Below are 945,787 nucleotides of genomic sequence, written 5' to 3' on the forward strand. Positions count from 1 at the left end.
TCAAAAAATCATGAGACTGTCTTTGAAAATAATGATGTAAGGGCGAGGAGACCTAAAGCAGGGGTGGCAAACCTGAGCCTGAGAAGGAGCCAGAATTTACCAATGTACATTGTCAAAGAGCCACAGTAATATGTCAGCAACACCCCCCACCACCACTCCCAGTACCTCCCACCCACCAGCAGCCTCACCGATCAGCGCCTCCCAATCAGCTGTTTTGTGACATGCAGGAGGCTCTGGGAGGGAGGGGGGAGGTGTGAGGGCATGGCAGGCTCAGGGGAAGGGGTGGAGTTGGGGCAGGGCCTGTGGTAGAGCCAGGGGTTGAGCAGTGAGCACCCCCCGGCACATTGGAAAGTTGGCGCCTGTAGCTTCAGCCCCGGTGTCAGTGCTATACAAGGAGCCGCATATTAACTTCTGAAGAGCCGCATGTGGCTCCAAAGCCACAGGTTGGCCACGCCGGACCTAGAGGGATGGAACTCTCAGCACTCTCTGTAGGGGAGAAAGGGAACAACCAGCTCTGGCCAGTCTCATTTACATGAATTCCACCTACAGAATTTTGATGCTTTGGCTGGAATTTATTTATATATTCATGTGATAAAGAGATAATAGATTATTATCATTAGTATACTTATGAAAGAGCATAGGAATTGTGCAGGATAGGCCTGGGAGTGAGGGGTCAGCCTAAGAGTATGGTACTGGACTTTGGTTTGATAACAAAATACAAGCTCTATACATGAGATTAGTTTGAGATTTTGATCAGAAGTGCTAAGTGGAGGTATAGGGATTCTAATTTAGGGCCATGGTTTGGGTGTATTTCCTATCTTGAGGTTGTGGCCTGTGTGGAGTTAGTTGACTAGACTAGCAGTGCTGCAGGCTTTGCAATGAGGATTAACTAGAGCAGTGGTGGCAGTAACAGAGCTGAGCTGACTTTGCAGTGAGAGCCAACTGGACTAGCAGCAATGTAGAGCTGCCTGCACAGCAACCCAATAGATGGTGGCAGTCTTAAATTGACTTTGTAGTGCCTCAGAGAGGTGCAGCCTCCTGCTTCAATGGGTTCACTATGCTAAAATGCTGAGGGGGCCTTGATTACCCACAGCAGCACCCTCTGCTCTGGTACCACAACCCTCCTTTTGGCCTGGTATGTAGCAGAGGCCAGAGGGGAGAGTGGGGGGACCTGGAGAGTGACCCTGCCCCATACTCTCACCACCACGGCAGCTCATTTCCTGCAGGGCTGGGCCCAGCTCCCTGCTCTGGGCATTGCAACCTGACACGTGGGGTCACGGCCCCTCAAACGTTTGGCCCAGTCACCCTCTGTCATGACAGAGGAGTGGCCAGGCCAAACCTGTGAGGCGCTGCAACCCCTTGCACCACATTACAACACCTAAAGCAGAGAGCAAGGCACAGCCCTGCAGCACAGGACCCACTGCTGTAGGGTGAGTGCAGGGCAGGCTCACTCTCCAACTGCCCCCTGTGGCCTCCCCTCCATACCAGGCCAGGAGAAACATATGTTTGCCTGTTCTTACACCATTGGTTTAATAATTTCTGTGGGTGCAACTGAGCCATGAACCCACATTAACACCACCCCTGCAGCACCTTGGCCCTTTAAGCCAGCAGAAACTGCAGTTTTGTGACAGTAGCTCCATCTGACAGAGCAGTTCTCTCTGGATTGGAGACCTACCTTTCGATTACAACTGAGACCAACTGGAGAATTACTGAAACTAACTGGTGAACTAAGAGTGACACTGGTGGCTGCCATCACATGGATAATTAATATTAGTAACCCTGGGACTGACCAACTTCCTGATGCACTGATTTGAGCTCCTAATTTTCTTGCATGTAAACAGATGTACTGAGTTTTCATGTTTCCCTTTTTGCCAAGCAAAAAGATATTGTAGATCCATATTCCCATGGCATCCCAAGTGCTTGTGAAGGGGAAGAACCACCTGGAAAGGTAAGCAGGGAAGTTTCACTTTAATTTCCCAGAGCCAACAGTAGGGCTCTGAGTGGGGACTTAAGCCACATTTTCTTTTACTTTAGAAAAGGACTCTGGACAGAGTGAACTCAGCTCATGTTGCTGCCACTGGCACCTAGCAAAAGGGATAATATGAGAATTCTTTTTTCTGTGGTAAACTTGGAGTTTTTATATGTCTTCTGGCTCTTGAGCCTGTAGGTTTCTCATGGTTGCAGAATTAACTTGAAAACATGGGCTAGAAACACTTTTTATGAAAGCTGAAGAACTAGCATAATTACACAACTCTTCAGGCCTCAGCACCTAGAAATAGAAGAGACATACAAACACCATAAGACTTACAATATAATTACAAGAGTTGGCAACACTATAATTGGGTAATACACACTGTCACAAATTCCTGAAGAGGATCAGGGGGTTTCTGCACCTAGTTTAACAGAGAGCAAGAAAAATTGGGTCTTAGATAACCTTTTCTTAAGAAAACATTTCTTTTGGCTAATGTCCTGAAAACTGTCACAGTGATTACTGTAGAAAGCAGATGGTGAAGGGTTAAGCCAAGTGAAGCATGTGCAGTTGGGTTCAGTCACTGATCAGGCCTATCCGCTCTCTATCAAAAGAGAAGGAAGGGAGGAGCAGAAGGGCATTTTGGTTGGGTGGAAGGTAGGGGAAGGCTGTTCTTTTGCTTGAATCCCATGGGTAAGGGACAGAACTTTTATTTTAAAGCTTTGGCTGAATCCTAGTAGAAATAAAAGGGCAATCGGCATTTATCTAAACCAGGGCATCCCAGAGGATTCAGGGGGCCTGGGGCAAAGCAATTTCGGGGGCCCCTTCCATAAAAAAAAGTTGCAATACTATAGAATACCATATTCTTGTGGGTGCCCCTGTGGAGCCCGGAGCCTGGGGCAAATTGCCCCACTTGCCTGCCCCTCTGGGCGGCCCTGTTCTAAACTGTTGTTTTACCATAGGAAGGACAGTTCAGTTGGGAATTTTTGGTTGTGTCCCAAAAAGGCTAGATGTAGGCCATTTGCACCTTAAGGGAAGGAGAGTCCTTCCAGTGACAAGCCTATTAACATATTATTTCAGAGGCTAAATGGAATCTAAGGCTTTGTCTATACTAGCATGTTTGTTGGCAAAACTTTTGTTGGTCAGGGGTCTGAAAAGTTTCACCAACAAAAGCACAGGTGTGGACTGCGCTATGTCAGCAGGAGACACTTTCCCACCGACATAGTTACTGCCACTCATTGGGGGTGGTTTAATTATGCCAGCGGGAGAGCTCTCTCCTGCTGGCATAGAACAGCTATGCAGGACACCTTCTAGTGGCGCACTGCAATGGTACAGCTGTGCCTCTGTAAGGCCCATAGTGTAGATATAGCCTAAGAGAGGATTGTCACAGTTCAAGGCAATTGCACCTGTATTCTTCCTAGGTGTCCAGCAAGGACACCTACTCTTAGGCTGGGTCTACACTACCCACCTGAATCGGCGGGTAGAAATCGACCTCTCGGGGATCGATTTATCGCATCCAATCGGGACGCGACAATCAATCCCCAAATCGACGTTCTTACTCCACCAGTGGAGGTGGGAGTAAGCGCCGTCGACGGGAAGTCGCAGAGGTCGATTTTGCCGCCGTCCCTACAGCGGGGTAAGTCGGCTGCGATACGTCGAATTTGCGTATCTTAAATCGACCCCCCCCTGTAGTGTAGATGTAGCTTCCTGTTCCTCAGCCATCACCTCTCTTGGGTGGAGATGTCTCTCTCTCTCTCTCCTGACTGGAGTATTTTGAGGCTGCCCAGCTCCCTGCCTATACTGAGTTCCTCAGAAAATCCAGACTTCCTAAGCAGGCCTGCTTTACTTTTTTTTCTCAGAGACAGTAAATGATGTAATTGCCACAGTTCAGTCACCATACCACTCTTTCTAAATAAGCACATTCATTCTTAAGGTAAAAGCATTATAGGGAAAACATTAAAACTATGAAAAACCTACACGTATTCTAATAAGTTTGCCAGAGATCACCCCAACTCCACTGAGGGCTCTGGCTGGTGAACAGCCCTTCAAACCTCACCCAGGGGGTGTTCTGTGGTTCCCCAGTCCATAACAGCTTTGGTTCATAACCAGCACACTCATAAATATACGAGTTCCTCTTTTATGCACCTTGGGCCTTTTGGTCCTGAGAACAGGTAATTTGAATAGCCAGGTCCCCAGGCTAGGGCGAAGTTTAAAAAGATTAGGTCCAAAGGTGGATATTTGCATTCCCCTCCTTTCACATAATTTCTTGGAAACCTTCTCAACTAACAGTTTGTTTTTGTCTTAGCCGCTTGGTTTAAAAGAGTCTTTTAAAGCTCATAACATTTCCCCCGGCTTACATTAGTTAAGTATCCTAGACAAGTTACATACAACCTCAATAACACAGAGATATTTGCATTTTTAATGCAATGAGCTCCTAAAATACTTAATTCAATAAGGTTTGTCCAGGATATTACAGAAAATTGCCATATCTGTCACAGTGATCTCTAGAAAATTATAGATACATCTCTTATTCATTTTGTGAAATTGTGCCCACAAACAATGTTTTATTTCTATGGAAAGCAAAGGAGTACAAGTTATAAAACTGCAAATACAAAGTCCTTCTTTCCTATTGTTAAGGGGGAATGAAGGTAGACAACCATTCCTATTAAAATACATTATTCGCAGCTCGCTAATACTATCAGTTGATAAGCCTTATTCTCCCATAAGGCCATGCCTACATGGGAAAGCTGATGCGCATAGCCATAGTTGAATGGAAATAGCCTCTATCAGGCATAAGAACTTGAGCAGGTTTAAAGTTGCAGAATTTCCTCTCCAGTCTTCCATTGGGAGTGGATTCTAGCCCTTACAGAAGAAGCTGAGGATGTCCATTGCCCTCCTTCTACTCTGCTGCCTGCATCACTGATTTTTCCAGGTGGATTCCTCCAAAAGGGATTGTGAACCTCAGGCTGTATTAGTTTGTGCTATTTTCTTCCATGGATGTGTGGGAGCGTATAGAGGAACACAGGACCCTCCACTTGCACAGGCTTACAGCCTCCTCTCAGTCTTTTGTACCTAGTGATTTAAAAAAAAAAAATGAGAAAATCTAATAGTTACTTTGAAAATGTCATTGTTACTTGCTGTTGTGCTCTCATTCCTAGGGCCTCACCCTTTTATATGTGTGTACATGTAAAATGTATCCACTGAGGAATAAACAAATCATGGTGGGGGTGGAGTCATTCATAAGATCACTGTGCTCAGTTCTTTCCTGAAGGTGTGTATTCATTTTCTCCTAAACCTTCACAGCTATAGGACTACTAATTGCTCTATGGCCTAACAGACATTCTTCATGACTTTAACATTTAAAAGAGAACTGGGTTGGTGCCCTTTGTGTAATTAGTTTCTGAACAGAAAGGAGACATTTCAGAAAGAGGGAAGGGGAGGAAAGGAGGTTGGAGATTAAATGTGGCATGAGGGACAGTGGAGGGGGGATTATATTGTTTCCTCTATCTCTCCCTTTCTTTGATGACCGGTTATTTCCCTAAGCTGTAAGATATATATGAGTCTTGACGACATAATACATCCAATTATTCATTAGTAGTAGTCTACTGCATTCCTCTACAATTGTACGAAGGGGATTCATTGTCTGTATTAAATCACGAGGGACTTTATTTTTATAGAGATAATCTTTCCCACCTTGTGCAGCTTGTCTGTATCCTGTTAAGGAACAGTGCTACTGTGGGGAAAAGAAAGGAGGGATGATGGGTCTTCTGCCTCCCCACCTCCCAGTAGTCTTTAGGAATTCATTTGAATCATCATCCATAGCAACAGAGGGGGGGCTACCTGACTTTGATCCATGAAGCCTCAGTAGTGAGCTCTTCCAGTTATATGCTCAGTTAGCTAGTGTCAAAGCAAAAGAAACATTAATATTTAAAGAACAGTAACAGCACAGAAAAAAAAAAAACAATTAAGATATCAGCCACACCAATGGGATTTGAGGGCATCTCACAAGAGGTGCTCACTCTGGCCTCCATCCTGCAAAGTGTTATGCCCATGCTTAATGCTATACACAGTGACTGGTCCTATTGACTTCACAGGGAATACTCCCAGTGCATAAAGGTAAGCATGTGTGTGAATTTGCAGGCTCAAGGCCAATATTGCAAGATCAGGGTCTTGAACCTAAATCTGTATCTAGCTATTTAAAGTGGGTAGTTTTACTACCTAAGTTTGAGAAATTCATGCTATTTGGTGTGATGTCATTTTAGAATGATCCATTATCTTAAAGCAAATTTGTATTTTTTTCTAGTTTCACACATTGCATTTGTCACATGCACTTATTGAATATTATCTTTTTAATCCAAACCTTATACCTAAGGACTAGATCCTACAAAGGGATCCATGTGAGTAGACTCCTGAGCCTAGTTGAGCCCTCATGTAACTCCAGTTACAGGATAGGGGCCTAAATGTGTATTTAGTTCTAATTTTTTGTGTGTTTTTATTTTTACTTAATTGTATTTAATATATTTATAGGCACTTACTAAATTGACTCTTTGTAATGTCTCTTTTTAGAAGGCTGTACACATTAGTTAATGCTATTAAAATATACTCCCAGTAAAACCACAGCAGCTTAATTGATGAGTATTGTGTGTTAATTTGTAACCGAATTTGTACATAAAATAGTACTTGGCACTTATCCAATGATCTCAAAGCATTTTACAGAAATAGGTAAATCTCATTCTCCCTCTTTTTATATATGAAGAGACTGAGACACAGAGTAATGAAGAGACCTTCCCAAGACAAGTGAGTGGCAGAGCCAAGAATAGAATCTAGAGCACCCTGTTCCATACCCATTCCAAGGGGCCCCATCTAACTGTCGCTGTACAAATATATATGTCAGCAAACAAGTGCCAATTAATTGTATCTTGGTTTGAATGATTGAAAATTGGGTCTGGTAAAAAAAAATTGACTTTTTCCACAGAAAATTGACTTTTTGCCTAAGTGAAATGTGTTGTGACATGTGTCTTTTTGTGGAAACTTTCACATTTTTTAACTGAAAATAAAGGCCTGAAATCCAAAATATTTCTATTCAAACATCTATCTATCGATCTATATGTGTATACACACACACACTCTTATAGGAGTGGTAGTTAGGTTGACTCATGTCCCCAAACTCATGACCCATTCTCCTCTATGGATTGAGCTTCCCAGCTGGACTTCATCTCCCATGAAGCACTGTGGCCCTCGGACTTCTGCAATGTACTATCTGCCCTCACCAAAAAGGGGAAACCATGGTGCAGAATGGGAGGTGTAGTCCAGCCAGGGTGACAGAGAATGAAAGCATGAGGCACAGCAGAAGAATTTCCAAATTAAAATTTTCAGGTTTCAGCTTAAATATTACAGGCTTTATTTTTATTTTTTAGTGCTTTTTTCCAAAACATCAAAAATCTTCCATGGGAAAACCCTTTTTCTAACCAACTTTATTTGTTTTATTTTTAAAACAACTATGCTGTTTTTTTTAAACTTATTGAACTACATGTTTCTGCTATTTCTTATTGCTCATTAGGTGACAAAAAGAATAATGAGGAATACTTCAGAAACAACTCTGACATTGCCCAAATACCAGTAAGCATGAGGAAAGAGGGAAATGTGGAGAATTCAAGAACAACTGAAAACACACAGGGAAAACAAAAAAGTGAGATCCTCTGTACTGCAAAGCCGCTGGATTAAATACTTGACAAAGGTACGGGGGGGGGGGAACCGTGAAAAAATCCCTTGCCTTTTGTTTTAAAAAAAAGTGTGCATTCATTTTTATCAGTGATGGATGATTTGATGTGTTATGAAGTCAAAGAAACGTCAACAGAGCATGAAACGAGGCATCAGTGCCGGGGTGAAAAAAATTGACCCAGCACTCTGCTTTTCAAAGAATGGTAAATGATAAAATGGAGGCAAAGGTTGCTTTTCTCAGCCTCCTGACAGACTACACTTTGTCTTGAGTTTCCTCTAAAAACACCTGCATTATTATATCCATTAAGAAAATACTCAAAGGGTCCTGTGGTAACAAATGATATGAGATAGGGGACCCTGAGCCAGGTGTACAGAGGAATATTTCTAGAGTTGATATTACAACTTTGCTGAAGACTTACGGGAATTGCCTCAGGGTGTCATCATGTCAGCAAAGCAACTAGTATAGGGACATAAATGAAGGCAGCCCCATTCAACTTTATATAGAAAAGATTCAGACCCTCATCGCTGTATATATTGTGTAAAGGAAATTGCTGGTATTCTTAGATAGTCTGTGACATTCCTTCTTTGTGCCTCTCCAGAAGAAGTGGGAAAGGAAGGAATTTGTTCTCTGAAGAGAGGAATTCCTTTTCATTATGATTTAATTAAAATAATGTACATAGTCTTGTAAACTGGCAACACAATTCATAAACCTAGATTAAGTAACACTCCCAATCCCAGGTCCTGATCCTAAACCCCTTGAAGCCAAATAAACTGCTACAATCTAAGGGATTGATTCTGTAAGGAGCTGAGTACCCTCAACTCCCACTGAAATCAATGTGAGGTAAAAGTATTCAGCACCGCATAGAATCAGGCTGTCTGTCTATTCCGTCTTACACTCTACAAGACAGGAGCCATCAATTCAAGCACAGGAGATTGGGATAGATATTGGTAAGGCTAAAAATTCAGGCAGGATTCCTGGAAGAATTGTGTATTAGAGAATTTTTTTCTCTTTTGTATTTTTATTTTAACTGTATCACATCAATAAAAAATATTGATTCATCTTGACAAACAAGAATAGGGAAAGAGAGAGAATGAAAGGGCATTAGACCCAAAGCTTGTCAATAAAGAGGTGTCAAAAGTATTCCAGGAAAACACTGTCAATGTTGAAAACAATAGAAAGTAATCTATTGTTGTGCAAGCTTATCATGTCTCTAAATAACTCAAGGACAATGCAACCATCAAAAAGAATCTCTTCTTAAGACACAACACCACAGGAGTCTCATAAGAATATATTTTGCATCATGATTAAGAAATCTCTATAGTGGAGAAAATAGCCTGTCAATAATATACTCTGAAATTAGACAAGCAATAAAGTGTACTTAATACAATCAGACCAAAGAGCTATATCCTCCCACCCTTACTTAAATTTAATAGCACCTTACTCAGCAAGTAACTCCATCGAAGTGAGTGGGATGATCTGCAGAGAAAGGTGCTACTCAGTTTAAGTAAACGTGGCAGAATCTGGCCCAAAATGTTTGACTACTCTTTTAGAGCTACATTCTGATACCTGAGCTCATGTTAGTAGCAGTAATAGTCCATCACTGACTCTGATAATATTGTCGCAATTCTCATATTGGCTACACATATAACTTTGAAGTCCTAGCCCTAATACACAGTCGGCCGCACCTAGGGCATGAGAAATCCACATCCATGATGTTTGACGATGCAGTTCTGTGAGGCCTTTCACGTGCACCCTGGAGACGATTTCAACGATCCCACTCGAACCTGTTGCATGCTAATCTTGTCAGAGACTGCCAGTGAGCCCTGTTCTCGAGCCGTTTGAGATTGATGCCAACCCACTGGAGACTGCTCTTCAAGTTATCTGTGAAACACTTATATGGACAATGCTTCTTTCTTTTGCCCTGCCTCAGCTCCCCATATAGGATCTGTTTCGGGAAGTGGTGGTCTTCCGTTCTGATGACATGTCCAGTTCACCTAAACTGTGCTCTCAGTAGCATTTCCTTGATGCTGGTTGTGTTTGCTCTCTCAAGGACCTTAATATTGGTCACTCTGCCCTGCCAGCAAACACTCATTATTGAATGGAGGGAACAGAAGTGAAATTGCTCAAGCTGTTTAATATGCTGTCTGTAAAAAGTCCATGTCTCAGAAACATACAGGGGAGATGTTGGGACCACTGCACTGTAGATCTTCAGTTTGGTGGAGAGAAAAATGTTGTGTTGGATAAGGACTTTTGTTTGGAGTCAGCCAACGGCCTGGCTGGCTTTACTAATTCTGGAGGCAATTTCCTTATCAAGAGAACCATTACTAGATATGGTACTGTCCAAATATTTTAACTGATCCACATTTTTCAGCTGTGTGCCTTGGATGGAGATGGCTGGCGCTGGGGCATTGGAATGAGGTGCTGATTGGAACAAGATCTCTGTCTTCCCAAGGCTGGTGATAAGGCTAAAGAGCTGGGATGCTTCAGAAAATCTATCAAGGATGACCTGAAGGTTATTATGTCTATGGACCATCAGTGCACAGTCATCTTCAAAAGTGCCTCAACGAGAAATCTCTCCGGCATCTTGGTCTTAGCATTACGTCTTCGAGATCAAAGAGAGCCATTGAGTCGTAGCAAGTCCCCTGTTCCAAGTCCCTTGTGGCATGGCTGAGGACACAGGCAAAGAAAAGTTGAACAACACTGAAGCAAGTATGCAGCCTTGCTTCACTCCATTCAAAATTTTAGTGTTGAATAGAACCTTACCCCACTACAAATGCAACTGAAATCGACTGGGCTACTTGTGGAGTACCATGCTGCCAGTCAGAGTAAGGGTATCAGAATGTGCTCTTTAATAAACTAAATAGCATTATGGGCTAGATTATGGGACCTTACTCCATGAGTAGTCCCACTGACTCCAATGAGACTACTCATGGAGTATGGTGCTATTCAACATGACAGTGTGAATCTGGCCCTTTATAAATAAATTCCATGCTAGAGCCAACTTACATTGTCCTCCTATTTTACTTCCCATTATTATTCAAATTTTCACCAAAATAGTTAATGTTACCCCCGCTATAGGAAGCATAGAATCGAACATAGCCTCAGCATGTGAAACGTTAAGGTCATCATTACCACCATTAACATCTGCTTTTAAAAAATACTCCTTAAGAAATTTCCACCCACATATCTAATAACAGTTATCTTTGCAGGGGTTAGCTCCTTTCTAGGCAAGCCTGTTCAACACCCTGGAAGACCATGAGAATATTAATAGAAATAATGGTCTGTTCATTAAGAGTCAGATTCTGCTACTCTTCATAATGCTGATTAGCACTTTAGACACTGTTCCACAAAGATACTTCAGTGTCTAAACCCAAGACTTAGGCAACTAAATCCTACTTTTGGCTCCACTGTACTCCACAAAACTTCCACTGAATCTGGTATACACTAAACTCACTTGATAACTAAGTTTTTAGGGTAAAAGTTCCATAGGCGCATAAGTTCTTGCCTCTAGGTATGTGCACTGCTACCTTCTGCTAGGTGTCCAGAGGCCTATCTCCCACCTAACCTGCAATCACTAGTTGTTTTATAATCCAGGTTCGGATTAAGCAGAGAGGAGAGGTTGGCAGCAAAAGAAATGCCTGGCCCCACTCCAGTAATGCACTGAAGCATGTGCTTAACTTTAAGCTCCTGAGTACTCCCCATTGACTGCAATAGAACTGCTTTATGTGCTTAAACTTAAGCACATGTTTAGTGTATTGGAATTTCGTAGTGACTGTATAGCCTCCTTATTCCTGATGTTGTGCTGAGTCAAAACAATGTGCTTAATTGCTTTGCTGGATTGTAAAATGTATGATCAAGTGACAAACCAAGTACAAGACTGTTTTGGTTTAACCTGACAGGACATTTCTGAAGTGTAAGAATAATTTGTTTTTAATAATATCTGACAGAGACACTTTGGAAGAGAGCTAGTGCCCTTGTGAGACCTGGAATGCATAGATGTTAATGACTCTGATATTTTATAGAACAAAAGAAACCAAACTGTTTTCCATGAGATGGAATCTGTTTGAGCTCAGATGTGTCAAAAACAAAAATGACCATCCAAAAGAAATAGTAAGATGATAGTTATTTCACTGCCCTGAGAACTTACTACAGGAAGGAACGTTCTGCAGCATTAAAATATGAGAGGATATATTTTATTGGTCTATGTGCGCATTGTGAGGCACACAGCTATATTTAGAGGTAGATGAGTTTCACTAATGGGTGAAATGGTTATATGCAGTCTCTATATTGGTCTGTGATCTTTCTGAATGAAAAGCCATAAATAAATCTCATTAACATTAGCTGCCTATGATATTGGGCAGATATAGTGAGGACACAACATTTTTGAGCCACATGAAGAACTTCAGACATGTTCTACTGCACTGTTTCCAGTATACAGAAACAGAAGCTGCCTGGGGAATTTTGTATAATGATATTAAAAATGTTACACCCAAGACAAACTTATAAAAGCAAGGAAATTATTAGATAAATTTGTGGCAACATCTTCACATTACTCTATATGTAGGTGTAAAAGCTTTTATTATGGTTTAAATGTGAATGGAGAGAGCTGTCTGACAGCTGCTCTCAGTAAGCAGTATACCTTTATTTTTTGCTCACGCTCTCTCTCTCTCTCTCTCTCTCTCTCTTAAGATACTGAAAATTCACTGAGTTTCCTCCTTAGCTAATCCACAACATAAATAGTGTTGCCCATTTTTAGCCTGAGTGGTTACCCAATATTCTGGACCTTGATGGGTTGTTTCCGCTGGGAGGAGAAATTGAAGATAGTCCGATATTTCTTGGGTGTGATCCTGTTTCTTTACAAGGAATGTCCAAAGTACTGTTTCCTTGGACACAGCAGGGATAAAACAACAGGAGACCGTTTCCTTCTTCAGAAATCCAAGCCTGCTTCCAGCCACTACTCTGCCCAAGAGAAGCACACTCTTTCAGCGTCCTCCCAGGGACACGCTTCCAGTAATTCCTTGTTTTTTTTTCTGTGCTTTTTGCAGAAATAATTCTTGGCTTTTTTGCCTCTGACACTCTCAGTTGCTGAGTTTGCCATCATCCCCCAGGGAAACTGCTCTGCCCATATGATTCAGCTTCTGCATGTGGCCTAGTCCCTTGGCTGGTGTCCTCTATCATTTCAGCCATTTTACTCCATAAGGAGCTTAATTGCTTCTTACATTTTCCTGAATGAAAGGTGGCTAACATGCCCATCAGCCTGCCCCAAGGTCTCTGATTGCCTACAGATCAAAGAGGTGCATGTTGGTTGCTACCATCACCCTCCACCATGACAATAACCTGATAAATTATTCTGGGAGTTGCAGTTTTCAGAATCCTGGCACAGGAATGCCTGTTAGTGAGTTGAATACAGAATGGCACTGAGTGAGAAATCCCACTCCAGGTCTTGGTGAATGAACATTTCCAGAAATGCCTATTCAGCATAATACTATGACTTAGACTCATAGACCCATAGACTTTAAGGTCAGAAGGGACCATTATGATCATCTGGTCTGACCTCCTGCATGCTGCAGGCCACAAAACCGTCCCTACCCCTTCCCTGGACTCTGCCGTTGAAGTCCCCAATCCTGTGTTTTAGTGACTTCAATCGGCAGAGACCCTCCTGCTAGTGATCCCTGCCCCATGCTGCGGAGGAAGGCGAAAAACCTCCAGAGGCTCAGCCAATCTACCCTGGAGGAAAATTCCTTCCCGACCCCAAATATGGCGATCAGTAAGACCCCGAGCATGTAGGCAAGAGTCTCTAGCCTGACCCCTGTTAGCCATTAGACTATTTACCTACCATTGCTTGGTATTCCTTGGCTACTATGTTTTACCACTAAACCATTCCCTCCATAAACTTATCTAACTTAATCTTAAAATCAGACAGGTCGGTCGCCCCCACCGTTTCCCTCGGAAGGCCGTTCCAATATTTCACCCCTCTGACGGTCAGAAACCTTCGTCTAATTTCAAGCCTGAACTTCCCCACGGCCAGTTTATATCCATTCGTTCTCGTGTCCACATTAGTACTAAGCTGGAACAATTCCTCTCCCTCCCTTGTATTTATCCCTCTGATATATTTAAAGATAGCAATCATATCCCCCCTCAGCCTTCGTTTTGTCAGACTAAACAACCCAAGCTCCTCTAGTCTCCTTTCATACGACAGGTTTTCCATTCCTCTGATCATCCTAGTCGCCCTTCTCTGCACCCATTCCAGTTTGAGTTCATCTTTTTTAAACATGGGAGACCAGAACTGCACACAGTACTCCAAATGAGGTCTCACCAGCACCTCATACAACGGAAGCAGGACCTCCTTATCCCTACTAGATATACCTTGCCTAATGCATCCCAAGACTGCATTGGCTTTTTTCACCGCCACGTCACATTGTCAACTCATAGTCATCCTGCGGTCTACAAGGACCCCTAGGTCCTTCTCCTCTTCCGTTACTTCTAACCAATGCATCCCCAACTTGTAACTAAAATTATTATTAGTCATCCCCAAATGCATCACCTTACACTTTTCACTAATAAATTTCATCCTATTTCTGATACTCCAATTCACAAGCTCATTCAAGTCTCCCTGCAGAATATCCCTATCCTCCTCCGAATTTGCAACGCCTCCCACCTTCGTATCATCCGCAAACTTTATCAGCCCACTCCTGCAATCGGTTCCGAGGTCAGTTATAAATAGATTAAATAAAATGGGTCCCAAAACCGAACCTTGAGGCACTCCACTAGTAACCTCCCTCCAACCTGACAGTTCAACCTTTAATACGACCCGCTGCATTCTCCCCATTAACCAATTCCTTATCCACCTCTGGATTTTCATATCGATCCCCATGTTTTCCAGTTTAACCAATAATTCCTCATGGGGTACAGTATCAAACGCTTTACTGAAATCCAGGTATATTAGGTCCACCGCATTTCCCTTATCTAATAAGTCCGTTACTTTCTCAAAGAAGGAGATCAGATTCGTTTGGCACGATCTGCCCTTCGTAAAACCATGTTGTAATTTATCGCAATTGCCATTAACCTCAAGGTCCTCAACTAGTTTCTCTTTCAGAATTTTCTCCAGCACCTTGCACACTACAGATGTTAAACTAACAGGCCTGTAGTTACCCGGATCACTTTTTTTCCCTTTCTTGAAAATAGGAACCACATTAGCTATTCTCCAGTCTAACGGGACCACCCCCGAGTTTACAGATTCATTAAATATTATCGCTAATGGGCCTGCTATTTCCTGTGCAATTCCTTCAATATTCTCGGATGAAGATCGTCCGGTCCTCCCGACTTAGCCCCATTAAGGTGTTCAAGTTTTGTTTCTACCTCGGATACGGTAATCCCCCATCCTGTATGCCCCTCTGTCACGGTGCTAGTATCCCTAATACCTTCATTGGCCTCATTAAACACCAATGCAAAATATTCATTGAGATATTGCGCCATGCCTAGATTATCTTTAATCTCCTCTCCGGCTATAGTCTTCAGCGGTCCCACTTCTTCTTTCTTACCTTTCTTCCTATTTATATGGCTGTAAAACCTCTTACTATTGCTTTTAATTCCCCTCGCTAGGTCCAACTCTACACGGCCTTTGGCCTTTCTCACTCTATCTCTACATTCTCTGACTTCACTAAGGTAAGTTTCCTTACTGATCCCTCTCCTCTTCCACTCTTTGTACGCTTTCTGCTTTTTCCTAATCGCCCCTTTGAGTCGGTCACTCATCCAGCTCGGTCTAAATCTCTTGCTTAGTAATCTTTTTCCCTTTTTTGGGATACAGGCCTCTGACAGCTCATGCATCTTTAACTTAAAGTAATCCCAGGCTTCTTCTGCCTTTAGATCCATTAATATGTTTGCCCAATCCACTTCCCTTACCAGTCCCCTTAATTTGTTAAAATTGGCCTTTTTAAAATTATAAACCCTAGTCTTTGACTTAATTCTGTTACTCCTTCCATTTAGTTTAAACCGAATTAGCTCATGATCACTGGAGCCCAAGTTGTCCCCTACTACCACTTCCTCAACGAGGTCCTCACTACTTACCAGAATCAAATCTAAAATGGCCTCCCCCCTTGTCGGTTCAGCTACCACTTGATGAAGGAATTGATCAGCAAGCACATCTAGGAACATCTGAGCCCTATTATTGCTACTAGCGTTTGTTCCCCAATCTATATCGGGAAGTTAAAGTCCCCCATAATTACAGTTTCTATTAGTATTTACTTCTCTAAACACATTAAATAGTTCCTTATCCATATCCTGGGTCGATCCCGGCGGTCTATAGCACACCCCAAGCACTATCCCCGGAGAGGCTCTAGTAGTCCTTTTACCCAGTGTGAGTATTGCCCAAACGGACTCTGTGTTATCTATTCCATCAACTATTATTTCTTTACAGCTTATTTCACTATTGACATACAATGCCACCCCCCCACCTTTACCTTTGTCCCGGTCTTTCCTAAACAGTGCATACTCCTCCATACCTGTGTTCCAGTCGTGACTGCCATTCCACCACGTTTCAGTTATTCCTACGATATCTGGTTTCAATTCTCGGACCAAGAGCTCCAATTCCTCCATTTTATTACCTAGGCTTCTCGCATTGGTGTATAAACACCCTAATGTATGTTGTTTAGCCTGTCTCCCATTAGTAGCACTATATGTTGCGGGCCTCTTTGTGTCCGTCCCCCCTGTCCTTCCTATGTCCAATCTCATCTCCCCGGCTATGTCTCCTCTTATTACACTCACCTTTTCAATACTGGAATCTGGCGTGGAGATTAACTGTGCATCTCCCAACCGTCTCCCCAAACTTCCTAGTTTAAAGCTCTTTTGATAAGATGAGCCAGCCTCCCTCCCAGAAGTCTATTTCCTTCCCTACTCAGGTGAAGCCCATCCCGCGAGAACAGATGTCTGTCCCCGAAAGCCTCCCAGTGGCCATACATCCCAAAGCCCTCCTTATAGCACCACTCCCTTAGCCAACTATTTATTCTCACAATCCTATCAGCCCTTTGCTGCCCTTCCCTCGGAACAGGCAGAATCCCACTAAAGATAATCTGAGCCTCTATCTCCTTGAGCATCTTCCCCAGCCTGGCATAATCTCCCTTGATTCTCTCTAACGAGAACCTAGCCGTGTCATTCGTTCCTACATGAAGGATTATCAAGGGGTTTTTACCTGCTCCTTTTAGGATCCTTTTCAACCGCAGGTCCACATCGCGTATCTTTGCGCCCGGTAGACAGCACACCCTTCTGTTCTCCGGGTCTGCCCTGGTCACAGGCCTGTCCAATCTCCTCAGTAAAGAGTCTCCAATTACATACACCTGCCGTTGCCTGGCAACAGTGCGATCTAGTAATCTAGTCTCTGATCCCTCTAGTCCTGACCTGTGTCTGTTCCTATCTTCCCTTATGCTCCCCCTTATGCCTTCCTGAATCCTCCAGGGGCCAGAATTGGTGTTGTCTCCATCAACTCCTCCCCTCTCTCTCTCGGACTAGCTGCTCTTCTCTTCTTCCTCACCCTCCCACCTTCAGTCACCACCTGCTGCCCCTCCACCTCGTTATCCAAACACCCAAACCTGTTCCTGAGTTCTATTCCCCCCTCACTGGCCCTCCTTTTCCTTGGCCTGCTTCTCACAGTCACATGCTTCCACCTCCCTTGTTCTCCCCCTTCCATTCCCCTGTCACCGTCCTCTACCTCTGCCTCCACCTGCACCGCAGAGCATTCCCCTTCAGCCCCCCCTTGCCTGTCCTCCATCAGCTGCTCAAACCCCCGTCTGAACTCCACCAGGGTATCTACCTGCATCTCCAGTCCCTTAATCTTTTCCTCCAGTAACACTATAAGGCGACACTTCATACAAACATACCTTTGTTCCAGCTCCCCTGCTAGGACTATATACATACCACAGCTTCCACATGAAGCCATCTGCATTCCGTTTGCTGCTGCTTGGCTCATGGCTGCTGCGGTCTCTGCTCTCTGCATCTGAGGGCACAGAGCACACAGCACACCGCGCCCTCCCACCTCCCCCTTTACCTCCCCCTGCAAACTCCCACTCAAACTCCCCTGTTAGCCGCCCTGTTTGCTGCCTCCGGTGCCGCTGGAATAGACTCAGCACCACACTGATGATCCTACTGTTGAGAGTATGAATAGGTTTTGGACTAGCCTACCTGATCTGATGTCTGGCAGAGGTTGAAAACTCTTGAGATAATGAAAGAGCTGACCATCACCACCATGTTGGACAACAACTTTACCAACTCCTCTAGGAAGCCTTTGGTTTCAGAGGGATTATACAGTAGAAAGGTGCCCAGGTTTGTTCTGTTTCTTCACTGTCTGATTAAGTGAACACACAAAGGATCTGAATGAGCCCATGATACAAGCCTCCATCGCCCGGTTGCTAAATTTCCAACAGCACCGTTGTGCTTTTTTCCCCCCTGCTGCTCCTCATGCTTAGAAAGTGCTTCCCATAAACATCGGCAAAGCTACCTCATTGATCTCCTTCAAATCCCTTCTCAAAACTCTCCTTTGCCACGATGCCTGCAAAACACTTGACAACAGGTAGGCAGTGGTCTCGGCAATCTGTCACGCTGACTTCGTTTACTCCCCCATCAGTCTGTGTTCATCTCTTGTCTTTTAATTAGATTGTAAACTTCTTGGGGCAGGGATTGTCTTTTTGTTTTATGTACAGCACTTAGCACAATGGGGTCCTTGTCCATGACCCCATATAATATAAGGAACAGATCATATTAATGAGTGAAATGAGCTCTTTCCGTATTTCAGCCCCTGAAGGAATAAAATGACTACTCTGCCCCCAGGTCTGTCTGTGCTGGATCTGGACCTGTGGTGAATAGAGCATTGTGGGGGGAGATGCCATGAGCTAAACATAATACACTTATCAGAAAATTAGCACACACACATCTATGAAACAACTGCTGCATTGGACACCTCACACCAAAACATGGGGGACGACAGTCTCTTATTGCTTAAAAGGTAAGCGGCACTCTTATTTTTCTTTCCAACACTTGATGTATATGAAATATAATACAAAGAAAAAGCAAAATAATTCTAAGAAATAAAATCCAGGAAGAAGAGAGAGGAGAATCACATTTTTGCTATTGCACCTGGTGGTTCAATAGCCCTCTCATCCCTTTTGTTTTATTTTCAATCATTGAAGCTGGATGTGAAACTTTTGAAGTTCAGAGATTCAGGAAAGAATGCCCAACAGCAAAGAAAAAAATTTCCTGCAAAAATAAATTGATGATGAATCAACACCAAAAATAATCTGCATCTAACTAACACCTTCCCTGCAGGCATCTCTGAAAATGAGAAATATTCAGAGATAGAAAACAACAAACTACAGAAGAGAAATAGGAGGAAACCTAAATTCCAGAGCTAACCACCCCCCCGGTTTGGGGAAAATTCATATCTAAATGCAGCTCTCAATTTAGCATCTCAGGCCAGTTTCTAAGAGTGGTTGAACAGCAAAAAGAAACACTGGTTTAATAGTTGTTGTTTAATCAGTTTAATTGTTGTTTGTTAAAAAGAAATGAAAGCTTGCAAGATGTAGGCTGCAGCCAGATAGTTCAAGCTAGCCAGAAAGGCTAGCAGTAGTTTAATTTGACATCAAATCCAAAAACTAAACTTTGTAATAAAATAAACTACAACTGGATAACCTGCTGCTACAACCATAATTTGATTTGGATTTTTAGGAGGGCAATGCCTTCTCTATAATATTATGTGATAGCCTTTGAGTTACAAACTTAACTGCTGCAGCCAGGACCACAGAGTTTAATTTGCTAATCAATCCTTGAATTGTTTGTTGTTGTTTTTTTCTCAAATACATTGGTATATAATCTGTATGCACACAGACTTGGTTGATTTTAAATATATATTTATTTGAAAAATGTCTAGGACACATCAACACACTCTGCTAAGATTAAGCCAAAGTGCCAGCCCAGAACTGAAGACCATGGGCCAGGCAAGCATAAAGTATATGGCACTTGAGAAACTTGGACATAAACACACTTTCCTGAATTCATGGAAAGCAAAACATGGGTTTCACATCAGAAAGATCAAATGTCTTATGTAATTTGCCAGAAAAAAAAGAGCAGCTCTTTTATGGTCAGGTGTAAGACCTTTAGAAATGATTCTCTACATGTACTTGACAGATCTGGAGTTCAGGTGATTCATAGAAGCAGAAAATGTGTTCCATTGTCCACAGAAAGCTTTTATTACCTAATTTTTTTCTCTGTAATGCAAGATTAGAAGGTCCAAACATTTACCACCTTAACACCACTTGTGCAGCTGATAATCATGATTTCCTTTTAAGAGGTTTTTGAAATTTCCAAAAGTGAAATCAGGTTTAGTGACTGTGGGGCTGGTGCCCAAGGTGTAGGGAGAGCAAGGGTTCCAACTTAGCTGTGTCAACTGGAGGCAGTGAGTTGATCACTTTGCAACCAAAGTGAAAGTATTTGTGGCCCTCCGATGCAAGGGATGAAGGTCCTGTGTAGACCCTAGAGAGAGGGCTTCCTTTGAGAAGGAGGACTCTGTGGAGCCCCTGCACCTAGGATAAAGGCTTAATATTTGTGGTGGTGGTGTTTGTACTTCCATTTACCCCATAAAGAGAAGAGAATTTGGCCAAAAGGCTGAATTACCCAGAAACAAGGGGAAACCGAGGCAATATGCCACCTTGATATCAGAGAGGTAGAGGTAGTATCACAGAAACATAGTATTCTCTTTGACATACTAGACTTGAAAAGTGGGAGACAGCTGGTGGTACCACACAGGGAATACTGATATATTTAAGAGCTATGGGGATCAAGTGAGGAGAACTCAAATGAAAACTGGTTGGCCTGAATTTAGTTGGTACAGCACTAAATATGGGCTCTTTGTGTACGGCAAACTTTAGACAAAATACATCTTACGTTGTAGTTCAGCTCCATATCAGCCACTGAGCTTACTAGTCTGGATCATTACAAGTCTGAATTTGCTTTGGAAGATCTTGTAAGACTTTACTATTTAACCCCTGAAAGGAGATGACAACCTCAAACTCGGCTTATTCCTTTGAGTTTACTGTTTTGGAGGTGTCTGTCACCTATGCTGAGTTGTTAGTCAGGCCAGAGCAATGATCCATAATTGTCACTCATCTGCCATTCACTTGGAACAACTGGCAAAAACTGAGCTGGGGCTGATGTAATTTGAGTGTAGGGCATTCTTAGGAAGATCTAGACAAACAAGTGTGTGGGTGGGCAAAGAAATGTCCTCAGACAACCCCAGCAGCATCAGAACCAAATCTGAAGTCCTAGCTACCCATGGACAAGTGATCAGATTTCCCCTCCACCCCCATGGCTTTGTGGGAGAAAGGTGCATCTTATACTAGTTATGTCCTTCCTTTGTTCTAAAGAAGTTCTTTCCCATAAATATAATCACCTCCCTGAGTCCACCTAATTTTCTTGTACTCAGTCATGAAATACTGGAAATGTTTCCCAGCAGAAAAAATAGTCCAGTCACCACTGTATTTTAAGAAGAGGGAGACTGGATATAAAATAAGGACCTGGCTAATGTTCTTCTTGTGTGTGTGTGTGTGTGTGTGTGTGTGTGTGTGTGTGTGTTTCCTTTTTTCCCTTGCAAGTTTTCAGGAATTCCTTAATTCAGTGGACAATATTTTTATTGACACAAATTACATCAGGCTCATCTTTCTCCATTTGCAAAAACAACAAGGAATCCTTGTGGCACCTTTAGAGACCAACACATTTATTTGACCATAAGCTTTCGTGGGCTAGAACCCACTTCATCAAATGCATGGAGTGGAAAATACAGGAGCAGGTATAAGTACATGAAAGGATAGGAGTTGCCTTACCAAGTGTAAGGTCAGTCTAATGAGACAATTCAATTAACAGCAGGATACCAAGGGAGGAAAAATAACTTTTGAAGTGGTAATGATAGTGGCCCATTTCAGACAGTTGACAAGAAGGTGTGAGTAACGGTAGGGGGAAATTAGTATTGGGGAAATTAGGTTTAGGTTTTGTAATGTCCCAACCACTCCCAGTCTTTATTCAGTCCTAATCTGATGGTTTGCAAATTAATTCCAGTTCTCCATTTTAACAGACATTGACCCAGGTCCTCCAATCTGGCTGAGCTGTGTTCAGAATCCAGGGTGGGAGGAAGGTGGCTTTGAGCCATCTTTTGATTCTGAAGCTGGGTAAAGAGTTGGACCATCTTTGGCCCAAAATGTTCTGAAAATCCTCTAGGGACTGTTCAAACTTTCCAAATAAAACCCAAAGCCCCCTTTGGGCTGAAAAGCAGTGTGTGAAATTGCAAAGCAAAATATTTCTAGTTAAAGGGAAGCGGAAATAAAATAGGCTCTTACAGCTTTCACTGAGGAGTCAGGATATAGTGATTCCATTAAGCCATTACTGCAGATCTGTATGTTTCATGTATCAAGGCCATGCTCCAGAGTGCTCTGTAAGCCTATCCAAAGATATTCTAAGAAAAGTCATGTATTCCCTGATTCTTAATTGGTGAGCGTGAACAGTGCTCTTCCAGAAAAGATTTTAAAACAAAACATTTTATCTCCTCAAGGCATCTCACTGCACCTAAGAGCCATTGACAGTCTGGTTTTGTTCTTTTTTTGGAAATACAATTTAACATCATCTTCAGGCAACGTACTTGAAAAGATTTCCTCTCCTAATAAAAAGCACCTGTGCCGCCTTTCCCTCACTTAACTGGCTTTATCCAGCTGAGCCTGCCCCTAATGTGCAGTAATCCAACAGCTACAATTGGTCTTCGCTTGAGTTTATTTCCATTTTAATTTGTTTCTGGTTAGCTCAAATCTTGAGCAGCCCACACATAAAGAGCATTTGCTTTAATTCTGCCGGTGCTCAGAGGGCACAATCCTATCAGGAGCAGAGCATTTTCACGTTAAGTCAGCTGAGGCCCTCAGAGGAGCACCCCCAAGAATTGTAACATGTTGGAGACCATGTCTTCTGCGTGTTCAGTACAGCACTGAGCACTCTGTCGGCATGCAGTGAATAACAATCATTTTAATCTTGCTTCAGGAACACGATTGATGTTATTTTTAGCTCACTCGTTGAGAAGCAAAGTGCGTATCTGTAAAACTAAATTAAGCCCGAACTTTCAGACATTTGGCCTCTGAATTGTAGCCCCAGAACCAATGTGCATCTAGCTGCATGTGCAAACGCACATTTACATATTCAAAATGGCACTCAAGTTGAGGGTGAAAAGAGTACACGTGCATTTTTTGCAGGTACAGGTTAGCTTCCAGTCTCTAAAAACTTCCCCCCTTATGATTGCTGTTGGCTTTTTAATTGAGAATGTGAATCATTTACTGTAACTACAATAATTTGTATTTCACCTAAGCTGGGCATTATAAAATAGCAAGAAAAAGGAAGTCTGTCCAGTTAGGAAATGTGTTCATTGGAACACGCACACCTCTTCTCAACCTTCCAAAATGGATTATATTGTCTTATTTTCACATCATTCTATCTATTTGGAATATACCCACAGGAGCAGGGTTTGCTTAAAAGCTGCTGTTTAGCAGTGTTTCCACTGAGAAGCTGTTGCAGACATGAAACATGCAAATACCATTTTCAGAAACTCAGGCAGCCTTTCGTCACAGCAAGACTGCAACAGGGACCATATTATGCACTTGTCCCTCAAAGGGAGAGTCTAGTGCCTTTTAGTGTACAGATAAGCTGAGGGATGTCTTATATCCCATAACACACCAAATCCATTCATTTCTTTTATCATTTTGTTTACTTTCTTCTCTGTGTTTTTTTTCCCCTCACTTCAGCTCAACAATTTATCCTTAGCCAGCTTTATAGTCTCACTTATATCAGTAGTCACTAATACAGTATCTCTCCCAGCATGGCAACAAGTTTTCTGCTTTCCAAAGTTGTTTTCTTGTTCCTTTTCTGCTCTTACAGATTCACCTTTTGTTTATTCTTGCAGCTTGTGTTCTCTCTTTCCTTTTACTTTCCAAAGTTGTTTTCATTATTTTATCTTTTATTTCTACCCCATTTCCCCCTCTTCTTAACTTGTCATGTTTGGACTTCTTCCAGAAAGTTTCAGTTCTCCCTTCCTCTAAATCTCTGTCCAGACACTAAAATGCTGGCTTGCTTCCCATCCTCGTATTCAAGCTCTATTTTCTACAGCTCTGATTTGACTGATTTCAACATCTTGTATTTCTATACTTCATCTTATGGTCTGTCTCTCCATTCTTCTGTCTTTAGGAATACTTCATCTAACTCCTCTATTCTCTGCTCCTCGTCTTTCATTTGTTACTGTACACCTCTCATTCTTTCCTTACCCTTGCATGCGCTTCTCATTTATGTTTGCAATCTGTGTTTTTCCCCTTAGTTTTCCCTGGAAAATATTGATCTGATGGAATCAAAATGTTCTTTGGGAAAGTGTCAGTGTCATCAAAACTTTCAATGGGAGGCACTCAGTTGGGTGACTGCCTGGTGGGGGGGCTGGCTCACTGGCACAGGTAAGTTGGCTGCTTTTAAATTTTGTTTCTCTGTTATTTATTTTTGTATATTATACCATTTACATAGGGAAATTACCAACCACCAGTTAGAATATCAATTATCAATGAGTATACCAAGTACCAATCACCCACTGTATATTGCAATTTAGAAACAGTTATTAAACCCTAATTAAAAAAATAGAACAAAGTAAAAATATTATAATTTATCATATAAAAGTTGAAACATTTTGACTATTATATTATGACTTGATGTAATAGGTAATTATATCAAGTCACAATATAACATCTAAACAAATCAATGTAATTTTAATTTTTTTCAAAACAAAATTACAGTCTTTCATTCCACGGGGAAAAAAAATTCTTCCAATTCAGAATGAAAAAAGTTTGAAATTTCTTGTGAAATAGGAAATCTGAGTTCTGACCAGCTCTGTTCAAAACTAAGTTGGGTGGACTGGGGGTTTCCAGGTTGTAAATGTAGAACTTAGAATACTGCTGTTACAGGCTGGTGGCGCTGGAGGCAAAGAGACAGGAATAACCCTCAGAGAAAGCAGATGGACAGTGCTTCTTGTGCACAGAACTTGCTGGAGTGACAGATATGGGATTTCTGAGCAAGGAAACTGCTTGCTGTTTCTACTGTGTTCAGGGAAACAGAACTTTCTGTTCATTCTGTAAATGAGATTACACCAAAGAATGATGGGCGATCACTCATTACCAAGTATAATCATCTTCCATGGGAGTTATGGGTCTTCAGGTGGCTAATAAGGCCAATCCTTGAACTAAAAGCTCTATTACAATGAGGGCAGATGTTTTCAGGCTCAGCAGGAGGCTGTTGACCATGGCTGGGAGCCAGTCTTTCCTTCCTCCTGCGCCTCTTGTCCTCTTCAGCCTATTGACAAGCAAGTTCAAAATGCAAGGGACCATCACGTAGGGACACTCCATTAAGTGTCAATGTCAATATTACACTTTTTTAGGTTGTCCTTTGGCAAGTCCTTATAATGCTTCCGTTGTCCACCCACGTTACAGTGCCCTTCTTTCAGCTGAGGGAACAGGACCCATTTTTGGGAGGCGATGGTCTGGCATCCAGACCATGTGACTAGTCCAGCGGAATTGCTGATGGATGATTGTTGCCTCGATACTGGTGGTCTTTGGCTCTTCCAGAACACTAATATTGGTGCATCTGTTTTCCCATTTGATCTTCAGAATCTTACGATGGCAGCATTGATGGTGCCTCTCAAGGACTTTCAAGTGGTGTCTATAGGTTGTCCAAGTTTCGGACCCATACAACAGTGTTGGGAAAATAACAGCTTGATAAACAAGAAGCTTGGTGTCTGTTCGAATGTTGTGATCTTCAAAAACCCTGTGCCATAAATGAGAAAAAAGCTACACTGGCACAGCTCAGGCGATGTTGAATTTCTGCATCAATATCTGCCTTGGATGAAAGATGACTTCCAAGGTAGAGGAAATGATCGACATTCTACAGTGCCACTCCATTGATTTTGATAGATGGGGCATGTAATACCTTATTTGGAGAGGGCTGATAAAGTGAAACCAAGACATGCGTAAGCATCGGCAAACATATTCAAAATAGTTTGAAGATCTTTCTCAGAGTGGGCAAAGATTGCGTTGTTATCAGCATAATGAAGTTCCACAATAGGTGTTGTGGAGATCTTACTCTTGGCTTGTAAATGATTTCAATGCCAGCTGTAAACTTCCCAGCAATTAGGTAAAGAATGACGGCAATAAAAACCACAAACATGGTTGGAGCAATGATACAGCCCTGTTTGACTCCTGTTTGTACTTTGAAAGGTTCACTCTGGGAGCCAGTGCTGCTCCGAACAGTCGCTTTCATGTTATCATGAAGCAATTTTAGGACATCGCTGTATTTATCAGGACATCCAATTTTAGAAAGTACAGTCTTGAAAAGGGTGACAATCAAGACATCCCTCATTTCACTGGGTATCTCCCCCTTTATCCAGATTTTAAGGATAAGCAGGTAAAGCTGCCCAATTAGCTCTGGTCCACCGTCTTTAAAGATTTCAGTGGGGATCCCATCTAGACCTGCTGCCTTGTTGTTCTTCATCTCCTTGGTGGCATTGTGTACCTCATACAAATTGGGAGGGTCTCCGAGTTCATCCAAAATGGTAGTTGAACGATTTGCTCAAGAACTTCATCTGCAACCATAGAATTACAGTTAAGGAGATCTTCAAAATGTTCTTTCCAGAGAGAATTGATGGCTTTGTTGTCCTTCAGAAGTGTGATTCTGTCCTTAGAGCAAAGAGCATTCATACCCTGGCAAATTGGTCCATAAGCAGCCTTGGTGGCACTAAAGAAACCACATGTATTGTGAATATCCACGAGATGTTGGGGTTCTTGTGCTTTCTCAATCCACCATTTGTTCTTGAGTTCTCCGGTTTTATGTTGGACTTCTGCCCTCACCTTGGCATGGGCTTCTCTCTTTATATTTGTCGTTCTGCCAAGCACGAAATGCCATTCTCTTCTCATTAATGAGTTGCTCAATTTCAACATCATTCTTGTCAAACCAGTCCTGATTTTTTCTGGTTTGATAGCCTATGCTTTCCTCATGGGCATTGATGATTACTGCTTTCAACTGGCTCCAGTGTTCCTCAATTTCTTCCGGAAATTCTGATGGGAGCTTTTCTTCTAAGACTGCTTGGAAATGTCCACGCTTAATAGGGTCATTCAAATCTTGAACCTTCAACTTGCGCCTGACCTGCTTCTTTTGCAGCCTCCATTTGGGAGCAACCTTAATTTTCATTATGGATTGAATAAGGTGATGATCAGTCCACCAGTCATCAGCACTTGTCATTGCTCTTGTGATAAGTACGTCACTACGGTCTCGGGCGCGAACAATTATTTAGTTGAGGAGATGCCAGTGCTTGAACCGTGGGTGTCTCCAAGATGTTTTGAACTTTTCCTTTTGTCGGAAAAGAGTGTTCATAATAATAAATTCATGTTCAGCAATTAGGGTTCATCTATAGATTTTCCCTTCCATAAGTAGGTGTATCCTCCTTTTTCCTCCCTCACTTGTCCTTCATCAGCTCTTCTAGTTTTTGACAAAGCAGCAATATTGATGTTAAACCAACTCAGTTCACGAGCAATAATGGCTGTAGGTCACTCTGGTTGGTCACTGTTTGAGTTGTCCATCAGGGTACGTATGTTCCAAGTTCCAAAGTTGAAAAGTTTCTTGGATTTTCGACTGCTGAGGTGGTGATCCTGCTGGATGCGGCTATCCAGCCAGGAAAAAGAGAGGAAAGACTATTTTTAGGGTACCTTTTCTAACCTCCTCCCCATGTGGGGTGAGCAGAGTGGATCCTAAAAAGAACTGCTCAGTCGTGGGTGCAGCTGCTGAGATGCTCGACCCACCTCAATCCTCGAGCAAGACGACTGTATCACACACCCACTGCCTGTGTGTCGGTCTGTGAATAAGAACTTCCGGATTTCACTGTCCTGTTCCCATCAACACTCGCCGATGCCCCTGGACTTTTGACTTGTGCAAATGTTATTTTCCCAAAAACTGGAAGATGCCTGTGCAGGACTTCTTTTAAAGTGGGGAGACTAGTGCACAACAGTCACCCCACTGTCCTTGACAGATAGAGGACTTGAAACCAATGGCATGGACACATGACAATTGGAGATCCTCTATCTGCTGTAGCCTTAATCCACCTTCACAGCTGTTGTAGCATTACACAACAGTTTCACCTCCATTGTGCAGTTATCCTCCATCTGCTCTGCCATTAGGGACTTCTTGGATCACATTTTGTCTGGAACCTAGCCCTTGACCATTCTGCCGTGGTTAGCCCCAAGGGAGTACATGACTCCAGGCAGCATCATTCTGGGATCATTGAGACACACAAGCCTTGCCACCAAAGAAGATACCTGATTTATATCACTGACTTCTCTTAATAGACACAACACTGTAAGGCCCCAAATATGGGCTGACTACTCAGGCCAAAGGGGTAGCAGTATGACTTTAGAGTGCAAATTTAAAGGGAGATGCAAAGCCAGTTTGAAAGATGTATGGCTCTGTGTATGCTACACTTCAGCACTTTGCCTTTTTTAGACAGCAAAAAGTGAACTGCATCACTCTAGCCACTTAAGAATTCTAAGCTATATAGTGTCCCTATAAATAAATAACTACAAGACTATGTGTTGAGGTGAGGCTTCAGTTCCTGATGAAGTTGCAAAGAAAGACAGATGATCTATTCTAATTTGCTATAAAATGAACCCTTTTTTTAAACCCAGACAGGTGAACATTCATTTATTGCATCAAGTGCCATGTGATTTAGAGTAAAAGTTGTATGAAAACAATGTAATGTGGTTAACATCTTTTTCTGTATTCGTAACAAATCAGTACATCTTCATAAAAACACTCTCATGTAAGGAAAACAAACACAAATGTGTTAATATTGCAGCAAATCCACTCACATTTTACTATATATTGGAGGGGGGAGGGTTACTGTAACTTTCCTTGCACAATTCTCTATCCCAAATTTTGTTCTCAAATGATGAAAGGTAAGTACATTGCTATACACTTAACTAGAACAGCGCCAGATTCTGTAAAATGCGAATGCCCTCACCTCCCACTGACTTCAATGGAAATTTTGAAGATGTGAAGCACTTTCCAGGGGGATCTTTGTGCTAGAAATGTTGGAATCTGAGTTTCCATTCTGCAGAAAATTCTCACACTTTGAAACCTTTTCATAACAAATTCATTTTAGGTCAATCAAAATTGTGACATTTTGTTCTGATTTTGACTTTTTAAAAATGTTGTTATGCATATGATGAAATTTGGAAACAAAAAGGTTTCAAAAAGAAAAATAGAAACATTATGACAAGGTCGAAATGCGATTTTTTTTTTTTATCTTAGCAAAATGCTTCATTTCAATTTTTTAAAACCAAAATTTCACCAGATCAACATATGCCCAAGGAAAGTTTCAATTTTGACAAAATGGCATTTTCCAGCATAAAAATGTTCCATTGGAAAACTTTTGACTAGCTCTGCCTGGTACCTTTAAGGCTCTGGTTCATGATCTCTTTATACACATGGGGCTCAGTGTTCCTATTGACTTCCTTGGGAGCTAGGAGTGCTCAGTCCCTTGCAGGATCAGGTCTATAATCAATCTGGCCCCATTAAATCAGGTTTTTGCTACTTTGGTTGATTGCAATGTTGCTAATTGCATCATTTAATTATTTGCCCATCCAACATAATTCCAAATGTTGCTCTTTTCATTGTCATCACTCTAGACAAGTGAGTTGTCTGTCCACCATCTTTTTAAATACCATTCTTAATGTGTATCTAATAGGAAAATCAAGTATGATGTACTCTTTTTAAAGAGCCTATGAAATGAAAATATTCACTGGAAAGTCAAGAACTTGCAAAACTTTATGGTTAGAGGGGAATTTTGTCTGAGTAACGACTAAGGCAAAACTGATCAAGGACTTCAGAATTTGGTCTTTTAATATTAGCTATAATTTGGAATTCCCAAGGTAGGTAGAAGCAGATAATCTTTACACCGAACTGTGGGTTGTCAAAAAAGATACTTATGCTCGCTTTCATTTAAATCAGGGAAATTATTCCCTCCTTTCAAATCCCCATATATTCTATGCATTTACAATATTGTGCTACGCTGTAATACTGAAAGCAATTAGAAATAACTGAAGATGTTGTTGCTTCATTCTAAAAAGAATGGGTTGCCACCTACACATCTAATTAAAAATCTGAAAAGCCAATTTCAAAAGTACTGTGCTGTATTTCATCAGCTACCTTAACTGAACTGTTATGCAAATGCACTCTAGTCAGAAAAAATGCAATGATTTCACCTGCAAGCAATGAAAATCCATCTTAGTTTATTCTCTCCTTAGTACAGTATGTTGAAGAGCTGGTGTTTCCACCATCTGGTCTATCTCATGCCAAAGTTAATTAGATATGAATAAAGCTTCTTTACCTTTTCTATTTACAGGTGTCCAAGGAAGGCATTTATGACCACTGGGAGTTCTATTTGATGATAACCCATAAAAATACATTGCAGCCATTGTCACAACTAGTAACAGTTTTCAGTATTTGAGTATAATATAAGTTACTGTTGACTTCCAGATGATGCATACAGATGATTGCTGCATGTTATTGTCTGGTGTTAAAAAGAGTGACATCCCTTTAAGTCTTCAGTCTTAGTACATTGGCTGAGTATCTCCAGATACAAGTAATCATTTACAAAGTTGATGAATGCCATGCTTATTTGTTCTCAGCTCTTCATATCTTTCCAGAATCCACTTCTAGATTTCAGTCTGTCAGATGACTAATATATTAATCAGTTAAGCCTATGGCCATAAGACGCTTTCGTATTACAAATGTAAGTTCACAAATTTGGAAATGTCCACACAACCACTTTTTTCCCATGCTACTATTTGGTTAGGGGCAGAATTGGAAAAAAATACTGTTCATGTCTACACAGCAAATGTTTAGCCATTAGTTAATAACTAGCTAATTTTGACCATGCACAGTCCCTGCTAGTGGCTAATCTGGTGCAAACTTTAGTAGTTGTAAGTAGTTAGGCACATGGCTATTTTTAGAATTGGTTGAAAATTTTCCGACAGACTAGTAAACCATCAGGAAATGCTGATGTGCTGAAATTGAAAAGTTTTGTGGGAACGTGCCAACTTTGTCAAAATTCCCAACAAAAAAGCATCAAAAGATTTCATTTCAATAAGGCTGCAGTGATTTGTTTCAAGATTATATTATAAAAGACATAAGTGAGGGCTTCAGCATTATTGAAACAAAACACTTAAGTAAGGTCATTCCAGTAGTTCCAAAATGAATTTTTTTCAGAATTTTCATATCACAGGATATTTTGCCTTTTCAGTCTAATTTGGGGCAAAAGTGGAATTTTGAAATGTTGGAAATTTTTGCAGAATGGAAATGCTGAGTTTTGACCAGCTCTAGTTACATTGTTGTACAGATGGTCGCCTCTAATGGGGATCACTGTAGCTGTCAAACCAGGTTCTCCTACGACCCATAACTCTCGGCAGTTAGCTATCCCAAGGTGTACTTTCCCACATGTTCAGGGTGTTACTCTGTAAACCTGACCTGTGGCAACTCTGTACCATGCATCAGGACTTATCTGAATATGTCACTCATAAGCCATGACTAGGCTGAAAATGCTCCGCATTTGTTTTACCAGTCATAGCACTCACTCCTCTTTGGGACAATACCCCACACATCCCTGCCTTTTGAGTATGCAGGATCCCCAGAAATCACAGTTGGCACAGAAAAACCATTAACATCTCTGTTGTGGCACAGGAAATGGTTGCTGAGGCACTTGGAGGTAGCTGCCCAGAATGCTGGATGGGGATGTGAAAGTATGGTTCTGACGACAAATGTCACCATGTGGACACAAGCTAAGTTTTTGTAACTTCTAACCTAAGTTGATTGTGCTTCTAATAGGTTACATAATCACAGTTATGGCTGTAGTATGAATGGGGCCTAACAATTGCTGCTTTTAGCACAAAACAGCTTCTGGCCTTTGTTAAAGACGTATTGATTGTTGTGATTATTATCTAGCATTTTATGTTTGAATGGAAAACATAACTTGCAGTACCGAAGAGCAACAATTCTTGACCCTTTGTACTGGGTTATTTGAGCAAGTTGCCATCATCTATGACACATAGCTTCCTCATTGATGTTCTTTTTCTTGTAATGCTGTTTAAGATTCTGGCATATTCCCTGATATTTCATTGGATTAAATATGTGACCTTAAGCAATGAAGAGAAAAAGGTGACACATTTCTCAAGGAAACTTTAAAATGGGCTGCGCACTTATCCAGAATCAGTAAAATTTCTTTTTCCTTAATTATGACACTTGTCATCAATCTTATGCAGCTAGTCAAGTGAAAATCTAAATTCTCATTCATGTATAGTATGATAGTCACAGCCTAGCAGCAGCAAATTTTTAAATTCAGCTAACTGAAGCCTACGGCATCTTAATTTCACTGATAGAAGCTTCCTTTTTGCTATTCCTATCATGTTGGCTAGCACAACAGGAAAAAAAAAATCTATCCTCTGGATTTGTTTCCTCTTCTGCTACTGCATCAGTTTTGAAAAGGAAAGAGTTAAAGAATAGCCTGATATCACTGCAGTTGTCTTCAGGGACAACAGATTAGCACAAACATCCAGGGTTGACAATTTTGGTTGGAGATATTTCTGGAGGTTTCAATCACATGACATAATCTTTAATTAATCTTTAATTCCTGGAGACTCCACAACAATTTGGCAGTCATGCCTCAGTCCGTAGTTAGATGCTTAAAGGGAGATGGCCTGACTTTCATGGTGCTGAGCACCTGTAGTTCTCGTTTGCATGAATGGGAGCTGGGGTTGCTCAGTATCTTTGAAAATTCAGACTATTTCTCTAAACAGAAGTTGGTTTTCTGTCTTTTTTTCACCTTCCTTCCCTTTTGTGGCCAAGCAATCTTACCACTGCCATGCGAACAGCACTTACTGTGCTCTGTGGCTTGTTAGTGTTCTACCATAATTATCGAAGAGCCTCAATGATCTTGACTTTCCAGTCTTGTAAAATAATAGCTTTCTCTCTCCTGTCAATTATTCGCCCACTCATCTGAAATTCCAGAGAACAAAGCATGTGGCATAACATACTGCTATGAAAAAAACTGATCATATTTCTGCCTTGCAGGCAGGGCTTCCAAAACAACATATATTTCAACAACAATGCAGATCATTTCAATAGCTGTAACTGTAGGTAAAATGTCTTCAATAATACAACTAATCTCGTACTTTATTGTACTTTAACTGTCATACCTGTATTTGAATGACAATAGCCCTGCTGAGAAGCAATTGGTACAAGTCAGCTTACTGTGCTACTATTTTTAATGTCAGGTACATTACAAAAGAGTTTTTATTCTCGTCAATGAATATTTTCACTCCCTTCTAAAACATGGTCTGAGTTTTTCATAATAAAGCATAATAACCTCCATAGATTTGAGTAAGAGCCATATGAGGAGCCTGATTCTCTTTTCGGGTTGGTGTAAAATCTGGGATCACTCCACAGAAGTCAATAAACTTACATGGGCGTTAGTGAGAAAAGAATCAGATCCTATGATTTTTACTATGGATTTGTTGTGTGTGAACTAGGAGTTATCTGAACTGAGCTACTATTGTACATAACCCACAATAAAGAATAGGGTATCATTGTCAACAAAACCCACCTGTGTGAGATAAATGTAATATTGTCAGTAAAACAGCGAGAGTGAAACTGGCTGCACTGGCAGATAACTCCTATTTTCTGAAAATATTAGTTACAATTAATCAAAATGTAAGCTGAAGTAGTACATGGTATATGTTGCAGTGAGAAGAAGATGGAATAGAAATTGTCTGCAGATTCTTCCTTTCACTAATGTTTATGTTTCTATGAGTTAGTGGAGGTGGCAGTGAGGAAAATGAAGACTTTGAGAGTTAATATTATAAAGTGATAGTTTTATTACAGTGTCTAATTTAGTGCAAACTAAACAGGTGATATTTTTACTGACTTTGCGTGTTGGATTGTGGTTTTGTTTTGTTTTTTAAATCTGACACTTAATTTTGACGGATTTGAAGGAGAGGACAGATGAAGAATAACCACTTTTTTGGGGACTCAATTCTTCATGGTGCTGACAGCCTCCTGTGTGATGTTCGCACTCTCCGTTCTCATTAACTTCACCTCTCAGCACCTTCAGTGCTAAGTTCAGTACTCATTGACTTTATTGATCAGCACCTGGCAGGATCAGCACCAAATTCAGGCTGTCTGTACTTCTCCTTCATCCCAATTTTCCCATTCTTCTCTTGTCCTTGAGATCCCATGTCCTGGCCACTAGTCTCCTGGGTGAGAAGGAAAAGCTCTTTAGTTGGCTAGAGATGTATCTCTTCAGTGACACAAGGTGCTTCTTCCTTCCTCAGAGGAACAGAGACAAGAATTTAAACTGAGCTCTGCTGCATCCCACTGCCTCTTGTAAAATGTTGGGGGACATCAGGAAGAAGGAAAGGTACCTGATGTCAGAGCCAGGATGTGTTACACACGTTTTGTCAAAGTGTCACTGAAAGACAAGAGAAGCTGAGAGGATGGGCACTTGGAAAATATAAGCTATAGCTTATTCCTTGTATCTGTGTGAATGGTGCTTCTCTGAGTTTGCTCTCGCAGAGTTTAGCAACAAATATGTAATGCGCACCGTTTCTCTTGTTACCTGTTTTTTGTTTCCTCTCTCTCTCTCTCTCCCCTTAATAAATGTGAGATAATTTTACTTAGATTGTTTTTTTTTTTTCTCTTTAGGAGCATTCTGCAATGACTTTACTGCCAAACAGTCTCTTCTCTTTGGGACCCCATTAGGGAGGTAATGATACTTATCCTGGAATTGCTTAGCCAAACCAACACCTAAACAGAAGGCATCCTGATACAGCCTATCAGAGCTAGTTGAAACTCTTTTGAAGTTTCCATGAACTTTCCTTGTGAAAGAATGAGAGAAACTTTTGTGATAAATTTGTGCCATCTTTTACTAAAGTTGGTCACTTTTTGAAAATGTTGATGAAGTTAAGTTTGGAAAACATTTCCTACCTTTTTCTTACTAGCCCTATTGTCAGCAGTTCTATTGGTTGTGATAAGCAGGGCATAGACAAGCCAGCCAACCACAAGGAATGGTGGGAATAGGAGACCAAAAGTTACATTAGTGCCCTGGATAAAAGAACTGTCCATTAAATAACAGGGAATATTTTAAAAGGTTAATTGTTTTTGTTTATATGTTTGTGACAGACTGTACCCCTGTATTCACTCCTTGCACACTATTGTAGTAATATGCCTTTGTTGAGGTATCATCTGAAAACTCCTAATTTGCTGGTCATTATTGTCCTGGTAAAATATGGGTAGTGACATTATTCGTAGAGTTATAAGATTCCACTGTATGGTGTTACTAAAACATGTCCCAAGTCTGGGTACTGGCCAAACCAGTTTCTCAGAGACAAAGGGCAAGCTGACGTCTCAGCTGGGTGTCAACAAGGTCAATGGACCATTACTTGCTAAATGGCCATTCTTTGGCAGGAAAGGGGTCATGAGTGAAAACTCTACATCTTAGCAAAGAAACAGCATAGGGTTCCTGTCCACAAAGACTGCTGGTCACTGTGATCCCAGCTGGAAATGCTTCTCAAAGGGGAGTGGAAGAATAAAAAAGGAAGGGGAAACACCCCAAGGGACCACTCCTCCTCACTCTCTTCCTGTCCATTGATTCACTGCACCAGAAGAACAAAGAAAGCAGCTATCACACAAAGGAAAGGAGCCTGGCCTAGAAGTTTGGTCCATAAAACTGTTAAGAGCGTGTGGTAAGAAAACTTTTGCTTTGAATTTAGCATAGTTTAAGTTAGGTATTAGTTGTGTGTCATCTTTATTTTTCTTGTAACCACTTCTGACTTTTATGCCCCATTACTTGTATTCACTTAAAATTTTTCTCTTTGTAGTTAATAAAATTGTTTTATTGTTTTATCTAAACCAGTGTGTTTGAACTGAAGTGTTTGGGACTTTCCATTTGGGGTAACAGGATTTGTGCATATAATTTTTATTAATAAAATGACCAACTTTATATGCACTCGTATTGTCCAGGAGAGGGCTGGACAGCCCAAAACATACTTTTCTGGGGGGGATCTGGGACTGGAAGTGTGTTGGGGTCACCCTGCAGTATAACTCAGGTTGCAGTCACTTACAGACATAGGTGGGAGTGACTTACATGCTGGCGGCTGTTTGTGAGCAGTCTAAGGTATGTCTACACTATGAAATTAGGTTGATTTTATAGAAGTCAATATTTAGAAATCAATTTTATACAGTCGACTGCGTATGTCCACACTAAGTGCATTAAGTTGGCGGAGCGTGTCCTCACTATCGTGGCTAGCATCGACTTACAGAGCGGTGCACTGTGGGTAGCTATCCCACAGTTCCCAGAGTCTCCGCCCCCCATTGGAATGTTGAAATGCCTATAATTATCCTTGGGGACCCAGCCTACCCCTTAATGCCATGGGTCATGAAGCCATACACAGGCACCCTGGACAGTAGTAAGGAGATGTTCAACTATAGGCAAGTGCAAAATGGTGGTAGAATGTGCATTTGGACGTTTAAAAGCGCACTGGCGCAGTTTACTGACTTGGTTAGACCTCAGCAAAACCAATATTCCAATTATCAGAGGGGTAGGCATGTTAGTCTGAATATGTAAAAAGCAACAAAGAGTCCTGTGGCACCTTATAGACTAACAGATGTATTGGAGCATAAGCTTTCATGGGTGAATACCCAATTCGCCAGACACATCTGGTGATGAGAATATTCCAATTGTTATTGCCGCTTGCTGTGTGCTCCACAATATCTGTGAGAGTAAAGGGGAGATGTTTATGGTGGGGTGGGAGGTTGAGGCAAATCGCCTGGCCGCTGATTACACGCAGCCAGACACCAGAGCGATTAGAAAAGCGCAGCAGGGCGCGCTGCACATCAGAGACGCTTTGAAAACCAGTTTCATGACTGGCCAGGCTATGGTGTGACAGTTCTGTTTGTTTCTCCTTGATGAAAACCCACCCCCTTGGTTCACTCTACTTCCCTGTAAGCCAACTGCCCTCCCCCCTTTGATCACCTCTTGCAGAGGCAATAATTATTGTTTCAAAATCATGCATTCTTTATTAATTCATTACACAAATAGGGGGATAACTGCCAAGGTAGCCCGGGAGGGGTGGGTGAGGAGGGAAGCACCGGGTGGGGTGGTGGATGAGGGTAGGAGGGAAGGACAAGGCCACACTTCACTTTAAAACTTATTGAATGCCAGCCTTCTGTTGCTTGGGCAGTCCTCTGGGGTGGAGTGGTTGGGTGCCCAGAGGCCCACCCCCACCCTGCGTTCTTGGGCGTCTGGGGGAGGAGGCTATCAAACTTGGGGAGGAGGGCAGGCGGTTATACAGGGGCTGCAGCGGCAGTCTGTGCTCCTGTTGCATTTCCTGCAGCTCCACCAGACACCAGATTATATCAGTTTGATTCCCCAGTAGCCTCAGCATTGCATTCTGTCTCCTCTCATCGCGCTGCCGCCACCTCTCCTCTTGCTCCCACCACCTCCCTCACGTTCATTTTCTGCTATTGTTTGCCTCCACACATTCTGCTGAGCTCTTTCAATATGGGAGGACTGCATGAGCTCAGAGAACATTCCATCGCAAGTGCTTTTTTTTCCACCTTCTTATCTGCTCTAGCCTCTGGGATGGAGATGATAGGGGGATCATTGAAACATTTGCAGCTGTGGGAGGGAAAAAAGGGAGAGTAGTATTTAAAAAGACACATTGTAGAGAACAAGGGGTAGACTCTTTCATGGTGAACCAAGCTGTTAACATTACATAGCACATGTGCTTTCGGTAAAAGATCACATTTTGCCTCTTATATTGAGGGCCTGCCAGTTTGGTGTGAGAGATCACACATGCAGGGCAGGGCAACAGAATTCGGCTTGCAGGGAGCCATGGTAAGCCACAGTCTTTTGGCTTCTTCAACCTTCAGAACATGTGGGAATGGTTTCAAACAGCAGCGCCCTCCTTTCCCATACCAAGCACCCGTTGGGTTAGCCATATAAAAGGGGAGGCTATACTGGCCACAAATGCATCCCAAGTCTTCAGGGCAAATTAATCATTAAACACGCTTGCTTCATGGTCCGGAGCCCAGGTTGGGAGGGTATTGGCTCCAGCGTGATAAACAGTTCCTGGCTGTCAGGGAGAATGGTTTCTCCACTTGCGTGCTGTGCGCTATCCTTCTCCATCTCTCCAAAATCCTCGTCCCTGTTGTGTGAGACTCCCCCCTTGTAGGTGTCCACGGACAAGGGTGGGGTAGTGGTGCTCCCCCCCCCCAGAATTGCATGCTGGTCATCGTAGAAGCAGCATGTCTGGGGCTATGACCCGGAGCGGCCGTTTGCCTCTTTCACTTTTCGGTAGGCTTGCCTGAGCTCCTTAATTTTCACATGGCACTGCTGCAGGTCCCTGTTGTAGCCTCTGTCCATCATGCCCTTAGAGTTGTTTTCAAATATTTTGGCATTTCATCTTTTGGAACAGAGCTCTGTTAGCACAGATTCATCTCCCCAAACAGCGATCAGATCCAGTACCTCCCGTTCGGTCCATGCTGGAGCTCTTTTGCAATTCTGGGACTGCATGGTCACCTATGAGCTCTGCATGGTCACCCGTGCTTATCAGCTCGCCACGCTGGCCAAACAGGAAATGAAATTCAAAAGTTTCCAGGGGTTTTTCCTGTCTACCTGGCCCTTGCATCTTAATTGAGAGTGCTGTCCAGAGCAGTCACAATGGAGCACTCTGGTGTTGGCCTCTGGGAGCTATCCCATCGAATTGCATCCACACTACCCCAAATTTGACCCGGTGATGTTGATTTCAGCGCTAATCCCCTCGTCGGGGAGGAGTACAGAAATCAATTTTAAGAGCCCTTTAAGTCAACAAAAATGGCTTCGTCGTGTGGACGGATCCAGGGTTAAATCAATCTAATTGACCTAAACTAGTAGTGGCGACCAGGGCTAAGAGTGGAGGCAACAACAGCAAAGCAGTGTAAAGGGCACCCCAGGCTAAAGGGCTGGGGTGATACAGCTACTCACTAGTCTATATTGTACCCTGAGTATATCACAATGTTAACAAGTGTAAAGATGTGTAATTTTGTATTGTTTTTTAAACTAACTAAAGTGATGGTAACATTTCAAAAACAAGCTGTTTTCTTTACATATTGATAAAGTATGAAGGCTCCAGCCTTCATACAGGTGATAACAGAATGGGCAAATAAATATGTAGGGTAATCTCTGAAAGTAGTGGTAAAATTGCTGAACTAGAGGATTAATTGCATCTTTATCTTTTTTACTTTTATTTCTGCACTATACACTATACTACTATCATGTGACTGTTTACTTATATAGATGATATAAATATTTTTGTCTTTCCATGCACAGCAGTAAAAAAAGAAACATTGAGAATTCATACACTTGTTTCTTTTGTATTTCCTACAGCTCAAAGGGTTGAGAAACTTTAGATGGCAGTGCCAAAATATATGCAGAAAGATGATATAGAGTGCCATTATGGTAAAAAAATATATAGGGAAGAGATCGTTGGAGGCAATAAAGAGTGCTTTTTAAAAATACTCTTGTTCATACTGTTTGCAGTTACCATGACAAAGGAACATTTTGCAAACAATAATAAGAGCAAAGCAACCTGCTCATTTCTTCAAATTATACATTTCCAGTACTCCATATTTTAAACTAAACATCCCCTCTTAAAAAGGCGGGGGGGCATCTACTCTTGGCTTCCAGATCAGGCTGATCATTGGTACAAATGCAGAAAAAGTAAGAGCCACAACAAGTTCTGACAGCAGTTGTGTTAGTGCTGGTCTGAGATCAATGACTTAGCAAGTGATAGTATTGCGTGGCCTGTTGGCCAGGAATAGGCAGCAATCAGAATTGCTAAATGATGAAACAATGAAAAAAGTAAAACGAATTAGTCAACACGGGAGAAAAGAGCCTTTAATTACCAGACTGTGATGTCCTTATACCTTGCACCACGAGTAGTCCCATTAATGTCCACTATAGTATTTGTGGGGTGTAGTATGAGTAAAGGAATTTCAATCCGACCCTAAGTAAGCATAGGTAGAAAGATAAATATGTTGAGTGGACTTTCAGAAATGTGTGTGTGTGAATTTCTCCTACAATACCGAAAATATTCTTGATAAATCTTCATAATTATTGAAAGGCATGAAAAGCTAATGTACTCAATGATTTTTTTGCCTCTGTCTTCACGAACAAGGTCAGCTCCCAGACTGCTGCACTGGGCAGTACAGCATGGGGAGAAGGTGACCAACCCTCTGTGGAGAAAGAAGTGGTTCGGGACTATTTAGAAAAACTGGACGTGCACAAGTCCATGGGGCCGGATGCGCTGCATCCGAGGGTGCTAAAGGAGTTGGCGGGTGAGATTGCAGAGCCATTAGCCATTATTTTTGAAAACTCATGGCGATCGGGGGAGGTCCCAGATGACTGGAAAAAGGCTAATGTAGTGCCCATCTTTAAAAAAGGGAAGAAGGAGGATCCGGGGAACTATAGGCCAGTCAGCCTCATCTCAGTCCCTGGAAAAATCATGGCTCCATGTCTAGTTGGCAGCCGGTTTCAAGTGCCCCAAGGGTCGGTCCTGGGGCCGGTTTTGTTTAATATCTTTATTAATGATCTGGAGGATGGTGTGGACTGCACTCTCAGCAAGTTTGCAGATGACACTAAACTAGGAGGCGTGGTAGATACACTAGAGGGTAGGGATCGGATACAGAGGGACCTAGACAAATTAGAAGATTGGGCCGAAAAAAACCTGATGAGGTTCAACAAGGACAAGTGCAGAGTCCTGCACTTAGGACGGAAGAATCCCATGCACTGCTACAGACTAAGGACCGAATGGCTAGGTAGCAGTTCTGCAGAAAAGGACCTAGGGGTCACAGTGGATGAGAAGCTGGATATGAGTCAACAGTGTGCTCTTGTTGCCAAGAAGGCTAACGGCATTTTGGGCTGTATAAGTAGGGGCATTGCCAGCAGATCGAGGGACGTGATCGTTCCCCTTTATTCGACATTGGTGAGGCCTCATCTGGAATACTGTGTCCAGTTTTGGGCCCCACACTACAAGAAGGATGTGGAAAAATTGGAAAGAGTCCAACTGAGGCCAACAAAAATGATTAGGGGTCTGGAGCACATGACTTATGAGGAGAGGCTGAGGGAACTGGGATTGTTTAGTCTCCAGAAGAGAAGAATGAGGGGGGATTTGATAGCAGCCTTCAACTACCTGAAGGGGGGTTCCAAAGAGGATGGAGCTCGGCTGTTCTCAGTGGTGGCAGACGACAGAACAAGGAGCAATGGTCTCAAGTTGCAGTGGGGGAGGTCCAGGTTGGATATCAGGAAAAACTATTTCACTAGGAGGGTGGTGAAACACTGGAATGCGTTACCTAGGGAGGTGGTGGAGTCTCCTTCCTTGGAGGTTTTTAAGGCCCGGCTTGACAAAGCCCTGGCTGGGATGATTTAGCTGGGAATTGGTCCTGCTTTGAGCAGGGGGTTGGACTAGATGACCTCTTGAGGTCCTTTCCAACTCTGATATTCTATGATTCTATGAGCCATGTTCTGTTTTCAGGATTAATCTAGAGTAATTCTATTGAATTTGGTGTAATTAAGTAATTAGGCCCATAATTGCAGTCACCGGTAAATACCAAGAAGTAGAACTGATCCCATTCCCATTGAAACCAATGGAAGTTTAGCTATTGACTTGAAAGGGAATAAAAGTAGGTCCTTTGTGTGAGTTGCCTTTTGTGGCCTTAAAATCTGTGTGGGCACCGTGAGTCCCAGTGACATTATTCATCAAGGATGCCCAGCTAATGACCTGGAACAGATTGTTTTTATAAAAATATATTGGTTTTTGAAGTTGTCATTGAAATATTGATAAAATAGAGCTATCGGCCAAAACAGTTATAGAACTGTGCTTTTAGTATACATAGATTCCATATAGGCCCATACAAGGAATATGGCAGGTATTGCACCAAATTTCCTGCAACACATCATTACAAAAACAAAAAAACAAAATAAAAAAAACCAAACCCTTGTTGTGGGGTTTACAAACATCACACTAAGGCTGAGGCAGATAAAGGCTGGAGCAGTACTGAGCGAGGAAAGCTCCACCCTCAGACACTGCCAAGCATGCTTGTGAAGAAAGGAGCAGTATAAAAACAGCTCCAGCAGCCCAGGCAGGGGATGGAGAGACCATCTAGAGGGTACAGAGTAGTGGGTGGGCCTAGGTCTCCACCCCACACACCTCCCTCCCACAGTCGTCACTGGGGATGTGGCAGAACTCTGGACTGCCGTTGCCACTGAGGGAAGTGGCTGGACAGATATTGCAGAGCTCCCAGAAGTGGGCAACCCAGAGCATAACATAGCCGGAGGGCTGTGTCACTGAAGAGGACGCCACGGTCCTGGGAGTGACGTGGTCCCAGAGCAGAAGTGATGGCGGAAAGGCACCACCAGAAGAGGGTGCACTAGTGAGAAGAGCTAATCCCCATGACAGCAAGCAGGCGGCAATGGAGTGGTGAGTCACATCCTGTCACACCTTGGAAAAGGGGACACATGTTATGGCTGAGTGATTTAAAAGTTACTATCTCATTCAACCTGTGATGGACCCAAGTTACAAAATCTACATCAAGTTTTTAAACTCTCACTCTGAGGTCATGTGTTTCTATGTGGTGTTTTTGATTTAATACCATCTCTAGATTAAACAGTATCCACCTGAGGAAAATACTAGCAATAAAAAGGGACAAATGAGGATCAATACAATTAATAGATTACTTTCCTCAGAGCTATTTCAATGCCATGTATTTGAAGCAGATTAATAGACAGGCCTAGATTGTTTCAGTGAAGCAATTTGGATGGAGGATGATTCACCTTGAAAGTGAACAGAAAGACAAAGGGCCAGACACAGCGTTTGTGGTGGCAGATTCTGCTAAACAAAGCAACCCAAAAAGTTGGAACTACAGCAGTAGAGGGTGCCTGGCAAAGGAAAGTGCAAGCTACCCCAAATACATTGACATCAGTTCATATTCTACACCAGGGATCAGCAACCTTTGGCACACAGCCCATCAGGGTAAGCCCCTCGCAGGCCGGGCCAGTTTGTTTACCTGCCGCGTCCACAGGTTTGGCCAATTGCAGCTCCCACTGGCCGCGGTTTGCCATCCCAGGCCAATGGGGGCTGTGGGAAGCGGCACAGGCTGAGGGATATGCTAGCCACAGCTTCCCGCAGTCCCCATTGACCTGAAATGGCAAACCGCAGCCAGTGGGAACCGCGATCGGCCAAACCTGTGGACACGGCAGGTAAACAAACCGGCCCACCAGGGGCTTACCCTGACGGGCCGTGTGCCAAAGGTTGCCGATCCCTGCTCTACACTATGTAAACGTAGTTCTTGCTATTGGGGCATGTCTACACTGCAATTAAAAAAAAAAAACATGGCTGGCTGCAGTTCTCTGACTCAGGCTCATGGGCTGCGGGGCTGTAAAATTGCTGTGTAGACATTCGTGTTCAGGCTTGGGCTGGAGCCTGAGCTCTGGGACCCAATGAAGGTCTACACAGCAATTTTTAGACCTGCAAGCCTGAGTCAGATGACCTAGGCCAGCCACGGACGTGCCCTGGGTCTTTTATTCCAGTGTAAGCACACCCTTACAGGCCATGATTCAGCAAAGTTCTTACGCGTGTGCTTAAAGTTAACTTCAGTGATGCTATCGCCAATTAACACTAGCTGAGGATCTGGTTCAAATGGCTTCTCAAACCAGGTAAAATAGAGTCTGGCTCTCAACGTGAGCCCTATGGAACAAATCCCTCCCTCCAGTGAGCAGGAGAACCAGTAGGAGCTCTCTCTCTCTCTCTCTCTCTCTGCAGGAGAGATGGAGTAGGGAAGAAGATTCTCAGAACTGGTATAGGGGGGATGTATCTTCTGAGTGCTACAGGGCTCAGCTCCACAGCACCTCCCAGTGCCTTACAGAGAGCAGTGGGAATCAAGGGTGATCCATAGAAAGCCAGGGTCTGTGGATTAGTATTATTTATTTGTATTGAAACACAGAACCCCATTCATGGACCAGAGCCCTGTAACAAACAAACAGTTCCTGCCCCAATGTGCTTAAAGTCCTTCCACTGCCCTTACTCCCTAAGGTGGGAGGGTAAGTGCATGCCACTCCGAGGCTACTCTCGATTAGAGTAATAATGTATCCCCTGCCGCTCTGCTACATGTGGGGAGTGTTATGTTTTTCAGCATGTGCACAGAGAAGTTTGTTTAAAAACACAAATACTCTTGCTGGAAGGTTACAATATAACACTACCTTGTTTTTAGAATTCAGTAGAACCCTGGGGCAGGGAGGAACAGCCTGCTTCCTAAAACAGAGAAGCACAACTCACCCCACCTTGCTTTAGTCTAGCAGTCTGCAAACGGAATGTGCTTAAACATGGTGCTATAGGGGTAGCCAACGGTCCCCAAAGGACACCAATAGCTAGCAACATTGTACTCTGCTACCGTAAGGACCATACAGACCCTGAAATATGGGGTGAGGCCATAGTAATTGTCATTCCAAAGCTTGGAAAGCCCCCTGATGAAGTGGGACACTATAGGCCAATTTCTCTGCTAGCATGAGAGCAGGAGCAATGATACATGACATGGTATTCTTCCCCTGTGTGCTTTTGTGGAGATCTGCATTGTGCAAGGCAAAGCACATACACCTACTAGGAAACTGTTATTTGAGGCAGGAACTAACAGTCTAAATAGACAAGACAGGCAAAGATAAGAGAAAGGAAGTAATATTACTCCCCTGTGCCTCAGTCTCTGATCTGTAAAATAAAAGTGGCTTGGTAAGGTCCAGGGCCGGCTTCAGGTTTTTTGCTGCCCCAAGCACACAAAAAAAAGCCGGAGTGCCGCCCCATGAAAAGTGACGCCCCCAAAGAGCTGGAATGCTGCCCCTTGAAAAGGGCCGCCCCAAGCACATGCTTGGAATGCTGGTGCCTAGAGCCGTCCCTGGTAAGGTCACACAGGAAGCTTATGGTAGATCCAGGGATTCAACCCAGATCATCTAAGTCCAATGCTTTAACCACAAGAACACCCTTCTTCTCTTCTTAAAGTGCTGCACAACTCCAATACTCAGTACATAAATACAACCTTTGAGAAACCTGGTGTGTGATAGTTTCTTCCCGGCATGAATTACATAGTGAACCAAGCTTTAATGTCTTTATTTAGCACCTCTTAATGTTTGCTACTGTGTCAATTGCAAATAAGCATGAAGCAGAAACTAACTACTGTTGGCTACAGAACTATCTGAACTGAAACCAAGCAACCCAAAGGTCTACTGACCTGTGTCGCAGCATTTTGTCTGCATAGGCTGAGCTGAACAGATTTACACTGAGTGTTGGCATAGGAAATATGTCAGGCAAAAGGAATGGAGAATTTAGCATTTAATTAGTTGTCTGGATCAATTTATTTGCTTGCATGAATGAGCTTCATTTAAATGGAAGAGTTCAGGTCACATTAAAAGCACTAAGGAGAAGAGTTAGGTAAATATCAAAGTTGTTTTATTTTAGAGATGGTACCTATTTTATTTTCATAGTCTGAATTTTGAATAGTAAAATGATGGATAGGGAATCATTTAAAAACAAATCTTGTTTAGGTCTTTAGCTTGTGTAATAGCATCTGATTTAATAGAGCATCTTATGACATTCCAGCAGAAAACTCATTAAGGAAATTCAAGATCTGGGCAACTGAATGGCTTTGCATTCTGTCAGAAGGCGAGATGATGCACTGAATTGTCTTGGAAGCAGGTGTATTTCTTCCATTGATTCTCTCAAAAACATTCTGGGCATTTTTATATTTGTCTGATCATGGAAATGAAAAATCTATCGTTAGTTTCAGGAAGCATGTTTTGTGTACTATTGTTGCTGGGTAGTTTGTGAGGCTTACTTGGAAGGCAACCTCCTCTTACTGTTGCTGTGAGACAAAGGAGGACTCTGGTCAGGAAGTTCATGCTCAGCTCTTTCATTTCAAGCTGTACGGACCCCTCCATATATGTGAAAATGCAAGAAGTACAGAAAGGGGGGAAAAGAGCTCAAGGCTTTATTGCAAAGCGTATCTAAACATATCGAACAGCCATACACGTATTGTGATATTCTATTGTGTATAATACTACTACTAAAATGTATGTATAACATTTACCAATCAGTGTTTTAGACACCTCTTAAAAATATAACTAAACCTAGAGATGGGTGGCAGAAGCTATGCTTTCGTTTTGATTTTTTTGCAATATGTTATTGGTTAGATTCATAGATTCTAGGACTGGAAGGGACCTCAAGAGGTCATCGAGTCCAATCCCCTGCCCGCATGGCAGGACCAAATACTGTCTAGACCATCCCTGATAGACATTTATCTAACCTACTCTTAAATATCTCCAGAGATGGAGATTCCACAACCTCCCTAAGCAATTTATTCCAGTGTTTAACCACCCTGACAGTTAGGAACTTTTTCCTAATGTCCAACCTAGACCTCCCTTGCTGCAGTTTAAACCCATTGTTTCTGGTTCTATCCTTAGAGGCTAAGGTGAACAAGTTCTCTCCCTCCTCCTTATGGCACCCTTTTAGATACCTGAAAACTGCTATCATGTCTCCTCTCAGTCTTCTCTTTTTCAAACTAAACAAACCCAGTTCTTTCAGCCTTCCTTCATAGGTCATGTTCTCAAGACCTTTAATCATTCTTGTTGCTCTTCTTTGGACCCTTTCCAATTTCTCCACATCTTTTTTAAAATGCGGCGCCCAGTACTGGACACAATACTCCAGCTGAGGCCTAACCAGAGCAGAGTAGAGCGGAAGAATGACTTCTCGTGTCTTGCTCACAACACACCTGTTAATACATCCCAGAATCATGTTTGCTTTTTTTGCAACAGCATCACACTGTTGACTCATATTTAGCTTGTGGTCCACTATAACCCCTAGATCCCTTTCTGCCATACTCCTTCCTAGACAGTCTCTTCCCATTCTGTATGTGTGAAATTGATTTTTCCTTCCTAAGTGGAGCACTTTGCATTTGTCTTTGTTAAACTTCATCCTGTTTAACTCAGACCATTTCTCCAATTTGTCCAGATCATTTTGAATTATGACCCTGTCCTCCAAAGTAGTTGCAACCCCTCCCAGTTTGGTATCATCCGCAAATTTAATAAGCGTACTTTCTATGCCAATATCTAAGTCGTTGATGAAGATATTGAACAGAGCCGGTCCCAAAACAGACCCCTGCGGTACCCCACTCGTTACGCCTTTCCAGCAGGATTGGGAACCATTAATAACAACTCTGAGTACGGTTATCCAGCCAGTTATGCACCCACCTTATAGTAGCCCCATCTAAATTGTATTTGCCTAGTTTATCGATAAGAATATCATGCGAGACCGTATCAAATGCCTTACTAAAGTCTAGGTATACCACATCCACCGCTTCACCCTTATCCACAAGGCTCGTTATCCTATCAAAGAAAGCTATCAGATTGGTTTGACATGATTTGTTCTTCACAAATCCATGCTGGCTGTTCCCCATCATCTTACCACCTTCCAAGTGTTTGCAGATGATTTCCTTAATTACTTGCTCCATTAGTTTTCATTTTGCAAAACCAAGGTGGTTCGATTCTGGGACCCATTCTGTATGTATGGCCGAGTAGAGGGAGATTAGGATAAAAAGCTCTCTAGCTCATGAAATCTAACAAACTATTAAACATGGCCAACAAAAAAACCCCAGAAAATAGGGCCCCTTTTTAAATGAATCTCTCTGCTGAGCTGAGAAGCTAAAAGATTCCAACAAGATGCTGCTACAGCTGTAAAAATGAAATTATAGAACATTTGTCACTAAAATAGAAGTACAATATTAGCACTATTAACTGTAAAGTGATGATGTATTTACCCGGTTTAGGAAGAAGGGGAAAACATTGATTCAAAATTTACACATGGAAAACACAGTGCAGGCTGTATCTTTGCAAAGGCAGAGCACTCTCTGAATAGTTTTGCAATACATTCCATACTGTGGTACTTTATATTGTGAATACTACTTCAACCAACACAGGCAGAGGTCTTTCAAGAACTGTTGCCTTGCAACCACAGTAGCGATGCAGTTACTCTTGGGAGGGCGTTGCTGTATAAAACTCACCCAGTGAATGATTTCTTAGCTGTGTTGACAGGCTCCAAGATCTGTAGGCCTCCCCATGATTGATCTTTGAAATGTGCTGGTTTGTGAGAAGAGGCGCTTACAGAGGGAATTAGTAGGTATCTTTGAGTACCTTGTGATCATACTGGAGGAAAAATACATCTTGGATATCTTTGAAGGCCAAGATTTCCCAGGGGCTAGTAGAATGGGGGAAATAATGGATTATTTGGTTCACTAGCAATTCTGAGGGGGAAATGAAAGAAATTCATTTCAGGTCAATCCAAAAATGATTTTTTTTTCTTTAATTGTCTGAGTCAAAAAGTCAGAAAACATTTCAAGTTGAGTTGAATGAAATGTTTCATTTGGCCCAACTAAAAATATTTGCTTTTGTTAATGGCCTGAAGTCAAAGGAGGACTAGATTCACGGAGGAGGAGGAGGAAATTTGGTAACAATGACTAGTCATTAGGCCAGGGAAAGAGTGAGATTGATTCCATAGTTTGGTGGATAGAGCTGCCCCGTTGTAGGTGAGTGACTCAAGTTCAGGTCCCTGCTCCAGTGGCTAGGGCACTCTCCTTCAGTGTAGGAAACCCAAGTTCCTATCCCCTCTACCTCTGGCTGATGTGGAGAAATTGAATCTGGGTCTCCCATATCCCAGGTAAGTGTCTTCACCATTGAGCTAAAAGATAGAGGGAGACTGCTGCTCCCACCTCTTCCCTCAGCTGGCTTGTGACTCCAAACTGAAAAATATCAAAATGGTTCACTAATGTCAAAACAAACCATTTCATTTCAACATTACAGCAACATTAGTTTGTGTCAACATTACCAGCCAATTTCAGTTTGTTTGGTCAAAACTGTTCGGCAAACTCAACACAAACTCCTGAATAGTTTCGGGTTGATCAAAACTACACTTTTCAGTGAATAAACTATTCGCTTAAAAAAAAAAAGTGTCCAGCTCTAGTAACTAGTGAAAATGGACCAACTTAAATTTTGGATACTCCACTAGAGACAGATTAGAGGGGCCTGATTTTCAGCAAATGGTACTCAGTGGGCACCTAAAAATTGAGGCACCCCAAATTACTAATCATTTTTTAAAACCTTGGCCTGAGTCTATAAACAAAGGAGGAGAAAAACTAAGTATGTGCCCTTGAATGCATAAGAGATGGAACTTCTACAGTCCTTCCTATCCTTTGTTCTCCTTCCCTACTTTTCCCTTCTCCAAAAAACTTCTTGTCAGCATTATTCTTTACACTTCATTATTTTCTGCTGCTTAGTGTGTAAGCTAAGATTCAGTATCATATCATTGTAATATCCACTCTGTCTGTAGATCTGGTCCTGTCTTCTTACATAATCACAATTTACAACTTGACTTCATTTTGCCTTGAAATGACTTGCAGTTTTCCCTGGGTAAGGACTTCAGGATAACCTGAGAAGTGTTTTTGCAATAGTTTGTAAGATGGCAAAGAAATGGTTGAGTTGTCTCTAGCAGAATCCAACTCCTGTTTAGCATCCCTCCCTTGCAGAAATTCCAATGGCAACAGCACTGGTGGTAACTTTGTAATACTTAACTTGTTTTAGGTAGCAAATACAGGCCTTTGAAAAGTCAGCAATCATATTCCCCTAAATCATAGAATATCAGGGTTGGAAGGGACCTCAGGAGGTCATCTAGTCCAACCCCCCGCTCAAAGCAGAACCAATCCCCAGACAGATTTTTGCCCCAGATCCCTAAATAGCCCCCTCAAGGATTGAACTCAAACCCTGGGTTTAGCACGCCAATGCTCAAACCACTAAGCTATCCCTCCCTCCAAATATATTTAGGAAAGCTTTTGTTTGGTTTATTGCCTACCAAAGACTTTTCAGGCTAGAGTGACCAATAATAGAATTTGACTTTACTGCTTGGTAAGCAGATCACTTTAATTATTACACTCCAGAAACATGAAAAAAGATAGCTATTTTTCTAAAAAAATTACTAAAATCTCTTTAAATTTGTACAGGAAGCTTTAAATAGGTTCATTTAGTAAAACTAGACACATGGTTGTTTAAATGTCATTTCTTAAGGCACCCTAATAGCCATTTTCCTGGTCTTAACTTAAACTGCCCTGAAATTTTTATAGTAATAAAATTGTCAGCATAAAAATAATCCTGAAGGAATTGTGTATTTCTGCTGCTCGTATACTAGCATTAATAGACGGGTATAAAATGTTACTAAAACCTATTTTAAAAAAAAATCACTAGTTACCCAGGGTCACGGTTTTAAAAAACTGTGAGGGAATATAATGAGCATCTTAATGATGAAATAGGCAATAAGTCTATACAGGAGGCATGTAAGAGTGTATGGAATGTTACAGGTGAAAAATTTACATCTAATTTAGGTAAGTGAACTTCTGCCTTAATTTTCATGTCTGTTTGCTCTGCCATAACAGAGGAACTTCAGATGTGAAAACTGTGATTGTGTTAGTTTGGAGTTTCAGTACATTAGTTTGTGTGCTTATTCAGATATATCCTACCTCTTTGGTCTTTGAAATTGGACTGAAATCTCAGAAGAATCAGTCTGTTTCTTTCAATTTCCATTATTGTTAGATTTTTGGACTCTGTCAGAAATAGCACAAGAACTAACCTTTTCAAAGGTTTTCAAGTATTTTTGCCTCCAGCCAAATTCAGAAAGTGCCAAAGCATGTGCTGCTTCTTTTTTTGCTAAAAATAAACTGAATTCTTCAAACCACAAAATCTATATTTGGTAAAAGTTTGAGACAAAGTTAAGTTTTTTTTTATATTTGAATTGGTGCCCCATGTTAAATGACCAAGTGGCAGTTTATGGCCGACGTACAGTATGCAGTTTGAGTGAAAAATGAACCAAGTTGAGCACAGTTTCAGGCAATGTTTTTCTAGACTTTTATACAACTGAAAGCTTTATTGCCTATTCCAGGTGTTTCTATACAATAACAACAAAAACTTTAAAAATTAAGAAAAAATAATTGCCTTAGGCAAGATTTTCAAAAGTGAATGGAGTCTTTGGGTGCCCACTTAGAGATACCTACGGGACCTGATTTTCAGATGACGGGTGCTGTGCTCCTTGTTTTCTGAAAATTGGGCCCCTTTAAACATGTATCAAGTTGCACCAAAAACCTGAGGCAAAATCACTAGTCACTTTTGAAAATCTTGGTCTCTGTGACAGGGTCAAGACTCACCACCGCTGGCACCTCCCGCTGGTTGCTCCAAGAATTAGGTCTGTCCACTGCAGAGCACCCTCAGCGTGTGGTGTCTTGTCCGCTGTCCATTTTGCTCTGGGACCCATGTTGCTCTCTGCTTGGCAACATCCTCTTCAGGGTAGTGCCCACTACTCCAGACTCACTCCCTTCTGGGGGGTGGGGGGGTTAACAGCAGTCTTTGGGACTCACACTTGCCTCAGTGGCCAACCACAACCCAAAGTCTAGACCCTTAGCCAGGGGCAACTTGCAGTCTGTATTGGCCACCGTGTTCTGTGGCCAGGTGCAGTATAAGTGGGGAAGGGGGGGGGACCCAGGCCCACCCACCACTCTGGGTCCCGACCCAGGGGCCCTCTAGAGGTAGCCTCCTTCGTTCCCCTCCTGTCCGCTTTCCTTCCCTGGGCCACTTCCCCTTTGGCCCTGTGCTCCTCCTCAGCACTTTGTAGCAGGGCCTGCAGCCTGGCAGGTAACGGGGCTGGAGCTCTCTCTTGCTCCCCCGAGCCTGCCCAGCACTGCTCTGTTAGAGGTGCTAGCTCCTTCCTCAGCTAGTCCTTCTCCCTTGCCAGCCTTTATATAGGGCCTCGCCCGGCCCTGATTGGCTGCCTCTGCCCTGCCTGATTGGCTCCCTACAGGCCTTTATCAATTGGCTGCAGGCCTGCGCAGCCTCAAAGGCCAGTTCCAGCCCTTTTCTCAGGGATGGGGCAGTTGCCCCACCACAGTCTCCATTTACCCATCTGTAAAGTGCGAACACCCAGATTTGGAAAGCATTTTGAGAACCTTGGACCAAAAGTAATACAAAAATGCTAAAGTTTAGTTGTGTCATTATTTAAAAAATATGCTTGGGAAAACACTCAAAGAAAAACTCTGCCTATTTGTTGTTTACATATCTTTCAAATAAGGAAAATTTAAATATAAATTTAGCCTACCACACTTGAGAACATCATGTAAACTGGTGACTCTCTATAGAGGATCCATAAAACAGTGACTGGGTTATTCTCAGCCACACAGGTAGCCATTTCACCTGTAACAGATGTATAGTAATATTGATAATGTTCTTCAGTTAATAAGTCATGCAATTATAATTCAGTGTGAAGTATTAATATAGATCTGCTCCATAAAGCCATATATGAAAAAAACCTCAGACTGGATATTGCATATAAAAAAAAAAAGTGGAGTGCAGCATTTGATTTCTTGTAGCATCCCTCTGATAAGAAAGGCAAGTCAACTCTGGCTTCTATTGAGGCATGCCACAGCTTAAAAGCTGGTTGTTTTCTATTCATAAATCCCATATGCGGTATTCAAGTTGGCAAAATATCAGGAAGGTTTCTCCCCGACACTATGACCCTCTGTTTGCTGCTATATAGAGGCCATGAAAGCCCCACACTTAGATCAGGAGAAATTCCCCTAGTGCAACCACTGCATAGAGTCAACATAGGCAGCCAACACAAGCACCCTTGCAACCCCCAGCACAGGGGTTAGATGGGAGGTTTCAAGAGGGGACACCTGATAGTTCATACTGCTATGGAGATTCTGGGCTGCTCCAGGATGCAGAGTAGCCCATAGGCAGCCATGAAGCTATGCTAGGTGTCTCACTGGCCCTCAGAGCAGCTCACAATCCTGGGGGCATCAGGGTAGCTTAAAATAACCTCCACTCCCTCTTCCCTTGGGCTGTGCCTTTCAGAAAGAGATGAGCACCTACTATTGACTTCTTCATAGCAGCCACTAGACTCATTCCGTGAATTGAAATTTCCATTCCTGTGTGTTATACAGACCCAGATTCTACCACCTTTACTGATACTGAGTAGTATCTTACACTGCCAATAGTACAATTGATTTAAATTGCTAAATCTTAAACTATCCTGAGAAGCAGCAATAACACTAGCTTCTGCTCTGCTGCTCACTGAGCATCAATCTTGACCTGGAGAGACCATCTCGAGAGGAGCTCAGTTGTCCATTCATTCCTTAGTCAACGCCCAAAATAAGTACAATAGTTTAACACTTAGCGAATCCACTGTAAATAATAACCTGGGTCAGAAAGGTGCATTCTGCATTTTCCAAATAGTGGTCCTAGTGTGTGGACATGTCCCAGTCTAATACTGCCAAAGTCACAAGAGGACCCACCAAACATAATGGGCCCAATTTACCATTGATACGTTGTGTAGTCACTTACATTGATGTGCAAGGGTTGCACAGCACTACTATGCTGAGTTGATAGTATTGTACCTGCACTGGTATAAATGCCCTACACATTGAGTAGTTAATGGTAAAGTTAATGGCCCAATAATGCATTCCCAGAGAAAAGTGATTTCCTGAGATTAAGGGAAAGTTAGTAACTCTGCAACTGAAATATTTGGGCCCAGAAACTCAAAGGTTGTTAGACAGCTAAATCTTATTGAAATCAATGGGAGTTAGGCACCTACATACTTTTGAGGATCTGGGCCTTGGTTTGTATTAGGACCGCCTCATAAATAGTGGAGAGTTCTAGTGGGGAAAAGAATGGATTGGGTTTTTTTGTTTTTGTTTTTTGTTCAGGTTTAGAACAGGAATAGATTGATTGATTTGAAACTTTTCACATTTTTAACTTTCGCTTTTCCTCTACCCCACTCTTTTTTTCAGTTTTGCCACTGAAAAAGGGGGCTGAGATGGAAGGTGAGGAGAAGAGTAAACTAAGACCAAATACTCTTCCTTTTGGGGCTCTTCAAAGAGTTTTGGAAAAAATGCTTTCTTAAAAAATTGTTTTAATTTTTTTTATTTTTAACGGAAACTTTAGTTTAAAAAATGTTGACCGTGTTCAGTTTCTATCATGCCCTTGACCTCACTCAGATAAAATTAGTAGATAATTTAAAAAAAAAATCAAGTTGAATTCAGTGGTGGAACTTGGATGTATGCCTCAAGACTTTTCAAGCAATTCTCTGTAGTGGAGGGCAAAAGCTTGCTTTCTTTGATATTTTCTAACATGTTGCTCTATCAGCTCTCTTCCTCTCACATTTTTGTTATTTTGCCTTTCCTTTAAATGTGTGGTATCTCCCTCAGGCATATGTGAAGGGCAGTCTCCGTTCTTTTCGTTAGACACTCTCATTGGCCAAGTCTATCAAAGAATTGGACTGCCCGCTGTGTCCACAGCACAGGAGGAACTAAGGTCTAAGGAAGCAAAAGGGAAACTAATCTTTCATTCCCTTCCCCTCATTCCCATGCTATTTCATACAGAGAGAGGTCAAGGGTTGGATTACCAGATACTCCCAATGTATACAGGTGTAAGAACAAATTCTGAAATGCCAGAAAGGCAACGGAAATGTTTCCTTAGAATAGTCTTAAGAGTATCTGGGTTTGAATTATCTAAATTATTGCAGACATTAAAGAAATGGAAGATTATCTAGAAAAAATTTAGTTCTATGGCTTTCTTTTGAAATTTTTTTTGTAGAAAGGGACCTGTAATGAGGTCTACAAACTCCATTCTGAGCCTATACAGAGGCACGAGGAGAACCTCTCCTGTTTATAGGCGGACAATGTTGGGGACAGGCACTGACAGCTGCAACCAATAGAGGAAACAAGGCCTGTTATAAAGGAAGGAGTACAGAGAAGGAAGGGGAGGCAGAAATGCCTGGGACAGCAAAGGGGAGACAGCCCTTCACCGGCTGCCTCCAGGAAAATAACCAAGTAACTGAAGCAGACTGCAAGCCCTAAAATTGAAGGGCTGCTTGCCTTAATTAAAGGTGATGGCCCTGGTATTGAACTGGTTGAAGACAAGCTAAGGAGGGTTAGCCAGGAGAAGCTGGGACCCTCTCGAAAGGCCACACCAAGAGACCATGAGAGGCCCAACCTTTGTAGGCTATGGGGGAAAACAATAGAATAGGAAGATTTTTTTTTGACCCAATTACTTATTTAGATTACTATATATTTACCAATATGTAACACTCATATGCATCACAGCTTTGGCCCATTGAGTCTGATTATGAAGGATGTATGTTGGTACAACTCACATGTTAACAAATGGAGTCTTAATCTAAAGTAGTTTCCACCTAGCTTTAACATAAATACATCCATCCTTTTGACATCTAAATGACATCCACTTAAACTCCCTTATATATAAGTGGGGAAGCAGGTCTAAGCATGTCAGTTCTACCAGGGATAACTTGGATTTCCTTACATATTACCTCTGAATTTGGCCCCTAGTCTTCACACCTCTTTACCTTGTCTTGGACCACATATGGAGGAAGACTAGAAACAGCAATCTCTTCTTATGCTGGTTCTCTAGGTTGAAACTCCTCTAGCTGTCCAGATGTATTCCCTAATGACTGCAGTATACTAAACAGTCGACCAGTGTTTGTGTGCTGTTAAACGGCTGCCACCCTTTATTGCTGCTCATTGGTGAGCAAAAGGCCTCTAACCCGTCATTTGTAAAGTCATTTGGGTACCTTCTGAATGGAAGGCTCACATGAGCACTATAGGAACAGGTCTAGATCACAGTGCAGGGTTTTTGCTATGGTTAGAGTTTCTAGGAAAGTAAAAACCACAAAATTAGCAACACGAGAAAATCCAAGCCAAAAAAAATGGGATACAGAAACCCAGTTAGCATATCTACATTTTTCTCATATTTGTCTGGAATGCACATATGATAGCTTCATAGGATGAGCTCAGAAAAATCAATACTCTAAATGAAATGTCATTGGAATCCTCTTCTCATTTCAGTTCTGGCTGGAGTGAGGAGTGGTAATGTATCCATAAATAATATTTAGCTTCAATCTCTTTTACTCCCGTTCCAAACAAATGAGCAATTTTTGAAAAGCAACTGTAGAAGATGCACTTTTGCCTCTTCATCAAAAACATATAAAAATGATATATATTGCAGTATTTAATGCAATGTATTACAAACCTTCATGGTGATCCAGTACAGATGCCTCTTTTCTCTGTGTCACCGACCTTCAAAAGTGATGATGTGAAAAGCCCCAGATTTTATGACAGCTTAACTCAGAATACATTACAGCTTCTATATTAATATGTATTTCAAGCTCTGCTATAAACTTCGGATATGAAGAGAAACTCTGTACCCTGTGTTCTGCTATAAACTTTAAATATGAAGAGAAAATGTTCATGTGGAAAGAAGCAGGTTTTGACAATATTTATGTGCAATAATATTTCCTCTTTCTCTTTGTCTAGCAAATGCATAGCTCTTTTTGGGAGTTCCATAAATTTTACATTTGCTAGAGATGTAACTCTAATAATCAGCAATATAGGGAACACAAGTAAAGAGATATATACGTGGTACAGCATTATGGAGATCCACTAGTCACTTCATACTTACAGTTGCAATCAGGTCTCCATTACAAGCCCAATTTTTACCCAGATAGTTTAAATGGAGAGAGAGGAAGGAGGAGGGGGAACTGACATCAACAACATTTTTGTGGTCTTTGCTTTGTCAATGGTAGGAGTTCAACTTAAATTTAATTTCAATGGCATTTAATTTCATCTAAAATGATGAAACCATTATTTTCTGCTGTAGGATTTTTAATGTGATCCTTGTTTGAAATTTGGATCAAAATGTTTTTGGAATCTCTGTAACACCAACATTTCTTGCCTCTTGCACTTGTCTTTCAGTATAAGACATTTTTTATAAAACATCTTGCATAGCTGAACTAAAAAAATCTAAAGAATTATTAGCATTTTTCATTTTTAATGCTTCTGAGTTCCTAATGCTTAAACATAAAGATCATATTTTTAGAAATGCTCAATGTACAAAACATTTAATGTGAGCAGTTTCAATAGGGCAAATTCTGAATTTCATTGCATTTGACAAGGAAAACGTTTCTTAAGTTAAGTGTACTCCTGCAAAAGTTGAACTGTGGCAAATAAATCTTTGCTTGTTAAGGACCAATCCAGCAAAGCACTTGAATACAATCTTAATTTTAAGCACATGAATAGCACCAATGAAGCAACTCATGTTTAAAGTTAAGCATGGGCTTAAGTGCTCTCTTAAAAAGGGCTTTAATTGTTCCTACTCTCCATGAGGCTAGTCTTCTGCCCACACAAAATTAAATTTGATGAAACTGGATCACATTCCCTCTCAGCAGATTTGGTCCATACAGTGCTTGTAAGGACTTCAAGGACCACCATGGAACTTAGAAACACAGTAGCCCCAGTTTTTGTGGTGCCCCTAAGTTCATGTTCATTTCAGGCTAAGGCTGGAAGCATCATATGGACTGGAGCAACTGGTAGAGAGTATGGAGATGCCACTTCAGACTTAGTTTTGATGGGGAAAGTCTGTGGCAGCTACAAGGTAGGGGGTAACAGGGATCTTTTAGATCAATGACTTGTGAGGGGGGAGAAAAGGAGCCATTAAGTTTTGTCGTCTTCTCATTGCATTAAGTGGTATACACATGGAATGAAATTTACTCCTGTGTAAAGGGCTGGGAGTCCCAGGACAAGTTTATACTCATCTAAGTCTCACTTATGTCCTCAATATAAGCCCTATTTTGAGGGCCTAGTAGTGCATTGCATAGGCTTTATGTTGGACTTTTGTACTGGGGTTAATTGTATTCATAAACACTCATGCCCAAAACATAATTCAGCATATACTATACACACAATTTTGTGATGGAGAGACTTCAGCACATGAAAATGTTTGTATACAATACTTCATGCCCTTGGCTTAATAAGAATGGTGTCCAGCTCTCCCTCCCTTCCAGCCCCGTCAGATATCTGCTGATGAACCAGAGTGTGGGACTCCATACTACACGTCAAGTTCTACCACAGACCTGGGTTGATGTGCTCAAAAATTCTATCCATGAAAAGCCTAAGAGCTCCATGTGGACTTTGAGAGTGAGCATGGAACAGAAACACCAGAATTTATTTCATGCAGAGAGAGAAGCACCAGCTCAGACGAAGGGGACAACTTGGACATTTTGTACCATAAACCTTTATGAGCTGAAGTCCAATATTTACAGAAGGCTACATACTGCTTGTAAATATGTATTCACGGCAGAGTTAGTCCAGATTCTAACCTGGGTGTTGCCCCTAACTCCTTGCTATCTACACAGAAAAACCTCTCACACAGGCCTGAGAGTGCTATAAACCCATGCTACCATACAGTGTTGAGGATATGGGCTTGAGCCCAGGCTTTGCCTTGGTCCAGGCTGCCGACCCACCGACTTTGAAGTGAGGAGGAAGGCTAGTCAAGCCTGGATGCTGATAGTTCTCCGGTGCCTCCCCACAGTTCTACCTGGGCTGTATTTTCTTACCCTCTCCCTCTATACTTCCACCCTCCTTCAGTGCAGGGAGAATACAGAAGCCTGAAAAATGGCATATGGGAAGGCTAAGGATCACAATGCCACAGCCAGCAATTGACTAAAAATGTGCCTGATCAACAATGAATTTGATTGGGTACTTGGCCCTGCCTTGAGCATACACCCCACTTTCCTGTTGGGTGGGCTTTGGGATGAGGAAGGGGGACTATAGAGAGTGGAGGAAGGAGAGGACATGGAGTTGATGCTGGCCTCTACCCCACAGACTGCTTTGGGGCACACCTATGAGTTTTTTGGGCTGGACTCCCAGAATCCAAAGTGTGTTCCAAATGCAAACAATCCTGCAACCATTCACTGTTTTAATTAAACCTTCTACTATCAGTCTCTCTTCCAGTAGCCTAAGGCATCATGAGCCAGGGCTGTAGAAGATAAGCTCAGTTCCCCAAAATATTTGGGCACAGACACTCCATTAGTCCTAACCACTAATAGGGATATCAAAGTCCCAACTTGTGCCAATTTGAAAACATCAGTTTTCCAAAATAATCTGGCATCATGAACCCTACTAGTGAATTCCATGGTGTTCTTGAACCAACCTCTAGGATTGATAGAGACCTACCTTATGAGTAAGAAGTACCTCTTCCAGTTTACATACTCATGTGCACCCATTGAAGGTAGACTATGGACATATATGCCATCAATGACCCTACCATAGTTCGGGAGCCCCATTTGCTGAAACCTCACAATCTGAGGACTTTGCAGGGGGCATTAGCAATCTTCACCACCCCTGGGTGAACCAGAGTAATTATTGTTTTGCAAACCTCAATCACTATAGCACCAAGAGTTGATGTGCCAACACCAAACTGATTAGCCATAGACCCATAGCAGTCTGGGACAGTCACTTTCCAGATGGCAATCACAACCCACTTTTGGACTGGTATGGCCTCCTTCATCTCTGTGTCCAGGCACTGAAGGATCAGACACATTGCACACACAACTTCATGCAGAAATTCTGGACCCACTGCTGGTCATCCCAGGTCTGCATAACGATGTGATCCCACCACTCTGTACTTGTGGTCCTGCTTCAAAACCACTGGTCAGCATAGACAGATTCCCCAGCTATTAAACCCTGCATCAGTTATCTTCACTCCACCATGTCTGTGATCTCCTTAGCAAGACACATCCTTGCCTTCCCAGGGCAACAAACAACTACCGCTCCTGACCATGTCCAATGCCCTGCACCTGCCTCCTTTTTCCTCTTCTACTTTTCCCAAAATGTGACTTGCATTAACAACTGCTGGAATAGGTCATTATCCAGAGTAGGTCCATGCCCTGCCATCTGTGGTTTAATTTTACAGAATTGGTGAGCTTCTGCACAGGGGCTCAGAAAGGACAAGCAAGTTCTCCCACAATATGCAGTGAATGACTTCATAGCACAGTGCAGCTTGTGCAGAACTCGGAGCCATGGGCTGTCCAGGCAAAAGTCCAGCTCAGGACATGGTTTAGTAGAGACCCAGTGTGAATGCACATACACAGCTCTGGCACAGATAGGGCTTTGAAGCAGGGATGTTCTAGTTGGGCTAGCCAAGCCCAGCATCACTTTGCAGTGAATAGCTACTCTAAGTCTTTCAGGGGCCTTGCAGGAAACTTTAAAGCCATAGGTCTTTTTGCAGTATGCAGAGTTTGTAAGGCTGGAATCAGTCATAAAATCTACCCAGACCATAAAGCTCATGTGCATTAAACTCAGTAAGTGATTAAAATAGTTCAGAATAGAGACTGCTGCATATAACACTTTATGCATTGAAGTGCAAAAAATATTAGTATGGAACAATGGTCAAACTTAAAGTGCTCCGCTCTAAGCCCTGTTTTTAGCTCCCTGTCACAAAGTGAGCTGGTCCTTTAAGGGGGGGTTGGGGCTCAGTCTCGCCTCTGCCAGTTTTAGCCTGCCTTCCCAGGTGAAGGGAATGAGTACAGGTCTCATGAGAGAGGGAGCTTGTGACTAAGAACCAGGCCTCCTGGGAGATATAAGGGCAGCTTGTGCTCAGTAAGAGGAAATGCTAGAAAAAGTAAATGTTCTACTAAAAAGGTAGAATCTGGATAGAAAAGTTGCATCAAGAAGTTATAGGATAAGTACCTAGGAAGCAGGCCTGGAAAGGAAAGACAGAGCAGATTGGATTATGGGGGCAGGCAGCTCAATTGGTTTCAGATCCCAGGTTCAGAATTCCCCATGTACGATGTTATAAGCTCATGTTCAAATCAAGACAGGCTTGCCTAAGCAAAAGTTATTAAACAGGTCAATCCTAAACAAAGGAATGGGTGTTTACTGCATACTTACAAATAGGTTCATCAAGACACCAGGAAATGGCAGGAAAAAAAACAATTTGCATTTCAGCAATCACAAGTACAGGGAGAAGGAGTCTGGTGACAGAGAAAGCTCCATGCTGTATGTTGCCTTTGTCACAGTCAGTATTCCCTCTAATTTTTCGCATCCCTGGGCAGAATGAATTTTGTTATGTGCAACAATATGGAGGTGATGTGTGGTGTGAGTGGGGCTGAGAGGTTTGGAGTGTGAGGGGGGCTCAGGTCTGGGGTAGAGTGTTGGGGAGTGAGGGCTCTGGCTGGGGGTGCAGGATCTGGGGTGGGGCTGAGGATGAAGGGCTTGGGCTGCCCTGGGGCTGCGGCGGTGAGAAAGGACTCCCTCCAGCCTTCTCTTGCCGCTGCAGGGTGAGAGGCACTTTTCCGCAACTGGGCTGGGCTGGGGCGGGGGGGCACCTCTCCCCACCTGCACAGCCATGCAGCTTAGAGGGAACATAGGTCACAGTTGAATAAACTTTACTTAGGGGATATCCTTCAGAGGAATTTACTTCAAAGGTTCACTGGACTATAAAAGAAAGGGGCAGAAACCCCAAGTTATGTCTTTCACCTAAGAAGACAAAGGCACAAGCACCTTTGGACCTCTGGAAGAGAATCTGATCAAAGAGACGTTAGTCACCATCTTGCGGGAAAACTGTGAGTGAAAGAGGTTATCTTGAACAAAACCTTGAAGCAAAACTTGCTAGATTAAGTTTTAGACTTTTAGATGTGTGTTTTATTTATTTTTTGCTTGTAATTATCTCTAATTTTCTGATACTTCACTCACTTAACATCCTTTCTTTTTGTTTAAATTTATTTTACTATTAATCTAAACCAACAGTGCTGTGTTTGTAATAAAGTGAATGTTCCTTAAAGGAGCAAAGGAACCATATTATTTCTCTGAACATTCTAGGAGACAGCTGGACATTACAGAGCACATAGTTTTGGGAAAATTCTGGAATGGGGAGTGTGCCAGGGTCACCTTGCAAATAATAATCATGGTTGGTGTAAGCTGTCGAGGAGCTGTAGACAGGCTATTGGGGTCAGAGCTACTGACTCAGGGCTATCCAGCATACAGACACTCGGGGTGTGACCTGAGGCTGTTTGGGAGCAGCCCAGCTTGGGAACTACAACAGCAAAGCACTGTGAGGCACCAAAGATCACAGGGCATGTAGTAACACAATCCCTCACTGCTCTGGATTGCATCCCAGCATGTGACAATGGGCTAGCCACAGGTGTTTAATTGCAGTGTAGACTTACCCATTAGTATTTGGCACAATTATGGCGCTTTGCAGCCGGCAATGCAGAAGGACAAGAAGAAATGGCTGTCAATGTTGTACAAATCTCAAATTGCTAGAGGCAGCATGCTCTTGCAGTGAGGAACAGCCTCTACCTAGGTAGGTTAGCAGAGATTCATGACAATGGGAGGCATTCAGAAACTGACATTTAAGGCAACAGAATCACTTTCCTTGACTTGCATTAGATATTGTTTATATGTATTGCTGCAGGAATATCTTACAAATCTAAGGAGATGTAAAAGTACCATAAACTCCCATTGAAACATGCAGTTTATTTTTATTTTAACTGAAGGTGAAACTAAGGTGACTGTGGTCATTTGTCTCCTTAGCACAAAGCCACATGGCAGTCTCTACGCAGTCGACACTATGAAATGTATCAACAACATTCCTAATGTGTCCCACTGCATAGTATTGATGGTAGGCACCAAGAGGTGCCAGATATTTAACACATGAAGACTGATGGTTACTGTCAGATTTATAGGATAAACTATGCTTTACACCCCTGTGCAGAGCTGCTCAAGTGCACCCCTCGGGTGCTAAGCTTGGATTCATTCACTTCTCTAAAAGCTGCAGTTCAACCACTCTGAGCTTGGATTTTGGTTTGCAATCTCCCTGTTTACCCACCATTGCTCTTCTAACAGGACCACCTGGGTTTTGCCCTTGCAGGAAACTTCCTTTCTGGGGATGAGAGCACTACCTGACTTACAGTGCCTCAAAACAGCTTTTTCAAAACTAGCTTATTCAGCCAAAGATACATAACAAGTGGAGAAGAGAGTTAAAACAACAAAAGGCCTGGGTCTAATCCTTCTCCTTTCCTGATAAGTTCCACTTTGCCCAGGTTCCCTGGCTTGTGGGCTGGGAGGCTGCGCTGCTGTATTCTCTGTCTCTCTCTATGTGTCTCCTTGTCAGTGTCTCCCCTCAAGCAGAAGCTAGCAACTCTCTTTTCCCTTCCCCTGCAGCCGCTTTCTGCACAGGGTGCTTTTAACGGTTTATGCCCCTTTTGTGCTCTAAATTCTGGCCTTGGCAAACCAGCTGTGTAATTCCATTTGGTGCCTGGAAACAGTGCCTTCCCAACTACTGGCACAGCCATTGTTTCCTTACCCACTTTAAGTTTACCCAGAGATGTCTCTGCTCTGACCCTTGTTTCATTTTCTCCTTGTTCTTCCTAACAGCCCCTTTGGTTTAACTCCATCCAGTCAGATAGATGAGATCAAGCAGGTAAACTGAGGTGCAGATAATCATACAAAATAGAGATCTCCCTCAATCTCCTTGGTCACAAAATGAAACCACTGCTCTAATCCAACACAAAGGCAATTGCCTCGTGGGAAACTTGCTCCCCATTGGAAGATACTGTTTGTTGTCACCATCACTGGAGAAAGCATGTCTAAAAGTATGGAACCTCCCACCCGCCAATCCCCATTAGATGCAACAAATTAGCACATCTCACTGGGAACTGCTCAAACTTCTTTCCTGCCCAACTATGACTGCTTTTAGGGGTCTGTCATAGGGAACACCCTCCTGCATGCCACAGCATGGCAGGCACACCTGCCTTAGTTTGCCAAAGGAGCATCCATCATTCCCAGGGCCCTCTCATAGTTCCTCTGGGTCCAGCTCTCTGGCCCTGGTATCAGTGAGTGAGCTCCTATTTTGCTCCCCTACCTTCATCCTTCTCTAGACCTGCATTGGGGACACCAGCCAGCTCTTACTGATCTTCTGCCTTCTCACAGGAACCACCCTGTGCCTCCTTCCAGGACTCCTGCAGTCCACTGGTCTTTGGTAGTTCTCACCTACCCTTCCTGACTGAAACAATTTGCTCTGACTCACTGGGACTCCCTCTCACTGGGTCTCTCCTGACTGACCCAGGCATTCCTGACTCACTTGGTCTCTCTTGATCCTTTGCATATCCCAAGTGCTGCCTCGCCCGCTTAACTAGCCAAATGGGAGCACTTGTCTAGGGACACTGGCCCTACTTCAGAAACCACAGCCAGCCTCCTTGTGACAGGTTCCACCGACTAGCTTTAAACCCTCCAGTGACACCTTGAACCACTACAATTCTATCTACCAGGCAGTCTTTCCACCACAGGGGCCCACAGTCCAGGGTCTACTGGCAGAAATGAAGCAAATCCATTGTGTGTTGCTCTAATCATAGAAATGTAGAGCTGGAAGGGACTGTGAGAGGTTGGCTAGTCCAGCCCCCTGAGCTGAGGAAGGACCAAATATATCTAAGTTACAATAAACCACATCCCAAACTCTAGCAAGTCTAACACTATATGATGGATATGATCTTTCTTAGGACAACAGAGTATGAATCACAGCACTCCAACTCTATGATCTTTGTCCATGAATTGGAAAGGGTTTTTTTTTTGGGGGGGGGGGGGGGGTATTTTTTTTTTTTACTTTTACAAGGCCTGTAGCCAAGATGGGACCAAACCGCAGATTGCAACACCCTCAGTCTTTGACAAAGCTAGATCCACATCCAGATGTTAATTTTGTGGCTCAGGCCCCTCTCTCTAGTTTTCAGGAAATCTCTATAGAAATATTAAATGTCAATAGCCCTTTAATCCTCTCTTACATAGGACATGGCTCAAAAACCACAAAGAGGAAAATATTAGACAAGCCAGCATTTAAAGTCTGAATAATTAATATGAAGTTTGGCTAAATTCCGTTTTTCTGATTCTCCTTTATCCCTCCCATTTGTAAATAGACCCTCAGCTTCAGATTTAGGCCATTTCAATATTTTAGAAAAACCAAACACAGTCAGGTTTGTTTCATACATTTTTAAAGATAGTCCTTAAAGGAATTAATTTGGCTTAATGACACTTTTTGTGTCTTTTTGCAATCATGTAACAAATATGAATCTCCAGTACAGTAAAACAGTATGAAGTGAACCAACAGAACCATATTTGTCATCAAAATGACCTGACTATTTTCAGAAAACACTCAGCAGTTTGATAGAATGAGATATTTAACTAACAGAGGTCCAATTTAAAATAGACTGTTAATGAAATAATTTCAATCTCCCGTCTAGATAATCAACACAAGCAGCAGGGAGAGAATGGCAGTGCATGCTGCAGGAACCTTATGCATTTTTGGTGACCGAGAGGACATTAACCTTTATTTTCAAGGGTAAAACTGTGTAAATCAGAATTAATTATCCAGCAATCAAGCAATAGTTTTCTTCCCTATTGCAAATGGAAAATAGTGCATTTCTGCCACGGCAATATGGTTTACTGGCAAAAGCAATGTATGGGGGGGGGGAAGCTTAAGGATCAATTAAGGGACAGCTAAGTGCTACCTTGAAATTTCATAAATCAAAATATAAGTAGTTTCTTTGAAAATGAAAGAAACTAGGTCTCCTGTAGCATAACATCATTCCTGAATAGGTGAGAGCTTTTATTTTAGTCCTCAGCTTTTATCATCATGTGCTTTTCTAACAATAACTTCTTCCTCTAAAACCCATATCCTTTTCTGGTATGTGCGATACAAGGATAATGATTGTCTAACCCCATCAACTCAGAAGAGATAATATTTCACATTATTGTGAAGAGATAGAAGAACCGGAGTCATAAAAAAGGAAGCTAGTCAGAGGGAAAGTTCTGTGTTGCTCAGACTTCAAGGGGCAGAAGGAAGAAATTCTGGCAGCAGGTCAGGAGCCTATAGGAGTCCAAATAATAGCTGTCAGAGCATAGAAAGTGAAATGGGGGAGCAAGAGGCCAGAGGGGCTCAAACCAACTTCCATTAAAGACTCTCAGAATAACAAAACAGTGTGGTTTAAAAAACACACACAGCCATGTGACAGCTGATCTATGAACTTTAAGAATTCCACAGCCTGTGTCTGCAGACATATTTAACCATCTTCACTTGGGATGAAGTATCCAGCAAAATCACAAAATAACATAAGGAAGATGTCATTCAACATCTGGAGGTAGCTGACAAATTATGAATAACGAATGGTTAAAATGGTTGTAAAAAGTTATCAAGGTCTGTCTTACGACAAACATGTTGGGAAGGTGCAATGGGTGTTGGGCAGGACTTTCGCGTGTATAAGAATTGTAAGAAGTGAAACACTATTACTGTTCTGCAAATGAAGGTTGAACTGGAGGAGAGGATCTGTGATTGTGCTGGGTTGCACATATATAATGGATGGGTGCTGCAGTATGTTGAGTATGGTACAGAGTATTAATGTGGCTCCTATGGTCAGGGGTGAAGATGTACCATAGGATGCGTGGACACAAAGCTGTCTCATTATTTGGGATGGATGATGGACAGGGAATACAGGTACAAAGTGAAGACTCCTTCGTGTACTTTAATTATATCACCATTATTTCTAATGATTGTTTTTTGTTTTAATTTCATCTTTGATTTAGAATTTTCTAGTTACTGGTGGATAGGGAAGTTTAAATCTTCTTTAAGCTTTTCCCCCTGTATAAGTGATTAGGTATTTTAACTATGGCTTAAACAAGATTTGTAACTAGAAACTTCATTTTTAATGTTGTTTTGTAACACTTAAATATACATTATTGGTTTCAAAAGATGGAATGTATTTGGTAACTGTGAAATATTAATGTTGTATAAACCACTGCATCACTCCTGCCAGGTTTATAACCCCTGCCTGATCCTAAGCAGGCTTTCGCTGGGTGTTGGATTAGCCCTGGATATCAATGCAAGAATTTTCATTAATTTCAGTGGGTATTGGATCAAGTCCATAATCCTCCCAAGAACCCTTGCAGGAATTACAAACTTTATATGAATCAGGCAGATTTAATAATCCCTGTAGGACTCTCACAGGATTTACAAACTTCCTAGGAGTCACTGAAAGGCTTATCATCTCCGCCAAAATCCCCACAGAGATTATAAAACCCACAGGGATTTTTACTGGGTTTATAAAGTTTCCTGGAGTCCTTGTACAGCATCTGGACCTTGCAGGAGTCCCCGAATAATACAAATTTGGTCACATCTGGACCCGCTTTTCTATTCCTGCCCTTTCTTCTTTTGTTTTACTTCTCAGAACAATAAGTATATCCAGAGCCACCTCTTCAGTGCCTAAGCTCCCAGAAATATTGATATCCACTACCTGTGGTGCCTACAGACATGACTATGTACGTGAAACCTCACAGGTTCACAAAAACTGGGTTAAGTATCATAAAAATGTCCTAGCCTGTCTTCCTCAGTAATCAAAATTAGCCTTTGCTGAGCACTACATAATAAAACATATTCCTAGGTAGGTGTCTCTTTGAACTAAGACATTACAAATCAACACTAGAGCAATTTTATAATTGTGAAATACCTCTAATTTTTAATGCTGTCTTATGTAGTGGTGATACAAACAAGGAGGATCTTATTAATGATATATGCATCCACACACAGGCCAGAATCCTTGACACAATTTAGGCCTCAACCTCCCACCCAGGAGCTATAGATTGACTAACTCCAACAGCTGACTTAACCACTTTCAATTCCTGGTGTCTATTAAGGCTTGACTTTAATTTTCTGACATAGTTTCTTATACAAAACATTCTGTAAAACTCCCCTTCAATTCAAGGAAGTTTCATTGCCTAGGCAACCTGATCACAAAGTATTGCAAATAGTTCAGACCATGCTGTCTTTTTATAAATTAGAATTGTGATCAATAAGATACCTTTATTAAATATAAGTGGCATTTATGAAATACCATGAAGTATTTGTTTTGTATTTAAAAAGTTGATAAATTGAAGTGGTACATTGGCTTCTCAATATGAAGTGCAAATCTTTCAAGTGAACCAACTGAAATTTTATACAGCCTACATGAGCATAAGGGCTGATTAACTGTACAATTGGCAGTAGAACAGAGTTCCTCATATAATGTGATATAAGGTGCAGAGATTAATCAACTAGTGACAGGTGTGTACAGCTGTTTTGTATGATTTTATTAATTGCAATCCCCTACTGGTGACTGACCAAGCAAATGAGTCAAATGACTTCATACTGCTGCATGAACTATTACACAAGGACAGAATCATCAAGGAGTGTGAAGATGCTTTACACAAAGATTCTAACTTCAAAACTGACATTTCTGAAGATAGTTAAAGTGCTGATGGAAAGAGTATGGAGTCTGTCATGAGCTGTGTGCCCACCACACCCAGGTGTCTAAAAAGGTTAAAGTGGCTAGGGAGGCCAATTGACCTACTGAGATACCTGGAGGGGTTTTTGGTCTTATTGGTGATCAAGCCCAGCTAGGGAGGAGCTGGGCCTTCATAAAGGAATGAGCAAAGGGCTGTTAAAAGAGAGGCCAGGGAGGAGATTGAAGTGAGAGGTAGTTGGGGGCTTTCTCTCTGGCACAGGTATGAGAGAAGCTGAGGAGGTTTAGAGTCAGAACTAGAGGGCCTTCAAACAGAAAGAAGCCAGAGCGGCTGTGCTCTGAAATGAGAGCAAGAGAAGCCATTGTAGATATGAAGCTAAGTCCTGAGCTGGGAGTCTGACTGGAGAGAGAGGCTAATCAGGAGCTGCCACCTACTTGAAATCCTGGGTATAAGCAGAACATGACAGTCCCCAGTAGTGGGAGTGAGACCCAAGAACTGGGGCCAGAGTTGGGATAGTTTGAAGATGGAGCTAGCCCGCTAAGAAGTCTACTAGCTAAGCCCAAATGGGCTGAAGTCTTATTTGTATTGCTATTTTCTCTTGGACTTTAATTGAAAGACTCTGAGGTCCTGTAAAGGGTTGGACTCAGTTATGTGATTTGGTCAGAGGGTCAGGTCATACCAATGGCCAAAGTAGGCTGAAGAAGGTCACTGGGGGAAATGGAAGTACAGCTGCCATATAGAGCCATGAGAGGGTGTGATGTGGTGGAAACTTTGCAACGGTCATTAAAATTGGGCCAAAGGGGCTCACAGAAAGTAACCTGAAGAGGTAGATGGCCAGGTGGAGCTAAAATAGCAGTGTTCAATGTGTGGGGTCGGTGTGTTCTAAGGCAGTGGTGGGAAACCTGCAGCCTATGGGTCGCATGCAGCCCATCAGGATAATCCGCTGGCGGGCCGCCAGACAGTTTGTTTACATTTGCATGGCCGCCTGCAGCTCCCAGTGGCCGCAGTTTGCTGTTCCCAGCCAATGGGAGCTGCGGGAAGTGGCGGCCAGCACGTCCCTGTGGCCTGTGCCACTTCTCGCAGCTCCCATTGGCCAGGATCCGTGAACCGCAGCCACCGGAAGCTGCGGGCAGCCCGCCAGCAGATTACCCTGATGGGCCATGTGCGGCCTGCAAGTTGCTCACCACTGTTCTAAGGTGTCAAACACCAAGAAATTGTATTTAAAAATTACTAAAATCTTAGTTTAGAGAAATAAGAAATGATAGGCCCGATTGTAGTAATTGTCTTTTAGTACCAGTTCAGGAATTTGATTCCCACTATTTTAGTGAGATGGGTTTCTCCGCCATTTTGAGACAAGCAAATTAATGAATATTAAGAATCTTAAATGCAAATTAATCCCATGATTTCTCTGTTTATCAAAGTTGGCTTACATCTCCTTTCCAGAAGTACACAGTCTAAACAACAGGGTTTTTAACAGGAAAAGCTGTCTAATACATTAAACTCTAGCATTTCAATATCTTATTAAAGTCATCAGAGCAGCATGTAGCTCAGTGGTTAGAGCACTCTCCTGAAAGTGGGGAGACCCCTTTTCAAATCTTTTCTCCCCCTCTGGCTGAGAGAGGGGAATTGAAGCAGGGTCTTCCACATCACTGGTGAGTGCTCTAACCACTGGGTTAGTTAAAAGGTAGAAATCACCACAACCTCCTCCAGACACTTTGTGTGGAGCGAGGCAGGAGTCTAACTCATTCCCTCAAAAAGCAACGTAGGCATCTAAGCTGCCTGACTCCAGACAGCGGGTTCCCATTCATGGAGTGCTAGCAGAGATAGGTGCCTCCCTCAGCCTGGACTTAGCCACCTATATCTGAGAGGGGATGGAGCTTAGCAGACATCCCTCTGGTCAGCATCTCCCATTGGCTAGCTTAGGTGGGTCTCTGTCTAGCATGTGGATCATGTTCTTAGGAGTCTCTCTCCTCCTGTGTTATATAGGGAGCCTAAGCACATAACTCAACTTTGTGAATCCCAGTGTGGTGCCTGTGATTTTTCTAGGTGCCTATGGTGCTGTGATGCTCAACTTTGCAACACCTAAGTCCCTTCATGGATCCAACCCTTATTGCCTATGTACAGTCTAATAGGATTGCTGCAATGTTGCAGCAATTGTTGCTCCATATGAAAGAATCCCATTGGGTATGGTCATGTGGCACAACTATATCTGACTTTAAGGTCATTGTGTTTAGAGTTCAGCAGCATAGCATGGAGTGAAACCATTTTCAAAAGCAATAATTGTAAGTAATCTTTGCTGAAATACATGTTCTAAAATATTCATGTGGAAATTAGTGGGTTTACAGCTTTTGCATTTAAAACCCCTGTTCCTTAAAAGCCAGTTATTTGTTTTTAATTTTTTTTTAGAGTCACGGATAAAGGATTGGGAGGGGAGAGAAGCGGTGTGTAGTGTCATACAGAAATCTTGGAGCATAGGCAAGGTCATGTATGTATTGTAGCACAAAGAAAAAATAATTTCCAGGGGATGGCACAGAGAGGGACAGTAGAACAGACTTCTGTATAGCACAGTCAGTCAGACACAAGGAAAGCCATAGGCCAGATCCTGCTCCTCCCCTTAGTGTTCTCAGAAGCAAAGGGGATGGTCTGCATCAGAAACAATGTTATCTTTCTCTAGTCTTTCAGGCAACTTGACCATCCTAACATTATTCCTGGTTATTTTATCATTAGAATCAGCTTCTTTGCATTATTCTTTATCTTTCTTTCAATGCCTGGAATCCTGGCCTCACTGAAGTTGAATTTTGCCACTGACTTCAGTAGAACCAGAATTTCACCCATCGGATCATCTTAAGAGTCCACCTGTTTGTTAAGAGCCAGATCGCAGACGCTGTTCCATGCACCCAGACCTGTGAATCCATATGGATCTCCACAGAAATCAATGGGTATCTATGAAGATATAATTCTCTGTCCCTGTGGAATAGTTTGAAGGACTAGCTCTTAAATGTAGATGTCTAATATTTTACTGCGAATACCTCTGAACCTACAGACTCATTTGGTTTCTTCAGTGCACCAATATATTCTTGAACAGTCCAAACCTTTTATGCATAGAATCCCTATGTCTGTCATATCCTAATTTCAGGCATATTAGGAGTGGGACCAAGCCAAAATTCCACATGCAAGCACAGCCTCAAATGGTGGGGAAGTTCTGATCTGAATTTGACTGGTGATCTGAACTCACAGCTCAGTCGCATCTCTTTTTGATAGGTCTGTATGTTCATATCCATATTTCCATCAACAGAAGACCATGCTGCTGATGTTGTTCTACAGCAGCTCCCACTTGTTTGCAGTTGTCCTCAAACATACACACAAAAATTAAATATTGTTCTTGCATTTCTGAAACATATGAGTAAAAATAGAACAAGAAAGGAAGAGGTGGGGCCACTATACAGTAAAATGGCGGTAAAGATTAAAGGTAATATGGGTGTGGCCCAAAAACTAAATGAATATTTGCCTCCATTTAATAAGGTGGATAATATAGAATAAGGGCACAAAGGTACGATGACTGATAGAAATGTGTATAGAAATGGCGAAAGCTTAATGTGCTCAAATCAGAGGGACTGGATAATTTCCACTGCAGAATATTGAAAGAACTGGCATATGAAATTGCAAGTTTAGTTACAAAGATTTTTAATAAATCTATCAGCTTGGTGGTGGTAGCATATGATTGGAGAATAGCCAATGTGGTACTTATATTTAAGAAATAGAAATAAGATCCAGGCAACTACAGACCTGTTAATCTGACTTTAATAGGATTAATGGCTCTTGAAGAAATTTTGAAGGAAAAAAATAATTAAGTACATGGAGGTAAAGGGAATGAATTGTAACATTGGCTCACCAAAGATAGATCATGCCAGTCTAACTTTAACTTTGATGAAATGATTGATTTTTTTTTTTTTTTTTTTTTAAGGTAAGGGAAATGCAGTAAACCTAATATATCGGGACTGCAGTAACACATTTGGTATGATACCACATGGAAAATTGGTTGTTTAAACTGAAGAAGATGGGATTTGGGACAAGAACTATAAGGTGGGTAGGAAACTTGATGAAGGGGGTGATGCTGAAGAGGGAGCTATCAGGCCAGAGAGACGTTACTACTGGAGTCCCTCAAGGATTAATCTTGCCACTGATCTTAGTTAATATTTTTATTAATGATCTTGACACAACAAGTAGAAGTATGCCAATGAATTTGGCTAATGATACCAAATTGGGGGGCATTGTCAATACAGAGGAAGACTGGAATAATATATAGGAAGAACTGGATGACCTAGAGGACTGAAATAATAAAAATTGGATGAAATTTAATTGTACAAAGTGCAATCTTATGCACTTAGGAATTAATAAGAAAAATTTCTGCTATGAGCTATGGACTCAGATGAATATGAATGAAGAGACCATGGTGTATTAGTCAGTTGCCAGATTACTATGAGCCACCAATGGGGTGCAGCTGTGATAAAGGCAAATATAATCCTAGAATATATCAGATGAGGTACAGTAACTCCTCGCTTAACATTGTAGTTATGTTCCTGAAAACTGCGACTTTAAGCAAAACAATGTTAAGCGAATCCAATTTCCCCATAAGAATTAATGTAAATGGGGTGGGGGGGTTAGGTTCCAGGGAAATTTTTTTCACCAGACAAAAGACTATATTATATATATACACAGTATAAGTTTTAAACAAACAATTTAATACTGTACACAACAATGATGATTGTGAAGCTTGGTTGAGGTGGTGAAGTCAGAGGGTGTAAGAGGGTAGGATATTTCCCAGGGAATGCCTTACTGCTAAATGATGAACTAGCACTCGGCTGATCCCTCAATGGTTAACACGTTGTTAATGTAGCCACACACTCTACAAGGCTTCACGAATGGAGGGAGGGGAGAAAGCATGGCAGACAAGACACACACCCTGTGTGTGTGTGTGTGTGTGTGTGTGTGTGTGTGAGTGAGAGAGAGAGAGAGAGATGTGCATTTCCCCTTTAGGTACGCTGACACCACTCTAAGTACATTGCCTTTTTAAGTAGATCCGCAGGTTGAGACAGCAGCTGCTGCGAACAAGCTCCCTCCGTCCTGAGCCCTGTCGTGTCCCCCCCCTCCCACTGTATGGAGATGGGGTAAGCGGGGAGAAGGGGGAGGGGGACACCCTGACATTAGCCCCTCTTCCCCCACTCCCACTGCACAGCAAGCAGGAGGCTCCCGGAAGCAGCTTCAAGGCAGAGGGCAGGAGCAGCACATGGCAGTGGGGGAGGGGAAAGTTGAACTGCCAGCAATTGATAGCCTGCTGGGAGGCTGCCACACAGGGAACTTAGGGAGGCTGCTGGTCCACCCTGGTTCCAAGCCCCCACCACTAGCTCCAATGGGCTGCTCTTTCTGCAAGCAGTGTACAAAGCAGGCGGTTGCCGAACAACATTATAAGGGAGCATTGCACAACTTTAAACGAGCATGTTCTCTAATTGATCAGCAATGTAACAACAAAACGGTGTTAACCAGGACAACTTTAAGTGAGGAGTTACTATATTTCCAGTAGAAGTAGGAAAGTATTAATGCCATTGTACAAGGTAATAGTAAGATGTCATTTGGAATACTATATGCAGTTCTGGTCACCATGTTCAAAACAGATTAATTCAAACTGAAACAGGTGCAGAGAAAGTCTCCTAGGATGATCAGGGGAATGAGGACCTACCTTACAAGAATAGGCTAAAAGAAAGTGGCTTGTTTAGCCTAGTAAAACAAAGGCTGACAGGGGAGATGATTTACTCTCTATAAATCCATCATGGGCGTGAATGCTAGATGGGGAAAAGAGCTATTTAAGTTAAAGGAAAATGTTGGCACAAGAACAAATGTGTAGAAACTGCCCATGAATAAACTTTAGGCTGGAAATTAGAAGAAAGTTTCTAACCATCTGTCAGGGTTCCCTCCCCACTCTGAACTCTGGGGTATAGATGTGGGGATCCGCATGAAAACCCTTCTAAGCTTATATACTACCAGCTTAGGTTGAAAACTTCCCCAAGGCACAAATTCCTTTCCTTGTCCTTGGATGGTATTGCTCCCACCACCAAGTGACTTAAACAAAAATTCAGGGACGGGTCACTTGGAATCCCTATCCCCCTCGCCCCCCAAAATATCCCCCCAAGTTTCTTCACCCTCTTTCCTGGGGAGGCTTGAGAATAGTATACCCACCAATTGCCTTTAATGTAAGTACAGGCCTGACCCTTTATCTTTAGGACACTAAAATCTATCAGGTTCTTAAAAGAAGAACTTTATTATTAAGAAAAAAAGTAAAAGAATCACACCTGCAAAATCAGGATGGAAGGTAACATTACAGGGTAATAAAAAGATTTAAAACACAGAGGTCTCCCCTCTAGACTCAGCTTCACAGTTACAAAAACAGGAATAAAACTACCTCTTAGCATAGGAAAAATTCATAAGCTAAAACAAAAGATAACCTAACGTTTTTCCTTGCCTTACTTACAATTTTTGTAATCTTAAATGGCTCATTTCAGGTATGTTTTCAGGAGATGTTGTACCTGCCTGGTCTCTCTCTCCGTCCGGAGTGGGAACAAACAAAGAGAGCCACAAACAAAACCTCCCCCCCACTCCAAGATTTGAAAATATCTTCTTTTTTCATTAGTCCTTCTGGTCAGGTGCCAGCTAGGTTATTTGAGCTTCTTAACCCCTTACAGGTAAAGCGATTCAGTACAGCTGCCCTTATCTCTATGTTTATGATGCCATCAAAGGAGTGAAGTTCTGGGACAGCCTTCTGACAGGAATTGCAGGGGTAAGCAACATATTTAGTTTTAAGATAGAGCTTAATAAATTTGTGAATGGAATTGTATGAGCTGGGTTGTCTGGAGTAACAGGTTGCTGGGCTTGGCTGCCCTGGATCACTCTTCCAATTCATGTCTTCTGTTCCTAAATCTCAGGTTTCAGAGTTTCAGCCAGACACCTGCAGGGGGTCAGGAAGCAATTTTTTTCCTGTTGATGTGTTCTGTTTTTTCTGTATGTGGTGCAGTGGGTTTGTTTTGTTTTGTTTATCCTGGGGGAGGGGGTTGAGGGGGGTTGGTCTCCTTACTCTGAAGCATCAGGTGGCCATGGACACCAAATGGGTGGGTCAGTGCTCTGAGGCAGTATAGAGAATTCTTTCTCAGGTGTATAGCTGGTGGGAGATGCTTACATGCACAAGGTCAAATCGATCCCTGTTTTCAAGCTCAGGGACAAATTTTCCCTCAGATCAGATTGGCAAGGACCTTTGGGTATTTTTGTCTTCCTATTCAGCGTGAGGTGTGGGTCGCTTGCTTACTTGGATCATCTGGGCATATATATCCCCAAATGAATTCCCTGCCACTGCAAGGGCCTCAGGTATTGATACACCTTGGTCCCTCCTGTTCTCTGCTTGTGGTACACCATATAGTTTAGCCTCCTGTAACATTTTAGTGTAATCCAGGTTACTGAGTATAATAGAGCGGTACCTGAGTAGGGTTTAGTAACCTGTGATGTGCAAGAGTCAGACTAGATTATCTGGAGCCCTTCTGGCCTTAAACCCTGATTCTAATTAAACAAGGCTTTTAGGACAAATATTTTATTCTAAAACAGGGGTCGGCAACCTTTCAGAAGTGGTGTGTAAGTCATTTATTCATTCTAATTTAAGGTTTCGCATGCCAGTAATACCTTTTAACATTTTTAGAAGGTCTCTTTCTATAAGTCTATAATATACAGTATAACTAAACTATTGTTGTATGTAAAGTAAATAAGGTTTTTAAAATGTTTAAGAAGCTTCATTTAAAATTAAATTAAAATGCAGAGCCCCCCCGGACCGGTGGCAGTGTGAGTGCCACTGAAAATCAGCTTGCGTGCCGCAGGTTGCCTACCCCTGTTCTAAAACTTCATTTGCAGTTCAATCTGCAAAAGACACCATTCTCTCTGCTCACCTACTCCTTGCATAACAAACTGCAACAGAAGATTTACTACTGTTTAAGTATTTGTATTTTTATTTCTTAATCCCATAGCTCTCTGAAACCAATGTGATGTGTGTGGCTTTGGTATACATGTCCAATTCAGAATTGCCCTAGTATAATTATTACTTTTTTTTAAATCGCCTTCCAACAATTGATTAGAACTGGTTCTGGGGATAAAATGTAATGTTCTTTTAATCAGTTTGAACTTTAGTTTCAATCTGTAATGCTTGAAAATATTACTTGGCATTACTGAACTGAGGGACTCTTTATCAAAGTCATCAAAAATGTTAGTGGCTCAGAGCAAGGAAAATATCAGGAAAGAAGAGCCAAGCTGCTACTTAGCTTACTAAAGAACAGATTAAGTGACTGTATTTTTATCTCTCTCTCTCTCTCTCTCCCCCCTCCTCCCGAAAAAAGAGGTATTCAGGAGAGTGTGTTGTGGCTTTTGTATGACATTTATAGAGCAGCTAAATAAAATAATACAATCCTCTGACTTAACTAATGTCACACTGGGAAATAGAATGTTTTATGTAAAAAGAAAAACATAATAAACAAGTTCCATTAGCAAGCCAATTAAATTAATCCATTGAAGTATGTTTTCAGTGAGGGAGTGAATAGGAAATAAAAGAAGATTTGAAAGTATGTCCATACAAAGATCTACATTCTGAAGACCTTCTAAATTCTTCTTAGGATTGCCCCATGTCTCCTCTGCCCAGTAACCCCCTGTACCTGGGTAGCCACCTGCTACTGCCCTGAAGGGCTTGAAATCAGCCCTGGGAGAGGGCTGAGGCTGCGAGAGGCTGCTGCTAGGAAAAGCAGCAAGCCTCGGCTGACTGGGGAACCAGCCACAGATGCGGCCATGCCCCAATCAGGGCCCAGCTGGCCCTTATAAGAGGGCAGTGGGCCAGGAGCACACAGAGTCTCTCTCTCTAGATGTGGAGAGGGATGGGCCTGGCAGCTAGGAGCTAAGCAGGGAACCGAGACTGGAGCAGGGCTGGGGGAAGGCCAGAAGAGATGGGGCGCTCCGGCCTAGAAACCCCCCAGGCTGCAAGCCCTGTTAAAGGCCAAAGAAAGGTACTGAGGTTGCAGAGGGCAGCCCAAGGGTAGGCAGAGGCAGCAGGTCCAAACCCCCCTTGCCAGTGATGAGTGGCACTTACACTGCAGTCTGCCCCAGAGACCGGGGGCTAGATGATGACTGGTAGTGGCCATAGACTGAAGCGAGATGGGGATAGAGGGTGGGGGTTCCCCGGGGAGGGGAGACCCAGATCTGTGGGGGTACTGCCAGGGCGCAGCACCCCAGCCTGAAAGGGGCACCGGGGTCCAGGAGGGACTCGGGCCCAGCGGCAAGCGGGACGCCAGCCTGCAGAGGACGCTCCGGAGCTGAAAACGCTAATTCCCTGGACGACCAGAAGGAGGCACCGCAGGGATGAGTCGCTGCATCGTTACACCCCCACACCCGCCCACCCACCCTGCTCCACCAGAGTTACCTTCTCGTCGGCATGTTCAGTCCCTGGCAGGCAGGCCTGGGTTGGGGGGTAGGATGGAGCCACTTCTCACTCCAGCTGAAGCTGGCAGCTTCCGGTCGCTGCCTCTGTGCAGCGCAGATGCTGCCTGAGAGGGATCCCAGCTGGGGAGGTGGTAGCAGTGGCCAGCTCCATACCTGGGCCCGGCTGCTGGGGACGGGCCGAGTGAGCCGGAAATGTGGATGGAGGGAGAGGGGACTCTGGCTCCTTCAGCCCCTGTCTCCAGCAGCTGGGCCCAGGCTTGGAGCAGGCTGCTGCCCCAGCCAGGCTCTCTCTCAGGCAACTGCCACGCTGCACAGAGCAGTAACCCAGAGCAGCCAGGAGGAGAAGTGGCTGGTCCCACCTCTTCCACTCCCTACCCGGTGACAAGGGCCAAACGTGCCAGGCACCAGAAGCAGTGAGAGAAGGACAGAGCCACTCTCTCTCCTGCACAGCAGGCTGAGCAGAACTGGGGGGGGCACTATGCCACCTCCTCCATACTCTTCCCTCCTGCAATCTGTGCTCCTACCCCCACATTCTATGCAGGTTGCTGCAATGCTGATCATTGTTAATTCCCAGCACAAAAATGTGGTTTCACCTAAGAGAGGGTGAGAGGATACAGGGGCCAGCCATGCTCTTCATGGGGAACCGAGTATTTGCTCCAGAGAAGAACCATCACTAGTCTCCTCAAAAGTGGATGGTAGTAACATGGTTTTTGGTAGTAACATGGCCCAACCCTCCTCGGCACTGTTTGGTCAGAAGCTTGAATCTAAAATCCATTTCCATAGTCATTCCCATTCTCTTGCCCAGCATAAGGACAGATTTTGGCATTACAGAGTTACTTAGTGTTGCAGAACTCCTGCCATTTTGCCTTCGGGGGTAAAAGGAGCGGTGAAGTGTTTATTTTTTGAGGAAAAGCAAGATTTACAGAGTTTGCAAGTGAATATAAAAAACAAATTTTGTTGTTGTCAATCTTGAAAGGGTTTGTTTCAGTGGAAATGTCTAAAGTTATTCAATAACTGATCAATGACAGTGTCACTTAAAAAGAAATAACAAAGGAAATAGTCTAAAACAAAAGAGCCCCTACTCTTATGAATAAAGTAGGATTTGGCCACTAGTGGTCATATCAGATGTGTCAGGAAATAAATGACATTTTCAATGAAAGAATTAGATTCATAATGCTCCTCACACCAGAAAAGAGATTATTCTGCTGTGATCAATGTAAAAGAGAAGCTTTATTTGAGACTGCTGGACATAGAAAACTGTCATTCTCTCCCTGGCTTTTTAGTGCCCATATTAAATGTACAGAGTCAGCGTTGCCTAGTTTCCCTATACAAAGTCTGACCAAATCCTCCTCTGGGCCAAATAGTCATAGAAGAGCCTGCAGACTACACTATAGGCAGGGCCGGCTCCAGGCACCAGCTTCTCAAGCAGGTGCTTGGGGCGGCCGCTCCAGAGAGGGGCAGCAGGTCCAGGTATTCGGCGGCAATTTGTCGGACAGTCCCTCACTCCGCCTGGGAGTGAAGGACCTCCCGCCGAATTGCCGCCGCAGATCACGATCGTGGCTTTTTTTAGATCGCGATCCCGCTTTTTGTTTGTTTGTTTGTTTTGGCTGCTTGGGGTGGCCAAAACCCTGGAGCCGGCCCTGACTATAGGGTCTGGATCAAACTTTCCCTATGGCTGGAGTGATCAGATATGAGGGTGAGGGGATGGGGCTTAAACCAGCCCTTACTTGATACTGAGATCAGCCACAAACTTCAAATCTCCCAAAAATGTGGGTTTGTACGATCCTGGCTTTTGGTGTGATTGGGCCACTCGCTAATGGCAAATAATGGAGTAGAATTAGTTTTTAATTGATATCAGTAAAAAGTCTGACCAGGGTGCCTTTAATTGCCATTTGATGGTATTACAGGCCAACCTGGATTCATGTTCTTTTCACAATGTAAAAATGACTCAGTATTGCCATGTCCAAATTGCAAGGGAATGTTCAACTAACAATAAAGGTTTCCTCACATATAGTCTCAGTCAACAGATCATAAAAGAGAAAATTGGTCCACTAAAAAATTATAGTAGGGAATTGGAGACAAGGATGGAGATGGCAGATTTGTTAAACAGTTTTTTTGCTTCAGCCTTTTCAGAGGACAAAGAATATGGAGAGCTATTTTCTAATGACAGGACACACTCCAGAGGACTGGAAAATGGCAAACCTAATACCACTATCTTAACAAAACAAAAACAAACAAACAAAAAGCCACAAAATATACTGTAGCAGGCAATTATAGATTTCTTAGCTTCATAACTGGTGGAAATGTTTTGAAGGATGTGCTATGAAAGACCTTGAAATATGTAATTTGATTCTAAATATCTAACAAGGATTTATAAAAGTCTTTTTTTAACTCACTTTAGTTCTTGAGAGAGATTGCTACCATGGCAAACAAGGGAACTACATTGTGTTTTGTATACTTACATTTTCAAAAAGTAATAAGATTCCATGCTGAAGATAATTTAATAAAGCAGGGAGTTATGAGGTTAAAATAATAACTTCAGGACAAAAAATTAACTGAAAAGGGAAACAGTGAGAGGTAAAGAAATATCTGAAAGCAAAGAGTTTATTAGTGATGTACCTCAGAGGCCAGATTTGGAATATCTTTTAACTCTAATGCATTAAAATAATTTGGATGACAAAGGGAAATTTCACCTCTTCTGTCCACTCTGCAGATCTCTCATCCACAGGGTAGAAAAGAAAGGAGAGAATGCCATGCAGGTTCACAGTGTAGGGATAAGGAGTGAAATTTGCACTTAGTTTGTTGATAATATAAAAATATTAAATATCATACAACAGTATCGCAGGGCCACCTGGCAGTTTTAGATACTGGGAGATCAGATTCCTGATGAAGGTGTGCCAGTATGTGTTGGGGAGGGGGTTTTGTTTTTTGTTTGTTTGGGGGGGAGGGTGTTTGTTCTATGAGCAAAATTATGTAGGTGGGTCAGAGTTAAGTTTATTTCATATTTTTGTTTTAAGTGTAATCCTGACTTGGGACATTCAAGGTAATATTCTTCAACTACGATATTCTCCTAGAGTTTGTTTTCCTTTCAGTAAATGGATATGTACAACTTTAACTCCAAGTTAAAAACGTGTGGCTTTAAGTCCTGGCCTATGTGACAGGGAGTGAAGAGGAGATGAGCTGCAGGTGGAAGAATGACTCAGACGGAATTTGTCCAGGGTCTCTGATAGCTAGCAACACAGATTCTGCGTTGGGTCTCTGAAATCTCCAGTCTGTAGTGGTAGCTCAGGTATGTTTTGATAGGAGGCAACATGTGCTCCTTCCCGAGACTGCGCAGCTCTGTAAACTTGGGACAGATTATTCTATATTAAACAATTGGGTGGATCCTATGCTGTGGCTCCCTGGGAGCTGGTTAATGCTCTCTTTGCAGCCCCAACTCCAGTGCAAATTTGAGCAGCTTAGGGGCTGCTCTAATTTTCCATAGTGGGTATGGCTTTCTGGGGACCATATGCTAGCTGGTGAAAGCTGGAGCCCACTGTGGATTTAGTCAGAGAATGTGATTTTCTTCTTTTTTTTTTTTTAATGTATGCTTCTAAATATTTTTCACTAGTATCACCTTTTCAGGTAAGGTTGGAGATTCCTTTGTGTTTCAATGGTCTGCATGCTGTCCAGCTTAGGGAAGCCCTGTTTTATGGCAAAGAATCCAATCTCATGTCTCCTCATTTTCCAGGTCCAGGGGAAAAAAGAGTGCATTAAAGCTGGAGCTATAGTGGTGCTCCCTTCAGATTTGTCTATTTCCCAACCAGACAAAAATAACAATAGACTCCCTCCAGTTGGAAGTTTACTAACATTGTGCGTAACTGTAATCATTTTAAGTACAGCTTTTATGTCCTTCCAGGGACAAAAGAGCATTACAATAAAAAAGCTGCACTTTCCCACTCTAATGCCAAGCAAAAGGTAGAGAATTACTTAAACTCCACAGATCATTCACCTTGATTGTTTTCTTCCCTTGTTAGCCACTATTCCAATGGCTGCATTGGGGCTGAGGGGACTAAAGATGTTAAAGTTAAAGAATCAGATGAAAGATGCTGAGGTTAAAACTTCAAAGTCAACTAGTTAAAGGTTGGGGAATAGTTTAATGGACCTGATAAAGGCTCAATGCAGAAAGATTATTCTCTCTCTTCCCACCCAAAAACCTGTATCAATAAAACCCGTGGAGAAAGATATGTTTAAAAAGTTTATCTGGCCTTTGGTCCATTTCAGACAGTTAGTTTTAATACAATTGAATCTTAAAGAAAATCAATTCTCCCTCTCTGAGTGGGGATCAATCTATATTTAAAATTATGCTATGACAGAATGTCCCCAGGACTTAAGTAGGATCTTGACATAAATATGACTCTTTCAGCAGCAAGATGGCAGGCACTCAAACTATCTATGGGTATGTCTACACTACGGGATTAATCCGAATTTAGATAATTCGGATTTGAGAAACAGGTTGTATAAAGTCGAAATGAGTGCGGCCACACTAGCACAGTAATTCGGTGGTGTGCGTCCAAGTACCGGGGCTAGCGTCGATTTCTGCACCGTTGCACTGTGGGTAGCAATTCCATAGCTATCCCATAGTTCCCGCAGTCTCCTGCGCCCATTGGGATTGTGGGTTAAGATCCCAGTGCCTGATGGGACAAAAAACATCGTCGCAGGTGGTTCTGGGTACAGCCTCACTCCCTCCCTCCCTCCCTCCCTGCATGAAAGCAACGGACGGCAGACAACCATTTTCGCGCCTTTTTTCCTGGGTGGGTGAACACTGCAGACTCCATACCACGGCAAGCATGGAGCCCGCTGAGGTCAAGACAGCACTCATGAATATTGCAAACACCTCGCGCGTTCTTGTGGAGTTTATGCTCAGCCAGGACCAGAAAAACGAGGCGAGGAGGCAGCGGCGGTGGCAGCGCAGCGACAAGCATGATGAGGACATGGACACGGACACAGACACAGAATTCAGTGAAACCACAGGCCCCGGTGCTTTGGAGATCATGTTGTTAATGGGGCAGATTCTATCCATGGAACGCCGATTCTGGGCAAGGGAAACAAGCACAGACTGGTGGGACCGCATAGTGTTGCAGGTCTGGGACGATTCCCAGTGGCTGCGGAACTTTCGCATGCGTAAGGGCACTTTCATGGAACTTTGTGACTTGCTGTCTCCTGCCCTGAAACGCCAGAATACCAAGATGAGAGCAGCCCTCACAGTTGAGAAGTGCGTGGCGATAGCCCTGTGGAAGCTTGCAACGCCAGACAGCTACCGGTCAGTCGGGAATCAATTTGGAGTGGGCAAATCTACGGTGGGGGCTGCTGTGATGCAAGTAGCCAAAGCAATCACTCAGGTGCTGCTACGAAAGTTAGTGACTCTGGGAAATGTGCAGGCTATAGTGGATGGTTTTGCTGCAATGGGATTCCCTAACTGTGGTGGGGCAATAGACGGAACCCATATCCCTATCTTGGCACCGGAGCACCAAGCCACCGAGTACATAAACCGCAAGGGGTACTTTTCAATGGTGCTGCAAGCACTTGTGGATCACAAGGGACGTTTCACCAACATCAACGCGGGCTGGGCGGGAAGGGTTCATGACGCTCGCGTCTTCAGGAACACTACTCTGTTTAAAGGGCTGCAGCAAGGGACTTACTTTCCGGACCAGAAAATAACCGTTGGGGATGTTGAAATGCCCATAGTTATTCTTGGGGACCCAGCCTACCCCTTAATGCCATGGCTTATGAAGCCATACACAGGCAGCCTGGACAGGAGTCAGGAGCTGTTTAACTACAGGCTAAGCAAGTGCAGAATGGTGGTAGAATGTGCATTTGGCCGTTTAAAAGGTCGCTGGCGTTCATTATTGACTCGCTCTGACCTCAGCCAAAGAAATCTCCCCATTGTTATTTCTGCTTGCTGTGTGCTCCACAATCTCTGTGAAAGTAAGGGGGAGACCTTTATGGCGGGGTGGGAGGCTGAGGCAAATCGCCTGGCTGCTGATTACGCGCAGCCAGACACCAGGGCGATTAGAAGATCACACCATGAAGCGCTGTGCATCAGAGAAGCTTTGAAAACCAGTTTCATGGCTGGCCAGGCTACCGTGTGAAATATCTGTTTGTTTCTCCTTCATGAAAACCCTCCCCCTTTACTGACTGATTTTCTGTAAGGAACCCACCCTGCCCCTTCCCCCAGCTTTCTTTCAAACCAAATAAAGTCACTATCATTTAAAAATCATTTATTCTTTATTAATAGATTAGAAAAAGAGGGAGGGAACCCGGGTGGTATTTGGGAGGAGGATTGCTGGGAAGGAAAAAGCCACAAAGAAAAGGTTAAAAAAATGACAGCCTTTTGCTTGGGCTGTCTACTGGGGTGGAATGGGAAGGTGTACGGAGCCTCCCCCCCCGCGTTCTTACACGTCTGGGTGAGGAGGATACGGAACATGGGGAGGGGGGAGGGTGGAACAGGGGCTGAAGCGGCAGTCTGTTTTCCAGCAGCCGTTCCTGAACCTCCACCAGACGCCGGAGCAGCCCCAGCGTTGCATCCTTCATCCTCTGGTCTTCCTGCCGCCATCTCTCATCTCGATCGTCCCTCCTCTCCTCACGTTGGTCCCTCCTCTCCTCACGTTGGTTCCTCCTCTCCTCACGTTCACTGACTTCTTTCCTATACTTTGAAACTGTTTCCTTCCACTCATTCAGATGAGCTCTGTCACTCCTGCTGGATTGCATAATTTCAGAAAACATGTCCTCCCGCGTCTTCTTCTTACGACGCCTTATCTGTGATAACCTTCGGGATGGAGGAGGGAGGCTTGAGGAATTTGCAGCTGCTGTAGGGAGGGGAAAAAAGAGAGAATTGTTTTAAAAGCTACATTTTGCAGAACAATGCTTATACTCTTTCACGGTGACCAACACTGTTCACATTACATAGCACATGTGATTTCTGTGCAAGGTCGCATTTTGCCTCTTAATGCTGAGTGCTTGTGGCTTTGCTGCTAGAGATCACAGGTCTGGGCAACAGAATTCGGCTTGCATGCGGCCATGGTAAGCCATTGTTTTACAGCTTCTGCACCCTCCTTTCCCAGATACCAAGCATAGCCTGTAGAGTGCTGCAGAAGCCTGGCCAATCTCAGCCAGTTGGGGGGGGGGCAGTGTGGGGAGGCTTGTCTGGGCCCCTTCAGGCAAGTAGAGTGCTGCGGTTTTTCTGTTAACATTCAGCAGCACCAGAAAACAAACTAACCCCCCCCCCGCCATGAATTCTCTGGGATGATCACGGTACCCCTCCCCCCACCGCATGGCTGGTATCAGGGAAGATCCCTGCAGGCACCAAACTACCCCCCCCCCCCCGCCGCCGACCCCCCCCCTCACCATGAATTCTCTGGGATGATCACGGTACCCTCCCCCCACCGCGTGGCTGGTAACAGGGAAGAACCCTGCTAGCCAAACACGGAAAACTTCAGGGCCAATTTCCCATCTGCGCTTGGCTAACTGCAGGGAAGGATTTATTTTCCGCCACAGGCAAACAGCCCAGTAGGAACGGCCACCTCTGTCCCCTTACTTAAGTTCCCGTATTTCAACCAGGTTACCAGGAGTGATATCACTCTCCTGAGGATTACACAACAAGATAAAGAACGGATGTTGCTTGAATGCCAGCAAACACCGGGACCATACGCTGCTAGGCTTTGTCAGGCAATGATACCAGATTACTTGCTGCAAGCATGGCGTGGTCAAGTGTCCTACCATGGAGGAGGGAATAAGGATGCACTGCCCAGAAACCTTCTGGCAAGGCTTTCGGAGTACCTCCAGGAGAGCTTCATGGAGATGTCCCTGGAGGATTTCCGCTCCATCCCCAGACACGTTAACAGACTTTTCCAGTAGCTACAGACTTTTCCAGTAGCTGAACTGACCGCGAATGCAAAGTCAGGCAAAGTAATCATTAAAAACCGTTTGCTTTTAAAACAAGTTTTATATTTTAAAAGGTAAACTCACCTGAGGTCCCTTCCATGGGGTCAGAGTCTTGGGTACTGGCTTGGGAGGGTACTTCAGTCAGGGTGAGAAAAAGATCCTGGCTGTTGGGGAGAATGGAGTGCTGTGTGCTCTCTGCAAGCTCATCCTCCTCCTCCTCCTCCTCTACCCCATCGGCAGAATCCTCAGGCGTCGAGACTATCCCCGACCCAGAATCCACGAACAAAGGTGGGGTAGTGGTGGCAGCCCCCCCTAGAATTGCATGCAGCTCGGCGTAGTAGCGGCATGTCCGCGGCTCTGACCCGGAGCGACCGTTTGCCTCCTTTGTTTTTTGATAGGCTTGTCTGAGCTCCTTGACCTTCACGCGGCACTGCTCAGAGTCCCTATTGTGGCCTCTCTCCATCATGCCCTTGGAAATTTTTTCAAAAGTTTTTGCATTTCGTCTTTTAGAACGAAGTTCTGCAAGCACTGAATCCTCTCCCCATACAGCGATCAGATCCAGTACCTCCCTCACGGTCCATGCTGGTGCTCTTTTTCGATTATCAGCCTGCATGGTTACCTGTGCTGATGAGGTATCTGTGGTCACCTGTGCTCTCCATGCTGGGCAAACAGGAAATGAAGTTCAAATGTTCGCGGGGCTTTTCCTGTCTACCTGGCCAGTGCATCCGAGTTCGGATTGCTGTCCAGAGCGGTCACAATGATGCACTGTGGGATAGCTCCCGGAGGCCAATACCATCGAATTGCGGCCACACTAACCCTAATTCGAATTGCTAAAATCGATTTTGGCGCTACGCCGCTCGTTGGGGTGGAGTACAGAAATCGATTTAAAGGGCCCTTTACATCGAATTAAATGGCGTCGTTGTGTGGACGGTTACAGGGTTAATTCGAATTAAAGCTGATAAATCCGAATTAAAGTCGTAGTGTAGACCAGGCCTATGTCGTTCCTTGGTGCAGTAGTGCTTTGACTCATTTGCAGTAGAAAAAGAGAACTTCTCATTAGTGAATTTAAGTTTGGGCCTATCAGCCACTCATGTACAGGAGGAGGCACTATGATCTCTTTGAGTCTGTCAGCTTCCAAAATGCCAGAGCTCCTGTCTTCTGATATGTTTTTATAATTGAATCGGATTTTCATCCAGTCCATGGCAAGATGCAAACATGCTTATCTCAATGTCGGGAAGGCACACTGCTACATTTTTGCACTCTGGGGTTCCAATTAAGTACCTAACTCATCACTGGCACCTTAAAGACTAACCGATTTATTTGGGCATAAGCTTTCGTGGATAATCTTTAAGGTGCCACCGGACTCCTCGTTGTTTTTGTGGATACAGACTAACACAGCTACCTCTCTGATACTTAACTCATCATTATCCAGAACACACTTACACTGACAAATCCTTCTCTCAGATTGGTATAAATCTAGAGTAACTTCATTGACGTCAATTGAATCTGAAGTCAGTGGCATTACTCTGGATATACACTAGTCTACATGCATAGAATTTGGCCCAATAACCTCTTTAGAGTAATGAAATAGACAAAACTTTCAAATCTCTCAGATCACCTGCATTCCCCACTTATTCCTCTCTCTTATTGCAGAATGAAATCAGAGAAACTGCTGTCACTGGAGATTTCTTCTTTACCCTTTATGCATAAGGTATCCACCAGTTTCTGCCATTTATTTCGGTCTTGTGCTGATCTGTTCAGGCTTCTGTCATGTTGATTGCCTCTTTCTCTATTGTTCTGAGTGTTTTTCTCCAGGTCACCCTCTTTTTTCCTCTTTCCAGGTGGTGTCCATATTATCAGTTGCCATGGAAGTCTTGTTGGTGGGATCCTTAAAGCATGTCCTAAATATGTCCATCAACTCCTTCTTACCAAATTTGATGCTTTAGATTGGCTTGCTCTGCTTAGGATTTCTGATGTTGCAAGAAACTCTTCTGATGGACTCTGAATTAATCTTCTTATCCATTTCTGCTGTAGATTTCCATGACTCTCCTCCGTACAGAAGGACAGGCATGATGCTGCTGTTAAGAATTTGTACTTTTGTATCCATGCCAATTGTGCCACTTTGCCAAATCTTTTTCAAGTTTATGAAAGTTCTTTGCTGCTTTTGATGTTCATTGCTTGACATCTAGCACTGGAGATATCCTCAGGATTATTCAGATTCCTGATCAGAGTAACCATAGAAGAGGCTGTCCCCAGGCTTTATGCTGGGCCCAAAGCTTGCAGGGACAGGACTTTGGAACTTTAATCATTGACACGTGACTATGCTCTGCATGCAAACAGGATCAATAAACCTCAGAAGTACCTCACTTCTGCATCTCAGTGCCTTGATTTAAGAGTTCCCTATATATTTTAAAAACCCACCAACAACCTTAAGGTTGTTCCTACTAGATGGGTTAAGAAAGATTTTTGTAGGAGGTTTGTTTTTGTGGCTGGTACTCAAATACTGTAGTGAGGGATGACCTTAAAAACTTAGCGAGACAAATAGTAACCCCTGACATGCACTGCTACACAACCTCTCCTTAGATAAGTTGTAATAAATCCAGCTCAGAAGAATGCACCTTCCCCACCCAATCTATTCTTCAGGTTGAACCTTGCCACATCAGCCCACAAGTTAAATAGTAGCAGGCTTGTAAGCTTTGAAGGGGCTGTTCATCTGAGAATGCCTGGTAGCCAAAGGTCCTGCAATACAGCCAGGGATAGGGAGTGTCCATAGAAGAGATAAGAGACCCTCAAGTTGTGAAAAGGAGGAAGACTGGACAAAATAAGGTGGGGAAGTGAAGAGATATGCCTGCGAGTGGCAAAGATCCTGGGAAGCAGTGGAAGATACTGTTTCTTAAAGTGGAAAATTAAAACTCCTGAAATACTGTCTCCCATCCAGTCTGTCTACATTCATCCTGAAACCCCTTCACTGCTCCCTGGAGTGACTGAAAATCTGAATTTCCAGGTTGTGAGAATTTCTGATATTTCAACATTTGTTTCCCTCCTGAATTGGATGAAAAATTTGAAATATCAAACCTTTGTTTTATGGAATTAAGAGTTCTGAAAAGTTTTTATTTGGAAGTGTCAAAATGTTGGTTTGTCCAAACTGAATTAAAACTTTTGTTTCAAGTCAATTTGACATTTAATCTGTGTCCTCCTGAGCAGTTGTGGTACCTCATGGGAGTAACTGTATGAATGCCTCATGTCCCTATTCCCACTACTGTCTGGGCTCCAAGTGGCCTGCATCTCTCATGGTATACCAGGACATTTCCACCAGAGAGAAGACTGAAGTGCATCATGAGAGATATAATCTGGTCTCCTGGATTTGTAGTGGAGACCCCTCATGCTTATCAAACTTTTTTGTAAAAGAATAGCACAACACAATGTAGATGTGTGACTCAGGCTATGTTTACATTGGCACTTTTGTCTCTAAAACTTTTGTCACTCAGGGATGTGAAAAAACACACCCCTGAATGACAAAAGTTTTAGCAATGAAAAGCGCTGGTGTGGACAGCACGAGCTGCACTACCATCGACGAAGCTACTGCCCCTCGTTGGAGGTGGTTTTATTTTGTCGCTAAGAGATCTGTCTCCTGGCGATAAACAGCGGTCACACAGCACACCTTATAACAGAGCGGCTGCAGCGGCACTGCCACACCGTTGTAAGATGCGTGGTGTAGACATAGCCTCAGTAGTTAAAATGCACTAACCTCAAAGTTATGGCTCTAGAAGACGTTTGGTGGCTTGATGTTCACTTTTTTCATGTCTTTATTTCCTCTTTCTCATTAACTCTGTTTCTCACAGCTCTTTTCTTGGTTCCGCTTGCTTTCTTTTCTCATTTATCAGTATTATTTTTCTGTGTTTTTATTTGCTGTTCTCTTCTGCAGTGTCTTTCCCATTCTTGACATCAGAGTCTGATCTGTAATCTCTTTCCTTTTCTTCATTATCCCTTTTCCTGTGATAGCTCCTACCTCCTGTCACAATCTTTATTTTAGTCTTCTACTATGTCCCATCCCCATCTCTTTTGGACCTATCTTCACCCCAAGCAGCTCAATCCTGGAGTCCTCACTCAGGCAAAACTCCCATCGATTTTTGGAAAGATCCCCACAAGAGGATCCCTGAAAAGTTTTCCTCTCCCGTTGCTTCTGTAGGCATGTTGTACTATGGAGGGGGGGGGGGAGTGGAGGGGAGAGTTAGTAATTGCTGTGGGGCAAAGTGGAATTCAATATGTTTTATGGAGAAAACATATATATTCTTTTGTGTAAGGTGCACTTGACTTGGCTTTCCTGAAGACAGAATGGTGGGAAAGTAATCTTACTGCCTTCACTATGGAATTGTTACCACAAAGCTGGCATGGGGATGATTCTCCTCTCATTTAATCTGGTGTAAACAAGAAATAACTCAATGGAAGTCAATGGAGTTACATAAGTGTAAAACCAGTGTTAGGAAGAGAATCCTACTGATGTGTGTAATGTGGCTCAGTTAAGATTCCTACAGTAGTGTTAGCGCTTGTGACATTATCTGATTAAAATATGATCATCGATGTTGCTACCACTGATATATGATTGCAACAAATCTTAAACAGTGTTTCAAGTAAGGTGTCAATAGAAAAGTTATGATTTGCTGAAAATGATTATGCTATCCATGTATCATTTTTGTGTTTGAAGTTATGAGTATTGGCTCTATACCTGGATTTCAAATGTTTGCGCTTGGGTAGCACCCAAAAGGTATTTAGCCTGCACATCTTGAAGGGACTATTCAAGTTAAATGTCTCATCAAGGAACACTTAACTCACAATGGACCGTGGGAGATGCTTATCTACACTTAATTAACTTTCCCAGGCGCGTTCCATCTGGAGTATAGTTAATGGCTTCTGCTGTGACTAAGTGAAATCATGCATGGACATGTGACTTGCCCATCTGACCCCAAACACCATCTTGCTACCTTAATTTTCCACAGTGAGAACAATGGGTTTCCCTTCAATTGGCAGAAGCTATAAAAGGCACTGGAAACATCTCCATTTTGCCTCTTTCCTGCTCAAACCTCTGGACTATGAACTTGTACTAATGGGAGCATTCTAAACAAAGGACTGAGGACCTGTGTTCCCTGTAAGCTGTGCGGTTGGGCAGCCACCCAGGAGAGATTCAAGTGCTGCCCAGTTGATTAGCATAGCGTGCCCCTCGCGCCGCTGCTTTGCAGCCATGTTGCTCCATCCTGCAGCTGCTCCTGGGACCCTCATACTGGCGGTGCAGAGCGGGTGGGGAGAGGGGTGCTGATGTCAGGGTGTCCCCCTCCCCCTGCTGCTATACCCCATCTCTGCAGAGCAGGAGAGAAGGGACAGTCTGGATCAGGAGGACTCAGAGCTTCTGAGGTCTGAATGGTGAGTGAGTGCCTTTCTTAAAGAGACAGTGCATGGTTTCTGAGACTTCCCCAGCAGCCAGCTCACACAGTCTCTGTCTCTCCTTCTCCTCCCTCTGCCAATGTACCCCATCTCTGCAGAGTTGGGAAGGGGAGACAGGGCTCAGGACAGCTTTCAGTGAGTGCCTTAAAGAGACAGCGCACTGCAGCTCTCAGAAACTTCCCCAGCAGCAAGCACACACATTGTCTCTCTGTGTCACACACGCGTGCGTGTGCACACACACACACAGTCTCTGGGTCACATACACTCTGTCTTTCACACTCACCTCCCAACACATACATGTATTATTGTTGTTATTACTTCTTGGTACTTCTTGCAATGCATATATATTCTCTGTAATTATATTCTTTCAGAGTGTGTTATTTTAGTGTTTTGTCTGGTCTATGCATTTCATAATTTTTATTTCTCTTACACTTAAATTTAATTCTTTGAGTAGTGAGTTCTAAAATGCCTAACCTGTCCTGGCTAGAGTATTTATTCCTATGGTAACTTTTTTAAAATATATATTATATCTAGGTTTTTTGTTTCTACTGGGGGTGCATATCCTCACATATCTCGGTGCACATAACAAAATTTATTCAGCACATGGATCGAAAAAATTAGAGGGAACATTGCCGAGGACCTTCCAATGATTTGGAAGCAACCAGACTTATCAAGCCAGCAGTTTATTCCATCACTGCTACAAGCCTGAACCAAGAACTTTGCAATTGTTGTATGTATTTGATTCCTTTAACCAATTTTAAGTCTCACCTTTCTATATTTTTATTAATAAATCTTTAGATTTTAGATACAAAAGGATTGGCAACAGCGTGGTTATTGGGTAAGATCTGAGTTATATATTGACCTGGGTATGTGGCTGGTCCTTTGGGATCAGAAGAACCCTTTTGTTTGATTAAATTGGTTTTAAATAACCACTCATCTTTAAGTCTAGTATCTGGGTGTTGAATCCAGAACTGGAATGCCTAAGGAGACTGCTTTTCTGACTTCTCTTAGCCAGTGTGGTGAATCAGAAATTTACTTTTGTTGCTGGTTTGGTATATCTTAGGGGAGAATAACCACCAGTTTTGGGGTGTGTCTGCCCTATTTCTCAGCAGTTTGTCCTGAATTTGGTATTCTCAGTTGTGACCCCCAGAGGCACAGTTACAACACTTTATTTTAAAATTGTAGCTTTGATATTACATAAATGCAGGTCTGATTTGGTTTTGCACTTTATATGTACAAAATGTTTGTAATTTGGTGTATATCACATTATCCATCGAAAAACATCAGGAAGTATATCCTAAAACATGTTTTGGAAGAGAGAATTGTTTAAAATCTCTTTCTATAATCCCTTGCTGCTATTTCACACCTTCAAAGAGAAATTACTTTATGAATGAGCATATTCTGCTATTTTTTTCAATAGAAGTAGCTTCTTCTGTAACTATGATTATATCATTGAGGTCTAGACAAATATGATTAAAGACAGATTTAAGAACATCCTAAATTACTCCTAATAATTTAATTAGCAGCAAAGGGATTTCTATTTTGAATAATTTTCAATTAAATGGGGTTAGGTTTCATACATAAAAAAGAATTTATTACCATGAGCTCCTTTCTGACTTGGCTTATTCAGATTCATTCCAGCTATTTAAAAATAGTATCTATATCTATATCTATATCTAGACTTTCCTAACAAATTGTCATGAGCCTAGTCCTGCTGAGTTTATCTTCAGTGGGATTACTCACGTGAATCAGGACTACAGGATAAATATAAACCGAGGATAAATATCATACCTAAATGTGTTCTTCATAACCACAGAAAACAAAATTAGGGGGTTGGACAGAACCCACGTAATATTGTCCAATCTGCCACTGGATGTACCACAGCTGCAAAGTGTTTCAGTAATACAGAGGACATAATTACCATTTTAAGTCACAATCCTGCAACTATTTATCCTCCAATAAGTAGCTCATTGAAATCAATGGGACTAGTCACAATAGTATAGCTAAGCATATGCATAAGCAGTTGCTGAATAAGGACCTTAGATATTCCTGCCTTTTTAAAATCTGTATCAGAATTTAAACTCTGTGTATTCTTGGAGTTTCTATTATTATTATTTCCTGTAGCACCCCAATATACAAACCATAGAAGTCCTGCTCAGTACAGATCCAGGAAGGCTCAGGGTGTTCCTCTACATGGCTCACACCACAGGCTCAGGACCAAGAAGGTGATATTCTCCTTTGAGAAGGATGCAGTTCATAAGGTAAAATTTTCATAAGCACCAGAGTCCCATTTTCAGAAGTGACTTAGTATGTCTGCACTGCAGCTGGAAGCGAGCCTCCCAGGCTGGGCCGACAAACTCGTGCAAGTAGTGCTTGTGCTGAAGTGCTTAAAAATAGCTGGGTGGATGTTGCCATGTGGGTGGCTAGCCCAAGCCTCTGCCTGAGCTCAGACTTGAGCATGGGTCTGAGCCTCTGCCAGGACTCCAACATCCACAAGCTATTTTAAGCACACTAACTAAGGTGAGCCTGCTAGCATGAGTCTGTCTACTAGGCCTGGGAGACTTGCTCCCAGGTACAGTGTAGACATAGCCTTAGGCCCCAGACCCTCAGAAATATTTAGGCACCTAACTTCAATTGCTTTCAGTGGGAATTAGAGGTTTCTTGAATCTATCTCCCCTTGTAAGTATTCTCACACTTCTTATCAAACTGTCTGTACTTGGCTAGCTTGATTATCACTTCAAAAGTTTTTTTTTTTTTTTCCTCTTAATTAATTGGCTTCTCAGAGTTGGTAAGACAACTCCCACCTGTTTATGCTCTCTGTATGTGTGTATATATATCTCCTCAATATATGTTCCATTCTATATGCATCCGAAGAAGTGGGCTGTAGTCCACGAAAGCTTATGCTCTAATAAATTTGTTAGTCTCTAAGGTGCCACAAGTACTCCTGTTCTTCTTTTAGTGGGAATTAGGCACTAAATACCTTTGAGGATCTGGGCCCTAAGTACTTCAGTCACTTTTAAAAATGGGACTTAGGCACTTCTGAAATTTTTATCCATAGTACCTTTTCATTCCATGGGCTTACAGTTAGGACTGGGTGACACTTTCATAGTAAGACATTTTTTGTTAGAATATGCCTGTCATTGGGCTTTTGAAATGTAGCACAATTACATGATATTCCACGTCTTTAAAATGAAATTTTGCACCAAAACTGTTTGGTATGAGGACAAAAATATTGCACATTTTGAATTATTTTTTGCACTTTTAAGTTTGGTGGGTTGCTTGGTTATGATTGGTGACATCAGTTACATGGTACTAGTACTAGCTCGGGTCCCTGACTGAATAAGCCTAGGTGGTCAGGAAGGAAGATCAGCAATCATTTTCTCAAAGACTTTGTGTGTGTTGTGTGCCCTGTTTGAGCTAGTCAGAAAAAAACAGTGAGCAGAAACATTAGTGAGCAGCTTTTGTGTAGCTTCCTGTTGTATTGTGTTAGACATTGGCTCATAATATCTTTGATTCCCAATGCCATCTGGGACCAGAACAGATGCCCTGCTTCATGGCTTCCTGGCAGACACTAGAGGGAACTACTAGTAATACTGTAGGGAGCATAGATGATGACCACCCCTCTCCACAAGAAGACCCCATTAGGTAAGGGTGTAGTGTGTTTGTTGAGGAAAATCTTTCTCACAGAAGTTGTTGTGAGATCGGGGAATGTCTAGCCTGCAAAGTTCCATAACAGTTAGTTCCAATAAGCATTCAGACTCTGAAACTCATGAGGATCCCCGTATTATTAGATGTACAGCTTTATTATGGTGAGACTAAGTTTATGGACTAGCTACAGTGAGACTGACTGTACTTGTTCTTTTGTTAGTGTATAACTGGGAGGTAGTTCACATTATTGTGCTCATGAGTACAGTTTTCAGGCTGCTTTGCAACACATTGCTTCTGCATGTAGGTTGCCCATGTTGACGTTGGTGTTTGCATGTTTTGTTGTTGTTTCTCTGTAATTCTACTGTAAAAGTTTCAAGAATCCATAATGCTTTGCAAACACTGTGAGATTCTGATGAGGAACACACCAACTGAGATTTGGGCGGGCATGGGGGGTCCAAAATTAAACCTGTTATCAGATGTGTCTGTTGCAGCAGACCTCATCCCTAACTTTTGTGAGTTCAAAATTTGGATCCACATTTGAATTCTGACACTTGACTGTATCGCTAACTGAACTATACATATGTCCCAGATCCTCAATTCTGGACCACAATGCACACAATCCTTATTTTCATTTACACTAAGGCCAGCTTACCTTCTCTGTCAATCAAAATGCCCTCGGGGCACTAGATCTAGAGACACTTCCTCCCTCATTCCATTTTCCCCCTCTGCACAATAGATTCTTCTTCCCTATTTCCCACTGCCCCACTTGATAAAATATTCCTACCTATCCACCCCTCTGCCTGAGAGACTCCTTCATTTTCCCTGTGATGTTTAAATACAGTACATGATAAAGTACACAATCCTCAGCATATCAGTTCTCTAAATTATTCATAATTACAAGTATTCTAATTTGGTTTAGATTTATGCTACATTTTTTATAAAGAGCCTTTGTCAGCTTTGATTGTACATGGCAAATATGTTTCCATCCTGGATTTATAGCACACTTTAGTCATAATTAACAAATTTTAATTCTAGTGAGGTCTAAATGGGTCTAAGGTGCAATAAACTAAATGCCCAGGTTTATATCTAAATATTTCCACTGTGTCTAAATGCATATTTTAATTAATTTCCCCCCAAGTTTCCTATGACTGAGCATGTTATCTGCTGACCATGAATACATATCTGGAGTACATAATTGCATAAAGTTAAGTATTTGAAAAAGAGGCTTCATGTTCTCCCCAGTGTGTTTATAAACTCTTGCCGACACTTGAGTGCCTAAAATTACATGTCTAAGTCCCTGATCCTGTAAACACTTAGGCATGTGCTTAACTCCAAGCACATGAGTAGTCTCAGTGAAGTCTAAAAATTAGCATTGTGCATACCGAATTTGGAAAATGTGGGCATGGCTTGACGGTATTCTACCTGTCACCATTCTGCAGAGACAAGGAGTGAGGACCCAAGGAAGGGCTGAAGATGTTTGAGTTGGATGTGCTTTACCAATCATGGTGAACATTATTTGAGACTCTAAGGACAGTGGTGAACTGGGAAGGGGTGGGACTGTAGAGGGACTTGGCCAGAGGGTCAGGTCCTCAGCATAGAAGACTATCCAAAAGTCCGTAACAGGGTGTTCTGGGATGGTGAGTCGGCTACAGTGCCATTTTCGCCTTTCTTGCTCTAATGGCTAAGGTACCAAGGAAGTAGTTGCATGTTTCACTAGGCCTGTTAAAGAACAGCCCGAGATTGTGCAGATGGATGATGATAATGATCCAGGTGTAGGATTTGGAACCAGAGGAATGAGATCTTGAATATCCTTTATGTTAAGTTTGTAACCCTGTTATAACCTCAAATTGTATTTCCCCTCCCCCAATAATGTACACCCTGTGACCTGAAGCCCGAAAGAGAAGGGAGCTCAGTGCTGTCACCTATTAGTGAAGTGGAAAAGGAGCAGTGCAGAGCTGCTTAAGAACCATAGATCAGCAGGGATCCACTGACAGAGCTCTGTGCCAGCTGTAGGAGAGCTGACTGACTAAGCCAGACCTCCCTGTCATTTTAATTACAGGACTGTTTGGGGCACTTTGGTTAAAATGCAATTAAGTTTTGAGCCTGGGGGCCATGCAATTGCCCATGTTGTGAGATACAAGGATAAGACATCAGTATCGAGTGTGCTTGGGAGGTCACCCTGATACCCAACTGTGCTGGCGACAGTGGTGAAGGGAGCCTGGACAGAGGTAGGGAAGGGACACAGGAGAAAATATGGTCTTGCCTTCAGCTGGGAGCAGCTCACCGGTAATGCCTCTATCAAGGCAAAGGTCCTAGACATTACTGACCCCCCTCCCTGACATTTGAGCTGAGACTGCTGAACGGTGAACAATGCAGAGTGGTGGCAGATCCACGGAGGCAGCAGCAGCAGCTGGGGAGAGGTGGATGGGGCCAAGGAGCAGTGACAGTAGCTCCAAGGCTGTGCAGTGGTGGTGACACCTTAGAGGGGATGGACAGTGCAGAGCTAGGCAACTTGGGCTGAAGCCACAGAGAGCTGCAGCCTACCAAGGGACACAGGTGCAGGCATCCCTATCCAGTAACTAAAGTAAAAATCCACCCCAGCTGGATTAGGTAGAGCTTCCGGGCTGCTCTGATGGGCTAAAATCCTTGGATTTCTCCAACCCAGAACAGCTAACTGTGAGCTAGCTAGCTGGGCAGGAGGGAAGTGGCCAGAAATATATCAGCCATTTACAACAGCTGATGAAGGACTGAGGTTCGGACTACTGTTAAAACACCCTGCATCAGTGCTGCTCTAACTGAGTGTTCTCAGTAAAAAGACTCAGATGTTCCATTTGTTAGCAAAGTAAAATATTCCAGCCATGTTCTTAGGGTCCTGGCAGCCTAGGATCTAGGAAATGAGCATAGGTCCTAAACTCTGATTTTATTCCCTTCATTTTACTGCCAACTGCTAAACCATTACTTAGATTCTGATATTAAATAAAACAAAGACAAAGGTGGACTGGCCTGTTAGGGCATCTTTGGGTTCAAACCTCTGTCCTTTGCTGTCTAGCTAGAAGTGCTTCAAAAATCATGAACTTCGCTTATCCCTCGAGGAGCAGAGAGTCTTTTGTGAAAACGTTCTGGCCAACTGACCCTGATGGGCTCCAGAGGGAGCCATGTCCAGACTTTTCCTTGCCCTAATGTTGAAATTGCCCAAATTATTGTGCTCACAAAGGACTCGGTTCTGCAATCTTTACTCACACCAATCAGACTAAATGGTACTGCGTGGAAGAGCTTCAGAATCAGAGCTAATCTCCAGTTAAAAAAAATTGCCCCTAGAGTAAAATTACTTTAGGGAAGAAACCATGAATAAATGTTGTGGTGGGGGGAGGGTTGTCTATTGCTATTCCATATGGCCTAAAACTCTTTCACTGGTTGATATTAACAGTCATTCAAGATCATGTCATACGAAGTGTTTAGTGAGAGCAAACCTAGTAACTAATCAACTGCTACTATTGGACAAGAAATGTGCAAAGCACCTAATATTGCAGAATGGCTTGCCTGACAGGGGGAACTAGTGACACTTATTATTATTTGAAGCCGAGGAGCCCCAATCATACTCCAGAACCCTATTATGATTGGTGCTGTATAAATGCAGAGCAAAAAGACAGTCCCTACCCCCAAAGAGCTTAAATCTAAGTATAAGATAAGACAACAGCTGGATACTGATGAGGAGCACAAAGAGACCATGTTAGTCAGCATGATGAGTAGGGAGTCACAGCATAGCAGAGGCCTAAACATTGCAAAGTCCTTTTAAAAAAAAAAAATCTTTTCAGGAAGTGTATGATTAGCCCTTTGTTACAAGCTCTGTGCAACATGAGCCAGATTTAAGAGTTCAGCTGCTTAATGTGGTACTACATATAATTATTTATACACATTCAAAATAAGTGCTTAGTGGGTGTAGAATAGTGCCATAGCAGAATTCTCAGCCCACTTATATCAAAGGTAGCATTTTACTCTCGCTCTGCACAGATGTAAATGACTAGACATGGAACAAGGCAGAGGAGAATCAGGTCCATATTGTAATGGAGACGATTATTAGTTACGGGTTAATGATCATCTATGAAAGTTCTTGTAATTGTGTGGCATGCCTTAGAAGCAAATATTCATACATAGAGTTTAGAGGGCGCAACAAAGGGAATAACAGAGGAGGCAGAAGGAGGGTTGAGGACTGACCTCTGTAAAACAAACCGTGAAACTACTGCTGTTTGCCAGTCTTCATTACCATTTAGTATTGGATGTCAATGACCACTCTGGCATGTCCCTTGTGAAGCCACTAATCATTTCTAGCTCGATGATGATCATTTCTAAGTCTTTCCAGCACAGGATAGCTGAGAATCACCACGCACAGATCTACTATTGGCACATGCTGCCAAAAAACAATTTACAGTTGTCTGCATTCTTACAAATTTGAAAAAAGCACAGTGGAAATTAATGAAAAGCTTTACTCCTGCATGCAGCGATTTCTCTTAAATACTTATGTAGCAACTGCAACTGGATAACAGTATACACGCAGACATAAATCAAAATAAGATCCATTACTGTTGGGACATAAAACAAGAACATGCAGTCTATGTATTGTTCCATTTTCAACTTGGCTACTAAAACACAATAAAACAGATCTGGATGAAGCAAGCTGGATAATATGTAACAAACCTTTTGCAATGGAAGAGTGATTTGCATATCCCTTAAGTCCTCTTTTTGTATGGCTTTAGAAAACATATATAAGCTGGTGCCAAGATATCTCGTTCTTCTGCCAGTGCTTTGGCAACTTGCAGTGAAGGTGGTGCCAGGCAGCACGGTCTGCAAAATGCTAAATAGAAAAAAGCAGATGCAGGTTGTTTGAACCACATGGAGTCCTGAGCTCCCTTGAATAGGCACGCGTGTTTCCCTCTATTGTGAGCAGTACGTACTGAGCCATACAAAAATGTGCTCATTGTTACCTCAAAAGTTTATTTGCTAGGTTAGTTGAGGATACCATTTTTAAAAAAAAATAAAGTTTTATTGTGCTCCTCAGTGATCATTTCTGGCACAAGCAGGATTTGGCAAAGTTGTGTGAAATAAGGCATGCTTTAAAAAGAAACACCATACCTGTACAGTGCCTAGTTCTCTGGGTAAGTGTTTGATATTTAACTAATTTCAGTTTTAATAAACATTGAACCTACTGCACGTGGGCCTGGGGCCTGATTTTGAGCTACAGTATATTTTGAGAATCTGGGGGGAGGAAACTCATACAGAGAACATCTTCTCAACACTAGCCACCTCACAGCCCTTCCTCCCCCACCAAAGCTATCTTCCAGCAAGCCTTACAACCCACCAATGTACCTTTGCTGTTGCAAAAGCAATGGTAATGAGGAACATGTGGGCTCCACCCTCATTGTACTATCTCCAGGTCTGGTGGCCCATTCCCTAAGTCTTCGGCAAGGTCTATATTTGTGGGTACTGCCAGTAAGGAGCACTGTTTCATGTTCCCCTCACCCCCATCTTCATAACTATTGTTTGAACAAGGATTGGCCAGCTCCTTCATGAATCTCTAAACTTCCCTTCTTGAGGTATATAGTCTGGATTTTCTTGATAGCACAGCAATACACATAGCAGTGTAACCCAATCTAACTTACACATGTACGTTTTATATTACAATGAATTTTATTTGCAAACTGCAATTTTTGTGTGTTTGGGTGGAACTCACTGGAATACCGGGAGCAGATGACAGCAAAGCAGTTAGGGCCTGTTGAAGCCAAGGGGAGTCTTCCCACTGATGCCAATGGGCTTTGGATCAGGCCTTTCCTGTTCTCTATCATCAAATACAAAAATTTACTTGATCAGATTTGCATGTGAGCACTCACATGTGATGCCAGCCTTCAATGGAGGACAACAGACTTTCTCTTAGCCCTGGTATACACTACAAGTTTAGGTCAAATTTAGCAGCGTTAGATCGATTTAACCCTGCACCCGTCCACACGAAGAAGCCATTTTTGTCGACTTAAAGGGGTCTTAAAATCGACTTCTGTACTCCTCCCCAATGAGGGGATTAGTGCTAAAATCGACATCGCTGGGTCAATTTGGGGGTAGTGTGGACACAATTCGACGGTATTGGCCTCCAGGAGCTATCCCAGAGTGCTCCATTGTGACAACTCTGGACAGCACTCTCAACTCAGATGCACTGGCCAGATGGACAGGAAAAAGCCCCAGGAACTTTTGAATTTCATTTCCTGTTTGGCCAGCGCGGCAAGCTGATCAGCACAGGTGACCATGCAGAGCTCATCAGCAGAGGTGACCATGGAGTCCCAGAATCGCAAAAGAGCTCCAGCATGGACCGGACGGGAGGTACTGGATCTGATCACTGCATGGGGAGATGAATCCGTGCTATCAGAACTCTGTTCCAAAAAGATGAAATGCCAAAATATTTGAAAAAATCTCCAAGGGAATGAAGGACAGAGGCGATAACAGGAACCTGCAGCGGTGCCGCATGAAAATTAAGGCGTTCAGGCAAGCCTACCAAAGAGGCAAACAGCTGCTCTGGGTCAGACCCCCAGACATGCCGCTTCTATCATGAGCTGCATGCAATTCTAGGGGGTGCCCCTACAACTACCCCACCCCTGTATGTGGACTCCTGCAAGGGAGTCTCATGCAAGAGGGATGAGGATTTGGGGGATGAGGAAGATGAAGAGGAGGAGGATGCAAGTGGAGAAACCATTCTCCCCGACAGCCAGGAACTGTTTATCACCCTGGAGACATTACCCTCCCAACCCAGGCTCCCGGACCTTGAAGACAGAGAAGGCACCTCTGGTGAGAGTACCTTTGTAAATATAATACATGGTTTTAAAGCAAGCGTGTTTAATGATTAATTTTCCCTGAAGACTTGGAATGTATTTGCAACCAGAAAGCTACTGGAATGCAGTCAAGCAACATCCGTTCTTTATCTCTCTCTGTGCCTGTATCTGAAAAGAAATAATCCCCGCTGTTAGCCATGCGGTGGGGGGAGGGGTGAAGCAATCATCCCAGAGAATTGGGTGTAAGGGGGGGTGGGGGATTAGTTGGGTTTGTGCTGCACGTTAACCCGAAAACCACAGCCCCTCTTTTTAAATGGCCAACCCATTTTAAATGGTCAACCCAACTCTCCCTTTTTTTCCTCCCACAGCTGCAAATGTTTCAACGCTCCCCCTATCATCTCCATCCCAGAGGCTAGCACAGATAAGAAGGCGAAAAAAACGCACTCACGATGAAATATTCCCTGAGCTCATGCAGTTCTCCCACACCGAAAGAGCCCAGCAGAATGCGTGGAGGCAAACAGTGTCAGAGTCCAGGAAAGCACAAAATGAACAGGAGGACTGGAGGGACATGCAAGACGATAGATGACTGGACCAAGAGGACAGGTGGCGGCAGCATGATGAGAGGAGGCAGGATGCAATGCTGAGGCTACAGAAGGATTAAACTGGTATGCTCTGGCGTATGGTTGAGGTGCAGGAAAGGCAGCAGGAGCACAGACCTCTGCTGCAGCCCCTGTGTAACCAACCTCCCTCCTCCCCAAGTTCCATAGCCTCCTCACCCAGATGCCCAAGAACGCGGGGGGTAGGGACCTCTGGGCACCCAACCACTCCATGCCAGAGGACTGCCCAAGCAACAGAAGGCAGTCATTCAATAAGTTTTGAAGTGCAGTGTAGCCTTGTCCTTCCCTCCTCCCCACCTCCATCACCCCACCCTGTGCTTCCCTCCTCCCCTACCCCTCCCGGGCTACTTTGGCAGTTATCCCCCCAATTGGGGTGATGAATTAATAAACAATGCATGAATTTGAAACAACAATGACTTTATTGCCTCTGCAAGCAGTGATCGAAGTGGGGAGGGAAGGGTGGTTGGCTTACAGGGAAGTAGAGTGAACCAAGGGGGCGGGTTTTCATCAAGGAGAAACAAACAGAACTTTCACACCATAGCCTGGCCAATCATGAAACTGTTTTTCAAAGCTTCTCTGATGCGCAGTGTGCCCTACTGTGTTCTTCTAACCGCCGTAGTATTGGGCTGCATGTAATCAGCGGCCAGGCAATTTGCCTCAACCTCCCACCCCGCCATAAACGTCTCCCCCTTACTCTGTGGAGCACACAGCAAGCAGCAATTACGATGGGAATATTGGTTTTGCTGAGGTCTAACCGAGTCAGTAAACTGTGCCAACGCGCTTTTAAATATCCAAATGCACATTCTACCACCATTCTGCACTTGCTCTGCCTATAGTTGAACAGCTCCTGACTACCGTCCAGAGTGCCTGTGTATGGCTTCATGAGCCATGGCATTAAGGGGTAGGCTGGGTCCTCAAGGATAACTATAGGCATTTCAACATCCCCAATGGTTATTTTCTGGTTTGGAAAATAAGTCCCTTGCTGCAGCCGATTGACAGACCAGAGTTCCTGAAGATGCGAGTATCATGTACCTTTCCCGGCCATCCCACGTTAATGTTGGTGAAACGTCCCTTGTGATCCACCAGTGCTTACAGCACCATTGAAAAGTACCCTTTGCGGTTTATGTACTGGCTGCCTTGGTGCTCCGGTGCCAAGATAGGGATATGCGTTCCGTCTATCGCCCCACCACAGTTAGCGAATCCTATTGCAGCAAAGCTATCCACTATGATCTGTACATTTCCCAGAGTCACTACCCTTGATAGCAGCAGCTCAGTGATTCTGTTGGCTACTTGGATCACAGCAGCCCCCACAGTAGATCTGCCCACTCTGAATTGATTCCTGACTGACCGGTAGCTGTCTGGCGTTGGAAGCTTCCAGAGGGCTATGGCCACTTGCTTGTGAACTGTGAGGGCTGCTCTCATGTTGGTATTCTTGCGCTTTAGGTCAGGGGAAAGCAAGTCACAAAGTTCCATGAAAGTGCCCTTACGCATGCGAAAGTTTCGCAGCCACTGGAAATCATCCCAGACCCGCAACACTATGTGGTCTCACCAGTCTGTACTTGTTTCCCGGGCCCAGAATCTGTGTTCCATGGCATGAACCTGCCCCATTACCACCATGATGTCCAAATTGCCAGGGCCTGTGCTTTGAGAGAAGTTTGTATCCATGCCCTCATCACTCTCGTCACCGTGCTGCCGTCGCCTTCTCGCCTGCTTTTGCAGGTTCTGGTGCTGCATATACTGCAGGATAATGCGTGAGGTGTGCTCATAACTGCCACGGTGATCTGAGTGGGCTCCATGCTTGCTGCGGTATGGCGTCTGCAGGAGAGCAGAGTGGCAGTGGAAGCGTGACAATCGTTTGCAGCTCTATTGTACTGTCTGCTGCCAGCAGCACCCAGGACACAACAGCAGTGGCTGAGCTGAGCAGGCTGCACGCTTGCTGTGGTATGGCATCTGCGTGGAAAAAAGGAGTGAAACGATTGTCTGCCGTTGCTCTCACGGAGGGAGGGGTGACTAACGACATGTACCCAAAACCACCCGCGACTATGTGTGGGAGCTCAACCCAGAATTCCAATGGGTGGCGGATACTGCAGGAAGTATGGGATAACTACCCATAGTGCAACGCTCCAAAAGTTGACGCTAGCCTCAGCACTGTGGACGAACTCCACTGACTTAATGCGCTTAGTGGGGACACACACAATCGACTGTATAAAATTGCTTCCAAAACAATAGACTTCTATGAATTCGACCTAATTTCGTAGTGTAGATATACCCTTAGAGTGGCTCCCCGAAGATCTGCTCCTTTAGCTGCCCAGCTTTGTATTTGGAGCAAAAGATGCAGATGTTGAATCTCATGCATTACTTCTGATTGATACCTACACCAGTAATAGCTGTAGGGATGAAGCCATAGATAACAGAAAGAAGGTAGCTGAAAATGAATGAAAAATGCCAGTATTTTGTGCCAAGAAACTGTCATGGAGACTACTTATCTAGAGTGAGTTACCCTAGTAGTCAATGGGACTACTCACATATACAAGTATGGGCAGGATCAGGGACTAAATTTGACATGACATAAATGAAGATCCTAAGAATATAAAAGGAGGTAAGGGAGACATAACAGGAATTATACGATTGCAAGGCTACCTGGGTCAGAAAAGCCAGTGCACCTCTCAGTTGGCTGCCGAGTTCTTGTGGTGTTGGGTTTTTCCCCTTCTCCTTTTGTAGGCTTAGTGGCAGAAGTGAGTTTTTGGGAGGGAACTGAATGAGGTCAGGCAGTTTGCTTTGTTTTGGGTGAGCATTCAAAGGGGCAGCATGGAAGAAGATCCGTAGAAGGAAATGAAGGAGTAGTGGAGAGGGCAGGAAATAGAACAGGTCAGGGATATAGGCAGGAGGTGTGTGGCATACAGCAAGGACAAGGGTTGAGATTTTCAAAGCCCATTTGGGTGTTCAACGTATTAATTCTAATGGAAATTTAGCTAAAACCTTTGAAGATCTCAACCAAGACAATTAAGGTTGATATGCAAGACAATAGGGAGCCAGTATGGAAGTAAACCACGTTAAAATAAAAACATTTGCTCCAAATGCTGCCCCTCACAATAGCATTACTACATCAAAAACCAATCATTTGGGTTTGAGAGATCTTGCTGCATGTTGCTGCTGCTCTTGTCTGTCTGGTAATTATAAACATGTTTGTTAGGCTGTGAAAAATAATGGGTTGGTTTCTTTCTTTTTTTTCAAGAAGTGTAGTGGCTAGAATAGATCACCATGAAAGTTGGGCTTCCTGACATACCACAAATATGTATCCTATATGATGAGTCTAGGCTCTAGGGGCTGTCAAAAGAAAATCTCTTGGGTTATTTTTTTATCACTTTGACAGCAAAGACTGCTCTCCTGCGACACTAGAAAAAAATGTGAAGCTGACAGTACAAGAATGAATTGCTTCTTTAATAGAAAGAAGCTGCATCAAGCAAGAAGGTAATCCACAGGCTGTGAGGCTGTGGGAGGAGAAGATAAATATGAATGTATACATGAACAATCTTTCCTATACTGAGAGTCAGAGGTCATTGTTCTTTTTTTTTTTCCTTTCTTTCTTTCTGTCTGCTCCAGGGAAGTATAAGATTTTCTTAGGTTTCTACACTTTCTGCTTTACTAGTGATTACCATATATATATTATTTGTACCTATCTGAACTTTTTACATAAAAACACCATCTCAAACTTCTTTTTTTAATCCTATATCATTTCATGCTGTCCCTAAGATGGTGTTTAATCAATGACATGGATATAAGTCCCTCACTTACCCAATTCACTAGAGGTATCAGACAGCCTAAACTGTTTCTGTTTTAAAACCTCATGCCAAGCAGCAGTATTAAATGTTTAGCAGTTGACTTGCAAGGTTCTCTTATTGTCTTTGACTTTAATGCCCTGGATTGAATACTCCTTTTTGGTGTTCTTTTGTTTCTTCAGCTCTTAGACAGTGTATAGAAATGGGCAACATTTTGATCTGTAGCTATTTAAAATGTAAACTTACTAGCTTGGAAGCATATGTTTGAGACGAGTGTTCAAATAATAAATGAGAGGTACAGTTGGAATTGTTTCCCTACAATTGCAGATTCTGGAGACCTGGTGCAACCAAACCTAGTGAAATTATTTTGATTCACCTAGGTATTAGTCCTTCATCATAACTCAGCTTCATTGCTCCTATTAAGTTTACAGTGAAGAATGAGAGGAAAAAAGATTAAATTTATGCTAGTGTGTTGACAGCAAATTCTGACTGTGTGAAGCAAGAACTGAGCCACTGTTGAAATTTAGGGTAAGGTTATGACTGAGATTATATGATCTTACACTCAGTGAGACTTTCTTTGGTCTCAGCGAGAGTGTGGAGACTGGTAGCTTTCTGCTGCTCTACCCATACATGTTTCTATTTAAAAGTCAGCTTTGTGCAAACTGAGAGATGAAAGTGGAGTATAAAATGGAGTTAAAATAAGGGGAACAGTCCTGTACTGACCAAGAGATGGATTGACAATTGCATAAATCTTTCCCACCTCTAGATTCTATGATGTAGCACTCTATAGTCCCATATCTAAAAAATGTGTCTAAATCACTTTAAATTAGGACAAAAGTTATCTGCTAGCAACAGACTACACAGGCAAACTTTGAAGTGAAAAGAATAAGTTCACAGGGGAATAAAATAAATAAATTCTCAATCTTAACTAGGGAGAGGCTACTTCATCTCCATGGTACTGGAACTAGGTTTTTAAAATTCCAGCTAAAAACTATTACAACTTGTGAAATTTTGTCTTCCCCTCCACATCTTCCTAGGCTAGTCTACACAGGCATCCAAAGCCCATGTTCTCACTAGAGGACAGAACATAGGGGAAATGTGTAGTTGTGCATGTAACATAACCACCGGCCACACCATTAAGTCAATAATATAAGCTTATGACTTGCCATCCTGGTGGAGGAGACTGTTCGGAACAAACCTCTTAAAGCAAATAGGTCCAGTAACTTCTAAAATAAAGTAAAAATTTCTGAGCCCCATGCAAGAAACAAATAAATCACTCTCTAGGAAGGTAAGGAAGCATGTTTTAATAAGGGCAATAATGTCCACTGAAGCACAACATAGGTCAGAGGTCAAATGAGGATGATGTATGGAATTCAAAGGATTTTTTTTTTGTCTTGGATGAGAGTATTGCATATTCTATACATGGTTTCTCCTACCCATGTTAACAACCTAGCAATCATTTAATCATACAAGGTTGGCCTGCCTGACATTCTCCTAACCTTCACCTACAAATCAAGCTCTGCCCACTTGAGAAACAGCATTCTCTTCCAAACCGGGTCACTGCAATATTGTACAGATCTTCGTAATGTGATGTTCTTGTGGCGGGTTGGACCCCCTCTTCTGGGATGCCACCTGATGTACTGAGATTTCACTGAACCTGCCTTCTCTCCTAGCCTGGGCTCCCTCTCCCTGTTTTGCTCAATTAGGCTCTCCATCCTCTGGCAGCACACACACAGGTAGGGATGCACCAGCTGTAGTATCACACAGAGTCTGCAAACAGCTCTCTATGAGAAGACTCCGCTAGTGCAGTTCCCCTCTGGAAAGTACACCCAAAATAATATTGTCTTGTACTGTAGAGAAATTTATACAACGTCAGCTCATAAATTCGCCCCCTCCCTCAATGTGGAGGAAGATATGCACAATTTTTTGCCCCCCGCCCCGTTAGAAATTGCACAAACTGGGTTTAATAATAAACAAGTTTATTAACTATAAAAGGCAGATTTTAAGTGATTATAAGGGATAGCAAACAGAACAAAGCAGATTACCAAGCAAATAAAACCAAACACACATACTAAGCTTAAGATTTTAAAGACTGGTTTCAAGAAGTAATTTTTCACCCTAAATGTTGTTTTAGGCAAGTTGCAGAATTTCTGTAGCTTCGAGGCCTAGTTATTTCTCTTTACAGACTAGACTCCTGTCTTAGTCTGGGACTCAGCCCTTGCCTTTCCTCTCAGCTTAGTTCTTTAGACTGCTGAAAGTACCTGAAGAGCCATTCTTCTTGGGCAGGAAGGCAATGGAGAAAAGTCCTGTTTGCCTTTCTCCCCAAGCTTAAATAAGATTTACATAAGTCTGGAATCTTTTGTTTCCCAGTCCTGACCGCTCCCTCCTTTTAGTGGAAAATTACTAGAGGTCCACGATGGTATTTAGTACCAGGTGACAGAACTACCTGACCTAGTAGTGTCACCGCTATGTCCCAGGATGCCTCTCAGGATTGAGAGAGATTAGTATCTTCAAAGTCTAATTGTTTCTTCCTAATGGCCCATCATGGATGGCCTGTTGTCTGGTGGGTCTGTCCCAAATACACACACAGTTGTGATTGTTACATAGTCAATATTCCTAACTTTAGATAAAGAAATGATACATGCATAGCAATTGGATAATCACATTCAGTAAATGATAACCTTTCCAATGATACCTTACAAGATGCATCTTGCATAAAATATCCGTTATGCCATATCCATATCATAAGCATATTTCCATAAAGAATATGGGGTATAATGTCACAGTTCTCTTCACTTTCTTGTGTGTTTTGATGAGCTGCAAAAGAAATCTAACATTTTAAACTACCATTTTTAGGCTTCAGAGTCAACACAACTTTTGATGAATGGAGGCGGTTCACACCACTCAGAATTACTGTTTCTGTATGCCTGCAGGTTGGGTGAACACTGTTGCATTGGTTTACACCCAGGTCACAATCTGAAGATTCTGTTTGCAATCATAAAGGTTTCAAGTAATAATTTATAAAAGAAACTCTAGAGAACAAGACGGCAGCCTCTGAGGAGAAAGAGGAAGGTGGGGGGGAAGCCATTGCTAGCCAGACAAATTACATTCTTGCCCATTCCTTTTTCAGTTCCCTCTTGACTATATTATTCTTCCCCTCTACTTTGATACTGGCAAATGTTTAATAATTTTATATTCTAGTGTGATGGGCACCGTCTTAGCCGACACACCAGGGACCTCTATAGCTAAAAGCATGAGTTGCTACAGTCTGAGCTGAAGAGCCAATACTCTGTAATTAGGTGCAGCAACAAATCCATATCCTCTATGGATTGTCATAAAGGGGGACTATGGGGTAGATAAACCCAACATTGTAACAGCCAGGAAAGAGTTGATATATGAGCCAATTAGTACTCCAGCTGAATTGAAGGGGCCAATTAGAAACAGCTCACATAAAGACTGCCGCTCAGGCAGAGAAAGGTGTCTGCCAGAGGCTGAAAGTTGCCTTGATGTGTCTTAGTAGCAGGTTGGGAAGAAACCATACAAGGAGACAGAACTCCAGAATTGGAGGAGTGAGGTCTGCAGCATTGTGAGAGACTCAGACAAACAGCAAATAAAGTAGGAGCAGCACAGGGAAGTGGCGAGAGATTGGAAGGAGCAGGTGTTAGCTGCCTAATATAAGTTCCTTGAGCTGTAACCCAGAGGGGAAGACTGACCTGAGTTCCCCTTCCCCAGCAAGAGAAGCACAAACCTCAGGATTAAAAGAGGTAAAAACTGATAGTCCCAGATGAGGCTGAAGACAATTAAACTGTTTTTTTCTCAATGTATTTTTATTTCTGGAAAGGTGACCTGGCTGAAGGGTTGGCCCATAGAAGCTGCAGACCGCTGGAGAACTAGAACCAGACAACAGGTGGTGGTAGAGTACAAAAATTCCTGCAATGCCATACTCTGGCTCATGGGGGCACTCTGGTGATGAGTTCCTCCATCACAGGGACATGTAACACCCACTCACCAATGGGTTATAGTAATACCTACAGTCCAGGAACAGGTGGGTCCCATCTGTGCTAGGTTCTGTACAAATATTTATTTACAGTCCCTGTCCCAAAGAGCTTACGATCTAAAATGTCTTCCTTTCTTTGATTCCATTTGTTCCCCTGGAGCCCAGACTCATGGTGTCCTGGTCCCTCTTGATTCGCACCCTGTTCTCTCTGGATATGTCTATACAGCAACTAGACACCCATGGCTGGCCCATCCCAGCCAACTCGGGCTCACAGGGCTCATTGCTGGATAGATTTTCGGGCACGGGCTGCAGCCTGAGCTCTGGGATTTTCCCACCTGCTCTGGTTATTGTTAATAAATGCATAGCCTTTGTACTCAGCTAAAGTCTCAGAATAAATAGGTGTATAACAGTTAACACTAGAAAAAGCCTTTAAAAATATTGGTTCCAGAAAGAAGAGTGGTGGTGTTTTTTTTCAATAGCAACAATTTAGATAAGTATGTACCCTCTGCCCAACCAGAATTCCACTTAAATACAAACTTTTTGTTGTAAGAGGTTTGTCTCTGACCTATCTTTGCTCTAAAGTAAAGTAACTGAAAAAGTTTTAAAAGGCATTTAGTATGTGTAAGGTCCCTCAACAGGGAGTTTCAGGGAATAAGAGACTATACATGAGTTCACAATGTTAACAGCTATTAGCCACCTCTTTATTTCTCAATTTAGCTGCCAAAAACCTCCTTCTGTATTTTGGCACTTTCAAGGGGTTCCATCCAGGGCTTCCTGATCACAGACGTCTTCCATAAACACACTTCCCTTTAACGTACACCATGGGGATCACTCCATCTATATACATGGATAAAACTGCACTATTCGCTAAATGCTTTACTGCTTTGCAACCATATGTTGAACTAAAATCTGGAAACTAGAGTGAAAGCTTCACTCATTTGCTCTAATGAATAGAAGAACCATTGCAGTTACCACATGCTTTTTTAAATGGTGAGTAGACAAATGCTATAAATGGCATAGTGGAATATAACTTGTCAATTTATATTAGCAAGAGTAGTTCAACTTTAATTTGTAAGACTTCATCAGAGCCGGTCCCAAGGATGTGTGAATGGGCAGCTGTATGTGAAATATTCTTGTTGATAAAGCTCACCTGGCTGAGAGAGCACCAGAGCTGGGAGTGGCAGGAAAGAAATGGAAAACAAGAGTGTATGGCATGCCTGTAGGCCAGGGGGCAAGCAAGTGGGTGGATACAGCAATAGCCTTAGTTCAGGGAGAAGTGTGTGAGGAGTGGGCATCTCAGTTGCTTAGATACTATGGTAATATACAAGGTATGGAAACCAGCAAGATAGTGGGGAGGCGCAGGGGACAAAAGAAATGATGGACCCCTCTCTCTATACAAGTGATTCTCAAATTTCCTCTGAATAGATAGAAGTCCAGTGTGCTGATGTCTGTGTATGAACACTCTTATTTTGAAATAAGTGTCCTATATCAATTTACTTTTAAGTTGATTAAAAAAAATTAAGAAAATGTATATAGGACAGGGCACATTCCACTTGGTACCGTGGTATATTTTATAGTTATTTAAATCATGTGTTTTGATTGCATAAAATAAACTGGCATATTTTCAGCCTTCATATGTGTCTTCTTGGATGGAAGTTATTCGTTAAACTGTGCAACAGGTCACAGCAATGTGTCCTTTCTGCAAATGACCTGGCGTGCCCAGTAATCCTTCTCAGTGAACGTAGCTTTGTGCACAACAGCCATATGGAATTTTTCTTACATTCTCATGGTCTTCTGTCCTGCCAGTTCAGGAGATGAACTTCTTAGCTCACACTAAATTCCAGAAAATCCTTCCCTGTGGATTCAATGGCAATAGCTATCTCAACAACCTTCTTGAATGTAAGCGCTGATACAGTCAGTAACTTCTTTTGGATTTGATCATTATATAATCCAGAGACAACTGGTCATGCAGTGTATCACTTAATGTTTATCTGAACTGACAATGCTCTGACACCTTCCTTAGAGTAGCAATGAACTGTGCTACCCACTCTCCACTTCCCTGATGTTGCTGATGGAACCGATATCATTCTGCTATCGTTGATGGGGTAAGAAAAAAATGTTGCTGCAGTAACTGTGATGTACGTGGCAGTTCCAGGCACAGAAGGAGACAATAGGTCACACAGCAGTCCATATGCCTTCAGACCCATCACTGTCAGCAAGGTTGCAACTTGTTGTTTATCTGGAATGGAATTCAGGCGAAAAATTGTTCAAACTGTTTGAGGTACACCACCCATTATTCACTGTTTTTGTTGAATTCACTAACATTGCCCACAAAAGTAGCCATTTTCTGCCCACCTCTTGCACTTCACAGCCTCCCAGACGTCTTCTCTTCCAAAGGAAAACTGTTTTATTTTTTCTTTACTGAGCACTGTTTGCACTTAATCTCCTTTTTCTGGCTGGGTGCTTACACTGCAGAATCACTCTTTTGATTGTACTTAGGCTCCCACTGCTGGCTGTAGACTCTCAGCACAGGCTAAAGGTTGTCTCTCTCCCTAGCTTGCATGGGAACAAATATGGCTGTTCCCGCCTCACTGCTTTGTCTCTGGCAGCCACCTTCTGCTTTCTCCTGCCCTTATTTGCTTGCTGGCTCACACTGTCCCTTACCGCAAAAGTAGCAGTCTGCCACCATGTGCCTTTAAGTGAACTTTTTTCCTTTTATTATCGGTTATTTATTTGCTTCCTTTTTCTTTTACTATGTGCTAGCAGGAGAGCATTAGACATTTGTGGGCTAAAAAATCCTCATTGCCTATGGTCTGTTTGGTAGAGTAGAGAAGGAGATAACACAAGGGGAGCTGATTTAAACACAGCTGTCTGCTGTGGTGGCTTTATTGCTGTGGCAGCAAAACAGAAACCAAGACAAAAGTGAGGCTTTGCGATGGGCGGAGTACAAAGTGCCCAAACATTTAAAGGGACAGGACATCAAAGTGACCCATGTTACAACAGAAAAAAAGTCTTGGGAATGCCCTTCCATCTAACTTTATAGAAAGGAACGGTGGTTGTGACTGTCCCATTTCTTTCAGACTTATTCCATTCACATGGGTGACATGACCCGTAGGATGAAAACTCATGTTCAAAAAGGATTTTTTTCTTCCAAGGAAATAACTCATTCCTTGAATTTCAGTCTTCTTGACCACACAGAAATTGGGGCTTCAGGAAACATTTCCAAACAAAAAAGACTATTGAGCTTTGGAATAGTTTTCCAAGGAAACTTGTGAAGTCTTGCTGCTTTAAAATTAGACTGAATAAAGCACCTCAGAATATGTTGTGGAGAGCAACACTGCCTTGGTAAGAGGTTGAACAAGATAATATTAGATTAGCATGAGATCTTCCACCCATAACTTCTGGGATACTTTAGGAACCTCATAAACAGGTTGAATTGTTGAAATCTTATCCTGCAAGTCTCATTTAATTTAAAAGTAGAAAAAAAAGTGTAGATAATGATGGTTCCACAGAACAGCTAGGAATTTTTTTTTAAATGGAACCTTTAGGAAAGGAAGAGACCACTGTAGTCTTCAATGGTAACAGGAATTTATTTATTTATTACCACGTGGGGAGCAGTTTGTCTCAGGAAATGCCTACACTATGATTAAAAAAAACCTGCAGCACCAAGCCTCCAAGCCCAGGTCAGATGACTCAGGCTTGCAGGGGTCAGGTTGCAGGGCTAAAAATAGCAGAGTAGATGTTCAGGCTTGGATTGGAGCCCAGGCTCTGAAACCCTCCCCCCTTGCAGTGTCTCAGAACCCAGACTCCAGCCTGAGCCTAACTTTCTACACTGCCATTTTATAGCCCCACAGCCCAAGCACCTTGAGACCAAGTCAGCTGACCCGGGCCAGCTGTGGCCATGCTGCAGGTCTTTTGTTGCAGTGCAGATGTACCCACAAGGCCTTGATTCTATAATATTGCTTTCTCTATGTTATCGGGGGAAGTGAGGATTATTCTATAGAAAATTTAGTTCTAACCCAACACACGTTCTCTTTCTTGCTCTGTGAAAACCATTCTATGACTTTTCAGGCACTGCAAGGTGTGGCAGAGGGTGAGTTTTTATGGCTATTGTTGCATACTATACTATTTACACAGTAGTAAGGCAGAGGATTTCTTGCAACAGTAAGTCATACACTTGTAAACACGAGGATCAACTAGGGAAAAGACATCTTGGGTGGTGAGAGTGGCTTTAAACATGACAGATAAAATATACAGTGAATTATTCTTTACATTTTGTGTAGAATAACTGGTATTTTATTAATTGTATTGAAATCACAGTTTCTCCAGTCTCTTCTGTTGTAAGAAACATGGCCTGAAGCTAAATCATGAGAGCCTTTAAATATTTGGCAGTAAATTTTTTTCTGGAACAGCTGGATGCAGTTAATAGGCATATAGTTGCTGCCAGAGCAAGCAAATTTGTAATCCCTCTCATGCTTACAGTATGAACTGTTCTCATATAGGCCCCAGAGCACATAATCACTGAGTATATTCTTATTGTCTTACAAGTTTTTTGTTCTCCCCCTTCACAAAGTTGTGCTTTTGGGAGATGCTAAATCTATTTTGTTCTTCTAAGACAGGCTTTGCTTTAATTATAGTGTATGTTGTTGATGGGGATGAGTAAAAGATAAAGCTCAGGAATCTGCATAATAGCCTTTTCAAAATTATAAAATATATAAGAATCTACTATATCCGACTTGCTTTTGGGGCATCATTTGAAATGCAGAATCATTGCTCGTGTTACAGTTATGCAGTGATCTGTAATATTCACAGAAGTATCTATTGCACCGAGCATCAGCCTGACAGGTAGGGAAATGATGATTTTTAATAGCAGTTTGCAGCAGAAGCTCATCATTCCTGGTAAACTGAAATCAAGTTATTCATAAGTGATCACTCACAAGGTGTCAGTGACAATGTGGTGTTTTATCATTGGAATAAAGAATCAACCCAATGAGGCACGAGCATGCTTGGCTCACCTTCTCATCAGAGAGCCCTCAGCACCCCCCAGGGAGATGCTCAGTGACTCTCTGGATCAGATACTAAATTATAGAAGCAAGTAAAAAGCAGAGCTGTCTGGGAAAAACATTTCCCAGGAAAACTTAGATGAAAAAGAATTGTTCACAATTTCACTGGAATCTTTCAACTTTTTAGTAAAAAAAATTGAAACCCCAAAATTTTGATTTGGAAATGCTACGTAGTTTCTCATAAGAGTTGTAGTACAGGTGCCAACATTTTATATGGGCTCCCTTTCTCAACGGTACCTCCCATGATGCACCATGATTTTCCCCTCTTGCTGAGTTGCCATGGTGCATTATGGGAGATGTAGTCTGGTTGGGGAACCTGGCCAAAAGAAGAGAACTGGGGCATGAAGTAGCTGAACTACAACTACTGTGAGGCATTGTGGCAGCATATATGAATAAAAATTTGTCCATTTTGGGGTGGTTTGTTTTGTTTTTGACAAAATCAAAATTTTCCATAGAAAGCAAATACTTTTTGTGGGGGGGAAAAATTGTATTGAAAACCTAATTTTCTGCAAAAACAATTTTGACAGCATTTGTAACCAGCTTTGCTGAGAAGAGATCTATATATTAAAACTTATGGACAATGTTTAGAAAAATGACCTGTAACTTTCTTTAAATTTCACTTATCAATTCTATCATTTAGTCCTTCATTCGTAAACCTTTTCCCCCACACTTCCATGCTTTGTCTTTCATTCTTCAAACTGATATTTTAATATAAAATGTATATACCTGAACACACTCATATAACTGCAAAAAGATCAGCTGGATTCACTTATTTGCAAACAATCTAACATTTGACAACACCCCCTTCCCCCCCCACACACACACACAATTCGCAACTAGTATTGACTTTTATTGCTGGAATATAGCCTTTAATAAGAACACACTTTATATGTTGAAGAGTAGCCTGGCTTTCTACCAAGTATACTTGCTATGCTATACAGACATCTCTCTGCTTAAAGGGAAGACTAAACACTTCCTCTGTATTTTCCTCCTTTTTTGGATTTGTCAGTTTGCATTGAAAGCAGACATTTATACAGATATACAAGCTAGCAGGCTTTATGAATTGCATGGTTATTATTGCTTTCCTCCATACTGAAACAGCAAACGGATCATTTCAGCCTAAATGAATTTGAATTTAGTCTCAGGGAACAACAAAACAGGAAAGCATAACTAAGTGTCCATGAGAAAGCATACAGTGTATCCTCTGCACAGTCTGTATTATTATAGGCAGGGCTAGTAGCCTGCCTACAGTTAATATTGCCTGGACACTTCCTTTATAAAACTCTGTTTCCAGTTATTTATAACTTTGCCAAGCTTAAATCATTTGGGCTGAAATTTTCCATGCTGGGTGTCTGCCTCAGGCTGAGTTGGGGGTTTTGTTGTTGGTTTTTTGTTTTTTTTGGGGGGGGGGGTTGTTTGTTTGTTTGTTTGTTTTGTTTTGTTTTTGTTTTTTTGGAGGGGGGAAGGGGAGAGGTAGGGGTTGGTTTGGTTGGTTCGATTTTTTTTTAACATTTCAGAAAAAAATGGTTCCACATTTGCAAGAACAAGAGTAGGGAAATACGTTTTGAAAATTGGGGCGGTATCATCAGTTTGCTGTTTCTATGGGAATACTACCCAAATTTGATCAAGTTATGAGCCGCTGGAAAAAAAATCTGTTTTCATATGCTCAGATTTATTATAACTTGGCACCTAAATTCTGCAAAGATTTTCTACTCGGAGCACCTGTGACTGGCCTGGCCTGCCCATGCATGGTCCCCACAGAACAGAGCATGTGCCATCCTGGAGCTGTAAGGGCTGAGCTAGGCTTTCCCTGCAATTGTTGCTCCTAGTGGCTGTGGGCTGCTGTGATGCTTAGTGGCCTAGAAGTAGTGTTTTCATATAGGGTGCCAAAGATCCTGGGTTCTCATCTCACTGGTTCCATGGCTAAGGAAGTGAAACAATCTCAGAACTGAGAGCAGGAAGTCTGTCCCTCCCTGTGCTTTCAGTGCTCCTCCTACTGACTCCCAGGTAGCCTAGAAGAGGAAGTAGAGGGGCAAGAAATGGATGTAGAGGGAGTGGCAGAAGGAATAGATTGAGACAGAAAACTGGCAAGAGGAAGACACTAGGAGTTGGGGGGGGGGGATTGGGATTGGTTGGAAAAGGAGACAAATTTAGGAACGTGGAAGTGGGGATGGTTGGACCTGAGATTTTTCAAAGGACTTGAAGGAATCTGGATGTCTAGTTATCCCTAGAAATTAATGGGCATCCAACTCAGTTAAATAGCTTTGAAACTTTTACCATGAATTCTGTATCCTCCATTTTCTCCCTGAAAAATAATAGAAATAATCTTCTACCAGTTCTGAGGGTCTCCGGCCTTTATCATGCATTCACCTGCTAACCAACATTTTCTTCATCACAATTAAGGGCCTGAGGCTGGAAAGGGTTAAACTAAAGTGTTTAAGTGGGTGAAAGCATGAACAGCTCTACAGTGCTCAAGTTGACACAGCAGAAACAAAGTAAACTCCATTATAAATGGCATGTCTGCTATGTATAGACCCCAGGTTGTGGCAGCCAGGAAGGGTTTAGTAGATGGCCAAGCTACCTCTCCAGCTGCAACTAACTGGCCAATTAACCACAGCTGGGGTAAAAGGCTGTGGCTCAGACAGGAGAGGGTAACTACTAGAGAGACTAGAGTCTCCCTTGGTAACAGACTGGGCGAAAGCGGCAGAGAGACAAAACATACGGCAGAGGGCACTGGAGAAAGCAGCTCCATGACAGATGTCTTCAGAGAGGCAAAGGTAGGAAGCAGCGCAAGGAGCTAGAGAGGGACAATAAGAACTAGATCCTTGCTGCTTATCAGAAGGGCCCTGGACTAGACCCCAGAGGAAAAGTCTCAGCCTGCGTTCCCTACCGCCCCCCTCCAAGGCTGGACCTAGACCAAATGGCACCCCAGACAAGGAGCATCTTTGGTGCTCCCTACCCCATTTGTTTCCCATCAAATTTGCCCCTTGCAGCAAACTAGATTGCAGTTGAACTTTTTGCTTCCTATGGTGAGCTCCTGAAGGCTTCTTCTTTTATTTTCTATGGGGGGAAACAGACAGTATTAGGGAAAGCAAAAGTCTATGTTCTGCAGTCTTAGACAGTCATCAAACATTACGTGTTAAGCATGATAAAAGAAGTAAAAGTATTTCTTTTATATTGTTGGGTAGACAGGCATTCAATAGATCTCTATAGCATCTCATTAAATATGTCCTTTATTAGTTGCTACTTACTCTTCAAGTCTTAAAACACAAGTACACTTTCACAATAAAACAAGATTCACAATATCGCAGCTGGGCTCTCACTTCACTTCAGTTTGTTCTTATTGTGATGTTGCATTCGATATTCTTTATGGAAATATGCTTATGATACTGATATGACATAACTGAGATGTACTTTATGCAAGATGGGTCTTGTAAGATACCATTGGAAAAGTTATAATTTACTGAATGTGATTATCCAATTTGTATGCATATATCATTTTTGTATCTGAAGCTGGGAATATTGACCATGTCTCTGTATTTCAAATGTGCTACGTTGGATGAGGCCAAACAATGTTAGTGGCTTATTGAACAAATGCACGCAAGCATAAGGAGTACCCCAGGAACTGTGTGCAATAGAAACCTCCCAGAGATAGCTCTACACAATAGGCACTGTTTGACCCAGGTCAAAGCAAAAAAGCTTTCCAGCAAGTGGGGGAAATATATCCAAGAGAGATAATGATACCGTGAGGGGGCCTCACTCTCCCTACAACACACCTGGAAACACCTTAGGAACAAAGACTGAACGGTGGGAAGTGATGGTCCCAGGCTGGAAGGAATTTTAGCCTGTGTAAGAAAACCTGGGAAAGACAAGGCAACTTGTACCTTAAGACTCTGCCAGCCTGTTTATCATTCAGGATACAAATTAGCAAATTCTTACCCTATGTAGTGTATCAAGCTTAGTTTCTGTATTTTGTTTTATTTGCTTAGTAATCTGCTTCATTCTGTTTTCTATCCCCTGAACCACTTAAAATCTGCCTGTTATAGTTAATAAAATTTGTTTTGCTTATTAGTAAACCCAGTTTATGCAATTTCTAACTGGGAGCGGGGTGTGTGTGTGTGCAAGAAGTCATGCATATCTCTTTTCACATCGAGGAAGAGGGTGTGCTGTGCAGATATTTCTATACAGTGCAAGACAGTATTATTTTGGTTTTGTCTCCCAAAAGGGGTGGGCATGTGAGTGCTGCGGGAGCCCTCTCACACAGAGCTGACTTCAGTCTGTGTCTGTAGTCAGGTGTGACCCTACCTGTGTGTGTGTGTGCTGCAAGAGGCTGGAGAGCCTAATTCAGCAAAGCAGGGAGAGGGAACCCAGGCTGGTTGAGCAGGAGAGGCTCAGTTAAACTCCAGTACATCAGGTGGCATCCCGGACAGGGGAGGGGTTCAACCCGTCACACTTATATCTGACTGGCGAGGCCCCACCCCTTATATACCTGCAAGGGTGTGGCTGACAATATTCTAGGAGGTTGGAGGAAAATGTGGTTTGGACTTTTCTGTTACCCTGGAAGGGATGAGGCTCCAAGTAACCTCTCTGGAGGCCTGAGTTGAGAAAAGGAATAGACCTCAGAGTGGCCCAAGCTGTGGCCCATTAGGCAACAGAGAAGAGGGCCTGCTACATTGCACCCAGCCGCAAGGATGCACACCAGCTAGTGAATGACTTTTCAACAGGGCTTACTGCTGCTTCTGCTGAATTTAATGCAAATTTTACCATTTGGCTTCAATGGAAGCAGGATCTGGCTCTTAGGATCTGCCTACACTACAGCGGCATAGCTACTGCACTGTAGAACCCTCCTCTGTTGATGCAGGCAACATCTACAGAACCATAGTGTAGATGTTGCCTGCATCAACAGAGGAGGGTTTTCCATCGATGTAAGTCATCCACCTTGCCTGTCTGTGTCTACACTGAGAGTTGAGTCAACCTAACTATACTGATCAGGATGTGAATATTTTTTTCAGCCCTGAAAGATGTAGCTAGGTCGACCTACGTTTTAGATGTAGACCAGGCCTTAGTCTCATTCCTCACTTTCTTAATAGATGTGGAGGTATTTATTATCTTACACAAAACAGTTGACAAGACCAGTAAATCCCTGATTGGATTTATAGCCTAGTGCTTTCCTTGTCTAAATTAGAATTCATCAACATCTCTGGACTTCAGTCTGTTAGAAAAAGAAATTGGGTTGTTTCAATGGGACTCTACCTGGTTTTTGCCTGGAATATTATACCTTCTATTCCCTCTCCTTCTGCTTTTTTTTTTTTTTTAAAGGTTAATCTTGCAACTGAATCCAAATTTCTATGAGTGTTTCTATCCTATTTTAAATGATAGTCACATTTTAGAGCCACAGATAAAATTCAGTTGTTTCTCTCTTGTTTTGCCCCTTAGAGCCTACAGAAAATTCCTCAGCTGAAGATTTGGGGGGGGGGGGGGGGCGGTTGGATGTTTGTTGCATGGCATGTGCTCAGTTTTCTTGGCTCTTTATGCTGCAGCAGTAAGCAAAGGGATTATTCCATCCACATTCTTATCATTGCCAACAGCGGAACAAGATCTAGTGCTATGTTAGTTCCCCCACCTGCTACAAAATAGTTTTTTGAGCATCTATTCATTTCTAGGCTAAGATACAACATGCTGCTTTCTAGTCACATTCATTGCTGTAACCAAGAACTATTTCCCATCTTCTTTTTAAAGTTATCTGACCTGGGGTTTTGCAGTTTCTTTAGCTTTTGAATGTACAAAGGACTCTCATTCAAAGTTAAGTGTGTCTCTGTAGGCTGGTTCCATCATAAATTCTAAAAGCTTCTTCAACTATGCACCTTTAAGGATAGGGATTATTGTTACTGTGAACGGCTATTCTAATAAGATGATGTAAGATGGGTATGGGAGTGACAGGCATATTTGCCTAGAACATGCCCTATGTGAATATATGTTCTTAGATAGCTCAATCAGATTCTGTTGAGCCGAGTGCCATGCAATAGTGCCTTCTCTCCAACCAACTTGAGTGCTTATTAAATATTACAGCACACGTCCACAGAATTGGCTTATGGCATAAGTACAAAGTTCTCCAGCATGGTGGTATAACCCACTGGTCAGCATGCACTAGCATCCCCTTTTGCTCACTCCACAGAGGATGTGGTTCTGTTACTGCTTTCAGTTAGAGGCTTTAGCTCAAGCTACAGAGACTCATGCGTTCAGCTCTAGTGGTCACCAGTTTATCCCCCAGGGAGGTGCCCAAGACACGTGTTCTATGAAATTCTGAACACAGAGAACTCTGAGTCTCTGACATCTTTCAAATCTCAGATGCTTCCCTCTCCTGTAGACAGACTTTAGCAAGCGTGTTCATGAAGCCAGTCCCCCTTCAGAAGAGATATAGACATCCTGAGTGGTGCCGAGCACCTGTAACTCATTGACTCTAGAAAAAAAATACAGGTGCTCAACACCCCTCAGGATTTGACCCATTGGGAGAAAATATCCTTAAAAAAGTGGGGAGGAGGGTAAGGAATGTCTTCCTGCTGGGCTGAGGCCAATAGAGACTGAATCCCCTGGCAAGGAAGTACTTGATCTATTTATGTACACACTTAATTGCTGTGACAATTTCATGAGATAGACATCTCATATTCATGTGGGCATTATTAAGGAAACTGCCCATAATATTGAATAGCAAAATGTGAAAGAAAGGACATAATCTAGAACAGCAGACAAGATTTCAGTCAAAATTTCCCCACAAAAACCTCTCAAAGATGGAAAAATGTCTTAAAACAACGCTGTGTTGCTACCTCTCATTGGAACAGGCAATATAGCTTAATCCAGCGGCTGGGGGCTGCAGTATCAACAGTGCTCCTCCAGAAGTCAGGTTTCAGGCAAGACACTTTGAAATGAACAGCAAGGTTGAGCAAAGTGCAAGTATTTTGAACCCACAACTGTGGTAGCTCAGGATGCTCAGGGAGGAAGCAATCATAAGGTTTCAGTTAACCCAGCTCAGCATCTGTATTTGGATAAAATTCTCACTAATAGGAAAAAAAATCACATCTTCACAAAATATATCACTTATAATAATTGTCACAGCCCTAACTGAGCTCCCCTTTCTGCATGTTCACTGAGCTGCTGTGTTTGAGTCCCACCATGATGTAACTAAGCTTCCCTTAATGAGGGTAGAGTCCAGCACTGTCTGTCTTTGGTCTCTCTGGAATGCTTCCTCAACACAGCCTCTGTCTGCTACCCCTTTGTGGAAATGTGATCTTGCAAACCAGCTGCCTTAGGTCCATGGGACCAGGATTGCCATCTGGCTGGTTTTAATTGGCCTGGCCAGTTCTTGTACTACCTTCCCAGTTCAAAGATTGAATGTGCTTCTTCCCTCCCCACAACTTGGGACATATTAGCTCACTCTACAACTCCCACCCCCTAGACTGGAGTGCAGTGTCATGTTAGCATAAGGCCAGAACAATGATAAATTCACATCAAAATACTGCATGTAAGAGAGAGACTGAGGGTGTAACATGGTTCTCTAAAACATTTTAGTAATTAGCCAGAGTTGGGACCAGGACCCTTTTTGTTGGTGGGAGTGTCCAATGACCAGTTTTTCTGCATTTTGGAGGTGGCAACCCTACTCAGGACCACCGCTGACCCCTAAGACACACCAGTAATTTAAGCACCCCCATTCCAAGAGCTCTAAGCTTGTGGGCAATTCTTTACTGTTTGCTGAACACAAATCCCTGCCTCTGTTTCGTTACACTCCAAGAGCTCTTTGGAATTGGTCAGTATCTGTTCATGGGGTCTGGGTTTCTGCTTTACACTCATCATCTTCCTTCCTCCTGGTGAGCCTGGGCTTGGGGTCCTAGTCTCTTCACCTCTCTCAAATGGCTGATCAAAGTGCCTTCCTTTTATAGGTCTCCAGTTTCCTTTGTCAGATAATATCCTGGTGAGTTCCAAAACCCCTATCAGCTGATCAGTTGCTTAGTTACCAGCTCACCTGCGGAGACTGGTTCCTCTGGGCAGTAGTGAACTTTTTGTCCAAAGGTGCTTCCACTTGAATAGAGGACCATAAAGGTTTAATGACCTCCTCCTCCTCCACATTATTAGCACTCTGTCACTATCTCTTGGAATTTCAACTAAGGATGGAGATAAAAAGACAGCAGAGAAGGCAAACTAGCCTTTCAATCAAAATAGCATTTGTAATTTGATAAACATAGAGTTCATCATCAAACAGAATTAATAAGTTGTAAATAGACTCCAAATTGCTCCATAAATTTGTATGCAAATGCTCAAAGTGGAAATGGTTTTTTTTTCAGCACAGTTCTACTTACAAGCAAACTTTTTGTTTAAAGATGCACACTCTCAACCTCATTTACATGAGATTTATTCTCTATCTGTCTTTTTCTAGACACCCTAATATCCATACAACAAAGGGTACAAAAAGCTTTCAAAAGTTTAAACAGATGCTTTCAGAGAAAGACATTCAGTCAGTTCTGCCAGCAAATATCTTGTTTGATTAAATCAACCCTATATAATTGCTCCTAATGCCACGATACTCCCACAGAAAACTTTGTCATTTTGAAAGACTTCACTTCATTAAACCCTTGCATATCACTGCATGGTCTGAATTTAAGTTTAAAATATTGATCAGTTGTTTCCTTCCATACATTTGAAAAATGTATGAGGCATAAGACAGTCTTCCTCGGAATGAAATTATCTTCAAATCTGAAAATATACTGTTACCTTTTTCTTATTCAGAGTAAAAATGGACATATACTTTTAGGACAATGTGAGCTGTCATATTCAGACCCTTCTTCCAGATGATGTCATGACTCGTCTCCTACTGAGAATACCTCTCCAGGAGAGAGAACCCCTGTTAGGAAGAGACAGGTATTAGTAATGGAGGATTTGATAGTTGGGTTTGTGATGGCTGGGAGAACAGCATGGTGAATTGCCTATTGGGTATGAAGGTTGCAGACCTCTCAAGACATCTAGATATAGACTTATGTCCAGTACTGGGGAGGAGCCAGTGGTCATGGTACATACCAATGGCATAGGGAAAAATAGGAGGGGTCCTTGAGGCCAAATTTAGACTGCTAGGTTAGAGGCCAGGACCTCCGTGGCAGTATTCTCTGAAAGGCTTCCAGTTCCATACCCAGGGCCAGTTAGATAGGCAGAACTGTAGGATTTCAATGTGTGAATGAGATGATGTTGGAAGGAAAGATTTAGCTTTATTAGTAACAATCAAACTGTTTGGGAAAGAAGGAACCTATACAGGAAGGATGGGCTCTACCTAAATGAAAAAGGAACCAGATTGCTTGTATGTAAATTTAAGATGGTCCTAGAGGAATTTTTAAACTAAGGGCTGGGGAAAAGCTCACAGGCATGCAGCAGCATGCGATTTGGACAGATGGTCTCTTAGGGGAGGATTTATTAAAAGGGATACTCTATAGTCTAGCAAAAAGAAGAGGATAAAAGTTGATAAAGTACAAGGGAGAACTGAAGCGAAACAGTAAAACAAAATAGTGCCAGTTACATTATATGAAGGCTGACTAAACATTGATAGATTTTATAAGTGCTTGTATATAAATGCTAGAATGCTTAAATACTACAAGGGTGAACTTTGTGTGGTATTAAATGAGGAGATTAATGGATATAATAGGCATCACAGAAACTTGGTAGAATGATGATCAATAGGACATGGTAATACTTGGTTAAAAATACATAGGAATGATAGAGTAGGGGGAGTGGCACTTTATGTGAGAGAAATCAGAGTCAAATACAGTAAAAGTCTTAAATGAATCCATCAGTACCATAGAATCTCTATGGATAGAAATTCCATGTTTGAATAAGAAGATCATAGCAGAGGGAATACACTACTGACCTCCTGAGCAGGATGGTGATGGTGATTGGAAATGCCCAGGAAGATGAGAGAGGCTACAAAAACAGGAAACCCAATAACAATATAGGGAACTATCCCTATATTGACGGTAAACATGTCATCTCGGGACTGGATGCAGAGAGAAAATTTCTAGACACCACAAATGACTGCTTCTTGGAGAAGCTAGTCATTGGAACCCACAAGGGGAGAGGCAACTCTTGATTTAGTCCTAAATGGCATGTAGGATATGGTCCAAGATGTGATTATTGCTGAACCGCTTGGTAGAAGTGACCATAATGTAATTAAATTTAACATTCTTGTAGGGGAGGGAAATACCAAAGAAACCCACCATAGCAGGGTTTCATTTCAAAAAGGTGATCTACACAAAAATGGGGTGGTTAGTTAAATGGAAGTTAAGAGGAACTGTCACAAGACTGAAATGTGTGCAAGCTGCATGGAGATTACAAACTAACAACTGTGGTACGTAACCTATCACTTAAACCAGCCTCTGTACCAGATGACTGATGGATAGCTAATGTGATGCTGACTTTTTAAAAAGGCTCCAGAGGTGATCCTGGCAATTACAGGCCAGTAAGACTGACCTTAGTAGCAGGCAAATTGATTGAAACTCTAGTAAAGAACAGAATTATCAGACACCTAGATTAATGTGATTTGTTAGGGAACAGTAAATATGGCTTTTGTAAAGGGAAATCATGCCTCACCAGTCTTAGAATTCTTTGAAGGTGTCGACAAGGGTGATCCAGTTGATAGTGTGTACTTGGACTTTCAGAAAGTCCCTCACTAAAGGGTCTTAAGCAAAATATGTAGTCATGGAATAAAAGGTAAGGTCCCCTCATGGATCAGTAACTGGTTGAAAGATAGGAAACAAAGGGGAGGAATAAATGGTTGGTTTTACAATAGAGATAAGTAAATAGTAGGGTCCCCCAAAGATCTGTACTGGGATCAGTGATGTTCATCATATTCATAAATGATCTGGAAAAGGGGGTAAACAGTGAGGTGGCAAAATTTGCAGATGATACAAAACTACTCAAGATAGTTAAGTACAAAGCAGAGTGTCAAGAGTTACAAAGGGATCAAGAGTTATAAAACTAGGTGATTGGGCAACAGAATGGCAGATGAAATTCAAAGTTCCTAAACACAAAGTAATGCACAGTGGAAAACATAATCCTAACTATACATACAAATTGATGGGGTCTAATTTAGCTGTTACCACTCAAGAAAGATCTTGGAGTCATTGTGGCTAGTTCTCTGAGCAGATGTTTTTAATGTGCAGCAGCGGTTTTTTTTTAAAAAAGAGGGTAATAGAATGTTAGGAACCATTAGAAAAGGGATAGATAATGAGACAAAAAAGTATCATCATGCCACTATATAAATCCATGATATGCCTACACTTTGAATGCTATGTGCAGTTCTGGTTGTTCTGTCTCAAAAAAGATATATGAGAATTTGAAAAAAAGTACAGAGAAAGGCAACAGAAGTGGTTACGGGAATGGAACAGCTTTCATAGGAGAAGAGATTTAAAAGACTAGGACTGTTCAGCTGGGGAAAGAGATGACCAAGGTGGTGGTGGGGGGGCATGATGGAGATCTATAAAATCATGAATGGTGTGGAGAAAGTGAATAAGGACATGTTATTTACCCCTTCAAATAACACAAGAACCAGTGGTCACCCAATGAAACTAATAGGCAACAGGCCTAAGGGAGGGTTGTATAGGCCAAAAATATAACTGGGTTCAAAAAAGAATTAGATACGTTCATGGATGATCGGTCCATCAATGGTTATTAGCCAAGATGGTCAGGGATGCAACCCCATGCTCTGAGTGTCCCTAACCTCTGACTGCTGGAAGCAGGGCCAGCTCCAGGCACCAGCTTACCAAGCAGGTGCTTGGGGCAGCCACTTCGGTCCAGCAATTCGGCGGACGGTCCCTCACTCCCGCTCGGAGCGAAGGACCTCCTGCCGAATTGCCGCCGCAGATCGCAAATGCGATCGCGGCTTTTTTTTTTTTTTTTTGGCTGCTTGGGGCGGCCAGAACCCTGGAGCCGGCCTTGGCTGGAAGCTGGGACTGGATGGCAGAATGGATCACTGGATAAATTGCCCTGTTTTATTCACTCCCTCTGAATCATCTGGAAGGATACTGGGTTAGATGGTATAAGGGACTGGGGCGTATGCAGTCTGGCCAAGCAGTCACAGCTGAGTTGGGGTCTGCACATCAGGGACGATAGTTGCTGAGCAGGAGCCAGAGGAATCACAAGAGTCAAGTTCAATAAGCAAGAGTCTGGGTCAGATTCAGGCCGGGGTCAGAGACTGGAAGTCAGTGGTAGAACCAGGCAGGAATCAGGGTCAGAGTCAGGTTTGTATTGGAGATCAGGAGACAAGGCAATGTCTGGAGTCACGGTAGGTCAAAATCTGTGTGATTGTCCAGACAACTTCCCAGGGTAATTCCTAGGGTTAAACAGGGCATTTGGCCCATCAGAGGGCTGCAAGATACTATCATTCTGGCTTCCTTGGGTGGTACTTCCTGGAGCACGTGCTCGCCACAGTGCTCCCACGGCTTACTAGTGGCATGGTGGAAAAGCCAGACCTGGGTTCTGGTCCATAGACCCTTATAGATGGACCATTGGTCTGACCCAATTACCTGTTCTTATATCCTCATCAGGAGGGGGTAACCAGTTTCCTCTGTTGTCTCCTGCATGTACAGATACTTCAGAAATTTGTTGTATGGTTGCAATACTTTTTCCTCTTTTCTTACCGTTATTTCTTATACTGTTATATCTGCCATATATCAAGTAACTTCCTTAGTTTGTTCCACATAAACTCTGACACTCCCTGTCTTCATCTTACTATCTTGTTTCAGTCACCTTGGCAGAAGATATGTTCACTCTCCTGGGCGCTCAGTTCATTGTGTAATGTGCTGAAATTAGAGATAGGCCTGAGCCACATATTTCACATGTGGAGTCAGAGCAAAATCCTCCTTCAAAAAACATAGAAGGTGTTCAAAGCAACCAAAGATCATTCAGGGATCTGAGGGACCCTGGCTTATATAATTCTTCAGCCAGTGTTGCCTAAACTTTTCCTGTCACAGCCACCACTTACCAGTAATGGAATCTGTCTGCACCACCTCCCCCCATGACTGTACAGATGGCTCAGCAGGGGAGCTTGGGGTGAAGGTGGAACTGGGGGCTGAACTGGGGATGGGGGAGGAGCAGGGGCTTGAGGTGGAGCTGGCCTGGGGACAGAGCAGAGCCGTGTGCCCCTCCAATGTTCCTCTGCATCCCCTTAGGGGGAGGTGTCCCACAATTTGGGGACCACTGACATATAGGTCTCAATCCTATATAGTTCTTAAGGGTTCTGCCATGTGTTACCTCAGGTTCCAGTGAAGTCGAAGTTTTCAGTACCTGTGTTCTAGTGAACCCCAAGCTCTCTGTAACCCTTATTACTCTTGTGACCAGCTGTCCCGTTTTTATAGGGACAGTCCCATTTTTGGGGACTTTTTCTTATATAGGTACCTATTACCCACCACCCCCATCCTGTTTTTTCACAGTTGCTATCTGGTCACCCTAATCTCTCAGTACCCTGGTTCCAGTGAATGTGAAGCTCTTAGTAACTTTTCTCTTTCCGAGTCAGTATCAGGACAAACCAAGGGAGGTGCAGCACCTCTGTCTGCTATGTGGCTGGCACAAACAAATCAAAACCACATGCTTTCACTTAAAGCCAGTATTTTATTAATTCCCTGCACACCCAATGGAATGCCTCTGCTTAGTCAGTGCTTTATCTAATCTCAAGCATGCACAAATACAATAGGTTATAGAGTACCCCAAACTGCAAAACACCCCTCAGGAGTTTGTAGTGGTCTTTGGGTGATTCTTCAGCTACAGCGTTGCAGTGGCCAGCTTTGCGTCTGTGGCTGGAGATCTTCTCAATGTGTCCATGATGAGATCCACTTAACCCCAACTCACAATTCCTCTTTTATACCCCAAAGTTACAAAGACATGTCAATCAAAGGTGTTACATAGCTGATCAAATAGAATCAATTGCTGGTTACAAAGGAAGTGAAAACAGGATGCGGTTTTGTGGTTTCCAGTGGTTAGTCTGGCAGGTGTAAATGTTTCCAGTATGCCTCTTTTTCACTGACACTTACCCTCCACACATCAAGAAAAGGGCACAGAGAGTCAGGTTCACCCCTACTCCCTTCAGGCTTTGCCTTAACTAAGTTATTACAAAGATCTACTAAATAATTATTCCTACCAATAAGCAAAATAATTGATAGCCCATCCCAATAGTTGGTTGTGACTTAGGAACCTGGTTGTTTGTTAAAATACCCCTCTACTCCATGCTGATGCCTTCCCTACTCTGCTGAATTCCTAAGGCCCACAAGAGGGGAGCACTATCCAACCTGAGGTTCCACACACAGAACAGAGCAAAATGCCTCTGATCTCTCTCTATCTTTTGTGTAAGAGTACAAAGTATGTATGTTTGAGCCTTTGGAATGATCAGTACTAATGGTATTTAAAAGCTGATAAAGGAAATTATGTTAAACTGGCCTCAAATTTGAGAATGTGTTACACCACAGCCAACTGCACTATAAGCCTCAGGTATGCATTTAATTTTCAAATGAAACAATCCCAAAGCATGCTAGGGAGATCAATAGACATCCATCTCATTCGTTACACAATACTGCTTTGTTCACTGAGCACTGTCCATCCTGTGCCCTGAATGACACAGAGGGCCTGTAGAGAAAATAGTATGTGATCATGTAATTAAAAACTGTATCAAAATTCATATGCACAAGGGGGACAATGAAGGTTGCACAGGCAACCTTAATCCTGGCATTTCCTAACTTTTGAGTGGTTGACTTTGCAGCCTAAGTAATCCTTTACTCTAGTTATGTTTTTGTGGTGCATGTATGTATAATACACTATTGTATGCTTTATTCTTGCACCACCATAATTTAGCATAAAGAAGGGCCCAAGTATTAGGTAACAGTGTGAGAAAACAATAGGCCGTCACCTGCTCACAAAATACAGAGAGAACTACTTTATTTGTCGATGGATTTTTTTTTAAACAGTAAAAATAAAATGTAAATTAAACCAAAAACCAGAATATCTATTCCACTTCAGATGTGAGTATGTTTTGGCGATGAGGTCACTTCTTTTATAGATGGTGTAAAAAAATAATTATTTAGCATGTGAAGTGCCTAGACATAACGAAAATTATAGTGGTCTTACTTATATATATTTACAAAAAGAGTACAGCAATGATATCTTAATTAAAAAGAGATGCAGGTATTTGGCTAACTGCTGCCAAGTAATAATGTCACTGCTTAGGTATCAAGAACATATAACAAATTTGTAGCTGCTTTAAATTCCATATAGTGGGACTAATTTCACTTGGGGGCTAACGCTACCATTTGGCTCAATTACTCTCAAACAGGCAATTTGTAATTCCTAGAGGCAAAACAAACTTCTGTTTCAACAACACAGTCAGATTCAGAGGGCTTCATCACCAGAATGATTTCCCAGGGCATAAAATATGTTTCATTTAAATCTTAAACCTTGTTCACAACCAAGCAAAATTTGTAGCAAGAGTTTCTCATTCTGATTTCTGAGTTTCTCTTCAGTGGGTTTTAAGTATCTACCAGTAAAAGATAAATTGTGAACTTATTTTTGCCTCATTATCAAGCAAGGTCTTAATTCTTTTTTTTAGTCCTGTATGTGTGTGGGCTGCTCACACTGCCTATTATTAAGGTTGCCCAATGCTGCACATTATAACATCATTTTTCAGAAGCTTATAACTTTGCCAAACTTTAACTGGCTGGGCTGAAATTTCACATACCAGGTGTTTGCCTCAGGTTGAATTTTTTGGGGGAAATTTTCACTCAAAATGGATCTCTTGTTTCTAAGAATGCAGCTTGGGGAGGGGGGATACATTGTTTTTCCGATATTAAAAAATGCTAGTAACCTTTTCTTTGAGAAGCTCTAGTGCCCCCAGGCTTTAGAGCAGGGACTTGAGATTTGGCTGGGTGGGGGCTTTTTACTATTACCATGAAAATCTATCCAAATTTGGCCAACATATAAGCCTTTTAAAAATTGCAGTTAGCAGATGCTCGGGGGAGACTTGCTTGAGCTTTGCAGCTTAATTCCCCAAAGATACTGTCCATGAGCGATGCTTCAGCTCAGGGGTGAGACAGACTTCCTGCTCTCGATTCTGGTGCATGGACCCAGACCTGCCACAACTGGGAGCAGTAATGATAGGGAAAGTCCTGCTCAGATGCCTCTAGTCCTGGGCTTGATTATAAAGTATGTGCTGTTACTTAGGCCTGGCCTACACTAGGAGGTTATGTCGAATTTAGCAGCGTTAACTCAAATTAACCCTGCACCCGTCCACACAACGAAGCTATTTATTTCAACATAGAGGTCTCTTTAAATCGATTTCTGTACTCCTCCCCGACGAGGGGAGTAGCGCTAAATTCGACATGGCCATGTCGAATTAGGGTAGGTGTGGATGGAATTCGATGCTAATAGCTCTGGGAGCTATCCCACAGTGCACCACTCTGTTGACGCTCTGGACAGCAGTCCAAGCTCGGATGCTCTGACCAGCCACCAGCCACACAGGAAAAGCCCTGGGAAAATTTGAATTCCTTTTCCTGTCTGGCCAGTTTGAATCTCATTTCCTGTTTGGACATCGTGGCGAGCTCAGCAGCATTGGCAACGATGCATAGCTCTCCAGCAGAGGTGACCATGCAATCGCAGAATAGAAAGAGGGCCCCAGCATGGACTGATTGGGAAGTCTTGGATCTGATCGCTGTGTGGGGCGATGAGTCCGTGCTTTTGGAGCCGCAATCGAAAAAACGGAATGCGAAGATCTATGAGAAGATCTCCAAAGCCATGATGGAGAGAGGATACAGCCGGGATGCAATGCAGTGCCGCGTGAAAATCAAAGAGCTGAGACAAGGGTACCAGAAGACCAAAGAGTCAAACGGACGCTCCAGATCCCAGCCCCAGACATGCCGTTTCTACGAGGCACTGCATTCCATTCTAGGTGCGGCCGCCACCACTGTCCGTGGACTCTGACGATGGGGTATTGTCGACGGCCGCTTCCTCGGAGATGTTCGCAGACGAGGAAGATGAGGAAGGAGATGAGGAGGACGAGGCAGTCGACAGCGCTTTCAATGCTGATTTCCCCAACAGCCAGGATCTCTTCATCACCCTCACGGAGATCCCCTACCAACCCTCCCAAGGCGGTAACCCGGACCATGAATCAGGGGAAGGATCAGTAGGTAAGGGTTTTAAACATTTATTTTGAACAGAATAAGAATGGTATCTTAACAATGGGTTTTTCATGATTAGTTTGCCCTAGGTGCTTTAGTTTTTAGTCCTTGCCAGTGCAGCTACTGGAAAATTCTGTCAATATGTCCGCGGATAGAGCAGAAATCCTCCTGGGACATCTCCAGGAAGCTCTCCTGGAGGTATTGTGAAAGCCTTTGCATCAGGTTCCTGGGGAGAGTGGCGTTATTGCGTCCTCCATGGTAGGAAACTTTTCCACGCCAGGCTAGCAGCAAGTACTCCGGGATCATTGCCTCACAAAGCATGGCGGCATACGGCCCTGGTGTTTGCTGGCATTCACGCAGCATGCGGTCTTTCTCTGCCTCCGTAATCCTCATCAGAGTGATATCACTCCTGGTGACCTGCTTTGAATTAGGGGAATGTTAGTACTGGGACTGATTGCCTGTTCCTTTACATAACTGTAACTGGCGGTTTACAGCCACGCGGTGGAGGCGGGACAGGGGCAGCATGCAAGGATCTTTCCCGGGGACATCAGTGAGGGGGGTGGGACAGGGGCAGAGTTCATGCTGGCCGGATTGCCGGCAGCAGGAACTGGCCAACGCTAGGAGCATTGCTTGGAACGTGTAAGGAGGGCACTGCTATAAATTAAGCTTTAAGCAGCCAAAAGTCTATGGCTTACCATGTCCGCCTGCTAGCCGAATTCCATTGTCCAGCCCCGCTTGTGTGATCTGTACAGCAAGACCCCAGGCACTCAATGGGAAGGCTGAAAATTCGACTTTGTACTGAGTGCACATGTGATAGGTACTGTGCATGGTCTTGTTCACAGAGAGAGACTATATTCATTGTTGGCAAAACTGTATCTTTGTGAGGAATTCACTCCCTTTTTCCCATCCCACAACTGCGAGTGTCTCCCGAGCTACCCCGGCATCCCCCTCCCAGAGATTGGCGCAGATCAGGCGACGAAAGAAAAGGACACGGGACGAGATGTTCTCAGAATTTATGGGCTGCTCCCAAGCCGAGGCAGCACAGCAGACCCAGTGGAGGGAGAACATGTCTCAATACCAGCGATCACACAGCGAACGGGAGGACAGGTGGCGGCAGGAAGACCAGCAGGCGACTCAAATGCTGCTTGGACTAATGAGGGAGCAAACGGACATGCTCCGGTGCCTTGTAGATGTTCTGCAGGAACTGAGGCAGGAGGACAGAGCCCCGCTGCATTTTATCTCTAACCGCCCTCCCCCGCCACAAAGTCCCATCCTCCCTCACCCAAAGTCCCAAGAAGGAGGGGCGGCAGGGGCCGTGAAAACAGTCACTCCACCCCTGCAGACTGCTCAAGTAACAGAAGGCTCTCATTCCCAAAGATTTGAGAAGTCCTTTCCTTCACTCCAAAAGCACCTAACCCAAGCCCCCATTCCAGTTTCATCCCCTAACTGTGTAGTTGTTAATAAAAAATATGTTTCTGTTAATTACTGTTTCCGTCATGTTCTTTTAGAGGAGTGTGTGTTTGAAGGGGGGGAAGGGGATTGGTAATTGGAGATGACAGTCACCTTTACCAGGGTACAGACATGGGGGCAGGTTCAGCAGAAGGTCACACACACATTGCAGTCACTAGGCACCTTGGTCAGTCTGGGAGGTGGTTTTCATGTTCTGTGTAGGGGGGCTATGTGAGTTTGTGGCGGGGGAGGGCGGTTACAGATCTTATGCAGCGGTCCTTAGCCTGGATGACAGAGCCACGCAGCAGGGGATCTGTAACCGCCCTCCCCCACCACAAAGTCACATAGCCCCCACACACAGAGTCCCGAAAAGGAGGGGTGGCAGGCTCTGTTGAAACAACCAGTCCACCACTGCGGACCGCTCTAGGAGCAGGAGCCTGTCATTCCTCGAGTTTAGAAGCGTCCTTTCCATCACTACACCCGCTCCCCACCACAGTCTGCGTCCCAGTTTCAACACTTTACCACAAAATCCTTAATAAAGAAAACGGTGTTAATGAACAAAGTTTCATTTATTTTATTTTTAAAGGTGTGTTGGAAGGGGGGGAAGGGGATTGGTAACTGGAGAGGATAGTCAACATTAACTGGGTAAAGAAATGGGGGCAGGTTCAGCTTCTGTTTAAACAAACTTAACAGTCACAGGTTACCCTGCTCACTCTGGAACCTAGGTTTCAAAGCTTCCCGGATGCACAGCACGTCCAGCTGGGCTCTTCTAATCTCCCGGCTGTCTGGCGGGGCGTAATCAGCAGCCAGGCGATTTGCCTCAACCTCCCACCCCGCCATATACGTCTCCCCCTTGCTCTTTCAGAGATTGTGGAGCACACAGCAACCTGCAATAACAATGGGGATATTGGTTTCGCTGAGATCAGAGCGAGTCAGTAAGCTTCTCCATCTCCCCTTCAGACCAAAAGCACACTCCACCACCATTCTGCACTTGCTCAGCCGGTAGTTGAAGAGTTTTTTCAGTGTCCAGGGCGCTTGTATAGGGCTTCATGAGCCAGGGCATTAGCGGGTAGGCTGGGTCCCCGAGGATCACTATAGGCATCTCCACATCCCCAACAGTTATTTTGTGGTCCGGGAAGTAAATACCTTCCTGCAGCCGTCTAAACAGACCAGAGTTCCTGAAAATGCGAGCATCATGAACCTTGCCCGGCCATCTGACGTTGATGTTGGTAAAACGTCCCCTGTGGTCCACCAGTGTTTGCAGCACCATTGAAAAGTAGCCCTTTCGGTTAATGTACTGGCTGGCCTGGTGGTCCGGTCCCAGGATAGAGCTGTGAGTTCCATCTATAGCCCCACCGCAGTTTGGGAATCCCATCGCAGCGAAGCCATCTATGATCACCTGCACGTTTCCCAGGGTCACTACCTTTGAGAGCAGTAGCTCAACGATTGCGTTGGCTACTTGCATCACAGAAACCCCCACGGTAGATTTGCCCACTACAAATTGGTTTGCGACTGACCGGTAGCTGTCTGGCGTTGCAAGCTTCCAGAGGGCTATGGCCACTCACTTCTGGACAGTCAGGGCTGCTCGCATCCGGGTGTCCTTGCGCTTCAGGGCAGGGGACAGCAACTCACAAAGTTCCAGAAAAGTTCCCTTATGCATCAGAAAGTTTTGCAGCCACTGTGATTCATCCCAGAGCTGCAGCACTATGCGGTCCCACCAGTCCGTGCTTGTTTCCCGTGCCCAGAATCGCCGTTCCACAGCACCAACATGACCCATTGCTACCATGATGTTCACGGCGCGGGGTCCCATGCTTTGTGAGAGGTCTGTGCCCCTCTCAGACTTAATGTCCTCACCGCGCTGCTGTAGCCTCCTCGCCCAATTTCTCAGCATCTGCCTCTGAAAAAGCTGGATGATAAGGTGCGAGGTATTGACAACAGCCATAACTGCAGCGATGATCGCAGTGGGCTCCATGCTCGCAGTGCTGTGGTGTCCGCGCTGTCAATCACCAGAAAAGTGCGCGAACTGATTGCCTGCTGGCGCTTTCACGGAGGGAGGGCAGGAGTGAGGGTTGAATGACGACAGTTACCCAAAACCACCCTCGACACATTTTTGGCCCCAGCAGGCATTGGGGGCTCGACCCAGAATTCCAATGGGCAGCGGGGACTGCGGGAACTGTGGAATAGCTGCCCACAGTGCACCGCTTCCAATGTCGATGCTTGCCCTGTTAGTGTGGACTCACAAAGTCGAATTACTGTCCTTAGTGTGGATACACAAATTCGACTTCGTAATATCGGTTCAACAAATTTGCTTTAAGTAAAATCAAACTACTCTCGTAGTGTAGACATACCCTCAGTTTAAATGCTGGGAGTGGAGAGCCTTCTTGGCCTATTTTATTCTTGAATGCCCAAGCTTTGCCTAGCTGTGAACCACACTGGCAATCTAATTATGCTAATTGCCATATTCTTATTTAATAGAATTAATCATGGTGGGCTACACTGCCCAGTTAATGATTATGGTGGCCATGAGTCAGATTCAGCATTGTCATCACCAAGTGGCTTTATTTTTCAGTGGTTTTTGTTGTTGCTGTTTTTTGCTTAAAAAGGCAAGATGGTTCTTTATTTACCATCTGGGTTTTGTCGTGTTGGATTCATGTTTCCAAGCTTTTCTTTGCAACCAGCAGAGCTAGACACTTCCTTTCTTTAAAAATAAATAAAGCAAGCTGAGATTCTCATAACTCCAGGAGCAGAGGTTTTAAGAAAAATGCTAAATATCATGATGCTTGCAACTTATTGTTGATAGTTAGCAATAATGCAAACTATAGTGTTCTATGGGCTGCACTTTGTCACATACACTAACTAAACAGATTTTATCTAATTTAGCTCTTTATGTAGTAATCTATGATCACTCTTTTAAAAATGTTATGCTATAGTAGTAAGGTCACAGTTGCAGCCACTTATTCTTTTATTAGATTTCATTAGAATTCATATGGGCTTTAGATCATATTTGATCTTTTTAGAACAAGTATCACATTTGTGGTCTCTTTACTCAAGAACTTTCTGCTTAGCTCAAAGCCAGTGTTTGTAAAGTTTAATGACCATTCAGAGGAGTCAGGTTAGCAGAAAAAGCTGCAAGAACTTGTCCTTAGACTTATTCCTACTGGAAAGAAGATTCTACTTCACCATAATATACTGTTTGTTCTTTATTTTCTAAAGAAAGAAAATCAATTCTAATAATTGCTTACATAATCCTATGTAGCATGCTAACTTGTTTCTGGTGTAGTTATTATAGTTTAAATGTTACAAAGACAATTTACATAAGATTATGCAGCGATATATGTAGATATTTAGAGACCCAAAGATTAAGATGTCCTCCATGCATCAGCTTCCTTTTGTGTCTGTCACTGGTTCTCCAACTGGTATCCATCTCAAGTTTTTAAGCTCTCAAAATTCCCGTTGCCACTGTATCCCCCAGTCCAGTCAAGGGCAGCCCGTCCAGTTCTGACAACTTCAGGTTCATCAGTACTGGGGGGGGGGGGAGAGAATCTCCTGTTCCTTCTATAAATGTCTCTTTTGAGTCTTGAATGGGAATGTAGTCATTCTAGTGCCTCCCAGGTGGCACTGTCTTTTCTCCCAAATGATACTGAGGATTCTCTGACTCCAAAGATTTGACCTTTTCTGAAAAGTGAGTCCATTTGCTCCCATTGTCTGTAAAAGAGGAATGTTTTAAAAAAGATGGATGCGGCCTTCTTGTGTCTTCACTTCTAAGAAGTTTTATTTAAAAACATTTTCCTTTTGCCTTTTCTTGAAGACGGAACTCTCTTCATATGCTTCCACTTATTGTGCCATTTAATAATAGGAATGGTATGAGAGTTGAGGTATGTGTTTCCTCCAGGGGAAAGAATAGATTGAATCCCATTTTTCTACTCCACTGTTTGTGATAAGGATGACATGAGGGCAAGAGGACATTTTTAAATGACTAGATCATGAAGTGGCCTAACAATATGGCCACATACTTAAGACTTTTTGCAAATGTTTCAGTTATTCACTTTACTATGAATATCAGCTAGGGCTGGATGAAACTTTTCAGCCAAAAGGTGTTTGCATTCTTTGTGACAAATTAAAAAAAAAACAAAATGTGTCAAATTCATCTTATTGTCTTGATTTAAAAAAAAAAAAACTTAAAAAAAATTGATTTGCAACCACTTTTCATTTTGAATTTGACTTGAATTTAATTTTTTTAAGTTTTAAAAACCTTTAAAATGAAATTAAATGTTGCATTCAACCTGAAATTCTGCAAATATTTGGTCAAAATTGGAAATGAACACTTATGTGCTATGGTGAAGAGCAGACAGTAAGGTCCTGATCCAGCAAAATACCTAAGCATGTACTTAACTTTAAGCATGTGAGTAATTCTGTTGAAGTCAATGGAACTATTCATGTGCTTACATGCTTTGCTGGATTGGAACCTAAACCCTTAAATTTCTTTAAAACTAAAATAGCATTGTAAAATTGGTCACAAATTTAGGGCCAGATTATGAAACTCTTTCTCACTAATGGGAGTAGTTACTCACTTGAGCAGTCCCACTAAAGTCAATGTGGTTATTTGTGGCCTTTAGAGAGGAAAGTACTTAGGCATGCACTTTAGTCCCATTTGACTTCAATGAAACTACATACATAATGGAATAAAGATCTGAAGGGGTAAGATAACTAAATTCAGGTTGGGATATGAAATGTTCACTAAGATTATCCCTGAAGGGGAAGAGGCTGACATCCCCCTGTTCATTGTGTTTATCAAAAATTTAGAAATGATGCAATTTACATTTTTCTCAACCCAACCCTCCTCCACCTACGCCAGGCTGCCTCCTTGTTATACACCCTTTTTCTTTCACTGATAATGACTCTGATTGATAGAAATCTTCATCTCTGATATAGTGTCCACATAACAGAATTAAAAAAAAAAAGTTGATTTAAATATGTTCTTCCCTAATTCTGCCACCTAATAGAGACATCTCCATATATTATATTATTATAAATTCTATCTCATAGAACTGGAAGGGACCTTGAAAGGTCATCAAGTCCAGTCCCCTGCTTTCACTAGCAGGACCGAGTACTGTCCCTGACAGATTCCCCTCCTCCCAATCCCTAAATGGTCCCCTCAAGGATTGAACTCCCAACCCTGGGTTTAGCAGGCCAATGCGCAAACCACTGAGCTATCCCTCCCCTTAAAATAATAAAAACAAATAGAACTAGAAGGGTCCATGAAAGGTCATTGAGTCCAGCCCCCTGCCTTCACTAGCAGGACCAAGTACTGATTTTGCCCCAGATTTGTAAGTGGCCGCCTCAAGGATTGAACTTGCAACCCTGGGTTTAGCAGGCCAATGCTCAAATGACTGAGCTATCCCTTTATAAAATAGTTTCTTGGAATCTTAACATCTAGATAACCCAGCAAAAGGGAAAAAAGGGGGAAAAGCAACATCTTACAAAACTGCCTCCAAATATCATAGATACACAAAAATTAATCTCTTTGAAAAGAGTTAGCTAAACTTAAAAGGGTTGGATTGGACATGAGAGTGCCTGCATTTTCTAAGAAACAGAAGTTGCCACCTTAATTAGAAAAAAGCAGTCCTTTATTTGATAGTGGGTGGATATGTACATGTGTATGAGGGCAAGATATTGCTTTCTTTAAATGGAGGGAAAGAATACATTAACTATCCTTTGCCCCACATGTCAAGGGTATTTTAGGAGAGAACCTTAATTTTAAGACTCAAAGGGGTAGCCGTGTTAGTCTGGATCTGTAAAAAGCAACAAAGAGTCCTGTGGCACCTTATAGACTAACAGAAGTATTGGAGCATAAGCTTTTGTGGGTGAATACCTATTGCGTCACCCACGAAAGCTTATGCTCCAATACTTCTGTTAGTCTATAAGGTGCCACAGGACTCTTTGTTGCTTAATTTTAAGAGAGAACCTTAACTGGGCCTCATACCTAAAGCTAGACATGAAGGGAGGAATTCCCTTCTCCATTAAGCCTCCTTAGACTGCTGCAGCCAGGAGAATAAGGGGCATGTGGAGATAAGAAGCAGGGCCACAACACACAGGCAGTTGGAAATAGATTGCTGTGGTTTACCTAAATTACTCAAGGGTTCTTCTCCAGCCTCTGCAGCAGCCCAGAATCAAAAGGACATGAAGCCATCTTAATTGCTTAGTGGCATAGTACAAAATGTCAATCAGTGTGTGTGTGTGGAGAGGGGGATTTTATATAGTAGGAAGAAAAAAACATGATGCCCCTAATCATAGCTGAACTGTAGCAAATAGGTATGTGGAGAATACAATATATAGTATATGTTTTATTCAAATAATCAGTGCTTGTATTCAAAATAGAGCTTATACTTGTGAACCAAAACATCTCTGAAAGGTGTATCAAGTTGGGGTTGATAATACTATAGTAGATTATGCCCCTATGTAGATTATGCCTCTATGCCTTTGAAATGGCAGAGGCAAATGTAGGAAAATCTCCATCACTTGGGTTTTTTAGAGCTGATTAGACAAACACCTGTCAGGAACGGTCTAGATAATACTTAGTCCTGCCATGAGTGCAGGGGACTGGACTAGATGGCCTCTCAAGATCCCTTCCAGTCCTACAATTCTATGAAAATGCTGGATATGATACCTTATTATAGAGCCTAAGGATAGCTGCTAAAATAATATATATGACTACATAAAACTCAATGATATAGCAGACAGCAGTGATTGTACCCTATGGAAAGTGGTCCAGGGAGTAATTTGAGGGAGGTTGCTTGGTATATGTGGTAACTTAAGTAAAAAAAAAATGGAAATAATTGCTGCTTTTAAAAAAATCCCCCCAAAAAACAAAGATTGGAATCTCTTCATAAGACTGTATGAAATCAAAAAGAATGCAGAGCACTTATAAGGGAAGGACTTAATAAGCTATTGAGTGACAAAGCAGCATGGTAAAGAAAATTAGCTAAAATGCCTTTTATGGAAAGGGCAACAAAGCTGAAAAAAAATATTGGCTTATCTCCTTAGGAGAGCTCATATGAAAGCAATTTGTCAAATAAGAACTGAAAAGGGGTATGATAAGGGATCGTAGATCTATTAAATCTGCTTTTCAGGATTTCTATACCTATTATGTCATATCACATCCCAATACAGAGTAGATACAATAATATTTTAAAAAGTGAAGCTGCCATTTATATCAGAAGATGCAATTAGATTAGAGGAGCCAATATCTCAAGTGGAGACTGAAACATCTATTTTTTTAAAAATCTTTTAGGAAGAATGTCTTTCCTTTGCTGAAACTTTAAAAAAGGAGTAATCCCCCGGAAAGCAGAAAGCTGCAATTACATTGTTATTCAAGGAGATCAAACCTATAGAGTAGAGCTGGTCAAAATGTTGCAATGAAAGAGATTTCTGCCGGAAAAAGCTATTTTCTTTTAAATCAAAACTTTTTTGCAGAAATGTTTTGATTCTGAGAACATTTTCAATGGGGAAAAAGTCAACACAAATAATTTTGACTTTCTCATTACATTTAGACTATTCTATTAAAATTATGTTTATTAGCATAATATATTTAAGATTTTATACCGTTATAATATTTCAGTATTAGCAGAATGAATATTATGATGGTTCTAAATTGAAAATTTTCAGAAGTTCTGTTCTGCAGAAAACTTCACTCTTTTTTGCTCTTACTTGGAATGAAAACAAGTTTAGAAACGTCAGAATATTCTGCCGAATTGAAATTCCTGTTTCTGACCAGCTCTGCTACACATGATTGTGGTTGTTAGTAACCAATTTCTCTTTAAATATAGATCTTAAAATCATGCTAAAATATAGGCAGCAAGAATGGAGACTAACCAAACAAACAGCCTTTACTATTGGAGGGCAATAATCAGATAATCTACTACCTACAATTAACTTAATCTCTTTGGCCTGGTTAAAGAAACAGAAACATGTCTAATCACCTTGATGCATAGAAGGCCTTTGATATGGTTGAGTGGCTATTTTTAATGGACTATTATAAACTGTGTATTCACCCCAAATTTAGAAAACCAGTAATATGCCATGTACTTAACACTAAAATATAGTATTCTAGACTGGCATTTAAGAGGCCTGAGTTCATTTTGTGGCAATCCATAAACTTGGACAAATCATTTAATCTGTCATGTGCCTCAGTTCTGCATCCTTAAACAGGATAATGATTTCCTATGCCATGTAGGGTGACCAGATGTCCCGATTTTATAGGGACAGTCACGATTTTTGGGTCTTTTTCTTATATAGGCTCCTATTATCCCCCACCCCCATCCCGATTTTTCACAATTGCTGTCTGGTCATCCTAATGCCATGGGAGTTTTGTGAGTATAGACTCCATTAATGTTTTTAGGGAGCTTAGATACTACAGTGTGGAGGACCATGTAAGTATCCAGGAAGATAAATGCGGAAAAAGAAAAGTACATTGTCATCAATTCTATTTGTTGTAGCAATAGAGCCACTACCTTAAAAAATTAGTTGGTATAGATATCTTTCTAAAATACATGCTCTAGTTCAAGCAAAAGTTCTGGGCTTGATGTGGGAATAACTCAGTGAGATTTTATGGCCTGTGTTATGTGGGTCAGACTAGATGATCCCAATACTCCCTTCTGGCTTTAAAAATCTATTTATTTTACACAACCCAAAATTGAAACCAAAGAACAAAAAACAGGGTTTGTAAATAGATGATGTGTCAGCTTGCACAGCTCTTATCCTCATTACCTCCAGTTCTCCAGGTGCTACTTTAATTAGCTTTAGTGAAGTGTCAGGTTATAAAATAAATCATCAAAAACTAGCGCTATCATCTATATTAATAAATCAAAACACAGAGAAGCTCAAAGCTTCATGCAATTTCTCATGGGCTTCTGCAAAAATAAAATACTTAAATGTGTATGTAATAGATAAAGCAGACTACATTTTTGCCTCAGATCCTCTGTTGTACTCAAAAACTGCTGGGCCTAGCCAGAGGATAGGGGAGTGGAGAAGAGGGGCACAAGGGAGTTTGTTAAGGTTCTCTCATTGTGGAGCCAGTTCTAAGCAAGTTTAGGCATGGATACCTTAGAACAGCCTTGAGGCTGCTCTATTCTATGCCTTTTGCCTAACGTCTCCAAAGATCCATTTTCCCTGGCCATACCACTCCACTCTTCAGCACATGAGGGTTACTGGAGGAGAGGAAGAGGGCTGTGATAGATCTATTTTTCCCCCCACACATATATACAAACCAGGGATATGCACAGGAGGAGCGATCCAGCTGGTTTGACACCCTTTTGTGCCATCACAGTGTAAATGGGCCACAGCATTGTAGAAAAGCTGGTCCTGTAAGATTATCTTCCTCCTCCTCCTCCTCCTCCTGCAACAATTCAGAAAGGAAGCCAGAGCCTGGAAAGAAAACCTAGTAATGGGCCATGTACCTACTTAAGTAGACATGTGAACTGGCTGTCTTTTCTATATGCTTCCGTAGGATTTTCTTTGAGAAATAAGGAGAAGACTGCAAATGTTCCTGCTTGTTTTTTTTTAAATCCACAAGTTGAAAAGACAATTCTATAGTAATATCCAAAAAAATGGAGTCACAGGGCTCCCAAACTTCAAGCTATATTATTAGCCAGTGAATTTATTGGATTCATACTGAAAGAGTTTCCATAGGCCAAGAGTAAAGAACATGTACTAGGTGTCGAATTTCGAAAAGCAATCTCTGTTGGCCTAATTTTGCTTCCATTGAAACCAATGAGAATTCCAACATGTCTTAATTATGACACCAGAAAGAAAAAGGGATAAAGAATAAAGATAACTACAGTTACTCCAATTACTGAATTTAAAATACTTGCTCCAAAGTTTTTAAGATAATTGAGAAAGCAGCTTAATCGAAAGTGGCACAAAATATTACAATAAGTGTTAGAGAATGAAGAAGATACTACACTGAATAATATAAGAAATAGGAAGGGACTTAATATTTCTTTTCCCTCCTCCATTTTTTCTGTGATAAAACTATATAACTTTTGAAATATCTGGTTTGGGGATAATTTTATTCTTGGACACTCAAGGAAAGAGATTACAGATAGGATATATTAAATCTTACAGAGCTTGAATAAAATGTCAAAATAAGTTAAAGAAGAAGCAGGAAAAGCTTTTGACTTAGAAATTATGCACACGAGGAGCACTATCACTGGATGGAAACTCAATGGAAATTGAAAATTGTTTTTAGAGCTTTTTGAATTTTTTTGTCAACACATTTTTATGGAAAAATGGCTCTTCAACTGAAAACAGAAAATGTTGGTTAAAAAAAGATTTTTACCAAAACATAGACCCAAAACCTGGCAAAAACTAATCTGTTGTCAAAACCCAAAAGAAGTAGGTTTCTTCCTCCACACACCCACACTTTCTTGCAGTCTTCCTCCCTTCTCCAATGGAAAAAGGACAAAAAGTTAAAAAAAGAGATTGGTTTCATGAAAAAAAAGAAAGACAAATGTGTCATTTTCATTTCAAATTTTAATGGAAAATATATTTATAGCTTTCCCCAACCAGCTCTAATAGATTCTATTATACACCAGGAAGGCTGTTGTGCATAAAATTACTGCCTCCAAAGCAGTGCTAGAAAGCTTGCAATGAAGAAAATAACTTAGAAAATAATTGTGTTTCCCAAAAATACAGAATTATTCGTAAAAAATATATAAATGTTACCAAAAATACTACTGGAATGAGAAATAGAAAGTTCTCCCCAGAGATGGTCACATTTGAAGTACCAAATACTAAAACAGCCGGAGCAAAAACCACCAATATTCTGAGAATGTTATTTCTAGCACAGAAATGTACTATTGTAAGAACCTGGAAGTTTGAGGTAAAGAATCTTGTTGATGAAATTTTTTGTAGATTCACTGGAGTCACAAATTTACACCAGTTGATGAGGATTTGGCCCACAGTGTCAACCTCTGAAAGAATTCATCCAGAGGAACAATCCAATGTGAGCCCCATGCACCACATAAGCCCTCAAAATAGGTTTCAGATAGGACTTAAGTCATGCATAGGCTTTCTGCACAGGGATTAATTTAACCCAGAATGACAAGCTGTGCAGTGGATAGCATGTAATGAAAATGGACCTTTGTTTTATTCTTTTCCAAAGAAATGAAAGAAGCTTAAAACTATGGACTCTTTAAGTTATGATAGTAATATGGTCAATAATCCTTAAATTGTGCAGAAGTAGAGAGACACGAAAAATGGACTGATGAAAAAGTTAAACTGAAATTGGACTAGTGTTAATTCTATGTTCTGAAAAGAGTAGAAACTTGCAAGGGTCAGTGGAATAGAATGGAGAGTTCTTCTTTGGCTGCATATTTCATAATGCACAATAGCAATACAGGGCATTATGATATGGCTTGTTAGTTTATTTAATAAGCATCTGCTTTTTTATTTAACTTCAGCTCAATTCTCCCAATATGGAACAGGGGAGTTATAGCCAGAGTATAACAGAAAGTCCAAGTTTAAAGTTCAAACACAGTGTATCAGGAAAAAAAAGTGTCATACCTGATTGGTTTGAGATGTATGGATATGGCTTCAATAATAAGTAACATTTTAAAAATAAAATTGTAGTCAGAATACAAGCACAAAGAAGACTCATGGGTGGAGAATTGGTTAGGAAGAAGTTGGGTGAGGAGAGCCCTCATTATGGAAGTTGTTAAATGATACAAAATAGCTTTTCGGGAGATTTCCACACCATACAATTATCATGTCATGCTTTTAATCTGAGTTTAAGTTCCTGGAACTAAATTAAATTTTGAGCCAGATCTTGCTGTCTCTGAAATTGGTAGCAATGGTTTTATTGACGCCAGTGGTTTAAGGTCAAATTCATTACTGTAAGACAACTATCCACTTTTTCTAAAGCTTAAGTTATTTCTTAAATTCTATTTCTATTGACCATCTTAAACAATTTAATAGATAATTATATGCGTGTTATATAAGAGAGTCTGAACCACCTATAAAATGGATATCATTCTCTATTAAACTTTACTGTTTTTTTAAGAATAATTTCTGCAGAATCCTATTAGTTTCATTCTTATAAAATTCTGCAGGGCTACTTCATAGGGAAAGAATACTAAGCCTTTGGAGAGGCTGTGATCAGATAAAGTCCAACAGCAGATGACTTGAGTAATGTGTGGTTTAAGTATCTCATAAAATAAAAACTCCTAGGTCTCAGTATGCATCTTGGAAGAATTCTTTATTATATTGATGCCTCTAACCTCCTTCCTACTTGGTCTTATGTCCCCTATGCCTCGAATCTTCTGCATACCTGATAACAATGTCTTATTGTTTATCCCAGTAGATGTTATTAGTGTAGTGTTGTTTATAGTCCTGTTTCACAAAATATATTAAAGTGTGAAATATCAACTTAGTAGCAGAAGGGGGAGAAATAAATTTGCTTATTTTTATGCGTCATACATGAAGTATTTATAAAAGTGTATGTTAAATATTTAACGGAAAAATTCAGGCTAGTGATAATACTACTTGGAAGATAAGTTTAATATGGAAAGTTTATGGAGTGGTTAAGCTAGGTATGTTCAGCTGAAAACCTCCATCTTTATCCTTACTATTTATACTACTCAGTAAAAGTGCATTTCACACTAGTGCAGAGAACCAGCAAAAGGTCTATGGCACTACTTAAGCCTCAAAATAGGGATGGATTTCTGTAAGTGTTAAGGTGGGAAAAGAGGAATGTCAGGAGTTTGTTTTTAAAAGATGTATAGACAATAAAATATTTCATCATCAATTTCTGGTGACTGAAACCAAGTATAATATTCTACATTAAACCTATCCAGGCAACTTTCAGAATTGTGACTTTGAGTTAACTTCACTTGGATTGAAGATTCCTTTTAACATTCCTGAAACTTCTTGTAATAGTGACATGACCAACATACATAAAGTGAGAAAAATAGACATGCTGAATGAATGAAGTTAAATAGAATTCCTTATTGAGGTTGCAGGAACAAACCATCCCGATGTGTAGAAAGAATAGTAAATATGGCAGGCGATCATCTTGGCTTAATAGTGAAATCCTTGCTGATCTTAAACACAAAAAAGAAGCTTACAAGAAGTGGAAGCTTGGACAAATGACCGGGGAGGAGTATAAAAATATTGCTCAGGCATGCAAGAATGAAATCAGGAAGGCTAAATAACATTTGGAGTTGCAGCTAGCAAGCGATGTTAAGAGTAACAAGAAGGGTTTCTTCAGGTATGTTAGCAACAAGAAGCAAGTCAAGGAAAGTGTAGGCCCCTTACTAAATGACGAAGGCAACCTAGTGACAGAGGATGTGGAAAAAGCTAATGTACTCAATTCTTTTTTTGCCTCTGTCTTCACGAACAAGGCCAGCTCCCAGACTGCTGCACTGGGCATCACAGCATGGGTAGGAGGTGACCAGCCCTCTGTGGAGAAAGGAGTGGTTTGGAACTATTTAGAAAAGTTGGACAAGCCCAAGTCCATGGAGCCGGATGTGCTGCATCCGAGGGTGCTAAAGGAGTTGGCGGATGTGATTGCAGCACCATTGGCCATTATCTTTGAAAACTCATGGCAATCGGGGGAGGTCCCAGATGACTGAAAAAAGGCTAATGTAGTGCCCATCTTTAAAAAAAGGGAAGAAGGAGGATCCGGGGAACTATAGACCAGTCAGCCTCACTTCAGTCCCTGGAAAAATCATGGAGCAGGTCCTCAAGGAATCAATTCTGAAGCACTTAGAGGAGAGGGAAGTAATCGGGAACAGTCAGCATGGATTCACCAAGGGCAAGTCATGCCTGACTAACCTAATTGCCTTCTATAATGAGATAATTGGCTCTGTGGATGAGGGGAAAGCAGTGGATGTGTTATTCCTTGACTTTAGCAAAGCTTTTGATATGGTCTCCCACATTATTCTTGCCAGCAAGTTAAAGAAATATGGGCTGGATGAATGGACTATAAGGTGGATAGAAAGCTGACTAGATCGTCAGGCTCAATGGGTAGTGATCAATGGCTCCATGTCTAGTTTGCAGCCGGTATCAAGCGGAGTGCCCCAAGGGTCGGTCCAAGGGCTGGTTTTGTTCAATATCTTCATTAATGATTTAGAGGATGGTGTGGACTGCACCCTCAGCAAGTTTGCAGATGACACTAAACTGGGAGGAGTGGTAGATAGGCAGGAGGGTAGAGATAGGATACAGAGGAACTTAGACAAATTAGAGGATTGGGCCAAAAGAAATCTGATGAGGTTCAACAAGGACAAGTGCAGAGTCCTGCACTTAGGGCAGAAGAATCCCATGAACTGCTACAGACTAGGGACTGAATGGCTAGGCAGCAGTTCTGCAGAAAAGGACCTAGGGGTTACAGTGGACGAGAAGCTGGATATGAGTCAACAGTGTGCCCTTGTTGCCAAGAAGGCTAATGGCATTTTGGGCTGTATAAGTAGGGGCATTGCCAGCAGATCGAGGGACGTGATCATTCCCCTCTATTCTGCATTGATGAGGCCTCATCTGGAGTACTGTGTCCAGTTTTGAGCCCCACACTACAAGAAGGATGTGGAAAAATTGGAAAGAGTCCAGCGGAGGTCAACAAAAATGATTAGGGGGCTGTTGCACATGATTTATGAGGAGCGGCTGAGGAACTGGGATTATTTAGTCTACTGAAGAGAAGAATGAGAGGGGATTCGATAGCTGCTTTCAACTACCTGAAAGGGGGTTCCAAAGAGGATGGATCTAGACTGTTCTCAGTAGTACTAGATGACAAAACAAAGAGTAATGGTCTCAAGTTGCAGTGGGGGTGGTTTAGGTTGGATATTAGGAAAAACTTTTTCACTAGGAGGGTGGTGAAGCACTGGAATGGGTTACCTAGGGAGGTGTTGGAATCTCCTTCCTTAGAGGTTTTTAAGGTCAGGCTTGACAAAGCCCTGTCTGGGATGATTTAATTGGGGATTGGTCCTGCTTTGATCAGGGGGTTGGACCTCCTGAGGTCCCTTCCAACCCTGATATTCTATGATTATATGAATACGTCAAGTGAAAGTCTAAAGAAGAGAGCAGTGATATTAGCCAATAACTCTAAAAGTGAATGGTATGTGAACCAGAAAAATATTAACTTTTCTTAAAAAAGACTTCTGAAAACACACATTTAACCTCAATACTGTGAGAAATTCCATTGATTTCATTGGGACTACTCTTGGTAGTAAAGTTAATCTTAGGAATGGGGCCTAAATGTTTCCCCTTCCCCATAAAGTTCAAGTTTTCTTGTTCCCTACAAAGTGCTCTTTAACTCTGTGCTGTTGGCACCACTTTCCTTTCCTTCTCAACAATGTCCACCTCAAAGTTCCTTCCAGCTCTGTTTGGCTCTTTCACCTATTGCTGATGCCATGTTGTCCTTCATACTGCTCCATAAGTCTGGAATCACATCTCAGTTAATGGACACACAATAGCAGATTTAAAGGTAGCCATCCTGCAGCAAAAAAACTTCAGGACCAGACTTCAAAGAAAAACTGCTGAGCTTCAGTTCATCTGCAAATTTGACACCATCAGCTCAGGATTAAACAAAGACTGTGAATGGCTAGCCAACTACAGAAGCAGTTTCTCCTCCCTTGGCGTTCACACCTCAACCTCTAGAAGAGGGCGTCATGCCCCCTGATTGAACTAACCTCGTTATCTCTAGCCTGACTCACTCTTTCTTGCATATTTATACCTGACTCTGGGTATTTCCACTACATTCATCTGATGAAGTGGGTATTCACCCACGAAAGCTGATGCTCCAATATGTCTGTCTATAAGGTGCCACAGGACTTTTTGCTACTTTTACAGATCCAGAGTAACACAGCTACCCCTCTGATACATCTCAGTTAATATTCACCAAGTTTGTTCCCCCTCTTCTCTCCCAAATTTCACAGAATAAGTGTGCTTAGTGAGATATTCCAGATCTGATTCTGAGGGGTTGTTCTGAAATGTGTAATATTATATCAGTAAGTTAACTTTAAAATGTGCACATGCCATAACTTATGACCTTATGACTGTAACTTTTGTCCTTCTTCACCCCATCCTTGCTTATTTGTTTCTTGCTGGTTGCATCATACCTAAAATCAGATTATAAACTCTTTGGGGAAGGAACTATGTCTGTGCTGTAAAGTTCTCAGCATACCTTTGGGCAGTGAATAAATAATACTAAGCCTAACAGCATTTGTTTTGAAATATATAATAATTTAATGACCATTTGCTACTCAAGGTTTGTTCAAAATTGTTTCTTTAGAAGATAAGCCCATTGGGGCAAGACCCTATTATTTTTATGGCAAAATTCACCCATTGTGTGGTACCATGTACACTTCTGATGCTATAAATATTAGGTTATATACTACAGACTTTGCAGAATAACTAGTCTTTCTCATCTGGTTCTCTAAATTATAAAGACTGCTGCTAATTATTGTGTATTTAATTTTAGAAAATATAATTAATTTAAAATGCACTAACATTGATCATCCTATTAGGATAGAGCTGTGTAGGTTTGTTTAAATAGGGTGATCTCTGGTACTGTAAACAGAAACAATCCTTGAATCCCACTAAAAGCATATCTGCTAAAACAGAGTAAACAGACCTTCTAGTCATACTGTACGGGGATTATTTTTGTTGATTTGGTAATCAGAAATCTTTTAGAAACAGCGGAGGTGAGAGAAAAGTTTTACTAGAATTTGATAGAGCTTAATTGATAGAGATTAATTATGTTCTAAGTCTCTAATCATCTAAAACAGCTCTGTATGTGTATTTTCTTTTACATTTTCCTCTGTCAGTTGCAGATCATTATATTTCTTTATTGCCAATGGCTCAGCAGCCAAAAGAAAGAGAGGAGATGGCAGTCCATAGTGCAGTTAGCTGGAAGCATGAAAAATGACAGATGCTTATGGATCACTGTATATCATCAGAATCTGTCCTCTAAATCCATCACCTAACACTGTACAATGTCACCCTGGCTTAAACAGTGCCATACTTTTTAGAAGACATGAAGGAATTGCCAAATATTTCTCCATCTTTCCTTATTAGCCAAAAACTCAACCCAATGAGCTACCTTCCTATTTTATCATTTATGCTATAGAATTTTCAGCTAAACCTACCAACCAGAGTTCAATAAAAACAGCAGAATGAGAATTACTTGGGTATATTCATATCTGAATATCATTTTTGTACTTCTGTTATTACATAGCTGAGGAAAAACCAAAAGCTTTTCTCTTTTTTTAATATCAATGTTCTCTTAAAGTGTAATCCCAGTGAGAGGGCTTTAATAAAGCAGGTATAGTTTAATACAATTCAGCAGGAAATTCCTGTATACCTTCAGACTCCTTCTCATTGATGCTTTCTAGCCTTTCATTTTGAAATAGGGCACTTTGCACATTGGTGTCATTTATCCTTACTAAATCCAGAGATTGGCTCTGAAAAAGCTGTATATCTTTAATTGATAATCGGTTGACCTGTCATCAACTTGTCTCCATTTATCCAGACTGCCAAAATAAGGTATCGCTTATTCAATTGCTTAAAGTCTAAATGCTAAAAATTTGCTTGGCTTCTCTTCCTCCTCCCAGGAGGAGTACATCAGATGGAAAAGTGCATATTAAGTCTCTGTATGTAATAATATAACTACAAGGCATATTTAGTACAAAGACTGTTTCTTTGCCAAAGGACTTGTTTTGGTGCTTGTAGTTGCATGTTAGATGTGCAGCTAACTGAACACCAAAGAATTCTAACTCATTCTGGTTTGCCCTGTTTAATGTTATTCTGTAGAGGCATTAATAAATGAAGGACCCTCTGAGGTACAGTAAATTCTAAATGTACCACTCCATAATATATCCCCTGGATATCTCTTGTACATCATTATTTTTGGAGTTTAGTCCATTTCAATTTTTTGTGAAAGAACAAAAATCTTAATCTTGTAGAAGAGAAAATCCAGCCTGCAATAATAAAACTCAAAGCCAGAATTCATCCTTTACTAGAATTAACTATGGTAATTAATCCTGGAGGCACTTCAGTTTGAAGGGAAAATAGTAGTGGTAAAATTTTCAAAAGCAACTCAGTGATTTAGAACCCTAAAACTTCTTTTTTCCAAACTTCTTCTGGGGCCATACTTTCAATGGTATTTAGGCACCTAAAGATGCAGATAGGTGTCTAGTGGGATTTTCAAAAGCACCTAAGCTGGTTAAGGGTCTAACTCCCATAGGTGCCTAAGCTACTTAGGTACTTTAGAACATCACTCTAGGTGCCTATCTGCATCTCTAGGTGCCTAAATACCATTGAAAATCTGCCCCTTGAGCATTTATCAGCCTAAGTCTCAATGTCTTTCAATGAGATTTAGGCTACTAAATCTCCTTTTGAAAATGGGACTTAATAGCGTAAGTTCCTTAGGGGCTTTTGAAAACTTTAGTCTAAGATCTGAATGAAAGGTGCGATTGTCACTTTCCTATAGCATAGTAGAAACTTTCAGACTTTCTTCAGGATGAGGTTTTGCCCAGTGTGTTTTGTGTTTTTGTTGTTTGCTTAATTTGCCCCCTCCAGAGAAACATGGCAAGTGAAATCAACAAATTCTGCTTCTGTGATATGAAGTTCTGCGATGGTGGTATATATCTGATGTACAACTTGTTGGAATTTGGCTGGGTATATGTGCATATGTACTATAAGCATCACACTATCCATCCATACATAAAAGTTCAGTTATTTAAATGAAAAGCAACCCCAAGAACTCCTGTATTCTCAAAGAATGTATTTGATGGCTTAACAAAAAGTTTCCCTCTCCTAGCCTATTCTGTGCCAACCTCATATTAGCCCCATTGACCTCTTTTACCCTGTAGACTGCACAAAGTTAGGTTCCTAAAGCCATATTTAGACACCTGAATGGAAGTGGCCTGATTTTTCAGAGGTGCTGAACCACGGATGTCAACCAGGTTTGAATATGTTGACAAATGTATTTAGCCCTTATTTCTGTGTTTCCCTGCAAAGATGTCCCAACTAATTTTGTTGCTGTACTCTACTGAGCACCTAACATTTCCTGCTGAACGAGTTTTGCTGTAACTTGACTTCTCATGAGAGTATATCTACACTGCAGCTGTGGGGTGGACTCACATGAGCTCAGCTCAAGCTGCCAAGCTGAAAATTGCAGTATGTACTTGCCATATGGACAGCAGCTCAGGTTAGTCATCTGAGCTAGGATTCTGGGTAAGGCAGGCTTGAACTCAGGTGGCTAGCCAGTTCCACAATATTTTGCTATTTTTGTACACTAGCTCAAGCTGAACTAGCATGAATCTGTTTACCCATACTGGGAATCACGTCTCCCAGTTTCAGTGTAGACATACTCTCTCAGCCTTGACTTTCAGGCTTTTCTCTTGCATGGAGCTGACCTTACTCCTGGCATTGATCAACCTTTATGGGACAGGAATCTGTACTCCACGACTTTTGTTGCAGTCTAGAGGTGGTCAGGAATTTTCCAGCAAAACATTTTTTCTTTAGAAAATATCAGTTTTTCAAAACTGAAACCATTAGTGGGGAAGGGTCAGTTTTTGGCAAATCTCCCAGTTCAAAACATCTTTGAAAAGAAGGAATTTGTCAATGCCCCTATGTCTTCAGGTTTTGAATTTTTACTTATTTATACCTAAAAAGTCTTAAAAAAAAAATCAAAGATTAAAATTTAAACAAAACATATTTTGTTACAGTAATCTCTAAATGTTCCTATTGACCTGACCCAGTTTTTTTTAGATTATTGGTTCATGAAAAGTCACAAATTTGACTTTTCATTCAGATCCGGGACAAAACTTTGAAACCTCAAACACTTGCAGGATTGGAAAACTCATTTCTGGCCTGGCTCTACTGAAATCCAAAGCAATACTATGACTCAAAACGATTTATCATTTCTTCTCAGAGGGTGGAAGCTTATTCTATTCCTCCACTGGGCACCTTTGTGTGAATTTACCCCAGAAAACAGATTAAATCCCAAATGTCATCATGAAAACAACTTACTTAGGAAAAAACCTGAAAGATAATTGTCAAATCTAATGAAAGCCCTTTTAGTGCCTACACAAGGAAAAATTATGTAGGAACAATGATAATTTATAGGTATACTTTTTCCCAGTTCAGAAAAGATAGGTATCTTACATTCTATGTCTCCCTCATGTTGAAATACTTGCTGGTCAGCACTGGAACCTGTTCATCACTGACTCCTGTGTAGATCAGACTGACCTTATCAACCCTCTAAAGTGTTTTTGCCCACCCTTTCTCTCTTTCTCTGTTCCTATATCAGCAAGTTTTAAAAGTAAAGGCTGTGGTCACTCTTATTGTATAAGGAGTGAATGCATTCCCCCTTAGTGGTCAACATCCTGACCATAGTGTTTGTGCAATAGGGGTCAGATGCTGTAGTGATGGTTTATTTGATCTTCATCTTCTTTGTCCTGTCCCACTTTTGGGTCTGCAGCTGTTGTTCTCATGTCCAAGAATTCTTGTCAAGTGGGTCTTACAAGCTGACACCAACCTTCTTAATGTCCCCCATCAGCACCTCAAACCACCTCTTTCAAAATATTCTCATGGTCTTTGTCTTGTGACTACTAGCTCTTCTGTCTCTAGCCAACATATGCACATCTCATGGCTTCATATGACCCAGCCATCTCAGTATCCTCCCTCAACTTTTCTGTGATGGAGGCTACCTGCATCATGACTCATACCATTCCACTGAGTAGCCCTTCAGCCTTTGTCCACCTGAGCATTTTTATTTCAGCAGTGTGAAGCAGTTGTTGTTCTCTCTTTCTCATTGGCCAGCATTCTGGCCTGTACATCACAGCTGCCCTAATCATAATCTTATACACTTTGCTCTTTTTAGTTAACTTGGTATAGTCTTATCACAGAGAATTCCTGTCAACTCCTTTCATATACACCAATCGCTCTTCATGGAGCTCCTAATATCCACATCCCCACATGACTCAACACTGAACCAAGGCATTGAAATTGTTGCACAGATTTTAATGCTGTACCATCACATTTTACTGTCTTTTTGTTGACCCCTCTATGAACCTTTACATGATAGATTATGTGATTGTGATGGAATGCACCCCTATATTCACACCCTATACTCTATCTTGTAGTAATCTTTGTACAAAATATGCCTTGTAAAGTATCGTATGAAAACTAATAACTTGCTGGTCAATAGCATGGTAAAATGTACGTAGCCACATTATATGTAAAGTTATGAACATAAGCTAAAATTGTGACTGAAGTATGTTTACCAGACAAGTGGTAAAGAGAAACCTCTTTCTCAAAGACAAAGGGCAAGTTGATTCCCCAGCCAGGTGTTATCAGTACTGATGGGCCATCACCTATCAAGTAGCCATTCTTTGGGAAATAAAGGGGCCAGCAAAGAACAGTATGACACCTTCCTTCCTTCCTTCCCCATGAGACTCCATGTCTCCTTACTCTCAGCTCTGAATAACTTTATGTAGCGATCACTCTCAGGGAAAAGCATTTCAAAGGGTGACTGAACTATAGAAGTGAGGGATAAAAACACCAAAATTGTCTCCCTGTCCATCTCTCTCTTTTCCACCTAAGAAGATAAAAGAAACAGCTTATGGTCTTTGGATGCACATCCTGACCTGAAACTTGGTCAGCAATGATACGAGGAATCTGTGGTAAGAACTTCACCTTAAACCAAGTCTAGTTTAAGTTTAGAAAGCATTTTTTCTTCTTGTAACCATTTCTGACTTTAATTCTTTATTACTTGTGCTCACTTAAAACCTATCTCTTTGTAGTGAAATACACTTTTCTTTGTTCTTTAATCAAAATTAATCCAATGGTGTGAACTGTGTGGGTAACTCTATTTAAAGTGGCAAATTGTATATTGTATACAACAGACATTTGATATCTGAACTGTCCTGAAGAGGGCTGGTGGATAGTGCAGTACAGAATGCACATTTGGGGGTGGGAGAATCCAGGACTGGGAGTGTGTTGGGGTTACCCTACATGTGGTAACCAGGGCTGGTGGAAACTAGAGTGTGACTGGAGTGTGCTGACAGGCTGCAGCTATCCACAGACACTCAAGGTGTGATTTGCATGCTAGAAGGCTGTTTATGAACAGCCCAGGCAGGAGCTACTGCAGCAAGGCTTTGTAAGGCATGCCAGGTTGCAGGGCAGGGATGCAGCCCCTTACTGGTCTGGATTGCATTCCGAAATGTCACAATGATATACCATCTAAATTAGAGGCATCTGAGAATAATGTGGCTTCCAATATCTATTACCAGTTACAGGGCCATTCAATATTGCATAGCATCCTGTTTCCATGAGTAGTTCTAGTGTCGTGATTCTCCTGTTCCTTTCCAAGTTAAATTGCAAGCATTTCTTTGAATTCCTTGAAATGGGAGCTAATTGTGCATATATATGTTTTGCTTAGTCTTAGTCAGGCTAAAGTTTATTTGCATAGTAGTGGTCTTCTTACACCGAATGGTCTCTGGGTTTCCTTGCTTAACTGTGAAGCAAAAGATCAGTTTTTTCCAGTTGTATGCTTACAGTTGCAGCAACTATATCTTCTTAACTCCATATTCCTCATTGTCCCTGATAATTAAAGTTCATAGCTAATACCCGATTGTGATGAATGGAATTGGTTCTTCCCACTTTGCTAAGGCTATTGTTTGTCTATTCAGCTGCACTTTCTGCAAGAGGGGAGTGCATTGGTTTACCTTGACATTACCTCCAATATAAGGACTGGGAACTTGATTATTCTGGGTGGGGAAATTTCTCTCTCCCCACAGAAAGGCATTAGGCCCAGATTTTTAAAGCTATGCAGGCATTTCTGCACTCAGCGTTGCAATGCCTACCTGAATTAAGAAATTAAATCTCGTATTTTCAAACGGGATTTAGACACTTGAGTCTAAATGACATAGGATGAAGGTACTACCACAACATAAATGTTAATTTTGTAGTTCCATCTGAATTTCTCTATGGAGGCTCAGCGTCTTTGGCCATTTTTGATTTTTTGTGATTTGTAATGTTTTTATGGTAAAATGTCTCAACTTTACCAAGGACAAGTGGATTGTTTCTCCACTTCTGTTTTTACAAAATGAGCAATAGAAAAACAATTTAGACCCTTGTGGTTTAAGTGCCAAACTCTTGCATACGTCTCAAAAAACCTTGAGTCACAGTGGTATATAATCTGAAAAGATATTATCCTCTATAATCTGCCATATTAATTTCACAGAGCAAAAATTAATTAAATGTGGATTTTCTTTGATGCAGGAAATAAATATATTATAACCTTGTACCCCAAACTATATACAGTACATATAACACTACAAGAATGCAGTCATCTCTGGCATGGCAGAGAAGTAACTATTAAGCATACCACACAGCAGAGCCTGAAGGGAAAGTTTTGACCAAGAGCTCAGGGGCACAATCCTATTTTTACATTAATGTACTTAATGTTTATGGAAAGCCAACAGGGCTGCTTTTTTTATTGTCTCATTTAAAAGACACTACACACAATAAACTTCATAAAATTCAATATATCTACCTCAGAAAGATGAAGCAACTCTGCTGGATTGCTTTTTTTTTTTTTTTTTTTTTTTTTGTGATGCTCCTCCTATATACAATATTGCCTGATAAGATGAACTTTCATCTGGCTTAACACAAATCCTGAAGTTACCTCTTGTGATAAAATATATGCATCTGTCATTGAAAGTAACTGATATATGAGACCAATTTGAAAAGCTCAGTCACTCCTGTTACAACCATAAATAGAGAATCATGATTTTTCCCTTTTTTCCTTATTTGTAAATCCTTGTTATTGCCTTTGCTAATGATGCTTCTCTCCTCTTTACTAGCCACTTGATGTGTGAGTAAACATGCCAGTAATTTGTCCAATACATTTATTTCTAATTCGATATTAAGAAAGCAGCCAGGTAAATATTACAGAATGTGTTCAGCTCCTCCAATTACAGGCAGTTCTTTTTCATACCATAATCCTCAGATGTGTGCCAGAACCCTACCCATTGGATCCCATTATTCTTCCAAGCACCATGCTTCTCCATCCCTCTGAGTTTTACCCCTTGACATTCCTCCTCTGTTCCTCTCCCATCATGAACCTCAAACAAAAGATATGACTTTCATGCTATTGTATAACTGAAGTTCCTACATACTTCAAGTGGGTACCTATCTCCAAACAATTATACACATGGAGGCATGCATATGTCTAGGTAAATAGTTACCTATTTAGTAGTACTTTCAAGATGTAACCATAACTCCCTTGGTGGGAGTAACTATGAGTTAACAGTTCTCCTTAGGCTGAGTCAGGCTCTTAAGGCATGAAGAAGCAGCCTGGTTTGCCGAGGAGGGATTGACTCCTTCTGAGTGGCTGGGGTTTTAATAACCCATCTGGGTAGGGAGGTTACACTTCTCCTCCTGAAGTTTGCCAATTCTCTCATTACTCCTGAACCTTTTGGAGGAAGAAGACATGGTTCACTGCTGGATCTAGTTACCAGGGCAGCACTCTAGAGATCTCAGCTTCCCCAGGTGCCAGCCAGTAACACCTTACTTCTTGGAGGTTGCCACTGAGGCTCTGCTACCCACTCCTGTAGGGTGAATACCAAACCCTGTAGTCAATACCACACAACCCTGTGTAGTAAGGCTACAGAAAGCCACCCTATGACGATTGTGTTGAGAATGCCGGGGGTTCTTGTGTAGAACATCTTCGCTGTCTCTCCTTGCCACTAGGGATAGTCTGAAGTCTTGGGACTTGCTGCCTGGAGCCCTAAGAACGGACTGCTTAAAGTAGTTGGGATGGTGGACCTACAAGAGCAGACCCACTTCTGAGTGCAGACCCTAAGACTGTCCATAGTGAGGTCAGAGGCAATGGTGAGGAGCTTGAGAGACTATGCTCAATGACTTGACTGGGCTAAACCAAGTCTGTCGGGCTGACCCAGTAGCTGCTTGTTCAGAATTGTTGCAGAGGAAGATGATGCAGATGTGATATCCGTAAGAGTGATGCCAGAACTGGGGGTCAATGTATATAATTGAATTTGGACTAGAGAGCTGGGCCAGGAGTCACCAGCTCTCGAAACAGATAAGTGGAGTCTTGCTGGACTAGGAAGGTTCTGAAGAATACCCATTCTATGAAGTCGTAACCCTCATGCATTGTCTTTCTCCAGTTTTCCTGCTGTCACTTCTCCAATCTATCTACCCTACCCTTTTCTACAGAATCTCATGATGATTACAACAATTCATGAGCAGTCAACTGGATGTCTGACCATGGTAGGATGGGCCATCTGGGGCGACCGGACCCTAAATAACCTGGAAAAGAAATCCCCTTGGGTTTATAAAATAGCCCCATTATTGTGTATTTGTAAGACTTGTCCTCCTCTCCCTTAGCCGTGCCCCATTGTTTGTTTGTTGGTAACAATTTCTTTGTCATTGTCCAGATTTTAGTCCCAATTCTGTATTGGATCCACTTGCATGGACAGCAGTAGCCATGCAGCATCACACTGAAGTTGACCACACTCTGCATGATTTCAAGCTCTGTGCTAATGGATCCACATGCAGAATCGGGGCCTTAGATGGTGAGATCTTTGAGACAGGAACCATGTCTTTCTTTATGTACCTGGATGGCACCTAGCACACTCTTAGGTGCTCAGTGAATAAATAATGAATACTGTGTTCTGTTACGTTGGGAGAGGTGAGATTTGAGCCTTTTCATATCCTGGACACGCAACTGGGATTTCTTGAGGAAAAGGCATTCTATATTTCTAAGGCTTCTTTATTCTTGGAGGGAAATATTCAGGTGAATAGGGATAGAGTACATGGTTTCCCCCAATTCATTGCTCACTTTACTGAAAAGCTAAAGCATATACTTTTTTTTTTTTTTAAAGGAACTCCTTTTATTGGTTCAAGTTTCAAAATGTAGCATGTGGGCCTGTTCTTCTTTTGGATGAATCCAAATCAAGAGAAGCAATTTAGGATTAGAGTGTAAACGTATCCTGAAGTGTAGCACATGTAGATATACCCTAGCTAGATTACGTACTGGAGAAGTGAAGCCATGGCAGCACAGGCTTCATCCCAGGTTAGCTGTGATTACCCAGGATTCCAGGCAGCTGCGTACCACCTGCACTGAAGGAAGTGCTGCTGCAACATCACTGCTCCAGTATCTGAGCTAGCTAGATTAAAGCTAGTTTGGGTGTGTGTACACAAATTGCAGTCACACTCCATGTCTGCAGTGTAGATGTACCCTCAGAGTGAAGAACAAAGCAAAGGCCAGCATGTTCAATGGGTGGAAGCTGTTCTGCGTGCAGAACTGTATGCAATTTATTATTTATGGCCACCCAGGTGCACTGGTAAAAGTTTTTTTGGCTCACTTTTAGCTGTGTTTAATAATCTTGGCAATGAAGGCTGTATATCCATAAGAGCTATTTATGGACCAAGGCTTTTTATACTTAAGACAATCAGTAATTCATTGAATGAAATCATTCAGAGGATTTTAGGACAAAGTTAAGAGTGCTGTTAGTCCCAAGGTGATAGAGCAGAAAAGACTTGCTGATAGACTTCCAAGAACAGGAGCTTTTAAAATGTCCAGCAGCTATTATCTCTTGGATATGCATAAGAACTTGAATGTTTTCTAATGAATATGGAAAATGTAGTGGGTTAGCTCACAAGGGAGCTTTACTTTTATTTTAGTGCTGTCTTTCTCCTCTCTCCCCAGCATTCATAGGCCCATACAACTTCTAAATTAAGATTTCTGAAGTTGTTTCTGGCTGGTGATGTCACACTCTCCCTTTTCTAATAAAATGTGCTACTGTATGTGGTACGTCCTAGGGCTGCTTATGATTTCCTGTGGAGTGTCTGGGCTTATCACCAGGCAAGATGGATACACTGCAGCTCTAAGATGATGCAGTGGCGGTAGCTGTTTTTTGGCTGTCTAATAGTATTACCCATGATAAATTACATAGGCTTGTCTTTAAAAAAGATTATAAAGTTCTAACTAGTTTTGCAGATGCCCAAAATGTACAGAGAGATGTACTTGTATGAGGCAAAAGAATTCCACAAGGCTGGTCCATTCCTACTAGATATGAATGCTACTTTCATGTCCATTATTTATCCAACATGTTTGTTTGAGTCTCGATTATTCCATGTAAGACAGAACATTTATTTTCCAAACAGTGGGTCACAGCCCAAAGATGGGCCGTGACACAGTCCGGGGTGCTCCGCCGGCAGGGGGTGGAGATTTGGGGGGCATGTAGATGTGTTGCTCCCCTCCTCCCCAACTGCATCTTTCCACTCACCTCCCAACCCTGGTCCACCAATGCAGCTCCAGGGCACGCAGCCCCACCTACTTGCCCTTCCAGACAGAGTCTGCCTGGAAAGCATGTGTAGGGGGAAGGGTCTGGAAGAGAGGAATTTTTCAGGGGAGAGGGGGAAGCTGGGGTCAGGAGAGCAGCAGAGGCACAGTTGGAAGGTTTCCTCCTCCCTTCCTCAGTGTCTGGCTTATAGGCAGCAGGTGTTGCTATTTTGTAGTGGGAACATCATGGACACACACACACCCTGTGCTCTGAGCTGCCCCCTTCATTTCGGTGGCTGGCAGTGGGGTGTGGGTGTGCTGTTTTGCAGTGGAGGGGTGGGTCAGAGGACCCCTCTCCCCAGGGCACTGACCTGTCCCTTTCCCCCTCCCATTTCTGCTGTCCATGCTAGGAGCCACCCCTACCCTCCATTGCAGGCTGTGCAGGGTCCCTAGCCATTCATCCCTTGCCAGGGTGGAGCATGAAGCAGCCAGCGGGAGCATCCTCAGCCTGGCCCGGGAAGCTGGGCTTGCTCAGTCATTTTGCCGACTGGGGGTTCCCCCGCCCCATTCCCCACAAACTTGGGGTTTCCCGCACACACCCCACAATGTTGCTGCCCCACCCCTTTTGAAACACCCTTAAATCTTCATACACCACAGGCCAGGCCAGCCCACCCCACCCCTCCATCTCCACCTCCATATGAGCCATCTGTCAGTGTCCTACATCTTGGACTACACTGGACTTAGTATCACCCCCTCTGCCCCAGGGCCAAGCTGGGGTTCTCTGGGGCTGAATCCCTGCTCTGACTGGGGTAACAGATTGTCTTTTTTCTCTGCTCCCCCTCCCCCATTTCTCCCCAGCTGGAGGAAAACTGGGCCCTGTGGGCTGAGGAGGCGCTGTGGCAGTCCCAGAGCCACGGGGAATGTGCTGTGCCTGCCACCGGTGACAGGCAACACCAAGGGACTTCACCCACCCCCTCCACCAGCGCCCCTGGGGGGCAGAGGCCAGGGGACCTTGCTTATCGTAAGATGGGGACATAAAGCTTTGGCCTGATTTCAGGGATGAGGTCCGGGCTTTTGCCCCTAGCTCTGCAGGGGAGGGGGGGTGCTGGGCATCAGGGGGGTGCACTACCTTTGGGGAGGAAGGGTGGCATCTGACCTCAGGCCAGAGCACTGAAGGGCCAGGGTCAGGAGGGGAGTGGAAAGATAGCCCCCTGCTGGTACATATAATTTATATGTACGTAATTAAAATTAATACTTTTCCTCAAGAAATGGCAATAGTGGGCCGCAGTGCCTATTGCAGCTGCACACATGGCCTCAGCGAGAAAAGTTTAGGACGCCCTTGTCTATAGGAATATTTTTTTCCAGTGTAATGAATTTACCTTCAAAATATTTCTTCCCAGAATGAGTGCACATCATTAATTTTAATTTACTCAACATTTTTATTGCAGTAACACCTAGAAGCCAACCAGGTCAGAGAGCTGCATGTGGCCTCATCTCGGACCAATTACCTGCATCCCAAGTGACATATGTGAGGCCAGGGATCAGGTGACAGGACCAGATAACCTGCAGGCTTACATAGAAGGCCAACAGGGACACCTACAGGAGATCCCAGGTCAGGGGAAAGGTGCCAGGCAGCAGGACCTGGTTTATTTGTTTTATTTATTATGGATTGTTTTGGTTGGTTGTGGCTGTTGGCTGGTTGGCTTTTGAGAAACAAACCAATCCCTGAAGAATGGGACTGCAATTTTGTTGCTATTTGTGAGCTTTATTTGATGTTGTCTCATGTTGACCCAATGGCTTACAGGTCCCATTATGCTAGCTATTGTACAAATATATACAAACAGTCTCTGCCCCAAAAAGCTTATCTAAACAGACAAGACATATAAGGTATATACACTGTGACAAAGTTCCTCCTCTATCTTGGTGGGTCCTGCACTTATTGGCAGATTTTCTTGCCTCAGAGAATCACCATGTAGGTTGGGGAACAGCCCAGAGACCTTCCCCTCTGGAAGAACCCACAGTCCAGGTCAATTGGGAGGTTTAGGGGGAACCCAGGCCCACCCTCTACTCGAGGTTCCAGCCCAGGGCCCTGTGGACAGCAGCTGTCTATAGTGCCTCCTGTAACAGCTGCATGACAGCTACAACTCCCTGGGCTACTTCCCCATGGCCTCCTCCAAACACCTTTCTTATTCTCACCACAGGACCTTCCTCCTGGTGTCTGATAACGCTTGTGCTCCTCAGTTCTCCAGCAGTACACCCTCTCACTCTCAGCTCCTTGTGCCTCTTGTTCCCAGCTCCTCACACTCGCACCACAAACTGAAGTGAGCTCCTTTTAAAACCTAGGTGCCCTGATTAGCCTGCCTTAATTGATTCTAGCAGCTTCTTCTTAATTGGCTCCAGGTGTCCTAATTAGCCTGCCTGCCTTAACTGGTTCTAGCAGGTTCCTGATTACTTTAGTGCAGCCCCTTCTCTGGTCACTCAGGGAACAGAAAACTACTCATCCAGTGACCAGTATATTTGCCCTCTACCAGACTCCTCTACCCCACTGGTCTGGGTCTGTCACAGCACGTAGAGGCAATTTTACATCATATCAGAGGTCTTATTTGTTCTCTTCTGCAGTTCTAGTGCTTATTAATAAGATCTGTCATCTTACTACCTATCTGGAGTCCTGTAAATTCTAAATATTGAAGTATGCAGAATTATGTTTACCTTAGATCAAAATTTTCTTTTTGTTTTACATATTTTAATCAGGTCTTATTATTCATATTATGTTTAAGCCTCTTCCATAACATTAGTAGTTTTACTTTACACACCATTAATCATCCTGTTGTTGCTTTATTTTCAGGTATTGTTCTAAATCTCTCTAGCATCTGAAGTGTTTGAGGATGGTTGGAATGGGTTTTTCTTCCAAACATACATGGAAGTATCTGCTCTTATTCTTCCACATTTTTAAATGTGGTTTCAGTGAGGAAGAATGGTCTTGTGTTTGAAGCACAGGACTTAAGACTCAGGTGATCTGGGTTCAAGTTCCAACTCTGTGCAACAGACTTGCTGTGTGACTATGCAAGTCACTTAATTTCTCTGTGCCTCAATTCCTGACTAGTAAAATAGAGATAATACTTCTTCCTTTTTCCCACACTTTGCCTTGACTGTGTAGACTAGTGTAGAGACTGTCTTTTACAATGTATTTGGATAGCACCTAGGAAGTAGGGTCCTGATCTCATTTGGGGCCTCTAGGTGATACTGCAATAAAAATAAACAGTGGGCCACAATCTGCACTCTTCAAAGTCAATGCAGAGGTGTACCTGGGGGCAGAATGAGAACACTTTAGATTGGGTTAACTTTTGAGCAAGCTAGCAGAATCCTTGTTACGTAGAGGCACCTAAAACTAGTCTGCCCAAAGCCATAGGAATAGGGAACCCCTTTCACTGTCAGTAGGACAGATTAAATAAGTCCTTTAGAGTACAAAATCATCGATTACTGTGTTGAGACATACAGAATTAGTTCTGGTAACATGGTCAGAGGCAGAACAACAGGAGAGAGTTCACCAAAAGCTCAAGTTTGAAAACCCACTCTCTAGGTAGAGTTTGTTAGTATAGGGGTATTATTCAACCCTAACTTGGCAAAAATCTCCAACTACATCAATTTCCATGCAGTTTTCGAAGCAGCTAACTCAAATTCAAAAACCAAGAAGTGCAGGCCATGCAGGATAGCTCTGTACGTTTGCCGCTGGCCTTGACTATGTTGCTTGTCAGTCACCTCTGAGCATAATACAGTCTTCTTTTTAAGTTGTTAAGCCTAAATGGCTACACAGGCTCTTTGATCCAGGGGTCTGGCCCGCCCGCCCACCAATCCTCCCAATAGACTTCAAAAGAGGGATGTTGGGAGCCAGTGAAAGGGTCAGGAGTGCACAAGAGGAATCTATGGAGAGAGAAGTGTTGCTTGAGTAGGGATAGAGGTTCCCATCTTATGCAATGCAGTTAGAGTGCTTTCCCCATTATGACATCTGCCTCCCTTTGGCTCCCTACCTCTAATACATCTGTTGTTGTTTTTGCATCAAACCTGCAGACATATCTCCACTGCTATATTGATCAATACACCTTTCAAGATCCCATGCATGTCTATCACAATATGATGTACCTCATCCAGAGTATCAGATGTCCCAACAACTTCTTCTATATGGGTGAAACTAGGCAATCACTATGCTCTCAAATGAACTCACACAGAAAAATGATAAAAGACAAAAATATCCTATTACTCCATGGGAGAATGCGTTTCACAAAGTGATCACTCCATATCTGCTCTTTCAATACTCATTCTCAAAGGAAACCGGCACAACAGTATCTTTAAAAGGTGAGCCTGGGAACTTAAATTCTTAACTCTGCTAGACACCAAAAACTGTGGACTCAACAGGATACTGGTGTCATGGCTCATTATGATAATTGTAGCACAACACCTGCCTGCTAACCCTTAATGGCCCACTTCAAACTCTTTAAGCATAACAATCTAACCCTTATTGCTCACTCCATTTCAACATGCATTACCCCTTCTGCTTAACAATCTGCCCCAACTCAACCCTGCTCAAACGCTCTCATTTCCTTCTCTAGACCTGAAGAAGAGCTCTGTGTAGCTCAAAAGCTTTCATCTTCCACCAACAGAGGTGGTTCTAGTAGAAGAGATTACACCTCCTCCACTTTGTATCTCTATCTATCATGTCTTTCTGTGTTCAGTAATAATGCTCCTACTGCTTCCACTGGAGTCAATGGCAGAACCTCCCACTGATAGGGCCCTTGGTGTAAGTGTTAGTGCCAGGCTCTGGAACAAGATCTATGAGGGCAGATCTCTCGGTCCACAAATGGTTCAGCTGCAGGTTCAGCATCTAAATTTTCACATCCTAGATCTTTTGTATTTTTATTTTTAAATTACTGGATTTGGGGTGGGGAAGGATTAAATATAATAAAAGGACTTTTTTCAATCATGCAATTTATTGTGCTCAGGCAGACTGTGGCATTCACATGGAGCTTCACCAAAGCCTCTGGGTGAAATCCTGGTCCCACTGAAATCAATGAGGCCAGGATCAGAGAAAGACAAAGCAGTAAATCTGTAATTTCATTCAAAATATCCATCTACTATCTCTAAGTTATTGCCTAATGTTTGTCACATACCTATGCTAATGGCTGATGGACCTCAGAGTTTGGAGAAAGGCAAGGCTAGTTCAACATATACAAATTTGTTTTAAAATGAGTGTCAGCTTTTATGCTGCTGTACCAGTCTCTGCTTCGAAATGGCTACCAAGTGTCTGTAACAAGTGTACATGCCCTCCCACACCGATTCCAGTTTTTTCTTCTTTGCTGCAAATAAATGTTCTCTTCCTCTAGCATGGGATGCCAGATGAAGGTCAAGCATCAGTCTCTTTTTTACTGGACAATTTGAAGTCTGTGAACTCTAAACTCTATATCGAACACTTGTCTTAGTTCAAGTTGTTTCTAACTCCAGCTTTTCACAGACTGTTATTGATCTGCTCCTCTAAAAGTAATAAATCCTGTAGTGTAGTAATTCCATAAGTACAGCAGAGTTTTGGGGGGCTTTGAATCTTCATCTGATCAAACAGTTCCAAATCTCTTAGATAAATTATTCCCCAAGCTCTCAATGTCAGCTCTGTGTGTATTAAATCCTCTTCCCCCAGACATTAAATCAGATGCCGCAGGTTTGTTAAACTTTTTTGTATGCTTTCACCTGTTGTATGGACACTGAACACAAGTGAATGAGAAGTAAATAATAATTTTCCAATTATTATTATTATGAGAAACAGGGTGGCCACTTAATAAATTTAAATAATTCTTTCTCCTGTTTAATTTACCGTCAATTCATGTTTAATTTAATTTGAGGCAGAGAGGGGCAAACATTTTTAAAAATAAACATGTATAATACTTTCTTGTAAGGATATTTCACAAACTGAATTTGTAAACTATATCCCTAGAGAGGAGACTAGTAAAATGTATAAGTCCCTCTGGAATTTTGTTTAAAAGGGTTTTGAATTTTTTACACTCTGGTTTTGAATTAATCTCCTGTAGATTATAATGAGACAGTGCAGTTAAAATTCAGGACTCAGAACCTATTCCTGAGTTTTCTTCTTGGCTCTGTTGCTGATTGGCTGTATGGTTTTGGTAAAGAGTAGCCATGTGAACTTTTTCAATGGGGGACAGCGTGCTCAGCACCTCTGAAAATTGGGCCACTTCTTAAGTTGTCTACACATGGGTATAAGTGCCTAACATGAGGTATCTAAGTTTGATTATTTTGACTGTAACCCCTCTGTCCAGCATGTTTTTCCCCCACTAATCATGCAGATGCCCCTCTATGAAGGTTTGGCAAAGGTTCTAACTCTACAGAGTTGAAAATAATTCTGGGGAAATGAGGCCCTTAACTAGATTCTGGATTTATTTCTGCTAGTGCACATGTATTCTTTGTTAGCAACAACAAATATCCACAAAGAACAAAGCATCTCAAACATGGACTGAAAACTACATCATTTTGCATTTACAGAGATCCAGATTCTTATTTGTTGATGTAATCTAAGGAAAAACATCTTTTTATGTTCTCTTCCTTAGTTAGAAGATGGCAGTACCTGGCTTTTTTCCTCCTGACACGCACACACTACTAATTAGAGCTAGGCAGATAATGGATTATTCAGTTCACGAACAATTGTGAAAAATCAAATTTCATTTTGGATCGAACCAAAAACAATGTCTTTCAAAATTTCCAACTCAGTATTTTTTGCTTTGATTTGGGGCATTTTAACAAACGCAAAGGAGAACTAGATTCACAGAGGAGGACGAAAGGGAGGTGGTCTCCTTATAATTTTTAGCCCAGCGGTTAGGGAGCTCCCCTGGAATGTAGGAGACCCAGGACCCAATTTGTGCCAACTGGCAAAGGACACAGAAGGTCAAGACTTTTACAGTGATCCCCTGGGTCAAGTACATGCTAACCTTTAGTGAATTATTATGCATATAAAGTCTCTACTGAGAGCCAGTAGTACACTGGTCATCATAATCCTTGCAAAATGGATAATATTTAGGAAGTTATATACCTATACTGGAAAACATGTTCTTAAAACCTTGAAGTTAAAGACGGGTCACCAAAAGGCGACATGCTTTGGACATATTCTGTTCAGGCAGGGGATGGCAGATGCTTATCTCTGTCTGTCTTTGTGTATTGGGTCTTTCACAATGCAAATCTATTTGCATACTAAGCCGCTAGTTAATCAAGATCATGAAATCAACAAGAGATCACAGGAAAGGAAATCCACAGGAAGGAACATAAAGCAGGAGGATGTCCTGTTTAGGAATAAAGATCAAAGGACTGTTTTAATATCTCTGAGTTTCCAAAGAGACACACAGTATCCTTCACCTAGGGAACAAGCTGGCAGCATGTTTTGTCTCATGACAAAAGGATCACAGCCAGGGTTGGCTGAAAAATGCTGGAAGGACTTTGGGGTGAGCTTGGCTCTATACGCATGAACATATCTACTGTAGTTAAATAAGTCTAACTTCTACAGTGCACGTTATGATTTTAATTTATATGTAACCATTTGTTTCCAGTGCTTCAATTTGCTATCATTTGAGTCATTGTTTATAAACTTTTTGCTTGTTTTCACCATAAACCTATCTAAGTGCTGTGTGTTAAACAGGGCAGATTTAGGTGGAACTGATAAGCTGAGGTATACTGCTTCTTTGGGACAGTGAGTCTGTGAACACTGAGTGTCCTGTGGAACGGGGTGCAAGCTCCAGCCAGATACTTTGAGGTTGAAGCATGCCTATCGCTAGCCTGCAGAGGGACAGCCGAGCTTGCATAGGCTGAGAGGCAACTGTTTGTGTTACCTGTGGTGGGTGAAGTCAGTGAGATGACCAACAGAGGCACAGGCAAGGTTTCCTTAGTCTAAGGGCAGGTGGTAGTGAGATTGCCTCACAACCCTCCCTGGGTATCCATGGGAAGCATCACACCTGTTCTGGTTGATATAGATGAGGGAGCTGAGCTCTGGTCTCCTACAAGTGCTGGAGAGTGCCCTAGCCACTGGGCTCTGCACTTTTCTGGTGTGAGTTTCTCTCTCAATATTTCCTGTTGAAGCTGATCCATTTTGTCTAATGATTAAATAGTATTTGGAGTAGGCACTTGAAGTTGGGTTGAAACTTGAACCACTTCATTTTCATATTACCCAACCATTTTGGTGGGGTTTTTGTTTTTGTTTTGTTTTTGTCAAAACTGTTCAGGGACAGTTGATGTGCAATTTCAATTGAGCCAAACCATTCAATTTTTGGTGAATAATCTATTCACCAAAAATGTCATCCAGCTCTATTCCCAACTCCTATCTCTGGATTTTATAAAGAATCAGCCTTTATATTGCTGAAACCAAATCAGGACACAATACAACCCTGGTGGTTTCATTTCCCAATTTCTTCCGCTTCTTCAGTTCTTTTTACAGTCTGTCCAGCTACCTCCAATTATTCCTCAGCTCCAAACCTTACATGCTTCATACATTTTGTATGCAGAAAAGGAACCTTAATTGATTATTCCTTTTGGGTATTAAGCAGCTTCTCATTCTAGTCCTCTCTCTGGATTCCCAAACCCTATTAAGTTAATATAACCAAATTAAACTGTTATATCACAAATATAATAACTGTTACCATAGAAACACAGGAAAGGAACCTGTTGGGTCATTGAATCCAGTCTCCAGCTATCACAAGCAACCTTTTCATGTAATTCCTTTAATAAATGTATCAAGATCAGTCTTAAAACTAGTTAGGCTGTTTACCCCTGCTAGTAAGAGGCTGTTCCAGAACCTCACTCCTCAGATGGTTAGAAATCTAATTTCCAGCCCACCTTTATTCATGGCCAGTGTGTACCTATTTGTTCTGAAGATCAGTTTCATTAATCCAAAGGGAAACTGCTCTACAACACCAGCTAGTGATGACTAGAGAGGTGCATCTTGCAACCAAGCTTTCAAAGCATTCACACTAACACCTCAGTTTTGAAGACTTTGATCAGTCTCCACTTATTGTAAACTGTGTCTGACAAAAAGTGAGAGTCATGGGTCAGATCCCATAGTGGTGGCAAATAACACCTGCTTTTCATCTGTGTACACTTCAAGAACTGTCCTGCTTGCAGTCCATCAAGGCTGCTTTTATCCCGTTTACCTCTTACCCCTCACTTTGAACAAGTGCCTGAAAAGTTCCACGTGAATGAATTCCTTAATCTCTTCACTCTAGAGATAAAAGAGAAACACAAAAACAACCCAAAAGAGCTAAAGAGTAATTGAGAAATAGAACTCCTTCGAAGGCTCCCTCATAAAGCAATTTTAGCCATGTGCACATCTTCAGCCATTGTAACTCACTGTTTGCTTGATGTTATGTGGCTTAGTCTTTTCATCTGTATTTAGCAGAGGAGGGGAACACATATTTAATGCATTTATTATTACAATAAAGATGCTGACAAAGTACAAAGGGCACTGACTAGAGAGACTCTGTGGCCAATAAGTTCAGGATGAGGGAATCACATGCAGAAGATCTGGATGGTTTCCAGTAAACCAACTTTGTTTGGCCCCTACCAGGACCAACACACTATCTACTGGGCCCAACAGCACTCTAAGGCCAGGTCTACAATAAAATGTTATGTTGACCAAGCTATGTTGCTCAGGTGTGTGAAAAATCCACACCCTAGAGCAATGCAGATAAGCCAACCTAAACCCGGGTGTCGACAGCACCTACATTCTACTTCTTGGAGAGAGAAATTAACTATAGCAATGGGAGAACCCTTCCTGTCACTGCAGTGAGTGTCTACATTGAAGCACTACAGCTACAACTTTGCAACTGTAGCAGTTAAAGTGTAGGCATAGCCTCTGTTACATTAGAGGAAAGGCTCCAAAGAATCCCATAGTTTTAACTAGAGCTGATTAGGAACTAGAATTTCCATTCTGTGGGCAATTCTGACATTTCGGGGGCGGGAGGAATGGGAACTGTTCTGACTCTGAACAAAACATCAGAATTTTGAAATTTCCCATAGAATAAAACTTCTAAAAATGATTTGGATCATCAAATTGGTTTCATTTCAATAATGCTGCAACATTGTAATTAATATATAAACAGAATAGATATATTAATAAAAACACTTTAATATAAAATCTAAACAAATTGAATTGAAACGATTAAGTCAAAATAATTGATTTTCATGTTCCAATTCCTGAGAAACATTTTGATTTCAACAAAACTGCATTTTCCAATGGAAAACTGTTCTGTTAAAATATTTTCAACAAGCTTTGGTTTTAACCCTGTGTGCCCACAGCGCTGTGCTCTATTTACCTGCGGTGAATTCAGTGTTCCTTGGTAACTGTTGACACATGACGACAATAAGATATAAGGCATAGAGCAAAGACCAGGAAAATCTTTTTAAAATGAATGCAGCTTTCAGCTGGGGGAAAAGGGGGGATTGGAAAAGTGCCTTTTGCACCTTCTAACTTCCTTTCCTCTGATAGATGTTGTAAAGTGTTGATTTATTTTTTTGCAATTTCTGCTTGACTGCATCTAAAATATATCCTACCCTAAAACTGTCCTGACAACACTGTTAACTCCTAATTCTGGATATTCTTAAACACTTATAGATTCATAAATATTCCGGTTCACACATGCAATCCTTCTGCAATATTACAGGATTGCATGGATAGACGCCTTTACTGATTATGCATTTCCTATCTATTCATGCTTTGGGTGGTTAGGTTACTTCACTGCCTAATAGGTATTAATGAAAGAGCTTTCAGCTATTTATTCAAAATATTTCCATTTCCAAGTTGGTTAAAATTTGGCTTCAGGGAAGATTCAAACTGGTACTGTATTCCTAGGAATACAAGACTAGGGCAAAGGCTTTGAATGCTTCCATATCAGAGTTGATGAAATTTGTCCTACATAATTTATAAGTGACTTCTTACTACTTTTGTAAAAGAGCATTTTCCCCCCAAAGGTGGCTGCCTCCTGGGTTATGAAGGTGGTTGACTGGCAAGCATTGTCAGACATTCTGAAAAGTAGGCCTACCATACTGGAGTTTAGCATCAGATTCCTAGTGCTGCTGTCTAATATAGGAACAAATTCCCTCTTGCTTATTACTCTGCCTAAAATGATAAATAGGGCTGCGTGAGAGGGTGCACCAGACCCTTTGAGGCCTTCCGGAAGGCCCTGCGGTCCTATCACAGTCCGCCCCAGAAAAAGGCAGAGTGGGGTCCTCCAGCAGTCTAGAGAGGCTGCAGGATAGGCAGCCTATTAGAGCCCAGCAACCTAGTATAAAAGAGCTGCAGGGCCGGAGGGAGGGCACTTCCTTGCTGGACGAGTGTGGATGGTGAAGTGCTGGCTGAGGGAGCTACAAGACCTTGGACAGAGACTGGCAGAGACCATGGGGAGCAAGAAGGAGCCCCTGGCTGGCTGATGGGACTCAACCAGGACAAGGATCTGAGGTAAGGGTGAAGAATTTGCTGGGACTGCAAGGAAGTGGCCCAGGGTATCTTAGCAGCAATGCAGTTTAGATAAAGGGATACTGTGGACAGCTGCTATCTATAGGCTCTCTGGGCTGGGTCTCGGAGTACAGGGGAGACCCGGGTCCCCTCCATTAGACACTGGGGAAGTGGCATGGACTTTGATGTACCCCAGAAGAGGAACTGAACTGATTTAGTGGCCAAGTAGGAGAGCTAGGCCCAGAAAGGGCAAGGACATTGCCTCCAGGGAGGCAACCCCTGGAGTACGGTGTGATACTCGGGCTGAGACCATTTAAAGTTGTGGGAGTAATTAAGGACCTGACCAAAGAGAGCTACAGGGAAAGAAAGGGCAGGCATACACACTCCAACAAGGGGTGCTCCCGAGAGGCGTGCCATGCCTTTACAGACTAGCTGAAAATTTTCCATCAAAAGTGTTCTTTAACACAATTGGGTTTTGGGCTAATCAAAATTTTTCATGAAAAGTGCCTGGTTTTGGCAGTAAACTTCAAATTTTCATTAAAATGTTGAACGCCCAAAAAGTGAACAATTTCTGTTTGGACATGCCACAGTGGTGCTTCATGAGAAACGTAGTTCAGTTGCCTCAGGCCACCCCTTCTCTTCTACATTCCCCCTGATAAGCTATTTTCGATTAATATTAATACAGTGTGATGCATTTCTATAACACTATACACCTGATGATCTCCAACTTTTCAGTCCAATAATTAAGCCACACACCACCACCGTGAAGTAGGTGAGAACAGTTATACCATTTTACAGATATTTAAATTCATTTGAGATACAGGGAAACAGTAGCCTGCAGTCACTTAGAGACAAGGAGCCTGATGACAAATCCTCTATACTTTATTCCTTTCCATAACATAATTCATCCTATTCCCAATGGCCATTTTCATAATTACTTCCCATTAGAGAAACTTTCTTCAAGCTAAAACATCAAAGCAGATATTTTGATTCATCTTAACCAGCTAAAAGGGCAAAGACCATTTTAGCCTCTCTGTCTTTGGTGAATGTCTCTCTTAAATTGCTGGGTTTTTTTTCCTTTGGGCAAGCATCTCAGGAACATGCTGGTGACACTGTATGGAAGGCTGCCTTACTCAAACTCAGTAAGATTGCTGAAAGTTTAGCACTAATGCCCCAATGAAATGAATCATTTATTCTGGACTGGTGAAGAGCAGGCCTATGAAAACTATTACGAATGGCTAGTAACTGTTACATTACATTATCCAAAGTGTCCTGTTTTGGGCATTTCTGTTGTCTTATTTTGGTCATGGCTCAGATATTTTTAAAAGCAGTGTGCCACCTTAGGGAGAACCAAAGTGGATTTTTTTTTCCTGTTCATGTATTATGTACTTTAATTCCATTTACGTGTTTGGAAAGTCATTGTCTTTGTTGTACCTTTTTAAAGGACAACTACAGTTTGTAATTGTTTATGTAGATTGTTAACACCACTTCCATTGTTAAGAGGTTCCTTCAGTATGGAGAGAATATAACTAATGGTTAGAGCAGGTAATGAAGTCAGTTATTCTTATTATTTGTATTACAGAGGCACCTAAAGGCCCCAAATGAGGCCTTCTATTGCACTAGGTATTACATCAGCTGTTCCGTACACATAGTATGACACCATTCCTGTCCCTGAAGAGCCTTATTAGCTATACACATTGTTTCTTGCCCCTTAGCATGTAAGTTACAGCAACTTAGTCTCCGTTAGACTCAGATCATGGAAGGGGCCACCCAAATACCCCAGGAAAACCAGCTTTCATACAGGAAAATAAATAAAACTCACCACCCCCAGTTGTTACCTACAACCCCACACTGGAACCCATATGGGGTGATGATGCTAGTCACCTTGATTTCATGGGCAACATCAACAATCATAGTTCATACTAACGGCTCTTTCCGTGGCTCCATAAACCAATTTGGGAAGAACAACGCTTGCTGCATGGGCCACAGAAGCATTTGCCTAGTAATGCTGATTGAGCTGCACATTGTTTTCATGCCTGGCATGTACTTCCAGCTAATCAACGTGATTCTTTGCAAAGTCATGGACGCCTGCCCTTAGGTGTGGTGCCATGCAATATAATCAATCACCAGTTGCTCAAAGATCAAATCAGAAATATTTGTTTTGTGCAGATTTTGTTTCCGGGTATTTTTGAAGCATTTCATCTGCCGTCTATGCTTAGATTTCCAAGGCTTAATTTGGAATATAAGACTTGTTTTGATAGACAGGTCTCAGGCATATGAATTAAATATCCAGTCCATCTCAATTGGGTGCAGATCAAGTAGGCCTCAATGCTGACTGAAACAGCTTTTGCCATGATTACAGTGATAGAAACCCAGTCTTGCCATTTGATTCCCTGTAATAATTATCAAAGAGTCCTGGGGCACCTTTCAGAGTAGCAGCCGTGTTAGTCTGTATCCGCGAAAAGAACAGGAGTACTTGTGGCACCTTAGAGACTAACAAATTTATTAGAGCATAAGCTTTCGTGGACTACAGCCCACTTCTTCGTGGACTCCTCCGGACGGTCAAAACAACAGACTGGATTTCTACATAGATTGCTTCCGTCAATATGCAAAGGCTGAAATTGTGGAAAAGCAACATCACTTGCCCCATAACCTCAGCCATGCTGAACACTACGCCATCTACAGCCTCAGAAACAACCCTGACATCATCATCAAAAAGGCTGACAAAAGAGGTGCTGTCGTCATCATGAATAAATTGGAATATGACCAAGAGGCTGCTAGACAGCTCTCTAACACCACATTCTACAGGCCATTATCCTCTGATCCCACTGAGGATTACCTAAAGAAACTACACCATCTGCTAAAAAAACTCCCTGACAAAGCACAGGAAAAAATCTGTACAGACACATGCCTAGAACTCCAACCAGGGGTATTCTATTTGCTATCCAAGATCCATAAACCTGGAAATCCTGGATGCCCCATCATCTCAGGCATTGGCACCCTAACATCAGGCTTGTCTGGTTATGTGGACTCTCTCCTCAGACCCTCCGCTACCAGCACTCCCAGCTATCTTCGAGACACCACTGACTTCCTGAGGAAACTACAATCCATCGGTGATCTTTCAGAAAACACCATCCTGGCCACTATGGACGTAGAAGCCCTCTACACCAATATTCCACACAAAGATGGATTACAAGCTATCAGGAACAGTATCCCCGATAATGTCACAGCTAACCTGGTGGCTGAACTTTGTGACTTTGTCCTCACCCACAACTATTTCACATTTGGGGACAATATATACCTTCAAGTCAGCGGCACTGCTATGGGTACCCGAATGGCCCCACAATATGCCAACATTTTTATGGCTGACTTAGAACAACACTTCCTTAGCTCTCGTCCCCTAACGCCCCTACTCTACTTGCGCTACATTGATGACATCTTCATCATCTGGACCCATGGAAAAGAAGCCCTTGAGGAATTCCACCATGATTTCAATAATTTCCATCCCACCATCAACCTCAGCCTAGATCAATCCACACAAGCGGTCCATTTCCTGGACACTACTGTGCTAATAAGTGATGGTCACATAAATACCACCCTATACCAGAAACCTACTGACCACTACACTTACCTACATGCCTCCAGCTTCCATCCAGGACACACCACACGATCCATTGTCTACAGCCAAGCTCTAAGATATAACCGCATTTGTTCCAATCCCTCAGATAGAGACAAGCACCTACAAGATCTCTATCAAGCATTCTTAAAACTACAATACCCACCTGCTGAAGTGAAAAAACAGATTGACAGAGCCAGACGAGTACCCAGAAGTCACCTCCTACAAGACAGGCCCAACAAAGAAAATAACAGAACACCACTAGCTGTCACCTTCAGCCCCCAACTAAAACCTCTCCAGAGCATCATCAGAGATCTACAACCTATCCTGAAAGATGATCCTTTACTCTCACAGATCTTGGGAGACAGACCTGTCCTCGCTTACAGACAACCCCCGAACCTAAAGCAAATACTCACCAGCAACCAGACATCACTGAACACAAACACTGACCCAGGAACCTATCCTTGTAACAAAGCCCGATGCCAACTCTGTCCACATATCTATTCAAGTGACATCATCATAGGACCTAATCACATCAGCCATACCATCAGGGGCTCGTTCACCTGCACATCTACCAATGTGATATATGCCATCATGTGCCAGCAATGCCCCTCTGCCATGTACATTGGCCAAACCGGACAGTCTCTCCGCAAAAGAATTAATGGACACAAATCTGACATCAGGAATCATAATACTCAAAAACCAGTGGGAGAACACTTTAACCTGTCTGGCCATTCAATGACAGACCTGCGGGTGGCTATCTTACAACAGAAAAACTTCAGAAACAGACTCCAACGAGAGACTGCTGAGCTGGAATTGATATGCAAACTAGATACAATCAACTCAGGATTGAATAAGGACTGGGAATGGCTGAGCCTTTACAAACATTGAATCTATCTCCCCTTGTAAGTATTCTCACACTTCTTATCAAACTGTCTGTACTGGGCTATCTTGATTATCACTTCAAAAGTTTTTTTCTCTTACTTAATTGGCCTCTCAGAGTTGGTAAGACAACTCCCACCTGTTCATGCTCTCTGTATGTGTGTATATATATCTCTCCTCAATATATGTTCCACTCTATATTCATCCGACAAAGTGGGTATTCACCCACGAAAGCTCATGCTCCAATGCGTCTGTTAGTCTATAAGGTGCCACAGGACTCTTTGCTGCTTTTACAGATCCAGACTAACACGGCTACCCCTCTGATACTTGTAATAATTATAGCTGTCACAAATGGAAACTGTCAAGCTTTTTAATTTGCCGTTGATAACAGGTCCACATTTCACGCCAGTAGAGCAATGTCGTGAGAATAGCATTATAGACTTTAATTTTTGTCTATAGACAGATTCCATGTTAATTCCTGATTCAGTGATGGAGACAACCATATGTGGCTCTGGCTTTCTTAATTTGCACATCCACTTTGTGGTCAATTGTTGCTTCGTTGTTCAACATGCTGCCAAGATAAGTCAACTGTTTGACAGCTTGGAGCATGGTACCATCGAAGCTTACTGATGGGTTTTGATAAAGTTGTTCAGAAGCTGGCTGGTACATAACCTTGGTTGTTCAACTGATGGTCAGACCACAGTTACAAGCCTCAGCAGCAAAGCAGTTTGTGGGATACTGTGGTGCTTCTTCAGAGTGCACCATCAAGACGCAATTGTAGGCATAGAGCAGTTCCTGAATCAACGCTTCTATCACTTTCATGTTTTCACATAGATGGGAAAGATCAAAAAGCTTACCAGTGCAGAAGTGTCAAAAGGCCATTTGAAGAGCCATGAAGGGGTTCCTCTAGCATCAAAGCAAAGAATAAATTTAAAAGATTAGGAGCAAGAATACATCCTTGCTTCACCCTGTTCGTGAATGGAAATGGGTCTGATAGATAACCATCAACACTAGCTCTTCCAGCCAGGCCTTCATGGAATTGCTGAATTATGTTAATTAATTTGTCTGGACATCCAAATGTAGTCATTTCCAGAGGGCGGTGTGGTTGACCATGTTGAATGCCTTGGTTAGAATGAGAAACACAATATTCAAAGGTTGATGCTGTTCACAACACTTTTCTTGTAATTGTCAAATGATGAAAATCATGTCAACAATTTTTGGCTAACACAAAGTCACCCTGACACTCAGGTACAACCTTGTCAATCATTTGGGTTGGGGTTGGTTCAAGAGGATCCGTGCAAGACTCTTGCCAGCCCTGGAAAGGAAAGCAATACTGCAGTAATTACCACAGTTGCTCTTTGAGACTTTATGCTTATAGATAGTGATGATGTTGGCATCTTTCAGTTGTTGCAGTATGATTTCTTGAAGCCAGAGGAAAATTCAAAAAGCCTGTCAATGAGATTTCCTCTATATTTGAAAACTTCAACAGTAACGGCAACAGGACCAGATTTGTTGTTTTGCATTACTTGAAGAGCGTTCAATACTTGGCTTGCGTGGGTGGATATACAACTGCACCAGATGTAGGCAATTTGTGGGCATTATCCAGTAAATCATCAGAAACAGTAGAAAAATGATTAAGTAGTTCACTAAAATATTTGTGCCACTTTGGTGCATGGTAGTGCAATCTGTGTTGACAGATTCACTATCAGCACTTGTTAGCAATGTGAAGGCAGATTGGATAGGCCTATCCACAACTTTGACTGCATAATAGAAATCTTTGGAGTCATGTTTATCAGCAAGGGCCTGTAGTTTATCCACTTTACAGTCAAACCACATATTTTGCATTTGGGAGAGTTTGCATTGGAGCGTGATGCAAGCTGTCCTATATCTGGCCTTTTTCAACTCAGAGCATGGGTCAGCTAAGAGTGTGGCATGCACTTGTCACTTGACATCAAGGAGATTCAATATTTCAGGGTCATTATCCTAGAAACCAATCTCTATGATGGTGTTTTGTATACCCAAAACAATCCACGACCATGCTACACATTTTGCCGTGCAGGGATACCCATTCAACAGATATGTCATCACTGATCATTGGAAGAATTTCTAAAACAGGAGTTAGTTGTGCTGAAAATTGTTTGGTGATTGACAGATCTTTCAGCGAGGCAATATTTACATGCTTAATGGACTGATTTTTAATCCATGTTCAGCCAAATAGAGAGGGAAAGCTTTTAATTAAACATGATGGTGGTCAGTCCAACAATCATCTCCTCATACTATCCGAGTTATGTGCACATCTCATAGGTCATGCTGTCGGACTAACACATAGTCAAGCAGATGGCAGTGATGTGAATGAGGGTGCATCCAGGTCATTTTGTATATGTCATGGAATTGGAGGACAGTGTTTGCGATAACTAGATGGTGCTTGATGCATGTCAGCAGAAGTGGCCTTTGCGGTTCATCTTGCCAATGCCACATTCACCAAGAACACCATGCCACACAGAATCATCACAGCTAACACGAGCTTTGAAGTCATCTAAAATAATCAACTTGTGTTCAGGGGGAGTCGATCAGATCATTTAGTTGAAAATAAAAATGCTCCTTAACTTCTGAGTTAGCCATTTTTGCTGAATAAGCACTGATCAGTGAAGCATAATGTCCACCTCTCAGGGGAAGTTGGAGCGTCTCCAGTCTGTCGTTTGTACTGATGGGTAGGCTCTCCAAACTAGAAACAAGCTTCTCTCTGATTGCAAAGCTGACTCCTGCATCCGTGGCTCGTTTTATGGGCATTTTTTCCAGAAGAAAGTATACCCAGCACTCTCTTCAATCAGCTGACCCTCTTCAGCAAATCACATCTCACTCAGCAGCACAACATCTATACAATATCTTCCAAACACTTGACCAATAAGAGCAGTCCACCTGGCAGAACATTTTAATTTGGTTTGGACGATCAAGGAGTGTACGAACAGTCCACGTCAGAAAATAGAGACAAAAGAAAACTTTTTGAGCCTTGTTTAAATTTTGACCACATGACGGGACACCCTCCAGCTATGGTAAGCTAATCAGAGCTGTTCTGGATGAGCAATTTTAGGGGCCTTTTTTAGCCCCCTCTTCAGATTGAGGTCAGCTGTGCTGTCTCTAAATAGGACAGCCAAATCAATCAAGATGCTGCCAGACTATGGTGTCATCCCAGGTCAACACAGAGTGACCAAAGTCTTGACCTGTGCAGTTCACGACTATCACTCCCAGCAATTTCCATTACCTGTTACTTTCACCATTCCTCCATAGCAGCAGGACTTGCTGGATTGTCAAAGGTTCCACGAGAATTTGTTTAAAGTGAACGAGCAGTTGTGCACCAACTCAGACACTCCCTTGACACTTCCAGTGGCAAGGTAAACAGAGAAAACAGAAGGAGTTTGTTTTCAGAGTGACCTTCTCTTAGACCAGTTACCCAATTGCCCAGGATAATCAGCCTGGTCTGCCACACCACAGCCCAGGCGGGGTATCATCAAACAATTACAACCCATACCTAATGAGGACCACATCCTGAAATAAATCTTTCTAAACCCCCTTTTCTGGACTTCAAACAACCCCCCAATCTCACAAAGCTAGTCATCAGACGCAAGCTCTCCACAGACCAAGAGACATCAACTCAAAGCAGCACCAGACCCTGCCAGAACACCAAATGCGAAACGTGCAGACATATTGCCATTCCTCTGATGATCAACACCCCCCTACAACACACCCTTCATGATTCATGGGTCCTACAAATGCTTATCACAACATATGGTGTATCTCATCCAGTGCATCAAATACCCTAATAACAACTGAGTGTGTGAAATGCGACAATCACTACACACTCGAATGAACTCACGCATAAAAATGATAAAAGAAAAGAACACCCTATCACCCATGGGAGAACACTTAGGACAAAGCGGTCACTGTATCTGATCTTTCAATACTTGTCCTCAAAGGAAACATGACACTTTCAAAATGCAAGCCCGTGAACTAAAATTCATAAGCCTGTTAGACACCAAAAACCATGGATTTAACAGGGACACTGATTTCATGGCTCATTACAATAATTTGTAGCACACACCTGCCTGCTAACCCTTAATGACCCACTTCAAGCCATTTACATATAACAATCTAACCTAACCCTTGTTGCCCACTCCATTTCAAGTGACCTTCTACAACATGTTACCCCATATGCTTAACAACCTGTCCCAACTTGTATTTAGCTGAGGCACCCTGCTTCCTTCCCCAGATCTGAAGAAGAGCTCTGTGTAGCTCAAAAGCTTGTTCTTTCCCTGAATAAAAGATTATAACCTCACCTACTTTGTCTTTCATATCCTGGGATCAACATGGCTACAATAACGCTGCAAACTCCAAGAAATCGTCATGGCCCCATTTTTGTGATAGTTCCTTGGGGTCTGCAAATACAGGAGAATTGTGCAGCCTGTATTTGCAACATTTATGAGAATAGTGCAGAGCTCTGTGGACTCCATGCTTCTGATAAAGATGGCGGATACCAAAAAATGCTATGTGGGTTTGTAAGATTTCTTTTTATTAAAAAAGCATTAAAATTATGGGATACGGATCGAGAAAGTTGCATGATGGAAGATTGATCCCTACCTCCCAGAGATCTCTGGACAAGTCATTTCTATCCTACAACATATTGCAAAAATTTCCACAAAGGCATTGCACTGGACGGAAGTATGTGGCACACTGGGTTAATTACCCATGGTGCACTGCACTTTGCATTGACACACTCACCCCTGGTGAGTACATGCAGTGCTGATGCAAGCGGCCAAGAATGCATGCACTCGAGCAATATACAAACTTCGGTGGTTATACTCCAATGTGACCTGCATAGATGTGGCCTTGTGGTTCGAGCATACTTGTATTACTTAAGTTGTAGTATAAGTACACAAATGCAATATTCATGTTTCGCAGGCTAAAAGTTGATCCTAAAGTATACCACTTTTGATTCCCTCTAGACTTAGATGTAATTTGGCCCAATGTATGTGTGATACTTGGTAGGTCTGTTACTGTAAAAGGGATTTTAGAAGTGTAATTATTCCAGTACAGGGAAATGCTTGCCTGAAACCATAAGGAAGTCAATTTCATGCAACTGAAGTTGGATTTCAAAACCAGTCTCCTACATACACAACATAAACATCCTCCCTCTATTATAGATAGAGGCAGTTAAATGAGGTTCCTAATTTATACTCAGTGTTACGATGCATCCCATAACAGGGACCCATACCAGTCTGTGCAGCAGTGTGCTGTCTTTGGAAAAGTGGGGAGTCCCCAGGAACTGACAAAACAATGGAAAACTTTTATGGTTAGTGTTGTGTTTTTGCTAATGGTTCCATTGATAATCATATAGTGAACGACAAAAGTTGGCTTTGGCTTTACTTTGTAATTTCCAGATTTTGACTTTATTGTGCTCCTGTTCTTTTATTATTCGCTACCCCAGTCTTATTTCTTTCTTTCTCTCTTTTTTTTAATTGGCATCATCAAGCAGCTGTTCTTAGTGTGGGTGCCTGATCACTGCTGCTTCTAATTTGCCATAGTCCCTCCAGGATTTTCGTGTCTCCAACACCTGCTCCATATTCTTTAGAGCAGTGACTGAGGAGCACATGACCATATCCCTCTGTGTCAGGGACAGAATAAGAATGAACATTGCCCAGATCAGCCAAAATAGCATGGCCCTAGGCACTCTACCTTCTTCCTAGTGGCAGTGGACTTGCAAAATCCATGGGCTCTTTCAGAGAAGTTGGGGGCTGTGACTAGTTATTCATCACTAGCCTCCATACCTCCAGCCATAGATAGCAACTTATACTAAAAGTCTTGGCAGCTCACTCCATACTTAGGGTATGCTTCTCCTATTAACATTAAGGGGTGTTTTTATCTATCATGTTTTACCTACCTACCTTAAACTGCAGATACATTTAGATATAATAAAAGATACTAAATGATTTCTTTTACTTGCTAACTGAATTGAAACTGATTTTTCCTCTCTCCAAATTTGCCAATAATCACAACCCTGCTCCTTTGTCACCCTGCAGCTGCATTGTATTACTCCCTGGGCCAGATATAGCTCTCAGACCACCCACTGTGTTGTGTTCTTGTTAGTGGTGGTGGTGGTGTTTTAAAAGAAATCATTAAAAAAAAAATGGAATTTCTTTTTCCAGACTTACACCTTATGACTGAAATCAGAGTCAGGCACCATGATTTTTATCTCGACAGTGGCCTTTTAAGAAAATATAGCAAGCTAAGGAGGAGTAGGTTTAACACAGTGTTAAAAAGCTTTGATAAGATGCTTAAAGAACCTCACCAAATAGGATACTAAATCTAGCAAACCCTACTTCTAATAGGCAGGAAATGCAATTAACCATCTTTCCCTGGAGTAGCAATATAACAGGGCTCCAGCAGGTGTGTGACTATTGTGTTATTAAAACAAAAAAATCAAGTCAGCTTTTCACTATAAAAACAAGTGAAAGGCAGAGCAGATGCTGTAATAACCATTAATTTACATTCACCAACTATATGTGTTATAAAGCTAGATCAAGAACCCTGGAAAAACAAATTATTTTCGGCTCGCCTGTGCAATAGCATAACAAAGCAACTGGTATGCTTTTAGCAGAGCTAGAATACATATTAGCCAAACTATCTCTGATGCAACTACTGAAGTTCAGAACATATTTGGCCTTGAGTGCTAAGGAGGATCAAAACCTGAACTGTTTATATCCCCCAACCCCCAAATTTTAGGTGACCTGAATCTGAACTAACTTGGTATGGTCTTTTTTTGAAACCTTGATAAAGAGAACAGAGCAAAATGCTCAAGTTACTCAAATTCCATTTTAACAAAGTTTCACAATCCCTTGCTACAAATTCCATTGAAAATTTGTACTTGGAATTTGACAGAGAGCCCTGTGGGCACTGACTTGCAAAAGAGAATGTTCACCATTTTGTGAGGGGTCTGATTCTGCAAGACTTTTGATACTGGCTTAGCAGTACAAGCATGCATTAAAAAACCACTATTTAGGAATGTACATAAAAGTGAAGATTCAGGAAATATCTTTGCTTATATAGCACTTATCATTTGAGGATTTTAAAATGCTGTATATGCTAAATAAGTAAGTTTCACCATGGGGCAGTTTAGTGTTTGTATTATTTTGTTCTTGTAGGTGGGTAAACTAAGGTACTGAGTGGTCTTCTCAGGGTCATACAATGAGTCAGAAGCTGAGCTGGAAATCAAAGCTGGGAGTTTGCACTCAGAGCAACCTTCTCTAACCATTAAATAACTGGTCTTCAGACTTTTCCATTTCATATCCCATTTTTGACTGTCCAAATATTTGTCACCCTGTATTAGCTTTTATATACAATAGAAAAAAATTCAAGGGGAGGTGTAAAGTAATAGTCTCCGAGAGTCCTGTTTTCATTAAATACTTGTATTAAACTAAAGCTTTGACTCTCTGCAAAAAACATAGTGTGGTAATAGCGAGCAGGGCCGGCTCTAGACACCAGCAAACCAAGCACGTGCTTGGGGCGGCACATTTTCAAGGGCGGCATTCTGGCCATTTTTTTTTTTTTTTGCTTCCCGCGGCAAAAGCCTAGAGCCAGCCCTGGCAGCAGCAGCGCGTCGTGCGCGGGGGGCGCCCTGGGGCTGCTGTGGTTCGTGCCGCGGGGGAGCAGTGCCGCACCTTGTGGCTGGGCCGGGCAGGCTCCGAGCGGGGGACGCTCAGGCTGGGGGCTGCCCCATGGGGCACATGGAGCCGCCAGGGCTGGGCAAAGCGGCCCGAGCCACCAGAGACTGCAGCAGGGCAGCCAGAAGCAGCAGCAGCAGCGGGGCCATAGAGGGCAGTGCTGCAGTGCGGGGCCCGCGTCCCGCTCTCGGGGGCTCTGCTCCCTCTGGGACTACCCTGTCCCGCTCCTCGGCCCCCTGCCAGGGTGGTCCCGGCTGGTTCTGGAGGCAGGAGCCCTGGCTGGAGGGACCCTGGGCTGAGGCCAGGTGCCCCGCTGCTTACCCTGACCCTGCCAGCACCGGACCAGCTGGAGGCGAGTGGGGAGCGGGTGGAGTCAGCACTGGTGGGGGGGAGCCCAGGGCTGGGGCGGCAGGGGGTAGGGAGGGGTAAGAGCCTAGGGCTGTAGTGGGGGGCAGCCAAAAAAATTTTTGCTTGGGGCGGCAAAAAACCTAGAGCCGGCTCTGATAGCGAGATAGCTATCTTGGTGTTAAATCCTACTGGAGACCAGGTGTAGGTCATTTTTTCCTCACTGTTAGCTAGTTGAGGTGGGTGGTTATGGCATTTTGGGCTTATGTGTGTCCCCATTCTGACTTTCTGAAAAAAATCTTGTATTTCAGCCTCCATTTTGAGTGTAACCTTGATTATCTCTTTCATTATATGCTGTACCACCATGTTGGGTTGTGTTACGGGGCCAGTCTGGAGTCTGACCTTAAAGGACCATGTTGTAGCCGTGTTGGTCACAGGATATGAGAGAGACAGTGTAGGTGAGGTAATGTCTTTTATTGGACCAACTTTTTATTGGTGGAAGAAACAAGCTTTTGAGCTCCATTCTTCTTCAGGTTTGGGGTTCCAGAAGAGTTAGAGTGTAAATCAGAGTGCCCACAGCTTGAGCATGGAGTTCTGGTTACACTGTACATAAGCTACTGGGGAGAGTTGGAGGGTTCAGCATGGGGCTAGGGCAGCTGGACTGAGGGGTCCCACTTTTCAAGGAGGGAGCCAGACAGTCTGCATCCCAGGAATGTTCCTGGGAGGCCAGACTTAGAGTGTCTGGATGCTGTTCTGACCCAGTAAGTTTGGAAACATGCAGACTCCAAAGGTTGCATAGATTACAGAAGCTCAGTAATCTGCTACAAGGACAAACTCAGCTCAGGCTTTAACAGGAACACGGGATTGATCTTGACTAGTTACATCAAGGGAGGAAAAAAACACATTTTTTCAGTGAAGACATAGTCACAGAAAAGAGCTTCCGAAGATAAGGGGGAGTAGGAAATTGTGACTGGGAGATGAGTGGAGACTGGGACTGGCTGTTTAAAGAGACTGTGGATTACTGGAGTGGTGGGAATTAGATTGGGAGAATGGGGGGAGGCACATCTGAGAAGGAGCCAGGATTCGGCGGGAGGGGGAAAGAACTGGGACCAGTTGGGCAAACAGATTAGGAAAAGGCGCTGAGTTGTGGCAAGGAGGCCAGGGAAGGAAAGAGGGAATGTCTGTGGGAGGGGCCAAGTGCGGTGCAGGGAAGAAGATGAGAGAGATGGATTGGATGCAGAGCTAGAAGATGGGAGGAACTGGGACTGGTTAGGCAAAGATTCAGGGCAGGTTGGGGGAAACTTGATTTAGGAGTCTAGAGTGGGAGTTTCTGCAACAAATTAGGCAAGAGCCAGATGGACAACTTCGTTTACTACACAACCCTAACTAATTTCCAGAGCAGCGCCATCTTTAGCACTGAATGAGGCAGGTGTCCTATGGAAAAAATAGTCTGTGATCATATAATTAAAGACTGTATCATGATGCATATGCAGAAGAAGGCCAAATTAAGGTTGCCTAGACAACCTTAATTCTGGCATTTCCTAACTTTTGAACGTCTGACTTTGCAACATGGATGTTCTTTTAACTTAATATTTTTTGTGTGTTAAAGAAAATATACAGTGTTGAAATAAACATAGCATTCCAGGGAGCATAACCTAAATGCCATTGGACAGGTGCTGCTATAAGATTTTATTAATGTCATTGAAAAATGTGAAGTGATTTTCTATAACTGAAAGAGAACAAAATGCAGTTTCCTTTGCTCCTCTAGCCTGTAATCAGTACTCTGTTTGGCACTTCTCTGGGTGTAGAAATCATTACAAATTTAGGCTGGTTACCTATTTTGTTCCTCAAAGAAACCCCACAAAGCAATTACAAAAAACACTTTCTAGTATTTACTAATGAGGGAACCATTGCTGTAAAATAAATTAATCAGAGCAGTGAGAAACAAATTCACGTCAATAAAGTTGTAGAGAGAAGAAATGCAATTGTATATAAAATATCTCTTGATGACATCTCAATAAAGTAATAAGATCCTGTTTATTAGTAATAAAAAGCCCTCCAAAATATCCTTCACGTATTAATGGATTATGTTGGAAAATTCAAGTTGTAATAATAATATTATTAACTGGAAAATTTAGTGTAACTAGGTGCATAGAGTAATTTGCACACAATGATTAAGGCCCATTCAGGAAGATGCTTAATTTTTTGGAACTAATCACATGCTTAAAGTTGAGGATGGGTAAAATTTTTAGAAGTGCTTAAGTGACTTGGAAACCTACATCCACTTTCAAAAGGAACTTAGGTTCCTAAAACACATTTGAAAATTTTCTCTGATGTGCATAAATACTTGTCTGAACTACGTGGCCCGAGTGAGCAGTGGTGCACTTCAGCACTTAGGCACAACCGTGTAATGAATGTTAATGAATGGTAAAATGATATCACTGGGAAGCACAACACTAACATTCACGGCACATAGGCCTTACTCCCACTGGAGAGCAGTGGGCTGTTCATGTAAGTACTTGCCATTGTGTAAAAGGGCTGCCCGACCCAGACCGACGTTACCTGTGCAATTCATTTAATTGATTCATTGCCCAGCATCAAAAATAACAGGTGCAGCCTTGTAAATATCTTACCATGTGGAAACCAAAAGTACAGCCATGTTGTAGAGGGTGGGCGGGAAGTGTACTTAAAATACGATACAGATATTGTAACAAGCACAGGTGGCAATGACCCAGCTCCTGGCTCGCTTTCATCTTCCTGAACATTGACAGTAGCTCACTGATCCAATCTCTGAGGTGATCTAGCTCTTTTCATCACATCTCAAAGCACTTTACAAAGTGAACTCAGTATCATGTTACAGATGGGGAAATTGGGGCACAGGCAGGGAAGGTGAATTACCCAAGATCATGCCGCAGACCAGTGAGAGAGCCGGGAAAAGAACTCGGGTCTCCTGAACCCCCGTCCAGTGCTCTAACCACTAAATAATACTGCCTCCTAGTGGGTTACATGATTGCTAGACATCAGTAACATATTGGAGATCAGGAATCCTAGCTTCTATTCATGGCTCTGGAAAAGGAGTGCTTGGTTTAGTTCTTTGAGACAGAATAATTGAAGCACAATCAAGAATGAAAAGCAGTGTGTTTATGATTTAGGTTTATCATATTAGAGGAGCAGCTCAGAATCTTACCCCAGGTCTCTAATTCAGCACAGAACTCACAGCCCAAAGACAGCAGGGATTTAAAGGAGATTTATAAAACACCTTTTGTGTCCTCCCAATCCTGGGCTGCTCCAGGGACTGTAGTGCCTCCTTACGTAACTTACATCACTCTGGGGGCCTGTGTACATCACAGCAGCCTCCTCAAGCTGTTCTGTAGGCTGCAGTGCTGGAATCTCCTCAGTGCTTTGTTTGGCAGAGGCCCCCTGGAAAAGCTTGCTCCCAGCATGCTCACACATGCAGGGTGACCAGATGTCCCAATAAAATCGGGACTGTCCCGATATTTAACCCTTTGTCCTATGTCCTGATCAATGTACGATCGGGATGCCATTCGTCCCAATACTCAGGTAAGGAGGTGAGCGGGAGGGAAGCGCTGACCCCGTGGGTGCTCCGGACTGGAGCACCCATGGGGGAAAATTGCAGGGGGTGGACTGTGGGCGGGGCTGATGGCACCCCAATGTGTCCCGATATTTTAGTGTGGTGATCTGGTCACCCTACACACATGGCTTGCGTGGGAGTGGGAGGCCTGAGAGGGAAGCCTTATAGCGGCCTTCCACCGTGCCTCTCCCAGTGGAATCCTCCCCTGTTGGAACTGGGGCTTTGAGAGCCCCCTCTATGCCATTTCTGCCCTTTTACCCAGTATAAAGGGGCCAAAGCAGGGATCAGGGTCTCATTTCTGAATGCTACTCCCAGCTGTGCCTGCAGTAACCTGTGTTAGCTTATTTGTACAACAGGGATCTTATACTAGCATTATAGGGCTGGTGTTTATGGTCTTGGTTAATAATTAGGGTGGGGAAATGCATGAAAATATGAAGGGCAATCAGTAGCAATGAGATATTAACTCAGTCTCCTGGCTGCAAATTCATGGACCTTTCTGCAGAGATATTTGGTGAGAGTCTCTTTCTTCTCACTTTTCCAGACTCAGTGTCTCCCAGTGGATGTGTTATATCATTGCTGCCAAATACAGCAAGCTTTTCTTGGCACTTTTCAGTTTCTGGAGGAAAAAATGGCAAATTATGAGACAGACAAAATACTTCCTATATATATATATATATAATATTAATGAGCACATGAGGAGCAACATGTGGAACAAACCATGTTTTAGATTTATTGCAAAAGATGTCTGAAAAAAGGAGAGACAGTCCAATGTTTCCAAACGTCTAAAATTAACAACTCATTATTCTCTTTGTATAATTCAATTTTCATCAAACCATCATAAAATCGTAAAATACTACTCAAAGTTAACATTCCACCTTGCCTTTTTTTGCCATTTTTATGAACTTTTTACAAAATAAAGCTTCAAAACTCACGATAAACTGAATACTTCTGCCTCAACCTTAACTATGCCGTCACAATCAGCTCTAGCTGCTGTCATTTTTTTAACAGTATGTTGTCTAGACTTGCTGTGAACAGCAATAGATGATGTAGTTGTAAAAATGGCAGCACCTTGTCTATCTACACAAGGATTACCACAATTGCAATGGAGGGTGGAAAGTGTTAAGAAAATCTCAGGATAGGCACAGCTATTTCTCCAGATTTAAAATGGAAATATCCATCACTGTAAGGTGCTTTGAGTTCCTCCCTTAATAGATGCTAAAAAAGACTGCAAAGTATTATTTATCATACAGCAGTGAAAAATGTCATTCACAGGCATGACATCCCAATGATGAATTATAAATATATGTGGATTTTGTATCAGAAAAAGTAAACTATTGAGTTTTATAGAGAAGACTCGCTCTGAACGATTGCTTGTGGAGAAAAAATAATTGACACTTGCAATCTTTAGCTGGTTATAGCTCCTTGGTTAAAAAATAAAAAAGAAATTCTATTAGTTTGTGTTGTTCACAGGCTTGTTTTATAATACGTACACTATAAATTACAAGGAAGTACATGAAGGGGCTCGGTAATGTCCTTATCCAGATGACCTGTGCTCCTGTGATTTATTATGTCACCAGAACCCTAGTAATCTATAGCTGTCGGTCTCTTATTTATCTGTTTATTGACTATCAAATGCTCCTATTCCATTAACTGCTTGTTCTTCATTGAAAAAAAGCTTAATACATTTATCATCACTCTAGGCCTCCCCTTGCTGCAACTCCCAGCTGCCCCCTGTCTGCCAGTAGTAGTACTCCTAGTCCGAGGTCAAGCCTTGCAGGATCATTACCATCTGTATAGGAATAAAAATGTGCCCTCTGTGCCAAGGGGTTTCTTGCCTCTGTTGTAATATCCACAAAGTCCCAGTCAGCAGACCTGCTCCTGGCTGTAGGCGGTTTTATAAGTGCTTGCTGCCTCCAAAGATGAGATAAGGATTTTTTATAAGGACTTTTCATTATATTTTGCTGGATTGATTGGATTCAGACTGAACTCCCAGTTGTCAAAGGGACAGAGGTGTCAAACACAGGATCGTCTCTATTTCCTTAATGAGGTGCTGGAGATGCTACAAGTATTTCCTGCAGGGAGAACAATACATCTGCAACACACCCCACTGTATTCTTCTGTCTACATTGGCTCCCAGTTCATTTCTAGGTGCAATTTAAGGTGTTGGGTTCAAACAGGTTAGGTCCTGGTTACATTGGAGAACACCTCAATCCTGCTACTACATTGCAGTAGTTGAGATGTTCTGAGGCTCTTGAGCCAACAAACTCCTATGATGAGGGGGGTGGTGAAAAGGCATTTTGATCTCAAAAATATTCTCAATCTGTTTCCATTTTTGGTCAGCCTTAGGAGATCATGTGTGTTTGTGTGGCTACGTGAGACAGCTTCTGTTCTAAGTACCGGACAGTGTTGTACAAAGGTTGTAGGGAGCTGACCTTGTCAAGTCTTGAGTGAATTAAAGGTCGTCTCAACCGAGTGCCAATAAACACGTCATGCCACACTAAATCATCATGAATTCTGTGTATCATATTTTACAGAGAACTATTTTAGATTTTGTTTTTAAATTATTAGAACTATTTTTGTATCCCTCCACTGGAGACCTTAGTTACCATGAACTCAGTCACATAGGGTCCAAAAGGCAAGAAATAACCTCTAAAATATTCAAAATAACTTTGCTAGACATTAAAAATTAGACTTTAAAGTTGTGCTACAGATAAAATATGTCAGGCCAGTAGCAGGTACTATGTATCCTTTTGGGAATCACCAAAAAGGCATCACCCCTTTTCCAGGAGCATAAGGTCCCTATTTCTAGTCCACAAATTATAAGACCTTAAATCTGATCCTAGTATAGGACTGAAATCCCCCATTTTAGAAGGTGGGGGGGGCATTCAGGGAAGGGAAGAGAAATGTAGCTGAAAAAGACAAGAAAGGTGGCTATTAAAAACTGCTCAGAGATTTTGAATGTTAGTAGTCATGGAGGAGGTGGCTAATGGGCAGAGGACAGGTAAGGTGATAAAAGGGTGCATGTTAAATTGCTTTTAATGTATGAATATTGTCACCATATGATGTGCACGTGTGTATGGGCACACAAAAAGCTCAGAGATAGCTATACATCATTTAAAACGGGATTTTTTTTTTTTACCAGCACATTTCAATCTCAGCTTTGTTTTTTGGCTACACTCTGTCAGGGTGGCTGATATTTGTACAGCTGCCTTCTATCCTCCAGATCTGCTGAATAAGGGCCTGATTATTTTCAAACAACTTATGCAATTATCCTTGAAGAAGGAAATTGCTACTTTATGTACAGTACATCTGTGATTATAACTGTTCCTTTTTTACACTATCGCTGTGTGGTCTTTAATTTGGCAAGCATTTGTAGCTTAGTGTTTCATGAGCACCCTCTATATACTCTGAAGAACAAAGAACAAATTTCAGAAAGCAATAGGACAATCCTAGCATATTTAGCTCTTACCCAGTTTAAAGGTCTCGCTCTCTGGTAACTCTGTTCAGGTGTTTTCTTTTAACTGTACATTGGTGCATAATAGTCTCAGAAATATGAAAATTGTTTTTCCCCCTGGAATCTATTTCCCCCCATACCCTTTTCCATTTGGCAAATAATGGATTTCTATAGATACAGGCCAGCCCCCAAATTTGGATCTGAATTCGGAGTCTGAGCACTTTGAAGGTACCTGGTGTTGAAATCAAAGTCTGCGGGGATGGACCCATTTTGACTAGAAAATAGATGGCACGAGGAAGAAAAGGAGAGAAATGTACTGCACAGTCTTTTATTAGGAAAACAAACAATTACTGAGAACAGTTTTCAGAAGAAAAATGCATAGAAAGTGTGTAAGGGTGTTATAAAACATCATAACAAAGAGCCATTAGATAAGTATCCCCTGTTTAGATTCCCAAATGAGGGGAACCGGTTCAAACAATACAGTTGAAGGAAATTAGCATAACATATAAGGAGAGGGTAAGACAGCGCTGTATATTATGAATGTTAAAACAATGCCATATAATTGCAGGTTTTACCTGTCAGAGGCTATCATAATAGCCTACCTTTATGGAGTGAAATGCCTTTCAACAAGATTCTCAAAGTGCTTAACATTAATTAAGCCCCATAAAACCCATGGCAGGTACTGGTTTTACAGATGGGCAAATGCTGATACTGAGAGCTTAACGGACTAGCTGAAGATCATACAGTGAGTCAATGTCAGAGCTGTGGATAGAACCAAGGGAGTTCTGACTCCCAGTACCCCACTAAAACTGGACCATATTTCCTCCTATTTAAGGTGATAGAATTGTAAAATAAATTGTTTAAACATGGGAGGTGTGCAAAAAGTAAGGGCATCTTTTCTGCAGCTGTTTAGATGAGCATCATACTACTGGCCTTGACATAGGAAGGTGGAAAGTAAATCCGGATCCAGTGCTAAGGGTGTCTTCCCATATTATTGCAGAGAAAACCTATACATAAAAATGTTATGACGCAGTGGTGGCCTAATATTTTTTCAAAAAAATTCTCCCTAACGTCCTCCCAAAAAGTATTACATCCTCCCGAAATTTCACATGCCATATCTCATCAAATAATAGACTTTGGGGGGGAAGTTTTGAAAACACCAGAAAAGTAGTTTTAAAGGGTTTTTTGAAGGGTGGGGCTTATTTTGTTTTTAATCCTCCTCTTATTCACTTATTGTGCAGAAAAAAAATTGTTGTCTCCTCATAGTTCAGAAAATGGCTTGGCCTATGAACACCAAATTTTTGTTTTTTCCTCTTCTTGGGGACAGGAAGTGGGGATAGGGAGCTCAGGCCTTGTCTACACTACAGGGGAAATTTGATCTAAGCTACGCAATTTGAGTTACGTGAATAGTGTAACTCAAATCGACGTAGTTTAGATCTACTTACTGTGGGTTCCACACTACGCGATGTCAACAGGAGACGCTCTCCCATCGACTCCCCCTACTCTTCTCGATCCAGTGGAGTTCAGGAGTCAACAGGAGAGCAATCTGCGGTCGATTTAGTGGGTTTTCACTAGACCCGCTAAATCAATCGCGGATGCATTGATCGCCACTGGTTGATCCCCCGTTAGTGTAGGCAAGCCCTCAGTTCCTGAAAGGAGCAATATAATGGAGTAGAGAAGGTAAAGAGGGGAGGTACAAGAGATTAAGGGAAGCATAGAGAAGGACAGAGAAAGCCAGTCTCTTATCCGTCCTAAAACTTCTCTAGATATACATTACTAAACGATTAAAATATTCAGTGGATAAAATCATGCTCTTGCTACCTATTTCCACCTAATCACTCCCCTCTTATAGTCTTGCAAGAGAAGAAACAGAGCACAGCTTCCTTCCTATGGACTTTCTCCACCAGTCAAATTTCAACTTTTGATGCTTTGTTTAAAAAAAAAACAAAAACAGCAGGGAAATTCCCAAACAAAGCATTTGGTTAAGAGAGTTACAGTTAAAAGTATGTTTCTGTGGAGTCCAGCTAATATGTAAAATATTACTTACCTTACAGAAAAAAAAGTATAGAATGTTTTAAATAAATTAAATGAACAGTGAAGACATCTCAATTCCCCCTTGCCATGTAATCCTTCATCGTGGTCTTCACCTCATGCAATCCTATCTGTGTACTTAAAAAATTTGCAAGTTTTATGTAAATATCAAAATAACATCTGACTAGGGAGATTATAATTTCCTATATATTATAACAGTAATATATGCTATATTATTATTCACTCCAAAAATATGACATGTTAGGTACACAACCGTTAAAAGTTCCCACTTACAGTGTTAACATGCTTACATGCAATGCATTTCCTAGTACAGAACAGATCAGTCATTCCAATTCTATTCATAAGAGTATTCTACTCCACCATCACATCACACTGTGAGAATTTAGATTGACTTAACACGCCCTTTTTATTATTTACTATTTCTATTACTATAGTACTTAGGAACCCTTGTCATGGACCAGGATTCCAACACACTGTATTTCTTTTGAAAACTATACTACACACTTAATAATGAATATATAAAGTAAACAGTACACATCAAGCAGCACATATGTATTCCAGAATAAATCAAGAGACAGTGTTGGGGAGGCATTGTAAGTGAGAGAGGGTAAAAATGGATCATATGATAATGGTAAACTGATTAAACTCCATAATGGTTCACTACGAGTTTGTCAAAATTTGTAAAGAAATGATAGCATTTCTTTTGAGTGTTCACTGGACTCTTGTGGAACACACTTTCAGTGTTAACTCTTTTTTAAACTATACTTTGTTATCTAGGAAATCTTATTGAGTCAGAGTCAGATTTTTGAAGAGATGGGCACAAACAAACTATTATATGCATTTTAACATGGCTAACTGTAAATGTATACATCTAGGAACAAAGAATGTACTTACAGGATGGATGAGACTATCCTGGGAAGCAGTGATTCTGAAAAAAAAAATTGGGGGTCATGGTGCATAATCAGCTGACCATGAGGTTCCAATGCAAAGCTGTGGCCAAAAGGGCTAATGTGATCCTTGGATGCATAACCAGGGGAATCATGAGCAGGTATAGAGAGATTATTTTACCTCTGTATTTGGCCCTGGTGTGACCACTGCTGGAATATTGTGTCCAGTTCTGGTGTCCACAATTCAAAAAGGATGTTGATAATCTGGGGAGGGATTCAGAGAAGAGACATGAGAATGATTAAAGGATTAGAAAACATGCGTATCATAATAGACTCAAGGAGCTCAATCTATTTATCTTAACAAAGAGATTACACTTTATTGCAATCTATAAGCACCTACAGGAGGAACAAATATTTAATAATGGCCTCTTCAGTGTAGCAGAGAAAGGTATAACAAGATCCAATGGCTGGAAGTTGAAGCTAGACAAATTTAGACTGGAAATAAGGTGTACATTTTTAACAGTGAGAGTAATTAACCATTGAAACAATTTGCCAAGGGTGGCTGTGGATTCTCCATCACTGAGAATTTTTAAACCAAATTAGATGTTTTCCTAAAAGATGTATTCTAGGAATTATTATGGGGAATTTCTATGGCATGTGTTATACAGGAAGTCAAACTAGGTGATCACAGTGGTCCCTTTTGGCCATGGAATCTATGAATTTGCAAAAGTACTCTGCAACCAGTCACTCCCATTAAGCATGCTTCGTTTAAGTGCCTAAATGAGAGTAGAACTCTCTCTGGCCTTGAAGCTACCTGTGTTCCCATATGAAAACACTTCATTGAAAAAAGAGTTCAGCTGAAAGTGTGTTTTAGTGGGAGCTGAGTTCTGTTGAAACTCTGGCCCTCAATGTGTTCCTTTAAACTTGTGCAGAGTGTGAATACCTGATATTTGATATTATGTCTGGGTCTGATGCAGTATAGCAAATACAAATGTTCCAGCAAGTATTCTGAGTAGTGGAACACAGCAGCAGGTTAAGATAGCCTTCTGTAGGTCCCATAATTGGAGCTTGCTGCTGTTGCTACTACATCCCACTACTTGTTTTTAATGGAAGACTGTGTGGACTAGTGAGTAAAGTATACCTTAAATTACAAAGGTAGTTTATTCACATTCATGGTAAGGGATGAAGTTAGTTTTCTTTTTCTTCCTCTTTTTTCATGTTTATACTTAAAATTAAATTGAACAAAACAACAGAAAATCAAAGGTAACAAAGTAGGGGATGGGCTAGGTGGTTTTAAGGCTATGTCTACACTTGGAGTTGGGGGTGTGATTCCCAGCTCGAGTAGATATACTTGTGCTAGCTCTCCTCAAACTAGTGTACTAAAAATAAAGTCTAGTCATGGTAGCCCAGGCAGTGGTGAGTCAGGAGTGGGTGGGTGAGGTTCTGTGGGCTGCAATGTGCAGGAGGTCAGACAAGATGATCATGATGGTCCCTTCTGATCTTAAAGTCTATGAGTGGCCACCCCAAGTACAAACCTGCCCAGACCCGTTGGCCTCTAATTTGTATTATTCCAAGAGTGACTATATTCTGCAGTTAAAGGGTCAAATTCTGATCCCAGTTACTGTTATAAATTCAAACTCAACTGAGTTGTGCTTGATTTAAACACGTAACTGAGATCAGTATGGCCCGAGATCTCCGTACTGTAGAAAGTTGCATGAAAATACTTTGGGAGAAGAATTAGTATCCTGCTGATAGTCTTCGGCAGTCAAGTAAACACTAATAAAATTCTAAATTTAGCCTCATTTTTCATCCCTGTGTGGATACCACTGGCTGATGAGAAAGCACTGTGGAAATGAATAATAAGCAGGAACTACCAAAATTTGTCCTCACTCGACTGATGCCATGGTCCAACTTAAACAGCTTCAGTAGTGGGAGACGAATGAGCAGTGATTATCATTTATTCTGTCAGAAACAATGGTGGTATGAATGGCTCTGTCCAAAATAATAATCAGGATATTGGATCTGAGCCAGAGCAAAGGAAAGAGCAACACATGGTGTTTATGGATTTAAAGTTATGTTGCTTCTGTAACAGAGAGAGGCTGACATGCAGGGGAGGGAGTGAGAAGATGTGCTAAATACCATCATTTGAGAAGACCAATTACTGCAAGAGCAGATTTAGAAATATATGTATCTTTAAATCGTAAGCAGTAATAAATTGGTGTCTCTGTATTTTATTTTCAAATATACAAGTGGAACTCCAGCCTTTTTTCCATTTGAGCAGTCTGAAGCCTCTATTCATTCCCTCACTGACTCAGGTAAAGGTGTCTGCTACAGGTGATCTGCTCTTATCACTTTGCCTAGGCAATGGTTACAGGATGGAGAATTATTTAATCTGTAAAGGAGAATATTAAATGATTTAATCCATGTCTTATTTTGATCATTTTCCTCCCTCCCCAATTCTAACTTACATCCTCTCCATTTGTAGCAGCAGTATCTGGTAGACATACTGGTACTGCAGCTGGATAGGCAAGGAACCTTTGATTCTACAGCACAAGTGCCAGTTGTCAGGGTGGTAGCCTTTTCTTCCCGCATTTGCGCACAAAGAATGAAAAGCATCATCTTTCAAATGCTTTCAGCTTCTGCTGGATCGATAAAGTAATTGTGTCAAATTCCAGCCCTGTGACGGGAGATACAGACCCACTCGTGTCAGTGCAGTTGCACTAGATTCCACTAGGGATTATCTGGGCATATTAGATTTTTTTATCATTTAAATTTTATATAGTATGTTATATATGTGTATATATATTTTAAAACCCCGCTGTTTTTATATGGGGCAAGCCAGTTCTACTCCATATGTCTTTATTGGGGAAGAGGGCAGGAAGTCATTCTGGGCCCACATCCTAATGTGCAAAGGGGTTTCAGCACCTCGAATCTGCCCTAAGATTCATGGGACCTCAGAAAGCGGTCAGAGTCCAGAGCCATTTGCACAGAGGCTGTATCCCACATTGCCCTCCATGACCTCCCCACCATCAACAGGGCTCTTGTGTAGCTCCCTCTATGTGCTGCTGTCCCAGGCAGGGCGCAGAGCGAAAGTGATTCAGCCTGAGGCTGGGATGCTCAGCTCTCCTGTCCTGTTCATCAAGTCAAGGATCTGCATATGGGAGGTGATCTTCTCTGTAGTCTAGGAGCCATGATGCAAAAGTCCCCTTCTCACATGGACAGGGGATCATCCTTCTCAAGCATGGAGCTCTGGGTGATTATTTAGCTACATAGTTTTGAATTTCTTTTTGGTTCTGCTCTTTCCTGAAGAATGCCATTTTCACAGAGCTAATACTTGCCTTACATAGAGCTGCATAAATTGAATCAATTAATCATTTGAGCAACTGGAAGAGAGGCAGGTTGAAGTGATCACTTTATATCAAACTGGACAACCATTTGGGCTGCGTGAGGTGGAATATCACTTAAAAGGGTGCTTTTTTCTCAACATCTTGTGCTTGTTGATGCTGACTATTGGGGATTCTTTGTACCTCTGGGTTCACTATGTCGTCTTGCTGCGGGAATTGTTATCTCCTTTATTAACTTCTCCCAGGTCAAGCTTGCTGATCTTTGACCTTTACAAAGAAACCACTATAGCATTTTACAGTAATGGTACTAAACAGTGCATTTTACAAAGTGCTATTGCAATGCTCTGGGCAATTACTGTAGAATAAAAGGTAAGTATGTCATTGAACATTGCCTATGCCATTGATGTGCAGATCTATCTTTACACTTCTGATCTGTTTCTTTATATTAAGTCCTGCACCTTACTTGTCCCTTTTACATCTCCTTCTTGGGATCTTACCCTCTTCTTCCCCTTAACGTGAACAAAGCTTCTCATTTTCACCTCCCTCTCTACGTCACTGACAACTCCACCATCCTCTCCATCTTTGAAGTCTGTAACCTAAATATTCAATCTCTTCCTCTTTGACCATTCATCCATTTTGTGTCCAAATCTTGCTTCTACTTCCTTTTAAGATCCATCTTTTTCTCGCCAGCCAGCCAGCCAAAACTCTCATTTGTGCTATTTTTCTTCCACCTTGATTACTATAACCACCACCACTACCACATCTCTGGTCTCCCCTAACATCCTTGTCATCCTGCTCCGGTACATATAAAATACAGCTGCCAAGTTCACCATCCTTGCCCGTTGCTCTAACCACATTTTGAATCCCTTCCCTGCACCAAGTTCAAGCTTTTTGTTCCCAGATTCATGGCCATTCACAATTCTGCCCATCCCTAGGTGTCTGCCTCTTATCACATTGCTCAACCAATAGTCTGATGTGCCTTTTTCTGCACCTTTTTCTGTGATGCCCCTTATACATGGAACATGTTGCCCGAACTGATCTCTAAGGAAATGATTCACCTCTAGTTTTATGCCTGTAAGAAATGAGCCAGTTAACTCTGGCTTTAAGGGCAGATGGGGTTAGATGGTATTTGGCTATTTATAATAATTTTAAATCCATGCAAATGAATACCAAAAATACGTGTATGTGATTGTATCTTCTTCTCCACCCTTCATGTACCACTTGTATTTTTTAATAACATACTGTATTGTTGCTATCTTTCTACAACATCCAGGATAATGTGGACCTGATCTCAAATGAAGAGACAGGGTGGGATGGGAAATGGAGTCAGAAATAGGTGAAGTGACTTCCCCAAGGTCACACAGCAGGTCAGTGGCAGAGCTGGGAATAGACCACTGACTCCTGACTCATAATCTAGTGCCTTAGAGAGAAAGAAGATGGGTGAGATTATATCTTTTATTGAACCAACTTCTGTTGGTGAGAGAGAGAAGCTTTCCACACATACAGAGCTCTTCTTCGGGTCTGATATGATCTAGTGCCCTATCCACTATACCATGCTGCTTACAAATATTTTTTAAAAAATAACTTACCAGTAATATCAAGAAAAAATCATATACTACATGTCTCTGTTTATATATTTTTGCAAAGGAAAGGTATGTTCACTTTTGAGTAACAAGAGACTTTTTCTGAAATGTTGTATGCCAGACACTTGATTAGATTCTGACTCAAAATGCTAACCTTTCATTGCAAGCATGCATTTTAAAATATAGACTCCCGTTAGAGAATCATAGACTCTAGAGAGAGGGGAAGACCTATTACACCTCTTATCCACCCCATGTCACTGCTGGGTTGTTCACTACACTCTACTCACAAGTGCTTTATCCAGACCACTTTTAAATGAATCAAGTGATGTAGGAGGCTAGACCTGTGCTTTAGACAGGTGACTAACCAAATGGAAAAAGGCTGAACATTGTGTCCATTCAACACCAACAGATTGTTAAATACCCATTCAGAAAGCATAATGTAAGAGCAAACTTTTGATGTCTCTACTCAATTTTTTGCCAAAGTTGAGAACAGTGAGGCACAGGGAGAATCCTTTTAGGTACAAGACAACAGTGTGTTTCTAGATTAGGTTTTGAAGGGCTCAGAAGCATACACCTCACTGTCGGGGAGCAAGATGGAATAGATGACCTAATACTAGCTCTCTTTCATCTCCAATGTCTACTGATCTGGGATGGGTTTTGCTCTTAAATCTTAGAGCATGATTGTTCATGTAAAATCCACATTCAATTAAAATTGCCCTACACTGCCTCTCCTCTCCCTCAGACTTATCTTTTTAAGTATTCTGTTGTATCCAATTCCTGTACTGAGGCCAGGCAAATCTATCACATTATTAAATCCGTTTCACTAACAAGGTATAAACAAAAAAATAATTTAAAAAAATGCAACATTTTGGGAACTTTTGAACAACTCCTTCACATGCATTTTTAAGGCAGTTTTCAACTTTAACCCAAGCTTCCTTTTGCTTAGCATACTAACTAGGTCAACATTCCAAGAGTGGCTCATGGGGATAATAATGTGTTATTTTAAGTAACTGAAATATTATCCAGGGTTCAGGAATCATTTTTCATGATTTTACCTTTTTCCTCTAGGTTGGTTACTTTGTTTGCATGGAAGTTTTTAGAGATAAACCAGTCCAGTGTCTCTTTTGTTATTAAAAGAATAAGCAAGCAGTTATAAAAACGAATATGAGTTTAAGCAAAATGTCACTAGCACATTTAATTTATAGTTTCCGAGCTTAATTTACAATAATACTATGCAATAGTCAAATCAAGGTTATCATTGAAATACAATCAATAAGTCCTTCTGGCAATCTTGCACAGTAACAAAATGATTTTTAGAATCCCACACATCCATCACCTTTAGAATGACATTTGGAACAAGGTGGCTTGCCTCTTAACAATTGGAAAGCTGGGGCTAACCAACCCTGATTACAGAATGAGCTGCAGCTGGGAGCGATGAGGGTGACTGCCTTATAAAGAGCAGCAGGACGCTGCAATGAATGGGGAATGTTCAAGGATTAGAGACTACTAGGAATGAGTAAGCGCTAGCAGAAGGTTCTGGGATTCCGGCCAGGTAGGGCCTGGGATGGCCTATCAAAGCAGGAAAGGCCCCAGCAGGAAGGCCTGGATGAAGAAAGAGAAACCTTTGTTTCTGTGAACTTTTGGATGGACTTGAAAACTTTATTTTGAAAGTTTGTTAATTTAATGAAGCACAACTTGAGAAGGGCTGGGAATGGACAAAAGTGTGTTTTGAGTTTTTTTGAACAGTCCAAGAGAAGAAACAGAGGCAGGCTGCTGTAGTGAAACCATATGCAAAAGGAGGCTGTCACCCCAGTTACACACTCCTTTAGCCCAGAGAGCTCTTACTAGTTAGACAACAAGCTTTTAGGCATTTTCTACTTTGGGAAACAGTTAGTGACACGCACATACACCACTCACACTAATGGGACTGGGAGTGATTTGAGCATCCTCAAATTGTTTGGCAGAAGGATTTTCACACTTTCTTCTACTTAGTCTTTTTATTAGCCAAATCAGCTGGGAGGTAGAATTTAAACAGAGCAAGGTGAATGATAATTGTGAATTATTTAAGAATACTTTACTAGATGCCCCAAAAGCCATAATCAGGAAGGACATGCTGCTTAAAAACACAACAGGCTTAAAAGGAAAGTGAAGGGAGCTGTAAAAAAAACTGTATATATAACAAATGGAAGAAAGGGGAAGTTGACAGTAATGCATAAAAATCAGAAACTAAGAGCTGTAGAAAATTGATAAGGGAAGCAAAGGTACACAAGGAGAAATCTATAGCCAGCAGAGTAAAGGGGAAATAAGGAGTTTTTAAAGTGTGCTAGAAACAAAAAGAATCCTAACAATTGACAATTTTAAATTAGCAGGGTCAGATAACTTGCATCTAAGAGTTTTAAAAGAGCTGACTGGGGAGCTCATTGGATCATTAATGCTGATTTCCAATAACTCTTGGAACACTGGACAAGTTCCAGAAGACTGGGAGAAAGATACTGTGCCAATATTTTAAAAGGGTAAATGGAATGACCTGGTTGATTATAGGCCTGTCAGTCTTTCATCGATCCCTGGCAAGGTAATAGAGTGGCTGATACGGGACTTGATTAATAAAGAATTAAAGAGGGTAATGTAACTAATGACTATGAATGTGGGTTTATGGAAAATAGATCCTGTAAAACTAACTTGATATCTTTTTTTTGATGAGTTTTGTTGATAAATGTAAGTGTTGATATAATAGACTGACTTTGTACTCACATTTTGATTAAAAAAGAAACAAACGATACAAAATTAACATTGCACACATTAAATGGATTTAAAATTGGCTAACTGACATGGTCTCAAAATGTAATTGTAAACAGGGAATCATCATCGAGTTGGTGTGTTTCTAGCAGGGTTCTGCAACAATCTGTTCTTGGCCCTACGCTATTTAATATTTTTATCAATGACCTGGAAGAAAACACAAAATCATCACTGATAAAGTTTGCAGATGACAGAAAGCTTAGAGAAGTGATAAATAAGAGGATAGGTCATTGATACAGAGCAATCTGGATCCTTGATAAGCTTGGGGCAAGCAAAGCATTTTAATATAGCTAAATGGAAATGAATACGTCTAGGAAAAAATAATGTAGGCAATACTTACAGGACGGAGGACTCTATCCTGGGAAGCAGTGACTCTGAAAAGATTTGGAGGTCATGGTGAATAATCAGCTGAACATGCACTCCCAGTGTGATGCTGTGTAGGGCCGGCTTAGGCTTTTTTGCCGCCCCAAGCAGCGGGGAAAAAAAAAAAAGCTGCGATCGGTGGCAGCTCAACCGGCAGCTTCATTCCTTGACGGTAATTCGGTGGCGGGTCCTTTGGTCCGAGAGGGACCGAGGGACCCGCCGCCAAATTGCCACCGAAGACCTGTACATGCCACCCCTTCTTATTGGCTGCCCCAAGCACCTGCTTCCTGCGCTGGTGCTTGGAGCAGGCCCTGATGCTGTGGCCACAGGGGCTACTGCAACCCTTGGCTGTATAAACAGGGGAATCTTGAGTAGGAGTAGAGAGATTATTTTTATCTCTGTATTTGGCACTGGTGTGACCACTGCTGGAATACTGTGCCCAGTTCTGGTGTCCACAAATCAAGACAATTGTGGATAAAGTGGAGAGTGTTCAGAAAAAGCTATGAGAATGATTAAAGGACTGGAAAACATGCCTTACAGCGATAGATTCATGGAGGTCAATCCATTTAGTTTAACAAAGAGGAAGTTAAGGGATGGCTTGTGTACAATCTACAAGTACCTAAATGCAGAACAGAAATTTGAGAATGGGCCCGTCAGTGTAGCAGAGAAAGGTATAATACGATCCAATGGCTGGAAGCTAGATAAATTCAGACTGGAAAAAAAGTCATACATTTTTAATGGTGAAAGTAATTAACCATTGGAACAATTTACTAAGGGTCATGTTGGATTCTCCATCACTGCCAATTTTCAAATCAGATTGTCTTTAAATATATATATATATATATATATATGTTCTACTTCAAAAGGCATTATTTTGTGGAAATTGTATGTCGTGTGTTATACAGGAGGTCAGGTTAGATGATCATATTAATTTATGAATATTAGTCGTGCGGCAGAGGGTACATTGGGAAATGCACTGCAATTTGACCAGGATACAGGGATTAACACACCTATTCTTCAAATGTGGCATGGGATGTTTAATGAACCAATATGGTTAGTACAATGATGAGCAGACCAGTTTCCAAAGAGAGAGAGAACCTCCATTGTATGGCTCATTAAATAGAGGTATAGCACAACTAAGTACAGTGGTCACACAATAGGGGCCAAATTTTCAAAGGTATTTAGGCTCCTAGATGCAGATACATACCTAGTAGGATTTTCAAAAGTCCATTGGGAATTAGGCACATTTGAAAATTCCACTAGGGACCTATCTGTATTTTAGGCTTCAAAATACCTTTGAAAATCTGGCCTTACTTCTTTAGTAAATAGCAAATCTCTGACTCTTAAGAGCAAAGAAATGTTAAGTAGAAAGTTACTTGTTACAAATTGTATTTTCCCCCTATGTCCCACCCCTTGAAAAAGTTAACTTTGTGGGTTCATTCAATTTAAGATTTCTTTCTATGAATGTTTAATTCTGGTTAGATTGGATCTGTGGGCCGTTTAAAAAAAAAAAAGCATTTCTGTTAACTTTAGACATTTGGTATTTATCTAGACTATCCTTGCATTTTACATTCCATATACATTCTCTATTATAGCATTTAAGGGGAGAGTGAGGTGGCAGATAGCAAAGCTGACATTGGTATTTGAAATTTGAAGAGCATAGCACTTTAAAATTAAGCTCATTAAAGATAATGGAGTGATACATTGGTAGGACTTGAACTGCAAACCTAGAGGTGACAGGCTATTTGGTGAACAATTTACTGAGTGTCTCACTCCCCCTTCCCTAACCATGGGCATTGTAAGTTCATTCTATTAACCTTAATAGGTTTGCTCTCAAAGTGCTTTACTCTGAAGATTTAAATATGAATGCTTTCATAGGTTAGCCTGCCGTTAACTAAAGCAACTAAACTAAAAGTAGAAGCAATATATTAATCTATAAGCATATTTGTATGTGCGTACCCTGCCTGTAGGTGTTAACTGTGGTGAAACCTATAAATGTAAACCAGGAAGTGGTGTGACAGCCAGAATGCATTGTGAGGGTTTTTTTGTTAAATATTGTACATTAGTAATTTCTCCTTTTACTCAAATCCGTAAATGTCAATGGAAATCTTCTGCAGCTAGTCAATGCTGCTCCTTGCTCTAGCTGAAGAGTACTATAGTAAGAGAGAGACACTTTCCTCAACTCAAGTCCCCAGTAGATATACTTGAGGGTTTGAGCTCTGACACCATGCCCCCTGTAACATGTGCAGCTCTTGTCAGCTTGGGACCCAAACTCAAAACCAGCAAGCATGTTAGTCAAAATAGATTTTGGCTCAAACAGAAACGGCCCTGGTGGCACTAATGGATGACCTCTCAGTGGCAATGGGGGCCAAGCATAATTGCTCAGACTACAGTATGGGTGTAAATGTCAGCCATGGGTGTTACCCCACTTTGTCTTCTTTTCGACAGACAAGTCAAATACTGTCATGCACATATCACAAAGCTCGGAAGCACAAGTTGGTTAAGCTAAACCCACATACGAGAGAAATTATGCTAATTCTAAGACGAAAGCACTTACAGGAGCTCACTCAGTTCACTAACATTGCCATATACAGCATTCACCCTCCTATCATCAACAAGAGTTTGTGGGTTTGGAATTGGTATCTTGACTCCTGAATGCTGAAAGGATGGTAGCAATAATTGTTTTTTATGGTTTGAGGGCCTGGTAACTGTGACACATGCCTTCCTCACTGCTAAGTTTAGCTACTGTAACTTTCTTTACCAGTTGGCCGCATGCACTACATCTCATTCAGAATGCAGCAGCACTTGTTCTGGGTGAGACAGATTTGTATCACACCGGGGCTTCATGCACTTTCTAAAATTGCTTCCAGGCCTAATTCAAGTGCCTGGTATTGATTTATCAAAGACGGCCTCCTCATCTACTGGCCAGTGAGAGAACTATACTTGCCAGGGATAGAGCCCCTAGCCAGGGCCGGCTCCAGGGTTTTGGCCACCCCAACCAGCCCCCCCTCCCCCCCCAAAAAAGCTGTGATCGCGATTGCGATCTGCGGCGGCAATTCGGCGGGAGGTCCTTTGCTGAACTGCCGCCGCTGATCGCGGCTTTTTTTTTTTTTTTTTTTTTTGCTTGGGGCGGCAGAAATGCTGGAGCCGGCCCTGGGCATCTCATAAATTCCTAGCTAGATTAGATAACTAGCTTGCCTAAAACCACAGCAAATCTACTGAGCAGCATCAGGAATCGAATCCAGATCTTCTGCCTCAGAGGTCACCATATACCACTTTCCACACTTATAATAGTTTCTTCTTCTTCAACACTTATTGAACAGTCAGCCATAGCAATTGTTCGCTGCTCAAGGGCTTGACAGTCCAAGAGTCCAACATTGGAACAGACTTGATGTAATAGGGGATCTGCTGCTGGGCTGCCTCCACCCCTTGGCTGGTGGAATTTTATCCCAGATGTACAAGCCCCCCGGAGAACAGCGTTTGCAGGAACATTCTCTGGCATTTTTGCGACATGTCTGAAAAGCGTAAAATGCCATCTATGGACAATGGCCTCAGTAGTCTGTAGAGCGGAGTTGGTTTTGTGAAAAAAGCATTATAGTGTTAAAAGCTATACTACTTATCCATAAGAATATCATCCTCCTCTTTCAGAAAGTTGCCTTTTTTTAACCACAGAATATTATTGCTGGTTGTCTTAGGGTTTTGTCAATATAACTTATGTCACTCAGGGGTGTATAAGCCACCCCCCTGAGTGACATGAATTACACTGACCTAAGCGCTGGTGTGGATAGCGCTATGTTGGCAGGAGAGCTGCTCCTGCCAACATAGGTGCTGCCTCTCATGGAGGTGGTTTTATTATGGTGATGGGAGAGCTCTTTCCCCGTCAGCATACAGTGTCTTTACCATACATGCTACAGCGGCGCAACTGCATTGGTGCAGCTGTGCTACTGTAATGCTTCTAGTGTAGACTAGCGCTTAGTATATGGCTTTTCCCCCTGATTCTTATACAATTGACTAATAAACTAAGACTTCCCTTTATTCTTTCATAATAAGCACTTATATAGTGCCTTTGTCTGCTTTTAAAGAGTGGGGTAAGCTTTATTAATTTCATTTTACAAAATGGTTAATCAACTTGCTAAGGTCACAGCATGAGTCAGTGGCAGAACACGGAACAGAACCCAGGTCTTCTGGCTCAGGGACCTACCCAGTGGCCACAGGAATATGTTCAACTGCTCTTTCCTACTCAATTGTGTGACCTAAAATAACCCACAAGATTTATCTTTGATGAGCAATCCACCACTGCAGCAACTGATTGCACTTAGAATCTTTCATGCAGATTTAAAAATATTATCTCCTAAGAAGACTCAGAATGACTTGGAAGTAGGGTGACCAGATGAGAGGAAGAAAATATCGGGACACATCGGGGGAGGGGGGTGTCCGCCAGCAGAGCGGAGTGAAATATCGGGACAACCACTTAAATATCGGGACGGTCCTGATTTTATCGGGACGTCTGGTCACCCTACTTGGAAGTTGGCTCCAGTGCTGATCTTGAAAGCTGTTTGTGTTACTCAGTTTTGGCTGGCTGTGATTGACTGTCTATTTGTGGGTCTTTCTTCCCTGAATTATCATACCTCTCAAAATGGTGTTTCAGGGAGTTGTGGGGACTTAAATGGTTGACACAGGAGAGTCGCACAGATATAATATCTATAATAAAGCATCCTATTTATCTACAGATGTCTGCACTTTTTGAATTATAAAGCATTTAGGGATGTTCAGACAATCAGACAGCTGAGCTGGCTAATCATTCCTAACCAGATTATTCTGCATAAAGACATTGGAATCAACTCTTTCCAGGCAGCTCCATTTTAACTGTGGGATTATTTTAGAGGAAGACAAGGAGAAAATAGTCTTCACTTTTACTTTCGAAGGGGTGGGGGTATCAGATTGACAGCCGTGAAGACTGAATTTCTCTGTTTAGCTACAAAATAGGAATAGCACAGGCAGCACCAGTGCAAATTTCTTCATATTAGCCAACCTGCATGCCTCAAGCCTGAAGGACCTCTGGGGCTAATATACATTTTTATGTAAATACTGTAAAACCTCCTTACTAATCATCCTACAGCTCTTCCTGTTTGATTGGTTTTAGTAACGCTAAAGTGCAGTGTTAGTGATGCAGCAACTGCATTCTGTGGCAATTGCTCAGCTAACTGATAGTTTTCATAAACAAAATTAGTTCACCCTAAGTCTTATGTATCCAAAATTAAATATAGTTATTTTTTTTTTTTTAAAAAGCAGTGTCTCCATATAAATGCCAGCTCACTAAACCTGTGCAAAACTAAGAGAAGGGAAATGTTTTGAGTCCCTGACCTGACTTGACTAATTATCAGGGAAATTTTAAAGGGCCCAGGAATTCGTCCATAACGTTTTCTGCCAATCTGAGGAACTTCCTCTATCAGATATTAATTCTATTGTCTGTTTAATGTATTTTCTTACATAGGGTAGAGCTTTCCACCCTTCCCAAGATTCTTCCCTTTTCACTAAACCAAAGGAAAGAAAACCCCAAAAGATCTCAACCTCTACTTTTTGGGCACCCCTCCACCAACTGCACTCTTGAGCAGCCTCACAGCAGCAACCTCTCACTGCCCTTTCAAAGTAATGGGGGCCAGGCAAGGACAAACACAGTAGAAAAAGCCACCTTTTAGGTTTGATAGCCAACTTGGAAAGGAGGAGGAAATCTTGCCAAATCTTCTATGCTAACTAGGGATGTACTAGGTCCATACTTAACGGAGGACCTCCTTTGTGCAATGGGAAGTGGTGCTCGTGGTCATTAAGTGATGTTCTTACTTTGAAATATTAAACTGATGTTGCAGGATGCTGCTGGAGATGCTTGGTTTTTCAGAGCTCCTGCAAAATCAGTGGCCTGACAGCTTGTTGTCATTAAAGGACCCAGGGCACTTTCCACACATTTTGTCTACATAAAATTTCCTTTGCAGTGTTCAGCTGGACACTGTATTTCTCTTTCTTTCTGTCCTGAACTGTGTGATACTGTTGCTGTTCTCTGTTAGATAACTGTCAGGTTCCACCCTAGAGGTGTGGAGTGAACTGATTCCTATATTGTTAACTCTTAATTTAAATCTGTGATAGAGATCATCCTCAAATCAAGGGACTGCTGCTGCTGCTGAGTTAACTCCTAAAGAGCTTTAAGATTATGTTGGATAAGAAAGGTTCACCCAAGTAAGATGAGTGTTTTTTCAAAAGCTCATCAATCAGCAAGAATGAAGATCGGATAGCATGAAATCCTCCCCGTCCTTGCAGCAGAGCATGCAGAAAAAGTATGTTTCCTTACAAGTTCTTGCACATGCTGAAGGGATTGAAAGGTCCCTTTGTCAACCCACTCACTCATGACTGATTTCCCCCTGTAACACTTCCCTTGTGATAAATATTGCATTACAATAGACAGCAGTTAGAAAGAGATACGGTTAGTTTGTTACAACAGTGGCTGGCACTGGCAGGCAGTTGACCACTACACCCGGAGCTTTCAGGGTATGTCTACATTGCAGCTGGGATGGAGCCTCCCAGACTTGAAGTGGTGCAGCTCCTGCTATTGCGATAAAAATAGCTGTGTATATGTTGTAGCTACTTTTTGAGCACACTAGTGCAAGCCCCACCATCACAAGCCACGTGGGTAGGGTTCACTTCTAGATGCAGTGTAGACTTACTCACAGGCACAGATAAAGAACTCAGTGAAGGAGTAGAGAAGGAATGAAAGTAGAAGAGGTAAGGAAGACAAATGGAGAGGTGCAGAACTTGAGAGGGGGCAAAGACAGGAGAGAAACAGCAGCAGAAAACTCGTGAAAGGGGGGCAGAAAAGACAAACAAGAGGGAGACCAAAAGGCATGCTGTTCCAAACCAGCGCCTCACATCAGCTGGACAGATTAGCCACTGAGGACAAGCAGAAAACTGTTCCCAGAAAGGTTGATTCAGATGTTGGTGAAGCAGAAGCAGCATCAGGGAGAGACTGAATCACTGGACCCATGGTTGGGAAAACAATCAGCAAAACTTCTTTGAAAGAAAAAAGACAATGAGAATGTTAAATAAGAGGATGAGAGCAGAGGCACCACAGAGGCTTAGTAGTAGCAAGGTATGAATTACCATCCATTCTATTGCTCCCTGAGCCAGGTATGTTGTGGAAGCAGCATACTCAGCCTATGTAAAATTTGCTCTTTACGCTGTCTAAAGAATAGTGTTGATATGCTCCAAAATACTGTCCAGATCTGATCGATCCTTCGATTGAAATATAGATTCTCAAGACTGGGAAGACAATTTTGAAATAAGGAGGTTATTTGATCCTAAGGGCTGTCATGGGGATGGCCTTGCTGGTATGTGTAGTGTAAAGTAAGTCCGTCACCATTTTTAATATCTTTCATTAAAATGCTTCCAGACTGCATCTATTTCCCCCCACACACTTCTTCAAGATAAAAGCACTTCAACTACTACTGCCCTGACTTCCTTGCTAACTTTGAGGAGTAAAATTGTGTGAAGATTTTAATCTTTATCCTCAATGTCTTTGCAAACTGCTGGAGAACACTCCTGAAAGCTCAAAAGGCCTAAAGGCTACATACTTTTTCAGAGACAATGGGTATGTCTACACAGCAAAGAGAAACTTGCGGCTGGCCTGTGCCGATTCGGGTTCGTGGAGCTCAGGCTGCGGGGCTGTTTAAATGCTGTGTAGACTTCTGGGCTTGAGCAGGGGCCCAGGCTCTAGGACTCTGGTAGATGGAAGGGTCCCAGAGCTCAGGTTCCAGCCTGAGCTGGAAGTCTACACAGCAATGAAACAACCCCGCAGGCCGAGCCCTGTGAGCCGAAATGGCTGCCATGGGCTAACTGTGGGTTTTTCTTTGCTGTGTAGACATACCAATGTTGCCAAACCTAACACCACTGGAGTCTGTTAATGGGGTCCACCGCCGGGGGCAGTGTGTTTGTTTTTGATCATGCCTCAGGTCAATATGTTACGCAGTACTGGCTGCGTCGTAACTGGGAGCTTGATATCTCTAGGGAACTGGGGTGTTCTTTCCTTTATATTGGGCACATTAGCTCCATTATCCTCCAGTTTAACTGGAAACCTCTGTTCGCTTAATTTGCCTTTCTTAATTTCCCCAATGCATATATCATTTCTGGATCCATTACCTATTTCTCTTCCTCTTCTCTGACACAACCTCTGAACCAACATAATATAGAGTTTGAATGGAAGAGAAGGTGGTATGTTAAATCCTGGAGCAAGGTGTTCCAATTGAATGGGTTTGCAGGAGCCCCAGATTGCTTCAACTGTCTCTGTTCTTCTGGAAATAAATGCAACTAGCAAACCTGAAAATAGCAACTGCCATCTGAATCCTTGAGCCATGTTCCTTTGCTGCCCTCTACTGCAGGGCTCAGTATAATTCCTCTAAATTGTCAAAAAAAAGAAAAAGGAAAAAAAAAAGAGCAATCTTATATTTCCTCTGAGAGGCTGCCAGTCAAAGCAGGACTTGAAACCCAGGAAGACACTGAGAACTCAAAAAAGAAAGAGATGGTAGGTGATGGTGAGAAGTAACAGAGTAAGAAAGGGCATTAGTTACAGGACAACCAGCTCTAGTAGCATCAATATGAAATATCAGCTAAATCAGACACCAACCTAAAAGATGGCAACTAAAAGCCACATTTTCAGGGCCTCAAAGAACAATGACAGAACCATCCAGAACCTTTTAAAAGTTAAATTTAAAGAGATATTGTCAGATACTTTAGGCCTCATGCTGTTTGTTTGTTTCTTTGTTTTTCTGTTATATATTTTGCATACATTTACAAAACCCAATCTTAAATGGAAACAGGTTCCATGACTTTCTTAAATATAAATGAAAATATGCTTATTTGGATTTAAAGATCATCCGTCTGTATTGTGAGTGCAGGGAAACTAGAAAGTGAAACTGACTAGGAACAAAAACCTTTTATGTGAAGTCTAGTTTCATGATCCAATTCAAAAGCATTGAAAAAAGTAAGCCTCAGAAAGGATACAGTAATCCAGGCCCTGATCGTGCAATCTGAGCTGCATGAGTGCACCTTTATGCCTGCATAGAATCACCCTGAAGACAATTAACTTCCACACGGATGCAGGAGTCTAGTTATAGAATTGCAACCTTAGGCCCCAGATTCTTTTAGTTTTAATAATTTAGGATGATAGTTCTTATTTGTATGTTGACTGCACAATCATATAAAAAATCCTAAGCCAAAATGTTTCTAACAGGTGTTGGGTTTTTTTTGTGTGATTAAGCATGATGGTTTCTCTCATTTGCTTCATGCAACACCTCCATTTGTTTGGAAAAGTTAATAGAAAGGAAGGTTTTTTTTTTGTTTTTGTTTAAAAAAACACCTTCAGATTTTAAATTGATTTTTATTAGCATTTTATTAGCCATTATATAATCACTTGTTATACCAACAGGTACACATCTGAAGTTATCTTAATATATTCAGCTTTACATCTCAGAGTAACACAGACCTACAACATTCTTTATTATTAATTTAAGCACTGATCATCTGTAAGCCTGTGCAGAGTCAGGCTCTTTATTAATTAAACACACACTTTCTACTGGCTATAGGCCCTCAACCAAAGCCTACCAAAATCAGTTAAAGCCCTTCCATAGATTTCCATGCACTTCAAATCAGGCCCAAAGAGTATACCACCCCAAATAGTCCTATTGGGGTAGGATGGCGGCTCTAGTGGGATAAAGTACTCAATTGGGACCTTAGATCTGGGATAAATTCTCAGATCAGCCACAACCCTCCTGTGTGACCTTGGGCAGGTCACTTAATCTACCCAGTGCCTCTGATCCCAATCTCTAAAATGGAGGTAGTACTTTCCTGTCTCACATTCTAAAGAAAGAAGTCCATTCTAAACATTCTAAAGAAAGAGAGACATTCTAAAGAAAGAAGTTCATTAATGACTGTAACATTCAAATACTACAGTGATGACAGCAATATAAGTACTTAAATTGAAGTCAATGGACCATGCCTTATAGTGTTTGCAGAATCAAACTCAGACAATTTTTGTCCCAGAGATCTTGCAATCTGTTACCCCAGAACTGTACTTCCTCACATCTTAATACAATGCTTTTAAAACTGTTTGCAGTCCTCCAACTTTATTTAATATATATTTTTTTCAAAATATCACTCTGCCCAAATCTAGTTCAAGAGAAATAAAAAACGAATAGGCTCTCCCACAATTTTTTCTTACCAAGTTGTTTTTTGTTACACACATCCACTAATGACACTAACTGAAAAAATATAAAATATTCAAACATCAGCAAAAGCTTTTTTTGTATTATTTGCAACTCTTTTTCTGCACCTATTTCTTCTGTACTTTTGGTTTGCTGGCAGGGGTTGTGGTGGAAAGCTGGTCTGACTTGCTTTTACAAGGAGCAGCATAACTGGGTCATTGCCACTCTCCTCAGCATGCTGTTCTCATATATCCTACACTATTATAGGTAATGCAAGGAAATCTGAGTTGTCTTTGCTATTAAAGCACCCCTTTTCTTTTTGTAGCTGTTGTCCTCTTGCTGACTTTCCTTACAGATTGATTGTAGAGCTTAATATTTTTCCTTGAAAGATAAGTCTCCCATTCTCCCATCGCCCCTCCCCCCGCAAAGACAAAAATATAACATTTTCAAGCCAGTGCAAATTACTAGTGCCCCACGTGGGGTTAGTAAAGCATTCGTGCAAGAGGACAGAGCCTAAATAAAAAAGAGCTGCCATCTCTCTCTCTTTTTACAGCTTAGCCGGGTGGGCCAAAAGTCTCAGAGGTGGGTGAGTGCCTGAAGTCAGGCATCTAAAATGCACAGCCCAGGAATGATCTCGCAGGGGCTGGGCACCTGCAGCTCCCATTGGAGTCAGCATCAGAGAAAGGTGCTCAGCCTGCGAGGACATCTGCAGTTGCACTCCCTGCCCATGTCCTGCATGGGCTGGGCACGCTCCCTCTCGCTCTTCCTGCTGCAGCCGTTCTAAATCGATCGCGGAGCAACGGATCAGGGCCGGAATCGATGCCATGGTCGTTCCTCCCCGTCCCTTGTCCTCGCCTCTCCCCAGGACACCTGCACGCGCCCGTCCTAGCGCCAGGCCCCGCAGCAGCAGGGAACGGAGTCTCAGGTACCCCGGCGCGAGCGCCCCGCTCCCAGCCCCTTCCCGTGCTTGGTGCAGGGGGCGCTGCACGGTCAGCTGCTACTTCTGCTTCCTAGGCTGAAACTCACGTGCTCAGCAGCCTCTGCTATTGCTGCCGCCGCCAAGGCGCCTCTTGTCACCCTTTGCTTCCCTGGGGGTTGGGGGGAGACCTACTCCCCCCCCAGTGGGGTACAGGCTCCTAGGGGAGAAAGCCCCCTCACACCTCTGCCTTCTCTTCTGCCTTTCAGATCTAAACGTGGAGTCCCCTCCCAGTTTGCTAGCCGAGTTTGCAGCTAAAAGCAGCTGTTTCAGCTCAGCAACTAGAGGATGCTCGTGATTCCTGCTTCCCTGTTCCTACCCCTCTCTGCGTTGGCTTTAAGTGCTGGCGCCGTGTGGCGAAATGTATCAGGTCTTGGCAAGAGCCAAATGTGCCTGTGGCTTAATGCCCCTCTCCTATTGAAACGGGCTCGCCCTGGGTGCTGCCAGTTACCCGCAACTCAGCCTACAACGCTTTTAAAGCTGTTTATTTCTTTGGAAAACAAACCTTGGTCTGTACATTTCCTCTGCTCAGAGTAAACTTGAACTGTGCTTTTTCAAGAATATGCCAATAAAATAAGCGAGGTTTAATGGACAGCTGAGGTTTGCAAGAACTTGGAATCTTTTTAACCTGCCGTTTTCTGTGTGCTTTGTTTTTTAAAAGCAGAAAGTTAATAAGCTATGGAGCACGTGTTTACTCCGCTGGAATGTCTGCTTCCCACTGGTATTGTATCTCTTTTTACTATTTAAATCTCTCTCAAGAGTCTTTACCCTGCAAATAAGTATTTTTGTGTGCACAACATTAAGAATTGCATTCTTGGTTTGAAAGACAGCTTGATTATCATCTATTATTTTGAAAGGTTAATATATATAAGGCCTAACATTCCCCTTCATTTGTTGCTAGTAGAGCCAATTCGATGTCATTGTGATGGGAATCATTTTAATAAGAGTGTGCGCACACATGAGTTTACACTGGATTAACTATATCCCTTTCAAATCATATTCTGTTAAAGTGGTGCAGTTTAGCCAAGGCCTCAGGCTATGTTTATATTATAAAGTTGCATTGGTTTAATTTAAATTTGCTTTTAAGCCAATTTAGTTAAACCAGTGCAAATTCCTGTGTGGACACTCTTATTTCAGTATATTTCAAACTGATTCCTAATCCATTTAAACTAAATGGAAATAAGAGAAATGATTTGAACTGTAATAGTGGTCACCCAGAGATTTGCACTGGTTTAACTAAATCAGTTTAAAATGTCACCTTTAGTTGGTGAAATGTTCTTATGTAGACAAGGCCTAAAGCTGATGAGTAGGCTGGCCTGAGGCGATATGTACCCAGTCAATATGTGGATAGTTGAAATCCCTCATTATTATTGAGTTTTTTATTTTAATGGCCTCTCTAATCTTCCTGAGCATTTCACAGTCACTATCACCATCCTGGTCAGATGGTGGGTAATATGTCCCTACTGCTATATTCTTCTTCTTAGAGCATGGAATTACTATCCATAGAGACTCAATGGTACAGTTTGATTCATTTAAGATTTTTACTTCATTTGATTCTACACTTCCTTTCACATGTAGTGCCACTCCCACACCAGCGCAACCTGTTCTGTCTTTCTGATATATTTTGTACCATCTCCCCTTCCCCCACATCTCCCCTCCAACTCACACAGTGGGCCTCACCTAGTTCATCTGAATGTAAAATTACAGTGTTTTGTCTCCACTTGGATTTTGCAGCAGGATAGCTAAGGTCATCCTGTTATGGAAAACACATTTATTTTGGCAGTGAAGGCATAGCAAATGGTGATATTTAAAATGTCAGTGGCAGGCATCAGTTAATGCTCCATTGCAATGAATGGGAGGGGGAAAGTACTCAGTGGCTCTCCAGCATTTTCTGAGGCACTCTGTCTCTGCAGGCAGTATTCCATTGATTTACATTTGTTTCACATTTGGAAAGTTATTTTTGCAACCAGGTGGCCTAGCTACTTTTTTAAAAATGAAAACTTAGATTCTGCAGCACAGCTATGTGGCGTGGGGTAGATTGTATACATAACCGTTCAAGTGTGATACAGCAAATGCACAGCGCTCATAACAGTTTGTTACATTACAGTTTGTGAAATCATTTAAAAAGCAGCTCTGTTTTCTTTTTTTAAAAGATCTAGGGCCTTCTACAGTGTACCACCCTTTGTTTCCCTCCTATGGTTTGTTTATAACCTTTCCGTGTGGGTTGGTGACCTTGGTGTTGTGCCCAGATTGCCCATTGTGGGTTCTGCAGTGAGACTAGTTTTACTAAACTTTAACTACAGTGGACTTTGAGAGCTCCATACCATGCCTTTGTCTCCTTAACACTGGGGTGCTGCTGTATGCTTTAGACAGGCCTGCACCTGATTAGTACTTGGAATCTTTGGGTAGTAGGGTATGCTAGGTCCACTTACTCAGCAGTATTGCTAATGTGGAGCATTGTATGCCATAATCTACACTGGATTTCTGTTTGTTCCCACGTGTAATTCAAACTTTACGTTTTGATGTACAAAAGCCCTTTCATCTACAGCATAAACGTTGACCTTATTTAGTTTTAAGGGTGCCCCGATACAACTTCTGTCATTTCATAACTTCTGCCAGATGAGGAGGATGAAAGAGAGAGACACATCTTCCATTGCTCAAGTCCACCAGCAAGGTAGCTCCCTGGTGGCTTCCTTATCGACCCTCCTGCAGAGGGGAGGGCTCTGCATAGCAGAGAATCCACTTGCCTTGCTCTCTGTATCCTGGCCCACAAAGAGTTCCATTAAACTATTTCTCACATCATGTGGGGAGTGTGAGCCATTTGTGGGGGCTGTCTCCCTTATATCCTATTCCCCATACCCACTGTGCATTAGAACCACACCAGTTCCAGGGGTGGTAGTTTGGGCTTGGATTTGATTCCTTCAGAAGAGGATGTATTCTTTGATAGTCTCTTTACCCTTTTCATCAACTTGAATGGGCTTTGAGGTTTTATCAAGATGATTATTTTAAGTACCTCTTAAAACTTAAGTTTATATGGGCTACATTGATGTTATAGTTATTTCACTGGTGTCTGGAATCACATTGTCTCCAGTTAAATGAGCCAAAGCTGTTTCAGCTTTGAAAGAATATCGCCAGGTAACTGTCTGTAAAGCTGAAATGTCCATTTATTGCAGGTAACCCTTTGCATCCTTCCCCGCCCCCTCCATTTGAAACTAGAGTTTTTGTTCTGTTAAAGCAAGGTCACCTGTATGTCACAAGCGAGCCACAGGAGAGAATAAAGAGTGTTTTACAATTATATAGCAGTATATTTGTTTCTGTACACAGGAATTATGAAGTTATGCATTAAATTTAAGGGAAGGAGAGTAGGAGGAAGCAACAGTGTAACCTAACTGCTCTTCCATACATCCACAAGACTTTAGGTCTGGTCTAAACAACAAAGTTAGGTTGACATGAGGCGCCTTGCATCAACCGAGTTGTGCATATGTCTTAACTAAAATTTGTCTCCCAACGATGTAAGCGTCCCATTATACTGACGTAGTAACACCAGCTGCCTGAGAAGCATTGATCCATGGGTGAAATACCGAAGTCGACATAGCATGAGTGTGGATGCTACATTACTTATGTCAACCCTAATAGAACCTTGAGCAGCTGTCCTGCAATGCCCAACACTGACTGCTCTGGTCACAATTGTGAACTCCACTGTCCAGAGGTCACAGAGACTGGAAAGCCCCCCCTCCCCTGTAAAGCCCTGCACATGTTTAAAATGCCTTTCCCTGATTGTCCAGTTTGGCAAGCATATCGAGCTGCTCTCCATTCTTGCATACAACTGCTTAGCTGACCATGCTGGCCACATGCTCTCTAGCTTGGAGTAGACAGGAAATATTGGTTCTCCTGGGCCTGTGGGGAGAAGAAGCTGTGCAAGCACATCTATGGACCAGCCATAGAAACATTAGCATCTATGAGCATCTTGCACACAGAATGCAGGAGAAGGGGGTACAAGAGAGATCAGCAGCAGGGCTGCGTGAAAGTGAAGGAACTGCAGCAGGCATATCAGAAGGCCAATCTATTCTGCTGACCCCAGTGGATACTTTCAAGAAGCACGAACCACAGGTCCCTGGCCTAAACAGCAAGGAGGAGGTGGAGGAGGAAGAAGAGGAGGATGGGGGGACATGCGACCAGGGAATCTAGCTATGTCATGAGCCAGGACCTGTTTGAGACTTTACCACTGTCTAATCAGCCCTGGTTGTCAAGCGTGGGTAAGCCCAGTGCAGGGAAAGGAACCTCAGGTAAGTGTGTAATTGTATTCCCATTACAATGATGTACTGATGGCAACCCCAACTTAGCAGGACACAGCTATTGACTTTTCATTGATTTGCTCCTACTAACTAGAAGAGGTAGCGGTACAACAAAGAGAGGTAGAGTTGTTATCGGCTTTCCATTCCCTTGTAGAGTTAGGGAGCGGAGGCCATGAGGAGCAGTTTGTTTACATGTACAGGTATGTCCCTTGAATCCTCCTGAGAGATCTCAATGAAATTTTTATGGAGGTACTCTGCAGTCCTCTCCCAAAAGGTCTAGAGAGGGCTGTCTTATTTCTTCCTCAGCAGTAGGACACTTTCCCACACCAGTCAACGATAACTTCAGCAGGCACCACTGCAGTAGGCAGGTGAGCCGCACATGGGCCCAGGCAGCTTTGGGATGCCAGCAGCAGCTGTGTTCTCTATGCCTTTGTTACCTTCAGGAGTCAGATACCAGCTAAAATCACGACCACGTGTGGAAAATGGTGACAGTACTCAGTGCTGTTGCCCTATACTGTACCTATAGTTTCATGCAACTGAGCAATTCCCTCCCCATCAGTCAGTGCTCGTTTTTCAGGCGCAGAAGTGGCACTCCACCAACACACTTGAATTGGTTCTTTCTATGTGCCACGGTGATCTGTTCTTCAAGAAATCATCATGTTCCCCACTGACTTGGTTCTTTTTGTGACTCTGCAAATACCGGAGGATCATGCGTCCTGTGCTTGCAATGTTTATGACAGTAGTGCAGAGCTGAGCAGGCTCAATGCTTCTGTCAGAGATGGCGGACAGCGAGGAGGGCTATGCGGGTTTGTGGGATTTTTGAAAAAAGTGCAAAAATTGTGGGCTATAGATGGCATATTAACCAATTAAAAATAGAAACTGTTTCTGCTATCCCCTGTTTTTTGGTTCCATCTGCTTTTGGAGAAGCAGGACTTTGTACATGCTTTGTAAATAAATAAGATTACACCCAAGACAATACCAGACTTATTTCTACTCCCAACTGGACTATTCCCTGGACCCTGAAATTTGACTAGCCACTTGTCACTTAAACTTTGCTCTATAAGTGGATTATATCACCTGGAAACCCCCCCCCACCCCACCCCATAGCTTAATGTCGTGTGTAGTCAGGGGTAAACTATTTTCTGACAGAGAAAAGAATTACTATAAATCAGTAGTTCTCAACCTGCGGCCCAGTCAGCACACGGCTGCGGCTCATGTGACATCTTCAGGGCCATACAGGTAGTATTGGATGCTGCCCACAATAGTGAATAGGTTGAGAACCACTGCTGTACTTGGAAGTGATATAACATGGGAATAACAATGTTTTTAATTGACAGTTGAATTATATGAGAATTTTACCATTCAAACAAGTGAATAGAAACTTGTTTCTGCTGTTAATCTTTTTCAAAAAATGGGGTTAGGTGGGGCAAGAACATTTTTATTCATCATCCTATAACTCAAATGGGTAAAGGTAAGTTGCTAGAAGCTGGGAATGGGTGACAGGGGATGGATCGCTTTATGATTACCTGTTCTGTTCATTCCCTCTGAAGCACCTGGCACTGGCCACTGTCGGAAGACAGGATACTGGGCTAGATGGACCTTTACTCTAACCCGGTATGGCCGATCTTATGTTCTAAGTGGCTAGTCAAAGTTTGGGGTCCCGGGGATGGTCCAGTTGGGAGTAGAAATTGATATTGGAGTCTGGTATTGTCTATGATGTAATCTTATTTATTTACAAAGAATGTACGAAGTCCTGCTTCTCTAAACACAGGTGGAACCACAAAATGGGACAGCTTCTTATAGCTCTAAGCCTCTTTAGCCAGCACTAGACTCAAAACTGTCCACTAGGCTTCTTCAGGGTCTCTCCCTTCTTACAGGCTATTGCTTGGGCCTTGTGCTGGCTTTCTTCCTGCCTCTGAGTCTTCCTCAGTTTCTTGTCTGACCCCGCATCTCCCCAAACTATACTTTTTCTACACTCACCCTCCTGATCAGAAAAACGCCAAAGGAAACCCTTCTCTCACATGTTGCTAGTTTCTGGGCAGACTCCATTGTGCTCTGTTTTAGATGTGACTCCTTAAATATCTCTTACCACTAGCTTAAATGGACGGCACGTTCACACACAATTTTTAACAAGGTTTTAACTTAACCCATAAAAATGTTTTACCCAGCTCATAACAGTATAATGGCCCTGCTGAAAGGACCAGGAGTCAGTGAAGCAACCGTGCTTTCAGAAGGATATTGACTTCCTTCCTTAGTCCTGACGGTACCCTCCACAATGAGTTTTTAAAGATATATATTTTATGGTTTCACAGCAGCCTTATTATAAAATCATATACAAACTGCATACAGGTTTCAGATACAATTCCACATTTAGGCTTTGATATCTGAATATGGAAAACAATATAAGAAATTGTTTGTTTGCAAATACGAACCCAGTCTGAATAAAGTAGAAGCTGATATGAAGTAGGAACACGTGGTAAATTATTGCACAGGAAAAACTATACGAGGTGACTGGTCCAGGCTTGGAAGTCTTGGGTTCCAAAAATTACAAAACCCTCTATTCCCCCCCACCCCAAAACACACTACTTGTATTTGTGATCTGTTTTCAGCTTGTACATGTGAAGACCATTAGCCCACGTTCGGTGCAAGTTTTTGGATAGTTAAAATGTTGCACTTGATCACATTCATGTTTATTGACGCCCAAGTTTTAGACCAAAACCTAATACAAATATAATTCCTCCCTCATTCAATGAAAAACACAGTATCAGGCTGCCAAGTACGGTTGGTAATCCTCCTTCTGCTGGCTTCCAAATTTAATAAGCTGATTAGGCATGGATCTAAGAGCCGGCCTCTTGCTAACAGCATTGTTGATTGACAGCGTAGTCCAGAAAACTTTTTTCAATTGCTTGTGAAAATGTATCTCAATTTAACACACTAAAAGGAGCTTCCTTGGCAATTATTAAGGACGAAGTTCAGTTAAAATAAAAAAAAAATCTAGAAAAAGAAAAGTAGTGGCAGATCTCACCCAACACAAAATACCGCAAGAAAACAATTATCTTTACTCTGCACACAACCCACCTAGCCCTGCTGCCATAGATGAGTCCTCTCCCCACTATTCTTAACCCCATGTCCAAATAGACATAGTTTGCAGTATGCTCAAAAGGTCAAATGATCTGGACTGTTTTGGACTAAGGATCAAATGAATGTTAAAGTCAGAGAGATTATCCTTCCTACACCTCCCATCTATATCCTAAAATGGTTCTCATCACCACCATCATGGCCCAGAGCTACCACCCACCTTTAAAAAGAACAGGAGTACTTGTGGCACCTTAGAGACTAACAAATTTGTTAGAGCATAAGCTTTTGTGGGCTACAGCCCACTTCATCAGATGCATGTAGTGTAAAATACAGTAGGAAGATATATATATATATACACACATACACAGAGAACATGAAACAATGGGTGTTACCATAAAAGCTCACCTTAACTGATCACTCTCCTTATAGTGTGTATGGTAACACCCATTGTTTCATGTTCTTTTTGCGGATACAGACTAACATGGCTGCTACTCTGACACCCACCGTTAGACATCCACATCTGATTATTTTGGCCTATGTCTTTCTGTAAATTGAGAATGATGTTTAAAAAGCATCTTTGTGTTCCAGCATGTGTATGTGAATAGAGGATTCTACCCGGACAAGTGACTTCTATATTTGATGAATGCAAACAACTGTGTTAATGCATCATTAAGTTTGCATCGTTAAAAAGTTAGGAAATTGAAAAGTTAAATTTTCTTCAGCAACACTCACTCAGCTACTCTCTATATAGATAGCTACAAACAGCATTTTTGGAACGCTGTTAAATTTGTGTCTTGCCCTATACCCAGTTGCTACTGAGAGGCTCTTGCTGTCATTTCCTGGGATTGATTTTTTTTTTAAAACACCAGCAGCATTTTCTCAGTAGAGTGTCCTGCCTCTGTAACTTGTCTTCATGGATTGTCTGCTAGACTGTATATCTGGAAGGCTTCAGGGTACGATGTAAGGCATGTCTGTCACGCCACATCCTGCTGCGATTGAAATCCATGGGAATATAGTCAGTAATTTCAACGGGAGCAGGATTTTGGTCTCTTATGGTTTTATTTTTTTTTATGACTCCTCTTTGTTGTTGGGTTGTTTTTTTTTAGGATTTTCCTGGGATTTTTTACTTTTATTTTTCTTGTTTTCTCCCCCACAAATTATTTTTTTTTTGGCAGCCCCAATAGTAGTGGAATAGTTGAAAAAAAGCATGATTGTAATTTGTGTCAGAAGTACTTAGTTGCTTCTGTGATAAGAGTTGGACGCATTTCTTTTTTAAAAAGGGGTGAATATTGTTTTAGTAAAAGATGTTAATGTCATGAGTCACTAATGTGTAAGCACAGTAGGAAACTTCCTATAGAAAGAGTTAAAGGCACCACATGCTGTAACCCCAGTCACCCAAACAGTCAAGAAACAGATTGTGTGGATTAAAGCACTCTCCTTTGGATGGGCACTCCAACCTTTCCTGAGGTTTCTTTGTGTTGCCGGATGGCCACACAACAGGAGAGTTATTTTTCAGGCTCATCTTTTTGAGACCTGGTGCTCCTTGCAAGTGGTTTTGCCTAGGGGTTCTTTGGCGAAAAAAACCCCACGGCTACAATACAAGCTTCTGCTGGCATAGCTGTGTCAATGAGGGGTGTCAAGAGGAGTCATCCCTGACCAACATAGCTGTGCCAGGAAAAAGACCTTAGTTTAGATACAGTTATGCTGGCCAAACTGGGTTTTTGCCAGTATACACTGTATCCACACTAGGGGCACTTTGCTGGTGTACATAGTGTAGACATATTCTCAGGAAAAGGAAGTGTGTTAAAAAGGAGAGTTAGGGAAACAGGGCCCAAGGGAACTGCTTCTTGGCAGAGACTTGACACATGGTACTTTAGTTGAGGTTTCTGCCTTTGTGTAGTTTGTGACCATCTCTGTTCCTTTTCTATAGGACTTGAGTACACTTTTTGTAACTGAACAAATTACACTAGGTAAAAAAAACCTTGATCCTGTATCTCCGATTTCTCCTCCCATGGGAAACCAGCAAGCCCCCCAAATCAGCCACCGTTTGTTAAAATATATTTAATATGGCTTCATTATTTTTGTTGAGAGAACCATAATGTTTGAATTTCCTGACATTTTTGCTGTTAAAATTAATGGGCCTGACTTACCACCTCATTAGTCTAGTTTTAAGCTGGTGTAACTGATTTAACTGGTTTAAAACTGGAATAATGAGGCCCAACTCTGTTATCTCATCCTTGATCCAAAATTTAGATTCTGAAAAAAACAAGCTTTTACAAAACCAATAGTAATAATTCTATGAATGTTTTCCTTTACATTATAAGGGAAAAATTGTTCATAATCATACAGGCTTTTGCCTGAAATCTTTGAAATTGAAATTTTGTAGCAAGGAGAGCCCAAAAATGAAACGGATTGCAAACAAAAGCAAAACTGACTTTGTTCTTTTTTTCATTGTCTAAGTGGAGAGAAATACAAAGTAAATGAAAAGCTTAAACAGGGAAGAGTAAATTGGAATTTGAAAAATGTCATCAGGGTTAATAATCTTTAGTAATTGTTATTATTAACATTATTTCTAAATTGACACTTCCTTTAAATTCTCAGGGCCAGAATGTGCCGTTTTCCTCTCCACTCCCAGGACCTCAAGAGCAGGGCTGTAAACAGGCTGACTCCTTCTTCAACAAAGCGCATAGACCTTGAGTTAGAGCCTGATCCTGAAGTCAAGGGGAGCTCTTCCATTGATTTCAATAGGTCTAGGATCAAACCCTTAATGGCCAAACTCACCTCGTTCATGTGATTTTGTGCTGATAGTAACTCAAAAACAATAGTACAACATAAGCGTTAGCCTAAGCTTCCTGCTTGAACTTGCTTGTTTTTAGGGTTTCCCCTAGAATCTGCTTTTTCTAGCTCCCTAATGGTTCTCTTCATGTCCTGATACAAGATAGTTGTGCCCATCTCCCAGCATGACTCTTAATTCAGTGTTTTATCACTTGAGCCTGTGGGTCACTGAAAAGAAGGACCTTCTTTTCTTCACATTCTTAGTCTGCTACCCTGTAACAAGGTCACAGTTTCAATTCTTAAAATTATGGGGACTAATCCAAATCCATCCGGATAGGGTAATACTGAACTGGTTGTAATCTGGGACTGGAGGCTGCTTGATGGTAATGGCCAAAGACTTACTTTTATCTGGATTCATAGCCATGTAAGTGTGCATGTGCTGTACAAACACATAGTGAGAGAATACTGTACCCTGAAGAGCTTGCTGTCTAAACAGGCAAGTGTAATGGGGTTTGATCACCATTCTGGCACCTCCTGCTGGCTGTCTTGGGAATTAGTTCTGTGTGTTAGTGTGCCCTCTTCAGGTGGTACCTTGCTGCTATCACTCCTGCTCTAGGACCCACATCTCTCCCTGAACCACGGCATCCTCTTCAGCGACACAGCCCTCTGGCGGTGCCACACACTATGCTCCCCCCTTCTGTGGGACCTGCAGTCTGCTGTTCAGCCACTTCCCTTAGTGGCTACTGCAGCGAATTGTCTGGCCACTTCCTCGAGGCCCCAGCATCCTCTTTGCCCTTGCCTCAGCCTGCAAACCCCAGCAGCCAGCCAGGAGCTATGTCTCACTCCCCTGGTCCCGCCTCGCAGCACTGCTCTGTCCAGGGTGCTGGCAGTTCTCTCAGCCCTCCAGAGACACAGTCCTTCCTCCCTGGGCTTCCAACAGAGCCAGCCTTTGTCCTGCATCTCCCTTTTTATATGGGCCTGCTTGGCCCTGATTAGCTGCTCCCTTCAGCCATTCTCTGATTGGGTGCCTCTGGCGCAGCCTCTTTAGGGCTGCTTTTAACCCCTTTTCTGCCAGTGAGGGGCAGCCGCCCCATCACTGCAAGATAGACAGGGTGAGAAAAAGGAATATTATCCCAATTTTTACAAATGCGGAATTAATGCAAGGAGAGATCAAGTGACTTGCCCAAGATCCCACAGGAAGTCTTTGATAGAGCTGGGGGTTGAACCTAGCTCTCCTGACTCTGTCTAGGGACTTTTAACCATATGACTATCCTTCTTCTCAACATTTTGAACATGTACAATACATGTAAAAATATAAAAGCAGTAGTGATCAGTTAAGATTCCTGTAAGTAGTCAGAAGAACTGATTGCAGCAATAAGACATTGTGCATATAGTGCTGAATTTACTGCCAGTTATTGTGAGATATCAGAAAACTTTTTATATTATTTCCATAGTTAGTATCCTTATTTATCTATAAATAATTGTAAATTCCATGAGGGGGAAGAAAAAGCCCTCTAGAATTGTAGAAAGCAAGAGAAATAGTTATGCTGAACGTGTATAACCATTATGCCAAACTATTCAGTTTCTCACCCAAATTTACATGTACTGAATAAATTTACTGAATAAATAGCCAGTCTCATTTGAGAACAAAGCTGGAACTGAATAAATGTAAAGGGTTCAGAGCGCTAACAAAACAACTGAAATCTAAAGTAGTGCAGTCACACAGCCTACATGATGTAAATGAGAACAGGAGAGAAGAAATGTAAATTTAGGTGGCAAAATGAAGAGCTGGAATGTTTTGTATGACTGTACAAATATTTTAAGATTTGTAGTCTGAATGTTGTTGTTGCCCTGGGGTACCTTTGCATTAGTTTTTCACCCTGTCACAGGGCATTCCCTCAGCTACTCCATTGTGCCACACCGTCTAACCTATTTCTGTCACCTAATGGTCATAAACTTGCCCAGGCTCTTTTCCTTTCACCATATGTATCTTTTATGCCTGTGGACTTTTACACACTGAACGTGCCACAAGCATCGTGTAGCAGGAGCTTTCTATGCAGCCTCTCTCCGCAGCACAGCTCACCTTCTGAGCTTCCCCTCTGAGTGCTCCTTGCTTCCTGTCTTACTTGCATCCACCCAGTTACTGCCAATTACATCATTAGCCCAGTGATTATCACCCACGTACTCATAATAAACCAACAAAAAGTATTAACTTGCTCCTGTAGCCTTTTCTGGGCTGCAGTAAGTTCAGTGACCAGGATGCTACTAATAGTACTCTCATTCCCTTTCCGTTCCCATCTGCATGGTTAATCTTTGCAGGAGAATATGTATGTTGTGCACAAAGCATTGGTTAAAAAAAATGTAAAATCGGAGTCCAATTGTTTGTCCAGTGGGGAAAGCTGCAGAAGGCAAAGAAGTGGGAAGAACCCTCATGCATGAAAAAGGTTTGCAGGATCAAGCCTTGCATTAGATCATTCTGCTGTCTGAATTTGGATTTTTAAGACTTAGAGTGTCAATACATTTTAACTTGCTTTGTCCAAACATGATTTCTAACAGAGTTAATCACAGAGATGAAACTAAAGGTATGTAAATATAGGAATTACTGAGACTGTGTCTGAGGCTCCATGTGATCAAAGTAAAGGGTGAGATATGGGAGAGGATGGGGTGTACGGTGAGGTGCACTAGATGGCAAAATCTCCTGAGGTAAATTCACTTTAGCACTGCTATTACTGATATTCAGCATTTATGTAACAGATCTGCATACATTAGATAGAGTATCTAGAGCAGTGGCTCAACCTTTCCAGACTAGTGTACCCCTTTCAAGAGTCTGATTTGACTTGTGTTCCCCACGTTTCAGACAAAAAATACAAAGGTGGCACAGCACACTATTACTGAAAAATTGCTCACTTTCTCATTTTTACCATATCATTATAAAATAAATCAGTTGGAATATAAATATTGTACTTACATTTCAGTGAATAGTATATAGAACAGTATAAACAAGTCATTGTCTGTATGAAATTTTAGTTTCTACTGACTTCATTAGGGCTTTTTATGTAGCCTGTTGTAAAACTAGGCAACTATCTAGATGAGTTGATGTACCCCCTGGAAGACCTCTGACATGTACCTCTGGTTGAGAACCACTGATCTAGAGTGAGTAAACGCTTTGCAGGAGAGTGTTAGATAATGGACTTCTGATTCATGGGTTCTATTATGCATATGTTAGTTATAATACAAAGATTCATTTATAACAGAGTGCCAGCAAAGTTGCTTGTAAAGAGTCTGACTGTGCTTTTCTGGGACATCCTCTCTAGATTCCTAAATGGGACTTTGAGCAAATAGAGAAAAAAAACATCCTTAACAAAATCCTTCCCAAAGTTTACACTTATCCTAGTGCATCCTAGGATGGGACTTAGAGGGTGAAAACTGGGAAAACGAGCTAGGATGTTACCCTGAGAGTTTACAGTGTGAATGAATATTTCCATGGCACAGACATAGTCAATACTGCTTATATAATAATGTACCGCTTTAAGAAGTCATCGTGTCTTGATTTAAGGGGCTCCCAGTGAGCTGGGACATAAGTCATCTGTAAGATCTGCCTTTGTGAATCATTTTATCCATAAACGAAACTGTACAAGGGAGAGTGAGTAAGATGAATGGTTGGCCTCTACTTAGCTTAAGGTCATAATTGGTGGCAGCACAAAGCAGTATTTGAAGGGAGGTACGTGATGGACTTCTGTCCCATGGAAAATTCTTATGAATTAGGTGTGGTTTGAAAACAGGTGAGTCAACCTCATCTCAGAATATTCATATTTGGGTTTTTTGTTGCTTTTTCCTTCCTTTCCTTTTTTAAATAAACAAAAACAAACCAAAAAAAAACCTTATCTACTAAATGTAACAAAAAGACGATTGTTATTAGAAATGGGTTATGCCCCTATAACGGTTTCCCTAATATTGTGCATCAAGAGGCATTTCTGCTTACACCATCAATTGTATCTCACCTTCTGTTTGTAAGTATAACTCCTAAGTAGGTGTGGCAAATGTTAATGGTTGTCCCAAAAATGGGGCTATGGCTACACTATGGAGCTTACAGTGTGGATGCCTTAAGCCGATTGGAGAGAGCTCTCCCATCAACTTAATTACCCTAGCCCCCGGGATTGGCAGCCTGAGTCACATAACTTATATCGACCTAAGCAGTAGTGGAAACATAACCTAATACACAACCGGAAGGAGAGAGAGAGCTCTTTCAGAACTGCTATATACCATGAAGCTATCACACATTTTTGGAGTAGCCAGAATTATAGGCGATTTTACTGGGGAGGGGAAGCAAAGCCTCTTTCCTGGCACCTTTACAGACGGATGTACATGAATGTAGAGGACAAGGGATAATGTCAGAGAACAGAATTTAAACAAAAATGAAAGGTTGTAGAAATGAATACAGGCAACATTTAAGTGATATGAGGAATGGTATTAATTTGCTGGATGGCAAAGGCCAAAATTTTTTTCTTAAAAAAAAAAAAAAAAAAAAACAGCTAAAAGGACAAAAAAAGACATTTTGTTCTTTGTGGGGTATATAGAACTAGCTTTCCTAATTATTTTTGACATTTTGTCATTCGTGCTATGAGCTTCCTCAGAGGATAGAAGTAAATAGCTAGTCTCCTATGAGAGCAAAGCATGAACTGAATGCATTTAAGGTCTGAAATGTGCTAGCATAGGCACCAGATCCTAAAATAATGCTGTCATGTTTCCAAAATAAGACAGTTGGGAGCAATAGGAGATGTACAGTGTAGCTAGGGCGCAGATAGAGTAGTTCCACTGAATTTGATACATGCAAATTTTTCAAGGTGAAGTTTTGGAGGGAAAAAAATGGATGTCAGTGGTCATGAAGATGCAGGAAAGGATTATGTCTCTAGCTAGAGGTAGCTGAGGAAAATGAACTTGCAAAAAGCCAGCAGAGCGGTGGTCAGGGGCTTCTGATCAATAATATGTGCCATCAAATAGTGACAAATATCATGACATGACAGATAAGTGGGTAAAGCAGCAAGAGGGAAGTTCAAGAGCATGAATCTGGATCATTTTGTAACCTGTCAGTTAATGTTTCAGCACGTTTAGCCACTGTTCCATTGAATGTATATAAGACTTTGATTTGTATTAAACTTTAGGCCCCAGTGTTGAAATAAGCTGCACAAAGACCTCTAGGTCTGCATAGAACACTTCACCTAGGGTTCCATGTGGACACAGGATTTTTCCATTGCCATTTATTTTTAAATATTCAGGTGAATTTTAAATTTCCCACTAAATTCATCAGTTTGGCTCTTCAGCTCTTGAAGTAATCCCTTATCCTGTGTGATAGTGATGACATAACTCTATTGTAGATTATAACATCTGCTTCCACCCCTTTGAATGTCACCATGAGGAGCAAGGCAAATTAATTTTTTTGTATTAAGGTTGAACAGACGTGATGTGGAAAAACAGCAATTCCACCAAAGTTCTTTTTTATTTCAAGCCAATCTGTTGTGCATTTTGTTTTGGCTGCTGCTGTCTGGTCATGATGCAGCAGAGTTGTTGGACAAAAATCACAAGAAGAAAACTAGTTTAGGGGATTACATACTATTATGGTGAAAGGCTCAACTTCTTTGCTGTGACCTGTCAGACTTTAACTGATAGTTGTGTTGATGGTGCACAGCATGGAATAGAATGCAACTGACCACAACTGGATTGATCCAGTTACAGTAAAAGTGATAGATAAATGTTTGGAAACTCATATCGAATTAGAAATTCATTTTTATACAGCAGAATCATAATAACAATTTTGTTTATATACTGATGCAGCATGGTCTGATGGATGATACTGGGTGTCAAGTGTACTTTCCATACTCTACCACTGTATTGCTGTGTGAACTTGAGCAACTCATTTAGGGTACATATACACTGTAAATGAAGGTGTAATTATAGCACAGGTAAGAATAGTAGTGAAGGCATAGTGGCACTTACGAGCATGAGCTCCCTGCCCCAGTACAGCCCACTGGGGACCCTGGGTACGTATTTGAGTTGTGGGCCTGTGCTGAAGTCTGTGCTGCCATGTCTTCACTGCTATTGTTACCTACACTAGCTGGATTAAAGCTGGCATGGGTCTGTGTACCTGTGTTACAATCACACCTTTTCTGTGCATCAGTTGCCCCATAGGCAAAGTGTATTTTATCCACCTTTGTAAATGTATTGGAGATGTTTGGATGAAAAGCTAGATATTATTATTATTATTAGTAGTAGTATTATTAGTAGAAGTAGTAGTAGTAAATTAATAGTATAATTATGAATATGAGTGTTATTCTGTGGCATTTAAAACATCCCTGTAGTATTAGAACATTGCTAATTCGAAGTGACTGATAAAAAATTCTACAGCAGTCATGGACCAAAAAAAAAAAAGACTTTATTCAACATTGAATTGAAAACACTGAAATTGCAGTATGTGGTATTGAAGAGCATGAGTTTTAAACATATGAAGATAGTCACATACATAAAGCCTGGGAGAAGCTGAGCACTAGCAACTCCTATTAAAGTCAGTGGGAGATATGGGCGCACAGTATCTCTAAGGATCAGGTGCCAAGTCTGGGAATAATCAGGACCTTTAATAACCTTACGTTTTTTGTGCCTAGTTGAATGTGAACCAATGCAGTGATAGCTTAGCCTAACACAGCACACCTTACAAGGGTACAAACTTCTATGTAAAATGGGTGTTGACTCTGAAGACTAACAACAAACATTTACATGACCCTATTATAAATGTTGATTATTTTTTGGCAGAAACATCCAACTACTTTTAAGACGGAGTGGAGTTGGGATTGTGGATGGAGTTTCACTAGTGTATCACCCGTTATTTTCCTCCTCTTATGCAGCCTCCTTCCTCTGTGTCCTCTGTTAAACCTGGCATTTAATTTCCTTAAAAAGAAAGCCAAAGAGCTGGAAAGTTGTAGTTCTCACTCCTAGGTACGCGTTATTAACATGTGCAAGAGAGCAGATGTGATTGGGTTAATTCACACATGTAAAATGGGAATTATTTTGTCAGGCGGTATCTTTATAAAATTTCAGTAGGAACACATTAGGTCCCGTGGCTTTTTTTGTTTGCCAGGAACTTGATGGCTTCCCCAATCTTGCCTGATTTAATTTCTGATTCCAAAACTGTGATTTCTTCATCAGATGATATGGGGATTATGAAGTCCACTTCTATTCTACAAAGTGGTTATTTGAAAACAGAACCACCTTCTTACTGAATAAATCTGGTCCCTTTGTGAGTATTCAGAGTCATACCTGCTTTCTTTGAGAAACAAAAATAGCCTACTAGCTAACCCTTTAGGCCCAGCATAGAAGACACTCTCTTAACTTAAATTGTGTTCCCTCTTGGTGTCCTCAATAGAACTGTTTGCCAAATTTCAAACATTGTACTTCTGTGTACAGCCAGAGAACTCAGTGAGCAGAGCCCTTTGTTATTAGTAAAGGCAAAATAATACACACTAAAATGAAAACCAGAGGATAAAACAAAATGCTGCTATGGCGGGAGTGGGTGGCCAAACCTGAATGAGTGGCGCTGTGATCTAGTGAGCTGAGTGGTAGCACTGTTCAGGTTTGGCTTGCTCCCCTTGTCATGACGGGGAATGGGTGGCCCAAACACTTGTGAGAGATATTGTGACCCAGAGCAAGGTTTGCAGTACTGCTCAGGTTTGACCTACCTGCCCTGATCATGAGGTGGGGCAGGTCAAATCTGAGTGGCGAAGTGACTTTGTGTGCTGGATCATAATGCCTGGAGAAGGCAGCCAGGGTCCAGCTGTGCGGGACAGGAGCCGCCAGTGTGGGGTGGGCTCACTTGTCAGCCCTCTCCACCCCAGGACCTCCCCTCCTCACTGGGTCAGGCTCTCTTTGCAGACCCTCCATTCTCTCCTCACCAAGAATTTTTCAGGAATCTACCGTAATTTCATTTAGTTTAGTTTATCACATTGGGGAGAGGTAAAATGAAATTTCTGAAAAAGAAAAAAAAAAAAGATTTTCACAGGGCTGTACCAATTAGTTTACAGAGGAGTTATGTAGGGTATAATTTGAAGAAATGGGGTTATGTAGGTATACCATCGTTTGGCCAATAACATCTTTGATGGTGCTTGGGGAGGAAAGAAACCAGTTTGACGTTCAGATCCCAAGGGGTAGTTTGCAAAATTTGGCCTCATCTATATGAGAAAATTGCACTGTCTTAACTAAAGGTGTGATTTTAAATTAATGTAATTAAAACTGGTGTAAACCCCTGTGTGGATACTCTGATTTCTGTTTGAGAGTGGCTTATTTTGCTTTAGCTTAAATAGATTCCTAATAGAGTTAAGCTAATCTGAAATGAGCCTGGTTTAAACTGAAATCTGAGTCTCTGTGCAGCTATTTGTACTTGTTTAACTACCCCTGTTTAAAAATCACTACTTCACTTAAATCAATTAACTTCCTCATGTAGACAAGACCTTGTGTGTGCAAAAAAACCCTTTAATTTTGTAAACTTGGCGTATTTAATATGGAGATCACTGAGCAACCCCAAACCTCATTGTGGCCTGGTGGATGCAGCACCCTACTGGGACTCAGGAGACCTGGGTTCTATTTGCAGCTCTGCCACTGGCTTGCTGGGTGACCTGGGGCAAGTCACTTCACCTCTGTCTCAGTTTCACCATCTGTAAAATAGGGATAAAGATACTGACATCCTTGGTAAAGTGCTTGAGATCCATGAATGAAAACTACTATACAAGCTGTAGGTATTATTATTAAATAATTATTTTAAGTCATATTTCAGATTAGAATTTTACCCAGTTATCCCTGGGTTGAGCCCAATAACATGGGTTAGACTAAAGCATGTTTTTTCAGTCCTCAGGAGACTAAATTTTTGTTGTGTGGAACAGGTGGAGAACAGGAGAGACCAAGGTGCCACCGAAATTCAAGGCCCCTACAATGACATGGAGTTAATAAAGTGGGATATGCCTGGATGATCCTAGAAGGTCATCTACGCTTTGTGTTGCAGACAAAGGTTAAAAACTGCCAAGGTCCCTGCCAGTCTGACCTGGGGGAAAATTTCTTCACAGGCCAAAATTTGGCACTGAATTGGACCATAAGCATGTGAGCAAGACACCCCAGCCAGGTGTCTAAAAATCAGGATTCTCTACACCAGCTCAGGGCAGTGGTCCACCCCTCATCCCATCCCCTTTCCAGTTGTGGCCAATTCCTGAGGCTTCAGAGGAAGATGGAAAGGAAAACAAAAAAACCCAGAATACATCTATCCAACTGTGCATCAGGAGAGCAAAATCCTTTTGGACCCCTGCAATTACAGTTTTTGTCTTAATGCAGAGCTGCAAGGATTGTGAGTAAGCTGAGGACAATGTACAGCTTTCAATTCTTTCTATGGCCCAGGAAGGGAGAGAATGGAACAGCGGTGTTTGTAGACCTCAAGATCAGAAGGCACTGACCACAACCTTCCAGTCTGCCACACCCCCACATACATACACATAGGCTGTAGAATTTTTCCCAGAAGCTGGATTAAAATATGTCTTTTAGAAAGATCCGGAATCTCAATTTGAAGACTCCAAGCAGGGGAAAGTCCACCACATCCTCTGATAAGCTGTTCCAATGTTTAATTACCCTGACTGGTAGGAAATTGCATCTTATTTCAAGGTTGAATACATCTAGGGTTGGCAGGTGTCCGGTTTTTGACCAAAACATATGGTTGAAAAGGGACCCTGGCAGCTCCAGTCAGCACTGATGACTGGGCGGTTAAAAGTCCGGTAGGCGGTGCAGTGGGGCTGGCAGGCTCCTCTTGCCCGGCTTTGCACAGCTCCTGGGAAGTGGCCACCATGTCCCTCCAGCTCCTAGGCAGAGGGGCAGCCGTGGGGACTCTGTGCACTGCCCCTCCCCGAGCTCAGGCTCCGTAGCTCCCATTGGCTGGAAACTGCAGCCAATGGGAGCCGTGAGAGTGGCACCTGTAGACTGGGTGGCATGTGGAGGCCCCTGGCTGCCCTTCCATCTAGGAGCCAGAGGAACATGTTGCCGCTTTCCGGGAGCCGTCTGAGGTTAGCGCTGCCCAGAGCCCGCACCCCAACCTCTTGCCCCAACCCTGAGCCCCCTCCCGCACCAAACCTCCCTCCTGGAGCCTGTACCCGAACCCCCTCCTATGCCCCTTTAGGAATGTAACAAGTATGCTTGTTACGTTGCTAAAGGGCCACGTGGAATCCAAGTTGGTGGCTGCATTGCATGTACAAAACTTATTTTGCTGGGCCAAAGGTTCCAATACTGATCTCATTTACCCCAGTGAATGAAGTCACTTGAGTTTTACTAGCTTAAAAAGTAGTGTAAGTGAAATCAGAATGAGGCCTAATGTGTAGAGCCCTGCACGGATACAAAATTTGTATCTGCATCTGATCTGCGATCCGCAAAAATGGTCCGTGGATATCCACAGATTTGCAGGGCTCTAGTAATGTATTTTGGCACCTGTTGCATTTCTACAGTGACAGGATGCTATTTTGTAAAGTCACCTAAGCATACGAGTTGTATAACTGCATATCTGACATCAGAATCTATCCCTACACATTGTATATTGTTCATAATGATTAGCTAAGTGTACATTACAGTTTATTGCTTTTTCAGAATTCATTATGATAATTACAGTATATCCTGTCTTTGAGGAGAGAAGATCATTTATTTTTGATGTCCACAAAAATGTCTTTTATCCTTCCAAAAAACACTGAAGGAAAACAGATCTTTCTATTTAGGCACCTGCAAACAAAGAAATAAAGAAAAACAACAACACACAACAGAAAACGAAAACCCAACTACTACTACTACTGCTTAAGCTTTTTTAGATGCTATCGGTTACAGCACAGTTGGGGTTTTGTAGTCTGTTAACTCTTGCCTTTTATCTCATTTGGTTTTGTGTTCATATTCATGTCTTAATTTTCATTTCACTTTTAATTAGTTTCATTATATTTGATGGCACAATGTTTGGTTTATCTTCACTGTTAATAGCCTAATTGTTTCTCTTGCCTTAAGTAATATCTCGTTAACTTTATAAGCCATCTTTTCCACATCATCTACAGAATTAATTTCCTGTGCATATAGTGGTATTAAGTCTGCAGCATTTTCCCAAAAACTTTCCTAATTAGCATTTTTATAGTTGTATTGGATTTTTTCTTTAAGAATTAAGCTTCTGAAGAGAGTTAACAAAATAAGTATTATCAGTTGATGATCTTTTCTAAACATCACTAGAAACCTGGGGATTCCTATTGATGGAGCAATTCCAGAATTAAGAGGAAAGGGATCTTAAAAATTGGGAAAGGAATATTTGAAATGTTAAAATACATAGACTGTTACTTTATAGCACTAAATTAAAATCTTTTATTATTTTTTCATACATTAATGCCTGATGTGTTTAGTGGTTTTACAGGAATATGAAGTCTATATAAGCATTAAGTTGCCCATAGTAAGCATTTTATTACCATTTTTTTGTTAAATTTGTCAGAAAGAATTAGTCTTGGGAGATAGCAAACAGATGCTGCAAACAAATGGGGAGTATTCTTTGGCTGTAACAAACATATTGTTTTTCCTCCTTAATTCTACATGGTACATAATGACAGTTAAGTAATGGTGCTCTACCACTCTCATCGTCACCAGAGATATCTTTCTTTAATATCTTTAGCTGGGAATGTTAGATTTCCACTCAGGTAGAAAGTGTCTTAATTTTGACTTAGATATTGATACAGTTTTCAGTTTTGATGTTCCAGTAATCTTTTTGAAATGGTGTACAATCAGTGTCAGTTTGGGGTATTAAAGATCACTTGACACTTTTTGCAAGAGTAGGGATGTTTGTTCTGGTATCCTGGCCAACTTTCAGCTATGGATATTACATTCTTGGGTCTCGCTCATGATTTTTGAATGGTTGGGGTTAACAATACTCATAGTGTTGCTGTGCACTGGTAATCACCTGCCATTTTCCACTCCGGAAGTTGACTACATTTCATTTGTGGATTAAATAAGTGATCCATATCTGTATAGTATGCCCCGATCCTGGCTTCAGCAGGACTGTTCCTGTGATTAAAGTTAAGCACACATGTAAGAGTTCGCAGAATTGGGGCCTTAGTTTGTTCAAAGTATGTTGGGAATCTTTCAGTCGTGAAGGTGTTATGTTATGGAAGCCATATTAACATCCATAGTTAAAGTTTGTGTTCTATTTTTCTATTGGACTGGATTTTAAATCACTTTGTTAGGCATTAAAACAAATGAAGATTACTAAATTTACCCCATTTTCTCTTAGTAAATATTTATATTCATAGGAAATTTTTTCTCTTAGTAAATATTTAATTTTCTGGAAACTTACAAGTCAATCCTTGCAATAGTTTATAGGCTTAAAACTGAAAAATCACCCCTTTCCTCAAAAATCTGGAACTGGTGTCTCCATTTTTTTCTAGATTCCACTTATACAATTGTTAAAAATAAATCCATTTGTAACTTCTGACGGATGTAGAACTAAATAAAATTTTGTGCATAAGTTGGATTTGAAAACAAAAACAATTATGAGAATGAAGTTATTAGCATTGTTAGTAATTATTGTGTCTGTGTCATGGAAACGGATAAAAGATTATCTATCAAATAATGATCAAATAAATCACTCTGGTGATTTAAATATAAGACGTTGCTTCTTTTGAAAGAAAAATGATGGTACCTAGCCAGCTGAGCAGTCCATAGAAGCAGGGTCCCTGCTCCAGTGGACCTCAGGAAGACAGCAGAATAGGCATCTGTGGTGATTTGGGAATCTGTACAATAGATGAATGCTGTTTGAGATTATGAACTCTGTATCTTTACCAAGCTGCAAACTCCATTTTGAATGTGCAGCCTTTTTGGGTTCTCTAATGTCTGTTTGCCTCCATGTTGGGTTGAGATTCCAAAAGAATATCAGAAGAGGGTCATTGATTTAAAGTGCTTTGACTATTGAAATGTAATTGCTCTAGGCACTAGACTGGCTCCCAAAGAGGAAAATGTTTTAGCAGAGGCCTGAATCAGTCAGGGGCCCCTGCCTGCTTTCTGGATCCCAGATTCCCCCAGGGATTCCCTACGGAAGGGGTGAGACTGATCAAGGACAAAGGAAACAAGCTGACCAAGGGGGAAAAATGGTCCATACTCTAGCCCATAAGACATACACTGAAGCAGAAAGACTCATGCCAACTGAAATATTTCATTTAGATAATTTCATATGGTTTTGGTTTGATTTCAAACTCTTTTATTTTTATTTTATTTTTTACTATAACTAACTTAAATTTCTAAACAAGTTGTCATATTGAACTAAAAAACTGGAATTTTTTGTTCAGAAAATGTCAAAATGGAACATCTTGACAATCTTTCTTCCAAAATATTTTCAAAACAGGAAATTCATCACAATTGATTATTTCCCCTGTGAACAGTTTCAGCTTTGATAAATTGGCATTTTCCAGTGGAAAAAAATATTTTTGTTTGAAAAATTTCCTTGAAGGAGTTGAACACTTGGTGCTTTCCTGCACAAAGGTTTATTTTATTTCCCATTGCAGAATGTGGTCATAGAACCCTGTATCTCCAGTCCTTTCCCCTGAGTACATCAAATGTATTCACTTCCACTGGGGCAGAACCTTTACATCAGTGCTTCTCGAATTCGGGCCACCGCTTGTTCAGGGAAAGCCCCTGGCAGGCCGGGCTGGTTTGTTTACCTGCCGCGTCGGCAGGTTCGGCCGATAGCAGCTCCCACTGGCCCCGGTTTGCCGCTCCAGGCCAATGGGGGCTGCGGGAAACGGTGCGGGCCGAGGGATGTGCTTCCCGTCAGGGGCTTTCCCTGAACAAGCAGCTGCCCGACTTTGAGAAGCACTGCTTTACATTCATTGCTGATTTTGTAAAATATGAAATAAAATAAAAAGAGAGAGGGCATATGTTGTTTTAAGGCCAGGTTCTTTTACCGTATATTCCCTTTGAATACAACCTTGCTCTGTGAATAGCCCTCATTGAAATTAATGTGACTACTCCTGGAGTAAAGCACCATTTGACACAAGTGCAGAGGGCAAAATCTCACTCTTCCTTTTTTAATGGTTTGTAAAGCGCTTTGAGTTCCTTGCATGAAAGACTATAGAAATGGAAAATTATTATTATTATTATTATGGCAAAGCAGATAGGAAAATGATGCAGGAAAATGATTAGACCTTTCTCCCCACTGCAAAAAAGCCCCCAAACAAACCCCCATACATGTGTGAGCTGCTTTGTACTTTTTAATCATTCAAAAGAGATAAAAGCAGTATGGAAGCAAAGTAAATCTGACTGGAAATGGGAAGTTAGAAGAAATGTTTAATCTTCATATTTTCATTCCACCTGCCACGTAGTTTAATATCTGAGGCTGGAAAAAACAAAGCAAGCCTATATCAAAAGGATAGCAAAAATACCTGCATCCATTATACAATATTATAGATTTTTTTTTTTAAAAGAGAGCTGTAATTAAACGTAGCCAGTGAAGATGTTATGAGCTTGTTGTGAACCACAAAGCATTACAATTTGTAACTGGAATTTCTCATCAGAGCAAACTGATGAAACTTGTTTTCTCACCACCATTGAAATTAAAATGTAAATATATTCATAGCAGTGTGTCAACATGATGGGCTGACTACAGAAAAAGTTCTATTCGATGTCTCCGGAGGAATGAATACGGAGCATGGAGCAACGTTTCCTCTTTGGTTTAATTACTGTTTGGAACTTATTGAAGTGACATCTAATGAAGAGTTCACTTGAAACGTGGACTGCAATATTAGACCTTAGGCAAGCTAGAAAACTGATGTCCACCTTGCTCCCACCTTATATTGCTGTCCAGCAGACTTTCTCTGAAATTTACAGAAGCCAGCAGATGCTAAGCCATGGAGATGTGTTTAGGAGTGCTTTATCACACAGTTATTTTTTTACTTTCTCTCTTTAAAAGCCTCATGAATCTGTGTACTGAGGAGGAGGTGAGTTATAAAAATATAGTATCATGTGGAACAAAATCTCATGAGTTAGAATGTTGTATTGTTACAACATTTACTGTTCACTTTAGATCCTCGCTGCTTTCTGAGGGTTGACACACAGTGATATATTTCTCCCTAAATGGTTTTTAATCGATTAAAAACAATTAGTTGAAATGTTTTTTTTTAATTTCTCAGTACCAGATTATGTAATCTTGTAACTAAATATCGGAAACATAGTCTGTTACACACTGAAATTTTAAGGGCCACATAGAGGTTTTGGGGGCTTGGGGCAAAATCTGAAACAGGCCCCTTCCAAAAAAAAAAAAACCCTCAAGGGTGCAAAAACAATGAAGGGAGGCTCTGGGTGGTGGTGGAGAGATTGGTTAGTAAGCCCACCTTGCACTCACCAGGTGATGACTCCTATACCGTAGAGCCGGACCTGGCTCCTTGCTCTGGGCGTTGTGACCTGATGCATGGGGTTGCAGCGCTACTCAGGTTTTGCAGAGGGGAGGCTGGGAGGTGCTGTGACCCAATATGCCAGGTCATGCCACTCACTCAAATTTGGTCTGGTGGCCACTTTCCGGTAAACCTGAGTGGTACTGCAGCCCAGTGCTACAGGTTGCAGTGGCACTCAGTTTGGGGGTGTGTGTCTTGGGGGAAAACTACCCCTTTTGTCCCCCTCTGCTGTATGGACAGCTGTGGAAATCTGTGTAGTAGGGGAGAGAGAAAAAACAGTCCAGTCAATGTATTGACACACTTCTTTTTCATAATTTACTTATTGAGTTACCCATTTCTGCCTCTTACTTCTTAGTTTATCAACTTACTTCAAGGGAAAAAGAAAGTTTAAAAGTGTTCCTCTATATGTCAGAATGTTAAATTCCCAAAGAATGATTGCAGGCATAATTGATGGTTTAACCCCCCCCCCCTCCAAGAATTGCATCTTCTTACAGAAGAGACACTGTCAGTTGTTCAGTAGAACTAGGTCAATAGCCCTTCACAGGGTATGATAGTGGTTAACACCACACAGACAGATGGCTTATTTCCTGTCACAGTGGTTCAAATTGGCATTGATTCAAATGAAATTATTGGAGTTAAGCTGTGTAAAACTTGTGAAAATGAGAGAAGATTTTTGAGTGTAGCATTCAACTTTTCACACAAAGTAATTTTCTAGTCAACTATGAGCTAACAATATTGTAGAAATACCACAAGCTGCAATTCTCTAACAATAGTGCTTTGCACTTTTACAGAGCTGTTCATATGAGATATCAAAATGCTTTACAAATACAAGTATATTGAGCTTCAGTACACTGTGGTGAATTAGGTGTTACCTATGTTTTAAAGAAGGGGAAATTGAATCACAGAGAGGCCAATTAACTTGCCAGTGTAACGCAGCAAGTCATTTGTAGAGATGGGAATAGAACTTGTGTCTCCAGACTCCCAATCCTATGTACTAACAAGCACACAAAGGTTCCTTTCCTAAATGCACCTAATTACAGCTTTGTAACGTTTCCAATACCTCCGACTAAATCATCCACTTGGGAAGACAGATTTACATTTCCACTTATGATCAAGTGGAAATGCACTTGGAGTGTGGGCTGTAATATAGATCCACAAACCCCAATCACAAGCCATAACTACCTTTTCACTTTTCCATTATTGGTTTTGCCAACACTACACATCCAGCTGTGCCAGGAAACCTGATTAGGATATAGTTGTCCTCTATACAAATTATGAACATGACCCCACTTTGTACTTATTGCCCTAAACCTCAACCGTGTTTTGTAAAGCAATATTTCCTTACAAGACTGTGTTTGTAATGTGGTCACACACAGTCTTAGATGGTGCCAACAGAAACAATTTGGTCCATGTGCTGTCCAACAGGAGAATGGTTAATGAGGACCTACCCCTGTGATGCTGAGAGGTGTGCCTTTTCTTCTCCATTTCCATCCTCAAAGTTGCATGGAGGTCAAGGGGGATATTGCGGTTCTGATAGTAGAAAATTATAAAAGCAAATTATCTGAGAATTTTTGGGAGAGCCATCTTGTACCTTCCTAAACTGATTTCTGAAGTATATTTAGCTATGAATTATTTAGATTCCTAGATTCCAAAGCCAGAAAGCATCATTGTGATCAAATAGTCTGACATCCTGTATAACACAGGACATAGAGCTTCCCCAAAATAGTTCCTAGGGAATATCTTTTAAAAACACTATCTCCTCTTGATTTAAAAATTCAGTGGAGAATCCACCACAACCCTTGCTAAATTGTTCCAAATGTTAATTACTTCACTGTTAAAAAATTATGCCTCGTTTGCCAGCTGAATTTGTCTAGTTTCAACTTCCAGCCATTGCATTGTACCTATATACTGTTCTTATAAACCTTCTCTTTGTTAGACTCAATCTGTATAGCGTATCACTATAAGTCATGTTTTCTAATCCTTTAACCATTCTTGTAGCTCTTCTCTGAACACTCTCCAATTTATCAATGTCCTTCTTGAACTGTGGACACCAGTACTGGACACAGTATTGTGGCAGGGTTACACCAGTGCCAAATACAGAGGTAAAATGACCTCTCTATTCCTACTCAAGATTCTCCTGTGTATGCATTCATAGATCGCGTTAGCCCTTTGGCCACAGTGTCACACTGGGAGTTTGTGTTCAGCTGATTATCCACCTCCACTCCCAAATCTTTTTCACTGCATCCCAGGATAGAATCCCCTATCCTGTAAATATGGCCCCAATTCTTTGTTCTTAGAGGTACACATTTACATTTCGCCATGTGAAAACACATATTGTTTGTTTGTGCCCAGTTTACGAAACGATCCCTCTGAATCAGTGACCTGTCTTTTTCTGTATTTACCCATTTCCCCCAATTTTTGTGTCATCTGCAAACTTTATCAGTGATGATGTTATGTTTTCTTCCACATCACTGATAAAAATATTAAATATTATAGGGTCAAGAACTGATCCCTGCAGGACTCCATTGGAAATACACCCACTTGCTGATGATTCCCTGTTTACAATTACGTTTTGACACCTATCAGTTAGCCACTTTTTAATTCATTTAATGTGAGCCATGTTAATCATTTTATGAAACCACATATTTGTACCCTTATTTCTTCTTCTTCCCCCATTTGCTCCCTTTATTCTACCCAAACATCTCTCTTCACTGCCACTTTTTTCCTATTCCAGTTTCATGCCCTCTTCCTTGCAGATTCAGAACAGCTTCCAGACCACCGTACACTAAGCTCCCTCCTCTGTCATGTGATTGCTGAACTGCCATCTCCTTTACAAAGTCTACCAGCTACTGCATTGCATATGCCCTGTGTGCTCTGCTTTTTATTTGTATATATGCTTATATTGCAAACTGTTTGTGCTTGGAATTAGGCTGTTGGTTTTGTTTAATATGTTTTCTTGCCAAGCACCCTGTACAGCTAGGTTGTTATATAAATAATAGTGAAAACTAGCAGCAGCAAAAAGTTTCTCTCTAGTGGAATAAAAATCTAACATTGTATGTTCATTATAAATAAACACAGTTTCAAAAAAAAGGCGACTTTTAATAGGCTTTTTTTCTTCTGGGATAATCACAAGATCCATCATTTTATGTAAGGAAAAAGAATAAATAAAGTGTAGCTGGCTGTTTGTTAGCACAAACAAGAATGGATCACAACAAAATGGAAAGGAAAAAAAAATGAGCTTCACAATTCATTCTTTGTTGTAAGCCCGTAGGGTTGCACTGGAGATGAATTTAACTCATTGAGCCTGATTCTTATTTAGATACACAGAATAAAGAAACGGGCACACATGCAAGAGCGTGCGCATCTGAATGTACTGATGAATCTCACGGCCATCACATACACATTTCAAGCTGCTAGCAGATAATGGTTTAAAAATTTGACACGTTAAAATGGGAAGAAAATGAAAATCTGCGTCAGAATACGTTTCAGAACACAAGGAAGTATTTGAAAATTAAAAAAAAACAAACAGGAGAAGAGGATGAAGTTGAGTGTATGCACTGTAAATGGTATGGCCCAATTATTAAATGTAAATATTTTTAGGCTAATAGTTCTAAGTCTACAATAGTAAACCGTTTATTCAGATGAAAAGTTTTATTTGGGGATTACAGATATATTGTTTTCTTAAACTCGGAGGTGGCATTGTGTTTTGAGTTCTGTTTTAGTTCTGCAGCAAACCATATTGATGAACGGAATTCAGAGCATTAATCTACTGAATATTTCCCCCCCGTCTTTCCGTCCACCAAAATAAACCCCGATATTTATCCAGAAAAATTATTAATAGTTATTTGCACTGATTTCCACCTGTTTTTGTTGTTGTGGTAATAAACACTGATAAATTCCTGAGGAAAATAAAATAAAATATGAAAACAAAGACCCTAATACTATCCCAGCTCTAACCAAAATAGTTAAATCTGTACAAAATTTTGTGTGTCTCAAATATCCCAATAGACCCAAATATCAGAAGATTTATTATACATTCAGGAGGGTTGGCAACACTGCGCTCACCCCAGGATCAGGGCCTTAATTTATTACTTGGTACTAGGCCTACCAAGTGATTAAAAAATTAATTGTGATTAATCGTGCGGTTAAACATATTAATTGTGCGATTAATCGCGCTGTTAAACAAAATAGAATACCATTTATTTAAATATTTTTGGATGTTTTCTACATTTTCAAATATATGGCTTTCAATTACAACACAGAATACAAAGTGTACAGTGCTCACTTTATATTTATTTTGATTATAAATATTTGCACTGTAAAAAAACAAAAGAAATAATATTTTTCAATTCACCTAATAGAAGTGCTGTAGTATAATCTCTTTGTCATGAAAGATGAATATACAAATGTAGAATTAGATAGCTGCAGCAGCACAGGAGCCAGCAAACAGAGCTGTAAACTGGGGAGTTTGAGTGGGAGTTTGCAAGGGGAGCTTGAGGGGAAGACTAAGAGGCAGGCAGAGGAACAGACAGGCTAGTGAAGGGAGCGTGTGGTGGTCTGGCAGTGTTTTGGTGCTCGGGGGTTTGCGTTGCTGTGGGTGGTGGTCTTTTGGTTTGTGTTTCCCGGACTAACAGGACTTAGGTGAGAAGGCTATGACAGATACAGAGGCAGCTGTGGTAGTGACCCAAGCTGTGGAAGACCCAATGAAGATGACTGGATGTGGAAGCTGCGGAATGTACATGATCCTGGAGGGAGTACCTGAAAAGAGTTTCGTCTGCATGAAGTGCCGCCTGATAGAGCTGATGGAAGAAAAGATCCGAGGATTGGAGATGCAGGTGGAAACTGGTTGAGTTTAGAAGGGGGTTTGAGCACATGATGGAGCAAAGACATGAGGAGGCTGAAGGGAAAAGCTCAGACTTGCAGATGGACGCAGGACCAAAGAACTCTGAGGGGGGACTGCTGGGTGAGGAAAGTGGACGGTGGAAGCTTGTGACTAAGAGAACCAGGCAGAGGAAAAGACGGGCTAGTGAAGGAGAAATAGAGCTCAGGAATAGGTTTGTGGTGTTGGAAAATGAAGAAGGGGTATAGCAGGTGGTTGCTGAAGGTGAGAGGGCAAGGAAGAAGAGAAGAGCAGCTAGTCCTATAGGAAGAGGGGAAGAGTCAATGGAGATAACACCAAATATGAGCCCCAGGAGGATACGGGATGGGTTGTGGAGGATTGCAAGGGACAATAGAAATAGAGAGGACTTGCAGCCAGAGGTAACGGGATAGACCGGAGAATCGCACCATCACCAGGAAAAGGCAGGTCTACGTGATTGGGGACTCCTTACTGAGAAGAATAGACTGGCCTGTAACTAGAGCTGATGCAGAGAACAGAAGGGTGTGCTGTCTGCCGGGTGCTAAGGTACGGGATGTGAACCTGAGGCTGAAGAGGATCTTCATGGGAGCGGGAAAGAATCCACTGATTGTTCTTCATGTGGGAACAAATGATACGGCTAGATTCTCTCTGGAACGTATCAAGGGAAACTATGCCAGGCTGGGGAAGACGCTTAAAGAAATCGAGGCTCAGGCGATCTTCAGTGGGATTCTGTCTGTTCCTAGAGAAGGGCAACAAAGGTGTGACAAGATTATGACGATCAATAGATGGCTCAGGCAGTGGTGCTATAAGGAGGGTTTTGGGATGTATGGCCACTGGGAAGCATTCATGGACAGAAGACTGTTCTCTCAGGATGGACTTCACCTGAGTAGGGAGGGAAATAGACTTCTAGGATGGAGGCTGGCACAACTGATTAAGAGAGCTTTAAACTAGGAATTTGGGGGAGATGGTTGGGAGATGTCCAGGTAATCTCCATGCCAGATTTTAACATTGAGAGGGAAGAAAACAAAGTTCGAAAGGATACAGCCATGGGTAAGAGAATGGACATAAAGAGGAAGGGTAGTGTAGATACCAGTCTAATAGGTGATACTGGCGGTAGAATGTCTGTGCCTAATCGGTTAAAGAATGTGAGAGAAGCCAAACAGCAAAAATTAAGATGTTTGTACACTAATGCAAGGAGCCTAGGTAACAAAATGGAGGAACTAGAGTTATTGGTGCAGGAAGTGAAACCAGATATTATATGGATAACAGAAACATGGTGGAATAGTAATCATGACGGGAGTACAGGTAGTGAAGGGTATGTGCTGTTTAGGAAAGACAGAAATAAAGGCAAAGGTGGTGGACTACCATTGTATATCAATGATAAGCTAGACTGTAAAGAAATAAGAAATTATGGAATGGATAAGATAGAGTCTGTCTGGGCAAAAATCACATTGGGGGAGAAAGCTACTAGAGCCGCCCCTGGGATAGTGCTTTGGGTGTGCTATAGAACGCCGGGATCCGATATGGATAGAGACATCTTTAATGTTTTTAATTAAGTAAATACTAATGGGAATTGTGTGATTATGGGAGATTTTAACTTCCCAGATATAGACTGGAAGACAAGTGCTAGTAGTAATAATAGGGGTCAGATTTTTGTGGATGCGATAGCTGATGGATTCCTTCACCAAGTAGTTGCTGAACCAACAAGAGGGGATGCCATTTTAGATTTGGTTTTGGTGAGTAGTGAGGACCTCGTAGAAGAAATGATTGTAGGGGACAAGCTTGGTTCGATCATGAGCTCAAACTAAATGGAAGGATAAACAAAAATAGCTCTGTGACTAGGGTTTTTGATTTCAAAAGGGCTAACTTAAAAAAATTAAGGAAATTATTAAAGGGAAGTGGATTGGACTGAAGAACTTGTGAATCTAAAGGTGGAGGAGGCCTGGATTTACTTCAAGTCAAGGTTGCAGAAACTATCAGAAGCCTGCATCCCAAGAAAAGGGAAAAAATTCATAGGCAGGAGTTGTAGACCAAGCTGGATGAGCAAGCATCTCAGAGAGGTGATTAAGAAAAAGCAGAAAGCCTACAAGGAGTGGAAGATGGGAGGGATCAGCAAGGAAAGCTACCTTATTGAGGTCAGAACATGTAGGGATAAAGTGAGACAGGCCAAAAGCCATGTAAAGTTGGACCTTGCAAAGGGAATTAAAACCAATAGTAAAAGGCTCTGTAGCCATATAAATAAGAAGATAACAAAGAAAGAAGAAGTGGTACCACTAAACACTGAGGATGGAGTGGAGGTTAAGGATAATTTAGGCATGGCCCAATATCTAAAAAATTCTTTGCCTCAGTCTTTAATGAGGAGCTTAGGGATAATGGTAGGATGACAAATGGGAATGAGGATATGGATGTAGATATTACCACATCCGAGGTAGAAGCCAAACTCAACCAGCTTAATGGGACTAAATCGGGGGGCCCAGATAATCTTCATCCAAGAATATTAAAGGAACTGGCACATGAAATTGCAAGCCCATTAGCAAGGATTTTTAATGAATCTGTAAATTCAGGGGTTGTACCGTATGACTGGAGAATTGCTAACATAGTTCCTATTTTTAAGAAAGGAAAAAAAAGTGATGCGGTAACTACAGGCCTGTTTGTTTGATATCTGTAGTATGCAATTTTTGAAGGAGAAAGTAGTTAAGGACATTGAGATCAATGATAACTGGGACAAAATACAACATGGTTTTACAAAAGGTAGATGGTGCCAAACCAACCCTTCTTTGAGAAGGTAACAGATTTTTTGGACAAAGGAAACCCAGAGGATCTTTACCTCGATTTCAGTAAGGCATTTGATACGGTTTCACTTGGGGAATTATTAGCTAAATTGGAAAAGATGGAGATCAATATGAAAATTGAAAGGTGAATAAGGAACTGGTTAACGGGGAGACTACAACGGGTCATACTGTAAGGTGAACTGTCAGGCTGGAAGGAAGTTACCAGTGGAGTTCCTCAGGGATCAGTTTTTGGACCAATCTTATTTAATCTTTTTATTACTGACCTTGGCACAAAAAGTGGGAATGTGCTAATAAAGTTTGCGGATGACTCGAAGCTGGGAGGTAGTGCCAATACAGAGAGGGACCGGGATATCCTACAGGAAGATCTGGATGATCTTGTAAACTGGAGTAATAGTAATAGGATGAAATTTAATAGTGAAAAGTGCAAGGTCATGCATTTAGAGATTAATAACAAGAATTTTTGTTATAAACTGGGGAGTATCAGTTGGAAGTAACAGAGGAGCAGAAGGACCTCGGAGTATTGGTTGATCACAGGATGATTATGAGCTGCCAACGTGATATGGCCGTGAAAATAGCTAATGCGTTCTTGGGATGCATCAGGCGAGGTATTTCCAGTAGAGATAAGGAGGTATTAGTACTGTTACAAGGCACTGGTGAGACCTCCTCTGGAATACTGTGTGCAGTTCTGGTCTCCCATGTTTAAGAAGGATGAATTCAAACTGGAACAGGTACAGAGAAGGGCTAATAGGATGATCCGAGGAATGGAAAACCTGTCTTATGAAAGGAGACTCAAAGAGCTTGGCTTGTTTAGCCTAACCAAAAGAAGGCTGAGGGGAGATATGATTGCTCTCTATAAATATATCAGAGGGATAAATACCAGGGGCGGAGAGGAATTATTTAAGCTCAATACCAATGACAAGAACACAAGACACAAGAACAAATGGATATAAACTGACCATCAGGAAGTTTAGACTTGAAATTAGACGAAGGTTTCTAACCATCAGAGGAGTGAAGTTCTGGAATAGCCTTCCAAGGGGAGCAGAGGAGGCAAAAGACATATCTGGCTTCAAGACTAAGCTTGATAAGTTTATGGAAGGGATGGTATGATGGGATAGCTTAATTTTGGCAACTAATTGATGTTTGACTATGGTAAATATGCCCAATGGTCTGTGATGGGACACTAGATAGACTCTGAGTTACTACAGAGAATTCTTTCCTGGGTGTCTGGCTGGTGAGTCTTGCCCACATGCTCAGGGTTTAACTGATCGCCATATTTGGGGTCGGGAAGGAATTTTCCTCCAGGGCAGATTGGCAGAGGCCCTGGGGGTTTTTCACCTTCCTCTGCAGCGTGGGGCACGGGTCACTTGCTGGAGGATTCTCTGCACCTTGAAGTCTTTAAACCACATGTTGAGGACTTCAGTAGCTCAGACATAGGTCAAGATTTGTTATAGGAGTGGGTGGGTGAGAGATTCTCTGGCCTGCGTTGTGCAGGAGGTCAGACTAGAAGATCATAATGGTCCCTTCTGACCTTAAAGTCTATATGAGTCTAATTATGAAAAAAAACCTGCATTAAAAAAAAAACCAATGTAAAACTTTAGAGCCTACAAGTCTAGTTCAGCAGTTGCTCACACAAACAAGTTTATTTCCATTTGCAAGAGATAATGCTGCCTGCTTCTTATTTACAATGAAAGTGAGAACAGGTGTTCTCATGGCACTGTTGTAACTGGTGTCACAAGATATTTATGTGCCAGAGGCACTAAAGAGTCATATATTCCTTCATGCTTCAACCAGCATTACAGAGGACATGAGTCCATGCTGATGACGGGTTCTGCTTGATAATGATCCAAAGCACTGCGGACCGATGCATGTTCGTTTTCATCAGCTGAGTCAGATGCCACCAGCAGGTTGATTTTCTTTTTGGGTGGTTTGGGTTCTCTAGTTTCCACATTGGTGTGTTGCTCCTTTAAGACTTCTGACAGCCTGCTCCACACCTCATCGCTTTCAGATTTTGGAAGGCACTTCATATTCTTAAACCTTGGGTCAAGTGCTATAGCTATCTTTAGAAATTTCACATTGGTACCTTCTTTGCATTTTGCCAGATCTGCAGTTAACGTATTCTTAAAATGAACATGTGCTGGGTCCTCATCCGAGACTGCTCTAACATGAAATATATGTCAGAATGTGGGTAAAACAGAGCAGGAGACATGTAATTCTCCCCCAAGGAGTTCAGTAGCAAATTTAATTAACACATTAATATTTTAACAAGCATAATCAGCATGGAAGTATGTTCTCTGTAATGGTGGCTGAAGCATGAAGGGGCATACAAATGTTTAGCATATCTGGCATATAAATACCTTGCAATGCTGGCTATGAAAGTGCCATGCAAAAGCCTGTTCTCACTTTCAGGTGACATAAATAAGTGGGCAGCATTATTTCCCATAAATATACACAAACTTATTTCTTTTAGCAATTGGCTAAATAAGAAGTAGGACTAAGTGGACTTGTTGGCTCTAAAGTTTTACACAGTTTTGTTTTTTGAGTGCAGTTATGTAGCAAAAAAACCCCTTAGTTTTGTAAGTTGCTCTTTCATGATAAAGAGATTGCACTACAGTACTTGTATGAGGTGAATTGAAAAATACTATTTCTTTTGTTTATCATTTTTACAGTGCAAATATTTGTAATAAAAATATAAAGTGAGCACTATACACTTTGTACTCTATTGTAATTTAAATCAATATATTTGAAAATGTAGAAAAACATCTAAAATTTAATAATTTTCAGTTCGTATTCTGTTGTTTAACAGTGCCATTAAAACTGCAATTGCAATTAAGTTTTTAATTGTGATTAATTTTTTTTGAGTTAATCGCGTGAGTTAAGTGCGATTAATAGATAGCCCTACTTTGTATTTATAAATGACTTTTATCAGGAGACTGTGGTTAAATTCTGGGCCAGATCTAGCCTTGATGGCACAGCTCTCATTAACTTCACTGGGAATAGTGTTTGCTTCTGTTATGGCTGAACTGTTATGGCTGGTACAGCTGAAAACATACCTTATGACTGCACTCTCAGCATTCAAACAAGTAACAAGAAAACAACAGTAGAAACTATATTAAATGTGGATCAATAATTTTGAATTATAATGTTGTGAGCAGACATTGCTTGTTCCCAGAGAAGTTAGCTGTAATGTGTGGATATGTTTTATGAATTAGTACAAATAATTTCAACTTGCACATGCTCCAGTTTTTTAATAGCTTGGCAGAATTTGAAATGAAGCTCTTTTATTTTAGTATCAAACAATTTATGGTGGCAAATAGAAAAACTGACTTAAATAGAACTGTATAGAGAGAGAGAATGAGTGGGGAGGAAAGCAATTTATGCCATTGTTATAGGAATATTTTTGTTTTGAACCTCTAGTGTGTAATATGAAGTTTGGAACTGAATTAAAATTTCTCTCCATTCGTAGCTAAGAAACATCAGAATGAAATTTAAATTGCAAGATCAATTATTTTAATATGACATAACTCAAGTTATCTACTACAAAAAAATCTACTGTTTTGCATTTACAATCAGATTTTTTTTGTTTTAAAAAGTCTCATAAAAAAGTCATGCTGCTATGTTGAAGTTTTTATTAATGATGTCAAAGATAATAACCAACTTCAGTGTGTGTGTGTGTGTGTGTGTGTGTGAGAGAGAGAGAGAGAGAGAGAGAGAGAAATAAAGCTTGGAGCTGAAGTTGGTTTCAACTCCTGAGTGAGAGAAGTATTATAATTTTATTTTGAATGAATGTGTTTATAGGAATTTATATGATGCTGTAGTGTCTGTTGGGATTAATTCCAAAGCACATTGTAGTCAGTGGAAAGACTCCCATTGACTTCAGTGGACTTTGGATCAGATCTTTGGGCCCCTACTTAGATAAGCACTTATATGAATGCTTAAATCCATCCCTGTTCAGGAGAGCAGTTAAGCACATGTTTAAGGCCCACTCAAGACAGTGAGATTTAAGCCTCTGATTAAAATTAAGAACTTAATTAAGTGCTGTCCTTCAAATCTTAGTATCCTCACACCAAAGAACCACCGTTCTTCCTGTACCATCGATACACTGGGGTTAATGGCAAATAAACAATTGAAAGAGGCATCTCTCTCAAAAATATGTTTTGTATGTATCTTTATATTGAATTATAGCAAAGTGATCTTATTCTTGATAAATGCTCTTTATAACTGGGTATTTTCCTCCCCTTTTTCCTAAATCTTCATTAGAAAGGATTGCAGTTTTATGTTGCATTCAATTATGGTATACTTTGCATAATGTTGATTGGAAGTGGCTTGAAGTAAAAATGTAAATTGGATTCAGCAATCAAAAAGGCTGATAGTAAAGACTGTAATTTTTCTGTATACAGAAAAAATATTTTATGAACTGTAAAATATGCAGATCGTGAAAAAATCCATTAGTTTAATAAAGCTTGCAATGAAATGGATATACCTTAATACAAGAGTGTAGATATTTTTGCTTTTAAAAAAAAAATTGTATTATACCTACCCATTTTAGAATGTGCATTGGAACGCTAATGCATTTCTTCTATTACAAGTGTGTATTTTTCCTATGATATTTTAGGAGGGGGGAAAATGAAAATGTGTTGAGAACTAACTGTAAGCAAATAAAATTGATGCTTTTCTTGAAGGATAAAGGAAAGGTGATGGAGTTAATTGCGTACAGTTCCAAGTAGATTTAGAACTAGCAGCAGGAAATTAGCTGTTGTGTGAAAACAGCATGAAATGTAATTCAGAGCAGCTGTCTAATTTATCAGCAAGAACAAACTGCTCATGTTCTTAAACTGTACTCAATTACTCCATCCACCCTTCTTTGACCTGTTCAGCCTGCTAATGTTTGCTTAAAACTAAAAACTAAAGAAAGTTTGCCAACTTTTTGAAATAAGCCAAAAGAATCCCTTTAGTTTCCCTTACAATATCCTTTCATTAATTTTTCAATTCATACCCATTCTGCAGCCATAGTTTCTTTGCCACCGATAGATGAAATTCTGTACTTAGCAAAGCAGATTCAATAAAGTCGTATTCTTTTGTGGATGATTTCAAAATATTACCAAGCTGGTGGCATGCAGCACCATGCGAGGTTTTATGCTATCGAAAATGACCACAAACCTTAAGATAAAAACTATATCTTGCTAGTGGTCTGTTGGGAATGCTGTTTGAATGTATTATTGTAATATTTCCTCCTACGCTGACACTGGCTCTGTTCTTATTGTTTTTTTAAAACAACTCTTTTAGCTCTACTCCCTCTACATACTGCACAGAGATTAAGCAAAATAAAATAAAATGAAATAGGGTTAGACCCTTGGCAAGTGCACATCAGCATAGCTTCACTGACTTCAATGCAGCTGTGCTAATTTACACCAGCTGTGGATCTGGCCCAAAAAGCTGCTCTTGTGAATATGAAGTTTCTTTGCCACAGAAAGAACAGCTTTTACCAGTTCCAGAGTTAACAGTTCAAGTTTGTAATGTTGATTTCTTTTTACATATGGAGATAGCAAGTTTTAATAGCAATAGAAACCATTGGCATTATATTGTTATCCATTTCTTTGCAAAGAAAATTCTATAAATAGATCTGGTATGGATGAATCCTGTGGGGAGCTGAAATACCTATGGTAGTATTAAACATAATGGAGCTTAGCAATGGTCCCATCTGTAGTACAGAATGCTACTATGCTGCGAGACCAGATAACAATATTAACATGGTTCAAACGAGGTTTTGTTGTATAGATGGGATTTGAAGCATATTTTGACTCATTTATGATACAGCTCAGGGGGCTTTGGTTAAGCTTTCATATGATTCTTAAAATGTGTAGGTCATATCTACATGGTAAAATTGAGCCATGTTTTGACTCTGTTGGAGGACAAAAATGTGTAACCTGATCTCTTGATATAGTTAATTGCTTTTGTAGAGTAGAACGGTCCTTAGTTAGACTTCATGCTTTTGAGTCATCTAGGATACTTTTATTTTCATTCTTGTTCTTGAGAGCCAGTTTCTCCTGCTTTAAACTTAGCTTAAGTTGAGTTAAAGAAGTGGGAGGTTCCAAGGTTTGTGATTGCTTAGATATCTTTGGGAACAAATTCTAGATTTGTGTCCAATTGCTGAAGAAGTGCTCTCTCTCTTGAGGTGACTAGTTACAGTGGAAAGAACTAGTGTTGGGAGGTTTATGGCAGTATACCTCTACCTCGATATAACGCTTTCCTTGGGAGCCAAAAAATCTTACCGCATTATAGGTGAAACCGCGTTATATTGAACTTGCTTTAATCCACCGGAGTGCGCAGCCCTGCCCCCCAAGAGCACTGCTTTACCACGTTATATCCGAATTCGTGTTATATCAGGTCGCGTTATATCGAGGTAGCGGTGTATAGACTTGAGGCATTTCCCCTTGACAATTTAGGTTAATTTCAGGGCGTGGTCTTTGAAGATGAAGTCCAAAATCTTACACTTGAGCTGGTATTCAGTGAGGAGGCAATGAAAAGAGCAGAGCATGGGTGTGATATTCTTTCACCAGCCCATATTACTGAACAGACAGGCTTCTGTGTTGTGAACCAGTTGTAGCTTTATCAAGGTTGGTGGTTTCGTTCTTAGGAGAGAGTATCGACATCCTGGTGTTTGTCTTTGTGATGGCCGGTACCTTTGCAATACCAGAGATTGAACACGAGGCATTGAGAGTATGAGTCTCTAATGGCTAGAGTTAAAGAGCCAGATTCTCTAACTAGGAGATGTAGTAACAGACCCATGTCCTCTCTGGATTGAGTGCAGAGTGGGACAGGTAACACACACTGACCAGTAGTTTACAGATTCACCTGTTAAAAATTTGTGTAAAGCAGATATTAAATTATTGCATCTTCATAGCCATAAGTGCTTAGTAGTGATCTCTGCTTTGGGTGCCAGTTTATGCCTCCAATGAGTGTTGGGTTTTTTTTTTTTTTTTTTTTTTAATGAGATTTGGGAGTATGTTGTGGTTGTGGGTGAGCTGGACGTGTGCCAACTGATGTCTGACAAGTGTGCTCAATATCCATACATGCCTGTTATGCCATCTCTCTCTATTTGCATCCATATAAAATGTCTTAATTTGTAACAAATAGACAAGGGGTTGGCAACCTTTGAGAAGTGGTATGCCAAGTCTTCATTTATTTACTGTAATTTAAGGTTTCGCGTGCCAGTGACAAATTTTATATTTACAGGGGCTGGCAGACGGAACCCCAGACTGGCAGCGGGCTGAGGGTGGCCAGTGGCCGGGACCCCTGCTGGCAGGGGCCGGGGGATGGAACCCCAGACCGGCAGTGGGGCCAGCCTGGGGTTCTGTTCATCCAGACCAGCAGCAGGCTGAGCGGGGTCGCTGGCCGGGACCCCAGGCCGGCAGCGGGCTGAGCCACTCAGCCCGCTGCTGATCTGGGCTTCCGTCCACCGGCCCTGCTAGCTGGGGTACCAGCCGCCGGCTCTGCTCAGCCCGCTGCCAGCCCGGGGTTCTCTCCATCCAGGCAGGCAGCTGGCTGAGTGGGGCCAGCAGCCTTGAACCTGGCTGGCAGCAGAGTGCCACTAAAAATCAGCTCACATGCTGCCTTTGGCACGTGTTCCGCAGGTTGCCGACCCCTGAAATAGACCAAAAACCTGAGGATTGTGTTAAAAATTTAATCAAGCTGGCATGGGAAGGAACTCAAATCATGTATAATATTTGTTTCAGTTGATCTATGCCCTCCCATTTGTTGTCATGTTTGAAAACATTTTTGTGAGGTGAAATGTAGCAATCCAGAGATGTGTAACAAGGTTTTGTATTAAAACCTGTTCTGTTTTAATTGCTCTGTTGTGTATTGTCAGAAAGCTTCCTACCGAAGTTTGCTGCCTAGTGGTGACTAAGTGAAAAATAAAAGTGGAATAGAATAAAGTTGCAGTGGGACATGCAGTTTTTCTCCATGCTTGCCTATGGAAAGTTGTTAGACCCACTTATCCAACAGCAAAATTGTAAGCAAAATTCTCAGTGTTTTTCCTCATCAAACACATTGGACCTTTGGGAGAGCTGTTAAAAAATGTTCCTTGCCCACTGCTTGGACAGTGCCACTCCTTATGCTGAAACTCTTCAATAGCATTTTTTCCCCCAACTTGCATCAAGCTCAGTTTTTTGCCCAGGCCTTAAAGGCTCTGCACGACTCTATCATTTTCTTCATCTCCGTCCATGCTCCCTCTGCTCCTCTAACCCTTCCACCTCATTGTTCCCTTTTGTATCCTCTTCCCACTCCTGTCTGCATGCCTGATTTCCTGCTACCTCTTGAACCTAAAACTGCCTTCCTTGCTCATGCATCCATTCTTTCTTACCTCAAATTCTTTCTTTCAAAGACAGTTTTTCCGTGAACATCAGCATTAATTGGCTATAAAATTAGACTGCTTTGGAATCAAACCATCTGTCCTTCCTGTGCACCAAGGGTCTGATTTTTCCTCTCACTAAACACTGCTATAAATCAGTTTATCTTGAAGCTGCTCCAAATTTACCAGGTGATCAGATTCAGGCCCACTGTGTAACAACTGTATTGGTGTCTGTCCTGTCACTGCATACAGGAGCCCCAGAAGCTCCCTAGAAGTGGTGGAGCCACCGGTGCCTGAACTGTGGCCACGCCCCCTGCTCCGCCTCTTCCCCCGAGGCATTGCCCCTGCTCTGACTCTTCCCCCAAGGGCCCGCCCATGCACTGCCTCTTCACCCCAATGCCCCTACCCCCTGCTTGCTCCTCTCTGCCCCCCGCCCTCTCCATCACTCGCCCTTAAGGCAGGTAAAAAGTGATGGGGCCATGGCCTCCTGGTACCCCTATTCCGGCATCCCTGACTGCACATTGTCATGGACTCTGGAATTAGTCATGTCCAACTCTCCTGTGCTCTAGGGAGAATTACTGCGAAGTGGGACATTTGAGGAAGAAGAGGGTGAAAGGTGGAAATGCTGAAATTACCTCTCCCTTCCTTAAAATGGGCAGGATGTTGTGTAGGTTGCACAGCCCTGTGAGCTGTACCTGTAACCAAAACCATTAAAAAAATCCTGCCAACAATTGTTTCTACAATCACTCAGTGACATGGTTAAATGACACCTGAAACATGGGTAATTTAAAGTAAATGCTACCTAAGAAAAACCTTTTTCTTGCAAAACATTCACAGGTACAGAGTTTCTGATACAAACGTTTAAATTCTATATGTTTCTCAACCCAACAATTCCATCTCATTTTACAACAAATTTTATATAAGCTAAAATTGCTGAGGATAGAGTTTCAGGGCCAGCCTTGCATCATTTAAGAACTCAGGCTGTAAAGAGATTATTGAGCCAATGACAGATTTGTAATTGTTCCCAGGACATAGAAGAGAAGTATCTGAGAACTGTAGGGAAACAAACATAATCCTAATCTTAAGAATAAGGACCTGAAGGGATTGGAAATATCTAGTAAGGTTGTCTTTAGTGGCAGATGCGAACAGTTTTGATTTGCCACATTAATTGTATTTTTAAGGTAGATCAGATGAAGCAAATGCAGTTGAGAGAAATTCTGTGCCTATAATTATGGTTTATGTGTACATCAGGAGAAATCTGGAGAAAAAGCATGAACTTTGTTGTGACAAAACATGTCAAAGTTATGAAATACATGTGTCTGAAAGCTCTCCATCAGCTAAACATAGTCACATTTTTAAGTATACCTCTACCCCGATATAGTGTGACCCGATATAGCATGAATTCGGATATAACGTGGTAAAGCAGTGCTCCCGGGTGGCGGGGCTGTGCGCTCCGGAGGATCAAAGCAAGTTCATTATAACATGGTTTCACCTATAACGCCGTAAGATTTTTTGGCTCCCGAGGACAGCATTATATTGGGGTAGAGGTGTATATACTACATTGATTACAATCACAAATGGACATATCTGTTATCTGGGCTTTTAGGCTCAGTTCAGCAAGATACTTTAAACACTTGACTTGCCTCTGTTTAGGCATGTGAGTAGTTTCATTGACTGCAAGGAGGTTACTCGCATGTTTAAAGTGAGATAAGTGCTTAAGTACCTTTCTACATTGGGGCCTTTAAGATCATCCTCAGAAGCCTGAATGGAGCCTGAAGCTGAACAGGAAGTAATTAGTCTTGAACTCTGTAATGATGTGCTCAGAAAGATTCACACCAGTTAAATAGCAGGCAGCCACATAGCACATTTAAAGAGTAGCCCTAATCATTGTAGCAATTTACTCAGGAGATGACAAAAGGTGTTGATGGCAATTAGGAGGTCTGTGTTAGGGAGGAATAGTCACAGTCAATTTTAAGAAACTACAGAAATGGGGTTTGTGAAAATCATTTTGCAAAATAATTATTTGTTTTGTTTTTAATTAGAACTCTCACAAGTTAAATAAATAGTAGGAAATTGCTCTTCTCTATAAGCATGAATATATTTTGAGTGAATCAGTCGTGACCAAATTATAAAAACGTATACAGTAGTTTATTCTTGGCCATAAAAGCAGGGAATCTCTACACAGCAAAATATGCTGTATAACCAAAAGGGATTTTTGGCTCCACAGCAAAGCAAATTATACAAACAGAAGATATTGTTTGGAAATAAGGAAGAATCCAACCGGTGAGTGTTGGATATCAGTGGCGTAGCCAGGTTCTGAGTGCAGGGGGAGCAAACATAAAAAAGGCACCCCCCCCTTGGCTCCTCCTCAGGCCAGGCCCCCCCCTTGGTCCCTCCCATTTCCCCCCCAGATTAACCCCAGGGCCCGACTCAGGACTCCTGCGGGCTTCCCGGGGGTGCGGATACCCCTGTCCCCCCGCGGTCCCGGGAGAATCTCTCCTGCCCAGCCCACTCTGCAGGTGTCCCCCGCCGGGCTGCACCACCCGGCCCCACCCATGGGGTCCTGTATCCCTTGCCCCGGGCTCCTGCGCCGCGCCAGAGTCTGTCCCCGGCTGATCCCGGCTCCGCGCTGCGGGCGGATCCCGGTTCCGGCTCGTGAGTCACTGGCCGAGCCTCGCTCCATGCCGCTGCCGGGCCGGGCTGGGCTGGGCCCTGACCCTCCTGTCGCTGTCCGGGGTAAACACCAGCCCGCTCCTGGCGCTCGGTACGCTCCATGTGGGGCTCGCCAGCCAGGCGGCCTTAAAGGCGCTTGGGCCCTTTCGCCTCCCCCTGCCCGCTGCAATGGGATGTGGGGGCTGCGAGCCACTGCCGGGAGATGCTGTTGCTACTGCATTAGCAAGGGGCGGGGAGCGCTTGGCCGCCCAGCCCTGAGCTGCCGCAGGCAGGAGGTGGCTGTGGCGCTGTTGGGGCTGTGCTGAGCGTGGGGCGCGAAGGCCGAGGAGTCGGCCTCCTCACTCCTCCGGCTGCGCCCGCCACCCCTCCGCCCATGGCGCCTCCGGCCATGCTGCCCCCAGCACTGGCCCGGCAGGTGCCGCCTTTGGAAAATGTGCTGAGGGGAAGCGGCTGCTTCCCCTGCACCCCGCTAGCTACGCTACTGTTGGATCTGAGCATTAATTATGAATATAGCTATGCAGCAATGCTTGGACATGAAATTTCAATGCCTCTGGAACCAACACGGTCAACATACAAGTGCTAAAGTATTAGGCCTAGTCTACACCTAAAACTTAGGTTGACCCAGCTACGTTGCTAAGAGCTGTGAAAAATTTCATGCCCTGAGCACCATAGTTAGGTCAAGCTAGCCCCTGGTGTAGACATATGGTAGGTCAACAGAGGGATTTGTCCATTGACCTGGTTACCACCTCGCTGAGAGGCTGATTGCCTACATTGACAGACAAGCCTCTTCCATTGGTGTAGGAAGTGTCTAAGTACTATGGCAGCACCGCTGCAGCACCATAGTGTGATTGTAGTGACCTTAAAGTCGTTACTAAGCCTTTATATTTGAGATTTTAAAAACTTATTCCTACTTAGATACTTCAGCTCTATGATATGAATTTGTCTTACAGAAGAATTCAGAACATTTTTAAAATGCAGGTTATTTCCTTTTTTTGTTGATTGAGTGTGCAGAGGTAGCATGGGCCAGAGGATTGATTCATGAATCATTGGACTGGGACTCTAGCTGCTACTCTAATACAAATAATAACAACAATACTGCAAAAAGTCCAGTAAAAGGAAAAATTATAATAACAGTATAATGATACTTAGTCTTACATAATGTTTTTGGTTAGTAGATCTCAAAGTCTCACGTGCTCTAATCCTGTCTGTTTGTGTTTTTAAAAGGCTATCACCACGATCTCAGAATGCATTCACTGTGGTATGAGTGCTTTATTATACTCTTGCCAATCCTGTTTCAAGTCTGATGGTAGTTAATGACCCCTTGTCGTCATTTGGGTGTAAGGACACCAAGGTCACGGGGGGGGGGAAATGAGCGTAGAAAACATTCCTATAGTGTAGTATGTGATTTATACATTGAAATATCTCTCTTAATTCTCCCTAAGTTGGAAATACCATGATTTGACAGAAATATAGATCACCTCACTATGTGGTAATGAATTCTTTAGGAATCATAATCAGTCGGAAACTATGCCAAGAAGCAGAGAATTTTGTCTTCAGCCATCGAAAAATGTGCATTGTAAAGCTTATTGTCTATATTGGCATCTATCAAGCCGCTTGCTAGAAGCAGCAGAGGCAGTAAACAAAGTATGTTGGAGGAAAATGGTCCCCCATGGGGAATAATTTAAAGTGCTGCTTTCAAAAGACATCAAATTACTTTCCACTGGAATACTAGAAATATGAAGTACCTGTGCAAGGGGAGCCGGCTTCATAGATAGCATCGCTGCTGTATTCACTGAAAATCTCTACAACTAATGCTTATCTTCACATCTCACAGCTATTGCTCCATATTGACCTAAAGTACATGCATAAATTTCTTAGCATTAATATACTTAGATAGCAGAGGTGTCTAGTGCTGAGTGTCCATGTCCACACATACCTATGTTCCAGGTGTCTAAGAGCTCCACAGGGATATTATTAGTAATCTGGTCCAGCCAGGTTAATCATGGGTGACTACGTGACCACTGCCAGTCTTTGACTGGGTAGTGCCCCTCCTTACCTCCAGTCCAATTTTCAGAACTTGGTGGGTTGGGACTTTTGTCTCCAAGGCAGGCAACATGACCAAACAAGGGCCAACTGGCCAATGATGATGACTTCAGTCTTCTCGAGACCAGTTCTCAATGATACATCCCTATTGCTGATAAAGTCAAACCATCTTATACTCAGCGGTTATCACTGGCAGTGCATATGAAATGACTCCATGCCTTGTTTAAGCAACATCCATGTTTCAGATCCATATAAGAGGATCAGAAGTATTCAAGTTTGGTAAATCTGTTTCACCTTCTTTTGGCTCCAGACCCTATTTAGGTCCTTCTTGGCTAAGGTGGCTAAACCCATTCTCCTTAGGATGTCTGGCTGACTGTGCCCGTTCAATGACTATCAGCCTAGACAGCTGAAGTCATTCACTATTTTCCCCATGTGACCTGACCCACAGATGTCTTGAATCACAACTTTTGTGCCAATGCTCTGGATTTTTGTTTTTGCCCAAGAAACCCTTAACCCAAGAGCAGCTGCCTTATGCTGGAAGCTCTTGCATCTTTGAGATCATTTGTGTCTGGACCAAAGAGGACAACCTAATCCATGTAATCCACGTCTGTAAAAGAGGTTGAACTGACAGTTATATCGATATTTGTGGAGCTATGTTCAAGGAGGCAATTCATTGCGTTGCAGAACAGGGCTGGTGCCAGGTCACATTGCTGTTTCAGCCTTGATCTACTGTAATGTAAATTTTCAAAAAAGTGACCAGACTCCTGAATCCACATTGATCTGAAATTCATGGCTTTTAGATTTCATGGGGATATTCAGAAAGTGGAAATGCATTTTAGGTTCCTTCGTTTGTTTTTATGATGGTAGCATTTGGTGCCAAATGGGGCATTTTAATCACCTTTTTAATGCAGAAATTGCTTGATTTTTAGCATTCCACATCACAGAACGGAGGTAATTAGAAGAAAAGATTCATTTGCTTGTCTGTAAAAGTGCACTGAGCAGCCTAGTGGATTGTCATTTGAATTTCAAAAATACTTGAAGTACAGGTTTATACTTATTTTAAAAAGTGACTCATCAAGAAAAGTTTTGCAGAGGTGAGTACCATATATAATTATATTTTGTTGGCGGTGAGATTGGCTTTCTGAGGAACCGGGAATTAGAGTCTCCACTCTCTTACTCCAGTTTGACGCCATCTAAACTCCATTGATTTACACCACAGGTGCTAAACTTCTTAAATTCAGTTGCTTATCACAACTGATTGGGCAAACCCATCCAAATAGTGTCTTTCTTTAGTAAAATAACAAAATCATGTTAATGTACAGCAGTGTGGTTCTGGCAAAGGTAGTAAAGAAATGCATGTTGTTGAATTATTGAGATAAAAGAACTTGATTTTTCATAAAAATGATTACACTAAGGGAGACCTAGCAAAAGTTACTTCACGGTATTCAATAATAGCTGGCTCATTACTCCTGATGGAATTCTGCACCACTGTGCACACGCAGAATTCATGTCCCCTGCAGATTTCTTTGCTTCCTCACAGAAAAATTACTTTTGACTGTCAAACAAAGGGAAGCCGCAAAAGCAGTCATGCACCCCTCCCCAGCGGCACAGATACATTGATTTGGGCACCCAGAGCAGCCTGTGGAGATGTAAATGACCGCTGGGGTATGGGTGTGGGGCTGGGCGAGCGTGCATGCCTGGAGAGATGTCAGTCACTGCTGGGGGGTGGGGCTAAGGCTAGGTCTACACTACGGCGGGGGGTTGACCTAAGATACGCAACTTCAGCTACGTGAATAGCATAGCTGAAGTTGTGTATTTTAGGTCGACTTACCTGGCTGTGAGGACGGCGGCGAGTCGACCGCCGCCGCGCCGCCGTTGACTCTGCTTCTGCCTCTTGCCGCGGTGGATTTCCGGAGTTGACGGCAGAGCCATCGGGGATCGATTTTATTGCGTCTTCACTAGACGCGATAAGTTGATCCCCAATAGATCGATCGCTATCCGCTGATCCGGCGGGTAATGAAGACATGCCCTAAGTGTGCGAGCAAACAAGACTTTGTCTCTCTCGCTCGCTATTGCGACATGGAGGGGCAGGGCTTTGGGGTGTTTCTGAGGAGGTAGGCATGGGGCAGGCTCTGTCCATTCGGGCAGGCTGTGTCCCTCAGGCAGAGCAGAATGTAGCAGCCTGCCTGCTTAGTCAATTGTTCCCACTGTTCTTAGTGAATCCCCAAAAGATTTAATGCTCCTTTACATTGCCAGCATGGTATATGGAGCCTTATTGTAAATGATACTATGGCCTTATAATGCTTATGGTGCTTTAGTGATTAGAACTGGTCTAAATTTTTAGATTGAAATCAAAAAAATGTGCTCATGAACTGTTTACTACTGACCTTTCTGAGATGGTTAGTAGCCAATATAAATTGTGAGTTTGATTTCCCCATCCCTCACTTGCTCTTCAGTTGCCTATGATGTAGTACTGAGCATATAGCTGCATATATTTGACTAAGAACTAGAAATAACCGATCAAATCTAGTTACATTACTATTAGACAAAGAGGGTTTGGGGATTTCCTCCAATGCTTCCCACTTCCATTCTCCAGCCATTGTATTGTAGTTTAATACATCACCAAAATAATTGAAACTGGCATGATTATATTGTGTTATTTTGACAAATAAAATATGCAGAATTTTAAATTTTTTAGCACAGAATTTTTAATATTTTGGCACAGAATTCCCCCAGGAGTAGCTCATGTAGGCATGTCTAATGCAGCTCTTAAAGGTACATGGGTTGAGCGTGCATTCTTGTATTGGTTATCTCAGACTAGAGGACTCCAAAAGGGCCAAAGATACTCAGTGAAGAGAAAAAAATAGGCTGTGTATTAACAGGAATGGAGGTTTTGGGCTAAGGTGGTTGTCTGGCCAAGCTGAAATGCTAGAAGGAGGATAAAGAGTTAAAAAGAGGAGAAACAGATGAAGGGCTGGGAACACGGGCTTAATTGAAGGCTGAATTATCTCTGTGGAGCTTTGGTGCTGCTGTTTGCTGTCCTTTGTTCAAGGTGAACAGGACTTGTATACATATCGTGAATAAAACATACTAGATGGAATCTCTGTGATACTCATTTATTTTTTACTCATGAAACTGCCTGCTTTAAAAGACCCAACCTGTTCTTTTAACCACATGTCAGGCAGAGCAGCATGAAGGTAGGTGGTATGTATAGGACCAAATTTTCACAGTTGGGTACATAGGGTGAAATCCTTCCCCCACTGAAATCAGTGGCTCCTGACAGGATCTTGCCCATGGACTTCGATCCAGCAAAGCTTTGCTGGATCAGGGCCGTAATCATGCCTGCCTAAGAGATTTGCAAATAAAAAATGTGTGTAAAGTGTGTAAATTAAGTATGTACACTTGTACTTGGCCAGTTAGGTGTCTAATTAGCCACACACCGATATTTGATTTGGTGCGCAGCTCACATTGCCAGCATCTTCAGAAACCCAAGAGGAGAAGACTGCATTTGTGCAAATGAGTGACATGTACAACTGCACATACTTAGTTTTGAAAATTTCCCTGTATGCAACCTCACATAACTATTAAATAAGGGTCACCAAATATATTTATCCTTGTGGCTGATTAAGAGAACAAAGTATTGTCAATGATAAAACTGATCTTAAAAGAAATAGTTATTGGCCACTGACGTCAATACTACCTCCATTTTGATGTAATCATTTCAATTATGTTTGTCATTAGTATGCACATCTTGTGTATTCTAAAGAAACATTAACTGCTGCCTGCATTCTAACTGATTCTATTGAGAGAGGTAATATGAAGGCTGTCAGGACAGCAGGCAAAAGTAGTGGATGTCTGTGGGCTTAAGTGCAAGCTGTGAATTTATAACCAATGGAACTTTTTGCAATGAAGCATGAAGAACAGCAAAGATACTGACAGTATTAAGTTCTAGAGTTTCTCTTTCCTTCATTGATTTTTATTGTGTTTATTATATTGCTTCCAGGCATATGTATTTTCATTTTCCATTAGAACAGCCAGTAGTCTTCAGAGAGTCAGGCTGGTATAAGTAGCACCCATTTCATTAAAAATGGTTCCCTTTACACATAATGGTGACTGTGATTATTAAAAAAAATATTTTTAAATAAATAACTTGACATTTGCTATTAGGCCTCAAGGCTATTATGTTTTAAATGCCATTTGTTCTTGATTAAAAAGGCTTTTCTTTTTTAAATCCTTGTCTTACTCATATTAGAAAATTTTATTTGGCTTTTTGATTTAAAAACAAAACAAAACAAAAAGCTTATTGAATTGGTCTGCCAACTGAATACAGCATTATCATCTCATATGTTTAGCCAGTTGTTTTTTCTCCTCATTGGCTTTTAAATAGAAGTCAATGGGAGTCAAAATAAGTTTGATCTAAACTGTTAAGGAAATTATGAACTTTTATTAAAATTATATTGTATATTCCAAGTACAAAATTGACATAGGACAGTTGTTTATTTCTTCTCTTCACCATTAGTGATGCTGTTCACATTACTCCACATTGACATTTGAACATACTATATGAATAAGTCACTTGTATTTCATATGTTTTATTTATTTTAACTACATTCAGATAAAATTTCAGCCTCCTATTAAAAATCTATATCTGCTGGAGGCATATGAAGTGTGTAGATTGGATCAAATCTGCAGTTTATCAGCTCTGACCTTGATAATGGTTATCACAGCCATCAATGAGAATCACAATTTTGGGTTGGTTATTTTTGGGGTGGGGTGGTACGGTGGCCGTGTAGTAGTCGTATAAAAAGCTGTTAAAAAATAACAATGTGTTTCCAGAGGAGATCTCTTAAAGTGAACTTGGATATAGTTAACATCCAGTTATAGTGCAATATAATGAAAGTCCTTCATTGTTTCAGTGCACTAAAGTACACAGCCCTGGTCTACCCTACAGAATTACATCGGTATAACTACATCACTCACGGGTGTGAATAATCCACACTCCTGAGAGATGTAATTATACTGACCCAAGCACCAGTGTAGGCAGCACTATGTTGGTGGGAGATCTTCTCTCGCCAGCATAGCTACTACCTTTTATAGAAGTGGATTAACTAAGCCGATGGGAGACGCTCTCTCCGGTTGGCTTAGTGTATCTTCATTAAAATGCTACAGCATGCAGCTGCAGCGGTGCAGCTTGTGCCATTGCAGCATTTTAAGTGTAGACCTGCCCACAGATTGCAAGATAGCCACTTCTCCGGTGAAATTCAGCCATAGTGCAAAACCTCAACAAAAGACTCTCTGAATCCCGTAAGTCCCACATTGGGGCTGCTTGAGGCAGTCTGCAGGCAGTGTAATTCCACAAAGAGGCCTCTACTCCCCTTGGGTGCCATAGGAAGAGGCCCCTGGGCCACTCCTATGTGGGCCTGCATGGAGGGTATTAATTGGGAAAAAATGATCTGCTTCTTTATAGATCCAATGGCCACAATGTACCGAAGAATTCACCAGGAGGGGCTGCAGCTGATATTCAAGTCTCATAGTCTTCAGTACTCTGGCCCTGAGTTGTGGAAATGTATTTCACTTCTGTAAAGCCCCTGCACATCACCTACACAGGGTCTTATCCAAGGCTTATTGCAGTAATTGGAAAGATTCCTTCTGACTTCATTGGCCTTTGGATCAGGCCCCGCTGTCCAGGGAGTGAACAGAACCCATAGCAAAGTTCTTCTATTGGAAAATAATGATTTCATTATAGAGAACAGCATTCTCTATTTTTCCCTCTTTGATCTGCACCATGGGTGCTAAACTCATTCCATGGAGAAGACCAAATTCCCTTTTTAAAGAAAAATTAAGTCTCAATTCTTTTTAATGAATTTGAACAGAGTAACATAGGTAGGTAGAAAATTGAAACAAGAGAATCAGAGAAACCTTAAAGGGAAAATTTTCACAAGCGCCTAGGCTCCTTTGATTTTCAATGGGACTTGGGCACTTTTGAAAATTTTACCCTTAGTGACTCTTTTGAGTCAAAATCAGTGATGTATCTCTTTGTTGTAGGAATGAAGATGGATATAAAGAGAAAAGGGATAGAGTAAAGGAAGAGAGTGTCAGGTAGAGGAGAAGGATCCTCTATGGCGACTTCAGGAGGCGGATTAGAGGAATAATAATTAATATAAAAAAGGCAAAGAGAGAGATGTTAGAAAAACACCACTTAAGGGTGTATCCCTGATAGTCCATGTCGGTGTGTAAAATAAAAATGCTTAATGCTAGACAAAGAAAGACAATGATTAGTCCATTTCTAAAAGAAATAAAGACCGTGTGCATTTTTAGTTATGGTTCATGGGCTGAGTATAAGTTCAGGACTACCTACTGTCTCTAGCCTACAGCATAACATCTGCTAATCTCAGTGTGAGGCTTATACAAAGATTAAGGCAAGAATATGTCCTTTATTTAGTAATGAAGGTTTTAGTTATTACTGTTAAGGACCCTCTTATCACACTCAGCCACACTCAGTGGCTCATCTTTGTGACCATTGCTGTTTCCACCCTTAGTTCTGCTCCTTTCCCTTTCTGCCTTGGTTTCTCTCCTCCTTTCTGTCTCTCTTCATTTCTCTTTCTGCAGCAATTCCCTATTTCTACCATATGGGTTTCATTCCCACACATTTCGCCATCCGATCTACTAAAATAATAGCAATGTCAAGCCAACATTGACATGTAAACTGCCATCATTATGTTCTCGCATTAATAACCCAATGAGCCATTGTATCAGGCTCTCTGCAGCAGACTTAGCAATGGTTTATGTACAGTACTTGAAACTGGGGCTTGTTGAAAAATGGGTACATTTGTCATGAAGATTTTTGTGAAAAATTCATATTTTTCATTGACATTTTAAATTTTGTAAATTTTCGGATGGCTCAAAAGCGGGTCAAAATGGATGAATTTTTCTCAAAAATGTGAAAAATTCAGCCCTTTTTTCCATCAAAAACTGGAAATATGGTGAATTTTGACTTGCTCTATTTTCACCTATGAATGCTAGAAATAGTGAGTGCCACAGTTTAAAAGCTGCATGTTTATATTCTGCAGAAGATGCACATTTACTATAACTACCTCAAGTGGACAAGATTTGGCCCACAGGCTCTTGACTCCACTGCTCTATATTAACAGTGCAAATGATTAACCGTTGGAACAAACTACCAATGGAAGTGGTGTATTTTCCTTATCTTGATGTCTTCAAATCAAGATGGGATGCCTTTCTGGAAGATACGCTTCAGTCAAACACAAGATATTGGGCTTAGTACAGGGCTAACTGGGTGAAATTCTTTGGCCTGTTTTATGCAGCAGGTCAGACTAGATGATCTAATGGTCCCTTCTAATGGTCCCCTTTAAAATCTACAAACTATATTATACAGAGATGTTAGCCTCTTCATATTTAAGATTTTAGCATTCCCTCACCCCCAACTTTGGCTTGGAAAATTAGTCTGAAAATTACCTCACAATACTGTGTAGGAATTGGTGGTTACCCACTAACAGTATCAGAGTAACAGCCGTGTTAGTCTGTATCCGCAAAAAGAAGAACAGGAGTACTTGTGGCACCTTAGAGACTAACAAATTTATTAGAGCATAAGCTTTCGTGGACTACAGCCGAAGAAGTGGGCTGTAGTCCACGAAAGCTTATGCTCTAATAAATTTGTTAGTCTCTAAGGTGCCACAAGTACTCCTGTTCTTCTTTCCACTAACAGTAATATTTTTGGTACCTGAGTTATTCAGGGAGGGATGGGGTTCACCTCTCTGACCAGGGAGCCGGGTGTATTTTTGGCTGATTGTCAGGAAGGGAATTGTTAACTATTTGGGAACCCAGCTGGAGGTGTGGGGAGTCAGACAAGCTGTTTGCTGGTGTAAGGCCTCACGGGTCTAGAACCTAGGCTTGTAGAGCAGCTAGTGCTCCACTTCCCTTAACCTGCTGAGGACATAGACTGGGGAAGTTCTGCCTCAAGGAGTTGACAGACAGCAGCCCCATGGCTCCTGGTAGGCTCCTTGCCCTATAGAAACCCAAAGAGCATTCCAGAAAGTGTCCAGACAATCTCTGAGGATAGGACAAGAAGCAATGGTCTTAAATTGCAGCAAGGTGGTTTAGGTTGGACCTTAGGAAAAACTTCCTAACTGTCGGGGTGGGTAAGCACTGGAATAAATTGCTTAGGGAGGTGATGGAATCTCCATCATTGGGGATTTCTGAGAGCAGGTTAGGCAAACACCTGTGTGACTAGATACTTAGTCCTGCCATGAGTGCAGGGGACTGGTCTAGATGACCTCTTGAGGTCCCTTTCAGTCCTATGATTCTGTAGCTGAAATGACCATTCCTGCTCCTTGCTCTTGAATTTCTGGCTTGACCTTGGCTTGATTTGGATTTCGCATCCTGACTCAGACCCTGAAACCTGACTTGGACTCTCACCCTAGGTATCAATCCTAGAGTGGTCCTGACTATGAACTCCCTATGAAACCTGAGGCTACTCCCAGCCTCAGGTTTTCCCCTGCTCTGACCCTTGGCCCTGCCTTGTTGGGGTCCTGACACCTGGTGACAGGTGTCCAGTGCAGGGTCTTGTTCCACAGTGGACCCGGTTTCCTCATATTCCAGAATTGGAAATGAACTTGGGGGAAGGCATCCCCTAAAGAAGCTAGGGAATGGGGTTGGGGCTCTTCATGTCTGGTACAGTGAGAAGATAACCCCCTTTTCCCCAGTCCTGTATGGGTGGTGGGATCCCAGTAGCATGCTGGGACCCTCTGTGGAGGGGAGGGAGGTGGCAACAGCCCTCCACCAGGGTAAAATATTAAGGAATTGTGACCTGCACTGTATGAGTTATTGCAGGATAACTACTGAGGCATTAAGTTAACAGTGTTGCAGCCTAAAAAACCACATCCCTTGTGTATTGTCATTCTTCCTGCCTGGCAGTGACAGTGACCTGGGGGAGTGTGCAAAGGCCCATTTTCCAGATGGGAAAAGTAATGAAGTTTAATTGACTTGCTCAACATTACATAGAAAGGCTTTGAATCAGCATTGGGATTCTCTAGTACAGATTCCTATTCCCTTGCAGAGTCCCTCTGACTTCAGCTGGATTCTATCTGGGTCCATCCCAGTGAATCTCAGTGTAGGTTTGGGATCAAAGTGGGTAGCAGAGCTGGGAACAGAACCACTGGCTGATAATTTCAGTCTCAAAGCATATTCATTAAAACACGGTGCCTTTCATACAAATTACTTCAAATCTGTGTACTTAGTGAGACCAACTGTGAAATGAGGAAGATAATGCATATGCACCTTTGTAAAGTTATTTGAGATCTACAGATGGAAATACTATGTAAGTGCAAAGCAGCATTATTAAACACATTTTTCAGATGGTGCAATAAGGCACAGAAAGGTTCAGTGACTTGGCTGTTTTTCTTAAAATAATCTCCTGGATGCCTGCAGCCCCGGGGTGTCTGTTATGTGCCGCCCTCTGGGACCGATCTGCACACAGCATGGGTCTGTGTGAGCTCTTTGTTGGAGAGCTCATAAACTCAAGCCGTAGCAGCTTATGGTGTTAGCTCTGGAGGTCTTTGATTCAATCCTCAGGATAAGATGGTGGCCACTGCATAAAAGGGACCTCCAGAACCCACTTAAAAATTAGAGAGAAAAATGTTTATTTGAAAAGAGGAGAGTTTTTTTTAAACTTTATTATTGTGTTTCAATAAATTGAATATGATGGATTGGCAGGCCTGTAGACTGAAGACTTCTGTTTATCCACAGATCAAGTTGAGTATGGACTGTAGCATGAGAGGTTTTCGCCACACCAAAATGATCCTGAGCCTGGTTTAAAAATCTTAAGATTTAAAAATAACAAATTTGAAGTTCCTTTCATTTGTCTTTTGGGTTTTGAACCCTTAAGGTTCACCTTTTCAAGCTTATCTCTGCAGCCACAATGTCTAGAAATGTTCATTTTTAAAAAATGAAAACTAAGATTCTCACATAATCACATGACTCCAGGAGCTAGGGCTTTAAAACAAACAAACAATCTACCGAAACCTGCAAAATTTTATAGACTAAGAAAAACACCAAATAGCGTGAGACTCCAGACTTGGATACACTGTAAGTAGTTCAGTCTACATGCGTGTCAAGTTTTTGATCTCTCTGTTGAAAATGACAACAATGGTGCTAATTGCAGCGGGTTTTATGATTTGGTTACTTATCCAGTAGAGCATGATCCTGAGAAGTGCTGAGCATTTTGGCCTGATCCACTGAAAGACTTAAGCATCTGTTTAAAGTTAAACGCATGAGTAATCCCACTGAAATGAATGAGACTATTCGCATGCTTAAAGCTAAACATGTATAGAAGTCTTTTTCCTGGACCGGACTAGAGTGCATATCACCCAGCCCTCAAAGCTGGACTTTAGAGGTGTTTTTGAGAATCGGGCTTAATTTAGGATCTCTTTGCTGATATACCCTCTTTTAACAATAATTCTACTTAAGGTTCTGAGAGCATGTGGACAGCTGTATGTACTTTAAAGTCTGTAAGTCTGACCTTAAAAGGCAAAGATTAAAGGGAATAGGAGACACGTGTAATGCTCTGCAGAATTTTGAATAATCTCAGAAAGTTACAGTTTGTTTGGGTAGAATAGCAGCGTAAACATTGGAATATGCATCAAAGTCCATTTTAAATAGTCAAATAAACCAGAAAACATCAGAATGAAATTCTTTCCTGACAGTTGGTATATTCATGGCAGGAGAACCAAAGCTATTTACAGTATAAAGTTCCATATAAAGAACATAAATTAGATCTCAGAGAGAGACATTGTTTATTTGAAAAGAGATGTTCTCTGAAACAGTCATGTTACTTTCCTGCAATATGGATTTATGGCATTGAAATGGTTATGCCCCATAAGTCTTAATTAAGTCTGACAGTTTTAGTATTAAAGTTGAATGATCTAGTTGAAAAGACAGGTTGCGAATAAGGACTTTCTTACTGGCCCTAAAGCTTGTCTTTATTTACAGGCTTTACTGTATTTTGGAGGAAGAAAGAAAGTAATAGTTATCTTTAATTATCGTCGTGATCGGCAACATGTCAAAGCACGTAACCATAAACAAGTACAAGCAGCTTAAAATAAAAGCAGTTATTATAGCTAAGGCTACATTTTAGTCATGGGTATTTTTAGTAAAAGACATGGACAGGTCACAGGCAATAAACAAAAATTCATGGCCCGTGACCTGTCCATGACTTTTAATAAAAATACTTGTGACTAAAGCTTGGGTGGGGGGCCATGGGTGCTCAGTGGGGCGTGCGGTCAGCGGGCGCCCCGGGTGCTGGGGGAGGTGGCCCAGGAGACCCTGCTGATGGGGGGGTGGCCGGGCAGCGCGGCCCAGGACCCCCACTGCTGCTGGGGGGGAGGGAAGGGCTGTGGCGCACTGCTGGGACCCCCACCGTTGCTGGGGCGGGATGGTTGGCGGGCCTGGCTGGGGTTCACTACCCAGCTGTGTGTCTCTATAACTCCTAGGCGGCAGAGGGGTCAGAGGGCTTGGCGCACTGCTCCCGCCAAAAGTGCCCGCTGCTGCAGCTCCCATTGGCTGGGAACCGCAGACAATGGGAGCTTCGGGGGCGGGCCTGTGGGCTCGGGCAGCGAGTGATGCGGAGCTCCCCCTCCCTACACCCCCAGCTCCTCCGCTACCTAGGAGCTGCAGGGCCATGCCAATGGGACCTGGGGGGCCCCTCACCCCGAGGTAAGTGCCTCCCTACACACCCCAACCCCCTAGTCCTGAGCCTGCAAACACTTATTCATTTGAATAGCGTTTTACTCATGCAAATAGTCCCATTAATTGTGATGTGACTACTTGTATAAGCAAAACTAAATATGTAACATAGGTTTCAGAGTAGCAGCCGTGTTAGTCTGTATCCTCAAAAAGAACAGGAGTACTTGTGGCACCTTAGAGACTAACAAATTTATTAGAGCATAAGCTTTCGTGGGCTACAACCCACTTCTTCGGATGCATATAGAGTGACATAGGGTTTGCAGGGGTGGGGTCATATGCCTCATAGTATTTATTCTGGCTATAAAATTGGACTAATATTATTTACCCTCTTTTGTAAAGTGCTTTGAGATTCTTGGACTAAAGGTTTTAAGCTAGGGGGATGTGTATTAATATTCTACATCACGTAGTTTTGGACACTTCTAGAAGGAATGTCAATGCTGCAACAGTAGCCTAAAGCCGTTTCTTTAACATTTTGGAATAAAACTACTGGATATAAATGTTAGCCAGTTGCTGATTTTAGTAGACCCATTTAATGGAGTATCAGCGTGCTTACAATCTTCGTTTTTGATCGTATTTTTCTACCATAAGGCAACATGAATGACACATTGTACAATAAAATGAGAAGTCAAGCCCTTCTCCAGAGTACATAAAAATTCCTTATGTGGCTCTGATATCGTAATGTGATTTTTCTGGCTTTTTTTTTTTTTTTGAATTTTAGCTTATTTTCTGTAGATGCAGATTTATCTAATCATGCAGTAAACAAAAGTTGATCTTAAAAGCCATTTGTCAAAAGGAGCCTGTAATGGATTTAGAATTGTAGAATGTCTCATACCAGCAACAGATCTGCGTTATACCTTCATTAGGTAGTAAATTCAGCCTCCAAGTATTAACTTCTAAGAGAATCAAATGAAGACAAAATACATTGTTTTAGAAGTCAAATGTTTTAAAATGTTGTTGCCAAAACGCAGTCGTTCCTTTTATGTCCTTCATCTGTTAGGATAAGAACTGTAGGATAAAAATGTAAATATTTCTTGATTTATATTTTTAACAGAATCTCACTTTGAGGGCTTGGAGTCTGTATTTTCCTTTTTAGGGTATTTATATCTTTTTTTTCTTTTTTTTTTTTTTTTTGAACTTCAAAAGTTTCAACTGGCACTTGGAGAACTATCGTTAAGTCTGTTCATTTTAAAAATTAATCACAGCTTTCCCTTGTGGATACATATGGGATAAATTACATGTGACAACATTGAGAACCATGGCTATTTGTGCAATATAGCCCAAGTCCAGCTCCCAGCCTGCAACAGGGCCGCACGGGGGGGGGGCAAGAGGGGCAATTTGCCCCAGGCCCCACAGGGCCCCGCGAGCCCTGGCCCAGCGGCGGTCTGGGTCTTCGGCGGCATTTCGGTGGCAGGAGGCCCTTCAGTGCTGCCGAAGACGTGGAGCGACTGAAGGGCCCTCCACCGTCAAAATGCCGCCGAAGACCCGGACCGCTGCCGGGTGAGTACAAGCGCCGCAGCTCCCCCGCTTTGCCCCAGGCCCCCTGAATCCTCTGGGCGGCCCTGGCCCTGGCCTGCAAACTTACAGGGGATCGTCATGGGGCTCTCCAAGCCTGGGAGCAGCTCTATAACTACTACTACAGTAGCAGTATTCTCTGTGGTCCTAACATGTGTCTTAGATTGACCATGACAGTTATTGACCAATTAGAAAGTTCACAACTTTTCTTTTCTTTTCTTTTCTTTTCTTTTCTTTTCTTTTCTTTTCTTTTCAATTTTGAAATTGCAGGGATATCTAGAGTAACATGTCTAGAGGGCTCCTGTCACTAATTTTATTGAAGTGAAGATATTTCAATATCTTGTTCAGAAGAAAGAAGTAATAACTAAAAGTTGAGGCTCTATAGGAAAGAATGTTTATTTTGAAGCTTCAGAATAAAAGAGAAAATTTAATTTTTCTCCCTTTCTGTCTGTCTGTGTCTGTATATTTTTATTTGGATTAAGCACTTATCCCTGGCTTTGCATTTACAAAGTTAAAAAATAATACAGTACACTACAAAAATAGAACTTCTAAATGGTCTAGCTTACCTGATACTACAGTTGTATAGTATCACTTTAAGGCTAATATATGCAGTTGCTTTGTTCACTGTTACCAGCTCCTGTTTAATCTTTTCAGCTGTATAAGTCTAGATTTACTTAACTTTTCTTAGATCCCTTTGCCAACAAGATGTTAAATGATTAATTTTAAGAGTGCAGAGAGCTCACTGTTATTACCTCAAAGATAAACATACTGAGTATTTAGTATTGTACTACTAAAGCAAATTTACAGTGTGATTCAGTGCCTTCAGTATACTGCAGATACCCAAGTCTACATCCCTTTTTCTTGTCAAATGCAGAGTGTGTCATTACCCAGCCATCCTGGTGACTGAGAGAGAGAAATATCTGGTCAAAACCAGGTGGATAAAACTCACCCCAGGCATTGTGAAAAGAGAGTAGTATTCCCAAGAACTGGTGAAAATGTTGACTTGCCCGTCCATCTCTCAGATCATCAAGATGGTTTGCAATCCTATGGTCAGCTTCTCTGCTATGTCAGGCTTAAGCAGCATTGGTTTGGGGGCCGGTCAGTTGTGGCTCCTGGATTCTCTCCTCAATCCCACTCCAGGGTGTGAGTTAGAGACCATAAACAATCTAGGTATTGTTCTCTATCCACTGTGCCTGTCATTCTTGAGTCCATTGTGCTCTTCCCCACCTGAGGGCTCACCAGGAGGCTGTACCTCTCTAGACTGGCTGTGGACCAGTTAGTTACCTCAAAGCTTGATTCCTACAATGTGTTTTAGGTGAGGATAACAGTTAAAACCCTCACAGAAGCTCCAGCCAGCTCAGTATAGGATGGCCTGGCTATTAGGTGAGACAAACTAACAATAGCATATTAGTCTGGTGCATTGCGTACTATCCTGTATATACTTCCCTATCTAAGAATGGATCTGTTTCAAGACCCGTATCTTCTGAGCTCTCAATAGGCTGGACCTTGGCTACATCAGATGTTTCCTCTCCTTTCAACCCAACAGGACTCTATGGCTAAATGAGGCCAGATAAATGTGGGCCTTGTTCTTGAGAGTATTTTCTTGGCAACATGATACTGCCTCAACTATAGAACTCCCTTTCAGATAAGGCTGAATTTCAACACCCTCAAAGTGAAATGGAAGACCCATCTCTTTGCACAGACTTCCCAAAGTATACGGTGTCCGAAGAATGGCCCAGTAACCCATTCCTGAAGACAAGCAATTTAAGTAATCCAAAAACAAAACCAAAGACCTTGTGATCACAAATGGCATAATATGAGGGGGTGGAGAATACAGTTCTATATGCAATATTTTGCTTACCATGATGGTTGTCCATGGCCAGGTGTGATGGTGATGGTGACCCCAAGAGGAGATATAGGCACTAAGCCACTTTCATTTACATGCCTAAATATGGATATAGAGATGTAGTGCTAGGCTTGTCTGAAAATAGTGGCCTATTTTTTTTTTTTTTTGCCTGAACTTGTTTAGTTCAATAATCCTACTTTTTTTAGGGCTTTCTTGCCACTTCAGTTTTTGCTTTTTCAGACAAAAAATATCCTAATTTAAAGTCATTAGCAAAAACTCTGTATAGTTTCTCTAATGTGGCCTTGCATGAGCTTTATCTAGTGGAATAATTTTTTCCCTTGCTTTGTAATTTATTCCCGTGTTTATGTAACCTAACATCCTGTCCCACAGCAAAAATGATTCTTGATGCACAGTGAAGACTGAAAATTAATTCACTTTAGCAAAACAGTTTCATATTAGCAAGTTAGGAAATATTCCAATAAGGTTTCAATCTCTACCTTAACTATGCCCCTTGTAGTTCTCCATATCAATGTTTTGCTTCTAAGGTGTTCCCCCCTCTCTCCCCATCATCACAGGATCTCAAAGTGCTTTAGAATACATGTGTCCATTAACATTAAGTGACTTGGTCACTGCTAATGATGTACAGACTCCCTATCCCCTACTCTAAACCACTTGCCTATGTTGCTTCCAGATCATGGTTTTCCACGTGGGGGTTGCAAACGGATTTCAAGGGGTCACGGCCACTTAGAAGGACTTTAAAGAAAAATGGTAGCATTTCAAAGAAATTCTTTGTTTATGCATCTAGGATGCTTGCTAGATTTCATAGAACATGTATAAAAATCTCCTGGGCATTTGAGAAATAAGGTGGCAAATTAGGAAGATGCTTTATCTATGACAAATGGCTCCATATTTGCTTGCTGATTGTTCCTATGCTGTATTAGGAAAGAAGAATGGTTTTAGCTTATAGGGGACTGGGCTGGGACTGAATTCCTGTGTGACCTTGGGTAGTCACTTAGTCTGTGCTTCACTTTCCCATCTGTAATGTAATGGTGATAACTGATACCTCACGGGGTTTTATGAAGGTAAAATCCAGAAATGATTGTGTTACATGGTGATGTGGACCATGTAACAACCTAGATAATCAAACTTTGTTAGTTCTGTGGCAACTTCACTTACTTAAACAAATGTTTTGACTGAGAGATTGGGAGGTACAGTAGCTAAAAAACATTGCATCAGTGTTGTGCTCAGAGATTTATTTCAGTGTTGGTCTGGATTGCCCATTACAACATTTAGTAGATTAAAAAAAATGATAGGGTACAGGGAGGACCAGGTGGCTTAGTGGTTAGCACACCTGACCACCAGCTCCTTGTCTCTCTCTGTGGGGATGGTAGAGGTGCCTGGTTCTTGATCCTAGGTCAGGAGTGTATGGGTCTCCACCCACATCTGGGCCTTTCCCTTTAAGTGGGGTGTGGTAGGGAGACCTGGGCTCTTCCTCCACTAGGTCGCCACTCAGAGCCTTGTGGCAAGTAACACTGACAGGGTCCTCACTACAGAAAATCTAAGTTTGCCACCACCACTCTGGGCTACTTCTTACGTGTGTGCTCTTTCAGTTTGGGGTATAGTCCAAAGTGGTCAATAGCTTAACAAAAAGTCCTAATGAGCAGGGTACTGCAGGACCTACTGGTTCTCAGATGGGGTGGTGGTTGGAGAAAACACTGCCTGGGGACCTTATCTGCTCTGTGGTCCCTCCAAGGAAGGATTAGTCTTTCCTGCGGCTTGTCCACCTCCCTTTCCCTGGGCTTCTGAGGTCCTTTTAACTCACTCTGCCATGCTGGGCAGGTCTGGGGGGCTGGGGGTACTTGGGCCCAGTATTATCTTTTAACCCCTTTGGGCCCATGTGACTGGGTGTCTGGGATGGACCACATGGAGAATGCCACAGTCAGGATAGAGTGTGAGAATTAGGGCAGACACTCCCCCAAACTGGTGGTTTATTCTATAATTAGATTCACCAAGCCAGTAACCAAAGAACTTCTGCAGTATCCACACTGGTTAACCAGAAGCCAAACACAGTCTCCTTTAGGCATTCCAGCCCTTGGCTCCCATCCAGACAAACAGGTCTAAGATAGTGAGAGGTTAGTGAAAACCTAATTCACCATATATGAGGTACTTACTAATCCCAAAGGATCAGAAACTTACCCCAGATCAATAAGTATCTCAGATCTTATCCAGATATCATGCAGTCAGTCAATCCTTAAGTAAAATAACTAAAGATTTTTTAAGAAAAGAAAAGAGTTAATATGGTTAATATAGCATAAACATACAAATGATTGCAAAGTCCTTATATCAGGTTTGTAGCAGTGATGGAATAGACTGCTGGCTTGCAAAAGTCTCTCTGGTAACTTCCAAAAGATTGGAAGTGCCTCAGTCCATAGTTCAAAATACTCCTTTTAGTTGTAAATCCACAGTCTAGAGAATTGGAGCAGGAAAGAGGCAAAATGGGAGATTCCTCGGGTATCTTTTATATCCTCTGCAATGTGAATCAAAATTTTCTCTCCCAAACAAAGCCCACAGTATGGAAAGTTACAGGCCCAAGATGGAGACCAGGGTCACATGAGCATATCACATGCCCCTACATGTTTCACTGAATCACAGGGGGTGGCCATTGGCTCCTCGCTGTCTGAGGCATCCAGAGGAAAGGCATTCTGGGAAAAACATTGATATGGAGACCTACAAGGGGCACAGTTAAGGTACACCTGCCCCTTGCCAAAGTTGACAAACTGCTAGAAAGACTGGGGGTGGCCAAATATATATCTGCCTTCAACCCAGCAAAGGGGTATTAGCAGATCCCTTTGACATCGTAGTTTAAAGAGAAGCCCACCTCCTCCATTCCATTTGGGTTATGTCAATTCAGGCTCCATGTGGCCGCTGCCACTTTTCAGCAGTTGATGGACAGAGTGCTGTGGCTGCATGATTCATATGCAGCTGCCTACATGGATGATATCATCATCTACAGTGAAGGGTGGACTGACCACATGAGACATGTCACTGCGGTACTACAAACTCTTAAGGAGGCACAAGTGATGACCAACCCAACCAAGTGTCAGCTGGCCACCCAGGAAGTCACCTGCCTGAAGTATACAGTGGGAGGGGCACAGTTATAACCCCCAGTGGACAAAGTCCAAGCCCTAGCAGACTGCCCTGTCCCTTTCACCAAGAAGCAAGTTTTCTGTTTCTTGGGATTAGCAGGGTACTATCGGCAATTCATCTCAAATTTCGTTACCATTGCCACCCATTTAACAGACCTAGTAAAAAAAAAGTTCCACCCCAAAAATCCATTGGACAAAAGGCTGTGATGAGGCATGTAGAATACAGAAAGAACAGTTGAGCAAGGAACCAGTGCTGTCCCCCCACAGACTTCTTGAGGCTGTTTATCTTACAAACTGATGCAGCTGATGTCTGGCTTGGAGCAGTGCTATCTCAAGAATCAGAGGAGAAGAGCATCCCATCCTCTTTTTTTAGCAGAAAGATGTTCTCATGGGAGGCTGCACGCTTGGTCATCGAGAAGGAGGCCCTAGCAGCGAAATAGGTTGTCGATGACCTGCGATAGTACTTATGGAGGCAGCCCTCCTACCTAGTAACGCACCATGAACAACTCCAATGGTTAAACGCCAATGAAAGATCAACCACACATCACGCAATGTACCTCTTGCTGCAGCTGTATAGCTTTTAAGTTTCCCACCACAGAGGCACAGAAAATAAAAATGCTGAATTCTTTTCACAGGACAGAGGGGATTTGGATCAGCCCCCTGACACCACAACTCAGGAACTAAAGGAGAGGGAGTGTGGAAGTGATGGCATATAGAAATCCCAAACTGGGCTGTGATACCGTATAAAAATGATGAGTTACATTAATACAGTCACCATTGTTACAAAGTTGCAATAATTCTTGTACAAAGTATATCATATAAGGTATCAATGGAAAAGTTACAATCTGTCAAGAATGTTTATCTTGGTTAAATCCATGTATCATTACTGTATCTGAAGTTATGAATATTGGCTATTTATCTCTATCTCAAACATAACACCTCCTACCCCAGATGGATTTACACCAGGGCTAGGTATCTGTGTCGATGACCCATTAAGGACACACAGCTCTCACAATGGCATAGTCCGGTATCATTGATCTGTATTTTTACCTGGCTGTGGACTTTTCTAACAAAGGGCACCCCTATGATGAGCAGTGGTGCCAGAGGGGCCTTTGAAATCCTTTTCTGACCTCTCCACCGGCACTTGGGACATGATGCGCAATGGTCCCTCACATGAGTGAGTGACATTAAATTTGACAAGGAAGTCATCCAGGTATTAGGGGTGTGTCTGCCATCCCTGTGAAAATTCATCAAAATTTGGTCAAATTATAAACCTCTGGAAAATCTCAGTTCACATGTGCTCAGTAGAGATATGTTAGCATTTGGCAGCTGAATTCTCAGAAGGTTCTGTCTGCACTGAGCATGCTCCATCTCCTTACAGCTTCTGTGTGCTGATGTGCATGCATCATCCGCAGAGAGCCACTGACCATGCTGCATACCAGAACAACAGGGGCTCAGCAGGAATTTCCCTTCAATTGCTCCTCCCTGCTTCTGGGGTCAACTCTGGTGCCAGGCACTGGAAGTGAGAGTATGAGGTATGAAAGCGGGCACTCCTTTGCCCTAACTGCCTTGCCCATGTGCTGTGAACTAGGAAGCCACCTGACTGAAATTCAAAGGGATAGAAATTGGAAGTAGGGCATGGAGGAGTAGATGCCTGAAGGGGGATGGCAGCCTTGGGTTGGGGGGGTTGGAGCAGGAGCTGAGGGTAGGGAGGGGTTGTGTAGGAGCCTGGGACATATGCAGTATGATACAGTTTTGAATTATATGATCACTTACTATTTTTCCATTGAATGTCTGCCTTATTCAGTACATTGGATAGACCTGCTCTGCGGATGAATCAGGGTTGTGAAAGAGACTGTTGTCTGTAGGACCCCTGTCTCGTTTGTTGCAGAAGTTAGAAGGCATATAGTGAACGAGGCAGGGGAATGCAGGAAAGAGAGGGAGGAAGAATGGTCCAGTAGTTAGGATGCTAGCCTAGGACATGGGAGACCTAGATTCAAGTCCCTGGTCCATCGCAGCATTCCTCTATGACTTTGGACAAGTCACTTTACCCATGTAGCTTCTCTGTGCCTCAGTTCCCCATCTGTAAAATGGAGATAATACTCCTCTATCTCACAGGACTATTGTGTATCTTAAAGATTGTGAGGTGCTCGGATACTATGGTAATGGGGGCCATATAAATACCTCAAATTTCTAGATAGTTAGGAAGAGAAAAGATGGTCTTGTGGTTAAAAGGAGTTGCATGCTCCCTGGAGAACTGGATTCTAGCCTTGCCTGTACCACAGAGTTCCTGTACAATACTGGGCAAGTCACTGAAATCAAACTTTTCCACGTGGCCACTGTGTGTTCTTCATTTTCTCAGTACCCAAATTGAGACACTGAGGGTCTGACATGCAGAAGTGCCGAGCACTCAGAACTGTAGTCAATAGAAGCTCTGCTTTGGACACACAAAGTGCTATGAAATACTAAATGTTCTGGAAGAATCTAGCCTTAGGTGTCTCAAATTGGGCACCCAAACATAGCTGACAGAATTTCTTTTTGGGTGTTTTGCCGTTGACTCAAGCAGCAGTGAGCCCAAAATACAAATGACCATGGCCGTGTTAGTGGATTCTTATGATGAATTAGTTTTTGATTTGTTTTGAATTCTTCCACATATATTCTACTGCTAAGCTCTCGAGAGAATGCCACTTCCCTCCTTTTCATTAAGACTGATATGTGTGTGTCTGCACAAATCCCTGTTTCTTCCTATCCCTCTTGGCATTTACCTTGAGGATTAATGACTGTAAAATACTTTAAAAAAATCAATAAAATGTATATTAAAAATTAACAGCAAAAATACATTGAAAATACATTTTCTAACACTGCATTCACAGGAAAAGCAATTGGCCGTGCAGATTTGAATGATTCATTTAAAAGAGCCTGAGAACATATTTGTAGAGGCTGTGATCTATTGGCATAATTTTTGCTGGTTTATTAGTGGAGTTGTCACTCTTAAGAGGAAGAGTAAACATCTCATTTGGGGACTTGGGATTCAGGCTAGTAAAATGCAACTACAGAAATAATTTATAAATAGTGGATATAATTAACTTAACTGCATCTCAGAATTAGGGCAGACAACTACTTTGTTAGCAAGTGCACAGACACAGGGCACAGACTTTAGTGAAACTGATGCTATGGAAGATTTTCCCATTTAGAAATACCAGTTACTTGGGAAATCAGTTTACTATTGAATTTGTTTAAATATTAAATAGTAGAATATTGGCTAATTTTGTATTTATGTGTCCCATATTCTTTTTATCACTCCTTATAACACTCCAGAGTGCTAGTTCTAAGAGCAGATAAGGTACAGACTATTACATGTAAATAGCTTCAAATTATAGAGCAGGAGATTGAGCATCAGTTGTGTTATTTTGTATGTTAGAAGTGTCTCTCTGTTGACTTTCACATAAAATGAGTTTCTACCTGAAAAGTGACTCTCAAAATGGCATTGCAAGGTTCCATGTCTGCTGTATCTCAGTAACTTACAGTGCTCATTTTTCAGGTAAAACATTTTTTTCCCCAGCTGCCAGCCCTGCAACTGCAGATCTGAGGGTCAAGCTGGGTTCATGGGTCTAAATTCACCAGTAGTAACTGATCTGGAATCAGAGGTTTTGTCCTCATCTATCCCTCTGTAGTCTCTTGAGCATAAGAAAGCAGAATTTGGTCCTGGACTGACAATTCAGTTGATGTGATGATGTGTATATATATATATGGGAGGAGGGGGGGAGGAAGGAACTGTTAGAGTGGAGTTACAGAGTCATAGAAAGAAACTTATCGATACTCTGGGCTAGGTTTTGATCTTGTAATGATCTGTTTGATCTGAAGTCAGCGATCTAACCTGATTTACAACAGTGTTAATAAAGTCAGAATCTGGCCCTCTGAGTCAAAATTTAACTGGCAAAATCATCTTCACACCAGAGAGTAGATTAGGGGACTGTATCTGCAATTCGTGTAAGAAACTCCCGACTCTGAAGTTGCAACATTTAAAAAACAAAACATTTACAGCAGCAAGTACATGATGGTCAGAAGACTGCCAAACCCTTTCTCAGATAACTGTGCTGCCTAATTTTTTTTCTAACAAAACTGCTGCTCTCTCAGCTTTTGATATGGGGTTCCATTTGATCATGTTTGGGAACTCCATGGTACTGCTATTAAAAACATCTCTGAAATAAATGCATAGCTTCAAAGAGCTGGCAATAGCGCTTTTAGAAACTAGCACAGTGCTACAGAAAAAGAAATTATATTTCTGACTTTTAAAAATCTTGGTCCAGATGCACAATTGGTGCAAATTGGCATAGCTCCAATGGAACTGTATTGATTTACACCATTTTAGAATCCACACTCTTAAACTGTGAGATAATCTCCTAAATGACCATCACAGATTAGAAGTGTGAAGCGTCTGTTCTCTTTTCTTCATTCTTACAAAGCAAAATGAGCATACCTTGCATCTTCATTTGATTATTGTAAAATGCATTTTTTTAGAATAAAGTTTGGGGCTATATAAAAGAAGACCAGTTGTGTCTGAAATCAAAAGGCTGAGGAGTGTCAAGAAAGAGCCTGAATTAGCTAAGGGTACCTCACAAAGCGTAGTAAGAAATTGACTTAGTGAGGAAGTATGAGATCATAATTAGTGGTCTGAATGATCTTTCTTTCTGCAAATTAAAGGCATTCATACCCTGGTGCTGGGGAGTACATAAGGTTGTGGGCCAATTTTTTCTCATTTGCACTTATGTGAGGCCTGAATAACTGAGGTGAAACCTATGAAGTAATTCTAGCTTTGCACTAGTGTGAATAAGAACAGAACAGAGACCATTACCCAAAAATCTGAGCTTTGATAAAATGGTGGAACATTATTCTGCCACCAACTATATTTTTAATCTCATTAATGATGACATATAAACCTTTTTTTTCTAAGACTTCATTAAAAACAGCTTGTTAGTATTCCTGGAATTGAAAAGACAGGTTTTATTTGATGTTGTATCCAACACTTTCACTAAGTCACTCATATTGAGTAGATGTTTTTCAGTCATTCTATGTTAGTGGAATTCTCATTCCTGAATAGAAAAAAAATTCCTGTTCTAACATTTTTAAATTTAGTAATACCTAGAGCTGTGCAGGAACCAGGATTTCTATTCCGTGAAAATATTTGAAATTTTCTGCAAAATGGAATTTTTGAAAAAAAATGTTTCAAGTTGATTGGAAAATTACATTTCAATAACATTGAAATGTTTCATTCCATTTTGACTTTTAAAAAATAAAATTTCAAAGTGAAAATTTTTGACTAGTTCTAGTAATACCCTTTCCACTTCCAGGATACAAGTCTGCATAAGCATTCTTTAGTGATTATATGCTGGCTCCATAAAGCACAGTGTTCTTAGCCATCCCCAGTGTTGTTGTGACAGATTCCCACTGCAAATGAATTCTTTGCAATAGAATCACAGGCTATAGTGGAAATTCTGATACAGTAGTGGAGACATCACTCATCACAGGAAAAACGCGTTCCGGGAAGTCATTCAACTGTCTTTGCTTTAGGCCTGGTATACTAGGGTTACCATTCGTCCAGATTCCGCCGGACATGTCCGGCTTTTTGAGCTAAAAATAGTGTCCGGGGGGAATTTGTAAATGTCCGGACTTCCCCCCCACCCCACGCAGAGCGCGCGCGGCTAACAGGGCAGCCGGCCAGATGGTGCCACTTATATGGGGCTCCGACAGCCAGAGAGAGCCCCTCCTCCGCTTCTCCTGCAGCAGAGATCACTCCCTCCCTCCCTGCATTTGCAGATTGCCTCCAGCAGTCTGGAGCTCCTCCCCCGCTCCTCTGCCCCTGCTGCCCAGCGTGCCGAGACGAGTGGCAGTGTAAGGGGGCCAGGGGGTTGAAGTGGAAGGGGCAGGGGCGGGGCTAGGGCAGGGCTCCTCCCGTCCTCTTTTTTGCTTGCTGAAATATGGTAACCCTAGGTATACACTGCCAATTTTTTTCTCCAAAAGGCAACTTTTGGTGATAAAACAGCAGAGGTATACACACTACAAAGCCACTTTTTGTGCTGAAACGTCTCAGTTGCACCACTGTAATAAAATGACCCCGACGAGAGTCATAAGGCTTTTTGGACCATAGTGCCAGTGTAGACACTGTAATTGACTTTAGCGCTGTTTTTGGCCTCCGGATTGTGTCCCACAATGCCCATCCTGACCACATTGGTCAGCAGTTTCAACTCTGTTGCCCTGATACCAGGTAAACAACCTTCCGCCCCTCCCTCTTTAAAGCCCCAGGAATTTTGAAATTCCCCTTCCTGTTTGCTTGGCGTGCAGAGCTCAGATCACATCTTCCCAGCTGACCATGGCGGCTCCACACAGCAAAAAACCTCCTGCTTGGACCACTGCAGAGTTACTGATCTGATAAGTGTTTGGAGAGAGGAAGCTGTCCAGTCCCAGCTGTTCTCCAGCCATAGGAATTTCAATACCTATGGCCAGATTGCGCACAGCTTGCATGAAAAGGGATATGACCGGGACATGCTGCAGTGCAGAGCAAAGGTGAAGGAGCTGCAGAATGCGTACAAGAAGGTAAGGGAGGCAAACTGTCACTCCGGTGCTGCGCCCCAAAACTGCCATTTCTATAAGGAGTTGGATGCTATCCTAGGTGGCGACCCCATCTCCACCGCAAAGAGCACTGTGGATATTTTGGCGGGTCTGGAGCCAGTGGAGAGTGGACTTAACCCAGAGGAGGAAGTAATTGATGAAGATGTGGAGTCCTGTGATGCGTCCATTCAGGTGTCTAGCCAGTCTCTGCAGTCACTCTCTGGCGAGCCAGAAGCAGGAGAGGAGACCCCTGGCAAGTGGTTTTGCTTTGTGAAGTTCTGAAGTGGGTTGAAGGCAGAGAAATGTGGAAGGCTGGCTTTGTTTCTGTGTGCTGGGCATTTCCCCGCACAGCTCGGCAGTTTGACGGAACGGGGAGTTGATGCACTCCGAGATTTCACGGGACTCCTCCAAAGAGATCTCTAGGAAACTTTCCTGCAGGTACTCAGTAATCCTCTGCTGGAGGGTCCTTGGCAGAGCTGCTTTGTTCCTTCCCCCACTGAGAGACATTTTCCTGTGCCACTCTGCAATTACTTGGGTAGGGACCAAAAGTGCACACAGGTGAGCAACATAGGGACTGGGGTGGAAGCTGCAAGCATGTAGCAGATGTACCCTTGCTTCCCTGCTTACCTTCAGGAGTGAGATATCTTCCATAGTGACCGCCGCCTGTGGAAACAGTGGGAAAGTTTAGAGTGTTGCCCCCATAAGTGCCCTGCGACCTTTTCAGATTGCTTTTCTGAAATACACAAGACCCCTATCCCTGGGTTCACTCACCATTCTAGGGGTCTTCTGCTTCATGTGTACTTGCCTAGGGTCACAGAGAAAGTGATAGGTATGTTACCAACAGTGTTACTGTTTCAATGCTCTGTGTGTAGTTGACAGTAGTGCTTCTTTTTATTGTTAATTGACCTTAACAGACTTGACCTTGAGAACCAACCCCCAACAGCAGCAGAGCGTCTGTTGAGAAAACAGAAAACAAGATGAGAAAACAGCTGAGACGGACCAAGGAAGATATGTTCTGGATGGTGCTGCAACAGTCAGAGGCAGAAAACACTGAACGCAAGAAGTGGAGGGGAAAGACAAGAGAGTGATTCTTACAACAGGGATGCCACAGAGAGGCTGATTAAAGTTCTGGAGCGTCAAGCCAACGTACTCCAGACTCTCGTAACACTCCAAACTGAGCAGATGCATGCCTGCCCTCCCCTTTAGCACATTTAGAACTCTTTCCCATGCACTCCCAAAAGTCCCTCTGCACATTCCTTTCCGTTTTCTGGCACTTTGCGTTTTCCCCTACGCTCCACCCCCGCAGACAGCTTTTCAAATGAAAGCTGGACCTATACTCAGCTATGAAAATCAGCCCCCAGCCCACCCCAGTACCTTCTCCCCCACCAACAATGTCTGTGTGGTGTTGTGGTTTATTTGACAATAAAAGCAAAACTTTTTTGAATTATAAGCACTCCATTTGTTTCCATGCAAGGTATGGTACCTCATGGCACCTGCAAATCAACAGGCACTTTTATTAGTTCCTTACATTGAATCCTAGGCCTTAACAATCACAACTGCTTCCTAGCATACCAAATATAATTAACCATTGCAGTCCAAAGCATTGCAACAAACATTACTGGTTTTCATCTTCAAAGTGTTGCCTGAAGGCATCCCTGATTCTTATTGCCCCACGTTGTGTCCCTCTAATAGCCCTGGTGTCTGGCTGCTCAAAATCAGCAGCCAGGCATTCTGCCTCAGCAGTCCATCCCTGAGTAAACCATTTGCCCTTCCCTTCACAAATATTATACTGCGTATAACATGCGGCTATTACCATGGGAATATTTTCCTCATTCAGGTCTTACCTGCCATTTAGGCATCGCTGGCATGCCTTCAATCGGCCAAACGCACATTCAGCGGTCATTCTGCACCTACTCAGCCTGTTGTTGAACTGTTCCTTTCTGCTGTCTAGGTTTCCCGTGTATGGTTTCATGAGCCATGGCATTAAGGGGTATGCTGGGTCTCCCAGGATCACTATGGGCATTTCGACTTCCACTTCAGTGATCTTCTGGTCTGGAAAGAAAGTCCCTGCTTGCAGCTTTCTGTACAGGCCAGTGTTCCTAAAGATGTGTGTCATGCATCTTTCTGGACCACCCCACATTAATATCAGTGAAACGCCCATGGTGATCCACAAGCACCTGCAAAATAATGGAAAAGTTCTGATTGATGTACTCGGTCACAAGGTGGTCTGGTGCCAGAATTGGAATATGTGTGCCATGTATCGCCCTTCCGCAGTCAGGAAAGCCATCCACAATTTCATGCATGCTGCCAAGAATCATGGTCTTTTGCAGCAGGATGCAATTAATGGCCTTGCCCACTTGTGTTAGCATAGCCCCAACGGTCAACTTCCTCACTCCAAACTGGTTTGCGACTGAGCAGTAGCAGTCTGGAGTTGCCAGCTTCCACACTGCGATCTCCTCGCGCTTCTCCACTGAGAGGGCAACTCTCATTTGGGTGTCCTTGCACTGCAGGGCTGGGGCGAGCTCATCACACAGTTTCAGGAAGGTGGCTTTCCACATCAGAAAGTTCTGCAGCCACTGCTCGTCATTCCAGACTTGCATAATGATGTGATCCCACCACTCTGTGCTAGCTCCTCCGTGAATACCAAAAGCAATTTAATGTTGCTGCTTTCCATGTTGGACACCACGTCAGGCAACTGTGACTGCCGTTGCCTTTGTAACTTCAAGAATAACTCCACTGCCACTCGTGATGTGCTAGTGTGAGCTAGCAGAGTAGTAGAGAGCAATGTGGGATCCATTCCTGCAGATAGATATGGGGAAAGCAGAAAACAAGGGCCATTGAAAAATGCTGCGAACTGAAGACAGAAGCACATGGAATACTGCGACAGAAAGCAGTGCATCATGGGGCATTGAGCCTGGACCCATGATGCGCCTCAATCCCCTCCGCCTTCTCACAAGACCTAGCATCAGAAGGGGGAGAGCTACACTGTGGGATAGCTACCCACAGTGCACTGCTCTCATTGGTGATGCTAGTGCTGCAAGTGTGAACATGCTATGCCGCCAGTGGAAGACAATATGAACTCAGTTTTGTGAGATTCCTTTGTAACTCTTTGCAGTCTGCTTTGGACTTAACTATCTTGAGTAGTTTTGTATCATCTGCAAATTTTGCCACCTCATTGGTTACCCCTTTTTCCAGATCATTTATGGATATGTTAAACATTTCTGTCCCAGTACAGAGCCCTGGGGGACACTGCTATTTACCTCTTTTCATTCTGAAAACTGTCCATTTATACTTACCATATGTTTCCTATCTTTTAACCAGTTACTGATCCACGAGAGGACCTTCCCTCTTATCTTATGACAGATTCATAGATTCATAGATTATAGGACTGGAAGGGACCTCGAGAGGTCATCGAGTCCAGTCCCCTGCCCGCATGGCAGGACCAAATACTGTCTAGACCATCCCTGATAGACATTTATCTAACCTACTCTTAAATATCTCCAGAGACGGAGATTCCACAACCTCCCTAGGCAATTTGTTCCAGTGTTTAACCACCCTGACAGTTAGGAACTTTTTCCTAATGTCCAACCTAGACCTCCCTTGCTGCAGTTTAAACCCATTGTTTCTGGTTCTATCCTTAGAGGCTAAGGTGAACAAGTTCTCTCCCTCCTCCTTATGACACCCTTTGAGATACCTGAAAACTGCTATCATGTCCCCTCTCAGTCTTCTCTTTTCCAAACTAAACAAACCCAGTTCTTTCAGCCTTCCTTCATAGGTCATGTTCTCAAGACCTTTAATCATTCTTGTTGCTCTTCTTTGGACCCTTTCCAATTTCTCCACATCTTTTTTTAAAATGCGGCGCCCAGAACTGGACACAATACTCCAGCTGAGGCCTAACCAGAGCAGAGTAGAGCGGAAGAATGACTTCTCGTGTCTTGCTCACAACACACCTGTTAATGCATCCCAGAATCATGTTTGCTTTTTTTGCAACAGCATCACACTGTTGACTCATATTTAGCTTGTGGTCCACTATAACCCCTAGATCCCTTTCTGCCGTACTCCTTCCTAGACAGTCTTTTCCCATTCTGTATGTGTGAAACTGATTGTTCCTTCCTAAGTGGAGCACTTTGCATTTGTCTTTGTTAAACTTCATCCTGTTTAACTCAGACCATTTTTCCAATTTGTCCAGATCATTTTGAATTATGACCCTGTCCTCCAAAGTAGTTGCAATCCCTCCCAGTTTGGTATCATCCGCAAACTTAATAAGCGTACTTTCTATGCCAATATCTAAGTCGTTGATGAAGATATTGAACAGAGCCGGTCCCAAAACAGACCCCTGCGGAACCCCACTCGTTACGCCTTTCCAGCAGGATTGGGAACCATTAATAACAACTCTCTGAGTACGGTTATCCAGCCAGTTATGCACCCACCTTATAGTAGCCCCATCTATTTGTATTTGCCTAGTTTATCAATAAGAATATCATGCGAGACTGTATCAAATGCCTTACTAAAGTCTAGGTATACCACATCCACCGCTTCACCCTTATCCACAAGGCTCGTTATCCTATCAAAAAAAGCTATCAGATTGGTTTGACATGATTTGTTCTTCACAAATCCATGCTGGCTGTTCCCTATCACCTTACCACCTTCCAAGTGTTTGCAGATGATTTCCTTAATTACTTGCTCCATTATCTTCCCTGGCACAGAAGTTAAACTAACTGGTCTGTAGTTATCTGGGTTGTTTTTATTTCCCTTTTTATAGATGGGCACTATATTTGCCCTTTTCCAGTCTTCTGGAATCTCTCCCGTCTCCCATGACTTTCCAAAGATAATAGCTAGAGGCTCAGATACCTCCTCTATTAGCTCCTTGAGTATTCTAGGATGCATTTCATCAGGCCCGGGTGACTTGCAGGCATCTAACTTTTCTAAGTGATTTTTAACTTGTTCTTTTTTTATTTTATCCGCTAAACCTACCCCCTTCCCATTAGCATTCACTATGTTAGGCATTCCTTCAGACTTCTCGGTGAAGACCGAAACAAAGAAGTCATTAAGCATCTCTGCCATTTCCAAGTTTCCTGTTACTGTTTCTCCCTCTTCACTAAGCAGTGGGCCTACCCTGTCTTTGGTCTTCCTCTTGCTTCTAATGTATTGATAAAAAGTCTTCTTGTTTCCTTTTATTCCCGTAGCTAGTTTGAGCTCATTTTGTGCCTTTGCCTTTCTAATCTTGCCCCTGCATTCCTGTGTTGTTTGCCTATATTCATCCTTTGTAATCTGTCCTAGTTTCCATTTTTTATATGACTCCTTTTTATTTTTTAGATCGTGCAAGATCTCGTGGTTAAGCCAACGTGGTCTTTTGCCACATTTTCTATCTTTCCTAACCAGCGGAATAGCTTGCTTTTGGGCCCTTAGTAGTGTCCCTTTGAAAAACTGCCAACTCTCCTCAGTTGTTTTTCCCCTCAGTCTTGATTCCCATGGGACCTTACCTATCAGCTCTCTGAGCTTCCCAAAATCTGCCTTCCTGAAATCCATTGTCTCTATTTTGCTGTTCTCCCTTCTACCCTTCCTTAGAATTGCAAACTCTATGATTTCATGATCACTTTCACCCAGGCTGCCTTCTACTTTCACATTCTCAACGAGTTCCTCCCTATTTGTTAAAATCAAGTCTAGAACCGCTTCCCCCCTAGTAGCTTTTTCAACCTTCTGAAATAAAAAGTTGTCTCCAATGCAGTCCAAGAATTTGTTGGATAGTCTGTGCCCCGCTGTGTTATTTTCCCAACATATATCCGGATAGTTGAAGTCCCCCATCACCACCAAATCTTGGGCTTTGGATGATTTTGTTAGTTGCTTGAAAAAAGCCTCATCCACCTCTTCCACCTGGTTAGGTGGCCTGTAGTAGACTCCTAGCATGACATCTCCCTTGTTTTTTGCCCCTTTAAGCCTAACCCAGAGACTTCCGTCTCCTATGTCCATCTCTACCTCAGTCCAAGTGTGTACATTTTTAATATATAAGGCAACACCTCCTCCCTTTTTCCCCTGTCTATCCTTCCTGAGCAAGCTGTACCCATCCACACCAACATTCCAATCATGTGTATTATCCCACCAAGTTTCAGTGATGCCAACAATGTCATAGTTGTATTTATTTATTAGCACTTCCAGTTCTTCCTGCTTATTCCCCATACTTCTCGCATACTTCTCAGCATACTTTGTTTAAGAGTCTTTCATGAGGGGCACAGAAATCAGCCTGATTTGGACGTCCATCTATCTTGGTATGATCCAGATCCCTGAAATATCCTTTTACAGGGTGGGAGGAAATATTTTTATTTTTTTATATCTTATTTCCTTTTACTTTGCAACTTTCCGTTTAGACTCATACAGTATTTTGCTAGAAGGTAAAATTTCCTCTTTCCATGGAAATGAGCATCTCTCCTCCTTTTTCCTCTCCTCTTCCCCCCTTTAGAACACCACTCATCAGATCACTGGGAATGGTAAAGAAATGGTTGTTCTTCAGGCAAGCAATAAAATGTAAATATTATTGGTTGACAGGAGACCATTTGTATGGTTGAAGTTGCTCAGCCTTTGGATTCATACTTCAGTAGCACCCAGAGGCATGGCAATATCTTAGCACAACACATGCCCTATTGTATCTTACTGCTTACATCATTCCGCTAAGAACAAGCGTAGTACGTGTCTTCCCCAAAGGCCTTTTTATTTGATGTAATAAAGACTTTTTCTAGCCTCAAAACACACAGAAAAGAAACTCATAGTATGTAAGGTAATTTAAGATATTTTTCTGACACTCAAGGGAAATAAGGAAGGGATATATGTTATGGTAGATCTCAGACAAAGCTGATATTTAAAAATATATATGCTGATTTTGTGAGAGCCATATAGCCTGCTGACTGGTGTATAGCAAGGGACAATCTATAAAAAATGTATAATGATATTATAAATATTTATAGTGCACCTAGGTGAGTGTAAGATAATAGGGATAGGCCAGAAAGGCTTTTATAATAGTAAATTTGTGTCTCTCAAACACACTGGAATTCTTTTGAAAGAATTAAATAATGCATAGAGGCAAAATATTAGATATAATTTGTATAGAGAGATTCAAAAGTTGATTAAGTCATTTACAAGCAGCTACTAAGTAAACTCAGAGGAGGAGTAATACTGGGTAAGTGTTAGAAAGCAAAGAGGACAGATATGGGACCAATTTTCAGAATTGAAAGGGGTTAATAGTTAAGTGGGAGTATGCCGGGGTAAATACGATAATTGTTGTTTAACGTACTTGTTTGCAATCTAGAAAAGAGAGTGAATAGAAATCATACTTCGTTGTCGACATAAAAATTATCAGGTTATTCAAGACTAAGGATTGCAAGTTCCTTTAGGAAGACCTAACAAAACAGTGTGAGCCAAATGATCAGTTCTGCCTGAACTGTCTCCCCATGTTTATACCTGTAGTTTTATGGGTATAACTGACTGTGACACATTTGTGCACGTATAATAATTTGTGCCCAGAAACTATGCCCATAAATATGGAGGACAGTGTTTGAAAATGGTATGTACTGTCACAAAAAAGTGGGTAAGGATCTATAAGCAGCAAATAGGAAAACTTGGATATGATTGGAAATTAACAAACAAACATGTAGTTGGTTAAATAGATGGAGGTTTTTTAAAAATCAGAAGGCAAAACCAAAATTAGGAATCAAGTGTGAAATCCCACTGAATCAGTTTCCTGAGATTATGAAGGGAGTGGCATTGTCCTTTTGGTCCTTTTCTTTTTTGTGTATGCCATAAGGAGCAAAATAAACTGAGCAACTTACATTTTAAGCTTTATGTTGTATGCAAGTATTTATTTTTTTTACTCCTCACGCTACAGATGGCTTGATTTGTACAGTCTGCAAGAATAAAGTCCACAAGAAAAGTACATAATAAAAGACAGAATTGCACTAAAACTGTAAGAAGCTACGTGAGGGACCAACTCTCTCACTGTGCACCTCAGCAGCAATTGAGGTCAATACGTGTCCTCTCAGGAGAGATCTCCATATCAAGAGATTGCCGGCAAGTTATTTTCCCTGCTGGATCCTTGACTATGGGATTTTCTTCCCCTGTTCGTCCAGCACAGCCCAGTTTGGTTAACCTTCAGCTCGTACTAATTGTCTTCTTGAGTAATGGATGGACAGACAACCATGAGATAGATTCTTCTTAACTTATTAAGAGATTTTAAAGATGGAGACCTGGAAGTGGATTTTTTTCAAATGAGAAGCCAGTAGAGCGCATGGAGCAATGCTGTAGTTTACTCTTAACAATCTTTCTTGATTAGCAAGAGGGCTGCTGTAGATTGTACTAGCTGAAGTTTCTCTCTGGTCTTCACATTTATCAGAAATCTCCATTTTATTAATAGCCATTTTTAGTCAAGATTCTCAGTGAGTGTAAATTGTTGTAGCTCCAGTTTACACTTCACTATCAATTTATGCCTGCTGTGGATCTGGCCCTTTTTGGTTAGTTGTATATCAGTGCAATGAGCAATGTTGATGTTTGTGCTTGCTTTGGTGGCACAAATATTAAACTTTAGTAATTTTTCACTTGCTGTGGTTTGAAGCAGTAGTGGGCTACCTGCGGCCCTTGGGCTGCAGGTGGCCCATCAGAGTAATCTGATTGCGGGCCGCAAGACATTTTGTTGACGTTGACCATCCGCAGTCACGGCCCTCCGCAGCTCCCCGTGGCTGCGGTTCGCCGTTCCCGGCTGTATTGTTCCTATTTGTCTCTGTCAGTTCAAGTACAAGGTAAAAACACGTTCAAACTCAGGATGGAAGAGAGTTCCACACCCACCTCTCATTTATTTATTGTGGTCTCCTCAACTCTTCTCTGACCATATATATTTGGTGTTAGCTTCTACCCTACTGCAGATTGTAGAGGGAATGGGCAGAAGAGTAGAGCAACGTCAACAAAGTGCTGAAATGGGGAGCAGTCCTCATCACACTCAGCAGTTTAGGTTCTGCATAACACCACCCATCAGAACGTACTGTGATGAGGTAAAAGCCAAGACTGTAATGACACCCATGGTATATGTAAGTAAGTACAAGCCTACGACCCCCCAGTTCAGATGTTTGCAATAAAAGATAAGTGAGTATTGAGTCTTATGCTTTGCTGACCTCTCTTCTGATTGTCTTCTTCATTGAGTCAAGCAGGAGCCAGGCTACAGCTTCTCATTTATAGCAGAGCTATAGTGTGCTTATCTCAATAATGGCTTCCCCATTGGAGGTGAGCATGTGATTCTTCCAGCATATCATTCCAATGCCCCATCACAGCATATAATGATACTCATGTGAAAAGTTTTGTGTTTGTATATTCATGGTCTGATATGCCCTACAATAAGACTGATGTAGTTTTTAGTAGATTGCAGGTTGCTACCTGTCATGCACATTCATTTGTGGCTCAACTTATGCAACTCCTTCTTGTTTTGCCAAGATTTTCATGCACATTGCAGAGATTTTCTTCACCTTTATGTTTCCTCGTACTTCCGCACGACTCTTTCTTCTGCTCTACTAAATGTGTTCAGAGGCACGGAAGACCTTCTAGGGATAGATCATTTCTCCTTGCAATTACATTGGCTTCACATGATCAAATAGACTTCATTAACTTGATAGCTTAAGGAAATCAAGCTCCAGGTAATTAGGAAACGAAATAAATGCTATTCCCAGCATATGCAACCCTAAAAAGGCATGGGGGTTACGTTTGCTCCCTGGAGCCACAGTCTGGAATAGCAAGTATCCATTTATTTTAAAACTTTTGCATTTTGTGTGTTCATTTTTGTTGCTTGTGTTGGACAAAGTCTAAGGACGATGGGGCTTACAAGCCACTTCAGGCTGTGGAAATGCAGACTGGTTAGTTGCAGACTTGCAGGGCTGCATGTTGGTGATAGTCTGTTTCCAGGAGTGAGATTTAGGCGGTGGAATCACCATAACAGATCTCAGAGTAGCAGCCGTGTTAGTCTGTATCCGCAAAAAGAACAGGAGTACTTGTGGCACCTTAGAGACTTTTTTGCAAACATTGAATCTCTCTCCCCTTGTAAGTATTCTCACACTTATCAAACTGTCTGTACTGGGCTAGCTTGATTATCACTTCAAAAAAAAAATTTTCTCTTATTTAATTGGCCTCTCAGAGTTGGTAAGACAACTCCCACCTGTTCATGCTCTCTGTATGTGTGTATATATATATCTCCTCAATATATGTTCCACTCTATATGCATCCGAAGAAGTGGGCAGTAGCCCACGAAAGCTTATGCTCTAATAAATTTGTTAGTCTCTAAGGTGCCACAAGTACACATGATAAGACATATACTAAAAAGAATATGTTTTGGTAAAATAATTATATCTTGTCAAGTATGTTCCCTGTGTTGTTTTCTTCGATTGTACGCTCTTTGAGGCAGGGAACATCCCTTTGTTCTGAGTTTGTGCAGTGTCTAGCACAGTGGGGCCCTGATCCATGCCTGTAATGCTAATAAATAATTAACAGTAATGCTGAATAATGTAGCTGCAGTCTTTTCTCTCTCTCAGAACTCTTGGCTTGTATAACTTTTTTCACAGTGCTCCCTAAGTGTGTCAACAAACAGTTTAAAGGCAAAGTTCTTCCAGCTCTGCACAGCAAATCTTGACTGCCGTTATCCACTCTCCACACAGGTGCAGATGCTGTTGATGTCAACAGGAATACTGCATCTGAAAGGAGAGCAGTATACAATCTGATACAATCAGAGCCTAGATCTTCTGAGTAGATCTGAGAGGAGAACTTTACCTTGAGATAGCAACAGCTTCTGTTGTTAATAGAACACATGCACTCCCCAAAATGCTAATACCATTAAATGTCATGCACAGATGGCAACAGCAAGACAGAGGTTTGAACAAGAGAGCTGCACAGACATGGGGTCCTATTCAGGGGGCCCATTAGCAGAGAACTGTTATAAATGAAAAGGACTTGCTAAAATAACTACCAAGTAAAATGTTTCTAATGAATCTCTGGCTGCCTCTATATATCTGAAATGATGCAACCTAAGAAGAAGGGCAATTAGTGACGTGTGCTCCAAAGTTTCTAGCCTAACGTTAAATAGGAAGGGATGTTGGGTGCAAACAAAGCAAAAAAAATTAGGGGAGAAGTCAATTTACTTGTTAATGAGCACTATCATCTCTCTTTTTTTTTTTTTATAGGAAACCTGACATTTTGCCTTTTGATTCTTAATCAACCTTTGGACAAAGGTTACTTTCATCCTCTGTGGAGCAAAGGTAATAATAATTACATATATCTTCATTTGCTTATTTACTTAGCTGCTGCCCAGCTAATCTACCCTATGTCCATTGACTCTCAATGTGGCAATTTCCACTAACTAGAGCAACCACTGGGTGGGAATGTGAATCAGCAGAATACATTTCTTATTGTTGAGTGCAGCAAATGAGCGGATTAGTCAAATTCTGCATCTCTTATGCATTTCAGTGGGAACTTCATGGACTGGGAAGGGGTGCATGTATGTTCACTTATGTAAAATAAGACGGCAGCTTTTCAGAGGCATCCTCAGGAATGATGATGATTTTACTGAGAGAGTGCAGTAGATCAATGCTGCATTGATAACTTAGGAAGTGAACGTTCCTGATAGGTCGTCCGCAAAATGTGTTAGTTTTAATCAAAATCAAATGAACCATGTACAAAGATTTATAAAAAAATGAGGATTTTTTTCTGTTGGAAATGTGCACGTTGGGCATGTTTGCTTTGTTTAGTAAACGTAGAGCTAATCATCTCTGGCATGATTGCTGTAATGCTACTAATATTTTGTAGGGATTTTTTTTTAGAAATTTTTACATGCTTTAAGCTGTTCATTTTTTCAGTGGAGAAGCTCAGTCTTTCAGAAGGTTGCTAGGAATTCTTGCCTAAAATATTCTTAAAATGCTGCAGCACAGAGACAGAAACCTAATTTCCAATATTCATTCATGGAGTTACTCTTACTTGCTACGAACGGAGCTTGACTTAAAGAGATGCTGTCAGTTTGAATATTTTTAATTGACCAATTTAAAAAAAGAATCTAGCTTCTGATAAAGCACTGGGGCAGTGTGTAACCTGTTAACAAGTTTGGAATCCTGCAGAAAGAGTCCTGCTGACTTATTGTGGCTGGTGCGAATTGTTAATTCTACCTTGGACATGAGGAAGGGTGAGAGAGGCTCCATGGTTGTAGGAAACTAGGGTATGAGACAGAGAAGTCTCTTCAGAGGAATAGCCATGCTGAGGGAGAGGTTTATGTGTTGCTATTATTTGAGTTACTGTTAAAGCCAAACCCCAGGAAGTGGATTAATTTTGAACTGAAACCTGTGGGGCTTTTTAGGTGGAAATATCCCCTTGCAGAAATTCCCTCACTGAACCTCGATAGGGTCTGTCTCCAAAAGTGATGGCTCCCAGAGGTTTCACAGAAGGCCATGGCCGTCTCTGCAGAGGCCTTGTACCCCTGCACCAGTTTTGGCCCCAAGCAGTTCCTCACCTCCTTGGCAGGATGGCTACAATGTACAGGTGTCCTGAGGGAGGGTGGTGCTCTGTGGAAAGGATAATGATACAGTCTGGGAAGAAACTTTGGTTATAAAATTTCCAGGGCATGGAATATTTCTGACTTTGTAGTTATATAGCACCAAGGAAAGTGAGGCCTTTATCATAATCGGGTCCTCTGGGCTCTACCATAATTTAAAAATGAATAAGAATAACTGATCATCTCAGGAGCTAAAGCTCTTGTCGGGGCCCAGGTCACTTGCTGTCCTAATTACTGCATCTTTTTCCTCTCTGCCTTCCTGTAGCCTGCATTGTCCCATTTCAGTCTAGTCAGAATGCCACTGCTTAGATCATCTTTTCTACTCACCGCATCACTTTTCTTAATCCTTCCAGTTGCTCCCCCTTTTCCACAACAAAGCACAAGCTTCTTTGTTGGTATCCTAAAGTCCTTTACCAGCTGGGCTGCTCCTTTCTTATCTACTTCTATGAATTCTTGTGTTGCTTTTGACCATGCAATTGTCTCTTTCTCCCATAAACTATATACCAGACATGCCAACAATTGCCTTCTGATGATATTGCAATACCCTGACCCTATTGCTTGTATGCTGTATTCTGCTATACCTTTCCTTTGGTCTGTTCTTCGATATTTAAGTCCTGCTCCTGCAATCAGATCTGTGTGTGGTGACTCTTAGACCTGCACAGGACCTCTGCAGGATGGGAACATTAGACTGTAAGCTCTAGGGACAGGGACACTTTTTACTGTAAGAACGGCCATCCTGGGTCAGACCCAAAGGTCCATCTAGCCCAGTATCCTATCTTCCAACAGTGGTCAATGCCAAGTGTGTCAGAGGGAATGAACAGAACAGGTAATCATCAAGTGATCCATCCCCTGTTGCCCATTCCCAGCTTCTGGCAAAGAGGCGAGGGACACCATCGCTGCCCATCCTGGCTAATAGCCAGCGGTGGGCCTAAACTCCATGAATTTATCTAGTTCTTTTCTGAACCCTGTTATAGTCTAGGCCTTCACAACATCCTCTGGCAGAGCATTCCACAGGTTGACTGTGCGTTGTATGAAGAAATACTTCCTGTGCTACATTACAATGATGGGAGTGAAATAACAACTTGAATACTATTTAATACAATGAGGGACAGAGCGTAGCACAATGTGACCCAGTCCTCTTAGGGCTACTGCAATGAAAATAACAATTACTCCTACTAGGAAGGATGAAATTTTCAAAAGTGTCTAAGTGAATTAGGAGCACAATTCCCATTAGATAGCCAATAGGACTTGTTCTCATAAGTCACTTAGAATCTATTCAAAATACCACTCTGTGACTACAGGAGAAACAGAGAACCGACTGTACACAACGCGCTGTCAAATCCACAACGTGAAAAATAAAGGAGAGATCCTGGAGAAAAATATTTTTTTGACTAACTTCTTTCAGTTACAGCAGTCTTTGGTGTTGCAGCAGGTACAAAGTGTTCAGACAGAAATGTTATTTTCAAGTGGATGGTGTCCCTTTAACAAGATAACTTGTTTCATTAGTCCTATCATCTCAGCAATAGGTGAGAACAAAGGTGAGAGGTGATCTACACATTTTGCTCTGTCCCAAGTTTATCGAGTCATGTGGATAAATTTGGACGTTCTGGGCTAAATCCATCCCTGGTGTAACTTCGCTTGACCTCAAGAATCAGTTGTTACAGCTAATTAGCCTCTGTTTTATTTCTGACTTTCTTGGCAGTTATTTTTACTGACATAATTTGCAAAGAACTACTTCAAATTGTATAGGTTTGAATAAAGTTATTTCCAGTCTCTGCTTTGTGAAGGCCACTATAATGTGATTTCTGCGCTTAATTAGCCCTTTTTTGGGAATAAATATAGCAACATTCACCACTCTACCCCCATGAGATCTTCCAATTTCTGGTAGTAGGATACTGTGGACCAGAGATCAGTACCACTTCCTTCTGTTGATAGTTCTTCAGTCATGCTGTACATGGATCTTTGCCTTCATAAGAAACTTCACCAACCTCTGCAGCTTCCAGTATCAATATTGCTTCTCACTTAAAATACCATATCAGTCTGTACTTTACTACTGCTGGTCTACAGATGGTGTGAAAAAATGGTAACACTTGAAATATAATATGTCTACAAAAGGATGGATTCTGGATTTAAAGACTGAAGCAGTCTCCACGTTAATTCAGAACCCAAGGAAGCCCAGACTTTGGACACCAAAACCACAAAGGCCATCTGGAAGGTACAATAAGTTTCTAAAAGACCAATTTTTCTCATTAATGTAGGTCACTTATGCTGGATTTTTCCAAAAGTGATTAGCAATTTTGAATGCCTTAATTTTTGCATGCCTAACGTCTGAGACAACTTGAAAGGGATCTGATTTTTCAGAAAGTGCTGAACATCTGCCTTCTGAAAAGTATCTCAAGTTGGGCACCTGAATTTGAGGCACCAGGAGTTGCTTCTCACTTTTGAAAATGTTGCCCGTATAATCTCTCATATCCTAATGCTCTGGCATTGTCCGTGTGCCCTCACTTGGTGGCAGAATGCTAAATAATTGTGCATTCAGAATCCTCTCCATGGCTGAAAGATTAATGATGAAAACTATAAAGAGCAGCAGTTATGCACTGAAAAAATAGGGTTATTATTTAAAGAGTTAGAATAATATGTTAGCATTCTACAGGGATTTGATAAAATTCTCATACAGTATTGTATTTCTAGAAATGTTAGGCTGTGCTGTTAAATAGTCTCTTTAAGTTTGTGAATGGGGAAAGATGTATTACAGAAGTGTTCTTCCTTAGATTCTCTCCTGCTCCAAATTGGGTGGGCTTGTATCCAAGGATTTATTAGTAAAATCTGGTTGCAGGTTTGAACGTTGGTTAATCGAGTCCTGTTTCTAGGCTGTTGACAGATGTTATGTCTGTGCCTTGTGTAAGAAAGGCATGGTTGTGGTTATCTTGCTGATCCGTTGATACTCCATAACATTAGCTGCTGTCCATTCCTGAAGCAGGTTTTGACTTCATCAGAAAATAAAGGCTGTCACAGAAGGTTATAAATCAGGCAGAACAGCTCAAGTTCTTATTTTCTTCTAAATATTAGGCACTCTTGCTACAAAATATCCTTCAGCCCCTGTATTGAAATATATTACCAGCACACTCTCCGAGCACTGGGGCTGGCCAAACCTTGACTGTGAGCTGCATATTCAGTGGTGATTAGGCACTACTGGTACTGGGCACATGCTGAGTAAGCAGCTGAATGGATCAGGACTTCCTGAGTGGGGAATTGTGGAGTGTAATTTTGTAGTCTGTGTTATGGAGGAGTTTAGACTAGATGACCATAATGGTTCCTTCTGGTTTAGAATCTATGAATGTGTGGGTGAGGCTAATCTCAACTTCCTCCTAAAACTGGCCAGCAGAATTCCTTGCCTTCTGGGAGCACTCCCTAGGTATGGATAGCAGGAGGAAGGTTCCCTCTGTAGGAATTTGAGATCTAGCTGGGTTTTGTTATGCTTCCTGCCAGCAATTTCCTTCTTACCTCCCAAAATGATCCACAGGTATATTATGAGAGTTCTGATCACGGATAAGAAGTAAAAGCAAGAAAAAGAGATGAACAGCTTGAGGAGAAGACCACCGGGGGTTAGAAACTAGACTCTGCTCTACAGCCAAAACAGGAGAAATCTTACAAAGGCCTTTCCACTATCAAAATCACGATCAGATTTAGAGCTAAATGTGAGCCAGCTTATCTATCTTGGTCAGATGGGGTGCAGTAGCACCCAGTGGCTTGAAGTGGTTTCCATCATATACAGCAGTGACTCTCAAACTTGTTTACTGGTGACCCCTTTCACATAGGAAGCCTCTGAGTGCGACCCCCCCTTATAAATTCAAAACACTTGTTTATATATTTAACATCATTATAAATGCTGGAGGCAAAGCAGGGTTTGGGGTGGAGGTTGACAGCTCATGACCCCCCATGTAATAGCCTTGTGACCCCTTGAGGGGTCCCAACCCCCAGTTTGAGAACCCCTGATATACAAGGTTAACGGTTTTGTTCAATGGCTTTCAGCAACCCCCATTATAAAAATTGTGCCAATGCAACTGCTGGTCAGTCTTATTCAGTATTGAACTATGATAGGGCAGCTATTGACTGGAGTAGGTTATCACTGGAAGCTGTTTAATAACGACACATTACTTCTTTTTTTGAGTAATTTGTGTTATTGATGACTCATTATTTACCGCTTACAAAAACTCTTGCAAGGAAAAAGTTAGAAGCATATATTATGTATCACAGTGCAGGTTGTCTGCAAATACCATATAACATGTCATGTTCCATATGCTTTTGTCTGTAATATACTCAACGATTTATTTTTTTAAATCTGAGGTTGAGGCTGAAAATCTAGGTTATTCTCCCCTGTGACTGCTATCTTTTCCTTCATTGCCTCAATTTATCATGATGAAAAGAGTTGGAGCAATTCACCTAAGCCTTTGAAATTATTAAATACATACATATATTCAGTTGCTCTGTTACTAGTCTGCAATGAACTTGCTGTGTTGGCATATGCTGTACTCTCTCCTCACCTTTTATTTTCATCATTTCCAGCTGAACATACTTCTAATACATTTCAAATTTGTACCAGACCCAGAATTGGCAGCTGGCATAAAACTTAAGAGAATTTAGAGCAGCTACTATTAATAAATAGGAAAATGTTCATAAAATGGTGATTGGAATGTCACATGGACTTATGTGCTTTATTGCAATTTCATGCAGGCATCCGGACTAGCAGTAACTCCTACTGCTGGCCTCAGCAAAACTTCTTCATCCTTTCTGAGGTGATGCTAGGCACCTGATAAGTCAACAATGGAGTATATTTTTCCTTTTGAAAAATTTAAATCAAATCAAGAATATAATTTCTTTTTCATGTTTAGTAATTTAAGTTCACCATTCTATACACTTGCTATAGATTTAAAACTTTAATATTTTCCAAGTATAGAAGGCTTGATGTTGGACTTCATGCAGTGAGTTAATTTTCTTTAACTACAGGAGTCTGAGCAGAGTTATCAGCTTGCTTGAGTGTATGGGCTTGAGAATGTACTACTATAAGTAAGAAAAGGTGGTCAAGGTTAGCATGGGCTATTACTGCACATTAAACTTGAAAACAAAACAACAACAATGGTCAGATCCTTGGTAATACAGCATTTTACATCAGCTGAGGCTCTGTCCCAAGAGTTTCCATTCCCAAATGGCCAAATCAAGAAAATTAACTCTACCACGTTCCCAGTAGTGAACTCAGAGGTTTACATTTCTTTTCATAAAGATGAGAGGCTTCAAAGGTTAGAGTCACAGCAAATGCCTCCTGCTCAGAAGTGCAGACACTCAGCACTTTGAAAATCATAACTCAGGTGACTTAGGTTGCACATTCTAAAACTGAGCTATCCAAAACTAGTGGACACTTGAAAATGAAGGTCTAATTTGGTTTGCCCAAGGTTACTTGGTAAGTCATTGGTAAAGTTAAGCACAGAATGCAAGTCCCTTGACTTTGTTTCAGGCTGTAACCACCGTTCAGTCTTGTTTCCCTTAATATGTAGGATCGAATAAAGTCCTTAGCTAGTAACTGTGGTAGATGGCCATTAGACTGTAAGCTTTGTGTTGTTTTTAGTTCTGCACAATTTCGGCAACTGGAAATGCTGAGATCTAAGAGGAGATTTTGTTTGTTTAAAGAATTGCAGATTTGTTGTGTTTTTTTTTTTTTTTTAATGGAAGAATGATGAATAATAAAGAACTCCCTTTGTGGTGCTTTGAAAAGCTAAACCCTGCTGAGCTTTAGTTCAGAGTAACAGAACAATAGAGAATTGCTTTGAAGTACTAAGGAAAAGCCTAACAGCTGATTAGAGCAGAAGGGAAAAAAAAATAGTGGAGGGAGGCTATTACAATGCTTTTTACTACTGAGCTGGGATGCAAATCCCATTAGGGAACTTCTGTTGTCAAAAGTTTTGCTGTGTAGAAGCCTTTGATAGCATCCTACTATATATCCTGTTGCCATCACATTTTCGGACAATATTTAAAACATGAAGCTTCAGAAACTATTACCAAGAGGAAAGTTCAGAGCGCCCAGTACAAAGATGGAAGGGATGAGCAGCTAAAAAAAGAATATAACCAGCAAGTGCTTTGGCTGCAGAGCTGTGGCATGGGAAGCAAAGGGCCAGGAGTAAGTATACAGAATTGGCACAGATGAGCTGAGAGAAAGGAGAGAGTTCTTCACTTAAAATATCCATTGCATTTTCACTGGCATTACACTTAGAACTGACCTGCCTGCTGTAACCATAGCCATCTAGAAGGGAATTATGTTCATCAAGGCAAAACAACCTCAGAATAAAGGGAGGGAGAGGAGCGGTGAGGTGAGGGGCTAGCTGGCCGGGAGAACTCTACTGCCAGACTGAAGAACAGATAGTGTGGGGAGTTATGCGGCTGTGGACAATGAAGCAGAGGGAGGCAGTCCATAGGCTGATGGCAGTGGGATTGCCTATTTTAAGGGATGCTCCTCATTCAATGACTAATGTCCATGAATTAGGTCAGTAACAAACAACAAAGAAACAATTGAGCAGATAAAACCTATGATTTCAAGCAATAATGATGCAAAGGATCAGCTGCTGGAGTTAGACCTGGTTGAAAAGAGGGGCATAATTTGTGAAAATACTTACAAACATTGCATGCTATTTTTTCACTAAAATTCAAAATTTTGTCAAGTTTTTGCTGAACTTGTGAATCTTAAATTTTTGACTGATACATGTATGAATCATGACACAACTCCATGCTCTGGGTGTCCCTAATCTAACTGCCAGAGGTTGGGACTGGACAACATAGGATGGATCACTCGACAATTGCCCTGTTCTATTCATTCCCTCTGAAGCACCTGGCATTGGCCACTGTCAGAAGACAGGATACTGGGGTAGATGGACCATTGGTCTGACCCAATATGGCCGTTGTTATGTTCTTTTTAATGTTTTATTGACAAAACATTGTGAAGTGCCATCCTTTTAAAAATAGCTTTGTCATGCAATTTGCATGCCGTTGTCCTTTACTTCTTTGAAATGCAGATGATCATCCTACATAGGGGGAAGTCAGCAGGTAGAGGGAGAGGAGAGAATACAGTGGAAAAGTGAGATGGTAGAAGTAAAGATCAGGAGACTGGGGAAGAAAGCAGGAGTGAGAGTGGATGAGAAGAGAGAAGAGCTTATTGGGGAGTTCATGAATGCTCACATAAGGAGAGGTCACTTTATGTGCATTGAAAAAGTTGTGCCGTGTTCTGGAGGAGGTTTCCACATTTTAGTGACGCATCAGATAGTTGGGATCTAACTAGGCATCCACTTGCTACTTCACTCCATCTTGACAGTCCAGGGTTTGAGGGGTTGCTCTTCAGGAGTAAATACCTATCAAGAATATTGTTTTTGTAGGCCAGGGGTTGGCAACCTTTCAGAAGTGGGGCGCTGAGTCTTCATTTATTCACTCTAATTTAAGGTTTCACGTGCCGGTAATACATTTTAATGTTTTTAGAAGGGGTCTCTCTCTCTGTAAGTTTATAAACTATTGTATGTAAAGTAAACAAGTTTTTAAAAATGTTTAAGAAACTTCATTTAAAATTAAATTAAAATGCAGATCTTATCAGTTTAGTGCAGTGGTTCTTAACCTGGGGTGCACGCACCCCGTGGGGCAGGGCCGGTGCAAGGATATTTTGCTCCCTAGGCAAAACTTCCACCTTGCGCCCCCCCCCCCCCCCCTGCACATTGGTTCATTCAAATACCAATGAGCATTTATAGACCCAGGGGCCAGCTGTGCCCAGGGGCTGCTCCCCAGACCAGGTTCCCCCCTCCCTGCCCCCTGAACTACCCTGGAGAGTGCACAGCCCCCCCGCGAGCCCTCCCCTCCTCACCCCGGTGGCCCCCACCCCGAGTGCACTCACTGGCTTTGCCGGGTTTGGGCCGCTGCAGCAGCTCGGCAGGGAGGAGCCGCCTTCCAGAGGCACCGGAGAGCCAGAGCGTCAGCTTGCGGCAGCAGCGAGCCCCAGCCATTGAGGAGCCGGCGCAGTGCAGGGGGGAAGCAGCCCTGCAAAGGCGGCGGCGCCGCTAGCAGGGAGCAGCCGCCCTCCTGCCCAGGCTGTGGTGCAGTGCCCCCCTGGGGGCTCCTGCAGGCTGCAGTGGATGTATATGGGCGCCAGCCCCTATGCGCCCTCCCCCCCCCCTCCGGCTCCCTCCTCGTCTAGGTTTACCATATTTCAATAATCAAAAAAGAGGGGAGAGCCCTGCCCTAGCCCCACCCCCATCCATTCCCTCCCACTTCCCACCCCGACTGCCCCCATCAGAACCCCCAAGCCCCCTCCGCTCCTTGGCCTCTGACTGCCCCCTCCTGAAACCCCTGCCCCTAACTGCCCCCCAGAACCCTACTCCCTACCTAAGCCTCCCTGTTCCTTGTCCCCTGTCTTCTCATGAGACCCTCCCCACCCTAACTGCCCCCATAGGACCCTACCCCTACCTATCCACACCCCCACCCCCAGACAGACCCCTGGGATTCCCACACCCCATCCAACCACTCCCCACCCCCTGACAGGACCCCCAGAACCCTGACCCATCCAACCCTCCGCCTGCTCCCTGACTGCCCCACGGGAGTCCCCTTACCATGCCCATGCCGGTCAGAGGCTGGCTCCACGTGGAGGCAAAACATGCTGCCGGACTGACACGTGCACAGCCCCTCCCCCACAGAGTGCGAAGCAGCGGGAGGGAGGGAGCTCCAGGAGGGGCAGTGGCAGCTCACACTCCCGGGAGCCGCAGAATCAGAGCGCGGTGAGGGGGGAACCGGGGGGGGGCACGCCTGCCGCCGGTCTGGGGTCCCGGCCGCCGGCCCCGCTCAGCCTCCTGCCGCCCTGGGGTTCTGTTCACTCAGCTGGCAGTGGGCTGAGCGGTGCCGGCGGCTGGGACCCTGGCTGGCAGCTGCGTGCCAGGCAAAATTGGCTTGCGTGCCACCTTTGACACGCATGCTGTAGGTTGCCGACCCCTGCTGTAGGCAGATCTTAGTATGGATCCACTACATTAGCAAAGAGGCCCAAAGTATGAGACCTTATAATAGTAGTAATTAATTAATCTAGGGCCTGATCCAAAGCCCACTGAAGTCAATGAAAGTCTTTTCACTGACTTCATTGGGGTTTGAATCAGATGCTAACCTTTTAGTCTCTCTTCTTGTTACTCCAGGCCTGCACTGGGGCAGACAAATGGAACAAAAAAAGGCCTGTATTGATGCAAACCCCTCTCCACTAGTCTTAGCCTGGTGGTTTTATTTCAATCACTGATTGCTTTTTAAAAGTGGATCTCCCCTTTTTAAATTACTTAGATTGTGTTATATTGCCAACCTTATATTTTTAAGAGTTTTGATTGCTTTGTGACCGTGATTCTAATACTGAGGAACTCAGCCACTGAACAGTTGAACTATTCTGTAATAGTTGGACCATCACGGTATTTATTGGGCTACTTGGTTGATACAATGTGTAGTCTTTACTGCCTGAAGGAATGTTTGCTCTTCAACTACATTTTAAATGAAATTTGGTGGGGTTTTTTTTAAACTCTTAAGAGCAATTTACATGTTTGGTTAAGGTCTGTTAAGCAAACTGTGCTACATATAAGCAGTCTCTGTAAATAAAGCTGGCAAGTGAGTCTCATGCAAAATGTATCTATTCAGGAAAATATTTGCAATGCAATGTTAAGGTTGAAGTCAGAAAAGTCGTAGATGTCAGAAAATTCAGTGTCAAAATTCTCACCTCTTTCAACACTGCTTGGTTGTGCAGATGCATTATAATAGGATGTTCCATTATGGGATCTCGCTACATAGATGTAGTATTAAAAATAGTATGCACATCTAAAGTTTTGGAAAGACATGCAGTTATTTTTCCATGATATGTTGTATTATTTGCTGAACGGTTTGTCACATTGCCTTGAGTTTGAAACTAAGTATTGTGTGATAAATTAAAGAACAAAGAATCAGACAAACCTACCAAAACAAAGCAAGTCATCAGTACAGATTTAATGTAACTGTCTCCTATACTTTAAGTGCTCTAAAATTATTTGTTGTGTATTTTTATGTATTGTACAGTACTCTTGAACACTGTTCAAAACTGACCAAACACACACACACACACACACACACACACACACACACAGAAAGAATAAACAAACCCCAGCAAGAGTAAAAATAATGTAGGCAGAAGTCTGGGAGCTATCCAGTTTATTGCACTGACTGTAGCTTGTATGATTACCTGCCTTGTGGGCAGGTGGCATATGTGAGCATTTGGTGCAAACAGTTCATGGCCCTCAGAAACAGAGTATGGGCTCTTGAGACCAGAGTGGCTGAACTGGAGGAGTTAAGGAAGACAGTAGTACATAGATGACACTTTTTGGGACAGAGTAGGGCAGTCCCATCCCCCATCTTACGGCATCTGTGCTGTTGAGGGGGATGAAAGTCTTGGGGAAGGAGAACATCAAGCTGGAGCAGAGGGAAACGATCCCATAGTTGAGACCTTCCTCCATGAGGATGTCATAGTATCTTGTCATACTGAGGATACCCCTCCTGGGGAGGGAACCCAAGTTATTAGGAAGAGACAGGTAATAGTAATGGTGGATTTGATTATTAGAAGTATAGATAGCTGGGTTTGTGATGACTGGGAGAACCGCCTGCTGAAATGCCTACTGGGTGTAAAGGATGTGGACCTCTCAAGACATCTAGACAGATTTATGTGCAGTACTAGGGTGGAGTTGGAGGTCGTTGTACATGTAGCTACCAGTGACATAGGGGAAGGTAGGTGAGAGGTCCTTGAGGCCAAATTTAGGCTGGTAGGTTGGAGATTTAAATACCAGAACGTCCATGGTAGCATTCTCTGAAATGCTTTTAGTTTCACATGCAGGGCTAGTTAGATAGGCAGATCTGCGGGGTGTCAATGAATGGATGAGACGATGTTGGCAGCAGGGATTTATTAGGAACAGGGTTATCTTTTGGGAAAGGAGGAGCCTATCAAGGAAGGATGGGCTCCACCTAAACCAAAATTGAACCAGATAGCTGGTATGTAAAATTAAAAAAGTTGTAGGGGAGTTTTTATACTAAGGGCTGGGGGAAGCCAACAGGTGTAGAGTAGCACATGGTTCGGACAGACGTTCATTAAAGGGGATACTCTCTGTCCTCCTAAAGAGGAGAATGGAAGTTGATGAACTTCACTAGGAGGGTGGTGAAGTACTGGAATGGGTTACCTAGGGAGGTGGTGGAATCTCCATCCTTAAAGGTTTTTAAGGCCCAGCTTGACAAAGCCCTGGCTGGGATGATTTGGTTCGTGTTGGTCCTGCTTTGAGCAGACCTCCTGAGGTCTCTTCCAACCTTAATATTCTACGATTCTATGAAATACAGATAGAAACTGAAGAGAAACAGTCAAACAAAAGAGTCCCATTCAGTTACATCATATGAAGGCAGACAACTAAACAGTGACATATTTTACAAGTGCTTGTATACAAATGCAAGAAGTCTAAATACTAACATGAGTGAAATTAAGTGCCTGGTCTTAAATGAGGATATTGATATAATACGCATCATAGAAACGCAGAGGAACAATGATAATCAGTGGGACACAGTAATACCAGGGTACTGGTGTGGGAATGGCACTATGTGTGACAGAAAGCATATTCAAATATAGTAAAAATCTTATGTGAATCCAATAGTGCAACAGAATCTCTATGGATAGAAATTCCAAGCTTGAATAATAAGAGTATAACAGTAGGGATATACTATCAACCACCTGATCAGGATGGTGAATGTGACTGTGAAATGCTGAAGGAGATTAGAGACGCTGCAAAAACAGAAAACTCAATAATAATGGGGGATTTCAGCTATTCCTATATTGACTGGGACCATGTCACCTTAGGACTGGATGCCAAAATAAAATGTCTGGACACCATTAATGGCTGCTTCTTGAAGCAACTAGTCCTGGAACCCACAATGGGAGAGGCAATTCTTGATTTAGGACTATGTGGCATACAGGATCTGGTTCAAGAAGTGAATATAGCTGAACTGTTCTGTAGAAGCAACCATAATGTAATTCTATTTAATCTCTATGTGGGTGGGGAATACCAAAGTATTTAATTTCAAAAAGGGGAACTACACAACAACGAGGAGGCTAGTTAAACGGCAATTAAAAGGAACACTTACAAGAGTTAAATGCCTGCAAGCTGCATGGAAACCTTTTAAAAACACCATAATACAGGCTCAAACTATATGTATACCCCAAATTAAAAAAAAATAAAAAAAACACGAAACACACACACAAAAACCACACACCAAACAATCAGAGGATGAAAAACCCCAACATGGCTAAACAAAAGTAAAAGAGGCAGTTAGAGACAAAATGGCATCTTTTAAAAATTGGAAGTCAAATCCTACTGAGGAAAATAGAAAGTAATGTAAGCGGCAAATGAAGTATAAAAGTATAATAAGGTAGGACAGAAAAGAATTTGAAGAGCAACTAGCAAAAGACACAAAAACTAACAGCAAAAATGTTTTTAAGTACATCCGAAGCAGGAAGCCTGCCAAACAATCAGTGGGGCCACTGGATGATCAAGGTGCTGAAGAAGCACTCAGGGAAGACAAGGCAGTTGCAGAGAAGTTTAAATGAAATTTTTGCATAGGTCTTCACTGCAGAAGATGTGAGGGAGATTCCCACACCTGAACCATTCTTCTAAGGTGACAAATCTGAGGAACTGTCCCAGATTCGGGTGTCAATAGAGGAGCTTTGGAACAAATTGATAAATTAGAGTAATAAGTCAGCAGGAACAGATGTTATTTGCCCAAGAGTTCTGAACAAAATCAAATATGAAATTGCAGAACTACTAACTGTGATTGTAACTTGTCACTTAAAGCTGCCTTTGTATCAGATGACTAGAGGATAGATAACGTTGTGATGATTTTAAAAAAGGCTCCAGAGGTAATCCTGGCAATTACAGGCAGGTAAACTTAAATTCCATGCCAAGGAACTTGCTTGAAACTACAGTAAAGAACAGAATTATCAGACACAGATAAACACAATATGTTGAGGAAGAGTCAATATGGCTTTTGTAAAAGGAAGTCATGCTTCATCAGTCTATTACAGTTCTTTGAGGATATCAACAATCATGTAGACAAGGGTGACCCAGTGGATGATGTACTTGGACTTCCAGAAAGTCCCTCATCAAAGGCTCTTAAGCAAAGTAAGCAGTCGTGGGATAAGATGGAAGGTCCTCTCATGAATCAGTAACTGGTTAAAAGGCAGGATATGAAGGGTAGGAATAAATGGTCAGTTTTCGGAGTGGAGAGGGGTAAATAGCAGGGTCCCACAAGGATCTGTTTATGATATTCATAAATGATCTGGAAAAGGGGGTAAAGAGAGAGGTGGCAAAATTTGCAGACAACTGAAAATTACTCAAGACAGTTAAGTCCAAAGCAGAGTGTCAAGAGTTACAAAGGGAAGTCACAAAACTGGGTGACTGGGTAAGAAAATGGCAGATAAAATTCAGTGTTGATAATGCACAGTGATGCACATTGGAAAATTATAATCCCAACTATACACGTAAAATGATGGGGTCTAAATTAGCTGTTACCACTCAAGAAAGATTGTGGATAGTTCTCTGAAAATATCTGCTCAATGTGGAGTGGCAATCAAAAAAGCTAACAGTGTTAGGAACTATTAGAAAGGGTTAGATAATCAGACAGAAAATATCATAATGCCACCGTAAAACTCCATGGCGCGCACACACCTTGAATACTGTGTGCAGTTCTGATTGCCCCATCTCAGAAAAGATGTATTAGAATTGGAGAATACAGAGAAGGACAAGAAAAGTGATTAGGGTTATAGAGCAGGTTCCATATGAAGAGAGATTAAAAAGACCGAGACTGTTCAGCTTAGAAAAGAGAGGACTGAAGGGAGATATGATAGATGTCTATAAAATCCATGAATGGTGTAGAGAAAGTAAGTGTTTAACTTTTCACATAGTGCAAGAACCAGGGGTCAACCAATGAAATTAATAGGCAGCAGGTTTAAAACAAGCATAAGGAAGTACTTATTCACACAACGCTCAGTCAACCTGTGTGACCAATTGCCAGGGGATGTTGTGAGGGCCAAAGGCATAACCAGGTCCAAACAATAATTCGATAAATTCATGGAGGATAGGCCAATCATTGGCTATTATCCAAGATGATCAGAGATGCCACCCTATGCTCTGCATGTCCCTAAACCTCTGACTGTCAGAAGCTGGGACTAGATGAAAAGGGTTGAATCCCTTGATAAATTGCCCTGTTCTTTTCATTGCTTCTGAAGCATCTGTCAGCAGCCATTGTCGAAAGACAGGATACTGGGCTAGATGGACCATTGGTCTGATGTAGTATGGCCATTGTTATGTTCTTAGGAGCCTCGTTGTTTAGGTGTTGTTCAGGTGTGCAGTTGAAAGAAACTTGCTCAAGCTATATTTTATTCTCACACAAAGGCTAAGATTTTCCAAAGTGCCTGGTAATTTTTGGGTACCTCAGTTTTTAGAGGCTCTGTCTGAGCCACATGAAAGGGACCTGATTTTCAGGCGGTAGGTGCTCAGCAATTTTTGGAAATCAGGGCCTCTTCATAGTGGTTCCAGCTGGCTTCTTAGTATATTAAAGCACCCAAAATAACAGACATTTGAATGTCTTGGCAGTTTTTATTATTTTCACTTTAAGGATGTTGCATTTAGGATTTAATCCTACAAAGTGCTGAATGCGCTGGCTTGATCCGACAAAGCATTTAAGTTAAGCATACGGGTAATGCCACTGACTTCAGTGGGACTACACATGCTTAAAGTTAAGCACGTGCTATAGTGCATCATTAGATTTTGACTGAGTGCTCAGCATCTTGCAGAGTTGAGCATTACATGAAAGAATATATATCAAGAATGTTACTAAAACCTGAGCATTGGGAAAAAACGTAGATGGACATTGTAGTCTTTCAACATTTTGGCACTATTTCCACAGAAGACCTCTTGAAAGGTAAAGAAAGGATTAAATGAAATGCAGGTAGATAAACACTATAAAATTGACAGCCTCCATCACCCATAGATCTCACAATGCATTATTTGGGAGGTAGCATTAGCTATTTACACAAGAGGATGCACTGGAAGGTGGTTTATTCAGCAAATGTCTCAGGCTTCCAGCACATCACCCAAACGGAATAAATCAGAAAATCTGCTAATTCACTCCATCTCAAGAGGCATAAAGTGCGGAGGCACACATTGGTTAAGCAACAACAACAACATAACATAATATAAGGGATTGACCATGAATGTTGGGTTGATGACCCTTTTCCAGTTTGGATGAGAAATGAGCTTTGCGGCATTAGGGCTTTTTTTGGGGGGTTGGGGTGGGGAGACAGAGAGAAATAAAATAAAACAGAATAACACCCCCCCCCCCCGCAAGGGCCATAGGCCATATTAACTGCTTATGTAAATAGATGGAGATCTGTTGACTTCAGTGGTATTTCATAGATTTACACAGCACAGAATTTGGCCCTGTAGCAAGGTTGAGACTCACCGGTGCGGCGCCTCCTGCTGGTTGTCTTGGGAATTAGCTCTTGTTCAGCCCGGCACGCTCTCTGCAGGCCAGTGTCTCGCCTGCCTTAGGGCCCCCGTGTCCCTTCCAGACCCCGGTGCCCCTTACCTTGGCATTCTGCCCCTGCAGTACCCCCACTCTGGGTCTCCCCTCCCAGGGGAACCCCCTGTGACGGGTTGGATCACAGAAACCCCCTTGGGAGCTGCCACTCGATGTGCAAAGACTACCCCTGTTTCTGTTTTCCCTGCCAGCTCAGGACTCCAGCACCCTGTCTTGCTGAGCCAGACACTCCCGTCTGGCTCCAGACACAGACCCAGGGTCTGAATCACTTGTCCCAAAGCTGCAAGTTTACCTGAAAACAGCTCGCAGTAGCGTTCTTGTCTTTAGCACTCAGATGCCCAACTCCCAATGGGGTCTAAACCCAGATAAATCCGTTTTACCCTGCATAAAGCTTATGCCGGGCAAACTCATAAATTGTTCGCCCTCTATAACACTGATAGAGAGATATGCACAGTTATTTGCTCCCCCAGGTATTAATACATACTCTGAGTAAATTACTAAATAAAAAGTGATTTTATTAAATACAGACAGTAGGATTTAAGTGGTTCAAAGTAGTAACAGACAGAACAAAGTAAGTCACAAGCAAAATAAAATAAAATGCGCAAATCTATGCCTAATCAAACTGAATACAGATAATCTCACCCTCAGCGATGCTTCAGTAAGTTTTTCTCAGACTGGACACCTTCCAGGCCTGGGCACAATTCTTTCCCCTGGTACAGCTCTTGTTGCAGCTCAGGTGGTAGCTAGGGGATTCTTCATGATGGCTCCTCTCCCTCTCTCTTCTCTTCCCCCCTTTATATATCTTTTGCATAAGGCGGGAACTCTTTGTCTCTCTGGGTTTCCACCCCCCCTCACTGGAAAAGCACCAGGTTAAAGATGGATTCCAGTTCAGGTGACATGATCACATGTCACTGCAAGACTTCATTACTCACTTGCCCGCACACACATATACAGGAAGACTCACAGGTAAATACAGCCATCTGCAGACAATGGGAGTCATCAAGATTCCAAACCATCATTAATGGTCCACACTTTACACAATTACAATAGGCCCTCAGAGTTACATTTTATATTTCTAGTTTTAGATACAAGAGTGGTACATTTATACAAATCAGATGATCATACTCAGTAGATTATAAGCTTTGTAATGATACCTTACAAGAGACCTTTTGCATGAAGCATATCCCAGTTATGTTACATTCACTTATTACTGTATTTTCTCTAAAACCAGCTCAGTTACATTATATTGACTTATTATCAAGTTTTTATAAAACCATATAGACTGCACAACGTCACACCCCCAACCCTCTCACCCACCTTGCCTCAGTGGCTACTGCCAGTCATCCTCTAGCCCCCTCACTGGGGCAAACTGCAGTCTGTCATGACCACTCATTATTGGCAAGGAGGTTGGACCAGCTGCCTCTGCCTAACCCCGGGCTGCACCTCTGCAACCCCAGTACTTATTTTGGCCTTTTAGCAAGGCCTGCAGCCAGGCTGGAGCTCCCAAATTCCTCTTGCCTTTTCCCAGTCCTGCTCCATTCCCTGTACCCTGAGCTCCCAGGCAGCTCGGTCCTTCTCCCTTCAGGGCTGGAGAAAGCCTGAGTGCCTTCTGGCCCTGCAGCCCTTTTATAGGGCCAGTTGTGGCCTAATTGGGGAAGTGGCCACAGCTGCAGCCACACCCAATCAGCCTACCCTTTTCAGGAGTGGGGTAATTGCCCCACTACAGGCCCATAAAGAATAACATGTTTTTTTCAAACAGGTATGTGTATAAAAATAGGACCACCACCACCACCCCAAATCAGCTGGAATTATGGTATCATAGACTTAATATACTGTAGATGGAAGACCTTACACAGCAGCCTGACTTCAGAGATGGAGAGAGAGAGGGAAAGGGAAAGTGGCTCTTACTGAGGGTAAAGACGTTTTTTTTCATACCCTACTCATTTTGCACTAGTTATGGGTAAGGTTAAGATTTTGTCACTTCTATTTTTAGTAAAAGTCACGGACAGGTCATGGGCAATAAAGAAAAAGGTCACAGGCTTCCATGAATATCTGTGACTTTTACTAAAAATATGCACGACAAAATGGGGAGCTGCAAGCTCCCCACACCACCCAGGGGTGCCTGGCTCAGAGCTGCAGGGTCCCCATGTCACTGGTGGCTCCAAGCTCGGGGCACCCCCACCACCTGCAGTGGCTCTGGCTCAGAGCTCTGGGACACCCCCCACTGGCTGCAGCGCTCCGTGCTCCGGGGCACCCCTGCTAGCCACAGGGCTGGGAGCTGCGCGGTACCTCCGCTGGCTGTTGCAGATGAGAGCTTGGGCCCACAGTTCCCAGCCTCCAGGGGTGGCAGGGACCCTACAGCTCCCAGGCGCCGGGGGCTCAAGTCACGGCGGTCTCTGGAAATCATGGATTCCGTGACTTCTGTGACCTCCCTGACAAAGTCATAGCCCTAGTTATGGGTATGACCCGGCTTCCATCCAAGAGAATAGCAAAAACTTCCATTGATGATAGGGGGAGAAGGATCACTCCATAGGTTTCTAACATCATTTTTTATTTTAAACCCCTGTTGTCAGGAGTTTATCATTTAGAGCATGATCTAAAGCCCCCTGAAGTCAATGAGAATAGTTTCATTCAAGCTAATGGACTTTGGATCAGGCCCTTAGTCGGAAGCTTGGCATACAAGGGGCTTGCTCATGCTTCCGTTGAAGTCAGGTTTTGGGATGGGAGCAAGATCAAGTCTATGGACCCCCCAGATGTCTGGGGACTACAGGTTGAAAACCACTATTCTATGGTAATGACAACCTTTTGCGGATCCCGGCTTAGACGTTGTCTGCGGACTCTCTCCCCCCCCCCCCCAGGTTCCAGTCACAGGTCTAAGACAAGAGACAACAGATGGATACAGGCAGATGGGAGACTACAAGTGAACAATGAGACAGTATTGGCCAGGACACCACCAGCCTGACGGGTATCAAGTTTTTTGTAGCCATTAGGGCAAAGGAAAGTTTTGAAGATGGATGATGAGGTAGTTTTGCAGATGTTTACAAGAAGCATGGGGCAAAGGTGTGGGGCAGCATGGGAAAAAGCATGAATGTGTTTGTTTCAAAATTTAACAAGTGTGCAATAGGAGACTGGCTTCGTGGAATTTGAGTTGAGCATTGACAGCTCGGTAGTGAATGAGAGATGATGGATAACGTGTATTTTTCCCAAACAGGAAAAAGAAATTATCAGTTTGGGGCTATATTATCACTGGTACACTCAAACAATTGAAACTTTCAACTTTGTGAAACTTGACAGAGAAGTTGCTGCACAAGATTACTGGGAGATGTTATGAGCCACAAAAGTCAAGGCAAAGGCTGACATTTGTCCCTTTACACTCTCGCAAGGGGAGTGACTGTATGAATGAACAAAATTTTGGCTTCATCTTTGAACCTATAATTATCCCTTCACTACTTCAGTGTCAGATACACTAAGCACTGTGGGTTAGTCCTTAACTCTCATTAACCCTCAATGTTGGCAGGACGTTGCATTTGTGTGGAATGATAAGCTATGAAAGAAGTGTTTCCACTCTGGACAAGGTAGAGGAACCTGGAAGATTACATCTTGGCATGTCCAGAGACACTGAGTGAATTTGACTTTCCTCCAGATCTTGGAAGGAAGCCCAAATATTTTGAAGTTAAGGAACTTGATAAGCTCAGAATTCATCTGGACTTGACAATTTTGGCTGCATGAGCAGCTTCAGAAAGAAAATATATTTGTAAGTCTAGAAGATGCTTTCAAAGTGATGTACAGACTCCAGATAATTTTAAAAATCTGTACTCACATAATTAACTTGGGTCTTTACTAAGGATTTTAATCAAGTTATTTTAATCCATTAAAAATGTTTTAAAAAAGTTAAAACATCAAGGGCCAAATTCAACACTGGTTTAAGCAGGTATAAGTGCACTGAAGTCAATTGAGTTGTACACCTCTACCCCGATATAACGCGACCCAATATAACACGAATTCGGAATTAACGCGGTAAAGCAGGGCTCTGGGGGAGGGGGAGAGGGAGGGGGCGGGGCTGCGCACTCCGGCGGATCAAAGCAAGTTTGATATAACGCGGTTTCACCTATAACGCAGTAAGATTTTTTGGCTCCCGAGGACAGCGTTATATCAGGGTAGAGGTGTATGTGCTCACACCAACACTCAAGTATGTGGGAGCTCACTATAAGGAAGTGGGAACTTTGCCCAAGATTTTCAAAAAGGGCAAGTGACTTAGAGTGCTAAAATTGACATCTTAAAAGGGTTCAGTTTTCAAAAAGTGTTACCTGCATACCCTTTGAAAATCAGGCCCCCAGAAGGTGTCTCAAGGTAGGCAGCAAGAAATTGAGGCTTTCAAAATTACTAGTTCAAAACGACTAATAACTAGTTATAAAATTGCTAATTCAAAATCTTGGCCTATGTTTCATCATCCTTTAGCACTGTTTCACATTTTATTTACATATTTAGTGTCTGACCAGTCCAGTTACTTTTCTGATAGCAAACACAAAAGTAAACTAGACTGTAGATGGAATTACATACTATGATCTAAATCATCTCAGTTCTACTCTCTCGCTCAGTTTGCAAAATACTCTTAATCCTTTTCCAGATTTATAAACCTTATTTAAATTAAGATGCAGACTCAGATCATGGGTGTGGCACTGAAATGATCTTTTTCTAGTTGTCATAGTCAGTTTCCACTAACTCTGGCCCACCTGAATGAGCTTCAAGATCTACTGACCATATATCAGGAGAACAATTCTTTGGTGTGATAATGAAACTGATTGACAAACTTAATGCTGTCTTGTACTACATGTCTGTACAGTGCCTAGCCCACTGGGGCCCTGATCCTTCATGAGGCACCTAGGCGCTACGGTAATATAAATAACTATTAATAATAATTATCTCACTGCCCATGTCTCCTCAGTAGGAATGTGTGGGAGCAGACTTCCCTCCAGTTGCTGAAGAGGAGGAGAAAGTGGGGAGACCTAAATGGCCAATGAAAGCCAAATTTAATCCCTTGCTTTCTGTTCATTAAAGAAAGAGAGATGCACTTTAGCAGCAAGGATGTTTTTCTAGCCTGCTTCTTTTCAGTTTGCTAGGAAGAGCAAAAGCCCTACATTTAGTCTACTTCAGTGGTTCTCAACCTTTTCCCTACCAGGACACCATCCCCACCCTGCATCCCCTTCCTGTCTAGTTGAGACCTCCCCTCTTCCTCCCCCCCCCATCCCATTTTGTAATCTGGGAAAGGCAGGGTGGTCATGGCCCCCAGGTTGAAAACCAGTAGTCTAAATCTGAATTTACATTGCCTGGGCTGCCTTTTTTCTTGACCATCCCTTTGGAAGCCTATGCATCTTTGTCATGGGGCTGGTCTACACTAGGGGGGCGGGGATCGATCTAAGATATGCAACTTCAGCTACGTGAATAGCGTAGCTGAAGTTGAAGTATCTTAGATCGATTTATCTTGAGTCCTCATGGCACGGGATCGACGGCCGCGGCTCCCCCGTTGACTCCGCTACCTCCGCTCACTCTGGTGGAGTTCTGGAGTCGACGGGGAGCGCGTTCGGGGATCGATATATCGCATCTCGTTATATATCGATCCCCGATAAATCGATCGCTACCCACCGATACGGCGGGTAGTCTGGATGTGCCCATGGAGTGAAACCCTCAGTGCAGCTTTCTAAAAGCCATATACTAATGATACCTCTGAGGTTCACCTTTTGGCTGGGAGAGGGAGAGGTAATGCTCTTGTTAGGGACTTTTGGAGCTTGCTTTCTGCAATGAGTTTAGGAGCAGGTTAGTTTTTTAAGATCACTTCCAAATCATGCATTTAACTTTATTGCTTTTTTTTCGATCTAGAGATTTGAATGAGCATTAATGCATCAGTCAGATTTCATTCAGTACTTACAATGCTAAGATACCCTTTGTATTCACCTTCTGAAAATGCTTTGGCAACAGATCTTGCTATATGGAAAGTGGGAGAAAGGATAGAAATAATAAACACATCATCAATTTGGCTGACGCAGTTGAACATTTTACAGTTTGTTTGCAACCCAGCTTCCATCTCTGATAATTTAAATACACAGTACAGTGTCCTTTGTGAAACATGCAGGACAATAGGTAGGCTCCAAAGTTATTAGTGCAATAAATTTTTGCTAAAACAGGCTTCTCGTATGCACTGCAAAAGCTTGGTGCATGCTGCTCTTCAGTTTCATATTTAGATATTAAATTTAGAGATGTGCAGAATTTGTTCAAGTTTGCTGCAAGTCTTAGCCATTTATTTTACAAGCTTGCCATCTTAGTGAGTTCTTCTGGGACTTCTTAAAGTAATATGAGTAACTACATATTAAACCTGGGTTCCAGCTTTTATGGTAGCATTGCATAGTCTAAGCATTTATTTATCATGACAGTGTAGCATCCTTTAGTTGATGACTCATCTCACAAGCCATAAAGCAGGGAAAAATGAGTCTTGAAGCCCCTTTTTGGGCAACAGATTTGACTTAGATTTTGTGTGTCTGTTCAGATTTAATAAGGAGGCATCCATTTTAGTAGTCCCTACCAAGCTCCAGAAGAAGCTTTCCATTAATTAGAGTGCTCTTTTAAGGAAAGAATAGGTAGGCCTTTTGTTTTACTCCTAATCCCAGCATCATTCATATTTTATTTGCTTTATGGCATCTAACATTGTATTGTAATGGAAGAACACAGATATTTCCCATTAGCTATTCTGGATACTTGAAACAACATCAGCTCAGAAGATATGCTACTGCATGTCTGCTGGAAAATGTTCAGTCCGACTTATATAATCATTAAATTATTGAAAGAAAGGAGATCATTCATTGAGATTACCTAGAACTAACTTTTATTTTCGCCTGTTCTTCCTCATCAGGTGTGTAGGATCTAGTGCTGGCACTTCTGTGAGAGGCGGCACTGCGAGCTGTGAAATAGCAGATACCAGCTGATAGTGGCTTTAAGCCTCACAGAAGGCCTAAAAGCTGCATTGAGAAATGGTGCCATGATTGGAAACAAAACTTGTACTATACTATGGGCTAGAATGTTCCTGCCCTTGGTGTGGGGAGTGGAGGAAGGTGAAAAAAGTAATTTCCTCCATAGTTCTCCCTCCCCATGCAGGGGCCTGGACTGCACTCCCTGAACCCATGGGACTGAAGGACTTTTTTCCTTAGCACTGTGATGAGTGCCAGTAGCCCCAAAAGAGCAAGGAGAAGGTGGGGCCATGGTTCCCCTTCACACTGTCCTGTTGGGTGGCTCATTATGACGCTGTCCTAAAAGTAGCATAGTGTCCTCTGTGTGCTGGGGAATTTCAAGGAGGGATAATTCTTTCCCAAATTCCCCCCTAGGTTAGTGTATTTCTGCACTGCCCCTAACATGGGCCAGCGGCTAATTCTACAGTCCTTGGATGGGTATAGTGAGTACATGTAAACAGTTCTTTCTGGTTTTAGAGACATCACCAGTTCCAGCATTCGAACGTCTCTGGAGTCAATAAAATGTCTAAAATCAGAATATACTTTAATGGCACCCACTAACTATGACTCTGAGGCAGGTCTCTCTTTGAAGCTTCAAAGTGCTAATGAGGCTCCAGATACAAGATATGATCGGAGGGAGAGAGAGAAACTGAAGTAACAACAGAGCTTCTCACACAAGTGTTCTGAGTGACCAATGTAACAAAGCAATTAATGTTAAACCGTTTTTGTGATATCCCTTTGTTCATGCGATCCTTTGACTATAAAACCTGAGGATCATGAGTTAGTCCTGGTATTTATCATCAACTAGTATTGTATAAATAGCCACACATTTTGATTAAGATAATAGTCACTTTTTTTCAGAATAAAAACAATGAGGAGTACTTGTGGCACCTTAGAGACTAACAACTTTATTTGGGCATAAGCTTTTGTGGGCTAAAACCCACTTCATCAGATGCATGGAGGGGAAAGTTTACAGTAGACAGGTGTATATATATATATATATACAGTACATGAAAAGATGGGCGCTGTCTTACCAAGTGGGGGATCAACTGTTTTCCACTCCATGCATCTGATGAAGTGGGTTTTAGCCCACGAAAGCTTATGCCCAAATAAATTTGTTAGTCTCTAAGGTGCCGCAAGGACTCCTCGTTGTTTTTGCTGATACAGACTAACACGGCTACCACTCTGAAACCTTTTTTCAGAATGTTATTTCATTTGATTTTGAGAAATAAAAATGGCCTAATACTATAGGTGCATGCAGATTACAAGCTTCATCCTGCATCCATGGCAGGAATAGTTAAATGGTTAGAATGCTGCCACTTAATGTCCTTCTAGAGAAACAATACAGACATTTTCAGAGAAGTTGATAGATTAATAACCTAACTGCACATAAATGAATACAGGATGGGATCTTCAAAGGAACCTAAAGGACTTTGATGCCCATATCCCAGTGAATTTCAACTGGAAAATCTCTGCCAAATATGTAAATATACATTTTGATGTAAGCGAGAATCTTTGACATTTAGTATTGATTAATAGGCAGGAGATGGCACAAAGCTACCATCGTGCTAAAATATGGGTATCCCTGAAGAGCAACCCATAGATTTTTTTGCTGGCTATTGAGAACTGTATAAAGAATAACATTCAACATAGTTTACGGCTGCAAGACTTATATGGACACTTTGGGTGTAATAAGGCAAGAGGCCAAAAGCCTTCAGCACCTGTGAAGCTTGTACATAGCTGCCATGGCCATACAGCCTTAATCATGTTGTTACCTTATTTTAGAAGGTAATTTATTAGTGCGTGGAGAGTAACAGTGCAAATAGCTTCCCACAGCTCTTGTTGGCAAAACACTCTAAAGAACTTGACACATACATACAAGCACTTCTAAACCTCATTGGCTCTGATCCAAACCATGCCAAAATTAACAGGTGTCTTTCCACTGATTTCTGTAGGCTTTAGAGCAGGTCCTTTTTCTCAGACTACCATGAAATGTCTGTGAGCTGGAACATGATTTAGATACGCACTTCCACATGAAGACATCAAATGCACTTACAAATGGCAGATTCACAGGTTTTAACTAAACATAAAGAAAAGCCTAGAGTAAACAAGTAGTTAATATAATATATTAATTCTTGGAAAGAATGGGGAGGGGGGAAGTTATGTAAAATTACCTTAAATTATTAAAGAGCCACTTTCAAAAAATTTTCCAGTCTCGCTTTCAGTTATCTCCCACAACTTTGTTATCTGTACTAAATACCAATTGAGGGTAGTGACATTGCTGTCTAATTTTTTAAATTTAAATTTCGTTCTTTTGAAATGTGCTTGTGACATACCAGGGTACAATCCAGACTAATGAGCAGATGTGTCAACCCTTCCCTGCAACTTTGGGTGCCATACAATGCCTTGCTGAAGAAAAGCTCCCTTCTGGGCCACTTTTAAACAGCCTTCCAGCATGCAAACCACATCCTGAGTGTCTCTGTGTAACTGCAGCCTGCCAGCCACATTGGGCCACACCCTGGCTCTGACCAGGCTGTGTTATACTGCAGGGTGACCCCAACACACCCCCAGGCTTAGATTTCCCCCCAGAAATATATATCTTGTACTGCCCAGCCCGCTCCTGGACAATACAAGTTATATTAAGCTTGTTATTTCTTTAATCGAAATAATATGCACACGACTTGCCATCCAATGAAGTTTCCCAAACACTTCCATTTAAACACACTGGGTTAGATAAAACAATGAAACGAGTTTGTTAATGACAAAGAGAGAGATTTTAAGTGAGTACAAATAATGAGGCATAAAGATCAGAGATGGTTACAAGAAAACTAACAATAAAAGGTTACTGCTGCCCAGTTGCAAGGGGGTTAGCCTGGAGCCTGGGCTCAAGCATGGGCTTACACTGCAGCGTAGGCATGCCCTGAGACCCTCAGGATTAGAAAGACAGTGGGTGAAATCCTGACGCTGCTGAAGTATATAGGAGTTTTGCCACTGATTTCAGTGCAGCCAGGATTTCACCCAAGATGTAGAAGCTTTACTCTATTTTATGCTCACTCTTTTTCAGTGTAACTCTGTTTGCCCAATAGCACTTAATAAATTCCCACAATCTGTGTGGGTGGTTTTTGGCTCCACATTTATCAGAACCGACTCTGTGTCTAACCCACCAGGTGTGACATTTCCTCTTGCTTCTCTTTATGTCATTTCGAGTAGCGTAGACAGCCTAATGACCTTTAGTAAAGTTACCGTCCTAGTTTAGTCTGTGTTGCAGTAGTAATGAGGCCTGAGCTTTCCCCGAAAAGAAACTCTTCCATAGGTGAGAGCAAATCTGGAGAACTCCTTCAGATCTTGGTCACACTTTGTACAGTTATAAATAGTTTATAAAGGGTTAGTCAATAATTAATAGGATGTTTTAATAAATGGTTATTCAGTTCTTGAGTCCAGCAGGTCATGCGGTTGCTTATTATCGTTTATGAAGGTGTTTAACATTTATAACACGTACGACTCATGTCTGTAACATGCATATAACATCTATTAATAGTTTATAAAGGGTTAATAAATAATTTATACATGTACCCTTAATATAAAGCTCAACACAGATCTCTTTATAAAAATGCATGACCGCTACCTCAAGAGAGTCGAGATCAGTGGTAAAACATTTTAAACACACCAAACCACCTAAAACTTCCCTTTCTTCTCTTACACCCATAGAAAGCTTCGGTAGCAACTCCCTTAAAAGAAGACATAACCCTGAACATAATATTCCTGTCAGAGGACAAATTGGGCCAGATCATGGCAACTCGACAAGCTGGTATGATTTCTGGAGGCTTCCATTCTGCTGCGCTCCAGAATCTAAACTTAAAAAAAAAATTCTGGACTTTATTTTTGATGGTATCACTGAGATTGAGAGCAGAGTGAAAACTTCCTGAATCTGTAGACAGTCAGCAAAAACTGCTCCTGTTGACATCAGAGGAATGTTGACTTTGAAGCTTAATGGCAATTTAAATATTAATGTTATGAATTATTTCCTTGCTGATCAAGATACTTAAGAAAGAAGCAAGACATATATTATGAAGATCTGCTCAATCTGTGTAATTGGCATCTTGTTCAGATGCCTTATTTCACCTCAAGTGGGTGGGACTGGGTTTGGCAGAGAACCTGGGCGAGTACTGCTAATGTTTTTTTTGTCTGTTTTGACACCTGATTCCATCTTTATAAGGGCTGGCAAACTCTGTGGGGAAAAAATAAGCATAAATTTAATATCAATTATTGGCATTCTCTCACAGTGCAAATGATAACAGAAATCTAGTGTGACACTTTGTGTGATGGTGGGAGCAATATTAGTTTTTCTTGCTCATGTCCATTCAACTTAGGTGTGTGTGTAGTAGTAGCATTTTATGTTTGTATTTTGTGTAATTTAGAATAAAGAATGAAAAATAATAATAATGTAGCATGTATTAAAAGTATTGATGTATGATTTGACCATATTCTGCCAGCTACCCTTTTTGAATAGCAGAAAGGAATGGCCTAATGGGCCATTTGGTAAAGATGCATTAGCTGGAGTCTGTGTCTGGGCTGATTTCAAGGCAGTAACAGACCTTTTCAGGGTCACCACTTTGTTGTAGGTTTAGCATTTTAAAATAAGTAAAAGAATGCAGTGTGTGTTAAGAGATAAGTTTGAAGGCCATTGCTGAACCAGATGTTCTAGGGAAAAACTGGAGACAGATGCAAGGACACCAGGAGGCTGCAACACGCCCTATTGAAATGTCAGAGGAGGGCAGATTATGGACTCTAAAAATGAGACAGGCACCTATCAATGGGGACAAAATAGCTGTAATCAAAACCAGCATGAAAGACTTAATAAAAAAACAAAATAAAAAATACAAAGGACAATTTAAGAAAACAAGCACTCATCAAACAACAGTTGATTACAGCATGATGGTGCAAAACTCATTGGTTCCAATGAAGAAAAATCACTATATAAACAGGGTGTCTTGCCATGAAACTTTGAGTTCGTCCTGCCAAGACTTCCCTGGAGCATCGTGTCATGACTGACAAAACCCGGCTCCTACCTACCTGTGATCAACCTGTCTGGCCACTAGATTGATCCTGGCTCTGGGCTGGTATCTATAACACCAACTGGCAGGACAGAGTGTGTGTGTGTGTGTGTGTGTAATTGATTAAATGCATATGCTAATTGTTGTATCTTCAATAAACACAGCGTATTGTCTTTTCCCCTGAAAAAGATCCTGTGTGCTTTTTATAAGGATAACGTGTGCTCGCCACATGCACTGGTGACAATAGTTTTTCCCTCAGGAGTATCCATAGGAGACTGGCTCTGGCGCCCCCTGGAGTGGCGTGCGTATGCTGTGGCATAGAGGGCGCCGCTGGCCCCCTTCACCCTCAGTTCCTCCTTGCCGCCAATGACGGTACGTGGAACTGGTGCTGCTTCAGCTAGAGCTGTTGCTTCTTGTTCGATCGAACTCATTTGCCTCTTCCAAATATGATTGTATATAGTTTCCCTCTAATTCGTTCAACCTATTTGTTAAGTTAGAGACTTTATAGGTCCCTAAAGGAGCTTTGCCTCAGGATGGGGCTTTAAACCCTGCGATTGCTGTAAAAGGCCCATGCGATCCACATAATAGTTGTTTACAGTGCTTGGGCAAAGGTCACATTGGTGATAAGTGCAAATCTGCAAATCCTTCAAGCCCAGGACGAAGAAGGAGCATGACATTCGTTTGAAGACACTCCTGATGGAGTGTACCCTTATCCCGATGCCGGAGAAGTGCTCCAATTTGGCGTAGAGCATCACGACCTCAGTGCACAGCGCCCCGCCGGTACCGTCTATGAGCTGGCACCGGTCTCCTTCCATGTCTCCAGCCAAGCAGCCCAGGAAGACAGGGCGAGGAAGGTCTCCAGCTTCCCGCAAGGGAAAGGACAAGTCTGGGGTGGACTAATGCTCTGTCTCAGGTGCCTCTTCACCCCCTTCGGGATCCTGGGCCCCAGCTCAGATCGAGTGGTGTAGCCCAGCCCGCTCCCTGCCGACTACTCCAGATAGTGGCGGAGGTCCTCATCAGCCTTGGGTGCCATCTACGCCAGAGGCCCTGCCAGCGGTGCAAGACATTAGGTCCCTCCCAGTGCTGCCAACTCCAGCCTCTCCAGGGTCCCTGTCTCGGGGTAAACCTTTCCGGCAGTGCTCCCCATCGCAGGGGTTGTCCCGCCAGCGGTCGCCCTCTCACAGCTGACATGCTTCTGACTGTGTTCGGCAGAAGCCTCACAGTCCCATCTGGTCTCCGGACCTCAGACAGGGGCAGAGAGACTCGAGTGTGGCTCGCCGGTAGCTGGGTGCAGACCGTTGGAGGCACGCGCCCCTTGGCAGGAGTTTTGGTGATGGCGCCCGGAATCTCTGAGGCACTGGTACCCCTCTAGGGACAGGTCGAGGGACCAACAATACCGTTCCATGGACCGTCACTGATCCCCCAGGGCGGTGTCACGGCATCCGGCTACATCTTCACAAAGTCAAGCCCTCTCTAGTTCCTGATCCCACTCCACGTCCTGATACCGCTCATTTAGCGTGAGGCATAGATCGCTGGCCTGGTGCCATCATGGATCCGCCGAGCACCACCAGTCGCTGAGGCCCTGATCCAGACACTCATCGAGGTCAGCCAGATCCAACTCTGGGAGGGGCAACGAGTACCCATCTGGACAGAGCCACCAATCAGCCCCGGCTTGGTTGCAGAGGAGCGACCGCTCAGGCTCTGGCTCAGGTTCAGGTTCCCTAGCGGCAGGACAGGCTCCGGCACCTACGGTGCAGACATCGGTGGGACCGCAGCCAGGCCCCTACATCAACAGGCAAGGCGGAGCGTGATCCTCGGCCCTTTGCCAAGAGGCACTCCATCTCTGGGACTTCTGCATCGACCACAGAATCCATCTATAAGCGTGTCACCTTCCAGGTGCCAGGAAAATGCTAGCAGATCACCTAAGCAGGGACTTCTCCTCTCACCACGAGGGGGTGCTCCACCCGGAGGTAGACGGCATGATCTTCCAGAGGTGGAGAACTCCCCAAGTGGGTTTGTTCGGTACCAGGCAGAGCAGAAGGTGCCACAGGTTTTGCTCCAGACAGGGTCTGGCCAAGAGCTTCCTCTCCGATGCCTTCCTCCTGCTATGGGCAGGAAGCTGAATGTATGTGTTCCCTCTGATTCCGCTCATCAGCAAGGTCCGAGCAAAAATCAAGAGGGACAAGGTGCAGGTTATCATGATCGCCCCAGCGTGGACCCACTAGGACTGGTTCAGGACGCTATCGAGTTTGTCAGCAATCCCGCCCTGGCCTCTGCCGAACCGACCAGACCTGCTGTCACAGGATCACACCCAACTCTTGCACCCCAGCCTCACATCCCTCCACCTTACAGTGTGGATGTTGCATGGCTGAACCCGGATGAACGGCCCTGTTCAGACAGGATCCAGAAGGTCCTCCTCAAGAGTAGAAAGCCCTCGACTAGGCTGACTTACCCGGCAAAGTGGACGAGGTTCTCCCGCTGAGCGGCCGAACGGGGCACCTCCCCTTCACATTCTCCAATGCAGTCGATCTTGGACTACCTGCTTTATTTAAGGAACCAGGGCCTGGTGCACTCCTCTATCAGGGTGCATCTGATGGCCATTTCGGCCTTTCATCCGCCAATCCAGGGGCAGATGGTGTTCTACCATGACATGACAGTCAGGTACCTTAGAGGCCTCAAGAGGCTCTTTCTTCAAGTCTGGTCCCCGGCCCCTCAGTGGGATCTCAACTTGGTTCTGACCAGGTTCAACGACCCGACCTTTGAGCCTTTGGCCTCATGCTCCCTATCTCACCTATCATGGAAGGTACCTGGTGGTGGTGATGTTGGCGAGGCGAGACTCTGAGCTGCAAGCCCTGATCTACATGGTCTGCTATAAGGACAAGGTCCAGCTCCCGGCTTTCCTTCCCAAGGTGGTGTCTGCTTTCCACATGAGCCAGGACATCTTCCTTCCAGTCTTCTGCCTCAAACCCATGAGACTAGTGAAGAGAGGCGCCTCCACACTTTGGATGTAAGAAGGGCCCTGGGTTTCTACCTAGATCAGACAAAACCTTTCCGTAATTCGGCTCAGCTTTTCATCTCTGCAGCTGATAGGATGAGGGCCTCCCAGTGTCCACGCAAAGGATTGCTAACTGGATCACCTCTTGCATTCGGAGCTGCTACGAGTTAGCGGAAGTCCCTCTGCCGCTGATAGACAGAGCCCACTCGACCAGAGCGCAGGCATCCTCGGCTGCCTTCCTGGCACACGTTCCGATTCAGGACATCTGTAAAGCTGTGACGTGGTCCTCGGTGCACATGTTCACATCACTCAGCAGGCCAGGGACGATGCTGGGTTCGGCAAAGCTGTATTGCAATCTGCATGTCTGTGAACTCCTTACCCGCCTTTAGGGGTACTGCTGGGAGTCACCTAAGTTGAATGGACATGAGCAATCACTTGAAGAAGAAAAGACAGTTTTTTTCCATAACTGGTGGTCTTCGAGATGTGTTGTTCATGTCCATTCCACAACCCGCCCTCCTTCCCCATTGTCGGAATTTCTGGCAAGAAAGAACTGAGGGTGGAGGGGGCCGGCAGTGCCCTATACGCCGCGGCATAGGTGCGCCGCTCCAGGGGGCGTCAGAGCCAGTCCCCTACTGATACTGCTGAAAGAAAAACTTCCAGCACCGGTGCATGTGGCGAGCACACACACTTAAGTTGAATGACCATGAGCAACAAATCTCAAAGAACACCAGTTACAGAAAAAGGCAAATGTCTTTTCAGTGGAACCTCTGCTGAGGTGGTCCTCAGTTACCAGTTGTTGTGGTAAGTTTTTATAATTTGGACACTTATCCATTTGGAAACACACTGAAAACACCAAACTGTTTTCATAACAGTTAAAAACAAAATAGTCACCAGTTATGTATATTTTTGCTACTTACATGAGCTGGATTCACACCAATGACATAGAGAGGAAAGACTGCGTGGACAGTTCTTTGAGTCACCAAAGTACCTGTTTCTTATCTCTCTAAAAATTACTTAGTTTTTGTGTTGTTGTTTTTTGGGGGGGAGGGGAGAAGAGTAGGGAGAGCAAATGTTCCTGATTGTATCTGTAAAAACAAAACCGAAAAAGCATTGCTCATATGTGAAATGAAAGAGCAAGCAAACAACCAGAAACAGTAGCTGCAGAGAAGCTGGCTGGTTTTTCAGTGGGACTGAGAGTCTAAATGATAAATGAGTACTAACAATGTCAGTAATTTAAATTACAGGAGAATCCTGGTAATCCAAACTGCTTGGGTGAGGCTAAATATGTTCGCATAATTGGGAGTTCAGATAATGGAAATCAATAGAACAGAGAAATAGGCTGGCAGCTTGTGAGAAAGGGAGGCGGGTGTTTGGATAAACAGGCTTCTAGAATAATTTACAGAAAACAATGCAGAACTAGTCCTGAGGGGCCTGGTGACCCTGAGCAAGAAAGAAGAAAAGAGTTTTTGTTTGGTTGTTTTTTTAATATATTGGTGTTATCAATTTTTAAATTTTAACCAATAGTGAACCACTTGCTCCTGGAGAACTGTGGACTTGGTTCAGAGGTGGAAGGGAGAAAAGGTGTTGAGGTCAGTGGCTTTCTTACACACAAGTAAGATTTTTATTTAAATAGACATTGGTGGGAAATCTTTTCTGAACCACCTGGATCCTGATTTTTCCTACCAAAAGATCGTACTTGTTTCCTCCTTTTATCAGTAGCAGCATGTAGCCTTTTGGGCCCAGATCGTCAAAGGTGTTCAGGTTCCTAACTTCCATTGAAATCAGTGGAAGTTGGGAGTCAGAATACTTTTGAGGATCTGGGCCTTGGAGCAGAGCTGACACAAGTTGTTTTTAACATTGAAAGTCAATGGGAATTGGGTCCCATCACAGGGTGAGCTGGCCCTTTTTGGGAGGGGGTGGTTTGGATCACAGCTCCAATCTGAGCTGGGCTCAGCCCACCTCCCCAGGTAAAGGGAATAAGTCTCTGGGTCAAAGCTGTATGATTCAGAAACAGGCTGTGTGAGTTTGGGGGCAGAGATGGGTACAGAGAGGTTCTTTTTAGTTTCTAGGCAGGTGACCTAGGGAGTACAGTTCTGAAAGGAGCAGTTTAGAAAGGCATGAAGCCAGTTTGCTTTAGCAGAGGAAAAAGAGACTCACCTTAACTCCCAAGCAGAGGGCCTGGGGAGTGAGACCTACAAGAAGCTGGGTAGGCTCCTGCTGGAGACCCTGGGTCAGGGGAAAGGACCCAATTTAAATGCTGATCTGTTTTATTGGGACAAATAGAACTCAACCATGAAGAAAGGGGTTTGAAATCCTGATGTTGTTGAATGTAGCTTTTAATAGACTGGCTAGTATATGGGCCCAACAATGTACAGGTACTTAATTGCCTTTTCCCCACTGGTTCCACTCTCCATGATTATGTAACCTCCTTTCTGCCCCTCCTCATAGGGAACATTACAAAGACATTCTGTGTTACAGTATATACTTCTATACTGAGTAATGTATAAGATATACATTTGTCATTATAATGTATATAAAGAGAGAGCTCCCAAGGCCCCTGCTTTTTGGACATCTACAGAAAACTCAAATATTGCTAAAAATAAACCCAGAAAAATGAAATTAGTAAACCCTGAAAAACAAATGCCCGACATAAGCTCTTCACTAGAGTTTCCTCTGAGATGCATGCACCCTGCTGGTTGGTCCTCTGAAGTGCTCCTTCTAGTTCATTAAAGAGACTTGAATTACCTGAGGAGCCTTTGGAAGTTAGCCACCTATTTCCCAGAGGATTCTTCTTAAAACTCCAGCCCAAATCAGTTAAATAACATACATAGAACAGTAAAAATGAAAACAATTCTCCATTCATAACATTAATTCTGCATTCTAAACAGCCCTTTTCAAAACATGTCAAGTTAGAAAAGTATCTTTAAATATGTAATTTCAACATTATTTATTAAAACCACAAGAAAGTGGGTAAACATTGAACATCACTCACACTTGAAGCTAGAATTCTTTACTACCTTCTGTTACATATACCAGCATTCCCTGACACGCTACAAATAGTAATCTATGCATATAATTTATCTTTTGCTAAACTGCTACTTAATGCCAAAGATAATACACTTGGTGAAAAGCCGATACACAGAACATTGAAAACGTTAGTCTGATATAGGACTTATTAATAAAGAACTAAAGGAAGGTAATATAATTAATGCTAATTGTAGGTGTGTGGCCTCCTGTGAGGCACATCCCCCCCTCCCCCCGTGATAGCCCTGCATGTTGGTCCCTCACCTCATTTTCCCTCCTGGGTCCCCAGTAACTCCATATGAGCTGATATTCAAGGTCATTAACATAATTTATTCACAAAACCATAGTGCAAAAGTCCATAACCTAAAGTCCCAAACAGAGTTCACATCACCCCCTTGCAAGTAGTCTTAAAACCCAGCTTCATCCTCACCATCCTGGTGTCTTCTGCCTCACCTGGACTCTGTCAATTCTTCTCTATCACTCTGCCAAGACAGCCAACCTAGCTCTTCCTTCTAGATGCAACGCAGCTTTTCCCAGCGGGAGCTCCCATAGCCTCTCTGATGGGAACTTCACCTGGTTCCTCCAGGGCCCAGGTCTCCAGAGAGGAGATATTAGGTCATAAAGTCCCTCTGCTGCTCTCTCTTCCTTCAGTCTTCTCTGGCCCTTGCTTCCGGCTCTCCAGCTTAGAGCCAGCAAACATCTCCTCCTGCTGCTGCTCTTGCCTTCAGACCTGCCCAGACCTGGCTCTCTAGGTTGGGGATGCCAGCCAGCAAATTCCTCTTGCTGCTCTCCTGCCATCAGCCCGCTCGCAGGAACCACCTTCTCTCTTTCAAGTATCAGAGGGGTAGCCGTGTTAGTCTGGATCTGTAAAAAGTGACAGAGAGTCCTGTGGCACCTTATAGACTAACAGATGTATTGGAGCATAAGCTTTCGTGGGTGAATACCCACTTTGTCAGATGCATGCAATACGTCTGTTAGTCTATAAGGTACCACAGGACTCTTTGTAGCTTCTCTCTTTGGCAACTGTCATCTCCTGCCCCTCTTGTGTCTGACTCCTGACTGACTCAGTCCGCTCTAACACCCTGGTGGCATAGCCCCCAGGTTCTGCCCTGCCCCCCTCTTAGTTGGCCCAACTGGGAGCCCCTCTTGTGGAACAGGATTGCTGAGCCCAATTTCATTTCCTGGGCCAGCAACCCTGCTATACCAATCAACATGAGTTTATGGAAAATAGATCCTGTCACATTAACTTGATATCTTTTTTGATGAGATTACAAGTTCGGTTGATAAAGTTATTAGTGTTGATATTATAGACTTCTGGAAGGCATGTGACTTGATTCTGCATGACATTTTGATTAAAAAACTAGACAGATATAAAATTAACATATGGCACACAGTAAGTGGATTAACAACAGGCTAACTGATCGGTGTCAAAATGTAATTGTAAATTGGGAATCATCGTTGAACGGATGTTTCTAGTGTGCTCCTGGAGGGCTTAGTTCTTGGCCCTATGCTATTTAACATTTTTGTCAATGACCTGGAAGAAAACATAAAATTATCACTGATAAAATTTGCAGATGACACAAAAATTGGGGGGTGGCAAATAAGAGGGCAGGTCATTAATGCAGAGCCATCTGGATTGCTTGGTAAGCTGGGCACAAGCAAACAATTCTTAATTGTTTTTAATACGGTGAAATGTAAATGTATAAACTTAGGAGCAAAGAATGTAGGCTATGCTTACAGGTCGGGGCACTCGTGGTTTGTGAAAAAGATTTGGGGTTGTGGTGCATAATCAGTTGAACATGAGCTCCCAGTGTGACACTGAGGCCGAAAGGGCTAATGCAACCCTTGGACGCATGAACAGGAGAATCTTGAATAGGAGTAGAGAGGTTATTTTACCTCTGTATTTGGCACCGGTGCAACTGCTGCTGGAATACTGTGTCCGGTTCTGTTGTCCACAATTCAGGAAGGATGTTGATAAATTGGAGACATTGGTTCAGAGAAGAATTGCAAGAATGATTAAAGGGTTAGAAAACATGCCTTTATAGTGATATACACAGTCTATTTATCCTAACAAAGAAAAGATTAAAGGCAGACTTGGGTACAGTCTAGAAGTACCATCCAGTGGCTGGCGGTTGAGGCTAAACAAAATCAGACTGGAAATAAGGCGTACATTTTTAATGGTGAGAGTAATTAACCAGGAACAATTTACCAAGGGTCTCCATCATTGACAATTTTAAATTAAGTTTGGATGTTTTTCTAAAAGAGATGCTCTAGGAATTATTTTAGAGAAGTTCTATGGCTTGCGTTATATAGGCAGTCAGACTAGATGGTCACAATTGTCCCTTCTGACCTTGGAATCTATGACTATGAATTAATCAGGTCAAAGAGGGGTTGCAATCTAGGACACGTTAAAAAACACCTGAAAAATAGAGTAGTCTTCTGTACACAGTGGGTAGGACCTCATGAATCAGGTGGTTCCCAAACACATTTATGGCAGTAAGAATCCTCTGGTGAAGAGCACCTGATTTCTTTTGAGTAATAAGTTTACATGCAGGCCTGCATATGTGATTTTATAGACTCATTCACCTTCAACTGTTCCCTCCCAGGCAGCACTAGCAACATGTGAAAGTGGCACAGTTTTACAATTCTGTACAGTTTTCTTATGATGTATTGTACCAATACATCTATAAAGTTAACAGAAAACAAGCATTACTGGCTTTCTATAAGCGTTTTGAATGTTTTGAGACTTTTGAAGGTTAGAAAGTAGCTCAGGCTTTTGCAGTTACCATGGAGTCTTGTGGAAGCACTTTCCAATAACCTTGTTCAAAAATCTCAAAATATGTAAAACAGTTGTAGAAAGCCAGGAATGCACCACTATCAGTCCCATGATTGCCAGCCCCCCAAACTTCAAAAACTGTAAGTCAGGCCCCCCAAAATCTTGACTTTATGTTAAAGATTATGTTGTGGATTTTGGTTTGTTGGTTTTTGAACTCCCCTGCCCACCTTCAACTTGAGTGTGGCAGTTAGTGTTGCCAACTTTCCCAATTTATCAAGTCCCGTGATTTTTGTCTCCCACCTGGCTGGAGGTCTTTCTGGCTGGTTGAAGTTGTGTAGCACTTCCAGCTTCTCTCCAAGCACCAGCATTCTAATTAATTCTGTATTCCTCCATATTCGGTCATGCTCACCCAGCCCTACATCTGCCCATCCCTCAACCTAGCGATTTGTTATGCACCACCACCCCCCAGTCAGCCCCTTGCCCCCACTGCTGACTGGGCCCTTAAAAGTCCAGTCGGCAGCACAGCAGGGCTAAGGCAAGCTCCCTGCCTGCCGCGGCTCCTGGAAGCACTAGCATGTCCCTTCTCCGGCTCCTAGGCATAGGGGCAGCTAGGGGGCTTCGTGTGTTGCCCTCATCCCAAGCACTGGTTCTGCAGCTCCCATTGGCGCCTGCGGACAGGGCAGCTCACAGAGCCGCCTGGCCACAGCACAGTGTAGGAGCCAGAGGGGGGACATGCCACTGTTTCTGGGAGCTGTTTGAGGTAAGTGCCGTCTGGAGCCTTCACCCTGATCCTTCCCTGCCCCCCAACTCCCTTCCCCAGCCCTGATCCCCCTCCCTCCCTCCAAATCCCTTGGTCCCAGCTCGGAGCACCCTCCTACTCCCCAATCCCCTCATCTCCAGCCCCACCCCAGGGCCTGCAACCGCAGCCAGAGCCCTCCCACACCCCCATCTCAATGCCCTGTCCAGCGCAGAGCCCCCTTCTGCACTCTGAACCTCTCAGTCCCAGCCCGGATCCTCCTCCTCCACCCCAAATCCCTCATCCACAGCCCCACACTTGAGCCCGCACCCGCAGGTGGAGCCCTCACCTCCCCTGCATCCCAAACCTCTGCCCCAGCCCGGAGCCCCCTCCTGCACCCTGAACCCCTCATTTCTGGCTCCACCCTGCAACCCTATTCCCCAGCCTGTGGGGCAGAGGCAGCTGAGCAGGGTCCTCCTCTTCTCCTCCACAGGTATGGAGAGGGGCAGCTCCAGGAGGTTTTCACCCTCCTTTGCCCCTTCCTAGGTCTCAGGAGAGCGGCTCCAGTGCTGCTCTATATTCCCCTTCCCAGGCTTTGGGAAGAGGGTGAGGAGCTGCTGACCGAATTATTACTGGAAGGGTGCGGAGAGAAAAGTGCCATCGAGAGCTGCTTGGGTCTCTGCTCCTTCCCTCTTCATCCTGCTGTGAGCATAGTGTCAGCTGCTTCCTCTCCCCCACTCCTCATTACAAATTCTTCTTGGCTCCTCATAGGCTTGGCAAATCCTTCTTTCTTTCTGATGCTTCTTAGTTTTGATTATGTTAATCATTTCCCCACAGATAACCCCCAGTATTTTTGAATCATTTTGACACAAACTCCCCACAAACCTGGTGAGGAAACGTTTCTACTGAAGTTTCATTGAATTCAACAGGATTCCTCCGTGATGGGTTGGCTCACAGAAACCCCCTTGGAAGCTGCCAACTGATGTGCCAAGACTACTTATATTCCTGTTTTCCCTGCCAGCTCAGAGCTCCAGCACCCTGTCTTGCTGAGCCAGACACTCCCGTCTGCTCCAACACAGACCCAGGGTCTGAATTACTTGCCCCAAAGCTGCAGGTTTACCTGAAAACAGCTCACAGAAGTGTTCCTGTCTTTAACACTCAGATGCCCAACTCCCAATGGGGTCTAAACCCAAATAAATCCGTTTTACCCTGTATAAAGCTTATGCAGGGTAAACTCATAAATTGTTCGCCCTCTATAACACTGATAGAGCGATATGCACGGCTGTTTGCTTCCCCAGGCATTAACACATACTCTGAGTTAATTAATAAGTAAAAAGTGATTTTATTAAATGCAGAAAGTAGGATTTAAGTGGTTCCAAGTAGTAACAGACAGAACAAAGTAAATTACCAAGCAAAATAAAATAAAATGCGCAAATCTGTATCTAATCAAACTAAATACAGATAATCTCACTCTTAGAGATGCTTCAGTAAGTTTTTTCCTCAGACTGGACACTTTCCAGGCCTGGGCACAATTCTTTCCCCTGGTACAGCTCTTGTTCCAGCTCAGGTGGTAGCTAGGGGATTCTTCGTGATGGCTCTTCTCTCCTCTTTGTTCTGTTTCACCCCTTTATATATCTTTTGCATAAGGGGGAACCCTTTGTCCCTCTGGGTTTCCACCCCCTCACTGGAAAGCCACCAGGTTAAAACTGGATTCCAGTTCAGGTGACATGATCACATGTCACTGCAAGACTTCATTACCCACTTACCAGCACACACATATACAGGAAGACTCACAGGTAAACACAGCCATCTGCAGACAATGGTCCTGGTTAATGGGAGTCATTAAGATTCCAAACCACCATTAACGGCCCACACTTTGCGTAATTACAATAGGCCCTCAGAGATATATTTTATATTTCTAGTTTTAGATACAAGAGTGGTACCTTTTTACAAATAGGATGATCACACTCAGTAGATTATAAGCTTTGTAATGATACCTTACAAGAGACCTTTTGCATGAAGCACATCCCAGTTACATTATATTCACTTATTATCATATTTTTATAAAACCATATAGACTGCAACATCACATCCTCTCTTACTTAAATTTAAGCACGTTCTTGAGTGATTTGGTGGCTCAAGCCCTCTACCCTCCCACCCCAGAGGGGTGGGAGCAGACGAGGCTTTCTCAAAAATATTGACTATCTAGTAAGTCCTGTACATTGTGTTCATGAGCAACGAGCATTTTGATTCTCACCATAGACTGACAAAGTGGTTCACAGTCTGGAATTGAAAGGGAAGTGCTATTAAAGCAAATTCTCAGTTTTTTTAAAGAGAGGCTCCATAGCGGGGGGGGGAGGGAGGGGCTAAAACTTCCCAAAGAGAGGTCAGCCTTGCCCAATCTTTGTGTATATTAAAAAAGAGAATTCAAACCACCTTTCACTTTAATTACTCTGTATACATTGCTGTATGTAACTTTATACAGGAAACAAAACTGGGCCCAAACACAAAAGCACAAATCATTTTAAATAGATGGTTATAATCCACTTGATCAAATGCCTTTTCCCAGTCAAGAGAAATCCATCCCCAAATAGACACAAAACTATTTAGAAACGTAAATTATGTTTTAAAAAATAAATGTTTTCCAAAAATAGATCTGCTGGGGTCGGAAAGTATGTGTGTACAGCCAAGACATAAAATGTTTTGGTCCTTTTTCCAACACTATAATGTAAAACCTTAACTATGACCTCATATTTCCCCCTCTAACACATGACAGATCACACATAACCAGCGTATGTGTGTCCATGCAGACTACATATTGATGTTACTGAGGTTCTAGTCAAGGCTTTGCACTATCGTGCAGACTAAATTATTGTGTTGTGTGCAGTGTGTTTCTTTGTGTAGGAGGTGGAAGGGAATTTACTGTGCAGGGTGGAGACGGCCAGTGTTTAATGTCATGTGTAATGTGGTGCTTCACGTGTTTGCATAAGAGGTGTTTTGTAACTTGGCTTCTAATAACATATGTGAGCAGGTGTTACCCTTAGCAGTTCTTTAATAAAAAATGGTTTGTTGGAATTGGAATTTAAGCATTCATTTGGCATTATTTTAAGAATTTGAGCATTTGTTGGAACAGGCATTAAGCATTTGAAATTTGGCATTATTTTAAGTCAGAGATCTCAAACTCAAATCACCATGAGGGGCACATGAGGACTAGTAAATTGGCCCGAGGGCTGCATCACTGAAACCCAGGCTATGTTAGAATAGCCCTACAGAATAGAAATGCTGGGGCAGATCCTCAGCTGGTGTAAATTGCCGTATCTCCACTGACTTCCACTGAACTCTGACAATTTACCCCAGCCGATGGTGTGCCCAGCTGTATGCAGAGTTCATGTTTAGCCCTAAGGTCTAAAATTGCCCCTCTCTCTCACTTGAGGCCTTGTTGGAAATGGCCCTGATAATCAGACCACAGGATTTGAAAAGTAAGTGACTGGAAGAGTTGGCGCCGCAGAAATAACTCCGCAGGCTGCATGCGGCCCGTGGGCTGCATGTTTGAGACCCCTGTTTTAAGTGTTGCCTCACTAAATCACTGTGTCCCCAACCTGGCCCAATGTTATTGAATACGCTTCTTAAGACGAAGAAAACAAACTATAGTACACGGTCTTATTTCTGCTGTTGTTATCGTAGGTAAGTTGTGTTTGATTTTATTTGTGTGAATTCACACTGAATGTCATACTTTAACAGTTGCCTAGGAACTTGCATCATTTTTTGACAAATGCTTGATTGGATTTACTCCTGGCTTCATGAAGTTTGTTGTCACAGGAATGCTTAATTTCTCCTGGTCCAGAGAAAGACCTTGCAATAAAGTATGTAAAAAAGCTGTTGTTTTTAGTAAGACCTATGGAAGAGCACTGTATTGTTTTCTCCCTACTTTCTCCGCTACATCAATTAACTACCAAACTCTGTTCTCAAATGTCTGGTGCACGTTTCCACTGATTTCATTGATGAAGTAAACAAAATAGAGCCATGAAGGCTGGTGTTCCTTTAAAAAGATGGGAGAAAAATCAATGTGTGTTTAGTGCAAAAGGACAGACTTGTGGTAGGTGAAAGAAACTATATTTTCAAACTACTAAAAAAGGCAATGCCAATAGTGCAAAGATAGAAAATAAAACCTTTGTTTTAAAAGTGAACTTTCAAATTGTCTTGACTAATAGCAGGAGAAAGCACTGAACAATAATGTTTTTTTAAAAAGAGAGAAATAAAGGAGTTGTAATTCAGCATTATTATGAGAAACTTCCTTTGTAAAACCTCTCTAATCTAATCACTTGCACATCTTATGCATAATACTTAATCAGTCTTTTTGATGTGTGTACACTGATTTTTGTTCTGGTTCCCTGATCTCATTAGTGCTTATTGACAATAATTAAAATCCATGGCTGAGGATCATAAAGGAAGCTAGTATAAAATAATATAAATGTGCTCAATAACAAAGAAAAAAATTGTTTTTGAACACCTAGGATTGCCTTGTTACTGCGCATTATAGATTACATTCATGTATTGTTCTATACATATTTGTCATATTTCCCACTGTATTGATTGTTTTTTTAACAGAAGAAAGCCATATAGTTTAGATGAAATAAACATCTCACATATTGTGATTTACTATTACTCAATGGAAGTCCATGGAGCTATACCGATCTATCCCAGGTGAGGATCTCACCTTAGTAATTGTTTTGTTGCTGTTCGTCCCAACTCCTGAATGTTCAAACCTTTGTGTATATCTAGCATAACTTGGTTGCTGTGCTGTTGATCATATTTCATGTATAATTTTTCTGTGACAGATACATTCCCAACTAGATTGATTGTTATATTATTATAGTATTTTTAGTGGTTCTCCATGATGTTTTTGTATTGGAAGGGTTCTGTTCCCTCCCAGGAATTTACATCATAAACTAAAAGGAATACATGGCACAGAACTGAATGGCTAGTATGCAAAATACTGGAATGTCCATTCAGGAATTAATAAATCATAGTCTGCATGCCCAGGACATATAGAGATTGGATTGTAGACAACTGGCTATCTACTGAAAAGCCATAAACACACCTCTCCCTCCCACAACTGTCCAGCAGCAATTTCTGTGGGGCATCAGTATAAAACTGACTAGGAAATACAAATTCCACTAATTGCAATAATATTGTATCCTGTATGCTTTAGCTGATTTTCAGGGGGTGTACTCAAAGAAGCTGAATATATCAGCCGTGCATTTAGGATTTATGTATAACACCTATTAAATCTCATGGGAATTACCCAGATTAATCTCCAGTGTATCAATTGATTGATCAAGCTGTAGAGTGTAGTAATCTCTTATATCTTCTGATTATCAAAGAATCATAGAAATGTATGGGTGGAAAGAACCTTAAGAGGTCATCTAGTCAAGCCCTCTGCACTGAGGCAGGAACAGGTATACCTAGATCCAGTATTTCTTCTTCGAGATTTTTGCCTTGCCGGCTGTGGTGCCCCCTTGAGCGCCGTGATCATGCGTTGGTATATTAGGTGCCACCGGCCCTACACCCTCTCATTTCCTTCTTACCACCCATGGTGGCTAGTCAAAGCACCTTTCCTTGCATAGCAAGCACTAAAGATTTCGTCTCTTCTGACTTCAAACCTTAGGGCCTTGTAAATAGTTGTTTTTAGTAGTTAATGTTTAGTAGTTGTTAAGTGTAGTTAGGAGTTAGGAGTTAAAGTCTCAGCTGGGACTTCGCCCCAGGTGGGGCATGCCCCGGTCTCTGGGGTTTAAGCCCTGCGTGGACTGTAACAGGTCTATGCCTGTAAGTGACCCACATAGAAGTGGCCTCAAGTGCTTGGGGGAATCACATGTGAAGGACAACTGTCGTATTTGTAAAAAGTTTTGACCCAGGACTCAGAAAGAGCGGGATATTGGTTTGCAGGCTCCCCTCATGGAGGCTGCCTTTCATCCGGCTTCCGAGTCGTCCCGCCAAGACTCGCCTAGTACCTCAACCTCAGTGCGCAGTGCACCCCGTCGCCAGTGTCCAGAAAGAAGGCGAAGAAGCATGGCTCCCTGGTATTGGCCAAGAAAGGCCATGGGGCATCAGGCAAATGACCCAGTTCCTCCATTTCATAGTGCGCGGACACCATCTTCAATTCATGGCGCTGCCCTTTGGCCTCTCATCAGCCTTGAGGGTATTCACAAAATGTCTGGAACCAGTGGCTGCTTACCTGAGACGTCGAGGAATCCAGGTCTTCCTGTATCTCAACAACTGACTCATCAAGGGCAGATCTCAGCAGCAAGTGTAGAGGAGTCTCGATCTGGTGCATTCCACCTATTGTGACTTGGGCCTGTTAATAAATGAGAAAAAAATCCATCTTAACACCTGTTCAGTGAATAGAGTTTGTTGGGGTGGTTCTCGACTCCACGCGAGCCAGAGCCTTTCTTCTGGAAGTACATTTTCAGGCCTTGTCGGACCTGATCTCCTGATCAGGTAAAGAGCCACCTACTTATCACGGCTCACACCTGCCTTCAGTTGTTGGGCCACATGGCCACGTGCACATACGTGATCAGCCATGCTTGGCTCCATCTCTGGCCTCTGCAAGCGTGGCTGGTATTGGTCTACATCCCCAACAGGCACGACCTAGACTGGGTAATCAGGGTCCGGACCACATCAGGTCATCCCTGGATTGGTGGTTGGACTCCGGGTTGGTGTTGGAGGGAGTCCCCTTCGTGATCCTGTCCCCGTCGCTGACCCTGGTCTTCAGTGCTTCGAACCTTGGATGGGGAGCCCACCTGGGTGAACCCAGGGCTGTTGGTTATGGGACGATTTAGCCCTCTACATCAATGTCAGAGAGCTCAGAGCAGTTTGCCTGGCCTGCCAGGCTTTCTTGCCCCACCTGAAGGGCAAAGTGGTGCAGATCCTGATGGACGATACCGCCACGATGTATTACATTAACAGGCAGGTCGGTGCTAAGTTGTCAAGAAGTTCTCCACCTTTGGGATTTTTGTGTGTGGCATGCCATGCATCTGATTGCTGCATACCTGTCCGGATCCAGGAATGTCTTAGCAGATCACCTCAGCAGGACTTTTTCATCTCACCACGAGTGGTTGCTCTATCTGGAGGCGGTCAGCATAATCTTCTAGAGGTGGGGGACTCTCCAGAATCACCTGTTCTCATCCAGGAAGAACAGAAAATGCCATGTATTCTGTTCGATCCCGGGGATGGACGGGGCTCCCTATCAGACGCCTTTCTCCTTCCATGTTCGGGGGCACTAATGTACGTCTTCCCGCCAGTGCTGTTGATTCACAGAGTCCTCATGAAGATCAAGCAAGACAGGGCTAGAATTATTCTAATAGCCTCCATGTGGCCTCGCTTGCACTAGCTCAGCATGTTGCTGAGCCTTTCAGTAGCTGCCCCTCTGGCTGGATCTGCTGTTCCAGAACCACGGCAACCTTTTGAACCCGAACCTAGTGGCACTGCACTTGACGACTTGGCTACTGCATGGCTAAGCACGGATGAATGGGCATTCTGGGCCTGTGTTCACTAGGTCTTGATAGGTAGCAGGAAACCCTCCACCACAGCAACTTTTCTGGCCAAATGGAAAAAGTTCACATGCTGGGCCTCATAACAGCGTATCCTGGCCGAGCAGGCCCAGCTGCAGGAGATCCTGGATTATTTGCTTCACTTCAAACTGCAAGGTTTATCCCCGTCCTCAATCAAGGTCCACCTGGCCGCTATCTTGCCATTCCATCCTCTGTTCCAGGGCAGGTCGATCTTCGCTCACGACATAACGGCAGTTTTTGAAAGGTCTGGCGTGTCTCTACCCACACGTTTGGGATCCCATCCCTCCCTGGGACCTGAATCTCCTGCTGTCAAGTATCATGGGGCCTCCCTTTGAGCCTCTGGCTTCCTGCTCTCTCTTGCTTCTCTCCTGGAAGGTTTAGTTCCTGGTCACAATAACATCGGCCCTGCAGGGTGTCCGAGATCAGAGCGCTTACTTCGGAGCCGCCCTATATGGTCTTCTACCAGGAAAAGGTCCAGCTGTGACCACACCCAGCGTTTCTGCCCAAGGTCATTTCCCAGTTTCATACTGGCCAGGACATATACTTAGCCGACTACTTTCCAAAGCCTCATGCAGAGAGCAGGCTACACACCCTGAAAGTCAGGAGCGCGCTGGCCTTCTACATAAATAGAATGAAGCTGTTCCGTAAGTCAATGCAGTTCATTGTGGTGGCAGACAGAATGAAAGGTCGCCCAGTGTCTGCTCAGAGGATTTTGTCCTGGATCACGGCCTGCATTGTCAGCAGCCTTCCTGGCATAGATACCAATCCAAGAGATCTATAGGGCCCTTACCTGGTCATCTGTCCACATGTTCGTGTCTCGTTATGTGCTTACCCAGCAAGCTCGAGACGACGCTGGCTTTAGCAAAGCAGTGCTACAAGACCATGAACTCTGAGCCCACCTCTATTGATACTGCTTGTGAGTCTAGAATGGAACCTGTGACGTTACACCCCATATTCCTCATAGAAATATTGTTATGATATGACTATGGCATAACTAAGATGTTTTATGAAAGATGGGTCGTGGAAAGATTGTTTTACTGAATAAGATTATCCTATTTGTATACATGTATCATTTCTGTATCTGAAGTTAAGAATTTTGACTATGTAACAATTACAACTGTGGTTACACCAGACAGTATGCAATCAGCCTGGATGAGCCATTAGGAAAGACAACGGGTCTTTTGAAGACGCTGATCTCTTGTCTTCCTGAAGTTCCTTCCTGTGGATGTTACAAATAAACCTTGTCTCATGGTAGCTTTAATACTGCAAGGTCATGTGATAATGTCACCTGGTATGGAGTACCACCTTGGACACTGCTGGTATTTTTCCACTGGAAACAAAGGATTTCCACCTTATGTAAATCCTATTTAAGCCTGGGAAGTGAGTCAATCAAGGCTCTTCTCCATTGCCTCCCCACCCAAGAAGGAAGACTGCTGAAAGCACCTGAAGAAACAAAGGAACTAAGCTGGGGAAAGGCAAGGGCTGAGTCCAGGTTGAGACAGAGGTCTAGCCTGTGAAGAGAAATAACTGGAACTCTAAGCCGCAGAAAGTCTGCAACCTGCCTAAAACAACATTTAGGGTGAGAAATTACTATTTGTAGCCAGATTCTTTAGTGAATTAAGCTTAGGTTGCGTGTTTTGTTTTATTTGCTCAGTAATCTGGTTTGTTCTGTTTGCTATCAATTATAATAATATACATTTTACCTTTTGTAGTTATTACATTTTTTTGTTTATTTCAAAACCCAATTTGTGTAATTCATATCGGGGCAGGGGGGAAGCTGTGCGTGTCTCCCTCCACATTGAGAGAGAAGGTGATTTTTATGAGCTTGGGCGGTACAGATCTCTCTGTACAGCGCAAGACAATATTATTTTGGGTTTACGCCCCAAAGGAGGTGTGCACGTGAGTGCTGGGTAAATCCCCGAGCTGAATTCTCCCACACAGAGCTGATTTCAGTCAGTGTCTGCAGCTGGGTGTGGCCTTACCTGTTTGTGTGCCAGAGAAGGCTTGAGGGACTGGCACAGTAAGGACAGGGTGAGGAAGCCCAGGTTGGTGTAACAGGCAGGCTCAGTGGGACACCAGCACATCAGGTGGCATCACAGACAGAGGGGTCCAACCCATCATAGAATAGACATGAGCAAGTGCTCGAAGAAGAAAAACGGTTACCTACCTTTCGTAACTGTTCTTCAAGATGTGTTGCTCATGTTCATTCCATTACCCGCCCTCCTGCCCCTTTGTCAGAGTAGCCGGCAAAAAGGAACTGAAAGGGCGTAGGGCTGGTGATGCCTGATATACCAGTGCATGAGCATGGCACTCAAGGGGGCGCCACAGCCGGCCCTATGGATACCGCTAAGGCAAAAATCTCCGATGACCATGCACGTGGGTGCACGCACATCTAGAATGGAACGGACATGAACAACACATCTCGAAGAACAACAGTTACGAAAGGTAGGTAACTGTTTTTTATAGTTACAGAATTTTTTCTAATATATAACCTGAATTTCCCTTGCCGCAGATTAAGCCCATTACTTCTTGTCGTACCTTCATGGTGAACAATTGATCAATGTCCTCTTCACAATACCCCTTAACATATTTGAAGACCATTATCAGATTCCCCTTGAAGTCTTCTTTTCTCAAGACTAAAAGATGCCCAATTTTTTTTAACCTCTCTTCATAGGTCTGGTTTTCTAAACCTTTTATTATTTTTGTTACTCTCCTTTGGGAGAGCATAATACTCTTCCTAGAAACATCTTAATGGGCTTTAAAAAAAAAAAAGGCTGAATCAAAGCTAGTTAAAAAGAGGTAATGATGAACAAGTGAGTCTGTAAACTTAATAGAAACCTATCTAGTGACTCCGTGAGGCTAATCTGTGTAGGAAGCAAGTTTAATGAAAGTGGGATAAAATATCCAGCTCCCAGATGTAGTATTAACTCAGCCAGTTCTGCAGACCTGCGGCAAATACAACTTAGAGTGAATGGAGGAAATAAAAGTGTTGATGCTTCCTACATGGCTATGGGGGAATCATGCAGATCCCTTTGGTAATGTGTGCCAAGGAATTGTGACCCCCGACACCTTGCAGATACAGTAGGAGTTCACTGTCTTTGTTACCTTCCACAATAAAAACACGTTGTCTATTAATTAACTAAAAAAAAAAAGCATTGCTGTTCTACGACTGACCCTGGTGAGTCTAAGCAAAGCAGTGTATGATTAAATAAATCATTCCAACAATGGAAATTTATTACTATTAAAATAGTAATAAATACGGTAATATAAGGGATAATCAAATATGCTTACTTGGGCCAAATACTAAATTATAATTATAACAGTGTATAAACATGCACACAGTGGTACAGCGTAAAAAGAAAAAAAGCACAGCAAAACTAAGACAAGTACTTATATCCAGGCCTAACACAGCTCTTTTCTCTTTATTATGGCTGAAGCACTAAAGATATCTGTAGTCAAGGTTGTGCGAAAGTTTCCATTGCAGCCCCTTGTCGATTGCTTATAACTTGCTAAAACTTCCATCTTTTGAGATGAAATTTTCTAGGTTTGGTAATTGTACAATTGTGATTTTAAAATTAAAAATAACTAAACAAAAAGGTTCAGCTTTGTTGGAATACAAGGAAAGTGAAAAAATACCTTTTTCTCATGATAATATAGCATCGATTCCTCTATCCCCCGCCCCACTAAAAAGTGCTGGCATTAAAATGGTTGAGGATAAGAAGTTTAAATTTGGCAGTGAGGAAAAAGTTCTTTGAGTGTTCCACAAAAAACTGGTTTTGTTTATAAAGAACACTTTGTACATAAGTAGTTCATGTGCTATAAATTGTTACTTTTACCAATGTTCTAAATGAAAAGTGAGTTGCACATGGAAAGTGTGGTTAACCTAGGTGCTCAGTGTGAGTGACGGGACTCTGTGAATGCTAAAGTGCTCAGAAAGCCAGATGCTAAAGGAGTCACAGATAGTGTTCAGGAAAGCAACAATGAGTATCAATCACTCTTTCAGAGCTCAGGAACAACATAGGAGTTTATCTATTATGGTATGGAATTTCTGAGTCGTGCAGGAAGGAGGAGCTGAAGTGCTGGGGTAGAGTTGAGGATGAAGGTAAAGGAGGCATCATGCATAGAGTATGAAGGAGTGGATGGCATAAGAAGGCAGGAAAAAACCAATGCTGCTAGTGTAGGAGGAAGGAAAGATCTCCTAAAAAGGTGTAATTTAAGATCCATATTTCCCAAAGGCCCAAACTCTGTATTTCATAAGCATTGTGCACCTGTAAAACTTGTCTCTAGGACTCAAGGTATCTTGGAGTAACTTCACTTCTATTTGCCTAACTGTGGGCACAGCTCAGGTAGACAGAGGCACCAGTACTTAGATTTAGGCCTGTAGTTTATTTTGTGGTGCAGATTTTGCCTGAACAATTAGCACTATCTAATAGAGAGGCCAGGCCATTTGCAAATTGTAGCCCTTTGAAAAATCTAGCTCTGAATGAGGCAGGGCTCCTTGTAGAAGCTTGGCTATGTGGGATGGCTGCTGATGTGGAGTACTTCTAATATTTTTCTATCCCATACAAACTATGTTACTGAAGGGGCCAAAAATGCATTAGGGATCTCGCTTTCTTCTTCGGATGTTTTTGAGAAGCTATCAGAACAGATGTATAAATCTGTCAAGGAAACAAGTAGAAAAAAACCAATAGACAGCACTACAAGGGAAACTGATACTCAAGCTGGCATCTGTCTCTAAGGCAGCCTCAAGGCACAAATAAACGTGTTCTTGAGGTGTCAGCTTCATTCCTTGCAGTACAAAGAGAGAGACAGAATTGAAATTCTCTAGAACCTGGTCTTAACAAAAAAATATCTCCAGCCCAGGTCCAGCCTGAGTGATAAGATCAGGGCCACAGGTGGAGCAGGAGACCACCTGGAGCAAGGGAGAGATTGCGTCTTAAAGGCTCCCTATCCCTGGTGATCCCAGCAGAGTTGCTTGTTGGAGAACATACTTTAAATGGCAGGAGCAGCAGGCTGGCTGCAGAAAGGAAGAACCTGGATTCCGTGTTCCCCTCTCAGGATGATGTCAAGTTATGGTGGGTTGAAGAGAATGGGCAGCAGGCGCAACATTAGCTGTGGTTGTTAGGCACCCATAGACTTCGTACCACAAAGTGCCATATACTTTAAAATATATTAGTTATATTAGCTCATTATTGGTTTATGGTTATATATAAATGAAAATGTAGTATTAATCATTATAATCATTAGTGAACAGTAGCAGCTGAACTGTTAGTCAATATTTTGCCTTGTTTTATCTGGCTCTCTCTAAATTGTCTTATATCATTTGATCCAGCGTCTGTCTTTTTTAGCTGTCATGTAGTTTGTCTGACTGAAAGAAAAATGTGTTCACAGTATAAACTGCTGACTTGTAACAGTAGGTAAGGAGACACTTCAAATGCTGTTGCTGGTTTTGGATGTAACAATGTGCATGGCACGTTGGAAGTTTTCAGGTTGCTTTTTTTTCATTAGTGAACACCTTTAAACCACTGTACCTGCTCTGCAGCAGGAATGTCAACTATATCCCTGTTTCTGTTCTGGGTTTGGAATTATTGTGGCTGAGATAAGTAAAGCAAAGCAGAAAGGAGCTATGGAAGCGTTCGACTGTAAATCTCAGAGAAATATTTTCCAGGTTTGTTAGTTAGTAGCCATTGCCATATGAATCACTCTATTCCAACTGGGCCAGGACATAAGTTTGATTGTGTAGTATCATATGCTTCAGTTTTGAAGAACAGCTTAAAATTGTCTATCCCTAGTCCCTAGAATTACTTCTCTATCTTGGGGTGCCAAATCTTCACTCCCTCTTCCTTTTGATCCTTCCTCAAAACATGTCATCCAGGAAGCCTATCTCTGTTAATCCATCACCCCCAAAAAGCTTGTCATTTATTCACAAAAAGGAAACAAAAAACCTGCTGCACTGTTACGGGTTGGCTTCACCTTCTGGTCTTATGGAATTTCGTATGTCTGAATTACTGTCTATTGGTAGTTCAGCCATACGTTCCTTGGGGCAGAAGAGTTGGTGCTCAGTGCTTTCTGAAAATAAGGCCCCTCTGGTGTCTCAAATTTGGCCTCTACTATCACTAGTCAGTTCTGAAAATGTAGGCTCTTACCTCTGCTGTGTTCTGTGCGGCACTGACCATGTGATTAGTGCTCAACAAGTAATAAATAACACTGAACTTTGGCCAGAGCGCTGTTTATGAAAATATTCTCCCTAGTGTTTGATTATCAATAAGTGATGTTGCAATCAAACAAGCAGAGTTGTAAAAAACAACTTTATAAAATGTGAGGAGAGGCCAGCATTACTCAATCAGGCTCTGCTGTGTCATTCCCAGCCACCTGCCCCAAGCTTGCATTTGTGAGCTTTTAGTCCCTCTCCGGTCCAGGTCTCTCCTGAAACCTGATCCCCTTTCCTTAGTTCCACATATTATATATTACAAAAGGAATGTGCCCTTTTAAAAATGCAGTGTCCTCCTTGACAAATCTGAAGTCTAGTAGCCAGCATATTAAAACTCTAGCATCATAATATAGCTTTTGACATTTGTTGGCAAAGCTGAGTTCTGATTAACTGATTGGGCCTTTTCTGTGTGTGCACGTGCGTATGTGTGGTATGGGGCAGGGCGGATTGTAGTTGTGTTTAAATCTGCTGTGGAGCAAATGAGTATGACATCAGCCGTTAACACCAACTCTTCTTGGGCCACGCCTGGTTGATACTGAGGATGCTGGTGGCTACAATCCTGGCTCCATTCCTGTGCCTGGCTGATGTTGAGGATTTCTCTTTTGCAGCTCTAGAGCCCTGGAGGACCATAGTTCCCAAGGACATGTTAACACAGAAGAAGCAGGATTTGACCTTCTTATTTGCATAATTGCTTTCGAGACACCTATTACACAAATAAAATGGGTGGGGGAAAAACCACAATAGAAAATCTTTTGTGATCTTTTTATTGGTTTAAAATGCACCATGAACCATTAGTTGCAACGGCAGCCTTTAGCATCTGTTTCCTCCACCTGGCTTCCATCCACCGTCTCAGAAGCACTCTGGAGCTAGCTGGGCATATTTGAAGGTTTGCCTTTACCTAAGGCTAAAGTGAGCCTTTTCTTAAGTGTTGCAGATTTAGGTTTCTAAGTGAAAGTCAAAATGTACTGAGGCCTGGCTGGCAAGAGGAGGAGAGCCGTAGCAATTTCCTTTGAGGTTTGGCCGCCAGCTCTTCTCAGACGTCTGAACTTCAAAAGGAAATGCCATGTTTGTCCCCTAGCCTAGCCACTGCACTCCTCAGCACTTTGCAAGCAACTAGGCTGCTTTGAACTTTTACTTAAGATAAATCACAGTCTCTAGTTTATTTCCTTAGGTTAAAAAAAAAAAAGAAGGGGGAAGTAAGCTAGAAAGCAGCCTGGCTGCTGGCACAGCACAAAGGAGTACAGCCAGCCAGGCCTGTGCTTCTGTGCAAACAGTGATCTAAAGTGCTACTGCTGTGGAAGAATCAAAGGGAAGAGGGGGGATGAATAGGTAGAAAGAGGAGAAAGGGAGAAAAGTGATAGCGGGAATAAAGAGGTAGAGAGAAAATATCGTGGAGGATTCAAAGTAAGTTAGCAGCAAAACAAAAGAGGTGGTGAACTGGAGGATTTTCAGAATAACGTTAAGAGTTTCCAGTGTGTTTCTTTGTCCATTCATACAAGCCTTGAGTAGTTAAACACATGAGGTCATCTCACAGTCCATCAGTCATACATAAATCACACATCCTGTAGTGTCTAAAAGCTTTTGTAAAGCATTTGAAAACATTCAGTTCCTACATAATTATTTCTCTTTAATGAAGTTATGCCGTGTTATTGCACACTGGAAGAGATGGGGTCCATGTGACCAAGAAAAGGAGAGTGTCTTTGCACACTGACTTGTCAGCCCAGTAAGAGGGGCTTTACACTAGGTCCAAAAGGAGCAGATGACAAAAGCCAACAGATAGGTATAAAACAAGATGACCTTAACATAGGGCTAAATTTTGTGGAGGAAATGGAAAATTACAGTACGGTTATCGGAGTAACAACAGGGATAACAGTGAGAGAATCTGCTCAAATCTTAGATGTCTATACACAAATCCAAGGCGTATGGGGAACACACAGAAAGAATTTAAATTATTAGCATGTAAGCTAAATTATGACTTAATTGGCATCACAGAGACTTGGTGAGATAAACCTCATGACTGGAATATTGGTAGAGAGAGGTATAGCTTGTTCAGGAGCACAGGGAAAAAAGGGAGTAGGTGTTGCATACAACATCAAGAATATATACACTTGTTCTGATGTCCAGAAGCCGGTTGAACAGGCAGACCGGCTGAAAATCTCTGAGTGAAGATAAAAGGGGAAAAAACAGGTACAATGTCATGGTAGAGGTTTACTATAGACCACCAAATCAAAAGGATGAAGTGGATGAAGCACATGGGCCGCAGGTATCATAGGCCAGAGGAGGCTAAGCCTTCCCAAACAGGCCGACCCACTGCCTTTGGCGTGCCGCTGCCACTACCACTTGAGGCCCCCCGCACTGGCCCCACCCGTCAGCTGTTAGGCAGGGCCCCACCACTCGCTCCTCTCCACCCCCTACCCCTGTCACACACCCTTAAGGAAGGAGGGCCAGTGGGGTTAGGGGGAGGGGCAGAGGAGGGGAGCGAGCAGTGGGCGAGGGGCCTATGAGGAGGGGGCCGAGCAGGGCCTGGGGCAGAGTGGGAGAGCATGGGTAGGGTCTGGGGGAGAGGAGGCCAGGCAGGGGCGGACCAATGGGCGGGGGCTCAGTTTGGTCTCCGCCCAGCCTCCCCAAATGCTGGAGGCACGCACTACCCATGATGAAGCATTTCTAAAACAAATAACAGAAATACCCCAAACACAAAACCTGGTAGTAGTGGAGGACTTTTAATTACCCAGACATCTGTTGGGAAAGTAATACAGCAAAACAGAAAATGTCCAATAAGTTCTTTGAATGTATTGGGACAACTTTTCTTTCATGAGGAAGTAAACGGAAGGACAGCCATTTTAAACTTGATTCTGACTGATAGGGAGCAATTGGTTGCAAACCCTGAAGATAAAAGACAGTTTGGGTGGAAGTAATCATGAAATAATAGATTTCATGATTCTAAGGAAAGGAAGGCGTGAGAGCAGCAGAATAAGGACAATGGACTTCAAAAAAGCAAAATTTAACAAACTCAGAGAACCGGTAGTTAAGGTCTCATTGGAAGAAAATCTAAGGAGTCTCCTGAAAAGGATTTGAGGAGAGCTGACAGTTTCTTGAGGAGGCAGTATTAAATACTTAACAGCAAACTGTCCCGATTCAAAGGAAAGATGGGAAGAACAGTAAAAGGCCAATAGGGCTACATCAGGAGCTCTTTAATGAGCTGAAAAACAAAAGGAAACCTACAAAAAGTGTAAATATGGACAAATGGCTAAGGATGAGTACAAAATAATAGCACAAGCATTTAAGGACAAAATCAGAAAGGCTAAGGCACAAAATGAGTTATTTAGCAAGTGACATAAAAGGCAGTAAGGTTCTGTAAATACACTAGGAGCAAGAGAAAGATGAAGGAAAGTGTTAAGTCCTCTACTTAATGGTGAAAGAGAGCTAATAACTGATATCAAAAAGTCTGAGGTGTTTACTGCCTGTTTTTCTTCAGTCTTCACTAAAAAGATTAATTGTGACCAGATAATTAACACAATCAATATTAACAAGGGGGAAAGAACAGGTTAAAGAATATTTAGATAAGTTAGATGTATTCAAGTCAGCAGGGTCTGATGAAATTTACCATCAGGTACTTAAGGAACTAGCTGAAGCAATCTCAGAGTTGTTAGTGATTATCTCTGAGAATTCATGGAGGATGGGTGAGATCCCAGTGGACTGGAGAAGGGCAAACATAGTAACTGTATTAAAAAAGGGAAACAAACTGGACTCAGGGAATTATTGACCAGTCAGCCTAATTTTGATACATGAAAAGATACTGAAACAAATTATTAAACAATCAGTTTGTAAGCACCTAGATGATAATAGGGCTATAAGGAATAGCCAGCATGGGTTTTTCAAGAACAAATCATGCCAAACCATGGCATGCCAAACTAATTTGTTTCTTTGACAGGGTTACTGGCCAAGTAGATAGAGGGGAAGCTGTAGACTTGATATATATCTTGATTTTAGTTAGGCTTTTGACACAGTCCCACATGACATTTTCTTAAGTAAACTAGGGAAATGTGGTCTAGATGAAATAACTATAAGTTGTGTGCAAAACTATTTGAAAGACCATAGAATAGTTATCAGAGGTCCGCTGTCAAACTGGGGGGGAATGGAATATATCCAGTGAGGTACTGCAGTGATCAGTTTTTCTCCATATTCACTGAAGGTAGAGAAGAAATAATTGTCTTAATCTGCAGCAAGGGGGAGCTAGGTTAGATATTAGGAAAAACTTTCCAACTATCAGAGTAGTTAAGCACTGGAATAGGGGCCCATGAGAGGTTGTGAAATCCCTGTCATTGGAGTGTTTAAGAACAGGTTAGACAAACACCTGGTGGGGTGGTCTACGTATACCTTGACCTGCCTCAGCGCAGGGCACTGGACTAGATGACAACTTGAGGTCCATTCCTGCTCTGCATTTTTATGACTGTGTTAGTTCATGGGACACTGGGCATACAGGTAGGAGATACCTAAGAACTCAATTGTGCCATCTAGGCACAGCCAATATGTAAGGATGATGTGGAATGCCTCCTGGAGTTCCCATCGCGCTTGATGTGGCATAGGAAGGGGAGTCCTTATTCAGGCAAAATTCCCATTGAACCTTTATGCATTGAGTAGTGAAGAGTTATGTGGAAAGCCAGAGTACAAAGGAGGCAGCTGTACTCTTTCCTTACATCGATACATATGTAAGTGGGGCAGCAGTTGGTAGCTGCCTGAAGGTGGGGTAGGGAGGGATGAAAACAACTGAATTATGCGAAGCAGCCCCTGTAAATGTTCTGTTGTTTTCCGAGAGCTATACGAGCAATATTACACTTTTGCTGGCTCCTGGCCAGTAGGATTAGAATTGTAATAATTTTGTTCCTTGAGTAGGTAGAAGTTATTTCAGCCATAACCTTACTTTACAATAGTTTACGGTAACTAGGGAAGAAGTCTTTGGTATCCCTTTGATACTGTACAGGAAATTCAAGTTGGCAGGATGTTATTACCTAAATTAGAGTTGGGCCAGGAAATGATGGGTCACGTTTAGCTCTCTGTTACACCAGTGTAAATCCAGGCTTATTTAGTTGAAGCTAATGGAGTTTTGGATTTACACAGACATAGCTGATAGCAGATTTTGGCCCTAAAGACAATACCCCATCCCTTGGAAAAGATCAAGATACTTCAATGACTGCAAATGGTTTGAACCTTGCTTTGCATCTCATTACAGAGATGTCATCTCCAGCAGCACAATGCTTTTGACACCACCAACAAGGGGCATCACTTCTGTAATAAGTGCCCCCGGCTGAGCCACCTGCAGCATGTTCTTTTGTGGCTGCATGGATTTAATATGACAAAAAGCAGACGGGAAGCAAGGTTCTTTCTTGCTCATATCGTTATTTATGTTGTTTAGTATTTGTATTACAGTAGTGCCTAGAGGCCTCCACCAAAATCAGGGCTCCATTGTGTTAGGTTCTGAACAAACATACAGTGACAGTCCCTACTTCTAATAACTGACAATCTAAAAAGACAAGATGGGGGTCACATGGTACCCGGGAAGAAGATGGTTGCCTAGTCCCAGACCACCTTACTCCCCACATACCAGTTCATCTTTAGTAATTACTTTTCTAGCAAATTGGCAATAAGTTTCTGTCATAAAAGTTTAAATTAATCCCCTGGATAAACTTCAAACTGTTGAATATGGATTCCCGTGAACAAATGAGAGGCAACAAAAGAGCTAAGCCTGAATCACTTAAACAGCTGAAGGGGGAGACCGCAAGACTACCACAGAACCTAGGCCAGGATATTGCAGCACTGAAAGAATTCCTCACAGACTGACCGGATTCAGTCTCAAAAGATATGAATTGCCTTTCTATAGATGTATGTGATATAAACTCCCAAATGGCTCACTTGGAAAATGAGCTATAAAAGACTGCCATTGAAACCAGGGAAATTAAAGAAACGGCCACCTTAAAGCTTAGGTTTGTGTGTTTTATTAGTGCTGGATGAGTTGGTATTACCAGTTAACATTAAGAAATGGATTGCAGTAACTATTTTAGTGGCCTAAAGAGTTATTTTGAGAAAATGGAAATCTGCCATTCCTCTCTCATACACAGACTGGTTTAGTGAACTTTCTACTACTGCCTTAATGGAAAAAATATGAAGACGTCTGGTCACACATGAATCTATTGCATACTTTTGCAGTTTAGTATATATTAGACCCCAATACGCATAGGTTATATTCTCACTTATTTATCTATTTAGTCACTTCAACAATTGATGCCCTGCATGACCTCTGTGGGTTCAGGTGTTTTTATTTTGTTTGTTTGGTTGGTTTTGGTTGGTTTTCCCCCAAGGTTTTACAAACAAGCAACACGGAATTTTGTTATTTATATGGTTTTTCTGTCTTGTCCGTGTAGTTTATATATGTTTTGTTTTATGTGTTTATATTTTATCTAAAACAATAAATTAAAAATAAAAAGGCAAGACAGTCAAAAGGTCAGAGAAAGGAAGTAGTATTATGCCCATTTTACAAATGGGGAAACGGTGGCATGTAGCAACCAAGTAACTTACTGAAAGTCACAGAGGGTGTTGTAACAGAGCTGAAAATTGAATCTCGATGTCTTGAGTTCCAGTCCACTGCCGTAAGACCATTCTTCCTCTCAAAATCTTATTATTTAACATACATACTGTGGAAGTCCCTAGAGACTAACTAGAGTGATACGCTATTGTGACAGGTGTTGTGCAAACAAACTGGAGCAGAGACTATGCTGGCAACTGTCTCACTTGTGATGGATATGATTTCCTTGTTACTAGTGTTCTATTGGAGCAGTGAGGCTGAGAGTTGCTGTTTTGGTTCGATGCAGCTAGGGTGACCAGATGTCCCGATTTTATAGGGACAGTCCCGATTTTGGGGTCTTTTTTCTTATATAGGCTCCTATTACCCCCCCACCCTCTGTCCCGATTTTTCACATTTGCTGTCTGGTAACCCTAGATGCAGATTGCTATTTTATTTCTTGCTATTTTATTGATTATGGTTGAGTGTGTGCAAATGTTTAGTTTTGTATAAGTCCATTGGAGATTGTTTGATCAAATGGCTCCTTTGTCACTTTATTGTTCTACATAAGGCAAATCCTCTTTTGTTCCTGCTTTTTTCTCCTAACAATAAATGTCATTAGTCTTTATTGTATCTTTTGATACAAGCTTGTTGGTCAAGCAGACACACTTGTTAATACGCATCCATCTTGAAATTCATGTTCTGTATAAGTCTGTGTGCTCTGTGTTGTATATCTATAAAACCATTTTTAAAATGCTTTCCAGAATGACTCCTCTATTTTTTCCCCTTTACCTCTGCCTTAGCTATAATCCATTGTTGATAGATATAGCTGATTGATGTCAAAGTTCACTATCTCTTCATTATCTTTTATACAGATATTCTGGATTGCTATATAAACACTTTGTTTTTATTGCATCCCTTTCCCCATGTGTCCTGTCTTCATGGATTCGAATGTTTACTAAGAAATGTTGTCAAGGTCTTTTTAATACAGTCCAGATACTGTAGGGTTTAGGTTTTCATCAGACCTTTTTTTCCTTTCTTTGCTCAAAGCACAATAAAATAATTTAGTGGTTTTTTGAGAATGAAATGCACTCTTGTGCATACTGAGAAATCAACACAGAGCCTGTATAGTAAATTCCACTTAAAGCCTCAAAATAGGGCTTATGTGTGACTTAAGTGGTGCGCAGGCATTATCTTGGGTCCTCTGTACAGGGATAAATTTCACTGTATAATGTCTGTATCTCAAAGACTCCCAAAATTATCTTCAGAATTTTCAGATGTGGGCACCTGAAGTTAAGCATCCAACCACATATTTAGGTAGCTAGGTAAGTGCCTTGATTTTTAGAGATGCTGAGCACCCACCGCTCCCAATGAAAATGTTGTCCCAAATACAATCATCTCAACTGAAATGCAGCACCTCTTGGTAGAAGGTGCATGACCTGTTACTGGAGGTGGTCAGAAGACTGGAAATTCTGACATTTCAAAACTTGTTTTCATTCTGCCTCGGAATGAAAAGCTTGAAATTTCAACATTTCCCATGAAATGGAACTTCTGAACAAATTTCGATTCAGAACTGTTGAAACATTTTGTTTTGATAAGGTAGAAACATAATGTATAATGTATTATCAAAATGATTCATTTTAACTTTTTTCTATCTATAATTTAATTGAAATTGACACATTCCTGTGAAACATTTTGATGAAACTTTTTCACCCAGCTATAGTACACAACACGGGCTGTAGGAAAAAGGGAAAACCTCGCCATTCCCATTGCAGTCAATGAATCTAATAATTCTGCTCTGAAGTGTTACAATAACATAAGTGGAAAAAGATTGGTTTGTAAGACTGATTTTTAACCTAACAGTTTCTCTTTAAAATAATTTTTATTATACCTGTTGATTTTCTTGGTATGTAATACTGCATGTTCCAAGACCAACCCCTTTTGCTTTTCAAGTGTCTTTTATAAACCATGTCACATTTATATACTGTCACATCAATAAATTAAGTAAAGAGACTAACCTAAACAAATGCCAAAATCATTAGCACTTAATTAACCTTCCGAACTGCTCTCCAAATTGACTTCAGTTTAATTTGCGATATGGGCTCTGTTCACATGAAGTGTGCTAATATAAACAAATAAAATAAATGCAGCACAAGACTGAATTGGGGGGAAAGGGCGGGGGGAATGTAAATATAAAGTTAGTATTACAGTATACCCAATAGCAAACTCTGGTTGTTTTGGTTGTAACATAGGACTGGAAAACGATGAATGGCATTTCATAGGGGGGGAGGGATAGCTCAGTGGTTTGAGCATTGCCCTGCTAAACCCAGGGTTGTGAGTTCAATCCTTGAGGGGGCCACTTGGGGATCTGGGGCAAAATAAGTACTTGGTCCTGCTAGTGAAGGCAGGGGGCTGGACTCAATGACCTTTCAAGGTCCCTTCCAGTTCTAGGAGATGGGATATCTCCATTAATTATTATAGGGGGGAGGGATAGCTCAGTGGTTTGAGCATTGGCCTGCTAAACCCAGGGTTGTGAGTTCAATCCTTGAGGGGGCCACTTGGGGATCTGGGGCAAAATCAGTACTTGGTCCTGCTAGTGAAGGCAGGGGGCTGGACTCAATGACCTTTCAAGGTCCCTTCCAGTTCTAGGAGATGGGATATCTCCATTAATTTATATTTATTTATTTAGAAAATTCCTCTTAAATTGACATTAATGATTTCAGTGGGGCTTCACGTGGGTGCAGGAATTCACAGTATGGAGTCATTTGTGGGATCCAAGTAAGGCTATGTCTGCGCTACACTCCACTGGCAGTGGCGCATTGGGTATGTGTAGCTGCGCACCACAGTGAAAAGTAGGCTGCGTCCAGACTACGGTGTGTGGCTACACAGGTCAGTGAAAGGCTCTGGCAGAGGGGAGGCAGTAGGAAAAGGCTTCAGCAGCTCCCTGCTGCCTGAGTCTTTCACTGTGGCAAGGAAAGGGTCTGGCAGTATGAAAAAGCTGAGCCTTTCCCCTTTGCCTTCCCCTGCCAGACCTTTTCCCCGCTGCCAGAGTCTTTTTTCCTAAGGAGGGGAAAGGCTCCAGCAGCCGGGATGCAGCGGAATGCTACATGGCTAAAAATAGCTGTGTAGACAGGGGTAAATAGAGAGCATGTGGGATTTGCACTCTCATATAGACCTACACCCTCCAGGTGAGTCTCTAAAGTGTTGATTGGCAGTACAGGGCATTCTTTTAAGAGGCTATATTTTCTTTTATTATGTAACTGTACCAGAAATATGTATTATTTCTGCATATTAATACCAATTTACAAATATATTAGCATATCATATTAGCTGGAATATCACTAAAGTAAACATGAAACTTTGTTTACCTAAAATATAGAATATCAGCGTTGGAAGGGACCTCAGGAGGTCATCTAGTCCAACCCCCTGCTCAAAGCAGGACCAATCCCCAGACAGATTTTTGCCCCAGATCCCTAAATGGTCCCCTCAAGGATTAAACTCACAACCTGGGGTTTAGCAGGCCAATGCTCAAACCACTGAGCTATCCCTCCCCACAAATTTGAATCAAAGTATTTCTGAAACTGCATTTATGGTTGAAGAGACATGGTAGTGACAATAGACATTGTTTCTCTGCTCCCAAAATATACAAACCAGCTTTTTTCTGCAATGTTTAAAAACTCCTTGTGTCTTTTGTTGTAAGGTATTAAAGTATATCTAGCATATACATATATTGAATATGTAGTATCATCTACCTTTTAGGAGATCTCTTGAGGTTCCAGGAGATTTTACAGATACATCATGCCAGAGAAAGTAATATCAGAAAGAAAGGAAATGGTCCCAGATAAACAGTAATCAATCAGAATGTGTTCGTAGAAGGATGCGAGCAGAAGGAATCATTCATCAGTAATAAATTTGTTTGGATTATTCCATTGCTTCTGAAAAAAAGTCTTAGTTGGAATTCTGCTTGGTCTTTCTTCATATAAAATTGCTATTTTTATATTTATATAATATATATATATATATATATATATATATATATATATATATATATATATATATATATATATATATATATATATATATATATATAAATTAAATTTCCTTTCCCCCAGATTTTTGCATTAAATATAATGACTTGGAAGCCCTTGAAATTATATAATTAAAAAACACAGGAAATAATAAATTAAAGCTGTATACTTAAAAGCATAGGAAATAGCATTGCCCAGTAACTATGCTAAAAAGGAGAATGTATACATATTGGCTCTACTTGCACATATTTCTCTACTCCCCTCCCTCCCCCCTGCACCCCATCTTTCTAAATTCAGTGCTCAGTGAGGGGAATTTTTATTTTGAATTTACTCAAAAGTTACTATGAACTGGATTTGTGTGCTAACTTCAAATGGTTTTTAAATTTGCTGATAACTTTGCCCTTCCCTGATGAGATTTTCTTTTATTAGTTAATGCTGACTGCATTAGTTAATGCTGTGTTTGCCATCACTGTTTATGAGTAGCATATTTACAACCACCATAAATACAGAGAACATAGGGGAGGAGGAGGAAGTGGAGTAAACAATTTATTTTCATGTGTTTGGGATTACCACATAACTCACAAATGGCAGTGGAAAGTGGAGTTTAATGGTCATCCTTAAAAAAGAAAAGTAAAATTGTGTACTCAGACCTCCTCAGTTTTTATGCTTATATTAATGTTATATTCAGTTTAGAATAATGATTAAATAATGTCTTATTCAGATTTTATTAATAGGATAGGGATTGAAATGTAGGTATGTATTTCCCTTTCATTGCTGCGAGTACTTTGGCAAGAGTGATTGTAAATGAGCTAACCGGGGCCCAGAAGCCATGGCAAAACTCCCATAAAAGCAAGATTATCACTATGCAGAGAATGCTCAAAGGGCCAGATAGCAACCACCTTATGCACTCTGGTGAGCAGTTACACACTTGAATGGCACCACTGGAGTTAGTAGGACTACTCATGTGAGTAACTACTCACCAGTGTGTGTAAAGGAGTCACAAATCGGGTGGTCACTGATGTGCAGGAAATAGCACAGAGGCTGTTTATTGAGAAGTTGTATTAACCCTATAAGCTAAATCCTTCTTGCATGGAATAGAGAATCTGGGGTGGCCCTGTCTGCCTCAGTGGGAGGGAGCAGGAAATCAGAGGCCATGTGGTAGCTTCAGCTATTACTCTTCTGGTCTCTGGAGTCTGTATCATTTGGAGTGCCCGGGGTGGAGGTAGCGGGGGGGGAGGCGTGCTAATTTAGAGCACCACCCTAGACAAGCAGATGTTTGATAGGGGAGGGCTCACAATGCAGGTGGGCTTCATGTCTTCTGAGTTCCTGCATGTTCCTTCCCTCCTTCCAAGAGGGTAGAAGTGGAGAAGTACACATTCAATAAAATACTTTAATATATCCCCTCTAAGAATTAACCAGAATATAACAACGGTTACTTTTGATTATTGTCATGATGACAAGAAGCTTGTGCTTGAGTGTGTCTAGTGGAGAGGAAACAGTATATGTGGGGGTGGAGAGAGGTGGTGGTATCCCGGGTTGTATTCCTGATTGTGTCACACTCACGCCTGGTAAACTTTGGGGAAGTCACCAAACATTGTGTCTCAGTTTATCTATGGATGTTATCATATTTGGAGGGCCAAATTCAGGTTGCTTCCTCCTCATTTTTATTTACTTAAATTGATATTTAAAATACACAGTATAGTTGTACAATACCGTAAAAGTTTACTCAGCCCATCTTGAGAAATAAATAAGATTCCATTAGCAAATATTATGAAAGAAATAAACCTAAATGTCTCCAGATCTCGGCCTGCCTTATCTCAAAAGACCAAGAGAAAAGGATGAGCATTGCAGCATGCCTGGAAAGTTATCAAAATGGGCTCCATTGGACTAACGCCATGACTTGCGCGTTGGGTCTGTGGCTGTGGCAGGAGAATGCCAGGTCAGTTTGTCTGCCATTCTGTGTTACAGAAAGTGAGATGCTGTGTAAACAAGCTACAGAACATGTAAGAATAAAATGAAGTGGAGGGAGTTAGACCTGTAACATGTTGTGATCACTCCTGTGACATGCTGACCTCTCTCAAAGCCCACTGATTTATCGCCCCAGGTCACCAAAGCAATACTTAGCTTTAGGCACATAAATAAATTCCTAGTCAGCAAAGACATAACCACATGCATAATTTCAAGCACATGTGTAGCCCCACTAATTTCAATGGAACTTAAACATGTGTGTAAGTTGTTTACTGGATCAAGGCCTAACTGTGGCTGACTGCAGTGGAAGCAGAGGGTGTGCAGCACATTGCACAATCAAGCCCTAAATGAGCAATGCAAGTCTAGGAATGAGTTCCCCCACCTTTCACTGTAAAATCAGACCCTACTGTGCATTCTCAGGTGTCTCTTTAGAGCATGGATGTTTCCAACATAAAACTGGAGTAATAAAAGTTTCAATATTTTCCAAGTTAAGATAACAACCCTCTCTAGAGTCTCTTATTTTATTTTGAGATGAGAATTTTTTTACTGTTCGATTTAAAATGTTAAAAAGAATCCACAAAAATTGTTTACATTTTTTGTCAAAATTTCAGTTTTCTGTATTTCCAACCATCTTCAATGGTAAATTATCTTCACTGTTAGTAGTGTTTTGCACATGAATACCCATTTCTCCAGAAGGCGACAAGTAGCATTAGAGCTTAAAGTATATAAATGCTGCTTTCAGTCTTGTGGCACCTCAGAAGTGCTCACTTTAGTGTGCAGCGAGTCTCAAACATTTTCCATTCTTGACCCCAAAATCCTGCCACAGAATCTTCTTGTGCCCCCAAATCTCACTATCTGCTTGAGGGGAGTTTCTAGATTGGGTTTATATTGGGTCAGGCTTGGAGGAGGGAGATATGTGCTGGATAGATTAGTTGCTGGGTAGAGAGGCTGCTGAATGTGTGCTGGTTGGTTCTAGTGAATTATCTGACATCTTCAAAAATACAAATTTAATAAATGCTTTTTCACTTTCAAACCACCTGTGATATTTTACAATGGAGAAATTTTGATCTCCGGATATTCACAAACGTAATGAATTTTTGATACCGTTGATATCTGCCCCCAGACAACCTCAGCATGAAAAATGTGTTTCTTGGTGTAGTGAGGTGGCCTGGCTCCCGGTCGCCCCTGTGAGGGACAAGCCAGAACAGCCGCCCGAGTGGGCGGAGCCACCGCCGCCTGTCCCCGCCCCCCAGAAGTCAAGGGGCGGGGCAGGAAGTATAAAGGCGCGGCCCCAGCGCTCAGTTGGATGCCGGCCGCGGGAGAGGACAGACGCAGGGACCCGAGCTCCTGCGCAGGTCTGGCCGAGCCTGCCCCGAGCCCGGTATCCTAAGGAGGACTGGCCGAGCCGGCCCCGAGCCCGGTATCCTGAGGAGGACTGGCCGAGCCGGCCCAGAGCCTGGTGTCCCGAGGAGCGGCCTGAGATTCCCCTTGCCGAGGGTCTGGAGGGAGCTGCCTAACCTACCCAGCGCTCGGTGCCCTGAGGAGCCCATGGTCTGGGACACTTTGGAGGAGACTGAGAACATGCAGGTACCCATGGAGGGGGAGATTGGAAGTGGCCGGGGATAACAGACCCCGAGCCCATGTCAGTGTGTTGCGGTCAGGATCCTCACTGACCCAGCAGCAAACAGACTGCTGCTGTTAGGGCCCCGGGCTGGGACACAGTGGAGTGGGTGGGCCTGTGTCCCCCCTGCTACTCCACCCCGGGTGGCAGTCTCTCCTCCTCCCCTACCCTCACGCCAATGCTCAGCCCCTGCACCAAAGGGCCTGAGCCCCCTAACTGTTTGTTGCTCAGCCCCTGCCTGAGGACCTGAGCCCTGAACTACTGTTTATTTGCTCAGCCCCTGCCTGAGGACCTGAGCCCCTGAACTACTGTGTGTTGGCTCCGCCCCGCCTGAGGGCCTGAGCCCCTGAAGTACTGCTTGGTTGCTGCCCCGCCCCGACCTAGGGCTTGGACTTGCCAGACTGAACGGTTTCCTGGCCTCGTGACGTGAGGCGGCCTGGCTCCCGGTCGCTCCTGTGAGGGATGAGCCCCACCCCGGACGTCTACACTTGGGTTTAATATAACTCTGGGCAGGGCCGGCTCCAGGCACCAGCCCACCAAGCTTGTGCTTGGGGCGGCACCTGGAGGGGGGCGGCGCGGTGCTCCGGCTCTGGCCGCCAGGGAGAGCAGAGCCCCGGCCGGGCTCGCTGCCCTCCCCCTGGCGCTCTGGCCGCCGGGGAGAGTGGAGCCCTGGCCGGGCTCGCCACCCTTCCCCCGGCGCTCTGGCCGGTCCGGGAGAGCGGAGCCCCGGCCGGGCTCGCCGCCCTTCCCCCGGCGCTCTGGCCGGTCCGGGAGAGCGGAGCCCCGGCTGGGCTCGCCGCCCTCCCCCCGGCGCTCCGACTGGTTGGGGAGAGTGGCCCACGGCCGGGCTCGGCGCCCTCCCCTGCTGCGCTGGGGGGGGGGGGGCGCGGCGGGAGGCTTTTTTGCCTTGGGCGGCAAACAAAGAAATTATGGTTCAGTAATGTTCTGTACTCTGTCTTGTTCTTCTGAATTTTATTAATAGGGTGTTGTCGGAGAAAAACTGAGTTCTCACTATTTTTGTTTAGGTGCAGCAAGTCAGAGGCTTTATTATTAACTCTCACATGTGCAGAGGAGAGAGCAAGTAGGTCTCTCTCTGGTAACTAATTACAGCAAGCATTTATACCTTTCATTACAGAAATAATGAGGGACAGCTGCATTTTGTTTATACATAGGCCATCTTGATATCTCATTTCCTTACTTGTTTTGACTCTTGCCTACATACAATTAGTTTCTATACCTTATCTACACAAGGTCTTCTACACCTTATCTATACTGAGGTCACAATGACTTCTTACACAGCTCTTTCTCACCCGTCTCACACAATCCTCACACAATCCTCACACAATCCTCGCTTCTACAAATCTCGCGTTATCAGGGTTATCAGGGTCACAGCTAGCTTAACTCTTGCTAACAAAGACTGTCTCTTGCTAACGAAGCCTGACTCTTGCTAACAACCATCATGCATTGCAGTTCCCTTCTGTCAGTTCTTTTCTCTGCTTCCACAACCCCCCCCTTTTGTACTTCTAGTACAACAAACATTCTCAAATCTCTATTTGCATCAAGTCCTGGACTTCAGATTCTAAATCAGATGCTTCAACCTTTGGGGTTTTGATTGGATGCAATGATAATGCATGATTAGCATGAACATGAAAGGTATTACTATTATTACGTCTTTTACAACAACAATAACATAATCCTAAACTAACTAATAACAATACAAGCAATAACATTCCCATAGCAATACTATAATGGGGTTGTTGTACAGCCTTTGTCATAAAGCACAATACATCATATTTAGTACATAAGGTAGATACTCTATAAGCAGTGTGAAAGGCATACTTTTCTACTTGATATACATTTTGAAGCATGTGAATTTGCCCTTGTACCTCAGAGATTTTCTGAATCTCAGGTAACAATGAAAGCAAATTTTGAAATCTATCAGATAGTAAACTAGTCCAATTAAAGGGTATCTGGAACCTAAGGGCTACTTGAAAAACTCTATCTGCAGGCCAGTAAATGATATGATTGCCTGCAGTGGTAGTGAGATTAAAATGTATGTCTTGTGATATGGTGTCATTAACATACACACAGCTATCATTAGCTTGGAAGAGTAAGTGTCCTGTCAGGGTAGTTCCTTGTCCCCTACCCTCCCAGCAAACGTAGTCATAGACAGTGACAACTTCTCCTGGCTTCAGTTTACGTGTACACTGAAGCTGTGGGGGTTCTAATGGCCAGAATGTCCACAGGTTACCTAACCCCATCCAAATGTCAGGTGTAATCCTAGGAGCACTAACTAAGAATCGATTGGGCATACCAGGTGGTCTAATTTCCCAGATGTCTCGATGAATTACCCAATCCCATATGCATCCTCCCCATGGACCCGGCAGGATACGGTATGTGGGAGCCCACACCCCCCGTACCGGTCCATATGCTTGGAAGGAGCACTGAGAACATCCACACTTCCACCCAGAAAGTTTCCAAGTATGTCTCCATGGCCACAGGTCAGATGGCACTCCTGACGTGTCTGTAAGGGCAGTGGGCCAAGCCTGGTGCTCTAGATCATTCCGAATGGCCACTAGCTGGTCATTCAAGAAATCCTGAATCTCTGAGCATGCTAGATCCCACTGCAATGCCTTCCCAGCCTCAGTGATATTCAATACCATCTCTGTCAGTAACTTCTGGGTCATAAAACTAAGGGCGGAGATAACATGTAACTCACCAACTCCAGCCTGTACCTGGGTTAGTTGTGCTCCAGAAACAAGGCCTATGGCCTTCTCTAGTTGGCCCAATTTCTCATCATTGGAATGTGTAGTACTGTTTGTATCTGGATAAGTTACAGTGGTGGTGGCAAGGGTCAAGGGACTAGTGGTGGGTGTAGTCTTTGTGGTGGCAAGGCGTTTTTGATATTTATCATCTGAAAGCCAATTAGGGAGGGCAGTGCATCCTGAAGGTACCTGTCCATAAGCACAAAGCCCTGATCCTGGAAAGAATCCACCCCACCACTGGACCCCACATTCCCAGGAACGTTCCCCACAGTTCCCTCCTTGCCAATAAACAATACTTCGTTTCTTCCACCAGGGCCAGTTCTTAATGTCTTTTGTAGTTAGAAAGTTCTGGACTTTGGTGGTTTCAGCAGAGCGAGTGTTTCTTCTTTTCTTCTTCAAAAGCAGTTGTGATTCACCATAATACCGGGGAGAGGTTACTAGCACTTCACCCTGCACTGGTGTGATTCCTGTAAAAGAATTCAAAGGCACAGTAGATCTGTCAGTGGACAAGGGAGAGGTTACTAGCACTTCACCTTGTCCTCTTTCCCTGCTGTCCAGGAGGCACAGCAGAGTTAGCAGGAGAAATAGGCTGATCAGCAGCTGGAGAATCCTCTCCAGGCGGAGGGGTCTTTTTGCAGTGCGAAGCATGGGTCCAGGTGGGCAGTCCTTGGCACTTCACAGCAGTGTTAGTGGTTAACAGGACTTGGAAAGGGCCTTTCCAGCGTGGAGCCAAGGCAGTCTTTCGCTGATGGACCTTTATGTAGACCCAGTCTCCTGGTTCCAGCGAGTGGCAGGGCTGCACAGGATCCTTGGGTAGTGCTTCTTTCACCTGTGTATAGAAAGACTTAACACATTTCATTAGTGTCTGACAATACTTAAGCATTGTGTCATCCATTAAATGAATGTCCATCTGAGCTAGGGTCAGTGGGGGCGCAGTTGGTAGTCTCATCGGGCGCCCTGTCAGAATCTCATGAGGGCTGAGTCCAGTCTTTCGATTGGGAGTGGCCCTCATACTCATTAGTGCCAGAGGAAGGGCATCTGGCCACTTCAAGTTTGTTTCAGCACAAATCTTGGCCAGTTTATTTTTCAGAATTCCATTCTGGCGTTCCACTGTCCCAGCAGACTGCGGATGGTGGGGACAGTGAAGGTTGTGTTGAGTCTGCAAAGCTGCACATAACTCCTTTACAATCTGTCCAGTAAAATGAGTTCCACGATCACTGTTGATACTCACAGGGATGCCAAATCGTGGTACAAAATCTTTAAGCAGAAGTTTCACAACAGTCCTGGCATCTGCTTTCCTGCAGGGAAAAGCTTCAACCCAATTTGAAAATACATCCACCAAAACCAATACATATTCATAGCCACAACATTTAGACAGTTGAATAAAATCAATCTGAATATTTACAAAAGGTCCCCAAGAGGGAGGGTGAGCTGCCTGCCTAACTTTAACAGCTTTACCAATGTTATGCTGCTGACAAATCACACATTGTTGACAGTAGTGATGTGCAATGACTGGGAACCTGAATGCACACCAATCTCGGTTAACTGCAGCAACCATCCCCCTTTTGCTCACGTGAGCCATTCCGTGGTATACACGAGCAAGATAGGGCATTAGCATCTTCGGTGCAACCAGGCGACCAGCTGGGGCACGCCAAAGATGATCAGGGTGTAGAATACAGCCATTAGCACTCCATAAACGTTTCTCAGCTGCCGGTGCAGCTTCCTGGATCTTGGCCAGATCCTCAAGGGAGGCTAGTGGAGGCTGTTCAATCAAAGCACAAGTATATTCAGCCTGAGGTGCAGAAAGGGCCGCTGCTTTGGCTGCAGAGTCTGCCAAAGCATTTCCACGGGTAACTTCATCATGAGGGGTCTGGTGAGCTGTACATTTCACGACAGCTATAGCTTTGGGCAATAAAAGGGCATCTAAAAGAGCAGAGACATACAGACTGTTCTTAATAGGAGAACCAGTGGATGTAAGAAAACCTCTATACTTCCAGAGCAACCCATAATCATGTACCACTCCAAAAGCATAACGAGAGTCTGTATAGATTGTAACTGCTTGATCCTGAGCGAGAATGCAGGCTCGAGTTAAAGCCACAAGTTCGGCCACTTGAGCAGAAAACACAGAAGGAAGGAAAGCACTTTCAATAACAGCATGTGCAGAACACACAGCATAACCAGCAACCAATTTGCCCTTAGAATCTCGCAAGCACGAACCATCTACAAAGTAAATAAGATCAGGATTTTGCAAAGGCACATCTAGTAAATCATCTCTTGGACGAGAGAGAACCGATGTCACAGACACACAGTCATGTGGGTCTCCATCTTCGGGCCCAGGCAACAAGGAGGCAGGATTTAGAACAGGGCAACGGGCCAAAGTAATATGAGATGAAGACAACAAGACAAGCTCATATTTTGTAAGACGAGAAGTGGATAGATGCTGTGTCTTAGATTTTAACAAGAGAGCAGCCACAGCATGAGGGACAGCAACAATCAAAGGAGATCCTAAGACAATAGATTCAGATACCTGAACAGCAAGAGCTGCTACAGCACGCAGGCAAGGGGGAAATCCAGCTGCCACAGCGTCTAGGGCAGTACTGTAATAAGCAATGGGACGGTGTTTGTCTCCGTGCCTTTGCGTTAATACAGCCAAAGCAAACCCATTACGCTCATGACAGAAAAGAGTGAATGGTTTAGCATAATCAGGAAGTCCCAGGGCTGGTGCACTGGACAGACTTTGCTTGATAGCAACAAAAGCTTGTTCAGCCTCTGGAGACCAAGGAAGAGGCTCAGGGGTACCTGACTTAGTCAGATCCTGTAAGGGTTTAATCATTGTTGCATAGCCTAAAATCCATTGTCTACAGTACCCAGTCATGCCAAGAAAAGTACGCATTTGAGAAATAGTTCCAGGCCTCTTAAAGGAACCTGGAGTGCATGTGCCACACTTCTAGTAAGATAACGGGTACTTTCCTCAGAAGGATTAGAATCAGGGGAGCTACTGGGAGGCTCAGAATCACCTCTTTGTGGTGAAGAGGAGGCTTCTCTCCCAGGGGAAGAGAGAACAATGTATGCAGCTGATACATGCTGTGGTGAAACTGGCACTGCCGGGTGAGATTCGTTAGCAGACCCATGTTGTGCAGGGGGAGGAGGCAGCACGGGCTGCTGCTGCTGCTGAATGTTACTGAAGAAATCTAAAATATCCTCAGCAGTTTCCTCCTCACTGTCAGACCTAACTAATTGGGGATAAAGGGGAGCAGAAGGAATTGCTTGAACGGGATTAGGATACACAGGAGCAGAAGGAATCACTCTAGGGGTTAAACAGCTGGATGCCTTGCATTTAAGCTGTAAATGTTGCACTTGGGCTTTTAACTTTTCCTGGGAGTCCTTTAGACTCCGCACTCGAGACTCGTGGAGTCTCTTTGTTGCTTCCTCCCACCAACAGACAAATTGCTCCCACTGTGTATCAGAGGCTTTTGGTGAAGCCAGAGTTTCTTTAAGGTATTTAAGTTTGTCTAAATCAAAGGTACCTTCTAGTGGACATTGTTTAGATGGATTTGCACGCGTGTAAAGATTCCAATTATCTAAATACCTGCAGGTTTTCGGGCCATAATGTACGTACATGAAATAAGCTAGGGTACCCTTAGGGGGTGAGAGGGAAGACTTAGACTGTCCCCCACCCATTTTCCAATCACACACTCAAAGGGGAAGGATGCCCTGTCCGCGCTAGCGGCTCATAAATTAAGGACTCTCCCTACAGGGTATTCACACAGGAGTGACTAACGAGGATAGCCATGACCCCCTACACCTCCCTTCAGCAAAGAGCGTCGGCTAATCTCAGAGAGAAAGCGCCGCTTACTCTGTTGCATCCAGTGAGATGGTCAGACTGTCAGTGGCTCACACGGAGAGGAAAAGGGGAGGGAAGATGGGTGCACACACTCCTAGACCCAGGTAGCCTCCTCGCCGGACGATGCCAGGCCGAGTCAACCTACATGGGTCGGATCTCCTAAAGATCCTCTAGTTACCGGGCTTGCGTTAGAGTAGTTCTGGTCATGAGCCAAAAGACTTCGCAGAGTACTCTGGGCGTCTTCCGGTAACACTCAATTCACACTGTGTACACACACACACACACACACACACACACACCACACACACACACACTCCAACATACCAAGGCCTTATACCAGGTACTACTCCTGAGTACCTCCAGGTACTATTCCCAAGTACCTTGATGCATCACTTGAGGCGGTAAAAACCCCTCTTGAGGCAGTAACAACTCCTCAATACAGGTGCAAACCCTATGCACCTAGCATATGCTTACAGGGGGCGGCAAACAATTCCCCTATTACGCCGCTCAGCATCTGACCTTGCTGCACAGTCAATAAGTTCGGATGGCGTGAGCCCAACAGGGGCAGACGGCCCCACGGACAGTCCTCCTCCGACACCCCAATAGAGATTTCAAAAGGTCTCTTACCTCTATTGTGGCGCCATGGGGTTCGAAGGGGAACGATCCGTAGCAGCTGCCGTTGCCTCAGTGGGCGTTGCCATCCCGGACGAGCCCCCAAATTGTGATTCACCACAGTGCAGGGGAGAGAGCAAGTAGGTCTCTCTCTGGTAACTAATTACAGCAAGCATTTATACTTTTCATTACAGAAATAATGAGGGACAGCTGCATTTTGTTTATACATAGGCCATCTTGATATCTCATTTCCTTACTTGTTTTGACTCTTGCCTACATACAATTAGTTTCTATACCTTATCTACACAAGGTCTTCTACACCTTATCTATACTGAGGTCACAATGACTTCTTACACAGCTCTTTCTCACCCGTCTCACACAATCCTCACACAATCCTCGCTTCTACAAATCTCGCGTTATCAGGGTTATCAGGGTCACAGCTAGCTTGACTCTTGCTAACAAAGACTGTCTCTTGCTAACGAAGCCTGACTCTTGCTAACAACCATCATGCATTGCAGTTCCCTTCTGTCAGTTCTTTTCTCTGCTTCCACAGTGTTCAGGCTTTGGATGCATCTAGCCTCATGCGTGTACATATGTACATTATATAAAACTTGTCTTCGGTCTTTTTCAGTGTTGGATTTAGGGAGGAAGGGCAGCATAACATGATGTTAATCAATATCTGTAAAATCTGTTATTTAAGGGAGAATTCACATCTTTAGAGTTATGAAGAAAACATATCAAAGTTGTATTATGTGCAAACTGATACTATTCTGAGTCCACTGCAGAGCTCTCCCCTCCCAGCCCCCTCGTTTATGCTATTTGAATACCACTTTGAAAATTGTCTCTGGAGGGCAATTTAAGGGTGGAAAGAATTGTCAAACGTCCTCAGCACTGACCTGACTCCACTCCTACTGAAGGCAGTGGAAACATTCCCTTTGATGTCAGTGGGAGCAGAGATAGGCCAACACTGAGTGCTTTTGAAAATCCTACCCTAAATGTGTACATTATGGGCAAGGGGTTGGCAGATTAGCCTACCATTACAAATTCCTGGAAGCATGCGAACAGTAAACCCATGGGATTTGCAGAGGGTCAGTATCAGTGTCTCTCTGATTAGAGAGGAAGGGTGGTCCAGAAGTTAGTGCACTAGCCTGGAACTTGGGAGACCTGGATTCAAGACCTTGCTTTGTCACAGACTTTCTGTGTGACCGTGGCCAAGTCTATGCCTCAGTTCCCCACCTGTAAAATCAGGATAATAGTACTCCCCTGCCTCACAGGAGTGCTGTGAGGATAAATATTTTTAAAATTGTGAGGCGCTCTTATCCTATGGAAATGGGGGCCATGTATAAGTACAGAAGATAGGTAGCACAGCATCATGCTCAGAAGAAAGCAGACAGAACTGAGGACTCCATGGTTGACAGGACCAGCACCTAGTACCCTGTTGACAGGACCAGCATCTAGTGACTGGCAAGAAATAAGGAAAAGATTCTTTGAAACTTTTAACTAAAAAACTTTATTAAAGGTAAAGATTTTTTGTATGCATTTTTAAAAAATCTTTCACAAATCTTTGGCTGAACTAGTTTATTTTCTCCTTTTTTCTGTTGTCTTCCTGCTTTCTTCTCCTCCTCAACATTGGTATTGGTGGAGAGAAACATAGGCAGGAATAGAGCAGCAGCATGGGAAAAATTCAAGTGTGAGAGGCTAGATTTGAAGGGCAAATGTATGTATGAATGAATAGTGAGGAGCATGGGCTCTTAACAGAAGAAACACATCAGAAATTGATAATTGCTTACAGTGTCCTGATTGAAAGTTCATCAGATGTTGTGAGGTCTGGGTTTTCCCATTCCATACTCCACGGAATGTTTTTTTAATAGGACAATTCATTCAGTCAAATATGTTGTTCAGTATATATGTCCTTGTACTTTATTTAAGCTCTTCCTTTCTATTGATGTATATGTGGTGTTGTAAACTATATTGTTATTGTATATGGTATGCCACTGTTTGGTAGAGTAGTCTCTGGAGGTATTGTTGGAGTGCTGATCCATAGTTAAGCAGGTGGGGAATGGAAATTTAAGTAAGTGTTTTCATTTTAAAGATTTTATATATACAACCAATGCCCCTTCCCCCTCCCCCCTCAAAAAAAAAACCCACCAGCTGTGCAAGTTCATGCACACGTTATCCAACGTAGCAGCTAAATGGCCTGGGATCTTTCCATCTAAATGCCTGATCTAATGCCTGTTGACTTCAATAGAAAGACTCCCATTGACTTTAGTAAGCTGTGGTTCAGATCCTAAGAGACCCAGCCCTTCTCTGAGAAACTACCACAACTGCGGTCAGCTGTGGCCCCTGAGCTGGATTTTCATTGATGTAAAAGAGAGGGGGTTGCTGCCAGGGTGTACTCTGTTAGGACCCTGCACCATTAGAATTTACACCTCCCCCCGCCACCTCCTATAATGGCTTGAATTTTACTTCCAGAATATGATGTAAGGTCCATCTTTTTCCCCTGACCTTTGAGAAGATGGATGAGGCAGGGGGTCGTGGGAGAGGGACTCTGATGGGGATTTATTTATTGAGAATTTTAATTTTTTTGTTGTATTTGCTCTGAATTTCTGAATTGTGTGTGGGGAATAATTGAGGGAGTCTATTTGTTGTAAGAGTCTGTTGGATTTTTTTTGTTTGAGAGATTATGGGTGCCCAGAGCTTAGGATGGTTGCTCTTTTGTTGTAGAACATTTAAAAAGATAGATAAATTACATATCTAGATTCACATAAGGACAGAAAAGCTCCAACTTCTGCAAACTGTGGGACGTATTGGCAACTTGCTACAGCTAGTTTGCATAAAAAATGGAATACAACCTGATAGCTCTCATTTTATTGTGCAGATGGAGATTTAAATGCAGGTTTAGATATGGCATCACAAGCAGTGAAGCAACAATGTTGTCACAATCCATGTTTTAGAATTCAAACATCTGCATTTTGCCTAAAAGCCATACTTTTGAGACCCTGGCATTTTGACAACTAAGTTCAGTATTGCCTTCAGGAAGTGTGTGTGTGTGCACATGCGTATGGACAGCTTAAGAAAAGTCTTTGCAACCACCAAAGAGGGAAGAATAAAAAAAAATTGCAAAAATGGTACAATCCTCTTAATATTGTTACAGGAAAGTAAATAAGGAAAACAGATAGAATTTTAACATGCTTTTGCTACTCCATGGAACAGAAATGTTCTGAATGTACTGAATATATTGAATATTTTAGGAACTAATTCAATATTTTTTTCATTACACATATCCTGATATCTTTTTGCTACGTCATAATTACATTCCCTCCTCCCCCAAAAAAGCCCTTAAAATCATTACTTTAAAATAAAGTAGAACATTTGTTGGAAAGTGGTCTCCAGTTTTACCACTGAACTAGGGGCCAGCCACTGAACTAGGGGCCAGGCAGGCAGGGAGACTATCTTAGCGGGAGCCCCGCTGCACCACCGGAGATTGCAATCAATTGGGAGATCCTCTAGGATCGACCGGTTGGTGATTACTATTGTAGATACTGTTGCAAGGTGTCTATTTTTGGCATGTGTTTTTTATGTTGTTTGTACTGCAGTTGTGCTAGCCACTCTATACCTTACAGTCTAAATAGACAAGACAAATGATGACAGTGGAAACAGGCATAGAAAGATGAAGTGTCTTGTCCAAGGTCTCATAGCTGGTGAGTGGCAGAGCCAGGAACAGAGCCATGGTCTCCTGACTGTCCACCACACCAATAATCTGAGAAGGCTGAAAATCCATAATACTTTCCCCAATTCCAGAGTAGAGGTTCATATTTCATCCTTGAAAAGATTTGACTAAATATAAAGCTATGCCAGCCAGCCGCATCAAGAGAAACCACATGCAACATTGCTTCCTGCGGAAGCATCCTTGCTCACATCTGAAGAGACCACTACCATTACTTGCAAGGTAGTACATGCTGTTGCTCCACTGAAGCAGTTGCAGAAGGGGAATGGAATGGTGTGATAGAACTATTGGCTGACAAAGTTTTTAGTGCTGAACTCAGAGAGGGAAAGCAGATGTGACATAGATATGAAAGAAAATTAAAAAAAAAAACTTTTACCGAAGATAATTTTGTATACAGACTTCTACAAGTTCATTGTTGCAATAAACCATATGTGCTTCTTTTGAGGTGTTGCTATTGCATTGTGACAGTTCTCAGAATACCCAGGACTGAGTCAACTTGTTACTCCCCAGCCTCCAGGGAGAGAGACTATTTGCTGATGCTTAACCGAGTGTCAGCTCCTTGACACCACCAATCTGTGAGCAATCCAAGCACTCTCCTCTGGGCTAGGCCAGCCTTCATCTTCCCTTGCCTGTTAACAATAGGTGCACCCCAGTCCCTGAGCCCCTTCATATGTAAATGACTTTCCATTGTGATAACCAAAGAGAGAGGTGAATAAACATCTTTGGTCTGACAGGAAACCCGTTTGTCAACTATGCCTTGAACCAGACTTTAAAACATATTCTCAGTATACATCCAGAATTCCTTACACATAGAATCTGTATATACATTTCCCAATGATATTAATGACCAGTGTGACCTTGGTTTTTTGAGACCTCACATGACATTCTTTTGTGAACTGGAGTGTACATACCAGAAAAAGGATATTTTTGTAACTCCCTTTCCAAATGGTACTGTGTGGTTCATGGGTCACAGCCATGTCAATGAGCAATTTTGTATGCTCTGTGGTGTCTGTGTGTCTCATAGAATACCTCAGTTGTACAGTTGTGTGCTATGTAAGTTCTCATATCTTCCCCCAAGGAAAACATGGGCTACAAGAATACTTCATAGGAAAAAACATAAAATCAGTACCCTTGAAAAAGACAGTTGCTAAATAAATGTTCACTTCAATTAAAGCTGAAAGGGGAGTTCACACTGGCATCCATGGGAAAATTACACGCACTCTTGATTCTACTTTAATGGGTCACCTAGCAGGAATTATGGCCAAATACTGAGAGATTTTGACCACCTACAACTTCCATTTACTTCTATAAGAGTTGCAGGTGCACAGCACTTTCAAGATTGTGATCCGTGTCAGTCTCTTTTTAAGCTTCAGCACTATCTGCCCCTATTGGAATGTGACCCTACTTTGTAAGCATTAGCTTTACCTCTTGAACTAAACAAGAATGTGTAATATTTGTCTCTAGCAGCAGCAGCGCTGACTCCTATTCCACACTTATAACCATTAAAGCAAAACCAATTGCAAGCTGCTTCTAACATATTAAGTTTGAGCAGTCCCGTTTCCATCAGCTTCAGTAAATCAAGGAAGCAATGTTCTAGCAATCTCTGGACTGGTGATGCAGCACTTTTCCAGTCTAGTAATTATTCGCACTTCCCTGTGGAAGCGCTGGGATTGCTTTTGCAGCACCTGTTTAAAAATGAGTCGTTTTCTACTTTTTTGGCAGTCTGTTTATAACATGGGCCTTGTGACTATGATAACTGACAGCTAATGTTTCAGACTTCAAGGAGCAGAGGGCAGAGCCTTCTTGACAGCAGGTCAATCTCCCCTTTCAAATTAGACCAGGGAAAGAATCAATTCTTGCCATCTTCAGCTCATGCTGTAAGAAACCCTTCAAAGATTCCCCTGAGAACTGGAGTAGCAGACAGCCCAAAAAAGTACCCCTTAATAACAACCCATGCAGGTTGGAGACCTGAACACACTCAAATCAGGTGTCTGGACTACATGTAGAGAACTAAACTGACTGTCTTCTGGACAGTCTCTTACTGTATTTTTAAACTGTGCCCAGTACTTAGATATCAAAGTGAACAGGGGTTTTATAAATACTTAATTTCCATATTATGGCAAGCAGAAGTGAACTGGCATCAGCTGGTTTGAACATAATGGTGTTACTGCCAGATAAAATGCCTTCACTTCTTGAACTAAAAAGCATGTGGAGATGCTAGGATCTCAAAAGTTTAAGACTAGCTAGTTCACCTATCCACTGTATTTTAGATGCACCCCCAATACTGATGGTCTCCGAGGTTCATGTTTCTTCTTTTGCCAATTATGTTAATTCAGAATTTTAGGAATCTATCCCTTGTGCACTTATTGATCTATTGAACATTTTAAAATAATTTTCACCTATGATGTTTTCTCCTCTCCTGTTTCAGCTTATGTATTAGATTCTCTTTTATGTATTAGATGGCAAAATTCATTTTCAAAGTTGCGTATTTGCAGTTGGTTAGAAAACCATTCCTCAGACCAATGATTTGTGTTTCAGCTGTATTCACCTTGCTCTTAGAATCCAATAAAGGAAAAAAAAAAGGCGGGGAATGGTTTAAATAGGAGCAGATTAGGTAATAAGTCCCTGATTCAAAAAGGTACTTACTTTAAGAACAGGCTTGAAGTTAGGCACTTGTGGTCCCCTGGAGCTCGTTAAGGGGCTATTCACATGCTTAAAATTAAGCATGTGCTTACATACCCTGCTGAATTGATACCTAAATAAATTCATGACCCTACTCTGTTATGTTCTGTGTGGGAAATTCTGCCTTCTATATTCCTAGACTAGATAATGTGGTAGTTAAGATCCATTTTTGTCCTGACATCTGGGTTTAAGTTGAGGTCTATTTGAATACATTAAGAAAAGCTTTTACAGATACTAAATGGGCCTCATCCTTCTGTCCTGCCCTCTAGTTGGCTCTCTTTGTCTGTTCCATTGTTCTACTTATAACTTCATACAACATATTAGACCCTGTTTATGCTGAGTCTACTGGGATGGTTCTTTTGCTCTGGTGGTTTCAATGATCACTGCAAGGGTTTTATTTAGTGTCTTCAAACTGCACTTTCAAGAGACTCAATAAATTTTGCTACACTCACATTTTAATGATATGCTTAACAGACTAGTCCCAAGATGATGTGTGGTCTAAAGTAGAGAGTGGCTTATCCCAGGTATCACCATGAGAAAAAGACCAGACCAACAAATTTGACTACTGGTACTAAAATTTTGCATTCTGGGCAGGGCAAAGCCACAACAAGGTAGCACCCCTAAATTACAGAAACAATGAGAGAGCCTTTGGGGGGAGAGGAAATGGGAATCTGTTCAGATTTTTAGAAATGATCCACTTAATCCTAACTCTGTGATCACTTGCCCTTTATAGGCACTATAATTTAGGAGCCTTTGTGAGTTAAATTCAGTGACTCAGTGCTAGGTTAATATAAATTTCCCATTTAATTATTTGATTATATTGGATAGATGGTCAGTTTTATCAAGGCAGGGCTTTTATTTATTTTTTTCCAGAGTTCAGGATTTCACAAACCCAAAGAGAACTTGGAAAAGACATTGTGACTTTTTCAGTGATCCCACCCCACCATCTCTCATGTGTTTCTTACTAAAACTATTTGTATAAACTTTGATTGGAATTTTAAAATGTGCAGTTTTAGGTTCAAAAGAACCACTGCTAGAAAAGCTTTAGGATGGCTTTTTTCAGAGGCACATTGTCCTACCTCTTCCCATTGAAGTCAATGAACAATTCCACCTGAAAGGTGCTTTATTTGGGCATAGATAGCTTTTTATTTTTACTAAATATTGTAGTTATGGTTTAAATGCACAGCAGGCAACTGACACCAGTAAAGGAGTGAACACTCTGCATATAAATGGAAAACCCCTCAGATATAATATATCCTATTTATAGCTGCTTCTAATTCTAACAATGTGAGATTTTCCATACTTAAGTATTTATTTATCAGATGTATACTAGCAAGCTGCTCTCCACTAATCTTGTTTGCAAACAAAATATCACTTACTGTGAGAACTGTGCCCAGTTACCAGCTGTTGAGAATTTCCATGTCACTATTCTTGATGCTGTTGCTTGGCCATCCATAATACTTTTTTTTCCTCCTCATTTTTCAGTTGTCCTCATCCTTTGTTTTTATCTCGCCCCCATATCTCAGTACTCCCAGAGTTCTCCTACAGCTGCCTTATAGTGACACCTGCTGCCAGAGACAGGACTGGAATAAACATGTTGCCTCTTATCTTTGGTGTCTAATTTTCTGCACCTGTATCACCTGCCAGCAGCTTATCCTGAACATATTTAAGTTTCCTATCTTCTTCCAGTTTCCAGTTTATCACCAGGCCAGGAATGGCCTTCATGCCAGCAATTCTGATCCTCATAGTGCTTACGTTGGGCCTGATTCTCATTTACACTAAGGCCTCTTTACACTGCTCTAGTCATTTAAAGAAGACGTAAAGTGGATGCAAATCTAATTTACTCCCACTTTTTTAGGCTCTGTTACATTGCCAGAGTGGTGTAAAATGGCCTCAGCATAAATGAGCATCAGGCCCAATATGAATATTATGTTAGCTTCAGAAATCATGGTAAGGTGATGTAAATTACCCATTGGTAAAGGGATGCAAGAGAAAGTGTGCAAGTGTAACTTGCCTATTAAGGGTCTAGAAGAGGGAAGTGTAGCCAAAAAAATAACTAATTGGAGGTGTAAAAAGGTGTAGATTCATGTAGCTCACCCACTACTTTAATATTATCCAGCACAATGGAATAAGACTCCAATTCAGCAAGCTACTTAAGCATGTGCCTAGATTAAAACCTGTAAGTAGTACCATTGAATTCAAGGGGCTAATCGTGCTACAAGTGAGGTTTGTGCTTAAATACCTATGTTACATACCAAGTCTTTGATTCTTTCAGGTCCCACTTCTCGCTTGGACGTAGTGAATAGTGGTGGCTGCAGGGAGCTGGCTGCAGCTGTCCTATGGCTGGCTGCTTGGTCCCAGCAGATGCTAGAGTTGCAGGAGGGCCGTGGCCACTCCCTACCCACCTCCCTAGCTCAACCCTGATAATCTCTCTTCATTCCACTTACACCTTGGAGTGCTGAGCAGCTGGCACAGGAGTCAGTTTCATCACTGCCACCAGCTTTACAGGAGTAGAGATTCCCCCTACATAGGGGGATTTTTCCAGGGGGAATCCCTGGCCAGTTTAATTTCACTTTGCACTGTATAAATGGTACAAAATGAACTTAGTGGATAGTGAGTCTTGCTCTTAATGTCCCTTGTCACTCCTGTACAGTTTTGTAGACTCCTTACGCCCACCTACCGACATGTAATCTGTATCGCCTTCCTTGTCATCTGCTACATATAGAGGATTTCAGCCTCCAGGGCTGGCACTGTTTACCTGTATTAAATTGACTCTAACATTTAAGAAAAATAATAATCTGGAGTGTTATCACATAACTTTTGGGGGGGGCATTTAATTTCACTCTGAATATCAAGGTCTAATTCAGATGGGTCAGTGAGAGTTCAGCAACAAAAGTGATGTGAAGTGTGTCACTTACAGCCTGGTCTCCCCACATCGTTCATCCTCTGAATGCTACCAGTTTGCATCACCTATTTCTCTGCTCCTGCCATAGATACGTTTGCACTTTGTTCTAAACTAATCTTTCCCCTAACTGAAACGTAAGGCCACCAACCACCTCCTTTTCAAGTCTCTTATCCAAACTCCTTTCTACCCCAGGACCTACAAGCAATCAGCCACTTTTTAATAGTGATGGGACAGTTGTAGGAGTTGATATTTATTTGTTATTACAAAACATAAATGTTTTGGGCTTTCAGAACATTAGATGGACTTTCACAAGCACTTGCCTTAACTCCACTTCCATGGAAGTCAATGGTCCCATTGATTAAACTGGGAGGAGAGCTAGGTCAACACTGTGTGCTTTTCAAAATCTGACTCGCTTATGTGTGTGTAATAAATATGTTTATTTGATTTTGTCTCTCTCTCCCTTTCTATTATTATTTGTATTGCAGGACGCGTCATGCACCCCCTTGTGCTACACAGACACAGAACAAAAAGACAGTTCCTGCCCCAAGGAGTTTACAGTTGTTGCTCATCTTCTCAGATTGTAAACTTGTAAATCATGGGTGTGATTGCAGCTTGAGCAGATATGCCCGAGCTAGCTTTAATGAGCTAGCTCGGATGCTGGAACAGTGAAGCCCCGCATGCATTTCAGTACTGGAACTCTGAGGAATTATTCAGGCATCTTGCCCGCATGCACTGCTGTGGCTTTACTTCTCTTGTAACCGAGCTAGCTAAATGAAAGCTAGCTCAAGTATGTCTACTTGAAGCTGCAAGCGTACCCCATGATTACAGTATAGACATACCCGGTGTCTACCACACTTAATGTACAGTGCCTAGCACAATGGGATCCTGAGTGAGGTCTTTGGGCTCTACTCTGAGATAAATATATTATAAATCATACTGTCTTACTTAAACATTACTCAGGCAAAGTTTCTAGGGAGGGTAAGAACTGAGCAAGAATGTTAGGACTGAATGCTGATTTATTAATTTTAGTACACAAGTGAGTTAGTGTTATGTAAATCATATTGATTAATGCAAAAAAAAAGTTAGCTATGTTACTGCTGGCTACAAATTTTAAGTTAATAATGAGAGAAACTTTGATATCCGCTTTGATGAAAGGTGAAATATATTTTCTACTGTTTGTGTGGTTGAAATATATTTTCTACTGTTAAAATAGATAACATATTTTGGTAATACAAAAATAACACTGTTTTTTCCAGCATGAAAATAATTCCAGCAGGGGTAGACATAGTGCACCATGCTAATACCATTTTACTTTAATATAAAGTGGAAACTTAATGTTGTTCGTGAGCTGTTACTACTGCATAGCCAAAACTGAATTTCTGCAAGAGCAAAGCAACTGATGTGGTTACAAACATTATTATTGAAGTTTGCAGTAGTTCTCCAGCCAAACTGTAATAATCATTATTTCTAAGATCTAGATTTAATTATTTTAATGTTTTTATGGTTACTTTTAGTTATCTTTTGTTATGCAACCATAATTTTTTCTAGTATTTTTATCTCCAATATTGTGAGCATTATTAAACAATTGGCATTACTTCACCTAATTGCTGAATGTGTGGTATTTTCTTACACAGAAATTAGGAAATACTGCAAATATATCACAGTGACTGTAGCTGTTGTGGGCAGTAAATGTTTCTTTAAACAGTGCCTGTTGTTTAAATAATGTATTTTGCGATGGTTGGCTTTTCCTGGAATGAGCAGAAGAAATAACATAGTTCACTTTCCTGTTCATCCTTCCCTTGCAGAATCACAGATTGCTGCATCCTCGGGAGGGGAGAGGAGTGAAAGCAAAGAAGGTGGACAATCACCCATTCCAAAGTGAACCTCTCTTTGTCCTGCTGGGAGAGGCTTTCTTCAGCTTGTGTCGTACTCCTAGTTTACAGGGAGTTAATTGACCACGGGCACCAACTTTCTTCTTTCTGGGCAGATGCTCCACCCCCTGCTCTGTCCCTTTCTGCAAAGCCCCAGCCTCACTCATCCTCTTCCCACCTCACCCTGCCTTTCCCTCCCCTGCTCCGCCCTCTCCACCTGCTACTGAACAGCTGATTGGTGGGTGCTATTTTTTTTCTGCAGGTGCTCCTGCTATGGAGCACCCATGGAGTCAGCGCCTATGGACGTGGTGCCTCCTCTTTTAGTAGAGTGCTATGGAGTGGTGAACCAACAGTGGCTTGTTTTCCTAGCTCCATTTCAACTGTGGGAAGGAAGGCAGGATAAGAGAGAGAGAGAGGGTAGGAGGCTGCAAGTTTCCCCATCCTCCCAGATCTGCTGTCCTGTGCAGCTCCCTAGGAACTGATCAGATGAAAGAGTCTTTCAGATGATCACTTCCTTGGGGCCTCTCCACGTTTAGGTGGACTGGGGAGGCTGATTGCCCATAAATGACTCACCTTCTAATCTTATTGCTTATGAACAATGGATCATTAAATAGTGTTATTGAAAATTGCTAGAAATGAACCCTAGAAATATATATTAGCTACTTATGCCAAACAATCTGTTTCATCTTGTATTTAGCTGTGACACTCTGAGTACAATTCCCAGAGCTCCGTGTAAGCTTGAAAGCTTGTCTCTCTTACCAACAGAGGTTGGTCCAATAAAAGATATTACCTCATCCACCTTGTCTCTCTAATATCTTTGGACCAGCATGACTACAACAACACTGCATAGAAATGGTGTGGCAGTTTTGTTTTATGATGTTTCTTCTTGCCTATTACACTAGTTCCTGTAACACATTTTTTCTAGATAAAATATATCCATGCTCAGAGAAAAGATGCTGTCTTTCCTGTGGGTATATTTTCTGTTCACTGTCACTCCAATTTTTAAGTTTTCACAGCAAATTAGAAGTAAAATCATTCTTTGTTATAAAATAGACCCAAGACAGCAAAATTAACAGCAAAAGCTTTCAGTACAACTCAGCCCGGAAGCCTGCCAAAAAATCAGTGGGGTCACTGAAAGATTGAGAAGCTAAAGGAGCACTCAAGGAAAACAAGATCATGCAGAGAAGCTAAATGAATTCTTTGCGTTGGTCTTCACTGCAGGGGATGTGAGGGAGATTTCCACCCTTGAGCCATCTTTTCAAGATTACAATCTGAGGATCTGTCTCAGATTCAGTTGTCAATAGAGGAAGTTTTGGAGCAAATTGATAAATTAAACAGTAATAAATCACCAGAACCAGATGATATTCACCCAAAAGTTCTGAAGGAACTCAGATATGAAATTGCAGAACTTCTAACTGTGGTATGTAACCTGTCACTTAAAGCTGCCTTTGTATCAGATGACTGGAGGATAGCTAATGTGATGTCAATTTTTTTTAAAAAGGCTCCAGAGGTAGTCCTGGCAATTCCAGGCCAATAAGCCATGCAAATTGCTTGAAACTATAGTAAAGAACAGAATTATCAGGCACATAGATGAACACATTTTGTTGAGGAAGTCAACATGGCATTTGTAAAGGGAAATCATGTCTCACCAATGTATTAGAGTTCTTTGAGGAAATCAGCAAGCATGCTGACAAGGGTGATCCAGTGGATAATGTGTACTTGGACTTTCAGAAAGTCCTTTGACAAGTTCCTTCGCTAAAAACTTTTAAGCAAAGTAAGCAGTCCTGGGATAAGAGGGAAGATCCTCTCATTGACCAGTAACCGGTTAATAGATAAGAAGCAAAGGGTAGGAATAAATGATCAGTTTTCACAGTGGAGCAAGGAAAATAGCAGGGTCCACGGAGGATCTGTACTGGGCTGTGCTGTTTATCATGTTCATAAATGATCTGGAAAAAGGGGTAAACAGTGAGGTGGCAAAGTTTGCAGATGGTACAAAGTTACTCAAGATAGTTAAGTTCAATGTTGACTGAAGAGTTACAAAGAGATATCAGAAAACTGGGTAACTGGGCAAGAAAATGACAGATGGAATTCAATGTTGATAAATACAAAGTAATGTGCATTGTAAAACATAATCCCAACTACATATGCAAAATGATGGGGTCTAAATTAGCTGTTACCGCTCAAGAAAGAGATCTTGGAGTTACCGTGTATAGTTCTCTGAAAACATCTGCTCAGTGTGCAGCAGCAGTCAAAGAGGCTAACAGAATGTTAGGAACCATTAGGAAAGGGAAAGATAATAAGACAGAAAATATAATGCCTCGATATAAATCCATGGTATGTCCATATGCAGTTCTGTCACCCACTCTCAAAAAAAGATATATTAGAATTGAAAAAAAGTACAGAGAAGGGCAACAAAAGTGATAAGGGGTATATAACAGCTTCCCTGTGAAGAAAGATTAAAAAGATTGGGACTGTTCAGCTTAGAAAAGAGAGGACTGAAGGCGGAAGTGGTAGAGGTCTATAAAATCATGAATGGTGTGGAGGAAGTGAATAAGGAAGTGTTTTGTTAACCTTCTCATAACACATGAACCATGGGTCACCCAATGAAATTAATAGGCTGCAGGTTAAACAAACAAAAGGAATTTGTTCTTCACATAATGCATAGTCAACCTGTGGAAGTTTTTGCCAGGGGACGTTGTGAAGGCTAAAAGTATAACAGGTTCAAAAAAGAATTAGATTAGTTCATGGAGGATAGGTCCATCAATGCATATTAGCCAACATAGTCAGGGATGCAACCTCGTGCTCTGTCTGGGTGTCCCTAAACCTCTGACTGCCAGAAGCTGGGACTGGACCATTCTGTAAATTGCCCTGTTCTGTTCACTCCCTCTGAAGCATCCATCACTGGCCATTGTCAGAAGACAGGATATTGGTCTAGATGGACCACTCGTCTGATAGGAGATGCTGCGGGGAAGACAGTTCCTTACAGTAGAAGGGAGACCAACCAGTGCATGGCTTTGTGTGAGCTGTGCAAAGAAAGTGACTGACTGACTACATTTGTAGGGTTGACGGATTGAAGGCCTGGTGATCGTCAATGTGGAAACAAGAATAGGTGAAACAACAATGGGAGTAACCAAGGGGATTAAAGATAATAGGGGCAAAACAGCAGGAAGAGAAGAGGAAATAATGTATTAGGCGTGGAGCTGTAATAGGTGGAAGTTAGGTATGTTACCAGAGTTATGGGCACACTATATTTGAACATAGTATGGTAGGTATTCAATAAGGGCCAGATTCTGATACCTTTACTCATGTTGAGTAATACTTTATTCCTCAAGTAGCCTATGATGGGGTGTACAGGGCCCGCCAGTCCTCCCACACCTTGCCTAACGAAAGGGGCAGCGAAGGTGGATTCTCCAGGTCTGCCTGTGGAGGCTGCACGGAAGCAGCCAATCAGAGCCCTGCAGGCTCAGATCAAAGTAGCTGCAGGGCCTTAGCAGGTCAATTCTTGGCTGGAATCAGTGGAGCGAGGAAGGTTGCTTCTCTCTGTCCACAGGAGCTCAAGAGGCTGCATTTGCTTAAGCTGAGAGAGAGGACCCTAAGACAAGGGGTGAAGATAAAGAGACCAGATGGGAAGAGACCCAGGAAAGCAGAGGCAACTAATTGAAGAGAGCAGTAAGTGGCTGCTGTTCATAGGGTCCCTGGTTGGAACCTGGAATAGTGGGCAGATCCAGGTTCCCCCACTGGCTACTGGCAAAGTGGCGTAAGCCCTGAGAGCGGGTAAGACTCATTTAGAAGCCCAAGTGAAGGGCTGAATTTAAAGGGCCCAGAATTGAGGCTGAAGACCCTGGTGAGGGCAGACAGTTTGTTGATCTTTGCTACCCCAGAAGGGGATCATTTTGGTCTGTGACTGGGCCAGAGGGCTGAGTCACTGAACATTCAACAAGTGAGATTGACAACCTACAGGGGGCTCCAGGAGCAGGAAAAAGCCTCCAATACTGCATGTAGCACTTCTCAAAGGGTGAGGAACCTACTTAGTACGAGTAAGGGTTTCAGAATCTGGACACAAGCAAGTGTGTCACCACACTCGCCTACCTAGTTTCTCTGGTTTTAATATGCTTTTTGTTTTTCATGCCTATTGATTTTGGTTTCCTAAAAGGGCAACGGCAACAAATATTTCTTAGACTGGAAGGCTAGCTGTTAAACCAAATTTGTGAAACTCTTTCTCTGCCAGGGGAATATTGATAGATTGAACTGTGAGTTAATAATGTTCAGTTTTACCTGTGCACATGATGAATAAATGAGATCACCATGGTGTCTTTTTAACTTTATAAAGACGGAAGTTTGATCTGCTTTCATAAAGGAATCATTTAATCTTTTGAAACTTATCAGCCACCCCTGTTGCTTCACTTAAAATTTCAACCAGGTGCCAAGATCTTCTGCTGTTGAAGGTAGCAGCCGAAGGTCCTTTTTCAATTTGTCAGTGAAACTACCCTTCTCTCTATTGCACATCCCTCACCCACACCGCTTCCCGCCGCCCCCATTGGCCCGGGACGGCGAACTGCGGCAAGTGGGGGCCACGATCGGCCGAACCTGCCGTGTCAGCAGGTAAATAAACTGGCCTGGCCCGCTAGGGTGCTTACCCTGGTGAGCCACATGCCGAACGTTACCGACCCCTGCTCTGTTGTATAAAAACATGCAATATCCAAGCTCAGGGAGGCAGGTTAGGAAATCCATTTGCAGCTGATGGCTTGGGTTTGGTATGGCTCTACCAGGTAAAAAAAGATGCTTTTAAAGTTCTGTGTAATGAAATCATACATGGAGACAGATTATGAAATATTTTTGACTGATCAGACAGGCTCTAGTTGTAGTTGTTTGCATTTGTGGCAAACTCTAGAATACCTGGTCAGGGATCGGAGCTCCATTTTGTTAAGCACTGTACACACATACAACAAAAAGACAAGTGGCTGTTCCAATGGGCTTACGATCTTATGAGACCAAATCAAATATAAAAGATGTTGGCCTCCCTGTCAATAATCCTAGGAAGAAGAAGGGGTCTACAGCAAGAAAACGCATACCAAAGAGGAGTTTGTGAATAAACTGAACTTGATTGTGAAGTGTTACAAGTGCAAAATAGTCAAAAGTAGCTTTTGGGGTCATTCTACTGATTGCAGGCAATGGGAAGATGACTAGTATATAGATATCTTTGCCGATATGGTGCAGGAGAAGGAGAAGTTGCCTCATTTCAGGTCTGGCTTTTTGCTTTTCTGATGTTGCATTTATATACAGTAGAACCTCCGAGTTACGAGCACCTCGGGAATGGAGGTTGTTCTTAACTCTGAACAAAATGTTATGGTTGTTCTTTCAAAAGTTTACAACTGAACATTGACTTACTACAGCTTTCTTACTATGCAGAAGAAAAATGCTGCTTTTAATCATCTTAATTTAAATGATACAAGCACAGAAAGTTTCCTTACCATGTCAGATCTTTTTTATAACTTTCCCTTTATTTTTTTTAGAAGTTTACGTTTAACACAGTTCTGTACTTTATTTTTATTTTTTTTGTCTCAGCTGCTGCCTGATTGCATACTGCCAGTTCCAATGAGGTGTGTGGTTGACCAGTCAGTTCATAACTCTGGTATTTGTAACTCTGAGATAGATAGAGCGATTAACACATAAGACTACTATCCCTAAAATTAAGTTGTTTTCCCTGTAAAGCCTCGAAGTGTTGGTGGTTTGAGGGGGACAGAGGGAAGTGAGGATGGATGTGCAGGGACAAAATAGGCAAGGGGGAAAAGAATGAAATCTTATTTCTGTAGAACAAGGAACCAAGAGGCAGATGAAAGAACATAAGAAGATACATAAGGAAATAACTATAATTTTTAAGCTATAAGGTTCAATAACTATAATATAAATTGTATGCTGTCAGGATCTGTGAAAGATAAAATTCCAGTTAAATAATTCAAAGCCGTCTTCGCGTATTTAAACCAGAATGGGGTGGGGGTAGAATATACTACTTTTTAATGAAAAATGTCAAATATTTGATAATGCAGCACATCTGGTAGTTAGGTTGACACAGGATTGATGTAATAGTGACTCAAGTCACATTTGAAGAACCCTTGTCTTCACATTCACCTGCTCTTATTAGCTAGCAAAGTTTAAAGGGAAGAATCACAATAATAGAATTCACATCTATTAAATATGTTTTTATTGAATAGTTTTAATAAGTGAACAAAGAACATCATATTCCATTGTATACTGCATTACAATTCAGACAACAAAGTGCATGGGGAATTTTTTTCAACTGGAGTGAATTTCTTGAAGCAATATTGTAGTACAGTTCCAGGTGTGCTAAATATAGGTTTTCCCTTAATGGATGGATGAGATCCCACTATGCAGAAAAAAGCAGAGCAGTATTTTTCTTCCATATTGAACAAAAGTTTTGATTTGTGATTCTGAGAACCCTTGATGTTGAAGGCAAAATAATACAGTTATACACCAGGTTCTAAAAGGCCACCAGTCCTCCGTAAGACTCTAAATCAGGAAAGCATCATTTTAACACATGCTTAAATTCATCCCTATTCAGCAAACCATTTAAGTATGTGCTTAACTTAAAGCACATGTCTGACTGCTTTGAATAATGATGCACTGCCGAATTAGGGCCTGAGGACATAAGGACCTGATGTCCGCCACTATTCTTGTCCCATATGAAGTCCATGATTAGTTTATTGACTACTTATTGTAGGAAGATTTTGAGAAGTACAGTAGACTGTCAAACACAAAGCTGTGTTCATCATGGCAATTTCTAGTCTACATAAAATGGAGTGCAGGAGGTTCTGTCATTTTACAGCCATTGAGTCACTTGTTTCAACAAGATATTGATGTCTCTTCCAACAAATATCACGGAAAGACAAGTGGCTGAAGGCCTCCAGTAGCAGAGGAGACAGATCTAGAATGGAAAGAGTTTATATAGTGAGTGGATCTTGAAAAAAGAGGAAACAATGTGGTGGCAAAGTTGGCAGGAGCCCTGGGCTCTTTTAAATTGCTGGCCCGAGGGAAGCTGCCCCCTGCCGGTACGGTTGGCTGTGTACCGGCTCTTACCGGTATGCTGGACCAGACCGGATCGGCTTACTTTCACCTCTGCCCCTCTCCTCCCAGAGCCCAGACTCCTGTCCTCCTCCCCCTTCCCCACCCAGAGCCCAGGGATCCAGAGGGAGAAACGGTCTGATATTCAGTCCCAGGCTTGCACAGAATTGCTTGCGCGCTGCCTTCTCCTTCCCTCAGGGCATGCGGGGAACTGCAGCTGCCAGGAACCCTCTAACTCAGTGGTTCCCAAACTTGTTCTGCTGCTTGTGCAGGGAAAGCCCCTGACGGGCTGGGCTGGTTTGTTTGCCTGCCGCATCCGCAGGTTTGGCCGATCGCAGCTCCCAGTGGCCGCGGTTCGCTGCTCTAGGCCAATGGAGGCTGTGGGAAGGGAGGCCAGCATACCCCTTGGCCCGCGCCGCTTCCTGCAGCCCCCATTGGCCTGGATCAGTGAACCGCACCACTGGGAGCCATGATCGGCCGAACCTGCGGATGCGGCAGGTAAACAAACCGTCTCGGCCCGCCAGGGGCTTTCCCTGCACAAGCGGCGGAACAAGTTTGGGAACCACTGCTCTAATTCCCTCTCCCTCCCAGGGTCTTCTATGTGCAAGCTGGGCTCCTCCAAGTCCAGTGGCCCCTAGTGGCGGCTAGCAGCACTGCAGCCCATTTCTGTGGTGGAAAGGAAATTCTGCATGTACAATGTTCATTTCTGCTAATTTCCGCATTGCATAGTGGTGCAGAATTCCCCCAGGAGCATAACTCGAATGGAGTAGAATGACTAGACAGTTTTAGGTATTTGTTAACTGCGGCTAACTTAAAATGTATACTCTCCACCCACAGAGTAGCTTACTCCATCCATTAACAGAAACCAACAATCTTTTTAATTGGGTTATTTGTTGTTAGCTCTTTTGACTAAGCTGTACCTTAATTAACAATTTTCTTTTTTTAATCTCCATCCCATTTTCTGTTCTCCTATTTCTGTGCTCCATTGCTCTTGCTTTTATTATTTATTTTTACTCTGTGTTTCCTGCTTTTTCTTTAAACCTTCACGCACTCATTGTGTGCCTGGGGTGCAATCCCATACTCTGAAACTAACTGAGAATATGAATGCTGAATGTGATCTGAAAGGAGTAATTACTTATTTTGGCATCCATGCAGGATGTATTTGTTAAGTAAAGACTGGGGGTGGATGGGAAATCTATACAAGAAGTGAACAAATGATTCTAATATACCCCATTAAAATATTTCAAAATATACTATCGGGAAAAATTATGCATTGGCTGAGGGATTGGATTTACTCTAATAGGTCCTTTTAATCTCTAGTTGGACTTGGTAGTCACTTTCTTTTACGTGTTTAAGTTTCCAGGCAACTTTCAGATGGAGATCTTTCAATTTGAAAGGCTGGCTATCTTGGATTATTTTTCAACAAGGTGCCACTTGAGTTGGGTTTGTTCAGGAATTCATGCACTGTGGTATTCCAGTCTCCTTCTAAGAAAATTGGAATATCTGATTTTTGTTTTGAAATTTCAGTGAAAGAAAGTTGCCATTTAGGGTTACAGATGGATTCCAGACTAAGATGCTTGTTGGGAAATATATTCTGTAGTGATAAGGAGAACCAAACATTTTACTCTGGTCCTGGGGATACCATGGTTAATATATTTCATGCTGCTAAATGTTAGTGAGGGACCAAAAATGACCAGATTTACCAAGTGCAAGCCATGTATAATCCAGTGTCAGAAAACAAAATCAAATCAATTGATCAGCCAAAAATGTTTAAAAACAAATCATAACTATGTCTGAAATCAGAGTATTCATCTTACATTTTCTTTATTTTGGGTTAGACTGTAAGTTTACATTGTGCCCAGAGTGAAAAATGGCATCCATGACAATTTAGAATCTGTCTTTACAAACTGTATGAATTCTGGTTGATATTATGATTGGAGGTGCCCACCAGAAATTTTTCACATAGTACACACAACTGACCTCCCTCGTCTCCACACTTCAGAGCTCCCCACTGCCCCTCTCCTGACTAGCTCTTCCATGCAGGCACTCATTGCAGCTCTCCATGCTTGTAGCAGGTCTGTAGGCCATCACTGAGTAAGTCCTGCGGGCAGAGCAGGGGGGATATGGGCTGTTGGAAGTGCGGAGAAGCCAGGCAGGCCTCTGGGAGGGAGCTCTGGTGGATGAGTTGGCCCCACGGCAACGGCAAGGAGGAGCAGCAGTGGTTGCTCAACTGCCCATTCAAGTTTAGCCCCAAACTCCTTCACGTGGCAGTGGGGACAAAACCGAATGAGTGGTATTACGATGTGGTGCAAGGGGCTGCAGCGTTAAGATCATAAGAATGACCATACTGGGTCAGACCAATGGTCCATTTAGCCCAGTATCCTGTCTTCAGACAGTGGCCAGTGCCAGATGTTTCAGAGGGAGTGAACAGAACAGGGCAATTATCAAGTGATCCGTCCCGTTATCCAGTCCCAGCATCTGGCAATCAGAGGCTTAGGTACTTACAGAGCATGGGGTTGCATACCTGCCCATCTTGGCTAATAGCCGTTGGTGAACCTATTCTCCATGAAAAGGATAAGTGGGCCAAACATGAATGGGCAGTCGGGTGGCCTGCCCAGCCCTCACCCCAATTCCAACAGGCTGAAATCTGGGCACCCTTGCCAGTGGTAAACACTGTGCAAATAGATGAGGGACCACTGATTATGAAGTGTTACTATGAAAACTGCTGTATCCCAAATGCCTCTCTGGTATGTATCTTTGTTAGACTGCAAACTCCATTTTGAATGGGGGAGGGGACTAGTTTCCTTCTCTAGTTGTCCTTTCAACTTTGTGTTGGAAGAAAGTTCCAACAATGGTAGGGGACACAGGCCTAACAATAGAGGGTCATTGAATTTTAGGGCTTGACTATGGAAATATAACTGCTATAGACAATAGACTACCTCCCAGCCAGGATGACTGGCTTAGCAGAGGAGAAGTCATCTTGAAAACAAAGTCACCTAGCCAGGGTTTATGCTCACCTGGGGTGGCCAAGGAGGACATCATCTGACAAGAGACTAAAAGTTATATAATGAGCTGATCTATGTGGGGTCTTTGGCCATTTGATCTCCAGCTGAAGAGAGAGAAGCAACCCAGCATGTAGGTGAAACGCTGACAGACCCCGGTTATCGGCAGGTGGAATCGAACCTGGGCCCTCTGGAGCTTAGTGCATGAGCCTCTACCGCATGAGCTAAAAGCCAACTGGCTGTTAGCTAAGGCTGCAGAGCAGACTCATTAATATCTCTCTCTCTAAGTGGTCTCGGTGCCACTAGATGGGACAGAACACCACACCCAGAAGGCGTGTGGGTTACATAGGGGCCTTCATGAGGCTGGGGCTCTGCCTGCTTTCCTGAGCCCGTATTCCCCCTCCTGCCCCCTACCAGGAGACCTGAGGGTAGGGTAAGCTAGTAAGGGGCATTGCCATTAGGATGTTTGTTTTCTAAATTATTTGTGCTCTCTTGTGCTTTATATGATTGTGTTAGACTCTGGGCAAAGTGTGTGATAAATGGTTTACAGTTACCACAAGCCTCCAGAGGGAGTTAAACTATAAACCAGAAGACTCATGCATTGGGGAGAGGGCTTGTTTAAGCATGGGGGAGTCTGAAATATCAGCACTGAGCCAAGGGGCTAAGCAACTGGACAGCAGGTCCCAGCTCTCGGGATGGGAATATAGACAAAGGATCTGTACCCCACGAATGTGCTTAGGGACCCCAAAGACCAGGGCAGTGTCTGGACTCAGCAGACTTAAAACACCCAGGGATCTAGAAGCTTGGATTTCCCTCACGGCAGTGTGGTGGGTGGATCTGTGACAGCATCTAGGCGCACTGCCCTACAAGCACACTAGAAAAGAAATTGTGATGCTTGCTTCAGCAGGGAAGTACTCTGCTACTGGTCTATATGGTAGCAGATTATTTTCCTCTCCATGCTGTCTCAGCTCTGCTGGTCAACATATTCAAGTGTGGAATCAAAGCCTGCCCATTCACTATGTCTGCCTGACCCCTCCCCATGCACCAGGGCGATGGAAGTTGTGGGCTTGAAATAGTTGCTCTTCCCCCACCTGTGCTGAGTCCATCCTCAGAAATAGCTCATTAGGGTTGCCAACTCTGACTGAAGCTATTCTAGGAGATTTTTTTTCACAACATGACATAATGTCATTTTCTTAAAATATCCTATTAAAATCTCCTGGATTGCTTTCAGTAGTCACTGGGGTTGATGCCAATTCCTGGAGACTCCAGGCCAAACCTGGAGGATTGGGAGCCCTATAGCTCGTGCAGGGAGTAAGAGGGTGCTGAACTTCCCCTGAGTGGGTGCATAGACAATCTTGCCTTTCACAAATATGTTTTCATAAGTGCTGTCAAGGTTGAGAGTTTATTTTTTTCATTAAGGATGAAGTTAGTTTGCTTTTAAAGTTTGCTTGATGGAAATCCTGAATGGCAATTAAAATCACAGATAGTGGGAGCATTCCATCATACTTGTAGCTGTTTGTCTTCATTGTGTCAGAAATCAATGATGCTGCTATGGAAAACAACATGAAATGAAGAAATAAAAAGTCAGTCAAAACCTAAAGTCAGTGCATGTTGCACTGAATTATTAAACAATCTAATTTTAAAACTTCACAAATACCATCAGCACTGAAACATCTCCATTTCATCTGCAAAATCAGGTAATAGATGCAGAATAAACCCAGCAACACACACTTTCAGTAGTTTTAACTTTAATTTGTGATTTTATATACTTGTTCTCTCCAAGTTCAAGACACCTGTAGACAAGTTGTGGTGAAGTTGATATAAAGTCTTGGGGTATCGGCAGGATGAATTTAAGAAATCAGTGGAAGGAGAGTGGTATTTGAAGTGCTGCTTAATAGAGAAAAACACTATGAATGCAGGACTAAATTCAATCCTGGCATTTAACAGGTACAATGTCCCTTCAGAGCTAACCAGGTTCTAGTAACTAGTGATTCCCATCCTGTGGCCTATGGATCGCTAGTGACCCAGGTCGGACTTGCTGCTGTTCTGCAGACACCTGACTGGTCAGATGATGCTAGCTTTCCTCCTTGTTTCCTGTTCCTAAATCACAGTAAAGGCATCTAACAATATCTACCACACAAATAGACTTTGCTCTGCTTTGCTCTGGGTCAAGCATTTTCAGGCTGCTGCTTTGCCCAAGAGCAGGGGTGGCCAACCTGTGGCTCTGGAGCTACATGCGACTCCTTGTATAGGCACCGACTTCGGGGCTGGAGCTACAAGCGCCAACTTTCCAATGTGCCGGGGGATGCTCACTGCTCAACTCCTGCCCCCGCCACAGACCCTGCCCCCACTCCACGCTTTCCCGCTCCCTCCCCTGAGCCTGCCATGCCCTCGCTCCTCCCACCTCTCCCCCAGAGCCTCCTGCATGCCACGAAACAGCTGATCGGGAGATGCGGGGAGGGAGGGGGAGGTGCTGATCAGCTGCCGATGGGTGGAAGGCACTGGGAGCGGGGGTGGGGGAAGCAGACGGGGGGCTGCTGACGTATTACTGTGGCTCTTTGGCAATGTACATTGGTAAATTCTGGCTCCTTCTCAGACTCAGGTTGGCAACCCTTGCCCTAGAGCCTTGTGGTGGCTCCCATAGTCTTCAGGGGGATCATGGCTGTGTGGCCATGTGTCCTGCTTGCCACCTGCCAGTGGAGAAAGCCTCAGAGAAATTTGTTGTCCTTGTTTATCTTCTCCTTTTCAGTGTGGGTGGGTGGGAGGATGGGTGATGTCTGTCCTAAAAGGGGGATTAATATTAAGAAAAATGATACTAGCCAATAATGTTCTGTTCGACTATCTCTTCCTTTTTTCCCAAGACTGACGTTTGTTAGCTGAGAACTCAGTGAAAACCCTGAAACCAGAAAAAGAAAAGCACTTTTCCCCTGAATGAATGTTCATTTGATTTTTGATTTTCAGATATCCTAATTTTAACTGTTTCATTTTCTTTGACTTTTTGCACATAAAAGGGAGATTTTGATCGTATCTTGTAAATTGCCTTTATACAACACAAAGCAGCACTCTGGAATCAGGGCTGCTGCTAAATGTTATTGCTGCAGGTAGCAGCTCCCCCTAGCTGGTTGCTAAGCTTTTGAAGCCCAGTATAACCCCTCCTCACAGAAACCTCTCTTTCTCAGATACCATGAAATATCCCTTTGGGCTTGTCTACATGAACATTTTGTTCACAGTGGCGGCAAGCTGGGGTGTGAATCTACTCCACACTAGCCTGTTGTGCCCAGCTGTCCATTTAGACCCTGCTGTTGTGCATTAACAGTTCCTTAGTGCACTTTGATTTAGTTCCTTTTCAAAGTGGAGTAGATAAAAGAGCACTATAGAACTGTTAGCGTATGCCAGCAGGGTCCACATGAACAATTACTGCGTGGTAGGCTAGTACAGTGCAGGGTAGATTTCCAAGCTCTCTACAAACTAAATGTGCAAGTAGCCAGACCTTCCTCAAATACAAATTCAGAACAGAGAACTCTGATTAGAAAGGGATGGAGGGAGGGGAAAGGAAAAAATGGTAAGACTTGAAGATTGGCGGCTTCCTTCACAGAAGGGCAATTTACAAGATGCCACCAGAATCCCCCTTTCTCTGAGACGTCTGTTTGGCTGCAATCAGCTGTTCCTGGTAATGTCCTACGATAACTGCAAGCAGACTGAAGATTGGACAGAACTGCTGGGCCAGTAGCATTGAAAAGTATCCAAGCCTGGCATTCTGTGTAGCCCACCGAGCTAGCTTGTTGCTCCTTGTGTCAACCTATTGGCTTATAAACAACAACACTGTACTGTTGTTTATTCAGATGTGCACTGCCTTGGGTTTGTGGCCCAAGACCTAAAAGCCCGGAGGAACAATTGTACTGCCTTCAGCTCAAGAAATTTGATGTGGACAATCAATTCCCAATAGATCAAGTTCCTTGGGATCATACAGACATACCTCTGCTAGCTCTCATTGAGCCAGCGTGCTAAAAAAAGTAGTGTAGTTGCGGCATGAGCTAGCCATGCCGAGTACAAACCAGCGTAAACCCTGTGAATATGTACTGTACAGGGCTAGCCCATACCACTTGCTGCTGCCCATGCGACCAGGGCTGCACTACTATATTTAGCATGCTAGCTCAATGAGAGCTAGCGTCAGCCTGTCTAACCAAGCAGGGAATCATACCCCTAATTTCAACTAGGCATATTATACTTGTGATCTGCATTGAATTCCAGTTAGTTTCTGGTCACAATTCACGATGTTGTTTCAATCCTATTAAAGCACCGATTGGTTTGGAACTTAGGGTCTGACCAGGCAATGTGCTTGACCAGTCCCATTTACTTCAGTGGAACAATCTATGCCTAAAGTTAGATATGTACTTGAGTATTTTGCTAAACAGGCTTAACAGGGGTAAGATGTGATGTTTGTTGACTTTGAAAGGGTAATTGGAAAAGGAGGATTTCATGACTCATATAAAATAGAAATGAAGGGGTCGGGGTAGCGAAGCAGAAGACAGTGTTTTTTTGGTGAAAATTTTAATGAAAAACTTTTCAATTTTTTGACCAGGTCCGTTCATAAACATTTTTTACTATTTATGCACAATGAGTGATATATAGGCACATCTTAAAATATAAATAAATATGAGGAAAAAGTTGAATAAGAATATATTTGATTTTATATGCGCTATCAGTTTTCATCCTCAGAGTCCCTTCCGCTTCACAAATTTTAGTAGATGGCAGAATTTTGCCTTTGACAGGGCCTTAAAGCATCTCCTAGAGCTGAAATTGTGTGTGTGTGTGTGTGTGTGTGTGTGTGTGTGTGAGAGAGAGAGAGAGTGTGAGTGGTTTTGGTTGATATTTGTCAGCTTTTGGCCAATATCTTGGTTGTTCAGCTGAAAACTCAAAAATGTCCATGGAAAACATCAACAAAAATATTTTTCCATTTTTGTCAAATTTCCCTTGGGGAAACCAATTCTAGTTTGTAATGATGTAAGTGGCGTTTTTTCTGCCCTCCCGGAACACCATATAGCAGTTCATTGATTCAGTATTGACTCTGAGGGAAAAATGCGATTTACTAAATCAGTAACAAAACTGTGCAGCATCCTGGCTTTTCTTTCATGGTCTCCCATTTAACTACGTGAACAATCCTGGCTCTGCTTGGCTTGTGAGATCTAAAGAGTTCACAACTCCTGGTGCAATAACTGCGGGAGGAAATCAGTAGTTTTGCAAGAGAACCCAGAATTACCTCACCACAAGTACATTGTTGTCTTTTGCTCTAGGCACCAACATGGCATATAGAAGTGCACCTTCAACTACAGTACTTATGACATATGCTTGACAGATGTGATTTTTTTTAAATTGCCCATTTGAATGATGTTCATACAAAACATCTGCAACTGATAAGACTTTTTCTTTTTGCACTTGTAGAATTTTAGAATAGCAACCATCATTTTGTTTAGAACACTTGTTAAAAACAAAACTTGTTGAGGCTGAAATGGCATATGCAAAGTTGTAAATGCAATTGCAGACACAGTCATAACTATCGACTCAATCCTGTGTAGTGCTGAGTGCTCCTCAGTGATGCTGCTCTCATTTCCCTCTGACTTATAACAGCATGAATGCACACTGCTGGTTAGGAAAGAATCTTATATCTTGTTAATTTGGTTGATATCACAGCGTAACCTGAGCACAGATGGTATGCTTAATCATGGTTATTTCAAGCCCTGTGTAGCACTGAAAATATAGGGATAAATGTTGTACAATTAAATATCAGTGACAAGACTAGACATTTTTACTTGTAGATGAATTAGCTTAAAATATACTTACTTTAAATGGTCAAAAGTAGACATTACAGTTACATTAATGTCTCGCAGAGCAGAAAATTACATGGATTTACAGTATGGGGTAGATTTTGCATGGAGAGCTGGAGCAAAAGAAATCCATGGATTCTCATAACTTCTGTAGAACTAAGCAAAAATGTGCAGAAAACATAAATGCACAATTCCATTGCTCCTGATCACTAGTATTATTACTTTAATGATAAGGCAAAGCACTTGTTAGTCATATGTTGTAGCAAGCAATCCAAGCAATTTCGTGTATTTCTATCATATAGTTTTACATATAAATGTCACATTTTCAAGTCACTAATTAGGGGTTGTTTTACATGTAGATTATTTCAGTAGGTTAATTATGGTAACTAGATTACCAAGTCAATAAATGAATGGGGGAGATAGGTGTGAACAGCTATGCTTAGAAAACGATGGCAAGAGAAAGTTGTGGGGCTATATGAGGAGATGGGATAAACTCTCACAACTGGGAGAGTTAATTATGTTTGTTAATTTCAACATCCCTAAAAGGCCCTTCTTGTAAGAGAATTGAATACATAGTATTGCAATTACAAGACATGATTGCAGTTAAGTTTGTATTCCTGGGCTGGTTGTGGTTAGAAAAACCTGTTCTCTTTACCTTATGTGCCTTTACCTTATCTTTTGTTCAGAGCATCACAGCTGAACATGCTGTATATGTACAGAATCTTCTTTTTGCACATTCATGTGCAATATTATTGAACACCCAATGTTATGATCTATAGGTTACTTGCCTTTCTCCTTTAAGGTGCATGACTTTTTGTCTTGGTTCTAGCTGGATTAATTTCCTTGTGGTATAATTAGCCCTATGGTTCTGTTGCCCTGCCACGGTCACAGAATGTTATGTTAGTGGTGTCCCCCAGGGATCTGTACTGGGCCCAGTCCTATTTAACATATTCATAAACAATCTGGAAAAAGGGGTAAACAGTGAGATGGCAAAATTTGCAGATGATACAAAACTACTCAAGATAGTTAAGTCCCAGGCAGACTGCAAAGAGCTACAAAAGGATCTCACAAAACTGGGTGACTGGGCAACAAAATGGCAGATGAAATTTAATGTTGACAAATGCAAAGTAATGCATCTTGGAAAACATAATCCTAACTATACATATACAATGATGGGCTCTGATTTAGCTGTTACCACTCAAGGAAGAGATCTTGGAGTCATTGTGGATAGTTCTTTTAAATCATCCACTCAGTGTGCAGCGGGAGTCAAAAAAGTGAACAGAATCATCAAGAAAGTGATAGATAATAAGACAGAAAATATCATATTGCCTCTATATAAATCCATGGTACGCCCACACCTTGAATGCTGCGTGCAGATTTGGTCGCCCCATCTCAAAAAAGGTATATTAGAATTGGAAAAGGTTCAGAAAAGGGCAACAAAAATGATCAGGGGTATAGAATGGCTTCCGTATGAGGAGAGATTAATAAGACTGCGACTTTTCAGCTTGGAAAAGAGGTGACTAAGGGGGTATATGATCGAGGTCTATAAAATCATGAGCGGTATAGAGAAAGTAAATAAGGACGTGTTATTTACTCCTTTTCATAATACAAGAACAAGGGGCCACCAAATGAAATTAATAGGTGGTAGGTTTAAAACAAACACAAGGAAGTATTTTTTCATGCAATGTACTGTCAAGCAGCTCCCAGAAACAGCGGCATGTCCCCCCTCCAGCTCCTATGCAGAGGCGTGGCCAGGCAGCTCTGCGTGCTGCCCTGTGCGCAGGCAACCGTCCCCGCAGCTCCCATTGGCTGCGGTTCCTGGCTAATGGGAGCTCCGGGGGCGGCGCTTGGGGTGTGGTCAGGAGTGGTGCCAGGGTTTTTGCCGCCTTAGGCGGCAGCTCCTCCTCAGAGCATTCGACAGCGGGGATCCTTCCGCTACGCGTCTTCGGGGCACTTCGGCTGTGGGTTCCGGAGCAAGTGAAGGACCCGCCGCCGAATCTCCACCGAAGACGCGGAGCAGAAGGACCCCCCGCCGCCGAATTTCTGCCAAGGATGGCAAAATGATGCCCCCCAAATGCTGCCACCCTAGGCGACTGCCTAGGGTCGCCTAGTGGAAGCACCAGCCCTGGGTGGGGGCAGCGTGCAGAGCCCCCTGGCTGCCCCATGTGGAGGGACCAGAGTGGGGATGTGCTGCTGCTTCTGGTAGCCGTGCGGAGTGGGGCAAGACCCTGGCTGTAGCACCGGAGCAGGGCAAGCCCCAGACCTCACTTCCCGGCGGAAGCTCGAGGGCCGGATTAAAATGTCTGGAGGGCCGGATGTGGCCCACCTCTGATCTACTGCCTTCTTTGGTCTATTTAGCATAATGGGTGCAATTATTTTCATTGGGATGGACACTAGTTGAGTGCTCCTCCAGTTTTTGCACTGACTAAGGGCTCCTTTCTTTGGCAGCTTCACCATAGGATCATTTTCCCATTTGTTTAGGGTTTTTTTCTTGTTCTTGTATCTCTTGTAAGAGGCCTATCAAAATGTCTGCTGTGCTCTTCGAGTCTGCCTCTCTTGGGATGTTGTCCAAATCATAGTGCTGCACTGCTAGAGATATCTTTCAGATTAAATATTAAACTGTGTCTAAGGGCTGTGTAGGTAGATGTTAAAGAGCAGGGGAGAGCATCCGTGTCTTGATTGATATTCCATATCTCAAAACCCCCAGCTTCTTTGCTCACAAGGGATATGGGTTCTGTTCTCAGCTTTGCTGTGACCTTGAGCACCTCTGCCTCTTTCCCCTCATCTTTTGTCTGTCTTGTCTCTCTAGATTGCAGGCTCTTTAGGGCAAGGGCTTTCTCTTGCTATGTGCTTTGTACGCAGTGCCTAGCATAATGGGGCCTAAATCTTAGCTGGAGCCTTTAGGCATTGCTGTAATGCAAATAATAATAATAATTAACGATTTTGGGTGAGCTGCTGATGAATGCCTAGAACCTGCTACATTTGCCTACACAGTTGGTGCACTAAGCAGTGGCCAGTTAACTATTTGTAAAGCACTTTCATCTTTAATATAAAAGGCACTGTATAAAATAAGCTTCTATTTTCTTGTTTTATCTTTGCATAGAGAATTTTTCCATCTGAATCGTAAGGTCAAGATTGCTGACTGTCTGCTTAAACTCCTCTGGATAATAGTGCTGCATGTTCTTATAGCTAATACATATAATTACTTTTTATCAAGCAAGATTTGGTCCAGCGCTGTAAACATACTGTGAGTTATTGACTTTTCGCCCAACAGTTAATTACCTGCTAGCTACCTAAAGCACCTGGGGCTTTGGTCCATACCAATGTGACTCATTAACTTGCAGGTAAAGGATCAGCACTTTGTTGGCTTTCTAAATAACTTGAGAGGACTGAAGTGGGAGGGGGGAGTCTCTTTAAACTCCAGCTACATAAGGTAACTATTTTAATTTGAGAGTGGCACATGAGAGGGAAAGCTTCAGGTCTTCATTAGAATCCCAACGGTGATTACCAGACCAAATTAGGGTTATTTTATTTTAGCTCCTCTTTATTCTGGTTTGTTTTTTGGGTCCATACACTAGCTGGTATAAATGGTTACATCTCCAATGAAGTCATGCTGCTATACCCCTTTACAACAGCTGAGGATCTAAGCCACTTCAAAATAAACCAAAGACTAGTAATGGGCTCTTCCCTCTCACTCATCTGTATAAACATCCCCATAAATTCTAACCTGTCCACTTCTTTAAGCCCTGGGAAAAGAGATGGACATTGGAGCATGTCCAGAAAGATAACAAACTTGGGATTCTATTGAACTGAGGAGAGAAGCGGGTTGCAAATCGATGAGCCATTCACTGAGAATGCCCTGCCTGCAGTCCTCTTGTGGCTATGGCTAGGACAAATGTCGCAGCTGGTCTACAGCTGTGGTATCCTAAGAGGAGAAAGAACCTGGCTCGTAGCCAGATTCCAAACATTGCTAGGCTTCTAGATTACAAGACTGTTATGCGCTCTGAAACAAGCTGATGGCTAGTGTAGATCATGTAACACAGCTGCTATATGCTCTCCCTGCAAGGAGCACTGCTGCTTGAATGGACTGCCAAGTTATATACTAACTGAAGCTTCCAATTGTATACTAGCTGAAGCTATCTTTACAAATATCCTTGTGTAAAAGTAAATTACAGTAATCCAATCTCAGGGTAACAAGGGCATGGGGTAACTGTAGTGATATCTTCATTTGAGAGAAAAGGTTACAACCTTCCAGCCAAACGCAGGTGAAAAGATGTATTCTTTGCCATTCAAGCTATTTGATTACTCAGAAGCAGTTAGGAACCTGATAATGTATCACAAACTGCGGACAGACTCTGAAACAACTTTTGTCAGGTCTTCTGATTGTTTGCTCCTGCTAACAAGAATGAACCCTGTCGTTCTGGGATCAAATCTACTGGGACTGGGCACCCGTGTGAGGAGGAGCTCGTGGGTGAGAAACAGGTTGAACAAGGAGCCTGCAGGTTGGGGGAGCCTGGGACAAGGAGCTCTCTGAGTAGGCAGGAGGAATGCAACAGGCTGGGCAAGGATCCCAGGGAGGGAGACTGGACTAGCTGAGCAGGCTAATACTAGGATGAGGAGCCTCAGGGGGTGGAGACTGGGCATGGTGAAGGTAAAGAGACTGTGATATGTCTACACTTCATCATTTATAGCGGCGCAGCTGCAGTGGTTCTGGTGAAGATGCTCTAAGCCGACGGCAGAGAGCTCTCCTGTCAGCTTAATAACTCCTGCCTCCATGATGGGAGAAGCCCTCCTGTTGACATTGATTTTTCACCCCCCTGAGCAACGCAGTTATACCAATGTAAGTTTATGTTGTAGACCTGGCCTGTGATGGGGGATGGGGATGTGGGTGGGGAGACAGGACTTGCACCAGAAGAGTCTGGAGGTATCATAGGCAAAAGGGATTGGGGTTTGGGGAAAGTAGCAAAAGGGTCTGTGACCACTAGAGCTCAAAATCTGGACTAGAACCCCCAATTCCTGATTCTTGCTAGTCCTCTGTCAACAAATATCTGAACCCCACTAGCAAAATATATGTATCTAATTCTCTTCCCACCCTGCAGCTGGCTCACATAGAGAATGCCAGCCTACTATTGCTGTCATCATGTACTCTGTTAGCTCAAGTGGCAAAGACCTGTGGGGTAGATTGAAAGGTTCCAGCCCGACTGATGGCCAGTGTGGGTGTCAATATGAATATGCATGATGGAATTTCTGGTTTTCAGATAGCTTTCTCAAAAACTTAGTTTCTTTGTGTTTAATTCCCAAGTTTCAAAAATAACAAAACACTAATGTTGCATAGGCTGGCACTGAAAAGTTTCCAAGAAACACTGGGGAGACACTGAAGTGTCTAGTGTGGTACCTCATAATCCTGCAGATACTAGTGAGCTGCAGGGAAGTGTATGCCCAGTCCAGAGGCAGAAGTGGCCATGCTTTTATTATTTAGTATTTCTATTCCACTGTCACCTAGAGGCATCAGCTGATATTGGGGTCGAATTGTCAAAGTACTATGGAGACACCTAGTAAGAGACTCCCTATCTCAAAGAGCTTACAATCTAAATAGATAAGACAGACACAGGGTGAGAGGAGACACACAGAGCTTAAGTGTTTTACCAAAGATCACACCTGAAGTCCGTGGATAAGCCAGGAGTAGAACCTAGTCCAATAACTTACCTACTGGACCATGCGACCTCTTTGCTATGGGCTGTGTGGTTGATTAGACAGTAACTGCAAAAGGGATGCAGGAAGGAGCAGTATTTAACTCGTAATTGGATTTTCACTTTGAAATCCATGGGGTTAGCAGGAGCCAGTCCAGGCTGATCTGCTATTATGCAATTCGCTTCCTCCAAAATCTTGCAAACTACCCCACTTGCAGCACTTCTTTGGAGTTTGAGGGAAGGGAGAGAGATGCCGTCCCTTCCCCCCCCCCCCCCCCCCCCGCAGCCATCACCCATCTCATCCCAGATCATGAGATCAGTTAGGGTTACCATTCATCTGGATTTTCCCAGACATGTCCGGCTTTTTGGATTAAAAGTAACGTTCGGGGGGAATTTGTACATAGCTACAAATGTCCGGGATTTCCCCCCCATGCAGAGCGCGACAGGGCTGCAGGAAATTCAGCCACTCACATGGGGCTCCGACAGCCAGAGCCCTTCCCCCCCGCAGCTTCAGATCAGCTGCCAGAGTCCAGCCCGGCCAATGTAGAGCTACTCCCCTCCCCTCCCTCCCTGCATTTTCAGATCGCCGGCCGGCCGTCCGGGCCGTTCGCATCGGGCCTCAGCAGCTCCGCCTCCTCCCCTGCTGCCCAGCGCCCCGCTCCAGCAGCACTGTGCAGGGGCAGGGACCGGGTTGTGTGTTGTGCTGGGGAGCGCAGCCACATGTCGGGTTCCGTGTGGAGCCCGACATGCTGTTCTGAGCAGCAGGGTAAGGGGTCCAGGGGGCTGGAGAAGGGGCAGGGGGATTCTGGAGGGGGCAGTCAAGGGACAGAGAGTAGGGGGGATTGGATGGGCCAGGAGTTCTGGGGGGGCTGTCAGGACGGGGGTGTGGAGAGGGGTCGAGGCAGGCAGGGAGCAGAGGGGGTTGGATGGGTCGGGAGTTTTGGGGGTCCTGTCAGGGGGCGGGGAGCGGTTGGTTAGGGCATGGGAGTCCCCGGGGTCTGTCTGGGGGAAAGGGTGTGGATATGGGCCGGGGCAGTCAGGGGACAGGTAGGGTCCGAGGGGGGCAGTTAGGGTGGGGGATTCTCAGGAGGGGGCAGTCAGGGGACAAGAAGCAGGGAGGCTTAGATAGAGGGTGGAGTCCTAGGGGGCAGTTAGTGGCAGGGGTCCCAGGAGGGGCCAGTCAGGGGACAAGGAGGGGGGGGGTTGGGGGTTCTCAGGGGGGCAGTCAGGGGGTGGGAAGTGGGAGGGAGTGGCGGGGGCGGGGCTAGAGCTGGGCTCCTCCCCGCCTCCCCCCCCCAGTGTCCTCTTTTTTGATTGTGGAAATATGGTAACCCTAGATCAGTCATCCTCTACTCGTGGAAGCGGAGAAAGTGATCTGACCCTATGTAGGTCTAAGGGCTTCTTTTATCCTGGATATTGCTGTTAAGAGGCTTGCACCTCTCGGAGTGTGAGTAATATAAGATGGTCATTTACTTTTTAATAGCATGTCATATTGTAAAGCCCTGTGTGAGAGAAGGCTGTATGCCTAGTAGGGTTACTTATGAATGATGTCTGGGTGTTTGTTGTATTTCATAATGATACAGTTAGAATACATTTCCCTCTTATAAAATGTAAGGTAAAATATGGCAAACTACAGGATCAAAATAAAGCCTCACATCCCGGCTTGTTAGTACAATTTAAATCAATTGGTGACCTAATGATGGCAGCCAAATTGATTGTGATTTTGTTTCTTCTGGACCAGGCTAGCTAACGATTTAATACTTAAAGCTAATACCATGATATATCAATTGAGTCAAACCATCTGTGGAATAGTACAGGAATTAGTTGCCTACTTGGTTACCATTGTGGAGCCAGACTTCTGCCTTGGGGGACAGAGAATGTAAGAAAGAAAGAAAGCAAACAAAGGAAAACAGGGATCGGATCAGACCAGACCATAGTGCTTTTAACAGCCTATTCCATTTTGTGCATAAATCATTGTCTGTGGTATGTCTACACTGCAATTAGACACCCGCGGCTGGCCCGTGCCAGCTCAGTCAGGGTCACAGGACTTGGGCTGCGAGGCTGTTTAATTGCAGTTTAGACATTAGGGCTTGGGCTGCAGCCTGAGCGCTGGGATCCTTCCACCTCGCAGGGTCCTACACCCTGTGCTCCAGCCCAAGCCCAGAAGTCTGCACTGCAATTAAACTGCCCCGCAGCTCAAGCCCTGTGAGCCCGAGTCAGCTGGCACGGGCCAGCTGCAGGTTTTTAATTGCAGTGTAGACATACCCAATGTGGATACTATTACTAAGGCCTTGACTGCGTGGGAAAGTTGGTGGGTTTAAATTCACCTCTTAAACCTATTTTACTCCTGAGGGAATTCTGTGCCAAAAAATTAAGAATTCTGTGCACAATATTTTAAAATTCTGCAAATTTTATTTGCCAAATAAATGTGGAGGCTCCAGCATGGCATTGGGGAACATAGGCCACTGGCTGCACAGAGGTGTGAGATCACTGTGCAGCTCCCCCTTCCCCCGTCTCCCCGACATGGACTCAGTGGGGAGGCTGCACCCAATCCTGACACAGCGCAAGGACCAGGCCTGGTCCAGAAACATCCCAGGGCCCTGATCCTCCATGCCCTGTGCACCAGGTGTGGGCAGGCAGGCTCAGCAAGGCAGGATCCAAGTGTGCAGGGGCTTAGTGTCGGGGGATCCAGGTGTGAGTTGAGAGGGTTCTGTGAGGGGCAATCTGGGTGTTGGCAGCTCAGTGGGGGATCTGGGTGCGGGGGGATCTGGATGCACAGGGGCTTGTTGACGGGGGGGGGGGTTTCTGGGTGTAATGGTAATGGGACTCTGCAGGGAGGTCCAGGTGAAGGTGGTTGGAGCTCAGCGGGGTGTGTGTATGTGTGTGTGTGTCTGGATGTGGAGGGATAGAGCTCGGCAGGAGGGTCTGGGGGGCTTCAAGCGGGGTCTAGATGCTGGAGGAGTAGGGCTCAGTGGGGTAGGGATCCAGGTGTGGCCGACTGGGGCTTGGTGGGGTGGGGATCTGAGTATAGGTGGCTCATTGGGGCGGTCCAGCTGCAGGGGGATTGGGGCTCATCAGAGGGTTTCTGAGAGAGAGTGTGTGTGTGTGTGTGTGTGAGAGAGAGGGGGTGAGGATCAGCAGGAGGGTCTGGGTATGAGAGGTTCTCGATGCACAAGGGTTGGGTGGATGGGGGAGCAGCTCCCTGTACAGGGATCCCTCCCCCTGCAGCTGAGGACCGATGGGTGCAGGAAGCAGGGGGCAGGAGAGGTGTTTGCAGAGCTTTCTGTAGCTGGGGTAGAAATCTAGGGGTTGGTCTGACCCAGGCCTAGATGCTGTGCAGGAGAAGAGGAAGTCCCATCCTCCCCAGCCCAGCCAGGATTAGCAGCTGAGCCTGGCACAGGGTAGGGAGCCGGGTCTTCCCCAGTCACGCCTCCTGCACCACAGTGATTTACCTCTCTGCTGGCTGCCGTGGGCACCTGAAACATACTGCTGTGGAGGGTTGCATGACTGCTCTTGTGGCTTCCCCTTGCTTCCCTGTCAGAAAGTCATTTTTCTCTGGGGAAGCAAAGAAATCTGCGGGGGATATAAATTCTTCACAATCACAGTGGCACAGAATTCCCACAGGAGTAATACTATTTAGTTGAACAAGTGCAAACCCATGTGGACATCCTTATTTTGGTTTGAGTGCCTTTTTTGGTTTACCTTGCATTCAGTGGGAACAAATGCAAGTTAAAGCCAAACTGAAATAAGACTGTTCACATGGAGGGTTGCACTTGTTTAAGAAAACCTGTTCTAATTAAACATAAGAAGTCCTAAAGCCTGAGAAAGGAGGAGGTGAAGAGTGGCCTTGTGGTTGAGATGCAGGATTGGGAATCAAAGAATTCTGGAGTTTATTCTCTGCTCCGCCATGGATATAACTGATTTACCCAAGGTCTCACAATAACTTCTGTACCTCGGTATCATAGACCATATAACTGGGATAATGCTTCAGTAGGTTTTCACATAGTTGTAGTGAAGCTTTTTCTACTGATGTTTGTAAGGTTCTCAGTCACTATTGTGCTGATCATCACAGACATGTCTAAAAGTAAAAAAAATAAGATTTTTTGCTTATAGTGGCAGTATCTTAACAACATATTTCTTTATTTTCAGCTGTTCTAAGAGCTTGCGCTGATGGAGGTGCTAATCGCCTGTATCATATCACAGAAGGAAATCATGAGAGGTACATTAATAATAATATTTTCTAATACTTTACCTTTAATCTTGAGTGAGTGCATCAATGGGCCTGCACTTTCTGTCTGCACATTCTTTCTCTAATCCCTCTCCTTTATTCTGATCAATATATTTTCATTAGACTCACCATCATTTTAACTGAAGTAGAGTGTAAACATACAGCATCTGCACAGTAAAGGAAGTAGCCCCCCAGTCCCCTAAAATTGTAATTTAACAGACTAGTGATACCCAGTTGAAATGAACAAAAGCTGAACACCTGTAAATGAAATACATAATTGACTGATTTTTTTTTCTGGGGGGACATTTAACAGCATTACCAAGAAAAGACCAGTATAATTTATTTTTCGGTAATTACTTATGAGTTCTGAGCATTTTACTGTCTTTTTGCCATGCTCTTTCTTTCCTTCTTAAATCTTCATATGATGAAACATTAGCCAACACACTTAGGACGCAAGAGGAGAGTGTGGTTGAGGGTGGGGAGAGTTAAAGAGGACTGTTTATAAGCAATTGATTTGTTATTCCTTACTAACCTTGTAGTGATACTTGTATTCTGTATACTTGTATTAAGTAAGGGATCCACTAGTCTTATCCACCACATCATCTCATTTACATACAAATATTCAGTATACAATTATGTAATGATTTGTGTAGAAGAGGCACTGGATAGCAATATTTCCTAGTGTATTTAATGATTTTACCAGCTCTGCCTTATATTACAACATTTAGAAATGTGAAACAGCCTAAAACATTTCTCTTTTTTTTATTGTAAGCCTAGTCCTCTTATCCTTTGACATCTTTACTTTGTACTATGGTCCTGTCACTCCTCATATGCTCAGCAGAGTTGGGCATGAGGAGCAACCTTGCAAATCCCATCCACTGGTGGGTTCCTAGTGAAGGAGCTTCTGCAATGTCCTAAGAAAGGTTCAATGATGCCTCTAAGGAAAATGTAGCTGCTTGTAGGAGATGATATTGGAGATAAAGTAAGTATCACTCTTCCTCCTAGGTCACTTTTGGGCCAATGCTGCAGCTTTATACATGACCAACCCGAATACAAATGTCACAATGTCCAGAAAAGAAAAGGCTGTGACTGATGGAAAGGATGTGACTGATGGAGCATAATCCTGAGGTTCCTTCCTTTTCTTCCAGCAGATTTCTCTCCCATGTCTGTTTGCAAAGAAGGTTGTGTCACAGTGCATTGCATCAAAATGGTGTCATATTTTGGAAGTAAAATAATGGAAGACAAGACAGCTGGATTCAGAGTCTTGCCAATGTTAAAAGATGTGCACTCTTTTGAAGCCTGCTCTGGATCAACTGAGTGTGTTTTTAGTATGTTTGGATCGGTTTGGTCAAAGCTTCATGAATGGATAAGGACAATAAACCAAGTAAGTAAGTAAAGCTATATTTAAGGGCAGATATAAAAGGGTGATAACTAGCTGGTAGACGGGGGAGTCACTCCTGAGTCTTGTGTTTTCTTTACAGAATTGCAAGCTTACTAGTTTGCAAAGTGAATCCCATAGCATGCATTTTGTGTTTCAGTTATTTAAAACTTCATGAGATTCCCCCCGCCCCCTTTCCTTATCAGCTCCAAATAAAGGTGCAGTGTGTGGTGTGGTGTTTTGGTGGTTTTTTTGCCTCTTTGCCAAGTTGGGAAAAATCACAACGCAACCTGTACCTGGCATCCGTGGGGAACATGATGCCTAAGATCAGTGATCGCAATGACTGTGATGGAGGCTGGCCATGGCCTAGTGTTCCAAGAATGAAGGAGTCTCCTTTACTTTCTGTATTCCCCTTCCCCTCTGCCCCAGTGCAGTAGCAGACACAACCTGACCCTTAATGTGAACTAGAACCTGTTTGACACAAAGCAAGCAGTTTTGGTTGATAAAAAACATGATATGTTTTGCAGATAGAGACAAAATGAGCTGTGAAATATGAACAACAATATTCTAGAACTCTCATCTTACCTCATTCCATAGCCCATTCATCTCTCCTGCACACATTTCATTCATTTAATATAAATGCAATTCAGGAAAAATAGCTGATTGTACCTTGACTGAATAGTTTCATATACTCTCTACAAACTTGGCCCTTGGAGTGTTCTTCTTTGGGGAGGTAAATTATACCATCAAAGTCAACCTTTAAAAATTAAATCCAGCAGGGTTTTATATTTTCCTTTAAAGAAACTAAGTCTGCTGGAAAGAATATTCATTTACTTTTCTAAAATATTTTTTTTGAAATTCCCTGTCCAACATTATTAAAGAACTGTCTGTTCAGAGACTACTGACAAGTTAATTATTTTTTTAATGCAGGCATAGTCTTCTATTTTATTAATTCACAGCTTTGGTAGTTAATAGTATTGTATCAAAAACTAAAAGCCACAGTATGTTAATTATAAATTAATTATAGTGTTAAGGCAGGGGTGGGCAAACTTTTTGACCTGAGGGCCATATCTGGGTGGGAAAATTGCATGCAGGGCCGGGGCAGGGGATTGGGGTGCGGGAGGGGATGCGGTGTACAGGAAGGGGCTCAGGGCAAGGGATTGGGGCAGAGGAGGGGTGTAGGGTGTATGAGGGGGCTCAGGGAAGCAGGTTGGGGTGCAGCAGGGGTGCAGAGTGCAGGAGCGGGCTCAGGGCAGGGGTGCAGGGAGGATTGTGGAGTGCGGCAGGGGCTCAGGGCAGGGAGTTGGGGTGCAGGGTGCAGGAAGGGTTCGGGCTCTGGCCCGGCACCGTTTACCTGGAGCAGCTTCGGGGTGGCAGCAGCGTGCACCGGGGCCAGGGCAGGCTTCCTGCCTGCTTGTCCTGGCCATGTGCCACGCCGCTCCCAGAAGCGACCGGCACCACGTCCCTGCAGCCCCTGGAGGAGGGGGGGCAGAGGGCTCCACGCACTGCTCTTGCCGCGTCTCCAGGTTCCCCGTTCCCGGCCAATGGGAGTGCGGGGGGCAGTGCCTGGAGGCAAGGACAGTGCATGGAGCCCTCTGACCCCCCCCAACAGGAGCCGCAGGGACATGGTGCTGGCAGCTTCTGGGAGCAGTGCGGGGCCCGCTGCGCCACCAGGGTGGCAATCCTGCGGGCCGGATCTAAAGCCCTGAGGGCCCGGATTTGCCCACCCCTGTTAAGGTATACTACTAAAAAGACTAGACTGAGACTTTGGGTCTGATTCTCATTCCCACAAAGGGCGCTTTACTATTGTCCTGGTATCAAGTGGAGCAGGTGCTTTTACTCCGGCTTAGCAAGCTGGAGATCCATGACCAGCTGCTCTCTGAGGCACTTTAGATCCCCACTTCATGCTCCGTTGACTCCAGATGCTTGGTTAGCTCGTCAACATTTAGGAGGGACTTGCAGAACTGTTCTGCTCTACCTTTTTCCTTTTGGGGGACCCTATCTGAGCCCCTATGCTAATCTGTTCACTGTGAGGTCCAGCTTGGGTTCCCATTATAACTGGCTGACCTTGAAAATCTGTCTGCGTCCCAACTGTATCCCGCTGCTCCTGGGATTCTGTCTGGATCCCCAGACTATCCTTCTGCACTTGGGGCAGCCTTTTGCTATCCTTCCTCTGGTTCCCAGTCCCTCTGCTTCCTTACGTAGTCGGTCCTGGACTCTTCCCATCCTAGGCCACCGTCCTGCACTCTGCACCTGGGTGAAACCCACCCAGTTTCTTTTGACTGTCCCAGTCTTGCCTCAACCTGGGATATCTTTCTTTTCCATTGTTGCCCCTCCTTTCTCTGAGAGGGCAATATCTCTTTAAATGCCCTGCCATCCTGCAGGCAAGACATACCACTTCTTCCCTTGCTTTGGCCATGGGCTGCGTATCTCTTGGGACCCTTACAATAGCCCTACTGTTCTGCTGCCCAGAGACACCCTTGCCTGGTTTCCCTGTCAGCTCTGGGGCACATACCCCTAAATCATAGGGATTTGTGCCTGGAGTCCCCTTTTCATCTGGCCTATCCTTCAGGCCCTTGCCTTTCCCCTTGCAATGAGCCCAACTCTTTAAAGGGCAAAATCTTTTTATGTGGCCCATCTCTCCACTATAAAAGCAGTTAAACCTTCCCATTCTTCCCTGGTTCCTGTCAGGGTAGGCCCTTCTTAAATGTCTCAACTGTCCCCACCCATAGCATCTCCATGGCTGGGGTTCAGGCCTCTCGCCTGCTAAACTCCCTACATTACAAGGTGTCATGTGGCTCAAGCATCTCTCTATCTGCTTCTGCTTCTTGGAATGGATCTCACACCAACACTGTTGTGTCTCAAACTGGGTCTCCTGTTGCCTCTGCTGGCTCTCTATCAGCTGCATCAGCAGGGACTGTGTGCACTGCTGCTGTTCTTGCTGCTTCTGCATTTCAGTTACCTGCTGCTGTTGGCCTGCCACCAACAGGCAGATTACCTCCTCCATAGACCTGTCCCTTGTTAATTGGGGTTGGGCCGAACAATCCCACTTCTAGTACCAAATGTAATGGGATCAGCACCCACCTCTTGTGAGTGCCCCCTCTGGTTGGGTGTGTCAGGGTTCCCTCCCCACTCTGAACTCTGGGGTACAGATGTGGGGACCCGCATGAAAGACCCCCTAAGCTTATATTCCACCAGTTTAGGTTAAAAACTTCCCCAAGGCACAAATTCCTTTCCTTGTCCTCGGATGGTATTGCTACCACCACCAAGTGATTTAAACAAACATTCAGGGAGGGGCCACTTGGAGCCCTATGTCCCCCAAAATATCCCCCAAAGTTCCTTCACCCCCTTTCCTGGGGAGGCTTGAGAATAATATACCAACTAATAGGTAACAAAGTGAGCACAGACCAAATCCCTGGTTTTTAGGACACTGAAAATCAATCAGGTTCTTAAAAGAAGAATTTTATTTAAAAAAAAAAAAAAAGTAAAAGAATCACACCTGCAAATTCAGGATGGAAGATAACTTTACAGGGTAAATAAAAAGATTTAAAACACAGAGGATTCCCTCTGACTCTGCTTCCCAGTTACAAAACAGGAATAAAATTACCTCTTAGCCTAGGGAAAATTCACAAGCTAAAACAAAAGATATTCTAATACATTTCCTTGCAATTACTTACAATTTCTGTAATTTTAGATGTATCATTTCAGGATCTTGTTAAGAGCTGGTTTACCTGCTTGGTCTCTCTCTTTGTCCCAAGAAGGAACCAACAAACAGAGCACAAACAAAACCTTCTCCCCCCTCTCTCCTCGATTTGAAAGTATCTTCTTTCCCTATTGGTCCTTCTGGTCAGGTGTCAATTAGGTTGCACCCTGGCCCAAAATCATTAGCTTAAAATATTTAAAATGTTAAAAACTGCTCAACGGGTAGTGATCAATGGCTCCATGTCTAGTTGGAAGCCGGTTTCAAGCGGAGTGCCCCAAGGATCGGTCCTGGGGCCGTTTTTGTTTAATATCTTTATTAATGATCTGGAGGATGGTGTGGACTGCACTCTCAGCAAGTCTGCAGATGACACTAAACTAGGAGGCATGGTAGATACACTAGAGGGTAGGGATCGGATACAGAGGGACCTAGACAAATTAGAGGATTGGGCCAAAAAAAACCTGATGAGGTTCAACAAGGACAAGAGCAGAGTCCTGCACTAAGGACGGAAGAATCCCATGAACTGCTACAGACTAGGGACTGAATGGCTAGGTAGCAGTTCTGCAGAAAAGGACCTAGGGGTCACAGTGGACGAGAAGCTGGATATGAGTCAACAGTGTGCTCTTGTTGCCAAGAAGGCTAACGACATTTTGGGCTGTATAAGTAGGGGCATTGCCACCAGATCGAGGAACGTGATCGTTCCCCTTTATTTGACATTGGTGAGGCCTCATCTAGAATATTGTGTCCAGTTTTGAGCCCCACACTACAAGAAGGATGTGGAAAAATTGGAAAGAGTCCAGCGGAGGGCAACAAAAATAATTAGGGGTCTGGAGCACATGACTTATGAGGAGAGGCTGAGGGAACTGGGATTGTTTAGTCTCCAGAAGAGAAGAATGAGGGGGGGATTTGATAGCAGCCTTCAACTACCTGAAGGGGGGTTCCAAAGAGGATGGAGCTCGGCTGTTCTCAGTGGTGGCAGATGACAGAACAAGGAGCAATGGTCTCAAGTTGCAGTGGGGGAGGTCCAGGTTGGATATTAGGAAACACTATTTCACTAGGAGGGTGGTGAAGCACTGGAATGCATTACCTAGGGAGGTGGTGGAGTCTCCTTCCTTGGAGGTTTTTAAGGCCCGGCTTGACAAAGCCCTGGCTGGGATGATTTAGTTGGGAATTGGTCCTGCTTTGAGCAGGGGGTTGGACTAGACGACCTCTTGAGGTCCCTTCTAACCCTGATATTCTATGATTCTATGATGGATGTGGCTGGACCCTGAGGCCTCCAGCAGGGGGTCTTTGGGTCCTAGTCTACTCCCATCACAGTGCCCCTTTCCTGCTCACAGTTGCGGTAGCCAGGTGTAGCTGCTCCACAGACCATGCTTTTTCCTGGCTCCTCCCTCCCCCACATACTGGACTTTTTATCTGGCTAAACCTTATGGCTACAGGGGGAAAAGGTGCTTTATAAGCTGCAGCACATAGATTAGGTTGCACCCTGGCCCAAAAACATTAGCTTAAAATATTTAAAATGTTAAAAACTGCAGATGGAATTCTTATTATAAATGAGTTATTTTGTTTTTCTGAAATATGAATGTACATTAGAGCTTGCTGACATTTTCCACATTAGGATTTTGTTAAATTGGAGGAGTTGAGGTGGGAGTGAAATCTAGATGAATTTGTTGCAACAGTTTTCATTTAAAAAAATCCCAAATTGACACAAATCGGGGGATTGGTAAATAATGAAGAGGACAGGTCATTGATCCAGAACGATCTGCATTGGTTGGTATGCTGCATGCAAGCAAATAATGTGCATTTTAATACATATGTATTAAATGTAATGAATACATCTGTAAATGCAATACATATGTAACTGTAAATGAATGGGAACAAAGAATGCAGGCAATACTTACAGGATGGGGGACCCTATCCTGGAAAGCAGTGACTGAAAAAGATTTGGGGGTTGTGGTGGATGATCAGTGGCATGTGACGCTGTTGTGACCAAGGGTGCCACTGTTGCCAAAAAAATAATGCAATCCTGAGATGCCTAAGTAGGGAAATCTTGAGCAGGAGAAAAGAGGTTATTTTACCTCTGTATTTTGTACTGATGTAACCACTGCTAGAATACTGTATCCAGTTCTGGGCCCACAGTTCAAGAAGGATGCTGATTAATGTGCAGAGGGTTCAGAGAAGAGCCATGGGAATGATTAAAGGATAGTCTCAGAAAGCTCCATCTATTTAGCTTAACAAAGAGAAGGCTAAGGGGTAACTTGATTACAGTCTAGAAATACCTACTTGGGGAACAAGTATTTAATAATGGCCTCTTCAGTGTAACAGAGAAAGGTATAACACAATCCAATGGCTGGGAGTGTAAGTTAGACAAATTTAGACTGGAAATAAGGCATACATTTTTAACAGTGAGAATAATTAATAATTGGAACAATTCACCCAATCTCGTGGTGGAGTCTTCATTGCTGACAATTTTTAAATCAAGATTGGATGGCTTTTTTTCTGAAAGATATTCTCTAGGAATTATTTTGGGAAAGTTCTATGGCCTACCTTATACAGGTGGTCAGGCTAGATCATAATGGTCCCTTTTGGCCTTAGAATCAATGAGAATACAGGACAAATATTTTGTGAACATTTTTGCAAGTATATTTCCTGTTTTTTTGTCAGCTCTAATGTACAGCAAGAAGGAGGTTCCCCCACCCCCAAAAAAGAAAATTAACCTTTTAGTCCTATTCTGTTGTCTGATCATCCTATGCTGCAACACATTTCACTGAATTGTTATGGAGTGATGGTATCCACTCTACAGGTAGGTTACTACTTAACTGTCCATCTCTGAACAACTTTTTTTTTAAACACTTTCTAATTAAGACTTAAGGCATTAATTCCATGTGACTAGCAGTCTGAGGCACATAAAGGTGAAGCTGCCTTAAAAACTGTTATAATATTGACACTGGAAAAAGCAATTGTTATACTCACTCATGTGTCTCTGAAATACTACTTTCTAGAATGGTGGTAAATGCTCTGTAGTCTTTACTTCAGATTTACAGGCATTAAGACCTTTGTTAATTAGACCTTAAGGCCATAGTAAAGTAGAACTGGACAGTATGAGAGGAAGGATGGTGTTGTGGTTCAGAGGATGCAGGAGACCTGTGTTCAATTTCCAGCTGTGTGACAGACTTCCTGTGTGACCTTGGGCAAGTCACTCAGAGCCTGAGTCTGTTGAAGTTGAAATAACTAGGAGATTATGTATGCATAAAGAGATCAGGAGTGAAATCCAGGCGCTATTGATGTCAATGGGAAAACTCCCATTGACTTTATTTGGGCCAGGATTTCACCCCAGGATTTTGAAAGGTAAGCAGCATACTCACTACTGAAATGAAGAACTGAGCAGTCGTCTACTTGAGCGTGAGCAGGCATTCTCCCTTGAATGAAATGTGGAAAGATCACATATGGTGAGACGAGCCAGTAAATCTCGTCAGCCTTGCCTGTGTTCTCCAGAGGTAAGCACAATTTAGTGGCGCCAATTCAGCAGCCAGCCTGTCTTAGTTTGATTTAATATTTATACAATTTTTTTTCATTTAGAATTTGCCTAATCATAGGAGGCTCCTGTCCTCATCAGTAATCCGAGGAAGAAGCATAAGTCACTGCTGGCAGCATAGTGTAAAGAAAACTGAGTAGAATTGAGAGGACAAGAACAACAGAAGTGTTCTTTAATAGGGCAGCAGAGAATACAAGTTTCATGTGTTTTAAAAACAAAAGAGTATTGTAAATTCTAGACTAGAAATAAGAGTATTGTAAATTCTAGACTAGAAATAAGGTGTAAGTTTTTAACATTTGGAATGTCTTACCTAGGAATGTGGTGGCTCCTGCATCACTTGAAGTCTTTAAATCAAGACTGAGTGTCTTTTTAAAAGATATTCTAGAGCTCAGACAGAAGTTATGGGCTTGATACACAAAGTTCTATGGCCTGTCTTATATACAGGAGGTCAGATGATCATCATGATCCCTTAAAAAGCTATGAAGCATTTGTGTTCAGAAGGATGCAAGCTGTCTTTAAAAAAAAAACAACAAGCAACATCTTTCTGTTTCCAAAGTACATTTCTGTAATTGAGGAAAATTATGAGGCAGAATATAAAGAAAAATATCTTTTGAAATGACTCTCTGCACCATCAGTCAGCTGATGGTTGGGAATTGTCCTTTGAACTCAAAGCCCAGTGTTCAAGAACCTCTAGAAAAGGCTAAAAAGTTTAAAAGAGATAAATCAGCTTATTTGGCAAGAGTTTTAGGGAAGGAGTTTTTACATTAAACATTCTCTGCCTAAGCCCAAAAAGACTACAGCTGTTAAGGTCCAATATCAGGTTTCAGGCTCCTTCTGATTCATACAAGATCAGTATTTGGTAAATCTACCATCTAGCCTGATCTCTTATGAGATGCTGGATCTGGCCTCCATTTTTAAAAACAAACTTTTTTTAAAAAACTAATTTCAACACTAATTCCCCTGGCTAGAGTAAAAAATGGTTTTAACAGGGTTGTTGTTGTTCTTGTTTTTTTGGCTGAGTCTTTTTTAAATCCTTGTTAGGAGGATAAGACTATTTACAAAAACTGTGGGATTAGCTAATGTGTTTTTGTTTTGTTTTTTCTAGTGCAGATGAGGCCTCTAATAGTAGGAACAATTAAGATTACATATATTTCTTTATTTAAAATTTTACTAATTAAACTTTGATACACATCCGTACATGTTCAAATATATTGTTCTTCTAATAGTTTTACTCTGATAATGAAATTCAAAGTTTGTTTCAGAATTAGTAAAAAAGGTGGTTATAATCCTAAATTTAAGCAAAAATTAGCTCCCTGCATCAATAAATATTTCCTAAAGGTATGTGGGCAATAAAATTGCTACATTATGTAAGCATATCAGTCTTATTGGGTCTCTGAATCGGACATTCATAGAAATGATGAGAGGTGCAAATGATTGGTACATCTGAGAGGGATTTACTACTGGATTTTTGGTATAAAAGAGCACTATAGATCCAAAGCATCAGGATGTATTTATCTTGAATTATTGACTAAGTCAGTATGATATATTTCTAGACAGTTGGTTATCAGATGCTGTAAACTAGAGATCGAAAAGTTGCCTAAGCATTATCCTGATTCATTTTAGGACTGTTGGAGGGCCAGAAGTAGTGTGTTTTTCTGATCACACAAAGTGGGAATAAATTTTGAAGGAAATATTATTGGAAGCAGCTGCAAAAGCCATTTTACAGCTAAGTTTACTTAGAGGCAGTGTTGATTATAGTTATTATACTACATACGGGGGGGAGGGATAGCTCAGTGGTTTGAGCATTGGCCTGCTAAACCCAGGGTTGTGAGTTCAATCCTTGAGGGGGCCACTTGGGAATCTGGGGCAAAATCAGTACTTGGTCCTGCTAGTGAAGGCAGGGGGCTGGACTTGATGACCTTTCAAGGTCCCTTCCAGTTCTAGGAGATGGGATACAGTATGTTCCTAAGAAACTTTGTTCAGGTGGGTAGGTCCTTTGGAAGTAAAATACCAGAAAGTCAGCTGCAAGGAAATGTGAGTTACCATTTTCACTACAAGACTGAGGTGGAACTGCTTTTCTTAACTGAATGTCTGCAGCTATTGCAATTAAAGATGGAAATCACATAACCAGCATTATTAGAAAGCGTTGCTCATTTCCAACAAATCATCATAGCTCTTCAATAGGAAAACACATGAGAGAGGTCGCAGGTGAATTACGGCCCCGAGAAGTAACTCCCAAAAATCAGAATTTAACCAGAAAGATGGCATCTTCTGTACACACTATTGTAAAGTTTATGAAATGGTAGTTTCTTCTGTCTCAGTGTAGATTGCTTCTTTTTATGTTATGGGAGGAAAAACAACTATAAGGTAAGCCATGGACAGATGGCTGTGATTTCTCTAGTCAACCAATAAGGACTGTTAGAGTAGCCTTCATGCACATCAGCTCTATGATAAGTTAATTGAATCCCTATGTATATTAAGGAAATGTATCAGGCATAATAGAGTAAATTTCACTTATGCGGGTTGGTGTTGTCTAGTGGTCAGAGCAGGGAACTGGGAATCAGGAGTCAGTGGTACAGGGCTTACCATCCTGTGTGTCAGTGTGCCCATCTGTAAAATGAAGATAACGCTTGGTGGGTGCTTTAGTAAGGACCAATCCTGTCCTTATGCACATGGCCATTTCCCATCCAAGTTTCTAATGTTACATTATTGATGAAAGATAGACCTGTATCAGGACCTGTACCTTCTTGAATTCAGTGGCAGTTTTGCCAGTGATTTCACTGGGAGTAGGAGCAGGTCCTACATGAAGGCAAAATTTACCCCTAAATTTTAACAAAGCACTGAAGCACTTGATGTCTTCAGATTGGAAGAGATCTTAATAATGGGAAGTAGTATTATTATTGTTATGTGTGTTCTGGTGGCCTCTAGAGAGCTCAAATGAAATGCCACATTTGGATAGACACCATTCATACACATAGTACTAGAGAGTTGTTTCCTGGAAGCAATTCCAATGTAATTGAACAAGACAGAGAAAGGATGGGAGGGGAAATAGAGGCACAGAGTGGTGAAATTACTTGGCTGAGGTCACAGAGCAGGGCAGTGTCAGCTGGGAGTAGAATCCCAGTCCCTTGACTGTCTGTATGGTGCTCTGTCCACTAAAACATAGAATCATAGAAGATTAAGATTGGAAGAGATCTCAGGAGGTCATCTAGTCCAACCCCTGCTCAAAGCAGGACCAACACCAACTAAATCATCCCAGCCAGGGCTTTGTCAAGCCGGGCCTTAAAAACCTCTAAGGATGGAGATTCCACCACCTCCCTAGGTAACCCATTCCAGTTCTTCACCACCTTCCTAGTGAAATTGTGTTTCCTAATATCCAACCTAGACCTCCCCCACTGCAACTTGAGACCATTGCTCCTTGTTCTGTCATCTGCCACCACTGAGAACAGCCTAGCTCCATCCTCTTTGTAACCCCCCTTCAGGTATTTGAAGGCTGCTATCAAATCCCCCCTCACTCTTCTCTTCTGCAGACTAAACAAGCCCAGTTCCCTCAGCCGCTCCTCGTAAGTCATGTGCCCCAGCCCCCTGATCATTTTCATTGCCCTCTGCTGGACTCTCTCTAGTTTGTCCACATCCTTTCTGTAGTGGGGGGCCCAAAACTGGACGCAATACTCCAGATGTGGCCTCACCAGTGCCGAATAGAGGGGAATAATTACTTCCCTTGATATAATAATATAATAATTCTGCCTCTCTATTAGAAAAGAGACTAGGAGGAGGTTAGCTAAGTGGTAGCTACCAGCCATGAAAATGGAGGATCGTGTTTTATACGTGATAGCAATTCATGAAAATACAATTACTCCACAATGGATAATAAGATTGGGGAGTGAGGGAAGCTGTGACAGCTGCCAGACAGAGAACCTGTTTGGGGTAAAATAGGGATATATTCATCTAAACTTTGTTCCCACAATCTAATGGTTTTTATTGCTTCAGCTCCATGGGCAGATAGACTGCTTTTGTGCCTCCAGCATACTGTAAGTAGAGCAATGTCACTGCAGTCTGGGTGATTTCCAGCTTTATGGCATGGTAAGTCATTTATAGTCATCTTGGTGACAGGAGTTAGGATTTCCTAGCAATGAAATACTGTGCACTGTCACACTAGTGGAAAAGAAGTTCAGAAAGAAATCTGAGTTAGTCTAAAATACTCTTGTTTAGCGTTCCAGTTCATTGTGCATTAGGAGTAACTGCCAGTGTCTGGGAAATTTGTTACTTGTGTAGCATTAAGGTGAAAAATGTGCCAGTGGAGTTATTACGGCCCTGAATATCAATAGAAATGAAGGGGCAGGTGGGTGATAGTGTCTTTTATAGATTAATATTTAAAAAAAAAAAAGAAGAAAAAGGAATTACAAATCAATTTTTACATCATGTGGGAAAGAGTTTCCCCTATTAAAAATAAATAAATAAGAAGAAAGACGGACATAACAGGAAGCTCATATGACTTTTTGTTCATATTTGTAAATTTTCAAAAAGCAACATTAACTCAGACTCAACAACATGTATCTCCAATTTAAAGGAAGCTTCATTAGGGCTGAGAAGAATGCCAAGAAGACAGAATCAGAGTAGCAGCCGTGTTAGTCTGTATCTGCAAAAAGAAGAACAGGAGTACTTGTGGCACCTTAGAGACTGGTCTCTAAGGTGCCACAAGTACTCCTGTTCTTCTTTTTGAAGAAGACAGAAGAGCATTCAAGCGACAGGTACAGAACTGTGCATGATGCCAACAGCTTCAACATACAAGCCTTAAAGTGAGCTATGCTGCGCTGCCACACCATGGAGAACTAGGCAAAGGTTAGCAGTGTTGCGGTACCTGTTTTCTTTTACAGAGCTTATGAACTCATAGCCCAGAGAGAAACTGAAGGTGGCAGGAGGGAGAACGCCACAAAACTTCAAATTTTATAGGAAGTTGTGTAATGGGAGTAAGTATGGCACCTGAACACAAATTATTCAGATTACTTTCTGCTGTCACTGAAATGCTTTTTCAGTAAACGTATTAGGGATTGTTAGAGCGTAAATAGATTCTGAATGTTTCTTAGATTTTCCCATTCTCTTTCTCCTCAAGGCCCTGCTCACTTTTTATAAATATGTGAAAGCCTGAAGTTCTAACTTAAACAATTTGCATTCAAATATGCACCTTCATTTTGAAAACAGATTACTGTGTACTACAAATCTGTTCAAATTTAGTGTTGTTAGTGAAGTCAGTAGCTCACAAAAAGGGGATTTTGTACATACTTGATGGTAATGGGGAAATACAACTTTCAAATGTAAATCCATTTATTTTTAAACTGTTTTTCCTAGTTCCTCTTCTATGATTTTTTTAATCTAAATTTAGTCCAGGCAAGTCTTTCCATTTTATGAATCACCTCCTTCAGATTTTTCATTCTAAAATGTTGTGCATCACAATTGTTTTCACAAAAAATACTATTAAGAACAAAGAATTGCATCCTATAACTATGACAGAATATTTATTGTAATGAATAAACAAGAATAAGATGAAAAGGTATACTTAGACTCCCAGAAATTAACCATTTAGGGAAATTAGCTACCCTAGCTTCTTATGTTTGGCCATGAACTTGCACACTTGTATTTGTGTAGTGAAAAATCCAGGCTTTCATGGTGAATGATAGGAAAGGTAGTCTTCTTTTGTGTAATTTTGTCTCTAGTTACATCTCCTTGTCAGTGCTGGAACTACTAAAAAATGACTATGCGGCAGTCTTGACTGGTGCATAATTTGGGCAAAGACAGTTCAAGAGGCAACCATTGGTTGGCTAGGCAACAACTGCCATCTAAGATAGCCAATAAAGTAGTCCCTGGCAAGTGGCTAATGCCGCCAGTCATCCATTAAGCAATCTGTATGGTGGATTGCTATGCTACTCTGAGCTTTTTGTCACTGAAGACTATGGGTTGTGTCCTTGGCTAGAAGCTAGAGTTGTAAGTGATCACAGCACCGACTTCAAGTTGTTATGCACCAAAACCAATTTATCCATCAGTGTTAATATACACAGTAATACCTCTTGAGTTTTGATCTTAGTTTCACTGTATTCACAAAAACTCAAATTTACACATCCAAATTCCATCCACATGCATAAATTCAGACTTTTGTGCAAGCAAATTACTCTGCACACTGAACTATGAACACAAATATACTGGCTGGGTTGTGACATCTACTGCTAGATTCTTTTTCTAAGAGACTGTTGGTGAAATAGAAAATCAAGAAGGACCACATGAATGTTTTTACTTTCCAAGTCCTGCACATAGTATGATAAAATGGAATACAGTGTTTTCTGTAGTTGCCTTTCATAGAAACTGTATTCCAAAATGTTTTAAATAATGCATGTAAAAGTTTTATAGTAAAAATTAATAGCAGATGGAGAATTAAAGTGTTTTGGGCAAGGGTGAAAAGATGTGTTTTTGGATAATAATTGAATATGTATCATCAATGATGCGGAGAGATGCACGAAGGCTGTTGTAGATGACGGGAGCGGTGCAGAAGAACTTTCTTACCCCACACTGACAAGATTTTCAGTAAGTAGACAAACAGGCATGGAAGAGGTGGACTATAAAATCCATGTGGTAATCTGGATCTAAGAATTTGGAGGTTCTTGAACTAAATAGAAATGCATCAGGGCCCACTGGAGTTGTCTGCAGATATGAAGGATGTCTTCATGCTTCACAGCATGTCAGAGGTGGGCTCTGGAGTGACCAGAGAAGAGAATAGCAGTAGTCTTGCTGAATGGAGATAAAAGCATGGGTGAATTCAGAAGAATACTGAAAGCAACTAGAATAATATGCAAAGCAGTCTGAGTTTATGTATCTACATAATGGTCTATACTCAGTAATTCTAGTTAACCTGGAGTATGGTTGAATGCACTGTATACAGAACATCTTGAAATTGGATTGGAAAGAGATATGTGTTCCATGGGAAAGCACAAGACTATTTGATATGCACTCCTTTCATAGTTTATTCCTCAGAGTTGCCCATGAATGTTGAACTAAATTGATTGCAGAGTAAAGAAAAGGTCATATAAATAATGCTTGGAAGCAAACATAATATGAGAATTAATAAAACTCTCCATGTTTGCAATTCTTATTCTTTTTTTTTTAGGAGAAAACCATGACCAGTGATTATCTGTGGGCACACTGCAGATTGCTTCTGTGCTATATTCAATTTTTATTTTTGTTTTGTGTGTTAAAAAGCAGCTGGTGAGTGTGGGGAAGCTGTGGCTCCAATAGTTATATGAGTGTGCTTCAACCTCTGCTGAAATTGATTTTATTTTAGTTTTTGGTGGTGGTGATTTTTCCTGTATTAACTTCATAACACAGGAATAGACAGAGACAGCAGTTGTCAAATAAGGGCCCAGTCCAACTCCTAATGAAATCAATGCAAAGTCTCCTATTGATTTCATTAGGAAGTGCATCAAACCTTAAATGCCTTAGATCAAACTGATGCACGCTTTATTTTTGGACTATCTGACATTAGGTCTTGGATGCAAATGTTGGAAACACATAGGGTAAGATTCTGTACTGCAATGTTGAAGAGATGCACACACAACTCTCAGCCCAGGGAGTGTATTAGCTAAGATGGCTTTAAGCCACATTTGTTACCTTCTGACTGGAGGCTGCTCCAGGGGCTGGAGAGGTCTCTAGTATAACTTTGACAGCGCTGCAGGTCTGTCTGAGTTACAGCCCCCTCTCCAGGCTGCCTTATAGGCTGCAGTACTGCCCAGAACCTCCACAGCACAACATTCCCCTCCTACGTTGGCATGCCCCCTATGTCAAGGCTTGTGAGGTGGTCCTTGGGCTGTCCTCCGTAATGCCTGCACTGGGGAATCTTCCCACAGCTGGACATGAGGCTTTTAGCTCTAGCCCGTTCCCTGCCATAAGTGGCTAGAGAGGGGGTGAGGATCTCACCCATAATCTCAACCAAGTACTAGATATTTCAGGGACTGGAAATTAGATATACTATTGATGGGTAGATAAAGTAAGCTATTTTAGGGTGGGTGTGGAAGATATCTACAATCGCTAATGTAGATACAGCATGTTGAAATTTTGATTTTTTTTTTCAATTTTCTGTTTGTATTTCTATGTAAAGAAAAGGATGATTTTTCCAGATTTGGTGTGTGTGAGAGAAAAAAAAATCATTCTGTTTTTGACCACTTATCTATCTCGTTGAAATTTTCCAAAAGTAGACTGCAAAAAATAGCTCCAATTGAAAAGAGAGTAAATTGAAGGAGTAAAAAAAAAAAACAGAGCACAACATTGGAAGCTGACTTGAACATTCAGGAGAACCAAAACCACTTGATAGAAAGACTTTTGGTCATTGTAGCGATTCACAAATAGTTTCAGTCACATATATTCAACTACGGTGTTCAGGAGCAAACTTTTTTAGCCATCCAGTTGCACTGCCGATAACTGCCATTCTGATTTCAGATTCCAGGCCACCATTTACATTCCTAACAGATAGTTCTCATTCATTGTAGTTTTAAGTGACTGAATTAAAGATCTTTATTGAAGTATAAAATGGGGTCTAGATAAATGTATTTATTTATGATCTGTATACAAAAATTAAAAGGCATCTGGGAGTATAATGTAGTTAAAATCTCCTTCCATGGGCAAATTAGTGGGAGAAAGGTAAGGGAGGTCTCACTTGATTCTGTAAAAAATCAACAGAATCACAGTTTCGATGGTGCTACCCTCTGTGGCATGGCGGGTGGGACTCTCTGCCACTCTTTCCCAGCTCAGGGTCCTTCAGCTGGTGAAAATGTTGATAATAGAGTGATGTTGGACATGGGTCAGGTTGGTATCATTAAAAAGCCCTTTCTCCCATGAACACAATGGTACCAAATATGACAAACCTAAACAATTATGTAGATATATATTTGAGCAAATGTTAAAAAAACAACATTTTTGAAGTTATACTTTAAACACTGGGATGTATTGCTTGACTAAAAAAGACATTGATTTTAACTAGTACTAGGGGAGTTAGCCTTGGCACATAGGACTGAAAACATTTATTTATCGAAGTCTTCATTGGTGACATCTCTATTTAGGGCCACCACTGCTAGACACAGGCTTGTAAAGGCCCATGTCTAGTTGTGACACTCTGTACCTCAGGAGAACACCCTGCATCCCCATGTTCATCCTTATAATATGATTATGTGGTATCCAGTGCAAAGTTTGTCATGTCAGGTGTCTTCGGAAGGCTCATGATGCACTGAGCATTGTTGTTATAGTAATGTTATAGGTTGTAATTTCATATATATAGTTATGAGGCTAAAATGTGTCCTCGTGGCTTAAAACAATCCCAGGCAAAACTCTCCAAGAGCAGAAGTGCAGTTCACACCTCATCAGGGTATGTATGGGACAAACCCAGCCCAGCCTCACAGGAACAAAAGGACACTGGCCTAGGCAGCAACAAAGGATCTGTTGGACTCTTGAGTGAGTCGCCCCCATTCCCATGGTCAGTTTGGGACTACGATGAAGTAATACTCACCTGACTCTGAAGGTGGGGGAGCAAAGCCAAGAGGAAAGAAAGAACATGATAAAAGGGAGAGACGCTTGCCATGCTCTCTCTCTTCCATCTCCATCTACAGACACCACCACCTAGCGACTGAAGCGCTGATCAAAGGGGAGAGCCTGGCTGAAGGACAACCAGCCAGCGTATGGTGAGAAGCATCTAAGTTTGCAAGGGCACTGAAAGTGTTAAGATCAGCTTAGAATGTGTTTTGCTTTTATTTCATTTGACCAAATCCAGCTTTCAGAGTAGCAGCCGTGTTAGTCTGTCTCTGAAACCTGTCATTATGCAAGGCACTGCATTTAGCCGTATGGAGTGGAAATCCATCAACCTCATGAAAAAACTCGTACAGATACAGACAGACATCATCACACAAGTACTCCTGCTCTTTTTGCAAATCCAGCTTGTTATGCTTTGACTTATAATCACTTCAAATCTATCTTTTGTAGTTAATAAATTTGTTTGTTTGTTATACTTGAAGCAGTGTGTTTGGTCTGAAGCATGTCAGAGACTTTCCTTGGGATAACAAGCCTGGCACATATCAATTTCTTTGTTAAATTGACGAACTCATATAAGCTTGCAGCATTCAGCGGGTGTAACTGGACACTGCAAGATGGAGGTTCCTAGGGTTGTGTCTGGGACCGGAGATATTGGCTAGTGTCATTCGGTTGCACAATCCAAGCAGCGGCTGGCCAAAAGTGCTCACTCACGTAGCCGGGAGCAGCTTACATGCTAGAGGCTGTGCGTGAACAGCCCGTGAGTGGGGGTTCTCACAGCAGAGCAGGGTAAGGCTGGCTCCCAGAGTCGAGGCTTGGAGGGACCTAGCAGATAACTGGTCCAGATAACACCGGGGGAACGTCACACTAGTGTTGTGACAAGTTTTGATTCAGTACCACAAATGTATTTGTTCATGCATTCCAGCTGCATAAGAAATGTAAACTGAAGTGAGCAATCAGTGGGGCTAGCAAGTATGATTGGTAGGATGCATACATAGGTCATTCGCTCTGGCACCTTATGTAGTTCAAAGCTTTAACACCAAGTTAAAGGCTGACCATGTTGAAATGTACCTTTTCTCCTGAAATAATGTGGTGTGATATGTAGTGTCATGGGTATCCAGATCTTCCATCTCTTCAGCAATGATTTTTTTGCCTCTGGAATGCATCCCACTTTTGCATGTACAATAACCAAGTGAGATCCAGATTAGTGAATGTAGAAAGCTTTATTACAGTCAATGTAACTGCTGCTTCATTGAAAACTGGACTTCTTGGCTTCAGAATTTTTGGACCTTGATTGGAAAGTGAATGAGTCAGGAAGCTCCTTCAAAGAATGGTTCTTTGCTGGTCCAGACAGCACTTGATGCTGGGACTGGTCCCTATTAATATGCTCCTGGTAGCAGACCCACAACCGTATCATAAGGGGTACCTTTGCCATCTGCTGTATCTTCAAAGAAGCCTAAGTTATTAGCAGCACAAAAGATTAACCTACCTTTGATAAGGTCTGGGGGAATGTAGAATCCTTCATTAAGTTCCATGCAGTGAACAACGTTTGCATTTGCAGTCTCCAGGCAGAGTACTTTGTTGCAGTCAATGGAAGCGCCAATGTTGTGTGGAAGCTGCACAAGGAATTTACTGTGGGTTTTGGAATGAATTACTGAACTAACAGCCACTACTGATAGATTATTCATATGCTGCATGGTTGTCATGTATATGTTGGAATCCTGTCTTTCTACCTGTACATGAGATTTTGTGATATAAGGGCTGCCTTGTGCTCCACTTGCTTACTGTCACACTTGCTGGTGCTAAAGTCACTGCAAACACCATATACAACTTAAAGAAGTATTGGCCACAAAGTATTGTTTTTAGATAGGGCATCAGCTATAGATCCCTGAAACTTTTGTGTACTTCAGGGAAAAATTCTTTTCTGTTAAATAAAGAAAAAGCATCTGGAAACATTTGTATCCTTGACATAAGTGCTTTCTTCCACTTTTGATAGTGCCCGATCTTTTGCAGCTTTGAAGGTTATGCGCTGTAATTCATTTCTCTGGATAGGATTGCTAAAAACTATGTCCATATCGCACAGTTCATCTTCAATAAGTGTTCTAAGAATCTTTCTTCTAAGCATTTGTTCCTCTCCAATCCTGTTCAAAGCATATTTCTCTATACTTTGCCTCTGCATCAGCCACTGCTGCTATTTTCCCATCCAGTAGAATCTCTGTGAGGCAATTTATAAACTCCAGCTGAGTCTCAGTAATAAAGTTAGTGTTGATTAGTTGTACCTTTTGATGGGGCACTTTACATATACTCTTGGTGTTGCACTCGGTGTGATATGCAATGTCATACGCATGGGTATCTTTTGTGTCAATACATCCACTTTACCTCCCATGCAACATTCTCTTTAAGAGTGACTGTTTCATACAGTTTCTCACCTGTCTTAAATGTTAAAACTGTGCTTAATGAATGCCTTTTGGCTTCTATTTTATGGCAAAAGAAGATGGTGTTCTTCTCAAAATTCATGTCATGGGGCCTACTGTGGGACTTGTCCCGGCATCTTCAATTTTTTTCCTGATGCTCTGTGTACTTCCTCTCCAATCTTGCCAAATTCAGTTTATGGGTGCACTTCTTACAGCATGTAAGGGCCATCGAGCAGTGTTTGACGAGGTCCTCCAGGGTGGTATTCTCCAAAGATTCAGTTACTAGTCAGTACCCTTTGTCCTCCCATTGATGCCTAAAAATGATCAAGACCAAAGGAAAAACAAGGATTTTGTCATAAATTACTTTGGGATTGTAATTAATTATGTGATGTGCTGTGTAGTTCTGCAAATATGTGCATATTGTTTGCGGTTGGATTCCAGTAATTTCTGGCTGGATGCTGTCGTCTTAACCTGTGCCTTATTATAACTCTTGGCATAATAAACAAAACTGATAATCAGTACCACCAAACTGTGTCTTGATGCAGTGGTGGCAAATCATATTGAAGCACTCTTTCAGTTTATTGTAATCTCTAACATTAATTTTTTTATCAGCTATCATGTTCTGAGCATTAGCTGATAACACAGTACTGTCAGTCACAAGTAACTTTGTTGGGGCTGCATATTTGACATGGCTGTATTACAGTATATATATATTTTTTAAAGTTGATTTTTAAACATTTTCTGGAATCTATAACTACCTAATTGTTCTAGGTTTGTCATGTTTGGTACTAAAGTGTTCATCTGATGATGTTGTATTATCAACATTTCCACCAAACAGAGGCCCAGCGAGTGCCCCCTGCCACACTACAGAGGGTGACACCATTGAATTTGATACTATATATTTTTACACTCAAATGACACCTCCCTTACCTTTATATCATTAACTTGCCCATTGGATTACACATGCTTCCAGACTTTATCCTGGGCTCAACCTACCACAGAAATAGTAACTGCAGCAGAACATTCTATAATAATCATTCCTTAAATAGGCAAGTGCTTGGAGAAATGTTCTAATCCCTGTTCTGATTGAAATCCCACCCACCCAGGCATCTCATCCCTTTCTAAAAACCCAAACAAATGGTTGGGCCTTGCAGCATGGCCTGGTAGATGACAGATTCAGACTATTTCCGATTAAAGAAGGAAGTGAATTCCAAAATTGAAGAGCCCTCACCAGGACCCTAGTTCAGGAAATCCACTTAAAGTGAAGCATGTGCTTAAATGCCTTCCTGAATCTGGGTCACAGTGTGTGGGAGGGTTCCCCCCAAAATACAAAGTACTTTATCTTTTAAGCTCAGTGAAAGAGGTGATTGGCATGTAAGAACAGCAAATAATTACTTATCTGTCCCGCTCAATTATCCATCGTTAACATTGGGGACAGAGAGGGATGGATATCTCACTGTAGACTATTAGGGTCTTTGCGGCTTGAGACGGAGGATGATCCCATTATTGTGGAGAGGGCTAATAGAATGTCAGAAAGAAGATTGATAAGGAGCAGAGCTGTAGATAAGTATTTTTAGACTGCCTGAGCTATGAAGTAATGACAAAGTCAATAAAGGATGATATCTTTGACAATTTTCTCATCTTATTCAGCAATGCAGAAATGGCTAAAGAGCAAGATTTTGATATTCAGGTATGGCTGAGATGATACAATTCATGGTGTTAGTACAATTTTTTTTTAAGCATCTGATTTGGGAATAGATTGTGGTGTTCCTTATTTGAAATCTGTAATATTTTGGGAGCTCTAAAATTCATTTATAGTCTTCAGAGTGCTAGACATGCAAATATTGGGCCAGATTTCAAGAACTGGCCATTATTTTTTGCCTTCGGTCTGTAGACTTTTCAACATTTACATGAGACTGCTGAGGGAGATCATGAAATGCTGTGAAGTCATGTGACACCCATGTGCTGATGAAACCCAACTGTACGTCTGTCTCTCTGCTAGCACAGCTTCTGCCATCATCGGCATCCTCCAGTGTTTAGAAATCAAGCGATTTTGCTGAAGCTCAACCCAGAAAAGGCAAAAGACCTGCTGGTAGGAAGAAGAAAACATGATTAACAATCAAAATGGTGCAAAGCCTCTGGACTGTGATGGGCTCATGACTACTCATGGATGTGCAATTGCCAGAGGAGCAAATATTACTCAACATCACTGTGGTTGCTCCACTGTTGGGCTTTAAGAAAGCAAGTGGGGCTCTTTATAGGTAAAACAAAATATGTTTTTGGCTATCCAAGCATCAGCACTACTAGCAATAGGATTGCTGCTCTTATCCTATATAGTAGGTTTCAGCAGGTGGTGGAGGGAGAGACTATCCCAAACATATAATTCAGGAAAAGAGAAGGGCTAAATAATTTTAGTGACATTCTCTTAAAAAATCAACTTTGAGTTGTATTTGACAACTCTCATTTTAATCACCAAATGGACGAAGAAGAGGGAAACCAACTCTTTGTTTTTTTTAAAAAATTGATCTCTATTTTAGATAAAATAAACATTATGTATAAAGTGGATGATTATTTGAGGCTTTTTTGTGTGTGGAGGGGATTTGTTGAGGAGTGCATTATGGATTTCCGGAGATATTGGCTCTCTATGGGAATTCATATGATAAGAATCTTTTTTTGGGGAATTAACAGCCGTGCTAGCAAGCAAATTACTGAACCTACACATGCTCTGAATGCAACTGTGCTGATTGGCACCGTGGGGCCAACATTGATCCATAATTCTAAGCTTTGCCGTAAAGAAATATAAATGCTTGCATGCTCTGTGGTTCCATCTCCCATCTTGTAAAAAAGGTTATTGCTCTCTGATTTCCTTTTAGAATCAAAAAATTTCAAATTCGACAGCAGTTTCTGAGAGTTGGATCCATGCCTCTGTTTTCTTCTCCATCCCCTGTTTCTCGATTGTGGGACTCGCTGGACTACTTAATCTTTTGCTGTCTTAAGCAAATAAGAATTATATAGGCAAAAATGATAGCAGCATTTGTGGAAGTGGTAGGGACAGCTTCCACGGTCTTGTTCTGTGTAATAACTGTTTTAAAAAGAAATTGTTCTCTTTTTTTCAAAAACTCTTATCTTTTACTGTCTCAGTGTTGATTTTGGATGCTAATCGTATCATGTTTATTAAGCAGCCATGTGCAGGGATCTATCTCATCTCTCATACATTCCCCATGAATATCTCTGTATTTCATTAAATCTCAGAATAAGAGGAAATGTTTCCTGGCAGGGTAATATTCTAACAGCACATTGCAAATGTGCAGAAGGGCCCCAAGGTCAGAAACTCTTTTTGAAAGGTTAATTAAGTCTGAAAGAAAGGTATTATGTTGTAATTAAATAGTAATGAATGAGGAGCTGTGAAGTATTTGGTGTATGATGCAGTACCACAAGGCAAAGCTGAAATCATCTGCAAATTTATTATTTTATTACATATTCTATTATAAAATACCCCTGGGTGTCAGTGTAATTTTTATTCCTGAACTTGGATATGACAGAAGGGGGATTAAGTGGTCAGCTCTGCCATGCATATATGTAATCATAATACATCTCAAGAGCAGTTCTAGGAACTTTAATAACATTCCTGACATACTTAAGAGAACTTTCGTCAAAAGTGCAGTGCCTTTCCAGCTAGGTAGAACTTCATTTCTAATCAGAGTGTAATGTGCTTTTTACTGTGTTCACATTGGAAAGGCTGCCACAAGTTTTCATGCCTTTAAATTTCACACCAGTGTTATAGAAACATCGTCATGACCCTATTTAAGAGTCCCATCAGAATTTTCCTTATAGTCCTCGTGCTTTCGGTAGCATTTCAACATTTTAAAGTGCATTGGGGGGGGACCTTGGAGACAAGTTGTCAATCCAGATGTGGATTTTTTGAAAACATGGTATAAATTAGCTGATTCAGACTTCTGATCACAGCTTTGTGCCCAAATATTGAACTTCGTAATTTCAGAGATCAGTGAAGAATTAATTAATCTTCTATCCCGTATGTACTACACTATCTAAACAGAAACATAAGCTACCAGCAGTTGGCAGTTTTAACTCCTAATTATTCTGCGCCTAGAAGTCAAAACCTTAGTTATTTTGTGTGTCAAAATAAATTGCATTTATAAACAATAGCCATATTATATAAAAAAAACAAAATGGGAAATTGCAGAAACCCTACTTTTACTCAGGGCTAAATTAAGGCAGAAACACTGTGAGTATACACGTAGGGGCCTGGCTTCTGGAGTCACATGATATTGGAATGTCAGCTTTCACTTTAAATATTTCTAGCCCTCAAATATGACCTGAGTGTAACCGATGCTTTGTCTGCCTGAGTTGCAGACAGCCTGAATAAATAGCTGTGAGAGTTGTTAATTGCCCCCATTCATCACAGTACAATGTTAAATCTGAAACCTGCAGCCCTGGGGCACTCCTACTGACAGCATCCTGAGTTCTAGAAAGGACTCTGTAGGTAGGGGGCCCTCACTAATGCCACCTAATCATGGCTCTTATAGGGGTAGTGGGGGTTGTGTCCTCCTTTCTCCAGTTGAATCTCAGTGTACCTGAAGATGATGGGGATGGTGTTCTGGAAAGGGTGGATAAGTATTCTGCCCAAAGAGGAGTGATGGTGGGCTCTCACTAAACAACGATTCTGTGGGTGGCACCAGCCACTGCCATCCCAAGGAAGGGATGGGGCATGGCATGAGGATGGCATTAGTGGGACACGTGGGTTATGCGTATGGTAGCAGATTGCCTTAATCTGATTCTGCCTTCCTCTGTTTGTAGATTGTGCAGTCTTTGCTCACAGTGGTAAGCACTTATGAAAGTCAGTAGGCTCATTTAGTGGAACACTAACCAGCATGAGAAAGGGTGGCACAGTCTAGCCAAAATTATTTTTTAAAGCTGCTTAGGTGCCTCTTGATGGTCTCATCCTTTAGATATTCTAGGGACAAATTTTCAAAAGCAAATTATCTAAATTGTGCCCATTGGCCTGCATACGAACACCAATACATAAGATCAAACCCTGATTTGCGGGCACACCTGTTAGAATCTTACTGCTTATTTTGCTCCCATTTTTCAATATATATTTAATAATCTAGAATTGCAATATTTGTACTTTGGCTCGTATTTTGGTAACATGATGAAATCAGGTCCTCTGTATCTTCAGCACTACTTTCATCGTCTCTTCAACACAATTAAGGAAGTATCTTCAGCTAGAAAAATGTTTTCTAGCAGCCTGTTAAAATATGCATCCTTCACCTGTCTCATCGGGCAGATTGGATTATCCCTCACAACTTTGCACACGCCTGAAAATCTTTCAAACTCATGAATAAACAGCCTGATGCAAATATTAGTCTTAAAATGATGTGAAAAATTTAGCTAGCAATGAATCTTTCACAGAAAGAATGGACCACACTGTCATCCATCGTTTTCTACCAACTACTAAATGCCATCTCTAATGACATTGAATGTAATGTAACTGTCATTGGAAGTGGTCTATGGGCTCCTCCTCAGGGCAGCTCAGTACAAATTAATTCAAAGTGTCTGATTCGCCACTCATCTGCATTGTATGTAGTCATTTACACTTGAGCAAACAAGAGTGTAAAATGCTACCAAATTGGAATGGTGGCATTTTCTACCCAATTTTGACGAGTGTAAATGGCTGCACAAGGAGTGAGGCTGTGTTTAATCAGGCTGTAAATGTCTTCTCTGGGGCTTGGTCTACACTAAACCCCCAAATCGAACTAAGGTACGCAACTTCAGCTACGTGAATAACGTAGCTGAAGTCGACATACCTTAGTTCGAACTTACCGCCGTCCAGACGCGGCAGGCAGGCTCCCCCGTCGACTCCGCGTACTCCTCGCGGCGAGCAGGATTACCGGAGTCGACGGGGAGCACTTCTGAGTTCGATTTATCGCGTCCAGACTAGACGCGATAAATCGAACCCAGAAGTTCGATTGCCTGCCGCCGAACCAGCGCGGTAAGTATAGACAAGCCCTGGAGGAGCAAGTCAGTTTACTATATTTGGTAACTTATTATACTGTCTTATATATTATATTTATCTGTAAATATCATATCCTTACAGATATTTTTGATTCCATAAGAAGCATTAATCAGTGTTTGAAATATAATAAAATAAATAAAAATGATAGTTGCTACATACAGTATTTATACAATAGTGTAACTTAATTAAAAGGCAACAAATAATAATTTTTGTAACCCCTTTTCAACCTTCTCCATAATGAAGGTTAGCGAGGAAGGATGTTATACTCTCATACTCTGCGACTGACATCAACAACATTCAATATTTTAAAATGAAAAGTATGTTTAGCCCTTATGATTGCTCTGATATAATTTTTTTTTAAAGACGGGGGCACTTTGTGCTAGGTACTATACATACACACAATAAGACTAAGATTACAGTCAAAACAAAGTGTGGGAACTAAAAATCAAAACACAATATCATCCTTACACTTTCTTAATATATGATACACTAATGCATCTATGAAAAGTAAATGTTAACAGTAATATTTTTAAAAACAGCCTATAATTTGAGTCCCTTGATCATCTGTGCAAACTTGTGAGTGCAAATGACAGAATTTAGACATTTAATTACCGGATTGTTCATCAGCTGGTTAGATAGCTAAATGCTGGCATTTGCACTCAAAATTCTGTAACAGAAACTGATGTAAGACTAAAGGTGCAGATACAATAAAGGACTGGTTGAGGCTTATTTAAAAGTTGGCCTCAGAAATGAATGTCACTGCTTTTAATGAAGCATTGACGATAGTTAGTTCTACGAAGGGTGAAGGAGTTTAGCAGACAGGTGGCAGCCAAAGTTTTGACATTAAATTTAACATAATATGGGGCTCCATAGCACTTGCAATACATCTTTTCTTTCTGAACCAATAACATTGTATTGAACTGTAATCCTTTTTTGACTCTCAAGTACAAAAACATATAATTTTTACATGGAGACCTTTGGTGTGCATTTTGTTTCTTTCATTTCTACATGTACTTAAAGTAGCAAAAATATTGAAAATCTTAACGTAAATATCTACCGGTCAGTAAGGACCTGATCCTACACTTATGCATACAAGTAACTTCATACATGAGTAGCTTCACTGAACTCAATGGGACTGTTAATGTGTGTAAAGTATCAGAGGGGTAGCCGTGTTAGTCTGAATCTGTAAAAAGCAACAGAGGCTATGGGCACCCGCATGGCCCCACAATATGCCAATATTTTTATGGCTGACCTGGAACAACGCTTCCTCAGCTCTCGTCCACTCATGCCCCTTCTCTACCTACGCTATATTGATGACATCTTCATCATCTGGACCCATGGGAAGGAGGCCCTGGAAGAATTCCACCATGCTTTCAACAGCTTCCACCCCACCATCAACCTCAGCCTGGACCAATCTACACGGGAGGTCCACTTCCTGGACACCACCGTACAAATAAGCGATGGCCACATTAACACCACCCTATACCGAAAACCCACCGACCCGCTACGCCTATCTTCATGCCTCCAGCTTCCACCCCGGTCACACCACACGATCCATCGTCTACAGCCAAGCACTGAGGTACAATCGCATCTGCTCCAACCCCTCAGACAGAGACCAACACCTACAAGATCTTCACCAAGCATTCTCAAAACTACGATACCCACACAAGGAAATAAAGAAACAAATCAACAGAGCCAGACGTGTACCCAGAAGCCTCCTGCTACAAGACAGGCCCAGAAGAGAAACCAACAGAACTCCACTGGCCATCACCTACAGTCCTCAGCTTAAACCTCTCCAACGCATCATCAGTGATCTACAACCCATCCTGGACAACGATCCCTCACTTTCACAGACCTTGGGAGGCAGGCCAGTCCTCGCCCACAGACAACCTGCCAACCTTAAGCATATTCTCACCAGCAACCACGCACCGCACCATAACAACTCTAACTCAGGAACCAACCCATGCAACAAACCTCGATGCCAACTCTGCCCACATATCTACACCAGCAACACCATCACTGGACCTAACCAGATCAGCTACAACATCACCGGCTCATTCACCTGCACGTCCACCAATGTTATATATGCCATCATATGCCAGCAATGCCCCTCTGCTATGTACATTGGCCAAACTGGACAGTCACTACGCAAGAGGATAAATGGACACAAGTCAGATATCAGGAATGGCAATATACAAAAACCTGTAGGAGAACACTTCAACCTCCCTGGCCACACAATAGCAGATGTTAAGGTAGCCATCTTACAGCAAAAAAACTTCAGGACCAGACTCCAAAGAGAAACTGCTGAGCTCCAGTTCATCTGCAAAATTGACACCATCAGATCAGGATTAAACAAAGACTGTGAATGGCTATCCAACTACAGAAACAGTTTCTCCTCCCTTGGTGTTCACACCTCAACTGCTAGCAGAGCACATCACCCTCCCTGATTGAACTAACCTCGTTATCTCCACACTGATATATACCTGCCTCTGGAGATTTCCATTACTTGCATCTGAAGAAGTGAGGTTCTTACCCACGAAAGCTTATGCTCCCAGTACTTCTGTTAGTCTCAAAGGTGCCACAGGACCCAGTGTGTGTAAAGTTAATCAAGTGTGTGTTTGTAGGATTGGGCCCTAACAGATGAATTTTCAACACGGGATTTTAGATTCACAGTGCCTCTTAATGAGTGTTGTTGCTAAATCCTTGTACTGACAACGAGCTGCTAATACATGTTTTAGTTCAGTAAGTTCTATTTAAAAACCTTTACCATCTGGAGTAGTTCATTTTACTGCAGTATTTATAGTATTTCTCTTTCTACACGTAGTTCCTACAAGTGCTACGTGGTAAAGGTAAATACCGTGTTTTGGCAAACACCTAATGTTTTGATGGTACCCATTGCAGTTTCAATTTGTATGGTAGATTATATAATAAGCAGAAAGAAACTTTACTCCAAAATTGTCAAATGCTCTGAAATCAAATGAACACTCCGTAAAATATTATACAACCTCTCTCTTCTTAACTACATTACCTGGTTTTACCTTATAAGCCAAATTCTAAAGTCCCCGCTCAAAGGCAGATGCTGAGCTGTTGTGAATTGTCATAGCTCCATTAACTTTGAAGGAGCTTTCACAATTTACACCGGCTGAGGATAGGCCCCTCAGTCCATACTTGAACAAAACTCTGTGTGCTGTCCATGGGACATCAGGATTTGGTCCTGTGATTTTTATCTAATTATCTAAACTAGTGCCCTCCCCCCTTATAACATTGGACTCTGTGGCTGATTAACTACTGCACACACATTCAGATACCTCTTCACTCTAAAATATAATGTTTACAGATTTCTTCTGCATGCTTTGTTTGCAGTGTTGTTGTAGCTGTGTTGATCCCAGGTTATTAGAGAGACAAGGTGGGTGAGGGAATATCTTTTATTGGACTAATTTCTGTTGGTGAGAGAGACAAGAAGATGGTCCAGTAAAAGATATTATCTTATTCTTGCATGCTTTGGCATTTAGGCACTGGGGGTGGCTGACTTTTAGAAATATTTTACTTGTCTGCAGAGAACATTTAGTAGCTATACTGACTGCAAAGCAAGAGGGAATCTGTGCCTGCAAACATAGCAAAAGCAACACATTAACAAGACTGACTTTTCTTCTTATATTCAGTGGTCACAGTCTTTGGGAAAGCAGACAGCCCATTAGTGATCAGTGTGGAATTGCCCCTCGCTGTGTTTATTGGATTTTATTTGTTACATCTCAGTTCGTTCACAAAGGAACAGGATCAAGAAGAAGGAGGAGGAAAAAAAAATCAAACCCACAGCAAGTCACTGTCAACCAAACAGCCTGTTATGTTGATTAAGGTGCAGAGCATAGGCATGAACCTGGATGTTTGCTTCAGTGACTTCAACATCTTACAAGAGTCAGCGGCAGATTTTTATTCCAATGGATGCACACTATGTTGTCCATTCTGCCCTTCCCCAACCCCACTAGAAAAAAAAAAAGAAGAAATATATTTGTATATGCAAATAATCTTAAATTTAACAAATCAGACTGAAGAAAGCCTAAGGATTGAGTTATTTACTTCAGTGGAAAAGAGCACAGGTTAGTTTTTTGTTTTGTTTTGTTTTTAACATGTGAGAAGTAGGGATGAGAAACTCTTCTATTGTTTTCTGAAATTTAACTAGAGTTTGAGCAGCGAGGTCAAAATGCAGTTATGGTCAGAAACAAGCTTATTTAAAATACTATCTTCTTCCTCACGAGCCCAGCTCCTCGTGTGTATTCAAATTCACATCAGCTGGCTTTGCTGACTCATATAATCTTTTGGTACTGTTTACTCCAGTTAACCCTGCAGGTGATGCTCAAGCCCAAAAAGACACAGGCCAAGTGCAGATCAGTTTAACACTTTCCTACCTATTAAAATGTTGTTGTTGCTAAGAGTTTCTCAGAGCATTGGGTACAATGTCTACACTGTATTATATGCTCTGTATATAGAGAATTTTTAGAAAAAATTTCTAGGAATAGTCTTGATGGGGGTGGGAGGAGATGGGATCAGTTTCCACAGTGATCAGGGAAATTGTGCTGTACCCTACTAGCAAAATCTGTCTTTCAGTAGGGATTTCAGCTTTAATATGGTCAGTTTGTTGATTTAGATTTAAAATAATTAAAAAGATGCCTATCCAAGGTCTCAGGTGCCTTAATAATACAAAATGCCAGTAGCATTAATCATTTCAACCAGAACTCAGCCAGCTACCTACAGAAACTCCTCTCCGGCCCTGTATTGTTGTGGAAAGATCACTCTCAGCGCTCTCCAAAACACCTACCAAACAGTTGTCTTGTCCTGGAAGGGTCACCAAATTTGGGCTATTTCAAAACTTAGGGAGCAGATTCTAGGGTCCTGGAGCCCTCCCAGAGAACGCCTTGCCAGCCATCACGTCTCATTTATAATGAAGGGGATCCAACTCAAGTGCCCTGCTGACCATAGATGTGGCACTATGGCCTGGGAACAGAGGGGATACCTCCAGTAGGCTGGTCTCAGGACAGTTAGGGCTTGTAGGTCATAAGCAACACCTTAAACTCCACCTGGAGACCAATGGACAGCCAGTGTAGTCCCTGGAGCTCTGGTGACATGTGCTCCCAGCGAGATGCCCCACTCAGTAAGTGAACTGCTGTGTTCTGCACCAGCTTCAGTCTTTGAATGGTTGCAAGGAGAAGCCCCATATAGAGCACATTCCAGTGTTTCTAATTTTGAAGTAATTAAGGCTTGGGTAACAGTGGCAAGGCCTGCATCCGAAAGAAAAAGTCACAACCTCCTAGCCTGATTCAGATGAAAAGCTGACCGGCTTACAGCAGCTGGGAGTCTAAAATAACCCTTAAGTTGAGAATCCTAGTAACTGACTGTTGACATACTTCCTCAATCACAGGGACTGATACTACCTCTGCCATCTTCTCCCAGCTGCTCAGTCTTGTCTAGTTAAGTTTCATCCAGCTTGGTCTCATCTATGCCCCAATCTCATCAAGACAATGACTGAAGAGCAGAACTACACCATCTGAGTTGGATGAGATAACAACACATGCAGTTGGGCGTCATCAGCCTAATGACAACATCCCTTGCCTCCTTGCAGACCCTCATGATGATCCTCCTTAACTGGTTGGCAACAGTATTGATTGGTGTTTGTCTTGCTTGCTTGAAAAAGAGGACCTACACCCGCTACTGCTAACAACATAAAGATACTCTTTGCTTGCTCAAGGAATAGGAGGTTTATGGTTTTTGGAGAACAAGATTGTATACATTATGTTTTCCATACATAATTATGTGAATTAGACAATGACTATACATAAATAGCTGTTACAGTTAATTATTGAAATTAGAATGGAGCAGTAGTACCATACCATTCCAGAAACTTCTAACTTTCAAAGATTGCATCCAATCACAGTAGCATAGCAACACGTAATATGTTTTAGCATCTTCTAGCTAATGCTCAAGGTGATTCAGATCACCACCTGGTCTAGAAAGTACAACAGATCCCACCTTTGTTCAAAATATTTGGCCAATTCAAGTGTGATAAGAGTTTTCACCCACCTCTATGTTATGGAACTCCATTGCGCATTAGATGTCATTGCACTCTTCTTGGTGCATCAGCTGCAGCTCTATGGCTGTATAAAACCTGAGGCTGAGAGTGCTGAGAGACTACCCTATAGCTACGTCTACACTTGGAACTCAGAGTGTGATTCCCAGCTTGAGTAGACATACTCATGTTAGCTCTCATCAGCAAGTGCACTCAAACTAGTTGTGTAAGACAGGCAGTGGTGAGCGGAGGCACAGGTTAGCCACTCTGAGTATGTACCTCTGGGGTCTGGGCTGGTTTGTACTTGAGGCAGTTAGCATGGGCTCCCACACATTGCTGCCTGTGCTGCTGTAGTGACCTTTCTATTTTCAGCATGCTAGCTTGATGAGAACTAATGCGAGTGTGTCTCTCAAGCTGTGAACCACCCCTTCCACCCCACACCCTCATGCTGATCTTCTTGGTCGTGTTCAGTAGCAATGCAGTACAGACGCCCCCCGGGTTACGCAAACCTGACTTATGCAAATCCACACTTACGGGAAAAGTTCCATAACCTAGAAATAGTTTTTTGGGGTTTTTTTTTTTTTTTGAGTAATAGTCGGGTATATATTCCGACTTACGCAAAATTCGAGTTATGCAAGGTGTTCTGGAACGGAATGCTTGCGTAAGTCGAGGAGCATCTGTATGTGCCACCTTCCCATAAGATGTTTTCAGATCTTGTCCTGACACAGAGATCCCTGTGTTGGAACAGAAAAAACAAACCCAGCTGTCCCACATGCTCATGTATCCTACTACCTGACAAGCCAGAAGTCTTGCCCAAGTCCTGACTTAGACATCCAAATTCCTCTGTGTTCTCTGCAGACCTCTTGCTCTCTAATTTTCACCCAGGTATTAACCTCAGAAGAGTGGAACTCCCTACTAAATATTTTGCTACATCCTTTATTTCTTGTCCCAAATGCCATTTTTGGTAGCCCAGGCATATATATGTGTGTGTCTTATAATTAAGGTACATAGTAAATGTAGAATATTTGCCTGAGTTACACTGTTGAAAATAGAAAAAAATATTGTAAACATCACTAGGCACCAGCATGAACCCAGCGCTCATTCTGAACCTATATTTATCTTCTGTCTCTGCAATTATGTGCTTCAGTGTTACACAGTGTACCAGGTATGGTTGTATTTAAAATGCCAGTTGTCCAAAGGAACATCACTATGTTCCATCCGTGAACGGAAGCTGCAGCAGAGGACCGCAGCAAAAGGTTTCATAAGACTTCCATATCCTACTCATTTATCAAATGTCAGCTGTGCAGTAGTTAGACAAATACAATTGTTTGGCTGTTAACAGTTCTACACTATGCGGCTTCTCCCCATCCTCCACTCTTCGTCTCCTCGTGTGTTCACGTGTATTTTTGAAATGGAGCAATTTCTTTTTAATGTATATTTTTAATAGGAACATTTCAGAACTCACAATGCACTGTTTTCCTTTACGCCATGTTTAGCATTGTTTGGAGTGAGGAAGGAAGGAAGAATAGAAATAAATCTGCAAGGCTCAGATACATCCTTGATGACGCTGAGGAGTGAGAGAGTTTAAATTAATAGAGGGGAGGGAGTTTGTTCACAGTGTCTGACTTATTGCTAGGTTAGAACCTAAAGCAAGAGATATTTTAACTAACCACAGGGGAGTTGTCTTGTCAAATCAATAAGGATATGGTGTCATTTTAGACACACACTTTATTTTTTCTTTAAATCCTTTTGCCTTCAGGTTAAACCTATATTTGCAGTAGTTTTTGTCCTGGTGGTTTTTCTTTTCTTTTCTTTTCTTTTCTTTTCTTTTCTTTTCTTTTCTTATTGCCATAATTGTAAGGCATCTCTTCTCTGCTCAGTGCACCTAGGCAACTGAATCATTGATATGACTTATGTATGGACATAAAGAGGAAAATGTGCCTCCAAGCAAGAAGCACTCTGAAAAATGAACATGCAAGCCCTGTCTCCCACAGTAAGGACATAAGGGCCCAGTCCTGCACTAATCTCTGGTGAGTGGATGCCTGCATCTGTGTGGAGTCCCAGTGAGTTCAATGGCATTCATAGACTTTAATCATAGAATCATAGACTTTAAGGTCAGAAGGGACCATTTTGATCGTCTGGTCCAGGGGTAGGCAACCTATGGCACGTGTGCCGAAGGTGGCACGCGAGCTGATTTTCAGTAGCACACTCACTGCCCGGATCCTGGCTCTGCATTTTAATTTAATTTTAAATGAAACTTCTTAAACATTTTAAAAACCTTATTTACTTTACATACAATAGTTTAGTTCTATATTATAGACTTATAGAAAAAGACCTTATAAAAACGTTAAAATGTATTACTGGCACGCAAAACCTTAAATTAGAGTTAATAAATGAAGACTCGGTACACCACTTCTGAAAGGTTGCTGACCACTGGTCTAGTCTGACCTCCTGCACAACACAGGCCACAGAATCTCACCCACCCACTCCTGTAATTCTGCAGTGTGGAGTTCAATGTAGGATCAGGGACTAGGACTCCAGTTCAGCAAAGCCCCTGAGCAGCTTCTCAAGTCCATTTCTATTTGGCAAAGTACCTGAGCACATGCTTAACTTGAAGCATGAGTTAAAGTCCCATTAAGGTCAGTAGGACTAAAGCACATGCTTAAAGTTTAATCAGGTGTTTCAGGGATGTGCTGACCAGTGATTGTTTTGTTAGCAATAGGTGATGCATCAGACAGTTAGAGTGGTAGGAAAGAGACCCGTATTAAGCATTCTGGATGCCATTGTTATAGGCCGAGGCTCCGGAGTTTGAGAGCTAACAATCGGGATTCCATTTGCATTGCTGAGCCACACTGAACTAGGTCCGTTCTGAAACCTGACACTCTTTCTTCATTTTCCCTTATCCTGTTACAGGTGTAGTTTGTTGATTTATAGATTCCAAGGCCAGAAGGGACGATTGTTATCATGTAGCCTGACATCCTGTGTAACACAAGCTGTAGAAATTCCCTGAATTAATTCCTGTTTGAGTTAGAAAATATGTTTGAGTAAAGCATCTGCTCTTGATTTTAACAATTGCCACTGATAGAGAGTCCACCAGGATACTTGGTAAATTGTTCAAATGGTAAAAAATTATGCCATATTTCCAGGCTGAATTTGTCTAGCTTCAGCTTCCAGCCATTGGATCGTATTATACCTTTTTCTTCTAGATTGAAGAACCCTCTGTTACCAGATTTCTCTCCCCCATGTAGGTCCTTACCAACTGTAATCAATTCATCCACAACCTCCTCTTTGTTAGACTAAATAGATTGAGCTTCTTTAATCTATCACTATCAGACATGGTTTCTAACTCTTAAATCATTGTTGTGGCTCTTCTCTGAACCCTTTCCAGTTAATCCACATACTTCTTGAATTGTGGATACTAGGACTAGATACAATATTCTAGCAGCGCCAACTACATAGGTAAAATCACCTCTTTACTCCTAACTTGAGGTTCCCCTGTTTATGCATCCAAGTATCACAATGGCCCTTTTGGCCACAGCATTGCATTGGGAGCTGATGCTCAAGTGATAGTCCACCTTCCCCCTCCCCACCCAAATCTCTTTTTGAGTCGCTGCTTCTGAGGATAGAATCCCCCATCCTGTAAGTATGGCCTACATTCTTTTTTCATAGATATGTATGTCATATTCCAGGGTGCAATCTAGCAAAGTGTGTCACCACCCGCCCTGCAACCTTCAGTGCCTCAAAGTGCTTTGCCAACCTGGGCCCCTCTCAAACAGCATGCAGCTCACACCCTGAGTATCTGTGGATAGCTGCAGCCTGCCAACAACACTCTGGCTTCTACCAACCTCAGTTACCACTTGCAGGGTGATCTCAACACACTCCCAGTCTTGAATTTTCCCAAAAATGTGTGTTCTGCATTGTACTGCCCAGCCCTCTCCTGGACAGTTCAGATATTAGAGGTCTATTGCCTTTGTAAGAGGTCAGTATTCAACATTTGCTTTTTAACAGGAGTTACCAAGCAGTTCAATTTAAACACAACACTGGATTAATTTTGATTAAAAAGTAAAACAAGTTTATTTTATTACCAAGAGATTTTAAATGAGAACAAGTATAAGGCATTAAAGTCAGAAATGGTTACAAGAGAAACAAAGATAAAACGCTTTCTAGTAACTACAACTCAACAAACTCGACTTGCTTCAAGGTAAAATCCTTACCACATGTACCCAGCAACACTGCTAACCAACCTTTCAGGATCCCTCCCAAAATCAAAGGGCTGGTTCCTTTGTCTTCTTAGGTGAAAGAGAGAGAGAGATAGGGAGAGGGGGGAAAGATAACCCTGGGGTGTTTTTCATCCTCACTTGAATAGTCCAGATACCCTTTGAAATGTATTTTCCTGAGGGTTACCCCTAGAAATAAAGTTGCTTCCTGCTGAGAGACATGGAGTCTCATGGGGAAAGAGGTTCCGTGTGGTAGCTTGCTAAAATGCAGATCAATCTGTTCCTGCCCCCTTCTTTGCCAAAGAATGGCCACTTGATAGGTGACTGACAATCAGCTTTGGTGACACCTGGCTAGAGGCGTCAGCTTTCCTTTTGTGTTCAAGGAACAGGTTTTACCCCTACCCAGACTTGTCTGGTAAACATATTTCTGTCATAATTTCAGCTTATGTTCATAACTTTACATGTAATGTTGCTACATACTTTTCACCAGGATATTATTGATCAGTGAGTTGTTAGTTTTTAGATGATGCCTCACAAGGCATATGTTTTATAAAGATTACTACAATAGCATGTAGGATGTGAATATAGGGTGCCTTCGGTTACAGTATATGTTTACATTTGGCCATGTTAAAATGCATATTGTTTGGTTGCATTCAGCATACCAAGCAATCCAGATCACTCTGTATCCATGGCCTGTTCTCTGCACTGGCTGCTTTTTGTGACCATAGTCTGGCAGCAAGGGACAGGTGGTCATCCTCCTAGCTCTCAGACTCATGTGCTGTGGTGTGTACTCATGCTAGGTAAGGATTTACAATGCTCCTTTTTTGAAGACACAGCAGAGTGTATCCCATTACAAAATTCCTCTGGCCTGCCCTGAGCTAAGCTGGCGTTTTTTGGATGGATGATTCTGTTAACCTCCATTCCTCCTTTTTCAAACCACCATGACTCCAACAAATAAAACCAAGTATAGTGCTTGATCTTGTGAGCTGGTAAGAATTTTCCTGCAAGGTGCTGAATGCCCTTAGCTCTCATTGCTTTCAAATTAAGTAAACTTATGACTGCAATGGAGCATGCAGTTATACTTACCTTTTAAGTAATGTGTCAGTAGCAATAAATAATAAAGAGGGAGTTAAGGGTGCTCAGCAACTCTGTGAAGATTTTATTATCTGATTTTTCAGAAGGACAACGCCAGTTCCCATTGAAACCAATGGGATCTGCAGGTGCTCTGCACCTTTGAAAGTCAGGCTATTCTGAATCTTGGAGTAGCATTTTACTTTATATTGCATAGCTCATTAGTGACGGGAGAACCATTTCAAACATTAGCAAAAATAAATCCAATAGTTCTACTTATCGTTAACATTTCTTCTTGTCACTATGGGGTAGGTTTTCAGAACAGAGAATTTTGCAGCATGATTTTTATTAATGATAATGGAAGTTGCTTGGCTGTCCCTGTGCAGAAAATTTCCCCCTGATGTATGCTTTGGGTAGTAGTTAGAGATGATGATTATCTATTCTACAATTTATTTCAAGTACTACATTTTTATTATTTGCAGGGTGGCACACTACATTAGAGGTAAGCATAAATGCATACATTATTGAAGTGATAGCCTCACACAATTTTATATTTCTCCTTAAATCATAGCATTTCGAAATTAAATAATACTTAATGTTCTTGAATGTTAAGGCTTTTCAAAGGCATTGGAAAGAAATTCATCTCCAAAACTGCCAAATATTAGGAAATAGCTTAACACTGTGGTCTGTGCAGCACTTTCTGGTAGTCCACAGCAGGCTGGCTGATCATATGTGTCCTGATTCAGCAAAGCAGTTATGTGTGTGCTGAAGTGCTTCGCTTGAATTGTGGCCAGGGTGCTGGTTCTCTCCCACATTTCTAACTGCTAAGTCTCACTATAAGAAGCTAAAAGTACACTATATAATTTCCAAATATTGCTTTTCTGTATAAGATGTTACTGTTGCTGTCATTAAGGATTAATAAACTCTTTGAGGCAGGGTCATCTTTTTGTTCTGTTTTTACAGTACCTAGCACAGTTGGGTCCTGGTCCATGATGAGGCCTCCCATGTGCTACTGCAATACAAATAATAATAAGGGAAGTTTTGTGATTGCAAGTGAAAGTGGGGGTAGACTATGGGATCATGAACAGAAGTGGAAGTGTCCATAATCTATATTTTAAGATGTGGTTCACACTATGGAAAAATCGTGAGAACCCATGCTTTAATTCTGTTAAAAAACTATTCTCTGCAGCAGTGATTCTCAACCAGGGGTATGTGTACCCCTGTGGGGACTCAGAGGTCTTCCTGGAAGTACATCAACTCAGCTAGATATTTTCCCAGTTTTACAACAGGCTACAGAAAAAGCACTAGCAAAGTCAGTCCAAACTACAATTTCATACAGACAATGACTTGTTTATATTGCTCTATATACTATATACTGAAATGTAAGTACAATACACCTTTACCCTACTCTACTCTAGTTTGTTGTTGTGGTTTTTGTGAATAACAGAGTGGTGAGACTACAGTAAGATGGTTTAGCGTCACATACACCTCTACCCCAATATAACGCAACCCGATGTAACACTAATTCGGATATAACTCAATAAAGCAGCGCTCCGGGGGGGGGGGCGGGGCTGCGCGCTCCAGTGGATCAAAGCAAGTTCGATATAATGCGGTTTCACCTATAACACAATAAGATTTTTTAGCTCCTGAGGACAGCATTATATCAGGGTAGAGGTGTATTTATATCCCAATTGATTTATTTTATAATTATATGGTAAAAATGAGAAAGAAAGCAATTTTTCAGTAATGGTGTGCTGTGACACTTGTATTTTTTATGTCTGATTTTATAAGCAAGTAGTGAGTTCAAACTTGGGGTTACGCAAGACAAATCAGACTCCTGAAAGGGGTACAGTAGTCTGGAAAGATTGAGAGCCACTGCTCTGCAGGACATAACAGTACATTTATAGCATATGGAGTCTGTTAACCTTGGGTGACTAGTTCAAATACAGATGAAGGAGCTGTGACTGCAAGTTGGTCATCTAGTAGCTTTTTTGGTGATGTGTTTGAAATTACAGTAACTCCTCGCTTAACATTGTAGTTATGTTCCTGAAAAATGCAACTTTACGTGAAACGATGTTAAACAAATCCAATTTCCCCATAAGAATTAATGTAAATAATGGGGGCTAGGTTCCAGGAATTTTTTTTCGCCAAACAAAAGACTATATTTTTTATCTATCTATCTATACACACACACACAGTATAAGTTTTAAATAAACAATTTTATACTGTACACAGCAATGATCATTGTGAAGCTTGGTTGAGGTGGTGAAGTCAGAGGGTGGGATATTTCCCAGGGAATGCCTTACTGCTAAATGATGAACTAGCACTTAGCTGAGCCCTTAAGGGTTAACGCATTGTTAATGTAGCCTCACACTCTACAGGCAACACGAATGGAAGGAGGAGACACAGCATGGCAGAGAGAGACAGAGACACACACCATGTGTGCGTGTGAGAGAGAGAGAGAGAGGGAAAAACAGAGACACACACTGTGTCTGTGAGAAAGAGAGACGTGCATTGCCCCTTTAAGTACGCTGCCCCCACTCTAAGTACATTGCCTTTTTAAGTAGATCAGCAAGTTGAGACAGCAGCTCTTGCCAGGAAGCTCCTTCCATCCTGAGCCCTATCGTGCCCCCTCCCCCCCCCTCTGTGGAGATGGGGTACAGGATCAGGGGGCAGGAGCAGGGGACACCCTGACATTAGCACCTCTCTTCTCCTCCCTCACTCCCTGCACAGCAAGCAGGAGGCTCCTGGGAGCAGCTCCAAGGCAGAGGGCAGGAGTAGCACACGGCAGTGGGGGGAGGGACAGCTGAACTGCCCGTCAATTGATAGCCTGCTGGGCAGCTGCTGCAGAGGGAACTTAGGGTAGCTGATAGGGGGTCTGCCGGCCCACCCTGGTTCCAAGACCCCATCAGCTAGCTCCAACGGGCTGCTCTTTCTGCAAGCAGTGGACAAAGCAGGTGGCTGCAAAACAACGTTATAAGGGAGCATTGCGCAACTTTAAACAAGCATGTTCTCTAATTGATCAGCAACGTAACAACGTTAATCGGGACGACGTTAAGTGAGGAGTTACTGTAGTTAGTTGTCTCAGCCCTTAGTGACCAGTTTCCATGTCTCAGACAATCTTGTGCATAATCTCAGTAGAGAGTTGATAGATTGAATAGGCATGGGAACTGAATGTAACAAAAAAACAAATCTCCTGCTGTATCTGTTCTTAGGATGAACAGGACACGTCAGTCCCCACAGCTGTCCTACTGCATCCTTCTCTAAGTGCTAAGTTCACAGAACACGCCTGCTAAAAACTAACCCTCATTCCCTTAGGGTGAAACTCACAACAGAGCACCCAAAGAACCCACTTTAGGGTTAAGTGGAAATATGGACTGGGACAGGCTGGCTTCCTGAAGGTGTTTGTTGTATTGTAATTGAAAGCAAACTGTACTGTACTCTGTCTTCAAATGTTCATGTCTCCAGTGTTAACATTTGTTTTAAAAAGGTTCATTGCACACCATTATATGCTAAAGGAGCTACATCACGAGAAAAATCAATAGTAGGAAATTGTAACTTTGAATTGATGATACAACTGAGTAGTTATGCCAGAGTAATTTATTTAAGAAAACCACACTGTATTTTATTATAAAATGACTTCTAAAGTGATTTTTTTAATTGTATAAAAAGGCATTTTACTCTTTATGTTAAAGTTTGAAAGTGAGTTAGTAAAGGGCCCAGTCCCAGTTCTGCAAACACTTCAGACTCAACATGATGCTCATTTTTTGAAGCTACGTCCTGAGGGGTGGGCCTTGTCTTCTAATCACCTGTTCCCTGAGGCCAACATTAAGTGACCAAACTGTATAAAGGAAAGACTGAACTATTCCTGGGTGTTCTTGTTCTGAATCCGAGATAGTTACAAATTTGTAACTACAGGGAAAACCACTTGTGGATTTTGAAGAACTGACACCTATAAGACCCCAGGCTGGAGTTGGGGTGACCTCTGGAAAGCTTTTTAGCATGCATGTAGGTTCGTTTATTGTTTAAATATGTTCTCTCTTTCTTTCTCTATTCTTTCACCTTACGAATAAATGTGCGTGCTTTTAGAGAGTTGTGTCATAATTTGCAACTGCTGGCAATTATAGCTGTTCATAGCCTTCGGAGAGAAAGAAAAGCTTACAATTCCTCAATACACATACTGGACTCCCTTTACAGTCCGGGATCATTCTTTCACTGTTCAAAGTCTTTTTCCTCCAGATGGTCCTCCAGGTGTTGAGAGGGCATGGAGTGGGGGAGAGAAGCCACATGATGATATCATTCTCCCTCTTTTATACTTTCTTCCAGCTGTTAGAAAGATCCTTGCTGTGATGTGGGGGCCAGGCAGTCTCCATTGGTCAAGCAGTTTCCTTTGCATATGTGCCTTCTCTAAGGAGCCTCTGTGATAGTGGTTTGTGTGTTGATGAGCCATTAATGAGCGTCTGGCCAATGATGGCTACTCCTTTGTTGTAACTGAAAGGCTGGCCGTGGGTGTTCCCAACCTCACAACATATTGCAGTAACACATATAGCAATACTTCATAATTTCACATATAACTATAGTACATACAATCCAACAGGATATTAATGTTCAATAGATCAAGATATTTAAAATGATACCTCACAAGGCATACTTTGTACAAAACATATCATAATTATAGGTCAGTGGTGAATATGAGGGTTCCAGGGTGCTGCTTTGAGGTATAGACTGTCACATAGAACAGGGTTTACAGCTGAGACTCCCAGGCAGAGAGAGTTGCACCCCTGCAGGCCAATTTTAGATGACTATCTCTGAGAGAGGCAGCGGGGCTTAGCAGCTCCCCTGGGCTACCTTAGGCAAGGAGCCACCAGTTTTTTTGTGAATCCCGTTCTGAGGTGCCTCTCTCTCCCCATTCATTGTATAGGAAGCCTAGATGCCTAACCCTGATTTTGTGAATCCCAGTGCTTTTCCAGACACCTAAAAGATAGACATGGTAATGCTCATTTAAGTTACTTTGTGAATCTAACCCATAGCGTGTGTCTTTTGCATCCTCCACGAATGCTGTACCCTTTCAAAGATTTTCCTCCTTTGTTTGTTTTTGTATGTTTTGGGGGAAGAGAAGAAAGGAGAAGTTACCATAATCTTGTGGTTGGGCACTCAGGCAGTTTGGTGCTCCGTGCGGGGGATTCTGAAGCCTTACTCTATTCCAGCCCCCAGTGGTGTTTCTAGGGAGAGGCAGTGGCCTGGGGTTTTGGTGGTTAATTTTCAGCCAGAGTTCCCAGGCCTCTCAGGCAGGCATGTCTAGCTTTGAGATAATTAGGTGAAGCTGAATCCATTTGAAGTCAACATTTCAAAAAGATTTATTTTGCCCAGAGGAGAGAGACCTATGTAGCAGTTGTATTGATCAGAAGCCAAAGCAGTGTGTTCTAGGGACACAGCAAAGCTACTTGTTTTGGTTTGTACTTGTTCTTGAGTTTATTGTTTGTAAAATTCCATGGATGGAAATTCAACTAGCAAGGGTTTCTTAGTATCAATCTGGGTTAAGCCAGAATCTCTGGGGTAAATTGCTACCTGGAGAGGATTTGTTTTGTTTCTATTTCTCTTGTAGTTCTGTTCCTAGCCCCTCAATATGTCTCTTGAAACATCTATGTTTCAATGTTATGAAATGTTTAATGGTTAGAAAAACACAGTAGCTAGTAATTAGTGTAAGGAATTAAAGCATAAGAAAACAGGTGATCATAAATGACAGTTTTGCCCACATTAAAACCTCTGGACTGTGTGTGGTGTTTGAGCAAGGTTAATTATAAAGCAGCTAATGATCTATGGAAGTTCATAGAAGTAAATGTGAGATATCATATGATGCTCTTCATAACAACTGTTTTTCCTTCTAATTAATATACCTAGGCTGAGTAGCAAACTAAATTGCTAGCAGCTTTATTGAACAGGTGTTCTTTGTCTGAATAGAACAAACCAGGAGTCTAATCCTATTTCCACTGAAGTGAATGAGCCTGATTCTCTTCTCACTTATACTTGTGTTGAAGTCAGTAGGGCTACACTGATGAGAATGAGAGGATCAGGTGTAGAGAGTTTTGTTATTGACATCAGTGAGTGTGCAGGAGTATTACCTAAAACATGGGGTGTCCTGCTCAAGTATACAGGAGTCTTGGGTAAAACTAGACAGCCTAGGGGATTGCCATTTTCCCTGAGAACAGGTTGGCTTTGCTTTTGTTGGGAACACTGGTGGCTGTTTGAAAGAGGGTAGATCTATGCTGAATGCTGTGTAGAAGAGTATTACTTTCAGCCCCTACTAAAAAACAACTTTCAGTTATTAAGAACAATGATGGCAAATAACTATTAAGTCTTTAAAGAAAAAAATCTAATATAACCAGTACAGAAGATTTTTATGAGCTTTAATCATGTGGGAACTTTAAAGAAGATGTTGTTCTGTTAAGTGGGAGAAAATTTTCCTGATGTGGTGCTAAATTTCTTTAAGGACCTTTTTAAAATTAATTTTAAGTTTTAAGCCAGTGAGTGAATGAATTTACTTATACATCCTTTGAAAAATTATGCTGACCTGAAGAGAAAGTTACAAAATAGCCCAATCCCTACTTAACTTCAAAACTTACTTCAGCTTTCTCTGTGGAACAGTAACCAGCACTTTCATAATGCTATCTTGCCTTTTCATCTCTCTTGCTATCTGATCTAAATTTAAATTTACAAGATTTTAGTAAGGGGGAAAACTATTTTCTTCAAAACCCTTAAATGATACTTTGTATAGCACAGTTAAAGTTTCATTATGCATCTTAAAATAATAATGGCGTTTACAAATCTGTTTGATGCACTTAAAAGGTATACTGGGGAGAAACCAACCCAATTAAGGTAAAATAAATACCCTAAAATCTCCATTCCTCTGTTGTTTACAGCAAAGACAATGAGACTTTAGGAGAGATGCTTTTAAGAATTTAAATTAAATTCTTATGGATCTTAGACATTCATTTATTATTTTTAGGAGATAATGTTTCCAAACTCTCAGGCATAGATAATTTTAGGAGTACTTACCACTGGTAAGTGTGTGTGGTTTGTTTTTTTTTTTAAATAAAAAGGGAACCATAATAATAGAAAATCAGTAATAACGTAAAAAAGAAACCACCTGAAAAACCAAATGAGCAGTTGCCAATATTAATACAGTGTGTCCTCTTCTCCATAGGTATTTAGAGAGAAAATAAACCCAGCATCTCATGCAATGCATCTGAGCACACCACAGCAGGAAGAAGATTAACCAAACTGACTTTATTCAATATATTTCTAGTGTACTAAATCACTAGGAGAATGAAAGCCAAATTAAATGGATTTTCATGTAACTTTTATTTGATTAGCTATTTTTTTATGTGTGTGGGTGCAATGTACAGAACAGATTCCTGAGTGCTAAATTGGGCAACAAATTATCTTTAGTGGCTGCCAGCCCACAAAAGCTCAAAAGGCTTCATGACATCTGAAGGTGCAGAGGGCTAATTCAGATCCCTTGGGGGAGATTTAAAACTTTCTATGTGCTGCTTGCCAACATAGAAGCTCACTCTTAGGCCTTTTGTGGTTTCCCTCTCCCATCAAGTAATCCATTATTCTTTCAAGCCAATGCAAGCGAGATATTATGTTGCATTCCACTTGCTTATAATGTCTTACAACACTTGAATAAAAGAACAAATTCTGCTAAATGTCTGACACCCTGAAACTATTATTGCTGTTAACAAAGGAACAAGATCCTAAGAGACTAGATGATATGGTATAATGAATTGGCTTTTAAGCTGTTTTGTTGATGGCAATGTATTTACATTTAAAAGAGAGAGAGAGATTTAGAGCCAATCCTTCTTAAAATATGCATGCACAGCTCCTTCTGAACTCCACCTGGGAGTTGCATGTGTCCATGTAAAGGTGTAGTATTTGCCCCTTAGAACAGAGAGGACACCAGTTTATTAGACTTGTAGCATGTTCAGATAGGGGCTTGCTTAGTTAGTATTAATTTTGGATGTAGACTACTTCATAATCTTGTTTCTTTTCCTTTGAGAGAAGAATATTCCTCCTCCATTTATTTTTTAATTTAAGAAAATAAGATGCCTTAATTTTTCATTTTACTGTTCATTGCTTTTCTTTCAGCTTCTTGCCTGATTACATCAGCGGCGACTTTGATTCCATTAGGCCTGAAGTCAAGGAATACTACAAGGTCAAGGTAAATTAAATCCCTTTAATGTATTTGCACTGGTTTTTGTTAAAGCACCATGGGACCCAACTCATTAGTGAGAAATCCTTACCACCTACTGATCATCCTCAATTCCTCTTGGCTTCTGAGGAATTTGACCAGGCCTTGTGTTATATGAGTGGCTCAATACAATTTAATAAGTAATAATGTATAGAAGAAACAAAGCGACTTTGATGCAGTTGGCTTTTAGTTGGGAATTTGCAGCATTACCTCAATATGGTAGAGATGTGTAGAGATTTTCCTGGCAAGAAACTATTGCGAACTTTCTGAAAGTCTGAGTTTGAAAGACTGTAGTTTTTCCTAACTAATTTTTACTTCCTGATCTCAATCTCCTATGATTTATATGTAGCGGGGCACCCACATAAGAGCTACAGATATTTTCAGAAATGTGATTTTTTCATGGGCTATAATTGTATCCTTCAAGTAACAAACAGTATGTAAAGACTTTTTTGCTGCTGCTTTCTTGATCACATATTGAAACAGTGAGTCCTGCACTGACTAGCTCTGCACTTGACTAATACAGACTTCAGTGGGATTTATGGACAGATCCCTGCATACCTTAATTTGTAGCTAATGCAGCCAGCACATTTTCCACCAACACAGTTAATGTTAACCTTTTCCCTTTTCCTAGGTCTTTGCCTTGGCTATAGATTAAACTCCCCTTCATATTTAGAGTCACCACATCATGTTTAGAATCACTATTCTTAAACTATTGTACATTAGAGAGAATGGTGAGTGAGGTAAAATCTTTTATTGGACTGCACATAACATTTTAGCAGTCTGTTTGTCTGGGACTTTGTGTTCTGAGTCTTACCCTCAGGCCTAAGAAAACTGACCTTTTGGAGTAACATCTGTGAATTTGCAGAACTCTGCTTATGAGCACTGCAGGTACTAGTTACAAACATGCTAAATGACTGTATGTTCCTCATGAGGTGGGTAACTTAGCCTCAGAAACTCACAGATCTGATATTTCTTCTTTGGGTTTCAGCTGTGTAGGAGAACATACAGAACGATGCTCCTACTGAGACTGAAATAGAAAATAGCTAATGGCCCAATTCTCCTCTGCTAGTTCAGCTGTAATATGCTACCACTCCAGGCCCAACGCGAGTACTTGCTTAAGGCACAATGGATGTAAGGTGCTTTGTTGGCATTGTTTTCTGATCTAAGAACTCCCATCTGATCATGAGTTTTAATGTGTTGTGTTCCTAAGACCTAGAGTTCCCATCTTCTAACAATTTGTGAATCTGATCCAGATTCAGTAACTAAATTAATTCCTAAGAGCTCATGCTTAATTGGTTAATGTTTGCAAAGTGAAGTTTTAAAAAATGTTGTTTGTGCTAATTATTAGTGTTTATCTGACTCATGTTGCCTAAGTAAACTGCTGATTTCAAAGTGTAGTGGGCGATCAGGCTTGAAGAGTGCTACCACAGAGAACATTTGACTTAATAGTTGGTTGTACGTTGTGCTGTAAATTACACATTGGTAAGTGGGTGTAGCTTACATGTCAATGGATTCAAACAAGGGACTGCTGTAATGTAGTGATGGGGTTGGTGAGGGAGAACTAGTAGGAGGGTATTAGAAGGTGTATGCTACATCAGGGGTGTTGCATTTTTTTATGCCAGTTCCTTTTCCTGTTAAAATTTATATGATAAAAGGGATGTTTTAAGCACTTAGAGGATATTAAGGTTTATAAGGAATAGCCAACATAGGTTGGTTTAGCATGGTTTGTTCTTGACAAATCTATTTCCTTCTGTGACAGAGTTACTGGCCTATTGGATGGGGGGAGTAGTAGATATGATCTATCTTGATTTGAGTAAAGTTTTTGACACAGACCAATATGACATTCTCCTAAGCAAACTAGGAAAATGTGGTCTTGATTAAATTTCTATAAGGTGTGTGCACATCTGTTTGAAATACTGTACTCAGAGTAGTTATCAATGGTTCATTGTCAGTCTGGGAGGATGTATTTAGTGGAGTCCCTCAGAGACCAATCCTGGCTCTGAAACTAGTCAATATTTTCAATAATGACTTGGATAATGGTATGGAGACTAAAATTTGTGGATGGTATCAAACTGGGAGGGGTTGCAAGCACTTGAGAGGACAGGATTAGAATTCAAAACACCCTTGACAAACTGGAGAACAATCTGAAATCAAGAAGATGAAATCCAATAAGTGTAAATTACTTCACTAAGGAAGGAAAAATCAAATGTACAGCTACAAAATGGGGAATAACTGGTTAGGTGGTGGTCATCCTGAAAACAATTTGTGGGTTGGTGGATCACAAATTGAATGAGCTAAACCGTGTGATGCAGTTGAAAAAAGGCTAATATAATTCTGGGGTGTATTCACAGGTGTGTCATATATAAGATATGGGAGGTAATTGTCCTGTTCTACTTTGTACTGATGAGGCCTCAGCTGGACTACTGTGTCCAATTCTAGGTGCTATACTTTAAGAAAGATGTGGATAAATTGGAGAGAGTACATAGGAAAGCAACAAAAAATGACAAAAGGTTTAAAAAAACCTGGGTGTGTTTAGTCATGAGAAGAGAAAAGAAAATGAGGGCGGGGGGGGGAAGGATCTTATAACAGTTTACAAATGTATTAAGGGATGTTATCAAGAGGACTGATCAATTGTTTTACATGTTCACTGAATATAGGACCAGAAGTAATGGGCTTAATCTGCAGCAATGGAGATTTAGGTTAGATATTGGGGAAAAAACTTTCTCACTATAAGGGTAGTTAAGCTCTGGAATAGGCTTCTAAGGAAGGTTGTGAACTCCCTGTCATTGGAGATTTTTAAGAATAGGTTGGACAAACACTTGTCAGGCATGCTCTAAGTGTATTAGGTCCTGTGTCGCCACAGGGGTGGCTGGACCTGATGACCTCTCAAGGTCCCTTCGAGCCCTACATTTCTGTGATTCTGGACTTAGTCCACTCTGAATTTGGTCCTATGTACCATTCAACTCTGAAAAGAGTGTCTGTAAGCCTATAACTTTGTATTTGTGATCTAAAGATCGCAAGTAGTTCAATGTGATTGTACAACTCTAACTGAGGGCATAATCTAACCTGAAGAATCTGTACTATTGGTGGTAGTGCCTGAGCCAGAAAAGACACCGTTCGACTTGAGACCCTGTTGGGGTGTGCTTGGCTGGAGGAAAGAAACTTTTTTTTTAAACTGAAATAATTTGGTCTGAAATACAGATGTAAACGTGGAAGTAAATGTATGAAATTTTTCTGTTGGGGGCAAAAAAGGAGGATTTGGCTAGTACTCCACACCGTTGTCTCCTACTGCAACATTTGGGCTAGTAAAGGACTAGCAGTAGTTTACTCAGTTCCTATAGCCATCTAATTTTGTTTTCAGTCTGTAATATACAGTACACCTATGAATCACATAAAAATAGATGATGCCTAGCCAGATACGTGGGGACAGGTCCTCAGCTGGTGTATAATGGCAGTTTCCTTTTTAAATCAGTGGAGCTATACTGATCTGACTTCAGTGAAGCTAGGCTGAATTATACCAGCTAAGGCTCTGCACCCCTATATGTAGGGCCCTACCAAATTCACAATCCATTTTGGCCAATTTCATGGTCCTAGGATTCTGAAAATCGTAAATTTCATTATTTCAGCTATTTAAATCTGAAATTTCACGGTGTTGTAATTGTAGGAGTCCTGACCCAAAAAGGAGCTTGTGACCCCTCACAAATTATTGGGGGTGGAGGGGATTGCGGTAGTGCTACCCTTATTTCTGCACTGGTGCTGGCGATGGTGCTGCCTTCAGAGCTGGGCAGCTGGAGAGCGGTGGCTGCTGGCTAAGATCCCAGCTCTGAAGGCAGAGCCGCCACCAGCAGCAGCGCAGAAGTAAGGATGGCATGGTATGGTATTGCCACCCTTACTTCTGTGCTGCTGCCTGCAGAGTTGAGCCCTCAGTCAGCAGCCACCACTCTCTTGTGCTGCTGCCTTCAGAGCTGGGTGGCCACAATAAGGGTGGCATGGTGTGGTATCGCCACCCTTACTTCTGCGCTGCTGCTGGCAGGGTTCTGCCTTCAGAGCTAGGCACCCCGCCAACAGTTGCTGCTCTCCAGCCACCACTCTTCTGCTTCTACTGAAGGCAGCGCAGAAGTAAGGGTAGCAATACTACGCCCCCTCCCTCCCCAAAATAACTTTGTGACACCGCCCCCCCCCCCCCCGCAACTCCCTTTTGGTCAGAACCCCCAGTTTGAGAAACGCTGGTCTCCCCCGTGAAATCCCTATAGCACAGGGTAGAAGCATACAAAAGACCAGATTTCAGTCCGTGACACTTTTTTTCCCCACCCCCATGGCCATGAATTTCCTAGGGCCCTGCCTATATACGCTCCACCGCCTTCCCCTCTCCCCCCCATTTTTTGGTTTGGTTTGATTTGGGGTGGTTTTTTGGACGTTTAAACGGGGACAACTGCTACAAAAATAATTGATCTTTAACTTTCCCCTTCCTTTGAGCTCAGCTTCTACAGCATAGAATAAGAGACTGGGATAAACAAGATATCCAGGCATGTAGATAAATTGTTAAATGAAACATTTATATTTGGAAACCGAGTGAACGATTTTTCACTTTTTCACTTTTTCACTTTTTTCACTTTTTCATTGCAAATGGGAAAATGGAGCAACTTTTGTTGCTCTGCATAGATGGATAAAATTGTGAAAAATCCACACCCCTGAGCGACGCAGTTATACCAGCCCTAAAACCCCTGGTGTAGACAGCGCTATGTTGATGAGAGGGTTGCTAGTTTCAACATAGTTATCGCCTCTCGTGGAGGTGAATTAACTATGCTAATGGGGCGGGGGGAACTGTCCGATTTAGCATAGTCGTGTTTTCACTGAAGCACTACATAGGCACAGCTGCGCCACTGTGCTCATTTTGAGGGTAGACATGGGCAACTGTATGGGTTCATGTGGAGCAAAGTTAGGCCACCCCTGAGGGGTTTGGAAAATCCCACCCTATGTGCTCATCAGATTCTAAATGGCGGAAAAGTTTGTATGATATTTAATTTATATATCATACGCACTTGATATACTTGCTAGATAAAGGGTGAGTTGTGTTCAAATATTTGAAGGTCCGTAACAAATTGTGTCATTCTGCTAATTTACACCAGCAAGTAAGTAAGTGTTCATATTTGTGAAACTAAAGCTACATTTCTCTCTGGTTTTATAAATGTATTTTATAGTTCATTTAATTTTCACTTATGCATAAAATGTCATTGTGTCAAACCCTACTTTTTAAAGCAGCATTGATTGACTGAGAGAAATGCATTACTTTTGAAGTGTCTGAATAAGAGGAGTTAGTTGTTAAAGCTTAAATGTGAAATTAATCATCTCATAAAATATACTCATTTGCAAGTAGTTGTCACAGGATGTATCACCCTGCTGGTTAAGAGGAAGTATTGAAGCCCACATATGACGTTAAGTATGATATAAAATATACTGATCTGGAAGCAGTTTTGTCAAGGTGCAAGAGACAGTTATGGGCCTGATTTTTCCCATCACACTATTTTCATACTAAGTCCACTGACCTCAGTGAGTTTACTCCTTATTTACCAGATGTAAATGAGAAGAGAATAGGTCCATTTGCTTCATTATGACATTAATGTTATAGGAAATACGGCATCCCTTGGTATATTCCGAAAGTCAAAAGGGTTTAAATGGAACAGGTAAGCTCCTTCAGAATCCTTAGGTTGATTTGTTGTCATGCTCATAGGCAAGCCACATTATGTGAGGATTATACAGCAACACCTTCCTTTCTCTTTTAGCAGGCTCAGCAATGTTATGTCATGTGTTACAGGGCAGTCATTTAAATCAGGGTGGGGGGGGAAAAATCAATGTGTTTAAATCAAGTTGCAATTTATTAAAACAGATTTTAATTTAAATATTTTTCTTTTGTAATCTATTCACTTCAAATTTAATGTTGACAACCTATATGAAGGCCTAAATTTACTATAATGTATTAAAATGTAAATTAAACTTTAAAAAAATTCAAGCAGTAAACATTTTTAAAGAAAGTCAAACCACTGAGCTGGTGGAAGTCACTGGCCACATTCCAAGAACCAGTTTGAAATGCTAAACCAGCTTTTGACAGCAGTAGCCTCTTACGCAGGTGCAGAGAGAATATTTTCTTTATTTATGTTTGTTCAAGCAGTTCAATGATTAGTTCATTCAAAATTGAGAAACTGATGGGGAGTTGATAAAACAGTAATGCTTGTTTTCCTCTTCTAACCTATGAATAAAAATTAGGTGTGAGAAGATGAGATCTACTAGTTCTTAAAATTTTGAAGGACATGGTGGTTGGAAACATTCAGTTCACTAATTACCAATGATACTTCCTTTGTTTAATAAATCAGTTTTGAATACAAATGAGTTTTGTTACACTTTTCTTCTTATGTATACAGCACATATACGGTAGCTTTATATAACTAATGAAAAATCTTTAAAATGCTGTATTTTGTGCATTTTAACTGAATTTCATTTTCTATCCAAATTAATTTGTACTCATGATTTGTATTAAACTTTATCTAGTAAATAAGAAACGAGCCATCATTTTCTAATATAATAAAAGTTACATTTATTCAAATTCTTAATTTTTTTTATGTTAAGCTATATAAATTGCTTAAAAGTGATCTTCTATATCTTTCTGGTTAGCAAAAAGCGACACCTTTAGTATAAGGACTATATGTAATTATAAATCACCATGTTTTAATATTTACCAACGAATGAAAATAAAACTTTTGACATTTGCACATTTTAGTTTTTTTTCCAAAGAAGACTAAATCAAGTATTTACATCAAGACTTCCTGCATACTGATGTAAATCACTTTGATTTAAATCAGTGCTCCCTGATTTAAATAAGTTCATAAAACAACTTATTTTGGTTTATCTTCTCTAGATGTGACATGTAGTAGTGGATGAAGAGGTGTGAGAACAAAGCCACTTGATTGAGAAGTTTAGCAGGATATTAATTGTGTACTGGATGATTATAAATGTGAAGCACAGACGATGGGTTAGGAGCGCTTTGTTTTGGGGACAGGACCGAACAGAACAAACATATTTATTGCCGAATAAAAAGCTCAACCTGAGCTTTATTTTTCTATGCTACAGTCTTGGTTTTGCTAGTTCAGTAGTGAAGAAGGCTGCCTAAAATCATTCAACTTTTACATTAAAAAAATTATTTCAAGCCTGCCCCCCCCCCTTATTTAAGCATTCAATATCTTTAAAATTGGACAAAATTACCCTGCAACTGTCAAATGATTCTTTTTGGAATACTATATCTCTCTTCCCCTTTTAATTAGGATTTGCTGTATATAATATCTGAGGTGGACAGGAATTTAATATATCCTTCACTACTCCTGCCCCTCTGATTATTAAAATGTATGAAACGGCACTAACTTCATCATATTGTGTGATCCCATAATAAAAGCCTAAGCTATCTTTTCCATTGGCCTGCATAGTTTAACATAACTAGGGGAAAAGATACCATACATGGAGAGGACATGTGGTGATACTGGGATCCACACTTAATGCCTAAAACCAGAAAGCCCAATCCAGTCCCCATTGAAATCAACGGGAGAGGTTTGCCATTGATTTCTGTGGGCATTCGTTCAAATCTGTGATCAGACACTATAAATATATGCATTTATAGGTCCAGTATCTCTTTTAATTGATGATTTAGAGGCTTGTTTTCCCTATTTTTTTTTAAAGCCCTTGAGAACTGCTTATTTTTACAGAGAGGCTACCACTGCAAAACTTTCCTTTCTAATAACTCTTCAGTTGCTTCCACATCTGGCATTCCTGTTACATTTCCTGATTTTTACTGTTCATCAAGGTTGTGTTAATGCTAAATGCATACGGTGTTGACAAAGAGTATTCCCTGCCAATGTATTTATTAGGTTCAGGAACATTGCCTCAGTATTACATATGTTAGTGTTTACATTCGACACTGAAGTGTTTTGCTCAGCTATAAATGTGTTTCTGTTTGCTCACTAAGTGCTACATGTGTCGATTAGAGGCTGAAAATGCTTGTAGTCAGGAGAAGTGAACAGTTATCCCCCCATGTTAACTGATGAAAATTAGTTATCAGTTTTAACATGTATATTAAAGGTTATAAATATCTCATATCTATTCTCATGTATTTCTTTTTCTAAATCTTAAATTTTATGACTGGGTACAGGATAAAACTGAATCCTGAGGAATTTAACTGGGTCATTAAAATTAATTTAAAAGAATATTTTTAAAAGTAAATATGGTTTGCATTTAGGACATAATTCTTCCCTCACATTGAATTTTGAGAGGGAGAATTGTTTGACCCTCTAATAGTACGGAGCTGTTTTTTCCATACATGTACCTATAAAAGCCACTGTAGTAAATTCTCCTCCTTAAGAGGCGGTAACTAGGTCAACAGAAGAATTCTGGTCATCTAGCGCCATCTATCCAAGGACTTAGGTCGGCTTAACTGTGTCACTCAGGAGGGTGGATTTTTTAATCTAATTTTCTAGTGTAGACCAGCCCTAAATCTGTCACCACACGGCACCACAAACTTTCATCCATTCATAAACTGGACTCAAATAGAAATGTAATTTAGGTTTGGAAGAACATTCTTAATGCCTTCCTGGTTCCTCCTCCAATCTCTAACTGTGCTGGCCATATACTAATGTTGATTTGTGGTTTTCCTGCTAGTGATGTCCCAGAGAGCTCAGCCTTTCTGGGAAAGCTCAAGTTTCATGTCCTTTTTGATTTCTTGGACATGCTTCTGTTCTGTCACGCTTTCAAAAAGATACCACTGCTGCTTTTGGGGATGGCACTTTGTGAAGCCTCCCCTCAAATAATGATGGGAAGGCTGCTGAAAACAGCTGCCTGGGGTGTGAGGAAAGTGTGGGACCTTCCCTTTAGAGATACCTGACACAGTTGGCAGATGGCTGCTGCCAGATCTTATGGCACAGCTCTACTACAGCAGAGATTGGATCTAGGGAATGATAGTAGGTTAGTGTGTCTAACTGGATGTATCTGAACTTTAGGGGTATCCAGAGTTTCCTCACCACAGAGAGCTGCCCAGCCAACCCAGTACGTCAGTTTTATAGCAAAAATCATAGTCCTGTGTAACCAAGCCTTAAATAACTCCTCTTATAAAAACCCTCCATTAACAGGTATTCATTTAAGGGGGCCTTACTATATTAATATAATATTAGTTTGTCAAGTAAATTAAATATTTTTATGACAAGATAATTCCGTTCTTCACAGGGCAAATTGTATACACAATTTAGATTTCTGTGACTAGGTTGATTATATGCCATGTAATTATTCAGCAGAAGCCAAAGTATTTGCTATGTTAACAACTATAGTATTTATGCCACTAATACATTTTTCTATTCTGAAACAATATTTTTCAGATCTTGTTGGGATCAAGTTTTCTAACAAGTGGTAAAAGATGACTTAGGTTATGTTGGTCTTCTGCGGAAGCCTAATGGAAGTAGTATTGTAACCTTCCAGAAACGTCAGAAATTATCAAGAGCTATTGTGATGGGTAGGCAATTTTGTAGAAGTGGGTTAACTACACACACTACTTGGCCTCTGTTTATCAAGTGACTGCGAAGGATGAACTAACCCAAACAAACCAATAGTGGCCTGCTAAAGGTTTGCTCAAATGATTTTTTTTTTTTTAAGCTCCCCGAGTAGAACAAAGTAACATATGTCTTTTTTAAATGTGTAATTACTTTGTTTCACTCTAAAATAAGATTATTAGTTCCCTAAGATCATGATGACAAGTTTCAGAGTAACAGCCGTGTTAGTCTGTATCCGCAAAAAGAAGAACAGGAGTACTTGTGGCACCTTAGAGACTAACAAATCTATTAGAGCATAAGCTTTCGTGGACTACAGCCCACTTCTTCGGATGCATCCGAAGAAGTGGGCTGTAGTCCACGAAAGCTTATGCTCTAATAAATTTGTTAGTCTCTAAGGTGCCACAAGTACTCCTGTTCTTCTTTTTAAGATCATGATGAGTATGAACTGCACCTATTCTGTTTTCTCTGCCAGAGTGAATGACAATAAAGATAGGTAGTATTAGCTATTCTTTACAAACAGCCAAGTCCGGAGGTTTGCATACATGGCTATAAGGACAAATAGAGTAAGCCCCAAAGCATAAGCAAGCTCTGTACCTGTCCAACAGATCTCAGGTATGTGAGGCTGTATGGATCCAGGAGATCTCTCTGGATACTTGTCCTGGTTCCTCTCCCTCCTTTTACTGAGCTAAACTGCAGTAGCCTTTCTAGTTCGTTAAACTGTCAGTTGAGGACAACTTGTAGAGTAAGTTCCTTTATGACTGGTTGTATGTCTGCTCTTCTCTCTCTACCAGCCACCATGAGGGTGGACTTTTGACTTCTCTTGCTGATAGTTCCATTTCACAGCCAAAATATTTTAGTGTACCTGGGCAACTAAAACCAGGCAAGCCACCAATATTTCAACTACAGGACAAGGAGTGTTAGTGTAGCGGGGTGGTCACCCTGCTCCGGTCCTGAAAGGGTAAAAGCAGCCCTGGAGAGGGATGCAGCAGGGTAAGAAGGATTAAGAATGGCTGGGGAAGCTGAGTGGGTAGCTGACCACAGCTGTGACTGGCTTAATGAGGGCCCAGCTGGCACTTATAAGAGGGCTGTGGGCCAGAAGCCAAGAGACAGTCTCTCTCTGCCTGTAGAGAGAGAAGGACCTGGATTGGGAGTTGCTGCGGTGGGCAGAACCCCCGGGTAAAGGACACCGGGGTCCGGGAGGAACACAGGGGGCCAGCGGCAAGCGGGACATCGGCCAGCAGAGGGTGCTCCGGAGCTGGAAAAGCTAATTCCCAGGACGAGCAGCAGGAGGCACTGCGCTGGTGAGACGCTGCACCGCTACAGTTAGACTTAAATTTCTTGAGATTACTTCTCATGGCTTTAACATTTGCATACATTGAACAGTGCTGTATTGAATACTGTCATTGTTGCAGTCTGCAACTTTCTGTCCATACAGGAAGTATGGTGAACAATCTATAATGACAGTCTTATTATACCTTTTATTTCCCTTATGCCATAATATTATTAAAACATATCCTTCCAATATAGTACACTTCTGTACATTTGAGGCAATGTCTTCAAAATCAGGACTTTAAATTTGTACTTCTGAGACCTAATCGAGGGTGGGATTTTCATAAACACCTAAGTGATTGGGGAGTATATGTTGCATTGAAAGGAATTGCAACATGCTCCTAAGTCACTGAGGTGCTTTTGAAAATACTGCTTGTTGGTTTCTAAATAAATGTGCTGTTTGTCAAAAGTGGGGATGACCCAACAATTCCCAATGAAGTCAGTCAGACCACTTACTCAGGAGCCTAATTTAGGCTCCTCTTTTTGAAAATATTGAAAATTCTCTGTCTTGCAGGACACTTTCTGCCCTGCAGAGTGAATATCCTAAAATAAGAGTGAGTTTCTGTCCAATAGACACTTCCTTTACATGCAGCATTGGTGGAATTTTAGGACTCTGGGCTTATGTTACCACTTTTTAGATGCGTTTTTTTTTTTTTTTTTAATTTCCACGTACTATTGAAACCTCTATTTTTAACCATCCCCTCCCAAGCTAGTGTCTATATTTCTAAAAGGGATAAGGCAGAATAATTACCTATTCCAATGCAGAAAAGACTTGTAGTAGATAGATGGATACAACTGCATGAATATTCCCTAAAATAAAAATTTGGTTCATTCTTGTTATTTGTTGGAACTTCTTTTTAGGAGAAGAAATGGAGTCAAATTCTAAATCCAGAGTAACTCCATTGAGATTCAGCTTGTTTTGAAGTCAATGAGAGACTCTTCATTTACTCTGGAATCAGGCCCTTATGCTGATATAACTGAGACTACTTCAGTTGGAGTTGGGTGCCAGTCCACCTCTGGGTCTTCTAAAAACTCCAGCCTTAATTCTTCCTTTTTTTTTAGATGGTGCTACTAACTTATTTTAAATGTGCTTTCTCCAAAGAAGCAAAGGATCATGCACCTCTTTAACAATAATTTACATAACAAAACTGTTCATAGTTCAACCAAAAACTACACTGATTATTTTATTGCTAAATTATGAGGTCAGAAGGTCAAAATAAAATTATGGTCAAAATTATGGTTCCTGTATAACACACTCCATCAGACTTCCCTAAATGTATTCCTGTTTGAACTAGAGAATAGGTTTTTTTTTAAATATAATCTTGATTTCAAAATTTCCAGTAATGAAGAATCTACCAGAACCCTTGATAAGCTGTTTCAATAGGTAATTACTCTCATTATTAGACAAATTTAGACTATAAATAAGGTGCAAATTTTTATCTTCAGCTTCCAGCCATTGAATCTTGTATACCTTTGTCTGCTAGATTGAAGAAGCCTCTATCAAATGTCTTTTCTCCATGTAGGTCCTTACAGACTGTCATCAAGTCATCACCCCTTAATCTTCTCTATTAAACTACATAGATTGAGCTCCCTCAGTCAGTAACTAAAGTATATTTTTCTAATCATTGAATCATTCTTGTGGTTCTTCTCTGAACCCTCTCCTGTTTATCAACATCCTTCTTGAATTGTGGACACTAGAACTGGATACAGTATTCTAGTAGCAATGGCACCATTGCCATATACAGAGGTTATGGTACCTTCCCACCGCTACTTGATATTCCCATTTGTACATCCAAAGACTGTATTAGCACTTCTGGACACAGTATTGCATGGGGAGCTCACATTCAGCTGATTATCCACATGACCCCCAAATCTTTTTCGGGTCACTTGTTTCTCATGTTAGAGTTTTTAATCCTATAAATATAGCCTATATTTGTTTTTAGATGTATGACTTTACAGTTAGCTGTATTAATGCATATTGTTTGCATCTACCCAGCTTACTGAGTGATCCCCTATCTTATTCTTCAACTCTGGGTTAAATATAGGTAGGGCCCTACCAATTTCATGGCCGTGGAAAAATGTGTCACGGACCATGAAACCTGATTTTTTTTTTTTTTTTTTTCCCCTGTGATGCTGGGAGCCTGGGGCTCCTAGCTGCTAGTTTGGCTGGACTGGGGAGGGACAGGAATTGTCCTTCCACTGCACAGCCACTCTTGGTGGGGAGATCAGACCCACCTCAAGAGGCAGTGCAGAAATGAGGGTGGTACACCCTCACTTCTGCAGTGGGGCAGCCGAGGAGCTGGGATCCTGGTTTCCACCCCTCCCTTACCCGGGGCTCCTGCCGCAGCTCGGGGTATGGAGCTCAGGGCTTCCTCTCCGCAGCGGCTCCAGCTAGGGCTGGAGGCTTCTGTTCCCAGCGGCTGCAGCCAGGGGAGCCTGGGCTCTGGGTGTCTGCCTCCCTCCGCAGCTTCTGCCACGGCTCCGGGCACAGAGCTCAGGGCTTCCTCCCGCAGCGTCTCCTACCAGGGCTGGGGGCTTCTGCTCCTGGCAGCTGCAGCTGGGGCTGCCTGGACTCGGGGCTTCTGCCCACCACTGATCCAGCTGGGGCTTGGGGCAGTCTGGGTTTGAGGTTTCCACCCCTCGTGTTTCCAGCCAGGGATCAGGGCTTCAGTCAGGTTCAGTGCACCTGGGCTCGCGGTTTCATCCCTCATGGCTCCTGAAGCGAGGGTGGCAATCTTGGGACCTCAGCCCCACAATAACTTTGCAACCCCCTGCTCCCCCTCCATGATCCCATTTTGGGTCAGGACCCCTCATGGTTAGAACAGCCGTGATTATTTCAGATATAAACTGCTGAAATCGTGAAAGTGACCAACTTGAAAATTGACCAGAATGGACCATGAATTTGGTAGGGTCCTCAATATAGGGTTGTTTTTCAGTCCAAGGTGAAAGTGTTTTCTCCCTTCCTCCCCTTGATAAATAGTCTAGAAAAAAGTGAAGACCATATTGCTTTAGAAGATGCTTCTTCCTGAGAGTTCCAAAGAAATTAATTCTGTGATCTCTTAAAAAGACATTGCTCCAGTCTGTCAATCTGTGATGGAGAAAACATTAGAACACTTAGAAAAGCAGAAATTCATTAGAAAGAAAATAAATACAAGGGTTGTGGGGTGGGGAGTGTATTAAACAATGATTGCTTAATCTAGAGAAGAAAATTGAACAGAGTTATTTTGTGATTAAATCTTTTCAAGCAAAAGACAGCTCTAATATAGCACCAGCTGCAGAAAACTCTTAGAATAGATGATGTAGGTGGGCCTTATCCATCTATTTCACCTTGGAGCAAATATAAGAGAAAATTTGTCTTCATTTTTAGGTGCTCACTATTTATCTCTGAGGGCAGAACATTTCAAAGAGCCTTACGTTCGGTATCTGTTATTGGTTATTTGTAAGTAATTAGAGCTGCTTACAATAATTAAAAAGTAATTAATACCCTCCCTGTCACCTGACTGCTCCGATCCCTCTCCCCACTCCTGCCCCCTGACAGCTCCCCCCCAGAACTCCCAATCCCCCACCCACCCTCTCCTTGTCCCCTGACTGCCCCCTCCTGGGACCCCTGCTCCTAACTGCCCTCCAGAACCCCACCCCCTACCTAAGACTCCCTGTTCCTTGTCCCCTAACTGCCCCCTCCTAAGACCCCCCCCCCCAACTGCCCCCTAGGACCCTACCCCCTACCTGTACCCTGACTGCCCAAAACTTTCTCCACTCCCCCCAAAAAGCCCCCCCCCGAACTCCCGACCCCCCCCCGTTTCTTGACTGCCCCCTCCAGAACCTCCCTGCCCCCTGGCTGTTGGGCTCTGTGCGAGCCGGACACGTGGCTGCGCTCCCCAGCCCAACACACAACCCGGTCCCTGGCCCTGCACAGTGCTGCCGGAGCCGGGCTGCCGGGGAGGAGCTGCCGGCTCAGAATGCAGGGAGGGGGGGAGGAGCTCCTCTACAGCTGCTCCGGAGTCCAGCCCGTGACTTTCCTGCAGCCCTCCCAGCCGCTCGCTCGCTCTGCTCTGCCGGGGGAGGGGGGAAATCCCGGACATTTTGAGTGATTTACAAATTCCCCCCGGACGCTATTTTTAGCACAAAAAGGAGGACATGTCTGGGTAAATCCAGACGAATGGTAACCCTACTCCTGTCAATATAGCTACCACCTGTTGGGGAGGTAGAGTACTACACCGACTGGAGTAGCTCTCCCATCCGTTTAGGTTGCGTCTTCACTAGACGCTACAGTGGCCCACCTGCACCAGTGCAGCTTTGCAAGTATAGATAAGCCCTTAGTTTCCCAGGCCTTTTGGAACTGCTGCCCAAAACCAGTACAGAGACGTCAGCGGGGTGCTGGAGGTGAAATTTCAAAGCCAATGGTTCTTTGTGTTGTCCTTTTAAGCATTGATAGATGGGTGGGTGTCTGAAGCTATTATACTCTTTTCTGCTTGCCCCTCATGTGACAATCAAACACCTAGTATTCATAAGTTATTACAAAGCAACCCCATGTCCTTCACAATTACCATTGGTTTTTATTTTTTTTTTTTTAAGTAATTTGTTGTTCGCAGTATTGTTGTAGCCATATTGGTCCCTGGATATTAGAGAGACAAGGTTGGGGAGGTACTATCTTTTATTGAACCAGCTTCAGTTGGTGAAAGAGACAAGCTTTCGAGCTTACACAGAGCTCTTCTTCAGTGGTTCCCTATCACATTGTGGCATCTGAAGCTATAAATGTCAGCTGTGATTAAATTATCAACCGTAAAAGCCATTTTTGCAAGCATACCTCTGAGCAAGAAAGTTTACTATTGTGGTACAATGAAGCATAGCAAAACAAACATTGAGGGGGACAAATGTTTTACTGATAGCTCTGTTAAAAGTTGATACATGATTTGCTCCTGTTGTGGGTGCTTCCCATGTGCATACACTTGAGGGGTAGGGCCATGGCAGTCTGGAAGTGAGTTATTGGTGGAGGAGGGTTGAATGGTATAAAGTGATATGGGTTATCACTAATGATTTAGATATTGTTTGTTGAGAGACCACTTTCAACTTTTCTGGTTTCTGACTCAATGCAGTGCTTCTCTGATTGCATAATTTAGTCTTCACATTATAACAATATATTAGCTCTTGGGCCCATGTTCATTTATTTGTGAACGCTTTCCATTTCTCCATGTCTTCGTCACATACCACATTACTTCATCACATCCTCATTTTTTTCTTTTGAATCTGTTTTCTTAGGTACAAATCCAGTGAGATTATGGTAGCTGTTTATATAGATGTTCCATTGTCTCTGCAGCTCCAGATGCATGTCCAATGTTCTTCCAAGCATAGTCAAGAATTGCTGCTTTTCTGTGTTCCTCTTTAACAGCATTGTGACACTTAGCATCCTTGTATTCACACGGTACACATATGCCTTGAGATACCATTTGAAAACTTATAACTCACTGATAATTAATATTCTTGTGTTATATATGTGGTTGGTATTAAGAATTATGGAATATGATTTAATTAAAACCAGGTATGTCAGGGGAGTTAACAATCAGGTCTGTCCCAAACAAAGGAATGTGTTTTCCCCAGCTGGGAGCTACTTCTAAAATACTTTGAAAGACAATGAGAATTTATGTATACACCTCTACCCCGATATAACGCGACCCGATATAACATGAATTTGGATATAACGCGGTAAAGCAGTGCTCCGGGTGGGTGGGGCTGCGCACTCCGGCGAATCAAAGCAAGTTCGATATAATGCGGTTCCACCTATAACACAGTAAGATTTTTTGGCTCCCGAGGACAGCGTTATATCGGGGTAGAGGTGTATTTGGGCATAAAACAGATCCCTCAAACTAGCAAAAGGTGGAGGCAAGCCTCACACTAATAACGGGAGGAGAAGATAGCAGGGCGTCTACACCCAGCAGGGGAGAGAAACTTGGTCTGGGTTTTACTTTTCAAATAATACATTGCAAAGGTTTACTCGTCTATGAAGATAGAGGCTGAACCTCGAGTGATAAGCAATTGAATCATCTGCTTGTATACACTATTACTATATCATAAAAGTGTATAGGGTGAGGTTGTTTCTGAAAGCTAATTACACACTGGTGATTAAAATGACTGTGAAATGTCTAGTAAAACTACATGAGGAAATATGGATACTTAATGCAATTATGTTTTAAAGTGTGGGGCCCAACAGGGAGAAATAGGTTCCCTCCCAGACAGGAGAAAAGGCAGCTATTTACCTGTCTTTTATGTAAATTAACAATGATGTGACCAGAAACAATGGAAGCTCCACTTACATAGAAATCACCAAGGGGATGGGAAACCCATAGGAAGGGAAGAACAGCATGAGGTCATTCTGCTTCTTGAAACAAAGACATTGAACTTCAGCAGATATAAACAGAGACAGAAGCCATCTTTGGTATTTATCACAGACAGGCACAAGGGAACAGCGCTCTTGTCAGCTGAGAAAGATGAGACTATCAACCAAGGGATTGGGGGGGCAGGGATTTTGAAGCCTCTGGAACTGAATATAAATGAGAAACCTGCTTTGGCAAAGATCTTTCACCTAGGAAGAAAAGGGAAACCATCCCCTTTTGCTTTTGAGGAAGGTCCTGACTGAGGCCATGTCTACACTTACCGGGGATTGACGCTGCTGCGATTGATGTAGCAGGGGTCGCTTTAGCGTGTCTAGTGAAGACCCCCTAAATCAATGGCAGAGCGCTCTCCAGTACTCCACTGGAATGAGAGAAGTAAGGTAAGTCAATGGGAGAGCATCTCCTGTCGACGCAGCATGGTGTAGACACCACAGTAAGTTGACCTAAGCTACGTCGACTCTGGCTACGATATTCACGTAGCTGGAGTAGCGTAACTGAGGTCAGCTTACCCCTGTAGTGTAGACAAAGTGTGAGAGAGAGTTAGCTGTGGCTTGGAAGAAGAATAACTTGAGGAGAAACCATCTTGAACAAAGAATGATTCTTGCTGGACTAAGTTTTAGACTTTTAGAAATGTTTTGTTTCACTTGTCACTCTATCTTCATTCCTTATACTTGAACTCACTTAAATTACTAACAAAGTACACATAAGATTATTTCATTTTTACCATACACAGCTCAGTGCTGTGTTTAAAGGGAACGGTATATTTACCCCAAGTTAATAAGCTGGTGGGTTTTGTCTCCTGAAGGGAGCAAATGAATCTTCTTATTCATCTGAATGTTGCTGGAGGGGATTGAAGATATCTAAGCATACTGGTCTGGAGAAGTTCGGGGCAGGGAGTGTGTTTGGGTCACCTGCTAACTCCAAGCAAGTGTTTGACAACTGCTGGCAGGTTGTTGGATTCAACGTGGTTGAATCAGAGCTGTATGGCATACAGAATAACAAGTGCATGCTGGGTGCTGGCTGTGTGAATGTCCCAGGAAGGGAGCCACAAATATTTCAGGGTACTCAGGGTTGTAATACAAGTGGTGACACAATCTCTCACTGGTCTGAATTGAACCCCAGAACATGACAATTGCTGCTTTTTCTGTGTTCCCGTTTAATAGCATAGAAACTCCTGTACTGTGTGGGCTGTTGGTGGGCCCTGATCATGCAAGGTGCTGAGTGTTTCCTAGAAGTAGTTCAGTGCATTCAATTCCCATTGCAGTCAGTAGGAATTTTATACATTGAGTAAAGTGTGCTGGATCGGGCCCTTAATAGTTAATTACGGTGTGCGTTTCTATGCATTTGCACAGTGCCTCAAACTAAATAGCCTGATTTAGGACCACTAGAGGCTAATATTAAGTAACAATCTTCAAATATTTCTAGCAGTAAACTGGATACAAGAATGATGCTAAAAATTGGAAATACGTTTTCTCAATTTAAATCTTTACATGTGACTTTATTATTATGTCTACTACGTCCAACATGCTAGGAGCCTCCAGAAGCAAATAGGGAGTTGAGATCAGGAAAGTAAATAATTTAAAATCTAGAATGTATACAGGATGTAATGAGTGAGAGAACAGACCATAGTGAGACAAGATGCAGGTACAATCTGTGTCAGTGTAGACTTCTGCTTGGGTCATCTGAAATTTCCAGTGTGATAGGGGAAGGTACTGACTCATAGCTCTCAAGTGGCTTGCATTTGAAGAGTCTTAAACTTTAAAGCCAGAAGGGACCTTCAGATCATCATCTTAGACCTCCTGCATCTCACAGACTACCACCACCACCCAACAGTCAAAATTAAATCAAAGTATTACGGCCCACAGCAGACTAGACTATTCACCATAGGCGGAGAATAGGAGACTGAGGTGCACCAGTGCCTGAGGCCTCTGCAATGGCAGAAGAAAATTTCAAATGAGAGGTGCACAAAGTACCATTTCTCCTCGTTTTGAGAGCTTGCTTGCGTGCAGTAGAAGGATTGTCGTGCTCTTACAACAACCCCACTGAGCTGAAGTGAGACAAGAAATCTAGGTAAGGGCGATAACCCATAATTCTTCCTATCCCAAAAATGCATGATAATTTCACAAACAAAATGGAGTAGAAATGTGCGACTGACTAAAAAAATTTGAATAGCTTCAATACTGGCTTAAATATCACTCAGATATTTTGCTCCAAGTATTTGGGCTGCCTTTTATTGCATGCAATCCCTTCAGCAATGTCTCCTCTGCCTCCATGGATTTTAAAATCCCCCTTCTCGTTGGTGTCTTCTAATGGACAGTTGTCTGTTATCTGCTTCCCAGAGTCATCCTATGTCATGTATCCCTCCTCTCCCACACCAGTTTCAGGGAATTACAGGGCCCATCAGTTCTCCTCCTGGTGTGTCTGCTTGTACCCTCAATTAAAGAGCGGTCTTTCAAGCAGGCTCAAGAGTTCCTATATCCCATACTCCAGCAGGCAGAGCTGACAGAACTGCAGTGACAGCAGGTGAGCAGAAATACCAAGAGCCTTTCTACCGCTGTAGCTACAGAAACTGTGGTTTCCCCTACCAGTAGCTCAAGAGATTTGGAGTTAACAGCTTATTTTATGTAGATAAAACGAGATTTTACTCTTATTTCTGCAAAGCCAGTACAGCTACGGGAGAGGGAGCTGAATTCTGTTTTGCGTTACACATGAGCAAAATTCAGCTAAGATGAAATTGCGGAACCTTTCTCACTGATGACAGTGTCAGAGGCTGAAAGGACAATGTGAGAGGCTGAAAGAACAACACAGCCTAACTCTTTCAGATTCCAGGATGAGTTGCAGGGCTAGAAATTAGGGGGGGAAATGTGTCTGGAAATTATGGTATGCTATAATTCAGAGGTGGGCAAACTACGGGCCACATCCAGCCTGCGGGACCCTCCTGCCCGGCCTGGGAGGCTAGCCCCAGACCCCTCCCCTGCAGCCTCCGCTCACTGCGCCGCCGGCACAATGCTCTGGGAGGCAGGCTGCAAGCTTCTGGGCCAGCGCAGCTGCAGAGCCTGGCCTGACCCGGTGCTCTCTGCTGCGCAGTGGCGACGGCGTGGCTGGCCCCAGTCGGGTGGCGCGGCTGTAGCGCCGCCAGCCACCGGTGCTCCAGGCAGCACGGTCAGGGAGCAGGGGGTTGGATAGAGGGCAGGGGAGTTTGGGTGGCTGGCCAGAGGTGTGGATAGGGGTTGGGGCAGTCAGAGGGTGGGGAACAGGGGGGTTGAATGGGGGCAGGGGTTCCAGGGGGCAGTCAGGAATGAGAGGAGGAGTTGGCTGGGGCAGCAGGGGGAGTCAGGGGCAGGGGTTCAGGGGACAGGGACAAGGGGTGGTTGGATGGGGCAGGGGTCCCGGCGGAGCTGTCAGGAATGAGAGGAGGAGTTGGATGGGGCAGTCGGGCAGGGGTTCCCGGGGCTGTCAGGGGACAGGGAGTGGGGGGGAGGAGTTCCGGGATGGGGTGGAGATGGGGAGTGGGGGGGGAGACCAGGCCACGACCCCCTCCCCTAACCGGCCCTCCATACAATTTCCAAAACCCGATGCGGCCCTCAGGCCAAAAAGTTTGCCCGCCCCTGCTGTAACTGAAAGTAAATAAATCTCCTCCCGCTTCCCCCACTCCAGTTAAATTTTTACATAGATACTTTTGAGAGTACAAAACAAGTCTGTCTGAGGTTAATGTCTGTCTCATGGAACTTCATCGAACATCCTAATGTTGACTAATAACAGCAATTTGTCATACAAACATATCAAGATAATTGGCTTTGCTTCAGTGGTAACGTTGATCAGACTCCATGGCGGTACCGTCTGTCACCAAAATGATGTACAGTAAGAGTGCAGATGTTATTTACAGTGTTTTACTAATTCCTCTCATAGGGAGAACTATATTTCTTCCTGCATATAATAATCTAGCTGTTTTATAAGGAATGCTATTCATTCTCAACACTTTGAGCCAAATTTTATGGGAACAGATAAATCGTTAATGAAAATGTCCTATGTTGTAGCTCTCTAAGGCATGATATTAGCAAAATTTTGGATGATCTTGCTATGAAGGAAGAAGTTTCTGCTATAATTAAGACACACTAATATGGTGTGTTCCAGAAACATACAGTGCACATACCTCTTACCTTCTACTTCTACCTTGTAGAATGCATTCATTGTTAGCTAAATTTGTATTTGTTCTTTTTTCATTAAATCTAATAATCTAATCAGATCCTTTGTTCACTTCATTCAAATTAATACAAAGCATGCAGAGTTTTTCACGCCAAGAAAACCATTAAAATATTGTATATTATTCCATTAGATTGCATTTAGATAGTAATTTCAGTAGCTGGCTGTCGCGTTCAAAATACTGTCAGATTGAAGACTCCAGTTTATATTCCATTTTCATAACATACACCAATAAAGTTAGGAAAAGTAAAGCCAGTATATGAAAAAACTAGTGGTCATGTAAAATTTTTGGGAGTGTAAGAGAATAATGCTAAATGTTTATGTGAAGGAAAAGTATTAAATAATAACATCATCTTTCACTTAGTAGTAATATAATTTGTTAGTGAGCACAACCTTTTCCTTAAGTTTGCTTAGGGTTACCATACGTCCTCTTTTTTCCGGACATGTCCGGCTTTTCGGCAGTCAAACCCCCGTCCGGGGGGAATTGCCAAAAAGCGGAACATGTCCGGGAAAATGGCGGCTCTGTTTAAGAGCCTGGCTGCCTGAACGCTACCGGCTTCGGGCAGCCCCGTGCCTGGAGACCCTGCGCCGCTGGAGCCCGGGAGGGGAAGTGCCCGGCTGGGGGCGCAGGGTCTGGAGGCACGGGGCTGCCCGAAGCCGGTAGCGCTCCGGCAGCCCGGCTCTTAAATAGAGCCGCGGGGACTGGAGCCTCCAGTCGCCGGGGCTGTGTGTAACTGACACAGTGTCAGTTACACAGAGCCCCAGCCGCTGGAGGCTCTGTTTAAGAGCCGGGCTGCCCTAGCGCTACCGGCTTCGGGCAGCCCCGTGCCTGGAGACCCTGCGCCCCCAGCCGGGCACTTCCCCTCCCGGGCTCAGGCGGCGCAGGGTCTCCAGGCACGGGGCTGCCCGAAGCCGGTAGCTCTCGGGCAGCCCGGTTCTTAAACAGAGCCTCCAGCGGCTGGGGCTCTGTGTAACTGACACTGTGTCAGTTACACAGAGCCCCGGGGGCTGGAGGCTTTTCTCCTCTTTGGCTCTGTGTAACTGACACTGTGTCAGTTACACACAGCCCCGGCGGCTGGAGGCTCCAGTCCCCGCGTCTCTATTTAAGAGCCGGGCTGCCCGAGCGCTACCGGCTTCGGGCAGCCCCGTGCCTCCGGACCCTGCGCCGCCGGAGCCCGGGAGGGGAAGTGCCCGGCTGGGGGCGCAGGGTCTGGAGGCACGGGGCTGCCCGAAGCCGGTAGCGCTTGGGCAGCCCAGCTCTTAAACAGAGCGGGGGCGGCTGGAGCCTCCAGCCCCCGGGGCTCTGTGTAACTGACCCAGTGTCAGTTACACAGAGCCAAAGAGGAGAAAAGCCTCCAGCCCCCGGGGCTCTGTGTAACTGACACAGTGTCAGTTACACAGAGCCCCAGCCGCTGGAGGCTCTGTTTAAGAACCGGGCTGCCAGAGAGCTACTGGCTTCGGGCAGCCCCCTTGCCTCCGGACCCTGCGCCCCCAGCCGGGCACTTCCCCTCCCGGGCTCCGGCGGCGCAGGGTCCGGAGGCACGGGGGCTGCCCAAAGCCAGTAGCGCTGGGGCAGCCCGGCTCTTAAACAGAGCCTAAGAGGAGCAGAGCCTCCAGCTGCGGGGGCTCTGCTCCTCTTCGGCTCTGTGTAACTTATACAGTGTAAGTTACGCAGAGCCGCCGGAGCCCCGGAGGGGAAGTGCGCGGCTGGGGGCACAGGGTCCGGAGGCATGGGGGCTGCCCAAAGCCCGAGCGCTACCGGCTTCACGGTTTGCTGGGCAGCCTCCAGACCCTGCGCCCCCGGCTGGGCGCTTCCCCTCCCGGGCACCAGCTGCGCTGGGGAAGCGCCGGCTGGGGGCGCAGGGTCTGGGGGCTGCCCGGGAAACCGTGATGCTGGTAGCACTGGGGCAGCCCTTTCCCCCTGGCTGGGAGTGGGAGGGAGGAGGGGGCGGAGTTAGGGTGGGGGAAGGGGCGGAGTTGGGGCGGGGCTAGGGGTGGGGAAATGGGCGGGGCCATGGCCCGTGGAGGGTCCTCTTTTTTTATTTATGAGATATGGTAACCCTAGTTTGCTATTAAATCCTTTCTGCTATGAACTCCCAATGAAGTATTCAAAATGAAAACCAGCAATTCCCATCCTCTGCAGTGGAATTGTTATTTTTACTTGATGTAATCCTTAATTTCCAGCCAAGGCCTTTGAGAGAATTCATTCTATGAAAAGGAACCAGAAACTTGCCTCAGGGTTAAGAAGAGAGCTGTTGAATAGATTTTAATTGATGCATTTGTATGCCTTCTAATCTGTCCTCCAATAAAAATAAAGATTGGGATATTATTTTTTTCTTTGTTTTAAGAGCTTATTATTTATCCAAAGCACAGATGACTATTCATAGCTACTTAAAAAAGAGTATGCAAGTTTTGCATGCAAAATTGACAGTATTGTTCCAGGCAGTAATTGCAGGTAATTGCACCCCTACATAGGCACACAAATTGACTCATTAGCCCATAACACTAAACAGTGCATACAGTATTGGGCACATACCTATATAGAGAGCATATACAGTAAAGATTTATTGGCGCATTAGACTCGCATACTGCACCCTGCTATGTTTATAGCTGTCCCTGTGGGCAAAATTTGCTTCTGTAAAGTAGAGGATTGGAGGTGAAATCCTGTCTCCTGGGAGTTTTACTATTGAGTGGATTTCACCCTAGATCAACCTCACTAGCCAAATCATTAGCTCAGCTTCCAGCCTGAGTAGCATAGCTGGGCTGGACGTAGAAGAAAGAAATAGATTAGCTGGGCTTAGAGTAGAGGAGCTAAGCTAGGGAAACGGTGCAGAGGAATCCCTTTCTGCACCTCCAACTGTGGAGTTATTATTTGGCTACTGCTGTGGCTCTGAGGCCTTCATGCATCCCTTCTGTGAACTGGTAGGAGTGCAGGAGGGTCCACATAACAGCAAATCATCCAGTATTTGCAATTCCCATTGCATGCTGATCACACAGGAAGCTGTTGCAGATCTTTTTGTTGTACAGGGTTGTGTCACCTAAATGTGGCTCTCCAATGGACTTGCACAAGGTCACACAGGAATTACATTTCAGAGTCAGTAAGTGAACCTACATCTCCGGAGTTCCAGCTGTGGTACCTCTGAGCCTGCTTAAGCCTGATGAGTTATCCCTGAGCCAGAGTGTGTGATGAATCATCCTAAGCAGTTACCTTCAGGTCTTATGATAGGACCCATGCCATTCAACCAGGGTTCAGCCAATCCATAGGTAAGGACCCACCTCAGGTGATCCCAAGGCAGGGATGCAGTCTCTTCAAGCTGCTAATGGTCACTATCTGGCTAGGAACGCTCCCGTTGCCAGTAATTTCAACAGATTGCTTCTAACCATGCTTTTTTCCATGCTAGTCAGCCCCTATTCCAGCCTACATCCGCTCCAGCCTCAGTCGATGACTCTGACACTAGCCTAGTGTCTTGATCACAACACCATTTTTCACTACATACACAGATAAGACAGATGAGTGAAAAGAGGGCCGCACCAACGGTTTCTTATTTGCGGTTAATAGTAAGCCCCAGGAATTGTTTTCAGATGCCAAGTGCATCCAACTCGTCATTCTGCATGAATGGAGTTCTCACTTTCTAAAAATAGTCAATGGATTTCAGACCTTATACGTCTGGTTAATACAAATGTTTGCAGAGTAGTACCTGCCAGTCTAAAAGTAGAACCTCTCCGACAAACACACCACTCCACAAATTAATTGTGTGTGGCAGAACTCGATCGTGGAACTGCAGTCTCATTGTCTAAGTCAGTGCACCATGAGCTCAGCTGAAAGGAGGAGCTTTGCTGGCTTCCATCAACAGCGATGGTTTCATCTATTGTATGCACTTCTTTTATGCATGTCACATTTTGAATTTTTCTCCCCTTGCTAGGGATTTCAAAATGTGACTTAAAGAAAAGGCGCTGACGAGGAAGAGAACATGATATAGTTATTATTCGCAAAAGCGAGCTCTGCCGGAACACTCACTTCTAAAGTGTTATGCTGTATTTTAGCCATCAAAGTCTCATTAAAGCTTTTGGAATCACACAGGCTTTGGAGTATTTATTATTTTATAGTGCCTGCAAGTAATGGGATGTGATTAAGTAAAGGAACAGTTAGGCTGAATATCAGGAAAAGCTTCTGATGGGACCTGTTACGCTGTGAAATATCTTCTAAGGGAAGTGGTGAAACTACATTGCTGGAGACATTTTAAAATTAAGTTGCACACAGCATTTAAGAATACACTGTATGGAACAATTCCGCACTGGCAGGAAGATGGACAAGATGACCAAATAGGTCAATTTAATCTCTAGCTCCTATGATCTGATTCTATTAATCACCGTACACAAGGCACCCCACTCTGGAAAATTTAGAGGGGAAGCATATTTACTGTTTGTTTGAGCAATGCCTGACAAGACTTTAATGGAGTAGTTAAAGGGTAATACTCTCAAGTTTCTCACTTCTTGATAATCCCATTGCACTGGTGGGGGTGGGATGTTGATTTTTTTTTTTTTAAACCTTCTGTAGGTGCTTGCTAAACGAGTGCAGAAAATCCCGAATGTTGCAGATGTTGAAAGTGTGCGTAGCATACATGTTCAAATGTGATGTATGTGCAGAACTGCTGTGCATTGTGACCTGAGGAGGAAACAAAAATTTTTTTAGAAGCTATTTTGACAGATATTCTTCAGAAAATGGTTTTCATGATGGTAAGGGAATTGTCACCTCTTAAAATTGTGCACAAGCAAATGTGTTGCTGTCCTATTTTCTCCTCCCATAACTTGGTTTCTGAAGTTGTAGCCTTTTTTGGATCATTAATACAAATGCAGAGAGGAGCAGGCTTTGAAGTTTTACTTACACCTGTTTCTGTTTTTTTAAAAAAATAGTATTTTTGTTAAGATATGATTGGAAAGATGTAAGGAACAAAGAGAAATCCCTAAAACTTGGTCTTATGTGCCAAAACCATGGATGTGAAGACTTCACCTTCTGACTTGTTTAGCTTCTATATACTCTTTCCCTGGTCCCAGTGCAAATGATTTCTACTATAATGCACTTACCCAGAGATATTACTGTCTATCTATACAGCAGTACACTAACATGAATTTCCACTTCAGTGCCAGGCTTTCTTCAGTGTCAGAATGAGGGCATGTTAGGTCGGGTTCATACACCAATAAACTTAACCTGTAAATAGAAGCAACTGCTAGGGAATTAAAAGCACAGGAGGATACCTCCAAAGGTGATTCTTACATATGAACGCTGCCACAGAAAATGAAACATCTCACTTTCCCAAGGCAGAGGTTTACCTTTTCGGAGCAGTACATTGACTCACCTATGGCCAAGTTTCACATAGGGCCTCAGGTATTTGCACACAGCGCTCGATGACTTCAGTACAATTTGTGCATTTTTATCTTAGAGACAATTTTGTTGTTTCTAAAGTAAGTAGTATGTATGATTATAGCCTTTACTTTGTTACTCTTTACAAAGCTTTTCTAATATTCTGTTCCAAAAACAGTAGGATAAACTTCCATAACTACAAGGATTTATACAAAGGATTTTAGCTTGCAATTTGATATATGTGTAGATGCACTAACTGATCCATTGTCGCTCATCAACTGGGGGATGTCGGGTCAGAATCTGACCTGAGTTACCCTGGTGTGCATATGGTCAAATTCTGATCTATTACTCTGGTGCAAAGCTAGAGTAACTCATTCTGGATTTACACCAGTGTAGCAGAGATTAGAATCTGACCCAAAGTGGACATCTCAATGGATACAGTATATTAGTGTAGTAGGAGCAGTTAACAGAGGGAGATTTGAACAGGCCCTGTGAGAATCACTACAAAAAAAACCTGCTTGAGAAAAACTCTTCCCCCTGGGGACAGCGAGTTTATGTATTGCACAGTGTGTCAGGTTGCACCCCTTAGGATGCCACCTGATGTACTGGGATACTGCTGAGCCCTCCTGTACTGCCAACCCGTGCACCCTTTTTACGTGTCTTGCTGAGCCAGGCTATTAAGTCTCCTCCAGCACACAGGCCGGGGCACACCCAGCAACAGAAAGACATAGACTCTGAGATCAGCTCTGGGAAGACTCCGCTTTAAGGGACTTGCCCCAGCACTCAGGTGTCCAATTCCCTTGGAGTGCAGACCCAAAGGTATATTATGGAATCCGCCTCCTCCCTCAATGTGGAGGAAGGTATGCACAGTCCACCCCCACCCCCCCACGAATTGCACAAACTGAGTTATATTATAAACAAGAAATAAGTTTATTAGCTAAAAAAGGTGAATGTTAAGTGACTCTAAGAGGTAACAGACAGAACAAAGCAGATTACTCAGCAAATAAATAAAAACAAATAAAACAAAATCCGCAAGCTATGCTCAATATAGTTAATTTCTTGCCCTAAATTTTGTTTTAGGCAAAGTTTCTGTGTCTTAGAGTTCCAGTTATATTTCTTTTCAGACTAGACCCCTGTCTCCCCCCTTGCCTTCCCTTCAGGTGTCTTTAACAATCTGTCTTCTTGGGCAGACTGGCCATGGAGAGAAGTCCCATTTGCCTTCCTCCCCACCCTTAATAAGAGTTACATAAGGCAGGAATCCTTTTGTTTCCCAAATTTGTCCCCCCTTTCTTTTTAGTGAAAGTTACAAGAAGTCCCAGAAAATGTTTAGTATCTGGTGACAAGACCGCCTGATCTAGTAGTGTCGCAGTTACATCCCCCGGACACGTCCCAGGAGGGGGAGAGATTAGTATCTTCATGGTCTTATTGTTCCGTCATAATGGCCCATCAAATCTGATGGCCTGTCATCTGGTGGGTGTCTTCCCAATACACACCCAGTTGTAATTGTTACATAGTCCATATTCTTAACTTTAGATACAGAAATTATACAGGCATACCAATTGGATAATCACATTCGGTAAACTTTAATCTTTCCAATGATATCTTACAAGACCCATCTTGCATAAAGTATCTCTGTTCTCTCATATCCATAACATAAGCATCTTTCTATAAAGAATATGGTGTGTAATATCACACATAATATTAGCTTACCTACATCATGTGTGTGAAAGCCTGTAGGAGCATTGGATATGCCAGTGGTAGGTTCTGTAGAGTATAGGAAAATCGAGGGAATTGAAATATTCCTGCTATGAGATGTCGGTGACGGTAACCTAACAAGGAAGGGTCCCAACACACTGTATAGTAATGCACTGTACTGCTTGCTGAGCTGCTGCTGTTAACCAACTGCACATTATTTTATTCATTTTCATGCATTTGGCATCTTTCCCAATCTTGAGGCACCTCACACTATTTAAAACCCACAGCCGCAAAACTGTGTCACGACACAATAAATCAGTTCTTCGGCTGAGCTGAACAGGTCTTCACTTTAGTAGAGTCCTACACAGGGTGGAAAATAATGCTGCCTAACTGCCAAACCTCCATAGTCCACTTGAGATAAAAGGTAGGCTTCAAACTATGCCCCGAAGATTAACAAATCCAATCTCTTAGAGACCAATTAAGAAAAAACTTTTCTGGTGTTGAAGACCCCTCATGGCAAATAGTCTCTCATCATCCCCCTGTTTAAATAGAGTGAACTTGAGCACCTCTTCTGATCAGCTACAACAGTGTTGTAAAGGAGAGAGGTGACCTCTGAGGTAACTGGAACCAAGCCAGTGAGGGCATTCTAACTTAAAGCAAGCACCTTACATTTCTAGCTGTAATTCATTGGTAGCTAGGGCATACTCAACAGTAATGGTATCAAAACCTTTCTGCAGGCCAATGGTTTAATTTTTGTCTGAGGTTTCCCTTGGGTCTGTCCAGATGTCGGTGTTCCAGTTACCATGTACTGAGCTACCAGATGGTTTGGTGATCTTTGTCAGAGGAGGAGGATAAAGCTTCTGATAAAGTATCCTTTTATTGGTGTTTGTTGTCATTGTTAGCTTCAGAGTATTTGACTTATTCACAGAACAGTTTGTTTAACTTTCTTTTGAATGATGTGAAAAAGTTCCTTCTCCATCTTGGTGGGTCCTGCGCTTATTGGCGGATTTTCTTGCCTCAGAGATTCACCACGTGGGTTGGGGAACAGCCCAGAGACCTTCCCCTCTGGTAGAACCCACAGTCCAGGTCAATTGGGAGGTTTGGGGGGAACCCGGTCCCACCCTCTGCTCCGGGTTCCAGCCCAGAGCCCTGTGGACTGCAACTGTCTAGAGTGCCTCCTGGAACAGCTGCACAACACCTACAATTCCCTGGGCTACTTCCCCATGGCCTCCTCCCAACACCTTCTTTATCCTCACCACAGGACCACCTTCTTGTTGTCTGTTAATGCTTATACTCCTCAGTCCTCCAGCAGCACGTCCTCTCACTCCCAGCTTCTTACACCCACACCAAAAGCTGAAGTGAGCTCCTTTTTAAAACCCAGGTGCCCTGATTAGCCTGTCTTAATTGATTCTAGCAGCTTCTTGATTGGCTGCAGGTGTTCTAATCAGCCTGTCTGCCTTAATTGTTTCCAGAAAGTTCCTGATAGTTCTGGAACCTTCCCTGTTACCTTACCCAGGGAAAAGAGACCTACTTAATCTGGGGCTAATATATCTGCCTTCTATCACTCTCCTGTAGTCATCTGGCCTGACCCTGTCACAATGGGTAAAACCTGTTTAAATCTGCCTACCAAGAGAGTAACAAAACACAGAAGCTGAAAAATCCATTAAATCTCTACAATTCTTTCCTTATCAAACTTCGGGGTCAGTACTTTATTTTGGTTGTAGCTATAGCAGATAATCATGGCTGTCAGTCCTGAGAAAACCCCTGCTTACCACCTGAAATGTCTGCTGGAACTAACAAGGACTGTACCGGGGAAAGGATTGGGCCCAGACTAGGAAGGAGTCTAACCTGTGAAAGAAGCTTATTGGAACATCTCTGAGAGTGAGATATTACCTGTAATCAGTTTCTTAATGTATTAGGCTTATACTTGCGTGTTTTTGTTTCATTTTGCTTTGTGACTTACTTTGTTCTGACTGTTATTACTTGAAACTACTTAAATCCTACTTTTTATACTTAATAAAATCACCTGTGTTTATTAATAAACCCAGAGTAAATGATTAATGCCTGGGGGAGCAAACAGCTGTGCATATCTCTCAGTGATACAGAGGGCAAACAATTTACAAATTTACCCTTTATAAGCTTTATACAGAGTAAAACGGATTTTTTGCGGGGGTTGGATACCATTTGGGGTCTGGGTGCTGGAGACAGGTAACTGCTGAGCTGTTTTTAGTTAAAGTCTGCACCTCTGGGGACATGGCCCAGACTCTGGGTCTGTATTTCAACAGGCTAGCATGTCTGGCTCAACAAGGCAGGGTTCTGGAGTCCCAAGCTGGCAGGGAAAACTGGCTCAGAGGTAATTTCAGCACATCAGGCGATAGTCCCAAGGGGGTAGCTGTGAACGAACCCGTCACAATGATGACTATTACTATTATTGCATGTCTTTACTTTGCAGTTGGATGTCTTTGGCTTGCCTCTTGCTTTGATGTGATTAATCTCTGGGACCGTATCCTGCAAATAAACTTACAGGCCCTAATTCTGCTCTCATTTACATTTTTTTTCTGTCCATGTAACCACAGTGTCTTTGATGGACACTGCTGTAAGTGACTGCAGAATCCAGGCCCAGGGTCCTTCTAAAGATTCCTACTTTTGATCTTACATTTCTAATAGTTAGCAAATTGCCTTCTTTCCCAACTTTTCTCTGTAATGAAACAATATTTTTCATACTTTGTGCATTAACTTGTACATTTATGCTGTACACACTTTGTACATAGGGAACAAAAGTAATCATTACAGTGGAGAAAGAAACACTAGAAGAAGTAAGTTATTTTGCGTATTGAGGAAGGGATATGTACAGTGAGTTGACACCATGCTAGATGTCCAGTAACAAATATCTAAAGTAGCAAATAATTTACATGAATTTTAAATATTTGGAATAGTAATATGATTGGCACGGACACAAAATATGAATTTTTAACAAAGGGATCATGCCTGTCCTACTTTATGGACAGAGTCAAGGAAATCCACAACAGAAATTGGTGAGAAGATCTGTTCATTCCAAAGTTAAATGTCTGTGAAAGATCTTCAGAGTCCATTGCAAAGAGTTTCTTGCAACATCAGAATTTCTAAGTAGAGCAAACCAATCTAAAACATCAAATATTGTAAGAAGACAATGATGGACATATTTAGGACATGCTTTAAGGATGCCACCATCATGACTTTGATGGCAATAACATGGACATGACCTGGAAACAGAGAGCGAGGGCAATCTAGAGAAACATTAATCAGAACAACGGAGAAAGAAGCTAAAACAATCAACATGACAATCCAGAAGCCTAAACAGTCCAGCACATGACTGGAATAAATAGCATAAGGTGGTGGATGCCCTAAGCACCTGCGAGTGTGGGAGGATGAAGAAGAAGAAGAAAATTATCTCTCATACTTTGCACATGTAGGAAATCACTGAAATCTCTTACAACAATATGCAGTTCTTTTTTTCTCAATGGTGGACAATTTTTTCATTGCTGCTGTTTTAGCATCAAATATATGGTATGAAAAACCCATCTTTCACCAGAAGCCACATGCTGCTTCATTAAAATAAAACAAACCAACCAAACAAACAAAAACAACCCCACATCTTATTTACTTTGAAAAAATAACATCTTGAGAAAGGAATCAGCAGGGAAGGAAGCTGCAGATGTTGAAGTCAAAGTTTCAGCTATAGAGCTTTTTTCAGCACTTGTCAGATTTGACAAGTTCATGTAGATTTTGGTTTGTGGAGGGGTACATGTGTTTTATATTTTCTGTTTCATGCCAGCAGGTGGTATTCATTTGATAAATTGTTATGCTTGCTTAGTAAGAAGTCATGTCCTTACTTTTGTTTTTTAGGCTAACGGGTGTCTTGCCTGAGTAAGAATTTTGGTTTACTCCTGGGGGAATTCTGCACCAAAAAAAAATTCTGCGCACAATATTTTCAAATTCTGCAAAATTTTGCATATTTTATTTGTCAATATAATCACAGCAGTTTTGATTATTTTTGGTCATTTATTTCAAAATACCGGTCATCAAATATGTCTGTAATAATAGAGACAACAAAAAAGATTAAAAAAATGTTTTTGACAAATAGATTCCTTACTAGGCATATTAATACAGAACTCTGAGTAATAATTCATTTAAATTTCAAAACAGAACTGTATTTCCCACACCCCTTAGAGGCAGTGCAAAGGCTTGGGGGAGTTGGGGTAACGGAGGAGTTGAGGGAGAGGGAAGTAATTGCTGAGGAAAAAGTCTGTGTGTGAACTTGAAGGGTTGTTTGGTATGAGTGGGAAAAGTCTGGAACAGATTTTTGGGGAGTTGGGAAGGGACTGTTAGGGAACTTTCCCCCATGCAGACTCTGGCTGACCCCTAGCCTTTCCCATTCAGTCAGGCACATCTTTGCTGCATCCCCATGTGTCCTTGAACCCCCTGTCCACATGTCCCTCCACCCCCCACTTACACACCCCTGTTCCCATGTGGCACTGCACCCTTTCCCCCTCTGCTCATGTGGCCTTGCGCCTTAACTCCCATTCAGCCCCTGACCCAGTCTTTCCTCCCCCACTAGCCCTTATGAGCCCCTATCTGACCCTGCAGCAGCCCCATGCTGTCTGTCTCCCCATGTCTTCAGTCTCTTGACCTGGTCCGGCAGGCTCTGTGAAGAAGACAGGCTCTTTCTCTTCCCTAGCTGGGAGTGGCTGCTCTGTTCTAGTGCCACAGTGCCCTCTGGTGGACAAAAGGTGGAACTGCAGCAACATTCCTGCAGAAGCTTTTTTTCCTGCACAAAAAAATAAAATATATATGGCTCATTAATTATGCATGCACACAGTGGCGCAGAATTCCCCCAGGAGTACTAAATAAATAAATTGATATCCTATCTCCTAGAACTGTAAGGGACCTTGAAAGGTCATCAAGTCCAGCCCTCTGCCTTTACTAGCAGAACCAAGTACTGATTTTGCCGCAGATCCCTAAGTGGCCCCCTCAAGGATTGAACTCACAACTCTGGGTTTAATAGACCAATGCTCAAACCACTGAGCTATCCCTCCTCCAACTGATTGTTTGGACTTTGCTGCATATACTGAAACCTGATTAATAAATTGCTTTTGTTAATCTTGAGTTGCAATGTCACTTGCAGTGTGACGTTTTAGCAAATCAGATCATCCCACCCCAAAGTTAAAGGCTGAAATGAAGTAACCCCATAGTTGAGACAAGTGGTCTGCATAATATTAGCTCTGTAGTACTGCTGAACAATAAGCTAAAAGTTGAGTCCAGAAACTGGAAAGAATACATTTCACTTAATTATTCTGTGCCTTTGGATTTTTAAAGTCCCTTTCACCAATTACAGTAATTTGTTTTGTTCTCTAAAATAATTAAATGATTTGTTCTCTTAAATAGTCAAACGATTTCTTTTAGTTTTAGTATAAGTCTGATCCAAAAGGAAATCATTCAGTAGTTTTTCTACTCAGCATCCTTTGGAATTCCTAAAAGAAATCAGTGAGCCCCGCTCTGTCACTTCACAAAATTTGAAAAAGTATTTAATTCACTAATTTCCTATTGATTGATTAATTTGTTTTTAATTATCAGCTTAAGTCTGTTACATGTTTTTAGATCCCAGTCCATCCTAAATTAGCCTGGCCTGTGGAAAATGTATGAATCACTGATGCTTCACAGCTGCTTAAGCCAAATATGCCTTTATTTCTTCAAATCCTCTCTCTCTCTCTCACTGTTGTGAAAACCTCATGATGCATTTGTCTGTCCCCATCCGAAATTCAGTTTCAGGCTCTGGGGGTGCTCACTGAGCCCTTGAACAATATAAAATGAGGCAGTACTCCATAACTTGATTTAAGATCTGTCAGCCTGAGAAGAATGTTGAGAGGGAATGTTGTCAGAAGTAGCATCTCAACATTTCTAAGATGTGTTAGAGCTGTTTTCTCTCAGGCCACAGAGCAATCCCCTCTTACATTGACCTGGTACTCGAGGCCAGTGTCCGTATGGAAACTCAGATGTTGAGATTGTAAAAATGGGTTCGTATCTTATTCCTCAATAGCCATACTGCTGGGTTCACTTAAGGACACAAATGGTGGCAAAGATATATATTTCTATGAAAACTTTTTGGTTCAAAAGTTATGTGGCTGGAAGAAAAATTTCAGTGTACGAAGATGCTTGTAGATGGAGAAGGATTCAGACTTTCACTCTTGTAACCCATTGTGCAGCAGGCAAGAACAGTTGTAATTCCTTTGCTCCCATAATGACTGTCACTCGTCTTTAAATATGACTACAATTGGAAATCAGTTTCCACATGTAGGGTTCAGGAAACGTGCCAAGGCAAGCTGGTGTCTATGTTCCCTCCTACTATCCACCAAGGTGGCGTGACAATATTCTATTGCAGTGGCTCTCAATCAGGAATCCGAGGCCTGCTGGAGGCTGCGAGCAGGTTTGAGGGGGGTCGCCAAGGAGGGCCAGCATTAGATTCGCTAGGGTCCAGGGCAGAAAGCTGAAGCCCTGCCACATGGAGTTGAAGCCTGGGCCCTGAGCCTTGCCATCTGGGGCTGAAGCCAAAGCCTGAGCAATGCAGCTTTGCAGAGGACCCTGTGGCATGAGACCCCAGGCAATTGCCCTGCTTTGCTACCCCCTGACGTTGGCCCTGGCTTTTATATGCAGAAAACCACTTATTGTGGCACAGATGGGGCGTAGAATTTTTTATAGCATGTGGGCTGGGGGGGCGGGGACAGGGGTCTCAGAAAGAAAAAGGTTGAGAACTGCTGTTCTATTGCACATTCTGCTTCCTTCATAGCAGAGTGCTAAGCTCGCTTGTCATGTGCCATATCCTCCTGGGTCATTAAGTCCATCCCGGCAGACTGTATGTGCTGCTTGATGCAGTCCTTGTAGTGGATTTTGGGATGGACTTCCTACTGCCTTTTTCAAATTCACCATCTAGAACTCTTAGTCGATTGTTATCCGTACGTATGATGTGGCTGACCCAAGTCATTTGCCTCCATGCTAGCATGGCTGCTAGCTGTAGTACTTCATTGTTGGTGAGTGTCAGAGCACTTGATTCCCATTATGCTGCGTAGGTGGCATTGTTGCAGGCAGTTAAGTTGTGGGATATGGTGACAATAAAGGGGGCAGGTCTCTAAAGAGTATAGAAGACAAGGGAGCACAGCTCTGTAAGTTTTTGGCATTTTGTGGACACTTTGACCTTCCCTCCCTCCCTCCCCCGCCCCTATCTTGTCCAAAGACTTTTTTGTAGGCTACCAAAAGCTGAGGCTGCTGACTTGAAATGTGCTGAAAGTTCTTTATCAATGCTGCTGATGTAACTGTGCTACCTAGGTAGCAGAAGGACTTGACATTATTTAATTGGCAGCCATTCAGTTTTATTTCTTGTGGTAATGGAAGAAATGGGCTTCTGCCAGGAGTTGGTGACATAGGATTTCTGTTTTCTTTACATTTAATACAAAGGCCAAAAAGGGATATAGCATGGCCAAAGGAATTCAGCAAATGTTGCAGGTCATACTCAGAAAGGGCGACAAATGCTGAGTCATCAGCGTCCAATAGATCCTTTATTTCATTTTGCTGGGATTTGCTTTTGACCTTGAATCGGTGGGCGTTTAGAAGACTGCCATCAAATTGGGTTGTTAAAGTGACACCTATAGGGGTAGTATGTGCAGCAACGTCTAGCATTCTAGCCAAGAACAAAGTAAATAATGTAGGGGCAAGCACACAGCCCTGTTTAACCCCATGGGCTACAGGAAAGGGATCAGATGAGTCGGCACCCACTGATACATGGGTCTGTATGTTGTCATGGAAGCAGCATATAAGATTGATTAGTTTGTCTGGGCAGCCAAACTTTGCAAGAAGTCACCACAGAACAGAGCATCTGATGGAATAGAACATCTTGCTAAGGTTGACAAATGCAACATACAGGGGTATTTGCTGTTCAGCAGCTTTCTCCTGTAACTGGTGTAGGGTAAATATGTCAGCTGTGCTGCATGATGAACGAAAACCACACTGGGATTCAGGGAGTATATCTGCAATAGCCTGAAGTCTTTTCAGCAACAGCTTACCAAGGGTCTTACCAGCGATGGAGAGGTGTGCAATGCCATGATAATTGCCGCAATCATGTCTGTCCCCTTTACACTTGTAAAACCTCATTTTCTCAGCAGAAAGTAAGTAAGTCTACTAAAGCTTTACGAAGTGTAGGACCACTGTGTTTCAACACTTCAACTGGGATTTCGTCAGCTCTGTTTGCCATTTCCATAAATGCATTCTTGGTTTTCTCCGAGGTTGGTGGATCTTCGAGTTCAAATTGGACTGTTCTTTGCTTGATTGAGTCTATTTGATCATATGAGCTCAACTCAAGATTGAGGAGAGTCACAAAATGTTCTTTCCATCTTTCTAATATCCTACTTGCTCAGTCAGGATGGTGGTGCCATCAGTGGACAAGATTGGACAGTTATTGGCTCTTCATGGTCCATAAATGGACTTTAACGCCTGAAAAAAAAACTCGGGTGTTATTAGTATCAGTAAGAGCTTGTAGTTCTGTTCCTTTATTTCTCCACCAAGTGTCTTCCATCTCCTGCAGCTTTTTCTGCACTTCAGATTTTGAGGAGGAGGGGTTCTTCAGTTTAACTCTGTACATGGCTTGATGGGCCACAGAGAGTGCTTGAATACTTTCATTAGCATCAAACCAGTCCACATTTTGTCAAGTCTGGACACCAAGGACTTCTTCAGCTGTTGATTGTGCTGCAATTTGAAAGGCACCCCACCTTTCATCGACAGTCCGCTTACTCTTGAATTGGCACAGCTTAATAGTGCAGCATGAATGGAAGTTACTAACTGGGTTCTCCCCTCTTCTGTGCAAAATTTCGAGACCTGGACACATCTGTTTAGTTTTGGGGGCAATTTTCAATCTAGGACTGTGAATCCTGAGATTGTCTAGTACGGATAAGCTGGTGATCCACAAAACATTCTGTGCCTCTCCTAGCCCTGGTAATGTAAAGATCCCTCAGGCATTATGATGACTAATGACATTTTAACCGAGAGTACTGCCAATAATAGAACCATTTTTCTGGCATGTTGAAAAAAGTGTTCGTAATAACACTCTGCACAGAATTTGACCTTGCTAGGGAGTAGTTCTCCATTTGTATTTGGAGACCCATTTCTGAATTTGCTTATGACTCTGTTCCAAGTGATGCAGTAATTTCCAGTGCAAGCATTGAAGTCACCCAGTAATAAGATTTTTGTCGTTGTTGAGTATGTTTCTTAAGGTGTCACTCAACTGGCCATAGAACTGAGTCATCTTATCTTTTCTTTGGGAACAAGTAGTGTTGGGACATAGGCATTTATTATTGTCAGAAACTTGTTGTGGGACTGTAGTATCCTCAACATCATTAAGTGCTCTGATATTGACAGAGGTTGCTGAGCTAGTTTATTATTGATGGGGTTTGCTATTGCGAGACCTAACCTGTGTTGGCGGATGTTTTTAAGTTGCCTTGTAACCTGACCAGTAGAAAGCGTTTTCTTTTTCTCTAAGTGTGCTGCTTTCATGTAGTCTAATCTCAGATAAGACAATGATATCCCTTTGATATCTGTATAGCTTTTTTGCTACTAATGAGGTTCTTCTACAGGCTCAATTTTCTTTTGGGTCAAGTAGTGTGCGAATGTTCCAGCGTCCGATTGTCATTTTCTGTCCATTTTTGTCCATTTCAGAATTCAAGAATCCTATTTGTTTGTCTTAGTCTTGTTGTTCTTTAGTAATGAAACATTTATAAATGTCATAACAAGGCATAACAACAAAGGCCCTAAATCCATGGTGCCTCGTCCTACCACTCTGTAATGTGATGCAGTTGCCAGACACAATCTCCTATTATCTTTCCTGCAGTGATATTGAATTGTCTTAATTTAAAATTTGCTTTGCTTTTAGTTTTCTTCCCACAGGTTAACACCATTAAGTTTAAGAGGGTATATATAACGTTACAGATATTATTGCTTAGTGTTGCAATTATTATAGTGTCTGATTAAATTCTGCTTGCCTTGGAAAACTGTGTCTGGAAGAACTTTGTTATTCATGAATAAAGCAATGAAGTTTGACAAGAGCTGATTTGAAGTGTTGATCAAGAAAAGTGAGAAATCATAATATAAAATGTTAGATTTGGTATGTTGGTACCAACAGATTTATCTATCAGTCAGTGAACATGCAAGTCTATGGAAAGTTTAGTCACTTGGACACTGTCATGAAGGAGACCAAGAAAGATTTGACTACTACAGACATGACTTCTCCAACCCATGTTGGCCACACTTTGGTATCCGCCAATTCCTCTAGCATCGCAGGAATAGTCCTAAAGAGGTCATCATACCCCAAACAGAAGATCTGTTTGTGGCTGTGAAAGAGAATGCGGAATCTGAATTGAATTTGAAGAGGCAATTAGTAACAGGAGTGGTTTTGGTGGGGATTCATAGATTCCAAGGCTGAAAGGGACTATTATGATTATCTAGTCTGAGCTCTTGTATAACACAGGCCATAGAACATCCCCATCTTTTTAGAAGAACATTCAATCTTCATTTTAAAAATTTGTCAAAGCTAGAGAATCCACCACGACCCTTGGTAAATTGTTTATTTCTGGTGTGAATTTGTCTATTTTCAACTACTCCTCCATTGAAACATGTTCTACCTGTCTCTGCTAGATTAAAGAGTGCATTATCAAATATTTGTTGCCTATGTAGGTACTTATAGACTGTAATCAAAATACACTTCTTAACCTTCTCCTTGTTACGCTAAATAGATTGAGTTCCTTGAAGCTGTCTTTATCAGACTTATTTTCTAATTCTTTAGTTGTTCTTGTGACTCTTTTATCTGAAACCTCTCCAATTTATCGATGTCCTTGGTGAATTGTGAGCGCCAGACTGGACACAGTATTCCAGCAATGTCGAATACATAGGTCCCCTGTTTATGTAACCAAGGTTTGTATTAACCCTTTTGGCCACAGTGTTGAACTGAAAGCTCATGTTTCCTCTGATTGTCAACTCCCACCTCCAATTTTTTTCAGAGTCACTGCTTCCCAGGATAGAGACCCTCCCCTCTCCCCCCCCCCCACATCCTATAAGTATGGCCTACATTCTGTGTTCCTAGATGCATTCATTTACATATAGCTATATTAAAATGCATGTTGTTTGCTTGTTCCCATCTACCAAGAGTTCTAGGTCGCTTTGTATCCGTGACCTGTCTTATTCATCATTTACCACTCCTCCCCAATACATTTATGATCTGAAAGCCTTATCATGGTGATCTTGTTTACTTCCAGGTCATTGATAAAAATGTTAAATATCGTAGAGCCAAGAACTGATCTCTACAGGACCCCACTAGAAACGCATCTATTTGATAATGATTTCACCATTTACAATTATATTTTGAGACCTATTAGTTAGCCAGCTTTTAATCTATTTAATGTGTGTTGTGTTAATTTTATATCGTCCTCGTTTTTAATCAAAATGTGGTATCAAGTCTTAAATCTGTTACATCATTATTACTTGTATCAGCCAAACTTGTAATTTTCATTTAAAAAAAAAAATCAAGTTAGTTTTACAGGATCTATTTTCTATAATCCTGTGTTGATTGGTATTAATTATACTACACTCCTTTAATTTATTGAGTCCCATATCAGCTGCCCCATTATTTTGATGAGGATCGATGTCAGACTAACCAGCCTTTTTAAAAATTGGCACAACATTAACTTTCTTCCAGCTTTCTAGAACTTACCTACTGTCCCAAGACTTACTGAATATCAACATCAATGGTCCAGTGAGCCACTCAGACAGCTCTTTTAAAACTCTTGGATGTAAGTTGTCTTGACCTGCTGATTTTAAAATGTCCAACTTCTGTAGCTTTTGTTTAACATCTTCCTCAGATACTGGTGAAATGGAAAGAGTGATATCATCCTCATCATCTGACTACATTATCTTCTCGCCTCCCCCCCCCCCGCGCAGAACAGAAATACTTATTGAACACTTCTGCCTTTTCTGCTTTATTGTTGATCATTTTATCATTTCCATGTAATAATGGATCAATACCATTATTAGAATTCTTCTTGTTACTAATATACATAAAGACAGTCAGAAGGAGGTTTATTTTGACTCTGTTGGCCATAAATTTCTCTTTGTATCTCTTTTCTTCCTTAACGTTCTACAGTTCCTCGCCTCTGATTTATATTCATTACTGCCAATTTCCCCATTCTTCCATTTGTTATATAAAAAATAAAAATAACTGTCTTCATTTCCCCTCTAAACCAAATCAGTTTTTTTTTAAACAATACAGCCTTCTCCTCAGTTGTAGAATTGTGGCTTTGGGGGCATCTAATAAAGTGTTCTTAAACAATTTCCAATTAAAATTCACATTTTTTTGATTAAATTCTTCCCAGCTGATTTGTGTCATAATTATTTTCAGCTTTGTGAAATTGGCCCTTTTCAAGCACCAAGTGTTCATATCACTGCTCTGGTCTTTAATTCTGTTTGCACATTATAAAAGTGGTCAAGTCATGATCATTTGTACCTAAGCTACTATTAATTTTTAAATCTGTGATCAGTTCCTCCTCATCCGTCAAGACAAGGTCTAATATAGAATTCCCCTGTGTTTGTATGCAAGGCTTTCTGCATTAAGAAATGGTCATTTATAATATTTAGAAATTCCAAGGATGTTTTAGTACTGGCAGTATGAGACCTCCAGCATATGTCACTCAAATTGAAGTCCTCCATGATCACTCAGGTTTTTTTCCTACACATGCTTTTCATTACTTTCCAACATGACTTACAGTGGGACCCACAGGATAATATGGGCTATTGTCAAAGTTGTACCAGCTATGGAGCTTGAGTAGAAACATATTTCTTTTTCCTCCTTTTTATGGGGTTCTTTTCTTGAAGTTATGACTTCATTTTTTGCTATTAATCTAGTTAGCAACCTTTTTAATTTGTTACTAAATTAAGCACTTCAAATGCCAGTTTGAATTTAGAGAACAGGACTCCTGGAATCTTTCTTCCAGGTCTTTTACAGTCAATATGCTCTGAAGGTTCTAGTGAGACTGTTCAGAATATTTTTGGTGTTTGCACTTGAAGTGTGGCATACCTCTGGTTTCTCCAAGAACTGTGATATTTCACTACAGCAGCTTACATCCAGCAGCTTGCAGTTGAGTCTTCTGAGAACTGCCTTGTAGCTGCTTTTCAATATTTTTTTTATTTTCCAAGAGCATCCCTACAAGATGGCTTTCTTAACAGAAAATGGTAAATGGTAAAAGCTGCCATAGACCCTCAGTTGAAAAATAGAGTGTAAAGTAGTTCAGCCTTCCTAGATTTTAATGCAGAGTGATAGTCTGCCCGCAATTGCCAGAAATTGACTCTGCAGGGAGAAGATAAGACTCTCTGCGGGTGATTGCAGAAAGGGATACTTCAGTGTTGAGGGGGTTTTTAATTGACCTATAAACTGCTTACTTCTGCCAGCACTCTGGAGCCAAGGAATGATCCTGTCAAAAGAGAAGACCCTCCTTCTCTGTTGTGAATTTAGGAGCTGTCCTAAACTCTCCTGTCCTTTCACCCCAGGCTTGGGAGTAACCATTCCTGCCATTGATTTAGGTATCACCTGTCATCTTCACTTTCTTGTTGTTATAACACTGGCTATGGGGGCTATGCTCAAGATGGAAAAAAGGTACTGGAAGTGTGTTCCGGCACTTCTGTACCCCATAAGTGATCGTACTGAAAGTGCCAGAATGGTGGTCTAGCTCCCAAAGAAGTGCTAGGATGGTGTTCCAGAGTGTTCCTGCACCATTCGAGCCTTGCATTGGAGTCTGGGATTTCCAGGTTAGGGAACTCTTAACAGTTTGAGGAGGGTTCTTGTCTTTTCATGCAGTCGTTCACAACCTAGTTTTTCCTGTCACTGGAGACCTAAAACAATGAGCCTGCCCCACTATTAGTGGGTGAGCAGACTCTTCTTCTCAAGTGGGCTTCAGTTAAGGAATCACATTTAGCAATGTTATTGTCCAACTCAGTGCCAGTTCAATATCTTCAAAAAGGGGCCTCACAGTATTAGGAACATTTCACTGAGAAACCCTACCACACGCTAATCTCCCTGGGTTTGGTTTCTGTCATCTTTCTGGTTAGGGTGAAAATCCTTTCTAGTTTGGGGTAATATGACAAATCTTCACAACGTCTCTGAGGCTTTTTCATGACCGTACAACATGAAGTTGCACGAGATGAGAGGAAGGCATTCAAAGGTGGATCTCACCAGATCTGGGCTGGATCCCAATGACTTCATTGTGGTCAGGGGACTTCCCCTTAAAGAGTGCCCATCCTCTTCTAAACGCTCTGTGGACAGTTTCTGTTGTCCAAGAGTTTGGGTGTAAACGCTGTCTGTAGAGTATTTTGAACAGGTTGGATACCTGTTGTAATAAGCATGGATGCTTTGAAGTGACTGTGGAGGCACTAATTGCTTTGGGTGTCTGGTGGTGAGCTGAGATGACACTATTCAAGCCCTGAGATGAGTTTTTTTCCAGAGGAGAAGGCTTCGGAGTGCAGACAAGAAAGCAAGCAGACAAGTCCCAGAAGTTTTAAAAAAAAATGCTACCATTTATTCAGGTCATTTTAGAGAGAGGAAAGTCCAAGGATCAAATGCTTTGAGGAATAGATGCTGTATCAGCCTCAGGAAAGTTGTTGATTATGTGAGAAACCGTTGGATACAGATTCTAAGTCAGCCAGAAAACAATCTGACTTTTCTTCTGTGGAGTCGAAGAAATGTATGATGAGGTGGGTGGAACCAGCAGGGATGCAGCCCTACAGGCTGTATCCAAAGGCAGAAGGGGTCAGCCCGCAGTGTGGCCTCTCGTTGCTGGCAGCAGGTGAAAAAATAAGCTTCCAACTGGAAGCTTTTTGTTGCAGGAAGCAACTGACTTCCTTTAGGGGGCAAAGCATACAGCCCAATGGTAGAAAAAGTAGTGTGGCTTTATCCCTTAATATTCAGAGAGCAATTCCAAGATGGGAGCCACAACTTTGGGGCTTGCTAGAGAAGTCTTCCTCACTTATCAAATGATACTGCACTCACATGGTTAATGAGATGCTCTCAAGAATTGTGTAGGATTTGGAAGAAGCTTTGTGAAGTCAAGTTTTTTTCATGCACTCGGTAGTGGCCTGTAATGTAGTTATGCAAAATATTAATAGATGTTGCCCAAAAAAACCCACCTAAAACCACTCTTCAAATATACGTTGATGACCGTGATCTCTGGGACTAATTAGGTTAATAAACTGTATGTATTATGGATGCTTCAAGGGACTTCTTCACCATCAACTTCTGTGGTGTCATGGTATGGTGGCAGGCAGAATTAATATGGTCATCTGCACAAAGCTCTATGCTGTTTAATTTGGAACACTTCTATAGGCATTGAGCAGTGCTGTTTTTTCCCCCCAGCGTTGTTTGTTTTCCCAGCTGCCCACAGGGTCTGAACATTAAATACATTTGAAAAGTTTTCTTGGCTGCTGAGCAGCTCTAAACATTACTTGTATTTTTTCTACAAGTCACCTTATCCTGATTAAGTATAGGGCTCTCTTTCCTGTAATTAATGCTCAGTTAAGGGTCCATAGTTGTCTTGGGAGGGAGAGAGAAGGGGAGTGATACCTCATCCAGGTGTTGGTGGCTTGCAGACATTATATCCACATAGGACAGTAGTGGAGATAACCTCCAAGAGCATGCTCATTATAGCTTTTTCTACACCTGTAGGAGCTATGTAGCTCCTCCTAGCCTTTGCTGTTGAACAGAGGAGTGGGAACACTGCCACACTCCAAACTACCTAACACCTACTGGAGCCTTACAATCAGTGCTAGATTTTCCCTATCTCTCTATGGTGGCAATGGCATTAGTGCTGCCTTCTTCACAGGCTTGCTGAGTGGGGAAGGAACTCCCTGTGCACTTGTATTGGAACAACCCTAATATGCCCCTGAACTTTAGAGTACTGTCAGGTGCCAGAAAAGCCACCACTTCATTCTTCACAAATAAACTGGTTTGGCCTCAAAGGCTTTCGAGGTGAGCACATGTGTTGGGAACAAAATATGTGCCATTCCCTTCTCACCGATTCCCCTCCCTTTTCCCCCTTTCCCAGTTTGGTACCATTTTGTTGGTTTGTATATAAATTCCAGCTGTAAACAGAAAACGCATTTTCAGTCAGCAAAATAAGAGTTTACCCTGTTTTCCTACTGTGGATTTGTTATTTTGCTGTAAGCAAATAACTAAGCCAGTGGTCCCCAACGCGGTGCCCGCAGGCACCATGGCACCCGCCGGGACATTTATGTGCGCCCGCCTAGTGCCCAGCAGGGGAGAGAAGCCGCGGTCCTGTGCCTACCTGGGACAGAGAACTCCGGGGCTGCAGGCTGCGGGCGCCGGTGTTCTCTGTCCCCGGCAGGTGCGGGCCACGGCTTCTCTCTGTGCTGCCCAGAACTACCCAAAAAAAAGGGGGGGGGGGAGAGAGGGCAGCTCGGACTGTCGCCGACCGAACTGCCAAAGCGCCAAAAAAAAAAAAAACCAAAATAACCCACATCCGAACTGCCGAAGCAGAAACAAAAAAACCCTCTCAGACTCTGCCGCCCCAAGAATGGACAGAATGCCGCCCTGTAGCATGTGCCGCCCCAGGCATGTGCTTGCTCCGCTGGTGCCTGGAGCTGGCCCTATATGTGAGTATTCTTCTGCTGCACTGATACTGTTGTTTTCTTGTGCTTTGCTATTTATTATTCTTTTTAACATTTTGCCCCAAAATGAGTGGTTCAAATAAAAGACAATGTACATATTATTTCAACGCAGAGTGGGACGAATCCTATTGTTTTATTGAAAATAAAAGGAAATGTGTTTGCTTATTGTGCAGTAGTACTGTTGCAATGCCAAAAAAACATAATGTCGAACACCATTTCCAAACTAATCTCGGCTCTTTTGACATTAGCCATCCACTTAAACTTGAGTTGAGAGAGGTTTGATTTGAGTTGATTAATTTTCTTCTATCTGCCCAGCAATCTGTGTTCACTAGACAGGTGGTAAAGTCTAAAAGTGCTACCATTGCTTCCTTTAAAATTGCTCGCAAAGAAGAAAAAACCCTTTCAAGATGGTGAATTGTTGAAGGAAGCATTTTTGACTGGTACGGATTGTCTGTTTCAAGGATTTCCTAACAAGCGTGAGAGTTTGTCGGCAATACAAGACTTGAAGTTATCAGACAACACAGTTACGAGGAGGATACATGCATTTCAAGCGACATGCAAACTCAGCTAAAGGATGACTTGGAAATATATGACTGGTTTTCACTGCAGTTCAATGAGTCGACAGATATCTCGGATACAGCGCAGTTAACAGTTATGGTGAGGATGGTATTTAGTGACCTCACCGTAAAAGAAAAGTTACTAAAAGTATTGCCTATGAAAGGGCGAACAAAGGGTGAGGACATCTATCATTTATTCAAATCATACACCACATCAATTAGTATGCCACTACACAAGCTGTCTGCGATCACCACTGATGGGGCACCAGCAATGATGGGCAGCGCCAATGGATTCATTGCACTCTTCAAGAAGAATGAATCCTTTCCGAACTTTGTCGTATCACTGCAATATCCACTGTCATAACTATAAAGGGAAGGGTAACAGCTGTCCTGTGTACAGTACTATAAAATCCCTCCTGGCCAGAGACTCCAAAATCCTTTTCCCTGTAAAGGGTTAAGAAGCTCAGGTAACCTGGCTGGCATCTGACCTAAAGGACCAATAAGGGGACAAGATACTTTCAAATCTTGGTGGGGGGAAGGCTTTTGTTTGTGCTCTTTGTTTGGGAGTGCGTTCGCTCTTGGGACTGAGAGGGACCAGACATCAATCCAGGTTCTCCACATCTTTCTAAACAAGTCTCTCCTATTTAAAACTTGTAAGTAAATAGCCAGGCAAGGCGTCTTAGTTTTACTTTGTTTTCTCAACTTGTAAATGTACCTTTTACTAGAGTGTTTATCTTTTTGTTTGCTGTACTTTGAACCTAAGACTAGAGGGGAGTCCTCTGAGCTCTTTAAGTTTGATTACCCTGTAAAGTTATTTTCCATACTGATTTTACAGAGATTATTTTTACCTTTTTCTTTAATTAAAAACCTTCTTTTTAAGAACCCGATTGATTTTTTCCTTGTTTTAGATCCCAGGGGGGTTGGAACTGTATTCACCAGGAGTTGGTGGGAGGAAGGAGGGGAATGGTTAATTTCTCCTTGTTTTAAGATCCAAGGGGTTTGGATCTGTATTCACCAGGGAATTGGTGAAAGGTTTCTCAAGGCTTCCCAGGGATGGGAATTCTTGGGATGGTGGCAGCGGACCAGAGCTAAGCTGGTAGTTAAGCTTAGAAGTTTTCATGCAGGCCCCTACATTTGTACCCTAAAGTTCAAATACAGCCTTGACATCCACCAAGAAGCTTTGTGCGGAAAAGTTCTTTCTTTCTTTTCAACACGTCATGAATGTCGTTATTAAAATAATTAACTCTACTTGAGCAAAAACTTTGCAACACCGACTTTTTAAGGCCCTGTTGGAAGATGTTGATGATAAACAGTCTGATCTTATCTTGCACACAGAAGTATGATGGCTGAGCAAAGGTAAAGTTCTTGCATATTTTTTAAGCCTAATCGAAGAGATCAAAGAATTTCTGAAGTCCACAAATCAGAACTTTGAGCAACTTGAAGACTCCAGCTGGTTAATGGACTTGGCTTTTCTTGCCAACATCACTGACAAATTGAACATTTTAAATCTTGAGCTCCAGGGAAAAGACAAACATGTGGCTCAAACGATAGGTTCTGTAAAATCATTCAAAACAAAACTGATCTTGTGGATGTCACATATGAAGACAGTCTCTCGTACATTTCCCAAGTATGAAGAAAATGGTATGTGACAGTGATTTTTAACCCATCACCATTTGTTATCCACATTCAAACACTTCTGGAACAATTTGAAAAGAGATTTCAACAGTTCACCATCATTGAGCCTGTAGTTGCCTTTCTTGTGAATCCTTTTCCTTGCCAAATAGAGGTAATAGAAATGGCTACATCGATTGAGAGTCTCATTCAAGTAAGAACAGAAGATGTGGAACTGGAGATTTTGGACCTTCAAAATGATATTGTTCTAAAATACTGCGCAACAGATGAAAACTTTTGGAATCTGGTTGACCGAAAAAAGTTTCCTGCCTTAAAAAATGTAGCATACAAAATAAAATCTTATTTCAGTTCCACTTATCTATCCAAAGTTCTGTTTTCAACAATGAACATCATAAAATCAAAATACAGATCTCGGCTTACAGATGCCCATCTTGATGATTGCTTATGAACGGGAATATCATCCTACTCTCCCAACTACGAAAAATTGGCTGAAGAAATGCAGTGCCAAAAATCACACTGACTTTATTAGAAAAACCACGTGAATTAATGATACCTATTTTCCATTAAGTGCTGATGAGCGTGTATGATTAACTTGTGTTTAACTTTTTTTCTTGTTTGTTTGTTTGTTTATTGAAATCCAGATACAAGTAACAATGCAAAGAATATTTTTAATTAACCATAACTGGCTATCTATGTTAAAGTAAGAATAATAAATATATTTGGACCAGCAGAATAAATATATTTGGACCAGCAGTTCAACAATGTTTTACTTTTTTAAAATAAATAAGATGAAAACTGTTTGATATTTATTTTGTAAAAACTCCTTAATTTTTCTTATAGGTAGGTAAAAAAGAGCAAATTCACATGGTAAGGTGAAAGTTATTGCCAAATAATGTAATTAATACCTTTTACATGTAAAATTACCTTTTTTATCTGATGGATTCATATATTATGTAATATTAAATACGATGTTTTTTGTATTATTTAATGTGCAAATACAAAATAAGCCTTGAAAAATTGTTGGCACCCGCCACATGCTTCTGAAAACATGAATGTGCTATTGGCCATAAAAAGGTTGGGGACTACTGAACTAAGCGCTACTTGCATGCTGCACTAGTGAATTCTGCCTCTATTTTGAGTTTCTGGCCCTATATTTTAAATATGGAGATGGGGGAGAAACTTGAAAAGATTTGTTTTATTTGCCTTACCAACATTGTATGCAATATTTTTTTAGACTCTTATAATACGTTTTGAGCGGTGAGAACCTAATTTTCTTATCGGTCACTACGGTGTAGGGCAGAAATATAAAATGAATCAGACAGACATAGAGCCAGGAAGCTTTTAAGGAGACCTTGAAGTGGTAGGTAAGGGAACCTCTAAATCTAGCAAGTGTGGTTCTTATTATAATTTATGATGCCATACGGGTGTTTTGTATCCTTGAAACCTCTTTGAATGGTGACTTTATATGGTAGACATTACTTTTTCCTTACTCAGCTCTTTGGCAGAGGCTTAGGAATTATTTTAGCTCTGAATTAAGAAATCTGAATTGCTCTGTTCCATTTTTAACATGTTCTCTCTATTATTTATTATTTACTTTAGTATAAGGAGGCTTGATTTTTAAATCCTTGCAAATTAGCTTACACAACGTTGCTGGTTCCAGCAAGCTGATGTTTTTGTGGCCTTACGTTTATACACGGGTTTCAGCATATAGTAGAAATGTAACAATTGCAGCACCGGGGCAATTACTGGAAAAGAGTCTGATCCTACAAGGTGCTGAGTACTTGCAACTTTCATTGCTTGGGAAGGTACCAATCCAACAAACCACTTAAGGACATGCGTATCCAGACTCTCAACTGTTCTCTCTGAATTTAGTAGGGTAACTTGTGTATCTAGTTAGGTGTGGGGCTTAGGTCCTCAGCATCTCTCCCCTTCCAGTTTATATTCTGATTCTGCATCTCTATGCACAGACTTGTGGGCAAATGGGCCACAGTTCATTTAATTAAGAACAACATATACCAATATATAATCCAATCTACATAGTCATAATGTACATCATAAGACCAGCAAACGACTAGAGAAACAATTTTTTCTTGTTCTTGAAACTGAGAAATAATTGACCTTTTGTGTTCTTTCATTTCCTATTTTTATTGCTAGGGATGTGAGTTGATAGAGACACCGGATCAAGACTTCACTGACTTCACCAAGTGCCTTCAGATACTTCAGAAAAAAATAGAAGAAAAAGGTCTCCAGGTAAAGCCAACTAATCTTTCAATCTCTGGTAGTGTTATAACTAGGGTGACCAGATGTCCCAATTTTATAGGAACAGTCCCGATATTCAGGGCTTTTTCTTATATGGGCACCTATTCCCCCACACACTCTGTTCCGATTTTTCATACTTGCTATCTGGTCACCCTAGTTATAACTCTTCCTCCCGAGAGAGCCTAGGCTGCTGCGTTAAGCTTGCACTGAAATGAAATGGTTATTTACTGTAGCCCTGACAATCTGCACGGAGAGTAAATATTTGTTTTTGCTAGGTGAAATTACCCTAGACAGACGGACAAACAAACAGCTTTCTTAAGACAGCTTGTATTGATTTGTGTTTAATGAACTGCCTAACATGTTGAAAAGTGATTTGTGGGTGGTTGCTGGTGCTGGTGTTCAAAGCAAGAGTCCCACTTGGGTATGTAAATAACTCTTAAAATCTTGGCACTCTGGACATTGATGCTGCCCTCCGAAAAGGAGTTAAGAAAACAAAGAACCTCAGGTTGACCAACGGCTTACGTCCTTTGAAATCAAAGGGACTATTTTCAGAGTAAGCAAAGGTTAAGTCAAGAGTGAGACATGGAATTTAGCTCCCCCTTCTCTGGCTTGGGGGAGCTGATGAGGAGGAGTTCCTAGGGATCCCATCTTTTTCTTCCAGTAGAACAGCAACAGCACCTGACAGGGAAAGAAGAGAGAATCCCCTTTTACTCCTCCTCTGAAGAAAGATCTCTCCCTTCCACGGATAACCTACAAGGCGAAAGGCAAATCCTGAAATGAGAAAAAGGAAATACCAACTCCTGTTGCCTTCCCCAGAGATGAGAGGTGAAGGAAACGCTAGCCTTTCACTCACTCTCTCCACTTCAGTGGTGGGGGGCGGGAAGAGGGGGGTAAAGATTCCAGCCTCCACCAGCTCCCTTTCTCTTACAGTGGAAGCGGGGAAGAAGGGAGTGTTAATGTTACCCCCCACCCTGCTCCCTTGTTCTCTGTGCAAATACATAATGCATCTATTTTGCTTAAAATCCCTTTTGAAATGTCTTCACCTTCTAATAGGGAAGCAATTCCCTGAGGCATTTCTAAAGATTCTGGTGATGGATCTCCCACCATGCACCTTTTTATGTGCTTTTCCCATCAATACAGAGTCTCCATCCTGATAAAAACTGAGGTGGGTGATTCCCCTCCACACACTGCAGATGCTGTTGTCTGGCTAGTTATGAGTCAGGAAACCCTTTCAAATATGTTTACTCCTTTGTACCCTCCCTTATCTCCTATGCACAAGGTAGTGTAAGGCTGCTTCACCCTGTAACACCAAGATCTGTGGGAACAGACATCAGAACTGGTGAGCTTTGGAATCTGCTTTGACCACTGAGCCAGTCAAGTGCTGCTCATTATGAATGAGGGTGGCAGAATTGGACCCAGAATGAGGAGGGACTACAGTAAACCTAAACTTGATTGAGTTCTGCACCCTATGCCCTTATCAGTCCAATTTACTGTGGACAGATGGGTTTTAAAGGGATGTCATGAGAGGTTTAAATCTGAATAATAACCACACAGTTAAAATTAGTGCAGTAGGAGTATGACGTCTACAAAGGCATTTCAGAAACAAGTAACCTCTTCCTTAAATCTTTAACTGCTTTGATCCCCCTTTCATTGACTAGTGTATTGTATTGTTAAGACTGATAAAGGATATCACACTTCAAATCCTTGATATTTTGTGAAGCACAAACCTAAGTGTAATTGCATTAATTGTTCAGAATGTTTGCTATCGCACAATACCTAAGTTTTCAATTCAACTATATTGTTATGCTGCTATATGTAATGACAGCTGAGGTGTTGACTTTGAATTCGGTACTAACCTTTTGCTTTTCTGAGGATACAATCAACTGAAAAGGGCATGATTTCTCCAAACATAGCTACTGTGTTTATTAAATGCTGGCTACTTCGTGTTCGAGGCGTCTATTGCATAAAATACCTAAAAGCTGCCATCAGTTGTGAGCCGTGCAATTTGATGGAATACATACATTTATTTTTCTATTGTTGACCTTTCTCTTTCTAGCACCCACCTTATGGCAGAAACAATCACTGCTTCGATATACATGAATGACACAAATGAAATCCCAGACTGCATCACAAATCTAAAGTTTTAGTTTTTGTTGACATTTCCTTCTGTTTACAAGCATTAAGTGTCATTTGTCAGGAGTAGCATGGACACTAATTTTGGGTGCCTCAATTTTTAGGGGTATCGCCTGAGAAACCCTGATCCTGATTTAGAGATAAGTGTTTGCAGCTCTTGTGATTCAATTGGAGATGCAGGTACGCAGCACCTCTGAAAATCTGGCCCCTTTAATAGATTTTGTATTTAACCTTCAACACCCAAATTGGAAAATTTTGTTTACAAGTATCAAGGGATGAGTCGAATGGACCCCAAAACCAGAGGATTAAAACACTGTTGAGTACAACCAGATTCAAGCAATGCTGACATTGGATAAGGTAGCAAACATCTGATTCTGTGGCAAAAGGCTTATCATGGTGGCCAGCTTGATCTCTAGAAGGGAATAGTGATCACTTGGTTCTCCAAAAAATAAAAGCAGCAGAGAGTGAAAGGAGCTCCTGGTGTCTGAAACTTTGAGGAGAACAGAAAGGTATTGTACTGTACTCCTTTTTGGAGTGTAGGAAGACCTTTCATTGTACTTTTTGGATTTTGGCTTCAGAATCCTTTTCCTTATGTGAATAGTTACTGAGTAAAAGATGTTTTCCTGGTGCCAGAACTTAAACCCATGTGTGCAAGTTCATTTTTACCCTCAGGCCAGCTGGGGTTGAGGCAATCAGACTAGTCAACTAGAAGTATAAAGAGGGCCCCAACATCTTTTCCCTTGCACTAGTGTTGAATTTACTTTTTGTTTTATATCATCCATACTTGTTCAAAATATTTTGAGCTTACACTGTGTTCCTTATTTGCTCTTCAGGTAAGCAATGATAAGCTAGGAAACTAGATGCACTCAATATGTATTGCATGCTCACAATCAACTGTAACATATTCTGTCTTAGAACAAAATACAACATTTAGAAGCCTGGATATCTGAGCAGAGATTTTCCTGGATTGGCGTGAGAGTTGCTTATACTCCCCATGGAAATTGCTTCTTTTATGTCTGTAGGGAAAGTTAAATGTCAGTCAAGATCTATCATGCAGGTCTCTAAGGGGAATTTTTCGCTAACAAAAATAATTCATAGCATCGTTTGTTAATCATATGTGATTACTGTTCCTTAGACACTCCAAAAAAAAAAATGCTCATGTACAGATTCAATATGGCATCTAACATCTCTGGAGTGCTTGCTTTTGCTTTACATGCCCTCATTTGATATCACATTGTGTATCCATAACCAAATAATGTGCAATAAAATAACAATATAATTCTGTAATTTTTGAATCATCAAATTATATGTGTGGATAATTAGACATTGTAGTACATTGCAGAAGGATACAAGCAAGACTACACTTCTTAAATTCTAAAAGCCAGATTCTGACTTGTTTTCCCCTTGTACACCCTATTCACTTTAATGGGGGTTGAATGGATAAGAGAGAGGGATGAAGTAAAGCAACACAGAATTTGACACTAGACTTTGTTTCCAAGGTTGTCAGATGTTTCTCTGTTTTATATCTTTCTTCTAGTTTATGGCTCTCAAGGTCCATGGGATACAGTTCCATGTCAGTAAAGCTCTCTGTCCTACTGGCAGTGCCCTTTTTATACTGTTTAAGTCACTTGATGTTTCACTATGCACATCCTGTTTTACCATTTTAATCATGAAGTCCTTTTTCATATCAGTATTTCGACAATTTCATTTCATTTTAATATCTGCAATAAATTTATTTAGGATTATTCTTCTCTGGAGTAATATATTACTGTGTCTACTGTTTAATGAAACCTGGCTTTCTTAGATAAACAGCACGTTCTCCCTCCCCCTCATGTAGTGCATATTACTACAAGGAATCCTTTAAACTTAGGTGTTGAACACACTTATTATAATAATAATAATACCTAGCTTTTCTACTGATGCAAAGCACTATATATCTCAAAGTGATTTACTAAGGAGGTCGGTATCATTATCCCTAGTTTCCAGATGGGGAAACTGAGACACAAAGAGGGGAAGTGACTTGCCCAAGGTCACCCAGCAGGCTAGTGGTAGAACCAGAAATAGAACTGAGGTCTCCTGAGTCCCAGTTTAGTACTGTCTCCATTAAGCCACACCGCTTCATAGTGACAATAATCAGTAACTCCACTGAAGCCTATAAAGTTACCAACAATGTATGTGAAGGGAGAATTAAGCCAATAACCTTTCTTCATAGAACTTAACTTCATCTAGAACAGGGGTAGGCAACCTATGGCATGCATGCCAAAGGCGGCACGCAAGCTGATTTTCAGTGGCACTCACACTGCCCGGGTTCTGGCCACCAGTCTGGGGGGCTCTGCATTTTAATTTAATTTTAAATGAAGCTTCTTAAACATTTTAAAAACCTTATTTAGTTTACATACAACAATAGTTTAGTTCTATATTATAGAAAGAGACCTTCTAAAAACGTTAAAATGTATGACTGGCATGTGAAACCTTAAATTAGAGTGAATAAACGAAGACTCAGCACACCATTTCTGAAAGGTTGCCGATCCCTGATCTAGAATGTCTTGATTAGAGAAAACGTTGCTTGCATTTTCTTTCCTCCTCTAGCGATTGGTTTATAAGATCAATCAAAAAGTCAGCATCAATAGAGGGTTTAAAGCCCTACACCACAAAAGCTAACTAAGTTTGCCCCATCTCTTCCTTCCACTTGGGATTCCGAGAGGCAGCCAGGAATTTCAGGATCAGGAAAAAGTTGTGCAGTCAAACCTCACGTAGCTTTTGCTGCCTTCCAGCTTGTCTTTCTCCCCATCTTTGGTACTTGCCAGCTTGTTTCCCTTCCTATCCCATCAGTTGAAACTACCTGCTTAATTTTAAATAGGTAAAGTATAATTTTCCAAGTTTGAATTGACTCAAGTGCTGGTGCTAACACATCTGCTCTGGCAAAAATTTCATGTCGTCTTCAATGACCATGACTGATCTAGTCTGGGTTTATATTTAGTCAAACTCTGGCACCTCCTGTCATTCCATACCTGTATTACCACAGTGGACCATAGTTTCAATACTGACTCAAAGAGATGAGTCCTCACCAGTACCACTTCACACAGCACCCTGGGTTTTCCATCTAAGTTTTCCATGTGTATAATGTATAACCCAGACCCAGCTTAACATCCTGTCTGAGACTTGACAAGTCACTTCCCAAGGTGGTAAGTCTCCCAGCAGTATCAACATTAGTTCACACTGCAAAATAAACCCGGGACTTTACTAGTGTGTGTGTGTGTATGTGTGTGTCTGAGATAGAGAGAGAGTTTCTCTTGAATAGAAAAGGGACTGAACTAATGCAAACACTTTCTATAGAATGATAAAAAGAAAAAGTTCAGATTCAGACTTATACTGTACATTTAAAAGAGCTAGGTTCTGAAGCTGTTGAGATGCTTTGAAAAATGTGATTTTTAAATGAAAATGCTAATATATTACCAGTGACCTTAAAAAATGTCTTTTTCTTTAACTTTTCCACAGTGACATTGATGGTTTTATTAATTTAAAAGCATTAACATTAAACCTTTTGAAAGGCAATAGGAGTTTCAATAAAATTCATTTTTATATTGTTGGCCTATATAAGGAAATGAAGATCTGCTATAACCTTGTTTTTAGCAGGAATATAATAAAGCTATATTAAAAGTCTCAGAGCTCAGTTTTAAAGTAGATGGTATTTTAGATTAAACAGTTAAAGAAAGAACAATCTGTACTTTCCAGACAAAGATAACGCTTTAAACCTATCACTGGATTATAAAAATTCCCTGTAAATCTGAATAATGGATGAATAAACTAAAGCTGATTTGACTTCTTGAGCCTGTGCTTTTGAGGACTGTTTATATTTGAAGTCTCTTCATTAGTTATTAAGGAGTCCTTTTATGGGCTTGTCTACACAGGGCCGTTCGGGGAAGTTAAGTTAACAAGGCTATGTCTACACTAGACACCACTGAAGGTGACGTGTAGTGTACATGTATCTGCACGTCACAGTGAAAATCAGGCTGTGTCCATGCTGCGGTGTGTAGCTACACATGCCAAGGAAAGGCTGTGGTGGGGGGAGGCAGTGGGGGAAAAGGCTTCAGCTGCTTCTTGCTGCTGGAGCCTTTCGTGGCAAGGAGGAAAGGGGTGGGGGGGGGGGAGACAGGGCAAGGCTGAAGGCCCTGCCAAAGCCTTTTCCCTGCTGCTGGAGTCTTTTCCTGAAGTGGGGAAGGGCTCCAGCAGCGGGGAGTCAGCGGGACATTATGTTCCTAAAAAGAACATGTAGCTGGAGGAGGCATGACTTGGGTAAGCAGAGAGCCATGTAGGATATGTACTTGGCTGCATACCCAGGCCCTTCAGGCCTGTCTTTACTCTACTCTCCTAAGCTGTGCCTCACAGTCTATGCTGCTGTTCATATCTGGGCTAGGGGGAGTATGCCTGTATCTACACTACACACCACGGAAAGGAGTGTGCAGTGTAGGTATACCCTAAAGTTGTGAAGTTAGCGCACATAAGTTAACTTCTGCACTTTAACTTCATAGTTTTAGTTAATTCATTTTAAGTTTTTATGTAGACAAGCCCTTAGTAAATCTTTCCTGATTGGACAATGGAATCTGAAGTGTCAACCTAGTGCCCGATCCTGAGTGCAGAATGCCCTCATTTCTCATTGTGATCACTGAGAGTTGAGGGCATTAGCACTACGTGCCACTTGGCCCTTTCCAGAAGGGACTAAATGACGACCTGTGATGATTTGGGGGTTCTGTCTTTACAACTAATGAATTCTGGTTGATGTAATGAAGTTACTATAAATATTTCTGCATTATTGCCTCTAAGTAAATGTGGAATCTACCCTGAGCTGGCAGGGCTGTGTCCTAACCCTAACCCATAAGAACTCAAGGACTGCCTATGCGGGTAGAAACATCTGAATGACAATGAGCTGGCTGGAAACTTCCCCCAATTTATTTTCTTTAAGTGTGAGTCGTGACCCTGTTTTAATGGGGTCACCAGGGCTGACATTAGACTTGCTGGGGCACAGTGCTAAAGCCAAAGCTTGAGCCTCACTGCCCAAGGGCTTCAGCCATGGGTGACGGGGCTCAGGTTACAGGACCTTCCACCTGACGTGGTGGAGCTTGGGTGGTCTCAGGCTTTAATCCTCCTCTTGGGGTCCTGTAGTAATTTTTGTTGTCAGAAGGGGGTCGCGATGCAATGAAGTTTGAGAGCCCCTGCTCTGGAGTGATGAGGAAACTGAGGCAGGGATATATGTGTAGGATTTTTTTCTGAGGATCTGTGTGTTTCTCATGTGATTAAAGATAAATGGTGTTAATTACTGTGCAACGTGTCTGTGCACTTTATAAGTTATGCCCACTATGTGCCCCTCGAAGAGGTAACCCAGAAGGCTCATACCATTGGGTGGGATTTTGGAAGAGGATGTGCATTTAAGAAGGAAGTGTCTGAGGAGGCAGCACTGGGGACTAGGAAGGGGGCCATATGGACACAGTTCTTAGGCAGGGGTGCCAGATTGAAGATCTTCACCCCGAGAGCTCTCCCAGAGGCCCTAAGACAGTGGCAGTGTCTGGTCTGGTCTTTGCTCATACTCTGGAGGATTAAAACAGTTGGGGATTCAGTGGCTGGATTCCCTCTGGCGAGTGGCAGACACTTCCACCAGGAGTAAATACTCAAGCAGGACATGGGTATAGGCTTGCATGCTCCTTAGTGCTTCAGATTTACAACCATTCCACTACTGTTATACATGAACCTGATTCACCTCTTGCACTGGTTTTATACTACTGTGGTGACTCCATTGACCTCACTAGAGATACTGATGCAAGTGGAGAATCAGACCCAGATTATACATGTGTCTGTAGCATCTACAACCCACAGCTGGAACACTAGTTATGTTGATTCAGTTGTTGCTAGAGGATTGTGATAAAGAAGCACTTAAAGTCCCAGCTTCTGCTGCTCCTCTTTAGAAAACAGCGGACATTTAACTTAAGATGACAGATAGGCCTGGTTCTCATAGATGACTCTGAATACACTGCAGTAGTTCTAAAAGAGGCCTCAGGCTGCAATACCTAACCCATCCTTGCTACAGGAGAAATAGAATAGACTCCCTCACAAGGAAGACCTGTTTACCAAACCCACTGAAGTTAATGTGATCTGTTGGGTGCTCAGCACTTTTGAAAATCAGGCCACTTATTTAAGGGCTTAAATATAGACTTGGTGAACTTAACTTTAGGCATCGAGGTTAGAAGTCTCACTGTTGATGTTTAGAATGTTACCATTTTATACACTTATTAGCTAATGAAAATTTGTCTCTTTTCCCCCCTAAAATAAGTAATTTTTTGGAGATGAATGTCATTACATAGTGGTATGGAATGTTGAAATACAAATAAAAATGGTTACCCTTTTAAAACAAAAAAATCTTTACAATGTGAATTTTTCCTAAGTCTAGATTTTTTTTTCTAAGAATAAAAGATGGCACTATGGGAAAACTAAGCATGGATCCTTACCAAACTTGCTCCTAATGGAGTCCTGATCTATGACTTGTGCTCTTAGGTGCTACTGCAAGAGAAATAATATCAGGCCAAATCATATCAGAGTACTCAAGTTTTATTCATTCAACAGCTTGTATTCAGTACTGCTTTTCACCATAGTTCTTGGTTCTTAAGAGAGATTTTAAAAGGTAATTAAGCACTTAAAGATGCAGATAGGTGCCTAAGTGGGCTTTTCAAAAGCATGTAGGTGGCCAATTCCTATTGATTTCAACAGGAGCTAGGTGGTTACATGCTTAGAATCCCACTAGGCACCTATTTGCATGTTTAGGTACCTAAATACCTTTAAAAATTTGACCCTAAGCAGAACTATGGAGTCGCAAGGACTTTATTGGAAGTAATACCCCAGGGATTTGCCCTCCCACCTCCCAATGTTTGAAGGTTGGCTCAGCAAATGGGGGGAAATCACCCTTTTTCCATTACTTACTTTTCCTCTCATGTTAGAGACACAGTCAACTTGAAACATACATGCCTGACAGAAAACACCTCAGTTAGTTATAATCGAATGAGATCAGGGGAAAAAAAAATATTTTTTCACCTTGTTTACTTGATATATTGGACAAAATTTTGTGAATGGTTTATAGTGAAGTCAGTGTCTCTTGCCATTTGTAAGATTTCATATAGCAGCAAGGAAGAGAAAAATCTTTTTAAAAACAGGAATGTGAAAAAAATTGAAAGAGGTGGGGATGGTGCAGTGCTAAGGAGTGGTCTCTGAAACTAAACTGATCTTTAAAAAAATAAAACCTGACTATATTTCAAGTTGACTGTGCCCAGTTAAAGGGTCAGACATGGGCATTTCCCCCCATGTCACTTAAAGAACCTATTACAGTTCTTTTCTACATACATTAAGCAACTAAATATCCCTACTTACACAAATTAAATGTAAGCATATGAATTTGAAACAGGAGGCACTCTACCCACAAAGCTGTAAAGAAATTCTGCTAGAGTGCTCTTCAAGTGAATGGAAATATTTATCTGGGTTAGAGAACAAAAATAACTTACAAAATACTGACTCTGTGTAGGTGAGGCTGAAGATTTTTTAGAAAGGGACTTTAAAAGGTGGTCTATCATGAAGTGAATGGGAAGTTGTGAGAAGGTGTATATCCTCATTTGATCGGTGCCCTGGGATTTGTGCTTTCTGGCTCTCAGCTACTTGGTGGAATTTAAAGTTGTGCTTTTGCCCTTTCCGGCCCTGAATGGTCTGGTACCTTCCTACATGAGACTATTTCTCAGTCTGTGCCTTACTGCTGCAGTGAAGATCTGCAGAGGTGCTTACGCTGGACGGACACACAGACACACAGTATAAACAGCAGGGAACTGCTGGCAGAGCCTTCTCAGTGAAGAGTGCCTTTCCTTTGGAATGCTTCTCTTCTCTGATTGACATTTCTTGAATCTGTTGACCTGGATATGCTGCAAAGCAAATGTGATTTGAGCAAGTCTTGGTGCAGCACTGAGGAAAGGAGGGAAGGATTTCTGTTTGGTGTCAGGTGGTGGGTTTGAATCATATTGATCTGTTGACTAGTGATTAGATGACAAGAGAAGGAGAAGTCTGCAGCTTTGGATGATTTATGTATTTTAACTACTGTGGTATTGTTTTTAAATGTAGGTCATGGGTGCTCAGTTTCTTTTGGATCACATCTCAGTGAATGAATACTTAACATAGATGACTGTTGTGATGGGTTGGATCACAGAAACCCTCTTGGGAGCTGCCACCCGATGTGCCAAGGCTACTTTTACCCCGTCTTCCCTGGCAGCTCGGGGCCCCAGCATCCTGTCCTGCCAGAGCCAGACACTCCTGTCTGCTCCAGCAAAGACCCAGGGTCTGACTTACTTGCCCCAAAGCTGCAGGTTTACCTGAAAGCAGCTAACAGAAGTGTTCCTGTCTTTAACACTCAGATGCCCAACTCTCAATGGGGTTTAAACCCAAATAAATCCGTTTTACCCTGTATAAAGCTTATATAGGGTAAAAGCATAAATTGTTCGCCCTCTATAACACTGATAGAGAGAGATATGCACAGTTGTTTGCTCCCCCAGGTATTAATACATACTCTGAGTTAATTAATAAGTAAAAAGTGATTTTATTAAATACAGAAAGTAGGATTTAAGTGGTTCCAAGTAGTAACAGACAGAACAAAGTAAGTCACCAAGCAAAATAAAATAAAATGCGTAAATCTATGTCTAATCAAACTGAACAGATAATCTCACCCTTAGAGATGCTTCAGTAAGTTTTTTCCTCAGGCTGGACACCTTCCAGGCCTGGGCATAATTCTTTCCCCTGGTACAGCTCTTGTTCCAGCTCAGGTGGTAGCTAGGGGATTCTTCATGATGGCTCCTCCTCTTTGTTCTGTTCCATCCCTTTATATATCTTTTGCATAAGGCAGGAATCCTTTGTCCCTCTCTGGGTTTCCACCCCCTCCTTCTCAATGGAAAGACACTAGGTTAAAGATGGATTCCAGTTCAGGTGACGTGATCACATGTCACTGCAAGACTTCATTGCCCACTTGCCAGCACACACGTATACAGGAAGACTTCCAGGTAAAACACACCCATCTGCAGACAGTTGTCCTGGTTAATGGGAGTCATCAAGATTCCAAACCACCATTAATGGCCCACATTTTGCATAATTACAATAGGCCCTCAGAGTTATATTTCATATTTCTAGTTTCAGATACAAGAGTGGTACATTTATACAAATAGGATGATCACACTCAGTAGATTATAAGCTTTGTAATGATACCTTACAAGAGACATTTTGCATGAAGCATATTCCAGTTACATTATATTCACTCATTAGCATATTTTTATAAAATTATATAGACTGCAACGTCACAACAGTATTAAAGAACACAAATTCAGGGGCATGTGTTTGTCCGCAGTGTTTCCAAAAACTTCCACTTTGTTGTCAGCCTCTAACAGCCCATTTTTCTTCTCTCTCCCATCAGAAAACAGAGTCACTAATACAGTTTTCATTTAGCTATGACTCTGGTCATAGATCAACATTTTAAAATGGGCTGGTATTGGGAATCCCGACAGAATAGTTTCCACAAGGTGTTAAGAAGAGTTCACATCCTTTGTTTTTTATTACAGCTATTTTTATTAATGATTGAATGCAAAACTTTAGGCCTATGGTATAATCTCCTGTTGATCATGATACCTTTGACCAGTGGCTTGGGTTATATTTTGCAGTCTTATTAAAGCTTACTTCACTGTTACTACCTTTGTCAGTTAATTTGTTTTTAGTCCTACTTGATCCAGCTTTTTCTTCTCCAGTCTTTCACAGGGTCCTCTGTTTTCAGATTGCAGCATCAAACTACCAGAGCAGAGAATTGCATTATTCAGTGCAGTGAAGGACTGGTCTCTGAAAGTAAAAGGGAAGCTGTTTAATCATCTCAGTTAAATTCTTTCCTGAGAGCAGTGATTTGCTTTGCTGGATTTGTTGTGGTTGATTTCACTGGAACTCTTGCACTCCTGTTTTTTAACCTGCAAAAGCTCAACAGGCATAAAGCTTGATTAGGCTATAGTGTATTTTACAGAAGAAAGTCTGTTTAGATTTAAATTTAGAGCTTTGGTTATAAAGTCATGTAGGGCCTGAACCAAACCAAATCAAAGACATGGGAAAGAATCTTATTAGGTAAAGTGAGCCCTCTATTTGGATCAGGCCCTCTATTCCTTTAATCAATAATCAGACAACGAGGGAGTTTATTGAAATGAAACATGAGATTTAAACCATTCACAAAGAACAAATTACTGTGAAAAAATTTGGATAATTTTTCAATGAGCTCTTAATTGATGATGGAAACTCCATGGGGCAGGGACTGTCTTTTAATTTATGTGCACAGTGTCAAGCACATCTCTGGTGCTAGATACAGATTTTACATAATCCCCATAGAGATCACTGAGAGAAAGTTAATGCAACACCTGCAAATATATGCTGTAAGTCTGGGCAACAAGGATGTGTACTGCTTTAATACCGTACCCTTCATCCATAGAGTTTAGGGCCAAAAAGAACTATTTTGATCATCTGGTCTGGCCTCCTGCATATTACAGGCCATAGCACTTCACTCCAACAGGCAAAAAGAGGGAGAAAGGGAATATTATTATTCTGTTCTGTGGATGGAGAACTGAGACACAAAGCGATTCAGTGACTTGTCCAAGGTCACACACAGTCTGTGGCTGAGTCAGAAAATGAACTCCAAACCCAGTGTCTTTACCACAGACTGGCTTTCCTTCCTTACAGAACCTAAATCAAAGGCTGTCAAACACTGTGTTATGTTTTACGGCATTATACAGGTAAAACAAATATATTCATAATTTATTTTATTTATGGGTAGAGAAACTGAGGTATGGAAATTTAAGTGACTTGCCCAAGGTTACATAAGAGAGCTGAGAAAATCCCTTAACTTGCAATTCGGTGATCTAGCCATTAGATCATCTTTTTCCCTTTTTGTATCTCACTGTCAAATATGTTGTTCAGTTTAAGCAGACCAACGCAATCCATTAGCATATTATTGCTGCTATCACAGTGAATTAAATCTTCCCTTCTTAAAATTAAAAAAAGATCTATGAATAGAAAAGTACTGTAGCAAAAATGTAAGGCAAGGAACATAAGAGGAGAGAGAGACTGTGAAGGAGCTGGCAACTGACCTGGAACGAAATAATGTCAAGATTAATGGAATCAGTGAGGAGACAATGAAATTGATTGAGGGCTATCATCTCAGGTACAGTGACAGACATCATCTGAGAGTTCTTTTTCCCTTGGAGAGTCAGTTGGCTAGAGCAATGAGCAAGTTCTTGCTAGAGGTAAGATGATTGTACCTGAGCAAACTTCTGATGTCAATATATGATTGTTTTACTAGGAAATGAAGGGCCAACATATATTGTAAAACAAAAATTATTGATTTTAGCAGCTATTTGGACTAAAAATATTGACATATTTATAGATTACTAAATTTACATATCTCATGCTGCAAAGTAAAATCACAATAAATTGACTACTTTACACTCCAGCTAGCACTAGAGAGCTAATACAACTACAGGAAGGTGAACTGAAATCTATTCTGGCTCGTGCATCATCAAAGGAATTGTCAACTACTTTCCAAATGGCAGAATCCTCAATACTGCTGCTGATGTATGAAGTAGAAAAAGTACAGCTGGAAATAGAGATTGCAGGCTGAGTTTGCAGGGCTGACTGAGGAAAAATGTTTTTTCTTCTAAACTGATCAAACTTGGTACAGTGTTACTGAGAGACAATAAATATAACTCAGTGCCATTTAAACTCTCATTTTTCAGCAGGTAAATGCAAGCATCTGATTATTGCTCAGGTATCTGACTCTCCAAATAACCCCCTTTATTATGTGTTGTAGCAATTAAATGGAGGGCAATGCTCTCCAATATCTGTGAGGGATGGGTGCTTGGGAAATTTTAAAAAAATTGTCAAGGACAAAGGGATAATCTCTTTATGAATGAGAACTAGTAGAGGAATGGGAGAGTAGAAGGAAACAGCATTCAGCCCTTTCACAATCAAGTTTCTAACCAGGATATGGCACAGAAATAGCACTAGAGATGGAGGATCTCCATAGTCACAGAGAGGGGAGAAAACATTCATGCTCATATGACCAATCTCTTGGGAGCTTTTGACACTGTTGATCAGAAGGTGTTGCTGACTTGCATATAAACTGTAATAAGACTGAACTGTGCAGCACTACACTGGTTTTGCCCAGTCTTCTGAGACACATTTCAGAGTTTTTGGTCAAACAGCTGTTCTTCTCTGAAAGCCTACAAGTGAAGTCATGGAAGGATCAGTCTTCAATCATATCTCCTTCAGATTTTCGCTAAGGGAGATCATAAGATGGAATAGGTTCCAATACCATGTATGTTTGAAAGTTAGCTGACTGGAGCTGAACCCAGGTAGAAAAGGTGAAGCCCTTTGGGAATGGACCCAGAGCATTAACCTTACCATCTACAGGAGGACATTTTCCCCTCTGTGTGCCACAGTGCACAGTCTCAAGGTTACTGTAAGATATGAAAATGGCAACAGAAGTAAGAGAGGCCTTCTTTAATCTGATTATCAGGAGATTGTGCTCTTTCCTCTTTAAAAAAAACCAAGCCACCGTGATCCGCATGTTCATGATATCCAGTACTATGCTGATGAGCACAATATGAGAATCTAGATAGAATACAGCCGGGCACTGACTGTGAAGGTGCTTCAAAAGATTTGAGAGTGGGTGTTCTGTGTGATTCTTAACTTTGTATTTGGCATCTCGATACCACAGTGATGGTCATAGTAGAAATATATAGATAGGAAACCCTTTTCACTCATTTCACACTGCTTCCTAGAGCTCTCTCCTTCTCACTTTTACCTGTTCCTTCAGGGTTGGCCTTACCATGAGGCGAACTGAGGCGGCCGCCTCAGGTGCCAGACTGTGAGGGGGCGCCACTAGAACCCAGAGTGTAGAAAATTGTCTGCTGCTGGTGCATATGTATTTTCTCTGCTCTAGATGCACAGAGATGGTGGAGTGCTGTGCTGGAGGAAGGAGGGCACAAGAGACATAACAGGCAGGCAGGAGAAAAGGTGAGAGGGAATAACAGAAAGCAGCAGGAGCTGCAGGGAGAGAGAGGAGGAAGAGTCTCTTGTGTACCTCTCTAGCACCCCCAGGAGCCTGGATTGATTTAACACCAGCTTCTCAGGGAGCTTCCTGTTTCCTGCTGCTTCCCTGAACCCACTTGAGGAAAACAGGCAGTCAACTGAAGTAGTAGGAGACAGGCCCTTAAGACGCTGATATCTTCCCTCACTCAGACCCTGCTACCAGCCTGCTTATTTGTCCCCTTCAATTGCGTGTTGAGAGCCACTATAGCTGGTACAGAACAGCAGTCATGAGTGAAAGAAGAAAATGCCCCTCTGGGGCTGCATTCAGAAAAAGAAAGCAAAGGAAGCTTTTCTATCTAAGCAGGAAGGAGCTCTCCTGAGATACATAGACACAAATGTTCACGATGAGCCTTCTGGCCCCAGTGAGGATGAGAGTGGTGAGGAGATGCCTGATCTTCCAGTTAGAGTGCAGGTGACCTGGCAGCTACTGCAGCATTCATATCTCCATCTCAAATGGATGTAACCATGCACATTCATGAAGAAAAGTGTAGATCAGAGAAGAGTGTGGTGGAGGCGCAAGAAACAGCTGCTGCTGAGTTTAGTTCCTTAAGTCTAGATGATCCAGGACTGTGGACCCACTTGAGCAGTAGCCTGAGGGACTTCCTTGTACTGCATGGACGACGGCAAGTGAAAAACTTCATGTTCCCCAAAGACAATGAAAATAGAAGTTTCCATCCAACACATTACTGGTGTGAAATCCCCAATGGTGAAAAAGTGGTGAGACCATGGCTTATGTACTCGAAAACCCAGAATGCTGCATACTGTTTTTGTTGCAATCTCTTCCAGTCTAATGTTCCAGCCACATTGGGTTCTACAGGAACAAAGAACTGGAAAAATCTGGCTAGAAATCTGGCATGCCATGAGAAGGCAGCAAATCACCAGAGAGCATTCCATAGGTGGAAAGAGCTTGAGATGAGACTAAGGTTAAAGGCCACCATAGATGATCAGCATCAAGAGAAGATTGCATCAGAGTCTCTTTACTGGCAAAATGTTCTGAAAAGGCTCATTGCCATTGTGAGAATGCTTGCTACCCAAAACCTAGTGCTGTGCGGCACTTCAGATCAGCTGTATATGCCAAACAATGGAAACTTCCTTAAAATTGTGGAGCTGATGGCTGAGTTTGATGCTGTTCTCCAGGAGCATCTAAGAAGAGTCACCACCCAAGAAATGTACACACACCACTACCTTGGAAAAACAATTCAAAATGAGATCATACAGTTACTGACATCAAAAGTCAAACAGAAGATTGTGGCAGATCTGAAGTCAGCAAGATATTACTCTGTTATTCTGGACTGCACACCTGACATCAGCCATACAGAACAAATGACTTTAATGGTGCGTTTTGTAACGACAGAACCTAGTGAAAATGTCCCTGCAGTGGTGACGGTCAGAGAGCATTTTCTAGAATTTATTGACATTGATGATACTACAGGAACTGGTATGACAAATGTGCTTCTTAAAAAGCTGGAAGATACGGGAATTGCGATAGCTGACATGAGAGGTCAGGGCTACGATAATGGTGCCAACGTGAGAGGAAAGAACAGAGGAGTGCAGACACAGATACGAGAGTTAAACCCTCAAGCTTTTTTTTTGTCCCATGCAGTTCTCATTCATTGAACTTGGTGGTCAGTGATGCAGCATCAGTTTCTAGTGAGGCTGCTGAATTTTTTAATGTAATTCAAATCATCTATGTATTTTTCTCTGCATCAACTCATCGATGGCAAATTTTGAAGCAACATCTGGGAACATCCTCTCTGACACTGAAACCACTGAGTGCCACACGATGGGAAAGTTGAATGGAGGCGATAAAGCCTATCCAACACCAAATTGGGAAGATAGATGATGCCATAGTTGCCATTATGAAGGATAATGCTATGACAGGAACTGTTTGTGGGAGAACAATGGCAGAGGGAAATGGAATCACCAGAAACATACCTAATTTCAAATTTCTATGTGGCTTAGTGTTGTGGCATGACATACTGTTTGTTTGAAAAAAAAATGTTGTAAGCAAGAGACTCCAAGGTGTTGACCGTGATGTATCTGGAGCAATGGAACAACTGGACAAAGCAAAGTCATACCTACAGTCTTTCCGGTCAGATGAGGGATTTCAAAACGTTCTGAAGAGTGCACAGAAGTTGGCAGAGGGACTTCACACTGAAGCTATTTTCCCACCCATTCAAGAATACAGAATCACTGAAGAAGACGACATTTTGATTACGAGGCACGGGATAATCCCATAAGAGACCCCAAACAACAATTCAAAATTGAATTCTTTAACCAGGTGCTAGATTGTGCAATACAGTCAGTTTCATGCAGCTCAAGGAACACAGCAGTATATTTGGGATGTTGTATGATATTCCAAAACTCCTCACTATACCTGAAGAAGACCTACACCAACAATGCAGAGCACTAGAGACAGTGTTGATACATGATGATGTGAGTGATTTAGGTGATGAACTGAAAGCCCTTTCAAGATACAGGATCAACTCCAAAGGCTGTTCTGGAATATATGTGCACAAATAAGATGACCATCCTCTTTCCAAATGCTTTTGTTGCTCTGTGCATACTTTTAACACTTGCTGTAACAGTTGCCAGTGGAGAACGCAGCTTCTCCAAGCTGAAGTTAATAAAAACACATCTATGCTCCACAATGACGTAGGAGAGGCCGGTTGGCCTTGCAACTATCTCAGTAGAGCATGAGCTGGCCCAGACTGTGGACCTTCAGCAGGAAGCAGTTCAAATCTTTGCAACCAAGAAGGCACGGAAAGCATCACTTTGATTATTCAAACAGAGAAAAATGCCAGTGTTTACTATGCAGACAAGAAAAGTTATATTTGCTGTTCAGGCATTTGAAAGTTAAGTGTTACCGTATATACTCGATCATAAGCCAGTTCGTTTATAAGCCGACCCTTCCCCAAGATAGATACATAAAAATGGAAAATTTTTATAACCCGTCCATAAGCCGACACTATAATTCAGGAGTCAGCAAACTTTGGCTCCTGGGCCATCAGGATAAGCCGCTGGTGGTCTGAGATGGTTTGTTCACCTTGAGCATCCGCAGGCACGGAGGTAAACCTAAGTAAACAAAGTGTTCTGGTGCGCCAGCTGCTTACCCTGACAGGCCGGGACAGCAACTGGTGGGGAAATTTTTTGGGGGGGGAGAAGCTGGGAGTCAGGGGAGTAACCCCTGTGACCACACCCTACATGACCCCACCCCTAGCCCGGGACCCCCATACTCTCCCCATCCCATCCCTTCCAACATTATCTGGGGAGGGCCGGGGAAGATGTCTCTGACCTGGCTGCAGCTGCTTCGGAGGCTGGGGGGAGAGCAGCGTGGCCAGAAGCGGAGAGACTCTGGCCCTGCCTCTTTCCTTCTGTTTCTGCTGACTGTGCTGCCTCTCCTTGCTCTCTCTGTTGGGGGGGAGGGGCTGTGTCCCACGTCTCCCTCTCTATATCCGTTCATAAGCCGACCCCCTTCTCTGGTGCTTCCCTTTTTTACTAAAAAAAAATCGGCTTATGAACACGTACATACGATACTTCAAATTTTTGAACAAGGCCTTTTAAGTTGTTAGTTCTCCTTTATTGGGATAGGTGTCAGAGCAGTACCATGAGAGGAGAGAACAGGAAGAAGGCAGAATTGAGACCTTTCAAAGTTTTGGCCCAAGTGAGGAAGTATGGGGGCGTCATCCCGTCTCAGGTGCCAAAATGTTGTGGGCCGACCCTGTGTTCCTTAAATACACATTCTTTAATTACATAATTAATTTCTTGGTAATTAACCTGTCCACACAAAAAAGAAGAAAGTCAGCGAGACCAATGTATATGGAGGAATATTGTTTAAAGCCAGTTGTACATTTAAGTAGTCTCAACAGGAAAGGTAGCAAAAACTAGGCAACTTGATCATGGTGTGATGGCAGCCTTTGTTCCCTGTGGTTACCCTGTGTTCAGAATCAGGTCTTAATTGTGTGAGAGAGAAATCTAACAGTCTCTTTTGAGCTGCTGGTACAAAGTAATACGTTTTTGACTCCCTTGCTGTATTTTATTGTATGTTAGTAACTCCTGAAATCCTTTGTGTCGTGAATTCACAAGTACATCATTTAAAGACCGCTACATTGGTCATTAGACTCCAGATGTCTCCGAATTAGTGAGTTGTCCTGTAAAATGCTAAACAATATTGATGAGTCTTAGAGAAGGTGCAGTGGGTGTGTGAGGAGTACAACCCTGTCCACGCACAGCTATTAAATGGCCATGATTTCTAAGGATTTAAACTTCAAAAAATATTTTGTATTTTTGTTGCTGTGAATGGAGAACACTTTTATGAAAACAAATTGTAGATAAAGGGCTGATGATAAAAGTGAAGATTCGCTATAAGATGCACTTTAGTTAAACACAAGTTAGGGAGCTCATTAAAGGGATATCTGGGTGGAATTTTATGGCTTGTGTTGTACAGGAGGTCAAACTAGATGATCTAATGATCTCTTTCTGGCCATAAAATCTCTGAATCTGTGAGAAGTTCTGGGCTTTGGAATTCATTCCTGTTTTGCCCCATAATCTGAAATATTTCTTGGAGGGGGGCGCGTTGTCTGCGAGGCATATCCATTGGCATATCAAAGACAGGAAAGAGTTTCTTGTTTTGTTGGTTCATGATTTTACTTTGTAAGTGGAGGTTATGATTTTTGGATGGGGTGTGTGTGTGTGTGTGTGAGAGAGAGAGAGAGAGAGAGAGAAGTTTGCATTGACACCTAGTGCTTCAAACAGATCCTTTATAAATCAGTATATCGTCTGCACCTGTTTGTCGCTGCTGATGCCAGGATTCTTTTGTAAGGCAGGGACGCCGACAATCAAAACAACAAAAATCTGACTTCTCTCTTCCTGCTTTTGTGATGCAGCTCTGTCTTCACTTGCCAGTTCTATTATATGTCTTCCCAAGTCCAAATAGTTCCTGAATAACAGATATAAGGATCACGTGAAAATTAATATAATCTTTTTTTCACCCAACCCTGATATTTTATAGCTTTGTGCTCAGCAGGATATTCCTGTGATGTTTAAAACACTAAGGTAGAACTAAACTTTTTTTAAAAAAAGTACTGTATTGTACACTAATCTACCAAAACAATGTAGTGCCATTATTTTTAATGGAATAATATTTTAGACCATTTTTGTATAGTACTATAGTACACTTTAATAGAAATAGAAAAATCTTAAGTTTTTTATTAGAAATCTTTTACCAGTATCACAAAATAATTCAGCCAGGACTTTACGGTATTATTTTCAATAGGTCCTATAGTTCATGACAAGAGATATCATTTGTGTACGTATCTGAGAGCAAAATTCAGCATCCAAATTGGCAGTTTTGCAGTGGAGGGAAATGTGTAGTGTATGAGGAAAACTAGCCAAATTTCCATCCCTCTCCTCCACCCCAAGTTAAATAGTGTGTACTTACTGGTAAATATTGTCAGGTGTAATATTAAAATTGCAGCATAACAGTCTAACAAGTCAAAATAAAGTTTGTTCCCTTCCATTTTATTAAAAGATAGAAAATATCAAAGTCAAACAAAAGAACACAATCCTTCCAGGTTCCCATATGGTAGAAAACCCATATCATAAAATTAAAGAGCAGCTCTCTGAAAATTGGCTCATTGGGGCTAATTAAAGCCCCAATCTTATAGCTGACCATATGTTGTATGCAGGTCACCCACTGAGCCTTTGCAGAACCTCCTTGATGTCAGTGGACCTCCAGACGGGTATAACAATCCACTCACATGCTGTCAGTTGCGGGTTTGGGGCCTTTCTATTGTTAGTGATTTAAAGGACTTCTTTTTTTGTAACAATATAACATCAGATTCAGCTTTGTTAAATAGGAATTGCTGCCAGTCAAACTAACACAGTTTGTTTCTACAATAGAATCAATACAATGAAAAAGGTAGCATAAGTTAGCCAGAGATCTAGGCTATATAACTTTATTAAACAGAAGACCAGTAAGACAAGCAGGGAAAGTGGAGGAAAACCCAAGATTATGCTGGTTCTGTTTTAGATTTGTGTGATCTTTATCAATATAGAAAAATAGTGCTTTCTCCATTGGAAGGCTCTGCTTATTTCTCATTTAAATGAGCACAGCTAATAACCATTATTACATTCATTCCATGTTGTTTTTTCGGGGTAGTAGCAAGGCCGGGCAAACAGGGCCCACGCCCAGGGCACCGTAGCCAGGGAGGTGCCACAAGGGCTCGGGCTTCCCCTGGGTGGCTGTGGCCGGACGCCTCTCTTCTCCGGCCCTTCCCCCACGCTGGGCCGGCAGGCTTCTCCTCTACCTCCCCACCCCCTTGCTCCGCAGCCAGCCGGCTGAGAGCTCCAGCTCTGCCCCAGAGCGGCGCGGCTGGGGCTGGTCACTGGCGGCACGGCCCACCACTCGCTGTCCAAAGCAGAGCCGACTCCCTCCCTGCCTGCATCCCTGCGCCGCTTGGTCTCCGGCGGGGCCAGCCAGGCCGGGGTCAGGAGGAGTGAAACTTCCACATTGGGGGGGCGGGGAGGGGGGGGGGAAAGCCGTACCTAGCAGGGGAAGAGGGGGAACTTAAGGTGACAGTGCGCTCACTGTCTCTCAAACTTCCCTCACACCCACGTATACTCTGCCCCTCACAGTCCCCCAACACAGATTGTCTGTCACACACACACAGTCTCACACTCGTCAACACACACTCTGTGTCTCACACAATCCCCCAACACAGTCAAACACACACTGGTGCTCTCACACACAAACACACTGTCACGCATACACACACACACACACACACACACTTGTATTATTACTGTTGGTATTACTGCTTGGTACTTCCCGTCAAAATGCGTGGTGAGCCAGGAGTGGCTAGGGGCTGCAGGAGGGCCGTAGGCTCAGGCAAGATGCAGCCACCATGTGACAGCGCCAAGCGCCAGGCACCACAAGCCACCGCAGCAGCACAGAAGTGTGGCAACACACCATATACCATGCCACCCTTACTTCTGCTGTCAGTGGCCTAGGAATTTGCTAGTTGTAGCAGTTACTCATGGTGACATTATCTGATTAAAACATGACCATGTAGATGATCGTTGCAACCACTGTAATATTTGCAACAAATCTTGTACAAAATGTGGCATGTAAGATGTCTATGAAAAGGTTATGATTTGTTGAATATGCTATTTGTCTGCAAGTATCATTTTTGTATTTGAAATTATGAGTATTGGCTCTATACCTATATTTCAAATGCTTTCTCCTGAGGTAACACCCACAAGGTAGTTAGCCAGCACATCTTGGAAGGACTAGTCAAAGTAAGTGGCTCATCAAGGGACACTTAACTAGGGTGACTAGATGTCCCGTATTTAAAACCACCTGCAAGTGTCCCAACTTTTTCTTAAAAACGGGCAAACTGTCCCATATTTTCTGTGTCTCTCCCTCTCTCCCCCCCGCCCCATCCAGTACTGGTGGGTCCTGCTGCTGGCCAGATCCCTGCTCGCAAGTCATCTGCCCACCAGCGGTGAGTGGGGGGGGATCCAGTGGCCGATGATGCGGGTAGGTGTGCAAGGCTGATGGTGGGAACCTTTACGTGCTTCCTCCCTCGCTCTCCTCTCCCTGCTTTGTCCCTTTGCCCCCGCAGCTCCTCCATATCTTCCCTCGCCCCCGGCGGAGTGCGTCCCGCTTCTAGCGCTGAGCAGAGAAGCAGTCCCTGGTCAGAGCGCTCAGCTCACCAACAGCCTGGTCAGCAGGCTCCTTCCTTCCCCCACGGCCTCTGGCTGGGCAGGCACCCCAGGAAAGTTGAAGACCCTCTGGCCTGGGGCACTGGCCAGGAGGAGCCCAGCTTTGCATGTGCCAAAGCCCCGCACAGCGTTGGCCTGGGGAAGCCTCTCTGCCCCTCAGCTAAGCTGTGGAGTGGCCAGAGGGACAAAGCAATTTCCAGCCTGTTCACATCCTGAACCTGCAGGCTCCACAGCAGCTCCCCACCTCCACCCCCCAGGGCAGGGGCTTAGCACCTCTTCACCACCACCACCCTGTCCCAGGCCCTATCCCCAGGGAGCCTAGGCCTGCTTTGTCCCCTGGGCACCCTCCCCTGCTGAGTCACCTCTTTGGCTGGGTTCACTGAAGCCCCTGCAGTCAGGTTTCCTGGGCCATGGTGCACAATCCATCCTTCAGGCTTAACCCCTTCCTGTAAGCTCTGTAGCCGGGGGATAGGAGACAGCTGGGTTATGTCAGTGGTCAGCAGCAGCCTGGAGGTGTTAACTGACTTTCGACACTGTGTGGGCAAGAAGGGACAAGCTACTTCCAGCCACATGGGAGGGGTTGGGGGAGAGATGACATGGGCCAGGTCATCCTTTCCCCTCCTCTGCAGCTGGAAGCAGCTCCCGTCCCTTCCCTCCCTTAGAGTGCCGAAAGGATGCTGGCAGCCACATTCTGGTGTGAACCCTGGCAGAAATCTAGGGAGAGGGGGCATGTGACCCTGCGTTCTCCCCCACACACACTCACTCGAATAAGAGTAATTTTGCCAAGTGTCCCGTATTCAGTATAGGGAAATATGGTCACCCTACACGTAACTCACAATGGACCATGGGAGATGCCCATCTACACTGAATGGACTTCCCTGTGGACATTCCATATGAAGTATAGGTAATGGCCCAGAGGCAATGCCAGGGGGGCCCAGGGAGCCTGTAGGAGCCAAGGGTGGTGATTGAGGGGTTGGGGGGAGGAGGGCACCAAAATACAAGTTCACCCAGGGCACCATTTTCACTAAGGCCGGCCCTGAGTAGTAGGAGAGGTAGCAATATTCTTGACTAAAGGAAAGGGGCTTAATCTGCATGCAAACAAGTATGCCACAATCAAAGTCTTAGCCCTTGTAATAAAAATAGAAGCTGATGTTTATTAATATATCATTCTAGATACATGAAGTACCATTATGTGGCTCATGGGTTGCGTAAAATGTCATGTAGTCACTCTGGCTGTAGACTAAAGCTCTATAAAACTGGAAATTCCACCAGATGGCCATTTCACAGCAGACGTAAAAGTTTTAGAGCTGCGTTGTGGCAAGGCCCTAGTTACGACTAATGTGAAAATAGCATCTTTAAAAAAAAGTAATTACTGAGCATAACTGACCTATGTTATGGTACTCCTAATAATCATAGTTTACATGTAGATGATACCTTTTGTCTGAGAGTCTGGAAACACTTTACAAAGACTGGCAAATGTTCCCATTTTACTGATAAGGAAAGATACAAGATGAAGAGGTTGTGCCTTGCTTGTTGAGTGACAGAGTTGAGATTATAACCCAGTCTGCAGACTGTGACCTATTCCAAGCAGTGTTTTCTATTGGCCAGGCAACTGGACAGGTGACCTGAATGTTATTCCTGGCTCTGCCCCTGACTTGCTATGGGGAGAATTGCAGATCACTCAGGGCAAGATTCTGCCATCCTTACACTCACCAATACTTAACTGATTGAGTAGACCGAATCAATTGAGGGTTTGCTCCTGAAGTAAGGTACTCTACAATAAGGAGGTGACAGCATATAGCCCGTAAGCATTTATTTGCTTTGGTTTCCCCATTTGTAAAATTGGGATTGTAAGGAGTGGGACTCACCCCTGCGGCGCCTCCTGCTGGTCATCCTCAGGAATTAGCTCATTTTCCAGTCAAGAGCGCCATCTGCAGGCCAGTGATCCGCCTTACCTCACTCTGGCCCCAGTGCCCCTTCACTGGGTTTCTGCCCCCCCCCTTGCACAACCCCTCAGTCTCAGGGTCTCCCCCCCAGGGGAACCCCATCCCACTAACCCCACCTCACCTCAGTGTACTGCCAGTCACTATCTAGCCCCACCCCCTGGGGCAGACTGCAGTATATGCCACTCATCACAGGCAAGGTTGGGCTGGATCTGCTGCCTCTCTCTATAGCTGGGCTGCCCCTTTGCAGCCTTGGTACTGGTCTTAGGCCCTCAGGTAGGCCTGCAGCCTGGGGGTTTTCCAGGCTGGAGCTCCCCAGCTCCTCTAGCCTTACCCCAGCCCTGCTCCACTCCCTAGCAGCCAGACCCTTCTCTCTCTACAAGCAGAGAGAGACTGCTGAGCTCCTGGCTCCCAGCTTCTTATACAGGCCAGCTGTGGCCTGATTGGGGTGTGGCCCAGCTGCGGCCGCTTCCCCAGTCAGCCCAGCTTTTAGAGCTACAGCCCTCTCTAGGGCTGCTTTCAAGCCCTCTCAGGCAGGAGCAGGTGTCCACCCTGCTACAGGGATAATACTTATGTTTGTTAAAGTACTTTGATAGGGTTACCATTCGTCCGGATTTACCCGGACATATCCTTTTGTGTGCTAAAAATAGCGTCCGGGGGGAATTTGTAAAGCACTCACAATGTCCGGGATTTCCCCCTCCCCCGGCAGAGCGAGCGGCTGGGAGGGCTGCAGGAAAGTCCCGGGCTGACTCCGGAGCAGCTTCCTCCTCCCACCCCCCCCTCCCTGCATTCTGAGCCGGCCGGCAGCTCCTCCTCCTGCAGCCCGCTCCGGCAACCCTGTGCAGGGCCAGGGACCGGGTTTTGTTGTGCTGGGGAGCTCAGCCATGTGTCCGGCTGGCACAGAGCCCAACACCCTGTTCTGAGCAGCAGGGTAAGGGGGGGCAGGAGAAGGGACAGGGAGGTTCTGGAGGGGGCAGTCAAGAAACGGGGGGGGGGCTTTTGGAGGGGAGTGGAGAAAGTTTTGGGCAGTCAGGGTACAGGTAGGGGGTAGGGTCCTGGGAGGCAGTTGGGGGGGGGTCTTAGGAGGGGGCAGTTAGGGGACAAGGAACAGGGAGTCTTAGGTAGGGGGTGGGGTTCTGGAGGGCAGTTAGGAGCAGGGGTCCCAGGAGGGGGCAGTCAGGGGACAAGGAGCGGGGGGTAGGGGGCTGGGAGTTCTGGGGGGGGCTGTCAGGGGGCAGGAGTGGGGAGAGGGATCGGAGCAGTCAGGGGACAGGGAGCAGAGGGGTTTAGATGGGTTGGGAGTTCTAGGGGGGCTGTCAGGGGGCAGGAGTGTGGAGAGGGATCGGAGCAGTCAGGGGACAGGGAGCAGAGGGGTTTAGATGGGTTGGGAGTTCTGGGGGGGGCTGTCAAGGGGTGGGGAGTGGTTGGATGGGGCGTGGGAGTCCCAGGGGTCTGTCTGGGGGTGGGGGTGTGGATAAGGGTTGGGGCAGTCAGGGGACAAGAGGCAAGGAGGCTTAGATAGGGAGTGGAGTCCCGGGGGGCAGTTAGGGGCAGGGGTCCCAGGAGGGGGCAGTCAGGGGACAAGGAACGGGGGGAGGGTTGGGGGTTCTGGGGGGGCGGGAAGTGGGAGGGGCAGGGGCGGGGCTAGGGCGGGGCTCCTCCCGTCCTCTTTTTTGCTTGTTGAAATATGGTAACCCTAACTTTTGAGATCTCTGGATGAAAAATACTATGTGCATGTGTGATGTTATTAGCTGTTCTTTCATTATTAGATTAACCATCACTGACCATGAATTAATAAATCATTAGTCTACAGCCCTAGCAAATACATGAAGTTTTATTAACCCAGCAGTCACATACCGGTAATAGTATTCAATGGTACTAGAATGACATTAATATCAGACTCTGTTCGCTATGGGAACACAGAGCAAGTGCCTCTACAGATAGTATCTTCAAAAGTGTCCTCAGCTGTGGCTGTCGGGTTTAATTCATGAGCACATGGGCAACTAATGTGAGCTAAAGGACCCCTCTGAAGATTTGGACTTTTGAGCTGCCAGTGAGTTCACAAACACATAGGCACAAATTAATTGAAGTCACTGGAGTTGCAAATAGACCAGTAATAGCCCATAGATAGTTAGAAGTCGCCAGCAGACAGATGGCCAAATCCTGGAGTAACATTCCTGTTCCAAAGACTGTTCATCTGGGTGAAAACCTCTGAAGTTAAAGCATTGTTTGTGTTCCTGTCATATAAATTCTGATATTTTGTTTTGTATTTAGAGAACTGTCCTTAAAGTTCTCCTTTTTTTAATCTTGATTTTTTTTCTTTTAGATTGATATGATTGTGACCTTGGGTGGACTTGGAGGACGCTTTGACCAAGTCATGGCATCAGTGGAGACTCTCTTTCATGCAACTAATATCACTCCCACTCCAGTTATAGTTATTCAAGAATGCTCCCTCATCTACCTACTTCAATCTGTAAGTGAAATGAAGTGTGAGACCCCAATAAACATGACGCTGCAATTCCAACAGTCAAAACTGCCTTTTCCCTCAGCAGGGCTTCACTTGCTTCAGGATTGTAGAATTAGACCCTAGATTTAAAATATATTTCTAGCAGCTGGGGGATGGCCTATGGCCGCACCCCTGCAGGAATGGTATATTTTGCACCTTCTGTCTGTAGAGATCAGGATTAACTCACCAAGAACAGATTTTAAATAGAGGGTGGGAAACTGAAAAAGTGAAAATTTAGTAAGAGCTAAAACTTTATTCAGTTTTGTAATTGGTTATGAATGGAAATATCTTTCAACTTTTAAATTAAATTCCAATGGAATTAAACGTAGCTCCCTCTCCCCTTTGTTTTTCATTTTAAACAGAAATATATGACTGTCACATGAGAGAGAAACTCAAGAGGAAAATTCAAGGGCTTGACAAACATGTCAGACAGAATTCTCATATAGTCAGAGTGCTGCAATTTATGTTGACAGAAATCCAGATGTGATTAATGAGGGAATCTGTTTAGAAATGTGTTGATTTTGTGATGTTCAGGTTTTTATCCAGTTATTGATTCAGAAACTAACACAAATGATATCTTGTGCAGCTTTCACTTTTAAGAATTAATTTAGCAGCAAAAGCTGAGTAAAAGAGCTTTTTTTCTAACAGCTACTTATTGGCTTCTGTTTGGAAATATTTTTTCTGATGGCTGGATTTCTAGAAGTTTAACTAGCTATACACTTTTATCCAGTTTGTCTTATAAAATGAGATTCACTGGCAAGGTTGATGACCAAGCCTGCACTATGCATGCATGCTTCACTGTAATCTGAGTGGTATTAATAGGGTTCTATAAGAGATTGCAGATTTAAATCCACAGAGGCGAATTCTACATTATCAACATGATGCACTCTGTCTGTAGGAGGGATGCTGGGCACAGGAGCTCATTTGCCTCTATGACAAGGAATGACTGTGCTTATTAGTTGCAGAGCTAAAAGGCTAGATACGGAACAAAGTGAGGAAAAACCTGGGCTGAAGGATAATTGCGATCAAATCTGAAAGTGGGAAGTAATTTGCCTGTGAATGATTTGCACATATTGTACTGATACTAAATTAATTTTAGGAAACTTTTGAGAAGGCTAGCTAGAGCATTTTGAGGAGTTTCAATAAGATTAGAAATGCCCACTTTAGCATTTAAAATATTTGCTTTTGTCATGTAGCTACTTTAATTCTTTGTTTTTTATAAATGGCTTCTAAAATGTCAGAGCTAAGATTATGTAATTTTGAAGGAATAATTCACCCCCTAACAACTTGAACAAAAGTCCTTTGTATCATTATTACTTATTTGTGCAGTGTGTTAAGTGGGGTTTTTTGTTTTACTGATAATTTTTTACGCCTTTATTACACTTTTACAGAACGTGTTAATACTGTTTTTCATTGGCATAGGCTAATGCTTCTTTCACTCAGTTTCTGGCTGGTGTACAGCATTGCCAGCTGATGACTTCTATAACTCCAGGCTGTTTCTAGTATTTAGAAATAAAGGGCAGATTCAGGGGGCAGGAATCTTACCGCAATCTTAAAACTAACTGACACACAATTCCATTTCACTGCTGGTTTAAACTTGTCATCTCCATTATCTTCCATCCTTTCCGAAAATAATTTTAACCCTCTGTTTTCCAGATAAGATCAAATAAGTAGTTTATAAATAGGAATAAATAATATTCATATATTGGAAGTACTTTCTTCCTATTCCGTTCAATTTAGGTTTACATTATGATAGTTTCTCTTGTAAATAGCTATGGAAAATGACAGCTCTTTTTGCTTTGTAATTTAAAATCAAGGTAGGAGAGAATTAGAGCACAGTGGGAGATAATGCAAGTGAGGAACAAAAGAAGTGGGATAGCATGATACATGAAGACAAATTATAAAATTAATAAGGACACCTGTGACAGATGTGGCAGTCTCCTGCAATATTCTTGAAAAACCCTATTGAATTAAGTTTAAGTATCTCTGGAGTCCATTGTATTAAATGCAAAGGTTGCGTATTATTGTGGGCCTGGAAGATCAAAGGACTATACTGAACAACGTGGCAGACAAGAATGATTTTTGGGGGAGGGGCAGTATGTGTGAAGTGGAGGGGGGAGATGAAAGCAAATGCACTCCACCTGTTGTTCAACATCGAAACCTTTGGAAGCTATGCCCTGAGGAGAGATCCATTGTTTGCAGTTCACCTGTTCCTGGAGGCTGGTGCTTTTAAAGGCCCAAGCTGTATAAAGAAACAGGTTGATATGCATAGTTTGAGTTCCTGCTCCAAGCTGAAGCTGTTAGGAATTTGTAACCACAGGAAAACCTCTTTGTCATAGTTAAAGGACTGACCTCCTACCAGAGGCCTTGTTGGAGTGGGGGTGATCTCTGGTAAGCTTATTAGTGTATGAGTAGGTTCTTTTATTGTTTTATTGTTTTCTCTCTGATGCTTTCTCCTTAAGAATAAATATGCTTGCTTAGAAAGAGTTGTGGTAACTTATAACTGTGGGCAACTATGATGTTGGTAGCCATTGAAGGAAAAGCAAAGCACTGACGCTGGCCTATTTAGGTAGTTTGGCTACCTGGGAATAATACAATGTAGGCAGGGAACTGTGTAGCCTGGAAAAATCCCAGTTAGGTAGGGAAAAGATAGGGTTTTCTGCCCAAGAGAGGTGACGACTGGGAGCCGAAAGCTTAAAAATAGGTGCCCTTGCTGGACCACAGAGGGAGAACACAAGACAGTTTCCCTTAACTGTGACAACGTCTTGCAAGGAAATCTTTCACGTTCATGTAGCAGGCAAATCGGAAAGCATTCTCTCTTCAGGAGGAAGGATCCATTTTTGTTGTTGGGTTTCTGGGACAGCAAAGTATGAGCAAAAAGCATTTTAGCTCCAAGATAAAATTAGACTCTTTCCTATTAACCAAAGAGTATAGTATAGTTCTATATTATGTATCCTCCCTATATGTTGTTTGTTTGTTTTTTATTTATAACCAAAATGGAGAGTACACCTACCCCATGCTGTACACATCTTTGACATAGTTAGAAACAGGGTGACATTAACATAAAGCCAGCAGCTTTCCCTAGTCCCACCCCTCAGAAATAATCAGCAGAGATAGTCACACCCCAAAATTATCTTGCCTCACCCACAAACACCAGTCTTTATCATTTTTCTCATTCCCAAAAGCCTGAATAAACGGTGATCCTTTCATTGTGCCCTGAAGATCAACAGATTTGGAAGCCACTGCTGATCCCAGGGCACTGGTGTCATCTCCCATTGAGATATGCCACTTGCTAAGGAGGCTGCCACAGTCTTAATCAGTTTAAATTTCTGGATTGTTTTAAGATGTAGCCCCAGATAGAGTTAATTGCAGGAACCTGTATTATAAATTAATATATCTATCAGAGGACAGAGGATTTTTTGGTAAAGCATTTATAATCCCTGTTCATACAATGTGTTTTTAAGTATATGAAAGTATATAACCTAATCAATTTAATGTCAGTTTTTTAGACTTTTTAAGAATGATCTCCTGCCTCATTCATTGTGAATCTTAAAAGAATCAATTGACAGATTGAATTCTATGTATGGCTGAATTTGTAGAAGTGGACAACATGATTAGGTCAGGAAAGCAGCAATGCTGCTGGCTCATGTTGTGCCCTTAGTAAGTCACTTGACCCCTCTCTGTGCCTTTATTTACCTGTCTGTAAAATGGGTAAAATAATACCTTTAAGAGCTTCGTTTTTAGCCAAACTCTTGTAAAGCACTTTGGTTTCTTCAAAGGAAAGATTGCATACTAGTGGAAATTATTTTTTTTAGTATGTCACATTCCTCTGACTATAAATAGGGAGGCAGAGTAGATGCTCCAGCAGGTGACATTTCCTTTGAAGCAGTTTCCAATGTGATGATTTAAGCAAAAAATTAAAAATAGAATACATATCTCTGCACTGAATAGTGATCATATTTCTCTCTGTGGTGAAAAAAGAATCCTTAATAAGGAATAATCATGTCTTATGAGCAGGATATTTTATGTACTAGTCCATACTTTTTATGCTTGAAATTTTGCTAATGTCAATTACCATTAGGATATACCCTGGCTGAAGAACATTAGGCCCTCAGAGTCATGTTTATCATGCTACCCATGCTTAGTACGAATGGCTTAAGGTTTCACATACATACTTTCTCATTTTCTGGTTCTGTGCTTCTCGGGAGTACAGAAACATTAGCTTCTGTACACTGAGCATAAATTATCTTTTATCTGTGAGTTTTATGGCAGTTTGTAATACAAGGTAATAGGATTTATGACCAAGAAATGAGAAGATGTCCAAGAGTTAATGAGGCATGTCTTTTCATTATACTGAGCGGAGTTCCGTGTTCCCCTTGCAGGATTCCACCGTTGAGATGTGGGAAGAAGTATTGCTATTTGTACTTGAAAATATGTTGCACAAGAATACTTTTGTCAGTTATCTAACTCTCCAGAAATGCTGTTTGACCTGTTTCTTCCATGCTGTGTTGTACTTCCTTGTGTTTTTCCTTCCCATAAGAAATAATGAGGAATATAATAATGCTCATAGAAACTGAGGAAGGAAATAGAATGCAGATAATATTAGGAGTGTAACCCTTCTGGTTAAATCTAAGGTCTCAGGGTCAGGATTCCTGTGTTGTTTTTTTTTTCTCAGCTCTACTGCCGACTCAGAGTGTAGTCTAGGGCAAGTCACTTAACCTCTGTGTGCCACGGTGTTCCCATCTGTAAAGTGAGTGAAATACAATTACCAGACTGGGTGTTGTGGAGTTTACTTACTTGTAAAATACCATAAGATCCTGAGATGAAAAGCTCTACAGAAGTGCAAGATAATGCTGTTGGTAATAGTTGTAATAATAACTAACAGGCTTTTAATTAGATTCCAGATCTACACCTACAAAAAAAGGCGGGAAAGTACCATTTCTTCTTCATCTCTACAGATTTAGGCTCTGATCCTGCCAGTGACTCCACATGGGCAAACTCATATGCCTTTGAAGTCATTTGGGCTCTGCACAGTGCAGGGTTTTGCAGGACTGGGGCCCAAGTCCATCCTCTCAATTAATAGGCAAACTACTCAACAGAGGCAAATGTCTGCCTGTCTTTCTCTCACTCTCACACATACACACATGTCAAGTTCTGTGAACTGATTTCACACCAATCAAAACTTTTGCTCCTTATGTGACTAGACACAGTCAGTGCAGCACGCATCAACAAGAAAAAATATAAGATTAGGTGCTTGCTCTCCTGTGGTTTGTGGTTGCAATTTGGTGTGGCAACATCTTTTTGCCTTGTTTGCCACTATGTCCCTGCTTGTATGGTAAAAGATAATGGGAAATCCAGATAATATGTGGTCAGCCTCTGAGTTTCCCTCATGTATCCAGTATCATGAATTTCACAGAACAGGTGTGTCTTAAGCTACGTCTATATTTAATCTAGGAATGTGATTTGAGTGGGTATACGTGTGCTAGCTCTGATTGAGCTGGCACGTTAAAACTAGTGTAGCTACAGTAGCGCAGGCAGTGGCAGAATGGGCTAGGTTTGTACTTGAGGCAGCCCTAATGGTGGTGCTGCTGCCACTGCCCATAGTACCATGGTTAGTACCACTATTTTTAGCGTGCTACCTCAATGAGCAAGTATGTTTCTTTCAGGTGGGAATCACGCCTTCACCTCCAACTCAGAGAAATGGTCTCTGAGGAGTAAGCACAGATTATTTCCCTACTGCCTTTCTTCTGATACAAGGCTGTCTCTAAGGTCCTGATTTCACTCCTATTGAAGTTCCTAATCGGCAGACTCAATTCTTGAGTCTCTCCTCATTCTTCCTCCACAAAATTTTGGAACATCAGTGTCTATTTTGAATATACTCTTGGCATATTGTGAGGGTAGTCTCATTTATAATGAAGCCATGGTAGCCCGAGTGAAAGAGATCTTTAAGATTCTGCTCTAGAGATATCAAAATATTTATTTTCCTCCTCCTCCTCCAAGGTTGCGTCTCGTTTGGTTTTTCTGTTTCTAGCATGAGGACATCACCACTCTAATCAAAGCAACGAATCTCTGTTCTTCTACTTCCAAAGACCTCTTTTTGTACAGCTGGCCTAATTCAGGACCTTGCATTTTATGGAGTTCTTAAGGATAAAATGGTCCCTTCCTGAGAAAGCAAATCTTTCTGTGGTTATTGAAGAAAATAAGGCATTTAATTCCAGCTGAATGGCTGATGTCTAAAACTAGCAACAGTGAAAATGGACTGAATTCCTCCTCTGGGAGTCTGAACCTTCACTGAGGGTTCTGGGATTGTTGTGAAATGCGTTATGTTTCTAAGGCTTCATAAGACTGATGTACTAATGCCTTCCAGAAAAGGTTATGATACACTTTAATTTGGCTTGCTTAGCAGGTGGATTTATACTTGAAACAATACTGAATCACTTAAAGTTCTCCCCTAGTTATTGGCTACCAAAGATGGTTCCAAAGGAGTGAGTGTCTGCTTGAGGAATGCCAAAACAGAAGTATCTAGGAGAATAAGACATGATAGAAACTCTGGCCATTTTATTTTACCCCTAAAGCTGGGTCATTTTACATTAGCTTTCCCTGCAGTCAGATTTAATCATGATGCTCTAATCCCAGTACTGGGCAAATGTCTTGCTGCCTCCAAAGTCTTTGGATGTAGCTAAGCCTGTCAATGCAAGATACTTGCTTGCCTATTTACAGGATGCTCCATCCATATACTGAAAGTTCTTTCTTGGAGGGTCCATGTCTTTATATGCATTTGTACAACATGCCTCTCAGCTGGGGTGTGAGGGTGATGTTTATGTAAATGGGTATATAGTAATATAAATATAGTCCTAATTAAAGTCTTAAAAGTGCCAATACTCTTGCTCCCTCGCTTCTTAAGAAGCTCACCCTGAGGAATGCACTATTTCCTGGTTGAAACAGAAATGTCATTTGATATCACAAGAAGATAGCTTTGCCCAGCTTCTACCCTTAAAAGAAATGAGAGTCAGCACTCCAACGCTTTTATTTAGAAATAATTCCTTTCCCGCCCAACTCCTGTAGGAAAATACCAGTGGGCTAAAAGTCATTGGATTCACTATTGTAGTATTGCAGCTTTGATGACACTGTATAAAAGTGGCCTACAAAAGCCTCTATTTCTTTTGCTCAAGGCTTTGTAACTGTCACCATTTGTTTCCTGCATCTACTGAATTCAGTTGATCCAGATGTGATTAATTTTTTCCCATTCACATTTTAAGAGTTGGGTGGAATTTATGAGCTATCCTACTTTTTGCTGTTTCCACAGGAAAATCAAAGGGCAAATTTCTCATACTGATACTTTGTATAGTTGTTTTATTCCAGTATGACACATGATTGCTGTCAAATAAATTTACAAATATTAAATAAAAACAGTGTTAAAAATATCCTTGTAAACGCTGTTATCCTTTTGAATTGCATAATTAGTATCAGTAGAGAAATGCAGTTTTACACCAATTTTCAGAAGAGTATTTTAGAATAATCCTGAATTTTGTGATGGTGTAATTCAAATGTGTTGACAGAGCACTTTGTAGGGTAAGTGGAGGGACTGTTTGCAGTGTATGACAGCAGATACTTACAAAATGTTTCTATTTAATGCAGGCATACGTGTAAAATATTAAAGATTTTATGTGCCTTGCATACACAATCCTTGCATACACAAATAGTCTATACTCATGCAAGTGACTGCTTTGAATTCAGAGGTCAATTTGCATATGTAAGAGCTGTTAACGTGAGTAAGGGTTGCAGGATAGGGCACTAAATTGCAATGGAACTTGAAGACCGTGCTTGCAGGATGCTAGGCTTTAACTTTTAACATGGGCTTGATATATCCAAACCGCCACTATCAAACGAGGTATATTTTTCATTACTAAACAAATCCTCTTTTAGCCATATTTTCTATGATACAAGGGTAATATCCTGTGGCCAGTTAGATTAATCACGCAACTGTTGTTCCTATTAACGTCTGATTAATGCAGCTCCCAAAGAGTATACAGATTTAACTAGAAATGAGCTAATTAGATTAATTTTGTATTTCTAAAATCTGGACTGTGGTAGTCAATACCCAGATTTCACTACTTTTCTATGGTTCTGCTATCAAATATTCAATCTTTGTCCAAACTTCTAATTATGTCCCACATGATCATATTAGAGCATCCTGAATCTAATAAAGTTCTTCCTGGGAGATTGCTTACCTCTGCTGTTGACCCTAGCTGTTGTAATGGGACTCTATTAGTATCTTAATAACTGATCCTTCCAGTTTCATGAAAACAGGATGCACTGTATCGAAAAAAGCTTTCTGTTAAAAGATTAATTTTCTTCGGGCAGGGATTTTCATGTTGGCATTGTTGCTCTTCACTTTTTTTGTAATCTTGATTTTTACTAACTTCTTTTTGTAGTACTCTGATACCGTTCATTTGTATGTGTGATGCAATATGAACATTTTCCTTTGCCATACAAACAATTCTTCATATATGATGTCAGACTGGAAATTGTTCAGCAACTTCCTTTAATTTCTTTTTAAATACATTTTCCTTAAGTTATATTTGAAAAATAATAATACACTCAGTATAGTAGCCTCTGTGATTAAATCGCAATGAAGACTTGGCAGACCAGATTTTAACTCAGATTAGTTCAAAACCTGGTTTCTCTATATGCTTTTATGTGAACTGCTAACCTCAGTTAAAAGCAGAGTTGCCATGTGTCCACTGCTGTTTTAACCTGAGTGAGCTAATGTGGGTTAACTAACCCAAATTAAGAACACTTTTTTTTTCTTTTCTTTCTTCAGTGTAGACATACCTTTAGGCTCTCTGCAGACAGGCAGACTGCAGTGAGCAGTTCAGATTCTATTGATCTAGAAGATTTTATTCATAACAAAAGGGCCAGAAGAGTTTTTCTTTTCAGTCAACTCTTAGATTCTCACCTACAGCTTTGGAATACACTTGCTTTTCATGCATGCATATGCTTGTAACAATTAATTCATATTGATAATAAATACTGGAAGATCATCATTTTGCTTGGCTTATCCAAATACGGGAAGCAGTATCAATTCCAGATTTTGCCAAGAAAGCCTCAGTTAGAAGCCATATAGTAAGAAATAGACCTGGCTTACAGCAGAAATAAACAAGACAGCAAAAGAATGAAAAGAAAACAGAGGAAGTGTTTTGCCCAAGGTCATGCAGCACATCAGAGCTGAGACTAGAACCCAGGATTTGCCAGTGCTCTACCCAATAGACTACACTGCCTCTCCATAGAGCATCTTTTCCCCTATCCTACTGCCTTATTTGAGGTGAATTTCTCCTAAAAGGTTCTGTAAGGCGAAACATAATATTGTGGTTTGCTTCCCACTTCTAATATTAGCAGGACTCTCATGATAGGTGGGGGTATGTAAGAGGTGAGATTCTTCACCTCTATCCTCCATGTAATTTTGATTGAATGTTGTAGAGAAATTGGCAGGTGTCATGGGATCTGTAATCTATAAAACAGTTGCTTCTGAAAGGAAAATAAATGTTTGACAAATATTTTAATACATGTTATTAAAATTGTAGAAGGGAAAAATGAGTACTTGTATTCTTAGAATGAATGTAAATGCCAGAAAAATTGAGATGATAGAGAATGACGTTCAATTATTATCTACTACGAAAACCAGAAATTTCAGAATGCAAAATACTCAGTCTGATCAAGTCTTTAATGACTGATATTTTCTTTTACAGAAAAACAGGAAATGTTTTTGAAAGCTCAGATCTCAGAGTATTGAATTCATCCATACTCGAGTCCCATAACGATATTGAAAAATGTTATCTCTTAAATTTGATCCCATTGTAAAATTGCTCAGGCTTTTCAAATCCCTTCTAGTATCAGTGTTAATAATGTTTCTGCCTTCGTGGTGGATTGAGCTATATATGGATTGACTACATTTACTCTTATTGTTACTTTAGGATCAGCCTGGAAAGAAGGATTATATTCAGTAATATCTGAGGCCCAGGGGAGAATGCTATACTACTCTGATAAATGAGCATATGTCCTTACTGACTTAGTGAGATCTATTCAGTCTCACCACAAAAAGTGACTTTGAAATCTGAATTTTCTTCTGTTACTACCAACATGGTTTTATTATTCCAACCCATGTACAGATATATCCCCAGATTTGCCGAAGCCGTGCAGTTATCAGGTATCACCCCCTACAGTGTCCTTCAAGGTGCTGATAGACACCATGCAGAAGGCTATCTATCACCTTTAAGTTGGTTGAAACTGAGAGGGTTTGCCGATGATCCAGGTCCATTGACTTCAGCAGGAACAGGTTCTGCCCTGTAATATTAACCATTGGAAGTATATATTTTTATTACTATCAAACAAAATATAATTTTGGAGATAAATGTTTAAAAAAACACAGTGAAACTTTGATTACTCATTGTGTTCCATATTCCCTTAATGCTTCCTATTTTTATACTTAACCAATATGAATATCATATTTTATTTATCAATTTTAATGATGATTCATATCATAGAAATGTAGTGCTGGAAGGGACCTTGAGAAGCTCAAGTCCAGGCCTCTGCACTGAGCCAAGTAAATCTAGACCATCCCTGACTGGTGTTCGTTCAACCTATTCTTAAAAACTTTCAGTGATGGTGATTCCACAACCTCTCTTGGAAGCCTGTTCCACCATTAACCATCATTATTGTTTGAAAGTTTTTCCTAACATCTAAACGAAATCTCTCTTGCTGCAGAATAAACCCATTACTACTTTTCCTACCTTCAGTGGACATGGAGAACAATTGATCACAGTCTTCATTGTAACAGCCCTTAACATATTTAAAGGCTGTTGTCAGGTATGCCCCTTAGTCGTCTTTTCTCAAAACTAAAAATGCCCAGTTTTTTAACCTTTCGTTATAGGTTAGGTTTACGAAATATTTTATCATTTTTGTTGCTCTCCTCTGGACTCTCTCCAAATTGTCCACATCTTTCCGGAAGTGTGGTACCCAGACCTAGACATAATACTACAGCTGAGGCCTCACCAGAGCTGAGTTGAATTGGAGACTTACCTCCCACTTCTCCTGTTAATACAGCACTCCTGTTAATACACCCCAAACTGATACACCTCCCACTTCTCCTGTTAATACAGCACTCCTGTTAATACACCCCTCTTTTGGAACTGCATTACATTGTTGATTCATTCAATTTGTGAACCATCATAACCCCAGATTCATTTCAGCAGTACTACCATCTAGCTAGTTATTCCCCATTTTGTAGTTGTGCATTTGATTTTTGCTTCCTAAGGGCTTGTCTATACTGGCAATTTACAGCGCTGAAAGTTTTTCGCTCAGGGGTGTGAAAAAACACATCCCTGAGCGCAGCAATTTTCAGCGCTGTAAAGCCGCGCTCCCAGCTTTGGAAGCCAGGCCCCTCGTGGGGGTTGGTTTTTTTTAGAGCTCTGGGAGAGTTCTCTCCCAGCACTGTGCCACGACAACACAAGACATGTTAAAGCACTGCCGCAGCAGCGCTTTAGTGTTGCCAGTGTAGACTAGCCTTAAGTGAAATACTTGGTACACGTCTTTGTTGAATTTCATCTTGCTCAATACAGATTAATTCTGTAATTTCTCAAGGTCATTTCGAATTCGAATCCTGTCCTCCCAAGTGCTTGCAATCCCTCCCAGTTTAGTGTCATCTGCAAGTTTTATAAGGATACTGTCCACTCCACTATTCAAGTCGCTAATGAAAATATTGAATAGTACCAGACCCAGCAACATCTGTGTTCTTCTTTGGCTTCTGAATGTGGTTTTTGAATGGTTAGAATTTGTTGTAGCCTTACTGATATGTTTTGTTGCAGACATATTTTCCCATTTACTTTTGATGGTTATGTTTTTATTAACTATTTCCTGTAGTCTAGGTATAATCTTTATATAACTCTGTAATAAATGAAATATAATTTTAAAAAGAAGCTCAACAGCCAGGAGCATTATACTAGTGCAAAAGGCAAAAGTGTATTAGTTGTACAGGTTAGATTTAAGCATACAGTAGTTAAATTCAATTAGACTTAAGCATGTGCTATGTTGAATCAAGGCCTGCAAGTTTAAAGGTATAGTATCCCATTTTCCATCCAGTCCATAATGCTAAATTAATCTGTCTGTCTTCTCTCTGTATTTTCCCATCAGTATGTAATACTCATTGAATTCTTCATAGGGAAATATCTAAACTTCACTGATTTCTACATCTGTTTCTGAATGGTTAATTTTATTAGAAGTTCCCATTCTTTGTTAACGGAATTACAGTCTTCAGTTTTAGTAATGTCAAACACCTGAGGCAGATGAAAGAACTACACCCAGAAGGGAATCCTTTTGATCTAACTCAAGGAATAAATTATCTGATGGACCAGTAATTAGCTTGCCTGGTTCCCATCTAGAAACCGAAGTGTTGGCAATAAAACAAGAACTTGCTTCTTGAATCTGAGCCATTTTAAGCCTCTTACGTGTATTCTGCTCAAAAGTGTGGTACAGTAGAATGCCTTTCCTGAGGCAAATAGTGGCCAGCATATTCCGTCCCTGTTCACATCTTGGGGGAAATAAAATTAAAAACTTCTTCCTAATAAATAGGCATTTTTCTCCAATTTATAACTACTGGCAGTTTTTTTCAGCTGGGGAAATACCTCAGAAGAATTGTTTCAGAGTAGCAGCCGTGTTAGTCTGTATCCGCAAAAAGAACAGGAGTACTTGTGGCACCTTAGAGACTAACAAATTTATTAGAGCATAAGCTTTCGTGGAAGAGGCCAGTGGAAGGTCATGGTGGTAGGCTTAACTCAAGCATGCCAAAGTAAGAGCTTATCATTAGCAGCAAACCTGTTAAATTTGTATACGAGGAAGAGCTACCCACATAGTCTGTGCCACTGGAATTTGGGAACTAGAAAGGCATTGGCAATAACTTCTCACTTGGGGATAATGGAAACGTTAAAGTAATTAAATGAACGACAGCTGGCAGATTCATGTGGGGAAGGCAGATACCAGAGTCGTCTCCATGAGGGGCATTCATTCCTCTTCCCTGCTTTCTATGGGTGAAGATGGAAGAGACAGAATTCAAAGCCCCACAACCTCTTGCTCCTTAATTGCTGCTGCAGACTAGTTTCCTTGTGTACAGGGCTGCGAACTACCCTCTGAAGCCTCCTTCCTTCTTGGGTTCTCTACATCTCCCTGTGGCTGAAGAGCCTACATTTGTCCCTCTATGCAAGGAAAGCGAAGTTCTTGGGAGCACACAAATACTAATATTATCCATTGTGCCTGTTCATGTATGCTGTGAATGAAAGTACATCTAGTTAGAGACCTGTCCATTTAAAGAAACTCCACCCCCCTCACTCTTACAGACATTTTTAGTTTCTTTATGTGGTGGTTCAATGAATTCAGCTGAAGTGCTACACTGTCAGTGGCTTAGCTGCCTCTAGGTCACTTGTGTGTTTGACTTTTCAATGAAACTCCTTTCTTCCCAGCACATCCACTATTTATGACATAGCATGAATACCAAACAACCATTGTTGTTTTATTCATTTACTAATAGTAATTCCTCCTCGTAAAAACCACTCTGTAAGACCTGGTACCAAACTACTGCATTTTACATTCTGCTATATATCTCATTTGACCTTGAGGAAGTCTTATACCAACATGCATTTAGGAATTAGGTCACTTAACAAAAGCCTTTCTCTGATTGCTAGAAACAGACACATCAAATATCAAATCCATTCTTCAGGAAACTATATTTAAAAAACAAACAAACCTTGAACATTTACCTTTATCCCCAGTCGTGTGTAACTGAGAATAGTTTGTTATTCAGTGCAATCCGTTAAAAGGTGCAAAACACTTAGAAATAACTGTCAGTATTAGGCTGAGGTAGCTGACATAGTTAACCATGTTCAGAATGGTGCTACTCAAATAGAACTGATGAGACATATCTCCTCCTTGCTCACCCCTTTGGGGCAAGGACAGAAGTACACCAGGTCACCAACATTTACTTGACCACTATTTTCTGATAATAAAGAAAAGGTAATAACTTATTTGTGTAGTATCAGGAAACTTTGTGCTGTGATTGAAACTTCCTCATTTTAAAAATGGCACAAGTCTCTAGACTTGAGACTGGCACAGACAAATGTTGTTTGAAGTTGACACATCACTGTGTCCTCCTGGGAGCAGAATGAAAATCTCTTATGGGAAGGAGTTCTTGTTGTACTTCATAGATATGGTTGCTGAGAAGCCGATTGAGCTTTGTTTCCTTGGAGGGATAAAAACAAGTATCTTCTCTGCTCGAATGTGCCACTATTTCGCATCGAGGTTCTGGAGATGCTCAGGGAGCTTCAGGCTCCCACTGATTACAATGAGGCAGTAATTGTAGGGCCTTCTCAGAAACCATCTGTTGACACTTGTCATCGTGCTAATTTCCCCTTGGCTTTTAATCTTCTTTGGGAGAAAAGTTACAGAGATAGATGGTGGAAAAATAAATCTGAGAATACTTCTAAAGTTCAGGCTTCCTCAGCCCTTGCTCAATGTAGTTTTAGGTCTGGGTATGGTACAGAGATGGCAAGGTTTTATTTAATTATTTATTAATAATTTATTTATTGCTGGCAATGAATGAGGATTGCCATGCGGAATTCATTAGATCTATCAATTGTCTGTGATACCGTTGATCTTGTGATGATGTTTGACATAGTGAGCCCCTGGTGGGAATAGTTGTTTTGTCATGACCATGTTCTTGTCTTGTTGAGAAGATGCAAGATGTAATGGTAATACTGATACCTAGTTTTCATATTGGCCCTGATCCTGTGCTACAGAAATTAAGGATCAAACCCATATAATACTTTGCATCCATAGATCTCAGAGGACTTTATAAAGGTGGGCAGTATCATTATCCTTATTGTACAGATTGGAAAACTGAGGCATAGGGAGGTGACGTGATTTGCCCAAAGTCCCAGTAAAGCCAGTGGCAGATCTGGGAATAAAACCTAGGTTTTCTGAGTCCTAATTAAATACCTTATCCATGGGTCATTTTGCCTCCCTAACTTGACCGTGAGCTACATTATTGATGAAACAAACCTAGTCCCAAACTAAAATATTTATTTTTCTTGTTTATGAATTCTCAGACATTCAAAAAAGCAACAAAAAGTTAATATAAAATCACTTCTGTTATAAATATGGCAGTGTCTTGCAATATCTTGGACAAACCTTATTGAATTAAGTATCATAGGAGTTCATTGTATTAAAATGCAAATGTTTGTGTGTTTATTGTGGAACTATATATAACATCTCTAAGGGGGAGACATGACTAATGTCTCCAGGGTAGTGTTTTGAGCTTCAAAGGACTATTTGGAATAATGTGAACTTTTAAAGTTAAGTGGGTTTCCTAGGAAGTACCTGGGGGAAGGGAATGCACATTCCTCCCGCCTCCTGCCCCCACCTGACCTAATCCTTTGAAATTATGTTCTAAGGAGAAGCTCGTTGTCTGAATGATTACCTGTTCAGGGTCTCTTTGGGTCTTTGAACCTTACTCTACAAAGGAGAAACTCACTGATTCGTGGATGTGCTTGTTGTGCGTTAACAGCTGTTACAAACATGTAACCACAGAAGAACCTCTTGGAGGGGTTTGAAAGACTGTTCACATGCCAGAGCCCTTATTGAAGTTGGAGGTTGTGGGCAATTGTGCTGTTTGTAGCCTCTGAGGACGAAAGCAAAGCAGGCCTGCTAAGGCAGTCTGACTTTCTGGGAGATTCACAGTATAGGCAGAGAATTGTGCAGCCTGGAAATATTCTGGTCAGAAGGGAGAGAGATAGCTGGGGAACTGGAACCCAAAGAGTAGGTGCCCTTGCTGGACCACAAAGGATGAGTACGGGAGCAGTTGCCCTGAACAGTAACAACTTCATTATAGCATTCAGAAATATATTCTGTGAAGCTACAGCAGCATTACATTTAGGAGAAAATAAGATGTATATAGAAAATTAATAATCTCAATTCTAAAAAACACGAGCGATCTTACATCAACAGCTGTTAATTTAATATCATAAGTTATTTTTTATGAACAACCTCACCAAAGAGAGAGGAAGAAGAGGACTAGCTAGTCAAATTCTGGTAAACTGTTCAACTCGTTTGAAAACCTGTATCACAAGGTTCTCCTTTTCTTCTCTTTGTATTTGAGTAGTGGATGTTTTAGCATCCAAGTATATTTTTCCCCTCATCAAAATATTACAAAACCCTTCACGATTGTCATCACAGATCACACATATGGCAGGTTAAAGGATGGTTGTGTGCATGCTTATTTCATTAAATTCTTTTTTAAGCATTCCTAACCTTCACCTCCCTAAAATATTTCTAAGGAGAAAAATAATTACACACGTGACAGTCTTTCATAGATGGATGAGCACAAGAGAAGCATAGAACAGCATAGAAATGAGCTTACAGTTAGACTTCAGTTTTGCTCACATTCCAAGAATTTTCACAGAAAATTCATACATTATGTCACCAATGCAATGAGCTGTCATCCACGCAAAATACTGAAGCACAGTAATGTTACTCTTTTCCATACATAATCAGAAAAAACATTTGTGGATGAGAGGACAAAGAGAGAATTTCCACACACTCAAATTTACCTCATCTCTAGTTCTGGGTGTTTCCTAACCAAGGAATGCATATGCTGTGTGCTCAGTAGATATTGACCTAAACGTTGGTTAAAAAAAAAGATGAGATGTGGTTTGGCAGGTCAAAATATTTTGAAGTATAGTAGGAAGCATGGAGAAAGGTACTGAATCGGTTGTGGGAGAAGCAGATGAATTGGGAGTGAAAGCTAGTACTGTTCTGTCGCTGTGCCTCAGTGGGTTACAGCTGAGAATACAAGATTCAGGACAAACCCCTAAGAAATAGGGCAGACCCACCCCAAACTGGTTATTCATTAAATGGAGCGTCTCTTGTCACTGTCCAGCAATAGTCTGCAAGCATTGATGGGCTCCGTTTGCCCTGACAGCGTTTCTCCATTGTTGCAATGTCCTGGTGAAATCGCTCGCCGTGCTCGTCGCTCACTGCTCCACAGTTCGGTGGAAAAAAATCTAGATGAAAGTGCAAAAAATGTATCTTTAGTGACATGTTGCAACCAAGGCTTTTGTATGCCTTGAGGAGGTATTCCACCTGTAGTTGTCTGCCTTGTTGTTTCCGAGAAAATTTATTGCCACTAACTGGAAGGCTTTCCATGCCGTCTTTTCCTTGCCACGCAGTGCATGGTCAAATGCATCATCTCAAAGAAGTTCACGAATCTGAGGACCAACAAAGACACCTTCCTTTATCTTAGCTTCACTTAACCTTGGAAATTTTCCACGGAGGTACTTGAAAGCTGCTTGTGATTTGTCAATGGCCTTGACAAAGTTCTTCATCAGACCCAGCTTGATGTGTAAGGGTGGTAACAAAATCTTCCTTGATTCAACAAGTGGTGGATGCTGAACACTTTTCCTCCCAGGCTCCAATGACTGTCGGAGTGGGCAATCTTTCTTGATGTAGTGGGAATCTTTTGCACGACTATCCCATTCGCAGAGAAAACAGCAGTACTTTGTGTATCCAGTCTGCAGACCAAGAGAGCAACAACCTTCAAATCGCCACAAAGCTGCCACTGATGTTGGTCATAGTTTATGTACCTCAAAAGTTGTTTCATGTTGTCATAGGTTTCCTTCATATGGACTGCATGACTAACTGGAATTGATGGCAAAACATTGCCATTACGCAGTAAAACAGCTTTAAGACTCATCTTCGATGAATCAATGAACAGTCTCCACTCATCTGGATCATGAACGATGTTGAGGGCTGCCATCACACCATCGATGTTGTTGCAGGCTACAAGATCACCTTCCATGAAGAAGAATGGGACAAGATCCTTTTGACGGTCACGGAACATGGAAACCCTAACATCACCTGCCAGGAGATTCCACTGCTGTAGTCTGGAGCCCAACAGCTCTGCCTTACTCTTGGGTAGTTCCAAATCCCTGACAAGGTCATTCAGTTCACCTTGTGTTATGAGGTGTGGTTCAGAGGAGGAGGATGGGAGAAAATGTGGGTCCTGTGACATTGATGGTTCAGGACCAGAAGTTTCATCCCCTTCCTCTTCCTCGTCTGACTCAAGTGAGAATGATTCTGATGCATCAGGAACCGGCAGTTCTCCTCCATGGGGTACTGGGCGTATAGCTGATGGAATGTTTGGATAATGCACAGTCCACTCTTTTTCTTCTTTGACACACCTTTCCCAACTGGAGGCACCATGCAGAAGTAACAATTGCTGGTATGATCTGTTGGCTCTCTCCAAATCATTGGCACTGCAAAAGGCATAATTTCCTTTTCCTGTTCAACCACTGGCGAAGATTTGTTGCACAAGTGTTGCAGCATATGTGTGGGGCCCACCTCTTGTCCTGATCTCCAATTTTGCAGCCAAAATAAAGATCATAGGCTTTCTTAACCATAGTGGTTATACTGCGCTTTTGTGATGCAAAAGTCACTTCACCACAAACATAGCAGAAGTTATCTGCACTGCTCACACAAGTACGAGGCATCTCTGTTCACTTTGGCTAAACAAAAATGTGTCTCTGCAAAATCAAACACTGACAAATAAGAGAGCACGACACTGTATGATTTCTAGAGCTGCTATAGGGCAATTTGTTCAGCAGAGTGATGTAAGCTTCGTTATGATTGCATCATCCATGACTTCTAGGAATAACATGATGCAATTCATATCATGTATGACGCAATACCAGCTTCAGATTGCATCATTCATTGTTTTGCCTAAAAAGCAAGTACTGTCCAAACCCAGTCATAAATTTATTCATAGATCCAGTCAAAGATGTATTTTAGTCATTTCTGGTTTAAATTGAGATCCTTTCCCTTTATAACTCACTTATCCTCCGCCATTCCCAAGTCAAGGGTCGTATATACTGACCCAATAGCATATCTTGAAAACTAGAGGCAATCAACAATTTTAAGCATCATTTTCGTTCTCAGTGACCCAGAATTAGTAAAATTTGACTACATTTATTTCAGAAGCATTTTGGCTGTAGAGCAGTGTTATCTTTGAGAAGACCTGGAGGATGGGTGAGGTCTCAGAAGATTGGAGAAGCACAAGTATAGTATTCCTATGAACCTGATAACAGTTTTCAAATATGTTAAGGGCTCTTATAAAGAGGACTGTGATCAAGAGTTCTCCATGTGTCCTGAAAGTAGGACAAGAAATAATGGGCCTAATCTACAACAAGGAAAATTTAGGTTAGATATTAGGAAAAACTTATAAGTGTAGTTAAGCTGTGGAATAGGCTTCCAAGGGAAGTTGTGGAATCCCCTTCATTGGAGGTCTTTAAGAACAGGTTGGAAAAGCATCTGTCAGGGATGATCTAGATTTACTTGGTTCTGCCTCAGATTTTGAAGTCCCTTCCAGCTCTACATTTCTGTGATTCTGCGATCAGATCCATGAATGTGATGTGGTCAGATCATCCCTAATTTTAGCCACATTATGAATGGAGTGTAGGGGTCACAGTGTAGGTCCCAAAGAGGAGGGGATAACAGTAGTCCGAGTGAGGAACAAATGGGGTATTTAGCTGTCAGGATAAAAATGAATGTTGGATGTGGGGGAAGGGGTGGAAAGAGAAGTTGAAGATGACCCCAGATCACAGCATAATTATTTTGGAGAAATATTTTTCCAATCAGAGACTTTCATTGCAGTAGAAAAAGAGTTGTAAGATTATTAGCAGTAGCACATGTTGGTCAAGCCCTTCTGAGGTAATATTATGCGAATTGTTCCTACCACATCATACAACTGTCCTCCTGCATGTGTGCGCGCACACACCCTGTCCTTTGCTAATAGTGGTTATTGATTCAAAATACTGATTTTATTAAATTAAGCAAATACCACTAATGGCTGATACTGTTGTAATACACAAAGCTCCTCTACTGGGAGCTCACCTGATGCATCTGATAAACTTGTGTAGACTATGGAGACATAGACTATTTATAATTTAATATTTCAAAATATGTGTAAAATACACTTGCATACAATGGACTGCCATTGTCACATAGTACTGTATGTTCAAAAGAAGATGTTTTTGTTTATGTTAAATAAAGTTGTTTCCTTTCTCCCACCATTTATTTAGGACTTGATCCTCGGAATACTTATGCATATTTTTAAACTTACTCATGAGACTAGTCCTATTAAAATCAATGGAATAATTCATGTGAGTAAGTATTCACAGGATCTGGGTCTTAAAATGTAAATTCTGCAGGTCAGGGACTCTTACGCATTTGTACAGTGGCTGGTGCAAAAGGGGACCCAATCCCTGTTAGAAACTTTAGGCATTATAGTAATGTATTGAAATTCTGTCTCTTTCTATAATGTGTACTCATATAGCATATGTCATGAGGCTATTTAAATAATTTACTAAGTACTCCATTAATCTTTCCAGGACATCTGACTTATCAAAGAAACAATGTGTTAACCAAAAACTGAGCCTAATATCCTGTTTACAGATCACTAGCATAAAACCCCATCTGCCACTGGCAAAAAGTGTTAAGTGGAGACCTACTCTGGCCTGAATAGGCAGATCTTAAGAGTTTCAAAACTAATCATAGATGTTCTGATGGAAACGCTCAGGTAGGAGTAGGTTCACACACACTGGATTCATTGTTATGAGTATCCAGGTGGGCAAAGGTTAAATAAATAAATAAATAAATAAATAAACACAAAAATCTTGTCTGAATGGCGACTGCATCCAGAGGCATAAAACTGTGAGCTTCCCAAATCAGACACTATCATAAAAGTAAAGCTTTCCTTTTCCAAGGATCGAACAAATCATGCAAAGTATGTCAGTCTGCTCAGAACTGTCTCTAACTAATATCACAAGCTGTAACATTCTTCCCCTCTAATTGAGGACTTTTCTACACAGGGACACACAGGAAAATTAACTAAACTATCTGAATAATTAACTATCTGGATTAACTAAAAGGTCTGAATTTAAAGTAGTGTATTAAACCTCTGTGGTAGACACTGTCATACAGAATTAAACTTGTCTTAATTCAGGTTACTTTAATTTACACCAAGTCAAATTAAATCTACTTTAATTCAGAATGAAAGTCTCCACACAGGGTTTTATGCAGTTATTCACTTTAAATTCACACCTTTAGTTAACTTGAATTAATTTTCTTGAGTGTCAATCAGAAATGTGTGAACGTCTTTCCTACCTTATAAACTATCAAAGAAAATGAAAGGAATTACTCCCAATCTGATCCTTGTAACCAAATTACTCCACTGATCAAAATAAGTGAAGGGCAAAATACAGCAGTAGCAATAGAAAATGGTTCTGGAAAATAGTTTCTTCTCTACGTAGCTGAAATGTTGACTACAAACCAGAATCACAAAAATACACTATATAATTTAATACACAATTAAAATATGTAATTTGTGATGTATATTACACACACATCCACATAGATCCATAATTCACATCTATCACAAAGCTAAAACTAGCCTTATGAAAAAGTAAGAGCCTGCAGACAAATATGGCTGTACGTGTCCCCTCCACACACACACACACACACACACACACACACACACAAATATTCTTCAACTTTTTTCCCCTTAGCTATGTTCTTACATACATAGTGAGTACATAGTTTTAAAAAAAAAGTATTATCTAAGAACATTTCATCGTGTTTATACATCCATAATGTGTTCTCAAGAAAGGAACATGATTTTTGAAGAGGGAGTTATTAAACATAATGTTATAACTGTTGTGCATAAAGGAATAAGATGAATGGATAGAAAGGATGACTTGAGTACAGTTATAAGTCATGTGGGAGCAGTGTTTTGTGCCACTGTTTTATTACTATTCTGGGAAAAAGCAACATAATGATATCTACTGCAAATTATTTGTATACTACCCCATTGTGAATTATAGTTCTTGCCAAGATGATCAATGCTTCCCCTGGTTAAAAGGGCTGTTTCTGTTTTATCATATTTAATTTCTGGGCCATTTGTCATGATATGCCTGTAATAGGGTGCTCAGAGGGCTGGTCTCCCTAGTGGGAACGCCTGATTTCCAGCCCCTTGCTTCTTACCTCTGTTTCTTCAGTTTGGACTATAGGGGCCAAGCCTCAAACAGTCTGTAGTGGCTTGACTCGAGTATCGCCCCCTTGTGGATCTTTTGCAGTGTCCAGCCACAGCCTCTGGTCCCTCTGGGTGGGAGGATGGAGTAAGATTGGCCTAACCTTAGAATGTCTCTGTAGTTACATCACTCAATTCACTCGCACCTTGGTGCTCCTTGGTCTCCTCAGCAGTCTTCTCAATCAGGGATGCAGTGCTTCTTCCCCAGTGGCTGTTCTGACTGTCAGGCTCTTAGTGATACTCCCCTCATGAGGGGAGGCAGCTAGCGCCTGCTCCTTCACCAGTCAGCCCTGAACCGAGCCAGTTTCCCACCTTTTCTGCCTCCTCCAGGCCTGGCCTTGGCTGCAGGTATAGATGGGCAGGGCTAGGTGAGCCATAAGCTTTTTGAACTCTGTCTTTGCTGGTGTGAGATTTCTCAGCCTCATCACAATACTGTAAACTACAGCCCTAGCCCTAGACATAAGTTTAAAAAAAAAAAGGGGGGTGGGGAGTGTATTCCTTGGTAAATCCTATTTAAAAAGATAAACCAGCCCAAATTACTTTTAAAACCATATAATAGTCATAACATTATTTTATATTTTCAGTGCTTATGAAGGTCCCCATCCTTCAGAAAACACACATGCCTTATTTTAAGATTGTGAATAGCTTCACTGGTTCTGCTTTCATAGATTATAGTTTAAGGCCAAAAGGGATCATTAGGTCATGTAGTCTGACTTCCTGTATGTCACAGGCATTAAATTTTACCCCTTTACTCCTGTATTGAACCCAAGAACTTGTGTTTGGCTAAAGCATACTTTCCAGAAAGGCATTTGAAGACTCCGAGATGGAGAATCCACCACTTCCCTTGGTAATTTGTTCCAATGGTTAATCACCCTCATTGTTAAAAAAATGTGTGGCTATTTCTAATCTGAATTTGCTTGGATTCAGCTTCCAGCCATACTTACAAGTTAAAAGTTGAGCAGATATTTAATATTTGCAGGATCTAGTTTGAATTATTAAAGATATTTTAAGCATCACCAAAGCAATGCATGCGTTACTAATTTAACAGAGATGGAAGTTCTCTAGCTTTATTCAAAAAGTTATGTCATTGTGGAAGTGGAAGTCACATTCTCTAAAGCACTTGAGTTCATGGTGTTGCTCTCAAAATACATTGCCTGCAGAAAATATGTGATTGTTGTGGCAGAAGTTAATTTAAATTATGATTTTTTTGGACCCTGGTGTCAAGCAGGGAAATTTGGTTCCTGACACTTTTAATTTAACATCTTATAATGGGATTTCTGGGGGTATGCATGTTTGTGTATAAATGTTTATTTAAAAACTAAATGTTTGTTTAGTGAGCAAAATCCTGGCCTAAATTACATCTGTAAAATTGATTTTCTGGGTGTAGCAGAGGACAGAATTTAGTCCAATGTCTGTTTAAATTGTATGCATGTTTGTTGTATGTGTGTCTATATACACCGGACCCTTGCTAGAACGCGGGATTTGGGATCCACTCACGGTACGGCGTTAATGCGTTATAGCAGGAACCATGTTAAAATCAATTGCAATTAAAGTCATTAAATTTGGGATCCATGGCCGCGACCGCATTATATGCGAATTCGCACTATATAGACACGCATTCTAGTGAGGGTCCGGTGTATATATATACATACATACATAAAATATAGAAAATATGCAATTGTGTGCTGTAAAAGTTTTATTGACACGCATTTTAAAGATTATTGTGTTACTCACAAGTTCATTAGCTTGCCCTGCCCCATACATGGAGAGTTTACTGGTAGTGCTTATCATACTAGAGAAAGATGCTAATTGACAGCATGCGATCAAAACATATATTCAGAGTATTCATATTATTGGTTCCATAGTCATTAAAGTTTGAGAGCTTAAAATACTTGTCAAAATATTATGTCAAGCTAAGAAATGGTGCCTTGACATGTCTTAGTTTAGCAACTCTTATTGGCATTACAGACATTATATGTCAAGAGTAAGAAGGAAAAAAGTCCACTGCTTGACAAGACACTTTTACCTGTGTTAAATATCTACACTTTTCATTTTTTCATTCCTTCTATATTTTTCAAAATTTTATACCTTTTTCATTTTATCCTCATGTACCAAAATTTGATGGATTTTTCTCTCTACTCCTGGGCCTGAATAACACAGGTTAGTTCCAAACTCACATCTGAACTTTCGTCAAATTCTTGAAATCAAATTTGAGGTTCCAATTCAAACCCATCTGTACTATTCTTTTATTTATGAATAAGTGAACTTGTTTTGGCTAATATTTGGTTATGATCATTGTGGTGCAAATAGCTAAGCTCAAACATGGGTTGATTTTTATTCCATGTAATAGACTTGATATAAATGAGATAGGAAAATATCCACGGGATAAACATAGTGAACAGTAGAGCAGAGTGACCACAGTGAAATATCACTGTAGAGCAGTGGTTCCCAAACTGGGGTTCGTGAACCCCTGGGGGTTCACGAAATGTTACAGGGGGTTCTCGGGGAAAAATTCCCTAATGGCGGACAGAGCTGTCGCTAAGGACTCCGGGCAGCACGGGGCCAGCAGCCTGGAGCCCCTGGACTTCCAAGATCTAAGCAGATCAAAGCAACCATATCTATCACACTAAAGAGATTTAAATTTCAAGACTCCTTATAATGGAAAGGGAGGTGGATATTTTTTGCTTTTTTTAAAATTAAATAGGCAGCTCGTATTGTTTTTAAAATTATTATGAAGAACAAGTTTAAGTTTTGTTGTAACATGCGTTGTTTGCCTGGACTGCTCAAGACCTGAATGACTGTGTAGGAGGAACTCTTTGAGTTGGCTTCTTAAATACCTTCATGCTGTTTCACTTCTGATACTCCTTGATGAAACATAGGAGCCTTGTCTTATAACAGGCTTTATTCAAAGTGATACAAGCTATGAAGCTTGGAAGAGTGTTATTTTCATAATATAATAAAAATACTGTAATGATAAATAGTAATTAATAATAAAAAGTGTTTAATAAGCATGTCATAAAAGCAAATTTTATATTTCCAAGATCACTGCTTTTATAATTTATACTCAGGTAAAGGAGAAAGCCCAGGGAATATTTATTTTTAGGAGGGGGTTTGCGAGACTTAACATTTTAGTGAAAGGGGTTCACAGGGTGTTAAAGTTTGGGAACCACTGCTGTAGAGAAACTAGGGGGAGGAGGTGGAGAGAAAACTAATGAAAAATATAAGCAGTATATATTTTAGGAGAAGTTGGCAGTAATGCCTGTAGTTTTGAGGTTGTCTAATGCTTTATATATGCATTATATTATGTATAGGCACCCACTTGCACCAAAACATTTTGGTTTTGGGAATGTTGTCCAATCTCTAATAATTACTACATGCTTACCTTTAGAACATAAGAACTGCCATACTGGGTCAGACCAAAGGTCCATCTAGCCTATGGATTGGCAACCTTTGGCACGCGGCCCATCAGGGAAATCCGCTGGTGGGCTGGGACGGTTTGTTTACCTGCAGCGTCCACAGGTTCGACCGATCGCAGCTCCCACTGGCCGCAGTTCGCCGTTCCAGGCCAATGGGGGCTGAGAGAAGTGGCATGGGCCAAGGGATGTGCTGGCTGCCGCTTCCCATCCCAGCCCGCCAGCGGATTTCCCTGATGGGCCACGTGCCAAAGGTTGCTGATCCCTGATCTAGCCCAATACCCTGTCTTCTAACAGTAGCCAATGCCAGGTGCTTCAGCAGGAATGAACAGAACAGGTGATCCATCCCTTGTCGCCCATTCCCAGCTTCTGGCAAACAGAGGGTAAGGACACCATCCCTGCCCATCCTGACTAATAGCCATTGATAGACGTATCCTTCATGAACTTATCTAGTTCTTTTTTTAATCCTGTTATATTCTTGGCCTCTGGCAAAGAGTTCCACAGGTTGACTGTGCATAGTGTGAAAAAATACTTCCTTTTGTTTGTTTTAAACCTGCTGCCTATTAATTTCATTTGGTGACCACCAGTTCTTCTGTTATGAGAAGGAGCAAATAATTCTTCCTTATTTACTTTTTCCACACGAGTCATGATATTCTAAACCTCTATCATATCCCCCTTAGTTGTCTATTTTCTAAGCTGAAAAGTCTTATTAATCTCTCCTCATATGGGTCCGTTCCATACCCCTAATTTTTGTTGCCCTTTTCTGTACCTCTTCCAATTCCAATATATCTTTTTTGAGATGAGGCAACCAGATCTGCACGCAATATTCAAGATATGGGCATACCATAGATTTATATAGAGGCAATATGATATTTTCTGTCTTATTATCTATCCCTTTCCTAATGATTCCCAATATTCTGCTAGCTTTTTGACTGCTGCTGCACATTGAGTGGATGTTTTCAGAGAACTATCCACAATGACTCCAAGATCTCTTTCTTGAGTGGTAACAGCTAATATAGATCCCAACATTTTATATGTATAGTTGGGATTATGTTCTCCAATGTGCATTACTTTGAATTTCATCTGTCATTTTGTTTCCCAGTCACCCAGTTTTGTGAAGTCCCCTTGTAACTCTTTGCAGTCTGCTTTGGACTTCACTATCATGAGTAGTTTTGTATCATCTGCAAATTTTGCCACCTCACTGCTTACTTCTTTTTCCAGATCATTTATGAATATGTTGAACAGTACTGGTCGCAGTACAGACCCCTGGGGGACACCACTATTTACCTCCCTCCATTCTGAAACTGACCATTTATTCCTATCCTTTGTTTCCTATCTTTTAGCTTGTTACTGATCCATGAGAGGATCTTCCCTCCTATCCCATGGCAGCTTACTTTGCTTAACAGCCTTTGGTGAGGAAACTTGTCAAAGGCTTTCTGAAAATCTAAGTACACTATATCCACTGGATAACCCTAGTCCATCTTCTTGTTGACCCCCTCAAAGAATTCTAGTAGATTAGAATCTACAAAAATCATGTTGACTCTTCCCCCAACAAATCATGTTCATCTGTGTGTCTAATAATTCTGTTCTTCCCTATAGTTTCAACCAATTTTCCTAGTATTGAAGTTAGGCTTATCGGCCAGTAATTGCCTGAATCGCTTCTGGAGCCTTTTTTAAAAATTGGCATTGCATTAGCTATCGTCCAATCATCTGGTACAGAAACTGATTTAAATGATAGATTACATACCACAATTTAGCTAGAGATCCTTTTATGTTTTTAATTGAATTGACTTTGGGGTGGAATTGGAAGGGGGAAGAAAGTTTGCAGACTCTATCTATCTATCTCTATACACACACACCTGTATGCACAGAGTGTGTGTGTGTGTGTGTGTGTGTGTGTGTGTTTGTAGATATATACACATATACATACACACACATTCCACACCACTCAGGTGCGTGTGTGTATTATAGTTAAGACTTCCTGTCTGTCGCGGAAGTCACGGATTCCGTGACTTCCTGTGACCTCCGTGACTTCTGCAGCGGCCAGTGTGGCTGACCCCAGGGGACAGCCACACTGGCCACTGCTGGAGTGGCTCTGCAGCTAGCCACTCAGGCAGTCCTGCAGCCAACCGCACCGGCTGCTGCTCTGGTGGCCCCGGGCAGCTGGCCCCGGCGACCGCCTGAGCACCGGCTGATGCGGCTGGCCCAGGGAGTCAGCGGTCCTGGGGCGGCCAGAGCAGCAGCAGTCCCTGTGGGGCTCCCTTGCCGCACCCCCCACCCCCCATGCGGTGGCGGGCCCCCGGGACTCCCTGCCCCCTGGCGGCGGCGGGGCCCCCGGGGTTACCTCTTTGGCGAGGGCTGGATCAGCAGCGGGCCCCTGGCTTCTCTCCCCACCTGCAGAATTTCTCCCTCTCCCCCCCCCTCCAAGATTTAATCATGAGTATTTTTAGTATAGATCATGAACAAGTCATGGGTAGTGATTTTTTTATTTTTGCCCATGACCTGTACATGACTTTTATTAAAAATACACTTGATTAAATCGTAGCCTTAATTATTTTGTGTGTGTGTGTGTACATATATATTTGATCAAAAATAATGACCATATCACACCAAACTAAAACCCAACAATGTAGTTTGCGAATATATTTTAAGTAACATCAAGAAAAAAGTGAAAAATCTTTACAATACAGAAATTATACTTGAACATTTACATTGTGTTATAAAAAACTGAGTAGTGGTTTCAAAAGTGTTCAGCATTGGCCTAACTCTGCTCTATCTGAAGTTAATGAGAATTTTGCCATTGACGTCAGTGGGAACAGTGTTAGACCACCACTGAGTGCGTTTGAAAATTCCACACCGTCTTTCAGTAATGCTGCTATAGAATTTCCCCTACACATCATCTGCTACTGCAGTTCTTGTTCTGAATTTCTTCAAAAGTCTCTGTGGTTGGTGAAGATTCATGAGTAGAAAAGTCTCCTGATATGTATAAGGTCTGGTCTTCACTACCCACCCAGATCGGCGGTAGAAAATCGATCTCTGGGGGATCGATTTATCGCGTCTCATCGGGACGCGATAATCGATCCCCAAATTGACGTGCGTACTCCACCAGCCCAGATAGGAGTAAGCGCCGTTGACGGGGGAGCCCCGGCGGTTGATTTGCCGCCGTCCTCACAGCGGGGTAAGTCGGATCAGATCCGTCGAATTCAGCTACGCTATTCGCGTAGCTGAATTTGCGTATCTGAAATCCATTCCCGCCGCCCCCATAGTGTAGACATAGCCTTAGAGAGAGTCTTCTAATTACAGAGGCAGAGAATTACTGGTACCTCTTGTCTTCCAGAGGTTGCTTGTTCTCTGAGACAACTTATTCAATTCAGCCAAATAAATCACTGATTTATGGTACTCATGCAATGCCAACACCACAGGAAGCAAGTCAGGACAAGTATCTTGGTACTAATATGTAAGAAGATGCTGAACTCAAACAGCTCTGTAAAAGCAAAGGGTAACAGTGCTTAAAGAACGGCACACTTAAACCAAGAGAGTAAGATATTTATAATTCCAGTTAGCCATATCATGCTGAACCTGGAACCATTAAGTGTCTTTCGAGATGTTTGAAAGATTCACTGAATTAAACTAAGTAAGTTTTCTGCTCCCAAAATGATCACCCTTACTGGGATAATCAGAGACTGTTTTATACTTGGATATTTGGCATTACAAAATTATCATAATCTTGCATAATTTACCGATGCAAGCTCTGACGGCTGGAAATAATATAGATGGGTTTAAGGTTGCTCCAAGTCATGGATTTATGACTCTGTTCAATGTTCTGTGGTAACTGACCAAAACCGAGTGTGAAAGATTATTGGAAACTTAACTAAAAGAAAAGGGAAAAATGGGGAGAAAAAATTCTCTCTGCAATTGTTTTTTCAGTTCACATATTTCTATTGTATTAAATTCCTTCCATAAATTAAACATACAATTGTTTCTAATTTGCTGCTTTTCTTAAAAAGGAATCCCAGGGCACCAATGCATCTCTATACTAATGGTGAGTAAATTTAAAATTAAAATCTAATTTTACTAAACTAACCTGAACCCACTAACACCAGTGACTTAAGAATGGGCAAGTACCTCATTTTTCTGACAGAAGCTAGGAATGTTAACTTCTGCATATCTCTGCTTGAAGCAAATTTTTGTGGTCTAGAAATAAGCACTTGAAAGAAGGTTTTTATAAGAAAAAAAAAACATTCACATGATTAACTGTGGTATAGTGCTGGTAAAATAAAAATACTCTTTTGTCCAGGCTGTGGAACAAACCTGTTTTCTGTGTGTTCAATATGAGTTGTATGTCGTGTCGTCAGATGTTTGGCTGCGAGTGTGTTCTCCCTGTGTGCTGTCCCAGCTCTGCGCAGATAGCTGGCAAAGCAGATCTCAAGTGAACCGCCCAATGACTACAAAATCCCTTAAGGTTCAAAGACACTTGGTCAGGTTTATTGTCAGCAAAGCACAGTCCTAGCTTCCCAGATCAAAGTCTACAGTTATACTAGCACATGTATGCCCATGACAATGGATGCATCTCAGTCAGTGGCGGGACTTTCCACTGCCCCCTTGGCTGGACAAAGACACTCTCTCTGAGATACCTCTATACACCAATACAAACAAGTTACATGTTACCCTTGACGTATCAGGGTGCCACCCTCTGACGTTTTAGGGCACCACCCATTGCCTTGTACCTATAGGTTTGATCAAAACATCTCTATTCATCATGCTGTCATCCTGACCTTATCCCTTAAGATGGGTCAGCATGTTCCTGTTATCTTTGGGGAATGTGTTTATCGGGGTGTTCTGGTACCAGCCTTCTGGAATGTGCTTGCATGAGTGTTTTGTGCCTACCACCTCTGAATATGTGTTTTTGCAGAATCAGTCCTATGCTTGCCAAATTCTGTGAACAGAGCCTGCCTCTTGCTCACAACTTAACTTTGCTTTATAACAGCAAAGTTTTGATTACTTTAGCTCACGCCTCATACCAGGCCTTTGATACATGGGCTTATGTTTCAGGCCATCTTCCTACTACATGTCGAAAAGAAAATATGTGCCTAAAAGAGTATAGGTCAAGTAGTACATTTCAGTGCACTTGCAGCTCCCAATGAAACCAAAGAGACCCACATATGTGATTTCATATCTTAGTCTTTTTAAAAATTCATTTGCTTGTAGTGTTTGGGCGTTCAAAGGTAACTGGCTTAACTAAGCACTTTCCCATTTTTTGTGGGAAAAAGAAGGGTGAGGACTGAGAAACACATCTTGAAAGCACAAATTGATTCTGGCATTAATAAAATGATATCATTAGACATCAAAAAGTAATTGTAGGAAAATACAAGAAAAACAGGCAAACCGTTCAGGGAAAAGATTTTGTATATGCTGATACCATATCCATTAAGTTGTAATACTAACTGTTGTACTAAAATAAGATTTGATAGGAGAGGTTCTGGGACTTTTATGCTGCTGACTATTTTTCTAAAATGTCAAGTTAACAATCAAGAGTACTTACCTTGCTTAGAAACTAATGATTGTCAGAGCAAAGACTACAAAGAGAGTTTGCTTTCAGAGAAATGCTTCATACATTCATTTGCCTATCCTTGTTAATTTTTATTTCAATCTTAATTCCTAATGGTGGTATACATTCCATAATAATTAATGTAATGGCCTTGGTTCAGTAACTTCGACTAACAAGACATATTCCTTTTTGACCTTCATTCTCATATTTAAATATTAGGCAGAATTCAAACTTGCGCTAAGAAAAGAATTAATAAAGTGTCTTTTGAAAGATGTCCCTTTGTATTCAAATTTAAATATTTTGTTTGGTAACCCCTCAAATTACTATTAATTAAATGTAAATAGGATGCCAGAATTATCACATCATTGCAGTCAGACAGCTGTCAGTTGCAAGCATAATTATAACTATACTTTGCAGAACTCAATTTTTATTTTTTATAATTTTGACAGATCTCGATGTTTATATATATTTTTTTCAATCTACCTTAAATTTTCACAGTGGTGGGGAAAAATATTTTTGGGAAGGAGGTCAGACAAGAAGAGAGCCAGACAATAATTATTTAATTGACAGTAAATGGTGAGATTCAAAAAGTTAAAGCCGGATAACCATTAAACAAATTGTCAACTTCACACGTCAAAATATGAAAAAAAAAGTATCCTTAAGCTCAAATACATTCTCAAGCCTATCTATAAGTTTTTTGGCTGTGTGTGTGTGTGTGTGTGTGTGTGTTGTTTTTTTTATATATATATATAGTGAAATTAACGTCAACTGACATTTGCCTATTGTCAAAGTTAGACTCAGGACTTATAGTTTGTTAGACCACTCTGTTTTATTAGCACAGCGCTCTGCTAATACATTCAGATAATGTGAGCCCCCATGCAAGATTCAAACAGTCTTATTTATACAGATAAAAGGGTGCGAACTAAACAAAGGGACAGAGAGAGCAAAATTGTAAAATTTGCATAGGGCACAATATGCATATCCTGCTTCCTTATTAACTCTTATTGATCTAAGGCTAATGCTTTACCAATTGCCCTTAAGTGGGGCAATTCATTAAGTAGTTAATGTCTGCTTTCCTGCCCCCTGGCTTGCAGCATTTCTTATATCTACTTAAAGGTACATACAGCATTCTTTAATTCATTCTGTTTCTTTAATATAATTCATTTCACTTTCACAATCCCTCCTTTTGGTCAAGCTTACGCAAAGATCAACAATTACTGGGTTTCACATATTAATCATTCTTTATCTCTTTGTTCATCAGTGATATTTCAAAATCATTATATTAGCACTCTGTTTTGGGGCAGTCACTTGGGTGGCATACCTTACACAATTCTGGATACAACAGGAGATTAGCTGAAAACATACAAAAATCATTAAGATTTCAAACAGGATAGTCAGGGCTCCCTGAAACAACCAGTTTCCTATGCCAGAGAAATTGAACAGGTTACTTAGCCACTTTTATAAAGAAGTCGGCTTTTTATGGGGAAGATATGTGATTTGTTTTAAGTGACTAGAGCGATTTATTACCTTATTGGTGTTATTAGGTATGAACACACAACAGTTTTTTTCCAGTGGGAGCACAGGTTTCTCTGGCTGCCAGCACAATGTTCAATGCCTGATGGTTTTGGAGGGCCATTTGTCAGATCGGCCGTTTCTTTGGCCAGGGTTTTTTAAACTTTCTTTGATTTCATTTGCCATTATTTTAACTACTGATTGTAACCTCAGGAGCCTTTTTGCATGGTGTTGAAAGATTGTATTGTTTTTACTAAGGTTACTGTAGGGGGAACATGAAATTGATTTTTTTCTGTTTGATCCTCAGGTCAAGAAAAAATTCATATCCCCATACCCAGCCTGCCACTTTTTACTTTTATTCGAATAATCCCATACACCATTGGCCACAATATGCTGAAGGCAACGGCTTTTTCCCAGATCCAGCCCTGTTTATTACACACTCAACACCAATGACCTTTTTTTTCCACCACACTTATCCATTTGGATACATTTATTCCCACTGTTTTCTAAGTGTTGTTATTATTCCATGTTTTGTTAAACAAACAAGGTCCTCCAGTGAGGTCTGGGGAATTGAGTGGGATTGCCAGGACAGGAACACCAGCTTGAGAGTGAGCTGGGATGTGGCTACAGACCCAGCAATTAGAAATATTAAGGGTCTGAGCTATTCACACTTACTGCTGGATAAAAGAATTGTCATTGTGGACTTCCCAGACCTTAAGACACCAGCAGCTGAGGAACAGGCGCCACCAGAGGCGCATGTTGGAGGCAAGGCCCTTCTGGTTCTGACAACCTCAACTGAGGGAACCACAGTCACGGTTTTACATCCACCAGGCAGCAGGCGCTAGGCTCACTACTGCTTCTTTTTGAGCCTTGCTTTAGGTCCTTGTCTGCTTCTGGCAACCCTTACGAGCGCGTAGATGGTAAGGTATTGCAGGCTGTTCCTCTACGTCTTCTTCCGGAGTCAAAATTGACTCTGTGTGGTCCTGAGGTGGTGATTGGTTTGCTGGGGGTGGTGCCTTCTTACACTGTGAAACATGTATCCATGCTGTGATGCTAGACAGTTTAAAAGCCATCTGGATAGTAAGCAGTACCTGATAATGCTTTAATGTCCTTTAAGTCTTTTTACTTTTTTCCTTGACTCTGGCTATAACAATGGCCTTTACACCTTATCTTTTTCTGATGCATACATTCCTTATTTACACAAACAGATTGAGAATACAAACAGTAGTATTTTATATCGAGCAAAAAGGCATTGCAAATTAAAACTTTGCTAAGTTTTACAATCAATAACCAAGACAATTTACATTGAGACCCAGGCCCTTAATGTTCCTCTAATTTACTTAACATAGACACAATAGAGAATCCTGTTTTTTACTTACTAAACCTTAAACAAAGAAATGTATATTTAACTAGAGTGCCTACTTTGTAATACATATGGGAAACCATAGTAGACATTATAACTTATTTTAAAACAAAAGGGTGACCATAATCAGTCATAAGGATTGTTCTGGACTGTTATTTCTTTCTGCTATTCAAAAATGGTGGCTGGCAGGATAAAATCAAATCATACATTAATTCTTATCCTGCTCCTACATATCCCCCTTTTGACACTAAGATTATTAATCGCCAGTGTCACTTTTATTTAGTTCACGTAATAGAAAATATTGGGAGGTGATTTGGGCCTGTGGCTCTAGCTTTGCATACATTTGTTTTATCCAACAGCACATTTTAAACATTAAATTTGATTAAATTAATCACATACAATTTAAAACCAAAAACAGTTAGGGATAGTAACATTAGTATGCCAGTAGTTGTGGGAGACCATTCAGAAAATATGTTATACCAATGGTAAGCTGTTATGTCTTTCTGCAGTGGCAATTTTTAACATGTTGTCATTTGCATGTATAATATGAATGGGTTGGTTTTTCACATTGCCCTTTTGTTTGTTTTAGGAACTATGTTACCTTTTTACCTTTTGTAAACACAGTACTTACATTACATTTACATTTGTTTATTGCAAGGTTGCTAACACTTCAGTTTTTTTAAAACACTTTTTCCCAAGAATTAACACACACACATAGCCCATTATACAGTACTTTGGTCTTATTATTTATTTTATTTTACATACAGGATCCTAGTGAGATGTTTTTACTACAGGGCTTTGGAGCAACAGGCATGGATAATTATACCCACTTTTATTTGTTTTTTATTAGGTTGTCCTGTAGCTGATATTAGCTTTTTCTGAAAGACAAAAATAACATTTTTCTACCCCTTTTGGGGTGGCATTTATTATTGCTTAAAATATTCCTTTCTTTTACAAATACTTTTGCTGATTGCAGGCAAAACAAGAGGAATTACCTTCATATTTTCCTGGGTTTTTGTTCTACAGGCAGGCCAGGTTTCAATGGCTTTTATTTTTTAAGAAGAACAGGAGTACTTGTGGCACCTTAGAGACTAACAAATTTATTAGAGCATAAGCTTTCGTGGACTACAGCCCACTTCTTCGGATGCTTATAAGAAGTGGGCTGTAGTCCACGAAAGCTTATGCTCTAATAAATTTGTTAGTCTCTAAGGTGCCACAAGTACTCCTATTCTTCTTTTTGCGGATACAGACTAACACGGCTGTTACTCTGAAACTTGTCTATTTTTTAAGAGTTATGGGGAAATTATCCCACTGTTCAGTCATTAAATCCATGAGCTGGTGTACCTCAGTTTTCCCTTTACAGCAGACCAAGTTTACAATGTTTTTCCTGCTGTGTTAAGCTTTAAGTTTGTTTACAGATAACAGCTGAAAAGCAACATTACCATAAAGGATTTTTTAAAAAATCATACACACTATACATTGTTACAGGGGTACTTATTAACATTAAATTTATTTTAATTAAAGGTATCTTGTTATACTGTGCCTTTTATTTAGACAATTTGTTTGCTGACCAGGTATGTTTTTTATCTGCAACTTCTTTGTGCTGGCAGTTTTTTTACTTCCTTTATCAGTTAGGTAATTTGCATTAACACAGGCTTGGCTTTTGGATTTAAAGCCATCAGCAGAGCTCAGAGACTCTGTCTTAAAAGGAACACAATTAACTTTTACCAGAGTTTTGATTACTTTTAACTTTTGCTTTTAAAACACACAGAGATCTGAAAAAGAAAACACAATCTATTGTGGCTCCTTTGGAGCCCTAATAGGATTTTAATTAAGTAGCATGTTTTGTTTGCATTTTTTTACCCCCTCCCAATATACACTGCACTTGTCTGCACATTCCTTTTATACTTTAACTTTTAAAACATTAGCCATATTAATTTTTACATAAGGTGTAACTGTTTCTTTTGTTTTTACAGAGTTTTATGTACCCTTATTAAAGTGACAGTCTGATTACACAGAACCATTCCAAGGCTCAGTGTTTCTAACATTGCTTCTTTTTGTTTTGTACACCTCACCCCTGCTGTTGCTTCAGAGGGGCACTGTCTTTATTCTTTTACTACAGCTTTCATCTGCTATTTTGTTACAAAAACAAACAAACAAACTAAAAGAATCCAGAATTTTTCGCTGTTCTTTTGATTTTGACTGCCCTGCTGCAGTCATGACTTGGTCTTTATTTGAAAACATTTAAACTTTGTAAAGAATCAAGTTACCCCTTAAGGGTTAACTACCAAATTCCAAAGGCAACCAACACTGATTACCTGTGCTGGCAAAAAGGTCTGTCCGTTTTGCAACTTTGAATTAAAGAGTCAAATGGATTTTAGAGGCATTATAAACAAAACAAAACCAATTTATCTTAAACCTAGAAAGCAGGAGTTTTACAAACCACACATTTCCACAGACAGATACATACACATTTTCTTTTCCTTAACATCCCTTAAGTAACATCCCTTTTACTAAAAAGAAGAACAGGAGTACTTGTGGCACCTTAGAGACTAACAAATTTATTAGAGCATAAGCTTTCGTGGACTACAGCCCACTTCTTCGGATGCATATAGAATGGAACATATATTGAGGAGATATATATACACACATACAGAGAGCATAAACAGGTGGGAGTAGTCTTACCAACTCTGAGAGGCCAATTAATTAAGAGAAAAAAAAACTTTTGAAGTGATAATCAAGCAAAAGTTTTTTTTTTTTTTTTTTCCTCTTAATTAATTGGCCTCTCAGAGTTGGTAAGACAACTCCCACCTGTTTATGCTCTCTGTATGTGTGTATATATATCTCCTCAATATATGTTCCATTCTATATGCATCCGAAAAAGTGGGCTGTAGTCCACGAAAGCTTATGCTCTAATAAATTTGTTAGTCTCTAAGGTGCCACAAGTACTCCTGTTCTTCTTTTTGCGGATACAGACTAACACGGCTGTTACTCTGATCCCTTTTACTCTGCTTTGTTTTTACATAGCTGTACGTAGATTACATTACCTTTATACATTTGGGGCAGTTAAGTTCCAATAGAAAACCCCCTATGTTTTTTTAGCAAATCTGACTAAATTGTTTATAGTTAAATGATTTTAATTAGATAGTCTCTTTACCTGGATTATTTACAGACATTCTTTTGGAAAAGGGCCCATTTTTCCTTTAGAATGGCTGCAAAGAAACCAAGAATTATTTTAACAACGTTCTTAACATTTTTACAAGGTTTAACTGCTTAATTCTCTCCAGCCTCTGTAGAGTTAACTTTTCACTCTTTTTTCTTAAATCACTTGTTTATTTCTTAAAATGACATCTTTACCAACTCAGATTTTACCTACGTATTGTTCCAGGGGTTTTTACTTGCACTTACTCCTGACACTATGCCCTTAGGGCTTCCAACCTGTTGTGTTTTTTTTTTTTCCCAGTTTCTTTATCTGTTGCTTGCCTGCTTGTCTGGGCCCGATCCTGCTTTTTCCAATGAACCATTTTTGTGAGTGATATTGTGGTCATTTCACAATTTTGAAAGAAATGTTTAAGGAAAGGGACCAGGAAGGGTGGGGGCTAGTTGAGGAGCCCACGCTCCTTAAAGAATCAATTTCTGAGGCAGACAATGAAGGGGAACAAAACAAGGGGCTTTTTATCCTTTTTACAATGAGATGGGAGTATGGAGGGGGTTGGGATCGATCCAGGGTTGTTGTTGTTGTTGTTTTGTTTTTCAGAGAACGGGGTAAAGGGGAGCGCTCAGTCTGGTGGTGGGAGAGGAGGCTTTTAATAAAGCTTTTAACTTATTATTTGAATATATTTGAGAGAGGTGAGTTTTGATTTTGTCCACCTATGATTTGCCTCTTCCCACCACTGCAGAAACAATTAACCTTTTCTTTAGCCAATTTAGTTTTAGGTTAGCCAAGTTTGTCTTTTAAGACGTCCACTCAGTCTTTGTTCCAAGATTTTAACAGTGGCCACTGAGTTTTGGGATCTCCCTGAGTTAGCCTAGACTATTTTTCCAGAAATTTACAGGAGTCCGGACCCTTCCTAAAACTGAGCCAGCGTTCCTTTAGGCAATTGTCCCGACTTAGACGTCTGGTTACCAATACAGGAGGACTTTACACACACCAATCATGCAAGAAGGAAATTTAGGTTCGTCAGAGCGATGCCCGGTGCAACACACAAAAGAAGCCCACAGACTACTGCCTTAATCGCCCTTGCTTTCACACCAAGGGTTTTACCCAAGGTGCGGTGCGGCTGCGATTGTGCAGATTTCACTCACTCAGACCGTGGGGACAGGAACCCCTTGGTTGGCCGATCCCCGGACGGAGATGGCACCCAGACTCAAACACTCCACAGGAGGACAGATAGACACAGAGACAGGACAGTCCTCAGTCTGGACAAAACACAGAAATAATTACCTGACCAGATTCCTGATGTCAGATCCCGGGATCCCTACCAGAACAGAGTGGGAACCAACAGGTTCGATGGCGTAGACCTCACTGTGGTCGTGCGCCCTTCCGTTCAGGAGGAGGACCGCTTGGGCCAAATGCCCAGGTGCCGGCTGCCACGGTCATCCTACCAAAATGGTCAGGAATCACACGGCCCCAGTGAAGACGGTTGCCATCTCGGTGGAACCTCCAAATTGTCAAAGTTAGACTCAGGACTTATAGTTTGTTAGACCACTCTGTTTTATTAGCACAGCGCTCTGCTAATACATTCAGATAATGTGAGCCCCCATGCAAGATTCAAACAGTCTTATTTATACAGATAAAAGGGTGCGAACTAAACAAAGGGACAGAGAGCGCAAAATTGTAAAATTTGCATAGAGCACAATATGCATATCCTGCTTCCTTATTAACTCTTATCGATCTAAGGCTAATGCTTTACCAATTGCCCTTAAGTGGGGCAATTCATTAAGTAGTTAATGTCTGCTTTCCTGCCCTCTGGCTTGCAGCATTTCTTATTTCTACTTAAAGGTACATACAGCATTCTTTAATTCATTCTATTTCTTTAATATAATTCATTTCACTTTCACACTATATAAATCTAATCCTTCAAGTCTAATTATAACTGATGCCAGTGACCCAAACTAACCTGTTTAATTCTTATACCTCTCATCCTTCCACCTATGGGATGAAGAACTGAAGTGCAACATCCAAAGGGTCTGATCCCAAGAGGTTAAGAATTAATGGGAGTTACAGAAGTGCTGTACTTCTCAGAGATGGGTCCTTTATATCATAAAGTTATTTACACTAGGGCAGAAGTAGTGTAGACCCCCAATCTGCAGGGAAGTATAAGGTACATCAGTTAATTTACACCCTTTGCATTCAGACACAGTTTTCTATAGTTTGAATATGAGTCAGTGGAATCATTCAAATTCCGTTGTTGTTTTTTTCTTCTCCCTAAGGCATGTACTGTGGAGCTGTTTAGATAACTACAGGGAGAGGATCTTTTGGTGCCTTTTTAAAAAATGACAGGTTTCAGAGTAGCAGCCGTGTTAGTCTGTATCCGCAAAAAGAAGAACAGGAGTACTTAAAAAATGAGTAGATAATCTAAAGGCAGGGAGGTGAGGAGTAGAGCAGATAATCGTGAATGGCTCACATCTACAGCACTTGTACATAGCTGTTTTGTTAATTGTACATAGATGTCTATATGAGGATCTTCTATTTCGGAAAAAATTGTGGTTGTTAAATCAAGGACTGTCCTCTGGGTTAGCCAGTGACTTACCAGCTATGTAATTACAAATGACTTATTGTAACAAATTATTGGAATGAGTTATGTAAGATTTAGTTTTTATTAGTTAAAAAATAAATTAGAACAGTTGCAGCTGCATCAGACATCATACTGACCTAGTGATAACACAGTATTGTGTCAAGAAAAAGCCTGCCTCTTCAAAATGGCTGCATCTCTCTTGTAGAATTTATAGTAATGGAGTGCCTGGCAACATTATTTTGCACATTGTCTTTCAAACAAATTGCATCCAACATACTTTGCAGTAGAGTGGGGGAAAAATAAGAGGTATTTTATAGGCAAGGGAGAAAAAGTATGTTTTCAGCTGATTTTTTTGGTTTTTAAATGAGATGGAGAGTTGAAGATCTGAGAGATGGAGGAAGGCTGTTCTGTGCAGACACCAAAGCTGTAGAGGGATGGTATCTTACTATCAACGGTGTTGAGATTACATGGCGGGAAAGAGAGCAGTCCAGTTTTAGGTGAGGGCGGTGAACAGGAAAGATAGCAGAGTAATTCCATGGAATGTTTTAGAACAAGGAGGCATTTTTTATCTGGGACCCATTCCATTAACTTGAACAGGCTTTGGATCATGCCTTAAATTAATGGGGAACCATTGGAGCTATAGATGGGGTTGAGCTCTTTGTGTCTGAGAGGAAGGAAAGTGGCAGCAGGGGGGAGGGAGGGGAAGGAAACTGTGTGTGTGTGAGATTTATGTAGCTGGGGCATTCACTCACCCACCCACTAATCTTAGCCCACTTCAACATGCTGAGGCCTCTGCAGTGCATGTTGTAGCAGCTGAAATCTGAAAGTTCTGGGAGGAGCTAGTTAAAGCCACAAAATCTAACCTTCATCCCATTGAAGACTGTGATAAAAGTCCCATTGATTACACGGGAACAAAGATTTGGCCTGCAGCCTGTTGGATTTTAGTTGTGTTGCATTATTATGTGCAATGCTGTTTCACTCAAACTGTGACTTCCTGTGGGCCAGTAATTGCAGAAGTCATTAACATGGTTTACAGGGAAGATTGTTGAGGTTAAACATTAACAGGTAACTGGGTAATGGCCATACACTTCATACTGGAGGATGTGAGCTTTCACTACCAAATCAAAGCCGAAGATGGACTTATTCTCTACCTCCCCTCCCCTTTCGCTTTTATTGGACCTGATCCAACAGAAGTTGTTTCAATAAAAGATATTGCCTCACACACCTTGTATCTCTTAACCAAGACATTTATTTTGTTAAAATCAAAAGTCCCTATGGTGAGATCTGCCTTTGACTCCTGTTAAGCCTTCTCACTCTTTCATTCACCTATTCTTTATGTGAAAGACAGAAGACTTATGCTGTGAAAGAAAAGAAATAAGGGTAGATTTCTGTTCTTTTAGATGCAAAAGGTACACAAGACAAAAATGGCTGCATTTCTTAAGGGGTGTGTGATATACACCATGTGTGATTCTCTTGTGCTTTAGGATCTATCTGGTTATGCACAGAGGATAAATATCCTTGCTTCTAGCAAATATAACCTGTGTTTAAGCTCCATGTGTGGTATGGATCATTACGCATAAATCAGCCAGTTCAGCATCTAGCATGTGTTTCATTTTTACATACTGCAGAGTAATTTAATTTACTTGTACTGCATTATATTCAGCCTTTTTTTAAATGAAGACTATTATTTGTGTTACAATGGTCACAGTTTTTAAAGAAATATATTTTATGTATGGCTATATATAGTTACCCATGGATTAGTGTCATATAGTCAACAGTTTATGGATCAAAATTCCTGCATGCGTAATCTCATATCCTTTGTAGGGTTCCTAAGTGGCCAGTTTTGCTTTTTTTTTTTTTTTTTTTTACAGTGTTTACCATTAAAAAGCCAACATTTCCCAGCAGTTAGTTCTCCATTTATCTCACAGCTCCTATTCTGAATATAGAGGAAAACTGCAGTATCTGATTTCATTGTATGGTAACTTGCCAAATGCCAACTTCTTACACTATACAGAGGTTATATATGAAAAGGCTATCCTGGGTTTAGAGGGTTTAATAAATTGCACCAGATATTCCTGCTCCTGATGGTGGAATATGGAAAAACGATCTTGTTAAAATCTCTCCTAGATGTAAAAGTCATGCATATCTCTAAGGCCTTGAAGCAGATGAGAGGCTGCTAGTTGGCCAAACATATTGTGAGCAAGCCCCTCAAGGACCTAATCCAAACTCCATTGCAGTCCGTGCAAAGACTCCCATTGCTTTCAATTGGCTTTGGATCGGGCCCTAAAGAGAGCTGTGTAAATGGCTGGTCTTCAGCCCAGCTCTATCCAGGCTTCTGTGTTTGGCTATTTATGTGTTTAAATTCTTGACCTAGTGCAATAAAGTATTTAAATGTCTAAATGAACTGAATTGTATCCGCAATTATTTATGCCTACAAACGGCAGATACTAAAAGAGAGAGCAGGCTTTAGAAATATGGTGCAAAGTGTTTGGGGATTAAAAAAACCCAAAAAATCACAAACTACAGGATGGATCAAAAGGCATAGGATGTTAAGAGAGTACAAGTCTTAAGAAACAAAATGGCATTTTAAACTTTGAATCTTAAGCTGCCGACATTTAACATGCTGAAAGAACTGTGACATTCAAGGAATCAGTTAATTTCCTTTGATATATGCATTCAGTAACTCTAGGTCAGGGTAATAGCTTATGATTTGTTATGTTGCGTTAGGTCTTTCTCTTCCCTTGTTTTCTAGCAAGAAGTTGAAAAACCTTTTTTGAGAGTATGAAATTTTTGGACAGAATTGCTAGCTGCTTTGATGAAAATTGCCTAAGGAATATACAGTACTAATAATACAAAGACTAAGCATTATGTGGTTGATAAGAAAACTACAAAGACAGCAAGAGGAAAAAAGATACCTGTTCTGAAGCAACTATTAACTTTGACGTTAAAAAAACAAAAGAACCATGCACACACATTTAAGCCCTTTTCACAACAGAAATACCAGTAGACTTATAGCGGATATTCCCAAGTGTACTTTGAGAGACAATTTTCTGTAATGAATGATATCTTTCTAGACTGAAGACAAATCAACATCTCAGGAGATTGTAGGACTGGCTATATCAGTGATATTCAGACCTCAGTGATTCAAGGGCCAAATTAGTGATCATCATTATCCAAAAGAGCTACAATGGTGAGAATTCATTGTTTCATTTACGATAGCACTATATATTTGTATTTAAACAATATGACGGGAAATATTTAGTTTATATAATGACAGGTTTCAGGGTAGCAGTCGTGTTAGTCTGTATCCTCAAAAAGAAAAGGAGTACTTGTGGCACCTTAGAGACTAACAAATTTATTAGAGCATAAGCTTTCGTGGGCTACAACCCACTTCTTCGGATGCATATCATATGATATGCATCCGAAGAAGTGGGTTGTAGCCCACGAAAGCTTATGCTCTAATAAATTTGTTAGTCTCTAAGGTGCCACAAGTACTCCTGTTCTTTTTAGTTTATATATTATTCTCACAGCAAAATGACTGACCAAGTACTGTTGTTTTTACTAATAACATTGTAAAAGCATTAATAACCTAGTAAAAGCATTGTGATTGGTTAATAACTTAGACGGACACATTACCGAGCCATTTGCAGCTCGTGAGCCTAAGTCTGAATATCACTGGGCTATATAATATAGTTCCTGTTTGAGTGGCAGCAGCTGCAAACTTTAGAAATTGCAGGTAGGAGAAAATGTCTCCATAAAATATTTATCCACCCAATACATATGTAAAAGAGACAAAACTATTAATGCAAATATGTGGAATTCACAGTTTGGTAAACTCTGAAATTTTCTCACTTAAAAAAATCCCAAACTTTTCTCTCAAGATAACTCCATGTTTTTCATAAAAATAGCTTCATAGCTCTTCCAACAATATTTCACCTTTGCTAGTCTGTCCCCTGGCTTCTATGCTGTGACATGTTTTCCAGGTTTATGAATGTCTGGTATAGAGAGAGACTTTTACCAAAACCTCGAGTCTTACTGCCAATAAAGTTTGGGGAAATTTTGGATCCAGAAAGAGATCTGAACTTTATGGCGGCTTCATATGTATAACTGGTGAAACTTTAACCATGACTTTTAAACACTCTCCAACTTAAAATACAGATACTAATTTCTGTTATCTGAACTATGCAACTCCAGACCATGTCTGGTAGCCAATATAAACCATGTCGGAAGCTTGGACGATTCTGAGTTTGTTTGCTTGAGTGTGTGTTTTTAGTTTTTGTTTTGTTTTTCTTTCTTCCCATTTTCTGGCAGGTCCGACAGGGTTTGGCATGTGCCAGTGGTATATATAAAGGCCAGACAGGCTTCTCAAAACAGAGTATTGTTTGCTTTAACTATGGGGGAGAGAGGGTTAAGCATTTAGAGTCTGTGACCAGTGGTATATATAAGGCCAGACAGGCTTCTCAAAACAAAGTATTGTTTGCTTTAACTATGGGGGAGAGAGGGTTAAGCATTTAGAGAGAAGGGATATTAAAGCAACGGTCTACAGGTATGTCTCTTACCTAAAGCCCTTCCATCCTGTGGTGGTGGCTGAGGCAGTCCTAGCTTCTTCAGATACTCCAGTGGATGCCTGCCTGACAGTCTGGTTTCCCAACAGCTCCCCAGCCACAGCCCCTGCTCTGGAGAGCGAGAGAGAGAGTCCTTTTAACTCAGCCGGAGTCCCTTTTTCTGGTCAGTTCCCAGGCTTTTGGCTGCCACCCCATCCCAGCTAATAAAGCATTGACTCTTAAGCCTTAAGTGTTTACTAATGAGTGGCTTATCTTGAGCCACTGGTTCCTTCCTGCAGGTTTTCCTTACAGCCCATTATTAAACTAAAACTAATATATCATAAACTTTCCAGTAAGCAGGTAGCATTCAGTATCCATAGGCCATTATAGAACAGTTCATCTGCAATAACAGTCATTTTAAGGTTTCAAGAAATTGCTTCCCTCAGTCTTACCCCATTGTGGCACTTGACTAGTTTATATGCAAGTAGCTGAAATCAGTTATTAATACCTTTTGTATTATATTTAATTGGCTCTCTTTCACTACTGGATACTCATAGCCTTTTCCTGATCAGGAAGACTGGTAGTTTAAGCCAAAAAATATTTGAGCATTATTGAAAGCAGGAGCCGGGGGGACAGCTGATAGGTGTGGAGGAACACTCAGGTCTCTTCCTCAAAAAATTCCCTAGTGCTTAATAGTAAGGGTCTTTATACTATGTTCTTATCCATGCATCAAGATAATAAAGTTCCCCTTGTCTAGCTGTGTCTGCACTTGTTATTTTAAATTTAATCCTTGACGCAGTTCTATATTTTAAAGAAAGAGACACCATGTCTCCTGCTAATTAGTTGGATTGACTTAATTCAGGATTTTTTTAATTGGAAGTTCTATTTTTAATTAATTTCAAATATCAAAATGAAACTAGTTAGTAAATTCATACTGACCAATAGAACCCTGTAGCAGTGGTTGTTTGAAGTAACTTGTTAGCCAAGTAGCTATGTCTAATAAATGCTGATATGTAACATTCTGCAATGACAGTTCTTGGGATACCTAGGACTGTGAGGCACCTTGTTACTCCCTGCCTCCAGCAAGAAGGAATCTTACCCATGGTGTTTGGGTGTCAGCTCCCTCACGCCACCAGCCTGTCAGCCACTTAAGCATCTCCGCTGGGCTCTGCCAACCCTGACTTCACTTCGCAGGTTAACAATAGGTGCAGCCCAATTCCCAAATCCCTTTGAATCGTTCCCCTGTACCATCCCAGTCCCTGAAACTGGCTACTCACATAAATTCCAGATCCTCCACGCCCAGAGGTGCAGTGTACTTCAGTTTTACCTTGTAAACCACACAACACTTGGGAGCACTTATAATAAAACAAAGGAAGGTTTTTTTAAGAGAGAATGAGGATTTAACTAGAAACGAGAGTGTGATGAAAGCAAATGGTAACAATAGTTAACTTAACTATCTAATCCAGTAGGTTTCCTCCCCAAAGTTCCGTCCATTTCTCAAGAACCAGGATTCAAACCTTCATGAAAGCACTCCCTTCCTCAGGGGTTTCGTCAATGAAATGGCTACAGAGTGCTTCTCCCTCCCTGTGATATACTGAAAACAACCTTTTGTTTTGTTCACACAAGGTGCAAACTCCTGGCTTGTTAAGTTTCTTTTTTCCTTGTAAGTGGATTTGATTATTTGTCCTTGCTTCTGATGGTTTCCCGTGTCAAGTTGAACAACTGAGCCTTGGATCATCTCACCGGCCAAACAGGGTGGGGTGACAACTTCCTCCTGCCGGAATAGGCCATCACCAAGATACATTACCTCCTGGTGACTAATTTCTACTCCAAGTCCATAAAGCATACATGAATATAAATAAATTATTCCTTAAATATTACCTGCACATGTATCTCATAATGGTTATGAGCCTTGACAAGTTATGAGCTTTCAGTAGATACCCTACATATTGGTCTTTGTGGTTAAATATCTTGTGAGACCTGTTTGGTGTAGTGAGTTTGCCAGGTCTGACGTCAGAGATGTTGCAAAGAACAGGGGACCCTCTTCCAAGGGGTATCTGTGTCACACCTGCTTATTGTTTAAGTATAATAAAATCTGCTAAGTGATTGTGTACAATTGGTTAGCTTTCAACCACTCTAGTTATGCATTAATTACATAGGAATCATAAATTGGAAGTGTTTATAACACTTCTAATCCATTTGAATAGAAATTAAGTCTATAAATTGAATCAATGTATTATGATGTCATGGTTTGTTAGGGAGATATCAGTATAGGCAATCCTTTTTGGAAAACTCTTCCAAAGAAAACCTGGATTCCTGAATTGGCTTTCTAATAACAAAAATATGATTATTCTATGTATTTTTCCAAAAAACAAATTTTATTTTATTTTTTTTAAATGAAGTATGTCCCTTTCTTAGAGGGAAGATGGTGTTTTGATCTAACATATGCATAAAAAATCCTGGATGTGTTGACTGACAAGTACATCTGACCTAAGATTAGAAATGCACATTGCCCTTCTGCATAGTGTCTTTCTAAAGCCTTCAAAAAGCAGAAGAAATGGATGACTTGCTCCACCCAGTCAGTTAATTTCTAAAGGCCTTCTCTGGTTCCATTCAGCCAATTGCTCCCCATCCCTGCTCTGCCACCAGCATAGATATGGCTCATTATATAAGCATTCTTCCTAAAGCAGGGCTGCCCGGGGGGGGGGGGGGGGGGGGCAGGCAAGTGGGGCAATTTGCCCCGGGCCCCCACGAGAATATAGTATTCTATAGCATTGCAACTTTTTTTTTTTATGGAAGGGGGCCCCGAAATTGCTTTGCCCTGGGCCCCCTGAATCCTCTGGGCAGCCCTGTCCTAAAGTGAAGCATGGTTGTTGTGAGAGAGATATTTGATTTATGATTTTAGATTTGAATAAAAGTGAAAAAGATCTCTTTACATGATGTCTAGGCTTTCCTTATGCTCCCAGTCAGTCTGTAGCCAGCTGTAGTTCCTTGTCTTACGCTTGATGTGACAAATTGGGAAAAGGTTGGATTTATTTTTTAAGCCATGTCTGTACTACAGAGTTAAGGCAACTTAAGTTATGTCAATGATCATAAACCTCTGTAATTACATCGCTTGTGACTGTTCACACAATGCTCCTTGTGTCGGTGGAGCACGTCCACAGTTGGTGCTCTAGCACTGACTGAGAGAACAGTGCAACCTGGGTAACTATCCCAACGTGCAAATCACCGCTACCTGTCGCTAGGAGTTCTGAGAATAGATCCCAGTGCATCATGGAGGCGGGCAAGGGTACATCTCCTGCATGTGTGTGGCTTTAGACCGGGTCCATATGCTGCTTGCCTGTGTGCTGCTTTTGGTCCTGCAGAAGTAATTACTGATTGGCACAACAAAGTTTCTTACATCGGGGAAGAAACAAAGCAGTTCTGCTAAGGAAACTTTGGCAGAGGATTTCACAGTACCTTTAGGAAAGTTTTCCTGAGATCTAGAAATCTAGATCTAGAGATCCTAGTGTTCATTAACAAACTTTTCTGCAGGATCCCCACTGCATAGCTGCACAGAGGAATCAGAAGCAGATGCAAACGGTACCTAGTGGTGTTAATTTCTATCCCTTCTCCCATGTGCACCATGTAACAAAATAAAGGACATCTCTACCTCATGTCACTGCATATAAAAGCAAAGTGAGTACTTACCGGAGCTCTCCTCTCCTGCTTCTGGTGTACTAGAGACAGAGTACTGGGACTGGCTAGACCCCTCCTGATTCAAAAAGAGGTCCTGGCTAGCCACACCACCAGATGACCCTGTCGCCTGTCCCACATCCTCCTCCAACTTGACATTCTTGTCCACCACTTTGTCCTCAGGGTTGACTCTGCTGGCTGCTGCCTTCAGTCCCCCTGAAGTATCCACGGGGCTCTTGGCAGTGGAGGTGGGGTCGCCACTGAGGATGGCGTGCAGTTCCTTGTAGAAGCAGAGAGGGGAAGTGGTCAGCTCATCTGGAAGCTGACAGGGATAGTTTGTGTCACAGGCGCCCGTAGAAGAATTCTGGCAGGGTTCAAGTCCAGTTGGACTTGCTAGATAACACGATTGGCACCCAGGGAGGTGTAACCTAGAGACCCAGTTGGAGAGTGGCCAGATTGCAGGATACCATCTCAGAGAGAAGTGGAAGCATGGGCCTACTATTTGAAAGGGGTGCATTTTGGGGTCTCAAAAAGTGCAGCCTACCCAGGCACCGTGACACTTGACTGCAAGCTTTTTGGGGCAGGAGCTGTCTTATTGTGTTGTACAGCACCTAGCACAATAGCATCCTGATCCCATGACTAGGGCTCCTCAATGCTATGTAATACAAATAATTAATAACACTTAATCTTACAGCAGCATAATACACTGAGCAGCACTGGAAAAAAAATTGAACAGGAGTGATCTCAAGGTCAGCCAACCAGCTGTATTAGCTACAAAAATTCTCCTTTCCACCTTCCGTAGTCTGTTCAGCCATAGTATGCTCAGTCTGTAGTATGCTCAGCCATCTCCAGAAACCCTGTCAAATAGGTGGAAAAGACAAGGGTTACACAATTTTAATTAACTGTTCCATGCTTTTCTCACCAGTCTGTTTGAAATACATGCCGCTAAGAAGTAGATTCAGAAGCATACCTTAAAAACCAATAAACTAGGGTTATTACAGACCAAGGATGATACTGAGTTCCAAAGCTGAGTAGCCATCACAAGGCTCGTCTTTGCTGCTAAAAAAGAGATGTGTTGTTTCCCTTTGAGCTACTAATGCATATGATCTTCCTGAGGTAAAAACACAGTGAAAACAAGGTACTTTACTTTTACCACAAGGTATATTCATTGGGTCAGCACCATAACTCCCAAGGTGAAAACCACAACATTTTAGCAGTGAATACAAGCCTAGAGAGAACATGCACCCACATACCCTCAGCCATCTCCTCTTAGAGCTATGCTTCTCAACGAGGGGTATGTGCACCTCTGGGCTTACGCAAAGGTCTTGCAGAGGGTACATCAACTCATCTAGATATTTGCCTAGTTTTATAACCGGCTACATAAAAAGCAGTAGCGAAATCCGTACAAACTAAAATTTCATAAAATGACTTGTTTATACTGCTCTATATACTATACACTCAAATATTGATTCCAATTGGTTTATTTTATAATGATATGGCAAAAACGAGAAAATAAGCAATTCTTCAGTAATGCTGTGCTGTGATACTTCTGTATTTTTGTCCGATTTTGTAAGTGAGTAGTTTTTAAATGAGATGAAACTTAGGGGTACGCAAGACAAATTTGGAAAGGTTGAGAGACACTGCCTTAGAGTATAACTCCAGCTCCGTATAGCTCCCATTGCTTGAAGCTTTGGAAGAGTAACAGAGAAATCCATATGTTACTCAGTATTAATCCATCTTCATTCTCTTAAACTAATTCTAGAAAGACAATTTTGTTCACACAATACCCAATACAGACCCTCTCTGGCTAATCAGAGTTATGCTCATTAGTATTTATTGCTGTTAGTTAAACAAATCTATTCTAAAGTTAGAAGTTGAAATTATTTGAACAATTATTGTTTTTCAAGTGTTGGTTTAAAACAAAATTATTTCTCCAGCAGTAATAAAAACAAACCATAATTAATTTTTCCACTTCTGTAGATAAGGTCTATAACAAACTCAGTTACTCTCATAGAATAGTTTTTAAACTCTTTTTTTCTCTCCTTTCTTCTGAAATTCACTAATCAGGTATGACTTAAAAGTAATTAACTTTTTTTTCCTGGTTTAACCATAGCTAAAAACAAAAGTAAATTCTTCAGGAGTCTAATCCTTAAATAATTAAGTCAAGTAATTGATTTCTTTCTTTCAGTTTCTTACTGTTTCAGATGTTAGGAGGTCATTATAAGTATTTAACCCTTTGAGTTATAGGTTGCTTTAGACATGCTTTCTTATCTTTTGTACTCTGCATGTAGGAAATAGTTTCTTGTATAAACAGTAATGGGCGTGTTCATTTGGTATAACAATACCCCTCTTTACCTATATTTCATGTAATAAATTTCAAGGTGTCAGAATGCTGAACAATCATTCTCAGTCCCTACACATCCAATATAAAACTAGTTGTTCAAATATAAATAAATATACAATTAAGCTGAATGTAGTGATTAAGCCCTTAGAGGCTTTCTATTGCTCATTTACACACTTGCTAAGATTTTCAGTATTGACTAGTAATTTTGGTGCCTCAAATTTTGACTACTCATCTTGAGACACCATAAAGTGACTTTAATTTTCAAAAAAATGCTAAGTAGCTGCTTTCTGAAAATCAGGCCTCTCTAAGGTGTATCAGATTGGCCTCCAAAAACCTGAGGTCCCAATAATTGTTAATTACTTCTTTAAAAATGATTATGATAATCTGAGCCTTTTTGATGAGTTTAAAATAATTAGTCCATCGCCTGGAGAATAATATATAAATATATAATATCTTTGGAACGTAACAAATTAAAGCCAACGTTAGATGTGAATTCTTCAGCTCTGCATGAATATTCTGTCTGCTGACAATTTGTGTTTGGCTGGGATCTCAGAAAATAGAATCTTCATTTCAGTTCAAAATGTTATGCTTAATATCTCTTTTATTAGTGTAAGTGGGCTTCTCATTTCATGGGCTGAAAGAATGAGTTAAAGAGCACTTCTGTTTTCCAAAGGGAAGCTGCCTCTATAGTCAGACAAGATTCAGAACAAAGGAATACAGAATTCAGGGGTGCCCCCTCCTTGTTACATCCTATTTAATAAAGGATCCTTGATTATATGCTATTTAATGCTGGGTATATCCATGTAGTTTTTCCCCGAAGTTACTGGTACTTCAGGTTATTTGGAGTTTATTGCTTGGCCTTTCAGGCTTTCAACAACTCAGCCATATGTGCTCTTCCCATCCATCCCATTTTATTCAGAATTTCTCTTTATTGCTACCTCTCTCTTGGGAAGAAACTGTTTTGTTCATCTTTAGACTTGGACAGCTCTTGTCAAAATTATCTTTCCTACCTTGGAAACACAGGCTGTGAATAATCCAACCTATCTCTGTCTATCAGTCTCTGTTCTTTAGTTTGGGGTTGTGTATTTAGAGCCCCTGTCTCCTATCAAAAGTCCTTATTGCTTTTGGACACAAGAGACCTGGAGTCTAGTTTCTCTCCAGGGAGGTACCCTCTATGTTCAACCTGCTGCTGTTTGAAACTGGCTAAAAGTTTCTGTCTACTGAGCATATATCACTATAGTATCATATGAAAGGCATAGAATAAGCAACATTACTTGTTACAACCTCTCAACACTTACATGGTTTTTGTTACAACATGATTACATTGATCATTAGTTTTATATTTTCTGTGTAATGGTTCTTCTTTTTGCCTCATGTTGCTCTGCAATTTGTACAGCATTGTTTAATTCTGGCTGCCTTTATTAGTCACATATTTTGAGAGTGCAAATGCTGTTTGGTGTATAAAAGGCAAATGAGGTGTACATCAGTGCTAAGACTTAGATGTGCTGTCAGTCAGTAGATTCAGGTTTTTAAATACTAATTTTTCCAGGTGCAGGAGGTCAGCACCTTGTCCAGCAAGCAGTAAGCAATTAAATATCGTCAAGGCTTTTTGTTGTCCTTACTGCAAACCAATACAATTTCTTTTACCTTTTGGTGGTACTCTAAATATATCAATTTAATTTTGTAGAGATAATCTCTCAGATTTATGGCTGTGATGATCAATGGGATGCCAGGAAAATGCAAATATTACTTTCAGACCTTCAGAGACCTTTAAGATACAGTCAAACCTGCACCCTAACACTTACAGCACTGTGAAATAGTTCAGGACCAAATGTGGCCCATTTAAAATTACTTGAATGTGACAGGGATTCTCCTCTGGATTCTAAGGATCAAATTCACCCCTGATATTAGTGGGCACAATTCCTATTGAAATAAATGGGAGTTGTACCAGCATGTGCTCTACAAATATTTAATAGAAATTCCACATTCACTATACATTTTGTTGCCAAAAGGAATATGTTTTATGCACTGTAAAGTTCAATTGACTCTGCTGTTGCATGAGAAAGGGATAGTGGTAGGGAAGAAACTGCTTCTGCAGGACACCCTAGTCTTTAATATATCCTGATTTAGGGAACTGAGGCTCTCTGTCTTTAATACTAGCAGGGTTGGAACTTGGGGATAATCAGTCATCCTCAGCACAGACACCTGAGATATAATTTCTCTTCAGAGTCAGCTGGGAGAGGAAAGACCCCAGATTTTTGAAGCAAGGTCTGTCAATGAGAGCACTACTACAAGGGCATCAGATTACTCCTTCCTAGAACCAGAAGTAAAACCAAAAAGGTGTACATGTAGTTGTGACATTACACCCCATATTCTTCATAGATATGGTTATATGATTATGGCATAACTAAGATATTTTATGCAAGATGGATCATGTAAAATATCATTTGAAAGGTTATGATTATCCTATTTGTATGCATGTATCATTTTTGTATCTGAAGTTAGGAATATTGTCTATGCATCTATTACAACTGTTTTTACACCTGGAGAATGCCCACTAGACAGAATTCAATCAGTCTGGATGGCCAGTTGGGAAGAGCCATTAGGGAGAACAATAGGTCTTAAAATGCTAATCACCCACTGAGAAGCTTTCCTGGGGCTGCTGCAAACAGTCTCTGGGTTATGGCTGCAGGGACACGTGACCAAAGGAACCAAGTGACCAAAGGGAAATAAGGACAACCCAGGGAATTACAGAACAGTCACCTTAACTTCTGTACCCGGACAGATAATGGAGCAAATAATTAAGCAATCAGTTTGCAAACACCTAGAAGATAATAAGGTGATAAATAATAGCATGGATTTGTCAAGAACAAATCGTGTCAAACCAACCTGATAGCTTTCTTTGACAGGGTTAAAAAGCCTTGTGGATAGGAGGGAAGCAGTAGATGTGGTATATCTTGACTTTAGTAAGACTTTTGATACTGTCTTGCATGACCTTCTCATAAACAAACTAGGGAAATACAACCTAGATGGAGTTAATATAAGGTGGGCGCATAACTAGTTTGAAAATCATCCCAGAGAGTAGTTATCACTTGTTCGCAGTCATGCTGGAAGGGCATAGTGACTGGGGTCCCGCAAGGATCGGTTCTGGGTCTGGGTTCTGTTCAATATCTTAATCAATGATTTAGATAATGACAGAGAGAGTACACTTACAGGACGATACCAATCTGGGAGGGGTTGCAAGTGCTTTGGAGGATAGGATTAAAATTCAAAATGATCTGGACAAACTGGAGAAAGTCCAGAGAAGAGCAACAAAAATGATTAAAGGTCTAGAAAACGTGACCAATGAGGGAAGATTGGGTGGAAAAATTGGATTTGTTTAGTCTGGAGAAGAGAAGACTGATTTTTAACTCATGATAACATGGTTTGGTTGCATTTAGGCTATCTGGCCACACTGCATAATAATCCAGTTTGACCACATCTCTGTTTAACCTGTACTTAATAACGAGTTGGTTAAACAAATCAGTTCAGTCATAACTGTTTAAATCATGCTTAAGATCAGTAATTGAATACTGTTTACCACGTGTAGCCAAACCCTGACATAGTTCCTTAGAAGAATAGTACAGATTTGCTAACTTGATTTTGAAACCACTGTAGCATTCTTTTTTCTAATATGTGGTAGAGTATTGTTCTTACAAAGAAAGCAATGAAACCATCTACTCAATTTGAAGCTAAGCTGATCTTGACTTAGTACAGAGGCATCTGGCAGCAATAAGTAGTGGTTTAATAGTACAGTGAAGAGGCAATTGAGCCTCTCAACTCTCACAGCAAGTTATTTGTGCCACAGATATATGAACAATATCCTTGCCATGTGAATTAACTCTCACAGATCTCTGGTATCATAGGAAAAGGACAGAATGAATGTAGATGAGAGACTATCTAAACTCTTCTGCATAGAATTGTACTAAAAAAGATTGAATGATAATATTAAATGTCCTAAAATAATGGATTGTGAGGAAAATTATGTTGTAATACTCATCACTTTGGGATTGCAGAATATTAGGGCCTTTAGAGTGGTTTTGATTTTTAAGCATGAAATCACTAAAAATGCTAATACTTGTACTTAGCCCATAATGATAGGCCTGCTTGAGTATAGGATATCAAACTCACAGGCTTAAGGATAAAATGTCACAATGGACCAGTAAAAAGCTAGTTGGAAATTTGAGAAGAAACACTATATTCTTGGTTATTGTACTTCCCATTTGCATCTTCTCTCTGTACCTTTCTGATCATCTGGAAAAAGTTGTGTAGGTGCATGTGTAGTTGGCAGATAAGGGTTAATAAAATGAGTGCTTGGAGGGGACATTCATACAGCAGATTGACAGTTAAATTATGAGGCACCTGTGAATGCTGAAGATGCTCTTGTGTGCAAGAACTGAATTTCCCAAGTTCCCTCTGATAGTAACTCGTTCATACTCCCATCTAGCATGCTGGTCACTTCAGATTGTGTTGTAATTTCACTTTATTTGTGTGTATATTTGTAATGTCTTCACCACTGGCAGTTTAACTAATGGAAACATATTTTCCCCCTGAAGATTGCATCATTTCCTCCCCCCCGCCCCTTACCATTGCTGACCACTCACCAATCATCATATGGGCTTGACAGCAGAGGACAAAATTACTGTTCCAAACATAGAAAGGTTCTTTACCTGCTATTCCCTATGGTTGGAAGGGACTCACCTATTGTGCTTGGTGAAAAGTGTCATGATTAATGTTACATGATGCTGTAATCTCAGGAGTCAATTACTACGCCTATAATCCGGTCCTACTTATCTATTCATCACACATTTATTACATATAATATGTGAGTTAACTACAACAACACAATTAAATGATCAAAATAACTAACTGGCTACACTGTATTTGAAAAATAGTAAATTTATTGCACTTCAAAACAATGTCCAACCTTTGGACCCAGTCGTGCAAATTCTTCCTATCAACTGTAAATAGTTCTATTGCATTGAAATTAATGGGACTGCATGTGCTGGTTGCTTGAATTATCTGCAAGATAGGGCTTTACACTTCTAGTGCTACCCTAGAAGAGGCACACCTAATAAAGGAACTATTCCACAGTGAGTTAAATCCCAGGTACTAGAGAGAGTGAATTATAATGATTATTAGACCCAATTAATGAACACATCTGCTTCAAACAATTTATGACAAGTCTATGGGATAAAATCCCTCTAGTGGTGAATGCCAGTAAAATGAGATTTACTATCCCCCAAGGTTAAACATGTAAGTGGTCACTACTGCATATATAAAATATAAATTATCTGCAAAGAGCAAATAATTGACTCTCCTGAGATTACAGCACCATGTAATATTAGTGATGACACTTTTCACCAAGCACTTAGATGAGTCCCTTCCCAACATAGTGTAGGCCGTGCATTACTGCCTTAACTGACTTATATCTGTAATACAAATCTATCATTCCTAAATACTTGTCAATCTTCTACTCGTATAATCCTGTCCTACTTATCTATTCATCACACATTGATTACATATAATGTGTGAGTTAACTATAACAACATCACAATTAAATGATAAAATGAACTAACTGGCTACAATTATACCTTATAATGCAAACAAGACTTTACTTGTAACTGTGTTGGTGGTCACTGTATTTGTTCTGCATGTGCTCTTAAGAGTCTCCCATTCTAAGAGACTCATAAAGGGAAACAGTAGCAATCGGAGCTGAATCCATTGGAGGGTAACACAGAACTATCAATCAATTCAATTTAAAATAGACACTACAGCAGATGTAAGTGATCTTCACTTTTTTGAAGTAATAAGATCTCATCTATAGCGGGTCAGAATTTAAAAAAAAAAATAATTGCCCCACTTTTGACCCGCTCTAGCCCCAGTGTGTAATTAATGTTGATACAATTGGTACTCTGCATCATAGACTCCTTTGACAAATCACACAACCGCTTGCTTTGTAACACCTCTTTATACCAATACTACAATATTAGATATTTAAAGGATATTCATTTAAGAAAGCTTTACCATATTCAGAAAGATTCTAGCACCAAATCTGGCCTAAAATTTCAAGGTTGGGAAAAAAAATAGTTTTTATAAAATGCCACACCAATAGAAATGGAACCATAATTTGTTTAAAATATTCCTGTCAAAACATTTGGTTTTAAACAAATAAACATATTCTTACTTGGTTTAATCATTGTTCCCTTTGTCTTTTCCATTTATACCATAACTTTGGAGATTTAATTTGTTCCCATGGACTCAAATACTATCTGCCTGTCGTTTAGGTAATCTTTTGTACTCAGCATTATTATGTCTAAGTGCAAACATGTATGTAAAGAAAACAGTAAGACGTATTGTATTCTTTGCCCTTTCCTTACATAACACGATGACAGCTGTGCTCAGACTTTGTTGTGCTGCCACTTATAGGGTAGTCACTGAAAGAAAGCTAATATAATGAGTTAGGTCTTAAATTTTGTTCAGAATATTGTGGGAATCATAGTCAGTATAGCAGCTGGCAAGGTCTCAGGAACTCCTGATTCTCTGCACTTGAGTGTCACAATGGGCATAGATGAAGGGCAAGCTGCCATGGAAAGTCATGGTCATGGAAAGAGGTGATCCCTGAGACAAATTTATTAAATTTGTATTGGACAGGGTGACAGGGCAGTGGGCAGAGCACCAGGGTGATGAATTCTGATCACCCTCTTTTACTCAGAAGACTTGCTGCCCTGTGGCTGCACCTTTTGGAACTTCTTCAGGACATTCACTTCTAGCATATAAGATACACAGTGCTGCAGTACTCAAGCCTGCGTGTGCATTACTGCGGCCAAAGATTCATGCAATAGCAAGGGATGCAATGTTTTGGCCAGCCAGAGGTTGATAAGTCATTTGTGACTACTAATGCCATATGGGTGTCCAGGAGCAGTGAAGAGTCTAGAAGAAGGCTGGAAGACTAGAAGAACCTTGACACAATACAAAGCTTTGACTGGAGGATATATTCCTTCATTTGAGGATGATGTTATGGTTTCAGCCAGTTCTTCAGAATGATTTCCTTCCCTTGTCACCATTGTGTCCATCTTACCCAGATTTAGTTTCAGCCATATACTCTTCATCAAGGAGCTACCACACCCAGACACTGGGCAAGATGGATGATGGCTTTGCATGTGTTTGAAGTAGAGAGAGAATTGTAGGACTGGAAGGGACTTGAGACAGCTTCTAGTCCAGTCTTCTGCATTCATGGCAGGACTAAGTATTGATAGTGTATAGAACAGAGTGTCAACTGCATACTGCTGGCACTGAAGTCTGTGGCTTCTTGCTATTGACCCTGAGGCTTAACTTGTTGTGTGTGTTGAATATTGGATAATATTGAGCCTTGTGGGCTCCACAGTAGAGTCCTGTTGAGGCAGAAGAATAGCTGCCCGTCACATCCCTCTCTATGCTGATGCCTTCTATATCTGCCTCTCTATTTATGACCTTTCATCATCTGTCCCGTCACACATTTCCATATGTCCTCAGTGTGTCTTCCTGGATATCCCTTCACCTCCTGAAGCTCCATATTGTTCCAAACCAAATTTATCTTTCCACAAACTCTTGTCTCTTTCCCTTTACTGTTGAAAAAAAACAGCCAAGCTTAAAACTTCATTGTCATGTCCAGCTCCTCTCTTCCTCTCACTATATATAGGTTGTTACCAAATTGAAGCCTTTTCCTCCTCAATACCTTAAAATCTGTCTTTCCCTCTGAATCCTCACTAATGAAACACTAGCCCATTTATTATTTTTTATCTCCTCTACCGCAGAACCCTCCCTGACCATCTGCATCTCCCTATTTTTTCTTTCCAAGCTACTCCAAATGTTGTTGCTAAGGTCTGTCTTCCTTCCTGCTCAGACCACAACTTCTGTCCTTAGGTCTCTTCATTGATTTTCTTTTCCTTCCATGTTAAAGTTCACACTCCGTCAACACTTTCCATAACATCCACTTCCTACTTCTCCGCTGATACCCCCACTTCTCATTCGTATGCATCCCAGCAACCTCTCTGTTAACTGTTTCAATCTTTTGTCTCCTCCTCCTTGTGACCTTGTGCCTTTTTTTCTATTCTCCACCTTATATTTAGAACAATCTTTCAACTGACATGTGCCAACTCCTATCCCTTTCCTTCTTTAGATCTGTCTAAAATTGGTTTTGTCAGCCTATGTTGAGCTCTGCACCTATCACGCCTGCACACCTTTTTGTGTTTGAACCACCTTAATTATATTATATATTCTATTGTTTGCAAGTTATATTGGATTTGTTTAAGTTACTCTGTAAGCCCGTTGGGATAGGGTCCTTGCCTTTGTCTTTCTGTGAAGTGACACTTAGGCTCTATAAATGACTTAAAAGCCCAACTGCTTGCAACTTGATACTCTTTACTTGTTACCCACATTTAACTTTCATATTTTTGAACAAAGGTTATACATTCCGGTTATCTTTGATGTGTTTGTTAGGTATAGGTGCACCCTATGTTCAGCTGATTATTTCATTAGTTCCTTTTGACTTAGGAGACTTAACACAGGGAAAATTGTTTCTCAGATTTTTCTTTACTAACAACAAGTATTTTTGTGTTTGTCCCCTATTCGGTTAGTGCTTTCTTATTAAAATGTCACCTAAAATGAGTAAAACATCAGAAACAAGGGTAAAAGTTAAGCCTGTTTGGATAAAACACACTAAAAAAACAACCTTCTGACATTTTCCTCATATTGCTAAACTTAGAAGTTGATCTCATTTCCCAGCACTAGACACAAAGTGGAAAAATAAATTGGATCAATCCTCAAAACTGATCAATGTTTTTTTTCAAAACTACTTTGTAAGATAAAAATCAATACAGCTATATTATTTGCCATTATCATCACCCGTAACATTAGAAAATGTTGATATTTGATTTATAAGTTAAAATGCTAAAGCAGTTCAGCTGTCTACTTCAGAGATAAAAACTTAAAAGGAAGTAATTTTAATCCATCTTTGGGTTTCTTTTTACTCTTAAACTTTGTAACTTTGGTTTCTACAAACACAGTAGAAGTTTCATTTTTTAGCATCAGTGTATTATTTGCTTATTTAATCTTAAAGTTTAAAAATAAGAACAAATTAATGTTTGCATTTGCAAGTTACCAATAATGATGACTCTGATTTTGTGAATTCTCCATTAAGTGTTGCTTCTATGGAATATTTCTACATGGGAACTTGAAAATATCATTCTGCACCTAATTTTCCCTGTGGGCAGCTCACAGTCCTTTGACTGTCTAGCCCTTTCTGTACAAACGTGTTGTTTTTAATCTTTCTGCCAAAGAAATTAACTCATTTGTTAACTTTTTAAGATATTTGTTTCCCAAAACAAAATAAACTCCCAAAGAATGTATGATTTTTTTTTAAATAAGTTAATTTATTCCTTGTACAGTATTGCTAAGGCCCTTTGTTTCTGGCTTTACTTTGTTTAAAATTTCCTAGCAACGTGTCAGTGTTTACTACAAAAATTTAAAAACAGATAAAAATAAATGCAAACGTTATCTTCACAGTTTTCTGGGAAAATATTAGGTTTAGTATTGGGGGACAGGACACACAGCTTACCAAGTGGCCGTCTGTCCTTCTGGAGCATCCCTCAGGTGCCAGAGGGATCCCCTGGAGCTGGCTCCCCATTCCAGAAGGAGAGAGGTGTATCTGCGGAGATCCAGCACTTCCAGAATTTCAGTAAAAATTGCTAAAAACCGAAAACAAAGGGCCTTTAAATACTGCTAACTCTGAGCATTCAAAAATCATGAATCAGACCTCTAAAATCATGGGTGGCTTAAATCATGAGATTTTATTTTAAGATAATAAATGTGTATTTAGCTTGTAAATTCTTTTTATTTACCGTCTGGGTTTTGAGTGTTTAGTGTTTGTTTTCAAACTTTTCTCCACAAGCATGAAGGCTAGAAACTTCTCTTTTCTTTCTTAAATGAAAGATGAGATTCTTCTTTACTCACCTGGCTGTGTAAGCTGGGGCTTTAAGAAAAACGTGAAATATCACAACTCTTGTGATAAAACCCTGAGAATTGGCAACACTTTGATAATTACCTGAGGTATTTCTGTTTTAAAGATCTCATGTTCTTTGTATAAGTAACGTACTTTAAGGCCATGGCTACACTTGCAGCTGTAGAGCGCTTTAAGTTAAACCAGCCTTCGGAGAGCGCACTAGGGAAAGCGCTCCAGTTTGTCCACACTGAAAGCTGAAAGCGCACTGGCATGGCCACATTTGCAGCATTTGCAGCTGCATTGGGAGCAGTGCATTATGGGCAGTTTTCCCAGCATTCAAGTGGCTGCAACGTGCTTTTCAGATGGGGGGGTGGAGTGTGACAGGGAGCGTGGGAGGGGAGAGAGTGGGTTTTTGGGGTGCTGAGAGTGTGTCAGCATGCTATCTTGCAAGTTCAGACCCCCTTCCCTCCCACTCACTCAAAGCAAACAGTAGCTTCTTATTTTTTTTCCTCAGACCAGATAAGCTGCCGCTGTCAGAAATGGCAACCCCACCCCACCCCCCTCTTCACTCATTCACTCTTAAGCAAACATTAGCAGTCGGCACTTCCAAAGAGAGCCCCCTGCTTCTCTCTCGCTCACACACAAGCAAACAGAAGCTGTTTGTTTGATCAGATAAGCAGCCGCTCTCTGAAACAGAGCTTTGAAACGGCACTTCCGCGTCCGGAGTTCACAACAAAGACAAGAGCGGCCACTTCAGTTAAGGGAATTATGGGGCATTTCCAGAGGTCAATTAGTGTGTAGTAACGTTACTTCTCATTTACACTGGAGCTGCAGCATCTCAGCCAATACGCAACAGCTGTTAATCCTCTCCGGGAGGTGGAGTACCAGGACCGCTCCAGCCAGGGAGTCAGAGTGCTCTACGTGCCTTGCCAGTGTGGACAGGGAGTAAGGTGGAGCGCTCTGGGAGGCTTTATTGCGGTATAAAGTGCAAGTGTAGCCAAGCCCTTAGAGGCATCTGTTCCCTGAGCAGGTGCTTAACTTTAAGCATGTGAGTAGCCCCCTTGTTGAATCAGGGCCTAAAAGAGAATGATCTCAAGGTTATCAATCCAAAGAAACTGAGTTTGAGAAGCCTGGAATTAATCCAGGTCCCTCTTAGGCCAGCCATCTTTACTTCACTGCTTTTCATATTCTTTTACCAATAGGTGTCAGAATAGAGATATGCTTCAGTGTAGTTTGCACCTCTTGCGGAGTAACTCAGGGCTTGTCTACACTTAAAGCACTGCAGTAGCGCAGCTGTGCCACTGCAGTGCTTAGTGAAGAATCTACCTGTGCCAACGGGAGAACTTCTCCCTTCGATGTAGGTACTCCACCTCCCCGAGAGGCAGTACCTTTGCAAATGAGAGAAACCCTCCTGTCAACACAGCACTGACTACACCAGCAGTTAGATTGGTATAACTGCATTGCTTAGGGACGTTATACCTACATAAGTTTGTAGAGTAGACCAGGGCCCAGAACAATTTCCCAGGAAGGTAATGCTCACAAGATATGAGAAACATTGCAGTAGAGAAATAGCTACACCTGTTGCATGGCTAAAAGGGCATTCAGCATGAATTTGTAAATACCTGCATTTGTGGAGCACCCATAGTACCCATGGAAACCTGTGGCTTAGCACCTTGTGAAGTTGCGTGATTTGAGAAGATAGACAATGGCCTGGTCTACACTGCGGGGGAGGGTGTCAATGTAAGATACGCAACTTCAGCTACAGGAATACCGTAGCTGAAGTCGACATATCTTATTCCGACTTACCTCCCGTCCTCACGGCGCGGTATATTGATCCCCGATAAATCGATCACTACCCACCGATATAGCGGGTAGTCTGGATGTAGTCAATGTTGAACTGTTCTCCGTCTTGCTCTGCAAACAAACAGGTTAAAGCTATTAACTGATAGTTTTTAATTAACAGCTTTTCTACGGTTCATTTGATAACTGAGAGCATGGCTCATATTGAGGATTTTTATAAGGTATTTGGCATAAGCAGTAGAATTTGTTAAACACCTCAGATAATTCATCTTGGCAGTAAGGTATTTTTCCTTCATTTTCGTCTTCTAACTGTCACTTCACAGTGGTGGAGGCTGCTGTGGGAGAGGAAACATGAAATACAAGGCTGAAGCTTACAATATTTTCTTTCAGTAAAAGGTTATTTACTTGCCACTCAGGATATTGCTTGAATTCCACAACTAGTTTTCTTTTGCTTTAAACAGGATCTTAGTCTTTGTAATACGCTCAGTAAGTGATAGATTTTAGGATTCTTGGTTTTGTATTTTTTTTTAAATATCCATTTTGGTAGAGAAATTAATAAACCATAAAAAAATCTAAATTTTTCACTGTTGTGAGAGGGAATTATGTCTGTGACTCCGATTAGCACTTACAGAAGTTAAGTGCTCCCATGCAGCTGAGAGAATAAAAGCCAAAATCATGTGCTTCTGAAGCATCTTCTCTCTTTTGTTATGTAGAACAAATTAATTATACAGGAAGAATGATATTTTTTCCACAAATATTGGCACAATTTCCATCTTTCATTCCTTGATGTTTCCTGCTAGCTCTGTTACAGGAAACAATTTCATATATAACTGAGTACAGATAATTATTGTCCCTGTACTGTGAAATGCACTGTCTACTCTTCTTTAGTTCATTGGGGCTACTTACATGCTTAAAGTTAGTAATATGCTGAATTGGGGGTCTAAGACAGCTAATCGAAAGGTATTATCCCCAATATAAGCCTAAATAAGTCATCACTAAAAGTAGCTCTTTCAGAGAATATTAACAGCTATGAAATGAGTTATCATTAGAGATATGAGAAACTCAGTTTCAACTAGAGAGTTTGTTTCACTCCATGTCGTACTGTAGTGTTCTTATATAATTATATTTCAAATGGGTTCACACCTCATGAGTTTCATTTGAAACAAGTATTAATTTTTCACTCCAAATTATAATTCAGCTAAGATTCACCCAAACCCTTACAGAAAAGTCCTATAATACATAATAGAATATAACTTTCTATATCAACATATTTAAGATAATTGTATCCCTGCTATGGAATTATTTTGGATGCTGTTTAAAAACCTAACAAGGGGGGTGTCGTTTTCTTAAATTCCATGGATTTTAGATTTATTTCTCTGGAACCCTTTTAAACTTTGTAGAACCCCATTAGTTTTATTACTGGTTTAGAACTTTTTCCAGAAGGGAAAGTACATGAAACTTACAAATGTGACCAAAATTTTGGCTTTGTGATGAACCCCCAAACTAGGTAAGTTTTGCCTAGTTTTGTTTCTAAAGTGTTACACAGCTTACGTGGAAAGTCAACAGTTTAAAAAAAATTAATGACTAGATCAGGATTCCTCCAAAATGGAAGAAAAAACAACCTAACTTTGGATGTGAATGCTAGTGCAGAGGAATAATAAACAGTATTGGATTCAGATTAGAGATGGGACTGGATCAAACCAAAAGCCCAGATTCAAAATCCCATACTTTCAAATCTGGATCGTTGATTGGTCCCTCTCTCTGTATGATAGGCCACACTGAAATCCCAGATCCAAATGCTTCTGAACTTTGGGAGAATTAAGATCAGTCCTGTCTCTAATTCAGATGTGTTCTACTGTATTTTTAAAATGTGTTGTATAAATGGCTTCCTGGTTCTTGGTTGCTACTGTCTAAAGAAAACTTCTTTTTGTATTGCAGGGAAAGCACAAACTGCATGTAAACACAGGACTTGAAAGCAAGTGGTGTGGCCTTATTCCAGTTGGGAACCCTTGTTACAACGTTACTACAACGGGCCTAAAATGGAACCTCAGTAAGTCCGATGTCTCATTGCTGACACCATTTCCAATTAGGGATAGCTTCATTGGAGTTATTTCAGATTTACATCCGTGTAACACACATTTAAATCTTGTCCTATATGTTTAAGGGGGAGGGGGAAATAGTAAACTTTAGTGGAGCAAGTTTTTCTAGCAATAAAAAAGTCAGAAAAGGAAATGCATGAATTATATTAAAACCTAAGACATCCCAGGCTGTAATATGTTTTGCTTTTGGGAATCATAATACTGTTTAAATAGAACATTTGTTGAGGTCATGATGCATTACCATCCTGATATATTACTCTTTAGGGAGGTAAGGCTGCAAGTGCCTAAACTCCTGCCTATAAGCCATAAAGTTATGAGAGAGAAATAATAATGCGATACAGATTATTAAAGCCACCCTCACTTTCTGAGAACTGCTTGACATATACTGTCTATTTGTCAACTCTGGATGAATATATCTTATCTTTATTATTATTTAAAATGGGTAAAGTGTATTTGCCCTAAAACAGGAGTATTTGTTAGAAGAGGAAAAGACGACAAAAATTTTTTTGACAGAAAAATAGAAAGAGGAAATTTTTCCTTTGAGTCATGCAGGGTATTTTTACCCAAGAAGATGAAGTCAACTTGTTGTTGTTGTTGTTGTGGAGATGCATTAAAATTGAAAAGGAAAGAACCAAAGAAGTGGTTCACAAACACTGGAATGTTCCATAAAGGCCATCTTCTACTAACCCAGAAACTTTTTTTTATTTCGGAAGGTGGAGAAATCCAGTAGGGGAGAGGCTGTTCTAGATTTGATTTTGACAAATAAGGAAGAACTGGATGAGAATTTGAAAGCAGAAGTCAGCTTAGGAGAAAGCGATCATGAAATGGTAGACTTCATGATTCTGAGGAATGGTAGGAGGGAAAACAGCAGAATAAAGATAATGGATTTCAAGAAGGCAGACTTTAGCAAACTTAAGGAGTTGGTAGGTAAGATCCCATAGGAAGCAAGTCTAAAGGGGAAAACAGTTCAAAAGAGTTGGCAGTTTTTCCAAAAGACATTATTAAGGCCACAAGAGCAAACAATGCCACTGCATAGGAAAGATAGGAAGCATGGACAGAGACCACCCTGGCTCAACCAGGAGATCTTCAATTATCTGAAACTCAGAGTCCCACAAAAAGTGGAAAATAGGCCAAATTACAAGGGATGAATATAGACAAATAACAAATTAAAAGGGTAACAAGAAAACATTCTACAAATACTTTAGAAGCAAGAGGAAGGTAGGCCTGTTACTTGATGGGGGGGGGGCGGGGAGAGAATGTGTTACTTGGACATCTAACAGTCAATGTCAGTGAAAATGAGGTAGGATCAGAGGCTAAAATAGGGAAAGAACAACTAAAAAATTACTTAGACAAGTTAGATGTCTCCAAGTCACCAGGACCTGTTTAACTGCATCCTAGAATACTCAAGGAGCTGACTGAGGAGCTATCTGAGCCATTAGCGATTATCTTTGAAAAGTCACGGAAGATAGGAGAGATTCCAGAGGACTGGAAGAGGGCAAATATAGTGCCCATCTATAAAATGGGAAATAAGGACAACCTGGGGAATTCCAGACCAACCATCTTAACTTCAGTACCTGGAAAGATAATGAAGCAAATAATTAAGCAATCAATTTGCAAACACCTAGAAGATAATAAGGTGATAAGTAACAGTCATCATAAAAAAACAACAACAAGGAGTCCTTGTCCTCGTCCTTTGAGACTAACAGGGTTTTTGCTGATACAGACTAACACGGCTACCACTCTGAAACCAGTCGTCATAGATTTGTCAAGAGAAAATTGTGTCAAATCAGCCTAATGGCTTTTTTTGACAGGATAACAAGCCTTGTGGATAAGGGGGAAAAGTGGGAGTGGTAATATGTAGTATATATTGACTTTAATAATTGACTTTGATATGGTCTCCCATGACCTTCTCATAAACAAATGAGGGAAATATAATCTAGAATGTGCTACTATAAGGTGTGTGTATAACAAGCTGGAAAACCATTCCCAGAGAGTAGTTATCAGCAGTTCACAGTCAAGCTGGAAGAACATATCAAGTGGGGTCCTCCAGGGATCAGTTCTGGGTGCAGTTCTGTTCTATATCTTCATTAATGATTTAGATACTGGCATAGCACACTGGGAAGGGTTGCAAGTGCTTTGGAGGATACGATTAAAATTCAAAATGATCTGGACAAACTGGAGAAATGGTCTGAAGTAAATAGGATGAAATTCAATAAGGATAAATGCAAAGTACTCCACGTAGGAAGGAACAATCAGTTACACACACACCTAGCTGTCAGGATGGTTAAGCACTGGAATAAATTTGCCAAGGAGATTGTGGAATGTCCATCATCACCAGATTTTTAAGAGCAGGTTAGACAAACACCTGTCAGGGATGGTCTAGATAATAAGTAGTCCTGCTGGACTAGATGGCCTCTCGAGGTCCCTTCCAGTCGTATGATTCTAACCTGGTTCCTAATCCTGCAGTCTGATCTACGTAGGTAGACCCTTGTGCCCATCCACAGGAATACCTTCTCTATCTTAATGATGAATCTGAGATCCAGCCACTCTCCTGGGGCCTACTGTGTCACTGCTGCCTGCCTCACATCTAGCTGTCTGCGTTTTCCTTTTACTAGGGGTTTAATCTTTGGCAAAATATAATTTTACATGGTCTCTTGCACTTCAGCATCTGGAAAGCCTTAAATTCCACTGCAGATTTGAGAGTGCACAGTTGAAATCCCTAGTTAGCAATGGCTCACTAGTAGTTGGGTTCTGAATTCTGCATTAAATTAAGAATGGAAGAAAGTTTCCAGATGCAGGAAATTGGGGTGAAGAGCTGACTGGCTGGCACAGTTCAACTGGTCTGTAAGAGTTGGCTGTACCATATAAAAGGAGCACTCGTCTTCTAATTTGAAAGACTTGGTTTGACCATTGGCCTGCTAAACCCAGGGTTGTGAGTTCAATCCTTGAGGGGGCCATTTAAGGATCTGGGGCAAAAATCTGTCTGTGGATTGGTCCTGCTTTGAGCAGGGGGTTGGACTAGCTGACCTCCTGAAGTCCCTTCCAACCCTGATATTCTATATTCTATGATATGTGTTCTCAATGATAGGGATAGGATGAGATTCTTCTAAATCCTCCTCACTCATATGCTTTAGGCTGTACAATGAATTTTGTGTCTACTGTATAAAAAATGAGTAACCTAATGTCTCAATAAATTTCCAGACTTACAGAGAGTACGAAAAGGAAGCTTAAACCACCATTAAGTTAATGAGCAGAGTTTAAGGAGTTCACATCATTTCGTAAAATAGACAGCTGAAGTTACACACTGCACTGTATCAAAATGTGATGAACTTTGTGAGGAAACTTTGTTTCAAATGCTAGTTATTTTTCAAATGCATCAAATTTTGCCTGAGTTTAATGACATGATCTTTGTCACCTTAACAAGGTCCCTGTCTGGGAAACAGAGGATTATCAGGGTAATTTTGGAGAGAGTCTGCCTGCTACCCCGTATAATATGTCCCACGGAATTTTCTGTTGCTTCTAAAGCTGTGGTCTCTTTCATGAGAGAAAATTTGCAAAAAACCATAGCAATTTGGCAAAAGCTCCATAGTTTATCATAATTCAGCATTTGTAGATCCTGATTGTAATTAAAATCTGGAAAATGTTGTGATAGCTCTTTCCCCAAAGACCATTGCTAGCAGATAGTCAATTCTAAATTTGCCTTACCACCCCTATGGAATCAGATAGTCAGAGAATCCAGTGGGAATGTCCAACCCGATAATATTCATTTTCATAGGAAGGGCCCGCCATGTCTGTCAATGAGACTATTACCATAGTGACATTTAAACAGGGAAAGGAATGGGTAGATTGAAGGTTTATTGCCCTTGATCACAGAGAATGTCCAAAATGTGCTGGTTTGACCTGCTTGAACTAGATATAATCTGACCAGATAGAAATAAATGTTGTTTGGCAACGGCAAGAGTTATTCTAAATATTTGCTAGAGTAACTACATATATAGCAGTCGGGCATATTCTATGTTGGGCATTCTTGAATCACAAGAAAATGCAGACGTATGGGGAATCCCCTAGCATAGGGCCATGCATGAAGTGAATGTGATCCAGAACTTTTTATGACATAAGCACCACAAAAAGCTAATGTGGATCATTATTGTTATAGAGAGCACTGTGTGCAGTCATTATTACACTATATAACCTCAAAATGTGGTTGTTTGAAAACTTAAGGCTGGGGTTTTAAAAGGAGCCTAAGAGAGTCCAAGTTCCATGGATTTGGTGCACCAAACTCGTGTAGGCTAGAATTTTAAAAAGGAGCCTAAACTCGCAAAATGGGGGTGGAGTGGCTGTCTGCTTTTTTGTGTATGTAAATACTGAGCCACTTTTGCTTTTTTTTTTTTTTTTTTTTTCCCCCATTTGGACAGGAGGATGCAGAATAATTTTCAAAATTATAAGCAGCAGCATCTGACCAGAGAATTTGCTAAATGGTCATCTGTGTAATAGGTGCATAATTGTTTCCTAGTAGGTGCTCTCACCTCTTCTCCATCTTATCATGTACCTTTTGTTTACAGTCTAGTTTGTTAATAGATATTTTACTTAAGAAAAAAGTGGGAACAGGCAATTTGGAATACGTTAGGCTGGGGCTGTGAATTAAAAATGTATATTAAAATGATACTAAAAATCTGTCACACACGTAATTGGGTTGATCCATTCAGACATGTTCTGTATAGAGAAGTCGGAGTTTAAACCTTATTTTATTGGCCAAAGAGGAGTTTGTTTTTTATGGGGACATGGGTTACTAATCACTCCATGGTTGATTTGAGGGGAGTGGATTTGGAGGGTTGGAATGGTATCAGACACAATTTGCATATGGCATTGGACTGGGAATTCAGTTGTCCTCAATGCTTATGATACCAACAATACTGTGATTAGCTGCTGAATTCTGGGAGGTACAACATCTAGATACTATGGTGATGAGCACTATATAGGGGGGAAAAACTCAGTTTTTTTCATTTTGTTCAGTTACCTTTTTTATGCAGGGAGATAAGCAGGCATAGAAATGACAATGTGACCTATCGGTAGGAAACTAACATTACAACAGCAGCTCTACTTCCTGCCTTTCCTTGTTCCTTTCTGTTTTTAATGAGAAACCAAACACTGCATTTTGCATTATTTGACTGGGTAATGTTCACGTTGCACATCAGTTGCTCCAGCTGACTTGGTTGGTCTCATTATTAACGTTTTAATCACAAAATCTGGCTAGTTCTATTATTTATACCTCAATCTCTTCATCACTAAAGTATAGACCCTAAGAATGCCAAGATTCTCTAGGTATTCCAAAAGAAACTTGAGACTCTAAAGCCTGAAACTGATCCTGTGCCCAAGTAAGTGGCTGAACCTAACCATTAATAACTCAAATTCTGAATCTGATTATTATTCAGATGATGGTAAAACAAAAAGCAGTGAAACAAATACCCCAAATCCAGAATGCATATTAATTTCCCTTGCAACAAGCTTTTTTTCTCATGACAAGCTCTAGATTAAAATTGTTGGAAAAATGCTGTAGCTCTAGTACTAGCTATCACTAATGATCCTCCTGACTTCTGTTCTGCCCGTGATTTTACACTTAAATTGAAAATGGCAGCTCACCCACGAAGGATAATATAAAGAAGCAAAGGGAAGGAGGGCACACATTGCTATGAAATGTGACTTAAGTGTCGAAATTTTTGCTGATAGCTTGGGTATGGCAGACCTTTGCCTGCTCATTTGTGCATAGAAATATGAGACACACCCCTCCCCAGTAAACCTTAATGAACAGAATGCTTATAAATGTTATAAATTCAACCCTGGGTGTGTAAATGGATGATATTTTTCATGCTAAATGTGACAAAAAGTAAAAGGCTTTTCCTCATTTTGTCATCAGTTAATGGAAAAAGATCTGAAAGGCTTGTTTTAAAAACTTGATTTCTGGACCATCACATACTTTTAAGTGTCTCAACTATAAATTAATTTAGAATCTGTGCTGTAATAGCTGGACGAAACAACTGATGATTTAGCTAAAGTGACAAAGTTCCTCCTCTATCTTGGTGGGTCCTGTGCTTATTGGTGGATTTTTTTGCCTCAGAGATTCACCATGTGGGTTGGGGAACAGCCCAGAGACCTTCCCCTCTGGAAGAACCCACAGTCCAGGTCAATTGGGAGGTTTGTGGGGAACCCGGGCCCGCCCTGTACTCCGGGTTCCAGCCCAGGGCCCTGTGGACTGCAGCTGTCTATAGTGCCTCCTGTAACAGCTGCGTGACAGCTACAACTCCCTGGGCTACTTCCCCATGGCCTCCTCCAAACACCTTCCTTATTCTCACCACACGACCTTCCTCTTGGTGTCTGATAACGCTTGTGCTCCTCAGTCCTCCAGCAGTACACCCTCTCACTCTCAGCTCCTTGCGCCTCTTGTTCCCAGCTCCTCACACTCGCACCACAAACTGAAGTGAGCTTTTAAAACCCAGGTGCCCTGATTAGTCTGCCTTAATTGATTCTAGCAGCTTCTTCTTAATTGGCTCCAGGTGTCCTAATTAGCTTACCTGCCTTAACTGGTTCTAGCAGGTTCCTGATTACTCTAGTGCAGCCCCTGCTCTGGTCACTCAGGGAATAGAAAACTACTCATCCAGTGACTAGTATATTTGCCCTCTACCAGACTCCTGTACCCCACTGGTCTGGATCTGTCACAGATCCCTCCCCCTGCTCAACTCCAAGGGGTTGGGCAGCTTGGGATGTCAGACAGTGCACACATGACAAGCCATCTGCGTTGCCATGACAGCTCCCTGCTCTGTGTTGCACACGGAACTGGAAAGGTTGGAGGGATAAGAACCATCTGGTCACCCTTGTGTTCTTCTCCTTGTTCCGCTGCATCCATTGAAGAGGGACATGGTCGGTCACGAGGACAAATCTGTGCCTGAGCAGGTAGTAGCGCAATGTTTCCATGGCCTATTTTACAACAGGGCATTCTCTCTCCACCACTGCATATTTTTGTTCTGGAGTTTCCGGACTGAGGTATAGAATTGGGTGTTCCTCCTCCCTGACCATCTGTGATAGAATGGCCCCCAACCCTACTTCCGATGCATCTGTCTGCAGGATAAACTCCTTGGTGAAATCAGGGGCTATCAGTACAGGGTTATTGCAGATGGCAGTCCGTAGGTCTGTGAATGCTTCCTCTGCTGCGTCAGACCATCTCACCAGATCAGGTCCACGGGCTTTCACTAGGTCTGTCAGGGGGCTTGCCCTTGTGGCAAAGTGGGGGATAAATCGTCGGTAATACCCCACCACACCTAGGAACGCCCGGACTTGTTTCTTGCGACTTGGTCGGGGCCAATTTTGGATGGCCTCTAACTTGTTCACTTGGGGTTTTACCAGACCTTTTCCCACAATGTAGCCAAGATATTTGGCCTCTGTAAACCCTACAGTGCACTTGGCAGGGTTTGCTTTAAGGCCAGCTCACCTGACGGTATCGAGGACTGCCTCCACCTTCTCCAGGTGGGTTTCCCAATCTGGGGTATGAATGACCACATCGTCCAAGTAGGCAGCAGCATAACTGTTATGCGGGTGTAATAGCTTGTCCATGAAGCGCTGGAAGGTAGCTGGGGCCCCATGTAGTCCAAAAGGGAGGACAGTATATTGAAAAAGACCCTCTGGTGTAGAGAACACAGTCTTTTCCTTTGCATCTTCTGCAAGGGGAATCTGCCAGTACCCCTTTGTCAAGTCTAGGGTAGTCAAGTACCGGGCATTACCCAGATGGTCCACTAGCTCATCTATGCGAGGTATGGGGTACATGTCGAACTGGGATACTTCATTTAGTCGCCTGAAGTCGTTGCAAAATCTTGTGATGCCATCAGGTTTGGGCACCGGCATGATTGGGCTGGACCCCTGACTGTGGGATTCTTCGATGATCCCCAACTCCAGCATTTTTTTTACTTCTGCTTTTATTTCCTCCTTTTTTGCCGCTGGCACCCGATAGGGTCTCATTGTTATTCTGACCCCAGGGTTCGTGACGACGTGGTGATATGTCTCAGTTGTTTGGCTCGGTTTTGTCAAGAACACATCTTGGTTCTGGAATATCATCTCAGACACCTCATTCTTCTGGTCTGGTGTTAAATCGGGAGACACTCTCACCTGTTTGGAAGGCTTGTTTTCCTGGGTTAGGTCTTTTTGGACCGTTGTGTATGCCTCTTGTGCATGCCAGGGTTTCAGAAGATTAACGTGATAAATCTATTCTTATTTTCTGTGTCCTAGCTGCCGCACCTTGTAGGTTTCTTTTCCCCACGGGTTCAACCACCTCATAGGGCCCCTGCCATTGGGCCAGAAGCTTGCTTTCTGCCATGGGTACCAACACCATAACCCGATCCCCTGATTGGAACTGTCGCATTTTTGCCTGGCGATTGTAATGGGTTCGCTGGGCCTCCTGTGCCTTCTCCAAATGTTCCCGTACAATAGGGGTAACCCGGGCTATCCGGTCTCGCATCTGCATTACATGCTCTATTATATTTCTCCCCTCATTGGGTTCCTCTTCCCAGATCTCTTTGGCGATATCTAGTATGCCACGGGGGTGACGCCCGTATAATAACTCGAAGGGGGAAAACCCAGTTGAGGCCTGAGGTACCTCCTGGATAGTGAGCATAAGGTAGGGTAGTAGGGTGTCCCAATCCTTCTCGTCCCGACTTACCACCTTCCTTATCATAGCCTTGAGGGTTTGGTTAAACCTTTCTACCAATCCATCAGTCTGCGGATGGTAGACCAAAGTTCTCAGGGTATGTATATGGAACAGCGTTCAGAGGTCCTTCATTTGCTTCAACATAAATGGGGTTCCTTGGTCGGTTAATATCTTCTTCAGTAGCCCCATTCTGGCAGAGATCCCCACCAGCTCTTTAGCTGTAGTTTTAGAGGCCGTGTTCCGCAGGGGGACGGCTTCTGGGTAGCGAGTAGCATAGTCCAAAACAACAAGTATATATTGGTGGCCCCGAGCCATCTTCTCCAGGGGTCCCACTAGGTCCATGGCTATTCGCTCGAAGGGGACCTCTATGATGGGAAGGGGTACTAAAGGTGCCCTCAAGTGGGGACGAGGACTGTGCAGCTGACACTCCGGGCAGGAGGCACAGTACCTCCGTACTTCTTCATGTACTCCGGGCCAGAAGAACCGTCATAGGACTCGTGCCAGGGTCTTCTCTACCCCCAAATGCCCCCCAAAAAGATGACTATGGGCAAGACTTAATACAGCTTTCTGGTGTTTTTGAGGTACAAGGATCTGCTGTACCTTCTGCCCCTGTACTGGTGCAACCCGGTATAAGAGATCCTTCTTCATTATGAAATAGGGTCCTGGTCCCTGGGTTTTCCCTTCCACGGGGACCCCATCTATTTCAGTCACCACCTTCCTAATGTTGTCATACCTTGGGTCTTCTGCCTGGTCCTGTCCAAAATTTCCTCTCCTGGGGCTAATCTGCCCAAGATCTAGGGGCCCAGTCTCTGTTGCCTCTACTGGTTCAAAAGCATTAGGGTGGGGGTCAGATTCAGGTGCTTCTCCCTCCTGCGTGGCCTCCTTTTCAGCTGCGCCGGTCCACCTACCTACAAGAGCGACCCTCTGGCTTTGGGTCAGTATTCGGGTTTCCAAGGCCTTAGCTGCCCTATCTTTCCCTTTTTGTCTTTCTACCCTGTCTGGGAGTGGAGAACAAATCTGGGGATATTTCAGAGAAGATTGGGGGTTGACAGTCTGCTGTGGATGCCTCACCCATTTTAGGGTCCCCATCTTTCTCCAATCCACCTACTGGGAGTAAGTTTCCAAACCCTGGGAAGTCCCTCCCTATGAGCACCGGGTATGGGAGTTTAGGGACTACACCTGCTGCTACCTCAGTAGTGTTCCCTTGGATCTCGATTTTTACTGGGATGGTGGGGTAGTAACTAACTGTCCCATGGACACATGTTATCCCTGTACGTTTAGCCTGTAGCAGCTGACTACACTTCACGAGCGTCCCTGAGATAAGCATGATAGCACTCCCCGAATCAACCAGTGCCGTGGTCCCTACCCCATTTAGTTTCACTGGTCTGGTATACATATGCGGGATTAGTGAGACCCCCACAAGGTGGATTAGGGAGCATGGATCTGCCCAGTTCCCCAGGTTACACTGCATAGGCTCCTCAGCATTGGGACACTGTGCAGCTATGTGTCCCCACTCCCCGCAGGCATAACATCTGTATGGAGCCCTAGGCGTTCCCCGGTCTCTTGGTTTGGGCAGTCTAACATCACAATCCTCTTCTCCCTCAGTGCTCCGACTCCTTTTGGCCTCTGATGAGCTTTCAGCTTCTCTCTTTTTCCACCTGGGCCCTCCGGGTGGCCCAGTCACCCAAACTTTAGGGCTTGGAGCTGCTAGTTTAACCCGGGGTGCCTCTTCCTTAACTGGTCGGGTCAGCTCCCTTGCTGTCCTTCGCCTCTCTACCAGGGCAATAACCTCGTCGTAGGTGGAGGCTTCGTTCTGGCTTACCCAGGCACGAAGGTCTGGTGGTCGTCCCCTCATGTATCGGTCGATGACCAGAACCGCTATTATCTCTTCTGGACTCTGGGACTCTGTTTGCAACCACTTCCGTGCGAGATGGATGAGGTCATACAATTGGGACCGTGGGGTTTTGTCTTCCTGGTACCTTCAACCGTGATACCGCTGGGCCCGCACTGCTGTTGTTACCCCAGATCTGGCCAGGATCTCTGCTTTCAGTTGGGGGTAGACTGCCGCAGCCTCTTCAGGCAGATCAGGGTAGGCCTTCTGGGCCTCCCCACACAGGAATGGGGCAAGGATGCCAGACCACTGATCTCGAGGCCAGGTCTCCCGTAGGGCTGTCCTCTCAAAGGCCAGAAGGTATGCCTCTACATCATCCTCCCATGTCATTTTCTGCAGCCAATGGCTGGCCCATATGAGCCACATCCCATCATGGTCGCGATTCAGCTCTGTAAGGGACTTTACCTGGTTTACCAGTTCCCGCAGCATAGCTCGGTCTTGAGCAGCCTGGTCCATCAGCAGGCGATTAGTCTCTTGCTGCAGCTGCACTGCCTCCTGTTGGGCGGCTGCCTGGACACAGGTAGCCTCCTGCTGGGCCGCCGTAGCTTGTATCAGTGCCCGCACTACGTCATCCATTGTGGTGGAAAAAAAATAAACCCTCTCCTTTTTTTTTTTTTTTTAAATCATCCTCCTTCTTCCACCACGCTGTGCACCCCAAGATCCCACCGCTGACACCAGTGTGACAAAGTTCCTCCTCTGGCTTGGTGGGTCCTGCGCTTATTGGCAGATTTTCTTGCCTCAGAGATTCACCATGTGGGTTGGGGAACAGCCCAGAGACCTTCCCCTCTGGAAGAACCCACAGTCCAGGTCAATTGGGAGGTTTGGGGGGAACCCGGGCCAGTATATTTGCCCTCTACCACACTCCTGTACCCCACTGGTCTGGGTCTGTCACACTATTAATAGAGCCTTCGATCTTTATTGGGGCATGTAGACATTATTGTAATACAAATAACATTTTTTCCAGCATTTTTAGATTCTTTTTTTATTTTATCTCTAACTTTCTTGCGCTACAGTATATTTAAGTATTGATTCACTTATCAACCTTACTTATGAGTTTAACACAGTTTTCTTTCTGGGCATATGTAAATTCCCATGTGATGAAAATGTATAAAAAGCTCTCATATGCTAGTCAAATGTGATATACATTCAATTCACAAATACTGTGAAACTTTGTAGGCTCTGGATAGGAATAGAAAGGGATAAATATCTGACAGAGACTGTGCTGAGGGATGCTTCCAAACCTCTCACATCGATGATGTAATAAATAAAACTGAAATCCATACACTCTCCTTCCAGTGGTCAAGCAAATACAGCTTACGTCTTGATTTCACATACAATACTACAGAGCACGTGTGTGTGTGTGTGTGTGTGTGTGTGTGTGTGTGTGTGTGTGTATGTACACACATGCGGATATATATGTATAAATGTTTCCTTACAAACTGTCATTTACTAGTATTGGAAAAAAATGGGAGATTCATTTGTTTTAGTTTCCACCTTATGAGCAAAGAAATTTGGAGAAGTTGGAAAATTGCTCAGGGGAGCAACTTCTAGCTGTATTTACTATTGTAAAGTACACATTCTGGATCACACTAATAACATATTCCTTACCTGGTCCCAAAGGGATATAAATCTTTTCTCCATTAAAATCTGATTTACACCAAAGAATTTAGATAATACTAGCTCTGATTTGGCTCATCTGGCTGCTTGCTGATAACAGCTTCATACCATTTAAAAAGAAAAGAAATCTTCAAGTGCTAGTGTTATCCAGTATATATCCTCTGAGGTCCCTTCATGGAGGTTAACTGAGAATGAAGAAAGAAAGCTGCAGTACTGCTATTGATAAGGGAACCTGGCTGGAGGATAATGGCATTCTAAGGATTTTCTGTAGTAAGGAATGATCGCACTAGCAAATAGTAAGTTATGACTCAATGCATATTTCCTTTCATATGCTGTACCTTCTGATACCTCTAACCTCTGCAAGTGAATGAGCACATTGTGTGTATGTTTTTTTCCATGTAATTTTTGAGCAAACTGGCTTTTGTAGGGTAGGAATTATACTGCTGTGAACTACTTCTATGCAACAGAGTCTCCCTACTGTTTGACTACAAGGAGGCAATAATAATAAGAGAAAGCTCTTACTTCTGTTGTTGTCAATAGTTTTGCTAATATCAACCAAAACTTTTTTTTAAATATTGCCATTGATAGTAAAAATCAAACTTTTGCTGTATTACTTATTATTTTTGTGTTCCTTGTTTGTTTCTAAACTGCTTAATTTTTGTGCTCGTGAAATTGAAGAATCCTGCCATCCACCCACAAAAGAAAAAGGGATGCTGCCATTACCATTATGGCTACAATTTTATTTTAAAGGCACTGCACTGTTTTAAGTGTTTATGGCCAAGTTTTGCAGAGGAAACACAGAACTTGGAGCTCCAAAGAGAAGAAGCAGCTGATTTTGAGGCTTGTTGTTTTAAGTGCATTTTAGATGGCATTTGAACTACTGATTTGGAATCTTAAACCAATTGAGTCTCTTTTAGGGTTACCATATTTAGCAAATAAAAAAAGAGGACCCTCCACGGGCTCTGGGCCCGCCCATCTCCCCACCTCAGCCCCGCCCCAACTCCGCGCCTTCCCCGCCCCAACCCCACCCTAGCTCCGCCCTCTCCTCCCTCCCACTCCCAGCCATGCGAAAAGGGCTGCCCGAGCGCTACCGGCTTCACAGTTTGCCGGGCAGCCCCCAGACCCTGCGCCCCCAGCCGGCGCTTCCCCAGCGCAGCTGGAGCCCAGGAGGGGAAGCGCCCAGCCGGGGGCGCAGGGTCTGGAGGCTGCCCGGCAAACCGTGAAGCCAGTAGCGCTTGGGCTTCGGGCAGCCCCTATGCCTCCGGACCCTGCGCCCCCAGCCGGGCACTTCCCCTCCCGGGCTCCAGCGGCGCAGGGTCCAGAGGCATGGGGGCTGCCCAAAGTCCGTAGCGCTCAGCTCTTAAACAGAGCCGAAGAGTCAGGGGAGGAGGAGAGCCGCCGCGGGAGGGGAAGTGCCCGGCCGGCATTTTCCCGGACATGTTCGGCTTTTTGGCAATTCCCCCCGGATGGCGGTTTGATTGCCGAAAAGCCGGACATGTCCAGGAAAAACCGGACGTATGGTAACCCTAGTCTCTTTTATTTTATGGGTTTATTGTTCAGGAAAAATTCTGAATTAACAGTAGTGGAGACTGTGCAGAGCTGTTTATTCCCACAAATCGGATACAGTATGGTCCACAGCAATCCAAGCTTCCCCATCATGCCCTGCCAATGGGCCTCCTTCCAGTTAGGGCGGGCAAATAATCAACACACCCCTTTAATCCGTGGTGCCTCTTCTCAGAGTGTTAAATGATTGGACCTGGTTGTGATGATGGCTTTTATGATACTGAGACTTGGCCACTAGAAATTGGATAGAGACAACTAAATGAAACTCATCTCTACAGGCTGCCAAACAGCTGTCAGAGTGCAGCAATTTCCAGCGTGGGCTGGATTTTAACTAGGGACCGGTAGGTGAAAGGCTTCACAATCAACAGTTTGAAGCAGCCAGTCCCCTTCTATTCTATTAGTAAATAAATATCTTTCTAGTTCGGTAACTGGGAAACATTTTCAGAGCTCCTATGGGCAGTACCTTGCTTCCTTCCAGTTTCCTTATTTTTAAAATTCTGTTTAGCACTGGGCATCAGAATCAGTGCTGCTGCTACAGTCACTTTGGGCAGTGTCAGCCTGTTGCCAGCAAATTAGCTGCTCAGCTGTAAGCATTTTGTTGTCTGCCTTCAAGGAGGCTGATCAGTTATAAGACAAGGCCTGCTGAAATATACTTACTGAGGCTGATGTCCTAGTGCGGGCAGACTGATGTCAAAGCTGAACAACATTTAACAAAGCAATGACAGGGGCACTGCCTAATGCATAAAATATTTTAAAACTAGGAAGTGTTCCACACTGAAGCAGTGCTCAGCTCAGTTTATGGTAGCTGCAAGTTTTAAAACCTAAAAGTAATGTTTACAGTTGTGACTGAGCCACAAAATTTGGATCATAAGTGTGTGATGGAGGCATTGGAGCTGGGTTTTTGGTCCCTCCTGGTAAAAGCAGAGTCTATGCACAAACCTCAAGTCTGGATCTCCTCCCCAAATCCAGACATCCACTGAAATCTGGGGGAAGGTTCCAGCTCTTCTGCAATAAAGAAATTTCCCCCTCTTATATGGTTTGGGAACATAACTGTAAGTAAAACCAGACTGAATTAGCCTGCCCGTTGTTTGAATCCTGCTGTGTTCCACTGTTAAGTACAGTGGTACATTTCTTCAGACATTTGGTGTAGGAGAGGTTTCAGGAGAATGAAATCTTTCTTCCCCTTGCATCTCCTCTATGTCCTTTCAAGACCAGTTTAGCTCCAGTCCCAGCTCTGGTACTTCACCTCATTTATATAGATCAAAGACTTAATTTAAAATACTAAAATCACTTAAAAATCAACAGAAATAGGCCAAGTAAGAAGTGTAAAAAATTTAGAAGGCTTTTTGTTGTGTGGCAGGGGAAGAAATGTCGGAAGAGGAAAAGGGTCAGATTCTACTCTCATTACACCATTTTAAATCCAGAGTGGCTCCACTAACTGCAACCATTACTATGAATTTATACCAGTATAATGGGAGTGGAATTTGTCCAGGAGAGACACTCTTGAGTTTATACTAAAGTCATTCTCATCAGTCAACCTGCCCACATGAATATTAGGAAATCAACTCATTTAGACAACTGTGGAGGCAAAGCTGAAATATAATCGTGTTCTTGAATGCAAGTCAATGAAAAATTGGCCAGTGTGCAAATGCTCATTTGTCATATGCCTTGCAAATATACTTTAATTGTTTGCATATTTAAATGCCCAGAATCAGCCGTAACAAATGTGAGATGTCATGTTGCTGAGAGATTTCCAAAAACAAAAAAGATCTCTGAGGCATGTGGTGAGTTATTGCTGGTTCCTAGTGTTCTCTGCAGAATCACAAAAGGGCAAGGACTGAAAGAAGGACAAATCAATCATGTCTGGTTCAAGTTCCTGTAACTTAAAAGTGGGATGTGTTAGCTCATGAACTAAGTTAAAGAAATATATAGTTTATCCCATTGTATTTGTTTTTAAACTGCCTGTGCATAGAGCTAATTATTAGACTGTACACTTAAAAATTGATGTGCTTCCAATTAGCATATTTGCAAATGTATGTTTTAATTCTGTATACTGCAAAAATCAGTGTAATTCGTTGTTATCTTCATCCCAGGGCTGCTGAGAAACATTACCTTCTCTGTGCTCTTGTCCTCACCTAAGTTGTCATAATAAAGGTGCCAAGTGGTGCTGGTTATGTTGGTTTATTCTTCTTTTGCCCTTTCTTTTTTCACCCCCCCTACTCCCACCCTTCACTTTCCATTTTGAGTCTTAGTGTAGCTGTTCCCACATTCTGTCAGTTAGAATTTCCAGCTACCAGTGTAGTGGGATAAGTGTGTGTTTTGTCAAGCAGTAAAAGAGACTCCCGAGTTCTGGTACTTCAGTGTGGGATTAAACAGTTTGCCTCCAAAGGGTGCCTAATAGAGCTGAGTAAATAATTGATTTTTCAGTGTGGTGGCTGAAACCGAAGGAGGAGAATTTCAAACCAAAACTGATTTTATTTCCCCCCCCCCCTTGCTGAAATGAAACACCAACAAACTTTCCTTCAGGTCAAACGAAATGACAATTCAAAATGAACCATTCTGACTTTTTCAAAATACAAAAAAAAATCTAATTTTTTTTATTTGGCCAAAACTATTTGCTAAACTTCACACAAATTTGTGAATAGTTTTGGTTGCTCCCAAATTACATTTTTCAGCGATATTTCACCTAGCTCTAGTGCCTACAACACTCTGGTCTCTTTTGGTTTATGCCATCAGTCCATAATTATTTCTATAGAAGAGTAAAGGCTTTTTCCCTCACCACCATGTGATGGTACAGTGGTGTTGGTGGTGATGTTCTGTTGAATACCGTGCATGCTTTTGGCTTTGTACAATGCACAGAAAAATATATGGTCCATGCTCATATGTGATTCAGTGTGACACTTAACTGTAGCCTATAGCAATCTTGACTAAAATGGGTATGATTTGGAATTATCTGTTTTCTGCCTAGATTCCAGATATAGAGCATTGTGGCAAATCTGTTTTTCCCCAAACAGTGGGTTTGTCTAATGTGCTGCTCTCTAATTGCCCAGGTAGGCTCTGTTAGTACGCTTTAAAAGGTACCTATTTCATGTTAACGTAGTCCTCTTAGTGCCTGGTCCAAATAGAGGATGACAATCTTATCTTGCTGTCAGTTATTCCTTTAGTTCTGTGCTGTGGATCTGAAGGTTCCAACTGTGCTGCTGACACATGTAGAGGTCATTATGACCCCACATGATGGAATTCGGCAGGGTTCATACACATAAAAGCTTCATTCACTACATAACTCAGATTCATCCCCAGAGCAGATCCATCCTATGCACTGAGTGAATCAGGGGTCCTGTGAAAAAAATAGTATGAGATCATGTAATTAAAGACTGTGTTATAATGCATACATACAAAGGGCAATATTAAAGTTGCAGAGATAACTTTGGAGTTCTTGCTTTTGACACCTTAATGCTCTTTTAAGGTATTTTCCATTTTGGGGTGGGGGGGAGGGGAGCGATAATCTACACATACGCATAATATGTGAGTATGTGTATATATGTCTGTATATAATGACCAAACTTAATATTTTGTTTGGAAAGAGATTTCATTTACTTATTATAAGGAAATACTGATAAAAACAGTAAACATTTTCAAACCAGTCAAAGCATCTTCATCTATAATGATGATAGCTCGATGAAATAAATGACATATAGCAAATAGATAGCGAATGCATATTCCTCTCTATTTTCTGCACCTACAGTATAGAAAATATATACACCTCTACCTCGATATAACACGAATTCGGATATAACGCGGTAAAGCAGTGCTCCGGGGGGGTGGGCCTGTGCACTCCGGTGGATCAAAGCAAGTTCAATATAACGTGGTTTCATCTATAACGCGGTAAGATTTTTTGGCTCCATCGGATAGCGTTATATCAAGGTATATATACACACACACACACACACACAGTATATAATAAATTGCTGGTACAAGCCAGAGTGTAGCAGTTATAATCTAACGATCAATAAAAAATGTCTCGTAATTGCACCGCTAGGTTCCCCCAATGTGGCACATTACTTTATTATAATTTACACCCTGCCTCCAGCACCACTGTAGCTCTCCTGATTGGCTTACTGTTTAATGACTGTGTTTGTAAGACAATTTTCTAATCAGCTATCTGAGCACTCATCAAAAATAAGGCTCTTAATTTTGAAGCAAATCAGTTGGAGGTGCTACATCAGGGATGGTGGTATGTGTTTATTTTTTTAAAGAAAAAAATCAATCATGTTCATTTTATAAAACGATGTATTATAGAAAAATGTTATGAACTCATTAATTGTAGAAAGCTGTTTTTCCCTCAGAAATCTGTATTGTGCCCTTATTAGCACTGTGGTATTGTCAAATCAAGAACTGATTTGGAGGTGTGAATGAATTAGTATCCTTCAGGGTTTTTTTTACTGCATTTAGTAGCTCTGAAATTGGCTGATAATTACTTAAAATATAGGATCTTCTTTTATAAACTGGTGGTGTGTTTCCAATCATCAGCCTATTTAATAGCAATAATACATTATTTGCTGTTCTAGATGGTATGGTGGGCAGCTAAAAAAGTCAGGCTCACATCAATTCCAAATATTGTACTTTTTGTCTAGTATCTAGATGTAAAACTTGGAAAGGCTCTAGAGATTTGAATCTATATTTGTTTTATTACTTAGCAAAAGGTACTGATTGCTCTTCATACTTTATCTGTAGCTACTTTATTCTTTTATTATGTCATAGGAACAGTAACTATTTTTTAATTCTCTAAATATTTGTAAGATTTTCTATGAAGTATATGGCATATACAGCATACATGGTGATATGGTGCATGACTAAAAAGTTTTTAATAACATGAACTTGGGATGACCTGCATAACTTATGAACAGCTTTACTATTCATGAGTAAGGAACCTATAAAATAAAACCTTTTCAATCCTACCACATTGTCTTGTATTTTGTATATGCCATATATGTTGCAGAATTAATATTTTATAGATGCTTGATTCTATGCTCATTGAAGTAGTGCGCAAATGTCTCACTCATCTTAATCATGAAGGCTTAGGGAATTATGTAGAACTTCTTGATGCTAAATCCAGATGATGTGTGGGCCCAGCCAAGAGATTTACATGCCTACTTAACTTGAGGCGCACGAGTAGTACAATGGACTTCAATGGGATTACTCACTGAGTAAAGTTAAACATGTGCATAAATATTCACTGTGTAGATGGTGTTTTACGAAGCAGTGTGGGCTGTCAAGCCCACCCCTCTCTCTAAGCTTGAGAGCCCAAGCCACAACATAAAAGCACCATTTGTACAACTAATTTTTGGAGTACTAGCGTCAACCCTGCTGACGTGAGTCTGTGGGCCCGGGCTGGAAGGTTCACTCCTAGATGCTGTGTAGACATATCCTGAGAGAGACATAACCTCCCAAATAACCTAAAATGTAATAGTAACTTTAAATCTATAAATCTCAGGAGTTTCCATGAGTGCTGGGTCTCCCTAATATCTCCTCTCTCTAATGCTATAAAGCTCCCATTTCTATCTCTGCGAGTTGGCAAAATAACAGACTTTAAAATCATGACCCATATATTATGTGTTCTGGAATGGCAATCATAATTTACATGAGTTCTTCCTAATTTTGCTTTGGATTGTCCAGGCAAAGTATGAAACCATGACTAGGGTTATTGTGAACGAGTGTTCTTCAAACATTTTGTTCATAGCTTGTTCATATCCCAACTCTCTTGCTTGTTGACCTATAACTCACCGTAAGATCCTATCAATACAGCTGCCATTGAAGCATCTAGTACACTCTCTTATGACAATTTGGTTGACAATGTACTCTGGTACATATGGAAATGTTTCTAATCAATTATATTTTGTCTCAAATAGCCAAAAGTAATAGGATATAGTACCAACCTGCCAATTTGTAAGTAAGAGAACATAACATTTCTGAGTTAAAGAATTACCCATAATAAATTTGAAATTGCTTCTTCCAGCAGCCACATGTTGTGCCTTCATGGGACCTAAAAATGGCCAAACTGTCTATTTTCATATTTGGTTATAAGATTGTTCACTGGGGTTGAAACTTTTTATGCCACAAATACTCTACATAGCAAAAAGCACTCCTTGTAGAGGGGATGGAAAAGAAGTTTAACATAATGTTATATGCTGGGGTCTACAAAATATTAACCTGCAGACAAACTAGCCAAAACAAAAATGCATTTTTGTAATGGTAGTTAAAATGAAATATCAAGTTTTCATAATAGAACCGCATAAAATACCAAAAATCTGGAGCAAGTCTTTTAAATAGAGTTTTCTTCCTTCTTTTTCTTAAGAATTGATGTAAAGAGCTGCTGGGAAACACCACTTGCAGTGCACAAGAAGTTTTTTGGTTCTGCCAAACTTAAGAAGTTTGCTACGTATTCTTTGGTGCCACCTACCGGTAATTTATCTAACTATTTTTATATAAAATAATAATACCTAGGTCTTATGTGGCACTTTTCATCTGTAGATCTCAAAGCACTTTACAAAGGAGGTCAGTATCATTATCCCCATTTTACCCATGGGGAAACTGAGGCACAGATGGGCTATGACTTGCCTGAGGTCACCCAGCTTAGCAGGCCAGTGGAAGAGCTATTGAGCTAAATAGAGTACTCCTGAGAGAGTTTGGACTTCTTTTCCTCCATGGTTCTAAGACTTTCCTCCTCAGCTTTATAAGTCAAAGTCCCAGTCCTTTATCTCTTACTCAGACAAAATTGACACTGACTTCAGTGAGTGTTCGGTCTGAGTAAGGAGTGAAGGATGTGGTTTAATGGCTCCAGTATTACTTCAGCTCCACAGCTAAATTCATCTTGAACAATTGTGTCCCATTTCAAAAATCAGCTCTTCTTTTGCTCCTGTCTCTCTCAATCTTTGATTTACATGATTCCCGGCTGCCCCAATCAGTCTTGTTTTCACACCACTTCTTTCTGGCTCTTGTTGTTAACTGTGTGATGCACAGCCATTTGATTCTCAAAAGGACGGATGTGAGCCATTGTGCAGTACATATTTCATGTTTGCTATAATTAGAAATAATCCTTTTTAAAAATATCTAAGATTTGAAGTTAGGAATCGTTCTATGCAGTACCTCCTGCAGGTTCACTGGGGCAGTAGTGCAAGTAAGTGACCTACCAAGGGGAATCTGGTAATTAAATTACAAATTCGAGATCCCTTCCAGAGTTATGCTTAAAGGTTAATATTGTGGAATGATCCCTTGGATGTAAGTAAGCATGTTTTTCATGCTGTGTTAGATACTGTGTTTAGATAATGCTTCACAGTATCTGTAGGGTAGGCAGGGGAAAAGATCATTGTTTAACATACAGTGCCATCTACAGAATAGGCCAGGCAGTCTGATAGTACTTTATATCCTCTGGGTTTTTTTTGTCACAGTACAGATTACACCTGTGGTCACAATATGTCATGAATGTACACAGTCAGAAAATGGATCATAAGTGTAACCATAGCAGATAAATGCTAAATTAGAATCTAAGGATATACCTATCTCATTGAGCTGGAAGGGACTCGTGTTCCCCTTTGGCTCTAACAGTTTGCTAATATTCAGGGCCTTGCCAGGTTGTGTCCCAAGCTGTAGAACCCTGTGAGGTGGGAGGGGTCCCAGAGCTCAGGCCCAGGCCTGAACGTCTACAGAGCAATGAAACAGCTCTGAGCCCAAGCCCCACGAGCTTGAGTTGGGTGGCACAGGCCAGCTGTGAGTGTTTTTTTTTTCGTTTGTTTGTTTTTTTGCTGTGTAAACATACCCTTATTCTTCCTATCCTTGCTCAGGCCTGCCAAGCCTTGGCCATGGCTTCCATTGTTTCCAGCTGTGATTTTGTAAAAGGGGCTTAATTGCTCCTCTCATTTAGCCCTGAATGAAGAGCACTTAGGACACTCATTGACTTTAATGAGGTCTGTTGTATAAAGATCAAAGACCCAGTTGATGTCAGTTGTTAAAACCTTCCAGTGTAAGACATGGATCTAGTCATCCAAATACCTTGCACAGGGGTATGAAGGAATTAGCAGGTGTAACTCATGCCTGTTTGATGTAGTGCTCTGTCCTTCTCTAGTGGCACCTAGGCCATCTAGAGATTGATGAATCTGTTACAGCCTTGCTTAAGAGCCATGTGGTGTTTAGCTCATGCAGTAGAGGCACATGCATTTAGGTCCAAAGGTTCCCAGGTTCAATCCTGCCCACCATCAACCAGGGTCTATCAGCATTATATAGACACTTATCTATGTTGGTGTAGCAGCCACAAAGTGGGAATTGCAGTGCAACCTTGTGGGCCTCTCTGTTGACTGGGGAGTTGGATTTTGATTCCTACAAATCCCCATAAAGTTGTTCACAAAAATCCTGGGGTAGAAAGCTGAATTACACCCATAGTTCGCTTATTCTGGAAAAATACATAGATGAATAACCACTTCACTTTCAAGGTTTCACTGTTTACTTGGTATAGCAAAAATCCTATTGCAAACTAGCAAAGAGAGTCATGGTCGTTGGAAAAGTAGGACTCTGCCCTTTCCAGTGATAATGTCAGGAATCAGGGCCTGCAGCACAGCCAGTCTCTGAGCAATCTAACAGCAGCAGTAGGTTGCCTCCTTGGTTGGACAAGTCAGCAGACCAGCTCTTAAGCCCTGCAGCAGCCATAGTTCAGCAGCTGCTCAAAGCATTCACCCATCGCTATGATAGCTTCTGTGCTTGCTTTTGCCAGCTTTGCTCCTACTTTGCCCTGCTCCAGGTAGCCTAGTGCTGACCCTTGGCTCTGAGTCCTGACTTCTGATTTCAGCTCTGAAACTGGGCTCCGTTTCCTGACTACCAGCTCTTGCTGTATCCAGTAGGCCTGACTCCTGCTCTTAACCCGAGCATGACTGCCCCAATGTCCCAGTCATTGACAGATAAAATGCTTCTATTTCTTGCCTTCCAGGGTTGCAAGGCAGCAGACTTAAGCTGTCATTATTCCAAGGGTCAGTATTACACATCAGGCCAGTGTAGTTGGGAAAGGAGGATGGGAGGGATGCTACAGTTGAGGGAAAGTGAGAAATATTTTTATGGTGGGTTGTTTTGTTTTGTTTTTTAAATGATGCGTGTTAGACATAGCACAGAGGTTTGAAATAGTAGTAGTACCAGCAGAGATGGATCAGTGGGCTTAGTGCCTAGGAGATGGTCGAAGTTTCATACCAAGTGCAGTTTATCACATGGATATCACTGCTTATGAGAGAGTGAGGGTATGTATATGTAAATTAATGCCATTTTCTTTAATGTATATTAAACCTGAAAAGGGACAGAAATATGAGTTAACAGAGCTCCACAGAATGTTAAAATAATTATGTTGCAGTTATGCTCAACATTTCCATCTTTAAATAAAGTGGTTTTGAACTGCTGAAGTATGGCAGTTACTGCAGACTGTGATTAGATAAATGGATGCAAATGGTAATTGTAACTGATGAGTGATTGATGATGGCTTTATATGTTTGCCATTATATAACCTTGTAACTAGTTTCTTCCATAGCAAGGGTGGAACCTGTAAGCAACAAGCTGATGCACAGACATCGACTTTAATTTTTCTGGGTGGGTTCTCCATCCTGGCTCCACCCCAAGGCCCAGCTCCCACTCTGCCCCTTCCCCCAAGACCCCACCCTCGGTCAACCTCTTCCTGCCTTCACTCCGCCCCTCCCCGAGCACATCCTGCCCTCGCTCCGCCTCTTCCTGCCCTTTTTCTCCCAAGTGCCTCCCACTTGCCATCAAATGGACTGATCAGCGGGCGCCACTGAACAGTTGATTGATGGCTGGTGGGTGCTGAACACCCACTTTTTTTTTCTGTGGGTGCTCCAGCCCCAGAGCACCCACGGAGTTGGCGCCTATGAGCTGATGTACCAAATTTGAATTCAAACCACAACTTTTAAACAGCATATGGGATCTAGAATATAATTCTGGAGTATGCACAGGGATGTTGCATGATTGATTGATTAACTTTGTCATTGCTGTCAACGTGCCTGGTACCAAGATAAGTGTCAGACAATGGACACAAGAGGAGCTGGGAAGTAGGTTCAGGAGAAGGAAACAATTAAAAGTTTGACATAGCATGTGGAGATTTTAAGCCCAGCTGAGCTTCAGTAAATTGTGTGTACTGGGGGAGCCAGCCCATCCATTATTCAAGGGGGGAAGAAAGAGGAGAACCCAACCATCTCTTATCACTCTTCAGTGATCTCTCATATTTTATATTTCTTTCCTTACTTTCCAAGGTTTTGTGTTGCTTTGTTGGAGTATATTCAGGCAGTAAGAGTGGTGAGGCCTGTAAGAAATGTAAAATGCAATGCTTAGGGCTGTATGAGAGCATGCAGTAGAGTTCCCATTATATGAGCCAAGTGTGTTTTGATAATTGGAAGCTGACGGAACAAGATGAGCAAGCAGTTCCTTAGAAAGGGAGGCTTGGTTGATGGGGGCTCATGTAATCAGGGTTATACTATAATTTCATTTGATTTGCCACTTGCCAATTACTTGACAATCAATACAACAATATTTGGTAACTAGATTAATTGAAAGAGATTGTTTTACAGCAGATTGGATTCAACATTGGCTCTTGGTATTGTGTAAATAACTCAGTTATTAATGGCAAGGTAACTTTTCTTTGTACATAAGCTATTCACTGGAAACTTTAATAACAGAATATTACCAAAGACAAACATAGAATTGTTACAGCTCTATACGTATTTGTTCTATATGCTCTGTTTCTTGACATCAGTTTAGCTACAGTGCTGAAATCTAACTTACTTTCACTGTGTCATTGCCGTATTGAAAATAAACTTGCCTGTGCATATCTTATGAGCCTGTTCTTGTGTCTGTATAAGAGAAGTGAATTAGCTTATATTTTGTTGACCTTTAAGATGCAAGTGAAATGGTAGCTCTGTTTCTTTACACTTCAAAGTACTGCCAGTCTATTGTCTGCATTAACCTTTGTGAGCACCCTTGATGCGATTGTTACACATAGCAGCAGCAAAACAGATGCCGGAGTTAATAGAAAAGGGATAAATTGGACGTATTATGCAGAATAACTTATCTAAATATATTCTTCTTAGAAACTAGGAAAAGGATATTTTGTATGTATTTAAGAGTTAGATGGTCTGTGAATCCTGTAATTTGCTTTGCCAAATAAAACTTCAAAACAGATGGTTTCTAAATTTGGGGAAAATAACCATTTCAGTATTTTCTCTCTGTGCAATCTGCTGTTATGTTTTAGTATAGGAATTATTTGAAAATTAAATGGGGAAAATAAAATTGGGAACTGCTAATTGCAAGAACATAGTTTTTATTATGTGCTAGGGTTTAACCGAAGATTTGTTTATGCTCTGATTTAGTGTTCCTTGCTTACAACGTGCATAAACACTAGCAAATCAGTTAGTCGGAGTCACCAGTGTATTTAGCTCCCAGCTGCATTCACTAATAAAAGGAAGAATGACAAGTTTCCTCCTTACTGCGTCTCTGCAGAGGAGGAAGTGGAGATACACAAAGAAATGATTTATTGTACTTAAATAGCACCTGCCATCTAATGATCTACAAGCACTTTACGAATGTTAATATATTTGTTAACCTGACAACATCTGTGTGGTAGGAAAAATACTATATTCTTGTGACAGGGTTTAGATTCATAGATTCATAGATTCATAGATTCTAGGACTGGAAGGGACCTCGAGAGGTCATCGAGTCCAGTCCCCTGCCCGCATGGCAGGACCAAATACTGCCTAGACCATCCCTAGTAGACATTTATCTAACCTACCCTTAAATATCTCCAGAGACGGAGATTCCACAACCTCCCTAGGCAATTTGTTCCAGTGTTTAACCACCCTGACAGTTAGGAACTTTTTCCTAATGTCCAATCTAGACCTCCCTTGCTGCAGTTTAAACCCATTGTTTCTGGTTCTATCCTTAGAGGCTAAGGTGAACAAGTTCTCTCCCTCCTCCTTATGACACCCTTTTATATACCTGAAAACTGCTATCATGTCCCCTCTCAGTCTTCTCTTTTCCAAACTAAACAAACCCAATTCTTTCAGCCTTCCTTCATAGGTCATGTTCTCAAGACCTTTAATCATTCTTGTTGCTCTTCTTTGGACCCTTTCCAGTTTCTCCACATCTTTTTTAAAATGCGGCGCCCAGAACTGGACACAATACTCCAGCTGAGGCCTAACCAGAGCAGAGTAGAGCGGAAGAATGACTTCTCGTGTCTTGCTCACAACACACCTGTTAATGCATCCCAGAATCATGTTTGCTTTTTTTGCAACAGCATCACACTGTTGACTCATATTTAGCTTGTGGTCCACTATAACCCCTAGATCCCTTTCTGCCGTACTCCTTCCTAGACAGTCTTTTCCCATTCTGTATGTGTGAAATTGATTTTTCCTTCCTAAGTGGAGCACTTTGCATTTGTCTTTGTTAAACTTCATCCTGTTTAACTCAGACCATTTCTCCAATTTGTCCAGATCATTTTGAATTATGACCCTGTCCTCCAAAGTAGTTGCAATCCCTCCCAGTTTGGTATCATCCGCAAACTTAATAAGCGTACTTTCTATGCCAATATCTAAGTCGTTGATGAAGATATTGAACAGAGCCGGTCCCAAAACAGACCCCTGCGGTACCCCACTCGTTACGCCTTTCCAGCAGGATTGGGAACCATTAATAACAACTCTCTGAGTACGATTATCCAGCCAGTTATGCACCCACCTTATAGTAGCCCCATCTAATTTGTATTTGCCTAGTTTATCGATAAGAATATCATGCGAGACCGTATCAAATGCCTTACTAAAGTCTAGGTATACCACATCCACCGCTTCACCCTTATCCACAAGGCTCGTTATCCTATCAAAGAAAGCTATCAGATTGGTTTGACATGATTTGTTCTTCACAAATCCATGCTGGCTATTCCCTATCACCTTACCACCTTCCAAGTGTTGGCAGATGATTTCCTTAATTACTTGCTCCATTATCTTCCCTGGCACAGAAGTTAAACTAACTGGTCTGTAGTTACCTGGGTTGTTTTTAGTTCCCTTTTTATAGATGGGCACTATATTTGCCCTTTTCCAGTCTTCTGGAATCTCTCCCGTCTCCCATGACTTTCCAAAGATAATAGCTAGAGGCTCAGATACCTCCTCTATTAGCTCCTTGAGTATTCTAGGATGCATTTCATCAGGCCCGGGTGACTTGCAGGCATCTAACTTTTCTAAGTGATTTTTAACTTGTTCTTTTTTTATTTTATCCGCTAAACCTACCCCCTTCCCATTAGCATTCACTATGTTAGGCATTCCTTCAGACTTCTCGGTGAAGACCGAAACAAAGAAGTCATTAAGCATCTCTGCCATTTCCAAGTTTCCTGTTACTGTTTCTCCCTCTTCACTAAGCAGTGGGCCTACCCTGTCTTTGGTCTTCCTCTTGCTTCTAATGTATTGATAAAAAGTCTTCTTGTTTCCTTTTATTCCCGTAGCTAGTTTGAGCTCATTTTGTGCCTTTGCCTTTCTAATCTTGCCCCTGCATTCCTGTGTTGTTTGCCTATATTCATCCTTTGTAATCTGTCCTAGTTTCCATTTTTTATATGACTCCTTTTTATTTTTTAGATCGTGCAAGATCTCGTGGTTAAGCCAAGGTGGTCTTTTGCCACATTTTCTATCTTTCCTAACCAGCGGAATAGCTTGCTTTTGGGCCCTTAATAGTGTCCCTTTGAAAAACTGCCAACTCTCCTCAGTTGTTTTTCCCCTCAGTCTTGATTCCCATGGGACCTTACCTATCAGCTCTCTGAGCTTCCCAAAATCTGCCTTCCTGAAATCCATTGTCTCTATTTTGCTGTTCTCCCTTCTACCCTTCCTTAGAATTGCAAAGTCTATGATTTCATGATCACTTTCACCCAGGCTGCCTTCTACTTTCACATTCTCAACGAGTTCCTCCCTATTTGTTAAAATCAAGTCTAGAACAGCTTCCCCCCTAGTAGCTTTTTCAACCTTCTGAAATAAAAAGTTGTCTCCAATGCAGTCCAAGAATTTGTTGGATAGTCTGTTCCCCGCTGTGTTATTTTCCCAACATATATCCGGATAGTTGAAGTCCCCCATCACCACCAAGTCTTGGGCTTTGGATGATTTTGTTAGTTGCTTGAAAAAAGCCTCATCCACCTCTTCCACCTGGTTAGGTGGCCTGTAGTAGACGCCTAGCATGACATCTCCCTTGTTTTTTGCCCCTTTAAGCCTAACCCAGAGACTCTCAACACTTCCGTCTCCTATGTCCATCTCTACCTCTGTCCAAGTGTGTACATTTTTAATATATAAGGCAACACCTCCTCCCTTTTTCCCCTGTCTATCCTTCCTGAGCAAGCTGTACCCATCCACACCAACATTCCAATCATGTGTATTATCCCACCAAGTTTCAGTGATGCCAACAATGTCATAGTTGTATTTATTTATTAGCACTTCCAGTTCTTCCTGCTTATTCCCCATACTTCTCGCATTTGTATATAGGCATCTAAAATACTGGTTTGATCTTTCCTCCCAGTTTTTTCCTGACTCTCCTTTCTCTCTGCCAATATAGCCCACACTCCCTCTTGTTTCCGACTCATTTCCCCGGTCTCCATGTTCCCCACTTACCTGTGGGCTTAGGATACACTCCAGACCAGTAAGGGGCTGTGTTTCCACTTGCCCCGCAACCCTGGGTGCCATTACAGTGCTTTGCTGCTGTAGCTTCCAGTGTGGGACACTTACAACCACTGTGCAAGCATGCAGGTTACTCCCTGAGTGTCAGCGTGCTATGCAGCTAGCCCTGGTTTAGCTATTCTGACCCCAACAGCCTGGCTACAGCCCCACTCTGGCTTCCGCCAACCTTGGTTACAACCAGCAAGGTGACTGTGACCCCAACACACTCGCAGTCCTGAATTTTGGGAAAACCATATGCTCTGCAGTGTCCAGCCCTCTCCTGGACAGTTCAGAGAAATAATAAATTTTGTTTCTACTTCTGCTGACACAAAAGCACATTGCAGCTTATTTATTTAACTGTGGTAAATACATCCTTCATCTTAAATACAGCACCGTGTTGGTTTATAGTTAAAAAAAAAAAAAAAAAAACTATGTTTTTGTTAATAAATTTAAGGGATGCCAAGTAAAAGGAATAAAGTTAGAAAATGTTACAAGAGACTATAGGTGAAAACGTGCATCTAAAAGTGTAGAACTTAACATAGCAAGGTACTCTCTTTGTTCAAGATGGGTTTTTTTTTTCCTCATCAATATTCACCTCCCAGAGACTTCAGCCTCTTTTGGTTGATGGACCCATCTTTCTCAGTTTGCAAGAGTGCTCTTCCCTTGTCTGTCTAGTGATGGATGCCAAAGATGGCTTCTGTCTTTGCTTATATCTTCCATACGTCAATGACCTTGCTTCAAGAGACAGGATGACTTCCTGCTGTTCTTCCCTTCCTGTGGGCTTCCGAACCCGCTGTATGATTTCTATGTAAATGGAGCTTTCATTTTTGTTTTGGTCACACCTTGCTTCATTTCTTCAGAGACAGGTAGATAGCTGTGATGTTCCCTCATGGCTGGGAAAACCTGTTTCTCCCTTTGTTTGGGTCACAGACTGTAAAGCATAATATTAAAGAGTATTCCTCATTCCTTATGTAGTATTAATACATACAATTCACAATTATATGAATCACTAGTGTAGCACAGGCTTTCATAAAAGACCCAGCTCAATACTCTTTAATAATATAGTAATATTGTATACAATCAGTTGATTGAATTGCTTATCACTTGAGGTTCAGCCCCCTCCCCCCGCCCCCATGTTTATAGACCAGTAAACCTTTGAAATGTATCCTTTGAAAAGTAAAACCCATACTAAGCTTCTCTCTCATGCTGGGTGTAGACACCCTGCTGTCATCTCCCACACTTGTTGGCTTGATAGCTTTGTTTACCTCATATGTAAAAATGGACTTGCATTGTCTCTGCCTGACAACTTAGCAGCTCAGAGAATCAAATACACATTTCTTTATCTAAGGTAGATTGTGCTTATACATTGCTTATACATTGCTTGCCAAAGACATTTTAAGAGTATAGTTCTAGTGCATGTTCATAACTTTTTGAACATGCTTATGCATTCACAATGCAAGCATATTCATGACAGTGAGTTATTAGTTTCCCAATGATATCTTACATGCCACCTTTTAGATACAGATTACAAGTGTATTAAGTGTAGTGAATATGTCAGGCGTGACAAGAGCTGCTGACAGAGTAGTGAACCACAAATGGGTTCTGTGTCACGATTCCCGTTCTACAGAATAGGAAATTGACGCACGGGGGCCTTAGCTTGCTAAAAGTCACATGTGTCTGAGCTAAATAATCTTTTTTTTTTTTTTTTTTTTTCTGGAAAGAAAAAAATAGAACAAGGAAATTGATTGTTTCACTTTTATAAACCCAGTTTATTATTTTGAACATGTCTGAGTTTTTACTACCACCATCGCTTTATTTTCATAATAGATGGCTAAATTCTGCTCTGTTACACTTATGCACCCTCATTGCACTTAGGTGTAACCAGCAGTAGAAATTTAATTCAAAGTCTCATAAAATTGGTCCCAGGGTCAACATCCTGTTGATATTTAATTGCCAGCATAACTGCTATTTTTAGTAAGGTTAACCAGGAGACGAGGTAGCTGCCTTGGAAAGTGAATATATGTAGTATTGTCAACTCATGATTATTATTTTTAAAGCAACAGGATTTCCGAGGATGCTGGAGTGCATCTTGCATTCTTCCCTCCATGCTCCCTGCTCTCACCAGGGGGGAGGAGGGAGCAAAGAGCCCAGTAACTTAGTGCAGCTCTGCTCCCCCTTCGCCCCTCATCAGAGAAACAGACAGGACAGCGTATCTACTCCTCCCTACTGCAGCACCCTTCCTGTCAGGGCTGTCCTTAGGCATACACAGAATATGCAACTGCGTAGGGCACAAATTTCCCCAAATTTCTTGGTGCCCTACGCAGCTGCATGGTTCGTATGCGGCAGCACCGGCGGCCAATCCCATCTCCCAGCTGGCCCCTCATGTGTTCCTAGGGGGGTGCAGGGCCTGGAGAACTCCCTCCACCCCTTCCCCCAAGCCCCTTCCCTCAGCGACGGACGAGGCCTAGAGGATTAGCGGGACGGCCTGGCGATGGTAGCAGGGGTCAGGCCTACCCCTGCACTCACTGGCAATGGCGGGAAGCAGATCAACTCAGCCCCAACCCGCTCCGCTGGCTCCCCGCTGTATCACTCTGCTTCCCGCCACCGGTGAGTGCAGGGGGGGGGGAGGGGGAATCCCTTCCCCCAAGACCCCTCCCCTGAGCAACACTGCTGGGGCAGGGGGAGTGGAGTGGGCTGGGGCGGGTTGTTCCGCTTCCTGCTGCTGGTGCCAGACTCCTCCCCGCTAATCCCCCGGGCTGGGCCTGTGGTGCCCCCCCACAACTGAAGGCCTTGAGCACAGCCCAGACCCTCTGCTGGGGGGGGAGGGGAGGGCACGTGCTTGGGCTGCATAGGGCACCATAATTGGTAGGGATGGTCTTGCCTCCTGGGACAGGACAGTTGAGCGGGGGGGGGGGGGGGGGTAGAGCCCCTGGAATTGCCTCTCCCTACGAAGGCGAAGGGAGACCCTGCAGCAGCCCCCTCAGGCCTGGAAGTGGGAGTAAAGAACCACAGGAGGAGTGGGGGAGTGAGCTGTGGGGGGTAGGGAGCTGAACTGATCTTACCCAATAAATTCTGGGGGAGTGGGAGCACTTATTATCACACACAATGGGGGTTGGCAGGGGGTGTTCAAAAAATCAAAATACAGATCAAAATATATAATTTTTTGTCATTTCATTTTTTTCCCAGCTGGTGACTTTTAATCTCCTGCGGCTGACAGTAACAGATCCTCAGTGTTTCCATGTGGGGCGTGAATTCACAGACTCAGACATCTAGAAAATCTTAATGTCTCTAGACTCTTCTCCTGCCAATGCAGGATTGTATTCTACAAAATATTATCTGGGGCACATTCTTAGCTATTGTAAGTTGTCATAATCCATTGACAGTTTACACCACCTTGAGGGTCTGTGTCCTAGTGTTTTGTCCAGCCTGGTTTTAAATGTTCCAAACAATCAGGCATTTGCACCTGTGCTTAGGAGACTATTCCAGAGCCTAATCCTAATAGGAAGAATTATCTGATTATTCTATCTAAATTTACCCATTTTTAAATTGGGCCAGTATGATCACTGATTCCCTTCCACTGATTGAGGGCTAATTAGAGACTGATGTGTATGGGGGAATAAGCAAACATAAGGGAAATAATAGAGCCTAAGAGATGTATTACAATAAGTTGTCAGGTTAGACTCATCTCTGAATGTAGCCCCTCTGATGTACTCTCTTTCTGCTGGCCTTTGAGAATCGTTTTATGGAAAGTGTGAGAGTAGCAGGACATATGAACACACAAGATTCAAATCTAGTGCATGTTGCATTTAGGGATTTTTTTTTATGAGGCCGCTTTAGGGTTTGGAAAAAAGGCATGTGGAAAAATTCCATAAGCACCTTTGTAGCTCATAGCACTACCTATAGTGAAAAGGCAAAACGGTAGTGTAGTGTTAACTCATTAGATGAAACAGTTTTCAGTATTGTTGTTACTCTATAAACTCTTTGGTGTCCTGGAAACACACTAGCAGCTGATAGTATCCTAAGGAGTCAGAGTTCTGACTGCAGCCGTTTTCTCTTTGTGACTTTTATGCCACCACCAAACATTTTCACTAGGGTAACGGGGGAGAGGGAGGGAAAGAAAAGGGGATTGCACATGCTAATGACAGAGTTTGACATTGACAGAGTATATAATAATCAGAGAGAAATATATCTGCTGACTGCCGCTGTAGTATTTTCTTACTTGATTTATTCTTTTTATGTTCAGTTGGGCCATTGTAGGATAAGTAGAAGTTCAAGATCTTTTTTTATTCCTTGAATTGTTCTGCCATGAGCTAAAACATTTCACTTTTGATTTTTGAACAGGTCATTTGATTTACTTATAGGAGAATGGAGATACATAAAAAGTAATGTATGAGGTAGAGGGCAAAGAATTACATGACATCTACTGGACAAAGCCCCCCAAGGATGTCAGAGGTCCCTATGAATGGATCTGCCCTTTCCCTCTTAACTGACTTTTCAATCAGATGTCTTGAAATATAACGGAATCAATGCAGGGACTAGTTCAAGCAATATGAATAAATAATACATACCTTGTAATAGATACAGCTTGAATACATGGGGAACTTGTTCATGTACTATATTACAAAGAAAACATCTGAGTAGCCAATACTTTATCTTGTCTTGGCTTCTGCTCTTGGACCTGTGTAGCCTTGTGTCTGTACTCAGAGTCGATGAATGTTTATAAGGGTAGCAGAATCATTTTTGCCAGTTTTATGTATATACCTGGATGTAATTGGAAAAATTGTACACAGTTCTGCTCTACTAGCTGCAATACAGTGCAGGTCAGTGAAGCAGTGTGGGTATAGCTGAGAGTGGACATAAACCAGTGTGTTTAAATCCAGGTGAGGAAGAACTTCTTCATTCCATTCAGATAAACCAAAGCATCAAAAAATAATCAAAGGAACTGTCTTTATAAATCAGGGGATAAAATTGCATTATTTTAGAAATTTGACATTGCATACTTTCTAGTACCTGAGACTTGCACCTGCTAACTTTGGCTTGTTCATGTCATCTCAGAATAAAATGATTATAAACTTTATGCAGGCTGAAAGAAGTAGAATGCAAAAGCCAGCCTTTTGAAGGCATTCACTGACAGCAGACATCTGAGAAGCTGTGAAAGAGGAGAGGCCTTCTCACAGTAGTATTTTATCCAGTCCAGAATCTCCATGGGTGTTCATTGTATTGACCTCATTCTGGCACGGTGTTCAAAGACATTATCTTTAATTGTTGAAACCAGGTCCCCTTGGTAGAGTATAGGAGTGTAACATCATCAATGAACTGGCTCGATGGTTTGGTCCAAGTTTTTTCCTCTGTAATAAATTGAAAGCCTGGTGGGAGCAGATGACATTGAAGCCAACGTCCCCAACGGTTGACGAGTTAATGTATCGTATTGGCAATGAGGGTCTAAGTTTCTAAGCTGCTTATTCCCTTCAACAAAAGAAAAAATGTGCCATTGTTTCTTGTCTGGGAAAGAAAAAAAAAATACATGAAACTATTTAGTATTTTAGTTCTTAGGCCTTGTCAGATTAAGGTTTGCTAGTGCTGGTATAGTATGAGTCAAATATATAGCTCCAGCTACAGCCTAGACACAATAATTCAGTCTCCACCATCACTAATTTGGTTTGGAGTAACAACCACAGTAATTATTTCATGTGAACTTCAGAACTGCCAGCACCAAAGAAATGGACCAGTTGCTTTTCTGAATGCAAAAGGAAGGAAATCGTATTACCCTAGACATTCCTGTATTGATAGCTGGCTCGAGTAGTCAGTCTCATACAGTAAGATGAGCTTTTGTAATAAAACAATAAGTAAAATTATCCTACTCTGGGTACCTAACATTTGAGAACAGATGCACGGCATTTTATCAATTCATAATTCAGTGTATGCCTCTGAAACCTTAGTTAAAATGGCACTACTTATCAATGATTACTGCTGTAAATATTCATTTCTTCTGGAACTTAAACAAAATGCAGACTACATAGTCAGCAGGGGACATTCAGTGAAATTGAAAGGTAGAAAATTGAAAACTGATAAGAGAAAACAATTTTATACAATGTGTGGTTTGCCTTTGGAATTCATTGCTGAAAGGTGTTATTGAGGCCAAGAGCTTAGCAGGAATCCAAGACTACTGTATAGTCATATGGGTAATGAAACCATCCAGAGTTAAAATAGTAAATATTTTAAAAAGACTTTGGCATATAAACATTTATGTTTCATAGCATGTAACAACCCTGTAGGGGATTAGGAGGAAACTTTTCCTGGAGGTAAGTTATCCCATAACTGCCTAATACAGGGTTTCTTATGCTTGCCTCTGAATTGACTGGAACTGGCCACTGTCAGAAACAGGAGCAGATGGACCACTGATCAGCATGTCAGTTTCTCCATCCCATCACCAACTCTGGTTTGGATTGTGCTTGCCTTGCTATCCATTTGTGTGCACTATTACCCAGGTTTTGCATGCTAATTGGGTAATTGTATATGCAAATGTGCAGTGAAACTCTGCCTACTAAAGATTTGACCCATAAAATCCTGTTCTAAAAGTAATAGTAAACTCGGCATCTTCTTTTATAGAGAGAAATCAATTTAAAAAGAAATAACTCTGCATATAATTTAGCATCGTAATTTTGGTTTATATGTGTTTAATAGGTCTAATAATGCTTACCTGCTAAATCTCACAGGAGCATTTGGCAGCTTAAATAATTAATAAAGGACGTTGAGATTGTGGGATGCAAAGGAACTTTATAAGCACAAAGTGTTGTTACTGTTTTATTAAATAATTTAGAATAAAACATGGTATCTTCGGAATGCTCTTCAGCAATTCTGCCATAATTTTATTCTCCCATAAAGTTTGCCTCATTTTCCCATGATTTTCTCCTTTTATAAACTGGATTCTTAACAATATTCATTATTTCCCTTAAAATATCTGAGTTTTGAAAACATTTGACTCAGAACAACTTTTAAGGTGAATTAAATAAAATGGTTTAAAGCTCATTTTTAAAATCCTCCTTAGCAATCCTCATAGAGCAACCAGAAGTGTCTGTAAAATTGTTTGCATATCCTCATGTACTCTGGGCAATCTCAATCACTTGTATGACAATATCAATGATACAATACGCTTTGTGCAATACAGTATTCGGGACAACTTCTCAGCTGGTGAGACGATTTTAAGAGCTTTTGTGGCGTAGGGCCTTGGGGTCTGGCAATGATTTATATTTCGTAACAGAAGATGAGTTGGGCAGTAACGTGTTTCAGGAAAGAAAGCTTTGGTGGTATTTTTGTTGGTTTTGGGTTGTTTTGTTTTTTAAGAAGTTACATGTCTGTGTTCAACAGAAATGGAAACTGGATGTATGCAGCAGGAGAGATGGTATCAAAGTTAGGTCGTTAAGCATTTGAAAGACAACTGTTAGTTGTTGTTAAAGGGTCTGTGCATACTCTCTGGATCAGGAGTTAAACTCAGCAGAGCCCAGGGCTGCCCTTGGGGGCTAGTTCCAGCTGGAGAAAGTCCCCACCTTGGGTGGGCACAGAGGGAACTTCAATGAAGGTCTCTCCCCAGCACAGACCCTGCTAGGGAAGGAGCAGCTTCCGAGATCACAATGGATGCTGCAGTTTCTTGTATTTTACACATTATTTACATCCCAGAGCTACACCGTATCTGATTCTTTCGTAAAGCTGTTTTGTGCCACAGGAAACAAATAAACTACTCTCTAATCAGACAGGGTGGAGTTACCCATCACACATGTCGTGAGATTAGTTAAAAAGCAGCAGAATTATGCCTGAAAGGGCAGTTGGTCCTTTTTGGGGATTATACCTATTATCTCTTTGCATATAAACCTGTGTTTGACTTCTATATATATGCAAAGAGATAATATATATATATATATTGATCAAGGGAGAATTTATGGGTCAGCATTTTCTTCTTCAGAAGCTAAACATTGTCAAAATGAAAACTCCCTGTTTGACAGTTGAGGAATGAGTCATTGACTTGATCAGCAAGTCCCACATGTGACCAAGGGTGTTTGGGAGCTGAGGCGCTCCTAGATGGCTCAGTCATGTACAGAAAGGGACATGACAGTTCTTCATATTGTTTGTAAACTTAACTTTTGTCAAGCCAAGCATAAAAAATTAATAAGGGGTGGGAGGAACTTCAGGACTGTGATATTTGTAAAAAGCACCATTTGCAACACTAGACTTGAGTTCCCTTCACACAGGGAAATCTCCCAGTAGCATCAAATGGAGTGACTTGCGCAGATGGGAGAGAGCATAGGCCCTATTGTTTGCAAAGTGCTTTGAATATAAAAAGCACCTCATGAGTGCTGCTATTAATAATTGCATGTTACAATGAATATCAATTTGCTGTGTTCTTAATGGTTTGAATGCTCTCACTGAGATTTAACACCATAATAGAAACATAATGTGTGTTACATTCTTGTTAATTTTTCAGCTGTGCTTTAGGTAAGAGGCAGTGTGGTCCAGTGGATAGGGCACTGGATTGAGACCCAGTTCTGTCTCTGGGTGACCTGAGGCAAGTCACTTCCCTCCCTGTGCCTTAGTTTCCCCATCTGTGAAATGGGGATGATGATACTGACCTCCTCGGTAAATCTACTGATGAAAAGGGCTTTATAAGAGCTAGGTATTATTATACCTGGCTGTGCCACCAACCTGCTGTGTATGACCTTGGACAAGCCAGTGTATCTATTTATGTCTTTGTTTCCCTTCCCTTCTTTTAATGTACTTTTCTGTTTTGATCCTAAGCCCTTCAGGACAGGGACTGTTGTTTACCATGTGTCTGTACAGTACCTAGCACAATGGGGGCCTCAAGGCACTACTGTAATACTAATTGTGACAGATGTGAGACCTTAGGAGTTGGGAGACTTCACAAACTAGTCTATTGAGATGTGACAGATATTATGGGCACATGCAATATCTTTGAGACTGCTATATCTATAAATGTTAGATGCACCTTTGTGAGCTAAGGATTGTATTCTGATTCTATGGGGGAGAGGTACAACTAACTGGAACTAAAATCAGTGAGAGGTAATTACTGCAAATCCCTAGACAAGTAAACAACTCTGGAGTCGTGCCACCCTGGGGGATGGGGAGGGCATATACTGAGTTTGACCAGGTTCAAGAGGCCCAGCAGACAAAGAACAGGGCTTTGCTATAAAGGGCCAGCCTGAACTGACTTGTAGACCCTCACTTGATCGACAGACTGACATGAGACTTTCACCAAGAGAGCAAAACCTTGCTAGAAGGGTTTGAAGGACTTTGAAACCTCCATATGGAGGATGGATAACACCTGGCAAAACTTAGCATGTGGGTAGTCTGTCTGTTGTTTTATTATATGTTTTTCTTGGTAATACTTTGTCCAAAATAAATGTACTGTGCTTTGTGAATGTTGGCCGCTCACTGATAAATGCTGTCAGAGTTGCCAATCTTCCAGGATTGTCCTGGACTCTCCAGGAATTAGATTGTCGTGTGGCAAAACCTCTAGGAATACATCCAACCAAAATTGGCAACCCTAGTCAGAACCCCTGGGAGCGAGCAGAACTGGATTCAAGTCAGACCTGCTGTGTTAAGCTCAGTAAATTCCAAGGGAGCTGCAACCCTAAAACTCTGCCCTGTAGGGAGATGACAACTGGAGGCCTGAAACCTAACAGGGCAATATTGAGGAAACACTGGAGGGAGCAGAGATGCAGTTAACCCCAGAACTGTGCCACTAATAAATAATAACTTGGGTAATAAATGTATAAATCTTCTAAGGTCCCAGTCCTGTAAACAATCATATAAGTAGTCCTGCTATGTATAATAGGAGCAACTTTAACATGTTGAATTTCCTGATTTTTGACTAGACCTATATGGATAACTAATGTTTGGTTCACTGGCAGTTCTGAAAAATTGCGGGGGGAGAGAGCTTTAGCTCGGCTAGAACCAAAACTGAATATTTTTTTGGAATTTTCAGCAAATTGAAAAAATGGTTTTGATTTAAGGCATTTTTAACTTAAAAGGAAAGAAAAGGCCTGGCTAGAGTCATAAAACAGCAGATGGTGTTCCCCTGATACTCAGTAGCCCAGTGGCTCAGGCACTCACCTGGGATATGGGAGAACCTGGTTTAAATTTCTGCTTTGGAGCAGCGATTTGAACCAAGGTCTTCCCCATAACACCTGAGCATTCAAACAACCAGGCTATTAGCTAGTTTGGGGGAGGCGTCTCAATTTCTCCTGTTGAATCTGTTCTATTTACTTGACTAGTCATTGGGAGAGAATGAGACTGACTCCATAGTCTGGTGTTTAGGGTACTCATCTAGGAGGGACAGCTGGGTTCAAGTCCCTGCTCCAGTGACTGCATTCTCATTGCTGTTGTTTGAAGCTTAGCAGAGAGCATATTGCTCATTAGCAGCTGTTTACACAACATGTTTGAAATTTGGAGTCAATTCTCTTCAGTATTAGTAGCACCAAAGTCATTAGACTCTCACCCACTCTGGGGTTTCAGTTATCAGCATTCTGGGGCATGACTACCAAGAAAGCTCAAGAATACAGCTAAAACTGAAGAGGTAAGACTTGGTGGACAGGCTGCTGGCTTCCACCACCTAGCTGAAGAGCTCATTCAACAGACCTGTCAGAACAGGGCGGGAAAAGGAGCACATTGCCCAGCCTTCCTCTGTAGAGCACATGCAACCAAGTAGAAAGTGGGTCACCCAGCATTTGCCCAGGAGCAAGAGATCATCAAAGGGATGGTGTAAGAGTGCACAGGATTGCAGAAGGGATACCTCAAAAGGATCAAATAAGTATCCAAACTGAATTTCTAAATCATTTGAAGTTGGCCCTTTTTCTGGTCTGTAGCTCTTTTTACCATTGTACCTAAGTGCTCTAAACTCTTAAAATTCTCTGTGAGAAGACTGTAACACAAGTAATATTACTTCTTCACGGGATAGTCCCTATATGGATTCCAAATGTGGGTGTGCATGCGTGCCGTGCACCAGAGCCAGAATGATTCATATCAATGTCCCTTGACCCGCATGTGCATTGTGCGTTGTCCTCGTGTCCATACTCAAGGCTATGAGAGGCTGTCCGGGTCTGCTCCAGTTCCCTTTTACCGCTGCATGGCCTGAGACAGAACCTCTGTTCCTTCATACTCTTAGTCTTGCTAAAAGAGTGATTTGTCCATTCTTTTTTCCTTGTACATAGTTCTTGATAGTATTTTTTTTCTTGTTTTTGTAGTGTAATTCATTAGGTTCACTCTCTTCTGGAGTTTGTCCCCTGTCCCCGGGGATTATGCCACAGCAAGTCAACTTCAAAAGATGCGCAAACACTCCTCTGTGAGCAGCGAGCACCAGCGGTGTTTTTACTGGCTCAGCGAAGCCTATGTCATCACTCGCTGCACCATCTGCCTCTCATTCCCACCTCACACACAGGAAGCTAGGGAACTTCGTCTACGCAAGTTCCTCATGGAAGAGGCTGTGCACCTGTGTGCGCAATTGGATCCGGGACTGGTGGAACTGCTGGAGCAGTGTCCATCAACATCCATCAGTGCCCCTGTATCTACCTCCTGGGCACTGGCTCCATGGCTACTGCAGAGGTCCAACAAGCCCCACCATGAACATAGGAAGCATGACCATGAGCACAAGGATAGGTCCCTGTCTGAGGCTGCCCATAAATGCAGCCAGGGCCGGCTCCAGGCACCAGCTTAACAAGCAGGTGCTTGGGGCGGCACCTGTGGCAATTCGGGGGCGGCAGGTCCCTCACTCCCTCTAGGAGTGAAGGACCTCCCCCTGAACTGCCGCCGCCGATCGCGGCTTTTTTTTTTTTTTTTTTTTTGCTTGGGGCGGCAGAAATGCTGGAGCCAGCCCTGAATGCAGCATTGCTTCTCTGAGCCGAGCCAGGTCAGGTCAGGTCACTGTCCTATCCTCCAACATATGACCCTGCCACGGAGCCATGGTACCAGTACCCATGGGACCCACTACTGGCCGGAGACCCTTATGTTTGGCCCTACACCAGTGGTGCACCATCAATGACTTCGTAGCAGCCATCCCCTGTTCAAACTGCAGCTCCCTCAGTTTACAATGAAGGGGAGGAGGAAGTAGTGCAGTCGGTACCATTGGTTCTGCTGGTCCCCACTGGAGCCCCATCATTGCCAGAAGAGGCACTGATCCCAACCTCTCTCTCCCCTCCTGACAATCATAAGCAGTACCACAAGCTGCTCCAGTGCATGGTGGCAGATCTTGGGCTCCCAATGGAGGAGTTCCAGGACACACAACACCAACTCCTGAACATCTTCCAACTGCAGGGACCCTCCCCATCCATGAGGGCACCCTGCAGCTGGTGCAGACAATCTGACACACACCGGCATGCCATGCCCCTACCCCCAAACAAGCAGAAAAGCGATACTTTGTCTCTTTGAAAGGAGTAGATTTCCTTTTCACCTGTCTGCCCACTAACTCACTGGTGGTCCTTGCAGCGACGAAGCACACTCGCCAACAACATCTCAAGTCCACCCCTCCAGGATGGTGAAGAAAATGGACCTTTGGGGCAGGAAGGTCTACTCTTCCTTAGGACTCCAGTTTTGTATGGCCAACTACCAAGCCATGCTGCTGAAATATGATTTTCACATTTCAAATTCTTGGAGTTTAATGATTTTCTGCTGCTGGACAAGCAACGGCAGTTCCAGGCGCAGTTGGATGAAGGGAAACTGTTGACACTGCCTCCTGCTCCTTGTCAACCAGCGTTGTACTCCATCAGGATTCCTGGCTACAATCTTCCAGATTCCCAAAGAGGTTCAAACCACTTTTGAGGACATTCCCTATGCCACCCTCAAACTTTTGCGTGAATGCAGGGATTCATTCATCTTGTCACTAAAGTGTCTGCTATCAAGAGAAATGGAAACAATTCAACACCACCATTACCTGCTGGACTCCATATCCATTCCTAGCCTACTAGACTACCTTCTCCAACTCAAAACATCAGGCCTCGCACGCAACTCCATCCGGGTGCACCTGGCGACGCTCAGTGCCTTCCTTCCCCCCAATGGACAGTACTTCTTTTTTTCACACACACAAGCACTGTTGGCTTCCTCAAAGCTCTGCTTGATGCCTTTTCACCGGTGCTCAAATCTATCCCTTCTTGGGACCTTAATATCGCCCTCTCTGCCCACACCAGGCCACCCTTTCAACCCCTTACCACGTGCTCTCTCCTTCTCATTGAAGGTGATCTTGTTGGTAGCCATCACATTGGCGTGATGCATTAGTGAACTGGCAACTATGGTGGCTGACCCCTCCTCCAACACCGTCTTCCACGAGGACAAGATCTCCTTATGTCTGCACCTCAAATTTATTTCTAAGGTGATGTCTGCATTCCACCTCAACCAGTGCATCCATGTCTCCGTCTTCTATCCCAAACCCCACGCCACCCCTTCCACAGGGACAGAACATTACACTCTTGATCTCCTAAGTGCACTGGCCTTCTATCTTCACCCATCCTTTTCAGCTTCACCCACGCTCTCCGTCGCCATTGCCGAACATTGTAAGGGGCAGGCCCTCTCCTTGCAGCTCCCAATGGAGGAGTTGCATCTCCAAATGGATCTCCCATTGCATTCATGAATGCTATGCTCTCTCTAATGTACCTCCATCTCCTGGAGACACGTCTCATTCCATGTGGGTGCATGTGGCCATGGTGGCCTGCCTTGCCAGTGGCAGGACATTTGCCGGGCAGCTACATTGAGCTCTGTTGACACCTTCACTTTTCACTATGCCATTGACCTGGCAGCAGCTGTGGATGTGGCTGTAGGACATGCCATACTACAGGCTATGACTTCTCATGAGTCCTCACACCCATCTCCACGCTGATCATTGCTTGCTACTCACCCACATTTGGAATCCCTATAGGGACCATCACTTGCAGAAGAAGAGGAGGTTACTTACCTCTAACTGGAGATACTTCAAGATGTGTGGTCCCTATTTTGATTCCAATACCTGCCCTCCATCCCCTCTGCTGTGGACTATATTGCTGAATGGTAAGAAGGATACTGTAGTGTCATCGACCCAAGTGATCTCTTATAGCCTCAGCTTCAGACATGAGTGTGACACACGGCGGACGTGCAGGTCAAAGGACACTGATACAAATCGTTCCGGCATATGTATGTGCACTCACGTCTGGAATCCGAATACGGACCACACATCTCAAAGAACCTCCAGTTACAGGTAAGTAACTGCCTCTTATCTCTTATATAGCACTTTTAGTCAGTAGATCTCAAAGCACTTCACAATCTTCAGTGTGGTTATCTTCACAACACCACTGTGAAGTAGGGCAGTGCTGCTATCCCCATTTCACAGAGGGGGAACTGAAGCACAGAGAGGCTAAGTGACTTGTCCAACAGTCTCACAGGAATTCTTCGATAAAGCAGGGCATTGAACCCTGTTCTCCAAAGGTATAAACTGGCATCCTAAGCACTGGCCCATATGTAACTCTTTTGCTATCATATGGCATATCAGTCAAAAGCATAAGTGTTTCCTAGCCATACTAATAAAAAATAATGACAGAAAAGCCACTTAGGAGCCTTTTTATAGCAATTATTATCACAACAAGAGATATTCCTACATAATTATTTGGTGTGGAAAGATTTATTGGAACTGCCATAATAATTACATAAAATACTTATCCATGGTCCTTAGCATTACCATTTTTATTAGTGCAATTTTGCACTTCCTTTGCATGGTATTTAAAGCTGTATTTTTTTTCCCCCCTCACGTCTTCCTGCATTGCAGAGTGTCATCTGTTAAAACTCCAGCATGGCACATTCTGCGATCTTCCTTTGCATTCATGCTAGGCAGAATTCACTGACATGGTCTTCACACAGGCAAGGAGCACCTTTTTCTTGTCCAGTTTGTGGCTTTGGTTCCCCTTCCATCTGGACAGCTCTATCATTTTCCTCCCTCTTTGTGCCAGAAACATACTGCATATCTAACATGTTCCAAGCAGCCAAGCTTGCTATTTTAATACAAGCTCTTATCTTTTATCAAACATAGATCTACAAACAGTGTACTGTGTCCCCCACGGCTATTCTCTGTTTAGTGATTCTTCATTGTGTGTTGGACAGATGGCACAATCAGTGGGTTGTAGCAGAGCATTATAAAAAGGAATTCTTTCTAGCTGCTTCTACCCAGCCTGTTTGAATTCAGTGAGACACAGCAGCTGGAACACAATCTTTCAAAGACAACTCTGAACTTTTTTGAAATTTGAAAGTCAAAAGATGCTTCGGAAAAATAACATAAAAAGTAAAGCAAGCACAAAAGGGAAGCAGGGAAGTTCAGGGTTAAGAACTTGGCTTTCGATGAGTTTCCTTGCTCTCAGCTGCTCCACGTAGATACACACAAATCCCTGTTTGTATGCATTGATTGAGGGAAACAGTAATGTTCCCCCTTATGTCAAATATTTCATTAGGATAATCAGTATATCCCGTACTGTATCTACACTGGTCTAGGAAAGTACTTAAGACATTTATATTTTCAGTGTGGGAGAGGGGGATATGTTTGCTGCTTTGCTTTTGTTACCTATTGATAGACTCTTAGGCTAGGCAAGAGAGAATTATAGTTCCCAATCTTGGGAATCTGACAACATCGCAAGCTCTGAAAGTACTAATTTTTTTAATGTGAAAGTGTCTTAAATATTCTTTTGTAATAATTCAGTTATATAAAGTTGCCATAAAACAGTAAATCTTTTGCTGCTTTTGGCTCCTGTCCCCGACACAAGCCTATTTGTTTCTAATTTTTGAACTTAATTGACTTACATGACACTTTCTTACATCTAGTTTGGAGCATAAGAAAAACATTATGTAATTATTGTATGACACTTCTGTGTTCTAGAAAAAGATACACACAGGTGCCCTTGCACTACATTTATTCTGTGTTTGCTTTGTCTTTTCAACTAGGCAAATTACTTATATTCTGTATAAGCAGAAAGGAAACAGGAAAATCTTATTTAGATTGACTACACTGAAAGAGGTGTAACTCCTAAAGCCAAGGGGAGTTTGTCTCATGGAGGGAATCACAGGTGGTGGCTACCTTTAATATATGTATAGGAACTTTGAGAGTCCTTTGCTGTGCCAATCATACCACTTTTTGGAAGTGTGAGGAAGTCCTCAAGTGTGTCAGAGGGCGGGGCTAATCATGCACACATCTACATCCAGTAATAGATGCACTTAGTTGTCACCCTATATCATTAAATAAGGAAGGAATAAGCATCTATATTTTGGAAAGTTTTTCATCATTTAACAGAACAGAATAAGTCCTTATCAATTTGCCAATCGAGCTTTATGAACTAATCAAAAGTTATAGGACTGCCAATAATACAGATATTCTACATGCTACTCCTAAGTACCTTTTTAATGATTCAAAGCTACTGCTGCTATTTTAACTAGAAATTCACTTGTACTTGTAACCACAGCCAGCTTCTTTTGTCTCTTTTCTATGAAGCAGCAAGCTGTGACGTAACAGCAATTTTTAAAATGGTTCCCCTGACAAACAGGAGGAATTCTGTCAGAGAAAACTTTATCTAGATGTAACCACACCACCATCCTAAGTTGGACATTTTTTTATACCAACCACTCCATTTCAGGGAAACAAATTCCAGACTGAGACTATCCTCCATTCCTCCTCTTCCCATTCACTCTCTTCATTTGTTTTAACCTTAGCTCGTTCCATCCCTCCAACTTGTTCTCCATGCACTTATACTGGTGCCTCTCCATTCCTTTCACTCTGTTTTGGTTTTACTTTTTCAATCTCCCTGATCTCCACCAGTAATTACTATGACAAACATTGCAGTTCTCTTTAATAATTATGCATACTATTTCCACACTACTGTGGTGTTTCTGGACCATGTATGGGAATGGATATTTCACCCATGGGGTTTGTCAAGGGAGTAGAGTCTACCCACCTAGGCAATGAGAGAAGAGGTCCTTCCTGGTAACCATCACCATCTGACTCGTAAGGGTTATTAAGAGACAATGCCAGCACAAGTGTCTTTAATGGCACTAACCCAAACCAGTATGAACAAGAGAGAGTGAGAGACCTTCATAGTCAGGAAGAACTGGACTTGAAAGGAAAGCCTATCCAACTTTAGCTTGTAGTGAAGTGTAAGATTAGATGAGATTAAATATGCCTGTAGGTTGTCTGTTATTTTAATGTCTCTCTTTTTTTAATTTTTTCCTTGTAATGCTGTGTTCCAAGTGCTAAGTAAAAATACTTTGTCCTAAGAAGGCTGTTGGTGATTATCACAGCTCTCAGCTTCCAAAAGGGAGGAAATGCGGGTGTTGAAAATCCAGTCAGGCCTGCAGGTTGATGAGTAGTTGGTACACACCACATAATGTACCTGGGTCCCAGTTTAGGAGTGGAAGAATCGTGAGGGCAAGAGGATGAACACTTGAGCGCTCAAAGACCAGTGAGGAGGCAAGGGGGCAGCTAGTCCTGTGGCTGTGAAAGGAAGGGTTCCATAAGTCTCACAAACTACCTTTCTTTTAAAATTAGTTCCTGGGAGGATAGTTTAAGATTTGTAGACGTGGCACCCCTCCCTCTGTATTCTCCAGTTCACATCACTCCAGTGCACTGAATCACTCTCACTTTAACTTAGCATGGCATCTACCCGTACGCTTTATCTTACCCTGGGCAAAAACTCCTTGTCGGTCCTAACCCCCAAGGGCTCCCAGCCGCCCCTCTTTTGGCTGGCTTCCCCACGCAGGCACTCACTGCAGCTCTACACGCTGTAACAGATCTTGAAGCTGTTGCTGAGCAAGTCCTGCAGGCAGAGTGGGGAGGGGAAGGACACACAGGCTGTTGGAAGTGGGGTGAGGCAGAATAGGCTCCCAGGATGGAGGGAGCCTGGTGCAGGAGCCAGCCCCATGGCAGTGGCAAGGAGTAGCAGCTCTGGCCCAACCCCTGCCCACTCACATTTGGCTCCATGGGCCCTCTGTCACAGAGGGGTTGCGGAGCCAAACCGGAGTGGTGCTATGACCCCTGTGCACCAGGTCTCAACATCACTCACTCCATTTTGGCCCCACTCCCGCCTCATCATGACCGAGGGTCATGGCACCAAACCTGAGTGGCCAGTGGGGCAGCCAGCACTGTTCCTCCTCACCATTGCTGTTGGGTCAGCTCCTGCATCAATACCTGAACCAGATCAGTCAGAGCTCAGCTGCCCCCTCACTCCCCAATGAATTGGGCCCTAGACATGTGCCTAGGTTGCCTGTACCTTAATCCAGGCCTTTCAATGGTATGCGCCATGTGTAATGTACATATGGCTGTGGGTACCACTGCATTGCTCAGTCCCATACATATTCAGAGATCTCTGTGATTTCCATGGGACCCATTACTGACTTTCTACTGGGCGTTGCTTGCAATTTAATGATATCCAAGGTCTGGTCTACACTGAAAAATTAGCTTGACCTAACTGTGTCACTCAAGGGTGTGAAAAACGTACACCCCAAAACACTCTAGCTAGATCAACCTAGCCCCCAGTGTAGATGCAGCTAGGTTGAAGAATGTATCTGAGGGGTGGGTTAACTAAAGTGATGGGAAAAAAACATCTGCACTACAGTGCTAAAGCTGCAGCACCATAGCTGTGCCACTGTAGCATCTGTAGTGTAAAAAAGCCCCAAGGCCATGTTTTCTCCCAGTTATACTAGTATGGTTAACTGCTGTTGTTATAACAATATAACTCCCCGTGTGGACACTCTGTTCTGGTATGAGTGTGGTTTTGGATTTAGCTTAACCCCTTTCCCAAGCGACATAAACCAACTGAAAAAGGCACCTCTTACACTGAAATAAGGGGGAAGTTATACCAGTATGCCTTTCCCATGTAGACAAGTCCTTTTAAAAAAAAGTAAGTGTTTAATTAAATAAATGCTAGAATTAAAAGTGTGGAATTGGAACAGTGGTTCTCTTTGTTATGGCTTTTGATATTAAATTCCCCACCTGAGGCTGCTTGGAAGACAGCTTGAGATTGTGGCAAAAGTACAATATTTCTGCTAAAATGATCAGCAGTGAAATAGTTGCCCTGATATTTAAATTGTCACCTTCAGGTTTGATAGTTAACAAGGTGCTGTGATGAATGCAGCATTTTGAATATCTCCTAGCTGTTGGTTTTTCAGGCTGCATGGGTAACATTGCTTTGGCTTACATTTATGATCAGAGCTAGAAAAAAATATTTTGAGAGAGCGAGATTCTTTACAGTTCTGCAGCAAGAGTGGGGATCCACGCAATATAAATGGCCCTGACAATTGCAATTGACCTATGTTTCAACAAAACTGGCGCATCCTTTCCTATTTGCTAAATGCTGGCCTTCTGTGAATTTGTTAAGCTACAGCTCTTTGAGGGAGGGGAATCCAAATTCAAAAATATCTCCTTATCTCTGGGGTGACTCCAGCCTGCAGCATGTCAAAAAGCCAATGGGTCACTATGTTCTCCTATTTCTCCCCTCAGTATTTTAATTATTTCCAGCACTTAATATTGACTGGGAAGACAATTCTTACATTTCTATAAATATTGCTTTGTAGATAAGTGCTTTATTAAAAGAAGCTGAACCTGCCCTTCCCCCTCCCCCAGTGACGGTAGTAAGTAGAACACACTGTTCTTCGCAGGTACATGCTGCAGAATTTTTTTAATGTATCTTGCACCGACATTGCTCCCCCAAGACAACACAAAGTGTTGCTAGTATAGCAGCTGGCCAGCTGTGGAAGAACTTGTGCGCGTGGACGGAGATTTTTTTTTTCAGATGTTCCTGCCAGCGACTGCAGAATTATGATAAAACTGTTTTGCTGAAAGTTAGATATGTGCACATGAGAGTGAGCACAACAGCTTGGATTGCCTTCTGCTTCCTTTTCTGTTTGTTTAGTGCATGATTTCCCAGCCTTCCTACTTAATTTAATAACTCTGCTTTCATTTCGATGCTGTTAACCTGCCTTGCGACTCATGGTGGTTGCACTTCAAGGAGTCCACTAATGCTACACCAAATTTGCTTGTTTGTGCATTTACACCTTCTTTTCCCTGTTACTGATTCCCACAACCCCTTGAATTGCTCTAGACAAACAAGGAAGTGTTGGCAAGGGGGTTAGCAGAGTTGGAAACAAGTGGAAAAGACACTGCTAGTGGATGCTTACAGGGATTAAACCAATAGGACACTCTAGAAATTTAGTCACCCTTTATATTAGCAAAAAGAAGAACAGGAGTACTTGTGGCACCTTAGAGACTAACAAATTTATTAGAGCATAAGCTTTCGTGGACTACAGCCCACTTCTTCGGATGCATATAGAATGGAACATATAATGAGGAGATATATATACACACATACAGAGAGCATAAACAGGTGGGAGTTGTCTTACCAACTCTGAGAGGCCAATTAATTAAGAGAAAAAAAAAAAAAAAAACTTTTGAAGTGATAATCAAGCTAGCCGAGTACAGACAGTGTGATAAGAAGTGTGAGAGTACTTACAAGGGGAGATAGTCAACGTTTGTAATGGCTCAGCCATTCCCAGTCCTTATTCAAACCGGAGTTGATTGTGTCTAGTTTGCATATCAATTCTAGCTCTGCAGTCTCTCTTTGGAGTCTGTTTTTGAAGTTTTTCTGTTGTAATATAGCCACCCGCAGGTCTGTCACTGAATGACCAGACAGGTTAAAGTGTTCTCCCACTGGTTTTTGAGTATTTTGATTCCTGATGTCAGATTTGTGTCCATTAATTCTTTTGCGTAGAGACTGTCCGGTTTGGCCAATGTACATGGCAGAGGGGCATTGCTGGCACATGATGGCATATATCACATTGGTAGATGTGCAGGTGAACGAGCCCCTGATGGTATGGCTGATGTGATTAGGTCCTATGATGATGTCACTTGAATAGATATGTGGACAGAGTTGGCATCGGGGTTTGTTACAAGGATAGGTTCCTGGGTTAGTGGTTTTGTTCAGTGATGTGTGGTTGCTGGTGAGTATTTGCTTTAGGTTGGGGGGTTGTCTGTAAGCGAGGACAGGTCTGTCTCCCAAGATCTGTGAGAGTAAAGGATCATCTTTCAGGATAGGTTGTAGATCTCTGATGATGCGCTGGAGAGGTTTTAGTTGGGGGCTGAAGGTGACAGCTAGTGGTGTTCTGTTATTTTCTTTGTTGGGCCTGTCTTGTAGGAGGTGACTTCTGGGTACTCGCCTGGCTCTGTCAATCTGTTTTTTCACTTCAGCAGGTGGGTATTGTAGTTTTAAGAATGCTTGATAGAGATCTTGTAGGTGCTTGTCTCTATCCGAGGGATTGGAGCAAATGCGGTTATATCTTAGAGCTTGGCTGTAGACAATGGATCGTGTGGTGTGTCCTGGATGGAAGCTGGAGGCATGTAGGTAAGTGTAGCGGTCAGTAGGTTTCCGGTATAGGGTGGTATTGATGTGACCATCGCTTATTAGCACAGTAGTGTCCAGGAAATGGACCGCTTGTGTGGATTGATCTAGGCTGAGGTTGATGGTGGGATGGAAATTATTAAAATCATGGTGAATACTCAAAAACCAGTGGGAGAACACTTTAACCTGTCTGGTCATTCAGTGACAGACCTGCGGGTGGCTATATTACAACAGAAAAACTTCAAAAACAGACTCCAAAGAGAGACTGCAGAGCTAGAATTGATATGCAAACTAGACACAATCAACTCCGGTTTGAATAAGGACTGGGAATGGCTGAGCCATTACAAACGTTGACTATCTCCCCTTGTAAGTACTCTCACACTTCTTATCACACTGTCTGTACTCGGCTAGCTTGATTATCACTTCAAAAGTTTTTTTTTTTTTTTTTTTTTCTCTTAATTAATTGGCCTCTCAGAGTTGGTAAGACAACTCCCACCTGTTTATGCTCTCTGTATGTGTGTATATATATCTCCTCATTATATGTTCCATTCTATATGCATCCGAAGAAGTGGGCTGTAGTCCACGAAAGCTTATGCTCTAATAAATTTGTTAGTCTCTAAGGTGCCACAAGTACTCCTGTTCTTCTTTTTGCGGATACAGACTAACACGGCTGTTACTCTGAAACTTGCCTTTATATTAGGGTTCCATTTATATATAGTTCATAAAGAGTTAATAGATCTATTAAATAAATGGTTGTGATGCTTTGGGGGTTCATCCAGACCAGTAAGGGATTGCGTCACCATCTGCCTTGTAACCCTGGGTGCTTTGTGCCATGCAGCTTTGTCTCAGAGCTCTGACACCAGCAGCCTGCTTACAACAGTGACCTCATCCTAACTTCCACCAGCTTGGTTACTCCATGCAAGGTGACACAGCAGCCCCTCCAGTCCTGAGTCTCACTAAAAGCCTCCTCTCTAGTGCGCAGCCTAACACTCACAAAAGTTCACCGCTTCTTTCGAGAGTCAGGGTGCAGCACAAACCCGATAGTTTGTCTGAGGATTTTACTCTTCGGTTTACTCTCCACTGAGATGGATGTGTAATAAAACAAGATTACATTTATTACCAAAGAACTGAGATTTAAGTGATACCAAGTAGAAATAATTGGGATAGAAATGGTTACAAACAAGCAAAAGTAAAAATATGTTTCTAAGGCTGAAACCAAACTTAACAAACTAGAGCCTTTTGTTCAGAGTAGTTTTTTCACCACAGTTGTTCTTCCAGCATGGTTGGCCAGTCCTTAGCCAGGAGCTAACACAGAGCTCCTAGCACTTGGTTTCTTTGTCTCTTCAGGTGAAGGATGCCAAAATGGCTTTCTCTGCTTATATCCTCCAAGTTTCTTTGTTTTCAAAGTCATGAAACCCTCCTGAGCAGGGCCGGCTCCAGGCACCAGCTTAACAAGCAGGTGCTTGGGGCGGCCAAGGGAGAGGGGCGGCACCTGCGACAATTCAGGGGTGGCAGGTCCCTCACTCCCTCTAGGAGCGAAGGACCTGCCGCTGAACTGCCGCCGCCGCTCGTGGCTTTTTTTTTTTTTTTCTCCAATTGCCGCCAATGATAGCGGCGCTTTTTTTTTTTTTTTTTTTTTTTTATTGCTTGGGGCTGCAGAAATGCTGGAGCCGGCCCTGCTCCTGAGGGCTCAGCTTTCTGTGTCCATCAGGGAGCTGTCATGTTAATTTTTGCAGTCTCCTCCCCATATCATGATAGTTAAGTGGCGATCTCCAATCTCAAGTTCGACGGCTTTGTTTACCTCTTATATAAATGTACTTCCACTGTCTGCCTTGGCTCACTTTACACTGGAGACCACATTCCTTTGTCTAGGGTGGGGTGATTCAAGCCCTGCCTGCCAAACACATTTCAAGAGCATACTTCTAGCGCATATTTATAATTTTTCATATATCACTCATAAATACACCACGTAACTGTGTTAATGACCAGCTTGTTACCAGTTAGCATAAGATACCTTATGTGACAACAGTGAAATGGGGTACACTGAGCTGATCAGGTCAGCTGAGACTCACTGGTAGATACCAGGAGGCCCTTTCCCTCTAGCATTGGAGTACTCTTAGGGTCACAATGGTTAGAGATTGTTAGAGTCCAGGAGGTCAGTGAATTGCTTGCTACGATTTATTACACATTCTCCTGGTAATTATAGGCCTGTCAGTCTGACATTGATCCTGGGCAAGATAATCAACTTGATTAACAAAAAATTAAAGGAGTGTAATATAATTAATGCCAATCAACATCAGTTTATGGAACATAAATCCTGTCAAACTAAGTTAATATCTTTTTTTAATGAGATTAAAAGTTTGGTTGATAAAGGTAATAGTGTTGATGTAATAGACTGAGACTTCTGTAAGGCATTTGACTTTTGATTAAAAAACTAGAAAGATAGAAAGTTAACATGGCACACATTAAATTGAAGAGCTGCTGGAATACTCTGTCCAGTTCTGATGGCAACAATTCAAGAAGGATGTTGAATAAGTGAAGAGGGCTCAGAGAAGAGCTATGAGAATGATTAAAGGATTAGAAAACATGCTTGAGATTGAGCTCCTTGAGTCTATCACTGTATTTAGCTTACCAAAGAGAAGGTTACAGATGACATGATTACCGTCTATAGTTACCTACATGGGGAGCAAATATTTGATAATGGGCTCTTCCTTCTAACAAACAAAAGCATAACACAATCCAATGGATGAAAGTTAAAGCTAGACAAATTCAGACTAGAAATAAGGCATGCTTTTAACAGTGCGGGTAATTAATTTTTGGAACAATTTACCAAGGGTCGTGGTGGATTCTCCATCACCGGCAATTTTTAAGTCAGATTGGATATTTTTTCTAAAAGATATGTTGTAGGAATTATGTTGGGGAAGTTCTTTGGCCTTTGTTATACAGGAAGTCAGACTAGATGATCACAATGGACCCTTCTGGCTTTGGAATCTATGAATCTCCTGATGTGCTTATAACCATCTATAACACTGTTGCCTTATCTCCACAGCCCAATCTATTCTTCTTCTATGTACAGGTTTAGATGTGTATGTTTTGGTGGCATAATGCTTATTTTTGTATATATATTTGTAGTAATACGTGTACATATAAAATGTAAGTACTCACAATTGGCAAGAAGAAAACTGGGTGAAACAGTAATAATGAGATAATGAGGGGGAAAGTTGCCTGTCCAGGGACTTGCCTGAAGACTGGCTGAGATTCTCATTCTAAAATAGGCAAGGTCAACCCCAGATGGGGGTATAGTGCTGACCTCAGTGACCTCTGTAGGCATCTCCCACGACCACACCAGTGCTTACAGGCTTCTGCTGCGCCTTCTTGCTCTGGCCCAGAATCTCTTATTCTGTGTGTTCTGCCTCCTGCCCTGCCCTATCTTCCCCTTCCCAAACAGCAAAACCCCTCCGCCTACTCAATCCAAAACTCTTGAGCAGGTTCATAACTCCCTTTGTCTTAGGTGGGAGAGGCAGGCGATTAATTTATCCTGACAGTTACATTAATTGAGAGTCCTGTTCACACTCAATCTCAAAGAATTTGAGATTGATGCAGTTACCCGTACCTCCTAGCATAACAGAACAATTTGGCTCCCCTTTGTCATTTATGCAAGTGAGAGCTAAACTTGTGTTGACTGGCTAGCCTTTGTTGCTAGAGGTATGTACTCTGAGCTCCACAGCAGGCATTGTTGTTTGTCTGCTCCCAACGTTAGGTCTGCGCTAGCACTTACGTCGTTCAGTGTTGTGAAAAAAACACCCCCTTGAACGATGTAAGTTACACCAACCTAAGCGCCAGTGTAAACAGCACTAGGTTGGCAGGAGACCTTCTCCCACCATCATAGCTACTGCCACTCGCGGGGCTGGAGTAGTTAAGATGATGGGAGAGCTTTCTCCCGTCAGCTTAGAGCAGTTATGTTACAGAGCTTACCGCAGCTGCAAACTCTCTAGAATAGCCTCTATGTTGCTTTCCCTGTAAGCCTGTGGAATGTAGCCAGTTGACTCCTCGACTGTCAGAAGGATTACTTTATCACTTTACATCATATCCATTTCTGCAGTCTTTCAAAACAAACTCCCCTCAGCACTCCCCTACATGCACCTTTTGATGTTGTCATACAGAAGACATATGGTCTAAACTCTGCTGTTTGGAGGGATTAAATCTGATGTAGCATTTGAAATCAGTAGCACAGGAAAATGTGTCATCTGGCACCTTTGCATAATCTCTAATGGCAACAAGTGCTGTGTTGACTAACATTTTCTTACCATAATTAATCAGAGTTTTTCAAAATATTTTATTAAGAATTAGTGCAACTTTGAGACTGAAAAATGAGCACTCTAGTGGCATTTCCATGCTACCAAAGATAAAACATTTACATCTAGATTTTTTTATTGGCTGTAAATCAGCACATTCAATTGAGTGTTTATTATAAATTTAGGAGGTCACTTCTGCAAAAGCCAAGATAATGTGGACTTTCTCTGCTCCTTTGATTTGTTAAAACAGAAGGCCAATTAATTGCCCATGCTTAATAGCAGGCCTGTTTGGAATCTCTTCTGTTCAGAAATCAGTGTTGTGTATTAGTTAAATGATTGCTCAGGTTGCCAACTTTTGGTAAACCCATTTCTGGGTTAAAAAGAATAGTATGGTTTGAAATCTGGGGGTAAAACTGAAGGATTATTACATAATTTATATGTAAAATTGGGATTTCCTCTCTGTTCTTCACAACTTCTCTTTGGTCCCCATTCTCTTTGTCTTTCTTTTCTCTTTCTCCTGTTCTCACATTAATTCTCGTCTTCCATCTGTTGTATGCCTCTTTACATTTTCCCCATCCAGAACATAAAGGGGATGTGAGGATAGAAAACAGAAAATTTAAGACGACTAGGTCCTTGTAGTTTAGCCACACGATTGTTTGTTTCTTCATCATTTTCAACTTTGCAGGAGAGTAATGAACACAATTTGCATGATGTCCCGCTCCACCTGCCTAGGGAGATCTGGAGCTGCCCTCCCCAAGTGATCATTATGTAAATGAAGTAATTTGGGACACACAGAAAATTAGTCCAGGTGGCTACTTTATTTATTTATTTATTTATTTTTAAGATGAACTTCAATGCTGGCAAAATGCACCAGATTGACAGCCCTGGAGACTGACCATATGTGTCTATTTCCAGAGTAGCTACAGGGTGGGCAATTAATATAAACTGCCCCCGTGCCTCCAGGCACTTTTGTGTTCTCATCCTACACAACACTGCAATGTTATTTGTACAAAATATGCCTTGAACGGCATCATTTGAAAACTAATAACACAGTGGTCAATAATCAATATGAAATGTATGTGACAGTGATGTGCACGGAATTATGGATACTCACTGATATTATGATTTAAAGTCTGTGACTAAAAGGTGTTTAAACCTGACATGTTGGGTTGTTGATAAACAGGTTTTTCTCTGAACAGAGGAAAGAGGCTAACACCTCAAACCAGGTGTGGTCAAATTCAGTGGGCTTACAGATGGTAGGAGGAAGATATTTACATTATAAAGTTTTACATTTACCCTGTCTTGGTGACTTTTGGCCCTGCTAAATACTTCTGACAGCTCTTAGTACTTGCAATATTATTTGCACATCATGAACAATTATACTCTGTGTCGAGTTTTGGATAAGCTAATGACAAGCTGGATGATATATGAGCTCATTTGCTCATGTATAAAAATATCCCAGATAAAAAGTGAAGTGCAGAAAAGTTTCCTGTTACTTCACAGTAACTTCTACTTTATCATTTATTGGTGTCATGAGACTAAATTGTCTTATTCTGCAGTAACAAGAAACCTTCCAATAAACTTCTGTAATGTCCTTTTTCTTGAGAAGAGAACTAAAAATTATAAGCATGTTATTTAAAACAAAAAACTCGAACAGTGTCCTTCTCTTGGACTGTCTAGCTGCTGTATATGTACATGTGTATAGACAGGTGTGAGTGTCTGTATATACGTATATAATACACACCTGTGTGTGTGTCTTGGCAGCTAAGGAAAAATAATGCTATACTGCTGTGTTCAGATTGGTTTTCAGTAGAGGTGTGAGTCCTACAATAACTTCCAAAGCAAGTTATACAACACTATAAAGAAACCATTTCCTATACTATAAAGCTATAAAATATAAGAAGGAATATTTTTCATCTCATTGATAAAAGAACGAGATTTAAGTTTCTCTTCTCCCCTTCTCCCGCCTCCCCCCCCCTCCCCCCAGCAGTTTAAATATTTAATGTAACAAGATCTTTTTGCCATTAGCCTCCTTTTTGCCTGGGTCACTCTATTGTCCCTCTCTATTTTTCACAGCCATTCTACCCTATCTAAGCCTAATCACAGAGGCAAAAGTGGTTGCGGGGGGCAGGAGAGAGGGAGGAACATATCAAACAGCCTTCACATAAACTTGCAGAAACATGGCATCAGATTGCAAAAACACAGAGAAATAACAGATTTGTTGTGCGGACACAAGATTCGGACAGAAACTTCGTATTACAGGGCAAGTCTTTGAGACTTGACAGGTCGGTAATTCAATCCTAGTAGCCTTACTTGAGTGAATTTTATAGCAGAAGTGCACTCTATATTAATAATGTCTAAAGAAATAGCTGTCCCTCCAGTGCAGCAGCCTCCCAAGAAAACATTAATCATATTTTCCTGAGGCAACTGAATTGATTTCTTGGGAGAAATATTTCTTTGCCTACTCCCTAGCCATTTCTTAACCAGTCACCAAGTTACAGTGATCTGAGCCCAGTCAACAACTAATTATTGCCTGTTGATCGGGTGCAGGGTTTGCTTCAGGTTCTCATGCAGTTTATTTACCATTTACTGGGGCACAAAACCTGCCTTAGCTGTTACACATGTCTGTGTAATATTGGCTTATGTACATCTGTACAGGACTTATATATCACTCCCAACCATGGTAAGCCTCTTTGTTGGTTTTTTCCTCAGTCAGATCCTTGGTAAACTCAAAAGCTTGGATTCCATAAGTGGTGTTTACTCTGATAATGACAGTTTACATTTATCTATCTTAGGCTTTTGATAGAGTGTCTGTTGCAGTGGTATCTAGCAAGGTATACAGCACCTTTTGAGAATGTGTGACAGTTGTACAGCTTTGGATCAATTAATTTTTGTTTATACAGTGCTCATCAGTATGTATCTGGGTACAGAACTTATGGTTGTTAAAATAATTTTGGAGACCAAGAGAGAAGCCAACATGGGGGAGGAGGGGAAACAGGTGAAAGAAAGAGAATCCAAAATGGTCAGATGTGAATTTGAAAAGCCTCAGAAGACATCTGTTATGTAGGTGGTATTCTACCCATTTTACCAACTCGGAAACCAAGGCAAAAAAACTGAAGGCCTAAATAACTGACTTTCAGAGGTTCTGAGCACCCATATTTCTCATTAACACAGGCCCTATCTCAGTAAAGCACTTAAGCATTTGTGATGCATGACCAGAAAGGGCTAAGCGTCCTGCAGGATGAATGATTCAAATTCAACCTTTAAAGACATATGGGAAGATAATGTTTGTGTTTTTGTGTATTTACCTATATTTGGTAGTGGTCAGCAATGTAATCAAACAGTCCCTGTCTATGCTGTATTCTGTTAATTCAGAGATCAAAAGAACATCTTAACATTTAAATGAACTCTAAATATAGGATGTCGCTGTACTGATCTCTTTGAAATGTATGGCAAATCATCTGCAAATGGTGGAAAAACAGCCAACTGCCTTATGTTAATCTGTGTGAATAATTACCGAGGATGCTTAGGAAGTAGACCTACTTCAAAGTCACCCTGATTGTCTATTGTTTATCCAGGATTGTATGGTCAAGTGCATGCTAGAATATTGTATAAAAGACCCTTGGGTCTTGATCCTGTCATCTCAGATCTGCTTAAGCTTCATCAGGGGAAGTTTGAGTCACAAGATGAGATCCCAGTCCTAAGCTGGAACACCTTGAATATGATATTGGACATAACCTATGGACTAAATTCTAAAAGAACTCTTTGGAACTACAAAGCTCACTATCTCTGCTATAAATCTAAACCTCAAGAATTGAACTCATATCTGTGTGTATATTGATCTTTTAACCATACTCTCTCTCTTTTCTTTAATAAATTTTAGTTTAGCTAATAAGAATTGGCAGTAAGCATATGTTTGGGTAAGATCTTGAATATTCATTAACTTGGGAGGTAATGTGTCCAATCCTTTGGGATTGGTAGAACCTTTTCTTTTATATAATGAATAAGATTTTCATTAATCCTCCTCATATTTGACTTGGGTGACTAGGTGGAGGACTGAGGCTGGGTTACTTTAAGGGAACTGTTTTGTTGACTTCTGAGTAACCAGTGAGGTAATAAAGAAGCTGTTTTGTGCTGGCTTGGTAAATCTAAGTATTGAAATATCCACCAGCTTTTGGGATTGTCTGCCCTATTCTTTGCCGTTCACCCTAATTGAGTCACCTCAGTTGGCTCCCCTGGGCCTCCGGTCACACAGTTACTTAACTTAAAGCACATGGGTACTTTTAGTTGGGACTACTTGTGCTTGACAAAGAGGAATTATTCACTTGTTTAAAGTTAAGCACATGCTTCAAGTGCTGAATCGGAGCCTTAACTGGGGAAAGTCCTGGTTTGTTCTTCAAAAACTTGATCGGGGCATAGGAGACAAATGGGAGTGGCATCTTATGATGAAGATAGAGGATTCATCTGCCATCCTGATGAGCTACCGTAGGAGGTCCTCAATAGAAAATATAAACCTTTGCTCTAGAGCTTGTGTAGACACAGACGTTGTACCAGTTGAACTTAAAATGGTTTTGATTGTATATCAGTTTAAAACTGATCATATCTGTTTAGCGCGCATACCAGTAAATGTACTAACATAAAGTGTAGATGACATAAGATATAAGTCAGGTGTAAACCAAAATGAGTATTCATATCCCCTATTGCTCTGGTTTAAGTAAATTGGTATAAAGTCACTTCTTTATTAATACCAGGACAACTTTGTGTGTAGACCAGGCTTTCAGCAAAAGACTTGTGTTAGCAGCACTTATTGCTATCATGGTGTTGAAGCTCACTAATCCTCTTCTAAACTTCTGCTATCTGTGACTATCTTGATTTTTAGCTCCCCAGTAGGTATGTGTGAGGCTGCTAGAATGGATAATCACCAGTTTCAGTTGCTTCCCCACATGAATTGAATGTCCTACTTTCACTAGAAACGTAAAGCCAGGTTTGCACAGCAAACTGCACTCCCTGGGGCTCATAGGGGGACAGAAGTATCAGAGTGGGGATTTCCCCACCCCTCTTCCTGAGGAGCAGCTTTAACGTCCCCCAGAAGCTCTGCCAATGGCGACTGTCCAGGAGATGTGCTGAATCAGTGCCCCTTCAGTCCAACCAGGCTCCCTCAGGAGAGAGCTGTAGGCAGCTTGCAGCACTGTGCTCCCATTCCTGGTAGATGTTCCACTCCCACAGGTTTGTGGCCCAGGTTCTGTCAGCAGCACTTGGGCAGTGACCCAGACAAGGTCGTGTCTCTTCCAGAAATGTAAATTGGACAGTGCAGGGCAGAGCAGCTTCTATTCTGTCCAGATTAAAAATTGTTATTCTGATGCACCGGATTAGATCATGTTTGCTTCCAGAGTGACAGCATGTAGCATAGAACGTCACAGAGCTAATGGAGTGTAGCACAGCTTATCACAGCTTTAAAGACAATGTATGTTTTTTGGTTGGCCCTGGTTGGAGCCATAAGAGATCTGGGCTGTTCCCACTGCTTTGAAGCTCCATGTTTCCGCCTCCACTCTGCTGCTGCAGGATGATTTGGGATGAAATTCCTATATCCTTCTTTAATTGGCCCAGGGTGGGGCTACTCTGCAGTGATGTGAAATGCATCCTGTCCCCGACAACCAGTTATGTCGCCTTCCTCAGCATTCACCCAATTCTGCAGGGCCTTGGGAGCAAGGAACTGGGAACCAAGAATCCATCCTTGGTCTTGTACATGGAGTTTGTCATGTCTTGGTGCTAGCCCTGTGGGAAATTGATTTCCGTGGAAATTGTGCTAGTCTCTCATGAGAGAACGATTTGAGGTTGAGTAGAGATTGAGCAAGCATAAGGGCTTGTCTACAAGAGGAAAGCTTTACTGGTTATACCGGTGTAATTATATCTGTATAACTCCCCATTTGGACACACTTATTCCAGTATAAGAGTGGCTTTTTTTGGTTTAGTTTAAACCCCTTCCAAAACAACATAGGTAAACTGAAAAATGGTACTCTTGCAGCGGAATAAGTATCCACATGAGGGGTATAGCAGTAAAACTACATAGGTTTAAATTCACACCTTACAGTAGGCTGGTGTAGACAAGCCCTTAATCATATGAAATGTTTTTGTCTCCACCTTGTAGAGATATTTTCTTTCAGTTTTAATTGGTTATTTATAATGTGCTCATCACTAGTGCGTGAGAACACCTTATGGAATTACAAGATATGTAAACCATACACAAACCTTGAAGAATCTTTGGTACTCTTTGTTTTCAATCCTACATCTCCATAAGCACATCTTAAAGGATTGATTTCCACAAGGTAATAAATACTTTTATGGAAACCTCACAGCTGAAAAGGCCATCAGCTGGTAACTTTTATCCTGATCACACTGGGAAGAAGTTGTTTGTTCATAAATCAGAATAAAAACAAGGCAGTGACTGGCCAGGTGCTGGCTATGGTCCATTACTTACAATCCTTCACAAAGAGTGATGGACTAATTCAAAAATGTGAAGCAGGAAAATTCCTTTTGTATGCATAAGCTAAGTGGATCACACTGCTGCTAGCAGCAATCTCTCTTTAGTATGCTGAAGAATGTGTTAACCTTTCAGGAGACCCTTTTTCACTGTGAGGGCTTGGCCCAAAATTCTTTATACAAACAAAAGACCTTACCAGCAATGTATGTTCAATCATATCAAGATTAGGCAGGACTCTACTACTCATCTCATGTTATTTCAGTGCCAGTCAGCCATCTGCACCACGTTCAGCACCATCATAATTTGAGTCTCACCCTCTACAGCATATTTTCAGTCCCAAGGCATAAATGCAGTGGTCATTTTGCTCCAGAGTATTAAATTGGCAAACTAATTAACAAAATTAATTGGTTAAGGGCCTGATCCAAAACCCACTGAAGTCAGTGAGGCACTGGAAAAAAATAGTGTGATCAAGTGATTAAAAAATGAATCATAATGCATATGCACAAGGACGCCAAATAATTCTGACATTTCTTAACTTTTGAGTGCTTGACTTTGCAATCTGAATAACATTCTTTTAACTTAGGTTTTCAGAGGGGCTGGGGGGGGGCGTGTAAAATATGTATTTATTTAGCTCAGAAGGAAAATATTTATTTGAGCTTGTTTGTAGAAAATGCCAGAGAACAGTGTACTAATGATTCATTTAATCATCTCCAGCATGTGAATGATATTATCAAAATTAATGATAGAGAAGAACTAATCAGTCATTTTAACCATCCTCCCACAACTTTCTATTTTATTGTCAATGCCAACTACATTTTTAAAACAGTCAGAAGTTTTCACTTTTCAGTTACCCATGGCCAAAATGTTCGAAGTTGTGTCTAAAGTTAGGCACCTAAATCCAGATTTCCAGAGGAGCTGAGCATCCCCAACTAGTGCTAAGGAGAAATTTTTTGACAAAATGTTACTTTTTTTGTCAGAAAATGCAAATTCATCAAAACCAAAATGTTTTGTGCAAACATACTAGTTTGGACCAAATTTTTGTTGGGAAAGTTTTTTGAGGCCCAGAATCAACTTTCTGGTCAGAGAGAGAGAGACCTACCCCAGTATAGCCAGCATGTGGTGGGTTGTGGTGTGACACACAGGCTCCAAGGCAAAGGGTCCCCTGTTCTTTGCAAATAACTCACCTCAGACCCAACAAACTCACAACAGCAAATTCATCTTGCAGGATATTTATCCATAAAGACTAATATGTAAGATATCTACAGAAGCTCGTGCCTTGTCAAGTCTCATAATCATTGCAAGATGTATGTATGGGTAATATTTAAGGATTAATATGTTTACATTGAAAATATACTTTGTGGACTTAGCATAAAAATTAGACACCGGGGTAATGTATCTCAGAGATGTCCCATTCAAGCAAGAGGGACCCCTCCCTACCCACGCCTCCCTAGCCAGCCGATAATTTTATACAAGGTTCTGTTGTTTGCCCTGGCCACATCCCAGAACCATCAATGGAAAACCATCAAAGACAATTGAAAATTAGTGTTTCAGTATAACAGAGAGAAAGGCACTCTATATCCATTCACTGAGGAAACACCTTAAAAAGTGTGGGGGGGGTCATGAACGTTTAGATCCTGGTTCTTGTGAATTCCATTACATTGGAAAGGTAACTATTGATAAATGTAAACCCAGGTTCACATTTTATGATTGTGTTGTAACCAGTTGTTTCCATCACTTTGTCTCACTTCTAGTCAAATGTTAATTCTTTTACAAATAAACCTACTTGGTTTTATTGTAAGTGCTCACAAGTGCTGTGTAGTTTACAGAAGTAGTGGTTTAAGTAAAACTGGGATATATTGCAGTTTGGGGAGCAGTGTATCTGGAATTTCTGTGAGTAGCCAGTGTCGGGCTGGATACCACAGGGGAACAATTCAAAGGGACTCGGGTTTGGGATGCACGTACTGCTAATCTGCAAGGTAAAGTTAGGGCGCTGGGATAGCCCAGAGGAGAGTGCTTCAGTGACTGAAAGGCTGGTGGGGTGAGGGAGCTGACACCCAGACACCACAAGAAAGAGTCCCTCTCACTGGAGGCAGGGAGTAACACAGTGACTCATAGCCCTAGGTGCCCCAAATACCCTCACACCTGATGGTTAAGGCACTCACTTGGGACATTGCAAATGCAAGTCCCTGATCTGAATCAGGCAGAGCAGGAACTTGAAGCTATGACTCCCACTTTCCAGGTGAGTGCCCTAATCACTGAGCTATTGGCTGTTTTGAGGTAGGGCGGTCTCACAATCTCTCATTTTTTTGCCAGAAAAATTCAAAAGGTCTGTGGTGCAGAAAGGATTTTTTTCCCAAATATTTGCAAGATGGGAAAAGTGTGGCTCATATTTAAGCTGTTATAATTTACTATTTATTATTTGACTATTTCTGTTGCAGTAGTGCGTGGGAACCACAACAAGGCATAAACAAATATTTTATGAGGCACTGTACAAATACAGTCCCTGCCCAAGGGAGCTCTCATCTAGGATTTAGATATGTAACTTGTGAATAAACGGACAATAAAAGTGGGGAGGACATGCTAACAATGGAGACAGGTGGATTTGCGTAAATCAGTTGTCAAAGATCTCAGTCGTCACAGTAAGTGCCCTTGTTCTCCTGGAATCATAGCATTTCTGAGAGGCATATCACTTAATAATGTGCATGAAAGGTGAATGAGAGATTCAAATGTTAGAAAGGACAAAATGCAATTAGCTATAAATGTAAATATATGGTTCTTCTTCGAGAGATGTCCCTGTGGGTGCTCCACTACAGGTGTTGGTGCGTCCCTGCGCCTTCGCCCGGAGATTTTTGCAGCAGTACTCATAGCGGCCACGCATGCTCAGAATCTGCCCCCCCGCTGTGACTCTAGGGTAATAGAACGCATGCGTGGCCGGTCTCCTCAGTTCCTTCTCAACCGTCCCCGGCCTGAGACGGAGCTCAGCAGACTCATTAGAGAATCCTTCACTATTGCTCAAGAAGTCTACGAAAAAGGGGCACCTTTCCTCACCGAGCAAGACTATGAGGCATAAAGTTTCTCCAGGCAGATCAACGATCTCTCTGCCTGTGATTCCTCGCCTCAGCAATTTTCACGAGCCAGGCTCCTCCGGAACAGCGCAAAAGCCGCCTGAGGCTTCAGCGCCGCCGAGAAGCTCCGGTGCCGAGGCATCAGGCTTCCAGTTGCCTGCCTCAGGGACGGCACCGTTCGGCACCGCGAATGAGACGGTGCCGACATTCTACAGCACGCCTCACCCGAGGCAGCCCGACATTTCTCGCCCGGCACCGACCGCGGCACCGACGCCTGCGGGGCATTCTGACACACAGATCACAGCCAGAAGCCCCGATCGCAGGAATGCTCTTGTGCAGCAGCCTCTGTCGGCTCAGCTTTCATCTCCCGCAGGAGCTGCTTTCACTCATTTTACCCAGACAGCTGATCTGCTAGTATCACCTACCTTGCAGTCTCCGCTCATGAATGCATATTCTGTTTCGATGCCTGAGTCAGGATCTGAGCAGTTTTCCTCCAGTGAGGAGGAAGCAGATCCACAGGGAGTTTTTTCCCCATATCATGACTCCCAGCCCCGGACCCAGAGCAATAAGGGCTATGGAAATACTACCTCATCCCACTCTCAGGACCCTGCCCCTTGGGGGATGAACCCCTGGATGGCACCACCTATGCCCTACCCGCCACCATGGCAATACTGGACACCATGGACATCATACCCTCGGGAACACATGCCCCGTGGCCATTCGACCAGGCGCAACACTGATCCAGTGCCGTCTCCTAATGCATATGCTAGTGACACAAGACGCCTGGCAACACAGCCACGTTCCCAGGATAAACCTAGCCCTTCTCCTGGTCCAACAGATCCGGAGTTAGCACTGGAGGAAGCATTACTTCCCCTTCCTCCCACTCCCTCTGATGAATATACAAAATTCCAGGACCTCTTTAAGAGAGTTGCTAGTGACCTGAACATTAACTTGGAAGTGGTTCCCGAACAACAGCATGAGCTAACGAACATCTTACAGCCCCCTTCTTCCTCCAGAGTGGCACTTCCAATTAACGCAGCCCTTTTAGAACCCGCTAAGTCCATCTGGCAGACTCCAGCGACAAGCCTACCTACCTGCAAGCAAGCGGACAAGAAGTATTTTATTTCTCCAAAGGACTCTGAATTCCTTTTTACCCACCCAGCACCAAACTCATTGGTAGTGGACGCTGCGAACCAGAGGGCCAGACAACAGTATTCTCGTTCTGCCCCACCTAACAAGGATAGCAAACGACTGGACCTGTTTGGTCGCAAGGTCTATGCATCCTCCACCCTCCAATTTCGCATAGCTAATTATACTGCAGTCCTGGCAAAATACGACCATAAAAACTATAATAAGTTAATGGACTTTATTGATGACATTCCAGAACAAAGAAAACAACAGTTCAGAGCTATAGTTTCTGAGGGCCAAGCCATTTCACGCACCGCTCTCCAAGCAGCCCTCGATGTAGCCAACACAGCGGCAAGATCTACCGCTACAGCGATAGTCATGCGACGGGGCTCATGGCTCTCCTCTTCCTTTTTTCCTCGCGAAGTTCAGAACACAATTGAAGATCTTCCCTTCGACGGTGACAAACTCTTTGCTGCTAACACGAATGAAGTGCTTCATTCAATGAAAGACTCCAGAACAACCCTCCGGTCTTTAGGTCTCCAGACACCTACGGCAAGAAGACGACAATATCGATACCAACCATACCACCGGCCACGTTATCCCGCATTTACACAACCTTCCCATAGACCGCAGGAACAGCAACAGCCGCAACGTCCACGACCAAGATTCCAGCGACGTCGCCCAAACTCTACAGGGGCGCCTCAACCCCCACCAGCTAATAGGCAGATTTGAAAACTTGGTCGAGGGTTTAGAAAGCAATGCCCTCACTTCAGCCGGCACACCAATCTTTGGACACCGCCTACGACCTTTTTTCCAACAATGGAGGAAGATTACCTCCGACAAGTGGGTCTTAGAGGTAGTTACAATTGGATACGTCATCCCCTTCCTCTCCTTACCTCCCACCCACCCACCCTCCCCGTCCCTCTTCAGGGACCCTTCTCACGAGCAGCTACTCCTCCAAGAGGTGCAACATCTCCTTCATCTGGGAGCAATAGAAATCGTGCCAGAACGACACAGAGGGAAGGGTTTTTACTCCCATTATTTCTTAACGGAGAAGAAAAATGGGGGATGGCGACCAATCCTCGATCTCAGGCGGCTCAACAGATTCATCAAAAAGCAAAAGTTCAAGATGGTGACCCTCAATACCATAATCCCAGCGCTGGAGCAGGGCAACTGGTTTTCTGCCCTCGACCTACAAGATGCCTATTTCCACGTCACTATACATCCGGCCCACAGACGTTTCCTCCGATTTACCCTTGGTTCCACACATTTCCAATACAGGGTACTCCCCTTCGGACTATCTACAGCCCCCCGTGCTTTTTCCAAACTTCTAGCTGTAGTCACTGCTCACCTCAGGAGACAAGGGGTAATAATATTTCCGTACCTCGACGATTGCCTCCTCAAAGCTTCAACATTCGACGAGGCGCTCCGGTTCACACGACTCACAGTCGAGTGCTTTCTTTCTCTCAGCCTACAAATAAACAGAGACAAATCCACATTACGCCCCACCCAGCACCTTCAGTTCATAGGCGCAGACCTCGACTCTCGGACCGGGCTAGCATCGCTCCCACCCGATCGCTACAATTCCATAAAACAACTGACCACAACTATTCGCAACAGCCCTCAGGTAACTGCCCGAGACTGCCTGCAACTACTAGGTCACATGGCCTCGTGCACTTTTGTCGTCCAGAATGCACGCCTACACATGAGGTGCTTCCAAGCGTGGCTGGCAACGGTTTACAAACCGAATATGCATTCTTTAAACAAGACTCTCTCCCTGCCTACTCCAGTCAAAGACTCGCTACGTTGGTGGACCGTCCACTCCAACCTTTGTTCTGGAGTCCCGTTTCTTCAACAGGCTCCATCACGCATTCTGACCACCGATGCATCTATGACAGGGTGGGGTGCACATATGTCTCATCACACAGTACAGGGACTATGGTCACCAACCGAGACCTCCCTGCACATAAATGTACTAGAACTTCGAGCCATTCGCAACGCGTGCCGTCACTTCCTGCCACTAATCAAACATCATCACGTACGCATAATGACGGACAACATTGCTTGCATGTTTTACGTAAACAGGCAGGGCGGAGCTCGTTCCCATTCGCTGTGCACAGAGGCTATGAAGCTCTGGAATTGGTGCATTGTGAACAACATCCGGGTATCAGCTGCTTATCTTCCCGGAATCATGAACACCACAGCGGACGAACTGAGCAGACGCTTCCCATGGGACCACGAGTGGGAGATAGACGAGAAAACCATTCACAACGTATTCAGCATCTGGGGTTACCCAACAATAGACCTCTTTGCAACTGCAAAGAACAAGAAATGTCTCAATTTCTGCTCCAGAGCAGGACTGGGCAAACATTCCCTGGGGGACGCATTCATGATCTCATGGCACCGAAACCTATTCTATGCGTTTCCCCCGATACCAGTTCTCAACAGGGTTCTGATAAAAATACGAACGGATCGAGCCAAAGTGATCCTCATTGCCCCATCGTGGCCCAGACAACCATGGTTTCCCTTCCTCACCAGAATGTCAATCCAACCACCAATCTCCCTGCCGCTTATTCCGAACCTTCTATCTCAGCAGCACGGTCGTTTTCTCCACCCCAACCTGTCCATGCTTCACCTCAAGGCCTGGTTCCTACGTGGTTCTCCCAACGCGAATTAGATTGCTCCGAACAAGTTCAGGAGGTGCTCCTACATAGCAGAACGCAAGCTACTCGCAAGACCTATCTTCAAAAGTGGAAACGATTCACACATTGGTGTTCTGCCAAACATCTTTCTCCTACCTCGGTACCTCTTCCGTTTATATTGGACTATCTCTTGGGCCTTAAGCGATTCGGCCTTTCTTTCAGCTCCATCAGGGTCCATTTAGCTGCTATTACGACTTTCCACGACAAAATTGATGATACGTCTGTCTTTGCTCACGCTACTACGAAGCGTTTCCTCAAGGGCCTACAAACCTTATATCCAGACATTAAACAACCGACCACCCCCTGGGACCTTCATCTGGTACTGTCTGCCCTAACTCAGCAACCCTTCGAACCCCTAGCCACGTGCTCCCTTTTACACCTCTCCATGAAAACAGCGTTTCTAGTGGCAATTACTTCTGCCAGACGGGCAGGAGAAATAGCAGCTCTCATGGCTCATCCACCATATACGATATTTTTTAAAGACAAGGTTACCCTCAGATTGCATCCCAAATTTCTTCCAAAGGTTCACTCATCATTCCATATTAATGAACCCATACACCTCCCGACTTTTTTCCCGAAACCACATGCAAACTCCTTTGAAGCCTCAATGCATACACTAGATGTTCGCAGAGCCTTGTCATTCTATTTGGATAGAACCAAACCCTTTAGAACCTCCTCTAGACTTTTTGTCTCTGTTGCAGAGCGCTCCAAGGGCATGCCTATTTCTACCCAGAGACTCTCGAACTGGATCTCCCAGTGTATCCGACTGTGCTATCAGATGAAAGGGGTTGCACCTCCAGATGGCATTAGAACACACTCCACTAGATCTCTGGCTGCCTCCATCGCGTTCTTACGCAAAGTCCCCTTGGCTGACATTTGTAAAGCAGCCACCTGGTCATCTGACCATACTTTTGTTAAACACTATGCCCTTATTCAAGGCCCTTTATCTGACATACGCTTGGGCAGGGCGGTACTCTCGACGGCGTTCCTACCAGATCCGAAGTCCCTACCTCCTTAAGATACACTGCTTTTAAGTCACCTGTAGTGGAGCACCCACAGGGACATCTCTCGAAGAAGAAGAGGAGGTTACTCACCCTGTGCAGTAACTGACGTTCTTCGAGATGAGTGTCCCTGTGGGTGCTCCACTACCCACCCTCCTCCCCTCTACTTCGGAGTTGGGGGGCCTCCGTGGTAGAGAAGGAACTGAGGAGACCGGCCACGCATGCGTTCTATTACCCTAGAGTCACAGCGGGGGGGCAGATTCTGAGCATGCGTGGCCGCTATGAGTACTGCTGCAAAAATCTCCGGGCGAAGGCGCAGGGACGCACCAACACCTGTAGTGGAGCACCCACAGGGACACTCATCTCGAAGAACGTCAGTTACTGCACAGGGTGAGTAACCTCCTCTTATGTAAATGTGTCTATATATACTCTCACTCTCTCTCTCTCTCTCTCTCTCTCTCACACACACACACACACACACACACACACACACACACACACACACGTATTTCATAGATATAGATATATGACTTCTGTTTTTTCATATTTTGGGTTTTATTTTTAGCAATTTGAGTTTTTAGTAATCCCCCAAAATTGGGGGAGTTAGTTTCCTTTGTAAATACAGTAGTATATACTGTAATAAGTAATCTCTTTATAATTGTTTCCTAAGGTGCTTTAATGGAGTACTGTTTCACGCAGCACTACATTAAAGCCCACTAGGGAACCTGGAGTGTGCACCATCAAGGTCTACATGGACTAGTTAATGTACAACACATTAGTGCACATTAGAAATCCCACCCCCGTAGTCTACATTGCAGTTCTGTGTATACAAGTCCTTATATACAAGTAACAATGTTCCAGTGTTTTTCTGGTGTGTATTGGATAAACATAATTTCTTTTTTTGTATTGGGGTTTGGGGGTTTTTTTTGCGTGTGTGTTTATTGCTTAAAACCTAAAATAAGAAACCCTAGTTATGTATTAACAGTACCACTGCCAGCTCTCTGATTAGAGGGATGGCACAGGCTAGAATTTCATTCTATTCATTCTGCCAAGGTAGAAAGACTGCTTCACCATCTCCAACTTCACATTTTAAGATAATCTGTTATGCACAATTTGTTTGGTGCATGAAATACAATAATAATTACTAAACTTCACTGGTGTAGGGGGTTCATGCTGTCATAAGTGGACGTACATTTCTCAGTGACTTTTGCAGTACCAAATATTTGCAATACTGCTCATCAGCTTTATGGCACAAAATTAATATTTGTGTCCTGATTCTTTCATGACTTCACATACGTGCATAAATAAGTTGAGGTTCTGTAGAATTGAAGAAAGAGAGCTAGAGTATTTTCTGCTGAATCACCTACTGACTTTCCCAATCATGGTGCATTGCCTCAGTGGGCTCCTGGAACAGACTAATGGCTAGCACTTTGGGACAAAGCTTCAAAGGTGTGGCGCCTCCTGCTGGTCATCATGGGAATTAGCTCGATTCCAGCCCGGAGAGCCCTCTGCAGGATGGTGTCTCGCCTGCCTTAGGGCCCCCATGTCCCTCCTGGACCCCTCTGCCCCTTACCTTGGGGTTCTACCCCCAGCAGTAACCCACAGTCTGAATCTCCCCTCCCAGGGGAATCCCCAACCCTTTATCCCCACTTTGCCTCAGTGGCTACTGCCAGTCATCCTCTAGCCCATGCTCACTGGGGCAGACTGCAGTCTGTAAACCACTCATCACTGGCAAGGGGGGTTTGGATCAGCTGCCGCTGCCTAACCCCGGACTGCACCTCTGCAGTCCCACTACCTTCCTTAGGCCTTGCACAAGGCCTGCAGCCTGGGGAGTTACCAGGCTGGAGCTCCCCAGCTTCTCTTGCCTTTCCCCAGCACTACGCTACTCCAGGTACCCTTTTCTCTCCAGCAGCTAGGTCCTTCTCTCTCCACAGCTAGGTTTTACAGCTCTACCTTCTGGCCCTGCAGTTCTTTTATAGGGCCCAGCCTGGCCCTGATTGGCTGCCTCCCAGCCTTTTCCTATTGGCTCCCCATGGCAGCCCTTTCTCAGGGCTGTTTTTAACCCCTTTAGGGCTGGAGCGGGGTGACCACCTCACTACCTTGCGTCCGACGAAGTGGGTATTCACCCACGAAAGCTTATGCTCCAATACGTCTATTAGTTTATAAGGTGCCACAAGACTCTTTGTCGCTTTTTACTCCCTACTACAGGCTTCCATACTGCGTGTGCGCAAAACTTGCATATTTGCAAACAAGTGTTTGCTCGTGTAAACTGGGTAATTGTCAGGAAATACAATGTTAAGGTTGAAAAATCAAGGTTTTGAAATCAATTGTCCACTACTGTGCACCAGTTGTAGTCACTAGTACCTGCCCAAAGTGGGTGTAAAATGCTGAATGGTGTCACTTACATTCAGTTTGCACAGATGTCAATGATTATGTTAAGTGCAATTCAGTGGAGAATATTGTCCAGAAAATGCAGAATTAAGTTTGAAAACTCAATCTTAACTTTGCTCACTTTGGCCTGTCTTCAAATATGGTCTCCCTTTTATTAGAAGTTATTTGTCAACTGATGATGATGATGTACACCTCTACCTCGATATAATGCAACCCAATATAACACGAATTCGGATATAACGTGGTAAAGCGGTGCTCGGGGGGGGGGCGGGGCTGTGCACTCTGATGGATCAAAGCAAGTTTGATATAACATGGTTTCACCTATAACGCAGTAAGATTTTTTGGCTCCTGAGGATAGCATTATATTGGGGTAGAGGTATATTATGGTTAAGGCTGTGATTTAGTCATGGAGGTTGCAGAAGTCACGGAATCCGTGACTTCCAGCGGTCTCCGTGACTTCAGCCTGCGGTGGTCAGGAGCTGGAGGGTCCCTCGCTGCCCGTTGGGGCAGAAAGCTGTGGGGTACCTCTGCCACCTCTGGCAGCCCCCACAACTCCCTGCCACTTGGGGCGGCGAGGGAACCCCCGAGCTCCCTGCCGCCAGGGGCGGCATTGTGGGGGAACCCCCAGCTCCCAGCTGGTGGCGACAGGAGAACTCAGGGCTGGGGCAGGGGATTAGAGTACGGGGCAGCGCTTACCTGCGGGGGCTCTCCAGAAGCAGCTGGCATGACCCTGCAACTCCTGACCTAGGCGGAGGGGCCAGGGAGCTCTGCGCTCTGTCCCCAGGGCCGGCTCCAGGGTTTTGGCTGCCCCAAGCAGCCAAACAAAAAAAAACAACAACAACAAAAAAGCCGCGATCTGCAGCGGCAATTCGGCCGGAGGTCCTTCGCTCTGAGCAGGAGTGAGGGACCATCCGCCGAATTGCCGCCGAACAGCTGGACGTGCTGCCCCTCTCTGAAGTGGCCGCCCCAAGCACCTGCCTGGTAAGCTGGTGCCTGGAGCCGGCCCTGTCTGTCCCTACTTGCAGGTACTGCCCCCGCAGCTCCTATTGGCTACGGTTCCCGGCCAATGGGAGCTGCAGAACTGGAGCTCAGCCAGGGCAACGCGCAGAGCCCCCTGCCCTTCCCTCCCCCTAGGAGCTGCAAGGATACGCAGAGCTGGGTAGGGAGCCTACCACCCCTGCCTCCACCCCTCCCTCCCCCCCTCCACCCTACATCAGCAGGGTCCTGGGCCACGCAGCGCTGCCCGCTCCTCCCACCCTGCACCCGCACAAGTGCCAGCCAGGGTCCCGGGCTGCACACTGCCACATAGCTCCCCAGCACCAGCCGGGGACCCGGGCCACCCCCCAGGACCCTCGGTGCTCCCAGACCGCCCTCCTACCCCCCCAAGAGCACCCACGGGTCCCGGCTCAAGTTTTACTTATGGGTAAACAGTATAAGTCATGGACAGGTCACAGGCCGTGGATTTTTGTTTACTGCCCGTGACCTGTTTATGACTTTTACTAAAAATACCCGTGACTCAAACATAGCCTTGATTATGGTATATTATGGTAGTGCCAATAATGTGTTAGTCCCTGTCCAAATATATAGCAAGACATAATGTATGTGCTGAGTCTTTTACAGTTTAAGAAGACTAACTGGACCTTCTTTCACAACCTTAGGTGCACTACCACATTTTCAGATTTACCTTTAGTAAGTCTTGGTGATATCTACAAAACAAGCCAGGTTTGAGGTGAAATAATTTGGAAGGTTGTATGTTATAAATGATAAATTCAGAAAGCTGAAAGTCTTTCATTATGGACTATTTTTCAATGGTTGTGTGTAAGCCCAACTCTGATTTATGTCAGTGGGAACTGTAAGTGTTCAGCAACTCTGAAAGTGAGGTCATTCCTTTGTTTGGGGAGCATTCACTTTTTGCTGGAGAAAGGATTGAGTTATGAATTGTGAGAATTCCTATGAGATGGGAATGAAAGAGGTTGGGGAGCAGAGGAAGAAGAAAGGAGGGCATATTTGTTGGGGAAGATGAGAGAGTGATGAAAAGGCAGAATGGCACTAGAGGAGTGAGTGTGGGGAGGCACCACTGTCCTCTGGGTGAAGAGATGGAATGAGATAAGAGACAGAGGAGTTGAAGATGAGGTTAGAGACACTATGTGCATGTGTGTACAGCATAAATAGGATATACAAGGTGGTGTGTTATGGTAGGTAGGTTTTATTAGCATTAATTTAGGATGTCCTAGTTACTTACGAGTGAGTAACACAGATCCTCCCAAATGAGTGCTGAAAAAACCTCTCTATCTTTCTCATAAACTCCTCGCATGTCAACTTGAGGTGCAAGGGGCAGAGTAGGAGTTGCACGCCTTGCACTTCCTCTCCTTACAGATAGGTGAGGAGTGGACAGAGGCTTTGCTCTGCCCCTCCAAGATGACAATGGAAAGTAGTCCGCTGCTGGTAAGGACTGCAAGTCACAATTCTTTTCCCAGACTGCTCCTGGGATGATACAGCTATGTCCTACCTTTTAAATAAGTCTGTGTCTAAAGGCACAATCCACCCCATGATTCCTTCTGTTTCAGCGGGAGAAAAAAAAAATAGCTCATGAATGTAAAACACCGCTAAAAATGAGCTAGGACTACTTTCCTCTAGATAAAATTCTCAAGACTTTAAAGTCTGGTATCTCTGGGTCGTCCACAGCTAGACACACATGTTGTGTTTCCCACTGGAAATCTGGTATATCCCCTCGTTCCGTTGGTATAAAGCTTTCATTAGTGCCTTTCATAATCACAAGATACTGGACCTTAAACCTGTCATAGTCCCAGACCTAAATTGTTGGACTTTAAAGTCATGACATTGTATAGAAAATTTATTTTTGATCATTTATAGAGGCTCCTAAAATTTTACTAGTTATAATCTTTCAGTTCCTCCAATCCCTGTGTCATCTGACTGATGGCAACTAAAGTACCTAGTTTTATAGGTCTGGGGATGCAAAATACAGCCTCAATAAAATTTTGTTAAACTCTCACTTGTAAATTGGTGTTTCTGTAGCATGGGGCATATACAGAATACATGAGTTATGAGATATAGGTTTTATTGATGCTCATGTGGGATGTCTGCATAATACACTCATGATTGCCACAGGTATATAATACAAGCATTCCAAACTCATGTCAATAAATCTTACACCACACCTCTTTATATATGCTTGTGCAGGTTATATACCGTTCAATATATGGTTTTTTGGGTGGGGTGTATGTATTGTTACCCTTTGTGACTCTAGCAGCTGATCAACATGCAGGGCCATGAGGATTGTTGCGGCTGGGAGGAGAAATTTAAGATGGAGTCTGGTACCTTTGATCCAATCTTGTTTGTACAGCTAGTCAAAGTTCAGTACCCTGGTACAAAGTCCTTTTCCCTCCGAACATGGAGGAATCAAACAATAAGAGAGAGCTTCTTTGCTTGCAGCCCCAAGCCTCTTTAGCTAACTTGTCCAGACCCAGAAGGGTTTCTCCCATGTTTGTCCAGGATGTGTGTGTCTCTGGCCAGCTCTACGTTACAGGCAGTGCCAGGGCTGGCTCCAGGGTTTTGGTCGCCCCAAGCAGCCCAAAAAAAAAAAAAAAGCCACGATCGCGATCTGCTGTGGGAGGTCCTTCGCTCCGAGGCGGAATGAGGGACCGTCCACCAATTGCCGCCATATACCTGGACGTGCCGCCCCTCTCCGGAGCAGCCGCCCCAAGCACCTGCTTGACAAGCTGGTGCCTGGAGCCGGCCCTGGGCAGTGCAGTGGCACAGCTACGGTGCCATAGCTAGACTGCTGTAGCGCCATAAAGTACATGCTTCCTACAGCAACGGAAGGAGTTTTTCCTGTCACTGTAGGAACATCACCTCCCCGAGCGACAGTAGCTACGTTGATGGAAGCATTCGTCCATTGAAGTAGCTATGTTTTCACTGAGAGTTTAGGTCAGCAGAGGTACAGCACTCGAGGGCATGAATTTTTCACATCCTGAGCACCATAGGTGTGTGGACCTAACTTTTAAACGCAGACCAGGTCTCTGTCTCTCTCTGTGCTATCTTCTACTCTTCCCCCCTCTCTCACATCCTTACACAAAACAATGCCCAGCTAGAACCCCTCTGCCCAAGTCATTACAACACTGAGTGACCTTGGGTGTGCCTTTGTCTTGGAGACTGCTATAGCTTCATAAGGCTTCTCTACACTTAAAACGCTTCAGCAGGGCAGCTGCACTGGTTCAGTGAAGACACTACCTACACCAGCGGAAGGGTTTCGCCTGTCAGCATAGATACTCCACCTCCCCGATAGGCGGTAGTTAGGTTGACACCAAGGGTTAGGTTGTCTTATGCTGCTCAAGGTATAGATTCTTCACACCCCTGAGCAATGTAGTTATGCTTGCCTAATTTCCTAGTGTAGACCAGGCCTCATCTTTGACCTGAGTGAAGAGTGGTTGTTACACTTGGGGCTGGTGTACACTGCAAAAGTTACATTGCCATAGCTACATTTCTCAGTGGTGTGAAAAACCCACACCCCTGAGAGATGCAGTTCAGCTGACCTAACGCCTGGTGTAGATGCCGCTATGTCGACAGAAGACTTGAGGCACTATAGTCGCTATAGCACGGGCTGGTCTACACTGGAAATTTACATCAGCATAGCTATCTCTCTCCAGGGGGGGATGAAAAATCCACATAAGTATAGAGACATCGCTATGCCAAGGTAACCCATGGCATAGACAATGCTAGGTTGATGGAAGAATTCTTCCATCACCCTGGCTTCTGCCTCTCAGGAAGGTGGATTACCTACAGCGATAGAGAACCCCTCCCATTGGCATAGGTGTAGCGTCTACCCTGAAGTGCTACAGCAGCTTAAATGTAGACACGTAGCCTCAGTTTAAACGAGGTTTAACCCAACAACCCACAACTGTATTTCTTCATAAATGTGCAAGAAGAATAAAGGCAATTCACGGCTTTTATTTAATGAAGATGTATCTTCATTAATTCCAGTTTCTAATCACGTGACCATTTCACGTAAGGACAAAACAAGGGCATTTCCCAGGGCATGTATTTGACTTCTAAATGCTCCTTCAACGGCCAGACACGTCATTGTCTGCCAAAAAAAAAAAAAAAGCCTCCTTTTTTTTTAAAGCACATTACATTTACACCCTTATCTGTGCTTAACAAAATTCCAATCATAATTTGAGTCAGCCACATATACAATATGTGTTTTTATTTAAGCAGTAATGACTGAGGCACACAGCATTTCCTGGAAATTAATGGCTGGCTGGGAAATTTTATAGCCCACAGCATGGCCAAGGGCCATTAACCTCAACTGGTCAATTCTCTAAGAAATGCCTTATTTCAGGGGCCGTTTGTTGAATTGTTTTTCTCCAATAAAGAAGTAAAATTAAACATTATTTTCCTCCCATGCAAACACTGCACTGTTGGGCAGCCACGAGAATCAGGAGGTTGAATATGTTGCTACCACCATAGCACTGAGCATCTCAAGAATGAGTGACAGGCAACCAATCAAGAACTGGTCTTTCAACCTTCTATCATTTTATATTTAAGGTTAGTAAATAAAGCTCTTTGCTTTGCTTCCTTCATCTGACAAAGAAGTGGGAAAAGCATCGGGCCTAGTCTACACTTAAAACGTATACCAGCATAGCTATCTCGATAAGGAATGTGGGGGTAAAACCCACACCCTCTAGCAACTATACCGATCGAACCCCTCCTTGTAGATTCAGCTATGCCGACAGAAAAGCGCTTCTGTTGGCATATAGCTAACATCATTCAGGGAGGTGGTGTTCTAGCTACTTTTTTGTCAGCATGTGCTGCCTCTTCCTTAGGGGACTATGCTGACATCGTTATGCCAGCATAGACTCTATAGCAGGGGTTGGCAACCTGCGGCACGCGTGCCGATTTTTAATGGCACGCTGCTGAATGCCGGGGTTTCAGCCCCACTCAGCCCCGCCACCCACCGCTCTCTCCTGCGGGGGCAGGAGGCAGAAGCTTGGTGCTGCCGGCAGCCAGGCACCCCCATCCCCCATTTCTTGCCCCAGCGTGGTGCTTTCCTGCCCCTCCTCCTCTCCTTCCCTGCACCGATCAGCTGATTGCCCTTGCCAGTGGAAGGGGGAGCGGAGCCGTAGCATGCTCGCTGCTCTGGGGAGGAGGAAAAGAAGAGGTGGGGACAGGTCCCTGGGGAAAGGGGTAGAGATGGGGCATATCCCCTCCAGCCCCCTGCCATGAGCACCCCCCACGAGCCAGCACCCCAGCTCTCTGCCCTTATCCCTGCACCCCCACACACACACACCCAGTCCTCTGCCCTGACCCCTGCACCCCCTCACACATCCCCAGCCCCTGTTCTGACTCCTGCACCCCCCACATCCCCACCCTGAACACCAAGCGGGAGCTCCTCCCCCCCCACATTCCCACCTGCACCCCTGGTCTGGGGTCCCGGCCACCGGCCCCGCTCAGCCCACTGCCGGACTGGGGTCCCAGCTGCCAGCCCCTTGCCAGCCGGGGTCCCGCAGACCCTGCTCAGCCTGCTGTCGAACTAGATGAACGGAACCCCAGGCCGGCAGCCGGCTGAGTGGGCCGGCAGCGTAAGCTCAGCATTTTAATTTAATTTTAAATTAAGCTTCTTAAACATTTTGAAAACCTCGTTTACTTTACATACAACAATAGTTTAGTTATATAATATAGACTTATAGAGCGAGACCTTCTAAAAAACTTTAAAATGTATTACCGGCACACAACACCTTAAGTTAAAGTGAATAAGTGAAGACTCAGCACGCCACTTCTGAAAAGTTGCCAACCCCTGCTCTATAGTGTACATATGGTGTCTTAGATTCCCATAGTCATCAGAAAGGTTCAGAAATATATACAGAGAAATGCTGGCATTCTATTTTTCTAATTAACCTATCTTATCTATTGCAGCCCCCATCACCATACACTCTGCTGCCTACTTATCACAGTCAGGGAAGAGGGGTGTTTACATAGTGGACAGTGTGTAGTATTTAAATATTTTAACTTGATAGTTCAGCCTACTTTATTATCCCATCTAGTGTTTATAAAAATAGGCACATTAGAGGCGCCTCAATGCAGTCAAAGCCATTTGAGTGATGAATTGTCAAACAGGAAAGCTATGGTACATATTGTGTCTATTAAAGAAAATGAATGATTAAGAAGCTAAATGGGCATTGGAAAAAAATTACCACAAGCTGTCAAAAAGGTCATTATTAAAACTTTGGGTAAAAACTCATCTGCCTTGGATTTTTGATGTAACCTTCATAATTAGGTTAAAAAATATTCCATTGCATTCTGTAAAGTGCAATGGAAATTAGGGCATAGTTCATTATAGGTGAAAATTCTCTCCCGCACAGTCTGAGTGAATGACCTCTTTCTTTGTACAGAGAATTACAGGATGGCTGGTAGCAAAATACATCCACCTCTTGGGTAAGGGCAGCTCTGCAGTCCTTCCAGAGGCACTATTCTAGCCCTAGCACAGAACCCAGTTCCAGCACCTGTGTGCCAACTCCATGTCTGTTGGAACCACAGTAGATCCAATCATATGAGGCCTTGCTTCATCCCTACCAGCATACTAGAACAGAATTAGAAGCTGGAAAATTCACTATCCACTTAGAATTCTGATCTTTGGCTTTCAAGAGGGAAAATGAAAGGAGCCGGAGTTGGTATAATCTCCCGGTGTAGCCTTTTGTGATAAGCATTTTCCTTTTAGTCAAAGGAAAATAAGTGGCTGTTGTGTAATGAAATGATCCCCTCGGTGCAACTATTGAAAGTTAAAAGGCTTGATTTTTACTTCAGTGGGACTACTCAATGTAAGTAAGGGGATAGAATTGGGCCTTTCATGTTTCTTTGTGAAATGTGGACACAAATCCCTTTGTAGTTTAACTCCTTGGCTAAAAGACAAAATTATTTAAAAAAAAAATAACTGATGTACATCTTTTTTCCTGGATCTCTGGTGTCTTGTGGTAACATTCCAATAGTTATATTTTGGGACTAAAATTGTTTGACCATTTAAAAAAACTGCTAAAGATGTTTTAAAAATAATATTTAAATGTAAATTAAAACTATTTTTTAAAATATGAACATTTGAAACAGTTTGTGCTGCTGCCTGAAATATAGAATGTAACTATTTTCTTTATCACCGGGACTTGTGCTAAATGTTGAGTAGTCTATTGCGGGGGCAAAACATTTTTGCCTTAGTTATACCAACCTACTATTTACTTCAGTAAGGTGAGCAAGATTTGGCCATGGAATATCTGAAATTCATTCTGTGTTCATAATCTAATATATTGGTAGTAACAATTCAGTGGGGAAATATGTGCCCAATTCCCCACTGAATTACTTTGATATCAATGGAATTATATCAGCATACACGATGATAGGGAGTGGTATGAAATCAATGGCATTACACTGAAACAAATCAGACTGATGACTTTTATTTTAACACTGCCATTCTAAGGCCATGTCTACACTTACCGGGGATTGATTTAGCGGGTCTAGTGAAGACCCGCTAAATTGACCGCAGAACGCTCTCTGGTCGACTCCAGTACTCCACCGGAATGAGAGGAGTAAGGTAAATCGACAGGAGAGCATCTCCTGTCACTGCAGCACAGTGTAGACCAGAGGTTCCCAAAGTGGGCGATACCGCCCCCTGGGGGGCGCTGGAACGATCCAGGGGGGCAGTAGTAGCCTCGGGTGCAATTGGGGGGCATTGATAAAAATAAGGGGGCGGTGGAAGCATAAAGAAAGAATATAAGAAAATTTTGAAAAACCGTTCGTACATGTTTCATCTGTTGTGTAACATAGAGTTAAAGTTGTAGTGATTACTTTATTTTCCAAATAAATTCACAAATTATAACCGATCAGGTGTCAAGTCCGCCAACACCTCTTAACAAGCAAGTGTTGGCAGGCGAGCGTGTCGCGCATTGTCGGGAAGTCCAGCATGCATCGGCAGGAATATGTGCGTGTAATGACTTGTTTACAATACGATACTATAAATAGGCGACATGTAAGAAATCTAATTTAGATTGTTTCTTAATTGTGTAAAAAGCAGTTAACAATAGTGCAAATAAGTATTTAAAATTTTTTATTCATATTCAATACCTTCGATCTTTACGGATTACGGATCACATACAAAGCAAATTGTATTATTGTTGTTTCAATAAAACAACAATTTACACGTGAGTATTTTTATACATTTTCTTACATATCTACCGTACGTTTCTGTGTCTCTAGTGCTTACTAATAATAAAATCGTAGCAGGCTTGTGTCGGTACAGTACTATTTGAAGTGTACAGTCAATATATTTGTCATATTTTGTATTACAATATTAACGAAAACGGGAATGAAATCGTAAAAAAACTGTTAACTATTAACATTTATTTATATCTATCGAATCATCTGTGTTAATTGGTAAATAAGGCATGTGTTAATAAGGAACAATTATTTAAATAAGGGCAAACTAAATTAAAACTATTAACTGATTTTTAATTGCATATTGATTATTTTTAATTAATTATTTATTGATAAATTTAGTTTGATATTTGACAGTTTAATATCAAATACATATATCTAATGCTGAGCAAAGAACAAAACCCAGTTTATTAGTTTCATTAGTATTTTAGTTTGGTTGTCTTTTGCCATCTTACGCAAAAACCACTGTATACCTGATGTCGTGGGCGATATTCTAATAACACATCTTTCTTTACTATATTGTAGGACGTAGGTAGAAATATAGATACATAAAAGAACACAAATTTGTCACTGCATCTTTCTGTTTGTTCGCTTAAAGAAGGTAGATTTCCAGGGGGGCGCTGAGTAATTTTTTTTCTGAAAAGGGGGGCGCTGAGTAATTTTTTTTCTGAAAAGGGGGCGGTAGGCCAAATAAGTTTGGGAACCTCTGGTGTAGACAATGCAGTAAGTCATCCTAAGCTACATCGAGTCCAGCTACATTATTCACATAGCTGGAATAGCGTAACTTAGGTTGACTTACCCCGGTAGTGTAGACAAGGCTTAAGTATTGCACTACCCTACTGTTTATTTTCTGAACCCCTCCAGACGATTTTTAAAAGTAGAAATGCTTCTGGTTTTATATCTTTTTTTTTTTAATTAGGATGGATTATTTTACAACTGTTTTGTTCTGAAAAATGTGGTCCCCATTTTGCAAATATTTAAACACGAGTTGTCCCATTGAACAACAAAACCATATACATGCATGAAGTTATTCATATGCATTAGCTTTTGTGGTATCAGGATCTTTTTTATTAATGTTACAGATATTTAACATTTTTATGTTTAAAACAAACATTGCTAATGATATCATACGATCTGGGTACCAACTCCTCCACTCAGACTGGATTTGTTGTATTTAAAAAAAATTAATTGAATTATTTTTCTTCTAATAATTATATTTGAATTTAATTTTTGATTTATTTTAATCACTTAAACATCCTAAATCACAGGGATACACTGAAATATGTCACATTATTATAACTCTCATTATGAATTATTCACAGTAATTATTGAGTTGTTGCAAACTGTATTATGAAATTTACAGTACCAGAACATCTAGTGATGACTGTTTTACTCTTTGGATGTTTTTAAAATAAGTAATAGTCACCAGATTGCAAAAGACATGCAATTACATAATTATTAAAATGCTGATTTCTGGCACAAAGCTTATGGTCTCCTATGTCCAGTACTTTCAGTTTACAGGAAACTGACCTAAATAACCTGTAGTGTTGTTTGAGTCATTACATCTGATTGGGTCAATTCGAGTGCCTCTGTCAGGACCGTGTACAAGAATGTTTTGTTTCCAGATCATTAACTTGATTTGGAACCTTTTCAGTACAGGGTATTCACAGAAGGCCATGTTTTGATCTTAGTAAATCTGGAGTAACTCTGTTGACTTCAGTAAAATTACCCTAGATTTACATAGTGTTCCTGAGGGTATGTACAGTAACTCCTCACTTAACGTTGTAGTTATGTTCCTGAAAAATGCGACTTTAAGCAAAACAATGTTAAGCGAATCCAATTTCCCCATAAGAATGAATGTAAATGAGGGGGTTAGGTTCCATGAAAAAAATTTTCACCAGACAAAAGACTATATATATATATATACACACACACACACACCACACACACTATAAGTTTTAAACAAAGAATTTAATACTGGTACACAGTGATGATGATTGTGAAGCTTGGTTGAGGTGGAAGAGTCAGAGGGTGGGATATTTCCCTTACTGCTAAATGATGAACTAGCAATTGGCTGAGCCCTCAAGGGTTAACTCTCTCACTCTGCAAGGCAGCAGGAATGGAGGGAGATATGCGCATTTCCCCTTTACGTACACTGCCTAATTAGATCAGTTTGCTGAGACCACAGCTGTTGCAAGCTCCCTCAGTCCTGAGCCCTGGTGTGTCCCACCTGCTCTATGGAAGATGGGGTAAGTGGGGTGCAGGAGCAGGGGGTTGAGGGGGACACCCTGACATTAGCCCCCCTCTTCCTTCCTCCCCCCCCCCGCACAGCAAGCAGGAGTCACGGGGAGCAGCTCCAAGGCAGAGGGCAGGAGCAGCACATGGCAGTGGGGGGAGGGACAGCTGCAATTGCTAGCCTGCTGGGCAGCGAGGAGCTGATAGGGGGGCTGCCGGTCCACCCTGGTTCCAAGCCCCCACCAGCTAGCTGCAACGGGCTGCTCTTCCTGCAAGCAGTAGACAAAGCAGGCGGCTGCCAAACAACGTTAGAAGGGAGCATTACACAACTTTAAATGAGCATGTTCCCTAATTGATCAGCAACGTAACAACGAAACAACGTTAACCGGGATGACTTTAAGTGAGGAGTTACTTAGGGTTACCATATTTAAAAAATAAAAAAAGAGGACACTCCACGAGGCCCTGGCCCCGCCCCTTTCCCACCCCCAACCCCGCCCCAACTCCGCCCCTTCCCCGCCCATTCCCCAAAGTCCCCGCCCTAACTCCCCCTTCTCCCTCCCAGCCACGCGAAAAGGGCTGCCCAAGCGCTACCGGCTTCACGGTTTGCCGGGCAGCCTCCAGACCCTGCGCCCCGGGCCGGAGCTTCCCCAGCACAGCTGGAGCCCGGGAGGGGAAGCGTCCAGCTGGGGGAGCAGGGTCTGGAGGCTGCCCGGCAAACCGTGAAGCCGGTAGCGCTCGGGCTTCGGGCAGCCCCCTTGCCTCCGGACCCTGCGCCCCCGGCCAGGCACTTTCCCTCCCAGGCTCCAGCTGCTGTGCTCCTCCCCTGACTCTTTGGCTCTGTTTAAGAGCCGAGCTGCCCGAGCGCTCTGGCTTCGGGCAGCCCCCTGGCCTCCGGACCCTGCGCCGCCGGAGCAGAACAGCTGGAGCAGGGGAGGAGAAGTGCCCAGCCAGCGGCTGGGGTCCGGAGTCAAGGGGGCTGCCCGAAGCGGGTAGCACTGGCTCGGGCAGCTTGGCTCTTAATCAGAGCGGAAGTCTGAGTCAGGGGAGGAGCAGAGCAGCCGCGGGAGGGGAAGTGCCCGTCCGGTATTTTTCCCGGACATGTTCGGTTTTTGGCAATTCCCCCCGGACGGGGGTTTGATTGCCGAAAAGCCAGACATGTCCGGGAAAAATCGGACGTATGGTAACCCTAAGTTACTGTATACATAAACATTTAGGTCTGGTCTATGCTACAGACCTATATCTGTATAACTACTTTGCTCAGGAATATGAAAAATTCATACCTCTGAGCGATATAGTTATACTTACCTAACCCCCTATGTAGACAGAGATACATCAGTGGGAGAGCTTCTCCCGCCAACATAGTTATCACCTTTCGGGGAGTGAATTACCCATGTGGGTGGGAGAGAGCTCTCCCGTTGGGATAGAGCATCTACATTAAAGTGCTACAGTGGTGCAGTTGCACCAGTGCAGCGTGTTAAGTGTAGAAGTACCCTCAATTTGCAGCAAGAGGGGTTGTGAATCTGCCCTGCACTAGCCTGAAATGCATTGTCTGTCTGTGTGGACCTCCTGATGTTAATGCACGTTCATCTAATCCTCTTTGGGATGGGAGTAGATCAAAGTTCATTAATGAACTATTAAAGCACATCAGCGGGGTCCACACAGACAGCTAGTGCATGTCAGGCTAGTGTAGGGTAGATTCACACCCTGACTTGCCTAATTGTTCATGTAAATGAGCCCTAACATCAGAGTCTGGACCAGATCCTGCTGTCAGTTGCACCAGTGTAAATTTTGAATAACCCCATTGAAATCAGTTAGTTACTCTGGATTTACACTGGTGAAACTATTATCAAAATTAATGATGTCCCTTTCAATTAAGAGCAACTCATGTCTGAGCATCTGCAAAGTGGCAAATATTTTTCATTGGTAAATCCAGTGGCGGATTAGCCACTGGGCCAACAGGGTCCGTGCCTGGGGCCCTGGCCAATTGGGGGACCCTGGAAAAATGGGCACCCCTGTGCCACGACCCCCTCTGCCCACCCAGCGCTCCAGCCGGGCAGCGGGGATAAGGCACAGGGACTTGCCCCGCTCCGCCTGCCCAGCGCTCCAGCCAGGCTGTGAGGATGGGACGTGGGGGCTTGCCCCGCTCTGCTCACCCACCCCCCAACCAAAGCACCAGGTGGGTGGAGAGGGGCAAGCCCCCCGCACCCTGACCCCATTTCCCTGGAAGGAGTGATGGGGGAGGCGGGGGACAGCAAGCGCAAGGCGTGGGGAGGGGCTCCCACTTGCTGTGGCCGAGGGGCCCCACAAAACCCTAATCTGCCCCTGGGTAAAGCAAACATTATCCATAGTTCCTACATTTCTCCCATGTGCATTTAAGTGCATTGGTTAATGTTTTGCTTCCATTCCACTGACATGGGAACAAAAACTGTGAGTTTATAACATAATAAGGTTCAACGTTTGCCTTCTCAATGTGATGTACAACTGTTTCACCCTGTTATGTAGTGGCAGGGCCTAGCCATTCTTCGCAGCCAAAAGTCCAACTGAGCCTGGTCTTTTGTCCTTGGTTTAGTGCCCAGATGGAACCAAAATGTGATCTCCTGGACACCACTTGTACATGTGCTTTAGGATGCACTTCCAGCCTGCCTTTTCTATTTCATTTGGTCAGTCTCCCACCCAGTGGCAGAATAAATTTCTTTCCTCACCTCCACAGTGCAACCACGAGACGGTCCTGGGTGGTGAATGCTTGAAAAGGGAGTCGAATTCAGCAATATCGGCCTTAGCATCTGAAATATCAAGAACCAGCATACTCTGCAAGAAACGGTTCTAAAAATGGATAGATCTTTCTCTAGTGCATGGATGTATCATTTTACATTATACTAAGATGCAATACAACAGGAATAATGTTAACATCCTAAAGTCCCAAAGCCTTAAAAGTTCTTCTGTCTTGCTTGGGATTTTCTGTGCTGTAGGACAAATGTCTTTAATATCAATGAGAGTCTGTAATAAAGAGGCTCCTTTTGTGCAGGACAAATGGCAGTTAGGGTTTGAAGGCTGCCTAGTAAATGATAAACCTTTGAGAGAACAATTAGCAAAACACATGACTCTTGGTTCCAGGGTTAATGTGTGGGGCCACCTGATAATAGTACAGTCTGTTCCTCAGATTTCAATATCTTCCTTCTGTCTCAAACCATTCCAGTCTGTGTTTGGCTTCCCCAATACCAAAAGACAGCAGCCATGTAAGGCTCCACCTGTTTGTGAACTTTTCTAACTGGCAATGAAGTTGTTTCAGATCTTGAACATACAAAACCAAAAGTTTATCATATAAATTAAAAATGAGATGCTCGCTGACAACTTTGTATAGCCAGTATATAAGACAGCCTGAGGTGATACCTCTTAAAAATGATATATATAAAATGAAAATAGAAACAGTCCGTGACAATTAGAGGTACACACTGGAAAGTGTGTGTGTGTGTGTGTGTGTGTATACTATATACAAGCAGGGCTGCTAAGACCGTGCTTTATATACGGGTACTGTATAAATACATCCAAAGATCTCAGTTTTCAGGTACTCCTGAGCTGAGGTCACAACACCTGAGGGAGCATCTTTCCACCCTCTTCTCCCATACTAATTCTGGGACAATCTGGGGGGCCAGTTTGGCTCCTGGCATAAATTAGAGCATCCTCGGTGCTGATCTAACTTACAGCTACAGGAATGGCTCTATATGGGATGTTCCATTGGTCTGAGATTGTCAGAGTGCTTCATGCACTCGCTGTACCCTGACATGCCATCAGGAGGGACTGGCAATAAAGAAAGTGAGAACACAATATGGGTTCTAGAAAGCATGTTCTGAAGAGTCAAGCCTAACAACAAGCAGGAAGTCTGTAAAGAAAGGTGAACACAATATGATGACTGAATTAAGGGCAGCTTTTTTTTCCTGGTCCTGATTCTCCTCTCACTTGCACCAGTTTTACACTGGTGTTGCTCCATTGACTTCAGTAGAGTTACTCTGGATTTATATCGTGGGTAGAGAATTAAGTGTCCTGAATACAAATGTGGGCATTTGCCATGAAACTGAGTTGCTGGTGGACATGGTTTTCAAAAAATATAACTGAGAAGAGGTGGCATCGAAGATGAAAAAGATCTATTAAACAATGCAGAACAAAGACCCATTAACTATGTAGGATTATTCCCTGCAGTGTATTTTCAGGTGCATTATCTAGTTTAGTTTTAAAAGTCTCAAGCAAAGGAGCATTAGAGTACAACACACAAGCATCAGTATCAGCAATGAAAATTAAGGAGCAAACTGATATGATTCAAAAACATTGCACAGTGACGGAAGAGTAAACATACACCAGTACTGGTAACAAGTCGCCAGAGATGAAAAAGTTCAAGTGTCAAATCCCGCTCACCTCACTCTTGTAAAATTCCTATAGACTTCAATGCCTGTTTTGTGTGAGTGAAGTTTTGGCCCCAGGAAGACAACTGAAAAAGAGATGGTGAAAATGTGAAGGAGCAGTGTGAGTGGCTTGGGTCAAGCAGGAGACACCAGACTTTAAAAAAAGAAAAACACCTCTATAACTGCCAGGTAACTTGATCCTGATGAACTGAGATCAGAGAAAGCAAAATTCAGTGATGCAGTGTGTAAAATATATATATAAAATTAGTTGCCTGGATCTACAGTATATGGTGTTTTTGTTAGTAAAACTACAGTTATATTTACTAAAGCTACCATAGCTCCTGATGTTTTCATGACACTGTGTTCCTCAAATTTTATCTGTGGCTGTCAGTAGGGGTTTAACAGAAACTTTTGTCAGAAGGTTCTTTCTTTTATTAAAATTAAAGGGAGGCAGGCAGGTTTGTTTACTGCTCAGCAGCACCCTGTCTAAGTGTCCCTCCCCCATTTTCTGCTCTAAAAGTAATCTGTTGCCACATCTAGGCAGAAAAATGACCCTAATCTAAAGATTAATAGAGCAGTGTGCGAATGTGTCCAATGATGTACATGAGACTTGAATTTTTCTGTCTCTGTATGCATTGAGGTGTCTCTGATCAGTGGATATCTAGATCTTAAAAACTAAGATTATTATTGAAGAGGGCAGTAGGTAATTTAGGAAGTGCACTGTCTTTGTATGACAGAAGCTTTGCAGCTAAGCACAGTAATTTATGTTGATAAATTGCAGCTGTCGGAATGTCTAGATCACTTCATGGAATGTATTTCCAAGTTCACATTTCTAGTTCATGTGTTAAAGGCAGGTGGTTTGGGCTTTTTTCGCCCCCTCCTCTCCTTAACTTCCTCAGAAAGTAATACCAGGTTTTCAGAGTGCCCTTGAAATTGGCACAGCACAGGGTCAAATTAACTCCATTTTCTTTTAATGTGTGAAAGAAAACAACTGCTGCCCTCTGAAACAAAGTTGTGCCAAAATGGGAGAGACAACTTGGTTCCCAGATTCACTGGTTTTTGAACCCCAATCCATTCTTAGCAAATGCCCTTTAGTTTCAGAGCCATGTGCTTCTTAACAGTGCATGTCAAAATGTATAGCCATTTGGCTTAGACAAGGCCTATCTAAGCGAAGCAAGTGTCCTTCGTTTATTCAAGAGACGTGGGGGCAGGGAGGGGAATTACAATAATCACCGTAAGGAAAACGGCTGTTGGGGAAAAGAGAATAGTTTTCAGATCCCACAATTATTGATTTGTTTCACCATTATTTAGAGCATAAATAAAGAGCTTAAGTCAAAATAGGTTTTTAAATAATTAAGGATTAGAGTCACTGGTGGTTCCAGATATTCTGAAGTCCTGTAGATGTAACATCTTCTTCACTCCCCTGGCCCTTTTTTCTTAAATCTTCATAAGCTCCACATTTTTAACTCTATCCTTTTTCACTACACCATCATGTCCCTTTTCAAATCCTGGATCTAATACTGGTTAGGGCCTCAATTCAGCAAAACACTCGGGCATGTACTATCCTATCAATGTTAACAGGATTTCTACCTGTACTTAGCTTTAAGCACATGCTTAAGTGCTTTGCTAAATCATGGGCTAAAGGAAAAAGCAGTTAGCTGACCGAACGAGGCTAAGTCCAAACTGAGTGTGAGTTAATCCTAAAGATATGTCTGAGCCCTACAGGGTTGCAACTGAACTCCAAAGAGCTGTTTCGCTTCAGTGTTTTGCTACATCCCATTGCAGAAATCACACTCTACTTGCTTTAAAGTTTTTATTGGTTGAAAGAGATTTCTCATACATATGATGGGGAATACTAATAGAAATGACAGGTACTTTCAAACCTGTAGAAAGTTTGGCCCTGATATTGAGATGGGGGCCACTTGCAAAGTTTGCACCTGCATCCAAACATCTATAAAGTTTTAGGGGCAGTTACATCCAGCATTTTGGTTTGGGAGCATCTCAAATTAATCCGTTAGTGGAGGAGATTTTATTTATAATAATAATAATACCTAGGTCTTATACAGTGCTTTTCCGCCATAGATCTCAAAGGGCTTTTCCGAGGATGTCAGTATCATTATCCCCATTTTACAGATAGGGGAATTGATGCACAAAGATATGACCTGATTTGCCAAAGGTAACCCAGCAGGCCAGTGGCAGAGGTCAGAATAAAACCTAAGTATCCTGAGTCCCAGTTCAGTGCTCTGGCTACATTGCCTCATGATGACTCCTAGAGCACTCCTAAAATAGTGTGTATTAATGTTGTACCAAACAGTGTACTATAGCATATTGTCCAATGCTTTCTTTATATACACCTGGATACCTGAGATGGTAGTGCATCAAAATTTTAATCGGAGGGTCCAGAATTCAAGCCTGCTTTCTGGACCAAATGATTTCTGCACTGGCATTGAGACAGTCACCATAGAAGACCTTTTCTAAAGCTATATTTACACTACAGAGCCTATGCCTGCGTAAGTATGCTGGCATAGGCCCCTACTGTAGATGCAGCGTATGCAGACAGAAGGAGATTGCCCATATAGAATCATCACCTCCCTGAATGACATTAGCTACATTGACAGAAGCCCTCTCCTGTTGCCATAGCTGCATCTACAGCCAGAGGTTTGTCAGTATAGTGGTCAGCTAGGCAATGTGGTTTTTCCACACCTCTGACTGACATAAGTATGACAGTATAAGTTTTAAGTGTAGACCGGGCCCAACACTAGCTTGTGTGGTTGAAATAGACACAGATATACATATACATACAATGGAAGGAAACGTACAGTGCTATCATCTTAATAGCGAGGCAATTCCTTGAGGCTGATTGCAGGCTTGGCAGCTTCCTATGGAAAGCTTGTAGAACTCAATTCCAAATAGCAGCAGAGGTGGAGGTTTCAGGTATGACTACTGCCACTTTAAAACTTGGTGTTTTATGTAAAAAGAAATCCCTGAACATCAAATCCAGCTGTAGTATACATTCAAATAAGCCCGTTTCCCATTAACATCTTTTTAATGTCTCTGGTCTTTTCATTAGCAATATTTTGTAATAGTATTCTTCTCTCCCACCCCACCTCGCTTTTTGAAAACAAATACTACAAGATGCTGCACTATTGGTTCAGATTATTGCAGTTTACTGAAGTTTTACTGTAATGTTTTCTGATTTCACTATCATTTTCCAACTCCCCAAGTTGTTTTTTTTTTAAAAGGCAAAATAAAATCAACAACTAAAAAAACCCAAAGCTTTGAACACACCATGTTTTAGAGTAGCAGATTTTACACAAAGGGTGTATTTTTCATTTTTGATACAAAAATGAGTGATGTAAGCAATTTCTGCTCTTGGACCTTAAAACCCATAACATGACTGCAAAAACACCAATAATACACAGTGCACCTCAGTCTAGTGTATTTTATCAGCCTAATTGTTTTATTTAATAAAAATTCATAATTGGTTTTCCGATGTGAGAGGATAGTCAGGGCCTGAGGTGCCTGGGAGCGTACCATACCAGTCTAAGTTAAGGTAGGATTAGGCTCTGAGGTGTCTGTTCTCATTGCAATGGCCATTAACACTGAGGGGAGGGGAGCGCATTGATAGATGCCTAAACGTATTACAAATTTCCATTTGGGGAAAATCAGTTTAAAAAAGCCCCAAAGTATTCACCCGAAAACCATTTTTATCGCACTACACTTATGTCAGTTTAACTGATTTTAGTGTCTAGAATAAACAGCAACTCACTCTTATGTCTTCCAATGCAGACATGATGTTCTAATGACGAATCTTTTCTTGTTCTTCCCAGACCACCTCTTACTGTTCTAAAGCAACCCACCCCCCCCCCCTTTTGCTATCAGTCACTGTCACATCACTTTGCACTATGTGCATCAAGAAGAGCAGTTCCTTCCATCAAGTAATACTGTTCTAAAGATGCCTCCCTGGAAGCTAGACAGATTGTGTGAGGAGTTTGGAAAAGAGTAAGCTGGACAATAGCAGAGGTCCTTGACACAGCTCTGAGCTGCCAATCTTTCATGCATGTGCTCACACAGAGCGATATATAGGGCATGCCCCTAGGGCCAGAATCCTGTCTGTCAGCTCAGAGAGCAGGCCTCCTCTCCACACCATTAATCACAGTGGGGAGAAGGGAAATGGCTCATTACACTATGTCAATGATATTGTCTGTTCTCTGTTCTACAAATTAAGCAGGTCATCTCCTTGTTGCATTCAGCCTCTGCTGACTTGATGTCTGGGATTCAGGAGAGAGAATGAAAATCCTTATGGGAGTTTACCTATGGTTATCTCAGGCAAAAGAGATCAGCTAGTGAATTGCATCAAGTGAGCAGATTTCCCAAATGTCATTTTCCCTTCTGACTGTCAAATCTATGGCTGCCTTTTGCCTCCTGCCCCAAAATGATGGGTTTTAGCAATACCCTAGCAAGTCCAATTCCTTGTCTAAACAGGGGACTGTCCTAGTGTACAGCATTAGCATTAAGAAGAACAGGAGTACTTGTGGCACCTTAGAGACTAACAAATTTATTAGAGCATAAGCTTTCGTGGACTACAGCCCACTTCTTCGGATGCATATAGAATGGAACATATATTGAGGAAATATATATACACACATACAGAGAGCATGAACAGATGGGAGTTGTCTTACCAACTCTGAGAGGCCAATTAATTAAGAGAAAAAAAACCTTTGAAGTGATAATCAAGATAGCCCAGTACAGACAGTTTGATAAGAAGTGTGAGCATACTTACAAGGGGAGATAGATTCAATGTTTGTAATGGCTCAGCCATTCCCAGTCCTTATTCAAACCGGAGTTGATTGTGTCTAGTTTGCATATCAATTCCAGCTCAGCAGTCTCTCGTTGGAGTCTGTTTTTGAAGTTTTTCTGTTGTAATATAGCCACCCGCAGGTCTGTCACTGAATGACCAGACAGGTTAAAGTGTTCTCCAACTGGTTTTTGAGTATTTTGATTCCTGATGTCAGATTTGTGTCCATTGATTCTTTTGCGTAGAGACTGTCCGGTTTGGCCAATGTACATAGATTCATAGATTCATAGATTCATAGATTCTAGGACTGGAAGGGACCTCGAGAGGTCATCGAGTCCAGTCCCCTGCCCGCATGGCAGGACCAAATACTGCCTAGACCATCCCTAGTAGACATTTATCTAACCTACCCTTAAATATCTCCAGAGACGGAGATTCCACAACCTCCCTAGGCAATTTGTTCCAGTGTTTAACCACCCTGACAGTTAGGAACTTTTTCCTAATGTCCAATCTAGACCTCCCTTGCTGCAGTTTAAACCCATTGTTTCTGGTTCTATCCTTAGAGGCTAAGGTGAACAAGTTCTCTCCCTCCTCCTTATGACACCCTTTTATATACCTGAAAACTGCTATCATGTCCCCTCTCAGTCTTCTCTTTTCCAAACTAAACAAACCCAATTCTTTCAGCCTTCCTTCATAGGTCATGTTCTCAAGACCTTTAATCATTCTTGTTGCTCTTCTTTGGACCCTTTCCAGTTTCTCCACATCTTTTTTAAAATGCGGCGCCCAGAACTGGACACAATACTCCAGCTGAGGCCTAACCAGAGCAGAGTAGAGCGGAAGAATGACTTCTCGTGTCTTGCTCACAACACACCTGTTAATGCATCCCAGAATCATGTTTGCTTTTTTTGCAACAGCATCACACTGTTGACTCATATTTAGCTTGTGGTCCACTATAACCCCTAGATCCCTTTCTGCCGTACTCCTTCCTAGACAGTCTTTTCCCATTCTGTATGTGTGAAATTGATTTTTCCTTCCTAAGTGGAGCACTTTGCATTTATCTTTGTTAAACTTCATCCTGTTTAACTCAGACCATTTCTCCAATTTGTCCAGATCATTTTGAATTATGACCCTGTCCTCCAAAGTAGTTGCAATCCCTCCCAGTTTGGTATCATCCGCAAACTTAATAAGCGTACTTTCTATGCCAATATCTAAGTCGTTGATGAAGATATTGAACAGAGCCGGTCCCAAAACAGACCCCTGCGGTACCCCACTCGTTACGCCTTTCCAGCAGGATTGGGAACCATTAATAACAACTCTCTGAGTACGATTATCCAGCCAGTTATGCACCCACCTTATAGTAGCCCCATCTAATTTGTATTTGCCTAGTTTATCGATAAGAATATCATGCGAGACCGTATCAAATGCCTTACTAAAGTCTAGGTATACCACATCCACCGCTTCACCCTTATCCACAAGGCTCGTTATCCTATCAAAGAAAGCTATCAGATTGGTTTGACATGATTTGTTCTTCACAAATCCATGCTGGCTATTCCCTATCACCTTACCACCTTCCAAGTGTTGGCAGATGATTTCCTTAATTACTTGCTCCATTATCTTCCCTGGCACAGAAGTTAAACTAACTGGTCTGTAGTTACCTGGGTTGTTTTTAGTTCCCTTTTTATAGATGGGCACTATATTTGCCCTTTTCCAGTCTTCTGGAATCTCTCCCGTCTCCCATGACTTTCCAAAGATAATAGCTAGAGGCTCAGATACCTCCTCTATTAGCTCCTTGAGTATTCTAGGATGCATTTCATCAGGCCCGGGTGACTTGCAGGCATCTAACTTTTCTAAGTGATTTTTAACTTGTTCTTTTTTTATTTTATCCGCTAAACCTACCCCCTTCCCATTAGCATTCACTATGTTAGGCATTCCTTCAGACTTCTCGGTGAAGACCGAAACAAAGAAGTCATTAAGCATCTCTGCCATTTCCAAGTTTCCTGTTACTGTTTCTCCCTCTTCACTAAGCAGTGGGCCTACCCTGTCTTTGGTCTTCCTCTTGCTTGCTACATGGCAGAGGGGCATTGCTGGCACATGATGGCATATATCACATTGGTAGATGTGCAGGTGAACGAGCCCCTGATGGTATGGCTGATGTGATTAGGTCCTATGATGATGTCACTTGAATAGATATGTGGACAGAGTTGGCATTGGGGTTTGTTACAAGGATAGGTTCCTGGGTTAGTGGTTTTGTTCAGTGATGTGTGGTTGCTGGTGAGTATTTGCTTTAAGTTGGGGGGTTGTCTGTAAGCGAGGACAGGTCTGTCTCCCAAGATCTGTGAGAGTAAAGGATCATCTTTCAGGATAGGTTGTAGATCTCTGATGATGCGCTGGAGAGGTTTTAGTTGGGGGCTGAAGGTGACAGCTAGTGGTGTTCTGTTATTTTCTTTGTTGGGCCTGTCTTGTAGGAGGTGACTTCTGGGTATTCGTCTGGCTCTGTCAATCTGTTTTTTCACTTCAGCAGGTGGGTATTGTAGTTTTAAGAATGCTTGATAGAGATCTTGTAGGTGCTTGTTTCTATCCGAGGGATTGGAGCAAATGCGGTTATATCTTAGAGCTTGGCTGTAGACAATGGATCGTGTGGTGTGTCCTGGATGGAAGCTGGAGGCATGTAGGTAAGTGTAGCGGTCAGTAGGTTTCCGTATAGGGTGGTATTTATGTGACCATCGCTTATTAGCACAGTAGTGTCCAGGAAATGGACCGCTTGTGTGGATTGATCTAGGCTGAGGTTGATGGTGGGATGGAAATTATTGAAATCATGGTGAAATTCCTCAAGGGCTTCTTTTAAAGCTTATGCTCTAATAAATGTGTTAGTCTCTAAGGTGCCACAAGTACTCCTGTTCTTCTTTTTGCGGATACAGACTAACACGGCTGCTACTCTGAAACCTAGCATTAGCATTAAGCTCCTAGGTCCATTTCCAACATCATATACTTCGAATTTCTGTAAATCATTCTTTGAAGCTGATTGACTCTAGACTTGTTATCAGAGTAACAACTTTATGCAGAGTTCCTGCTTTCTTTAAGGGTCCTTGCCCTTTGCCCAAGAATGAGCTGACTATTTATGGCTACACATTCAAAGTAGCACGCAGAAATTTATCCACCTGGCTGCCACTGACATTAAAACAGTCATGTTGCTACCTTTTTGCACATCACTTTCAAATTTTACACTTTATTGCTCTCATCTCCACTTACATGCCCCAGAATGAGCTCCTTAGAATAAAGCTTATGTATAACCTGATTTCATTCTTGCATATAAGATCACATCCTCATGCAATGTAGTGATATCACTACTCATGCATGGGCTCACCTCTCTATCTCAGCTCAAAACAAAATTTGTATTAGACTCTGTGATTCTTTCTGGAACCTCTGAACCTGCTGCATAACCTCTCCTAAAGTCTCTCACCATTAAGGCTTTCATCATGCTCCCCACAAGTATGTCCTACCACACCTTCCATGTGGCTGGTGTGGAGAGCCCCTGCCAAGTCCTTCCTTTGACCCTGTGTTTCCTTCTCTAACCAGCTGTTGCATGACCTTCGCTTTAGGCTGAGGCCTTGAAATGGTGCTCTGGGTCATACACGTGTCTCAGGAGCAGCACCCTGTTACAAGGGGATGTCCTCAACTTTCTTCATAACAAGGGAGCCCCAACTAGATAATTTTTTTTAGAATTTCCCATTTAGTGCTAAAATGCCTGATGCCATCTTTACGGGAATGCCTCAAAATAGTCTTCAAATCGCCTCAGTACCTCGATGTGCTGAAGTGGCTGTTCCTCTCAATGAGTCTGAAATTCAAGATTATGCAGGATCATTCTTTCCCCTTAGAAGAGGAATCAGAATCTCTTTGTTAAGGTTCTCCCTTATCTCAGGAACAAGGAAAGGAGCATCACACTGACTTCATGAGGACACAAAAGCAAGATTCAGGCCATAAATTAGACAACACCTAAGCAAACGTCCAAGCTCCTGAACATGTCAATCAAAACTAAAGACTCCAATTTGTGGAAATAGGACACACTATCCAAAAGCCATAGCAACCATCAAGGAAATCAGACAAGAGATACATTTAATCAAGGATTTCTAAATCACAATCTGAAATAAATCTGATCTTCTACTTCAATCAGAACAAAGGGGACATTAAGGTGGCGCAGAATTTTGTACTGAAACTGAAAGAATATACAGAACATCTCCCAACAATCCTAGCTCTTCTAAGAAATGTAGTGAAAATCACAGGCCGGCAAAGGGAAAAAAAATAAGAAAACAGAAAAGATCAGAAAGAGGAAATTTCTGAATCAAAAGAGCATGGAGCACAAGACTTATGAGGAGAGGCTGAGGGAACTGGGATTATTTAGTCTGCAAAAGAGAAGGAGGGTGGATTTGATAGCTGCTTTCAACTAACTGAAAGGGGGTTCCAAAGAGGATGGATCTAGATTGTTCTCAGTGGTACCAGATGACAGAATAAGGAGCAATGGTGTCAAGTTGCAGTGGGGGAGCTTTAGGTTGGATATTAGGAAAAACATTTTCACTAGGAGGGTGGTAAAGCACTGAAATGGGTTACCTAGGGAGGTGGTGGAATCTCCTTCCTTAGAGGTTTTTAAGGTCAGGCTTGACAAAGCCCTGGCTGGGATGATTTAGTTGGGGATTGGTCCTGCTTTGAGCAGGGGGTTGGACTAGATGACCTCCTGAGGTCCCTTCCAACCCTAATATTCTATGATTCTAAATGGTGGCGACCCAGAAATTTCATATTTGCATTGAATTCCATAAGATTAATGCAATCAACAGCATCAACAATTCCCAAGGAGATCCAGTTAAAGGAAGAAGTACATTTACCATCACTTGGGGACAAGTGCTGTGAAGCATCAACAGAAAAGTTCGAACCTCTATTGTGAATACATGTTCAGGTCTGGCTCATTTTAAAACAGCTGGATTTGACTTGTCATGAAAATGCCCAACAATCACTGTACATTGTGCCAGTTTCAGTCTTTAGATATGTACATCACTGCATGCCTTGTAAAACACTTCTGCTTGTGCAATAACTAATTTTACTCAAATTGTGGTGATGGGGATATCAGAGAGCAGGATTACACGCCTATTCTATTTTCCAGATTATTCTGTTAGGATGGCCCTGAATTCTTGTTGTGTTCTCATTGTATGTTCCTGTTGTAGATTAGAACATAGGGGGAAAATGCAGGTGACATTATATCTCTAAAACTATCGCTAAACACACCAGGTGAGGCATAGGAAGTACATTACAACTATTCTTATGTAACCATGTGGTACGAGTCTAGTGCTGAGTGTCTTTTAAACCTCAAGATACAATAGGCTGGAATGTTCTTATCATTAGTTTAACTTGACTGAAAATACACAATTGTGCCTTGGGGACAGGTTTAATTTTAAGCAAACGGATACACTTAAAAGATGTGTGGAAACAAACAAAAAAAATAAAGTTAGAATTAATCACCCACACTAGCTATCTTCCCCATCACCTGGAAATTTCAGATGGCAGATGGTATTAATACTCGCCCAGCTTTGCATCATCATCATTTCTTTTATCTGTGGCTTGTTTCCTTCTCTTATATTCCTGCCATATCTTTGAGGACTGCCTTAGTCTGCTGTCCATGACATCTTTGATTTAAAAGCTTTTTTACAGTGTAATATTTTCATCCCTCTGATGCTTTGAGGAAGGCATGACCTGAGTGCAGAATGAGTGCAGGAGCTCTCCATTGTTGTTTGTCTATAGAACTGATTGAAATTTGTTATTGAAAAGTAGTTTTGACAAAAAATGGCTTTTCACTTGAGAGAAATGTTCACGGAAATTTATTTTCAACAATGTTTTTTTGAGATTTTTAATGAAAAACTGGAAATTGAAAACTGATGAAATCTTTAAAAGTTTTACCAAAAACTATTTAAAAAACTGAAAATGTTCAGGTTTTGTTTTTTCATTGAAAAAAACAAACAAAATATTTTCATGTGAAACTTCGCTGAAAACAAAAAAAAAATTGAAATTTCTCACAGAAAATAGCTATTTTTCAATCAACTCTAGTTGTTTGTATTATGAGGGCTCCTAGCAGCCCCCATTGGGTTTGAGGGCCCATTGTGCTAGACCAGGGGTGCTCAAACTTCATTGCACCGTGACCCACTTCTGACAACAAGAATTACTACAGGATCCCAGAATGGGGGACAGAAGCCTGAATCCGCCTGAGCCCCGCTGCCCTGTGCGAGGGAGCCAAAGCCCAAGGGCTTCAGTCTCAGGCTTGGGGCCTGAACCTGAGCCCTGCCATCCAGGACTGAAGCCTGTGGGCTTCAGCTTTGGCCCTGGGTGGTGGGGCTTCAGCCCCAGCAAGTTTAAGTCAGCCCTGATGACCTGATTAAAAAATGGGGTCCTGACCCACTTTGGGGTCCCAACCCACAGTTTGAGAACCGCTGTGCTAGGCAATGTACAAACATATGTAGGAGACAGTCCCTGCCCCATGAGGATTTATAATCCCAGCTATGACACTGTTTTCTGTGTAGATTTAGGTATATTCTTAACCTCTCTGGGGTTCCGTTTTCCTATTTGTAAAATGGATTAATAATTACTACTTGGTGATTTTGTCAGGATGGATTGACTAATGTCTGTAAAGCAACAGGGAGTGCTATATAAATATCAAATATTTTATTAAGTGATACTGAAGAAGTGGGCTGTAGCCCACAAAAGCTTATGCTTTAATAAATTTGTTAGTCTCTAAGGTGCCACAAGTACTCCTGTTCTTTTTGCAGATACAGACTAACACAGCTGCTACTCTGAAACCTGAAATCAGGGAGTGTTTATACTCCGTGGCCAGAATAGGAGACACCATGTCCAATGAGTGGAAATAAAATACTAAACACCTAAATTTAAAATAAAACATTGAAAGGTGATTTCAGTAATTACTGATGTGTCTTTACATCTGCTTCTCAAATGTTAGTGTTTGGTGTTGAATAATATCTGCCTGAAAAAGAACAGAGATTTCAGTCAAGATGAGGCATGTCCCATGCTATAAATCAGATTCACTTGACAAGAATTCAGAACAGTCCTGAAAAGATATGCTTTGAGAGTGTATTTCCTTACTCTACAATTGCAGTTGTCATCGTCTTTTAACCCCAAGTGCTGGAAATTAGTTGGTGTTGACAGAAATCCAGACAAGCGATAATGTAGGTGATTTAGTCGCTTATTTTAACACTTTATTCCAGTTTGTGGCACTGCCTTTGTAATTTGTATTCCTTCTGGTTTTCTCCAGAGTTCTTAAGGTGGAGAGTGAAGTTTCTTTTTTACTTCTGGTTTATGGTTAAGTTGAAAGCCAACAACAGGTCCTCCATATCCTAAAATTGTAGAGACCACTGACATACATCATTGTACTGCAGTGTTACTATTGTAATTCATCTTGAACAACATATTTGAAGGATGGACTACATGTGATCAGTTGCACTATTAAAATGTTAATGTCTTTGCAGAGTATACCAGTACATTAATTTAGTGGTGCATTAAGCCTCTGCTTTTAAGGGTCAAGAGATTACATCACATGACTTGGTCGGTATCTAATACAAAACTGCATGATTAATGCCGAGGCTTTTAATTTCACTCAGCCTAGGCAGAAGTTTTGTTCTATGTTTGTGGTCTCTGAAGGAAAATGTATCCAGAACCACTGAATCCTTAACTATCACAGGCCTATGAGTATGTGACACATTTTTGAATTCAGAGATATTGCTTGGCCAATTTGCAAAAGGGACTCCCTCTCCCCCCCCCCAAAAAAAAGAGTGGGGTGGGGGGAACTTCAAAGAAGATTACAGAGAATGAGAACTTTTTTTCAATTGAAAATTGTATTCACTGTGGGCTCTACTCACTATTGAAACCAATGCGAATTCACCAGAGTGGAAAACTGAGTTAAAGACCTCAACGTTGAGCTCAGTGCTAGAATAAAGATCTTTGCATTCAGCTCAGTGTAAGAGTAAGATCTTTGGGACTTGGCTCTGTCTTAAAGCTGATAAATCCCCTATCTTATTTACAGCAAATAGAAACCCTTGGTATGTTGATAAAATAAGCCAAAGAATGTAACACAAACAAAACTAAGAAAAATCTCCCAATATATCTGAGCCATAAGCAATCTGAAGTACAAATTCATATACCAATACAATTCATTTGTGTCCTTTCTAGAATTTGTAAGGCAGTCAGCTGCTACAGTAATGGGTCACGCAGAAGATACCTAGAGCTCAATGGCTAACTTATGTTGTTTTATTATTTAATATTTTTATAGAAAATAACGTCCAAAGTTCTGACTATATAGGTTTATAATAAACAGAGAGAGAACAGAAAAAAAATGGTGGCTTGCATAATTTCAATAAAGTCAATGATGGTAATAATAATACCCTTTATTTTTAAATAAAACCAATTCAGTAATACTGAACTAATAGCTTAGTTACTTAAATTCCTTTATCCTGCCAATTCATCTGTATAATAGCAAGTGTTGCTAGCTCTTGTGATTTTTATGGCAAGTTTTGAGTTATTTATGTTTTTCTTAGAGGCCCAGTTGCTGAAATCAGGAGATTCTTAGCTGATTCATGAAAAAAATTGTAAGTTTCCAGCTCTCATGATGGTTGACAAGAAAATCTTGAATGTTGAAGTGAGTGTAACCTAAAAGCTTAGAAACCAGAAGGCAAAGAAAAAGAAACCCAATTTAAAAACAAAAACAAAAAAACATGATTTTTAAGCCACTCTTATAGTTTGGGGGACCTGACTTCTAATCCTTGAGATTGGCATTCTACTATAATAATGGCCTCCTCCTCCTCCAGAATCAGTGACAATGAAATCAGGGAGAATAAAAATGAACTGTGAATCTCATAACTGTGTGAAAAACCAACAGCCCAATTTATGGGAATTTCTGCTATCTTAGTATCCCTTGCTGCCCAGGTTCTTACATGGCAGCTCTCAATGTTCTCAATGGAACTGGTTCAGCTGTTTACTGCCACATCCAAATGCAAACATTCCCAAACTATCAAAAGCCATGCACATTTTGCTGAGGGGGAGGGGGAGGAAAGGGAATCCATTAGCCTGGTGTAAGCCTTGGAAATAGCTATTGTACAATTAGATAAATAAAAATCGGAGTCCACAGAAGTTAGAAAGAGAGAAGAAAGAGCCTATCCCAATTTGATACAGGATTGTTCCTTGTGGAATCTTTTCTAGAGTTTTATCAAGGGTACTGTGGAATCCAAGGGACCTTCAACTGCTGAGCAGGCCTCTAAAATGCTCTCTTCGTTGACACACAGGGCAGCTTATGCACACACTGGAAAAAATGTATATTAGACAACTACAGAGATAAGAACATAAGAACCATACTAGGTCAGACCAGTGGTCCATATTGCCCAGTGCGCAGTACCAGAGCTTCAGAGGGAATGTACAGAACAGGGCAATTTTGGAGAGATCCATGCCAGGCTTTCCCTCCTGGCTTCTGGCTGTTAGAGACTTGTGATGATCATGATCATCCCTTTTCATCCCTGATCATCTTGGCTAAAAGCCATTGATGGACCTATACTCAATGAAGTTATCTAGCTCTAGTTTGAACCAGTTATACTTTTGGCCTTCACAACATCCCAGGGCAATGAATTCCACAGGTTAATTGTACATTGTGTGGAAAAAATACTTCCTCTTGTTTGTCATTGTACGAAATTTTAGTTTGTACTGACTTTGCTAGTGCTTTTTATGTAGGCTGTTGTAAAACTAGGCAAATATCTGAGTTAATGTATCCCCTGGAAGATCTCTGCATATCTCCAGGGGTATGCGTACCCGTGGTTGAGAACCAGTGCTCTATCAAATCCCCCCTTAGTCATCTTTTCTAAGCTGATCAGCCCTAATCTTTTTAGTCTTTCCTCATATGGAAGTTATTCCATACCCTTGATTATTTTTGTTGCACTTATCTGAACCTTTTCCAGTTCCACTATCTCTTTTTTTAGACGAAATGAACAGAACTAGGCAGTATTCATGGGTTTGGACACACCATGGATTTATATAGATTCAACTCCCTGTATACATGCTGGCTTGGATTTTTCATTAGGACACACACCTTCCCCACCTCAGTCCAGTTTTTGCTTTGAGGCCCTGACCTGCAATTGAGCACCCTCCATCGAAGTTAAGGCATTGAAGGAGACACTCAGCACCTTGTAAAAGGGGGCCCTTGAAACCGTACCTACTTTGTATTGTAAAAAATAAAAATGTAAGAAGCAAGATGAATTCCATTTTATTTGAAAACAAAGTTTAATGGTGTTTTGTGTAACCACATGCAAGGTGGATGGCGACGTCACGATATTTTCACAGATGTTCTGTCACAATGTTGCCACATATGATATTACAGGATGACTTCATGCTGGAACCATTACCAACTATCTCTGTTTAGTACTGAAAACACTTGGTAATTTTGGACATTGGAAGCCCTAACTTTGCAAAGCAGATCTTAAAGATATCAAGTTTGGCTGTATCAAAATGAAAACAGAGCAGAACATACAATTCTGTGACTTTTGTAAAAGCCTCACATTCCTTCCCTGCTTCCCAATGAATAATTTTTTACCGAGAAAAAAGTTGTACATTACAGTGAGGCACATCCTGAGAGGTGATAGCTGTTTATCACTTCCATTCAAGTTAATGGGAGTTACTTGTGCTCAGCACCACAAAGGATTTAGGCTAATATATTTAGCTAAAAAATGTATTGATGCCCAGCCATGCCACTTTTACTCATACCAGTAATTGCCAGTCCTGTAACATTTACTTATACAAATAGTTGCATTGACTTCAATGGGAATAACCAGTTAATTGCAGGATCATGGGCTTGGGGTTTTGTTTTTGTTTTTTTTTATCTTTGGGGTCTTATGAAATTCCTTGCTGTATTTTCTGGGTGCCCATAGACACTTTGCTGATTTTCTACAGAACAAGTTGGCAGTGGCTGCCACTCTATGAATGCCAACAATTTGTGCGTGTTCACTATATTTTGCATCTGCAAGATTTTATATAAACAGACGGCTTAAATAAAAAGTCTCAGTAATAACTTTGTAAATGAAATAGTGTAGATGTTAGATGTACACAGTGTGTTGCTAGTAGAAGGAATTTGTTTAATGTAAAGACCAAGTGATTAAAATTAAAAATCAAAAAACCTTGAAAGTTCACATGCAAATCTAAGGGGACATTTTGTAACAGAAATAATTGGTTTGGCCTCATCCTTGGAGTGATATTATCTGTGTCTAATTGTTTTTATGAAGAAAGTGCAGTAATCTAAAATTCTAAGTAATAACGTAGTGGTTGTAGAAGTAAAAATCATTACATATTGGAAGTTTAAAAACATCCCAGCCCAATGCTGCTAGAAAGGATAAAGATAAACATTGTCACTTTTCCATTAGACATATAATAGGCCTTATTTGTCATTCACCTGAGCTCAAAAATAGATCAGCTGCCAGAGAGAGCAAGGAGATGAGCATACACCTTGTGAGCTGTCTGCAGCAGATCAATGTATATTTTTAAAATGTTAATAATGACCCCTTCGACAGGAATGGTTTAGACAGAAACGCAGCTGCTTCATTGGTGATGACCTTGTGTGCATGAGGATGAATGCTCTAGTTTGTTCTTTTCATTTGCCTATGTAAATGCAATATCATATTTCCATAAACACTATAAAGTTCTTGTAGGAAATGGCAGTTTGCTGTTAAAGCCTGCACAGTAGAGTTGTTTATTGTAAGGCTTCGTTTGAGCAAAGGCTGCTATGTATAACCAGAGCACTAATAGCCAAATTGTGTCTGCTCTGGAATTTTGCATGTAGGGAGCCTTTTTTCACCCCCTCCTCCAGCCCACTAACCGTAATGCGACAGGCTGCAGTCCTTGCGTGCAGTGACTAGCACTGCCAGCAGCATTGCAAATCCCAATAGGGGCATGTGTGGCTGGATTGGAAACGTGGCTGGCGTCCATTTCCTTTGCTCCCAGGGAAAGCTTCTTCCTAAGCCATCTTAGTTGGCAGGTTGAGTATTGGGTTTGTTCGCATTAATCCTAACAATTGTTGTCACCTGTTGCTTTACCTATGATTAATGGCTCCAGTCACTGCCACTTGGGTGCTGTGCTCCTGTCTCACCAAAACACCACAGGCTCGGAAGCATAATTGAGCCCTTTCCATGCACACATTAATCATATTTGCACACTGTCCCAGAGTGGCAAATCAACCCGGGTGTATCAATGTAAGATATTGGAGATAGAGCTGAATTACTGTTGGAGACCATTGTAAGACTACATGAGGATGAGGCCTACCTGTTTAAATTCAGATAAAACGCAGACCACGAGCTGGCTTCAGGTTGATACCCTTAGGCACTTTCGACTCCCTCCATAGGCACAAGAGACCATATGTTTAGCAGAGCCATGGTGGTTCTAGTGCATGGGAAGGCAGGCTGTGGAGAAGCCATGCATGGGAACTCTTTTTGTGCTGAGGGGCAGTGCTGCCTATGCAGATCCACTGGCCAACACCACTCTGTAGGTTCTTAACCGCTGTGCTGGTTTCCTGCACCTGGCATGTATGAGCAGAATTTCTTCTCTCCCACGCTGTGCAATACCCATTTATTTAAGCTTTGTACCCAAGTCCAGTCTGGCCTGTTATAAGGATTTTTTTTTTTCATACAAACATATTACAAGCGAAAGGAATAAGCAATACATTACAAAAGCTGGGAGCTTTCTATTATTAGGAAACATTCTTTAAATCTTGGCTCAATGACTCATGTAGTGAACTTATGGGATATCATGGGGTAACACGGAGGGTCCTCTTATGGATTGGTAACTGGTTAAAAGATAGGAAACAAATTATAGGAATAAATAGTCAGTTTTCAGAATGGAGAGAGGTAAATAGTGGTGTCCCCCAGGGGTCTGTACTGGGTCTAGTCCTATTCAACATATTAATAAATGATCTGGAAAAAAGGGGTAAACAGTGAGGTGGCAAAATTTACAGAAAATACAAAACTACTCAAGATAGTTAAGTCGCAGGCAGGCTGTGAAGAGCTACAAAAGAATCTCTCAAAACTGGGCAACAAAATGGCAGATGAAATTCAGTGTTGATAAATGCAAAGCAATGCACATTGGAAAACATAATCCCAACTATACGTATAAAATGACGGGGTCTAAATTAGCTATTACCACTCAAGAAAGAGATCTTGGAGTCATTGTGGCTAGTTCTCTGAAAACATCCAGTCAATGTGGAGTGGCAGTCAAAAAAGCTAACAGAATGTTGGGAATCATTAAGAAAGGGACAGATAATAAGACAGAAAATATCATATTGCCTCTGTATAAATCCATGGTATGACCACATCTTGAATACTGGTTGCAGATGTAGTCGCCCCATCTCAAAAAAGACATATTGGAATTGGAAAAAGTTCAGAAAAGGGCAACAAAAATTACTAGGGGTATGGAACAGCTGCCATATGAGGAGATATTAATAAGATTGGGACTTTTCAGCTTGGAAAAGAGACGACTAAGGCGGATATGATAGAGGTTTATAAAATCATGACTGGTGTGGAAAAAGTAAATAAGGAAGTGTTATTTACTCCTTCCCATAACACAAGGACTAGGGGTCACCAAATGAAATTAAAACAAACAAAAGGAAGTATTTTTTCACACAACACACACACAGCCTGGGGAATTCTTTGCCAGAGGATGTTGTGAAGGCCAAGACTATAACAGGGTTCAAAAAAGAACTAGATAAGTTCATGGAGAATAGGTCCATCAATGGCTATTAGTGTCCTTAGCCTCTGTTTGCCAGAAGCTGGGAATGGGCAACAGGGGATGGATCACTTGATGATTACCTGTTCTATTCATTCCCTGTGGAGCACCTGGCATTGGCCACTGTTGGAAAACAGGATACTGGGCTAGATGGACCTTTGGTCTGACCCAGTATGGCCATTCTTATGTTCTTAATATGTAAGGCTTTGGGGGGGTTTAACCAATTTTTACCAAAAAAATTCTCAGGTTTACAAAAGCTATTGTTTGTTTTTTTCACACAAATTTTGGACCACCTCATGAAAATAGCAATAAACTTAAGAAAATCCAAAACACTATATTAGGTAGATGTTTATATTAATAATACATTAGGTTACGTATAAATGCAAGACTGACTGACACATGAACATGCATTTATGTACATCAGTGCTCAAGTCCATAAAGAAAGTGCTGAAACTCTCTGGACCTGGCTCCCTGCTCTGGAAGGAGAGATGACCACTTGGTAACCTGGTCAGACCTGGGAGACCCCCAGACCTCACTCCCTGCTCTGGAAAACTGTGAAATTAATTTTTTGCATGGATTTTCACTCTTTTTTAATTTTTGTAATAAACATCAATAATTTCCTGGAAAATTTTAAACAAAATAAAAAACAAAAACGAAGGCCTTTTTAATAAGGCATAAATTGGTGTCTAACATAAATTATCAGGAAGTCAGAGAACATAGTGTAGAGAGGAAGAGAAAAATAATTAACTATGTCCTGATATCTAGAAAACCATGCTTATAAATGTCTGGGGTTCAAGCCAGAGAAAGCAATGAAATGAAGAGTTAAAGCTGCCACTTGGGATTTGATTCACCTCTGGCTGATGTTGGCTGCAGGCATAAGACCCCTGTGGTGGAAAGTCCACTTGGAAGAGGGAGTTGTGGCAATGTAGCGCCCATGCACACATCTCTACCCCACACCACAGATTGCAGACTGGGTAGTGTTTACTGGAGGATGTGGTAACTCAGTGCAGCTCTCAGGCAGACTCGAAACAGCAGGCCTCACCAGAAACTAATGCTGCTTCACCCCCACTGGAACTGCTCAAGAGGGGAGCATGGTGACGGAAATACCAACTGCTGTCTAAAGGTGAATCGCTAATGAAGGGAGATTTCAGAGTAGCAGCCGTGTTAGTCTGTATCCGCAAAAAGAAAAACAGGAGTACTTGTGGCACTTTAGAGACTAACAAATTTATTAGAGCATAAGCTTTCGTGGACTACAGCCCACTTCTTCCGATGCATCCGAAGAAGTGGGCTGTAGTCCACGAAAGCTTATGCTCTAATAAATTTGTTAGTCTCCAAGGTGCCACAAGTACTCCTGTTCTTCTTTTTAATGAAGGGAGACGCAATTTATACCTTTTAACTTGCATTCTCCCCTTTAGTTCATCAAAAAACACAACTGTGTATGTCGGTGACAGGAATTAAAGTATCACCAGCACAGTGAGATTGGGAGGGCATGGTGGGATAAAGGGAGTCAAGAGCCTGGAAGCCCCAGCTGTGCCAATAGTCTGAGAGCCTGTCAGCCTGCCTGTTGGAATTCCATTTTGAAAAGATCGAAGTGAACCATTTTGGTTTTAAAAAATTTTAAATTCTAGTTTACAGAGAATTTCCAAATGTATGGTATTCATTCCAAACTGGAATAAAGCAAAAGTCTGAAAGTCTCCAAGAAACAATTGCTGTTCTCCATACAGCTCTGTAGAAAATTGCAGTTCATGTTTTATTTTATTTAGGACTTGCAGTTTTCAGCACATTGAGATTAAGGGCCTGATATTTCCTTTCATTTACACCAGTATAAATCAAAGTCAGTCAAGTTACACAAGGGTAAAAACATTGGAGGTGAGAGGAGAATCAGGCTGTAACCTTATAATTTTTTAAAAATAAATAGTAAAGTGAATGCTTGCTCTTCTGCAGGCACACGGTGACCTGCAAAGCACAAGCTCATGCATTACTAACATATTCCCATTTAAATGCAGATTTTTTTGCTCTTTACACAGGACTTCAGGGAAATCCTCTCCAGATAAATTGTAATAGGATAGCAAATTGTAATTCAATATTTCACTTTAACGTATGTTTCAGCTTATTGATCTTAATTTTCTATCACTTTTAATGCAACATTTGCCTAGGGGGAAAGAGAGAGGAGTGCATGCATTTTAATAAGGCTTGTAATTAATTATTAATTATTTCTGATATTCCACATATCTATGCCACTGGAGGCATTGTGCTTATACCCTGGCGCCTATTTGCAATAATGGAAACTGGCAAGGTGTGACTTTACATATTGCAGGAAGTAATTGAGACACAGAACTGGGAAGAGGAGGAAGGAGAAAGGGAGGCAGACACTTCACCATAACAACCTTTCTGGTCACAAAGGTATTGGACTCTCCAACACTTCTGGGTCAAAGTAAGGCCCCAATTCTTTTGTGGCAGCCACAGGATGAGGGCCTAAATGTTGTGGACCTGATTCATTAAACGACTGGAGAGAGAGTTGGGGGTCAATTTGGCTCTTTGTCCTCCCACACCCAATGTTTAATTTCCCCACTAAACCTGCCCCTTTCCCCATTTGGACAATACTGATTTGCATCGATAACTGCTAATGTTGGGAGAGGTCTATCGTAATCTCTGTTCTCTGTTTGTACATTACTTAGCACAGAAGGATCCTGGTCTGTAACTGGAGGTCCGAGGTGCTATGGTAATACTAATAACCTATGGCAATAATTATAATATTCTTCAGAAACTTCACTGCCGCCACCACCCCAAAATGTCATTTCTTACCTAGTGCTATTTATTTATGCAATTAACTAGTTTGGAGAATACTGTGTTCAATTAACCCTTTAAGATTAATTTCAGGATTCCCTTGTGCCATGTAACAGAATGGCTCTCCCCTTAATGGCTGGAGGGCCTGAGGCTAGCCAACCCTGAGTACTAAAGGAGTCACACCTTGGGAAAATAGCTGATTCCCTATAAAAAGCAGCAGGGGATGGGGGTGGTTCTAGAAATAGAAAACTGTGAAGTTATGGCGGGGGGTGAGGGGTGGCGGCCACAGCAAAGCAAGATTAGCTCTTACAGAGATTTTGAGCTGTGCCAAGCTCTGAGAAAGAGAGCTAGAATCCCGCCAACTAAGGGGAAAGAGACATTGAGCTGGTGTTCAGGCCTGAAAGGACAGTGTGTGCTTGAAGACTGAATAAATTGGACCCCCTTGGAGACTGTTTTTATTTCCTTTGGACTTTTGATTTTAAGGAACCCTGTGAAGGAAACAACGGGGGCGGAGCACTGCAGAGCTACCTCTAGTCAAAAGGGGGCACTCAGGGGGTGGCCAGCTCCACTACATGCCATATCCAATGGTGTATTAAAGTGAAATGCTTCCTTGTGCAGAGGGCTATGCATCCTTTATTTCCCACTCATGATATTTTGAGGATTTAAGTGAGTTGTAAGAGGTGCATAGGCCTATGCAGGCCTCTCCAAACAGGAATGAACCTCATCTTTAAACAATACTACTTATGACACATGGGAACCATGAAAGTAACCTTAAAGGGTTATTCATATTAAAATATGAATACATACAATTATTAAAATTTATACAATATTTGAAATCCCATTCTTTGGATCAGGGACTGCCATTTCCTCTTTGTTTTTATAGTGCTTAGCACAATGAAGCTGTATTGCGGCTGAGGGTTATAATTTAATAATAATAAAAAACCCCACTCAATTGTTTTAATTGTTCTGATGTTGCAGATGAATGTCCAGTCTGCCGTGCTGTGGAACCACAGAAAACAGGTGGCTTGGCAGCAGAATTTAGGTCTAGCGTTCAGCATTGCCAGTTCATAAATCATGAGTAAAGCCCCAGTACATCATGAGATTAGATTAAAATCATAAGGATTTTAAAAATAAATGTTCTGTTCTTTTTATTTATCCTCTGGTTTCTGAAACTTTACAGTGGCCTTGGGTCACATTTTCAAGCTTTTCTGTGCAGACACGAGGGCCAGCAACTTGGTTGGTTGGTTGGTTGAAATAAAGGCTGAGATTATCACCTAACCACATGTCCCCTGGGACTGGAGCTTTACGAAGAACACGAAATATCACAAGACCTGCAATGAAATCATGAGTTGCCAACACTGAGTTTACCACAGATTATGTGAGGCTTTGTTTATAATTTGATCATTAGAGGTTAAAATATACCAAAGAATATGTACATATGTAGTAGTGATCTCCATGTAATAAATTATATGTATCATGCCCCTTCAAAAGTCTCCACTATCATCAACCCCACTAATCCATCTCTTTCTACATTATTGCCAGCATTCCAAATACCTGGCTGTCATATCATACAAAAACCACCAGAGAACTGTTTCCTTCTTCCCCCCCAAATATTGACTTTCCCCCAAATGACAAGGCAATATTCCTTTGTACACCAGAGACAGGCTGTGATTCATCAAGGCTAGAAATGGGAGATTTTTATCAGTGGAAAAGATACACTTTTGAAAGAGATCCCCACTTTTCCAAAGGCAGATTAGCATTTGCTTTTAGCCCTGGAAAGTCTTGTGATATCACACATTAAAAGCACAGCATCACAGATGGCAGAGTTAATTTTAGGTAATTTTTACAGTTTGAAAATATATGTTATACTTTCTTTCCATTGGAAGCCTGGACAATTAGACTCATGGTATTAGAGTAGCTTGGCTTTACAGATGGAAGGATATGAAAAAATAATATAGCACGTAGGGGTAGAACTTGTCAGAAGAAATTCAGCAGAACGGTTTTCCATCAGAAAATTCAGTTCCATCTGAATTGAAACACTTTGCAAAATCGTTTCATTTTCACCAAAATTCCAATTCCAAGGGGGAAAAAGGAGGAAAAAAACTTCCAAGATCAAAACAAGATGTTTCAACATTATTGGATATAAACTTTTAATTTTTCCTTTTGAAATGACTTTCACTATAAATGTTCTTATTCTATATTATAATTATAAAATAAAGTCAAAATAGAAAAAGCAATTTTTCTGTTCTGAAACTGAATGAAAACAGATTTTGAAATCTCAAAATCCGCTCAATTATTTTCTGCTATATTATTTTCTGTTCTCTGCCTAGGTCTATATGGAGGTATAAATAGCAGTAATGGGATGGCACTAAAAAAGGAAAATTTAATTGGAGTGAATAGCAGAAAAAACTTCCTAAAAAGAGTTGATGAGCCATTACTTGGGACTTTTCAAGCTAGATTTGATACAACATAAAAACATGGACTATGGTGAATAATCTTGCATTGGCCAGGGAATGAAGGGATCAGATATTAACAAATAGAACTTTACTGTTTCTATTTTCTGATACTTTGAGAATATTATAACCTAGCATCATGATGTTGTGACACAAACATTAGGATGTAATAAATTTTCCCTGCAAGACTAACAGTTAAACATAGAAGCTGCATTCGTTCTGTTACCTTTGCCAGCTCAACTCTACTTCGCCACACATTACTGCTCATTTGCTGTCTTAAAAATGTGCTTTCTTAATTACACTAGTTGAAATGTTGGGTGGGTGTGAAAGCAAATCATTTGAACTTTTCCATTTGAACTGTGTGAATCAATAAAGTGTTGTTTATATCCTTTTGCATGTTCACCTCTGTTTCCATCCTTGCAAAGAAGAAAATCCTGTGTAGATGAAGATAAAAGGCTCCCCCTATTGGATAGAAAGGAAGTTATTACTGACAATCTTTCTTTTAACTTATGTTTGTAGTGTTGTCGCTGTGCTGGTCCCAGGGATATTAGGGAGACTTGTCCCTCTTTTATCTTACTTCATTTTTAACATTTTATTCGTGAAGATGTGCTGCTTCCAGTTTTGTTTTATTAAGCTGACAGGTTCTTAATGCTTGCTTTGTTACTGAGCCTTTGTTTCATACTTGGAGATGAAACAATAGGAATCATTTTCATAATATTAAGCAAGGTGCAATAAATACTACTATTAAACCATCCGATTTATAGAGGAAAAGTCCTGGGCTGATCAACAGATAGGTTATTTAGGGGTTTTTTGTGTTTTTCCCTAAAGCTGCAATGTATAATCTGTGTACTATATTCAAAGATGACAAAATTAAATGTCTGTGAGACAGTGTAAAGAAATTTTATGACATTTCAGATCATAAACAGCTTCTACAAGCTGACTTGATCATATAAATGTTTAACTTGATCATCAATTTTTAGCATGAAAGTTCAGAAATGCACTGCCCAGACCCCCCTGCTGAGCACCAACCATCTTCACCTGGATGCCCTTGCAGAGTCCCATTGCCCCTGCACCTGGAATCCCCTCGATGAGCCCCTGTGCATCCAGAAACCCCCCCGCGCACTCGGACACCCCCGCACCCAGATTGCCCCACATAGAATCCTCTCAGTCCACATCTGGATTCCCCCACAATAAGTCTGTCCACATTTGGATCCCGCCGGGCTGAGCCTGTCTGCACACACCTAGGGGCAAGTGTTTCTGGGGCGGGCCTGGCCCTTGCACTGTGTCAGGGTCAGGTACAGTCTCACCGCCGAGTCCATGTCCCATGGGGGAGCTGCAAGGTGATCGCCCACCTCCATGCAGCCAGTGTCCTGTGCTTCCCACTACTGCCATGCTGGAGCCTTCACATTTATTCATTGACAAAATTTGCAGAATTTTAAAGTATTGTGTGCAGAATTTTTATTTTTTTGGTGCAGAATTTTCAAATTTTTGGCTCAGAATTCCCTCGGGAGTAGTTTTTGTCTGATACAGCCCTCCTGGAACTATAACCTGTGTTCTTCTTCGAGTGCTTGCTCATGTCGATTCCATTCTAGGTGTGCGTGCACCCACGTGCGCAGTCATCAGAGATTTTTACCTTAGCGGTATCCATAGGGTCAGCAGTGGCACCCCTTTGAGTGCCGCGCTCAGATGCTGGTACATCAGGCACTGCTGACCCTACGCCCTCTCAGTTCCTTCTTACCGCCCATGGGAGTTAGTCAGAACGCCTTTCCTTGCATTGCAAGGGCTAGAGGTTTTTCGTCTACTGACTTCGAGCCTTAGGGCCTTGTCAATAGTTTGTCTATAGTAGTTAGTGTTAAGTTTAGTTAGTAGTTAGCAGTTAGGGTCCCAGAGGGGACTTCACCCCAGGAGGGGCATGCACCAGGCTCCAGGGTTTAAGCCTTGCATGGACTGCCACAGGCCTATGCCTCAAGTACTTGGGGGAATCACACATTACAGAGAAGTGCCGAATTTGTAAAAACGTCCTGCCCTGCATGCAAAAGGAGCGGGATATTTGGCTACAGGCGCTCCTCATGGAGTTCGCCCTGCGTCCGGCCTCCATGCAACCCCACAGGACTCACGAAGTACATCGGCCTTTGTGCGCAGTGCACCCCCGTCACTGGTGCCCGAAAAGAAGACCAAAAAGCATAGCTCCCCGGCACCAGGCAAAAAGGGCCATGGGTCATCGGGCAAGGGACCTGCTACGGGCTGCCCAGCCACTCCGGAGCTGCACGCTCGTACCTCCCCAGTTGGGGTCCTTAGCCCCGTGAAAGGTCCACCACCAACTCCTGGGAGCGGCATGGGACCTAAAACCTTGACAGCACCGACAGCTTTCACAGGCTCCCCCGGCGCTGAGCACAGGCCTCCGCCAGCACCGCCGATGCAGCACGTGCCTCAGGAACCAGCAAAGGCTTCCCACGAGGGCAAGCCAGCTGCTAAGACCACTCCGGGAGTGGTGGAGTGCCGCCAATCTCCCAAGACGAAGCAGCGCTCTCCGCCGCCGCACCGCAGATCACTGGAGTCATAGCCCAGACCCTCTGGGGCTCGCCCTCAGTCACTGGTGCCATGTTTGCAGTCCCTGCCATCTCAACGCGGATTGCCTAGAGGAAGTCGCCAATCTCTGTACTACCGACGCCATTCACCCTCCTGCCAGTCATCCTCTCGGCACACATCCTGATCGCCTGCCTCGTGGGAGCGCTCTTCATTGCACCCCCGGTTTCCCCGGCACCAGTCCCCTCGATACAGGCACTAGTCATCTTGTGCTGGGCACTGGTCTCCGACGGCAACGGTCAGCAAACAAACCCAGGCATTGACTGCCTCACCATGGTCACCAGAAGGAGATTCCTCCAGCACCGAAGCCCAGTTCAGCCCCTTGCCTAGACTGCACCGGCACAAATGGGCACCTGAGGCCATGTCAACATCAACGGCAACGACTTGGCAACACGGCCAGTGGCCATCGCAGAGGCCTTCTTTGAGCATGTGGGGAGTGCTGGTTATAGCAATGCCCCCTTCACACCACTCATCAGCCGCCGCCTCGGAGCAACAGCTGGTGGCACCAACAGCACTAGGCTCGGTGCAAGAGGCACGCTCAGAGGTCAAGGCAGAGGGAACTGCACCCTGGGGACCAAAAGCACTCCTTTTGAGGGTGCGGTTGAGAGCCACACCCCAATCACCTTCCAGGATCCACCCCACTCTTCAACCGTCTTTGTCTCTTCTGTTCGGCCTGGTCCCAAGTCACCTTGGACTGTTGGGTGCTGGACATAGCATCTCAAGGTTATGCCCTGCAGTTTATGGCTGCCCCTTCCTCCCATCTCCCATCCCTCTTCAGGGATCCTTCTCACAAGCAACTACTCGTTCAAGAGGTCAAAAACCTCCTGCGCATGGGGGCAGTGGAGGAGGTCCCTCGGCACATGGCAGGGAAAGGTTTCTACTCCCGTTATTTCCCAATCCTGAAAACAAAAGGGGGCCTCAGACCAGTTTTGGACCCGCAACGCCTCAACAAGTCTCTCAAAAAGTTGAAATTTTGCATGGTCTCCCTGGCCTCCATCATCCCCCCCCCCCCCCCCCCCCCCCGGATCTGGGAGGCTGGTATGCTGACCTCGACTTGAAGGACGCCTATTTCCATATCTCCAAATTCCAAGGTCACAGACATTTCCTCCGTTTTATAGTGGATGAACACCATTTCCGATTTACGGTGCTCCACTTTGGCCTCTCATTGGCCCCAAGGGTCTTCACGAAATGTATGGCGCCAGTGGCTCATCAAGGGCAGGTCTCAGGATCAAGTGCAGAGAAGCTTCGATCTGGTGCATTCCACCTGGGCCTGTTGATAAGCAAGAAAAAATCCACCTTACGGCCAGTCCAATGCATAGAGTTCATAGGGGCGGTTCTCAACTCCATGCGAGCCAGGGCCTTCCTCCCGGAGGGATGTTTTCAGGCCGTGTCGGACCTGATCTCCCATGTGAAGAACCATCCGCTCATTACGGCTTACACCTGCCTGCGGTTGCTGAGCCACATGGCTGCCTGTATATACGTGGTTAGTCATGCCCAGCTCCATCTCCTGCATCTGCAAACATGGTTGGTGTCGGTTTACACCTCCAACAGACATGATCTAGACCGGGTAGTTATAGTGCTGGATCACATCCTGTCATCCCTGGAGTGGTGGTTGAACCCTGGGTCAGTGTTGGAGGGTGTTACCTTCGCAGCCCCAACCCTGACCCTGGTCTCAGATGCTTCATATCTGGGCTGGGGAGCCTACCTGGGCGAGTTCAGCACTCAAGGCCGCTGGCTGAGAGATGATCTGGCCCTTCACACCAATGTCAGGGAGCTATGGGTGGTCTGCCTGGCCTGCCAGGCGTTCTTGCCCCACCTGAGGGGCAAGGTGGTGCAGAGCCTCACGGACAATACCACTGCAATGTATTACATCAACAGGCAGGGCGGAGCCAAGTCGTCAGCCCTTTGCCAAGAAGCTCTCAGCCTTTAAGACTTTTGTGTGTGGCATGCCATTCATCTGGTAGCCGCGCACCTGCCCGGGACCAAGAATGTGCTAGCAGATCGCCCCAGCAGAACCATCTCGTCTCGCCACAAGTGCTCGCTCCATCCAGAGGCAGCCAGTATGATCTTCCGAAAGTGGGGAACTCCCCAGGTGGACTTGTTTGCATCCCACCAGAACAGGAAATGTCATGTGTTCTGTTCGCTCTGGGGGATGGACAGGGGTTTCCTGTCAGATGCTTTCTTGCTTCCGTGGTCAGGAGCCCTGATGTACGCCTTCCCGCTGGTGCCGTTGATCCACAGAGTCCTCGTGAAGCTCAAATGGGACAGGGTGAGGGTTATCCTGATAGCCCCCGAGTGGCCTCACCAGCACTGGTTCGGCATGCTGCTGGACATTTCGGTAGCCGCGCCGCTGCGACTCCCTCTCTGGCCGGACCTGCTGTCCCAGAACCATGGCAGTCTCCTGCACCCGAACCTGAAGGCGTTGCACTTGACAACATGGCTGCTGCATGGCTGAATGCGGAAGAGCGTGACTGTTCAACCCAGGTGCAACAGGTCTTGCTGGGTAGCAGAAAGCCCTCCACCAGAGCGACTTACTGGGAGAAGTGGAAAAGATTCACATGCTGAGCTTCGGATTGGTGCATCCGGGCGGAGCAGGCCTCGCTGCAGGTGATCCTGGATTATCTTCTGCTCCTCAAACATCAGGGCTTGTTCCTGTCATTGATCAGGGTCCATCTGGTCACTATTTTGGTTTTCCACACTCCCCTCCTCCCCGTTCCAAGAAAGATCGGTCTTCGTTCACGACATGGTGGCCTGGTTCTTGAAAGGTCTGGAGCGTCTTTACCCTCATGTCCGGGATCCTGTCCCTCCCCAGGATTCCTGATGGCCCCCCGGGACCCCTGCCCCATCCAACCACCCCTTCTCTCTGTCCCCTGACTGCTCCTGGAACCCCTGCCTCTGACTGCCTCCCACTGCCCCATCCAACCCCTGCTCCTTCCTGACTGCCCCCCCTGGGATCCTTGCCCCAATTCAATCCCCCTGTTCCCTGCCCTTTGACCACCCCAACCCCTATCCACCTCCCCATCACCCCCCGAACTCCCCTGCCCTCTCTCCAACACCCCCCCCCCGCTCCCTGCCCCCTTACCACGCTGACTGGACGTGGCTGGCTACGCTACAGTCCGGCCATGGCCGGAGCTGGGGGGCTGGGGACACAGGGGTGGAGCCTGGGGACGTGGGGCCGGGGCAGGAGTTGCGCAGCCGGAGCCCGGGGACGCGGGGCCAGGGGACGCGGCGGGAGGCGGGTGACCGGCCGGAGCCAGGGAGGGCTGCGGCAGGAGCCGGGCGGCTGGAGCCGCGGGGCCGGGCCACCGCCGTGCCCGGAGCCAGAGCTGGGGACGTGGCCGGAGCTGGGCAGCTGGGGATGTGGGGCTGCGCCAGCCGCCGCACCCAGACGCGCGCTGCCGGAGCTGGGCTGCATCGCACCACAGCAGGAGCCGGGCGGCCAGAGTCCGGGGACGCGGGGCCGGAGCAGGAGTCGTGGGGCCGGAGTCGCGCAGCCGGGGCCGGAGGACGCGGCAGGAGCCAGGCAGCTGGGGAGGGCCATGGCCGGAGCTGGGCAGCTGTGGATGCAGGGCCATGGCCGGACCCACACTGCCGGAGCCAGGCCGTGTTGCATCACAGCAGGAGCCAGGCAGCCGGGGCCGCTGCCGGAGCTGGGCGGGCAGGGCCGTGGCTGGAGCCGGGGAGGGCGGCCGGCCGGAGTCATGGACGGCCGCGTCCAGAGCCGGACTGGCGGGGACGCGGGTGGGGACGCGGCCGGAGATGGACCAGGGCGCATGGCCCTCCTCACTCCCCCCACCCCCTACCTTAGCTCCATCTTCCTGGGCCTGAGCAGGAAGCCTGCTTGCTTCTCAGCCCTCCCAGGCTTCCCGCGCAAACAGCTGATTCGCAGGAAGCAGGGGGGAGGAGAAGCAGGGCTGAGCATTCATGGGAGGAGGCAGAGCTGAGGTGAGCTGGGGCCGCGGCGGGGAGCGCTTGTTAAATTTAAATGCCCTTTTAGAATCGGTTGTCCCACGTGGGACAACCGGTTCTAAAAGTGCTTCTAAATTTAACAACCAGTTCCCGCGAACCGGTGCGAACCGTCTCCAGCTCACCACCGTAGGTAACCAGTTTGGGGCAGGTATGGTCTTGACCTAACACAGTAGCTCTTTGCTGTTGAATTTCTGTATTCCTGTATGGCAGTCATGTTGTGGGGGAATGTCATCAGGGTGGGGGAGTAAAAAACGCAGACCACTCCATGATCCGAAAGGTTTCCAAGACCTTTAGCGACTCAGGGAAGAATTTTGAAGGGGCTGTGTGAATTAGACACTACCATAATGAATGCTGACAGAGGAGAGAAGTCTCTCCTTAACAGTCCTAAGTCAGCAACTAAAGTGAGGGTAGGGCTTATAGGAGCAGCAACTGAAGGTTTGACCTGAGGAAGGATTACTTTAAAATAAGTACATTATAAAGTTAGGCCTAGTTCTTGTCTGTCCTACTTCTTGAGGCTATGCAGAGAGATTGTTTTGCCCTAGATTTATGACAACTCCTCTAGTTTGTGAATTAAGATGAGGGAGAGAGTCCCGCATAGTGAGTTGTGGGAGGCAAGGAGCCAGTCAATGCACATGAACTGCCCAGCCCACATTCATGTCTGCAATGGAAATTTCTTTGGGCCGTGGGCTGCAGATAAAGCAGCCCACTACTTAGTTGATAGATGTAACTTTCCATGCTTTATGCTCCCAGAAAGCAAAGACTTTTTCATTTACATTGGGCCACTTAATTGCAAATCCAGAGGGGTCCAGCTTCAGATCCACCAGAACTGATGCATTTTTGCTGCATAAGTTGACAGGGCGTAGAGACCACAGACAGGGTCTTGCTGGTCTCTACACACTCCTGAGCTCTGTTTCCGAAGGTCTTCCTGTACCCTGACGTGTAGATCGTGCTACCATTTTGTGTATTATTTGCTTATTTTACCCATCAGCTAGTAATAATGTAACTGATGGATAAAATAAGCACATCTTGTAAATAGTTTCCTCTAATGTGGCTTGCAAAGGCCTTAGCCTAGTGATACTGCTTAGCAGAAATTGGGGATAATCTTGGCGTTCATGCTCTTGCTAAACAGAAATTGGTACAGGACATACTGATCTTAAAATACACACATGGATGGACTTTATAATCTTTATATAGAGAGCCCTGCAAATCTGTGGACCTTTTTGAGGATAGTGGAGCGGATGCAGATACAACAGGACAGGGCTGTATGGATCTGGAGTGGAGACAGAGATGCATTCACACGGGGCCAAGCCAAGCCCCAAACCGCTTTGGAGGCGCTTTGCCTCTTCCCAGCGCCCGCTGGGCAGCTTATAAAGCGCAGCCAGGGCCCCAGCCTCCATTCACAGCAGCTGCAACCGCTTCCCCCCGGCTGGGGCTATGAAGCCAGGAAACATGTCAAAGAAAAGGAAATCCAATTTTTGGCAGAGCCTGGAGTGCTTTAAATAGGATAAAAAGTCCGCCGACCAGGCTGGGAGCAGCAAGAAGGGAGAGTCAGGGGGAAGGGGGAGAAAGTAAGAAAGTTGGTGCCTGGCAGGGGAGAGTCCATGAAGTGCCAAGGAGCAGGGCCGCCTGGCTGACCACTCAGGGAGTGGAGGGATGAAAGTCAGTGAGCCTGGGGATTTGGAAGCAGGAATGGGTGAGAAGATCTGGGAGCCCATCCCTATCCTCTCAGGCCAGGTCCCCGCAAGAAGGGCAGGCCCATGCGTGCGGCGGGGGCTCCAAGCCTGGGCCCCGTCCTGTCCCCTGAGGCAGCAGGCCCAGTACCTGGCAAGTACATCTTGAGCAGCAGCAGCTGTGCTCCGGTGCAGTGTCTCATGGCAGTGCCTGTCCCACGGTGTCCAGCTTGGGCAGCCTGGGGGGTGCAGCATGCTCAGGGCCGGCGGCCAGCAGCTAGAGCTGGGCATCAGGTCAGAATTGGGACTGTCCAGCGGCTTGCACCCCTCCTCCACACCACCCCTTCCCCCCAGTCCCTGCCCTTGTGCTGCCTCTTCCCTGCAAGACCTCCCTCCCTCCCCTAAGCCCCCCGCTCCCTTCCACCCCTCCAGATGGCTTGCTGCTGCAGGTACGGATAGAGGTTGATCCTGGCCAATGCAAATCCACATTTATATAATGTAAGAAGCTACTTCGCTCCCTGGAAAACTGCTGCCAGTTTGGCGGTGGAAGGTAACCCAGAACAAAAATGGCCCATAGCCTTTGCCCCTTCTTCATTGGTCTGTGCATGGAACAAGCTCACTTCCTGAGCACCTCAGCTACGAGAGAAATTGCTTAGAATAGTGGTTCCCAAACTTTGGTATGTAGAGCCTTGCTCATGTATCTCACTTTCAGCTGTAGTTACATTAAAAGCGAAAAATAATAATTCTAATATAAACAAGCTTTAATGACTAGAGATCCAATGTATGTGGTGTACATCATCTTGCATGGGAGATATGTGGCAAAGGTACAAGTATACCCCAACTTTTAAATTGGTGGAAAGGAGTATGACAATTTTCTCTTCTTTTAATCATACTGGCCTTTAAAGATCCCCTGGTACTTCATGTAAGTGTAAAGGAATCAGCCCTGCTATCTTGGCCAAATTCCAACTTGAGTAATTACAATTCTGCCTACCTAAAATTCCCCTTGCAGGAATTTCAGTTGGCTACTACATTCAGTTCCCTTCCTAAACTATTGCTGTGCATTATTAAACAGCTGTTTTCTTCTACCCCTGGGTTTTATTCATTCCAAAAGGAGATGATGCCTATATTTTGTTTATGAATCACTCTGGGCCAAAAAAGTACTTTATTCATGTAAGTTGTTTCCTTCAGCTGCCTTTCAAAAGCACCAGTATTTTCAAAATGTGAATTGATGATTGAACTACAGCTGAATTCTTAACTTAACCTACAGTGGAAAATGAAGGATTCTCTCTCACCTATTCTTATTTTCAATTAGTTTATGCAGAAAAAATAAATTTCAAACACACACATGCTACTGTCAGTTGCTGGCCTGTGCTTTAAGATTGGTTGTATTTTACTTTGTTATTCTGTAGTAGAGATAATGGATTTAGTTTTTAAATTTATGCACAATTACCTTTGAGATGGCACATAGAGTCAAGAATGGTTTGGATATAAACATTTAGGGGACAAAAGGATTTATATAGATTTTTAGAGTATATTGTCCTCATTGCAGTCAACATGAAATTTAAACCTCCTTAACCAGAGAGGAAATAAATGTCACTTTGTTTACTTATTTGGCAGTTTGTTTTTTAAATGTCTTTGTAAAGAGATTTCCCTGGTGTTTACTTAAATTATTTTTATTATTTACAGCTAATCATGCGCTAAAGTTTGGAACGCTTGTCAGCACTTCAAATACCTATGATGAATCTGGAGTTGTGACCATAGAAACAGATGAACCGTTGCTGTGGACAATGGGTATCAAAAAATGCTTACGATTATAACAGCCTTTCTTTCAGCTAACCAAAGACTTTAAACATGTTGGAAAATTTCACTGAAACAGAATTACTGTGCCAGCAGGTAAAAAAAAATTATAATTTTTTTTTTTTTTTGGAAGAGCAGAGGGAAGGGAAAGACAGTGGAGATCAATCAGTCAAGTGAAAAATCTTTAGGAAGATGGTAGTGACAAAACAGACTCTCATATTCTAGTTCCATGTGTAGGATACCTGCACTTCCTAAACCAGCAGCACTGAAAGTGACTAATGAGCATAGCCTGACCTACTTTACTCCTTGCAGGAGTGCGTCCATATTAGGTTTTAATATTACTGTTAATCAGTGGTTGAAGAATCTGTTCTCAAGTCAAATTTTAAATTGATGTATTATGTATGTTCTTGACTTACAATACTGCTGTACTACAGTACTTGTTTTGTATAAGTAAACCTTTTGCTGTTTAATGTGACTAGAACAGGCTGATCTTCTACCCTGATGTTTAGTAAAATAACTCAGGTGAAGTAGACATAAAAGCTAATTGCAAATTTTAAAGAAAAACAGCAATAAATAATACCGCTGCAGTGAAGTTTAGAATAGCAGGCTGAGTATTTCTTTTACTGCTGCTGTCTGTGCTGCCATTTTACTTCTACTTTCCAGCATCAAGTACTATTTACAAACTTCTAATTAACAGAAGGTGAGCAGCATTGAACTAATAAAGTGCTAGTAAACTGTTAGTGTGCAAGCTTTTATAGATTAATAAGTTTAGATTTGTCACAACTGTATGAGCTTTGTATGCAGAAGTTCATGCAAGTTCTTTAAACAACTGGATAAAGTTGCATTTTAATTTGTAAAATTTTAAGAGACTGCTGTGATAACCACACTGGTATATTTTCTTTTAAAGAGTTTGTGGGTACAGAATGCATATGTCATTGAATAGATGCTAAACACGATGGTATATAACAAATTTAGTGCTAATGTTGGTGTCAAGTTGCACCATCTTGAAAAGCACTGTAAAGACATTAGTGGAATCCAAAACTGTTTGGTAAGGAAGGATAAGGGCCCTCAGCTGACAGTGTGATCTGTATGTATTTCAGTTGTTGCCTCTTAAAGAGACGGTGTTTAGAACAAGATCTGAAAAACTACCCTAATTTTTGTAAGTAAAACCAAAGATTACTTCAGCTCAAAGACTAGAGTGAAGTCTTTTCAGCTTGCTTTATGCTTCTGACAGCACTTTATATAGGCACATTCCTTTTTGTAGGGGTCTCCCCTCCCCTGGTTACAAGACACAATATAGGAAAATGGCAGTAGGTTAGTGTTTAATATGAACAGATTTAGAATTGGGTTTTAGTACCACCTAATGCTGGGCCAAAATATGTAAGGAATTATTCTACTACTGAAAGCAAAAACCAAGAAAGGCAGTTCAGTCACTTTACCTCATCTCGTACAATGAGCAACACACAGTGGTCAGTTATTTATTTACTGAACCTAGAGTTTTGAAAGAGTCAGTAAAACAAAATGAGATTAACTCAGATGTCAAGCTTGTTTTAAATCTTAACCTGGTTTATAGCAGTAAGTAAACAAGATACAGATTTATGGAATATTAGTAAACAAACCCTCCCCCCCCCCCCCCACGCCCATTGTCCATCACTCCAAACTTCAGGTAACAGAGCTTCTTGATGAGCGTTCAGCCACCACTGTAGAACAAGAGAGTTTGATCAGTTTCAAGTAAGACCGATATCTTAAGTTACATCATCCTATTCTAACTGGAACTAAGTCCCCACTATGCCTTAAAAACAGCACGGACATTACACAGTTCCTTAGTCTCATCTTTGCTCGGAGAGAGTTTTCTTAATTTGAGGATTATGCCACTCTTGCTCCCAAAGGGGCAGTAAACAGATGTCAAAGGATTACAGTCACCCTCTTTTCTTTGATTAGATGGGAGAGGGGTCCTGAAACTTTTGTTGTAATATGCATTCCTACTAGGGAAATGGTTGAGAACAACTTTGCCAAAACGACTGCTTTTTTTAACCAATTAAGAAATCTTAACTGAAGTGTTTGAAACCTTCAATATCAGTGATTTTTGTAGTGTTACTTACCAGATTGATTTAAGCTTCAATGTTCATATGCAAAATCTTAATACACAAATTGTGGTGTATTGTACAAAAGTTATATAAAATTGGAAACACTGCTTTACTTTTAATAAAGGTATTTTTAGTACTATTATTTATTAGCTCTGTTGGGTGATTTCTTCTAATACAATCTCAAGACATTAACTTCTCAAAACTATATGCCTCATTTATACTACATTCTCTGCAAGTGTTCAAGCCACTTGGTGAAATTTCTAATTAAAAATTAAGTGGAAAGTTAAAAATGCAAAATCCAAACAAACTACTGTACTGCCTAAACATGCGGCAAGTATTTACTCCTGGGGGAATTCCGCATATTCATATTGTTTTATTTTGACAAATAAAGCACTCCAGTTTCAATTATTTTGGTAATTTATTTCAAAATACCTGTCAACAATACATACAACGACTAAAAAGATTCTCCCAGGAATTAAAGAAACCCTCTGACGACCCAGTTCCCATTGAGGAGTGTTGGAGGGGGCTGTGTGGGGTCCCCAGATCCCACACACCTGAACTCCCCTCCCCACAAGCCCAGACATCCACACACCCCTCCTCCCAGAGCCCAGCTGCATGCACCACCAATTTCTTTACTGTCCCGCCAGGGGACATGGTGTGGTGCGACCCTGCTCTTCCTCACCCCATGCCAGAGCTGGGTCTCCCAGGCCCTCTCCTGTCCCCAGGAGAATGAGGCTCAAGCTGGGCAGCCACAATGTGCAGCCTCTATCCCCACTGGGCTGGGCACACCACTCACTGTAAGCTGTACTCTGCCGAGTCCAGCAGCCCCTAGTGGCAACCAGCAGCTCTGCAACCCAGTTCCGCAGGGGAAACATGGAATTCTGCACAAATTCTGCATTGCACAGTGGTACAGAATTCCCCAGGAGTGTTTAAATGTTCAACATTTAGCTTCTAAACATCTTGGGCCATCTTCTCTCATCTACAAATGCAATGAATAGCACTAACATTTTGCAGTATATTACTTAGTAAACAAAAGATGAAGCCCTAATATCTGAGAGCAAAATTGATTTACTGAAAACTCCTGAATGTTTGCAAGATATAGATGAAGTTGCTGAAGTGCTCACTATACTGTACTATAGTGATGGGGGCCACATAGGTACTTGGATAAATGAATACCAAAGAGGCTTTATGATTATGTTCATTGAAATACTACGTTTAGTTATCAATACAACTCTGAACACTTTGTTATTCATGTTCGGATACTGGCATTACCATTTTATCAGATTTACTTACACAATGATGTTGTTGATAGGGATATGGATCAATTTCACAAAGAAACCAATAAATCCCATTATCGCAAAACCTATTGCTGTTGCCATGGCAATCTTCTGGAATTCTGCAATTTAAGAAGTTATAGGCTTTAGTCCTGTAAATTTAAACCTACCATTTAAAATGCAGTAGATCAGGTTACTACAATGACCATGGAGAGATTTGTGCCTTTCTCCCAATGTTAAAATAAAAGGCACATTAGAAGTGCCTTTTAGATGGTAAATGCCCAGAGACAAAGACACCGTTATTTCATTCCTAAAAATAACCCAAGTTTTAGAAATACTAGGTTTCCAGGGATTAATACTTGCAGGATTACAAAATACAGAATCACACATTACTTAAAAGTTCAAGTTAGCTTATCTGGCTTTAAGTCACTGACAATATTGTATACAAAGTACTAAATCATTCAATTTCCAAAAGAAAACAAGCAAAATCAAGTTAGTGACACTGGACAAGATTAATTTGATCAGACTAAACATCAGGATGTGAAGTGTCCATAGAAGCCATTATCAAAAGCATTCTGAAATTAAGCAATTTACATTTCAGAACACTTCAGCTGTGTAGACTGCTTCAGAAACTCACTACCATACTGCTATCACAAGTTTGACTTCAGCAAGATGTATACCAGAAAAAAACAAACAAAAAAACCCTTTCAAATTGGTTGTTATACAAAGAATGAAGTCCATCTCATTATTTTTCAGACAAAACTGCAAAACAGGTTGTTTGCTACACAAGTGCAAAACTGAGAATCAGTCAACATGATAGACATCATGTTGCCTTTAAACACATGAACTTCCTATTCTTTGTGTTTCAGACAATATCATAAGATAGAAAATTAAAGTGTAATGAGCATTATGGCCCTACGTTTTTTTCCCCTTTAATCTTCCTTCTTGCATACTTTACCTTTTCTGTCTGGCTTAGTGCATCTTTTAACAAGCCTGATGGAATCTTTTACAAATTGACGGCTGGGTTCAACGAATTGCATTACTTGATCCATGACTGCCTGCAAGAGAAAGTGTCACATGTTAATACATAGATTGTTTCAAGAATCATTTTGAAAAATCATTTCACATCTTACATAAAGAGGCAAATCCTCCCTTTGCCCTTCTGCTGGTCTTATTAATGTACATTAAATACTGAATATGAAAATGTTAACACTTTAATCACACACAATGTCAGGATTCTAGGTTTTTTTAAGTCTACAAAGCTGTTAAAAATCCATATTTTGTTGCAATGTATTTTGTATCCAGGAGATGGAGGCACAGTCAAGTAATCAATCCAAAGAACCATGAACTTTGACTTCCAATTTTTACATCCTCTTCGAGTCTTACTGATGTTCCCATTCTCCTGCATAGTGTTCCTCTATTTTTGTCTCCATTATTCCTTCTATAGTTACCAGTTTATACATTCTGAATGTAACTGGCTTACTGATATATTATCACATTACAGTTTTCATCTATAAGTTGACTGAACACACTTCCAGGAGGTGTGTTTGTTGTTCTGGTTGTAGTTAAAACAAACCAACAGTAAACATTTAAGTGAGGGTGTCATGATCTAAATTAGGGCTGTCTCACGATTAAAACAGTAATCGTGCAATTAATCGTGCTGTTAAACGATAGAATACCATTTATTTAATATTTTTTGATGTTTTCTACATTTTCAAATATATTGATTTCAATTACAACACAGAATGCAAAGTGTAAAGTCCTCACTTTATATTTATTTTTTATTACAAGTATCTGCACTAACAAAACAGTATTTTTCTATTCACCTAATACAAGTACTGTAGTGCAATCTCTATCATGAAAGTTGAACTTACAAATATAGAATTATGTACAAAAAATAACTGCATTCAAAAATAAAACAATGTAAAACATTAGAGCCTACAAGTCCACATGTAGCCAGCGTCACAAGATATTTACGTGCCAGATGCGCTAAAGATTCATATGTCCCTTCATGCTTCAACCACCATTCCAGAGGACATGCGTCCATGCTGATGACGGGTTCTGCTCGATTACTGTCCAAAGCAGAGCAGACCGACGCATGTTCATATTCATCATCATCATCGAGTCGGATGCCACCGGCAGATGGTTTATTTTCTTTTTTGGTGGTTTCGGTTCTGTAGATTCCGCAGTGGAGTGCTGCTCTTTTAAGACTTCTGAAAGCATGTTCCACACCTCATCCCTCTCAGATTTTGACGGCACTTCAGCTTCTTAAACCTTAGATCAAGTACTGTAGCTATTTTTAGAAATCTCACATTGGTATCTTTCTTTGCATTTTGTTAAATCTGCTGTGAAAACCTTCTTAAAAAGAACAACATGAGCTGGGTCATCATCCGAGACTACTATAACATGAAATTTGGGTAAAACAGAACAGGAGACATACAATTCTCCCCCAAGGAGTTCAGTCACAAATTTAATTAATGCATTTTTTTTTTTTTTAAAAACGAGCATCATCAGCATAGAAGCATGTCCTCTGGAATGGTGGCCAAAGCATGAAGGGGCATATCTGGTACGTAAATACCTTGCAATGCCAGCTACAAAAGTGCCATGCAAATGCCTGTTCTCACTTTCAGGTGACATTGTAAACAAGAAGCAGGAGGCAGCATCCCCTGTAAATGTAAACAAACTTCTTTGGGTATGTCTACACTACGGGATTAATCCGAATTTAGATAATTCGGATTTGAGAAACAGGTTGTATAAAGTCGAAATGAGTGCGGCCACACTAGCACAGTAATTCGGTGGTGTGCGTCCAAGTACCGGGGCTAGCGTCGATTTCTGCACCGTTGCACTGTGGGTAGCAATTCCATAGCTATCCCATAGTTCCCGCAGTCTCCTGCGCCCATTGGGATTGTGGGTTAAGATCCCAGTGCCTGATGGGACAAAAAACATCGTCGCAGGTGGTTCTGGGTACAGCCTCACTTCCTCCCTCCCTCCCTCCCTGCATGAAAGCAACGGACGGCAGACAACCATTTTCGCGCCTTTTTTCCTGGGTGGGTGAACACTGCAGACTCCATACCACGGCAAGCATGGAGCCCGCTGAGGTCAAGACAGCACTCATGAATATTGCAAACACCTCGCGCGTTCTCGTGGAGTTTATGCTCAGCCAGGACCAGAAAAACGAGGCGAGGAGGCAGCGGCGGCGGCAGCGCAGCGACAAGCATGATGAGGACATGGACACGGACACGGACACAGAATTCAGTGAAACCACAGGCCCCGGTGCTTTGGAGATCATGTTGTTAATGGGGCAGATTCTATCCATGGAACGCCGATTCTGGGCAAGGGAAACAAGCACAGACTGGTGGGACCGCATAGTGTTGCAGGTCTGGGACGATTCCCAGTGGCTGCGGAACTTTCGCATGCGTAAGGGCACTTTCATGGAACTTTGTGACTTGCTGTCTCCTGCCCTGAAACGCCAGAATACCAAGATGAGAGCAGCCCTCACAGTTGAGAAGCGCGTGGCGATAGCCCTGTGGAAGCTTGCAACGCCAGACAGCTACCGGTCAGTCGGGAATCAATTTGGAGTGGGCAAATCTACGGTGGGGGCTGCTGTGATGCAAGTAGCCAAAGCAATCACTCAGGTGCTGCTACGAAAGTTAGTGACTCTGGGAAATGTGCAGGCTATAGTGGATGGTTTTGCTGCAATGGGATTCCCTAACTGTGGTGGGGCAATAGACGGAACCCATATCCCTATCTTGGCACCGGAGCACCAAGCCACCGAGTACATAAACCGCAAGGGGTACTTTTCAATGGTGCTGCAAGCACTTGTGGATCACAAGGGACGTTTCACCAACATCAACGCGGGCTGGGCGGGAAGGGTTCATGACGCTCGCGTCTTCAGGAACACTACTCTGTTTAAAGGGCTGCAGCAAGGGACTTACTTTCCGGACCAGAAAATAACCGTTGGGGATGTTGAAATGCCCATAGTTATTCTTGGGGACCCAGCCTACCCCTTAATGCCATGGCTTATGAAGCCATACACAGGCAGCCTGGACAGGAGTCAGGAGCTGTTTAACTACAGGCTAAGCAAGTGCAGAATGGTGGTAGAATGTGCATTTGGCCGTTTAAAAGGTCGCTGGCGTTCATTATTGACTCGCTCTGACCTCAGCCAAAGAAATCTCCCCATTGTTATTTCTGCTTGCTGTGTGCTCCACAATCTCTGTGAAAGTAAGGGGGAGACCTTTATGGCGGGGTGGGAGGCTGAGGCAAATCGCCTGGCTGCTGATTACGCGCAGCCAGACACCAGGGCGATTAGAAGATCACACCATGAAGCGCTGTGCATCAGAGAAGCTTTGAAAACCAGTTTCATGGCTGGCCAGGCTACCGTGTGAAATATCTGTTTGTTTCTCCTTCATGAAAACCCTCCCCCTTTACTGACTGATTTTCTGTAAGGAACCCACCCTGCCCCTTCCCCCAGCTTTCTTTCAAACCAAATAAAGTCACTATCATTTAAAAATCATTTATTCTTTATTAATAGATTAGAAAAAGAGGGAGGGAACCCGGGTGGTATTTGGGAGGAGGATTGCTGGGAAGGAAAAAGCCACAAAGAAAAGGTTAAAAAAATGACAGCCTTTTGCTTGGGCTGTCTACTGGGGTGGAATGGGAAGGTGTACGGAGCCTCCCCCCCCGCGTTCTTACACGTCTGGGTGAGGAGGATACGGAACATGGGGAGGGGGGAGGGTGGAACAGGGGCTGAAGCGGCAGTCTGTTTTCCAGCAGCCGTTCCTGAACCTCCACCAGACGCCGGAGCAGCCCCAGCGTTGCATCCTTCATCCTCTGGTCTTCCTGCCGCCATCTCTCATCTCGATCGTCTCTCCTCTCCTCACGTTGGTCCCTCCTCTCCTCACGTTGGTCCCTCCTCTCCTCACGTTCACTGACTTCTTTCCTATACTTTGAAACTGTTTCCTTCCACTCATTCAGATGAGCTCTGTCACTCCTGCTGGATTGCATAATTTCAGAAAACATGTCCTCCCGCGTCTTCTTCTTACGACGCCTTATCTGTGATAACCTTCGGGATGGAGGAGGGAGGCTTGAGGAATTTGCAGCTGCTGTAGGGAGGGGAAAAAAGAGAGAATTGTTTTAAAAGCTACATTTTGCAGAACAATGCTTATACTCTTTCACGGTGACCAACACTGTTCACATTACATAGCACATGTGATTTCTGTGCAAGGTCGCATTTTGCCTCTTAATGCTGAGTGCTTGTGGCTTTGCTGCTAGAGATCACAGGTCTGGGCAACAGAATTCGGCTTGCATGCGGCCATGGTAAGCCATTGTTTTACAGCTTCTGCACCCTCCTTTCCCACATACCAAGCATAGCCTGTAGAGTGCTGCAGAAGCCTGGCCAATCTCAGCCAGTTGGGGGGGGGGCAGTGTGGGGGGGCTTGTCTGGGCCCCTTCAGGCAAGTAGAGTGCTGCGGTTTTTCTGTTAACATTCAGCAGCACCAGAAAACAAACTAACCCCCCCCCGCCATGAATTCTCTGGGATGATCACGGTACCCCTCCCCCCACCGCATGGCTGGTATCAGGGAAGATCCCTGCAGGCACCAAACTACCCCCCCCCGCCGCCGACCCCCCCCCTCGCCATGAATTCTCTGGGATGATCACGGTACCCCTCCCCCCACCGCATGGCTGGTATCAGGGAAGATCCCTGCAGGCACCAAACTACCCCCCCCGCCGCCGACCCCCCCCCCTCGCCATGAATTCTCTGGGATGATCACGGTACCCTCCCCCCACCGCGTGGCTGGTAACAGGGAAGATCCCTGCTAGCCAAACGCGGAAAACTTCAGGGCCAATTTCCCATCTGCGCTTGGCTAACTGCAGGGAAGGATTTATTTTCCGCCACAGGCAAACAGCCCAGTAGGAACGGCCACCTCTGTCCCCTTAATTAAGTTCCCGTATTTCAACCAGGTTACCAGGAGTGATATCACTCTCCTGAGGATTACACAACAAGATAAAGAACGGATGTTGCTTGAATGCCAGCAAACACCGGGACCATACGCTGCCAGGCTTTGTCAGGCAATGATACCAGATTACTTGCTGCAAGCATGGCGTGGTCAAGTGTCCTACCATGGAGGAGGGAATAAGGATGCACTGCCCAGAAACCTTCTGGCAAGGCTTTCGGAGTACCTCCAGGAGAGCTTCATGGAGATGTCCCTGGAGGATTTCCGCTCCATCCCCAGACACGTTAACAGACTTTTCCAGTAGCTACAGACTTTTCCAGTAGCTGAACTGACCGCGAATGCAAAGTCAGGCAAAGTAATCATTAAAAACCGTTTGCTTTTAAAACAAGTTTTATATTTTAAAAGGTAAACTCACCTGAGGTCCCTTCCATGGGGTCAGAGTCTTGGGTACTGGCTTGGGAGGCTTGGGAGGGTACTTCAGTCAGGGTGATAAAAAGATCCTGGCTGTTGGGGAGAATGGAGTGCTGTGTGCTCTCTGCAAGCTCATCCTCCTCCTCCTCCTCCTCTACCCCATCGGCAGAATCCTCAGGCGTCGAGACTATCCCCGACCCAGAATCCACGAACAAAGGTGGGGTAGTGGTGGCAGCCCCCCCTAGAATTGCATGCAGCTCGGCGTAGTAGCGGCATGTCCGCGGCTCTGACCCGGAGCGACCGTTTGCCTCCTTTGTTTTTTGATAGGCTTGTCTGAGCTCCTTGACCTTCACGCGGCACTGCTCAGAGTCCCTATTGTGGCCTCTCTCCATCATGCCCTTGGAAATTTTTTCAAAAGTTTTTGCATTTCGTCTTTTAGAACGAAGTTCTGCAAGCACTGAATCCTCTCCCCATACAGCGATCAGATCCAGTACCTCCCTCACGGTCCATGCTGGTGCTCTTTTTCGATTATCAGCCTGCATGGTTACCTGTGCTGATGAGGTATCTGTGGTCACCTGTGCTCTCCACGCTGGGCAAACAGGAAATGAAGTTCAAATGTTCGCGGGGCTTTTCCTGTCTACCTGGCCAGTGCATCCGAGTTCGGATTGCTGTCCAGAGCGGTCACAATGATGCACTGTGGGATAGCTCCCGGAGGCCAATACCATCGAATTGCGGCCACACTAACCCTAATTCGAATTGCTAAAATCGATTTTGGCGCTACTCCGCTCGTTGGGGTGGAGTACAGAAATCGATTTAAAGGGCCCTTTACATCGAATTAAATGGCGTCGTTGTGTGGACGGTTACAGGGTTAATTCGAATTAAAGCTGATAAATCCGAATTAAAGTCGTAGTGTAGACCAGGCCTTTGTCTTAGCGATTGGCTGAACAAGAAGTAGGACTGAGTGGACTTGTAGGTTCTGAAGTTTTACATTGTTTTGTTTTTGAGTGCAATTATGTAACAAAAAAAATCTACATTTGTAAGTTACACTTTCATAATACAGAGACTGCACTAAGTACTTATGAGGTGAATTGAAAAATACTATTTCTTTTTATCATTTTTACAGTACAAATATTTGTAATCAAAAAGTGAGCACTGTACACTTTGTATTCTGTGTTGTATTAGAAATCAATATATTTGAAAAAATAGAAAAACATCCAAAATATTTAATAAATTTCAATTTGTATTCTACTGTTTAACAGTGCTATTAATTGCGATTACTTTTTTTAATTGTGATTAATTTTTCTGAGTTAATCACATGAGTTAACTGCAATTAATCAACAGCCCTAATCCAAACCCTAGATAGCAAAGGAGGTTTTTGTACCTACAAAGGGCAAGATGCAACTGCCATGTGATACCTTTCAAATATCTTCAAATTATCAGTTAAAACCGATTCCTTTTCAAAATTTTAACTTGCTAGAGGGGTGCAATGAATTACAAATCTACTACAGGTTTTACAGTTTTGTTTGCAAATCTCCTTGAATGAAATACAAATCAGAAGTTTCTTTAGTAAGGCAACCCATCCTACAATAGTGGGGGTCGGGCAGTTTGGCGACATACTGCTGTCAGGTGCCATTATTAAGCCTGTAGACACATGAAACTACTGCCCTTTTCCTTGTGGAATTAGATCGCCCAACATTTGATATATTCACACTAGCTTTTATTATTTGTATTACCACACCACCTAGGAGCCATAGTCAGGGAGCAGGACCCTGCTGTGATTCACTGCTGGGTTCTCCCTGAAGAAGAGGAATGACTCCTCAAGCTGGAGGGGAGAGGGGGAAGACTAGTGGATCTGGCAGAGGGAAAGGGGGGGGGGGGGCTGGTTTATGGCCAGGATATTGCGGACAACGTTGGACTCACGTTCCCTTTTCCCTTGACACCTACTCCACTTAAGGAGTGCAGCAGCCTCGGGCCGGGTATGGTGACCAGATGTCCCGATTTTATGGGGACAGTCCCGATTGTTGGGTCTTTTTCTTATATAGGCTCCTATCACCCCCTATCCCCAGCCCGATTTTTCACACTTGCTGTCTGGTCACCCTAGGCCGGGGGGAGGGAAGATGGGTTTGCTGCGTGCGGGCTCCAGGCCGGCCCCAGCCCTCGGCCACTAGCTCAGCGAACCCCGAGCCCGCAGCGAGGCTCGCCAGCCCGTTACAGCCCCAGCGCAGGGGCGGCCCCTGGGGGCTGGGGGAAGAGGCGCCGCCCCCTCCCCACCGGAGGCGCCGCTAGCGCGCTCACCTGAGGCTCCGGGACCGAACGAACCGCTCGCGCTAAGGACACGTAGCAACTGCACAAGCCAGGGCGAGGAACCGGAAGGAGAAACTGCACCGGAACTTCCGCCACCGGCGCTACGCCCCCTCCGGCCGTCGTCGCCTGATCCCGGCTGGGATGATGGCAGGCCCGGCCCCTGGCTGACGCATGCGCTGTGAGGCGATGCGGCAGGCTACGCCCACTCCCTTGCGGGTGGGGAAAGGATGGGGGTTGCAAGCTGCGCGTGCGCAGGTGGAGAGCGTTACGTACTTAAGGGTGGGGGTGGAACGCTGAGGTGGACACGTTACGTACGTTTCTCTTTGCTGTGTGTCTGTCTCAATGCGGTCCATCCCCCTGCCCTGTAGTGCCCCGCTCCCCAATGGGTCCCTATCGTGGCGGGCTTGGGGGTGGTAAAAGCTCGCGCGCTCGTTTTAACTAAGCGGTTACATTGCCATAATGGAGCGTGCCGTAGTAGTAGCAGCCCTGTAGTGAGCCACTGGGTTAACTGTATTGCAGGAGGAACAGTGAGCCCCGTTCAGATATGAGGATCCCTCCACTGTGCAAGGTGCTGTACAAACGCAGAACAAAAAGATGGGATCTGCTGCCTTCTCTGCATAGGGATCCAATGGACCTCTTGCAGGCATTGCCCAGCTGGGAAGCCTCTGGGGTAGAGTTTCCCAGGGTGGCCCTTCCCAACAGAGAATACAGTGGAGGGGGTCATATAGGCAGCGCAGCATTATGTAGGGGGGAATGGGTAGGCGGACAGTGGCTGTTATTTTCCTTGTTTTGATGTGTAAGGGATTTCTGCTGTTTTCAAACATGCAAACGCAGGGGCACCACTTTTTTTATTTGTTGGGCAAGAGGAAAATCCCATGCCCTAATAGAGCTCAGATGTTCACATCTGGGTACCTGAACTTAGGCTTCAAAATTTCTTTAGGCACCTACACAAAAATGGACAGAATTTTCAAAAGTGCTGAGCATCCCCAGCTTCCATTGGCTTCAGTGTGATTTTGGGGGAGAGGTGTGGGGTGCTCAGCCCTGCTAAAATGAGACCTCTTCTATTCAGCTGTCCAAATACGTATTTAAGAGCCTAACTTCAGACACCTAGGAGACAAAAGCCCAGAGGTAAGTCACGTGGTGACCTGGGAGAAGGGTTAGACTCTTGGGGGGAGCATGGGCAATTATAGCAGGGACAAAGGGGAGACAAGAGGAAACATAGCGGGGAAATGAAATCGTTATCGTACATGTGGCTACTAAAGCAAGACATATGGAGAATAAACAGGAAGAACTAGAAGTACTAGTGAATAAACACAACTATGACATAGTTTGCATCACAGAGACTTGGTGGGATAACACACAACTGGAATATTGGTGTAGAAAGGTACAGCTTGCTGAGGAAGGACAGGCAGGGAAAACAGGGAAGAGTTGATGCCTTGTATATCAAAGATGTATTCACTTGGATTGAGGTTGAGATGGAAATAAGATACAAATTTGTTGAAAGTCTCTGGGTATAAAAAGGGGTTAAAAAAAACAAGGGTGATGTCCTGCAAGTTCTTAAAATGCATTAGAGACCATTTTTTATTTCGGAAGGTGGAGAAAGCTACTAGGGGAGAGGCTGTTTTAGATTTGATTTTGACAAATAGGGAGGAACTGGATGAGGATTTAAAAGTGGAAGGCAGCTGAGGTGAAAGTGAGCATGAAATGACAGAGTTCATGATTCTGAGGAATGGTAGGAGGGAAAACAATAGAATAAAGATAATGGATTTCAAGAAGGCAGATTTTAGCAAACTCAGGGAGTTGGTAGATACGATCCCATGGGAAGCAAGACTAAGGGGAAAAACAGTTCAAGAGAGCAGTTTTTCAGAGATGTTATTAAAGGCACAAGATCAAACTATCCCATTGCATAAGAGAGATAGGAAGTACTGTATAGCAAAAGATCATCTTGGCTTAACCAGGAGATCTTCAATGATCTGAAACTCAAAAGAGTCCTACAAAAAGTGGAAACTAAGTCAAATCATGAAGGATGAATACAAACATCCTGGAATATAAACAGCACAAGCATGTAGGGACAAAATTAGAAGGGCCAAAGCACAAAATGAAATTAAACTAGCTAGAGACAAACGGGAACGAGAAAACATCCTACAAATACTTTAGAAGCAGGAGAAAGGACAAGGAAGTCCCATTACTCAATGATGGGGGAAAGACAATAACAGAAAATGTGGAAATGGAAGAAGTGCTAAATGACATTTTTGTTTCAGTTTTCACCAAGAAGGTTAGTAGTAATTGGACACGTTAACATACTGAATGCCAGTGAAAATGTGTAGGATCTGAGGCTAAAATCGGGAGAGAACAAATTAAAAATTACATTAGACAAATTGGATGTCTTCAAGTTGGCAGCACCTGATGAAATACATCCTAGAATACTCAAGGAGCTGTCTGAGGAGATATGAGCCATTAGCGATAATCGTTGAAAACTCATGGAAGACGGGAGAGATTCCAGAGGACTGGAAGAGGGCAAATATAGTGCTAATCTATAAAAAAAAAATGGGGATAAGGGCAACCTGGGGAATTACAGATCAGTCAGCTTAATTTCAGTGCCCGAAAAGATAATGGAACAAATAATCAATCAATTTGCAAATACCTAGAAGATAATAAGGTGATAAGTAACAGTCAACATGGATTTGTCAAGATCATGTCAGGCCAACCTGTTACAGGATGTTGTGTAGTAACAGACTCGATGGGCTTATAACAGTTTTAATTTAGTTGTTTTGCAGGACCCCTGCCCCTATAGACAGATGCTTGAAGGATAAAAGATCCTATCATCTGGTGTCGCTTAAAATAAAATAGGGAGGTAATGATAAGGATGCAAAGCAGGTAAGTAATTTATTGAAGGTAAGATACGGTAATGGGAGAGGGGGAAGCAATGTATATAAAACAGAACAAACTGAATATATAACAGCTCCGTGATTTATATCCCAAGGTAGGCTTGAAGCCCAGACCCCACCAATTACCTTAACAGACTACAGGCCTATGAATAACGATTAATGTTACTTTCAGATGGATGACACCGAGACACAAAACGGACGGCGTGTCAACTCAGTCTGCCTCAGCTTCAGCGGGATGGATCCGGACCTTCTACTGTGATGTTGGACTCTCACAGGAGGAACTCGGATCAGACATGATGTTACTCAGGTAAACTCTGACTTCTTGGAGATGTTGATCTTGCCTCTCGAAGACCGCGCAGATAGAATGGACACGGGCTGCACTGGATTTCTATATATCCTTCTGTCTCTGGGCAGATTAGTTTAGGGTCAGGTAGTACTTTCTCACCTTTTGGGTTGCTAGGTAGATTAAGTCTGTGCAGCAACCAATCAGGCAATTACGCCTTAGAAAGGGTGCCAAACTAATGGGGGGAAAAGGACACAAATATGGAGTTCCAACTACAACTTACAAAATTCAAGATGGCGATTTCAATAAAATCACAAAATAACATATACAAACAGTTCTAATAGTACATAAAATAGATACAGCTTACAATCCTAATAACTTTCTTTGACAGGGTAACAAGCCTTGTGGATGGGGGAAGCGGTAGATGTGGTATATCTTGACTTTAGTATGGTATTTGCCCTCTGAGGATTGGACAAGAAGCAATGGGTTTAAATTGCAGCAAGGGAGGTTTAGGTTGGACATTAGGAAAAACGTCCTAACTGTCAGAGTAGTTAAGCACTGGAATAATTTCCTAAGGTGGTTGTGGATCTCCATCCTTTGAGGTTTTTTAAGAACAAGTTAGACAAACACCTATCAGGAATGGTCTAGTAACTAGACTCTAGTTATTACTTAGTCCTGCCTGAAGTGCAGGACCTGTCGAGGTCCCTTCCAGTCTTACACTTCTATGATTCATAAGTATTGCCAACCCCAGACATTCAAAATTCAGTAATTGGGACTACCAAAATCATTAGACTAGCTAAAAATTCATGAGATTTTAAGAAAACTATATGGGAACCTTTTCTTTTTGCCTTCTGGTTTTTGAGCTTTAGAGAACTGTGCTCACTTTTCTACTTTCCATCCTTTTCCTTCCTTCCCCTTCATTCCACGAAAACATGCTCCCTCCACCGCTCTTCCTAACCCCCTGTGCTTTCCGACAGTCTTGTTTCGCCACTGCACTGATGCAGGGGAGATGGAAGAAGTACAGAGGACAGCAGACAGGTTGATAGCTAGATGCATATGATGATGGTGTGGCTAAATTGTCTATAAGCTTGCCCCTCAGAACACTGCCCGTAGTCAGATGGGATTTAGTGTCTGACTCCCTGTGGGCAAAGAGGGGTCACTCAAAGTCTCATCTGGATGAGGGAGATCACAGAGAGCTTTGGGGAGGAATTGTCCTTGAGATGCATATTTCTTCAGTCTTTATGCTGGAAATTTGCACTGAGAAAGTTGTCCAAAGTTGGGGGGCAATTGGGGGGCGTTTCTAAACGTAGATAAAATACTGTTTTTGTAAAACCAGTCAGGCGCTGGGAAGTGAGTCATTCTTGATTTTCAGGGACATGTAGCCACACTACTCAAGAAGCCATTTAGTTTCAGAGTAGGAGTGGATGGCATGCTTCTAGCAGAGGAACAAAATGGTGTCTGCAGTGATGTGTTTGCAGTCCGTGTTCATGCCATGAATAAATCTGTTTTCGAAGTCTTTGATTTTACCCTTGAACATCTGAAATCATTATGTGCAATTATGGGTTATACCATGTCACCTTCTAAAATCAAGGTCCTAAGTTCTTACAGGGCAGAATAGATGAATAGTGATTTGCTGCAAGTCACTTAACTTCTTTAATTTCTGTAAAATGGAAATGATAAAACCTATGATAGTGATGTATGGATGGAAAGGACATAAAGCTGTTAAGGGTTCTGAATACTTATTATCTTTGTTTCTGCACTCTCAGCTTTGTAGAATACCGTCTCTTTGGTATTGAGAAGTGCCATAAATTCAGACCTGGATCCTGCAACTTGCTCAGTGCATTCTCTTGGAAGTGCATTCACCTCCCATTGATTCAGTGTTGTGGGTTCTCCGCACCTCAGAGTGGGAGGTCTCAAGTTTGTATTACAAAGACCATTTTGGTTTGGAAACATTTTTGGTCTGGCACAATAGTTTAGTTTTATTTTATGTGGACTTATCTTGTGAAATTTTATATGCTTAGCTCACTGATTCACTCTTTTATAGGTTTGATACTGCTGTTGTTTCACAGCCTGTAATACTATGACTGAAACATATTATAAAATTAAAGGTATTATTGGCCAGCTGTATTTCTTTTTCGTTGGTCAAATTACCTGTATAGACAGAAAAAACAAAAATCTTAAATACCTCACCCCAGTTACCCAGGTCTCCAGGCTGAATTTCTATACCAGGCCTTACGTGGGGCAAGAGCTATTGAGGAGCTGACTCAGGAAAGCAGCTGTATTTAGGAAGGGCACATAAGCACCTGCTTATGGCCCCTTTAAATTAATGAGGCTTATGCATGTACATAACTTTAAGTACATGCTTAAATGCTCTTCATGAATAGGGGGATTCTTTCCTGAATCAGGACCCTTGCGTGGAATGCAGCAATCTGCCTTTTGAATGGATTAGATCTCTGTCAGCTTGCACAGGCTATCTATTCAGGTCCAGGTCAGGGGAAGCAATGCGTCCAGTGGACAGAGCACTAGATTTGGAGTTAGAAAGTCTGGCTTCTCTATGTGTGCACCTAGTGCTCTCTCTCCTCCTTCCATCCACTTTCATGAATATTTCCAGTGACAGTCTCTTCCTTCCTTGTCCTTGACCAGTTATTCCATGAATTAGGCTTTAAGGTCTTCAGGGCAAGGATCTTATCTGTTCATATATTTATAAAGAGCCAGCTACAAACCTTACAGCGGGTTTGAAAAATTCTACCTGCCCTGGACGAGCACTTTTTTGTGACTAAAATATTACTACTCCACCCCAATCTCTCTTCATTTTACTTGTCGTCATGATGGGGATGGGCAAGTAAGTTTTTTGCCTGTACTTATAAATTTTCATGAGTTTTACAAGGCTGAATTTGTGGCAGTAGATAAGTAATAAATAATAACTCTCAGCAGAGAGAAACATTTATTATCCTATAGTGTAATATGCTAATGTAGATTTGGTTCTGGATATTCATTGTTTATAAGCGGCAGCCCTGTCTTATATTTTGTGTCTCTTCATACATTTTTAGGATGAGAAAATGCTTTCTGGAGTATTTTTATTTTAGCTTTCTTTTGGCAGTGTCTGTTTCTTGCTGGGTCTTTGAATCCCTGCCTTATTTTAATTAATGGTATTTTAGGCTTTTGTGCAGAACCCAGCTATATGGTGATGGGTATTATGTTAAAAAAAAAAAAACACAAGAGAATAAACCTACACCTCTTACCCTCCTGCCCTCCAGCCCCTTCCCGTCAGCATCTCCTCTCCCTACACTTGTCTTTCTGTTTAGCTAATCTCCATCTAACTTAACTCCACCAGAAACAAATCATGGAACTAACATTTGCCACCATTATGTTGTTTTCTAGGCTTGTATGTTATATGCCTTTCCCCTGTCCATTATCCATCTTGTCTGTTTATAGTAAGCTCTTTGTGGCAGGGACTGGTTGCTATTCTGTGTTTGTGCAGTGCCTAGCAGAGTAGTGTCCCATTCTTGGTTGGTTCCTAGGTATTACAGAAATAAACATTATTATTATTAATAATAAATAGAACGGTGTGGTTCTGCCATCTTGTATATTTTTGGCAATGATTTTAAAGCGTCAAAGAGACTGCATTTGAAAGCAAGTTGTATAAATATCTCAACACCATGTTTAATATATTTGACTACATACAGAGCTTTGATGGGGCTAGAATAGGTCTTGCAAAGATGTTATAAAATATAGGGAGTTAAACCCATGTACACAACAACTATAATACTTAGCAGTGTCCTTTAAAAGAGAGTTGAGGGTTTTTTTTGAGAAGGCAGGAGTGGGTGAGTACAGTTGAACGGGGCAGATTGTTAGAACTGAAAAGCGAAGCAGTCAAATTATCCATAGTATGAGCCGTAGCACAAACGTCCCATTGCTGCTCCACTGATTTGTCTCATCCTTGATTGGGATCAAAGGGTAATCAGTTTTCACTGCCATCCAGGCCTGGTGTTCTATGCTGAAACTTGTAGCAAGGATGACACTGTCAGCTGAGATGGTTTTTAGATGTGGGCACTTATCCACTAGACTAAGACCACAAAACTCATTTAACACAGGCTACCAGACAGATATCAAATTATCAGTGTTTTGATCCGTGCAGTACTTAGTGGTGTAACTGTTAACACTTTTGGTTTTCATGGATTGCACCTTTAAATCTCTAAGGCCTCTGCTGTCAGCAGAGACAGGTAGATATTTTGCGTTCAGTTAGTGCAGACTGTCACAGAGGAGACACCAGGCTGGTAGCAAGGGGGAGGCAATAGAGGGCATCTCCCCATCCCCTCCTCACTGCTTTTCCTGCTGCCCCTTGGGTACTTAGCAGACTCGTGTAAGCCAGAAGAGATTTGAATATCCTCTTGTCAAGGGCTGCCTGCTGCATCCCAGGGGCTGGAAAGGAAGAGAAAGAGCAGCTCTTTCCTGCTCACAGGGGAATTAGGTTAGGTATTCGACTCACTCTCCTGAATCCCTACTACAGGATAGCTGCCCTCCCATTGCAGGTATCCAGTGCAGCCCACAGGATCACTGAGAATCACTTAGCCTGGAAAAAAGCCAGCAGATAAATTGTAGAAGGCAAAGTGTGAATTTGCTGGAGTGGGGGCCGAAGCACAGTCTAAAATGGCTGGATGTGTGTGTATGTGGGAAGGCACACGGTCGTTTTACCAAGAGAGACACAGGTTTTGTTGCTTGGGCAGCCTGAGAGGGACGAGAGACGGGATCAATTGACTGAGGGAGGAAGGGGGAGGCAAAGGACCAGTAAGTTGCATGGCTTGGTGGGGACAGACTCAGGAGGGACAGGAAATCAGTTGGGGGTACTGAAGGAAGGGGGTCAGTTAGCTGAGGCAAATGCTCAATTGACTGGAAGAACTGGGGCTGACATAGGGTTGCCAGAACACCAGGTCAAAAAGGGATCCTGGCAGCTATGGTCAGCACACCTGACCTAGCCGTTAAGAGTCTGATTGGCCACAGTGGCCAGCTCTGCGCGGCTCCCAGAAGAGGCGACATGTGCCTTTGGCTCCTAGGCACAGGTGTGGCCAGGGAGGCTCTGGGCACTGCCCGCACCCCAAGCCGGGAACCATGGCCAATGGGAGATGCAGGGCAATGCCTGTGGATGGGAGCAGTGCGCAGAGCACCCTTGCCCTGGCCGCCCCTTCGCCTAGGAGCGAGAGGGACATGTCGCCACTTCCAGGAGTCACCTGAGGTAAGAGCTGTTTGGAGCCCTCATCCCGCACCTCAACCTTCTGCCCCAGTCCTGAGCCCCCTCACACCCCCAAACTCCCACCCAGAGCCTGTGCCCTGCACTCCCTCCTGTACCCCAACCCCCTGCCCCAGCCCTGAGCCCCCGCGCCCACCCAAACTCCCTCCCAGAGCCCACACCCCCTCCTGTACCCCAGCCCTGAGCCCCCTCCTGCACTCTGAACCTCTCAGCCCCAACCCGGAACCCCCTCCTGTACCCCAAACCCCTCATCCCTGGCCTCACCCCAGAGCCTGCACCTTCAGTCCAGAGCCCTGACCCCCTCCTGCACCCCAACCTCCTGCCCCAGCCCAGAGCCTCCTCCCACACCCTGAGCCACTAATTCCCAGACTCACCCCGCAGCCCTCACCCCTGCACCCCAACCCTCTGCCCCAGCCCTGAGCACCTCCCACACTCCAAACCCCTCATCCCCAGCTCTGTTGGGTCGCAGGCATCAACAATTTTCTTCAACTGGGTCGCCAGAAAAGAAGTTTGAAAACCACTGCTATGGAGGATCCTAAGATAGATAGGGCCTTTATTTCTTAATTTTATATCATAAATATCTGTGATTTATTTTGTCCTGGGAAATCTTTGGAATATCTTTGCTTCTGAGGGTTTAAAAATTATTTTTCATTCCACTAAGGGATCTTAATGTGATTGTAAGTCTTTGTTTATTTGCTGAGCATCTCTACATGATTTACAATGAGAAGAATGATGATTTCCCCTCCACAATGGCTATGGAAGTGTGCGTGTGAAGAAAGGACATACTAAGGGATTAATGTTAGGAAAAATGATAGCTAAGATTCTTTGTTCTGAAGGAAGTGATTAAGTGTCTGTGCTCTATTTCCCTGCATCAGCTTCATTAATTTAAGAAGTGCCACTAGATCAGCCTTCAGCACTGTGGGCACGAAAGAAATTGTGCTAGTCTCAAGCAGTCAACAAGCCCCATCTTTTGATTTGCACTGCTTAAAATTCAGTGAAGATAACATGAATAATGTAATGTGTGGCAGTGGAGAAGGTGCAGCATGCTGTTAGAATAGATTTTTATCAGTGAATTTATTGTGTGCATTTTTAAAGTTGACCTTTTAATCCAAAATTTTTATTCAATAACATTCAGAAGAACTGAGGAACATGGTCATTTTGAATATTTGTATCTCCATTGACATTAAAAATATGATTTTGACAGAAACAAGGATTGTATTAAAAAAAAGACAATGAAACTCTAAGGGTGTGAAGAATCCAGAATAAAGTTTTGAAAGGGCAAATAGAGGATAAAAAAGTTAACTGAGAAATAGATGCATCAGTGAGACAGAGGACACATTTATGTATGAGAGGTGATTAAAGAGAAACTATTTCATTAATGTTTTCCCTGATAAAATACTTGCAATATTTTATTTCAGCATAATGCTAGTACTGCTGAAGGCTAAGATTGTACTTCCAATATAGTGTATTTCTTTATTTTCAGCCACGGGTAAGTTAATAGTTTGTGGGCTGACTTTTTATATTAAATATAATTTTATTTATGTATTCAGCATCATCTAGGAGTGTCAACAAAGATTAAAAGATTAAAAAATAACTCCGGGCAACAGTTGGCCACAAAACTAGAGTGTTCCTCCTTTTGACTCTCTTTTCCTCGCTGACAATAGATAATAGTAATTTTGTTCAATTCTCTCTGTGGTCCTTTTCAGCGTATGTATGCAAACATTAGGAGAACTGGTCAGATGACATGGACTCCAGTGCCAGCAATATGCAGGTGACACATCTCTACCTATCCTACACAGAGCCGGCCTTCAATATGGGCCAACGGGGCAAAAGCCTGGGGCGCCGTTATAAGCGGAGTGCCTCGGGAGCGGGAATGCCCATCCCCCGCTGCTGCTCCTGGCCCCCGCATTGGAGCCACCCCTGGCTAGCTGCTCCAGGGGGGTTCCTGTCAGCTGGGCAGAGCCGGGGGACGGGGGCACTGGTGTCAGGGTGTCCCCCTCCCCCCGCCCATGTATCCCATCTCCGCAGAGTGGAGGAAGAGCGGGGACAGGGCTCAGGAGTGAGATGGGGGCTGCTGCTGTCTGAACAAGCCTTCAGACTGGTGAGTGCCACTCTGCTTAAAGGGACAGCGCTCTGCTCTCACACACATTCTCTCTCTCACACACAGAGACACACACACACACACACACACACACACATTCTCTCTCTTTCACATACATACATACATACACAGACACACACTCTCTCTTTCGCACTCAACCCTCAAAACATACTTGTGTTGGTGGTGTTACTTCTTGGTACTTCCTGCAATGCACACATATTCTCTGTAATTTTATTCTTTCAAAGTGCAGTTATTTTAGTGTTTTGACTGGTCTATGCATTTCATAATTTTGTTTCTCTTTTATGCTTAAATTTAATTCCTTGAGTAGTGAGTTCTAAAATGCCTAACCTGTTCTGGCTGGAGTAATTATCATTATTACTTTTATTACCGTGTTGTTCTTTGTCATTCGTTATTTAAAGTGGTACCATCAAATAATAGTATCCTTTTAGAATGTAACTTTAGCTTGTACTAACCTTAGCAGTGCCAGTTTAAAAACCATTAGCTAAACACATAACTTTAGACGCTAGGCAGATGAAGGTTGCTTTTTTTAAAATTGTATTTTTAGTTATATCTGTAAAATAACTTGAAATTTTCATGAAAATAAATGAAGTTCCAACTAGGATACCAATAGCAATGATGGAGTCAAATGTTAGTGAGTCATGTACATGATTGTGATCAGTGAACATAAATGCCAAAGTAATTAGAAAAATTAATTCCCTTCCTTAATAAAAGAGAAAAAAACCCTTAATCACGTATGTTAAAATTAAGTATGTTTTTAGTGGAATGAAAAACAATTGACTAAAATAACAGTGTAACAGAGTGTGTCTGCTAGATAAAGTTAGCAGATTTTATTTATTTTTATTTATTTCTACTAAAGATAGAGTACAAATGTGTGTTTCTGATATTTGTGTTAAAGCTCCAGAACTGGTACCTCAAGGCTTGGGATTGGGAATATCTTGCTGTATTATCTTCTGATTGTTCTAAACTTACATATAAACTTTAAATGTGGCTTTAATTGGTGTTTTTATATATATATTTTTCTTTCGTTATATAACAATTAGATGATGTGCTCCTGTCAGCTAATTCCTATGTTATTATCTGCAAAAACCCTAGAGTTTTCAGGTGCCTAAAAATCTCTGGAATCATAGTTGACATTTCCTCCTACCCCGCAAAATCTGAAATGGCGCCCCAGTGAGCCAGGGATGGCCAGAGGGCTACAGGAGGGCCGTGGGCTCTGGCAAGATGCAGCCCCATGTGATAGCACGACGCCTGCTTTGAGTCTAATGCCGAGCACCAGGCACCACAAGCCACAGCAGCAGCACAGAAGTAAGGGTGGCAATACACCATATGCCATGCCACCGTTACATCTGTGCTGCTGCTGGCGGTGGCATTGCCTTCAGAGCTGCATACCCAGCCAGCACCCGCTGGTATCAGGCCACCCTGCCAGTGCTTAATTTGTGTTGGCATCTCTTTCAATACAAATTAAATACTGGGGGAGGCAGCAGGGCCCAGAGGTGATGGGGTTGGGGAGAAGTCCAGGGATCCCATGGGGACGAAGGGTGATGGGGAAGGAGTGTGCCAAAATACAAGTTACCATTTTTCCTAAGGCCAGCCCTGCTCCTACATCATATACAGCCACATTACTACCACCAGGATGGCTCGGTGCATGGAAGAAATGAGCTCATGGATGAAGAACAGTTGGCTGAAGCTGAACTTAAACAAGACAGATGCAGGTGGGCAGAGGAAAGTATTTTGAAGAGTTTGAAGCCAGGGTGCAGTCTCCTTTGGTTGAAGCTGCTACCCCACAATTGGTCAGTTCAGTCCTTAGTTTAGTACTTTTGGATTCCTCGGTGACACTAAGCTCTCACGTAGCAGTATCCCCAAGAAGTATTTTCTACCATCTCCTGTTAGCAAGGAGCAAGCCTGCTGACAGTAATTCTGGGCCCCAGGGCAGAACAGTCAATGGGCCTACACACACACACACAGACACACACAATGTGCCTGACAATTTGAGCTGTGCTGTGCCTGCACTGGCTGGTGCCCAGTGAGCTGCTGGCTGAGCTGCCCGGTTGGGTTGCCAACTGTCTTAATTGCACAAACCCAAAGACCCTTGCCCTGCCCGGCCCTTTCCTGAGGCCACACCACTGTCCTGCCTCTTCTCCGAGGCCCCGCCCCCTGCTCACTCCATCCCCCCTCCCTCTGTCACTTGCTCTCTCCCACCCTCACTCACTTTCACCAGGCTGGGGCAGGGGGTTGGGGTGTGGGAGGGGATGCGGGGTACAGGCTCTGGGAGGGAGTTTGGGTACAAGCTCTGGGAGGGAGTTGATGTGTGGGGTGCGAGCTCTAGGCTGGGGCAGAGGTTTGGGGTATAGGAGGGGCTCAGGGGGTCGGTGCTTACCTTGGGCAGCTCTCAAAAGCGACCGGTACACCCCTCTTGCAGCGGCTCCTAGGCAGGGGGCGCTGGGGGTCTCCGCGCACTGCTGCCCGCAGGCACCGTCCCCACAGTTCCCATCAGCGCTGGGGGCAGGAGCAGCACGTGGAGACCACCTGCCCCTCACCTCCCCCCCTCCCCCCCCCCCGAGGGGCTGTAGGGCCGTTCCCGCCGCTTCCGGGATCTGTGCGGACCAAGGGCAGGCAGGAAACCTTATAAATCACCCGGGTCCCTGGGCAGTTGCCCCCTTTACCCACCTCCCCTGTCGGCCAGCCTGGCTAGGAGACCCCATCCCATCCGGGTGGATCAAGACCTGGCCTCAGTTATTCACAGTATTTGTCACTTCTTGTCTGAACTACAGCAATGCGATGTACCTGAGCATGAAGCCTTCAAAGCTAAGGAAATTCCAGCTAGTACAGAATGCTGCAGCACGTCTCTTCATCAACATGGGCTACCGCCAACACATCAAACCTGTCCTCCACTCCCTATCCTGGCTTCCCATGGAATTTCAAATCAAGTTCAAGGTCTTGATCCTTACCTCAGGGTGCTCCATGGCCTGTCCCAGGATATCTAGAGGCTGACTAATGCTCTGGAATGAAAATGGTGTTTGACAACTTTGCTCCTCTGGCACAGTGGAACCCCCCACAATAAGAGTAAAGTTCGTTCCTGTGAGATAGAACTTTTCAGGAAGACTGTACAAGGAGCTCTCTCAAAGACGGTACAAGGAGCTCCCTCAAGAAGAAACTGGGACTGACCTTGCAATCTTTGCTCATGCCAGGGTCTGTCTATCATTACAGCTTGTCAGATAATAGTCAGTAAATAATTTATTTGAAGAATTTTCCAATAAATGATTTTGCAAATATTTTTTCCAATGTAGAGAGCTGGGTAAAAATAATAAATCAGTCCTGAATATTTGAGTTTCACAACATTTTTGGAATAAAGAATTCTCAAGTAGTATTTGTCATTAGTCACCCATCTCTAGTGTTCATAGGAACTATGAACTAGAATCACTAGGAACTAGAATAAAATTAAGGAATGCAAATGATTGAATCAAAGACAACTCTGCTATTTATTGCCTGCCACCTCTCTCTCCTACACATACAGTTGCTCCAATCCGCTCTCCAATGGCCCTCTCCCTGCTGGTTCAGCAGCTCCAAGATGTTCTAAAGGTGGCCCATAATGAATAAATGAACCAAATTTCAACATTCTAGTTCAAAGGGTACTTGGATATTTGAAGTCCCATAAGAAAGATGTTTTGGTGACCTTTCATGGAAAGATCAATTTCAGGGCATAGTTAATCCACCTCCATGAGAGGCAGTAGCTATGTCGATGGGAGAGGCTGTCTCGCTGACATAGTGCTGTCTATGCGGGGGTTAGGTCAGTATAACTCCATCGCTCAGGTTTGTGGCTGTTTTACACCGCCGAGAGACATAGCTATACCAATATAGGTCTGTAGTGCAGACCAGACCTCAGGTTTTTTCCTGTGCTTTAATGGCCCTTGGCATTACAAATTCCAGGTGTTCTAAAATCATGAGTCAGGGCCCCAAAATCATAAGAGTGAATTAAAAATCATGAGATTTTTAAACAATACACTTTGGGTTCTTTTTCTTCTTTGGCTGCTTCCTGACGTGTTAGTAGCCCCTGGGTCACATTTTCAAGATTTCTTTGCAACCATGAGGACTAGAAACTTACTTTTTAAAAAATTGAAAGCTGTGATTCTCACTAAATCAAATGTCTCCAGAAGCTGGGTCTTTAAATAAAACACCAAATATCACAAACCCCATGATCAAATAGCAAGAGTTGGCAACACTAGTAATGAATAAGTGGGTAAAACATACAATGGAAACATGGAAATTAACTGTGTCAGTAAGTCATCCTTTCTGTATTTTGCTAGCTATTTCTTAGGCCTAGTCTACACTTAAAAAGTTTTACCAGACTAGCTGTATCTGTTATGGGAGTGATTTTTTTTTTTTTTACCAACATAGCTATGCCAGTAAAAGTTCTAGAATAGGTGCAATTATATTGGTATAATTGTACTTGTACCAGTATAGTTTATGCCAGATAGGAGAACTGGCATAAGTTATAATGGTATAAGCACTTTTATTCTGACATAACTGTCTACACTAGAAGGTTTTACTGGTATAGCTATACCAATATAACTATACTGGCAAAACCCTTCTAGTGTAGACAGGACCTTAGACTCTTTCATGCCCATTTAAAGATATGAAACTTACAACACCTTACACATCACCTCTGATTATGGCGCCTTGTGTGACTAACCTTGAGTTTCTCACGTGAACTCTTTACCAAACAACATATTAAATAGTTTGTGCCGGGAAACCTATTTTCGATGTTTCTGTTTTTTATATTTTAAGGCTAGACACTGTCTTTATTTTGTTTCTTGGCCAGCACTGTTCATATTGTGAGTAATTAACAAATAAAAATTCTGACAGCAATTTTAAAGAGAGATTTTTTTGTTTTCTGAATGTAATCTTTTTAATGTTTAAAGTATATTTTTAAAATATCCTAAATTAAGTAACATTGCTCCAAGGAATTATTTTTAATGCACTATATAAGAACATGTAAATGGGTGTTGCCCACATGTATTTCCATTTTTCCAGTTCTCTCGGGGCTGGGTTATTGATCTGTTTAACTTTTTGTTAAAAAAATTCAAACATATTGATCCATCCTGAAGTGAGTAATATGAAATCTTAAGTAATATCAAGGTTGGGAAAGTTGGAAGGTTTTTTACAATTATCAGAGCCATCTGGTCTTCCTTCATTTAGAAGATAATGAAGTACATGGTTTTTGCTGAAGTTTTCTACCCACAAGACTTATTGGTGGGGAGAGGGATAGCTCAGTGGTTTGAGCATTGACCTGCTAATTCAATCCTTGAGGAGGCTACCTAGGGATCTGGGGCAAAATCAGTACTTGGTCCTACTAGTGAAGGCAGGGGGCTGGACTCAATGACCTTTCAGGGTCCATTCCAGTTCTATGAGATAGGTATATTTCCATATATTTATTAATTATTCTGCTGTCTGATGTGATCATCTCTGTCTGGGCTTTTTTCAGAAATGCCTTTTGTGACTTACTTACATCCATGGCAGGATTTCCTAGAGCGAAAAGGCGGGTATTCTTTTATGCACTCCCCAGAAGGGCTTTTCCGTGTATGCTGTTCAGTTTGAAAAACATGTTTCTGAAGGGATCAGTTTGTAACGTTTTGTGGCACTAATTTGTTTTTGTAAATGTAACTTTTATGTTCTATGCTACTGTTGTTAGAGTCAAAATCTGCTCTTTAATTATTGCACTTCCTGCATAATGCTATTAAACAAGCCTCTAACATCACAAGATTGTCCTAATTACATCAGTAATTTTATTCAATTTAGATTTCTTTTATATGTCTCTGTGCATGTTTAGGAAAGGAGCACTTATCTAAAAGCATTCATTTTTGCATGGGAATATTAATTGAAATAGGCAAGTAAGATGGCAAGAATTCCTCAGTGCTGCTATATGCTGGTCATTTTCATTTCTAATGCTCAGGAAACAGGTCTGACTGTTCCATAGTGCCTCCACTTTACCCAGGTATAGTGCAATTACAGATCATGAGATTTCATTGATAGCTAATCAGGTGAATAAAAATGGACTCCATACTCGTTGTTTTGTAAGAATTGGTTTGTCATGGCAGAGAGATGTAACACCCATCAAAGGGTTAGGTTGGAAACAGCAGCTGTGACAGGTTGCAAGAAACTGTCACCTGTTCTTAGCATATATTCGGCTAGCGGATTTGTTCTGATGATAGAATACTGTGAGCACTACTAGAGGGCACACAACTATTTAAAGGGATACTATCCTATTCCTCTGCACTAAAGCTTTTTGGTTTGTTTTATTGGTTACATGGATTGTTATGTGCTATCCAGCTGGATGGTTGTTTTGGATGGAGCACTGTAGAAACTCCAAGCATTTTTTCTCCAACTTGAACAGTTCAGTCTTATAAACTCAAGTATCAGAGGGGTAGCCATGTTAGTCTGAATCTGTAAAAAGCAACAGAGGGTCCTGTGGCACCTTTGAGACTAACAGAAGTATTGGGAGCATAAGCTTTCGTGGGTAAGAACCTCACTTCTTCAGATGCAAGAAGTGAGGTTCTTACCCACGAAAGCTTATGCTCCCAATACTTCTGTTAGTCTCAAAGGTGCCACAGGACCCTCTGTTGCTTATAAACTGTTACCTTTTTTTTTTTTCCAACTTCCCTCTAGACTTGGGTGAATGACTATTCATCCAAATTCAGCAGAGACCAACCAGAAACAAAACACAACCTCATGATAATTTAGGAACAAGGTGGCAGGTTAATATGCAGTCACTAAGCAACAAGGTTGGGGCTATATTGTGACTGTAAAACCCACAGCTCGGCAAGGGGGCAGAGGGTTGGGGAAAAGCAACCCACCAGCAGTGGTTCACAGAGACATTCTGTCTGTGGAGGTGATAAGCAGAAATGGTCTCCAGAGAAGCTGGGAGAGCATGCTAAGAAGTAGTGCAGCATGCATCCTCTCCAACTTAACCACAACCTCAGCCCGTTCATGGTGTCTAGTGGCATTATGGCTCCCTTGGTGCTTGGATTGAGGGAATGTGAACACTTGGATTTTGGCTTCTCCCTGTGCGCACTCTCCACCTCTCCTCATATGTGCACATGGAAGAGAAGATGGAATCTGTCCATAGTACATTCCCTGGGCGTGAAAATAACCACGGTTATCTATCTGTCTGTCATACTTATATGCCCCCCCATTAACATAGTAGCTGAGCATCTCCCAATCTTTAAATGTATCTATGAATTGTGAGCCAAATTCACCAGAAGTTCTAGGTGCAAAGGACTTATAGAATGAAGCCCTATAGCAAGAAGTGGGACCACTAAGCACTGAGGATGGGGTGGAGATTAAAGATAATCTAGGGATGGTCCAACACCTAAACAAATACTTTGCCTCAGTTTTTAATAAGGGTAATGAGGAGCTTTGTGGTAGTGGCAGGGTGGCTAATGGAAATGAGGATATGGAAGTAGAAATTACCCCATCTGAGGTGAAAGTTAAACTTAAGCATCTTACTGAGACCAAACCGGGGAGGTGGGAGGGGGGCGCGTGCTGGATAATCTCCATCCAAGAATGTTAAAGGAACCGGCACATGAAGTTGCACGCCCAGTAGTAAGGACTTTTAATGAATTTGCAAATTTGGGGGTCATACCCAATAACTGGAGAATTGCTTATATAGTACCCATTTTTAAGGAAGGGAAAAAAATAATCCGGGAAACTATAGACCAGTTAGTTTGACCTCAATTGTGTGCCAGCTCTTAGAACAAATTTTGAAAGAGGAAGAAGTTAAGGTAGATCATGCCAGACCATCCTGATCTCCTTCTTTGAGATGATAAATGATTTTTTAAACAAAAGAAATGCAGTAGATCTACTCTACCTGGTATTTGATACAGTTCCACATGGGAAATTATTAGTAAAATTGGAGAAGATGAGGATTAATATGAGAATTGAAAGGTAGATAAGGAACTGGTTAAAGAGGAAACTACAATTGGTCATACTGAAAGGTGAACTGTCAGGCTGCAGGGAGGTTACTAGTGCAGTTCCTCAGGTCCCAAGACCTATCCCTGTCTATATTAACATTTTTATGAAAGACCTTAGCACAAAAAGCAGGAATGTGTTAAAATTTGTGGATGACATAAAGTAGGGCAGTATTGCCAATATGGAGGAGAACTGGCATATAATGGAAGATCTGGAGGACCTTGAAAACTGGAGGAATAGAAATGGGATAAAATTTAATAGTGCAAACTGCAAGGTCATGCACTTAGGGACTAACAACAACAATTTTTGCTATAAGCTGGGGACATATCAGCTGGAAGCGACAGAGGAGGAGGAGGAGAAAGACCTGTCTCTATTGGTTGATCACAGGATGACTATGAGCCAGCAATGTGAGGCAGCCATGAAAAAGGCTAATGCAGTCCTAGGATGCATCAGATGAGGTATTTCCAGTAGAGAGAGGGAAGTGTTCATACCATTATACAAGGCACTGGTGAGACCTCATCTGGAATACTGTGTGCAGTTCTGGTCTCCCATGTTTAAGAAAGATTAATTCAAACTGGAACAGGTGCAGAGAAGGTCTGGAAAAGGAATGGAAAACCTACCTTATGAGAGGAGACTCAGAGCTTGGTTTGTTTAGCCTAACCAAGGATGCTGTGGGGAGATATGATTGCTCTCTATAAATATATCAGAGGGATAAATACTATGGAGGAAGAGGATTTATTTAAGTTAAGCACCAATGTTGACATAAGGACAAATGAATATAAACTGGTCATCAACAAGTTTAGGCTTGAAATTAGATGAAGATTTCTAATACTCAGAAGAGTGAGGTTCTGGAACAGCCTTCCAAGGGAGCAGTGGGTGGAAAAAAACTAACTGGTTTCAAGACTGAGCTTGATAAGTTTATGGAGGGGATGGTATGAGAAGACTGCCTACGCTGGCACATAGTCAATCTGTGACTGCTAGTTGCAAATATCTCCAGCGGCTGGTGGTGGGACAGTAGATGGGAGCTTTCTGAGTTACCACAGAGAAATCTTTCCCAGATATTTGGCTGGTGGGTTTTTGCCCATGTGCTCAGTGTCTGTTTGATCACTATATTTGGGGTTGGGAAGGGATTTTCTCCTGGGTCAGATTGGTAAAACCCTGGAAGGTTTTCACCTTCTTGTACATCATGGGGAATGGGTCACTTGTAGATTAAAACTAGTGTAAATGGTGGATTCTCTGTAATTTGAAAAGTCTTTAAATCATGATTTGAGGACTTCAGTAACTTGGCCAGGGGTTTGGGGTCTATTACAGGAGTGGGTGGGTGAGAATCTGTGGCCTGCAATGTGCAGGAGGTTAGACTAGATCAGGAATCGGCAACCTTTGGCACGCGGCCCGTCAGGGAAATCCGCTGGCAGGCCGGGATGGCTTGTTTACCTGCAGTGTCTGCAGTTTGGGCCGATCGCAGCTCTCACTGGCTGCAGTTCACTGTTCCAGGCCTGCGGGAAGCAGCGCGGGCCGAGGGATGTGCTGGCCGCCGCTTCCCTCAGCCCCCCCATTGGCCTGGAACGGCTAACCGCGGCCAGTGGGAGCTGTGATCGGCTGAACCTGCGGACGTTGCAGGTAAACAAAGCATCCTGGCCCGCCAGCGGATTTCCCTGACGGGCCACAGGCCAAAGGTTGCCGATCCTGAGACTAGATGATCATGATAATCCCTTCTGGCTGCAAAGTCTGAGTCTATGATTGACTTGATTACAATCTATAAGTACCTACATGTGGAACAAATATTTAATAATGGGCTCTTCAATCTGTTGAATCCCTCTCCGCATAGTCAATGTCATCAAAAGCTTTTATTTCAACTTGACATGCAGTGTTGATCACAGTGAGCTCAGTTTTGAAGTCAAACAGGAATACGTCTGGGGTGAGTGATGTCTGCAATCCTCTTTAGCATTGCCATCGACTGGGTAATGCAGCGAATTTCAGAAGACATGCCAAGAGGCATTAAATGGACACCCTTGAAGACCTGGACTTCACAGATGATCTTGCTCTCCTATCATATACCCAACACCATATACAAGAAAAAACAACTCGACTCAACACATTCAGCCAGAAAATTGGACTGAAAATCAACTGCAATAAGACCGATATAATGACCTTTAACATTGCCTCACCATCACCAGTACGGATAGAGGATTATGTTCTCACCAATGTAGAAACATTCACATACTTGGGCAGCAGCAGCATCCAGGACAGTGGAACAAGCCAGGACATCCAGAACAAAATCAATAAAGCCAGGAACACCTTCAGGAGTTTAAGTACAGCCTGGAAATCATCAAAATACAACACCAGAACCAAACTCAAGATTTATCAGAGCTGCATACTTTCAACATTACTTTATAGTGCAGAATACTGGGGAATGAGAAAGTATGACATGTCCAAACTGTCTTCATTCCATACAACCTGCTTCAGAAAAATCCTCTGTATCTTTTGGCCCAGAACAATCTCAAATCAAGATCTATTTACACAGTGCAGCCAAGAGGACATGAGCACCATCATTTCCGGCAGGCGTTGGAGATGGAATGTCCATGTGCTTCAGATGAGTAGCAATAATTCCATCACCTGAGTAGCAATAAGATGAACACCTGAAGGCAAGCGAAAACGAGGCCTCCCGAAAACAACGAAGAGCTGTGGAAGCCGAGCTGAAAAACGTGGGGCACAGCTGGGGAACCATTGAAAAACTTGCCAGAAACAGACAGGAGTGGAGGAGCTTTGTCACTGCCCTAAATGCCAAAGGTGTAATGGGAACACGTCGATGATGATGATGATGATGATGATCTTCAATCTATCAGGGAAAGGTGTAATATGATCCAATGTCTGGAAATTGAAGCTAGACAAATTCAGTCTGGAAATAAGGTGTAAATTTTTAACATCGAGAGTAATTAACCATTGGAACAAATGACCAATGGTTGTGGTGGATTATCCATCACTGACAATTTTAAAATCAAGATTGGGGTTTTTTTTCCCTAAAATATCTGCTCCAGGAATTATTTTTGGGGAACTTCTAAGGCCTGTGTTATATAGGAGGTCAGACTAGATAATCACAGCCATCCCTTCTGGCCTTGGAATCTATGAATCAAAACTTGCCTTAAGGAATATGGAAGTAAAGAACTCTCACATGGGATTGCTGTCGAGGCAGAGGAAATGATTGTCCTGAAAACCTTGACAATATCATTTTAATAGTGTGAAATTAGTGTTGGTGACAGGTGTCAGGCTGACAGCTTCAGAAACAGAAATCCTGTCTTCCCAGAGCCGGTCTGATGTGGCTCCCGCTTCCCCACACCGTCCCACTGTGCTTCACCAAGAACTGGACAGGCCACCATCATAGTGATAGGGCAGTTTGTCCTTTATGCCCATTCACTCTTTGGCCTCTCTTTTGAGAGTGATAAGAGTGCCAATGGCCATGACTTGTGGGATTCATTTTTGTAATATGGGCACCAGTCTAGTGGAGAAATGGACTGTCACCACCAGCTCACTCCACCACAAACATCAACTAATAGGCACCAGCTAATAGTTTATGGTCACCACTGATTTGGGCTGGATTCACATCACTGATACAGGGACTAAAGGTGTCACCCACCTTCTCTTTGATCCATCTGATTCCATTTTAGTGTATGTGATGCTGGCAAACCAGGTGCCAGCTCTCGCCAAGACTGCAGGCATTAGCTAAGAACAAACAAACTTATAGCTGGAGACCAAACCAGTTCATCTGTATGTTAGTTTTTCTCAAAATACATAGTTGTCTTATAAGAATATATTTAGTGTTTAGACTCTGAAATGCTTGTAAATTGCTGCACCCATTAATCTCACTTGCAATGTCTGTATTACATATTTTCTTACAGCATGGAAGTTTTGCTTTATAACTTTGAAAATGTGTACTCTGAACTTGTGAACCCAGGCACGGGCATTGTTCCCCTGCCCTTGCCCATCCAGAAAGACTATCAAAATCAGCTGGACCATCAAGGAACATCGCAATCCAAAGGATTGGTTAATGGCCAAGCCACACCTTGGAAATGCTATGTGCAAGGAAGCTCATCCTGTGGACTTGGAAGCTAAATGAAGGAAATAAAACTAAATCACAGGAAAATTTTCCATCTTTTTCAGTGTTCAAACTTTGACAGGGTTTGAGACACCAAACTGAAGTCAGAGATCTCCTGGGTCTGCCCTGAAAGACACTTTCAATTAACAGGTCACTACAACTCTTAGGATTGAGATGATAACCCCTTTGTATGTATAATTTTGCTTGCTGTAGCCTGTAAATAACTCTTATTTCTTTTTTCTAGTTAATAAACCTTTAGGTGGTTTATTACAGGATTGGCTACAGGTGTTGTCATTGGTATAAGATCATTCTAGGGTACCAATTGATCTGCGGTAAGTGACTGGTCTCTTGGGACTGGAAGCAGCCTGAATATGTACGGTGTGATTTTTGGTGTAAGTGACAATTTATCACAAAGTCCAGTTTGTCTGGAGGGCCTAAGGGGACCATCTGTGACTCCACGGTAAGACTGTCATAGTGATCCAGGAGTTCACATTTGTTACTGACTTGGTGAAATCCAATTATAGAACTCACCACCAGTTTGCAGTGTCTGCCCTGGTTTTTACAGTCTGCACTGAGATCGGCACTCTCAACCACAAGCCACTCCTGACAGCATGATAGTGTATTTTTAATAACCTTGTAATATCCACAAAAGCTTTTGAAAATCATGGTCTGTCTGGTTAAGTGTGTGTATGGTGGCGGGAAGGGGGAAGAAATCAAGAATTTTAGTTTTGATAGTGTGGATCTCAGTTTTACATGCAATGTATTTTACTCCCCAGGAGAGCAATCAACCTGTTACCAGTTTTACACCAGGTATTGTAGCAATAGCTATCAAGTTATGAATATGGAAGTGGCTAAGCAAATGAGATAATATAACTATGTAATGTTAGCATGGGAGTGACTAGGCTGGTGCCTGTGTAAAGCATCTGGGCATGATGAGTGTGAATTTGATGTTTCCAAAACCTTGAGGAGCCTGAGACTGACCTGGGTGCTAATGCAGTTAAGAGTCCTCTCTCCAGCTAGCCTACCTTTTGGGTGAGTATTAAACACAAGAAATAGTAGTGAAGAAATGATGCTGGAGATTGAGCAATGTAGCATATGAAATCTCTTGAAAACCTTTAATAATACAAGCACAAATTCAAACATGCATCTGAAAAATGAAAGTTCTGTTGTTTTTATAGATATCAAATTCTATAACAACACAATAGATTTATATCACATTTGATTTTAAAATACTCCTGATTACTTCTGGTTTCTAACCTTTTATGTCACTGTCAAGAGAAAAACAAAATTTTATTTACATCTGAGCTTACAATCTCATTGCAATACTAGCAGACACATTTTACTGCAACAGGTGTTGGTGACACATTATAGAGCATAAATAACAGGCAGCAGTGAATTGTGCTGCTATAATTCCATCAAGGGGTCCTTGTTACAGTTCGTCAAACTAAAATAGTGAAGCTTGAATCATTTATTTAGTTGCCAGGATTTTCAGAATTGCTGAGCACTCAGCGCTTTTGTTAATTTCGTCTGCAGTTGTGTGTGATCAACACCTGAAAATTCCAAAGTCCAAAATAAAATGACAGCCCCAGAATGTGTGCCTGATTTTTATTTTATATATACATGGTTCCTGATGTAAACAAATATTTACACTGCTCCTTAATCATCTGAGTGGAAAGCAGCACCTGACTGGATAAGCTTTGTGACTGGCAATTCTGACAAATAATTCTGGAATTTTTCATCATACCTGTGATCGCATGGATTATAATGCATTTAACTCTGTCATCCACAGGTTAATAATATTGAAATAAATATGCAGCCATAATCAGGGCCGGCTCTAACTTTTTTGCCGCCCCAAGCAGCAAAAAATAGCGCCGCCCCGCTGTAACACCCTCCCCCACACCGAGTGCCGCGCCACCGAAACCCCCCCGCCGAGCGCCGCGCCGCCAAACAACCGCCGCCCCCCGCCGCGCTACTGAACACCCCCCACCTCCCGCCACACTGCTGAACCCCCCCGCACGGAGCGCCGCTGAACACCCCCCGCCGAGCGCCGCCGAAACCCCCACCAAGCGCCGTGCTACCGAACAGCCCCCGCCCCCCTGCCGCACTGCCGAACACCCCCTGCACTGTGCTGTTGAACCCCCCCGCGCGGAGCGCCGCCGAACAGCCCCCACCGTGCTGTCAAACACCCCTCGCCCCCTGCTGAGCGCCGCGCTACCGAACACCCCCGCCCCCCACGGAGCGCCGCCGAAACCCACGCCGAGCGCCGCGCTGCCGAACAACCCCCCTCCCCCCCCCGCCGCACTGCCGAACACCCCTCGCCCCGCTGCTGAACACCTCCACCCCCCGCGGAGCGCTGCACTGCTCAAGCCCCCCCGCGCGGAGCACCGCCAAACACCCCCTGCTGAGCGCCGCGCCGCCGAACACCCCCCGCCCCCCATGGAGCACCGCGCCACCAAACACCCCCCGCCGAGCGCCACGCAGCCCCCCGCCACCCCAAGATTGGCCGCCCCTTACCAGGTGCCGCCCCAAGCACGTGCTTGGTTGCCTGGTGCCTGGAGCCGGCCCTGGCCATAATAACTCAGGCTATAATCTTGTCAGATCTTATAAACTAAACTGGGGTCAGGCAGAGTCAGTGGAAGGATAGGAGACCTCTAGGAAGGTGTTTGTGACTCAGTAGATGGCATTCTTCTGTCTGGGTCTTTACTGAACCGTTTCCCAGCACAGTGTTAGAGGAGGAATAATACTGTTGGAAGTGCTAACTTCTGGATCAAATACAAAACAGAGGTTCTGATCACTTGTGATCATTCAAAATTGCCCAGCTATTACAGTAATGTGTGCGTTACTAATGCCCTAGACAGATTAGATTCTGCTCACCACAGACACCGACTTTCATTTTTCCAGGTGGGTGCTCCACCCCCACTCTTCCCTGAGACTCTGCCACCACTCTGCCCCTTACCCCACCCCCTCCACCTCTTCCCTCCCCCTAGCGCCTCCCACCCACTGACGAACAGCTGATCTGCACGGTTCTGGTGGGTACTAAGCATCCACTATTTTTTTCCGTGGGTGCTCCAGCCCCAGAGCACCCACAGAGTTGGTGGCTTAGCAACTCACTACAAGATTTTTATGCAGCTCCCTGGTTTTGAGGGCCACCCAGTAACAATTTGACCTGTGATATAAGGTGAAGCAGCCTTAGGGCTGTTGTAATTTATACCCAGCTGCCTATGACCACAAGGGGCCATTCTCACAGCCAGGCATTTCCAAGGCATGGTAGCACACCAGCCAAGCCGCTTTCCCCGAGCCATGCTCTGCACTCTGGGGGATCAAAGCTCTGGTGATGTAATGCTGTTAGCCAGCTCTCAGCCATCTGGGGCTTCCATTTATAGATGGGAAATTCCCACATCGTTGGTTAGGCTGGCATAGCCTCTTAGCAAAGTCAGTAAAGCTTGGAGGACCAGAGCAGTGCAAAGGAGCCGTAGCATAGCGGAGAATCTCACCTGTTTTGTTTTATATATACAGTAACTCCTCACTTAAAGTTGTCCCGGTTAACGTTGTTTTGTTGTTACGTTGCTGATCAATTAGGGAACATGCTCCTTTAAAGTTGTGTAATGCTCCCTTCTAACGTCGTTTGCCAGCCGCCTGCTTTGTCTACTGCTTGCAGGAAGAGCAGCCCGCTGCAGCTAGCTGGTGAGGGCTTGGAATCAGGGTGGACCGGCAGCCCCCCTATCAGCTCCCTGCTCCCCTAAGTTCCCTGTGCAGCAGCTGCCTGCAGTTCAGCTGTGTCCCTCCCCCCACTAGGGTGACCAGACGTCCTGATTTTATCGGGACTGTCCCGATATTTCCTTGATTGTCCCGCGTCCCAACCGATGTCTGGTTGGGACACTGGACAAACAAGGAAATGCTCCGGAGCCCAGAAGTGGTTGTGCCCTCCCCGGCCCTGACTCCGTCCCCTCCTCCCCCGATTGGCTCCCTCCCCGAATCCCCGCCTCTTCCCCAGGCTCGCGCTTCCTCCTCCCTCCACAGGCGCTGGAGGGAGGCCCGGGAGACGCAGGGAAAGCGCGGGGCTGGGGTGAGTGAGAGTCCGGCCTGGCCCGAGCAGGCAGGACTCAGTCGGGCGGTAGGGGGAGTAGGGGGGCGGGACTCGGGAGCGGCCGCTGCTGCAGCTCCCACTGCCGCGGGGGGAGGAAGCGGCTGATGGCCAAGCTCGGCAGCTGCGGCTCTGGCGCCCCCAAACCCCCCGAGCCCGGGCCTGCTGCGGGGACCCAGCAGCGCGCACGCTGCGCCCAGCCCCTGGCCGGTCGCGTCTGGGCTGCTGCCCAGCTGGTGCAATCCCGCGGCGGCCCCGGGGCGGAGGCATCAGCAGCCCAGCCCCGTTCGTTCCCCTGCGGGACCCGAGTGGGACAGGGGGGCTGGGGCCTGCTGCCCCCACTCCGGGGCTGCCGTGGGATTGCACCAGGTCCCCGCAGCAGGCCCAGGCTCGGGGGGTTTGGGGGCGCCAGAGCCGCAGCTGCCGAGCTTGGCCATCAGCCGCTTCCTCTCCCCGCGGCAGTGGGAGCTGCAGCCGCGGCTGCTCCCGAGTCCCACTGCCCGGGGGGGAGAACAGCCACCACCTGGCCCCCGCTTGTGGAGGAAGGGTGGGGGTTTTTTTTGTTTGTTTTTTTGCCCTCCCCCGCCACGCTCCCCCTGTGTCACCCTCTTCAAGCTTCGGTCCCCGCTCTTGCGGTCATGTAGTAATTTTTGTTGTCGGAAGGGGGTCGCAGTGCAATGAAGTTTGAGAACCCTGACCTAGCTAAAAAAAAATGTTTGATACATTTAAAGTAATCACCTTCTTCCACTAGGTGGCACCATTAGACTTACTACAGTAAAAGTCACATTCTAATTTGTGTTTTAGTTTTATCTCTTGTTTCCATTCATTCCCCTTTTTGAGTTTAAAAAAATGGATTGGTAAGCTGAGGAGGGTGAAATCACTAGACACTTTTTTCTCAGTACCAGAGCTGTGCAGAATTAGCAGGTTTATCATAGCATAGAGAGGGTGGTCGCTTGGTGAGGAGGTTTTGAGTGGAAGCTCCATGTTCAAAGGTCATCATTGGCTGAAGGGAGGATTGGGAAAAACCTGGAAAAAGACAAGGTCTGAGGTACACACTGGAGATGTGTGGATGAAGTGCTATAAATGCAAGACCAGCTTCAGTTGGTGTGAGAGAGAAGCTTTTGGGCTACACAGAACTTGTCTTCAGGTCTGGGAAAGAAGAACTTTGTGTAGCTCAAAAGCTTCTCTCTCTCATCAACACAAACTGGTCTAATAAAGGATATTCCCTCGCCCAGATAGTGCAATGGGCATTGAGTGGGGTTCAAAGGTAAATAATTGGTGAGGCTGATTCTGACAACCTCATTATTCAAAGACTTTGGGGCAAAGAGGTGAGGTGGATATCCAGAAGGTCAGAGGGGAGGAGAAGGAGGTGGTAGTTGAGAAGTGGGATGCTGAGAGCATGGACAAGAGTTTAAGCCATTGAGATGGATAGGAAAGGACAGATTTTTTTGTATGTTGTGGAGGAAGAAGTGGCAGGATTTCATCTTGGCCTGGCCATGGGACATGGAGGGACTTGGAGAAACGATCTTACAGCTGAGAAATGTCCTTGCTCTAGCACCCCATCATGCCAGTCCAGACTGTTGGAACTTCGAGAGCAGAACCCAATTCTAGAAATGACACAAAGTGAATACCTAGGAAAGTCTGATATCTAATGGACTGTACCATGGAGGGCCAACCTACTGAAGCTGTCCTGCAGTGGCTCAAAAGTGTGAGTACCAGCCTCAGGGCAAACTGTTAAGAGCAGGGCACAAACCCCAAACTGGCTGTGAGCTCTGTACTTAGATTTCATCAACCAAATACCAAGTGTAAACTCCTCATGCACTATAACAGCCTAATCATGGAGTCACAGATAGTCCCCTTGGGTACTCCAATGTATCTTGTCACCTAGGCAACCTTGCCTTTGCGACAGATGGTCCCTTACCCCAAAAATCACAACAATATTCAGGCTACTCCCGGCCCCAAAGAACCAGTCACTTACCCCAGGTCAGTGGCATCAAAGCAATGCTTGTAGCCAATCCCATAATAAACTATCTAAAGATTTATTAACTAGGAAAAGGAAATATGAGAGTTATTGACAAGGATTAAAGCAGGTAAACATACACAAACAAATGAGTTACTGTCTTAGGCTCCAAAAGGTAATAGAAATTTCTATAATAAGCAAGCCCTATATGTCCCTTAGGGCTAACCCAGGCTAAACATGTGAGATCTCTTGCTTATGCCTAGAAAACCTTGCACTCAAGAGTCTTCTTGTTAGGGGTTTAATATCCCATTCCCCCCACCCCTTGTTTGAGTGGCCAGTTCAGCTGATGGGAGGAATTCATTCACGTGTTCTCTTCATTGGAGGAGCAGAGGGATGGGAAGAGCAGTCAACAAAGTATTTTATCCTTACGTGTTCCACAATAGTTCATCTGGTGTCTATGGGCCTTCTCTGTTGGGCAGGACCTAACACCTTCTGTTGAAAGCTAGCATTCTTCATACTAATTCATGTCTCCTTCCTGTCTAGTGATTTACACAATTACAGAGAATCACAATGCAAATGCTCCAATATTACCTTACAATATGGGTGCTATTAGTGAGATTAATGCATGCAGCAACTTACAAACATTCAATAAAGTCTAAACGCTAAGCACATTTATAACTCTACTATCTATTCATCAATACTAATATATAGCTGAGCCAGACTAATTCTAGCTATGTATTTATCAGTATCCAAGTGAGGCATGCGGACTTTGGCATCAGCTGGCACCTGGCTTGCCAGCGTCACAGGCGATGGAGATCCACAGAGGCTGACCCGTCGACCCTGAATTGATGAAAAAAAGTGATGTAAAGATGCTTACATCGCAGTGACATGCAGAAAACACTTTAGGAACCCTTTGAAGTGAAATTGAGGTGTTTTCTGTGACTCTGGTGGAGTTCTTGGCTTGCCTGGATGCAGCTAAATCATCCCTCCTGAAATATTTGCTTCAAAATGCTTCTGAAGAGCAATTTATAACTTTGGCATAAACGAGTTCTCCCAAATGTTTGGAAAATGTCCCAGAGGATATCCCTCATATTCGCCCTGAGATTTTCATTCCCATTCCCCACTTCAAAGTACTCAAGTTGAACATTGTGCTATAGTATCAACATAGTTAGTATATTTTCACTAATGGCATATAAACATAGCAGCAAAGCACAGCTTAATAGACGATTGTTAGCCAGATTCTGCCTATGGTGGTGAAAAAGAATTTTTGTTCAAATGAGAAGACAAATGAATAAATTCCCCAGTCTTGTACCCACTTCTGTCTGCAGCATACACACCCTTGGTAGACAACATATATTATAGTCTGAGGAGGTAAATTTTTGTGGGAACTCCTTCTTAAAACATTGGCAGCACGTGACTTTAAGAACACATCTCAGGATTCTGATGATGACATGATTTATGACATCACAAAAACCATTGCAGTTTATGAAGTCAATAGGACCCTGAGGATGACTGTTAGCCTTGTAAGAGGATTCAGGACAATGGGAGAAGAAGGAAGAAAGATGTTTGCCATGAGGCCTCAAGTTAAGTTCTTAACCAAATCCTTGTCTAGAGTGAGTCATTTTCCTGCTTTTCCTTCCTTCTGCCTCCATTGAGACCAAACTGTGTCCCATACTCTCTCCTGGGATGGGCACCATGAATCCTAGGACAGTTCACAGTGAGATGCAGGACTTGGCAAAATTGAATCAGGGCTTTATAAATTCTGAAGATCGCCGCTTCCTTCGGGAATCAGTAGCGAGTATGGAAAATTCCATGTCTCCCACTTCAAGCCATACAGCTGCAGGTGAGATGATCAGGGAGTCAGATAAGCTCCTGAAAGAGGCTGAGAACAAAGAGAATGATTTGAAAATTGATGCAGAGGAGGTGATTGAACCAGAACAAGATGATCACCAAGAGATGGTAGACCAAAACTTGCAGCTAACAGATGAGACGACAAAGCAGGCCAATGAAAAGAATAGGGAGGCCTTTGATGTCCTGTCTAAAGGTGAACTTCAGAAAGCAATTGACTTGTTCTCAGATGCCATCAAACTGAATCCATACCTTGTCAACTCGTATACTAACAGAGCTAATGTCTTTGTGCATCTGCAGAAACCAAACGCTGCCATTAGTGACTGTAACAGAGCCATAGAGCTCAACCCTAACTTAGCACAGCCCTACAAGGTGCGAGGAAAAGCACTCCAGCTCCTGGGGCTCTTGGAAGAAGCAGCTTGTGACCTGGCCTTGGCTTGCAAACTGGGTTATGATGAAGATGCCAGTAATGTGGTCAAGGAAGTGCAGGTGAGAACCCAGAAGAACTCTGAACACAAAACAAAGAATGAGCAAAAATGTAAGCACAGGAAGACACTGGAGAGAGTGAAAAGGGCTCTGGCAAAAGAAAGAGCTGATAAGACAGTCTCCTGGGATCAGGAAAAAGCTCAGAGGGAGAAGGAGTCCAGTGAGGAACCCGAGAGTGAGGAGAGTGAGTTGGAGATTGATAACGAAGGGGTGATTGAACCCGATGAGGATGAGCCCCAAGAGATGGGCGATGAGAATATGAAGGTAACAGACGAAATGGTGAAGCAGGCCATTGAAAAGAAGAGGGAGGCTTTTGATGCAATGGGTAAAGGAGAACTTCAAAGAGCTGTTGATTTGTTCACAGATGCCATCAAACTGAACCCACGGCTTACGATTTTATATGCCAACCGAGCCAGTGTCTATGTGCAGTTGCAGAAGCCAAATGCTGCCATTAGAGACTGTGACAGAGCCATAAATATCAACCCTGACTCCGCACAGCCCTACAAGTGGCGAGGGAAAGCGCTCCGGCTCCTGGGTTACTGGCAGGAGGCTGCTGAGGACCTGTCCTTGGCCTGTCAGCTGGATTATGATGAAGAGACCAATGCCATGCTGAATGAGGTGCAGCCAAGGGCCCAGAAAATCACCCACCACTGGAGAAAGTATGAGCAAAAGCAAAAGGAAAAGAGATTTCAGGAGGCCCTGGAGAGAATGAAGAAAGCCATGGAGGAGAGGGAGGGAGCTCAACTTCAGACACCTGAGGAAAGAGATGAGCTTGAGGCCTGGCAAGAAAAGGAAAGAGCTCAGCCTCAGAATACCCAGAAACGTGAAAGAGTTAAGCTTCAGGCCTCCTGGGAACAATGGGGTGCACATTTTAAATACTCTACCGTACAAGAAGGAGCTCTGCCAGTGGCCCATGGTGATAAGAAGAATTTCCAGCTGAAGGCCCAGGGGAGAGCTGAGAGTGAGGAAGAGTCCAGTGAGGAGAGTGAGTTGGAGATCGATAACGAAGGGGTGATTGAACCCGATGAGGATGAGCCCCAAGAGATGGGCGATGAGAATCTGAAGGTAACAGACGAAATGATGAAGCAGGCCATTGAAAAGAAGAGGGAGGCTTTTGATGCAATGGATAAAGGAGAACTTCAGAGAGCTGTTGATTTGTTCACAGATGCCATCAAACTGAACCCACGGCTTACGATTTTATATGCCAACCGAGCCAGTGTCTATGTGCAGTTGCAGAAGCCAAATGCTGCCATTAGAGACTGTGACAGAGCCATAAATATCAACCCTGATTCCGCACAGCCCTACAAGTGGCGAGGGAAAGCGCTCCAACTCCTGGGTTACTGGCAGGAGGCTGCCAAGGACCTGTCCTTGGCCTGTCAGCTGGATTATGATGAAGAGACCAATGCCATGCTAAATGAGGTACAGCCAAGGGCCCAGAAAATCACCCACCACTGGAGGAAGTATGAGCAAAAGTGCAAGGATGATGAATTTAAGGAGATGGTAGAGAGGATAAAGAAAGTCTTGGAGGAGCAGGAGAGTGCTCAGAAAGCCCTGGAAGAACAGGAGATAGATGAGAAAGCAGCCCTGGAGGAACAGGAGAAATCCATGAAGGAACCTGAGACAACTGAGCAGATAGTGCTGAAAGAACAGGAGAACAATCAACAGGAGCCAATGGAGGAACAAGAGAGAGCTCAGAAGAAGGCATTGAAAGAACAAGAGTCAGTTCAGCAGATCGATCTGGAGGAACAGTTGATAGCTTTGCAGACTGAGCTGGAAGAACAGTTGAAAACTCAGCAGATGGAGCTGGAGGAAGAGGATAGAGCTCTGCAGAAGTTGCTGGAGGAACAGGAGAGGACCCAGAAGAAGGTGCTGGAAAAACAGGAGAGAACCCAGATGAAGGCTCTGGAAGAACTGGAAAGAGCTCAACACCTGGCTCTGAAGGAACTGGAAAGAGCTCAGAAGAAGGTCTTAGAGGAACAGGAAAAAACTCAGAAGGCAGCCCTGGAAGAACAGGAGAGAGCTCAGAAGAAATCCCAGAAGGAAAAGGAGAGGGCTGAGAAAGCCCTGGAGGAACTGGCAAGAGCTCATAAAATGGCCCTGAAGGAACTGGAGATTGCTCAGAAAAAAGGCCTGGAGGAACATGAAAGAGCCCAGCAGAAGGCCTTGGCAGAACAAAAGAAAGCTCATATGGCTATGGAAGAACTGGAGAAAGCTCATAAGAAGCAAGAGAGAGCGCAGAAGGCTGCCCTAGAGGAGCAGAGGAGAGCTCAGAAGGCCCTAGAGGTACTGGAAAGAGAACAGAGAAAGGTCATGGAGGAGCAGAAGAGAACTCAAAATAAGGCGATAGAGGAACAGGAAAAAGCCCAGAAAGCCCAGGAGGAACTGGCAAGAGTTCAGCAGCAGACTCTAGAGGAAAAAGAGAGAGCTCAGAAGAAGACCAGAGAGGAACAGGAGAGAGCCCAGAAAGCCCTGGAAGAACTGGTGAGAGCTCAGAAAGAGGCCCTAGATGAACAAGAGAGAGCTCAGAAGAAGGCTACAGAGGAACAGAAGAGGGCTAAAAAGGCCTTGGAGGAACTGGAGAGAGCTCAGAAAAAAGCCTTTGAGGAACTGGAGAGAGCTCAGAAAAAGGCCTTGGAGGAACAAGAGAGAGCTCGAAAGAAAGCCCTGGAGGAACAGGAGAGGGCTCAAAAAGGCCTGGAGGAACTGGAGAAAGCTCAGAAAAAGGCCTTGGAGGAACAAGAGAGAGCTCGAAAGAAAGCCCTGAAGGAACAGGAGAGGGCTCAAAAAGGCCTGGAGGAACTGGAGAAAGCTCAGAAAAAGGCATTGGAGGAACTGGAGAGAGCTCAGAAAGAGGTACTGCAGGAACAAGAGAAAGCTCAGAAGAAAGCCCTGGAGGAACAAGAAAAAGCTCAGAAGAAAGCCCTGGAGGAACAAGAGAAAGCTCAGAAGAAAGCTCTGGAGGAACAGAAGAGGGCTCAGAAAGCTCTGGAGAAACTGGAGAGAGCTCAGAAAAAATCCCTAGAGGAGCTGCAAAGAGTTCAGAAAGGGGTCCTGGAGGAACAAGAGAAAGCTCAGAAGAAAGCCCTGGAGGAACAGAAGAGGGCTCAGAAAGCTCTGGAGAAACTGGAGAGAGCTCAGAAAAACTCCCTAGAGGAGCTGGAGAGAGTTCAGAAAGGGGTCTTGGATGAGCCAGAAAAAGCTCAGAAGGCGGCCCTGGAGGAACATGAGAAAGCTCAGAAAAAGGTTCCAGAGGAACAGGAGGAAGCTCAGAAAGAGGCCCCAGAAGAACATGAAGGAACTCATAAAATGTTTTGTGAAGACCTAGAAAGAGCACAGAAAAAAGACTTAGAGGAATGGGAGAAAGCTCATGAAAAGGTCTGTGTAGAACAGGAAAGAGATCAGGAGAAAGACATAGAGGAACAGGAAACAGCCACGGAGGAACAACTGAGAGCTCAAAAAGGGCCAGAGCATGCAACAAGTTCATTAAGACCGCTCGCAAAATCTATTTGGGACTATTTTGAATCAGGCTAGACTCAGAATTCTGAGCCATTGTCTGAGTTTGTCCTGGAACCCAGCAAACATTAACAAACACAGGAATCAATGCGTGCTCACTGCAGTGTGTAAATTTAGAGGTCGTGTACAACTGCTGTTTTCATTAAAGTGAAATTAAAACACAAATATGAACAGAATTTTTCATTTCTCTATCTAAACAGTTTTTAAAGGATTAAAGCACTTCTCATGCAGTGTTTTGACACATGCACAAGTATACATAGACTATGTGGAATGCTCCTCTCCAGTTGAATATGAGTGCCTCAGGTACTCAGTCATTGGGCTGTAGAGTAGGTTAAAGAATCCAAAGACACTTCCTTCATCAGCCTAAGTATTGCTACACTAATAGATAAACTGCAAATGGAGCGTGCACATTTCTGTTTCTCTGCCAATGTCTATTTGATCCCCTGGTACTTTCTCAAAGACCGGTCTGTGAAGGGGAGGAGGGTTTGGAATCTTCCTCTCCTGATCATTCTTCCTGTAAAAGGGGATGAGGGAAAGAAGACATTGAACATGCTGCCAACAGAAAATCTGTGGGAGGGATTTGAGCAGCAAATGAGAGCTGACCATGACCAGTTGGATGAGGAGCCTCCAGATAAATGGGTGATGGAGGGAATTATTACTGAAGAGGGAGGCCAGGGTCTTGATGTGGAACTTTGAAGGGAAGAGGGAATTGATGGGTGGGAGCATGACTAAAGGGTGCATTGCTTGTGATGTATAGGCCACATGATCGGGATAAACTCTTAAGTTGCTTGAGTTCATGAAAGGGGCCATGATTCTGCAAGCGGCTCTGGGTAGGGAGAGCCCCTTTGACGTCAGCTGATTGCTTTGCAGGCACAAGGGCCCACTCATGTGGAGCAGCTTGCAGCATCAGAGACTTGGTTTAGACATAACCATTTTTTTTAATCAAATCTAAATTTGGGTGTGTAAAATCCAGTATTTCCAACTTCAAGAGCGCAAAAATCATGAGTCTGGCCTCAAAAATCACGAGATTGGCTTAAAAATCATGAGGGTTTTTTATTTTGAGATAACATCTTTATTCTTTTTATGTGTGTTCTGATTTCTGAGCCTTTAGAGTCCACTTGGTTCATGGTTTCAAGCTCTTCTCTGCTACCATGCATGCTAGAAACTTTTTTTTTAAATGAACATAATTACTTGGAGTGGGACGTTAAATAAAATCATCAAATATTGTGACACTTGGCAACTTTGAAAATTCTGATGAATTATACATGGCTGAGCCCAAGCAGAGGTTTAGAATCTATGGCAAAAATGTTGCAGCTGCTAATTGCTTGCGGAGGGAGATTCCTTCGGATGATGCTCATTACGGCTAGAGGAACTAAAGAGGAGGTAGTCCCAAACCAGCTTCGGAGGAAAAGTAGAATTAGAGGCTCTTAGGTTGGACCAAAGTTTCTGAAGCTATCTGATTGCTGCCTGAAGAAGTTGGAGTGTACTGGGGCTGAAGCTTTGTGAAGGAGCACCCACCCCACACAAGCCCTGGAAAGGTTAAGGAGCCAATTAACTTGCCAGGCTGCACCTGGAGGAGGAGCCAGGGAGCATGGGAACAGGAAAGGTCTGTATAAAGCTCAGAGCAGCTGGGGGCTTCAAAGAAAGGGTCTGCAGTCACTCCCTGGGAAAAGGGAGGTGTGTTTGAGACTGCGGGGTTCAGTAGTCTATATTTACTCCCTGTGAGGAGGGAGTTTGAGCTGGTAGACCCAGAGTGGGTGGAACCAAAAGCTGTAGGAAGGAGTCCAGGGAAGGAGCAGCAGGGTCTAAGTGAAACCACAGTAGCCAGGTATAGGGTCCCTAGACTGGAACCTGGAGTGGTGGCCCGGCCTGGGTTCCTCTACCCCCACTAAGGAAGTGGTATCATCAGGTAGTGCCCAATAAGACTGCCTGAGACCAGTTGTGCGGAAGGACTTTGGTACCCCACAAGGGGGGATACATGGTGAGGGACCTGGCTAGAGGGCTGAGTCACGAAAAGGAGGCAGTGGTTCCTGGAGCAAGAGAGGGGCCACAGATGGCAAAAGACAGAGTGTGGCAGAGTGCAACTGCAGGAAGGGGTGTTGGCTGTGCAGAGCTAAATCTCCAAAACAACCAGGAGGGGGCACCACCTGCTGTGACTACGGTAGAGTGCCCTGTCACAAGCGTCTAGCAAATGGCTGATGTGACTGGGTAAAAGAAACTCCTAGGCTTGGTCTACACTACCCCCCCCAATTCGAACTAAGGTACGCAACTTCAGCTACGTGAATAACGTAGCTGAAGTCGAAGTACCTTAGTTCGAACTTACCTTGGTCCACACGCGGCAGGCAGGCTCCCCCGTCGACTCCGCGGTACTCCTCTCGCCGAGCTGGAGTACCGCAGTCGACGGCGAGCACTTCCGGGTTCGACTTATCGCGTCCAGACTAGACGCGATAAGTCGAACCCAGAACTTCGATTTCCAGCCGTCGAACTACCTGGTAAGTGTAGCCAAGGCCCTAGTAATGTTACTCTGGGACTTGGCCTGAGGAATTCATACCTGAATACTTTCCCTTTCCATTATGGATGATAGAAGATCTATTTTGAGCATATCTTAACCTTACAGATGTACCTACATCTACTTTTTTTTTGTGTCTTAACAAACTACTCTGCAGCTTACCTCTTTTAATAGAGTCCTGCAGAAGTGGTGGGTAGATGTGGAGTCCTCAGTGGGTGAAAATGTATTGTCTTTTGACCCCCTCCCCCTTTGCAACTGTGGCCTGACTCTTGTGAGATGTTGAGTGCACTCCACTCCCGCTGATGTCCATGAAAGTGGAAGATACTTAGCAGAGAGTACACCGCAATACATTTTTAAAAGTACAATTGACAACAGTTTTAGGACACAAATATGCCCTGGCAGTTCAGTGAACATAAACACATCTGCACATCAGCGCAGTGCTAAAGTAGGAGAGAGTGAGAGAGAGAATGGAACTGCGGATGAACTACAATGAAACTGACTAATCTGACTTCAATGTTCCGTCTGAGTCAGTGCAGAAGTAAACATTCACCATGAATAAATAGTGAAAAGCAAATTGGTTATGAAACTCTTTCTACCTTTTATTCAGAAAGCTTTTCTTCCCATAGATATAGATATTTTAATATAAACAGACAACAGCATACGAAATTACAGACAAAATGAATTGGAAGAAGTCTATTGTAAATTCTCTGGGGCAGGGAATGTACCATCCTATATATATAGCCACAAACAGTGTCTAGCATTTTGTGAGCACTAATTATTAGAGTTGAGCAACATTTTTACATTTAAACAGTTTTTAATGGAAAATTGGGGTTTTGACTCAATGAAATTTTTCATGAAAATTATCTACTTTTCACAGAAAATTTCAAAGCTTAATAGAAAACCCCCAAAACATTTTTGATTTGTTCCACTGAAAATGTGGTGTGCATGTATATGTATAACACATTTCATTTTAATCAAAACTTTCCATGAGGGGAAACCTCATTTTCCAGCTAGTTCTAATAAATATTTATTGTCATGGCGGTTTCTTTAAAAAACAAAACAATCATTCATTCTAAGCAAACAACAGTGGATGGGCAAACTTCAAAGAAAAACATTTAAAGTTTCAGTTTAGTCCTAAATATGTCATTATTTAGAGAAAAAAATAGAAAGCAACAAAATAAAAAGGGTATGGCAATTATGTAGGAGTGCAGCAATTAACAGCATTCAGCTAACACCTTATTTATTTGTTTTTAATAATGTGTTAATATTATTGAGTGTGCAAAATGAAAACTGAGGAAGCAGCATAGAAGAAAGGAACGGAGAGAGGTAGGGTGAGAAGGAGAAAAAGGTATCAACATGTTATCATAAAGTGGCTTCTCTGGCATGAAAATATTTTGCACATTTCCCAGAATGGGGAAGTACAAGTCCAGATTGACTCATTGGCTCTTACTGGAAGATGTTTCCTCCTCCCTCTCACTATGATGGTAGATGATAAATCTGATTTCCACTCTGAGACTGGGGGAGGGTGTGGCTCTGTCCAGTGTATGAGTAAAATTCACTCTTGTATGAAACAAAAGCCATCTTCATTGAGGCTAAAGAGGAACAGTTTAACAGAAGGGATATTGGTATAGTTTAGTGCTTTTGAGGAACAGGTGCAGATAACAATCCAGGTGTTTGGATCAAAGGCTGTGATAATGGGGGCTTGTCTACACATGAAACTTTGTGAATTTAAAGCAGAATAACTAATCCAGAATAACTCCACATATGGGCTGGGTCTACACTACCCGCCTGAATCGGCGGGTAGAAATCGACCTCTCGGGGATTGATTTATCGCGTCCCGTTGGGACGCGCCAATCGATCCCTGAATCGACGCTCTTACTCCACCAGCGGAGGTGGGAGTAAGTGCCGTCGACAGGAAGCCGCAGAGGTCGATTTTGCCGCCGTCCCTACAGCGGGGTAAGTCGGCTGCGATACGTTGAATTCAGCTACGCGACGTAGCTGAATTTGCGTATCTTAAATCGACCCCCCCCCCAGTGTAGATGTAGCCATGGACACACTTATTCCAGAATAGTTATTCCGCAATAGCTATTCCAGAATAACTCCATGTGTCGACAAACCATGAGGCATGTGCATAGCTGCATCTCCAGCAATTTGTGGCCTGTGATCTGTTTAGTATTCAGTAGAACTTGTTAAATATTTTGTTTTAGGTCAGGCACCGGATAGTATTTGTGATTTTTTTCAAAAAATTTGGTCTGGTATACTATGCTCTCTAGTGAGTTATGACCTCGTCAGAACTGAGATTGATTTTTCTTTTTCTTAAATATCATATGAGAGAGAATTTTTCATCACCACTTACTCGTAAATTGTTGTTGGGATCATTTTTCACTTACCTGTGCATTTGTTTCCAAACTGGCAGATACAAAACTGTGTACTGTTATGACAACTGAATGTGAAAATGGATTCTTCAGCATGCACAGCCATGGCAAATGCATATATTTGTTTATGCACATTTGCCCACCTTTAAATATTGACTAATGTAGAGCTGTGCATGTGAAACAACTCTTTGAATTTTGACACTCGGTGGCACCGCAGTACATCTGTGTACACTGAGATGTGGAGAAATAAAATTGCTTCAGACCGTATTGATAATTGTTATAAATTTCTCACTCTTATTAAAAAAGCAGCTTTTTATTAGATCAACTTTTCAGTGTACAACGTTAGATAATCGTTTTTGGAGGGGAGGGAGATGTGGTCAGTATAGCTATTCAGGGCCTGTAGAAAGAGCCAGTCATGAGGAAAGGCTACAAAACTTTTAAATGGAAAAAAAAATATTGGTTCTGACATGATCATAAGCAAAATTTTGGGGCTCTGGCCTTCTGCTTTTTTAATCAGACTCTATTGACACAGGCTGTCTCTCATTACACAAGACTTCCTAATGGTCAGTAAGCCCCAAACCTTCCTTAATAACCTATTGGCACATCACTTTGATTAGTATCCAGTATCTGTCTTTGATATGGACAGTGTCTTTATGTCCATAGCGAAGGTCAGAAGGGGTTGTAGAAAACTCTAGGTAGAAATTCTACAAGGAAAGAGAAAGAAACTAAGTAGTTTTATGAATAATACTGTAACGGGAGCCATTAGTTTGTGGTTACTGACCTCAATCACATTTTGGGTATTAACCTTTTAAAGCCCTGCTCCAGGAGGGTTGACTTCATAAGGGACAGTTAAGACAGCATATGGTAAATGTTCTGGAGCCAGGAATTTAAGATCAGTCTCTTACAAGCACTCTTGTGTGTCACACCTCTATTATAAACATTGCTTTTCTTTTTCTGATATAGTTCCTCCTTCAGTGTGAGAAAAAAAAGCAACTCTTTCTGTGATTTATGTACTGCTGTCACATGACAGTATTCTCCTTTCATCGCTCATGGCCCCAAAAGGATCTCTGAAAACGTTTTGATCAAATCTTAATTTCTCCTCCCAGATCCCTGGTGTTACTTCTATGTTCGATCAAATCTTCCTTCATTGGTCCTGTTCTCTTCCTATGGGGATATCTTTTAAAAGATATGACCTTGTTCAGCAAGATGTTGTCGAACTAGATACAGGAATGACTGGGTTCTACGTGATCGTAACAGTCCCTGATTAGAAGAGACTGAATCACAGTTATCACAAAAACACAATTGATATTCCTGTGTGGAGAGGACAGTGTCCCTTCCTGTAGAAGCAGGATTTCTTTAATGTTCATGCATCATGAATCTAGTCAGTGTTTATTTCCAGGAAGTGACCTATGTTATCCCACCACAGCCTGCATGACCATACAGCAAGAGAACTCCATGGCCTGATTGAAGAGTAAAAACTGGGAAGGGAGTCACCCCCAGCATAGTTACGTTCCAAACCCTCTGTTATTTTACAAATATTAGTAACATTAATCACACAGGTACTTGCTTTATTGTAGTAAAATACTCTGGTCTAACCCTTTCCCTCCCCACCTCTCCCCTGAATCAAAGAGTCCTGACTGACTGCTGCAGTCAGCGTTGTCCAAGACTATGGTAACTCTCTTGTCAACAGGGGCAGCAGTTCTCCGAAAAGGTGGATTTTCCATAGTGAGGTAGCACCTGGCTCTGAACTCAGAGTCAAATGGGATTAGTTCTGTGCAAATGTCTCAGCTAGTCACTGTCTGTCTAGATACCCATAACATTGTCCCATCAATAGGTAGAACTTGTCCTGGCCCTGAGTCTGTTGAACTGAACTACAAGGAGAGCATTGTAGCCGGACATAAACTGCATATGCTTCTGCCTCCTTTTCAAGTAACACCTGAGTGCTCTGGGTGCTGTTACCATATTTGACCCACTCTGTGGCCAGGCTGCTAAGCAACAGAATGCAGAAGCTAAGCAGATCAAGCATGCTGTCGTGTCAGTACAGTCTATGATGGAAAATGGCCATAGTGACCGCTGAGGCAGGTGATTATCCCTTGATCCTATGCAGAACGGTGGGTGGGCTCTGTAAAACTCTCTGTAGTTCCTGGCAGGGGCGACTGGTCCTAAGGATCTATGGGACTGCTGCCCAGAATTCACTCCTGGTTAGGCAGAGTGCAAGGTGTAGAGGTAAAAACATTGTTGTGATGGCAGAAAAGTAGCTGTGTGGACAGACCACACTATTTAATTTTTAACCACTTAAGCTGACTGTGCCCTTAACTGCTTACAAAATCACAATTGCAGCCGCAATGTGTACCTGGCCTTGGGCTGTTAACCTGACCTTGCAGAAAACAGTTCATTCAATTTATGAACTTAATTCTTTCACACTCCATTACGCCCTGTGAAGTGTAATCACCAAAGAGTAGTTAGGACCAAATCCATGCTAATTTTATTGTTGGCCGGAGTATCCCTTGTGAAAGGAAGGCTGAAATAGAGTAGGAAAGAAGGCAGGTTGGCCAGAAGCATGTGATTTCACTGCACAATCAGGCGGGGGTGGGGAAAGGGCAAAATTCAAATTTTGTGTGAAGGAGAAGAGGGAGGTACAAATAAAAGGACTCAGGGAACGGAGCATTAATGTGTTGGGGCCAGAGAGAGTTGTGGGATGAAGAGGGAGGGAAAGTGAGTTGGAGAAGGGTTGGGAGATGGGAAATGGGTATTACTGAGAAAGTAAGGAGGAAAGACAAGAAACAAAGAAGGGAACAAACGGGAGACTGTGGGGGGAGGGGAAGGGAGTGACATTAAAGGGAGAAGGGGAAGAGGAGGAATAAAGAGATACAAAAAGCCCAAAAGATGCATAAACTTTGTGTTTATGTCCTCACATTATATTTCTAAGAGCCAGTTGCGGGAAACGGGTTAATAATTTTGTGAATATTTCATTTATTTCTGTTGTGCAGGGTTTGAAGTGGATCCACTTTTCATTTTTGCCGACATTCTAGCCAACACTTCCATTGACCTGTTTCAATAAGAAAACATGGTTTTCATTCCACAAAAGGTTTCAGGGGGGAAATATTGAAGAAAACTTGGATAAATGTCAATGATTTGTCATGAAAAGTTTAGCTTTTGAGAGGAGCCAGTTTTTGAGGAGAACTGCTAACATGAATACTCAATACTTGTAAGCCAGCAGATGCATTCATCACTGCCCCAGTGATTGGTATCCTGGTTGCAGAGGAAGGAGAGACCAATTTTTGGTTTCTTGGCTGAGTGATAGTTAATATCAAGAGTGCTGGTGTTTTTTGATGTGGCTATGGAAACTAACCAATGGGAAATATAGACCAATACTACCAGCATAGGAATTGGAGTGGTAATGGCATTACTGAGGTGAGTTGGATTTGAACTGCTGAACAGGGCTGATGGGGAGTGGGTTTAGTCGTACTGGGGCCAAGAGCTAAAGACACCCCCCCTAAAAATATCGGTAAGATCTGTGTAAGTAAAGTGAAATGGGAAGGGGTGAGGCCCCAGCAACATGATTCACCAGGTCCCCAAATTTCTCTTGATGGGCTTGCTGGTGACGCTACTATTTCCAACGCCCCCTAGCCCATCAAGTTGCCAATACAAATAGTCTTTGTATATTTCCCGATATATTGTAGCCTACTACAATAGCAAACATGAATCTGTAGTATTGTTTACTTCTGAAATGCTTGTCTGTCTGAACTTCAGAGTTTCTGCCTCTGATTAAGAGTGAGCCTAAATTTGAAAAGCTCTCTCTTAAGGTTGCATTTTACTCTGTGTTGAGACCAGCTGTAATTTAATCCATCAGGTTCAGATGCTTGCAACCTCAGAACTATAATGGGAAATAGAAATTAAGTATATTATATAGATTAGTTGAGAAGACTTTCATAGAAAGTCTTTATACTGCAACCAGCTGTTTCCTTTCTCTAACAAGACTATAAAAACGGTTAGATTAAAATAATCAGTTACCAAAATCCAACTGTATATTCAGTTTCAGCGTAACCTTGAATGAATCGATCATGTTTATTTACTGGGCCTCCAATAAATGGTCCAGAGTAGCATTTTTTGGGGTCAACGCTTTGTGGGGGTGTTTTACAAAAAAGATCAAAAGATAGAGCTCCAGGAATTATTTTTAAGGCGTACTTTCCAAAAAATTAAGACAGGGTCCTTCACCCACAACACCCTTTCTAAGCACAAAATAACAGAAATTGGGTTGAGTGGAAGGAATCCTTCTCTCCTTATTATTGTTACCATAGGCCTAAATATCTTTGAGGAGCTAGGGCATAGGGCCTAGAAGCCCTAATTACAAACCAGTTATGCCTCCCTCATAAAACCCTAATCCAGTAGCTTGGTGCCACTTAACTGCAGATAACCTGGTCGCTTACTCCCCGTTCCTTGTGCCTTGTTCATCTTCCACAAGCAGCTGTGCAGAGAAACACAGTGAACCAGAGTGCCACAACAGGAGGAAGTGAGAAGTCCTCTCTCTAGTCTGCCCCGACTGCCCCCTTCCCATAGCAGTGGAATCATAGATGTTTCAGGCTGTCATTCCAGAGAAAGGAGTGAGTACATTGTCAACATTGTATATGTGTTTGCAAACGTCTGTATTACCTCATGGCAGAGCATACAGCCCATACTGTGGCATATAGGTCCATTTAGTACTGTAATCTCACAGATTCTTTGGATAGTCATAACACCAATTTATGATAACAGATTAATCTCAGGTTTCAGAGTAGCAGCCGTGTTAGTCTGTATCCGCAAAAAGAACAGGAGTACTTGTGGCACCTTAGAGACTAACAAATTTATTAGAGCATAAGCTTTCGTGGACTACAGCCCACTTCCGAAGAAGTGGGCTGTAGTCCACGAAAGCTTATGCTCTAATAAATTTGTTAGTCTCTAAGGTGCCACAAGATTAATCTCAGAACACTTCACACACCCTACATACTAATACAGATTACTTTGCAGTCACTTCTGTTGTAGAAGACAGCATTTGTTTAACAGCACATGGCAACGCTGTCAGAGGTTCTGGGACAATTTTTATAGTGGGGGTGGCTGAAAGCCATTGAACAAAATTGTAAATCCTGTATATGATGGAAACCACTTCACATCAGGGGGTGTTGCCGCACCCCCAGCACTCTTAGTTCCAGCACCTATGAACGCTGTGAAACAGGACAGAAAGTGAAAAACACCATATTCCACTAAAACTAGATGGGAAATGTTAGGTAAGCAGAATATAATAATGACTCAAAATGGAACTGGGCCAGGACACCAGGGTTAGGACTCCAGTTACAAATGCAATGGGGTTTTTATTCACTGCAGTAATCCAGGCAAGATATTTTCAACTAGACATCAGGAAAAAATTGCTTAGTGATAAGAGAAATTGAATAGCAGAATTGACGCCAAGCAAGATGGCCAAGGCGCTATCCCTACAGATATGAAACAGGTTAGATAAGATGGTAGAAGTTATGATATACTGAGTATAATGTAGTCTGATAGAAACCCAACAGGTTTCTTCCTGGCCCCATTATCTGGGATTCTATTATGGACCAATGCTTTTGCCACATCAGCTGATTTTCTTATCTTGCATGACAGTTTGTCATTATGTACTGTTATTTGGCTGTTCACGTACAGCAAAAATGTCATGGACAAGGACAACCTGTTATACAAAACTCTTATCTATTAGCTGTTATTGAATCTCATGTGGTCCCTTTAATGTGAATATCACAAAAGCAAAATGCCTTTCAGCAGTACTTGGGACTTTTTTATTTTATCTAAATGTTAAAACTGATATTTAACTTGCTAAATTGAACACTACCTTTCGGAAAATATAGAACTCTATAGTACATGCCTGCTTCAGCCACTATCTTTTAAATAAGGCAGACAAGCTTCTAATAAGAGAAGTGTCTAAAAAAATGTATCCCTAGCAAATTGGACTCAGTGATAGAAACAGTTGCATGAAATATAATCCCTAGATCAATGAAAGTAACTGATTGACATTTAGAAATACTTTCACATGAACTTTAAAGGAGCAAAACAGTTATACCAAAAATCAAATTAAATTAATCATTTTTACCCAGAGAAATCCATCAATTCCCAACAGTTAAACAAGAATTTGCTTTCTCACGGTCCACCTGATCCTATTATTTGATTCTTTAGCAAGCTCATAGGGACTAAAATTTGTCTCGGGATGCATTTCAGTATTGAATACTGTATGCAAATCCAACACTCTTTAATGCAAAATTTGTAACATTACTACCCTTTTCATGGCAACTGATCATCACAAATGCAGGATTATGACCTTGCTGCAGGATCTGCCAGAAAACAAAACTGAGGTAAAAATAAGGAAAAACCTAACACCATCAGGACAGGCAGACCAGAAATCAGACCTACATCCATAAATAGTAGTGATCCCTTATCAGGACACCGATGGGCTTGTGTCTGATCTCATGTACATCAGTGTAAATGAGGAGCAGCTTACCGACTTCAGTAGAATTACATCACTGTTACACTGAGTTAGATCAAAATCAGGCCCACATTTCTAACTGTTCTGTGCCATAGGAAACGTACCTTCGCTCTGTAAACCATGAAAACCCTGATAAAGTATATTCCATTCTGTATCAACATTCTCCCAAACTTTTAATTTTTTGCTTCAATCAGTGTTTGTGGAAGGTGCTAGATTTAGATCTCAAGTCTTTATTTATCCACAGAACAAATACAGCACTGCAGGAGAAATGCAGACTTGTTCACACTGCCCTGACAACATGCCTGAACTCTGATCTGGAATGGCCAGTTTTAGTTTCTGTAGCATATTCAATCCTTGTTCTCTCTGCTGAGACTGCCCCAACAAAAGAACCAATCAGTACCAATCAAGGTGGTGGATTTTGTGATGTGAACACTTGTCCCCCAGGAATTAGATGGAGACTCTTGATTAATTTCCCAAAGGCTGCCTAACACAGGGCCAGATTCTGCTACCCTTACTTGCACTGAAATCACAAATCTCAGCAATATGAGGTGCTGACTGGAAAAACAGAGCAACAAGCTTTCTCCAAAATCATTGTTAAAAATAACCAAATATGCTCAAATAACTACTGGAAGGAGAATTACTAAGTTTCTACAGATGTCCACTTGCTCTGTGTGTGAAAAGTACTAATTTTGAAAACCACTAATAGGATGCACATTTTTTATGTATAACTTGACTTAATGTCTCCAGATGGGGAAAGGAAGCTAGAAGATTATAGAACCTTGCTTGAGGACAAATGAATTCAAGTTGCGGAGAACTCAGAGAAAAGCAAGTTACCACAGCAGTCCAAAAGAAGGAGCAGATCCAAAACGTTCCACTGACACCAAAAAGAACCAGGAAGTGTGGAGAGAGAAATGCCAGAACACCACTGGTGCTGGGACTTGCCTTTGCCACTTGTTTGAACAATATACTTATAGTTTAAAATGACACCTTGTTTGTAATACTTAATACAGCGTAACACTTAGAGCTCAAGTCTGCATCCCTTTCTATTTTTGTAAATACTGAAGAGATATGAGATAATACGGTAGAACCTCAGAGTTACGAACACCTCAGGAATGGAGGTTGTTTGTAACTCTGAAATGTTTGTAACTCTGAACAAAACATTGTTTGTTTTTTCAGAAGTTTGCAACTGAACATTGACTTAATGCAGCTTTGAAACTTTACTATGCAGAAGAAGAATGCTGCTTTTAACCATCTTAATTTAAATGAAACAAGCACAGATACAGTTTCCTTACCTTGTCAAATCTTTTTTTAAACCTTCCCTTTGTTTCTTTAGTAGTTTGTTTAACACAGTACTGTACTGTACTGTCTCTGCTGCCTGATTGCGTACTTTTGGTTCCAATTGAGGTGTGTGGTTGACCGGTCAGTTCGTAACTCTGGTGTTTGAAACTCTGAGGTTCTGCTGTATATTTTCTATGCCATAATTAACCTCTTTTTACCAATGTCGCAACCTCTAAAATCTCAAAGAGACATTACCTTACCCCTCTCAATGGCTGAAAGATATATGGCTAATGGGAAGATTATCATCTGGATGCTTGCTACCAAAAGCAGGACATGCCAAACTAGAGTTAACCGAAATGAGCTATCTGGGAGAAGGATACAGCTTGAGATAGCAGCCCACACTCAGGTTTCAGCATAGTTCTGCACCATTTCTGCCTTTAGCAACCCATAGGCTAGTTGCTTGTTTGTCTTTATTCAGCCACATCATCGATTCTGAGACACAGGTTTCTGATTTTCCTCTTTTTCATTGTTTGTCTTTGAACGCTTTCATGCCTTTAGCTTCCTAGAAACTGTTTTTATAGGTTTATTTGAATTGTGACCACATATGCTTTGAGCAGAAATCGATGGTTTCATTAGCAATGAAACAAACACAAGTTCAAAAAACCCTTCTAAGCTCTTTTTCAACACTCATTGTTTGTGTCCTACATTCCCACAATGTGTATAACTGCATCCACAGAAAAGCAGCTTTCCAGGCTGCTGCTACGTGCACAGTGTGAACAAGAGTGATACAGACTATAGTTGACATTAGGCAGAACAATTCAGACACAAATTCTACTGAATGTCCTAAAGAGATCATGCCATTTGGGGGGGAGGGGGGTGGTTCTATGCAACAATGAAGTTAATTTTAAAAAAATCATGGAAAATTATGACTATTATTTGTTTGCTTCTAATCAGGGATTCCTTTTTCAGTTTATGTAACTAGCCAGTCCTCCAGCCTCTTAAAACAAGTAAAAAATTTGTTTTACTTCCTTATATTCTTTGCTCCTGATTCTCCACTGCTTTGCATCTACTATAATCATTGTCACCTGCATGTAATGGCAGTAAAATGTTACCAACTCAGAATTCTCCATTCACACTGGTAGTTGTAGTTTTGCACCCATTTTGAATAAGTTTAAATGACAGCAGAAGCTGCAAGGTAGCAAAGAATGAGAGCCTGTAACTCAGCCCATTGAGAGAGTTTGTTGATCTTTCTTTACAACAACAGTATAACTTTGCTTTTAAGTTCACTACCTCGTTTGCTACATTGAGTTCTGATCCCCCAAAGAGTTTACCTTTTCGGATAGACCTTTGGCAAGATCTTGAGCTCTGCTGACAGTCCACCATTGAGCCTTCAGGCTCCCCCAAACCATCACACCCAACTTGTTAAAGTGCAGTTCTGCTCTGACAAGCGACTGTAGAAATTGCATCATAAAGTTCCATGTTTCTCAGTAACTTCTATATCAAATCTGTTCGGATGACAAGTAGAAGAATGATTTTTTTCCCCATCAATGTGAGCCTGGGATTTGAAAATCAATTTGGGTTCTATTTGGCTCACACCAGCCATATAAATTAAATATAAATTCTGTAATTGTAACTTGGCTAACAATTTTGTTGAAGACAGCGTGAAGCAGAGTAGCTCACTCAGCTAACTCTCTCATGGCTGTACGGGCTCTTCAGTGCTGATAGGAGTAAAAAAGCAGAAGACCAGTAAAGTAGGCAGTTATATTTCTGATTTTATACATAGGGACCTAGTGTATAGAGTCACAAGTTTACTACTTTCATAGACGCTCTTCAGAGCAGAATCCCACTTAATGTGGGGTTAGTCCAACATTGCCTGTATTAAGTGCAAATTAGAATGGCCACTAGAGGCATTCAAACAGTGTCATCCCCATTTTACAGACGAGGAAATTGAGGCATAGATTAAGGAAGTTGGAATCCGAGTTAAAATTAGACATTTGTGGTGGTTTGTTTTCTTTTCTTATTTGCTCTCTAATTAGGCATAGGTTCAAGGGTGAGAAATGCTAAACACTCATTCCCTCTTCCCAGGAAGTGAAATGCTAAACACTCATTCCCTGTTTGGAATGTGAATGTAATGTCAATATAAGGCAATACTTCTAGCCCAGCAAGTCCACCAAAGTGGTGGTGTTCAAAAACCTGTAACAAATTTTAGAACTCTATTTTGGATCCATTCATGAATTCCCTCAGGATGCATTAAATTAAGAATCTGAAAAAATTCACCAGCTCTGTAAAAGAGTTTTCCTAGTTTTATCTCCCAGATAGTGGGAATCCCTGGCCATGCCCAGTTATTTACACTAGGTGGCCTATGTTAAGGCTCCAGTTTCTTAGTCTTTGCAAGGGGATCCCACCCTTTGTGGTGGGACTTGTGTCTTTTCCAATAGGGGGAATCAAAAGGAAAATAAATGTTCCAATGCACCCAAGAATAACTTCTTCCTGGAGTCAACTAAAAGGGGAAAGGGCCAGCAGTACTTTCTGACATTGGGGCTGTGTCAAGGCTCCTTCCCCATTCTGAACTTTAGGGTACAGATGTGGGGGCCTGCATGAAAACTTCTAAGCTTAACTACCAGCTTAGATCTGGTCCACTGCCACCACTCCCAATGTACTAATTCCCTTCTCTGGGTGCCTTGAGAGACTTCACCAATTCCCTGGTGAATACAGATCCAAACCCCTTGGATCTTAAAACAAGGAGAAATTAACCATCCCCCCTCCTCTCTCCCACCTGGTGGATCAAGATCCAACCCCCTTGGATCTAAAAATAAGGAAAATCAATCAGGTTCTTAAAAAGAAGGCTTTTAATTAAAAAAAAAAAGGTAAAAATCATCTCTGTAAAATCAGGATGGAAAATAACTTTACAGGGTAATCAAACTTAAAGAGCCCAGAGGAATCCCCTCTAGCCTTAGGTTCAAAGTTACAGCAAACAGAGTTAAACACCCTAGCAAAAGGTACATTTACAAGTTGAGAAAACAAAGATAAAACTAACACGCTTTGCCTGGTTGTACTTACAAGTTTGAAATATGAGAGACTTGTTCAGAAAGATTTGGAGAGCCTGGATTGATGTCTGGTCACTTTTAGTCCCAAGAGCGAACTCTTGTCAAAACTAAGAGTACAAACAAAAGCCTTCCCCCCACCAAGATTTGAAAGTATCTTGTCCCCTTATTGGTCCTTTGGGTCAGGTGTCAGCCAAGTTACCCGAGCTTCTTAACCCTTTACAGGTAAAAGGATTTTGGAGTCTCTGGCCAGGAAGGATTTTATAGTATTGTACACAGGAGGGCTGTTGCCCTTCCCTTTATAGTTATGACAGGCTGTCTGTATATGGTTTTCTAGGAGTCCTTCTTGCTGAGCTACAGAATTAGGCTCACACTTTCAGGCTTACGGAGGGTTGGAAATCTCCTGGATGAGTATACTTCCTGCAGTTTCAGGAGTCGCTCCAGCCATTCCCTGCTCAGGGAGATCTCTCTTCCCAGCTAACTGCAGTTTCCTCCATTTTAAAGGTCTCCTCCCTACCAAACATGATAGTCCCACCTATCCAGACCTGTCAAGCTGTTAACACAGGGCCTCGATGATGCCTTCCTCATTCATCTGGGGTCTATATATCCTTTCACAAGCTCATTGAGATGGTCTAAGGGTTAGGATGCTAACCCAGTACTTTAGAGAGACACAAGTTCAGTTCCCTGCTCTGTTACAGGCTTTGTTTGTGACTGTGATCAAGTAACTGAGCCCCAGATACTCAAAAGTATTTAGGCACCTGCTACCCATTGATTTCAATGGGAGTTAGGAGCCTAGGTACCTTTGAGTATCTGCCTTTTATTGTCTCTGTGCCCCAGTTCCCCATCTGTAAAATGGGAGATAATAGTGCTTACCTTACTTACACTCACAGGAGTGTTGTGAGGATAAATACATTAGAGATTGTGAAGCACTCAGATACTATAGTAATGAGGGCCATGTAAATACCCCAGTAAGATTTAAAATACAGTGCAACTTCTATTCTCCTATCATTTACTCACGACTTCCTGGTATCTGAAACAGGATCATCTCCCTCCTCCCCCACCCTGTGACTATTAATTACACTGAAAATACCCTCAAGTATCCAAAGGTATTCAACCTCCTTCCCTCCTCACCCATGTGATTCAGGGAATTTAGGATGCACTGTATTCTCTGAAAAAAGAAGAACAGGAGTACTTGTGGCACCTTAGAGACTAACAAATTTATTAGAGCATAAGCTTTCGTGGACTACAGCCCACTTCTTCGGATGCATCCGAAGAAGTGGGCTGTAGTCCACGAAAGCTTATGCTCTAATAAATTTGTTAGTCTCTAAGGTGCCACAAGTACTCCTGTTCTTCTTTTTGCGGATACAGACTAACACGGCTGTTACTCTGAAACTTGTATTCTCTGAAAAAGCATACTCTTGAGACCAGATTTTGCTCGGAGACATGTATGTACAGCTCCCATTCACTTTCCTTTTGCACCTGTAGTGGAGGGAAGAATTTTGTCCGTAAAATATTTTGTTTTAATTGATGCAGGTTTATAAGCAATGTCTTTTAAATTAAAAAAGCTTGCTACTGCTAATCATAATTAGGAAAGCTACAACTAGATGGCAGTGTTCCTTCAAAGGAAGGTTTAAAAACTAATTCAGTTCTGAAACTTGAATCCAGCAATTTGAACATTATTTAGCAGGGGAGAGTATGTCAGGATGATATCTGGTACAACCAGATAGAAATCTTGAAGTTTACTGGAGCCTCAAAACAATAAATTTGCATTTTTAAACTAACCTGTTCCACCTGTCTCCAGCTAGTCGCTATTTACCCTATGTCCCTCCAAATACCCAAGCCTCACAGAAACACATTTGCCAGTTTTGCTTGACTTATCCCTTTCCAAGACTCTCTGTCCTGTCCCAATGTGTCCTAACAGACTGTGTCAATATAGATACTACAATACCAGCTCCTCTTTCATGCTAGCAAGAATAGTAAGCATTGGATAAGTATTTTCTGTCAGAGCTAAATTGGCTTCATTGATCACTATTTACAGATGTTTTTGTTTGGTTTTTGCCCCCCTGAGCCATGTGGAAACTGGCTTTCAAGCTCTTCTTGCAGGCTGACATAGTGTTTAGCGCACACAGCCTCTTTGTAGTAGTATCCATGAGTTTGGGTATGTGAGAAGCTGAAAACCCCATATCCTGTCTAGTAGACTCCTGAGAAGAAAATGTCAAATCTTCAGCAGACCTAGGTTTATTGCCCATCTTTAATTTTAGTCTTTGCAGTGTGTCTCTCTCCCTTTTATATAACCAATGTTATCTAAACAAAAATACCCCAAGGCATCTACAACAGCAGTAGACTCAAAAGCAGCATGTCACTACTTGCTATTTGATCACTTCTCTAAAATGTCTTCTGTCAGTATAACCAGTTACTGTATTAAAATGCATTTTTCTGTATTTGAACATTTATATGTGTATATACAATGTGTGTCATATTTAATCTTTACAATCCCACATAGTTGTGAGTATATATAATGTTGTTTATGGATCAGACCAACTTGACGGTATTTGCTTAGGGTTTTATGGAGTTCCGATATATTGTGAAAATAGCATTTGTGTGGCATTTCAGGTACTTTCACTTCACTCCTTGCTAAATCAGGAAATTAAGAGTGACAGAAAAATAAATAACAAAAAATGAACAGAACTATGTTTCCCATGGCCCCGCCATCTCCCCTACCATGAGGCTACCACCCACTCCTCCCTGCTTTTAGAGATTAAATTGTCATATCTGCAGGACAACAAAGGCCAGTGGATTGGGGATGGGTGGGTCTTAAGTGTCTTTTCCTCTTCTATTGACCCTATACATTCTGATGAAATGGAAACTACAGAGAATAAATCCTACTTGAGACTAAATCACACCTTAGCTCTTATCCAGCCTTGGTTATGCTGCAGGGTGACCCCAACACACACCCAGTCCCAGATCCCCTCTCCCCCTCCCCCCCCCCCAGCGTGTCTTGTAATGCCCAGATCTCTCTTGGACATTACATATATATTGATTCCTTTACGATGTTGTGGAAAATTGACCACACGTTTGATTTTGGATCTGACAGCCTGAGGCTCCTTTATTGATCAATCAAACATGCATGCATGGGGGAGTCAGCCAAGGCAGCCGAAGTCCCCCCCCCCGACAGATAAAATGCGAGAGATTATATAGGATAAAACCACAAAAATTACATATACTTCCTTAAAGTTTTACATCCATATAAGCAATAAAGCAAAACAAGTTTTCCTGTTTTTCTTAGTTTTGCCCTTTGCGGTTTCTTGCTTGTCACCTGACATCTATTAATCATAGTCTGTTACAAAGGTTAATTCTACTTTTATAATTTCTACAGTTAGTTCTGCTTTTATGATTTCTGTTTACCCTTCTCCTTTTACTCCCTCCCTCCCTTTTCTCCTTCCTCCAGGCCACACATACAGTTCACCTGACCCTACATACAGTTCACTTGACCAAAGTTTAGGCCTTAGACTATTTTTCCTCCACAACGGGAATAAGATGCACACAACTTTTTGCCCCATATGGAATTACACAGACACTTCAGCTTGAACACACTGGATTAGATAAAACAGTAAAACAAATGTATTAACTACACAAAGATAGATTTTAAGTGAGTACAGGTAAGGAGACATAAAAGTTAGAAATAAAGATAATATGTTTACTGATGCCTAATTTAACAAACTGCATTAGATTCAAAGCAAAGTTTTCTCACTACAGGCTGTCAGCAGTCTTACTGATCAAACTGTTTAGGTCAAGACCCCACACTCAGAGTCCAGTGCCTGTTTCCTTTGTCTCTTCAGGTGCAGTGAATATGATGGGCAGAGGGAGAGGGAGGCATCGTTTCTGGTGTTTGTCCCTCCTTTTTATAGTGTCATCCCTCTACCGAAAAACATTTCCAGTTGCGAACCTATGTGGAAGGATGTTCCCTGCTGTTTTTTTCACCTATTTGAACTTCCTTTGTCTTCACTTCCTGCTTGATGACTTTGTTTACTGCTTAAATGCAAATTAAATAGACTACATGTTCTTTTATTTAGGGCAGAACTGTTTGCACGCTTCTGTATGGGCAGGACTGTGGGGTTTGGAACATGTGTTAATAACCCATACAGGGAAATCTTATAACTTCACATACAATATTGCCACACACATTTTATCAGGATAATACTGACCAGCAAATTATGAGTTTTCAAATGATAACTTAGAAGACATATCTTATACAAACATAATTACAATCGTGTACGGTGCAAACGCAGGGGTATATTCTGTCACATCAAGATGAATACCAGTTGAGGGGGACAGAGCTGACTTTGACTAGCTATCTTGAGGTAAAAACTACCTGTGCTCTATCTCCACTGGGGTTTTACATTGAGGCAGCTATATTAAAGTAAAAAAAAAAAAACCCACATCTTTTTTGCAGTGAAGAACAAACTAAGTTGCCCCTTGGGACCAGTCTCTCACCTTGATCTGCACAGAGTGGCAAATGCCCCGTATCCAGGATCTCATGGCTTCCATGATATTGGACCATATTCCTGACACTGGTCAAGGATTAAATATCCTTCACCCTGAACAGTATAATTTTGAGGGAATAAATTCCAGATTTGGGGGAAAGAAGGAAACCTATCACTAAATGGTGCCTTTTAAAAATTATTTATTTATTAAATGGCTGCTGTTTGAAGCCACTCAGAGTTTGGAATGTTAGAAATAATCCTGGTTGAGATGCATTAGTGAGCAGAATGGAGGTGAGACAATCAAAGATGCATGATAATCTGCATTTATCACTACCTATGCTGTATGTGTGTATACATAAAATTACTAAATTGTGTTATATTATATATTCATTATATATCAGCATTAAATAGAGTGCAATAGGATTAAGCTGCATACCTTCAAGAAAGCTCCAGTTATGCTTTTCCTGGTGATTCATAATGATGAAAGATATCCTTCAATCTTCCTAAAATTATGTAAATAAATACTGGTACAAGTTTTGTCAATTAGCTGGACCAAAGGGATTTTACTCTTTGATCAAGTGTGTTATTGGGTATGACTCACTTAAGAATGTCTTTGGATACTGATAAAAGAGAACACAAAAGACTGAAGGGGATCTGCAATGCTTAGTCTACAATTATTTAGGTAACAAAGCCCTAAGTGTCTAATGAAGTCTTATAGGGGGAAAAAGACCTTGACCCAACTGTTTCCCAACTATCTTCTCTTTTTTTAACATCTTAAATATTAATTTTCTTGTGACTAGACTAGTCAGAGAATTTATAATGGGATATGGCACCTTTCAACTTCTGGCCAAAAGTCTGAATTTCACCTTCGTAGTGACCAAAAATTGTTACCCTTTCTTAGTGGCTGCAGTGAAATGGCCTATGGCATATGCAGTGGCCTATGTGAAATGAGTTTTGCAGTTCAAACACAAAGTTCCTAGTGGAGAGGTTTCTACATCAGAAAAATCATCACTGCAGTTTACAATTTTGACCATCTACCTGGAGAGACTACTAATTGGGTGAGTACTGGAGACAATCCAATCACGTTAGTGTTGGCCCCTTCAGAACACAGTTTAGGTATACATGTGGGATGAGTGGTGAAATTTACACTGATGCTTTATACCTGTTCTGTGGAGAGCAGATTTCAATTTCCAATTACGTTTCATCAGAATTAGAACTCATTTTACGAACAGTAATTGTTCAAACTCATACATTTCCTTTCTCATACTCAGGTCCACCAGTCCTCAGAATGCTTTTCTTGTCTCAATGGTAGTTGGAGGTAGAAATGGATTTGTGAAATGTAAGGCCCTGTGCATTTAAAAACTCACCAGTTCTGTATCCAACCAGATTCTTCCTGCAGAGAACCTAGAAAATTATCCCTTTCAAAGGGTCTTTCTCGAAATATGTAAGTAAAGATTTTTAATATATTCCACAACTTTAATTAGCTGACAAGAAAAGCAGAAAACAAAAAAATGCCTCAAACACCAGTCCCCTTCAGCCATGTGTTCACTGGACCCCACTTCAGACAGCTGGGCTCAACTCCATTTAAGAAAGAGTCCCCGAGCACAAAAGCTCTTGGTAATTAGATTTAATGGAAGCATAGAAGCCAAATGGGGAGAGAAAAGAGGCAGAGAAAATTGCAGATAAGAGAGAGGGAAATTGGAGGACTGGTGGGGAGGAGGAAAAGGAGACTGAAAGGCCAGGGATTGGAGACGAGCCATTCTTCAGTCAGCCATGGCCCATGAGGGGGAATAGGGCCAGTCTGAATTCATGTTCCTTCTCTGCTTCCTTCCCATTTATTTCCCAGAAAGTGTAACCGTGTCCATGTCAGAGCACATGCAGCCCCTTCTCATTCACTCTCCAGCGACTCTTGGCCTTTCATAACTAGAACACAACCACGGCCACTTCCCAGTTCACTTCTTTGCAGCTGAAACCATTTAATAACTGGGTGCAGTCACTCACCCACATGTAAACCTAGCAGTCCAGGAGTGCATGCACTGCCTTCTATTTACTCCCCAGAATTGTAACCCTTTCATTACCATATCCCATGGTTGACTTCTCTATTCACCCCACAGCGAGTGTAACTTTTTCATAGAATTCATGATGCAGTTTTCAATGCAGCTGCATAATGCAGCTGTCCCCCTATAAATGTAGATGGGCCTAAAAGTCACACTAGCACCATAATTTCTTTCAGTTGAAAAATGCCCCATCAGGGCCGGCTCTAGGATTTTTGCCACCCAAAGCAAAAACAATTTTGGCCGCCCCCCCCCCCCTTATTTAATTACCCCACCCCCGGCCCCGCCTCAACTCCGCCCCTTCCCCAAATCCCCAGCCCTGCCTCCTCCCCCCAGGCTCTCAAGCCTAGGAGGGAGGGAGGGGGAGAAGCGACGCCGCGCCGCGGCCGCTCGGGATTTCCCCCTCCCTCCCAGGTTTGAGAGCCTGGGAGGGAGGGGGAGACCCCGAGCCGCCACAGCGCGCGAAACAGCTGATTCGCGCGCCGCTGCTCCCCCTCCCTCCCATGTTTGAAAGCCTGGGAGGGAGGGCGAGTAGCGGCGCGCAAATCAGCTGTTTCACGCGCCGTGGCAGCAGCAGCGGAGGTGAGCTTGGGCGGCCGGGGCACATTTTTAGGGGCGGCATTCTGGCGCCGGCCATGCCGCCCCTAAAAATGTGCCACCCCAAGCACCAGCTTGTTTTGCTGGTGCCTAGAGCCGGCCCTGTGCCCCATACATTAGGGTTACCATACGTCCGGATTTTCCCGGACATGTCCGGCTTTTGGGGGCTCAAATCCCCGTCCGGGGGGAAATCCCCCAAAAGCCGGGCATGTCCGGGAAAATCGGGAGGGAGGGCTGGGCCGGGGTCGCGGGGCCGGGCGCGCGGTGCCGGGCCGGGAGCCGGGCCGGGGCCGCGGGGTCGGGCCGCCAAGGGGGTGCGTGGGGCCGGGGGGTCGGGCCGGGAGCCGGGCCGCCGGGGGGGTGCGCTGGGCCGCGGGGCCGGGAGCCGGGGGGTCGGGCCGGGAGCCGGGCCGCCGGGGGGGTGCGCGGGGCAGCGGGGCCGGGAGCCGGGGGGTCGGGCCGGGAGCCGGGCCGCCGGGGGGGGGGGGTGCGTTGGGCCGCGGGGCCGGGAGCCGGGGGGTCGGGCCGGGAGCTGGGCCGCCGGGGGTGGGTGCGTTGGGCCGCGGGGCCGGGAGCCGGGGGGTCGGGCCGGGAGCCGGGCCGCCGGGGGGGTGCGCTGGGCCGCGGGGCCGGGATCCGGGGGGTGCGCTGGGCCGCCGGGGCCGGGAGCCGGGGGGTGCGCTGGGCCGCCGGGGCCGGGAGCCGGGGGGTGCGCTGGGCCGTCGGGGCCGGGATCCGGGGGGTGCGCTGGGCCGCCGGGGCCGGGAGCCGGGGGGTGCGCTGGACCGCCAGGGCCGGGAGCCGGGGGGTGTGCTGGGCCGCCAGGGGCCGGCTGGCAGTGCTGGGCGGGCCGGGGGTGGTCGGCCGGGGGCCGGGGCCGGCACCCCAGGGCCGCAGCCGACCCAGGCTGGAGCCGCCGGGGGGCCAGCCTGGGCCGCACCTCCTCCCCCCACACCGCCCCTTACCTGCCCAGGCTTCCCGCGAATTAAATGTTCGCGGGAAGCAGGGGAGGGGGCGGAGACTTTGGGGAGGGGGCGGAGTTGGGGCGGGGGAGGGGCGGGGTTGGGGGCGGGGCCAGGGCCCCATGGAGTGTCCTCCTTTTGGAGGCACAAAATATGGTAACCCTACCATACATTGTCACCCCAAAGCTGCTAATGAGTGTGTGTCATCTCAAGCAGCAGAAGTGCACATCTTTTTATATCTGAAGAATAACAATTGAATATAACGAAGAGTAATTAAATGGGATTTCTCATTTTTCAGAACCAATTTCCCTTCTTCTCAGTAATGGTTTCTTTTGTTACTTGTCTTCTGCTTACTCTGCCATTCTAGGATTTGTGTCCTGAAGAAATCAGAGCAAAACTTTCAGCTTTGGGAAACTTTACTCTATTTGAAACAAATGCCCCTGTACTGTAATGGAGCATCATTCAGGTGGATAAAGAGATTTCTGTGATTGTGATTTTGTCCAGGAGAATATTTTTTTCTTTTTTCAACTTTATATGTGATAGGAACTGTATAACAAAACAGTGGTATTGTTCCAAGTTTAAAGTCAAAAATTCTGCAGCAAGAAGCCTTCTTGGTAAGGCTGAAGATTTTCAATTGTTTTTTTCCACTTCACATTTTGTAGCTCCTGCTGTAGGCCAGTTGCCGGTCTCCAAAGACCCACCTTCTGTGGTGAAAGTCTAAGCTCCCTTATAGGAGCCTTGTTCTAAATATTACATGAGTCCAATGATATGAGTAAAAGAAATGATACCAGAATTTCCTAACTGTGCTCTGAGATGCATGTCCCGAGGATTAGCCCAGTACTGCTGAGTGACTGGTGGTTGTTTATGCTTGTCGGGAAGGGAAGGGTGAAGAGAGTTTGGCTGGATGTTTCACTGAACAAACAAAAGGTTTCATATGCTGAAGATATGACTAAAAAAAGAAACTCAGCTAAAAGGACAGCTCACTGCATTTGGCATTTATATTATTGAAGGAGACAGAGGCAGTGAGAAGGAAAGAACATTAATTATGGAGCACAGCAAGGGCTGCTACTTAAAGTGTCTGGTGCTAGCGTAATTACAGGAGACATTCCTGCTCTCTGATGCTGAGAAACAGACAGACCTACCTCTCTGCTGTTGGAAGGGGAAGCCTCGCTCACTTGAGATTCAGACTTGTTCATTCTACTAAACTTTAGAGCCACTTCCAGAGAGAAGCGTGTGCTCTGAAAATGAGCTTTCCTGTTGCTTTCACTGTGGGTGTTCCCCAGACATGGGTTGTTTGGAGGCCTTAAAAGGGGAAGGAGAAACTGAGACTGAGCCTATCTAGCTGCGCCACTGACCTGTGTGTGACCTTGGCTAAGTCACCTTTGTCTGTCTTGTCTCTCTAGGTATCCTGTAAATTCTTTAGGGCAGGGACTGTCTCTTACTAGGTGTATATACAAGTGCCTAGCACAATGGGCCCCCCCCCAGTCTTGGTTGAGGGTTCTAGTACTACTACTGTTGATTAAAAAAAAATAACTGAGATTCTGGAAAACAAGATAGTAGCTTCGGAGAGGGGCCTATACAGCATGTGGGCATATACCCATGGTTTCCAAGCTCTGGGCAGGAAGGAGTGAAATCCAGCAAAGGGATAGTATGAGATAAGCATCACTGATATTAGCATATTGTCCCCACCCACTCTTCCAGCCCAAGATAAAATAAATCTCAAGGGCACAACCTGTTGACTTTTTTTAATCAGTTCACTTAATCAGATAAGTGTGAACAATATGTACATATCAAAGTAAATGCAAAGCAATAGGCTAGGGACCAAATTAAAAAGTAAACCCAGTGGCCCAATCTTGTGAGATGCTGAACAAAATTTGCAGGAGCCCAATTTGTAGAATCAGTCCCCAAAGCAACTGATGAATCGTGAAGGAAGAAATGTGCGCCTTATAAAAACTTAATTTTTTAGCTGGAAGGTGAAGAAAACAGGGATTTATTTACATGCACCAACAAGATTGGCATTGGCTTTGTGCCACATGAATTACATTTCTGTCATTTCTTCTCCTTCCCCCCCGCCACATTCTCTCAATTGGCTAGTTTGATCTTGCTTAATAAAACTTTTCTCTTAGGCTAGCTTCCAAGTTCTCATAGATTTTCTGCTGTAGCTCACAACTTAATAATAATAATAATTCCTTCCATTTAATAGAACCTTTCATCTTGAAGTATCTCAAAGTGTTTTACAGACTCTGTGCCAAATTCTACTCTTTCACCAGTGAGAATTCAGAGTAATTTCACTTAGACCAATGGAGTTTCAAGTGAAAAAAACATTTGGCCTGATATGTAAAGGGATCTCTTCACCTCTGAGGATAAAATATAGCAGATACTCTGCATCAGGAACTCTACAAAACAAACTTTTTGAGGTAGGAGCATACAGACTAAAACTCATTTCAAACTGAAGGGAATTAAATGGAGCAGAATATAATTACTCCAGATGGAATATTGCCAGGACGCCAGGATTTATACCTTTATCCCAGCAAAAAGTGGCATGTGATCTTTGACCACACATGTTCTCTAGTTTGATTTTATATCTTCAGTAGTGCCAATCCCAAATATTCAAAAATCATGAGTCTCCCTTCCAAAAACCATGAGATTTTAAAAAAAAAAAAAAAATTGAGATTTTCAGTTTTGAGCCTTTAGGAGTCGCATTTTCCCAGCTTTTTACTGTAATCAAAAGGGCTACAAATTTACTTCTCTTAATAAAAGCTGAGATTCACACACAATTACTTGATACAGGAGCTGGGGCTCTTAGAAAAACAAACACCCCTCAGAAAATAGCAGGAGTTGACAGCACTGTCAGAACTTTCAGAACCATGAGTACCTGTAAAAAGCTGGGGCATTGGTTCAGTGCTGCCTCAGAGGGAGGAGGGCCACCATTTTTTCCTCAGGAGGAGGAATCACAAACACTTTCTACAACATCTTAGTCTTCCATAGAGCAGGGCTTCTCAGACCTTTTAGCTAAGGCATGCCACATCTTAATAGAGAGACTGTCTCAGGGGCCCATCCTCTCTTGAAATAAGTGGAGTTATGCCAGTGTAAGCAATTAGAGGCCCTGTATGCTCAATTAATACAGAGTATTTGTAGCAGTCACTTTGCAAATCACCTTAACCTGTCTTCCTGGCCTTGACCTTTCTGTCAGAAGGAAATTATTCCACTCACTCCACACCTGTCACTCCATATTTGCCCCTCCCAATTGCTTAAAGGAACTAGCAATATGATTGCCGAGCTGAGCAGCCAATGCTTCTACATGTAGCAAAGGATTTCTTGGCTCCCAAGTTTGATGATAGCATAGATCACCTGGCTGAGGAAGGCCTGGAGGCTATGTAATGGTTGCAAAAGATGGTGATGAGGCAATTTCCTGAGGAGTTGCTAAATTTAATCGGGGAGCTTTTGAATAATAAGCATCCACAAATAAACAGGAAGCAAAAGGATGAAGGTGCCTTGATTGCATCAAACGGGAAATTTGTGGGGAATGGTGCTTACTTGCTGGACACTACCCAACCCTAATCAATTTTTAAATAACTATTTATCCTTCTGATAACATGTCTTAAAGTGGAGTTGTGTATTGTGCTACAGAGTGGAGAAAGAGTTAATTTTCTGTGCTCATACTAGAGCTCCAGGGTTTCTCACGAGCTGTTAAGCTTACTTCTCCGCAGTTTTTTTAAAAAACTTTTTGATTTATAAGACTATTGAGACGTTAAAAACATAGAAGCTGATCAAGTTCAGGCCTGTACACCGATCGCTGGCAGACCTCCTTCAGGAATATAATAGCACACCTCATGCTGCACTTGACAAGGACGAGAAGAATCCCCTTTGTGCGGTTCCCACACTCCTTTCACCCATGATCCAGCCTTTTGGGCAAAGTAGGATGGTTTCTGTGCATTTGGATTAAACACAAACACTTTAACTCTTTGCGTACGGGTTAGTTGATAGCAATCAACCCCATCTACTCCAGAAAGGAAAAGCCCAGACACGTAATCTTAGTTAATAACCCTGGGTCTAGATTTCATAATCTACGACAAACCATACTTAAATCCCCTTAAACACAGAGGCCCAAATCCTGGTTTCAATAAAGTCAGAGTTTTGCCATAGATTTCAGTGGAATCAGGCTTTGCCTCACAATTCCATCTGTAAATAGAAAGACTGAATAAGCAAAGTATCTCACAACGATATTGAGGGTGACATGGTTTCTGTGGGATATTAATTACCAGTTCTCATTAACTCTGTACCCCCTAACTCTATCTTATCGACTTATATAGCTCCTCATTACCAGAGTACATTAGCACCTCACACAATTTAATGTATTTATTCTTGCAACACCCCTGGGAGATATGGAAATGTTGCTATCATCAACATTTTACAGTTTGTAGTCAGAGAGATTAAGTGACTCACCTAAGGTCACACAGGAAGTATGTTGCAGGGAAGACAGTTGAACTTAGGTTTGAGTCTTAGGCTACCACCCTAGCCAATGGACTCATCCTTCTTTCCTAAATCAGTCCACAGTCAAACTTATCTCTTCGATGCCCCCTGCCTGAAGTGTAAGGAAATACTCCATAATGTATAAAATTCATCGTGAAATAAAATGGTTGCTATAATAGTAAATATATAAAGTAAAAGGCCGTGGAAGTCTCTGCCGAAATATTGTTTTGAATATATAACAAGTAAAGCTTTGTATTTGCTTTTCATGTAGTACAGTTGAGCCCTTAGTAAAGCAATAATGCCATTGTGGGGAAGGTTAGAGGGAAATTTAGATCCAGATAGTCAGGATCCCTGAGTAAATAGTGACCACTTGAGAAATACTTTGTGACTATTATAAGAACTCTCCTCAGTAATCCCTCAAATAACATTCTGTATTTGATGTACAGTGCATACACTATAGTTTGTTTTTATAGGGCAGACACTATGCTGAATACTGTTTAAGGTCAAGGCTCAAACAGAGTAAATAAAGCCTACAGAATAAAGGGAAATCTGAATACGCTTCCCAATGGAGCCAGACTTGTAGTTATTACAACAGATTTTAGACAGACCTTCACCTTAATGCGGGTAATATCATTTATTGTATATAAAAAGCTAAGATATGCCTGAATATAGCCTTAACACGTATGTTTTGATTGCTGCATGAAAGAAATACGACGATTTGGTTACATTTTTAAATTATGCACTGGTGTTTTTTAATGTGTTAATGAACGGAATAGGAGAAATGGTGGTCAGAGACTGATGGTATCAGAGGCAGGGAAAACCACCCATATAAAGAGAGAGTGACAAGAATGGGGCTATTTACTTTCAAGAGGAAGTGAATAAAAGGAGGCATAATAAATGTATACAAGACAATGAGTGATAGGTAGAGAGAAAGTAGATCAATGGCGTCTAATTATCCATGCTTATAATACAAGACCAAGGGGACAATCAATGAAATGGAAAGGCAGCAATTTTAAAACTGACCCAAGGAACTACTATTTGACACAGTCCACAATTAGCCTACAGAACTCAGTATCACAAGATTTAGTTGAGAGCAAGAATTTAGCAGGATTCAAAAAAGGACTGGTCATTTAGATGGAAATTGTGAACCTTGGCAGTTAGATTAGGAGGTTCAAAATAATGTTTAGAAGGGATATAAACTCTCATACTTCAGGGCATAAACCAACTCTTAACCGAGGGGGATTAGGAGGGAACTTTTCTTATACACAGGTTCTTCCTTAATTGCCCACTGAAGGACTTCTTGTGCCTTCCTCTGGCATTAGCCACATTCTGGGTCATGATAATAGACTAGAGGGTCCACTGGTCTGCCATGGCATGTTCTTATGTTCCTGCTATGATTTACTTATATTATTATATTTTGTTTACAGAAAAACATGCAAGTGAAGTTACATTTTAATTTATTGAAAGGATATACTTGGGAAACTGAAGTTTACTGGCGTAACTGTCCTTTGAGCTCAATTCCGAGGTGATTTCCTTCATTCCCTCTACTCCTTTTTCACTAGTTTCTCATAGAATCCACCCTGGCTCATCCCACACATTTGATGCCTACTCATAGGCAGACTATAATTTGCTAGTGACTCATTAGTCAATCATAGAAAAATCCAAAACTAACGCAGCTCCATGATGTTTGAAACTGTACGGCTGACTGAGCCAGACAGCATAATGAACTGAGTCAATTCACTAGACTGAACTTTCTCCTTTATAGTCAATGTGATCTGTATCATACGTTTTCACGTGTTTGTTTGTGGACTTAGTGCTTGCGAAAACTACAGTTGTAACGGAAATTAGAATTTATCTAAAGGTTCATGCAAACCCCTATAAGTCAAAGCCTCTGAGTTTTGCATTGTCTTAGTTATCAACCCCTGATCTCACAGACAGAAAAGTTGCCAAGCTACCCGGAGAGGAATTTAAATCCCTGGCCCAACTGTTTGTTTATGGCAGTAAAACAAGAATACGAGGGTTGTCCTGTTATGGAATGACACATCATCTCATGATTCTGTGTAAAACGTCAAGTAATTTAATGTACAGTAACGAAGTGGCAAAATTCCTGGTTGAATAAAACCTAGACGTAGCACTCAGAGGAGGTTTGACATTTAGAAATCTCTCAGGCAGCACATCTTTCCTCTTAAACCAGATGTTCTAAATCGTGGGTCTTGGTATGAATATTGGCAATTTACTGGGCTGTCACTGTTGTATGTGAATGTCATGGGGGCTGGCCCCTTACACTAAGAAGAATGAGCCAGCCGAGATCCAACTGTGGATAGTTAATTACCTAAGTAACTGGGTGGCAGGTAATTAGATAAGGAGCACCTGGACCTAATAAAGGCTTATGAAAGCCAGAACAGAGGAATTGCTGGAGAAGAGAGAGATGTCAGGGAGCAAGAAACTACTCCTTGTGGTGTCTCCCTGGGGAGTAGAGGCCCAGGGAGAGAGGAACAGACTTGGAGGGAAAATAAAGCCAGGCCAGTGACTGGAGCAGCCCAGGAGAGCAAACTGGGCATGGCATTGCCTGTGGAGCTACTAGGGACTGGTTCAACAAAGAGCGATGCCCTGTTTGGGGAAGACTAGCATGTGGCTGCATGCCCAGCAGAGGCCCAAGCTCCAGGCAAGAAATCCAGCCTGAGAGTGCTTTGTGGCTAGAGGGATGAGACATAAGCCTGATTAACCCAGGGGTGGATCGTGTCCAATGAAGTAGCTGACTGAAGCTTTTATTTATGTTTTCATGTTATCCCTTTCTGTTAAATGAGACTCTCTGAAGAGAGTGCTCTTTAACACTAGAAAGCCTGCGTGGGTTTGTTTATACCAGGGGTCGGCAACGTTCAGCACGCGGCTCGCCAGGGTAAGCACCCTGGCAGGCCGGGCCAGTTTTATTTACCTGCTGACGCGGCAGGTTCGGCCAATCGCGGCCCCCACTGGGTTCGCCGCGGTTCGCCGTCCCGGGCCAATGGGGGCCGCAAGAAGTGGCGCGGGCGAGCAATGTGCTGGCCGCGGCTTCTCGCCGCCCCCATTGGCCTGGGACGGCGAACCGCGGCCAGTGGGGGCCGCGATCGGCCGAACCTGCTGCGTCAGCAGCTAAATAAAACTGGCCCGGCCCGCCAGGGTGCTTACCCTGGCGAGCTGCATGCCGAATGTTGCCGACCCCTGGTTTATACCCTGAGGAAGGGAAAACTGAGGCAAGGACTCAACTGCAATGTCGTGCCTGAGCACAGGGCGTGTGCTGGAGTGACCTCCATGCTGTTACAATGAAGATAAGAAATTGTGAAGTCTCTGTTCTACATACAGCTCCTTTAAATACCTATGAATCCTGTTTGTCTGCAGAGAGAGCAGCCATTTTGTTCCTGCAGTTGCTGCAGCCTGTTAGAAAGAAAGCACACTTAGCTCCTTCCTAGAGACTTAAGTTTTGTCCATTCTTCCTGTTTTTGGTAGTCAAAAATAAAAATAAACCAGACTAAATGTATGTGGCTACTCCTTGAGTATGGAAAATGGCTGGCAGCCCTCAAATGGGAAGAGGTAGGGAATAAAGAGAAAACAAACCTGTACCTTTTATATTATTAGAGGGAAATAATGAAAAATGTCACCAACTTGTGAAAAAATAAATCTTTCATAGGTACACAAAGCTAAAAACTTGTCCCACTTAATGATGTGGGGCTTTCTAACCTAAAGTCAATTGAAGGTGTGTTGTATGAATCCTATTTTGAGTTTAGAAAGAACACTTCTTGGAGAAGTTGGCCTTCTGGCTAAGTCACTGATCAGGGACTGAAGTTCTGTATTCAATTCTGGGTTCTACCTATGTGACCTGGTCAGATTTTTAAAGGTATCTGGATGTTGGAAGGTATAACTAATTTAGGAGCCAAGGGTCTTGTAGGCTGAGAGACATCCGAGGAAAGCTAATCTGAATTAACTAAAGGTGTGTGTTTGAAGTGGATTAATTAAAGTGCATTAAATCCCTTTGATGCCATTATTCAGAATTAAAGTGGCCTTAATTTGGTTTAGTTTAATTCACTTTGGAAATAACTTAAGATAAACCAAATTAAGGCCACTTGAATTCTGAAAAAAGGTCTCAATACATGGGTTTAATGCGGTTTAACTAATCCACTTCAAATTCATATAGTTAGTTAGTTCAAATTAATTTTCCTGGATCACCCTGTGTGGACAAGCCCTAAATCACATTTTCAAAAGTGTCTAAGCGCTGCTCTACACTACAGAGTTATGTCGATGTAAGGCAACTTACATCGACCTAACTCTGTAAGTTCTATGCTAAAATGCAACTCCTGCCAATGTAACTCACCCATTACCTGAGAGGCTTAGCACTTACGTTGATGTAGTTAGATCGATGAAGTGTCAGTGTAGACACTGTGTTCCTTACATCAATTGTTACTGCCTTTCAGAAGCCGTCCCACAGTGCCCCACACTGACAGTTATATCTGAGCAAGCACTCCTGGTAAGGCCATGTACAGCTGACATAAGGAGCATAGTGTGGACACGCAAAAGCAGTTTAATTACTGCAGTGGCTGTAAGTTAACGTACTTAGGTCATTTTAATTTTGTGGTTTAGACTTGCCCTAAACCACTTTTGAAAATTACTTGGGCTCCTCCGCCCAGTGTTGCAATGCTGAGCAGAGCACGGTGTAAATACCTTTAAAAATCCAGGCCTTAGTCTCTCTCTATCTCAATTCTCTATATGTGAAATGGCAGATTAATGCTTCCTTTGTCTCTCTTCTATTTAGATCTTCAGATTAGGAATGTTCTCTTAGACCAGATCTACACTACAGATTTACATCACTATAACTACGTCATTCAGGGTATGAAAAAACCCTTGAGCAATAGAGTTATACTGACCTACCCCTGGTGTAGACAGCACTCTGTCAGCGGGAGAGTTTCTCTCATTGACATAGCTCCTGCCTTTCGGGGAGGTGGATTAACTACACTGACAGGAGAAGCTCTCCTGTCAGCGTAGGAGCATCTTCACTTAAGCACTACAGCAGTGCAGCTGTGCCAATGTAGAATCATAGATCCATAGGGTTTGATAGAACCACAGGCTTAGAAGGCACCACAAGGGTCATTGAGTCTAACCTCCCGCCAAGATGAAGGCTTTGTAGTGAGATGCAGGATTTGTTGTTATAGCCTTTTTTAAACTGTAATGGAATTTGATTTAAAAATAAGAAAGTAAATTCAAAGAGTGTAGACCTGTCTTTGCTATGTTTTTTGTAAAGCAGCTTGCACAATGGTTCCCCAAATGTTGTTTTGTGACCTCGAGGAACTAGTGCAATAATTTTGCATTTTACTGAGAGGGGAAGATGAAGTCTCTCAATCTTTTCTTCCATCACAATCTCAGGAAGGTTTTAATTTTTAAAACTTGGTTTCTTTTATTTAACACTGCATAAATAAGTCTTTCGGCTCTGTGTTTGAAATTGCTTCGTCAGTCACTGTTCCTCTAGAATGAATGTAAAGCTTTTTTATTATTATTAACCCTACTGGATGACACTGAGAGAACGAGTTAGCGTGTAGATTCATGCCCTTCAATCAGTGTAAGAAAAACACACTTCCTACTGATGTAAATCTTTGCTCAGTTTCACAAGCCTATACATGCAAGAAGTGATTAACTCTCTTTGTCAAGGTTGCAGTTTTCACAGGTTACTACAGTTCCATCACATCCAGTGTGGAATTAACTTCCATAGCCTATGGCCTTAATTCAAAGATAAAAAGGATTAGTATGGAGGAAAAGTCTACTAGATATATCACCCCATTTAAGCTTTCCCTGCTACTGCTGCATCTCTAAGAAGAAATTAATAATAAACCTGAATAGAGTTGGTGAATCCACAGATCAGAGAGAGGATTGTTCTGCCTCATGTGAAAAGATGTGCTGTCCATTTCAGGAAGCTTTTTTAAATAAGGTTCTCAGAGGCTCCGAATTTCAAATCAATATTTCATAATCATCTTAATTTGCTGGAAAATTATTTCCTTTCCATCTGTTAGGTCTGTGTTCCTTTTAAATAGTTTAAACAAATGTCTTGGAACCAAATTCATCACTGGTGTTACTTCAAGGGCTTCAGTGAAGTTATGCCAAGGATGAATTTGTTCCTTCTAGTCTATCTGACCACCACCTGGTGCAGACTCTTCTCACATCCAACAAACTATTCTGTGTTCTTCCAAAGAGCCTGCCATACTGTAAAGAAAATATACCTCTACCCCGATATAACGCAGGAGCCAAAAATTTTTACCGTGTTATAGGTGAAACCACGTTATATTGAACTTGCTTTGATCTGCTGGAGCGTGCAGCCCTGGCCCCCCAGAGCACTGCTTTACCGCATTATATCTGAACTTGTGTTATATCGGGTCACGTTATATCGGGGTAGAGGTGTATTTACATATGCACCTATTTAAACTAGAGGTAATGGGATCTCCAATGCTATTTAAAAGGTTAAAACACGGCCAATTTTTATATTTTAAGTATATGGGTGACACCAGCAGCAGCATTTCCTCAGCCCACATGCCCAAATTTCCCTTCAGACAATGAAGTTGCATAGAATCTAATCTGGGTGAAATTTGGACCATTATTGTCTCCAGAGGGGCAGACTTTTTTTTTGTTCAAAACTATTAGAAAAACTAAGGGGTTTATCTGATTTCTATATAAATGTCTGTCTTTTTTTCTTCAAACATCTGGTTCCTTTTGCTTTGTGACATTAACCCAAGGCATCCACAGGTGAACAGCAGAGTTCAAAATAGATTAGATGTCCCAGACTTGCCATCCTGAAACAGGCCACCCTCTAGTCTGTTGTCCCATTGCCAACAGCAGTCTAAAGTCTTCATAATGCTGCATGTAATCAGGTGAGCTCTCCGCAGCTGGAGATCAACTTATTCCTTGAAGCCTGTAGATTAATAATAGTCTTGGTGATTTTATCTGACATAGTGCAAATATAATGCCCTGCTGTTCCTTTGCATTCATACAGGATAAATAATTGTGTCTTTTATGACGGGACACTTCAGGTGTATTTCATGCAAGAATTGTATTTACTTCAATGGGTGATTGAGTTCTGAAAGCAACTCTGCAACAGACGTAACCAGAGGTAGATGCATTTCATCCATGGAATTAGGAACAGAGGAGCCAATGCAGGATGGGGGAACTGGTATAAGACATTTTTTGTGTGAGTAACAGGAATTTATGTGAGATAATTCAAAGCCTTTTTCCTCCTCATTTTTTCCCAGACTTTAAATTACAATACTTACCTTTTGTAAGAAACCTCTAGGTGACATGGTCAGTATTAGCAGGCAAGTAACTGGCAAATTATGAAACTCAAAATTCAAGGATTTACAGAATGTGGAGAAGATCAAATACAGGGAACTGAAGTGTCCTGCAGGAATAAAAATGCAGTCTACACAAACAGATTTTGCTTTTCATTTCACAGGTTAGTTTAATATCCCTATAACAGACAGCCTAAGACTCAGACTAAGTTACTTATACAATACATAATTATTTAATAGCTTAAGGACATTTACAAATGTGTTTAACTTTACATATATATTATTTGATTTATATTGCACTAGCACCTAAATTCCCTACTCCTGGACCAGAACTTCATTTGTGCTAGATACTGTGCAAACAGAACCAAAACAGGCCCTTCTTTCCAAGGCCTGTACTCATATTAGTAGTGAATTAAGCCTCACAATATCCTCCTTGAGATGCATTCAGTGACTTGTTTTAAAATGGAACCTTATTTCTTAAAAATAACTGCCTGAAGTAACCTACTCTTCTGCTCTAGGCTTTTATTCAGCAGAATATCCTTACGGCCTCCTTTTCCACTGACTGGTTATTGTGGCACCTGTGAATCTTTAAATTGCCTTCAGCTGGTTGGACCCTAAGGTGCATCTGGAAGTAGTTAGTTCACCTTTTCTATCTAGTTGGAGAGAGAATGAGGTCTGTTCTCTCCTGCCCTATTCAGGTAAGAGCTCCTACCATTATGAACTGGGGGAACAAAGATTAAACTAAACAATATTAGGGTTTTTCTGTCATTAAGTTACATTAGTATTCTCTTACAACTGTATCTGATCTGTATGCTACACCACTCTGGGGAAGGGTTGAAAAGGTGAAATGTTGTAGTGATTAGCAGAAAGCAGAGGGGAGAAATCTCAGTACTATCTATACATCATGTCATTCATCTGAAGGTAGAAAGCCATGAAAACTTTGAGTGCTACAGGTGAATGTTTTGAAAAGATACAATAACATGAAAAGAGATTAATAATTAGAGCTGGACAAATAATTTGCAATGGTCAAAACCAGACTTACTTCATTTTTATTTGAGACTGTTAAAAACTTGTTCATGAATTGAAATTGGCCGAGTCAGGGTTTGCAAAGCAGCCTGAATCAAGCCCCCAGCTCATGCTGATCTTTAGTTGGAGTTGGGACCTAACGCCCTAAGGCTCCTTTGAACATCCTAGTCTGAATGTGTTGTGTAAGCAAGCTTCAGCCTTTGTAGATTACCGATAAACTGCTTTACTTTCTTATTTTTTCTGAGTAGCTGATATTTGCAGCTCAATGTTTGAGCCGGGTGACTGTCCACCTCAGTCACATGGTATCTTGTACTGTACCATTGAGATGGCCAGCTTTGTCATTTGCAGAGACTTAAGATACCAGAAGCCTGCTCAAATTGCCTACCTATCCAATCCCGTTGCCAGAGACCAAGGGAATCTCGTTAGAAATTGTTGCCTCAGCTCTGGCCCAGGTGATTCAATGGGAAATCAGGCCAGTGTGAGCTATTGAGTGTGAGTTGAGCTATGATGTTGAAAAAGGCTTTGCTGGTGCTTAAGGCTGGTCCTGGCTTTGAGTATTCCTTTCAAGTCCCTAGGGTTTGTATTATTGAATCCACTTAAGTGATTTGTGATTTCCTCTCTTCCCCCCCCCCCCCAAAAAAAATCTTCTGTAGCATATAACACTGTGTGAGGGGCAATGATGGCAAAACGCCACACATGCACCCAGTTTTGAAAGAGATTAACACCTGTTAGGACACTTATTGTGAGTTCGTTCTTTAGGTGTCAGAGGAATAAATCGCTCCAAGGTTGCAACGTCTGCTGTGCTATAACCGTTTAAGTACATGAGCACTTGTAAGATATTTTGGAAAGTTCTGCCACTTCTGTCTCATTAGCCAAATGTTCTCAATGGTTTCTGTATCTGCTGATTTATTATTATGCATCTTGTTTATTATGGTAGTGCCTCAAGGCCAACCAAAAATGGGGCCTTATTGTGCTAGGCACTGCACAAACACCGAGTAACAGACAGTCCCTGCCCCAAAACGCTGACAATCTGAACAGGCAAGGCAGACTGGGAGTGTGGGAAGGAATAGAACATACAAGTGACGTGAAGAATGTGATAGCTGCAAACCTCATGCTAGCTCCATGATTTATTTACTTTTGGGGTGGTTTTACTTAGGAGGGAATCAGCTAACTGGAAAGAAAAGTGATTGGAAAGGAGCTGAGGAAAAGAGGGTAAAATGGGCAGGTGTGTAATGAAGGTGAAGGGATTCTGAGCATGGGGAAGGTTTGGCGCTGTGATAAACGAGGGGCTTCCTTTTATGGACACCTAGCTAGCCAGTAGCTATAAAATCCCTCTTAGTAGCTGTTCTCTAATTGCTCTACCAGTAAAGGGTTAAAAAATCTCTCTGCAATGCATAGGTAAAAGGAAGTGAGTGGACACCTGGCCAAAAGAACCAATGGGAAGGCTAGAACTTTTTAAAATTTAACAAAGACTTCCCTTTTGTCTGTCTGCTCTCCTGGGTAGAGGCAAACAGGGCAGAGTTATTCTGTGAGAAGTTTGGGCCAGGTATGAAAAATTAGTAGTATCATATCTAGAAACTATTCATTTAAAACCTCAGGTATGTAAGTAGGTCAGAAAATGTCTAGGAAGACGCAATTAGGTTTATCCCTTCTATTTCTTTATGGCTTGCGGATTCCTTTGTGCTAACCCCAGGTGCTTTTGTTTTGCTTGTAACCTTTAAACTGGACCTCAAGAAAGCTATTCTTGATGCCTAATCCTCGTAGTTGCTCTTTTTAAATCTAGCAATAGCCTAGTTCCCAGGTGTATTTTTTTTATTAATAAAATTTACCTTTTTTTAGAACAGAATTGTATTTTTGTGTCTTAAGAGGTTTGTGCATGTCATTTAATTAACTGGTGGCAACAGCTGATTTCCTTTTCTTTTTCTATTTCAGCTCTTCCCTTGATGGGGAGTGAAAGGGCTTGAGGGTACCCTACACGAAGGAATTCCCAAGTGCACCTTCCTGGGCTCTCACAGGGGTTCTGCACTTGGATGGTGGCAGCATCTACCAATCCAAGGTCAGAGAAAAACTGTAACCTTCAGAGTTTAATACAAGCCTGGAGTGGCCAGTATTAATTTTTAGAATCCTTGTGGGCCCCCACCTGATGCAATCAAAGTGCCAGAGTGGGGAATTAGCCTCGACAGGCGCAAACAGCCAATCAACACAGGCAAAGGAAGTTAAAACTGTAGAAAGGTCTCTGAATGGCCAAAAGACCACAGGTCTCTGCTGTGGCTCCTACTTGCTTTTATTGCTTTCCACCTGTACTGCTACATTTCTCTACCAATCATGAAGGACAAGTATTCAGTGCTTCATGCCTGCCAAACCAGGATTAAGTTGTGCAGGGATCAAAATGGAGAGCCTTGGCGCTAGGTCCCAAGAAGACCTCCCCTCCTGTCTTTATGGGTCTCATGAAAACGACCAAAAAAAGCTAATTAAACCCAGCATTGTGTTTTGTTTACATACTGTGTTTTTAAAAATATCATATGGCAGCTTGTTAACACAGGCCTGACACCATACATAGAAGATTAAGAACCTGATGCTGCACTCATTCAACTCAAAGGGACCTTTGCCAGTGAGTTTAAAATGAGCATCTGTAAGTCAGAAGTGAGGCATAAGCCTTGGAAATCCTGAAAGTCCCATGGGTCTTGATGTTGGGTAATATGTGGATCTTCTCCACAGATGACTACTTATGAATTACTATGTAACTATTACAGCAGACTTCAGTGGAAAAAGTAAGCAGCCATCTGTTGTTAGTTGACTGTTGTCTAACATGCTGTACTCTGAGTGCCAGTAAATATCTTTATTTCTTTTAGGTAACTAAGAATAGGGCTTGATTTTATTTACTTATTTTAGGTAGGAGAGAGCTGACACAGTTGTAAGTTCAAGGATCACTTGTGAAACCCTGTTTAGGTGGGAGGGATAAAGGTTTCTGCCCTATTATTACTCCCTCCCCTTCCCAAACAATAAAAATAAATTAATTAGCATGTCTGACAGCAGGAAAAGTGAAGTGTTGTGTGGTACATTTAATAGATACTTTTTTAAAAAAGTGCTACTATGAAATTCTGAACCTGTTTTTTGGTGGTGTTAAGTAGTGACTCTAACCAGCTGGTCTATCAGTCTCTTCCCACCACAAACTGTCATACTTATATGGCCACCCCATTACTGCAGTGTCTGAGCACCACAGTCTTTAAAGCATTCAGTCTCTCAACACCTGTGGGAGGTGGGGAAGTGCTATTATTCCCATTTTGCAGATGGGAAACTGAGGCATAAAGAGAATAAGTGACTGGCCCAATCACCTCAGGGATTCATTGGCAGAATAGACTAGAGCCATAACCGCTGGACAAAACTTCCTCTCAGTCTCCTTTTGTAAAAATCTCCATTTAATTTCTGTTTGGGCTAGATCCTGCTCCCTTTCATCAGCCAAAATTCTTACTGATGTCAAGATCAGGCCCTTTGTCTGCAGCATTTCTCTCTCCTCATGAGAAATGGGCGTATGTGTGTGCACGCACGTACTTTGAAATGTTTGCATAACTGAAGAAAGACGAGTGCAGCCTCTGGGCTTGGCCAAGTCCCAGATAACCTAAATAGTGCTGTGCCAAATAAAAAAAAAAAATTGTTCACGTTAACCACCAGTCATCAGCAGAGAGGTAATATGATCTCAAGTGCTATCCACAGACGGTGAACAACCACCACTCCATTGCCAAGCACGCTGCCCTGCTTAATTAAATAGCATACATATATATTTTCCACTTATGATACATTAACTCTTGAGTTTGATTTGGAATCCTTTTAAAACAATATTATCCAAAATCTCATCACAGTTTGGCAATTGCTATCTTATTTGCAGTCTTGTCCCAGCGGGCTAGAGCAGGGAGGTCAGACTCAGTCTATAGAGAATGCTGGATGTGTTCCGTGGGCCAGGTATAAAATGAGGAGTGTATCCTCTGCTCAGTCCTCAACAGGCTACCCACATCTGTCAATGGCAGGTTTGCACAAAGATCAAGAGCAGAATATGGCCTTTTGGGACTTAACACTAAGGGCCCAACAGTCAACTCTGCATCCCTCACTGGGAGAGTATGTTTCTCAGGACCACGTCTCCTTCTGCCCTTTATTTCTCCCACTTTCCTGTTCTTCTTCTGTTTTCCCTCCTTCCCTGTTTTTTGTCTTGCTTATTTCTTCCTTCAGCATTTCTTTCCCTGCAGCAATTCCCAGTAGGTTTCACTCCTAGCCTCTTCCACCTGTTAAAATGATCAGCAATCATTAATAATCCATCATTTAGGGGACGTAGGCTACAGCACCTACAGAGCCTGGAAGAGTTTGGATGCTGGTAACTTGATGTAAGTAAGAAAACAGTTTAGGCAAAGATTATATCTTGCTAAAATTAAGGTTGTTTTCTTTGTACCATACTGTTTTTATTCTTGCTTAGTATCACTTATATCTCTGCTCTTTGTTAATAAACCTTCTCTTAGTTTTACCATAAACCATCTCAGTGCTGTTATACTGAAGTAAGTGAGAGTCTTCAGCCAACCTAACAGGCTGATGTGTACACGGTCTCTTTGGAGGCAGGAAACTTAATTTCTTGAGTGTCCAGTGAGAGGGCCTGGACACTGCAGGGAGACGTCTCTGGGGAACTCGGGTTCACTGATTGCTAGTCTTAACCTTGTCTTGCAGGTAACAGTCTCCAGGTGAAGCAGACAGGCTGCAGTGGCAGGGAGCTGACACACAGTCTAATCTCCAGCAAAGCTCACTCTTGCTGAGGCAGCGTGGTAGCACCATGGCTTACAGTTCTGGGTGTCCTGAGCAGTAGTCGGCAGGATTCGAATCTGTGCAGGGAAACCCCAGTGGATTAACATCTATCCCCACCCACACTACTACTTGCCCAGGGTAAAAGCCCCAGAATTTGACAAAGATGAAGATCTCCAAGTATCTGTCTCTACAAGAATGCACTGGACACAGTGGAACAGATCCTGCTCAGTTGTACTGCAGTAATTTTTCCTTTCTCTAATTTCCCTTTCCAGGAATCACTTGCTTCCTCCATTTTCTGGTCCCCAGGCATATACATGGAAAGGCCAGGTCTCTACTCTCCCATTACACTAACCTTAATATAACAGTGTAACAATGCCCCTGGTTAGATTGTCTGCAGTGAATGAACCAGGGACCTCCGGACAGGATCTATACCTCAGTAGAAGTGGGAAGGAGGGCATATGGCCCACCGCCCTCTGTGGTCCCACCCCCTGCTCCTGCTCTTCTCCCGGAGGCCCCACCCCTGCCAGGCCGGAAGCTGGAGCTGGGTTGTGGTAAGAGCTGCCCAGGGGGACGGGGACACAGGTTTGAAGTTGCTCTTGGGGCTCCCCTGCCCAGGGCAAGTGGAGGTTTCAGGGACTTGCTGGGTGGCTCTTACCCGGCCCAGCTCCAGCTTCCGGCCTGGCCAGGGGTGGGGCCTCTGGGGGAAGAGCAGGAGCATGGGGTGGAGCCCCCAGGGAAGAGGCGGAGTAGGGGGCAGGGCCACAGTTCCAGCACTGGTGGCCCCTTTCTACACAGGTTCTAGCCACTAGAGGAGACAAATGCTGACATTGGATTTATGTGGGTTACATATTGGGCACCCCCCAATCCCAGCCAGCAAAACACCTCAAGCTTCAGCTGTCCATAGTAGTTCAAATTCCTGTATGGGTCACTGCTTGTGACTCACTGTTCACACCACCTTTGGAGGAGTCCTCTGCAGAGGCTGCACCCAGGAACTCTACATTAAAAAAAACATGAGTCTCTAATGCTTCAGTTAGGAGCCCCAGACTCTTAGGCCAGTGACAGTAGCAGACTCATAAACCTCTCTATATAATCTAATCACTGGGGGTGGGAGTGGGGGACTAAGACCCACAAGTTACAGCTGTGCAGTGAGTGAGAGGTCACAACTGCTGTGTTTCCCCCCTACACTTTTCAGAATTTACCCAACACGTTGTTTCACAGCAGAGTCTGCAATGTCAGTTACAGAGAGAGCATTTCAATACAGCATCCAAACTCTCACAGGTTCTGTAGGTGCTGTGCTCTGTAGGTGCTGTACTCTGTGGCCCCTAAGTGATGGATTACTAAAATGGCTTTTTGCTCCCCTTATATCACCCAAAGTCCATTGTCTATGCTTCCAGAGCCAGGGGCTACAGATTTTGGTATGCTCACCAAGCTGTATCTTGTTAGCTTGCTTTGTTTCTCTTATATGTAAATGTACTTTCTTTGTCTCTGGCTTACCCTGGCAAATTAGCAAATTTACCTTCCTTTGTCTAGACAAACCTGTTTATCAGATATGCTCCAAAAACATATTTTAAGAACATACTTCCAGCACACATACATAACTCTTTATGCACAATGATAATCATGATCCGAGCATCACCAGTTTTTATATCATACCTCAATACTTTTATGGAACGGTAATACTGTATACAATTAGATGATTCAATTGCTTATTTGGGGTGTTCAGACTCCCTCTTTTCTCCCTGGGGTGTCTGGACCCTGAGGGTCATAATAGGGGAGTGATTTTCTGCCAGTGCAACAGAAGGGTTACAGACCATGAATTATCCCTTTCTGAATGCAGCACAGCAACAAGAGGGGAAGAAAAAATGTACTACTTCTCCCTTTAGCCTACATCTAAGAACTCCACTATCCTAGCTAGACATGTGTCAGATCAGGCCCAGGTCATTTTGATCAAGCGGTGATAGCTGGTGTAATGCTAAAGGCTGCTGTTAGAAAGCTGCTTATGCAAGCCGAAGAACTGAACAAACACGTGAGTCTCCATGTATTGTGTAAAATAGACACTTGATATAATTTGTCCAGCAACTTATAACTGTGGTGGGAACTTAACCAAAATAGAAAGGGCATTGCAAATTTAATTTAATTCAAAACTAATGATAGAACATCTTTGTCCCAATAGAAGTTCCAGGGAAAGGACAATCATTCTTTAAATGGGATATGGCTACATCCTGACATGCCCATCATACAGGAAACACACTTGACTTTAGCTGCCCTGTAATTGCAATCGAAAGGAGGAGCCACATTTGTAGAAAAGCCTGAGCGGGGGCTCTGACTGGTCCCCAAGAGATTTGATGACACTGTCACTCTTTTCACCTAGAGGATCCCAATCCTATAGTCTTTCATGTGTTCACTTCACCCATAACTAAAATGTTCCACCCCCATATTATAGGCTGGACTGTGGAAACTATTTAACAGTATACTGCAACACTTACACTTCAAAATAACTTAGGAATGAGGAGGGAAGAATACCATATCCAATTTTAACTGCAGGGAGAGCATTTGGTAGGCGGAATGTAATTATCTAAATTGGAATTAGGTAATGGGTTGGAATGGAAAGAGAAAATTTAGCAACCACCCATCTAACCTGGAGAGGGAAACCTCAATCTTGCATCTCCTTGGTGTTGATCTGATTCACCTTTGCCACTCCCTCCACAAATGGAAAGTACCAAAAAGCCCATTATTCTTTGGCTCCTTAGAGCATAGGTGGGTCCATCTTTTTTAATCTGTCTGGAATGGGTGAGAATATGCACAGGGCAGAGCAATTAAGCAAAATGCTTCTAGCGAATCAAAACAGTTTGCTGAAAAGTGAGTTTAGTTTGAGACTCTCCCCAGTCTGCCTTCAGAGAATAAGCACTTCTAAAAGTGATGCCGTTTGATCCATGAATCCAGCTGTTCAAAACTGCGTTGACAGATGGTCAAGCATATTCACAAGAAATGAAACCAAGCACTATAAGAACATACTCTGCTCTATATATGTAATCTTTAAAATAATGTGTGTGTGTGAGTTGCATTCTGTCTGTGAAGTAGCTATTGCCAAAAAAAGAGTCCTCTAAGATAGTGCTATGGATGTAAAAAGATCAGTGAAAACATCATTAAAACACTGCAACATCTCCTTTCTTGCTTTTACACCCTGTTTTCACTGCAGTAGTGAGCACCACAAACAATGGGCAGCACATGTTGCTGTACAGTTTGCATGTCCTCCAGACCATTAGTCTGTGTTGCTTTCTTATTATCATTTGAATTGCTACCAGTGACTGTGTGAGAACAGCCTCACTTTCCACCCTATGCACTTTGGAAGTGTTCCCCCATGGGGTAATAAATAATAAGTGATTTAACTAGCTGACTGGGTGATTCCTTTTATCAGCTGGAAATAGTTCAGAGAGGAAGGAGGAGAAAGCAGGGAGGAAGGGTAGGCCAGAGAAGCCCAAGACCTCAGAGAAACCAGATCTCTTCTCCTCCCTGCTCTGTGCCATGGTAGTAGGTAAAGGTTTGGTGTAAAGCACTTGGTGTTGAGCTTGCCACTGATATATGTGAGGACTGTTTGTGGTAAGAATCCACGGTGAGGGAACCCCACCCTGTGATGCTACCTCTTATGTTCTTTTATGCCCTCTGCAGAGACATGCTTGAGTAAGTCATTCACCCAAGAGCTTTGAGAGCAGTGCTTTTGGGATACTACAAACCTCTCTTAACCCAAGTTGTGCTCAGCAAACTGGAGCCATTGGACAATTTTAGCCTAGCTGTACGCTTATTTTGGCTGCAGGAATCAACAGCACAAAATTTATTTTGGCTCTGCAATAAAAGAAAATAGAATGGTGGTGCCAGTCTTGTATGTCTCGCCTGGCAAGATCTCTGGTTGAGCCCACATAGGTAACAATAGAGCATACACATGATTTTAGTGCATCTAATTTATTTCCACATATGAATGGAATTCTCAAAGCTAGCATGGACAATATAGTGTGAGTTTCTAAACTGTCCTTGTCCTTGACAAAAACTGATATAAATTATAGGTATAATTATCTTTCAAGTATGATTTACCAGCACACTCTTATGCTCTCAAATTGCAATTTACTGGTAATGGGTTAAGCTCAGGTTCAGAGAGTTACTTTTATTAAGGATAAGCACCCAAATGATCAGACCCTGATCTGAGTTGTTGCCAAACTTTTGGGCATAAATGCATGTTAGGGTGGAAAAAAATATTGAGTTAGTTTTACGTGGAGGAGCTGCATGAGCTGAATAATACAGTGATTTAAAGGAGAGGATCAGTTCTCATTTTCAGTAAGGCTGCTGTTTTCTGAAATGTACTGACAGCATGGCTCAGTTAAGAGGGTTTCCTCTCCACTCATTGATAGGTTGTGTTAGCGATGGTCCCTGGTGGAGTGAATAAAGGCACAACTGAACAATCTGCAATTACATAAGAAGAACTGGGTTGTATTTGTTTCCTCACCCAGATGAAGTGTGATGGATCCAGTAATAGGAAGTGCAAAGGAACTGCTCTCAGATACCAGCCTGATGGATGTGCTCCACAGCCTATTCTAATAAGGCTTTTATACCACGTCTGTGGCTGTCGGTCAGAGAGTGCTCAACAGCTGGTAATGGAACAGATAGCTGTGTAGTCAAAGACTGATGTGAATGGTGAATCCAAAGTATTGTTGTGCAGCAGTGGTAAAAATTCTGTCGGTGCCTTGTCTACATTAGTGCTGCCATTGGTGGAGCTGTACTGGTGTTAATGATAGGAAATTCTTCAGAATAAAGCTTGGTTTAGACAACATCTTGGGAAGAATTTGTCAGTATTTATACCAGTCACTTCACCTTATCCTTTGTTGAAGATGTTCTTTCAATCTGAATTCTTTAGAAATATAGGTAGCTCTTCAAATTTTCTACTATATGTTCCATAGTTTTTCAGAGTTTACTTACAGAACGCTTTTGCCAAAGCATGATCTGTGTGAAAAAGAAGAGAAGAAAGTCAGGAAAGTAACACAATAATACTTTATTAAAAGAAAAATGTTTGGATTTTTTTCTGCAATGCCATTCATTTATTTAGAAATTGAAGTGAAAGCTCAGCTTTACGCACAATGTAAAGAGATCTTTGAGGTCCCCAAAACACAGGATCTCAGCAGCAGCATTTTTAAAAATTTACAGTGCAAAGGTGTGAGAGCCATACCCATAATTATCGCCTGTTACTTTGTCCTGCTGTCTCTTGTGCTGACTTTGCACTGCACTTCTCCATTTTTGTTCTCCCCTCCCCCCCAAAAAAAAGAGAGAGAGAGAAAAAGAGAACTATCCAACTCCTACCAAAAAACTTCAAATGAACGAGCCTTTTCTTAATAGTCCAAACTTCTAACTGTTCTGGTAAGCAACAGATCTGGAGGAAAATGCAAATATCCAGCACTGAAAAGTTACATTGGCGTAGCTACATCTCTCAGGAAAAATCCACACCCCTGAGAGATGTAGTTAAACTGACCTAACCTCCAGGGTACACAGCACTAGGTTGACAGAAGAATTCTTCTATCGACTTAGGTACTGCCTCTTAGGGAGGTGGCTTACGTACAACAATGGGAGAACCTGTTCCGTCACTGGAGGGTCTACGCTCCAGTGCTACTGCAGTGCAGCTATGCCACTGTAGCGTTTTAAGTGTAGTCATGGAAGACAAGGGTTATGTAACGGCGCTGAGCAAAGCTTTGTTACAAAATCGTCAAGATTTGTGACACTTTCAACAAACATGGGCAAAATTGGGCAAACCTGGCTTGCGTTTCAGCTAGTCGGGGAAGACTTCATGGTCCTGAGTTGAAACCATGCATAGCTGTATGCTCTGCATGGTTTGGACTTTGGGGGAGATAGTGTCCACAAACACCTGTGCTCTCAATTAACTGATTTTTTTTTTAAACCTGCTTTTGTTGCTCAGTGCAATTTTGTGTGTTGACACTCTTCTCTGGCTTAATTTGCTTAGTTTTGCTCCTCTATAACCCAGACAAGGGTTTGCGTGTGTGTGTGTGTGTGTAGACAAGCCCCAAGTACCAAGCTTTGGGCACCCAAGTTTCAAACTTTTGGCCTATATTCTTGAGTCTGACAGAAGCAAAACCAAAGTAGCAAATAGAGCAAATCTAGATGGGTTACATTCAACTATTTCAGTTTAGAGATGTGTTTAAACTAAACCCTTGGAGTCAAATGAACTTTGGGGAAGGCCAGATCTATGCTTCGCAGCTTTAACTCATCTTGATTTTAAACACATTTTTGTGACAAGTGCCAGAAATCCCCCAGGAGTGATTTTCAGCCAAATCCAAAATATCACTCTGGCTCTCAGTCTGGATGACTAAGCAGACATTCTCCTCATGCTGTTCCCCAATTTTTCTGACCAGTGGGTTATGGATTATCCATATGAATGATGCTCTGCCCAGAGAAATCTGAAATATTACAATTCATAAATGCGTCACCTGCTTTGTTGCCTCAGTTCGGTGCCTCTTATTGTTCCCTTGCTTCAGCTTACTCCACTGAATTTGGATTGGACATTTGAGAACTGAATTGCAACTGGATAGCTGATCTCAATGAAAGGCTTGTTAATTCAATTTCTGGCATGGTAGCTTTAGATTATGGGCAATTGTGTACAAAATCTTTTACAACATGATGTGCTTGACTTTGATATAGGATAATATTAAAGGGCCAGATGCATGTTAATTTTTGTTAAAGATCTTCTTTGATTCAATAACCATTAACAACTTTTCTGGCAAATGGATATTATGTTTGCTCTTTATCTAATGTGTGGCATGAAGAAGGGGAGGAATATTGGAATGAAGAACAAAGGTAAAGGGAGGGAGGTTGAAACAGGTAGATGTTGGTTACAAAAACACCCATCTCCCAAATGATGGGATGTAGAGGTTAAATTTCAATCTTGCAGATTTGATTCTTTGAGTGTATAAAACTACACATTTGGTATTCTTGCAGTCTTGGACTGCAGGGTTCCAGGGAAACTTCCCAGGAGGTCCCTGCACTGAGTATCCTACTTGGACTCCTCCAAGCATAAGCAAATTTAAGCACAGATCTACTGATCTGCAGATAAAAATCCTAGCTATGAGGGGACCCACAAAATTATTTTTTGTGAAAGCCTTTGTACCGCCATGCTACTCCCATAGAAAGCCATCCCCAAATTAATTTGTAAAGCCACCATTCTGTCCTTCAAATCACTCTTCACCCCATTTCTCTCTATGACCCCCCCCCCATTACAATCGTGTCTAGTGCCTCATAGTCTTTAGTGTATTTATCTTTACAACAGCCTTGCAAGGTAGGAAAGTACTATTATTCCCACTTCCCAGAGGAACTGGGACACAAAGTAACTTGCCCAAGGTCACACCGGAAATCTGTGGCAGAGCTGGGAATCAAATCCCAGTCTCCCAAATCCCAGGCTGGCATCCTAACCACTGTTACTCGTGATAAATTGCAACAAACAATAGTTTGAGAGGTAGCCAGCAGGGATAACTGACATCACTAATTTCTCTGGGTTATTTATCTAAATCAAAATTTTACTTGAAACCTTCTGGTTATCACGTATAACAACACATTCTTATCACTGTTACTCTTGTCCTCCTGTCCCCCAGTTCTCACAACGTTAAGCCTCATTTGTTGCCTCCTGTCTTAATTTGAACTGTAATCTCTTTAGGGTAAGTTCTGTCTTTTAATGTGTTTGTACAAATGATCCTGAGCGGGGCCTCTGAATACTACGGTACTGCAGATAATTAAGATTATTTCCATGAATTATGTGGTGTGATCTGAGATGCTGTGCTAAATTCAGACACGAGGCTGCAAGAAGGCATGAGCACAATACACATCAATCTTAGCATTCAGGGCTTTTATAAACACAGAATTCCACCATTTAACTAAAGTGTGTGTGTTTGTTTTTTAAACAGATTTAATTAAATCTGTTTAAAAAACAATGTATAAGTCCATATGGACGTCTTGATTTCAGTTTAAACTGGGCATATTTTGGTTTAGTTTAGGTCGATTAGGGACAATGTTTGTGGTCAGCGACAGGTAATCTAGCCTATCATTTTTCACAGGAGAATAATTATTTCAGTCTTTTCTCAACAGTATGTAAGAAACAAATGTGTTTCATCATCCTCCATTTTCTTGTCTGACCATGTCTGTCCAACTTTATTGTTTGCTTTTAATAGCAAATATATTTTTATTGTCCCCAATTTACAGGAAATCACACACACACACTGCTTGCTTTGGCTCTGTTTCTGCCAAATCAGTCACACTTACAAGAAGCCATGACATGGCAGTGAGAGTGTGCAGGATTTTTTTTTTCCAAAGCATTTCTAGGTTTTTTTGGATGCCATTTCAAGCTCCCTTGTGCCATAAAGCAAAAATTAAAACAGTGACTTTTGACACTTCTTGAACACTGGATTGGTGATGAACCAATAACTTTCCTACCACATGGCATGTGGAGCATCAGGGCCAGATCACACTAGCCTTGCTCACACTTATGTAAACTGAGAATAGCTTCATTGTTTTCAATAGCTGTCTGGATTTACAGCAGTGTAATTGAGATCAGAATCCAATTCAGAAAGTCTGCCTCATCTACCAAGACTTTCCCATGGCACCTGCATGAGAGTATATGAAGTCAGCAGGCAGAGAAGTGGCAGCAATAAGGCTGTTAGCATGAGCTAGCTGTGTTTGGGAAGGTTTCCCTGTTCCCTTCTAGAACCGGACAAACTTTTGCAGTGAAAAGTGCGGATTTGGGTTGACCAAAACATTTCCTGAATCTGTGTTGATTTCATCACACTGTTTTGGGCAGGGGGAGAGAAAACCTTTTTAAAATAATACTATTACATTTCAGCATTTTTCAAAGCAAACCTTTTGAGTTTTTGATTCAGAATGATTTTTCATTTTTTAATTTCCTTCAGTTTTCATTCAAAACAGGTTGACCCGAAACAAACATTTTTGGATTATTTGTTTTTCTAGATCTTCCAGCAAACTGAAAGATCAGTTATTCGCACTATTCTACTCCCTTCCTATCTAGTTCTGGCCAGATTTTCAAAAGTGCTTGGCACCCAGTAACTCTCTGGGTAACTGTTCTCGGTAGGAGCTGTTGGGTGCTGAGTATTTTTTGAAAAATCTGGTCATATTAGGCTGAGTGTAAATGTTCAAGGGAATTGTATCATTTTTGATCTCTGTTAAAATTCCTCTTCCAAATTCTAGTATTCCACTTTAACCAGGAGGAACCGTTGTATGTTTTCCATATGGGTCATTTACCCCCTTTCCCTCTGTCCTGCTCATTGAGCATATTTTCACTGTGGTTTTTATTCTGCCTACGTTGGGGCTTTCTATGGTATGTAAGCCGCTCCCAAGTAATCTAGACACCTATAGCCAGGTCACAAGTGGAGTTTGAGGCTCTTACCTTCTCCCTTAAAGAAAATCCTGTTTCAACTTTACACTGGGTTAGCTTACTTCAGGCCAGATTCTGATGAATGTGGTCATGGTCCCTCAACCACATTGTACACTTATACTAAAATAAGGAAACTAAAAAGTTCATGGGCCAAGTTTCCACCTGATGTAAATTGCTGCAACTCGAGTGGAGTTGTACCAGTTTAAACCAGGCTTGACTTCAGAAATCTGCACCTTTCCACATAATGATTTGATTGCAGAAAAGTACCTAACTTCCAACAAGTGATCCTCTCGCTGACCTTTTAGACACTAATTCTGTGCTGTTTAACATCATGTAGTTTTTAATCTCCCGTGCACCCAGGTCAAAGAGCCAGTCCAGGGTGTAGATCACCTGTATCATGTTGCAGTTGATTGGTTTCACATTTTAACTTGTATGGGTACTTCTGAGATAAACAGTATGTGGGGAATCATGTTGTACACGATTACTGGCGGAGTAACAAAGACGGATCCCATCTCCATTAGCTTCACTATGTACCTGATCTCTGACCTGAGCCAGCAGAGTTGTAGCCAGGCGATTCCTTTGAACTCAGAATGGTAGCATAATGTGCTGCTGCTGTCACCACTGGAAAATGCCACCTCTTTTAGTGAAATATTTCATATATGAAAAAATAAGGCACCTGACCTCCTATTCTGGCCAAGGGTGAGAATGGGGAAGACAGTCTTAAAATATATTCTTATTGCATGACTGTAGTACACAGAGGCCCAATAATGTTCAGGCCTCTCTGCACTGGGCTCTGTACTGTGATCATTGTAACTGCCTTGGTTTGGCAGTGGTCACGATGATCAGGAATACCCAGCTATCTAAATTTCCATCTGATAGTTTCGGGCATGTCTCATTTAAAGGACAATGTCGGCATCCTATGTATGCCTATCAGCAGTGCATTTCTGTAGGTTTAGCCTATGGAAAAAGTAATGATAACCTCAATGGAAGGTTGTGCATCACTTGCAGAATCTGGTGCCACTGGGCTAAATTCAGAGACTCAAATAACAGCCATTATGGAAAAGTCCTACAGAACTTAATAGAAAATGGTATACATTTATAATCATTTTAAGCCGACCTATAGAATCCTATGTTGCATTCTACAGGTTGGCTTAAACATTCTATAGAAAAAAGCATAATTCTCTAATGTTCTGTAGATTTTTGAACCCCAAATCTTTGGAAACCTTTGGAAACCTAAATTCTATAGGAGTCTTTCACAAGAGAAAAGTGTAAGAGATTGTAAATTGAAGTAGTTTTTGCTTCCTCCACTTTATTTTTCATCTGAATCCCTTCTCCCTGACCTTGTGCATGAAAGTTGAACACTCTGGGAGTGAAATTCTGGTCCCAGCAAAGACAATGGGAACTCTGTCATTGATTTTAATGAGGCTTGGATGTGAAACTTGAACCATGTTACAGATTGCCTCTGAATCTGGCCCATTATCTTAGCTATTACAAGCTTTTTATGTCCAAAGCCCACAATATGGGCTCATTGCATACAGAATCGTACTGTTTAAATGGAAGCAACTTTTTGGTTCTAGGACAGCAAAAACAACCTGCAATAACAAAACTACTTCCCTTGTTGGGTGGTTCTTCTTTTGTAGAACTGAAAAATGGTTCAATAAAGGTCAGCCAGATTTAATAATAATAAAAAAGCCTCCTGCTTTATACGTTGTGTGCCGGACTTCATTCCACAGCACAGTAAGGCCAAATAATAATAAACCCATGAAATGGCTGATTGGGCTCTGCTGAAAATATTACAATCAAGTGATGGCAGGTATTATGATAAGTTAGGAGCAGATTTTCTCTAAGTATTAAGAGCAGTTAAAAAGCACCTTAACTCAGGAAATAATGCTGTCTGTCCACCTCTTCCAGAGGAGTGGGAGGAGGAAAGAGGAATGGGATTGATGTATATTTTACATCACTGCCCCATGGACCACTTCATTTCAGACATGCAAGCAAGTTGGAACATTGTGTTTCATTTCAAATGGCTGGAGTGGAAATGACGCATCACTGAGAAGATGCCAAAAGGTTCCCAGAAAAAAAACTTTTATCAATAGCATTTTTTTCACCTCTTTCATAACAGGCATTTAAAATGGATAAGACATATTTCCTGCTTGTCTCTTTTTAGGGCTCTTGCCAGTATGATTAACCTTCTTTCAGGGAAGAATTAAGAAAATATGTAATTAAATTTCCATAACAGAAAGAAGCAGCAATATTTCTATTTTTAAAATTCTCTCACACACACACACACACTCTTTTTCAGTCTCCCCAGTTATTTATCACGTGTCTACAGCTTGCTTAATTGGACTTTGAGGGGTTATCAGTTCTAGCAAACAGTTGTTAAGAAATGCTAAACATATTTTTTTTTCCTCTCGGCCTTGCCAGTGGCTAAAATGTGTTAATATTTATTAAAGGATCTAAGTCAAAGTGGGAGGAAAAAATTAATCTAAAAGTTAACAGGGAAAAAGAACTTGCCTGCCAGTGCTTGATATGATGTTAACTATTCATCAAAAGTATGCTAAAGGTCTTTCTTCCTCACTTGAAATAGTTTTTTTGTGATGAATGTGGTGTCTGGGAAAGGTAAAAGCCCTAAGAAAATAGAAAAAAAGTCTTTATTTTTAACATCAGCAGATCAGAGACACTAGGGAACTAGTGTTGCGGTGTAGTATTTGGTGACATCATCATCAAAATATATATTAAAAGATGCCTAGTTCTGGGTCTGAAGTTTTGCTGTTCGACTTCAGAGGAAGAAATTCAAATATAAATCTGAATGCATTCTAATGTAATGCCCAATATTCCAGGGGTTAAACACTGTAGTTAAGCAAAAATGCTCTTGAAATAAATGGGCCAAAATGGCACTGTGCTTGCTTATAACAGGGCTGAATTTGCCCTAGTGAGGACTTCACTGGCACATTTTCAAAGCAGCATGCTGAGTTTTAGCTGTCAAATTCCCATTGGAGTCAATGGAAGTCAAGCAGTTAAAACCATACTTTCTGGTTTGAAATTCTGCTTGAGTGTTGCATCCAGGTTATATCCAGGGCGACAACAAAAGGTTATATCCAGGGTATGCTGCTCACCCTTGATCATCCTATGCTGTAATAGAAATGTAATCATCTATACTACTTCATAGCTGCAGTAATATTACTGTAAGCTGTTATGTGTTGGATCATTAGAATAGTGAATAATTTTTATAAGGGACAGATAGGACTAGGATGTCCTTTTTCTCATCCATATAATCCCTTCATTTGCATCTTCCTGCTTCTATTGGTGGCATTTAGTTGTAAATCTCTCTTCTCCTCCTTCTCTGGGCTCAAGGCTCAACCCTGCATCAACCACCTGTAAGTGCTGTACATATAGCCATTCATCCACATGCTTGCAGCTCTCATGTTACTAAAGGAAATGAAAAGTATGGTCAGGTCATTAATGTAGGAATGAGACCAGTGGAGGAGTTTAGTTCTTGGCACTTTTGTTTTGGGATTTTTTTAAGCTTAAAAAAAAAAAAAGCTTAGTGTTTGTTCCAACAGTACAAATCCTACGTCTAATTTAAGTAGTTTTTAGTTCCACTCTTTGTGGGGTTGTTTTTTAACACAAATGTCTTGTAGGAAATAAAAATCACCATCACCATTTTCCATTGTGTCTGAAAATATTTTTCTCATCTAGGGTATGAAAGTACTATAAAATCCAGTGACAAAGTATGAACCAATTTTAATTTCTTTCAGTTCAGTTGGAACCAGTGTTGGAAAGACTCACTTCTCAGACAAATATTTAATCACTTAAGAGTATAATTATAGGATTCCATTCTGCAAAGCTTAACTTCAGTGGGAACTATACACATAAACAAGAGCTATTTGTGAAAGTATCAGCATAAGGATTTAAACTAGATGACTGCCATTAAGGTAAATGAAAAGCATACAGCTATATTTCCTACATCCATTGCTGGAAATATATCTGATTATAAAGAGAGCTTTTGAATTTATAATTACCTACAGGGAAGGCCAAATTCCGGCCTTGTGAGCATGGGCAAGACTCCTCTATAAGTGGAAGTACATGCATCTTCAAGTGTCCAAGACACTGGAAGGGTATTGTTGAAGAACATAACACTGAATGAGGCCAGGTAAATTAAACATTAAACTACATTAAAAAGTTAGGTCCACTCAGCTACATTGCTCAGGCATGTGAATAATCCACAAAATGACCTACCTTCTGGTATAGACAACACTAGGTCTTCCATTGACCTACCTACCACCGCTCGGGGAGGTGGATTAACTATGCTGATGGGGTAACTCCTCCCTTTGCTGTTGTGAGTGTCTACACTGAAGCACTACAGTGGCTCAGCTGCAGCTGTGCTGCTGCAGGGTTTCTAGTGAAGACCTAGTCTAAGAGAGATTAAAATTAAGAAGCCATAGAACAGAACGTAGAATGGAAAAAGGAGAATTAAATACTGTTTTTCTTATTTTTCATCTAAGTGACTTTAATGATGGCCAAAGATCTTGATGGACAGCCTTGAAGACTGAAGTTTCTGTTTAGCTAGCTCCCTCATCACCATCCTTGACTCCTTTTTTTTTTCCTACACCATTCTGTACACATAAAATGTCCTTCCTGAGCTGGTCAGCAAAGCCGTTTGGAAGCTCTTTGCGATCCAAATGCAGATACATAAATCAAGAAGGGACCATTGTGATCATCTAGTCTGATTTCGTGTATAACACAGGCCACAGAACTTCCCCAAAATAATTCTGAGAGCATATCTTTTAAAAAAAAATATTCACTCTTGTCTTTAAAATTGCCTGTGATGGAGAATCCACCATGCCCTTGGTAAATTGTACCAAATGGCTAATTACCCTCTGTGATACAGGAGGTCCAGGGAGCAGTGGAAGAGGGGAAGTATATAAGCCGTAGGCTAAGGCATGGTTCCCTGTAGACTAGGGAGGGTTGTTACAGGTTAATTGGAGCACCTGTAGTCAATTAAGGCCCTGTTAGCAACCTAATAAAACCCCCTGCTTCAGGCAGTCAGGGGAGAAGGAGGAAGGAGAGAGGACTGGAGCTTGGAGGTGTGCTGTGAGACTTGGAAGAACAGAAAACCAGAGTAAGGGAGATCCTGCCCCAGCAGGGGAGGGAGGCTCCCTCCCCCAGCGTTTAAGGACCGAAGGTACCCCACTCAAGGGGAAAGAGGGTAAGAACCCACAGGGGTTGAGAGGGGCTCGGGCTCAGAGTAAGGAGCAAACCCAGACCCCTCCCCTGCTTCCCTCCTTTATCATCTTCCCTGGCCACTAGTGGAGCCCTTGGTGCCCCAAGAGCAGGGCCAAGGGTGGCATCTTAGCCCCACACCAAGAAAAGCGCAGGACTCACCATACTACATCGGCCATCTTGTCACACGTGGTGTTAGGAGTGGGATCTCTGCGCCGTGAACATAATCCAGGGTGGGTCACAACCTGGCCCCAAGACCAGTGGTCAGGTATCCTTGCCCCATTTTTGTGCGGGGAGGCCCAGAAGGCCTACTATGATATGACCGCAGAGGAGGCAGCAGATTACCCCCGACTGAAGGCGGAGATCCTAGCCAGGGCAGGGGTAACGACGGCCTTGCAAGCCCGGAGGTTCCATGAATGGCAGTACTGTGAAGACAAGACACCGCGATCACAACTATTTGACTAATCCACCTAGCCTAGAAGTGGTTACGCCCGGAGGTTCTCAGCTCAGAGAAAATGATGGAGTTCCTGGTGCTGGACTGCTATACGAGGGGACTACCCTCGGGCCTCCGAGCCTGGGTAGGCCAGAATGACCCCTCCACCTATGACTAACTAGTCACCCTTGTAGAGAGACAATGGTAGCCTGTGAACTGTTCGGAACCCCGGGAGGTGAAACACGGTGTTCAGGAAACCAGTCCCGACCCCGAGGCTCTGGATCATCGAGAACTCCAGGAAAGCCATAGCTGGAAGAACAGGCACCAAGGAGCGGCCTGAGGCCCCAAAGGGACCTGAGGGTCCAGGGGGAGAGGGTTGGGGAAGCGAGTCAGAGGGCCGAAGACAGAGGGTAACCGCCGCAATGAGATATCGCTGTTATGAGTGTGGGGAGTTGGGGCATATAGCAGCCCAGTGCCCCAACAGGGAGGAGCCCATGCAATGTAATCTGGGGTATCTTGGGGACCAATGTGGCCTAATCAGCCTGGTGGGGGTCGCGACGGCCCAACATGAGTACATCAGGCCAGTAAAGATGAATGGCATCTGGCAAACCAGAGAGCTGCCCTGGTTGGGAGGAGGCCCCGTGGAGACCCAGAGATGGCCCCCAGCATAAGCGGAAGCACCCCAAAAGAAAGAGAGGCGCCCAAGTCAATAGAATCAGGCCAGATTGGTCTCGCACACAAATGTTTTGGGCAGGACCAAGCTGATGACCCACTATATGCAAACGTGAGGGAGGAGGTAGTAGAGGTAAATGGCGTGCTAATAGAAGGGAAAACCAAAGGCAGAGGGCCATACTATATAATCAAGCAGGATCTGTTGTATCGGGTAGTGCCAATATGGGGGGAAGTAGTAGAACAGCTCTTGGTGCCACGGAAGCACACAAGGGCTGTATTAGAGTTAGCTCACGCTCATGTGTTTGGGGAACATTTAGGAGCAGACAAGACCCTGGATAGAGTCCTAAGAAGGTTCTACTGGCTGGGGGTACAGGCAGAAGTCCAACGCTATTGCACCTCCTGCCTAGAGTGCCAGCTGCATAGTTCCCCGACCTCAGTTAAAGGCCCCGTTGGTACCCTTGCCTATAATTGAAGTTCCTTTTGAAAGGATAGCAATGGATCTAGTGGGCCCACTAGAAAGAATGGCCCAGGGCCACTGAAGCATACTTGTCATCCTGGACTATGCTACACGGTACCCTGAAGCCATTCCTTTAAGAAACCCCATGTCCAAGGCAATCGCAAAAGAAATGGTGCAGGTTTTTGCTAGGGTAGACATCCCTAAGGAGATTCTTCATGTCAAGAATAATGAAAGAATTATGTACCGTGCTCCACATCCAAGCCTTGCGGACCTCAGTCTATCATCCCCAAACAGGTAGTCTGGTTGAATGATTTAACCGTACTCTCAAGAGTATGATCCGAAAGGTGGTGGCCCAAGACGGAAAAGACAGGGATAACCTCCTACCATACCTGATGTTTGCAATACGAGAAGTTCCCCAAGCATCTATTGGTTTCTCCTCCTTCGAGCTACTGTATGGACACCACCCACGTGGCATATTGGACATTGCGAAGGAGGAACGGGAGGAACAACCCAACCCAGGGAAAAATGTAATTGCACATGTAGCCCAGATGAGAGAACGAATAGCCCAAGTGACCCCCATAGTATGAGAGCATCTGGAGAAAGCACAAGAGGCCCAATGAACCTACTACAATCGTTGGACAAAAACATGGAAATTTCAACCAGGAGAATGGGTGCTGGTGCTGGTACCGACAGCAGAAAGTAAGCTCCTGGCCAGTTGGCATGGGCCCTATGAAATCGTGGAAGCTGTTGGGGAGGTGAATTATTAAGTAAAGTAGCCAGACTGCCAAAGCCAGAGCAGATCTATCTTGTCAACTTACTGAAGCCCTGGCGCGATCGGGAGATGTGCCTGGCCGTCCTGCCGGCTCCACCCCACACAGATGGCCCACAAGGGCAGGTAAGGATATCCCCTGAATTAGCCCCAGAACAATGAACAGAGGTCGTCGAAATGATCCAGCGGAACCAAGACGTGTTCTCCACACAACCAGGCCGTATGATGCTGATCCAACACCACATCGTCACCTGTCCCGGAGCCAGGGTGATGATAAAACCATATTGCATACCGGAGCCAAAGAAAGAAGAAATTAGGGCAGAAGTAAGGAAGATACTGGAATTTGGGATGATTGAGTAATCCCACAGCCAGTGGTCCAGCCCTATTGTCTTGGTCCCCAAGCCTGATGGCACCCTGAGGTTTCGTAATGACTTTCGGAAGTTAAATGAGGTATCCCAATTCGATGCCTACCCGATACCATATGTTGACGAGCTGGTGGATCAGTTAGGCAAGGCCCGATACTTGACCACCTTGGACTTGACAAAAGGCTACTGGCAGATCCCCCTGTCTGAGGACACCAAGGAAAAAACTGCTTTCTCTACACCTGATGGCCTCTTCCAATATACCGTCCTCCCTTCTGGGCTCCGTGGGGCCATCACGACTTTCCAACGATTGATGGACAGGTTACTTCGACCCCATGCCAAGTATGCTTCTGCCTATTTAGATGATGTGGTAATCCATAGTCCTGACTGGGAGACGCACCTGGGGAAAGTGGAAGCAGTTCTAGGTACTCTTAGACAGGCTGGCCTCACCGCTAACCCATCCAAATGTGCAATAGGGCTAGCCAAGGCCAGATACCTCGGGTATGTAGTCGGAAGGGGCCTGATGAAGCCCCAATGGAACAAAGTGGAGGCAATACAGAAATGGCCCCGCCCGATCCGCAAGAAGCAAGTCAGAGCATTCTTAGGGATAGTAGGGTACTATCGCCAGTTCATCCCTCACTTCACCACAAGGGCAGTGCCTCTGACGGACCTGATAAGAGCTCGGGGCCCAGAGATAGTTAAGTGGACCGAGGAAGCAGAAGAAACTTTCACAGACCTAAGGATGGCCCTTTGCAGCCATCCAGTGCTCATAGCCCCAGATTTCACAAAGGAATTCATCCTACCAACAGACACCTCGGAGGTAGGACTTGGGGCCGTCCTTTCACAGATGGTGGGGGATGAGGAGCACCCAATCCTTTACCTCAGCCGAAAACTCCTGCCCAGGGAGCAATGGTATGCTGTAGTAGAAAAGGAATGCCTAGCGATTAAATGGGCCATGGAGATTCTGCGGTACTACCTACTTGGGCGGCGGTTCACCCTTGTCACGGACCACACCCCACTCCAATGGATGCACTCAAATAAGGAGAGGAATGCATGAGTGACTAGATGTTTCCTATCCCTACAACCTTTTCACTTCCGGATCCAGCATAGAGCCGGAAGTCAACACAGCAACGCGGACAGCCTATCCTGACAACACTGTCTTTCGTCCCAAGTAGCCCAACCCCATGGGTTGAGAGAGGCTGGGGCTCAGAGTAAGGAGCAAACCCAGACCCCTCCCCCTCTTCCCTTCTTTACCACCTTCCCGGGCCACTAGTGGGGTCCCTGATGCCCCAAGAGCAGGGGCAAGGGGTGGCATCTTAGCCCCACACCAAGAAAAGCGCAGGACCCACCATACTACCTTGGCCATCTTGTCACACCTCACTGTTAAAATTTCACACCTTATTTCCAATCTCAATTAGTCTAGCTTCAGATGAAGATACGAACTTTGCAGCTGGCACCTATGGGCTAACTCAAAACTATGGACCCTAACATCATTGAGCTTGAGGTTGGATTTGAGATATTTATCTGAACTTTGTGGCTGAGACCCATCTCTAGTAAGAATTACATCAGACTTGTTTTACACACCTATTCCAAAATACCCCCCTACGTCAATTTGCAGCCTAATATTTTCAACATTCTAGGCAATGAAGACTATCCCAAGTTGTTTCATATATTCCAAGTCACTCAAGTCAGGTCTGTTTGTGACATTTTGGGGCTCAGACCGGTTAGGGGTTATGTCACCACTTGCCCTTGAACCCCAAAGTGTCATAATGGTGCCATCCAATATATATATACATGTGCAGTTATAGGTGGAAATACACAGTTCTAAATCTCCACCAACAAAGTACAAATGCATAAGAGTAAGTGGAAAGGTCCTTTGATGTCAATCAGTTCTAAGAAAGGCTACACAGAACACCCAAAAGAAACACACTTCCATTTTTACTGAATGATATTAGAATTTTGTGTTTTCTCTTGAATTGCGTCTACACGTGGCTTTAGAATCTGGGACATGCACTGTTTTTGAACAGTGCCTGGATCTGAAACAGTTGTGTGTGTGTGTGTGTAAGAGAGAGAGAGAGAGAGAGCATTAAAAAGTTCTATATTTGGTTCCCTTTGCACCAGACAGTGTTGTGTTTAAATTTACCAAGCAGATGGAGGAAACACTGTTCAGATGCTATGAAGCTGTTATCTGTGTTTTGTAAGGGAGACAGTCTTTGGGAGATGTAAAACAGAAATGTCAGGCGGCTCACTCGAAAGGAATTAGATCATCTTGGACAAGATGAACTGAGCTTTACAGTGTAGATTCACGTCTGCTTGGTGTACTTTGGAGAAAAAGCCAAGTTGAGCACATTCCTCAGATAGCACAACATATCTCCTCACTGCACAGACGGGAAGACGAGGCCAGTATTGCAATCCCCACCTGTTCACACAGGGCTGACAGAGGAGTGCTAGTATCACACCAGTATGTATCAGTGGGTGAATCTCCAAGTGTAGAACCTCAGTTCAGTCACTGAGACACACCTCTTAATGATGCTGATGAAATTTCCACCAATGTTTTTTGCTCTTTGTTCAGTAAGAATTTACAAATGCTGGGGATTTTTTCCCTGCCAGTTACAACAAACTAGAGCCAACCTATATAAACTGCTGTATGACTAAGTTGCGGGGGGGGGGAGTACTTTCTGCACACAGGAAGGCATTTATGATTATCTCCGACTGAGGGTATTGCTTCAGTTCGTTGTTAGGATGACCAGAGAATCCAGTCTAATCTGGGATTTCCTTATGTTTTTCAAATGAAAAGTGCTAGTTTATGAGGTTATTGGGAACAAACTTTTAGTTCCAGGGGGCAACTGAGGACCCAAAGGCAAAATTCCCATTGGTTTTAACAGGACCAAGATTAATGCAATACAACTTTATATGGTACAGCATCTTTCATAGGGCGTTATCCAGGCCACATCTCATCCTGGCTAGTGATGGACTCTTTGTACTTGATGGAAGGGAGGCCAAGGCTGCTTTGCATTAGCGTAACCTAACCCTGGTGGACTTTGTCATCCAGGACCCTGGCAATGGTGCACACCCTTAGAAGGCTATGTGGATGAGTGTGGCCTAGAGATTAAAATCAGAAAACATTAAAACCATTGGATGGTCTGCTTTGCATGGTGCACAGCCCTTTAAACTGATCACTAGGTAACTTGTGGATTTCACAACAAATGCGTGTTAAATTGGCACTTTCATTCCAAATCCTTATTTTCAGATGCTTACAACTTCTCCTTAAAATGACTTTTTGAAGCTGATATTTCTCAGCCTTGCTCCAACCCAGAAATTAATTTATTTGGCAAGTTCCAGGAAAGTCTATTCCAGTATTTCTGAATTATTAGGGTGAAAGGCTCCGCCACACTGAATGTACAAGGAGTGCTGTATGCATAAGGCACAAGCATGAACATGCTAGATAGAGTGGAGATGGTCTCAAAGTAACATGTTAGATCATTACAATCCAAAACTTCTGGAAAATCTGAACCTAGGTCTGTTGTTTGCAGTAGGCTTCCACCTATCTTATGAACAGAACCATCCCCAGTCTAGATATTCACAAAGATTGTGCCTCAGAACTATCCCTAATATTAAATAATACAAAATACTATATACTGTTTTGTGGCTGTTACATATGATATGGGAACATTAGCTTTGAATTTTTCTGGCTTTTGTGCACATCTAAAATCGTGGCAATATCTAAATTATTATTAGTGCAGATTTTTGCATACTGTAGTTGTTTATGCTCCTGTATAGAAGAAAGTGAGCTAGATACTGAGTACTTGCTGAATAACTACATTCAGGTCTTATTAATGAAGAAGAGCTGTGTGTAGCTTGAAAGTTTGTTTCTTTCACTGACAAAAGTTGGTCCAATAAAAGAGATTACCTCACCCACCTTGTCTCTCTAATGTTCTGGGGCCAACATGGCTACAACAATACTGCAAATAAAAAATGAATGAAAGTTTAAAGGCCCCAGACAAATCAGACTCAGATCTAGTTTTCTTCACTCTTTTGAGGAACAGTTTTAAAATAAATCTCAAAATATTGTAAGAGGCTTGACTCTGAGGAACTTAGCTTGGCTTTTGTGCTGCGTGCTGAAGTTGATAGTGTATTCTGAATGTCTCATCTGTTCTCTGGATGTCTCCAGGTCACTCTACCATCTGGCTTGAGTCAGGGTAATACACAGAGGGAAAAGAGTGTTACTTAGAATTGGCAGGAAAACCCAGTCACTCAGCCAGCCTGATAATCGTGAACTTTAGATCCTTGAAAAATGTTCCCTTTTAACTTTAGTCTCAAGCGAAGCTTATTGTTAGGAGAGAGTCTTCATCAGAACAGTCATAAAATTGAACAACCTGAGAAGAAAACTTCCATTAGTTTCTTTTTAATTTGAAGAGATACAGTATTTTACATTGGAGGTCAGTCTGAGCCTTACCTGTAGTAATATTAGTAACTATTTTCCTGTTTAAAATTATAGCACTTACTGTATTTTAATTGATCAATAGAGCCATATATAAAATTATCAGAGGCTGAATTGATTATCCTTTGTTCCTGCATTACAATTGCATTGACATCTAGATATGAAGGTGATGCCACTTTAGAAATATCTAGACAGATTAGATTGATTTGGGCCCTGACGTGACTTCCATCAAAATTTATCTTGGGGGTTTTATAGTATCTAATTGCCTTTCAGGTAACATCGGTAGCAATAGCTCAGTCCTTAGTGGACTTCATGGAGTCTGTGGCACTTCTCTCTTTTTGGGGTCAAAACTCTACTGGGGGTAGGCTTTTTGTTCTTGAATTATTTAGGGGCAGAAGAAGGTGTCAGTATTGTGAATGGCATTCATACGGTGAAAAGGTTGTGAAAATTAGAGGCAAAGCCCCCACCACTTTCAGTATGAACAGGATCAAATCCTTCAGTCTGGTGTAGCTTCCTGCTGAAATATAAACATCCAAATAGAGGCAGTAAAAATAACTCTGGGATTATTTTGTGTATATTGCTCTAATTGTAGCTGTGCACTATATGGAATCATCTGCCAGCAGATCTCTTATAAATTGTTCTAAAAGCTCACTCCAGCCAGAAACTGCCATCCAAAATCCAGACTAAAAGCAATTTATTTTTAAACAAATGTTTCCAGATGCTTCTCTAAAACTCCAAACCAGCTTTGATTAACAAAAATACAATAAATGAAATCTGTTAGTTCATATAACGATATTTCCACTCATACAGTAACTCCTCACTTAGTCGTCCCGGTTAACGTTGTTTCGTTGTGACGTTGCTGATCAATTAGGGAACATGTTCGTTTAAAGTTATGTAATGCTCCCTTCTAACATAGTTTGGCAGCCACCTGCTATGTCCACTGCTTGCAGGAAGAGCAACCCGTTGCAGTTAGCTGGTGGGGGCTTGGAACCAGGGTGGACTGGCAACCCCCTATCACCTCCCTGCTCCCCTAAGTTCCCTGTGCAGCAGCTGCCTGCAGTTCAGTTGTGCCCCTCCCCCCACTGCCCTCTGCCTTTGAGCTGCTCCCCGAGACTCCTGCTTGCTGTGTGGGGGGGGAGGGAAGGAAGAAGGGGGCTAATGTCAGGATGTCCCCCTCCCTCCTGCTCCTGCACCCCACTTACCCCATCTTCCATAGAGCAGGGGGGACACATCAGGGCTCAGGATGGAGGGAGCTTGCAGCAGCTGCGGTCTCAGCAAGCTGATCTAATTAACAAGGCAGTGTACTTAAAAGGGAAATGCGCATATTTCCGTCCATTCCTGCTGCCCTCTGTAGAGTGAGAGAGTTAACCATTGAGGGCTCAGCCAATTGCTAGTTCATCATTTAGCAGTAAGGGAAATATCCCACCCTCTGACTCCTCCACCTCAACCAAGCTTCACAATCATCATCACTGTGTACCAGTATTAAATTGTTTGTTTAAAACGTATACTGTGTGTGTGTGTGTGTGTGTATGTATATATAAATATAAAATATAGTCTTTTGTTTCGTGAAAAATATTTCCCTGGAACCTAACCACCTCATTTACATTAATTCTTATGGGGAAATTGGATTTGCTTAACATTGTTTCGCTTAAAGTCACATTTTTCAGGAACATAACTACAATGTTAAGTGAGGAGTTACTGTACTTGGAAGAGGGTAGAGAGGTTCAACTGTACATTACTACTTTATTTTATGGGCAGTCTTTGGCTAAGGGAAGACCCAGTAGAGGGGTATAGCTGGAGAGGGATGAGGTGAATTGGTAAAACAGTGTATGTACAAAAAACAAAATATCTGCTCATACTGGGCCAAATCCCAAGAGGGGCTGAGCTACTGCAGCTCCTATTGATTTAGTTAAACTTATCAGGATCCAGTTCGCTGTAGCCTGACTTTAGGCAGTGCTAATGACCATAAGACAAGAGCTAATTTTGTTTTTTAAATAGAAGCCTAACGTCAGACTTCTATAAGTGTCTATTGAGGCACCTACCTGATCTCTAAAAGTCCTGATCCCCCAACAGTGTACACAGACCTAAAAGGGAGCTGTGTCAAGTACTCCATGCTTTTGAAAGTTAGATAGGTGCCTCAATATGGACTTAAAAGCCTAAAGTCTCTCTCTCTCTTCCCTTTCTCCCCCCCCCCCCACCTTGGCTGATTGCTTAAACACAGGCTCCCTCTAAATGCAGGGGAAAGGCAATGTCTTAGCCTGGGTATTTCACTGAAAGTAATGTAAAGTTTATCCATGTGTAAACAGTGATGTACAGGTCATATAGCCTCTAATTTACACACTGTGTGCTCCAGCCTGACTCCACAACGGGCAGCCAGAAGGAGAGAATGGTCTTGGGAGGGCAAGAGTGGCTGATTGGCACTCCCAAAAGCAGGTTGCCATTTCCTGCTGGGCCAGGGAAATGGTAGCCAGGTGAGCAATGAGCAGAGTTGGAGTAGAGATCGTAAGGGGTAGTCAGGCAGGGACAAGGTCTTCTTCCTTTATCTGGTTTACAAAGGTTACCCGCACTCCCAACCTGGGCTGAGCACATCAGTGAAGGATGCAGATTCAGGAATTAACGCAGGAAAGTCTTGACTAAGCTATTCTCCTATTCTTTCTTACGTAGGTTGTAACTTGGAGTTGCAGTATTAGAACTGGGGTTTGTGGGCTAGAAAGATCATAGGTGTGTAAGTGCTGGGTTGGAAGAAATGGCATATGCAACTTGACACATAGCATGGTAGGTGTCTCATTGGGGCACAGCAATTATCTTCATGTGTACATGTTTCAAAATCCCCATTTATGGGCACACATCTCTTGCACAGCAATGTAAATTACTGTTCCGTCAGCAAGGACGGTGGTGTATACTAGTATCCATTTCAAGTGTGTACATACGTTTACGGTAACAAGTATTGACAGATTGCAGATAGCTTACAGACCTAATGCTAATTAATATTAGTCCTCACACATTTATATAATGTTTGCAGACTACAAACGTTTGTAGATTAAGTCAGGCCCTTGCAAATTGTGTGTAAATTGCTACCTTATCTACACAATGTAAACCTCACTGTTCACGTAGTGTTAAGAGCTTTTCTAGTCCATTAAGCAGCTCTGAAAACAAAGACAAACAAGAATAGTACTGCAGTTCTGACTTCAGCTGTGCTCTTTACTTTTCTTGCTCTCACAAAACATCTGGAAGGGTTTTAGTGGTGGGTTGTTGTTGTTTTTTTTCCAATGAACCTCAGCAATACACTTTGCCTGGACAAACAGTTTAAACCCAGTGGCTAAAACTTGCAAATCTTTAGCTGTCTAATGTTAGGCCCTTTTAAGTGCCCTAATCTTCTGAGGTATTCAGCACCCCGAGCTCCCTCTGAAGTCTGTGGGAGTCATGGTGTCATAACTATAAAGGGAAGGGTAACAGTTGTCCTGTGTACAGTACTATAAAATCCCTCCTGGCCAGAGACTCCCAAATCCTTTTCCCTGTAAAGGGTTAAGAAGCTCAGGTAACCTGGCTGGCATCTGATCTAAAGGACCAATAAGGGGACAAGATACTTTCAAATCTTGGGGGGGGGGGGAAGGCTTTTGTTTGTGTTTTTGTTTGGGAGTGTGTTCGTTCTCGGGACTGAGAGGGACCAGACATCAATCCAGGTTCTCCACATCTTTCTAAACAAGTCTCTCCTATTTCAAACTTGTAAGTAAATAGCCAGGCAAGGCGTGTTAGTTTTCCTTTGTTTTCTCAACTTGTAAATGTACCTTTTACTAGAGTGCTTATCTTTGTTTGCTGTACTTTGAACCTAAGACTAGAGGGGAGTCCTCTGAGCTCTTTAAGTTTGATCACCCTGTAAGGTTAATTTCCATACTGATTTTACAGAGATGATTTTTACCTTTTTCTTTAATTAAAAGCCTTCTTTTTAAGAACCTGATTGATTTTTCCTTGTTTTAAGATCCAAGGGGGTTGGCTCTCGATTCACCAGGAGTTGGTGGGAGGAAGGAGGGGGGATGGTTAATTTCTCCTTGTTTTAAGATCCAAGGGGATTGGATCTGTATTCACCAGGGAATTGGTGAAGGTTTTTCAAGGCTTCCCAGGGAGGGAATCCATTGGAAATGGTGGCAGCGGAACCAGAGCTAAGCTGGTAGTTAAGCTTAGAAGTTTTCATGCAGGCCCCTACATTTGTACCCTAAAGTTCAAAGTGGGGATACAGCCTTGACACATGGGTACTCAGCATTTCTGAAGATCAGGTCACTTATTCAGATGCCTACCTTCAGGCATTCAGTTTGAAACATTTGGCTGTGGAACATGACAGATAAGCTCACCTTGTCCCCCACACTGAAAATTGCACACACATATTTCCCCTTACACTGACTGTATCCACATCCCTGAAGGGAGCAGGCCAGGGGCTTATCAGACAATAGAATACTTGCTTATGGTTAGTTTAAAAGACTGAACAAAGATATGCATCCTGTACTTCCAAGTGGGCCAAGAGTTCCAAATGTGGCCTGCATTTGTACCTGCACATCTTAATGTGCACAAGAACTTGCATGTGCAGTTTGTGTGCACAGCTGTTGCAGAATGTTCATGAACAAACCACCTTGGGCATACTTAGATGCAGTGTAATGGTTTTGCTCGTGTAGATGCGTTGCTTGCATGTGCCCAAGCGACAGTGCTTAAAAATGGCAATGTTGAGCATAAAGAAACACAAGCCAGGTTGAGGCCCCTTTCCAAAACTGGCCCTTAAAATTTTACGAGAGCTCAAGCCTGTCAAGTTCTGTTTTAGTTAATTTTATTTATTAAGTGAAATGCCTTGAAGACCTGTTTTTTTTGTGTGTGCAGCTCCTGATAAGATAATGTGCTGCATGAAACAGTCAAAGGAGGCTTTTAAGTTATTAGGACTAACTCAGTCTCTTCCCTTCTTCAAGAGCAGCCAAGAGGGGAGTAAGGAGGACTTGGCAAGTACACAGAAAGGGCAGGACGGTGACTGGAAGGAGGCAAGTAAAATGGAAATCTTGACTTGCTTCTAGTTCAGTTGATTAATTGTCACTGGAATATGATATGCAGATAGCATCTCTCTGGGTTCCTTGTTCCCAGGAAGTCTTATTGTTCCAATTAGAGAAGGGAGAGCCATGAGATGGTGTTTTCTGAAATGTCTAGAAAGATCTTGGGAGGAAATTAAAACAATTTTTTAAAAAAAAATCTCTTTTGTCAAAGGAAAAACAATTTATCATTCTTCTTCACCCTTACGAGGCCAAAATCCAGAAGGGTCTAATTTTCTAAAGTAGCAACCTGAGTGGGGCACCCAAATCCTACATATTATAAATACTAGTCATTAATCTTACCTACCACTTTTATAATCAGTACAGTCTCATGTCACTGTAATCAAGTCAGTTATATAGGGAAGAAATTGCAATCCACTCCACATCTGTATGGTATCAACGTGCGGATGCTTTGCTCTTTGCTACGATGGTAGATATGAGCCAGACCTGGTGAAAAAGGCTGGGTCCAGGTGGAAGGAGGAAATGTCAGTTCCATATTATTTTCACCCAGCATAGCCCCAGATTGGTGGAATACCCTCTCCAAGTTCGGGCTCCACTTGTCAGGAGATAGAGCAGGACTGTGGCTTTTTTCTTCCCTCAACTCCACAGGATTCCCCATGGAAGATAATGTTGGCTCAATAGGCAACATCTTGTGATGACTGCCTCTACCATAGGAACCCCTTCCACAGTTCCAGGGCAGCCACCCAGGGGATCCACATAAGATCATAGCTCCTGAGAGAAATATCTATTATAGGGGAGGAAGTCCAGGAAACTATATGGAAACCCTGGGTATTAAAATGTCCACACTAGTCTTGGTACAGTACAGGTCTATAGGGTTGAGTCTTCTGCCCTGTTGCCTCCCATGGGTGATGTGTTATATTGTGCACACATGAGATTTATTTACCTGTAAGTGTGGACATAGTCCTTGAGGCATGTGGCTAGCAGTCTACCAGGTTGTATACTCCATCCTCCAAATACGCACATGCCCAACTTCGTGTTGAAAGTTCCGGGGTGTGCAGCCCAACTGGCATTTAGTATACCAAGTATCACAGCTAGAGAGGCCATTCAAACACTATATGCAGAAACAGGAACACATGTCACTCACCCAATGACATGATTTGATGGCAACATACTGAGTATTCAGCAGAGTTTGTTCTTTTCACCAGGAGGAGATGAAATAGCCCTTGACTTTAATTTTTTAATTCAAGCTTTACATTGCTGCAATTAATTATTCTATAGCGTCTGAACCAACATTCACCATTTTGTCCGTACCTTCTACCATCTGCTCTGCTTTTCCGTCCTCTTATGAAGGTTGCTTCCTTTTCATGTATTTGTTTGGACAATGAAAGGCATCATCTGCAACTTTGTTGGGTTTGTTCTTTCTCTATTCCTGGAATGACACAATTACTACCTCTGTGTGCATCCTTTGGTTTTGAGAAGCATCCAACAGATCTCAGAGACTTTATGGACTTGTTTTTCTATCTTAATGGCACCAATAATGTTAGATTTAAAAGTCCTGAAATAAGATGCAGTAAATATCTTTTCCGTGTGCCACATTCTTCATATGCAAAAATCTGGTCCCAAAGGTTTGCCTGACATCAGCTGTCAGTCAGGCATTGGGGTAAGTGAGACCATTCATAGTTTGTACCCTGCATTCATTTTGCACCTATTTTGTTTTCATGGTGGGTGAACTTTTCACCCCATGAGCAACTTTAATTCTTGGGCCCTCTGCACAAGGGTGAATTTCACTCAGTAAAGATGGCTTTGCCAAGATTCTTGTCGTCATGTTGAAATTCTGGGTAAGAATTTACAAATCCCAGAAGTAACTTGACAAGGAAACTTTATATATGTGGCTTAAAATCTAATGGGCCAAATTCTTTTCCGAGACTTCCACTGGGGTGTATTTGGGGTCCCTGTGAGATCAGTGGAGTTGTCCCAGATTTACAATAATGTAACTAAGATTGGATTCAATGCCTGTATGAGCCTGGCTGTACTTTACTGGGGTCAAAGGACTTCGACGCAATCCTTGGTTATTGCCATTTAAAATCTCTCTCTCTATTTTACACCTGCTGCCCCGTGGCCAGAACCAGGGGTTGGCGCCCAAAGCCCCCTGGTTGGAGCCCGCTGCTGTGTGGCTGGGGCTCAGGGTCGGCACTTGTGGTCAGCGCCTGTCACTGCACGGCCAGAGCCTGGGACTGGAGCCGGGAGCCAGCGCCTGCTGCCATGCAGCTGGAACCAGGGGCCAGAGGCTGAAGCCTCGCAGTTGGAGGCCAGGGTCGCATGACCAGAGTCGGGGGGGGAGGGTCAGTACTCGCTGCCCCACGGTCAGAGCCTGGGGCCACACGGCCAGGTTCCTGAAATCCTGCCGCTGGAGCCTGCCGTCCAAACCCCCTCCCCCAAAGTGGGTCAAGAACTCACCTTTGTCCTGCAGCATTGTGCCCCCCCTCTCTCCAGAGGCGATGCAGGGCAGTGCATCCAGGAGCAACAGGAAGGGAGGGGGAGGAGCTGATGCTTTGCCCCCCACCCCATCACCACCCAGGAGGTTGTCATGGCCTCACATGCGACCTGGTGGTCGCACATGGCCACAGTGGCCGCATTTGAGAAACATTGGACTAAGTAATACTTAGTCCTGCCATGAGTGCAGGGGACTGGACTAGATGACCTCTTGAGGTCTCTTCTGCTCCTATGATTCTATGAAATAAAAAATATGTATATAACCCTTTGAAGCAGAACTGCAGAATGTTTCTGCAAACAGTCCTTTTGACTTGAATTCTGTTCATTTTTAAGAATCAGTTCTTTCAGTGATTTTTGGAATCTACTGAGTTCTGAGTTCCACCTACAAAAATTTCTTTAAGTCAGGTGGGAGAAGTCAGCCAGACATGCCTGCAGCTACAGGGGGTTCCTCATGCTTGATCCCGGATAGAAAAAATGTTGAAGCATGTGTAGTTGTGTTAGGCTACTGTGTGTACTGCGTTAGCCCTTTCAGCTGTGGACACCTGGTCCAGGTGGGAGTAGAATCATGAGCAGAATTTCAAACTTGGGTGCATGGTTCTGGTTAGAAAGGGACTTGTATCCCCATTTCTGGTAAGAGGCTGAAATCAACTCTATAGCTGGCAGCTGAAACCAAAGAGATGTCAAATGTTAGATGAATGGAGATTCGGAAACCATACATAGAGAAATCTTGTGTGGGGTATGTAAAGAGAAAAGCGCTCCAATTTATTACTCCATCACATTTATACTAAGCGTAAATTGTAGTTCTATTGTTTGAAAAGTGACTATGTAAAACTAGCACCTTCTTACTCAGCTGACCTGCACTCTGTCATATCTGCTGACTCTATTGAGGAAAAACAAGTTTTCCTGAAGTTGGCAGAGCCAACGTGGCTATGGGAGAAGGACCTGGGTTCTGTTTCTTCTTGTGCATCAACAGAATTGTTTATCGAGTTCCAATCAATTCTACGTGGGCAAACCCAATGAAAGCAATGGGCTTACACAAATTTAACTGAGGGCATAACTTGGTCAGTAGACCCTTCAGAACTGGTGGTGATGCATGAGAAGGAAAGAACTCAGCCTGGCTCTTTGGTCCAGTTGGGTTTGCACTTTGCAGAGCTGGAATTCGGAAGAAATCTTTTTGCTTGTAAGATGAGCATATGCAATCTGGAAATCAGTGTCATCCAATAAATATGAAATCCCATTGTCATTTTTGCAGTCACTTTTCAGCATTGTGGCTTTAATTGTTGTTTCTGGCTTGTCTGTCTGTGGCCTACAGATTTACTGTAATCTAGTGTTTTATTTCCTTTTAATGCAGAGACCATACCTGTGTACCTGCCAGATTCAAATTGTGAAAGGACAAGGAGGGCTTAGGGTGTAGACAAGGATTGCACAGAGCAAGAGCAGCAGTGCATGGCTATATCTGTGTAAAATGACCAACAAGAAGGAAGAGAATAAAATGAATTTCTGTACAGTGTGAATAACATTTCTGAGCTGTCAGCATGGCCTCAGTTTTGTCAATCTCTTTAGCAGCCAGAGCCATCATAAATGACCCATCAATCAAAGGTTAGCTGGTCAAACAGCTGTCACCAGTAATGCCCTGTCCAGGACGTCATCTACCAGGGTTACAGCTGCCAGAACCGGTCTTCTTACAGAAGAGGCTAGTGGGGTGGTTGGACCATCTGCTTAATTTTGAAAGATCAAGGCTGTCCCAGGGATTCAGAACATGCCCAGAGGAAGATACTACAAAGGGGCATTTGAAGATCAGGAAGCGCTAATAGGCCAAATGCTGCTCGTAGCTACACTGGTGTAAGTTGGGAGTAACTGATTTCGGTGGAGTTACACTGGGGGGAGTCAAACTGATGCTCTTTTTGTCCAATGTTCAGTTGACATTTAACAAAATCCTTTTGTCTGTTGAAATATTACTGTAAATGCAGCTGATTTGCATAAATAAAACACCCAAATTAACAAACTTATGTGGAAGTTAAGGCCAGGATTTTCAAAATTGGGTGCCTAAAGCTAGGTATTGTGAATCAGTTGCTCGATTTTCAAAAGAGCTCAGCCACTCATCGGGCATGTCTTCACTTTGAATTGGGGGTGTAATTTCCAGCTTGAGGAGACGTACCCGTGGCAGTTGGATCAAAAATGGAAGTGTAGCCACAGCGGCAGGAGGGGCTACCTGCCCCAGTATGATACTGACCAAGAGGCTAGGTACGTACTCTGAGCAGCTGGCCGCTTGCACCACTGCAGCTACATTTCTACTTTTAGTGCACTCGCTCAATCAGAGCTCATGCAGGTCTGTCTCCTAGAGCTGGACATTACACCTGTCAAAGGGTATGTTTAGTGCTCTGCAGTCTTAAAATTTGGGCCACAAACTCATATGCCTAAATACAGATTCAAAAGCCTAAAGTTAGACACTTTTATATCTTTTTTCTTTTTTAATTGTATCCTAAGTCTCATTTATATTGAAGGATTCTTTTTGGCATTTAGTCAATAGAACAAATAGCTTCAATTCCTAGTTCTGTAACTTATATGCCTCTCCAACCTATGGAAGTCCTTGAATAAAAATGCTAGCCACCAAATGCTGCATCAGCATTGTAGCTGGTCAGAGATGTTTCACCAAATATTTTAGAGAAAATATCTTTTTGACTAAATGTAAATTTTCTCATGAAAATTTCCCTTTTCACTAAATTGTTTAGGGGTTTCATTTTCAAAAATTGCACACAAAAAGAGTTAAAAAATTTTGCAGAAAACAAATATTAGTTTTTCTTTGATTCCCCCCCTCCCCACACCCCGAGAAATAAGATATGCTTCCTGACCAGCTCTAGTCGTCATATATCCATGTGGCTGTACAAGGAACTTAGAGAACTACATTGGTATCATATATGCCAGAATATTGATATATAAGCTTTCACAGTAGAAGCAGACAATTGTTTTTCAGGTATCTACGTAAAGTACACAGTTAAGAGAATATACCAACCTGGATCCCAATGAGAGTTGTGCATGTGTATCGAGGACAGTATACAGTCCTTAGTTTTGAATTGCTACACTAGATTTGTCAAATGGAGTAATACATTCAGAACTATTGCACTGAATTCCAGCATGAAAAATGTCTTATTCTGAAGGAAGAGTTTGTTTAAAAGTCACAAATCTCATATGAGAAGCTCGGTTATAGAAGCCAAAAAAGGGAACAAAAACAAGTCTTCCAAGGCAGACCTCTTAACTATGAATCGCCTGATGTATGAGCTGTCAGAAATCAAAAGTTAACCAAGAGCAGGAGAATATTTTGCAAAATCCCTGCGTTAGGATTGTCATGGCAGCACATATTTCCTGAGCAGTATTTCCAACACTTTCTTTGCTTACCATAGTGCAGAGCTTATAAAATGAGGCTTCTCTTGAGCAGGAGCAGGAATCTTGTTTTTAGATGCTAATTTCAACATTTGACTTGAAACAGGCCTTTTGGTGCATCTTCACCATTACTGGAGCCAACAATATGTACATCTCTTTGCTTCACTGTCCAAGGATGTTTTATTCAAGAATCATCATCTGGCTAATATTCAAAGTATTGGAATATAGAACCTAGAAATATTTGTTTTGGAATGGAAACCCTAACACTGTCCTTCTGGGGCACAACACCCAAATAGCTGGATCTATTGAATTACTATTGTAATTCAATATAATAATCTAAAATCAAGCGTTGTATTTAGAGCCCCATCTCTATTTCCTATATCAGGGGGTAGCCATGTTAGTCTGTATCTACAAAAATAACAAGGAGTCTGGTGGTACCTTAAAGACTAACAGATTTATTTGGGCATAAGCTTTCGTGGGTAAAAACCTCACTTCTTCAGATGCATAGAGTGAAAGTTACAGGTGCAGGCATTACATACTGACACATGGAGAGCAGGGAGTTACTTCGCAAGTGGAGAACCAGTGTTGACAGGGCCAATTCAATCAGGGTGGATGTAGTCCACTCCCAATAATAGATGAGGAGGTGTCAATTCCAGGAGAGGAAAAGATGCTTCTGTACTGAGCCAGCCACTCCCAGTCCCTATTCAAGCCCAGATTAATGATAAACGAAAGCTTATGCCCAAATAAATTTGTTAGTCTTTAAGGTGCCACTAGACTCCTTGTTGTTTCTATTTCCTATGTTACTCTAAGTACTAGCTCCAAACCTTGGGATTATTCAAAGTATGAGGCCAGATTCAAGATCTGCAGATAGATTCTCCTTCTATAACAAGCTCAACCAAAACCCTGGAATTAAACTTCGTCAGATATTGAGTGGCTTTAAAACCAAACCTGAATTCTGTGGCTTGATTCCGTCTCTAAGTATAACTACAGTAACACTGTATACAAGGAATTAATAGCAAACGCTTCGTTTTCTCAGCGTGCTAACTGCATTAATTGCAGCTCTCTGTGCTCAGGCTTGATATGCCAGTTTCCCAAATGGATGTGAGGATTGGGAGAAACGATTGAAGTTGTGTGGTTAAAGCCAGTCCCACATCTGTTTTAATAATATTTTTGTGGTGAAGGGAGATGTTGGTCTGGTGAGCACCCACAGTTCTCACTGGGCTGAAGGAGGAATTGCATTTGCTCAGCACCTTTTGGGATCACACCAACTTGTGGGCAGATCAGTTAATTTACCAAGCAAGGAGAAAAGATAAATATGTAGCTCAGGGACCTTAGGGCAATATCCTAGGAGAGTGGTTCAGCTAGCCAGGGGCAAATCTGGTTGGAAACCAAATGGAGAAAAGTCAAGATTAGGAGCTAGGGAGCAGTGGTGGAAAAGACTGTGAAAGTTTATAGCACAGTGGCTAATCATGCCATGTCTGTATAACCTGAGGCTACACTGGGGAAAAAGACAGTAGGCAAGGGAAGCAGAGGTTCAGCCTTCCTTAACCTCACTGTGGCCCAGGTTGTCCAGAAATTCAGGCTAACAACTAAAGCCATCCAACACCTCTGTGAGGAGCTGAAGGGGGACTATAAGAGAGACCAGCCCAGCAGAGCTATGCACTCTCCAAGCAGTATATGATCTTTTTCACTAGGGTAAGAGGATAACAAGTATTTCAGCTCTCCCAAAGGAAGCACAAAGCTGACTGCTAACGAGAGAGGGAAACCTACAGCTTTCTTGTGGCCTTTGTGATAGTCAAGAGTCTTAACCAGACACCTTGGCAAAATCCAGAAAACAAAACGGATTAACTGTCTGAAAATGACTGCAGTTGCCATGAAAGAGGGGGCCAAGGAGTTCTGCTAGCTCACTAGAGATGTTGGGAAATTGGCAGTGCCATTGCAGTTGTGAAAGAAATATTTTTTCCGGATTAAATGCGCAAAAGTCTGTAGTTCAATTGGTCCCTGTGGATGGTGAGGGTAGGAAACATGCTCATCTTGTAAGCCAAATATATAACACTTCCAAAGTTCTTTGCCTCATGCTCCCAAGTAACAATGGGCTTACTTTTCTCTACTTCATCTCCATTCACTGCAACAAGAAGTACCAATTCTCAGGGGCCAGATCTGAGCTAAATAAAACAAGCTGTGTGCAGTTATGCAATACAGAGTAGCATTAGGATCCAGGGATGAAAAGTCCTAACCAGAAAGAGCCTGATGGTTTTGCATCCTATACCATTTTTTAAAGAGAGATGATGGGCCAAATCTTGCAGTCCTAATCCAGTCAAATGTCTCGTTGAAGTCCTTGGAAGTTTTGACAGAGGAAAGACTGCAGGAGTTGGCTGTGAATCAAAATTGCCTTCCCTTTTGAAAAATGTTTAGAAACAGTGGCAAAATGAGCAAAAAATCTGCAGAAGAGCGTTAATTACATCATCACTATGTGTACTGGTGTGATCACCCGAGTGCACGTTATGGTGGTGTGGTGAATCCACACTGCCAGACTGTTTCAACACACCCACCCATTCCTCTCCTTGCCAGTCTTTCAGGCCCTGTGGATTGTTGCATCTATCCCACAATTCCTGGCAATGATGCATAATGTCACTGATGTATGTTTGGTTTATTCCAGTGGAATGCTTCAAAAGCTCCTATCCTGCCCCCAAGGAGTTTTGCATGCCTTGTGAGGGGAAAGGCACTCTGTACCCTCCTATGTGCTCACTGTATCAATGTAGTGGTCAGGGGTCACCAGCCTCTTGCTCCCCCCAAAGCAGCTAATAGATCGATTGGGGTGCACAATATGATGAGTAACTCCATTGTACTTAGTGGGCGTGCATAGCTGTAGCAGAGGGCAGTACCTAGGCTTTTGGAACTATTATGCATTTACACTGGTATAGATGATGCATGAGCCAGAATAGAATCCAGCTCCCTTTCTCATAGCTGTGTTGACATTGCAAGGCAAATATAAGCTAACAAGTAGTAAAAATATATTTTTGTCACTAAAGTCATTATGTGACTGAATATACCCAGAGTTGATCTATTGAGTAAGAGAGTACCATTCTTACTGTTGCTGCCTTTCCAAGCAGATTTGCACTTAATTATTATTTGCCTATGTTGTGCGCAGGCAGCACGCCCGCCATATAATGGTAGCTAGAGTTGTAGTTCTGATACAGGTGCTGTAGTAGGCCATTTCTTTTTTCCAGAGTAGTCATGGCATGTCTGGCTCACGCTTTGTTGCACAAAGACTAAGAGGAAAGATTTGACTGCAGGAATGGTTACCCTCAAACCAACTCAAGAGATGACAACCTGACATGACTACTGTTTAAACAAACATAACTCTATTGCTGTCATTCATATATATATATAGGCTGCACATTCTTTTATGCCAAGGACCATTGCTAAGATAGGATCAACCACAGCAGACTCTGTACCCCAAAAAAGAAATCCAGTCCTAAGCCCCTCCCCCCTCAATATTTTTCACTTAAAGAGGCCTCAGCGCTAATGGCTCTGGGGAAAAGGGCTTCCCTTTTTTCTCCATGTCCCCATGCTAGGTTTTGTGGCTTTGTGTTAATGGCCAGTGTGGGCAATACTTTAGCCTTGATCCATCCATGGCTGGAGCTAACTCTTCTGCTTTCTGTCTTTGAGATCAGTTCGCCATAGGACCCTTTGAAACCACTCACCTGGGGCCCAGAAGACCCTCTAGGAAGGCTTCAGGATGAGAAAATGTGGAGGCTTTCAAATGCTGATAGCTGGGGAAGGAAAGGTCTGTGCAGATAGACTAGTGATGGGGGCTCACGCACTCATAATGCAATTTTTTAAATTACTCTAAAACAAAGTAATACATTTTGAGCTGCAGTGAACAACCGATTGTCCTTGAGTTCAGGGTACTTTGACTCAGGTGAGTTCTTTCCATATTTGTGCATCTCACACTGAGCATGGGAGCTCTTGATTAAGCTTGATGCAAAGCTTTACAGGATCAGTATGAGACATTATTAGGGTGCTGCAGAAATCTTTATTTTTAGTTCACCAGCATGGAGCTACTCCCACCCAGTCTCAACCATGAAATTAACCTAAGTGATTTATCAGTTCAACTCCCTCTGAAGTCAGTCAGTGTCTTTCTAAAGACTTCAGTAGGAGTTGAGTTGGGCCATTTGGGTCTGTGGGCTCCCAGTGGCTCAGACAATAGAACAGTTCTGCTTTAAAAAGTTAGAGAAGTAAAAAATTTACTGTGACCATGAGAGCCCTCAGTGTCCACTGGCAGATGGCCCACTATACAGAAACTTGTATTAAGCCTGACACACTCTTCCCGACACACTGTTGTCATAATAAGTATCTTGTAAAGTATTGTGTGTAAGCGTTGGTCAGGAATAACATTGTGTGATGGATGTACAGATTGGGTACAAAGAGTTTGTATGTACATGCTGGAAATATGTTCTTATATATATGTGTGTTGGAACCAGTGCATAAACTCAGCCTGCTAGACAAAGGAATATGGATTTGCCTGTCTGACCAGCTTGATTGCAGACAGAGGACAATGAAGGTACCTTTACATATAAGGTAAACAGAGCAAAGGACAATGGACTTTGGGGAAACATAAGGGGAGCAAAAAGATGTTTGTTATCCATGACTTAGGGAACAAAGGGGATGGCATCCTCTGAGTCTGTGAAAATGATGGGTGCTATATGTGAATTAGATCAACCTTTTAGTAGTTCTTAGGCAATTCTTTTTATGGCTGTTGATTATAAAAAAAAAATTAAACCAAGTAGGTATTTTTAAATTAAATGGAAGATGCCTATAGTGCTAAACAGGTACTGTTTTTACTAAATCTGATGAAGACCATACCCCAGTTATCCACCCTGGTATAATGAGCTATAGCTCACACTTGTGTTCCTCATGCTGCATTGCCAATAATTCAGTTTCAGGTGTAGTATTCAAGAGCTTGGAATCTTTAAAATGCTGCATGATTTTGGGACCTAGTTATCTGAGAGATTGCCTTTCTCTAGCCTGCCACAACAACTGAGGTCCACTGGGGCATTTTAGGCATCTGAAGACAGCACTCAGCATTCTATAGTGAGCAGTAGGACATTGTCAGCTGTGGAACTTGTGTGGCTTTCAGACCCTGAGTTTGAGCTTTGGATCTGGCTGCAAGGTTTTCTTGTTCAATCAGGCTTTGGACTGAAATTTTCCCCTGTATTTGTTGTTGGTGGTGGCCATGGTGATGGTTTTTGTTCTGGTTCACTGGTTTCTCAGAAAAGCTATGATTTTATGAAGAGCAGGACAGTTTGAGTCAGTTTGGGGGGGTTGTATAATTTTAATAATTGTTGTCCCAACACCCCACATACTTTTGCTATAAACATTATATGAGACAATTAAAGAAAATAAACCCAGGCCTCTGTGAAGTGCTTTGGCTGCTTAGCTCTCTGTTAAGTGTTTGAAGTTAAATCTGGCAACTCTGCAATTGTCAAAACACACATCTGTGTTTACTGAGTATCCTACATCTTGAGTGCAATTTATAAAAGGGCTCCCCTTCTTTCACGCAAGCTGCCAGGGATAATTTCGACACACACAGTCCCAGATGAAAGTGATGCTGATGAATAATTCTAATAGTGCCTTTGGGGGTTGTCTAATTAAACAGAGTAGTTAAGCTCTCAGCTTCATGCAGTTCAAAGGTTACTCTTCATAGCATCACTTATTCACAGCTCAATCATGACATTATATTTTTTTAATTTGTTGGTAGCATAATTATGAGGTTTTAGAATCACCAAACTGCAGATGTGGAAAAGCAGCAAACTCTGGTGAAAACTTGAATACAAAAGACTTTGCATGAGCTAAACATGGACAAGGCAACCCATTGGCTCATGGCATATTCAAAACACAACACACATTAAAATAATAGCTTGGTGAGGTCCACTGGAGTAAAGCCCATGAGAAAATGGAGTGTTTTAACAGAAAGAGAGGATACATGATGGAACGTGCAGCTGTTAGAGAGAATTACGTACCTCAGGTTCGTAGTGAGGTCCAGGGAAAGTAGCGAAGTCCTTCAAGCAACCAGAAGTACAGCTATCTCACAAGTGTATGCCCTAGAGTGTGTTGCTCCATTTATAATTTTATTATTTGAATAATATGGTTAAGTTGTGCAGTTGGCGCCTAGACACTGCAGTAAAATGTTTAATAATAATTATCATTAATTGCATGAGTTGGAACTTTACTTTAGTCAATCGGATTGCTCTCTTGGTCCTAGTCATTTTATACTTAATTCTTTTGAGCTAAAAAGAATGATTTTCCACCCCCCAAGAGAAGTTTTCAGTATTATTCTAGCAAGCTAATTACCACCCTAACTTATTTAGGTTTGTTATAATGTGGATTAATTGCTTAGTTGACAAATAAGATATTACTATCTTAATATTATTTTTTTTGCATTTTTGTTAAGAATAGGAAGTAGGCCAAAGTACAGTCCATTTATCCATTCACCCTACTTATATTCAGAGTCTTTAGGTTGAGATAAAAGGGACTCTGTGAACCACTTGACGTTTTCGTTTTGCAATCAAAAAAAGCCCCAACCAATAATCTGGCATGTAGCTATGAACTGTAGTCTGTTTTCTGCATACTGCACCTTTAAGTTTCTAAGAATTTTCTGTCTGCTGGAGGTATTTACCATTTAATGTTCAGTTAATGCAACCTACTAGGGAGAAGAAATACAATATGCTCTCTTCTGAAGACTTCACTCTTATAATTTGTTATCTATCTTAGCATGGGCAGTGTTTGAACCCCTCCCTTCAGGGAGGCTAGCTCCCGGCCCCGCCCCTTCCACCCAAGGCCCCGCCCCTTCCACTCAAGGCCCCACCCTACCCCGCCTCTTCCACCCCCACCCCCACCATGGCCAGAGGAACCCCGGCTGAACTGCCCCAAGCACTGGTGTCCCCCCCGCCCCAGCTGCCCTGAGCTCCGGCCTGCCAGCCAGCCAGCCCGCCCTAACCACACTGGCCAGCGGGCCTGAGCACCCGCCCAGGCAGCCAGCCAGCCCAAGCACTGGCCCGACCCATCAATCAGCCCAAGCCCTGAGCTCCGTGCTGCTGGCCGGAGCTGAGCCCCCACTGACTTCAAGGGAGAGAGAGAGAGAGCAAGGGCGGGTTGTGTGGGTGGCCCCACGGCCTGGGTTAGGAGAGACTTACGCTCCCCTGGTCTATTCTACCCATCGCCCATGTTTCTCAGACACTGTCTATTGAGTTCTATACTTGAGCTAAATAGGGACACTCAGAGCTTACTCCTGTGCTGCGCTCTTTAAGATAGCTTTGAGATGAATTTCCATGTAATGCTTATACCATAAAGAATCTGGCTTTCTACTGCCTCTCACCTTGATCAAGTTCCTTACGCCTGTGTGAGATGCTACCATTTTCATTCAGTAACTTTTTACAACAGCTTTGCACAAGTGTAAACTATGCAAGGAGGACTTGCCTAAAAGGATTGTGGAATTCTTCAGGGCTTGTCTGAGGCTTTACTGCATGTCCGTTGCAGTTGCTTTTGGGCTTCATGCTTTATAAATCCCTAGCATGCTCTAGCCTGTAGCAGTTTGAGCCTGGTAAAATGTTATATTGTGTCGTTAACTGCTAAAAATCCCCCCCGCCCTCTCCCATAAATATATCGGCATAACCGATCACCAAAGAGACTTTTCCAAGGTAGAAATTTGATCCTGTGCCTGTAAAGACCAGCCCTGATGAAAAATCCTGTAGAGTTTAATAGAGATGCTACCACGAGGGTTCTATAGAAATTACTCTTACAAATCTGGAGAATTTAACAGAAAAATATAATTTCTATGGGTTTGTAACCACCGATAGAATTCAATAGTTGTGGTATAATATTCTGTAGCATATGTCTAATAGGGAAACATCTGGGACAATCTTCGCTCTGATAGACAGCATCACCTCTTCAGATATTTTTCCCCTTCACTGTTGTGAGGATGGCTCTTGTTCCAGTGTTTAGAATGTACTTTGATGTGGTCCCTACTCTTATTTTCTAGCGATTGTGATTTTGTTTTTTAATGGCCCTTTTTGCTGCCTGGCATGCCATCCTTGTTTTGCGTCTTTGAATGAGTGATGGGCTCCAAGAAATCCAGGAAGTTTGCCAATGTATATAGGCTAGGACGGTGTCTCCAAAACAGAGGCCTTCCAGCAGAAACAGAAAGGTTGGCAAGTGTGGACTGGCAGTCCTGAGAAATACAGCCATTTGTTTATTCAGACCACAAGCACAGTGCAAGCTAAATGTAATAGAAAGAGAGCCTGAGACATAAGCCCTTGTATTAGAGGCCTGGTATGAGGCAAGACCTGCTTACAGAATCTGGCTGATGTTGCCTAAGAAGTGTTAATCACAGAATAATTACGCAAACACATCCCGATATTAAGTGGTACCAGAACCTCCCAATATTAAGGATGGTACAAATACATTTCCCAAGGATAACAGGAACACATTGACCCCTCCTAAAAGATAAGGTCAGGATGACCATACGTAATAGAGATGTTTTGATTGAACGAACATGTACAAGGTTAGGGTTACCATTCGTCCGGATTTACCCGGACATGTCCTCCTTTTTGTGTTAAAAATAGCGTCTGGGGGGGAATTTGTAAATCACTAAAAATGTCCGGGATTTCCCCCCCATGCAGAGCGAGGCACGGCTGTGAGGGCTGCAGGAAAGTCAGCCGCTCGCATGGGGCTCTGGCAGCCAGAGCCCTTCCCCTGCAGCTTGCCGGGCTGGACTCCGGAGCAGCTGTAGAGCTCCTCCCCCCACTGCATTCTGAGCCTGCCGGGCCGTTTGCATCGGGCCTCGGCAGCTCCTCCTTCCCTGCAGCCCAGCGCCCCGCTCCGGCAGCACTGTGCAGGGGCAGGGACCGGGTTGTGTGTTGCGCTGGGGAGCGTAGCCACGTGTCCGGCTCCACACAGAGCCCAACACCATGTTCTGAGCGGCGGGGTAAGGGGGCCAGGGGGCAGGAGAAGGGGCAGGGAGATTTTGCAGGTGGCAGTCAAGAGACGGGGGGGCTTTTTGGGGGGGTGGAGAAGGTTTTGGGCAGTCAGGGTACAGGTAGGGGGTAGGGTCCTGGGGGGCAGTTTGGGGGGGGTCTTAGGAGGGGGCAGTTATGGGACAAGGAACAGGGAGGCTTAGGTAGGGGGTGGGGTTCTGGAGGGCAGTTAGGAGCAGGGGTCCCAGGAGGGGGCAGTCAGGGGACAAGGAGCGGGGGGGGTGTTTGGGAGTTCTGGGGGGGGCTGTCAGGGGGCAGGGGTGGGGAGAGGGGTCGGAGCAGTCAGGGGACAGGGAGCAGAGGGGTTTAGATGGGTCGGGAGTTCTGGGGGGGGGCTGTCGGGGGTGGGGAGTGGTTGGATGGGGCATGGGAGTCCCAGGGGTCTGTCTGGGGGTGGGGTTGTGGATAAGGGTTGGGGCAATCAGGGTACAGGTAGGGTCCTAGGGGGCCAGTTAGATGGGGGGAGGGTCTCAGGAGGGTCAGTCAGGGGACAAGAGGCAGGGAGGCTTAGGTAGGGGGTGGAGTCCTGGGGGGCAGTTAGGGGCAGGGGTCCCAGGAGGGGGCAGTCAGGGGACAAGGAACAGGGAGAGGGTTGGGGATTCTGAGGGGGGCGGGAAGTGGGAGGGGCAGGGGCGGGGCTAGGGCAGGACGGGGGCGGGGCTCCTCCCGTCCTCTTTTTTGCTTGCTGAAATATGGTAACCCTATACAAGGTAATAGGTGATAACTAGCCACATCAGGGGGAAGTAACTATCTCAGAGGGGCAGTGCTAACTTGCTTCTATTGGGGTATAAAGATGTATCTCAAAGGGAGTATTTTTATCTGGCCTAAGAAGGAACGGAAAGTCGCACTGCTCACTGAGCTGGTCCATTGTTATGGACATACATGTATTAGTGGTCCGGTAGAGTCTGCGGGATAATAGTACTGTGCTTCATTGACAATAAACCTGGCTGGTTGCCTTCATCCCTGAATGGCTGTTGTGGTCATTGGGCAGTTTGCTCAAGGTCTGCTGTGCCAGCTGTCTGTGCAGGGCTGGGGTGGCAGACAGAACACACACACATGCATCCAAACATCTAACCACACTGGTGATCCACAACCGCTGATCAGATAAGTGAGCTGTCCTCTGTAGGAATCATGATCTAACATGGCAAAAAACCACAAGCTAGGGAACTCTCTTATCCCCTCCCTGCAAATCCCCAAAGATAGCAAGCAAAAAACTGAATAAAACATTGAAAACAGCTGTAAAAAAAATTACAAAAAAAATGTGCCATCCCTTGTTATAAATACTTGTGGTCAACAGCAGGCTTCAGGTAGCTACCCTGTGCCTGAAGAATGGGACAGAAATAGAAAAAGGTGGTCCTAGCAAAATTAAAAGATAAAATGGGGTCTGCTGCATTGCAACCCACCACCATATAATTAAATCCAGGTTCTGGTAAAACCTAAACTGGGACCTAGACTGGTGCCTGTCAGAATAGGACGAGTAAGTGCACAGAAGGAAAAAGTAGCAAACAATACTTTCACTGAATTATTAAATCAAATGAAGGGGGAAATGGAACAGTTCAGAAAGCACATTAGGAGACAGGGGACTCAATTGCAGGGGAGTGAATAAAAAAGAACTTCAAAGTGAAAAACCAAAATTGAGCAGGTTAACACCTAGAATTGATGCATTAACAGATGGAATTGCCCCAAAACAGTTAACTAAAGCATGTAAGACCACTCCCACAATCCATTTGGCATGCAAACAAAAGCAACAGATACTGAGGGAACAAATTCAGTTTTTGCAAGAGCAGGTAATGACCCGCGCTTTCCTTTCAAAGCCAGGATAAAAACCAGGAGTGCGGGTTCCCAACTGCTTTAACTCCTGGAGCCACACTCCTTGCTCATGGCTAAAAATATAACCACCTTTCTCAAATATTTTTACATGCTGGCTAAATTTTCCTTTATATCCTTAGTTTGCTAAACTTGCTGCTGCTGCCTGTATCTTAAGATAACTTTATAGAGTTAATCTCTCTTGGCTCAGGTCTCGCTACCTTCCTAGGTTACTCTTCACCCCCCTTTCCCCGCCTCTCCTCACTTCTCTCTCTCTCTGTTTTAAAAGTTATGTCCTCAGGTAACAGGTGTTCAGCAGACAATGGCTCACTCTTGAGGGCACAGATTCAAAAGGCTGGGTTTTTGCGTAACCGGAGGTGGGGAATTTGCAATCATCTTCCCCCTAGATAGGCCCCAGGAAACCCACTCCTTTCATTCCAAAAGTCCATTCTTGTCTGGCACATGGTTCAATATAGTCCTTTGAATATCCAGGTCTCATATCTGTCACATCTCTCCCTTTGAGAGGTTACATACAGTCCTGTCCCCCCAATAATATACATTTAATACAATGGACCCCAGAGATACTTGTACTTAATTCAGTATGGTCTCACTGTCTGGATGTTGCAAAGGCCAAAAATATAACTGGATTCAAAAAAAGAATTAGATAAGTTAGGTCCATCAATGGCTATTAGCCAAGATGGTCAGGAATGCAACCCCATGCACTGGATGTCCCTGAACCTCTGACTGCTAGAAGCTGGAACTGGATGACAGGGGATGGATCCACGATATGGCTCTCTTCTATTTCATTCCCTCTGAAGCATCTGACACTGGCCGCTGTTGGAATACAGGATACTGGGCTAGATGGGCCATTAGTCTGATCCAGTATGGCCATTCTTATGTCCTTATTCCCTAGTGTCCACTTACAGCATTTGCCCATGTTGACCAAACATTGCTACGTTTATCTACCATCTTCTCCCCTTATACTCCGGATAGAGTTTAAGGCCAGAAGGGACCACTAAATCATATCATCGTACATCCTATATGTCACAGGTCACCAACACCACCTAGCACTTGCACACCAAGAAACCCAACGATGGAAGTAGGACCAAAGTAAATGAGACCCTCAGAAGACTAGATTATGATGTGAAATAGGCAGAGAATAAGAAGCACTGTGGCCTGAGGCCCCTGCAGTGAAAGGGAAATAATTAAGTGGGAGAGACCCAGATACTCCTGGCAAGTGACCCGCACTCTCACACTGCAGAGGAAGGCGGAAAAAAAAACAGGTCGCTGCCAATCTGACCTGGAGGAAAATTCCTTCCCAATTCGATATATGGAGATCCATTAGATCTTCAGCATGTAAGCAAAACCAGCCAGTCAAGTACCTGAGAGAGAGAGCGTGCTCAGTGCCACCTCACAGCCCTTGTCCACCCTACTTAGTGTCCCATCTCCAGCCATGGCCATTCCTGATGTTTCAGAGTAAGGAGATGAAAGAATCTCCCACAATATACTGGGGAGAGGAAAAAATCCCTTTCCAACCCTTGCCTATGGCTATCTGAAACCTTGAAGCATGAGCTTGAAGAACATAAACTGGAATTGAGGCCCAGGGCTATGGAGCCCTGCCTACCATCATCACAAAGCAACCCCTTTATACAATTGCACTCATAAATTTGTCCAGCTCTCTTTTAAAACTAATTCAGTGGTTTGCCCATGCAACTCCTGATGGGAGGCTGTTCCAGAATCTTGCCCCTCTGATGGTTTGGAAAATAAAAGGTTTCTGCCTGAATTTGTTCATAGACAGTTTATATCCATTTGTTTTTGTGCCAACATTGTCCTTTAGTTTAAATAGCTCTTCACCCACTCTGGTATTTACCTCTCTGATGTATTAAAAGAGAGCAATCATATCCCCTGTCAGCCTTCTTTTTGCAAGACTACACAAGCCAAGTTCTTCCAGTCTCCTCTCAATAAGATAGGCCCATCATTCTCCGGATCAACCTAGTAGCTCTTCTCTGCACCTGTTCCAGTTTAAATTCATCGGTCTTGAACATGGGTGACCAGAATTGTACACAGTATTCCAAATGATGTCTAACCAATGCCTTGTACAATGGCATTAATACTTCTCTATCTTCACAGGAAATTCCTTGCCTAATACAAGCTAGGATAGAATTTGCCTTTTGCATAGCTGCATCATATTGATGGCTTAAAATCATCCTGTGATCAACCCACACACCCAGGTCTCTCTCCTCCTTTGTTGCTTCCAACTGATGAACCCTTAGCGTCTAGCAGAAATTCTTCTTATTAGATCCTAATTGCTTGACCTTGAGCTTTGTACTATTGAATTTCATCCCATTTCTGTCACTCCTGTCTTCAAGTTCATCCAGATCTTCCTATATACTGTTCTGATCCTCCTCTGTATTGTCAATGCCTCCCAAATTTGTAGTGTCAGAAAATTTCATCAGCGCCCTCTTACTTTCTGTGCCAATGTCATTTAATAAAAATATTGAATACGATTGGTTCCAAGACCGATCCTTGAGGAACTCCACTAATAACCTCTTTCCAGTCCGATAATTCACCTTTCAGCACAACCCTTTGCATTCTCCCCTTTAGCAAATTATTTATTCACCGTATGATGCCTGTACTGATACCCATCTTCCCTAATTTAACTAATAACTTCCCATGTTGTGCCATGTCAAATGCTCTACTGAATTCCAAATATATTAGATGTATTGTACTTCCCTTGTCTAAAAAAATCAGTTATTTTCTCAAAGAAGGAAATCAGGTTAGTCTGGCATGATATACGTTTAGTAAGCCCATGTTGCATTACATCTCCATTACCATTTACCTCTACAAATGTAATTATTCTTCCCTTCACAATTTGCTCTAAAACCTTGCGTACTGCAAAGGTCAGATTTACAGGTCTGCAATTGCCCAGATCATTCTTTTCCCTTTCTGAAATATAGGCACAATGTTAGATACACTCCAGTCATATGGCACTACCCCAGAATAGATAGATCTATTAAAAATCCTTACTACTGGACTAGCAATCTCATGTGGCAGTTCTTTCAGTATTCTGGGATTGAAGTTATCTGGGCTCCCTGATGTGAGCACATTAAGCTCTTTAATTTTTTTTCTTCCACCTCAGATGTGGTAATTTGCATTTCTAGACACTCAGTTCCATCAGCCCTATTGCCTTCATGCCCATGTTCCATATTATCGTTGTTATTGAAACCTGGGGCAAAGTATCTATTCAGGTTTGGGGCCATACCTAGATTATCTTCAATATCCTTTCTAACCACACTGCTTAGCAGTCCAACCTCATCCTTCCTTATTCTCTATTTATATAAATACAAAAATCTTAATATTTTGTTTTCCTTGGCAAGAGTTAATTCAGCTTGACTTTTAGCAAGTCTCACTTTATTCTTCATTTTCTAACCTCCACATTGCAGCTTTCTTTGCTGATCAACCACTTTTCCCCATTCCCTGTAGGCTCTCTGCTTACTCTTAATAACCTTTTTGAGATGTTTATTCATTGAGCTGGGTCTGGAGCCTTTCCCTCCAAGTTTTTTCCTTTTTCTTGGGATGCAAATTTCAGGTAGTTGTATATACCTGTAATTTGATATGAAGAAATTCCAAGCCTCTCCATGTAAGCCCTTGAGCTCTTCAGTCCAGCTGACTTCATTAAGGGAATTAGTTTATTTCCCAAAGCCTGCCCTTTTGAAAAAAAAAAAAAAACAAAAAACATAGCTGACGACCTGGTTTTGAGTATCCTTCCTTTTAATTTAAACTAAATCAGTTTGTCATCACTCGCCACAAGGTTATTTTGTATGACCAACTCTTCTATGATGTCCTCACTACTTGCCATTTTAGACTTGGTTTTAGTATTCCCCACTTGTTGGTGCGGTGACAATTTGATGAAGAAAGCTGTCATCTATCCCATCCAGGAATAACTGGAACCTACCAGTAGTAGTAGCATTTATTCTCCAATCTATATCTGGGAAGTTAGTCTCCCATTATGACAGAATTCTCAAAAGTATTTCCCTCTCTAATATTAGAGATCACTATCCATATACTTAGAAAAGAACAGCAGTAACTCTGGTAACTATTAGTAAATATTGACACTTCAGTGTACTAGTGTACTGTTATATGTACCAAGTGATAGGCCTTTCACCTTTTCCCTAGCTAATCCTGTACCCATTCCTTTCTGGTTTATAACCTAATAGATCTTGTGGTTCCTGTCATCTAATTTTCAGGCCAAATTTTCCTTTCTAAATTTTATCCCATTGTTCCTAGCTCTATCCTATTTATTTTGCTTTAGTCCTCCTCCAGATATTTGTTGTCTTACCGTATGAATTTTCCTCTTAGTCATCATCACTTAGAGTATGCATACTCTATCTATCTCTTATTCTTTTCTTCTAAGCAATCCCACCGACCTGCTGAACCATTCTGGATGGCCCTCCTTGTTTAATATCTTGGCAAAACGTAGTATCCAAGTACTGCTGTGATTGGTGCTGTAGCATTCACTATGTAATAATGGCCTTACTTGGTAATGAGGTTTCTAGAATTGTATGCATCATTGCAGGTGCTATTTACCATTTTTACACAATTAATAACTATTTCCTAACTCAGAAAAACCCTCAGCTGAAACCACCAAGATTTTAACCTAATTTTACCTAGTCTTGAGTTTTTCTCATGATTTAAAATGATCAGTAAATCCATTTCTGACTCCCATGGAGAGGGAAATTCTTCCTAGATTCACTCAAAACTTGGTCCCAGGTTTGCTTGCTAGGTTCACAAACCGTGGTGAACTCAGTAATGTAGTCAATGGTAAATGCAGTTAAACTGAGTTTACTCACTTCGCATTTGGGGAATATGGAGTTTAGTTTGTTTAGTTTGTTCACTACTGTTTGTTTTTTTTTTTTTTTTTTACCACTACTCCACTCGGTGAGCTTGGGTTGTTGGGGTTGTGAAAGTTTCATACAGTTCTCCACAGACCAGGCAGTACACACTTTTATGGGTGAATGTACACCGAAAGGAAGCAGAGTCATTTGATAATTGCAAGAGGAATGCATTACAAACATGTACCAACCTCAGGAATGCTGTACCTATTTTACAACATGGAAAATTATGATTCAATAAATTGGCACATTAAAAAGATTATTTTTTTCCCTCCTACCTAAAATTTTGTAAGTTTTATGCAACCATTGCTCTTCTTTTGGACTTTCCCTTTGGTGTCGTGTTGAGGGCAAAGCTGAGATGAATTGTTCAAGGACAAAATCAAAAAGGGGATGAATGTTCAAGGGTGGTGCTAAAAAGTGAATAATAATCTGAGCTATTGGACTGTGAGAAACAGCAGTGCCCTGTAAGACCAAGCATGGGTTTTGGAGTTAGGAGGTCATGAGTGTCATGCTCTCTGGTATGGGACACAGCTAAGAGCGTCAATCTTAGGTCAGACTGCCAGGAAACAGGGCATGTGCCCCAGACTGATGGTATATTCTCTCATAAGATTTCACCAAGCCAGTAACAAATGTGTGCTTCCAAAACTAGACTAGCTAGTATGAAGTCACAGGCAGTTCCTCTACCCCCTCATGTACCACCCAGACAAACCAATCTTCTGTGATAAATGATTATTTAAACAAAAAATCATGTATATTAAGTTCTTCCTGTTCCAAAGAAGAAGAAACATGCCGCTGGTCAAAATATACTTCAGATCTTACACAAAGATTATGCTGGTAGCCGATCCTTTACTAACTAAAAACTAAAGGGTTATTAATATAAAAAGGAAGTGTTATTAATGAATCTTATACATTACAGTTAATTTCAGAATTTGTAGATCAAGATAATAGCAGTGATGTCAAATCTGCTAGTTTGTAATAAGTCTCTCTAGTTCATCCCAAATATTGGGGTCCTCAGTCCGTTGTTCAAAGCTCTTCTTTGTTAAAAATCATAATCCAGAGATCTGAAGCAGGAAAGAGGCAAGAGAATGATGTCACACTTTCTAATGTATATCCCCCAGTCCATGTGCATGGAAAGTTACTGTTTCAAACATGGAGTCATGGATCACATGTTCTACGTGCCTTGCTGAGTCATGAGCATCCATTGTCTACATGTTCTCTGAGGTGCCCTTGGGAGGGGCCCACTGGGAGAGTTGATTCTCCTTAATGGCCTTTCAACCACAGTTGGCCGGTCTGGATGTAAATCTGTCTTGTGGGTGTTACCCAGGAACACAATATGTTTGAGAAACAAACATATAGCAAAGATTCATAATTTCATACACGACAATAATACACACATATAAATAGAATAACATTGTTCAACAGATCACAACTTTTCCAATTGCCTTATAAGGCATACTTTGCATAAGATTTATCACAATTGTATATCCGTGGTAGCAATAGCAAAATATATAGTCATTTTCTTTCTAAACAGCGTCACACTGAGTTCTAACCTTGGCTCTGCCTGGGAATCACTGTGTGGTGGTGGTGTGGAGTCTGTCTATCTCTATTTTCCCTATCTATAAAATGGGGCTAATTTACACTTATCCACCCCTTCATATGGATGTTAGGAAAATTAGCCAGTTAATTCCTACAAACTTCTGAACATATAGGCAAAGGATTTTCAATCTAATTTTAGGCTCCTAAATCCTGATTTAGGCACCTATATAAGTGCTGTGACTTTGAAAGGTGTTGAGCACTCAGCAGCAATCACTAAAGTCAATTACTATTGAAATACTATCCTGAAATGAGTAGCTGCATTTACTCACAAGAAGTCTGGATGTCACCTATCAAGTCTTTCCATTTCTGACTTTTTGTTTGTTTGTTTTAATGTACCACCTTACTAGTGCCTTAATGTTGTTTTGCATCTCATTTCCTAAGTTCTTTAAAAGAAAAAAGTTGGGGGGAGGAGGGAGTAAACAGGGAAAAAATGTAAACTGCATGAATTTTTCAACTACCATAAGTCTTTAAACTTTTAAGCTTCTTTAAGTCCTTAAGGCGGAGTAAGTTAAGACGTTAAGGCAGAATAAGTGCGTAAAATGTAGGGTTAATATAGGGACTTCAGCATATTGGCCAGGGGGTGGAATGCTTGTATTTTAGTAATAGCGGTCAGGTAAAGCCGCTCAACCCTCTTATAAAGGTATATACTTCCCAAGCTGTACATATATACATGGAACAGCTGCCTATAAGTATGAAACTCTAGACAGTGATTATCTACTGAGCATAGTTCTATATATAATAACAAAATGGTCAGAACTTGATTAAATACTTTTTCCCCTGAGGACCAGTCCTATGTCAAGTTTAAAGTATCAGCTATTTTTGCTGAAATGATATCTAGAAAAACCATGGATAAGATTTATTTTTAATTTGGGAGGTGATTGCTTTTTTCCCCCCCATCCCCACTGAAATCTAGTGGGCTTTTGCTCAAACTTGTCACAAGTAGAGTATTCAGCTCTGGGTAGAGACTAAGCATGGAAAATGTAATCTCCCGGGTGAATTTTGGAGAATCTTAAGAGAGTCTGGAAAACAGGCAAGGCTGAGCTCTAACATGGCTGTAAGGTTCCGTAAATTGAGAGAAGGATAACTTTTTAAAGAATGGAAAATGCACTGAATGAATAATCTCTCAATTTAGCAATGGAGCAAGGGATCTACCCATGTCACCTGCACTTGGCAGCCAGGAGAGCTAGCTGATCATACTGTGAGGAGGAGAGTATGCTGTACTGCATAAGGTTTCACAGATCACTCCCCTGCCCAGTGCAATAGGAGCTCCCCAGGAGGATTTGAGAGGAAGGATGGTCCAGTGATTAGGGCCCTATCCTGAGAGTTCAGTTCCTTGTGCCACCTGTCTGACCTTGGGCAAATCACTTAGTCTCCTGTGCATTAGCTCCCATCTGCAACAGGACTTTTCTACCTCAAGGGAGAGTTGTAAAGATAAATATATTACAGATAGAGGTGCTAGGATGTTAAGGTAGTGGGGGCCATATAAGTATCATAGATAGCAGGAATCTTTGAAACACAAGATGCTCCTTCTGGATAGTCTGTCTGTGCATCGCCCCTGACTCTGGGTTCTGCCTCAAAGCATGGTCTAGCCCTGGATATTTCATCATACATGTAATTCTAAGTGGGTTTTTTGCATTTAATATTTCACAGAACTTGTGGCAAAAACACACCCTTTCTTGTCCCAGGGACACTAATAATGACTATGACGAAAAGCTGTTTCCAAGCAGTTACTTTTTCAGCTGTTAATTTCCTCTCTCCCGGTATATATTTTTAGAGAGAGATTTCAAGCAGATTCCAAGAAATGAAGCAATGCATGATAAATGACTGAGTTTTGGACTATCGATGCATTTTTTTTTTTTATTTAGGAATTCTTGAGCAGATGAAGTAATGGACTGAAAATATTTCACTGTGGTTTCTGCCTGAGGAACTTGCACTTTCGAAGGACCTGTAGTGTTGGAACATGCTACCAACTCACATTTTTCCTTTAATCCATATAATAAACTGTTCCACCAAAATATTCCATTCTTTGGTTTAAAAAGAAAATAAATTAAGCAGCTAGGAAAAATATAGGGCTATGTCCACAACTGGTATAAGTCTGTGTCGCCTCACTGAGATCAATACAATGACACAGATGTACTCCAGCTGCGGATTTCGCTCTATAGTCTTTCTTCCAACTACTAAAATGAGTAATATATCAAGAATTATTTATGGATGGGGCTTCAGCTAGACTAAGTGCAAATGCAGCATAAATCATTTGTTCACCAAGATCCAGTCAGCAATACTGTGTTTCTCCAAGGTTTAAACTCATTTTATGTTGGTGGATTGTGGTTGGTGAGGAAGTGAGTCTTCCAGTTGGAAGGTAAAGTCCGTGTTCTTAAATATTTTCCATTTTTTTCTCAAAAAATGCTTCAAGTAAGATTAGTGTGACTTATAGTAAATGACTAAAACTTGTGTGGAGTATCCCCTAGGAATGGCCTTTTGTTTGATCTGTGGGTACCAGAACTCCTGAGCTTCATAGTTCTCTTATCTAGACAACACACTTCAGGCAAAATTCTGCTGCCCTAACCATGGGGCTGCTCTTGATTTCAATGTTTTGCTCTTGAATCTCCTGTTGTTGTGAGCAAGAGATGACCTGTGATACAAGAGCTTTAAGGAATGTGGTGTTACTGTACCGCGAAGGTTTTGGAACATTCTGTGGGACAGAGTTTAAAAGATGTGTTTGACAGTAGCCATTGCAGCTGGAATCCAACAATGAAGTGAGGCTGGATGTAGCTTGTGAATAAGAATCTGCTTTATTAATTCACTTCATTTTTGCGGCTTTGTTTTCTTATTGCTCTCAACCGGTTCACTAAAAAAGCATGATGGGTTAATTTGAATCTGGAGACATAACAAAAGTATGCGCCTGAAGGATCTAAGACCTAAGCAGTGTGGATGGGAACAGACCTGTGGAGAAAAGTAGTGATGGAACAGTATGAAGGGGGGCAAAGCAATTCAGATGGGAAAGAATAGTCTTGTTTTCTGATGAACCACTTACCTCTTCTCTGCAACAGATCTGTGTGGCCAAAATAACTTTTGGAAAAAGAGGATATGGGATTGCAATAAGCTGCATACTTTATGTAGTTAAAGTTGCAAAAAGCGAATCCCTAAACTCACACTGCATAATCTAGGGCAATAAGATAACCTGGTAATGGGCCAGCCAAACAATGGTAGCATGGTCCATGTTGAGACTGGAGGGTGTCAAAGAAGGAAACAGTGTCTGTGCATCTGGCTGGGTTCCATCTAGTTGGGACGTTATTGTCCTTGTTTTTGAGAATCTGCCCACTTCACACCCCCACTGGTACAGCATACAAGGGATGGACTGTGCCATCTTCATAGTTCTTTCAGAGTTTTTGCATTAACTTTTTCCCCTGTGTGCATTTCTGAGCAAGAGGTGAGCATCTATTAATTGAATGGAGTGAAGACCAACAGAGACCATCTTCTGTTGTTTTTTCCCCTTTGTTTCCTTCTTTCAGTGAATTAATCTATACAGTATGTTTCCTTCATTAATAAAACAGGACAGAGACTTGAACACCTGATTCTAAGTAATTGCTAAACATCAAACTCACTGATCCTGAAGGCTGGTTAAACAATATTCCTAAACAGACTTCATCATGAAGCTGAGAATACATTAGCAATTTACACTGAAAGATTGACTTTTATAGCTTTTGTAAAGAAGGCTATGAATCTTTCACGCTGATCAGTTATTTGTGATTCCTTGTGTGGCTTGCTTCCTAAAGTTGAGAAAAGGCAAGGTTGCTGCTATGTGGACACTCTCTAAGCTGTTGAATCTTCATTATTTGATATAGTATATACAAATACATAGTTGGAGTGGAAAAAATATAGACTGTGTGAACTGAATCCAAATAAATCTGTGGGGGTTCATGTCCTGTAGATTCTGTGGCAAATTCCGTAAAACTCCATTGAACTCTGTGGGCCTGATTCTCCTTTTACTTACACCAGTCTACATCAGAAGTGACTCCAATTGAGTTGCTCTGGTGTAACACCAGTGCAAGGGGAATCAGGACTGGTCGGTGTATGTCAGAACAGAACTTGGCACCCGGAGTCTATTCAATTCTACTTCCTCCATATTGGTGCTAATAGTTATACGACTGCCACAATAGTTATAGTTCTTGCTTTAAAGTTCATTAAGTACATGCTGTAAAGTGCAATTTCAAACCAGGCTTGATTCATACCTCACAATAGGAACATAACTCCATCCTCAGAGAGTAGATTTTCTATGGCACTTCTGACAGTACATGTAGGGGAGAGAAAATGGAATGGGAAGGTGTGCAGTACCAGTAGCTCGTGTCAATTAAATATTCAGTACCTTTTATTTCACTTGTGTCAGTGATTTCCTCAGCCAGGCTTCAGTGGTTTCAAAAGTGCAAACCTGCTGCTTTCTTCCCCATTTGCAGAGCCACTGGGACCTGAACTCGGCTTGCTCTATGAGTTAGCAGCTGTTTAAATCAGAGAAGGCATGTGGTTGATTGAATCGCCTGTCATATTGATTTATGGAGCTTAAAGGTCATTTTGTTTCTGACTTGTAAGTGATTTTCTTAGAATAAAAAATGTTAAAGAAGAAATTACAGGTTTCTTTTTTAATATTGTCTTTATTCCTTATTTTAACCCTTTTTTTAAAAAAAATAAAGTCCAATGGAGAAGACCATTGTATCAATATAGCATCCAGCAGTACCAAAGGGTTGGTTGCTGTTGACAAAATCTTTATAATGCTTTGGATGAAAGGATGATATTAATGGCCTCTGGCTTAGTGATAAATCCACTACCACATCCCCTGACTGAGTTTTAAAAAAAAAAGTTTTTTGCAGCAGCAACTGTGCCTTCCGGTAGGCCAGATTCTGCCATCCATACGTCTATTTAGGTTCTTTTATCATCTTTCATTTACTTAGTATCTGAATCCCTGGTTTCAGAGGTGCCGAGTTTCTGATTTGCTGGGGGTGCTTGACTCCCGCTCCACCCCAGGCCCCACCCCCACTCCATCCCATCCTCCAAGACCCCACCCATGCCCTGCGTCTTCCCATTCTGCCCCTTCCCCCAACTGTACCCCTCCCTCGCTCCGCCCCTACCTCCCCAGCACCTCCTGCACACCGCTGAACAGCTGATCCTCAGCGGGTGGGCGGAGCTGGGGGGAGGGGGTGGAGCTGATCTGTGGGGCCCATTGGTGGGTGCTGAGCACCCACTATTTTTTTTTCTGTGGGTGCTCCAGCCCCGGAGCACGCACGGAGTCAGCGCCTATGCCTGGTTTCACTCTTATTTCTGTGGGACTGCATGTGGAGTAAAGCACTGCACAATGTGAGTAACAGTGAGATAATCTGTATATGATCACACAGGGCCTAGCACACCATGGGTACTGTAGTAATATAAGTAATATATTTTATCTAGTGATGTAGGACAGTTTCTGATATTTTTTCTATTAAAATAATAAAATGGAAAGGTACAATTTAAAATAAGCATTTTTCACTTGGGTAATTATAATGGCCAGATTCAGCCCTGGGAAGTGTGTATTCTAGTAAAATCGATAGGAGTTGTGTGTCACGTCTGAGAGCAGAATTTGGCCTCATGTCCATTGCTTCTCTGGTTTTATTCCTTTTAGAGGATTTGCTCATGCCTTTCATTCCTTCTTCAACCCGTCACTTCTGACTAGGAATGCTGCTGATCACATGGCTAAAATGCAGAGAGAAACTCTGTGAAGCAGCGTGGACACTTACTTTCACCTTTGAACTCCAGGTATCACGTGCATCAATTACAGTTTCTATTTTTGCTTAAGTGAAAAGCTGTTTAATCGCCAGACTTGCTTGCTCTTTACTGAACAAAATAGAAACCAGGACCATGCTGGGGCCACTATCCAATCAGGAATTTTCAGAATAACCAGAAAGGCCCCAGGGGAGGACAATGGAAAGCTGACATCAGCTCTCTTAGGCACCGGCTGACACAATTTACTGAACTGGCCCCAAAGCCATTCTGCTATAAAGTAGGAATTTCTTCATTTTCTCATCCACAGAAACTTTTTCATAGACCAAGCAGTGATCCTTCCACTGTTCAAATCGGTGCCAGTCAAAGTAGAGGAACAAATGATGTCCAAAATCAAGAATACCACACGAGTGAAAATCAAGCTAAAACACAGAGACCTTTAATTAAAAATGAACTACTCAAATAATAGACTTTGTGACTCGAGTTTCACTGCGTCCGTGTTAGCCAGATCTAACCACAAATATCTAACCAGTTTCACAGGTGCTGATTCTAGAGCCTGTGCTACTGCTCTGAAGCTCTGCTTGAATTTGCACATAATTCAGACAAGCTGCGTGGAATAATTTAGACAAGCTCTGAATGAATCTCTTCCCATGTCCTGGGAAATCTCAGAAGAGTTTCAACTGTTGTCACTTTTGACAGGTTATATGTGAGCGTGCATTCAGACAGCAAATAGATTAACTTCCATGCCTGGTAAAGCTGTCCATTGGCCTTTCAGAAAAGTCATTTCAGCCCAGTCCTGTAGTCCTTATTCACATGAACAGGCTCATTGACTTCACTAGGACTACCTTTGTGAAGTATTGGTTTCAGAATCAGGCCTTTTATCTTTTAAACAAAACCTTGATCTTTGATAGCCCAATGAGGGATAGACTCTAACCTAGCCCTCTTGGATTCAAAACTTTAAGTTGTCAGTATTTGTCCTGGACATTACAGTTAAAGCTACATGGAATCCAGTGCAATTCATGTTGTTTCAAAGTCTTGAAGGGTCATGCATCTTTAGTGCAGAATAGACACAAACAAATCAGTTCTTTTTACGTTAAGCTGTCATAATCTATCCCTTTCTGCACAAGACGAAATGGCTAGTTAGCTTTGCCAATATCTTGCCAGAGCTCTTTGGTTTTTTTAGTTAATTTCCTCTATCAGTATCAGTTAATGTCTCTACCTATTGTACGTAAGTGATTTGCCAAAGACAGATTCATTCAGTAAGTTTACATCAAGCATGAATTTGGTCCTCGTGTATTTCTTTTGAACTGATTTCTTACATCAAATCTCTGTTTAAGGCTCTGCCTACACTTGGAGCTAAGGATGTGATTCCCAGCTCACATAGACATACTCATGCTAACACTTATTGAGTTAGTGCTAGGGTGACCATATGTCCTGTTTTGGCCGGGACAGTCCCTTTTTAAGCCCTGTCCCGGCCATCCTGACTCTTTTGTCAAAAAAGTGGTGTGTGGAGGAGGAGGGCAAGTGGCGATGCCAGCCCATGCAGGGGGGAGGCACAGCTTGATTGGGGGGCAGGCGGGGCTCGGGTGAGCAGCGACACCAGCCCCGTGTGGGGAGTGGGGGGCAGGCCTCTGGTGAGCGGCTTGGGCCAGCCCTGCGTGGGGGAAGAGGGGGTGCTTGGACTAGCCCCACACAGTGTCCCATTTTCCCTTTGGAAAATAGTAGTGTATCTGGGGTAGCGTGGGCCTCTCTGAATATGTACCCATAGGGTTCAGGTGGGATTGTACTCGGCACAACTAACCTGTGATGCTGCTCACCACTGCCCAGGCTTTCCCAGCTGCACTGTTGTTTTTAGCTCACTCATGCAAGTATGTATGTGCAACCTGGGAATCTCATCCCCCAGCTCCAAGTGCATCAAAACTCATTCAGCAGCTGCATCAAAGTAGATGAAAGTGATGCTGACAAGAAGAATGTTTTTGCCTTCAGAGGGATATAGCCGCTATAAAATCAGTAGCTGCTCCAGGACTATGGCACACAATCCATGTCTAATTTTGCCCAATGGAACTGAGTAAGAGCTGGGTGACCTGGTTTGGAAAAAAGTAAGGATCTCTACTTTCAGGACAGAATTGGAATCTAAACTCTGAAAAGACAGAAATGTTCATTTAACTTTTTCCATTATTTTTATTCCCTTCTGAAAGTCAAAGTTCCAGACTGGACAAGAAGCAGAAATGCCAAAATCATATGAGCCAATATTTTTCAGAGAATCCAAGGCAAGAAGGGGACCATTGTGATCATCTAGTTTCTAGTCTAACCTCTTAGTCTGGCTTGTTTGGAAGGAAGGAAAGAAGTAGTGTTATATTTTCCATATAAAAGAATAACCATGTTCTTCCAGTAGCAGTTTTAGTGTAAGTGAACAAGACAAAGAACAGAAGCAAGGTCGTTAGGCCAATACTGTTTACTCTTTCATAACTCTCCTCTGCCCTGCACCCTGTGTCGTCATTTACATTTGCGCACAGTGGGTGTAAAATACGACCAGCTCAAAATAAGAGCACTTGTACCAACTGAGAAGAGGTGTAAATGATGACCCAACGTGCAGGACCGTGGAGAACCAGGCCCTGCATGTTTCCTCTATGACAGTCTGTGTCAAATGACAGTTGCCTTCTGAAGACCTTGAGGCTATGACCCATAAAAATGTAAGGATGCACAAATAGAACCATAACTTACATAGGTACAGATGCTACAAGCAATACTGATAACCTCACAGTAGACCACATTCTTGCAAGATCAACAAACCCATTTTTGCTTTTCTAAAAATTTGCCTGTAGCTTCATTTATTAAAACCATTAGTAGCTTCCTCTTCTAAAAGGATAGTTATTAATTATAGTTGGCAGCCAATGGCTGCCATGAAACACCATGGGATGATACTGAACACATATGTGGCACTTCTAATCTTTTTGGCACTGGGATCTCCATTTTGCAGAGGGGGAGATGGAGGTTCAGTTACTTGTCCAGGGAATTAGTGCAGAGCTCTGAATCCCAATCCTGCCATCTATGTGCTGGCATGTGGCTGCGTTTCAGCAGGGAATGAAAGGATAGGAGATTTGCTGCCTCTTTGAGGAGAATACTGCAGATGTGGGCTCCAGTAGTTGGAGGGAAGAAAGATAGATTTATTAGGTGTATAAAGTGACAGCATGTGGAAATGGTACAGTTATTAGTTGCTAAATACTTTTGTTACTCTTTTTTTAAAAAGGTCTTTATTGCAGTTACTTATTTGCTCATGTGAAATATAGCTCTGTGGTGAATGAGATAGCTAGCAATGTCCACACACACACACAAATAAGCCATGGGATTGAGATGTAAAGTCCTTCTGGATGACAGGTGCTGTGTAACTGTAAGGCATTATTACTATATATTGTGTTTTGAAAGTATTAAGTTCTAAGAATATGCACCTGTATTGGTACTTTCAGCTGTGTTAGAGCTCCTGTAGGATTTACATTGACTTTACAACGGGGTTATCTCTTAAGTAAGCATGAGTAGCTCATGGGTCTCAGAGCCCAGGTACAGCACTGTAGCGGGGTGAACGCCTGCTCCAGCCCTGAAAGGGTTGGAAAAGCCTTGCAGAGGACTGGGGCTGAGTAAAGGAGCAAAACCCCGGCTGATTGGGGAAGTGGCTGCAGCTGGGGCCACGCCCCAAACTGAGCCAGTCAGCCTTATAAGAAGGCCAGGGTAGCCAGAGCTGAGGAGTCTCCCTCTGACAGGAGAGAGAGAGAGACGCACGCACGCACGCACGCACGCACGCACAGCTGCAGGGAGCTCACCCGGGGACCTAGAGTACGGCAGGGCTGGGGAAAGGCCTTGGGGGCTGGGAAGCCCTAGGCCAGCAACTCCCCAGGCTGCAGGGCCTGGTTTTAGGCTCATATAGGTATTGGGGTTGCAGAGGGGCAACCTGAGGGTGGGTAAAGGCAGCCAGTCCAAACCCCTTGTTGCCTGTGATGATTAGCTGAGAGACTGCAGTTTGCCCCAGGGCGCGGGGGCTAGACGGTGACTGGCAGTAGCCATAACTGAGGTGACATTGGGATGGGGGGGGGGTTTTCCCCTGGGTGGGGAGACCCAGAGAGAGTGGGGTATTGCCAGGGGGGCAGCACCTAAGCCAAGGGCACCAGGGTCCGGGAGGGACATGGGGGCCAACAACAGGTGGGACACCTGGCCTGCAGAGGATGCTCCGGATGCTGGTGAGCTAATTCCCAAGATGACCAGCAGGAGGCGCCACAGGGGTGAGTCCACGCCTGATTACAAGCACCTTAAGGCCAGAGTTGCTGACCTTGAGAAAAAAGGGAAAGATGAAACTGTTTAGTGTAGCCTAGAGGATAAAACACAGGACTGGGACCAAAGAAAACTTGGAGCAAGTCACCTCACCTTTCCATGCCTTGGTTTCCCCATCTGTAAAATGGGGATAATAATACCTACCTCTTTTGTAAATTGCTTTGAGATCCATGGATGAAAAGGTTTATATAAAAGCTAGGTTTTATTATTTATTATATAGATGGCATATAGGGCTATTATGGAATAGAACTGGCTTCCCTGATCCTCTGGATCAGGAAGTCAGTCTCACAAAGGAAGGGTACCAGAGTTGAATGGAAGAATACATACATGCTCCTAGACTGCAGATAATGGAGATGAATTTCTCATACACCAAGGTTGTTGCTCCAGGAGATGGGATTACAGTTCAAACTAAGAGAATCCACCAGTTCCCTGGGTAGTTAGTGCCAATGGTTAATCACCCTCACCATTAAAAATTTGTGCCTAATTTCTAGTCTGAATTTATCTGGCTTTAACTTCCAGCCATTGATTTTTGTTATGCCTTTCTCTGTTAGATTAAAACTGCCCTTTAGTACCTCTCACCAAGACCATATACAGAGGCAAAATCACCTCCCTGCTCCTACTCACTACTCCCTGCTTATACAGCCAAGAGTCATATTAGCTCTATTTACCAAAGCATCTCACTGGAGTTCATGTTGAGTTGATTGTCCACTATGATCCCTAAATCCTTTTCAGAGCTGCTACTTTCCAGGATAGTCTCCTATACTATAGGTATGGCCTGCATTCTTTGCTCCTAGATGGTTGATCTTGCATTTGGATGTATTAAAGTGCATTTCTTTTAATGGGCCCTTGTTACCAAGTGTTCTGGTTCATTCTGTATGACTGCCGTGCCCTCCTCATTATTTACCACTCCACCAACCTGTGTCATTAGCAAATTTTATCAATAATGATTGTATATTTATTTCCAGATAATGTTATAAAAATATTGAATAGCATCAGGTCCAGAATCAATCTCTGTGGAATTCCACGAGAAACACCCTAATTCAATGATGATTCTCCACTGAAAATAACTTTTGGGGCTCTGTCAGTTATTCAGTTCTTAATCCATTTAACGTGTGCTTTAGTAATACTGAATAGTGCTAACTTTTTAAGCAGAATGTTGTGTGGTACTAAGTCAAATCTAACAAAAGTCTAAGCATCTTACATCTAGACAGTTACCTTTATCAACCAAACCTGTAGTTTCATCAGAAAAGGAAATCGGGTTTATCATGTTGGGACAATAAGTTGAAATATCGAAACTTTTACAAAACAAAATGCTGCAAAAAATTTCAATCTGGAAATGTCTCATGGGAGTTGTAATTAGGTGCCTGATACCCCTTTCTAGCCTGTGGGCTGGGTTCCCTGTCCAGATTACATCTCCCATCTATGTGATGCACCAGGCCACTTGGTCAAAGGGGAAACTGCATTGCAATACAGGAGATGTAACATGGCGAGGGAGACTGGCCTGTCGGAAGGAATGGAGGCATTAGGCATCCAAACTAAAACTTCCATAAGGCAATGCACCATCATAGGGGAAAATATTTTAATACTGAACTGACTTGAAACAAAACCTTTTGAGTCAGTTCAACAAACTGAAGTATATTGATTCAGGTCAAACTGGTCTCAAAATGAAATATTTTAAGGGGTTTTCCCAATGGAAAAATCAAAATATTTCAGCAAAATCAAAAATTTGCAGCCACTCCTGGTATATAGTTAGTATGAGTAAGGGTATCATAATCTTGTCTGGGTTCTCTCATATTTAGTCTAGACTTTGGGATGTGCGGGAAAGATGCACTTCTTTCTTGTTTTCCTTGTCTTAAAGGAGATTTTTTCCCCCCTGCATGACACACATCCCAGGTTACAGAGCTTGTTCTCCTTCTCTTTATTTTTCTCTGTCTCGTCCAATTTCCACCTTTTTCTGCAGCTTGCTTCTTCCATCTTTGCTGATGAGACACGCAAAGGAAAAGGAATCTGTACAGCGTGGTTCTCTCCTGTGCAGCAGTTGGCTACTTTCAGAGCTCGCATAAGACTGCTAAGGATAGGGAAAGCAGTTCTTCTTTCTGCTTTGATGGGAGCTTTCAGTAGTTTTATTGCTTCCAGTAGTTCCTCCTGGTTTTAATGTAGCAGAGTTGCAGAATGGGCATTCTGTGTGGTATCATCCATCTCCGAGCCTGTAGAAATTCCACTCTACTTTCCCACACAAGCTAATGCAACTCACTGTACACTTCCTGGCTTCACATTTTCTAGCACCTCAAGGGATAGGCCTGGCCAGAAGTTATGCTGACAGGAAGTTCAGAGAGTGTAGTTCAGAGAGAGGCTTCCCCTTTACACAGATGCCTAAAAATCCATATGGATTTCGGGATGTCTGAGTGACTGAAGAGTAATGTATCTTCCCCCTCTCTGGGAGAAAAGATCCTTTCCGATGCAGGGAATGAATTATGCTGTTAAACTTGGTGTTCACCCAAGAAATTGGCTTTACTTTGCTTGCAGAGTGTGTATTTGCAGCACAGAATTAATCAGAAATGACTTTGAGAGTATACATCTTTATGTCAGCATCTGGGTGGGGTTTTCACTGTCTGTATACTTGACTATGAATTTCTTTGGCTCCAATAAGGAGAAATGTGAGTCTCAGCATGGAGTGATCTAAACATTTACACCTAATTCAGAGAAAACAGAGAACCTCTTCAAGTATAAAGGAGACAGGAACTGATGGTTTCATACCATAGTGGCTGACGTTCTTATTACCTTTAGCTCTGCTACATTTCCAATCTTTCCTATTGATGCCTCACATACCAAGATGTAGATTATCAGTTCTGATTCTGGAAAGACAGAATTTAATGGTATCTGCGCCCACCCCACCAAAAAAAAAAAAAAATACATCCAGTGGAATTTAGATTAAGGACAGGGAGAGTTGTTCAGTTCTAGAGGAATATATGGGTTCATAGTTTTTTAAGGCCAGACGGGACCACTATGATTGTCTAGTCTGATCTTCTACTTAACACAGGCCATGGTATTTCACCCTGTAATTCCCTCCTCGTGCTTGATAACTGATGGTTGACCTAAAGCATATCTTGATTCAAAGATGCCAAGCAATATGAGATTTTACTACATCTCTCTCTACAACCGTTCCAATAAGTAATTACACTAAGTGAATTTTTTATCTCCTGCTTTTGGTTTCTCCTTCCTGCCTTGTCCAACTTCCTCCTTTTTGCAGCCCTTTGACACTGCTGTAGCAGAGTCATAGGGCTACTTATCACCACTGCACTTGTCTCCCTGAACCACATTGATCACTAGAAGTCCCTAATCTACTTAGCATGCGGCCAGAATGGGGAGCCATGCAGAGAAGAGGGAGTATGTGTTAAACAGAGCACTCTCCTGGTCATGCTTGGATCTTTCCTCTAGCCTTGTGTTTCAGACAGAGGAACAGAGAGAGAGAATGGAAAGAGAGGACTGGTTGGATAAGATCCTGCTCTGGCCCCTTTGTGCTGGGTAAAAGGGCTGGCATGGAGGGTCCTTAAAAGCCCTGGTTCCAGTTGAGGCACTGTGAAGACAACTGTAACTTAAGGCTGACTTCTTTGCAAGCCCTGTAGGCAGCTATAAGAAAAAGGGGATCTGAAAAAAATGATCTGGGCTTGACAGACTAATATTGTAGAGCTCTGCGCTTCCATTGTAGCTTCCATCCTAAGCGCTCTATAAACCCTAGTGAACGAAGACTCAGAGCACGCCTGTGCATACCTCACAACTTGCCAGTGCCCAAATGTGAGACAGGGTTGCCTGTCCCTTATTTTCATCATTTATTTAAGCAACAAACTTACAATATTCCAAGTCCTTCCTGTAGCATAAATGACTCTTTCTATAACCGCTGGTTCATTATTTATTATGTAAATAATTTGTGGCAATAACAGTCAGGGGGCACCTAATGTGTGTGAAAAGTAAGTAACTTTTGGGCTAAAATGAAGGATTGTTCCCTAAATGAGGGGCATATGGGAGGCACGCGCCTCTGAAATGAGTAATTACTGGTATTACAAAAACGGGGGAAATGGAGTAAAGGACAATGAAATAACTAGCCTAGGACATACAGGATGTCCATGAAAGAGTTGAGAAGAAAAGGCAAATGGTCTTTCGTAGATTGTAAGAAGGGGGCAGTGACAGTCTTTCCCTATGTATTTTGTACAGTACCTATCATAATGGGGTCCTGATTCCTATTGGCCCACTAGGCATTACTACAATATTAATATTTAATAACAAGGATACTCTTCTATACTTTAACTATAAAATCAATTTTTCTCCCTGTGCCCTCTGCATGAATGGGCTGTAACACTGCAAGAGTCATTTGAAATAATCACTACTCTGACTTGGGGATCAGGTTGGGGTTTTCCTTACAATAAATAAGTTTGTTAAGAGAGAAATTAGTGACAAAGCATGTTTTCCAAAGAAGTATGTTTATGTCTCATACACTGGAGAAATCACTCAAGAACAGTAAACTCTAGTCACATTGTTACTACTAAAATCAGGGGTTGAAATCCTACCTCTGTTAAAGTCAATGAGAATTTTGCCATTGACTTCATTGGGGTCAGGATTTCACCCAAGGGCTGTGGGGCCTTAAGGATGGCATATTTACCACACAGTGCAGATTGCATAAAATGGGGGGTGAGAAGGATTATGGTTTGGGTATTTTACTTTTCAGAAGACGTTCATGGGGTTTTCATTTAGTCATTCATGTTTATTATGGCAGCATCTAAGCACCAGCCAAGAATGGGGTCTCATTGTGCTAGGCGCTGTTAAGGTAGAGTAGCATGCAGTCCCTGCCCCAAAGAGCTTACAGTCTAAACAGACAAGACTAGCACAAGCTGAGGGAGGGGGTAGAACACACAAGCCAATGGCATGTGAGGGGGGTTTTGTTACGAGGGGATAAGCTAGATAGAAAGAAAAGGGAAGGGAGATGGGACATTGAAGAGAAGGCGAGGTGAGGGGGATGAGGCAGGGGAGAAGAGAGTAAGAGGAGCAGTTGAGGAGGGATACTGAGGGGATGAGGGGGAGCAAGGGTTGGAGCAAGTAGGCAATCAGCACAGGTATAGGAAGTCCAGTCAACTGTAGAAAGGTCTCTGAACGTTCAGAGGTCCCTGCTTTGGCTGCTTCAGCTAGAGCCTCTGGCTGGCTATTCACTGCAATTTCCCCCCAAGGCCACGGGGGGGAGGGGGGTGATTTTGGGGCACTACTTGGGTTCTAGTCCAGATTAGGGTGGTAGTGTCTACTTTGCACACTACTGGGTCCAAGAGAGGTTGCTGGGGACAGGTGTGGCCACAGTAGGGCCCCAATCTACCCCCTCCTCCAGTGCCACAGCCTGTGCTTTTATGAACCAGTATACTAGGTGCACACTTTTCTTTTTTTTTTTAACTTCTATTCTCTGCTCCTCTTATTTGGAGGAGCGCTCTCTCGCCCTCTCCCCCTTCCTTCCCTCCCCCGCCCAAATGTTGCAAATTTCTCTGCTGCATGCAAGCTAAATAAGGTCGAATCCCAATTGTGTGTCAGTAAAAAGCAAAGTCAATTTTCCCATATAATAAAGTATACCCCAGACAATGCATAAATCAGATTGGAATAGTGCCTTAAGCGTGTTTTTATAAATCAGAAAAGAAAATCCTGTCCAACTCGACTACCTTCCCCTCTAGTTATACAGTGTTTCTTTTAAGTCCCTCTTCCAAGACAGCTTAAGAATTGTTGACATCTGGAGTCCTCCCTGTACCCTTTCATCAAGAAGCAAGAAAACTTCTTTCATTCTTCTGATTCCAGTCAGGACCAACCTTAGGGAAAATGGTGCCCTGGGTGAACTTGGCTTCCCAATCCCTGCACTGTGCTCCCTTCACTCCTAACCCCTGCACACACACCCATGCCCCTAACCCTGGCCTCCCTGTGCCCCAACCCCTGCACTGTGCCCCCTTCGCCATAATTCCCACACTCCCCCTGCACCCCTAATCCCAGCACTGTGCCCCTTTGCCCCAATCCCTGCACCCATGTGGGGAAACTGACCTGGATGCATGGAGCAGCTGGTATTGCTGCCCGGGGCCCCCTTCCTGCCCCCCCAAGCTGCTCATCCAAGCTGTGAGGGGAGGAGTTAGGAGTGACCTCCTGGTCACTTTCCCCTGGTCACTTTCTGGGCTGTGTGTGGGGAGCACAGGAGAGCAGTGGCTTCTGATGCTCACCTCACAGCACAGCCCAGGTGGGGAAACACGGAGTGCTTGGTGTTGCTTCTCGCTTTGCCCATCACAGCCCACTAGGGGGCACGGAGGAATATTGTGGTGGGGATGAGCAGTATCTGTGCATCAGTGCTCGCACCCCCTGCCCATGTTTCTCCACCAGGAGGAAGCGGGCAGAAATTTGGGCACACCCCCTCCCCCACACGCAGAGCTCCCTTGCTAGCCAGGAGGAGTTTCTGACTTTATACTGGCAGTGCGCACCTCTGCACTGCCACGTGGAGCTCTCTGCAGCATGGCACCCCTGGGTGGTTGCCCGGGTGGCCCATCTCTAAGCCTGGCCCTGCAGTGGTGTCAGTGCATCTCACAGCAAATAAGGAATTTCCCTCTTAAGGAAAATCTGATTCCTGGCATTAAGGAGTTAAATTCAGCCACAGGTCTAAGTGAGGTGGAATTTTACTTAATTGCTCAGTTCAGCTCTGCTGTGGGAGTGGTGAGGTAACACCCACTAGGTGCTATTAACGTTAGCTGAGGGCATGTCTTCACTAGCCACGTTAAAGCGCTGCCGGCAGCGCTTTAACGTGGCTTGTGTGGTCACAGCACCAGCACTGACAGAGAGCTCTCCCAGCTCTATAAAAAACCCACCTCCACGAGGGGAGTAGCTCCCAGCACTGGTGCACTGTCTACACTGCCACTTTACAGCGCTGAAACTTGCAGCGCTCAGGGGGGTGTTTTTTCACACACCCCGAGAGAGAAAGTTGCAGCATTGTAAACTGGCGGTGTAGACAAGGCCTCAGCTTCTTAGCTGGAAGTGCAGAAAATGTGTTGTGGAAAGTTCACTTTAAAAGCAATAATACATTTTAAAAGATTCAAATCAAAGACTTGGTATTCAGCATTTCTCCAGAAGTGTCTAGCAGTATATGATAGTGTTGTGCCAGCAAGGCCATGATTAAAGTTAAAGGAAATATTCTATTAAAAAAATAAAATACAATCCCCTTACTTATTTAGTATTACAGTAGTGTTTAAAGGCCCCAGCTAAGATTGGGATCCCACTGGGCACTGAGCAAATACATAGTGAGATACAGTCCTTGTCCTGAAGAATTTACAATCTAAATGTACAAGACAGATGGATGGAAACAGATGTCAAGTGACTTGCCAAAGGTCATACAGCAGATCAGTGGCAGAGCCAAGAATAGCACTCAGGTCTCCTGACTCCCAACCCAGGGCTTTACCCACTCACCCACGTCTCTTAGGAATAAATATAGTGCTTTGACTTGTATCCGTTGTGTCAGTGGAAAGAGGAATTTTTAAGATTGAAGTATACTTGAGGAGCAATATTTGAGTATTTTGCTCTGTTCTTATTATTGTTCTCACATAAATAACTTTGTATTTCAAGTACCACATACTTATGAATGATAAGCTGTAATGTTGTGTGACTGAAAGCTATTGGTATAAGAATAATCATTGTTCATGTTTAAAGTCACAGGGATAGATTGTGGTTTTAGTCACTGGCATGAGGCTGAGGAGATCATCAGGGAGTAAACCTAATCAGTTGATCCTGGAGGCACTATATGGAATGCAGACACAATGCCTCAGGGAGTATATGCTTGTGGTGGCATCTGCTCCACTTTTTGGATGCAGCATGCACGTCCCCTGTGATGGCCTAGTTCTACAGAATCGTGACCTTGCCCCCTCCTAGCTCTCTCTTTCTCTCGCTCTCTGCTGGTGGTGTTAGATTCACCTGGTTGCAGAGCCCACAAGGATTGAGACTGTGGCTGGTCCCTACACAGAGGAGAAGGGGGGGGAGGAGGAGGAAGAAGGCTCCTTGAATTACTTCCTGCCCTCCTTCCCCCACCCTCTTCTCTCTGAACTTGCCCAGGGGTAGATACAATCTAGCTACTGAATCTCTTTCACTGAGTGTGCAGTGCCTTGTAACTAGAGCTGAGCAAATAATGTTTTTTTCCAGCCCAGTGGCCAAAATGAAAAATCCGAGTTTAAAAAAAACAATCCAGTTTGATTTCAATCAACCAAAACATTTCACATTGATTTGAAACACAACATTTTCATTTTTTTTTTTATTCATTTAGAGTTGAACAAAACATTTTGGTTGACTCTATACTAATTCTTTTTCTTTTCGTTTTTTGTTTCAATTTAGCCACTTCAGGTTTTTCTCATACCTTCCCCACTTCTTTATAATTGGCCAAATTTTGAAATTGCAACACCGTTTCAAATCAAAATGAAACATTTTGACTCATTCAGGTTTTTTTCCTCAATCAGAACTATTAGTTGAATTCTACCCAATTTCAGCAAATCGTTACAAACACCCCAAAATGCATTTTTCGGACAAAAAATAAACTCAGAAAAAAATCACCTCACTCTACTTGTAACCCATACAAAATTCATAATCACAAGAGAAATCTTGCACTGCTGAAAAGTAGTTTTAAAAGAAAAAGAGTTAATGAAAATAGGAGCTTAGAACAGAATCTTGCTGGAAGATCCTGCTTTTTGAGGGGCTGAAGAGTAGAGAGCCCTCCACATCCTGCAAAAATATATGGTATGGAACAGGAATGAACAGGCTTCAGCACATACACACCTCTTCCCATTAGTGGGCAGCAGAAGGCCTTGCCTCCCTCCACCCCTCAACATATAAGCAGATGGCTTCCACTCACCTTTATAGCATGGGCCAGAAACTGCATTCTGCACCCTGGCTGTCTTGCATCTACCTTTCCAGTGCCCTGCAGAGACCTACTGTTTGCCCAGCCAAGTCAACGCTGCACTTGAAACAGAGAATTACAGTTTGAACTGGAAACTCTTGTATCGAACCCTGGCACAGGCTCAGTGCATGGATGAGTTATACAGTATAATGAAATCAAAGAAAATTGTGATGAACTTGTACAAGAGACGAAGGTCCCCAGGCCTGTACGTGGTGTGTAGGCAGAAGTGTGGGAGGAGAGGTAAATCTGAACTGATAACTCCTTGACTATTTTGAAGCTTGCATTGTTACCCTTACTGTTAATGAATTTTGGTTGCTGTTGTGACATCATGAATTGCATTTAGTATTTGCTAGATTAATAAATTAATAATAAGAACAGGAGTACTTGTGGCACCTTAGAGACTAACAAATTTATTAGAGCATAAGCTTTCGTGGACTACAGCCCACTTCTTCGGATGCATATTATTAATTATTAAATTAATAATTTAATCTTTCCTAGATTAATACAATTTCCCAAGGGTTTGAAATATTATTCTCCCCAATTTAAAGATGGGGAAACTGAGGAACAGAGTGATTAAAGGCTGGGGTTTTCAAAGGAGATTGAATGAGGTGCCCAAATCCCCACTGAGTTTCACTCACTCAGGTTTGTTCAAATGACTTGCCCACAAGTCAATGGTTGACATTGCAATGTCTCCATGTCTCAGTTGTAGTGAGTGGAAGGGAATTTAATATGCTGGACACAAACAGATACTGTAGTTCTCCAATTCACAGAGGTCCTGATCCAAAGCCCTTTGATGTCTATGAGAGTGTCATGGAGTGTACATACCCTACGCTAGCCCAGCAACCAAAGGGTTAATACAGGCACTGCTAGCCACTGCTGAATGGCAGTCTGTCAGCAGCTGGGAGGATAAAAAGGCTGGGAAGCAGAAGGGTAGGGCAGCTACCAGAGGAGTGAGCAGACTGGAGAAAGGAGCCCCTGCCCAGCGACAACAGCCCAGAAGGGGACTAACCGACTAACAGGCTGGAGAGCCTGCAGAGACCCAGGGGAAGCTAGGAAGGAGCTCAGGGCACTGTCAGAATTGAAGAACCCTGGTCCTGCTTATCTAGCTCAAGGGCCGTGAGCTGAAACCCAGTAGAGTGGGCAGGTCTGGGTTCCCCTACTATAACCTCCTAATGGATTTGGGTGTGAAGAAAGAGTTTTCAGACCCCTGGGCACCAGGAATAGACTGACAGCCCCTCTAGGCTATGAAAGCTCAGGGGCTGAGCCATGTTTGGGCAGAGGGGGTGCCATTGCATTGACACCCTGCTTCACAGAGAGTCTTTCCATTAATTTCATTGGAGGTTTAGATGAGAGCTGGACTGAACAACACATGTGCTGTATGGTGTTACCACATAGGTTTCTCTAAATCGTGGCCTGGATTAAGCATTCCTGGAATAGACTATTGACTACTTTACAGCCATGAACTGAGTCCAGAAGTCTTGTCTCCCAGTCCCCTGGTCTAACTACTAGATGGCAATTTTTTATTGTAATAATAAATAGTGACTACTACTCTTCATGGGCTGGCAGTAGCTACCCAAGTCTCCCTCGTACAGATGGAGATAGGAACTGCAGCAAATTATTTGGAGTCTATAGCAAGTGTATTATGATTGCAGTGCTGAATCAAAATGTTACAAAAATCCAGCAATAAAAAAAAATCCAGTTAGGACTGGCAAATCTGTGTTGCCAGTGTGGGGTGTTAAGGGAGAATGTAAAATTCAAAACCCAAGTAAAGGAGCTTTCGTTCACTAGTGAACAAGCTTGCTGCCTGCTCATTGTCTCCATATGAAATGCATATTTATCCAAAAAGACTGATGCTCAAATGACTGTCTGTGGATGGCTGTCAGACCATTTGTGGCATTCCTTGTAATTACTGCTTCACCTGCTCTAGAAATAAATAAGGGTTTGACTACTCTGTTTGTCCAGTGCTTAGCACAATGGGGTCCTGACCCATAACTGGAGCTCCTGCAGGCTACTGCAATACAAATAATAAATGAAAAATGGGATGAGAAAAAATATATTACCATGGGTGGGCCTATTTTGAGTTAGGTTAGGTCTCATATGGGCTTCAGTAAATCTGATATTTCATGTACTAATTGAAAAAATATATACAACTAAAACTACACATGTATTGGTTGTTATGGTCCTTCAAACAGCTGATGTATTTCCAGTACTCGGAGGCTCCAGGAACTACATGCAGTATGTATGGTCTAGGCATGGTCTCACCAGAGCTGTACCGAGAGAGACTATCTCCTTCCTCCTTCATGACATGAAGTCATGGCATATACATCTGGAGGTCTGGATCTGGCAAAAAGAACTGCACAGATGGATCTCTGCACCTTGTATTGAATTCCTTGGAGATCTGCATAGGCACAGGACAGATGCCCATACAGTTCTTTTTGCATGATCAGAGCCAAAAATAATATTGACTGGTAAAGTTTGGTCAAAAATTTTAGACGGAAGTTTTCCGTTGGGAAAATTCTATTTTTTTCTAAATTCAAATGTTTGGCAGAGTGTGACACTTCCCAGGATTGTGAGGGACCTCGCTACCACCTGCCTTTAGTGTGAGGAAGCCTTGTCTGTGCCTGGTAGGGGTGAGCTCCCCAACTCCTCTGGTATTACACACACCCAATCCTTTAAGCCTATACAGGCCCCTCCCTCTCTCTCTCTCTGCAGGTTAGCGATAGTCACCTTCCAATCTCCAAACCTGAGCATCTCCCTAGAGTGTCCAGCCTCTGTTCTGCTGGGCATGCACAGTATTCACAGATTTGCTGCTCTCAAAGGAACAGGATACCCCAGCTTACCAGGTTCACCTCAGATCACTAAATTTATGGTGAAAACAAGTTAAAGTTTATTTAACAAAGTATAGAGGTTTGAGTGATAGCAAGTAGAAGTACTGGAAACAAATGGTTACATGTAAAATAAAATCAAAACACGCATTCTATAGCCTACACTTAATTAACCAAGTACTCTCATTGTATGCAATGTAATTGTAGCCCTCTCAGTCCCAGGAAATTAGGAGACAAGGTGCGTGAGGTAATATCTTTTATTGGACAACAGAAGTTGGTCCAGTAAAGATATTACCTCATCCTCCTTGTTTCTCAAAGGCACTCTCATAGCTAATAAAGTATCTCCCACCAGCACTTTCCAGCCAGGCAGATTGTGATCCCTTTTTCGTGACACAAGATATGTTGTCTGCTTGACTCGTAGGTGAAGGATAAAATCCTGGCTCCTCTCCTCTCTTGTGGGGTGGGTGGGGGTGGGGGGTTATGCGGTTATTGACCATTGTCTCTTACCCCAGGAGGTCCCCTCATCGGAGACTTATCTTGGGGTTCTTTTGTCTTTGTAAATGTTCAGGCCCGCATCTGGCCCAGACAGTACATATAGCTTGTCTCCACAGCCTTTTTTTGTTCCATATACTGATTGAATCAGCCCTGAGGCTTGCCTTGGCTCAGGTGACAAGCTTTATTTCAGCAGTTTTGGAACCTAATATTTTACATTGTACATAGCTCTTAATCCATTTCTCATACAAACATCTTGCAATAATTATGACCCGTAGGCTGCTGGCTCTTGGTAGAGACCTCACATGCCACCCTTTGATGTACTATTATGCACATATCTGAACCAAGGGATCCTTATAAATCTCTGTGCATTGCCTGTGCTCCCTGCCAGTTGTCATTAAGGCGTTTCTGGATCATTCAGGGATGTGTTCATTTGGACAACATTTTCTATGGGAAAAAGTTTTAATGAATTATTTTGACTTTATGGTTTTCGTTTCAACTTATGTTAAAATTGAGATGTTTGTTTTATTTATATTTTGTTATAACCGTTTTACATTATCAAAATGAGTCAGTGTTTCAACAAAGGGTTTTGATTGTTCCGAATCAGTTTTTCAGAATTCTCATTTTGCAGAAAATCTTAGCTTTTCCCTCTGATTTGGAATGAATTGGTTTTTAAATGTCTGAATTTCCCAAGGGATGGAAATTCTGGTGTCTGAACAGATCTGTTAGCTAGCATGTGCCTGCAGTGCTCTCATTCAACCCATGAACGTAAGAGACAGACTAATAATTTGTAATAACTAGGGCCCTATGGCTCCAATTTATTAAAATACTTAAACACATGATTAAGCCCATCCCTATCCTGCAAAGTCCTTAAAATTTTTCTTTAGTCTCATGAAAGTAAGTGGTACTTAAGCATGTGCTTCAAGAGACACCAGAAGGCAGTATGAAAAAGGTGGAGGCAAGTTGCTTGAGTTCTGAAGCGGCCCATGGGGAATCCCCAAACATTCCCTAAAACCCACCATCCAACCCTGAGAAATATTGCGCCCGACTACTGAAACCCCTAAGATACCCTCTAGCTCTGCGTCTTCCTCTCTGAATCTGAAAGCACAAAAAAAAAAAAAGAAGAAAGAAGAGAAGAAAGGCCTCCGTGCCCTTTTAAAAACAAAATGGTGCCTGAGCCTGATGGAATGCCACTGATGGTTGTGCTATAATAGGTGGCCACAGATACCGTTGAAATTAAATTTATAGTGTCCACCCTGAAGACTGCCATGACTGAGATTCAGAGTGCTCTACAAGCTCTAACCAGATGGATGGGTGAAGCAGAACACAAAATTTCTGGCGTGGAAGATGATCTCAAAGAGAACAAATTACAGATTGTGATGAACTTGTTAATTGATAACAAGACTATTAAGACCAAGCTAATTGATCTAGAAAGCCACTCACAAAAGTGTAATGTCAGGATTGTGGGTGTCCCCGAGTGAACAGAGAAAGGTAACCCCTCTGAATTTGTCCATAAATTGCTAACTAAGTTGTTGGATCTGCAGCTAGGTTTTGTTTTGATACAGAACAGGTACACAGGCCCTTGCCCCCAAGCCAGCTCCAGGAAACTGGCCTAAAGCACTGATTGTGCAGTTCACCTCTAAGGAGCTTATATTGCAGAAATCCAGAGGTAAAAAGGAGCTGTTATGGGAAAGACCAGCAGTTAAAATACTGCTCTTTCAAAATTATGCCCATGATGTGTTTGCAATAAGGGCAGCTTTTAACCAAGCAAAATAATTGGCTGGGAAGCTGTACTTGAAGAATTTTATTAAATACCCGGCAATGCTCCACATTAAGAATGGTGAGAATTCAGATCTCCTCTGGTGGCAGAAAAATCCCCGAAAAATCTGTAAACTCCTACCTAGCAAGAGGAGACATCTATGGAATGATCTGACCCTATGGAATTTATATATTACTCCCTCAGATGCAATCTGGCTCTTCTAAACAGGTTGGCGGCCACGGGTTGATACTGATAGGTTAGTTCCTTTTCTTTTTTTCTCACTCATTGGAGTTAAGGGTTAATAAGAAGCAAATTGATAATCACGCTTTGCCTTAACTCATGGGAAAGGAGCATCAATGTAAAATCAATAATTTTATTAGTATATGTAGCTATATAAAATATATAAAACCATTGTTTTATTAGATGGTGCTTCCTTGTAGCAAGGTTTTATTGGTAATACGCAGTGCTTAATTTGTAATGAAAGAGGTGCTGAGGCTCAAGCAATTAGGTACTGAGGCTCAAGAAAATTTTTTACATTCATAACTGATGCAGCAATTCCAGAGGTGCCAGAGCTCTGAACTGCCAAGCTTAGAGGTGCCATGGCTAAGTCCTGGCACAAATTAAGTACTAGTAATAGGTGACTACTAGTGGTAATGTTTGTGGTTTTAGGGACTGTGAAGACCTTCAAGTTTCACCTGATCTGGCCACCCCCTGTGGGTGTCAAGCGTGCACAGGCACCAACTTTCAAGGACCCACTATTTGTTTACTATGGGTGTTCCAGTCCCGGAGCATCAACTGAGTCAGCGCCTACGCAAGTGTGTATTTTTTGGATTCTTTAAACAGATTCTTCTTTTTTATTGTATGAAATACAACATCTTTTCTGTTTTGTTTTTTCACTTATTTAATTCCTGTTTCTGACCCTCTCCCATTACCCTCTCAGGCAGAGATTTTCCTTCCTGCTCCGGTAGAATAGGTACTGGGAAGCAACATCTTATCCCTTGATTATATAATTTTTGCTGCTTAGATATGCAAACACTGTATGCTGCTCAGGAAAAATTGCAATTTCTCATTTGTTCTCATTTTATTTGGTATATTTTAACAATGATGGCTCCAATAATGAAATGTGTCTTTTGGAATATAAAGGGTTTTAATAACCCTATTAAAAGAAATATATATATTCACTGCTTAAAATAGAGAATGTTGATATTGAGAGACATCTGACAGAACTTGAAGCAAGTAATCTGAATAGACCTTGGGTAGACCTCTCAGTTTCTAGTTGCTTCAATTCTAAAGCGAGGAGTGTTGCTATACTGATATATAAAAAAATTAATGTTAATATTTTGAGCACAGTATCTGATAGCGAGGGCAGATTTACTATCCTCCAAGCTGAAACTGGCAATTCTATAATCATCTTTGCCAGTCTCTAGGGGCCAAACCACAGTGATCCCTAATTTTTTTCATAATTTTTTAGGAGTATAAAGGACTTGGGCCACTATCTTCTTACTGCTGAATACTTTAACGAAACTCTGAACTCAGTCCTTGGTAAATCTCCATCTCCACATAGAAACACTAATACTTGTCAAGTACTTCATATGTACATACATTCATGGCTGGTTTAAGCTTTTTGGGGGGATTATCCCTGCCACAGATCTCTGACACTCAGAATGCCCCAGAATCGTGGAACTGACTCTGTCTATAAAAGAAATGAAGTTTGGAAAAACTCCTGGCACAGATCGTTTGCCTATTGAATTACAAAAAGTTCTCTAAAACTTTAACACCTAGGTTATTGAATATGTTCAGTGAGGCCAAGAATGAGCAAACTCTCCCTCCTATTCTAAGAAAAGCTGTAATTTCAGTTATTCCTAAACCTGGGAAAGACCTTGGATGATACAGTAATTACCGTACTTCAATCAATTGTGATGCTAAGATTTTAGCTAAAGCTCTTGCTATTATACACACAAGTCAGGTCAGCTTCCTTTGTAGTAGACAATGTCTGTTAACTGATTGATATAACTCAGGGGTGGGCAAACTTTTGGCCCGAGGACCACATCGGGGTGTCAAAACTGTGGGGAGGGCCGGGGAGGGAAGGTTGTGCCTCCCCAAACAGCCTGGCCCCCACCTCCTATCCGCCCCCTCCACTTCCCGCCCCCGACTGTCCCCCTCAGAACCTCCAACCCATCCAAACCCCCTGCTCCTTGTCCCCTAACTACCCTGTCCCGGGACTCCCCACCCCTAACCGCCCCCCTGGGACCACCGTCCAACCCTCCCTGCTCCCTGACTGCCCCGACCCCTATCCACACTACCACCCCCTGACAAACCCCCTGGGACTCCCACGCCTATCCAACTCCCACACGGTCCCCGTCACCTGACCGCCCCCCCAGAACCTCTGCCCCATCCAACTGCCCTCGCTTCCTGTCCCCTGACTGCCCCCTGGGATCCCATGCCCCTTATCCAACTCCCTCCCGCCCTCACTGCGCCCTTACCATGCCACTCAGAGCACTAGGACTGGCAGCTGCGCCACCTGGCCAGAGCCAGCCATGCCGCCACGCTGCCCAGCAGGAGCTCACAGCTGTGCCGCCTGAAGCACTGGTGGCGCGGCGAGCTGAGGTTGCGGGGGAGAGGGGACAGCAGGGGAGGGGCCAGGGGCTAGTCTCCCCGGCCGGGAGCTCAAGAGCTGGGCAGGACAGTCCCACGGGCCAGATATGGCCTGCGGGCTGTAGTTTGCCCACCTCTGATATAACTGCTACTTTGAGAGATTCTAAAGAACCCTGAGCTGCCATTTAGATGCCAAAAAGGACATTGACCACATAGCCAGGTCAGCTGACTCAGTCTCTCGGGGTTCCGGCTCTGGGGCTATAAAATTGCAGTGTAGATATTCAGGCTGAGGCTGGAGCCTGGGCTCTGGGACCCTCCCCCCCTCATGGGGTCTCAGAGCCCAGGCTTCAGCCTCAGCCCTAATATCTACACTGAAATTTTATAGCTCCGCAGCCTGAGCCCTGAGAGACCGAGTCAGCTAACCCAGGCCAGCCGCAGCTGAGCCACAGGTCTTTCGACACAGTGTAGACGTACTTTTAGCCATCGCCATCTGAGCATATCAACAGATGAGGGTGGACCAAACAGAGCACAATATTATGCTGTATGTGGATGATGGTCGTGTATTTGTATCTAAGCCTCAGGTTACCATTCCCAACCTTCTAACCACTATTAATCGGTTTGCACACATCTCAGGATATAAAATGAATTGAGGTAAATCAAGTCTTAGTAGTTAACAAATATGCCCTCAAAGGCCTTTTCTCAAATTGGGACTTTCAATGGTAATCCTGTTGCATGAAATCTTTAGGACTTCTGATTCCTAGTAGTGTTCGGGACATTCCTAAGATTAATGTAGAACCAGTTATTGCCCAATTGCCCAACAATTTGAGAAGACAGAGTTCATTAACCATGGTTTGTGTGATAAAATTCATATACTGAAAATGAATATCCTTCCCAGAATTTGTATGCCCCGAGGGGCTCCCTGTTTCCATTCCTCAAACTTATTTTAAGAAATTCAATAAAATTTTCAGAACATTCCTTTGGGGGTGCAGGTAAGAAACTGAAACTGGCTCCGAACAAATTACAGCTCCCCCGCTATCTAGGGGTTTTTCATTCCTAACTTGGAAAATTATTATATCTCCTTTCCGTTAAGCCAGACATCTTCATGACTGTTAAATATGACCACACAGGCCCTACCTTGAATTCAGATTGAATGAATATTGGTCTAACTTTTCCCCCTTTCAGGCCTTGTAGGATCAAATTATTATAGATTTGATGGCTCCAGAGATCCCACAATAATGGCTGTGAGGCAAGTTTGGTCAAACTTGGGTAGAAAGTTCCACTTCCATTCATTCTTCCATGTAGAGGAGGAGGTCTTGTGGAGGGATTGGAAGGAGAGAGAAATTATGACAGTGTCACAGCTAATTGACGGTGATAAATTTCAGCCATTTGTAGATCTTCAGCAAAAATTTGGTTTGCCCTGCTCCAGAGTGTGGAAATATCTCCAGGTAAAGCATTTACTTATAAACGTATTTGGGCAAACTGGTTGAAACTATAGTAAAGAACAAAACTGTCAGACACATAGATGAACATAATTTGTTGGAGAAGAGTCGACACAGTTTTTGTAAAGGGAAATCATGCCTCACCAATCTACCTGAATTCTTTGAGGGGGTCAACAAGCATGTGGACAAGAAGGATCCAGTGGATATTGTGCATTTATTTTTTCAGAAAGCCTTTGACAAGGTCCCTCACCAAAGGTTCTTAAGCAAAGTAAGCTGTCATGGGATAAGAGGGAAGGTTCTCTCATGGATCAGTAACTGCTTAAAAGATAGGAAACAAAGAGTAGGAATAAATGGTCAGATTTCAGAATGGAGAGAGCTAAATGGTAGTGTCTCACAGGGGTCTATGCGGTGAGACACTATTCTGCTGTGAGCCCTATTCAACATATTCATAAATGATCTGGAAAAAGGGGTAAACAGTGAGGTGGCAAAATTTGCAGATGATACAAAACTACTCAAGATAGTTAAGTCCTAGGCAGACTGCAAAAAGTTACAAAAGGATCTCTCAAAACTGGGTGACTGGGAAACAAAATGGCAGATGAAATTCAAAATAAAGGCAAAGTAATGCACAATGGAAAACATAATCTGAACTATACATATAAAATGATGGGGTCTAAATTAGCTGTTACCACTCAAGAAATGTAATGGTCCTGCATAGACTAATAGTAATGGGCCTCACGCATGCTGGCCACTGTTGGAAATGTAACTTCCTGGCTGCTACATTAACTCAGATGTTTTGGGGGTGTCCCTGTATCATGAATTTCAGGTAGGAGATGGGTCAAAGACCCAATATGAAATTCTATGCTAAGTTGGAGTCCACTCCTTAAGTTTAATTCTTAACAATTTCTTCACCTTAGGAAAACAGAACATACTATGAAGTTGCTTCAAAAACAGAATAATCCTGTTGCGCTACATCATAGGTACAGTAGCTGCTTTGGAAAAAAGGGGAGACTTGCACCACACACACTGGTAACCAGGCAGCAAGGTTCCACCATGCAGCTTTGGTCGCCTAAAAATGTATTCTGCAAAAAATTGAAAAGTCGATCCCCACCAAACATTGATGCCTGGCTTGGAGATATGGCTGACCTCACAGCTAATGAATGACTGGCATTCCGCAGAAGGGGCATGCCCCCAAAAAATTCAAAGTGATTTGTACTGATTTTTTACAGGTCTATGAGTAATGTAGACACTGAAGATAGATATATTGCTTCCCCATCCCTCCATTTATTCTAACCCTATTTACTTTGTGTATTATGATGAACCTGGTATTTTGCCATATTTGTTGTATTTGGAAAAATTAATAAAAAATTATAATTATAGCTAAGAAAAAAGCTGGTACTAATGGTTCATTAAGGGCTCCATAAAGGTAAAATAAGATGTTCACACCATGCTAGATGTGTGAATGACAGCCCCTTTTTAACCTAAATAGGGCTGTCAATTAATTGCAGTTAACTCAACAAGCACCAGGCAGCATTATCTCCTGAAAATGTAAATAAACTTGTTTGACTGAGCGATTGGCTGAACAAGAAGTAGGACTGAGTGGACTTGCGGGCTTTGAAATTTTACATTGTTTTATTTTTGAATGCAGTTTTTTATACATAATTCTACATTTGTAAGCTCAACTTTCATGATAGAGATTGCACTACGGTACTTGTATTAGGTGAATTGAAAAATACTATTTCTTTTGCTTTTTTACAGTGCCAATACTTGTAATCAAAAATAAATATAAAATGAGCACTGTACACTTTGTATTCTGTGTTGTAACAGAAATCAATATATTTGAAAAAGTAGGAAACATCTAAAATATTTAAATAAATTGTATTCTATTATTGTTTAACAGTGCGATTAATCACAATTAATTGTTTTAATCGCTTGACAGCCCTACTAAATAGGTATTATCATGTCTCTACTACCACAGGATTTTGTAAGGTTTAAGGAGTTATTTTAATTACCCACTAGGTATTTCTTTAGACAGCTCTAAAACTAGCCCCATTCCAAAGTAAGAAAACTAGGAGTGGAACTTCCTCAATGTACTGCAATATATACAACTCCCATAATGTAATACAAGCTCTAAGACATCTAAAGGATTGCATATATTTTATATGCAAATAAATATCAGTAGTACTCCTACTCATCTTTATTATACATATGTATATACTAATTTTTTTTTAAGTTCCTCAAGAAGTTATATCACAGTTTTTGACAGAAATTCAAGGTTATTTTTCAACACTAGAAAAGAAAAAGCACCAACTGCGGGATACAGCGAGATGCCTACAAAGCTAGAATCTGAGATCAGGTTTCCACATATCCCATCACAGAAATTGGCATAAAAATATAATCTCTGATTTAGAAAAAGAGAGTTAATTATATTGAGCAGGAATACCATTAACAGCCTGCCCAAAGGCAAGCAAACTTCAACGTGGTTCATAATAAACTGTCCATCCATGTCACAACTGTAACAGGAAAATTTAATTTTAGGACCCAACACAATGGGATGAAAAAGCAAGGCAATCTTTGGTGTGGTTGGTCAGAAAGCAAAGAGAGTGGATATGCCATCTCCCAAACAGAAACAAGGAATGGCCTCTTCCATAAACCTGTCAACATGAAATGCATTATTTATGCAGCTCCAGAGCCCAGGCTGACAATAATGCTTTCATATATTTCTTTGAATACATTCAAACAACAAGGTTTAGCCCATAACAAACTGCCTGCTATGAAAAATAAACTACCTCTGAGAAAATATTGTGGTAGATGCAATCAAAACACTCAATTCCACCAAATCCCAATGGACTGCCAATTGATCTAATAATTTGTAGACTTCCAAATCGAAGTCCTTCTAGATTCATATGGCTAGTTCTCGTAATAAGAGGAACTACTTAATGCCTTCAAGCTGTCTCTGCATTACAGTTCTGTATTAAATCAGGACACTGCTGAGAACTATGTGAATCTTTAAAAAATTTATTACACTCAGGGAGATAGGAGGAGAGAATTGCTTAAATTTGAATCCCATGAGTAGAAATAATGATTGCATCAATAATCTTAGAGCAATAATTTGGCTAATGAAAACCACAATTTGTAATTTAGAGAATATTCTCTGTTACAAATAAATTGGAGGCTGGTGGCAAGTTTTGGCCATAGCTATAGAAAATGTTTCAGGTCCCTTGAGCGGTTGTATATGCAGGCTCCAGGAAAAAACATATACATGTTCATTTGAAGTTAATGGGGCTACTTGCATGTTTAAAGTTACACACGTGCTTAGGTACTTTATAGAATTGAGGCCACAGTAATGAAAGAAAAGGAATTTCTCAGTAACTTTAATCCAATGAATAAAAATTCTATACAAGCATTCTAAGAGCATCTTAAGAATATTACAAAGCAGATCCTACTGGCATATGGCATAAGAAAGGGGTGTCTGCTTTTCTTCCCATGTTTTTTAGTTTTGATAGTTGAGCCACTTTTAGTAAAATTTAGATAGGCTACACCCCAAAGCTGAAATTCTGGTCCCATTGACGCTAAATGGGAGATTTGGCATTGACTTCAATAGGGCCAGGATTTCACCCAGTTATCCTGGATACTTCTGTAGTTAACGATTCATTTTGTGGATGATCTCGTTTTACCACATATGGTCATGGAGAACAGATGTGTTCAGAAAATTCTGAAAGCTTGGATACATTGCAAATACTTTTTCATAAAATCTCCATTTTGGAGCAGGGAGGGTCACTTCTGCACAACACTAATTGACACAGAACAGTATCTGAGCTAGAGCTTCGACTGATGTAAACTAGCATAGCTCCATTGACTTCAATTGATACAGCCCCACTGATTTTGCTAGAGCTATCCAGATTTACACCAGCCAAGGATCTGGTTTGGGAGCCCCCCAGCACTGGAAGAATCCAAGCAAGAATTGCTACTGAACTTGTGTGACGTGTAGGCATTCAATTTAAAGAACTCTAAAATCAATGTACATCTTGACCTATGATAAACTGTTAAAACCCCCATCAAAAGTCTTTATAGATGGATGATGCTACCTCTTACTTTGCTAGGTATAATAAATGTTATTAAAATGGTTATAGACCAAAATATAATTTCCTCTTCCAAAGTATATACAACAAAATTCCATATTTTTTTGCCTGTTGATCTAAGGAGAGCTAGTAATTTTATCTGTGCCGAGCGTGATGGGGTCAGACTAGGGTGTTACAGATACTAGGGGTACATACCAGCACAACTGAAGTTCTGTGTTCTGCTTAGTGAAGACCAGCTAACAGTAGCATATGGAATTTCAAAGCTTCCTACTCACTGATGATTTCTTTGCAGGAATCCTCACCTAAGTGGTGGGAAATGAGAATCAATATATACCTCTGGAAATCGTCTTGATAACTATAAAGCGCTTTATTTAAAAAGCTGGAATTTTGTATAAGTAGTAACACTTATTTCAAAACTAGAAAATTATGAGTTTGTCTCTTTCTCCATTACAGTGGTAGAGGTCTGAGGCAGATGTAGTGTGGTACTATGCTGAAAAATGAATTAGTACAAATAATTCCTTTTTATCAACAAATCTGCCCTGTGTATCTAGATTCATAGCTGCCTACTTTAAGGATAATTTTTTCCCCCTTTTCTCCTCCTTTTTTTACTATTGTCAGCCTCTCAGGGGTGACACAGTTCTGGATGGTTATGTTGAATCATTTGGTGCTGCACTATGTCAGCAGAATTATCTGAATTCCAGTTCAGGATCACCTGAGTAACCCCATTGTCTTCATAGCATGAGCTGGTTTTTTCCTATTCATCAGCCCTGAAAGCAATGAATGTTGCATAGGTGTAACTGAGAGCAGAATCTGAGGAACATAAAGTTAGGCATCTAATTATTTGTGAGTGGGTGGAATTGGAAATTGGGGAGAAGATGAGAAGGTTGGTGGCATAATATTTCACAGGGCTTGAAAAAAATACTAAGGCCTGCCTGGCTCATTGTTTTGTGAAAGCTTAGCTCTGAAACTCCAGTATTCAAATGTTTGTTTTCTTTAAACTACAATCTTTTAATGAGTTTCTGTTTGCTTAAGGTATTTATATTTCCAATCTTAACCCTGTCTTAAAGTTTGTTTGAGGCAGAGACGACCCATACCTGCCAATAGTGGGAGGGGCACAGTGAGGGCAGTGGCTTCAGCAGATGTTACTGAGCAGGCTCAGTCCAAGCCAAGCAGCAAATTGGGAGGAGGGGTGCATGACCCCCCCATTCCTCCCCCCATCACTTCTGGTTTAAGGATAGCTCCTGATGTAAAGTGACTAGGCTGGAGTGTTTTAGTACAAGCTGAAGTTAAGGAAGAATGTTCATATATGGAAGATTGTGGAGGTCAGACAGAGTACTGACCTGCTTCAAGTGAATAGTGACAGAATACCAGGCTGCTTATATATTCACTCGAGAATGTTCACTGATGTAGTTCATTATTCACTGCTACCGGTATGACTCAGAATACAGAGAATGTGTATGCGCATGCAGTTTGTGAATGGAGGCAATGCCCCAAAGCAAATTCAGTTCCTCTTGCCTGTATAAATGAAACACAAAATACACCAAACAGCCATACGTTTCCATGCAAAACCTAGCAGTGCTGAGGTTTGAGAAATCAACCATTCAGAAGTCCAGGAATGCAGATTTTAAAGATGAAAGCTCAATCTTAACCTGGCCCTCATCTATAATGCATTATGTTGCACCATAAAAGACGATATAATTTACCTTTCATGCCAAGTTTATTGCATAAATCTATTTGCATTCCTTAAGTCTGCATCTAAGTCTCTTTTCCTGTCATCTTCCAGATTCTCAGCATGCGCACCCGCTGTTTTGTATTCCTTCTCCCTGGTACTCTTCCCTAAAAGCCGCCAAAAGGGATTTCAGAGGATCAGATCTCTCCTTAGGGAAATTTGTCTGTCATGCAGTGCTTCAGGTCCTGTCTGGTGTCAGAGATGCACAGAGTTGGAGAGGTAACCACCCAGCAGAGTTTATAAATCCTAGATGGCAGCTACATCCTGTGGTTCCCACAAATAGATGGTTTTTCCGTTTTTGTCCCTCAGGCCGCTGCACATCCCTGGTCCTCCTTTTCCTAGCCAGCCACAGAGTCCAGTAACGCTCCCTTTCTCCAGAGTTATAGGGTACACGGGAATTGTATTTTGCATTTTCAACAAAACAAGCCTTTCTTTTTAAAATGAGAATTTTAGATTTTTTTTCTCTTTTGTTAAATTAAAAACTGAAAACTGTTTAAAAAAAAAAAAAAGGTGGAAAATTATTGACTCTCTTCTGACCAGTTGCCATGGTATTCCTGTAGTACTTTCAAATGAAAAACATGTATGTTGGCTGTTTTCATTTTGTGGTGTATTTTTGCAGTTATTTCACTAAAACTGAGAGTTATACGATTTCATAATTAACTAACACTGCTGTGTAATTCTCATTTTCCAGGAGAATTCAGCATAGAAGAGATTTTCAAAAGTACAGATAGCAGTGGGGTTCCTAACTGCCATTTGTGCCTCTGAAAATCTTCCCTGAGCTCTGAAACACCAATTGGAAGACATGACTATATAATTTAGGTCCAAAATGTGGCACACAGTAGCTGGGGTCTTGACCTAAACTCTGCTCCCTTTTCTTTATGCCTTTAAAATATGATCTTTTCAGAGCTGGCTGAAAATGTTCAAATGGAACAGTTTTCAGCGAGAATCAGAGTTCCCCAGAAACATGATGATTCTGCCCAAATTTTTGATGGAAACTTGGCCAACTGGCCAGCTTCCCTACCAACCTGCCTGGTTTTCTGCCAGCACTCCCTCCCTCATGCAGGCCAGAATGAAATGAAACATTGCCAATCCAGAATTTCCCATGAAATGGAAATTCCCTTGTTTGGACAGCTCTAGCACACGTTATCCATGCCTCCCGCTATTAACAGGGAAAGCCAAGTGACTGTTTTTTCTCTCCTCTTTAAATTCTTCAAACTTTTTTCCAAAGTACATGTTTGCATCTGGAAATGATCGTTTACTGCCTTACTTTATTGCTGTTTCACCCCACACTTCTTCCGTGAAGGCATCTCTTATTTGGCAGTTAAATCCACAGAATATGATTCAGTTGCAGCCTTGCCATTCTATGAGCTGCAGGTAGCTGCTGACTCACTGATCTCAGCTTTGCAACCCTCGCTGACTCTACAGGGTGAAGTTGAATGGAACACAACTTGTATATTATATTTTGTGCTCCGAGCACCGAGTCGTTCTCTAACATGCTCTATAAAGGGGTGAATTAGAGACTAGTAGAACTAGGCGGTTATTACGTTGGCAAACAAGGCAGCCATTCTGTAGTCTGCAATAGATTCCTAGACAGTTGGCGAGGGACAGTGTTGGCCAAGACACTAATATTTTTCTCTTGTTCTTTCAGAAAAGCATCGTGTGTACATTGAGAAGATTGAGAAGTAGAGATTTGCTGCAAGTTTTCAGCCAAAAACAAAGAATAAGCCCAGGTTGCACACAGCCCCAGCACCATGTTCAAGTTAAATAGATAGTCTTCAGCTGGAGGTGGTCAGGCTCTTCCTCTTAACCTTCTGAGCCCTCCTTAGATTTTTCTAACAGCATTAGGATAGCCATAAGGAAGACTGAATTTACTAGGATGGGCCCTGCGAAAGGATCAAACAGCATGCTCTTGTTTTATCTCTGATGGGCTTGTTCAGCCTCGCAATGAAATGATTTGACGGGGTGGGAAAAACATTCAGAGTTGTGTAGCATTTATGCATACTGTGAAATATTATCTATTGTTTGTTGATTGTTTTGTTTTTGTGGGTGATTTGAGGTTAAGTCCAAAGCTGACTGTGAAAAGTTACAGGGGGATCTCATTAAAAAAACTGGGTGACTGGACAACAAAAATAGCAGATGAAAAGTGAAAAGTAATGCACATTGGAAAAAATAATCCTAACTACACATATATAATGATGGGTTCTAAACTGGCTGTTACCACTCAAGAAAGAGATCTTAGAGTCATTGTGGATAGTTCTCTGAAAAAAATACTCAATACAGAACAGCAGTCAAAAAGGCTAACAATGTTAGGAACTATTAGGAAAGGGATAGAAAATAAGACAGAAACTATCATAATCAGGTCTTCAATTCTCAACTATTATTTCCCAGAGTTCTCTCCCCATTCGGGGCTCCAGGCTTTAGCCCTGCCTGGGGGTGGGGGTGTATGCCAGGGCTTGGGACTGAAGCCCTGTGGCCAGGGTTGAAGCCCCAAGTCCCAGTGCCTCCCCTGGGGCTGAAAATATTTACCAGTGGGCTCCAGCTGAATTTAAGCCTTGATCATGATGCAGTCTGTAAATCCATGTTGCATCCACACCTTGAATACTTGCCCAGTTCTGGTTGCACCATCTTGAAAAGGAAATAGTGGAACAGGAAAAGGTTCAGCGAAGAGCAACAAAGATGATCAAAGGTATGGAACCGCTTCTATCCGAGGAGCTATTAAAAAGACTGGTACTGTTCAGTTTAGAAAAGAGAGGACTGAGGGAGGATATGATAGAGGTATATAAAATCATGAATGGTGTGGAAAAAGTGGATAAAGAAATGTTATTTATTCTTTCCCACAATACAAAAATGAGGGTCAGCTGATTAAGTTAATAGGCAACTGGTTTGACACAAGCAAAAAGAAATACATTTTTCCACAATGCACAATTAGCCTGTGGAACTCATTGCCATGGGACACTGTGATGGCTGAAAGTACAACTGGGTTCAGAAAAGAACTAAATACATTCAAGGAGGATAGGTCCATCAATGACTATTAGCCAAGATGGTCAGGGAGGCAACCCCATACTTGGGACACTCCTAAACCTTTGATTACCAGAGCCAGGAAGAGAAGACGTGGGGGGATCTCTCAGAAATTACTCTTTTTTGTACACTCCCTCTGAAGCTCTGGTACTGACTACTGTCTGAGACAGGATACTGGGCTAGATGGACCATTGGTCTGACCCAGTATGGCCATTCTTATGAGGAAAGAAAATACATTTCAATTAGATATGTCTCTAGTTAAGCATGCACTTAATTGTTTTGCTGGATTGGGGCTGGAATGCACAACCCTTTTGCAGGATTGACCCCTCAAAAAAGAAATGCCAAAGATTGGAGAATCCACTCATTTGTTCTCCCATTTAAACACACTAGCTTTTAGTCATAAGTAAGGAAAGATGAAACGTATCTTGGCAAACAAACTTGTATTAAGTGCACTGGCTAGAAATGTTTATACTTTCTTCCTAAAAAATATATGGAGTATATTAATAGTAGTGCTCAGTTTGTATAGTGTGAAACATGGGCTGTGTGTATGCATGTGTGATGTTGCAGTGAGAGGCTGATATCTAGTGCAGGAAGTCAGGGCTGTCCTCCCTTATTAATTTTTTTTATATATATCTGACATTTGGCACAATCTGATGCATTTCAAAATCAAACAATTGTTTTAATGAGTTTTGGAGCAAAGTCTTTTCTGGCAGGGATGATTCAACAGCATCCAAAGAGAGGGTGAATTCCCACAGGCTAGGAAACTACCCATCCCTCCATTTCAGATTGGTAGAAAGGGGCTCATAGTATTTCTGGGAGTCCCCTTCAGCACATCACTGCTCAAGATACCTTACAAACAAGAATGTAAGCCCCTTGGTACAGGGCCACTGACTCCTCTTTGTTCTTTGTGGCATGGTGCAGTGTGTCTGGGCCCAATTAGTAATGACTGAAAATTAAGCATTACAACACCTTTGTTAAGTACATGAATGATGTCCTAGGAAAACATAACTTATGTTCAGCAGCACACAAGGACACTACACAATAACTCAGGACAGGAAATGATAAAAACCTCATTGAACTGAACCTGAAGGACATTTTGGGAAGCAGACTATAATATCCCAAATTGGTATTTGGTCAGAGCATGGGGCATAATGCCTCTACTGTTATGAACATGGTCATGAGATCCTTAGGAACCACATATGGCCAGGCCCTTGGTTTTTGTCTCAGTTGAAGGCCTCTCAGCTGACTCAGTGCAACACTTTTAAATAAGAAATGTTTTTCTTTGCAATGGCTGGCGATAGGCTCCAAAATGAAATTTAGTGCATTATCAGCATTTCCCTCCTGCTTTTTGGTCTCATTGTATGTTTCTACAGGGGAAGCCCTGACAGAATGATTTAATATTTGTAATTTGAAGGAAGTGGGTGTAACCTTACAGCTGTATATTTTTAATAGGTTTGGATTTAAAGAAAGTAGTTTTATTTGCAGAAGAGTACAAAAATAATTCGTGTTTGGCTGCCAGTAAACACAGACTACGGTGACTTAAAATTCTTACAGTGCAACCCAATGTAAACAAATTGAAATAAAGAATGTAAGTAGCTCAAATTAATTCTTTCCATGTGGGGCCAATAACTGTGGGCTTCTTAACCAAAGAGAATTCAACTAAACAATGAAGGCGCACTTAATCGGTTTATATCACTCCACTTTACATGTTCCTAGAACTTCAGTCCCACACAAATACTAATCCACAGAGACATATGAAGGTGTATATGGCACAGGCTAACTAGTGGTAAGAGCACTTCACCATTTCATATCAGATACTCATTGCTGCCAGGATGCGAGTCAAAGTGAGATGATGTAATTTTAAAATGTGCTATCTGGCAAATGGAGCTTAAATAAAAAATGCTATAAAATGACAGCTGTCAAAAAATCAAAACAGCTAATTGATAAATAGTTAAATCCCAAAGCAGGGTTTTATTAGTTCTTATGAGTTTAGATGCTCTGCGGGGGTAAAAGCATGGCAATATTAAGGGTATTACATTTACAAGAATGTAAATAGCAAAAGAAGTACAGAACATGAGATTTGGACTGGGGGCATAATCTAGTTTTTAGCTGGTAGCCAGATCCTGCAAAGTGTTGAGTGACTCACAAGAGGTACGTACTAAACCTCCTTAACTCCCCTTTGATTGCAATGAAATCAAAGGGGAGTTAAGCGCTTCTCAGATTTAGGCCCAAAATTAGGCTAATTGGCAGGCACAATGTACATGCTTTTTTATACTGTGAACCATTTCTTTCTTTGGATCAAGGCCCAAATACACTTATAATTTATGCACAGCTGGATATAAACGAAGCATGTAGGATGGGATAAGGAATGGGCTCTGTGGGCTTCATCTAGATTATAGAACACCAAATTCTGCAAAGTGTTTTTAGTAGCAAGTGTGGGAGGGGATGAATTTTTTCATTGACTAATCACAAATTTTACTGACACTGTGACTATCTGATGACCTTGGAAAAACAATCCAATATGGATGAAAAAATTATTGCAACTAGTGAGGGGCCAGCTGTCCTGGAAATAGTGTAGATTAGCCTTTCTGACTGTGTTTCTATATTCTATATCCAAACCAAAACCAAAAATGTAAACCAGATTTTTTTTTTAAGCATACAATTTTGTTTGTGATGCGTTCAAAGGATGGGCAAAGATTTCAACTGCACATTGGGTTGATACCTGCACATAAATGTATTCGCATCAAGTTGTGACTCTGTTTGATCAAGACATCTCAATGCAGAATACTTGCCCTGCAGAATAAATAGCAAAAGGTGATGACTCTATATGAGCATGTTCCATGTCTCTGTCACAAATTATTTCTCTCTTTATAGGCCATTTAATATTCTGGTTGGAACTGCTACGTGGAAAAAACCTAGTTGTTTGGACTAAAGCCCTGTTTCTAACCCAAGAGATGTAAATCCAAATTGTAGTATTATTATTAGAACAACAGCCGAGAATGCCAAATGGCTCAAGGGAAATGAGGTCAGCATGGGTTGAAAGGGATAAAAGTATAATATTCTGGGCCAGTTGGTGTGTCAGCTAGTTAAACTAAGGGCAACAATTCCGTAACACAATTCTGAGTGTTGGTGTAAACTGAAGGCTTCTTATAGCCAGAATTAATATAAAGCTTCAGTCTGCAAGGGTTAAAATAAAAGATCATGCTTCTTGCAGCTCAGAAAAAGTTGTAGGATCATAGTTAGTAACTAGAACTCATCAACCTTTCAGTACAGTGCCCCCCTCCCCCCAGCTCTGGGTTTATAGTCTCATCCTTTATAGGCTCCAAGGCCTGTTGACAAATCCTGAAGATTTAATAAACCAAGAGGAGTTGGTACCTTTAGCTGCCCAAGTGACAATTCTTAACCCAACATAGCCACACACTGTGCGGGATTCCGCTGCACTGTCACACACGGCTACATAAGATGTGTTTGAATGGTTCACTTTGTTAAAAAGCAGTATTCACCTCACCACACAGATCTTGACATACAGTAGAAACTCAGGTTTTTGTCCACATTTTTCTCTTGCAAGGGTGTTTCCAGATCATACCTACAAATGAAGTAAATGTTGCCATTACCTACCTGTGCCTGGCTTTTCTAAACAATTTGCTACATGCCTTTTAATATGCAAAGCAGACCTCCAAAATGTGCCTTGGCCATAGAATTGAGCATGGCTGTGTTAAACTTTTTGGTTACTAAATAGATTAGCCTAAATTTACTAAGTGCTGAGTGATTTTTGGGTGCCTGACTCAAAACACCTTATAGAATTCTGATTTTCAGCAAGTCCTGAGCACCCTCTAAAAATCAAGCCCCTTCAAAGTGGACACCCAAAAGCACGGGTCATGTTTTTGAAAATTTAAGTCACCATTTTTAAAAATATATATTTAATCACATATTTACTTGCAACACAGAGCAAAAAGCTGGCCCCTGCCCCAAAGACCTTGCCTTGGTTTCCAGTAATATAACTAATAATGATGACTCTGCAGTCACTGCTGGAAAGCATGCACACCACCTGCGGGAACACTTCTTCCTTTCAAAATCAAGTTGGATTCAATTGAGCTGTGTGATCCATCAAGTAAAATTCCCGTTTGCTGGGCTTGTTCCTGTGATCCTCCCTCAGTTCTACAACACATCCACATGGTCTTCGAAGGAGTGTCTTAGTTCAGGATTTGACCCCATAAATGTTAGTAATATTTCTCTGATAGATGAAGGGAGTTAACAGACAAAATGGGATGCCTTTCAAATTTGGTGTTGGTTGTTGCATTTCAAAGATGAGACTTGTCTGATCCTTCATACTTAGTTTTAATTCTGGTAGACAGAATGCTAGTTCTGTAATTACATTGCTCACTTTGTTGGCCTTAAAAGTCAAGCTCTGTCATGTTCTACAGATGTAGCTGTTGCATTGAGGGTCAGCAAGCTGCTGCTGGTCTGATCTCCACCATCATTGGTTCTTTACTGGAAATTCAGTTCCATGGGGTTTTGTACCCTTGGGGCACTATTAAATATCACATTGTGCCTTCTCAATGCTGACACAACTGAACAGCATACCAAGGTACAGGAAGGAGAGATGTTAGTCTGTCAGGAAAAAGCGTGTGCTTCATATGGGAAAGGCTCCTTTGGACTTTGTAAGATATGAAAGCATTGATGAAGAGTGCCTGCAGACTCTGTAAGGCGCACAGCAGAGACCTTGGCTCTGCCCCCCATGGGCAGGTATGGAGATGTTCCGATGTCCTAGAGCTGGGCTCCCTCTGTCACACCTTGGTACGTGTGCAAAAGAGATGCTGTGGATGCGTGTGCAGGGGAGGTACTAAACTCCTTAAAATTCAGTCAGGTAAAGTGAGAGCTTTACAAACCATTGCTTTACCTTCTCCAGTCATCTTGGAACACACGAAAGGACTGAGTAAGGGCTTGTGTGGTCTCTGATTGTATATCTAAGGCTGTAGAAAATATGGTATGACTTTGTATTGTATTTGGAAAAAAAAGTTTGTGATTATGTAACTAAAGACTTTGTTGTAATGCAGTGGCAACTAATCTCTGGCACTTGAGGCTCTAAATTGTGGCCTTCAAGGGCAACTGTTTTAAAGAAGAAAGATGTATCTGATTATGAATTGCAAATGTGTTTCCTGAGCTGATCCCTGTGCCTTTTAAGTAGAGGTGAGTGAAGTGTCTGAATTACCCCCAACCCTACAGGAAGGCAGCGGTATTGGCTGCTACTTCACCACCTGATTCCCACTGCTTCCTCTGCAGCTCCTCTGCTGGCCAGCTGCAACAATAGAAGCTGTTGGGTAGGACTGGTCAGGAACTAGAATGTCCATTCTGTGGGAAATTCCAACATTTAAAAACAATTGTTTGCATTTGGAATGAAAATCTGAAAATCTGAAATGTCCTGTGTAATGAAAACTCTGAAAAACAGGATCATCTTAAGGTTTTGTTTTGGTAGTGAAATTTCAGTTCATTTAGTTTTTACTTTTATATTTTATATTATATTTAATATGATGTTTACAATTATATAATATGTCAAAACTAAATGCATTGAAAAGACAGTGCTGAAACAAAATGTTTCTCCCAATACCCATTGAAAAGTGTTGTCAAAATTGACACACAGCCACAAAACATTTTGATTCTGTTTAAACTTTATTTTTCAAAGGAAAACTGTTTTGTCGAAAACCTTTTGTCCACCTTTTCTGTTGGGCATTGAGCATTTTTGAAAATCTGACCGTGTGTCAGCCCTTGTGCTCAGTAAGTATCTGATTCTGCTTTTGCACACATTGAGTTATGCTGCTGTGAAATCAGAAACTGGCCCAGAAAGCCTTGTCCGGAAGAAGAGAAGGGGAGGGGAAGGTTTAGCTCTCAAATTGAAAACCCGGAGTTGTGCACTTTTCTTCCCTGTGAGCATTCAAACATACAGCCTGTAATAAAAGGGAATTAGTCTTAAATCCTGCCTTTTTTTTTCTCATATGTTTAATAATGTGTTTACAACTGTGCAAGTCTGAACCACTGACACTGTTCACCCACCTTTTGCCTATTCCTGCTGGTCTCAGCCTTTTCCTCTGTTGCAGGAGCTCTGGCCTTTGAAGCAAATGGCACTCTAGTAGGAAGAGATCTGGAGGCAGTAAAACTGAAAAGTGTTCTAAGACTCATCTTTAAATGCAAAATAAAAAATTCAATTGCATTGCTCCAGAAATACTTGGCCTACTGATGTTTTTCCCATCCAGCACTTCCTTGTGTCCTCCCCTTCAGACCCCCCTAGGATTAGGTAATCTTCTCTTGCAGCCAAAATAGTAGTGCAGTATCCTAGCAACATATGGCTTAAATTTGCTACTTAAAACTACCATTCATACTACTTGGGAACATAGAACCTCATGCAAAGCCTATTGAAGCTAATAGGAGTCTTTCCATTGATTTCAATAGGGTTTGGTTCAGGACCATACTTAGGCTTTCTCTTCATTGGGTAAAAGGTGCGTATTTACGTTGATATAGCTACCTCAGTATAAAATCCTAGTGGAGACAAGGCACAGGTAGGTTTTAGCAATGTAGCTAGTCTAGGTGAAATGTATGCCTCTGACCTGGGGCTCTCCTTGAGTGACTACATCAAGCTGAAGACTGCAGTGGTGTGTCTTCCCCTTAGCATTTTGTAGCAAGAGAGTCATCTCAGTATAAAAACACAATATTTTTGCAGTGAAGACATATCCTTAATTAACCATTATTTCCATGCACTAATCTGATACTCATGAAAAATGCTTTGCGACTAAATCCATCTAGTCACAGAAAATATGAGCCGTTAACATGACTGCATTCATCTTCCTACCTTCGAATGCGTAGCATCATTTTTTAAAAAATGTTTGCATATTATTTAATGTTTTTAATATGTGAGAAAGATTCTGTTGAGTAATTTGGATCCCAAATTTAGGGCAGTAGAGCCCCCCTTAATCACATTCAGTAGCATTTTATTCCATGAATAGTTCCACTGGTTTCAATGGAGCTACTTGTGGAGTAAAGTTCTACATAAAGACTTTGTCCCTATGGCTGGAATTCTTTTTTAAAAATTATTTCACTTAAACCTACTATTAACAGAAATGTTTCAATGATTTTTATTTAAATTTTGACAATAACATTTTTTTGCTTAGTTTTAAACCTGTCCCTGAAATATTTGTGACTCCAGCAACTCTCAAACACTGCAATGTTCAGCTAGAATATGAGAACCAGAAAGTGAAATTGCCTAGAAACTGATTGAAAACTTATTTATTTGTAATTGTGGTAACACAGAGGAGCCTGAGCCACCAACCAAGTGTGCAAGGTACCGTACAAACACCAGACCTCGTTTAAATTGGGTCCTCAAGGCATCTACAGCCAAGATGCTTAGAGCTGTGCTGATGGTGCAGAGACGGCAGGGTTCTGGAGGCTGAAGCTATTGCAGACACCTATGTAGGTGGCCTTGATTTGCAGTGAACGTCTGTGATGCTACATGTTTGTTGATGGATCTCTCTGGTTGATCCATGAAGGGAACGGAGCCGCCCCCGGAACAATATGGAAGGAATTCTATGCAGACTCTTCAGAGTTTATCTAGCCTGCTGAAACTTTTCCTGTACAGTTTGGGTGGAGGAGGGGTTGATCTGGCCCATTGTATTTATAACCTAAATGTGTCACTTGAAAGTATATATTTTGTCGCATTCATTTCACGTTTAAATAAAATGTTAGCATACATTATTTACTCTTGCTTTCCCCTGTAGGTCTTAGCTGCAATAGACCAAGGTAATGATCTATTGGCCCCAATTTTTCCTTTATGTTACTCAACAATGAAACTGCTAAAATATGTGTAGTAATTTATATTTTTTAATGTAATTAAAATTTAGTAAATGCAGGGGAAAAGCTGTTGAATAGGTTACCCTTGCGGAGGACTATCCTTATTATTTGTATTGCAATAACACATAGGAGCCCAGTCATACACCAGGATCCCATTGTGCTAGGCACTGTATAAACATAGTATAAAAAGATGGTCCCTGCCTTGTAAGACTGCTTCAGAATATACCCAAGCATATTAAATACAATTTTTCTCCACGTTGATTAGAAGATCAGCTCAGTTAGACAACCATATTTTTTTGGGAAGTCACTTCAGACAAATGTTACTTTATAACAATAACATGTAATGGTTATTCTATTTGTGTGCCACATGTAATGGCAGATAATGCAAAATGCATGTTCTACTTGTTTCATGAATAACTATAGGTCCCAGCTCTGCTTTCATTTATGCTGAATATTTCCAGCGGGGTATTTGTGTATTTATTTAGATGGAGTAAAGGGCCCAAAGAGCCAAAGGTGTTACTATGACCCTGAAACTGTCCAACATTAAACGGTTTTAAACAAGTTTTGGTATTCAGAGATCTTAGCCTGTTTTGTACTGTGTAAACACTATAAGTTTAGAAATATATTGATAGAAAAACACAAAAGGAAAAGAGTCTAAACGAGGTAAAGAGCACTGAAATGGATTGTTTATGCAAAACAAATTTCATCAAAACCCATTAGTGTCCCTTTTTAGAGACAATCAATATTGGTTAAAATTTCTTTTTCAGTCAAACAGTCTTTCTCAATGGGAAAGAAAGGGGTTTGTTCTGTTGTTCAATTCTGAGTTGGGACTTTCCTGCTTTAGACAAAACAGACAGATGCAGAAAGAAGGAAGAACTAGGATTGTAAAGATAGGGGAAATATAGTTTTTGTTGATGTTATTAGGGTAAAGGGTGGCTGGTCAGTCACAGATGGATGCCTTGGGCTGGAGATCATTCATGACAGCTGTTGTTGTATGTGACATTACCCAGTGTACAATCTGGACTGCTGAATGGCTGTGTTCCCTCAATTCTCCAACCTGGGGTGCCTTTTACACTGCTTTGCTATGACAGCAACCATTCCTGGTCTGCTCACACACGGCCTCCAGGATGTAAATTGCTCCCAGCTGTATTATATGATCACTATGACCAGCCACTCCTGAATTACACTGCAGAGCAAAACCAGCAAATTCCCAGTCCCAAACTTATCCCCCAGAAATGTGTATCGTATACTGCCCAGCACTCTCCTGGACAATACAAGCTCATATAAAGTCTGTCATTTCATTACTAGAAAATGATAGGCACAAATCCTGTTATCTCAAATACAGTTTCCCAAATACTTCAATCCAAACACACTGGTTTAGATAAAACAATAAAATGAGTTTATTAACTACAGAAAGATAGAGTTTAAGTGATTACAAATAATGAGGCATAAAAGTCAGAATAGGTTAAAAAGAAATAAAAGTAAAAAAACAACTAATATCTAACTTAACAAGTTAAATGAATACAAAGCAAGAGGTTTCTCTCACCACATCCTTTAGCAGTGTTTCTGGCTGGAATCCTTTCAGCCAGGATCCCTCCTCCTGTTGTTCAGGTGGTGTTGATGTCATGAGCAGAGAGAAATGGAGGAGTATTTTGGGGTCTTGGTTCCCCTTTCTCATAGTTCTCTTTTCCTGTGCAAGAATCCTCTCCAGCTGGATTCAGGAGGCAGAAAGTCTGTCAGAACGGGAACCTCAAGCTGTTCATTTGTCAACTCATTCACACCCTCTTTCCTGCCAAAGAATGGCCACTTAACCAGGTGATAGTCCATTTGATTTTGTTGATACATGTCTGAGATGTCAGTTTGCCTTAATGTCTCTGAGGAACAGGTCTGTGGGTGTTCCCCAGAATTGTGAAATGTCTCAGTAATCCCATGTAGTAGAATTGTATAACTTTACATATATTGTTGCCACACATATTTTAATAGGACAATAATGTTCTGCAGACTATGACTTTTCAAATCATACTGCACAAGGCATACTTTGCAGAAAAATTATCATAATTCTGTAAAGAGGTGAATATGAAGGTACAGACTGTCACACTCTGGACCCTGGCTCACTTGCCTGGTCAGAAAAATCATCTGGTTGGTCTGGTCAGGTCCCTCTTCTTCACTGGTCCTTCTCAGGCCAAGCAGAGCTGAATGAGCCATCTCAGCTCACCATGCTGGTGTTATGCAGTACAACTGATTCCAGGAGCAGGTGAAAAGCCGAGAGAGAGAAGACAGAATGAAGATGGGCGTGGGGAGGAGGGACAGAAAAAAGCCCATGAGGAAAGGCAAGACACAGCAGGATCTCACATGTATCCTGTTGGGGTCCTTTCTGGTGCAGCAATGATGGTCAAGTATCCCCATTGGAGTATTGAGGTGTCTGGTGTCATGGCAACAATCCTTATGCCATAGCTGCAGTGATGGTAAAAAAGTTCCCCTTTTACTCCCCCAAGATGGTTGGAATAATACATCTCATTATTTGTCCACAAATTAGGCATAATTTCTGACTCGTCAACTTTGGTTTATTGATTTCTGCTCCTCTTGTTCACCAGTCATAATCGTAACGCAATCCTTGAGTGGTGTCAGCTGAGCCTTTCTGTTTAAATGAATTCAGTCTTTCTGTCTCCTTCTTGCATCTTTTCTTAAACAGTGTTATATAACAGACGGTGGTGACAATTGCTCACTTTTTGCCAATTAGGCTAACAATTAAAGTAGGCCTGCTAGGCCCCAATTATTACAACAGTGCATAGATTATCCAAATTTGCTTTTATTGTTGCAACCCCAGTGAGTTCAATGGAGTTGCATTAGTGTAACTAAGGGCAGGTTTTGGTCCCCATTCTCTACTCAGATCCTCTAAAAATGCTCAATACAGTTCAATTCACATTACAAATACAGCCCCAAATCTCACATTTCTATTCTATTGCTAACATTTTATTTATCCTTTGCTATTGCTTATTCCTTTAAAACTTCAGTGTTCATGGACAGGAAACCACATGTCTGCCAGGCCTGTAGCTTTTCTGATTTGTGTATGAATCACTGGAGAGACTAAGCAGTTTGATGGAGGAGGAGTGACAAAGTGAGACTGTATGGTCTCAGTGTGGGGTGCGTCTGTCTGCACATAAGAAAAATACTATGGGATTTTTTTTTTTCAGATGTTTCAGTCAGGGATACTATTAGAGTATTTCTTTTAGACTCTTTGTAATCATGGAAAGGAAGTTAAAATAAGTCTGAGTTTTAAGGTTGGCAACTAGCATGTGGCTATCCCTGGGATAGCAGGTGGCCTACGCTTTCTTCTGAAGCTCAGTGAGATTACTTAATATACTTAACCTAGGTGCCATTGAAGAATATGCTCTGGTTGCACTGGGCCAGATTCTTGTTTATACAATGGTCCCTTTTACATCGCTCTTCAGGTATAAATGAGAATCAGGCCCTCTGTCTTACCCACTTTTGTTGTTGTTTAATTTCTTTACAATTTTTAAAAGGAATATAGTGCACATGAAGTGCAGTCAGTCCTTGTGAGTTTCTGCAAGCACTGAATAGACCCAGTCTGTTGAATAAGAGAATGACTCAAGCTGTGATCTCAGAATATGGATGTATATTAAAGATTAGTGGACAAATTCTCCAGTGACTTACACCTTGTAAAACCACTGAAGTCAGTTGATTCTAAACAGGGTGTAAATGAACACTGATTTTTATTTTTATTTTATTTTGATCTAGGAATCAATGGGAAGGGTCTTCTAAATTACCATATAACTTCTACAGCAGAAAGTTCCAAGCTGTGGGCCAGAGATTTGATAGTGCACATGGTTCTAATTGTTTCTAATCGCTAGATTACAATGGCAGATGCTGGGAAAATATTTAATCTATTTTAATGTTAATTTTTCAAGTAAACTTTTGTTATAGTTGCCACATGAATGTTATGTAACCATGAATTACAGGGGTGTGGAGGAATGGGAGAGAATATTGTCAGTGCAGTTGTGAATGGTAGGAAGGTATTAAGTGTCTATTAAGATGTCCACTTTAAGAAAGGTGGGAAATCCTCTGTTGCAGATTAACCAAGCCAAGCAATGCTTTAGCTGGTCTGGAGGCACTGACAGACCATAAAAAGTCTGCAAGGGCAAAGGGAAAATTCTCCTTGTGCTGTGCTGGGTCACCTGTACTGGCTCTACAGAGACTTCCCTATGCAAGTCCTGGAATAGTAGGGGGCATACCAGGGGCAGGAGGAGATAGGGCTATAGCATATGTCACTATGGCCTGTTGTACTAATATTGATCTCAAACACCTAAAGAGTTAAAGGCGTTTAACCTCTGTTCAACATAAACAGTGATAGATAGGCAGGGGGGTATTTTCTAGAGAGACCGTGGGAAGACTTGGTTAATTGGCAAACACCCAATTCATACAAGCAGAAAGTTTATTGATTAAACACACCCAAAGAACAAGGAATTAAAAATAAGTACTGATATTGAAACTGTAGCTGAGTAATCACAAAAAACAAATTTAGTCAAATGCTATCAAAGTCACTCTTCAATTGGAATCAAAATATCAGAGTCTTTAATTTTTATTAATAACCTTTCTTTGATTTAAAAGGAAATGGTTAATTTTACTCTCGGCACTGATGTGCCCAGCGCATTCACTTATCCTGTTTTTAATAAAGGTGGGGGAGAGGTAGAGGACACAAGGTGGAGGAGAGAGAGGATAGAAAAGATGGGTGAAACACAGCTTTTGCTGAGGTTTTGGAATACTGGACTGCTAGTTACAAGTGGATGCTTTGGACAACAAGTCCACCACGACACCTCCTTAGACCCTGGTTCGTGTTCTGGTCAGAACATCTGTTTGGATCCTTTCTCCTTAGGCAAGGCAGGCTTGGATGAATGCAGTACAGTTGATTTCAGGATTCAATTAATAGCTGTGGGAATAAGAGATAGGATAGGAGGAAAGAGGAAGGGGAACACAACAAGGGAAGGGAAAACTATACAGGATCTTGTATGTCTCTGCGATGCAGACAATTAGATAGCCCCACTGATGACTGAATGGCATGATAATGTGATGACTTTCAGCACTGGCAAGTGAAAACAAAGTTCCTTAAACAAGAGCAAGGCCAGCCAGCCTTCCTCTCAGGAAGAAAGTCCCTTTGCCACATCTGCTTTTGCTGCCTCGAGATCGAGGAAGCTGAGACAAGTTGTGAAGCTGGCAGGTGGGGGGATGAGCTGGGGAGAGATTGATTCTTCTTCTTTTTTCCTCCCAAAGTGTCTTTTTAAGAACCCCAAAAAGGAGTAAAAGTGTTTAGCATATTTTATCCTCGTTATTTTGTCCGCCAATTAAATCCATTTCCATTAAGGCCAAACTTGGCAGGGGTAAATTTGTTTCCACATTTTCTTGTTTACCAAGTATTACCCTCACCATAGTCTTTGACTTATATCAGAAGGCCATTTTTGTTTGGACTAATTCCATTTTTCTGTCTGGTTTCTTACACCTGTTCATAACATTCATTTATTAAAAATAACGTGACCTATATTCCATGTTAATTCTCAGGCAGGCAAAAAGTCAAAAGTTATTGTGACATCTTATGAACTTTCACATACTTTTCACTGTTACTTAGGGTAAATTTTTAGGTCCAAAAATCACAACGGCTTATTCTGCCAAGGCATAGGCAACACTGGGGAGGCTGCTATAACTTCAATTGTTAGATGGGTCCCCAGCCCGGTGGGGGGAAACAATTATCTAAGTAGCAGGGAGGTTACTTCAAGCTGTCCTTGCTCTTCCTCTCCCACCCCTTGTTTTGGAGGTGCAGCACAGAATCTGACCCAGAGTCTATGATAGTCATCTGTTACATGTACAAAGTAAATGTGCTTACACACAACACTACAGATTAAAGGCCATATCCCCAGCTGGTCTGAACCCATTTGGCACCTCTGACAGATCTTCACCAATAGAAATGGCAGATCTGACTCTTTGGCCACATCACCAGCTTGACATGAAGTCAATGTGAATACGTAAGTGGTGGCTGCCAGCACCAGGAATTGAACCAGGGACCTATGGAGGGGAAAACATGAGTCTCTACAGTCTGAGCTAAAGAGTTGGGCTCTCTAGTGGGGACTGTAACAGACTTGCATTCCCTGCGGATCAGGCACAGTGGGGGGGCATGTAACCCACCAGTGAGTAACACAGGTACACCTCTACCTCGATATAACGCTGTCCTCGTGAGCCAAAAAATCTTACCGCATTGTAGGTGAAACCGTGATATATCGAACTTGCTTTGATCCACCAGAGTGTGCAGCCCAGCCCCCCCTCCCCCCCCCCAGAGCACTGCTATACCGCGTTATATCCGAATTCGTGTTATATCAGGTCGCGTTATATTGGGGTAGAGATGTATGTTAATAAGAGCAGAACTGGTCACACTACGTAGCCATCATGGAGAAAGCAATTGTAGTTTTGAACTATTATTTTTGTCAAAATGACCTGTAGTCCATGGGTTTTCTTCATTTGCATAGCAATCGCTGTGCACGGCACGGTACAAAGATACCCTGTTAATATAATGAACACCATCATCGGAGCATTTTGCTTATGCAGGGGCAGGCATCATACTGGGACAAGAGGACTAATTGAGTTCTTCTCTTCAAGAGAATTCCCTTTGATCTGAGCTAGAAATACCAAATCTAACACCGGTGACCTGAATTTTAAACCTTCATTCCTGAAGCATTTGAGTCCTGTGCAATTCTACTGCAATTTTATTGCAAGCTCAGTACTACCATATCTTTTGCTTATATTACACCTTTACATTAACAACTGTTAACAATGTATTTATTTTCTACAGGCATTGATATTGCTTTAATGTACCAAAAGGTGGAAGTTGCAAACTGAAAGAATATAAGTGATGGTGGCTCCATCCATCACATTTATGCTTATCCAAAAAATACAATTACATGTATATTTAAAATGTTATATTTGCGATATGGCATCTGGCCTTTAATGGGCCACTTAATTACATAAAAACATAAGAACCGTCATACTAGCTCAGACCAGTGATCCATCTAGCCCAGTATCCTGTCTTCTCATGGTGGCCACAGCCAGGTGCTTCAGAGGGAATAAACAGAACAGGCAATCACTGAGTGATCCATCCCTTCTCGTCCACTCCCAGCTTCTGGCAATCAGAGGCTAGGGACACTCAGAGCAAGCAGTTGCATCCCTGACCATCTTGCCTAATAGTCATGGATGGACCTATCCTCCATAAACTTATCCAATTCTTTTTTGAACCCTGTTATAGTGTTGCCCTTCACAACATTCCCTGACAATGAGTTCCATAGATTGACTGTGTGCAGTGTTAAGAAGTACTTCCTTATGTATGTTTTAAACCTGCTGCCTATTAATTTTATTGAGTGGCCTCTGGTTTTTGTGTTATGTACACCTCTACCCTGATATAACGTGACCCGATATAACACAAATTCGGATATAACGCGGTAAAGCAGTGCTCCAGGGGGGCGGGACTGCGCACTCCGGTGGGTCAAAGCAAGTTTGATATAATGCGGTTTCACCTATAACACGGTAAGATTTTTTGGCTCCTGAGGACAGCGTTATATTGAGGTAGAGGTGTAATTAGAAGTCTGAAGAGCTTGAAGGTCTTTAGGTGAAAGGTATATATACATGTTAAAATGGTGTGTTTAATTATAACTTTTCCCCTGGATGCCTTTGTAATTCAGTTGTTGTTTTAGGCCCTAATCCAGCAGAGGCTTACACATGTGTTTAACTTCACCCGTTGTGAGTGGTCCCATTGAAGTCTACAAAAATATTCACTGGAAAATTTTCAACCAGCTTTAATTGTATTTTAAACTTTACAAAATAAATGGCATTTCTGTTCTTTAAAGTTTGAAAGCAGGTGCATTAAAATCAGTGACCCCCTCCCATGGCAGGAAGCTGTATCCAAATTTGAATAAAATTAATATTTTTTTCTAATTTATGAGGAAAAAGATGTTAAAAATAACAACTCATGCTATTTTCTTCATATGGGTTGAATTATTATAAATACAGACATTTAGGTAATGGTTGGTATAGTGTCATTATTTGCCTGCTTTCAGATTTCAATGAACAAGAATGCCACTTGTTCATTGAAGAACCTGACCCTTGCCACAAAAAATATCTTGTTTTGCTACAGGTGAAGGAGGCTCCTTTTATTCAGTGCTACTTCCACATATAGATAAAAGTCTTTTTAGACTTCATCATTCCCCTCCTGCCCCCACTTTCCACAGGGAATTGCAACCCGTCAGCTATCTTCTTTTTGCATCTTAGTGCTTTGCATAAATCAAAGGCAATGACAGGGTCCAATGACATTGATATTTTTTTCTAGTTATTTATAACAGGTATTCAGTCCTCCCTTTCCCTTTACATGTGTGCGTGTGCACATACACACATGTGTTTGGCATCACAGGCACCAACTTTCCAAAGTGCCAGGGTGCTCGACCTCCGGCTCTGTCCGAGGCCTACCACATCACCCCCAGCCTCCTGCACGCTGTGAAACAGCTGATCGGATCGCGGCAGACGGGAGGTGAGGGGGAGGGGTTGGAGGGGAGCTAGTAGAGGGTTCCCGGTAGGTGCTCAGCACCCACCATTTTTTCCCCGGGGGTGCTCCAGCCCCAGAGCACCCACGGAGTTGGTGCCTATGTTTGGCCTGATTTTTCACTGGGCCTCTACCTGGTCTCCACTTGTGCTTATGCAATTTCTGCACTTCTACCTACACATGTGATAGTCTGTATTAACCACATACCCCAGGGTGGTGCACAAAATGTGCAAACAACCACAATTAGAGGTTGTCTTTTGAAAATTGGCCTGTTTGAGCCCCAGACCTTAGAGAACCTGGAATCAACACACTGAAGGCCCATTCCTGCCAGTCAAGATAATGGAAGTTGTACATTGACCTTCAGATGCCTGGCCACAACTACACTCCAGTTTGTACTATGATTAGAATCACAAGAACAATGCAACTTATTTGTGTGTGTATTTAATACAATCTAGAACATGTAGAGTGCAGTCTTTCTGTATAGCTCTTGCTATATTACTGATGATTGATATACCTTTAGCAGAAACTCTCTCTAAAAACCACATCTAGCATCTCAGCATTGCTCTTCTGGGTAAATAAATTTAAAAAGGCAGGTGGAGGGAGAAACAGCTCCCACTTGTATTGTGGTCTTCCTTAGGAACACATTACTCTTTGCTATTAGCCTCACACATGCCAGGCATTAAATAATTATTATTCATTGCAACCCATAGGTATCAGACCCATTGCAGTGCACCAGAAAGATGTAGGAATGGGAAATATTTCTGTCAGGGAAACAGGAAACAATCACCTCCAATGACTGTCAGAATCCACGGGGCTGAACTGCTAAATCTGGTTACCCCTTGTAATGGGCAGATTTTAAAAGGAATTCAGGTTTGGTGTCTGACAAGAATGATTATCTGAATGTATGGCGGCGGCTCATTCCACCTCCAGGTGGCTTTTGCATCCATTCCCCCAAAACAGACTTAGTTCCTTTCCGAGTGAGGTCAGGCTTAAGGGTGCCTGGGATGCTGGGCTTTCTCCCCATCTGTTTTCCATGATGATGCACTGGTTCATGCTTTTCTTCTCTTTCAGCATTCTCAATGTTATTATTCCATGCTACTTTAATTCCCAAATCAAGGCCTGATGAAACTAGCTGCAATGGTTGTTAGAGGTACCACATTTGTTTTGCCAGTGGACCTCCTCATATCTGTGCTGGTACTGCCGTACTACACTGCTGTTTTTAGCACGCTAACTCAAGCAGAGCTAATACATGTCTGTCTACCTATTCTGGGAAGCCCTAGCTGCGGTGTAAACAATACAGTGAGGATACATGAGAGTAGCAGAAAGCAGTACTTGGCCTACTAGCTATTGTGGGTTTTTATTAAGGAGAAAACCTTCTTAGATACTTTGAGTGATTTTTCTGTATGAACATACAGATGAGGAACAGATTGGTATTGGGCAATGTCTTTACTAGATACTTCAGACCTAATTTTGCTCTCTGTTTATCCTGTTGTAAATCTTCTGTAACACCTCTGAAGTCACAGAACTTACTCTGGACTTATGCCAGACTTGAAAAAATTACAACAATTAATGTCATTAACCACCCATTTACCTACTTTAGTCCTACATTCATCACTGGGCAAATGCATCCCTATTACCCCAAATGTATGTTAATAATGTCCAAGTTAAGTAGCAGTCATTACAATTCACGGTCATTAAGTTAAACTGGTTCCTTTTAGGAGACACACTCACAAAGCAGCCATCCCTACGAAGCTGAGTTTATCTTGTCTTCTTGCAGTGTACGTACTGTTTTACTCCTGTCAGAGAGATTCTGTCACATCAGGAGCTCATACACTAACTGGAAATAGCAAGTAAGCAACCTAGATATTTAGGACCCTTTATTACCCTTGATTTTCCATCAGTGGGAGATCTGTACATGGATCAAAGGCAGTATCAGATAATGTCTGCATGTGGTTTGCTAGGGGAAATGCAGGCGTGTAAATAGAAGTGTGACTCTCCAAACCCTTCCAAGATTAGGAGAAGGCAAAGAATTGGTGGTGCTACTCTTGACTGACATTGAGGAGGGAGCATATACCACCCTTCAGGAGACGTATTTCCAGTTGTTTCTGCTCATCCGGTTTAGCAACTGTTTTGTTCTTCCACGTTTTACCTTGAGGGAAGGGAGTGTTCAGAATTTAGTTCACCTCTTGGAACTGCCTTACACTCTCAACAATGCTCTTTCACTGAGGGATACATTAATTAAAGTTTCAGTAAGTATTCCTAAAGAGTAATAAAATGTTGATAAGCCTTCAAGCAAAGTTCACGTGCTACAAAACTGTGTGACTTCATAAGAGGGAAAAAACACTAAAGCTTTTGCCAATATTTTTGTAGCAGTTCTACAGGACTTCATGCTGCCCTACTTCCATGCTAAAGTTTCTTTTTTACCTGGCTTGACAGCCACAAAAGTGAAGCTGTGTTCCTGTAGTAATGCTTGTCACAGCACCTAAGCCCCAGATAGAAAGGTGTCACGGGGCAAGTATGCCCCATCTTCTCTTGGGGTGAGGCGTGGTAATTACTTCCCCACGGTCACATCCTTACAACCAGACTTCATCTTGGGGTGATGAGGACTAATCGAAAAAGTCAATATGGCCACTCTCCTCTCAAGGATGTGTGGCCCAATGGCCAGGGTCAGTTATAGTGGCCCTTGTGTGCAGGTTATCATGGCCTAACGGCCAGAGTCAATATCACAGCCTCCGGACATGGAGCAGTGCAACCTAGCGGCCAGTACCCAGGTGGGGGTGGTGGCCTGGGTAGAGGGGCCTGGGCCCGATATTTAAGAGTAGGTTAGATAAATGTCTATCAGGGATGGTCTAGACAGTACGTGGTCCTGCCATGCGGGCAGGAGACTGGACTCGATGACCTCTCGAGGTCCTTTCCAGTCCTAGAATCTATGAATCTATAACTCCACTGGGCCCCGACCCAGGGCCCTAACAGTGGCGGAGTGGTCCATCACTGGTCAGTGGGGAATCCCACTGAAATACACTGACCTCACTCGGGTGGGAGATAACACTCGCTCACCATCCCTGGGTCACTTCCTACCATGTTTCCCAAAATCACAGTCCATAGGGTATCGGAGTCTCCAGGCTCCTCAGCATGGATGATTCCCTGGGATTCTGCTGGCCACAGATCTCCAGTCTGACTCTCAGGATCTCCGGCTCCTACAGGCAATGACTGGGACGGCTCTTCAGCTGGAGCCTCTGTTCAAGGTCCTTTCCCTCCGGTGACCAGCCCTGAATGAACTGAGCTTCTCCCTTTTATACCTAGTCTCCAGCAGGAGCATGCCCCGCAGGGCCATGGGAGTGTGGCCTCCTCGGCCCAGAGAGTAGCATTAACCCTCGCAGTACCAGTGTGGGGCGCATTTGCCCCATCACAGAAGGTAATATGATTTTCTCTAAAAAACTGTGCCCATTCATATGCACAGTTCCATCTGCAGATAGGGCAATAAATGGAAGATGGCAGAAAGTATTGTCTACCCTTTTTCTGTCATGAACTAGAATGACCAAACATAATGCTCCTGATTTTCCCATAATAATGCTCTAAGTGTGCAGCACGATCACTTTGTGCTGTGATTGCTTCAGAGTTCTTATGCTAAGCAGAATCCTTGGTGTCAATACTTGTAGAAGATTTCAAGAAACAGCTAAGTGTTATAGGTTATAGGTAACTCAGTAGATGGCATTCTTCACTCTGAAACAGAACCAAAACTCCATGCTGTACTGGGGATATAATGTTTTTTCCAGCTCTGTATTCTTACTAAGGGTACGTCTATACTTGCCTCCGGGTTCGGCGGTAAGCAATCGATCTTCTGGGATCGATTTATCGCGTCTTGTCTAAACGTGATAAATAGATCCCGGAAGTGCTTGCCGTCGACACCGGTACTCCTGCTCCGCGAGAGACTCTGGGGGAGCCTGTCTGCCGCGTGTGGACCTGCGGTAAGTACCTTGTAGTTCGAACTAAGATACTTCAACTTCAGCTACGTTATTCACGTAGCTGAAGTTGCGTATCTTAGTTCGAACTGGGGGGTTAGTGTGGACCAGCCCTAAGACATACATATGAGGTCCTGATCACTTTTGGTCTTTCAAGATCCCATTCTAATTTTTTAGTAGTAGGGTACTAGCTCTGGAGAACATGCCCAAATTCCAACTCAGGTATTTACATTCTGCAATCCAAAATTCCACCTATAATTGCAATTGCATATGAGTGTCTTTTTCTTTTTTTTAACTTCCTGTCCTATTGGGTAGTGTAACTGTTTGCTGTTACACAGTTGTTTTTCATCCCATAGTTGGCTGCATTTCAGTGGTGATTCTTATATAGAGTCTGTATAATTGTTTGAGAGGCAATTTGGGAACTTCAGGGATAAGAGGCGCTATGTTCAATAGATGTAAGCTATTAGTAAGGCAGTTCATAAGGAACCTTGGCTCACTCTCTAGAATCTTATGGCTGCTTCCTTCACCTTATGCCTTTGGTATGTGGACATCAGGGCCACTGTCCCACTAAATCTCAAGGGTGTTTTATCTACCACAAAGTAACCATAAACCCTGTACACCAAGTTCAGGTTTCTTGGGAATTTGAAGATTTTGCAACTTTTTTTATTATTATTATTCCTGTCAACTCTAACCAGAAAATCTTATTTTTAGACAAAAGCAAAATGTGTGGAGAAAGGGGAACCAGTTTTGGATTTGGATCTAGGAGAAAGATGAGAGATCTCATTACAGAACAATTTTTGTTTATATTTTTCATTCTTCTCCGCACTGCCTGGTTCTAGATTGGACTAAAAGTGTAAGTACAGAAATGCCAAGATTTTCTTCTAGTGCTGTAGGTCCATGAGACTGTGGTATAATTGGGATAAAGTATTCACATCTTTGGGAGTTATACAAACCAAATTTGACTGCAGCATTTCTTGTAGTTCTCCCCAGGTTAGTTGCTATCTGTACATTATGGACTAAATGGAAACCAAAATACTACTCATTGAACAGCTACAGTCTTGAAGCCTTATAATTCCATTTGCCCAACAGCGTGAATACCTTTGAGCAATATACTCTTATGGTAAGTGTCATAAGGTGGGGCTGTTCACATAGTCTTGCAAGCTCTTTTTCTTAGTGTACAAGCAAGTTTTGACTCTTGAGGAGATGGGCTGTCACTGTTAGTTTTGGATTAGGCAAGGCTTTTGAGTAGCTTGTGGAGAGAGGGAGTTATGCAATCAGCACAAGAGTTTGCTATTTGCCTCAGGCTCTGATTAGAGTCAGTTCTTCAAGCAGAATTGCTCCCTGAGATCTGGGCACTGGTTTTGTTCTGGGATTCCTGGAGGAAGGGATTGCGTGCTGTCTGGCCATCTCATTTCAGGATTGGATTATGTGTTTAAATTAAGCAAGTCACACTTAAAGTATCCCAGACTTCACATCACTGAGTTTTCCCCATACTGAGAAGACAACTGGCAAGGTCCCAGACACCTGCTACCACTTGGCAGAAGGACAACATTGGCCTCAGAACATGGCACTGGTATCAGAAGAAGGCACAACAATGCTGAGGGCCAGATTCAGTTATGTTCAGTCTCCTTTGCATTGCTCTAGCAATACAAAGCAGCTCTAAACCCAGTCTAACCAGACAGTGAAAGTGGGTTGATAATGGTTGCTTTGTGTCACCAGAGCTGCACAACACAGCTGGAGTGTACTAGTGAATCTGGCCCTGATTTCTATTTTTAAAAGGCCCTACCTTCCAATAGGACAGGTGAGATTTTAAGGCTCCAAGACTGTATATCAAATATGAATTAATTTCAACTTATTTGAAGTCCGTAGGTGAAAACTTAGTGTAGCATCCAGCTCTGTGTTGCTGTCCTGGCTGAAGTTGTGACCTTAGAGTGGGGCTTAACAATCTATTCTAACCCCTGTTATTGTGAAGACAACCCTGCAAATGGAACTCAGTGTCTATCACAATAGGGCTCTGATGCTGGCTGGAGCCTTTAGGGGCTACTATAATACCAATGATACATTATACCTAAGAGTGAAAGTTTTTCAAGATGATTTTTAAATGTCATGGTTTACTTCTGGCTCCCTCCAGTAATGCAAGGCTGCCACTTGTGGGACACTTGACCTTTTGAGTAACTCAAGGCCAATTGGAGAGTATGGGAAAGGGTCATGTCACTCAGGCTGCTGCCAACGATGCTAGGGCTCCTGAGCAGGGCTTTGGAGCGGAGCCTGGAGCTGGAGCGCGGAGCAGCTCCGGAGCAGTGGGGCTCCAGGTTTTTGCCTGGAGCTGGAGCGGAACCGGAGCACAACTCCAAAGCCCTGCTCCTGAGTACTCTCTCCTGGCTGCTGGCTGCCTGCAGTTGAACCAGCTCTTCTCCTGAATAGCCAACATGGCTTCTGACCATAGGAGGGGCAACTCAAGAGCACAAGTGGCAACAGGATCTGGTGTACTAAGCAGGGAATGGAGAGCAGAGTATTTCAGTGTCCTAGTCACAGCTCTGACACTGATTTCCCTCTGTAGCCTTCATCAAATCACTATTGGCTATGATGTGGACTACATGCCCAAACAGGAGCATAAGGAGGAGTAACCACCTCCTCATTGAACAACTGCACAGATTATCCCAACAGTGGGTGTTTAGAAGTAAGTGGCCATCTGTGTCCATTACTTCCTCTCTCCTGGAGCAGATGGGAAGTTGACAGAGCACTGGCTCCACCCCCAATAACCAATTAGACCAGCTTGCAAATTGTCATAATACACAGTTATAGATCAGCAACAAATTACTGTATTATGGGCCATCCCAAAGCAATGGGGAATCAGGTAGGGAATTATAACTTTAGAGGAGTGTCTATGAAGCACAGCACCTCCTGGGACTACTTCTTGGAACAGTGCCGCTTATACAGCACCCTTTGCTCAGGGCTGTGTTTATAGGCAAAATCTAGTCCTTAACCTTTTTGCCTTAATAAAAATGGTATGAAGTATTATTAGTCTCATATGAAGAATAGGTATGATAATACTTACCTTTCTCACGATGGGGTGTTGTAACAATTAAAGTTTGTAAAGACCTAGTAATGTTTAAAAATATCTGATGAAATTTGAGCAACATTTATTAATAAAATGGAGAGGGCAAGATATGGGACCTTCTTGAAAAATAGACATTTTGCCACAAAAAATGCACAAATCTGTGTGTCAGTAGAAAAATACACCACCTACCCACTACAAACAGATGCCCACATGTTTGAAAGTATATATATATATTTCTAGCCAGTGGAATCATTTTTATGCTGCTTGCATCAGAGTACAGCCATTTCATTAGAGTTTATGGGGAGTTCCATATCTAAACATTCCTAACCAGCACTATTAGTTCCTGACCTGGGGGAGCAGTAAATTCACCCACAATGTTTTCTTTTAGAATGGGAACTAGAGCTTTTTAAACATTCCAAAATATATAACCATCTAGACAAATTATCTGCAAACAAATTGATATGTTCCCTCTAACCTCAAGGGAGGTTAGAGGTCAATGCTTCCTGATTCAGCATAAAACAAGACGCCGTGGCTGCTTCTCTAACCTATGTGCTGTGGCAGTGGTCACAGAGTAGTTACAGAATTGCCCTGTGCTCTGAGTTTGTTTAGGGAGGGGAGATTAGGAGGGTAAGATTCCATTTCTCCCCCCCCCCCACCACTACCCTCCAAAGTTGTTCTTCATATAAAGGTCATTTTCTTGGGCTTTGCTCAGCAGAAGACAATTGCACCCCAAAGTGAAATAGGCGTCTGTGGTAAAGGAATTAGGTTAAATATCAAGTGTAGACTGATGCAATCATAAGCACTGAAGCTAAATGACTGAGCAGGAGAATCTACTACCTTAATTCATTTTGACCAGTACAGTACTCTGGCAAGCAATAATATGGTAGTCGAGCATGAGTAAAGGGTTCAGAATCTGGCCCTGAATTATGACTCTATCAGACTGGTTTATTTTAATTCAAGTGCAGTTATCAAAAGCACTAAGCCATTGTGCATGGCCATGTTCATCTTGGACGTACTTGAAAGCAGCTGTGAATATCTTTACAGCTTCAAACTGGACCAAGGCTCCAATAAGTGAAAGATATTATACAGTCTATATTTTACATTCTGAGAGCTAATGTTTTGATGTCTGGCTTCTGCTTTATGCTACCACAAAGTTGGCAAGTAACAGAGAAAGCATATTTTCCCAGCTCCCAGCCACATCCTAAATTCAGCACTCTTATAAGTAACATTTATTCGGTTGGGTGGTATCCACTAATGCAGAGCATAGAAACACTTTTAACTGAAAGAATGGAAGCTGCAGCCCTAGAGGGTAATTAGTGCGAACAATTGCTTCTGAAGAAAGTGCTTGACTATAGTGTGGGACAAATTTTTTAAAGTGTAATTCCCTTTCACCATATATCATACCTCTAGTATAGCTCTGAACTACACCCAGCCCCCTCTGGGGATTGCAGAAGTGTAGCAGTGATTCAGCAACACCCTTTCCCATTGGGAACACTCTTGGGCATGCCCTCTAAACAGGAGCTAAAAGAGGGATGGGGTAGGAGCTGGGGAAATCCATCTGCAGCTGGAGAGATCCAGCTGCTTTCCTATCCCTCTGTACTACTTCTCTGACATGAAGGGAGTAGAGGAGCTGGGCTCTGGATTCAGTCCATAAATCTGGACTAATTGAAATGCAGTGATAATATAATAATTTGTATCAGGATGAATAAACTATACACTCTGATTTTAGACAACATAGTATAAATCAAAATAAATACATCAAAATTAATTAAATAAATATACTATAATCAAATCAGGGTGGAATTAGCCCCTGAAAAAAGTTCTGATAATTTTTTCCCCTATTGATTTTTTTTTAAGACTCTATTTTATTAGAAGGCTGTAAAAGGCACTGAAAGGCCCCATAGAAGCCAATGGAATTTGAGGTGCAAAGCACTTTACAGCGTCTATCCACAGGAAGCAAATAGAAGTAGTGGAAGTATACAAACCGTACATAACCCAGGAGAAAGCAATAGTGGAATACTCTGAGTTCCAAGTTTATAAAAGGGAACCTGCATAGTCAATGTGTGGGAGCCCATTTAGGAGGCACTCCTTCTTGTGCTCTAGTACAGTAACTCCTCACTTAACGTTGTAGTTATGTGACTTTAAGCGAAATGATGTTAAGTGAATCCAATTTCTGCATAAGAATTAATGTAAATGAGGGGGTTAAGTTCCAGGGAAATTTTTTTCACCAAACAAAAGTCTATCTATATATATATATACACACACACAGCATAAGTTTTAAACAAACAATTTAATACTGGTACACAGTGATGATGATTGTGAAGCTTGGTTGAGGTGGAGGAGTCAGAGGGTTGGATATTTCCCTTACTGCTAAATGATGAACTAGCAATTGGCTGAGCCCTCAAGGGTTAACTCTCTCACTCTACAGAGAGCAGCAGGAATGGACGGAGATATGCGCATTTCCCTTTTAAGTACACTGCCTTGTTAATTAGATCAGCTTGCTGAGACCGCAGCTGCTGCAAGCTCCCGCCATCTTGAGCCCTGGAGTGCCCCCCCTGCTCTATGGAAAATGGGGTAAGTGGGGTGCAGGAGCAGGAGGGAGGGGGACACCCTGACATTAGCTCCCCTCTTCCTTCCCTCCCTCCCCCCCCCTGCACAGCAAGCAGGAGTCTCGGGGAGCAGCTCAAAGGCAGAGGGCAGGAGCAGCACCTGGCAGTGGGGGGAGGGACAGCTGCAATTGCTAGCCTGCTGGGCAGCTGCTGCACAGGGAACTTAGGGGAGCAGGGAGCTGATAGAGGGGCTGCTGGTCCACCCTGTTTCCAAGCCCTCACCAGTTAGCTGCAACAGGCTGCTCTTCCTGCAAGTAGTAGACAAAGCAGGCGGCTGGCAAACGACGTTAGAAGGGAGCATTACACAACTTTAAACGAGCATGTTCCCTAATTGATCAGCAACGTAACAACGAAACAACATCAACTGGGACAAATTTAAGTGAGGAGTTACTGTATGCCATAGATTCAGCATACAGACCACTGTAAGTCATAGGGGTAGATTCTCAGCTGGTATAAATGAACATGAATGACGCTAAGACAATTTACATCAGCTGAGGATCTGCCCATAGTCGCCTTGACTTCACCAAGGTTGGCAGACAGTCTCTCCAACATCCAAGTCCTCCTACCATTAGATTCAGTGGAAAGATGCCCATTGAGTGTGTGGGCAGTGGATCAGGCTCCAAAACAACCATGAACTTCATTTGTCTACTGTCCTGGCTCCAGCTCAAAGTTCTGGAACAAGTTACTGTAGGCAACTAACACTGTACTCCTAGAAGCTGTGTAATTTAGGGCAAGACCACCAACACTGAAAATGGGTTTCCACCTCGCCACATCGTCTTCAACAGGAAACTGAATAAGCAGAACTGAATTTCATACATAACAATTCCTTATGCCATGTGGAAATTTTTGGGGCACTATGAAAAACCTCAATGGTTGGGTTTGAGAGAGATTTTTTTTTCTAATCAAGTAATTGGGGTTTATTTTTGTTTTTGAAAACTCAGAATTTTGATGAATTAATACTTTAAACTTATATAGATGTAGATAAATCTCTAATAATTTTCATATGACTTTACATTGTGCCTCTTCATATAACCTTGTGGTGGGTCTACCCACGTGTGACCTCTGTTTTCATGGGACTCTGTATCAAAGCCTCATTTAGAAACTTTGCATTGCCCTTGGTATAATATTATAGCCCCTAAGGATAGAATAAGATAGAAGAAAAAATTATTTTTGCTAGCAGTAGAACAAGAGCTCTTTCTTCCCCCCTCCCCCCCCCACTCTTAATGAATTGCCCTGTTGAATGAATGAGGTGTGGATGAGCAAGGCATGGAAGGCAGCACCTCCAGATAGCCTCAACTGTTGGAGAGGGGCTGGGAGCCAGACCCAAGGACAATAAAACGTGTCAAGTGGGCTCATTAAAAACAAGCAGACATACTGACGGCCTCGGGGGTTAAAAGCAAGCACCTTCTTTTGGAAACACCCTCTTTGCAGCATTGGGACAACACTCAAAAGAAAGCAGCACAAAGGACCAATGGACACAGACACAGAGTTTGAATCTGGTATAGATTTGCATGAGAGGGAAGCTGCTATAAAAGTAAGGTGTCTTGCAGAGAACCCCGGGTCTCGTCTTGTCAACATGGGAGCATCGATCCGGATCGGCAGAAGCCCGGCTCCACCCACTCCCCCATCTAACTCACCTGGCCAGTGAAATTAAGGGGAGCAACTAATTGGTAACAACAAGACGGAGTGTGTTTGTGTGTGTGTGTGTGAGTGTAAGTGTAATATATTATATGCATATGATACAGTGTTAAGGAATACATGTATTACTAATAAATGTGGCGTTTTACCTTATTCCCCCTGAAAAGATCCTGTGCAGTACTTTAAGTACAACATTTTGGTGGAGAATGCAAAAGGGGGAGCAAGCATAAAATCCACAGTTATTATAAAACTGGTGTGCACACCGCCAGCTTTAGCAAGCCTGGCACTATAGGAAAAAGAGTGTAAACTTTCAGTTAATTAACCAAACTCTGAAGGATATAGGAGTTTAGGTTTAAATTATGTTATAAAGGTACATACACCCTCAGCCGTAGCAAGACTGAGCTAAAGAGGAGAACTTAGTGTTTCTCACTCTGATCCGGGAAAGGATCTTATCCGGGGAAGGATTTGTATAATTGGTGTATGAACCCTCGGTGGTAGCAGACCGAGTAATACAGAGGGAAGCTTAGCGTCTCTCCCTCTGGCCCAGAGTGGGTTAAAAACATAAGATGCAGATCTTGTTCTGTTAAACCAAACTCTAAAAAATATAGGAGTTTGGGCAGTGTAGTGTGGTTTATGTTTGGTTTTTTTTGTTTTGTTTTGTTTTTTGTAAGTAATATTGTGGTAATTTCACAATTTAGAAAAAAATGTTTAAAAACCGGAACCAGGAAGGGTGGGGGCTAGTTAAAAAGCCCACCCTCCTTGCTAAATTGGTAGTGGAACAAGGCTTGTGCCCATGGAAAGAAACTGTTTATTAAAAAAAGCAGGATTGGGCCCAGGCAAGCAATAAATAAAAAAAACTAAAAAACAGGTTGGGTACAGAGAGTTAAAACAGCACTCTCAAATCTTACAGCAGCAGTAACATCAGGAGAAAAAACATTTAAGACCCCAGAAGGGGGCAGACCTTTGGGACCCCTCTGAAGATTGGGAAGGGGGATATTGGGATATTTGGGTAAATTCCTCCTCCCAGGGCCAAAATGCCATTAAAACAGTTAACAACAGTGCCTGCTTCTGCCTCAGATCTCCAGGCCATGGCAAAATGGCTGAAAATTTTAAAACAAATTTTTTTTTCTAAATGGAGTGTTAACATCCTTTTACTAAGAGAAAGGGAGGATTTACACTCACAAGAAATGCACCACTTAATTAGCATTTGTGCAGCCCCAAGTACCAAACACACTGTGGCAGAGACCAAGCAGGTTCTGCCAGGGTGAAAGCACTGTGCTAATTTGTTTCCAAGCTTCTATCTTTCAGGCTCTGAACCAGAACATCAGGAGAGCTGGTACCAGCTGCAGAGTTATAAAATACCATGGTTATAGTGTCATGACAAAGTCTGTGTTCAGTGTTCTGTGTTGCATGTTCTGTGTCTGTCTCTGGTGGTGTCCTGTGTTAGCATTGGGTCCAGAGAGAGAGGGGATACTACACTAAACAGGGTAAATGTCTTTTCCTCTCTCTACTTCCCCCATCTCCATCCAACTTATCAATCACCACTTGTGTCCAAAAGACTTTGGTCCCCAGTGCATCAGGTTTATTTTGTTTTGTTTTGTTAGGTTCTCTAATAATCATTTTATTGTTGATTTTTGTTCTTGATACATTTGTATTGTTAGTTACATTTGCTTGTATTATTATTAATTCCACACTTTCCTCTATGCACTCTGGTTCTATTTCCCCAAGCCCTAAAGGGTAGTTCTTGGGCCCCCATAACCTGTAAGACCTTGGCCCATAATTGTATGGCCCCATCTTTCAGGTCCCCAGAAACCTCTGAGAACAACTGTTAAAAATAGGGAATTCTACAACATTTTAGCAACTGAATGTTAGTTTAAGTCCAAATCAGCTTAACCTTGCATAACAACTGTGGTACTCCTACAAAATCTTATTTGTTGTGTGTGCTTAAGAAGGTCCTGACCTCAGTGACTTTTATTGTTTGATGGCTATTGCAGCATCAAACTTGGGCCTCATTTTGTTTGTCAATGTACCCAATTATTGTAATGGTAATGGTTTTGTTGTATTTCCAATTATTATAATTATAATTGTTTGCATTTGTGTTTATGTTATATCTGGTGTTTAGTCAATTGTAATGGTTTTAGTTATATTCACCTGGTTATAATTGTTTGGTTTGTTTGCAACAAATACAAAAGATGTATATGGTGACCACTCAAGAATTGTTCTTGAGAGGTCAAAAGGGGAACAATGTAGATAAATCTCTAGGTTTCAGAGTAGCAGCCGTGTTAGTCTGTATCCGCAAAAAGAAGAACAGGAGTACTTGTGGCACCTTAGAGACTAACAAATTTATTAGAGCATAAGCTTTCGTGGACTACAGCCCACTTCTTCGGATGCATCCGAAGAAGTGGGCTGTAGTCCACGAAAGCTTATGCTCTAATAAATTTGTTAGTCTCTAAGGTGCCACAAGTACTCCTGTTCTTCTTTTTTTGATAAATCTCTAATAATTTTCATATGACTTTACATTGTGCCTCTTCATATAACCTTGTGGTGGGTCTACCCACGTGTGACCTCTGTTTTCATGGGACTCTGTATCAAAGCCTCATTTAGAAACTTTGCATTGCCCTTGGTATAATATTATAGCCCCTAAGGATAGAATAAGATAGAAGAAAAAATTATTTTTGCTAGCAGTAGAACAAGAGCTCTTTCTTCCCCCCTCCCCCCCCACTCTTAATGAATTGCCCTGTTGAATGAATGAGGTGTGGATGAGCAAGGCATGGAAGGCAGCACCTCCAGACAGCCTCAACTGTTGGAGAGGGGCTGGGAGCCAGTGTAATATATTATATGCATATGATACAGTGTTAAGGAATACATGTATTACTAATAAATGTGGCGTTTTGCCTTATTCCCCCTGAAAAGATCCTGTGCAGTACTTTAAGTACAACATAGATAGCACCTGTCCTATGAGGATCTTAAATAATCTAATTAAGGCTCACAAAACTCCTGTGAGATGGATAAACAGAAAGGTTAAGTGACTTGCTTATTGAAACACAACAAATTAGTGACAGAGGTGGAACTGGAACGCAAATATACTGTTGCCTAACCCTGTGCGCTAATCACTGTACAACCATGTCTGGAGTAGTTAAGTGAAGTGGTATAGGAATAGGTATAGGATACAGACTAACACGGCTGTTACTCTGAAACTTGGTATAGGAATGTCCCTGGACCCTGTGAGTTTCCTGTATAAACACCCAGGCGTCTGACTGTCGGACATCTTGTACTTTTTCTTGGGTTTGTCCTTTTTACCTAAATCCCAGGCTAATATTAAGGGGATAATTTTCAGCGCAGTGCATGGAGAATTAAGCACACCACTTCTAACATAACCGCATTGTACTGAAAATATTGGCCTAAGTCGTTTTACGGTCACTGCATTTTCTAACTTCTACAAACCCTACTGTGGAAGTGTAAAATAAGGTGGGATGTTGGTCAGACACTTTTCTACAGTCTCAAAGCAACACTTTTTTGTAACCATCTCCTCCTCTGGAGTCAGCTGCTGGAAAGTTTTCTGAGGGTATGTCTACACTGGCAGAGTTACATCACCGGCAGTCACAGCACTGCTCAGAGAGCGCTGAAGGGAAACCACTGTTGTGTGTTTACACTGTCAGCTGCCTGAGCAATAGCATGTTCACACTTGCGGCACTTGCAGCGGTATTCAGAGTGGTGCACTCTGGGCAGCTATCCCACAGAGCATCTCTTCCTCTTCTGCCGCTAAGAGTTGTGGGAAGGCAGAGGGGGTTGCAGAGCATCCTGGATCCTGTCCCAATGCCCCGTGATGCATTGCTTCGCATCCCAGCAATCCCTGTGCTTCCGTCCACATTTGGCGACATCTTTCAATGGTTTATGTACTGCGTGCTCTGCCTCTTTGGTCTGCAGGAATGGATCCCACACTGTTGACCAATATGCTGCTCACTCTGACCAACATGTCACGAGTGGCAGTGGAGTCAGGGCCGGCTTTAGGCCGATTCAGCCGATTCGGCTGAATTGGGCCCCGCGCCAAGAGGGCCCCGCGCTGCAGCTCTCCACCCCGCCCCCAGCTCACTTCCCCCTTCTCCCCTTCCCTGCACGCCCCGCCCCCTCCCCTGCGTCGGGAAGTCTGAGACGAAGCAGGGGCGGGCCAGCAGCACGAGGTAAGCTGGGGAGGGGGCGGGAGAAGGGCTCCGGGGAGGCGCAGCCCGTTCCCGCAGGCCCCAGCGGCTCTGGCCCGGCTTGGCTCCAGCCCGGAGGGCCCGGCTCCGGCCCGGCCCGGTCCCCGCGGCTCGGATTCCCCCACCCCCGGCGCAGCCCCCCCGGTGCGGCTCGGGTCCCCCCCCTGTCGCCGCGGCGCGGCTCGGCTCCCCCCCCCCGTCCCCGCGGCGCGGCTCGGCTCCCCTGTCCCCCCCCTGTGGCGCGGCTCGGCTCCCCCCCGTCCCCCCGTCCCCCCCTGCGGCGCGGCTCGGGTCGTCCCCGTCCCGTCGTCCCCCCCTGCGGCGCGGCTCGGGTCGTCCCCGTCCTGTCGTCCCCCTCCGCGGCGCGGCTCGGGTCGTCCCCTGCAGCGTGGCTCGGGTCCCCCCGTCCCCCATCCCCCCACGACGCGGCTCGGGTCCCCCCGTCCCGTCCCCCCCCCCCCACGGCGCGGCTCGGGTCCTGGGGGCGGGGCTTGCTGCAAGCCCCGCCCCCAGGAATCAGGCCCCGCTCTTGCTAAAGCCGGCCCTGAGTGGAGTTATTCCTTTAACTACAAAGGCAAGAGGAGTTCGATATTGATCTCGCTATGCATACTAGCTACGTCATGAGATTGCTTGTGGCATTCATGGAGGTGCTGACCACAGTGGAATACCACTTTTGGGCTCAGGAAACAAGCACTGAATGGTGGGATCACATCGTCATGCACATTTGGGATGACAAGCAGTGGCTGCAGAATTTTTGCATGAGGAAATCCACATTCATGGGACTGTGTGATGAGCTTGCCCCAGCCGTGCAGTGCAAGGACACGAGAATGAGAGCTGCCCTGTTGCTGGGGAAGCCCGTGGTGATTGCACCGTGGAAGCTGGCTACTCCAGACTGCTACCGATCGGTCGCTAACCAGTTCGGAGTGGGAAAGTTGATGACTGGACTCATGTTAATGGAAGTCTGCAGGGTCATTAATCGCATCCTGCTCCGAAAGACCATGACTCTGGGAAATGTGCATGACGTTGTGAATGGCTTGGCACAAATGGGCTTCCCTAACTGCGGAGGGGTGATGGATGGGACGCATATTCCAATTCTGGGACCAGACCACCTAGGCACCGAGTACATTAATCGGAAGGGGTATTTCTCTATGGTTCTCCAGGTGCTTGTGGATCACCGTGGGCATTTCACAGACATTAACGCAGGCTGGTCCGGAAAGGTGCATGATGTACGCATCTTTCAGAACACTGGCCTGTTCAGGAAGCTGCAAGCAGAGACTTTCTTCCTGGACCAGAAGATCACCATAGGGGAAGTCAAAATGCCCATTGTGATCTCGGGAGACCCTGCCTACCCCTTAATGCCGTGGCTCATGAAGCCATACACAGGGAGCCTAGACCACAGCAAGGAGCAGTTCAACAACAGTGAGAGCAAGTGCAGAATGACTGAGCTTGCTTTTGGCCATTTAAAGGCCTGCTGGAGCTGCCTATATGGGAGGCTGGACCTGGCCTGGCTGGACCTGGCCTGTGACAATATTCCTATGCTTATAGCTGCATGCTGTACACTGCATAATACTTGTGAAGGGAAGGGTGAAAGCTTCACTCAGGGCTGGACCGCTGAGGCTCAATACCTGGAGGCTGAATTTGAACAGCTAGAGACCAGGGATATTAGAGCGGTGAAGCGCGAGGCCATAAGGATCAGGGATGCCTTGAGGCAGCAATTTGAAGCTGAAAGCCACTAATATTTGTTGCTGCACTCAGGAGTGCAGTGCTTGTAATGCTAGGAGGTTATTGTGATTGGTGCAGATGATACACTGTGAAGGTTTAAGAAAATTGCCTGTTGCTTTGCAAGGCTCTGTTTGCTTTCAATTAATAGAATAAATATTGCTTTCAAACCAACACAATTCTTTTTATTAAAAAACAACAACCGGAGGAGAGAGACAAATGTAGGGGGACTGTTGCCCCCTTACTAACATTCAGTGGGGGTGTTTTGGTTGGCTAGCTCCTAGCACTAAAAGGGGAAGGGTCGATGGGAAACCAGGAGCCTGAGACTGACAGACCCCAGGAACAATGGGGAGAGGCCAATGCTCCAGATCAGCCTGATTGACAGGGCGGGCAGGCTAATCAGGGAGTTAGGAGGCCAGGGGGGTCCCGTCCTCTGTGTGAACTGGAATTGCCTGACAGAGTGGGGCCGAGCTAAGGAGAGAGCAGGGGCCTGAGCTAAGCTGCTGGAAGCAGAGCTGCAGCCCCAAAGCCAGAGCACAGCCCAGAGAGAGCAGAGCTGCCCTGGGAACAGAGCTGCAGCAACCAGAGCCAGAGGGGCCAGACAAGCAGCCAGGAAGCAGGTCAGAGCTGGGAGCAGAGTCACAGAAGCAGCCTGCAGAGCCGACCTGTCCTGGGGGCAGAGCTGTAGCAACCAGAGCCAGAGGGGCCAGAGAAGCAGCCCAGGGAGCTGAAGGCAGAGCAGCAGCAGTAGAGTGGAGCTGGAGCTGGAGCTGGAGCAGTCCGGAGCCGGGTGTGGTGAGCAGCTGGGGAGAGTGAGGGGGACCCTGGGCAGCAGGCCCAGTGCAGGGAGATGCCTCAGCCAAGAGGCTCTGCAGGCCAGACTTGGAGGGGGATCGTAACCCTGTCAAGGCGGGGGCAACACTGGGAAGAAGGGTCCTGCCACCTAGAGCCTGAGAGCGTGTGGCCACCGCCAGAGCAAGTGTCCAACCCGCAGCGTCTCTGCAGCACAGCCAGGACCTGAGGAGGAGGCCTGGGACCTACAAGGAACAGACTGTGAACTGCCCTGATGTTCCAGAGACACTGTTTGTGATGTTCCCTGCCACAGAGCGGGGTGATGTGTTTTCCTTTAACCTTTCCCATTTTTCCGTATTCTTTTTTTTTTAATTAATTGTTAATTAAACAACTTGTATTTGCTTTAAATTGTATGAAATGATCAGTGGGTCAGGGAGGTGCCCAGTGCAAAGAGAGTACCCCAGAGTGGGGACACCCTTGCCCCTGTCCTGGGTGACCACAGCAGGGTTGGGGGTCGAGCCCCCCAGGAATCCTGGGCCCAGACTTGTCGGGGTTTACGAGGATTCTGCCAGACAGGAGAGTGGAAGGAGAGTCCTCAAGGGCAGGGAGGCCTCTGGGTAAAGGGAGTGGGAGCAAGGACTCAGATCCTTTCGCTATCCCACTTCACTGGGGTAGTGCAGAAGCCAGGAAAGTTCCCCACAATAGCGGGACCATTCCCCCGCTTAAATAGGGTTACCATACTTAACAAATAAAAAAAGAGGACCCTCCACGGGGTCCTGGCCCCGCCCATTTCCCACCCCCAGACCCGCCCCAACTCCGCCCCTTCCCCGCCCCAACCCAGCCCTAACTCCGCCCCCTCCTCCCTCCCACTCCCAGCCACGCGGAAAGGGCTGCCCGAGCACTACCGGCGTCACGGTTTGCCGGGCAGTCCCCAGACCCTGCGCCCCCGGCTGGCGCTTCCCCAGCGCAGCTGGAGCCCGGGAGGGGAAACGCCCAGCCGGGGGCGCAGGGTCTGGAGGCTGCCTGGCAAACCGTGAAGCCGTTAGCGCTTGGGCTTCGGGCAGCCCATAGACTCATAGACTTTAAGGTCAGAAGGGACCATTATGATCATCTGGTCTGACCCCCTGCATGCTGCAGGCCACAAGACCCTTCCCTGGACTCTGCCGTTGAAGTCCCCAATCCTGTGTTTTAGTGACTTCAATCGGCAGAGACCCTCCTGCTAGTGATCCCTGCCCCATGCTGTGGAGGAAGGCGAAAAACCTCCAGAGGCTCAGCCAATCTACCCTGGAGGAAAATTCCTTCCCGACCCCAAGGACCCTGCGCCCCAGGCCGGGCACTTCCCCTCCCGGGCTCCGGCGGCGCAGGGTCCGGAGGTATGGGGGCTGCCCGAAGCCCGTAGCGCTCAGCTCTTAAACAGAGCCGAAGAGTCGGGGAGGAGCAGAGCCTGACTCTTCGGCTCTGTTTAAGAGCCGAGCTGCCCCAGCGCTACCGACTTTGGGCAGCCCCCATGCCTCCAGACCCTGCGCCGCCAGAGCCCGGGAGGGGAAGTGCCCGGCTGGCATTTTCCCGGACATGTTCGGCTTTTTGGCAGTTCCCCCCGGATGGGGGTTTGATTGCCGAAAAGCCTGACATGTCCGGGAAAAACCGGACGTATGGTAACCCTAGCTTAAACAAACAAAAAAACACATCAGCACTGTGAGGGATGGTTGAAGGGAGGAGGAGAGGTCCCGGGACGGTTAAAGATTTGTGTATATCCGGGTATCATATGCAACCTTGTCCTTTGGAGTACAGTGCAGTGGATACTGTACTTCAACAGGGCTAAACTGCAGAGGGATGGGTGTTGAGTGCAGTGGGTATTTGGAGTCCGCAGGATTGGACTGTGACGGGACAGGAGTGGAATGCTGCGGGTACAGAGTGGAGCCAGGAGGTCGATAAGAGTGTGTAAGTGGTGTCTGGGGGGCACACGGGAAAGAGTTTTGTGACAGCGGCTGCAGGGGAGGGCGGGCGCGGAGCTGCTCAGTTTGTAGTGCTTGGAGCATGTCCGCTTGGTGCTCCATAACATTTAAGAGACGCTTTGTGGCTTCGTTATGGCATGCCGCATTGTCCTTTCGGTCCCTCTTCTCACTGTCCCGCCACTCCTTCAATTCTTCGGCCGTGGAGTACAGCATGACCTCACTCAAAGTTCTCTTTAGTTCTTCGTGGCCACTTTCTAATTCTGCGCAGCCGTTCAGCCGGTGATAACAAAGAGGGAAGCTGGGCTCCCAAGGTCATCTCCATGAAGCCAAAATGCAACGTTTTACAGAAGCAGTATTCTTTGCAACACAGAGAACACTGGCTCAGTGATTTAAAACACAGCCACTATTCACATATCTGTCACTAACTGGCTGACCCCAAGCAAGCACACATGAGCCACAAGACCCCCAAATGGTGAACAACTGCAGGTGCAGGGGAAATTAGTGTTCCAGAACCATACTGTACACTGGGCATGTGGCTTTTAGTGAGAGCCAGAACTGTAGGGTGGGGGGGGGGCTTATAATCATTACTGTCCCCACATTTTCCACAGGCTGTGTTCCTTATGGAAGATATCTTGCTGCTGAGGGTGAGTAGGGAATCAAGGGAGGGTGTTCTCCAAGACTGTGGCTTCCACCCTGGCCCTTATGCAGCTCACCTGTGTGCAGCAATGGGCGAGGGCAATCCCCACAGTGATGGCAGAGAGGTGCAGGAAAGTTACCCTTAGTGGGGAAAGAAACAAAGCAGCTCTGCCAAAGAACCCGTGGCAGCAAATTGCCTAGTATCTCCATGAGAGTTTCCTGGAGATCTCTGAGGCAGATTCCCATGAAGTGAGGGAGTCAATCAACACCCTGTTCCACCGCTCAGACTAGGCATATGGTGGTACGGGCATTATACAGACACAAGCCTGCTTTCTGCAACCCTCCTGCCCCCAACAACTCACTTCATGATTCCCAAAATCAAAGCCACTTATGAGGGGCCTCCTCTCCTGTTTGTGCTTCACTAAGCTCCCACAGCTGTGACTGGCTAGCCTCCTCCGGGGTAGAGAAGAACTCCTGGCTGCATGCATCTCTGATGGTCACCTGAGGACAGGGCAGTAGAGTTCAAACCAATGACCAGAGAGGCTGGAACAGGCATTGTGGGACACCTCCCAGATGCCAATCAAAGCACTGTAATCGACCACGGTGTCTACACTAGCGGCGCTGTAGCCCCGGCGCAGAAAGCTCTACGCCTCTCATCGGGGTGGTTTTTTACAGCGCCGCAACTGCACAGTTTCTGCACACTAAGTGGCTTGGCAGTGTGTACACCTCGAGAGTTACACCACAGAAAGCTGCTTTACTGTGCAGAAACTTGCCAGTGTAGACAAGGCCTGAGGTGTCATTTTAGTGCTCATGAAATGCAATAATCCTCAGGTACTTGGATGCATACCCTCTAAGAGTGAGCTGTGTGTAGCTAACTCGGCTGATTTCTTCTCTGAGATCCTCCTGTGAAGGGAAGTTTCTATACAAAGAAGAGAAGGGTGCAGATTCTCGTGGTCTCTCTTGGAGCATGGAGGTTTCAGGAGAACTGGCTGTGTGAATAGTGTGGGGATGCCGGGGGAGAAAATTGTAGATGTGTTCAGGAAATCTAATGAGCTGGATTTAGCAAACATTTGTATGAATGGGTTTTATTTTCAGGTGCTTTATATCATGCCCATCACCATGGTAGTTGAGCACCTTCCAGAGGCTCACGAAGCACCTTGACTAGTATCCATTACATTTGTTCACATGAATGTTTGAGGGAAAATCTTTTATCCATCCAACTCCAGATATCCATGCATAAATGAGTGTTTTCAAGCCCAAAGTGTTCATCTGGTCAATACATGCAGTTACATCGTGGGAATGTAACAAGAAAAAGTACAATGTATTAGATACGACAGTCAATAAATCTGGTGTATTTCTCTTAAGTTGCCTGGGAATCCACCTATTTTAAAATCAGGGATCCACTTACAGAAACATAGATATAATATATGTTCTCCTGCCACAGGGGAAATAACATGTTCTAAGCCTGTTTACTGCTATTTCTCCTTACCTTTTTACATGGGAAATTACATGTCTTAGTGATTTCTTTGGGCACTGCTCCTATTTATTTAAAGGGTAAGTCATCAATTCAGGGAACAGAAACCGTAGGTTATAACCAGTAGCCAATCACACAGAATTCCAGAGACCAAAGGCATAGAGGAGTGTTTGCCTCACACCATTTGTAAAAATGGAAGTATGTTTGGTGAGCAATTCTGAAAAACAAATCTATAAAATCATGATTGACGTGTGGGCAAGTCAATGTGAGAGAAGGGCCAGATCAGTCACATTTTTGGTACTATAGTTGCTTAAAGAACTAGAAGATGTAAGTGGGAGTCAATTGCTGAGAAGGGAACTACAGTAGAAAGATCATATGAATAACTCTGTCTGTACTGTCAGCCAAGCAATAAAGTCAGCCAGAGCAAGCTGGAGAAATAAAGTTGCTTTCCTGTTGGTGAGCTTTCTCGTGATTGGATAACCTGATCCAAGAAGTGGTTTTATACAGATTCATTCTATGTCACCAACCCGGTGACATACAGAGTGACCTCTTAGTAACCTTGTTAAGTACATGGTAACAACTAAAAGTTAGGGTGATTGATTTGGCCTCTTTCTGTTCCTGGAGTGTCTGCAAGCCCGTTGTGATTCTCAAATTTACTAATTATTGTATTTAATCATCTCACTATTGGGGGGATTTTTTAAAATTCTGAACTGATCACAAATAGCTGTATACTTGACATATGAAAATTGTGTAGTATTTATTCACTGTGACTGGTTAGAAATCACCTGGTGCTGTTTCTGTTGCCTGATTGATTGAAGGAATGAATAACTGGGAAGAAAAAGAAAATTTGAAGAATTTAGGGAGAAGTATCAGGAATAGGGACTCTTAAATCTCTTGATTTTGGACCATATGTGTCTAACAATAGAAGACTAGAACAGCACTTAGATTTATTACTGTAAACAAAAGAGTTGCAGAACAGACCAAAGTAGCAAATCTTACCAATGTTGTTTATTTAACATATAAACTGTGTAGTCATTTGCATGAAAAAGTTGGTTAGATTAGATTGTAGAATGCACATAAGCCATGCTAGGGATTGTGTCTGGGTGGTGTAAGTGAACCATAAAAGAATTAACTTTTGTAGAAAGCTTCTGATTCCACAAAGGGCTAGCAACAGTGTCCAGAGCTGATACGGTGTTTTTTTTGTTTTGTTTTGTTTTGACAAAACAGTTTTTCATTCAAAAATACCAATTTGTTGAAGCAAATTTTTTGCACAAACGTATGTGTTTCTGAGAACCTTTCCCAACAGAAGTTATGTTGAGAGAGAGAAAAAGAGTAGTCCAGTGGTTAGGCCGCTCACCTGGGATATACAAAACCCAGGTTCAAGCTCTCTGTATCAGAGTACTCTGTATCAGACATACCAAGGACTTGAACCTAGGTCTCCCACAGCTCAGGTGCAATAACCACCAGGTTATAGTTAGCCTCTTTCTCAAGCTCTCCTGTTGGAGCTGTTCCACTTTGTAGAAATAATTAAATATTCATTGAGCCAGACAGAGAGAAACTGACTCTATAGCCCAGAGATTAGGGCATAATTGTGGGTTCAAGTCCCTGCATCTCCCACATCCTGGGTGAGTGCGTGAGTGCCCTAACCACCGAGGTATAGAATATGTTTCTTTCCCTGGACCAGTGAATATTGAGAGATGTTTGCTCTGAACTGGGCAAAACAGAGATTTGAATAGGGGTCTGTCATATCCCAAATTAGTGTCTACATTGAGATCTTCTTCAGTGGGTCTCTTGCTGCCTCTTTCATCCCAGTAGAGAATGGGAAAATGTTTAAATTCAATTTTTTGCAGGGTGGAAAAACCATTTCCCAACCAGCTCTACTCTTGCTCCCCGAGTATGACCAGTGAGTGAGCGCTTGTTCTGATAACTAACATGATCTCCTGTGGGAGGGCTCTGAAAGTGTGAGGATAACATTGCATGGAACCATCTGGTGTTAGTTCTCTCCAGCTTGCTTATACAATTCCACTTAAGCTCAGTTGAATTACTCTTCCTCTTATTAAAAACCATTGTTTTTTCTCCTTGCCAAAAGCCTTGTAAATACTGTTTCTCTAACAACAACAAACTGAAAGAATGCATGTCCAGTGAGGCTGGATGATTTGAAGAAAATTTTGAACTAGATTCACCGCCAGAAAGTAATCTTATTGTAGACTAAATGTAAACCGATCAAGAGCCCTGATATTTTCTCAGTATTGTTAATTTCACAATGACTTAGTAGAATGTGAAGGTTGCATTAAAAAAAAAAACAGGTTCTTTATAACTCCTGAATCATTTAACATTTTTTTTGTCTTCTTTCTGGGTGCAGAACTTCCCATTTGAATTTGTTAGAACAACTAATAGCACTGCACACGTGAAAGTATCTGTGGAAGCTGCCAAACAACAACTGCATTGCCAACTATTCCAACTGATTTGGATGAGATTACAAGTTTGGTTGATCAAGAGAATAGAATTGATGTAATACACTTAGACTTCTGTAAGACGTTTGACTTGGTACGTCATGACATTGTGACTAAAAACCTAAAACAATATAAAACTAATGTGGCACACATTAAATTAATTAAAAGGTGGCTAACTGATAAGTCTCAAAATGTAACTGTAAAGGGTAACCATCATTGAGTGGGTGTGTTTCTCATGGGGTTTCACAAAGATCTGTTCTTGACCCTATGCTATTTAACACTTTTATAAAAGAAAACATAAAATCATCACTGAAAACGTTTGCAGATAACATCAAAATTGGGGGAGTAGTAAGTAATGAAGAGGACAGGTCACTGATACAGAGCGATCTGGATTGTTTATGCCCAGTTATCAAGGGAACAATATGCATTGTAATATGGTTAAATGTATATACACCTCTACCCCGATATAATGCAACCCGATATAACATGAATTCGGATATAACGCGGTAAAGCAGCGCTCCGGGGGGGCTGGGCTGCGCACTCCGGTGGATCAAAGCAAGTTCGATATAACGCGGTTTCATCTATAACGCAGTACGATTTTTTGGCTCCCGAAGACAGCATTATATCGGGGTAGAGGTGTATCTAGGACAGGAGGAGGGATTCTACCTGAGGAAACAGTGATTCTGAAAAAGAGTTGGGGGTCATGAATCATCAGCTAAACATGAGTTTCCGGTCAACATTGTGGTTGAAAGGTTAATGGGACACTTGGATGCATAAAAAGGGAAATCTTGAGTAGAAGTGTGGAGGTTATTTTACTTCTGTATTTGGCACTGTATTTGGTGCTACTACTACTGAAATACTGTGTCCAGTTCCGGTTTATTTTGAGTAAATAGCTGCTAAATGCAATTTTGCGCTACAGAAAAATGAGTACAACTTTAAAAAAAACTGATTTCTATGCAAAAAGATGAAAAAGAAGCCCTGAAACAATTTTAAAAAATCCCCAAATCATTCAATTAAATTGTCCCTATGCCGTGCTGCAAGTTGATGAGTTTTTTCCCCCTTCATTAACACTACAATCTAGAATTTCTAGATTGACTTCCCTGTGTATATTGAACACTAGTGTGAGCCAATGCTGAGATCATGTTTCTGCCCTCTTATATTTTTTTTGTAGATCTGTAGCACAGTGGCATTTGTATAAAAGTCTCTAAAGGATAAGATACAGTTCTTTATGCCTTTTTTTTCTTCTCTTTCAGTGCAAACCATTTCAGGGATTCTACATCTAGGAGTGAATGTCCTAGACAGCAAACATTATAGTTTTGAGTGATATTGTCTTTGTGAAAATTTCTGTTACGTGTGGAACCTCTCTCTGTAGACAAGTAGATGCAGGTTCATCTCTTTTCATATTAATTTTCATGCCATGTCTATGAGTATGGGGCATATCAGTTAGTACGTGGACAGATTTGATAAGTTAGCTACTGGAAAAAAGGGAGCAGATTTTTAGTTATCATCAACATCATGTTCCTGCAATTTATTGTGAAATAAAAATGTAGGTCAAAATCCTCAACTAGGGTAAATCAACATAGCTCCATTGACTTGGACCAGCTGAGGATCTGACCCAGGGACACTAGTGCACTATACATTAATTTTAATAATATTAGTTTATTCATATAAATGCATACAATTTACAAATGTATATAAACAGGGCAAGATGTTTCACAGTTCAGAGTTCTGTTTTAGCATGCAAACTATCATTTGTATTAATTTTTGGCTTCATGATAAATAAAACCTTTTGAATTTCAAAAACAAACAAAAAAAATCTTATATATCTCTAATAAAAACAGAAATTCATGATTATAATTGTTTTATAATAAAATATACAACAGGATCCACAAGGCGATCTTTCCACATTTCACTTTTTGTGATGCAGTATTTTGATTACTAATATGCATACTGTATATTAAATTTGGATTTAAATATTCAATATTACTAACATGTTTGATATCACATATTAAATGCCAGATTCTGATACCTTCACGCATGTTCAATATTGCCTTCCTCCATGATAATACCATGGAAGTCAGTGGGTCAAAACTTTTCTGTAAGTGGGAAAACATATGAGTCCACTCCCCTCCCCCAGTGGAAGAATGCCAGGTGAATTCTGAGTTGACACTTGGTGTGTTCACTTTTCCCTATACAGAAATGATGCCCAGTGTGGAGGATGGGGCATATTCTCTCTGACAAATGAAAGAGAAGATACACATGAGATCAATGAATGACTCAAGAGATTGACCCCAGGATCTAAAAACATTCACCTCTAGCTTTCCAGTTCTAATTCAGTATATAATGACAGTGAGGGAATGTTATTACCATCCGATGGCTATTTAGCCTGTGTGAAATGAGTTTGGTGATCCCAGTTCACTTCCAGCTGGACATGTGTCCACAGCACAAAAACCCCACATGAAAACTTGCATTTGTTAGCAATGCTGTTGTCACTTTTGATGGGTGGAGGGGAACGGGACGAAGGCCAAATGAGCATGAAGACTGATCAGCCTTCTTATTCTCTGGAAATGATCCTCTCCCACTGCGAGTTGAGGCATATGGGTGGAGCATTGAGATGAAGCTTACTCTCCTCCTGTACTTGTTCTGTGAATGAATGAAGAGAGGCTTTCATTTTCCCAGGCTGTCATTCTGTCATATTTTACATGCACTGAAGTAAATAAATACCATTTCTAGAGAGATGCTGCTATTAAAAATACCCTGCATTTTTAAAACCAGACATTTCAACCCATGTTATATTCAATGGTAGTGAATTACCTTGTCCGTTTTCAACCTGAATATAATTTGTATCAATGTATGACCATTTTTCACCAAAACGTATCAAAATCATTTTCAGTGTTCCTGTCTAGATCCTCTTCAGGTATAAATGGATACAACTCTATGGACTTCTGTGGAGTTTCATCCAGTTACACCAGCTGAGAATCCAGCCCTATGTTTTTCCCCCTAAGCCTTTAATAAATTTAAAAAATAATCCCTCATAGAGACTGAAGTGTCAGATGTTAATATTAATGTAGTGGTTAACCACAACATGGCAATTACTGTTTACCAGGCAAGCTTGATTTATTCAGTGCTCGTCACCCCATGTGTAATTAGGAGTAGAGAGCAGTAGTGTTAGTACAAGAAGTTGGCTTTACCAACTTTCAGTTTCAGGGAGAATCTCCTGAAGGTGGAGATCCTTCACTTCTGAAATTGTTAAGAAAAGACAGAGAGACTCATTCCTAAAACATCAAACATGTATCTTTCACCATCTCAGGTACCTCAAACCAAAACCCAGATAAAATAATGGAATTTTAATAATAGCATTGTATAGTGTTTTTATAGGTCCAAAATATTGTATAGACACTAACTAGCCATTCCTCAGAACACTCCACTGTGGTAGGTAAGAAAGTGTTATCCCCAGTTAACAGATGGGGAAACTGAAAGAGGAAAAGGCAGACACTTGCCTAAAGCAACACAATGAGTCAGCACTGAGCCTGTATCAGGGCTCAGGGTGAGCTGACTCTTAAGTAAGTGGTTGTTTCTTGCAGGAGAATTTATTTATTTTGGGGTAGATTTTCAAAAGCACGTAGGGAATAAGAAACAGAAGGCCCATTGAAAGCCAATACAACCTGTGCTCATAACTCCTTTAGATGCTTTTTGAAAATCTCTTGTTTTAATCCCTTTAGTTTCCATTTTCTCTGTATCAAGATTAAAACAAATTTGGCATAAAACATTTCTAATATATTCTGTATCTTGGAAAACTTAATAAAATAAAACTTGGCAACCCTGGTTATCTTTCAAGACAAGTTTGTATGGGTTGTTCAACTGAGAAAAAGTTGCTCATCCTCTGCGCGGGCTTGTTCAAGTGGCTCTGAATTCCATTCCATGTTATGTCATTTTATGGTGAGATTTCAGAGATAACAAATTGAGGTCAGTTAGGGATCTGTGAATGACAAACCTCAGTATCATGCTATGCATGATGCACTCACGTTGTCCCCATTGACCTTAACCTTCTTACTAACCTTATAGTGCACTGATGAGGGACTGTATTCTCTTTAAACTAAACTTAAAAAAAAGGGGGAGGGTGGGAGGGGAGGGATGGAAGGAAAAATTCAGACCTGTTGCAAGCAACTCCAATTCAATTGAAGTCAATATAGTTGTACCCTCCTATACCAGGTCTGAATTTAGGCCATTATGCCTGACTTGCTATCCCATGACACTAAGGGCTTGTCTTCACTACCCGCCTGGATCGGCGGGTAGAAATCGATCTCTCGGGGATCGATTTATCGCATCTCGTCGGGACGCGATAATCCCCGAATCGACACGCGTACTCCACCAGCCCAGGTAGGAGTAAGCGCCGTCGACGGGGGAGCCGTGGCAGTCGATTTGCCGCCATCCTCACAGCGGGGTAAGTCGGATCAGATAGCTTGTCTCTGCTTCAGGCCCTGCTTGTGGGGGACCCTAGACTCTGGCTTCCGACCCTGCGTAATGCCTGACTCTTGGTTTGCCCTGTGGTCTATCCTGGACTCTGACCTCCCAGTACTTGCTTGGCCTGACTCCTAGCTCCTGGTTTGACCACTAAGGCTAATGCCAGTATCCTGGTTGTTACAATTTTCAATTGTGGCCATACAGAAAACAGGGAAAATCTTAATTAACTAAATCCATCTGTAGGATTATTTGCAATTCCTGCAAGACCCTCATTGCCAAAGGGCTAGATTGGGCAACTCTTGTGTGAATGGGAAATTTGATCACACAAACAAGACCATTAAAGTCAGCAGATCTACTTGCATGAGTAGGGTGAGTAAGGGTTGCACAATCTGGCTCAGACTAATGGAGAAATGAGATTACTTCCATTTCTAGGCAGCTTGAGTCATTTTTTTGCTTTCATAGAATCAACATCATGGAAAAAGGAAATACTTTCCTGTAAAATATTAACTTGGATTTTTAAAGGTGACTAAAGGAGTTAGTTGCCACCCCCCACTGAATTTCAATGGAAGCTGGGGGCCTAACTCCAATAGCCCCTTTGAAAATTTCAGGATTAGTTCTTTTAATTCTAACGAAATAAACTGAGTGAGTGTGTGTAGGGGAGGAGGGGGGAGAGGGGTTAGTAAAAGGAGGGGCCCGCTGAAAGACTGGATGGGTTCAGAGCTCTGGTGATGCATTCAATGGTTAAAGTTAGCTGGGTTTTGCAGTCCCAGCTGAAAAAACAACAACGCATACAATTAAATAGTCTTTTGCAATTGGTCTGTTGATGATGAAGGTACGTGATACAACAGGATCTGAAATAGCCCACCAGACCTGATAAAAGGGGAGGGCAATGTTGACCAGCCCCAAGCTATTTTGTTGTATATTTTCTGCTCATTTCAGCATACCACGTTATTAGCAATGATGCAGAAAAATGCATGTTCCCTACTTGGGAGGCCTTCCAGAAGGGACAGGAGCATGCATTTGGAATTGGTATTATGTTAATTTCAGGTTGGCAATAAGTAACATTTATTTTGGATTGTCTTCTGGTTTGTTGAACTTTGTTTGGGTGAGAGGAAACTATAGTTGGTCAAACCTTAGTGGTAACCAGGAGAAGGCAAAGATTGTCCACCTCTCTGAACTGGAGAGCCTTGTTCGCAAGGCTGAAGAGCTAGCAGATCAGGAAGGATATGAGAGAGAGCTGGTATGAAGGAGAGGGATAGAGAGGATGGATATTCTGAGATTTGGATTCATCAATAGGGAGGTGCAATGAGCATGGCATTCAGATTGCAGCTTTCATACCTCTTATGTGGATGGACCCCCAAAACAGGACTACAGTCATCCTACTGAAGCTGGGAATGGGCAACAGGGTATGGGTTGCTTGGTGATTACCTGTTCTTTTCATTCCCTCTGAAGCACCTGGCATTGGCCACTGTCAGAAGACAGGATTCTGGGCTAATGGACCTTTGGTCTGACCCATTCTTATGTTCTGCTAGTTCCCATATCTGGTGGTTGTCTAGGTAAAAGTAAAGGATTGAGATTGTTTGGATTTTGAGTTTTGGTTCAACCCATTATAAAGACAGGGAAAACTTGTTAAATTAAGATTCAGGTCCAGAATTTCAAGTATCCTAAAATTTGTGATTTTGGTTTGTTTTATAAACAAAATGTGGAGGATAAGGAAAACAGTGAGAAGATGAGAGATCTGAGAAGGAGGAGCAAGGGGGAGAGAAAAGAGAATTCAAGTGGAAAGGTGGAAGAGATGAAAGCACAAGGATCAAGGAGAAATTGCTCAAGAGGAAAAAGGTTATTTTGTTTAAGGAAGAGAGAGAGGAGAGAATCCTTCAGAGGGAGATAAATTGAGATGGGGGAAAAAGAATAACATGGAAAGGGGGAGAGAACAAGGAGAATATGTAAAGATGAGAGAAGTATTTAAAGACAACCACAATTCTTCCAGTAGTGAACTGTATTGATTATGTTTCTAAACTTGTCTCTATCTTCTGCCTCTCTGACTGGCAACTGAGCCCTGGTCTACACTTTAAAAAGTTGACCAGCATAGCTACGACAGTAGGGGGTGCATGGGTTTTTTCTTCCCCCACCATCAGGGTGACCAGACAGCAACTGTGAAAAATCGGGACGGGGGTAATAGGCACCTATATAACACAAAGCCCCAAATATCAGAACTGTCCCTATAAAATCGGGACATCTGGTCACCCTACCCAACATAGCTATGCAGTTATACCAATATAACTGTACTTATACTAGAATAGCTTGTGACCGCCAGGGGACTGAGCTTAAGCTATACCAGTATCAGAATATGTATAGAGATAAAATTGCATTCACACTAGAGGATTTTGCCATAAACATTAATCTTAAACAAAAAGATGGTTTATGAGCACTGAATGTTTTTCTGTAGAAGCATAGGCAAAGAGAAGTTATTCATGGGTTTAATCGATGAGGGTGAGAATGCTGCAAAAGGCAATGATGTGTCTATGATCATTAGCATATCCATTACATTTATAGGGCTGAGAAAAGAGTTGTCAGTCCCATGTTAGCTTTCAAAGAGATATTCACCTCCAAGTTGTGTGTATCATCCTTTCATCTACTGCTGGTTATTGGATGACTGGGTCTTGGAATGAAGGAGAGGATAGAACTGTTGGCCTCAAAACATTGGGAAATATGTTTTGTTTGAGTGAAAAATTGAAAAATAAGATTAAAATGTGAGCAAGTCAAACCCAGAAACATGTTAGTCTTCATCATCCAAAGTAATGAGATCTTGTTCAGATGCATGGAAATCTGAATTTTTCAATTACTAATTAGTAGCAGATAAAGACTGGAGGCTGCAGATATTTTGGGGTGTTACAATGCCACACTCCCTTGGCATACCTGCCTATGTCTTTGTTATATCAGACTTAGATGGATGAATAAGAAAAGAATTCCATTAGCTATTCTGTTCATATTATTCCTTCCTTTGTCCACTGACTCAGTGTTATAAACTCATCAGGACATGCATCCCTTCAAACAGGTCATAATTCACTTGCTTGCCCTTCAGCACCATAGACATGGCATATTTTACATCAACTTACCTATGTCTGTCCTAGCCATACACCTCATTTGCTGGGAACACTTGAGCAGCTAGTGCTTGAAGCAACAGTTTGCTATGTTGGTATGTGCTATTTAACTGAGGGTGGATATTGGGAGAGGTGGCAGAGAGGAAGAAGCTGACTTCAGATGGAAAGGACTAGATACAAGATGTGATCCCAATCCAGGGCCCACTGGTTTACGTGCTCAATCCCTGTTCTGGGGTACTACACAAGGCAAAACTTCTATTAACTGCAATGAGAGTAAGATCAGGGCCTTGTCATTTTCTGCTTTGCTAAGAAATCATTCAAAATGGCAGCATACTCAGTAAACAGGGGTTGTAAAGAGAGGGCAGAATACAGGACTGAACAAAGCTTCTTCCTTTATCGAAGAAGTCTGCATTGTGACCATAATGTAATAAGCAGTTTATTAATATGGACATTTTAATAATAGCTGTCTTGTATAATTATGCAGTCTGTAATGATAGCATAAGCAAAATTTATATTGAAGTCAGGTGCTTTGACAACAGATTACAATCTCATTGCTATAGTATAAATATACATGACATTTGTCCAAGAAAAGTAGTTACGTAGCATACTAATATAGATACCAAACAATAACAAAATATTGAAGTAAAGCAAACTGCTTATTCTCTATATAGGAAGCTACTGGACTACTTAGTAGCAAAGATTTTATAAAGGGTGTTCATCATCATCATCCCAACAGAGAGTCCTGAGATCCTCTCAGTCAAACTCCCAATGACTTCATTGAAAGTTTTGCTTAAGTAAGGACTGGCTAAAGACTTCAGGATTTTTTCCAGTGTTAAAGGATGTGGAGTAGCACAGGCATATGAATAACACTTCTTTTTACTCACTCTTTTCTTCTGAATCTCTTTAATGGATAGCAGTGTCAATGCCAAGTCCTCTGGCAGCTTTAGAGAGATTTCAGAAGAAGGGTAAGTAGTAAGCATATGGAAGCTACAATCATGTATTGCTTTTGATAGTGATTCTGTTCATGTGTTGCAGTCTAATAATTAGCAGTCTTTAAATTGAATATTGACTGAGTTTTATCCTCACATTTGGCATTTCATGTATTCACCTTAAGTGATATCCAAAATACACCTGGATTGTTGCTACATATTGGACAAAAGTGGGGTTTGTTTTCATCTCATTCAAAGGAGGAGCTATGCTGGCAGAGAATAAATAGATAGCTGACAGTTAGAACTAGGAAAATCTATGATATCAAAAAAATTTCCATTCTAAAACAGAATGAAAGCAAACAAAATATTGAATTTTCCTGCAAAATGAAAATTCCAAAGAAACCTCACTTGGGATCATTGTTTTGTTTTAATAAAATCAAAACATTTTGTTCTGATTTTTTTATTATTTTTTTTACTTTAAAAAAGTATGTTAATATTAAAAAAAAATTATTTTGTTTTGAAAAGTCACTGTGAAATAAAAAAATTAAATGACTCTGTTCTGCGTCATTGAGTTTTATCCTAAACAAAATTTTGTTTAAATCAGCATGTTTTTTTAAAACAATATTTTGATTTCAACAGAAGCAGCATTTTTCATCAAACCATTTTGGAAAAGAAATTCAGACCAGTTCTAACTGTGTCACTTGTGGTGTAGGATTTTGGGGCAAACCAAATCTCAATGCCACACCCATGCATTAGACTTTATATGAGTGCCCATTTGAAATCTGGGAATAATCCACTGCTGCAAATATCAGATTTATTTATTTTTTAATTGACTGAGTACTCATGGAAGGTGCTTTATTGATACACTGCTGACTGAAGGCCTCTGTTTATCCACAGAACAGGACAGCATAGATAGTGACAGTACAAACTTGAAATTAAAAACCTCTTGATTTGGACACAGTCACATCACATGTTCTGTAAAGAAATATTGACTAAGGGATTTATGGTAACTAAGGCTTAACTCCAGTGCCCATCTGTGTACCGGCCCAGCTCTTCCTACATTCTGTTATGCAAACAACTAATATTTGTGTTTATGTGGATATATATAATATATGTGATATATATAGTGAGTATCTTCTCTGGAGGCAGCATGATCTGAGGGTTTGTACACAGCATTTAGGATTAGGACCTCCTGAGTTCTAACCCCAGATCTGTTATGGTCACTCTGCCCTGCCAAATTACTTCTCTAACAAGTGGAGATTGTATTTACTAACCTGCTTCACAGGAGAGTTGTGAAGATTAACTAGTTAATGTTTGTGCATTGTTTTGAACATGTCAAGTGCCTCAGTTCTTGCATTAAAATTTCAATAGGGAGGCACAGATTATGTCATACAAATTACAATCTCTACAAACTCCAGCACAATGCAGATGAAAAATCAAAGATTAAATTATTTCTAATCAACGCTCTTTCATTCTTTTCCCTCTCATGATAAACCGCCTTGTCCAGCTCACAGAAAAGAGCCACACTAAGATAAATTAATAGTTACTTGCAAGTTCTCACTGTGTGGGGCAAATCCTGACACCATCCTTGCAAGAAGGCAATGGAAGGCAAAGCACACCTATGCTTTATTGGAGTGGAGGACCAAGCTGCAGGGACTCCATGCAACAAGATTCCACAACCCCTCTACCCACCACAGAATGGAGTTCTGAAGTTGCATTTTGTTCTGCAACACAACCTCACTCCCCCATGCAGACTAACTCCACCTCTGCCACTGATGGGGATTGATGGAATGAAGCCATGTCAGTTATTTCTCCCTGTGATGGGTTCGGTCACAGACACCCCCTTGGGATTGTCACCTGACATGCTGAATTTACCTCTGAGCCCATTTTCCCTGCCAGCTTGGGACTCCAGAACCCTGCCTTGTTGAGCCAGACACACTAGCCTGCTGCAACACAGACACAGGTCTGGTCCACGCCCCCAAAGCTGCAGACTTTAACCAAAAACTGCGCAGCAGGTCACCTATCTCTGGCACCCAAACACCCAGTTCCCAATAGAATCAAAACCCCAAATAAATCCGTTTTACTCTGCATAAAGCTTATACAGGGTAAACTCATAAATTGTCCACCCTCTATAACACTGATAGAAAGATATGCACAGCTGTTTGCTCCCCCAGGTATTAATCATTTATTCTGGGTTTATCAATAAACAAAAGTGATTTCATTAAGTATAAAAAGTAGGATTTAAGTGGTTCGAAATAATAACAGACAGCACAAAGAAAGTTACCAAGCAAAATAAAACAAAACACACAAGTCTAAGCCTAATACATTAAGAAACTGATTTCAGGTAAATCTCACCCTCAGAGATGTTCCAATAAGCTGCTTTCACAGACTAGTCTGGGCCCAGTCCTTTCCCCAGTACAGTCCTTGGCCTTGGCTACACTGGCAATTCACAGCGCTGCACTTGCTGCGCTCAGGGATGTGAAAAAACACCCCCCCTGAGCGCAGCGAGTGCAGCGCTGTAAAGCGCCAGTGTAATCAGCGCCTGCAGCGCTGCACGCTCGCTCGCAGCGCTGCAAGCTATTCCCCTCAGAGAGGTGGAGTACTTGCAGCGCTGCGAGAGAGCTCTCTCATCGCTGGCGGCGCGACTACAGTTGCGCTTCACAGCGCTGCCGCGGCCCTTGTTAGTTCCAGCAGGCATCCTAGGTGAAAAGCAGGGAATTTCTCATGATTGGGACCCCTTTTGTTCTGTTCCACCCCCTTTTATATCTTTGGCACAAGGTGGGAATCTTTTGTGTCTCTCGGTTCCCACCCTTCTAAATGGAAAAGCACCAGATTTAAGATGGATTCCAGTATCATGTGAGATGGTTACATGTCACTGTAAGACTTCATTACCCACTGGCTGGCACACATGTATACAGAAAGGCTTATAAGTAAACAGAGCCATTTACAACCAATTGTCCTAGACAATGGGAGAATGGGAGCCATCAAGATTCTAAACCACCATTAATGGCCCACACTTTGCATAATTACAATAGGACATCAGAGTTATACTTCGTATTCCTAGTTTTAGATACAAGAATTATACATTCATACAAATAGTATGAACACAATCAGTAGATTATAACCTTTGTAATGATACCTTACAAGAGACCTTTTGCATAAAGCATATTCCAGTTACATCACATTCACACTTATAAACATATTTTTATAAAGCATATGGAGTGCAATGTCATACTCCCCATGCCATGTAGTAGGGGACAACAGCCCAACTGTTGAGGCAACATGAGCAGTGGAAAGTTAGAATTCTGTTCCTCAGGCCTATAGTGTCCTTAAATAGAGCAAAACCAGTTTAAATGGGCTTTGCTCCATGTAACAGAATTTAGCCATATGTCTATGGCTCACACCTAGAATTTTGGGTACATGCTTTAATGGGAATAAATGAATAATACAAAAGAAAACTGATACAATGTTTCACATTCAGTATGATGGTCTCTCTAAGAAATGTTCATTTAAAAAATGTTGGTCAAAGAATTGATCTTTGTTCCATGACCTTTGATTCGCGCAATGAGATGCCGCTGATGCAATAGATGTTTTGCATTATTACATGCCCTGAACCAAAGCCCCAGCTGGTGCAAATTGACATAACTACATTGGCCTCAGTAGAACTACACCAAATTACACCAGCTGAGGATGTGGGCCTCTGTGTTTGAAGCAGATATATTATGTAAACTGTAACAATTTCAGCGATTATTTGGTCATGTGAACAGGAGACATCTGCAGACCTGACAGGTTTGGTAGTGTCCCAGTTGTGCTGCAGCATAGGGTCTTCAGGTCTTGGCATGTCTTTATGTATCTTACTTCCTTGACTAGTAGAGCTCAGGTGTCATGAACATAATACATTTGAACTCAGTGGGACAGGGCAGGAAAAAAATTAATAGCAGCTTGCTATACAACTCCATAGTGTCAGTGCTGAAGGAGCCTTTCCCACACGGAAAATGAGTTGAACATTTGCAGTAGGAGAAAGGATAACTTATGGGGGAATTTTATGAGGCTACATCTACACTGCACACCACTAGTGGTGGCATATAGGGTATGTGTAACTACAGGCTATAATGAAAAGCAAGCTGCATACATGTGGTGTGTAGCTATACATGGCAATGAAAGGCTGCGGCAGAGGGGAGGCAGCTGTGGTGGGGAAAGGCTCTGGCAATGATAAACTTCTGAAGCCTTCCTTCACTGTCTCCTCCATGCCTTTTCCTTGTTGCTAGAGCCTTTCCGTGTGATGGGAAAGATTCCAACAGTGGAGATGTAGCAGGTCCCTACACTGCTAAAAATAGCACTATATGTGGGGGAGACATTGCTTGAGCATGTAGAGAAGAGAGCTGTGTAGGGTACGTACCCACAGAGTTCAGGCATGTCTACACTCTACTTGCCTAAGCAGTGCCTCACTGTCTCCACTGCTATTCATACACATGCTAAGGGGGTGTATATTATATATACTCTACATGCCACCATAAAGAGTGTACAGTGTAGACATGCCTTTAGACTTCCATTGGCCTTCAGTTTAGGTCAGAAGTGAGATGGGCGTTCACTCATGATCAGTCAGTTTCATACAAATTCACATAGAAAAGACGATTGACCATAGATAAAGTAGATGTGAAATGCTCCAGCTCAGAATTGCAGATGGTTTCACAACCAGAATGTAAAACACTTTCAACACCTAGGACTGTGTGTTCTTTTATTGGGTTCATGTTTTGGAGTTGGTTTCTCTTTCTTTTGTTTAGTTTGTTTTTCAGTCATCACTTTTTTGATTTCCTTTGTTCTTTATTTTTAAAAAGCCAATAACCCTTAATTATTTTTTGTAAATGGTATCTTTATACTGTCTGAATATATATATTTACCTGCAGAATTGGTTTGGGGTTTATTTGGTTTTTGGTGAACCCTGTTAATGTCTGGTCCTATTGCCAAATATAACCAAGTTAGCACTCAGGAGGCTAACAGTCTGCATTAAATAAATTATTCTTGCACTATCTTCAAGGAGGTAGCTTGCCATATAAAAACATCATTTACCGTGGTGTGGGTGTGTGTGTATGTATGTATAATGGTTTGTACAAGGAAAAATACAGTAATACAAAACAAAGATTTAATTATTTTTGTTTAATTCAGTATTCCTTAATCACGTAACACTTCTCATGATTTTTGAGGATTTTTGGGTTGTATAAAGATTGGAAGATCCAGGTCAAAACAGGAACAGAAGCATACAGTATAGCAAAAAAAATTAGTCGCAAGTAGGATCAGTGCCAATGTGACTGTGAGTTACTGGGGGAAGAAAGGATGCATAGAAATAATGTAGTTTGTCTTCATTTTTTTCTCTCTCACACAAACTCCTTAAAGTGTTTTGGGGTAAAATGCACACAATGGGAACAGGATCAGTCCCATAGAAGCCAGTAACAAAACTCCAAGATCTAGTGCTATGTCATAACCTTTTCAAACATTAACTTCACAAGGTAATTATTGATTAACTGACTTTTCCCTATGAGGTCCTTTATAAAGCTCTGTTGGCGTTTTTTAAGAAGTTCATCTGCAAATCTCTCCTTTGAAAGCAAAGGAGCGACCGACTGGTTTTAGCCTCCCACCTCAATCACCCACAATTGCTCCGTATCAGCCTTTTGTTTTCTGATAGAGTTGCTCAGTAACTTGTTTCCATTCTCGCCTCCTCAAGAACATAGGAGACTAGATTTGCCAGT

At 42.4% G+C, this 945,787-nt stretch overlaps 3 protein-coding genes and 3 long non-coding RNA genes across 10 annotated transcripts; 3 read left to right on the forward strand and 3 right to left on the reverse strand.

Annotated features, from left to right (window-relative positions):
• Nucleotides 1-193,998: 193,998 nt before the first annotated feature.
• Nucleotides 193,999-195,151, reverse strand: LOC128832097 (uncharacterized). Its single transcript, XR_008443896.1, has 3 exons — nt 195,066-195,151; nt 194,892-194,925; nt 193,999-194,114 (listed from the first exon to the last, which is right to left on the reverse strand). It is a non-coding gene; the product is annotated as an uncharacterized LOC128832097 (long non-coding RNA).
• Nucleotides 195,152-213,697: 18,546 nt separating this feature from the next.
• Nucleotides 213,698-717,053, forward strand: TPK1 (thiamin pyrophosphokinase 1). 3 transcript variants are annotated; one of them, XM_054019152.1, is made up of 9 exons: nt 213,699-214,139; nt 214,852-214,911; nt 296,602-296,676; nt 407,301-407,370; nt 453,502-453,574; nt 503,250-503,345; nt 530,670-530,816; nt 594,929-595,040; nt 715,619-717,053. In XM_054019152.1, the coding sequence occupies exons 2-9, from the start codon at nt 214,869-214,871 to the stop codon at nt 715,747-715,749; spliced, it is 747 nt and encodes a 248-aa protein (XP_053875127.1). In that variant the 5' UTR covers nt 213,699-214,139; nt 214,852-214,868; the 3' UTR covers nt 715,750-717,053. The 3 variants fall into 3 exon arrangements, with proteins under 3 accessions (XP_053875128.1, XP_053875127.1, XP_053875126.1); XM_054019151.1 differs by having other exon boundaries at nt 213,700-214,139; nt 214,855-214,911; XM_054019153.1 differs by lacking the exon at nt 296,602-296,676 and having other exon boundaries at nt 213,698-214,139; nt 214,855-214,911.
• On the reverse strand, nt 660,158-662,772 carry LOC128832095 (uncharacterized). Its single transcript, XR_008443893.1, has 2 exons — nt 661,318-662,772; nt 660,158-660,480 (listed from the first exon to the last, which is right to left on the reverse strand). It is a non-coding gene; the product is annotated as an uncharacterized LOC128832095 (long non-coding RNA).
• A 96-nt stretch (nt 717,054-717,149) lies between the features above and the next one.
• Nucleotides 717,150-777,999, reverse strand: SEC61G (SEC61 translocon subunit gamma). Of its 2 annotated transcripts, none has more exons than XM_054019156.1 (4): nt 777,977-777,999; nt 720,049-720,148; nt 719,110-719,212; nt 717,150-717,429 (listed from the first exon to the last, which is right to left on the reverse strand). In XM_054019156.1, the coding sequence occupies exons 2-4, from the start codon at nt 720,140-720,142 to the stop codon at nt 717,420-717,422; spliced, it is 207 nt and encodes a 68-aa protein (XP_053875131.1). In that variant the 5' UTR covers nt 720,143-720,148; nt 777,977-777,999; the 3' UTR covers nt 717,150-717,419. The 2 variants fall into 2 exon arrangements, with proteins under 2 accessions (XP_053875131.1, XP_053875130.1); XM_054019155.1 differs by lacking the exon at nt 777,977-777,999 and adding an exon at nt 727,751-727,859.
• Nucleotides 729,710-742,716, forward strand: LOC128832096 (uncharacterized). 2 transcript variants are annotated; one of them, XR_008443894.1, is made up of 5 exons: nt 729,710-730,954; nt 731,908-731,968; nt 737,885-737,949; nt 739,887-740,012; nt 741,072-742,716. It is a non-coding gene; the product is annotated as an uncharacterized LOC128832096 (long non-coding RNA). The 2 variants fall into 2 exon arrangements; XR_008443895.1 differs by lacking the exon at nt 731,908-731,968.
• Nucleotides 758,098-762,267, forward strand: LOC128832092 (golgin subfamily A member 6-like protein 22). The gene is made up of 4 exons (XM_054019150.1): nt 758,098-758,380; nt 758,552-758,891; nt 759,699-761,524; nt 761,588-762,267. Exons 1-4 carry the CDS (start codon nt 758,098-758,100, stop codon nt 762,265-762,267), a joined length of 3,129 nt encoding a protein of 1,042 aa, XP_053875125.1.
• Nucleotides 778,000-945,787: the final 167,788 nt, after the last annotated feature.

The sequence above is a fragment of the Malaclemys terrapin genome, chromosome 2, assembly GCF_027887155.1.
Source record: "Malaclemys terrapin pileata isolate rMalTer1 chromosome 2, rMalTer1.hap1, whole genome shotgun sequence".
Classification (NCBI taxonomy): domain Eukaryota; kingdom Metazoa; phylum Chordata; order Testudines; family Emydidae; genus Malaclemys; species Malaclemys terrapin.

What these genes read in the sequence shown, in the direction of transcription:
- TPK1 (XM_054019152.1), top strand. Translation starts at nt 214,869, where the DNA reads ATGGAGCACGTGTTTACTCCGCTGGAATGTCTGCTTCCCACTG. An exon ending in TCATCCTCTGTGGAGCAAAG is followed by an intron (nt 296,677 to 407,300) that starts GTAATAATAATT and finishes CTTTATTTTCAG; the next exon opens with CTGTTCTAAGAGCTTGCGCT. An exon ending in ACAGAAGGAAATCATGAGAG is followed by an intron (nt 407,371 to 453,501) that starts GTACATTAATAA and finishes CTTTTCTTTCAG; the next exon opens with CTTCTTGCCTGATTACATCA.
- SEC61G (XM_054019156.1), bottom strand. Translation starts at nt 720,142, where the DNA reads ATGGATCAAGTAATGCAATTCGTTGAACCCAGCCGTCAATTTGTAAAA. An exon ending in CACTAAGCCAGACAGAAAAG is followed by an intron (nt 719,213 to 720,048) that starts GTAAAGTATGCA and finishes CTTAAATTGCAG; the next exon opens with AATTCCAGAAGATTGCCATG.
- LOC128832092 (XM_054019150.1), top strand. Translation starts at nt 758,098, where the DNA reads ATGAATCCTAGGACAGTTCACAGTGAGATGCAGGACTTGGCAAAATTG. An exon ending in AAAGCTCAGAGGGAGAAGGA is followed by an intron (nt 758,892 to 759,698) that starts GTCCAGTGAGGA and finishes GAGAGCTGAGAG; the next exon opens with TGAGGAAGAGTCCAGTGAGG. An exon ending in ACAGGAGAGGGCTCAAAAAG is followed by an intron (nt 761,525 to 761,587) that starts GCCTGGAGGAAC and finishes GAGCTCAGAAAG; the next exon opens with AGGTACTGCAGGAACAAGAG.